General features: G+C 37.6%; 1 protein-coding gene and 2 pseudogenes across 3 annotated transcripts; all 3 read right to left on the bottom strand.

Annotated features, from left to right (window-relative positions):
* Positions 1-288,506: 288,506 nt before the first annotated feature.
* On the bottom strand, positions 288,507-295,905 carry LOC128098666 (non-POU domain-containing octamer-binding protein-like; annotated as a pseudogene).
* Positions 295,906-330,625: 34,720 nt separating this feature from the next.
* Sema3a (semaphorin 3A) lies at positions 330,626-809,930 on the bottom strand. Of its 3 annotated transcripts, XM_052720980.1 has the most exons (20): positions 809,555-809,930; positions 709,038-709,119; positions 637,318-637,395; positions 545,041-545,234; positions 485,951-486,108; positions 479,547-479,609; positions 464,896-465,015; positions 421,034-421,127; positions 411,608-411,727; positions 381,426-381,568; positions 379,055-379,169; positions 378,727-378,796; positions 375,205-375,349; positions 371,240-371,459; positions 367,491-367,582; positions 360,354-360,395; positions 357,064-357,221; positions 351,837-351,904; positions 338,317-338,459; positions 330,626-336,989 (listed from the first exon to the last, which is right to left on the bottom strand). In XM_052720980.1, exons 4-20 carry the CDS (start codon positions 545,150-545,152, stop codon positions 336,534-336,536), a joined length of 2,319 nt encoding a protein of 772 aa, XP_052576940.1. In that variant the 5' UTR covers positions 545,153-545,234; positions 637,318-637,395; positions 709,038-709,119; positions 809,555-809,930; the 3' UTR covers positions 330,626-336,533. The 3 variants fall into 3 exon arrangements, with proteins under 3 accessions (XP_052576940.1, XP_052576941.1, XP_052576942.1); XM_052720981.1 differs by lacking the exons at positions 637,318-637,395; positions 709,038-709,119; positions 809,555-809,930 and adding an exon at positions 545,929-546,034; XM_052720982.1 differs by lacking the exons at positions 464,896-465,015; positions 479,547-479,609; positions 485,951-486,108; ... (2 more) ...; positions 709,038-709,119; positions 809,555-809,930 and adding an exon at positions 425,314-425,358.
* LOC128100237 (uncharacterized) lies at positions 442,197-442,315 on the bottom strand (annotated as a pseudogene).
* Positions 809,931-1,153,433: the final 343,503 nt, after the last annotated feature.

Genomic DNA, 1,153,433 nt, shown 5'->3' on the forward strand with positions numbered 1-1,153,433 from the left:
ATTTTATTTTTATTCCATAGAAGCTGGTTTGTTTTCTAATGAGAAATAACAAGGTAGATCTGGATGTAGGGGATGTGGTGAGGAACCTGGAGAAGTAGAAGAACAAGAAACCATAACCAGGAATATTACATGAAAAATACTCTTTTTTTTTTTTGAGAAACAATCTCACTATGTAGCTCTGACTGTCCTGTCCTGGAAATTACTCTGTAGACCAGGCTAGCCTCAAACTCACAGATCCTCCTGCCTCTGCCTCTCAAGTGCTGGGATTAAAGATATGTGCCCCACCACTAAACCCATTCAACAAAATGTAAAAATAAAAAAAAAAATTGAAGTTCAATATGCTGACATATACAAGCACTGAGTTTTCTAATACAGTAATTCATGTCATAATAAAAACGTGTTCTGTGCATCTACAAAGTCATTAAAATGTTCATTGATAACAAAGTAATGACACATATACGTATAAAATGTATAATAATAAAATACGGTTACTGAGATTTATCCGTTTTATGAGAAATTCTCTCCAAGCTCTTTTGCAAAACAGCCGAAGTAGCTCTTTTGAGTGGCCTTCTGCTCCAGCCGCTCTCCAGCCGCTCTGCTAGGTCTCTGGTCCTCACCACTGAGACACAAAGCAGACAATTGTGTTAGAAAACGCTGGGGGAAGAACAAAGGAGTTGCAAACTTTGCGGATTGGACTCTCCACACAGTTGAAATGACTTTCTTTCCCCTCAGGCTGGAAGATGTTAGGATGAGTTTGCAATTACTTCTCCCTGGGAGGTCCTTTAGAAAAGCTGGGGAAGGGAGGGGGCCGAGCGCAGCTTTTGATAGCCTTGCAAGAAATATTCTTTCCCCTGGGCCAGGATCCCTTGCCTCTGGTTAACAAAAATGGTTGTTCTGAGGAAGAAGGTCCAGAAAGAGACCAGTGGATCAAATCCCAGCTTAAACTATACAAAGAACGTCGATGCTGCGTCTGTAGATCACAAAACAAGTAAATACATGCGTGAATAAACTTTCAATTCATTTACTCTGTAGTTGCGTTCCTGGAAAGTCTGGCATAGCTAAAATATTCAAAGAATGTTTGTGTGTAAAATGCAATGAGATTCTAGATTAAGATAATTAGAAGGCTCTTGAGCACATGAAATTTAAGAAAAATATTACAAAGTGATGTAAGGAATTATTCTTGTGATAATGTATCTCTAATGTGGGTTGATCATCATCTCAGGCTAATAGTGTTCTCCAATAACTATAAAATCAGAATGATATTTGTTAGTATATTTTCAAAATAGTGTTCTCGTAGCAACTCTGTAGCTACTAGTAGCCTGTTTCCCATTTTAACTGATTTAAAAACTGAAGACTGACTCTGGGACACATGGCTTTAATTAATCCCAGCACTGGGGAAGCAGAGGCAGGGGGATCTCCAAGATCGAGGCCAGCCTGGTCTACGAGTGAGTTCCAGGACAGCCAGCGCTACACAAAGAAACTCCGTCTGAAACAAAACAAAGACCGCAGACTGGACTTTGAAATTAAATATTTGAACAGGAATGTGGAATTATCTTCCCATTCAACTAATTTTAGACATTTTTGCTGACTTCTCAAAAGGTCTCGAGTGTTAACAAAGTTTTATTTGCTTCACAGGTACTTTTCTCACTTATTCACTCAATGTCTATGAGGCACATTTTTTTTTTCAATAATATAATATCTTACTAGTTTTTTGAGAATTCTGTGCCCAATTGCTTCCATACCTACTCCATCCACCGTACACGCCTCCACGTTGTGTTCTTCTTACGACCCCTCCCCCTCTCCCAGCGATCCCTTAACCTGAGGTGTAGTTGTGTTGGAGATGCATCCGCTGGGCTGGTTCTCCCGCAGCCACACCTTCTGTGCATATGGCCAATTTGACCACTTGATTGGGCACACTGTAATGGTCTCCATCTAATGCGAAAAGAAGCCATGTTGCTAAGTGGTGAGAGCTACAGTATCTGCAGATATAAAGATAAGTATTGAGAATTTGTTAGAGGTTGTATCCATTTAGGAAAATGGCAGTAGCAGGTTCTCCTCCAGCTTCCAGACCATGAGGAACTGGCTAAATTTACAATGCCAGCCTGAGTTCCCTCTAATTCAGTGGGCCTTTAGTCTGCTGTTGGAGTCTTATTCCCGTGTCCCCCAACAAGACTGCAATGCCCCTGGGTCGATGAAGGACACAGAAATAACTCCAGAGATGGTTTCAGGGAACAGCGTTTGCTTTATTGCGTGTGAGCAACCACTTACACAGTGGAAGCCTATGACTGTGATTAGTTAGCACACTACCTCGGGTTGGACAGTGAGCGCTCAGACCACCATGGCCTCCATGCCGAAGAAGTACATAAAAGGAGTCGTGGATAGTGCAGACAAGTCAGCAGGCCAGCTACCGGCTACTCACACTACTTCAGAATTCTGTGTTCTGACTTCTGGGAATTCTCAGGAGCACGGTATGCCATGCTTCTGATTCAGAAGCGCAGTGTGCCAGGTAGTCTGACCTCCAGGGCATGCCTGCATTTAGGTCGACATAAGTCCGATAAGGTAACTGTTGGTTACCCGAAGGATGCAAATGCCGCATTACCCTGCTGGTCATTGTGATTCACAGGTGCCGGATGGCACTATCGATTCTTTTTCCTCTTGGCAGCTTGCGTAGCCCCTTCTGACACTATGGGAGATACTTTGTCAGGAAGTATGCTTCCAGGTCACACGCAGAGCAAACCCTTGTAAGTCTCCCTCCAACAGCGTGTGGTGCTTCCAGCAAAAGGGTCTGACCCTTTTTCTGAAAGACAGCCCAGGGCAGCAGCAATGGCCAACATTTGGTTGAGTGTGCAGTCTCCTGGACTCCCCTGACCCACAACGGGAAAGGAATTTTCCCATGCCTGGCGCTGGAGTTTTTTTTTTTTCATAGTCTAACCTCGAGGAACCACAGATACCAGGAAACTAAAAATGGACCGTGGCAGGGCTGGGGCGCGGGGAGGAACTCTAGAGAAGGAGATAGAAGGACAGGCCGCTATGTAAATAGGGCCAATGAGTCCCGACACTTACCTGGGGAGGAGGGAGGGAGACCAAGGCGGAGGGAGAGGGGAGGGTGGGGGGCCAATAACACTAGGGTGTGTGAAAACGCCACAGGGAATCATCTCATTTTATGTTTTCTTAGAATTATGCATATATATATGTGTGTGTGTGTGTGTGTGTGTGTGTGTGTGTGTGTGTGTGCGTGTGCAAATCTACCTAGTTTAGTTGAATTTACATTACCTGGGATGATACTGCCTCCCTCAAACAAGGCACATTTCTACTAGGATGGGATTAGCAGTTCAGTAGTCTGGTTGAATTCGGTGAAGAGTTATTTGATAATGTTGTTTTAGGAGGTAAAATTGACTTTTTGTTCAACTTTGAGAATTTGCTTTTGTTTAAGAATTCTAGCAATATTCTTTTCTTTTTTTAAAAGACGTATTTATGTATTTTATGTATGAGTGCTCTATCTGCATGTATCACTTTTGCAAGAAGAGGGCGTCAGATGGTTGTGAGCCACCGTGTGGTTGCTGGGAATCTAACTCAGAACCTCTGGAAGAGCAGTCAAGGCTCTTAACCACTGAGCCATCTTTCTAGCCTGCAATATTATTTTCAGTTTCCTTCCACAAACATCATGACAATTATATATTTCATGCTTTGAAACTTCTTGTCCCAAAAACATTGTTCAACTATAGTAGGCATTTGGTTATTTCTTTACATTTTAGGTACATTTCTTTTTTAGTATCTGGTTTAAATTTGCACTACACACAAGACACCTGAATGGGTAGCATAAGAAACTGATTATTCTGCTTTCCTTTACAGAATATTGTATTTTCTGGGAAATAAGCCAGAGTCTGATCTCGCTCATCTCAGTACTTTGAACACTTCACTGCCTAGTGCCCTGCAAACTCATCCACAAACAGCAATAAAATATCTTCTTCCCAAATAATGTGGACCCATTCGACTATATTTACAGACCATAGCAATCCTACAGAAATAAATGTTAGACCTGCAGGAGATTAATTCTTTTTAACTTGTATATTGTGAGCAAAGGTGTTTTTGAAATGTGACCATTTTACTTTTTACTGTTCTCCCTTTTCTTTTCCTTCAGGTTAGACTGTGCTGTTAAATCAAATTGGAGCCTGAATGGTTTCTAAGTGGAGAGTTAGAGTAATCATTTTCTTCCACTTTTTGTAATTGAGGATTGGATTCTTGGTAGATTCACAAATTCAAAAAGAGTTCAGAATTATGTTTTCCTTTTTAAAGGCAGAAGTCACTTCATCAACCTAAAATGATGGCTCTGACAGCCTGACACCAAGGAGGTTCCTGCAGCCTTGCAAATGGAAACAGTTGGGCTAGTTAAGTTAAGCTGTGGTGATTCAACCTGAGTCACAGGCCAACACCCAGATGGAAAGTGAACACCCTGAAGGCCTCTGGGGAGCTCCAGAGCCAAGAATCCACGCAACAAGGGATCCCCACTATTCCTGAACTGCCCAAGGTTTCAGAAAGAATTTACTTATAACACTGTTTTATTTCTATCATGTCCCCCATCATATTGATCAGAATGAATAATATTCTTTGTTTATGTTTCTAGTAAGTTCCAGTGAGTACCAGTAACTAGAGCACAGAGTGTGACATGTCCAGTGAGCACTTGCCATGGCACTGTCCCAAGTAAAACAGCAATCGTGCCCTTCCCTCCTTGAATCTGGGGGAGTTCAGGTATTTGTGAAGGCTCCAGAGGCAGCATCATTTTATGTCTTATTTGTAGGCAAGAAGACTTAGAGTCATCACATAAGATTAAGGCACATTTACCCACCCACGCTCATTTCTTTAATGCAAGCAATGGTAAAGTGACCAGGAACTTTACAGAACATCTTGCCTTGATTGATTTCTATCAATACAATTACATCATGCCATGAGGTGGGCATTTTATTTAATCATATAGATATATAGCTTATAACTCAAGGCGTGAAATAATTTGAACACACGATCTTTTATCTCTGGATTCCAAAGTCATTCTGATTATTAAGGTTAAAAGATAAATATACATTTTTCCTGAATAAACACTTCAAATTTTAATCAAGTAAAAGAATAATCAACACAAAAACTTCATAATATTTGACAAACATATATTAAACCAAAACTAAGTTGAAAAATTGTTCTAGTTACTGAGAAGTCAACGATAGACTCAAGGGACAATGTTCTTAAAGACCTTCTATGCTGGTAGGAGAACAAAACAATAAGCAAGATAAATAAGATTATATTGTTAGTGAAATACAGAGAAAAAATCAGAGAGAGAAATTGGGTTGTTAGGCCAGGCTTGTTGGTGCATGCCTGTAATCTTAGCACTTATAAAAAAGAGACAAGGAGGCCGGGCGGTGGTGGCGCACGCCTTTAATCCCAGCACTCGGGAGGCAGAGCCAGGCAGATCTCTGTGAGTTCGAGGCCAGCCTGGGCTACCAAGTGAGTTCCAGGAGAGGCGCAAAGCTACACAGAGAAACCCTGTCTCGAGAAAAAAAAAAAAGAGACAAGGACCATCATGAGTTCAAAGCCATCTTCAACTATGTAGGGAGTTCGGAGTCATCCTATGTACTTGAGGCCTTGTCTACATAAAGAAAACAAATATATGTGGGTTATCAAGATTGTAAACAAACAAACAAACAAGAACATCCTCCAGACAGTAAAAATCTCCCTGAGGGGATAGTTACAGGCAAATCTGAAGGAGGAAAGAGAAGAAAGCCTTCTATCCTATGCTCACTCTGCCTCCTGGGGAACAGCAGGGTAAACTCTGCTGCAGGGAGACCTGAGGCAGGGAGCTGACTGAGAAAGGAGAAAGCATGAGGGAAGACATTTCTGGGGTGATAATGAGGCAGAGAAGTAGAAGCTGCTGCTCAGATAAAAGCAAAAGTGATTTTGTTGTAAATAGAGAGTAATTCTAATTTAGATACATCCCTACTCCGCTTTGGAGAACAAACGGGAGAGTAGAGGGCAAGGAAAGACTAGCCCAGCTAGGAAACCAAACTCTAGGGCTGGAAAAAGGTGATGTTTTCCTGGCCTAGAGAAAGAGAGGGAGTATTGAAAATGATGAAAACCAGCTTGGATTCTGGACCTCATTTTGAACTGTCAGAATTTGCTAATCAACTGGATATGGGTGTAAGGTAAACAGCTGGGATAGCATGAACATGTGGAAGAACAGATTTATTTGCTAAGACATTTAAAGGGGTAGGGATGGCAGGTGTAGAGTTTTTACTAAGCAAACAGAGAGAGAGGAAGAAAGAAGCAAAAGAATTGGAACATAAAACTGACCATATGATTTCCGACATGATGTAACTGGCTGCTGTACCTCCTGGGATGGGAGAAGGAGAGTAAGCTAGGAAAGGCAGGGTGTATGCCTCTTGGAGTCAGTACTGGAAAGATGGCTGACTTCACCAATACAAACTCTGGTTCCTCAAGTGAATACTTTTATTAGAACTATCCCAGTTTCCAAGAGAAGGTACTGGACCTGTCAAAGGTTCCATCTCAACACCACCTCCAGATACGTTTTGATTTCTTAAAATTATTCATTGCAGAACAACATGGTTTTCAAGTGATCTAAAATACAAATTCCTCAGCCCTTAACACTTAGTCTTTATTGAGTAGTAGTTGGCTTTTGGAATATATTTGACAATTTCTGAACTAAAATAGACTGTTCCATGTAACTGTTGAATCAAATCCACTGAACCATGATTCACTGAATTTCAAAAAAAGAATTTGAAACTGAGAAATAGAATATTACAAACTTATTCAGAGAGCCATTGGAGATAGACAGAGCTGAGACACAAGGTCATAGTGTCAAGCTGAGCTACAGAAGCACAGGACCATCAAGGCAAGGTGTATGAGTGGACAACGGCAAGTACAGTGAGCTGAACTGAACAGTGGGTAACAAGGGAAAACTTCATGGAGAATGGAAGGCGGGCTGAGCCTAAGGAGTCAAACCCACATTTACGCGGGCTTACTTTTTCTCTATAAATATTAAGCCGAGGTAATCAAAATGTGATGGAAGGTAATAATATGGATAGGGTGATGTTAGTGGCTATAGCTATAAAGAGATTAATTACTTTCTTCTAGATTTATGCTAGATCTAACTGATTGGAAGTCAGTTGTACTGACTATGCTAAGAAAGCATGATACTCATCAATAGATAGCTATCTATAGGAAACGCCGTACTATGTCTACAAAGTGTCAGTATCATGCTGCTGCTTCAATCTGAAGTGATATTTTGAGGTAAAGTGGAACTTTAGTTGTCATAGAAGGCACATGATAAGAAATGTTGATCCAATAATTACATTGAGGCCTTGGAATCCAGTATCTTGATGAGCTGAGGTCATAGGTAGGGGATAGTAGAAAGTTCTCTATCTGACAGTCTCTACACTAGATGGTAACCTGATTAGGTGTTTAGATGACCAGTTGATGAGGCTGTTGTCATGGCAATGTTATTAAACTGCAATGTGTGTGCTAGGAACTGAACCAGGTTCTTTGACAGAATACAAAGTACTCTTAACTGCTGGGTCATCTCTCCAGCCTTCTCATGCAATTTCATAATTAACTGGTCTGCCCATATGTGTCTAATCTGCTTTGATAAATTCATAGGTGTTGCCTTTTTACTTGTATGAATAAGTAATTTATCAGTCTGTGCTTTATGTTTGGTGCTGAACAAATGGTGGTGTATATGTGTAAAAGGGAACATATCATTCTGCCTCTGCATGTAGAATCAAAATGGAGTCAAATATTGTTTTGTAAAATGTAGTCACCCAAAGCAAGACACAGACTGAAAGCTACTGTTTGTCACCGTGTGGGATAACTTGGAACAGGGCAGTGTCTGATAAACACAACAGCCTAAGATAATTTTGGCTCTGGATCAGAGGCATTTCAAACTCTCCATGATCACAAAGTTTCAATTAGTCAATCAGTCTGCAGAATCTTCAATAAAAAATGCTGCTTCATGGAACTTTAGTTCATAGGCTCATAGACCTTAGACACATCCCCTTCTTTTTTAGCATGGAAAATAACTTAGGAGGCGACATCTTCAAATCAGTGGAACAGCACAGCGACATAGTGTCTTCCTATCTGCTGTCCCAACTTGGGGTTAAACACAACTTCACTATGATGGCTAACTTCAATTATCAGCTTGATGGAATTAAAGCATGTAAAGCATTGATGAGGCCCAGCTTTAGATGTGTTTGTGTGGGCATTACCAGAAAGCAGAAAAGAAAAGTGAAAACTCACACCAAAGGGGGCAGACCATCACATGAGCTAAGATCCTGAACTTAACAAATAGGAGGAAAAGGCAAGTTGCAGTAAGACTAAACACCTCCCATGTGTTAAGGCTGGGCAAGGCAATCGAGTATGAGGAATAGGTTCCCAAGAGGCAGCCAAAGTGTTAGAGACAGCCCCTGTTCCACTGTCAGGAGGCCCACAAGTAGAACAAGCTACACAACTGTCAGATGTATGCAGAGGGCCTAGGTCAGTCCCATGCAGGCTCCCTGGTTGTTGGTTCAGAGTCTATGAGCTCCTATGAGCCAGATCAGTTGCTTCTGTGGGTTTTCTTGTGATGTCCTTGATTCTACTGGAACTACAATCCTTCCTCCCACTCATCAGCAGGATTCCATGAACTTAGCCTAATGTTTGGCTGTGGATCTGTGCATCTGTTTCCATCAGTTACTAGATGAAGGATCTCTGATGACAATTAGGGTAGTCACCAATGTGATCACAGGAGAAGGCCAGTTTAGCTATATTAGCTGGGGTCATACTTGTAGATTCGTGGGAGTTTCCCTTGCATCAGATTTCTTCCTGATCTCCAAATGCCTCCCCCCGCCTTTCCCGTCTTCTCTTTCAGTATTCTCTCCCTCCATCACCCCCACCCAATCCCTCATGTTTTCATCCCCTCCCACCCCTGGTCCACCCAGGATATTCTTCCATTTCTCCTTCCCAGGGAAATCCATATGCCCCCCCCTCACACACACACACTTTGGGCCCGCCTTGTTACCTAGCCTCTCTGGGTCTGTGGATTGTAGCCTGGTTATTCTTTACTTTACAGCTAATATCCACTTATTGTCTTTCTGGGTCTTGGTTACCTCACTCAGGATGATGTTTTCTAATTCCATCCATTTGCCTTCAGATTTCCTGGTGTCAGTATTTTTAACAGTTGAGTAATACTAGGTGGACTAATGGAATAGAATCAAAGATTCAGACATAAGTCCACACACCATAGACACCTGATTTTTGACAAAGAAGCCAAAATTATACAATGGAAAAAAGAAAGCATCTTCAACAATTGGTGGTGCTGGTATAATTGGATGTCAGCATGCAGAATATAAATAGATGCATGTCTATGACCCTGCACAAAACTCAAGTCCAAGTAGATCCAAGATCTTAACATAAAACCAGACACACTGAACCTGATAGATGAGAAAGTGGGGAATAGCCTTGAGTGCACTGGCACAAGAAACAACTTCCTGAACAGGACACCAATACCAGACACTAAGATCAATGCTTAATAAATGGGACATCGTGAAACTGAAAAGCTTCTGTAAGAAAAAGGACACAATCTATAAGACAAAATGGCAGCCTACAAAATGGGAAGACATCTTCACCAACCTCACATCTGACAGAAGGCTGACTTCCAAAATATATAAAGAACTTAAGAAACTAGACATCAAAAAACCAAATAATCCAATCTAAAAATGGGGTGTAGACTGAAACAGAGAATTCTCAATAGAAGAATTTCAAATGGCACAGAAACACTCAAAGAAATGTTCAATATCCTTAGCCATCAGGGAAATGCAAATCAAAATGATTCTGAGATTCCATCTTATATCTGTCAGGATGGCTAAGATCAAAACTACAAGTGACAGCTCATGCTGGTGAGGATGTTTGAACACTCCTCCATTGCTGGTAGGAGTACAGGGTTGAATAGCCTCTTTGGAAACCAATATGGCAGTTTCTCAGAAAATTGGAAATCAGTCTACCTCAAGATCTAACTATACAAATCTTGGGCATATACCTAAAGGATGCCCAATCCTACCACAAGGACACTGGTTGAACTGTGTTCATAGCTGCTTTATTTGTAATAGCCAGAACCTGGAAACAATATGGATGACCCTGAACTGAAGAATGGATAAATAAAATGTGGTACAAATAATTATTTTTATATCCAGATAGCTCATAAGTGAGTGGGTCCTTTCCCATTGGCATAAAAGTTTTATGTAACAAATCATCATACTTTAAGATTTACACGTGATTCATTACAAAGTCTGGGGAATATCTGTAGGACTATTCTCTGGGAATGAAATTTAATCTTCTAAAAATATCAGTATGCTCAACTTGAAAGTTTTTATATAGGGAAAAAGCTAGCTTTTTCTATGTATAAAAACATACTGCCTTTAAGTATTTTTATAATTTTAATTAATCATAGTATAGACTTTATGTGGTCAGTGTTTGCTTTACGGCAATCATTGCTATTTTTTGTTAGTGGTTGTATTTGGTTTCTATCACTCTGTTTCAAAGCAATTTCATTTCTCACCATCCTACTGACTCATCATAGAAGCAAATGTAAAGATATGCATATGTTGTCCATGTTTTTCTCTTCTACACCAAGAAAAATGTTCTAGGTTATTTCTATGTAAAAGTGGTTACCCAGACCAGTTACCAGTAGTATCTGGTATTTGTCAGGTGTATGTAGAAAAGCTTTATTCTTTTGCTCTTATTGTTATAAAACACAGTGAAAACATTTGTATTAACAGGTCCAAGTTCATATAAGAGGGATTGAGCTCCTACTTTCACATATTCTCCAAACCTTTAAGCTTGAGAAGCAATGTAATTCAAATTTTAAAATAAGACCATCCTCACCCACAAAATATATGTGTTTTTACCCATCTGTTATGAGTCCAAGGCCCTTAGCTTAAAATCTTCACCATATTTTGGGGTTTAAGATACTGATTCTGAAGTGATTATACATTGCCAGAAAAGCCAAGGACAATATACGAACAGATCAGGTACATTTTGTCAAAGAACATGTGAAAGAAAAGACTTTGAGAAAGAGAAATGACTGGTCCAAGTGAGATGACAAAGAGACAATGTTCTGGTGCTGTACATCAATCAGATAATGTACTCATTCAGGAGAAAAGCCATTAGAGACTTTTACTCTTGAATAACAAACCGTTCCAGCACTAGCACCAGTATTTTGATGTAAACACAGCAGACACCTTTCTCAATACGTGATTAAGCTTTTGTTTTTCTAAATCCTTTGAGAAAACCAGAGTAATTATGAAATGATAGTGGTTGCCTGACTTATCTTTCTGGGACAATATTTCTTATTCTTTTATGGAAATGATCCTATTTTTCTGCAGATTAAATTTTGTGAATAAGAAATACAGCTCAAAGGAGAAGAAAATTGGGTATCATATATAAAAATCTGTGTCCTTCACTATTACTATAATTATTATTATGATAATTAAAATGCTGTGGCTCATTCTATAATCCCAGGAGAAGCAGGGCAACTGAAGCAGGAGATTCCAGGTAAGCCTCAACTACCAAGAGAGTCCCATCACCAGAGTAGGTCAGTTCGGGCTGTCTCTCGACCATTGCCAGCAGTCTGTTGTGTGGGTATCTTTGTGGATTTCTGTGGGCCTCTCTAGCACTTTGCTTCTTCCTATTCTCATGTGGTCTTCATTTACCATGGTCTCCTATTCCTTGTTCTCCCTCTCTGTTGTTGATCCAGCTGGGATCTCCCGCTCCCCCAAGCTCTCTTTCCCTCAACCCTCGCCTTTCATTACCCCCACTCATGTCCAGGCTGTTCATGTAGATCTCATTCCATTTCTCTGTCATTGGGCGATCCCTGTGTCTTTCTTGGGGTCCTGTTTTCTAGGTAGCCTCCCTGGTGATGTGAGTAGCAGACAAGTCATCCTTATTTCATGTCTAATATCCTGCTATGAGTGAGTACATACCATGTTTGTCTTTCTGAGTCTGGGTTATCTCACTCAGGATGATTTTTTTCTAGATCCATCCATTTGTCTGCAAACCTCATGATGTCATTGTTTTTCTCTGCTGAGTAGTATTCCATTGTGTATATGTACCACATTTTGTTTATCCATTCTTCAGTTGAAGGGCATCTGGGTTGTTTCCATGTTCTGGCTATTACAAACAATGCTGATATGAACATAGCTGAACAAGTGCTCTTATGGTGTGGTTGAGCATTTCTTAGGTATATGCCCAAGAGTGGTATAGCTGGATCTTGGGGGAGATTGATTCCCAATTTTCTAAGAAAGCGCCATATTGATTTCCAAAGTGGTTGTACAAGCTTGCATTCCCACCAGCAGTGGAGGAGAGTTCCCCTACCTCCACATCCTCTCCAGCATAAGGTGTCTTCAGTGTTTTTGATCTTAGCCATTCTGACAGGCGTAAGGTGGTATCTCAGAGTTGTTTTGATTTGCATTTCCCTGATGATTAGGAATGTTGAGCAATTCCTTAAATGTCTTTCGGCCATTTGAGTTTCCTCTGTTGAGAATTCTCTGTTTAGTTCTATAGCCCATTTCTTAATTGGACTGTTGGGCATTTTGATGTCTAATTTCTTGAATTCCTTATATATTTTAGATATCAGTCCTCTGTCAGATGTGGGGTTGGTGAAGATCTTTTCCCATTCTGTAAGCTGAGAAACCTCATCCAACTACGGAGGGATCTGGATGCAGAGATCCATGACTAGGCCCCGGGTGGATCTCTGGGAGTCCAATTAGTGAGAATGAGGAGGGTTTATATGAGTGAGAATTGTTGAGACCAAGGTTGGATAAAGCACAGGGACAAATAGCCAAATGAATGGAAACACATGAACTATGAACCAATGGCTGAGGGGTCCCCACTGGATCAGGCCCTCCGAATGGGTGAGACAGTTGATTGGCTTGATCTGTTTGGGAGGCATCCAGGCAGTGGGACCAGATCTTGTGCTCATTGCATGAGTTGGCTGTTTGAAACCTGGGGCCTATGCAGGATTGTTTGGCTCGGCCTGGGAGGAGGGGACTAGACCTACCTGGACTGAGTCTACCAGGTTGACCTCAATCTGTGGGGAAGGCTTTGCCCTGGAGGAGATGGGAATGGGGGGGGGGGGGTTGGGGGGAAGGTGAGGGGGACGGGAGGGGGGAGAACAAGGGAATCCGTGGCTGATATGTAGAACTGAATTGTATTGCAAAATAAATTAAAATAAATTAAAAAAAAAAAAAAGAGAGTCCCAAGCCTGTGTGGGCTATAGAGTGAGAATATGTTTCAAAAATTCAAAAAAAAATAAATAAGCAATTAGGAATATACTTAAGATGGACAAGAAAGGGTACACTTCATATTTTAGATGGCTGAATTTCTTTGTCTTTATATAGGACACTAAAGGCATTGCTTTATCTGTATTGTTTTATTATATTCCAAGATTCTGACTATATTATTGTTCTTTGATGACAGTTTGATTCAAAAAGAAAACTGTCATACCAGGTTCTATAATATGTCTGTTATGTGCCCATTAGGATTAGTTCTTCAGCATAAGACAAGTCATTCCTCATGGGTAAACTTTCATACTTACATATACATTTAGTGTCTATATCCACCTCTAACAATAATTTTTAAGATTACCATGGGTTAAAAATTAAGCAGTTTATATGTATGAACACATACATTTATGGTTATTATACAAACTTTATGATTGGGTAGTCTAAAATATGATCACAAATAATTTGCTGATACAAAGGTCTTAGTTCATATCTAAAAAGATTAATAATTCTTCATTGGCTTTTCCACTACCTTCAATGGAGTGAATGGCAAATTTGGGGCAAGTTAATAAACTAGAAATAGGAAAGTAAAGAAGTTTGATTTAAATAAAATGGTAGGTTAATAAAGATTATTGATTGTCAAAGTTATTAACTCTTGCTGTGAAAGGAAGTGAGGCTAGAAGGAGGATCAGAGGAAGCTTTCAAGAGGAGGTCAAATATGCATTAAACTTAAGAGAAAACTCAGGAATTTTGCAAAACATGAATGTTTTGGAGGCAGGGCAGTTATCTGTGCTGAGAGAACAGGTTGATTCAAGAAGGCCGGCAGGACTTTAAAGTGGAAGGGAAACAGGAACAAATGAAGTTGGATACATAGAGAATGGGAGATTAGGGAGGCTCTATCCTTCTGGCCCAATAACCCTGCATGGAACAGGAATACCACTAATTTCATGTAGACATACATCTGGGCTTGTGCATTCTGTGTCACACATTGACAACTTTGAGGTTGATATATTTGAGCAAAGGAAATTAGTTCTTAAAAGGTTGCTACAAAGATCCAGAAAAAAATGGTTTGGGAAAATTGGAATGGTGATTGGAGAAAGAGAACACAGATAAAAACAGGCAAAACCTGCAGGTCCTGGTCTTCGTTAGAGCAGAAAGTAAGAAGAAGAAAAAAGAGAGGAGTTAGCTCCTGATTTTCTTTCTTGGCTTTTGTTGTTGTTGTCAAAAAAATAAGACAAAGCACTACAACTATAGAAAGACTCCTGCAGTTCAGTCTAAGGTCCTTGCAGGTCCTACAGTGGAGGTGGAGGCAGGGAACAGGATGTAGAAGAATGGACCAGGAAGGTACTCCCTGGAGGGTGTTGGATGAAAGAGACTAGTCTGTGAATTCTGTGCCCAACCTGAGACTGGGGCTGTGAGGTTTGAAATAAATATTCAGTAAGAGGAAATGCAAGAATAGAAGCTGGCTGAAGGAAGAAGGAATACTTAGTTTCATACAAAACTCTGGAGGACCAAAGGAAGAAAAATCGATATTGAACATAGAAGATCCAAGGAAAGAATGAAAGAGTTCAAGAAAATAGTATAAGCCAATATTAAACAGAAAATCCAAACCACACCAGGAGCTTTGGCATTGGCAATCACTCTGGGGCAGTCACTGGTCTGCTTAATGGTACAGGCATTTAGTAGACATACAACCACATTGTGACTGCTGAAAAGGTAATATAACATTAGGATCATATGAATTCCTTGTTTCCCAAATGACCTCTCACCTTGAATTTACTCTTTGAAGAGCTTTCTCTCATCTGTGAGACGAATAAGGATCATAAATCATATCACTATTCTCAACAGTTTCAAAATCAAAGCTTTTGAACTCAAAATATATTCAATATATATCAAAATAAATTAGGGCTGTTGGTGTAATGTGACAATTTCTAATTAATATGTGAAATGCTAAGAAGTTGTTTCCATTACGTAGACTTTTTTGTTTTATTATACTTCAGCTTTATTTAAATGTACATAGAGGCTTTTATATAGAAACATTCTCTGTAATTTCTACCAGCTAGAGAAAAACTTTGAATATTCGTAACTGAAGAGATTTTAATTAACAAGTAAAATGTAAAGTTATAACAAAATATTTCCCACTGTTAGGAACAGTAACCTGTAGGTTTTTTCCTTAAACATAAACTGAAGAATGGGCTGAAAAGATGGCTTAGTGGTTAAGAACACTGGATGTTCTTCCAGAGGACCAGAGAGAGGTTTGATTCTCAGTACCCACATAGCAGCTTACAGCAACCTTAACACCAGTTCCAAAGGCTCCAAAGCCCTCTTCTGGCCTCCAAGTTGATCAGGCATACACAAAGTTCACAGACCTACATTCAGGCAAACCCACCAAAAACATAAAAATAAGTGAATTGAAGATGATTATAACTATGAATACAGTGTCGATACATAAACTTTTATGGACAGAAAGGGAAACATAAAACGCACCAGTGCTGAAACCAAAACAGCTCCGTAGGCCACATTTTTGAAGATTTGGCCATGAAGAAATGGCTCAAAGGTTGAGAGAGTAATTAGTTCTTCCATAGCACCCATGTCAGGGGACTAGCAAGCACCTGTCACTCCAGTCAGGGCATGCAATGCCTTTGGCCTCTGCAGGCATACGCACACACATGTGGCTTACTAAACTCACACTGACACACCAACACACGTACCCCCCCACACACACACCAAATTAAAAATAAGTCTTCATTTTCTCTTAATATAGTATCTGTAAACAATTGTTTTACTGCTTGATGCTCTCACAAATATTTTGGGACCTTTAGCTAGAAATGTGGTGTTTGTTAATATACATCTCTGTATCAAAACTGCTGTATTAATATATTTATTTATTATTGAAATAATATCACTGAATTGAGAAGGTTTATAATTTGTCAGAGTCTTTAGATTAAAAATTAGAATTTCAAGTAGATTTAATAGAACTAATTGTTATTTGCATGTTTTCTCAAGAAATATTTTAAACTGATCTTAGCTATCAAATAATTTAAGTTCTATTGGGTTTTCAGCATAGTGTGAGCTATTGGCTTTCTTTTTAAAAAAAAATCTCAAGGATATATTAAGAGTTACAGAAAATCATGCTTTTTAATTACATATTTTTGGTTCCATTGTTACTTCCTTAACTTCAGATTTCTGTAAGTTGACCATACTGAAATTCTAAGGGTGTAGCAAGTTTAAGTAACTGTGAGAAAGTTTACAGAGCACCGGGGGTTTGCATCTGATTTGCCGGAGGTGGAAGGTGCAGGTACCCAGGTGTGATCTAGAGAAATACTGGGCAGGGCATCAGGATTAATAAAACCTGGGGTTGTGGGAATCGTTTTGGCGGTTTCAGCTGCAACTGGTTCTGAAGCCCTGACAGACTCCCTCCCAGGGAGGAATGGATGGAATGTGGACTCTCCACTTTACCTAAGGCTTTGAAACAGCAGGCAGCTGGCCACCATCTCTCAGACCTCAACAGACAGAAAGAGGTATTCAAGACTCACTAGGAGCGGGGCCAGCGTTAGCCCATAAATCAAAGCGAAGACGATACTCTTGAAATCATAGTGCTTGTGTCCTCTTGGAATTATTTCCACACACATTTCTGAAATGAAACCAAACAAACAACAAATTGAGGGACAGGGAGGCTCTTAAAGAATGTGTTATCTGAAAGCGCATCTACAGATTTGGCATGGACCAGGCAGCTTCACTCAGATTACAGTATTGCTTAAAATCGTGGCGTAATCTTTATGATGGCCATAAATAATCGAAACCTCTGTAACATCTATCTAATTATGCAATGAAGAAAGTAAACTTGAGGGCTTTATAGGATCGGAGGACAGGCATGTGTTCTCAGTAGATAACAGGAACTGCGTAACCTCAGGAGATAACTTCACCACTCTGGGCTTCAGGTCAGTGTTTGAAAATGTGGAGGTTACACTAGTTATTCAAAATTCTATTAGTTGAGCATCTTAAATTTTCAATTAGAAGTTGGTTTTAAATATCGTAAGTATTGCAGAAGTCACAGATTGTAATTTCATTATTTTAGCTGTTAGTATATATACTTTTGAAGTATATAGTCATTTATGCTTAACAAAAAACAATTCAGGAACAATTTAATAGACCAAGAAAACTGGGAAAATTGTATTTTGTTAGAAGACAAGTTTTTAGAAGAGACTAGTCTAGAGTGCAACCCTAGGTCTCACCCAGTGATTAGGAGACGTGCATCTGGCAGGGGTGGCTAAGGCTGCAAAGGGCCTTGGATCTCTGTCTCTGCTCCTCTACGGATGTAGTTTTCCTTCTTTTTCATATTCTTTAGGTAAGATAGAGAATTTTAGTGTCTTAAGTATAGGGAATGAATCAGTTCAATGCTAACTGACACCAACTTAGTAAATTATCCTTAGGCACGAATTAGTAAAATCTGTAACCAAAGCTAATAAATACAACCAGAAAAATAAATAAATAAAGGAAGGAAGGTTTGCTACATCAAAAGGAAGTGGAGCACTGGAATTATTCTGAGCTCGGGTGCCACGCTTAAACAAAGAACACATAGGAGTTTTATTCAAGGAGCCCATACAGTCCCCAGAAAAATCACGTTGAGGTCACATTTCTGAGTGTATTCAATTCAAGCTGTACATTACTAAGCATGGTCTGTCTCAGGTCAGGGTTCAAAAGAGAAAGCTCCCGGACTCATTCATGAGCATGGCTAGCTTGAGGTAATGGAGAGATTAAAGCAGTGAACGGAAGTACTTCACCACACACTTCACAATATGTAGTCATAACTACAGCAGACAAGAAAAGTTCTGGGTAGATTCAGTTCCTTTTAACCAAAGAGGTGTTAGCTGGAACCAAAGGAAAAGATGATTTGAAGAGGTGTTCACAAATAAGACAGCTTGTCCTTCAAGACACTGCCTCACTTGACGGCTAAGAGAACTAGCAATTTAAAGTACCTTTAAAAGCACCATGTACACATTTTCATTCAACCCACATGAACTGAAAAAGAAAGCAAGACTCCTGCGCTCCAGGTTCTGTTACACCTATGTAGAGGTGTCTTCTTGGTGATGTTACTCTCTAGCAGATATGTCAGTCACAGAAAGATAAGCACATCTTTATACTTACACAAGCTTCCTAACATAGCCAAAATCATGTTGACAAAGGACTGAACTGTAGCTAACCGAGTGTGGTGTGGAATATTATTGATTTATAGGCATAAAATTTCTATTAAGTAAAGTCGATGGATAGAGATATAATCTATAGCACCCCCACATAGTCAGCACACCTAAATGAGTAAGAAAATCATCATGTTTAGTATTCTTAGAGCTATGTTTTTAAATGTGAAAGCTGAGGTATAAGATTTTAAAACAATATTCCCAGAGTTAAAAAGTTAATAAATGAAGCACAAAGTTAGGTCTGGGGATCTTGGACTATTATCTCATCATTTCTCTTAATTCATAGTGTTTTCTTTAGAGCAAGTTTATTTGATAAATTCATCTCAATACAAGGGTTGTCTGAAACTTAACAGTTAACCAAATCAAGAGCTATAGACTCACACTTCAGATAATTTGTAATAGTGGCTAATCTTATACATTTGAATCCTAAAATAAAAATGCATGTGATGAATCCTGTCTCTCACCATTTTCCATCAAACTAATAATGGGTAAATTGGTCAATTTTGCTAATTTTCCAATACCTTAGTTGTGTGATTTTTCAAATAATGTAATTTTACCTTTCCCACTCCCATGAATTCATTTTCTTTTTTATTGTTGATATTTGTTTGTTTTGGCCAATAATTATTTAAGAGATGATCTCTTTCCAGTAAGATTTCAAGCATATCTAACACTATTAATAGTCAGCCAGCTATTTTCCCTCTGAAAATTAATGGGGAATTTGAGGGGCTACTAATAAGATTCCCCTTATTTTATATTAGATGCATAAATGCTACCACTCTGTAAATGGTTCAGAGCAATGGATCTGGAAAGTATTCTGTGACTCCCTAGTGTTACTCAGCAAGCCAACTACAGAACTGAACTATTTAATTTAAATGCCTAAAACCTAAACATGATCCTTTTTAAATACTAAAATTGGAATAGCTTTAAATGTATTGGGTTGACTGAAACTATTTGCTGCATGCTACACAATCAGATTGTCTTATGTACTTACCAAAAATTTTTAGTCTACATGCATATAACTAAAACTGATCTGAAAGCTATTGAATTTTCAATCATAAAATAACTTTCAGTAAGTAGGGTGTAGGTCAAGGATTGAATTTCTTCAGTCCTGCGCAAGGTCGAGGAGTGAGTACAGTGAGAGACATTTAAACGTGCGCTGCAGTGGGCCATGTCCATCTTATCTTGATGGCTCTTTATCTCTTGGGGGTGCTTGGCTCAGGTTTGGTGTCAGCTGGGGCTTCTCTTTGTTTTGCTTTGCTTTCTAAGTTTCCTTTCCTCTGTGCTTGTCTGCCTGCCCTCACAACAACTCCCCGTGTAATAGTCATTCCAAAGTGCATTTTGTGTACTCTTTGTTTAAATAGTTAGCTCCAGAAATATTTAAGACATTTTCTTTACTTAAACATGTTGAAGAACCATTTAGAAGAAAGAGAGATGATGAGTAGTGTGTTTTGTGTTAAGCATAACACTGGCTCCAAGGGTGAAATTTTGTTACATTGTAAAAATAGTCTCAATCCCTCATTAAAGCAAATAATGTGGTTGCCTGAAAGTCTAAAATACCCATTTCCTTCAAACAGAAATCAAAGGGCTGAGATAAGTGTGGAGTTTGTTATTTGAATTCCTACACCTTTTTGAGATGGTGTGCTACACAGAGAACAAATTGTGAAATGCAAAGCTTAAAATAAACTCGGGTCATAGGTTGAAATATTTACAATCCAATGTAATATTAACATTTCTTGCTGGACTTTTATGACATTTATTTAATGCAGAGAGAAACCTGTGTTCCACCGAACATCCTCTGATTAAAGTCTGCTCCTTTAGTGTCTACTTGATCATCTGAAGAATTCTAAAAAGAGCAGGAAGCACACAGCATTGAGCCGATTGAGGGCAAGGAAAAATCAATCTAAAGATTTAAAAGATCTGGATTATTAATGCTAGTTATACTGGCATGAATGCTTGATGATCCTAAATGAGCACAAATTCATTCTGGAGCAATGTATCCACAATCCACAATCTTTCTGCGCTCCCATTCCTTGACATGGTTCAATATGAAAAGAAACACCATGTAAAAACTTTTATAATTTTTTGTTTAAGATATTTAAGTGAGTAAAGTGTGTGTGTGTGTGTGTGTGTGTGTGTGTGTGTGTGTGTGTGTGTGTGTGTGTGTTTTTGCTAATTTGGATTTGTAGTCTCTCTTAGGGAAAAGCTATAAACTCAAGCCCTTCTCTGATGGGACTTAGGGGATTTTGTCATAGATGTTTATAATGTTTCTTTCATGGGATGTTTCTTTATCCTGGCAGACAGCCTAAGTTTAATTGTTTGACCTGTGACCAGGTATCCCTCTAACAAGAAAATTGCTCATACTGGCAAACGCCTCTGTGGCTCTCATCTGACCTGTGTCCACTTTATTGGTATCAAAATGCCCCCTGTGTAGAAAAAGGCTGACTGGGAAAAATGTTCTCCTGTGTCAGATACGTGAGACATGGAAGGGGTGACATAGTGGAACACAGGAAGCAACAGCAACAGTTTTTGATTTGCAGAGCCCAGAGAAGACAGCAGCGTGTTTCACAGGGCCATGTGGAGAGGAAGTTAGCACGGACACATATGTTCAACCCATGAGAAGGGAACAAGTTGAGTGGAAAGGGGACCTAGCATATAGGGTGTTAGTCAGCATAGCTGTGTGATCTGTACAGGATATGGGGTCAGCAGGGCAAATTAGACAGATTACAGCTAGTTCTATTACAAGGAGAAGAGCAACAGGAAGAGATTGGATAAGGTAAGCAGAGAGGTTAATCTTACTCATAAGTGAGAAGAGTAAAGAACTGGAAACTGAGTCATGAATGCTAGACATTTCTTTTGTATGAGGTAGACAAATTTACACTTATCTTCATATTGGGTGGTTAGGAATCATTAAACTGTAGACAAGCATTGCATTGCTATACAAATTTGGAAACTTCAGGGTTAATTTTAATCTAAAAAGGGAGCTACTTTACAAAAAAACAGCTGTAGTATATACAGTGTATATAGTAATGAAGGGAAAATAAAATAAGAACTATATTATTTCACATATTTATAATTTGGATAGGTTTGGATCATAAACTATTATATTGACAATCAACTTTGCAAAAATAAAATAAAAGCAGGTTATATTTTATATTACCATTTATCAAAATAATGTTTGACATCGTCTTTTCCAAAGAAAATAAAAATAAACAGTTACTATGAAAAATTAATGGTATATAATATGAAATTAATATCTCTAGAGTTTTTACAAAACCTCTGAAACTCTTGGAGTATAGCTAAAATTTTCATAAGGCAAAAAATTACAGCTGGCACTAATAGCATAGTTTCCAGCTGTGGTGTAAAATCACCAATTTCTGTGTGGCTGCAAAATTTCACACCATTATATGTTCTGTAAAAGTATATCTTTTCAAATAAATGTAATACACTATTACCTCATTAAGTTAGAAATATACAGAAATTCTTGAAGTCAAAATTTTTGTTCAGTCATCAAATGTGAATAAAAATTATTCTTTGTGTTGATGTTAATCTCAAATTAATTTAAACATATATTAGATTTAATTTTCTCAGAAAATCATATTTTCAGGATTTTTATCTTCCTTACTATAAAGTCATTTTACCTTATGAACCATCAGTTGAAAGATAATACGCATCAAGCATGTTTAAGCATTTGTTATTTTTCCAAATGCTGTGTGGAGATGTGTATTACTTTGAATCCTAAGATAGAGGACTTGGTTTGCTTTTCAGTCTCTTTCTAATCTGCCCATTATGCTTTCTCTGCTTTCCTGTCTTCATCTATAAAGAAGACTATGCTTTGGAGTTTTCCTTATGTTGCAGTGATTCCTAAAGTCTCTGCTATGAACTTGATGCAGTTGCTGCTCCGGGTAAATTTAGAACTGATAGGAGAGAAGGTGGTAGTAGAATATCACCTGTGTTACACTATCAAGATGATCGGGGATGGCTTGGGGGTTCCTTTTGAAAATGAGAAAGCCAGTTAGGTGGTGATGGCAGTGCATGCCTTTAATCCTAGCACTCCAGAGGCAGAGGCAGGAGGATCTCAGTGAGTTCGAGGCCAGCCTGGTCTACAAATTGAGTTCCAGGATAGCCAGGACTGTTACACAGAGAAACTCTGTCCCAAAAAAGCAAAAAGCAAAAACCAAAACAAAAAAAAAAGAAAGAAAGAAAAGAAAAAGAAAATTAGAATGCCTTCTTACAAGAGTGAGTGTTTGAAATTAAATATGAAAATTGGTAGTTTGTATAATGCACATTTTTCAGGCTATATTCCTTAAGGATTGAGTAGCTCCATTAGTACCACCAAGAGCTGTCATTGCTGACATCTCACCTGGGTTCCAACCTCAGCAACCAATGGCATTCATGACTAACGTGCTAGGATATGCTAAGGAAGTGTTTCGTGTCTGCTTTTGTCTATGTGGCTTTGTTCTGTCCTATTTTTATTAGTCTGTTATTACCACATGATCTTTATGCAATTAAAATTCTAATGAAAGCCAGGCTAAGAATGTACTGACTAGCATGTAAACATTACCTAGAAATTCATGTGAAAACAGCTTATTCTTTGGTGCCTGATGCTGTCTCCTGGAGTAAGATAAATGAATGTTCCTTGAAATCTTTCAAACTAAATTCTTCTTTACTCCCTCTACCTCCAGTAATTTTCAAATTCTAAATTTAAAAACAAATCACAAACATGGATGTGGTTGAGATCCAGGCTTAGTATTGCCAAATATAGACACATGTCACTTAGTGACAGGGATGTATTCTGAGAAAAACATGTTAGTGAGCAATTTTGTCTTTGAGGGAATACCATGCAGGAGGATACTTTCAGGTTCTCAGAAGGCTACTATGTTCTTTGGTCACAGAGTCTCCTGGGCTCACCACATAAAGTCTACCTTCACTGAAACAGTACTGTGCAGCATGTGGCTATACTCAAGGAAAGGAATCGTATAGGTCCAAAGGAGCATCTCTTACTTTTCCTTCTATCCTGTTTGCACCTCTTTTTACCCCAACAAGAATTTAAAAATTAAAAATAAAATTCACACTAGCTAAAAGACTCAGCAGGCAAGGCTTTTGCGCCGAGTCTGATGTCGAGTTTGATCCTGGAACATACACGATAGAAGGAAAGAACCGACTCCCACAATTGATCCTCTGACCTCTTCTACTTCTCCAATATAGATCTTATAAAGTAGAACTCATCTACCCTAAACCACACAGAAAGAGCTTCTCCTTTCTCCATACAAGACATCCAGAAGGCTCCTGACCGACATCTGGGACAAATGCTGTAGACAAGTCAGGAAGAATCTGGACAGAGGGCCTTGCTTGCTTTCCTGCTTCAGTCTACTAAAGGGGGAGCCCCTAGCCCTTTATTCCATAACATGTCTACCGTGCTGTGCTTTCTTCATGAAACTGAAGTGTAAAAGTAGATAGTTTCCCTTGGGTGCTTGGGTCTTCATTTTTGCAAGATCTTGTGTCATGTAAAACAATCTAACCTCCAGAAATCCTCCTATAGTCCAGGACTGCCTTTTGGAGTTAGGGGACCAGAGCTTCCTTTGGACACAACATGCTGAATGCTTTTTATTCTAGCTAGTGTTTTGTGGTAGAATTACAGGTGTTGTCTGTAGGACGGCAGTGGTCACTTGTGTCGCTCCATTTTGTTCCTCCCTTGCCTTCTTAACCTTTCCCCTTTGAGCCACCCTGAATTAAGAGCAGCAGGACTGATTGATAAACATCTTTTTGTCATCTAACTCAAGCTACCCCCAAGCCATCAGAGGCCAGCAGGACAGACTGCATCCAAATAGGGGCAATTATCCACCATACAAGGAGGCTGTATCCTGGAGCAGAAGTCATCATCTCAAATGAAGCAGATTGTTTCCCTCCAGCAATGACTGTGATAACAGCTTCCTCAGGACCACCTTGCAGAACCAGACCACACGTTGCCTGGGATTGCTTAATGAGCATACCTCTGGCCCCACCTCTCCCAATTTTTAACATCAACAAGTGTGAAGCCCATATTAGTACCCAGAAGATAGACATGGGGTCTGTGGATCACTTTCTTTGTTCTTCTTCACACTGTGGCCATAGTGAATAACTCTCCCTGCCTTTCAACACTACTCATTTGATTAATTGTTCTGTTAGGACAGATAATCAAGCCTAGCCTTTTGTGGCTGCTGGATTCGGAGCTTTTACAAGAATTGCAAAAACATCCATATATTAGCAAGACAACAGATTGAAAAAAGGGACACACCAGAAACAGAACCATTAGTAAAGCAGAACCAAAGTAAAGATAAGACCGGGGGGGGGGGGGGGGGGGGGGGGGGGGATGGATGCAAAGGTTAATCACTCTTTTCTCACTTTCCCTGTGTTCTCTAATTTCCCAAACCTTCAAGAGGTTCTCTCAGTCTCTGTCATCTCTCACTCTCTCTCTGTTCACCGCTCCCCCAGTCGTTCACTTTTTTCTTTTTCTTTCCTTTTCCTCATTCTTTCCTATCACCACTGCATAGTTCAGAGTCAACTCACAATGCTCCTGTCTCAGTTGCTGTGTTTAATGCAAGAACGGCAGGCTTTCTTTTTAAGTTTTCCATATCAAGATAATTTTTATTAATTCTCTAATCCTGTCTCCTTCTATATTTCCTGAAATGCCTATGGAAATCCTTACTTGGCCTAAAAAAAGTCTTCTATTTAGAAATTGAAATGGAGAACAAATGAATTAATATTAGAATTTAAAGTCATTTTCTTTCAATGCCCATGTTCTTCTCAGTCTTAGAAGTGTCGTTTGGATTCTGAGTTCTTTGCCAGCAGATACTTGAGACACAAGTTAAAAAATGCTAAGCCGACTCAATGTTTTCAGTTGTCTAAAGATAAACATTGGCTTCAGCCCAAGAGAACTATTGTTTTTAAACACTAACAGATCAGAGCACAGTCACTAAGACAAACCCACTTGTTATCCTCTACACTCCATGGAGACAGATGCAGGGACTTGAGGCCTCCTCTTGAACTCTGCATTGGCTTGGGGTGGGGGCGGGGGTGGGAGTCCCTTGACCAAGAAAGGAAAATGGAATCCCAGTCCCCAGGACCGTGCTAGTTGTTCTACAAGGGAGAAGCATATGCCTCTGCTGCCACTTCCCACAGCTCTGGAGGATAACCCTGAGGTGGTCCTTGGCTCTGACGCTCAGGGCATTCATCCTTGTTTATAGAGAAGCAGCTCAGTTAGCCATTCTCTCTTCCTCAGCCTTATTGCTTTAACAATGGTAGGAATTCAGGGAGTCCACGGGTGGGAGTTTATCTAGAGAACCAAGGCAAAGCCTCAACCATTCATGTACAAATCTGGGTCACCCATCTTTACTAGCAAAGCCGTCCTGCAGACCTCTGGGGAAAACACTGTTGCAGTAGTTCTTAGAGACCTACCATAGACATGCTAATTGCAGTTACAGTTTAAACTTTGTCTCCCACCCCATTACCACATGATTTTAGTGGAATACTGAGACAGTCCTCCAGCAGAAAGGGTGGCCTTTTTGAGTCAAAGCTGTAGATTTTCTTTCCTGCTGGGTGCTTTCACACAAACCTGCTTATTTCCTCCTTCCCCTATCAAAGCAAACCTTTTGCCCACCCATGGTATGACACCTTCCTTTCCCCAACTCCTTTTCTGGCATAATTCCTCAAAATTTAAATCACAATACATCCAGAAGAGCAGCTGGCAAGGATAAAACCTCTGGAAGGCAAGGAGGGGTTGTAAAGCATGGAGGACAAAAGGAAAATTCACTGAAAGGAGAAAACAAGGGCCTGGGGGATGCTCTGAACAGGGGATGCTCTGTCATTTATAACCGTGTAAATGTGGGAGGGTCTTTGGTCTGGGCCTAGAAAGAAGATGTCCAGTGGCAGGCTGAGGCAGTTAGCTTTCTTCTGAAAACAGTAACAAATATTAGGTATTATGATCAAGCTTGAGGGGACAGGTTGCAGGAAAGAATGCATGGGAGAGAATATAAGCTGGAACAGAGGTAAAGCCAGCACGAAGATAATACACAGTTGACCAACAAAGGCCTGCTTCTAGTTGGTGATAGCAAATATGGAAACAAAGTTAGAAGAGTAAAACGGATGGCAGGGGGCAGAAGTAAACTCCAGAACATGGAATTTTCAGGTGGAAACTCGGAGGGATATTAATTTCAGGTTTAAAGTTGTAAGCTTCATTGACTTACAATTGAGAGTAATTTGGAGGGTCAAAGCTTGAGGCCAAAGACTTCCCTACATTGTTAATTAGCCCTCCACACCGCTGGGCTCCTACTCATCCTCATTGTTACGTTCTTCTGCCTTTAACTCCATCCTTGACCCTGCCGCTACTCTGTACCCCCACCCAAGTCCTCTTCTTGTCAGCTCCTAGGTCACAGTCCCTTCATTTATAACGATTTTAAATTCAGGGCTTATTAAAGCTCTCTATCCCATTATTCTCCCTGCCCTAGTATTCAGACATTTCAACAGCTTCTGGGAAAAGTCACCACGATGTGGTGTGTCTTAGGTGTTTTGTGTGTATGATTCAGTTAACTCTTACAGCAACCTATATCTTTTAGCAGAAGGGAGCCTGAGGTGGATAGTAAGATTGTTGAGGAGCAGAAAAAATACCTAGATACCAATTTTTCAGAACATAGAGTTTAGAGTTTATGTCTTAATGCTTGGAAGGAAATTAAGTAGACTTCTACCTATCTCACTACAGGAAATGTATTTGCTTCATGAGAGTAGGATTCTTGTTTTAGATTTGTTTGTTTTTAAATTAGTTTACTATAGTGTTTATTCCATTACCTACAGAGGGACCTGACAATAGATGAAGTTTAAAAATATTTACTTTAGTTATTTGTGTGTGTGTAACCACACACACATGCGTTCATGCACGTGTCTGTGTGTTTGTGTGTGTACGTGCGATAGTACATGTGTCTCCCTGGGGGGAGATTAGGCAACGTAAGGTAAAGATGTCAATAATCATCTTGCATCATGCTCAAAACTGGTTCCCTCTGTTGAGACCATGAGGGGAAGAAGTGCAGAGATGACCGGCCATACTAGTGGAAGCCCATGAACTGTGGACTGGTGGCTGTGGAGCCCCCACGGAACTGGAATATGGAAGACGGTTGTTTGGCTCGAACTGTTTGGGGGGCACCCAGGCAGGGGGATTGGGATCTGGCCCTGGTCTGTGGGCAGGCTTTTGGGAATCCGATGCCTGTGGTGTGGCGCCTTGCGCAGCCTTGGTGCAGTGGGAAGGGGCTTAGACCTGCCTAGGTAGGCTCAGTGTGCTGGGCTCTGCTGACTCCCTATGGGAGACCTTGATTTGGGGGATATGGGGATGTGGGGTGGCTTGAGAAAGAGGGCTGGGGGTTGGGAGGAGGGAGGAGATGGGATCTGTGGGTAGTATGTAGAGTGAGTAGAAAATTTCTTAATAAAGAAAAATGGAAAAACAACAACAACAACATAAACAAAAGACTGGTTCCCTCACTGAAGGCTCCAGGCTAGCTGTGATGGGTTCACAACACGCCCCCACTGTTGGGCGTGTTTGCATATGCCCGCGGACCTGGACACTTCCGCCTAGCCAGTTTCAGGTCAAGATAGCCATTTCCGGGTCAAGGCGTCTCGCATGGTTACGTAAGAGCGCGCAACGTAACCATGTGATCTACACGCATGCGTGGAGTAGTTACATCGACCTGTGTACGCACCTACGCCACCCAGCCTTTATAAGCTGGGGCCATATTCCCGGCTTTCTCTCTCTCTTCTTCTTCTTCTGTACACATGTGTCTTCCACAGGCCTGGGCACTCTCTGTCCCTTTCATCTTAATAAAACACTTATTATCGGATTCTGTCGTGTTTCGTGACATTTCCTCGCAGGGTAAGAGCGCCGCAAAGTAACTAACAAGCTGGGCTACAAGCTTCCAGGGAATTCTGACTGACTCCACAAACCCACAGGAGTCCTGGGATCTCGACAAGCACCAGTGTAACTCGCTTTTGCAAAGGTTTCAGTGACACAAACTCCGCTGACCAAGCTTGTTTGGTAAGCATTTCACCTTTCAGCCATATCCCATCCCCAAGTATGTATTTTAAAGTTATGAACCTATTAAGCGTTCATGACGGTCTATTGTATATCGGCCATATGTCAGACCCTGGGGACAAAATGATCAGGAGAACCTAGATACTAAATATAGAGCCAAGAGGACTGGTGCAGAGATAGAGAAGATAAAAGGGAAAGGGAGGAGGGGTTACATTAGACTCTGTACATGTAACTTTATTTTTTTATTCAGTATTCCCATTAATGCCTCAAATTTATGTTTGCCTAAATAGCATTTAGTGGTAACTTTTATTTAAAAAAATAGATGTATTTATTTTATTTTGTGTGAATGTTTTGCCTGAATGCGGTTATGTGCACCACTGTAGGTCTGGTCACTGTGGAAGTGAGAAGACCGTGTGTGACAACCTGGAACTGGAGTAAGATTGATGTGAGTCACCATGTGGATGCTGAGAACAGAACCTGTGTCCTCAGCAAGAGCAGTAATTGTTTTAACTACTGTGCCATCTCTCCAGCCTCAAGTGATAAACATGTTTGAGTGAAGTCCATAACCATACTTCAGGAAAAGTTGTGATCATTTTTAACAAGCAGAATCATGTTAATAAAATTATATAAGTGATTTTATGATAGATTTGCTTATGGAAGAGTACACTGACAGCATCACCTCAGTTAGAGCTATAATACAGGTATGAAAATTAGCAATTAGACTAGCCACATCTGTCAGCCTTGATCATATATAAATGCTCCTATTTGGAAAAATAGCATAGATGACACATAACTCAAAATTATATGTAAGTTACATTGGCAAGCAAAAATTACTTGGTGTAAGAATTAAATTCTGTCCTCTTTCATCATTCTATGCCATGCCAGCTGTGGGACTGTAGTGGCACAAGGCACTTGGACCTACTCTTGTGAGCCCACCTTGAGGAGTATATGGGGGACTAAGATAAATGACATAGAGTCATGCTCTTTGCTAAATTCTTCTGAATGATAACAGGAAAAAGAAGTTGAATATTAATTAAAATGCATATGATCAATCCAAGCAAAAAGATATTGGGCAAAGTTTCAGATAATAAAATGAACTGCAAGATTTTCATTCTTGGCTAGAAGTCTATGGAAGTGGTAAGCAAATTTTAAGAAAGCTATTAATGTTATTGTGTTTCTTCCTATTCATACTACCTAATACAGGCTCTGAAAATCTTCATATTCTCATGTAATTTTTCAAATCCGTGTTCAATTTAAGTATTTTAATTGGACTGCATCCTTATCAGTTCTCACTTCTAAAGCTTTTTAAATTAAAATTTCTAATATGTATATGGGTTGAATGCTAACTATTTTTAAGCATTGCTCTGAACATTGAGAGAAACAAAACCTCAAATTTAAATGAATTTTCACTAAAATTTAAGAAGTATTTTGTAGGGGACCAGCCCCCACACTAATTTACCCCAAGGACTCTTGAGGAATGAGGAATAATAGACTTAGTTAGAAATAGAGGGGAGAGAAACAGAGACAAAACACAGGACAGACTCGGGTGGGCCTGGATCCTTACCCACCAGACCAGAACTTTATTCCAAATGCTAAGGGGTGGAACAAAAGACCTCCCCCTTGCTAACCTTATAAACACCTGGTCCCCAGGCCTGTGGTCCAATCATCCTCTTATGCAGTCCTGCCGGGTACAGACATTAGGAAACCTAGTGGGCTACAACAGTATTTGTCATTATTGTATGCATAAATACCATGCGCGTGCGTGTGTGCGCGCGCGCGCGCGCGCGCGCGCGCGTGTGTGTGTGTGTGTGTGTGTGTGTGTGTGTGTGTGTGTGTGTGTGTGTGTGTATTTTCCAGCAATGAATTCAGGTAGTCAAAAGTGTTTACCTCATTTACCTCTGATCATCTTCCCTAGCCAGTAGCTAGGGATTTCTGTGGCCTGTTTTCATATCACATCAATTGATGTTTGGAAGTTTCTGTATAGGAAAAAAAAAAAAAGGATTCTAATGGATCTGAATGAATTTTGTTAGATATTATCTAATGACAGCATATTATTTGGTAGGGAATGATTAAATCTACTATTCTAATATTAGGGTAAACAATCATAATATAAAGACATGAAATGTATTTGAACAAGTATAATATTGCTTCATCTCAAACTTCTGTGGTTTTGCCATACTAACTACTTAGGAAGAAATATTCTAGCCCCACACTCTATCCCTTTTTTTTAATCTACTTTTCCCAAAGATAATTTTGTTGGAGGACTTTTGGAGTAGCTAACATAATTGAGGAATCACTACTTAAATCTGGAAGCAGGATCAAAAGAGCCCTCTGTATCCAAGTAGTGACTGCTTTTCATATCTTGTCTCTGGGTACCAGTTTTTAACATCAATCTTCCAAGACTGGCTTTCTTGGCCTCTCCATATAGATAACAGATGATGGCAGACACATAATTCTTACACTTACAGCCCTCAGTTCATGTTCCACCTTACCTATGCTGACCAAATCCGAATTCTCAGGTCCTGGGAGAGAGCATCCAGAGCAGCTTGGGCCAGGGATTTATTTATGGTCTAGTCAATTGTGGCCAGCAGTGGATTTAATAATAACAATATGCCTATCAATGGTAAATCCTTGCTGGAGGTTGTAGGGAAGGGAAGGGCGAGGCTCTGTAGTATGCTATAACCTCTTACTTGGCTGGGCTTCTGTGATGGATGCCTTGAGGCTAATTTGAGTACCATCTCTTCTGGCTGAAATTTTTCTACCTCATCAGCATCTCAACATCTAGAAATAATGTGCCACAGTCAAGTTCCAGTAGCTCAACACTCATTTTGTCTCTCCCATTAATCACACACCTCGCTGTTCAGATTTACCTCTCTAGGTATTCCTCTATGTGTCACAGAACATCATCTCAAAAGAAACATGACAGGTATAAATATATTTTTGAGACAAGGTCTTGCTATGCTGTCCAGCTGACTACAAAGTAAGGAACTTAAGATGACACCAGAGCAGCTAGGTGCATGTACATGGGTAGGCCCAATTCTAGTCATGGGCGAGAGACTCTGTGTTTTCTCTTTTGCAAAAACAGGCTTCCTGTGATGCAATTTTCATTCCATATAAACTATTGATTGAAATAGTACAATTTGGTGGTTCTTATTAACATTCCCGATTGTATAACTATAACAGCGGTTTACCTTTTCATTACATTTATTTTTGTGTGCATGTGCACATGTATATGTGGACAAATGTGTGGCATATCATGTATGTGGAGGTCTAAGAATAACACGCACGAGTCAGTCCTCTCCATCTACTATGTAGATCCTAGATGTCAACTTTTCAGCTGACCTGTGCAGATCTTGTCTGCTGGACCTGGGATCTGAAGACCTGAAAGAATGGGGTAGACTACAGTCTAATGCTGTAGACAATCTTACTTCAGTTTCAGTGTGCTTTCATTGTGTACCCTAATAAAATTTGCCTGAAGATCAGAGGACAGAACAAATCACCAGATTAAATATAGAGGCCAGGCAGTGGTGGCACACACCTTTAATCCTAGCACTCAGGAGGTAGAGATCCATCTGGATCTCTGAGAGTTCAAAGCCACCCTGGACCACATGAGATTGACTCAGTCTAGGAGAGAACCAAAGCCAGGTAGTGATGGCACACACCTTTAATCCCAGGATTTGGAAGTCATAGGCCTTTAATCCCAGCATTAGGAAGGTTGAGACAGGAAGTGATATGGTGGGCGGACAAAGGTATATAAGGCATGAGGAGACATGAACTAAAGTCTTTTGGCTAAAGCCTTTTCAGCTGAGGAAGCTCATTTGGCTAGAGGCCTATCATTTGAAGTTTTTTCAGGCTGAGGAGTTGGTGAGGTAAGAACCTCTTTCAAAGGTTCCAAAGGCATTGTTCACCGTGGGTCATTCTTTTGACCATGTCTGACACTAGGGGACCTCAGATCAACAGCCTGATGGTGAGCACCTTAACCTGATAAACCATCTCACATCTCACCCATTTTTTTTAAATTAAGAATTTTTTTTTATTTATTTTATGTACCAATCCCAATTCCCTCTCTTCCCTTCTGCCATTCCCTCCTCCAAAAAGGTAAGGCCTCCCATGGGGAATTAGCAGAGCCTGTATGTTCAGTTGAGGCAGGTCCAAGCCCCTCTCCCGGCATCAAGTCTGTGCATGGTGTCCCACCATAAGTAATGGGCTCCAAAAATCCAGCTCATGCACCAGGCATGGATCCTGATCCTACTGCCAGGGTGCCCCGTAAGCAGATCAAGCTACACAACTGTCTCACTTATGCAGAGGGCCGAGTCCTGTCCTATGGAGATTCTACAGCTGTTGGTCGAAAGTTCATGAGTTCCCATTAGCTTGGTTTGGTTGTCTCTGTAGGTCTCCTCATCATAATCTTTTTTGTTGCTGTTTTTGTTTTTTTGAGACAGGGTTTCTCTTTGTAGTTTTGGTGCCTGTCCTGGATCTTGCTCTGTGGATCAGGCTGGCCTCGAACTCACAGAGATCTGCCTGACTCTGCCTCCAAGTGCTGGGATTAAAGGTGTGGGCCAGCCCCATCCTAATTTTGATTCCCCTTGCTGATAGAATCACCAATCTGATGACTGGAGTAAGCCAGCTCAGGCACCCTCTCCATTATTGCTAGTTATCTAAGCTGGGGTCATTCTTGTGGATTCCTGGGAATTTCCCTAGCACCAGGTTTCTCCCTGTACCAATGATGTCTCCCTCTATTATGGTATCTCTTTCATTGCTCTCCCACTCTGTCTCTGTTCTAGCTCGACCATCTTGTTCCCTTATGTTCTCATCCCTCATTCCCTACCCTCTTTTGCCCCACCTCACTCCCAGTTTACTCATGGAGATCTCATTTATTTTCCCTTCCCAGGGTGATCCATTAATCCCTCTTAGGGTCCTCTTTGTTACCTAGCTTCTCTGGAGCTGTGGGTTGTAGTCTGGTTATCCTTTGCTTTACATTTAGTATCCACTTTTGAGTGAGTACACACCATGTTTGTCTTTCTGAGTCTAGGTTATGTCACTCAGGATATTTTCTAGTTCTATCCATTTGCTTGCAAATTTCATGACATCATTGTTTTTTATTGCTGAGTAGTACTCCATTGTGTGTATGTGCTATATTTTCTTTATCCACTCTTCAGTTGAAAGGCAACTAGATTGTTTCCAGGTTCTGGCTATTACAAACAAAGCTGCTATGAACATAGTTGAGCATGTGTCCTTGTGGTATGGTTGATCATTCCTTGGGTATATGCCCAAGAGTGGTATAGCTGGGTCTTGAGGAAGACTGATTCTCAATTTTCTGAGAAACCGCTATACTAATTTCCAAAGGGGCTGTACAAGTTTGCACTCCCACCAACAGTGGAGGAGTGTTTCCCTTGCTCCACATCCTCTCCAACATAAGCTGTCTTCATTGTTTTTTATCTTAGCCATTATGACAGGTGTAAGATGGCATCTCAAGGTCATTTTTATTTGCATTTCCCTAATGGCTAAGGATGTTGAGTAATTCCTTAAATGTCTTTCGGCCATTTGAGCTTCTTGTGTTTAGAATTCTGTTTAGCTCTGTAGTCCATTTTTTTAAATTGGATTGTTTGGTATTTTGATGTCTAATTTCTTGAGTTCTTTATATATTTTGGAGATCAGCCCTCTGTCAGATGTGGGGTTGGCGAAGATCTTTTCACATTCTGTAGGCTGTCATTTTGTCTTATTTACTGTATCCTTTCACAGACCCAAGTTTTAAGGTATTTTTATCAATGACGTCAAAGACTTCATATGCATTAGCTACCACTCCCCATTTGCTCCACTGAAAAAGTCCTTTTTAGTCTTTATTTATGACCTTTCATGTCAGTGGAATCATTCAATGTCTGGCTTGGTGTGACTGCCTTCTTTCTTATGGCAGAATGTTTCCAGGATTCACTTACATCTATGACATCTATCAGCCAGTCATTCTTTTTAATGGTGGAATGCTTTTCAGTACTATAGTTGTTACTTTATTCATCCACTTATCACTTGATGGGCATTTCAGTTGCTACTCTTTAGACTACTATCAGTGATGGCACTACGTGCATTCACATACAAGTGTTTCTTGTTTTCATTTCTTTTGAGTATACCAGTAGAAGCCTGGAAGTAGAACAATGGATCACACAGTAATTTTCTTAGCTTTTTCAAGAAATCACAATATAGAATCAAAATTTAAATTCTTAGAAATCATTTTTGAAGAAATAATACTTGTGCTTAATTTTATAATGAGAGTGAAATGGTATACAATCTAACTGCTGAAATATCTTTCCATTTCTCATCTGCAGCCTCTTAATTCCCTCCTTAGAAAAAAATTCATTCTAATTTCTTGCTTTCCAAAACTATTTTAGCCTCATGAGTTTCTTTGTATGTTCACATACCCTTATAATAATAATTATATTTATATGTAATATAATATTATATTATAATAATTTCACAGTAGAGATATTCTACTCATTATACTGCACAAGGAGTTCAATTTTTAAACAAATACAAAATTTTTTTTGTTAACATGAGGAATACAAGGCTGACTACGTTTAGTTATTCTAAAAAGAAATTACATGTAGGATAGCAGATTTGGTCATATTTAAATGAGACACAATAAAGAAAGGACAGACTATTTTACAAACACTTGGAAACATTTGTGTTTTGCTTTTTCTCTCTGGTGTTTTTTTCTTGACAGCTTTCTTCATAATTTGTTTCTTATCCATTGTTCTGTCTGCAAGATATTCTTTTATGATTGCACATAATAAACCTGAAATTTCAAAGCTGTTATATGACTCATCCTGAAAAATGGTCTAGATATATATTCATTTTAAATTTATACTTGCTGGTATCTATTCTGTGTGTTGTAGTTTCCTTATTAAAACCTATATATAAGGTTTTACTTTTAGTCTGATCAAAATGGGATGAAACATCTTGAAAATGGTAGAATACAAATTTTTCTTTCTTTTCTTGAAAGTCTAGGAAATAATTTATAAATTTATATAACATGGTACAAATACTATATTTTATATAGATATGTTATAATTTCACATTAATATAATTTATGTAATTTGATTTCATAATTTATGAAATTGTTTAAAAAATATTATGATTGTCTTTGAATCTTAAGACTTCTAAAAACCTTAGGTATAGCTACATATTTTGCCTGTTTACCAACTTTCCTTGAAGTTTATGCACAAATTCTGTTGAGTTTTTGCCAGAGGCCAGGATGCCAGAGGCCAGGATGCCAGAGGCCATATCAGAGGAGCAGCAGGTGGCAATTGAGCTTCAGGGTATTGAGCCACCAGGAGGCAACCCCCGGGGACTCCAGACCCTAGACTGTCTCTTGCTCCTACTATTACCTTGCATGCTTGCGGTTGCTATCTCTCTCTTTCTGATATCTGGCATGGTTGGATTGGGTGTAGGGAAATTCCCACTGATTGTAAGGTAATGTGTTTATCTCATGGAAACTTCCCATTCTACTGGGCAGTTTTACCTTCTAGTCATTATGAAGATGACTTCCTCCCTAAGCTGTACTGTCTAATTGATAATAATAATGTTAGCCTATACAGAGCCTTGATGAACAAAAGTATATACAAAGATATGTTTTTCAGCCAAGACCTTTGAGTTCCACCTAAAGAGTTGCTTTAGATTGCAGCTCAGGTTAATGATTAAGGAGAACAAGAGAATTATCTGGAAGTCAGACGTAAAAAGATACGTCACAGATCTCAGTGTGTGTCATTTGGCTGAAACAAGCCTTGTAATAACTTCAGGTTAGATCAGATGCTTTGACAATAATTTTAAGATGAAAAACCCACAGAGAACAACCTAATATCCATAAGGACATGTAGCTGAGGTTAAGAAATACAAAGCAGCCCAACTGTTAAAGTTGGTTGTTGATCAAAGGTGATGATTAACTCCTTGTACCCATTCCTGCCCTCACTCCCCTGATATAAGAAACTAGTGATAGATGGGTATACACCCTGAAGATCTAAAGTACAGTCCACTGATTGTCTTTTTTGTACAGAAGTTTAGGTTTGTGATTCCTTTAGGATTCCTTGTAAGATTAACTTTCAAGATAGATAGTAGAATGATTAATTCTTTCTTTGTAGCTACACCCTGCCAGCAAGGGAGTTGTCTGTGAAAAAATGCTTTCTGTCTGATTATGCTCTGTTGATCTGCAATAAATTACTTAGACTTAAATATACATGGGATATTGGGATGACTTTATTTTTAATCATGTAAGGGAGATCCAAAGCATGTTACCTGTACTCTGCAGGAATTTACTAAAACCACTGTATGAGAGAGAGATTAGAATGAACAGATGGTTTTTAGAAGTACTTTGACCTTAAAGAATCCTTGCAGAAAACAATGACTGTTTTGCTGAGGGAGCCCTTGTGGCCATCCCATGACCTTGGTCACGGGACACCTCAGGCACATCTGGGGATTTTGTACTATTGTGTATTGCATACAATGTTTAATGATGGACTAGAGTCATGGAGGCATGTGATGGTCTCCTTCAGTAAGACATGTAAATTAAGGTTAGGGACCTTGGTATGAGGAAATACTTTATGTAGCAATTGATAAATACGCTTCCAGCTGGGTGCCAGTGGTGGCACATGCCTTTGATCCCTGCACTGGGAGACAGAGCCAGGCAGATCTCTGTGAGTCTGTGATCTACAAAGTGAGATCCAGGATAGGCACCAAAACTACACAGAGAAACTCTGTCTTGAAAAAAAAAAAACCCTTTCATAGGGCTGGAAGCAGCCAACTGAATCCAGCCTGGTCAGTCCATCAGGAGAGGCTGATGAATAAAGAAAGAAATGATCAAGAGACTGTGTGAGTGTTTTTTTCCTAACCCCATCTTGGATAGAAAGAGTCCAGTGTGCACCAACGCTGTGGATTTTCCCTTCTAGCCCTGAGTGCTGCCTAAGAGACTGGTTCCCAAGGCATAGATAAGTTTTTATTGGGAAAAAAGAGTCCTATAGATACCACCCAAAGAGGTCACTTAAAAGGAGAGGAAAAGATGGCACATGGGATGCTGGGGAAGACAGAGTGACCATGACCACCTGGAGAAACACAAGCCAGTGGGAAAGCCAGTGCAGTGACTCCAGCAACACAAGCCTGGCACAGTCTCCAGATCACTGGCCTCGGTGCCTTTTACCTGTAGCATACTCCACATTCCCTTGTGCTGGCCTGATCCCTCAAATCAGCACAGGTCCTTCCCCATTCTTTCAGGACCTTTGTTGTGCCCAGATCGTGACCCCCAGAGAGACCACCAAAGACAAGCATGCCGGAATGCAAAAGCAAGGTTTAATTCTGGGATATTCAAAAGCAATACAAGCCTAGGCAGGGACTTTGTCCAATACATCCAACGCAGTGGAGGCTGGAGGAAGTGCCCGCCTGTCCACAAGCTCAGTTTTTAAAGGGAAAAATCACAAGGTTACATCATTTAGGGGTGCTAGTACGGGTACAATTCTGATTGGCTCGCTTCTAGGGGCTTCTAGAAATCATGGCTTAATCTTACTTCTAAGAGAGTGGTTGCCCGCCACCATTTCTCATTGGCTGCCCTCAGGTGGGGTCATTTTTATGGTCAGTTACCCTGGAAACCAGGGAGAGGACATTCCACAGTCTGGCAGGCATTACCTCGTGACTACCTTGTGACTCTGTACTTTTATACTTCCTGGTTTCTGGAATCTGGACTGACTTGTTTCAGTAACTATTGGCCTATTCCTAGAAGGAGAAATGTTAGGCCTTAGTTTTTGGGTGAAGGCATTTTGGTCTTATTTCTAAGATGGCTCATTTTGGTCTCACACCTTAACAATGTCAAATCAACCCATCTTGAATTTCATTACCTCCGTGACTCACTGGATGAATGGGTAATGAATGTCTTCAAGAAACTTAAGCTACTGGGTTAACTATATGCCAGATAATACTTTCATTGTAAAAATTGCTTTTCCTCAAAGGAACATTAATGTCAGAATCCAAGTTCCCTCAGCAGGGTGCCTTGGCATGAGGGCATAGCTTGACCTTTCTCATTGGAACATATGGCACAGTATGTTACTCTGTCTTCCATTAAATTTCATATACCCTCATCGTTTTCTTCCTATGAAAATGTTTCTCAGTAAATTTATGTTGAGAAGTTTCATAATATCTGAAAGATACTACAACTTGGCCCTTATAGTCGATGCTTGATTTTCTCCTTCTTAGTGTCTCATTTACTTAATTTATAGTAGAAGTCCTTTGTTTTAAGAATCTCAAACCTTTGAGAAAGCTGCTAAAATCATTCTTAGAAAAGTCTAAGTAAATTCTTGACAAATATACCTGAATTTTTTTTTTGGTTTTATGAGACAGGGTTTCTCTGTATAGCTTTGCGTCTTTCCTGGATCTCTATCTGTAGACCAGGCTGGCTTTGAACTCACAGAGATCCACCTGCCTCTGCCTCCCCAGTGATGGGATTAAAGGAGTGCGCCACCACCGCTCAGCTCCTGAATTTTTAAAACAAGATATACTACCATTATTTAACTGAAAATACAAATGATTGTGTCTACCTCATGATTCACATTTTCATATTAACTTACTGCTTTGGCTTGCTAAACTATGTATTTTAAAAAAAATGGAAAACTTTTTTTGATGGAGATGTTTAAGGACAATTCCTTTCAAGTGCTAGTGAATTATCTTCTTTCTTCCTTGAGATCTGAGATATCAAAGCTTCTGATAAAGTGTCAATTCACATACAGATTTCTTCTTCTTCTTTTTTTTTTTTTTTTGGTTTTTTGAGCCAGAGTTTGTCTGCGTTGCCTTTGCTGTCCTGGAACTTATTCTGTAGACCATATTGGCCTTAAACTAATAGAAACCCACCTCTGCCCCCAGAGTGCTAGGATTAAAGGTGTGTGCCACCACCTCTTGGCCACATACAGCTTTTTATTTCAAAATATCTCCCTAAAAATGGTGCTTTTCTAAAGTGACTTTTTCAATCTATTAAAAGCAACATTAAAACAATAAATAAATCCTCACTTAGGATTCACTTAGGAGGAGGCTTGTTTGACACATTCTCTTGAATCTGTGACAGAATCTTCTCTCCAGGATGCTATTGTTTATATGGTTGACAGACAAGGCTGTTTTGTGAAATTTTGTCCTGCTTTTGGTCAAACTTCATTGACCTTTTCACCTTTCTGTCTAGCCCTGAAACTCCATTTACTATGGTATGTCAATAATTACTTTGACATTAACAAAATGAAAATGTTATTTAGGTGCTAACATAAAACTCCTTTTAAAAAAGATTTATTTATTTTAAAATGACTTTTTCCCATTATTTTTAACATTGCTTATTTTATATGTATATCTGTGTGCCTGAGTATATGAGTATATATACACTATATGTATATAGATCCCCAAATACTTGTATAACATATAAATAAATTAGGATGTGTTATGGAATAATCTTTTTGTACACTGTGATAATGTGTCTTTGCCAAGGCATCTTCTGATTGGTTTAATAAAAGAACTGACTGGCCAGTAACTAGGCAGGAGGTATAGGTGGGACAGCCAGACAGAGGACGTTGGGAGAAGGGCAGAGGCTCCGGAGTCCCTAGAGATGTAGAGAGAAGCAAAATGAATGTGCTGTGTTAAAAGAAGTTACCACCACATGGCAGAGGGTAGATAAGAAATATGGGTTAATTTAAAATGTAAGAGCTAGTAACCAGCCTGAGCTATTGGCTGAACATTTGTAATTAATAATAAGTCTTTGAATGGTTATTTGGAAGTGGCTGTTGAGACACAGAGAAACTTCTCCTATAAGGATGTACATCATACATGAACATATAAGAAAAAGGCAAATTATAATATTACTTAACATTATCTGATAAAATGTTTAGCATGTATATATGTATATGCAGAGGTGTGTGTATATATAAATACATATATGCACCTTTTAAATTAGAAGATTTATGCTTTACTTGAATGCTATAATCCTTAAAATTTATTGCTTTGAATAAAAGCTCTTATGCATTTTATTTTTCTAGTAGATGAAAGATGGATTTTGGAGCTTCTCAATCTATTTTCTGTGTCTTCATTTACCATCAACCTTTTTCTTCTCTACTTGCCATTTCCTGAATAATTTCTCCCCTTCTCTCTCCCATTTCCCTGATTTTCTCCTAATCCTTTTCTCTACTCTTTAGTTTTAACTCTATCATTATCACCATATCATTTAACATATAATGAAGCTCAGGAATGTCATCTTTCAGGTAAGACAGAGATTTACATTTGGTATGTTATTGTGGAGATGCCATTAACATAATTTATCTCTGCCCAGGCCAGCAGGGTCTTCAACAGGGACCTGAAGGGAGGGCCGGCGAATGAGAGGGACAAGAGACACAAAGAATGAGAGCAAGACAGGATGTCTGATCAAGCTCCAAAATTTTATTTTCCTCTTAAGGCATATATAGGCAAGGGCAAAAGAGGGGGTGCAAGCAGGGAGGGGACTTTAATCATGGGTTGTTCAGCCAGCAGGGAATGTTGCTATGAGGATTATCTATTCTTGCCTAACTGCCTAACTGCTGCTCAGTCACCTGATTTCTGAGAAGAGGTTCTGGTATCTGTGAGAAGAGGTTCTGGTGCTTTGGAGACTTAAGCAAGGCCTAGATCTAAGAAAAGAGGGGAGAAGTCCAAATATGGCGGCATGTGTGTCAAGGGTCGCTTAGGCTTATGGCTCCCATCATATCTCCTTATTTTCTTCCTTTCTGGACTGGAGACTAAACCCAAGTCCTCAAGCAGAGTAGGTAATTCTCAGACCTTGATCATCCATATTTTCATCTGTATATGTGGGGTAGGTTTAATAATTATTTATACTTGGTGTTTCCTCAAGCCCAGCTTACTCTGCAAATGGTGTTATACAACATGTGTAAGAGATACATTTCCTCCAGTCATCGCTGGTGTCTATTTTGGATACTTGGGATTTCTTATGAGCTCTTAAAGTGTTGTGCTTCATGGGACATTTTTTAAAAAGATTTATTTATTTATTTATTATGTATACATCAATCTGTCTGCATGTATGCCTGCAGGCCAGAAGAGGGTGCCAGTGTAGGTGTAACCAACCGTCTTATTAAATAAGAAACACAGAGCCGATTCAGAGAAGAAAGCCAAGAGGTCAGAGTAAGAGCCTTACCCTTCCTGCTTCAGCGATCCTCTTCAGCCAAGAGAGCTCTCTGAAAGGGAGCCTACTTCCTGTGTGTTTGTCTTTATATAGTCTTTCTGTTCTGCCTTCTCATTGGTTGTAAACCCAAACACATGACTGCCTCGTCACTGCCTGTCTGTAGAGACTTCCAGGTCTTCTATGGCTGGTATTGAGATTAAAGGTGTGTGTCTCCAATGCTGGTTGTATCCTTTTACACACAGAGATCTACCTAGCTCTGTCTACCAAGTGCTGGGATTAAAGGCGTGCGCCGCCGCCGCCGCCGCCGCCGCCGCCGCCGCCGCCGCCGCCGCCGCCGCCACCACCACACTCTTGCTATGGCTCTAATAGCTCTGACCCCCGAGCAACTTTATTTATTAACATACAATTAAAATCACATTTCAGTACAAATAAAGTACCACCATATGCCAGATCTCATTACAGATTGTTGTGAGCCACCATGTTGTTGCTGGGAATTGAATTCAGGACCTCTGGAAGAACAGCAAGTGCTCTGAGCTGCTGACTCATCTTCCAGCCTTCATAGGGCATTTTATCCTGACACATTTAAAGATAACCTTCAGCAGCTCTAACACTGATGTCTACCCACTGAGTTGAACTTTGTGTCTATGTTATCATTGAAGTACAAACCTCCCACTACTTTGGATTTAGTTGTCCAAAAGCAACTACTACTCTACTTCAGTAGCACCCACACTGAAGACATGAAGGCTCACCACCAAACGTTGTCATGTATGCATGAATGTGAGGCTGTGATATCTCTATGCAAAGTCACACTGCATTATTCATCAGTTGGCAGGTTGTGACTCTCACTGGCAGTGTTTTAAGCTTCCAGATAGCTCACTTTGGCTTTGTTTGAAAATAATTGCTGAACCTTTTATTTACAGTTTGTCTACTCTTAAAACATATTTGCATATCTACAGTAAGGTTGGGCTAGGGTACAGAGTGAATTGTAGTATATCACAGTCAGGATTTCCAGAGGTACCTAGGATATCATTATCTCATGGCCTCCATAAAATTTCAACTCATTGCATTAATTTCTGGAGATAAGTTTGAGCTGGGATCCAGCTATAGAAATTGGATGAATGTTTACTCATGAGCTATGGTGTATAAAATACCCCAACCTACAAAGAAGAAGACATTATAGTTCTGAGCAGAGGTGTCTCTATTACCTTAGAGGAGCTTGAATTTATTGCTATAAAGAATGCCTAACATTTGACAAAGCTAGACATTGATTAGGTTGTTCTAAATTGCAGGTATATCTTAATAAATGATTTTTTGTCATATCTAGTGCAACAAAACAGCTAACTTCCAACTGGAATGAGTTTTTAAATGAAATAATAACCATTTTCTAAATATAACTTATAAATTTTGTTATGAAACCAGGGAATAGATCTTTAAAAAAACAAATAATATACACATTAAGTCACAGCATATTAAAGTAATGCATGCCTTTTGGTTTTCATAAATGTTAAAAGATTCGCTTTTCAAACACTTGATTGGAGATATTACATAAATTATCAAAAGTTAGAGCCTTGTCATTCTGTATAGGGCACACTTTTTCACTGCATAATAAATATAAAGCAGCACCTATACCTCAGTTCCCATTGCTGTTCAGTGAGAATAGTCATTGTCCAAACAAATCCTTTAACTACTTAAAATACTGTTTGACTTTTTCCTTGTTTTTTTTCTTTTCCTAACACGAGTAATTAAACCTGTTGTGAAAGTAAGTCAGCTAAACTGACTACATCTCAGAGGTACAAATAATATTGCTTAGTGCAGATGCAAAGTGGAGCATTTGTTTCCATGAAAAGCCTATTTGTTGAATAGCCAATAAAGTTCAAAGAACTTGATTTTTGCAGTTCAACACTTTCTCTGTGGAGAAAAGTGTTCACTGCAAACTGCTCTCTCTTTTGCCAATTAGCACCTGCTAGGGATTCACAGTGAGAAGACCCTTGCCAGGGGAAGTGTTTGCTGAGATCTTCCTTCTTGCTGTGAAATGGAAAAAGGTTACATCAATATTCTGTTGCATTGTTTTTGAAAATGATTAGATGGAGCAATAATACTTCAGCAAGAATACATACTGGTCGAAAGAAGTCATTTTTTTTTGCAATTTGCATTGTTTATATATAAATAAACTAAATTATTGTGCATTTTGGGGACATGAGTTTTTATTTATTTACTTATTTATCACTTTAGCACAACAATCTCTTATGAATGCATTGTTTTTCTGTGTTGATACCTTACACATGTTACAGCTCTGTATCAATTAAAACTGTAAGCGAAGGTTTGCCATGATGTGGATTCTTTCATCTGGGCCTCTTAAAAAAGTTTTCACAGTTCATCTCTGATAAAACAAGATTTCCTCTTCTTCTTTTTTTTTTCTGGGGTCTGAGTTTTTGTTTTGTTACAATCACAATGTACAGTAGACAGTGTGCACAATTCTGTGTCAAGATAATAGTAATGTCACATAACATTAAATCAGATGTCATGGCCTGAAAGGTCAGGTCCATGGCGTGCAGTTACGTCTTGAGTTAGTAATTGAATCTGTTTAAGAATGAGCAATTAGAACTGTTTCACTATTTCATATTCACTTGGGACCACACTGCAGTTATCATTTCTTGCTTCAGAGATTGATGGTTTCCATTTGGAAATGAGTTTTAACATTAAGCACTTTTTTTTTTCAGGTAGACACAAAAATTGACCAAAACAAGTCAATATATTTTGGAAAGATTTGAAATTAAAGCAATCAAAAGGGATAATGGATTATAAAATAGACTAATTTTAAAGTTATGTGCACTTTCTTCTGAAAGAACTTGATTTTATCAACTATATTGCTATGCTTCAGTGAAATATATTACAAATGTAATCATATCTCAGCAACACAGCAAATATATCATAGTCCAGTATTTAGTATCTCTCATAGTAGACACATTTTTTATTCAAATGTTACTCTATTAAAAGATTAGCTATTTTGCTTTGTTTTATAGCCTCATTGGTTTTCTTTGATTTTTGGCTTTCATGTATATATCACTAACCATTATTTTCATTTTGAGTGATTAACCATTATTTTCATTTTGAGTGATCTTATAGCATTATCAATATGACATTAATGGGTTTCTTATAAAAGAAAACAAAAATAATTTGACAGAGTAAAAATATGATCTTGATTATTGCAATTGTTTTCTCGGATTTCAACGAGTGAGCTGTCTTCTACAGAGCATTGATCTGACACATTTTGAGTATTTTTTTGAGCAAGTAGTATGTTGCAACTTCATCATACTAAAACCTTTAGATCCATTTAACCTGAAATCTAGCCATAGCATACTTCAGTATTGGCTTCTGCCTTTAACATGAAGCGTTAAGACATAGAACTACAATAGATCAAGTCTTTATTCCTCAATTGACTTTTATCCACAATCTTGGAACTGTGAAGTGGTTTGCACCATGCGTGCAGGCTAAGTCTGCGTAGTGAGCTACAGAGGGCGGGTTAGGTGTAGCTGGCCATTGCCTTATATGAAAGTGGTGTGAACAGTTGGCTGATTGTGCCCGGCTGAAGCTCCACTTCAGTTATTGGCTGAACCACTGCTGTTAATTGCAAAGGCCAATTAACACCAGTTCCCAAGTTAGGGTTCCATTTCCTGATTTGCAGGTTGCAGTTGATTGAGTGATGACAGAGACTTTCTTAGTTCAAGGTTAGTTTGAATAGTGTAATACATTTGTATTTCTATTTTTAGAACTGTCAGGAGCTGATATTTTCTGCTATCTATCTATTATGAGTTAATCAGTTTGTTCAACAAATATGTACATGTGTCTGTCAACATTTTAAGCACTAAGAATTTGAAAACAAAGGATCCTTTGTTCAATTCCCACATAAACTGGAAGGGAAGGCAAATATTAGGCATATAATTATAAAGTGAGCATGCCATGTATAATAATGATGTGCATAAATTGGGAAACATAGAGAAGGAGATAATAAAAGCCAGGCATGAGAAGAGCTAAGGTGCTAAGGGCAGTCTGGTAAGACATGTCAGACATAAGGAAAACTGTGAAGCAAGCAGTGTTCTTGGATACAATTCACATACTTTATAATTCGCCCATTCCACGTCTATGATTCAAACTTTTAAAAAATACACATGAAGCTGTAAAGCCATGACCTCAAACTAATTTTAGAACATGGTAAAGAATATTTGAAACTCATTAAAATAAACAAGTTTTTGAGATTTAAATAGTTTTCTGAAAAGAAGTAATATTTGATTTTCATGTTGAGCTACCTAACGGCTCTGGTGCAAGTTACTTCGCATATATCACTTGACATATATAGTCATAAAAGACATGCAATTTGAAAATTATTCTGTTTATAATAATGCTCTCTACATAGATCAGCTTAAAAAAGTTTTCTAACTTTAGTAGCATTCAGTGTCCCACTGGGTAAAAATGAAATCAAACATGGCAGCAGAATTAGAATTAAAATTTCATTCTACTTTAGTTCCAATAGACACAATTATTATATCTAAAAAATAGTATACTTGGGCTGGAAAGATGGCTCAGCTATTAAGAGCACTGGCTGCTCTTCCAGAGGACCCAGGTTGAATTCCCAGCACCTATATGGCAGCTCACACCTGTCTGTAACTTCAGTTCTTGGGGATCTGACCCCCTCACACAGACACACATGCAGGTGAGACACTGATGCACATAAAATTAAAAATAAAACTTAAAAAAAATTAAAAATTAGTATACTCAAAAAATGGAAAAAAAAAGTGAATTGGAGAAGAAAGCTTTGGGATTTGAATTGTCTTAACGAATCACTTGTATGTAATGTGCCACATACCACTTAAATCACAATTCATTGTGTGAAGAGATTTGGATGGAATTTCACCAGTGTCCACAGATGCCAAGTGATATGGAGATTCTACTAAACTCACAAGATCATATTTTACACACCATCTATTGTCTATCTGCTAGCTTTTCAGTAATACTAGGTTAACTGAAGAAAGTGTATAGTGAAAATAAAATACGTGAAGAGAAAGCAGTTTACTTGAGAAATGTAAAAAGCACCAAATGTTTGCGTAATCATAAACTTTAATTTAGGAACTTACTGTTAATAAAGCAAATTTAAGGGACCACAATAAATTCCTAAAAATTTCTTACACATGAAATATATAAATTTATATTAATAACTCCTACATTAAAATTACAGGTGTTTTAAAGTATCCCGAGACAACAGTAAAATACTAGAATTTGAATTTTACAATGGATCTTTGCATTTATTCATGAATATTGGAATTCCATGTACTCCTCTCTGGCAAGCATTTGCCCTACCTCTCCTTGAGTGCTTTTAGTTGTGTGGTAATGTGTGACTACTGGTCCATTACAATCATTCTTACTTTCAGTAGAAACCTAATGCTTTAAAAGCATTGTGCTTAGGACTAAAGGACTTACTCCATATCACTCATGTCATTATAATCTGTCATCCATGCTTGCATTGGTCCACAAGTTTTCTTACTAAATATATCACCAGAGAAAAAATCTACTTCTGCTATCCATTTCCAAATAGTTGAGAAAATGTTCATTTTCATTGTCTGAGCTATATGTTTACTAATGGCATTATACAATGATTTAGATGATTTATGGAGTTATTATTTTCTGTTAATCAGGTTTAAGTGGTCATATAATTTAGAAGCAAAAGCTAACACATCTTACATTTTATTTCACATCATTATTGTGTAGGGTAATATTCAATTAGGGTTTAATTTTAAGGACTGAGTCAATTTACAGGGAAACATGGTTAGTGCAGCTGATTCTCATACCTGAATGGATCTGAGTAAATGAATTTTGGCCGAATAGGCCTGCTTTCAACTCTAGTCCACTTGTGAGAGAAGTGACTGTGTGGGTAGTATCTTTCTCTTGAGCAAAGTGCAATGCCAGAGTAGGAGAAAATTAATTGTCTAAAGAAATACTTAGTTCATTGATCTAAACACAGAACCCCTCCCATGTGGGGTTTTCCTCCCTCAGAAATTCGGGAACATGGTATGAAAGCAGAGTTTTTAGAGCAGAATAAATCTTGGCCAATGAGGAATGCTCTCTTCCTAGCCAATTCACAGTGGCATCTTTCATAAAACTTAAATGAGCAGTAAGGCCCACAGAAGAAAGCTTTTTAGAAAAAAATTGCTGCAGATGATGGAAAGCATCCAAGAGAAGCAACCCGCTCTTTGAAGTTTCTTCATTTAATGACTTACTTACAGCTTTTTTCCTTGTTTCTGTTGAATACTTGCCTTTTATGGACAGTGGCTAAGGGATTCCAGAGGAGGGTGACTCTTCTTTTGCATTCACAGTATCTTGGAATAGGTTATTCTGTTTATTTGGATAACTCTCAAGATGTCAACTCAATTAACTTGTCAGGATTCCTTTCTCCCCCAAACTGACTGGAGATCAACTTTTCCTGAATTGATCATTCCTCAAGTAAATATGTAAGAAACATCACACTGTAGGCTGCGTGTGTGTGGTTTTTATTGATCAATCAAAACTGGCCCAAATAATCAAAGGAAAATGTACAATAACACCTGGAGTTTCAGTTAGAATTAGGTCCAAGTGTAAAACTGTAAATCCTTGGCAGTATATCTGTATATATATAAAAGAAAGAGCCGGGCGGTGGTGGCGCACGCCTTTAATCCCAGCACTCGGGAGGCAGAGCCAGGCGGATCTCTGTGAGTTCAAGGCCAGCCTGGTCTACAGCGCGAGATCCAGGAAAGGCGCAAAGCTACACAGAGAAACCCTGTCTCGAAAAACCAAAAAAAAAAAAAAAAAAAAAAAAAAAAGAAAGCAAATCTTTGTTTCAAACTGTGCCTAAATTAAGAAAATAAAACTATGATCAAGGAAGGTAACGGCTGTCATAGAAAGATGGGGATCTTTAAAGCCACCATCCAATGGAGAAATAACATTATGTAGAGTAAGTTGATAGAAATCATAACAATGACACACATATATAACTTTCCTAGTAAAGTTATAATTGTAGTTAAGCTAAAAGTGTCCAAAACACTATTCTTTTCTGTTTGTATCCAGTTCTTTTGTTAATTTTACGATGAAACATCTTTAGATTGCTGTTCAACAAACCACACTCTCACGGTGGCATGAAGGAGCAGCGATGTTTTGGCTTTCTCACATTGGACTTCATCAGATAGTGGGTGGAGCTGTGTCAGGATAAGTGGGGAAGGCTGAGCGAAGAATGACAGCTCTCTTGGCTTCTGTCTTTCTCCTGTGAGGCGGTGTATGTGGCTTCTCCACTGGGGAGCCAAAGGTTCTCAAAGTAAAGGATTCTGGAAAGACTAGCAGACGTTACATAGCCCTTCCTAACCTTGTTTCACATTATGCTGCTCATCAGGACCAAAGTAAAGTTCATATAACTTCAAGGAGAGGAGACAGTGTCTCATGTAGACCAGGTTAGCCTCTAATTTACCGTAGCCTTGAACTTTTCAGGTCCTCTTGCCTCAACCTTCCAAGTGTTTGGATTATAGGTTGTACTTGGGACTGAATACAGGGTTTATGCAGGCTAGGTAAGTACCCTAACTATCTAAGCTGTATCCCCAGACACAAGCTCTACTTCTTGATGGGGTGGTTGTAAGATAACTGGAGACTCTGTTTTATACTGTTATCTACTTATATTTCTGTTTCTATTTGCTATCTTCCTATTTTCTTACAGAATTTGCCAATATACACACTACAGGGTTTCTAAACACACCCCTCCTGCTTATATAGGGTCATTGATTCCTTTGTACTTATTATTTTTGTTTTATGTATGTGTGTGTGTGTGTGTGTGTGTGTGTGTGTGTGTGTGTGAGAGAGAGAGAGAGAGAGAGAGAGAGAGAGAGAGAGAGAGAGAGAGAGAGAGAGAGAGAGAGAGCGCACATGCCATAAGAAGCATGTGGAGACAGAAGAAAACCTGGAGATTCAGTTCTCCCTTCCATTCAGGCAGTCAGGCTTACATGGCAAGTGCTTTACCACTTTACCAGGCCTTACACTGTTTTTCTTTAATATTATATACGACTTTTGTTTTTCTTCTGTGACTTTTTAAAAGTTACTGAACATACCTTTGTAAAATGGGCCATACCATTATGCATGTCCAATTTTTCTGAAACATTTAAGAATAATTTGTTTTACTTTCCCAAATGTTCTGTGAAATGTATGAGTTTGCAAAACATAAATGAGTGTATTTTTCTTTATAAATGTAGTGATCACTGGGAATTTAAGAAGGGAAACAAGTGTTGTCTTAGAGAAAAGGAATCCTTACTTTTATGTCAAATAAAGAGAGTCAAAAGCTTGTCAGTTGTGAAAGCGAAAATGCAGCAGTTTGTAAGTGTGTGATCATTATGACTAATTAATTAGATCGTGATTCCAGGTTCACATGTTCCTGATTCCAAAGCTTCCTTGAAGTCTTTCTTTGCTGCGATGCACTCTTGATAGCTTTTGTTGCTACTTCTTTTTCTTGCCTAAAATTGAGTAAATAATTCATGACTCATCTAATAAGGAAGTATATCTAACAACAGAACATAGTTTTACCTAACAATGGAGTTGTTTTAAATTTCATTATAAACTTGTATTGAGGTCAGTCAAAATTTAAGATACCAACTTGGGGAGATAATCTTTCTTCTGCTTCATTGTACTCCATAGTTCCTAACAAAACTTTGGAAACAAGCAACTATTTTACAAGTGAGACTATTTCTCTAGTTAACTGGCAGGCAGATAACATCCCAGTTTCTGTAATATAAATATTGTATTCAAGTTAATAGCCATAATAAGAATGAAAGAAAATGGTGACGAGCTACTGCTTCATATTTGCAGATTTGCAGTTTGCCAAGGCTGCATGACTAAATTTCCTGTGAGTAACACACTTTTAGGAAAAGACACAAATTTCTACATGTAAAGAACTTGGCTGAGAAAAGATTAGTGCAAATGTGGCATTTTTAGGGTATAGAGATAAATGGATGGATAGATAAACAGAGATTAATACTGCTTTGTGCACAGCAAGATAATCTTTTTATTTTTCCAAACCCTCATGCAATAGTATCACACATAGAGGTGTGTAGGCCTTATAATGGAGTGTCAGCTGCAGATACTTGGGCTTAGTCAGGTTTAGCTTGTAAGCATTCACTAACCCTGTCCTGTTCTGGAACACTCTGCATCTTCTGACTGTGTCTCATGCCCTTTAGTAATCTCCACTGATGAATCCTGAGTTCTAAGTTTTACAAGCTCTAGTCAGGTCATACTCTGTCTTTAGTGATGTGATTAGTTGGTTAGTGTAAGATTATAGAAAACCTTAATAATGTAAGAGCTATGTGTGTTCTGCTTACCCTGTAAGTGCATTTCCTGGTACTGTGTCTGGAATAGAGCAGGTCTTCAATAAATAATGTTTGAATTCAATAGTATTGGTTCTCAGACAGTGTGAACCCCAGGGAAAAACAATGAGCAGCTTCTCAAGTGTATAAATTCAGCCACATCATAAGAAGAATGAAAGATAAAGAAGGAGGGAAAAAGAAGGGAACAAAGCCAAAAGAAAGGCTAGTTAGGGATAGGAAGGCTCATTGTTGAAGACAATATTTATATATCTCATTGAATACGGAGAAGTCGAGCTGGTGCCGAGCTCGAGACTTCGTCTCTCCTGACTAGTGTTTATGGTCCTGGAAACTATTCTCTAAACTAGCAGAGGAGAAAAGTGAATACCAACACACCTATAAACCCATTGATCTACAACCGTGACCTGCCTGCATGATGTGCTGGTGCACTTGGGGCACAGTAATTGTAAGAGTAACCCAGCAGTAAGTCATTGGTCGTAAGGCCCACTCATGCCCAACACCGCTCATGTCTAAGACCCTGAGACAAGGCAGTCCATGACTCCCAGTGACATTTTGCTATGCCCATAGATCAGTGTCTCACTCAACCATTACCCGGGAAGCTTCCATTAGCACTAGATGGAAACTAGTAAGTAGAGCTACAGTTGGACAATGTACACAGGGTAATAGACCTTAGAACATTCAGTCCTAAATGGTATGTCTTCACCAAACCCTTCCACTCAGGGCTCAGGGAGCTTTATGGAAGAGGAGGCAGAAAGATGGTAAGAGCCAGGGGGGATGGATGAAACTGAGGAAACAGTGTTTTTGTGTTTTTATAGGTGGTGTGTGTGCTTGCACATGTATGTGTGCTCAAGTGTTTCTCATACTTTTGCTTTGTTTTTGGTTTCTTTTGTTGTATTTTTACTTTTTTGATTTTTAAATTGCCTGTTTGCTTTCTTAAAAGAAAAAGAAAGACTTGGATTTGGAAGGGTGGAGAAATGGGGAGCATCTGATGGAGGGGAACCTGTCATCAGAATATCAAAATTTGGTGTAGGAAAAATTATTTTCAATAAAAAAGAAAGGAGAGAGAGAGAGAGCAAGGGAGGGTCACAGAGAGACAGAGACAGACACAGAGAGAGGAACATAGATGCATATGTCTTCTTCCCACCCTTCTCCCATTCCAAATACTTTTCTAGTCTTCCCAACTGGAGTTCCTTTTATAATTTGGATGGCACATGTCATCTGCAGAAGTCAGATCTCCTTCCTTCAAGGAAGACTCAGCTAAATTCCTCATCTTGACTCAAGGTTATATTTTAAAGGTTTAAGTGCCAGCTTCTTAAGAAAGATCCTCTTGGGGTGTTAAAATAGAGTAGACCTCTCGACGCAAACCGATGGGCGAACCGCGCTATAAAAGTTGCCTTAAATATAAGGCGAGCGCTTTTAAGGCAACTTTTATAGTGCGGTTCGCCCCGGGTGGATCTCTGGGAGTCCAATTAGCGAGAATGAGGAGGGTTTATATGAGCGAGAATTGTTGAGACCAAGGTTGGATAAAGCACAGGGACAAATAGCCAAACAAATGGAAACACATGAACTATGAACCAATGGCTGAGGGGCCTCCAACTGGATCAGGCCCTCTGAATGGGTGAGACAGTTGATAGGCTTGATCTGTTTGGGAGGCATCCAGGCAGTGGGACCCGGTCCTGTGCTCATTGCATGAGTTGGCTGTTTGAAACCTGGGGCCTATGCAGTGTCGCTTGGCTCAGCCTGGGAGGAGGGAACTGGACCTACCTGGACTGAGTCTACAAGGTTGATCTCAGTCCGCGGGGGAGGCTTTGCCCTGGAGGAGGTGGGAATGGGGGGGCGGGCTGGGGGGAAGGTGAGGGGGGCCGGAGGGGTGAGAACAAGGGAATCCGTGGCTGATATGTAGAACTGAATTTTATTGCAAAATAAAAATAAAAATTAAAAAAAAAATAGAGTGGAGGCTGTAAAAAGATTCCCATATCAAAGAAAGCAACTGCTCATAGAACAACCCATCTCTTCCCCAAGGCCAAGGCGGGGATGTGGAGTCAGAAGCCCTGAGATCAGTGCAGGTGGGAGCAGCCCCAGGCTATCCTGATCACCCGCATTGATGGGTTTTCTTGGTGAAGCTGATCTAACTCCTCAAGCATTCCCAGAGTCTGTCCCACAGCTGCTCTGCTCACCATTAAACAGACAGTTGAGGGAGGTGATCTGCCGTTCTCCTGTGGGAGCCAGGGCTGCATTCCTGGGAGTAATTGTCAAAAAGAGTTTCAGTTCCTTCCAGGGAAATCTTCTACATTAACAAAGCCTCAAACGAAGGGGTATTTTGGTCCTGTAGAAATGCTTATAGGACTCAACTGTCTCAGCAAACAGTCCCCGGGCAACAGGATTTCAGTACCACCCTGAGAGGGAGAACATTAGAAATTTCCTAAGAGCACAAGCTCTTCACCTGACCTTGAACCCTTCAGCAGTCTCACTCAAGACTAGACAGTCCCAAGCCAAGTTTCCCTAAATTGCTTGGTCTCTCAGCTCTTCTTTTCTACCAGCCCAAGTAAGTCTGTTCTTTGCAGCTGAAGTCTCAGTTCATTCCTTAGCCTCTGGAGAGAGCGGGATCCTTTTCCTGCTCTTTTGTGATGCTGTGTGGCCTGCCATGTGGGCTCAGAGCCTGGGATCTCTGTGTGACACAGGCAGTGGACCTGTTTGCTTATCTGAGCCCTGCCTTTTCCGGGAAACTGAAGTGGCAGCCTGGGTGGTAAGAGTGAAGCCCAAAGATCAGTAAGGATCTCCTGACTCGTGTTTGCTCTGCCTTCCGCTTGCTGTGAGCATAGCATTGCTCATGCCTCCCTGCCGTGAGCTACCCTGTGCAAACAGAAAGGCATGACCCAGCCATTCTGTGGCCACCAGTCCCTCACCTTTACTAAATCATCTCTTCTAAAGTGTGTATGTATGTCCAGAGTGAGGAGTAGTATAGACAATGGCTGACAGATTGCACAAGTTGCTTATTACTTGATATGAAGCATTACTAAATTGAATTTAATGTATGCAATGGCATTATGATAATTTGTCCAAAAGTTCTGTGGTTTGTAAATGAAATGTCCCCTGTTGAATCATGTATTGAGGACTTGTCCTTAGTAAAGATGTGTTCAGAAGTGGAGTGTTGAGAAATGTGGGGACTGTGAGGACACGAACTTCATCAATGAGTTAATCCATCAATGAACTCACAGCTAGATGGGCTCTTAGGAGGAAGTAGTCCATGGCTCCTTGTCTCCATCTGCTTTCTGGTCACATGATGTTCTGCCAGACCATAAGCAAAGCAGTGAACACAGTCAACCAAGGACTAAATTTTCAACAACCATGAACCTAAATAAAGCTTTACTTCTTGTAACTGATATCTCAGTCATTTTATCACAGAGGAAAAAAATGGACTAGTGAAAACGTATTTTAAAGTACAGGCTTGTATAGTGTGTGTGTGTGTGTGTGTGTGTGTGCGCGCGCGCGCGCGCGCGCGCGCACATGTGCAGTTAAAAATTCATATTGACCTTTAAAGCAAGCTAGAATGGCTTCTATGTCTTTTAACTATGATCAAATGTAAAGTTATATCAGTTATTTGATATTTCGAAAACTAACAGCAAATGGATATTTGATAAGCAATTTAAATAGACTTTTCTCCACTTAATGAGATTGAATTTCATTATCATATTAGTTTCAAACACTGCAATAATTCTAGGGCTATTTCCATTTAAGTAAATGATTCCCTGAGCCATCTGTGTCCCTTGAGGATTAAAGATGAATGGAGATCTCTACAACTTTCCATCAAAATCCATTAAGGGCTATGCAGCCTCCAGAGCTTCTGTTTCGTGTGACATTGGTTAATGTGCTTTCAGAGTTAAGTGCATATGCCACAGCCAAGCTCTAATTTGTTACAGAGAGATCACCTGTGTCAATTTTCATTTTCTTGCCTTTGCCTCTTTATCATGCAGTTCATTAGAACCTACACAGCTAATGTCTTTTTAATTGTCAATGTTTTAATTGGGATTACAAATTAATCACTAAAGGGACATTTTGTTTTGATAAATTTTTTTCTATCTAAACATTTAGGTTGAGGAGTATCTATCACTTCTGTCTGTGCCTCCCAGTTAAATCTTTTTAGTTCATTAGGGAAGTAGTCACTTCGTGGAGTGCTTCTGGTGATGTGGGTTTGTCCACAAAACCTGAAAATCATTGCTGAGAATTTATTGGAAATATAGTGTTTGAGATCATTCACCTCTCATTCTCTCTCAGGAAGGAGCACCGTTTTCACTCCGGTGACCCCTGGATAGAGTTGGATCTGATCTGCTTACAGAGGAAGCTTAGGAATCCTAGAGGGCCTTCAAAAATAGGGAGAGAGTGCTCCCCAGAGGCCCTGACTTAACTCTAAGGGCTTGCTCCCAGTACTGTTTCCTGGTGGCTAATGCCTACAAAATTCTTCCTTTTGCTGACTCAGAACCTCAATAGTTTTTTGTTTTTTTTTTCTCCACGAACAAGGAAAACATCCAAGAAGCACTTGAAGCTTGAAGATTTGATCAAGATGAAAACCTTCTGCTTTTACTGAGAAGAAAATGCCTTCCCTCTACATTCCAGCTGGATCTCTGCTTCAGAAAGAAGGTTTCCTTTGGCCTTCTTTCTTGACTGTGGACTTGCAGGCCCTTGCCAGCCTCTCTATCATTGTCCCCCAGACTTATTTACACCTGAGGAAATAGTGAGATTCTCTTAGACAGGCAGGACATGTTGCCAAGTTGAGCCTTTTAAGTCAAAAAGATGTAGAGAGAGAGCATGATTACTTGGTTAAAAATGGACTCTTCAGCTCCTGTACCTATGGCTCAGGAACCATGAAGGAGGGAGTGAAAAATTCCTATGAGCCAGAGGATCACAGAGCTGGTTGTGAGATTGTGTCTCCTAGTAATGTCACAAGCTACACCAAAAAAATTCTCACCAACATGACTGTCTAAACGTGAGTTGAGTAAGGACAATAAACATGCCAGCGGTGGGTGGGAGAAAGCCCATGAGGCCTGAACCCTTCACAAAGAACTGCAGGCAAATGAGGGATGTGAGAGTGGGAGAAATAGACTTCCCCAGCGAAGAGCACACCACCTGGTTACTCGCTTCCAAATGGCCAGCCCGGAAAACATGCATGGAAGTAATAGTATACAAATCGCAGGTTATATTTAGGAATGTATATGCATATACACATACATCTATCCATGTAACAGCAATTAATGAACAAAGAGGCCATGAATTTGAAAGAGAAAAAGGGGGAGGAATATGGGAAGCTTTGCAGGAAGGAAAGGGAAGGGGGTGATTATGTAATTATATTATAATCCCCAAAATAAAATAAAAATAAACAAATTTGGCACAAATCAGCATCTGAGAACACATATTTGGAAATTTAGCAAGATTCCAGGTGCACACTAATCTTGAGTTTAATGTCATTGTTTCAGTGTGGTTCAGGCATGTGCTGGATAAAAACTCCTTTAAAAAAAACAAGAGACCAACAACATTGGGAACGTAAAAGATTTTCAACATCATTATAATATTAGTCAGTAATACTTGCTGACAACTAATAATGCTTAATTTAACTAAACTTCTGTATCCGTGTAATGGGCACTTTACAAACAACATCTCAGGTAACTATCAAAACAGTTTTGTGAGACAGGTATGTGGTTCAGAGTGGAAACCCCAACACCTCCTAAGTGAGGCAGGAGGAAGTGTGAACTTGAGAATTGGGCTATATAATGAATTCCAGGGCTACAGAATGAGTTCCTGTCTTAAGGAAACCAAAAGTCAAACAGAAATGAAAAACCTGTTCTTTGAGGTGAGTTCTATGCTGCTTGATGTGGGTTCAGATTTTCTCTCAGAGGTAACTATCCTATAGATTAACAGTACTCTAATTTTACAAACGTCCGAAGGGAAGTTTTAATTAATGATTTTTGAAATACCTTTTCATTCCTGAGCTGCTCCAACTAAACATTAAAAACACACTATTTATATATGATATAAATATTACATGTATATGATCCATACACACATATTTTAACTGTATATGCATATATGGAGTCAAAATGGATGTTGTGAAAAGCTTGAGGTTCTGGGGAGTGAAGAGATGAAAGAGTGACTTGGGCCCTCTGAGAAACAGCTTTGCAGATGTATGCCAGCATCACCTTTCCTTTGCTTGGAAAGGATTCAGTTTTCTCAAAGCGTGGCATGGCCCTTTGATCTAGTTAGGGCGCCCGAGGGAGAGCCATCAGGGAGGAATCCTGCACCTTCAGAGCTTACATTTGTACAGACACAGGACAGAGGCACACCCTCGACCAAGGAAAACAGCCCTAGAGAATGATGCATCCTGAAGAACATTCGATGTATTTTGGATTCATTAATTAATATGAATGTCTCTTCTGCTTCTATAGATCTGAGATATGACAGAGCCCAAAGCTATTCAACTGCAGGGAATTTATTTCTTCACCCCAATTAGTTGGCTATTGTTTTCTGATAGCAGCAGACATTCCTAAATGAGTTTTGGTTGGGTTAATTACCTTCCTACTTCAAGATCTTATTGTTAGCTTCTGAGAACCTTTGTCTATCAGCTCAAATGTAAACTGAATAAATAAATAATGCTCCTTTAATTACTGTGCTAAAAATAGGGATGCATTGTTAGAGAACAGTTAAACTTCTTTTCTGTCTCTCCTACATTCTCTTCCATTTTTCCTTGAGTTAATCAAAACTTACATGGAATTCATTCCATATACTTTTAGAATAAGCATATTTTTCTAAGTCTGAATCCAGGCAAAGCATTAGGGTCATCCTCATATGGCACTTTGCACGCTGGTTTTCAGCATAAGCCTGGGGATTGCATGTGTACTCATATGTTAGCTCTGTGTCTAACTAAAAGCTGTGTGGAAAGTGCAAAAGCAAATACCTAAGTTTCACTTCAATAGCAACATTTCCAGAAAACTTGTACTTACAGAGTCAGTTTTATTAGTGACTATGAAGCCACATTCACTGTAATCAGAAAACTAGTACACCTCACTATGGACTTTACATTCTAACATTTTAAGTCACCATGTCTGCAGTTGAGGAAATGAGAGAGCAGTGGAGGAAATGGGGTTAATCAGGTTGCCTTGGAATCTAGAAGGACAAATTTGGTAATGGCTTTCAGGCATACGAGACTGATCTCCATCTCCCCTGAGGTTAGAAAAGGAAAGAGGAGCCGTAAACCACAGCCTAAGAGGATTATACTGGATATGTAACCACGATAGATCAGAAGTGGAAAAGTCCATAAAAATCATCTAGAGTAACCCTCCTTTTCAGCGAGAAGAAAACTGAAGTCCACCATGGGGGGTTACTGTGCAAGTTCCAAAACCATGTGGGACTTGGATCAAAGGATTCCACCTGCTGTCAGTGGTGGCATTAGGTGTGGGGTGGCTTACCAAGAAGGATGTTGGGCTTTTCTTCTGACAATGACAAGACCTTTTTATTTTTTATTTATTTTAAAGATTTATTTATTTATTATGTATACAGTGTTCTGTCTGCATGTATGCCTGCTGGCCAGAAGAGGGTGCCAGATCTCATTACAGATGGCTGTGAGCCACCATGTGGTTGCTGGGAATTGAACTCAGGACCTTTAGAAGAGCAACCAGTGCCCTTAACTACTGAGCCATATCTCCAGCCCGACAAGACCTTTTTATAACGAATAAGTTACTTAGTTTCTAAGCTAGCCATGGAACCCTTTAAATATTTTTACATAGCTCCTCTAAATGAATAAAAGAAACTTTCATTTCTTTTTCTCTTGTGGATGAAAATTGATTTTCATGATACAATCATTCAGGAAATCTATATTGAGCATTGCGTTCAGTAGTGTGCCAAGGAAAAAAATGCAGTAGTTTTTCTCTAAGAAACGTACAGATTAGAGCAACTACAGCCAAATAATGGAGCAAACATTAAGGAGAAGGTTGGTATTTATATTTAATTTATTGTATTTAATTTGTTTGCTTGTGTATGCACATGTACAACCATGTCCATACAGGTTCACATGCATAGATGTCCACAGACAGAGGACAACTCTAGAGGACAGAGGTTGAAGCTGGTAGTTTCCTCAAGGACTCTCCACTTTATTTACTGATGAAAGCAGGGCTTTCCATGGAACCTAGAGCTTATCAATTTAACCAGTCTCTCTCTCTGCTTCTGCACTGGGATTGCAGGCATGCTACTATGACCACTGGGAACTTATGTGGGTGTTGAAGATGTAAATTCCAGTCCTTGTGCTTGTACAGAAATAGTTTTACCCATTGAGCTATCTCCCCACCCAAGAAAACACTTAAGAAAATCTGCAAAGACAGTGTAGCACATGTTTTATAAAATTCCATTCTTAAAAAAAGAACCATACCTATTATTTATTAATTATTATTTTTGAGAATGTATCTTACTTATCCTTGGCTGGCTTTGAAATTCCGATCTTCTCTCTTCCATCTCCCTAGCACCAGGATTACAGATATCTGTTAACACATCCAGTTCATTATTATTTCAAGTCTAAATTTTAATTTATTGAAGTGCCCAATGAAAGTTGAATGAATAGGTAATCATAATTCTGAAAAACCTGTCGTGGCAGAGGTGCAGCATTATGGACAGGAGTTAGAGCAGCACATTTGATTTAGCTGCTTGGGATAGAAAGCCCAGTATTAAACACAAGTGCTGCCTGCCGGCCCTTTTCATACACTCATACTCTAGACGGTTGGTTGGGGGCGTTGAAGAAGGGCATGGCTCTCCTTTATGAGAATATTTTCCTGGAATCATTGCACTCATAGGTTTGCAGTCTTACGGAGTTAAAGGCAGGCTAAAGAGTGTACCCTTTTCCTTAGCAGCTTACTACGACACTAAAAATGAAGATTAATTATTTATTTACTTCCATGTATTATTTACTTGTGTGCATGTGTGTTTGTGCCATGGCACATGTGGTGAGCAGAGCACACATTGAGGGAGTCGGTTCTTTCCTCACACTCTGTGGGGCCCCAGGAGTCTTTGCCTGCTGAGCCATCTCACCAACGCAAGTGGGTTAATCATTCAGGCTTAGGACAGTGTAGATAATGTGAGGTCATCTTGATCTCTACCTGAGCACTGACCTTAGTTTGGAGAGTGAACAAACTGTATTGTGAGGTTTCTGAAGACAACTATATATAAAACAAAAGTGATGAGAAACAAGTGGAAAAGCTGCTTCAGGAAGAATTTAGAGAGGATTTGATGACCCCAGGTACTGCAGTGATAAAATACAGTTTTAAAAACGGAAATGAAAGAGGATGAAGGGTAAATAATTTAAACAACAGATTATTGTGTACACTGCAAGAATCTCAGAATTCACTCATGGTCTTCAGTACTCTGTTAATGTTTTAGGGGACCATGTGGTGCTGTAATCTATTTTTGATTCATCATTATAGTTGCTATAATAGGCCTGTAGATCTTAATACGACTGATGCCATGTTAGAGGCACCATTCTGACCTCAAAACCCAGCATGTAGGCCCCAACACCTGCCCAAACAGGATCAGTTCCTGCCATGGCTCCAGTAGAGTCCCTGAGTAGTCAAGAGTCCCTATACGTAGTCATTTTGCCTTTAGCTTCTTGCTAACTGAAGTGTGACAACCAGGATGAGGTTTTTGTGCATAGAAGACGAGATCTGCAAAGGCTCAGGGCAGTGTGATTTGGACAAGGTCCCTATGAAGCAATCAGCTTGTAATAAAGACTGGCTCTAGAAGTGTGGGTGTGGTGGGCTCTGGTGTGCTTACCTCATAGTACTGTTTCATTGCGATTGGCTGGAAAGGAGCAAGCTAAGACTCAGAGCAGCAGGGACTATTTGCTAAGTCAAACAGAGCTTTGAGGGGTTTTTCTAGGAAAAGTGTGGCACCAGGTCCTGCTAGATGCAAGTAAAATTCAGACATTTAGACAAATGACTTAGTATATGTGCATGTCTTTACATAGCAAATAAAAAATAGATCATACTAAGGTGGCTCCTTAGTTTCTGTTTTAGATGACTGAGTGCACTGGAAACCTTCATTTTATTGTGGGCACATAGCTTTAGAAACTGATAATCTAGTGAATGCATTTGATAGATTGGTACACAATGTATGTGGGCCCCTGATAAGAGTTTGTTTTGGAGATATGTTCTGTATTAGACTATTAGGTGATAAAAAAAGACAACTATTCCTTTCTTTAAGAAAAATAGGAAGCTCAATATGATTGGCTGGAGAAAACACAAGTAAAAATTGGTTCATGACTTTGTCTTCGATAGAAATAAGATGTTGCAAACTGCTCATTGTCCTCTCCAAGTGGCTATCTGTGATTTGGCCAGAACATTTCAGTAGAGCGCTGTGAGGGATTCTGACAGCAATGGGAGGCAAGCTAAGTGTACCCGTGCATGGTAAGTATGTCGAGGTAGGGAAAGAAGATGGAGATGGTGTGGGTAATGAGACAGGCACGCGAAGTTGAGAGAAGGATTTCAGATCTGGTCAGGAGGAGCTTGAAGCTACAAGAGAGAACTCTAGCAGAGGAGGAGAAGCAATGGCTGAGAAGGAAATCCACGGTTGACTTGCATGGAATGCTCCTTTATTTTGATTTTTAAGTTTTTTGTTTTGTTTTTGAAATTAAAAATCATATCATTTCCCCATTCCCTCCAACCCCTTCTAAACATTTATACTTATACCCAACGATAAGCATAGGTCTCGACTCTCACCAAAGAACAGAGAGAATTATCGAAAACTCCAACCAATCAAAATCAGAGAACAAGTGAGCATGTGGTGTCCAGTCCCAGCAGACACATCCACAGCACAATCCCTGCAGGGAAACCTCAGGGATCATGAGGAGGAAAGACTTTAGGAGCCAGAGAAACAGGACATGCGCTGTGAGATTGTGTCTCCTAAGAATGTCAGAGAAACTACACCCATGAAGTCTCACCAGCATGGTTGCATAATTAAGAACTAAATGAGAAGGTCATCAACACGGCACAGCTGGAGACCCATACCCTGAGAGGAAACTCCCTCATGAGGGCCAGGACCCAGGAGTGTGACACCCCAGAGACCTAGGATAGAACCAAACACGAATGGCAAATACAAAGTCAATTAAATGATTCCTAATGATATTCTGCTATACTCATAGACTGGTGATTAGCCCGATTGTCATCAGAGAGGCTTCACCAGCAACTGTTAGAAGCAGATGCAGACCCACAGCCTAACATTAGGCAGAGCTCAGGGAATCCTAAGGAAGATGGGGAGGAAGGATTGTAGGACGCAGTGGTGTCAAGGGCACCACAAGAAAACCCACAGAACAAGCTAATTTGGGCTCATAGGGCCTTAAAGAGACTGAACCGACAACCAGGGAGCCTGCATGGGACTGACCTAGGCCCTCAGCATATATGCTGCAGTTGTGTAACTTGGTCTTTTTGGGGGACTCCAAGCAGTGAGAACAGGGGATGTCTCTGCCTCTTTTACTGGCCTTTGGGACCCATTCTTACTGCAGGATTACCACATCCAACCTTGGTGGAGAAACAGAGTTGCCTGGTCTCACTGAAGCTTGCTAATATCCATGAGATGCCTGCCTTTATCTGAAGAGAAACAGTGGAGGAGGAGTGGATGGGGCTGGGGGTAGGAGTGTGGGGGAACTGGGAAGAGGGGAGGGAGGAGAAGCTTTGGTTAGGATGTAAAAACAAGGGGAAAAAAAGGCCATTAACAGACATGCTAATGTGGAAGGGGGGAATCTCTTGAAGCCTCAGTTCTAGACAAGGAACTACAGAGAACTAAGGCATGTTAAAAACAGGAGACATAGTCCTCAGAAAAGCCCCCAAACTGGTTATCTAATAACACACACACACACACACACACACACACACACACACACACACACACACACACACGCGTGTATGTAGCAACGATTAAAGAAATTGAGGCCATGAATTTGATAGAAAGGAAGATCTTCTATTTCAATAGGAAGAGAGAAATCATGGGCCTAAATATAAACTTTCCATTTGGGGAGGAAATTGTGTTTTTCCGTCGTGCTCATGTGTCTGCTGGACAAGGGAGGGCGAGGCAAACAGCTTATTATAGGAAGCATGCATCCGGCGGTTCCTTCTTCCAGTCAGCTCACACTGCATTCATCTGGAAGTTACTCATAGTTAACTGATTGCTGAAAGGAGGAGCTGGCTTTCTCACGTGAACAAAAGGACACAGGTGCACCTTCCAGAGCTATCACTGCTGCTCCCAAGGCCACCCTGCCCTTCCCTCCATCCTTCGCAGATGTTGTTCATCCTTGTGGTCCCAGATCGATATCTAGCCCTCATGTGAGGGAAAGAAGGCAAGAAGGAGAAAGCGGGAAATGACAGCATCAATACCAAAGCAAACACCCCTCGAGATGCCCTGTACCTTCTGACATCAGACCTCTGTACACCTCTCAGAAGTCTCACTAGCCTGTCACCCTGTGGACAGAGCTGTGCCACATGTTCGGCTGTGTGTGTAAGACAATTTGAAGAACCAATGACTTTTGACTTGTCCTGGGGCAATGACAAATAAGACTTGTGGTTCCTATATATCACAACAAAGCACAATTAAAGTAGTTGTGTCAGTTAATCAGTTATGAAATAAGGTATTTCGAGCAGAGAAGAGAAAAAAAGGACTTGACATAGCTGTCCCCAAAGAAGGGTATATGTTGTTTTAAAAAATGATTGAGTGGTGTTTGCTGTTTTTAGGAATAATTTTTTTTGCGTGCTTTCCCAGGAAAATCAGAGTGTATATATATATATATATATGGATGACAATTCTTGCTCGATCAACCTATATCAGGGAGGATTAGAAATCTAGTTAAGAAAAAAAAAAAGAAGAAGATGCTTTGGATTCACTCCAGAAAAAATGCTAGTTCAGTGCATTCTTATGTGAAGTACTTGGCAGAATTCATGTTCATATTCTTGAAAACCAAATCATTTAAATCCACATCAGTGAGCAGTGGCCTGCATAGAGTGGCCTGCATATCTATTTTTGTATATATTTAAGTGTAGTTCCACTTTTACATTTGTGATTAAAGAAGACAGTTACAGAAAATCTCCTTTGGCATTGTTTGTAACAACTGTGTGTATTATAATCTTAAAAAGAAGCAGTGTGTCAGGAGGACAGAGTGTTCCGAGGCTCCAGATTCAAAAAGAGAGAATCAGCACTCTCAAATAAGAAGCTCAGGTTTTGCGTATGTGCCATGGCTCCCGTTTCGTGTTTGAATGAGACTCGTGAAAGTGCGAACAGGCATGTCTCTGCGGCTGTATCGGCGTCGCCTGTCCTTTCTCCGCTCTTTTTCATCTCTTTGTTTTGTCCTATTCCAATTTGTTTGTCTTTGTTTTGTCCTATTATTTTATTATTATCCTTTAGATGCCTGTTTGTTTTCTAACTAGAGACAGAAAGGGAGTGGATCTGAATAGGAGGGGAGCTGGGGAGCAATTGGGGGAATAGAAGGAGGCGAAACCTAATCAGAATTCATTGTATGAAAAGCAAAATATCTATTTCAATAGAAGTAAAACAAAACAACACAAAACAAAAACTCAGCGAGATCCCGTATTCATCTTTTTGTTACACGTAGATAAGTGCGACAGCTGTGATATCACTTCGGCTTAGAAGTCATGTTTAAACTTGAAATTCAATGATTGCAACAATTCTCTGGAAGGTTAACAGGATGCGCTGCTTCACAGCAGCAAACCACTACTACAGCGGTGTTTACTTCCGCTCTCCTGTTTCAGGCTGGCACGTATGAAAACAGCGTCACTAGTATGAAATTCCTTTAAGAAATACAATGCCATATTTTAGTACAGTCTTGCAACTTTAAAGGGTTAAGAGCAAACATCAATATTGCTAATCTCTCTCTGCTTTTTAAATTTGAAGCACCCATGCATATAAAACGTCAAAACTGGATAAGCTTTGTTACCTATTTCCTTAGATTTTATCACTAGACTATGTATAATGACTGTCAGTCTCCACATTATCAATATGCTGCCTCACAAGCTTTCAATGACAGTTTTAAAATTAGCTGAGAAAACACTAGTTCTCTTTAATAATCCGAGGTTCATTACTGACATTTAGAAATATCTAAATCCATATTGTTCAGCCTTTCTTTGCTTACTTTCTTTTCCTCTTTTATTTAAGAATAAGTCCTTGGGCCGGGCGGTGGTGGTGCACGCCTTTAATCCCAGCACTCGGGAGGCAGAGCCAGACGGATCTCTGTGAGTTTGAGGCCAGCCTGGTCTCCAAAGTGAGTTCCAGGAAAGGCACAAAGCTACACAGAGAAACTCTGTCTCGAAAAACCAAAAAAAAAAAAAAAAAAAAAAAAGAATAAGTCCTTGGAATCACAGAGAGATACTCCAAATGCATGCTGGCAGGATGTGTGTCCTTCTGGCTATGTATGCAGTTTCAGTTACAGCAGAGTAAACCCTTCAGTTTTTGCCACAAGCTCCCAAAACCCAACTTGGCTCCCATTTCATGGGTCACTCAGTGGAGGAAAGGGTAAACAGTAGTGAGGAGGCGTCATGTTGTTCAAGGTAAACTCCTTCCTGTTTTTAGGAAGAGACAAATCTGCCTTTCCTTCTTAGAGAGTGGATGTAGTCTGTAAGTCAGTCTGCATTCTGTTCTGTGTAAGCCAAAGGTTTGCACAGGACTGTCACACGGAAAAACCAGCTTGCATTTTGATTGTCAGGTGAAAAAAATCCATTTTTTAATATTAAGGGGTTTAGTAAAGTATAGTAGAAAGACCCAAAATCTAAGGATTAAAAATGTTTTCATGAACAATTGTACCCTTTTAAAAAGGAGGATATTTTTATAATTGTATTATGTGGTAAACAATTGGCCTTTGAAAAGGTATACTTTTTATGTAATAAGTACTAAGGATGATTTTTACTATGGGATGCATACACCTAATTTAAAAATAATAAACTGTAGATACACGCACAGTGAACCTTGTTCTGCATATAAACATCATCCACCTTTGTGCCAGAGAGATTGCCCCCCAAATAAAGCATTTGCCTCACAGGCCTGGGGGCTGATCCAAATCCCCGGACCTTTGTAAAGGTGGAAGGAGAGAATTGATTCTACTAAATTGTCCCTTGTCTCCTACACACATGCTGTGGAATACACACTAACATATACACATCATACACACTTACACAGACAATAAAAAAAAATTAAACGTTATCCACCTCATTCTTATCCATACATTTTTCACATAAATTTACAGATAATTATTAAATTCTTATCTTCCTTGGATTTCTTTAAGCATATACAAGCAAACACGCATAGGTATTTTTATCCCCTCTGGTTACACAAAATGTAGCATGCATGTTGTTTTTATAGTGTACATTCTATGTTTGTTTGGTTTTGGTTGTTGTTGTTTTCAGGTGATAGTGTTTCTTCAGTCTTTGACTTAGCTCCTTGCCCAGGCTTTGGGAGGGTATGGGCTGCCTTTAATGGGTCTGCTGGGCTGTTCCATCATTTCTTGTTTTGCCGAGTGATTCCTGACTACTTTGGTGTGAAAGGAACAGTGCACATAATATAACTTCAGCTCGAGCTTCGGAAGTGTGCAGGGCATGTTCCTGCTGGGCTTGGGATGTTGTTGTCTATTGCTATAACCATTGCTCATTTACATTTCCTTATGTATATGTTTGCTTGCTTACTCGCCTGTTTGTTTGTGACATCTTTGAAGTGAAGACCCAGACATACTGTTTGGAACACTGATTGTTTTGTCTCCTAAGGGTATATGTCACTGAAAGGCTTTTTTTATGGAACTCATTGGAAAGTTATTAAGTACATAATTTAGTACTCTGGCTCCAAAGGAGTGAAACCAGTATTATCCCCAAGCCATGAATAGAGATGGTGTTGAAATTATTGGTCCATGGGAATAAACTCGTTTGTTACTCCTGAGTTTAAGGAAAGGTGAGGTATCAGTAGATTTTTTACTGGCCTGTGGTATAATCATAAAAGTTAAGCTCTAACAAATATTACTATTAGCTAAATAATAGTAAATGTACATTTAACTGTTATTTTTATTACTTTCATAAGTATGATTTAATAAACAAGTAATTTCTATGACTTTCTGAAAATTACTTCATATAAAATAAAATCATGAGAAAGGTTTACAATAGCATATCTTGTAAAATGGCTATCTGACATTGAAAGTCAACTTCTGGTGTCTCAATATTTCCTCTAAAATCCATGTGCAGAAAGGCTTAGGCCCAGTGCAGCAGTGTTGGAAGGAAGGGCCTGTGCTGGCAAGTTTTTATGTCAAGTTGACGTGAGCTACCTTCATCTGGGAAGAAGGAATCTTAATGGAGAAAATGTCTCCATAGGATTGTCTGTGAACAAGTCTGTAGAGCCTTTTGTTGACTGATAATTGAAGTGGGAAGGCCTAGCTCACCGAAGGCTTTACCACTCCTGGGCAAGTGGTCCTGGCTGCTGTAAGAAAGCAGGAAGACAAAGCCATGGGGAGCAAGCCAGTGAACAGCGTTCCTTCACAGCCTTGGCTTCAGTTTCTGCCTCCTACTCATAGGTTTCTGCTCTGACTTCTTGTGATGATGGACTGTACTGTGGAAGTATAGGCAAAATAATCTGTAGCTAGAGTTTTCCTGCCTGGCCCAGGGTCAGGACAAATCTCTCTCACCCGCCAGTCCCATAGCCGCTCAGACCCAACCAAGTAAACACAGAGACTTATATTGCTTACAAACTGTATGGCCGTGGCAGGCTTCTTGCTAACTGTTCTTATATCTTAAATTAATCCATTTCCATAAATCTATACCTTGTCACATGGCTCGTGGCTTACCGGCATCTTCACATGCTGCTAGTCATGGTGGCAGCTGGCAGTGTCTCCTTCTGCCTTCCTCTTCTCTCAATTCTCCTCTCTGTTAGTCCCGCCTATACTTCCTGCCTGGCCACTGGCCAATCAGTGTTTTATTTATTGACCAATCAGAGCAACAGATTTGACATACAGACCATCCCACAGCAATAATCCTTCTCCCCAACAAGTTGCTTTTGGTCACAGTATTTTATCACAGCAATAGAAACCTAATAGGACAGGGTTTACTGGGAAATGCTTAGGTATTATGAATGTTATGAGTACTGTTAGGTATTATGAGTATCATGAGAAATGCTTAGGTAAATGAGTAGATGAATGCTATACTTGAAAGTGCTGCCTTCTCTGCAGGCACATGAGGACATGTGCCTTGGACACACCCTTGCTCCCTCTCATTTGTAACCAGGATACTATAATAAGGTGCCATCTAAAAACCTGAGATTGATACTGGCTCCTTGATTACAGACTTCCCAACATCCATAACAGTGAGAGATAAAGTTATGTGCTTTTTATGTTAACCAGTTATGTGAATTTTCTTGGGGTGATACAAACAAACCTGTATCTGTTGCAGATAGGATATCCATAACAGAACAAGTAAACAATTATACTCAAGCCTACTTTGATGAACTCATGAGTTTATTAGGCTACTTACAGGAGCATAGCTAAGGTATTATTTTTATGATCACTCAAAGGCAGTCACATTACAAACAACAGAAACCCAACATAAATGATGTCTCAAAAAAAATGCATCCCTTGCCCAACCTGTAGTCAGGTCCCACAAAAATCTCCTGTCCCCATCAATCATTTACTACTGTGACCTTGGGGAAGGGCCCTGGTTATCTTGTAACTTTCTGAGCTTCTCTGTAAGACTGGGTGGTTAGATCTTCTGCTTTCTCTCTTAAATCCGTGGATAATGACAGTGCTCAGTGGACTCAGGTACTGGATTACCTTAACATGAAGCAACAAAGTGTGTGGATTGGAGAGATAGCATGAACCTGTCTTGCAAGAATGAAGACCTGATTTTGATTCTAAGAACCAACATTACACAGCTGACATGGTGGTGGGTACGTTTTTGTAATTCCAGAACCACAGACACAAACTCAAGTGGATCCTTGGGACTCTCGGGTCTGCCGCCATAGCCTTCTTGTCAAGTTCTAGGCCAGAGAGAAATCCTGTCTCAAACACAAAATGGACGGCTCTGGAGGAACAGTACCTAAGGTTGTCCTCTGGCTTCTACATGCGTGTGTATACGATACACATGTCCATGCCTATATACATGTGTGCCTACACACACACACACACACACACACACACACACACACACACACACACACACACACCCCACTCCAAAAAATGTATTAATAAATACAAATTCACAAAGAATACTTGAGAAGAATGAAGGTACATATGGTTTAATGAACTCAGAGCAAAGAGTAAAGCAAAGTGGATGCAGATCATTATGTTGATTATTTATCTGCATAACACAATGAGAAGGAATGGTACAGGGGAACTTTCCTTACATCTTTATGGGAAACTGATGCAAAAGTGCTGACATTTTTTGGACAATCTTTAAATATTTTTATAGACAATAGCAGGCAAGGCCAACATTTCCCAGCGTTTCTCCCCTGAAACACCAACCCTGCAGTTTTCAACGCTCATTGCTTTAGGGGTGGGGTGACCCTACATTGGGTCACTGGTGTTATCAGGATTTTAGTTTCATTTTGCCTTGCTGCCTTTAACTAAGAATTTTTTTTAAAAAGATAGGTTTTTTTTTAAGAGCAACGAGGCCTGCATGACTTATCCACACTGCTGGATGATTTTAGAAAACAGTCCTGACTTAGACAACAAAGTCTAACGTCATTGACCAGGTCAAGCCTCACAACACAAGAGATATTTAAAGTAGAGAGATTTTAATTATAGGCATGAAAGTTTGGTTTCAGTGCTATCATTAGAAATGTCTGCTGGAAAATCTGAGACAGGAAGAAAAAGGAATGAAGCACACAAAGGAGGAGATTATGTTTATCACTTCTTTGTCTCCATCCCTTCCTTTGGGCATTCACTCATGTTTTCATTTAAGTTTCAGTGATCACTTGACTTCATTTTGAGCTTCATTAAATATTCTATAATTTGTTCTCTTAATTTTAGGTTTATTTCTTTCTTTTGAATAACTAAAAATAGTATTAAAAACATGAAATTCAGCTTAAGTAGAAAGTGTTGATGTGTATTCTCTATTAATAAACTTATCTTTTAATAATTCTGTCTCTTCAAGTCATAAAAACATATGTAAAAATTTATGAAATGATATATTAAACATTATATACAAAATGCATGTTTCATAAAATAATACAAACTGTGCCTTAAATTAAGTTTTCAGAGGGAACAATTTGATTCCTCCACTGAGTCCATTTGTGCAGCTGCAGCAGACTACTGTGCATCTGCATCAGAGTACTGTGCAGCTACAGCAGAGTACTGTGCATCTACAACAGACTACTGTGTATCTACAGCAGACTATTGTGCATCTACAGCAGAGTACTGTGCAGCTACAGCAGAGTACTGTGTATCTACAGCAGAGTACTGTGTATCTACAGCAGACTATTGTGCAGCTACAGCAGAGTACTGTGTAGCTACAGCAGAGTACTGTGCAGCTACAGCAGAGTACTGTGCATCTACAGCAGAGTACTGTGCAGCTACAGCAGAGTACTGTGCATCTGCAGCAGAGTACTGTGCAGCTACAGCAGAGTACTGTGCATCTACAGCAGACTATTATATAGAAACAGCAGAGTACTGTTCAGCTTCAGCAGAGTACTGTGCTGCTACACTTTTCTCTTGCTTTGATTTATCTTGTTTTATTTTTCCTCCCTGTTCCTCTTATTCTTTCTACATAAGCATTTCATATGTTTCTATGCATCTTTAAAAATAATTGTCAGAAAATAAACAGTATTTCCTTCTTTTTCATTTATATACTTTTTAAAAGTATTCTCTGTGACTTTTCTGGATATATTTATGCTGCTGTCATGTATCCGTTCCCTATAAGTCATCAAACTTCATAACATGATCCTAGGCTTTATTATCCCATTTTCCCTAGGTGTTTCCAACTTTCATACCAGTAACATTGTCATGAAAATGTGTACAAGTCTCCTTCTATGTGTAAAGCTTGTTATCAGTTTGCTAGCTTTTAATGCATTTTCTGTGTATTTCAGAAGTGCACTAGGCCATTTCTTATTCTCATATCATGTGAAAAGTATATTGACTATGACTCTTCTGGCTTTCCACCAGGGCATATGAGCAGTGGGCAGAATTGGACTGAAAGGAAGTACATCTGGTCCGGATGTAAGGGCGACTATAAACAACCGGTCTTTGAGCCTGATGCTTTTACCAGATGAGACATTGGATCATATGTAGTTTGTGTGTAGCCAGGAGAATAAGCCAAATGACCAGAAATGCAAACCTACTTTCACTGATACTGCTCATGAAATATCTCTGGCTTCTGACTTTTGGGAAAATGATAGAACAGGACTATGTGACAGCTGTTTCTCCTAGTCAGCCCTTGAATTATTAATGCGGCATCTCTGGAATACTCTTTCCATTTACCTCATGACCAGTTATCCCTAATCATGTTGAACAGTGTACATGCAGATGTGAGGACAATCTAGAAAGCTTGTCACAGAAACCATGATAGACAAGCAGTGTGAGTAAAATAAATCTGTGATGAATGAAATACACTCAGGTTTTGAAAACTTTTGTTCACAGAGAATAATAGTCTAACCTTATATACATCAGATTACACATAATACCCATATGTATGTATCTCTTTGTATAGATGTGCAAGTACACCCAATGTTTTTATTCTGTCCCATATCAGGTGGTTCTTCTGAGATGAGACAGAGATTTTGGATTTTACTTTAACAAGCATGCTTGGGCTTAGAGAAAGGGAGAGCCAAATTCCAACTCTAAAGCCTGTTTTAATTTTTAATTGGGCTGGGACTACAAAAAGACTATTTGCAGTATTTGTCTGTAGAGAACAGCAGAAACAAATATTTGGGAAGATTTATGAAATTTTATCCTGTTGAAAATGTGGTATATCAATAGGCCAATTTACTCTTTTTCTTGAGACATTTTCTTGGAAGATTTGTCCTTTTTCTTCAGATGTCTCTTTTCTCCAGTGGTCTTCAGATTCCTTAGCTGGATATCTTCATTCTCCTGAAAAGACAAAAACAAAACCCTTCCCTAACCATAACTTTGGGGAGTTTCCCTTTTGGCAAGTTATATCTGATCAAATGAAAAGTATTTGTTAGTCTTATTAGTTAGTTTAGATTGAATGGTCATGCTGGTTGATGAACTATTACCTCTTCTAATCAAGAGGTCTCTTTTGTTCTGGTTTCTCCTGAAATTTTAATTTTATTTTCTAGAGCTTTTCTGTCATCCAGATCAGTGTGATTTTTTTTTTTATAATAATCATTAGGTTCTTTAATTGCTCTGGGAAGGAGTTTCCTCTGTAATGTTAAAAAAGACTGAACCTGCGAGAGGCCCCTCAAATTGTTTCCCCAATGGCAAAGGGTTACCTTGACTGTCCCTTGTTGATCCACATTCATTAGTTCAATGTCTGTCTTTGTCACATCTTCTGCTTTCTCCAGAGGGAGGGGCATTCTGTTGGGATTATTCTTAGAAAAAACATTGTTTCTAGGAACATCCCCTTTATAATCCCTTTTTATTGCAATTGAAACACCTGACATTTTGATTTTTCTTCAAACATCTGGAAATCACCTCTCCTATGTAGCTGAAAGTTTTTCTGTGTCCTGCTTGGCCTGTGGTCAGTACAAATCTCTCTCACCTGCCAGTCCTGCAGCTGCTCAGACCCAAGTAAACACACAGAGGTTTACATTAATTAAAACTGCTTGGCCATTAGCTCAGGCTAACTATTGACTAGCTCTTACAGTTAAACTTAGCCCATTTCTGTTAATTTATATGTTGCCACATTTTCCGTGGCTTTACCTGTGTGCCATTACATGCTGCTCCCTGGATGGTGGGCTGGCATCTCTCTCGGCCTTCTTCCTGTCTCTCTCTTTGAATTTCCCGCCTGCCTCTAAGCTGCCTTGCCATAGGCCAAAATGCTTTATTTATCAACCAATCAGAGCAACACATATTTGCAGCATACAGAAAGATATTCCCCCATCACTTCCCCTTTTCTGTCTAAACAAAAGGAAGGTTTTAACTTTAACCTAGTAAGATTACATATATCAAGCAAGAATTACAGTTATAATATCTAGTCTATTTATATTTTGTAAAATTAAAGAAAATATTTTATCTGTCCTATATTTGTGAGTCTAAAATTTCATATTTACCTTATCTCTTATCATAACCAATGAAAACCATAATTATAACTATTTAGTATTCAACTACATCAAAGACCTCAGAAGGATTACCTAAGGAAACAGGAAGAACATTATAAGCAACTTCCAAAACTCTGGAAATGACAGAGACAGCTCCCTCCCTGGAGAGTCATCCAAAGTTCCTCTGCAGTGTTGGGGCATCCGTCTTCAGCCCATAGGCCTAGTCTCTCAGTCACTTCTCTCTGTGTTCTGTAGAATATCTGGCAGTTTCCTCTGGGAAGCAGGAACCTGAAAGACCATCTGGCCTTGCAAAGTTCAGTGGTCACCTTCCTATGGGTCCTGCATGTCCAGTTGATATATTTTGTCAAGCAGTCCAGGCAAGAACAGTGTCTTGTCCAAATGGTTATTTTTGCCAAGAAGAAGATAAACTCCACATGGAGTGTCTTCAGTGTCCATCTTTCTCTTTGAAATAAATCAGTGTTGCCAGGGGCAGACATGTGTTACTATCCAGAAAATCTAAGTTTTTAGAACATTTTAAATGCCATATTCTGTAGGTCTTTGAAGTATTTGAAGATTACTTACCTAATTGAAATATAGCTATGTATATCTAGAAAACTTAACTAACAGGACTACATGTTTGATTATCATAGATGACTAATTATTGATCTGTATTTCTCAACTATACACTACAATTTAGATATTGTAACTGTAATTCTTGCTTGATATATGTAATTTTACTAGGTTAAAGCTTAGACAGAAAGGGGAAGTGATGGGGAACTATCTTTCTGTATGCTGCAAATATGTGTTGCTCTGATTGGTTGATAAATAAAGCAGTTTGGCCTATGGCAAGGCAGCTTAGAGGCAGGTGGGAAATTCAAAGGGAGAGACAGGAAGAAGGCCAAGAGAGATGCCAGCCTGCTGTCCAGGGAGCAGCATGTAATGGCACACAGGTAAAGCCATGGAAAACGTGGCGATATATAGATCGACAGAAATGCGTGTAGACAAATTTCTCAATAGTCTTATAAAATAAGAAACACAGAGCCAAATACAGGGGTGAAAGACGTAGAGATCAGAGAGATAGCAATAACCACCAAACTAACCTTAGCTCACCACTCCACCATAGCTTTCCAAAAGAACTAGCTTCTTCCTGTCTAACCTGCACCTTTATTGCCTTGCTGTTCTGCCTTCTCATTGGCTCTTAACCCAGCCACCTCACTTCCTCATCACTAGCTGTCTGTACACACCTCCAGGTCTCTATGGTTGGTACTGGGATTAAAGGTGTGTATCACCACACTTGGCTGTGTCCTTGAACTCACAGAGACTCTGCCTGCCATGTGATCGGATTAAGGTCGTGGGCTACCACCACCTGACTTTTGTTTATGGCTGGCTATCTATGTCCTCTGATTTCTAGGCAAACTTTATTTACTAACATACAAATAAAATAGCACCACAAATGGGCTGAGTTTAAGTGTAAGAGCTAGTCAGTAGTTAGCCTGAGCTAATGGCCAAGCAGTTTTAATTTGTGCAGGTATACCCATGATGGCCATAACTTCCAGCAAATGCGTGATTACAAAATCAGCTTTTTCAGAACTCAAGGCAGTTGCTCGTTGAAATCCTGAATAAGTATCAAAGGTATGGTATACATATTTCAATTTTCCAAACTCCGCAAAGTGAAACACATCCATCTGCTAGACTCCTATCCAAGCATTTTCATGGTTATGAGATTCAATGTTGACTATATCTTGGATCCATTCCTGTAAGGGTGATGATTTTGCCTTTAACAGCCTAATTACCCTTTTGCATTGTACATTAGTATTTTAAAAAGCCAGAGATTCAATTATTATTTGTCTAGCTTCTGAATTTGGTATCATTCTATTTACTGCTAAAGTCAGTCTTTGTAAGAAATCAGTAAGGTTTCTTACTGATATAACTTTATATAACTGTATAACTTTAGTAAATGACTCAATTTTCTTTCCTACTTCTTCAGTTCTGTCTCAAGCATTCAAGGCTGCTGTGTGGCAGAAAGGCAGGATGTGGTCATCATATAGAGATTGCCTTCCTACATTAGCATAATCTTCCTCTCCAACAAGTTGATTTTGGGAGATTTCCATACCTCTAGCCCTACATCATTGTTTAATGGTCTTAGCCTCATCTTTCCACCAGGTCCTCCATTGTAATTGAGGACCAGGCTCCAAGACTGCTGTAACCAAGTCTCCCCAGTTTTGAGGGATAATTCTATTACATGTTGACCATGAGTTTAATATCTGCTCACAAAAGGTGAATGCATGCCATATGAAACTATTGCTTCCTTGAATCTCCTCAAATCTAACATTTCCACAGGCATCCATTCAGCTCTTACACAGCCTTGGGGATATCTATCACTTGGCAGTTCCTGTAAGGTTACTGGGTAAATTAAGGCTGGCTGTTTGAAAACCTTAGGCTGTTCCTCTGTAACCTTATAATGCAATGCTGAGATTGGTTCTCCTTTAAATTTCTCTGGGTCTGAATATCTCTGTAACCTGTTTTAATAAGTTTTTCTAAAACTTGTATCTTAGCACTCATATTAACCAACATTTTTTTTTTTTTTTGGTTTTTCGAGACAGGGTTTCTCTGTGTAGCTTTGCACCTTTCCTGGATCTCGCGCTGTAGACCAGGCTGGCCTCGAATTCACAGAGATCCGCCTGCCTCTGCCTCCCGAGTGCTGGGATTAAAGACGTGCGCCACCACCGCCCGGCAATTAACCAACATTTTTAGTGATAAAACAAAAATGATAAAACTGATAATATTTATAATTGACATTATGTCAATCCCATCTAAATTATGCTGTCATTTAATCACTCCATTTTCAAATCATCCAGCATATTATCACACAGAGACCTAACTCCTCCATTGTTGAGAAATAGTGTTTCCCATTCTTTAATGTGTGTGGGGGGAATCTCTCTTTTTAAACTAATTCCTCCTTTTAAGAATTCCCAGTTGTCTCACTAAATCTGCCTATAATGATGATTCAGATGATGGCGAAGATGTGAGGCTGACTGCTGCTGGGTAGACCAGTAGAAGCCCAAGCAGGTTTGCAAGGCAGCTACCTAGTATGGCAACAGCCTGAGAAGGGGGTCCAAGCACAGCCCACAATCCACAGCGAGAGAAGGAGCCAAAGAGCCAGCCATCTGCATGGGGGAACATGTCAAAGTGACTAACTCCTGTAGTTGTTGGAGCCCAAAAGCCTATGGAGTTGTAATGACGCTGGCCACGTGCAGCTCCAGACATGCAGCTCCAGCCTGTGCCAGTGGCTGCAAAGCCACAAACAAGCGGCTTTTTTAGTTGGATGCCAGATGTAGTAGAAATTCTACTTGGTCTTAATAATCAAAATCCAGAGCCAGATATCCAGGTAAATGCTGAAAAATTAGTAAAGGAGCCAGCCATTAGAGAGACTTCTTACCTCTACTGAATCCTCCACCTGAAAGGGCCAAGCTCCTATCTCCACTCCACCTTATCACTTCCTCTTTCCACCCAGCCATACCATTTCCTGGTTTTTCCTCCCAAGTGCTGGGATTAAAGGAATATGCCACCACTGGCCGGCCTCTAGTATCTAGCTTCACATCCTGATCTCCAGGCAAAATTTATTTGTTAGAGCACAAACAAAATATCACTGCAACTGTAAAATTCTGACATACTAAAATGTGGCCAGGACTTAGTTCCTAAATTGAGTGAGAATGAGTCTTAACTTTGTTCATTACTTTTCCTTTTGCCAATATGCTCTTCAAATTGAAAACTAGGAGTTGGAGTTCATAAACTTCTTTCTCCAGTTTAATTTATTAGCATGCTAAATTATAGCAAAAGAATTGTAACCAATCCTGGAAACATTTGCACTGCTTGAGCAATGAACTGCTTCTCTTTGGAGGGAGCAATTTTCCAGCATACTGTTGGACTTAATTATATAGTGCTTCGTATAAAGCTTGATATCTACATTTATAATAAATGAAATCTATTATTTTCTGATCCTCCTTTTATAGTTTTGAAACTCATAATTTGTTCATTAGAATTGATAAAATTCATTTACAAAATGAGGGCTTTTGGAAGCCTTTTAAGACAGAGGCTAACATTAGCTTTTGTTCTAGAGGATATTTATCTACTCAAGTTTCCTAGTTATTGTGGCAATATCCGTGTTTTGTAGAATTTTATTTATGCTGTTTAATTCTTAAATTAATTAATATCTATTTCTTTGACTTTTTGGTTCACTTTACTATCTATTTTTTAGACATATTTGCCCTTTTCCCATGTTATTTATATCTTTTACCTATCTCTAAAATTTTATTTTTGTTGAATGTTTATATATATATATTTTATCTATTATTTCAGCATCTCTGTTTTTACCTTGTGTTTTGTAAAAACAAGTTTTAGTTTGTTCTTTGGCAATTTTATACATGTATATAATGTATTTGGATTATATGTAACCCCTTTCCCTTTCTCTTTTCCTCCCTTCCCTCATGCACTCTACCTGGAACCCTCTGCTTTCTTTGTTCTTTAACAACCCACCGAGTTTAATTGGTGTTGCTTGTGTGTGCATGGCTATTGAATTATTTATAGGGTCATGGGCAACTTTGCAGTAATTTTGTAGTTGAAGTTAGGAAAACATAAAACGTGCATGCTTTAGAAACACTGAAAGTTTTAAGTAGTTACTCTGGTCTATGACAAAAAAAATAAAGCTCTCTTAGGGCCCATATACATATTTCTCAATGCAGGTTAAGGCCCATTTTTAGTTGGAGCAGGGGGCCTTCTAGCAATCACTGTACCACAGGTGGGATTCTTCTAAAATGTTGAGCATATAAATAAATCATCCACTGGGTGGTCGTGAATTAGTTTTTCCAGATGGATGAGGCTATTGGGTTAAAAAGTCAGTGATGCTAAATGTTGACAAGAGAGTCAATTAGAGATGCAGATCCATTTCTCAGAAGCAAGCAGTTTTGTGGTGGTCACAGGAAAATCTTCGATAAAGCAATGTTACTCCACCCCCCAAGTCACGGCGAGATGTATGTGTGCTCACACTCATGTGAGTTTTCCTGCTGTGAAGGAAGCCTTTTTGTGTGTGCTTTCCATAATAGAGGGTTGCATTATCAGTCAGGTTGACTCAGGCCCTAGTTGGGAAGGCAAATCTCTTTGCTTTGTCATAGGGTCTGGCTTGCTCATGGCTCGTTTTACTGAACTTAAAAGCAAACCCGTTTTGTATCGTTAAGAATAGGGTTCAGCTTTTAAAAATGTCTTATCAAGTCTAGCAGTTACAGGACATTTCCAGATGCTTCTTTTGGATCTCCACAAGCTAAGTAGTAAGGAAAAAAATCAGTAGTAAGGCTGGAGATAAGGGACTGGGAGAGCAGGGATCATGGTGGCTCCTGTATCCCATTTTGATAAGGTGCGGTAGGTACATGGTGCTGCTGGTGTTGGTGGTAGATAGCATGTAGTTGGCTGGCCCAGATGTCTGACTTCACAACTGCTGACAAATCTCTACACCAAGTGCTCTGTCATATGATAAAAGATGAGATAATTTCTGGTAGCTTAGTGTCCACCCATCAAATTCGTAGGTTCAGCAGCCTTTCTTCACATAGAGACCACACATACCAGGTTGTAATCACATTAAAATCTTTAGGGACATAATTTTTTAAAAAGAATACCATTAAATACAAATATTTACCAGTTACAGTACACTGATTGAAAAAATAATATAGTATCAAATTATTTTTATGATTTTCTTTAATTATTGAAATAAATTAAAATATAAAATGTAAAGCAAGTCAGTTAAATTTATTGGGAGCTACTAACTGAGATGTTAATATGAAATATAAAGGAATATGTCTCCATTCAAATATAGATGTGTAGTTCTTTTTCCTAAATATACCAATATAAATAAATATATACAATTATTTTATAAATAGATATATATTAATATTTATCAATAATAGTTCATAATTCACTAATCTTGGTTTGGGGATAGGTTGATCCTTGCAGTAGTCAAAGGTCAGCTTTCAGCATTCCACTTCTATTTCAGGTAGCTGCTACAGTCAAGGTCAACAAATTACTCACAACTTGAATCTTCTTAGTGAAAGAGATATTATGATGAAAATAAATGATTGCCAGATAGATCAGAAATAGAACCTAATTCTTGAAGGATTTACTAGGATTCACAAGACTTATGTGATAATTTGTATTTTGGAGGCTTTCTTTTTTTAACTTTTGCAAATAGCTCTTTAATAAAGTCTATTCTTCAAAAAGTCTCTCTCTCTGTCTCTGTCTCTCTCTCTTTCTCTCTGTGTGTGTGTATCCAGGACAATCCATGTCAACTTGAATCTTATTCCTTTGCTAGGTTCTATTTTGGGGCTGTGTTCTTTTGGAAAATGACTTTTTTTCTAGTTTATATATTTAATTGAAACCATCTACCTGGTAATGGCTTATGCTTGCAAAAATATTCAATCTAAAATTGCCAGCTAAAGTGATCAACTTTTATTAATAACCTTTATCAATAGCACATTCTGCTTCTGTATTTAGCAGAGAAACCAAGACTGTAGCTTATAAAGTTCATTCCAGTGCCCCTGGCTTATACTTGAGGTTGACTTGTGTATAAACAAGTATTCTGAAATAGAAAAATGATGACTAAGACATCCATTTGGGGATTTATGCTAACTAACAATGTTACAAATTTGATGTATTTGTTACATTGTTATTAAAAATATTATGGTTGTGTAAACAACTTGTTGATTATTAAATAAACAACTAAATAGCATATGAAAAGACATCAAAAGGGTTCTGGAATAATTGAATGCTCTTATTAAGATGCTAATGCCCAAATGACCTTTTAGAATTCCTTTTCCTTGTATGATACAAGTGAGATTTCAACAAATTGATATTAATTTCTTATGTTCTCTTTCTACCATAATAATACTTTGCAATAAAAGCTGTAACTGGCCAGAAATTGAGCCAATTAAATCTATGTATTTTTGATGAAGTTTTAGATTTAGACTTTTCTTTTTAAATTGAAAAGTCACATGTAGCACTTAGACTATTACGGGTGTTAAAGTATAATTGTAAAAATATCTGTGAATATCTCAACCTTTACATTTGTGAAAAGATGAAAAATATGGTAATGAATAATAGGCTACATGTTCTACTTTGGATCCATATTAATGCAGAAAGCCTTTTATGTGTTTTATTAAAGAAAGTGATATTCCTATGTTTTTCATGGGTATTGATTTAGATGAAGATTTAAGTACCTTTGATGCTTGAATCAACTCATTTCTTAGGACTTATATAGATTTTTAAAATAATCTTGTTAAAACTTCCACTCATTTACAGTGATTATATGAATATAATGATCAATTTTGTATTGGACTTGCTTTAACTTTTCTAAGTGGATAGACTTTGGACTTATCATTGAAAAGCTCTCTTGCCTCAATGAACCTAAAGTTTCTAAGGGGCCTGAAGAGCACTTTGAAGCTGCTTCGTCTAAAATACAGATCTTAAATTTTCATGAGGCATTACACAGTATATAGACGTACCATAGGCTTGCTGTTCTTACACATGGGTCCATCAAACTCTACCACTACTGATTTTATGTGGATTTATCAATAATAACAAGTAGCTCACATGTTCGTTCTACACAACACATTATAGGTTGTTATGTCTGTACTATATAAGACATTGTAGGTTGTTACATTAGTTTCCTGGGGCCTCAGGAAAGTCCTCTAAGCTGGGTGGTCTGCAACAGCGGCCATCTCTTTGCTCATAATTCAGAAGGCAGCAAGGTGTTGGCAAAGTTGATCCTTTGTGATGGCTTTAGGAGAGAAGCTCTGTCTGGCATGTCTTTTAGCATCTGGTGGCTGCCAGGCACGTCTAGCCTGCCATACTTACATACCTCTTGCTTCAGTCCCCGCTTTCAGCTTCCTGTTGATTTCTTTTGTGTTCAGATACATTCTTTTCCAAATTGTAGAACAACTCTCCCTTGGATTTAGATCTACTTGAATACAGTGTGGTCTTCATTCTTTTCTTAATTCTACTAACAAAACTCCAAATACTACATTCTCCGTCCCATGGTAGATGTGATTGTTTTGGGGAGTAGCATTATTTAACCCATGACAGGTATGACAAATTCTTTTTCACATTAGAAATTATAGGAAAAAACAATCACTTTTTCTAGGTTTTAAGATAGAATAAAATTTAAGACTGTCTCAGTCACTCTTCTGTTGTTGTGAAGGGACACCATGACCAAGGCAACTCTCATAAAAGAAAATATATAATTGGGGGCTTACTCACTGTTTCAGAAGTTTGGTTCATCATCAGAGTACCTAGGATCATCACAGCAGGGAGCATGGGAGCAGGCAGGCATGGTGCTGGAGGAGTCCTTGAGAGCCATATCCTGATCCACAGGACGATAAAACAGAGAGAGAGAAAGCCTTGGCCTGGCTTTTGAATCTCAAAGCCCACCCCCAATGACATACTTCCTCCAACAAGGCCACACTTCCAAACCCTTCTAATTCTATCAGAGATCCACTCTCTGGTGACTAAGCATTTGAATATATGATCCTATGGAGGCCATTCTTATTCAAACCATACCAAGGATCCCTACTACTGATCAAGCCTTACTCATTAAATATGGGTTTCTATTATACCTGGAAAACCTCGTGAATTAGTGCTGATATTATTACCACCATGTACAGATGAGTAAGTGTAAGCACATAAGAGATAACGGTGTTTAGTAAGTTTTTAAATATTGGAAGTACATTTCTATCCAAATATTCTAGCCCAGCACTCTCAACTGTTGGCATATTACTAAGGAGAAGGGTAGCGAAGCAGACACACTACAATTCCTGTCTTAAGAAACTTTAATTTAATAAAACCCCACTCTGGTGTTTTCAAAGAGATTATTTTTCATTTTCCTGATTAAAGATTAGAAGATAGGAAATAGAAATTTCCCCAGGCTTACATTAATTGTGATGTTCAAATCTTGTGGCTGCTTCAAAACACTCTCTATTTTATGCCTTCCAGGTCCTAAGGGTAATGGAATTTGATAATTTTCTAGGATTCAGTAACAGTATTTGTAGAGTAACCTCTCAATTTCTAAAAGTAATCTTTAGTAGAATTGTGAAATAAATTAACTTCATTTATCTTCAATTTATGTTATTTAATCACACTTTCTAAAGCATACCTGGACATTAAATAGCTTATAGGAAATGCTGTAAAGTAATGTCACTAGTAATAAAGAAAAAAGAAAATTAATATCTTGTAGCTTGTGGGAAATATATAATTAATAGAACTAAATTGATTTGGAAAACTGTATGTTTTTATAAAGTTTGAGTATTTTGTTACTGTACTTACCATGTATACAGAAACGGATGCTTGTCTGCTGTCTGTTATCATCTACCTATCACCTAATATATCTATTCATCCTATGTTTTATCTACCTGTCTATAACTCTGTTTTCACATATGTTTGCCTATGTGTACATGTGTGCATGTGTGTGGGAGGGGACTGGGTGGTAAAGACATTTCAGCACTGAAAACTTGACTATGCAATGAAGCCAATTTGTAGTTTAATTCTCATGTACTTAAAATTGAAAATAAGTGCTCACAGATATTTTCAGATTGACCATTTTAAAAGCCAAAGGCAAAATATGGAAGCTGAAATGAAGTTTGATAATGAGCTACTTATTAAGGAACAGTGGCAAATAGGAACACCCAGAAATATTTTTCTGTCAGACATTTGTATCTCATGATTCAGAGGGAGAAAAAGAAAACCCTCTATCTCCTAAATTATCCTAAAAGATTTTTTTCCTACTTTGCATTTCGTATCCAATTGGAAGAATTACCATACAACATATTATTCCATCTTTGCATTTTTGGCATACAAAACTCTTTCATATATTTTGTAGAGAATGGTATATTATTAATAGAAGCAGTACAATTAACTTGACAAAAAAATAGCCATTAAATTCAGTTTGAAAGTTCTAAAAGAAACATGCCAATTGTTACAAAAGATTAAGTGAAAATACCAATTTTATCAAGAAAATTAGATAGAAGGGTATATTAATAGTTGTTTCTCTGTCTTTAAGTAGTACATGCTTGTATTATATGCTCCTAAATTAAAAAAATTGTCATAAATTCAATATACAAATTAAAGACTAAAGGTACATGCAATATTGTGGTCATTTATACAAATAATAAACCCATTCAAGGCTTTAGGAAAAAATCATGTACATACTAAATTGTGCTCACAAAGAAGACATATAGTCACACCTAAATTCTCTTTTGTCATATGATGATTTTTCACATCAATACTATTAAAGGTTTTATAACATTAATAACACCAGAATAAGCCATCTGCCATTTTTCTGACTCACCACTTCATTCTTCTCAGATTTAACTGCTTGTCAATATAGACTTTTGTTCAATACCATGTGTTTGGGGGATTTGGCCAATGTTCTAATGAAAAACCAGTCCATAGAACAATGCATTAATCATTACTTAATGTAAACCTAACAAATGCAAAATTAAGTAATATTTTTAATTTGATAAGACAGAATGAATCATTACTTGATTTATGGGATTCAAATATTTAGTAATATGTGTTCACAGAAAAAGTTTTTGATTTTCATAGGATATGAAATTAATTCAATTGAAATTTCATGTAAAAATATTTAGGTATGTTACATTTATGCCTTTTTCTATCTCATGACAAGAAAGAAAGAAAAGAGTATGGAGAGATGCCTTTGATTGAGTTAATTTGAAGATAGTTGCCAAAAGATTTTTGCATATTTGAAAGAAGTTTCCTTTGGAGTCAATGTTTTCAGAAGGAAGGACAAGTGTTTAAATGGACAGAGCATGAGGTGCCATCAGCCACTGACATTCCTTTGCTGATTCCACAAGGAGCTCTAAGGTAAGATAGCCTATGAGATTTGCTCCAAGCTAGACCAACATTGTGAGTTTTTGTTTTGTTTCTGTTTTTCTACACACATGCTCAAGGTCATTATCAGTCGGTCATTGGATTCTGGCCATGATGAGAGGAGAATGATCTTGACTGAAGCATTCTGCTGCAACCTAGACAATACTGAAGGAACTAACACATAAACCAGACTACCTATCACACTACCATCTATCTCCCTCTTTGAGAGGGTACATGAAAAAGATTACCAATGTTACTAACCATCAGAGAAATGCAAATCAAAACTACCAAGAGGTACCATCTCATCCTAGTAGTAATGGCTTTTATCAAAATGATATGTTATAAGATGAAGCTATTGGGAAAAGGGATGCTTGCACTTTATTGTTGGGAATGTAAATTAGTGCAACTATTATGGGAAACAATAGTGAGGTTTACTTGCTTTCAAAAGTTAAAAACGCAGTTGTCCTGTGACCCAACAATTCCACTACACTATGTAAATATGTGTATACATAGTGTGTGTGTGTGTGTGTGTGTGTGTGTGTGTGTATATACACACACACACACGTATATATGTATGTATATAGTGTACAAACATACATGTGTATGTATGCGTGCGTGCGTGTATGTGTGTGTGTGTGTGTGTGTGTGTGTGTGTGTGTGTGTGTGTGTGTGAAATGAAATCAGCAGGTAGAAGAAACCTACACATCCCCATTCCTATTATTCAGAACGTGAATGGGAAAATAAGTATCCATTAGCTGACTAACAGATAAAAAAAATGTAGTACACATATGCACAGGGATATTATTCACCATGAAGTAATGAAATGATATATCTGGCATCCACATAAATGAATCTGGTAGTCGTTAGGTTATGCAAAATTAGTCAGGCTTGGAAAGGCAACACCACATAATCATATTCATCAGCAGAGTCCATGAAAGTTTATCATTTAGAAGTTGAAAAGAAATTGTCCTTACTAAAATTTGGGGAGACTAGTTGGGTATTGAATCAGGAAACTTTGAACAAGAAGTTCTGGTGCATTATTATATAGCCCAATGACTACAGACACATATGGTACAACACAAACCCAGTAGAAAAGATTTTGACATTTTCATCATAAAGAAATGATAAATGTTTGAAGAAATAATTATATTTAACAAAACAAATAAATCATGAAGTGTACATACACTTCATGATATATCAAAACACTACAAGATGTAAATTTTTTTGTGGAACTACTAAAAACAAATGAATAAGAAGATATAAGTGGGACTTTTGTCCACTACAGGAGCTTCAATGCTGTGGGATGTCATTCTGTATGCTGTGAATATGTGTTGCTCTGATTGGTTGATAAATAAAATGCTGATTGGCCAGTAGCCAGGCAGGAAGTATAAGTGGGGTGAGCAGATGAGGAGAATTCTGGGAAGAGGAAGGGCTGAGTCAGGAGTCGCCAGCCAGACACAGAGGAAGCAAGATGACAAGGCAGAACTGAGAAAAGGTACCAAGCCACATGTGTAGATGTAACCAACCTTCTTATTAAATAAGAAACACAGAACCAATGCAAAGAAGAAAGCCAAGAGGTCAGAGCTAAGAGCTAAAACCTTACCCTTCCTCCTGCGGTGGTCCTACCTCTCCGAACCAGAGCTACCCCTGTGTTAAAGTCTTTATATAGAGTTCCTGTCCTGCCTTCTCATTGGTTGTAAACCCAACCACATGACCGCCTCCTCACGGCCTGTCTGTATAGGCCTCCAGGTTTTCCATGATTGGTATTAAGATTAAAGGCATGTGTATCCAATAATGGCTGTATCCCTGAACACACAGAGACTTACCCAGCTCTGCCTACCAAGTGCTGGAATTACAAGCATACGCCACCACTGCCCTGCTTTCCTATGGCTTGCTAATAGCTCTGACCCCCAGGCAACTTTATTTATTAACATTAAAAATAACATTTTAATACAAATAAAATATCACCATACACATGGCTAAACATAGATAAGAATTATGGGTTAATTTAAATGTAAGAGCTAGTCAGTAATGAGCCTGAGCTAATGGCCAAGCAGTTATAATTAATATAACCCTCTATATTCTTACTTGGGGAATGCAAGTTGGAGAGATTTGTCCCGACCCCTGGCTGGCCAGGACACAGGAGAACTTCCAACTGCACTTCAATATATATATATTAATAAATTAATATATATATTAATAAAAAAGCCTGTGTTGTTTCAAGAAACAATTCAAATATTGAATAACTTGACAAGACAAGGTAAACATTTAACAAAATGTGTGTTCAAGCCAGGAGATGGTAGCTCATGCCTTTAATCTCAGCACTTGGGAGGCAGAGGCTGGTGGATCTTTGAGTTCAAGGACAGCCTGGTCTACAGAGCAAGTTTCATGACAGCCAGGAATACACAGAGAAACCCTGTCTTGAATAACTAAAGAAAAAAAAGCTTATTGATATATAAAAAACGAATGAATATTATTTTCTTGAATGAACTCAATATTTTAAATGACACTGATTTGAGAAAACAGACTTTCAAATTGTATCCATTTCATGTAACAGCTAGAGATAAATTCATCCTATAAACTTAGGGAGTTAGATTTTTAAACCAGTTCAGAGAATTTGTAGCATAAAAATGAGATTGTTTGTTCATTTTGACTCTTAGAAAATAATTTTAATTCTAGTTTTGTTAAATGATCTCTCAAGATTTATGGTTCAGCTGGTGTTTTAGAAGGCCACTAAGTCTATTTATGGACTTATTTTCCTCTTTCCCAGAGAATATTTTGGGATTATAGGATAAAAGCTGCAATCAAGGATTTGTTTCAGTGATCAGAGTCCATCAACCATAAGATTTAAGAATTAGAATTTAGGGGGCTGGAGAGATGGCTCAGTGATTAATAGCACTGGCTGTTCTTCCAAAGAATCTGGGTTCAACTTCCAGTACCCACATAGCAGCTTACAACTGTCTGTAACTACAGTTCCAGGGGATCTGACCCCCTCACACAGACATGCACACAGGCAGAACACCAAGGTACATAAACAACAACAACAACAACAACAACAACAACAAAAATTAGAATTAGGATTTAGAGTTAAGGAGCACAAAAGAAGCTGAGTGGTGGTGGCACATGCCTTTAATCCCGGCACTCAGGAGGTAGAAGAAGGCAGATTTCTGAGTTTGAGGCCACCCTGGTCTTCAGAGCTATTAGGCTTTCTTTGCCACACTTGAAGCTCATATCAGTTATGAACTAACTGCTACACAATGAGTTAGTTAGCACTCTCAATGCTATTTTGTGGGTGAATTCTAATGCTGGACCTCACAGACTGGAATATGACTACTTGGGCGTAAGGAATGCAGTTGCCATGCTTAGATTTTCAGAACAACAGAGTGGTCACATGAGATTTTTGTCTCAAAACAACAACATTATGTTCCCAAAAGGTATAAGCTCATTTTTTGTTTGTTTTTTGTTAACTCATGGTTGACATCTCTAATGCTTTGGCTTCTTTTTGCTATTTTGGTTGCAATTAAATGGAGAAATTCCCCAATAGTAGTTAGTAAGTGTTTGAGAAGTGGGCTGAATTGCAGACCTCTGTTTTTCATAATTCTCTGTCCAAGTGCTTATATTGTAGGCTCACAGTTTATATTTGTTGGTTCCTCCTAGGAAACATTTGAATGTGTTTGGTGACAAAATATCTTCGAACTAAAATAAATTAGGGAAAATGTGACTGAAAACTTTGACTTTAACTGCCACTGCTGTGAATACTGAGTCATATTTTAAAATATTCAAGGAAAGTTTCTGACATTGCCAAGGAAGTAAATATAGTGTTAGCATAAAATCATTTCTGGGTTCTGAAGAGTGACACCTCATTATAAAATGTAGCTCTAAGTCAGAAAGCAAGCTCATTTCCATTCCTCTCTACAAAACACTATTTATTGGCAAAGCAGAAGTTTATAAATGGTTTCATCTCATCTCACTGTATCAAAGAGGAAGTAAGAGTTAATTTTCAGTTTAATTCAATATAACTAAGAATCTAATCAAAAGCCAATTTTCAATTTTCCGTGATACTAAGAAAAAATAAGACACAGGTTTATCATCTCCAAATCAGCTATTTTCTGTGAAAGTAATAGTGTAATTTGAATCTGAATGCAGTTTAGTCTAAGCACTTGGTTTTCTACCAATACATAGTCCACAGTTCAGCTGTGGTCTAGTGAGATGGGCATATAGCTCGGTGAAGTGCCTGCCCTGCATGAGTGAAGACCGGGTGTGGGTCCTGTGATGGCTTTAGTGAGAAATGGCTCCGATAGGCACAGGTACCTGAATATTTGGTCCCCCGTGGGTGGGAGGTCATGGAACCTGTAAGAGGAAGAAGCATAACACTGGAGATGGGTTTTGGGAGTGTATAGCCTCTTCTAGTTCATTCTTTCTGCTTCATGGTTGTGACTGAAGACGCCTTCTTTCAGCTTCATGAGCTTGCCCTCTGTTATCATGTTCCCTCCACCATTAGGGACTGTCCCTCTGAAACTGTAAGTCCAATAAGCTCTCTAAAGTAACTAAGGTGGATCACTGAAAAGTGAAATTTGGTAATGATTCTTTCATTCCAGCACTCCTACCATGAGATGAGAAGCAGAGATGGGAGAATCCTGAAAAGAATGTAGGACGTCTAATATGACAGTATTCAGTGCTGAACAAAATAAGATTGTGTCTCAAACAAGGTAGAATGTGAGCAGACACAGTACTCTGACTTCCACATATGTGGCTGCACTCACCCTCACCCACCCATGTACCGCCCAATGGTAAAACATAAAAATTCTTATTCAGAGAAAGAATAGACACAGTGAATGCTTGTCCACTGCAATTCTGAAATCCCACTAGGAAAATATGGTGTCTCTGAAAATGCCACCACCATGGAAGTCAAGAAAGAAATCCAGTTCAACACCACTCAGTAGTTCCTGTTGGTTCAAACATCTAGAGCCTAACACCAGGCAGTATTTTAGGCACATTTAAATATAGTACAATTTGGAAAAAAAGTTTCCTGGTATAACACAATTCCCATGCATAAGGAGGCATAATTACAATGAAAATCTTCTCAAAGTACATGTCACTTCTTCTATGAAGATGGATTCTCAAGATAGACTACATGAGTTATCTTAAGGGCCCAAGGGAGGATCTGGCATGGTCTTGGTCATACAGATATTGCAGAGGTTATCTTGGCTATAAACTACCTCTGGTCCTTTTTATGGCAGCCTGGAGGAAGTCCCTGGCCATACAGATAGTGCAAGGATCACCTCGGCTATTAGTCACTTTCATTCTCAACCTTCTGGGAAGAAGAAAGGTGACACATCTCCTGCTGAAGAGACAATCCAACATATCTAACATTCCTGGTTTCCCTAGTGCTATCTGTGAGTGCAAGTATCTCTGTGCTCTCAACAGAGAAATTGAATAAATCTCCAATCAAGTGCATGACATTTATGATGTGATTGTCTTAAACTTAATTTATTGACTTGAAGGAATTAATGTATTTATTTTCCTCTGTGGTTTATTACTTCATCCCTGTAATCTCATCATACTTGTTTACCCTCCTTGCCTATAACCAAAGTGACTGTTAGAGTACATGCCTCCTTTGCGTCAAAAAAAAAAAAAAATCTCAGACCCTCAGCCTGGTGGGAAACTGAGTACTCCAAGTTCATTCTTCTTGTTATTGTTATTAGTTTATTTGGTACAAATTGAAAATATTCGAAGTCTCCTTCAATTTAGATATTTTGGAAATAAAAGCATCATAAACCCTCAGAGTACTGATTTACTCTGTTCTCATTTTGTGTGTGCCAATAATCACAAACCCAAGGTTCTTCTTGAGATGTAGTTCTCCTGTTATTTTAGGTCATTGCTTTTCACCAAGCTGTTTTTCCACTGATTTAATGGTAACACTAACTACCTGGTGAATTCCATGGGAAGCTCATGCTCACACCTATTGGTTTCAGCCTTGGCTCCGTTTGGTTCAATACTCTCAGCATTCTCTCTAAAATCAGCCAGCTGTTTAACCTCTGGAAAGCTAGAACTCTAGTGCTTTGTCCAGTTTTATTCTTGTTGAAAACGACCTCTTCATTCCCGAGTTAATTTCTTTAACTCTAATGCCTTGGTAAAATTAGTTCACAATGTTATGCATATATGAGAATTGGATAGTGTTTGGAGAGGACCATGGGGAAGAGACTGAGTTATGAGAGCACAGACCTCACTGAAGAGGTCAGAGATCTGTCTTGTTCCCTTCTCACCAGGTGTGGGTTAAAAAAAGAATACGTTTTTCTATCTTACAACCCCGCAGAAGTTGTTCCTTAGTGCACAGTGAGAGTCACCCTCACCTCTGTCTTCTGGCATCCAGAAACATGGGAAACATTAAGTCTCTTGTGATGCAGTCCACGGTACTCAGAGTTGCCTACACCAAGTGCATAGCATTTACATTCTTTTATTTTTTAAATTAATTTATTTATTTTACATCCCGGCTACAGTTTCCCCACCCTCCTCTCCTTCTAGTCCCTCCACCCACCCCCTTCTGTTCCCACCCCCTAATCCACTCCTCCATTTCTGTTTAGAAAATGGCAGCTCTCCCATGAGTATCAGCAAAACATAACTTACCAAGCTTCAGGAAGACTAAGCCCCTCCCCTGGTATTAACACTGGGCAAGGCCACCCAGTACGAGGAGTAGGGTCACAAAAGCCAGTAAAAGAGTCAGAGACAGCCCCTGCTCGCACTGTTAGGAGTCCCACAAGAGGACCAAGCTACACAACTGTCACATGTATGCAGAGTGTCTATGTCAGTCCCCTGTAGGCTTTTTGATTGTCGGTTCAGTCTCTGTGAACCCCTGTGAGCCCAGGTTAGTTGATTCTGTGGGTTTTCTTGTGGCTCCCACAGTCCTTCCTCCCTCTCTTCTTCAGGATTTCCGGAACTCTGCCTAATTTTTGGCTGTGGATCTGCATATGTTTCCATAAGTTGTTGGATGAAGCCTCTTTGATGACAATTGTTCTAGGTATCAATCTCTGCGTATAAGAGAAGATCATTAGACATCATTACATTAGCATTTTTTTCTTTCAGTCATGTTTGGTTCTATTCTAAGTCTCTGGGCCATCCAGCCTGAGGGTCTTGGTGCTCTGGACAGTGTCTGGGCTGGGCTTACTCTTCTTGCATTGGTTTTAGGTTAGATTGGTAATTGGTTAGCCACTCCCTCATTCTCTAGGCCACTCTTACCCCAGCACATCCCATAGGCAGGACCTGCTTTCCAGGGAGATCTGGGCTTCCCCACTTGAACCCTCCTTTTTACCTAGTCTGAATCTGTGGATTGTAGCACAGCTATCCTTTATTTTAAAGCTAATGTCCATTTATGAGTGAGTACATGCCATGTTTGTCTTTCTACAAACATTCAAGGCTGTTTTACACTTTCTCTTCTATTAGTTTCATCTGGATTTATGTTGAGGTCTTTGATTCACTTGGACTTGGGTTTTGTTCAGGGTGATAGATATGGATTGACTTGCATTTTTCTACATGCTGACATCCAGGTAGACCTACACCATTTGCTGAAGATGCTTTCTTTTTTCCATTGTATAATTTTGGCTTCTTTGTCAAAAATCAGATGTTCATAGGTGTGTGATTTACATTAGGATCTTCAATTAGATTCTATTGATCCACCAGTCTGTTTTTATGCCAATACCATGCACTTTTTATTACTATTGCTCTATAGTATATCATATCTCCAGAAGTTCTTTTATTGTACAGGATTGTTTTAGCTATCCTGGATTTTTTCTTTTTCCATGTGAAATTGAGTATTGTTCTTTCAAGGTCTATAAAGAATTGTGTTGGGATTTTAGTGGAGATTGCATTGAATCTCTAGATTACTTTTGGTAAGATGGCCACTATTTTTATTTTCCATTTTTTTATTAAGAAAATTTCTACTCACTTTACATACCACCCACAGATGCCATCTCCTTCCTCCTCCCATCCTCCAGCCCTCCCTACCAAGTCACCCCACATCCCCACATCCCCCAAATCAAGGTCTCCCATGGGGAGTCAGCAGAGCCCAGCACACTGAGCCTAGGCAGGTCCAAGCCCCTTCCCACTGCACCAAGGCTGCTCAAGACGTCACACCACCAGCACTGGGCTCCTAAAAGCCTGCCCATGCAACAGGGACGGATCCTGATCCCCCTGCCTGGGTGTCCCCCAAACAGTTCTAGCCAAACAACCATCTTTCATATCCAGAAGGCCTAGTCCAGTCCCATGGGGCCTCCACAGCTACCAGTCCATAGTTCATGGGCTTCCACCAGTGTGGCCGGTCATCTCATCATGATCTCGACGTCCCCGCCTGCAGAATCCCTCCTCTCTCTCATGGATTGGATTCCTGGAGCTCAGCCTGGCTCCTGGAAGATGGCCACTTTTACTATGTTAATTCTACTAATTTGTGAGCATGAGAGATCTTTCCCTCTTCTGATATCTTCTCCAATTTCTTGATGTTTACTTGAAGTTCTTGTCATACAGGTCTTTCACTTGCTTGGTTAGAGTTACTACAAGATATTTTATATAATTTGTGGCTATTGTGAAGGGTGTGGTTTCCCTGATTTCTTTCTCAGCTCATTTATCATTTGTATACAGGAGGGTTACTGATTTTTTTGAGTTAATCTTGTAAAGATTAACTTGACTAAAGGTGTTTATCAACTGTAGGTGTTCCCTGATAGAATTTTCAGGTTTTTATGTATACTATCATATCATTTGTGAATAATGATACTTTGACTTCTTCCTTTCCTGTTTGCATCTCCTTGATTTCCCTTAATTGTCATATTGTTCTAGCTAATACTTCAAGTACTATATTGAATAGGCATGGAGGGAGTGGACAACCTTGTCTTGTTTCTGATTTTAGTGGAATTGCTTTGAGCTTCTCTCCATTTAATACAGAAATTAGCTTGCTATAAATTGCTTTTATTATGTTTAGGTATGTCCCTTGTATCCCTGTTATCTCTAAGACTTTTATCATGAAAGGGTGTTGGGTCTTGTCAAAGGCTCTTTCAGCATCTGATGAGATGATTATGTTTTTTTTCTTTCAGTTTATTTATATGGTGGGTTACCTTGACAGAGTTTCATATGTTGAACCATCCCTGCACCTCTGGGATGAAGCCCACTTGGTCATGGTGGATAATCTTTTTGATGTGTTCTTGGATTCTGTTGGCTAGTATTTTACTGAATATTTTTTGTATCAATGTTCATGAGTGAAATTGGCCTATAATTTTCTTTCTTTGTTGCATCTTGTGTGGGTTGGGTATCAGGGTGACTGTGGTCTCATAGGAAGAATTTGGCAATGTTCCTTCTGTTTCTATTTTGTAGAATAATTTGTTAGTTTTTCTTTGAAAGTTAGTTCTTCTCTAGCTCTTCTTTGAAAGCCTGGTAGAATCTTTGTTAAAACTATCTGACCCTGGGATTTTTTTGGTTGGGAGACTTTTAATGATTGCTTTTATTTCCTTAGGGGTTATCAATCTACATAAATTGTTTACCTGGTCTTTATTTAACTTTATTAAGTGGTATCTATCCAAAATTGTCTATTTCTTTTAAATTTTTCCAATTTTGTGGAGTACAGGTTTTTGAAGTATGACTAAAAGTATTAGTATTACTAAAAGTATTAGTATTACTAAAAGTAATCTTTAGTAGAATTGTGAAATAAATTAACTTCATTTATCTTCAATTTATGTTATTTAATCACACTTTTTAAAGCATACCTGGACATTAAATAGCTTATAGGAAATGCTGTAAAGTAATGTCACTAGTAATAAAGAAAAAAGAAAATTAATATCTTGTAGCTTGTGGGAAATATATAATTAATAGAACTAAATTGATTTGGAAAACTGTATGTTTTTATAAAGTTTGAGTATTTTGTTACTGTACTTACCATGTATACAGAAACGGATGCTTGTCTGCTGTCTATTATCATCTACCTATCACCTAATATATCTATTCATCCTATGCTTTATCTACCTGTCTATAACTCTGTTTTCACATATGTTTGCCTATGTGTACATGTGTGCATGTGTGTGGGAGGGGACTGGGTGGTAAAGACATTTCAGCACTGAAAACTTGACTATGCAATGAAGCCAATTTGTAGTTTAATTCTCATGGACTTAAAATTGAAAATAAGTTCTCACAGATATTTTCAGATTGACCATTTTAAAAGCCAAAGGCAAAATATGGAAGCTGAAATGAAGTTTGATAATGAGTTACTTATTAAGGAACAGTGGCAAATTCATATTATGAATGTTTATATATATATATATTATCTATTATTTCAGCATCTCTGTTTTTACCTTGTATTTTGTAAAGACAAGTTTTAGTTTGTTCTTTGGCAATTTAATACATGTATATAATGTATTTTGATTATATGTAACCCCTTTCCCTTTCTTTTTTCCTCCCTTCCCCCATGCACTCTACCTGGAACCCTCTGCTTTCTTTGTTCTTTAACAACCCACCAAGTTTAATTGGTGTTGCTTGTGTGTGCATGGCTGGTAATTCTCTGAATTTCCTTGGAGTCTATTTTTAATTTCTTCCTTTTTGTTTCTGATTTTGTATATTTGTATATTCTTTCTCTGTCTTTTAGTTAGTTTGAATGAGGGTTTATCTATTTTGTTACTTTTCTCAAAGGACTAACTCTTTGTTTCATTGATTCTTTGTATTGTTCTCTTTGTTTCGAATCTATTGATGTCAGCCCTGAGTTTGATTATGTCCTGCCATCTACCTTTTGGGTGTGCTTGCTTCTTTTTATTCTAGAAATTTCAGGTGTGCTGTTAAGTCACTAGTATGAGATCTCTGTAGATTCTTCATAAAGGCACTTAGTGCTATGAACTTTCCTCTTAGCACTGCTTTTTTTGCGTCCCATAAGTTAGGGTATGTTGTATGTTCATTTTCATTGAATTCTAGGATGTCTTTAATTTCTCTCTTTATTTCTTCTTTGAACCAGTGCTATCTCAGTAGAGAGTTGCTCAGTTTTCATGAATTTTAAGGCTTTCTCTTGTTTCTGTTGGTGTAGAAATCCAATTTTCATCCATGGTAGTCTGATAAGATACAGGGGGTTATTTAATTCTTTTGTATCTATTGAGACTTGCTTTGTGGCCTAGTATATGTTCAATTTTGGAGAGAGTTCCATGAGGTGCTCAGAAGAAGGTATGTTCTTTTGTGTTTGAGTGAAATGTTTTGTAGATATCTTTTAAGTCCATTTGAGTCATAACGTCTCTTAGTTCCATTATTTATGTGTTTAGTTTCTGTCTGGCAGACCTGTCCATTGGTGGAAGTAGGGTGTTAAAGTCTCCTGTTATTATTGTGTAGGATTTGGTGTGTGACTTAAGCTTTAGTAATATTTCTTTCACAAATGTAGGTGCCCTCACATTTGGAGCATAGGTGTTCAGAATGGAGACATCATCTTGTTGGATTTTTCCTTTGATGAGTATGAAAAAACCCTTCTCCATCTTTTTGATTCATTTTAGTTTGAAGTCTGTTTTATTAGATATTAAGACAGTTATACCAGCTTCCTTCTTAGGCCTGTTTGATTGAAAAATCTTTTTCCAACTCTTTACTCTGAGGTAATGTCTATCTTTGATGTTGAGGTGTGTTTCTTGTATGCATCAGAATGATGGATTTTGTTTTCATATCCATTCTGTTTGTAGCAGGAATCTTAACAGGTCTTATTAATAAAAATCAAACTTGGAGCCAGGTATTGGGGTGAATGCTGAATGATCAGAGAGACAGAACCAGCCACAGCTTCATCACCTCACCAGTTCCTCAGCTGATCCTATTTCCTCAGACTGGAAGCCTCTGTGTCCTTCTCTGAATGGATCTCAGCTGAACTGCTTCTCAAAAGCCTGAAAGCTTAACCAGCTCTAGTTCCTGGTCCCTATGCCTTATATACCTTTCTGCTTTCTGCCATCAGTTCCTGGGGTTAAAGGCTCACTTCCTGGGATTAAAGGCGTGAGACACCATGCCTGGCTGTGTCTTTTTATTGGTGAATTGAGTCTATTGATATTGAGAGATATTAATGAATGTTAATTCCTTTTTTGTTATTGTTGGTGGTAGTGGCAGTGTGTATGCATTCCTTTTTTGGGTATTGCTGGTGTGAGATTATCTATTGTCTGTGTTTTTGTGGATATAGTTAACTTTCTGGGGTTGCAGTTTTTTCTTCTAGTGCATTCTGTAGTGCTGGATTTGTGGGTAGATATTATTTCAATTTGACTTTGTGAAATGAAATATCTTGTTTTCTCCATCTCTGGTGATTGACAGTTTTGCTGGGTATAGTAGTCTGGGCTGGTATCCAAGTTCTCTTAGCGTCTGCAAGATATGAGTCCAGGCTCTTCTGGATTTTAGTGTTTTTGTTGAGAAGTTAGATGAGATTCCACTATATCGGTCTTTATATGTTACTTGGCCTTTTTCCCTTGCTGCTTTTAAAATGCTTTGTTCTGTATGTTTAGTGTTTTGATTATTATGTGACAATGGGATTTTCTTTTCTGATTCAATCTATTTGGTGTTCTGTAAGCTTCTTGTATCTTTATAGGCTTTTCCTTTAATTTAAAATTTCCTTCTATGATTTTGTTGAATATATTATCTGGGGTTTTGAGCTGGGTTTCTTCTCCTTCTTCTAGTCTTATTATTCTTGTGTTTGGTCTTTTCCTAGTGTCCCAGTTTTCCTGATGTTTTGTGTTAGGAATTTTTTAGGTTTAACATTTTCTTTGACTGATGAATGTATTTCCTCTTTCATGTCTTCAACACCCGAGATTCTCGCTTCCATCTCTTGTATTCTGTTGGTGATGTTTGCATCTATTGTTTCTGTTCACTTACCCAAAATTTCCATTTCCAGGATTCCCTCCATTTGTGTTTTCTTTATTGCTTCTATTTCTATTTTCAGGTCTTGAACAGTTTTCTTCACCTATTGGTTTGCTTTTTTTCTTGGCTTTCTTGGCATTCTTTTAGGGAATCAATAGATTTTCTCCAATTTTTTGTTTGTCTTTTCCTCAATTTCTTTAAGGATTTTTTTCCATATCCTCTTAAGGGCGTCTATCATCTTTATAAAGTCATTTTAAGGTCATTTTCTTGTGCTTCAGCTGCATTGGAATGTTCAGGACTTGCCATCATAGGATACTGGGGCTCTGGTGGTGTCATATTGTGCTTTCTGTTATTGTGTTCTTACACTGGCATTTAGGCATCTAGATTTGGAATGATTGTAAGTCTAGGTATTGATTCTTAAGTTTGTCTTTGTGGGGTAGGTGTTTTGTTCCTTGGTTTTGTTTGCTTTCCTCTCTGGTCTTCTGGCCTAAATGGCCAAAGGTTCTGGTGACTATCAAGTCTTCCAGTTCAGTAGGGTATCCATTTTGGGGTTTTTGAGGCCTGGTGCCCCTAGGTCCAACTTGGCCTCTGGTAAAGTAGAAGTCTTCTCTGAAGTTGTAGGCCCAGGGAAGAGGGTACAGTTTGGGGTTGTTGAGTGTGTTTTAAGGACTATTAGTTGGTGGTGGGCAGTGTCTCATTTGGGATTCTTAGATCAGGTCTGGCCTCTGGTAAATCGGAAGTCTTCTTCAGAAGTTGTAGGCTAGGATATGAAGTCCAGGGGAGGACATGCAGTTTGGGGTGGTTGGGCAGTCTTAAAGGGGTTAAGTGGGCAGTGGGTGGTGCCTTACCTGAGGTACCTAGGACCACTCTAGCTTCTGGTAAAGCTGCTGGTGCTGTGGTCCTTAGCGTCAGCATTTACTTTCAAGCAAGATTGATCTTGTTTCACTTTTCAAGGTTAAGGTTAAACTCATGGTTCCCAAAAGGATCAAAGACAGAGCATGAAGATAGGCTAGAAATACACATTTACTTTTAGCTACTTCCATTATTCAGAAGTGTAAAACCTAAAAATAAAAGTCTTTAAACACTTAGTGTTGTAAATACTTAATATAGACTATGCAATAAATTCTGGAAACAGCCTTCTTTATTGTTCAGTTTCATTGAAATAACATTATTTTCTTCAAGTTTTCTAAAAATGAAACTTCTATCTATCTCAGACATCACTTTCATGTTTTATATTCCTCTTTTTTCAGTATTATTTTGAGTATTTACTTGGCTTTATTGCCTAATCATTTGCATGTGAAAGAAAGGAACTATTCCAATTTATCCATTTCTATAAAACTGCAGACTTTGCAAGCAGAAAGTTCCGAGGGATAAAGCATAGTTCTTTAGAAGGTCCTTAGCCTCTTGATCCCTCTTCCTGTTCCATAGAGAGCTGTACGATAGCAACAGCAGTAAAACTGACAACGCACTGAACTGCCAAAGCCAAAGCAATGCTGGACCACACTGAGGTTCCAAGGGTTTGAAGTTATGGGAGGATCACTTAGGTGTGGTTGTTGGGTTTATCTTACTCCCACTTAACTCTGAGATCTGATAATATGAGCTGAATTTTTGTCAGTTCCATAGGGTAGTAAAAGTCACCAGAAGAAGGTGGGAAGCTCATATTATACTTCAGTAATTGGCAAGCCCCTAGCCCTGTTCAGAAGGGAGGAGTTATTCTGTCTCTGAATCTGCCAAGGTTTTTGTAGGGTTTGTTTTTGGTTGTTTTTTTTTTTTTTTTTTTTTTTTTTTTAGGCAGAGTTTCTCAGTGTTACCCTGGCTGTTCTGGAACTTGCTCTGTAGACCAGTCTGGCCTTGAACTCACAGAGTTCCACCTGCCTCTGCTTCTCAAGTTTTGGGATTAAAGGCATGTGCCATCTCTGCCAAGCAGCTTTGGGATTTTGACTGTGTATGTTAACAGCATGAAAGTTTCTAGATTCGGTCTTTTGGAGTGAAGTTCTCAAGAGTTCTCCCCTCTTCTGAGGTAGCAGTTCCTCTATGGCTGCTGTGCCAAGCCTTCCTACTCATAGCCACTTATCAGGAGATCAGGTTTCAAGTGCTGACACAGGACAGAGTGTTGGAAGTGATAAGTCACAGTTGCACTGACCCTTCATTTCCCTAAGGACTCTGTGTATACAACTTAGTTACTGAAGACTGGTATGAAATTTAATCCACAGTTTACAATTACAAGGGGGACTATTTAAAATGAGCTTAAAATTCTGAATTCTCTCATTCTTGATTGGCATAATCTTATTTCAAACATTATAGTTTTCACCAATTTAGTAACATATACTTTGTTGTCAGTGAAAGTTCTCTCTGCATCTTAATGTTCTTCCTAGAGTAAGACTGACATTACTTTAACTATATATTAATATAGATATACACTTGTTTGTTTAAATATGCAAATACATGAATAGATATACATATATACGCATTTTGCCAACAGATTGGAAATGACAGTAAAATCTGAAGTGATCATTAAACCATAAACCCATCCTAGATCACTCCAAAAAATAAAACTATTTCTAAGAAACATAATTACAAATATATAAAGTAAGAATAAATAAATGAATGCTGTTATAGAGCAAGAAGTTCTGAGTCAGTTTTTAAAATAATAAAAGCTTTAATATATAGTTAGTTAATTCAAAATAATAAATTTTTATTATCATTCAAAAAATATAATAAAAAGAAAGTCTGTTTTATCCTTGATCTGGGTAACCATAGCACATACACTGAGTTTTCCATTACATAATTAACTGCTTATCAAAACTGAGAGCTTTTAATATATTTAAGGAAAGTGTTTTATTCCTATTTTCTGTTTTTACTCTTGCTTTTATAATGTTTAACTTATGTGACATATTTTAATTGCATTATTTTGTAGTGTAGGTAACTGAGACATGTATTTGGAGACTATGAAAACTTTTGAAACCACTTTTATTATAGATTGTAATTCTCCAGTGATCTGGAATATTCTGTTAGGAAAGAAAGTCCCCATTCCTCTATACTAGCAAAGTATATGGGGTTTTGCAAATTTAACTGCATGTATCATCTATTAAGAAAGAGCTGCAAAAGATAGTGAGAAAGCGCTCTCCTGTTAACATTGTTCCCGAATAATAAGAAGTATAAAACCTTGGCCAGTGAGATGACTTTGTATGTAAAAACCCTTTTCAGCTGAACCTCACAGCCTGAGTTCAATCCCCAGGATAAAGATGGTAGAAAGAGCAAAACAATACCCAAAGTTGTCCTTTGATTTCTGCATGTGCTCTGTTGTACACATGCATGAGCACACACACACACACACACACACACACACACACACACACTCACACAAATAAAGAAATGAAGCAGGAAAGAATCTTAAAATATAAAACCAAGAAGCAGTATCACTGTAGCAATAGACTCTGGAGACCCACTTCAGTGAGCTTGGTGGTCAGCTTCAGCAGCACAGCAGACCTCTTTCCATACCTTGAACTTGACACCAGCTTCTCTTTAATAACATTAAATCTAAGTACATCAAGAGTGATTTTCAGTGGTCAAATCTGCTGACTTTTAGATCACTGATGTTGAAAAGCAGCATATTCCCTGGGGGATTTCCTTTTCCTGAGCAAGTGTGGGCATGGCCTGGGAGTCAATGTTAATATTATTCTTTCAAGTGTTCCTAACGTATATAAACATGACCTTTTATTGACTCTTTTAAGAGTCTTAGTGGAAATCTTCCAGTTCGTGTTACCATAACTGATCTTTAGTGAGTACTGTGGGCAACTATTCAACTAAATAAAGTGATTGCTTTTCTAATCTGCTCTTGTGATGTTTAGTTAATATGGTCAAAACAAAGTTCATGGTGACACTATCATTTGCCTCCTTTTTTTATGAGTCATGTGGGAATATCAATGAATCTTGCAGTGCCCTTATAAACTGGATTTTAGTACTGCATTATGTTTGAAGTTCTGTGCAAATATCACAAATGTGAAGGAAAGAACAAAATCGGAAAATGTTATTTTAATATTCCAATTGGCATAGCACATTTTTCAAGACTAGATGGAACATATTTCCCTCATGATTTTAAATTTATAATTATAATCTAGGTTTTTCCCTGTTAGACCAAGGAAACATGAAATACTCAATTTGGGAACTCATCCATCCCAGATACATTTCATGAATGTTTGAGAGACAGATATATTCGTGGGGTAAGACTCTGAGTGTGGAAATTTTAAGGGAATAGCCTGGAAATATATCCCCACAGTCACTGAAGATACAAAGAAGAGATATGAGTTTCCTGAGAAACTAGAGAGCTTGGATCATGGACCAGAGTAAAGGACACTCGACGGGAGGTTCTAAATATGTTTGACATAGTTTCAAGACATATACTGTAAAGTAAGAAATTTACTATGTAAACTTCAGACAGATGGTAACATTTAACCCACCAAAGTAGCAAAGATACTGTGTACAAGTCTCAGGACACCTAAAATAGGGGTTCCTGCTCAGAGTTACCCAGAAAACTTGAGAATTATTTAATTGTCTTGTTAATTAACATTACTCTTGTCTGCCTCAAGTAGAAGATGCTCAAGGAATCAGTTTGCATGGTTTGGGGACTTGTGATGTATGTGTGAAAAGTGCTACTTGCTCATGTGATTTTCACTAACTGGTGACTTTTAAGTCTTCGTCCTTCTCCAAACCCCAGACAAGCCCTTTTGCTTGGTGCTTTATCTCACAGCAACAGGACTGTGTCCCAGACTGAATGACTTTTCCTCACATCTGCATCATGCCAAATTTCCTATTACTTTTTAGCACTCAGGTTTTCTGCCTCTTCTATAGTACCATATTTTGAAAGTAGTGTAGCCATTTTCAGAGTTATTTAAGTAGAAATATTTGAAATATATCAACAAAAAATTCTGAGTCTGTAGAAATCTGTAAGAAGTGATTGCTTTGGTACATAACGAAGATAAATTTTGTTTCTATAGGAGATAATCATATTTTATGGATAGAGATTCTGTGGTAATATAATGTAGGACAACAGCTAGAGATATATTAAAACAATGTGCTTTAAGCTCTACTGAAACCTGTTCTAGCAGCTATTCATGCAAATGAAATATTGTGAGATACCCACCAGAGAAGACTGCTCAGACACGGGTTTAAGCCAATTAGAAAGTCTTTGTTAACAGACTGGAGACTACACCGGATTTTGGGAACCAGGTACAGTCCTAAGACTTTCTTAAGGTAAGCTTTTAAGCGCAAAAGCCATATCCTGGGTTGACACATCTCACTAAGCAAGAACAGTTAGCCAGAAGCAGAACTACAGGAACCAAAGAGCAATGTTAGTATACTCAGGGGTGTTCCCAGAACTGTGGACTTTGATGGATTATGTCTTTTCAGTCAACACTTAGAGTCTTTGGTGGATTTAGGGAAACTTTGCCTGTGAAAACTGAGCCATTGTCTGACGCCACGGGGAAGGGATCCCAAATTCATTGTAAACTCTGGCCCCATGTAACTTAGCAGTTACCCTGAGTAACTCTGGGTTTTTAGTTGCCCCCAGAGGGGTGGCCTGGTGGCATTTCATGATTATCTGTCTCCCAATAATGGCAGGGAGTATGAGTCTCTTGCCCATGAAGAACCACCACCCATTTGCCTCCTGCTTGGCGTCTTCCCCTTTTGCTCACTTGGTTTCTAAGTGTATAGGTTGGACTCTGGTGCAATTCAGGCTTAGGCAGGGCAACCAAGACCTGGAGAGGCCCCATTGGTGGGTGGTCAAGTTGACTGTCCTGTTGCCTTGGGGGTCAATGCTTCAGGACCATGTCTACATCCACTGCATCATCACAGAATCATACCCTGCTGTGCCACCACGCATCTGGTTGCTAGAGTCTGATGACTCTAACATGGCTGCCATCTTGGAGAGGTTCTGTTGTGTTATTGTCTTGCACCAAGCCGGCTGGGTCAATGGGTGAAGTTTTACAGAATTGGATACAGGGTTGGTCTATGAGAAGTGCCTAACAATGTGTTATTTGGGTATTGCACACCCATCTCTCTGGGATACCCTTCAGGAGGGCCACTACAGGGTGCAGGGTGATTAGGAACAGTTCCTGGCCCTAAAGCAGTTGGTTAACTTTTTTTTAAACAGCATGTCTGTGGTGGCAATTGTCTCAACACAAGCTGATCAACCAGCAGAAACAGGATCAAGTCTTCAGGACATACAGGCCACTGGCCTCTTCCAGGTTCCCAGTGCCTGAACAAAGACCTCCTTTGTTATCACTTAGGGCAGGGCATGGATTTTTATTCTTCCCTTCTCAGTGTCTCTGGCTTTCACCTATGGGATCTCTTTTATTTGTTTATTCATTTTATTTCTAGAGTCATAGTTATTATAAACCCGTTGAGCAATCTCCAATAATTGGGACTTATTTGTATTCTCAAAACTTTTTAACTTCTGAATTAAAAAAAAATCTTTTCCAATTGCATAACAAAAGTAATATTTTCTACCAACTTTCTTTACTTCTTTAAGAAGGGCCTTGTAAAAATTGTCCAGAGCATCCTCACGTTGGTCAGTATTGGGGGTGCCAGTCAGGTTGGTCCCAGTGAGGGAAAATCCACTCTATCTAGGCAGCTATCCCCTTCCTAGCAAAGCAGACAGATTTTTTACTCTTTTCAGAGAACGGTGGGTTCTAAGTTTTCCAATTTTACAGGGTACAGATTGAAAAGGAAACAATGATCAAACTGTTGGAGTGGGAATAGAGAGGGAAGGACATTTCCTCTGGTGGAGAAAAAAGAATGAGTAGAAGTTTTGGGTTTCTCTGGGCAACCTGCCTGAGACAAAAAGATTTGGATCTCCAACAAAGGGCCACAGGTCTTAAGGCGGGGAGGTGGGGGTGGGGAGCTTCACATTAGAGAAAGCTACTGGTCAGTACATGGAAACTGTTTGGGTGGCTGGAATATTCTAGTCATCATTTAGATGGCCTGAATTGTCACAGGGCCACCAAACAACAAAATATCCAATAGATTTCAGAAAGGGTCTGGATTTCTCGTGCAAGCAACCTGTTATATTCATTCTCACCTGCAGAACTCCCCTTGTGCCACAGTGGCCACTGCCAACTGTCATTGCTTGGGAACTTCAGCTGGCATTGCCATAGCAACAGCAGCAGCCACTGCTGCAGCTGGAGTTGCCTCTTGAAGGGGGATACTTTGCTGGGGGCAGCCATGCAGGGCCTGCGAGACATCAGGAAGTTGTGCTCTTGCTGGCTGAAGTCCTTGTTTGGCTCACTACCTTTGGCATTTTAGATCTGTTTGTCCAAGCAACAGAACTGACAGAAACACTCAGAGAGACACAGAGAGAGACACATTGTAAAGGCAACCAGAGGTGGCCACCATATATCCATTAATAAGAACAGACCAGGGGAGTCCAGTGTCATCTCATACAGATCATAGACACTGGATCAGCAGCAGGATTGACCTCTCTTCTGTATCCTAAATAGAATGTACTTAACCAAACTTACCTCCAGAGATGACAGATCAGGAACATTTTGGGTTTGTTCCCTTTTGTGCTGGAGGTGTCGGATTTCTCTCAGGCATTAGGCAGCAATTGGTCAAAGGGAGTACTGGCACCCTGGAACATCTCAGGTTGTGTACCCACTAGAAATCCCTTGACCACTTCACTTTTCCTCCAAGGGACTCTGAGACCTCTGGTGTTTCAGGGTCTGGTTTCTGGGGATCTTGCTGGGGCCTCCAAAAGTGTTGTGAAGATCCACCAGAGAAAATTACTAGGTCATGAGTTTAAGCCAATAGAAATGCTTTATTTTCCAGCTGTCAACTCTATTGGGTATTCAGGACTCAAGGGCAGTCCTGAGCCTTTCTTACAGTTGAATTTTAAGCATGGTTATATCCTGGGTTGACAAACCTCAGTTATCAAGAACTGTTAGCCAGAAGTAGAACCACAGAAGCCAAAAAACAAAGTTAATACATTTAACAGCTTTCCCAGAATGATGAACTGGAGGATTGCCCCGGCCTGCAGGGCTAAAATGGGTACTTGACCACCCTAAGGATGGAATGTAGAGACAGGAGATACAAGGAAATACACCAAGTCTAGATTCTGATCAAGGTGCAACTTTATTTTTCTCCAGGAGGGTTTATATAGTTCCTGCAGGGTGGGGGAAGCAAGAAGTTGTTATCTGCATAAGGTGGGGCAAGCTAACAGGATGTTTGTATAGGATGTTTACAGGGTGAAAGGGTCAAGGGCTCTGACTCAATGCCCTGTTGCTAGGCAACCTGACTGTAAGATAATCTAGTTCCCTGTCTTATCGGGGGTCTGTATTTTTCCGCTAATTAGAGATTCTGTCCTTGTCCCTGACAAGGTTTTTGGTCTATTTTTGGCAGATGTTGGTGCCTAGGTACTGGATTTCCAGGCCTGCATGGTACTTCCATCCTCTTCCAATTGTGTTGAGGTCTTGGGCCTTACTAAGGTTTCTAGGCCTGTTACAACAAATGTTGGTCAACACAGAGCTCCCCAGAGCTAGAGTGACACACGTGTGACCATTTGGGCTAAGCAGACAGCCTTCAAGCCACACTCTTCTTCAGAGGATTTTCTAAACCCAACCTCTTCTTTCTCAGAATTTGAAAGGCTGAACCTGAAACGTTCACCTAACAGCATTTTCCCATGTTATAAAAGAGATACTGTTGAATTTAAGGCTTTCTCTTCTAGTTAGGGAGTGAGGTGTGTGAAAAGACTGCTCTAACCAAAGGGGCTGGCGATGAAAAGAGGAATGTGACGGAGATTCAGTTCTCATGTCCGTGAAGCCATTTATCTTTCACATGGATTTTGTTGTTGTTGAGAAAAAGGCTCAGGAGTGGGGTCAGTACTGTGAGTCCCTGGGCATCAGTCAGCAGTGGGGCCAGTGCTGTGTGTCTATGGGCATCAGTCAGGACTGGGCCCAGTGCTATGTGTCTGTGGGCATCAGTCAGCAGTGGGGCCAGTACTATGTGTCTGTGGGCATCAGTCAGGACTGGGACCAGTGCTATGTGTCTGTGGGCATCAGTCAGGACTGGGACCAGTGCTATGTGTCTGTGGGCATCAGTCAGGACTGGGCCCAGTGCTAAGTATCTGTGGGCATCAGTCAGGACTGGGACCAGTGCTATGTATCTGTGGGCGTCAGTCAGGACTGGGACCAGTGCTATGTGTCTGTGGGCGTCAGTCAGGACTGGGACCAGTGCTATGTGTCTTTGAGCATCTGGCAGCAACTCTGAGAGTAATCCAAAGCCCAATTTGCCACTCTTCCTGTGGAGCAGATCCCCTACCAAATACCCTTACTAATTACAAAGACCGTGCCAAGTTCCAATGTATCTCTGAGTCATTGTTTTGGTTTCCTTGCAAATTGCAAGGTGACTAAAGAAGGTAATCATATTCCTGCAGGAATCCTTTGGAGCCCCATTCTATGCCCCACACTCTTTGGACAAATACCATTGTGTGTATGACGTATGACTTCTGCCTCTGCAGGGTATGAATACGCAAAACTGATCAACTGTGGTTTGTCTCATCCATCTAGTGCTGAGTGTGGTGTGTCCAATCATCCCATAATCTGTCAAAAAACTCTCTTCATCACCAAAGGAAGGAGGAGGCTGGAGTGAAGGAAAGCAATATGTTTGATTTTTCTGAAGACTGGAATACAGAATTTTATTTTGTTACGGCTTTGAAAGTCATCCTTAAAGAAAAACGCAGTGCCTCAGAGTGAGCTTGGTGGCCTCACTAGGGTGAATCATTGCATTCCTTGTGATAGGAAGACAAAGGACAGCTTCTTTGCCTGACACTAAACCTCCTGGTCCCCGGGCTGCCCTCTTTAACTGAAGTGCATCGTTCAAGAGTTGTCGATTGCAGTGTGTGCTGTGACATGAAGCCCAGGGCAGCACTGGAGCGCAGTACTCAGTGCTTTGATTTGTCAGTACTACATTCTTCTTGCTGTTGTTGCTGTCTCTCGTTGTCTGTTCTCTCCATTTCCACTTAGCTTTTCTCCTGCCTCTCCTTTTTTACTCTCCTTTCTTGGATTTCCTCCTCTAATGAATATAGCGGCTCTCATCATGCATCTTAGACTGTTTACTGCTCTCATTCACTCCAATGGCTTCAGTTTTCTACCTTAGAATATTTTCTCTTTAATATCTCTCTGCCTCAGCTCTTATTCTAAGCTTCAGACCTTAAATCCCAGTGTGCGCTGAACGCAGAGTGTTAGATATTTCACAGGTACATCAAATTCAGTATTAGCATGCTTGCATAGTCTCAGACCCCCTTCATAAGATGCTCCCAATTCTATTCCTGAATATATCACATATCAATTTGCTTCCTTGTATCTCCACTATCCCAGTACTTGCTCAAGCTACAAAATTCATCCCAAGTTACTGTATTTGCCACTTTCCTGAGCTCCCTGAATCTGTCCGCTCCTGTCCAGTTTGTCCAGTCTTCACACAGTACCAGAATTCTTTGTAAAATTGCATATCTTATCACACTTCTTCACAGCTATATCCCTGGTCGGTTGCTGACGGCCTCAGACTAGCTTCTTGCTGTGCATCGTTTCTCCACCCTCTGTAATTTGGACTCCCTCTCCTTACCGATCTCACATTCATTTTCTTCCTCTTTCACCCCAGGTGTTAACATGTCTTTTGATTTGTTGAGCAAACTATTTTTTCCCTTCCAATCTTTGGGATGTAATCTCCCCTCTTCACCTTTATCACAAATGATGGGATTAATGTTTACTTCTCTGTCAGGACTCAGAGATGTGGACAGTGCTTAGGAAAGTATGATGCATCACTCTAAGTCAGGCTGCTTGACCAAACACCACTTAAGCCTCTAGACCACATTTCCAAGACATTTACTAGATTTGATAATTTTTTGTGGGAGGGTTGTATTTTCATGCTTTCCTATTGATATTTAAAGTCACAAATCAAAAGACAAGCAATGTCTCTTGTTCCTCATTATACACCCAATCACTTCCTTATAATAAATATTCAGAATTTAATACTTACTGAACGAATTCTTGAAAGAATATATGACATACAATGAGTTGAAGGAAATGAAATGACCAGTATTTAGGAGCTTAATTAAGGTAACAGACCATAATGGGACAGCTGATGACAAAGCTTAAAGAATTGCCAGGGAGTGTCCCAGCATTCATAGGCACAGCTCGGGCTGAGGACAATACACTTTTCAGCCTTCTCAGCAGATGCACAGCTTGCTTGCTTCCTTCTTTTCTCGCTCCCTCCCTCCCTCCCTCCCTCCCTCCCTCCCTCCCTCCCTCCCTCCCTCTCTTCCTCCCTCCCTCCCTCCCTTCCTCCCTCCCTCTCTCTCTCTCTTTTTTCTTCCTTCCTTCTTTTCTTTTATTCTTTACATGTATTACATCTGGATCACAGTTTCCCCTCCCTCCTTTTCTCTCAACCCTTCCCACATTGTCTCTCCCCCAGATCCACTCCTCCTCCCTTTCCCTTCAAAAAAAGAGCCGGACTCCCAGAGATATCAGTCAGACATGGTGTGACAAATGACAATAAGACTAGGCACAAACCCTTATATCAAGGCTGGATGATATAGTAGGAAAAAAAGGATCCCAAGCGTGGGCAAAAGAGGCAGAAACACCCCCCATTCCACTGTTGGGAGTCCTTCAGGAACAATGAGCTGTACAACCGTGATGTATATGCAGAGGACTTAGCTCAGACCCATCCAGGCTCCCTGGTTGTCTCTTCGGTCTCTGTGAGCCTTGCTCAGTTGACTCTGTGGGCCAAATACACAGGCTTCTAACCCATCCCCTTCCTACAAACTTACTTTTTTCTTGGCATTTTCAGTAACAACTTTTGCAGTAAGAAAGTAAGCAAAATTTCCCCTTTAAAATAATTCTTAAAAAGAAACAACTTTTAAACATGCTCTTTTATTTCTTCCCTCCTTCCTATCCTAGCTACATAAACCTGTTAGTTGGCCTGTTATTTGTCACTGTTTTGCATATTTAATTGGTGACATTCATTAGGAAGTTATTGGAGTGTCTTAATCCTGGTCTATTCTTATGTAAATTATTATTTATTACCCACTTTACATATAATTGGATAAAATATATGTTCACACTGAAAACTAAAAATTAAGAAAAAGTTCAGCTCCTTATATGCTAACTTTATAATGCACTTTAATCAACTTAGAGAAATGTTGTATATAACAATGCCCAATAATATAGTTTTAATTGTTATTCATCATAGTTGTGGGAGCTATAACTTATTAATCATATAGCTATATTTCTGCATACATCTAATTAAATATTTATGAAAGCCATGTAAGAAAAGCAGGGCAAGATTTCCACAAGAACAGCAATGTTTCTGGAGTCCAGATGATATTTTCTCCGTAATACATCAAATCAGAAGTAATCTTAGCACTCTTTAACATAATTACATAGAAAATCTTTTCTATTCAAACAAGACAATAAACACACCATAATATAAGTGAATGGAATGGGAAGATTTTAGAAAACTGAAGTGAATGTATATTCTGGTGATCACACATTTCATATTATGCTAGATATAAAGAGCTTCTTCAAAGCTCTTGTCAGTACAAGCAAGAATGACTCACAACTCTCATGAGAACACACTTCTGGATACAGCAGATTACTTCTGCAAAGAGAAAATGAGGAAACATCATAGATATTTCCTAATTTTTCTTTTTAGAAGCAAATTTAGGAGAAAAATTAGTTTAAGATGGATATAAAGCACTGAGGAAGAAACATTTTGAATTCACCTCAATTATTTCCAGTTTGCATTTTTTCCCCATATTTGGTAACCTTCAGATTTAACTATTAAAAAAATCTTACAGAAATGAGAAAGAACCAATAAGAAATGATGACTGAATCCTCAAGCTGAGGCAGACTCCCTGCATCCTGAAATTGCTGTGCCGTTTAGTGTTTACATGGAAGAACCCATTGACTCTCTAAGGGCAGTTCTTTTCTCTTTTGCTCTTTTTTTTTCCTGCTCTTGCTTTTCTGTCCTTGGCTCTGCTTCATGTCCACAGGTTGTGTAGCGTGTACCATTTCCACTCCTCCTGTAATGATGCTGTCATTAGATGCTGCAATTGCCCACTCACCATCCACCACACCTAGTAGTGAAACAGGAGCTTCATCTCAGAACGTCTGCCGTGATGCTCCTTCACTCTGAGATTTCTAGGAAATTACATCATCTTCTTATGTCACAAGTATCATCCATGGAGTTAAATGACAAACTCTTTTAGGTGTTTGTCTTTCTTTTTGATCTTGCAAATATTTAACCACCAGTCAAAAAACAAAAACAAAAACAAAACAAACAAACAAAACCCATAAGGAAACAGATAAAAATCATCCCACACCTGATGTGAATATGTGTTGCTCTCATTGGTTGATAAATAAAGCTGCTTTGGCCTATGGCAAGGCAGAATAGAGCCAGGTGGGAAATCCAAGCAGAGATACAGGAGAAGAAGGGCAGAGTCTGGGAGACCCCATCCAGCTGCCCAAGGAACAACATGCCAGCAGACCAATAATGCCACAGCCACATGGCAATACATAGATTAATAGAAATTGGTTAATTTAAAAGTAAGAGCTAGCTAGTAATAAGACTGAGCTAGCAGCCAAACATTTACAATTAATATTAAGCCTCTGAGTGATTATTTTGAAATGGCTACAGGACCGGGCAGAACAGAAAAAGCCTCCAGTTACACACACCAGCTCATGTTCATGGCTTTTTGTTGGAAGCATGTTGAATGAGCAGAACTTTAGGCTGGGTGCTTCATTGCTTCTTGTAAACTAAATCAAGTCAACCTCATGATTATGCTTTAGATCAATACAGCAGTGTACCAGGTTGGTACTCTAGCTAGCACAGATATGTTTTGAAGTTGTCTAGGGAGCAGAAATCTCAGATGTATCTATGTAAATATAAAGATTATTTGTCCTATGGAAATGTTGATGATGATCACAAATTAACATCTGATCTCTGAAGGTAGTGGTAGAGGGTACCTGAGGAATTTTAAGCATCAAGTTTTATATTCCAGTGTAGATTAGGACAGACAGACAAAAAAAAATCAAAACAAATAAACAAACTGAAAAAACTCAACTGTGTAGGTGGAATGAAGATAAGGAATAAAGTTGACAGTACTGTTTACACTCAAGAAAATTAAAGACGATTACTTTCCTTACAGGCACCCAGTTAAGTATCCTTAGCTTTCAGTGTTTCCTGCATTGGGAAGCAATAAACTTTTGTAAGAATAAATATGTACACATATGTGTATGTATATTTATATAGCTATATATATGTTTTGTTTGTTTGATTTTTGAGACAGTGTTTCTTTGAATGAAGCCTTGGCTGTACTGGAACTTGCTCTGTAGACCAGGCTGGTCTTGAATTCACAGAGATCCACCTGCCTCTGCCTCCCCAGTACTGGGATTAAAGACATGTATCATCACCACTTCCTGGCCAAGTTATACATATTTAAATTTGAAACATTTATTTCTATTTATGTGAAAGTACTGCCCAACATTGTTCTCTGAGTGAATTTAGACAAAAATATATATTAACATAATGCTATTTCAGTTTTTATAAGGTAGTTTTTAAAGAACATTGGTTCATGTATTTTTATCTACAGTTCCCTGGAAATAAAACTTAAATGAAGATTATAATGATGATTTTTAGGCACCAACTGTTTGAACTGGTCAATAAGGTCATCCTAATATCCTACACTAACTGACAGGCAAGTGCTAACGTGTTCATTCAGTCTTTGTACTCTGTAGTCATTTGTCACAGTAAATTTATGATTTAGAATATCTGCTTCCTTTGTGGAGAAGAGAAAGCTGAGGATGAATAGTAAATAGAGCCTGGCTCCATGTCACTCTGTAGCACGTGGCAGAGCCTGGCTCCATGTCACTCTGTAGCATGTGGCAGAGCCTGGATCCATGTCAATCTGCAGCACATGACAGTCTAGCTACTCCCAGGCTCTAGATTTTGACTCTGATCTGCGGAAGGAGCCCCCAAATGTTCTGGACTGTGTGTCCCCAGACATTTAGAGGATATTACATAACGCTAGTCTCTCCCAAGTTCATATAATGTGGGCCTTTCTCTATTCTTTGTTCATTAGAAGAAGCTCAGGTAAGTGAAGGCTTCCAGTCTTCCTCTGCTAACTGGCTTCTTTAAGTTAATTTTCATCCTCAGTACATGACTCATCTCCTGCCTGATTGGTAAGTGCCAAGCACATAACACAAAGAAGAAACCCATAGATACACTTTGTGCATTTCATTGAATCTAGGAATTTTATGTTCAAGTTTGCTGTGAACTCGAGAATAAAGTCCATTCTTTCTGAAACAGCGGGACCTTGTTTTGATTTCCTTATGCTCTATTTTTGAGAGACACGTGGTGGCTCCTCAGTCCACTTGTTTCTGAGCCCACGCGACTTTCATTGGTAACCACAAAGGAGAGCTAGAGCCTGGCGTTTAATTTTTACATTAAGTTATAGTTGGATATAAATACACTGAGAGCTAATTGCTTTAAATATAAGTAAATGTCTATGAGATTTAATTAAATTCTCTTGCTTTACTAATTTTGTCTTTATTATAGATAGCAATCTGAGATTTTTTAAGAACCTTAACCTTGTACTGTATTTAATTCACTAGCTCAGTACATAACTTGTGTTTACACAGACTTCTTGCTTTTCCTGGTCATAAAGAAAAAATAATTATCATAGTTTCTGACAGTTCACCTCTCTCACTAATAAATATGGGATTTTCAAGGTTGTGTCTGCAGATATTTATCCTGAAAGTACACTGGAGGGTTTTAGGAAGGTTGATTTGTGAGTTTCTCTTGGTACGTTGTCACCCCTTGTCATTCTTCCTTTGCGTCACCCTTTTTTTTCAGACTACCTGGCCAAGTACGATAGGATTCACAAAGGGTAATCTCCTCTCTTGGGGGACAGACTCTTTCAGTGCCGGTCTGATGGCTGTGTCAATACTGATGAGCCCAGGAGAAGGGACCAAGGCAATGCCGCTCCATCCGAAGCCGCTGCTGAATGGAGCCTGTGTAGTCGGCCAGCAGATGTTGTGAGTAAATCATTGAGAGGTCTGCTGTCGGACACCTGAGCATTTCTCAGTTGCCACCGAGCAGCTATAAATTACCAGGGATGCTGAAAAGTCTGTCGACCATGTCACATGCCTGCAGTGACCAGGCTTTCATCTTTCCTTAGATACACCAAATAAAAATCCATCTTAATGGGTTAGTTTAAAGGCATGATGCTATTCTTTGGCTTCCAAAGCCAATGGAGGCAACCTTTACAGGAAATGAAACTGAAAATCCTATGTGTGCCAAAAATGTGAAGATCTGTATTCAAAATAATACATAAATGATTGAAATATTTCTTAAAAAGTCAGATTATTGGCCTAAGCAATAAAGAATATATATATACATAAGAATATATATATATATACATAATAAGCATTGCTTATAGAAATAAAATGTAGAATACAAGCTGTGCTTATCAATGAAAATGATATAGCTCAGTTTGTTAATGTTGAACTGTAAAGGGTTCCTTAGGTGTATTTCTAATACACAGCATCAAACGGTGCCACCCTCCCACCTTCTTTTGATTGCCAGCAGTTTGTTTTGAACTTTTATTGATCAAGACACAGCTGTGCTATTACTCACATGTCAGCTTAATATATTACAAGCATAAACTACCTCTAATGGATGGAATTGGCTTCCTAAGACGTTATCTGCATGCTAACTTTCGGAATTTGTTTACCAGGAGCCATTGCTGCTCTACCAGCCCCGTCCCCACTCTTTATCTCCTCTCTTCTGATTGTCATAGACCTGTTCTGCTGATATTAGTCTCGAAGGCCCAATAAGGATGTTATAGTCTGGGTCCAGGAGCAGAAAGATCTTTCAGACATTGCATTTACCTAAGATCAGCCTGGTTTCTGTTTCGACTTAGAATCTTCTTGAGGGCTGCCCTCCAGTAAGCAATTTCCCCCAAGGCAGGGAAAATATTCTTTGGTCAACAACATTCCCTGTGTAATTTTGTAATTTCAGTGTTGTGAGCTTTGGCTTTCTGGAGACTGCCCTATTTATCCACTGCCCTCAGGTGCCCTTCATGCTCCACAGCACGTACCCATCTTTATTATGTTTGTATTTACGCTGTTGAATCATTTAGGGTCAAGAGCACAGAAAGAAATAACATGTTCCCCTCCTCTCTTTAACTTTTTGAAAATATGAATTAAATATTTCTAACTTTCATTTAACTCTTGTTTTAGATAGTAAGTGTAATTCTGAGAATCCCAATGTCAGTATTCATTACCTTAGTGTTCCAGCTGTCTTTTACTTAACACTCCTACCCTTAATTACAATATGATTGCTTGTTTCCCAAATCTCCTGTCTAAGGTTTGTGTGTCTGTGATAGACTACACTGATCTACACATGGAAGTGATCTCATATTACATTGTTTTTTAAAGCATACCCTTAGGTGCTTCACAGAGGTTTTATAATTATCGTGGCTATTGTGTTTTGAGACAAATATTGTTGTGGGGTTGAGCAAAAGTAAGACATTTATAAGGATCAGTGAGTTGAAGCTAGAAGTATTTTTGCTTTGGGGATATTGAGAAATAACTGGGAGGTTATGGTCAGAGCTGAGAGTGTCTCAGGTTATGACCATGGATGCACGTAGCTGAGATGGAATGGAGAGATCAAGGAATAGGAAGAGTTTAAGGGACTCAGTAGTCAGATAAGTGAGAAGCAGGACCCTCAGGGATATTCAAATTACATAGAAACGTAACAAGAGTCATGTGGGCAAGAGTGAAGCAGGACATAGTTGAGAGTCTTCACAGAATGAGTAATAGTGATCAAGAGATACTCTGTTTCCTAGGTTCCAGAAAGGAAGTTTAAATGTTTTTGTATGAAATAAGGTTTTTGTTTTGTTTGGTTTTGCAAGATTTTGGAGAAACCAGGGAATGAGTTTTGGGTAAGAAAGAAAAGAGACAAGAGAAAATGAATATATTCTAACACTGTGTTCAATAAAGGCAAGTGAGTAGTCTGTGATCTGTGTCTGGTCATGAAGAGTCTGGGAAACATGACTCTCTGAGCTATGCTGTTGTGACCCACTGACCCTTGAAATCTGGGTGCAGTCCATAATGGCCAGCTTTGGAGTAAAATGTAGCAGACTTACAAATGCTTAAATGCCCACAAAGAAACATAATAGAACTGGATGGAATCTTTTGAAGTCACATCCATTCATATTTTGGCTAATGCAGTATAACAGGGTTCAGAGAAGACCCAGAGAATGCAGGATTCAGAAATCCAAAAGTTGGAGGAGAGTTTTGGAGATCTCAAGGTTGGAAATATGGTAGGCTGTGGGTGTTGGAGATGCCAGTAAGAGTCTGGGATCGGTTATACTCACTTATTGGGCTATATCTCTCTGTGTACATGTATGTTATTGATTACCTAAAATTATGTTTCTTAATTTTTAATTGTGTTTTTCCCCATAAGGAAAGCTTATGTATATGTTTTTTCCTAATTGCTTCCAAGCCCACAAAACTGATTGACTGATACACAACACAATTGTTCATATCCTTGGAACGCCACGGGCCATTCTTGTGTGTGTGTGTGTGTGTGTGTGTGTGTGTGTGTGTGTGTGTGTGTGTGTATGCCATGTGTGTGCAGTTACTCATGGAAGGCACAAGAAGGTGTCAGTACTGAACTTACTGGAAGTTGTGGGCCATCAGACAGAGTGCTAAGATTCTAACTCAGGTCCTCCAATGGAGCAGGAAGTGCCCTTAACTACTGAGCCATCTCTCCAGCCTCCTTTATCTAAGTTTTTGTTTTTGTTTGTTTTTTAAACTTCACTTCAGAACCAAGTCCATCCAAGGACCTGGTATCTAACGATCCACATTTCTATATGACACATTTCGCTGTCTGGTAATCATTTTATTTCAACTATATTTCCTTACTCAAGGTAAGCTTACTATTTTCTAACCATATCTCTTCATGGAGAGTGTTCTGAAAACACGGATCCTAATTACAAGTCCTTGCTTTTAATGTGATTTTTTTTCCTTACTGTATTTGGTAAGGGTTTCCCAGTAGAATTTCCAAAGCAATTAACTCCTTATTAGTTGTGTTGAATCATGCCCACTTAAGTCAGTTTCCATTTTTCTTGGGGGTCCAGGGACATGTTAAATGGTTTGGTATCATCCTGGTCTAATCCTTAGTAGTAAAACATGATCCAGCAACAGCTGGTTAAATGACTTGGCCTCCTGGTACACATTTCAGTTTTTTTCTAGGACTATAAACCTGCATCAATTTATAGTAAATGTTCTCTTTTCACACCAGATGTGGATTGGGGGAATAAGATGAAGAAAAGGTAAATACAATGATTGCATATTGTTGGTCTTTTTTGTTTTTGTTTTTAACAAAAGGACAAATTCCAGAAATAATGTTATCTTATCCCCTTGTGTAATGAGTTAAGGTAGAAACTTCTACCTGAACATTATAAATGTATGCTGTCTTTTATTAAATAAAATGATACTGTGTAATATAATCTTATATATTTCTCAGTGGTTGTATATGCACATAGTTATATTTGGAATGTCCCTCAAAGATGTCAAACAATTATATGAATATATTTATACAAAATATTAGTATATGGTATACTTACTAAGTATATACACACATATTTGTATACGTGTGTACATATCTATACACAATATATATGCATGTTACACACATCTACACATATATATATAATTTGTTATGGTTTATAAAACATACATTTAGTTTCTCACAGTTATTGAAAAGGCTAAGGTGTAGCCAGGCTTGGTAAACAGCCTTGGGTCACCTGCAGGCTTGCCATCACCTGGAATAAAGATGTTTTCTCACTATGTCTTCACATGGCTTTATCCTTGTATGTTTATCCTTTTAGTTCTCTGTTCTTGTAAAGAAATAGTAATTTTGTAGTAGTGGTCCAAACTCAGGACTGTATCTGTGGAATTTTGAATGAAAATGGCCTCCATAGGTCCATAGGGAGTGGTACTATTAGGAGGTGTGGCCTTGTTGGAGTAAGTTTGGCCTTGTTGGAGGAAGTGTGTCACTGGGGATGGGCTTTGAGGTTTCAGAAGCTCAACTCAAGCCCAGTGTCGCTTTCTCTTCCTGCTGCCTACCAATCCAGATGTAGAGCTCTTGACTCCTCTCCAGTAACATGTCTGCCTGTGGGCCACCATGTTTCCCATCAAGATAATGGACTACACCTCTGAACTTAAGCCAGCCCCAGTTAAATGTTTTCCTTTATAACAGTTACTGGGGTCATGGTGTCTCTTCACAGCACTAGAAATCCAAACATTATCTCATCTTTATTATTCACTTTGAGATATTTTCTTTAAATATCATCACATTGGGGATTAATGCTTCAATATGAACTTGGAGGAGAACATGTAGTTCATTCCTTCACTTACTCATTTAAAGCTTGGTTGCATAGTTATCTGACTTACTAAGCCTATAAATGGCCAGATGATAATGCCATACATAAGACCCATAATACGTTTATTTCTTGAAAATGCATTAAATATGCATTAGAAAACCTATCAGCTTGCAAGATGAAAGTGGTGTTTATTTACTGAAGGTTATATAATTATCCTAACACTCTAAACCACAGTTAATCTTTCCTAGGGACATAAAGGTAGTAGGATTTCAAGGGACACACAAGGATGGTGAAACAAGCTCACTGTGCAGGTGCATGCTACCCTTCTTAGCTACTTAGCATTTGGTTAGAAACAATAGTGAAGACATGTATAACTGAATGTCAGGAAGTACCTTTAATTCTATATGACTATTTTGATTCTTGAGTTTCATTTAAAAAACAGAAAACAAAAACCCCCACTGCATTCTAAAAGTAAATAACTTCCTCTGTCTCCTTCCTAAAAGATTACCTAAATGAAACATTAGTATGCCAACATAAAGTGTTAAACCTAATCTATGCTGAGAATGTCTATAAATGATTTCACTTAAATTAAAACGGAAGTAGCATAATCTTGCCTTCACTCACAGGTCAGAACACTATTATGTATTGCCTCCAGTCTTGTTTTTGCAAAATGTCACTACACTGCACACATTAAATAGCAATTTTCTGGTTTTCCTCTCTCTCTGACACATTGTAACTGTGGGTTTTGAAGGTCAAGTTTGAGAAATCTTTCTAATTTTTTAGTGCAATAGCTGCATATTATGGTTATTACATGTCATATGTGATTTCTATAGCCATCACTATTATTTCACGTATTTGTCAATCTAAATAATGTCTCAGTAAGTACTATAAATATTAATACAGTACATTCTAGTTCACTGTTGGCATTACTTCTTATATGCACAGGCTTAGAATTAGGGTTACTGTGTTCTACTATGTCATATTATGTTTAGAAAACTGCATTTTTTTGTTATTGCAATTTTTTAATGCTGGAGGATATATTTACCAGGAATATTTTAGCAAAATTACACATGCTTACACCAGTGTTTTAAAAATAAACAGCATTTTCTTCCTCATCAATGTTGTATTGTATTGTATTGTTTCAAGATTTGTCCTCTATTACATTAAAAGAGGTATCAGGAAATCTGCAACTTTATTCCTATGATTGACTATTTTCATAGATTTATTATCAATTTGTTTTTGCCTACTAAACTCATTTGTTAAAAAACCACTTTCTAATTTAATTGAGTTGTGGCACTTATTGCATAATAAGTGCAAAAATTGTCTATGTATCTTCTATCATCTATTTAAGCCATTTATTACTATATTCTAGTCTGTCAACTTTTCTGTGGAGTCATGGATATACAAGTGTGTGTCTATCCAGTACTGTTTTAATTATGAGCACTCAATAGGACTTCAGAAGCTTCTTATTTAATACTCTATTATAAGATAATTTTTTTACTGCTATAATTAATTAGAAACAGTAACCATACCTGGATGATTTATTAAAATATGCTCATGTGTGTGGTAATTATTTTAAAGTTTCAAGCCTTCAATGGTGCTGATTTATTTGGAATACATGGGAAGTCATTTTTTTCTGTATTTTGCTATGATGACATTATACAAAATCCTGCCTGTCTCTTTCAAGAACAGTGTTATAAACTGCAGTGTAAATAGGTTTGCTTAGGCTAAAAACTTTTCTATCTCAACACAGAAAAAATTCTTCCTAAACATTTAACTAGATTTATTTTAACCGAATATGCTCACAACAACTCAACTTTGGCAAGCAAAGGCCCACATCATCCTGACAGAAGGACCACTCATCTTTTCCCAAAGAGGGCAGCTGTCCTGTCAGAGGCACTTGGCTCTGCTGGGGAATTTGATGACGGCTTTAAAAACCTTGAAGTTTCTAAAGAAATTTAAACGTGATCTTTAATGACACTGGAGTGGATTAGCTCTTGACCTTTCTGTTCCAGTGGGATTTTACTCATCTAGCCTTGACATATGTAAGAGAAAATTGTGCTCTTCAGATTACTTTGAAACTTCCAATTATGTCAAGTGGCTTGATTTGATTTTTGATTGACTTATAAGGGCAGGAGCTGATGTCTGGAGGGGGTCACAGAGGCCCATTAGCATGCTTGGAGCCTGTGTTATTAGCTACACTTACACTAGTACAAAAAAGAGACATGTAAAAACATATATGCACGTAACAAAAGTAGTCAGAGGGAAAGAGGCTGTCCGCTTGAGAGGGGGGCCATGGGAGATGTTGAAGGGTGGGTAGCTGGGAGGGGTTGGAGATAAGGAAAGTGATGTAATTCTATTAAATGCATATTAAAAATAGATGTAGAAAAGTCTCACAATGGAAAGCAGAAACAAATAAAACCTCCACCAAAATACTTTTAGGTTCATATTCACTTTACACTAACATTGTTGAAGAGAAAAAAAAGATATTTTTAGAGAAAAATGTATATAAATAGTTTCTTTCTTTGTACATTGATAGAGAAAAAGATTATAGGTTCTGAAAGTGAATAATTTATATTAAAATGTAGATTCTGAAGGCATTAATAATGAATAAGATGTTTATGCTCAAGCTTATGCCTTGAGTGTAACTCTAAGTCCTCACTTCTTAAACTCTTTTATGTGTAACTGAACATGGGGCTGTGAAAGAATTTGACAGTAGTTCAGTTGTTTCTGAACATCCAGTGACCAAGAAATCACTCAGTATCAAATCTATAGTAATATCAGGTGTTTCTGACAATTCATTCATGTTGGGGACATAAAAGGAGAGAGCAGGGAGGGGGAAGAGGGAGGGAGGAAGAGAGGGGGAAATAGAGAGAGAGAGAGAGAGAGAGAGACAGAGACAGAGACAGAGACAGAGACAGAGACAGAGAGATTACCAAACTCACTTTCTCACTTTTCTAACAAATTGCCATGATGATAATAGCTCTACTTTTACTACTGGCCCAGGAGTAACCCATGAGCTGATTCCTCTTAATAGCCCCCCAGTGCTGCTGTCTCAGGGATTAAGTTTCTACACCTGAACACCAAGAGAAACATTCAAACCACAGCCAGGTCATAAAACACTTCACAACAGATGGCTATTAACACTGCTTTCTGTGTGATACATTTAAAACTATTGAGATAGAAATAGTGATGAGTGAACCACTAATCTCAGAATAGACAAAACATGAGTTCTCGTGCTACTACAAAGGAAAAGGCATGTATAAACAAATCAAAGGAGTATCAATTCTTTTTGTAAAAATAGATTATTAAGCAGCTACACATACTATGTAAAGACCACATTCATGTTCATACTTCCCTAGTACAGGAGCTCATTACTCAATAACTGAATATCATTTCTCAGTAGTCTTTCATTAAATTCTGCAGTGCAATCTATAATCTGCCTATTGTTCTTTAGTTACTGGTTTCCCCCACCAACACTGGAAATACTAAATTCTGCCATAATTGGGTGAATGTGTTACAGACACATTACTTTAACCTAAGATTTTGGGGACACACACACACAGACACACAGACACAGACACATACACACAGACACACACACACACACACATACACAGTGTTAGAGTAGAATGATTTCATTCCAAAAGAAGGAAGGCAGGAAAGAAGGAAGAAAAAGGGGAGAGGGTGAGAAATATTTTGAAAAGAAATAGAGCTTTATTTAAATCTTTGGAGGAAAAAAGTAAAATTTAACCATCGTTTCCCCAAATGTCTTTGAAGTATTGTGTTTTGGAGATTTTTTTTAGATTTACTTGGCTGTGTTCTGGTATCAAGATGTTGGTCCAAGCATTTGCTTTAATTTTCTCAGGATGAAGGGGGAAATGAAAAATCTGGAAAGTTAAGACAGCTTCGTTAGCTTGCATCATCGTGTGAATACTAACAACAGCACACAGAGCCCTTCTGCTATAGGTCACTGACTGAATCATCGAGCTGACTCAACTTTCTCTTCCCCTTCAGTCTCACCCCCCCTTTTCAGAGTTAAGCTACTGTCCTATCCAGTTCTAACACTTCCTCATTAATCAGTTCCTCAGGACCCCTCTGTGCTCACTCCCCACTGGCCCACTTATGAATACCACACTGAAGTTGTTTCTGTTTCAGTCATGGCCTTACTCAATTGTGCAATCTCACACTTAAGCCAAGCCCTTGAAGCCATGGCATCTCCTAAGCATCTTTTGCCAGATCTCATTCAACTGCTCCTTGCCTGGTGATGTTATTCCAAGCCTAGGCAAGGTTTTGATGTAATCATTGATATTATCATAGTTTAGGGTTGTGTCTCCCCTGGGTCTTCCTTTATTGCTGTCTGGTCAAAGGTCTCCCTAAAGTAACAGGCCTTAATAGCTTCTCTAACTACTTCATTCACTAATTGAATGGGAAAGGTAATGCTTAGATGGGGATGCATCACTTTGCCATTGGAATACCGACCAAGATCAAGACCAAGAAAGGTTACAACATTATTCCCAAGAAGTACCAGTAGCACAACTCTTAAGAGAGACATGACTCCTGTCTTAATTATTTTTCTACTACTGTGAGGGGATACTATGACCAGGGAAACTTACAGAAGAAAGAGTTTACTGGGGAGTTGCTTACAGTTTCAGAGGGGTAGAGTCCATGACTATCATAGTGGGGAGCAAGTCAGCAGGCAAGCAGGCATGGCACTGGAGCAGTAGCTGAGACTTTGCATCCCTATCCATAAGCATCAAGCATGAGACAGAGAAGGGTAGGTGAGGGAGCGATGGAGAGAGGGAGGGAGAAAGGGAGAGAGAGAAAGAAACATAGAGACAGAGAGAAAGACAGAGAGAGACAGAGAGAGATAGTGAGAGAGAGCACTCATTTATAATATATAGCTTCTGAATGCTCAAATCCCACCCTCAGTGACACATCTCCTTCAACAAGCCCGAACTTCCCAATTCTTCCCAAACAAAAGCACTAACTGAGAATCAAACACTCAAATATATGAGCTTATAAAGTCATTCTTATTAAAACCACCCATTCTACTCCCAGGCCCCAAAGCATTTAGTCCAATTTCAACACAGTTTAAAAGTCCAGCATCTCTTCTGAGACTTGAAGCAATCTCTTAATTGTAACCTCCTGTAAAATAAAAAAACAAATTACATACTTCAAACAAACAATGGCACAGAATATACTGGAGTCATAGTGACGAAATCCTGGACCAAAGCAACTTCAAATCCCAGCAGGACAATTTTCAAATCTGTAGTTCTATGCCAGACATCCAAAAGCTTAGGTAGCTCTTCTATTTCAGCTTTGCCCACTGTAACAGATTCTTTCTCTTCAGTTGGTCCCACACCCTGATTTTAGCTCCCCTTGGATAGTGTCCCACAGCTCTGGCATCTCCAACACCTCTGGGTCTTGAACACAACCATGCTTTGCTTTCAAAGTGTCATACAATGGCCTCTCAGTGCTCCACACGAGGACTCTCCTATCCCACACCTGGCTTGAGCGGCTTTCCTTAGTCACGGAGGAAGATTGTACAACTTCTTTACTTCTGCATCTTTCTTCCCTCTAAAGCCAGAACCATGTGGACAATGCTGCTAAGTTCTGCTGCCTACTTGGGATGAAATTTGGCCCCATCTTTTAATTTTCATGAGCTTTAATTTGTTGTTGGCCTTTGGAACTGATAATTCCTTAGGCCTTTTCTTTCCACAGGTTTCGGGGTGATCTGGATGGGGTCTTGTTCAGAAGGCACCACTCCCTGTATTCTGTTTTTCCTTGACTCTTTTAGCACACACCATGGCTCCAACACTAAATTCCGGGTGCTCCAGTGGCACACTCTCTTCAACAAGTCCACATTTCCTAATCTTTCCCAAATAGTTAAGTCTACTGGGTACTAATAATTCAAATATCTTATGGGGGCCATTCTCATTCAAACCACCACAACTTACTCTTGTAGAATATAGGCAAACTGTGTTTACTGACAAAAGGCCCTGGAATTCTCTCTAGTTCAGAATATTAAGGATTTCAAATTTGAGGCTGCAACATTGTCTTCAAGCAGTAATGAGACTCTTCCCTCTAAATCCTTGGACCCTGGCATTCACTTTGCCTCTTTATGGTTGAAAGTCCTCTCGGACATCAGTTTCTAGTACAAGAACGTTTTATCCCCATGGAACACTTATACTGGCAGGTAATCTTCCTCCATAACAAACTTATATAAAGCTTGCATTAGTTTTAATTGCTTTAACATCAAAAAATGCTAAGAACCATGAATGTATGTTATATTTTCTGTGTGTGATATTTAAGACTAAGCACATTCAGTTTAATATAGATCTCATATTAATGACTATACTATTTTTAAACTAATCTTTTACAATTTCATTATATATATGTAATGTTCTTTGATCATGGTTTTCCTATTGACCTTATCTTCTGCTTATTTGGAACCCCCTTTTAGCAATTTTCTTCTTATTTTCATGTTTGTGGCCTCCTTTATTCAACTAGAATTTTTTTCCATGAGCATCAAGATCTGTGTGCTGTGCATATTGACTTCAGCAAGGGCAAGTTACCACTGGTTAACCAAAATGAGAAATGTGACACCCAAGAAACCATTAATTACCTATAGCTTCCAGGGAGGCTTCCTTCCCTCCAAGACAGAATGTCGACTAGCCAAGTCTTGTACAGGTAAACACTGCTGTTGTGTGTTCATGGATGCAACAGACATGTCCTGTCTAACAGACAGCTTTTCACAGAACTCCTTCTCATCCTGTGGTTCTTAGATTCATCCTGCCTTCTCTAAGGATGCTCCCTGAACTGTGAAGGGAATAATGCAGACATCCTGTGCAGAGCAGAGCACTTAAACAAACAGCATGTACTCCCAGCACTTTCACTAGTTAGGGATCTCTTCCATGACTACCTCCTACTTCAGGTAGAAGCTTCTTTGATCAGGCTTAGAGCAACACTAACCTAAAGGAATAAGCATAAATATTAGAAGGTGACTTGATATCATGTCCATATATGAAAACAAACAAACAAGTGGAAAAAGCAGTGGCTGACTTCTCACTTAGGACCTGTGATCCCCAGCTATGGACTTTTGACCAGCTTAACAGTACCAGACCTCAAATCAATAAGAAAATGGTTGATTACACCCGTAATGGTATTATTCTTTCTTGAATGACACTTTTTTATTTGCTTCTAAATAAATTTGTGAGAGTTCAATAGCTGACTTATGCTGTGGATATCACTCTGTATGTTATGAATGTGTGTTGCTCTGATTGGTTAGTAAATAAAATGCTGATCGGCCAGTAGCCAGGCAGGAAGTATAGGTGGGACAAGCAGAGAGGAGAATTCTGGGAACAGGAAGGCTGAGTCAGGAGTTGTCAGCCAGACACAGAGGAAGCAAAATGTGAAGACAGAACTGAGAAAAGGTACCAAGCCACATGGCTAAATATAAATAAGAATTACAGGTTAATTTAAGTATAAGAGTGTAGATGTAACCAACCGTCTTATTAAATAAGAAACACAGAGCCGATTCAGAGAAGAAAGCCAAGAGGTCAGAACTAAGAGCCTTACCCTTTCTGCTTCAGCCAAGAGAGCTCTCCGAAAAGGGAGCTACTTCCTGCCTGTTCGTCTTTATATAGACTGTCTGTTCTGCTTTCTTATTGGTTGTAAACCCAAACATATGACTGCCTTGTCACTGTCTGTATGTACAGCCCTCCAGGTCCTCTATGGTATTGAGATTAAAGGTGTGTGTCTCTAATGCTGGCTGTATCCTTGAACACACAGAGATCTACCTAGCTCTGTCTACCAAGTGCTGGGATTAAAGGCATGCACCACCACCGTCACGCTCTTGCTATGGCTCTAATAGCTCTGACCCCTGGGCAACTTTATTTATTCACACACAATTAAAATCACATTTCAGTACAAATAAAATACCACCATATAAGAGCTAGTCAATAGTTTGCCTGAGGTAATGGCCAAGCAGTTTTAATTAATATAAGCCTCTTTGTGTTTACTTGGGTCCAAGCAGCTGCTGGGTGAGAGAAATTTTTCCTGACCATGGGTCAGATGGGGTACAGGAAAACTTCAGCTACAGACTTAATTATTAAATATTAACCAATTAATAGTATAATGCAGCATATATGCATGGTCTGATATAGTGAAACTCCTGAAGGTGAATTGAATATGATTACAGCTTGGGCAATGTAAGAATACAAATAAGGAGATTTCCTTTTTTTTTTAAAAACCACTGCTCTTCCACAGAAAACTTACTGATCCTGAATATAAGTCATTTAATACTCAAAATGAAAGAAACAGATACTTGCTTCCTATGTCGGACTTGGAACAAGATCATCTATGCTCCACAATGGATAATGGTTAACACTGGTATTAGCTGTCAAGAAACAAATAATTGCTAAACCACTAACTCTTTGTTGTAAGAATAGCAATCCTGGTCCAGTTTGGTAATTAAGCTGCCTAGAGAGCCAGATGACTACAGAGAGCAGACGAGCTCAGTGGTGTGAAGAGGGCAGAAGTATGCCATGGTGGAGCTGATGTTGAAAGTCAAAAAAATGGTAGAAAAATGAGAAATGAAGAAGTAAAGAAGGCCTGAGTAACTTGGCTTCTTGTCAAGACGTTTTGCTGGTATCTGTATTGTAAGAAAATATAATGCTGTCTTGCTCTTCAAACTCAAATTAGTCATATTAGTCTTCAATTTTATTGTGTTGGTGAGGATAAATGACAGTCACTGAATATTATTTATGCATGTTTGCCTAACTATAAATCCCTGAGAAATAGTTTTCATTGGGTACTTCTTCCTCTGAAAATGTTTCAATTGTAAACAAATATTCATGTAGTCTTTCCAGCCTGTTAAATAACTTTGTGTGAACCCCTGTGATGTTTTAATAATTGATAATAAATAAAAGGTATAGTTGTCTTTAAAAATAACATGGTTGATAAATACAGGTTTAACAAATATATGTTTCCTTTGTGTGAAGGCATAAATCATTTAGGTAGCAAAACTGAAGAGTTACAGAAATTATGAGAGGAAAACAGGACTGAAGTTAAAGGCAACCTTCTCATTCACAACCTCAGATATACCTTATTATTACACTATGTGGCAGTGGCAGCCTCAGCTGTATCTTATTTACTGATAGTATTATGGTATATATGTTGTATTAACACTATTTGGCAGCATTTGTTTCTAAATTATAAATCTTACAATAAATAGCCTAACCAATTAGATAATCTTTTAAATTCAGACTATGAGCCTTAAAACGATCACCATAGTATCCACTGAAAATTTAACTGACAAAATATTTATACTTCACATAAGTTATTATGGTACAAAAAATTGAAACAATAATTGACAAACAATGTGTTGCAGTTTGGAACATGTAAGGAAATCTTATGTCTAAAACATGATTTGGAAGTAAAGTATTTTTAATTCTTAAATAGATTCTCATTATTTCTGTTTTCTATCCTGTCCTTAGATTCTTTTTGAATAAAAACAGAAAATTAAACACCAGAAAATATGTTTCAAAGATAATAAGAAAGAAAAACTTTAATGTCAAAAATTAAACACCAAAAGCTACATTTAAAAAATAAGAAAAAAATTTCATGTCTTAGAAAATAACTTGTACCTATATTCACACACACTCAAACACATACACACTCACACACACAAAACACACACACATACACATATTATACAAACATAAACATTATTTTCCATGTGCATGTATGTTTTGATGCATGCTCGCATATATGCGTGTTCACATATATGTGGTCACATGTCTGTGTAGATGCATGTGCTCATGTGTGCATACATGTGTGTGTGTAGGCCTGAGGCTGATACTGGGAGTCTGTATTGATTATTCTCTACTGTATTTATTGAGGTAGAGTCTCTTACTTAAGCCTAGAGCTCACCCTTTCTACTAGGATGGCTAGCCTGCTAGCCTCAGGGTTCCCTTGACTCCCTTTCTGCAGGAATGGAATCGTCATCATTTGCATGAGTTTTGGGCCACAAGTGCTTTATTGTCCCATTCACTGCCTTTATATTTTTCCTGTGAATGTCTGATTTGAACTAGATGTTACTGAATATGTGAAAGAATATAAAAGGTCTGCTTAATTTATGGAAAGAGTTAGGACTGTATTTTAGGGGGCTAAGGATACAACCCTGCAAATGCCAGGCAAGTACTTCATACTGACATGCCATTATCAGAAGACAGTTCAGACACTGCTCCTTCAATAATATTAAAATTGAATGAAAAATGTAGCTGAAATTTTCCTGGTCCCACCCGACTCCTGCGGTCCCTCACTCCTGCAGCCGCTCAGAACCAAATGAACACACAGAGGCTTAATATTATTTGTTAGCTCAGGCTAATTACTGACTAGCTCTTACACTTAAACTCAGTCCATTTCTGTTAATCTATATGTCGGCATGTGTTCCATGGCTTTACATGTGTGCCATTATATGCTGCTCCCTGGACTGCAGACTGGCATCTCCTGACTCAGTTTTCCTCTACTAGAATTTTCCTTCTCTGCTTATCTCACCTATACTTCCTGCCTGGCTACTGGCCAATCAGCATTTTATTTAACAACCAATCAGAGCAACACATTCACAGCATACAGAGCAACATCACACATCAGAAAAAAATACTTAAGAGAGACTATTGAGATTTCAGGATCAATGTTTATTACTCTGAAATAAATAATGTATATGTAGGTGTATCTTAGACATGTATTTGGTGTAGTTTAAGTTTTAATATTCTTTGTGAAAAGATCTATTAGGTCAAAAAGATGGAAACATATCTACAGTGTTCTATTCTAATCAAGTGTTCATCAATACATGTCACTGGAATTTCTCTTATCAAGAGAAGCAAAAATCTTCATGTTTTGAAATACCATCTTAATTTATAATTTCATATTAGTTTGTTGCCAGTAACAACTGAAATGCATTTATTAAAATGGGCCACAAGCTCTTTCACATTAAATGAAGGTTGGGCTTGGTGTTCTTTACACTATTTCATGTGGTTCACACTGTTTCTGGACATGAATATTAAGGCATAGACTTCTTAATACAGATGTTCTTGAAGCCAGAAGCCAGTGTGTAAGATGTCTAATTATACTCAGATTGCTACATTGGAGATGTCATTCGTATATGATTATGGAATGCTCCCAGCTCAGCTTTCCAGACATAAGATTCTTCTATGTTGAGATTCCAGACATATAATAAAAACTGTTCTGCCACATGGATCCCACCTCCAGAAGCCTTGTGCCATGAGAACCCACATCAGTGGTGTAGGGAACAAAACAATTGCTCAAGTGAGCCCTGACTGAATTCTTGATTCTATAAGTTATAACATATAATGATTTCAATACTCTCTTCTTCCTACCTCATTGCTGACTTATTTTCTCTTTCTTAGCTCTCTATGTTCAGTCATTGACTCTTTCTTCTTTCTAATGGCATTTAAATTTTTTATGATCTAAAATAGTCTCATAACTTTAAATAGCATCTCTGTACCGGTGAGTCAAAAGTGTGATGGTAGGAGATAGAGAAATGATGCTTCCATCAGTATTTACCATAGACAAAACATTGTAAGAGATCCTCAAACACAATAACCTAAATTCCCATTCCTTGACAACACCTTTATTTAAATAACTGTAGACTAGCCATGCAGTTTATCCTTCAGATTTGGTGTTTTTAAAGTAAGAAATATGCTATATTAAATTATAGACACCAGTTGTCACTGATAAAATTGAAATGCAGGACCACTGAGGAAATTTCATTCTTAGATATTCAGATAAAAAAGTAAATGCATGAAATGTGGTCACTGTTGTAGAATATTATTTTAAGATGTATTACACTTGTTTATGCTGTGGAACATTTGTTTAATGATGCAAAGATGTGTTGTATTCCTTTATGCTGCATTTGTTTACTCCATGATGCTGTGTTACTGTGCCTGTTTAAAACACCTGATGGTATAATAAAGAGCTGAACAGCCAATAGTGAGTCAGGAGAAAGGATAGACAGGGCTGGCAGGCAGAGAGAATAAATATAAGGAGAAATCTGGGAGAAAAAGAAGAAAGAGCAAGAGAATAAGGAGAGGAGGACATCAGGGGCCAGCTTCCCAGCTCCACAGCCAGCCTTGGAGTAAAAAGTAATGAAAGGTATACAGAAATAGAGAAAAGGTAAAAGCCCAGAGGCAAAAGATAGATGGTGTTGTGGGAATTTGTTCTGCTCATGGCTTTGGGGGTACAAACTCTAGGCTCCCAGACTGTGGCTTTCAGTCTACATACATGATCCCTTAAGAGGGGAGGGAGTCAAGTTGTGTGCTCTCTTGGGGGTGATTGGAAACTGGAAGGCCAGATCCATTGGCTCCCAGGCAGAATGGAGGTCAACTACTGCTGTTTACTTGGTTCTGTATCTGTGAGTGCATTTTTCCCCATTTTATATCTTAATAAATCCTTGACAACCTTTTAACAGACTCTCATGGCTTTGCTTACAAGACAGGATAATTTAAGTTAAGAAACACTGGTTACCCTCTTCCACACCTTTCTTTTCAGTAGGCCTATCCACATCTACCCCTCTTTCACTTACCTAATAAAAACTCTACAGTGGAAGAAAAAAGAAAGAAACACTGGCTAGAAACAAGCCAAACTAAGGCAGGGCATTTATTATAATTAAGTGATTTATCTGGAATCTGGGTGGCAGGCCCCCAAAAGAGTAAAAGAGTCAAAAGCAAACAACAATAGGTCACCATTGATGTAACTGTGTTTCTTGACAGGTGTGTGGGTTCACATGGGTCCAAGGAATGAAGACTCAGAGGTATTTTAAGAATGAATATAGTCTTTTATGGCTGCAGGGGGCCAGTCTAGAAGGACTGAAGCACTTTCCCTTCACCTAGGGCATTTTTATTTACTCTTTATTTACGGTTTAGTCAGTTAATTTCCATACCTTCAAAGCAACCTAAAAGGAGCTCCTAGAGACCAGATGCCAAGTTTTCTTGGTTTCCTGACCAAGTTTTGCATAGGACTTTGATCCTTGGGGGACTCTCTGATCCTTGGCTCTCAGAGAAGATTCTCATAGGGCAATAAGAGAAACAAAAGGTAAAAGAAACAAAAGGTGTGGTTAAACAAAGGAAGGATTAGGGTTAGGTGCTACTCTCTGGAACCAGGCCAGGAGCTCAGGAGGAATGCACTACACATTGATGCAGACAAATGGAACACAATGGAAGACTCAGAGATAAACATACAAAGCATGAAAACGAACTTTTGACAAAGATGTCAAATATTCACTAGGAGAAATAGTTTGTTCAAATTATTTTCACTTAATGGCATTCTACATATTTTATTCAATTATTACTTTTTGTTTGTTTTTGTTTTTTTGAGACAGTGTTTCTTTGTGTAATTTTGGTGCCTGTTCCAGATCTCGCTCTGTTGACCAGGCTGGCCTCAAACTCACAGAGATCCACCTGGCTCTGCCTCCTGAGTGCTGGGACTAAAGGTGCACACCACCACCACCTGGCTCAATTATTACTTTTAATTTGTTTTATTTGTCTACTGACAAGTGCAGGCTGTGAATATTTCTCAATACCCTCAGGTGCTTAGTGTAAATCTCATACAGCAACACTAAATACTCATTTCTAAATCAAAACATTGCGTGATGATGGAATTTTGTGCTGCAGATGGAGCCCCAGTAACTGCACTGATCAGGTAAATTATGAAATTGTGTTAGGGCTCTTTAATAACTGAGCCAATTTTATTTTTCTCATATAATTGATATTTTCATATGTGGGAATGCTCTTTACATTTACAAATGTTTATATTTTGTTTCAAACAATATTTTATATTTGTTTTCACCAAGGACATCTCTATGAATAAAATTATTGGTAGCACAAAGCAAGAAGCCAGAGAGCTATGCAGTCTGCTACATTATGCTTCCAACTTGACAGTATGAGCTTAGCAGGTCTATACACATACCATTTCTTTAAATGATGCATTGGACAATATTTTTCTTTTTCACTCAATATAAAAATCAAAAGTAATGATGTCAAAACTAAGTTTATTAAAAAATCATAAACTACAGTATCTTTAAAACAGAACCTAAGGTCTTATTTTAATGGGGGTATGAATCAATACTGTCCTGATTTCTCCCCACCAAGGGAGGCTTGGATATGGCCATATCATAGCAACTGTTACAGTTTCATAACAGATTGACTAATATGCAGCTGGGTAATTTCTTAGTCATCATTTTAACTAAAATCTTATCTGAAAAACTTCTGAATTCTGATTAAGATAATGTATTACTATGTGAAAAGAAAAGAGTTTATTAGAGAGGCAAATAATGAGGGTTTCAGAATTGATTTCTCTTTCAGGTTTTATATTTAATTAAAAATAATAAAGTTTTTGAATTTATTTGTAATGCGGTTTTAAAGAATTCTTGGATTCATTGTCATGCCAGTGTTCAATTTTATGTTAGGGTTTTCCCTTTAAAAAATTAATGGTGTCTTTATTTTAATTTTAAATTTTATTTTACTTACATATTTTTCTCTTCGTTTACCCTTCATGTCCTTTGTGTGTATATTATGGCGTCTAGTTTATTGTTTTGATGGAATTTCTTAGTGTATGAGTGAGTGGGTTTCTCTGTCTCTATCTGTTTATTTTTTGTCTTTTCTTTGGCTCCTTCTCTTCCTTCCATTTGTTTGTCTCGTCCTATTCAGATATGTTAGATTTTGTCTTATTTTATTTTGTTTTATATTATTATTATCCTGTAGAAGTCTGCTTAGTTTCTAATGAAAGACAAAAAGGTATGAGAAAGGAGGGACTAAAAAAGAGTATAGGGAGGGGAAACTGTACTCTGGATATATTTTGTGAGTATAAAAAATTATTTTCAATAAAAGGAAAAATTAAATAAAATTAAAAATATATTATTCATGTACTATAGGTACTTAGAAATGCTCACTAAGTTAATATATGTTATTTAGTAGTGTTTGTGAAAAAATGCAAAATGCATTAGCCATGTTCCCCAAATAGAAAACTCATATGTATAAAGGAATATATAGTCAAACATTTCTATATACAGAGACTTAGAAAGACTATATAAGAAGACTTAGAAAAAGAAATACAAACTAAGTGGTTCTATTCATATAACTTAATGACAAACAAAACTGATGTGAGATGGGAAAAAACAAAACAGTGCTCTTCTACTAAGAGATGGGGCAAAGATTATGTGGAAAGGGGCATGTTGAGAGTCTTCCTTATGCCCGATGACTTACACAATATTTGTATCATATAATTAATCATATACATTTGTTCCAATTTGTGGAATGATGCTATCAAATATATACTTTTTAAAAGATTTATTTATTTATTATGTATACAATATTCCTCCTGCATGTTGCTTGCAGGCCAGAAAAGGGCACCATATTTCATTATCGATGGTTGTGAGCCACCATGTGGTTGCTGGGAATTGAACTCAGGACCTCTGGAAGAGCAGCCACTGCTCTTAACCTCTGAGCCACCTCACCAGTCCCAAATATATACTTAAATGCATGTATTTTTTGCTTTAAAATTACTAGAGAAAACGTACATACTTACTATTAAGATGCATGTTTAATGTACAGCAGTTATCACTACATACACAAGACATGCATCATCATATCTGGCTACCTAAAATTCCAGCCAATGGTGTCCTGCTCTTACCTAAGAAGCTATTGTCATTTAGTGGGATTTGGGGGAACTGGAGTCTCTGGAGAGGCTACTATGCTCCACTAGGTGGACATGCACTATGTATATATCAGCAACATTAAGTGGATTTAGTGGGTTTGAAAGAGAACACAAGAAGTTAAGAAGAAAAGCTGATGGTGGTGTTTAGGATAAGAATTGGAGGAAAAGAAATAGGAGGTGGATTTGATTAAAATCCATACATTACCTTCATGCATGAAACCCTCAAACCAAAATACATTTATTAAAATACAACAAATAAAACTCTTCTTCATAATAGTATTTTTAAAAGCATCAGCATGTGAACATAATATAAAACTACACAAATCTAACAAAATCAGCAACACAAGAAAGTGTTCATCATTTAAAATGTATTTAAATAAGGCCCTCCCGTGGGAGAACTTACCCTCACTGAAGAATGGATGGGGGTGGCGTCAGGGGAGTTGGGGGAGGAATAGGGGGAGGGAGGGAATGGGAACTGGTTGGTTTGTAAAATGAAAAGAAATTTAAAATAAAATTATATATATATGATTGTACCTATGCTATACTAGAAATAATATAATGGACACATACCTTTAAAATCTCCAAATACCAGTTTTGGGGATGTTAAAATTTACAATATAAAACATCAAATATCTCCACATCAATTGTTTTTATTACATTGTCCAAACTTATAAATTACAACTGGCCCATTCTTTTAGATTAGTCAGCTAAGAGAGGACCTGCTGTATGGGTTAAAATTTATTCTGTAATACATGGTATAGACAAGCTTACATAATCCTTAGAATATATGTTTTAAAAAACAAAAAGCATGGGGTTGAGGATTTAGCTCAGTGGTAGAGCACTTGCCTAACAAGTGCAAGGCCCTGGGTTTGGTCCTCAGCTCTGAAAAAAAATAATAAAAAAAGCATAAGCATTGCTTTCCAGTTTCATTTTGCTTTGCATTTTCCACACTAGTGTAAATCTTAAGACAGATCACAGGTGCGCACTGAACAAGAGGCCATTCTAAGACTGGTCAAAAGTGTTAACCCGGGTCTTAGGACTATTGAATCATAGAGAGTTGGTACTCCACAGTAAGAAGGAGGGAAAAGAGGGCGAATTCCAACAGTAACTTACTAGACACTAATCTGACCTAACTAAATAGGATCGTTTTCATTGTCATGATGACAAAAGCTTGCTTGTGACTGTGTGCCTGCCACTGAACATTTCAAAGTGTATTCCACCCTGAAATCAGTGCTTGTTTTTATATTTTATTATGCATTTCACTCTTATTTCCTGATATATAAATAAAAGCATCAAATCTCATAAATCCATTTTTGTTAATGAAGTAAAATTTTATTGTCTATTGAAAAAAGAGCATGTTAAGTGTTTATGGTATTGTAATTGGTAAGTTTGGGTATAAACAAGATTCAAAATGAGCTAGAAAGGTAGAAAAGAGTATTTCTAAAGGCAGGTTCAGAGAACCTTGGCGTGTGCTGGACTGAAGAGGGATGGTCTGTTCTCAGTGTGGGGAACACCATCCAGTGGCTGGGCTGAGGATCCATATAAAACAAAAAGGAAAAAATCAGCTCCCTCTCTCTGTATCTCCTGTACTCAGCTTCTCTCTCTCTGTGTATCTCCTGTACTCAGCTCCTCTTCCCAGTCCTTGAACATCTTTGGATTCTGGAACCTTTAACAATTGTCCCTTAGGTTCTTGGGGCTTTAAGTGGCACACTGACTCTCATATCATGGGGCTCCTTGGTTCTGAGGCCCTTGGACTCAACTAAGCAGTGTTAGCAACACTTCTCAGCTTTCATAATGATATTAAGTCACTATACCTAACAAACATCCCCACCCCTTCCTTTCTGCCCCTCACTCTCTCTTCTTCTCTTTTTATTTAGATATTTATACATCTAAGACACTTTTCCTTTTGGTGTTATCTTTCTGAGAACTTTAACCTTTAAAAAAGTTTGAGAATTTTTATAGAAAAATAAGAACATTTTATGTATTAGTTTTTTTCAAATTGTTTTCTGAAAGTTTTTTTTTTAACAAAATTATACTTTTTCAGATATTGGATAAACCATAATACTAATGCTACTAATGGTTGATAATATTCTAAATTCCGGGGTTCAGTTGATAAAATGTCTGTCATGCAAACACCCATGTAAAAACATGTGCCTGTTCTCATAGTGCAAGAGAAGTGGGTGTTGTAAAAAAGACGAGAGACCTTGGTGAGTCAGAGCCAAGGAGCCCCACAGTGGGTGAGAAAGAGACATGCCTTGCAGACACATCAGGTGGTGGTCATGGCAGGTGGGAGCTGCAGGAAAGACATGTCATGCAGGCAGCACTCATGTGAAAAGTTTTATTATTAAAGGGGGAAAGGAGAAGGGAAGGGAGGGAAGGAGAAGGAGAGAGGGAGAGAGAGTGGAGGTGTGCACTTTGTGGGAATAGGGCAGGGGAGGAGTTTTCTCTTAAAGGGGACTTTACTTAGGATGTTGTCAGGATGCTGGGTGGGCCAGGGGAGGGTCTGAATGCTAACATTCCTCCCTTTTTGATAATTATAAAAGGTGAATTATGAATAGCAAGTAGGAGAGAATGAGTTTTCAAGACTACTTTTTGTTGATTCGGGACAAAGTGAGGAGGGGGAGTTGGGAGTCAGAGTCATGCTCAGTGAGAGGTGTGAGTGAAGATGCATTCAGTTTGTTGTCATTGTGGAGGCCCGAGGAATCTGTTCCTTGAGGGAGCTGAGAAGGCAAGTTGCTAGTCGAAAAAATAGATTATTGACACTGGCCCTGTGAACAGGGCTAGCCATGGGAAGAGTGATGTGGCTGCCAGAAAGAACAGAATGGAGAAGTACCTTGGTTGTACAGAAGAGGCAAGGGTGAATGAGCCAGATGGAGGAGCAGATATGCCCTTGAGTCTGGAATGCTGGTACCAGCAGTGATAGATGATGTGTTCTCCAGGAGTACCTGAGCCATCACATCTGCTGTTTCTCTGGAGCTGGAAATGCCTCTATTCATCCTGTAAAAGTGTCAATGAATTGGGAGGTAACAGAGTTTTTATGAGTAGGCATGTGGGTGAAGTTAATCTGTTAGTATTCACCCAGTTGGTGTCCTCAGTTGGTGCAGTGGCTGGTGGTGTATCTTGAGGGTCCCTGAGTGTTTGGCCTTGGCTTGAGTCTGGCAGGAGAGGTAGATCTGTGTAGGAACCTGCAAGTGTCTGTAAAACCTTTACATCTTGGTATCATAGCAAAAGCTATGGCTTTGGGTTATAAGGTATGAAGATATTCTAGGGACTGGTTTCAGACCAATGAAACACATCTTTAAATCTATAATCAGAGGGAATTTACTGAATGGAAGTGGTTGAGTGAGTGAAGGAGGAGGAGGGAGGCTTCCCTACCATCTCTAATGCTAGCCTATCTCTAAAAGCTGGGACCAGTAAAGTCCACAGAAATTTAAGGACTCTGAAGACTGTCTGTAGTCAGAGCTCTATCAGTTTATCAAAACTGCATTTACCAGTGTTAAAACTCTGAACCTCTGAAGTTATATCTGAAACCAGTTTATCCTGTACTATGAAGTCTATGAATGAGGCATACCTGTCTGTACTTTTAATAGGAAACTTACTAATGAGCTACCAAGGTGCTTATAGCCTTGGGGTTGGGGGAAGAGTTGTAAAACTGGCAAATTTGTTAGTATCCTGGTCATCAAACACCAACAGATCTGAGAAGGATAAGAAAATGAACAGAACTGAGACAGCTTTCCATCTTCACATAAACAAACTTAAAGCACCTTCTTTTTATCTAATTCACCAGGAGACACTGAGAGCTGTCATTGCAAATGAGTTTATCCTTTCTTTGAGTCTGGTAACAAGGTGTCTAGACTTAGTATTAGCTCTAAGAGAATGAGACCTGTGAATTTTACATAGAGAACTGAGAAGGCACCTGTAGCCTCATAGTAGGTAGCTGTTGCAGCTTTGACCTAGAAGTACTACCTGCATTGAGGCTTCTGGTAGCTGTCATGCTAATGAGGTGGGGCCGAGAGGGGAGCCCATAAGACTTGAGGTCTAGATGTGCCGGTCTCTTGGTTTCTGGATCCTGGGTACTGGATTTAGAGCGAGCAAAGTTCTCCAGAGAACACCATTGGACTGTACTTCACCTCTCCTGGACCCTGTAACCTATCCCTTTACTTGTAAGTTATACCCCCAAATAAACCTCCCTTTTAACTTTATGGAGCTGCCTTAATATTTCCACCAATATAGCCTTGGTCACTGCTCTTGAACTGACAAAGCCTGGTTTTCAAACAACATCAGAGATCTGAGAAGGACAAATTTTACCTGAGTTAGCAATTGAAAATGACATTGACTTACTTGCTGGATACCTAGACAGCTACCCCAGGGTCCTCCAAGGTTATTGAGGGCAGGGGCCTTGGCAACATCAGTCTTCGGCTGCCAGGCCTCAGAAGTTCGAACAGTTGTGGGGTAGGAGCTTATGAGGAGGACCAGCCTTCCTTGTCTAGGCAAAAATGAGGCAATGGATTCCCCAGAGCCCTGTTGTCCATGGTTTGAAGAAGGCCTTGGCAGCAGTTGAGGTGAAAGGTAGTAGTTGAGGTAAAAGGCAGTTTTTGCTCAGTGGCTGGTGCTGCCACTCCAGAGTTTCAGGTGGTGGTTCTTCTGTGCATATACATCTTCTTTGGAAGAAATAAAGATGCTGCCAGGAGCCAGCTTGGCTCTCTTTCATGAAAACCATTTTTTTTTTATGAAAAGCTTTTAAATTAAACATTTAAAATGCCATATTCTGCAGATCTCTGTATTTGAGGATTGTCTGACTATTAGGTATGAATGACTATCAATTTATGTTCCCTAAGAGTCTTCAATATGTTAGCAGCTTTCATAGGACTAAGAAAAGGGACTTGAGAGTTGAGTTGGGGTGTGGCCGAAATCTGAGAAAAGGACCCTCTTCAGGGACCAGAAACTCCATTATAGAATATATATCTTGTTTCTTAAATATATTATTTATCAAACTTATGCCATAATTTATTTAAATTCTCTAGAAGCTTGGTGTTGAAAATTTGGCAAAGACATAGGTGTAAATCCTTAATTTAGCTTTTATTAATCTGAATATACTTTTATAACTTTCAATTTCTATTATCATATATAGTATATTATAAACCAGAGTTGAATCAAATATAGCTTTACATTTCTATCATCATACAAAAAGTCCATACTAGTCCAAAATATTTAAGGCTTATTGCTATTTCATAACCGCAGTTTTGTCATTGTTGTGAATCTCAATGCAAACATCTGACTAGTGGGTGGTGCTAGGCCAGCCCTGTAAAAAGGCTCAAAAGAAGCAAGATCATTAAGGGGCTAGCTAAGGCAGACACCAGGGAGGTTTCCTTGTTGCCACTGCCTTTCTCTGTCATGGCTCTGTTTTTTCAGCTGGGTCATGGAGTTCCTAATGATCCCCGAGCAGTTAACATAAAAACAGTATTGATCTCCTAAGGCCTTGCATAGGCCTGAAGTTGAAGGAATGATAACCAGGGGGATCAGTTGAACAAATTTTAGGTAAAGCCTCTTCTATCCTGGAGAACTATTTCAGCTAAAGAGGAGAGCAATTCCTCTAAATGTGTAACAGATTTTTATAGGGCAGTTATATCTGCATCTGCCATTTTTAAGGCCCTGTAGTTCTGATCTTTGAGTATAGCCAGATTATAATCCTGGATGATTTATATAGAAATAATAATCTCTTAAGGCCATATGATACCTCTTTGGTTCTGCATAAAGAAGGTCAAATGTCTTGTTGCAGAACCATTTTAGTTAACACATCTACCAATTGACAGCTCTGGGCCAAGTTTCCTAGTATGTCAATGGGTATTAGAGGTAGACATTGTGTCCTCTATGCTAGGGAGTTTCTCTTTGACTTAGCCTTTTTAGGTTGTTTCAGGGATAGGGACAATGTACTCTCTGATATAGCTGCTTTCAGCTCAAATAGGGCATAGATGGTCAGAGCCCAATAAGGTTGACAAGGCTATTCAAAGGTAAGGAGGAAATTTAGGCAATGAGGCATTTATCAGAAGCATCTGATTTGATCCAGCTGGAAAAAAGGAACATTTATGTCAGCTGAGTCAGTCCATATCAGCTTTTAGTAAGCCCAGAACTCACAGATTGAAATCAGCAGGTTGCAGTTAGCAATTGATACTTGGATGTGTCTGCCAGCCAAGTGGAAACCTGTTGGGACAAGTTCAAACTAGGAACAGAAGTTAAAATTTATGAACTTATTTGGAACTTTTAGACCCATAGTCTTAGCAATTGAGAAGAGGACACAAGGAGAGAGAAAAATATCATCCTCAGGAATAGACAGGTAGGGAAAACTCAAGCTGTATTGCTGTACTTATCTGGAGTCCTTTTGACCTCTGTGAAGTGGATCCAAGTTTTGTGACTTCTTTTGATCCTCTGAAGCTTGTATGAATTCTTATTTTATAAAAGGAATAAAAGTTTTACATAGATTAGTATTACCAATCAGTATTGAAATCCAAATTGTAGAAAAGCAGATAATGGTTATCTGTACAACAGCAAGAGTAGACTCATCCTCTGAATCCTAGCAAAAATACAGATTTGGATTAAAAGTATGTACTTTTTTGTTTGTTTGGTTAGAGAGCCAGGTACAGATTGGACAGAGATGTCTTTGGCCTGATGAGAAGTTTAAGTTTACATTTAGAAGACAGCCAAAGAAAATCTAAAATCTCGAGCTTATGACCCAAACAGTATCAGAATTAATGTTAAATTCTGAACTTTTGAAATCTTAACATAACAATATCATAGAAGGGGAAAATAATCTGAAGCATTTAAATCACCTATTTATAGCTTTGTAACTGGTATTTCTATTTTAGATTATTTTTGAGACCCTCAAATCTTGCATAGACTTTTATATCTTAGAACATTTTCTTATCAAGAGACCTCGTAGCTTTAGAAAAGTCAGGCTTGGTTTGTATATAAAATGAGCTGACAAGTTGGCCATAGCCTTATAAATTTAAATATCTTAAAAACTGTTCTTCAGAAAAGGTTTAAAATCTCTCAAATGTCTTCCTGTAATATAAAAAATAAAGTACCCTCTTATTTTAAGAGAGAGAGAAACCAAGCTCTAATAGTGTAATCAATTCCAAAGTTTAATATCTGGGCTGTTCTGTTTTTCTTCTTCCTGTCACTGTGCCAGCGGCTCAGACTGACGGAGTGACATAGAGGAGACTTTTAAATAAGCATGCCTGGGTCTAGTGAGGGAAGAGCCATAATCCAACCCTAGAGCTAGCATAGAACAATTTTAGCATTGTCTATATCCAAGCCATTTTTGTTTTAGCTCCATGCTTGCAACAAAACTTAATGAACACACCAGAAAATATCGACAAAATATTCAAGAAAACAAGGGTACATAACTTTGTTGAGAAATAGACAAAACCTCCCAATAAGGCAAACAAAACTTTCGAACTGGAATCAGAACCAGATGGGTGGGCAAGTTACCATAACTACCACTTGCAACAGTTAGTGCAAGAGTTTTGAGAGCAAAAGAATGAAATAGTGAAAGACTGAGTCAGAGTGGAGAATTGGGAGAGGCAGACCCCAACCTCATCAAATATGATGGTGAAGCCATATGACCTGTCTGTCTTTAACCTTAGTCAAGATGACGCCTGCCCGTAGTATGTTCATGTTTTTTTTTCTTTTCTAAGAGACACAGGACAGATAATCCCAAGAATTCAGAAATCAGTTAGAAACACAGTTACGTGGCCATGTCAGTCAGACATTTCCATTCACACATACAAAGTAAATTTTTTAGCAAAACAATGGACAAAACTTGCGGAGAAACTTTCATGCTTCATGTACCAGAATGAGAAGGTATGAGTGGCAGCAGTGGCCACCACAGCGGGGTGGGGAATTGGGAAATGGAGAAGCAGCAGGCTCTGCAGACTGGAAGTGGAACAGTCAAGCTCAGGTCCTTCAATTCTGCTGGCCAGGAGGGACGGAGTAGATAGAGATAGAACAGAAGAGTGGGACAGACTAAGTCATAGACAGGGTGGGAGGCAGCAAGAAGCCAATTACCACAGCAGGTGGAAGGGAGGGAGGAAGGGACGGGAATGCATAGCCCAAGAATCCTTGGATCTACTGGATTGCTGGCAGGCTTATTTTCCATGACTGAAGCAGAGAGAAATTAGACTCAATGGTTTTGATCTCTGGCTTCCCAGAGACTAAGAAAGGATCGATTTAAATGGCACAAGCTGTTTAATGATTCATCAAATAGAGAGCAGGGGCCAGGACAAAGTCCGTGGGACACGTGGTCACCTGGTCCCAGGGCTTATAAATGGAGACAAAAGCTGAGAAACCACGGTGGAGACAAGATGAATCCTTATTTGTGGGAAGTGGCCAGAAGGGGCTTATCGATTATGAGGTGAGTGCTGAAGGTTCCAGAGATTCCGGTGTGTCTCAGACTGCCCTCAGGCAGGAGAAAGCACCGGGAGTGCCTCTCCCAAGTCATGAAGCACCAATGTTGTAAAAATGGTACGAGAGAGACCTTGGTTGGTTGGAGCTGAGGAGCCCCACAGCCAGTGAGAAAGAGACAAGCCATGTAGACACAGTTGACAGTCATGGTGGAAGCCGTGGGAAAGACATACCATGCAGGTGACACTCATGTGGAAAGTTTTATTATTAAAGGGTGAAGGGAGAAGGGAAGGGAGGGAAGGAGGAGAGAAAGAGAGAGGGAGAATAGGGGGAGAAGTTTTCTCTTAAAGGGGACTTTAAGTAGGATGACATTGTCAGGATGCTGGGCAGGCCAGGGGTGGATCTGAATGCTAACAGCGGGACAAGAAGATCCCTCCAGCTTGCTGGCTGGATAGTCTTGCTGAATCTTAGAGCTCTAGGTTCAGTGAGAGAGCCTGTCTCCAAAACAAAAGAAAACACAAACAAATAGGTGGAGAGGGAGGGTGACAGAATAAAATGCTTGACATCAACCTCTGACTTCCACATTCACATGCATGTAGATTCATGTGCACCTAGACACACACCAAGTACACACATACACACAACCACACATCCACACCACAAACTAGAATGTTACTACATAATTACAGTATAAATTATATTGGTATTTATTATTTCAATCTCAGTTAAACAAAGTGGATAGCATAGAAAACAATTAGGAATTTTTGCAATGATTTGTAAAATAATTTTCAACTTAATTGCTATTTTTAATTTTATTTCAGAAAACTATTGGTTTCTGCATAGTCTTAGAATTGCATATGGTCTAAAGTGTTTCATGTAATCCTCAAATGTCATGTAAAGAGTTGGCATGGAAGAAGAAATCTCTAGAGTCTCAGGTAACTATTGACATACCATTTTTTAAATAAAAAACACAAAATGTGAGTTTGTTTGGACAGGCCTAATGCATGATTTTGGTCTCTGATGAGAAAGAATGTCTGCATTGTTATCGCCTTTGCACTGGCTTGTTAGAAAGCCCAGGGAACTTACGCAGATCTATAATTATCATTTGTCTCTGGAGTGAAAGTGAATCTGTGTCACTAAACCAGTGGGTGGACATAAAGGAAGATGTGATGGTTCATTTTATGTGAACTTAGCTGGGCTCTGGTGCAGTTACTTGTTTAAACACTCTTCTAGATATAGAGATTTTTAAAAACGTGATTAACATTGAAATCAGCAGATCTTGTGGAAAACAAATCATTCTGTGGAATATGTAGTCCTCAATGCAATCAGTCTGAGGCAGTAAGCTATGAGATGGACACCTCTGAGAAGAAAGAAATTCTGCCTGCAGATTGCTTCCAACACTGCCATGTTAACCTTTGGGATTCCAGCCATGATGGCTATTGGAACCATGAAGGTCAAGTTCTTAACCGCTTTCTCTCTTTTTCAAACATGCATAGATAATAGATTCTACATTTTTAATGTTCATTTAATGCACATTTAAAAAATCTATTTTGGCCTCTAATTTTTGACTCAAAACATTTGTTACATTCTTGCCAATTCCTGCCTTTTCACTCCATATTTATCAAAATGAAAAATTCTACCAATAATATATTTTAAATGATTTTTATTATTTCCCCCATCACTCCTTGTAGCCACAACTCTACTTTAGACTTCCACACATGTGACTTCAATTGTCATTCTTTTCTCTGATTTTATTGTAGGATTAAGTCTATTCAGACAGAACAGTGTTCTCTCATTATTCAGATGACTACTTTTCCATTATTGGCATTATTCTATTTCTGTAGCCTCAGAAGTAGAAATTTTTAGTAGATCATTTGCTGAATTATATACTAAGTTAAAAACTGAATTAGAATTAGAAACATTTTTTCCAATTGTGTTGTATGTGGCAGCTTCACCACATATGACTTCAGATTGAAAATAAGGGAGATATGTCAATGCTCACTGTCACTTTGTTTCCTTACCTGAGAGACCCAGGTAAGATTGATTTTGCCTTTAAGTCTTAGATTCCTCATCTCCAGACAACAGATGATGAAAGTCTCTACTTCCTGTTACTATAAAGAGGATCTCATCCTATAGAGACCTAAGAAATGTAAGTTGTTCATTAACATCAGCTCCTGCCACCACAGCAGAATAGCACGGAGTGGTTAAATTAGTTAGTGATCCTCTGCACTGACTATTGCCCATTGGTAAAGATATTTCATTAAACTTAAGAGCTGCACAATTCTATGGGAATGAATGTTAATATTTAGAAGTCAGTTTGACAAGATGACATTTAGTAAAATAACAGCTGTAGGCTTCCATCATGGCCTTCCCAGCCATGAATTTTTATCAAGGTTTACAGTAAAAAGTTGTGAATTTCCTCCTGTGTAGCAGGCCTCAAACCAAATCAGAAAGTAGTCCATTACCTTGTCAACAGCTGTGCCTCTATTGTCCAAAGAGGATGTCACATTTTGCCTTGATGGTTAATATTATAGCTTTCAGGATCCAGCACTGCATAAGGCCATTGGTTACTTTTTTCACCTAGTGTCCCACAAAGCACCTCCAATACTATGAAAACTAGCCAGCAGGGAGGAAGTTTCCTGGTTAGGTCCAGATTCAATTGTTTATATCCTAGATCAAACTGTGTGGTGTTTTTAGCAATAGGGTCTTACCATCTGGCTTTAGTAGGCAACCAAGGGAAATGCAATAATATCTATTGCTTTGGGGCTGTCTGTGGTCTCCCTGACTAACAATTTATACTGAGGTAACTGTTGGAGGCCATTTTTAGGTTTCCTAGTGGCTTTACCCAGCAGGTTTGCTTAGAGAAGATGATTGGACCATGGGCCTGAGTGCAGGCATCTGAGATGGTCTGCACTTGGCTGTGCTGGAGGGAGGTCTTTTGCTCCACCCCTTGGCATTCCTTTAAATACTCTAGGGCAAAGACAGTCAGAGCCTGATGGATTAAGATCCAAGCTATCTTGTATTTTCTATCTTTTTCTCTCCCCTATGTTCTTCTAATATTTTCTGCTGCTTCTACTCAAGAGTACTCTGGGGAAATGTGGGGATGAGGGATAGCCCCTCACAGATGGCAGCACTGAACAGAGACAAAGACTCTCTCTCTCTCCATATATATATATATGTATATATATACATATATATATATAATCTCCAGAGTATTTGGTGAAAGTAGAAGCTTAGGACCTGCCAGTTAAAGCAGTTGGATTGGCCCAGTTTTGTAATAAAAAATGTTAAATGAGGCAAGGGGTTTTATCCTTGAGAGAAAAAGAAAAGAAAAAATGGACTGGAAGGATATCTGAGTATAAGGCTTTAGCATAGAATCTTCTCTATCAAAATTTCTCTCTTTCTGTCTCTATCTTAATTTCTATCTATGAAAAATAGGAAAGTAGGAAAGAGATACATAGTGTAGGAAAAACATAGAAGAGTAAAGTAGAGTAGGAATGAAGGAAACAGCATAAAGAAAACTAAGAATATGTCAAGCTACAAGATAGAGAAACTGGGTCTTTAATTTTCTAACTTTGGGGCTAGGAATGCAAGCTGGGAAAAATCAGAGGAAAAGAAAAAATGCACAGAAAAGATTCCTGTGGAAGCTTTTGGTGTGGGGACAGCTAACATGCAAAGTCCAAGCAGCAGAGAAAAGAGATTTCCCCTGCAGCAGTTGCAGATGAAAGAAACAAAAATCCTCTGCTCCATCAGCAGTGCCTGAGAAAACTTGTACAACACCTTACCCTCAGAATTAGTTCCCTCTTGGACATCAAAGCCAAAGTTTAGAGAACAGAAGTTTTGGAAAAATGTGGTTGTCTTTCTCTCTTCTGGGAAAAACTTAATCTTTCTCTCTCAGAAACTAAAACACTTTCAGAATTTTCTGTCTCAGATTCTCTTTCTGTAAGTGCAAAAATAAGAATCACCTGGAGATATTAGTATGGGAAATCACATGTGATTTGCTCTAAGACAAAACAACAAACCTCTTAGAATGGGGCAAAAACTTCTCTAAGTTCTGTCTTTCTTTCAAACCAAAAAAAGAAAAGAAAAAAAACCCAGCAGCCAGAAGTTCCCTATGGTTATAGCCTAGCAAAAAAAGTGCAGGCAGAAAGCTGAAGCAGGGACAGCTTTCCCAAAAGATGAAGAGATGAGGTAGGGGCTGCTGGTGAGAAGGAAGCAATGGTAGCTTCAAAATCCTCCCTGAAATGAGGGAGGCAAAGCTTGAGTTCCCAAAAATCTCTCTTCTAAGCTCTGTCTCTTCAGGCCAGTAGAAAATTTCCCTACAGCTAGAACCTAGCCATAGATGTGGAAAAGTGCAGGTGGGAAGCCACAGAGAGCCCAGTGGGGCACGAAAGTGCTGGCTCAGAGGAGATAGTAAAGCTGAGCCTTTCAGTGCACTGAGGCATCAGGGGCTTTGTTTCTGGGTGGGCATCTATCAGAATGAAAAGGTCACTCATAATCGCCTTAATTCAAAGATCCCCTGAAGCAATGCAAACTCTCTCTTTTAGCATTGTATCTTCACTTCTAACCAACAACTGAGGAGTGATTAGCCAGCACCTCCAAGTTGGAGTACATTCTGGGGATACTAGGGTTTCTGCAGTTTTCAACAGCTTCCTTGAGCTTGGAGCTGAGGCAGAAAGGTGCATGATCCAGTGAAAAAGTCAAAGCATGTGGGAATGGCACAGTCACCTGCCTTCCTGTAATCCTCGAGTTGATAGGTGAGGCTACGCAGTATCCATGAATGCAAAAAGAAATCTCCCAATCTTCCGTGGTGAAAAAGGTAAAAGCTTGACTCAAACCTCCTGGGCGAAAAGCATGAAAACAAACCCAGTAAAAGGGAACCGGAAATTAACTCCCAGACCTAAAAAGAACTGTGAGAAATGGAGCCCAAAAGGTAGCTCATAACAGTGGGCTGAAATAGAAAAATGCATTCTGGGAAAGGTAGTTTTCATGCTAAAGATGGTGACACTGCCCAGAAAAACTGGTTTTTTTTTTTAAACTCAAAATGAAGTTTCTTTTCTAAGCATTGCTAGAAAGATTTACTTCCCAAATAGTTGAGAGCAAATGAACAGCTTGCCTCACAGGAGATAATTTATAAAAGCTTATGAGATTGAGTTGTGTTTAAGATTCCAGAGAAACATTGATAACATTAAATGATGCTCATGGTAAACTTAAAAAAAACAAACAACAACAACAACAAAAAACAGCTTTTAAAAAATTAAGAAGGAGGAAAATTGAGAGTTTGTTGAATGTCAGTTCCTAGAAAAAACTGTAAGGATACGGAGCTCAGAGCTATGCCACTTTTGGCTTTACAGACTCCTTTGAGAGAATGCCTTATGTTGCCTAATAGCTGTGCAGAGTGTTTTTTATGGTAGCTGGATGACAAAGAGTTACCTATAAGAGCAATGAAGTCACTTAGAAATACATTAAGCTTTAAAGACAAATATTCTGGCAGGGGAACCTGTTGAATGATGCAGGTCTGCAACGCCACTCCAACACAGACAATTATCTTCTCCTGATGGAAAATTGACTGTTATGAAATGACTAGTGGAGCAATTCAAAAACAAAATATCCCTTATAAGTTTTTTTCTTCTTATTCTTTTTTCTTATTTTCTTTTTGTGTTTGAAGTGAAGTCCAAAGAAAATTACTCGCTGTCATGTTGGAAGATAATGTAACACCTCTTCTAAATGTTAAGAAATCTTTTTTAAATCTCTTCTAGGTGTTAAGAAATCTTTAGGTGTTTTCTAAGTTAGATATTTGCTAAGGGTAGCCCTATAGAGACTTTGCTAAGAGATTCTTCCTAAAGTAAGTTAGTTCTGTTAAGAGTAAGAAGTATTTTGCTAAGATAGTCCTATAGAGTTTTCTTAAGAATATAAGCTTGTAAGAAGTATAAATAAGTATATGTTGAATAATGTAAATACATGTAGTAAATGGCCGTGCTAGTGTAGATAAGAAGTGTAAATAAAGTAAGTCAGAGAAATGTATGTTTAGAATATATAGGCTTTAGGTCTAATGTAGCTGGAGATTTCTCCAGTCCCACTGGGGCCTGCAGCCACACAGACCCAAGTAAACACACAGAGATTTATATTACTTACAAACTATAGGGCCGTGGCAGACTTCTTGCTATCTAGTTTTTATATCTTAAATTAACCCATTTCTATTAATCTATAAGTTGCCACATGGCTTGTGGCTTACCAGTACTTTACATCTTACTTCTCATGGTAGCAATGGCTGGCAGCATCTCCTGACTCAGCCTTCCTCTTCCCAGAATTCTCATCTCTGCTTATCCCACCTATACTATACTATCTGCCTGGCTACTGGCCAATCAGCATTTTATTTATCAATCACTCAGAGCAACACTTTCACAGCATACAGAAAGACATCCCCAGCAGTCTAAGGATATGGTGAAGGTTTAATAGAGGGATTATATGGAGAAGGTTTAATAAAGTAATTTAGAGTAGAGTAGGAACCTGGGATGTAGAAAACAGTGTCCATAGCAGACTGCCATCTTGGCAGTTCCAAAAGCTACCAATAACAACAAAGAACAGCTTCAGAGACTGCCAGCTTCAGAAAGTAGCAGCCAGGTGTCCATGGCTGAGACCAGTGGAACATCAAAGCTTCCCAAGCAGCAGATGCCAAGAGCCAGCGAAATGGCGAGGGTCTACAAGTTTTCAGCCATGAAGAAGCTGCAGTGAGAAGTGAACATGCTAAACTATGAGGAAGGCTAACAGCAAGCAGCAGCTTGGAAAGTCCATCTGAAATGCTATACCATGAGAAAGGTAAACAGCAGACAGTGGCTTGGAGAGCCTAGTGGCTTGCATTTGTGGGAAAGGTGTAAAAGCAAGCAGCAATGAGCAGTAGAGACTGAGGAAACCAGACTGCTTCCAGGAGCAAAAAAGCAGTGTCAGTACTAGACAAGCAGTCCAGACACACAGGAAGTGCTGAGTGCTCCAGGCTGGACAGCCAGATTGGGATTCTGCAGAAACTATTGAATTCTACAGAGGATTCCTAGACCTGGGGTGCTGAGTACTTGGACTATCAGTGAGGCAGGTAGTGGGACCCTCCAAGGGCCAGGGTTGCTGTGAGAGGGCCACAGTTCAGCTTGTGGCAGCTGAAGGAGCCTTGAGCTCATGTGGCTGTGAGGTGAAGCTCTCTAGCCTCAGGACGCAGAGGCCCAGGAACAACCTGGTTACAGAAGGCTACAGACTGAAAAGTACAGTGGTAGCTGAGTACAAAAGTTGCAGAAACTCTTGTTTGACCTAAAATTGTTAACTGCGAAAGCTTTGGTTATGGGACTCCTCATATTTGGAGCTGTTTGCTCTACACAGACTTAAGGGCATCTGACAAGCCAGGTCCTGATTTCAAGCATTCACAGGAAATTTTAGGAATGGTACCAGAACTCTTTTTGAACTTTTGAACTTAAGAAATGAAATGGATAGTAATGATTTCATTATGATGGGACAATTTTGAATTTACTTATGTATATATACTCTATCAATGCTGATGATTTATGGAACTGTTTATGTAAAAATGGAACTGCTTAAAAATAGAACTGTTTAAATAGAGAAGTTTTTGTTCTAAAAAATTATAAAGAAAAGGGGGAGTGTTAATATTCCTCTGTCTGTTTATTTTAAAAAACATTTTAGTGTTACTTGAGAGAATTAATGTTATGTTTTTTATAGTTCTATTAAGAAATTGTTTTTGAATGTAGGTTTGTAAAAAAGTGTTAATGGTTATATTGAGAGTAGGTTTGCGGGAATTATAATTGTGTATAGCAATGTTTATGTTAGTATTATTATGTTAACCTATTGATATTGATGCACCATGGTTTGGTGAAGTTAAGGAAGTGTTTAAGTTTGATGTAAATACATCAGAAGTTTATCCTATGTTTTGTTTGCAAGAAATTCAAATGGTTCTATTAAGAGTTTGCTTTAAGTTGTAAGATTGAGAGAATTGTAACGGTATAGCAATATTTATGTTAGAAATATGTTAACCTGTTAATGTTAATGATGAAGCTAAAACAGTTTTTAAGCTTGATGCAGTTGCATCAAGGGTTTTTTTTTTTTTTAATTTAAAGGGCTTGATGCAGCTAAGACTGCTGCAGTCACCTTAGACCCATTCCAGAAAAGTAATGCCATTTTTATCATCCTCTGCTCCTATACTGGGAGGTGTGACAGCTATGAAGATTGCTGTGAGCTCTTAATGGGGACTTGTTTTTCATATATTAAGAAGGGGGACCTATTGGAGCCTATTTTTAGTTTTCCTAGTGACTTTACTCAGCAAGTCTGCATAGAGAGGATGATTGGACCACAGGCCTGAGTGCAGGTGTCTGCACTTGGCTGTGCTGAGAAGAGGTCTTTTGAGCCACTCCTTGGCATTCCTTTAAATACCCTGGGCAAAGACAGTCAGAGCCTGATAGATTAAGATCCAGGCTACCTTGTATTTTCCATCTTTTTCTCTCCCCTCTATTCTTCTAACTAATATTTCCTTCTGCTTCTACTCAAGAGTACTCTGAAGAAATGTGGGGGTAAGAGATGACCCCCCCACAGGTAACCCATTCCTGCTCCTGAGATTTCATTAATGAGATTTCACATGGATTGTGCAAGCAGTATTGCCCATCCATGAAGGGTACCTCCATTCAAACTCTTTTTTATATTTAGAAAAAACTATGCTAAAAGTAGGGACAAATTCTGTGCAATTAAGTATAGTATACTTTTTAAAAGCATGTCAAATGCACTTACATTGTGTATTTCATTATTGGAGGTCAAAATTTTTCACATTTGGCAATATTATGAGAAACTGATTTCAAATTTTACTAAATATTATTCTAGGATTCAAAATTGGCTTATTATGATTCACTTTTTTACATTTAGCTTCTTAAAGTTTATTATCAATTTAAACTACATAGATTTGCAATTGCTCAGTATTTAATAGACCACATTTGGTTCACAAGCATATTTAACTATAAATAAAGGTACATTTTTCAAATTTTATATAAATAAAGTAGTTGTAAATAAGCAGCCAAAAAGTCAATGCATGTTGATTAAAATGTGATCTATGAGTTGAGCAAGATTATTTCATCAAGCTACCAATTCACCACAAAAGTAATAATATTAAAAGAAGTGTTTTTAACCTACTAAGTGATTACTGTTAATGTCTTACATAAGTAGTTATTATGTATGCTCCATAATATCTAAATTTAAACAAGTTAATTATGTGCCCCATAGGACAGTAGAATGGTATGTAGAGTAATGTGAAGTTGGGTCTATATGGTAAGAAGAGTTTTTATTAAGTCTCATGTTTAGAATGGAGAAGGACTCACCCCCTCCCTACTTTGTAGACAGAGTAATTTACCACAGCTCACAGCAGCCAAGCTACTTGTAGTATTTGTGTTTGTACTGTAACATGTTTTACTATAAGAAAGATCATTTGGGGCCAGGTGGCAGTGGTGCATGCCTTTAATCTCAGCACTTAGGAGAGAGAGCCATGTGGATTTCTGTGAGTTTGAGGCCAGAAAGATCTACAGAGCAAGATCCAGGACAGGCACCAAAACTACACAGAGAACCCTGTCTCAAAAAAACAAAAACAGAAACAAATAAACCAAAAAAGGATCGTTTGGTTGATTCATCACATTTATTCTCTTAAATTAAATCAGTACAACTTTTTATATTTTTTAATATAGAAAATTATCAACCTCATGAGTTATGGATTTCTATAATATGGAAATTTGTGTATTTTTATTAGAAAAAGCATTCAATTTCCTGGATTCTATATTTTTCTATATAAATAAAATTAGCAATGAATAAATATTGCTATTTTTTGAGATACTGATACTACTACAACAATTAATGGCTTATATTTTAAATGGATTTTGAAAAGTCCATAACTGACACCATTATTGGAGCCAAGAACCTATGAAGATATATGTCCTAGTCTCTAGGAAAGAACCTGCTGATATTATTCTAGTAAATGGCCACAGTATTAAACTGACTCTGAATGACTTCACATCATGTCCATAGATTAATACATCTCACAACCTTCATCTGAGAAGTAATTTTGTCCCCAGTAGATGACAGTTAACACAGAGATGGATGACTGGTTAAAGTGCAGACAAGAAAGAATTGCAGAGTACTTATCCCCAAATGGGGCATCTTTATCACACTTCCTCCTCTCAAGGTTCAGGGATCATTGCAGAAGAGGGAAAAGAAAGATGGAAGAGTTACAGGTGAGGATGACTATAACAGAACACCATTTTCTGGGCATAACAGGGCAGTTGTACACATGCACTCATAGAGTTTGTGACACACTGCACAAGTCCATGCAAGCCAGGTGAAATTCCAAAGCTGAGAGGGAGATGAGCTGAAGTCCTACCCCTACCTGAGGAGTCACTGTTAATTGACAGCTGTTGTGAAAAGGAGAGTCAGTTTTCATTAAGGGTGTGGTCTCTGTTGGTTCAGCTATGCTCAGTGGATAGTCCTATCCCTAAGATTATGTGGGCAACATAAACTGACCTCATTGGGATTAAAAATAAAAAAAGAAAGAAAAAGGAGCATCCCAAGTTGGGTGGATAAGCAAGGGAGGTCAATCGTGGAGGATTTGGGCATGAAGATGAATATGATTTAAATACATTGTATGAAATTCTTAAAGAATTAAATATTTTAAAAAATGACTTTTAATTGATGAATCATCACTAAATTTAGTTGATAAAATATATTCAGAACATCACAACCAAAATTTCAGACAGGAAAGTAATGATTAATTAAAAATGTGGGGATTAGACATGTTAAACCTGTTTTCTTTTTTTTTTGTAAAATTTTAAAAATATTTCAGAGTTTAATTTTCCTCATTTAGAAAATAATTATAAAAATTATGCTTCATAAGATTAATTTTTTAAATAAAGTATCATGTTAAGTGTTTTATGAATATTTATATATTATTTTATAGTAATAATTCAGTAAAGTTACGTTTTTTCTCCCTACCGATGGACCAATATTAAAAGAAAGCAACAGATAAATCTTTGAATATAAGCCACTTTAGATTGTTTTTAACCATTTGCAAGTTTGATTAGATGTTTTTATTTACTCTCAAAGATTGTGACTTTTTTACTAGGGTAAGTTAAGAAGAGACAATTTGAACAAATTTTTGTTCAAAACCAATTCAAATATACATAAATGCATCAGTTTCCAGTGCATAGACTGGTGAGCCTGTGTCTCCAATTATCACCCTGCAGAATAAGCATCAGGACCTGGGTGTGACATACATACTCATGAAAGACACCTCCAACATGCTTTTAGTACCACCTATGGCAGTTAAGATAGTTAAGTCTCAGTTGGTCTTACTGTAGATTCTGCAGCCAGTCTCAGAGTAATGGGTAAGATTGTCTGAGATTCTGGCTAGAAGTGTAGTATGATGATGAATACTACAACTCCAAAGCCAGCTTGGTATATAATTAAATCAGAACCACAACTTTCCTAGGTCAAAAGAGATATAGATGTTAGGCAGTGAGATTTTACCTTGTGTAGATTGATTGGTACCAACAGATTCTTCCTTTCTGCTGTAGACATCCAGATATCCAAGGCCTTATGATTTTTGGAAGATGGGTATTTCCATTATCCTGGAAAGACAAAAACAGAACCATATCCTAACCTTTGTTTGTTAAGTTTCTCTTATGACTTGTAGAGATGTCACATTGTTGTATGAGCTTTTACTTCTCCTCATCAAGGGATTTCTCCTGTTTAAATAGAATTTTTATTAATTTTTTTTTGATATCCATAGCTTTTCTTCTCCTGCAGAAACAAAAGCAAAACCCCTTCCCCAATGTAGGACATATCCTGGTTTCCATTCTGAGGTCAACACATCTTTGAAATAAGCCAGTTGATTTAGCTCAGGAGTTTTGTCTGTCGTCCAATGTCTTTCCAAAGCTGTTGTTCCTTTCTCATCAGCATTGAGAAAACTCAAGGTTAATAAAGCACTATGCAATCTATTTCTAGGAGTCATTGTTACCTGTTGCTGTTTATTTAGCATATCCTTTAAAGTTTGACTGTATCTTTCAATGACTGCTTGACCTGTGGGTCTGTGTGGTATACCTGTAACATGCTTTATATTGTAATAAGCAAAAAACTGTCTCATTTAATTGGAGACATATGCTGGGGCATTGTCTGTCTTAATTTGTACAAGTATTCCCATGATGTCCATGACTTCTAATAGGTGTGTAATCACAGAATCAGCCTTTTCAGAACTCATAGGAGTTGTCCACTGAAATCCTGAATAGGTGTCAATGGTATAGTGTACATAATTTAATCTTCCAAATTCTGTGAAATGAAACACATCCATCTGCCAAATTTCATTTCTTTGTATACCTTTTGGATTGCTCCCTGCAGGTAATGGAGTTTGGTTATAGATGGAACAAGTAGGAATTTTTTTTTTACAATATCCTTGGCTTGCTGCCAAGTGATGGAAAAATCCTTCCTCAAACCTTTGCTATTTACATGGTGTTTCTTATGAAATTCTGAGGCTTCTATTCAGTTCTATTCAGTTCACTATTAGTAACTGATCAATCTCATCATTACCTTGTGCTAGAGGTCCTGGCAGACCCATATGGGATCTGATATGCGTTTTATCAATATGTAAAACAACTCTCTCTGCATATTGAGAGTCAGTGACTATATTGAGGGGTTCTGTGAAGTCCATCAGTACCATAAGAACGGCCTACAGTTCTGCCTTTTGTACAGAGGTATATGGACTTTGAACCACTTTACTTAAGTCTCTTGATTTGTATCCTGCTTTCCCTCATTTATTTGCATCAGTATAGAATGTGAGGACTCCAGAAATTGACTGTTGTCATACAATGTGAGGAAGGACCCATCCAGTCTTCTTTATGAATTCTATTCTCTTGCTTTTGGGAAAACAGTTGTTAATCTCTCCCAAAAAGTTACTGCAGGCTCTCTGCCAGTATTCATTATCTTTCTATAGTGAGGAAATTTCCTCATTAGTTAAAGGTACTACAATTTCTGCTGGATCCATTCCTGTCAACAGGCGAAGTCTTAGTTTACCTTTTTGAATCAAATCAGAGATCTTTCCTATATTAGTCTTTAACTTCTTATTTGGTTTATGTGGTAGAAATATCCATTCTAATATAATATCTTCCCTTTGCATCAAAATACCTGTGGGGGAATGTCTGGAGGGGAATATGACCAGAATGCATTTAAGTTCTGGATCCACACAATCCACATGTGCTTCTCGAATTGTCTTTTCTACTAGGGCCAGTTCCTTTTCAACTTCAGCTGATAATTCTCTTGGACTATTTAATTCTTCATCTCCTTTTAGAGTATTAGTCAAATTTTGTAGTCCATCTTTGGGTATTCCTATGATACCCAGTAAGTTGGAAATGCTTCCTAATAACTTTTGAAAATCATTAAGAGTCTGCAAATGATCTCACCTTAGTTGTACCTTTTGGGGTTTAATTTTTTTGTAGCTCTCTCTTATATCCTAAGTAATTAATAGAATCTCCTCTTTGTATTTTTTCAGGAGCAATTTGCAGTCTCCAGTAGGGAAAAACTTGTTTTACTTCTTCAAACATACTTTCTAATGTGCCTAACTTTGGATCAGCTAATAAGATATCATCCATATAATTATAAATTATGGACTGTGGAAATGTCACATGAATTATCTCCAATGGTTTTTGCACAAAGTATTGGCACAGGGTAGGGGTTTTTAACATTCCCTGTGGAAGGACCTTCCATTGATATCTCTTGGATGGCTGGGAATTGTTATAATTAGATACTGTGTAGGCAAATTTTTCTCTATCATTTTTTTGTAAGGGTATGGTAAAGAAACAGTCTTTTAAGTCAATAACTATTATAGGCCATTCTTTGGGTAGCAGAGAGGGCAAGGGCATCCCAGTCTGTAGGGAGCCCATTGGCTGAATTACTTTATTAATAGCTCTCAGATCTGTCAGCATTCTCCAATTACCAGACTTTTTTAAAATAACAAATACAGGAGATTTCCAAGGGCTGGTAGATTCTTCAATGTGTTGAGCATTTAACTACTCTTGAACCAGCTGTTCTAAAGCTTGTAGCTTTTCTTTTGTCAAAGGCCATTGTCCAACCCAGGCAGGTTTATTAGTTAGGCATTTTAAAGGTAAGGCTGTTGGTACTTCTGAGAGTTCAACAGCAGTTTTGCTCTATTTATGTACAGCCTGAATTGTTGGTGACTGTTTTTTTTTTATAGCATATTATGATATTATTCCTAGAAACACGCATTGGTCTGTATTTCTTTTCTAAGAGTGTAGGAATTTTAATCTGAGTATTCCACTGTTGTAATAGATCTCGGCCCCAAAGATTCACTGTTACATTTGCTACATATGGCTTCAGCCTTCCTCTCTGTCCTTCTGGCCCTATGCATTCAACCCATCTGGAACTCTGTTTTATCTGAGATAGGGTTCTAATCCCTAGAAATTGAACATCTACCTCTTGAAGAGGCCAATCCAGATGCCATGATTTAGGTGTAATTATAGTCACATCCACACCCATGTCTACAGGCCCTCCAGAACAGGCCACTAATTTGAATTCTAAGCTTGGTTGGGTTTTTTTAGTTAATTAATGGAAGCCTGCCAAAACATTCATTTTATTGTGTTCTTTGGAATTTTTGATTCATCTATCAGAGCTGTTCTATCATCCATTTAATTGTCCTGGAGAGGATTTTCCTCCACAGTGGCTGGAAATGTTTGGACCATGTTTGATTTGGGGGCCTGCAAGAGGCCCCCTGAGGCATTTCCTACCAGTAAAGGGTTGCCTCGTATATCTATTATTGATCTGCACTCATTGGTCCAATGTTGACCTTTGCCACATCTTCTACACAATCCAGAAGTTTGGGGTTTCCTGTTTGTGTTATTTCTAGAAGGAATATTACTTCTAGGAGTACCCCATGTACAGTTTTTACTTATATGACCTGGTGTACCACATTTAAAACATTTGGTACCATGGGGCCTTCTTTACCTCTGGGATGTGCCTCTCCTATCCAAGCCTCATTACTATTGTTAAGAGACTCAACACCATTTTTATATTGAATCCATTCTTCCAAAGGAGCTGATCTGACCTTTACTGGTATAAGTATTCTTTTGCATTCTGTATTAGTATTGTCAAACATCAAGGACTCAGTTAATACTTTTATTAATTCTTTATCTGACACAGCTTTTGTTATAGCTGTGGCCAGCCTTTGTAAAAAATCAGTGAACGGTTCTTGTAGTCCCTGGAATATCTTTGTGTATATCTCAGTTGTTTTTCCTGGTTCTGGAATTTCCCCCCAAGCATTTAGAGCTGCTGTACAGCATAGGGATGTTGTATGTTCATCATAAGTGGCTTGTACATGCCTGTCAGCGAAACGTCCCTCACCAAGTATTTGATCTTGGGAGATCCCTTTACCTTGTTGCTGTAAATTTCTTGTTTCTTCTCTCAACCAGCTTTTCCATTGTAACTGCTGGCTATAGTCTAGAACAGCTGAAATTAACTGATGCCAGTCATCTGGAATGATTCTATGTGAGGTAGACCATGAATTTAACATTTGTCTTACATATGTCGAGTGTATTCTATATGTAACTATTGCTTCCTTAATATTTTTAAAGTCCCTCATAGAAATCGGTTGTAATGTATATGTCACATATGACTCAGGGTGTGTGTCATCTGCTGGCCTCTCATGGATATGGCAGGATAAGCCATTGTATGAGAGCCATTTGGAGATGTTACAACCTGTATGGTCTTTCCCTTCTGCTTATTAGGTCCCTTGTCATGTTTACTGAGAGTTTCTTCCAGGGCTTGCAAACGAGTCTGTTCTAGGGATTGAACCTCCTCTCTTGCAAGGGATTCCAGCTTTCTCATGGAATCATGCAACTTTTTATGTTCTTCTGAAGCACATGATTCCATAGACCTTATCAGTTAATGATAATCTTTCTTCCTTACATAGTGTCTGAGTAGCTATAACTTCACCCTGGAGAGTTAGTGTTCTATCCACTAAATATTCATATTTATTATCAATAAAATCAATCTTGGCTATACATCTATTATTAATGGACTGAAGTTCTTGAATTAAGTTGGCATATTTCAAACTAAGAAGCCTGTTTTGTAAATTTTTAGTACTATCTTGTAAATCCTGGTTAGCAGATTCCAGAGAAAGAATCTTTTTATGTAAGCTTTCATTGCTATCTTTTAAATCCTGTATCAGTCCCAATAATGATTCATCTTTGTTATTATTATTAAACCAGTATTTGAATACTGTGTGAATTATTACGATGAATGCCAAAATGGTACAGGCCAGATACACCTTAGTAAAGTTGTATATTTTCAGGAAAATGTCATTCATCATACAGGCAAAAAAGTTTTTAAATCCTTGTGAAGTAATGCTTTCAGCCATATTGTAGGAATTACTCAAAATTTGTTAGTCAGTTTCAAGGTGTAAAATTATCAAGTACACTTACCTGAAATAAAACACTGGCTTGCTTGTCTTGTTCTTTCAATGGTTTTTGGGGGTGTAGTAGCGTTTTTTGGACAGCAGGTGACGCTGGTGTTCCTCTAAAGCAGGTTCCTCTGAAGGCTTTGGCAGCTGCAGGTGGGTGGAGTGAGCATGAGGCAGGAAGCAGCATAGGCAGTTCTTCCTGTGACTCCTGGAGCTTCAGGGTGTGGAGAGTTCTGCAAGCCCCTCTTAGTGCCTCTGCAGGTGGCAAGGAGGTCATCTGGCAGCCTTGGCTCCAAGCCCCTCTCAGTACCTTTGTAGCTGCGGAAGCAGCACCCTGAGGGAGCTGGCCAGGGGAAGGTGCAGTGTCTATTTTAGCCAGGTGAGACTGTGGCAGCCTTGGGCTTGGGTGTGGGGGTGGGGTGGGGGGAGTGGGGGGTTGGGGAGTTAGGGGGTGGGGGAATGGGGGGGTGGGGTGGGGTGAGCTCACAGTGTTTTTCGCCAGGCTCGGGGCTAAGCTTGCCTGGGGAAACTGAGACCAGGCTCAGCTGCTCCCTTTCTTAGGGAATGGAACTGTGGAGGTGGTCCCTGGTTATGCAGAACTCGGCAGGTGGGTGCCTGTGCCCTCCAGCAGGGAAAGAGGAAGCAAAGGAAGGGAAGAAACAGTACCAGGAGGCTAAAGCCTGAATGGTTAAGCATTTGGTCCCCAGGAGGGGTGGGAATTTTAAAAGAAACAGGGAAGAAGAGACAGGGAACTGTGGTAAGTGTTTAAAGCATGCCACAGCAGCCACAGAGGAGGCTGAGGGTGGAAGCCACCCAGGCCTTTGGAGTTTGCCTCATGTGAGCACCTGATATTGGGGGAAGTATTAAAGCAACTCCACATAGTTAAAAGGGAGGTTTATTTTGTGGGGTAACTTACAATAAAGGGATAGATTACAGGGTGTTGGAGAGGTGAGGTGCAGTTCAGTGGTGTTCTCTGGAGAACTCTGCTCGGTCTATCATCCAGCATCCAGGATTACCAGAACCAAGATCTGGATCTAGGGTCTTAAGGGCTCCCGTCTCAGCCCCACCTCAGGGGCAGGCCATAGGTAGGTGTGGCAGTTATCAGAAGCCTCAATGGGGGTAGTACTTCCAGGTCAAAGTTGGAACAGCTACCCACTGCAATTGACTCTACTTTTTTTCTTCCCTGAGACCTTTCTGTCCCCAGAAGTCCTACCTAACCTCTTTCTGCCTAGCTATTAGCCATTCAGCCTTTTATTAAATCAATCACAGTGGCACATTTTCACACAGTATAAAGGAATATTCTGCAACAATAGTCTGTCATGGTTTGCACTAAAGTTCCCTCCTTGAGGATATGGCCCAGGCTATCATCCCAAGCTGATGCCCTGGACAACTTACTGAATTCACATTCAGTGATATTTCCCAAAGTCAGATTCCTCTCAGGATTCACATCTGTCTTTTCTCCTTCAGTTATCTTGCAACATCACCTGTGAGCATCCTGCCCAGTTGGCGTAGGATCATGTCTGTCTTCTCTATGACTTGAAATATTGGGGTATTGAACTTGGATGCACAGTGCTATCACCCAGGAAGGTTGAAAGTATACATGAATGCTGGGATTTCTAAAAACTCCCCAGATAATTTTCATGATTAGTTAAGACTGTTTAAAGTGCTGACCCCTGCCTTCCTGGCCTGCCTCACTGTTGCGTTTCCTCTCCTGCTTTGATTTTCTCCTGCCTTGTCTTAGAGATCCCAGTGGGTTTGATAGAAAAGAACATGAGAGTAGTGAACAACAGCTGAATTCTGGTTTTCTGTGGCTGTTGATACTGCTTTTGTTTGTTTGAGTTCATTCATTTATCTTTGAAAGATTAGTGTAAGAGGGGCAACAGGAAGAACAAGGTTATTTCAACAGAATTGTGACCAAAAGATCACCACTACTTCTTGGCAGAAAATGAATAAAGCATATTTTACCAGTTCATCAGTAAAGGACATATAATGAGGGTGATTTGATGAACAACCTCCAAAGTAGCATGCAGAGAAGTTCACAAGATGATTTACCAGCATATTAGATGCTCATTATAGTAATGCCTTACAGAAAAAGCAAACACTGATAATAACTCGGACATGGCTTGGCATCACGCTCACATGCTTCATTACTCGATCTCAGGCAAGCTGGGTAAGATGAGAAGCCTACAATGTTTTTCAACATTTTTGTGTCTGATGAGACTCATTTCAATATCATTTTTAACAGTTTAATCAATGCCTCCAGAGACAGACATGATTTACAACAAATCTATACAACAAATTGCAGGTAAATTAAACTGTGAATTGAAAATAATAACAATCAGAATAAGAGCATACTAATTTTGACTTGTAGAATGGGTGTTGTCTATAAATTCAATCATTTTTCTTCATCATTTTTATTTTATAAAAACAAAATAAAGAAGGCTCATGAAAGCAGTGCTTATTTTAAGAACTTGGATTTCTTATTTAATGTCATATTACTCATAAATGAAAGAAATAATAATTTATTTGTACCAATAAATGACATGCTCTCTGAAAAGGATGTCACATGTAATCTCAGAATACATATTTGGTTCACAGATAGAAAGGACACCATTTTTGGCAGCTCTATGTTGAGAAGCCCATTCTAGGTCAGACATGATTGTCCTTTGTTTACATGCTTCCCTCTCCTTCATGATGTCCATAAATAGTAACAACAACAAAAAAAACTTTTATGCCTGGGCTACCAAGTAAGTTCCTGGACAGCCAGGGCTATACAAAGAAAGAATGTCTTGAAAGACCAAAACCAAAACCAACCAAACAAAAGCAAAACAAGCAAGCATACAAAAAATGAACAAAACAAAACAAACGAATGAACCAAATACTCATCCTCTCCAAAAATTTTATGGCATCCTTTTCTTAATAAATGACAATTTTGCTTTTTAAGAAAAGATTCTTCTCAGTTTAATGGTCTCAATATTTTTTGAGGTACACAGACAGCTTCCTTGAGAGTGCCCAGTTATCCCTGAGTCATAGAATCCATGTGCATGTGCTGTTGTAGCCCAGGGTCTCCCTGTGGAGATGTTGGTCTAGTACCAGTACCTTTGCATGGAGGTGATGGAATCCACTTGAAGGTTTAGGTTGTATAAACACAGTGGTTCTCATCTTGGGCAGTCTCTGAGCATCCTTTGACCCATAAGCCAAGGAACTGAGGAAGGCCTCTAGCCAATAGACAGAGAAACTGTAGTTCTTCTTAACAGCCCATAATTAAATGAGGCTTTTGACAAACACAGACATGATCTTAGAGGCTGATCATGGAAGCTTGCCAATGATCTCCATTCAGAGCATTTATTAGCATGCTTTTCTACTTTTTCATATTAATAAATGAGTGAGAAAAATGATTCATCTTCATAGTGAATTTCTCTCTCTCATTTAACCTTAGACACAGATGGTTTGGAATCTATGACCTTGATAAGTATATAATGTAAAGTCCCTATTATCTTTCTTTCTTTCTTTCTTTCTTTCTTTCTTTCTTTTTTTTATTTTCTTCTATGCCTTATGTTATAAGAATTTCTTTTATTCATTTTACCAACTGCAGATTCCCCTCACATCCCACCCCCAGCCTTTGCCTACAACCTACCCCCATCTCCTCCTCCAAAAGGGTATGGCCTCCCAGGGGGAGGCAGCAAAGTCTGGTACATTCAGTTGAGGCAGGACCAATCCCCTCCCCCTGAGCAAGGTATCCCACCATATGTAATGAGCTCCAGAGGCCAGATCATGCAACAGGGTTAGATCCTGATCCCACTGATAGGGGCCCCTCAAACAGACCAAGCTACACAACTCTCTCCCTTTTGCAGAGGGCCTAGTCCATTTCCATGCAGGTTCCACAGCTGTCAGTCTAGTTTGTAAGTTCCTACGAGCTTGGTTCAGTTGTCTCTATACATTTCCCCATCATTATCTTGACCTCCCTTGCTCTTATAATCCCTCTTCCCTCTCTTCGACTGGACTCCTGGAGCTTGGCCTGGTGCTTGGCTGTGGGTCTCTGCCTCTGCTTCCATCTGTTACTGGGTGAAGGCTCTATGATGACAGTCTATCTCTTTCTTTAGAAGGGTCTTTCATGGTAGCTGTTAATTGAGCCATGACATTTTTAGCACCTACCAAGAACTGTATCATTTACCTCACGAGAAGATGTTTGGTGGCTCTGTTTTGAATAGATAATCTCCACTTTGCATTTCATTCTTTTTTTAAAAAATTGTTTTCTTAATTGAAATTAGAAATTTTTCTTTTTTTGTTTTTTTGAGACAGGGTTTCTCTGTGTAGTTTTGGTGCCTCTCCTGGATCTCACTCTGTAGACTAGGCTGGCCTCAAACTCACAGAGATCTGCCTGCCTCTGCCTCCCGAGTGCTGGGATTAAAGGCATGCACCACCACCGCCTGGCGAAATTAGAATTTTTAAAAATACACTATATTCTGATTATGGTTTCTCTTCCCTCAACACTTCTCAGGTCCTTCCCACTTCCTTACCTGCCCACATTATCTTTCTCTCTTTCTCATTAAGATACAGTTATATAAAATAATAATAATAATAACATAACATTAGATAAAATTAAAAAAAAAACAGAATAGGACAAAACACATAAGGAAACAGAAAAACAGAGCCAAATAAAGAGCTCAGGAAACATGTAGAAGACATATAGACACACATATTTGCACACACAGAAATTTTAAAGAACTGAGGCACAATGATTGCTTTCTTTGTCCAGTAAATTGAGACTAACAATCCCATGTGTTTAGGACTACACTTCCTTATTTTGTATATTCTTAATGAGATGTCTTATTTTACTTAGAAGATTTGAGTAATTAATTAATTGTTGCCTTTTCTAAATGTAGAATGGATACTCTCAGGTAACAAACAGTAGATGTCTAGGTAGAGGGAAATCAGTCATGTGTCTTGGAAACATCCTCTCATTGACTGTAGTCAAGGACAAGGGCTGGGAAGTGTAGCTCAGTTACAGCAGTCCTTGTCTAGCAATGTGTTTCCCTGGGTTGTAGCCTTAGTACATCATAACCTGGATGTAGTGGAACAAACCCAGTATGTGCAAAGTAGAAGCAGGAAACTCTGGTGGTCAGAGTTATCCTCAGATACATAGTGAGTGCATCCTGGGCTACATAGCACCATGTCAGAAGGAAGAGGGAGAGAGAGAGTCACTGTATACAATTGTTTTCAAGCTTCGGTGCTTTGTATAAATGTAGTGACTTTTCTTTTACCTAACAATGTAGGAAAAGGTTTGGGGATTTTCTAACTCTTAATTTGATAATACATAGAATGTTACTTGAATCCACACTCTCTTTTTGTTTATCTTTTCTGGGGAGTTTGAGTCTGTAGAAAGATCACAAAGCAAGAATCACTCAATAAGGCTTGGATCAGCAAGTACCATGTTTGATATGAAATTCACTTTCCTCATTTTCAAGGTGTGACTAAAAGCCCCAGCATATAGCTACACAGAATTATATGGGACTTAACAAATGGTAAACAATGATGTATAAAAATGGTAAATGTCATAGGTTCTGATATTCAAAATGTTTTAAAAACAACAAACCACTAGAATGTGAAGGAAATGGCATACGCATAAATATCTATACATATATGTCAATGTTGGTTTTCTGATGTGCATAGTTATGAATTATAGCCTCATACAAAGCTGATATGTAACAAAAATATAATATAACATTTAATGCTCTTACAACTTAAAATCCTTAGTTTAAAATAACATGGTCACAGACTTTCAAAAAAAGTATAATAACATAATAATGATATTAAATATAATTAAAATCTGTATTCAAACACCTATATAAAACAAAAAACTCCTATTGGTAATGATAGTATTTATTAAGTTTTATACTGAGCTCTCAAGAGCTATTGTACAGTACAATTGGCTTAAAATGAAAAACAATCTTAGTAAGTGGCAATTGACAAAATTAATATGACCTTTTAAAAACGGAAGCAACGAAATTACATAAAGATAGATGTAATGTAGGTGAAATTATGTTAAAAATTAAGATCACAGTTGGGACTAAGAGTGCTTAATTTGCTTGCTTTGTGTTTGGTTCCTTGATTGCACACGCCATCCTGCAGCTCAAGTACTTCAGGAAATGAACAGTTCTGCAAAAGTTTCTCCAAGCTAATGATCCAAAAGAAGATGAGGTAAAACCTGCTTTTTCCATGTGCTCTTTTTGAAATCCAGACACTTAACTTCTGGGTAGATGAGGCAATGGCTGCACATGACCATTAAATTTACAATTTATCCCTATGAGTTACCTGAAGCAAAAACTTAAGAAATTGAATGGTATGTAGCAACATATGAGTGTATATTATAATACACACACATGCTGCTCAGTCATTTACGGACCTTGAAAATAGATTCATGGCAAATGTAGAAAATATTGTGTTATTTTAGCTGATACTGTGGGATATTTGTTATTTAAATCACAGTATTTTTAACGTTTACATATAATAATTTACATACGTTTTAAAAGTCAAGTTTTGCTTAGCAAACCCTGCTGTGGATGATTGATTGATACATAAAACACTGATTGGCCAGTAGCCAGGCAGGAAGTATAGGCAGGACTAGCAGAGAGGAAAATTGAGAGAACAGGAAGGCAGAGAGGAGACGCCAGCCTGCCATCCAGGGAGCATCATGTAAAGGCAGAAGGTAAAGCCATGGAACACGTGGCGACATATAGGTGAACAGAAATGGGCTGAGTATAAGAGTAAGAGCTAGACAATGGTAGGCCTGAGCTAATGACTGAGCAGTTTAAATAATATAAGCGTCTGTGTGGTTATTTTATAAGTGGGCTACGGGACTGCTGGGGCTTAGCGAGACCTGGAGAGAAAAACTCTAGCAGCAAAACCCTGCTTTCTAACTTTTATGAATCATCCTCTCACTTTATAAATGACATTTAATTGATAAAGCAACTTTTGTATCACTTGTCCCTTTAATTTATTTTACTCTGTATGGACATTTATATATGTGATAGAGAAAATTTGGGTCTTTTAATCTTTTCTTGGAAGATTTGTCTTTCTTGGCAAAGTATCGCTGTAGAAGAGAAGAGCCAAACTTCATGCTTTGCTACGGTGGGGCCCTAAGGCTATGATGCAGCCATAAGCCTTAAGGCCACGGTGGAGTTATAAGACTATGGTGTGGCCATAAGGCTATGATGGGGCCTTAAGGCTATGATACAGCTGTAAGGCAGAGCATGCTTTACTTTTTATTTATTTATTTATTTATTTATTTATTTATTTATTTATTTATTTTTTATTATTATTATTATTATTATTATTTTTGGTTTTTCGAGACAGGGTTTCTCTGTGTAGCTTTGTGCCTTTCCTGGATCTCGCTCTGTAGACCAGGCTGGCCTCGAACTCACAAAGATTTGCCTGCCTCTGCCTCCCGAGTGCTGGGATTAAAGGCATGTGCCACCACCGCCGGTTAGAGCATGCTTTACAATTGGTCTGTTCTACCCACATCAGGCTTCTCAGTGTAAAAAAGAGTCTCACCCATTGTCCAGAGTATACAATGGACTATATAGCTTTATATACATTGTGACTTCAAAATTATGTTAAAATATCATATATATATATGTATATATAACTTATATATATACATACATACATATATATGTATATATATAAAAGTTATCTGGAATTCTTCGTCTATTGTTGAGCTGTGCTTACCTAGGTAAAATTGTTAAATCCATATTTCTTATTGTGTGTTTTATTAGGCTTTTGGGTCAGCATACATACATATATATAATATATATATATTATATATTATCTGTGTGTGTGCTTTTTATGAAGTGACAGGTATATTTACTTAAAGATGGAGCCCGGCGGTGGTGGCACAAGCCTTTAATCCCAGCACTTGGGAGGCAGAGGTAGGCAGATCTCTGTGAGTTCGAGGCCAGCCTGGTCTCCAAAGCGAGTTCCAGGAAAGACGCAAAGCTACACAAAGAAACCCTGTTTCGAAAAACAAACAAACAAAAACATTGCCGGGCGGTGGTGGCGCACGCCTTTAATCCCAGCACTCGGGAGGCAGAGCCAGGCGGATCTCTGTGAGTTTGAGGCCAGCCTGGGCTACCAAGTGAGTTCCAGGAAAGGCGCAAAGCTACACAGAGAAACCCTGTCTCGAAAAACCAAAAAAAAAAAAAAAAAAAAAAAAAGATGGAAGGAGGTAGAAACCATGAAATTTATTAAATATTTGTACATTTTCCCATTTTTTTTTTTACAATTGTGGAAGAACTGTACTTAGTATGTCTATGAAAATGACAGATGATTACTAAAACATTTGTTTTGGTGTAAAGTCATTTATTTATGAAATTCATTTATCTCTAATGAGCCAGATTAAATATTGTGGCAAAATGTTGACATGTAAAGTGGTAATTTGTAAGTTTTAATTTATTTTTAAGGCATTTTATTTTGGAATTGCTGATAGCTACTTTCTAATGGGCATCTGGTGTAGTCAACTCTGGACATCACTAAGCTTCCTTGACTTAAATACAGTACACATGTACAAAACTCTCAAAAAGCTTAAATTTAAAAAAAAATTTGTAGAAAGTGGAAGTACTGATTCAAATCAATTACAAAAACTAAAATTCCACTGAAAAACAGTTATGATCATTCCATTTTCCTATCAATGGCTACTTATGGAAGAATTATTTATTCCATTAACTACCTCATACATTATTTTCTCTACACAGGGGTCCTAGACCGTGGCTCTCAGTGATACTCTTATGAAATAAGATAGCTTTTGGTAGTGGTTTGAATGAGAATGATGCCACAGGTTAATATGTTCCAATACTTGATTCCCAGTTAGTGGAACTATTTGGGAAGGCCTAGAAGGTGTGACCTTGTTGGAGGAGATGTGTCAATGAGGGTGAACTTTGAGGTTTTGAAAGACTTACACCCTTCCCAGTCCTACACACCCCCACCTGCCTTGTGGTTGTAGATCAAAATGTAAGCTTTAAGCTGTTCCTGCCACATGACTTGACTCTGCCAATGTGGAGTCTAACCACCTGAAACTGTAAGCCCAAATTTAACACATTATTTTATAGGTTGCCTTGATCATAGTGTCATATAGCAATAGAAATAACTAAGACAGTGTGCTAGTCAGGGTTTCCTAGAGGAATAGAGCAGGTAGAGTGAATATGTATTAAAGGGGATTTATTAGACTGACGTTCACCAGGAGGTTTTGGGTAGTTCATAATAACTATCTGTAGCGTGAATCTTAAAAGTTCTTATTAATAAAATCAAACCTGAAGCCAGGTATTGGGGTGAATGCTGGAAGATTAGAGAAGCAGAGCAAGTTACAGCTTCCTCACCTTGCCAATTCCTCAGCTGATCCTGTTTCCTCAGACTGGATGCCTCTCAGCTGAACTGTTCTGCTCCAAAGCCTAAAAGCTTAACCAGCTTTAGTTCCTGGTCCTCACACCTTAAATACCTTTCTGCTTTCTGCCATCACTTCCTGGGATTAAAGGCTCACTTCTTGGGATTAAAGGTGTGAGTCACCATGCTGGCAGTTTCCAGTGTGGCCTTGAACTCATAGAGATCCAGACGAATCTCTGCCTCTGGAATGCTAGGATTAAAGGCGTGTGTGCCACCATTTTCTGGCCTCTATATCTAGTGGCTGTTCTGTTCTCTGACCCTAGATAAGTTTATTAGGGTGCACAATATTTTGGGGAAACATAATATCACCACATTTCCCTTTTTTTTGTCTAAAATTTAAAAAAGCTTATAACTAATACAAGAAAAACTATATCTATTAAGTATATACAATATATACAGTCAAAAATTACATTAACAATGTCTAGTCCATTAACATTTGACAAATTCACACAAAATTTTTTATTCTTATCCTATTTAAAACAAGTAGTTCCTTTTCAATAGTAGATTCAATTATCTCCCTTTTTCTTATCATATACATATTCTCTCTTTTTCTTTTCATAATAGATTCAATAATCTACCTTCTGTCATTTTTATATCTTTCCCTTTTTCTTTTTAGAGTAGATTCAGTGATCTATCCATTTATCCTATTATTCCTTTATCTTTTTTCTCAGATTCAATGATCTACCTCATATCTATATTCTCTTCTTTCTTTTTTCTTTTTTTTTTAATTTATTTTAATTTATTTTGCAATACAATTCAGTTCTACATATCAGCCACGGATTCCCTTGTTCTCCCCCCCTCCCGTCCCCCTCACCTTCCCCCCAACCCCCCCCATTCCCATCTCCTCCAGGGCAAAGCCTTCCCCACAGACTGAGTTCAACCTGGTAGACTCAGTCCAGGTAGGTCTAGTCCCCTCCTCCCAGGCCGAGCCAAACAATCCTGCATAGGCCCCAGGTTTCAAACAGCCAACTCATGCAATGAGCACAAGATCTGGTCCCACTGCCTGGATGCCTCCCAAACAAATCAAGCCAATCAACTGTCTCACCCATTTGGAGGGCCTGATCGAGTGGGGACCCCTCAGCCATTGGTTCATAGTTCATGTGTTTCCATTCATTTGGCTATTTGTCCCTGTGCTTTATCCAACCTTGGTCTTAACAATTCTCGCTCATATAAACCCTCCTCATTCTCGCTAATTGGACTCCCAGAGATCCACCTGGGGCCTAGTCATGGATCTCTGCATCCAGATCCCTCAGTAGTTGGATGAGGTTTCTAGCACAACAATTAGGGTGTTTGGCCATCCCATCACCAGAGTAGGTCAGTTCGGGCTGTCTCTCGACCACTGCCAGCAGTCTGTTGTGAGGGTATCTTTGTGGATTTCTGTGGGCCTCTCTAGCACTTTGCTTCTTCCTATTCTCATGTGGTCTTCATTTACCATGGTCTCCTATTCCTTGTTCTCCCTCTCTGTTGTTGATCCAGCTGGGATCTCCCGCTCCCCCAAGCTCTCTTTCCCTCAACCCTCGCCTTTCATTACCCCCACTCATGTCCAGGCTGTTCATGTAGATCTCATTCCATTTCTCTGTCATTGGGCGATCCCTGTGTCTTTCTTGGGGTCCTGTTTTCCAGGTAGCCTCCCTGGTGATGTGAGTAGCAGACAAGTCATCCTTGTTTCATGTCTAGTATCCTGCTATGAGTGAGTACATACCATGTTTGTCTTTCTGAGTCTGGGTTACCTCACTCAGGATGATTTTTTCTAGATCCATCCATTTGTCTGCAAACCTCATGATGCCATTGTTTTTCTCTGCTGAGTAGTATTCCATTGTGTATATGTACCACATTTTGTTTATCCATTCTTCAGTTGAAGGGCATCTGGGTTGTTTCCATGTTCTGGCTATTACAAACAATGCTGATATGAACATAGCTGAACAAGTGCTCTTATGGTGTGGTTGAGCATTTCTTGGGTATATGCCCAAGAGTGGTATAGCTGGATCTTGGGGGAGATGGATTCCCAATTTTCTAAGAAAGCGCCATATTGATTTCCAAAGTGGTTGTACAAGCTTACATTCCCACCAGCAGTGGAGGAGAGTTCCCCTAGCTCCACATCCTCTCCAGCATAAGGTGTCTTCAGTGTTTTTGATCTTAGCCATTCTGACAGGCGTAAGGTGGTATCTCAGAGTTGTTTTGATTTGCATTTCCCTGATGATTAGGGATGTTGAGAAATTCCTTAAATGTCTTTTGGCCATTTGAGTTTCCTCTGTTGAGAATTCTCTGTTTAGTTCTATAGCCCATTTCTTAATTGGACTGTTGGGCATTTTGATGTCTAATTTCTTGAATTCCTTATATATTCTGGATATCAGTCCTCTGTCAGATGTGGGGTTGGTGAAGATCTTTTCCCATTCTGTAGGCTGTCGCTTTGCCTTGTTGACCGTATCCTTTGCTCTACAAAAGCTTCTCAGTTTCAAGAGGTCCCATTGATTGATTGTTTGTCTCAGAGTCTGTGCTACTGGTGTTCTATTTAGGAAGTAGTCTCCTATGCCAATGTGTTCAAGACTACTTCCTACTTTCTCTTCTAGCAGGTTCAGAGTAGCGGGATTTATGTTGAGGTCCTTGATCCACTTGGACTTAAGTTTTGTGCACGGTGATAGATATGGATCTATTTGCAGCCTTCTACATGTTGATATCCAGTTTTGCCAGCACCATTTGTTGAAGATGCTTTCTTTTTTCCATTGTGCACTTTTGGCTTCTTTGTCAAAAATTATATGTTCATAGGTGTGCGGATTAATGTCAGGGTCTTCAATTTGATTCCATTGGTCCACATGTCGGTTTTTATGCCAGTACCAAGCTGTTTTTATTACTGTAGCTCTATAGTAGAGCTTGAAGTCAGGGATCGTGATGCCTCCAGAAGTTGTGTTATTGTACAGGATTCCTTTGGCTATCCTGGGTTTTTTGTTTTTCCATATGAAGTTGAGTATTATTCTTTCCAGGTCTGTGAAGAATTGTGTTGGTATTTTGATGGGGATTGCATTGAATCTGTAGATTGCTTTTGGTAAGATTGCCATTTTTACTATGTTAGTCCTGCCTATCCATGAGCATGGGAGATCTTTCCATTTTCTGACATCTTCTTCAATTTCTTTTTTCAGGGACTTAAAGTTCTTGTCATATAGGTCCTTCACTTGCTTGGTTAGTGTTACCCCAAGGTATTTTATGTCATTTGTGGCTATAGTAAAGGGTGATGTATCTCTGATTTCCTTCTCCGCTTCTTTGTCCATTGTATATAGGAGGGCTACTGATTTTTTTGAGTTGATCTTGTATCCTGCTATGTTGCTGAAGGTGTTTATAAGCTGTATCAGTTCCTTGGTGGAATCTTTGGGGTCGCTCAAGTATACTATCATGTCATCTGCAAATAGGGAAAGCTTGACTTCTTCCTTTCCAATTTGTATCCCCTTAATCTCCTTATGTTGTCTTATTGCTCTGGCTAGAACTTCAAGTACTATATTGAATAAGTATGGGGAGAGTGGACAGCCTTGCCTCGTTCCTGATTTTAGTGGAATTGCTTTGAGTTTCTCTCCATTTAATTTGATGTTGGCTGTTGGCTTGCTGTAAATTGCCTTTATTATGTTTAGGTATGTTCCCTGTATTCCTGATCGCTTCAATACCTTTATCATGAAGGGGTGCTGGATTTTGTCAAATGCCTTTTCTGCATCCAGTGAGATGATCATATGGTTTTTTTCTTTGAGTTTGTTTATATGGTATATTACATTGACGGACTTTCGTATGTTGAACCACCCTTGCATCCCTGGAATGAATCCTACTTGATCATGGTGGATAATTGTTTTGATGTGTTCTTGGAGTCTGTTTGCCAGTATTTTATTGAGTATTTTTGCATCAATGTTCATGAGGGAGATCGGTCTGTAGTTCTCTTTCTTTGTTGTATCCTTGTTTGGTTTAGGAATTAGGGTAATTGTAGCCTCATAGGAGTTTGGTAATGTTCCTTCTGTTTCTATTGTGTGGAACAATTTAGAGAGTATTGGTATTAACTCTTCTTTGAAGATCTGGTAGAATTCTGCGCTGAAACCATCTGGTCCTGGGCTTTTTTTGGTTGGGAGACTTTTAATGACTGTTTCTATTTCGTTAGGGGTTATTGGACTATTTAAATAGTTTGTCTGGTCTTGATTTAACTTAGGTATGTGGTACCTATCCAGAAAGTTATCCATTTCTTTTAGGTTTTCCAGTTTTGTGGAATAGAGGTTTTTGAAGTATGACCTGATGATTCTCTGGATTTCCTCAATGTCTGTTGTTATGTCCCCCTTTTCATTTCTGATTTTGTTGATTTGGATGCTCTCTCTCTGTCTTTTGGTTAGTTTGGATAAGGGCTTGTCTATCTTGTTGATTTTCTCAAAGAACCAACTCTTTGTTTCATTAATTTTTTGTATTGTTCTCTTTGTTTCTATTTTATAGATTTCAGCTCTCACTTTGATAATTTTCTGGCGTCTATTTTTCCTGGGAGACTGTGCTTCTTCTTGTTCTAGAGCTTTCAGGTATGCTGTTAAGTCTCTAGTGTGAGATTTCTCCAACTTATTTATGTGGGCATTTAGTGCTATGAATTTCCCTCTTAGTACTGCTTTCATAGTGTCCCATAAATTTGGATATGTGGTATCTTCATTTTCATTGATCTCTAGGAAGTCTTTAATTTCTTTCTATATTTCTTCCTTAACCCATTGGTGATTCAGTTGGGTATTATTCAGTTTCCATGAGATTGCAGGTTTTCTGTAGTTTTTGTTGTTGTTGAAATCCAACTTTAGACCATGGTGGTCTGATAGAACACAGGAGGTTATTCCAATTGTTTTGTATCTGTTTAGATTTGTTTTGTGGCCAAGTATGTGGTCAATTTTAGAGAAGGTTCCATGGGGTGCTGAGAAGAAGGTATATTCTTTTTTGTTAGGATGGAATGTTCTGTAGATATCGATTAAGTCCATTTGAGTCATGACATCAGTTAAGTCCTTTATTTCTCTGTTAAGTTTCAATTTGGGAGATCTGTCCAGTGGTGAAAGTGGGGTGTTGAGGTCTCCCACTATTAATGTGTGGGGTTTTATATGTGATTTAAGCTTTAGTAATGTTTCTTTTACATATGTGGGTGCCCTTGTGTTGGGGCATAATTATTCAGAATTGAGACTTCATCTTGGTGGATCTTTCCTGTGATGAGTATGTAATGCCCTTCTTGATCTCTTTTGATTGATTTTAGTTTGAAGTCTATTTTGCTGGATATCAGGATGGCTACACCCGCTTGTTTCTTAAGACCGTTTGATTGGAAAGTCTTTTCCCAGCCTTTTATTTTTAGGTAGTGTGTATCTTTGTATTTGAGATGTGTTTCTTGTATGCAGCAGAAAGATGGGTCCTGCTTTCGTATCCATTCTGTAAGCCTATGTCTTTTTATAGGTGAATTAAGTCCATTGATATTGAGGGAAATTAATGACCAGTGATTGTTCATTCCTGTTATTTTTTGGTGGTGATGTGTGGGTACTTCTATACGTTGGGGTTTACTGCTGTGGCTTTATCTGTTGCCTGTGTTTTTGAGGGTGTATCTGACTTCCTTAGGTTGGAATTTTCCTTCTAGTGCTTTCTGTAGGGCTGGGTTTGTGGATAAGTATTGTTTAAATCTGGCTTTGTCATGGAATGTCTTGTTCACTCCATCTATGGTGATTGAAAGTTTTGCTGGGTATATTAGTCTAGGCTGACATCCATGGTCTCTTAGTGTCTGCATTACATCTGTCCAGGTCCTTCTGGCTTTCAAAGTCTCCATTGAGAAATCGGGTGTTATTCTGATGGGTTTGCCTTTATATGTCACTTGGCCTTTTTCCTTTGCTGCTCTTAATATTCTTTCTTTATTCTGTACGTTTAGTTGTTTAACTATTATGTGGCGAGGGGACTTTTTTGGGGGTCTAGTCTGTTTGGTGTTCTATAAGCTTCTTGTATCTTCATAGGCATTTCCTTCTCTAAATTGGGAAAGTTTTCTTCTATGATCTTGTTGAATATATTTTCTGTGCCCTTGAGTTGGTATTCTTCTCCTTTTTCGACCCCTATTATTCTTAGGTTTGGTCTTTTCATGGTGTCCCAAATTTCTTGGACATTTTGGTTCATGACTTTGTTGGCTTTAGTGTTTTCTTTGACTGATGAATGTATTTCTTCTACTGTATCTTCAACGCTAGAGATCCTCTCTTCCATCTCTTGCATTCTGTTGATTATACTTGCATCTGAAGTTCCCAATCGTTTTCTCAGATTTTCTATTTCCAGCATTCCCTCTGTTTGTGTCTTCTTCATTTTTTCTATTTCCCTTTTCAGGTCTTGGACTGTTTCCTTCATTTGTTTCATTGATTTTTCTTGATTTTCTCTCAGTATTTTATTGTTTTCTTCCAGGACTTTATTGATTTCTTCTAATTTGTTTGCCCTTTCCTCTAGTTGTTTACAGCGTTCTTCACATTTTTTTGCCTTTTCCTCTACACAAGCCTCTAGCTTCTTCATGATGTCATTCATAAGGCTGTTTTCTTCTGCTTCTTCCAATTTCTGATGTTCAGGTCTAGGTGTTGGAGGAGGGCTAGGGCCTGGTGATGCTGTATTGCTATTCATTTTGTTGTATATGTTTCTGCCTTGACGTCTGCCCATCTCCTTGTGGTTCGTTCTTGGCCTTATCCGCACACTTGGTTCAGACAGACCAGTGTTCCAAAAGGGAAGTCTGGAGCAAGATGGGAGCTGGGGGCCAGCCTCTAAGTCTCAGGAAGAGGCTTGGGGCTCAGGCGGATGGGCATGGGTGCAGGGCGTGGAGACTGCAGGGTCTGCCAGGGGTCTTGGAGAAGGGGATCCTTCCCAGTGGGGCTAGCAGGGAACCTGCCCGGTGGCCAGAACCTGGGGCCAAGTTGGGCAGGTCTTCCCTGGAGTGGCTGGTGCCCAGGGATGGGGTCTCGGGCAAGGAAGGGCACTCACCAGTGTTCCAAAAGGGAAGTCTGGAGCAAGATGGGAGCTGGGGGCCGGCCTCTAAGTCTCAGGAAGAGGCTTGGGGCTCAGGCGGATGGGCGTGGGGGCAGGGCGTGGAGACTGCAGGGTCTGCCAGGGGTCTTGGAGAAGGGGATCCTTCCTGGTGGGGCTTGCAGGGAACCTGCATGGTGGCCAGAACCTGGGGCCAAGTTGGGCAGGTCTTCCCTGGAGTGGCTGGTGCCCAGGGATGGGGTCTGGGACAAGGAAGGGCACTCACCTGTGTTTCAAAAGGGAAGTCCGGGGCAAGATGGGAGCTGGGGGCTGGCCTCTAAGTCTCAGGAAGAGGCTTGGGGCTCAGGCGGATGGGCGTGGGGGCAGGGCGTGGAGACTGCAGGGTCTGCCAGGGGTCTTGGAGAAGGGGATCCTTCCTGGTGGGGCTAGCAGTGAACCTGCCCGGTGGCCAGAACCTGGGGCCAAGTTGGGCAGGTCTTCCCTGGAGTGGCTGGTGCCCAGGGATGGGGTCTCGGGCAAGGAAGGGCACTCACCAGTGTTGCAAAAGGGAAGTCCAGAGCAAGATCCTTTTTTCTTTTTTTTTTTTTAAAAAAAACTCTGAATCTAATCTGCTTGTTCAGCTTTTTCCCTGACGATTAACAATTAACAACTTGTAACCAACCATCACAAATAATGACAATATCCATAACTCATTCAACAACCAAAAACTTCCCATCCCACCTCTTGGAAATATGGGTGTCATTTTCTTCAAATTACCTCCTGCTTTCTGGGGGTGAAGGCATCTTTAGGGAATTCTAAAAAGAAAATATTTGGGTTACTTGTCAAGTCCTGAGACAGTTAGTTGTATCATTTGTCCAGTATCTGCATAATGAGAAAGTGCAGGACTTGTTTCAAGTCTTTGTTCAAGTAGTCTGTCAGACTGGATCATCTCAGCTAGCCATCTCAAATTGTCCTGAGTAGTTTGTAGTCCAAAGTTGATCTTTCTGTGGTGTTAACTTGTAGTGGGTAGCCATTCCAGCTTTGGTCTGGAAGTTCCAACCCTCATTGACACTTCGGTAACTATCATGCCTACAAGGTGGGGCCAAGGGAGGGCCCTGAAGACCCGAGATCGGGACATGCCACAGTCTCTTGTTTCCTGTACCTGGACGCTAGAGGTAGACAAAGGGGAGTTCTCCAGAGAATACCGCCGGACTAAGCTGCGTCTTTTCCAGAACCTACCACCTACCTATCCCTTCATTTGTAAGTTACCCACTAAATAAATCTTCCTTTTAACTATGTGGAGTGGCCTTGATAATTTCACCAATATCAACCAGCTTAATGGCTTTACCATAGTCCATGTGGAATCATCTTTGTGGGGTCCTGTCATCCTTTTGAAGATTTCAAAGTTGCTGTTAGGTTAGGTGTGGTCATGGTTCCCTGCAGGCTTTTTTTTTCCTCCTCTGTGGTTTGGAGCAATCACAGTCTGATAAATGTCTGTCTCTCGGAACCATGAGTATTCTTCCCTAGAACAGAAAATCTTCACAGCAATTTCTCCCCACCATTTGTCTTGCCCAACTTTACCAAACTGACCTTTGCCAATGCTTTCTTGTAACACGATGGTCCGGGTAATTCTTCTCTGAACAAGCAGCAGTAAGCCCTTTGTCCCAGGTAGCAACAACACCACAGTCACCAACACGATGAGAAGGAGCCAGCAACTCGGAGCAGCAGTCACTGCTTCCATGGTCCCACTGCCACCGTTTGTGGCTCGGCCCTGGCTGAAGCTTCTGCTTAGCAAGTCTCCTAGGTTGGCCTCAAACTCAGGATCCTCCTGCCTCTGCCTCCATAAACCCTGCCAGCATGTAGCTCAGGCCTGAGTTGGGGCCCACAAGGTCATAGGCAAGTGCCTTTTTCGTGAATTCATACCATAAACGTTTGGCGCCAGATATAGCACAAATTGTTAGAAGGTCTTGTTAATGAAATCAAACCTGAAGCCAGGTATTGGGGCAAATGCTGGAAGATTAGAGAAGCAGAACAAGCCACAGCTTCCTCACCTCACCAATTCCTCAGCTGATCCTGTTTTCTCAGACTGGAAGTCTCTGAGTCCTCATCCAGAATGAATCTCAGCTGAACTGCTGCTCCAAAGCCTAAAAGCTTAACCAGCTCTAGTTCCTGGTTTTTCACACCTTATACACCTTAAATACCTTTCTGCTTTCTGCCATCACTTCCTGCGATTAAAGGCTCACTTCTTGGGATTAAAGGCGTGAGTCACCATGCCTGGCTGTTTCCAGTGTGTTCTTGAACTCACAGAGATCCAGATGGATTTCTGGCTCTGGAATGCTAGGATTAAAGGCGTGTGTGCTACCATTTTCTGGCCTCTATATCTAGTGGCTGTTCTGTTCTCTGACTCCAGATAAGTTTATTAGGGTGCACAATATTTTGGAGAACATAATATCACCACAGAGGCTTTTCTCTGTCCTACACTGTTCTGCAGTCACTTCCAAATAATCACTCAGAGGCTTATATTAATTATAAAGGTTTGGCCAATGCCTCAGGTTTATTACTAACTAGCTCTTACATTTAAATTAACCCATATCCATTAATCTATATATCGCCATATGGCCTGTGGCTTACCAGTTCTCTGGCTTCTTGTGTCATGGGCGTCTCTCAACTCTATCCTTTTTCCTCCCTTCCTTAGTTTGGTTTTTCTGCCTAACCTTATCCTGCCTTGCCATATGACAAAACAGTTTTATTATCAATCAGTGATAGCAATGCACATTCACAGCATACAGAAGGACCATCCAATAGCAGACTGTCTCACACCAGAGAGCTGAGTCCAGGAGTTGCTCCGTCCACAAGGCTGGCTGGCTCTGCAGTCACATTCTGGTGCTGGAGTTCCTAGAGAGCCACTGGTCTTCAGTCTACATGGGAAAGCTAAAGCTGGGTCTTAGTGTCAGCTTCATTTAGGATGTGTCTTCACATTTCACATAATCTGGTCAAGAAGATTCCTCACAGTCGTGCACAGTGGACACTCTACTTACAGTAGTACACAGCTTACACCTTATTCATAATAGTTCACAGTTTACACTTTATTTACAGTAGCTCACAGCATGCACTCTTTTCACAGTAGCACACACCTTACACTTTACTCACAGTAGTGTACAACTACTCTTTATTTGATTTTAGATCCAGTCAAGGTGACAAGGTTAAGGACCAGAATAGACAGCAGAATTGAATACTTGTTTCACTTGCTTTAACATTCCAGACAAACAGTGAGTGCTATCTTCTTTACTTTTTTTCTAACTTTGCATTATCCTATGTGAAGGCTGTGTTTATTTTTTTAAGAAAGTTAATGCTTTCATTTTCTTGTCTAAGAATCTATAATAGAAACATTTTTTATTGATGATCATTCTGCAACACAAAGAAAACATGATCTGTGACACTTTTTTCCTAGGATGATTTTTTTTTATTTTATTTTATGGTATGATTTTATTCTTCTCTCATACATTACATCACAACCACAATTTCTCCTCCCTCAAACCCTCCCAGCCCTCCTTCCTCTCATTTCTCCCAGATCCCATTCTGAAAAGAGTGATATGTGTTTTAGATGGTAGTTGAAAAACTAGATAAACAGACAGGTACGTTTCAATGGTAAAATAAAACTCATCTCTTTAAGAAAATGTTTGCTTATGTATGTGTATATATGCACCTGCACAAATTTACATGCATCTCCTGCACACTAGTGCCCTAGGAGGACAGTGGGCATGATTACCTTGCAACTAGAATTACAGGCAGTTGTGAGGCACTTAGCCGCAAGAGCACTAAGTGATTTTAACTTCTGAGCCATCTCTCTAGCCTATAAAAGAGACTTCTTTTAATGCCATTGTGGATATAATTCATACTTCCAAATTTCATAATAAGCATTTTAATTTTTATATCTCGATTTAAATTAGTTTTAAATATATATAACACATTTAAAAGTTGGAAGCCCTGTAAAGCCTATATTACAGATTTTCCTGTTTAAATTATTTAAATCTCTTTCTACACATGACTTGCGAGTCATTTCTTGAAATTCTACTGCCTGTGAGCTTATTACATAAATTAGATGTTTGTGCTCATGGACCATGACTTTCAATGTAATATTCAAATAGAATTATGCCTGAGGTTTTAGAAAACTTATACATAGGCAGCAGGCTTAAAAACAATGTCACTAGTCAGATAGGGCAGAGCACAATAAACTGTTTCTTTGCAGATGAGTGAAAGGGTTCAGGAGCTAAGACACTTACTGAGAAAAAAATAAGAACATTAAAGTAACCTCCTTAGAAGGAATCCTCTGTCTGTCAGCATGTGAGGCTCTGTCTCTATTTACAGGAAAAGAAAAAGAGAAAGAAAGAAAACTTGCAAGTAATCCAGGATTTTGTGGCAAAAGAAAAATAAAATGTCTATCTCTTTGAGATGAATTAGAATAACTTTGGACACAATTTACCAGTTATAGCCAGTTGATATTGTTAGTGGCATACTGATTGGCAGAGGCAGAGTTACAAGGTGTTTGGTGCTATGTGCTCCTGTGGAGCTCATTAGCCCACTTCCATGCTTTACCCGAGGCTGCATTTTCTGCAAAAGGATGAATCCAGGTCTCTGTACCACTTGATTACTCGGTGTTCAAAGACTGGGGTGCATAGCTCAGCACTGAATTGCACGGAATTGACAGCAATTATTACATATTTCTCATATCCTCTTCCATCAAGTACAATAATCCCATCAACTCTAAAAGCTAGAGTGACAGCTGGTAACAGACTGTCAGTGCTATCATTTGGGCATTAAAATAATCAACTGACTTATATCAGCTTTAATTAGCTGATTTTCCTACTGTAACACCAGCTGAAATTTGGAATATAAGACAAAAGATGATACCAAATTCTGTTAGTATCCGTCTGTTTTTCTTCTTGGTGAACTGAGCTGTGGGTAGCAAACTTTGCCACTGTCACGCATTTCTTAGCAGCAAGAACATGGTCTGAAAGTGCACTGTTAGGCATTTTCTTGTGTAAACAATGTAAAGTATACCTATAAAAACATAGATAGGACATTCTATTATACATAGACTGTAGAATATAGATGCATGTGTGTATAACAATTTATACATGGTCATTATTAGTAGAGTTAAATGTATGATATAGGGGAATATGGCATTTATTAGATTTGCTTCTTTTCAGTAAATTGTGTGTCTTAAGCATATTACATACTAAGTACATCAGTGCTCCAAGTAAACAGTAAATTGTGTAACTACAAATGTTCTGACTGTGCATTCAGAGGACATGGAATGTCTAAAATACAAAGAAAAGATGAAACATGTTTTTGGAACATAATGTTTTCTTTCTTCTTTTTAAAAAAATTAAAAGATAATTATGTAATTTCCCACTTCTTTTTCCTCCCCCAACTTCACCAATATATCCTACTTTTTAGCTTCCTCTAAAATTTATGACCTCCTTTCTTATTTATTATGGATAGACACAGACTCACGCACATACATAAACATGTATAGATATATGTATATATGTCATGTATAAATAGAACCAACTGAGTCCTTTTAGTGCTGCTTGTCTGTGTACGATTTCAAGGCTGACTACTTGGCATTGGATGACAAGCTGAGGTTTCATCCCTGGGAAGATGATTTCTCCCACTCCCAGCGTTTCTTGGTTGCCGGTAGTTCTTTGACTGTCTGGGTGGGGTCCCAGGAGATTTCCCCTTCTCTATTAGAATGTCTTCCAGTGTTGTCATTGATTGGGCCTAATTTACACAACCATCTTGTTGAGACATCCCGGGTGAAGCTTCCTTGTCATTTCTAGGAGTTACAATCTCCCAGTGGATTTCTCTGTTCTCTGGTTGCCACAATCTTTTCTTCCCTCTCCCTCAGCGCTCCCGAGCCTTAAGCACAAGCCTTGGGTTCCCGGCATATTTCTTGGGGCTTAAAACCCTATGCTCAGCTGTTGTCTGCATTTTGACCAGTCATGGTTTTCTGCACTGGTCTATCTCCTGCAAAGAGAAGCTTCTTTGATGCGGGTGGGAGAAACATTATTTTTTGAAGATTGACTTAAATACACAGGCCTGCTAAGGCCTCCACAAGCCCAGACTTGATATAAAATTCGTAATTTCCTCTGTGTATTTTGATGGTAATTGTAGTTAGCTCCTTAGGAGAATTGGGGCAAGAAGGTATAGTCTGAATGAGGACAGATGTTCCCTGAGGAGATTTCTATTCTGCAAAGCAGGATTTCCCCTTTTTTTGGATGTCATTATTTTTATTTATGTAAAACTTGGCTCTGAACTTTCTTTCTTTCTTTCTTTCTTTCTTTCTTTCTTTCTTTCTTTCTTTCTTTCTTTCTTTCTTTCTTCTTCCTTCCTTCCTTCCTTCCTTCCTTCCTTCCTTCCTTCCTTCCTTTCTTTCTTTCTTTCTTTCTTTCTTTCTTTCTCTTTTTGTTTTTTGACACAGGGTTTCTCTGTGTAGCCCTGGCCATTCTGGACCTCACTCTGTAGACCAGGCTGACCTTGAACTGAGAGTTTCACTTGCCTCTGTCTCCTGAGTGCTGGGACAAAAGGCATGTGCCACCACCGCTAGTGTGTAATATTAATTTCACTATCTTATATTGTTTTCTGAGCTCATACACTAAACCAATTAGTATCCTTTCAATAGTTAATACATCTGAAATACAAAGCACTAATAATCAACACAGTAAGACTGTATTATTGGCAGATCTGAGGGTACATTGTTCTGTTTTTTTAAACAGTGACCATGAATTTTCAGAAGAGTGGAGAGAAATATCCAAGAGAGTTTGGAAAGAGGAAAGGGAAGTGACAAATATAGTAAATTATAATATATAAAAAACAATGAAAAAGCCTTCTCGGGTAGTGTCACAAGCCTTGACTTTTGAAATAATTATCTGAAAATAATGGCAAGTATATATAGAAGGAAATGGTGTTTCTATTCACAATTCCTTTTCAGTAAATATGTAATTGTCTTTCACTCTGAGTGACTTTCTCGGGAATCCATTCTCACAAAGAGAGGTGGAAAACAGCTATCAGCAGCTCTGTCCTGTGACTGCAGTGGTTACTTCTCCACACGGTTCCTCATCAGGAGATAATTCATTCTATAAGCACAATATCTTACACACTGAGCAGTTTAGTTAAACAGTTAAACGTTAAAGCACCATTTTCATGACACCACTGTATTCGGCAAAGTTTCACCTGGATTCGGGTTTAGTAAACAATATAAATGCAGGACAGTGGAAGTCACGTTAGCTATGACCTAAAAAATTACAGAATAAGGTTTAGAAACCTAAAATTTGATTTAGAGAAGGCTATTGAGTAACCACAGAAGGCTAAGACTGTCTGAGTGGGTGAGAGTTTCAGGCTGAGGAAAAATTTCCTAAGCCTCATAGATCTGACATGGCATTTGTGGTCAGTATTTTGTCTAGTGTGCCTTCAGCACCATACAGCCTTCCTCCACAAGGAAGCTGATCAGAATAAAGAGCTGGCAAGGTGTACCAGGAGTCTCATATTCCCAACAAGCATATAATGGTAGTAAAAGATGCATTGTGTGTGCCATGGATTCTGCTAGTTTTTGATGTTTGCTCTTCAGTAAGAAAACTATTTTGTCTCATTTATAATCTCCTGAGTTGGTCTCATGGAATTTCAGTCTACTTTGGTCCTCAAACACTTAAAAGTTGTTGCTTATTAAAAAACAAAGTTTTTCAAATGAGTAGCATCATAAAACTAAAATATATAGTAATATGAAATATAAGTACAGATATTACTAAACTTATTATTTAGTTATTTCTCATTTAATCCAGGACAGGTAAAAACATTTTAAGTAAGAAATGAATTTAATCCCTCTAATTTAAAAAACATCATAGCTCAACAAGATTGTTCACTGTCAGATTTTTTTTTTAAGCCTCATGATAGGTACAAGAAGCCTAGAAAGAATACAGACATCTGTATTGTTTTCCCTTACAAACAACACATCCTACTTATAATTGTGTGTGTCTGTGTGTACACGTGTGTGTGTGTGTGTGTGTGTGTGTGTGTGTGTGTGTGTGTGTGTGTGTATGTGTATGCTAGTGCACATGTGTGCGTGTGCCATGGCAACTCTGTGAGGTCAGAGAACAACTCTTGGGAATCATTTTTTTCCTTCCATCATGTGGGTCCAGGAAACAAACTTATATTGCCAGGAATGGAAGCAAGTATTCCATCAACTGAAACATTTCATCAGACATGGTGCTCTCTTTTAACATTAGTAAGTCAATTTTACAAAATAAAATCAAGGCATGTTGTAATTTTGAACATTATAATTTTATATTAGGAAAAAAAGAATTGAAGATCTTCATGCATTTTAGGTCTTGAGGACATGCAAGTCTGTCAAAACGTATTCAACCTAATTTTGACTGTGATGTGATTCTGGGTTTTATTATCCTAAAAGTGAATGAGGTGAAGGATGTTTCATTGATGAGGGACAAATAGCATCATAACTTGAGATCATTATGCCAAAAGTCTTCTAATTTGGCTTTGATCACAAGATAATTGTGATCTCATTGTTTCACATAAGATGTCCTACTTAAAAGTAACCTGCTAATTGAACAACATAAAAATTTTAAGTTGATTGCCAAGGCAAATGACAGAATGTTATCTCTTCAAGGTTTGATGCTATGAGCTCCATTCATTCATGTAGTAAGGGTGTATACACACACACCCTGACACTCAGGAAAGTTTCAAACACAAGGGCAAAACTTAGATAAACAAATTTAATTATAAGTAATATAATGTCATTTTCATAATGAGATTAAAATTTTAATAAAGCCAATAGGGCAGGATAAATACATTTCAGGAAATAGTCACAATGAAATACACAGGAGTAAAACAATAAGTATCTACAAATTGTATCAAACTAATGAGATCTCCACTTGTGAAATCAATAATAAAAAATCATTTTATTCTCTTTACATAATTAAAAGTTGTACATTGTTATAATAGAATAAAATATTATTCCATATTCACAGAATTTGTTCTGTTTTACTTTTTGCTATCACCAGAGTAACCTCAGATATTTGGGCTATTGCCAAATATATGTTTGACAAGTGAAACTATAAGCAATTGTTAACCAAGCTATATATTATAGAAGATATTGAACAAAGATCCTGATACAAAAGAAAAAAATTGCATTATTTGTCTTATTAACCAAGTCTTTCACATGAACTAATCAGATAGCTTCAGTAACTACAGATATGTACATAATGACAGATTATAATATTTAATTATGAATAAATATCACAGCTGGGAATATTTACTCAAATAATAAAATATGACATCTATTTGCTATGCTTGTTGAATATCTTTTATCAATAAAGTTGTTCAGACTTGTATGTAGCATTAAACTGTGATGGTAATAAAATTTGTTTTTAAAGCTCTTTGAAGAACAAATATACTTTATTACACCCTGCAGAATTTTGAGCTGCTATGAGTCATTTTGATTATCTGACAGATGGAAAAATAATAAGCTTGGAGAAGAAGTAAATCACCTGATGTCACAACAGAAACACTGTAAATACAGAGCATGGTATGAAAGTCCTTTCAGCAGACACATGAACTCACATTTCCCTCAACAAGTTTCTCCTGGAAACTGCAGCAAATATTTAAAAAATTAAGTAGTGACATTTAGGATATTTTTTTATTTTTGCACTTCACATATGTTCACTTTGGTCACTGATTTTGACTCTCAAATACACTTGTCTTTACTATTTATTTTTTGCATTATTTTTTACTCTTCTCTTATACATTACATACCAACTGCCGTTTCACCTCCACCAACTCCTTTCATCATTCTCCTCCTCCCCTCTTTTCCAGATCCAGTTCTCCTCTGCTTCCTTAAAAAAAGAAAAAAGAAAAAGAAAAGAGACCTCCCAGGGATAATAACCAAACATGGCATAAGAAATTACTATAAGGCTAGGCACAAACTCACATGTCAAGTCTAGATAAGGCAACCCAGTAGGAGGAAAATGGTCCCAAGAGCAGGCAGAAGAGTCGAGACATCCCCACTCTAACTGTTAGGAGTCCCACAAGAATACCCAGCTACACAACAACAGCATAAATGCAGAGGATCGAGTGCAGACCCATGAAGGCTCCATGATCATTACTTCAGTCTCTGTGAGCCCCTGTGAGCCCTGCTTAGTTGGTTCTGTGGGCCGTGTTCTCCTGGTGTCCTCAACCCTTCTGCCTCCTACAATCATTTGTCCCTGTCTTCTATAGGGTTTCCTGAGCTCCACCTAATGTTTGACTGTATGTGTCTCTGCATCTGCTCCTCTCAGTTGCTGGATGACCCAATTGGGCTAGGTACCAACCTATCAACATAGCAGAATATCATTAGGAATCATTTCATTGACTTTCTTTTTTTTGTCAGTCCTGTTTGGTTTTTTCCTGGGTCTCTGGGTTGTCCAGCCTCTGGTTCCTGGCCATCCAGGCAGTTTCAGGAGTGGGCTCCTGAAGTGTGATCCTAATTAGTCTTCTCAATAAGAACCAGGAGTCAAATATTGGGGTAATAACCTGAAAGATCAGAGAAACAAAGGAGCAGCCTCTAGAGACTTTTTACCTCTACAAATACTCAGATGGAAATGAGGCTGCAGATCCTGTCTCCACCTACCTTATATCATGTCTCCACCTCCCAATTGTACTGGGATTAAAGATGTGAATCTCCCAAATGCTGGGATTAAAGGTGTGAGCCACTAATTCCTGCCCCTATGGTCAACTAGTGGCTAGTTCTGCCCTCTGATTTCCAGGCAAGCTTTATTTGTCAGAACACAAACAAAATATCACACAACATTTCCTTCTTTTTTTCTAAATAAAAAGCAAAGGTTTTAACTGACATAGATAAACTATATGTAATAAGTACAATAACTATATACAAATGTATACAGGCAATAATTACATTATGTCTAGTCCATTAGTATTTGACAAATTCAGAGAAAATACTCCATTATCTATTCTATCTTGGTGAGTCCAAAGTGTTGTACCTAATTCATTTTTTATCCTAACTTGAATTACTAACTCTAAACTATCTTTTGATGTCCCTCAATCTTATATACTTTATACCTCTTTTATGAGTGTCCTTTTTTGATCTGATAAAAAAGAAAACTATAACTATAAAGTCTTCCACTACATCAGTGATCTGAGAAAGATTACCTGAATAAACAGGAAGTGGAGAGCAAACAACTTCCAAAATTAAGAAATGATAGAAACAGCTGGCTGTCTGGACAGTCACCCAAAGTTCATATGCAATATTGCAGCATCCATCTTCAGTCTAGAGGCCTAGAATATCTGATAAACTTTTCTGTGAAGCAGGATTTTTAAAGACTGCCCTTCGTTGTCTTGACAAGGTTCAACAGTCACTTTCTTTTGTATCCTGCTTTTCCAATTTGGACAGTATAATGTCAGCAGTTGAGGAAAGGGTAGTTTCTTGCTCACTGGTTAAATTTTGTCACAAAGAAAGTAAACTCCTTATGGAGTTTCCTCAATATCCATCATCTTCTCTAAAGTAGATTGGTGCTGCCAGAAGCAGACATGTCTCATTGTCATAAAAAACCACATTATGTCATTAAAATATCTAAATACTATATTCTGTAGATCTCTGAATTGTTTGAAGACCATTTGCCTATTTAAAATATGTCTCTTTTTTACTTTAAAAGCATACCTAACATGACTACAAGTTTGATTGATGACTAACCTGCATTTCTTTATTATCCTAAATGATTTTTTAATAATAACTTTATAGGGCTAGAAATTACATTACATTATTAGATGAGCTGTATAGGTACAATACCTCAAACAAGAGTAGAAATGTATGTGAAGTATGTTCTAATTAAAATAACCTTCAATTTGTATTAATTATACAAAAATCCATGTCAATGTAAAATATTTAAAACTAGTAGTTGCTTTTTTAGTTTAAAATTAGATTTAATAATCTACCTTTTTATCCTATCATTTCTATATCATATATACAGTATAGCAAAAATAACCTCAAATTTGTATCAATATACAAAAATCCAAGCAAATGAAAATTATTTAAAACTAGTAGTTGCTTTTTTTTTTTATCTAAAAGTAGATTCACTAATCTACCTTTTTATCTGATGCCTATATTCCCCTTTTTTCTTTTTAGAACAAGATCCCTTGTTCTAAAGAATCTAATCTCCTTTGTTCAGCTCTTTTCCTGACCATTAACAATAACATTTTGTAACCAACCCCCTAAACAATGGCAAATATATATAACCCACTGAACAACCAAAAACCAATCACCCCATCTCTTAGGAATACAGGTGTCATGTTCTTAAAATTACTTCCTACTGTCTGGTGGTGATGGCCTTTTTAGGGGGCCCTGAAAAGATTGGGGTAATTGTGAAGTCCTGGGAGAGCTAGCTGTATCATTTGTTGTCCAGTCTCTGTGTGATGGGAAAGTGCAGGGCTTGTCTCAAGTTTTGGCTAGAGTGGTCTATGAGACTGGACCATGTCAGCAAGCCACCTTGAAATTGTCCTGAGAAGTTTGTAGTCCAAATCTGATCTTTAGGTGGTGTTTGTCAGCTTAGTGGCATTACCATAGTCCAAGTGAAATTGTCATTGTTAGGACCCCATCCTCCTTTTGGAGACTTCAAAGGTTGCTGTTAGGAATGGTCATAGTTCACTATAGAAAACTTAAAAATTTTAAATGTCATACACAGAAGATCTCAAAGAGGCTAAAGGACCATAATTTGTTATGTATATCCAGAGTACAAAATCTTAATTCCTAGTTACCTGATAGAGACTCGAACTCGAAATCATGTACAGAAGCTAGATGGAGTCTTTTTCTAGAGTTAGTACTCCACATGACTACTAAAATCATGACAAAAATTTAAAAAATATATAAATTTTATAAATTTTGATATAATATTCATACCTTAAGAAAAGTTTTAAAGAGTCAAAATAAAACCAAAGTATCATGATATTAGTAGCAATAGAATAGTTCTTTAATTTTGGTTTTTCTTCTGTCCCATAGCAGGTGGCTTTTCTGACATAAGACAGATTTTGTATGTTCCTTTTAACAAGGTCTTGAGAAGGAGAGAGCCACACTCAAACTCAAAAGCCAGCTTTAATTTTTAGTTGAACTGGGACTACAAAAAGACCATTTGCATTATGTGTCTGTAGAGAATGGTAGAAACAAACATTTGGGAAGATTTATGTAATTTTATCCTGTTGGGAATGTGATATACCAATAGGCAAATTTTCTCCTTTTCTTGGGTTATTTTCTCAAATGATTCATCCTTTTTCTTCAGATGTTTCATTTTTGTTCAGTGGTCTTCAGATTCCTTAGCTCAGTGCCTTCATTTTCCTGGAAAGACAAAAACAAAACCCTGCACCAACTCTAACTTCAGGAGTTTCCCTTTTGGCAAGTTGTATCTGATCAAATGAAAAGCATTTGTTAGTCTTATAAGTTAGTTTAGCTTGAATGGTTACACTGGTTGATGAACTATCACTTTTTCTAATCATGAGGTCTTTCTTATTCAAATCTAATCTTTATTTTATTTGCTTTATGGTTTCTCCTGAAATTTTTGTTTTATCTTCTAAAGCTGTTCTATCATCCAAAGAAGTATGTTTTTTTACAATAGGCATTAGGTCCTTTTATTGCTCTGGGGAGGAGTTTTCCCTATGGTGACCGGGAATGACTGAACCAAATTTGACATGGGCAGCCTTTGAGAGGCCCCCAAAGGCATTTCCTGATGACAAAGAGTTATGCTGTCTGTCCCTTGTTGTTCTGCATTCATTGGTCCAATATCAGCCTTTGCAGCACCTTCTACATACTCCAGAATGGAGGGGCCTTCTGTTTGAATTATTCCTAAAGAAAACATTATTTCTAGGAACACCCTGTCTACAATCCCTTTTTAGGTGACCTTGTTTGCCACAATTAAAACACCTGATGTTTTGCTTTTTCTTCAAGCCCCTGGAAATCACCTCTCCTAACCAAGCATCAACATGGTTATGAGATTCAATATTGACTTTGTCTCAGATCCATTCATCTATTGGTGCTGATCTTGCCTTTAAAGGCCTAATTACTTTTTACATTGTCAATTAGCAATTTTGAAAGCCAAAGATTTAATTATTATTTACATAGCTTCTGAATTTGGTATCATTTTATTTACAACTGAAGTCAATCTTTGTAAAACATCCATGATGGCTTCTTTAGGGCTCTGTATAACTATAGTAAGTGACTCAGTTCTCTTTCTGACTCCTTCAATTCTATCTCAAGTATTCAAAGCTGCTGTATAGCATAGAGTCAGGGTGTGGTCATCATATAGAGAGTGGCTTTGTATGTCAGCATAATCTCCCTCTCCAAGAAGTTGGTCCTGGGAGATTGCAATACCTCTAGTCTTCTATAGACTTGTTACCTCTACAAATCCTGAAATGGAAAGGGGGCCGGAGATCCTGTCCCCACTTGCCTTATATTCCTGTCTCCACTTCAGGTTATGCTGGAATTAAAGGTATGAGACTCCCAAGTGCTGGAACTAAAGGTGTGAGTCATGACCACCTGGCCCCTATGGTTAACTAGTAGCTAACTTTGTCTTCTGATCTCCAGGTCCTGAGAGCTGCTGGTAACAATGGCTTTAACAGAGGTCATGGGAGTATACAGTGGATGGCAACTATATTTAACAGGTCAGCCCACCAGACAAATAACTCTCTGATGGGAGCCCCACCTGGCAAGGACCGTGAGGTCACTGACTGTAAATTACTGGTTGTTTCTGTCTGCTGTTCTCATGTGCCACTACATTTCTTTCCTAAACTGCTATGGGTGTTTTCTTACTGCTTGTATATTTATCTCATTTATATATTCCATCTACTGGATATGCTTATATCTGTGGATGGTCAGGAAGAAGATTTTTGCTTTTAAGCTGTATAATTCTGATAGGATATGTTTCATAACTGACATAGGAAAGTAACAGTATTCTCAGTCACAAAGACAGTTAATTTTAGACTTCAGAACAAATTCAAAACAGACTAGCTGCCCCTGCAAAAACAAAACAAAACAAAAAACCACATAAGGACAAGTTCCAAGTATCTGTTAAACCAAGGTCAGGTGCACAGCAACTTTAGCAGACATAATTTTCTCAGCAATTGACTTTCTGCAAATACTCTTAGCCTCAAGGTTCAGCCAACTAACTGTTTATTGTTTAAGTCCTGAATTTCAATGTCACTCTTTGTCTGAGAATGCTATCCACTTAGATATACATGACTGCTTTACTTACCATGCCTGGTCAGCATGACTTCCCTAGCCTGAGAGAAACTCTGTGATTTATCATGGTTTTGTCTCTTATTGTTTACTCAAGAAATGCTTTGTAACCCTGAAAATGTACCTCATATCTGTCCAGAGTTTTTGCTGTGGAGTCAGAGATGTGTGTGTAGGGCAGAAATGTGCCTGTAGAGGAGAGAGTGAGTAAGTGAGTGATATAGTAGTGTGTGAAGGAATGTAGCAGGGTAGAGAGAAGAAAGAGATACACCTGCATGAAAAGAGTTGTAACTGTATATAGAAATATATGGCTGTGCAGGAGAGAGATGTATGTATGTAAAGAGAGCTATATAGCTGTATGTAAAGAATGTAGCTGTGTGGAAACAGAGAGATTACCAGAGAGAGGATTTTTTAAAGATGAAGCAAAAGAGAAAGTTACCATCAGAAAACATGTGTGCTTCCTTATTTCCCCCTCAGATAGAAAAGCCTAGCCCTTGCCACATTCGTGGATTTTTTTTGCATTGTAGGTGCTGCCTGGAGGCTGGACCTCCCAGGCGGCTGATATCAAGGCAAGCTTTATTTGTCAGAGCACAAACCAAGTACCATGCAGCAGTCTCCCTCTTGTAGTGGGCTTCAAGTTGGACCAGTCATCGGTTGGCCAGAAAAGACTTCTGACAGTGGGGCTGGGACACCAACCCAGCCACACAATCTTTGACCTACAATCTTTCCAGGCTGCAAGATGTGCTGGGATAATGGTGTCTTTAGTATTAGTACTAAGTTCTTCTCTCTAATCACTTCTAGTTAAATGTTTTCTTAAATTGCTTAAAAGTAAATTGCTTTAGTATTGCTCACATGTTGTGCTGCTCCTGCCTGTAGTTCCTCTCCCTCTCTGAGTCAGTAACTAGCTTTACATGATTTGTGTGATTAATCCAAAACAGAAGTAGAAATAGATAACATGTTATCTTTATGGCAAATAAGACATCTACCTTTTTCTTAGTTTATCAAACATTTTCCTCAAAAGCAACTAAAGTCCTCTTTTAATCATGTTATTTTTTCAGTCTGTTATGTAGGCTGTTGAAAGGGTGTATATATTTTATTCTTAACCCAAATGGTTCATAACCAAAACACAATTCTGAATTTATCCTCTTATGTACTAATAAGGACTTGATAAAGTGCATTGCCTCTTGTCATGACAAAGAGCTCTCACCCTTGCTCTGAAGGCATTCATCTCTACCCTCAAAAGAAAAAAAGTCTATTAATTTTCCATGTCACATAAGCACTGTGGTCATATTTATAATTATCAGCTCTAGGTAAATAGCCAGGAATGTTATGAACTCAACTTGATAATATAAATTCAGTAAAATGACACCCTCTGTAAGAAACAGAATTTTTAATAATTGACAAACTTGAAAAAGCAAGGTTCAAAATATATAGGTCCTTTACTAGGTTCCATCTTCTGACTATTAGTATGCTATCTACTTCATTGGTAAAGTCTTTCTTGACTTACTTGCAAAAGTTTTTGTTTGATTTTTGAGTTCTGTAGATAAGTATAGATTTCACAATAGTTACTTCAGCTACCTACAATATTTAAAGAACAACTTTAAAAAATTAAGAGTCTCAAATGAGATTGTGGTGTCTACAGAATGATCTCTAAAGTCAACACACTTGGGTTTCTATCTACCCAAATTCTATTGTACAACACATTTTCTAGTATTGATTGGCCTTTCTCCTCATCTGGAAAATGGAGACAGTCAGTTAGTGAATCACAGCCCTGTTCTCAGGAATGACTCACTGCATGTGAAGGGATCAGCCTAAAACATATTAATTATTAATTAAGTATTAGTCTTAATAATGTATCAATTCTTGATGATTTCAATGTACAACATTTATAGATAATCCTTAGAATACTCTGGCTTCTAACTTGGCTGACTTTTTCTCTAATTATCTTGTATTCTAACCTGCTTAAGTCACACAGTCTCCTAATGACATTACTCTTTTCAATACAGTTGACATACATGGCTACTTGTCTTTTATTTAAATTCAAATAATTAAGTAAAACTACAATTCTGTTCTTCAGTAATGTCAACTATTTTTCCAGTGCTTACTAGCTACACATGGTAGAGACTAATTTATTGGCTGGAAACAATATAAAATATTTTTATTTTCTTAGAAAATTATCCCAGATAACACAGCTGTGCATATTCCATTCAAGAACTTTAACCCTTTCCTGAGTGCAATTCTATACATGAGATGTATCAAGTAGCCACTGAGTGGGCACACAGAATGTACCTCTTATAAATAAATGAAAAGATAGATTTAAAAATTTGTTGCTTTTCTGTGTGAATTCTACCTTTTTTTCATGTTTCTGAAATTAATGCATATATCACAACTTCTGAAGATACCATCTCTTAAAAATATTTTTTAAGAATTTCATTTATAGGTTCTGTATTTACATTATTCTATTCTCTCTTCTCTTTCCAATTTCTCCAGTGTCTTTTCAATATTTCTCAAATTCATGGCCTTTTATTCTTTAATTGTAACTGCCATACACACATGTACATTTGTATGCATGTATGTATATTGTATAAACAAAGCATGTTGAAATTATTTAGTTTCTTTTATGTGTGACTAGAGCTGACATCTTGATATTGGTTAGCACCTATCAGAAGGATTATCTTGAGAAAAGACTAATTTTTCCTCTCTCAGAAACAATTAATTATCTGAAACTTTTCTTTTAGAGGTTTTGTGAGAATTTTATGCTAACGTGGCTGAAAGAATCTTCAGCATCATTTTGTGCAATGTATACTTTGAAAATGTATTAGTTACTTTTCTATTACCATGGTAAGACCCCATGACCAAGGCAACTTATAGAAGAAAGAGTTTACTGAGAGCTTGTTTACAGTTTCAGAGGGTAGAGTCCATGATTCTCATGATGGAGAGCAAGGTAACAGGCAGGAGGGCATAACACTAGAGTGATAGTTGAGATCTCTCATTTGATCCATAAACGCTAGGCAGAGTAGGAGAGAGCTAACAACTAATGACATGGGCTTTTGAAACCTCCAAGCCCACCTCCAGAGACATACCTCCTGCAAGACCACACCTCCCTATCCTTCCCCAACAGTTCCACCTACTGGAAACAAAGCATTCAAGCATATGAGTCTACTGAGGTAGTTCTGATTTAAACCACTGTAATGTCATACCATCATTTTTGATTACTGTGTGAAAAAATTTATTTTTAGATGTTGGAAATTCCCCCGTTTGTTCTCCTAACATAGAGGGATTTTTTTTTCTTTTAGCTATTAACATGTTACCCACATAAAAAGTACTTTGCTATCATTGGCCTTTGGATTACTGCTTTGCACAGAGAATGCTTTCTGAATTTGTGGAGAGAAACTACATTTCACACTTTATCTTAAGCAAAAGACAGAGCAGAGGTACAAGCTAAAATTGAAATACATTAGACACATGATTTTTTACTCATGTACCTTTCTCTGACAAAAAGCATTAAAGTTAGTAGAATTTATACTTCCCATCATTTTACAAGTAAATATTTCTCTCACTTAGAAGGAACTGATCCTAATGTTTTCTGTGGTTTGAGTATGATGAATTTTATTTTATTTTAAAGGATTTATGCTAAGATAAAAGCTATATTATCAAAAAACAGTTCTGCTTACTTCAAAACTTAAATCTGGTGACCATGTAAGACAGAATAAAATATTCTAAGAAGATTATGTGGTTGATATATTATGCACCCCAATAAACTTTTCTGCAGGTCAGAGGACAGAATAGCCACTATATTAAACATAGGTTTAATCCTAGCATGCAGGAGGTAGAGATCCATCTGGATCTCTGTGAGTTCAAAGCCACACTGGAAACAGCCAGGCATGGAGACACACGCCTTTAATCCCAGGAAGTGATGGCAGGAAGCAGAAAGTTATATAAGGCATGAGAATCAGGAACTAGAGGCATTTAAGCTTTCAGCTTTTAGCAGTAGTTCAGCTGAGATCCATTCGGATGAGGATTCAGAGGTTTCAGGCTGAGGAAACAAGATCAGCTGAGGAATTGGCAAGGTGAGGTGGCTGTGGCTTGTTCTGTTTCTCTGATCTTTTAGCATTCACCCCAATACCTGGCTTTGAGTTTTTTATTAATAAGATCTTTTAAGATTCGTGTTACAAGATTATGTGGTTTCATTCATTAATATACAGATTTCTGGCTCGGCCTGGGAGGAGGGGACTAGACCTACCTGGACTGAGTCTACCAGGTTGACCTCAGTCTGTGGCTGTGGAGAAGGTTTGCCCTGGAGTAGATGGGAATGGGGGGGGGGGTTGGGGGGAAGGTGAGGGGGATGGGAGGGGGGAGAACAAGGGAATCCGTGGCTGATATGTAGAATTGAATTGTATTGCAAAACAAATTAAAATTAAAAAAAATATATACAGATTTCAGGGAAACATCCTGTTATCTTGTATGTCAACATTCCGATGGATTTTTATTGACACATTTAAAAACGTTGGAAATATTGTGTGTTGCAATATAGACCCAAATTAAAAGTTTTCAATAATAACCTGTAATTATTTAATTATCTGAATAATATGTATACAAATGTATAGTTTGTTACATTATAAATCATCTTCCTTTGCACTCTAAATAAACTTTTTCTATGCTTCCTGACTCTTTTTTATATTTGGATACTAAAAATTAGCATTTTCTTGAAGAAGATCTTAAAATCAATCTTTAAAATTCAGTAAATTTTAAGGAAATAGAATTAGATTCATTTTTATTCAGACTTGCTTTCTTGGTTCACTAAAACACTCCCAAAGGAATCTGGCTCATAAATTCTTTTACATAAATACATGATAATCATCTCTCTCTCTCTCTCTCTCCACATACATATATACATATATATAATCTATGTTTGTGTGTGTGTATAATATACAGTTTTGTATGTACATTGTCCACCTACCTTCTATCATCTGCTTATCTATTACTATCTATGTCTACGAAGTGCTTACTCTAAAGTGAAGAAAACTAACCCATCCAAAATATACTCTTTAACTGCATTCAACATCAGATCCAAAATTACTTGAAGAAAATGTAGATTATATATTAGAGAACAGATTAATAGATTTAATTTCTTTTTAATATAAATAAATTTAAGGACTTTCAAATGTAAACGTCTTCAAGATAGAACACATCTTCTGGGGTGTAAATTATTCTCAATAAAATAAAATTAAGTTGTACTTAAATAAAATCAGGGTTTACTTTATAACCCACTTATTCATCCTATGAGACAATTAAGAGTGATTCTCTTCTTGTTCCTTTATGAAAACTTTAGAATTATTTTTATAGTCACAATGCATACAAGTTCAAAGGGAAATTTCTTCTTTGTATCATGTTCAATTCTTGTTTAACTTTTTAAAAGCTTCTTGGTACCTTTCTATAATTCATATTAATTCACTTTATTATACTTCTTGCAAATTTTAGCAAGCATAATGAATTCCTCCATTGTGAACAGTATGGATTCTTGAATGGACTTGGGTATGATGATGTTGCTATGCTGACAACCATTAGGAAACAGTCCTTGCTGGCTTTGGGGCAGAAATTTTGCAGCTATGATTCCATACATATTCACTCCTGTCCTTCTGATCTCTTAGGAAGTCTAATTTCTTTAGCCTTACTCAGGTCTTATTTAAAATAGACATGTAAAAGGAAACTTGGAGCTCGAATTTAACTTTCTTGTTTGTGGAATAAGTGAATAGGCTATTAAAATGAGGCTAATTGAAGCACAGATGCATGCGAGCCTAAATAGAAATTTAGCAAATACATCAACATACATTTTTAAAAACCATTAGGATCTCTTCTTTCAGTGGATTTATAGAGCTCAGATTAAAACTGCATATTGTGTTTTAATCAAAAGTAGATCAAAGCAAGTGAGAAACAGTCTAAATCATGGTTCAGAGGAAACCTTTTAGGTCATGGTCTGTTTTAGGTGTCAATACTTACATCATGTCTACAAAAGAGAAAGCATTAGATGACACTGACCCGGGAAATGATATCATATAAAATTAAGTCATGTTTTCATTTATTTGAAGATCTTTTTTCTACTTTATCACACATCTGTTTTGAAGTCACTAGTATAAAGATATATATATATCTTTACATATATATATATATATATATATATATATATATATATATATATGTAAAAGGTAAAAATAAGATAGTGATTCGAAGGAAGAATGTGGAGAGATGGCTCATTGGTAAAGAACACTGGGTACTCTTTCAGAAGACCTAGGTTCAATTCCTTGTCCCAACATGGCATCTCACAACCATCTGTGACTTTAGTTTCATGGAATCCTACACTCCTGTCTAACTCTCTGGGGCATTAGACACATACATAGTGCACGATTATACAAGCAGGCAAAACACCCTTACACAGATAAGTGATAAAATAATTTTTAAAAATGAAAGAAAGCAGGAAGAGGCTGAGAACATGCAATGAGTATGTTGTGGTGCAAGTTTAATGCCTGTGTATAGAGGTGTGGATGCTTGGTTTTGAGAACTCCAGAGCTGCTAGGCACCATTTAGAAAATATGGTTATTAATCTGACTCACACTATCTCAAAATATAAATGAAATATATGCATAACACTCAGATTCTTCCTGGAATGAAGCCTGAAAGAAGTAAGTCACATGGTTCTCCATGTTGGAAACATTGAGTAATGTAGAAAACATTTTCAACAGCATCTCTCCAGTAAATACAATATGATATGTTCCATATGCTGCCCATGGTGCTTTCTACTGTATAAGACCTGGAAGAAAAACTCCATGAAAATGACTTCAGGAGCCCAGTCCATCCTCTATGACTACAGCATTTCTCTACCTTTAGCTGGATTCAGGAACTATGAAATGTGGGATATTTGAGGATAAGTCACTAGGGTATAGGCAAACTTTGTAGGTGGGAGGAGTGTTATGGAGACTTTGGTGATGGGATTGTAAGGGCACTCATGAGAGCTTTATCATAAAGCACTCAACTGAACCAGTTTGTTGGAGGAAGCTTGGACTCAACTTCCTCTCTGTCACTTACAGAGGGTGTAACTTGAGGAAGCACTCTCAGCCCATTGTGCTTGCTGGCTACTTTGTAAAATAAGATGATGATGATATTTCTGCTTTGTAAACTGTTCTAAAGAATTCATGAGTAAATGAATATAAAATCTTAAGAAAAGAGATCTGACATCTGTCAAATGTATAATAAATGTTAGTTATGATTTTTATCTTCAAATATGAAAATAAAACTAACACAAAAGTGGATACAGGCTCAGTCTATGTGCTCCAACTAACTGTAAAGAGCAAGGAAGTTTCTTTTGCAGTGATATTGATGACTGCATATGCACAGTTGAGAAAGAGAGTCATAGAAGGCTTCTGTGACCCCTACCCTCCCAAGTCCCCACCCCACAAAGTTAACAGCCTAGACAAGACGCCATTAAAGAGAACTCTTTAAAAGTATGTTAAGGATACTGAAGTTAGCTCTCCACAATGAGTGACTTCTGGCTAGGGTACAGGTAGGGACAGACTCAGTCCTAATGTGCAGGCCTCTGAGAGTCTGACCATGCTCCAGTGAGTATATAGATAACACAAATTGATCTTTTTCTTTTCTTTTCTTTTAATTTTAATATTTTTTTTTGGTGGGGAGGTCACAAGGGTGAGAGGTGCAGACATGGAAAGATTGGGAAATAGTGTGATCAGGGTGCCTGATGTGAGACTCCCAAAGAATCAGTTAAAACAACAGGAAAAGAAAGAAAGAAAGAAAGAAAGAAAGAAAGAAAGAAAGAAAGAAAGAAAGAAAACACTTCAGTTAAGATACATGCAGTTAGACCCTATTCACTGACTTAGTATTTTAAAATTATTTTTCCTAAAAATTATGTATAAATCTAAACCAGTAGTCAAAATGCAATGGTAATAATTTATGAAGAAGGGAACATACACAGAAGGATGAAAATTACAGTTGGTAGACAATATTCTCACTGGAGTTCACAAAGCCACACAATCCCTCCTGATTTTATAATACAAGGAAAGATTGCTGTATTATAATACATTTTATAATACAACAATTGATCTTTTCTAATTCTTACAATAGTTTCTATGTATTTTTTTTTCTCATTGTCCCCTCTTCTCCCAGTCTCCCTGGCCTGCTATCTCCCCGAGATAACATCTCAGTTGTCTCAAGCACTCCTTATGTAGCCAACGGTAATCTAGACCTTGACATCTGACCTTCTTGACTCCATATCAGGAATGCTGGGACTTCAGGTTTGGGTCAGCACACCTAGTTTTATGTAATTTGGGCTTTGGTAGTGATGTGCTGTTGAAGACGGCCCCCAAGTCTAGTGTGGAATTGCGGTCTGGTGTCCCCGTGTAAGACGGCTGGGAGGTACTTTCAGAAGAAAGAGCCCTGGGAAGAACAAATGAATCAAACAGGTACAACAAAAATCTGAGTTTGGATACTTCAGGAGTGGTGATAAAATGATCATATAGAATGATCATTTATTTATCCCTAGTTATGTAGGCAGGAAGTGGGCAAGATGCACATTTTAGGAATGATTCTCATTTACGTGTGAAAAATCAAAGTTAAGTATGGAACACAATTATTTGCTCAAAGTGAAGAAGAGACTGGAGAATCATAAAATACTTAAGAATAAATCCTTTTTTTTTTATTATTCTTGAAAGTTTGGATGAAACTGCATTTCCCCCATTGTTTTGTCTCGACTACTACTGAGCTTTCTTGTATTTATGTTGGTCATTGTGTCGGGCAAGGGGAGTTTGCCAGATTTTACACACAATACAACAAACTTTAACTTGACGTCTTCACATTTATTTTGTTTAACCAAACCTGGTATACTTACCGAAGTCATGAAGTCAAATTTAGTTTACTGAGCTTGCTGAGAAATATTTGCTGGTAGATGAAGCACTGGTTTTGTTGAGAAGGGAGAATTATTAAAGTATATAAACGCGTGCTACACATGTGCTTCTACACCTCCTTAGTAGGTTGCAGTTTACGCATGCGCAAGACTGCTCTTCCTTTGCGACTGTTCCCTCTTTATCTCTTAAACTCTTAAAGAAAACATGGTGTGTTTTTATAACTCGCAATCCCTGTGTGCTCGTAGGATTGCTTCTCTAGCTTGCCAGAATCCCTTCTTTTGAAAGGAAATTTTAACGAGGGCTCGAGGATCTGCAAGGAGTGACATCTACCCCCTTTGTTAGAAATACATTCCTGATAGTTCAAAGAAACATGGGATCATTGTTTACAGCAATTTTTCAAAGAAAATTTATTTTCTCCCTCTCTACTGGTTCTATAAAAATATTATTGCAGATAATTTAGGGGAGACCAATTCAGTTCAGCTTTGAATCAAGTCCAGTTACTTTTCAAAAACATGGAAGGTTCTCAGACGAGGGAGACGAACAGTACAACAGGAAGCACCCAGCTCTGCGCTGGAAAGCTCCTCGCCCTAAGGCCCGGCATTCGCCTGCATGGGCTCCCACGTGCCATTTTTTTTTTTCTCACCCTTTGACTTGGGAGCTCTTATTTCCTTTTCCCAGCCCCTTTAATTTTTCGCTTGGTTAAATGTTTTTTATAAACATATGTGTGTAGAAATAACCTATGTGTTGTTAATTTTATTTTCTTAGAGTTCATTAAACAAACCATCTGATTGCTTACTGCACCTCAAATATATTTCTGATATTATTCTGTGTTATAGGTAGCAAGAGTTCATTTATTTTGTTGAATGATTTCAATAATGTCTGCAGAATATGATGCTTATATATCGCAATTTATCCAAACAGATACATGAGTAATTCCCTGCTTGTTCAAATTATGAGTCATGCAAAAGGACATATTTGTCTCTCAAAGGCAATGGTATTGTTATGCCCAGATCATGACCCCAAAGAGACCACCGAAGACCTTGGATGTCCAGAATGCAACAGCAAGGTTTATTCTGTAGATACAAGTCTAGACAGGGAACTCATTCCTACACCCAATAGAGTGAGGCAGAGGGGAGTTGCTCTTTCTTTGTGAGGCTAGCTATTTAAAGGCAAAAACCGCAAGCCCTTCAGGGGAGTTGGGGGGAGTTTGCACGGGTGCAACTCGGATTGGTTTATTTTTATCTCTGTTCTCTTTTAATTAGGTGAGGGTATGTAACCTTTGAATTTACTGGTTGGGGGTTACAATTATCATTTTGGGGGCTGTCCAGGACAAGTCCCAGGCTTTGTCCTTGAGCCACCATGGGGGCTGGCTGGCCAAGCACGTACTGACTGTGGGGGCTGGCTCAGTGGTCCAGGCTCTGTCCTTGAGCTGCCATGGGGGCTGGCTGGCCTAGTACATACTGACTGTGGGGGCTGGCTCAGTGGTCTAGGCTCTGTCCTTGACTCATAACTCTAAGTTGGTGAGGGGTCCCAGACTGTAAACATCTGGCTGAACTTTGAGCAGTCAGAGTACGTTCAGAAAGGGAGCTACTGCAAGGACTATGTCTTTTGTTCACGGCCCTCCCAGAGACTGCTTGCTCAAGTCTCAGGAAACTGAAATTGAGGTCTGGTCTCTGAGAGAAGACTGAATAGCCTGTTATGGCATCTGCTTGGTCCTTTCAGTATGTTGGCCTTTAAAGTAATTGTACCATTTCCTATTCCTACCAGCTTTATTAGAGTTCCAGTGATCCACGAGCACACTCAGAATCAGATTCATCAGGAATATAGTGTTAGCTCATCTGCTGTTACAAGTAGAAATGGTGATGGTGTGTGCTAATGTCTTAGAAGTGTTTTTGTGTGAAGGTTTATATTTCATTCTGAGGTAAAAAGAAATGCCTTTTTATAATTAAAAACAAGGCTTGACATTTTAGAGCATGTTTAGGTTCACAGAAAATTTTGAGCAGAACGTACAGAACGTACCCACCCCACCATCAGCATTCTGCCTGTTCATGGGTCTCAGGAACTTCACTGGATCAAGTTCTCTATAAGTTGTCATGTACACCTTAGTTCTCAGCTTGCCAATTCAGTTTAAAGGTATTAGGTGCAGAAGTATAATTTATCAATTCTTTCACTTATAGTTCTCTTTCTGTTTTGTTTATAAACCCAATTTTACCCTAAGAAGATGCAAGTATCTGCCAGAATAGTCTTAGTTCAGATTTTCTGTTTTTTCTTTTCACATAAAGAGTTTCAAATTCAACTAGAACTGGTTATCATAAAACATTGTTAAGCTCTGGTAAATTATTTTTCATCTCACTCAGAACAGAAAGGCTTTTGTAAACGGTGATTACTGTTTCCTTATGTACATCCAATATTGTTGCCCATTATTTTACTTATGTATATATTGAGAACCTCTAATATTTAGGTAAATTAGACATTTAATTTATTTTTATAAATCTATTTTTAGAAATGCATATGTTAGTATGTACATAGGTGTGTATGTATCTGTGTGTGAAAATGTGTGTGTGTGTGCACATGTGTTTGTGTATGTGAGTGTTTGGGCAGATGCATGGAGAGGAGATCATAGGATGTCATCTGACCCTCAACACCACACATTTTTTTTTGAAACAGGATAGCTCACAGGTCTGGAGCTCACCAATGAAGCTAGGTTGGTTGGTTCGCAAATGCAAGGGATCCTCCTGCCTCTGTTCCTTAGCCCTAGAGTTCTGAACATATACCACCATGACAGGACTTTCGTGTGAATTGTGGGAATCACTCTCAGGGTCTCATGCCTGTGTGACAACACTTTATTAACCGAGGTGTTTCCTCAGTCCCATAAACGCTTATAAAAATATGAAATTTATTTTGTGTGTGTGTGTGTGTGTGTGTGTGTGTGTGTGTGTCTACATGGGTGGAAGTCAGAAGAAAGTAATAGGGATATTGGTCTCTGATTCTACCATGTAGATCTGGTGATTGAACTCAGGTAGTCAGGCTTGGCAACAGTGCCTTTATTCACTAAGACATCTCACTGGCCCCATGGGAAACTTTTAATTGCTTTGTTTTATGCTACTCTATCTCAATGTTTGCTTTTATAACACTTTTTATTTTTCTTGTAGATTATAATTAGATAATGTAGAATATTTTTTATTTCATTTTTGTTCTCAGTGAGAATAAAGGTCTTGGCTTTTTTGTAGATAAATAATATTATCAATTTAAGAAATAGAACTGATGCATATATTAATAGATGAACTGTACTCTCAGTCAGCTACAGTGTGAGTGAGCTGCAAAGACAACCTTGTCTCAAAGCCATGTCTTTGCGGTCTCACCAGGATGGACTGAAATCCTCAGAAACTGTAAGACAAAACAAATCTTTTCTTCCTTAAAAAAGGAATCTAAGAAAAATCAAAATGGTAGTTCTGCTGCAAAGCACAGAATAAGCAATGATAAGTGGAGAGTCAAATTGGTAGCTGTGTTACTGTCAGAGAGAGAAATTATTTGAACTTAAATGAGACATCTAAGGACAGAAATATGGAGGAATGGATTGATTTGAAGGTAGAAACTAACAGAATTTAAACATTTGTTATCTGTTTGATCACTTTCATATACTAAGCTATAAAAAGTAAAGAATATTTAATTTTCATAAAAAATACCATGAGCTTTATCTTAGCATAAAAATCTGTAATGAAAACATTCTTTTTCTTATCTGGGTATAATAATAATAATTTATTATTTCATATGTTCCATGTATCTCTTGGCATTGTGTTGATCATTCGGTCTTACTCCAAAACATATTGTTCTATTTATGTTTCTGTTATCTAGAAAAATATGGCTTGAATAATTTTTGATAAAGACTCACATGATACATAGTCTTTGATTTTCAGGTGACCTAAATATTTAGAAAGTCCATGATGTGAGTAAATTTTGCACCATATTGTCAGGGCTAAGATTTATGTTGCTTTGATTACTAGGGTAAATTATCAGCTGTGCTGAACAGAGATGCAGACAAAAATTGTATTTCTAGTATAACAATGGATTAATGAATTTGAAAAACAAGGACTTTCTGTAGTAAGGTGATTCATAGGTAAATGGAAAAAAATGGAAGCGATTAGATTATCACAAAAGATTACAAAACTGAATTTACATAAATTACCATTTCTAAACTAAGATGCACACACATGTGAGCATTCAGGCACACACTCACACAATTCTGTTCCATCTAGCTGCTACAAAACTGTTATAAACTATAAGCCTGTGTTGTTAGGTTAGGCTGAAATTTAGGCAGACTTTTAATTCTTTCTCTAAGAATTCTTTATTTTTACTTTTTTCTTTTTTAATGAAGGAAAGATTAGTTTTGCCTTATAGTTTCTGAGGATGGCTGTCCATCCTGGAGAATCCAAGGGAGTACCTTTGAGGCCAAGGTGTGTCCTTGTACCATATTCACACCATTGCTGACTGGGAGCAGAGTTTGGTTATTAATATATGCATCTGTTCTATTAATATTAGGAGAGATTATTGTGAATTCTATGAGCCCATTTTGAAAAGTATGATACTCCTTTAAAAAACAAGCCCATCATTGTAGAATTTTCAGTTCTTCCATCTTTAGGAAAAATAGAAAACCATTTACTGGTGTTATTATGAAACTATGGGGTAGTTGACACTAAATAAGCAGGGGATTATTAGTTGCTAAGCGAAGAACCATAGGACAGAAAGAATTCCCTGGGGCTAAAACTCACAAGGTTAATGAAGAGCAAATAAACTTATGTATAAGGCAAGCAGGAAAAACTGTAAAGAATAACTGCCACGTCACAAATGTGACTCAGCTGTGAAAGTCGAAGAATCAATATAGAGAACTGGGTATGCAACCATGGAGATGTTAGAAGAGAAAAGATCAGGGTCCCAAATCTAATTGAAGACAAAGATAAGATTTTGCACAGAAAAAGTACTATATACACTTCTACTTGGCCAACAGGTAGGCTGATTTTGCAGCCTTTTACTTTTTGTTGGGCATTTTCATCCCTGGACTCTATGAGTTCAACACTTTTGATATGTACTAAATCATAGCTTTTAAATTTCAAATGCTTTTTACAGTGTAGGTGCTAGGTAAATATTCATTTACTTAGACACATATCTAAAGGTACACACTGTAACATGTATCTAAATATGAAGTATGTGTTTTTGATTAACACATAATAGATTTGAAGCTAAGAAAAGGGAAAGAAAGAAAAAGAAAAAGAGGAGTAGATAGGGAAGGGAGAAAGAGAAAGAAAGGATGAAAAGAAATCAGATATTTTATGTTCAAAGTCTTATGCTACATGTCACACATTTGAGTTAAATAAGCAGAGAATTTTTGTGTGTGTGAGAGACAGTAGATAGAAAGATCTCATAAAAAAGAGTGATATATATGTGTGTGTATATGTGTCTGTGTGTATTGTGGAATATTATTTTAAGGTGTGTTACTTTTGTTTATGTTGCATTTGTTTAACTCTGTGAAGCTGTGTTACTGTGCCTGTCTAAAACACCTGATGGTCTAATAAGGAACTGAATGGCTAATAGCAAGGCAGGAGGAAGGACAGGCAGGGCTGGCAGGCAGAGAGAATAAATAGAAGGAGAAATCTGGGAGGAAAAGGAAGAAGGAGCAAGAGAAGGAGGAGGACTCCAGGGGCCAGCCACCCAGCTACATAGCAGTAATGGAGTAAGAGTAAGATTTACAGAAATAAGAGAACAGAAAAAGCCCAGAGGCAAAAGGAAGATAAGATAATTTTAAGTTAAGAAAAGCTGGCTAGCAACAAGCCAAACTAAGGCCAGGCATTGATAAGTAATAATAAGCCTCCATGTATGAGTTATTTGGGAGCTGGATGGTGGGCCCCCCAAAAGAAAGAAAACAAACAACATGTATGTCTATGTGTCTGTGTTGTCTTGGCTACTTTTCTACTGCTATGATAAAACACCATGATCAAGGTAACTCCAGAAGGAAGGGTTTATTTGGAATTTACAGCTCTAGAGGGATAGGAGTCCATCACCATCTTGTCAGGGGGTATGGCAGCAGGAAGGCAGGCATGGTGCTGGAGCAGCTGCTGAGAGCTCACATATCTGTCCACAAACAGGAAGTTGAGAGCACAATGGAAATGGTAGGAGGATTTTGAAATGTCAAGCTGGCTCCTAGTGACACATGTTTTCTAACAATGCCACACCTCCCAATCCTTCCCAAACAATTTCACCAACTGGGCACCAAGTATTCAAACATATAATCATGGGGCCATTCTCATTCATACCACTATATTACACTCCCTGCCCCCCCCATAGGCTTGTGGCAGATCATAACACAAAATGCAGTTAGTTCAAATTCAAAAGTCCACATAATTTCAGTCTCAACACTTCAAAAGGCCAAACTCTCTTCTGAGACAGAGGCAATTTCTTAACTACAACTCTGTGAAATGAAAAAGCAAATTCCAGACTTCCAACATACAGTTGTGCTAACATACATTACCATGCCAAATGGGAAGAATGGGGGCATAATGAGGAAGGCCTGAGCCAGAGCAAGACTGAAACACGCGCAATGCCAAAGGGCTCAGCTGGCTGTATCCAGCTTCACTGCCTTTACTTTTGGTCGTGATCCTCTCGTTTGCAGCTCTCCTTGACAGATATCCCTTGGTTCTGGTACCTTTAACATCTCAAGGGCTCCAAGTCAACCCAGGATTTACTTCATATCCCTAAGCAATGACCTCTCAAGGCCTCTTGCTCTCTCAGGGCCTTCATTCAAGGACTTCCCTGCCACACATTGCCTGTCATCATTGGCTCCCCTTAACTCAGAGAAAGACTACAAAACCCTTGTACTTACATGCCTCTAAAGCCAGAACCACTTGTACAATCCTCCAAGTTCAGCTGCCCACTTGGGAGGGACCCTGACTTCCTTGAATCACATTTGTAGAAGCTTTTGTTTGTTGTGTCTTTTTAGGAACAGGAAATTACTTAGGCCTTTTCTTTTCATAATTTGGAAATTTAGTTGGATGGGGTCTTGCCCTGAGAACATCCTTCCAGTTATTCCAATGCAGTTCAGGAATGGCCTTAATCCTTCTAATCTCTTTCAGCACAAACCATGGGCATGGTGTTCCTTTTCTCTTCAAACTGCACTGTGTGTATATCTTTCTTGCCCCACACTCTTTGCCAAAATATCATAAGAATGCTATCTAGCCCAATTGCTAATATTGATTCTCTTTGAAAATTTTTAAGCTAGGCCCCCGTAGTTACTTCACATTGCTCTCAGCACTATTGTCTTCCAAGCTCCTACTTGGATGGCCCATTAAACCCCACTTACAGTGAGCAATCATTTTCCAGTCCACAGTCCCAAAGTCTTCCACATTTCTCTATGTGAAGATCAATCCACATGAGTCTGTTTAATGGGTAACTGAGATTTATTAAGATATAAATTGGGAAATACACTCACGAATACAGAACTGAGTAAACAACTAAAGTCATCCTCTGTTCTGCCCGGGAGTGAACGCACCTGGCCAGCTGGTATTAGATCTCACCAAGAAGAAGAACATGACCTCTCTCTCTTTCCTTTTAAGAGGTCATGTACACAGGCAAGACATCAAGAAGTTATGTAGTCAGGCAAGACACACTGCCTCTTTTGGGCTGGATAGCCCAAGGTCATGGGTAGGGCAAATACCACTACATCTCTAAAAACCAGCATGGCCAGGCCTGTCAGCAATATCCCACTCCTCGGTACTAACTCTGACTTAGTTTTCTATCACTGTGATAAAACACCATGACCAAGGTAACTCATAGATGTCAGGTTCATGTGGGGCTTACAGTTCCAGGGGGATAGAAGTCCATCACCACCATGGCGGGGGGCACAGCAGAAGGCAAGCAGGTATGGTGCTAGAGCAGCAGCTGAGAACTCACGTTTCATTCCACAAACATGAAGCTGAGAGCACTCTGTGAAGGACAGGAATCTTTTGAAACCTTAAGCCAGCTCCTAGTGACACATCTTCTCCAACAAGGCTTTCCCTCTAGTCCTTCTCCAACAGTTCCACCAACTAAGGAGTAAGTATTTAAACATATGAGCCTGTGGGGACAATTCTCATTCAAACTAAGAGAGGAAGTGGGTGTAGAGGAGAAGGAAGGGGACAGGGACAGAGTGGTGATCTGGTAGCTAACGGGGAATGCAAACATAAGAAGCATGAGGATGAATGACTACTCATGCTGCATGTGAAGCTTGCTCATCATGTACTAGTTAGCAACTTTTCTGTTCTTAATGAAGCAGACATCTGTATAATAATAACAACAGTAAATTCATTACTTACTTATAAACAGCAAGGGACAAGGGAAGCAGAGGATTCATTATCACCTAGTCCCCAGGTTCTGAAAAGTTGCTGGGGATGGATAGAATCTTACCTTCCCATTTTCTGTTTGCACTGAAGCTCAGTGAACTCAGAAGTTGCTCACTCTAGTGCGTACTAGAATAACAGGAAAAGATCTCAAATGCAGTACTGAGGGAAAGAACAGAGCCGGGGTTCTTCAAGCCTGTTTCTTTCTGCAGGTGCTGCATTCCATACATCCTGCCTCTTCTACAGTTATTTTTGAGAGTTACAAGAGAGAAAGAAAGATGACAGAAGTGGATTCATTGATCTATAGATATAAAATGTACTTAAAACATAATAGCAAAATTTAAAAGGAGGGTACAAGGGATGTGCATGTTTCTGTGGCCACAGACCAAGGAAACGTGGTCAGTTTAGCAGATATCCATGCGTTCAATAAGTTGGGCTTTCAAGTAACAGTGACACATGAGGATAATACTTTCCATCTGATATCAGAATGCAAAGAATCAAAGGGAGAGCCATACAGATGTGGCAGTAGAAATCAAATTTCTAGTACATAACTTAAAACTAGTCAAACTTCTAGTAAATAACTTAAAATTAAGGATTAAGATAGAAGAAAATGTTTAAATTTTGCAAGGTATCCTGTGTTGATTGACTTGCCTCAAGTGATTATATGTTCATGATTACATAGAATTTAATTCAATGTTCTTAATTTTTGATGGTTTTTTATATTATTTCTTTTAAAAATTGTGTTTCTCTTTGTCTGTGTGTGGTTGCTGCACATGAGGAGGCCAGAGACTGATGACAAGAGTTTTCTCTATTATTCTCCACCTTAGGTAAAGTCTTCCACTGAGCCTGGAGCTCAGCACGTGTCTAGACTTGCTAGCTGGTAGCCCTGGAATCTCCCAGTCTGTTCCTTACTGCCACCTCTAGCACTAGGCCTGGAGACGCCTGTTGCTGCTCCTGACTTTTAGGAGGGTATGGTGCTGTGGGATGATCTGTTTGTCAAGTGTGTTGCTGATTGGTTAGTAAATAAATCACTGATTGGCCAGTGGCCAGGCAGGAAGTATAGGCGGGACAAGGAGAAGAATAAAGTTGGGAAGTGGAAGGCTGAGTCAGAGTCACTGCCAGCTGCCATGATGAGAAACAGCATGTGAAGATGCCGGTAAGCCATGAGTCATGTGGCAAGGTATAGATTAATGGAAATGGATTAATTTAAGCTGTAAGAACAGTTAGCAAGAAGCCTGCCACGGCCATACAGTTTGTAACCAACATAAGTCTCTGTGTTTACTTGGTTGGGTTTGAGCGGCTGTGGGACTGGCAGGTGACAGAGATTTGTCCTGACTGTGGGCAAGGCAGGAAAACTCTAGCTACAGTATGGAGATTGAGCTTCAAGGCCTCAAGCTTGCCCAGCCACTGAGCAATTTCCATGCCCTCATTTGTTCCTTGTGTGTGAGTATTGTTTGGGGGGGACTACAGAGACTCCATAGTATGGCCTTATTCCATCTTGACTCCATCAAGGTCAGGGAGTCTGAGCTTGTTTTGCCCCAAAAAGCTGTATAATAGGATGTTTTGGCCTAAGGCGTGGTTACCAGGTGTTTTTTTTACTTCAAGGCCTAATTACAGGATGTTTTGCCTTAAGGTGTGGCTACTAGATGTTTTGAGAATTAGGGGAGCATTTACACTTGTCTGTACTTTGTACCTTGAACCATGGTGTCCTTGAGAGGGGAAGGTCTTTTGCCTCTCTCCTTGTGGTATAGAAAAAGCCCATGAGGAATAAACTTGGGGCGACTGTGGTATTGACTCAGAGCCCTCCTGACCTATTCTGTATCTGTCTTTTACTTTTACATCTACATTTCTGTTTTGTATATCTATTATTTCTTGGTACATACTCCCCTATACCAAGGACTATCCAAAGGCCAGGCTGGACTCAGCAGATGGTGCCCAATGTGGGGCCTGGTATACAGGGGATTCCAGTGATGGACACCGCAAGCTGAAGTGAGTGCTCGGATAAGAAATGGCAGTGTGGTGATTTGTTCTCAGGAGTAAATTGTAAATATAGAACAAGGTAAGAGCAGACAGCTGTTTAAAGATAAGTTAAAAGCCAGAGAAGCTAAAGTTAGGGCTGCAGCAAGTATCTAAGTCGTGAAGGTTTGAGTTTGTGATTTTTTTTTGAAAGTGTGAACGTCTGGGTATGTCCTGTGGGTGTGAATGAATGATGGCGTGAGTCTGAGTGAATGACCTGGATGTGCTGAGGATGCAGGCCTGAGTTGCATCTAGAGTTGTTGGAGCCACTAGATGCAGATGCCTTTATAAATTGTTTGATGATCAGTTCAATCCTGACTATGAAGCTGAGTTTGAGGAGCAGAAACCTTGTGATGAGACTAAGGAGGAGGTTCAGGGCTCGAGAGATTTAGTAGTTTCCCTTTCACAAAAATTGGGAGACTCTGCAGGTCTCCTCTTCTTGGAAGGGCACTCCTCTTCCTACTGCATGGTTGGATTAGAATGGCCTAGGAGACCTGCTGGCACAGCTGGAGTCTCTGTGTCTCTGTGTTCAATTGCTGGAAGATGCTCCAGAGAGACCAGGCTATGTGGAGGAGGTAGCGGTGGCCAAGCCCCCTCCCTCCTGTCTCCCATGGGCAAAGGGGTAGCACTGGCAGGGTTGCATATGGGGCAGGAGCCTAGGGCTTCTGGGCAGAGAACCTAGACCCACAGCCTGGGCTGCACTGTCACTGTGCAGGGACTGCTTGGCCGGCACACTCTTTCTTATACACACACACACACACACACACACACACACACACACACACACACACGTGTGCAGGCATGCCCGACCCAAGTGGGTGCTCACTGTGGGCCTTTGGCATGGTGCTGGGGCTCTTGCCTGGGGCAAGGGTGGTGGGGGCAGCATGGGAGCTATTGACCCTGGCAGATCCGGGGCTCCCAGTGGAGAGGTGAGGCAGAGCCATGCTCTAGGCTGAAGGGTGACCTAGCTAGATCCACAAGTTTATATTATTCATTATACGGATGATATTTTGCTTGCCCCTAAAAACAAAGGAATATTGCTTGCAATATACAGTCAGCTTCAGCAGCACCTTGCCCATGTAGGGTTAGTCATTGCCCCAGAGAAAGTGCAAAGGCAACTTCCTTTTCAATAATTTGTGTTATAAAGAAATTAAACCTCAGAAATTGGAAATTAGGAACGATAGCTTGCAAACTTTGAATTGTTTTCAAAAATTATTGGGCAATATTCAGTGGCTGTGTCCCTATTTGAAGTTGTCTACCGGAGATTCTTAAGGGGAATAATGATCCTAGTTCCCCTAGGTATCTTACAGATGCTGCTAGACAAGAACTGGCTCAGGTGGAGCATGTCATTTCACATCTGCAAGTTCACTATGTTGACTCTGAGAACCCACGGGAAACCTGTGTGCTTCCTACACGACATAACTCAAACAGCTGTGTTATGGCAAGACGGGCCATTGCTGTGGTTACATCTGCCTGTTTCCTTGCCTGAGTTTTGAACCCTTATTATGAAGCAGCAGCTTGTTTAGTACAGAAAAGCCAGATAGAATCTAGGTGACATTTTGGTCATGGATACGGTCAGTGTTCCTTTAGCTGGGCAAAAAGTTGATTGGTTGTTTCAGGATGATGATTCTTGGGCAACTGCTTTTTCTCAGTTTTTGGACCAAATTGATAATCGTTTTCCAATTGATCAATTGTTGCAATTTACCCAAATGCATTCTTTTATATTTCCTAAGGGTGTGATGAAAAATCCTGTAAAGGATGCTATGCTAGTTTTTAACCGATGGTTCCTCCAACGGGAGAGCTGCTTATGTTATCAACAGTAAAGGTTACATAGAACAAACAACTCCAGCTTCAGCTCAGATAGTAGAATTGGGAGCTGTGACTATTGTTTTCAAGCTTCTTGTAAATAGTTCATTTAATTTGTATACAGATAGTCATCATATTTTCAGAACCCTTCAAGTTATAGAAACTGTTCACTGCTTTGGGACTAGTAATGGTCAGGTTAGGCTGCTGTTTCAGCAAATTCAAGATGCCAGTCATCAAAGAAATGGGTCATGCTTTGTGGGTCATATTAGAGCTCATTCCAATCTTCCTGGTCTTTAGCTGATGGTAATGCATCAGCTGATAAATTATCATGGATGGTCACCTTATCCCGGGTAGAAATGGCTCAGCAGTCACATGCCCTTCATCATCAAAATAGCAGAAGTTCAAGAAAACAATTTTGCCTTACCAGGGAAGTTGCTCATCAGATTGTTAAGTAATTAGATGTGTGCCCACAGTATTTGCCTGTGCTTCACTTTGGGGTAAATCCTCCAGGCTTTCTTCCTAATTATTTATGACAAATGGATGTTACTCATATTGAGGAATTTGGCAAATTAAAATATGTGCATGTGACAATAGATACTTATTCAAGGTTTTTGATGGCCACTGTGCAAAATGGGGAAGCCACCAAGAATGTGATAGCTCATTGCTTAAAATGTTTTTCATATATGGGGATTCCTAAATTTTAAAAATGGTTAATGGACCTGGGTATATTAGTAAAGCATTTCATCAATTTTGTTCCAAATGGCAAATTGAGCATAAAACAGGCATTCCTTATAATCCTTAAGGACAATCCATACTTGAGCAAGCCCACAGCAGTCTTAAGATACAACTTCAAAAAATTTAGAGAGGGGAGTTATACCTACAGTCATTGCATAAAACATTGAATCATGCCCTCTTCATTTTGAATTTTTTGAATGTCCGTGAGCAATCTGCCATGGGTAGATTTTGGCATGATGGTGTCTGAGTGACTTTTGCTCAGGTGAAATGGAAGGATTCTTGCACTATATTATGGAAGGGTCCTGGTCCTGTTTTAATATGGGGTCAAGGACATGTTTTGCTTTTTCTCAGGAAGAAAATAAAGCTCAATGGCTGCCTGAGCACTTGTTGCAGTGTGTGGAACAGAGGAATGCCAGCCCTGATGACACTGTAGCTGCTGATGTGAGACCAAAATGAGCCATCATCTTTCACCCTAAAACTAAGGCCTGATATTTCTCCTTTTACGTACAGGCCATGAGTTACTAAAACCAGTCATTTCAGATTCCAGAAACCAGGAAGTATAAAAGTACAGAGTCACAAGGTAGTCATGAGGTAATGACTGCTAGACTATGGAATGTCCTCTCCCTGGTTTCTAGAATAACTGACCACAGAAATGTCCCCACCTGAGGGCAGCCAATGAGAAATGGTGGTGGGTAACCACTCCCTTAGAAGTAAGATTAAGCCATGATTTCTAGAAAGCCCCTAGAAGTGAGTCAATCAGAATTGTACCCATACTAGCACCCCTTGTGGTTTTTGCCTTTAAAAACTGAGCTTGCAAGAGGTGGGCACTTCCTCCAGCCTCCACTGCTTTGGATCTGTTGGACGAAGTCCCTGCCTAGGCTTGTATTTGGATATCCCGAATTAAACATTTCAGCATGCTCATCTTCGGTGGTCTCTCTGGGGGTCACAATCTGGGCACAACATTGGCACTCCTCCAGAGGAATTGGAATGAGATTTGCTGAACCTGTGTTCTTGATCCTCCAATGTTATATCCTGCAGTCTGGGAAGGAAAAGAATGGTTCCTGGCTTCCTGATAGACCTCTGTGAGTTCTAATTATTCTGAATCTGGCCGAGGAATTAATCTCTGTTTGTGACTGGTGTTTGGCCATTTATCCACACTACATCTTGGGACACAGAGGTCACCTTTGCCAGTACAGTGTTCATCTGCTGATTTCCCAAAGGAAAGAGAAAGCCTGGAGAACAGCTTCCTCAGATATTTGCCCCTTGTGGGAAAGAGACTCATTGGAGCAATTGAACACTATTATAGAGGCATGGAGGCAATGTGCTAGACTGGTCAGGACATCAAATTGGAGGTACAGAAGAGGCTCCCAGATTGATAAGGAGGAGTTGAGACAAAAGTTTTGCTGCCATTTGGTATTCAGGGACTGGAGCAACACAAAGGCAAAAACATTTTCTTGTCCCTTGAATGGATCAAGTTTAAGAGAATTGTAATTTAGCCAATTGTGTGTTCATTGTTAATAATCATACTAGAATTGTGGTGTTCACCTGATAATGCTTATGTCCACTCCTATTTACAATGAAAGTGTTACTTGATGAGAAAAAGGTTAGGGCTCATCTGAGAGGAATTTGATATGATGCTATTGATTTTATTATTACTTATTACTGATTTAAAAGACTTGATGCAGCTAAAACTGCTGTAGACATCCTGGACCAATTTAAAAAGACCATTCCATTCTTGGTCATCCTTTACTCCTTTATTAGGAGGTATTGCAGCCATAGGAGCATGTGTATTGCTAGGCATTATTGTTTATCATATTGCCTATGTTTATCAAGCTACTTGTGAACTCAATGGAAAGTTGATTCAGAGCTGCATAGAGTTTAGCTCCGCACCTCACTTGGGATTTTCCAGAGGCTGGTAGTCAAAGATGGGTAAGTGCTTTTTACCACCTTTCAACCTAAGACAGGGCATGAATGAGGAATTCATGTACCAATAATGGGTAAGATTGGATGGTTGAAGAAGATGAACTAAGACAGGCACAGTCAATGAGGGGTCTGAGGTATCCTTTATATTATAAAGAATGGGAATCTGTGGGGGCCCACAGAGACTCCATAGTGTGGCCTTATTCCATCTTGACTCAAGGTCAGAGAGTCTGTACTTGTTTTGCCCTGCAAGGCTTAACAATAAGGATGTTTTGGCCTAAGGCATGGTTACCAGGTGCCTTATACTTCAAGGCCTAATTACAGGATGCTTTGTGATAAGGCATGGCTACTAGATATTTTGAGAATTAGGGAAGTGTTTACACTTGTCTGTACTTTGTACCTTAAACCATGGTGTCCTTGAAAGAGGGAGGTCTTTTGCCTCTCTCCTTACTGGTATATAAAAAGCCCATGAGGAATAAACTTGGGGCAACTGTGGTATTGACTCAGAGACTTCCTGAACCTATTCTGTGTCTCTGTCTTTTTTTTTTTACATCTATGTTTCTATTTTTCATATCTATTATTTCTCAATACACACTCTTCTATACCAAGGACTGTCCGAAGGTTGAGCTGGACTCAGCAGTTGTTTATTTTGGGGGTGTGTGTGTTTATGTGTGTGTGTGTATGTGTGTGTTGTGCTGCATCTTAGCAAAATACACCATAATAAGCCAAAATAGTAGTTTAAATAATTGTACTATGCAATACTGCAGTGTTTACAAATATTAGATATTTACAATATTAAATATCTAATATGTAGCACAGAAAAAGGCATATCTCATATTTAAAAACATCTTGAAATCAATGAAGATATATAGTACAATAACAGATAAAAATTAAGTATGATAGTAATTTTTGAAAATATGTTCAGCATAATAATATAAATGTCATTATAATCCCAACATTTGGAAACATATTTTGTTGATGAAGCTGTTTAAAAATAAATACTCTAAGATATTACTGGGTTTGAAATGGATATTTATCAGCTCTGAAAAATTAGATTAAATGCATTATAATTGCAACTTTCTTTTCATCTTATGTAAACCTTTTAAAATGTGAACAATAAATATATTTATTTTAAGAAGTTAATGTTTACAATATCAAATGATTGCAAGAATTTCCATGTTCAGCAATGGACGACTGATTACATAAGTGAGAGCAAATTAACACAATGCAATGGTTATAAGTCTACATACACAAAAAGAATCAGTAAATGCTTTGGGTGCCAATGTAGAAAATTTTCTTCAATGAAAGTTTACTATAAAATTTGAAATTTTTGTTTCAAATATTTTCATACTCAATTTTTTTTACAAATTAAAAAAAAGCAATACTGCTCATGTAAAACCAATAAAACTAATCTCAGAGTAGCTTTCATTTGAGAGACAGTAAAATAATATTTATTTCCTTTATTATATTCCTTTGAATATTGACTGTTTTTTTTGTTTTTCAAGACAGGGTTTCTCTGTGTAACAACCCTGACCTTCTTGGTCCTGGAACTCACTTTGTAGACCAGGCTGGCCTCAAACTCACAGAGATCTGTCTGCCTCTGCTTCCCAAGTGCTGGTATTAAAGGCATTTGCTACCATCTCCCAGGGAGTGGTGACATTTTTCATCTCTCAAATAAATATAATCCAAAAGTTGACAACACAGTTTGAGGAAGGCTCTCAGTACATATATGACCACACACATAGCTGTTTCTTCAGTTCTGTAGAACAATAAACATCTTTTGGCCTAACTAGGTAGGTTTCCCACTGTAACAGAGGGAAATACTAGCTATTTGCTTTCCCATTCTATGGCTCACACCTGTGCATGCAAATCTGAAAAAAAAAAATCAGAATGATAGAGCTTCTGAATTTGTGTTTGTTTCTAACAGAAAGAATGCTTGTGATTGTAGCAACCATGTTGGAATATAGAGCAACTAGCCCAAATACCTGTGCATTAGCTTTCTGCAGTGTATAAATATGATACACCTGCCGCTTTAGCTACAGATAGTGTGGGCAATTGTTTGCAGCTGTATGCATTCTAACTGACACCTAAATCTGTACCAGACAATGGGACAAACAGATCACAGAGAGCAACTTTAAGCAATTTTCCTATTTTTCACAGGTAAAGTAGAATGTAGAGGAATAGAATGACCAGGGAAAATGAAGCACTACACATTTCTACTTTCTAATTAGGTGCATTTTGCTTTGCTTTGGCACTAGTGGTCATACTTATGTGGTATGGGGACATCTGGTTTTACTCTCACCATCAGATTCAATTTTCATGCATAACAAACATGAGTATAATTTACTGAATCCACATACAACCCCCGAAAGTAGCTTTTCAGTGAACAGTGATAATACTGATGGTGCTCTCATTATACCTTGACTGATTTTTATCTATTTCAGATGTCATCACTGCTTTGCGATTTGTTTCCCACAAAACAGCAATCACTCAAAGAGTTTCATGTTACTGTCCTCTCAAGCTCAGCAGTGGTGAGCAATTGCCTTATAAAACTGCATCTATCCATCTATGATTGTACAGGACCTCTGCAAAATTACTGATCTCTTAGAAAACTCAGAAATTTACCTTGCATGCCAATCTTTCCTTCAGCTTCTCAAGCCTATGTTGTAGAATATTGCAACAAATTTTTCCCAAAGCAAGTCACATGAACAAAACTGATCAATGATAAAGTTATTTGTCTGAAATACAGACATCAATAGACTCTAAAACAGTGGTTCTCAACCTTCTTAATGCTTCAACCCTTTTATACACATCCTCACACTGTGATGACCCCCCAACCATAAAGTTATTTTGATTGCTACTTCATAAGTGTAAGTTTGTTACTGTTACAAATCATAATGTAAATATCTGATATGCAGTGCTCAAAAGGGTCTCCACCTACAGGTTGAGAATCACTGCTCTGAAAGACAATTTGAAGTATTTCTATTAGCAATTACTGAATCAATTCTATGTTGCTGAATTAATTATCTATTTAGTAGACCGTAAATGACCTCTCTAATGATATTTCTGGTAAACTACTCATTTTCAATGTAAGTATAATTATGCTCCCAACTAAGAAATTTCACCTACCATAATACAAAAATGTACATAGAAAATTTTTAAGTTCATGGAGAAATAAAGACAGTGATTTCTTTCTTTTCCCATTATATCTATGATAAAATTACTTTGAAAATAAATACATTTGTTTTCATGCTGGATACAGTGCAATGCAGTTTGAAATTAGATTTTCCAAACTTTGTAAAACTTAGGCCAAATCTCACTCATTCCATTTGCAACAGAAACAACACACAAGACAGTGTAAAACTTAATACACCATTTTCTCTCTCGGAATTGCATGACTACTTAACATAGAGTTTAGTAATTCAATGAATTTTAATTCTATACTGTGCATTCAAAATATTTCCCTTGGGTCCTGGCATATAACTCATTCTGGAGTACTTGCCTAGCACTTCCAAAGATGGGCAGGGGAAGGAGTATTTAATCTATTGTTTTTAAAGATTTATCTCCTTTTCTCTATAACTGCAAGTTTTAATTAGTATGAAATATGTGTTGTATCCTCAAGAGCAGCAGGAGCTTATACAGTGTATTGCAAAAATGGTTGTTTTTCTGTGTTAAAGAAACTCACAGAGCATGTGTTCTTAAGGGAGCATCTATGGATTAAAGACATGAAGGAAGATGAGAGGAAGCAGTGTGCATGAGAATTTATGATCCGTCCCTGACTGTAACTGATGGGGGGGAACAAACAACAAAAGAACCAAATAAAACAACAACACAGCAACGACAGGGCCATAACCGTGAGGTTATTGTAGATTGTTCTGAATGGTTCCTGGAATCACTGTGATAGCAGCTCTTACATTCCATCAAATACCATGAGCAGTATTTCCTTAAAACTCCCTTGTGCAGATCTCATCCATGATAACTTCTGTAGCCAAAGGCAAGCGGTACCTGACCTGTTGTACTTCCCTCCTTCTCTCCAAATGTTTAATCTAAATCCCCTTCTACCAAATTCCTCTTTCTTTCCTCCCTTGTTTCCTTGTTTCTTCTTTTTCTACCATTTAAAACAAAACAGGGCTGTGACACAACCCTAATATTTCCTTGTAGCAAGAGTTTTGGAAGAGTGTATATTTGTGGATGGGTAAGAGAAATTTTAATGCTTTCTTGTATACAGCACTGCATGCTGTTTTATAAGATACATGATTTATGATATATTAGACATGCTTTTGTGTATATCTGTTGTACCTCTGCTGGTTTAGCACCATTAAGCAATAGAGATTCCCAGATATAGTAGCACACACGTACACACACATACATACACACAAACACGTCCCCACTTCCAGATTGAATTTCTAGGACTTTTTAAGGATACATTTTATGTATTGGCTGTGTGGTTCAATTCCTTTAGATCACTATTTTGATAAGCTTTAAGAATAATTTTGTTGGTATTCTGCCTGACCACACCTTCAGTTGCACCATTATTCCTGACTTTTATTGGACTTTCTTTCCTTCTGCCTTTTGAACATTACTATGGTCATATGGAGAAGAGCCTCCAAGTGTTGTATGCAAAGAGATAGCATTGTCGAAAGGATGCGTTTACTCTTATCCACAGCTGTTTTAATTTCCTAAAGCTCTGTCCTTCATATCTCATGCTGAGCAATAGTATGACTCCTCCCACTTCGACTTATCTATTGTCATCTTCTGGCAGTTGCTCATTCAGTGAACAAAGGAAACTTGTACCATTTCACCATCTTCCACTGGGGAGAAGAGTCAAACTTGGTCTTAGTAAATTCTTATTATTCTTTTATCTGTCAACTATATATTTCATTATATGTGTCATGTAAATCATGAAATAATTAGAGTGAGTTAATTAACATGCTCATGCTTTTACGGTAGAAAGGCACTCTCTAATAATGATACTAGGCGAACACTGAGAACTTTATAATAAATGAAATAAGATAGTAAATGAAAGACAGTGCTATATGATGACACAGACATGGGACATTAGAAAGAGCTGAACTCAAAAGCTGAAAGTCAAATTGAATGGAAGTGATCAAGGCATCCATGAATAAAATGATGTTGGGTAGATATTTGACAAGGGATATGAGATTTCTACTAAAGAGTAGAAGTAAATTCTAAAAATTCATTATAAACTATGGTTACTATAATCAATAAGATTCATTTTCACATTTATGTCCTTACTAAATTCCTCTTACTAAAATGAATACTTGCTCATATTTTACTTTCTTCATTTCAACTAAGAAAATTATATATTAATTTTCTGCATTGTATTTGATTTCAACTGAAAAATTTCCTCAAACTTTAAGAACACATTTCAGCTAAGATAGGTTTAACTATATTTTAGATATTAATATCATAAAATTTCCAAAGTAACCTAATTTTAAACAGCCAATTCTATCCATAGATGTTGTACCAAGTGTTTTCTCATTCTGAAACATTGCTTCCCCTTAGACATCTGTTTTATCCACTTTCACATGCAGAGCCTTGCTGTGCTCATGACAAGCAGAGTACCTGACCAGAATGAAGCTTTGTTTTGCCAACAAGAACAAGAGGCTTCTTCAGTCTTAACAGCCTCCACCCCCCATTGTCTCATCTCCCCCAATTGGAAACATTAGGAAAATGTGATACATACTATTTAGGTGCTCTAAACATCTTTCTAACTGAGGCATTAGCAGAAAGGAGGCTTTTTATCTACAACTCAGTAAAAATGGTTGATGAAGAATTTTTAAGTAATGTTGTACAGAGACACATCTAATTATAATGCTTGTATCATAATTGGCAATGCGGCTGATGATCGTAATTATTTTTAGCTACTTCAAATCATTAGCACTAATCACTTAAATGCTATACCCATCTTGGTTGGGAAAATAGAGCAAATGGCTATCATCTGATGGAAGATTACTTGTAGAAAGTCAGTTTCCTATCCCAATAACACTGTCTCAATGCAAAGGAGGAAAACATCTCATTAGTAGTCATGGAACATTCATTGCTAAGTCATTCTCATTCCCTTGAGGTGGAAAAAGACATTTAAAATATCATTAGGAGTAATGATAGACAAACAACCATTGAATGGACTCACAGCCCACAGGAGCACAGGAGGAATGTGCATCAAAACAACTAGGAATTGCTTGAAATAGTTTCAGCAGTGTGTCTATTTGTGATCCGTGTATATATCAATCAAGAATGACTCTACAGACCTAGGTTTGGTGATTTTGTGAATAACTATTTTGTTTCCCAGTAAGGAATAGTCAAAAATTCAATCATTCTATTGTATTGCTCAACTATAAACATTTTATTTTAATTTCTTATATTTCAACCACTTTCCATTTCTTTGTATACTTATGTTTTGATTATTTAGGCCTCAAATTTTCATATCTGTTAGGCTATTCCATTATCAGAATTTATCCCCTTAGCTATAATTTAAATTTTTTCCATTGTGAAATTTAGGTAATTAAATAATTCTCCAAATTTCACTTTCAAAAGTTAACATCATATGACTTTAAACAAATGAATACACATGTAAAATTTGCACACAAAATAAATGAATACTTTCATAGTAGATTTCTCCCCTTTATTCTTGCCTGGTGTGGATTGAATAGCCATGTTCCTGTAAAGTTAATAAGTTAAAATCCACACCTAATGCTAATTGTGACTTTTTTTGAAGATCAGAAAGTGAATTAGATCATGAATATATATCCCACACAAGTGGTGTTAGTGTACTCATAACAATTGAAATGAAAAAAAATTACATTCTTTCAGCCATATGAATGTGAACTTGGAGGCCTGCAAACCAGGAAGAGGATCTTCATCTAAACCCCAAACAGCTGGTGTCCTTACTGTAGAGATCATCTGAACCCCAAACAGCTGGTTTTCTTACCATATAGATCATATCTTTAGGAAATCTAAGAGCCTGTTGCTTTAATCACTAAATCTACAGCATTTGTTATAGCAGCTCGAGATGGTTAAGACTCTTAAAAAAATGTTTGTTTGTTTTTTTTTGGTTGTTGTTGTGAGGTTTGTGGTTTACTGAATAATTTTACAGTTCTACAAAGAAAAAGAACATGGTGCTGAGTTTTACCTCTGCCATCTCTGTAGAAGGGAACATACCAGGCTGCATCTTAAGCTCCTTACCTGCTCAGCCATGCCTACCTGGAGCCGAGCTGTCAGGTGGGGGCTGTCACTTCCTCTATACTTTTAGTTAAAAGATCTGCAAAGATTTAAGGATTGTTCATTTGTGGGTGGAGGAAGGTGCTGTTTTTCTCAGCTGAGCTGGACAACGAATTAGCTCAGTGGCAAAGCATTCACTTAACCAACTGAAAGTGTTGGGTTCCAACCCACAGCATCACACTGGAAAGAGAAATGCAAACAAAAAATAACAGCAAATAAAGAAGAAAAATAAATTTAAAAGCAAGTGAAACTTGCAAAGTAACAACTATGGTACTGATACCACCAGAGGAAAGCAATAAGCACATTATTATGCTTATTAGATTATCATGAAAAATAAAAATAAAAACAAACTCTAATACTGTCTTAGTCACTTTTTTGTTTTTTATAAGACATCGTGATCAAGGCAACTTACCTAAGGCAGAGTTGACTGGAGGCTTGCTTACAGTTTCAGACAGAGTCCATGATCATCATGGCAGGAACATGGCAGCAGGCAAGCAGGCCAGGTCCTAGAGCAGTAGCTGAGAGCTCACATCTTGAGACACAACCACAAGGCAGAGAGAGTTAACTTGGAATGGTGTGGGAACCGTTTGAAACCTGAAAGCCCTGCTGTTAGGAACATACCTCCTCCAACAAGGACACACCTTCTAACCCTTCCCAAACAGTTCAATGGGTGGGCACCAGGCATTCAATTTTATGCACATTTGGGGGCCATTCTCTTTCAGGTCAACCACAGTCCTGTGAAGAAGTGGGGGCTCTAAGCTACCATTTTCTCACTCCCTGATTTTGAGTTTTGGATTGTGCATATTTAAATTAAATTGCAGAAGCACAGAATGATCTTCAAGAAGATTATTAAATGTGTAGAGGCATCTGTAGAAGCCAATCTATCAAATATAATACTGTTATTCACTATGCAAATACATACAAACATATATGCATATGTAATATATGTACATATACTACATCACTATATACAAAAATAACTATGACATAGATGACTTCATTTAAGCATGGGTATCTCTACTAAATTTGTATTGGACATATGGGACTTTTTTTTGCTATTTTAAAAACTTCTTGATATTCTTAATCTTGTCTTTCCATTTAAGGAGCTTAAAATGAACTGAGTCAAGAAAGTGCAATGAATTCTTGGCTTCTTTCCAGGATCCCAAGCTTTGCAAGAGGCCTCTTAAAAATGGCGTTCTTAGTGTCTACTATCCCGGGGACTATTTTCTAGTGGTACACTACAATATCTAAGATGCAAAAATGTGCACTGAATTGATTGACAGTGCCAGGTACATGGAATGCCCTGCAGAACTCTAGCTTGCCAAACCACTGTCTTCTCATCATTTGAAAATTAAATCTCAGATGTTTTGATTTCACTTCCAGATGTGACCAAAACTAGCTCATAATCTTCCTCTCATTTCTTTTCTCCTCATCACTCTTAGTGATGTGGGTCTTCTTCAGCAACACATGTGGGCTTGAAGTAAGTAATGCGTTCTTTGGTATGTTATAAAAACCTATAAATATTCTAGTACCTTTACTATTTCATTATTTTTAAGGATTATTGATTAGTAAAGGATTTAACTTAGCATCATTTTTTAGTATATTTTCATAAACAGTCAGAAAATCAACAAATAATTTGGGGTGATATTAAGGATTTTTTTTTTTATGTGGATGGGTGTTTTGTCTGCATCTAAGTCTGTGCACCACATGCATGCCTGGTGCCTGTCTTTGGACTGCAGAAGAAGGTGTTGGATCTTCTGGCACTGGGGTTACAGATGATTGTGATTTCCCTAATGGGTGCTAGAAATCCAACCCCAGTCCTCTGGAAGAGCAGCCAAAGCTCCTAACAACTGAGTCTTCTCTCCACCCTAGTAATTGGGATTTGTATAAGGGTAAAGTGAGTGTGTCATCCCTCATCTATTCCCTGTTCGAGTTTTTCTGCTTTAGACACATTTAAATTTTATATGCTATAGTCTTATTGACAACTAATGGAGAGTTAAATAAAAATCTGAAATTCACTTTTAATGTATATTTTCTTAGTTCCTAAATGTGTATACAACTTAAGGAAATTCGATCCACATGGATTCATTCATTCCTATTTAAAATGTGAAAATGTTCACTTTAAAAGCTCTTTGAAGTTCAAGGAGATTTTAACAGCCCATTTAAGCCTTTTTATCTTTAAACTAGTGTTATATTTTGCCAAGAATAAACAAAGACAAACACCTAAAGGTTATGGTTCAGCTGAAATTTCCAAGTGCTCATATTTTCCTCCATGTTTTCTAAACTTCATTCAAATGAAAGCTCTTCTTCTCTAGCTCCAATCAGAAAATGAGCAAATGGAATATAGTAAGTGACAGCCATCCACATCTCTATTCATTGACTTAGAGTTCTCAAAGATTTGGCTAGTCTATTTGTCAATAGAATTTTGCATACAAGATATGGCCTTAGATGAATTGAGCACTACTAATATTTTATATGAGATAATGACATGACTGACAAGAACATACTCCATGATTTTATTTACTTGTTTTATCTCACAGCTTAATTTGCCTTGTCAAAACAATTATTTTAATTTCCTTGGCACTAAGTCCCAAGATTGAAGAAAGAAGACTCTACTTAAGAACAAATAGAACCAAAAAAGACTGTAGGATCCCTTAGTCCAACAAACAGAAACAGAGCAGGATAACCAGAAAGCTAATGGATTGGAAAACCTTGCTAGAGAAAGCACAGCATTTCCTTTTTAGGAATCAAGTATCTAAAAATCAGACTTCTAAGGATGTATTGTCCTGTTCATGAACACACTTCTTCACATGTGTAGATGGACTTTTCTTTTGGGGCTACCGACTCACAAAAAATGACATGGAGACTCATTATTAATTATAAAAGCTCAGCACATGAAGGGACCTGACCCACAGACTCAAAGCTGCAGGATATCCACAACACTGGATGCCAGCAGGACGTCCAGGAAGAGTCCAAGTGGGGGCCCAGCATCAAACATGCAGTGGAGGCCAGGGGCCTCGAACCAGACCAATGATCATTTGCAATGAACACTTGTAATTAGAAATGTATGGGCAAAGGAGTTCACAGTGTGACTTGTTGGGTCCTATTGCACTTCCATGATGAGATTTTTAATTCCTTCCGCCAACCCCTTTTTCCCCATTTTATTTTCTTCATTGTTTTTTCTCTTGAATTTTTTTTTTTTATTTGTGTGGGGTGTGTTGCAGGGGTGGAGGGCAGATATGAAGCAACAGAGAATGAATGAGATCAAAATACATGATGTGAAAAACATATAGAATCAATACATTTTATTAAATGAAAAGGAAAGAAAGTTTGGCTTAGCTTAAGCTTGTTTCTAACTAGCTCTTATAACTTACATTAACCCACATTTTTTAATCTACATTCTTCCACATGTTCGTTACCTCATCTCCATCATGCCCATCCTGGTTATTCCTCATCGGACTGGCGACCCTGCCTTTCTTCTTCTCCCGATACCTCTCTGTCCCTAGATGTCCACCTAACCTCTCCCTGTGTAGCTATTGACCATTCAGCTCTTTACTAAACCACTTGCAGGGACACATCTTCACACAGTATAAAGGAATATGCCACAACACACCTGCCCCTTGCTTTTTCTGATACTTACATGTCAATCTACATACCTAGTCAAGTTGTTCATTAGTTTTCTCTAAATTGGTCATGGGAGCAGCAGACATGGAGAAGACATGGCATGTCTTCTCACGAGTAGTGTTCATTCTATGGCAAGACGCATGGGTAGGTAGGAAGCCTGGTGTCCTCAGCATGCCAAAAGCCAGCACCATGGTGCCCATCTCAGCCATTCAAGTGTAAAGTTAGCAAGGAAGTCAAATAACTACTTCAAGTTGTTGTATTGATTTCCGTCATCATCACAAGGTATTGAGTTATAAAACATACTCAAGATGAGAACATTTGGTTACAAAACAGAATAAAATGTGCATAGTAAAATACGTTACCTTTTAAGTAACAGTGGGTTTCAACATTACATAATGTACATGGCTATGTAACAGATTGAGAACAACTGGTAAACTGTGTCATATCTATAATTTTTTGAGTTATAATTTTTTATTCTGATTGAAACAGTTTTCTTGGTATTGTAATAAAGACCTCACAACATTAATTATGAGTATGAATAAAAAATATAGTGTGCAGATGTGACAGCTTTGTGTGACATTTTATAAGATACACCTTTAAAAAGATGTATTTACTTTAACTGATGTTTATTAATGCTTTGCCTGCACATATGTTTGTGCACCACATGTGTACAGGTACCTCAGAGGCAAGATGAGGGCATCAAATCTCCTAGAGCTATAGTTACAGGCAGTTATGAGCTGCAGTGTTGGTGCTGGGAACTGATCCTGGGTCATCTGTAAGAGCAGCAAGCGCTCTTGACCACTGAACTGTCTCTATAGCTCCTACACTTTTAATGAAAGGTTTATTTTTATTTTATGTGTTTGTTGAGCATCTGCACATATGTATTTGTACCAGGTTTGCACAGTGCCCCTGGAATCCAGAAAAGGGTATCTGATCTCCTAGAACTGGAGTCACAAAAGATGGTGAGTTGCCATGCAGGTGCTGATAACTACAATATGGGTTCTTTGCAAGAGCAGGTTCTCTTGACCACTGAACTATCTCTACAGCTTCTAAACTTTTAAAGAAAAGGTAATCTTTCACATATAACATTTTAACATGTAAGTATAACCTTGTATGTATATGTGTATTTATTGGCAGGGAAATGAAACAGTGAACGTTAAGATTTGCCATTAGGAAACAGTTGAACATAGTAAAACTACCTGTGAAGGGTCACTTTGCTTATGTCCTTGACTGGAGCTGGAATCAATTAAAGTTAAGCAAGCTGCAATTTTCCTGATCAGATGATTTGATGTGAGAAGACACACCTTACATGTGGACAGTATCTTCTGACGGAGATGCAACCCAGATAAAAGATCGAAGAAAGAAGCTTGCCTTTTGCATGCTTACCTTTGTTCTTGTTGGCAAGGTCTTATAATGTGGACTGACGACCAGTGATTCTCCAGACCTTTAGCACCAGATGACACTACTTAGGCATCCAGTCTTTTGGAATGAGCATCTGCTGAGTTCTCAGCTACACAGCCAATGTTGAACTACTCAGGTTTTATTCTGTAAGCCAATCTAGTGAATGCCCCTTTAACATATACTCATTCCATTGGATATGTTTCTTCAGAGAACACTGACTATGATACCATGTTTGTGAAAGTGATTATGTGATTTACCACAGAAGCTATTTCCTCATACTTCCTATAAGAAAGTTACTTGTTACTTGATGAAGAAGCTTGTGAGGACAAAGATGGTGCTCTCTGAGAGAACCAACATTTCTAACTTCCCATTAAGCAGAGAAAAAGAAATGACCCCACTGTGAAAACTAGTGTAATATACCTTGATGCCTTATCAACTACTTACAACCTAACAATTTCACGAGGCCAGAAGGATCTATAAGACATTTTAAATGGATTCTAAGTAGGATGATTCTCTGCTAAAAATGGAAAAATACGTGGTGCATTTCTATGTTCACAAGAAACAAAATTTTAAATTAAGAATTTTCTAATCTCAGTTTATCCAGGACAACATACTTTTGTTCCAAAGTGTGACAAACATATATGTCTTTAAAATTTGCCTTTAAACTTAAAATTTGAAGGTAGATCTTAAAACAAAAACAAAATGAGACAACTCTTAAATTTTATACTTCCAGAAGGCCTGTAGAATATAGACTTGACAATAAAAAACAGTGAAGTACCAGTATGATTTACAATAAAAGCTACTACCTTGTTGTATGCCTCAGTACCCACTTCTCCATATCACTCAAAGGGCTAATGATGGTGGCCCCAATGGATGCTCTCAGGGAGCATGATATACATTCACCTGTACTAGAACTATGGTGGGGTACTTAGAACTGGTACCAGGCAAAGATATTTAAATTGTTAGATAGAACTTCATTACATGCCACTGGTTCAGTTGGAAGACACTTCATCAGCCATACAGACAGTTCTGGCACTCAGTGGACTGTCTCAGTGGACTGTCAGGACAGAATCTTGATATGATTATAATGAAGTAAGGAGGATTGGGGAGAGTTTAGAGGGTGAGAATGAACACACCTCTAGAAGAGGTTTCTTTTAAAGAGATGAAGAGAAAGGGACCGAAAATATGGTCTTATCATGAATGGTCTTTTATTTTTAATTTTTCAATTTGTATGGATTGTAACTTTTAATGATACTGTGTAATTAATATGTAAAATTTGAGATTTGTATTTCTGTTTTATTCAGGAATCATGCAGTAGAAATAAAATGACAAACTGGGTAGCAGAGAGTTCGTGACTAAGGAGCCAAGGTTAAAGTCTGCTGGAGGAGCTAGGATGCTGTGTTCAGTCACATGAATGGGCTGTGATTGCTGCAGAGAACATGCGTCTTTTGAAAGAGAGAATGGTAGAGTTTCTAGGATCAAGGCCCAAATCCTATAGCCAAGGAGAAGACATTTCCCTATCTTGTCGTTATCTACTGTCAGATGGGTCCTATTTTTGTCTTCTCTGCAAGAAAATACACTGGCTTTTCCTACAGATCCCCATTATTGCATCATCTAAATCCCCACACATGATTCTACTGCCAGGTCACGTCTCTACCTTACTTGCTCTGCTTACCCAGCGAATACTGACATGTTTTAACACTCAGCTTGCCAGTTTCATGTGGACAGTGATTAGAGCTTTCACGTGGAATGGCTAAGTCCACAACAGCTAGCCTTATTACATGAGTATGCAGTGAATCGACCGACGGCTGTCTGTATTACACAATTAACTGGAGTTCTACCTTCAGTTATGTCGGCAGGAACCTTTATATTCAGAGAGCCTTGCGGACCATGGGTTGAACACAAGGGAAGCCGTTATACTGATAACTGCTCACACTAAACTTCAGCTGTGAAAAGTCTCAGCTGACAGCAACATGAGGCTGGAAAATGAATCAAGGTATAAATAAGCCTAATGAGAGCAGAAGGAATTGGGAAAGATCTGAAGCGCAGAGGATTTGGCCACAAAACTGACTCAACGGAGAGAAGAAAATCACTGTTACTGATGAAAAAATACAAATTTCCCACTCTGTTTTCAATTCAGTCAACACAACACTGGTCTTTTCTTTTCGGTTAACCTGATCATGCTTTAGCCTTCCGCTCAGTTTAGAGAACTTGATTATTCCCAAGCATGGTTTGGCAGCAGCAGTTCCCAGCTTGCTCCCATCAACTGAGTATCTGCTTTGTATTATTTTTTTTTTCCAAATTTGCTTTTGAAAACTTGAATGCCAACCAACTTTCCAATGTAAATTTTAGTTTTTGTTTTCCTTCTGTATTTCGGACATGGCTACCTTTCATTCAACTTGCCCTTGAGGAGCCAGCACACTTTCCAGGCAGGTTTTTTGCAGCTGATACATATTTACTAAAATGTTACTCCATTACTGGAGCTGTTCTTAGTACACAGGGGCTAAGTGGCATTTCCTTCCTACAGAATGGCAGACGAGTATAAATCAAAGTAGGAAACAGATAAGAGGTGATTAAATGGTTTTTGGTATATTGTGACTAGTGCCTGTTCAGACACAGATGAACCCATACATTTTCATGAGAGAACTGAATGGGCTTCTTTAAATTTTTCTAGATTTATTTATTTTATATGCATAAATATTTTGCCTGAATGTATATGTAAGGTCAGAAGAATGTGTAGGATCCCCTGGAACTGGAGTTACAGACAGTTCTGAAGTGTCAGATGGGTGCTGGGAACTGAACCTTCCAGGTCACTTAATGCAGTCTCTGAATAGACTTCTTTGGATCAGAGCCCTAGGTGAGAATTGTAGTTCACCAGGGTGTTCCAAGCGGAAGCTGTGCAGAAACATCAGGATCTTTGGATAAATGACTCCTATGACTTGACAGGAACACAGTGCACTTAAATGGAGAGCAGGAACACGAGGCAAGAAAAGCAAGCCTGTCCAAAAGGCCACGGGATATTGAATGCTGTTATTCAAATTTTGCTTTCTTCATAATATAAAGTAATTCAAACCTAAATTCTCAGTTACGTATAGCTGATTTTCAGAATTGTTTCAGAGTTGTGAAATGAATTGAATTATCTGTATTCTGGGAAAAGAGAAACAGACTGAATTTTGGAGGGAACAGATTCCATTTCCTACCTGAACACCTACCAGGTGCTTGAGGATGACTGTAGACAGTCTGTGGACTTCATACAGTGTCTGAATTAAAGTCCTACACTTTATGAGTGCTTAGCCGGAGCCTTCATGCAGTTCTCCGTGGAACTCAATGGAGGTGCAGATAGAATAAGTAACTTGTACGCAGTTGGATGATTTGTAGGTAGCAGAGAAAGATGTCGACTTAAAAGAGTTCAGCTACAGGACTTTTGGTGTTTGTACAAACTATTAAGTCAGTTAACACTAAGGAAGAGCTTACAATATTGTCTTGGTTATGTTGCAATTGGCATTATATAAATACTGGTTTTAAAAGTTAAACTCTAAAGTCAATTGAAGCCCTAGCAGTTGATTCAATTAAGTCATACTTTACTAAGAGCAAAAAAACCAAAAACCCAGAACATTCTTCACTGATGCACCGAATTCATTGGTGTATGAATGCATGTGTGTATCTAAGTATATTTGCATATTTGTGTCTTGGTAGTATATATTTATATCTTAAAAATTTAAGGGAAAGTCCCACATGGTGATATTCCTGTCTGCTTTGTTGTCACATCCTCTGGGAAGAATAGGGATTGATCTTCCTGGTTATTAAAGGATTATCACACAGAAAAACCTTTACATAAACTATTTTCCAGTGAAGTAATAAACATCTGATTGATTTCTGCAACTTTCTTTCACAAAATGAACTGAATAAAGTCATTAAGAATTTTTTAAAAATGTATTATATGGTAATTTTCATCTATGAAATAATTGAATGTGCTTCAGTGTCAGTGTGTGGGAGAAATAGTCACATATAGGAAATAGTCCAGTGGAATTTTAAGAAAGATTTTTGCTCCAGAGAGTTTGTCCTTTGGCTCTGACAAACCAATCAGCATCACAATTGATCCTTCAGGCTGTTAGAAGTCTACCCAGCAATCATACTTCAAGATGAATGTTTTCGCTGCACTTCAGTGTAGTATTTTGCAGCATCACCAAAGTTAGTATAAATGCAGTGAATCACGTACAAAGCACCCCGGTGTAGTATAAAACGATGCTGGAATTCGTCAGGAAAGTACTTCAGTACTCATGTTCCTTTTCTTCAATGTAACCCCCTGCAATGCTGAGCTGGCTTTGGATTGCTAAGTAAAAATAAAATCTGGTGGGAGTCCCAAGAAGGGCCAAAGTGGCTTATAGTATCATTGAAAAGAGAGAAAATTGCCTCTGAGAAATCTTCAGAGACACCTGATGGGCAGTCTCCAGTTATCCATGTTCACATTAGCTCACATGATTTCATCTCACATGGGGTGTTTATGTTTCAGCATTCCCCATTTTATTTTTTTGAATAAAATTATATATAATCTTATCTATAGGTCAATAATTCTTATGAATATTATTTTATAAACATGATAACATGTAGAGTTTGATAATAGTTTTAAAGCACACAAAGAAATAGGTGTGCTCATTTACCACCATCTTTTAAAGTAGAGTTTTTGTATGAGTTACTGCAGTATCTGTTATCTAATTAAAACGTACACACAGATGAACATTGGTGCATGCATGCACACTTGAAAACACAGACCCTCATACAAGAGTGCAGTCAATTTTTCTCAGAATATTTTGATATAAATTTTCTTTAAATATTATTAATTCTTGCCTTACATTTGTTCAAAATATTCTAAGTTAATTTTTTCCCCTGAGGATTAAGTTTTTAAAACTTCCTGCTAAATCCAGTCATAAAAATGAATCATTTGGTTAGAGTTATATTGATGAATTCTGACTTGTATTCTTTGTCATAATAACCATTATTGATTATTTTGTTTATTAATGATTATTGAATATTTTGAAATACCAAAGTGTTTCACTTCAATAGTGGTGAAATTTGATAGATATGATTAGCATAGGCAAATGTGGAGTGTGCGGTGCTAAGTGTAAAGGATTGGCAATCTTCAGCCATTATTCCCACAGTAGACAGTGGGAGAGTTCTAAACTGACCTGTGATTAGTAGACAGACAAACCAATGCCCTGAAAACCACAGATGCTCAGACCAAGCTCACCTTAGTAAGAAATAGTAGGCAGGAAAACACACACGGGGATCCGAAGGGAGAACACTGCCCATGGTGGTCTGGGAAATCTCTCTCAGGCTACAGACCGTGTAAGTAAGGGTGTAGAAGAGACATAGTCACTGCCATCAAAGTGGAATATTTAATGAAAATATTGTTTTAAAGTTTTATTTAAAATTCTCCGAACTTCCATTTTTATGAAACATTCAGAAAAGTCTTTATTCTTTTTTAATATTGATTTTTTTTTATTTTACTCACTCAGGAGTTTAATTCCTTTCTCATTTGGTTAGTATGGTGATTTCCACACATTAATTAAATTGAAGGTAATGTTTGGATGGATGTTGGTAACTCACATAATTATATAACCATAGCTACCTTGACACATCAAAATATGTTTTTCTCATCCCTCTCCCTGTCCTGTCTGCTCCCTCAATCCTGCCCCCAGCCCATCACAGTTCTATTTTCTGTGAGTATCATTTGCTTTACTGGGTTTCATATGTGACATTGTACAATTAAATGTTAAGATAATCTGTTTGCTATCTTCACTTACCTCAGGCTTTCCCAGACTTACATTTCTCTGGTCTTTTTTCTCTCAGTTCATTATCTCTTCCTTTCATTTTGCTTTGCTGTGAATTTCTTTCTTGTCTCTATTTTCTTAATGAAAAAACTTAGCTACTGAAATATTTCTGATACTCAGTGGCAAGAGGAAGTCTAGTTAATTAACATGCATTTTTAATTTTATGCAATTTCTTTGCATTTTTAAAATTTCAAAGCAAATAAAAAGGTAAGCAACTTTAAACTGATAGTGAATTTATTTTAATTCCTAGACTGGACTAGCTTTTTGTTAAATTACAATGTGAGGGGGGAGTTTTATTAATTTTTATTTAAAAGCCATCAATTTTTTTCTATACAACTAGGGCTACCATTTTTCCAATAGCCATTAGCCATTATTAGTATTACATTCCTATCTGAAAATTGCCCGTGGTGAGTTGTGTATGCTCCATTCAATCCTATTCACATTTTCCTGGGATAATCCACCCCGGCAACATGAAGTTGGGAGAGTATGCATAGGAAAAGGAGATGGTGTTGAAGAAAAGGGTATAGTAAGTCTTTCTTTGTACCACCAGCTCCCAAATAATGACACACAGATTTCTTATTAATTATGAAATCTCAACCTTTAGCTTAGGCTTGTTCCTAACTAGCTCTTATAACTTAAATTAGCCCATATTTTTATTAATCTATGCTCTACCATGTGGCTTTTACCTCTATCCCATTCTTTGTGTCTGACTTGCTCCATGTATTGCTGGTTTCTCTGCCTCTCTTCTTCCCAGAGTCCTCTCTGTGCCTGGAAGTCCCACCTATACTTCTTGCCTAGCTATTGGACATTTAGATATTTATTAAACCAATCAGAATGCATGTTGGCAAAGACATCTTCACAATGTACAAAAGGATTATTCCACAATAAAAGGGCTTTACCACTTTGCCTTAAATTTGGGCAATTGTAAAGGCCCAAGGTAGCTATCAATTTCCTATGGGTCATTTGAAATATTGTAATCACAGTAAAGGTTAACTAATTTTCTTTTCTCACTACTGTATTCTCTTCCAAATTCTTTGACTTCATAGTATGTAAATAGAATGTTTCTGTCAACATATTTTCTAAGTTTCTACCTCAAATCTTATTTCTGGAAAACCTCAAAGAATAGAGTTGGTTCTATGATCACTTCTAAGAAGCAGAGTATAAATGAAAATTAAAGTGTGGATTGCATATCAATCAGATGTTAATGAGCATTCTAGCCTCTGATGATTGGTGATATATCTCCTAATAGTCAATAGAGATGCAACTGAGAAAACTCTCACAGATGATAACTAGGGAGGTTTAACTGTGGAAGGAACATATAACCTGATGAAAATTTTCAAGTTTTTCAGAGAGACTGGAGTAGTCATTTTAAGGGCTACTAAGTTAGTTGTTGCTGGAAGCAACTGATGCATTAAAGAAAGAAAAAAAAATGAACAGAAGAAGGTGAATGATCTCCATTTAAGGTTGGAAATATCAGAATATTTATTTGGCCACATAGACAATGCCATGTTGAGGTGATATTTTATTTGTGCTGAAATGTGGTGATATTTTATTTGTATGTTAATAAAGTTTGCCTGGAAATCAAAGGAAATAGCAAGCCAGTAAACACAAAAGTCAGGCAGTGGTAGCACACGCCCATAATCCCATCACTTGGCAGGCAGAGTTTCTGTGTGTTCAAGGACACACTAGGGAACAGCCAATCGTGGTGACACACACCTTTAATCCCAGTACCAACCATAGAGACTTGGAGGTCTGTACAGACAGGAAGTAACAAGGAAGTGAGGTAGCTGGGCTAAAAGCCAATGAGAGGGCAGAACAGAAAGGCAATAAAGGCATGGTTAGGGCAAGTAGCTCACTTTTGGTAGCTGCAGAGCTGGAGAGGTAAAGTTGGTGGCTATTCCTATTTCCCTGATCTCTAAGACTTTCCCCCCTATATTTGACTCTGTGTTCTTTATTTAATAAGACCGCTCAGAAATTCATCTACACCATGTTGATTAACAAAGAGTTCAATGTAAGCCAGGCAGTGGTGGATCTCTGTGAGTTTGAGGCTAGCCTGGTCCACAGAGTAAGTTCCAGGACAGCCAGGTCTGCAAGTTTTAATAGCCTGGCAGGGATGACATGAGACAAAGTTTGCAATCCCCTTGGGTAGCATTGGAAGCATGGAAAAGTGACAGCCTCAAGTGAGAAGCTCAAGGAGGTATTCTTGCTGGTGCAGCTAGCTGCCGTAGGTAAGGCAGGAAAATATAACAACTACCTATGACTCATGAAAGGCCCAAGGGGCACTCTAATTATCACAGAAAAATGTTAGTAGATGAAATGGACATCACGAAGAAGCCTGTAGTTGTTTATCTAGGTAGGCCAGGCTCATGGCAGGCAGAGCTGATTCAGAGCAGAACTCCATGAAAGTAAGAAGGACCCTGATATAACGCAGGCCGGCTGGCAGCACTTAGCCACCAGAACTCAGGTGGGAGCAATTACTATAATGAGTAGCACAGTCTGAGTGGCAGATTTTGACCCATAAAGAGTTATACAGAAAAACAGAACAAAGTGTTCCAATGTACCAGATAGAAGTCAATATGGCTACTGTTTCTCCAATAAAGGGACAAAATTAAAATTAAAAATTAAAATTAAAATAAAAAATTAAAAATGGATGATGAGGAAACTGAAAGCATCATGCCACATAAAATGTCACCTCCTTAGCCATGTGTTCCAAGTAGAAGGATGTTTCATGACTGGAATCAACTAACTAAAGGACAGGCCGAGTAGCCATGAGCACAGACCAATAATGTTCCTACAAGTGTGGTTAGTAATGGAATAGGTCTAAGAAATTTTATCACCATCCACATTGCAGTACACGGAGAGGAAAGTAACAATTTTGGAAGTAGGGCTGAGTTGACAAAGATGGTCCAAACTCTAATGTCATTGTGGTATTACTATTAATGTAAAGACATGGAATAACTTAGTAACACATGAATTTCTTTCCTAAAGTTCCTGCTTTGATATTGTCACTTTGCCCACAGGCCCAAAAGATGTTTCTTTTTCCATGGTTTCTGAATTTCCCAGTAGCTTTGGACAAATAGTCTGGAAAGAGAAGGGTGGTCCTTTTGAAGTTGCAAAGCCATATGACCACCAAAGAAGGATACCTATAAGGATGGGCACATTTCTCCACAGGAATATAGTTTATGCTTTCAATTAATGAACATTGATTTGTACTGTTTATTATATAATAACATGCACAGCCCCTGAAACACAGAGGCAGAAAGAAGTAATCCTTCCCAATGACAAGTAAAGAGACGGATTTGTGCTCCTCATTCTTTGGATTTGGGGCTTTGCAGGCCTTGAGGGATTGGAGAGATCCCCTCTCTAATAGCTCAGGCTGGAAATGTCTACAGATGTTGTCAAAAGTCTACATTGCTATCAGTAACTCATGGTTAGAGGTCAAGGTTGATGTTAGACCATTTTATGTGCATGAAGCTCCAACCTGTAGAACAATTACCAGGACTTATGTCAATAGTTGTAAAGAAATGCTGTTCTGATCCAAATATGCTCCCACTAAGTACAGAGTAGGAGCTCAATTGGAATTTGATTTATAGGTGCTATTCCATCCTGTGGTGGTATTGTGTTCCCTGAAATATTGTGCATGCTAATAAACTTATCTGGGGTCAAAGAACAGAACAGCCACTACATACAGAGGCTAGAAAATGGTGGCACTCACATCTTTAATCCTAGCATTCCAGGGGCAGAAATCCCTCTGGATCTCTGTGAGTTCAAGACCACATTGGAAACAGTCAGGCATGGTAACACACACCTTTAATCCCAAGAAGTGAGCCTTAATCCCAGGGAGTGATGGCAGAAAGCAGAAAGGTATATAAGGCATGAAGACCAGAAACTAGAAGCTTTTAGCTGGTTAAGTTTTTAGGCTTTTGAGCAACAGTTCAGCTGAGAGCCATTCAAATGAGGACTCAGAGGCTTCCAGTCTGAGGAAATAGAATCAGCTGAAGAATTGGTGAGGTGAGGTAGCTGTGGCTTGTTCTGCTTCTCTGATCTTCCAGCGTTGGCCCCAGTACCTGGCTCCAGGATTGATTTTATTAATAAGACCTGTTAAGATTCCTGCTACACCATCCCTTCAGGATTCTGAGCCCATTAGTGCAGTGGGATGGTCTGTATGTCAAATGTGTTGCTGACTGGTCAATAAATAAATCACTGATTGGTCAGTGGCCAGGCAGGAAGTATAGGCGGGACAAGGAGGAGAAAATACTGGGAAGTGGAAGGCTGAGTCGGAGAGACACTGCCAGCCGCCATGATGAAAAACAGCATGTGAAGATGCCGGTAAGCCACGAGCCATGTGACAAGGTATAGATTTATAGAAATGGATTAATTTAAGCTGTAAGAACAGTTAGCAAGAAGCCTGCCACGGCCATACAGTTTGTAAGCAATATAAGTCTTCGTGTTTACTTGGTCAGGTTTGAGCGACTGTGGAACTGGCAGGTGAGAGAGATTTGTCCTGACTGTGGGCCAGGCAGGAAAACTCAAGCTACACATTAGTCATACATGCAAACAAGGGAGTCATCATTATTGATGAGGTAATTCATCCTGATCAACAGGAAAAAGTGGGGCTGCTGTCATGCCATAGGTTGCAAAGGTTTACCTCTGATGCTTAGGTAATCCAGGGCAGTGTGGTTGCTACTCTTTTGAACAAACTAAATGGTAAGTGGAAGAGTATAGCACTACAACTTAATGTGTTCGAATGTCTTGGGGCTCAGACTGGTCTTCCTTCTTGAGGAAAACCACAATATAGCAGAGATTTTTTTTTTCTGTACACATGGGGGTCACGGGGAGTCTCGAAGAGGAAGGAGATGCTGATCGTCTAGATGAGCTGCATCAACAGAACCCATCATCTGTTTCACCTTTCCAGCTGACCTGGGTGGTTGGTGTGGGTCGGAGGATACTTTGACTGTTCTAGGCCTAAAGAAGTTAAAATTGAAGGTTTGGACAGCAAAAGTGCTTATTCCTCTAAGCATTATTAAGTAAATGAGATAACCAAGAATCTTGACCAAGTAATTACCGAATAGGTTGAACATAAAGACCAAACAGGTTTGAGTGGTGTTAGCTGATCCATTGATCATTGTCAATAAGAAGTAGAATATTTATTTTCCCAGATGGTGGAACATGAGAATTTCAGTCCTCAACAGGAATAAGTCCCACTTATTAATAGAGATGTGGAACACAAACCTGGCACCCATGCTTCATCTTTAAATCATTCTCCAGGTAAATTATGGGGCAGCCAATGTCTAATCTATCATAGCACTGCAATTAAATAATACCTCGTGCAACCTTCTTCATTCTTCTAAGTGATATTCCTATGTGATCTCTTTAGTAATCCTCCATATGAAAATCTGCATCACAGAGTTTACTTATGGGAGTAACTGTCCCCCAAATACGTAAGTGCTTCGTCAACCAACCAACCAAGCAAACACACAATGAACAAAGTGAAGTTCTGTGTGTGTAACAAACAACATAAGGAAATAGACCCAACATAAAATTCCACACTCAGAGGAACCAAATGGGCACCTTTGAACAAACAGGAGCGTGCACAGCAGCTCGAGGGGCAATAGCAGAATCCGGAGGACATGTGCCAGCAACGCTGATAGTCAAGTGCAGCTGCTCCATGCTAACTTGCTTAAACTATCAACTAATGCCTGAAGATCTAGGAGAAATTAAGATAAAATGAGAAAAGAGAAAAGTTAAATAGGATGTGGAAGACACATGAACAGAAGGTGAACACTGAGCCAAGAACATTATCAAAGGGAGAAAGCATAACTAAACATTATCATTCGCTTTACAGCTAATATCCACTTAGTAAGTGAGCACATACCATATTTATCTTTCTGGGCCTGGGTTACCTAACTCAGGATGATTTTTTTTCCTAGTTCCAGACATTTATGGCCTACAAAGTTCATGATGTCAAGTTATAAATAGACTCCATTGTGTAAATGTACCATGATTTCTTTATCAGAGAGGTTTCTTCTGGTAGCTGATGGGAGCAGATGCAGAGACCCACAGACAACATTAGGTGGAGCTCGGGGAACCCCACAGAAGAAGAGGAGGAAGGATTTAAGAGCCAGAGGGGTCAAGGACAGCAGGAGATCATGGCCCAGGATCAACTCAAGAGGGCTCACAGGGACTCACAGAGACTGAAGCAGCAAACAAAAGCCTGCATGGGTCTGTGCTAGGTCCTCTGCATATATGTTATGGTTATGTAGCTTGGTGTTTCTGTGGAACTCCTAACAGTGGGAGGGGGAGGGTCTCTGACTCTTTTGCCTGCTCTTGGGACCCTTTTCCTCCTACTATGTTGCCTTGTCCAGCCTTAATATGAGGTTTGTGCCTAGTCTTATTGTAACTTGTTATGCTGTCTTCAGTTGATATTTCTGGGAGGGCTGCTCTTTTTTGAAGGAAAACAGAGAAGTAGTGGATCTGGGAGGGGGTGGGGTGAGTTGAGAGAGGGGAAACCACAGCTGGGATTGTATTATATGAGAGAATAAAGGAAAAAAAAAGAAAACATACTTACGGTTTATTCTAAAATGATTGATTAGTTAAAAAAATGATGAGTGGGGCTACAGAGATGGCTCAAGATTATCAGTGGCTACTGCACAGGCCAGCTAAGCAAGCCTAAGGACAGGAGTTCAGATCCCAGTGTGCTCACTAAAACCTAGACACTGCTGTGCATGTGTGTTACCCCAGCTCTGTGAGCGGCAGAGACAGGAGGATCGCTGTGTATTTGAAATTCCTGGCCTCCAGCTTGGCTCCATGTTAAGTAAGAAAGCCACCCTATCTCAAAGGAATAAAACAAAGAGTGATAAAGCAGAACATCCGTGTATAGCTCTGACCACCACACATGGTTATCCTAAGAGTGTGGAGAGGAGAGGGAGAAGAAAGGAGAGAGGAGAGGGGAAGGGAGGGGAGTGGAGGGGAGGGGAGGGTGATTATTAACTTAGATAAGAGGTTAGAAAAGAAAGTTTCAAACAAGAAAAGAAAACATGATGCCTTAGAGGTAAAGAGAGCATTTTCATCACAGTCAACAGGGAGCTTGGAACACAAAGCCACTCTCCACAGTACGGCCTTAGGTGTCACAGAGGGTGTACTCCACTCTACTATGAAGGGCATCTGAGGATCAGCACTGTGGATCTGCTCTCCCTGTGAGTACATTCCCCTAGGTAAGTGTTCAGCACCCCATGAGTGTGAGGCAAGTTGGCCTGCATTGGCAGGTTTGACCTCAGACATGCCCTTGCTCTTATTGTCACAGTCTACACAAGTGGAGCAGTGAACTTATATTGAACAATTACAGTTGTTTCAAACAGACAGACAAGGTACACAAGCAAAACAGTGAAAAAAGCAAGGTATTAGGTGAAGTCATGGAGTTTATACGCAGAAATTAGAAATTAATTTTGGTTAGAAAAACACAATGTAAAAAATATAAACAGTCTAGGAAAAGTGTTTACTATACACTTCATAGGACACAGTAAGAGCAGGTTCTGTGTGAAAGTTCTCTCTATGCAACTACCATTCTGGCTTGTGACAGGTCCACTGCTTCTCCAAGTGTCTGTGCTTTATCTATAAGTATCTGTGGAATAGAGATGATGACATCAACTGCCATAACATTATTATTACTATTTAGTTTTAAATCTGTAGAGCTATGGAAAGAATTTAGGTTTCATTGAAGTGTTTTTCAAACAAAGCTTGTTTTCACTGTTTCTGTCCCCCTCTTTTCCCTAGCCCCACTTGTTCCTGTGTACCGCCCACCAGGGGCCTCCATTCTTATTTCATGTCACAGGTGACCTTTTGTGTACTCCTCTCCCTTCTCAACACCTCTTCTTTGCTCTCTCAGCCTTTTATACAGTTTCATAGTCTAGGCTCACTATCATTACTTATTTACATGCATGTGACCTTTATCTTTGAGTCAGGGTTGAATTAATATGTCAGAGTATCATCGTGAGGATGAAATCAAATGGAAAGTGGAAAGGTCTTGGCACAATTCCTATGTCTGTTAGCAATTACTAAAATAGAAGGAATTGATCCACAGGCTGGCCTGGTGCCCCTCGGCTCAAGCAGGTGAAAGACATCCACAGGCTAGCCTGGGTCCTCACTGCTTGGGCTGGCTGAAGGCATCCACAGGTCCACGTAGCATGCAAGGTAGGTGCTATGATGATGAACAGATATGGTGGAGAACTGTGAAAGAAAGAGAAGCAGATGGTTCACGTGCTATGGAAAGAGGAAGAACTATAGAAGCGAAGTTAGTTAGGAACAGGTTGATGGGGGTGGCCTGCTTGCCACTTGGGGCCAGGATGAAGTCCAGGCCCCAGGCTGCTGCCAAGGGCCATGTCTAGGTCCATGGTCCTATGGCAGCCAAGGTCTGTGTTGACATCCATAACCAAGCCACAAGGATGCCCAGGTCTGGACCCCTACCTGTGGCCATGTTGGTGTTCAAGGACTAAGCCACTGCCAAGGCCATGTCAATCTGGCTAACCTGCCCTGCCACTGGAGCCATGGTGATGTCTGGATCTGTGGTCCTGCTGCAGCTGGGGTCTGTGTTGATGTCCATGGCTGGTGTTACCACAGGGGCCAGAGGAACCATTTGTGTTGAAGTATGAGGGCTGTGCTGAGATGACCCGCCCCTCACTGGACATTGCAGCAGGAGAGCTGCCTCCCCCCCACACACTCAAGAGAGATGACCACAGCCCTCACCATGGTTGTGGGAGAGCTGGCCCCAATGGCACGGGCCTAAGAGAGCTAGCTCTTCCCCTCACCTGAGGAGGGCAGTCCCAGTGGCCCAGACTGACCAGTTCAGCTACTACCCAGACCCACATCCTGGGACTTGAATTGGCCCACACTAATAGCTACCCCATCTATGACCTGCTGGAGCATGGAAAGGGACTACAGAACAATAGCCACAGGATCCCCAAGACTTGGGGCAACAGCAGAATGTCTGAGAACAGTTTTGGTGAGGGTCCAGTGATGATGTTGTGCCAGAGGCCAGAGGCCTTGAACAAGAACCCATTGCAATGAATATTTGCGGGTGGGGTTGATTTTGACAAAAGGGTACACTGCGTGACACACTGCGTGACACACCGCAGCTCCTCATGCCACTAGGATGAATGAGGAGGTGCTGGAGAGATGGGAAAGATGGGGGAGGGAGGTGGTTGTCTTTTGTTTTGTTTTTTACTAATTTTGAGAGGGTCCCTTTTGGGGGGACGCAGGTGGGTGAGGGGCAGATATGGAGGAACAGGAAGGGAATGAGATTGGGGTGCATGATGTGAAATTCCCAAAGAATCAATGAAGAATTACATTATAAAATTTAAATTAAAAGATAAAAAATATATTAATCCTTTATATAGCATATGGACGACAATAAAGTAGTAATAAGAGCTTTTGAAAAGAAGACAGGAAACAAAAGTAGATGGGACAATATAGTGTAATAAAAGATTTAAATATAATATGTGAAAATGTGTGAAAATATTATAAACTCATCATTTTGTACAATGAACCTATGATAATAATAAATATCAGGGTTTTCAAAAATTATTAATTTAATCACTAGTAGGCATTTAAATAAAATATGAAAAATATCTCTGGAATTAAAATAACAAAAGGAATTAATGAAAACAAGCACAAACAAATACAGCAAATAATGTATTAAATTTTTTAAAGCAGAAATTTACATAATATTTATTAAAATCTTGAATATCGATGATTCTATAAGAAATACAATTTACGATACACAATTACTGCATTAGCAAAGTTCAAAACTTCATGATGTAGCTTAAATTGGCAGCTTGGTATTACCAAAGGTGAAGTAATGAAATTTTTATAGTTCTTTCCAGAAAGAAACTGACTTACCTTTCTGTAATTCTATTTGAAAATATATAATAAACTTAACCTCTATGTACTGAAAACCTCTTGTTAGAATATATTTTAATGAAAAGGTAAGAAAAAATATGTGTATAAATGTATTCATTGTGGAATAAATGGAATGGGGTGTTTAGGAAAGTATTAGAAATAAGTTCTTAGCATTAGGGCATTGTTATTCAGTTTCAAAGCTCTGTTTACAGTTTTCATTTCAATTAAGAATCATGTGGCTTGTTTTCATGTAATTTCAATGCATTCAGTGTAGTGCACATTTTCGTAGTATTAAGGCTTTATTAAACAATTTTCCATATAGGTGAGACTCCTCATACATTAACATATTAATTTTGTTCTCATAATGAGAACAAATTTAAATTGAGGAACATTTATATAATAGATTTAAATTTTCACTAAACTGCTATGGATTAACACTTCAGTTGCCAAAGATCTTTTTTTTTTTATACATACATGCATGGCAGTTACTAGATATCCATTTTGAGATCATTAAAAATTGAGTAAGCCATGTATTACTTTTAAAAGACCAATACCTTCTGACAACTTTGAAATATTGAAATACATAGTTTCAATTCTTAAATGCAATTTGAATTTCTCTGATTATTAAAGCTATTGATGGTTTCATTTATAAATATTAAATTCTATCATCTGCCATTGTGTTTCTTATTCATTTAAATGTATTTTTCTTATGTGTCTTATAAAAACATTTAATGTCCTCTTAAATAAATATTTTTATATTTTAAGTGATTAAAAAATGAATTATTTAAGAAAAAGAAAGTATGCATGATGGTGCTATTCACCCTCAGAACACTGCCTCAAATCTAAGGCCGCTTTCAATGCTATGGAAGGTGATATTGACAAGGGATTGGTGAACGTTCATTCACTCTTCTTCCATGGCAATGTCTATGGGTTTGGAATCCAATTTGAGCAAATTCTGCCTCAAGTTAAAAGAACACCTAGCGATGTATTTGGAGAATTTCTCTCTAGTTCCCGCCAAGTCCCGCCAGTCCTGGAGCCCACTTATAAAATAAACACACAGATTCTTACATTATTTAAACTGCTTGACCATTAGCTTAGGCCTATCATTGTCTAGCTCTTACTCTTATATTTAGCCCATTTCTATTAATCTATACTTTGCCACGTGGCTCGTGGCTTACCGGCATCTTCACATGCTGCTTGTCATGGCGGCAGCTGGCAGTGTCTCTCTCTCTCAGCCTTCCACTTCCCAGAATTCTCTTCTCTGCTTGTCCTGCCTATACTTCCTGCCTGGCCACTGGCCAGTCAGTGTTTTATTTATATAGAGCAATATCCACAGCATAGAGAAACCATGCTTGATGATTTAACATTGCATTTTCCATCTGGCTTCCATTTTAAGTGTTGGCTCTGAGAAGTTCTTAATTTTATGGTCTTCCCAGAAGATTTAGAAGAAAATTAGGTTGGAGAACAATCTATTGGTCATTGGACATTGCTTGTGACTGAATGCATTGAGGCTGCCATATTATACCTTGGGGGCTATTATTTATAATGGCAACTTATCAGAACTGATAGAGGAACTAAGAGAAGATAATTAGAATTTGGTGGAGATTCTGACATAGCTAGACAGTGCAGGGCACAAAGCTGCCTTACAAGCCTTGTTCTAGTTCCTTCCTTAGGTTAGCATGTCCATGGACAAGGAAGATTGGCACTACTGGGCACTCTGAAGAAGGAAAATACAGGGTCTGCCTGTGCCATCTGGACCATAATCTATATTTTGTCAGATCATCAGATACCTTAAAAAGATGTTAAAAGGAACATTTGTCTGTCAGGATTAAGAAACACACAAGCTTCTTAACTTGATGATGGAAGATCTTAAAACTTGGGCATTGGAAAACAGCAAGATATTAACGGAGTGGACAGGAATGCACTAAGTGGAGACCCTAAATCACACCATTTATCAACATTACTATAACAGAACTCCTCTGAGTAATGAGTCTTAACTTTGTTGTACTTGGCGGCAGCAGCAGCAACAGAACCAACTGATGGGAGACTGCTTGTGCCCTACACATGTGAAATAACAGGGAGCCAAGAGCAACAGAATTTGAGTCTTCTACAATAACCTTCAATATGGTCTATTTGTGTTTACATACTGTTAAAAGGAACATTTATCATGTATCCCCAAATCATGACCAAATACTAAGCCAGTTTTCTATTGAAAACTACTAAATAAAACTATAAGAAGTAGGAAGAGTGGGATGGAATCAATTTTTAAGATCATTTATACAGAAGCACACTTTGCCATTACATGATCAAAGGCTGGAATTTCTCAGGGGAGCAATTAGCACAATCAATCCAGACCCATAACAACATCATAAAGTCTGACAAATCACAGCTGGAATTCCAGTGGGATGACAGGAAGAAAAAGCTGAGAATCAAATTGCTTAGAAGTTTTCCTTGCACCATGGAAAAGCTTAAAAATGCTGTAGCTGAATCTGGAGGCAACTAGTTCATGAGCTTTTTGCATGTCCAGCCATGTTCTTGTATTCAAGGCTCTTAATCACTGTTGTGGCACATTTATTTACAGAGTAATTTAAATTGGATTTGATCCTTTCTACCATAAAGAAATCCACAAACTATGTGGATTTTAGACTTATTATTTTAGACTTTAGTCTTATTATTTTAGACTCCTAAAGGATTTGCTTACTGTTTGGCAGGGTTTGTCTCCACCACTGCTGGAGTTGAAAGAGAGTTAATGACTTGGTTTTGTCAGAAGAGTGGAAGAAATGCAGAAAGAAGAGAAAGATTTTTCTTCTCTTTTAGAAATCCCTTTCGACTCATGAAGAAGAGAAGAGACATGACATTGGGCGTTGGATACAGGTATAGCTGTCACCACTGGCATATGAATATTTAATAATATTCTGCTTTTGAATATTTAATAATCATCAGAAAGAAAATCCTTAAAAAATAAGTCCTATAGAAAGCATGTTTAGTAGGAAATAGTGATGTAAATATATAGTAGATAAATGAGAAATTAGTTTAAGTGACTCAGAAATTACTTTAAATAATAGTTGCATATTAACTTTTGAGTTTATGCTCCATTCTTTTCAGAAAACAAATTTGTTCACATATATAATTATGGTTTTAAAGTAGGAACAACTTTTAGTCAGAAATCAATTTGCATATTTTTGTGTTTTTAACTAACTTTAAGAGGGTCCTCTGAAATATTAGGCTACATAATTACTTCGTTATACCAGATTGTAACAGGGCACAAAGGATTTTGTATATGTATATTAAAACAAAAAAATCACCATGTGTATTTTTAGTACTATAATCCTTACAGCCTTTAATTAACAACCCCACCATAAACATGTACACACAAACACATAAACATGCATGCATATGCTCTTATGTAGATACCTGGCCTAGGAAAATACTTAAAGGAACATAAGTTTACAAAGTACTAGAATGGTTTAGAATCTCTGATGTACATCTGGATCAGCTGGAGGACTTTGAAACATTCGTTAAGGTTCATTCTCCTCAGAGAGGTTGATTTCATTATTAAGGGATACAGTTAAATGCTTGGGAATTTTAAAAAATGCTCCACATGCTGTTCAAAAGTACACAGAATGAATCAATAGTTGTTAAGCTAATAATGGTTGGAATAGTGCTTTGAATAAATCCACCATTTCCCATTTATATCCCACAGTTTATCCATTCTTTGCTTAGTTGTTGGTTGTAAACAAGAAACATAGACATGTGCCAGTGAAAACACAGCTGAAGTTTGATATGCAAGGGTTTCCACTAGAGCTTCTGAACTACTACTGACTGAAGACTGTTTCTTCACACCGTCCGTGCTTCTGCCTCCTCCTTGGGCTCTGGGTCTCTAAAACCTTTGGAATTCCACAGTACTCATCCCTTGTGTCACCATAGTTGAAAAGAAGGTAAAGGTAATCAAACGAATTATCTTTGTCCTTTTGGAGTGGTAGCTAAGATTAGAAGCCTAGGATGTGGTCTAATTACATCATCTTTGGAAGAAGAGCATATGTAGTATTTTAAACGACACATGGATGGATTACTATATGAGCCATGCTCGTCACTGCTGTGCTCCTGACATTCTGGCTTAGCCATTTCACTTACGTCACAAGTTAGATAATTCCTCAACCATCTCCAGCTTTTCAAAGGAAAGTCAGACTTTGAATAAAATCTGAAATTCCAATATGTTGGACAATGTCCTGCAAACCTTGCTCCCTTTCTGATTGTTTACATGATGTCAGAACCCCTGATATTAAGTCATCATAACAGGCTCTTTTGTGGATCTTTGGACTCTGGTAATCCTTCCTAAACTTATTAGACAAGTGACTTTCTTAACTCAAGTCTCTTCTCAAACATAGCTTCATTCTAGTGTTCTTTCCCCAAATTCCTCTGTATCACTGCCAGTCGTCATTTCTCTCTATCCCTGCACCACTGCTTTCAACAATTTGACCTCTTACATGTTTACTTGTTGACTCTTGCCTGACAGATACGTACACGTAATCTCTCTCTCTCTCTCTCTCTCTCTCTCTCTCTCTCTCTCTCTCTCTCTCTCTCTCTCCAAAACAATATGCAATATAAATACCAATCAAAGGGCTTTTGTTTCATTGAGATATTTCATGCATTTACAATTATTAGTACATTGTGAATAAATTACCATTCTTTGCTTAGTTGTTGGTTGTAATACGGTGATAGAGGATTACTATGTATGAACCGTTGCTAATACTTAGGAGCTTTTGTTGTCCATGTTACTTGAATCTTTTATTTTGCAACTGAAGGGCTTCAATTAAGATTAATAAAATTGTGCAGCCAGGAGACTGAATATCTTAATTCTGTTTTTATTGCCAGGTGAGGTTTTTATTTAGATTGTCAATCATGTTTGCTGCATATATAACTAATGCATATTTGAAAAAAATGTAAATACAAGAAATTGACCCTATTTTCTTGGGCTGTGGGTAAATTAGAGCATGAAATCACAAATGATGAGTTTTAAATCCTCCAGTGTCCTATCAGTACCTTACCTGCATCATCAGGATATATACCAAATACAAAAACAGAGCAAGACACTTACACTGAAAAATCATGTTGTACACTGAGAAGTTACAAGTCAAAGGAGGCTGGAGAGACGGTTCAGTCACTGAAGAGCTTGTCAAATGTAAGTACCTTAGTTCATGTTCTGAGCATCCCAAATAAAAACAAAACACACAGCCCTTGAGAAGGTCAGTGTATGGTGCATAAATATAACTTAGCTCTGGGAGACAGGTAAATCTGTGGACTAGGAAGTGCGAGTCTAGCTAGTAAATTAGTAAGCACCTGATTCAGTGGGAGATCCCGTCTCCAACTCCAAGGCAGACAGCCTTAAGAGAAGACATCTGATCTCAATAGCTGGCCTTCACATACACAAGCCCATGAGTATGTGTACACACACACACACACACACACACACACACACACACACACACACACACAAACTGGACTCATTAATAACTAGAGACAAACGCTCAACTTAAAATCCGTTATCAGAAATAATACACATTTAATGCAAAGGCATCTCAGAACAACATAAAATGTGAATGTGAATAACTCATGGTAATATAAACAAAGCAGGAAGATCTGAGGTTCTGGTAAGAACTTACAGTCAAAAAAATAAAAGCCTTGATAAAGATGCAGTAATATCTATGTTAATCATGAAATAGAAACACTTCCTTATATTACCCAAGCAAAAGCTAATTTAACCAATTAAGATTAGATTAGTTATATAAAGCTGAAATAGAATAATGAATAAGAATTAAGCTCTCTGAACCGGACAGAAGCATATGGAAAGCACCGAATAACTAACTAACTACAAAATGCAATAATAATGTCTACCTACCCTAGGTGTAAGTTTCTGCTTGTGTAGTTTTTCCTTTGAGAAGGAACAAACTCCTTTTATGTTTTAAACACCTGCTCAATTAACTATAATTCACAGTTATACAACATGTTTGTCTTTCTAATGAACCCAGAAAAGTGAAGGCATGCCAGAGTAGGGAGAACAAACAGCCCTTTTGATACTCACGATAGTGAATGGGTCTGAACAATTCCAGATCAAACCGGAGAAGAAGGTAATCAAAAGGGCTTGGACCAGTACTGTCAATAAGATTCTAAACCTGACCTTTGTTCTTCAAAGACTCTGAAATGTGTTAGTCAAGCATGTTCCCCGTCTCACACCACTAAAATCCCCAGTGCCTACATTAAAAAGGATGCTCTTCAGGAAACTCGTTATTATGTACTCTCACCAGTCAACTCATTGTGTCATTTCTACAAACATTGCTTTCACCTGCTATAATGTAACTTTTAAGTTACACCCCTTTCATCTTCCCTGATCTAAGAATCTCTCATTGCTAACTACACACACTCCAACACAAGTACACATGTATACTATACAAATACACATAGAGCATAATCTAGCTTGAGAGATGAGGTCATTTTCCTTATACTATGGATTAGCCAAAGGCAAAGGCTGACCTATGAGAGCAAAATAAATATAACATTTTTCATTGAAATATAAGTGAGTAGAAACGAAGTGGTCAGAAAAACTGGCCTTTGCTCAGTTCTCTCCAAGTGATATTTGTGTATAAAACACTCCATTTGATTAATTTTTTTCTTTTGTCTATCTTTACAGACAAAAGGAAAAAATAATTCTTACCTGACTATAATTTTAAATCATAGAAAATAAGAGATAATAAACAGGTAGGAGTGAAAAGGCTAAAACTAGAACAGAGAAAATTAAATAAAAATAGAGCACTCTAAATTAAATGAGGATGAGAACTATGTAAAAGAGAAATACTATCATGAGATCATCTACTCAATCAAATATTTAATTCTTTCATATATGCAAAATAAAGTGCTACTACTAAATACATGTAAAGTTACTCTACCAATCAAATTCCCCATCTTTTTGAATCTTATCTTTTTTAGCCCTTAATCATAGCCTTATGATCTGCTAGATGTTTTCTGACAGATTATAACACATACACTTCTCCTAAAAGGTATTTTTTTTAAATCAATAGAATTTGTACTAGTAAAATAAAATTCAAAATATATATTTTCAATTATATTTTCATTAAAAATTAATCTTCTTGACATATCTCTTAATAAGCTTGAATTATTTTAAAGATTTATTTATTTATTATTTATACAGTGTTCTGTCTGCATGTATGCCTGCAGGCCAGAAGAGGGCAACAGATTTCATTACAGGATGGTCGTGAGCCACCTAGAAATAGTGGAGAGGGTGCTTGAACTGGTATACCCTGGTAATCAGATTGGTGAATACCCTATCTGTCAACACAGAGCCTTCATTTAGTAACAGATGGAAGCAGATGCACAGATCCACAACCAAGTACTAGGCCAAGTTCCAGGAGTCCAGTCGAAGAGAGGGAAGAGGGATTAAATTATGAGCAAGGGAAGTCAAGATCATGATGGGGAAATCTACAGAGACAACTGAACCAAGCTCAAAGGAATTCACGAACTTTGGACCGACAGCTGTGGAACCTGCATGGGATCAGACTAGACCCTCTGCATATGGGAGACAGTTGAGTAGCTGGGTCTGTTTGAGGGGCTCCTGGCAGTGGGATCTAGATCAATCCCTAGTGCATGAGCTGGCTTTCTGGAGCCCATTACCTGTGGTGGGACACCTTGCTCACCCTTGATGCAGGGGCGGAGGGGCTTGGTCCTGCCTCAGTTGAATGTACCAGGCTTAGCTGTCCCCCCATGGGAGAATTTACCCTGGTGGATGAGGAAATGAGGGTGGGTGGGAAGCTGGGGGTGAGGGGAGTGTGAGGAGGGATGAGAGGGGAATCTGTGGTTGGTATGTAAAATGAGTAAAAAAAAATTTAAAAAATAAAAATTAATCTTCTTATATTAAAATGAAAATTCTAAGTGATTTCTACACTTAGCCTAACCTAAAACTGAAACTTGATAGTCTAAGTAATTTCAAGATTTATATTAATTCACTTCCTGTAGCACAGAAGTTTCTTTCCATATTGAAATATCCCTTCTGTAGTGAAGCTGCTTGATACAAGAAGTAAACAACTCAAAAACAGTTTCAGGAAGTCCCTGAAACTGAGCAGATTCACCAGGCCCCTCCCTTCTCAAAAGTGTATAAGCAGTAACGGTAGCTGAGAGTCACTCTGACACAATCCAAGCTGCAAAGAAGACTCTCAACCACCTGGAAGAAGCAGAGACCAGCCATGCTTCCTGGAAGAGGCTCAGACAAAATGAGTCACCTGAAAAGAACATTCTCCAACCTGTGGGGCTGCCTGGTGGCTGTGCAGTGTGCCCCAGATTCTTAACTTTAGTGAGCATCAGCTATACTGGGGTGGCCTTTGGTGTTACTCCTGTAAGTAACCCCTAACCCATATTTCTGTAACCCCAATATACTCATGGGTTCTGCAAGTCAGACTTCGGTGATATCTGACTTGGGCTGTTGGCATTTTGCTATTCAAGGTGAGTAGAAGTGTGTGTGTGTGTGTGTGTGTGTGTGTGTGTGTGTGTGTATGTGTGTGTGTGTGTGTGTGTGTGTGTGTGTGTGTGTGTGTGTGTGTACACACATGTATGTGCATGTTTCATCTGTCCAGAAAAAGTCTGTCACACAGTACATCCATGAAAACTTCTGGTCCATGTTCATATGAAGGACCTAACTGCTTTCCAAAAAGACAGGGACTTTAAATTACTGAATTTAATTTGTTGGCTCTTTCTAGTTTTCACACAAGTGGTTCAGCTTTCATTTCATAGAGCCCTTTCCAGGTTATCCTGTATTTCTGACCAGCACAGGACAGACGTTGCTCTTTAACTCCTTGGGAAGACTTTGTTGAGAGGCATAAAAATAAGGAAGTGAATTTCTATAAACTCATTTGAAACTTGAAGCTTTAGAGAGGTAAAATCAGTTCTCTTTAAATAACCACTATTGTGGTAATTCAGAAAGCTTTTTAAAAATTCTTTTGTGGATCATAATGCTTCAAGACAAGCTTTTAGATTTGGGAGACTGCTGTAAATGTAACATATGGACTGCACTTAAGATATTTAGATGTTACAAAAAGTGTAGCACATTATGAATTAGAAAATCTGGTTTCAAGCATTGGAATATTGTGTTCTCCACACCCAGAACATTTGAAGCTTTCACTGAGATAGTGGTAGGGCGAAGTGGTAGTGACTAAGGAATTACTTGAATTTTGTTTTAAACAGGAGAGATCTATGCGATGATGTCCAATATTGTGACTCCATCTTTAGTTCAAAGGAACAAATGGATGTCTTTTTTGGATTTCTGCAAATCAGTCATTAAAGTGTGACTTGGAGAATAAGATACTGATTTTGGGAAATACCTGTAGAAGACATAAGAGATAAAGAATAAGGATGATTGTGTCTGAATCCTCAGGGAAACATGACAATATGAACTTAAAAACATCAACATTTTGTCTGAGGCCCAGGCCATAGGAAGGAGTTTATGGTCAGTATTGTGAACATCACTGAAGGTTTGTCTTAGTCACTGTCCTATTGCTGTGGATAGACACTAAGACTAAGACAACCCTTAGGAAAGAAAGCATTTAAGTGGGAGTTTGCTTATAGTTTCAGAGGTTCAGTCCATTGTCACCATGGTAAGGAGTATGGCGTCACTCATGCCAAGTATGGAGCAGTAGCTGAGAATTGCATCCTGGTCTACAGGCTGAGAGAAAGGAGCGGCACTGGGTTTGCTGTGGGCTTTTGAGACCTAAAATCCCACCCCCAGTGACCCACTTCCTCCAAGAAGGTTACACTTACTCCACCAAAGCTATACTTCTCATCCTTTCAGATAGTGCCACTCCTTGGTAACTAAGTGTTGAAATATATGAGCCTATGGGGGCCATCCTTATTCAAACCATCAAGAGGCCCATATCTGGGGAGATCATGGTCACAGAATGATCTTCTTATTTTTGTTTAGCTAAAGAAATAGATTGCTAAGCTACATCTTAAATATTTATGTTTATAGCCATAGATTAATGCTGTCCTCAGCCTTTATCAAAGAACCTTCTCTTTGTAGGGACTGGAGGGTTAATACATAGACTTGTTAACATGCATTAAACTAGCTACCTGTATTACCTCCAAGGCTCAAGGAGCATTGCAGAAGAGGGGGTATAAAATAAAAGTAAGACAGAAAAGATAAGGAAGAGGGCTGTGTAATATTTTCTTATGTCAAAGGCATGTCTGTCATATATATGAATCCACAACTGTGCTTGCCTGTGTTAGGGTCCACGAGAAGTCCCATAAGAGACCACCAGTCACATATGCAATCAGTAAGAGCATTTATTAGAAATTACCATCATGCTGGGGTCTAACCATCTGACAAAGTGGCAAATATCGACCCCGAGGGAAGCTCGCAGGCTCCTTCTAAGCAGGGTTAGGGGAATTCCAGGGAGGGGAGGTTAGACTGGGTGCTGATTGGTGGGTTTAAACAAAAAGTCTACGGTTGTTATAGGATTGGTAGTTGGCTCTAGTGGTCAGGGACTTTCCAGCGGCAGGGTGGGGAAAGCCGTCTTTAGCCAGCAGAAGGCTGTGGGGCACCTGCTGATCGGTTGTCCCTGAGTTATGGTTTTCCCGAGAATTGCTTGCTCAGCTCCAGCCAGCTACAGTAAACTGAAACTAAGGTCTGGTCTCTGGCAGTGCTACTAGGAGCCTGTCGTGGCCCTTGTCTGGCTCCCTGGGCCTCTCACCTGCACAAAACCTGCACAGCTATGAAATGAAACAGTCAGTCACAGATGGCGGAGGGGATCATGGATGCATGGGTCTCCAGTCTTCTCAGAGGAGTTAATGGTAATCAGTAGAGGGCTGCTGGAGAAGAGAAAGTCAGTGTAATGTTGCTAATGGTGAGTTACTCACAGTGTAGAGGATAATATCAAAGTGTTTCCCATTCAAATGACACTGGTTAAAGCCAGTAAATCACAAAGCAAAAAAGCTCAAGGCCAGATGGTTTTAATGCAGAATTCTACCAGACTTTCAAAGAAGAGCTAATACCAATACTCTTCAAATTATTCCACAAAATAGGAACAGAAGAAACATTGCCAATTTTTTTCTATGAGGCCATAGTCACCCTGACACCCAAACCACACACAGACTCAACAAAGAAAGAGAATTACTGACCGATTTCACTCGTGAACACCGATGCAAAACAATCAATAAAACACTGGCAAACTGAATCCAAGAACACATCAAAAGGGTTATCCACCATGACCAAAATAAAATAACAGAAGACATGAACACGGGATAGGGACATAGTCAGAGGAAGGCGAGAGAAATGATAGATTTGGAAGGTGGATAGGAGAGAGTGTATTATCAGAATAAATTGTGTACATGTATAAATTATCAAAGAATAAATGAATAGAACGAATCAGGATATCACAAAATAAACAACCACGTGAAGGGAAACGGGAGACAGAAGTTCAGAACAGTTGTCAAAACATGACAGAGGGAGGTCTTAATAGAAGCATCTCAGACCATGTAAAACCTACGAGAGAGTCAACAAGGCCTCCAGAGCTGTTAAATGCAGAGGACAGAGGCATCCCATAACTGCCAGGGGCTGCTGCAGCACTCTTCGTGATGCAGACATTTGCAAGATTCATCCAATGGAAAGTCTGTTCTTATTACAAATCTGACGATGCCTGCGGAGTTACTGGTCCACTCTTAAAGGTGGAGTTTCTTCTCTTAGCTACCACTTGAAAGCCTGGTACCACAAGGCTGATTAGATACCATGTCAGAAAACGGCAGAAGAAAAATAACTGAATGGGAAAGTCCTCAAATTAGAGCACTTCAGAGGCTGCTGGTGGGAGTGGTGGATTGAATCAAAATGCCCCCATAGGCCCGTGGAGAGTGGCACTATTAGGAGGTGTGGCCTTGTTTGAGTAGGTGTGGCTTTGCTGGAGTAGCTGTGGCTTTGTTGGAGGAAGTGTGTTACTAGGGGCTGGGCTTTGATATCTCCTATGCTCAAGCCAGTCAGTGTTTCACGATCTTCCTGCTGCCTGCCCATCTGGATATAGAACTTTTAGCTCCCTTTCCAGCACCCGCCTGCCTGTGTGCTGCCATGTTTCCTGCTGTGATGATAATGGACTAAACCTCTGAACCTGTAAGCAAGCCCAGTGAAATGTTTTCCTTTATAAGAATTGCCAGGTTCAAGGTGTCTCTTCACAGCCATAGAAACCGTGACTAAGACAGTGGGCCACAGGGAAACATTCTTCAACGAAGAAAATCATGAGCACCCGTTAAAGCGGTAAAGGTTTTGTAGTCAAAGTGCTTTTAGGTCACTGGGACTACCTGATGAGGGTAGGGGAGTAGGCTGAAATAAACACAGCAACTTCTTCAGACAGCAGCTAGTGCCTCTCAGCTACACAAATTCTTTGCAGAAAGTTCTGTCCTGTAGAAAAGAACTGTTAGCTATATCTTCATGAATGCAAAAAGATTTCACACAATTTTTTTTTCACAAAATTGATTTTTTACAAAAATTCAAGTTTGTAAAAAGTCAAAAAACAAAAAATGAAACATATTGCTAGTTCTTTTAGACCTAAAGATAAAACAAAATCGATGCCTTTATTCCCTCCCCAGAATTATTTCTATAGTACTTCTGTGCATTGCAAACATTTAGTTATAGAATATCAGAATGTTTATTTCTGTTTTTCATATACACCACTAATTACAAGGAGAAATTACATTATTGACTTGTAATTCAATGCAACATGTCTTTTATTTCTTTATAAATTTGGAATTGCTACTGAAAATTTGAGAGAATTATAAAGCAATAAGTTAAGGATGGAGTAGTTACTGATTGGTCGATTGAATTCAAACTAATTTCAATATGTCAAAGCATCTGTGTTTAGAAATGGATGGACGAAAGAAGGTCCCTCACCCTTAGTAATGAGCTGGTCTTACTAACTTTGTCACAGTGAGACCAGGTCACAAAAACCATTCTTAGATTCCATCCACAGACTTTTATACTGTTTTTTACAATTAAAATATTTTTGATATATAACTAATGCCTTATAATATTTACCAACTTAAATTTCATAATTCAGGAGCTTTTGTATATTCCTAGAATTGTGAAATTATCACTAAAGTATGTCTGGAATGTTTTCATAATACACAAAGTATTCCTGTATCTGTGAATAGTGTATTCAATTCATTTATTTGTACTTTTCTTTTTTTTTTGTACTGAACACTTTTATTTTCAAATGGGCAAGTAAAAAATAATGGTGAAGATCAGATTGCCTGGCCTGTCTGGGCATCAGGAGACAAGGATGACCATCTACTCCTCTCAGCGAGAGAACATCTTGCGCAAGACCTACACAAGCTCTAGGCAGGCAAAGTCCCAGCTTGGAGAAGGGGAGACGGAAATGGAGTCTGTGCTCTTGCTGAAGAGGTTTGGCACTGATTGTGACTTTGAGAGGGAAAATCAGTTTTCTTCAGTGGTGTTAATACTTGGTATATCCATCACACTCTTAGTTGGCCACAAGAGTGCTTAGATAACATACAAACTGGATTCTATGGGTTTAAATAACACACATATACACACATGCATGGAGTGTGGCGGGAAGACAGAAAGATATTGAGAGAGAGAGACAGAGACACAGAGAGAGAAGATGAAATTGGGTAGGAGGTGGGAGAGGATCTGGAGGGGTGTTCAGGTAGAGGGACAAACACAATAATGATATATAAAACTCTTAAGAATTTATAAAAAACAGTGTTTTTTTACATTACAGCATTTATCACCATGGTCTCATATCTAGTATAAATTTATAGATTGCATAATTCAATATTTTCCTGTACCTTAGTTTAAAGCATATTCAGTAAATTGCAACCATTTGAGTCAAAATATCTGTATTGATGGACAATACTTTCATTGTCTTGGCAGAGTTATCTAATCTACTAATTGCATTCACCATTTGTGAAGCTACTGAACAAATGTATTTCAATTACCTTGCCTGTGTTAAAGTAGTTTAATATTAATGGTGATTCTAATGCCTCTATATATAGCCTAAATATACACTGTTATAAATTCCTTTTAAAATTAAGTATTTTGTGTCTGTGGATTTCCACATAGCCCAATGTCATTAACAGTCTTGTCTAAAAGGAGCATATGTATAAGACAGTAGTTTTTGTTTTCTTGACTGCTTTATAAATCAAGATCTTGGTGAGAATAAGAAATGAAAAGTTGTCAAATCCTTGAGGCTCCAGAGTGAAATCTATGGGGGACAGCAGTGGAAAGGACACAAGGGATGAGCTTTAAAAATTCAAGAAACTGATAATTAGATTTAATTGGGTCATCTCTTTACTCACAACAATGACTATTCTCTCTGTAGTGTTATTACACTTCCCAGGGGAAATGATGAGAACAATTTTGTAGGGTACAAGATGAATGTCCATTAACAGAAATTTTAAAAAGAAAGAAAGAAAATAGCATCTGTGGTGGTTTGAATGAGAACGGCTCCCTTTGGCCCGTTTGTTTGAATGCTTGGTCCTTAGCTTGTGGAACTGTTTTGGGATGTATTAAGAGATGCGGCCTTATTGGAAGAGACATGTCACTTGGACAGGTCCAGTCTTTCTTTCTCATGCTTTTGGATCAGATGTAAGCTCTCAGACACTGCTGCAACAATATGACTGCCTGCTGCCATGCTCTCCTCCATGATGGCCATGGACTCACCCTCTGAAACTCTAAACAAGCCCCCAATTAAATCCTGTCTTTTATAAGTTACCTTGGTCATTGTGTCTCTTCATAGGAAATAAAAAAGTAACTAAGACAAAGTACCTAAGATTTTGTCTTTAAAATTAGTTTGTATTTATCATTCAGGAATCCTAGCTTCCTTTTTTTAAATATTTGAATACAAAAACTAACAATGATAAACAGGACTTTACAATTCTAAGTAGAAGGTCAAACAAGAATTTGGATTTATTCTTTTTGTTCAAAGTTGTAAAATTTATCTTACAGAATATGATTTGTATATAAGTTGTACAGAAATTAAATCAAGTGTTACTAATAAAACTTCTAAAATCCAAGGTTCAGTTGGCTAGGCTACCATGACAACCCTTTACTAATTGACTATTTAGAATCAGGTTTAGGAAGAAGAATGTTCTACAAAATTTACAGTGAAGGTAGACACACCATTTATAGTTTGAAGCAACAATGCAGTGTTATACTACACAAATTTCTCTCAATTTTGTATTTTTGTCATATATTATTTTTTAAGATGGTACAATGAATCACTTTATATCTCTATTACTTGTACTTCATCCTACATAATGCAAAGTTTATTCTGTTTTTAAATAATTTTTATTTATGTTTTAAATATGTGTGTGGGTAGGTCTTTAAGTATGTATGTGCACACAGGTGCAAGTGCCTGCAGAGGTCTGAATCGGGTGTTGTATTCCCTGGAGCTGATGTTAGAAGTTTCAGACTTACAGCCTTCCCAGTTCTGGGATCACAGCTTGTTTCTTTGTGTATTTGCTTATTTATTATCCATTTAGGTTTTGGGGATAGAATTCAGGGGCTCCTTCATGAAAGGGCATCTTTCCCATCCCTATTATCAATTCTGTGATTTTTTTACAAGCAATTATTGATAAAATATTTTGCACCTTACTGACTAATAAACAACTGATTCAAGAGTTATGCAGACGACAAAATTCTCTTTTTCCTCTTATTTCCCCCTTACTTTTCTTTCTTAACTATATCCTTTTCCCACAATTCCACATAGAAGAGATCCTAAAATCCATTTCTTTATTGTTGTGGAATATTATTTTAAGATGTGTTATATTTGTTTATGCTGTGGAACATTTGTATAATGATGCAAAGATGTGTTGCATTCTTTTATGCTGCATTTGTTTAACTCTGTGAGGCTGTGTTACTGTGCCTCTCTAAAACACCTGATGGTCTAATAAAGAGCTGAATGGCTAATATCGAGGCAGGAGAAAGGATAGGAGGGGCTGGCAAGCAAAGAGAATAAATAAAAGGAGAAATCTGGGAGGAACAAGAAGAAAGAACAAGAGAACAATAAGAGGAAGGCAGCAGGAGCCAGCCACCTAGCTACACAGCCAGCAATGGAGTAAGAGTGAAAGTAAGATTTATAGAAGTAGGAGAAAGGTAAAAGCCAAGAGGCAAAAGGTAGATGGGATAATAAAAGTTAAGAAAAGCTAGCTAATAACAAGCCAAGTTAAGGCTGGGCATTTATAATTGAGAATAAGTCTTTGTATGTGGGAGCTGGGTGGTGGGCCCCCAAAAAAGCCAAAAGAGCAAAAGAATAAAAAAATAACAACAACATTTTATTACAGAGAAGAAAGCATTTTATTTTAGTTATACGTCAATTGAAACATGCCCAAATCTTCATGGCCTCTCAAAAGAAAAACAAACAGCAAACAAAAACTCTTACATGTGAGTACAATTTTGGCAATGATACTCAAATCTCAGTTTCACAGTATTTTTTCTTTCTTTTTGGCTCTGATTCTCAATTTTTATTTATTTCCATATTTTTTACTTTTTTTTTAGTTCATAATATAATTATATTTCTAACTTTCCCTTTCCTCCCTTCAGCATCTCCCATGTTGATCTCATTCAAGTTTATGGCGTGTGTGTGCATGTGTGTGTGTGTGTGTGTGTGTGTGTGTGTGTGTGTGTGTGTGAGAGAGAGAGAGAGAGAGAGAGAGAGAGAGAGAGAGAGAGAGAGATTAACTTTCTAGGTGGTCTCAATACAGCACAATGGTTTTATTCTAAGTCTGTTTTGCTTTATGACTATTGTGTCATCATATCTAGGAGGCAGTTTGTAGATGAATTGGTGTGTACTTTTCTCCTTTGGTAGCATGCAGAGTGCCTTACAGCATCATAAACATTAGTCCATAGGGTGGAGGCTCTAGGTAGGTACCAGCTTGACTTCTCCATGTTCAATGAGTTATGTAGGTGTTGTCCTCAGCAACAGGGCCTTACTGTCAGTTTGTGGAAAACAACTAATAGCCTTATCAATAACCTGGGTTGTTTGGGGTTCACAGAGACTTCTTTGGCCCCAAACCACAGCTCTATGTAACCCATGCCCCAGTACTGGAAGCTTCATTTGGTGACAAGAGATTGTCCAGTTGGGACTCTGTCTCCCCTCTTACCTGCAATTTAATTTAGATCACCTTCATATGTGTATATATTATAGGAAGTTTCTATTGTATTAGGTTTCCAATCAACCCTTAAAATGAACCTTAATTTTATCTGTCTTTCCTTGTATTCCTTCTCTCAGCCCACTCTTTCCCTTCCCCATTTGATTCTCCCATCCCCGTCCCTTCCATTCATAACTACCTATTCTATTTCCCCTTCCTGGGAAGATCTATTGGAAGAGGAAATTTCTTTCCCGCCAGCAACTCCCAAACACCCAGCAGCCACTCTCACATAATCACTCAGAGGCTTAATATTAATTATAAATGCTTGGCTGGTAGCTCAGGCTTATTACTAACTAGCTCTTATACTTAAATTAACCCATAATTCTTATCTATGTTTAGCCACATGGCTTGGTACCTTTTCTCAGGATGACATTCTCATCTTGCTTCCTCTGTGTCTGGCTGGTGACTCTTGACTCCACCCTTCCTCTTCCCAGCAGTCTTAGTTTGGTTGCCTTGCCTATACTTCCTGCCTGGCTACTGGCCAATCAGTGTTTTATAAAACCAATTCAAGTGGCAAATCTTTACAGTGTACGAGAGGATTATTCCACAGCAATCCATTCCTCTTCTCTACTTCCTTACACTATACCTGACCCTTATGGTTTTAAAGGATGTAGCTTGCTTATTAATGGTTTAATACCTAACATCCACATATAAGCAATTACATTCCATATTGTTCTTTCTAGGTTTATGTACTTTACTCAGTGTTTTATCTAGTTACATTCAAATACCTGTGAATTTTATGAAATCACTTTTTAAATAGCTGAGTAATATTCTATTATGTAAATGTACCACATTTTCTTTATCTGTTCATTTGTTGATGGAGTTTTAGGCCTTTCTCAATTTTTGGCTATTATGAATAGAGCATCAATGAATGTGTTTGAGCAAGTGTCTCTGTAGTAGGATATGGAGTCATCTGAGTATATGCCCAAGAGTGACATAGCTGGATTCTGAGGTAGATCAGTTTGTATCTCCACGAGGAAGCTCCACACTGATTTCTATGCTGGCTATATAAGTTAGCACTTCCACTAGCAATGGGTGAGTGTTTCCCTTACTCTACATCTGTGCCAGCATGGGTTTCTATTTGGTGTTATGTATGCTTCTTGTATCTTAATAGGCATCTCATTTTTAGGTTAGTGAAATACTCTATGATTTTGTTGAAGATTTTTTAATGACTTAAGGCAGAATTTCCTCTCCTTCTATTACCTTTATTCTTTTATTTGGTTTTTTCATAGTGCCCCAGATTCTTGGATTTGCCTGATTATTTTTTTTTAAGATTGAACATTTTCTTTGACCTAGGCATTCATTTTTTCTAACTTGTCTTCAATGCCTGAAATTCTATCTAGCATTTCTTGTGTTCTGTTGGTGAGACTTGCCTCTGAGGTTTCTGTTTTAGTTTCTAAATATTTTATTTCCAGTTTTCCCTCAGTTTTTTTTTTATTGAGTCTATTTCCACATTAAAATCTTGAACTTTTTTTTATTTCATCCAAATTTTGTTTGTTTGTTTTAATGAATTTATTCATTTGCTGTTTAAGGACCTCTAGTATATACATAATGGCTATTTTGAAGCCTTTGTCTTGTGCTTCAGCTATATTGCACTTCTCAGGGCCTGTTGTGCTAGGGTTGTTTGTCTCTAATGGAGACATACTGTCCTAGCTACTATTGATTGTGTTTTTACACTGACATCTAAGGCATCTGGGTTTGGGCTGATTGTAATTCTAGGTGTTGATACCTGGTGTTGTCTTTGTTGAGTGTATGTTCTGTTCCTTGGTTTCTGTTGCCCTCTCTGGTTCTGAGGAGAGTGTGGTGGTTGTGTGTTTCCTAGTATCAGATTCTTCTGGGATCTTGCTAGATGTGACCACTAGGAGTTCTGGGTAAAATGTTTCTAAATGTTGAGAGATGACACTTAGAAATGGAGATGACCCACTAGTGTAGAATACAGAGCAAAGACTGAGTGGTTTGGGGCTTTGTTGTTATCAGGGTGGCTTTTTCTTTTTCTTTTTTTCTTTTTCATTGTTCTTTATTAAGCAATTTTCTACTCACTCTACATACCACCCACAGATCCCACCTCCTCCCTCTTCCCACCCCCTAGCCCTCTCTCCCAAGCCACTCCACATCCCCACATCTATCAAATCAAGGTCTCCCATAGGGAGTCAGCAGAGCCTGGCACACTGAGCCTAGGCAGGTCCAAGCCCCTTCCCACTGCACCAAGGCTGCACAAGGCATCACACCACAGGCACCAGATTATCAAAAGCCTGCCCATGTACCAAGGATGGATCCCAATCCCCCTGCCTGGGTGCCCCCTAAACAGTTCGAGCCAAACAACTGCCTTCCGTATCCAGAGGGCCTAGTCCAGTCTCATGGGGGCTCCATAGCCATTAGTCTACAGTTCATGGGCTTCCACTAGTGTGGCCGGTCATCTCTGCATGTCTTCCCATCATGATCTCGACGTCCCCTGCCTGCAGAATCCCTCCTCTCTCTCTCATCAATTGGATTCCCGGAGCTCAGCCTGGTTCCTGGCCATGGATCTCTGCATCTGCCTCCATCAGTCACTGGACAGAGGCTCTGTGATGACAATGAGGTTATTCGATAGACCAGTCACCAGAGTAGACCAGTCCAGGCACCTTCTGGACCACTGCCAGCAGTCCAAGGTAGGGTCATCCTTGTGGATTCCTGAGAGCTTCCCCAGTACCCTGCCTCTTCCTATTCCCATGATATTATCATCTATCATGGTATCTCCCTTCCTGCCCTCCCACTCTGTCCCTGTTCTAGCTTGACCCTCCCACTTCCCTATGTTCTCATCCCACACTCCTTGCCCTCCGCCCCGCCTCCCCCAGTTCGCTCATGTAGATCTCATCCACTTCTCCTTCACTGGGTCATCCATGTGTCCTTCCTAGGGTCTTTCCCTGTTAGCTAGCTTCTCTGAAGCTGTGGCTTGCAGTCTGGCCATCCCTTCCCTCACATCTAGTATCCACTTATGAGTGAGTACATACTATGTTTCAATTCTTACGCTCTATTTTCTTAGTAGTCATACTAACTTTTTTCTTCAACACAATATTATCATTCACCTTTTGTCTTCCTTTTAGGCTTCAAACTCGTATTTTTGATGACATCCCTAATTATAAGTGGCTTGTTTTCATCTTTTATGATATGGGTCTTTTAGAGCAGACATCCACAATTACTTGCCACAGAACCTTTCCTCTGTCCCTGATTACTTGTGATTTTGCAATGACTTCACGATGTTTGACCACAAAGTCATCTTGGATGTAAGGCACTAAGGATGCCAAAAGTTCTGGGGCCTTTCAGTTGGGCTATGTGTTCTATGGTCACTGGGAGCACTTGTCATGTGATTTCGCTCGTGTTTATTAGACATTTTGAGTTGCCTTTGCCTTTATGACTCTGAAACTTCACCAATACCTTAAAGTGTTTCCACAAAGGTAGATTTCCATTTTCCCTGACTTTTATAGTTCTGTGTTTAATAGTTTTTTTTTTTTTTTTTTTGGTTTTTCGAGACAGGGTTTCTCTGTGTAGCTTTGCGCCTTTCCTGGAACTCGCTTTGGAGACCAGGCTGGCCTCGAACTCACAGAGATCCGCCTGGCTCTGCCTCCCGAGTGCTGGGATTAAAGGCGTGCGCCACCACCGCCCGGCTATGTTTAATAGTTTTTAATTTATCAAAATTCAAAATGTCATGTAAAAAATAGAAATGGAGATGGCTTTGAAGATCCACAGGAGACTTGGGGTGTGCCACCAGGATCTAGATAGACCCTGGGAGTCAAGGTGGAGAGGAAGGAGAGGCCACAGCAGGTAGTCTGCTTCAGAGTTGTGAGCAAGCCTGAAGTCTGGATTGGTAGAGAGGAGGGAGAATGAAGTTCTCTACATGATCCCCTGGCTGATGTGTTAGGTGGGTTTCCAGGCAGTGTCTCTGGGCGTTTGTGGCTGAGACAAAGGGATGGGATGGTGGATGAAGGCTGTAGAAGATCTAGGTCTTCCACTGAGGATGGGGCAGACAGAGAGGGGAGTCTGGAGTAGATTGCATGTATGCTACAGAGCTGGGAATAAGACTAGGAGGGATTGGAAATGGAGCAGAAGAGGGAGAAGAGGGATCTCTTATTTGGTTCCCTGGCCGCTGTGGCCAGTGGGTTTCCAGGGAGTACCTGTGGAATTTGGCTGCCAAGTCAAAAGTCTTTGTCTCAATATTAATATCTCAGAAGATGATGCCCAGGTAGTTGGTGGAGAGCAATGATACACAATGATAGTCTTTCCATTTGGTAAGTTTATCATTTTGGAAATTTCTATGAAATTTTGTAAAATGAGATTCTATTTAATCAACTCCATAATACTGCTAAAGCAAAAATATTAGCTATAATTGCCAGACATGTAAAATATATACTGTCTATTTTCTAAGATGCTTTTGTTAAAAATGTATTGTTTGCCAGTCATGGGCGTACCTACCTGACATCCCAGTACCTTGTAGGCTGAGATAGAGGCATCCTGACTGTCAGGACAGCCTGGGCTACATAAAGAGTATCTGTATCAATATGAAAGAACAACCCTCACAAAAAGTTAATGAAACAGATGTTTCTTGTTGCTTCACACTTTTATTTTTCATGTTTTAAACTCATAATTTTGCTTTGGTTACTGCTGTTATCAGTACTATAAATACCAAGTATTTACTGATTTTTTTAAATTACTGCTATTATCAGTACTATAAATACCAAGTATTTACTGAATTTTTAAATTCTAAATTTTGATTTTGCTAGTCATTGATTTCTTGCAATTGTATTAATGTGGTAAAATGATTTCCCCTTTGACACGTAGCAAGCAAAGAAAGAAGCCGTGGTTGGGGAGAACACACCCATGTTGCTAGCAAATAACCAACGTCTCTTCTAGGAAGACACTGGGAGATTTTAGTGAATCCCAGAGGGAAAGGAATTTTCATTTGTGACTGAAGCCAAACATGTTGTCTTTTCAAAGAGGATATTTAATTACTCTTACAATGTACCTGTATCACATAGTTTTGCTGATAAAATTTCTATAAATTCCCTATTACCAGTGCTGAGCAGTTCTGACACTTACGAGCATACTGTGTTCAATAATTCTAACACTAAATACTTTGTGAAACTTATAAAATAAAAACTCATTTATGAATAGAAATGCTAACGTGATCTACACATGTATATGTTTACTCTATTAAATACTTATTTATACCAAAAATAACTTTTAATTATGTGGTAACTTCCTGTGTAAATACTGTGACTCAACCGTGATAAAACAAGAAAGCACTGCTCTTTGTGAATTTTTATCTTGATAATTCATTGCTGTCTAGCTAAAGTAGATCATGCCATCTGGTGTAGAGTGAGTGCTACTGTGAATAGTGGGAAAGAATCCCCTGAACAAAGAAACCTACAACTTCAGAATTTTGTTTATATGTTACATTTATTGATGAGATTAAAAATAAAGATGGGATATTCAGCTTTTGTTCAGACAGGGAATGAAAGTTTATAGCTATTTTTCATAAAAGTGTATGTAATTGCTCATAATCATAGTCTACACATTCTTTCTCTTCTGTTCTTTCTTTTACATCAAGCATAGACTTCATAATATCATCTCAAAATCTTGTACACAATGTTTTCCACTTGTATATGCTCTTTCTAGATTGTATCAAATAATATACTTGTAATAGTAGAAACTAATTATATAAAATAGTATTTGATCTCTGTAAGAGAAAAATCATAAAACAACTAAAAAGTAAAGGAAGGAAACATCACAAAAAGTTTCTTATAAGCGGGAGTATAAATACTTGGGGACAATTTTCTTAATATATGTAACAAATGAAATATTAAGGGATATTAAAGAGAACAGCAAACATAGTTACATCACCAACCTGAGTCTAAGGTCAAAGTTGTGCTTTATCTTTCACTGTACATCTCAAAACTCATTGCACCCCCACTGTTAAATGGTGGCATTTGTGACACTCAGTCCCAAAGAAAGGATTAATGAGATATGTTCATGACACTGTCTCATTGGATTTCCTTAGATCACATACATGAAGCAATAGCTGACTGGAGAAGGTGAGGTGGCCTGAGGGGTTTCCCGATTGAGCTTTCCCCCAATGGACGACTTTCCCATGGCTTAACCTAAGGCTTCACATTCCTACTGAAGGACTTTTTACTTCATCAAATGTCAAGTTAACCTTGGTTGGAAATGATTTGCTTTCTAGATGGTCGGTCTCAATACAACACAATGTTTTTACGCTAGGGCTGTTGTCTGCTTCCCTCAGTGCCGTGGCGTGAGGAGAGAGGCTACCCCTGGAAGGGAGTTTTGGGGGAGTACACTGAGGCAAACACGCATGTTCTGAAGTGGGGAGGGGGAGGAACCAGGATTATCTTCTCATTTAGATCAAGCAGCACATGACAATCCACTAATATAACGTATACTGTAAATGCTCACAGAAATTGGATGGATAATACCAGCCCGGAAGGATTGCTCTAGCCAGAGTCTCTGACTCAATCTTTTACCATCTGTAGGATGTAATTCATTGCCCAGAACTTGGTCTCATAGTGCAATAATCTTAAAATGGGCTGTGAAATGCAACCAACACATTTTTTTTTTAAAAAAGAAGAACAAAATGTTCATCGAAATAGGCAACTATCAATGTTATTATAAATGTGTGGCTCTTTAAGTCTGAATTTGTACAGAATCAGCCATTTAGTAATATTATCATTAATAGTAGTGGATTGTGTATTTAACTACATATGGGTTTTCCATAAATAGTAAAATACAATTTTATATGATGTTTAACACTTGAGATCACTATTTAAAGCAAAAGTACTAGATCAACACTCACAGTTGCCTTTTCCACAGTTACCCAATTTTCACCCAAATTAACAATAATCTGTCTTACTCTGGAAAAGAACAGGGAGCCACTCGTTTCCTGAGTAATAAAGCCTGCCTTAACAGAGCAAAAGTCAATAAATTCACTTACCAAGTAAAAAAAAATAAAATAAAATTCATAAATTTTTCTGCACTCTATAAATTTATCAAACACTATTCTATAAAAATATCCACTTTCCTTTAGTTGGAGCACATGTGTCGTTCTCCGTAAATATTCTCAGAGAAAATTGTAGAGCCTAATAAAATACCTGAGCTCTCCAGTTAAGATGAGAACAGATGAAAAGACACCACGAAATAAGTGCTTGGTGAGTGACAGGAAGAGAATGTAGTGAAGGTGTGGAAAGATGAATGCTTGGTACCATCTGGTACCTTTATCAAGAAGTTTTCAGATAATAACTTTTTCCCTGTTGGCAATCTCATGATTTAGGAATACTGGGAAATCTTGGAGAGTGATGGACTCTTGTGCTTGGCTTGGGGAAGAAAATGGAAGAATGCCTACAGCAGCTGCTTTCAAGTTCTTGTCTTGCAAATTCAAAGAATGACATTCATGTACCAGACAGTAGAGGGTTTTAGAAAGAAGTATATTATTACAGGGAGCTCAAGAGAAAGAAAGACAGCGCCATTCCTGTACAGTAGGAAGGGTCCTTTGGAGTGTGATATCATTGAGCCTTCTTGCCTTTGATTTAATAGGACATTACTGGATGGAGGGAGTAGAGGATGAACTAGCAGCCCCAGGTCCCTTTCCAAGTGTCCATCTGCCTTATAGATCAGTCATGTCTTAGTATGGTTTCCAGGAAAGGAGTAAACTGCTTTAGGGGAAAGAGATTAAAACAAAAAACAAAACAAAACAAAAAACTAGCCCTCTTTTCTTGCATCTCCCATCTCTGACCATGGCAGAACCAGAGATATTTTTAGTTTAAATACTTCTGGCATTTCTGGATTCCAGGAAGAAACTGGTCATCTTTTTCTTTCTTTCTTTCTTTTTTTTTCAAATTTATTTTTCTCTCATATATCACATCCTGACCACGTGGTCATTTTTTTTTTGAGGTCTTTTTATCCTAAACTATGTAGCCAGTCTCCACCTCCTGGTCTCATCATAACTGGTCTTTGAATCATACTTCACATTTGGGAGTTATCCACTCCCATCTGGACACCTTGAGGCACGGGCATATGTTCCCTGATTCAGTGAGTCACCTACCAGGTGACTCAGCATGCCTGGGAACTCCTTTAAAATGCCAATGATACAAGTTCAGTCAGAATCATGGTTTGCAAGCTCCTTCAATACTACATATTAATATATAATGTTATTATATATTATATAATTATATATTAAGATATAATACATATTATATATACTATATTACTACACTGTGCTAAGTTTATCTGTCATCTATATCAATCATCTATTATCTATCTATCTACTGTCTCTATCAATTATCTCTCTGTCTGTCTGTCTGTCTATCTATTATCTATCTACCTATCATCTGTGCTGTGGATTGGTCTTGGGGGCTCACACACACTGGAGTATTAAAGTGATGTCTCAGGACAGGGAAAATGCAGCATTCATGAACAGATGGACGTGCAACAAGATCAACAGCTCTGAGCAAGAGGCTTTTAGAAAAGCGATAAAGAGAAGGCTGGAGGTGGAAAAACAAGGCCTGTGGAATTGTGTCCCTAGTGGACCTTCCATGGAGAGCTGAAGTTAGACATAAACCAGGCAATTCCCCCAAGGCCAGGCAGGCTGCAAAAGAGAATCAAGATGCTAGTGGTTATGGTATCTGCGTATTCAGTGATAGTGGCAGAAAAAATGGAAAAATACCTCCTTGTTTTGATTAGGTATCTTAGTGTACTCACAGAGCTACCAAAAAAGAAAAAGCCACAGACTCTGTAGATAATAGAAACATCTTTCCCATAGTTCTAACATCTGGGGAGTGCAAGATCAAGGATCAAAGTGCTGGTACATGCAGGCCCTGGAGAGTGTCCACTTCCGGGCTTCTGGAGAGCAGATTTACTGCTGTGTCACCACGTGGTCCTCCACAGTGAGCACACATGGAGAGAGAGAGAGAAGTGGTCTGTCTTTTTCTCCTCATAAGGATGCTATGTCCTTCATGTAAGCCCAGCCCTCATAACTTTACTTAAGTCTAGTTGGGACCCAAAAACTTCGCTTCCAAATATCATGGCATTTCAAGTTAGGGCACTGATGACTGATTTGGGGGGTATAAGCATTCAACAGGAGCATTCACCCAGAAACTGCTACACACACACACACACACACACACACACACACACACACACACACACACACACACACACACTTACAGGCTCAGTGTGCCCTGAACACTTACAAAAAATGTGGAAATTTGTATTTTATATAAGTCCCATCAATTTACCTGTAAACTACACAAAGACTTGTTTTCTGATCTAGCATTTCTTTTCATTATTGCTTTACATCCCCTTCATGGGAGTTTGCAGAATGTCAGTTGTCATAGGTTAGCTTCATATTTTCTCCTCTTGGTGACTATCATTGAAAATCAGAAAGATAAGATGACTGAGTATTGAGAATTCAGGGGCTATTATTGGATGAACAGCTACAATCTCAATAAATCAACTGCATCCAGGAGTTTTGAAGCTGGCATCACTAAGAGCTCAGAATAATCTCAAAAGTTCTATAGCCAGAGATGATGTTAAGGAGGTTCTGAGGTATGAGTGAAAGTCCTCTTTCCACTTTGGAGAGACTAGGAGACTTTAAGCAGGTGTTTCAGGGCAGAGGAGGAAATGACAATATCATACACATTAGCCATAATGATCTGGTTGTCCATTTACCAACATGACTGAGAATTCAAAGTAAAAAGGCCATTCAATGCTTCAAGCAGATTCTATTTGCTTCATGTTGCAATTTTTTTGTTGTTCTTACTTGTTTTGTTTTCCTAGAAACTACACATGCCTTTTAATGTCATGTTGGAGTAAAATGTCAAGTGAGTGGGTTTTTAAAGTTAACAGACAGGGACAACTTTGTTATATTCATAAGTAACTTACTTACAGTGTAGGCTGGAGATCTTTTCTACTAAAAGATACTTTCAATCAATGGACTGTGCATGACTGTAATGGAGCGGCCATTTCAGGTGCTAGGGCTATAGTCTATAGAGCTGGGCATGGCCAGAGCCAGGGCTTCCTAAAACTCCAGATCAGGGAGCTTTTTAAATTATAAATTCTAAGTAAAACACTATGATTTCTGAAGATATGCTTATGTCAGTTTGTAAAACAATTTGTTTAATAGAAATCATAGGGTTTGTGTTGTTTTACATGTTGTTGCATGGGTAGAGTACATTCCAAAGTTTACTTTAAATAATTTATATACTATTTTGAGTACAATTTATTGAAACAATCATATTTCACCTATAAACTGCAGGGTATTTTTATGATCATGTGTATACCCTCACAAGAAAGGACTTCTAGTTGGCTTATCTATTGAAACTTTACTACCTGTGCTGAAATACAGCCAAGTTCCACAAGATGCTTTCTCTTTACACCTTGTATTGCCTGATCTAGATTCTTTTTTCATTAATTAAATTTATTCATTTACTTTACCATCCAGATCGCAGTTTCCCCTCCCTCCTCTATTCCTTTTCCTCTCCCCACCTCTTTTCTGTCTCCCCTCCCTACCCCCAATCCATTCCTCCTCTGTTTCTGTTTAGAAAGGGGCAGGCCTCCCATGGGTTTCAATAAAATATGGCATATCAAATTGAGGTAGGACTAAGTTTCTCCCTTTGTATTAAGGTTGAGCAAAGCAACTTCGTATGAGGAATAGGTTCCCAAAAGCCAGCCAAAGTGTTAGGGGCAGCCCCTGCTCCTAACTACTAGGAGTCCCTCAAGTAGACCAAGCTACACACATATGTAATGGGCCTAAGATGGTCCCATGCAGGCTCCCTGGCTGTCAGACCAGATTCTGTGAGTTCCTATGAGCCCAGGTTAGTTGTTTTTGTGGGCTCCTTTGTGATGACCTTGATCCCCCTAGCTCATACAATCCTTCCTCCCTCTCTTCAGCAGGATTCCCGTAGCTTGGCCCAATGTTTGGCTGTGGGTCTCTGCATCTGCTTCCTTTTGTTACTAGATGAAGCTCTAGTGACAATTGGGCTAGGCATCAGTCTGTGAGTATAACAAAATATTATTAGGCATCATTATGTTGACATTTTTTCCCTCCAATCATGATTGGTTCTATCCTAGGTCTCTGTTCCATCCAGCTTCTGGGTCCTGGGCCTCCAGGCAGTGTCAGGGCTTCACTCTTATGGGATGGATCTGAGGCTGGACCTGGACCACTCATTGGTTGGCCAGTCCCACAGTCTCCCTACCACCCTTACTTCCCACACTTCCCATAAGCAGGGCAGACTGAAAGTTATATGTATGGCTTGGCACACATCACAATCCCTTCATTTGAAGTCACACCCAGTCACAGGAGATGGCCAGTTCAGGCTATGTATCTACCACTGTTAGGAATCTTAGCTGGGATCATCCTTGTAGATACTTGTGAGTTTCCCTTGCACCAGGTTTCTGCCTGACCTGGAAATGCTCCCATTTCTTGTCATCTCTTTCAGTACTGTCCCCTTTCATCTATCCACCCAATCTGATCTCTCATGTTCCCATCCCCACCCACCCTTCAGACCACCCATAAGATCTCTTCTATTTCCCCTTCCCCTGGGAGATCCATGTGTCTGTCCTTGGGACCTCCTTGTTACCTAGCCTTTCTGGGTCTTTGGATTATAGCATGGTTATCCTTTACTTTACAGCTAATAACCTCATAAGTGAGTGTACTCCATGTTTGTCTCTCTGGGTCTGGGTTACCTTACTCAAGATGCTTTTTCTAGTTCCATCCATTTGCCTTTAAATTTTATGATGTTGTTTTTAATAGCTGAGTAACAATACATTGTGTAAATACACCATATTTTCTTTATCCATTATTCAGTTAAGGGGCATTTAGGTTGTTTCTAGTTTCTGGCTATTACAAATAAAGCTGCTATGAACATTGTTGAGCAAGTGTCCTTGTGGAATGATGGGGCATCCATTGAGTATATGCCCAAGAGTGGTATAGCTGGGTCTTGAGGTAGATGGAATCCCAATTTTCTGAAAAACTGCCATATTGATTTCTAGAGTGGCTGTACAAGTTGAACCCCCCGCCACTAGCAGTGGAGGAGTGTTCCCCTTACTACACATCCTCTCCAGCATGAGCTATCACTTGTGTTTTTTATCTTAGCCATTCTGACAGGTATAAGATGGAATCTCAGAGTTGTTTTCATTTGCATTTTCCTGATGGCTAAGGAAGGCGAACATTTCTTTAAGTGTATCTTGGTCATTTGAGATTCTTCTGTTGAAAAATTCTCTGTTTAGATCTGTGCACCATTTTTTAAATTGAATTATTTGAGTTTTTTTGATGTATAGCTTCCTGAGTTCTTTATATATTTTAGAGATTAGTCTTCTGTCAGATGTGGGATTAGTGAAGATCTTTTCCCATTCTGTAGGCTGCTGTTTTGTGCTATTGGCAGTGTCCTTTGCCTTACTGAAGCTTCTCAGTTTCATGAAGTCCAATTTATTAAGGGTTGATCTTAGTGTCTGCATTACTGGTATCATGTTCAGGAAGTTCTTTCCTGTGTCAATACATTCAAGGTTATTCCTCACTTTTTCTTTTATCAGGTTCAGTGTAACTGGATTTATGTTGAGGTCTTTGATCCACTTGGACTTGAGTTTTGTGCATGATAATAGCTATGGATCTATTTGCATTTTCTACATGGTGACATCCCATTATGCCAGGACCATATGTTGAATATGCTTTCTTTTTTCCATTGCATAATTTTGGCTTCTTTGTCAAAAATTAGGTTTTCATAGGTGTGCAGATTTATGTCTGAGTCTTGTATTTTATTCCATTGCTCCACCTGTCTGTTTTATGCCAATACCAAGCTGTTTTTATTACTATAGCTCTATAGTAGAACTTGAAATCAGGGATGGTGATGCCTCCAGAAGTTCTTTTATTGTACAGGACTGTTTTAACTATCCTGTTTTTTGTTTTGTTTTGTTTTGTTTTTCTAGATGAAGTTGAGTATTGTTCTTTCAAGGTCTGTGAGGAATTGTGTTGAGATTTTGGTTTAGATTGCACTGAATCTGTAGATTCCTTTTGGTAAGATGGCCATTTTTAATATGTTGATCCTACTAATTTATGAGCATGGAAGTTCTTTTCATCTTCTGATATTTTCTCCAATTTCTTGAAGTTCTTGCCATACAGGCCTTTCATTTCCTTGTTTAGAGTTACCCTAAGATATTTTATGTTATTTGTGGCTATTCTGGAGGTTGTTATTTCCATGATTAACATATCATCTGCAAATATTGATGCTTTAACTTCTTCCTTTCCAGTTTGTATCCTTTTGATCTTCTTTTGCTGTCTTATTGCTCTAGCTAGAAATTCAAACACTGTATTGAATAGATAGGGAGAGAGTGGACAGCCTTGTCTTGTTTCTGATATCAGTGTCATTGCTTTGAGTTTCTCTCCATTTAATTTGATGTTGGCTGTTGCCTTGCTGTACTTTGCCTTTATTATGTCTAGGTATGTTCCTTGTATCCCTGATCTTTCCAATTCTTTTATCATGAAGATGTGTTGGATTTTGTCAAAGGCTTTTTTAGCACCTAATGAGAACTGAACTAACGCTTCCTCAGGATTATGTCACTTTGTTCTCTGCCTCCCATATACACACACACACACACACACACACACACACACACACACACACGCACACATGTTCACTTGGTATTAAAGCTATAGATGACTTTGAGAGGGCAGCATTGAGTTTTTCTGTCCATGTGTGTCCCCGAACATACAGAACACATCCTCTGTTTACTAATATTGACAAGCTCAGGGGCAAACACACCTTTGCAGTGACAGCAGCTAATTCTGTGAATCTGTAAATCATGCTGTGTCTTGGCCATTTAGATTTTTTCTTAAATTTCTTACTACTAATATTTTATAAATTATACTGAATTAAGTAGGTATATTTGTATCATATATGATAGATTTTTTCTCTTTATCCTTCTAATTTTAATTGGCTTAATTATTTTCTCTTGCACTTTATTGGCTAATTTTTTTCCTCAAAAATTTGAAAAGAAACAAACAAACAAAAATCTGATAAATATTAACATGTTAAATCCCTTTAACCACTATTTACCAAATTTGAAGTATTAACTAGTTGGCTTTTATTTTTCTACACACACACACACACACACACACACACACACACACGCACACACACACACATATATTTATATATTTGTAGAATGCATATATAAATTCTAATATATATATATATATATATATATATATATGATTTGCCTATAAATACAAAAAAGGGTAAAATGAGTTTTAGAATGAGAAGCAAAATATTCAGCATTCATGTACCAATGCACAGACTGAGACAATTAGATAATTCAATGGGTAAAGGCCCTTGCCATCCAAACATGCAGCCCATGTAAGAAGCCAAACGTACACATCTTAAACCCGAGCACTTCTGCAATGAGACGGGAGGTTAAGAGAGGAGACTATCTTAAAGCTCCTTGGCCAGCTAGCCAGAAGGAAAGACTGCTTCAAAAACAAAATGGGAAATAGAGAACCTAGTCCTTACAGTTGTCCTCTGACTTTCACAAGTGTACCATGACACCTACATGTTCATAGTCATCTACATTCACATAGCAATTCACACGGGAATACACACACACACACACACACACACACACACACACACACACACACACACATTAATACAACTACCTTGACATATAATGAAGAGAAACAGAGGCGGAGGACATGAGGGAGGTGGGTAGAGGGAGGTAATGGGGAGGATAGGAGGGAGGAAAAACTGTGGCTGGGATGTAAAATCAATATACAAGTTAAATAAATAAAAATAGAAAGAAAGAGAAAAAAATTGAAAAGAAGTAATAAAACTGTGTACCCACATATTTTTTAACCTTAAGGAGAAATTAAGAATTTTACTTTTGATTATGATGTTACCTGTAGATTAATTAATATACATTCACTTATTTTCATATGTATGGGTGTTTTGTCTTCATGAATGTCTGTGCCACACATTTATTCACTATTCTCATTAGCTGTAAGAGGTCACTAATGCCTTAGGACTGGAGTTACAGAAGGTGAGGTGATGTCTGGGTGCTGGGACTCAACTGGGATCCTCTGAAAAAGCAACCGGTGCTCCTAAGCTCTCAGCCATCTTTCCAGCCAGAACCTCTAGATTTTAGATGGTTACCATTTAAAAGACGAAGGACAATCTCATGTTATCATGCTTCTTGGAGAATGTATTTTATAAGTAGTGTTTAAATGTTATCAAATGCTTTTTTCTTTCGTTGTAGAGGGCCATTGTGTCCGTTTCTTTCCTGTTGCTGTAATAAAATACAAATGTAATTTAAGGGAGAAAGGTCTCACTCTGACCACAGTTCTAGAGTAGAGTTTGTCTTGGTTGGGAAGCCAAGGCTGCAGTCAAGGTAGGCATGACAGCAGGGCAGGCTTGCTGACTACATGACATCTGCACTCAGACTTGCTGGTCACATGACATCTGCACTCAGGCTTGCTGGCTCCATGACATCTGCCTTCCTGGAACAGAGGAAACACAAAATGCAGGACCTGGAACTAAAGCCTCAATGCCCATGCCCAGTGTCTCACTTCCTCTCCTGAGCCTTTACTTCCTAAAGTTCCCACAACCTTCCCAAACAGCTGGTAACCAAGTGTTGAAACATATGAGCCTATGCAGGAAGGGGGGGCGGTGTAGGGGGCATTTCATGTTTAAACCACAATAGCCACATTTTTAATCTTTACTAATTATGTGATAAAGTACAATGATTGATTTTTGTATGATGATCAGTTTCATGTAGTAGCGCCTATTAGGGCATAGTGATATAATAATATGCATCTTTAACTTTTTAGAGATATATGAGAAATATTACAATTTCCAATTTGTGTAAAGGTTGTATCTCATATTGTTATGGTAAATATTCTGGTTGCAAGAATGAACCAGGAACTATTGCCTCCTTTAGAGTTCCTTATACTAATTTATATAAAAATTACACAATGTATTACTGAAATATTTAGAGAAGTTTATCAGTAAAGATATATACCTGGATTTTTATTTGTGGGGAGATTGCAAATTAACCTTCTAATATCCTTTAATGACTTGCTAGATTTACTTTTATGGTTCCTCTTCCAGGATAACTGAGGTCTGGACATCAGCACATCCTGATGATTGGTGAAATCGAGTACCTGCTCTTCAGAATCTGTAGGAAGTATGAGTGCATGCAGAAGTGCAAGTGAGTGATGATAGGAAATGCAGAAGGGGGAATGTATGAATACAGATGTTCCCGTTATAGCTAAGGATGAGAACCTCCATTCACCTGTGCTGCCATCCCTCCAGACTTCTCTCCATTCACCTGTGCTGCCATCCCTCCAGACTGTCCTCCATTCACCTGTGCTGCCATCCCTCCAGAATGTCCTCCATTCACCTGTGCTGCCATCCCTCCAGACTGTCCTCCATTCACCTGTGCTGCCATCCCTCCAGAATGTCCTCCATTCACCTGTGCTACCATCCCTCCAGACTGTCCTCCATTCACCTGTGCTGCCATCCCTCCAGACTGTCCTCCATTCACCTGTGCTAACATCCCTCCGGACTTCTCTCCATTCACCTGTGCTGCCATCCCTCCAGACTGTCCTCCATTCACCTGTGCTGCCATCCCTCCAGACTGTCCTCCATTCACCTGTGCTAACATCCCTCCAGACTTTTCTCCATTCACCTGTGCTGCCATCCCTCCAGACTGTCCTCCATTCACCTGTGCTAACATCCCTCCAGACTGTCCTCCATTCACCTGTGCTAACATCCCTCCAGACTTTTCTCCATTCACCTGTGCTACCATCCCTCCAGACTGTCCTCCATTCACCTGTGCTACCATCCCTCCAGACTGACCTCCATTCACCTGTGCTACCATCGCTCCAGACTGTCCTCCATTCACCTGTGCTGCCATCCCTCACTTGCTTCCAGACTTTCCTTCTTTGCTCTCCTGACACATGGAAATAGCCTCTCTGCTTTGGTGAGTAGGCATTTTACATTTGGTTTTAATTATGTCCTCAGGTTTGCTCATCTCTGTCTGAAGATTAAGGATTTCCCCTTTCAAAAAGATTCCTCAATTTGCCTAATAAAAAAAAAAAGATACCCACCATAAGTTTGCTTGATTTTTCTTTGGAAATATTCATGCCTTTTTAATTTAAAATGGCATGGGATGGGGGAGCATATTTGTGCTTTAATTATTGAATTCAGGTTTTGAAAAAACAAGATAATGCATAAAACAATTCCATATGCCAAGTATAAAATAATATGTTTATATCAAATTATCTAGTTTCTTATATATAGTGATATGGCATGAGCAGTCACTTCTTTCCAGAAAAGGAAGAAAGAAAGAGACAAAATGTAGAGCAGTTATTTATGTTGGTGTCCACTGTCACATCCCTACCACTTATGTAATGTTTACATAAAATAATCTAATATAGTTGCAAACACATTTTAAAGTATGATTTTTCTAGGGCTTAGCTCATATTTATTTATGCTTATCATAACAGCCTTGGTGATGATAAACATAAAGGTGTTATGTTTGCATAAATTATGTCTATAAAGTTAATGACCAACCATTCAATGAGTTTGAATCATGCATATGATACTGTTTATTGAGCATGAACAATTACTACTGTCATTATCACTCTGGTTGGTAGTATCACTTACTACAAAATGTATGAGGCAACTGTCTTTGAAGATTATTTGTTACCAAGTTTTATATGACAATCAAACATGGTCAATCATTTTCTTCTGACTTTTCTAAAAGTAAGGCTTAAAAATCTAACTCAAACTTCATTAATTTTTTCTAAAGCTTATTAATCATTTACACATTGGGAAAATCCTATCCTAAGTTGAAATCAACCTAAAAATTAGGTCTTTTCATCATACAAAATCTTGCGCTTTCAAAGCCAACTCAATTGCCCTCACCATCTAGGATCTTCTTTTTTTCATGCTATATCATAATCTTGATGAATAGTGTAGGATACTGCAAGTTTATCTTAGGGTGAAAGAATTGATTTAACCTTTTTTTTTACTTTTATGGATATTTTAAATTAAATTGGACTGTCTTAAAGAAGAAAAATTTTAAAATTTATGACAACCATGTTCTAGTATGTTTTTATGGGTTAAATATTTGACTGTTGCTAAGGAAATGCACTTTTTAAAACAGTGAACTTCTAATTTGAGTTACGCTTTCATTAGTTAATGTTGGTCACAGATTCTACATTTTCAAATATGTTTGCTATGTTCTTAAAGGGAGAAGATAGAAATCATGAGAATGTACTGAATACATTTAAAGACGATAGACATCAATTTTTTGCACAACCTTCATGGCTATTTAACAAGAACAGTATACATGAGTAAACTATGAGTCAAGCATGCACATAAATTCTAAAAGCAGAACACCCTTTCTTTTGAGATAATTCATATTGTGGCGACTCTTGACTTGCTTCAAATCTTGGTGCTATATAAATATTTATATCATAAGTGCAAATCAAGAGGAAGGTCTTTTTTAGATTAGTGTTAAAACTGAGAATACATGGCAGCTCAAAATCTGGAAAAAGAACTTTCTCTGCTGCCTCCAATCTTCTTTCCAAGGATGGCAGTCTTCAGGCCTGCTTCTGAACTCCTTCCAGATGGGGTTGCTTGGCTAGGCAGCTGGGTAAAACCTGGCAAGACATTGACATTCTTTGGCTAGCTGCGCATCCTTGGCCAGAGGATTATTAAACAAATGCACCGGAAACCTTATATTTATGTTGATGATAGTAGTTCAAGTGGGGATGGTAGAGAGAATTGCCTTTCAGTTTTACAGAAGCTCAGTTACTTTACCATTCCCCCCAAAATTGGACAAAATTAGCTATAAATATTTAAAAAACAAATAACCTCAACCAGACACACTCTCTCTGTGTGTCTCTGTGTCTCTGTCTCTCTTTGTCTCCTCTCTCTCTTTCTGCTCACTCTCTGTCTCCCTCTTTCTCTGCCCTCACTTCTTCCATCTCTCCCCTCTTCTCTTTATTTCTGTTCCCTTTGCCCCTTCTCTCTCCATTTCTGTCCTCTCTGCACATCCTTTAGCTCTGTCCATAGATTGGGCCATGCACTAAGACACAATAATATTCTCACAGAATGTACTTTTGCTGAACTCATTGCATCAACTGAACAAAACAAAACAAAAACATAATCAAAGAAAAGATCAAACAATATTGTGTTATATTGATATTTCTATTTCCACAATAAAAGTCCAGCTTTTTGTTGCAATTTAGCGAGTTAGGAAGTAATGAATTTCATTATTATCTCTGTTCATTATAAAATATTTTCCTGATAGTAGTACATTATTTGAGAAAAAATTTAGTTACATATTATTTTCTGTAGAAATGAGGTTAAATAGAACCTAATGGAACAGCCAATTACACCTTTTACTTACTAATGTTTTATGGAATAATTTATTGGATCCTTATTGAAAAGAAATAAACATTTAATTTGAGATTCTGGATGATGAAGATATAACTTAGAGTCATCTCCATATAAGAAGCAACTTGTTGCTAATTCTTCATCCATTCATTCAATGAATCTTCACATAACACCATGCTAAAGTGTTATTGGGAATTGAATTAAGTCATTCAAAATATACAGAGGAGAAATGTATGTACATGCATAGTAAGCATGTATTAATACAAAATTAATGTGATAAGGGAATATACAGTGCTGAAGAAAGTAATGAATGGATGCTTTGAATCTTCAATTGAGAAAGAAAGTGTTGTTTTAAATGCTTGATGTTGTTAAAGTATGAGCACTTCTGAAATCTGCTCTTGGGGCCAGGATTACTGTAATATTTGTATTCAGTCAAAAGGTCAGCGTTGATGACCAGATGTAACAAATCTGGAAGAAAGAGTTTATGCTAAAAGTAAAGTAAATTCTAAGCATATACAAAAACATTATATTTTTATAGGATATTTTCAGAGGGCTTGAATTCTGTTCCTTCTTTAGTTAATCAATCACTGGATCTATTTTCTAAGTTTAATCTTTAAAAAGCAATGGCATTAATTTAGAGAGAAGTACCAGTTATAGACTTTTGTTGAAAAGAATATTAAAATTTAGCCTGGTGGAATGATTCAGCAAGTAAAGGCACTTGCCACCAACACTACAACCTGAATTCAATCCCCAGAACCCATATGGTGGAATAAAGATCTAACTCTCACAAGTTTTCTCCTGCTCTTCCCATGTGCACATTGTGCACATATGTGTTTGCTCACATGGAGACACACACACACACACACACACACACACACACACACACACACACACACACACACACACAGAAAATAAAAATGAATATAAGCAAGCACAGAATTTGATTTGTGCTTTAAAATGTAGCATACTACCTTAATTGTTAATCATGGGAAGTAACAGTAAATGCTGAGACATCAGTATCGATAACCTCGTATTAAATTCTTTTATATTACAAACATATTTAGAAAATGTGTCCCCATTTCTATTTCTTTCCTCTCTGTTGAGATAACTGATCTTTAACTTTCCCTTAGTCCACCTTAGATCACATTGTAGATCTATGTCATTATGATGCTTCTCTTTATCAAATGGCCAAGTCAAAATTCTCTGGAGTATCTTTTCCTGTGCCTCCTGTAGTCTTCGATATCTGAAGGATCGTCATTAAATAAAACAACCAGATCTAAGTCAATAACAACTCCAACAGTTAATTTTGTAAAGGAATCTCAAAAAAGAGAACGAAATAACCAACATATACTAAAGAAATAAAAATCACAAAAACAAACGAGGCCATGTAAAGGCATACTTATTTTATTACTATTGAGTACATATGTATGCATGTATGTATGGTGTGTGGTGTGTGTGTGTGTGTGTGTGTGTGTGTGTGTGTGTGTGTGTGTGTGTCTGCACATGTCCATGGCATGGGTGTGGAGGTCAGATGACAACTTTTGAGAGTCATTTCTCTCTTTCTTTTTTTTTTTTATTTTATTTTATTATATATTTTTTTATTAATTTATTTTGCAATACAATTCAGTTCTACATATCAGCCACGGATTCCCTTGTTCTCCCCCCTCCCATCCCCCTCACCTTCCCCCCACCCCCCCCCATTCCCATCTCCTCCAGGGCAAAGCCTTCCCCACAGACTGAGGTCAACCTGGTAGACTCAGTCCAGGTAGGTCTAGTCCCCTCCTCCCAGGCCGAGCCAAACAATCCTGCATAGGCCCCAGGTTTCAAACAGCCAACTCATGCAATGAGCACAAGATCTGGTCCCACTGCCTGGATGCCTCCCAAACAGATCAAGCCAATCAACTGTCTCATCCATTCATAGGGCCTGATCCAGTGGGGACCCCTCAGCCATTGGTTCATAGTTCATGTGTTTCCATTCATTTGGCTATTTGTCCCTGTGCTTTATCCAACCTTGGTCTCAACAATTCTCGCTCATATAAACCCTCCTCATTCTCGCTAATTGGACTCCCAGAGATCCACCCGGGGCCTAGTCTTGGATCTCTGCATCCAGATCCCTCAGTAGTTGGATGAGGTTTCTAGCACAACAATTAGGGTGTTTGGCCATCCCATCACCAGAGTAGGTCAGTTCGGGCTGTCTCTCGACCACTGCCAGCAGTCTATTGTGTGGGTATCTTTGTGGATTTCTGTGGGCCTCTCTAGCACTTTGCTTCTTCCTATTCTCATGTGGTCTTTATTTACCATGGTCTCCTATTCCTTGTTCTCCCTCTCTGTTGTTGATCCAGCTGGGATCTCCCGCTCCCCCAAGCTCTCTTTCCCTCAACCCTCGCCTTTCATTACCCCCACTCATGTCCAGGCTGTTCATGTAGATCTCATTCCATTTCTCTGTCATTGGGTGATCCCTGTGTCTTTCTTGGGGTCCTGTTTTCCAGGTAGCCTCCCTGGTGATGTGAGTAGCAGACAAGTCATCCTTGTTTCATGTCTAGTATCCTGCTATGAGTGAGTACATACCATGTTTGTCTTTCTGAGTCTGGGTTACCTCACTCAGGATGATTTTTTCTAGATCCATCCATTTGTCTGCAAACCTCATGATGCCATTGTTTTTCTCTGCTGAGTAGTATTCCATTGTGTATATATACCACATTTTGTTTATCCATTCTTCAGTTGAAGGGCATCTGGGTTGTTTCCATGTTCTGGCTATTACAAACAATGCTGATATGAACATAACTGAACAAGTGCTCTTATGGTGTGGTTGAGCATTTCTTGGGTATATGCCCAAGAGTGGCATAGCTGGATCTTGGGGGAGATTGATTCCCAATTTTCTAAGAAAGCGCCATATTGATTTCCAAAGTGGTTGTACAAGCTTGCATTCCCACCAGCAGTGGAGGAGAGTTCCCCTAGCTCCACATCCTCTCCAGCATAAGGTGTCTTCAGTGTTTTTGATCTTAGCCATTCTGACAGGCGTAAGGTGGTATCTCAGAGTTGTTTTGATTTGCATTTCCCTGATGATTAGGGATGTTGAGCAGTTCCTTAAATGTCTTTCGGCCATTTGAGTTTCCTCTGTTGAGAATTCTCTGTTTAGTTCTATAGCCCATTTCTTAATTGGACTGTTGGGCATTTTGATGTCTAATTTCTTGAATTCCTTATATATTCTGGATATCAGTCCTCTGTCAGATGTGGGGTTGGTGAAGATCTTTTCCCATTCTGTAGGCTGTCGCTTTGCCTTGTTGACCGTATCCTTTGCTCTACAAAAGCTTCTCAGTTTCAAGAGGTCCCATTGATTGATTGTTTGTCTCAGAGTCTGTGCTACTGGTGTTCTACTTAGGAAGTAGTCTCCTATGCCAATGCGTTCAAGACTACTTCCTACTTTCTCTTCTAGCAGGTTCAGAGTAGCGGGATTTATGTTGAGGTCCTTGATCCACTTGGACTTAAGTTTTGTGCACGGTGATAGATATGGATCTATTTGCAGCCTTCTACATGTTGATATCCAGTTTTGCCAGCACCATTTGTTGAAGATTCTTTCTTTTTTCCATTGTGCACTTTTGGCTTCTTTGTCAAAAATTATATGTTCATAGGTGTGCGGATTAATGTCAGGGTCTTCAATTCGATTCCATTGGTCCACATGTCGGTTTTTATGCCAGTACCAAGCTGTTTTTATTACTGTAGCTCTATAGTAGAGCTTGAAGTCAGGGATCGTGATGCCTCCAGAAGTTGTGTTATTGTACAGGATTCCTTTGGCTATCCTGGGTTTTTTGTTTTTCCATATGAAGTTGAGTATTATTTTTTCCAGGTCTGTGAAGAATTGTGTTGGTATTTTGATGGGGATTGCATTGAATCTGTAGATTGCTTTTGGTAAGATTGCCATTTTTACTATGTTAGTCCTGCCTATCCATGAGCATGGGAGATCTTTCCATTTTCTGACATCTTCTTCAATTTCTTTTTTCAGGGACTTAAAGTTCTTGTCAAATAGGTCCTTCACTTGCTTGGTTAGTGTTACCCCAAGGTATTTTATGTCATTTGTGGCTATAGTAAAGGGTGATGTATCTCTGATTTCCTTCTCCGCTTCTCTGTCCATTGTATATAGGAGGGCTACTGATTTTTTTGAGTTGATCTTGTATCCTGCTATGTTGCTGAAGGTGTTTATAAGCTGTATCAGTTCCTTGGTGGAATCTTTGGGGTCGCTCAAGTATACTATCATGTCATCTGCAAATAGGGAAAGCTTGACTTCTTCCTTTCCAATTTGTATCCCCTTAATCTCCTTATGTTGTCTTATTGCTCTGGCTAGAACTTCAAGGACTATATTGAATAAGTATGGGGAGAGTGGACAGCCTTGCCTCGTTCCTGATTTTAGTGGAATTGCTTTGAGTTTCTCTCCATTTAATTTGATGTTGGCTGTTGGCTTGCTGTAAATTGCCTTTATTATGTTTAGGTATGTTCCCTGTATTCCTGATCGCTCCAATACCTTTATCATGAAGGGGTGTTGGATTTTGTCAAATGCCTTTTCTGCATCCAGTGAGATGATCATATGGTTTTTTTCTTTGAGTTTGTTTATATGGTGTATTACAATGACGGACTTTCGTATATTGAACCACCCTTGCATCCCTGGAATGAATCCTACTTGATCATGGTGGATAATTGTTTTGATGTGTTCTTGGAGTCTGTTTGCCAGTATTTTATTGAGTATTTTTGCATCAATGTTCATGAGGGAGATCGGTCTGTAGTTCTCTTTCTTTGTTGTATCCTTGTTTGGTTTAGGAATTAGGGTAATTGTAGCCTCATAGAAGGAGTTTGGTAATGTTCCTTCTGTTTCTATTGTGTGGAACAATTTAGAGAGTATTGGTATTAACTCTTCTTTGAAGATTTGGTAGAATTCTGCGCTGAAACCATCTGGTCCTGGGCTTTTTTTGGTTGGGAGACTTTTAATGACTGTTTCTATTTCATTAGGGGTTATTGGACTATTTAAATAGTTTATCTGGTCTTGATTTAACTTAGGTATGTGGTACCTATCCAGAAAGTTATCCATTTCTTTTAGGTTTTCCAGTTTTGTCGAATAGAGGTTTTTGAAGTATGACCTGATGATTCTCTGGATTTCCTCAATGTCTGTTGTTATGTCCCCCTTTTCATTTCTGATTTTGTTGATTTGGATGCTCTCTCTCTGTCTTTTGGTTAGTTTGGATAAGGGCTTGTCTATCTTGTTGATTTTCTCAAAGAACCAACTCTTTGTTTCATTAATTTTTTGTATTGTTCTCTTTGTTTCTATTTTATTGATTTCAGCTCTCACTTTGATAATTTCCTGGCGTCTATTTTTCCTGGGAGACTGTGCTTCTTCTTGTTCTAGAGCTTTCAGGTATGCTGTTAAGTCTCTAGTGTGAGATTTCTCCAACTTATTTATGAGGGCATTTAGTGCTATGAATTTCCCTCTTAGTACTGCTTTCATAGTGTCCCATAAATTTGGATATGTGGTGTCTTCATTTTCATTGATCTCTAGGAAGTCTTTAATTTCTTTCTTTATTTCTTCCTTAACCCATTGGTGATTCAGTTGGGTATTATTCAGTTTCCATGAGATTGCAGGTTTTCTGTAGTTTTTGTTGTTGTTGAAATCCAACTTTAGACCATGGTGGTCTGATAGAACACAGGAGGTTATTCCAATTGTTTTGTTTCTGTTTAGATTTGTTTTGTGGCCAAGTATGTGGTCAATTTTAGAGAAGGTTCCATGGGGTGCTGAGAAGAAGGTATATTCTTTTTTGTTAGGATGGAATGTTCTGTAGATATCGATTAAGTCCATTTGAGTCATGACATCAGTTAAGTCCTTTATTTCTCTGTTAAGTTTCAATTTGGGAGATCTGTCCAGTGGTGAAAGTGGGGTGTTGAGGTCTCCCACTATTAATGTGTGGGGTTTTATATGTGATTTAAGCTTTAGTAATGTTTCTTTTACATATGTGGGTGCCCTTGTGTTTGGGGCATAAATATTCAGAATTGAGACTTCATCTTGGTGGATCTTTCCTGTGATGAGTATGTAATGCCCTTCTTGATCTCTTTTGATTGATTTTAGTTTGAAGTCTATTTTGCTGGATATCAGGATGGCTACACCCGCTTGTTTCTTAAGACCGTTTGATTGGAAAGTCTTTTCCCAGCCTTTTATTTTTAGGTAGTGTCTATCTTTGAATTTGAGATGTGTTTCTTGTATGCAGCAGAAAGATGGGTCCTGCTTTCGTATCCATTCTGTAAGCCTATGTCTTTTTATAGGTGAATTAAGTCCATTGATATTGAGGGAAATTAATGACCAGTGATTGTTCATTCCTGTTATTTTTTGGTGGTGATGTGTGGGTACTTCTATACGTTGGGGTTTACTGCTGTGGCTTTATCTGTTGCCTGTGTTTTCGAGGGTGTATCTGACTTCCTTAGATTGGAATTTTCCTTCTAGTGCTTTCTGTAGGGCTGGGTTTGTGGATAAGTATTGTTTAAATCTGGCTTTGTCATGGAATGTCTTGTTCACTCCATCTATGGTGATTGAAAGTTTTGCTGGGTATATTAGTCTAGGTTGACATCCATGGTCTCTTAGTGTCTGCATTACATCTGTCCAGGTTCTTCTGGCTTTCAAAGTCTCCATTGAGAAATCGGGTGTTATTCTGATGGGTTTGCCTTTATATGTCACTTGGCCTTTTTCCTTTGCTGCTCTTAATATTCTTTCTTTATTCTGTGCGTTTAGTTGTTTAACTATTATGTGGCGAGGGGACTTTTTTTGGGGGTCTAGTCTGTTTGGTGTTCTATAAGCTTCTTGTATCTTCATAGGCATTTCCTTCTTTAAGTTGGGAAAGTTTTCTTCTATGATCTTGTTGAATATATTTTCTGTGCCCTTGAGTTGGTATTCTTCTCCTTCTTCGACCCCTATTATTCTTAGGTTTGGTCTTTTCATGGTGTCCCAAATTTCTTGGACATTTTGGTTCATGACTTTGTTGGCTTTAGTGTTTTCTTTGACTGATGAATGTATTTCTTCTACTGTATCTTCAACGCTAGAGATCCTCTCTTCCATCTCTTGCATTCTGTTGATTATACTTGCATCTGAAGTTCCCAATCGTTTTCTCAGATTTTCTATTTCCAGCATTCCCTCTGTTTGTGTCTTCTTCATTTTTTCTATTTCCCTTTTCAGGTCTTGGACTGTTTCCTTCATTTGTTTCATTGATTTTTCTTGATTTTCTCTCAGTATTTTATTGTTTTTTTCCAGGACTTTATTGATTTCTTCTAATTTGTTTGCCCTTTCCTCTAGTTGTTTACAGCGTTCTTCACATTTTTTTGTCTTTTCCTCTACGCAAGCCTCTAGCTTCTTCATGATGTCATTCATAAGGCTGTTTTCTTCTGCTTCTTCCAATTTCTGATGTTCAGGTCTAGGTGTTGGAGGAGGGCTAGGGCCTGGTGATGCTGTATTGCTATTCATTTTGTTGTATATGTTTCTGCCTTGACGTCTGCCCATCTCCTTGTGGTTCGTTCTTGGCCTTATCCGCACACTTGGTTCAGACAGACCAGTGTTCCAAAAGGGAAGTCATTGTTCCAAAAGGGAAGTCTGGAGCAAGATGGGAGCTGGGGGCCGGCCTCTAAGTCTCAGGAAGAGGCTTGGGGCTCAGGCGGATGGGCGTGGGGGCAGGGCGTGGAGACTGCAGGGTCTGCCAGGGGTCTTGGAGAAGGGGATCCTTCCCGGTGGGGCTAGCAGGGAACCTGCCCGGTGGCCAGAACCTGGGGCCGAGTTGGGCAGGTCTTCCCTGGAGTGGCTGGTGCCCAGGGATGGGGTCTGGGGCAAGGAAGGGTACTCACCAGTATTCCAAAAGGGAAGTCCGGAGCAAGATGGGAGCTGGGGGCAGGCCTCTAAGTCTCAGGAAGAGGCTTGGGGCTCAGGCGGATGGGCGTGGGGGCAGGGCGTGGAGACTGCAGGGTCTGCCAGGGGTCTTGGAGAAGGGGATCCTTCCCGGTGGGGCTAGCAGGGAACCTGCCCGGTGGCCAGAACCTGGGGCCGAGTTGGGCAGGTCTTCCCTGGAGTGGCTGGTGCCCAGGGATGGGGTCTGGGGCAAGGAAGGGTACTCACGAGTGTTCCAAAAGGGACGTCCGGAGCAAGATGGGGAAATCGTTTCTTTCCAATAGGTGCACTTTCATGCCTTTGAAGATGACTCTTTGAAGATGACATACAACGGTTTTACCACATTCAGTATATATGAAAGGTTTCTTCTCTCAAGTTTGACTTCTTTCATGCCTTGCATGTCTTCTAGAATTTTGAAAATGTTCTTCAATATTATGATTTTCCCAACTGTATCCTATAGTAGTGATGTTCCAGTAGGTCTCAATCATCACCTCTTTGTAGAATTCTTCTGGGAAGGATCCAGGAAAGTCCACTCTTCCCAAGTGAAGTTGACATGCACATCATCATAGGTCACTGCATTTCCATTACATAGTTGTTATAATGTAACCACCAAGTCACTTTAGAAGAAAACTGAAGAAGGTGTTCACCTCTCTCAATTCTGAACCCATTTAAAAGGGAATCACCATACTGTAGTTTTCCACCTCCACCATGCTCTCTGATCAACTCGCAGCAACAACAGCAGCAACACTCGATTTCTCTCTTTCTATTGTGTGTTTTTGGAATGGAACGTAGATAATCAGGCTTCTGCAATAAGTGCTCTTACTGGGCCATCTTGCCAGCCCATATTTAAACAAGGATTTACACCAATGCATTTGCAGCAGGTAATTTCCATCAGGTAAGGAAAAGAGAAGAACAGAAATGCACATAGGAATCACAGGCAAAGATACAAGTAGATATGTAAATAAATTGAAACGTGCATTTCCATGTGAGGTAATGGATGACAGTGTGGTCTTATTTGTACGATTAATGAAAATAGCAACAAAGTTGCAGACACATGTAATTGAGATACTATGTTTTGGAAAATAGTTATTGTGTGTATCAGATTCAATTTCAAAGGTTTGATGTCCAAAGAGAAAAATTTCAAATGTCACAACAGACTAAAATATTAGAGAAATACAAATATAGGAAAATGTGAAAGCATGGGCTCGGTAAGTAAGCAGAGTAAAGCAGGTGAAACTATCGGTTGCCACAGCAGATGTATACGGGCCAAAGGACACTGTCTCCACATACGGTGCAGATAACATAGACATGCCAGGTGTTCACGGACACAACGGTCAGTGTGCAGTGTAGTCCAAAGGTAACTGCATAAACCAGTGACCTGAATGAAATGGTAGCGGCAGTGAAAGAGCTGCTCAAGAGTCCCTACATCGTGTGTGCCTTCGGAGACAGGCTGTCCCACTGAACGTAAATATTATATCACGTTTCAATCATAATGGAAGTAATCAGCTTGGAAAGACACATATTAGGCAACATGCGAAAATTACTCCGGCAGAGAAGTGGTGTTGTTACGACATGTGAGACAAGGTAAGCTCTGAGGCTTGAGTTGTTCGAAACTCAAGGAAGGACTAGTTTAGATGGTGGGACTGTGTGTGCTTCCTTGGTGCCACAACTACAGTCTTGGCCTGGACTACTAGTATCAGAAGACCCCAAACTCAAGAGGTCACTTCTCCACGACATGAAGCATTTAATATACTGCTTTGGCAGTATGCTGGTTTATGATATCTTAACTCAATTTTAGTCTTTCTGGGCAATCTTTTTCTAAACTACATTAGAAATATTGCAAAACTGAAATAGAAAGCCTGTATTTCATAAGGTAAATCTCCAAAATCAATATATTTTGCCCTTAAGTGCTTCTTCCTCATGCACAAAATAAACCACTGACACTCATTACCATTTTAGTTGTTCTCAGCCCTCATTCTGTATGTCTTTCCAAGCTCAAATCCAGCATCCTGGTTGTTCCTGCACCTCTGCTCATGATACATTCTATATCTTTCACTGATTGGTTGCTGCTACTAAAGTGATACATTTGTGTTCATGTGTCACCAATACCACGTGTCTCTTACTAGGCAATGCTATCATTTGTTGTATTTTCCACTGTCCTGGAAGGTCCTGCCCCTTATTTATCTTAACTCAATCAATATCTGTCATAGATTCAGTATATATTATGTGTACCATAAATAATGTGTTCAAAGTGTGAATGAATACACAACGGAAAAATGTTTGCAGCTTATATCCATACTACTGGGTTTTTGTTTGCTTGGTTTTTGGTTTTTGGTTGTTTTTTTTTTTTTTTTTTTTTTTTATTTAGTATCGGCAGCGTTTATTTGGAGCAAATTCAGCTCCAGGAGCTGGGCGGTTGAATGCAGGAGGAGTTCCACCAATTGCTCCAATTCCTTCCCTTGTAGCAGCTTGGCCGAAACGTTCAGTTGTTGGTGGGGTCAATCCCAAAGTTCCATCTGGCATCATAGTGGCAGGTCCTGGAGGAGCTGGGGTACCAGTTGGCACAGGAGCAGGGGGCATGGCGCCTCTATTGTTTATGCCCATAGCACCTCCCATAGCCATTTGGCCCATCCGTAACTCTTGTTCTCTCGCATCAGGGAAGGTTCCCTTGAATCCTTCTTGCTGTCGCCGCATCATTTCTTCTTGTTGCTGCTGCATTTCTTCCTGATGGTGCCTGCGCTCCTCTTCCTGCCTGAGCTCTAGCTGCTTTCGTTTCTGAACCTCTTAGTTATGCAGCTCTTCCATTCTCCGAAGCTCCTCTTGACGCCTCATCAAATCCTGCCTCATTAGCATAACCTGGTGCTCATGGCGTGCTGCCTCCATCTCCATCTCCAGCTTTTCACGAGCCTCCTTGATGTTGCGGTCCACTTGACCCTGCTGTTGCTTCTCCATCTCAATGAGTGCCTCCCAGCGCATGGCATACTCATACTCAAAGGATCCAGGCTGTGCAAATCTGGGTGGCTGTTTTCGTTCCTTGTGAAACTGCTGGTTTTTTATAATCAGCTTCTCTGGAAGTCCCTCCTCCTCATCTAACTGCATAGGCTCCACAGTTACAGGCCGAGGAAATGTGGTAAGCAAAAAGGAACCTTCACTGCACCTCTCCAGAGCTTTCCGAGCAGCTGGCTTCCCTGAGAACTCAACAATGCCTTTCCCTTTTGTTCTTCAGTTGTGCTGAGTTTAGAGACCCTGTCCAGGGGTCATCAAGTTTCCCTCCTTTGGGTAACTGAGTAAATCCATAATCCATACCACTTCCCTTTATACTATTGCTTTGTGCCACCAGAAAGTCAGCCATAACATACAAGGCTGAAGGACTAGATGATTAGAGATCTCTCCTATGCCCCAGAGATTACAGTCATTCAACTGAGGCAATGCGGGGGGGGGGGGCAGCTGGAGAAATTTGTCAGGCCCCACTCCACTCTGTAACTGCTCTTTACAGCTCAGGTCACGGTTGCCATGTTCCAGCTGCAGCCCTCACCAGCACCTGTTTAACAGCTCCTCCTTTGGAGCTGCACGTTGGAAAGGCTCTGCCTCTTTTCTGCCACATATTTTCTTGTTTCTTGTCACCCCCAAAACCTTAACTCTTTGATAAAAATACACACCAATGCTCAACTAAAACTTGAGAGTGTCCCATGGATGTAAATGCATACAGGGTACCATTTTTTCAGAATTTGAAAAATAATTATCTTTATAATCAGAAACCTTGAAATGATCCCATAGACTGGATTAAAAAAATGAAGCTAGCTACCACTTCAGTATGTTTTATAAATCCTTAAAGGACCAGTTATATCTTATTTTGCACCCATGGTCAGCACAAATCTATGTGCACAGTAGGAAATGAGACAGTTACCGATGGATAGAGTTCTAGACATGTTATATACTTTCCTTTCCAAGGAAACACTTTTCAATGTTTCTTTCATTCTCTGTGAATGATTTAATACAATCTAATTACATGCACTGAGGCTGGGCTTGATAGAACCTGAGATCAAATAACAGAGATCATAATTGCAATCAAATTAAGACACAAATAGTATCTCATTAGTTCAGAGTAAGCTAGCTATAACTAGTCGTCTTTTCAGTTTCCAGCATCTGTCAAGCTTACTCTATAGGTGGTATTGTCCTCAGATTTTGGCAGGAACATAAGAGAGAACATATTTTCCTTACTGCCCCTCATACTGTTGGACTGGAAGGTTCCACTACTTTATTTGGACATTTTCCATTATGCATCTTATAGCATCCATATGCTAGCTTTTTATGCCTATTAATGCTTTCTTTACTCTGGGCACTCTTCCAAACACACTACTTTGAAATATGGCTCTCCTTATTTAGTTATATAGCCAATATCTCTGAAAGCTTCAACGAGGACAAGATTTCCACCACAATTTTTGAAAGATCTGTTAAGATCAATCAATGCAGCTACTCAATGAGTGTGGAAAGAGTCTCTTCTCAGCCCCAGAAACCAGCCCATAAAGCATCCACCCAAGAGAGAGTATTAGAAGACAGAAAATACAAACCACCAAATGGACCACTGTAGCCAAACTCTGCTGCAGCAGATGTAGACTCACCAAGCTTATCGACTGACTTCCACGTGCTATATTTATGTTTCTACTCACTGGGTGCATGCAGATTGCACTTTCCTGCCAATGGTAAATGCTATTGATTTAATACACGAGACAGGTCTACACACAATTGCCAGCTTATGAAATACAGGGATGGGATTGAAGCACTCACTGCACTCTCTAAGACAGAGACAGTAACCCAGGGAATGCACAAGCATTTTTGCTGAGAGGCTCAAGACTAAGAGGAACTTATGTATTATCTTTTGGGGGAATAAACATACAGACATAAAGTAAAAATACATTTTGGATGGGGCTAAGCAACGCTGTTTCTCTTCCAGATGTCAGGCTAATTTCCTTGCCAGAAATTTCAGAGATTTGTATAAAATTTTCCCTAAAATGCTTCCCAGTCCTCTGTGAAAGAAAAAGCAAGGCACATAATGCCTTCATTATCTCAGAGTGAATCATAACGGGCCAGAGACTACATCACTAGCAAGAAAGTAAGAGTTCTGAGGAACTGGAGCCCAGGGCTCTAGCCATTGGCACAATCATGATAGCTAACAGGAGTCCAGGCTTTTGATCTCACTGCATGGTTTCTCCTCTGTGAGAATGACAGTGTCTCTGGTGTTTAGAGGTAAACATTTTAAAGGAGTTAGCTATGTCACTTGAAAATCACATCCCAGACATGCAATTGGAAGCCAGAGAGCTGGCCTGAGAGCCTAAGAGCATGGCTGCAGGACATAATTAGGTTAACGCTGATGATCTGCTGTTGATGAATTGGCAGCACCCTGCCTGTGGTACTTTAAGTGGGCTGGTTAGTACGCGGGACAGAGAGACACACCAGAGAGCTACTGAAGGCCTGGAATTTCACAAACATTTGAAATAACAGATTCACAGAACACAAGGGTCATGTACCCAAGCACCTGAGAAACTGGTTGAGTTTTTAGACAGAAAAATAAAATTTGGTCTACATATTCACTTATGTCTCCAGAAAGATGATACTACCACATTCTTCCGTGATGGATTGAAAGTGTGATAGAGTCCGAGTTCCTCCCCATGCCACTTTATCTTGCCGTACACAAGCAGCACTAGTTCTCACATCTTCTAAGACCATTGTAATGCCTTCATATTAGCAGTTCCAACATTTATACCTTATACACCCTGAAATGTAATTTCTCAGTGATTCAAATATGATCACAAAATAAAAAGATGTGATACAATTCTGGTAGGGGAACTGTTATTCATCAATTTTCACTCATTTTTATTTACATTATGTACACTTTCAAAGAACAGCATGTTACAGATTGTTTTTGTTAGAGCTAACATAAAAGAGACTTACTGCAAAACTGCACATGATACCAAGTGGGTAAGTTAATTTAAAAATTTTATTTGTATCTACTTTGTGTGTGTGTGTGTGTGTGTGTGTGTGTGTGTTGGAGTGCATGCACCACAGGATATACATGGAGCTAAGATGAGAACTTGTAGGTATCACTTCTCTACTTCCATGTGTGGATTCCAGCGTGTAACTCAGGTTTTCAGGCTTGGGGACAGGTACTTTACTGAAGAAGCCATCTCAATGGCACCCAGAGAGCTAAATTTCACAAAAGTTGAGAACGAAAGAAAAAGAAATCTCTCTAAAAAATTACCACATAGTTTTACTTTTATTCTTTTGAAATTATTGAAGTCTAAATGAAATTCAGTAACAAACATTTCCAACTATTATTAAAACTTATGTATTGTTAGATGAATGTTATGGCTCTTAATGTAAAAAATTACATAAAGATTCAAGCTACAACACAGAGGATGGGTCGGGGTGAGGGCACCCACCAGTTGACGTCTCCTAGGAAAAGTGCCAGGATAACTGGACAGTGGCGAGTAGTTGTGGGAAGGCACTCAAGTTTCAAAAGAATAGACAGGGTCGTATTTGACATGTTTAAATAAGTAGAAAGTTGAAAGACTACCTGCAAACTAATAAAAAAAAGTAGAATTCGGTGAGTAGGAGAAAGAGAGAATGACCAGCCTGAGAGAGAGAGAGAGAGAGAGAGAGAGAGAGAGAGAGAGAGAGAGAGAGAAGCCCTTGAGAAGCTTAAAGGCAAAAGAGTGTAAAGTGGGAGAGAAAATACAAGCACACTCAGAAGACTCACTTAACACTGATTTCAGCACACTGTACAGTGTCTGTCCAGACAAGAGTTTGAATAGCCCAGCTATTCAAAAGGGAGTGTTCCCCTTTTCCCAGCATGCCCTTGCCATGCAATAGTGGGAAATATTGTTGAGTAGGTCCCATCTGAGTTTGTGACTTAAGAATGAAACATTCCTGTATTATTCAGTCATCAGGAACCCACAACAAGGGTTTGCAGATCAGTTGAGTGCTGGTCTGGAGAACTAGTCTAGTTACAGAAAAAAAAATTGAGGTGGGAAATAATATGGAAGGGGGTGGGACTTTCACAACTAAGGCTATCTATCCATTAGGAAAGGGGAGCTTCAGGTTTGGAAGTCATTGTGGAAGGGACCATGAGCAGGAGCCTACTTATAGAAAGCTAGAGACGAGTGTCGATTCCTGGGGTGGAATGGTCAGGCATTCCATAGCTGATACCCTCTAAGAACATATTGCTGCAAAACAATGCTTTACACCCTACAACCAGCCAGCTTCCTGGGGCCAGTGCAGTCATGGACAGGAGAAAAGAATCTTCTACAGTCATGATGCTGGACCAGTATATTCCTTACTGCATTCTTAATCTTATCCTTATGACAGATAAGTGTAGCTATCACCTCTCATCAAAGAAGTCTTTCTTCAGAGCAAATAGGGATCATTACAGAGAATCATGACTGTATACAATTCAGCTGTCAACAGAGCATGGGAGTTCAGCCACAAAGGATGCACCTCCTTCACAGTTCCTGTCTCTATGACTTAGGGGCCATAGAGGAAGTGGAGGTCAGGTCAGAGGGAGGATTCTAAGAGCCAGAACAGCAGGAAGACTTCCTGTGAAACAGTCTTTCCTGTAAATAGCTGCATTAACAAGACTAGAAGAATAGCAATCAATGGATGTGTAAATGTGGAAAGGTAGCATTTTTCAGGGGTCCCATTCATAGCCAAATAGCTAGTGGCAGCTAATGATTGCTGGGAGAAGAAGAATTAGCCTCTCCTGCTGTGGGATGTTCTGTATGGCAAATGTGTTGCTCGGATTGGTTGGCAAATAAATCACTGATTGGCCAGTGGCCAGGCAGGAAGTATAGGCAGGACAAGGAGGAGAATAAAGCTGGGAAGTGGAAGGCTGAGTCAGAGAGACACTGCCAGCCGCCACGATGACAAACAGCATGTGAAGATGCTGGTAAGCCACAAGCTTAGGTATAGGTATAGATTTATAGAAATGGATTAATTTAAGCTGTAAGAAAAGATAGCAAGAAGCCTGCCATAGCCATACAGTTTTTAAGCAATATAAGTCTCTGTGTTTACTTGGTCGGGTCTGAGCGGCTGTGGGACTGGCAGGTGAGAGAGATTTGTCCTGACTGTGGGCCAGGCAGGAAAACTCTAGCTACACTCTAAGGATGAGCTCCCTTATTGGTTAGTGTTGAAACAATATAAACACCTTCAACAAGAGTGAACTCAGCAGGTAGTGGTGGTGGTGGTGGTGGTGGTGCTGGTGCTGGTGGTGCTGGTGCTGGTGGTGCTGGTGCTGGTGGTGCTGGTGCTAGTGTGTGTGTGTGTGTGTGTGTAACACACATATACCGATATTAATAATAAAAAGGGGATATAATTTGAGAGGTAAGGAAATGAGTTGAGGGAGATTAGCAGGGAGGATCTGGAAGGTGGGAAGGGAAGATGGAAAATGATGTAATACTATTTCAATCAAAAATATATTTGAAAAAAAAAAACAAGAAAGAAAAACCAGCCCTATCCCACCCTAAGGAGAAGCCACAAGCCACGGGAGCCCAATGACCAGAGCCAGGAAGGACCAGGCCAAATAACAGCTCTGCTCTCTCTAGCTGGCACATGGCCCAGGAGTCCGGAGGACTGCAGCACACAGCCTGAGATCTTTCCCTGCTGCCCACGGGATAGTCCTCTTGGGAGGGAAACCTGTCGCTCCTCTTTGGTGTCATATTTTTAGTTTGTTTTTCGATATTTTTAAAACCAAATCTGATCCTTTAAATATATGCATATAAAAGTTTTATTCTACTTAAAAATATTTTTTTTTCTGTCTGTATTATCTTTCTCTTTTAAAAACGTGTTATTGTTTGTCGGATTTTCTTTTTCCAAGTCAGGCTTTCACTGTAGAGCTCTGGCTGGCCTCTGCCCGGCTGGCCTCTGCCCGGCTGGCCTCTGCCTGGCTGGCCTCTGCCCGGCTGGCCTCTGCCTGGCTGGCCTCGGCCTCAGCCTCCCTAGTGTTTAACATTGAACTTTTCCTCCTTTCCTCTCCTTATCCCTTTTGTGTTATTTTCTTTTTCAAACTAGGTTGGCTCTTTTCTTCCTCTTGCTTATGCTTTTACAACTAACTTTTTAATTTTCTTTTTTCTTTTTGCTCTTACTTTGTTTTCCCCTGTGAGTATACTTGAGTCCTTTCCATCTGGTTCCTTCTCTCACAGCATCAGTTCCTAGTTTCACACATTTTCACTCTTACTCATATTAACTAATCTGCCTCTTGTTCACACAGTTTTGTTTTCACTCTTTTTTCTGCTAATGATACTAATGTGGTACTTAATTTTAATTGATGAACACTGTATTTTTAGAGCCTGTTATTTTATTAATATTATTATTTTATTTGTCTTTTGGAGACAGAGTCTCTCCATGTATCCTTGGCTGTCCTGGAACTCACTCTGTTGACCAGGCTGGCCTGGAACTCACAGAAATCTTCCTGCCTCTGCCTCCCAAGTGCAGGGATTAAAGGTATGTACCACCATGCCTGGCAAAACTGGTTATTTTTTAAACAATAATGTTATTCATTGTTTGAAATTTCATATACTGTATTTTGGACATATTCACTCCCTGCTCCCCCAACTCCTTCTACAACCACTCTCCCATTCCTTCCAACCCAACTTTTAGATGATTTCTTCTCCTGCTCCTTCTCCTCCTCTTCTTTTCCTTCTTCAAGACTTTCCCCATAGAGTGTAGTTTGTGTTGCCCAGGTAATTTTGGGAATTGGGTGTAAGACCATTATGCTAAATGGTCTTATTAATTGAAAACGTGGAGCCAGGTATTGGGGTGAAAACTGAGAGATTGGAGAAACAGAACAAGCCACAGCTAACCTCACTTTGCCAACTCCTCAGTCGATCTGTTTCCACAAATCTTCACACTGAAAGCCTTTGAGTTCTCACCCCTGAGGGTCTCAGTTGAACTGCTGCTAAAAGCCTCTAGTTCCTGGTCCTCAGCCTCAAGAGAGCGAGTGAATTCCTGTTTTCTTTTGCCTTATATACCTTTCTGTGTCCTGCCATTTTACTTCCTGGGTTTAAAGGCATGTGTGCTTCCCAGCACTGGGATTAAAGGTGCCACCATGCCTGGTTCTGTTCCCAGTGTGGCTTTGAACTTACAGACAGCCAGAAAGATCCTTGCCTCCCAAGTGATAGGATTAAAGGTGTATGTGCCTCCACTGTCTGGCCTCTATGTCTTATCTGGTGGCTGTTCTGTTCTCTGACCCCCAGATAAGTTTATTGGGGTGCACAATATATAAACCACAGTTGGGTCTGCTCTAGAATGTGGCCCACCTGTGAAGGATCACGTCATTACAAACAACTCTCTCTTTCTCCCAACATCTATCAAATGACAATAGCTCATCAGTGGTGGAACTTTGTGCCCACCTTCCCACTTCTTTGCAGGGAATTTGTCTGCCTGGAGCTTGCGAAGTGCTTGAACATAATCTCAAAAACACTGTGATTTATTATGTGCAACTGCCCTGTTGTCTGCTAAACAGTTTCCTTGATGTCATTCCTGACGTCTGGCTCTTACAATGTCTCTGATCCTTCTACAAAAATATCGAAGCCTTGGAGAACAAGAGACTACCTGCTCATCCCCAAATGGGACATGCATATCTCAGAGCTGGTTAGTTTTTATGTGGTTGCTCCTTCAGCTTTTCTTTCATTTGATGCCATGGGCCAGCCAGGTGCCTTGGACATACTGGGTGGGTGGGTAGCTATCCTCCCACCACTGGTTGTGGGAAATTACTTCAATCCTGCTACCCTCTAGTGCTGCCTGGGTCTTGGTGAACACTTCAACAGAAAGCATATGTGAGACCAATACTTCCAGCCCATGACTCAGCCCCACAAATGCAAACTTCAATACAAGAAAAACAAAAGAAGAAAGCAACAAAACATGATTCTTATAAAAGAACAGTAACTTCCAATGTTAGGGAGTGGATAAGGAAAGCCCAGAGACTCCAAGGAAATAAGCAAGGCAGGTAGGCTAAGGAAGGGCTGTGCCAGGAGGAACAGTTATAAAGAAAAATTATATAAAAGTTTGGAGATGAAAATCTCAGTAAGTCAAATAAGAAAACCCAAACTCATCGTAGAAAGTATAATTGAAATAAGGATACACCAGGCCAGCTCAAAGGATGAGCCAGAAAGAACATTCTACTTTATTTAGAAATAATGAAAACCATTTCACTGATTCAATTTTAGGTGAAATGTATTTGCCATTAGTGAATAAAATGAAATAGATGTTCTTAAACATCATGGGCATTGTCAAGAAATGCTAAGCATGGTCAACTCTGTAGATGTAACCAACCGTTTTATTAAATAAGAAACACAGAACCAATGCAAAGAAGAAAGCCAAGAGGTCAGAGCTAAGAGCAAAAACCTTATCCTTCCTCCTGCGATGGTCCTACCTCTCTGAAAGAGAGCTACTTCCTGTGTTTAAGTCTTTATATAGACTTTCTGTTCTGCCTTCTCATTGGTTGTAAATCCAACCACATGATTGCCTCGTCACTGCCTGTCTGTACAGACTTCCAGATCTTCTATGGTGGTATTGAGATTAAAGGCGTGTATATCCAATGCTGGCTGTATCCCTGAACACACAGAGACTTACCTAGCTCTGCCTACCAAGTACTGGGATTACAAGCGTACGCCACCTATGGCTTGCTAATAGCTCTGACTCCCGGGCAACTCAACTCATTGTTTTCCATGTGCACTTAAAGAACATCAAAATGAAAATATTCTTGTGCTGCCCAAAAATGTTTTAAGATGAGTAAGAATAATGAGAAATGGAAAGAAAATGAGTTTGAAACAAAATTAAAAAAGAATTCCTATTCCTAGCTGTATACTTTATATATTGCAACAAATGGCACCCATTTTACAGTGGAAAAAGTCTTCCAAGTCATGTTTTAACAGAAAATCAATTGCATATACACACATTTTTCTTCAAAAAATTTTTAAAAATTCATTTTATATACTAACTACAGATCTCCTTCTCATCCCTCCTTCTGCTCCCCCTCAGCATCCCTTCCCAGTCACCCCCCATCCCCTCCTCCAAATGGTAAGACCTCCCATGGGGAGTCCACAAAGCCTGATACATTCAGTTGAGACAGGACCAAGTCCCTCCCCCCTGCTTCAAGTGTGAACAAGGCATCTCACAACAAGGAATGGGCTCCAGAAAGCCAGCTTATGCACCAGAGATAGATCCTGATCCCACTGCCAGGGGCCCTCAAATAGACCCAGCTACACAACTGTCTCCCACATGCAGAGGGCCTAGTCCAGTCCCATGCAGGTCCCACAGCTGCCAGTCTAAAGTTAGTGAGTTCCTCTGAGCTTGGTTCAGTTGTCTCTGTAGATTTCCCCATCATGATCTTGACCCCCCCTTGCTCATATAATCCCTCTTCCTTCTCTTTGACTGGACTTCTGGAGCTCGGCCTGGATACACATATTTATAAAGCTGTATCTAACACAGAATGATTGTCACCTGCTCATGAATCACCTTCTCATTATGTGACAATGTTTATATCTGGAAGCATTCCAGAACAACATCAGTGAGTGGACAGGACACATTCCACCAGCAGTTCCTAACTCTGCCATTGAACTGAAAGTCGCTGCTTGGTATCAAAAGTACTACTTTGAAATTCTGCCACAATTACCATTCTTCTCCGTGTTTTTTTCTTAAATCCAACTGACAAGTTGGGTTTTCTAAAGGAGACAGTCTGTTCCCTGTTATAAAATGGTAAAATATTTGTGAAGTTCTGAGAGTGAACTCAGAACATAAGCAAAGTATAAAATGCATTTACAAGTTGGAAAAAAAACCTACTTATACTATTTTAATTTCACATATGGAAAATGGTTAGGGATGCTTAATAAAAGAAAAACTATGATTTGAATATTGTGATGGTTCATTTTAATTTTTCAACTTGACGCAACCTCAATTCATCTTTAGAAGAGCCACTGAGTGTAGCTAAAGTTTTCCTGCCTGGCCCACAGTCAGGACAAATCTCTCTTACCTGCCAGTCCCACAGCCGCTCAGACCCGACCAAGTAAACACAGAGACTTATATTGCTTACAAACTGTATGGCTGTGGCAGGCTTCTTGCTAACTGTTCTTACAGCTTAAATTAATCCATTTCTAGAAATCTATACCTTGCCACATGGCTCGTGGCTTACCGGCATCTTCACATGCTGTTTCTCATCGTGGCAGCTGGCAGTGTCTCTCTGACTCAGCCTTCCACTTCCCAGCTTTATTCTCCTCCTTGTCCCACCTATACTTCCTGCCTAGCCAATGGCCAATCAGTGTTTTATTTATTGACCAATCAGAGCAACACATTTGCCATACAGAACATCCCACAGCACTTCCCCCATTTTTTTTTTTTCAAAAAGGAAGGTTTTAACCTTAACAAAGTAAAATTACATATAATTTGGGAATTTGGGCGTAGCTTCTCTTACTACTTCCTGCTGGAGGGGGGTGCTATATCTTATGGGGACACAAAGAAAATTTTAGGATTATGGAATAGTCCATGAGGCTGTATTGTCTGAGCCAGTTGCCTTCACACCATTCTGGATGTTGGATCATCTGGGACTTGGTGTCATTGGAGACCTTTCAGGGGGTCTTGGCTGGTCAAACCTGATGTATCTTAATCTGGAACAAATCCATAGCCTCTGGCTTTCTGTGGGAACAAAAGCAGAGTCTCCTTTCCAAAACAACATATCCTTATATCCAAATTTTGAAGTCATAGTATCTTTAAAATATACGTATTGGTTTAACTCAACATCTTTTATGATCAAATGTTTTTCTGCAGTTAAAAATCCCAAAGACAACACAATCCAGATTCTCTGTGTAATATTCATCTTTATGTGGCTTATTTTTTTATATTACCTTTACTGTCTCTTTAAAGACTTTATTTTTTAAAACTATGTATTTGTTTCTATAACTCTATAGATCACCTTTTTTTGTCTCTTAAGCATACGTATATTTTATACACATTGTAAACTATTACATCTGAATTTGTCTTATTGTGTATCTATTGCTTTAAACTGCAGCAGCTGTGGCTGCTGGCTCTGCCCACCTAAGCTTCCTAACATGGCGGTGGTTCGTTTTCCACCAGCTCTGGGAACTATCACGGGTCTGTGCTTTTATCCAAGCAGTGTGTAGCCCAAAAACCTCCTTTTTTGTTTTGTACTAGTAAAGTCTAAATCTACCACGCAGCTTAATGTGCCACTTGCAGAGGCCTCATTCCTGCCATAGGGCGTATGCTAGGAACCCACAAGTAGCTCAAACCAGCAGCTGCCGCTCATTTGAGAGACAATTAGGAACTGTTTTTAGCTCCATTTCAGAATCTTTTCTCAGGTTTTAGGTGGAAACTCTTGCCACCACGTTGGACGCCATTTGTAGCTAAAGTTTTCCTGCCTGGCCCACAGTCAGGACAAATCTCTCTTACCTGCCAGTCCCACAGCCGCTCAGACCCGACCAAGTAAACACAGAGACTTATATTGCTTACAAACTGTATGGCCGTGGCAGGCTTCTTGTTAACTGTTCTTACAGCTTAAATTAATCCATTTCTATAAATCTATACCTTGCCACATGGCTCGTGGCTTACCGGCATCTTCACATGCTGTTTCTCATCGTGGCGGCTGACAGTGTCTCTCTGACTCAGCCCCACTTCCCAGCTTTATTCTCCTCCTTGTCCTGCCTATACTTCCTGCCTAGCCAATGGCCAATCAGTGTTTTATTTATTGACCAATCAGAGCAACACATTTGCCATATAGAACATCCCACAGCAACTGAGTCTATCTGTGAAGGATTTTCCTCATCACATTAATTGTAGGAATTGTGATGTAGAAAGACCTAGCCACTTTGGGTACCATGATTTCTTGTTCTTGAAGTCCTGGACTGAATAAAATGGAGAAAGCTAGTTGTGCACTAACATGTTTGCATTAATTTGCTCCTTTGTGCTTCTTGACTATAGCTGCCATATGACCTGCTTATTCATACTCCTCTACTGTTATGCCCCTGGAATGGTGATCTGTAAATCAGAACTGTGAATTAAAATAAGCCCTATCTCCCTAAGCTGCTTTTACTTCATGGCAACAGAAACAAGCAAGAGAAGCATGTTTGAAGGGTAATTTCTCTGGGTACTTTAAAACTTTCTAACCAATAATGACACAGATTCAAACCTATGACGGAATGTATAAAGTGTGATGCACAATAACATCCGGGAATTCTGATTATCTGGAAGTGTGAAAGGACAAAACACTGGAATAGTCCTTTTAAAACAGCAACTTAAAAGAAGATATAAATCTTGAGTTTCGGTTATGTGTGGACTTTTTGAGTCCATGGTGGTCAACTTACTGAAAGAAAATTAGTAACATAAACAAAATTGTTAATTTAAAATATCAAATACATAATACACAGATCCAAAGTTGTCATGGAATTTAAGAAAAGCCATCTCTGAAATGACTTGTGTAGAGAAAAAATTTGGTTGAACATTTACTTAAATCAGTAACAATTATAACTTCCCATAAAATCCACTGGTTGAAAGGAAAATGTTTTCTAGTCTATTAATAAACTGAATGTATTTTTCTATTGTCTCTATAGAAAATGCTACTAAAGTCATTATAGTTAAGAGTGATCAGAAGTGCAGGTGAATGTAAGAGAAGTCATTTAGAAAGGGGTGAAGCACTGTTCATTAGATTTTGCAATGTTTTTGTTCTTTGTAACATTAAATGGTTCATTTGTTACAATTTCATTTCCTATTTTAATGAAAAATTCACTTTAAGTTTAAATTTGTGTTTTTGATTTTGTGTTTTCTGAAAAACTATATTGAAAAATATTTAGGTTTCAGGCATATATAACCTGGCTGTATACCAATGATGGTAGGCAAAGCCTGTATTATAAATGTAGACAGGGAGTGGTGAGTTAAAAAGAATATGCTATGCATGATTATTTTCTTTTATATTTGTTTCAGCATAAGATAAATCTACATTTTTTCTTTTCATTAAAATCAAAAATAATCTTTTGCACCGTGTGTGTGTGTGTGTGCATTTTTTTACTCTATCTCTAAGTTTGATGTTTATTTCTTCTCAAATATAATTTGCTTTGGTTCATAAATTTTACTACAAATCAAAGGTAGGACCCTTCTCTATCTTTCATAGTATTGGTACCGCTGATGTAAAAATATGAGAGAAATGGTTTTAATTAAAAATTCTGAAATAATTTTTCAAGTCAGACCTATGCTTAGCTGTTTTACCACTAAATGCAATTATTATATTAATTATGCATCTGTTTATGTCTCCTTTCACATGAGTAGATTAAGATCTATTTTATTCTTCCACAGGGAATGGCACCATCTTTGCAAAGGACCAGTTTCTAATATTGTAAAAACTGAATCAAAGAGCTCATCTTTTCTTTTTCTTTTCTTTCTTTTTTTTTTTTTTTTTTTTTTTTGGTTTTTCGAGAGAGGGTTTCTCTGTGTAGCTTTGTGCCTGTACTGGAACTCACTTTGGAGACCAGGCTGGCCTTGAACTCACAGAGATCCGTCTGGCTCTGCCTCCCGAGTGCTGGGATTAAAGGCATGAGCCACCACTGCCCGACTCATCTTTTTGTAGTGGGTAGCCATTCCAGCTTTGATCTGGAAGTTCCAACCCCCATTGAGACTTCGGCAACTGTCACGCCTACAAGGCGGGGCCAAGGAAGGCGCCTGGGGACCCGAGATCTGGATCGGCGGGCGCGCTCTCTGTTGCGGGACCCTGGACTGGAGAGGTGGACCGAGCAGAGCTCCAGAGAACACCCCTGGACTGTGATACACCTTCCCCAGACTCCGCGACCTACCTATTCCTTAATTTGTAAGTTACGCCATTAAATAAATCTCCTTTTAACTACGTGGAGTGGCCTTAATAATTTCACCAATATCTTTTCTTGAGTACTAGAAAATAAATACCTACTTCTAATGATGCAATGCTATTTTTTTTGTCAAATATTTCTAGAATGCCTATTCTTTCGTAAATACTTTATGACTGTTTCTAAGTCCTCTATGTGCTTCTTTTGGTTGTTACAGCAAATTATCAAAATGTTGAGGCTTAAAACAGCATTCACTTTATTATCTCTCATTAGTCCAGACACCACACACCATCATTGCTTCTCTCCCCCAAGTCTCATAATAGCATCAAGTGTTAGGACACTGTTCTCCATGAAGGCTCCACTCATTTCCAAACTTCCTGTAGTACTGGCAAAACTGAGTTCTGATAGTAACATATTACTTTTTTACATACTATTATGATGTGTGGCCATAGAAAATAGCTGCATTCTCCCAATAGCTTATTTGGTGATATTGAACATGTCAGGAGTTTCTGAAAAGTTCCATTTAATCCTTAGGAGTGAATTGTAGCTGAAGTTTTCCTGTGTCCCACCTAGCCCTTGGTCAGGACAAATCTTTCTCATCCGCCAGTCCCACAGTCGCTTGGACCCAAGTAAAAACACAGAGGCCTATATTATTTGCAAACTGTATGGCCATTAGATCAGGCTTATTACTGACTAGCTCTTACACTTAAATTAACCCATAATTCTTATCTGTGTTTAACCACGTGGCTTAGTACCTTTTCTCAGTTCTACCTTCACATCTTGGTTCCTCTGTGTCTGGCTGGTGACTCCTGACTCAGCTTTCCTCTGCCCAAAATTCTCCTTGTCTGCTTATCCCGCCTATACTTCCTGCCTGGCTACTGGCTAATCAGTATTGTATTTATCAACCAATCAGAGCAACACACATTCACAGCATACAGAATGACATTCCACAGCAGTGAATTAAAGAGAAAAATTACATAACACACAAGTATTACTATTAGTATGTGACTGATCTCATGGGACTTCTGACTAGACTCAGGATCCTTGATGGATCCAGAGGAAATAACAGGAGAATCACTGTGAAAGGATAAGTTAGAGCAGATAAAGGAGTGACAAACAAATACATCAATTTATAACAACCTCTCTAGCTTTCTGGGAATTTCCCAACCTAACCAGGGCAGGAGGGCAGAGAGCATCAACTCCAGTATCTTCCTTGATGCTCTACAGAACGGTTTCAAAGCAACTCACTGTAAAAAGAAATGCATTAAAGCTATGTTGTTTTTTCCTTTCCCAATTCTGCTTTTTTGTGAATTATTCCTCAGGGTTTTTGTTTTGCTTTTTGACCATATATTTGGACACACTCGTGCTTGTAGCATATCAGAGCCCTGTGCAAACCAATTGTTCCCTTCTAAAACTCAGTGATTTTCTAACCACTGCTGTTGTTCACTCTATTTGTAATGGACTATCAGTAAGTACTTTGAGAGGCATGTTGCCATGTGGCCATTCCTTTTTCTTTGTGAAAACAAAATAGTAATATTGGACATCCAAGTAGGATCCTTTGATGGGTCTGCATTTAAAATAATGTATTTTCATTACAAGCAAACTGCTTTCTACTCTTGCTCTGTCTGTGTCCTAATGGTGTTTAGCTCCTGAATATGATTATCTAAGTCCAGAGAGACAGAAGTACGTTAAAAGAATGTAATAGCCACATACATTTCATTTCTGCTTCCTCCTTATATTACTGGTTTTCAGGCTTTTTGCTTCAGAATTTTGTATTAGCCTATAACAAGGGGCATAGAATTACTAGCTCACCCTACTTAAGAGCCAGAATTATCTATTCATTAATTGCTTTCTAAGCTAGTCAATCAGAAGCTGTTTAATATCTTTGGTGAATCATTAAGAATATGATGTGTTTATTCACAGCAGATGGTAAAAGAGTAAACTTAGGAAACATTCATAGATACATGATATCAGATAAAAAATGCTCCAAAAATAAAGAAAATAATTCTTTTGATATAGTAGTAAATCCTTTCCCATAATTTTCATTAGTTCACCATTAATTCACTTATTAGCAGTCCTTGAAGCTGGATTCTGGGTACTAAGGTCTTATAAATCTTCCTTGATCAAAGGCATTCCCAGCCTACAGTATGTAGCCTTGATCCAATCTAAAGGCATATCAAAACAATGTGCTTTGTTTTGTGTTTTGATGTATCTGTATGTGAGCATGTCCTCTCCCTCCAGACTAAGTGTGACGCCCCTTAACTAGCGATACTGGCACAAGCTGGGAGCTTGTTAGAGACGCAGGCTCTCAGACCCCATTCCAGATCTCTCGACTCAGAACACACGTTCTAACAAGCCCCACAAGTGATTTGCATGTGCATTCAATTTGGGAAACACTGGACCGATTCACTAGACGCTTATAAACATTTCGAGTGTCTCCCTGATCCGGTCCACGTGTGTCTCATTCCTAAGCCAAACAATGCGCTACTTGGCGAAACAGGCGCAGCACAAAGCGGTTTTCTTGCAGTCTCCCTTTGAACTGGGAAAGGTGAGCAAAGGTGGGAAGCCACTGTCAGTTGTGTGGAAACACCATCAAGGAGACTAGTTCTTGGGTGGCAGAATGTTATAAGGAATTTCTTGGGAAGCAGATGGAGCTAAAATAGTAAGGATAAAGATAAGCATAAAAATATTTCCTGGGGACTCATGAAGGATTCACAGTGCACTTAGTAGAACACCAGTCGTTATATATGAAAAGGGACTCTTGTCCTCTATAGGAAACTAAAGAGAATGGAGTAGCTGGCCGTGAAGTAAAGGAGACAGAGTTTGCAATCTTTCAGTATATACTAAGCTATACAGAGGGTGATCGGGAAAATTATAAACATGGGTCTTTCATATTTTAGGATTTATTAAAATGCATAGAAGCATCAATGCTATGATCAATAAATAGTGTGCAATGTATAAATCAACCAACTGGATACTGTTGTCACACTGAAAACTCTTCTAATTTCAGGGCTGGGGCATCACTTCAATCTGCAAAGTGCTTGCCTTGAAAGCACAAGGACTTGGGTTTGGTACCCAAAATACACATGAAAAAAGGTGTGTGTGGGGGCGGGGGGCGGGGGACACAGTGGCAAGCTCTTGTGATTGCAGCACTCGGAGAACAGAGACAGGCTGTGCCCTGGAGCACACTGGTGAGTCACCCAAGGCTACTTGGAGTTCCAGATCAGTGAGAGACACTGTTTCAAAAAACAAAGTGGGTGGTTTCTTAGGAATATCTGAGGTTGTCTGTCTTCTGGCTTCTATACCTACCCACACCCACACACATGCATGCACAGACACACACAGACAGACAGACAGGCATACACACACACACACATACACATACATAGTCTTAAGACACATATAATATTTGAGTTAGTCTGTAAGATGTGTTTGTCTACAGAATCAGGTATTCAGCTCTCTGTTCTCTGTGGACAAGCACTAAGTACGAGGCAGGTCAGGACTCTGGGTCCTGTTTCAATACTAGAACACATCTGAACCAATCTCTGCAAACCTGTTTCTGCCTGAGCCAAGTACCTACAGATACAGTGGTCTCTATAATGTTATCCCAGCTGATCTGACACCACGTGTTGAATACCTAAATTGAGAGACTGCATTTTATATTATTACAGTTAAAAGTGTAAAATGTGTTAGGGCTGGAGATGGCATAGAGGTTTGAAGCCCTTAACTGAGTCAGCTGAAGACCCGAGTTCAATCCCTGGATCTCCAACAGGAAAGAGAGGACCAACTCCTAAAAGTTGTCAGTGTGGCACATGCACTCCTACACACACACACACACACATACACACACATGCACACCAATAATAATAATAATAACAATAATAACAAATAAAAGTAAAAACTTAAAAAATATGCAGCTGGAGACCAGGTCAGATGAGTCAGTTGGTAAAGTGATTGACACATGAGCATGAGGACCGGAATACAATACCCACCACCCGCATAAATCACACAGCTGTGACAATAGAGCTGTGGAGGTGAGGACAGGTAGTTCTTCGGGGCTTGCTGTCCAGCCAGTCTGGCTAAATCTTTTAGCTCCAGGATCAGTGAGAGACCCTGTCTCAAAAGTAAGGTAGAGAACAGTTGAGGAAGAAATCCAGGAGCAACTGGCATCCACACCCCCCCCACACACACATGCACACACACACATGCACAGGCATGCACAGGCATGCACATGAACACACATTAATTCCTCCAGTCACACAAACACACACATTGATTCCAACTGAACACATGCCAGTGCGGTACACGGAGGGACAACACATTGATCTTAGTAGATAATGATCCCAGGGTAGATTATTTAATCAAATCACTTAAGTATCTAAGGTAGACATACAGTTTAGGTAGAGTATTTGGGAGCACGCACTAGGCTCTGGGTTTAGTCTCTAGCACTATAATCTATTTATAACAGCCACTAAGGAGGGCATTGGTGGTTGGTAACATTGTTTATGGCTAGACAACAAAATTTCAAACTTCAAACTAAATGTTTTATTAAAAATACAAGATAACAGAGTCATTTTCATATAAATTGCTTTTTATTAACTGTGAACATGCCTTGGAACAAAAGTTTTCATAAGTTCATTTTCTGTTTCAGGAAAATGAGATTTGAAGTTCTGCTGCTTCTGTATTACAAATCTAATAACGAACTATATTTCTGAAATATTATGACAACAAGGTAGTGTTAGCTGGTCCTGTTTCCCTTACTGTCTGAGGAGAATGCATGACACATTTCTCACATGTCTTCTGCAGAAGAGTGTGGCATGTGAATGGCTTCTGGTCGGAGAAAATGACCATGTGAACTCTACCGTGTGATGTCCTGGTTCTCCCGACAAAGCATGAATTTAAGGCATTGCAGCCTCCATGCCCTAGTGCCCTGCCGTGCTTTCCTGGAATAGACTCCTTCTCTCCTCCTCCTCTGCTTAACGGCAGTCTCCGATTGCTCTTTTTCGTGGGCAGTCAACAGACACACACCCATTATTGAAGGTACTGAAATCGCAGGAGCTATCCCTCACAGCATCCATCCTTCTCCTACGCTGACGTTCCAGAACTGTAGGTGTTGTTGGTGAGAATCAAGTTGCCAAAGAGAACCAAGCAAGAGGCCAAATCTAATCTAACTGAATTTAGACTTTGATGGGTCAGTGAGATCTCAGAGGGTCTCAGTTCTCAAAGTTCATTTTCTCTTGTTGGATGCTCATCTGATCAGAATGTGGAGACTTCCCTGATGCCGTTGCTTCCTAGTAGTAACCAGATTACGCTCGTAGAGAGAGGGGAAGGCTCGGAAATGTCATGTGCTTTTAAATCCATCTTACTTTAATACAATGAATTTCTTCTCTGTTGTTTCTCAAAGCTGGCAAAGTTGAATACAAAACTTTCTATTGTGTGCATTGCTCAGCATTGTAAGATACCTCTCAAAAGGGTTCTGAGCTTTCTAGTGGAAATTTTAATTCCACGCACTCTTACTCTTTGAGGGTTTAAACAAATTGACAGCAAAGAAGACAATCACTTAGTCTACAAAAATGCAGATCTAAATACAGATACTGGAATGAAGGACTTGAGAGCATCCATATAGATAAATACAGCAAATTATCCACTATTCTTCTCTAAGAGTCATCACTGTGTTGTTACTTCATCCATTAAACATGGAATTATTTTGTTGTTTTCTTTATTGGATCTATCTAATTAAAACTACAATGTCGCATCGAAGGGGCCTCGCACTTACACACTGTCCACCACCGTGTACTGGCCAGGCAGAGATCCTAGAGTAAGGTATATACTTTATTCTTTTACACCTGGCAAATGAGTTTAACATTTTAAAAGCAAAACTTACCTTATTAAAATCTTCACCACTAGAGGGCATGTTCCTTTCATTTTGAAATCCGTATTTTCTCCCTTTCTTCTTTCTTTCTTTCTCTTTCTTTCTTTCTTTCTTTCTTTCTTTCTTTCTTTCTTTCTTTCTTTCTTTCTTTCTTTCTCTCTCTCTCTTTCTTTCTCTCTCTCTCTTTCTTCCTTCCTTCCTTCCTTTCTTTCTTCCTTTCTATCTTTCTTTCTTTCTCCCTCCCTCCCTCCCTCCCGTCTCTCCTTCCCTTCCTTCCTTTCTATTGAGTCACTATATAATTTGCAAAGGTCAGTAAAACATTTAAAATTATTCAGAGCATAGTTTCCTTCGTGACACATAATACTTTTGTGGCACATATTTTAGACATCCACATTCTATAGTTACACTAAACAGAAGTTAAAACATCGATTTAATAAAATAGATCAAATATAAGTGAATCAATATACACACATGCACATATATATAGGATTGTGTAAAATATTCAAATTATATAAATTACAACTGAAGAACAAATATTATCCATTTTGTAGCATTTTCCTTTTTAAAAATTCTATAATTTATTTGATTGTATTTGCTAAGAGATGAAAACATTTGGATGAAATTAAGGAAAGATATTTTTTTCTAGAAGAAGGTAGAACCAAGTGAGGTGGTCTTGACTCGTTGGCTATAGCTGTCAGGGTTCCTTAAGGTGGCATTACCTGCAGGAGCCGCTGTAGAGATGGCTCTTAGCATTCACAGGGCCACAGACCTGGAGGGAGGGGGGGCAGGGACAGACAGAGAGCGAATTCTGGCTAAGAAAACCTAAAGGACTTCGAAAGCTCGATAGCCTATGAATGGTGCGTTAAGAAAACTTTGCCTTCGCAGTTCTGTCTCAGACCATTCTTTGTCTTGGGTTAAAGTCAGGCTGGGAAAGTGTGGGGCTGGTCAGGGAGCTGCAGTTGAAAGGCTGCTGAAGAGGCAGGCAGCTGCGTGTGGAAGAAGTCCATGAGGGAGTCTGGGAAGGTCTGGCCCATCCATCACAGCTTAGCAGTCACAAAAGACTTAACTACTCCTTAAGTCAGCATAGAATGAGTAAAATACATGTAGATTATGCAGAAATGTGTCAAGATAATTATTAAAAAGCATTTTTCAAATATGTGGATGCTCAAAGTATATTACTAAAGACTCCAGCTCAAGAAATTAAAAATAAAGTATGAAAACTACCTTACATAAGTATAATATTTTAAGCAGAACAAAAAGTAATCAAAATAATTGAACACTAAATAAATCTATTAAACTTTGTTATATTTTTAATATATGCTTGCTGTGATTTAAATTAATGTACTTGAGTAGAGAACATGATGTTTTAACTATCCAGATTTTCCACATTGCTTAACAGCCAATTTAGTTAAAGTAACTTAGATGGAAATATAAATAATTTGAAGAGGGGAAAAAATGTCTTAACTGTAAAATGAGAATTTCTCTGTAAATATTCTGTCAAAATCATCCTTTTTCTCCTTTTTCCCCCTCTTCCCAATTAACTTTTTAGAGTGAACTTTTATTTAATTTTATGAAATTTAAAGTGGAATAAAATCCTGAGGGGAAAATGCTACTTTCAACAATTTCTGTAACCAGCTTTAAAGAAATGAAAAGACACCCTTCAGGCCGGTCGTTTTCTTTTCTACACAGTCCAAAGGCGTTCAGTTGGTTCCCTGTCGTATTGACCAGTAGATGGCGCGCTTGTTCCTCGGCACGGAACCTGAGCGCTTGAAACTTGTCCAGATTATCAACCAAATATCTGCACTTGAAAGAAGTAAGTGTAATAAAGAAGGCGCCTTTAGCCTGTGTGTCTAAAACAGTTGAGATCCTTTATGTGCAGGTGCGAGTAATCCTGTCAAGATGTAGAGCATTTCAATAAATTCTCCTCCTGCAGTGTCTTCGCTGGTCTTTCAGGCTGGTTTTGCTTTTTGTGAGAAAGAAATTAGAGCGTACCTGAACACACCAGGCTGCATGGTTAAGCAATAAGGAGGCTGCCCTGTTCTTGTCTGTGTCAAGCTGGCTGAGACGCAATTTCCTCTTTCCTGTTCTCAAAATTAGCTGATGAGAGCAAGCATCGCAACTGAGCATAACTTCTCCAGAGGGGTTTCTTCTTTTAATTCCAGGGAGGACAAAGGATGCCTTTTGATGACCTGTGTTCAAGGACAGAGCCACCTATTAGCTACTATACTTCTCTGCATGTGCTGGGAAATTCATTGAGCAAGATACAGTGTCTTTATTGTCTGTACCACTTCTTCTTACTAGAAGAAGAAGGGACTCACTGCTATCCATTTCCTTTCAGCTACACTAGAGATACACCTTGGAAATTTCCCAGCTTATTATAATCAAGATTGATAGCACACAAGGTTTTCTATGCGGGCAACTCATTGTTTAACTATATAGCAGAAAGTATCTCACCGTTGGAATAAGATATACAATAGCAATTATTGCCAATTATCTTCTTTCTCTTTAGCATTTCCTAGGAAATCTTAAGTACTCAGACACTGTTAACTCTGAACATTACACTAACCAATTTTGCCTTTCTGTGAGAAACTGAGTAAATAATAAAGAAGCAAGAGTTCTCTAGAACAATCTTTGTCCAAGACAAGCGCAGTGCTAGTGGTTGAGGCTGTGAACTATAGCCCTGCTGCTGCGTTTCTGCTTAGAAGAACAGGAATTGCTAAGGAGAGTGGACGGTTCTAAATGAGAGAAGGTCTGCTACCCGTGCCAGTCACCTAGGATTGACACCTCCCTCCCTTAATGACCTCCCTTCTGCCTTCTAACTGACACCAAAATGGATAACAGCTAGGGTTGGACCTACGTGCTTCATCCTGTCTCTACTCCAAGTTTACAGGCTCGGTGAGGTTACATGACTCACGTACAGGCCACCATACAAAATACTTCCTCCCCACAGCAGCCGAGCAGAACTTTCCAAACCCTAAACGGGAGGAAGTACTACTTGGTACTTATTTTTTAAATTTTTAGCATTTTCAAATTGCGCTTAAGATTTGAGTCTGTATAAATTCCTATATTGTATGACTCTTGAATTCACCACCCTGTCACTTTCTGCCCACACACGTCCCTCTGTGCTCCAGCAGTGGTGAAGGTACTGAAACTGACCTTGTTCCTGTCCTCAAATATTGCTGGCATCACTTCTATCTTGAACATTCACCACGTTTATCATGCATGCATCTTTGTGTGTGTGTGTGTGTGTGTGTGTGTGTGTGTGTGTGTGTGTGTGTGTGTAGTGCCTTTTTAAAATTCAAATCCACTAATGAACGCCATCCATTTGCTTCCTATCAGAGCATTGTCTTCTTGACTCTATGCTATAATGAACGGCTATTGTGTTTGTTCCCAGCATGGCCCTAGCAGATAATCCCACCAAATGATAAGACTTACAATGATGTCACATGCTCTCTGGTGGAGATCAGAAGCCTGGAACTAAGGTGCTGAGATGGTTTGCAAGACTGAAGCTGCAGGGCACAGCCCTTCCTTGCTTCTTTCAGCTTCCAGTGCTTCCTGGAATTCATTACCATATGGAAGCAGGACACCAGTCTACACCTTTCCATGCCCACATGGCTTTCTCTTCACTCTCTGTGCCTCACTACGTCCTCTGCTTATCTCAAACTAGGCACTAGATTTCCAAATCTGTTTCCAAACAAGGCCAATCCCAAAGGTTCTGGGGAGGCATAGAGTTTAGACAGATATTCTGCCAAATGTGTTCATGGTTTGATATTTTTAATTTATTTTCTTCCTCACTACACCCATCATGGGACATCAGCTCCCTGGGGCAAGAAACACTAGCTACATCCTTATAATTTACGAAGGCACAGAGTAGAAATTCAATACTTCTTTATGAAAAGACACATTGGTGCTTCAGGTAATTACAGTCCATGGAGCTCTGACATTTCAGTCCTATCACTGATTTCCTTTGTTCCTAGTCCATACTGAACAGAAGATGCAATTCCCTCTGTAGGCTTGTCTCTTTCATCCAAATCAAGGTTTCTCGTTGTAAGTTAACAAATCACTATTCTGCGTTTTATGTTGGGTTTTCTAGTATGGAATCTGCATTCATGAACACATCTGCTCTGGGAGTCTGGAAGGCCAAGTTTCTAACATCACGCTTGCTGAATGCAAGGAAGATAATTTTACTTTTGTGGCCCATGTCGGGTTACTCTTTAGCCTCACTCAGGCAGCTCTTTATCAAAACTTCTCTTTCCCTAGTAATAGGAAGTAGTGACGAAAGAAACCAGGGAAGGACAAAGGTTGCATCATAAATCCTAGAGGACTCTGAATGTCAGCAAGGTGTCCAGACTCAGTCGCTGCCTCAATCCTGTGCGGGCACACAAGAGCTCAAGGTTCATGTCAGTGACACTCTGACATGAAAGACGTTGGCCTTGGCTGCACATGAGCATCATTTCAGGAGCTGTAAATGTTCTGATCCCCAGCCAGTGCCCAGGCCCAGTGACATCATACTATGAAGTGGATTGAGGCCCCACCACGGCTCTTCACTGAAAAGGTTTCACAACTAAAGCTTACATGCATCCAAGTTATTCAAAATGGTGACTTGCTGCATGGACCTGTTGTTCACTGTCCAGCACAGCTGAATTCAGTGGAATATCTACCAGTACACATCTGCTTTCTCACGGGTTTCTGTGCAGCAGGGCTGGATGATCAGTGCTCTTGGTCATCCCCTCTTCTGTCCCCCTCCTCAGCCCCAGTAGGGCTAATACGTCTAAGGTGTCTTGTGATTCCACCCAAGTGCTCTTGTTTGTAATTCAGGTTTGGTTATTTACTTTATGGAGTCTGTCTGGTGTTGAATACAAACCACAGCTGGTCCTTTTACTACTCAGAGTGATTCTGGGAGAAAGGGAAGGATGTCTGGGCAGGAGGTGAAGCAGCTCTTTGTTTCTGGGTCTTGTTTCCTTTTCCTCCCATGGTGCCCAATATTCAGGAGACCACTGTCTTTTGTCTCCATCCAAGAGAATAATGGGACAGACACTAACGCCCTAGGTGATAACAGTAGAGCAGGATGCGTGGTGTGGATGGCAGAACAACAGGAAATGTTCTTAGGCTAAAAGATTGGCTGCTCCTTTAGTGGTAATTCCGTGGTTGTGCCAAATCTCTCCAATTCCAAGCACCAGTACTCCATTCTCGTGGCTTTGCTCCATCAAGCCTTAATTAACAATCATCCTCTTCCAGAAGTTTGCTCTGTAAATATTCTTCCATCATTGGTCAGGTTGACTCCTTTCTGTCTTTCGGGACTAATTCAATTTTGATTTTTTGTAAGTGAAGAAGACAACTAATATGTGTGTTCCCTCTGTCTTCTTGTGCAATGCGGTCAGATAATATCAACTGACATGCACTTGACTTTCTCTCCATGTGCAGCACATCCATTTGATATACAGCTATTGACTGTGAAATGCACACGAATAAAAGCTGGACATGCCACTCTCCCCATACTTATTCAATATAGTACTTGAAGTTCTAGCCAGAGCAATAAGACAACATAAGGAGATTAAGGGGATACAAATTGGAAAGGAAGAAGTCAAGCTTTCCCTATTTGCAGATGACATGATAGTATACTTGAGCGACCCCAAAGATTCCACCAAGGAACTGATACAGCTTATAAACACCTTCAGCAACATAGCAGGATACAAGATCAACTCAAAAAAATCAGTAGCACTCCTATATACAATGGACAAAGAAGTGGAGAAGGAAATCAGAGATACATCTCCCTTTACTATAGCCACAAATGGCATAAAATACCTTGGGGTAACACTAACCAAGCAAGTGAAGGACCTATATGACAAGAACTTTAAGTCCCTGAAAAAAGAAATTGAAGAAGATGTCAGAAAATGGAAAGATCTCCCATGCTCATGGATAGGCAGGACTAACATAGTAAAAATGGCAATCTTACCAAAAGCAATCTACAGATTCAATGCAATCCCCATCAAAATACCAACACAATTCTTCACAGACCTGGAAAGAATAATACTCAACTTCATATGGAAAAACAAAAAACCCAGGATAGCCAAAGGAATCCTGTACAATAACACAACTTCTGGAGGCATCACGATCCCTGACTTCAAGCTCTACTATAGAGCTACAGTAATAAAAACAGCTTGGTACTGGCATAGAAACCGACATGTGGACCAATGGAATCGAATTGAAGACCCTGACATTAATCCGCACACCTATGAACATATAATTTTTGACAAAGAAGCCAAAAGTGCACAATGGAAAAAAGAAAGCATCTTCAACAAATGGTGCTGGCAAAACTGGATATCAACATGTAGAAGGCTGCAAATAGATCCATATCTATCACCGTGCACAAAACTTAAGTCCAAGTGGATCAAGGACCTCAACATAAATCCAGCTACTCTGAACCTGCTAGAAGAGAAAGTAGGAAGTAGTCTTGAACGCATTGGCATTGGAGACTACTTCCTAAATAGAACACCAGTAGCACAGACTCTGAGAGAAACAATCAATCAATGGGACCTTTTGAAACTGAGAAGCTTTTGTAGAGCAAAGGATACGGTCAACAAGGCAAAGCGACAGCCTACAGATTGGGAAAAGATCTTCACCAACCCCACATCTGACAGAGGACTGATATCCAGAATATATAAGGAACTCAAGAAATTAGACATCAAAATGCCCAACAGTCCAATTAAGAAATGGGCTATAGAACTAAACAGAGAATTCTCAACAGAGGAAACTCAAATGGCCGAAAGACATTTAAGGAAGTGCTCAACATCACTAATCATCAGGGAAATGCAAATCAAAACAACTCTGAGATACCACCTTACGCCTGTCAGAATGGCTAAGATCAAAAACACTGAAGACACCTTATGCTGGAGAGGATGTGGAGCTAGGGGAACTCTCCTCCACTGCTGGTGGGAATGCAAGCTTGTACAACCACTTTGGAAATCAATATGGCGCTTTCTTAGAAAATTGGGAATCAATCTCCCCCAAGATCCAGCTATACCACTCTTGGGCATATACCCAAGAAATGCTCAACCACACCATAAGAGCACTTGTTCAGCTATGTTCATATCAGCATTGTTTGTAATAGCCAGAACATGGAAACAACCCAGATGCCCTTCAACTGAAGAATGGATAAACAAAATGTGGTACATATACACAATGGAATACTACTCAGCAGAAAAAAACAATGGCATCATGAGGTTTGCAGACAAATGGATGGATCTAGAAAAAATCATCCTGAGTGAGGTAACCCAGACTCAGAAAGACAAACAAGGTATGTACTCACTCATAGCAGGATACTAGACATGAAACAAGGATGAATTGTCTGCTACTCACATCACCAGGGAGGCTACCCGGAAAACAGAACCCCAAGAAAGACACAGGGATCGCCCAATGACAGAGAAATGGAATGAGATCTACATGAACAGCCTGGACATGAGTGGGGGTAATGAAAGGCGAGGGTCGAGGGAAAGAGAGCTTGGGGGAGCGGGAGATCCCAGCTGGATCAACAACAGAGAGGGAGAACAAGGAATAGGAGACCATGGTAAATGAAGACCACATGAGAACAGGAAGAAGCAAAGTGCTAGAGAGGCCAACAGAAATCCACAAAGATACCCACACAACAGACTGCCGGCAATGGTCGAGAGACAGCCCGAACTGACCTACTCTGGTGATGGGATGGCCAAACACCCTAATTGTTGTGCTAGAAACCTCATCCAACTACTGAGGGATCTGGATGCAGAGATCCATGACTAGGCCCTGGGTGGATCTCTGGGAGTCCAATTAACGAGAATGAGGAGGGTTTATATGAGCGAGAATTGTTGAGACCAAGGTTGGATAAAGCACAGGGACAAATAGCCAAATGAATGGAAACACATGAACTATGAACCAATGGCTGAGGGGTCCACACTGGATCAGGCCCTCCGAATGGGTGAGACAGTTGATTGGCTTGATCTGTTTGGGAGGCATCCAGGCAGTGGGACCAGATCTTGTGCTCATTGCATGAGTTGGCTGTTTGAAACCTGGGGCCTATGCAGGATTGTTTGGCTCGGCCTGGGAGGAGGGGACTAGACCTACCTGGACTGAGTCTACCAGGTTGACCTCAGTCTGTGGGGAAGGCTTTGCCCTGGAGGAGATGGGAATGGGGGGGGGGGGCGTTGGGGGGAAGGTGAGGGGGACGGGAGGGGGGAGAACAAGGGAATCCGTGACCGATATGTAGAACTGAATTGTATTGCAAAATAAATTAAAATAAATTAAAAAAAAAAAAAAAAAGAATGAAAAAAAAAAAAAAAAAAGCTGGACATGTTTCCAGTATATTATAACAATAATTCAATCAATTCAACATCTAGCTTATACTTACTATTATGTATGTAGAACCATGATGCAGCTGTATTTTTCATAATAAATATGAATTTTTAAAATATTTTAGTTTTATGTTTTAACTATGTGCATGTATGTATGTGTGTCTGTGTGTGGACTCATGCATATGAGTTCAGTGGCCGCAGCCATTAGAGATTATCAGGTCTCCTGGAGCTGGAGTTCTCGGAAGTTTTGGCTGTTGGTTCAGGGAACTGAACTCAGGTCCTCAGGAAAACCACCCTTAACCATTGGCCCATCTCTTCATCCCAGAATATGATGTTTTTATGCCCAAATAAACAGCCTCTGCTTACAAAGCCATTTAGTTTAAAATATAAAGAACACTCTATATGTAGAAGTGTAAGATATAATTATATGATTTTTTTATTTGCTGAAGGTAAAAGTGCTCAAATGACAATGTGGACTCAAGATTTAATGTCTGGAGTTACTTTTGATTGGTGTTCACTGTCAGGGACATCTGCCTTCTTCACCTGAATCCAAGAATCTCTCCTTGGAAAGGCTGTGGTGCTTTGGTTAAGCACTCATGGCTTGAATCTCTTGACTTCTATGGTCATAGTTCTTTGAGCACACGAGTCCTTCTGTTGGTTTTCTGTCCTTTATCTGCTTTGACAGTGCCTCTTTGTCTTGTGAACTGTGTGAAATCTTTGCTTAAAACATGTCACTCTGTTTTAGCTCAGTGTCAGACTGAGCTGCTGGTGCCATTGTTTTCCGGAGACTAATCCAGTTGGCAAGTGAATTTTGTCAGTGGTGTTATTGTGCTCTTTTCTGCATGGGGTGACCATATTTGATTTCAGAAATGATCCTGTTACTGCTATTCTTCATATACACCTAGCTCCAAATAGCTTGACTAAACTATCTCAAATTGATAAGATTAAAATGGTGTTTCTTCAGTCAAATCTTATTGGAGACCCTTGTCTGTGTTTTGTCATGCTCCTACTCATTCAGAGAAAGAAGTACTTTCTCAAAGATTTCTATATTGGAATTATAACAAGGTACTAGAATGTAGTTTCTCTTTTGGTACATTATTGGATTTGAAGTGTTGCATGAACAGGCAGCTAAGAATTATTAAAATATTATATACATTGTCTTTGTAGATTAATATGGTTTTATAGCATTTGCATATCTTTGCAAAAAACTTAGTTACTAAACAGCAATCTTGCTATGATTATTTTCTGTGTATTTTGGCATAGAAAATGCTTCAATATTTCTGTTTTTCTGTTGTTTAATTATTGCTATGATCAACTTAAAACATCTGAATAATTTGTTAATTATACTGATAAATTTGAGGGATGATTGAGAAATTGTGAATCAAAAAGTTTGCATAGCAACATTAATTGAAGGGTCAGAGTTTGTTTAATTGTTTCAGATACTAGCAGCCATATAAAGAGCTAACATCTACAGTGGATTACAGTTAATGAGAGGTGCATTTATTTTAAATATAACAAGGTTAAATACTTTTGGGAAAATATCACCATTATTAAAACATAAATTTATTATATACAAATAAGAATAACTTGCTTTTTAAATTTTGATTTTATTAATTTTAAATTTACTTCCCACTTTTAAAATATTAGGTGCTATAGTAATATGTAACTAAGATTAATAACCCTATTTTAAAAGCAGGGAATTAAGTTCCTTTGCAAATATTCCTCATTTGAAACCACAGCCATTTGGAAAATGCACATGATGTAAGTTTCTTCAGTTAACAAAGAACTTGGGGATATCACTGCAAATAAGAAAATGTAAGATTCAACCCCACTGTGATTTCCAAGTTTAACAGGTAACAATGGATAAAGGCTGAGATTCAAAAATGTTTGTGACTAGATAGATTGCTACAGTCCTGGTCATTAATCAGATGTATACATTTGATTTTATATTACTTATTTTTCTCTTATCCAATTAGGCTTTTTCCCCAGCCTTGTTGAGAAAATAACAAATACTTTCTCATGGTATTGTTTCTAATAAATAAAACATTGAAAGCTGAGGAAATACATTTAGGTTCAGGAATTTATTCAATATTTACAAGCATACTTATTCATTCACTTACTTTAGTTTTCTAGCAGTAAGTGTTATAATTCCATGATTTATAACACCTACTTACCTTTTTATTAAAAATGGCAAATGAACTAAATTTATGTATGGAATCTACACATGCCAAACACTTGGCCTCTGTTCATGCAATGACCACCTCATGCAGCATTAGTCAGACTCTGCCAAGTGACACTGATGGGACTATCCTAGACTGACAATGTGTCATTATATTTTCCTAGAGACTTTTCATTAGACGAAGGATGGATGTTGACATTCCAGCTGTGTGGGACCAGTTCTTCAGTAAGTACTTTCTACTTGATTCTCTGTTCATAGCATAAACATTGCAAATGAAAAGTCATAGACGGTCTGAGGGTAAGACTCAATCAAAATGAAAGGGACTTAAGGAGTTGCTCACAGTAAGATTACAATAGGAGGTGATTGTTTCAAATTAAAGGATCTTTGTGTAATAGGGCAGTTTTAAGTCTACTCACAGTTTCTGGAATGTTAGAAAGTTCCCCAATTTTTGAGTGGATGAATTTAGCCATGTACTATAATCACATAATCAAAATAGTGATCCAAGGGAAGGAGTATTGCACACATCATTAAAATATCAAATGTTATAATGATCAGTTTTAGTACTAGCATCACACTTTCCTCTCCTCCACGCTACACTCACATTGCGCTTTCACCACTTCCATTTATGTGTGGAAGCCACAGGGGAAAGGCTAATATTTAGCCACAGCTGCAGAACTGCCTGGCTAAGAAGTTTAGCCTTCACACCGTGCTGCCCATTTACTCATTCTGCAGAGTTATCAATATCACTTGTCAGACCAATTCAAGTCATCACCGGAAGCCTCTCTTGCTCCTTGGCATCATTTGATTCCAATGGTGGATTGTTAGAGATCATTCCTGAAGCTTAGGGGAAATAATAAAAATTATTAATTGTATCCTTCATCATGGATTCATGAACGACCAACCTATCAGCTTTATAGAACCAAGCAGAGCATCACTATATCCTTGTCTAATTTCTAGAACACATTTAAGGTATAGAGCTTAATTTTGTACAGAAGTGAACTGCTATGTCTTACCATTTAGTACATGTTAGGCACTGTGAATCACATGTTTAATAAGCTACATTTAAAAATCTTTTGATAATCCATAGAGATAAGTAATTTTTATTCTATTTATCAAAGATGACAAATAGCTTTTAGTTAATGGAAAAACTAGGGTATCTTTCAATAAATAATTATTGAGCTCTTATTATTTTCAAAGTCTTTATGGTATGAAAGGGAACTTGGCAAAATAACTAGGCTAGATATTTACTTGCTTTCTGTCTCTTTGTTTCACAGAAGTGAAATTAAATGAAAATTTCACTAAAATGTGCTAGAATTCAGCACAAGTATTTGTCTTTTTCTCTTGCTATTAACTCCTTGTTATCATTCTTGGTGTAGAAAATAATGCCCATAAAATCCATACTGAATGAAGCCTGGAGGAATAGCTCAATAGTGGATTGCTCACTAGCATGCAGAAGAAGACCCCACGTTTAACCCCAAGCACTCTGAAGTGAAAATAATGAACAAAATATTAAATAAAATCTTAAAAAGAAAAAGGAATAGTTATCAAATGAAAGAATGAACAGACTTCTTTCCTTTTGCACTATGAGCTTGAGGTCTGGAAGGTATTTCATCTGCCTAGCCCTGAATTGCAAGCCCAACCTAAAAAGAGGGGGCTAATCATTTATTATATAACTTCACCAATTGATTTTCATAAAAGGTTAGATTTATTTAACATTCCTTCACATTCTCCTCAAACTTGTCAAAATCTTTTATTTTGTATGAGGAAATTGCAGAGGAGCAATTCTCCAGGGCAGATAGTGGGTGATGTCAGCTGAAATCATGGAGTTTTTGTGCTCAGGGCGACTTCTGTAATAAAACATTCGTCAGGATAATAACAGGCTAAGATGTTTCTGAATGAAAAAATAAAATTGTAAAAACAAACAGAGCCAAACAATTCAGCCCAGCGTTTTATGATGTGAAAACAGCCCCCGTGAAGTCCCGAGATGCTCATACCCTGAGCGGGCTTCAGTTGAACAGTCCACCGTTTGCTGATGGGCTCTCCGGTGCAAACCCATTCCCTAGACTCAGCATCTCCTGAAGCATATGTGAGAAAATCTTACACATTAAGTATAAATCAGGAATGACTTCATAATTATGTGAATGAATTATCCCTCTTTTCCAGAATATTTTTACATGAAAACAAAACAAAAAGTAAAAGAGATTTCTAGGTACGAAATTATCATTAAGCACATTGAAAAGTTGCAAGTTATTAGGCTAAAATACTTGTTCTGAATATTTGAACATATTGACATAAAATTGTGTATGAATGACTTTATATAATATTTCACTGCCATTTAAGGATTTTGTGGTTTCTTATACCATAGACTGATATTTACTATGGTAAGCACTTCAGATTGAGACATGAATCCTAGGGGCAAAGGCTTCTACTAAGAACATTTCTCTGGATAACAGGATGGGGAAGGCTGTGTCTGTTTGGCAGATGGAGTTGCCCCTGAAATTGCTCCTGAGACATGTTTAAAATTATATGACCCTATTCTTTGAAAATGCCCATCGCTTTTCATTATATATTTCAAGATTTTATAGTAATGACTAATGGGTTGTGATTTCTTAGAAATCAAGTTTTATGTTTCCTGTGCAGAGTATGCATTAAGGAGTGGACAAGTTTTAGTAATTGAATCAATGAGCTCTCACGGTGTTGCTGGCCATCTGAGATCATTGCTAAGTATTTTCCATTGATATTTTAATAATTTTGTATCTTTTAAGCATATGATAACTAACAATATGTCATATCCCTATGTTTCTGGTTAATGGAGCTTGAGAAGGAATAACCAGAGCATGACGCAGCTGTAGATACACTACAAGGATGAGATGACACTTATTGCAGAACTGGATATTCTAACCTCTGTACCAATGCCAATGCCTGAATGTCCATAACTGTGAGCAGGGATGGCTCTCTCATGGAAAGATAGGATAAAGGTAATCTTACATATAACCCGAGTCATATGATTTGGAGATATTTCATGACACCCAAATATTTCAGTCTAAGTGTTTCCTATTGTCATTAAGATATTTTTGAAATTTCTAGATTTATGTCATTAATCATTGTATATGTACAGACAGCCTAGGTAATAGAGAGAGCCATGTTTAATTTTCTCAGAAAGAGGTGAACTTCAGTTCATCTTATGGCTTGCTTCTTTACCTTCCTTCACTTGAAATCTATGGATCAATGAGAAGACTTGGAGATGTCTTTTGGATTTCTTTTAAAATGCGCTCTGCACAGAGAATGAGAATGAGTGTGTGATCACTTTCTCCTGTTCCAGGAACAACCATCTAAACATCCCAGAGAGGTCGGCAATGACAGATGAGAAAGAGTCCATACAATTCCAACCTGGTGGACCCATAAGTCTCCTTTCCTTTCTGTGTGCTATGTGGTCCTTTCTTCAGTCCTAAATGGGAAGATGAAGCAGCTCCTAGAAAATTTATTTCTCCATTCTGAACAATTCCCCAGCATTACCAAATGATTATAGACTAGCCTACTTGAAATAGCATTTGCAATTCATAAGCTACTGGCCATTTTCAGAAACAGTCAGAACAGGTTGTGAGCAATAGATTTTCCTCAGCACTTGGCTAAAAAACAGTTCTAAGTGGCTCTTTGGGCATTGTGGAACGCCTGTAGTATTCAACAGGACACCACATTGAATGGGAGAGTCCAGAGAGTGGATTGTGTGCTGGGAATGGAAACTTGGGCATTGGCATTCTGGAGCCTTTGTGTCACCACAGCTGTCGATGGTATAAGATTTTCACCCAAATGTTATCTTTTTTTGCTAAAAGTACAAATTGAACTTATTAATTGAATTAATTAATTAAATGCTGATATTTCACAACACACCTCTTTATTGGTGACTCCAGTCTGTGTTTTGGTAGATGCTCATCTAATGGCTGTTACTTGCTTTGGAAACATCCTTGTACCTCAGTTTGCTTCCAGACTCCATTTCTGCTGCTTCTGATTTACCCTTTTCTCCTTTCCAAATTTTAGGAGTCTGTGTTGCACGTTACCACATGGGCAGTGTCTCAGCGTGATTTACAGAGGGCTTAAGATAAAACTGCAGTTCTCAAACTTCATGACTGGAAACTCCCTCGAGCTTTAATTTAAGGTCTCTGCTTCCTGAAATCTCATTGACATAAAACATCCAATATTTCAGTTCTAAATGGGCTTCTTTTTGAGGGGATTTTTAATAGGCATGTAAGGCTGCCTGTATTTAAAAAAAACTCTTTTGTACAAATAGCAGTGCATAAATTTCTTTTTTCCTTTTCAAAAGGAAAGATAACCTATTTGATGAGAATGTATGGACGTGAGACAATTGTTAGCCCAACAAAAAAGTGTACAGACTACGTTTAACAGATAGTGTCTGTTGCTCTGCCATGCAGCAGTAAGTACAACATAAATAAGTAATTTCATGCCTTTACAGTTGGTCAGGAATTTTCCAGGAGTTTATTGGGGTGAATTCAACATTAGGAAAGCTTTTGTGGTTGGACTAGCAATAGTAGACGTTGATGAGCTTTGCTGGCAGAGAACTAGCATAGTTGTTGAAAGGTTTGTAAATAGTGTCTGGTACCTAAACAATGCACACATGGATTTTATTTATGATGGTTTTTAATAACCCTGAACTTAGGATCAGCTGTTGGTAGTGCAGAAAGCAGTAGTAGACCACCCAGCGTGAGCTGAAAATAAATCAAATACTACAAATACATGGTACATGTATGTGCATATGTGGTTAATGTTGGCGATATTTTTAAGTGTTGTATGCATATTATTGGGGTTTAATTGTACCCTTTTTAAGGTTAATGTCACATATTTGTCTAGAAATATTTCTTCTGTTGGTTATTTTGGCATTTTTATTTATAGAAAGTATTTAAATAACTGCATTTTTCTTTTTTTTAAATTTTTATTATTAAGAAATTTTCTATTCAGTTTATATAACCAACCACATTTTTCTTATAGAATAAAATAAAATAAATTTGGTGGAAAATATTGTTGAGAAAGTGTAATGTCAATTCCTACATTTTTGCCAAACTTCAGTAAATTTAATGTTGGATAAACTCAGGAAAAATATACTTTCATCATCCTAAATTGAAAATGAGAATGGAGGATTATCTGGAATGTATGCTGTCCCATTGCCTTTAACTGCTTCTTCTAAGAAAGGAACTTACAAGCTATGGAAAACTATTCCTGAGATGGAGATGTTCATATTCTTTGAGTCCAAATTCAGCAAAATGTCAAGAAACACTACTTTAACAGCTGAAGAAAGGAAATATCTTCTAAGTGAAATTCTAGCTCGAATCTAACCTATATCAATGCTGGATAACTATTGTTGAAATACAGATGATTTTCTATTGAGTTTTGTTACAATTGTCATAAATATGTATGAATGCCTCATCATTAAATAAGTTAACATTCTGAGTATTATTATTCCAAAGATTCATGTCAACCCTCTTAGGTCTCAGGCAGGTAAAAAGCCTGGGTAGAGACACTGATTCTTGATCAATAGACCATCAAAAACACTGTAAGAATGATCTGAATCTATAGCCCTAACATGGGATTAGATCTAAGATTAGATAAATGAGACAGGAGAGTCCCACTGTTCAGACATTTATGTGCACACAAATCACACAGGTACCTAGCTACCTTAGTTCCCATTCAGTTCCCAATAGGATGGATACTATTACAAGTATGAACTTCCAGATGGTGCCAATGTTGGTGGTCCACACTCTCATCAATGGTTTTTAGATTCCTGAACTTAGTGGACACTTGACAGAGTTGTAGCACAGGAAACTTGAATTTGCAGTAGGGTACAAATAGGAATGAGACAGGAAGTAAAAAATTGGCATTGGTAATAAAACTCTTACATATCTGTACCTTTTATGCTTTTCCTTCGTTTGAAGATCAGTGCATCTTCTTGTCTTGCTTAGTGTCACAACATTTAGTAAATTCTGTTGATTATTCTCTTACTTTGTATATTGAGGATTACAATATTCAATTTCTGAGCATCATGATAAATACCTTATGTCATCATGTGGCTGATGACTGAAAGGGGAGTGCACAGTGAGCTGGACTGTAGATTCTTTGCACATCATTTCATCACAAGGCACTACCAGAAGGCACTGAGAAACACACGTAAATAACGAGAGAGCAGACCCTAGCCTTAAAAAAGCTGACATTTATTTTTCTATGCTGCCTACCATGAATGTGTACACTGACTATTAAATTTTTACTTTAAAGTGTTCTGCTTAGTTATGGATAGTGTGAAGTATTTGTGTATTATCCCTGGTCCATCCAGATTTTCTAAATTACATGATAGCCTTTCCTGTGGACCTGCCCAAATGTTCTCTTAAAGTTCCTGGGAAAGGAATGATTGTACTTCAAAGTCTGTATCATTGTTTCATCTCTTTAGGCTGCTTTTTATCAATTTCCAAGATAGTTAAAGCTGAAAGATGACGATACTTCAAACAAAAGGCAATTATTTCAAAAGCATTACCGAATAATTGAAGCCAATCAGTGTTCACACTTTTGGAACTTGCGTTCTTTACTTACAGACCTTGAAGTCCATCAGTTTTCACTGAGACTTTCATATTAGTGAACATCTGGAGTGTGTCATAGTTGCATCTGATTTTTGCCTCCAACAACACATGTGGTTTGTTTCTGGTGTTTATCCCGGGAGAGTGGCAGGGTTTGGATGTGCCAAGTCTCTTTTCATCTTAAAGGGAATGTTTTTGCATAAATTATTATCTTTCTGGGTGTGAATTATGATGCTTCTCCTTTCATATGTGATTTAGAAATTATGAATAAATCCCTGTTTTTCTAGCTTATTTTTCTGTGAAGGCATTGTATATCTTGTTAAAAAGCATATAGTTTTTCTATGCTAGTTAGTTTTTTAGTTTTGATCTGCTTTTGCAAGTTCTTCATCAATATTTTGCAATGCTCAGATATATGAACCATATTTTTAAATATGAAAACTTTTGTAATTTAGTACACTATATTTTCACCCATATAAACTATTTTAATGTATACAAGCCACCAATATATATTATTCAATAAAATCACACAAATGTTCCTTAATTTTGAAAATACAAACTTAGAAAAGTACATAAGAAATGAATAGACAGTTACCCAGACTCAAACAAAAGAACTAATTTACTTAAAAAAAATAGAGACAGGGTCCTGGCATGCCTAAGACAAGAGGTATGCAAATGAGCATTACTATGCGTGGGAGATGAATGTTAGTCTAGACCTGTCTCCTTGGGAAGGCAGTGGGGGAATCAGGGCTTCAGGAAACTGAGATAAGCTGCCTTTATAGAGAGTGTGCTGTTCATATCCCAGAACAGTTTTCTTGGGAACAAGAAGGAGCATCATTTTCTAGAACAGAAAAGCCGAGAAGAAAATGGAGACCATTGTCATTAGTGTGTGCTCCACACCAGTGCTCAACAGTGTCCTTGCCAGGAAGAAAAGTGAACAGAGACTGTGTAATCAGTTGGTATTTCATGGCAGTGATCATCCATCTCCATTTCATGGAAGAGATTTTTATCAGTTTTCTCTTCAGACAAAGAGCTGAGAAATCTGATGGAAGAACGGGGAAGTAAAGAGAATATTACCAAAGAAATCAGCAAGTGAAGGAGCTCACTCTCAAACCATGTCAATGGCCTCCAAAATCCTACTTCCTGGCTACGTTGTACTTGATCTCTTCCCTTACTACAGGAAGGAAGGTCTTCCCATCTTGCTAAGTTCACCCAGAGCCCACTTCCTCTTTCATCTCCTAAGACTGTCTGACATTACTTTTCTCTCTTTCCACACAGTATGCTCCCTAAAATTATATTAAATACCCTGTTATCTTCCAAGGAACAAAGATAATTCTAAACCATACCAGGCCAGGGATTTATTTCTGTAGCTTTTTAGTTGTCTGAATAAACTGGTCAATTAACCACTATCTAACTCACTTTATTTACTGATAAAAATGGGAGTTGTAGCTTAATGATTGGCTGAAGCAATAAAACTAATATACTTGATAATGAAAACAATATGTTGCGTGTTTTAAATTGCTGTTACTATCCTTACTACAATGACTACAAAGATGCTACGTCTCCTCTTTGACAAAATGTGTTAAACATTTGGCCTTTTTGCATCAAGTTGATTCTCAGAGAACGATTTTTCCTGGGCTCTGACTTTTGTGCTGGGGCCTCATGACACTCCTACAGGAAACAAAAGTGGTTTGGGCCTTCACTGCTCACTGGCAGCTGAGTCCCGACTGTCTGCATTGACTTTAGTTGGTCTTGTTTAGTTCTAGACAGTAAAACTTTCCCGGTTGGGGAGACTGTGTCTGAGGGACAGACACACAGAGTGCCATAACAAGGAGGAGGAGGAGGAGGAGGAGGAGGAGGAGGAGGAGGAGGAGGAGGAGGAGGAGAAGGCTGATGAGAAGAGAAGAGAGTGGCTTAGAAACATAAAGCTCTTACAGCGATGTGCCCTCCCTGTGACCTAGAATTTTTCCACTTTCTGCCAGTCGGATGTTTTCAAAAGTGTTAAAACACTTGCTTCCCATCCCTCCCAGGTCCACTCTTCCAGCCTTGCACACATCCCTTAACAAACCAACCAAATCCAATTTGTGTTGCCCATATACTCATTGGAGCGTGGTCAGACTCTCAGTGGCCAGCTCCTTGAGGCCTTCCACAGCCCATCTTCCAACAGAAGCCATCAACTGTGAAGAGCTGTACGTCTGCAGCTCTTCAGTAGCTCCTGTCTGGACTGTTTCTTCTTTTTTTTGGGGGGGGGTAGACATTGACATAGAAGCCCTCAAAGTGTCTCATTCTCCTTTATGAGTCTTCAGTCATTGATACCCCTGCAAAAGAAACATCCCTGCTCATAGCAGCAGGTAGCCACTCGGATCACGGACACCCGCATGGTTTCCAGCCGCAGCATGAGGTAGGTCTGGTGGCAGCACAGATCTATCTAATATTCTCTTTTAATTGGGTCAAAGGACAATAAAACTTGCTGGGTTTTAAATTAAGGGTAGTCCACATATAGTTTTTCTCCTTGAAAGAGAGATTGTGTGAGTACATACCATGTTTGTCCTTCTGAGTCTGGGTTATCTCACTCAGGATGACACTTGCTAAGCAAAGGATAACCAGACTACAACCCATGGCTCCAGAGAAGCTAGCTAACAGTGAGGTCTCTAAGAGGGACACACGAATTGCTCTGGGAAGGGGGAATAGGTGAGATCTCCATGAGTAAACTGGGGTTGAGGGCAGCAATAGAAGAATGGGAACATGGGGCAACAGGATGGTGGAGCTGGAACAGGGATGGAGTGGAGAGCAATGAAAGAGATCCCATGATAGAGGGAAACATCATGGGAGAAACTTGGTACTGGGGAAGCTCCCAGGAATCCACAGGGATGACCACAGCTTTGACTACTGGCAATGATGGAGAGGGTGCCTAAACTGGCTTACCCCAGAGATCAGATTGGCAAATGCCCTGTCATCACAGAGCCTTCATCTAGTGACTGATGGAAGCAGATGCAGAGATCTACAGTCAAGTACCAGGCCAAGCTCCAGGAGTCCAGTGGAAGAGAGAGAAGAGGGATTCTATGGGCAATTGGCATCAAGATCATGATGGGGAAACCTACAGAGACAACCAAACCAAGCTAGTGGGAACTCATGAACTTTAGACCAACAGCTGTGGAGCCTCCATGGGACTGGATTAAGCCCTCTGCATAATCGAGACAGTCGTGTAGCTTGATCTGCTTAAGGGGCCCCCTGGCAGTAGGATCAGGATCCATCCTAGTATATGAACTGGCTTTTTGAAGCCCACTACCTATGGTGGGACACCTTGCACAGTCTTGATGCAGGGGGAGGGGCTTAGACCTGCCTCGACTGAATATACCAGGCTCTGATGACTCCCCATGAGAGACCTTACCTTGTCAGAGGAGGGAATGGGGGTTGGTTGGTGGGGGTAGGTTGGGGAGGAAGGAGGAGGGAAGAGAGGGGGATCTGTGGTTGGTATGTGAAAAAATGAATAAAAAAATTCTTAGTAAATAAAAGACAAGAAAAAAATAACAAAAATGGTAAAAAAATTGATAAACCTTTTCTACTTTGTAGAAGAAACTTCAAAGAATATTATGAAGAAACCTTCAATGTAGTAAAGTGATGTCATAGTATTATATTATCAAGCAGCAACCTTAGCACAGTGCATGTCAATGCTTCTGAGTGTTTAATTATGTTGAGATTTCTCAATAGTGTACTATTCAATTATAATAGTATGTAATATGTTACAGAGAGTGCTGCTCTAAGCTTTGGTGAGTACTATCAATCACTCAGATAATTTTATCACTCATGTATAGATGGTTCTTCTGAAGCTTATGGATACTTCTCAATAATAAATGTAGACCTGATATGACATACTTTTTTTTTTAAAGTAGCGTTTACTGACAAAGAAGAGCCTAGCAGGAAAAATATGAAAAGGTACCATCTATATTTATATGTAATACAAATATATATTATTTTTACATATATTATAATTCTAAATTTTAAATTATGGAGCTAAAGGAGAAACCTTAATAATGGCATATTTCAATGCCAAATGAGTAAACAACAATTTTGATGGAAATATAATATTTTTGGTATCTATACCACTTATGCTTTGCAGTGAAACCTTTAATAAATTGAAATGTTCAATATACTCATTAACAGTATACTTCTTCATATAAGTACCAGGTATCTTTTGTTGTATTCTATATAGTATGTAATGAATGATAATTTCACTTACTTAAAAGAAATTCAACTGAAGAACTTGAATGAATTTGCCACTAGGGTTAAACTAATTTAAAGAAGATAATGACCAGTGGGTCTGTACCTAGCAGATGGTAAGAATTCAAATAAAATACATAGGTTAGTCACTGTCCAAGCTTCATGGGAATTTCTAGAAAGATGTACAGAGACTTGAGGCTAAACTGATGTGTTCATATTTAGCAGTAGCTTGAACCACTGCATGGACAATAGAAAAGAATTTGATGATAATAAAAATGTCACTCTCTTGAAATGTTGGGAAAGCACCCACCCTGGAAATAAAAATTCATTTAAAAATAGCAGCTAAAGTAGAAAAATTGTTTGGATTTCATACACAGTTTTTCTTTAAAGGTTTAAACTTCTAGATTTAGCTATCAGCAAGATAAACAAAACATTAAGAAATGGGTTACACAAGCGACCGGGATTTAAAATGTTTTTACTGGTGTCTAATGCTCCAATGAGGTTTACAAAGAGAAGAAAGGCTGAGTTAAAACTTCAAAATTACTCATGTTGTGATGGCTTAAACACATTTATGAGGATTTTTGCTTAGGTTCTACATAAATAAGCATTGTATCTGCTCATGCCATGTTCAGATTAAAAGAAATAAAACACATTTTTGCTATATGAGAATAAAAGTGACAGTTTATTATAATGGTGTGTGGTTGACAAACACAAGATGAACCTTAGACTCATATTTTACTTTCTTTTCTACTTTTTATATTTTTAAAATGTATATCTTTGCCTTTGACCATGTGTGCTTGCTTGAAACACAGTGTTGCTCAGTTATGAATTACTCTGTCTGAGAGACCTTGAACAAATACAGATTTTATGTTGGAAAGGTGTTTTTATAGTAGCCACACTGCTAACTAGGAAGGCTAAGAAGGTTGTCAAGGCCACATTCCCCAACACTGCAGGTAGGTGGACAGAACAGAAACCATCATTTGAACTGAGCTGATGCACATGGGCTTAGCTAACGAAGCGGGCATCTTTCTTGCCCTCTTCTGTGGAACTCAGAATCCAGCCGAAGCATGGTGATTAAACTACAGAAAAAAAAACATTATGGTGGAGTATTTTGAATCACTGGAAAGACAGGAGTTGTCAGTATTAAGAAGAAAGCTAAGACATAGGATTTGGATGAAACAAACACACAGACAGACAAGAGTCCAAGAAAAGGCACAGGAAACAGAGACTCGCTTGCTAGATTTTGTTTTATCTTACTATATTTTATTTTACAATTATCCTTTAGAAGCCTGTTTGTTTTCTAATGAGAGACAGAAAGAGAGTGGATCCCAATGGGAGGGGAGGTGGGAAGAAACTGGGAGGAGTAGAGGGAGGGGAAATTGTAATCAGGATGTACTAAGTGAGGGAAAAAAAATCCATTTTCAATAAAAAGAAAAAGAAGGAAGACTATCAGTGTGTGGAGGAAGTAAGGGAGAATATCTAACATACAACTCTATATGCCTGGATGATAATGTGATTGACAAAGAGCAGAACATAAATCAAACTCAGAAACTAATATGCCATTTTGACTCAAAGCAGTGAGATATTTTGCCCCCTTTTAAAAAAATGAACACTGTGCTCCATTCATCTGGAATACTTGTTATATGGAAGGAAATAGCAGTTTTCACTGCTTCTCTCTTTAGTTGTATTTCTGTAACCCAGAAGAGCTTTACTTTCTTCCATCTAGGAAAATCCAACTGATACTTCAAGTCATAGTTTACATGTCATTTATTCTCTGAAACTCTCCAGATCTCTCACCAAACCCTAATGCCTCCCTTCCTCCTGAATGACAGCATTTATGTTGGGAACTTCAATTGGGCACTTAGCTCATTGCAACGTGGTTCTTTTCAGCACTGATTGACTGAGCTCCATCTTTACTTAGCATCATACAAGGCACCAGGGGAAAACCAACTGGCCACAAACCATGCTAGGTATGGTGATGTGTGCCTGTGACTCAAAAGATGGAGTCAGGATGAACAGGAATTCAAAGTCAGCCTCTTGGCAATATTGTGAGTTCAAGGACAGTCTGAGCTACATGAGACCATGTCATAAACAAAGCAAAACCCTTGACTTCAAGAAAATCACTGTCTAGACAGGGAAATAGGTGCATAGTAGGTGCACTGCACCGCTGTGGTAAGTGAGGCAGCAAAGGCCAAGGAGGGCACAGTATCAAGGCAGACGCGCTGCTGTGGTCTAAGGCTAATGGTAAGAGAAAAGGATTGTCACATGCGATGACAACGTGTGTCACTGTTTGTTTTGGTTTGAGCTTTGTGAAGGTAGGGCCATGCCTCCCTCTTCCTAGCATCACATCACCTCACAAGTTCACAGTCATGAGATTAGAACGGGTTGAAGTCTACTTTTAAGGGACAAAGTGTCTAGAGGATGAATTTTTTTTCTTTTTAATCTTTTGGTTGCTTGTTTGATGTAGGGTCCCATTCCTTAGCCCAAGTCGACCTCAAATGCTTAATCCTGCTTCATCCTCTTTTTGGGATTCGGACATGTGCTGCCGCATCTGGCTCCCAATATCTTGACTTAAATTCATCCTGCTTTTATTGGTTTGATTTGACTTATAGTATCACCAGTGTCTGTGCACTTGAGTGTTTGAAATGAACAAGGAACCCTTTTCTCTGTAGGCTGGTCAGGGGAAACAGACCAGGTATAAGGACTCAATTCTGCAGCCCTCTCTTCTCCTTCATCTTGAGGTTGCCTTTATTTATTAATGTACAAATGCATGATTCTTTAACTAACCAGTATAAGAAAGTTTTTAAAGTATAACACACTTATAGGATTTGCATACTTTTGAAAAATAATGTTTTCTTCTTTATGGAAACATCTATTGCAAATATTAACATTGACCTTAAATAATTATTAACAAGTTAAAATTGAAAGCATGGATTTGTTATATAATAGTGCTAAGTCCTGTTTGTCAAATGTGTCTTTGAACCGACATACCTGAAGGACTTTCATTAAATTAAAATTGTGTTTTAAAAAGCAATCTTTATAGAAAGACTTGAAAGAATTACTCTAATGAACCCATATGAATACGACGCTTGCCCATGAGCTTCAAGACAGGCCTCCCTCTACCAGTTATCTGGCATCCATATATACCCTGAATAAAAGCAAATAGATTATGAGGTGAAACTTTCATCTCCATGTTTTTCTTCCAGGTATGGCATAAAGAGAATAATATTTAATGTAAAGGGCATAAAAATTCACATTGTCACTATAAATATAGAATACAATTTACAGATGACTACAGGGAAGAAATCTGTTAGCTAATTATGCGGCTCCCTGACTCTGGCTCTCCAAACTTTTGAAGCTTACGTTCCTCAATACCATATGTTACAGGGAACAGTAAAGACATCTGAATTCAAATATTTTGAAGAAATGTGTATTTAGCAACTGAGTACATGCTAAAAAGGAATAATTTACAGCAGCAATATCATTACATTTTTTTCTCTCCAGTTTTCTAGTTCCCATCTGAAATGCAACGATAAATACAGATATGGAACAATTTACGACCTGGCAAAAAGCATGCTTATGGAGGGGCACACACTCTCTGCCCTAAAGTAGTACATAAGCCACCGTGTCACTCGTATGGGAAATCTTGCACTCCAGGATGTTGTTGAACACACTGAAATGGAGCATCTATAGAAACTTGTATTTTATGCTGTTCTTCCTCATCTTTTCAAAATTATTTACACCTCTTTGCCTAATGTGTAGGTAGCAAAAATATTAAACACATACCATTATAAATCACTAAGCTATACATAAAAGAAGCAGTAAGTGTGCATCCACATGCATTTACACGTTACAGTTGCTATCGGCGGGGCCTGGTCTCTCCGCTGTGCTGTATCTGATTTTTCAGACATTAAGACTGCTGAGGTGATATGTCACATGCATCTCCTATGCAGATCTCATCTGGGATGACACATGCATATGCCAAAGTCCATCTAACTTAGTAAGTGGGACATTCATTCTTCTTCGTGCAAACTGCCCTCTCTCAATACACATTGGCAGATTATGACTCTCATCAGATTTATTTACTTGTAAGTTACATTAGTAACTTCCTTTGAAAACTCAGACATGGTGATTGATAAAGACATGTCAATATATTTGTTTGTTTGTAACACTTTTAATTGAAGCCTAAACTTTTTTCTATTGCTATTTCATAGTGCTAAACAAAATGCATTCAGGTTTTGGAAGGCATTCATGAAGTTATCATACAATCTTCATTCCTTCAACTCCTTTATTGTTAAGAACTAGAAAGAAATGAGAGACTTATGTAATTACAAATAAACTTGTTTCAGCTGCAAATTTAGAATGAAACATACACAAAATGTTCAGATGGATAAGACTCTATGAAAATGAAAAATGGCTTATATGGAGCACCCTGCTTTCTCTGACTTCGTATTTCTGGTACTATTCTCTGTTAAAAACTGTGATCTTCAAAGAATTTATCAATTCAGCTTGCCTTTGAGGATGTACTTCCAAAAGCAACACCATGTTAGTCAAGGAGCCTAAAATCAGATGTAGAATATTTTTAGGCTTTTATTTGAAAGACGTGTCAACAAATTGTTTATTTAAATAATCATTAAAACTGAAACATGAGCTTCCATCTGTGAAGTATTTCAGTGGAGAGGGAATAACAATTTACTGCAGTTGAGGTGAGAAATTAATGTTTAGTTAATTAGAATCCTGAGACAACTAGAGATAAAATATCAGCGCCACTTCATTAATTAGCAGGAAGATGTTTACTTGCCTTTCTGTGCATGCTGAAGGATCTGTGGGGGGATTCCTGAAGTGATGAGATTCATGCCAATGAACTGTTTCATAATGCAGAAAATCTTATGAATTTTGAACTCAATGATTCTCAAGAAACCTTTTTCAATCAACAAAGGGGGCAAATTCTTAATTATTTTGTATTATCTTGTATGTTATTCATAAAACAAAGAGTTTTGCACTTTCTAAGTGAAGTGTGTAATCTGAAAATAGCTTATAAATTCATTCTCATTGAGATGAAAATACTTAATATGTTCCTCATACAAATAATTGTATTATATAGGGTGGAGAAAATATAGCTGATTTAGAAAGAAATGGTTGGGAAATGCGTCATTGAGGTGTTCCAAATGTCCTTGATCTCTCTCTTTCAGAAGTCATTAAACGATAAAACAATAGAATCCCTAGTGAAATGTGGAATCATGAGAGGTCCTGTGTCTCACATATCATACAATTATTCAAGCAAAGAATGAAGAGACATTTTAGTAACACTATGATAAGACAATGCTATTTTCATGAGATACACAGCTCTTTTTTTCTCTTGATCCTTCAGAATGCATCTAATGAATGTTTTCTTCCCTTCTGTGCTGTCTTAATTTTTTGGTTGGCTAAGAACATTATGCACGTCATAGTTAACTTAGATAATACCTTTAAAAGTAGGGTTGGTGGTAAAACCTTCTATTTGTTTGATTTCCTCAAGGGGAGAAAACCATAATTCTTATCTTGGTTTCAATAATTAACAGTTAATGGTGAGAGTATGTATCTAAAGTAATATACTAACCCTTACAGAACTGAAAACAAAGTGTGAAAAAGAGCAGCACACAGTTGGAACTTTTAAACAAATTATATAGCACAATAGGTGTAAGACAAAAACCTACTCTAGCTTAGAAAACAGCTAATTTTTACTGCATATTTGTCATGGTACATTTAAATTATAGTTTTAATAAAATACATCTTTAGATCAAAGCTGAAGAAGACATCAGTAGTAGATCAGTGTATTCCATTATTCTTCTGGATGATGGATGGTTTGCGTTTGTACATTTCCACACCCTATTTCACTTAGTTTCCTTTGCCTTATCTTAATCCTCCAGTACACACAAACACGAGTGCTGGTAGACAAAACATCCTTGAATCCAATCACGTTTTGGAATATTCATCTGCTTACTAAATCCATGCAGTTTATTTTCAACTCTTGCTTCAATAAAATGGCTTTGCTGACACAGTTTTTCTCGCTTCAAGGGCAATATGGCAAGTGACATTTTTATTTCTCAGGCAAAGAAGAAAGCAAAATGAACTCTTAGAGGAAACACTAAGTTGGCTGATGTGAACATCTGTGCTCACCTGTGATCTCTGTCAGGTGTTGGCGTCCTGAAGAAAGCCTGCTGGGAAAGTTCCTCAGGGACGTCATTTAAATTGGTGGAACCCGGTTGAATTTCCCACCATTGTAAACATCCACATAATGCCATGAAAATGTCCATGTGTATTGCATTTTTCCAGTTATTATCTTAGCGAGTCTATACTTGTTTGAGGTTGGAGGTGGTGTAGCTCAGACACTTCTGGGTGCCCTCTCAAATTCGTGGGTCCTCCTGTTTCTACCTTTCTTGCTCTCCTGAATGTGCTTCCACTTGTTGCTGCTCCCTTGCGAGTGCCCCGGCCTCTGTCGCCGCTGCTTTCGGTCCCTTTTCCACACTTGTTCGCAGAACTCATCCATCGTGTTCAGGTTGGGGTGGTTGATAAGCTGCATGAAGTCTCTGTACCAGACCTTCTGGCTGGGCGTCATGCTGCTCGACATTTCTTTGGTCTTTGAGCCATCTCCATCGTCATCTTTATGAAGAAGTTCTTCCAAATGTTCTGTGTCGATGACTTCCAGGGTCACCTTAAGAAGAGTTTGCATGAATCCGTGCTCCACAGCGTGACACAGGTAGTTGCCTGAATCCTTCTTTTGCAGACTGCGAAGCAGAAGCCCTTGTTCTGTCCTGATGATGTGGTCCCCTACTCTGATCTAGCAGAGACAGGCAAAGGAAAGCATTCAGATTTCAGAGTAATGCAAAGTCTGCCACTCTGTTTAGAAAAAGTTAGACATTTGTTGAGGTGGGTTTTAGAAATTAACATTTTTAAGTTAAAATGAAAAAAGTCTATCCTGGGGAAAAAGCTGTAGTGTCTATCAATTGTTTTTCAGATCCCTTTGAAAACTTTTACAATACCACTATTTTTATAGGATATCTTATAGTGATGTGAAATACTCAGGATAGCTGGAGGAAAGAATAAAGATACATTTAAAATTTGAAAGCAAGTATACAAATGTGACACAAAGTCCATATTAGATAATGAACTGGGAATTACAGGAACAAAACCCTAGAAAGCAAAGGATTAAAAGGAATTCATAATATGATCTGTAAAGAGCAAAATAAAGTATCAGTATTTAAGCCAACAGAAGAATATATATATTTTAGGTTTGGTGAATTATTGTCAATTTACAAGTTCCTGGAAGTAACATGACATGAGGGTATACTCCAGGATACATCTATCTTCTCTTTCACTTTGAATAGAGTTTGCAACAGAGAGCATAACCTGACGATGTATACAACATGTTTACAGTTTTACCTTGTAATTCTATACTTTAGAACTGCTTAATATGTCAAAAACTCCCCAAACTAACAGGGTTGTTTTTACCATTGTGTTGATAGTGAACTTGTAAAATTATAGGCACTTAATGCATTTTACAAGTGAGTGAAGCATTCTGGTCACCTTTATTTAATACTTATAAGTAGTTTAAAAAATTTGAAGCTTTCCGTGTGATTTTCTCTATATAAGTTGTTATATTTGTATCTATTGAGAAGATCTTTCTGAAGCTGTTTTAATAGTTAATACCAGAGTTGATGGTGGGACTCAATTTCTTCACTCCAAATCAAGGAAGTATTCAATTCTTTCCCAACTTTTTCCCATTTGCAGAAGTTACAGAGAAAGAAAAATGATCTTATGTAGCAGAATTCAGTGAGCAAAGTCCAAAATTCCAGGGAAACTTGACTTTTTTCTTTTAATGCACAAACATAGGAAATTTAAGTGCTTTATAACTAACCATGGCAAGAAATAAGGCCTGGAAAGTATGTGCCCCAAGTGCTTTCCCGGCAGGCCCTCTTACCCAGCTGCATTTGTTTCTCTTACATAGTCTGCTACAAAACAGCTCACACAGGGTGCTTGTCTAACGATCTATTGTTTGGCTCTGCAGTGTGTTGGGGTAATCAGTACTCTGCCCTCCAAGTCAGCAGTACTGGGGTGAATTAACCTATGGATCAATAGAGATAAGTCAGTCAACTGAAATCCTGTACCTCCTCTTTACGATCTTCATTTCGCCTCTGAAATTGCCAGTATACCAAGGCTCTCTGTGACTTTGGACTGCATTCCAAGAATGTGCTACTGTTTTCCACTCCATAGATGATTCTCTCCTCAAGGCTGTGCCCATGGTGATTATCTAGCCAATGATAAGAACAGGAAACAAGAAAATGTTAATTCGTAACCACAGTTTTCTCAAATATTTATGTGGAAAGGCAGAAGATAAACTGTTGCCTCTGTAGAAGCCATTTTCAGATTGATTAAAGAGAAAGAGCAAGTCAAGGATTTCAGAACACAGTACTTGCCTCAGCAGATTAATCATTTGTTTTGGGTTTTACATGCAGAGAGTCATCTGCCAGCAAGGAGCATCCCATGACCAGAACTGTGCATGTGCACTATGACCTGTGCCTTTGTGCTGTGTCTCTCCAGTGCATGGAGGCTCTTAGTTATCTTCTCTGACAGGAACGTCACCGGACTCCACTTTCAGAGAAAAGAGCTATTTCTGACAAGTTAGTTTGCTGCTTTGTTATTTGTTTTTCATCTGTGAAATTAAATTCACCTTCCAATATTTATCTAACATTTTACAGAATATAGAGTTCAGGATGTTTATACTCAATGCCAGTAACCCCTAAGTAATTCACAACTTTGTCCTGAAGACCAACTGGTGTGAAATGTTTGGGATGGCTCCGTAGAAACTCACATAATTACAATGCAATATGGTTTCAATTGCTCTTATTTAAAAATGACATACCCTTTGTTATTTTCCAGAGTTAGGCTGTGGACCATGGCAAGAGCACATAATAAAATGCAGCAATACAAAAATCTGTTTCCTGATTAAGTTTCTATTATTTTACCCTTTTTGTAACCTCCTTCAATGTGGTAACTGAAACACAGCTCAGATCAAAAGTATGACACAGAGAGGCTAGGTAAAACTCAGTGAGAGAACAAAACTCTGTGCTATCTTGTGTAATCCTGTTTCCATTATGACATCCTGAACAATCTGGAACTCATTAAATTAATTTAGAAAATAATAAATATATTTTCACATGCGCAGAGAGCTGACAGTGCGGACTGATGAAAACTTTCTGCTCTCTCCCTCAAATTCAGCTAGGATTTTAATTACAGAAATGTTCTCCCTCCTCTTTGGCACCACTTTGACAGTTTTACTCTAGCCTTAATCAACTTACTACTTTTGTCTGTCATAAACAATGGGATTTGCTTATGCGAAGTTGAAAACTTTTGCAAACTGCTTCTATGCTCATCCCTGGTATGGCCTCTGCTCCCCACTGCCCAGCTCTCACTGTGCTGCAGCAAACTTCTACCACATCTCCATTCCTAATGCCCCAGCCTCGTTGTCTGCTTATCAACTGCCCTAGGCAGGGACGGAAGTCTTTCTGATCCTGGGACATGTATCTGTCCCTTCTTGTTAGATATCAATGCCCTGAAAACAGTAAAGGATGCAATTTACAATGAAAATAAACAGCAACAATTAGTTGATTCTAACTCACATTGTTTATCTCATATGATACATACTTATATTTGCATTTGCATGTATATGGGGACTCTAAGTTCTATAACGAATGTGACATGCTTCCCCTCCCCCCACATGGCCCTGTGCTACTCTGTAAGACATCTGTTCTCTGGACAGAGGAGAATTGAATTGCTACATGCACCAGGGCCTGCAAAATCTGCGGTTCATAACCTGCCATGAGTAATTAGAATGCTTTGTCATGGAATTCAATAATGTTTATATTAAATATATTTTTTCTGTTAATTATTCTACAGTGTAAACTTGCTTGATCACGAAATACTTGAACACTTGGGAAGATATAATTCATTTTGTCTCGGTGCTTGAATCACAACATATGTGACACCATGATAATAGAAGATCCCACTAAATTTCTCTTTACCTCCATGTCCTCTAGACCAAATATCCTCATGATGGAATCTATAATGACAATGGACTTATCAACAGAAGTCTAAGATATGTGTTTTTGCTGACACATAGCTAAGAAGACAATTGTGACTTGAATAATAGAAGAGGTCTCCATTATAAATGGGTATGTCTGTGGACTGGAGAGATGGCTCAGCAGTTAAGAGCACTTGCAACTCTTGCAGAGGACCCCAAGTTTGGTACCCACAGAGCAGCTAACAACTGTCTATAACTCTAGTACTAGGGCATCTGAGGCTGTCTTCTAGCCTCTGTGGGTACTACACGTACAAGATGCACATATATACAGACAGACAAAACATTCATGTACATAAAACCAATAGGTCTAATAGGATCAAAACACAATGTACAAAATTCTCAAAGAACTAATCAAAATATTTTTAAAATCACGGTCTGACTTGTCTCTTTGCCAATTAAACCAAATATTCCTTTTAGCATTGGGAAACCAATTCAGTTTTTATTTTATCTTTATAGTCTTTTCTAGTAGGAACAAAACTTTCTCATGTAGCAAGAAAAAATGATCTTAATAACAGGTGTCTTCTTATATGTAGAAAAGCATCTCTTCTGGTTCTGTTTTATAGTCAAATCTCACACAAGTGATGTATGACTTAACAGAAAATTGACATCAATTTGTTGATGTTGCTTTTAGTTCAACTTCGCAATGTAACGATTTTCTTTAAGAAACACAATAGTCACGCTCTAGTATCTGAGTGAGAAAACAGCGCCTGCTTACTTTGGTTCATCAGGTTGGTGCCTGAACTTAGTGTGCTTTGATAACTTCTACTCTTACCAATACCTTAAGGACCGTTCGACCATTGAGTTGACTGAGTTGACCCTTCTTCTTCCCCTTTCTCCAAACAAAAGAAAGAGAAACATCTTCCAGTGACACCACACTTCCTGCTCTAATAACTGTCCATCACTATCAGCACATAGATGTCCTCCTGTATGTCTTCAGTTACAGATTATCCTACTTTGTGTTGTTAGATTCTGCTGCATCAGCCAGAAAGATAAAGGCTACACTTGCATCGCGTCCAGTTGTTTCTGGTAAATTCCTGTAGCAGGACATGTATACCATTACCAACTTTTCACCTAGGACTAGAGCTTCCATGTAGGAAGCCTCAGGCAAACGCCCCACATTTCAGTGTTCAGACACAGCCACTTTGTCATATTCATATTTGCTTCACTTCATGCTTCACAGATGCTGTATAAACATTTCGAACATGGTATTTGGAAGGAAATAAAACACCCATTATCTGTTTTGACTTTTCTTCCTGAGCTATTTGCAAAAATGTTGGGCAGCACAGGAAACACTGAAGATACAACTATCTCACTTTTCCTCTCTCCATTTCCATCCTTTTTTCTCTCAAAAAATGTATAAACAGGAGAAATATTATTTCCACTGTTGTCTTCTCATCATACTATTTTGATTATTATCTCTTTTCAAGCATACTGTAAATTTGTAACAGCACCATACTGTAATTTCATAGCACACATTGAGGCCTCAGCCACTCCCTTTGAGTCAAATGCTTTATTGAAGACATACTGTTCATTCAAAGTTTCCTGAAGGATAAGAAGTCCTGCATCTTCAGGATTAGTATAACCTGAAATCTCCCTGAGGATCGAACAGCTGACTGAGAGCAGCTGTCCTGCCCCATACAGTGTTGCTGGGTCATTTATTCTATCAACGCTGTGTTGGCCAGGGAACCTGGTGGCTGCGGAGGAGGCCCCGCCCTCCTCCACTGTGCTGCGCACTGTGTTTACGTCACAGTGTTCTGAGGGTGGAGCCTGCTGACTTGCAGTGTTTTCCCCATGTCCACCTTTGTTAAACATTATTTCTTGTTTTAGGAATTACTGAGGTTCTTTAATAACAATTGCCTGCTAACAGTGAACTCTGACCCCCTCCCCTCTTTGCTGCCTTAGAGAACACCATCAGGCCAATGTATAATACGCCCATGACATCTCAGTAATTGTATTCTCAGTGCATAGTGGCTTTTGTTCTGTGAATGTTTCTCTTTATTGCCATTTTTTCTTTGCCTTATTTTTGCTTTAGTAAAAGAAAAATGATTACAAACTATCTTGAGTGTATTATAAAGATCCATAGTACTTATAGAAGATGCATGTAGTTATGACTTCTAAATTCTTTGTTTTTCTTAAAATGGTTCTTGGTGACTCCATGATGTGGCTTCCATGAGATGAGACTGTCATCATCCATGATGTAGTGATGCAACCGTGGCTCAGGCTGGTATGAAACTCACAGTCCGTCTGTCTCAGCCTCCCAGTCATTGGGGATATAGGAATACACTGTCACATCTACGATAATCTCTAGGTTAACTAAGAAACAAAGCTTTCAATATATCTTTATCATTGTTAAGGAAATGCTGTGACTTTACAACCGTATACCTAGCTGCCATCTAACACAACTGAACATATTTTACAAATAGAACTTTATACAGAAAAACTGTTCCTAAAGAAATAAAGCAACCATTTTACAATTTAAATTTCTTCGACCATTACAAAAGGAAAAAAACCAGAATAAATCAATAAATTGACTCAGCAGTCCAGAGAACTTGCTATGCAATCACAAGGACTTGGAGTTCAAATCCAGCACCGCAATGAGGTGTCCAGCAGTGGCCTGTGACTCCATCTGGAAGTGGAGTACAGTCAGAAACTGCTGGGCTTGCTGGCTTCCAGCCCAGTGAAGGAAACACAATCCCATATCAAGAGACATTGCTTCAAAAGGTAGAAAAGAGTGGCAGGGACACTGGGTCTCTTCTTCCTGTCTCTGTGTGTATGCACACAGACATGTGCTAAGTCTCCCAGACAGACATACACATACTACAAATAAATGATGCCGGTGCAATGGCTGTTGGAATAGTTTCAATTGTTCAAAAGTAAAATCCCATGTTAAGAGTCTGCATGAAGACAAATATTGTGGTGCTTTTAATGTTAGTCCTGCTTGCCTTTAAGCATTAAAGAAAGCACCTCAGCTTCAATGCATTTGAGAACCGTCTTGCTCTTTGTGGCACATGTAGCATATTATTCGCAATTATTGCTGAATTGATCATGTCTCTCACTCAATGTGTCTACCATATTTCAGCAGAAAGGCAATTAAGAAATCTTACCAGATATCTGCTGAGATACAAACCTGAATAAATACACTGAATTTAAGATCTTACATAATTTTGACACCTACAGGCACAGACTCTAAGTTTAACCAATATAAAAGGACAAAGGAATTATAGTCCTACTGTGGTAGAGTATTTTATTATACTACTAGTTAGATGAATATATTTTAACTTTAATAGCTCTAAAATAATTTATTCAAGATGTAGTAGAGCAGATCTATATGATCATGTATATTCCATATCAAAATATTATAATATGAAATAATAAGACAATAAAGGTATTTGAGATGTCACATGCATAGTTTTACATTTTTCATGAAAGCCTATGCTAGCAATGGCTAATGAAAAATGTACATCTCCAGGAGAAAGCAATATGATTCAAAAAATTTTAAATTATATTTTACTCTACAACCTTCTGTCATGAAAGCTACCATAGGCATTAAGGATATAGTTATTAAACTGATATAATAAATTCTCTTGGGTTCAACAATCTGAATTAAGCAAAATAATTTTAAGCAACTAAATATTAATATTACTTAAAAATCAGCAGTATGTTTGGATAACACAATGCTTCAATATGTTGCAGCTGCTAATGACAAGAAATAATGTTTTTGAGGAAGCAATCTTCAATTAATCATTTCCTCTTTTAGTGGAATAATTTATGGAAATGAAATGAGACTAATAAAGTACAAAGAATGGGAGGAAAGAAAGAACTTAAATAAATTGCTTCCTTTTGTAACAACAGAAAGTCACGATATCCATCATTTGGCCAGAAATATCATGTTGCTTAAGGCCTTATTTAGCATTTGATTCTCTTCCAATAGTACCGAAATAGAAGGAATCACATTTCAGCTTCCCATTTATTTCATTCTCCATTTTAACCCCATAAACATTTCCCAAGATTGAAATGTGAACAAATGTAACGATCTTGGAAAATGTAATCTCAGATAGGAGACAGATGGATGAGGTAGTGAGCCACAAACTCATTCCTTCTTTGATTTCTGGTATTGGATTTTGATGTGTTTGTCCCTTATTGAGAATTGAGTTTCACAGACAATAACTATAAAAATCAAACACAAGTGGAAAGGGAGGTAGACAGATACAAAGTAATTGAACTAACCATTTCTGACACTTAGGAAATATAGTTACTAGTTGAAGAACTATAGTTACTATATGAAGACAAATCAATTCTACTTGCTTTATCACATTGTATTTATGATATTTTTCATTTATATTTCCTGTGGACTGTAAAGCAAAAAGAAAAAAAACAAGGAAGCATGGCCTACAAATCTGGTGAAACATAAAACAGTAGTAATATGTTCGTAAGCATTGATCATTATGATCCAGAAATACAAAATTTTATCAGCAAAAAGATTTCAAGTAGATGAAAAACATCTTAGTAGCAGGCAATTACAAGGCATACCATGGATGAAGGGGATATATGTCGTGGGCTAATAAAAAATTAAAAATGTAAAGGAGAAAAAAGCCATTATAACATAGCCTTTACATGCACATTTAGATAGGTAGCAAGCAATTTATCAATTGTCTTTATTTTGGAGCAGTTAAAAGTCTAAAATATAAATTGTAGCACAAGAAAGGAATCACACTTGTTTATCAGTGGGATGTCTGTGACATGGGTTTTCAATGTTCAGGGTGATGGTTGCAGCCATCGATCTCGGTAAATGTTGGCGGACTGTGATGCAGGCTTCTGCATGAAAGCACAGCCATTTCCATCTGATCCATCTATTAGAAATGTGACCAACGTTAACGAAGGTTAATGGATGTGAGTTGACAAGAACCAAAAGACCAAATGAGATCTTACAGAAAATGTAAGGATATGACATAACCACTTGATAAAGCCTATTAAAGTTATAAACTACATTTTAGGTGCACATCAAGACGTGTTTTTGTTTCTGGGCATTACATTTCAATTGGATATAGTGTATTGAATTTTAAAATTCAGGTAGTTTTCAATATTTCTAATGTGTTTGTATTTATTTGGATTGGTTCTTAGAATGTGCTTGTCACCATATGGACAGTGAAAGGGATAAGCAGATTGATAAGCAAGGGAATTTGAGCAGTATTATTTTAAATAATTATTTTGTTGGAGAAAGTAACTTTCTAGTCCCTAGCTAGTATGTCTTATTTTTAGAAAAATTATTTTGAAATAATGATGAAATCAATGTGTTATGAAATGAAACATGAGACTTGCCACAGCTATATTCTTCTAGTAATATATGATATCATGACCACAGCTCTTCTAAGCATAGGGCACGATGAAACCTAAAAGCTTTCAGAGTGGTACCAATATGCATATATTTACTGTAATATTATGAGTCTATGTGCAACATCTGGTATATTTTATTTTCGTGACTTTATAGTGAATGCATTACCAAAGAAAACAAAATAATCTATATGCCAGAGCATGATTGCCATAGGAACAATTGTTTCAAAAAAATAGAACAGGAAACATAGAATTTAATCTTTCATTTACTTTCCCCAAGAGATTTGATGGGAGATAGGAAACAATCATTTGCAGAAGCAGAAACCTCCCATAAACAATAATGAAAATACCATCTTGTATTATAATGATATTTGATTCCTACAACTTTTAGAATTAAAGGAAAAAGGCAGACAACTTAGAATCTTTATAGTAATTAAATTTAATTGCAAAAATAGATTATCTGGGATGAGATGAAGATTTTTGTAAAGAAAATAAAATAAATGAAAATATTGCAAACCTCACACATATTTAGTAAATGTAATTGATTTTTTTGTCTAAGGCAACATCTGAAGATTAGCTGTTGCTCATTGATTACTCCAGAGATAGGAGTTTCAAGGGTGTCTATAAAAGTCATAGTAGGCAATACCATGTGACTTGCTTCTACAATGCACACTCATCACATCTCAACTGGTCTCATGTTAGCTTGTATCTTACCTTTACTCTTGATCAGAGCTGAAGTTGCTTTATTTTAGAAGGAATTTTCTTATTGTTCTTCCCCGTGTCAAACTCTATGAACCTGACATATGCTGGGACTAACTTCTCTGTCTAAAGTCACGAGTCTACCTGGTTTGCATGAATGCCAATCTGAAGCCTTCATCAGTCCCGACTTATAAATCAAAGAACAGTTTTTTTCCCTTTCTCACACCTATGATTATGACTAGGCATTTTTTCATGGTCTCCCCCACCTACATGGGCATTTCTTTCTCCCTAAGACTTTTATTGAAGAATCTGTCTGCAAGATTGAGTCTGGAATTCTGCACTAGATTGCCATTCCTGGGCCATTTTCTTTCTTAGCAGATCATGATGTAGTAGTACATGTAATCTTCATCATTGCTTTATAAGTGGTATTTCATAATTCATGGGGCTCTGGGTTTTAAACGGATGACGTCAGCACCTGATCAAACCTCAAGGCTCCTCTTGGGTTAAATGCTCATACTCACACTTGGAAGATGCTAGAGTACAGGTCATAGAACCATTGTCTCACAATACCAAACTTACGGCTCCCTGGACCAAAAAGACGGTACTGCCAAAGAGATTTTTATGAAATTTGGGTATGATTTTTGATGCCACCCAAGATAAATTGAGATGGGCTAGCTGTAGAGATAATTTAGAAGATTACCTTACTTCTGTGGATATTTTATTATGGGACATTAAAAAGGAACTGCATCTATTCAGAACAGCCAAGAAAACTATTAGAAAGTGAAATTGAATGATGCCACTCCATTAGAAGATAGGGCATAAAGTATCTCCAGAATCCAGAAATATAAGATGGTGGTATGAATTTTAAAAATGAAGCTTTTTGCTTTCTGGACACAAAAATCATAAATTGTGCTGCAGCTCATTTTGGTTTGAAAGGAGGGAGGAAAAGGAGACAGTGGAGAGGTAATTGACTTGGTCAGTCATTTTCTTAAATGCAAAGTTGGACAAACTCCAATTTCAGGCACACTCTCCTTTGAGAGTAAGGAATGGATTGGAAACAACCTGAATTCTGCATTAGCATTGTGCCTGGTATGCGATTAGAAAGACAAGATTTTCCAACACACATGTACTATTAGGGTTGGATACGAAGGCTTTGGGTGAGCAGCCATGGTGATAGAGAGGAGTGTTTTGGGGCCAAGGGAAGTGAGGTGGAGTTTCCCGTTTCATCCAGAACAGTTCAGCTTACTCCTGCTCTGCACAATAGGAACATTCAGTGAGGGTGTGTTGAAGGTTATATCAGAAGTGCAATTTCTTCCACCTTAATTTCAAGATATTTTATATATAGTTATTTTATTAAAAACTCAGGATATGTAAAATATAGAGTGTTACAGAATATGTTTACCATTACAGCTGGAAGTGATCATACTGAAGTGTATAATTTAGCTTCATGTTGCTTAGAAGCTTTCTGTTAAAAACCATCTCATATCTCTACTTGTTTCCATATGAGCACATATATTTTATTGAATGTGAGAAGTGACATTAGCAAGACAACATACATGATTTAAACGGGGTTGGGCTCTGGATTGGGGCCCATTTACCTTCAAATATTGCTATCTACTATGCTGAGATAATTCACGGATCCCTAATGGTAAGACTGAGCCTGGCCAAATGGGGATTCCTGCCTTACTCTGCTAACATTTGAACTTCACTCTAACCTACACTGTGTATGCTTTGTGTTTGGTCAATTACCAACAAAAGCAGCCAACAGGCACAGGGACCTTTGAGGAAGGAGTGCTTTATTGCTTTGGAATTTTATGGGCTGTTTGGACCTTTGCTCCCATCTATCTCAAACATAAAATAGAGGTGCTTATCAACCAAAAAGAAAAAAAAAATAGGAATAGTTCTTGTAACACTAAACTGTCACAATTCCTTTTCATCCCACATAGATATGCTAATTGAGTTATTTGGAAAAGAATTCATTCACACTTTACTCTTTATCACAAAATAATTCTATGCACTTAATTTTCGTAGGCTTGAACCAGTACAGTAACACCAAAACACGTCTTCAAAATGGGCAACATTAGCTCCAATAAAATCCTTCAATAATCAACAATATTTATTTAAACATGTCTTACTTTTAAAAAGTTCTTATTCAGAGACAGTTGACTCTAGCTAGTAGGAGCTCATGGAGTCTGGACTGATGGCTGGGGAACATGCTAGGCCCTCTGAATGTGGGTGACAGTTGTGTGGCTTGGTCTGTTTGTGGGGCTCCTGGCAGTGGGACCAGAATTTACCCCTGTCCATGAACTTTTTGGAGCCCATTCCCTATGGTGGGATACTTTGTTCAGCCTTGATGCAGGGGGAGGAGCTTAGTCTTGCCTCAACTTGATATGCCAGACTTTGTTGACTCCCCATGGGAGGCCTTACCTTCTCTGAGGAGTAGATGAGAGTTGTGGGGGAAGGTGCTGGGGTGGGGATTTGGAGGAGGAGAGGGAGGGGAAACTGTGGGTGGTATGTAAAATGAGAAAATATAAAATAAGAAAAAGTCCTTGCTCAGTTTTCCCATCTGTATAGGAGATATTTCTACGTTAGTAGATACTATTTTGAAATAGTATATAGAGCCGGGCGGTGGTGGCTCACACCTTTAATCCCAGCACTCAGGAGGCAGAGGCAGGAGGATCTCTGGTCTACAGAGCGAGATCCAGAACAAGCACCAAAACTACACAGAAAAACCCTGTCTCGAAAAACCAAAGAAAAGAAAAGAAAAGAAAAAAACAGTATAAGAACTTTCCTACAGCCGGGCGGTGGTGGCACACGCCTTTAATCCCAGCACTCCGGAGGCAGAGCCAGGCGGATCTCTGTGAGTTCGAGGCCAGCCTGGGCTACCAAGTGAGTTCCAGGAAAGGCGCAAAGCTACACAGAGAAACCCTGTCTCGGAAAAAAAAAAAAAAAAAAAAAAAAAAAAAAAAAAAAAAAGAACTTTCCTACAAAGGGACTAGATTGCTAAACAAATGAGGCATCACCCAAGATAATACATGTATAACTGTGAATGATGCTTAGAACAGTTTAGAGCTATGTACATAATCAATTACTATTAATCGAATAATAGCCCATTCTTGTTATCTGTTTTTTATTATCTACAGTGGCTGCCCCTTAAGCAATGGCTTCAGCCTGAGGAGATTTTTGTGCCCTCAGGCTCCCCACTCTTTCAAAGCTATCAAGGGAACTTTATCTAAATCTAAAGAACTCACAATTCAACTATTCAATGATTCAAAGGTTTAGGTGGAATTCTGCTGCTCAGAGAGGCTGAACAGCACAAAGCTAACTTTCTCCCTTTGCTGGCTCTTCCAAAAAATCCAGTGTTCTTCTCAAAGCCTCCCACTTAAAAACCCTTGCTATACTTGGTTCCTCCTTACCACTTCCGGTCAGCTACTTGCTGACTCAGCCTTCTGCTTGCAGGTTAATTTTACTTAATCAAACAAGTCTTGGAATTGTTAACAAAAGCAGTAGGAAAAAATGCAACACACTTCAAAATAATATTCCCCAACAGCCATAGTGATATTTCTTTCTGTGTGCATGCAGGTATGTGTGCATATTCATGTGTTTGTAGGTGTGGTACACACATGTGCACATGGAGACCAGAAGGTGGTCTCCAATGTTGTTTCTTCTCAGGAGTTGTCTTCCTCATTTTTGAAGGCAAGATCTCTCATTGGGACCTGAGACTAGCCAATTAGGATAGTCGGACTGGCCAATGAACTTAAGGGTTCTGCCTGTGTTTGCCTCCCAAGTGCTGGGTTACAAGGGCACTCCATCAAGCCTGACATTTTACACAGGTGCTGAGGATAAAACAGTCACTCTACTGACTGAAACATATCTTTAGCATTTATAATGAATGATATTTCTTAATAAATGATATCATTTAAAAATCATCCTGCACTTGTGAACATGATGTTGGTGATGAAAGTAATGAGTAGCTTTTTTTCTAGGATGAATAACAGATGCTATGTAATTCAAATCTCTACTAGAAAACTAAAATATTAAGAATTTCTATTGTGCTTTGAAATGTTTAGATGAGTCATTCCTATTCATTCAAAATTACTGAATGTTTCTGATATTCAAAATATTATATTCATTACAACAATGTAACAAAGCCCATACACTTTCTCATTCTGCTTTTGCTTCTGATATTTATCTTTAACTCTCAAGATACAAGCACATAAAATCTTTAATATAATGAATTAATAACTACTATTTCCTCATTTGTGAAATGATGCTGACCATAGTACAATATTTTCACTTGAAATAAACTCATGGAAAAATAGTAGATATTCAATTGTCTAAATGGAGTATGCTCCCTGTAAAACTTAGGAGGAGAGTGCTAATACAGGCACTTTCCCCAGGCAAAGACAGAGCTAAAACTTCGCTCCTCTTCACTGATTGTTTTCTTCGAAGTCAGGAGAGTAACCCACAGGGAAGCCATTGACCAGAAATGTCTAAGAGTGAGTGATTTTAAAGCATTTGCTCCAACATCTCCTGATTCTCCCACAATCCTACCAAGGATTTTTGAGTCTGATGCCAACACATTGAGACTATACACAATGGGGCCTGCATTTCAAGAAGGTAATGTATTTCACAATGCATGTTCAAGTGCTATGTGTAGTGGTGGCTCCCCTTTAATATACATAAAACAAGAATATTCTACACACATAGGAAGTCAAATGAAAATTAATAAAAAAAAAAAAACAGCAAGGGTGTTTTGTGATACTGTGCAAGGCACCTGAAGCGAAAACAGGATGATTGTGTTTGGTTACAGTGTACATGCTTTGCATGTTAACTATTATTTTTTAACTCTTCATTAGTGTCCCTGTCATTGGGAAGTTCCCCCAGCAGAGGGAAGCACAGCTTCATTATGAATCTCATAAGTTGAAATAGGGAGAATGAACTTACACTGCAACGATACATTTTAAATGGAGGTTGATTGATGTTTCGGGTGAAATAAGCAACTGTGATGTTTAAAATGTCTTAACATCTTACAGAAAGCATACAGCATATTGTTTGCAAATTGCCCACTTCGAGGAAATATACAACTAGCTTTTTAACATAAGGACATTGCTTCCTTGTCTATCTGACTCAAATACTCAGAAAGAATATACTGGCTTTGCATCATCATCATATAGACATATGGCTTCTCAGTTGATTTGAACATTAACGCTTTTAAGTTTATTTCATATGTTTTAATGAAAATTTCTGTTGCCAACCTCCTTGACTAGCTAATATGTAAAAGGATGTTCATAAACCTGGCTTCTTTTTGTCTAAGACATTTGAGTTTTGTGTCTCATAAAGATCTAAAATCTTGAATTTCTTACACTTGTGATCTTAAAAGCTATTCCCATTTTGTGTTCTTCAGCAGTTTCTTCAGGCCAGACCGTACGTACTTCGCCCTCAGTATTCTTGAAGAGATGTGTGCACTCTTGTCAATTTAGTATCAGAGGTTTAAAGTTGAAGAGTGTGACTTACCATGGTGCTGTAAGTCTGAACAGTGAGTCAGTGGGTCTCCATTTCTTATATCTTGTCGTCTTGTGCGTCTAAAACAATTACATTTAAGAGACATTATTCTATCTCTATTTTTCCAGTTAGGAATTTCTGAAGAGTCAAATCTTATTGAACATTACAGCAAGAAAGAAAAACATGCATTTGCATCCAGTGTGGGTGGAGGAGGGTCAAATGTCATCAAATGGGGAACAAGGACACCGAATTCAGCAACTGCAACCAAAGGCCTTTATCACTGATAGACAAGAAATGCTTGCTTTCTAACAGGTATCAGTCAACAGCAATCTAACACTGAGAAGCTCTAGACTTCACTGTAGAGGAAATAAGGAATAATATGCTGAAACAGCAACCCATTTCTTCAATAAACACAATCCAACTATTGTTCTCAACATCTATGTGGGTGTAAGCTTGAAAATTAAAATTCACATGAATGATGGTTTTCCTGATTGCTCAAACATACTTTTAAAATATACTATTGTCTAACTTTAGAATGTTTAAACTAAAAATTCTTTCTTTTATTGCTTTCTAATTTTGTCATATCAGTATTTTATAGAAAAGCATCTTTTCTTTTTTATTTTTTGAGACAGAGTTTCTCTGTGTAGCCTTGGCTGTTCTAGAACTCACTCTGTAGATTAGGCTGGCGTCGAACTCAAAGAGATTGTTTGCCTCTGTCATGAGTGCTGGGATTAAAGGCATGTACCACCACAGCCCAACTTAGAAAAGCATCTCTAGTATGTATTATTTGATTTTTTTCCTTTGGTGTTAGGGTTTGAGGTCAGAGCCCATTGCATATGCTGTACCATTGGACTATACTTCCAGCATCTGGCCCTTTCATTCCTTGTTATAGATAGGGTCTCCTTCTACAGTCAAGGCTGGGGTTTCACGTATATACCACCATTATTGCCCTATCCTATGGTTATGATTGGAAATGAGTTTATTTGTGCATTGGAGAAATGTAGGAAAACAACCACAAATGTTGAACTTAAAGGCAAGATCTCCTTTTGCTAGGAGAGTGGGTGGACCAAGATGACCTTCACTTTTACAGAAGAGCAGAATGTATACATCAAACTAGAGTTAGCTTCCTTGCCAGGCTTCTCAAACTATATGTGAGGTTACTTGCAATTAGACACATGTAGAGGAGGAGTTGGTCTCCTGCTACCAGATACAAACTAGATGTAGACAGAGAGATAAGAAAATACGGAGAATGGCTGTGTATAACATACAGGGAAAGTCTGGCTGTACTTGACTGATTTTTTTCTTTTTCATCAATTTTAAAGGTATTATCTTGCGATGAAATTAGTTACCATCCTTGAAAAGAGCACCTTTATTGGTCATTGAAAATTGTAAACATGGAATTCATTACAGTCCTCATACATTTAGAAGTCTAAAGTATTTATAGATTTCTATTTGTAGAAGTAGTGAGACTATCAAACAGATGTGTACATTTGAAAATTGAGCCAACAAGAAAACTGTGAAACCTGAACCACAAAGCATTGGGGAAAGTCTTTCTCAATGGTTCAAGCTTTAAAAACTGCTATCAGAAGATACATATGCTGAAAGGACTCTACACACCCTTCTCAAACACATTTCTAGTGCCAGACACATGGAGTTAGATCAAGTAAAACTTAAAATTCACAAGAAAAACAAAAGCACTATCTTTTGGTCTTAATTTGTGGATGTGTGAGAACCACTTGCAAATATATAAAAATATGACTTTTAAATGATAGTTATCTTTATTTCTTTTTCTCCTTTTTTGATAAGAAAAACTTAAAATTCAAACCTTTCATTACCAAATCTTGCAATGTTCTCATTATTATTTCTTATAAAGAAAATAGTCATTTTAGATCAAATATGCATTCCATATGTATATTTGAGTAACACAAAAGTCCCCTAGAGCTAAAAAGTTTAAAGAAGGACAAAAATTTCATCTTAAATAATTTATAATTATCACAGTAATAACTGTATATTGCAATGTATTGAAAGATCCATAGTTTCTCTAATCAAGATATATTAACTTCAAACTCAGCCAGTTTTTTCAACTGTAAAATTCCAACAGATTATGTAAGTGTTAATCATAACATTTCAATCTAGAATTCTGAAAGATTAAGAACACTTGGTTATGTATGTGGTCTGCATTAGGAGTTTTTACATTTAGAATCAGTGTGATTCTGTGTTCTAATTTTATGCTAATATGATGAAGCTAAGTTGTTGGTGAATTTTTTTAAAAAGATATATTATTTATTTATTTTATGTATATGTTTGTGCATCTGTGTGCATTCATAGATATACCATGAGACCAGAAGAGGGAGCTGGAGACTCTGATGCTGAAGTTATATGTGGTTGTGAGTCATCTATGTGGGTCTAGGAACTAACCTGGGGTCCTCTGTAGGAGCAGTGAGTGCCCTTAACCACTGAGCCATCTCTCCAGCCCCAGTTGTAGATTGTTTAATATTGAAACAATAATATCCCAAACATCAGTGAAAATATTTAAGTTGATGTTAGGGTCATGCTTTCCTATAACATTTGTAATATTACAAATGCTGCAGATATGTTTCATTACTGTGAAAGGCTGATACACAGAGCTTCTTTGGAAATATTGTCTGTGCTAAAACAAAGTTATATTGCTCCTAAAGTGCTGTGGCTTAGGGATGGTGGTGACTTTTCTCTGTTTGAATAGGTCAATATGCATGGTGGTAAGCTTGAAGATACATTAACAAGATATTACATATTCTTTCATTAATCCATCACTATGTCTTCCCCAAGCAGTAAATATCAAGAAAGAAAGGCAGCTGTAAGCAAAGAGTGGAGAATATGGTCATATTGCTGCTTTGTAAAATTAAGAACTATTTTTATTTTATTAAACACTAGTAAACTAATTTGTTTGCAACTTTAGGTTGTGTCTAACAGTTCTCTGTAATATGAGAGCATTTTCTGAAAATAATATTACATTAAATGATTAAATTGCCTTTCTGTTTTGCTGTCAAAACAGGATGGTCAGTATGTTAAATGTGTTGCTCTGATTGGTCAAAAAATAAAACACTGATTGGCCAGTAGCCAGGCAGGAAGTATAGGCAGGACTAACAGAGAGGAGAATTGAGAGAACAGGAAGGTGGAGGGAGACACTGCCAGCCGCCACCATGACAAGCAGTATGTGAAGATGCTGGTAAGCCATGAGCCACAAGGCAAGGTATACATTTATAGAAATGAATTAATTTAAGATGTAAGAACTAGATAGCTAGAAGCCTGAGCCATTAGGCCAAACAGTTTAAATAATATAAGCGTCTGTGTGTTGATTTTATAAGTGGGCTGTCGAACTGCCAGGGATTGACAGGACCTGGAGAGAAAACGCTCCAGCTATACTGTTTTACTGTTTTTATTTAAACATTTTATATACAATGTAGTTTACTATATTCTTTCTCCTCCTCAACACCTCCCCAAATCCTTCTCATTCTTTATGCATTGGCTCTTGCATAGGAAGCTGCAATTTTGTTTAATCTGTTTGTGTTGTTCTCAATAAATTTTTGTTTGTGCATGTCTGCCTTGTGTATGCTGTATATATATTTTGAGCATGCAGATGTATGTATATATGTGTGCCTGTATACTTGTGTAGGTCAGACTTTAACAGTGGTGCCTTCCTCTGTTCTCTACCACCACCACATCATCACCATCACCATCACCACCACCACATCATCACCATCACCATCACCATCACCATCACCATCATCATCATCATCATCATCAATATCATTGTTTTGAGACAGGGTTTCTCACAAACCAGGAACCCACTGAATTGGCTGAACCTGGAGTTCACCAATTTTCTCACTGGAGAAGCTGATCAGTGAGCTCTCTGTGTCTGTGCTCCCTCCCCTCAGCAGTGTAGATCTGTGACTCTTTTCCAGGCTTTCTCCTGGGATCTGGGACTCTGAACTCAGGTACTCCTGCAACAGGCACTTACCAACTAAGCCATCTCTCCCGTACCTGTTGACTAACTTCCTAATTATAACTCAGCAATTTTTATTTAAACAATTCCCTGTAAAGTAATTGTAAGTATTATCAAGATAACATTTAAAATGCATGAGTAGTACATATACACACCCACACATGCAAATGAAATTGATTATATAGTTTTATGTTTCAGGTGAAAGCTATAAACACAGGATGATGTTGTAATAACAGGGACAATTAAAATTTCCTGAGGTAATGAGATATTTTTAGGAATGTTAGTTAATCAATATTAATACACTAAAGACATCAATGCAACATTTTTAAATGTAGGAAGAAACTTTTGACTTTCACTGAATCTATGTGTATGTGTGTCTTGTGTGTTGGGGTAGTGAGACACATGCCTGTTGCCTATGTGAAGCAGAGATGACCACCTTGTGGTTCAGTGCTCTCCCCACTCTGTGCTCGAAGCAGGACCTTTTGTTGTTTGCTGCTAAAATACACCCAGCAGGATGGCTGTCTTGTCCTGCCCCTTGTTCCAGCTCACTTGCTATCTAAGCACTGGGAATATACATGCTCACACCACATGCAGCATAGGTAGGTTCTGGGGGTTCGATCTCAGGGCCTCACACTTGCATGACAAGGACTTTACCCACTAACACATTACCCCAGTCCTTTTGACTTTTTAGGATTAGGTCTTTCTATGTTCCTTAGATTCCAAAAGCAAATGAACTCCTGTCTGTTAAGAAATTTCTTTTTATTTGGTAATATAAATGGCCTTATTAAAATTAAAAAAAAAACAGAACATAATATCTCTAGATTAAAAAAAAGTAGATTTGTGAATGATAGAACATTGGGTTCAAAAATTACAAGGCTGTTTTCTGTTCATAACTTTTTGTGTATTTTGACCCCATCTCTCTCTTATTAAAATAAAACCGCAAATCAAATTTCCAACCATAAGAACTTAGGGATATTATGTTGTTGTCCTAAAAGTCCCTCAGTTATTTGTTCTATCTCATTTAGGATCCAACTTTCCTACTGTACACTCTTCTTCTTGTTTTGTGGTTTTTAAGGAAATGGTAAAACAAACAAGAACAAAGTAACAATGACAGTCCTAAGTATGACGTTTATACCCCAACCTCCCTTCATCTGCACAGCATGGCAGTGTGCTTCTTCATAAAGGGCTGTTCTAGAAAGCAGATCACTAACTCTGCTAAGAAACATTCTATTTCCCCTGTAATGCTCATCTTACCTCTTTGCAGTGGGAAAATAGCGTGAGCACGATGACCCATCCCAAGCACAGTAAGGGTCCCGGGCGAGGCAGCATTCTGCACAGGCCTTGCCGTAAACGTCACAGCGATGGAGAGGAAGCTGTGCCACCCCAGCAGCTGAGCCAATGTACAGTTGTTGCTGTGGATGAGTGAAGAAAACACTCTTTTGACCTCTCCTTTAAAACCAACTTGTTTGGCCTCATTAACAATAAATTATATTATGGATCGTAATTGTTTTAGATATTTCTTCCAAGGTCTGGCAGACCATACAGTTGTAAGTGGAGTAGAAACCAATTGGTAAGCATGTGACTGCAAAGCGGAGATAGAGACACGCTTTTCTCATTAGAGGATTGGTTGATGACACAGCAAGCCTTAACGAAGCCTGATGATATTTGGGTGTAGATTCCAGGGACCCACATGATGGGAAAAGAGAACTGACTTCCCCAAACAGGTCTCTGCCCCTCACACCTATGAATCACACTGTGACAACCCCAATACATAAAATATGAACAAAAATGTAACACATTTTAAGTTATATGAATACTGAAACATATAATAATAGTCCATAGGCAAAAGACTTTAAAGTATATTTTAATTTTCTAGGATGCAGATGAAAATTGAGTTTTAGAACAACTTCATTGTGAACAACAGGATGTTCTTTGAAATTATAAATTGTCTGAAAGTCAGAAATGGACACGGCCAACATTGCATTCCCAGAGACTTTCACTTATAGGCTATATTTGTACATGTGGATACGTGTGTGTGTGTGTGTGTGTGTGTGTGTGTATGTGTGTGCGTGTGTGTGTGTATGTGTGTGTGTATGTAAATTGAATGTACACTGAAGTATTTACTGAAATCTAAGAAATTATTGAGGAGTAGTTTTATCGATAATAGGCCAGTGTTTAGAGCTAAGCAAAATACTGATATTTTATAAAAGTATAATAAGAGGTAAGAATAACAAATCTATTTCCTTGTGCATATATTTCCTTGTTAAATATTTCTATTACATGCAATGAAGTAGAGAAACAAAATTATTATTATATTAATAGATGCTTAATTTGTTTTGCTATATTAATTTTAATATTAGTTTAAGAAATGTTGATTCCTTAGTAACATGTTATGTTTCATCTTTTTTAAAATACTTTTCTTAGAGATCTGCTGAATAATGGCAGTTTCAATGTGATAAAAAATGAGGCCGATATAACATACTGAGCAAATGTGAGGTTACTTAGGGCTTTGTAGCAATAACCATAAACATGGTTGGCAATGATAAACATGGACATGATGACCCTAACATTGGCATCCTATTTTCTTTTGATGTCTTTGAGACATTTTCGTATAGCCTAGGTTAGCCTTAAAGATCTCTTGAACCTCCTGCTCCTCCCCCCCCCCCGTGCCCCGCCCAAGTGTTTGGAATATGGGTGCTGCTAACAGCCCTGGCTTTGTGATCCAGTCTGAAAAGGTCAGTGACCAAATTGGCCATGTTACCAAAAGATCTCATGCTTGGCTAATAATGTTTCAGAAGCATATGCCAAATTCATAGTTATAGATTTATAGGCATTTGAGTATGAAATGGCATTTGAGTAGGAAAAGAACTACCCAAACAAAGTATCTATATCTGATGCATACCTTTAGGAGAAAAATAGATAAAACATACAGGAAAAAGAAAAAAGAGTATAGCCATCCACATGATTTACTGTTATGAAAACCTAAACTCCAATAAATTGCTCCAAATTAAATGCAATTCAATGTCATTTTGATTTCATCATAATTCTTCAGGATTACTAGTGATACATAAAATAATCATGCTATTCACATGAAGCATAGGGGCTTGCAGGCATCAGTGAGCATAATCTAGTGACTAGCTTAGGAACCTGATGTGCTTTTTCTGCCCAATTTAACATCACCGCAGGAGATTTCACTAGCCTCCTTATGAGTGGTGGGCCATGAGAAGGACGTGATTTCATTATCTAGAAGGTTAGTTATAGCATCACATGTCCCTTCTGAAATGCTGTCTCACTTTAAAAATGCTCCTAAGAGTGGATGAAATTGAGTCATATTGAATGAAATCCATCTCCCCTCCATCAGTGGAAAATGTAAGTCCAGGATTCTTTCTTCTATTGTGATAACTGAAATTGGCCCTTTTTAGTTGAATGTTGTATTAATAGACAATGCTTTAAAATGTTTAAAATCTTAATTTTCTTTTTCAAACAGGATGGTTGGCTAAATTAGACTTAGAGGTAATTCAGTAAGGATTGGCTCTGAAATCTAGCAGGGAAATAAATATAAATAAATACCTTTAAAATCATTACAGGAAAGATTATTCCTGTCTAACTTCCACCCTGGAAAGCCCCAGATTTCCTTGCCAACATGTGACAATTTTTAGATTTGAAGAACAGGTGAATACATGTTAATGAGGTGTAAGATAGCAGTATTAGGTCAATAACATCTGCACTCTGAGTTTAAATATCTTGGAGATTATCAATCTATTTTGATACGTCTGTGTGGAAAGGGCGTTTCATTGGCAGTATGATTTAGTGTTTTGTTCAAGAGGTGGAACACTGTCAAAGGCAAGGCAGGCAAACAGATCAGAAACAACTGTAGCCAACTGACTCTTACACCCACAGTTCAGTACACAAGTTTTTACAGAAGAAAAGCAAGTCCTAGTTCTCTATCATTTTTATACTATGTAAGTTACTAATTGACTTCAGCTTGGTCTACCAATTTAGTTCCAAAATTATCATTCATATATTGGACTGAAGCATAGGTAGCAATGCAGAAAATGTAATTGTTAAAAGTCAAACTTGTGTCATAACCATAGTTATTGAGAAATCAGTTGCTTTTCTTGTGTGTCTTATCAAAGGTCTGTTTGATATGAATGGAAAGACTAATCAGAAGCTGCCCTTAAACTCTGAATTTTTAGCATTCTAGAATATTCTACTTGGTAGTGCGTCATTGTATGTTTAACTGAAGTGAAAGCCGCCTTTCCTCTTCTCGTGATACAATACAGCCGAAGGTAGGAGCTACATTTTAAGCTAAGATCTTCCGAACGTAACAACCAACTGCTTCCTTTTATGAATCTGTAAGGTGCATAGGTGTTTATTAACCTGTAAGGCACAGATGACACAGTTTCCTTTCGTTAGCTTGTTAGATTCTTTCACTACTCACTGTTAACCAATCTATAAAATATGATGGATGACAAATAGTTCTATCAAGTTCAAGCAGAAAACTAACAGAACACAGTATTGACGGTAGCCTATTATGATTGTACCTGCTTCGTAGAAAGTTCCATTGCTGATATAGTTGTTGGTTCCTAAAAGAAAAGCAAAAGAAGTGTTTGATAAAGCTAATGGACAAGTGGTTAACACACTTACTAAGTTCTCAGAGAAGTAATGTCACTGCTGACAACAAACATTGTAACTGGAAATATGATCTCTGGAAGAAGCTAATGAGTGCTAGTGAGTGCTAATGTGTGAATAAGGAAGGGCACACCAGCACAGTCCAGATGGAAGTCCTTGGGGATCCTACTTGCAGCTGGGCAAGTTGTGTTTGTCACGCCCTGAATAGACCTAGAGAAAACTTCTCAGTAGGTCCACAGCAAATCAAGAAAAAGTAAATTATCTAATCCCCCTTTTCTTATTTCCTTAACTTCATTATCCTCTATTTCCCCTTCTATTGGTATGTGAGACAAAGACAGGCATCCCATGTTTTCCTTGGTCCTTTAGGTGGAACTGGATGCTCTAACCTGACTGTCATCGGTTCCATTCACCTCGTTGTCTTCTCCATCTAGCCATCCTCTCTGTGATCTTTCATTTTCAGAAGCAGAATTCCCCAATGAAACTCCATTGTGCTTCCAAGTCCTTCAGTGATCACGTCCTTTTAGGCTTCCCCACGTCTCCTTGGTGTGTGCCCGACAGTCCTGACTGCTCTACCTCCCCTTGCCATTCTTCCCCCTCAGCCTTCATTGCCCTGAGCTGGGCCGCTCTGGTGCTGCCCACCCCACATGCAGAGGCAGAGCTCCAACTCCCCACTTCAAACCTGATGGCAAAACTGAGCACGTGATTTTCTTCACTTCTGTCCAACCTGCCTGGCACATGAGTGAAACAAGTGGTTACGGATGTGTGTTAACTTAGTGGGCTACTTTAGAGATTTCTAATACTTTTCTATTGTACAGTTTAAGTGAGTGATAGGAATTATGAAATATAATAATGATTTCTTATAGAATTATCAATCCCAAAGACAACTATGATGCAAATAATGTCAGCCCATTGTGTCTACACAGAAAGGGCATATTTACTATTTAGTAGTATCAAGTCACAAAAATAAAAGCTGTATTTCATGATAAATATTCTGCTTTAAGGGATTTTAGGTTTCTACAATATTGGAATAAGTTAACAAATAAGGAATTAAATGTGTCAGGAGAAATTTCCATGGTAACCTCTCCCCTCTAATCATCTCACATGAGAATTTCTCATGCGACTAAAAAAATTAACTAAGTTCATGTGGGTCTGTATCAAAGAAATTTTATAGTCAAGCTTCAAGGCATTAAAAGTTAACATCCAATGTAATAAAATATGAGGTCTAAGTTCTTTTTAAATAGAGTTGATTGCATTTCTACTTCATATTTATTGATAACACAAAAGCAAAAACATCTATAAAGTAGAGGAAAATGGGTTATCACGCAAACTGTAAAATAGGAGACAAACTCGAACACACATCAGATTTCAGTCATATTATTATGCCAATATTCAAGATTAAGCTCATAGTATCCATTAATTAAAATAACCTTATTTATTATTTATACCAGGAAGTTAATAGCAATTTAGAATATGCACTGCAATTCAATTTTAATGCACAATATATCACAATGACATCCATTTAAATAAGCTGTATTTTTTTTCTGAGAAATAACTGGCGGCAAATATGACTTCCATTTACAACAGATGTAGCTTCATAAGCATTTTTTCCATGAAATTGGTTTCAATTGCAAATTTAATTGGTGTTCAATTTTTAAAAAAATGAAATAAAAACTTAGCATCTTTTCAAGATTTTCTATGACTCCAATTCATTATACCTCTCCCAGATATTTTAATCAAGTCCTTATTAAGCTTCTGCACTTGCAAAGCCTTTTCGCCTGATGATCCCGGGATTCTGACAGATTCTGATAGAGCTTACTGGATGCTCAGTCCTGGGAAGGAAGCTCCTTCAGAAGAAGTTAGACTGGGGCTTGGAAGGCATCAGTTATGTTTCACATTTGAATGAAAATTAAACTCTTGCATTTGCTTGCTCAGCTGTTCATGGAATATTGCATAAATTGGGTTTGAAATGCAAGTGTTATTGATGTGACTGCCTTGCAACACTTTGCAGCCAACAGAACTATAAAGAAAGCCCTTTGTCCCCCAGGCGCCATGGCTGCGTGTGAAACTTCACCGACTCAAAAGGAAAGCCCATTGGAAGGACTGGAAAGAAAACCCCACACTGACCAGTTAAGGTGAAAAATCGCCATGTGTCTGGCTTTTTATATCGCCTTAACTTAAAAAAAGACAAAGATAGGGAAGCCAAGCATTCTAGAACAGATTTTTACGAGTGTAACTATTTTCCAATAAGTAACATTTACCAATTAGCTTAATTTTACTCTACAAACAGAATCTTTATGAGTTTATGATTGCAGTCTTCATTATAAGAAGAAATTGATACTCCATAAGCTAAGCAGGTCACTCAGAAGCACATAGTGAACCCACTCAAGTTCAGGCGAGTGCTGGCAAAGTGCATTTCAATCTGCTGTATGTTAGTGCTACAGTGCTATTCGGATTATTTACTAGCAGGTGTGTTAGTTCCTTAGTCTGACACCAATGCCAACTTTACCTCTTAGAGTCTATTAAATGCTCTGCTCTGAAATGGAAATTTTATTGCCAACGAATATTTTTCTTTCTATGCAGTGATTGGGATGTGATTTCACCCCCAAATAAAAGTATCTTGTAACCAAAACCACTGGAATGTTCTGTGATTAGCCAGGGTGTTTTCCTAAACCGATCTCAAGATGGCAAGAGGTATGTACTGGTTTTAATCCAAGAATTTATGGGTTATTCAGTCTGAAAGAGACTCATACGAACATGGTCTCATGGAGGTAGTAATATGGGTAAATTAACTTAACATTAAATGTGTTTAAAAGTTATAAAAGAGGACCAGCTAGGATCATGACCTTAAATCTTTATCTTACATATTTACCCTATCAAGCTGAGGGGCAGCTCAGTTGATCTTTCTAAACTGTATTTTATTTTACACGGAAAGACACAAGTGTCAAATAGAAACATAGAAACTGTGACATTTCCCTGCTTTTCATTGTATGTGGCTATCGCTTTAATGTGTTGTGGTTTTTCTTTTTCTGTCCCCCGCTGCAAAATTAAACAAAGCTTGACAGTGAAATATTCCAATTGCTAGCCCACAATATATGTATGAACTTTGGCTGTTAGAATAGAATGCTGTAAGTAAATATTTCTGCAAACTCTGCCCAAAGATGTTTTGTCCGCTTGAGTGACAAAGAAATAATCGTGACAATGTGCACAGCAGAGACCAGGAAGCAGCATCTATGGAAGGAGATAGATTTCCAGTTGCAGCCATCTTCAACACAACTGAGATACATAAACAGTTTCCTCCTTTACGATACAGGGTTAATTTTTCATTCTTAGAGATTGGTAATAATTTTTCTAAATATGGATTAAATGCCATAGATATGTGTCCTAGAAGGCATCACCAGTGTAATTTGAAATGTACTTCTTTGAAAATCCCCAAATAAGAACAAAATGTAATAGATATTAAATATCTATATCTGCAAGTCTTTTTGCTCCCATCATGCTTTTTTTAAAAGCCATTTTAGCTTAAATTAAATTCCTTTCAAGTTGAAATTTTTATTAATATATCAAGGAATACAGGTAAGATGTCAAATGTTAGCCTCAGATTTAAGAAACATTAAAAATAAAATTTAGTTATAATATTGAATTACTGCCAAAATGTGCGTGACTTAATTAATTAATAAAACACAGAAAATAATGAAAAGATGAGAAAAATTATTTATAAATGCCATAACATGACTAAAATGATTCTACACAATAAAATTTAGTTCTACTATGTGATAACAGAAAATCAGCCTTTGAAACTAAGATGTATAACGCAGAGGATCCTTTTACCTGCATGAGGTCAGAGACTGTTCTTAGAGTGGTCACCTCTCTCTGACTCTGTCTGTCTGTCTGTCACTTTCTCTGTCTCTCACACACACACACACACCACACACACACACACGCGTGCGTGCACACGCACACCACACACACACACACGCACACATGCACACACACACCACACACACCACACGCACACACACGCACACACACGCACACACACACGCGCACACACCATACACACGCACACACGCACACACACCACACACACGCACACACCACACACACACACACACACGCGCATGTACACACACACACACACACACACACAACTGAATTTTTATGAGACCCTGACTCTATGAAAGGTGAAGGAAAACACTAAACCTGTGAATTAGGCATTTATGAGGTGCCTTGCTAGTGTCACCCATGACTTATTTTTGCAACAGTTACATTAATAATTATTTTTCAGTGAAGGTTCTTTTCCCTTTTATTAAAGAATAGTATGGGACTAGATCACCAGGACTTCATGGCTCTCTTTCTGATGGACCTTCCCCACTCTTCTTCAATCTTACTTGAGTACTGGATTCCTTGAAAAGGAATCTTACAATCTTTATTACATTTAATTTTTTGCATTGGTACTGTCTCATTTATTTAATAAATGTTGACTGAATTTATCCTTTAGGCTTTAGAGATATAACAACGAATGCCAGGCAGCCATTTATGAATTTAGCCCACATTGCCCATAATTTGTTTGCTAATCTAAATGGACTCTATAGTGCATGACAGCCCATTTAGATAATTGTAGTTTTCAATTTATAGGTTAAAGTTCCAATGCTTTTTGAGGTAACTCACTTGGAATAATGCATGATAAGAATCAGTTCACATTCTACATTCAACATTTAAAAATGGCCAGAAGAATCAATTTTTAATATTGGAACTGTTGTTTTTACTATTTTGAATATTTAAATTAAGGCCACACAAAACGTTTATAAGGAAGTCTACTTGTGTGCAGTTTAGATGACTGAAAACAATAAAATAATAAATATTAATAATATTCCAGTTGAGCATTGTGGCACATGCTTATAGTCAGAGTCCTCAGGTAGTGGAGGCATAAGGATCAGAGGTTCAATGCCATCCTCAGCTATGCAGTGAATTCAAGGCCAGCCTGGCATACAGCAGACACTGCCCACAAAAGAAAACAGAAACAGGGACAGAACCACTAAAAAGCCTGATAGCATATGGGCCACAATGCTGTCACCATCGCTAGTGCTTGAAGCATGGGTCTCTGGGTGAGGCACTATAGTCAATATTTTGCAAATAAGAGTTTTAGAGGCATTGAGTGAAGCAAAGATTGTTATGTAGGTTGAAAGGAGGATTCTAAACTTTCCTGTAGAAGATTATTCAGCTGTTATTATCAAAGATCTAGCCCACAGTTTACCAGGTACATGTTTGAATGACATTCCTAATTCTAATTGAATTTTTACTTCATTTTCTGAAATTTTTACTTTATTTTCTCTTCAAAAGACAATGGAACAGTGATTCCCGAGTCATGAGGCAAGTACATCTGTATATAAATAGAGTACAAAAAGGAGTGAGGGGCATTTAGCTTCAACATTAAATGTTGAATCAACTGAAAATTATAATCTAGTGCATATATATATATACACAAGCATTATATATATACACACAAGCATTATATATATATATATATATATATATATATATATATGTCTGTATGCCTATCTGACACACACAGAGCACAAATGATATCATATGATTTCATCTCCCCTTTTCTGTCTACTTGTCTCTTGGTATTCAACTTTATTTTATATTTCTAGATTTATCAGTAAGTACCCACTGTACTATTTTTATCAAAATATTTTAAATAAGCATGTTATTTGTCTTACATATAATTCATATCAAAGTGTGATCCCTGTTCATTAATCCGCACACCTATGAACATATAATTTTTGACAAAGAAGCCAAAAGCGCACAATGGAAAAAAGAAAGCATCTTCAACAAATGGTGCTGGCAAAACTGGATATCAACATGTAGAAGGCTGCAAATAGATCCATATCTATCACCGTGCACAAAACTTAAGTCCAAGTGGATCAAGGACCTCAACATAAATCCAGCTACTCTGAACCTGCTAGAAGAGAAAGTAGGAAGTAATCTTGAACGCATTGGCATAGGAGACTACTTCCTAAATAGAACACCAGTAGCACAGACTCTGAGACAAACAATCAATCAATGGGACCTCTTGAAACTGAGAAGCTTTTGTAGAGCAAAGGATACGGTCAACAAGGCAAAGCGACAGCCTACAGAATGGGAAAAGATCTTCACCAACCCCACATCTGACAGAGGACTGATATCCAGAATATATAGGGAACTCAAGAAATTAGACATCAAAATGCCCAACAGTCCAATTAAGAAATGGGCTATAGAACTAAACAGAGAATTCTCAACAGAGGAAACTCAAATGGCCGAAAGACATTTAAGGAACTGCTCAACATCCCTAATCATCAGGGAAATGCAAATCAAAACAACTCTGAGATACCACCTTACGCCTGTTCAAACTTTACTAGTTGGCAAGCACTCTAAAATGAGCAACATGTATGATATCTATGCTGATCTATTTCCCGTGCCCCTGCTTCAACCTCAGTATACCTAATACTTGAAGATCCTACACATACCATTGGTGACTCAGGAAAAGGAGACAAATATTTGTCCATTTTTGAAGTTTGCAGACTGGGCATCTATTATAAATTGTCTGGTACTAACATAAGCCCACTTACCCAAACTTAAGCACTGATTTTCTTAAGAAAAATATAAAATAATGTAGAAATTAGCTGAGATATCATTCTTCCCTTGGCATGATAAATGTATCTCCCCAAAAGCTCACAGGTCTTACATATCATGGCAGATATACTATAAAGTGCAAGAGAAGAAATTTTGAATTGGGAGATATTTGATCTTCAAGGTAACTTATATAAATGATACAAAATATAAATCATAAATTTTCTCATTTAAAAAAGAAAATATGAGCCAAGAATTTTTATATCATTACATTTAATTGCACTAACACTTCCAAGATTTATTTTGATTAGTGTCGGGTTTTGTACTTGACAATCTAATTAGAAGTGTCTACAAGGGCACTGTCTACAGTGTCCATTTGTCTTGGGGGACAGATAGGCAGCTGAACCTGTCGATGTTGGAAATTAGGCATCACTCACCCTGAAGACGGTCATTTCTTCCAGAAGAACCTCCTCTAAGTCATGCCAAGTCTCCTTGGGGACTGAGACTACCTTAAGCACAGTCCCAACATCTTTAAAAGAAAGCAGAGGAGAAGGTTGCAGTGTAGGTAGATTAGAATGGAGTTTACCCCTAATGGGACAACAAGGATTTTTGCAAAAAGCTTTTTTTGTTTTTAACTTGTGGAATGGGAAATATGAGTGTTAGCCACAGCACACATGACAAGCTCAAGAGAAAACTTCTTTGTTAGAGGTGGACCACTTTCATTGTTTGTGACTCCATGCTTCCTACTTCAGGTTAACTGACCTGCCAGCTACTGAGGCCACCTTCTACCTCCCCCGAGAAATGCTGAGATTACAGCACACTTCTGTGTCTTCTGGGGTTCTGGACCCAAGTTCTCAACTAAAACATGCACTTTTACACACTGAGCAATCTCCCCAGCCTCACCAAAAGAAAGTTTTTTCATCCTGGCTCTTTGTATTTCTTTTCCATGTGGATACATTAGTAAACTTCTACATACAAGTGCATTTTATGCAGTTAGACTATAAACTATAAAGATAGCCTTGGAACACAAAAATCAATTTTTAGAACAGTATCAAACTTTAAAAAAGAATTTAACCTGAAAGTGTAGAAATTCTCAAAAATATATTAAAAACAACAAAAATGGCTAAGTTGGATAGCTTTTTATTTTGTTTTAAATTTTCTTTAACTGGCATGCATTCCCGAATATACAAATATATGTGTTCATGTGTATGTGTGTGTGTGTGTGTGTGTGTGTGTGTGTGTGTGTGTGTGTGTGTATGTACTTGTGGAGAGAGAAAGAAAACAACTTGACATGACAGACTTTTCCACTTTTATTTTGAAACCGGCATATGTCCATGAAGACTCTGTAGATGTGAAATGTTAGCAGTACTGCCCATCCCAGGTACAAGAGCCTCCAGATACAAGAGCCTCAAAATCCAGCAGCACACCCCTCTCCTAGAAGCTGCCGCACTTAGAGGCCCTTAAGGCAGGCTCAGTGATGCTGAAGTGATGAATGACAATGTGATTTCTCAAAATAAGCACTTCAGATTATACATACTCTGCCTACAATACATACACTTGGAAATCAATTCTAGAGTCTTAAAGAAATTTAAATTTAGGATTGTGAATTATAAAAAATTGGGTTTATTTTATAGGGATTTAAATTACTATCTAATTTTCATTATCAAGAGAAAAATGCTGTCATGAAAAGACCTGTCGTTTGCCCTTGACGTTCCACCTCTGAAATGTGGATTTCCCTGTGTTCCAGGTGTGATTCCATTCTTCGTTAGAAGGCAAACAGGGTTAAGACATTAATTCGAAACAATTTCAGTTTTGAGTAAATTTGATCAATTCTTTGTAGCTTCAGTTGGTTTATTTTTAACAAACTTTATCTTTTTCAAAGAGATTCTTACAATAAGAATAATAAGGAGTGCTATACCAGAAACAGAACCTAATATATTCATTCTATTGGCCATTCTCCTCAGTGGGTTGGCACAATGTACTCTGTGATCAAGGCTATCCCTTCTAAAGTTTAAAAAAGGCCACTTTTAAGAGGATCCTTCTGTGTTTACAGGACCTTAGCCTGCTCATAACACCAAAGATTAAAGAGAAATTAGGTTAATCTACTTAGTGACTCCATTGGCTTTCCTGGACCCAAACACAACTTTATCTGTGCTCCAGATCAAGTTTTACCGAATAGTATTTCAAACAATTTCACACAAATTGAATCAGATTACTCAACAAGGATCCATGTGCTATGAAGTGAAACTTAGTTAAAAGATAAAATTACTGTAATCAATTTACTTGCTGACAGATGACCCTGGTCTGTACTGACCTACAACCATCTACATTATCTAACATTCGTTCAACATCCTCATGAAAATGAGGTTTTTAAAGGCAGTTTGTGTCCTAGAGAAATTAAATGCTTATGATTGGTTTACTTTGGTCAAATACCCGGAAGCAGGCTTTGTCACTTTGAAAGTGAATAAGGGACTTCTGAACTAGAGATGGAGAACAAGACTGGTGTGACATTGTTCAACAAACCCAATTATTCTGCAGAGATTCAATTATAATTTGACATTTAAAGACAAATGAATATTTACTGAAAATAAATACCATCTTATATTTCCTGATTTTATTTGTAACCTGTAGGTGCGACACACAGTCATTGCCTTTTATGGAACACTGAATCTCATTTGGATTCTTTTATTTGGTAGGGGAATGTTCTTATCCATAAGAGACTGTAATGTATTGTTAAGGGCCTGACACTGTTAAACCTGGTAACATCAGGATTTCACAATTAAGTTATGAGTCTTCAGGTAATTTTACTACACATTTCTGTTCTGGTGTAGTCAATGTAATTGTCTTTGTGTTTCTCACAAGGGAAAATAAATGCTATTGTACAAGGTTTCGGTGGAGCACTTGCTTTGTTTCGTTTCTTGTTGATTTATGTCAGTTAATGAAGTTAATGGAGACTAGGAATTTATTACCTTGGAATCTGACATTAAGTAGAAAGTTTCAAATTTGTAATCGGTACTTTCATAAATAGCTTCACCATTTAGAGAGTATGGGAAAACAAAATAACACGTCAGAGTAATAATAAGACTGAGTCTGAAAAATACACCTGCAGAAATTTGTTCTAAAAGTGAAATTAGTGAAGAGATTTCATTATATTTCTAAAGAAAAGCATCTGATGAATGTTGAATCAATTTTCTGATGAAGATTTTTTTCATATTTCATTTGTATGGCAGAAACAATGAGCAAATTATTTTGGTAACCTTTATTTGATTGAAGGTTTTCATTAGTGGTGATGTTAAAGTTCTTATAAGTTTGCAGTAACACATTCCTGGACACTTATTCAATATGCTGGGAATTTCAGGCCTGATTTAAGGAATTTCAGTCATGCTTTGAGCAATATTGTGTGTGTGTGTGTGTGTGTGTGTGTGTGTGTGTGTGTGTGTGTGTGTGTGTCTGTCCCTAACCAGAAGAATTATGATTCAATTATGATAATTGATTATTTAGTTATTAAACATACCTGATTGCATTGATCGAGTTTCATTTGAAAGAAAATTTATTTTAAGCATTGTAACTACAAAGTGATTACTTTTTGTGTGTTGGGAGGTTTTTTTATTTAATTAGCTTTTTTTCATTTTTTTTAGCACACCGACCACAGTTTCCCCTCCCTCCTCTCCTCCTGCTCCCTGTTAACACTCCCATCAATCCCCATTCCCACCCACTCCCCCTCGTCTCCACCCAGAAAGGGGCAGGCATCCTATGGGCTTGAACAAAGCACACACCAAGTTGAGGAAGGATCTAGCCTCTCCCCCTGCATAAATGCTAGCTGAGGCAATCCAGCATGGGGAACAGGTTCCCCAAACCCAGCCAAGCCCCAGAGACAGTTCCCAATCCTTAAGAAAGGAAGGAGGGATTGTACAAGCCAGGGGGTCCAGGTCATGAGAGAGGAACTCACAGAGACAGCTGACCTGAGCACAGGGACTGTGGTCTAACAGTTAGGGAGCCTGCATGGGATCAACCTAGGCGCTCTGCATGTGTGCAATGGTGGTGTGGCTTGGTCTGTTTGTGAGGCTCCTCGCAGTGGGATTGGGACCTGTCCCTGGCACTTGATTACATATTTTTAATGATAGACTATTCTGTATATAAATACAGTATGCTGGAAGCAAATATATAGTTGAAATTCAAAGTGTACCTGTTCCGATGAACATGACATCATACTGGCCATCTTCGGCATCCACTCGGTCTACAACAATTTGTGTGAACTGATAATTTACATCCGTTTTGATCATTATTGGGCGGTTATTAATAGGGAATACTGGATTGTACATGGCTGGGTGACTTCTTGCAAAGGTTATGACATCATCAGGAAGGTCTTTTGTGGAGTCAAATCCACCAAATGTTTTACTCGGACACTATTAGAAAAAGGAGAATACCTTTTAAATAAAATCTAACAATTAAGATTATAAATTATAAAATAACACTCCTTCAATAGTCTGTGAGTCTAAACCTGTAATTATTTTCCACTGTATTTGAAACTAAGTAAGTATTAGCTATCACCAGCTCTTCTGTACCTAAATTGGTAGAAGAAATTATCAGTGTATATTTCTAAACAAGTATTAATTCTCAATGTTAATGAATGTTTACTTATATCATCATTTCTTACAAAACTTGCAAATGTATCTGAGGTGTTCAGGATTCTGGAGAAGTCTGACACCCATGTTAACTGCACCAGCCTGTGCTTTGTTTCTATAATAGATGTTTAACATGATGCATGAAATATGCTATAATTAATGCAACTAATGACATTTAGAGAAACATTATTTTTCTTGAGTTATATACAACTGCTTTTAGTTTAGAGTCACACCCAAATATAAATGATCTTCCCCAACTAAAAGACAATAAAAACTATTCTTTATTGTCTGACTCATAACAAAAGGTTGAAAACATTATTAATGGTTTTAATAAAATAAAATAATTCAGGCCTTATTTAGTGTCTATGGCACAGAAACTAACCAATCAGAATGGAGGCAACATGGATAAGATAAATACATATTGGCACACAAAGCAGGAAAGAATGTGTTTTTGTGAGCTGACAGGATATCAACTTTGGATGGAAATATTCTTAAAAGTCAATAAAAAGACAGACAATTAAGTTTATTGTTTCCTCACTGTGATTCACTATGTAGAGCAGTGTCATAGGATACAGTATACCCAGTCTTACATATCTTGTTCTACAGTTCAGTAATGCCTAACTCTGAATGTAAGTGCTTGAGAGATAAAATGTAAGGATATGGTCCTTATTTTACAAGATTAGAATAAGAAATCAACCTTTTGCCTGTTACTTGACAAATTCATTAATAATTCATGAGTTATTAAATAGTTTTGAAATGAGAATACTATATATGCATATATGTTTGAACTGAACATGGATTATGTATGATACTAAAATAATATACTTCTAGTTTTCATGTAAATGAGAAATTTATTTAAATATTATTATAGAAATATCAAATATCCACATTAAAACTTATAAGAAACAATGCTAAACTTCAAGGGCTTCTAAGATTATTTAGGGCACTAAAGAGATGTCATGGCTTCTTCCAGAGGACTTGGGTATGATTCCGAGTATCTGCAAGATAGTTCATCTCCATCTGTAACTCCAGTCCCAGGGTATCCATTGCCCTTTCTGGACTTCTTAGGGTCTGCACATATGTGGTGGACAAACATATGCAGGCAAAATACCCACAATCAGAAAATAAAGAGTGAATTAAAAAAAAAGAATCTTTGTGTTCTCCTTTACATTGTGTAAAGACATCAGGCACAAATGTAGAAATGTGTGAGTAAAAACTATAGTTAAGGATTATTTTAATTTTCCTACAAAATTATTTTAATTTCCTACAAAAACAAAATTTTTAATTTCTTCCTCTACTATCTGTTTTTTAATATAAAATATAATTTGCTTATGGGATTTTCTTTAAACTTCAATAATAGCTGGGCAGTGGTGACACATGCCTTTAATCACAGCTTTTGGGAGGCTGAGGCAGCAGGGTCTCTGTGAGATCAAGGCCAGCCTGGTTTATAGAATGAGATCCAGGATAGCCAGGGCTACACAACACAGTGAAAAGCTATCTTAAAAAACGAATTGTTTTCAATAATAGTATGTTGTTGAAATATGCACTTATGACTACCCCTCATAGTGTTGTTGAAATGCCGGAGTCCCAGCTCGCACCTTTACTAGAGCTGTCCACTCTCTTCCACACCTGCACTGGACAAGGCTGCCTCTAACACTGAGCACAGTGCTTGAAGATACACTTTCTCCCAACAGCTTACTGTGAACAGTGAGTTAGTACTAAGCTATGGGACTGAATACTGGCACCATTACTGAACATAGTTCCTACCACTGAAATGGGAAAAATAATTGGCTACTGATGTCTAAACTGTGTGTGTGTGTGTGTGTGTGTGTGTGTGTGTGTGTGTGTGTGTGTGTGTGGTTGTGTGTGTATTTCAGTACAATATATCCCATAGAACAAAGCGCAGAATATAGCAATTTCCATATCTTAATTGCTGTTACTGATTTTATATATATATTATATATTTTTATATATATTCAGATTAAAATGTATTTTCGGTAGAGGATTTAAGACATGGAGTCCTGTCAGACAGAGGAATATAAACCTGTCTCTTAAGAAAGAGGACAATTTGTTATTAAGAACTGGAGTAAATACATTTGTTTTCATGTATCTCATTTGTTTCTTTATAATAAAAATATTCCATCTAGTCATTTATTATTTTCAAATTGTATTGAAGATTTTTTTGGTGTTGTTACATCAACAGCAGCTAGGAGCAATTTTTATAAAGCACAACATATTTAATTTTCTCCTAAATAATTTTGGTAATGCAGAGAAAATGAGAATACTAAATGCCCTGTATCTAGTAAGGTATTAAAAAATACTTTCCTTGAATCCATCAGACTATTAAAACATTGAAGTGAAATTAAAGTAACACCTAAATTTCAAATGTAAGCCTTCTCACTGTCTAAAATTATTTTTCTTAAATTTTCTTATGATTAGAAAATGTTACTCTTAGTTGGGACAGAAAAGAAATGACCTGGGCCAGGAGCTACATGAACACATCCTCTGGCACACAGGTATAGTGATGATCTAGTCACTAAACATTTGGGATGCTAGGCTGTAATACAAGCCGGGACACACTAAATTGTATAGTTCAATAAAGAAATGGGGTGGGAGAGTCATTAGGCCTCAAAAGGACAAAAAAAAAAGGACTTATGGGCGAGTCTTCTAATCAGCTTCACTTACAAACAGACTTAGCCCAGTGCCATCTGTGAGACGTTTTCTTGCTTGCTAACTGATGTAGGAGGACCCAGCTCACTGTGGGCAGTGCCATTATGGGCATGAGCTCCTGGGTGGTATATGTAAGCAACCTTAGCAAAAGTCAGGGTGCTAGCCATCTAGCTGTGCTCTTCCATGGCTTCTGCTTCAAGCCCCTACTTTGGCTCCCCTCAATGATAAACAGTAATGTGTCATCTAAAATAGAGTCTTTCTCCACCCCCAACCCCCTTAAAGAAAATGTTACTTCTGACATGGTCTTTAGGCTGACTACCCTGGATTTGTATCATATCAATGTGTTTCTTTATATGTATTTTTTTAAAATGTTTTGCTACATGACTTTTTCATTTAGTTTGACACAATTTCATTGGGGTGATAATGTTGCAAGCTCAATCCAAAACCATTGGGTGATAATGTTGGTTTTAATACTGTTTCTCTGAGCACAGCCTACCATATAATCAGAATGGGTAGCATCCTCGCCATCAGAGAGAGCCAGCCCATATACCTCCTATTAATTTCAGTGTTCCATGAAGGCCATTTCCTCAGTGTTCTGCTCAGAAGAGAAAGTGCATAGGCTGCTCATTCTTATTTTGTTAAAAAAATGTATGGATGTAGAATGGTAAGGAAAGAATTTAAATACTGGCAGGTTCAGTAATTATGACTTTACATGTGGAATTACAGGGGACCACACAGGACTTCTATTTATGGTCATGGATTCTTTGTTCTACATTTGAATGTTTACACCTGAAGTTATTTGTTTTATTTGTCAGAAATATATTCATTCCATGTGTTAATTATCAAAGTCACTTACAGTTCCTGGCCGTGGATAGGGCACTCTTCCTTGATAAGGCACCCACTGATAGTTGGGGCCATCTCTGTGAGCATATGGACCAAGGAACACTCTTCTTACATCACTCATACTGTACATACACACAGCAGATCCCTTGAAGATGTTGCTAGGAGGGAAGAGAATAGAAACTGGCATTATGTCTAGTCAGTGGCAATGGAATGGCTTGGACTTTGTTATTATGTTTCAGATGGTAGTGATCAAACAAACAGAGTCTTTGCCATCACAAATATTGTTTGAGATTAGTTTGGTCTCATCGATGTATTTTATAAATGTATAGGAATAAATCATGATTTGTTAAAAGTGTGTGAAATCTTGTCTGTTATTCATCAAATATGTATATTCATATCAAATATAAACTATTAAAGCTGAACAGGAAAGACATATATGGATGATCACCTCTGAATACATATTTGGTTTTGATGTCATAAAGAAATAAAAGCTAAAAATTCTCTTTAACCCTCAAGTATCATTACAGAAGAAAACTATCACAGTGTCAAGAATCTTTAAAAGGTCATTTTAAAAGCCAAAACTGGTGCTCTAAAGGAATGTACAAAGCCACATGGCATGTCACACTATAATATTTTAAACTCCCAAACCAATAAGGTATGAACTGAAGTAACTGAGTTAGATCTGAAATCCATGGATACAACACTGAGCATAGTTTTTAGGTCATAGCTGTTACTCAATGGTCAAAGTGGAGAATTATGGTAGATATTCCTATCATTCTATGAATCAAAAACAAGTAGTTGAAATAACTGTGTTTGTCATTGAGATGAAACTATGTTACATTTACTTTGCAAAAACACAGCTTATGTAATATTTTATTTAAAAATATAATGGATGTACACATTCACAATATGGAAATTTTTATCTTAGGGCTGATATCTCCCTATGGAAAATTACCTATAAGTCATATTGAAATCCATGTAAATCATGCCACACAAGGACTACAGGTTCCTAAGCTATAAAAATTGCTCATTAGACAATGATGCAGGAGGGAAGAAGCTAATGTCTACTAGGCTCTGTCAACCATTTAACATGAGTATATGACTTAGTACCAACCTCAATAAATATGCATAGCATTAATATTTTCATGATAGAATAAATAACAAACTGAAAAACTTTTGATGTATCCCACTTTCAGTGCAAATTTCTTGCATATACCCCTTTTTATTGTTACAAATTTAATAATCTTGATGAATCAGAAAGCTCTGAAGTTTGAGACATATAATTTAGAGTAATTTACCACCAATTACCTGTCTTATTGAAAAGACTGAAGAAATTATTTCACCTGTTAAACAGTGTCAATCAAAGTATTGATTGTCCAAATACTAGCATGGGAATTACTTATAGACTATTTAGAAATGCAGATTGTTAGGCCCAACTCATTCTTATAGGGTCAGAAAATCCAGTGATAAATAACATGAATTTTTATTGCTTATATTTTATAATAAAAATTGTATATATGATTCATAGAATAGAGAAATTGAGTTTTAACACATTCTTGGTGATTCTCATACACATTCAAATCTGAGAAGGGCTGTTTCTCTAGGAAATTGGGAAAGAGAAAGGCAGACTGATAGTTGCCACTCACTTTCCACAGTTTTTACTGCAGCTGTCTAGTTATTAACACCAAAGTTCACTAATGCACAGGCATAAGGACTTGCATATAGATTTAGTAATATATGTCTCTTCATGTCTAATGTTAGTTTTATTAAGTGATGATGTCAAAGTGATTTAAATGTCTTTAATATTTATAAATAAGCCAGAATAATATTCTACAATTAATCTTTCGCTTTAAATGACCACAGTCACCTCCAGCACTTCTTAGTGGATTCACTATTATTTTTAAATATTTGCTATCCCTCAATACATATGCTTACTAATAACCATGTGTGTACTTATTCCAAAAAAAGCTCCAGATAGTTTGAACATTATGCTGGGTAGAAGGATGGTTGTCTGACAGAAAGATTAAGCAATTGCTTCTTCATTGAGAGCAAGACCTCTGGGAAAAACTGGAAAGGGAAAAGAGCAGGCTGATGACAGGTTGGGAGGACATGGACAGCAGGAGAGGGGGAGAGATATACAAGGAGTGGAATGGGAAGAGAGGAAAGGAAGTTTGAGTTCGGAACTGTGTATCAAGCAGAGCCCATACACAAACCTGTGGGAACTTGGCTCTCGGGTTTCTCTCTCCAGCTCTGGACTGCATTTAAGGAATCTTTTTATAAGATTATCTTTCAAACATTTGGATTTTAGGTAGCTAACGAAAAAAGTCAAGGAGGCCACCAAAGTAAAGAGTAATTAGAGTAAAAAAAGAGAAAATCTATTTGCTAACTTTAGACAGCTTTGATATAATAAATACGGTATATTATACTGCATGTAAAATATGTAAAATCATACACATGTATTGAAATGTTATGAAAGGTTGTATTAGTGTTTGTAGAAGTGTCTGAGTAGGTTGTATTTAAGAACACATGTGTATACACATCTCCATAGATACGCATGCAATCACAGTTAATGAAGAAGAGGGCAGGAATTTGAGGACAGTGAGGAGCAGTATGTGGAAAGGTCTGGAGAAATGAAAGAAGCAGGATGACTGTAATTATAGTATAATCTCAAAAATTAAAAAAATAAAACGTTTCTACAAAAAGCTTAATAGCTTATTTGTCAGCTTTTTACTTTCTCTAAATCTGTAAATTTTTGTTAAATTCTGAGGAAATATGTAGGAAGATGTAGCAAGGACTTTTCAAGCGGTGTGAGAGCCGCGGGAAGGCTGCCCAACTGCTCGGACACGAGATGTATTTTCTCTTAAGTTCACTGTCAACCACTTGTCCAGAGAGGTGGCTTTCATTCCAGGGGAACCACTAGTATCATTAATATCCTAGCTTGCCTGTCACCTCATTTCTTTAGCATTTGTTGAAAGTGATGGAGACAGGCCATTGTTACACTTCGAGGTTCCAAATCCAGTTCCTTTCTTCTTCTTTTCTATCACTATAAGCTTCTTTATGATCCACATCTTGTTAAATATTTAAAGTTGATGTTATATTTTTATTATATTACGTTGTATTACATAGGATACAACATAGTTTCCAAACTGCTTCACTCTTCTATTGATCGTGATGATATGCTTGTATTACATGCTTAAATTTCTTATTACATATATGTGCTGAGGAAGCGCAAACATGCAGGTATACACATGTGCCACTGTGTATGCCCAGTTCAGAGGACAACTTGTTTCAGCCTGTTCTCTACACCATGTAGGTTCCAGGATCCAACTCTGGTTGTCAGCTTTGGGAGCAAACACCTTTATCCCAGGAGCCTTCTCAACAGGCCCCGCCCCCATGATCTGTAAAAGCAAAGAACTAATCAAATCAGTATGAGTGCATGCCTGAACCAAGGATTCACAGGCACTCGAAAACGGAAGCCACTAAAACAGCTACAGGATGTGCAATTATGCAAAACAATAATAAAAAACCTGTTTACCTCGATGTTGTGAACACTCCGTAGACAATCGGATTTTTAGGATCTTTAGAGTTCATTAAGAAGACATCCTCTGTTTGAAAACACAATTATAAAAAGTTCTTATTATTTATTTTACATCCCAGCTGCAGTTTCCCCTCCCTCCTGCCCGCCCCCCAGTCTCTGCTCCCCACCCCTCCTCTGTTCCCACCCCCCCCCCCCACAATCCACTCCTCCTTTTCTGTTCAGAAATGGCAGTTCTCCCATGGATATCAACAAAACATGGCGTATCAAGTTGCTGTAAGACTAAGCACTTCACATATGTCCTGTGCATCAAGCATCAGCCACTTACGCAATTCATCGAAATGGGTGTCAATGCCATTTGGGCCTGGCACGGAGCAAATCAGGCGTGCCTTCAGGAACGTCGTCCATTTATTCACCAGACTTCTGTGTCCGCCAAAGTCATTCTGAAAGGTAACACAAGCTACTCTATAAAGCAAGCATGCGCAGTAGTGTGAAATAGTCTCTATTTCCCATTTCTTAACGTCAGGCACATGAATGCAATTCTTCATTTTTTCTGTTTAATTTTTTAAAAAGGCATCTTTCTTTGCAACCAAGAATTTTCCCATTCTTCATTTTTCAAATGTGACATAGCCACTCTGAATGACTGCATATAAACTATTATCTTACTTATTATATTTTGCTCAAATTTTTGATCCAATGTTCAGTAAAGGGAATGTACATAATAGTCCTTAAATGTTACACTTGTCCATTAATAGGAGTAGATTAGCCAATTTGGAATATACACAGTAGGAAATATTATTTAGCCATTTAATGTGATTAAACCAAGAGGACATGATAGTTAAATTCAGCCAGATATATTAATATAAATATCATATGACCCCAAGTAAAAATGAGTCCAAAATGTTGAACTCACAAAAGCAGTGTGTAGAATGGTGACCCACCGAGCCTAGAACAGTAGAATTTGAAGACAAATTGGCCAAAGGATAGGAAATGTTGAACACACAGGAAGAATAGGTTTAAGATATCTGTTATACAGCATGATCGCTACAGGCAGTTTTAATGTTATATTCTTAAAAAGTTGTTAAGTATGATTTTTAAGTATTGTTACCACATAGAATAAAAATATATGATTTAAAGCATGTATTGATTTGCTTGATTTATCCACTTATAAATATCAAAATGATATGCTGTATGTGACAAATGTATGCAACCTTTGAAATTAAAACAGTTTTAAAGGAAATTCCCTCTTCCACTCTGTACTATCACTTAATGGATAGTTATTAATATTATGTTTGTTCTGTGTTAGGCTAGCTCTCCCTCTTCCTACTGAGCCAGTTTTTTCTTTGAACCTTACTGACCTCTGCAGCCTGAATCAGTGATGCTACTGGGTATAAAATAGGCCTTTACCGGGTATCTATTGAATGAATGATGAGTACATTGCTTATTATCTTCACTGACAATAAATCCACCAAAAAGTCATGCTACTAACACCAAACACAACCAAACAGTTTGTGGTATAAACATATAAGTATTGAAACTACTTACACATTGTAACCAGTAGGTTGAGAAGATATTCCTTAGAAAGTATTTTGAAAATATCTTATTACTGCAAATAACTTAATTGTAATGTAAATGTAACTCTGAATTCTATTGCAAAGGTATGTATTTACCAGAAGACACCATCTTTAAAACTAGTTTATATGTATACATGTTGCAAGAACAGTTTCCTTAAAATTAGAACATTCATTTAAATTCTGTTTATCTAGTGTTTATATTATGCATCTTTTTTTATAACTTTGTAGCTAATTCTTTAAACTTACTTATTTTTATAAAAATGTCTGATTTATTTACATGAAGTTCTATGTTTCCAAATAATAAAGGAGGCTTTTTAGAAATCAATTGTACTATATCATCAGATCATAATGTGATAAGAAAGAGATCAGAAAGACACCACAGATTTTTTTTCCTTCTATCACACTATAATGTAACATTACACCATATTAAATACTGAGTCCTCTAGAAAAATAAATATCAGATCACCTAATCTAGGCATTTGTATGTGTTTGAATAAGAACCAATGTATATGATGGAATTATCAATTTGTAAAAATAAGGTATCTTAATTTTGTCTCATTATTCAATGTTTTATCTGTATTCCGATACTAATTACCCATTCAAAACTTAGTGCCGGGCAGTGGTGGCGCACGCCTTTAATCCCAGCACTCAGGAGGTAGAGATGGGCGAAACTCTGAGTTTGAGGCCAGCTTGGTCTACAGCCTGAGTTCCAGGACAGGCTCCAAAAGCTACGCAGAGAAATCCTGTTTCGAAAAAACAAAATCAAAACAAAACAAGTGCCCCCCCCCAAAAAAAAAACTTATTAGTGTAAAAACTGTTGAATCTGAAAATGAAGAGGTATATTCTTCTAGGTAATAATTTAAACTTATTCATGCAGGAAAATACTTTCTAGTCCATGGTTTGAAAACAAAATAATGAATGTAATGTTACCTCATGATCCCTAACCATATCTCTATTTGTACGGTTGACCTTACAACTTTCTCATAAGTATTAACTATAATATATTTTTCAATCATTTTAACATTTAAATATTTGTCATTAGATACATTTTAAACTCTTCTACATCAGTGGAAAGTAAAATGAAATGAAATTGTCAATGACCAATGCATTTCTTCTTTACCTCACCTTGCATATCTGACCAACTCTGGCATGAGTAGCTTTTCCAGAATGTTCTCCATCTATTGCATTTTCTCGGAAGAAAAAATACACTTTGTCATCTTCAGGGTTGTCACTCTCTGGGATGAGATGGGCACTGATGAATCTAGGATCTGAGAGAAACATCGTATTTGTTAATCTGCAGTGATAAGGAATAATAACGTTCTACAGGGTTGATTTATACTTTCTTTGGACCCCTCTGTTGTGTGTTAGGACAGTAGGACTTCCTTGCTTAACTCACTTTTTGAGCTCATTTCACCGATGCCTGTCTGTCCATTATGAATTTATTATAAATTATATTTATCTCAACAAAAGTCATTTAATTTCGTTCAGAGTGTTAGAACAAATAAATTATTGATTATCAAAATCCTTTGCAATCTTGAGTGTTATCAAGTGTTCTTTGTTGCTGTATGTGGTTATTCCTCCTTTATTTTATTGATTAGTTCCTTTTTGTCTTCATTAAAGGCTTTATGGGGGCAGAGGCGAAATTCATATAAAGCAGCAGAACTGCCTGTTCCCACTCACTTTCCTGTTCCCAACCCAGAATATGGCAACATCATTTTACTATTCAGACCAAATGGGGTGGCCTCTGAGACTCTGCTCTTGCGTTCTGAGTTCTGTCTAGCAGTACATCCCTATGCTTAATCACTTCATATCACGACTCCAAGGCCCACGCTGCCCACACAGATCGTTAAACACTTTCTCAAACAATCTGCTCCTGGTTCACTGACTTCCATATTTCTTCATGCAACACCCAGAGTGAGCCGCTGCTCCGTCACCTTTGTCTCTAGTCACTCCATGCTCTTCACCACTCATTAAACAATAAAATCAAAACACTTAGGATAACCGGGGGCTGTGACCTTTCCTGTGCTAACTGACACACATTTTCTTCTGCATGCCTTTTCTCCCCACCTTCTCCTGGACAGCAATTCTAGTACCAATCCTGGTTCTCAGCATGCTCTGCTCGACCTGTCCCGTTTGGAGGCCGTCCCTCCGGGTAACTCTGCCTTCAGCTAGCCACAGGCTCAAATCCGACAAATCCTTCTTTCCTCAGGTCTGTCTTCAAATATCATATTACTAGGTAGAGCCCTGAAACCCCTGTTTCTCTCTATTTATTCTATTATGTATGTTTTCCCTAACACCATTGATTGTTTCATCTGACTCATTCTCATTCTGTCTGTCTCCTTCCCTCCCTCCCTCCCTCCCTCCCTCCCTCCCTCCCTCCCTCCCTCCCTCCTTCCCTCTCTCTGTGTACATTTATCTGCATGTGAATGTGTATGTGGCGGTCTCTGTCTCTCTTTTATTTAAATTTGTTATAACCTGCTTCCATCTCCACCCAAAATTACAGCAATAGCACATTTTGTTCATTCCATAAATTATGAGCTTAAACTACAGCTTAAAATGTGATAAAACTCAAGTCATTTGGGAGGAAGGAGAAGAGGTGGAAAATGACAAACAATGTAAAATCTACTAATAATAGCAGGAAGTGTTTCAACAATCTTCAGAGTCCCTTGTTTAAAAAATACTTTTCTAAATAACTGGCTTAAACCAGTGGCTGAAGAAAGCCACTTTACAGAAAGGGAGTGTATATGAAGGAGGATCAAATGGAGAGGAGAAGGAACATGGCCTCAGTTTAGTGCATCTGAGACTGAAAGACTCATGCCTTTTCCCACATATCATGAAAAAAATAATTGGAAGCAGAGTGGTCACATTTGAAGCTATTTGCAGTGGAGATGGTGAAAGGACCAGCAAGATACTGGCTAAAATAGAGTGCAGTTGAGCCCTTGTTGTGGTTGTAATATAAAAATGCTACCCGCAAGCTCATGAACACTTGGTCCCCAGCTTGCAGGGCCATTTTGGGGTGTAGAGGAACCCTTAGCACATTGAGTCTAGCTGGAGGACATGGACTGCTGGGGAGAGAGTCTTCAGATTGCCCTCATTTCCTGTCACTTCTCATTCTAAACACAGACCTTCCCTGACATGGACTATAGCCCTTAACTTATGAACAATTAAACCTGTTCTCCCGCAGGATACTCTAGCTGCGTGTCTTATCATAGTGACAGAGGAAGTAACTAATACAGACCCTACATCCGCAAGCCAAGGGGTTTAAAGTAGAAAGAAACTAAGTTGTCACTGTGGAGATGGGACTCCACGGGTTTTTTCCATCTTTCCCTCTTCAAGAACCCTTTCCTTGACTCAGTTTCCTTTTAAATTTATCTTAAAAATGGAACATATTCACAGATGCTGATTTAGAGAGCATTGGAATGTCCTGTGTCTGTCAAAACACAGGACCACAGCAGAGGCCCCACTTCCCATCTGCTTCCCAAGTTTCACTAACTTGGTTCTTTTCTGTCTTTCACTACCATTTCCTTTCTAGGCATCAGGAGATACTATACCATCCAATCAAACGTTTGGTTGTGCTTACCTCTTGACAGAAAAAGTATTCAGGGTTTTCTTCAGCTTTCTTTCCTTTTCTTAGTTCTTGACACTGAGACTGAGTTGTTAGTTTTCTAACATCATTATTTCTTTTTCCCCCATTATTTAAATTCCTCAACATATACACCTTCTAAACTTCTCTCTGGATTCCCCCCCCCCCCCCCACCGTTTAAATGAACTAATCTAGTTTTCCCCTATTACTTCAGGATTTTTAATCATCTTATATTTATATATAAACTCTCAAAGTCCCGAATGTTAGCAAACCATATCAACATGTTTTTCTTCTCATATCCAATTTTTGTGCTTTGTGGTTCTGGGTAAAATTCTCTGTGGATATTGCTTTGCAGATTGCTTTATCTGGCCTGTAAGGTACTGGTGCCCTTTCCTCTTAAAGCTGCCGCCTTCCTGCCTTTCTCATTATGCTTGGTGCTATCACCAGTGCCTTATATAAATAGTCACTTTTATCTACATGCTCTCCACCTCCACCAGAACTCCCCTCTGCCTCCTGAATTCCTAAAACTCTTCTCTCTACTGTTTCACTCCCATTTCCTAATAGCCTTACTTTTGATGACATAATCTATGTTCTCATTACTATATATCCCTGTTCTCTGCAAAATCTAATTCTTCTGCTCTGCTTCCTCTAAGCTATCTTGATACAGGAAGGAGTTCACATGCACTGATAGTATGCGTCCCACAGAACAAACCCCAGGTGTCAGAGATAAGATGACGGTGGTATGTATTGAGTCATGGTAGGCGAAGCAGACACAGAGACAATGATAGCACAACTGAAGGTGACCAGTATACACACTTGAGCTAGGTCAAAAAAATTTTTTTTTGAGATAGAGTTTTTCTGTGTAGCTTTGGAACCTTTCCTGGAGCTCACTCTGTAGCCCAGGCTGGACTGGAACTCAAAGAGACCTGCCTCTGCCTCCAGAGTGCTGGGATTAAAGACGTGTGCCAGCACCACCCTGCTTTGGATCAAAATTTTGACTAAAAGTGTTGTGCCTAAGAGAGAAGTGGTAGCCGGGCGGTGGTGGCGCACGCCTTTAATCCCAGCACTCGGGAGGCAGAGGCAGGCGGATCTCTGTGAGTTCGAGGCCAGCCTGGTCTACCAAGTGAGTTCCAGGAAAGGCGCAAAGCTACACAGAGAAACCCTGTCTCGAAAAACCAAAAAAAAAAAAAAAAAAAAAAAAAGAGAAGTGGTAAATGCTGCCAGTTACATTAGTCACACTGTGCCTAATGCAGAAAAGAAACGATGACAATAAATGTTGCCCACACATTAACCTCTATAGCTCTTTCCAACAGAATGGAGCACATTTTCCTTTCAGTGTTACTTCAATGAACTTGTTCACTACCCTGGGCCACACCTCACCAATGTCTTTCCCAGCTGTGTTGTTTTCATGATAATGAAATGATAATAAAGTAACATTTGCTCTTGCCCGTTTCTTAGCATTGAGTTCCCCATGATTCTCATTTTTATAGTTATCATGGGCACTTATCTACTATTTCCGATTCTCTCGGCTTAGCTTATATATATAAGAAGGGTTCCCTGCCTCAGCTTCTTTTGAATCTTTCTCAGAGCACTACCCCAAAGCTCATACTCTTGACTCTTCTCTCCTGGAACACACATTTAATTTATTTTCCCTGCATTCAGCCTCATGTTCTCCTGAAACTGCTGTACTGTCTCATACCTTTCAATATGTGTGGTGGTTTGAATAAGAGTGAACCCAATAAGTGTTGTAGAATATTATTTTAAGATGTGTTACATTTGTTTATGCTGTGGAACATTTGTTTAATGATGAAAAAATGTGTTGCATTCTTTTATGTTGCATTTGTTTAATTCTGTGAAGCTGTGTTACTTCACTTGTCTAAATTACCTGAACGGCCAATAGCAAGGCAGGAGAGTGTGTAGGCGGGGCCGGCAGGCAGAGAGAACAAATAGAAAGAGAAATTTGAAAGTAAAGAAGAAAGAGCAAGAGAACAAGGAGAGGGGGATGCTAGGATCCAGCCACCCAGTCACAAAGCCAGCCACAGAGTAAGAGTGAAAGGAAGATAATGCAGAAGTAAGAAAAGGAAAAAGCCCAGAGGCAAAAGGGAGACGAGATAAGTTAAGAAAAGCTGGCTAGGAATAAGCCAAGCCAAGGCTAGGCACTTATAATTAGGAATAAGCCTCCATATGTGATTTATTTGGGAGCTGGGTAGTGGGTCCCCAAAAGAGCAAAGGGATAAAAGAGACAAAGAATAAAACAACAACAACAACTAGGCTCATATATTTGAACTCTTAGTCAGCGGGGAGTGACACTGTTGAAAAGATTAAAAGGACCAAGAGATGTGGCCTTGTTGGAGGAAGTTTGTCATTGGGGGTGGGCTTTGAGGTTTCAAAAGCTCACGCCAAACTCCGAGCCCCTCTCTGCCTGTGGATCGGAATGTAGTACTCAGCTACTGCTCCAGCAACTGCTTTGCACACCGCTATGCTTCCTGCCGTGATGATAATGGACTAAACCTCTGAAACTGTAAACAAGATCAAGTCAAAGCTTTCTCTAGTAATAGTTGCCATGGTTCTGATGTCTCTTCATGACAATAGAACAGTGACCAGGACAGTATGCAAATCCATTCTCTAGCACCTGACGAATTTACTATAATTAGCATCTAAACCTCTTTTCTCATCACTGGCTTTCCTTCTCCTCCTTTTTAGTTGCTCCCATTCTTTTTTTCCTTTGGGGCTGAATATTGTTTGGAAACCAGTATATAGTTAAAAAGGTAAGTAAGTGATTTGGTGAGTGAGTGAGTGAATCTCTGCAAGTAAAATGAATTAAAAGAAGGAACCACGTGTCCGTCCTTTCTAAAAGTACATTTGTATTTATGCCAGGGGAGGTCAGAGGACAGCCTGTCAGAGTAGCTGCTCATGTTCAAACATGAGCAGGTTCCATGGACTTTGCTTTGATTGCAGGCTTGGTGGCAGACACCTTAAATTTGCTGAGCCACCTTTATGACACAAAACGTAGAGCCAAGGTTGGCCTTGAACTCATGATGCTGCTGCCTCTGTCTGTAGCATGGCCTAAGAGCGTGTGCCGCTACAAATAGGTTCCTTCCTTCTTAACATGACTTGCTTAAGTTATTTTGATGGCGCAAACTCATTCTTGATTCAAATGGTTTAGTATTTGGGGTATAAAAGTATTCATGTTTCTTTAACTGAAACTACTTTGAAAAGTTATTACCCAATAATGAGTTTTCAAAATGTTCTTTGAAGCTAGGAAAAGCTTTCCCTCTTTGATCTCCATTAAACAATTAATGAAGTAAAATTAATTTTCTGTTTGTCATTTCTTTCAAAATTAGATTTCATCAATAAGATTAAAATAACCCAAAACATATTTCTGTGTTCTATGAGCTAAAAACAACACACATGTTGCATCCAGAGATTGCCATTGTCCTGGGGATGAGCAAGAATTTCAACAACTTGCCTTGCCACCAGCTCTTCCAAGGTCAGCGTTTACCGAGATCATCTCAATGGGCCTGCTTCGCTACTTTGTGAACTCTCCTTAGGAATCTAAGACTTTTCATGGTGGTATCCACAAAAGAAAGCTACTGCCCAGCTGCTCCCATCAAAAGAGACAGAAGGGAAAACATTAGCCAACTTGTTGGTTTTCTTTTTAAGTCTGTGTCCTGTAAACTACTAGAGCCAAAAGGAAAATGTGAATTTCCATTTCTCAGATAGGAATTTTTGATTTCACTGTGGCCAAATCCATTAAAACTAACAAACATTAATAAAAAGGTCTCTTAGTAATGGAAAGCTGTAGCTTCACTAGTTACTTTTCGTTTACATGTTCTTTACTCTGTGAAGTTTGCAAAATTCCAGGTGATAAGGTTTAAATTGGCACCCTCACACACCTCAGAGTAATTTCTTGGGATGTGAAGCAGGAAGTTGATGTGAATGTGTATTGAAACGGAAACATCAAAAGAAGATGGCAAGATCCATTCAAATGAGATCAAAGTGTGTGAATCAAACCAGCACAAAACTTCAATATAAACACCATGAAAAGGTAGATAGAATTGGAACACATTCTCTCATTTGGGTATCTTAAATGGCATGCCTCTGGCGATAAGACTTTGTCTTTACAGATACTGTGATACTTTTTGCAATGCCCTGGGCACAGGGTAGAAGCTAAATAAATAATCTGATTTATTAATCTTGGGCCAGTGCTGGTTTGTGAAGCATGGAATCTTTAGTCTCGATAATTGTAATAAATGCTGAATAAATACAAGAGTGTTTTCTCTTCATCTTTATCTCCTTCACCACCCCCTTGACATTCCTCCATATCTCATCCCACAGATGGCAGTTCTTGCAAAATTCCCGTTTGGCACCACCTGCCACTTGTAACAGTACCACTCTGTTGAAATATTTTTAGCAGCTGCAAATTAAGCTGTCCTTCAGGTGCAATCTCACACTTAATGAAAATGACAACTTGGCACAGGCCACGTGCTGTATTACCTTTATGATTCATGTGAAAGCTCTAGCTTATTTAAATAATGAACATTTCTGCTGCTCTCAGCATAAGAATCAATTTGGATCCTAAGTATGTCCACACTTTGGCCAGCATTTGGCTGGACTTTTCCCCTTAACCAACAAGTCCCATGAACTAGGGTCATGATGGATTTTTTTTTCTGAAAATGAATTAAATGTATGCAAATGTTATTAGAGTTTCAGAGTATCTGTGCATTTAAAAGAAAGTTATTGGTTATTTTCTAGGATTTAAACTTTACATAACTCTTGAGTATAAAGGGATGGAATTAGTGATTTTGATCTCCCTTGCACAAGTATCACCAGGCCTCGTGAGTGATGCATCAAGGAACACTTAGACACTTCCAGTGAAAATATGTCAATTGTTCTGAGCAGAGCAGCAGGAATATAACATGCCTGCAGAGAAAAGAAAAAACCCAAGTCACACAGTTCTCTCAATCAGTGGGGGCCCATCTAGGAAAAGGAATGTGAGGATTTAAATAGTTACTGACACATAAATGTGCACTCCTATTTTCCTAAAATTTGAAATGTGATCCCACTGACATTAAGACACCATGAGGCTCTGACACTGAGACACTATGACACTAAGATGCTCTTCTGTGATAGAAGTTATGCAAAAATAGGTAGAAACCAGGCCTATTTTAACCTCACTAAATTTTTAAGAAATATCAAGTAGGGCCATGCATGGTGCTGTAGACTTAAAGAACCAACATTTCAGAGGCTGAGGCAAGAGGATCAAGAGTTCAAGGCTAACCTAGGCTACAAAACCTGTCACAGTCCAGCCTGAATTAAATATGGAGACTTGCTCCCTATCCAAGAACGAAATGTGAGTTAATGTCATCTAGACTCAGTTTCCACAAATGTCACAAAGTAGCTATCACTGAGGAATGTTTGGAGAATATAAAAGGGGATAATGTGATTCTACATGTGTCTGTCTAAAAGCATCCCATGGGCTTTCAAAACTGCTAGTGGCTATTAATTTATAGCAGTGTTTATAAAACTCTGTAATATTCTATAAAGTATAAATGTTTAAAAGTTAATGGTAGCATAAACTTTTACAGCTAGCAAAGCAAGCTGAATTAGACATGGGCTGATAAGGAAGCTATAAACCTGTTAGGAGCAACTGAGAAGAGTAAAGACTCATTGTAAATTCTCTAACAAGTAAAACTCCATTGTTTCCAGTACTGAAGCCTCTGAAATCAAAACATTTACCAAGTTACTAGCTGAGAAGTTGGTAAAAGGAAAAAGTCATCAGACATGACAGCCAGCAACCAGAATAGCAGGCATAAGTGACTGCTTTCTTCCTGTAGCTTTGCCCAAAAGGGCAAACAAAAGTCCCAAAGAACCAACAGTCCAGGAACAAGGCCCAGAACATTGAGAATGCAAGGCATGTAGCTTAAGGTCATCCCGCATTCCTTGCTAACAGCATAAGCAAAGTAGATATATCATTTTTGGCTGTGGAATAGAGAGGCATCTGGCTGCCAAGGAACAGGCCTGGAATAAGTTTTGAGGCTGAGCTGGTTGGGTAGCTGTGAGCAGCCCTTGGAATAGTTTAACCCCAAGAACGTTCTAAGACCAGTTGCATCACGGCAAGAGAAGGGATGATTCCAGAAGAAAATGAGAAAGAAAGTAAATGAAAGCAACAGGAACTGCTGATTTCAAAGCTTCCTGTGTGGAATGGACATCATTTGGATATACCCTCACCTCGAAAGAGATTAAGATCCCGAAGATGTCAAAGTACAAGCTAGTAATTGACAGAACATGAACAGGGCCAAGGCCTTTCTCCTGCCTCAAGCCTCATCAACTGTCTGCACCTATTGTTCTACTGTGAGCTCCACATTGCACATTAAAGCTAATTGCTGTGCTATAGGAATTTTGTAGACATTATGAAAAACTGTAGGCAGGCTTACTGCTTTCTACTATAACTCATTAGGACTATTTGAACTGAATGGTCATAACCAGTGCAGATGTCTGCAGCATTCCTCATCCGAAGGGAAATTACAGCAGAGGAAGTAAAAAGGCCTTTGGGGTATTGGACTTATTAGCATAAACATGTGAAGTTATCAAAACCATAACTGTGGAGTGTCATGCCTTCAGCCATATACGTCAAATCACATTAATCACTTTATTTCTCTTATGAACATGGAGGAAAGATTAGTTTTCCACTTTCATCTTTATTCTCCACTTTCATTCATTTCTTCCCTGATGCCTTTTTGGAGGAAGGGAGTATCTTTTCTGTTAATTCACACATCCTGTGTAAACCACCCGCTTTGCGAAACATGCTGGTCCATCCTCTGCAAAGCCCACACTCTTCCAATCACTCTTCTTCCCACTCACCATTACACAACGTTGACACAGCATGTTTGCAAACACGCACAGACTGTGAAGGTTTTCCTGGACTGGAAAACATAGACTTCATCAAATGTCCTTCAACTATCCACTACCCAACTACAGCTCTAGTTTCAACTCTCTTCCAAACTCCCTGGCCCCCTCCTGCCCTAGCGTCCCAGAGTCCAGAATTCTTCATTCTTTAGCTCTCCTCTACTGTAATTGTGACAATGTTTTGAATGTCCATTTCCTACCTTCCAAAAACACTTTCCGCAAATTCTTCAAGTGCATTTTTTCTTCTTTTCTGTATTTGCTGTCCTCTTAGCTACATTAGCATTTACCGTGGTGAGCACTGTGCTTCTTCGCTTAGCTCCAGCTTTAATCTGCCCTAGTTCTTACAGGTTTTATTTTAAGATACCAGTTGAACTCTACTGAACACTACTGTACAATTGCCTTAAAGCCAGTGGCCTGCCTTCACTTATTTGCTAGTGGTAAAACAGCATGGTGGTAATCATGCTGATTAACTCAGTGTCTGTCTTGAAATTTTATTCTTAAAGTGAAAATATGGAGATACTGCAACGATTAAACAGCCTAGCAGAACTAATACAAGTGCGCTTGATAAATGCTGCTGTGAACTAAGGAGCAATTTTATTGTTACCTCATTTTACTTCTGCTTCATTATTAAACCATGCTTTTCCCAACAGAATCGACTTAAGAGGAACATTATTGAAGTTGACAAATGTATTCTTGATATTGGTAGTGGAAGATTGAAGTCATACACAAAAGCAAGCAGAACCCCTCACCTCAACCCCTTTAAAACAAAGCAAATCAAAACAAAACAAAAGGAAACAACAAAACTGAGGTAGCCATGAGAAAGGGAAACATTAAAATAAATCAGAAGCTAGGTAGGACTGTGTATGCATCATTGTCCATTCTGACATGGACAAGACCCGTGGTTAGGAGAATCTTAGTTGCAGGAATAGACCTTAAATAAATAGGTTCTTAGATAAATCAAGTCTACAGGGACCACTGTATCAGTGGATGATTACTTGCTAAAAACTAATTTATATAGTAAATACACTTACCAGTCTTGCTTGCATTGTTTGTTTTTAAGTTACATTTGATGTGAGCAAAGTTACATGTGTGTGCAGGAAAATTGTGAAGGATTACATATAACTTCGGTGTGAAATAAAATGTAAGAATTTTGAGGAAGAAAGTAATTCAGACTCCACTGTGCCCTGGGTGACGACGTGCCCTTTCCTTTTCTCCACAGGCCTTTTGGATCTGTGACATAACCCCACTTCCCTGGGCTGTCCAGCTGTGACTTAGCAGGACTGTCAACTGCACTTGATCGGGTGCGTGGATATTCATTAGAGAATAACTCACCCTCCTCACCTGCCTCCCGCCTGCTCCTCCTGTGCGGCCCGTTACCAACCCGTCATTGCAAACCTCAGAAGCCCGCTACAACGCCAGCTCCTCCTTTGTCGTGACTGCCATCTTACTATGAACTTTAATTTGAAAGTGCTTCTGGAGACTTGCCATGTCTATTTTTTTTGTGTCTTAATTGGGTTTCATACATTTCTGCTTCTATCAGTGTTGTTTTGTAGTGTTTTTATTCTGCTAAAACAATTTTTTAATCAGAATAAAAGTATTATCTCTCACATTGATAATAATTCATCACTATTTAATGTATTTGTGTCCACGAGATTTATGCCCACCCTATGTTTAACATCTTCCTTGACACAGTTTTTGGTAGGACAATAATATTATCTGGCACTTCCAGAAATTTAATCATAAAATTACCACAAAGGCATATTATTTACCAACATTATGTGTGGTATTACCTTAAATTTGGATAACTCACTGCATGCAAATTTTATCTCACAAAAATTTGGAAGTACTGAAACTACTTTGACTTCAATTTAAAAAGGAAAGATTATTGCTGAATGGAGTCTAGTGGATGGGCAGACACAGGATACAGAATTAACTCCAAATCTGTAAAAGTAGAGATAGAGGCCTAAGTTATTTGAAAGCAAAATTCTTTAATTCTTTTTCTACTTGTCATTCTCATATTGACACATATATGACTCCTGAGACAAAAAATAACATTTTATTTTCGAACTTCAGCAAAAGTGAATTTAAGACACATAAAGATTAAGATAAAATTAAGAAGAATGAATATGCAAATTAATCATCATGAGTATTGAACAATATAATTTAATTTTCTATATTTATGGTTTTGATTCAGTTTTTAACTAGACCATAATCAGCAGATTCCAATAATGTAAATAAGCATTTGCCAAGAACATCACTTAAGGGTCTGGAGACATGCCTCGGAGCTTAAGAGCACTGGCTGCTGTTCCAAAGGTCTAAGGTTCAATCCCCAGCACCCACATGGCAGCTCCCACCTATCTGTAACTCCAGTTCTATGGGATCTGACACCCTCACACAGACATACATGCAGGCAAAACATCAATGAACATAAAATAAAACACTCAACACTTAATCTTTGCTTAAACATTGTTGTCTTAACATGATCTATTTATATAAAAATGGTCTTCGCGTTGGGTGCTGAACTTGGGGCTTCACATACTACACATTTGTTCTACCACTGAACTGTGCCTCTGGCCCCCAAACAGGCACACTTGCATACTGTAACTTGCCAGGTGCTCAAATTAGTTCTCAGAAATAAATTAGTGATGCATAACACTTGGGGGGTTATTTTTTAAACAATAAGACTTGTAGTGTTTATTTTTAACGTTGAATCTGTTAACTGACTTATTCTTGTCAGATTGTCATCAAATTATTTTCCCATTATAGTGAACACAGGAAACTGCAGGATCACCGGCCCGCGCACGAGACAGGTTTTAAGAATTCTTGGAGTACTAAAATGGAAATACCAAAGTTGAGTTTAAAAGTTTAAATGCTACTATTTACGGTTTGATAACTGGCAGTTATTTTCTTTTAAACTGTGCTCTGTGCTTCTCTCCTCTTGTCTTGTATGGAATTTTGGGGTTTTTTTTTTTTTTGATACTAACTAGTTATAAGCCAAGTAATTCTTCAACAGTTTTTGTGGGAACGACATAATTATGCTTCTAGTCCTTGAATTTGGGAGTGGATTTTCCCAGGCTCAGATTGTGTGAGTGAAATGTGATGGCGGACATTTTCAAGAATGTTGTGTACAATCATTCAGACATCTGTGGTTTATAATGCTAAATATGGAGGAGAAATATTTTGATAACTTTGTACTTAACCCAGGGACCTCACCTATAGTGTTTTTTGGCTTTTCTCTAATTCTGTGTCTTCTTACCTGCAGGGAGCTGCAATATGTACAAATGTACTAGGCCTTCAATAACTAAACTCCTGCTATGAGTGTTCTCACTTGTCCTCAATCATGCTTCTGCATTTATGCTGAGCTTTTGAGTTATGGTGAGTATAACATAGTCTGTGATTAGATTAGACTGTTCAGCCATTTGATCAACTAAAGTAGAATTTCATGCAGTAAGTCTTCTCTAGGAAGAAAAAAATTAAATTATGTCACAGTTTGTAGGCACATTCATATTCCTTTTGGGCATTCATTTTTATTTCACTTAAGGATTTCAAAGATTTGTCATATTTTATACCTTCCAAAATTTACATAATATGACAAATGTTTTGGGGAAAATATAATCATGTTCTTATATGTGATTTGAAAATGAATAAAATAAATTCTGTTATAAAGGCAAAATTGTGCAGTAAATGGAGTCCAAAGTCACAAAGTAAATACGTTTTTATAAACTAAGCTAAAAAATTAATTGAACTTGAGGGAAAACTTATTGGCAAACCTTTACTCCTATGAACTGACCTTCCTGTTTAGAAAGCCCCCATGATAAGAGATAATTCATATAATTGTTCTTAACCAATGACAATACTCAAACTATCCCTTCAAGGAAAATTGGTAGAGTTTCAAGAAACATGGCCGTTTCTAACTCACCTCATTTGAAATGAAAGCACGTTTTTCTTCCCTTTGCCAGAGAATCCATCACAGTTTTAGACAGTGTGCTTGCTTTGCTTTTTTAAATGAGTATGTGTGTGATTTATTTTTTCTAAGTGTCCATGATTAATTAAGGAACTAAAACACACACACACACACACACACACACACACACACACACACACACACTCACACACACACACCAAGAACAAACAACACACAAGAAGATAGAGTACAATCATGGTTTAAATCCCACTGAGAAGGAAGGAAAACATATGAGCACCCCCTGTCACTCCCTTCTGCCATACTTCACTCACTCCTAAGACTGAGACTAGAGACCCCCAAAGGCCGAGGTACACCCTGGGTACACGTATGTATCTTTATAATTATAATAAATTTCACTTGAATTAACAGTCTCCCTCCATGCACTAAGAATTTCAATTTTAGTTCATTATTTCATCATATCATATTAAGACATTTTTATCTACTCTTAGTTAATGTGTTCAAATAACCAGAAAAAAATCTTATCTTTAAAAATTAAACAAAAGATAACATACAAATGTTTTCTTTTTTGATATTTAATTGAAGAGATTTCATATTCTAGAACCATCCTTTCCATATAAGAATTCATTTCTTACTTGCACTTAGACTCTCAGGTGCTTATTAGTATGTTTATTCTTAGCTTTTGTTTTTATCCAGCCCTGTCATTCTTAATAGTATAGGTGCATATAACCTGAATAGCTTAAATCTCTTCCATTTTTGGCTGTGCTCTAACATCTTCCATAATAGTATCATACAAGTTTATTGATCATCCATCTTCTACATGATCCAGTGACAAACTGGTTGGTAAAGGGAAACTGTGATCCACAGTGAGTATGCAAAACAAGTAAAGCAAGGCAACCAGTAAGTGCCAAGGTAAGCCATCTAAAGTACAGACATGCACTTAATTTCGACCATTTCTGTTCCCTGGGAGTAAGTCATATGCAAATCTGGCATTTTGAGCCACAGTTTCATTAATAAAGCCTACTTTCCACATCATTCTAATAATTATTCGCTAAAACCTGTCTGAATATGTATTCACTAAAATGGTTTTCTCTGTGAAAATGTAAAGGCTGTTTCATGACAGATGGAGAAGCTATTCTTTTGGTTTCTACCCTTTTCCCAGGGCAGCTAACAGTCTCTGGGTTCATTAAATATTTCGACACTGGCAGGGGACCTTGCCTTCCTACATGCTGGAGCCCATGCCTATGAAGAAGGAGATACCCACAAGAGAATGTGGCTTGCTTCATCCCATGAAATAATGATCCAGAGACCAGGAGAGATTTAGGTCAACTTGCATTTGACACGTTCTTTGGCGACTTTGTAATAGCTTGAGTGTTCTTATGGCTAGAACGTAATTATCCTGATTACAACACCAGAGACAGTACAGCACTTTTACCATTTTCTGATCAGAAAATATTTTTAAAAATACTGGAAAGTCAGGGTCTTAGCAGAAACACGTTTGACTGCATTATAATTAAGAGTTTCTGTGGCTTTGTTCTTAAGAGGCAATAATAGTTTTGATTCTTAAAAAATATCTAATTAGATGGTGAAAGAAATTGAAGGCAGAAAAGCAGACCACTTATAGCACAATTTTTTAAGTGATTTGATTTTGTAGAAAACAATTATTTCATGCCCTGTTTAATCTGAAAGATCTTATTTTCTCTTCAGAAACAGTAATTCAAATTTCACACTAAGTATGCTTTGTACTTTCCTAGTCTTTGTTTTTGGTACTGTTCTTAACTATTTAAAATACATTATTACTTTTACATTTTTATATCTTATCAATGTAAATTAAATAGTAAGGCAATTTTAGTTGTATTTATGCAATTTTGAAATGTTTGGTTTTTTTGATACAGGGTATGCCACTTTTTAAGTGAATATATTTAACATCACACTGCACAAATATGAATCGAGATGTAATATCATGGTACAAGAGTTTTAAGTTGTAGCCTCATATTTATAATTTGTGGCTTTGTATTTAGAATTCATTATATTTTCTACACTAAAACCTTGCCAGCCTTTTAAAAATATTGTTACTGTTGTATCACTTATTTTATTACTTAAAAGAAAATATTATTTCTGGCAAAATTCTGATGGAATCAGATAGAAGATAGTTAATTCAAATTAATTTAAAGGCACCTTCGGGGAAGATGTGGGATATCATAAAATGTTTGAAAGTGTTTTAATTCTTCGTGGAATGCTTCAAGCAGTGTGGGTCTTGAATGATTATTGCTGGAAAATCCACTCCTGTCATATTTTTGGTTTGTAAAACCTGAGATATCACATATTTTATATATCTTCTTTAATAATAAATAATATAACATCTTGTGGTAATTTGGTTTGTTCCATTTTAACACTTAATGTAGGATCTTGAATAGAGTACACATTCTCATTTAGTCATTCTGTATGATCTGTGAAACTCTCCCTTGAACACGTTCCCCAGGAGACATATATTGTTAATTAGTCCAAGGGGCATACATTTAGTAGCAATGTGTTTTTCAAGTTAGGTTTTCAGTGATTTAAGATATGTACAGGTAAGGTCGTTCTTTGTTTTGTGAACCACTGGAGGACAGAATGCTTTAACTTTGGCAAACTTTTCTTTTTTCAAGAGAAGTGTGTTACTTTATTTATTCAGAAAAAATCTATATGTAACCTAATAAGTATTTCCTCTGTACTATCTTTGAAAATATCAGGACTATGCACATTATAGAATATTAATAAATCATATGACAATATAGTTTATAGCATAAAACTACAATAAATAATCCTAAGAAAACCAACGGGATTCAAATACAGTAGGCACGGACTTGTTCTTTACCACTCAGAGCAGGTTATTCTTTCCCTCAAAGGTTACACTATTTTTTATTACTTAAAGCACTCTACAGGGCTTAAGGAGGAGAGGGAGATCTCAGAGGAAGCCCACTGCAAGTTAATAAACATTAGGCTATAGAGGGTTTCTACAGTACATCATTTCAATTATTTCTCTACACAGATTCAATCTTAAAACATCAGCACATTCAATTGCTAAAACTTTCAGCAGACAGTGTGATGGCCATGGGGGCAACAGTATGAACAAAATGATGGATTTATTTTATACTTGCCACTGACACTGATGATCTTTCCATCTTTGTTCAGTGAAGCTATCCCACCAGCTCTATTTCTTTTCCTTTTCCTGTTTGGATTTCTAATAGAGATTTGTTTCTATGGATATTTTATCTTGAATAATAAATGTGTTCCCTAAACCTGATACCTCTAACTTTATTTTAAATAAATAAAAGTTCCCCTCACTGTATTTTAATACTGGTAAGAAATAACACTTAATGTCTTTAATATAGATTAAACGTAATTTAAATTTGCTTTTTAATAGATTTATTTTTGCATTAATCCATGAAAAAATATTGAAAACATCAGTAATTATCATTTCTGATCAATACTCTATTACCTTTTATAATACTATCTCATATTAATTATAATAAATTCTTTTTTTTTTTTTTTTTTTTTTGGTTTTTCGAGACAGGGTTTCTCTGTGTAGCTTTGCGCCTTTCCTGGAACTCACTTGGTAGCCCAGGCTGGCCTCGAACTCACAGAGATCCGCCTGGCTCTGCCTCCCGAGTGCTGGGATTAAAGGCGTGCGCCACCACCGCCCGGCGAATTATAATAAATTCTTAGGCAATATGATAAGAAATGTAATGTAGACATTAGTTGGTAAAAGGTGACAATGAAAACATTCTTTATTTTAAAAAATAATATTTGGTAAGATATTACTGACATTAATATAAGAGGTTAGAGATTAAATAAAAACAAAAGATAGATAAAACATAAATGCATCTTGCAGATTTATATAACAAGTCCCCAAATAAAGGGAACCGACTGTATTTTTTTATTCCTTAATGGTAGAAACTTCCAATAACCATTGGTATGTAATAATTTCGTGATAGAAACTACCAATTAGTATATAATGGTTCTGAAACCAATAAATTATGCTTAGTCTCTTATGATTTTGAAGTTATAAGAAGTGAAGTCATGGCATATTATTTTAACTTTCCTTCATCCCTTAATAAACACTGTTTAATATAACAATTAAAGCTGTACAGCTAAATGAAACACTTATATACTTAGAAAATTCTCTGTGTCTACAGCTACAAATGTTGGCTATGACTCACTCATTTATGTTTTATTTGTTGATTTTAAAGCCAGATACAGAAAGTGTTAAATTTTCTTTAACAGTGCAGACACCAATTATTGAACTTCTGTTGAGTGAAAAAGAATGATGTTTACCATTTTCCTCCATTTTCAGCCATTTTTTTCTATGAAGCAATCTCTTTCCTGTGTTACAATTTTTGCTCTGGATTTCGTTAGTTTTTTTTTAATGGTCAGGATTATTTATCAGTGAAATATATATCTTCTAATATATATATATATATTCATATTACCTACAGTTTCACTGCTTCTAGCTGATTCCCATATTTTCTTCAAACTAAAACCAATTTGTAGTTTTTCTTCATTTTAAGCTATCTCTTAAACATGCTTTCTAAGAAATAACTATGGATATTTGAACATGTGTTAGCCTTGCTCATAAGCCACGTGCCTTTGCATTATTTGATGGTGAAACCTTTAGTTTGAATTTCTGATGTTCATTTGAGATTCTGAAAATCAAATGGAAAAAGAAATTGTTCCACTGGAAAGTAAATCTCCTTTACTCTGTGGGCCATAGTGTCTTTTAGGTACAAAGGCATCTTGGAGATACATGTCTATGACCTCACAAGGGGCCAAGCACTTCTCGGGTTCTTCACTTTCTGTGTATGCTGTCCTGGAAAGCTGGGATTCCTCCTGCTCAACCTTGTTTCTTCTTATAGTTTGAGTCCCTAGTGAGTGCATACTGCAAGCAGAAAATAGAAGTCACCCCGAGAAACGCACTGGTGCCTAAACAAATATGAGCATTTACTTATAACAAATTATTGTTATAACATTCATAACGTTCATAACAACTATGGCAGTAACTAGGCATTCTAGAAGGATACAGAAAAGAACAATAGTGAAAGGAATTGGAAATAGCCTATGCTAGTAATTAAGGCAATAAACCTAATTATATGCAGATAAACAGAAATGCCGTTGAAAGAGAGGAGCCTGAGTTTCAGGAAACTGAAGATACTCATTAAAAATTAATAAACAGTAATTGAAATGGATAGGTTAATCTCTGTCAAAATATCTGTTCCTAACTTCCTATTAATAATGCAATTCTTTTACCTCTAAAATATCATATTACATAGTATCTTAGTTGTTTTTTACTGACAACCATATGGCCAGTTATAAAATGACAATCTGAGAAGCCTTGGGAATTAAGATATACCCCAATAAATTTTCACTATCACTAACACTGTGAAAAAATCCTTAAGTGTGTATGAAACCTAATTTACATTACAAATCTAGAGGTTAAAGCTCCAGAAGATTTTGTTTCATAGCTCACTGGTGTTTATTTCAACTTTTGATAATATACATTTCGATGATCCATACATTTCTTATAGTTTTTTGGCAAGGAAGTAAGTGTGATTAGGAAACTGTCATGATCCATTAGGCATTATCGTTTCTTAACCTCTCCCCCATCTCTTCTTCACTCTTTTTGCTTTGTTTTGTTTTTGTTTTTAGAGTTTTTTTTTCAAAATAGCATTGGGATGTCCTTTAGAAAATTTGTTTTTTTTTTCTTATGCTTCCACATCCTAGAGACCATTTAAACATCCCAAGTAATTGGAAGAGTACTGACTTATCAGTTTTTACCACTGTGTTAACAAGTTATCCCAGAGAGGGGACTGTAGCTCAGTGGTAGAGTGCCTGCATACACTTGGCCTTGGGTTCAATCCCAACACTAAAAAAAAAAAGAGTTGTCAGAAGAAATTCCCTTTTGCTGTTAGTATCAGAATATTCTTTAGCAAATGGGCTTAACACTTTAAATATAGAATATGATTTTAAGAGGAAAAATGATTTGGCAACCAACGTGTCATTTTTAGAAGGACCAATACCTGGAGCATCAGCCCATTTTTATATAAAACCAATACGATAAAATCAGTACCAAAGACCACTGTGGTCACAAGTTGTCAAGCCTCCAGGCCATGGCTTATTGGCTCTCTGATGTTCCCTCTGAGCATCACCACAAACGACAGCTGTACTCCACAGAACACAGCCTGAGAGCTGAATATCCTGCCAACATTTCTTCTGTTTCCTGTTGCTGTGTTCCTCACCCCAGACAATATCCCAGTGGCCTTCTACACGTGGGGGTCACTATCATCTGAACAAGGAAGGAAATAAATGCAGGTACTAGTATAGAAATAAATAATACAATTTCAGTGTTTAAGACTTCTGATTATGCGGTCACCTTAGGCCCTCAAAAGGCAATTACACTATAATTTTTATTATTTAGACAACCACTGCTTGACCAAAGTGGCCTGTACTTATCTTTATATAAGCTGTGAGGGGTGTGATATTGTATATTCCTTGATTTTTAAAAGAAAATAAAGAGGAATAAAACAGCAGGAAGATTGTACTTTAGGCTTTTCCTGGAAAATAGCATTATTTTGCTTGTATATCAGTTTCCCCCTAGTTAAAATATTCAATATGGTGACAGCAAAAACCTAACAATAATTGATCAAATTCTTAATGCAATTGATCAATCGTCTTGTTGATCCTTCTTAATCTTGTAAAATATTCAATAATGTGAATAGTTATTATAATTAAATTATCCTTTAATTTACACAAAGTAAGGTTTTGTGATAATCAGCATGCTTTATTTTCTTTCTTCAGAATTCATACACTCGTATGCATACAAACACACACACACACACTCTTACACACATATACTCACACACATACACACTCACACACACACACACTCTCCCATACATACACATACACTCTCTCACACACACATACACACACAAACATACACACACACACAAAAACATGTACACACATGGTGTAGAGCTAGCTATGGAGACCAGGCTGGCACCTATCTCAGAGTCAAAAATTCTACATGCCTCTGCCAGGTTCCTAGGTGCTGGAATTAAGGACTTGGGCCACCGAGTCACATATCTATTCGCTGTTGTTTGATTTGGGTTCTTCTTTTAGCAGATAGGTATAACTCGTTCATTTTTTTTTCTTAGTGAATTTGCACTAACTCTATAGAAGTTTGACATTAGCTTGATATTAGCCTTGGAACTGCTTAACTTTTAGGACAAATGAGACAAAGGTTCACTGATTTCCAAATAGGTCTTAGAACAGCATATAAGCTGAAAACAAAACTGCATAATAATTTAAATAATATTATATGGTAAGCTAAAGAGGCTCTGTGGATCCCAAAAGAAAAATTCTTGTTAGAATTTTATGAATATATAAAAGGGGTAGCTCTCTTTGATGTGGAAGCCCTAGAATCCTTTATTATTAGCCACTAAATGAACAAAAGAGAGTATTTGGCTTACATGAATGCAGACAAATTTACACACATATTGAAGAGGCACCATTTTGATGGATTCCTTATGCTGTCAGCCTTCATTAAATCCAAAAATAGTCATTATTTAACAAATCATCATGCTAAATAATGAAGAGCATGCTTCTAATGAAGAATCTTGTGTCCAGTTGATTTATTAAATTACTCTAAGACGCTATAATTCACATTCAAAAGGATATCCTTGTTTCTTAATATCTTATAAATAATCAGAATATCAGATGTACACAATTTCAAATGCTCCACATATGTATGGCACAAAAGTTCCATGGGATAAGCAGTATATTGCTGAGAACTTGGGAGGAAAGAGGTCTGTCTAATTAATTCACTCACGTGGCTACTCAAACATTACACCTTGACATGCTCCTTGTAAGAGCACCTAATATACACAAACATTCCTTAGTAGTATTGTCAGGTAAACAGTTTCAAGATCTTTTCCTTGGAAGGTAAAGGGCAGTTGATTGATTTTCACCAGAATGCATGGGCATCATTGAAAAGAAATCCTACAGACTCAGTCTAAGGAAAAGACATTGGTTTAAGTATCTTCCACTGCTTTCCCTGAAATAGGTAGTTTATGGGGTAGCTTACAGTCAAAGTGTACAAGAGGAAATTATCCTAGTTTTCTGAAACCAATTAACATCAACTGAATTTTGTTGTTTTTGCTTGTGTTTGATGACCGTGGTCACTTTTCCAAATGCATTATGTAATTAACTCATCCACAATCTTCGTAATATGAAAATAAAGAAGGTACATTTGGTTGTTTGCTTGCTGTTTTAAAGAGGAAGGGACATTGGAGCATATTTATGCCAGCTGCCCACCTTGCTCATCGAAGGCACAGATGAAACAGCGTCTTGAGAAACTCCCCTATCTTAACAGCACTCTAAGTGTTATGGATGGATATCTCTAAAAGGTAAAATACATGGAAGCAGAAAAGACAGTTTCCTAGAGTTACGCAGGCAGTTGCTGTCTTCCCATACTAGACAATGATCAGTGACTATGACTTCAATGGTGCAGTTATGCGGTAAGTATTGTACATACTAGAGCTAAACTAATATTAAGAACACATTTGTTCTTAAGTTTATCCTTGCTTTTTAAAAAAATTACCTGATAAAGTTGTTAAATACAATATGATTTTATTGTTTATTTTTTAAGGCAAAATATTCACTGCTCTCTAACACACTAAGTGCTTCATATAACAAAATCAAATAAAACAGAATAGTGTGAGAGATCAAGAAAAGCAATGATACCTGAGACAGTCTTCTGTACTGTGTGAAGGGTGTAGAGTGTGTCTGCAGCGGTACCTTACTACTGCATTTCTATAATACCACATTCGTCTCTAGGTACCCACATAGACGATTTCATTCAGTGTCAGAAAAACAACGTGGAATATTGCTAAACCTTTTATATAAAACACATGTACATAGAAGACATAGAGGGAATTCTTCCCATATTCACATAGGGAATTATGGGGGGCTCTGATATATACTAATATAATTTACCTGCAGGACTCTCGAGGCAGCTACATTAAGAACTTCTTACTCATGCACCCAGAACTAAGCAGCTGGGTGATATGGCTTGTGATAAGTACAAGTATGCCTTTACGTGTTTCAGGGTTCACAATTGGAATGTTTAAAATCCGCTGGGATAGTGGTAAAGTTAAAAAAAAATAGCAAAATTGAGTACCATCAACTGTATTTGAGTTGATTATGGTAACATTTAATATTAAAAAGGCTCTAGAATTATATAATAAAGGACTTGGCAGACAGTAAACCTGGATTTAATGTGTTTTAAATTAAGATGTAAATTTTTCAAGTGGAAAAGCAGTGTAATAGCTATGAAATAGCATGGTATTTAGGGAGATACCTATAGTTCCTATTAGGAAAAGGAAATTAAACATGACTTAAAATGTTAGGTAAATTGTAAAAAAAGATATAATACATTTTGATTAAAATAAAATTTAATTATCAAACATTTCATTTAGAATTTTTGTCTATGATATTTTTATGCCTATAATATTTTTAGGCATAATTATCTGGACTAAAATGAATAAAAAAATAGAATATATATCTTCTAAGTTAATATTTATTTGACTCATTTCTTTGATTAATTTTTATAAGATGCCTAAAGATTATACCTCAAGTAATAGTAGGGTAAGTGTATATTTTATTAACCTTGAAAAACAGGTTATTTTACAGCTTTTTTTCATTTGGGTATCATCAGGTCGTCTTGCTTCTAATAAATACCTTCTACTTCGAAAGCTTCTGAACTCTTTTCTTAAATTATTTGTGTCAAGCCTACACACAATATTCAATACTATTGTAAAATTATTCCTCATATTTATGATGATTAGAATGTAATAAGTAGCTGTTTCTTGTGTAACTGTTCATGCCATTAATATTCGATGGCATCGGTTCCCCTCCTCCAGCTAAAATTGGTTAATTCCCCAGCCCCTGCTGTTGGGGATCTCCAGGCTCATCATACTTAACCTCTGCCGAGTTCTCAGAAGGGAATTTGTTTCACTTCATTCATAGCTTCAAAAGCTGAGCAAGCCACACGCAAGTATGCGCTGGTCTTTTACCCTGAGCACACTAATCTGATTGTTTTTCCATTCTACAAACCCTGGGTCAACAATCAAGCTGCCGCCAGAAACTAATTAATTTGCAAACCGGCTTCTGTCCTCACAGAGGGAAAGCTTTTGAGAGCCATGTCAGGGAGGCCAATCACACCATGGTTACAGGCATTGTCCTGGTATCTACTTCTCCGGGTAAATCTCTTCTTGTTGCCTCTGCACAGAGGACCCAGATTACCGAGTCAGCGGTAAATCCCTATTGACTCCCACCAGGCTCCGAATGCAGTGACATTGGAAGAGGAAATTGGGGCAGACAGGAGCAGTATTCATGGAACTGAGGGTAAATCAAGAGGGAGAGAGATGTGGACAAATGAGCGAAAAAGGAAGTGGGCTTTCAAGAAGTTTCTAAGCTATTATCTCGTCTTGTTTCAGGCAATTTTCGTTAAAAACCTGAGTATTTTCAGTGAGCATAACACTGTTTACCTTGTTTTCTATTCTCAATGTTCTATTAGCTTGTCAATAAGTGATTCAAAATTGAGCAATACACCAAGTCTGAGAACAGTATTTTTTAGACTATCATTCAAAATATTAAAATAGCATATCTTAAAAGTTTTAGTTAGGTGTGTTTTATAAAGGGTTGAAAATAAATCATTTCTCTGGCATATTTATGATAAAGTGTTAAGTTTTACTGTAAATAATTATTCATTTTTATTGATTTATTCAAAGAAAACTGCTTCAAAGTAAGAATACTTCTTGTACTAATGTAGTTTTGGTGATGGGAATTGGTGACATTGCTATTTGGTAACTTTTAGCTCTTTAAAAAAAAAAATCATGCTTAGTGATTTTGGTGAACTTCCATCCTTTAAAGACTAGAACAATTTTATAGTACATATTTATTTATTAAACAGAATTATATACTATTTCATATATATATATTTCTGGTAATCAATTTTTGAGAATACATAATAGGTGATTATGAAGGCATATTCAGGCACAAATATGACTAATTATTCAAATTTAACAATAAATGTATGAAAATCTTACTCCTGATATTGCACTCTGCCAGCCCAGCTTTGCCAACTGAGAAAATGAAAGAAATTATCTGAAGATGTAAATCAAAAGTTAAGAAAGGCTGAATCTTTGCCACTGCATTCATATAAGCTTGAGATATTTAAAGGGACTTTGTTGTCACTTTTAAAACATTTTAAAATAAAATTTGAAATTAAATTATTTTCTCCTTTCTCTTTCTTCCCAACCCTTCCCATGTACCTAATCCTCCCACACTCTTCCCTCACCCCCTCATCCTTGATCTCTTCCAAATTTATGGCCTCTGACTTCTTTTTAAATTGGTTATATATATCACCAATTTTGTTTTTATATGTGTATGTGAGTGTGTGTGTGTGTGTGTGTGTGTGTATTACTAAATATAAAAATACAATGTGCTCAGTCAGAATAACGATAATGTTACTTGTATGTATGATTTTAGGTCTAGTTCACCCCCAACTGATATGTCTATAACGCTACTCCTCCTACATGTAAGATTCAGGGAGCATCACCCTAAAAAGAGAGGATGGAAAGATTGTGAGGGTCTGAAAAACACGATCTCACTATGAGATTGCATCTCCACAGTGTGTCAGGGAAGCTACAGTTATAACGTCTCAACATGAGTGCCCAAACAAGACCTCACAAGGACTACACCAGGAGGCATGTAATCATTGAAGAGGAATCTCTCAGCCCCGAACCCTAGACCAGGAACTAAGGGCAGCATTCCCCAGTAAAGGGTCCTCCAATTGGTTGTCTCTGTTTTTCTTTGTTATTTTTGTTGGTGGTGGTTTTGTTATTTTGTTTGTTTGTTTGTTTAACTAAATGAATTTTCAGCTTCTGGATGTGGTATCTTCTCATACTACCACAAAGTCAGGTTGATGCAGAAGCTTTCCTCCAATGGTCAGAAAAATACACTCATTTACTAAAACCGCTGAAACAATGAAAAATGAAATCATGAAAAATTCTGAGATTATATAAAATAGGCTATTCATTTCTTTAGTTATTAAAGAAAAATTCAATTGGACCTCTGACATGGTTTATGTTTTCAACCATGTTAGAATTAAAACTGTTTATTAAAAGTGTTTTACAGGCAATTCAAAACTGGGTCTCTGGTTCCAATATTAATCTGTGCTCTTGTAGTTTATTTGAAGTCATGTTTCTTGGTTTTATTTTTCTAAAAATGCATCCTGTGGAGAAACTTGAATCTTTAGAGAATGTGCAATATCCTAGAACATGACCACAGAGGAAGTTATGCTGATTCCAATGAGGGCAGACCATCCTGGTATGACCGTGAGAGGAAGTCGGATGATGACTTGCATACCATTTCAATTACAGAAAAGGAAAAAAGAAAAAAGAAAAGAAAAGAAAACAAGTGGGTCAGTTTATCCACAGGCACGATCCTGTTAGGAAATTCCACTAAAAGAAAACAGGTCTTCCTGAAATGAATGGGAAAGCCTCACACTCTGGGCATGTAATTAGTTCTGTTTGTGTTCACCAGGCCTTGGCTCTCTCAAGGATCCGTGTGGTTTCATTGTACTGAAGCCAGACCAGGTTGCCCTTTCACCCTCGCTCCAATGGAACCACTGACAGAGGGAGCCCTACACATTTCCCCAGCATTCCCTGGCCGAAGCAGCATGCAGAAGGACAGAGCTAGCTGACATGTAAACACTCGTGAAGGTTCAGAATCTCTATGCTTTTTAGACATGTTATCTGGCCTTTTTTGTTTCATAGTAATTATAGGAAGTAAGTCAGTATTATCTTTCCATCACAGATAAGGGTCAGAATCTAAGAGAAACATTATTTTAAAACTGATGGGTTTTCATTATACAGCATCCCATTATTAATCAAGGACATGAACAATGTGGAAAACAGTCTATCAAATAAAAAATAATAATTCGGGCTAGTCATCCATCTATTGTAATGAATGACTAAGGAGTATAGTAACTAGATAGCCCACTAAATATTAAGAAATGATTACCCTAAGAGCAGCGGAAATTTGTTTTCTAACCACAAATATACACAGAAAAAGTTAACTTAATTTCTAAATTATTAGAAGCTGAAATTGGAATTGAAGTTTAAAACTGTAACATATTGAGAGAGTTTATGAAGCACAAGAGAAAAACACGGCTTTCTGCACATGTCAAACTCCTGCCACACATATCTGAAATGAGAAGCTATTTTAATCACCAGGGAACTTAAACTAGGGTTTGTTCTAAAACATGAGGACAGCTATCACATACTAACTTGTACAAACATACATAGCTTTCCTATATTTTAATTCTTTTAGTCAAAGTATGATTTCTTTCAATTCTTTCTTGTTCAAACTGGACTAAAACCTTTATTGGTACAATTATAAAAGTGTGTTCTTTTTTAAAAAAGTGTTAATGTAGTGAGGTTGTACTTAAAAAATCATGATAATTCGGCCGGGCGGTGGTGGCGCACGCCTTTAATCCCAGCACTAGGGAGGCAGAGGCAGGCGGATCTCTGTGAGTTTGAGGCCAGCCTGGTCTCCAAAGCGAGTACCAGGAAAGGCGCAAAGCTACACAGAGAAACCCTGTCTTGAAAAAACCAAAAAAAAAAAAAAAAAAATCATGATAATTCAAGATCTAATTCTTGATAATTGTATTTTTGTTTTTCTTCAGCATGAGCAAAAATCAAAAGTCACCTAAAATTGATTGATTAGTTCATCCAAAGAGGTGAATTAATTGGGGAAATGCAGTAAGATACACACCCAAATTAATTCAGTAGCCCTGAAGACCTCTGAAAAACATCATACAAGGCAATACATTATATCTGGCAATAATGTTCAATCTGTAGTCTATGCTGATGCCTCAGAACTCATTCATTTTATGCATGAATATATAAACATTATGTTTCTTTTCTTTTTTTTTTTGAAATGATATCTGATTTCTCAAAGCCTGCATTTCACAGTCCTCCAGCCCTGTCTTCAACACAGCAGCATCCCTGCACTCAGAACAACCTGGTTTCTGCAGCCTGTCAGCTGGAACCTTTCTGTTAATTTGGAAAAAAATCAGTTCTCACATTTAGTGCTGAGAGACTGATAACTGAATTCTCAAATGAACCACACATTTTCAGAGATGAAGTACAGGGCTGGGGACAATGACTATGTTTTCCCACAGTGTAAATTCTTCAGACTCAGCTGTCAACATGTGTGTGTGCAGCATGAAAGCAGGTTTAGCTTGATGACTTTTTCCTTAAGGCCATAAAAATGAAATGGATACTACACTCTCCTTTGTGTTATTCCATCTTCTAATCAGATTTTGTTTCTCATGGACAGTGAGAGCCTGTACGACTCCTAGAGTTCTTAGTAGATCAAAGACACTTTGTTCCTGAATAAAAAACAAACATTTTCTCTCCCACACAAATATTTCCATTTGAGAACAGACCAGATAGTGATGTTAAACAGGGGGTTTCCCTACTAATTTTGCACCCCGCAAACCATGTTAGCTTTAATAATCGGTGGTAGATAGTCTTTCTTTCCTTCTTTCTTTCTTTCCTTCTTTCTTTCTTTCTCTCTCTCTTTCTTTCTTTTTGAGTTTTAAACATACCCTTGTTATCAAGTCATCAGCCGTCTTTTCCTCACTGGGACTTCCAACATCTCAAAGCACGTAGGCATCATTATATTTCTGGTGCTGCTAGTAGGGTGGAAATTTGACTGTATGTCCAATACCCATCATTACTATGGTAATATTACCCAGTATTACTATTACTATGAGGTTGTACTCAGCCATGAACAATCTTCATCATTTTCTGTATTTAAATCAACAATTAGTAACTGAAGCCAAAGCTAAAAGAAGTTTCGGAGAGCAAGAAGTAAGTGACACAGAGAAGTGATTGCTTGGAGAACGAGATCATGTGTAGTGGAAAATACTGCAGGGCTGGTTCTAACAGAGCTGGATGAAAAGCTACAGAGACTCAGGGGTGGACTTCGAAGAAAGGCATGGAGTAGACTGTTGGAGTAAAGCTAAGTTGAAATCAGTTAACAGTGGTGAAAATCTTGAGGATAAAGGGTCCCAGGCAGAGAGTGAACTTGAGCACACATCAAAGAAGCAGATTGAATGGGATAATGGATCAAAGTTTCAAGTCATGGGAAGTTATCATGGCAAAAAGGAATGAAAGAGTGCTGGATAGATGACGGGGGTAAAAGTGCTTTCTGTGATTTCTTCCAAGTGTGATGTCCTGAGTTTCGTTTCAGCTCTCACAGGTTGGAAGAAGATAACAAACTTCAAGTTTCCTGAGTCCACAGAGTTCTCTCTCTCTCTCTCTCTCTCTCTCTCTCTCTCTCACACACACACACACACACACACACACACACACACACACACACACACACACACGCACATATAATGGTAAAGAAAACACTAAGAGATAGTAACAAGAAAATAAATGTAAATTGGGTCATTTAGGAGAAGTAGCAATTCAATTAAGAAACAAAGGCAGGAAGATCACATGACTGAGATAGGGTCTGTTCCTAACCATGAGAAATAATAGTACAATTAGAAGCCTTGCCACGGGAGGAAAGAGATGCAGACTTGGGTGACCGGAGGCCTCTTTTATGCTCTGAATGATGACTTTGAAGCAAGGTATTTACAAAAACTGTCATCAAGATTCCACATTCCCCCGAAGTTTCACTGAGATCCAGAGGTGGGTGCCAATTTAAAAGAACCAGACAAGTGGATCAGAGAGCAGTGACAAGGACTTAGTTCTGCCCAGGAAAAGTCCTGCCTGTGTTTGGAGAAAGACAGTCCAGCATCCTATGGAAAGTGTAGATGAGCATACACCGTAAACTTACACTCATTAGGGAAGTGTGTGGAACCAAGTACAACTCCAAACATAGGACACTAGGAACTGGCAACATTATCTCATGTGATTGAGATAGCAGAAATACAAATTTTAGATTAAGTTACAAAAGCTACTCTCATAATATCATGGAGATTCTTATAAATATTTGACTACTGTGTGTAAGTCAATAAGCAAAAATTAATCATCAAATTAATTCCTTCCTAACTGGATAGGAAGATATATAAGGATGATTTATAATCTAAATGACAATAATGACAATCTTTTTGCTTATTTAAACTTGTACATCTTGCACCTTTTAAATAATGCTAAAATAATTTAAATACTAAGAAAAAGTACAAATTACAAAAAGCATCTACTTCTCAAGCGCTTGGACGAGTTCTTGAAATGGGGGAAACCGAGACAAAACTACATTGGGTTAGGAAATGTAGGTCTTCACTTCCTTGCCTATAAAGTAAAGTAGTAGTTGTTTTTTGTTTCAGAGATGTAAGAGTCGTTTGAAATTTTGAGAGCACTAAAATGTAATGTACTTAGCAGGGAAAAAAATTTTGGATGTCAAGGCTTAGGATGATGCTCTCAAAGCAGTGACCAGAGATCTGGAGAACAACTAATCCCCCAGGTTCGCTGGGGCGTCCCTAGAAGACAGTTATCTTTTTCCATTGCCTCCCTTCCATAGCTTCAGGCCCGATCCTTTCTTCCCATAGCTGACTACTGAGAAACCTCACATTTGGCACAAAACAAATATTTCCTCAGTTTTTAATCTTCTTTTGTCTTTTCCCAATTTTCTCACACCCACAGTGGTGAGGTCATCACCATTATCTTAACAGCCCACTGAATCTAGAGTATCTGTACGTCCGTAAAAGGAAATCTTTCCAGTGACAATCGGTGATGCGTTCCGCCCTGTGTTCTGGCACACCCAGCCTACCGTTGAGCCACCGGGAGTCATGCTGCTCCGTCCTGATGGGGTGGTGGTGCCCCAGCGTTCGGAAGATAGCGAAGTCTCGGCCCATGAAGTCGGCGGCGGTTCCAGAGTACAGCTCACCATCTACATTGAGACAGAAGGAAATTGAGCACATATTATTTAACTGAAGGGAGGCAAGAAAATTAAGCAGCAACAATATAATTTTCATGTTACAACTAATGTTATTTCCATCATCATGCAAAGCTATTAGTATTTCATCCACGTGTCCTGAAAGGCGGGGCCTATCAAGTGATCATCCATGTGTTACTCATTCAGGAACAAGTTGGTAAAAAAGAATAAAGTCTGATTTGGTGAACATAGCTTAACATCAAGTTTTATCATTTTCCTCATTGATGAAATAAAAAAATACAAGAGTGAAAACTATATTCATGACATAGTTTGTTTTTTCATGGGTAAGCCTCTTACTGCTCAAATAACCTTATTTTTCAGGATGAGGTATTTAGTCATGTTTATAACTTATTTTAATGGTAATTAAATGTTTGATGAACTATTTTCCAATAGGATCTGATAAATGAGATTTTACTGTAAAAAGTAATTTTTCCTTGAAATTTTTTCTTGCTTTTTTTAAAGTTAATTTTTACATGTGCATTGGTATGTATGCCTGTGTGTATGTACACACTTGCTTAAGAGTGTGGAGTCCCGAAGTTGACCTCAGATGGTGGACTCCATTGCTCTTCACTCTGCTCTTACTGAGGCAGGGTCTTGCTGAACCTGGAGTTTACCAGTTCCGGAGAATTTAGCTAGCTCTCCGAGTTCTCCCGACTCTGCCCACTGCGTGCTGGAACTCCAGGCAATCCTTGCAGCCTCAGCACGATTTTCTGTGGCTTCACGTTTGCCTGACTATTCCTTTATCCACTCAGCCGTATCCCAAGCTGACGTTTTTTTTTTTTTTTTTTTTTTTTTTGGTTTTTTCGAGACAGGGTTTCTCTGTGTAGCTTTGCGCCTTTCCTGGAACTCACTTGGTAGCCCAGGCTGGCCTCGAACTCACAGAGATCCGCCTGGCTCTGCCTCCCGAGTGCTGGGATTAAAGGCGTGAGCCACCACCGCCCGGCCCAAGCTGACGTTTTATTTTTTAAAGCTTCCAGGATGGAACGAGTTTCAAACTAGTGTAAGGCATTATAAAGTCCAAACCTACATCCACAGCAGGCCTTCAGATTTAACAAACTACTTTTGAAGAATAAGCAAAACTGGAACTCCTGGTTTGAACCCACTGAGTTCCTGATTCCACGACTATTGATGCTTTACTCCTGAAACTGTATAGACCCTCAGTCATAGTTTAATAGTGGAAGCAATTACCAGGAGGTAGAAAGGAAAAGGCATAGACAGAAATAGAAGGACAAGATGAGAACTTTCATGAACTGAATATCATTCTGTGCTTGTCAGGAACCCAGGCTCTGCCTTGACGCTTCTAATGATCTCATTCAACTCTGTCAACATCCCCGAGAGAAAAACAATGTTGCCTCTGTTTTACATTTTGGAAGCCGGGGTGAAGGTTCACTTCCAGACCTGTTTAATTCTAAGGCTATTATGCTAAATCATACCACCTTTCAATTAAATGAACTCTGTAGAATTTATGTCTTCTGTCATTGAGACAGAAAGCACCTCAGATTCCTTCTTCTCGATAACACATAACCACTAAATTGCTTAGAGTTAATTGCTGTATTTACCAAGCAAAACAACTAAAGTGATAGGTTTCTACAAATAACACACAAGCATTTAAAATCATTAATAATATTTTTTGATTATTAGGATGAGTTAATGTTCTCATAGTCATTAACATGAAAATAGTCACAAAATAAAGAGCATAGACAAACAAGTTAAATACTTGTGTATTGTTCATTCTCCATAGACTTCTATACTGTAGTAGGTATAAATGTAAAATTATCTGTCATTGTTTAGGTATAACTACTTTGGGTATATTTCATTAATATCATTACTTACAATGTTATTCTTTAGTTATATATTCAGTTTTCACTCATGTATGCTTTGTAACAAACTAGATATTCTCCTAATCAACCATTTCACGAGAACTTTTCCTTTCTGAAGTTTTGTGTGTTGTTTGGTTGGTTTTGTTTTGTTTTTTTAGAGACAAGGTGTTTCTATGACAGCCTAGCTGGCCTAGAAGCCCTGCAGACCAGACTGGTCTTGAACTCATAGCTCCTCTGCCTCCAGATGGCTAGGATTAAAAGTGTGAGTCACCATGTCTAGTTTACTGAAGTGTTTCATGGACTTTGAGTTATCTCTAGAGCATTGGAGACTAGGCAGAGGGAAAAAATCAATTTAAAACTGCCTATCTTGTTTTTTTTTTTTTTTTTTTTTTTTTTTTTTGATTTTTCGAGACAGGGTTTCTCTGTGTAGCTTTGCGCCTTTCCTGGGACTCACTTGGTAGCCCAGGCTGGCCTCGAACTCACAGAGATCCGCCTGGCTCTGCCTCCCGAGTGCTGGGATTAAAGGCGTGCGCCACCACCGCCCGGCCTATCTTGTTTTTTGATAAATGAACTTAAAATTATTTTCTTTAGATTGCTATAACTCAAGATGAACATATTATTAGTTAGACAGTAACTTATTACAAGTTACTAATGAAACTAACAATACTATTAAGAGTACTCACACGTCATCCTACATATGGCATCTTTGGAATTCCAAAGTACCTTGTTCATTCTTTACTCAACGAAGTGCTAAGTGCAAATATAACTTATTCTCATAAACTGTGACTGTAATATTTTGCCAGACAGAAATCCAACACTGTTATGAAGAAAGTACTCATTCACCTAGAAGTTTTTTGGAATATTTAAATGCTTATTGATATCTTATAATTCATCTATATTTAAGCACTTTAATATTTTCATCAAAATTAATACCTTAAACTTTAGCAAGGTAGTGGTAAACACATTTCACATATATTTTTGTGATCAGTGAGAACAAGAGGATGGTGGTTGAAATTGTGTGTGACAGGTTGGAGGGATGGCCCAGCAAGCAAAGGCTAGACTCCCAAACCAAACATCAAATTTGTGTGTGGAAACTTCTAGAAGTGGCCCTGCAAGAACCCTGTGAGGGGATGACATGCTCTCTTTGTCTTGACATTTCCAAGGTATAAAATTATTTTCTGAGCTTTGCTGCTGAGGAAGCATGTTATGTGATGAAAATCATGACAGGTGAAAATACAATTATAAACAGATAATCTGAACAATGTAATGTCAGTTGATCACACCCAACAGGATCCTGCATGAGATATGATAAAGAATATAATGCAGTGAGCACCTTTTTGCCAGTTAGCACTAAAGTAAATGAAATGTGGAATTACTGCTTCTGTCACATATGAAGACTCAGAAGAGAGTTGAGAAGCTGGTAACAACAAATGTCTCTGGCTATAGGAAAGTATTCGGTTCTCTTACATGTTATCTGGGTTTTATTATTTTTCTTGTTCACTGTTATTCAAGAATGAAAAAACTCAGCATCAGAGAAAGAGTCCAAAGCAGAGACTTATTTTCTTTCCATTTTCACAACAGGGGAAGATGGTTTGGACAAAGCAGAAGAGCTCAATTTTTTACTGAGAAGATAATTAAATTTAAAAATCAACTTCTGAACAAACGAGAGGCTGAGGTTTAGGTATCAGTTGTCTGCAGCCATGGGAAATCACCTTTCACCCAAATACTACTTTTTGCAAAAGCCAGAGTTAGTTTTTTGAGCCGGATGATATCAGGTAATTAGGAGGCATTACAGGGCAAGATCTCTTCTTGTCCATGCTCATTGTCAGTAGCTGTTTCTTGTTTTCAGCCTTAGATACAATTCCCTGCTCAGATTTCTATGAGGATTCTTACCATAGGTGATTGTTACATAGAAAATGTGACATAACACCTTTCTTATTTTGACTGATAGTCTAGTTGGCGAAATGTCCCACTCTTACTTTATTGCTTGTTGTTGTTAAGCAAAAGTATAGCACCAACCCCTTGGCTGTGCCAGTTAATACATTTGAACATTACCAGGAAGTACTAGAGGTATGTCATAGTTTGTGGCTTTCTAAAATTATATAGGTAGTATTGACTGTACATAATGTGCAATAGCTTGACGGGAAACAGGTAAGTATAATAGTGACAACAGAATTCTACTAATTGTAGTTTTCTCATTTCTAGGTCATTTATGAAGTCATTAAATAAATGTTAATTCTTGAACATAGAGTTAATATGTACTTTTTGATACACATTATTGAAAACATGAGGTGATATTATATATATATATATATATATATATATATATATATATATATATATATAAATCTGTTTTGAGTGGCAATGCTGTTGATACATACTCCTGAGCTCTCTATGTACAATAAGCCACTAGTGAAAGGAAACATGAAATGTGTCCACTTTTGTTAAGTTGATGGTTCAGTAACATACTCAAGGTTATAGACACTTTGTCTAACCAGCAAGATCTTGAAGTATGTATATAAAGAAATAGCACAGAGGAAGGTTGATGGCTCAAAAATAATACATTAGATGATGATTACACAGTGCTGACAGATATAACTAAACTGTCTAGAATGTACCAACGACCAAGATGACTATTTGAGTACACATCCATTCTGTCTTAACGGGAACCTTTGAAACTGTGTCTAAGGAAAGTATAATTTACAGGCATGAATGGAAACAGCTTTCTGACCTCCACATTCACCATGGCTGAGTTCCCCAAGAAGCATGTATTAAAAACAAAAGTTCACACATACTCTAGAATTTCTGTTCACAGCTCAAAACGAAGGAACAATGTGGCTTAGATCAGCTAATGTCTTAGATTACAATTCCTAAGAAGGGTGTGGTGAGAAGAAACTAAAGAAGGAAAAATAAATTTCCTGATGAAAATGCAGCATTTCTGGCACAGGTGAGGAGTGTGACGTGAATGTGAGCAGATATCAAGTAAACCTAAAGACGAGGCTATTATGTTGTTAACACCTTAAGTAAATTCTACTCAGAGTAGTGGGTAATAAGAAACAGAAGAAGAGACGTTTATCTCCCCCCTGCTTTCCATCCGCAACCCACACTGCAGCAATGAGACCCATTGTGCAGGGGTAGGACCCAGGGGAAGTTGACGCCACTCTTCCCTAGCGGCCACAGTCTGTGTAGCAACACAGACAAGCAGACTTTGTTCCCTGTGCTGTTCTCTTCAAGCTGATGCTTTTCTGCAGGGATGTGTTCACATGGCACGAAACCGAAAACATAAAATTCGTAAGGCACCTGCCATGCTTCCAAGCTTCCTCAGAGACAGCTATCATGATGAGTTTCTGTTTGTTCACATGAATTCCAGAAATGCACGTATACTCTAATAGCAGCACTCTATTACATTGCATTATTTAATTCCCCCAAGAAGCTAGTGGAATTCGCATAGCATACTATTTTATATATCCGGGAACTGAAGCTCAGAGAGGTTCAAATAATATCCTTAGTTATATCTAATTATTTTAGGGAATACCTTGCCTGTTCTAATACCCATTGAGAGCATTTTTTTTAATGTCAAAACATGTTCTTTCTTGAAGCAAGGCAAAGTTCCAGTTTGAAGATATACACCTGAGTGAAAACCTCAACCCTTTGAAATAGATCTCAGTAATGTCCCTTCTTGATGGAATATTTCTAAATTATTAGTGCTGCAGTGCCTGGAAAAGATTTCAATAAGAAAATAAAATTGCTCTCAAGTTGGCTATTCCTTCATATCATGAAAATGTGAGTTACTATTTAATTAGTGTGGAAAGTACTGGATTTTATTCTTGTGCTCTGTTCACACCTGGTATTTATGCTGAGCAGGGGAGCAAATGCTATCTTTAATAAGGATATTTTAAACAAAGTTGAAAAATACGTGCAGGTGGAAGAACTGAGATATTTTAAAATAAACTCTGCAATACTTTTCTTATTTTAAAAGATTGACAAATTAACTTTATTATGGTGGCTTGAAGAATTTAGAGAATGTCATTGTATTTGGGCACTTTTGGTATCTACTTTTGGCAGCATTTGGCAAGAAAAAAAATCGAGTTGTTTATAGTCAACATTTAACAACCCATGGCATTTTGCAAAGAGGTTATGCTCAACTTTCATAGTTTGTGTGAAGTAAACTTTGAACTGTCTGTTGCTTTTTAACATTTCCTATTGGTTGGAACGGCCTTCTGCTGAGACAGTTCACAGATGTTTTGAGTGAAACCTAGATTTGGAAAAGGGAGTGGCCTTAGCCTTTCTCTTTCATGTGCTGAAATGAGGAGGACCCCTCAAGTTATATGAGAGGCTAGAACGTTCACGTGGCTGGCTTCTCACATATACATCACCATCTCTGCATTTCTGAGGTGGTTAGTACTATATATTCAAAAGTTTGATTAAGCTTGGTCATCTCATTCCCTTATGTTCTCATCCCTCCATTACCCCACTTACTCCAGTTTACTCAGGAGATTTCATCTATTTCTCCTTCCTAGGGTGATCCATGTGTCCCTCTTAGGATCCTCCATGTTACCTAGCTTCTCTGGAGTTGTGGGTTGCAGTCTGGTTATCCTTTGCTTTACATCTAGTATCCACTTATGAGTGAGCACATACCATGTTTGTCCTTCTGCGTATGTGTTACCTCATCCAGGATGGTATTTTCTAGTTCTATTCATTAAGGGGTCCTCTGGCAGTAGGATCAGGATCTATCCCTGGTGCATGAACTGGATTTTTGGAGCCTATTACCTATGGTGGGACACCTTGCACAGCCTTGATGCAGGGGGAGGGGCTTGGACCTGCCTCAGCTGAATGTACCAGGCTTTGCTGACTCCCCAAGGGAGGCCTTACCTTTTCAGAGGAGGGAATGGGGAATGGGTTGGGGAGGAATACTGGGGGTGGGAGCAGGAGGATGGAAGACAGGGGAATCGGTGGTTGGTATATAAAGTGAATAAAAAAATTTCTTAATAAAAGAAAGTTTGATTAATGTAGAAAATATTTATGTTCAAAAAACCCATAAAAACAGTGAACATTCACGTTAAAGCAGTATAAGAGAAAATGCCCAAAAAGCCAATAAAGAGGATTTTATGTACTATGAGAGGGAGAATTTGTAATATTCTGCCAGAGCAAACAGCCACAACAAAGAAAGTTACAGTTCTTGAATCAAAATGGTGTTGCATGGGCTGCAATGATGGGTGGGTGGATAAAGCCACTTGCCGCCAGTCTGTCTGTCCAACCAAGTTCAATCCCCAGGACTCACACAGGGGAAGGAGAGAAGCAACCCCTAACATTGTCCTCTGACCTCCACACACGACTGTGGTGCTGGCTCTCTAAGTACCCCAACACGCTAGATAAAGAAACATTTAAACCTTTTAGAATGTCACTGTGGAGAGTTTAGGGGGTTTTAGCAAATGTGGGAGGATCTGTCGTTATTTCTGCATCTTGTTTTAACTGATTCAGAAGTGATTTCTTTGGCTTTATTAGTAAGTACTTCACTGCTCTGAAAGTGACGGCCACATCCGCTGTGGTGAGTGTTAGGTCTGGACTTGCAGGGAAAGCTTGTGTTCTGATGTTCTGAAGGGTCTCTTGTTCCTTCTCAGCCACATATCCTCTTGCTGAACTTCACTCATTCTTTTCTCCTTTTCATCAACCTATACATCTTTTTCAAAGAAATCCTAATAGAAACCCAAACTTGGGAGTTTCTTTTCCTTCATGGACTTTGTGTGGTTGCATACCATATGAGCTATGTAATACTGACTGTCATCAGCCTTTCTCAGTGGAATAATAAAATAAATAAGCAAATCCCTGCAGAGGAACATACCACAAGCTAATGCAGCTCTAGGCACACTTTTACAGACTGCTTTTTGAGTAATATTTCTCATTTTTAGTGTGCAATTTAAATAAATACAGGTTACAAGTTAGAGCAAAGCATGGTTTCCCCTCATTGTTTAAGACAGTTTTCAAATTTCAACATGTATGCATGAGGAAGGCATGCACATGTAAACACTAGGTTGCCCATGAATAGGAAAATTATACATTTGCTAAGTATGCAGCTTTCCTTCAGGTTTAAAAAGTCTTTTTAAAACTGCTCTATAAAAGGATCAAATGGGCTAAAATTGTCTAGATTGAAAAGTTATAGAAGAGGTAATTTATATTGCACTGTTTTATTCTAAATAGAGCAAAGATTAGTGATAAACTAAACACTGGACAGTAATGGATATATAGCTCTGTGGTTAATACAGTTGTGTCTATGACTAGAGTTTAATTTTCTTGAGTATAAAAGTATTTTTACAAGAGAAGAAATGAAAAACATTATTAAACTTATGCGAAATGAGCTAAGCACTAATTTACCTTTAAAAGTTCTAAACTTTGATGTCTGAAAACTTTCATTATTTTTCATTTCAACATTTTATGAAAAAGAAAAAAGTATACAAATGTAATGTGTATAGGGTTGTTGATATATTTAACTAAAAAGGCACAGAGAATGAAAACTCTTAAAGAAGTGGAGGGAGCTTGGAGTGAAGAACACATTCATGCTTCCATACTTTTAGCTTAGATTTAGTTAAGCCCAGTTTTCTGATGGGTACAAGACTGAAAGTTCTTCACCTTTCAGTGCAGACTGACACTCCTGCTTCTGTCCCCCTAAGCTGGTCTTTTGCACTGTAAATATTCTCCAATTAATATTCTCCAATTCTCTGCAGCAGAGACAAACAAGAAGAAGAAAGAAAGAGAGAGAGAGAGAGAGAGAGAGAGAGAGAGAGAGAGAGAGAGAGAGAGAGAGAGAGAGAAACAAAGAAAGAAAGAAAGACGAAAGTAAAGGATAAAGTCTAAACCATCATGGCTAGTGTTTACGCAAAGAAGATGCTAAAGCCAGAAAATATGATGACAGACTATTTTCCTTAGGCTGGCTTATATGACAAGATACTCCAGTGAGTCAAACCAAATACATCAAGGGAGTCTCTGCCAACTATCCCACTACTTGACTTGATGGTGCTGAAGAAGTTGTCCAATGTTGAAACAGTGGTGTCTTGAAGTGCATTTTTCATGATACACTGAACACCATTCTTTCTTAATCATATCTCAAAATTTTTATTTAATTTTTTTTATCAAATAAAATGAAATCATACTTACAAAAGCAAAAATTAAAATTCAACAAAGGATGCATAATGATTGAGCCAACTATTGTCAAGATATAACTGAACTACTTCCTTGAACATGAATCAGTTTGAGTAGGGCAATCACAATCAACAATTAGTGATGTTTTTTATTTCCTATAAAAATTATCTGTGAACTGCATAGCAGATGCTCTCCTCCTGAAATTGTATGACTAAGAATGACAAATTTTGACAGGTGAAAGGAACAGACCCCCTTGACATTGGTTACAGCAGATTCACCATGTAGTTGATCACTGGCTACATACCTATGAGAAGTGAGGCTGTCAGCAGTTTGGGGTCATAAGGACTCTTCCCACGACCGTTTTCGAAATGTGAGTCCTGCAGCTTAAAAATGTTGTCCTGCAGAGTGAAAAAAAAAGAGAGGTTTTGTTTATTTCTAAAAGAAGTGTCTTCAACATGTCAATAAGTCAAAAGGAAGTTGAGTATTCACACACAACAAAGAGTACTGTTTGTCTTTAGAGAGGACAAAACGCTGTAATGGGTTGAAAGAGCTAATACTAGCCAAATAGCTCTTCAGTTCGATGGTTTTTGGGTGTTGGTTTGTTTGGTCGCTGTGAGCATGCTGCAAGTGAAGAGGCACCAATGAAGGCCAAAGAACAGGATTTATTATGGTGGGAATAATAATGTAGCTTTTTCATTTTGTCAGGCATGCCAAGGAAGGGCTGTGCAAATGACTCTTAGGGAAACAAAATTTAGGTTTATATGAAATGACCTGTTTTCTTCCTGGATAGAAAAAAAATAACAATTAGATTACATTTCTAGATAATTTCTATCTTATTTTCTGTCTACATAATCAATTCAAAAGTACTAAGCCACAGCAGTCGATTCCTTTACTCTGTTCTCTGTACAACTCACAGGCTTGTCCTGTAATTTTATAAGACTTAATTACCTAGGAAGGCCATGAAATCATCCTTATCGTCCACCGGGGCACCACTGTGCTTTAGGCAGAGTTTGCCTGTTGCTGCCATCAAGAGAAGATAAACACGTTTGTTTGTTTGAACACACAGGTCATCTCCTTGGGGAGGTCAAGTACCCAGATAAAGGAACAAACTTTTAACTACATACAGAACTATGTTTATGTCCCAAGCTAGCATAGGTGTAACAGGCATGCACGCCAACAGAAGCCTGGTAAGTAGGTCATTGATGACTATGAACCCCTGTCAGAATGCATCATGTTAAATACATGTGACAGTTGAGTAAACTCAGGAGCATTTCTGGCGCTCTACATCCATGGGTGACCTGGTTATTAATTAGGTCAGAATATGTATGCTTTTTTCCAGTAGGGCATTAACTTGTCTATAGGCTAAAATAAAATAGTGGCATTGGTAATTTTTCTACTAGTCACATAAAAGTATTTTCTAACTTATAATAGCAAATGATATTTGTTTTATGGTCAAGAAACATTGCTTTAACATTTAATATTTCTGATGGAGCTAATGGCAGGGTTTCAAATTATAACTCTTAGAGCCCACTTTGGATCACAGAGAAAAGTGCTAAAGGATGGAAAGCAGAGGCATTCTGTAGTTTCATGAGAGTGACCATGAATTTCCTGTATGGCTTTTGCTTTTCACTGATTCGCTATTTTGTATCACCTGTCCTCTAGCGATGACGACTCTTTAGCTTCGTCCTAAAATTCATACTGTGCAATAATTTATGGCTTTTCTGAGAATTGTGCAGTTATAACAGGAATGTTGGTGATCTAGGCACCAAGCCCAGCTTGGCAAATAATCACATTCAAATTTTTGTGGTCATATCTTATCTCTGAACCACTAGGCCCCCAAAGTCAATTTTAATATGAATATTTAAACTTACAGTTTTATCAGGACAATAACTGTAAAATTTATATAAGGCATTTTAATGCAGAAAAATAAATAACAGGTTATTTTTCTTTTAATGCTGTTTATATGATCACTCAAAGAATATGCATATTTAAAACAAGTTGTTACTCATATTGTCCAATTTCTTGATGTGTTATGAAAGTAATACTACATTATTATTTAATTATGGTTATGTAAATCACCAGATATCTAACCTTACTTATACACTTTAATACTAAATATACAATATAAAAATTATTAACTTAGACTAATAAAGACATAGAAGGATTTATAAGTAATAGTTTGATTTCATGTATTTTTATTAAAAGTAAAAACTAGAGGAAAATGTATATTTGGAAGGGTATTTCTACACACTGCACAAATCAAATAAAATACTATAAAATCAGGAAGTAAAATATTTGTTAAAACTTGGAGGAAATACTGGGAAAAGTGGTGGAAAAAATGGTAGAAATGCTATTGTTTCTTTTACTCATAGATATTTTATTATATCCACCAACAAAGAGAAGCCATCCTTTCAAAATATGAAATACATAATGTCTAGGATCATATGTCCAAGTTAATCAGGCAATGTCAAGGTAGAGGAGGTGAATGTCCAATGTCATGTAGTATTTGATTTAAAAGCAAGGATTAGGCTCCAAAGGAACAGAGGTTAAACATATCAGTCAGGGTTTAAGAGGAGACCCTTGGTCATGGTGTCAGATAATATGCTCAGGACTTGTTTTCTTCTTGTTTAACTCCATAAACAAATAATAAATTAATCACTCCTCTTGCTGACAAAATATCTTTCCTCTAAGCATACTGCTACTTATATTTCTGAATGTCTCTTATACAAATGGTCTCTGTTCTTATAGGATTCCACAGTGCTGCAAATACATAAAGTTTTCTTTTCACTCCAGTGAGATGTGGTCATGGAATATATATCTGCTTTTTGTAGAGAGCAATATATAACGTTACTTGCATACACATACTTGTAGTGTAAAGTCCACACCCATTACTTGTAGAAATAGGAACAAGGATGCTGAAATTGGGCAAAATGGGTGTTATTCCTGACTATGCCTTTTGCTAGCTTTGGACTTCAGGCAAGACCCTAAGCCTTTCTAAAACTTAGATTCCTCATCTGTAACGGAATAAATCTCATTTTTAATGTAAAAATACGTTGTGGTATTATATAAAATATAATTTATCCTAAAACTGTTCATTTTTTACTACAATAAAATCATTATGTCTCTTGCTTACAGAAATTTCTCATGCCACAGGGCAAATGTCTTTATATATTCACAAGTAAAAATTAGTATGGATTTATATATATATATATATATATATATATATATATATATATATATATATATATATTTGATCTCCCATAGAGCATTGAAAATATTCTTTCCTCTTGCTGGATGTAAGTGTACTTGAAAAGTTCTATTGGAACAAAAAACCTTCAAAGTACAAAAATGTTGCTTTTCTTAATACATGAATTTTTTTTTCAAAACAAAGGTAGCTGACAATTTGTTAGGACACATTACTGATATTGGACATCCATAATCATAACAGCTGGGAGATGGAGGCAGGAAGATCCCAAGTACAAGGTTATTCTTGGCTGCATGGTAAGTTTGAGTCTGGCCTGGACTACCTCAGATTGTGTGTCAAATAACAAGGAGAGATAAAAATGGAGAATTTCTAAAAATCTCAACACTATTAAAGAGGATACCTTCAAACAATGCTCATTACTTAGTAAAGGACACAATTACTCCAGCAGCCTATGCAATTTATTTACCAATTAATCTTTGCAATTATACATCTGATGAGAGTTAATATTTAGAACATACAAATAATTAAAATACTGAACACAAAGAAAGTAAATAACACAAACTAAAAATGGGGTATAGAACTAAACAGCGCATCATCCAATATTAAAATACAAATGGATAAGAACTACTTTTTAAAAATCCATTGCTTTTTGATAAATGCAAATAAAACTACTTTGAATTTTATCTTATCCCAGTAAGAATTGCCAAGATTAATAAAGTAAATGGTAGCAGATGTTGGTGATGATGTGGGGAAATGGGAACACTTTTCTACTGCTGGTAGACGTGCAAACTTATAAAGCTACTATTTAAATTAGTGTGGCGATTCCTCAAAAAGCTGAAAGTAGATCTATATACAAGCTTTTGGGGATATCCCCAATGAATGTTATATCTTACTGCAGACAATGTTTGCTACTGCTCTATTTGTAACAGCCAGAAATTGGAAGCCAGAAATTGGAAACACCTTAGATGCCGATCAAGTGGTAAATGGATAATAAAATATGACATATTTATATAATGGAATGTTATTCAGCTGTTAAGCAAAAAGGAAATTATGAGATTTTCATGTAAATAGATGGAGCTAAAAAACAACCACCATGAATGAAGTGATCCGGACAAAGAAAGGCAAACACTGCCTGTCTTTCTTTATGTCTGTATGTTAGATTTTAAGCTTTGGATATGTGCTTCATTTAGAGTAACCACAAATCTTAGGTAGCTAGTAAGAGATTGGGCTGTGGGAGAGTTCTTCTCCTGAACAGACTATAGTGTTATGAAGGGATGAAGGGACATGAGAACGGGAAGGGGAAGGGCAGGGCAGAGGAGAGGCTATGGGAAGGGACAGCTAACCATAAGGGTGTTTGGAAAAGGGATATGGAAACTTACCGCTGTTGAAGCTTCCTGAAATATGTGCATATATAAAAGAAATTTAAAAACAGTTACCATATAATGGGGGAGACCATGTCCCAAATAGATATCATATGCTACCAAGTACAAACCCCAGTTCCAGAACAGGTTGTGACTTTTTGAGTCTTGACCAAAGAACTCTCTTGGACCCTCTCCCAAATATCATAGATTACTGCCAATGCTCTTGGTTACCCTCCGCAACTCGCTAGCAAGCTCCTATACATCATCACACCTGGAGAGATCTAGTTAGTGCTCAAGTCAAAGCTTTGCCCCCGTTTTGAATAGCATCCACTATGCTGCAAGGTACCAAGAACACTACCAAGGGAGAAAAATGATAACCAATTATAACTCATAACCCAGTTATGAGTCCTGCAATCTATAATGGTGACCATTTGCAAGATACACTGCTGTGGGATGTTCTGTATGTTACATGTGTTACTCTGATTGGTTAATACATAAAACACTGATTGGCCAATAGCCAGACAAAAAGTATAAACAGGACAAAAAAAATTCTAAAAATTAAAAGGCAAGACAGAGAGACGCTGCCAGCTGCCGCCAAAAAAGATGTTAAAATACCGGTAAGCCACAAGCTACATGACAACTTATAGATTAATAAAAATGGGTTAATTTAAGATATAAAAAACAGTTAACAAAAAGTCTACCATGGCCATACAGTTTGTAAACAATAAAAGTCTCTGTATGTTTACTTGGTTGGGTCTGAGCGACTGTGGGACTGATCAGTAAGAGAGATTTGTCCTGACTGTGGGCCAAACAAAAAACCTCTAACTACAATACACCCTCTGTTACAATAGTAGCACAAATGTTATGTGAATAACCAACTACTTTTCCATCGGATTTAAGGCCTGCTTCATGATATGGAATCCATACTAACACTGGTAATAAGACCATGAACCTAAGAATAGATAGGTCATGAACTGCAGGAAAAAGACACATTTATTCTGTGAAGTGAGCACAGCAATAAAATAACTCCTAACGACATATTCCCATGTCAATGGATCAGTGCATAGCTAAGCCCTCATTAGAGAAGCTTCATCTTGAAGTACATGGAACATAACATAGAGATCCATAACTAGACACTAAGCAGAAAGTGAGGGTCTTTGAAGCATTCAACCCTGAATGAGCTGTCTTTATCATACCCTTCTCCTCAAGGCTCACAAGTCTATGTGAAAGAAGAGGCAGAAAGACTGAAAAGAGTGTTTTCCAGAAACAATAGGGCAGATGCATTTATGAACTCACAGAGTTTGTGACAGGATGCACAGGTTCAAACCAGACAAAATCCCAGCACAGAGAAGCAGAAGTGAGCACAAAGTCCCACCTCCAGCCACAACAATATTTGCAATTGATACCTGCTGGGATAGTTTTCTTCAACTCAGTGGTATTGTGTATATCAGCAGTCAGGGCACACTGCATGTTCAGGAGTAGCTGGCCAACACAAACAGATTCCACGTGTTTTAATGTGTGTGTGTGTGTGTGTGTGTGTGTGTGTGTGTATGTGTGTTTTGTTCCTGGTTTTTGTTTTATTTTTAAGAGAGAGAAAGAACATGAAGTTGAGTGACTAGGGAACAAGTGAAGGATTTGGAAGGAGCTGTAAGGAGGAAGACTATATTCAAAATGTATTATTCACAGATTTTTAAATGCTCATTAAAAAATGCATCCCTGTTAGGCTGCAGAGTCCGCTCAACGGTTGGGGAAACACTGCTCTTGCAAAGGAACCAAGTTCAGTTCACAGTACCCATATCAAACACGCCACCTATACTCCAGATCCAAAGAATGGGATTTCTCTAGGCACCAAAATACACTTGCAATTAAACAAATTCTCATAAACTAATGTATAATTAAAAAAAGAAATCTTTAAATTTGTAAATATCCCCCTCTAGCATGTTGGATACATCTAATGCTGCCATTTCCATTTTTTGATGAGAAAGACCTATAAACATATGATGATATTTAATCATTGTGTAAAAACTCTGTCACAATATAATTGTGTGTTAATTTCCTATTTATAAGTAATATATTACATAGTTCATGGTTAGGCTCTACTTGAAAGGTCTTTGGAAATCTGGTTGCTACCCAATGATTTTCTGTTTTATAAAAATGTTAAATAGATCACGTATGCAAATATTAAGACCTGAGATCCCAAAGCCTGTGGGCATAATTAAAGTACATAGCTTCTTCGATTTACTTGTGCTGAAATAGTTATTCATGTTTAGCAATACATGAACTCACTGCATGGACTCTAATTGCTTTAGCAGGCACTACACACATCATGTAAGTTATTGGGCCATATTTTATTACACGATTGCATCAGTTTTCAACAACTATTTTTAGCTTTCAAGACTACTCTTTCTCCTTTGTCTTTTGGATTTCCTGAATGTTACTGGGCTGGTGAGGTAAGGCATTAGAGGAAATAATAACCGTGCTAATGTCTACTCCAAAGTCTTATAAATTAGAAACCATTGCTGACATCATGACAATAAATTTCTTAAATCTCAATCTTGTCCAAGTAATAAATTTTGGCAATAATGTTGCAATTTAAGTTATTTTATTTAATGATTAAAACATGAATGGTGTTTTAAAAAAATGGAAGGCAAATAAAATTTTGCTTACATGAGGAAGAATGCACATTTTATTGGGTAGAATTATATAGTATTTTGCAAAGTCCAGTCTTCAGACAATTTTTAAGGAATGTATATTTTTTGAGCTTCTTGAATTTCTTTCTCCTTTTTCCTGCTTCTTACAGAAAACATCTTTGCAAGATGATTTGATTTCTTAAGCTCCCCTGACTCTGTCACGGTTCTGTGATCTCTCTGAAAACCCCTCCCTCCTCCTCCCTCATACACCATGTTACAGTCCCACTATGACTTTTCCTTAAAGATTAATCTCGGAAGTCACTTCCTAAGAGAATTCTTTATTGGTTTTTGTAAATATGTTTTATTAGCTTTCCTCTGTGCATTTCTTAATTAACAATGGTATACAGGCAATGATTGGACAGGACCAATCTGTGGACTTCAGGAAAGCATGGATGCAATAAGATATCACAGGAAATATTGTGGCATACTGCACTTTGACAAAGAAGTTCCTTTTTGGATCAAATTCATCCAGAACTTACTTTTCCTACAAGGTGACTCCAGACTAACAGTGTTCAACGGCGTACAGCCAGGACACACGTCTCCTTCTTTAATTTATATTAATTTAAAACAGGAAAACTTCCATTTCTCACTGGTATGAGTCACATTTCAAATGGCCCACAGTCACACAAGGCTTATGGCTACAGAGCTGAAAAAGCTTTCTTTAACAGCATCACTTTACTGCCTGAATGAATCCTTCCTCTTAGCAGCAGAGTAAGGAGTCGGACATTCTTAGATTTTCTTGGACAGAAAAACTGACATCAGCCCCAAATGACAGCATCTGCAAGTAAAGATCATACTGAAAACATTAGTTAAGTAAGTTTTATTTTGTTATGGGAAAGAGTTATGCTATATAATAGTCAAGTCAGTACTGACAAATAAACTCACATCTGTTGCTTTTTAGATTTGTCAATCTACTTAGAGTCTCAGTCTCTTAATCAACTTCAACACTGCTAGACACAACTTCAAAAGCTAAAGATAGTTGTTGAAAACTGATGCAATTGTGTAACAATATATGTCATAATAACGTACATGACATGTGCTTAGTTTCTGCTAAAGCAATTAGAGACCATGCCATGAGATCTGAGTTTATATATTGCTAAAAATTAAGTAATAAACTTATTAAAATTTAGGTCAAGATACACAGTTCATCACATTCCACTGATTTTTGCACAGAGGGGAAACAGATTCTCTCTGGAAGTTGCATAACAATCTAGTTATACCTTCTTTTTGCCCATTTTTATTTTTAACCTTTGTCTTGAATGATAGCTCATTGTTTTTCATATTAAGCTCTCTTAGATGAGGTACAGATCTTGCTGTATTACTTTCACATAAGAAGAATAAACTCTGCATTGTATTGAAGCCCAGTGAATGGACGAATGACCAACATTGAGTAAGTGGAAGTGATTACAGAAAAACCAGAACTTTATAATTCCCTCTCAGCATATCAGTGGAGTTAATAATTTAAGAAAATGACATGCTGTGAACACAGTTGTGTAACAGACAATAGCCACAACTCAAATAGTAAACCAGGTGATAACATGAATTCTGGGAAATGTGTTAACTTCTTAAGGTGATGTTCATTAATGTTAGTATATTATTGATATTTACATACACGAAATATCAGAATACTCTTGTTCTAAAAGGTAAAAGCTGTGACAGTTTAACCCTAAACTGCCCCATCTTGATAGTCTTGATTTTTGGGAGGTAGGTAGTTCATCACTCTCTTTTATCAATTTTATCAGTAAATATAATGCCTCTCACTATAGCCACCTTCACAAAGGGCTAAACTCATCAGGTTGTAGAACTTACACATCTTCCTATTCTGTGCACCATTTCACTTGTGTGTGCAACCACCCCAGTAAAGCTGCTCTCCCTGACTGTTTTCACTTAGCAGGAATTATCACAGGTGTGTCTGGGTGTAGACATGTGCTAGAGCAAGCTGAAGAAGCTGGTTGGATTTACTACACATGATTTTTTGTTAATGGTAGGACATGATTTATTCCACACACACCCCCATTTTTGGGATCATCTTTCACTCGGTATATCTGTTAAACCCAATTCTCTCTATGTAAACCAGGCTGACTTTGAACCCATACCAATCTGCTTGCCTCTGCTTCTGAAAGGCTAAAATTAAAGGCATGTGCCACCATACTCAGCCAGGGCATGATTTCTTACTGATATTTTCATATTTGTATTTATTTTAAAGAATTTACTAATTTATATGTTTTTAAAGAACTAATGTAAATATTTAAGAAATTCATAATTCTGTTATTATATAAGACATTTATCTGAAATAAGAAAATTAGAGGTCTACCTGTTAAAAATGAAAATTACAGCAGGGCTATCTTACAGAAATAAATTATGGTCATTGTTATAAAGCTTAGGAGCATTTGGAGGACATTTATCAACACTGACTGCACACTGAGAGCTCGCTGGGCCTTAAGCACTTATATATAGCATTTCATATGGACTCAAAACAGACTTTCTACTATTAAACCTGCTTACTGTAGTAGATAGAAACACTGAGTGTCACAAGAATTCAAGGAAAGTTTCTGCTTCAGAAGCTGAAGTGTGGCTTCATTTGACTCAACCCTTGAAAGATGGTTATGGGCAGGTGCTGAAAGAGTGGGCATGCTCATGTGTTTTGCACACTGGGGACGGCTGAGGGCTTCAGAGGGGTCCACAGAAAGGGCTGACGATAACGTGGAGTCAGATTATTCTATCTGAAGGAAACAGAGTGGGGGAAATCCCCAAAGTAAATAAATGTGATTTACATTTGAGTAATGACACAAAGTTGAGTTTGCACAAGGAAGCATATATACATATATTGAGATAAAAGAGAACAATAAATTTAGGTCCCAACTGGAACATTTTCTGTGCCAACATAAGCTGTTTACTTTGGCTTCCAAAGGTGTGAGTGATAGTTCCAGTTGGGTAACAATGGCATCAAAGAGGCTCGACATTGTGATGGATCTGACAGTGATGTGGGATGGCGTAGAGAAATGGGGACCTGCTGACAGGTACAGAACGACTGTCATGGCCTGAGGAGGGAGGAGCTGGGTCTTATTAAATGTTATAGCATAGCATCCCAAAGAAGTTTTGTGTATGTTGTGACTTGATCAAGTCACTTAGCGTCCTCTTAGGCTGTGTTTCTCAATCTTTATCACATCAAAATTCTCTTTGAGGTCCCAGGGTATAGACATAAAGCATGCATATGTTTTATAACCAGTCGTAAGAGTTTATGGACTTTGCCAAGCCATCGTAGAACATTCCATGTATTTTCTGTGCAAAGAACTTCCTACTTCTTCACAAGGTGTGAGTCTGTGTTTGTGTCTCTCTGAGCTCTACATTTGCTTCTTTGGTTTTTTGTCCTCCTTGTCTGTAAGTACAGATGTTCTCAGAATTTATAGATTCTGTTCTCTGTACATCCAACAGATGTCTTCCTCCTGTCATTCTCAACTTCTGTGATTTGGTATGCATTTATTTATTTTTCTTTTTATAAATTCAGCTATTGAACTTCAGCCCCCATTTCTTTGCTAATCAAGTTGTTCAAACATAGTTTCCTGCCTTTTTCAAAATCTCTTTATTTTGCACTGTTATTTTAAAATTGAGAGCTATTAAGAGTCCTTGATTCTTCAAAGGAATATAAGAGCAATCACTAATAATAAGCTTCATAAAATTACTCTGTCAGAAATAGTTATTTAACAATATACATTGCAGGAAGACACAAAGGAATTGTAACTTTGGTCCCTGTCACCAAATGCTGAGAAAATTTAAAAGGCAATGCTGTGTGAATAAACAGGTATAATTTCCCCCCTGATTATAATATGCTAGCCTTGCCTTGCATGTAGCTGATTTACAGTCACATCACTTTAGAATTTTATAATCCCTACAATAAAGCAAGCAAGAGTTCCTGCAAATAAAGACTATTATTAATTGAAAAGGAAAGTTGGTAAAAAATAAGTTAAGTAAAATGTATACCTGTAAGGATTCTCAAGTACATACATATACTAACAACTTATTTTTCATTAATCATTTTGAGGTTTTTCATAAGATGTATAGTAACTAAACTATTCGTTATCCTAAATGTAGATTTTGAAGCTGAAACACTTGGATAAACTGTTATTCTACTGAATGATTTCCACTTTAAAAATAGTACATAGCAAAATTTCCATAGAAAATACAACCATAACCTGGTGGTGTTGGTGCAGACCTTTAATCCCAGTACTTGGGAGGCAGAGCCAGGCAGATCTCTGTGAGTTCTAGGCCAGCCTGGTCTACAGAGTGAGTTTCAGGACAGCCAAGGATACACAGAGAAACACTGTCTCAAAAAACAAAAAACAAAAAACAACAAAAAATCCCAAACAAACAAACAAACAAAAAGAAAATACAACCACATTGCCAAATACATGATCATTTTTGACAAAAGTTATTTCTATCTATTAAAACAAAACATATTTATAAAATATTAAAACATCATACATTAATGAAATATGATGCCATGTATTATTAATTGAACTATGACTAATCTCTAATTGTCATTATACCATAGGGTCTTTTTTTGTTTAATACGAGAGTTACTTCAAGAGAACTGTTTCTTGAATCCATAATGTAGGGATAAATAATTTCACCAGCGTTCTTAGAACAATGACAGCATTCCTGGAGACTTCATCTGTATGAACAGAACAAGGATTTCTTGTTGTGTTTTCTTTTTTTACTTTATTCATTTATTTACATCCCAATGACAGTTTCCCTGCCCTCCCCTCTTCCTGTTCCCTCTCCCCACCTCCCCCTCCCCCACTCTTCCTCGGTTTCTGTTCAGAAAGGGGCAGGACTCGCATGAGTGCCAACAAAACTCTGTTTTCTTTGACTTAAATCTCTTCTGCCTGTCAAACTATTGTCTTAGCATTACAAAAATTTTACTTCTTAATTCAATGTCCGGATACTATGAGGGATTTTTTTTTTGTTACTTAGTATAATTTTGAACTTTCTTGTAGTTTGACAGTTAAGGTAGACATAATAAAAATATTGATGTTTCTGCACTCTGGGATCTATAGTCTGTATGTACTAATACACCAACTATTAATTGTGTGTTCCAGAACAAGTTTTAAAGTTTCACTTAAAATGCTAATATAATCTATGAAATGGAGACACTTTATAAAATTTCTTCAGAGGTCGAGTGAGTCATAAGGTATGATGACATTGGTAGCATATGTAAATCCTAGAGCAATTTAGCTATCAGTAATTTTATTTATCATAAATATATTATTAGTTGAGCATAGTGGCTCATGCCAGTCATCTTAGAGCTCTAAAATAGTGACTGAGACAGGAGGTTTCCTTGAGTTTAATACCACCCTTGTCCACCTCCAAGTAATAAATAAATAAATAAATAAATAAATAAATAAATAAATAGATAAACACCCTTGATATGGCAGTGTGAGGACAACTAATTTTTGTGATAAATAATAGCTAGTATCTGCTAATCAGATAACTGCGCATGCATTTCAAGGGGTTTGTATGTATTTTTACATCATGTTGAAATATATATTGTCATTATATCTATATGTATTTGTAAACAAAACAAACAAAAGACAAAAAAGTGAGTTGCTTAGTTCATAGGACTAGTTTGTAGTAAAACCAGATAACCTGGTTGTAGGCTCAGTAGTCAAACAATAAAAATCTGATGTTTTTCATTTGATTTCTTAACATTTCATTCTCAAACAAAATGTTTTCTCTTCATGAATATGCTACATGCATAGAGTACACATATATGTGTGCATATATATATATATATATGTTCTAGTTATTATAGTTCATGCATATGTCAGGTTCTTAATTAATCTTAGTTGAATTGCCTCTGACATAGAGCTTAATATTATCCTTTATATCATTAAAAGCAATTAGAAGAAATTAACGTATTTCTTATTTTATTAGTTGAAAATGCAGTCATTTTTTTCAACATTTGTGGAAAAGTAGTATTATTGTATTTGCCCCTTTCCTAGCAACAACACAGCATGCCTTATTGATGGATTAAATAGGATTTGCCCTCTCAAACTGAAGGAATTGGAATTTATCTGGGCTACCCATACAACCTCAGGGCCATAATTCATCTGCTTTTTGTCATCATTAAAATTAATAGTATAAAGCAAAGAAAACAGAAAGCACATGTGTTCATACTTCATGCAGATTATGTTTTTAATAGGAGCTTAATTTGAGTTTATGCAGATATCACATGCCTGTCATGGTGTAATTATTCAACTATGAATGCCTGTTAACTCCCAAGGTGTATCACAATGAAAGAAAAAAATTCTATCTTGGCTAGAATGAGAAATTCCAGAACATGACCAATTTACTCTGCAAAGCTTTGCCACAATGAGACCTAGTAAAGCAAGCTCAGACTAAAACAATCAATGAGGCAGAAAGTGAAGAAAAAGGAAAATTCACTCATCTTTTCATATGTGTAGTTTACATATTATTTTTTCTGCATGGTCTTAACATTCCATCATCAGTGTCTGTATGTCTGTATTATAAACTGTGGGAATGGCCGGTCTTCCCCGGGAACGGCTGGTGCCCAGGGATGGGACCTATGATAAATGAAGACCCCATGGGAACAGGAAGAAGCAAAATGCTAGTAGAGGTCCCCAGAAATCCACAAAGATACCTCCACAATAGACTACTGGCAATGGGTGAGAGACAGCCCGAACTGACCTACTCTGGTGATCAGATGGCCAAACACCACCCTAACTGTTGTGCTAGAACTGTCATCCAATGACTGAGGGAAGCAGATGCAGAGATCCACGGCCAGGCCCCAGGTGGAGCTCGAGGAGTCCAATTGGCGAGAGAGAGGAGGGATTGTATAAGCAAGAATTGTTGAGGCCATGATTGGAAAAAGCACAGGGACAAAGAGCCAAACTAGTGGAAACACATGAACTATGAACCAATAGCTAAGGAACCCCCAACTGGATCAGGCCCTCTGGATAAGTGAGACAGTTGATTAGCTTGATCTGTTTGGGAGGCATCCAGGCAGTGGGACCGGGACCTGTCCTTAGTGCATCAGCTGGCTGTTAGGAGCTTTCGGCCTATGCTGGGACACTTTGCTCAGCCTGGGTGAAAGGAGGAGGGAACTGGACCTGCCTCGACTGAATCAACCAGACTGAGCTGAATCCCCAGGGGAGTCCTAGCCCTGGAGGAGATGGGAATGGGGGTCGGCCGGGGGTGGGGGGGTGGGAGGAGGGAGGACAGAGGAATCCATGGTTGATATGTAAAATTAAATTAAATTATAAAATAAAAAAAGAAAGAAAATATATTGTGGGAATGCAGTTACTAGTTTCACTTCTTTTTATAAAACTCCTTCTCACATCCGTGTTTAGATACCCTGAGAAATCTTATCACCTTATATGTAAATATGTCAACAAAAAGGGCATATGTCCGGAAGAGGAGTCTGAACTTACTCATATGGCTTCTTTACATTTCTTTTTTTTTTCCCCTCAGAGAGATACCATCTGGAAAATGATGAGGCCAAAAGATGAACATTTTATTTATACCAAACTTGGTTTTAGCAAAGCTTGTCATTCAAGCATGTCATTATGATACGATGTAACTTTGATATTCTTTTACCAAGTTAGCAGAGACTTCAACCATAATTATTATTATTTTGCTAGAAATGTTGCAGGAAACAATTCTGCCCAGTTTGGGTAAAATGCAAATGTAGAAGGTACTTTGGGAATTGAAAATATCCACACAGCTTAACTTGATTATTTCACTTCTGGAAATATATGTTAATGAAAAGAAAAAGAACAGGCTCATCCCAATGGTATTTAGAACACTGAACACTTCAATGCCAGGAAGGAGAACTGTAGCGGATAGAATGTCTCCACAGCTGTTTATTACTAAACAGAGATAAAGGGGATATTTCAACTAAGGGCACATAATATTCACAACTAATATTTCTGTTCCTTACTGTGCACTAATGTAAATTATACTAAATACATGGAGAGAAAATCTCAATGGCATTGTATGAAATATTAGTCTTCTTATATATGTTTTGGATATTATTTCTATTTATAACTTTTGTGCTGTGTTATAATACTACGCACAACTAAAGACAAAGCACATATTTTAGAAAAAATACAGGTTTCTATAATTTATCATCTGTGGTAGTTTGAAAGTAATTTGTTCCCATAAGCTCATAGGGAGTGGAGCTATTAGGAGGTGTGGCTTTCCTGGAGTGGGTGTGGCCTTGTTGGAAGAAGTGTGTCACTGTGGGGGTGGACTTTGGGGTTTCCTATGCTCAGGATACTGCCCAGGGTCTGAGTCTACTTCCTGTTGTCTTCTGATCAAAATTTAGCCAGCACCATGTCTGCCTGTACACTTCCAAGCTCCTAGCCATGAGGATAATGGATAAAACATCTGAAACCCTAAGCAGGCCACCTCAATCAAATGTCTTCCATCATAAGAGTTACTGTGGCCATGGTGTCTCTTCACAGCAATAGAAACCCTAACTAAGGCATCAGCTAAGTAAATATTAAAGAGAGAACTGCATGAACTTATTCTAGCCCAGAAATAGAATTTATTTACTAAACACATTTTTAAAATTTAGATTTAACTGAGTGGTAGTGGCACACACCTTTAATCCCAGTACTCAGGAGGTATAGGCAGGATAATTACCGAGTTCGAGTTCAGCCTAGTCTATAGAGTGAGATCTAGGACAGCCAGAGCCATACATAGAAACCCCGAGTTGAAAACAAAAATAAAAATAAAGTTTAGATTTGAATGCTTCTTCTAGGGACTTAGGACTTTCTGTGGGGCAATTTGATGTTCCTTCCCATTGATCCATAGCTGCATTTCCTTTTACCTTTTACTCATGTTTCCTTGGCCAGTTATAGGCATTTTTCATCTAGATAGATGCCATTGTATAGATTTCCGTCAACTAACAAAATCTACACAAGGATTGTGTCATATTCTCATATCCTGGTATGGCGGAGTTCTATGGTTTATCATTTGATCACAGTTGAACATTTAATTTAATAAAAACTTCAGTGTTTCCAAGGTTTAGTTACTTTGACATCATAAATAGTCATATTCACACCCATTATTTCTTCTGTAATTTAACTTATATTAATGACAATGATATTTCATTTATCTTCATTGAATAAGAACATCCTAAATGATCAACATACTTAGGGACACTTGACTGCTTAAATATATATGGATTTATCTCTAAATCAATTATCTAGAATTCTTAAATAGTGAAGAATGCATTGCAAGCGTGATTAACAATGATACAATACATGCAGAATAGTCTTTTCTTTTTTGATGCGTATGAGTTGTTTTGCCTCTACTTATGGACATGCACCACCTGCATGCCTGGTACCTGCAGAGACTAGAAGAGGGTTAGATTCCCTGGAATTTGAGTTTCATACAGGTGCTTCTAAGACCTGATGTGTATTCTAGGAATTGAACTCAGGTCCTCTGTATAAGACAAGCGCTTTTAACCATTGAGTCATCTCGCCAGCTCCCAGGACACTCTTTAAACAAATATTCAGATGTAATTGAGTGGTTTCTTTTGTCAGCACATTAATTATCACAGAGATATTCTATGTCATCTGTTGAGTTAGCATTTGGTAATGATTTACAATCTATTATAGTGAACACTTGAATTATTTATGTGAGTATCTCACTCCTAAATGTCAGTTTCTGCCTAAGGAATAAGACTTCTTCGGCTCAATTAATCAAATATAATTACATAATCTGAAATAAATCAAACATTTGACTTTACTTATTAACTAAAATACTTGATACTGAGAAATGTGCCATATGCCTAAAATTATCATTAATCTGAACTTGGCATATATATATATATATATATATATATATATATATATAGTCAAATTATATTTCCAATTAGAGAAAGCATAATAAAGGTTTACTAAAATTTATTTTTGTTATATACAGCAATTAATATATGAATCTATTCATGGCATTTTGCAATTAAAAGGTAGATTGTTGTTTTTAAACACTACAATTTTGTAGGGAGTCAAGATTAGCATCCATCTGGAGAAATGTTTAGGAGAAAGGCTCCATTTAAATGGTAGATTGATATAAGAATAATATAAATTTTCGCAAATGATGTTTTCTAGTTGTCTATAGCCATAGGTATTCATAAATTCTGTTCATTTGATCCCTGTGTGCCATATTTATACATGTGCACTACTTAACAAATTTCCCAATCATGCTATTTACATTTATATAAATATGTGAATGCATAAATCATAGCAGATTATCCTGAATGCTAAGAAAACAGAAACTTAGAATTAAGTTAACAGATTGACTACAAGCTTACTGCTTTAATTCCTGTCCTTTCTCATTTTGATTTTCCTTTACAACAGCATTGATACAAAGTTGAGGGTGCCTTGCATCATGGTGGTAGCAAGAGCAGATTAAAATGAGACTCTTCTCTGGTGAGTCTGGGGGCTGCCTCCCAGTTTTGCTTTGGTGAACTTCCTTTGTGGGTGAGTCACCAACACAAGCCAATCTCTCTGCCTTCTCTGTACCTGACCAGAGAGAGGAATGGAGTGGAAACTCCAGCGAGAGAGAACAACTCCACAGCCCTTTCATTTTCAGGTTACAAATGATTTTTCTTGAGTTATGTTCTAGCTAAAAAGCTCAGCAACAGAGTGAGCAGAGGAAGGTGGAGAGGGGGAAGAGCTAAATTTTCTGTTGTTAAGCCATCATAGGAAAGAGGAGACTCACAGGTTATTGTACAGTATCCAAAAGTAAGGAACCTAGGTAACATCGGAAAGTGTCATCATTGCATACATTTTGAATTACTATATAAAGCAAAGACTATTTGAAAATAACTATATTTTCTTAGGTCATATCTTTATATGATCTTACTTATAAGTGGTGAGCCATAATTTAACAGAAAAGTTATCCTGCAGTGAATTTATAAAAATTTAGTCAAAAGGTTATTTTTAAGAGATGACCAAAAATATTCAAAGGCACTTGATCATATAAAACCTATAAGAAAACTTAATGCTCTCATTATCTTTTGATGTCAAGAAATTTTGAAAATTGTTTCCATGCCCTTGTTTCTTGCCAATAGAAATAAATTTTGGTGCTATCATAATATTAACATATTACTGATGCCATGGCCTCAGAGCCATTATCTACACCTAAAAATATATACAAAAAATTTAATTCAACTTATTCTTTGTGTTGATTATCATCCACTGCAACAGGAAGATTCTCTAATCAAGGTTGAGAGACACACTGATTGTGTGGGTAAAGTCATGTGTCTTTAAGGGCCTGAAGTGGCAAACGACTTTATGAAAAGAGTGTTTCTAGACAGAAAAGGGAAGTTGAACTTATGAGTTTAGAGACTGAGACAGCACACACAAAACTCCAAACACTCAGGGACAGCTGGAGGAGAGAGCCCATGTTCTTAAAAGACATGAATCTTGGTGGGTTGATCACACTCTAGGACAGGACCCACTCCCAAAGTAGTTGGGTATCATGGAACAAACTCAGTGGAAGGTGGGCTTGGGGATGGGGTCCCAAATTGGGTGCATAGTAGGTTGAAAGTGATGGGAGGGGCTGGAGGAGTGAATATGATCAAAGTACATCGTGTGAAATTCTCAAAGTCATAATAAAATTGTGTAAGGAAGAAATGTAATTTTTGACATTTTCATACATGTAAACTTGCATTCTGATTCCCATTGCCCATTGTCTTCATTGAATCATTCACCTCTATCAACTCCCATCTCTCTTCCCTACAAGTCCTTATTCTATATGCATGTTTTTGTTTTGCTTTGAGAGCTGGTGGGCTTATGAGGGCCGTCTGTCTGTTTGTGGGTTTGGAACTTTCATTAGAGCTGGGGACTCAACAGTGTCAGGAATCGTGTCTGCTTTTCATGGACTCATTTGAAGAAGAAACAGTTAATAAACATTAAATGATTCTAATTCCCAATTGATTAAGAATTGGTTACTTCAAATCATGTTAGTAAGTAATCAGCTCATGATATCTGTAACTCCTCAGATATGGTAGAGGCTAGCTCCTCCTCCCTGAAGACCCCATGACTCAGTTGACATTCTTCTTTCAAACAAAATACCAAAATTTCAAACCATATGCTATTTTAAAATTTATTATTTTATTTCATGTGTATGGGTTTGTTATTGTATGGATGTCTATGGACCACATGTGTTTCTGGTATCTACAGAGGTCAGAATAGGGTGTCATATCCTCTGAAACTGAAGATACAGACAGTTGTGAGCTGCCATGTGGGTGCTGAGACTTGGATCTCTGGAAGAGCAGCCATGGCTCTTAATCTCTCAACCTTCTCTTCATCTCTAACCATGAGCCTTTTATTAAAAAGCCCAACACATCTTTTACATTCTGCCTGCCTTATTTTTTTTGAATAATAGCTTACTTTAATGAAGTGAAATCAAGGAGAGAAATATGATTTAGGCAAAGAAATATTTGATTTTAGTAAGTGCAATATAATCCTGATTCATTTAGACTGTCTTTAAACTATGTTTAAAAAAGTAGACAAAAGCATTAAAATTTGTTAAACAGAAAAATTATGACACATATATGATGGTAGTGTGCTAAACATACAGGTTTTTTTTTTTTTATTTTGCAATACAATTCAGTTCTACATATCAGCCACGGATTCCCTTGTTCTCCCCACTCCCGCCCCCCTCACCTTCCCCCCAGCCCACCCCCCCCCCCCCAATCCTACCTCCTCCAGGGCAAAGCCTCCCCCGAGGACTGAGATCAACCTGGTAGACTCAGTCCAGGCAGGTCCAGTCCCCTCCTCCTAGGCCTAGCCAAGCGACCCTGCATAGGCCCCAGGTTTCAAACAGCCAACTCATGCAATGAGCACAGGACCTGGTCCCATTGCCTGGATGCCTCCCAAACAGATCAAGCCAATCAACTGTCTCACCCATTCAGAGGGCCTGATCCAGTTGGGGGCCCCTCAGCCATTGGTTCATAGTTCATGTGTTTCCATTCATTTGGCTATTTGTCCCTGTGCTTTATCCAACCTTGGTCTCAACAATTCTCGCTCATATACACCCTCTTCTTTCTCGCTAATTGGGCTCCCAGAGCTCCACCCAGGGCCTAGCTATGGATCTCTGCATCCAGATCCCTCAGCCGTTGGATGGGGTTTCTAGCACGACAATTAGGGTGTTTGGCCATCCCATCACCAGAGCAGGTCAGTTCGGGCTGTATCGCAACCATTGCCAGCAGTCTGTTGTGTGGGTATCTTTGTGGATTTCTGTGGGCCTCTCTAGCACTTTGCTTCTTCCTATTCTCATGTGGTCTTCATTTACCATGGTCTCCTATTCCTTGTTCTCCCTCTCTGTTCTTGGTCCAGCTGAGATCTCCCGCTCCCCCAAGCTCTCTCTCCCTCGACCCTCGCCCTTCATTACCCCCACTCATGTCCAGGCTGTTCATGTAGATCTCTTCCATTTCTCTGTCATTGGGCAATCCCATGTTTTTCTTGGGGTCCTGTTTTCCAGGTAGCCTCCCTGGTGATGTGAGTAGCAGTCCAGTCATCCTTGTTCCACATCTAGTATCCTCCTATGAGTGAGTACATACCATGTTTGTCTTTCTGAGTCTGGGTTATCTCACTTAGGATGATTTTTTTCTAGATCCATCCATTTGCCTGCAGACCTCATGATGTCATTGTTTTTCTCTGCTGAGTAGTATTCCATTGTGTATATGTACCACATTTTGTTTATCCATTCTTCAGTTGAAGGGCATCTAGGTTGTTTCCATGTTCTGGCTATTACAAACAATGTTGATATGAACATAGCTGAACAAGTGCCCTTGTGGTGTGATTGAGCATTCCTTGGGTATATGCCCAAGAGTGGTATAGCTGGCTCTTGGGGGAGATTGATTCCCAATTTTCTAAGAAAGCACCATATTGATTTCCAAAGTGGTTGTACAAGCTTGCATTCCCACCAGCAGTGGAGGAGAGTTCCCCTAGCTCCACATCCTCTCCAGCATAAGGTGTCTTCAGTGTTTTTGATCTTAGCCATTCTGACAGGCGTGAGGTGGTATCTCAGAGTTGTTTTGATTTGCATTCCCCTGATAATTAGGGATGTTGAGCAATTCCTTAAATGTCTTCCAGCCATTTTAATAAGGGCACGAGGGATAGAAATCATTAGAGGAAAATGATAATCTTATATGTTTTTTTTTTTTTTCTAAGCCTACAGCATCTGGTATTCCCAGGTGGTCTCCCATCCAAGTCCTAACCAGGCCCAATCCTGCTTAGCTTCTGAGATCAGACGAGATCAGGCGCGTTCAGAGTGATATGGTCATAGACTAATCTTATATGTTATAAGGCTAAATAAAATGCAAAATGTATTACCATACAATTAGAGGTGCTTAATATGCAAATACTTTTATGATATAAGCAAGTCAATAAATACATTCAGCGTTTTATAAATGTTTTGTTTTCTAGTAAATAAAATTTAGAGTTTCAAGTTAAATATTTGAGCTACACTTTATAACTTCAGCACACAATTCAGTGTTTCCATCCCCTGCCTCTGTCAGGTTTCCTCCGTCCTGGCCTTGTGGCACTCTTTCATTTCCATCTGTGTCTACTCACTGCCCTCCCCTTAGCCCACCAGTTACTTTTGTCTCTGAGGGCTATGTCTAGGATTTTATGGTCGATTTCAAAGCTCTGTGCAATGTGATATCCTCCCACATCTATGTTCTCATTTCCTAAAACACCCCCTCTCCTCCTCCCTTTGCTCCCCCTAAACTTCAATACAACCCATTGATGCAGTTAGCCAGGATTATCTCATTCCAAAAGTAGCATCCTCCCTTGCTAATAGTGGCACATCCTTATCCTCCATTCTTACATCCCTTGAGAAACTTTCATTAGTAGGTACAGTATCACATTGCAAGGATCCTTTTATGTTTCCACCCACTATAACTTTAGTTTTCCCAAAGCCCCTAGTTTTGACTGTGTATAATGGCAAAGAATAGTGACTAAATTTTTACAGTATTGGCCAGTGTCTGAGATGACAAATCTTTTTCTAACAAGATCTATATAGAAAAAAATCATTTTTTTAAATGATTGGCTTTCTGCCTTGTTTTGCACAAGTTCAGAAACTTTGTTTCAAGCCTTAGGATATTTGAGCCAAATGGATGTTACTGCAACATTTAGCAAACAGCTGCAATGCTGCCTCTGTTTTCAGTATTTCCCTTGTTCGCATCAGCTGTGCATCAGGGCATGGTCAGCCCTGATGGCATACCTTCACATAGGTGTGGTTTTTGTCACTGTTGGAGATGCTGAAATTATTTCACCAATCACAAAAGACTCATACAAGGGGCCAGAGTCATGGAGTGACTTCCGTTTTTCTTTTTCTATACCCAATAACTCCAAACTCTGCTGGTGTGAGGCGTGATAATCATGTAGAACCAGCATGCGTATAGCAAAGGCATGAACCTGGCTTCAGATGTGAGACTACCACAGTCACTGGCACTGCTGCCAACCTTTGCCAGCATTCTCCCCAGGATTAGTGTTAAATCGCAGCAGTGTAAATAGAACACAGGCCAGTGCTCATCACCGCTGTAGTGTGTTGAATGAGTGTCCTTCTGACTGGAGGGTCTGCTGCTTTGTGAATGGTTGGGCCTTATGTTATCACCTCTAACACTGTTTTGTTCCATGTGGTAACTGCATGTAAGCTCTTTGTTGTTGGTTCATTGTTATTTTCTCCTGTCTACAACTTTCAACTATGATCTATGAAATTAGTGTTATTTTCTTCATTTTATAAATGAAGCTAAAGAAATGCTTTGATATATGGTATGCAACTGATAACAGAATTAGAATTGTACAACTTTTGGATAAATGGCGGAAGGATCATGATAGAAGAGGGTAGACTCATAAGAATGCTTGAGTTTGTGCTACATACAATAAATGACTGAAGAACTCAGCAAAAATGATGTGGTAGTGAGCTGAAGAAATGTTCTGGAAAGAAGGAACTATTCTTTCTAATCTTTTTTTCCTCCAGTTGCCGCCTTAACTTGTTTCTTCACATGCTCAAAACGATAACCAGATGCCGGTGCAACAAACAATAGACTTGAGAAACAAAGAGAAGTCCTGGAATTCTCAAAAGATGAATTTAGGAAGATATTCAGACCCATAAAGATACACTTAGCAGGTTGCCCAATTGGTTTTCTTGCTGACCTACACATCCTTGAATTTACAACTTCCATTTACAACTGAGAATCTGAGCAGTTGTTTTATGCCACACTTTCCCCTCAACCATGCCTTCCACATTGACTTTATTTTGTGTTACATTCCCCACTTCTCCACACAGGGAACTTTAAGGAAAAACAAAACCGACTTTCTTCTTGCAACAGCTCTGGTGTTTTGATTCCCATTACTTGGAATACGGAAATTCTGACTACCTACTGCAAGGTACTGCTTTAAGTTTTGACTTTATTTTTGTTTGTCTACATGTCTACTTTCTTTTTATCCATTTTATTCCATAGTCACTCATTTTTCTTCAATAGATTGCCACCAGATCAAAAAGTACCATCGCTAATGCTACTCTTTGATTTTCATCCTATTTTTTTATAATTAACAAGATTATCACTGAGAACTAACTACTAAACTTCCACTCCTTTTCTCCTTATTGCCACAGGCTTACTTAATCAATACCTCACTTGGATATTCCTCCCCAAGCCTCACCATCTATAAAATAGGAGCCCAACAGCTCATTTTCTTACTTTCTGACACAAGGATCCTATCATCAAGATAGACAAAAGATGTTCCAGATTTTATCAATATAGTCATCATTATTTGGCCCTCATATCCAAAGTGTAAGATACACCTCATCTTTTCTAGTTCATTTATTCCCTTTTAAGTACTATTTTATCTTATAAATTAGCTCACTAAGTATCTGTAAATGGGTTGTGCATATTATTTTATTTTGATTGGTCCATCCTCCCTCAACCCCTAAATATCAGTTATCAACATGCTTTTATACTTTAAACATGGCATGCCAGCATTTCTCCATTTTCCTTTCCTCTCAAGGTTTTGACTGGGATTACCTAGAGTTTATTTGTGCTTAGCTTCATAGCCAATTTCCCTGATGATTTATCTCCCTTTTCCCAACTACTTCATTTAGAAACGACTAGTATTTATTTTGTTTCCTTTAATGGTACTGGGGTTTAAATGAGGATCTAATACATACTAAGAAGTGCTGAGCCACTAAGTCTTATCCCTAGGAATCCACTAGTGTCTTAAAAATGTTCTTTGTGTTAACTTCCTACTTAATAATCTCTGCAGCTGTCTTTATTCAATGCATATTTTCAAGATTCTTCTTAATTCTTCTTAATCCTAACCATTCAATTTACTTTCCTCCTGTTTACAGCTGGCAAAACGATTTATTCTGAAAAGTTTCTTTGCAAAAGAATTTCATGTCTTTTTCTGCTGATTTATTAAACAATAAATATTTACCTTGTATAAATATTCATTCATGTAAATATTTATGGAACATTCCACAAATTAATTTTAAGTAGCTTAAAACAGAGGTACTAAAAGATGAAAGTTACAACAAACTGACTTCAAATCAAAGATCTGTGTTTTCCTAAATATACTTTTACATAGGTTAACCTGTTCCTTCCCATTTTTCTCTGTTCTAAAGAAGGCGAAATAAAACCCTTCTGCCTATTTAGAATGCTGTAGGATATCTGCCTATTTAGAATGCTGTAGGATTTAAATATGATCATTTAGTTGGCAGAATATTTGGAAATGCCATAGTGATTTCTATATTACTGTTTAAGATTCTACCTTCTTCCAATTCTTCTGCCAGGGAGAAAAGAACTGGGTCAGAAAGATTTATTATCAGTCTTCTATCAGGAAATGCTAGGGAAAGGAGACAGGAAGCAAGGACTTGTACAACAGCCATTCAATTTTGATCTAGATTTCTTTTTTTTTTTTTTTTTTTTTTTTGGTTTTTTGAGACAGGGTTTCTCTGTGTAGCTTTGCGCCTTTCCTGGGACTCACTCTGTAGCCCAGGCTGGCCTCGAACTCACAGAGATCCGCCTGGCTCTGCCTCCCGAGTGCTGGGATTAAAGGCGTGCGCCACCACCGCCCGGCTTGATCTAGATTTCTTAAACAACAATGGCATGAAATTATATTGCATTATCAACTTTTACATATTTATTTATTTTATTTTTATTTTTGTTTAAGACAGGCTCTCAATATAGCTTTGCCTGTCCTGGAATTCACTCTGCAGAACAAACTGGCCTACAACTCAGAGACACTCCCACCTTTTCGTCCCAAGAGCTGGGGTTAAAGGCATCTCATCTTTCTATGACCCATACAGAATACCCCAGAGAAACAATGTAAAGAAACATCTTTTTTGCCTCAGCATTTCAGACATTTCAGCCTGTGATTCTCCATTTCTATTATTTGGGCTCAAGGTGTGGCCCGTGGTGATAGGTACAGGTGACAGATGTGGCTGTACACATAATGGCAGACCAAAAGGACATGGGATGTATGTTTGTAGGTTGAAATAATAATTCTAAACCATGCAGGGCAGTGGTGGCACATGCCTTTAAACTCAGCACTCGGGAGGCAGAGTCAGGCGGATCTCTGTGAGTTCGAGCCTAGCCTGGTCTACAGAGTGAGAGCCAGGGCAGGCACCAAAACTACACAGAGAAACCCTGTCTTGAAAAACAAAACAAACAATCAAAAAAAGCAAACCACAACAATTAGTCAGTGGAGGGCTGTTAGGAGAAAGAATACCTTTACTAAAAAAGGTGTATGCAAACATCTCAAGCAATAAATACATTGCCACCTGCAATAATTTTGAAGAACCAATGTAAAATATTTCTTTTTAAATAGAAATGGAAATCTCTAGATATTGTATAATCTTAATGATGCTTAGTATTCCAACTGAAGGAGAAAAAATGAGTTCTCATGAATATGATACATGTTGTTATTTGCATAAATGGTACAACGAAATAATATATTTACTGAATGCAAATCTTTTAGACAAGTGGTCTTCAGTCTCAGGACAGCCTGTCTATAACACTTTTTATTTGTACATTGACAAGTACCACCCGGAAAATATTATTTCATAGATAAAAAATAACTTAACATTATTGATTTTAGCTCAGGTATAGGTTTTAATGTAACTCTTCAACAGTATGTGGACTTCAATTACTTGACTGAGATGCTCTCTATCCAAAGGACATATACATACAAACTAATTCCAAATCTCCTAAACACCTGATAAAAAACAGACTTCTTCTGTCAGAGTACTTTTAAGTACTTCTTATGGTAAATTCATTCATTCAGCTATTTTTCAAATTAAGTGCTTCTTTCATAATTATACAATGATAATTGTGTGTCTGTGTGTCTGTATTCACACACATATATGTACATAGAAAACCTCATGGTTTGCTATCTATTTGTTTCTTTATAGATCTTGGTTTGTTCATTGCAATGATGCTAACTTTTAAACCTTACAAAATATACTGATGGTACAATATTGAAGTTTGGACCTGAAGTATTAAGCTTATATGGAGGGATGAAAGAAAAACAATTTGGAAATTTTGCTTTTGAAATTTGAGCACATCTATTCTCTTAACAAGAATTTTTTCTGAACAATAATGGAAATCGGGACTACAGAAGTCAATTTAAATATTTAAAAAGAAAGATCAAGATGTGAATTCAATAAAATGTTTAGAATTTAGCAATACAAAAACTCGTGGTTGTTGACCATGAGCCACGCTGTGGTACATTTCTTCGTTATTTGCTCTTTAAATGATGGAGGGTTAAGACAAGATTTTCAGAGGACATGCGTAAATTCGTAGGATTAGCTTGCCACATGGCAACCCCAGGTTTTCTTTTCAAGGAAAACAATTCAGCTAAGCCACGGACAGAAGAAAGCTCAAACATGAGAGCAATGAAAAAAACACATCCAAGTAAGACTAAAGGATGTTTTAAAATGATTATTTCTTCTCTTAGAAAAGAATCATATTTTAAATCATAATAACCACACTAATACTGGTAATTACATTCATTTACTTGAGTTAACACATTATCCAGAGTCTAAAATATGCCATATGATCTCATATAGGCCATTGTATACACTGACAAAAAGAATTTGCTTCTTTAGAGATGCTGCATATTTAACATCAGGCTAGAAAAATGGCGTGTTAAACAAAACTGCACACACTGCATCATTGGAAGCACCAGGCTGGGGATGGGCGGGTTTAAAAGGAGAAAACTCATAGGATGACCACGCAGAACTCTGAGCAGAGTGTGTGTGGCTGGATTACACGCAGTGGTAGCAGCATTGCCTTGAGGTAAAATGCCATACTTAAGCTTAGCACCTAATACTGTTGCTAAATCAAAGAGGTTTCCACAAAGTCAGTCAAGTTTACAGAAAATCCTTCACCTTGAACAGATTTCCTTTTTCTTTTTTCTTTTTCTTTTTCTTTTTTTGTCAATGTCTTCAGATTTTTTTTCTTTGAGTACCCAGGAATGTAACAATTATTAGTAACTACTGAGTGAAAGGCTTAAGCACAGAAGCCATTTTAATGATAATGTTTTTCTCTAATCCGCTAATCATTTTAGAATTTTCAGAGGCTCTGTTGAAGATCTAAAGAAGATCTGAACAAATAAAATCCCATTAAATTAGCATGTTCCTTAGTAAATAGATACCCAGGTTCCATCTCAAGATAACCCTGCAGGATGTGCTGGATTTTAGATTACAGTCAGCTCACAATCTTCCCTCCTCAAGTTGTAGTGGATTAATGTTTTACATGTCAAATACACCCTGTTCAGACACAGACTAAAATAAAAGTCACTTAACCGGAGTTGAGGGAAACTTGCTTCCTCCGGATTGAAATGCCTGATTGTTAGGCAGCCTGTGTCATCTTGTGCCAATTGAAATCCTAATGGGGGAAGATGAAAGGCAAATCTTTTACCAAAATAAAATTTGCCTTCTTCCTCAAAGGCTTTAATTCCAAACTCAAACAGCAGAGCCCACTTTCCCTGTAATGGCACCTCCCGTCATCATCTTCTGATGGCAGTGTGTCCCCTTTACTCCTGCGTTTCTCCTTTGCCCTGTGACCCTAAGACCCCACTTCCCCTTGCTTTAAAAACTGTGCTTCAGCTCACTTTAGTTTTGTTCTCTTATGCGTTAGCCTTTATTATTATTTTTAGCCCAAAAAAATGCTATTTTATTTTTAGTCTTTTTTTTCAGTAGTGAAACTACTATCCAGCAAAGAAATGTCAAATAAACAAAAACAGTGGAAAATAAATTTTATTATGAAGACTAACTCTAAGTTGAAAAAGTAATTTGCCGTCCATATTGACACACTTAAAGAATATTCTATTTTTTCTTAATTCTGCAGTGAAATCCCATGTGAGGGAAAATGGGGCAGTAATGCAATGCAGACATCAGTAGGAATAAGATAATGACTTTAACTTGAACATGTTACATCTTCTTCAGTGTGCTGAGCGCAAAGACCCAATACATCGTTGTGTAATACCTATTTCCAAGTATTCATGCCAACGTAGGTCTAATCCACCTGAACCAAGTGCTCAAAATAAACTAATCAATTTTTCTTATGTGAATAAAGTCTATTGCTAGCCAAATCAATTTGAGCAAACTTGATTTCAAAGTAGATTTCTTCCTTCCTCCTTCCCATTTTTTTCCATGCACCTTTCTTCTTTTCTTTAATCCCTAGGATTTCTTTGCTGACTTCCTGTTTGAGGTCTATAACAACAAAATACATGCACATCTGTGTAAATGTTATCAACAATCATTTGAATATATTGTGTTTATTGTATATGGAGTCTACTAGCATATGAAGTATATCACACTCCTATTAAGCAACAAGCAAATTTTCTATAAAACTTCAAGAGCATTTCTGGTTAATCATTATAAATTATTTTAACCTACAAGTCATGATTTATGTCAAATATACACAGATTTATTTTTCAGCATGAAGAGCCCAACTTTTTTTCTGATAAATGCTATCTTGTTATTTACCTATGAATTCAACATTAACAGATATTTTTATTTCACGTTCTTGTTGTAATTTGTAATCTATAGTTTTTTTTTGCCCAGATTAAGTCCAAGAATAGTAACCTTTGATAAATGAAGAAATGATGTTCAAGCATTCAAATAACTGATGAAGAGTGAATTCAACCTACAAAAACATGCCTACTTTAGACCTACTCTCTAAATTTTGTTGCGGCCCACATCTGTATCTGCTATCTGTGTCGTCCTTCATTTAGCTACTAGATGGTATATGCTGCTTGTATTATTATAGCATGAGTCAGGAAATCTTGCTCTGTGGAAATAATGCATGAACTAAGATCAGATGGATTGCACTCATTAGAACATGCATGTGTGAGATCTGTCCGGGTAAGAGAAATAAACTCAGAGAGCTTGCAAGGAGCCTGACTGGGAGTGATGAGGAATTGAAAGAAGAGAAGGAACACTAGGAAGTGGGAGGTGAGAGAGCTTGCCACACAGGATGTAGAAGGAGGCAGGATGAAACCAACCGACACACTTTACCTTAGTTGCTAGGATTCAAAGGAGGTAGAGGAATGTCCTTAAACCAGATGTCTGTCAGCCTTCTGCTCTTTGAAAAGATTGATCTGGCTTTCCACAGACAAGACTGGATGGAAAGGTTGGCGAAGTAGAAAGAAAGGAGGAAGCAAGATGAGATTGAAGAGAATTATTTCTTCAAGTAAAACCATGTGTCTTGGTGACCTTTAAACCTCCACTCTGATATAGAGCATGGGAGTCCAGAGAGTCTGTAACATGCAGGCAGCATCTGAGAGGCCAGTGTCTTTCCTTTCACATTTTGCAAATATTGCCACACTACATCTATGACTCTGTTTCTTTCTGTTGTATCCATGTAATACTTTCTCCAATGATAAACATAGCCTGTACTTCTGAACTTAAATTATATATTAATATATTTCTCATTGATTTTCTACTTTCTTAATATTTTTAAATAATATTGGGCCATTTCAAAGTTAAAACTCTGTCAATAATTTACTGTTTGAATAGAGCAGTCAAATATGTAGTAATGGTCTTGTGTCCATGATACAGTCATATCTACACATGCATTCATGAGACAAGACTGCTGTCATAATGTTAAGAATCTAGGAAGCATTTAGTCCCATGGGAGTGTGATCTAGACTTTGATATCAACTGTGAAAATCACCATAATCTACAAAAATGCTTAATAATACAAAAACTCACAACCTGGAATGTTCCTCCGATTTTCAAGTTCCCATGAACTATCTTCAGAGTACATGTAGCTATTGAGAGAGAGACAATGCTCAGGTAAACCTGTCTAAGGAGGAATCTGACTTCATGTCAATCACTTTTCCACAACAGACATTTATTTCCCTAGATAAATGAAAAATTCAGTAAAATGTAGTGATAGGGAGTAAAAACGAGTTACATTCTTAGATTTTCCCGAGATATTGCATCTACTATTGATATAAATACATGAAAAGTTTATATGAATTTCTACATAGATGAAATATATACATACGCAGTGAACTGTATGGTCCCATTAAGGGTATATGTGGGAAGCTAGTGCAGGCTTCTGAGTGCTCAGTGGAAATCAAAGTGCATTCATTTTACCATCATTTTCTTGAATCAGACTCTGTTTCCTTGGACCCTGGAGGTCTGTGATGATAAAGATTCTGCATTTTATCTTTCTTTGCCGTTCTCATGTTCTGTGTCAACACTCAACTAGTCTCCACCTGTTCATTAAACCTTTATTCTAACAGATGCTGCCTCTTTCCTCCTCTCTTTTATGTTCCCCAGGGAAGATCAAAGCATTGAGCCGTTCCTGTCCATTGTATACAGAGGTGTGTGGGTGAGATTCTGCATGAGGCTTGCACTCATGCTCTCTCACTAATGGACTCAGTAACTTTCTTTGATAATGTTTGATATGTGGTGAGTGCTTCAACCAACAGAATGCAACTTAAATCCAGTGACTTTCATGAGAATAAAATGAAATAATATTGAAATACCTAAATTGTATCTATTCTGGAGAGATGATAATTCATTTTTATAAGCAAGAACTATTCTTATGAAATAAACAATTATAAAGTCTTTTTCTGAAATCACATGATATGGTTCATAATCAGGCAGTAGATGCCCAAAGAAATGAAGGTAAAATACAAATTTATTTGAGTAATAATTATTGATGCTACCAGCAGAAATTGAATTTATTTTATTTTTGAAAAATAAAATCATATGTATATCTATATGAACTTAAATTTTCTATTTAAAAAATTTATTTTTATTATTTTTAATCTTGTGCACATATTTGTGTGCATACATGTGTATGTGAATGCGTTTGCCCATGAAAACCTGAGGCATCATCAGGTTCTGTGGAGCCAGAGTTAGAGACAATTGTGAGCTGCTCAAAGTGATGCTGGGAATCGAATGCAGAGCCTCTGAAAGAGCATACATGTCTTAAACTCTGAGTCATTTCCCCAGCCATTACAGTTTTTAAATTTAATTTACCAATTTTAGCACTATTGTGGCTCGAACTCTGGGCCCGGTACATCTAGGCAAGCCTCGTACCATTAAGCTACATCCCCAGTTATTGCATTTTTTTATATTTTAAAATGAATAGAGATTAGAGGGGCTGTCTAATAACTATGCTATAAATGTATTTTGAGCAAGTATGGAAGTTACCATCATTTGTCAGCAGACACATGCTTTAAACAGGAAAATAGCAGATGTTTTTAGATTCTAGAGAAGTTGAGAGTACACAAAGTTTCCACTCAGTTGGCAAACTGACATTGTTCAGGTCAAACTCATCTTCTGTCAATACAGTTGAAAATGCTTTTAATGTTTGCCTTAGGGGATTAGTAAAACTGATCAGGAAAATAGGAGGAGTGAAGGGCACTAAGATAGACTGGTCATGGGTGAGGCAACCATGGAATCTGATTTCTCCTGAAATGCTCTTTACAACAGCAGGACAAGTTTGTTTCTGACGTACTTTATGGACAAGGCACTTCAGGCTTAGTTTGTCACATGATAAAAATGGCAATATTTTGCTTACTACTCACAAAGTCTGTACACAGTCTATAATCAGATAAGTTCCTTTCTGAAAACGTTATCTGTTTTTTGTATATGCCTAAGATTTTTTTTTTTTATGAATTTATGGGGTAAGTTCAGCATGAAATCAGAGATAAGCTTCCATATGACTGTTAGTGACAATGTGATATGGTGACAAGGGGGTACTGGGACTTGTATCAGCCTCACACTGTACAGGGAATAGGGATTCCTCACTTCAGATCTGACATTTGTCCCCCAGATTTAGGCCAGCGAAGGGCAAATAAATGTGGGGCACTAAGTATCCATCCTTTCCAGGTTAATCAATTTAAATATGAGGTAAGACAGCTACTCAATGCCAAGAAAATGTAAATCAGGAGAAAAAAATGACTGGGATAAAAGCACTTACGAGGAGCTTGAACCCTGGCACGCATACAAAGCTGCATTTGCAGTGCTAGAAAGAACAGACGTCCAGCCTCTGCAGAACTCTGATAATTTCCAGTGCACCTAGCATCTGAGGGAGCAGCTAGCCTCGGGACTCATGCTCAGGGTGCTGCTTCTTCGGTGTATATGCACAGTGCCCATTAGATAAGTGGTTTTCTATCAAGAGGCAAATACTGAGGTCTGAAATGGTGAAGAGACCAATTTCATGTCATTTTAGTGGAAGCAAAAGTCACACAATGAATCAGCAGCAGACCTGTGAATTGATTTTTACATCCCATTAGACTCCCTTTTAAGCAGCTCAGCAATTCCTAAGATTGCTTTCAGTGGCCAAGGATGCACAATTGAATTAGAAGGGCAGATTGAAAAATAAAAATAAAATTAAAATGGAAAGTGGTCATTCTATGTGACTTGGTTTCTGACTATTTGAAATGATATTTTTTTCCTGTAATGTTCAGTTATCAAGGTGGATTTAGTTTGTAGGAGCAACTTCTCTATCCCTTATAATGCAAGATATTCTAAATTATGAAAGTATAATAGCAAATTATGCAAATATAAGGCTACTTGAATAAAAGTTGAATGTCCATGTCATTCCTTTTATGAGGCAATGATTAAAGAATTATCCTTCACATAAATAGATATTTCCCCAAGCACATTGATCCTAGTTGGAAAAATTTAAAGACTCATTACTAGAAAATTGAACTTGAATACAATGTGGCTTCTTTTTAAACATTATAATATTTTATCATATTTATTGATCTTAATAACTAGATAAGGCCAATTTATATCTTGATAACAGAATGATGAATATGGCAATCTACTGTTATTTAGTAACTTGGATGCCATATAAAATTTAATATTATCTGTTTCCTAAGACTCCTCCATTTTTAAAAATTATGGCATTTTTCCAATTGTATATTGGAACAAGGACTTTTCTTTGAGATCTGTAGAATTTCATTCTCAAAATATTAGAAAGCAATTCTTTATGCTGAACTTATTTGAAGTGTTGGAAAGTTCATCAGAGTTTGTATTTTAAGTACTCAATTTGAAATACACTTCCATTAATGTTATAGAGTGTGACAGTTCTCTCTCTGAGAGAAACTGATGACAGTTCACTGTGTTGCACACATAGTCACATCTGAGTGTGTCTGTGGAGAAGTAAGAAAAAGTGGGATTTGCTTATCTGCCTAATCCCTAAGTTATCTATAGAGAGAATAAGTATCGCCAGATGAAGCTGTTTCTGTGGATACCTTCTCCCTTCTTTTATAAAAAACAACACTCCCTGACTGGTTCATCTTTATAATCTATTAAGGGACTCAGGTAAGTCATCACTGCCATGGAATTTCACCAAACTGACAAGTACTGACAACCTTTTGGATACAAGCACCTCATGGTGTTTTCAAGAATGTTCTGATAATGTAATTGGTGGTGCACTAACTTAAAATGCAATGTTTTGAAATGATGTACACTTGAATAATAATAAACACACACGGCATAGCATTCTCTCAACGGTGTGTAGTGCTGATGGCATTGGAAAGGCCACATGTCACAATGGTGAGGAAAACAAATTTCTCATTGTGTGATGATAGGTAACTTCTTGATTCTCTTCTGAGCCTCTGTATTCTCAAAGGGAAAATGAAGAAATATTTACATCTCAGGGTTATGAAAATCTAATATTTTAATGTTGATTAAAGCCATTAATTACGTCATCTGGCAGACACTGATACTAATAAGTAAAACAATCATTTTAGAAAGGCCTTCTAACTCAACGGAACCTGAGCAAAATAACTAGGGAGTTGTTATGAACAAATTCCTTAAACATTCCAACAGAGAAACCCTGTCTCACAAAAAGCAACAAAACAAAACAAAATATTTAAAATGCACAAATATAAAACAAAAGTTACAGATAGCCTGACAGTGATTTTCATAGAAAAATCACTATTGGTAGTAATATATATTGAATGTATTTTTCTGATGAGTTTCTGTTTTTTTTCAAAGAACTTTTAAAGTGGAATGAATTTGCATTATGATCAAAATATGCATTACATCACATGCCTCTCTCTGGATTTCCAGGTACGCATTATTCATTTTTGTGTAATTCGTCAAGGTTAGGAATTCCCAGTACCTTTGTATATAACAGCTTAATGTTTTAGAATAACATGCATGGACTTTATTCATACACTCTGGAGTAGAAATTGAGCATATAGGAGCTGTTATGCTACAAAGAGAGTCTGCTAGTTATCAGGAGTGGATTTGAAGCCCATCCCCCACTGGAAACTCTAAGCTCTGTCATCTCAGTTACACATCTCTAATTTGTGCAAAACATGAAGGATGTTTTGATTTCTTGTTTTCTTTTGAGAATCACAAAGTTTCCTCAGTGTCTTTCACTTTGTCTCTTTTTGGCTTTTCTTAGTTGGTACCAGACCTTTACCATAGTCTCAAAATGGATGTATGGCTTGTTTACTTTCTCCCCTAATTTATGCCCTAGAAATATATTTCTGTTTGAATGCTGGCAATAGTACCACTGGCTTTGTAAAACCTCATAAGACTCTCAGTTAGTTTTCCTCAACTCAACCTTTAATGTGATTTCCAGCTTCCGTATTTGAAATGTACCATGCATCCTGTGTTATCCCCCTTTCCCTGTAGACTGTCCTTTCTGCCTCCGTCCTTCTAGCCATTGCTAACACTGCCCACTCCACCTTCTACAACTATTTACATGCTGTTCAGTTTTCAGACTCCAGTTTGAAGGTTCCAGCCTTTGCTCATTTCAACTGCCCCTCTATTCGCACTTATCACCTGGTCCAAACTAGATATGCATGGAGTATTTTTAAAATACCAATATGGGAAAATTAAAATTGGTCTAGTATCATAAAACAGGATTAATCATTTCAGTTCGTGGCCCTCCAGTATCCTGTAAGTGATCTTTTCATGATGCAAGTTTTGAACACAGACATAAACCATTGCCTTGCATGCTTCATGCATGTACACTACAAAATACTAAAGAATTTTAACTTTCTCACTGGTAAGACAAAATTAAAAACAGTACTGACTTCATAACATTTTGTGATGATTCAGTGTAGTTGATACAGACTACACACCTAATGTTAATTGCTCAATAAATCTTGGTTTTGAGGAATATAATTGTTATTTTTGATTTTTTTATGCAGATCAAAGTTAGATTTTTATGTGCATATTGGCTCTGTATATGTGCAACCTTCTCCATTAATCTTAGCATCTTAACTAAAGATGCTCACCATGTTTTTATAGAAGTCATATTAATGTGTTTGAACCATTTACTTATATACAAATTGCATCCCTTGTTATTCAGGAATTGAGTGCAACTTCAGATATAAAGAGAGCAACCCTCAATTACTTTCTAACAGTCTCTCAAGTCTAAGAAATAAGGACTCCATGCCAGGGGTCCACTCTGCTTAGCATGCTGTTCATAGTCACCTCTTAGCTCTGCTCATTCTACCATGCTGCTCTCCTCCCCAGGCTCTGCTGTTTCTTCCTCCCTGGCTCTCCTGTGTCCAAACTGCCTCATGGTGCAAAGCTCACATCTGGCCCATACCTCTTCTACAATACAGAATCAGAATTGGTCTGCTCCTCCCTGGCCCTCCATGGTCTCTCTCTTATTGTCTATAAAATCTTACTGTAGCTCAGGCTAGCACAGCCAAATACACCTCAGCAGTGTAGACAGTGATGTTCTGAGTGTTGTCCTGTTCTTGGCTGCATTCACAGGTTATCAGATCTATAGGTATAGGTCTTCCCCTAGAAGACTCTGGGCTTCATGATGTTCATGACACCAAGCAGGGATTCCACAGCTCAACAAACATGCTAAATACTACTTTTCAATAGTCTAGACATAGAGTGATTTATTCCCTTTTCTCCACATGGCACATTAGTGAATGGCAACCAGTAGAGTGGCTTATTGAAAGTTTTATTATAAAATGCTTCAGAAAACAATGGCTACCCTATTACAATCACTGTATATGTATAAACATATATATGTGTATATATATATATGTGTGTGTGTGTGTGTGTGTGTTTTATATATACATACAAATATATATACACACATATATATGTGTATGTAAAACAATGGTTTCTCTTTCCACTCTCCTAGTGTGTGTACATTTGAGCAAGGGGATGTGTAGGCACAAGTGTGTATGTGTTTGTGCTAGCCAGAGGGTAACCCAGGCTGTTGCTCCTCAGGTACTGTCCACCTTGTTTTTTGAGACAGGATCTCTCATTGGCCAGGTACTCGACAAGTAGGCTATTTTGACAGCCCAGTGAAACCCAAAAATGCATCTATTCCCACCCCTTCAGTGCTGGGGTTGGAAGCATGTGCTACCATGTTAGACATTTTTTTTCCTTTTTAGTATGGACTGTGGGAAAACAATCTCAGGCCTTCAAGCTTGCAAGTCAAGTACTTTGCCAAGTGAGCAATCACCCTTAAATACCCTGTCCACCCTTTGGAAGTTCAAATGTACAATGTATTGGAAAATACTTCACTTTCTTCATACTGATAGAGTTCATTATGTTTTCATGTCAGTGGCATTGAATTTGGGATAAATGTAAGGCAGTTTAAATAATATAACTACAAGTGAAAATAAAGGATTTAAGGGACCAGGTACCAAATATCTTACCAACTGCTAATGTGGGCATAACAGTTATCAGTCATTGGGTATTCCACCCTTGTCTTACCTTGTAGATTGGGCTGTAGCTCCCAGCCACATCAAGGCATGGGACACTCCAGACTTACCTAAACTGAGCTTAGTAAACTTAAAGCAGAAAAAAGAATATAAATGTTTCTGACAGTACACCTAAACAATACTTTGAACATCTTTAGCTAATTAAAATTAATTCCATCTGCTTATTTTCACTCTACTTACATATCTTAGAAGAAGACCTCCTATGCCCCCTTTACTAGACCAGCATAATTCTAACTGCATTCCAAATACGTGTCCTTATACACGCTGGAAGTGGGGCTCTCACCTCTCAACAAAACAGCCTTTCTTTATAGCAAATGGAGATCATCAACGAGAACCACAATTCATCAAAATGCTGAGAACTATTTATAGTGGGTGTCCAGTCCCAAAGAATGTATCTACAACACAACATCTTCACCTAAGGCTCAAGACATACAATGAAAAAGGGGGTGAATCAATGTAAGAGTCAAATGACCAGGAAGCCTGCTGTGAGACAGTATCTTGTAGATATAGGGGAAACTAAACCCATGATACAGAAACTATAAACAGCCTAAACAAGACTTGAACAATGACATGCCCAATAGACAGGTTAATGTAGAAGGGGGAAATCTCAAGGGGTGTTACCCCTAGACTAAGACCTCTGGGTAACTAAGGACTACTGAGAGAGGGGGAATTAAGTCTTCCCCAAAGATAAGCTCCCCAACTGGTTATCCAAAACCAAGTAGTCAGCCATGAAACTCACACACACACACACACACACACACACACACACACACACACACACAAAGAAAAAGAGACCATGAATTTGAAAGCAATGGGAGGAAGAAAATGGAAGGGAGGAAATGATATAATTATATTTTAACTAAAATTTAAATTTTTTTCCAATAAGACAACTTTTACTAAATGAGAAAGCAACATTTAAAATGTGCTTTAAAACAAAATGGAATTAGAAAAAAAAAGATGTATGTGTTTTAGAGAACTTTTGTACTATGCTGAAAATCAAATGTTTCTTGCAGTAATACAACGTGCCAATCTATAAAATGTTAACAGAGTTCTCAATTTAACATTTGTGTGTCTTGGTCTGTTTGAGGGGCCCTTGGCAGTGGGATCAGGATCGATCCCTTGTACATTAACTGGCTTTCTGGAGCCCATTGCCTATGGTGGGACACCTTGCACAGCCTTGATGCAGGGGGAGAAGATTGGACCTGCTTCTACTGAATATACCAGGCTTTGCTGTCCCTCCATGGGAGGCCTTGCTCTTTTGGAGGAGGGAATGGGGGGTGGGTTGGGGAGGGAGGCTGGGGGGGGAACGGGAGGAGGGATGAGAGGGGGATCTGTAGTTGGTATGTAAAATGAATAACATTTTTAATAAAAAATTAAAATTGAATATATGACTTGTACTTCTAGTGGAGATGTTTTAGAAAACTAACACAAGTATTGAGGTGGTATTTCTCTTAGTAAGTGATCAGTCATAGCTTCAGTATATCAACTTTGACTTAAGAAAAGTTTAATTTTATCCATAACCTTTTACCAGCAACAGATGAACCAACTGAGCTAAAACATCAATTAATATTCTGCAAGTTGTGAACTGAATTCTAACATTTCCATTTTCATCTGCCAGTATTTTTAAGAATAAAACTTGTGAAATATTGTGAGAAAAAAACAGTTTACAATTTAATGGAATAAATGATAGAGAAGAGAAGAATGTTAATATCAAAACTATGATCCTTTAAGACAAATATTGAGGTCAAATCATGGGATTAAAAGCATTTGAAGTAGGTATATGGACAGTACTAATGGAGAGTCTCTTATTTATTTTTAACAGCTTTGAGTGTTTCTTCTAGCCTTATGTCATCACAATTTATGTTCTCCTACCTCCTAACTCAGTCCCTGAGCCTAGTCATTTTGAGAAATAGTCTTCCTGGTTGTACTTAAATAGTTCTTGGAGAAATAGATGGTTGCACTAAGTTCTCTCAGAATACATGAACTGGAAAGCGTCTCAAGTACCATCAACAGATGATTTTAAATTTTAATTTGAGATGATAGTTGAAGTATTGTTTCTTAAACAGTAGTACACCCAAAGATCAATTTCCTAAAATGATTCAATTACTTAAAAAGGTTAAAGAAGAAAAACAGACACCATAAAGGACTTAACCCCAACCTTGCACAGCTCAGCCAGAAGTCAAAGGACTAACCAGCTCTGGTAGAGACAGTGAACAGCAGGAAGAAACGGACAGAGAACTCGGACTTTCCCACCAGGGTTGGCTTATTACAAAGCAAATGCAGACTCCGATGGATGGCCTAGGAACATCGAAAGGTGACCCAGAAATGACTCTCCACTAGTTCACCCATGGTTGTTAGAAACAAATATGTGCTCACCAGACCAAACCTAATAATGAGAAAGATGACTGAACGGAATGATTAGAGATCAATTCATTAATAGCACGACCCGCTATTTTAAAAACTTCTATGCTGTAGACTTTTATACAAAACACATTCTCCTTCATAACAAAAGGGAAAAACCAGACAAACAATGTTATTTCCTGCAGAGATACATTGGCTGTCACTGCAAAGGTGACCTGAGAGATGGCCATTAAGCCTCATTGCTTTTCTTAATGTCCATTTGGTTCTCTCATAAATTGAGACCATGACATTATGAGAGTATTTATAGAGTTAATACTATCCAGCACACATCTGGGTCCACCTTTCTTTAGGATGTCTGCCAATACATAGAAGAGACCTATTTGGAATTTGAGACTATATCCAGATACTTCTTCGAAAAGCTACACTCTTCCTAAATTCATACTTTTTTTTATTAACAGATGTAAATTTGAAGGGGAAATACCATATACTATAAGCCATCGGGGAATAGCCAGCCTCTAAAGGATGACTCACAATTTTCATGTGAATGGCAGCGATGCTGAGCTACAACTCTAAGCTCCTCCATACTCTAGACTGTATCATTCCCTCTGTGAACTCTGCAGGCACTTTATGACAAACGTACACATGTGTACGAGGCATGTGACCTTGTTGGCAGTTATCTGCTGTGTCAAGGGCTATTGGCAGATGCCCAAGAATTGATTGACACATATCTTACGGAACTGGAGTTAATTAATATGTCTACCAATTCCCAAATGTACCACAGGAAACAGAAAAATCTGTTTAATACAGCAATCAATGACATATTGCGTGTGGTCAAAAGGCATTCACTAGACAGAAAAACTGGATTTTTTGGAAGATACTATTCAAGAGTGTATATATAGCTATCAAAATGCTAGAAGAATGAAAAAGTCTATTTTTATAACTTCAAGGCTAAACTTGATGATATTTTGGAATTTTTTTTATCACTAGAAATAGCAAGCGATAATTTTCTCCTATAAGATTCAAAGCTATTAAGTGATGAATGGAGCCTTGCATTTTTTTTCAAAAGCAGCATTTTAACTTGTGTGGCATTCTGCCACAAAGATATTCAGTTCATATGCAGTTTTCTAATGGTGAAGTTTCTACAAGCTTGGAAACTAAGAATAAGACAAGAGTCACTTTAAGGGAGGTATATTGCAAAGCAGAAGTTGAATATGGCAGTGTTCCTGACAGCTTTCCCAAATGCTAAACGCGAAGATTCTTCTTTTTTTAAAATACAATTATTTGTAGTCTAAAAACACTGTGTAAAATTATATAATACAATTATGTTTCATTGCCTTTTTTGCATGTAAAACAGGTATCAGGAAAATAAGCATGCAACTTCCAACCTAAAATCTAAAAGGAAAATCTTATAACTGAAGAAAAGGAGGATATAAACATGAAAGGGAGCAGTGGGGTGGGGTGGGGGATGTGGTTTGGAGACAGGAAGGAGGAAGGACAGAAGAGGTAATTATATTATAATACTGTAGACCATAAGTGTTATTTAAAAGGATTTTTGAAGATGGTGTTTTCAAGTTCCATGAGCGTGTGAATCTTGAGGTAACATTCTCTGCCTCTCCAGGCTTTCCATTAGTGTCATTCTTTTCTAACAGTATAAAGTGCACATTGTCTCTCTTTCTCAACTTCATAAACAGCAAAATTGGTTAAAGCCAAGGATAGCATTTTAAGTAATAGTATAGATCAATTTAAAGCAGATTGGCTCTGAAGGCAGCTTAAGCATTGAAAATTAAATTTGATGTAGTCTAGACAAGCCCTGGTGATAATATCTTTTCCAGAATTTCCTAGATTGCCTGTCTAGACTGCTCCAAATTCCCCAGGTAATTGCATAATCATCTTCTTTCTGACCTCCTACTCTGGAATGGTATTTCATAATTTATAGTTTTCATGCAAATCAAAATCACTGAGCTTCTTAAGGTAGACCTGTCTCAAAGCTCTGAGTTTCTCAGGAAAAAACCTTGCACCTCACTATGTCATCTCAAAGAAGCTCACATTGGAAGCTAGGCTTATTTATTATTTCAGTGGAGAGGAGCCTGAGCAAATGGCCTGTAGCCGTTCAGTCCCCTAACAGCCCACCCAAAGAGCAGCAATGCATAGTTGGCTTGAAAGATGATACATTATTAACAACACGAAACAGCGATTATAGAAGGGGTAGGGCACATCGCCACAGGAAAGATGACAGCAATTCGTGGATGATACGGAGAACTTTAGCATTAATAGATACCAAAGTAGTGAAAGTTTCAGATTTCGAAGCTATGAGATTTAAGACAAATACAGAAACATCTAGTAAGGATGGCCTAGTGGCATTATTTTTAGTCTCAGATGAGGGGAAAAGTAAATAAGAGGTAGGATGACAATTACTCCTGAGTCCAACAGCAAAAGCTTTCGGTATGAGACATGTACATTTTTTAGTATTCGGTGTTCTTGTGCAGCAATGCCTGCTATCAGATCTCCTATATCTTCATTCCAATCATCTACACTAGAAACATAGTTGCAGTAAAGCAAGCAACTGGTTCTACACGGAGCAGCTAATGCTGAGGAAAGGGCCGTGAAAACCCTGGAATGTGAGGCCAGAAGAAAGACGTGCTTCAAGTGAGGTTAGAAGTTTGGAGCTTGAATAGCACTAAGTGTTAGGAGGCAATGAATCACCCTTACGTGTGGATACGCAGGCAAAGATGCTTTTATTTTGTTTTACATATTGTGAGCAAAGACTCCGTCCGAGATGTTAAGTAACTTCTCAGGGGCTTCACAGCTGGTCATTGTAGCATGAGATCTGAAGCCTGTTGTGATAGCGGAGTCTTTTCTTGTCTGCTCCTCTGCAGTAAGAGTCCTGAATGTGCTGCTGTATTCTTGTGTGCTCCTCAGAAGGAACATTATGGTGCCAGGTACAAACTGCACTACAGTGGAGCCAGTTTTAGGATCCCTCACTGATGTCAGCAGTTTAGCATCGGGGTGGTAGCATAGGGGCAGTTATTTCATCAGTTTAGAAGCAACTAAAAGGCTGTGTGTTATCTACAAGGCCATGTGTGTGAACCGGTTCCTAATTCCCTCAATGTGAAACAGGGAACTTAAAGAGGACCCCCTTTCCTAAAAACCATGTCATGATGAAACATCTTGTTGATATCAGCAAATATTTCATCCATACTTGTGAGGAAGAGGAGAAGGACGAATACAAGGCTAGGTGGGCACAGGCAGACAATTTACCTACATGGGTGTGTTCTCAGGAAATTATCGTAAACTTTCCAGTCTCCTTAGGGAAGAAACAGCAGAAACTGTGATACACAACTGGTTTTAGCATTGGAAACTCACAGCCCGTGATGTGTTACCTTACGTAAAGAAGATAAAGCATATAATGTTTGCTTTCTTGTCTTTGAAATCAAAACATGCATCCCTATCCCATAGGACACCTTAAGGAAATAAGCAGGAGCCTAGTGCTTACCATATAAGTGGCTGCATGCGAATTTGGTTGTTATCTTTAGGATTCCAGAAATATTCTGTGAACAAATTCTTTACTTTTTGAGCATTTTTAAACTGCAATTTGGAGGAAAATTCTGTCACGTATCACTTCCTCACCACACGAACACTGTTGTTCTGAAGAGTCAGAGCCAAAAATGACAACAGTCTTTATAATTGAGACAACTGAGAAGCCCAACTCAACATGCTCCTTCTAGTGTTAGGAAGGTCTCCTTGTTTTAATTTTGATTTAAACTTACTTAACTATATTTCTCTCACTAAAGTTTCCCTCTGTAACATCTTTAGTATGACAAAATGCATTTTTTTTCTTTTCCATGCCAATATAATAACCAAAAATATAAAAGCAATACCTAACAAAGCAAAAACCCAAATGTGAGATTCCATCTTTGAAGGCATGTATAGAAAGTATCCTTCTTAGTCCTGAATCAAAAACCAACAAAACAAAAGATTAGGAGGCAGAAACCTTTGGCTGAGAAAGGGATGGAGGGAGTGAGGAAGGAGTATACATTCAGATTGCCCACATGTGTCTCCCATGCAAAGGACAACGCTGAAATCCAGGGTGGGAACAAATGCCTTCTCCCTTTCTCCTGCCACATGGCTATTGATGAGTGATGCTCTCTCTCTGATTTATATCCACAGACTAAAATTAATAGCCGCATCTGAATTTGAAGCTGGTCCTCAAGAATAGTGAGCAGGAGACCAAATGTGCTGAAAAGATCAGCAATGAAGCCTTTGGACAGGAGGGAGGCAGGGTGAAAAGCCTTTTTATAAGTCAGCCTTACCTCAGGATGATGTCCAACCTCAATATATGTGCAAACTGGATGAAAAGCCCCAGTTCCACAGGCATACAAGTGAGTGTGATTATAAGCCTTCAGGACCTTGATGAAATTCGCACATTCTTTCTGCAAAACAAAAGGCAAACCAGTTAGTTCTAGCAGTCACCCTAACTGAGGAATCTAGAGTGCTGGGCAGTTTGTGGCAGACTTTGTATGCATCTCTTTCCCAGAGTTTTTTAGGCTTAATTTTGATTTTGCTATTCTGTTTACAGCATTACGTGAATTAAGATAAAACATTCTTAAGCTTTGAGGAAACAAATATAATATAATGTGTTGGCTAGTTTTATATCAACTTGACACAAGTTATAGTTATCTGAGAAGAACGAACCTCAATTGAGAAAATATTTCATAAGATTTGTATGCAAGCTAGCCTAGAGGGCATTTTCCTAATTAGTGATTGATGAGGAGGGTCCAGCCCATGCTGGGTGGTGCCATCCCTGAGCTATTGGTCCTGGGTTCTATAGGAAAGTAGGCTGAGCAAGCCACGGGGAGCAAGTCAGTAAGCAGCAGCCATCCACAGCCCTGCAACAGCTCCTGCCTCCAGGTCCCTGCCCTGTGTGAGTTCCTGTCCTGACTTCTTCAATAATGAACAGTGATATGAGGTATAAGCCAAGCAGACCTTTACATTTCCAAGATGCTTTGACCAGGGTGTTTCATCACAGCAATGATAACCCCAACTAAGACATAATACCCTTCCATAACTCTTTCTCTAAAACAATCTCACCTAATGGAATAAATAGTTCTGGGTTGCCAACGTCATGGATGACTTTTCCCACAGAGAGGACAACAGCAAACTCTCGAGATAACAAATTACTCCAATGAGGTGATGGTGAGATTCTCCATACAAAAGGGACTTTTGAGTCTCAATTTAGAAAAGGGGAACAAAAATAAAAGACAACATGTAGCTAATCACCATTAGTGATCTAATCTTATTTTTTTCTAATGAGTATGTATTCATATACTACATAATAAAAATACATTGAAAGAGTTTTTCTAGAATGTCCATAGTTTTCTGAGTTATTTTTCAGTTGAATATTTGAAAGTAAGCCCTACAGCTGGAACTATATAAATGCAGATAAACTCCCCATGCAGACTACTGTATAAATGAGCTTGGTTCACAAAATGGAGAACCAGGTTGATTCTTCTGTTCCTAAGTGTGTTGTGCCCTCAAAGCTTTCATGTGACCCGTGACTTTTCAGGTGTGAACTCAGAACGCATCTGGCCTTATGCAGTCAGTTCGAGTTTATAACTGGAGTGTTATAACAATCTGAGTACATTTCCACATGGCATTTGCATCCAGTACCTGCAGCTGATGACTTCGGTCTTAACTCCATTGGCCCATAAAATAAGGAGCAGGCAATTTCAGCTAAGTAATTGACATTTAAAATCAAGAAAGTGCCTGCTGTTCAATCTGTCTGGTTATACCAGGGTAAAGTCTGATGCTGTCCTTTGAAAAATATATTTCTCTAAAGATGAATTGGACTTATCTAAAACAAAATATAAGTTTTAGATGTGAGTTCTCATGCTTTCTTAACAATAATGTATAATTTGGGGAGGTAAGAACTACAATAAAACACTTCTTTGTTTTGTTAAATTGATCCAAAATGTATTTTTTTTTTCCTGACTGAAATCAACTGACTTTACAAATTGCTCTGGTCTGAGGGAAAATTTCCTAGCTTAAAGGGTACATGTATTCCCTTCCTTGCTCACTTTGAACAGGTTAGTTCCTGCTCAAAAGATCATTGCTCTGAAGCAGATAAAACTTAACCTCCACTGTCAAAGCACACTCCTCATTCTGTAACAGTTCCTCCTCCTTCCCCTACAGGACCCAACATGAATGCCTATGCAGAAGAAGGAGTTTGGGGAAAGGAAACATCTGATAAATTCATTTACAAATGAAGCATTCATGGGTCTGCCCACAGGATATATTTGTACTCCTCAAAAAAAAATATGTCATTTTCAAAGAAGCCATTTTTAGAATTTTTTTTGCTTTGAAATATGTAGGTGGCCGTGTATTCTGCTTTTACAGAGACAGTCATCCCTCAATGTGGGCTCAATATTGTCATATTCAAGATGATAAATAGTGAGTTCCAGTACCATATGTCAAAATCAAGATATTGGCTGTGCATGCATGGGGAAGCAAATGGATGTTCCAGTAAGTAATAGTTTCAGACCCAGACAGATGCCTTGTTCATTTCAGAAGAGAACAGGACTTCAGTTGGTCTGTGTGATTGCTTGTAAAGACTCACATGCCATTTTGCATACAAAACTAACTTCTCCAATTCCATTATTCACATTTAATACCTACTAACAATTTAAAAATAGACCATGGTTCTCTGTGATTTAAAAAGAAAACATAATTATGAGTACAAATACTTGGAAACACAAAGGAAAGGTCATGTTACCCTTACCACTGTTATGAATTTTAATAGCATAGCTTTTGTGAGATCGTTATTTCTCATAGATTAGATAACCAGTTAGCAATTTACCGACAACTAAGTCTATCTTTCCAAAGAAACTAGTGGGTTATAATTAACACAAGAAAAGTTCCCCAAGCACTTGAAAGCCGCAAAATTGGACCACATTGAATATCAAATTCTCAATTTGTTCTCTATTAACTGTTAAATAGGGAACCACTATACTATGACAACCATTCTTCTACAAAGCTTCTGGAACAAAATCAATCATGGGACTGTAGCTGAGAAACCTGGCAAAGCGTCTGACTGAGTGTGCTGATAACAAGTGAGTCTATCTGAGTTACAGAAAACGGAGCCCCACCCTGTTGGCCCAAGGCCTAGAATGATCTCCTTAATTTCCCCACTGAACTCTCCCAGTTGGCAGCAAATTGTACTGTTTGCCATGCCCTGGGGCTACCTTAGTATTATTTTCAAAGTAAAGGTTGATGCAAATAGAGTGGGGAGCAATTTCTTGGGCTTAGAGGGTAAAAGGATGGTTGTAGGAATACAAAGGAATGGAAGGAAATACTTTCAAGATTGGTTTTAAAATAGTCAAAGGAAGAGTCCTCAGCAGCAATGGAGGAGGAAAGCAGACAGAAAGAACTGAACACAGAGGAACCAAAAACTTGAAAGATGTGCTAGAAAGGATCTGTTCTTCCGAGAACGTCTACATAAAAGCCTATCAATACTGTCATTCATTTGCCTTCCTTTTCTAGTCATGGCTGCCAAGGCTGGTGAGTGTTCCAAACAGGATATTCATTTTATTCTGAGGCTGCCTGGACATTCCTCTAAACTAGAAGGAAGCGTGGCAGCAAAAGGAAACACACTTCACACGTTGCTGCTCTGGGGAGACAGAAGAGGAGTGTTTCTGACCTTTCCTTGAACCATGACGTTTCTCAAAACTCAGAATGTAATGTACTTTTTGGCATTAAACTCCTGCACTGCCTTGCTCCACACTGGCGGATTTACAGCTCAATAAAGACAGTGCGGTCAGCTCCAAATGAATTCATTTTTCAAGCCTTGATCCTTTTGGAACTGAAGTTGATATACACAGATGAATTTGGTAACAAGTTGATGTCCTGAGAGCCAGTCAATCACGGGGACCTTCAGATCAACAGTCCCCCAAAATCATTAGTTTAGAAGTAAGAGCAGTTATAATCCAATAATACCCAAGCCCACACCTGAGGGCCATGATAAATCAACCTCTATGACAAGCTGTTTGAATTTGAGTCTTAGTGGTTTCCAGCCTTTCTGGATCACATGAATAGAAGAATTGTGCATAAAAATATGATCTCGAAGAATAGATGTAAAGAAAATACCTATCCTTGAAAAAGATCTAGGAGCTGAAAGCAGAATGAATGGAAAAACAAGCATCACAGATCCAGATACGGAGCATTGATTAGACTGTGCTGCAGACTTTTCCTGGACCGTTACAAAAATAAAGCCCTCCATCTGTCAAAACAACTGCGCCATGCATGAAAATTAGAACAGAGTGGAGGTGTTTTTAACTAACTTCCCATCATTACACTCTCTACAAGAGAATATAATTTACCTACAATTCCAATTACCTCCTTCCCTGTTCTTAAATTATGGATGAAATAGTGAAAATTTAATCTAAATAAAGAAGTCGCTAAAAAAAAATGGGGATGAGACTGTGAACATGAACAATCTCTATTCAAATCTATTCAGCTCATGATTAAATCAAGCAAACTTGTTCTGGTTCAAATATAAATGAGGCCCAAATGAATGGGTAGAGAGTAGCACTGCCTCAGGTCAATGACAATTCATTTGAAAGGAAAAATCAATAGTCCCTGTGTCATCAGCCATTTATGTGGAATTATTTTACTGTATAACATAGCAGCTGGGAAAGCAAAGGAATCTGTCTATCAGGACGGGTGGATACACTCTGCAGGAAAATCCATTAATAAACTTAATTCCTGAGCTTAATCTGTTGGCTGTCTTTTCTCTGGTCCATTTATTTGGCAAGCTGGCTGGATACTCTGAGCTTCATGCCAAAGCAGTAATCCCTGAGATTGTCCCTGTCACTCATTCGGTCCCTCCTCTTAGTCGAGCTGTTCCATACTTATCCGGAAGCAATGCCCCATCTTTTTCCATTCTTAAATTGTGCTGTTACAGCTGTGATCTGATCATCCTTATCTATGTCTTCCTAATACTTCAAATTCACTACGGGATGTTGGAAATCTTCTTCAAAGAGACATGTCTCATAAAACGGATACACCGTATATTCTCATTTTCGAATTGCCCATCTAATGTTGAACTTGTGACTTCTACCATCCACGCCTTTTAACAGGATTCATCATGCAAAGAGAGATCCAGACTGTCTTTACAGTGCAGGAGGAAGAGGAGCTAGAGAGAAGCCCAGCCTTTAAAGGACAGTTGGATGTCATTGTCACACATCTCCCTTCCTCCATCCATGGTGTTTCATTTCAAAAGTTAGGTTTAGTTTTGGTTGGAGCCATTCCTGTCCAAAATACTAGAGGATATTATATAGTCAGAAATATAAAATGAGCACACATATCCCTTAGTAAATATAGATTCTCTAATGAGTTTAGGAAGCACAGCACAGGTAGGATGTATCAGACTTCTCCTGGTATAAGTAGATAGTCCATTAGAATAGTCAATGCCATTACTCTTTCTCTTTTCTTTCTTTCTGTTTTAACAGCCTAAAGTTTATTTCCTTCATAAGGAACCTAGAACATAAAATCATGGAAAGAATTTTTTTTTAAAGAAAGGAATGGCAGTCACCAGATAGACCAAGTTGGCTTAGAACTTGCTATACACACCAAACCGGCTCCAAACTCAAAGAGATCCAACTGACTCTACCTCTTGAGTTCTAGAATTAAAACATTCACCACCGTGCACAGTGAAAAAGATTTTTAATCATATAAATGTGTTGCCAATCGCAAAAATTAATTGCCATGGAGTCAGCGAGGGATTACAGTGCAGATGCAGAGTAGAGTCCTGTGATGGTTTCAATCGCGTGCTTTCAAAAGTTATACCTAGAAATCTTCACCCAGGAAAGCTGGAATCTGACAATATTCAATACAGGGCCTTGGCAAACTGGTTAAAGAGGCCGGAAGGATGACCCTAATGCAATCTCCTTTGTTTCCTGCAAAGCAGAAATTGAGACACACAGGGAGACATCAGGGCGAGAGACAGCACAGAGGAATGAGCATGCAGAGAGGCAGCTTGAGAAGAGCTTAGGAACAAGCCCAGGGGAGGGCCTCAGAGCCAGCCCTCTGATGCTTCGCTCTTCCACATGACAGGGACAAAATAAGTGTCGGCTGTTTCCAACCACTCTGTGGTTTGTGTTATAGCGTCCCAGGGAACAAATACAAACACAAAAGAGATTGTAGGCATGTTGGTTATGTGAAGATATAAGATGCTCAGTCAAAAGACATTTATAGCTATTATTGTTTAAATTATTAATATCAAATTAATACAAATATAGTAGAAGAGTTTTGCTGTTGGTTAGCTAAATTATGGTCTTCTATTTCATTAAAGAGAAATTTCATTTGTCCAGCTTTTTTTTCCTTAGGGTATTTTTTTTTTTTTTGAGACAGGTTTTCTCTATGTAGCTTTGGAGCCTTTCCCGGAACTCACTCTGTAGTCCAGGCTGGCCTCAAACTCACGATCCACCTGCCTCTGCCTACCAAGTGCTGGGACACAATTTTTTTTCAAATAATTTACATATATGTGTATACATATGCATGTATGTTCATGTGTATTATTGCATATATTCATGTGTTAACTTGTAGAAATGATTTCTGATTACAATTATACTTAAGAAATTTAAAATTTGTTAACATTTATTCATGTTCAATGACAATTTTGCTTTTTTTAAAAGTATGAAATATTGTTTCAATGAAGTTCAGACAGTCTTACAGGTCAATTCAAATGATGTTATAAAGATAAAATAGAAACAGTATTGAGATAGTCGTTTTTTATCCATCAGTGAGCTGTGGGCTAGAATTAACCGAGTCATCTTCCATTTTCTGTGTAACTACAGGAAAGTTGTTCAGGATCTCTGAGCTTCATTGTCCTCAACTAAAACTGGGATTCATGAGACATCTCAACAGAGCAATTGTATGTATTCATTAATTGGTTATTCCTTTCTCATTTTGGGGTGTTTGTTTTTCTTTTCTGCACATAGCCCTGCCTTCCCTGAAACTCACTACATGGATCAGACTGGCCTCAAACTCATAGATATCCCCAGCCTTTCCTTTCTGAGTGCTGGGATTAAAAACCCACAACACCACGACCTATGGTTATCCTTTCTTAGAATAAACATGTCATTATTGTTTTGAATGCTTCCAGACTGCTTAACTCTCATACTGTTCTGCATCCTACACCATCCCATACATTATGCCAACAACTCAAGTATTAGTTCATTCCTGATGAAGACACACTTCCAAGAAGTGAAACCCACACTGGGAGATAAACAGAGGCAGCTTTAGTAAAATTGGTTTTGAGTATTAATGTGTACCCATCCATCTTCTGCTACAAATATAACTACATTTTGTTTATTAGAATTGTCAGGAAACTAATTCCAGTACTCTCACAGGGGAACATTCTCGAGTACAGACACTCTTGTGATAAGGGGGCCTTTGATCATCATCTGGTTAAGCAGCAAAAACAAACAAACACCCCAAAACCAAAAAACAAAACAAACCAAACAAATGAACAAAAAACCAGACACTGGTTTTCAACAGTCATAGAGGAATTGTACTTTATCAACTCAGAAAGCTGGATTACATTTCCTAGACGTTTCTCTTCTGTGGTTTGGGTAAGGTTGCGCACATCAGAAGTTTGCTTTCTATGTGGAGGCATGCTTTCATGTACAGCCATACCCTTGTCAAGGATCGGAAAAGCTGGCCCCTGGTGAGCATGCTGTAGCAGGTGGGCTGGAAACTCGCTCCCTTTTCCAGGCCACGCATTTCCCTTCAAGACCTGAGATCTTGTCTTCATCCTTGACTAGTTGCATGGCAAAGCAAACCACTTTATTAAGATCAGCAACTGACTAAGAGGAATTTGGTGTAGAGAAAAGGAGTCCCTTACCCTCCTTGACACTTGTTCTCTCTACTTCACGTTAGCTTTCTTCTCTAACACCAATTCCAGCTTTCTACAGCATCGCCAGCACTGTTTATGAGTCAAAGCAGCAGCCAGCCTTCCATAGATTCTTTACCACATCCTACCATTGCATCAAGTTTGAGATCTTTAGTAAAATCCTTTCTATACACCACTTAGTTAAGTCTGTCCTCTGAAGAAATTCTAACTGATGGATATCTTACTACAACAGAATAACTCATTCTAATATGCCTGTCTAAAAGGTGATAATAGATTTGATATTTACCTCCCACACACATAATCATTATTTGATAATATTTTTATTTACATGATTCATCCTTTTCTAAGTGTATAGTGATGTATAGAATAAACACTTACATTAATTTAAAAATTATCTCAGCATGCTACTAGAAAACAAGTACTTTAGCACCTCATAAAGGCATATATACACATGGACATATATGCACAAATATAATCTATAGTTAATATCATGTAGCATACAGTATAGCAAAATATGTTTAATATATTCAGCACTTAGTTGAATATTACTGAGAAGTTTTAGTAGTGTTCTTCTTTTAACATAGTAAAGATAAAATTAATATCCTATGGTAGTAATACCTACATTTTGAAATAGAATAATGTTTGCATCCCACTTCCCAGCAACCTCTCATTAAAAGCAGAATGTCAACACTAATATTAAATGAGGCAAACAGAAATTTAGAAAACTTTAATGATGTTTTGGAGATGTAATGGTGATTAATTTTATTGCTCCCTTTTGAATCAAATTAAAGTTAAAAGGAGTCTAAAGTTGACTACAGCATATTTATCTTCAGACAGAGCTTATTATCTATAAGGAAAATATTCCTAAAGTTAAGGTTAAATCTACAATATGATAGTCAGTGTATCCATGAAAGCAAGTAGAAATCCATTTATATGCATCATAAGGTATGTGAGAAACAGAATATCAATTTTAAGGTCATCTTCATTTTCAATAAAACCTATAATCAATATTATCAACAATTATAAAATATCAGATTTTAATCTACTTATAGCTGGTCATCCTGCTGTGATTTTATGAATACTTGCAAAAGTTTCATGGTTCCTGAGCCGTATAGATAATGGCCTTATTACTCCCAGAAGGCAATAGCAATAACATCAACATTTATTGTATAATTCCATTGTGGCAGTGAGAAGAGGGCCAGGTAACACCTGCCCCAAATGGATGGCTTTATAGAAGCGGAGTTATAGTTAAAATAACCTTAATGCTGCAGAATGGGTGTGCTGGGTTGGCTGAGTTGGATGAGATGGTACACTTCCTGTCTAGATGTTCAGCATACATGCCCAACTCTGGAGAAGGAAGCTGTTTTTCTTTCACAAGGCTGTTTGAAACCAGCTACTGGCTATTGAGAGGGAATTAATTTTCCAAGGCTCTTAACTTCAAAAACACAATAGAAAACAATCTGTGACCTAGGTAGTCAATGTTATCACTCAGATGAAAATGTGAGACAAATATACATCCAAATTTTGATTTTTAATCAGCCCTTATGATTTTTGTAGTCTCCTAGTTAAAAACAACTCTATTTTACTGGCAAAATTTTAGCAAACCTTCAAGTGCCTAAAATAAAACAAACAAACCCCTGAAGGTCAGTGACAATTCTGAACTTTGAAATATTAAACAAAATTGGGCGTTTGGCATACAACTTCTGACATGTATGATACAAGTATGACTTCAACTGTGTTACTTGTCAAAAATTAATGCTGTTAATGTCCTGCAATCTGAGTCACTTTGGTAAAATGTTATTCTACACTATAGCTTTGAATGTTCATAACAGTTAAGAACGGGGAAAAAAACTCCTTGAAATGCAGTCCCTGGGTCCAGGTGCACAGTGCTACTCTCTCAATTGTATCTGGGAAAGAATTCCGAGAATCTGCTCCTTTTGGTTCCCTCTCAGATGGTTGAAATTTTGATTTCCAATGATGTTCAAAATATTTCTAGCAGTCATACGGTTGCCATTTGGTTTTATTGAAACAGCGCAAAGAGAGATGGGTTAGTAGGATAAACAAAGAGGATTCAGAGAGCTATTGATTCAAAACAGATTCTTTTACCAGCTTAGCTCAAATTCATTTTGCATTTGCAAAGCATGGTCAAGAAAGTTAAGCCACCAAGAGGAACATGCTGAGAATAACACATTGCATTTAAGGCCTTGGCAACCTCAGAACATGCGAGTAGCGTGCAGCAGTCAAAATGCACAGATCATATTTTATTTTTCTCATCAGCTTACCTAATACCAAATATATTACATATTTTCCAGAATCTCTCCAGTAATAGTTATAGTAAAGGTTATTATCACTTCATATCTCTACCAAAAATATTGCAGTGATATTAAAGTTTAGCCCTGACACATCAAGTGAAAAGATGTACTAACAGGACGGTATGCTTTATAGTCTATTAACTTCCACAAGAGAGGAAAATCAAGCTCAGATTAGTGTTGTAAGAAATGTCCTTTACTAACAGATGAATTACAACATACCCAACTGGGTGAGTGAGTGTGTGTGTGTGTGTGTGTGTGTGTGTGTGTGTGTGCTGGTGTGTGTGTATACACTCGAGAGGGGTGGCAGGTAGCTTCTTTACCACAGCCCCTCACTATGTGCAATAGCTGCTGTTAATATATGTTTGTTTTGCATTGGGGCAGAGTAATGATGGGTTGAATCTCCCCAAATGCACAGGAGAATAGGGAGATAGTTACTTTTCCATATAATGCTATATCTAGAGGCAGAAACTATGTTAGCTCAATGTAATAACATGTGGTTACTTATAGGTGATGATACAGTTTCAAACAAATCAAGCACTCTCTTGGCCACTTTAATAATGCTATTTTCTCAAGGTATATAATATTATCTTCTGTTTTTGTCTTACTTTTCTTCCTGTATTCTTGCACTGAACTGGGTACTTTTCCAAGATGATTTGTTTCAAGACACGCTATTTCCAAGGGAATTGTGGAAGCAACCAGACAGGAAAGGGTGACCCACATTTTAGAAACCACAGAGAATACACAAGGAAATTATAGTTTACTATTTTTGTAAATGTGAAGGTCAATTTTTATTGTGATTTCCATTCTATCTTGAAGTCCTGATGGCTACACGCCCACATGATTCATCTTTGTGGTTTCCAGCATTGTAAGAGCACTTTGAAAAGAATTACTGTCCACAAATCCCCACTGACCACTATTTACTCAAGATACAGTACAGAATTTCCATGAAACTGCCCAAGTGTTACTGCACAAATCAGGTGTTGAATGAAATACACTTTTTCCTCTTAATCTTTCTTTCAGATTAGTTATTTATATTATTTCTTAAAACAATAATGGTCTTTGCTTATGTTTATCAAGAGAAAAATGTTACAAATCTTAACTAGTCATCTAATCTTTATCTCAAAATAATATGTAAAGAAAAAGATGGCAAAGTGGATACCTAAATTAAAGTATAAAAATAACAAAAAAATTATGTTTCCAGCAAGAAATATATACATTGAGACAATGCCTAAATGAGGTTGAACAATAAATAAAAAGAATTTAAATATATTTTCAATGCATAAATATACTTTCAATATCTGAGCAAGGAAAGTCAATATTAAAGAGCCAGTTCATTAAACAGAAGAATAATATGGAACATACTCTAATGTTAAGTAGAACTAAAACAAAATCATTTCATTGAAATAAAATCATTGTGCTTTTATTTTATTAAATAAAAATTTCTGGGAGAATTAAGAATTCACAAGAACATTGTCTTATTAAAACAGAAAGAAATATCAAAATGCACACTCAAAATGCTGCTTCCACACACTGAACTCCATAGTTTCAGTGAGATTACAAGTCCTACTGTTAACTTTAGATACTGGGTGGACCTCAATGTGCCTATCTCTCCCACACAATCAGGCGCCACCAGCATAGTGTACCAGAAACAGCAAAGTCCAACTATTAATTTTTTTCATTCTATAAGATCCATAAACATTTGTAATGAACTTTGAAAATCTGAGGTTGCTCTCCTACAGATGCACTTCTGAATTTAAGATTATATTAGGTTATGACGTGAGACTTTTTGTAGTAGCTGAAATAACTGGATGTGAGCTAGAAATCAAATCTCAGATGTCAGGGAGAGAGAGAGAGAGAGGAGAGAGAGAGAGAGATGAGAGGAGAGAGAGAGAGAGAGAGAGAGAGAGAGGGAGAGGGAGGAGAGGGAGAGGGAGAGAGAGGGAGAGGGGAGAGGGGAGAGGGAGAGGGAAGAGGGAGAGGGAGAGGGAGGAGAGGGAGAGGGAGGGAGAGGGAGAGGGAGGGAGGGAGAGAGGGAGAGAGAGAGGAGATGTTGAAATGAATAATTTTGGAAACCATATAAAAGCTCAGTAGAATAATTTCCCATCCTGGCAACTGAAAATACTTATTTATTCATGCAACTAAATGTACTCAATAGTTTGTAATTGCATTTAGTATAAAATTTAGGTAAGTTGTCAGACAAGTATCACTATATCTTCACTGTTCTGACAAAATTAATTGGATAACCATATAACTCTATTGTGGTCCAGATCATAAGAGAGGGACTAGCCGGGCGGCTGGTGGCGCACGCCTTTAATCCCCAGCACTCGGGAGGCAGAGCCAGGCGGATCTCTGTGAGTTTGAGGCCAGCCTGGACTACCAAGTGAGTTCCAGGACAGGCGCAAAGCTACACAGAGAAACCCTGTCTCGAAAAAAAAAACCAAAAAAAAAATTAAAATAAATAAATAAGAGAGGACTAAAACAAAGTTTTCACTTACTATCTACAACTAGGTTCCATAAAACAATAATACTGAGATACCAACTTTGGTCAGTATTCAGCGTTGATTTTTTTTTTAATAATTAATGTCTCAATAGCATACCAAGTCCACCTTTGCTTCTTCCACTGCAAGCCGGTGATTGCTGGAGTTAATGTCTCGGTGAGTCCAGCAAAGTACGACACTGGTGCAGCACTAGCGTTAGTCATCTCTGTTTGGTGGAATAATTCAAATCTAAAATTTCCTAGTGAGATCAAAGATATCATCATTCTTTCCTAGTTGTCGATTGTGGTGTTGGTGTGTGTACTGAGGGTGCTTGTTAGTGTGGATGTGTGTACCTGTGTATGCAGACATGCTCACATGCTGCTACTTGTACAAATGAAGGACCAAGAGTGGCGCCCACACCAGTGTCTTCCCCTCTACTGCTCTCCACCTTTGCTGTTTGACGTTGGGTCTCTCGCTGAACTTGAAGCTCGTAGGCAAGATGCCCAATGAGCTTCAAGTATCTGCCTTCCTTTGTCCACCTCAAGTCAGGACTCTGGAAGTGCTCTGCCACTCAGACTTTTCCTTTGGGTCCTAAGCGTCCAATCCCTGCTGCCCTCCACTTGCACTGTAGACACCCTTAGCAAGTGATTCATCTCCTCATTCAGAGAAACATTTTTTTAATCTTAACTTCCTACATAAAATGTTAGAAAAAAAAGAATGACTTGGTTCTGAATGAGTATTATGAATTTCTTTATTTGCTGGTCTAGTAAATGGGATATTGTAGTTTATAATGACACACTGACTCTGACCTAACTTCAACCAGGTGTCTCTGAAGAGCCACTCAATGTTTGTATGTGCATCTCTGTACCGTTCAGTTTTAGTAAAAACACTGCTGGCAAGTTTAGAAAATCATCCTTGGCCTCTAATAGCCCATCAACTTCACTACCCTTCATGTTCTACCCTTATCGCTCTGGTTTGTCCTCAGAAAGAACCTGTCAACTCATCAGTCAGAATTCTCTTTATCCTGAGAGTTTTATTGTGGTAACCCTGCCCCCCCCGCAACTTCATCCTACTTCTTGGCTGTAAATCTCCTCTTGTCCTTGTATTCTGATTTCTCCACCCATCTGCAAAACCAACTGAAAGACACTGTTAAATAGTCTCATATTAATTTTTAATATGCTGCCGGTATTTGGCAAATAATTTGCAATGACCGCCTTCCAGTGTCTGCTAATAAACAGATACATCAAGGATGGTGACTTCTGTCCTTTTTGTGTCCAGGATCCATCTCCTTCAGCAGGGGACAATGACACTAGTTGATGGAGCCATTCTGTACCGGAGAATTCAAATCCTTCCTCTACACTTTAGAATGCGACTGACAAGCAGATTGTCTTTTGATAATATCTGCTTACAGACAGATGTATGCCTTAGGAAACACACAGCATGGATTTCTTCTAAATGCTAGTATTTAAAATAGATAAGACCTTTAGACATTTCTTTGTGTTTTAGATATTCTGAAACATTGATGAAGCATAAAATAGAGAACATATTTTATAATGAACTTATGGTAGTCTATTTATTGATGCATTTTAACTATTTTTATGGTTTGTTCAGATTTGAAGCTATACTTCCAACCCACTGCCAACTTAATTTTATTAACGAAGTTTACCTAAAGAAGAAATGGCCTTGGATAAAAGCCATTTGCCTAACAATAAATGGTAAAACACTGATAGCATTGCATACTAATGTTTGACTCCATAGTGTCTAGGATACTGTAAGCTGCATATTCATTTCTTAATATTTATTTGAAAAATAAAGGTGGGAAAGACAAGTAACAAAAACTAACAAAGAAGAAAGAAAGAAAAACAGAATGTAATGTGTAAAAAGAATAGAAAGGTAATTTTATAACAATGACACAGGGAAAAAAATCATTATTCAAGAGAAACAAATATGAACTAACATACATAACTCTAGCTACACAGATCATTTGCCATTTAATATAAATTTGTGTGCTACAATACCACATTTTGTTAATTAATCTCCTCACATGTAAGCCATTAATGAAATTATATTTTTATTAGCATTGTTATTATTGCCTATTTTCTTTATATAAAACTGTTTCCATAATAGAACAATATCCCCTATTCTTTCAAAAGTTAAGTCCACAAGCAAAGACTGATGTTCACAAGAATACCAGAGAAGAAGAGATCACATGGTAACATATTACTTAGGAAGTTACTAGAATGATTCAGCAGATGAATGCTTACCAGGATGTCTTTTCCGGCCCATTTGCATTCATCTCTTCTGGTGTAAGACACTGGCCACACAATCTAAGGACAGAAAGAATCATGTTTGTACCAATTAAATTTGCCAAGAGACCCAGCATTTTATAATCTTTGTATTTGTTCGGGACAACTAAGGAAAATGAATACTATATGGAGGAAGAGGTCAAACGCGACCTTCTTTTAACATTAGCAAATGAATTTCTGTGTTAAGTCATGCAGTCTCCATCTATCCACTGTTCTCTGATCCATATAAATTAGAGTTGGAAAGCAGTTAATGTGACCAATCGATGGAAGAGTGTGACGTGGAAAGAGCTGCTACCCTGGGTGGGAAAGGAAGGCCATCCTTGGAAAACATGAGAATCTAGGGGAAATCTGGCAGAGAGCATGTCTCATGTTCTTCCAAATTTCTCAGTATTTATCATGAAGTAGTGATTTTGAAAATTTATCACTAGCATACTCTGAAAATATCTCTCTGAACCAAATTCCAGGCTGACACACTAGAGTGAGACCTGAAATGTTTGGCAAACACAGCTTCCAAAGTCATCTCTTTCTCTGTTGCTCTCCTTCTTTCTGTCTCCACCTGAAAATACAGAATATTTAAGAATAACAGCATATGCTTTGAGAAGATAAAAGTGGAAACAAAGAAAAAATATAGCTCTAAAAAACTGCTTCTTTGACAGGCATGGTGTTCCTTAGCTAAAGATCCTAGTACTTGGGATACAGAGGCAAAAAGACTTGCCAGGGCTCCACACACCTCATGAGTTCAAGGCCAGGCTGGTCTACACATAAAGTGAGTCAGACAAGACAGGGCTCCGTATACACGGTAAACCAGGGCAGCCAGGGCTCCGTATTCATAGTGAGTCAGAGGGAGTCAGGGCTCCATATACACGGTAAACCAGGGCAGTCAGGGCTCCATATACACGGTAAACCAGGGCAGTCAGGGCTCCATATACACGGTGAACCAGGGCAGTCAGGGCTCCGTATACACGGTGAACCAGGGCAGTCAGGGCTCCGTATACACGGTGAACCAGGGCAGTCAGGGCTCCGTATACACGGTGAACCAGGGCAGTCAGGGCTCCGTATACACGGTGAACCAGGGCAGTCAGGGCTCCGTATACACGGTGAACCAGGGCAGTCAGGGCTCCGTATACACGGTGAACCAGGGCAGTCAGGGCTCCGTATACACGGTGAACCAGGGCAGTCAGGGCTCCGTATACACGGTAAACCAGGGCAGTCAGGGCTCCGTATACATGGTAAACCAGGGCAGCCAAGGCTCCATATACACAGTAAACTAAGGCAGACAGGGCTCCGTATACATGGTAAACCAGGGCAGCCAGGGCTCCATATACACGGTAAACCAGGGCAGCCAGGGCTCCATATACATAGTGAGTCAGAGGGAGTCAGGGCTCCGTATACACGGTAAACCAGGGCAGTCAGGGCTCCGTATACACGGTAAACCAGGGCAGTCAGGGCTCCGTATACACGGTGAACCAGGGCAGTCAGGGCTCCATATTCACAGTGAGTCAGAGGGAGTCAGGGCTCCATATACACGGTAAACCAGGGCAGCCAGGGCTCCATATACATAGTGAGAGTGAGTCAGGCCAGTTGGGGCTGCCTGTATACAGTAAGATTCTCCCCTCCTCCTGGTGAGTGTGTGTGTGTGTGTGTGTGTGTGTGTGTGTGTGTGTGTGTGTGTGTGTGTTCAGTACAACTATAAAGCCGACATATAAAAAGTGATTTTAGGACTAGGCTAGACTGCATATACAGAGTGATGAGTCAGGCCAGACAGGGCTATGTGTGGAGAGTAAGTCAGGACAACCAGGACTACATAGCAAGACGGTGTCTTACAAAAACAAAATAACAAAAATCATGCAAAATCTAAACTAGTTAAATGATTTTAAGTGTGTTTTAATTCTTCCAGTTGTGAATCTGGTCACAGTAGACCATGCTACTGGTAGTGGCTTATTCAGTTGCATATATTTTCTCTATAATAGCAATACAAGTACTCTTATCCAAATTTCAGAACAAAAATTTCCAAATTCCATGAACAATTTCAAGGGGTCTTATCTGCACTGGGCAGAACAGTTTATCATTCCTGCATCAGCTTTCTTTTCTAGTAATATTTGTTCATGTCAGGGGGGAAATGTCATTCGTTAAATAAAAATCCAGAGTCAGGGGCAGTTTATTATTTATGTGTCCTAGAAAGCTTTCAGCCTTGGAATGATTGATCATCATTCATTTGAAGCCTCGGGATAATTCACTGTGAATGGTCACACACTCTGGCAAAGGTTGAGATTTTAATCCAGGGAATTGGTCCCCCTGAATGCAGCAGACTAATAAACAAGAGTTTAGAAATCATTGAAATAACATGATGCTTTGAAAAATGCATTCCAACTTCATGTCAAAAATATGATGCTTAAAAAGACAATGAGTACACCGTCATTTTTTATCATTAAGTTCTTCATTCAGTGTGTACTCTTTTAGGTGATTTTCTGCCCAATTGTGTCTGTGTATCTCAATTAAAATTCACGTTAAATGTGTTCCACATGATGTAGTCACATAGTGAAAACATTCAAAAATAGTACATTTATCATCTTTATCAATGAACATCACTCTGAATCTTGACATTCTAGAGGGGTGGCAGGACAAACCCACAGTCCATCTGTCTTCAGATTGGTGCTTGAGGTCAGGAGAATTTTCTTTTAAATTTGAAGTTAACAATGGATGAGGAAAAAACATAATGTTTCTCTAACAGTAAACTAAGATTTGTAGGACGTCATAGTGAACTTCTAGCTAAGTTCTGCTAAAATTATAGATTTTATTCATATATATATACATATATATGAACATATATTGATTTTATAAGACACAATGTTTTCTAGTTCTTGATCATTCTTGCTAAGCTATTTTTTTTTTTTTTTTGCTCTTTTTTTTTTTTTTTTTTTTTTTTGTTTTTTTTTTTTGTTTTTGGTTTTTCGAGACAGGGTTTCTCTGTGTAGCTTTGCGCCTTTTCCTGGAACTCACTTGGTAGCCCAGGCTGGCCTTGAACTCACAGAGATCCGCCTGGCTCTGCCTCCCGAGTGCTGGGATTAAAGGCGTGCGCCACCACCGCCCGGCGCTAAGCTATTTTAAGCTTATTTTATATTTTTCTTCTCCACCTAATATTAATAAAATAATTTTATATGCATATTACATTTCATTTTTTCTTTACTCCAAAAATAGTTATCTTTCCATGGCTTAGTTTTTTACTCTATTATTTAAGGTATTTCTTGACCTACTTTACGTGTGTGTGTGTGTATGTGTGTGTGTGTGTTTATGTGAAGGTGTGTATGCAGATGTGTGGATACCAGAAGTTAAAATTGTGTATCTTTCCTAATTGTTCTCTATCCTTTTTTTAAGGTGGGTCTCTGAACTTTGAGCTCATAGATATGCCCAGAGTGGTTGACCATCAAGTCACTGGTATCCTCTTGTCTCAACCTCTTAAAAACTAGGAATGCAGGAGTGCTCTATGACCCCAGCACTTTATTTGGGTCTGATGACTGAACACTGCTCACCATGGCTGCCCATCAAGCACTTTTGGGGATGAGACATTTTACCAGCCATAAATTTATTCTTTATAACAATTCTATATATTTTTTAGTATAGTTCTGAGAATTAAATTCAGAAACCTATGTATAGTAGAGAAGAACTCTATACCATTAATTAATACTTCTTATGCATGTTCTTATTAATCATTTAGACTAAATAGAATGTATTTATTATCTTCAGGAAAATAATCTTTCTCTGATTCTTCCAAACCTGATCATACAGTTATATTTTTTGCCTCAAAAAGTGGTCGGCTCAATGGTCACCTTTAAATTAACACATTTATTTTTACTGTTGTAAAATCAAGAACTATTTATGACATTATGTTATACAGAGTTCATGTCAATGTTATTTATATTTGCTATGTTTTAATGATCATTTAAGCCATGAATATTAGAACATGCCAAAAATAAATAGCCAGATATAAATTGAGTTCACTGCTTTAAGTAATGTGATATAATTAACATTAATTATTCATTCATTAATGAGATATCTTAATCTTTGAGGAAGACCTATTTTAGAATATGAATTTGAAACTCAAGGGCAAGAGTTGCAACAATATTAATGTAACAATGTTCAGGATCTTTAATTTCTTATTTATTCATTGATTTAAATACTATTATTATTATTATTATTATTATTATTATTATTATTTGGTTTTTCGAGACAGGGTTTCTCTGTGTAGCTTTGCGCCTTTCCTGGAACTCACTTTGTAGACCAGGCTGGCCTCATACTCACAGAGATCCACCTGCCTCTGCCTCCCCAGTGCTGGGATTATTCAATTATTTTTATTAACAGTCTGAATAGAAGACCCTGTTATGTGTATGTTGGTTAGCTTATGGCCTGTGATAACTTGTACCCATGCTGTATAAGCATTTGGCTCTTGGATATGTCTCATTTATAAAATTATAGGATTTTGATGTGATGATTTGGTTCTTTTAAATTTTAGATACAAATTATTTCATTAGTAAAATTCATAAGATATATATAAAAGAAAATGTTAAATACATAATTTACATAATCAGAGGCAATATGTGGTCATATATTTTCTATCTCTCTATATATTTAGCTATCATTGATCATACATCTATCTACCTATTTTTCTATCTATCATCTATATATTTATCTATCTATCTAATCTCTCATCTATCTAGCTAATCTAATATCTATCGTCTATATACCTATTTCAATATATGTAAATTAAATTTACAAAATAACAAAAGCTATTCAGAAAATTTTAACAAATATAACATCCTAAGTTTGTAATACCAAATATTCTAGGTTTCCAATTCACTTCATAAAGAATGATGCTTTGGGATAAAATATCCACACCAAAATTCTCTTTATTTTGTCACCATTTAAAAAATCTTTGAAAGAAAAAATTTATCATTTCATTGCTATTACCTGAGGATGTTTAAATGTCTCTTAGTTTCCAGAATCAGAACTAGAAGCACCCAGTTAGGTGTCAGCAGCACAATTTTACTATAAAATATACCATATCTGAATGCAATTTTATATGAATATACATATTAATTTAAGCTTACTGTATATATGTATCTGAATTTTTGTGTTTAGGTAATAAAAAGAGAAAATGACAAATTTAAAGTTATATCAAGCTACACCAATGTCTCTGGGAGCCCTGCCTGGGATCAAGCTGGGGAGAGGGTCTGGGAGGGGAGGAGGAAGGGAAAGTGTTGTAGGTTGTGACATATGAGAGAAGAATAAAAAAGTAATCAAGTTATATCATACTAAAGAAATGACAATTTAAATATAAATACTTGTTTTATAGCCAGAAAAATACTCTCAAAGCAGAACAGAACCTTTTTTGTTCATTTACTTTTAAGAAGTTGTCATCCAGTGTGTTCTCCACGAATAGCTCAGCACACCACATTAATGCCTTCAGTGGTAAGGGGCAGAGCCACACCCACAGATACTGATAAACATGTTCAGGGAAGCAGCTGTAGAAAGCCTTTGTTCCTCAGGGGATTTCTGCTGGAAAACTAAGGGAATTTGGTTGACTTATGGTAGAGCATGTAAATGTAGCAAAACAATTCTGTCTACCATGCCAATTTGTTTGTTTTAAAATTCATATAGTTCATTATTGAAATGAGCCAGAAGTCTAAAGGAATATTATTAAAAATAGCATCCTCATTAAGTTTAAATAATCAAATTTGCAAAAATCTGGTGCCAGTGCTCTGAAATCTGATTTTTAGATAAGGGTTTACAAACTTCCTATTTACAAAGAATTATTGTAAATATTGTAGACATTATGAGTCATATGATTTGTCACAATTACTCATCTCTGTTGTATCATGTAACATAGAAACATATACAAATGAATAAGAGTGCCTGTGTTTGAATAAAACTATGCACAAATGCCAGAAGGCCATCAGTTGACTCAGGTGACAATTGTTTGATGGATCCTTAGCTAGCCAGCACCATGGGAAGATGGGCAAACTTACACAAATACATATACGTATGAATACATAGTTATAATGTATTTCTCTAACACTTCAGGTTTTTAGGTTATTTTTTCTATAGGAAGAATAAGCTAAAGTTTTTTTTTTAACCAATGGCCATCAAAATTACTATTATTTCTTCCTTGTTGATATATGGCTTAGTACATCTAATAGCATATTGCTATCATTCATTTTATATATATTTGGAAAAAAACATTCTTTTAAAATATTGTTCTGTAAGTTGTCCTGATATAGCTGGAGAATGTCATAAAAACTTCAGTGTTTAAAAATAATTGGAGTATATATATATACTTTTATATATATATATTAGAATAAAGATACCTTTTGATAATCTTTAATATTCACCAAGTTGAATGAAAATATATGATCCTTTGCTCCAACGTACAGCCTACTCCGTTCCTCATCCAAAAGGAAAGTGTGATAACTGGAGCTGTTGGCCAAGCCATTGAAAGTGATCACATTGTTGGATTCCAACATTTCTGAAAGGCAACGAAGCAAGACAATGGGCATGAATGCGAGGTCCTTCACAAACAGACACCATTGGGGCATGATAATCTAATGTTCTACTGTGATGGCAGTCAGTGCTTACTATTCATGGTATTAAGAAATACACAGGTACCAACTATATGTTCATACATACACCCCCACACCCCCATTATATACATATACATATATATATATATATGTATATGTATATATAATCACATTAGATTAGTAGGTCATTCTTCAGTGATCAAAAATAAAGGAGATAGAAAAGTTTAATAGTTTAATACCAGGGGGTTATGTACAAGCTATGCGTTATTTCAATCAACTTTATTAAGGAGTACAGCATTGCATATACACTTTCTAGGGAAAAACAGATACAAGAAGCATAAATTTTCATACAATGGGATTCAGTCATCATGAAGCTAATCAGGGAATGCTGCACAAAGGTAACATAGTAACCTTAAGTGAGTCACAAATTGAGCGCTGAAGACCTTGTGATCTAGAAAACCATAGCTCCTCTGAGGTCTGGGCCCCAGAACATTATTTCCCTTGCTAAACATGTAAATGGTTTTAGACAAGGAACCAAGTTCCTACTCCATATATCAGGGCCTCAGGGAAAGTTCTGGATTGGCCTGACCCTCTACACAGTAGAATGATCAACATTGTATATGTGCTTTAATGGAATGATGGTTCAAGTGGTTTCACCTGTTCCAAGTCATTGGCTATAATGATACTATGAGGTCAACAAGCTAGACGGACTGTAGAGCAAGTCTCACTCAACATCCTAGATGGTTTCCCTTGTTCACCTGCAACATTTTAATATCTTTTGACCATTTAATTTTCTATACTACACAGTTTGTAATATTTAGTAGCTAAAATATGGAGACATTAAATCATTCATTTTTATGCATTGTCTCTCTTTTGCAACACCTCCATGGGATAAAAATACTGCATTGTTACAAACTGGGTTCTGAATTTGTGTCCCATGTTCTTCCAGTACATAATCAATACAACTAATAAGTTTTATGTGAATCCACTGAACACAGTCTCTTCCTAAGAGAGATACAGAAAATCAAATCTTGCCTCTCCCTTAACTCCCAACTCACAGGAAAAACTAGGTATGTTAGAAATTGCCATGCGTTACCTATGTCTTTACCTTTTTATAACAAATATGAGTTCATCAGAGGAATAGTGGTCAAGCTCTTTAGTATGTGGGTAGTAAGTGTATAGTGTTAGACCAGAGCCATTTCCACTTATTGGATCCTATTGCACCTCCCTTTGTCTTCTGGAATTCATGGTAACATGATCTGCCTTCATGCATTCTTTGCCCTTTGATGCCATTGTCTGTGACTCCTACAGCTAAATGATACCTTAAAAAAATCTACTCCTACAATCTACTCCTCTTTGTAATTTTAAAAACTATAATATACAAATTGTCAGGGAGCCCAAATTTATAGGTAGCTAAGCAAATTTAAAACATCAGCTCATCCTACATCCATTTTAAGAAACATTAAGCAATGGAATGTTCAGCTGAGACATGGATCTTAATTACAGACACATTGGAAATATACAAGAGAGCTATAAGTATCAAGTATGAGAAGTTACGGAAAAAGCATTGCTATTGTTTTGAGAGTTTCCCTATTATAAGAGGACCTTCACCAGAGTACCTTTGAATTAAGAGAGCATTCTATAATCAATTCTTTACGCCTTGGGCCTCAGCATTGTGTAAGGTGGGATGAACAATGTCTCCCAAGAGTTATTACAAAGATGAGGATAGAACAGTAATTTACATAGTAAGCACTCAATTAACAATTGTCTACATGTACAAGTAAAAACTAAATACAAGTATGGCTGATCTTTGAGACGTAAGGAGTTAGGGGTCATGGAATACATTGAAAATAACACATTTTCATCTGTCTTACCAAGAGTTCTGTATTAGACACCCCATCACTGTGATAAACACCGAAGCAAACCAGTATAAAGGGGAATATATTTGGACTAACAGTTTCAAAGTTTGCAATTCATGTTCTATTGGTTTCATTGTTTTTAGGACTGTGGTAAGGAAGGGACATCATGGATGAAGGGCACAGCAGAGGAAAACCGCTTACGTCATGGTAGCCAGGAAGCCAAGGGCATCAGAAAGGAGGAATGACAAGGCGTACCCTTCAAAGGTATTCCCTTAATGATATATTTCCTACATCCAGGCCCTGCCTCCTATTTCCATGCCATACATGATACCATCATACTACGAATTCATCAATAAATTAATGCACTGATTAGGTCCAAGCCCCCATAGTCTATTTACTTGTCAATGTGTGGCTTCACCTCCTCCTGCAGACTAAGTCTTCAACAGAAAAGGTTTTGGGGATACCATATTCAAACTATGTCAGGTACTAGCATTAACATTAGTAATTTTATATAGGGAAGGAATAAGTAACAGAGGCATGTCATTTTTGTATACTAATACTTAACATATATATGATATTAAATATGTAGCCTTGGTATATTCTTCATTTTAAGAACAATGAAGTATTTTTGTTATCTTCTATATCAATTCTAAATAACAAGCATGACTTTGTGTATAATTTTAAACAATTAAAGTATCCTTCCAACTGAAAAGTATATTACTGGCTGAATATAAGTTTGGCAAGAATTGTGCATTTCTTCATATAGACAGTTAAAATTTCTGGTAGCTTATACATGAAATCACCCTGGAAACAAACTACACATTTAAAAATGTGCCTGTGAATCCAGATCATTAAAAAGAATATTCCTGGGTAGAAGTTCTTTTCCATTGTTCTAAAATGTACTTATTTTTCTATCAGTCCATTACCCCTAATTCTAATCTACTAAAAGTCTTTGACCAAAGATGTACAAATGAAAAGAGAATTTTTTCATGGCCCTCATGTGTAGTGGGTAGCTGTTCCAGCTTTAACCTGGAAATACTACCCTCATTGAGGCTTCCGGTAACTGTCACACCTACCTATGGCCTGTCCCTGAGGTTGGGCCAAGACCGGAGCCCTTAAGACCCAAGATGCTGATGTGCTGGCTCTCTTGGTTCCTGGTGATCCTGGATGCTGGATGTAGACTGAGCAGAGTTCTCCAGAGAACACCACTGGACTGCACTTCACCTCTCCTGGATCCTGTAACCTATCTCTTTATTTGTTGTAAGTTATCCCCAAATAATCCTCCCTTTTTAACTATGTGGAGTTGCCTTAATAAATCCTCCAATACTTATGCAGTCCTCACCATGAACTTTCTATGCCACTTCCTGAGTTCAAATCAAACACCTTCCTCCCACCCAAATCTAGTTCTCAATATTCTGTTTTCTTTGTTTCAATTTGTGATTTTGATTTTCTTAGATGCCAACAATACTCAAGTGCAATTGATGGCGAATGTTTTCAACTCTGAATTTGCTCCCACAAAATCTAGGTTACTACTTCTTCATTTCTGTTACTTAAACCAGTGACATAAATTGGTGTTGGAGCCAAAACAAATCCTCTGTAATGGGAGACGCTGTTGAACATTCCTCTACCTTTTCACATCTCCCCAGGCTTGCACTCTATCCAATAGCAACAGATGGTATTTTTAAGAACAACATGCATTTCCATGATGTTTGTATGACCACAGTGCCTCTGAGTAGACTAAAGGTTTTGTAGTGCAATTAAGTATTAGAGCTGTAGGTCAAGATCACTGTGAGACATCACTTCCCTTTCTTCATGATGTGTCAGCCATATTGAGAAGCAATCGAAGGATTATACTCAAGTATTCCTTTTCTTATATTTGAAAAGGAAGTTTAAGCAAGTATTCCATTTTCCGTAGTTTCAGCAAACAATAAATACATTGTCAATTATTTGTAAAATATTGTCGTGGAGAACATACTGGTCACAAGTCCATAGCGTCCACACACAGTGAGTAGTGTATCAACATTGTGACTCAGACAGTGTAGACAATAAATACAGCTCTAGATGGCTTGGTAGGAAAATCAATTTCTATCATGTCAAGCAGCATTGTAATCAGTTATGGACAGATTACATTCTCTTTAAAAAATTTAAAAATCGCCTTTAGAAATTCAAAACTTGTAGATTCTACAGACTTATATTTAAACTTGCACAGAGCAAAATAAGAGAATATACTCGCTCTGTCATAGGAATGTACTTCAGATCCCCATGGCAGAAGAACCCCAGGCTGTTCACTCTACCTACTTTTCTGTTTATCAGTGCCCCAAATTGCTTTCCTGTTAACTTATCTATCACAGACTTTCTTGTAGATTCATTTGGGGAAAAGAAAAGAAAAGACAGAAAATAATCATAAAACATGACCACTATCAGCTATTACTTAAGATACTGAAAAATAACTATAAACTACATTTCTTCAACTTTTTAACATGTATCATACAAAATGAATAATTTATCTTAAACTTTTACATAATGATTCACCTCTTTGTAATAAAATTGTATAATTTCTGTGGCATTCTGATTATATTTGGTATAAACACAGACTTACACACATGGTAACATTTCAGTAATCGGGTCAAATTCTGAAAACGGTGGTGAAGTGTATATTCATTCAAATATTCAAGATTGTCCAGAACTCAGCTTCCCCTTGTAGGATTCCAAACCTCTGTTTGCTGCCCTTTCACATCTAAACAAGATTTGTTTTGCTTTGTTTTTCCCTTTGCATTTCTAACCAATTCATTCTCAACCCTCTCCCCCTCCCTCTCTTCTCTTCGTATGCTCCATTCTTCCAAGTTTTATAGCAGGAAGGGTCCCAGGACCCCACAAGTTGCTGGACTCAAATGAATTGCTTGTATTCATTGATGGCTTTAGGCTCATGGACTTTCCCATGACTTAAACTTTGTCCTTTTCTTACAACAAACAAGCCTTTTAAAAATCATCAAAGGCTGAGTCTATAAGATGCCAAAACATTTTGACTAAATGATGACCACCTCTAGATATTTGTAAATATTGTAAAGTCAGTGAGGTAAAGTAAGTTCACATCTGACATTTTAGTGGTCCATAGATATTTCCCTCCTGCTTCTGCCTTCTTCAGCTTTGACTTTCAACTCTTTGCTATGCCCTTAGCGAAAACAAAACCAAGTAAGTACTAGTGTCTATTATTATCAGTGATTCTTATATCACTATGTATTAGGTTTTAGAGCTTTTCAACAGGCAAATCCTTTCCACAGCCTCCTGATGGCAAAAACTGCTGTACCAGGAACTTTGTAGAGGATGGCCTCTACTTCTGCTGTTTCTGGCCATTGCATCTTCTCATTGTATAGGTTACTCCAATACACTGGTTACCTACATCCTTTTATTTAGTGGCTGATACTAAGCACATATTCTCAACTTATAAATTTGGTGTTACTGGACTATGTTTCAAAAACTCTGTCTTCTAATTTTAATAACACTAAGCATCAGAACATGCATATTTACATATCATAATCTGAAGCAAACTTGCCCTATCTGCCTATGCTAAGTTCTATGGTATCTGGAAGCAGCACCCTTACCATCTTTGCCTAGCATAATTTGTTTCAATTTCTTTCAGCATATTTCTTTGCATTTGCTGATGGCCTAATGTCTAATGTCTTTATTCAACTGAAAGTATGTCACAACCTTTCTCTACCAGTTGCTATTTATTTGTAGATGACATGAATAATCAGCTTTTATTTTAAACTTACATTGGCCCCCTAATAAAGGTCCTAGCTGCTCTCAGTTGAGGCTTGGGCAAAGGTCCACTTCTGGGCTGGAACTGCAGCCATGCTTCTGAGTCCCATACTACATGCAAGCAGCAAGTTCTCAAACCATATTGTGAGAAATTAACAATATGATGCCCATGTCCTTTTAAGGCATTGAGATTCTTTTGTTTTTCTTTTAACTTGTTATTGCTATTATTTTTTACAATGCTTTCACCTGTAAATGAGGCTGGACTGGAACTCATAGTCCACCTTTCACTGACTCTTAGTTCTGGGATGAACAGAGAGCGTTTCTGTGCCTGGCTATTTCTACTGTTCCCAATGTGATCTGATTATTCAGTTCTGTGTTTTTAATAATCATTATCATAATTCAGTAAATGCATATACAGTTCCTTGTAGGTGTGTCACCTCAGCTAAAAAATATTTAGAGTATGCCAAGCAGCAGAACCTTGATAAAAAAATGTAGAAAGATATTCTTGGGAAAGCAAAAACTAAATAAATAACCATTAAAAGAGCATACCATGTCTTAAGGAATCCAGGAGAAGAGAAAAATAATAATGCTAAAGAGAGAAAGAGAATCCTTGGAAAGTAGGCTAGATAATTAAAGCTGAGCTAGCAAACAGGACCAGGATGCTCCTAAGTAGAGACATGAATAAAGACCACAGGATACAAGAAGACAAAGATATTAACAGTGCCTAGTAGACTCAAGCTGCTGAATGATGTAAAGAAATGTTAATTCATAACTTACAACATCATAAGGCAGAATTTTAATTTCTATTTTTCCTCATTGAAGGACTTGCTCCAGCAAGCCTATTGGGAATGTTCTAGATCACACAGTATGAAAGAGAGTGAAGATATTTGTTTCCACCTGACATCAAAGGTCAGGCTCTCCCTCCTTTTCTTCACTCTGTCTTTAAGAGGAGTGCATTTGGGGGAATATTAAAAGCCAATGATTGGGAAGTTTGTTTTCCTCTCTCTATCACAACACTTACTTTAGTTAACAGCCTCTTAAATATTTATATTACTGTATTTGCCCTGTGCTTGCTCTTTTTACACAAAAGTAACTCTGTGGCCAATTTTATCTACAACTATGGGTTTTTACCATGAGCAGTATTTTGATGTGCCTCAAATGTATACCTTCTAAAGGCAGATTACCCTCCAAGGCCAAACAAAGGCTTACTAGAAACCTCTGTTTAGATGTTGCACAAACACTCAGAGTCTGCACGACTTAAAAAGAACTCACCCCCTTTTGTTCTTTCTATTGTTGACATCACCAAAATCTGTATGGTTTAAGTCAGTTGCAAGTATCCCTCACCCACAGAGATCCACGCAGGCCAGAGCCACTTCATCATCCACAGATGCAATCTGTCACCGCAGTTTTACTTAACACAGTAGTCTGTCCCATGTTTGCTCTTGCTTACATACACATTGTCAGTGTCGTGCTTTAACTCCCCATAACATTCTCCTTGAATAATTGTAGCTTTCTTCTGACTGAACTTCCTCTCTAGGTTTACACAACAAATGCACTGAGCCCAGAGCACTCTTTCCACAGAACATGGATACTTTATACTGGGGAAAGATGGCTCAGATATCAGCATGTCTAACCTGCCTTCTTCCCTGCATCTCATGGGAAGGGGACAGGATGCACAGGAAGACAAGAACACAAGAAGAAAACAAAATATACCCAGAAGATGAAACTGCAACAGAACATCAAATTATTAAGAGATAATGTGAAATATAAAGAAACTTGAAATATTTTGCCATAAGATCTTGAAATACTAGTACATAACTCCATATATTCCAAATACTATAGAATTAGTAAATAATAGGTTACCAAATCATAGATGTTTTATCCACAAATGCTTTTACTTTAGAAGTATTCTCACAAAATCTCTATGGCTATAATATTATTGGTGAAATATTCATAGATGAAATATGTTGAGTTAAGGCTACAGAGGCAGACATGGAATTATGACTAATCCATGTAGGTCAGAGGTTATGTTAGTCATACACACATCACCTACATACAGACACACACACATGCAGCTTTGACTTTCAACTCTTTGCTATGCCCTTAGCGAAAACAAAACCAAGTAAGTACTTATTTATTTATTGTGTGAATTTTTATACAATTAATATGTAAGTGGATTGAAGACAGAGTGAAGCCCAGATTGTTTCACAGTATTATATCTAATATGCAATTGGCAAAGTATGAGGAAACAAATATGAAGAACCAGGGCTTCCCAGGAAAAAGGGTTTTTAAAAGTATTGAAGCTTGTAGAGGGTGTGTCCAAGTCCACATAACAGCCGGGATGGGAAGACCTCCTCAGCAGCTACACTGTCATTCTCAGATTGGGGGAAGGGCTCCCTCAAACGTGACCAAGAGCACAGGAAAGGCAAGGGGGCAAAGAAATCAGGGTCAGCTCTGCTGGCCAAATTTCCAAACCCAGGGAACATACAAGCAAAGTTTTCTTAAATCCTTGAGGTTGCTAATACAATGACTAGGTGTTATCATTCTCTCCTCAGTTTGATCATAGGAATGAAAGGAGACATATCTATAATATAAATATAGAGCTGAATATGCAGACTTGAAAGATGCTGTCTTCCAGCAAAATCTCTCCCTACAGAAGAATTACTAACTGTGGAGCTATATAAAAGGGGAAGACATCTGAGACACGTGTGGGAAAAGTGAGTCCTACACAGAAGGGAAGAAGTGGATGGACCTCAGATTCACTTAGAGTAAGGTCATCTGCCTGAAAAGAGAAAAGCACTTTGTACAGATTCGCAAATGCAAGTAGTTATGACTCAGTCCCTCAGTGCCCAGTCACTTGTCTCAAGTGAGAGAGATGTCATCAGATATTTCCAGATATTTGAGAATGAGAAGTAAAACCTGTTTCCGGACACCACAGTAACACCACAGTAACTGTGCTTTATTTTTAGTTGTTTGCTAAAAATTAGTTTATATTTGTTTGGTTTTCAAGACAGGGTTTCTCTCTGTAGCCCTGGGTGTCCCGGAACTCACTCTGCAGAGCAAGCTGGCTTCGAACTCAGAGATGCCTGCATCTGCCTCCCAAGTGCTGGGATTAAAGGCCTTTGCCACACCACTTGGCAGGTAAGAGCAATTTTTAAACAATCAACTTTATTCACATAAACACAAGCCCAAGAACATAGAAACCATATTAGTTGCTGAAAATTTTATGTACAGAGTTTCATTATCTGTGTAATTCAGGTTCTGTAAATTTCTACACCCATTCTTTTATTCACTCATCAATAGTGCATATGCCTATTGACATTCAAAAAACGCAAGAGTGTTTATGAGCATAGGATTATTTGCTATTAATTCAACGGTTAGGATATTCTTTATTGACTAAATGCACTGTCTTTGCCATCCTTATCCTGATAGAGGGAAATCACCTTTCAAGCCCTTACCTGAGTGCTCTGACCCTGCAGCTGAGTATGTAGCTAATTCACACTTTATCCATTTCACCCTCCTGTTAGAGTTAATACATGCTGTTTTCCGCTATTTCTGTAGGTCTTACCCTGGAAACTGCTCTGACATAGAACAAACCCACAACAGAAGTGTACATCTCAATAAGTATTATGTAGAGTGTATTTTACTTTTTGAAGTGCAACAAAAGCTGAAATACATAAAGGAAATATCAATATCTGGAACAAAGGAAATAAGATTGTATTTTGTGTCACACTATAGACTAGATTTCCCCGTTTGTTAGATGTTAACTTCAAAGGTCATAATCATAATTTGTAAAAGCCTTACTTATTTGCAAACTGTGGCTATTTTTCACATAATGATTATGAAATCATTTTGTGAAATGATTTGGTCATTTGGAAATGATCAAAGTTCTGGAGAATCCTATCTTGCCAGGGAGACTGGACATTGATGTACACAAGTGGAAACCTGATGGGCTCTCTAATGTTTCTCACAACTTTAATATACTCTTAAAGTCACCAGAGTATAAATTAACCCGAGCTTAATTTTAAAAACGTAATCATTTTTATTAAAACAAAACAAATCACAGCACCAACACCCAGCTCCTTGGCCCAGGTGCTGACAGAAATTATAGTATGGAGTTGTGCCTTGCTACCATGTTTTATGACTTTTCTCAAGCATTCCCACCATTTGCCTGCCACTTCGCTCTTCTGAGAACCTAGGCTGCTTCCTCCTGCTCCTAGCTTATTTTCCCATTCTTGTGGTTCAAGGGAAAATCAGAGGCTCTCTCTCTCTCCCATGAAGGGCTTGTGAGTTAGCATGCATTTATTACTCTTTTCTCTGATGTCCAATCATGCTCAGTAAAGCACAGAGTAGGAAGGAACTGTGTATAATCAGTTTGCTGCCTGAATGTCGCGGTGCATGCATTATAAATAAAGGTTATCACAGCACCATAGAACTGAATTATGTGTACAGGAAGTAGCTGATTAGACAATCATGGAATTTGAGATCTGGATCTTTAACTGAATGGAGTCTGACTACTTAGAGAGAGCATAAGTGTCTCTGTTGCTAAGAGCTTTAGAAGTCAAGCATAAACATGTTATCTACTGGCTCTAAGTTCAATGATCTTGTGAATGAATTTGGGGGAATATTTTAGGAAAGAATTAATTTTTTTGCTATCTGATCTCTGTTACTGATTTTTTTTGACACATGCATACTGACAAAAATTGAACACTAAATATATCTTAAAATAAGTAACATACTATTAATTTTCATTTATGATTTAAAGAATAAAACCTTTTAAATGGAATATTACACAAGCTAACTAAATATTTTTACGTTGACAAATGTGGTTAATGTTTCTACGCACTGCTCATGGTTGCTTATTTTCTGTGGGAGATGATGATTGGTCCTTCTTTGAAAAGTAAAGCTGGAGTCTATGGTGAAAACTCACATTTGTGTTATGTACACACAATGTGTTCCCCTGTGCACACTTGTGTGTGCAAATGAGCACATGTGCATTTCGAGCAGTTAGCGAAAGAGAGATCGAAACTTTGCTCTGGATTCCTATGTCTCTGTCCTCAATTCTTGTGACACTCCTTTTAGACATGTGTCTATTCTCAGGTACTGCACCACGAGGGTGTGTTGGGTTCCAGTGCATAGTGACTGTGTGTCATCGGCAGAGAGAGTGCTTGCCTGCTAATGAAGTGGAAAATCGAATTTTTCAGATACTCTTGACCAGTAATTTACATGCAACACAGCATCTGTTTCAATGTGTCTTCAAATAACTAGATTTTACATGGCTGTAAGAAAACATGCTTTCTGACATTTACAAATGATATCTTATATTTTCTGGTAGTAAAACTGTTGAAAATAATTCACATATGGAAAATTAAATGATAAGTCATTCATTCATACTTTGTCTGCTGCATATGTCAACACAATAACAATCTTAAAAAACAAACTAATTTAATTAAATTGTTCTAATGCTGAGTTTTGGTTGAAGAAAGAAATTGGAGGTTTTATCTAGCTTTTTCATTGCTTCTGTTCTAACACGTATTTTCACTATAATGTAAACCTTTTTTATTCATTGACAAAAATTACTTCATTTAAAAGCAAACACATTTGGGCTGGAGAGATGGCTCCTTGGTTAAGAATTTACACTGCTCTTTTAAATGACTCAAGTTTAGTTCTCAGCACCCATGTTGGGCAACTCACAACCACCCATTACATCAGCTCAACAGGGATCTGTTACCTCTGGCCTTGAGGGCACTGCACTCATACACACACACACACACACACACACACACACACACACACACACACACACACCAAACAAACAACAAAACACTATGTAATTAAAGCAAACCCTTAAAAAGGAACAATCATGTTGGAACATATTCACTTTAGTGTTCATTACTTTTTTTTTAATTTGAGACAAGTCAGAAAATTCAGGGAATCACAGAAATGTGTATTTCAGAAATCAACAAGGGGTTACGAATATAGCTCATAGGTAAATATAGGTAAAGTATTTGCCTAGAATGCACAATGTTCAATCCCTGGTACTGGAAAAAAATGAAGAAAGAAAAAACAGAAGAAGAAAATCAAATAATGAAGTAACCAAGTCACAAAATCAGTGTTTGCATGCTCTATCCCCTTGCCTTGAAGGAGGTTGCTGAGATCACTGCAGTGGAGTTCCTAGTCATATTCTTTCCCTGACATTAGGATAAATACTCTGACTATAAGGAGTGTTGGCTTACCCAGAATCTGAGGTCTGTGCAGCAGGATGGAAATAGACAGGAGAGGAGTGAGCGAAATCAGTTGAGAGTAAATGCAAAACTCTCTAAAGAAACTAGGGTGTGCTGCAGGACACTTTAAACAGCGATAGTAATGTCAGGCTGTCACATTATACTTACTTTCTGTAACAGTGTTTTAGTTTTGGAAAGGACATTATCACAATTTATTGAGCAACTGAAGTCAGTCAAATGTCATAATAAAATCTGGGAATAAATTTACTGAATTTATAAAATTACAGTTTAATTATTTCTTTATGTCTCTCTCTCTCTCTCTCTCTCTCTCTCTCTCTCTCTCTCTCTCTCTCTCTTCTCTGCGTGTGTGTGTGTGTGTGTGTGTGTGTGTGTGTGTGTGTGTGTGTGTGTGTATTCATGTAGGCACCTGTATGTTCAATAGCCATATGTAGGTCAGAGGATAATTTGTGGTAGTCCGTTCTTTCCTTTTACTAGAGGATCGAGGGGATCAAACTCTGGTCACCAGGCTTGGAGAATAACTTTCAATATGTACAAGTAAAATTAAGGGGAAAGATGACAGTATCATTGACATTTTGAGGAAGTTTAAATGAGCCTGTATCTAGCTCTCTTTATATGAATGTTAGTCAACATTTCATTGACAGGGTCAACTGTAGATTTATTTTCATGCCACAGGACAGCAACATAAACATTTTAACTCCTGTAGAAAATAATGCATATTTAAATTGTACTATTTTGTTTTTAAAGCACTTTCTAATGTGCATGTATTATAAAATTTGATGATATTTTGAGCCATCCTGGATTGAAAAATATAATGTGAACCAGGCTTGCTTTAAGACCCCTAAGGACACCTCATACATCCCCAGAAGAAAGCTAAAATCCCAGCTAGTTTGCGAAACCCCTCATCTCTCCCAGGACCCATTAAATCAAGCACACCTCCGAGCTAGACAGGACAACAGTCAGTGAAGATTCTACAGACCAGTGAAGGACGTACAGACATGTATTCCCATAAGGACAAATGTCTGATTCAGAACCCAATTTACCTTTTCCTCAAGATTTGGGAAAAAATAAGATCAGATGACTTTTCATTGAACTGCCTTCTACACTTCATAAAGGTATGATTGTGTCTTTTTCCAAAAACAAAACACTAATAACAATGTTAGAGTTACAAATGATAAACATTATTTAGAGTGAAATACGATCTTCTTTTAGTCCCTGCAGACCACAGGTCTTATTGAGAAGGAGGCCTTCCCATTACTCTGAAGGTGAAGGATAATGAGGGAAAATGCTCCCTCCTGTCCAGGGCCCAGTGAATGTTTAAGTTCTGTGAAGTCCTCGCAAACCCCAGAGACATCCACTGTGATCCAGCAAATGTGTAATACTAAGACATCTGACACCTTAATTCCTTCCCTTCCTGTGCATATTAATTTTGCCTGTTAACTGGTAAAAGAGTCTCTGCAATTCATTTCATTATTACACTACAGTCGTTAGTAAATTTTAGATTAAATTATTGAAAAGGAATTTAGATAAGAAAACAAAAACATGCATTTCTGGGGAGCCCTGTTAATTTTATTTATAAGCCTCCCTTCAAATTATGAAAGGATTTTGAAAATAATAATCTACATACTTCCTATTTCCAAAGCTCTGAGGATGTGTTTTGCTATATCCCTAATAAGCAATGCGTTCTGATAAGAATTCTAAGATTTAAAACATTTTTTACTATTTTTCTATAAAGAATATATTTAAAAGAGACATTTGTTTCTTATTAGGGTAAATGTCATGACTGGTAAAGGTAAAAACGTTGTAGAAACTGGGAAAAGTAGAGAATTGAGAAAAAGAAAAAATTGAACAAAGGAACAAAATACAAATGACTAACCTTTCCCAATTATAAACACTCAAGATAGAGACGTGTCTCCTCTTCAAAAACCTCAAGACATTAATTTAAACATTCATAGCTGTGTTTTTGATGAGCTGAATAACTCATATCATTTAGTAAATTAGCATTAAAAAAAAAGGTTTAGCCAAGCTTGCTCAAGCTCTGGAGTTCTGCATTCGCTGTCAAGGACCAGTAAGCAATATTGCTGTGGAAGCCCCAATTCACGGAGTTGAAAATGGTCTTGTGGCAAAAGTGCAGACTATGAACAGACTTGAAGTCAAACAGTCTACGAGGGCAAGTATACCATGATCCTCCTGAGACCTCAAAGAGAGGGGCACATTACCACCATCAGCAGCTGATTCAGCACCTGGGACAAGAGTGTGCCTTAGGTAATATACCCTGCAGCAGGCTTATCATTGACGGCGGAATTCTTCGCCTATAACCATGTTATGACTATGAAATAACAATTTGAAAAAAAAAAGCCTGTTTTCTTCCCAAAGCAAGACCCATATAATGTTTCTAAAATGCATTTTAGAGCATGTGTAAATTCTTGTATTTGCTCTTAAACTACTTTGTGTCCACTATGTCCTATGTATTTTTACACAATTTTTGTTGTTTCTTAAATAATCCTACACAAACATTTTCTTTGATATACATGCACAATTTGAATTTTAAAATTCAAAAACTTGTTGAATTTCAATATCCACTCCTTCATTCCCCCCGCTTATCTCAGACATCTATAATTGCTCAACAACAACAACAAAAACTGAGCAGAAAAAATAGGATCCAAAAAATACAAAAAATCCTTATGTGTCTCAAAGTAAGAAGATATTTCCCATGGTATTTGTATGTAGGAACCATGGCCCTATTTCTTGACCTTATGAAAACAAATGTATATGCTAAATAATAAATAATTTTTTACTTGTATGCTTCAAAAACTAGTTTTCTTTAATGTTCTATAGAACTAATGATTCCTTGATCAAAAATAGTTAAGCCGAATAATTTGAATTTAAAAACATATTTCAGATTTTTGAGATCTAGCTGTATAGTTAAAACTTCATTAAACATAGTTTTCTAGTCATTTAAGATCAGAGCCCTTTCTTATAAGAGAAACATTTTAATAAGTGTTTATGGATAAACTACATGTTAATGCCAAGCTTGAATATTAAATACAGTGTTATTTATGAGTTACTATTTTGCTGTTAAATATTTAAAGAAAGTCATTTCAAATTAATGAATAGTGCCTAGGCTAATTATTCCAAAAACAAATAAAAACTATTTCCTTTATATTTTAATACGGTCTACAATATTAATGACTTTGATACATATTGGTATTTTAATGATAATGTCAGTATTTTTAGTAGGTCCCTTTGTGTAAGTTGACTTATTGTTTTAAGGTACAAATTTCCAAATGGAAGAAAAAAATGATAAATAGAACATTGAAGGAGGTGATGAAATGAGTGTGATAAATATTTAATCTCTAATTCAGCTGAAATTGGTTAATTCATACTGTCTGAATTTAAATTTTGGATGGCTTCCTAGAATTTCATTCACATGGCTAGAATTAAGCAATGAAACATAAGCCACTTGATGTTTCTTGTCAGCTTTCAGAGATAATAATTTGAAAAGAATATCAAAATCAATAGCATTTTGGTCAAGCCTTTCTAATGATTGATTCTCTCAAGGACTGATATTTTCAGGCTGAAGCTGCATGTCTCTGATGGGTAAGTCTACATGTCCACCTCTCTCTGAGAGTTGTGGAATTCTTAAACTGACAGAAGCTTCTGTAATTCCGTTTGTGTGCTAGACATTTTACAAAAGCAGCTGTTTTTCATGGAAGAAGTCCAGGTTTTCTCCTCAGGATATAAACCAGTGACCTCATACTTCCAACACAAGACCTATCTATCAACACTCATCTCCATGCGAGAGTTCCATTATGCAGCATTTTTCATATGGTTGGACCAGCATATCTAGGACTACAGAAAATAGTGTCTGTTTTAATTAGATTCAAATGTGTTTAACTCCCACTAGGATTTGACTCTTATTTACCACATAGTTTTTATGAGAATTGGAATATATTTTAGCTTTCATCAAACCCTATACCATGAGCCGCTAGCTTCTACCTTGTAGGAAGCTGATAGTCTTTGGACAGAGGTACTTCATTCTTCCCAATCACCTTAACGAAATCAATGTGAGCACAAATAGGTCATCTTTCAACTGTGCGAATTTCTGCTGGGGTAGAGTCTTAATTGTGCTGACAATCACAGGCTGAGGGGTATCGCATTCTTTGTGGTTGCATTACTTGTTTCAACTTTACACTCATTAGTTTCTTTTAATGTGATAGAGGGAGGTAAGAAAGGTCAAAATTTTAATGCTTTAAATGCATTTTAATTTAAATTTTCTAACAAAAGTGTATGCACTCTATTTGTCAATGAGATTGCTTTTGATTTGGTTATCATTCTGTTAATAAACTCTTTTTCTTATGTTTAATTTAGCATAATATGATTTTTACTTTCAAACCTATCCTGCCGAATGGGAAGGATAGGAAAGATCCCAAGCCTCGGTTTGTTTTGAGCACTATATTTAACTCTACCGTTGATTTATGGTGCTGCTACTGGCAAGAATCTGCATCTTTCTCTGCCTCTGTCAGACCACATGTAAAATACCTGCCCCTAAATATTTCTCAGGCAGGCTTAAAAAAAGAAAGGATGATGTAATGTCTGAACACTTTAGGCCCTTTCACCCCAAAGATGTTATAAAGATTTTAGTTCCTTAAAGATTTCTAAAATACTCCTTAGAAGTGTTAAATTTGTAAGAATCTCTGTTTGATTGTTGTTCTCTTCTTTAAAATCAGAGACTACTGATGTTCAGCTGATACATCTGATAAAAAGCAAATGGAAATGAAAAGATGAGATTTGTGTTTTCTGATACATATATAGCCCTTTGTGTTTCTACTATGAAAACTACTTGGTCACTGAACCTATCATCATAATTGAAGGCTCCACTAGCAAGTTAATGTCCCAGTAAGCTTTTCAAAAGGCCCCTGACAGGTAATCATAAATCTCTGAAAGTATGACACTAAAAAAATGTTAATATTCAAGCCATGATGGTATCTTGGATCTACTGTATGACTGTGTTGAAAACACGTTTAAAATAATCTACCAGGAAAAATTAATTTAGTTTATTGTTGTGTATTTGAATGAGCCATTACAAATAGTTTATATTGACTAGATTGTTGAAAAGGAACTACTTGTAAAATGCACAATCGTATTCTGTGTGTGTGGGTGGCATGCTTCAGTGGGAAAATCTGTATGTATAAAGCCTGTATACATTGAAGATACACATGTCAAGAAGACACAAAATGCATGTCAGAAGATTGTGGGTTTTTTCAGCAGCTGTGTTTCAAAGGCGGGGACATTTTCTATATATATTTATTTTAATGGAAATCATAGTTCTCCATTCTGACCTATAATGATAATCCTTTCAAGAATATTTCATTTCTTTGTTAAACAATATCTGTGCAATCACAGACTGGCCTAACATTACTTAATTATCACATTCTTTCTTATAACTATCTTTTCCTCTACAGCATTATAGTCAGATTTGAAATGCATATTATTCATGACAGCATTAATTTAAAATGCATGTACAGGATGTGTTATTTTTTTCTTTGAATTCCTGAAACATTAGCAATCATCACCACAGCTTTGAAGCTTTGTGCATTTTGACCAAATGACTGAAAGCTCTATGCAGTTTCAACTTTGACAGGAATATATAAATGTATTCTTCTGAATGACAGTTGAAGTAATGCTGATCATTAAAATTCTGTTGGATATTGAAATTTGCTTAGTTCCCTTCACCTGAGATCACCTATAAAATTTTATACTATTAGCATATGTATTTTTGCATGAAAAAACACATGTGTATCTCCTAGCTAGCTATGAATGGTTTTCCATGTTATAAAATGACTAAATCTTTTGAAATAGTGTACTTCATTGTTGAACAATGAATAACATCTGTGGAGACTTCAATAACCTTGAGTTAAAGCCCAGGGGAATACTAATTTGATAACTTGTGCAATTTGTGGATATTGCCCATGACCACACACTGCTAAGATCTTAAAGGGACACTGTAGGGCAGATCTGCTAGGGAAAATATTTCAAGGCAGATACTTACTTTTACCTACGTTAATTGGATTTGCATGGGTATGAAAATGTAGCAAGCCTTCTGCTGAAGATCAAGGCATGTAACAAATTCAAATTATTTTAATATTCTAAGAGATCTTTGAGAATTTAACTTTTAGCATGGTTGATAAAAGTACATTGTTCTTGTAATTATCTAAACATGAAAATCAAAGTTAATTTTACACTTAAATTTCAAACTTATACTTGTCTTTCAATTGCTAACACCAAGATTCTAGTTCAAGACACACTTGTCTGTTACCTAGACTAATACAATGTAAAGTCTAAATAGGGTTCTTGACTTGACTCTAACACTCGGCCTATTCCATTAGAAAGAATTAGGAAGATTCTCTTAAAATATGGGCCATAATGGGCAATTCCTCTACTCAGAGTTTATAACTGTTTAATAAAAGTTGAAATTGACAATTCAATCATACCCTTGGCCCTCAATAACTGGCTACAGAATGGTCAGCATTTAACTAATTCCTCTCTCATGTAACACTTGGATATAGTATTCTATCTTGGATACACTTTCTATCTTAGGGGCTTTCAGTCTTATGACACCCCATTAGCAATGTCTTCCCTGATATTACAGTGGAAAATAGAACAAAGTCTTAGATTTTCTTATTGGGTTCATTTGTTTCAAATCATATATTCTAGGCTAGATTTACGTGTGTTTCTTTTTGATATAACTTTCTTCACTGTTCATCTTCCCAACTAGATCATGAGTTCCATTTCAGTAAAGTCACATGTTTGGGTCTTATTGTCCGTTTTGTACCTAATAATTCAGGACCCAGAAAACTGATGATACTAAAGAAATTGACCAGATGAACAATGAGTTTAAAAAAATTTAAAGCCTTTCTTGAATTATTCCTTCATAGATTCAAGTATGAATATTTTGGTCCCCTGGCTTTTTTTCCAAGATATGTTTAAGGTTATGTTTTCAATAGAATATAAATAATTTAATAAGATGAGAAAAAAATTACATATACTATGTTTTATCAGTGACAAGATCTCAAAATTTGTATCACAGCTGAAAGCCGCACTAAATTAGGCTTGTTGACAAAGTATTAAAACTATCATTTTTAAAGTGTAAAATTTCTGCTTGTCTTCACTGCTTGGACATGGTAATGACTTAACAATATCATTAGCTTAGAATTTTTTAAAATTTTTCCAGAGGAACATTTTTTTTAATACCTATCATTTCTACTAAAAATCACTAGAGAAATCTGTCATCATACTTAACAATGAACATTTCAAATTGTTTTTCCCATGTGCTAAAATGAACAATTTTAATAAATTTCTAATTTCTAATTTAGTGCTTTTAATTTAATTTAATTTAATTATTGTTACTGTGGTATTGAAGAATTGTCTTTATACCTGCTCAAGTAGTAACTTACATTTTTCATGAAGAGTATTTTTTATTTTTTTTTATTTTTTATTTTTTTTTGGTTTTTCAAGACAGGGTTTCTCTGTGTAGCTTTGCGCCTTTTCTGGAACTCACTTGGTAGCCCAGGCTGGCCTCGAACTCACAGAGATCCGCCGGCCTCTGCCTCCCGAGTGCTGGGATTAAAGGCGTGCGCCACCACCGCCCGGCGAGTATTTTTTAAAGTCTTTTTTAGTGTCATTTTTATTTTAGAGTACTTTAAAAGAAGCAGAGTGACAATTTTAAATCATTGATATTTACAAATGTATTTCTTTCCAAGAAATATTGCACATGAGCCCTATTAGATAGTAAAAAACACTTTAGACACGAAACTCCTACATCCAGCTCTGTCAGACTTCTCTTGACTTATTTCCATGGGAGCTGACATCGTAACTGAGGGGAAAATAAAAGTTGGACACCCCCTCTTCACACTAGTTAGAGAGGAGCAGTCCAGTGTTAGGGCAATTTGCAGTGGCGGAGCATGTTACTTAATGACACCATCATTCAGTCGTGGAATAAACTGTCCAAGGTGCTGCACTCTTCCAGCTCTTGACAAAGTCTCAGCATTAATGCTCCGATGACTTGAAGACTAGAAAGACCCAATTTTGTCATTAGCTTTAGGTAATGGTACACATGGTAGCTGGGTGAGAACAATGGTGTCTTAATGGCTTAATATAGTAAGCTTCATAATTTGGCTATTTTGCTGCAGAAATTCAAGTAGATGGGGAGGATGACCTAAAACCAGTATCAATGAGTTCCACAACAGAACACTGGGATTTTTCACAACCAATGAAATAAAAAAAAAAATCACATTTATCACAAGTTGATCCTGAGGTAGCATGAACTTAGAATGAATATATATTTTTAATGACTACAGAGATTCTGCCTTTTTTATCATTGTTGAATTCTATCAATCAGATTTAAATGATTGTATATAGAACACTTTACAAGTAACAGTTTTTCTTTAGTTCTGTGTGTTCTTTCATTCCTATTTATTACATTATCCTTATAATAATTTAATGGAGTAGATGGTATTGCTTCAATTTTGCTGAATGCAAATTAATTTTTAGAGATGTGAAGAATGTGGCTGAGCACTTTGGAAATCAAAATGGTGGTTTCTCAGAAAATTGGGAATCAATCTACCTCAAGAGCCAGCTATATGAATCTTGGGCATATGCCCAAAGGATGCTCAATCATACCACAAGGACACTTGCACAACTATGTTCATAGCAGTATTATTTGTAATAGCTAGAAACTAGAAACAACCTAGATGCCCCTCAACCAAAGAATGGGTAAGAAAAATGTGTACATTTAACCAATGGTTTCTCAGCTATAAAAAAATGATGGCATCATGAAATTTGCAGGAAAATGGATAGTACTAGAAAAAAAAATCATCCTGAGAAAGGTAACCCAGAATCAGAAAGGCAAACATGGTATGAACTCACTCATAAGTGGATAGTAGATGTAAAGCAAAGGATAATCTGGCTACAATCCCGGCCCTAGAGAAACTAGGTAACAAATAGGACCCTAACAAGGATATGTGGATCGCTCTGGGAAGGGGAAATAGATGAGATCTCCTGGGTAAACTGGGGACTGTGGTAGCAGGATGAGAAATGGGAACTTGAAGGAGTCATTAGGCAAACGGGGTGCAGGGGGCGGGGGGAGAGTAATGAAAGAGACATCTTGATGGGGGAGGGGGCATTTCAGGGTTAGGAAGAAACCTGGAACCAAGGAAACTCCCAGGAATCCGCAAGGATGACCCCCGCTAAGACCCCTAGCAATAGTGGAAAGGGCTCTGAACTGGCCATCTCCTGTAATCAGATTGGAGACTACCCTAGTTGATATTAAAGAACCCTTATCCAGTAACTGATGGAAGGAGATGCAGAGATCCACAGCCAAGCACTAGGCTGGGCTCAAGGAGCTCTGCTGAAAAACGTGAGGAAGGATTCTACGAGCCACGAATGTCATAACTTTGGTGGGGGCAGGGGGGTGAGGGCGGGGGGGGGGGGAGACACAGGACATAGACCCACAGACACAGCTGACCTGAGCTCCTGGGAGCTCATGGACTTTGGACCAACAGTTGGGGAGCCTGCATGGGACCAACCTAGGTCCTTTGTATGTATGTGACAGTTGTGTAGCTTGGTCTGTTTGTAAGGCTCCTAGCAGTGAGATTAGGACCTGTCCCTGGCACTTAGCTGACTTTTGGGAACCTGTTCCCCATGCCCATGCTGGATTACCTCACCCTCACCAGGCCTTGATGCAGGGGGAGGAGCATGGTCATGTCTCAACTTGGTGTGCCATGCTTTGTTCAAGTCCATGAGGGGCCTGCCCTTTTCTGAGAGGAGACAGAGGAGGAGAAATAGATGGAGAGGTAGGTAGAAGGGAGGCAGTGGGAGGGAAAAGGAGGAGAGGAAGGAGGGGAAATTGTGGTCAGTATGTAAAATAAATGAAAAAAATATTAATTAAATTAAATAAAAAAGAATGTGGCTGAAACTTTCAATTTCCCCTCTTGCCACTCTTCTTCCTAGATGTTCTAGCAGAATTAGTCATAAAAGTTAGGACAAAAGTTGTCCTTTGAAATGAGTAGAAGTAATGAATCCCTTTTAATTAAAGCATTTTAAAATTCACTGTAGTAATTAAAGTGTGCAAATGCAATCTTAAAACATGGACACCGTCTGCATAAAAAAATCACCCAAGCACAATGGGACATCATAATTCCCGAGTCCTACATGTGTGGAAATCAAAGTTAAGTTTCCCTTCTTCTAAAACAAAAAAGCGGCTTGCAAGCCAATAAAAACTGTGCTTGGAGGTGATGTGTGAAAGGATGTCTTTAGGGAGTGTGTTATCTTACTGTGCTTTGGAAATTCTTAGATCATGTTGTGGAAATGATGCAGGATAGATGTGCTTATTCACACATGAATTTGCATATAGACTTTGCTAAAGATCAAAACAAAGAATATCGAAAATATTGACAAGAGAGCTATCCCAAAAAATATGAATATATTCTTTACTGAAATATTCTAAAAGTTAAATTTGAATTCATTTAATTTATTAATGTCTCATTTTCCACCACAATGATATAAACTCATCATGAAAAAAGGAACAATATATCAGAAAAGAACTTGGCCCACAGTCAAATTTAATCCTGACTTTACTTCCCACTCATGAGTTCAGCCTACTTAATACTCAGTCTTCAAACTAGCATCTTATTGGATTTACTGAAAACCAAATGTTTACAATCTGAGTTGAATGTATAGAGGAAGAATGCACAGCTTCCTGCACTAATTTTTTAACGTTATTCATATGTATTTTAATAAATTATTTTTATAATAATATGTAGCAGTTCTTGAATAAGCAGAATTTGTTCCCAATGCAAACTGATGGTTTCTGTTTTTCACTACAAGAAAAGAACCACTCTAGACACAATCAGATGTGAGGGCTGGGCTGACCTGTGTGTGGCCAGCAAGCTCGGTGCCATGTGCTCAGTACAGAGAGATGATGCGACTGTACATACAAGAGGGTGTGGGGGAAGGGCAAGCAGCAGGCCAGCTGGAGCCAAGCCTGGAATCCCAGCATGGCTGAGTTTTAAACATTAGAGCTGGGGGCCTTGTATATGCTGTCAAGCCTGGGGGGAGAGAGAGAGAGAGAGAGAGAGAGAGAGAGAGAGAGAGAGAGAGAGAGAGAGAGAGAGAGAGACTTGCTAAGCCTCAGAAGGGAGACCAAGTGCTAAGAACATCAAGCTGCAGTTCCATTTCCCCCTCTCTCCTTTTTCCTCAGTAAGTATAGTGCCACATAGAACAATTGGATGAATTAATATCGGTGCATAATTCTGGTCCAGATCCTTTTGTTCTGACCTTGATTTTTTGTGTGATTTTAGAAAAATAAACACTCAAGGACAAATTGAGAGATGTGCTCTGCTTAAAACACATTCCAAAACTTAGATGGTAGGTTTCATGGCTCTATGGTGCACTAGACATACTGGAAGGGAAACACTATTCTGAATTGTCCACCAATAGCCACAGAGCTTGGGCATCTCAAGATTTAGAGTGAGGCCTCCTTGCTAAGTTTTGGGAAAGGTGTCAATATCTGATGATTTAACGAAGTAGCTCTCGGACCATTCACAGCTGTCCCACATAGTGTGAAGATAAACAACCAAACAATAGCAAGACATGGCAGGTAGCTCATATTCCTGGATTAAACTTGTTATTGAACATTTGTAAGACAGCTACTAGTATGTGCTACACTTAGAAAAAGAGCTGCTACACAGGTATTGGGGTCTTACATCAGAAGTTATACACTCAAATTGCTGATGAGTTTGTTAGCATCTCAGTTGAGGAATATTAGTAAGATAGGGACCAATTGAGGAATATTAGTAAGATAAGGATCGCTAAAGTTTAATTTGTAGATTAACAGATGGTGGTTAATTTGGTGGTTAGGGTAACTCTCAACATTCTCACAAGTCACTGGCTTCAACTTTTAGCATTAATATATTGTCTAATGTTGCTTGAATCTTAGATGGTCTTTTAATTAAAAACAAAAACAAACAAACAAAAAACCCAGAGCCAGATAGTGAAAGCTGAAAGATCAGAGAAGCAGAGCAGCCAGCCACTAGTTCTTACTTCTAGGAGATCCTCAGCCTAAAGAGAGTGAGTTCCTGTTTCCTCATGCCTTATCTACCTTTCTCTGCCCAGACATCATTTCCTGGTATTAAAAGCATGTGTGCTTCCCAGTACTAGGATTAAAGGTGTGTGCCACCACATCTGGCTCTGTTTCCAGTGTGACCTTGAATTCACCGAGCTCCAGATGGATCTCTGCCTCCCAAGTGATAGGATTAAGGGTGTGTGCCACCACTGTCTGGCCTCTATGTCTAATCTAGTAGCTGGCTCTGTCCTCTGATCCTCAGGGAAGTTTATTACTGTACACAATATATCACCACACCCTACATTTGCTAAAAAAGGTTGTAATTGTGATTCCCAATGATCTGCGCATGTTTATACACAATACATTAATGTGATTGTCAAATGTGATACCCAAGCTGCCTCTGGGACATGTGATTGGTATGTTCAAAATGGTTAAACACCTTGGTATGTGCACCTCCTTTAAAACACACACACACAAACAATGAACATAGGGAGTGCATGCTGAGGACAAGTACACACCAAAAAGCAAAAGGAAGAAAGTCAGTTCTCTTTATGTTAGATGAGAGATTATAATTTCCAGGGACAGGAAAAAATATAAAGTCTCTTGACTCTAAACTCAGCTTCAATAATGTAGACATTCTGATACCAAAGATTCATGGAAATACTTTGAACAAAATTACTTCATTAAGCACAACAGACAACGGAGAAAACAATACTATTCAAGTAATACCTTTTATGCAACTTTAACAAATGAAAATGACTTGGAGAAATTAGTATTATAAGGATATTCAGACAGTGAGATGGCTCAGGGAATAAATGTACTTACTCCCAAGCCTGAAAAAGAATTTGGAAGGAATCTTACTTATAAATTGAGACCCCTATTTAATCAATACCTGAGGATTGGAATCATTTCTTTTTTTTTTTTTTTTTTTTGGTTTTTCGAGACAGGGTTTCTCTGTGTAGCTTTGCGCCTTTCCTGGAACTCACTTGGTAGTCCAGGCTGGCCTCGAACTCACAGAGATCCGCCTGGCTCTGCCTCCCGAGTGCTGGGATTAAAGGCGTGCGCCACCACCGCCCGGCGGAATCATTTCTTTTTAATTACGATTAAATGTTAAGTAAGTAATAAATGTATTTATGTGTTAAGAGTGACAATTCTGATGGAAAACTTTTCTAATGTCTCCTAGGTTTTGTATATAGTCATAAAAATTACAATTGCTTTTAAATAATCATAGTCAAATAAACATTTATCTCCTACTTTACCTGTCTATCTACAGCTAAAAAAAAAAAGGGTAATTTTATATCCAGGCTTTCTCTAGTTCTCTTGCCTGATTGTTCTGTTTGTACAGCCCAGGGTCTCCCTCACTAGCACTTCCTCACTTGTGGTAACCCATTGAGGTGGCCACTGTTACCTTCCTAAACCACAGTGAGAAAAACTATATGATGTACAATTTGTATGTGGAAAATAACTTGTGAACAGTACTCAATCAACTTGAATTTAGAATGCCTTTCTCTGCCATCCTGTGTGGCTTATAGACCTGAAACAATAACCAGAATGTGGCTCTCAATTCTCAGCACAGTTCTCATTCCACAGTTCCAGGTAATTATGATTGGTCATTTTACTGCATTTTTAACACATGTTCCTATAGACTGATCACCAAGAAAAATATTAATGTATAGTGTGAGCTAGTGCTTCCTTTTTATATTATGTTAGTGCAAGAACACAGCACAGCATTTGTAAGTATCTTTCTTGTCTCTCTTCAAAAGATGATATGGTACATTATTTTCAGAGAGAAACCAAAATACCAGTGTACAATATAGAAATAGTTAAATCAAACTATTAGATTATGCAGATATGTACCCATATCAGGCCTGATATGAGTAAGTAAACAAAACAACAGCAACAAAGATTTGTTGTGAATTTAAAATGAGAGACCATCTTGCTCTTCTAGTGTGGGAAATAATTACTTGAGTTTACCCTTGGCATTGTAGGTGATCTCATGACACCGTCCAGTAAGATCCTTCACACTTATTTGAGGCTATATTTACAGCAGGCATGAAGATAAATGGTGAGATGGAATGTGCAGGGTGAAACGGAAGAATGAGAAAGCTCAGCTGCTTAGACACTGTGCTCTCAATGCCAAGGGCAATGCTTGTTGCATAGTAGTTATTGAATAAATACTTCTTCAAAAACAATTCTGATTCACTGAATTTCACAGCCATAGCTATCTGTGACAGGGCTGAGCCATTAACAATGAACAGGTAGATCTGAAAAATTGTTGTGTCTCTTATAGTATGCAGTATATAATTTACCCAGAAAGTGAAGAGAAACCATTGATATGGATGGAGAGAGAGGAGTATCTCTATCAGGAGTGAACTCTCAAACATTCACATATGGCTCTCAAGCTGCCTATGGCACTTGCGGTTGATGTGTTCATGTAGCAGTTAATTGACTGAGTCATTAATACTTTGCGTGCATAGGACACCCATAGCTTCTCTCTGAACAATAAGAGTGGTAGTTCACTGCCATGCTTCATGTCACGAAAGAAAGTATAATGAATGAGATCGGGGCTGAGCCAAGTCTACATTCTATTTGCCTTTGATGTTGCACAAACACAAATACTTTTCTATAGCAACACTTTGTATGGACTCCAAACTGTAAAGAATAAATTGACTTTGAGAGTCTTTGATCACCTTTAACACACAGAGTTGAGGTTGGAAAAGAAGTAGACATAGAGAAAGAAAGTTGAAAGAATAACCCCGGAGAGCAAAGTTGTGGCAGACAGAAAGCACCAGGTGGAATTCAGAACTTAAGAATTTGTAAGTGCTATTAATAAAACAGATAATTATATAATGAGGATTTTTCTAGGTCATGTGGATAAACAGAAAATTCTTTGTGCCCTAACCTAAGTTTCTAAATCAAACTTAATGACATTCCAAAAGGATACAGTGAAAGCTACTCTGATTTCCATATTCAAATACAAATGAAAGGTGAACAAGGACCATAATATTGAGACTTCATTGAAATAGTTTAACTTTGGAATGCATATTAGTGGTTGATTCTGATAATGCATGAATGAAATAAAGATATGTGTCTTAGGACAACCAACAAAGACTGACTGTTGTAATACACTGAATCAGTAACATGGCTTAGCTGTTGGCTTTGGCCTCATCTGCTCCCATAGATTGCACTTTACCTAAAATATGTAGAAGTGCCATCAGTTTAAGGTGGAGATAATTCATGTTTAAGTGTTAACTTAATTAGAAAACATTCTTCCATAAAAGGACAATGGAAAGTAAACAAAGATATCAATACAAAATGACAGTTCACCTGGGTTTGTATAACTTCCATTTGTAAGGTTCTTTGCAAGAATCAAACTAAGCCAGTAGGTACAACCTGTCTCTTTTTCCTCAGTTTTTGACATAATTACAGACTTTTTCTTCTGTTTTCAGCCCAAATACAGACTAGAAAGCCCTATTCTAAAATTTGAGCCTCTGATAGATTGATATTTGCATTTTGCCAAAGGACAAACATAGGTATAGAAAGGTCTTTTTTATTAAACAGCCAGACTTCTATGTCATTTTTAACACATAAATATAACATTAATATTTTAAATCTAAACAGAAGTCCCAGAAAGGCAAAAAGATTATTTCCATAAACTGAACTACAAGAAATAAATGGACATTTCATACAAGAAACCCACATTGTTCTTAACCAAAAAGTTAATAGGAAATCAATATAAAATTATGGACATTATTAATTTAATTTTAATAAATTTAGATCATTTCATAAATATATTAGGTGATTAATATAAAGGCATATTTAAGCATTTGATGAACCATTTAGGATACATAACATTAATGATTTCTAGCCCAGGAGATATGTATGTATGTGTATATATGTAGATAGATAGATAGATAGATAGATAGATAGATAGAAAGATATAGATATCGTTCATTTGGGTTACTATTTTAATTTGAATTATTAAGATCTTCATTATAAACTAATTCTTTAAGCTTATTATACTCATGTCTGGTATGTAACTTTATTCAATCAAGTTTCTTTAAGCTTTGATGTATGCTTGTGTCACTTGACAATCATGAATAATTTTCAGGGCAATATAATTTATTCTTTGTTAATGTTATGTATTATTTTTGTACTTTTTAATAGTCTATCAAGTAGACACTGCAAATTGGATCTGGAAATTGACCCTGCTCAATCTACCTGCCTATACGGATCCTTGATGAGGTCATAGACTGCCAGCCACCTAATAGCCTTCAAACAAAGGAGGCAAAGAGTTTCACATGATTCTGATTAATGTATCAATTCAACAAAAAGGCATTCTAAACATATAGACACTAAACACACGAGTACTAAGTTTTATAAATACACATAACTATACAGAAAGACATAGCTAAACCCTAGCACAGTGACAGAGGGAGACTGCAGTGACTCACTTGGTAAGTCTCCCCAGCAAAAGTAAATGGACAAGCATCTAGATTACATGACGTCATATATGAAATGGATTTAATAGAAATCTATAGGACATTCTTTGCCGTCTATGTATTTGAAAAAGGAGTAATATCTAGATTTTACAAACTCAATAAATCAACAAATACAAAAAAGCAACAAAAAAAATGTAAAGAGTGCGCTAAGCAACAGAAGGGAGAGATTCAAAAGAAAAAAAATGGCACATAAATAGTTTTGAAAGTGTTCAATAATCTTAGCCACCAGGAAAAAAATACTATTTTAAGATTGCATTTCACTAAACAAAACTGGCGATTATCAAGAAGGCAACTGTCAGTTAATGGTGGTAAGGATTTGGGGACAGGGGAAGTCTTCACTGGAGCCCAGAACGTTGACTTGTGGCAGGTACTATGAAAATGGGGGATTCTCAAAAGCAATCAAACAAAACCACAAGTAAATCTGCAATATCAACCAGATATAGCACTCCAGAGTTTATACACACACAACTCTATATCCTATCATACAGATATCTGTACATTCATGTTAATTTCTATTCTATTCACACTAGCTAGAAAATTCAATAAGCCTAGCTGTCCATCATTTCATGAATAGATATGGAAAATGCAGTACATCTGCATGACAGAATTTCATTCAGGAGTAAAGAAAGAGGAAATGGGGAAATTTCAGGAAAATTTATCAGACTGGAAAATATTATAATAGTGAGGTACTCAGGCTGAAAAAGACAAATGTATATTGTTCTCTCATCTAGGTATACCATCTCTGAATTTTCAGATACATGTGTTTAATTAGGAGTGAGTGTTTATAGAAGCCATGGAAGTAGAGGAAAAAGATAAAGGCAGAGAAAACATAAGAGGATTCATGCTAGCTACATGAAAAAGGAGAAGGGAAATACTGAGAGAGCAACAGTGTGAGGAAGTGGTCATAGGAGGGTTAATCTAAATGAAAGATGTATGAAAAAGCCATATGCAAATCTACTATTTTGTAAGCTAATTTAAAACATGCAACTAAAAGAAAAAAGTGTGAATAGAGGAAAACTGAATGAGTGGATCATCCTTATGTCAGAAGCTATACATTATTAAATGAAAATCCCAGTGTCAACAGTGAGATACCACCTATGAACCCTGAGAGAGGCCTCTAAGTCCACTAAATAATATAACCTATTTTCACTTCTCTTAGTTGCCCAGAGGTAAGACCCTATTGTTGAAGATACCTCACACTTTGGTCTTAGGACATGAAGAAAGCAAGCTGGCCCTGAAATGGAAGTCTCCTCCCTCCTAGCTAGCTTTATGAGCATTAAGGGCGCTATGTAGACTGCTGGTTGAGGTGGGGATGGGCATTAATAGTCTCACCTTGCTGTGAACCCTGCAAGCAATAACAATGGTCTAGTAAATAAGATGAGCCCTCTACCGCAATAGCACCATGACTGGTACAAGGGTCCAACTATTTTGTGTCAGAATGTGATGCCTGCTGCATGGGAGAGATTCATTCCTGGTCCTATAAATCTTCACAAAGGCTTTGGCTGGGAAGTCATTGGCCCTAGGTGGAGAACCAACTTTTGTTGTTTCACTGAATGGGTACGTTTTGCCCATCAGACTGCTTTCTTAATATATATATATATATATATATATATATATATATATATATATATATATATGCTATGTCCACAGACAAGTGTTGCTCTCAGCCTTCATCAGCGAAGCTTCATTTTACAGTGAACAGACACTACTGCATGCGACAGATTCCTGACTGGCCAGACTGCTTAGCATAAGTGAGCGTTGCAAGCTCAGACCTAAAGGAGACATCTGTATCATCCCCTTTAAGGTTCAGGGCACACTGAGGAAGAAGAAAGATGTAAGAACCAAAGACAGGGAGGGGCCTATAAAATGCCAGCTTATAGCCATCCAGAAGATGGAAAGGACTGATATGGAAAACTGTGTTCTAGACAAGATAAACCTTTGCTGTCATGAATTCACAGCAGCTGTAGTTTCCGGCATAGGGCATAGGACTGAGCCCACCAACCAGTAGTCTCAAATAGGGAAGGAACTCACGAAGGCCCACAGCCTCCAGGAGTAGTCATTGGCACTTTATAGCTGCTGGAGCAGGGTAATTTTCCCCTGCTAGAGTAAAACCCTCCCTCCAGCCAGGCTCACACAAATGACCCCAATTAAACTCAGAAGATAAAAAAAAAAAAGAAAATCAAACAAAACACAGGGCAATAAAAGTGGGAAGTTTAGAAGACAGTCAACATGGAAATAAATGACAGGGAAGGGAAATTTTAAGGGAGATAAAATGACCAAAGCACATTAAATGCAAGTATGAAATTGTCAAAACAAACAAACAAACAAACACAAAAAAAAAACCCTGAAAACAATTCCGAACTGTGCTATTTTTACTCCTATGGCTCTCTAGTATAGCTTGAGCTCTCCTATGGCCATCCTTCCCAGCAGCATTTCTTAAGCTCAGGGTTGCCTTGTGAATCCTTTTGGCTTCTATGGGACTTTTAAGACTTTTTTTTTAATGAAGAAAGAGATAGGGATTTTGATTGGTATTGCAATGAATCTACCAATTGCTTTTGTTAAAATTGCTATTTTCATAATATTAATTCTTCCAATTCCATGAAGTTTCTTTTGTTCTTTTGTTTGTTTGTTTGAGCAGTACCTCAAGTCCAATCAGAAAGTTTGTTCATAGCAAGATGGAATCGTTTGCTCTGCTCAAAGACTCTAATTTCACTCCAACTTGGACATTATGAAAATACAACTACCAATACATTTGTTGAAGGTCCTTAATACTCCGTTGGGCTACTCCAACTTTCGTACCTCATGGTCCCACTTAGCAGCAAATGGAAAAATAAACCATCAACCCAATTCCCTAATGACAGTTATGTCTACCTTGTCAAAGGAGGAAAGGAATGAGACCAGGTCATGGAAATCTCAGCCAGTTTTCCAGCAGGGACACCAAGAGTGGACAGTTCTAATCTGGTCCCTGTCCAGCCCCCTGACCCCCAGGCTTTGTGTACCCTGGTAATACAGAAAGGGAAACATTAGGACTTCTCCTCCTTAGTAGCTAAAATACTGGAAGCAAAGGTAGATCTATCAGGGCTGTATTGAGGCACAATAAGGTAAAGCTACTTCTTTCTGGTCTAAAGGTGGGGGATTCATGGAATGACTCATGGTGCTACACTGCAGCTTCCATGAGAATTTTTGGTTTTGCTCTTTTTATTTTATCTTATGTTTTTTCCTTTTTTTCTCTTAAATTTTGCTTTATTTTGGGGGTATGCAGGGGAGGAGGGTGGATTTGAAGGGACTGGGAAATAAATGGGATCACAATACATGTTGTAAAAGACACATAAAACAAACAAACAAACAAATAACAACAACAACAAAAACTCCAAAAGGATGAAGTCTGAGTTCTCCCTCTGACCCTGGGAAGAGACATGCCATCTTGATCTGCTCTAAAGATCAGATCATCATATTCTATCATTTCTCCCCTGACGAGTTAATCCAACAGAATCGGCCAGTCATCTGGACCGGAGACTATCCCGCAGGAAAACTGATTCACATGAAGACCTGCTAAGGCATTGGGAAGAATAATTACCCCTAATGAGAGTATGTATTTGTACTTCCTCAGAGTCCCTCCCCAGTACAGCTGCTTACAGTTTCCACCAAACCGGCTAAGCTTGCCTACTTTTTTAAGTTTGAACCCCAAAAGGCATAAATTTTCCTTTTCCTTCCATCATTTAAGATTTGAGCCTAAAAGCTCAGGACCGCTTCTCTGAAACTTCCCACCCCATTCCTGACTGCCATGTATCTTCCTGCTGAGCCCTTTCACTGAATACACCCACTTTACTGGAACCTAACTCAAAAGTCTTCATCTCTCCCACCATCTCCCTCCTCCGCTGTGACCTCTAAGATACACAGCCTGATCACTCTGTTGATTTTCTTCTCAAATTCTTTGAAATTAAAATTTCTGCACTTCTTGGGTTATTTCTGAACCCACTTTAAAATTATTTTACTAATAAGACTAAGAAACTAAAGGAGAATATCAAATTCTGATTTCCCCAGTAACAATATCAACCAGGTCTAGTTGTTCATATCTACAATTTCAATACTCCAGTGATAAAGCAAGAGAGATTACCATACGTCCAAGGTCATCTCAGACTAGGTTGCTATTACTATTCTAGTCATGATACATAGCAAAACTGTCTGTCTTGGTTACTTGGCTATTGCTATACACAGCACTCTTACCAAAACACCTTTCAAAGAGAAAGCACTGAGTTTAGAACTTAGTGGCATTGTCCATGACTATCATGGCTCAGATAACTTGGAAGCAGGCAGGTCAGCATGGTGCTGGAAGAGCATCTGAGAGTCTGTATGTTGATCCACAAGTAGAAGGCAGAGAGGGCTAACTGGAAACGGTGGGGACTTTTGAAGCCTAGTGACACACCTCCAAGAAGGCTCACTTCCTAAACTTTCCTTCACAGTTCCACCAACTGGGGATGAAGTATGCAAACATAAGTTGATGGGGATTATTCTTATTCAGACCACCACACTCTGGCTCCTGTACAAAAACAGAGCAAAACAAAGAAACGAGACTCTGAGTGTGTGTGTGTGCGCGCGTGTGTGTGTGTGTGTGTGTGTGTGTGTGTGTGTGTGTGTGTGTGAGAGAGAGAGAGAGAGAGAGAGAGAGAGAGAGAAGAGAGAGAAGAGAGACAGAGACAGAGACAGAGACAGGGACAGACAGAGATCTCTGTTAGTAACTCACTGGTTAAGCTCTACAATATTAATTAGAAAACAAAGACAGCTTCTTGGGAAGTAAGCTTGAACAATGCAATTAGGAAGTGTGATAGCACTACATTTTTTTCTGACCATAATAAACATGAGTTCAATTTAAAAATATGCTGCTCTTTGTTGCAAATGGCAACATCTGGTAACAATTCTTTTCAGGACTGATTGATCTTCTCAATACCTAGATTCATACTAAGCAAAGGTCTACAGCTGCCTTTCCATCTACATTTGTACTGAAGTGCCCTAAAGAAGTGAAAATTCCAACAAGAAAACCAAAAGTTAAAAGAATAATGAAAAGGAAGAAGAAAATGACAAATATAAGTGTCAGCAAGCACAATGCAATTCCAGTTTTCAGGCTACAGAGATGATCGAGACATCAGAAGAAAACAGCCCTGTTGGAACAGACTTGATATGACTTATAGAAGGTGAACACAGTTACAGCAATTTAGTCTTTTGTAATGAGAAGACATTTTTACTCATACATTGTTCTACACTCTAACTTTCTACTTACAGAGTCCTCAACATTTCATTTAAAAAGCAAAGTAATTTTTGTGAGACATGGAGGTACGGAATGGGATTTATTCACAAGGCATAATTCTACATGCCAGTGACATCAGAGCAGAAATTCAGCGTTCTCGGTGGTGCTTCTTCACAGCAATGCTCTTTGTGGTAATGAGGCTGCATATGGAAAAGCCTATGACCTTTGGAATCATTCAGAAGAGGCCACTGTTCATTTTTTTTTCCGCTATTTTCTGAATTGGTATTGGTAACGACCACACAAATTACATTTGATATATGTATAAAGATTATATTGTGTTCTCAAATGGAATATTCTAGAGTATTTTCCATAATTCCCATAGCTTGTTTTCATATAACTACTTATCCATATATTAAAATATCTGAGACCTTTCTTAGAGTTTCCATGCATTTCCATCTTTCATTACTGGATCTCATCAAACGTGTACCACTGATCTTTGTGAAAAGCTATTGCTCCATACAGGGATTTCCAAACTGGAAGCAGACAGTGTGTGGTTTTCTGTCTGCCAAGTGTTGCCATCTTAAAATCTTGACTGTTGAAACAATAACATTTTGGCTTCTTTTATGACACTCTTTTAATGTTTACAGTTTGGTAAATGTGCATCTTTATAAAACAGAGAGCTTACCTAATTAAACTGGACCAGTGTGAGAACTAGGTCAACGTATTGTGAACATAATCTTCTCAATATGGTTGGGTTATGGAACAGCTCAGTTTTGCTCATTGAGTTCTATCGATTTTTGGCAGAGAGAAAAGAAAGAAGGAACAGATGGTGAAAGAATGAAATTGAGCTGCTGGCGATGGGGTACACTCTCACACTGAATTATACAGAATGGAGCCCCAAGTGCCTGAATAGCTATTTAATTTGGAGCACAGAATCAACACACTGCTTGCTGCTGAAGCACCAGAATGTTTTCAGCAGGAATGAATGTAGAATTGGGTTCCAGTGATGACGAAGCAGTGTTCAAATGTGATATCACGTGGAAACAAATATTTGTTTCCTGCAGTTGGTTCAAACAAATGACACATTATAGTTTTTATTTGCTTTAGGGATGGAGAGGATTTCATACAGTCCCATTCACAATTTTAGTATTCAACTGTGAGGGATTTGTTTATTTTTTTCACTTATTGACTGATTGCTATATAAGCTCATGTAGCACCAGCTGTCTCCAAATTTTCTATCTACAAAAGGTTGGCTTTGAACTGCTGAATCTAACTGCTTCCATATCTCAAGTGCTGCTAGAACACCTAGACAGCATAATACCCAGAACCTAGGGGTTTAAAATATTTAGACATAGGTAGAATTTTATACACACACACATACACACACACACACACACACACACACACACACACACACACACACACATACACACATGCTTCCTGAAAATATGCAGATCAAGATTTCTTGCTGGCAAAAAGTAGTTTTATCTTTAAGTAAACAAAACTACTAGGTAAAAATCTTACTTTTCAAACTATCATGAAGCTCTTAATCTAGAATAACACTAAAAAATTCAATTTAATTATAGATATCAACTGACCCAAACTAAGAGTCCACTGTGCCTTTTCATGTCTACACCCACTCTTAAACTTGTAAATCCCAATTTGTTTATGCTTTGTGATTTAATTAGCATTCATTTTTTTACATAAACTTTAGATTCTTAGTCATTGAATCCACATTGAACTTTTATTTATGAAACAGAAAAATGAACAGTTCAGTCATGTCCTAGCATCTCTCACTTTGGCATCTGCCAACTTTCAAAAGACATTTTGGCATTGCAAGCTGAGATAACCCTAAAAGTGTGTGTGTGTGTGTGTGTGTGTGTGTGTGTGTGTGTGTGTGTGTGTGTGTGTAAAATAGCATATTTCTGTGAACCTTTTATCGAAAACTTTACAATTATATGTATGCAACTGAAGGTGGAATTGAATGTGATGATTATTTTACAAAATAAGATTCTTTTCATTTTGCTTTTAATCATTCAGATGAGTAAAACTTCTCAGCTTTCAAGCTGTGAAAAACATCCAGCCGCCTGTAATTATTCCATAGACTGGAAGTGGCCACTTTGACTTAACCCCTATTGTTGTGTGTTTGTTTTGGCAAATATCAAAAGAAACATGAATTTCTTTACCCGGAGAAGAGCAAGTCTCAACTTGAGATTATTTTTGTTTTCTGGCGTATGTATTGGAAGAATCTTGGGAAAATGTTAATCATCTCATGACTAAATTATGAATTACGTTTTGACTCTATGCATAAGGGAAGCAATAACTTTCAAATTCTCCTAGTACTTCAGGGCCACACATTAGGAGGAGATGTGCTATGAGAAGCAATTGCTAGGCTGACATGGGGGATGCTTACTCTTCCTTTGTTGGGTGTACTTTGAGTTTCTCTCTGGTTGGTGTACTTTTGTCATGTCATTTACTGAAGTATAATTCCTAATCATCAGAAATGGGAGAGGTAAGAGATTATATAGACTACTATAAATTCTTTTTAAAAGTTCTTGCAATATTGTTGTTTGGTGGCTGGGAATAGAATAAGCTTGTCTAGCACATGTGAGGCACAACTTTAATTCCCAGTACTGAAAACAAGAGTGTCTGCTGCTTTATTGGTAAGAAAGATGTAAAACTATGTATCCCAGTATAAGACAAAACAAATGACAAACAGTAGACCTGAGAGCTCTGCCAGGCTCAGTAGATGATTGATTTGGGATGAGTTAATTTCAGGTCAACATGACTGGACTTACAACACCCCCAAAGACCCAGCTCTGGGAAGGTGTGCAAGGCTCATTCCAGAGATGTCGGATTGAGAAGCAAAGACAATCATGAATGTGAGCGTCACCATACCTTGCACCAGAAACCAGATTTGGATAAACAGACAAAAAGGAAGAAAAGGCCAGCCAAGCCCGAGCACTCACCCTGCTCTGCTTCTTGATTGCACACTGTGGCCTGGCACCTCACATCTCTGCTGCTGTGGTGGCACCTCACATCTCTACCGCTGTGCCTTTCCTATCACACCATGAGCCTACACCAAACCTTCCTTCCGTAAGCTGCTTTTGTTAGGTATCCCGTCATAGTCATGAGAAAAGTAGCAATTCAGTGACCTGGTCTAAAGAGGAAAGGACGAGAAGAGAGTCTGAGAGAGAGAGAGGGGGGCCCAAAGAACGCAATACCACAAGAACTGAGACTGGCCCATCCAATCCAGAAAGAGAATCCTAAGCCACAAAGAACCGTAGATTTAAAATTCAGAGAGCGAAACAAGTCCTGAAGTCTGAAATTCTGTGATCAGATGCAGTCTGCTAATATTGTAGGCTCATTAACGTCAGTGCGAGTGACTTGAGATTTATAATTATATGCTACAATTGCTCATCTCGTCAATACTAAACATATGTTGAATTTCAAGCAAAAGAACTAAACTCAAAAGAAATATAGGTCCAGCATTGAAGCAGGTCCATGAACTTGGTCCAAGATACTGAGAAGAAACTCACATGTCCTCAGTTACTTGACTGGAAAATGGATTTTTTTAACCAGCCATGATAATGTCTTTCTACTCTGTTTTTCATAAAACTTCTTGAGGTCTACAATAAGATGTATACGTAGAAACAAAATAAGCATCAAAAAAGGCTAAAAATATTTGTCTTTGTGATAATTACAGTGTATAGTATCTTTTGCTCTCATAAATTTAAATAAATAATAGCATGCAATTCACTATATATTTCCTTAAAAATACTATAAATCACTTTAAAATAATTTTCATAAGAATCCTTTTTCTAAATAGAAATAATGAAAAATTTTCTAGAATAGAATTGGTATTCTTAGATAATCATTTAAATATATTTTAATGTAGTTCCTATTCTGTTTTTAATTTTATTTTTCGTGTATGTCTGTTTTGTCTGCATGTATGTCTGTGCACCACATGCATGTAATGCGTGTGGATACTAGAAGAAGGTGTCCTATCCTCTGGGACTGGAGTTACAGACAATTTTTAGCTGCTATGTGGTGTCTTAGAATCAAGCCAATGTCCTGCAGAAGAGCAGTCAGTGCTCTTAACCAGTAACCCATCTTCCCTATTCTGTATTCTATATTCCACAGAAGTTTTCATTTTTATAATATTTAGTTAGCAATGTGAAATTTAATGTGGGGAGGTAAAACAATCTTTAGATAACTTCTTTGAAATATAATATCCCCTATAATTTTAAGGATCTCCAACTTCATATTTAAGACTTCAAGACTCTGTTCTACTTTTTAAAGGTCATGTTTCTACTTTAATGACTGTGCCTAACCACAGAGTTGCAACCTTTGAACAATTGTGTGATTATCTGGAATCTTTCTTTCTTTCTTTTGTCCTTCCTTCTTTCCTTCCTTCCTTACTCCTTTCTTTCTTTCTTTCTTTCTTTCTTTCTTTCTTTCTTTCTTTCTTTCTTTCTTTCTTTCTTTCTTTATTGGCTTTTCAAGACAGAGTTTCTCTGTGTATCTTTGGAGCCTGTCCTGGAATCAATCTTTATTTATTACCTTATTTATTTATTTATTGGTTTTTTGAGACAAGGTTGCTGTGGATATTGCTCTGTATAAATAAAACACTGATTGGCCATTGGCCAGACAGGAAAAATAGGCGGGACTAACAGAGGGGAGAATTGAGGGAACAGGAAGACAGAGGGAGACACTGCCAGCCGCTGCCATGACAAGCAACATGTAAAGATGCTGGTAAGCCACGAGCCATGTGGCAAGGTATAGATTTATAGAAATGGGTTAATTTAAGATATAAGAACAGCTAGCAAGAAGCCTGACATGGCCATACAGTTTGTAAATAATATAAGCGTCTATGTGTTTATTTTATAAGTGGGCTCCAGGACTGGCAGGACTTGGCGGGAGCTGGAGGGAAATTCTCCAGCTACACAAGGTTTCTCTGTGTAGCTTTGGAGCCTGTCCTGGAACCCACTCTGTAGATCATGCTGGTCTTGAACTCACAGAGATCTACCTGCCTCTGCCTCATGAGTTCTGGGATTAAAGGCATGCGCCACCACCACCTGGCACTGGATTCATTTATAAACAGAGCACTGACTTAAAGTTTGGAGTATGGAGTCCAACAGACAGGGGAGTTCTAGCTTTTCCCCCACTCCACTTCCCATTGTAGATGCTTATTTCTGCCTCTGTAAGAGCATGGAAACAATTGCTAATACACAGGTGTGTGATGTCCATTAGATTAGTTCACAGGGAAATCTAAACAGTGTTTCTTACTGTAAAAGTGATCATTGCTGATATTTTTCATATCATACTATCGTTTATAGCAGTGGAAACACAGGAGTTATGTTTTTAGCTGCCATTGTTGCAGGGCATTACTACAAACCACAGTATGCATCAGCAGTAGGGAATGTCAGCCATACCGAGTAAAAGAGCACAGGCCAAACGTCCAGCTAATACCACACTATACTGCCCTATTGAGTGAACAGCCTGAGTCAGCTCTCTTTTGTGTTTGGGAAATACACATTCACAGGGCATGCACAGGCAAGTTTAGCAATCAGCAGTCTTTGGAACTTGGAACTCTGATTTGAGGATTCAAACTGACATTTCTTTTTGAACAGGTCTAATTCCATTTCAGGCCCATATGTGTGTCTTAAAGGTTGTGATAAGTCAAACAGATGAAAGATTTGGTTTCTCTCAATGCTAGCTGACATTTTGGGTAGAAGTTTGTAGCAATTGTTCCTAGCCTCTAAGCTGTTATACCCACTAATTTTAATAAAGAAACCTAATGAACACTGGATCAGGTGGACATGTACTATTAGAAGCCTGAAGGCAGCCTCTAAATGTCTGGAAGTAGGCATAAAAAGCAAACTCTTTGTGAACCTTGCGGGCCCAGTGAAGAATGCTCTGAAGTTTTATGGCAGTTTTTATTTATGGGCACAGTGATTCGTCAACACCAACAAGCATCCCTCTCACAGCACTCCTGACACCCCACCCCTTTATTTAACGGAGGACATGGTAAACACACGAAAGCTGAAACAGGTGATTTTCAATGGTCTTCTCTACAAGTATTCTTTCTGCCTCATTTTCCCTTTTACAAAATACGCCGAGTATCTTGTTTCCTGGATTTTATAAATAATTTAGGGCACAGTTCTTATATTTCAGTTGATACAAATCTTGGTACAAAATGCACATTAAGAAGTTATCCTGTGGTATATGGTAAATTACTGATGCAATTTAAATAAAGACCCAATTAGTGTGAATAGCAAGAAATTTAAATAAAATGAACAGCCAAGTCAAAAAAAGATTATCCATACTGGAGTAAAGATCAGAGGGGCATAAATATGTTTTCCATTGGCATTTCTCCCATGATAGTTCTCTCTTCCTACATTTAATGGGAAACATACGATGAGTTTGATGTATACCTATCAAAAGGAAAAAGTCATGTATTATCATCTAAGACATATAAGCATGTTTATTAGTGAAAGATGGCATGGAAACCACTGGTTGCCAGATACAGCCTGTTAGAGTCTGGGATGGTGGTGTAAAAATAGCTTCAAAAGTCCCAGACATGATAGTCAAAAAACTGAGTATTTTGGGGGGTAAATGAACAGCATAAAATTCAGTTTGAGTTGTGTGTAAAGAGTTAAAGTATTTTCTACACATACTCTGCAGAAGTGTCCATCCAACAAGCAATTCCTCACATACTCACTTCACTTACATTACCTAGCCACTCTGAGCATGTTAGTTTGTGAGTTGAAAGCAGTGATTTTGGTGAAAGTAAGTGATTTCGAGAATCCACCTTGGAATCATTTATGCTGGTAACGTGCTACGTTTGGTGTGTGCAACATCCAGTTTTAGTCATGAAGGAACTTGCCAACTAAGCTTTTTTTCATTGTTTCATAATAATTCCTAGCCTTGAGCTTTAAAATATGGTCATTTCAGTGGAGCTATCAAGTTTCTTAGAAACGCCTTTAGAATTTTATTCTATTTATTAGTAGGACTCAAATAAGAGGTTTCTTCAAGCACTAAAAGGGTGCGATTCAAGGATGCGCATTCAAATACAGCTCACACTTGGATGTGAGTCACGTGACCCCACGTGGCTGAAGGAATCCATGGGAATCCAGGTGACTGTCTATAGAATTGTGGCATCAGGATAAAGTGAACAGGAATCCACCAGTCAGCTTCATGGATATTTTGAATAAGCATATATCAGAAGACAATATAATAAATCAATGTTGACATAGAGTCTTTGGGTTTGGAGTCCTTCAACAGGCCAGGCATTTTTTTCCAAGTAAATTTTTACAAAGTGATTGTCTTAGTCTCTTAGCTTCAGCATCCTCATACTATACTGCATGACATAAAGCCCTCTCCTTCTCAAGACTAAAAGAAACCAAATAGTCTTACACATAATCTTAATTATAAATTAAATTTAAAGAAATTATGGGATATGCTAAAACCTGGTGGTATTGAAAATTAAAAATTTAACTATCCATTATGTTCCTCTTTCAAAGAATAAATACCATTCGTTTATTATTGTTATCTATCAATCAAATGTCCTTTATAAAATGGAGTCAAGAACTAACACTATGAGAGGTGTAGCTGTAAAATGCTTATCTTTCCCCCTCCCAGTACAGTTTATGTATTTACCACATTGCTCACACCACTCTGAGGACTTGACCTGCACGCTTTTCACTCCATCCTCAGTTCTTAATTCACCAGGTGGGAATAATGCCTTGCTTGTCTTTCCATTGTTTTTGTTAGTTAATCTGCACTTTTATCACATTGGCCTATATCTAAAGCATCCTTGTACTTTTCTATGTATGTTCAACATTTCACTGAGCAGCCAACAGCCTATTATTATCTGCATCTTACAAATCATGTTCAGGTGTGAGTTTAACTCTTTGTAGCTACCAACAGCATCGTCTTACCAACAGTGCTCTACATCAGTGGGCTACTGATTTCAATGAGATGGTAGTTCTGGACTTCCTGTTTGTATCTAAAATAATTTGGTTAAAAATAATTTTTATAACAACTTTTATGGCATATTTAGTTATTTTCAGTTGAAACTAAATGTAAAAATAGGGAAAAGTGAGCATTTCTTTTGTGCCACGCATGTGGGGCTCAGAGAAGAAAACTTACTTGTCGAAAGGAAACATACCAGTCAATCTGGCCCAGTGTGTCTAAAGAAAGGAAAATACTAAATGTGTCATGAGATGTCCTTGCCACTTTCTGTCCTTCTCACTTGTGTTACTTCCGTCACCTGGAATGTTCTTCACTCTGTCTTCGCCTTCCACAGCTACCAAAGGGTCTGCGTTGTCCTTCAAAAACACTCTTCTCACATAAACACTGTTGACCTTTCTTCCTTCTGTGATAACTAAGTATTCTGAATTCTCATAGTGCCTGACTGAGACACACCACTCTCCACAGCTTCCCACCACACTGGGCTGCCTTTTTCATGGAAAGTATGCTAGGTCAGGCAGAGCAGAGGCCTTACATACATGTGCAAGCTCACTACTGCCCAGCACCACACACACAGTTCTAGGCCTTTTTCTAGAAATGATCAAAGATTGTAAGGATTCACACCCCGGGCTCCTGATCGACCTCACTGTCTTCTGGCATGTATTCCTCTCCATGTTAGGTAAAATCGTTTCTTTTCTGCTTGTTAGGCACTCTGTAGATATTCGTTGCCTCATGACTGCACACAGTATGTTGCTACTAGAAAGCCCTTCATCCAACCTTGCAAAATAGATAGCCTTGCACTCATGTTAATTTTCCCTCCCTGTAAAACCTGTTTTCCTCATGCTCAATTGCACACCATAGCATAATTGAGAACTTATTGTCACCTCTGAACTTAATCACATGTTCTTTGTATCTGAGTGGCAGGCCAATTTGCTTTACTATTGTGTGGTATGTTTTCTTCAGCACCATGTTGCAAAGTTCTTGAGATCAGACATTAATCCCATGTGTTTTTCTTGGCCCGGTAATCATTACCATGAGTAATGTACAGTAAATATTCATTCCTTTGAAATAGATTAAATCTTAAAAAAAAAAACTTCCTGAATCCAAAAGAAATTAATAAGAAGTAAGAGTACAAAAAAAAATACAAAGAGAATACGAGGTAAATCAGAACTCCCATGAAAACATCAGCAACAACAACTGGATGTGCGCACGCACACACACACACACACACACACACACACACCAGCTGAGTGTTACTGTCTCTCCTGCCATAATTTCCATGCAGAATGTTTAGCCATTACTCTTCTCTTTGACAACATTTTTCCTGATCATTTTCTCACCTCACTTTTTTCATCACTATAGGAAATAAGCTCCAAATCATGACTGTAATTTGTCTTGGAGACATTGAAATTAATTTTAATTTTAAAAACTATACATATAAATGGATAGATAGATAGATAGATCATATATATAAACTGGTAATTCTTCCTCTTCTTGTGAATACTACTTCACTTCTTGTTTCCCTTTGGTAAGTATTAGAATGAGTGCAACTGCCATTTTTTTCTAATAAGCAAATCTAGTGCAAAATGGACATGAATTCACAATAACAAAGAATGATTCTGTAACCTGCCTTTATGTAAAAGATGGCAAGAAATCTGGGGACATACCTTAGTGGGTAAAGTACTTATCTAGCAGGCAAAATGCCCAGAATTGGAAACAAACAAAAATGAAACAAAACAAACAAACAAATAACAACAACAACAAAAACTAAATAACCAAAAACAGGAAGAAGAAAAAACAAAGAGGGTAAGATGATCTGTAAATGTTTGCCATAACTTTACTGTTTTTTCTCTTTACTATAGCACCTCCTTGTTGTATGTGTGTGTGTGTGTGTGTGTGTGTGTGTGTGTGTGTGTGTGTGTGTATGTGTGTGTGTAATGCCGCTTTGTATTTGTGTTATTGTGATATCCAGCCTTATGCATAGCACCCGATAAAAAGTATTTAGAAGAGGGACACCACTATCATATTGAGACTAAAATCATGGTTATGATCTTATGGAAAGGGAACATTTCTTCTTTTATTGTGTCTATTTCCTCTTCAAGAAGATCTGTTTCATTTTTAAAATGTTAAATATATTTAGATAGACACATATGAACCAGGAAAGCATTATACCCAGAAAACTGTTTATATCATGTTAAAGGAAGAAAGGAGACACTCACTTATTTCAATAAAAAATAATTTTTGTCAGTAAGAAGCACAACCTTTGGTGAAAATAGCTTTTCAGAGATAGAGTGATGCAATTATGCCTAACTTCAACTATTTACCTCTGACAGTTCTTTAAAGACAAAATAGTCTTTGAATAGTATGTTTTAAAATATTATAACAGCACAAACTTGCATTATATTTTACATTTATAGGACTTTACTAAGAAAACAATACTAGTTTTATGAATTTATCACAGATTATTTTTACATCTAAGTTACTGTTAAAAGGAAAGTTGGTCTTTGTGATGTGGTTAAAATTTATAGCCATAGACAGTCCAACTTCTTACTCTAGAGCTGAACCTCACCTTCACATATCATTTACATACACTGATTACTTCCACATGTCTGGCATAAAGTAAAATAGTTTATGAGCATTGTAATACAGCTAAAACCACAATGAAATAAAATTCATCTTTGTCTAAAGTAGCTAAGAAATGTATTCAGACTGGCGCATAAAGTGTTTTCAAAAAGAGTTTTGTCCTCCTGAAAAATCCTTTAAAAGCTAGTGGTGGTTAGTGCCACCTCCCTTTCTAAGGATGTCTGGATTTCCCAGCCTGCTTTCCAAGTGTCTTCTGCTAGACAAAAGCCCCTTTAAGTTACTCTCAACATGTTCTTCATTCTATTTACCAGCCTCAGACTTGTAAGTTTATTTTCTTGAGTGACTGAATATCCTCTTTCCAGCAAATGGGCTATTTGCAGTCACAGGTGGTTCACAGAACCACTCAGCCTCTGTATCTACAATGCTTCATTCAGACTCAGGGAAATGCTAAAAAAAAAAAAAAATACTGTTTATCCCTATGAGGATTCAATGTTCCTTGAGCTGCCATGAGGTTGTGTCTTCATGGAACAAGTCATACAAAATAATATGGAAAGCAATCGTTACACCATTCAAGAGGATATGCAAATAAAACTAGTCATTTCCTGGTGATTTCCACTGAACATTAAATAACTAACTATTTAATGTTGAAAATGTGAACTGGAATATGTAGTCTGTAGACAACACTTGTAGCCAACTGTTTCTTTAAAAGGCAGGTGCTTCCTTGCTCCCCTGGCAATAGCTACCCACAGCTACAAGGAGAGCTTTCATCTCTGCCATTAGCTCTCCACAATCTGACAGCATCCACATTTCACTTCAGTGTTCCGACGGCAGCCTATGCTGAGGACCTTTGTCAGATGTAGAGGGAGGACTTAAGAGTTTCCTGTCAGACTTAGCTGGTTTTGCTATTGTTTACTTAAAGTGCTATCTTTTTATTTACAGGATTCTATAAACTTCAAATTAAACCCATGAATGTAAAGCTTCAACACTTATCCACATATGACTAAAAACATGAAATGTTCACCTTTTTGGGTCTGGGCTACCTCACTTAGTATAACACTTCCAGTTCCATCCATTTAGCTGTAAATTTTATTTTTATTTACAGCTTAATGAAACTCCCTTGTATATAGTTATTGCATTTTCATTATCCATTAGTCACAGGCATCAAGACTGTTTCTATGTCATAGCTGTTGAAAATAGAGTAACTTTGAACATGGATGACCATGGGTGGAGATAGGGAAGAAAGATCTTAAAGGGGGAAAGAGGGTAGTAGAACACAGTCACTATGATGAGAAAGAGGAAAATAATGGAAAGGGAAATTTAAGTGGTGAGAGGGATGGGAGGGCCAGGTAGAGGAGGGGAGGAAGGAGTGGAAGAGAGATATCTAACACCAACAACACATGAAAAAAGCCATATGGGAATTTACTATACTACATATAGATATATTTATGAATAAAAATTATTTTGGAAATATGAAAATATGACTAGATTTTGCTGTACTAGAAAAAATTATCTGTTATCTTCATCAATGAAGAAAACGCAATTGCTTAAAGTATATAATGGGATAAAATTAATGCAACATTGATACAAGTAACTGTGATTCAAATGCATCTTACATGTGTAGGGCTGAATACTGTATAGTAACAGCCAAAATATGGGGTCATGGCTGCAATCCCAGCATCAATGTGGCTGAGAAGATCGAAGATCAGGGTCAGAAGAAGTATATACTGAGTTCTGGCCTAAAGAAATAGATTACTCTAGCATTACTAAGTTCACATCCATTTTGGAATCACCTTAAGATAGCTAAATAGATTATTCCAAAATTACTGTGCTGATGTTCATATGGTCATGAGCTGAGAAATTAAAACACAGTAGACACTTTTCTCCAAATTGGCAGAAAAACAGCAAAGACGAGAAGATGTATTAATAAAGTTACAGTTAAATAAAAATGCACCAAACAGACACTGGCTGTGAATGACTACATGATTCATAGAGTCAAATGATTCTTAAATAATTTGGCCACATACTGTTGTTATGTCGAAATTCTCCCGAAGTCTGAATGAGGATGTTGAAGGAAAGAGAGGGTATCTGGGCTTAAGTACTGAGCCATCTCTCCAGCCCCAAGTTTCAGAATTTTAAAACCTTAACATAAGGGTAATCTTCTGTGTGCCAAACTACTTATAATCAATAATTCACTGAAACAAATTTCTATATATGTTAAAGGCGTCTGATCTTCAGCCCTCTCTCTCATCATCTTTCTTCTGACATGTAAAACAGCTGTGGGACCTCCTATAGCGCCCTCTGTCTCCAGATTGCTAGCTTAGTCACCATAATAGATCACAGTGTGTTTGGGGCTTTACAGAGTGGGGATTTTAATACAATAAAAGTATGACCAGACATTGAATATCAGAAAGAGTTGTGTCCAGGAATGACATAAAGAAGGACTGTAATTAAGATACCCATTGCTCTAATGGGTCAAATGACGCCAAGGTCTTGCATAAACTAGGAAGAGTGGACATGGCAGTTTGAAAGGGTGAAGAAGTAGAAATTACAGGACTCTGAGACCAGGTACATATGGGGAACAGCAGGGAAAAGAGGAGAAGGTGGTAAAAAGTTAGCATGCAGGTCACTGAATTAAAAGCATTCACCTCTTTTTTCTTTTTGCTCCTCTGAAGATTAGTTGCCAAAAAAAGGATAAGTTCTAACTTTTTATTAGGAGGAATGTGAAATAGTTATTACTATTACTTTTTATTTTCAAGGTCTGAAAATTTTTCCTATTCACCTCAGGAAGAAATAACAGAATTTTGTTTTGTAATAAATACCCTTCAGTGGATGAGATTTATTTGTGTAGTCTAGGAAGGTACAGGTTGTAGATTTGTGTCTCATAGGGGACACTGGATCATCTTGTTTTTGTGTATTGGGATCTATAATTCAGACTTGGAAAGAAGAAAATTATTGTAGGCAGGGAAACTGAGTTCTTGTACATTAAAAGTTGAAAGTCTTGAGAATAGAAATGTTTTATTCATGACTGTGGAGCCGGGACAATAAGGCCTATGTTCTGAAGCAAAGATAAAGGGAAACTCAATGGAAAGGCCTTGGGATGTGCACATTGTCAACTTCCTGGAGCCCCTATCTAAGACATAACAGTAGATGAAGACTGACAATAGTGTCAACAGACAGAAAGTGGTCTGGCAAACTCAGAAACAACAACATAACAACAATGAAACAGAAGCCAGCAGCCCAACCTTAACTGTGAGGGGCAGAGATGATGCAATGACTCACAATGTCCCAAGACCAGGGATTCCGCCTCTATTCAAATGAGTGACTTCCCATATTTCAAAGTTCTGAATTCAATGTAGTATGAAGTAGAAAGCAGCATTTTCTGAATTTTCTCACATTTGAGTATTAGACACAACCTGTGTGTGTGTGTGTGTGTGTGTGTGTGTGTGTGTGTGTGTGTGTGTGTGTGCAAATAAAAAAACTCATCCAAATGAATTTCTTGAGCTATATATAATCTTTGTTTGTATTACAAATCATGACTGAAAAGCCTGTCCTATTATAATATAGAATGTTTTAAGATTTTACAAGCCTGGTTGTTCTGAAATTCTTATTTATGTTGGAAGGTGAGCCAGAGAAACATCTCAAATGATAGTCAGATTCTCTGTAGGTTAGCAGATAGACTACGAAGGATTTCACATTTAAAGAGAGGTGGCCTGTAACATGGGGACACAATTGAAGTGGCACACATCTGGTGATATCATAAGTGACTTCTTCTCAAAAGCAAATAAAAATGCTCTTCACAACCTGCTGGAAAAATAAATATAAAGCAGGATAAATTAGAAACCCCTAGACAGATGTTCTGAACCTTCCTAATCTGCGACCCTTCAATACAGTTTCTCATGTTGTGGTGACCCCAATCATAAAATAATTCATTACTACTTCATAACTGTAAGTTTGCTACTGTCATGAATTGTAATGTCAATAATTGATATGCAGGATATTTGATATGGAACCCCATGGGGGCTGTAACTCACAGGTTGAAAACTTCTGTAGGGAGAGATGAAACCAGAATTTGAGATCAGTGTAGTTGGCAATCTCAAAGATCTATAGTAGTGGAAGCTCATACATTGGATACCTGAGCTCAAGTTCCCAGGACTTTGGTTAGAAAGAAGCCTCACTTATGTATCTGGAACATATCCAAAGAAAACATAGATAAACCCAAGTGACTCTGGCCACTGTGGAAAGTCCTTCTAATATATGCCACCTGGCCATCTTGATCTCATTTTCAAGCCAACCTAGACATCCACAGAATAAATCCACCAAGTGCCTACTCCACTGTGTTGCAGTTTACAGTTATCCATTGTATAAAATATATGTTATAAATCACATAGAACATGACACTTAAAAAAAAGAACACCAAGACTTAAAGAGGCTTTGAATGGTGGTAAAGACTGCATTCTTTATTTTTGCCTTCTTACATCTTTCTGGTCATTCAAGACTGATTTTTCTTTACTATGTTTCAGAAGTACCATAGATACTGCAATAGATGTTATGCCATCTTCTTTAGAAGCCATTCTAAATTATTTTTTCACTCCCAAATCAGTTCATTCATGCAGAAATAAAACAGCTACCCTGTGTGACCCAGTATGTGCATCTGCCTCACAGAGTATAAGAAAGCTCAACAACTGATTTTTGTGAACAAGAAGTCTGCAGAGCTGAGGAAAATGTGTTTCTGTTAAACAAACTCACAAATGATGATAAAAACACAGCAAAGTTTATTCGCTCAAGACATCAGGTTTGAAGACAAAAACTTTAAAATTCATGACATACATTGTGTCTAGCCAAAACCAGTCCTATACTTAAATAAAACCTCCAATGTGAATGAGTTTATTTTAGCTTTCCCCGAGTACTTAATGCTTAGTAGATGTGCCTTGTGTATAAAAGGTAGATATGCAAAAGTCCCTTCCTGATATTTCTACTTGCTTGTCAGTTTTTAAGACTCTTCCAACAAACTTTAAAAATTTATTTAGATTACAAATATAAGTCTGTGGATCTCTTATGCAGCCTAAGGAATTCCTGTCTTCCCAATTATTTGAGACTCAAGAGTTAAGCAAAGAGCTTAAGGAGCATTTTGTGGATTCATACTTCAGGAAAGATTCCTGTCGTTCCTTCCTGTCATATTCACTCTCCTGAAAATGTAGGTGCTCAAGACAAGCGCTGGGAGAGGGAGCAGAGGGCTGGTCTTCTTCTGCAGTGGGAGAGGGAGCAGAGGGCTGGTCTTCTGCAGTGGGAGAGGGAGCAGAGGGCTGGTCTTCTGCAGTTGTAGTACAAGACAAGGAAGAAGAAGGATGACTAGAGACGAAGCAACACAGGTGGTGACTGAGGAACCATTGCTCTAGATAAGTTCGGAAGAGGATCAAGGGAGGCTCTGAGAAGATGCCCTTAAGAAACTGTCTGAGAGCCACATGCTCAGCTGTGTTCATAGCAGCATTGTTTGTAATAGCCAGAACCTGGAAACAACCTAGATGTCCTTCACCTGAAGAATGGATAAATAAAATGGGGTCCATACACACCATGGAGTACTACTCAGCAGAGAAAAACAATGACATCATGAGGTTTGCAGGCAAATGGATGGAACTAGAAAATATTATCCTGAGTGAGGTAACCCAGACTCAGAAAGACAAACATGGTAAGCACTCACTCATAAGTGGATACTAGATGTAAAGCAAAGGATAACCAGACTGCAACTCACAGTTCCAGGGAGGCTACCTAGTAAAGAAGACCCTAAGAAAGACACGGGGATCGCCCAGTGACAGAGAAATGGATGAGATCTACATGGGCAAATTGGGAGTGAGGGGGGTAATGGAGGGCAAGGGTCGGGGGAAAGCAAGCTTAGGGGAGCAGGAGGTCCTAGGTGGATCAGGAACAGAGTGGGAGAACAAGGAAAGAGACACCATGATAAATGAAGACCCCATGGGAATAGGAAGAAGCAGAGTGCTAGAGAGGTTCCCAGAAATCCACAAAGATACCTCCACCGTAGACTACCGGCAATGGTCAAGAGAAAGTCCGAGCTGACCTACTCTGGTGATCGGATGACTGAACATCCTGGCTGTCATGATAGAACTCTCATCCAGTGACTGATGGAAGCAGATGCAGAGATCCATGGCCAGGCCCCAGGTGGAGCTCCAGGAGTCCAACCGGTGAGAAAGAGGAGGGCTTATATGAGCAAGAGATAATGAGACCATGATTGGAAAAAGCACAGGGACAAATAGGCAAACTAGCGGAAACACATCAACTGTGAACCAATAGCTGAGGAGCCCCCATGGAACTGGACCAGGCCCTCTGGTTAAGTGAGACAGTTGATGAGCTTGAACTATTTAGGAGGCCCCCAGGCAGTGGGACCGGGACCTGTCCTTGGTGCATGAGCTGGCTTATTGGAACCTAGGGCCTATGCTGAGACACTTTGCTCAGCCTAGGTAAAGGGAGGAGGGGACTGGACCTGCCTCAAATGAATCTACTAGGCTGGGCTTAATCCCCAGTGGACACTTTGTCTTGGAGGAGGTGGGAATGGGGGTAGATTGGGGGGGAAGGCTGGGGGAAGGGAGGAAGCAGGACAGGGGAATCCATGGCTGATATGTAAAATTAAATTAACTATAAAATATAAAACAAATTTAAAAAAAAGAAAAAGAAACTGAGAGCAAAGCCAGGCTGCTGCCCCATGTGGATGATTAAAAACAATCTCATGAACTGCTCTATGATTATATTCCTAACCCCTTTTGGAGGAGTGATTTGTGCATAAATGCTCAACATAATAGAGAGGAAAGAAGAGCTACTTTTCGTTACCTTAGCCACAGTTTGGTGTGAGATTTCTCACTCTCTCCCTCTTTCTCCCTGCCTCTGTTTCTCACTCCCCCCTTCCCTTCTTCCTGTTCCCTTTGTCTCCTGTGTGTGCTACAAGGGAACAAGGAAAATCAAAGTATTTGTACAAATGAGTGACAGAACTCTTCAGTCTGGTTGCTAGAGTCTTCCCACATAGTCTTGCTCTATATTTTCCATCTCTGAGCTGTAGATGACAAATGACCGGGTACTTATTGGTGTGGTTCTAGAACAAGCTTGTCTTGCAAGGAGCTACTATTTCTGGAGATGGTCTGTTCTCTCGTTTCCCAACCTCAATGTCCCTGGTGCCCAATTTACTCCAGACGCTAGCTCAACACTTGCTTCTTCTATAATGCCATTTTTCTAGTTTCATTTCTGTTGGTGTGATAAAAACAAACTGGGGTAAAAAAGCAATTTAGAAGAGGAAGGAATTTATTTCACCTTATAATTTCATGTTATAGTCCATTACTTTGGGGGAAATGAGACAGGGAATTCAAACAGTCATATAACATCCACAGTCAAGAGTCAAAAGAAATTAATGCATACATGCTCACTTGCTTCCTTGCTAGTTCTGCTCAATTCAATTTCTTCTACCTTATGTAGTTTAGGATCCCTTGCCTATGTAATGGTGCTACCCACAGTGAGCTGGGTCTTCCCACATCAATTAACCTAATTAAGAGAATCCTTAGATATAGACATGTCCATAGGCCAATCCAATGTAGGCAGTCCCTTTTAAATCCCAGAACTTGGGAGGCAGAGGTAGGCACATCTCTGAGTTCGAGGTCAATCTGGTCTACAGAGCTTGTTCCAGGACGGCCAAGTTACACAGAGAAACCTTGTCTCAAAAAACCAAAAAGACTCTTCCCCAGAGAGCATAGGTTGTTTGTATTTAACAATTAAAACTCACCATCACCGCCATATTATTCAACTCACCAATTCACATTCCTTGTATATACCAAAGGAATTTACATTTTCTCAAGTCATAGTTCAGATCAGACAACAAAGGGTGACAAATAATGTACAAAATCAATCACAGCGAGTGACTCTGTTCTAACCTCAGAACAGATAAAAATGCCAACTAATAATATCTAGCCTTGCAAATGTCATAATATGGCACAACCAAGATGATTCATGTAAGCACTTTCGCAGAAATAAACACTCATTTGACATATTCAGTAGCATTTCTTTAGTTTGGTTAGGAACACTCAAGTGGGTCATGTTGCCGTTCATCTACAGACAAATTTGTGATTGTAGCTATATGTTATCCCTGTAAAGTTTGGTCAACACTGTTTCCCATGCCCCACTTAAGCACAGGACACCTAAAGACACAGGTTTAGTGACTCATTCAAAAGATGACAAGGCTCACTTAGTGATCCTTCTCTGCTTTACACTAAGATTGTAGAAAATAGAAGGAGCTAATCATTCTTTATATTTATCAACAGAGTTTTATTTTTGCTTATCTTCCTTTCCCTAGTTCAAGTATAAATTGTGTATTTTCTTATCCTGGGTTTGACAAAGTCCAGCTTTGTTACTGTTTGGGAATAGTGTGTGAATTCCCTATTTATACAGATGTTTATGTCTTGGCAATAGAAAGAGATAGTAGCTGGAGACATTCAGACTTATTTGTTTTAGTTAGAATTACCAGTTCTTCCATATGCTTGATCATAACAATAGATGAGAACAGTAAAATGTAAAGGAGTCATTACTTTAAAACTAAAATGGAGTTCTCTAAACATTAGTTTATAGTCTCAGCTAGTTATTTCCTAATTATAAATGATAAGCCATAATGTGTCTTAGGCAGGCTCATTCTTTCTAATAAGCACATTTTATGATTCAAGTAATATGTACATTTGTAAATTGTATACACACACACACACACACACACACACACACACACACACACAAAAACCCTGCCCTACACTAATCTTTTCGTCTGGTATCACTATTTCCCTCTTTAGGTTGTTTATCTATGGATAATTTCATATTTCATGGATACATTTTTGTATAATTCTCATTTAAAATGAAATGCACTAATTTCTTCCTTACTTACAGCCACTCATTTCTATGAGGGGAAAAGTGCTAATAAGTTCACCCTGAAGAGCACATCAGATCCTTACTAATTTCTATCATCAGCGAAGCTCCTGTTTAGTTCATGCTCCATGTCATGACTCTTGTGTTAGCTGATCCAGGCTTGGTCTTTCCACTGTTACTCTGTGTTATTTATCTTAGCAGCCTGCCTATTTCAAACTAATGAGGGAGCTGTCACAAATTGCTACTGCCACCTATTAGTGGGAGCCTAGAACTGCAAATCCTGCTAGTTCCTTTATGTAGGACCCTAGAAGTCAGGAAGGGCTAAAGGCCATCTAGATTCTCACTTGTTCTAACTTTTGTTTACAACTACTAGTTGATCTTTTGAAATGACCTTTAATGTAAGCATTACACTCAGTAGCGTTGACATAGTTTTTTAGGCTTACATATACGTTGGTGGGTATGGATCACATGACTATAGATTTCTTTCATAAAGTTTGGTAAGTGTAATTATGTATATAACTTGTCAAGATGTAGTATGAGGGCTCAATAAATTAAAATTTTTAGGTAATGATCACTCTGAAATTTCTTTTCATAGTGTTAGCTTCAGAAGAATTAAATAAATTTAAGTTGAAATTTGTTTAAGAAAATCTTGAATTTTGACTTAAAAAAACTCTGAAACCGTGATGCATGAAGGTTTAAATGAGAAAATCGGGATAAGAAGTTAAACCACAAATCTTCTCATCTTTAAAGTTTATGAAAATGTTAAATAATAGGACTTTTAAGCACACATCTGGAAATATGATACAAAATTTTTTCTATAAGACAATCATATACTCACAATAATGATGTCTACAGTAACAGTTTAAAAGTTGTTTTTGTCAATAGGGATGGATGTAATCACTTCATTCAGTTCCTTTCAAATTTATCCCTGAATGACTGCATATTTCTTAAATATATGTGGTAAGTGCAATTGATCCTAAATCACACTGTTTGTCAATTATACTGTAATTCTCAAATATCAGAATAAAAGATATTTTATTTGTCTATTTAGTTCACTAAATTGCTAAGATGCCCTATTGTTGACGCCTGTAGTGCCTTGAAGAGCTTCCCATGATGACAGAAGTCTGAAATCACAATGTGAAATCATTCAGACTTCAGGCTTAATGATTACAAGTGTTAGGTTAGAAGGCTTCCATGAAATGATTTCACAGTCCCAGTGGTTTCCTGTTTCCTACAGTCTGGACTGTATATTCTGTCACTTCAAAGGTCAAGTTGCTTGGCAGCTTTAGCAGAAGGGCCACAAACTGGAGACTTTCAGGAGCCTTCATTTGACATCACCAGAGTTGAATGACAAGAGATGTCTGTGCCTTATAACATTTTCACCTCTCATGATTTTGTCAGAACATACCTCTTGAATTGATGTGTCAAAAATCTAGTTCTCATCACCTTAAATTCAAAACTTCAGAACCAAAATATGATTTGAAAGCAAATAAAATCTGGTGAGAAAAGATTGTTTTAAGTAAGACTGATTAAGTCAAAGACCTAGTAACATGCAGTGACAATTTGAGAAAACTGTAAAAAGAATTTATAACTGTGATTCTGTGCATTTGTGTGTGCCTGAGTATTGTGAATGCACAGTTCTAGATATATTTTACCCGTGAAGGGGTTATTAGTGTAAGCTAAATCTTATACCATGTTATTATGTATTTAAGAGCTTCTTGAAACATTTTAATAGGATTTAGAAGGTCACATCTTACATACATATATATATATATATCTAATACAGTGGTTTTCAACCTTTTTAATGCTATGACCCTTTAATATAATTCCACATGTAATGGTGAACCCCAATCATAAAATTATTTTGTTTCTATTTCATAACTGTAATTTTACTACTGTTATGAATCATAATGTGAATATCTGATATGCAGGATATCTGATATGTGAAGCTCAAAGGAATCAAACCCACAGGCTGAGAACTACAATATGTCATTTAAAATAATTTTTATCACCAAAATTTAAAATTTTTCATACTGTTGATTATTTATTCAACTATATGCATTAATATTGGATATGAAGGTTTATTTGTAATAATGACATATTTATAGAAGTAGCCACACATATATGTCATATATTAATATTTCTATGGTAAATGTTTTTTTAACTGCATCATAGAAAGAGGTAAAGTTATATAAGCCAGCAACCATATTAATTTATTTTAAGGAATCATAATATATGGAGCAAAAGATACAGCAACTTTTGAACATTTTATTTAAATTTTGATTAGTGAAATTGACTTCTAATATCATAAGATATATACAAATTTTGATTTAATAGGTAATTTCATTTTCCCAATAATGAAACAACTTGATTCTGGGACGAGAAAAAAGTAAGCAGATAAGGAAAAAGCCTTTGAAATGCCCACTCTTGTACTTAAGTGCTGTTGACTAAGTCTTCCCTATGAATGGAAGGTTAAAATCATTGATTTAACCTCTGAATTCACTGGACACTGACATACTGATCTTTGCATGTGTCTTTGATTTCTTCTAAATCTCAGGCACATTGTGTACTGGAAAAATCCATTACATTGAGTGATGGAACATTTGTTACTTGTTTAAAACTCCCAATTTTTTTCCTTCTTCTTGTAATTCACACAGGTTTTTCTGAAGATTTCATTGTACCACACTTCCCAGATGAAAGATCATATGATTGCTTAGTATTTCATAATAGGAGTAAAATGTGACTAATTTTGTAGAGGAAATAAACAATTATGTACAAATTTAAAAGAGGGGGGTTTGAATATTTAGCCTCTTACTGTTGACATACTCAAGAAGGCAAAAGCATCTCTCAGTGAATGTTTCTTGAGGATAATTTCTGTGATGCTGAGATTTACAGAGTTCTCACATTTTCTTCCCCCACAAGGATTCTAAATCAGGCTGGTTCAGAGGAGAAGCCAGCATACCCCATTTTTCTAATATTATCACTTCTCCAGATGGTTCTGAAAACATCTCTTCAGCTCCCTTTTCCTAGAAAGTAGAGGTGCTGTATTAGCGAAGGAAGCACATCCACCAGAGAAGCAGCCTTGGTGCTTTTCTGCTGCCCTTTCTCCTTTAACATATCAAGTCGCTTTCATCTCCCACCAGGCAGGATGACAAGCAGAGAGCAAGCACAGTGATTGCCTGAAAATTCATCTTGGCAACCTGAGCAATGAGAGAGTTAATGGTGGATCTTTGAAGACAAGTGACCATGGGAAATTAAGCTTGGCAGGGAGTTAACTCTTCATGAGTCATGCTGCAATATTTGTAAGAGCAATGCAGCAGATATCTTAACTGTGTTTGACATCTAATTAAGATGGAAAAAAAAAGATGCAGACTTAAATCTCTCTTACAGTTAGAAGCAAAGTCTTGACAATTGATTATCAGGCATGTGCTTTGGCAAAACAAGCCTGTGTGCAGAGACACAAAGGTATTGCACACTAAGAAGATGACAGAAGAAAACCTAGTGGAACCAACCCTGCCTCTTTTTCTAGCTGTTGTCCACTTCACAGTTTGCCTTAACAAACTGCCAAGCTCTTGGTCTATCAATAGAATCGGTATAGAGCTGGGGAGGAGTTTTAGATTTAAAGGGAAGCACAGAAATTATGATGGGTGTCATAGCTAAAATCTGTAAGACTTATAGACCCAATATCACATATATCTCTTGTTAATACATACAGCCCTCATTAGACAATTTTAAACACTGTATAACAAAGAACAGGTTTAATTCAATACTATCTACATGATTTGAATGCATAGGCATGACAGGTGTCTCCTCTCTGATTGAGAATAATTATTGGCAAGGAAATGAAATTCTCACAGAGTAAAGAAGCACAATAAATTTTAATTTTATTGTACAGTTTATTCAGCAATTAGAAAGGTGTCTCTAAGACTATTAGATTCTAAATATACTTCATTATTTCAAATTTGCTAATATCAAATTATAGTATGCAGCCATTCGACATCTTAGAAATCCAAACCTGAGAATCATATTTTTGAAAACTAAAGTTGAATGTAAAACTGACAAGGAGTGTAAACTTGAATAAAATAAACTATCAATCTAAGGATACCTTGATGGTGTCCTCTCTATAATACAAACCAAAGACCAATGAAAATGTAGATTATTTTACATAATATGCAAGTAATTTCACTGTTTTTATTATGTAGAAACATAATAAAGACTTAATGAAATATGTAACAGATGTTATATGATTTTTCATTACTGATATTCTAATGCAACTGCTTATCTTGCATTAAATCTATATGTAACTAGATGCTTGATAAAATATTATACTAAAAATAATTTTCTATGTCAAAGTATTTTATCCTAAGTAAAATCCAAATACACCCATTAATAGGTGTTTCATTTTCTCATGCATAGTGTGAAAATTATGCCTGTTTCTTAATTGATCTCTCAATTCACACTAAAGCTATCAGAAAAAGTTGTCCTTTATCATGTGAAAATTAGAAATACATTTTTCTCTGTATCAGTCATGTACAAAAAGGAAATGTCTCTAGAATAGCCATGCTCTTCGTGTACCTTGTAAGCTAAATGTATAGCAGAGGTGGAAGCTACTCAGGACCCCACCCCCAATTCAAGAAATCCGAGAATCATAGGAAATCAGCACCTTGGGGAGTTAAGCTGCGAGAGTTAAAACTGTTTAATCTTAACTGCATTTAATAACAGCCACGGCAGAGAAATACTCTGTGGCACTAAAAGTTTTGTGTACACACACCACACACACACACACACACACACACACACACACACACACACTTCAAAAATTGTTTTACCATTACTTTACACATTGGTCTTTGAAATCTCTCCAAACAAATACAGAACAAATATTTTCTTTAAAATTGTCATCTGAAAACAAACACACACATGAATCTATAACAGAAAGTATCATGAGACCTCGCAGGGTTTTCTTTTATAAATTTATACTTCTTCAAAAGAAGTTCCTATAACTAGCTGTGTCACTGGAGACTAACATCTCTTTAATTCTCACTTAACCACATATGGAATTAAATAACATTATATTTCAAAGGCTAGTTTTGCACCAATTAGGGAAATAGTCTTTTCACCATCATAATACAGTGTGGAAAAACTAGCCTGTTCTCTCCAGTTTATATTCTCTTGGCAAACCATGATCTACTGCTTATGGTAAGCATCTGAGTGTCAGATTTGAACAAACTGAATATTCATGATGACGATTAACCATTTAGTGCCCACAACTCTGAAGATACTGTTCACTGTAATGGTTATTATAGGTGAGGCATGACTATCTATTAAGAAAGCATTTTTTTTGCATTAACGGTTATTTAAAAACATTTAAATAGAAGTAAAGTGAGAAGAATGAACAGCACATAGCGTGATCAGAAGGTACTCAAATCAACATGCACGGAGCAGGCACACAGCTCACTGTGATTAAATGTTCTTTGTTTGCTTTTAAGTTGTCACACATCAAACAGAAGACATGCTTTTTTTGTTGTTTAAGGGAAAGTGTTTCAATTTTCACAGAAAATTTTGACCGAATGACACAGGTTCCCCAGGTTAAACTAAAGGTTTGATGGTTAGTGTTGGGAGTTCGAGGAAAGAAAGGAGGGGGTACTACAAAGCTAGTCAAATAAAAGAAAAAGAAAGCTTTACCTTTGTACGATAATTTCAGTCTTGGCACATTGTTCTTCCCGTTTGCATAGTTTGCTCTTGCTGTAAGTAATACACCCCAGAACAGACAGGCAATCCCAGCGAACCAGCCCATGCTGCAGACGCTGGAGGTTCCTGGGCTGCTGCAGCCTTCCTTCCTGTATTGTGCGGCCAGAGAAGTTCAAACAATCTGGAAACTGGAGGTAACAGGTGATTTAGGTCAGTTTCATTCATAAATGCAGACAATCAAGACCTCATGGCAACACTAACGTCTCTTCTTCTGTAACAGTCACGGAATCACAGAAACTTCAAACCCTCCAAAAAAAAAAAAAAAAAGGAAAAGAAAAAAAAATCGAGCCAGGCACCGGATAATGAGGCACAACTGTTGTGTGGAAGGAAGAAAAAAAATTAACAAGGGCTGCGGTAGTGGCGCTTAAGAAGCAGTTCCTTTTATCTCCGCTCCGCTGATAGCCGGTGGCAGACTCTAATCCTGCTCGCTCTCTCTGCTTCTTTCGGCTCCGGCTCCGAGGAAGCAGAATGAAAGGGAAACAGAGAAAGAGAGAGAGGAGAGGGGGAGCGAGCAGCCTTGAGCCGCGCGGACTTTTCCTGTGCACAAGCAGGGAAAGATGACACAGGATCCCGCGGACAGGTTCTCCCAACACTCACTAGCCGCGCTGACAATGGGAGAGGAGCGAGCTCAACCCACTCCCCTTCCCTCTTGTCACACAACACATGCAAAAAACATCTCGCAGAGATTAGAGCCGGGAGCAGAACCCTCCGGCGTGCCTGGGAGAGGCATGGGGCTATAAATTTACCTCCCGAGGCAAGCGTTGTTTTATAGCCATTTTGGGGAGCAATTGTGATTCAAAAAAAATTGATTTGGCTACCTACAGAATTTACAGTCCATGCTCATTATACAGCCCCGCTGAACTTGTGCAGTGTGTGTGTGTGTGTGTGAGTGTGTGTGTGTGTGTGTGTGTGTGTGTGTGTGTCCCTCTCATCAGTGTAACTTTAACCACGGAAGGTTTTAAAGCCTCCTTAGAGATTATTCCCGCCTCCACACAGCCCCCCTTGGGTTCAGCCACCCCCTTCCCCTGTTCTACAACAAGTGTAGTGAAGAAATTCCTTGGAAAGCCCATATAAACGATCAGTTCAAGACAAATACAGGTCCTCTGAGAATTATAAATTACAACAGGGGATTCGCAAAAGAATACTCCAAATTTAAAAGTGCCGGTGGATTTGCAGCTCCTGGAGGCAGGGGCTGACTCTTGCAACGCAATGCAACGCACCACCTCTCATTAATTAGATCCACTCCCTAGTGCTGGCCTCAAGGGCAGAGGGAAACAACAAAGTTCACAAAAGTCCCTGCTGAGTGTCAAGGGCCGGAATTAAAAGGAAAGTGTGTTCTTGTGTCTTCATGAGCTGGTGAGGGGTAACTCAGTTGTTTGTGGGACACAATCATGTGTTCAGAGTCCTTGTTGAACCTCATTAATTCTCTGCCATATAGGCATGCTGTCTGTGGGTTCTAAATCTTCTCTTTTACTTTTATTTCAAGATTCCTGAAATCTAATGGTGTTATAGGACTTGGGTAAGACTTGTATAAAAGCTGTAAGAGAGCATCCTCTACATTTCCTGTAACCTCTGCTCTCTTTCTACCACTGCCTCTAAACACTTGAAGTCCAGAGGAAAATTCCTCTTGATGATACAAATGTTCCTGGGAAGAAAAGAGAAGGCTAGTCTCACAATTAAAAACACAAACACTATTGAAAGTGCTCATAAAAGTTATCTAAGCACTGCCATGATAACTCTCATACTGTCTATAGACAGCATTCTTCCCCTGACCTCTGTGTGAATGTAGAGTCAGGAGGATGTAAGGGGGAGGGGGAGGGGGAGAGGGAGGGGGAGGGGGAGGGGGAGAGACCGTGCTACACTAGATTGATTTGTCAGCTCCCGAAAGCCTATTGATCAGTTAGCATTGTTAAGAATATAAACTCCAAAATCATGTTGATTTTTGTGATCCCACCCTTGTTACCCTGAGCACTTTTCACGCTTTAGGCAGAGGATTAAGGGTACAAATGACAAGAGGCTTTCTGTCTGCCTCTATAGACACTCATCCTGCAAAGGAATTCAGGCCACTTTGGGATTATCCAGAGGATTCCAATAGTGAATTATCCCATCCAAACACCACTGTTATTACTTTAAAGCATTTCACCTTGCTACTTCATGTATTTTTTAATGCATTAAGATATTTCTAACATGTTTCTTGTGTAAGGCAGGAAGGTAAGTTTATCCTTGTCGACACAGAACAGATAAATTAAAGTGCATCCATTTTGCCTGCTAAAACTCCAATTTTGCAAATGTTTGTGTGTTCCATGAAAACTAAAAGAAGAGTAAGGAAGATTCAATGAAAAAAAAGGCCAGATTGATTGTAAAGAAAGAACATTTCACCTAGAATTTGAACAATAAAATAGGAGAGCATTGTGGAATTATACAAAGCTAATAATTAAGACTAAAGTTGATGTCTGGAATTTGATACACAAGTAAGTTCATATTTACAAACACCCCTATTCTTAGAACTTTGATACAATTAACTTTGAAAAACATAAAAACCTTTGGGTCCTAGCTTTCTGCTCTGATCTCACCTGACTTTGGCAAGATTAATTGCAGTTGTCTTCATTTGTGTTTTTTTATACATTTCCCTCCTGCCCAGAGATAATTCTGTTTAAGCCCCTTTCTTAGCTGAAGTCTACCTGCATAGGACTTTGTCAGACCCAGAAGGATTTAGCTGCAGGTGTGACAATGTAGATTTTGATTCACTCCTCCAACAGGACTTGTAGCCTCAGGCATGACTTGATGGAACCTGCTGCACGTGCCGCCAGAACCTGGATTGTTCTGTATGTACTGCTGCAGCTAAGTCAGTACTATGTTGGTCTTCTAATAGTGAATCTTAAAGTGTGATAAAGTCCTCTGCATTTCCTTCAAAAGCATGCCGTTTCGGCTTGCACTTCACCCTATAGCCTATGTCTTGTACCACAATTCTATTTGCAACTGAGTTCCTAAAACTGCTAACAGTTCAGGTTTTCCGGTGTAACTTCGGCCCCTGTCCATCTGACACATGCTTCCTAGGATGATGTTCCTGTGCTTATTTTGACAAGCAACTCAGCAGCTCTTTGCTTCACCCCATTCCACACTGAGAAAGACTACGAAGAATGACAATTTTCCGGGTGTTGTACTTGATTTTCCAGAGAAACAGTACTTCCAACTTCACAACAAGTTAGGTAACTTTTTTTTTTTTCCATTAAAGACTCAGATAGTTGCAGAGGTTACTTGTTAAAGTATTTCTTTTGTGAAGAGATTTTATTTATTTATTTCATTTACTTATTTATTCATTTTTAGGTAAAAACTAATGTGTCTATTTTGAAGGGGCCACTTCGAAATGGATAAAATACACTTGAAGTTAGGATGGACTTGATGGAAAAAGTGAACTTAGAGTCTCATTTCATCTTGATTACTACAACTCCCTCAAAATGTGCTCACTACCGGAAATTAGTGATTTCTTTAAGGGAAATTACTTAACTAGGGAATTCTTTAAAAGTTAGATTTTCTAACAAGACTAAAAAAATAGCCAAACACACAAACAAATTTAACTTTTCTTCCCAAAGTGGTTTTGATTGGGTTATATTTTTGTTAAAATAGTTAGCATCTGCTCTTTTCTTTTTTGTTTTCCTTCAAGAGATTGTTTCATTAAGTCATCGAGAATCTTGTGATCATCAAAGTCGTAGGAAGAGCCGTAGTTAAACACTGCCCTCCTCATTCTCACTTTGGAATTTATTTTTAATGAATAATTTTTTTTCAGAACTGGGAATTTGAACTTTTCTTTTTTCAAAAACAATTGTGTGGGTGAAAAAATGCTTTAGAAAATCAGAAAGTATCCTAATATTTGGGATGTTTCTCAAACTAAATATTTGATGTATTGTATGTTCTGCTCAAAACTGCTCATTACTTAAGAATAACTACAGTCATGGATGGGAACCAAGGGTGGCAGGTTAAAAGCAATGTCTCAGAAATGAAGTTACGCTTTGCATAATCTGACCCTTATGAGTGCTTTTAGCATAAGCAATATGCAGAAGCATGAGATGGGAGAAGGAATTGGTAAAACGCAAAGGGAATTCAGTTCTAGAGGCATTAACTCCGCCCTCCCCTCTAATGCCCTGGGAATACAGAGCAGGAAAATAAGCTTGTCTTTGCTCTGTGTTGAATTTGTGACATGTTGAAAAAGCACTAATTTTGCAAGTGAACTGAAGTTATAAATATTAAATCATTGCAGGAGGAGATGAGAAACTGACCAAAGAACCACATTAATTGTCACTATAGATTATAAGAAAATCCCAATAATTAAAGCTGTCAAAAGTCACAGGGGAAATGTGTACTGGTGACCATCTCTCTCCTTGAGAGGTTGTTTAGTGGAGCTAGCAGGTGGGTTTTGTTAGCTTAGTTAGTATGTTTGAGTGGGGACGGAAGAGGTGGCTAGAAAAATAAGCTGAAGTTATGGTTTATGTTGAAATTGCCCAAAGTGTCTAAACCTAGTTCTAGAAAAATGTTTTGATTGTTTGTTCTGTTTTTGAAGAACATTTTTTTCATTTCCATAGTCTCTTTTATTTTATCATCTTAACCCATCACATATTAGCATTCCAAAACTACTGAAAAATGGCATTTCTTTTAACCATTTCAGTCTGTGCCTGGAGCTTGCCATTCCTCTTGCCTCTTTGCTAGACCGTCTGCTAAATTAACAAAGTGTTTTCTAATATGAGCATAGAAAAGGCAACCAGACACTGCAAATACCTGTTGGTGGTGGTTTTAGTGACTGTCTCCACCTCCACTGAAAGGGAACAAGAAAGTTTTCAAGGGAGACAAAAATCCCATTGTTAATAGTGATTAGCAGAGGCTCTGCAGTGAGCTGGAAGAGAGATGGCCTCTGCAGAATCTAAATGCAACAGCAGGTTGGCCCCTGAGAGATTTAGCATACGAAGTTATTAGCTGTTTCCTTCCAGTAGAGACACATCACACACATGCTCGCTGAATAAATAAATAACTAAATCTCCTGGAACATACAAAGTGTGGAGGCTGGTGATGCTTCACAAAAGGTGACCACATTTGACCCATGCAAAGGAGAGGCAGTTTCTCTGTCAAGCTCTGAACAGAATGTTAGACCTCAGATGTGAACCTGCTACAGTCTTCATTCGGGGGAGAGGGGTTTCAGTGTTTTTCAGTACTTTGAGATTGATAAGGACAGGGAAACAGAAACTCGTAAACAGATTCAAAACTTCACAGAAAGGAAAGTTTGTTATAACAGCAAAATCAACTGTTTTGGTGACAGTGATTCCAACACTGTCATGTAATCGACTTTGCAGGGTCACAGAATTCCCCAAATTGAAATAGGTGAAAAGGAAAAGGTTATGTAAGCCTATCCTTTTCTATTGCATAGTGTCTCCAATAGCAAATACCTTCTGACCTGGCCCTGGCTTCTCGTCATGTTATTTTTTTTTCTTTTGTGCTATGGGGCAGAGTTATAACCCAGGTTTCTGTCTCTGCCTTGCCTACAACAGCAGCTGCCAGCTTATGGGAAAGATTAGAAAGCACCTTGTTTATTAGTTAACAGTGTTTTTTATTATTCACAAGGATTTGTGAAGAAAATTCAGTTTCCCATTTTTCTTTCATGGGTATCCATAAAATTAAGCCCTGAAAAAAAACATTTGTCATGACTTCAAGTATAGGCAGGATAAGCAGACAAGGAGAATTCTGGGAAGAGGAAGGTTGAGTCAGGAGATGCCAGCCCACCGTCTAGAGAGCAGCATGTAATGGTACATAGGTAAAGCCACGGAAAATGTGGCAACATATAGATTAACAGAAATGGGCTGAGTTTAAGTGTAAGAGCTAGTCAGTAGTAAGGCTGAGCTAATTGCCAAGCATTTTTAATATAAGCCTCTGTGTGTTTACTTGGGGGACGTGAGTGGGAGAGATTTGTCCCGATGACCACCCGCCGGCTGGGACACAGGAAAACTTCCAACTACACACTACAACCCTTTAACATAGTTCTTCATGTTGTGGAGATCTCCAACCATAAAATTATTCTCATTGCTACTTAGTAACTGTAATTTTAGTACTGTAATGAATCATAATGTAAATACTTCTAGAGACAGAGGGTTGTTTGAGGGCTTATGACCCACAGGTTGAAAAACAACTGTTTTCAATGCTAGTAAAGTAATTGTTTCATAGTCCAGTCAGATATGGTTGGTATCCCCTTTAGATCATAGAAAACTTCATTGTGTCATTACTATTATTACTATTATTACTTTCCTACAATTATGTATCTTTTAAGTGAAAGACCTCTCTTTAGACTTACTATACTTTGTAAAATATCACAATATGTTGCTAATAGATATGTTACTCAAAATGAGTGTTTTATAAATTTTCTTAAAGTATAGTGTTCACATGTATGAATCAGCTTTCAGTTTATTTTTTAACAAAAAAAATGTAATAAGATAACCCCACCACACACACACACACACAAATTACAACAAAGTTAGACAAGGCAAAACAACAGAAGGAAAAGAGCCCTGAGAGAAGGCACAGGAACCAGAGACCCACTTGTTCACATGCTCTGGAGTACCATAAAATTACTAAACTGAAAGCTATAATACACATGCAAAGGACCTGGTACAGACCCACACAGGTCCTGGGCTGCTTCAGTCTCGGCCTTGCTCATTTGATTTAGAGGGTCCTATTCTCCTGGTATACTTAAGGCCCACTTCATGAAAAGGAACCCATACCCAACACTGCTTGCATGACCAAGAGCCAGAGACTAGACAGCCCAGAGATCTAGAGTAAAACAAATACTACTGGTCTGAAAAAAAAAGAAAGAAAAGTATAAAAGTGACTCCTAATGATATTCTGCTCTACTCAAAGATCAGTGCCTTATTCAGTCATCATCAGAGAGGCTTCTTCCTACAACAGATGGAAACAGATGCAGAGACCCACAGCCAGACATTACACAGAGATATTCGGAACACATAGCTCTAAGTGATTTATCTCCATCAAATCCTTTCCCTCAGAGCTCAGGGACCCCATAGATTTGGAGGTGGGAAGAGCATAAAAGACAGAGGGGGATGGAGCTCTTTAGTTTATTCTCATTATTATTTTAAACTAAGAATGTGCCTAAAGATTTAATTCAGTTGATAAACTGTCAACCTACCATGCATGAAGTCTGGAGTTCAAACCCCAGCACCACATAAGCGGGTGGTACTGGGTGTGGTAGCACAGGCCTATTATCCTAGAGCTTAGGAAGTGGATGCAGAAGTACAAGGTCATCTTTCACTGTATAGAAAGTATCAGGCCATCTTGGAAGGGCTACATGAGATCCTTTCTCAAAGGAACTAGTAAATTTAAGAATGATGCTAACACAACTCTCTAAAAAGGGGATACTGCAAATTGTGCAAATATATGTCTTGAAACACTTAGGTTTTAATCAGAAGATCACGATTTCTAACAAAATAATATAAATTTAAATTTGCTTAGAAATGTACTATTCTTCCTGTTCCATCATGGATGTCAAATCAGATAATGTTTGTCATCACCAAATATAAGGACAGCCATGAATCTCTACATAGTTTCTTCTTACAGACAAGGTGCAGTATGACTGCACTCATAGCCTGTGTACAAGGGGTAGGGTATGATACGGAGACTAGGAAGAGAAAGCATGTTTCTGAACTGGCCTTTTACAAATAATTCTTGAGAATTATTGTAGTGGGAACCACAGAGTTTATTGAAATGAGGAAAGATCTTGGCTGTTATTAACTTTATGGTCTGAAAACATGTCCTTTGCTTGTTGCATTTTAGAGTTTTAAAGGCAAAAGAATTTGCACATCATGTACAATCTACTTGACCATAAAGGATAAGATGATGTAAATTAAAATGTGCTAGGGGAGCAGTGAGCCCAGAAACGATGACCTAGACAAGCAAGAATGAGGTTGCCTTTGCTAACCAGCCTTACAACTAACTGCAGGCAGCTACAGTTTAAAGGAGAATGACATTTTACCACTCAACAAATTGCTGGTGACTCACTTGGCCAGATGTGGATGTGAGATCCGCCACTTTTCACAGCTTGTACAGTATAGTAGAGAAGGGCATTTCTTTTGTTAAGTTAAGCCTTAAACTGCTAGAAGACCCATTACTACTACTGACTACATCATCAGTGTGTGAGTGGGTCTTAATAACCTACGTTACAAGCCTCATGAGCTAGTGTCATTTATGTTTCAGGGGAAATTATTTTCCCAGATAAGTGCCATACTTAACTTTAGGAAGCAGAGAGGTTAGGGTCAACGGGTGAAACACCTGTGCAATTATTAAGGGGCTATCTCCTGCTACTATTTATATTTTATGTCATTACATCTCACAGGTCAACAGCTCTCTTTAGTGTTTTAACTGTTCAACATGTTTTGTTTCACGCTGTTTTCAGAGCTCTAGGGAACCCTGATTGGCCGGTAAATAAGTTGATTTTCCATCCTGGTGGAATTTGTGTTGTAATAGCTCCAACAGGAGTCCTTCCATTTTCCATTCAGTATTCTCTTTAAACACATGGGCAGAATACAAGACGATGCTTAACACCGTGTTATCAGTTTATCACAAAGTGTCACTTTAAATCACAGGATGAACGTTACAGATCTCTGGACTTATATAGTAATTCATGGTGACTTTTAACTTTTTGTTAATAATTATTATAATTCCTAAAAATAGAACAAAGTATGGCCATATGTTTGTTGCCTTCTGAATAAAATTATAATTTATGGCTAAGAACAGTCCATAACAAGGCTTTCTAAAATGACTAATGGACCCCTTTATGCATCTTTACAAACACCATGTTTTGAATGTGAATTCAGTGAATGTGAAAAGCTGCTTCACTTCCATCTAAACTGAGTCTATCAGAAAGAGGCTCAAATGTCACTAATTATTTTATAGGAATAATCATGTTGAAGCTTTAAACAAGCAAAAGCTTTAGTATACTTTAGGACTGGCTTGCCAGGATGAAAATAAAACCCTTCTGCTAAAGTAGAGCTGATTGAGTTACATTTAACAGGATGCAGGACATGGCGCTTGAGCTATCTAATGGTGGTGGGCTGTTTGCCACCCCAGAAGCAAGATCATGTTTCCTCTGCCCCATGCAATTTCAGAAAGCTTTCACAAAAATTGCATGATTGACACTATGGCATTCTTCCCATCCTGATTTATTTGAATGTTAATATCACCATGATAAATGTACACTGTCAAAGTATTAGAAAAGAAAGTAAAATAAGCCAACCTTTCACTTTGGTGAGTCTTAAAAAGCTTAGTATATACTATAGGAGCTAAGATGGCCTTTTATTTACACTAACGGTTTTTCTATGATTGCTGTCTAGTATTTTCTGTTTTCATTAAATGCGTTTGAAATACATTCTACAGATCTTTCTTGTCTACATGTGAAAATGAGTGCCTGGGTAAAATCAAATGAAGTCATAAGATATGTTTACCAATGTAAAACATAGTAAACATGCCATGCCTCACTGTTAAATTGCAACAACTTCACTCTCCCTTTCTTTTTATGCATTTTTTTATAGTCACAGAACTATGTGCCTTGACTGTAGGTGCTGAGCCCTGAGTCTATACTGTAAGCTAAACATCTGTACTAACGTATTTTGTTTGAGGCATGCTTGGAGGTGCTTACTGTGCCAGTAAGTCTGATTTCAGGAGTTGTTTTGTCTAATGTCACAGTTATAATTACAGGTCTTCTTCAGTGGTGAGGCTCATATGAACTGCTTCCTGTGACTCCCTTGTACAAATGCTTCCACACAATAGACCTCAACAAATTTAAGTGAATGTCTTTCCAACCCTTGTTTCTGAGTGATGTAGCATTGGCAGGAAGAGGCCAAGTTGACTGTCAGATTTGCTATATTCAGACGAAGAGCCAAAACAGGAATAACAAGATTTTGAACACTTCCAAATTCTTTTCTGTCAAAACTTTGTTCAAAGTATTCAATAAGCTCCAAAATTTATTAAGACTGATCTGGAATACAAAGTATAGAATTCAGAAAACTGATCATCATTTACTTTTAGAGAAGGGTTAAAATGTGTTTATTAAAATGTTTAAACTAAAAAAGTTGTGGGGTTTTATTTTGGGATGCACAGAAAAGTGTGTAGTAGGTGTGGAAATGTCCTTAAATAATAGAATTTCATTGGGTATAGGTCTGACATAAGTGAGTTTCACTTCGCACAGTTTTTAGAACAACAAGCTAAAACTCAGGTGTTGTCAAATTTAAGAGGTAACTTCCCTTCCTGTTTAAGTAGATACAGAAAATGTGTCTCGATGCTGGGCGGTGGTGGCGCATGCCTTTAATCCCAGCACTCGGGAGGCAGAGGCAGGTGGATCTCTGTGAGTTCGAGGCCAGCCTGGTCTACAAAGCGAGTTCCAGGAAAGGCGCAAAGCTACACAGAGAAACCCTGTCTCGGAAAAAAAAAAAAAAAAAAAAATGTCTCCCTTTTCCTAAGAGGTCAGTGGGATGTTGATATAAGAGATAGATTTCCTTACAACTACTGTGCAATTAAGAACCATTGATAGGAGAGACTGAGCATGTATACTAGTTGAGGACCTTAAAATGATAACATAGTGAAGAGAATGAGGTTATGTCAGTTTTTTCTTCTCAAGTTTAGTATATGCATGTATACATAAGTACATAAGTAAACACACACACACACACACACACACACACACACACCTGTACACACATGAATGGATATTTATACTGGCATGTAGATTCTGTGCTTGTGTGCTTCTCTGTTGCTGGGATAAGATATAATGGCCAAGGTAGCTGACAGAAGGGAGAGTTCATTTGGGTTGAGGGTTCCAGAGGGATCGAAGTCTTTCGTGCTAGGCAAGCATGGCACTGAACAGACATGGCAGCTAGAGCAGGAAGCTGAGAGATCACATCTTCAAGCTCACATGTGAAGAAGAGAGAGCAAACTGAAAGTGACAGAGGGCCTTAAAGTGACACAGTCAGGATTCCATGACATATTTCCTCCAGTGAGGATGCTCTCCTTCCTCCATTGAGGATGTTCCCCTTCCTCCAGTGAGGATGATCCCCTTCCTCCAGTGAGGATGTTCTCCTTCCTCCATTGAGGATGTTCCCCTTCCTCCAGTGAGGATGCTCTCCTTCCTCCAGTGAGGATGCTCTCCTTCCTCCAGTGAGGATGCTCTCCTTCCTCCAGTGAGGATGTTCCCCTTCCTCCAGTGAGGATGTTCCCCTTCCTCCAGTGAGGATGTTCCCCTTCCTTCAGTGAGGATGTTCTCCTTCCTCCAGTGAGGATGCTCCCCTTCCTCCAGTGAGGATGTTCCCCTTCCTCCAGTGAGGATGTTCCCCTTCCTCCAGTGAGGATGTTCTCCTTCCTCCAGTGAGGATGTTCCCCTTCCTCTAGTGAGGATGTCCCCCTTCCTCCAGTGAGGATGTTCTCCTTCCTTCAGTGAGGATGTTCCCCTTCCTCCATCAAGGATGATCCCCTTCCTCCAGTGAGGATGTTCCCCTTCCTCCAGTGAGGATGTTCTCCTTCCTTCAGTGAGGATGTTCCCCTTCCTCCATCAAGGATGATCCCCTTCCTCCAGTGAGGATGTTCCCCTTCCTCCAGTGAGGATGCTCTCCTTCCTCCAGTGAGGATGATCCCCTTCCTCCAGTGAGGATGCTCTCCTTCCTCCAGTGAGGATGCTCCCCTTCCTCCAGTGAGGATGCTCTCCTTCCTCCAGTGAGGATGCTCCCCTTCCTCCAGTGAGGATGATCCCCTTCCTCCAGTGAGGATGCTCTCCTTCCTCCAGTGAGGATGTTCCCCTTCCTCCAGTGAGGATGCTCTCCTTCCTCCAGTGAGGATGCTCCCCTTCCTCCAGTGAGGATGATCCCCTTCCTCCAGTGAGGATGCTCTCCTTCCTCCAGTGAGGATGTTCCCCTTCCTCCAGTGAGGATGTTCTCCTTCCTCCAGTGAGGATGCTCTCCTTCCTTCAGTGAGGATGTTCCCCTTCCTCCATCAAGGATGATCTCCTTCCTCCATTGAGGATGTTCCCCTTCCTTCAGTGAGGATGCTCTCCTTCCTCCAGTGAGGATGCTCTCCTTCCTCCAGTGAGGATGTTCTCCTTCCTCCAGTGAGGATGTTCCCCTTCCTCCAGTGAGGATGTCCCCTTCCTCCAGTGAGGATGTTCTCCTTCCTTCAGTGAGGATGTTCCCCTTCCTCCATCAAGGATGATCCCCTTCCTCCAGTGAGGATGTTCCCCTTCCTCCAGTGAGGATGTTCTCCTTCCTCCAATGAGGATGATCCCCTTCCTCCAGTGAGGATGTTCCCCTTCCTCCAGTGAGGATGCTCCCCTTCCTCCAGTGAGGATGTTCTCCTTCCTCCAGTGAGGATGCTCCCCTTCCTCCAGTGAGGATGTTCTCCTTCCTCCATCAAGGATGTTCTCCTTCCTTCAGTGAGGATGATCTCCTTCCTCCAGTGAGGATGTTCCCCTTCCTCCAGTGAGGATGTTCCCCTTCCTCCATCAAGGATGATCTCCTTCCTTCAGTGAGGATGTTCCCCTTCCTCCAGTGAGGATGTTCCCCTTCCTCCAGTGAGGATGCTCTCCTTCCTTCAGTGAGGATGCTCTCCTTCCTCCAGTGAGGATGCTCTCCTTCCTCCAGTGAGGATGCTCTCCTTCCTCCAGTGAGGATGCTCCCCTTCCTCCAGTGAGGATGTTCCCCTTCCTCTAGTGAGGATGTTCCCCTTCCTCCAGTGAGGATGTTCCCCTTCCTCCAGTGAGGATGATCTCCTTCCTCCAGTGAGGATGTTCTCCTTCCTCCAGTGAGGATGTTCCCCTTCCTCCAGTGAGGATGATCCCCTTCCTCCAGTGAGGATGATCCCCTTCCTCCAGTGAGGATGATCCCCTTCCTCCAGTGAGGATGCTCCCCTTCCTCCAGTGAGGATGTTCTCCTTCCTTCAGTGAGGATGTTCTCCTTCCTCCATCAAGGATGTTCTCCTTCCTCCAGTGAGGATGTTCCCCTTCCTCCAGTGAGGATGTTCTCCTTCCTCCAGTGAGGATGTTCTCCTTCCTCCAGTGAGGATGTTCTCCTTCCTCCAGTGAGGATGCTCTCCTTCCTCCAGTGAGGATGTTCTCCTTCCTCCAGTGAGGATGTTCTCCTTCCTCCAGTGAGGATGTTCTCCTTTCTCCAGTGAGGATGCTCCCCTTCCTCCATCAAGGATGATCTCCTTCCTCCAGTGAGGATGTTCCCCTTCCTCCAGTGAGGATGTTCCCCTTCCTCCAGTGAGGATGTTCTCCTTCCTCCAGTGAGGATGTTCTCCTTCCTCCAGTGAGGATGTCCCCCTTCCTCCAGTGAGGATGCTCTCCTTCCTCCAGTGAGGATGTTCCCCTTTCTCCAGTGAGGATGCTCTCCTTTCTCCAGTGAGGATGCTCCCCTTCCTCCAGTGAGGATGCTCTCCTTTCTCCAGTGAGGATGCTCCCCTTCCTCCAGTGAGGATGTTCTCCTTCCTCCAGTGAGGATGCTCCCCTTCCTCCAGTGAGGATGTTCTCCTTCCTCCAGTGAGGATGTTCTCCTTCCTCTAGTGAGGATGCTCTCCTTTCTCCAGTGAGGATGCTCCCCTTCCTCCAGTGAGGATGTTCTCCTTCCTCCAGTGAGGATGCTCTCCTTCCTCCAGTGAGGATGTTCCCCTTTCTCCAGTGAGGATGATCTCCTTCCTCCAGTGAGGATGTCCCCCTTCCTCCAGTGAGGATGCTCTCCTTCCTCCAGTGAGGATGTTCCCCTTTCTCCAGTGAGGATGCTCTCCTTTCTCCAGTGAGGATGCTCCCCTTCCTCCAGTGAGGATGTTCTCCTTCCTTCAGTGAGGATGTTCCCCTTCCTCCAGTGAGGATGTTCTCCTTCCTCCAGTGAGGCTGTTCTCCTTCCTCCATCAAGGATGTTCTCTTTCCTTCAGTGAAGATGCTCCTTCTAAACATCTAACAGACACCAACTGAGAACCAAGTCTTCAAATATCTGAACCTTTGGGGGAGATATTTGTCACGCAAACCTCCATAATTTCCATGTATATGTATATACTTTTAGAGTCATTCATGCAAATATTATATGAATACATATGTGTACATTAAATGTAATTCAAAAGCAGTTGTTTAGCTTTTGTAGTAGGTGGTATGTTAAAACTGTAGGAATTCTGAGATAAGTGAGCTACCCAACATTATGGATTTTCATTTCAAGGGAGAGGCAGGATAACCTTGCTAGTTAGAAGCATACAGAAAGATCCCCTCAATGCAATTTTAGCATTAACTTTAAAATATATTGTCTTTTGTCTTAGAAAAGTGTTGTTGAGACCTTTTCTAGTTATGTGCCATACAACATCTCTCTCCTGTCTAGAATGATACAAGTTCCTGAGTGGTGTTTGGCATATGAAGGGCCACTGGAGCACTGGGCCTTGGCCCAACTCCTTGTTGAAAGAATTATTCTGAGTTCAGACTTAGAAAAAACCTGATAATGGCTATTTTCAGAAATAAAGTTCTAGGGAGAGAGGAAACTATAGGTAGATTTCTAATAACTTAATCATAAATCCCTCTAAAGGTAAACACTGTCACCTAAATTTTATTACAAAATAAATGTGCTGTGGGATGCCCTGTGAATATATGTTACTATCATTGGTTAATAAAGAAGCTGCTTTGACCTATGGCAAGACAGGAGACAGCCAGGTAGGAGATCCAAGAGAGAGACAGGAAGAAAGGCAGATACCACTGAGCCACCCAAGGAGCAAGATGCCAGAAGATCAGTAATGCCATGGCCATATGGAAAAATATAGACTAGTAGAAATGGGTTAATTTAACATGAAAGAGTTAGCTAGCAAGAAGCCTGAACCATAGACCAAACAGTTTGTAATTAATATTAAGCCTCTGAGTGATTATTTTACAAGCTGCTGTGGGCTAGACAGGACACAAGAAAACTTCTAGATACAAAAATAACTACCATGTATTTTAATAATACATAGGAAAATACCATTGAACATCTAAGAACTATGTGAGTTTTGAAGCTAGGGGGCTGGTAGCCTATTTATATCTTGATCCAAGTTTGACTACCAAGAGAATTGCTTCTTTGTAAATAATGAATAGTATTTGCATTTTAATATTGTCTTTGCATTTTAATATTGTCTTCCTTCTGGTGTTTAATTTCATAAATACTAAAGATGTGATTATTTCTCCCATTTTCATTTTGGTACAAATACTTTGATGGGATTTGAATTAAAATCAGAATGCAGGAAAGACCACACTATGGCATCTTCTTAGTGATTTTTACTTGTTTGGAAAATGAGCTGTCTACTCTCTCTGTTGTCAAGTAGGACTAACAGCAGAACTTATGTAATTATTCTATGATGTGGGATGTGTGTTGGTATGCATTTGTGTGTGTTCAGGCTCATGTTTAACATAAATGACAGATTACATTATTGAGCATACATGAACTACAGGACAGTGTATTGGGGGAAGCCCAATCTCAATCCTACCTCTAGCCTTGGCATCAATCAGTTATAGTGTTGCACAGTGATCTCATAGCCTCAATATACTACACAGGTAAATTAATTGGAGCAAATAAATCCAATCCTATTTCATTCTAATATTGACAATCCTATATTCTAATATATACTTACTGTTCATAGCATGACATTTAAACTTATTTTTAGGAATATTTATTTTCATTAGGACTAAAAATCTAATGAATCAAATTCCTTCATATAAAGTTATAATTTCAGTTTTGGAATAAGATATATTGGCTGTTTTATAACATTCTGCCAAATATTCAGTAATGTTTGTTACCTTTGATGTCAAAATATTAACTTATTAAATAAAACATTTATGATACATCTTCTAAACTAGAATCTGAAATAATAACAGGATAAACAGCAATTATATGATATTGATGCTAGCTTTAACTAGTATGGCACCAAAAGATCAGAGGTATTTAGAGAATATTTACTATTCATATTTTAGGAAACATGTTAAATGTTTCTTCTGTGACAGTAATAGATTATGAGCACATTCAGTTTGCATAATCCCCATTTGACTTTATTAAGATACACTCTGGTAGAATATAACATTGCTGGAGTAACTTACTTCAGTAAATGCTTATTGTATTCAAACTGGATAGTGTTTCTACACAGTGAACTAGTTAATGTGGGAGGAAATAATTTAATTAGATGGTATTCCCACTCCTCAGGAGAGCCTAAACTAATGAAATAAGGAGTACATTAAAAAATACAAATAGAACACACACATCCCTTGTTCAGGTAACACAAACAGCAGCCGCTTAGCTCAACTGGGGTTTTACAAGGGGCTTCCTGTGGGAGACAGAACGGTTGCTTGAGTTGTTCCTCAATGATGAGGAAGAACAGGTGAAGAAAGACCAGGCGGTCACACCAGGACTTCAGCCAATGCACAAAGCCACAAAATAAGAGAGCATGTGTGAGTGCAGGAAATGGGAGCAATTTCGCCAGTAAAAGGATGTAAATTGCAGAGAGAGAAAGGAGAAATCAGCGGGGTCCAAATCAAAAGGCATCTCTGCAGTCACGCTTGTAATCCTGATGTGGATGATGAAATGCCACAGAGGACGCGGGAAGGAGGGGACCATCATAAAAGATCCACTTGGTGGTGGAACGAGCCCAATTTCAGAGGAGAGTGTATTCACTGGGGACAACTGGAAGCGAGGCAGGTCAAGTAGGCTTATTTTAGTGATCTATACAAAGAGGAAACCAGGCCCCAAATCATGGCAGCGGCATCCTAAAAGAAGAAACAAGACAAATCAGGGAAGCATAAGAGGCCAAAACTTACTGGTCTTGGGGAAATGGGGATAAAGAAGAATAGGATATAAGGAAAAGTGAGATTTTTTTTTTCTGCCATGTTTACCCATGATACGGCAAGATGGGCAGAGCCATTAGCCATTAACACCAGGACATGAGCAGATATGGCTGGGACAGCAAAGGGAGTACAATTTTGAACTTGTTTGTTTAGGATAGAACACCAGGGAATATTTTAGGTACACATAGGCAGCCGAGCAAATTAGTTTAAAGCTCAAATGCCAGAGGCAAAAATAGGAATAAATGTGGGAGTTAGGGCTAAGACGGAGAGAGAGAAAGTAGGCTAAGCACGGAACTCTGCAACACAGTAGACAGAGGGAGAGAGAGAGTGGGCTAAGCACGGAACTCTGGAACACAGTAGACAGAGAGAGAGAGAGTGGGCTAAGCACGGAACTCTGGAATACAGTAAAACACAGGCAGAGGAGAAAAGCCCAAACAGGAAAATGAGATCAAGCAGAGAAGGAGTGGAGGAGTGAATGTTGGGACCATCCAGGGAGAATCATTTGAGGTCAGTCGGGGAGGGGAGAGCAGATTCTGACACATGACGGTCCATGTGGGGTTTGAAGCAGGAGGATGAACAGCACCAATGTATGAAGAAGGAACTCCACGTTGGCAAGTCTCCAGAGTGCAGCAGGTTGGAGGTGTGTGGCACACAGCATGCAATTACTTGGCCAGTCTTTGATGTTGCCCACACGGTTTTCTCCCTTCTGAAGTCTAAAAGGCAGGTGGGACTTCAAAATTATTTTTCCTCATAGAAATTTCATGATGAAATTTGAAACATGTGCCCTTAGTGCCCTCACAGCACACAAGGGTTTGCATCTATTGTGGCAGCTTTGAACCGATTAATTCTTCTGTTTCCACATGATTGAATTTGTTTCTCCATTCTACCCTCCCAAGTGTCTCCAAGGCTCCACACACAAATTGATTCTCTGATCACAATGTAATATTATGCCCTTAGCTTTTCCTGCAGGTTGATATAACAAATGATCTGGTGAGGAATAGCCTTACAATGTCTGTAAAGCCACTATTCATTACGGGAGTGAACATCTCAAATAATGGTATACATGATAAATCCTCTTCCAGAATTTAGTGCCAGGAAAGATTTTCCCTAATGAAGAGCTGATATACTCCACTTTATCAGTTAATGGAAATGGATTTCCTTTTTAACCTTGGCTGTGGGGAAACTGAAAATGAAATCTAATACTTGTGTGTGGAAACTCCCTTCTACTCTCTGGCTGGCAGCTGTGCATTCTAGTTTCCTTTCTTTTGTGGGATTCCTCATTTTATAATATTTTCCTTGGATGTGTGTGCCGAGGTGTGCACGTGCTCACCTGAGCAGTCATCAATTCCATTACAAATACAAAGTGAACAGCAATAGTAAATGAGAGCAATGAAACATTTGACCAGAGTCCTCCTTATTGCTTTTGAAGCTCTTTTCTCTCCTTTATGTCTCAGAATATACTGTTTGAGAAAGAAAGGTTTATCTCTATGGAATTATATTAAACATCAATGCCTCTATATTTGGATTTTCTTATCAGTAATATTCTTCTTTTTCCATAAACATAATTTTAAATAAAGGATGCCATAAAATCCTCACCTTGAAATATTGTCTATTCACTCATTGTGTTTTTTTTCTAATTTTTTAATTATATAATTCTAACCCTGGTAGCAATTAATACAAGTATCAGTGGTGATTTTTTTCCAGAACATTTAGCTGCATTCAGAAGCACTTAAGTTTGTAATCTAGTTCAAGTAGCTCCTCTGACATTCACTCTTACTCACACATTTTTTTGTGTGTGGCACCCCAATACCTCACATTCCTTAAACGGAATTTCTGAAGGGCAGTGCCAAGAGTGGCTGATGTGAACAAAGGTTTGCACATTGTATTCAAAGTAATGGAGAGTTTACAGTTTGAGTGCAGACATAAAAATACTCATAAGGATTTAATATGAGAACTAACAAAACCTTCTCTATGCAGGAAATCCCAAGATATTCTTCTTGGAAAAACTCCTTTCAATCTTCTAGGACTTCTAGGACTGATATCAAATCACTTCCTTTTGAATCCTTGCCCCAAAGTCAAGGCCATTATCTGGACTCCTGATACTTTGCCCTTAAGGACTATACTGAATCTCAAAGTGATTTGAACATAAGAAGTATGCATTAATGTTCCTTCTTGAAATCTGAACTGTATGAATGGGTGGGTGAAAGAATTGGGACGTTACTTGTGTAAAAGATGAAGACAGTAGAGATAATGGAGCTTCACTCTCTATTTCAGATACTTTGCTTTCTGGTTCTTAATATAATTATGAAGTTGGTAATGACATTTTACTCTTGACATGAAGTGCTAAGAAAAAGAGAAACAACAAGAACACAAAATATTGGTAAATAAAAGTGACTCTTATGAACTCAATGTGAGATCATCAGATTTCCCTGGACTGATGGATCAATCGCCTCTAAGAGACTGAACATATTTCAGAAGAAAAAGACTTCCTAAATGTTTAGCATAGTAACCACACATACACAAAACATAAACAGGTAGTTCATCCAGAGAGACACCAAGAGAAAGAACCAAGAATTAGTTCTTGAGGGTGTAGTAGCAACTCACCTTTGAACTTCCAGTACTGCAAGGGACATGGTTCTAGTCTATCAACATGGCGCCCTCCCTATCCAAGCATGCCCTAACTTTTGCCTTTATTTTTTAAATTAGCTGCTTATAAGAAGAAAGTGTGACTAACATGAAGACGTACACATCATGGGTTCTGTAGTTTTGAAGTTTCCAGTATGGTTTATCAGGAAACAGTCGAAACCCATGATAAATCAAGTGATGGACTTGTCACCCTTACCTATAGAAAATTTAAGGTCTTCAACACAGTACTCAATAATTCAAGAGTTCTACATCCTTACTTTTGCCATGATAAAATTGAGACATAGACAATTAAAATAATTTTATACCCTATATTGAAGCTTATATTATATTTTAAATATGCTTTTTATATTATCACAACTCAACTGACTTTATGTTGGTCTGCACAGTAAGACAACATGATGACATTATTAGAAAGATCTAAAATTTTTATTTGTAATTCTTCAATTACATAATGAAACCAGAACTAAGAGGCTGCCAGTTCTGCCCTTTCAAATTCAGTTATTAAAATTATAGTTTCCTATGCTTGGAAATGACTAGACACTAACTTTCAGCACACAACGGATGAACTGAATTATGCTGAATACATTCTCCCCCCTCACCTTAGAGGAGGTCCCAGAATATGAAACTCTAAGCTGCATTTTAGGACATTAATAACAAAAGGGGGAGAGTTGCTGTCCCCCTGCTTTTCAAGCTCTGTCCACCAGAGAGCTACAGAGTGCATTGACTTGACATTTTCATGTCTCTATTCAAAGGTTACATTGTGAATGAGGATTCATTTTCGTTATCTAACCATTTCAAAATTGCCTCAGTGTCACCTGACCTTATTATGTGGAAACTATTTTCATACATCAGACAAATGTCCTCTGTATCTTGTTTTTTATACATCATCCCAGTAAATAAGATTATACCTGCTACATAGGAGTTACCAGGGCATATTTAATGAATGAATGAATTTGTAACACATCTAGATATATAGCTGAAAAAGTAATGGAAGAGAGAATACTATAGGGTCATTTATAGGTATGTGTGTGGGTGTGTGTGCAAACATATATATATATGTATGTATATATAATATATATATATATATAATTATACGTGTATACACACACATCTCCAAGTAAGCATTAGATATTAATTCTTGCACATTTTTTTCAAAGTAACTCATCTGATGGTAAGAAATCAATTTACCCTTCAGTCTTTTTGTGGCTATGACAGCAGTGAGCACAGTAGCTCTACACATAGTAATGAAGTATATAATAAGTCTATTTTTAAAGTACTTTTCAAAGCTCAACCTTTTCTCAGATTGGAGTTATACTGACAATCATTGGTTTAGATTAAAACAGAACAACAGAAAACTAACTAAAAGGTGTTCCACTGAGAATAAAAAGACAGAAATTGTGTAGCAGCCACGCTTCTGCGTCATGTTAGGCAGGCTGACAAATGCATGCTGATGTACATAACGACACGGAAGGCTCTGATTTTCACAGATGCCCATCAATATTTTGTGAATGCTTGAAAGAGATGGATATCCCATGGGCAGACACTCCCAGAAAATTCTAAAATTAGACATCAGATCTAAACTAGTGTCCAGAGTTTAATGAAAAGGCGAGTTCTTAGAGGCTTCAGAGCCATTCCATGAAATGGTGTTCATTGTCTTTTATTTAGCTTTGCTATGCAAGCCATTTTATAAATAAATAAATATATATATTACAAAGAACAAACTCAGAGGCATCAATGCCCCCATATTGCAATCAGTTGGAGTAACAGTGGATATGTACATCAATGCCCCCATATTGCAATCAGTTGGAGTAACAGTGGATATGTACTTCATGTTAATTGGGTCAAAACAGCAGCAGCATGAATACTAAATTATTCATCATGTTCACAAACTGTCAGATAGGGCAAATAGCCAACTATTCAAAATAATTGCAGAAAGATTGACACAGCTGTAATGTGCATTCCGTGTGTGTTCCATGTGCTTCTGAACCAGTGTTCAATATAGAAGGGACAGCCTCTCTTTGATAGACTCAGATGGGAATTGAGAGTTCATTCACAAATATTTTGAGAGAAAACTAATTAATTCAATTTACAGTATAATTTCTTCCTCTCCAATGAATTAAAAATATCAAAATATTTCCAGATTAAGAGAAATTAGCAGTAAAAACTGAGCCCTCAAATATATGTTGATGAGACACTGGGAGGTTCTGTCTCTTCTATGGTTAGAAATGAACAATGCTGCTACTCTTAGATTGTAGTTTTATTTTGTGATAATGGGTACATTTGGCCCCTTGTAACAATTCTATTTACCATTCTAAGTATTACATTATACTATGGCTTGCTAAATGTACCGTGTGCCACGGTGCATCAGTAGGCTAACCTTTAAAAAACAAGACAGAGAAGGATTCACACAAACAGAACCACAGAGAAGGAAGAAAGGCGGGATTATAGAAGAAAACTCAGGCTTTAATCTTTTTTTAAAATGATCCTCTTACATTTCTTAGCATTTTGGCTAAGGTCAAGTATAAAATAGCACCCTTTAGTAGATAACACCTACTCCTTAACCTTCTTCAGTAAGAACAAAGTTATGAGTAAGATAACATCTATTTTACAATGCAAAAATAAAGCCTTCTAATTTGTAGAATTCCTAATAAACAGTCACTGTTATTTTTTTACAGAAAAAACTTCCAACTATTTCTGCTCCAGATGGAGTATGTATGTATCTTAATATTAAAGATACTCAAAATATTTCACTTGAAATATGTATATATATATATTCTACAGATTTCAGAAACATCAGAAAATATTGAAAACTATAAAACTGTTAATTGTGTTGTACCTCTAAAAATGATATTCCTTTTTGATTTATTTTTTTCAGTTGGACTTCAATAAATAAGATAACGTACAGAATTTTTTCTTCAAGAAAAATAATGCAGTGTTGATATGTATGATGATTTCAACAATCCATGGACATATAAATGTGACATTTAGCCTGTGTTTATCATCCTGTGTTTTGTCCTTCTAATTTTTCGTGATTTAGTGGAAGCAATTCTATTTCAGTAGTAAAGACATATTGTATTTTATATTTATCCTCCTATATACCCCTTTGTTCACCTAACTTTGATTATGATTAGCTCAGACCTGTGTGCCTTATGATGCAATCAGGAAATGGACTCAATTGATACAAGTGCTGTAATTGGGATATTATTCACCTTTAAAGGATTTATGTTTTTCTACATATGAATTTCAATGGTGGGGAGATTTACAGATCTGTCAAAGCTCTATGTGTAGCCACTGTCCCTACAAAAATACGTGTGAGTCTGCTGGGGACTTACTGAGGAGCACAGCAACACTACCTCTGCGGACCATCAGGCTCCACCACAGTGACAAGATTCTCTACTATATTCCTAACAGCCGAGTCATTCTGTCAAAATTCACTTTTTTACCTCTGAGAAACTTCTTAAAATAGCAAGATTTATGTCAAGAGACAAAGAGCTTTAGGTTATCAGGGATTTTGATCTTATGTCCCATCCCATCTTATTCAGTGATGTAATCAAGCAGTAATTACATTGAACTATATTTTCAGATTTTATGTCTGTAGCCCTGTCATTTGTACGCTATAAATATCGCATCTTCCTTTCATATCTTCTTTCTCTTATGGGGATGGTAAATGGTATGCTCCCCAAAGACCACACCAAACATGATGTCAGATTATCAAGACTTTTCTTGTACATACCAAAATAAAATATGGAGGACAGAGCCTAACCCATCAGTTATAAAATGATGAGCAGATGAGATGAGATGAAAAACAAATACATTAAAAACAAATAAATAACATTTCCAGTCATATATTACCTTAGGAATTTGGCATAATGAGAAGTGTGATTACAAAGCATCTGTAGGGAATTCAAACGTGATCTAAAACAATCATAAGAGGAAGCATGTGCTGAACTAAATTCCACACATACAAGCAATAGTTACATTTTAGTATGTTATATTTTGTTCCAATATAGATAGAAATGGTTCTTCATCATTAAGGAAGATGTTCAGCCCTATTAATATGACTATTGCATGAATTCCTGCAACGTACAACACCTGGGATGTGTCAGTCCTTCTCAAAATGTTTGTATTGGTGTGACTGGGGAAGCTTGTTTAAATTGCAAATAAAGAGAAATTAATGCAAACTTTGTTAGGCTGCAAGGGGATGGGGCATGGATGTATAATCACTTATGTTCTTATTGAAGTCCTCAGACTATTTTCATTTAAATCAATTAAAATGCTTCTGGATATAGACTTATCACTACAGAATTATTTCTTGACATATTATAAGACAAACATATAGCAGACCCCATCCTCAGGGCAACCTAGGATGCAGGTGGAGGCTGGGTGGAAGCTTGCCTCCTCACTGAAAGGTTGATGAGTTCTGACAGGGAAAGCCTGCAGTAGAGTAAATGCTCATTTTAGAAAATATGCTAACTTCCACATTTCATAGTTAATGTCTGCAAAAGAAAGACAAAGTAGGAGGAATGACATCAGAATAGTGCTCTGGCTTGGATCAGGTTGGAGTTTGTTTCTCAAAAGCTCATGTGTTCAAAGCTTGATCCTCAGTGTTACAGCACTGAGAGAGCCTGGAACCATGAGTGATGGCACAGAGTAGAGAGTGATAGGTTAGGCTAACCTGTTCCTGGAGAGATTAACGTTCTTTTCTGAGTGAATGAGTGCCTTCATGAATGGGTTGTTGTAAGGGATGCAGGCATCTCCCCTGATCATCCCTTTCCCATTTGCCTGTACTGTCACACAAACTGTTAGCAAGATGCCCTGGGCCATGTTGTGATACAGCAAGAAGAGATCAAACAATTGCCAATGCAATACTCTCAGACCTCCAGAATTGTGAGCTAAACAAACCCTTTTCCTGTGTTAAATATTTGGTTTCATATATTTTGTCATAACAGCAATCTAGGGATAAAACAAGTAGCAATGAAAGATGGCTGGTTATGACTGGATGTAGAGGGGTATAAATATATGTCCACAAGTCGTATGCATGCCCATATAGCATATATGTTCATTGGTATAAACTTGCCTTTATGATTAAATAGGTTTATTCATTCATCAAACTCAAATTTTACTAAAATCTGCTTCTGATGTGACAATTCTGTAACATTTCAGAATAAAATAAGCCCATTTAATGGGATCAGCACAAAACACTAAACTTTCTGTTACACATTTTTTTAAATAATCAAAAAATGTAGTATGTTTCCATGTGTAAGTGAGACAGTTACAAGGGGTTTTTAAAAACCACACAGCATAGGTTTCACAGAACAATATGTTTTTTTTTTTTAAATCAGTTTTCAACATGTGAATCCAATATAGAAAAAAGATGATAAAATCAACACGATAGCTAGATATTCCAGGTATTGTGAACCTTAGGAAGGATAACATGACATCATAAAATAAAATAGAAATCTTATCTCAGCTGAACCCAGTTGCAGTGCTCACAGGCAAAATACAGTGCGATTTGTATTACACACAGCTGTTCAAACGAATACCCAAATACACACAAAGGTAATGTTAAGAATGAAATCTTACCAAAAGTCAAGACTAATGCATGTAAAATGAAAACTACATGGATAAGAATAATTTAAAAGTTTTAAAATAAAATGAAAGGATACTCTACCAAAGATAACATTGTTCAAATATTAAAGCAGGTAAACATTTTCTCATATATTTTCTCCATCTTTAACTTGATCACTCTTTTTAACACTTACTTTTAATTCTTCATGGTCTATTAACATTTATTTAAATGTGATTAACAAAGAATAAAATGGACCATAAAAATAATCCATGGATTAGGTCCTGTGAATCACTATTTTGTTAATCTTATGATTTAATAGAAAGGAACTTTAGGTGATTTTTCACAACCATTCAGATTCTCTAGATTTAGTTATTTATAAGAAATTGTCTGGTAAATATAGCAAAGGTCGCAAGATCTCATAATCTTTTGCCTTATTTTGGTTTTAAAAAAACAAACAACATCATGATGAATGAGCATTGACCTAGAGCTAAAACATTCCCATGGAAATATATATTATGAACTATATACAATCCATTAAGCAAGATGAAATCCACCCATGCAAGGCCCCTTTCACTCAGCATGAGTCTTTAAGGTATATGTAGGAACCTTGAGCATATTTTCAAGTCCCGCTAATGAAATAAATAATATCTGTTGTCACATCAGCAACTGGGATGTGGGTGTACCCTCATGCTTACTCATCTGTCACTCTCAAGTTGAACAATGTCTCCGTTAGGACACACATCATTTCCTCACAGCTGGCAGCTACCCACAAAGAAGTTAATTGAGTCATTCATTTCTCCTTGAACCTACGAATGTTGGGGATTGTGAACCATCAACACCGCATGTAATAATTTGGCAGTCCAAACCTATTATGAACACAAGTTGAATCTTGTTTATATTCTGCTCAAGTAAATGTAACTGAACTGTAAATCTGTAAAAGGAATAAGTTGAGGAAGAAATGCATCATAAAATACAGAATGAGACCAAGTTTCTGGTAGACTTATAGGAGATACTTTAAAATAACATATATTGTGCTTCATAGACAAGTCTGAATTAATATTTTTTCTGATTGTCATTGGTTTATGACCAGTAACTTCTATTGTTATATTTACTAAATTAATACAAATATATAAAGCTTTATATATACTTTGAAGAGAGATGGGTCATGATGAGGGCCTCTAAGTGGTAATCATATACCAGAATAAGTCACACAATATGTCATTTGGTCATTGAGCATTTGATCACCTCACACTCATGCTACTTCATGAGCTTTTCTTCTGGAACAGAGAATAGTCCCAGAGTTCTGAAAGGAATTTGAATGTTCTCAAACAACAGTTATCTTATGGGGTTAACAAGGTTGTTCCTTGTTATGAAAGTAATGAAAGAATTCTCAAAAGTTTTTTTATTTGTTTTATTATTAGTTTTAGTGGATTATCTCTTTCATAACAGAGATAGATGGTGAGCACCGAAGAGGGAAGAGAATTCCCTTAACAAGTAAGGAAGTTCTGTTTAGCAAATAGAGGGACTATTTCACCAGCTCATTCAATGGATCCAACCATATGCCTCTCTGTCTAATAATCCCAGCACCATTCAGGATGCTGCATGGTACAACATGGAATGCAGCACAGGATCGCCACAGGAACAACAAACTGTCCCTTCAGCATGGCCAGTTGCAGAAGCTTCCGGAAGGATGTGGATGTAACAGAGTAGAAGAATCCTAAGCTTACAGAATTAACAGATAATAGATAGAAGGAAGTGGCACAGATGAGATGATGTGCTGTCTGCTTTACGAGCAGTTGCACCAGGATTAATGGGCTAGTTTCTGAGAAGCACTTAAACAGTCACGGATGCCAAGTTTAAACATTCTTATTTATTAGTTGGCTATGTGGCAAGTTTCCCGAGAGCACCATGGGAAGCCACGCAGAAATGTATCTTTTTCAACTTCAATATGCATATTGTACATAAGGTAGATTCTAACTGTGGGGGAGATTTAGAATGGTGTTAAATCATCTCAAAATGAGACCAAAGGAAAAACCATTTATGCCTATATACCGGAGCATCGTCAATATTCAAGCAGGAAAGGATCAGAAATGAACCTGAAATGAGAAATTCTGTTGTCACTGTCCCTAGAGAGCAGGATTGAGAGGAGGGAACATAAATTCAGAACGTTGCTGTTAGGAAAAGCAAAGGTGTCAAAAATCACACATTTGCTGTAGACTCCCTTATGAGAAGGTCTCTGAAGAATGCTTTAAATGTGTAAGCAGTGCCCATAAAGTTTACAAAAACACAGAGGCGTGGAGAACCCATACTTCCAAAACTTCCATGGAAATTTTGAAACACTCAAAAATTATATACAATAAAATTATAAGAGCAAGCTGCAATAAGTCATAGTAAAGAAGTTGTAAAGAAGAGTGCTTGTGTAGTAAAATTCGCGTCTATAACTATGTTTTCAGTGTCTTATTGCCCACTAGAGCAACCAAGTATTTTTAATATTGTTGGGTAAGATAAAATTAAAAAAAATTCTACAGTATTTTGGTAAAGATTTACATCCCACATCACGGTAGTAGTAATACAAATATAGGCGTGATCTTATTATACTTCTTGGATTGGATCTATAGTAGCCAGTATTTAAAGACAAGATGATTTTGGCCAAAGGTTCTTTAAAACATCTAGTACAAATTACAGATCATTCAATTCCTAATGGCTGTGGCATTTGGGAAATAGAGATTTATATGTGGTTATCATTGTCTGTAATTACCAAGATGCCATTAAAACCCCTGTGCATTAAGTATGCCTCACTGATTCAGCCTTGTTATTTGTTTAGTGCTTGGAGTTTATTCTTTGCAGCAAGAGGGACTATGGAAATAGGGGCATCTGTCTCTACTAGGTTAATCACTAAATGATAAACTAGTCATCTCTGTTCAGTTGGGTTTATATATATGGAAAATGCAAGTGATAGGATGTGAGAAGTTTCGTTAGCAGAGAAGAAACTGCAGCAATGGTTCTAGACGGTCCTTTTCATACACTAGAGACTCCAGCAAGTGAGTTTTCAAAGAAAAATCAGGCAAGATTTTGGATCTTGGACAGAGGGCATTTTGTTTGCCTTCTGATTTCTTGAACAACACAAAAGCCAAATATACTTTTTAGCTTTAATTGTTTTCTATAACAACTGAAAAACAAAACAAAATGAATTGCAATGGAACACTTGCCTGGAAATTCATTCATCCCTCAATCTATTAGTTGAACTCTGAAACACCAAATCTATTTTATTAATTTAAATTTACCCCAAAACCTAAACTTCCATATCCAAGATTGTTTGTCCAGTAACTCTGAGTGAACATCTTGTCTTGCATTCTCTGTAAAGGCATTAGTTCAGGCACTTGGAGAGGAGGTGGGAATTGTTTTCTTACTGGACAGGGCTACCTGTATTATGTGACTTGAATAAAAAAAAGAAGATTCTGATTAAATACAAAATAAATCTACTGTTGGACTGCCATACAAACATGTCCATTTCTACCAGTTTGATGTTTTCCTCATCTAGCAATTTCTCCTTTTTTAGCTACTAGGGGCCAGTAGGTCCTATGTATGTACAGAGAGTAGCTGAAAGCTTGCATAGAATTAGTATGAAAAAGGATCGGATGACAAGAGATGTAAGAAGAATCTCAGTATAGACCTAGCATTTGCCTTTAGTGCTGTGATAAGGACAAGCTGTGGCTGGGATTAGCCGGATGCAGAGAGCTGGTCCTGTACATGTGCCCTGAAATGATGGCGTGAAGAAGACAGGGTAGCGTTTGTTGTAATAAACTGTCAGAGCTAGAGCAAATACAAATGCAAACTGGGAGAAACAATAGGGGGACATCTTATTGTTAAGAAATATCAGTCTCTTTGTCAATTTGGCCTAAGGTTTGGGGACTTTAGGAGGGTGAATTGCCTTATCCAATCAAATTAATACTTAAATATTTATTTGTTGATAAGGGCTATTAAGAAACTTAATCTTGTTTATTAAAATGTTATTCTTTTGTTTATATACAAAAATAAATAAAATTAATAGTTTAATTATGTACCATCATGTCCCCTCTCCTTTTTTATTGTGCCAGACTGGCTAAATGCATAGTTAAAAACACAACTGGATGCCCAGAATTCTATTAGGAGTGTGCTAGGCATTAGGATCAGATCAGACTGGGTTGGAGAGTAAGGGCCTATGTTTATTTCCCCGGCCTTATCCCTGGAGGTTTGTATAAGCTGACTGCCTTCTTTTCCATGTTCTGTAAACACTTTTCCATGGTCAGTAAACACTTCTCCCAGATGTGGTTCATTCCTGTGACTGGCGATGGCCCTGGACACAGCACTGCTCCACACAGCTTCCTGCTCTCTCCCACACCTTTGTCAAGAGTCCCACTTGGAAACTCCTCATGTTACCTACTGTGCGTGGCCAGCTGCTTCTGCCAGCTCTTGACTGCTGGCACCTACATGTGTGGTGTGGGGGTCTCTTTTGTTCCTCAGCTTGCTTTTCCTGTCACCCCAATGCTCACAATGGCCTTTGTAACTGTCACCACATTTAAAATGGTGGGGAAAATGTGGATAGAGTTACAAAATTGCATTAAAATTCTGAATTAAATTTGACAAAAATTCATATTTTTCTCGAGTCTTTTTGAATAGTATCATTTTCACATGAGAAAATAAAGACAAAGAATTCAAGTTCTGATTGATCATGAGAAGTTGTAAAGGTTTTTTTTTTTTTAGTTTAAAATTACTAAATTTTAAAAAGAAGAAGAACCTCACAGTAAGGACTGCCTCTCTATTACTTTTCTACTCCAGTAAAACAAGTTATATGCTCACATACCATTTGTTCTCTTCTCGCATGGTTTTCAATTAAGAATCCAGAGTCGTTAATTATATACAATGTCACAATGACAGAAATCAGTTTCCAGATTGAATCTCTTAAAATACTTTTTTTTTGGTGGTATCCATAATGGACTCCTGTAATTTTTATAACTTTCAGTGCCCTCAATTCCTATATGATTATATCAATGCTAGTCCTTAACTGAAGGTTTTCTATAAAATAATAACAAAGAAATAAAATTTATCCTGAGTTTTACAGTATAAAAGTATTCATTTCAATCTCATAAAATATCCCTACAGAATGAAATGACATTAATTCCTCTATGGTTTTTTTTAGCTCTTTTCTTGCAGGTATCTAGATGTTTTGGAAATTTTTGTATCTTTGGAATTTTGTATTTTGTATCTTTGGAAAAGAAACACAAAGCAGTGAAGAGTAGATTCCTCCACTCAAAAGGCCACTTTTAACTATGATGTACATCCATTCCATTCATAAAGCCACCTTTTACTATGGTGTATACCCATTCCATTCAAAGGTCACCTTTTACTATGGATGTATACCCATTCCATTCAAAGGTCACCTTTTACTATGGATGTATATCCATTCCATTTGTTAATCTAACTTTTACTATGGATTATATCCACTCTGTTCATAGGGCTTCCTTTTCCTATGAATGTATATGCATTCCATTCATAAGGTCATATTTTACTATGGATGTATATGCATTCTCTTCATAGGGCCACCATTAACTATGAATATATACTCATTCCCTTCCCAGCCAATCCTCTCAGAAGAGGAGCTAGCAATGCATCCAGTGTTATCCTTGGTTAGCTCTCCATTTCATTCTCTTCAAGCAATGAAATGCCTGAAGAAGATCACTGATAGTCTCCCATTTTTATCATTTTATACAAAATCTTAACATTTGATACTTTTGACTTGCTAAAATTCTACTTGAATTTGAAATGAACCCCTCCTGCGTTTGACCTCCTAGAACTCTAACCCATCTCTTACTTTACAGATTTAAGATTTATAACCCCTGTCACTAATACTGAGTTCTCTCCTCACCTCTCTCTCTCTGTGCAAACACACACACACACACACACACACACACACACACACACACACACACACACACAATGACTTTTGTTTGTTTATTTGTTTTAGATAGTCTCACCACATAGGTTTAAGAAGCCCAAGACTCAACACCGAGCTTAGGCTGGCCTTGAGTCTGTTGCAGTCTTCATGTCTTAACCTCCCAGGATTTGGGGTTGTAATTACACAATGTCACTCCTGACTACATTGTCCTTCTTACCAAAAAATACCGCTTTGTTTCTTCTTCTCTCAGCTATTCTTTTCTCTTCTTTTCTCTTTCTTTCTTTCTTTCTTTCTTTCTTTCTTTCTTTCTTTCTTTCTTTCTTTCTTTCTTTCTTCCTTCCTTCCTTCCTTCCTTCCTTCCTTCCTTCCTTCCTTCCTTTCTTTCTTTCTTTCAGTACTAAAGATCATCACATACTAGGAAAGTTCTCAACTGCTGACCTACATCTGTCTGCAGCTTAATGAAGATTTCATATCATTTCCAGTTTCATCTATTACATATTTTGAAATATACATATATACAACTTAGTAGCCCTAACCAATATGCTACTTTAACCATCAAAACTTATATTTTTCTCTTTTGCAAGCATGTCTACTTTGATATCTTACACAAAGTTCACTTTGACAAGGACAAGTTAAATTCATTATTTTCATTCTTTATACTTTTCTCCAATGAACATAATAACCTTGAAAGCTCAGATATTTCTGTTCTCCCCATTATCTAAGTTCGTGCATCCCCTACTTTTAGTATGCATGACGGAATGGTGTTGTCTGGAATGCCATGATACTACTTCTGAGGCACTCTCATCATACTTTAAAAATCAATTAATTTGATGTTGCTTCTCCTCTCAGATCTCACAATGAATTCCAACAACCTTGGACCATACATACATACATGCATACATACAAACATACATACATACATGCATCATACATACATATATCCATCTATCATCTATCTATCTATGCATGTTTCTACCAATCAATCATCTATATCTATCTATCCATCTATCTATCTTCCATCTATGCCTATCTATCTATCTATCTATCTACCCACTTATGCATCACTGTAGTAGTTTCATTGCAAATACTAAGTCATTGTGTCTCTGTGTTGACCACAGGAAATGGGCCTTCCCTGTTTTAATTGCTTAGTTGTCTTAGTACCTAACACAGTGTCTGAGTCATTGTGATTGCGTGTCCACCCACAGTGTACAAACTTAGGAGAGAAAACCAACAGATGACAGTCTCATAACAGTACACCATATAGGGTCGGAATAAGAATACATGGCATTAAACAGACAGCCAGAGGTTGTGATTCACCATTGAGTGGAAGGAGATCAGAACAAAGAAAAGATCTTTGGAGATAATTTCCTGGGAGTACAAAACATAAATAAAATGCAATATAATACTAAAACTTTAAAATTAAATGATACCCTTTTTTCCTTATTGCACCACTGAAAATAAACTAAGATGGTGCATAGATATTCAGGGAAGCTAAATCTCCTGATTTTAGCATGCTGCTAAGAACAAGAGAAATCTTCTAACTCAGCAAAAGGCTTCAAAGCCTGAATCCTGAGCTAAGTCACCACCCTAATGATAGCCTTGTTCAACAAGAACATGTTTTTATGAGATTAATGCAAGGGGACAGGAGACAAAGCCAAGGTCTGCGTCACTGACATAGGAAACCACCTCAAAGGCTGAAAAGTGATTCTCTCATTTAGGGAAATGGAAAAGTACCCTCCCCTGAAAGTATATCACAGAATAGCCTCAGATCCTTAGTTCCTAAACCTGATTCTTAATAGAACACCAAAAGGCAGAGGTGCATAATAAAAACTAAAGAATGGAAACAACTTTGTATGTATGTATTCATGTATGTATATATGTATGTATACATGTACATACACATATGTTCATACACACAATTAATCAAATTAAAAGAAAGTTATTATAACTTTATATATACCTGAAACAATTTCCTTAAGTTTAAAAGTACCACTTCAGAAAAACTATATAAAATGAAATGTTTAGTTTATTATATTTAACTTTTCTATACTAAAAGTTTATTTAAAAAGTCTCTTTTCCTAACTAGAAACATAAAAATCCATGGTAAAAATAAGATTTCAATATATCTCTGACTGATAGATTATTTAGTCACATACACACAGGAAGGAGAGAAAGAGAGGGAGAGAGAGAGAGAGAGAGAGAGAGAGAGAGAGAGAGAGAGAGACCCTTTGAAGATACAGAGGAGTTGCACAACAGTGTTACAAAGCCACACTAGACAGTGAGATGACACCTATCACCACGCCTTTGTGACTACAGCACCCCAGCCTTGCATTCTTGAGTCTATCTCTTTTGATAGGTTCTTCACTCCAAACATAGCACCTAAGAAAACATTGTATTCAATTCTCAATAACTTTTCTGAGTGATATTTGGCTTCCTCTTTCTATTCTCTTACAAAACTCAGTTTGTGTTTCATTTCTATTTTCATTTCTTTCCTTGAAATGTTTCCAAGTCTCCATAAATGCAAAAGAATGCTTTATACAAAGCCTGGTTCCTGTTTCACAGATACTTAGTCATCTTCACTCTTCTGGGTGCTGCCTCTTCTTGGCTTTCTTTAGTAGACAGACTCCTTAATATTTGATGTTATCAAGTCACTTCTTCATAGGTACCGAGAGTCAACAAACTAATGATTAAATCATTTTAATTCTAAAAACTGGCAAGGGATTAAGGTACAATTTGTCTTTGGAGTTCTTCAATTCTTTTTTCCCACATTTCCCTAAATTTACTCAGTTTTCCAAAGTTGACTTGCTGATTGCAAGAAGTAAGAAAGACAAAAAGTCAGGGCAATATTGGATTTATTAATCATTGATGTTTTTCTCTTTTAATCTAAATTCATTGCTTGGCTTTCTTTAATGAAGTAGTCTGGAATGAGCATCTTTAGTATGTTTACTATTTTGATAACAATCCATTCTGATATACTAGCAAAACAGAGACGTGTGTGTGTGTGAGGAGTGTGTGCGCATGTGTGTATGTGAATGTGTGTATGTGTGTAGGGGTACAAACGTCAGTGACGGTCGCAGATCAACCTAGGCTGTTGGTCTCAGGTTCTGCCTTGTTTGGCAGGGTCTCTTTGTTGTTCAGTACTGTGCCCACATGGCTAGCTGTCTTAAGAGTTTGAGAATTCCTCTGTCCTCACCTAACTGATCACAGTCCCTCTGGTATTATAGATGTGTTTTACTACAATGGGATTTATGTAGGTTCTGGGAATATTAATGCATATCCACACACTTATAGCAAAAGCAAGAATATTATCTACCAAGTTACCTTCATAACACAAACAAAAAATTTAAAACATGATTTAAAAAAATAGTTTGCATTGCCAGACAGTGGTGGCACACACCTATAATTACAGCACTCAGGAGGCAGAGACCAGTGGATCTCTGTGAGTTCAAGGCCAGCCTGGTCTATAGAGTCAGTTCCAGGACAGCCAGAGCCATACAGAGAAAAACTAAAAGAAACTTTCTGTTCTTCAGGTTTCATAGGAAAAAAATAAAAATATTTATAGAGTTTTTTTTAAATTTATGAGGATTAAATGCCTGCAGGTTATCTACTACACAACATTCTTTATGGTAAAATTTCATAAAGAATTCTCATTATTCAAATCTGCATATAAAAATGAATGAAAATTTACTTCTATTTTCTTTTCCAAGGGAGATCTAGGCATCCACCTGTGAACTCTCTTTGTTACTTAGTCTCTCCTGGTCTATGGATTATAGCATGATTAAATTTTATAGCTAATATTCACTTTTAAGTGAGTACATACTATGTTTGTCTTTAGGGTTACCTCACACAGAATTATTTTTTTCTACTTCCATCCATTTGCCTGTCAATTTCATGATGTCATTGTTTTTAACAGCTGAGTAAAACTCCATGTGTAAATGTACCATGTTTTCTTTATCAATTCTTCAGTTGAGGGGCATCTAGGCTGTTTCCAGGTTCTGGTTATGACAAATAAAGCTGCTATGAACATAGTTGAGCATGTGTCCTTGTCTTATGATTGAGCAACCTTTGGGTATATGCCCAAGAGTGGTATAGCTGGGTCTTGGGGTAGGTCAATTTCTACTTTTCTTAGAAAAAACTGCCATATTGATTTCCAACATGACTGTACAAGTTTGCACTCCTACCAACAATAGAGGAGTGTTTCCCTTGCTCTACATCCTCTCTAGCATGAGCTGTCATTTGTGTTTTTGATCTTAGCCATTCTGACAGGTATAAGATGGAATCTTGGGGTCATTTGCATTTCCCTGATGGCTAAGGATGCTGAACATTTCTTTAAGTGTTTCTCAGCCATTTGAGATTCTTCTGTTAAGAACTCTGTTTAGATCTGTACTCGTTTTTAAATTGGATTACTTGGTGGTTTTGCTATCTGGTTTCTTGAGTTCCTCATATAGTTTGGAAATCAGCCTTCTGTCAGATATGGGGTTGGTGAAGATCTGTAGTTTCATGAAGTTCCATTTACTAATTGATGGTCTTAGTGCCTGGAGGGTAAGTGGGAATGGGAACCTTAGGGATCATACGGGGAGGGACGGATGGGGAGAGTACTAAAGGAGATGACTGGAAAGGGGGTCATTTGAGGGTCAGGTAAAAACCTGGTGTAAGGGAAACTCCAAGGAATCTTCAAGGATGATGCCAGCTAAGACTCCAAGCATCAGGGGATACGTAGCCTGAACTCATCCTCTCCTGTGACCAGAGAAGGCTTCCAGTGGAGGAATTGGAACACCAACCCAGCCACATAAACTTGGACCTACAGTCTGTCCTGCCTATGGGATATCTTAGGGCAAGGGTGGTGTAGAGATTGTGGGAATGGCCAAGCTCAGACTCTTGCTAATATGCCATGTTTTTTGAGATCCATGGGAGGCCTGCCCTCTTCTCAAAAAAAATAGAGGAGGAGAGAATTGTGGGGCAGGGGAGGCATAGGGCAGGTAGGGGAGGGACTGGAAGGATAGGAGGGAGGTGAAACTGCTATCAGGATGTAAAATAAACAAATAATTTTTTTAAAAAAATCAATGAAAATCAAAACTGGGGAAGATCAATATATGTCAATAATCTCAGCTCTTGGGGGCAGAAACAGGAGAGTCACAAGTTCTAAGCCAGCTCAGGTACAGAGACAGTTGAAGGTCAGTCTAGGTACCATGGGATCCTATCTCAAAAAAAAAATAGATAGATAGATAGACAAATAAATAATTCTTAGAAGTTGGGTTTAGACTATGAATATCATTTAAGTAAGCAAAGGATTTTTCACATAATAATAATAAAAGGATCCAAAACAGGAGGACCCTGAAAATAAACAAGACCTGAAAACAGTTTTGAAAGTACACTGATGTTTTAAAGAGCATTGCTGCCGGGCAGTGGTGGTGCACACCTTTAATCCCAGCACTCGGGAGGCAGAGCCAGGCAGATCTTTGTGAGTTCGAGGCCAGCCTGGTCTACAGAGTGAGATCCAGGACAGGCACCAAAACTACACAGAGAAACCCTGTCTTTAAAAACAAAACAAACAAACAAACAAAAAAGAGCATTGCTAACACATTTCCTGAGTGCTCCTGGTAAAATATGGAGGTTTCGTCTTATATCTTACCTCATATTTGTAATATTTATGAATTGTATTTTCAGTTTATAAAAGATAAGGTGCTTTAAAAATAACACCTGTGCTATATTTAGTATGTGTACAGAGTATTTCTAGAAAATTCTACTATGCAAAAACATTCAACTGGTGATGTTCCAGGCCTTTGTAGGCTATAAACATTTAGCATTTATTTGAGAGAATATATATTTAATTAATAATTAATTTAAAATATTGTTGCTATCATATGAATTTAACAGATGCTGTACACCAGATTCCCATTTTGATGAAAAATTTCAGAATCACAGGGATCAGTTGAGTTTAATTTGCTTGTTGGGATAGTTAGGTCACAATCTTAATTCAATATTAAATGTCAGTAGAAAATTTTTGATTTGTTGAAGCAATTAGTAATCATACTTGTCCTCACTCTCTGGACACTTACAAAATGAAATTGCTACTGGCAGTAGTCTGGATCTTTAGATGTTTTAAATTTTCACAGTCTATACTTTTTCCTAGAATAATGATTCACTTCCTTGTGTGAACCAAGACCTAATTATTCTGACATCACTGACCCAGGGAGGCTGCCCAAACCCCATGCTCATGAGAGCATAAGGAAGAACTAGACTTCCTCTACTACTTGGGCCTGTTTTCACTTATCAACAACAGCTCCCCTTCAGATCTACACTATTAAGCCAGGGTTCTCCAGTTTGCCTTTATCTTTCCCACTTCATTGACCTTGTCTTTTCCTCACTGATTTATGACTACTTTAATCATAATATTCTTTGATCACCATCTCTCTTCTGGTCTTTAATGTTTGGATTAATAAACCATTAAACCATTGCTTCTAGGATATAGCAAACTTCACAAACCCAAAGACCTTTATTTGTATTATCTATTTGCTTTTTTTCATCCCCAAATGTCTAGTCCTTATTATTTTTACGTTTTTCTAGTCAACTCCCAAATCTCATTGCATCCTTACTCTGTCATACTTAATAGACAACAGTCTCATGACTAATTCTCTAAATTTGTTATTACGCCTTACTTTCTGAACCTCTGTGTGTGGCATCTCAACTCTTAAAATCTAGGAAAATATTATAAATATTCATTATCAACATAATTACATCCATTGCAAATAAGTATTAACTAATACCAGCTGGTATTCTAATGCTTTGCTGTCCTCTGATTCTGCATGTATAGTACGGAGGTAATGTACCTCAACTTATCTAGAGTGTAACTTGGAAGACACATTCTGACAGGTTTGTCAACCTTTCCTTTAAATAACCATTGCCCATAATTCATTTTCTCCTGTGTCATCTACAGTATCCTGTTAGTATTTCTATTCTTCAACAAAACAGAAGGCTTTCCATTAATTTCAATCATTTGACCTAGGAAAACAGTGTGTAATTTGGAATGTAGATAATTATAAATGTTCTCTAGTCTCTTAGTCATATAACATTTAAAAAAATTCTGTATATTCTTTAAAACAGAAATCTCACTTCATCTATTTATATGAAGACAAGTGTCGGAGTTCACAAGTATATATGTTTTTATTTGTTGTGTAATTAATTTATGTAAATTATTTCACCAAAATGTACTGGAACATAGGCACAGATTACACATATACATTGACCTGGAATTATTACTCTATTACTGGGTAAAATGAAATAAAATTTACATATTAAACACAATTGAATCTCTATGTGAGCACATATCAGATAGTGCATGTATTAATCATACATCAGATCTTATTTGTAAATAATTGTATATATTTAGATTCTGGAAAATTTTTATTAAGTGATAATTAATTACTGATTCTATTACTATATTGTGCATTATTTTCATATTATTTTTTCATTTGTATATCTCCACTTGTATTAACATTAATAAGCAATCATATATACCCCTATATAAAAAACTACAGGCTGCTAAGTAATGCTGTAGGAATATATACATATACGCATGTCATAAAAATTAATTTAAAATGATGCCATGAATTTGGAAGAGAATTATAGGTGAGGGTTTAGTGGGAGGGGAGGGAAGGGAAAATAACCTGATTATACTATAATCTTAAAAATAAAAGGGAAAGTAAACAGACAAGAAAAAGGAAATAATGTGACTGAATTACATGAATTTTTAGCAAGTTAGCAGTTTAGATATAATTGCTGTAATTCTTCTTCTATATTTTGTTTCTAAACAAACTGAAATCTCATTTCTTGGCTCCAAGTTTCATCTTAGGAAACTGAGGAATCTGATGTGGCTGGATATGCCTTATTGAAACGGGACCCTCTAAACTGTTTCTGATATCACTGAGTTTTCCTTCAGCTTCCTCCTCCGTGTCCCCTAAGCAGAGGCTGTGCTGAGATTTTCCGTGCCGAGTGCATCCCTCACCACTCTAAGGGATCGTCTCTGATCTACTTCCCTCCCACCTTCCGGACGCTATCCTTCTTGAATGATTTTCAAGTGTTCCCTAAACATAAAAGCACTTGCCTAACTGCCTGCTGTTTACCGTATAAATAAGTAATTTCAAACCCTGTTGGTATAAATCAGAATTTGTTAGTTTCTCTTCCAAACATTCTTTAGTCCATGTTTTTAAAGAATACTGCCATCCTCTCCTCTGCTTAGATTTAAAATGTCAGACTTCTTGAACTTCCTCCCTCCCCTAAGCCTCATTATTGGTCACCATATCTGTATTAATGATGTGTCTATCCTGTATTTGTCAGTGGGCAAACGAAGTGGAGTTTTGAATGAGGTGCTACTTCCTCTATGCTCCCAGTTGTACTGACCTAAGGTGGCCATCAATCACTTCTATCCTAGCGTTCTGGAATAGCATCCTACCAGAACTTTCAAAATCTCTTTTTCTAAGTTCTCCCATTTCAGCATTGTTTCTAGGATTCAGGTGATTGTGAACTCTTTTTGCAAGAGAAATTAAAAAGAAAATTTACTTCAATCTCCTCTTGAAAATTCTTTTACTATATATAATTTATTTTCATCTCCTCAATGAAATAATAGGCCATTCTGACTGACCTCATTCCCTAATACAAGGAGTTTGTCCATCTGTGACTTTGCTTTGACCTCGAAAGAGTTTGCAATTAACTTGGAGTATATACAGCCAGTCACCAAGACTGACTCATTCTCTTGATTCTTCCTTCAGCCCACCAAAACGAATTCAAATCCACTCTCTTCCTCTACTGAGAAAGAACCTCCTTACATTTCTTCTTTGTTAATGGAGATCCATTTCAGATATTTTCCTGAGACCTGGACAAAACAATTTATGGGACAAAGGGTTGCTGGCACATGGGAAGAGGCCATTTATAGAAGAAAGGGTTTATTTTGGTTGACAGTTTGAGGAGCCCATCCTATCTTAGTCAGCAAGGCAGAACAGCAGGCAGAGAAGACATGGTTACAAAAGGAGGCATTGGCAAGTCACAAACAAAAGTCGCATCAAGGTAAAAGCCTCAAGTGTGGCCCCCCTACAATGACAACATAACCTTCCCAAACAGCATCACCAGCTGGGGATCAAACATTCAAACACAAAAATCTATGGGGGATATTTACATTCAAACTATAACATTCAGCCTCTGGCCCAGAAAACTCATTCAAAATGCATTCAGTCTAATTTCACACGTTCCCATAGTCTTTACTATTCTTGACAGTATTCAAAAGCTCAAAATTCAAAGTCTGTTCTGAAATTCAAAGCAATCTCTTAACTGTGATCCCCTGTATGCCATCGTTAACCCCCACTATGCAATTGAGGAATAAAGACATAGCAAAGAAAATCTGACCAAAGCAAGGCTGAAACCCAATGGGAAAACTCAAATCCAGACCTCCATATTAAGCACTTGGGAGTTCTTATGGAATCATCTGGACTCAGAAGGGATTAGGTAATCTCTCTTCTGGCAATACAGTGTATGGTCCACACAGTATTCTCTTGAACTTGCTCTATTTTGTGTCTGCAGCTTTCTTTGATGGGTGCCCACATTTCTGGCATCTCCAACACATTTCATTCCCCACTACTATTTATGCTTCCCTTTCCTGGTGGCATAGAGTGGCTTCTAAGGTATTCCAAATTTAGGGACTTCAATCCAGACACACATAGCCTGGCCTCAAATCTCTCTGGATCTTTGTTGCAGGGTCCTGATGATGTTGAAGAGTTCATTATGTATTCAGTCTTGTAATTTTATGCTGCAAAAACCAGTGATATTTGGATAATGTTGCCAAGTTCTGATGTCATATGCAGATAGCCTCTGACCCTGGGGGGTGACAGATGCTGAAGCCTCTGAAAGCTGACTATGAGAAAATATTTAGTTGTTTTCTAGGCACACAGAACCCCTTAGATATTTGGGCTCTTTCTTATGAAATTATTTGCATTTTAAAAAGATGGAGCTTTGGACGGGTGCAGTTATATCATCTGGGTGTCTTTCCTTAGGGTAGAGAACACTAGATTCCTTTTATTAATTATATCATCTTTTTAGAAGATGTGGTCTCAATTTGAAACTAGATTTTTATTCTTCTGTCATGGTTGTTGATACTTCCCCATGAACCTGGTTCAGAGTAGTCAGTAACAAATATGTCTTTCAAGATTTCTGCCTTAGAATTTCCTCTACCAAATTAATTAACCCAGCCTTAATTTAAATTCAGCCTTATGCAAGTTCTAAGGACATAAGCAGAATAAAGCATTTTTTTGCCAGAGTATAGGAAAAACAGTTTCCTTTGAAGTGAAAACATTCTATCACACAGGGAAGTTTCTTAAGATAGTAAGTAAGCAACTCAAAATAGCTTCAGGAAGTCCCTGAAACTGACCAGATTCACTATTTCCTCAATCGAGGAGTAAACAACTAAAAACTGCTGAGAGTTACTCTCAGACATGCGAAGATACAAAGAAGATATTGAGACCAGACCACCTGCCTGAAAGAAGCAAAAACAAGCCATGCTGTCTGGAAGAAGGTTAGAAGGAAAGGACACACATCAGCCTATTGAGCTGCTTGCAAGTTCTGCAGTGACCTCCAGGCCCCTTTCCTTTGTGAGATGTCACACATACTGGGGTGGGCTTTGGTGATGTAACTGTCCTTGAGTCATTTCTGCTCATGTAAGTAATCTCTCATCTACTTTCTATAAGTAAATCTAAGACAACTGCTTGGTTCACCAAGCTGACTTTGGTGATATCTGTGCTTTGGCACACTCAGGTCTTCCTGTGTGTGCACTGCATCTCCCCAGAAAAAGTCTTGTTTCAGAGCAGTCATAAAAGTTAAAATAAGAGGATAAAATTATCTCTAAGTTGTAGGACAAATTTCTGCCTCTGTTTCCAAACTAGTTTGAATGAACTCTTTGAACGAACAAGTGTAAGGAGACCACAGCTTGTGCTGCTCCCTTATCACCTTATTCACAGGAAGCTGTAGTCTTAGAAGAAAATGAGCTACAGATGAAAGGGACTCAGTGCTAGGAAAGTAACTACAGTAACTTTTGTTCACATCTTCAGAATCTTTGAGGCATGATTTACTCTTAGGGTGATATCCACATGAACTGATTGCCTGAGTTTCTGCATAGCTGCCAGGGGAAGTTCTAGATGGACAGTGCTCCAAATTGCACTGTAATGGAATGTAACCTTTTCCTTGTTGTCAACAATAAATGAATAAATAAATAAACATTCATAGATACATACATTATACATACATAATTGACACATACATACACACATATATGTGTATATATTTATATCTCTCTATCTCTATCTATCTATCTATCTATCTATCTTTGTTTATCACATCAAAAATGAAATGTGAGGGCTGGAGCATGGCTCAGCAGTTAAGAGCCACAGTATTCTTCCACAGTATCTGAGTTCAGTTCCTTCTGAACAGCCTGTAACTCCAATGGATCTAAAAGCCCCAGCTACCTTGGACACCTTCACTTACATGTATATACTTCTCCACCACCCACAAACATAAGAACATGATTAAAAGATAAAAATGAGTCCCCAAAAAGGAAACAATTTTTTGTTTGTTTTCTAGTAAATGACGAACAGTGAATATGCAAACTACAGTCAATTCTACTTTTCTGGTGTTCACATCTCCCCTCCAATTCCCTCTTGAGCTTCAAATTATTTCTGATTTGACCTTTAAAAATCTGTTAACATTTCATCTGATAAAAATGATTAAAATTACTTCAGATTCTTGACTGCAGCACAAATATATCCTAAGAGAACTTCACTGTCATGTATATGTGTGAGAGGACTCACCAAGTAGATACTGCAAGTCATAAGTCAATAGTAAGATCAGATTTAGTTTGGAGACTGTGGTATGGGATCCAAGGAAGGAGTTTACTGTAGATGGAATATTCACTTGTCTGTGTGTGGATGCAGCAGATAATACACTGGCATGTTTGGGAGACACTCTCCTATTTACTCTTTCTAGTGAGAAAAAGCTGCATTTTAACCTAGTTCTCTTTAAAAGTTAAAATAGTTTTTCAGACACATTTCAATAGGCAGCATGTCAATGATTATAAGGTTTTCTTATAAGCCTTCTAGCAAACGAAAACTCTCCAAACTCCTCTCCCTGTCTCTGTCTCTCTCTTCATATTTTGTGTTGGGAGTGTCTCCACATGGGGAAACTACAAATAAAGTTACCCAAGACATTTACCTGCCCAGTAATAGGGAGTGAGGTATCACAGAACAAAATCACAGGCTATTCTTCAAACTGACCAGTTGTTCCCTTGTGGATGATTGGGTCAGAGAAGGTCATATGTGTCTGGCACCTGGGGCCCAAGCTCGAAACTCCTTCAAGATGAGAAACGTAGGTGTGTTCAGACTTGAGGCCTCATGTGCACTAGTCTGTAAAGCTCAGTGTCCCTCTCCTCTGCTTGAGAGGAGGCAGCAGTTTTTCTCCCCATCTGATGCCAATCCTCTGACTCCCCAAAGGTCTGTGTTCCTCCCAGCCCCTGCAGCTGAGGACTGCACAGAATGTAAGGCATCTCTGAAGAGGCCATTCTTCAAACCCACCCGTCCTCCACACTGAACCTCTTTAAGATTACCTTCAGGCCAAAAGTATTTATTTGAGCTTCAAAGAGGACCAAGATAGAGAAGGAATTTAGTAAGGAAGGACTTTGTGTTGATTGTCATCCAATATCTAAGTACTCTTTTGTCAGTATATGTAGTTGCAGTGAACATACCCAGTTTTCACATTACTGATGACTAGACCCTTATTTGCAGACATATAAGATTTAAACTGTCGCTTGTAGGAATAAAAGATTATTATTTAAGAATACCACCTAATCTATCTAACTTTCTATCATCTATCTATGTATTTATCTATCTATCCACCTATCTGTCTATACTACTGTTCAAGAATATCAAATATATATATATATATATATATAACTGCACATAAAACTAAACCTTGCTGGGCAGTGGTGGTGCACACCTTTAATTCCAGCACTTGGGAAGCAGAGGCAGGCAGGTCTCTGTGAGTTTGAGGCCAGCCTGGTCTACAGAGCGAGATCCATCACACACACCAAAGCTACACAGAGAAACCCTGTCTCAAAAAAAGCAAGCAACCAACCAACCAAACAAACAAACTAAAATTTAATGACACAAAAAAGGAGACAATCCCATGTCTTATAATCTGCGATATATAAAATTACCAAGGGATATTAATCTGACTCAAACTCTTATTAAATATGTGGTCCCGGGTAAATCACATAATGTCTTTATCTTCATGTTCTTGTTTTAAAATTTGTCAAGAGCTCTTCTCCTTTACACAATGACCTTAGCATTCAAATGAAATAATGAGTGTAACAATTATCAATAAAAATTATCTAATGGGGCTGCAGAGATGTCATTCAGTTGGTAAAGTTCTGGCTGTTCAAGAATGATTAGGTGGTGAAGTGACTGAGGGAGACACATGCCACCAGCCTCTGGCCTGCACACGCACAAGCATGCATACTCTCACTACACATATACACACACACAAACACAAGCATGCATACTCTCACTACACATATACACACACACAAGCACAAGCATGCATACTCTCACTACACATATACACGCACACAAACACAAGCATGCATACTCTCACTACACATATACACACACACAAGCATGTAAACAGACATATGTAGATTAAAAATTCAGTTTATGCTTATACGTTGCTTTATATCATGTTTTGTTTTTTACTCCATGGCTGGTTCTGTTCCTAATTTTCTATATTTAAGTTAAATGTATTTCCCATTTAATCATAAATTATGAATTGCAGAAGGCCTCTAGCATCTTGTTAGAAAAGAGAATTCTTATGACCTGTTAGTCCTCTGATATATACAAAATATCCTGCTGTGGTTATACTTTTTAAATGTGCTACAATTATATAGAATTTTCCACAAAAGAATTTCTTAAGTATCTCTAACTTAGAAAATTTTACATTTTGTTTCTATTAATATTTTGTTGAGGAAATCCTCTGTGTTAAAAGCCAAAAAAAAAAAAAAAAAGAAAAAAGAAAGAAAGGAAAAAAAGAAATAGCATTATTTAACTGTTTAATTGCTTCCATTTTGTTTGAGGAACTTAACCTCAATTTAACCTTTGTGGCTACTGTGCAAGTCACAATCACATGGCTTTGACAACCTGAGTCCCAGAATAATAAACTCTTAGGGCCATAACGCTGTCCACCTCTAAAGGAGGGAACGGAGCAGTCCCAAGCTTGTTTGTGTTCCTTGATTGATAATGAGCAGTTTCTCTGTCTACATCTGTGTGGGACTATGTGAGGTCTGCTTTAGCCTGCTGGGAGTCGAGAGGAGGGAGAGGCATTCACAGTGGGTTTAAAAATTTTTTCTAAAGATGACATTTGGGAGGCAAATATTTTGGCCATGGGCCAATATGATTTTTTTAATGCTAAAACAAGCCTGGCACTTTACATTATCATTTTAATCTGTTTTTACAATTCAATATAAGCTGACAGCTCACTCTTTTAAAGTCCACATTCAACATCACATCTACCAATAAGTTATTGCCAAAAATACACAAAGAATGCAGATTTCCTGAGCTATTTTTTAAAATTATTTTAATTTCACCGTTTACCATAAAAATCTGCTAGCAATAACCTCTTATTTGTTAAATGTGGAATAGCTGAATCCCTACCTTCATTTTCAATTTAATTTGGATAATTTCTTAGGAAGACAGTTACTGTGTAATAAATGGAGATGAGCTGGTAGTGATGATATTCATAAAGCTTATCTTTTCCTTTTTCTTAAGAATGTCACAGCATAAATAAGTACAAAGATAGACTGTGCCTTGTAGCCATCCATGCAACAAGAGACATGTGGGTTGGATTTCAACATGTCAATACCTTCAATAACACTACTGATATCTTTATGCCACTGGCTGTCTTAATTTCTATCAGTGCCATGATTCTCTGGGCTTTCAGGAACATTTGGTGATAATAAAAATTATCATCTGCTGATCCAAGGTGCTGCACATTGGAAGTGATGGGGAGCAGCTGGGTCGGACCTTCTGACGAAGAAGCAGCAGGTTAGCAGCCAGGAGGGGCTGCTTTGCTCAACTGAAGCCAAAAGTCTGTTTCCAAGTGGAGATGAGGACGTGAAGCCAGTACACATGGCCTAAGAAAGGACTCCAGCATCAGCTGTGGTCTCATTTATCCTAAGTGAAGACATTTATGCTTTAGTGAAGACAGGGAAATGGTCACTGAGCCAGAGCCTGACTTACGACAGCCTTATTTCCTTCCAGTGTGAAAGGCTATCCCTGGAATGGGAACCTTACTGTGACCACTTGTCCTTACAACAAGCTTGACCCACCCAGCATGCCGTACCAATATTCCTTGAACAGTATCAACTTTGTGCTTAAGCCTCAGAGAAACTTGTGTAAGATTTCCTGCATTGCATAATCTATGGGATTGTCTCAAGTATTAGGTGTTCTCTTCTGACTACCCTGAGAATAGTAAAATAATCGAGAATTCTGTCGAGTTCCTGTGACCCTCTTAATATAAGGAGGCTGAAAACAATAAAAAATGTTACTCAGTATCCAAAACGATCACAACAAAATTAAACAACTTCAAAGAAGACATCAACACTAACTTACAGATTGGGGTGCTTACTGGACCCTACCCTTTCCTGTTAAACTGTGGGCTACTTATAGATTTTAGGGGAAAGGTGGTTATTGTCTTCATTGTGTTCCCATTGAGTAGCCCCACAGACTCCAACAGGTAGTTCCAAACTCTAGATCACAGAGATAATCCTGGGGAAACTCAGTTGTCTCAAACCAGTCAGACTGTTAAAATCATTTGTCAGCTGCCAGAGTGTTCCTATCATTACTTGGTGGTTATCAGTTCCTCCAAAGCGTCAGGAAGCAAAGGATTTATGAGAGGGAAGGACTGGAAAGGCTGTAAAAATGACAAAGACATTTTCAGACAAGTATTGAAGAAAACTCCTCAGAGAATGGAGGAACCAATCCCAGAATCCCTGGACAGCCTGTGGTTTGGTGTTGCTAGACACCTTGAGGGCACACAGTTCCCACCTTCCATTGATCTGTGATTTTCTCCAGTAGTTCTGTGGGAGCACAGAAATGATAGACTGCTTTCCCCCATCCAAGGTTGGGGTTTGGCAGAGAGATAGAAAATAAGCCCAGGTATGTGGGAGAAATAAGGTACTAACATAAGAGTGATGTATAAGCTAGACAAGACAAGGCACAGGGTAAAGAAATGAAAAATGATCACAGTCGAGAAAAGAGAGCTTCTGAGTTAGGAAAAGCAAGGCAACTTCTCTGCTCAAATATGAATGTGGGATCTGGGGGAGGAAGGGAATGCTACATTTAGTCATCTTCATCTTCATTCCAAGTGCCTCTTAGTGATGACAAGGCCCAGATGTGACTATGGGATTTGAGGTTGAGTCAAGTGGAGATGAGACCAGAGAACTGAAGAGGCAAGTTACCATCTGTGGAAGAACAAAGACAATGAATTTCCTTAAGATAGCAGTAGCATTTTGATGAAGGAAAAAAAGAGAAAGAAAACAGACATGGGTGCTAAAGTTGTCAGGAAATTATTTGAATGTGTATAAGGAAGAGTCGCAAGGGGAAAGCTAAGTGAGGCATTCTAGACAGGCAGATTTTATAATCAAGAGCGGAAGTACAGCAGCATGGAGTCTCTTGGAAATCTGAACTCATGGACAGCATTCTATACTGCTCCAATTCCAATGTAAATTTTTATAACACACTGTTCATGAAAGTCCTTAATTCTAGGTAGCTTGCTCTTCATCACTATAAATAGTTCTGTTATGGAAGATTGATTACAAACCTCAAGCTGTTTATGTGTAATTGGCAAATTCTCACAAAAGGGTCATGTCATGTATTTGTGACATGGCCAAGGGACAAAAGAGGGCTGGTAACCCCAAGGCTGGCTTTGTTTTCTTTTTGTCATTGGCTACTCATCAAAACATGTGATTGCTAATCAGAGCTTCAATGACTGGGTTAATTTTAACTATTTTTCATGTTTCAATGAAGAGTTTAAGCATGTCCCTTGGCCTGTACATATATAACAAGAGTTATTTATAGAGGTTTATACAAGGATTATTTGTAATTACCATCCTCAAATTTTAATGCAGAAATGATTGGAAGGTTCTCTATTTTGAAAGCAAATGTATATTGGCAAGTTCAAGTTTCTGAAGGAAGTCCAAGTCAAGGAAAAGCCAGTCAGAATTAGTATGGAGGACCAGGGCCTCACTGCAAAGTAGATATCTTTCATGAATTATGCAGAAAAACACTGGGAAACAAGGACCTAGAGATGTCTATGAGCTTTGACCTATGGATCGTCCTTGATTCAACCATGATTTAATACTAGCCCAACAAATACCAGCTAATAGTTAATTTTCACGTGTTTCTCCCAATGCAGGCCTCATATTGATAGCTACATAGCTATGTTTAAAAAGCTTCTATAAATTTGCCATTCCACCATAATTTTGTAAAGGTCTAATCCAAAGCATGTATACTTGAACTACAGAAAATGGATTCCTGGCTAGAGACCCAGGATTTCTGTCCAGACTGTCTGTCTCAAAAGGACAACTTTCTACAGCAAAACTCAGAGTACCCCGAGCTTGGCCTTCTTATGAAGATTGTAGGATTCTTTCTAAGAATGAAAATAACATCTCTGCTATCCCATAGGAGAAATCTGAAACTCAGAGAAGCATTCACATTTATCGTCTAGAGTAAATTCTCTGCAGTTGACATTTGCCTTTCCTTTTGGTTTCTTCTGGAAAGCAATGGAGACTGGTTTTCTCTGCAACCTTGTTTATATCCATTATTTGCAAAATTCTTATGATTTTATCTTCACTCTTACATTCATCAATAATTTCATTATTAGGCCTGCTGCTGATAATGAGAAAAAGACAGATGGTACATAGCTTATCAGCCATACCAAAGTAATTTCCAAAACTGGAAGAGGAAATGCTTAGCAGCACCACATTGATGCTTCCTGATCCTTTAAACAAACGCCAACTGGTAAAATCAGCAAGACTTTGAAACTTTTAATGTCCTCTTTATTCTCATGGCAGAAGAAACAATCTTGCTTGTATCACTTTTTAATTCAGATTTATTGAGTATCCCACGATTTATAGTCCTTTCTCAGAACATATGCATAAAATGTAATATGCAATTAGCATTTAGAATTGTTTGAAGATGATGTGGTTGATGGGGGTGTCAGAGATGTGGTGAAGCAAATACTACTCAAAGCTCTGATTGCTCGACCATGCATATTTACAGCTCCCACATTTTCTAAAATATACACAAAACGTAAAGAAAACATGACCATGATTTTCCTCCTAATAAAATGATGCTGTGGTAGGTAGAAGAATGTGGCATGACCATACTTAGCCCTGTGTAAATCGTGTGTGCATTTGTAAAGCAGAGCAAGACCCAACAGAGTACTGTGTCTTATAGCACTTAAGGTTGCTATCCAAAGATAATGTTTTATCTTTGACTTACATTTCAACCTTGAAATGAGTGTTCTCTTAAAACATGGTTACAATTCATTGTAAATGATTATTGCTTTGAGATTCAAGTTGGTATTTTTAAAGTCATAATTTTCAATCATGATTTTATCTAAAAATATTGCTTTTGAAAAGGCAGCTAAGAAAAAACAAAAGCCCAGTGAATTTAAGCATCTGTTTGAGAGTATTCTCATTAGCTGCAGTAATAAAAATGATATGATGTAGTATGTTTGCTGAACAAAGGGAGGCCACAACACATGTCAATGGAGAAGTGAAGGGGTTACTGGTTATCATAGTGCATGAGAGTATGGAAAAATGCATGCTGGCTCTCAAGTTCAAAGGGCTTGAGGGAGCTTTAGTAACTTTATCCCCTTTAGTCGCAAACTGTGAGACGGCATATGGTTAACATCCTTTTTTGGTGTTATTTTTAAACTTGTTTATGAGACATAAATGAAAAGTATTCTAAATCCCATAATGACTTTTTTTCCCTGGGTGGAAACTCAGTGGTGTTGGGCCAAGCAGCATCTCATGCAGTTAGAATATTGGAGACTTTTCTCGGTTCTGTTGAAACAGGAATGGATACTGGGCAAACCAACGTCTAAAAGTAATATATTATGTTGCTCCTTTTTCTTCTCTCCTTTCCCCTGGTTCAGGTATTCCAGAGTTAGACAGCTAAAGCAGTTTAAAAGGGGATTTAGAAAACTGTCAAAAATCATTTAGAGAAAACAAGTGTCTCCACAATTTTCCACAAATCAAAAGGTAACAAGGGAATTCATTTTCTGACTCACTTAATTTCTGAGTATACAGCAGGCTTGGTCCTCTTAACTCATATAAGATATATATGTATCTCGAGCAGGAGGGGGGACAAAGGAAGTAATAAATGTCAAACACTCATCAAAAACAGTCTGGGTACTTTTATTTTTATTCATTATTCTAGTCTCTATTGGAACTCTTTGAACTTACAAGTAGTCCACCTATAGTTCAAATCTACTAGAAAGCTGCTTCACTGTGTTTCCTCTTTTAAGACTTTCATTTGTCCATAGGAGAGAGGGAAGTGGAGAATGTCCATACAGTGTACAGAAACATACACTGTATGCAGTGTCACATAGAGGCCTCTCATTTCTTTAATTTTCCTTGGTATATGTTCAGAATTTCATACGATGTAAATAGGTAAGCTTTAAGATACTAGGATTCATAGCAATGTGAATACTATCCATGATGCTCAAGCCATTTGCTTTAGGATAAGAATATGAGCTCCTCTTCAGTAACCCTCACAGGGGCTAGTCAGGGTCTCTCTCCCAGGAGAAATTCAACAGTACCTAGTTATGTTCTCTCATCTATTTATATCTGTTTTGTATACCAATTCTCATTTAATGAATCTCGAAAGCAGAAGAAATTCATAACAAAATCATATAAAGGTATTCATCCCTATCCCCTTGGACATACTTGTGGCAAAGCTGATATAGGTTTCTTTATAAAACCAGAAGAAAATTATTTAAATGAGATCAATATTGTTTGTGAGTCACAAAACTGAATTAAATGCATTAAAGGAAAATATATGCAAAAGTATGCTTAAAATTGTTCTTTTACATTTATTAAATGGGATGGCATTTTCATGTCTTGCTTTTCATGTCTTTTCTGCAGTTACTGTAATGCAATGGTGAATCATCTTGAGATTTGTTTGGCATGGGACACAACAGTCTCCTAAAGCTTTGACATGGAAATAATCATCTGTATGTTCAAAGACTTGATTGCTACCTTTCTTCTGACAACACTTTCATGCACAGGGTCTGCACATGGCTTGTTCACCTCCTTTATCACATGGATCCACATTCAACAGATCATTTATTTAGGTTGAACCTCTGTGGGGTCAGTGGTTACATGAAAACTTTGACCTTAAACTAATCTTCTGATTTGAGGCTCCTCTTTCCAAAGGTCAGCTGCTGTACTTGCTTAATGTCCCTGTTATTAAATCCATCTCACTTCCTGTGTACAATGAATATGAGGTGGATGTTTTGTAACATAACTTTTTACAGAGCTCTCAAGGAATTCTCTTCCACCATGTGAAAGTTCAAAGGTAAGAAGAACTGTGACAGAGTAAGCCAAAGAAAGATTCATAAGCTGTACTTTGAGAAGATGTTTCTACCCTTTCTAAAATTCTCTAAACACTGTGGGGAGGAAATCATGACTACCACTTTGGCTTCTGCAGGAATTTAGACATCTATAGCCTGTAAAGAAAAAAATCTCTCATGTTTAATATTTTTGGGCATCTGATATTTGAATATCAATATTTTAAATATTTACATACTTCTGGTGACAATGAGTACTTGCTAGTGTGCTTTTTACAGGCTCTGAAAACAGCCTGTCAATATTTACTCATTAGCCAGTGCTCTTTTACTGCTCTAGAGACAGTGAGTCACAGCAGAACCATAATTAGAATGCAGGATATCCCACTTCCAGTCATAAACTCCAGCCACAGGATCTCACCCTTCCTCCTTAGGTCCTAAAGTAAGAAAGCGGGATCATTCCAAAGTCAAAACTTTAGGGGTTTTCCAAACCAGAAGTTCTTTCTTTCTTTCTTTCCTTCTTTCTTTCTTTCTTTCTTTCTTTCTTTCTTTCTTTCTTTCTTTCTTTCTTTCTTTCTTTCTTTCTTTCTTTCTTTCTTTCTTTCTTTTTCTGACCTGTGGCTCTGATATCTGTTATATTCCCCTGTTTTCATAAAAGTGGTTTCTATCACCAAGAATCCAAGGTCTTTCCCAATAAATAAGGTATCTTTTATATTTGATAATAATGTGTTTGAACCACCTCCACACTGAGATACCTTTTTGTTACTATTTTATATGACATCTTCAAAGACTGATGTATTTTCATCTACAAAATCTACAGTGTATTTTTAAAATGAGGATATTAATGACAGTTATCAATGTTTTCCTTGGGTTATACTTAGAAGCTTAGTTATACAAGTTATGTTAAAAAGAAAGAATTCTGTCATTTTAGCACTCATGTTTTAAGAATAATTACTTTTCATGTACTTATCTAGAGATTACAACCCATCTAAAATAAATTACCACCAAGGAAGAAAGGATATTTTCTTGCTCTTTCATGTTTTCATTCCATCTACCCTGAAAAGAACAGAAACTGGTTCCTAGACCATTGCAAGACAGGCTCCTCCTGTGATAGGAATGCAAGATATGGGTGTGGGGACTTGGTGAACTGGGAAGCTTAAGGGAGAAGTTTAAGGGGGAAAGTATGATCTGACTAGACCCCTATAAAGAAAAAAGTAAATATGAATTTTTTTTCATATTGAAGTAGAACATGGCAACCCAAGAGCAGAGTTGAGCATCGGGGACTCATTCACTCTCCAAAGGACAGAAGGGGTGTGCCCAGGGGGAGGGAGGGTGGGTCCAGGGGGAGGGAAGGTGGGCCCAGGGGGAGGGAGGGTGGCCGCGGGAAGAAGGGGGAACAAACTAGGAGAAATAGAGGAAGGGGAAACATAATCAAGATATATTGTATAAGAAAAGAATCTATTTTTAATAAAGGACAAAAAATTGTTTTTCACAGTACATCCCAGGTAATTATTTTAGAAAGGAAAACAAATCTTTGTGGTGCAGGAAATAGTTTGTGGTGCTATGAATATACTATTTCCTAGGGGGAGCTGGAGCTGGCATAAATAAGGTATGGAGGATGGAAACGACAGAGCTGCCAAGTGAAAATGGCACAAGTGAGGGTAGGGCCCTGACGCTTTGGAGGCAAAGAGTGTAGCCTGGAGCCCCGCTCATGTAGATGCGCCCAGCGTTGCTTCTTCGTGCCCGACCGATTTCATGATTTCATTACAGGCTGAAACCTTTTTAGGCTTTCTCTTAGGCAGCCTTATTTACAAGTAGAACAGTGCTTATGTGCTTAGCATAAAAGGTGGGAAAGAAATATTAGCTGAGAAAACATGTAAATGAATAAAGGAATGAAATAATAAAAGTATATAATGATAAAAGAAATGTTTAATCTTGGAATGTTTTCAATACATTCATAGGGGAATAAATAAAATATAACTCTTTCCCAGTGTCATAATAAGATCAACAATCTATACAGGGAACTAAATTAGGACATTTATTAAGCTGAGTATTTGTATTTTCTTTTTATACATAAGGTTCTAATATGTCTGCAGACCCATTGTAATATGAACACATATAAGAGTATTGTTTCAGGAGGATGTGTACATCTGTTGAAGATGATCTTGACAAGTTTAATGCTAATTTAATCACAATACTGTATTGGATCTATGGAGAAATTATAGAAGTATAACTTGTATACTTTGGCCATCACACTTTTCAATATTTCAGAATACAATCACACCAATGCATGTATTTAATTAGACATGTTGGTATACAATGTTTAAAAAACATTATTTCTTTTATGTTAAATTCCTTCCCATGAGAGAGAGACTTAAGGAAATCAATTCCACAATTATATCTTGGTTAATTACCTGTAAGTATGACACAGAAATTATTTTATAAATACAACCAATTGAATCATCTAAGTGTAAACTAATTTCCATTCCCTGATAGTGAAGTACAGTATTTCAGTGTTTAGTAGTTGCAGAAACCTTTTTCCTGTTTTTATGTCATCAGCCTTACAGACTACTTAGCAAGAACTTGTGAAGAAGCTTGTGACAGGCTTTACTTGGTGTGATGGGATCAAATCAACAGAAAGGAGACATTTTCTGGATGATCTCTTAAGACTACAAAATAATATGGTTTGTTTCTGAAGGAGACAGAAGTAGTTAGCATTAAGAAGTTAGTACTTTGGAACTTATAGCATGTAATTTAAAATATTCTCATATGTACATTATCCATGAAATAAAAATGGAGTGTGTATAGCATATCAAATTAAGGTTTTCATTTATGTAGGGTGTCTTTTACCTATATACACCCCTACAGTGGGCATTTCCCCACTGCTGCATTTATTCTGAGCCATCCTGATTCTACAGTGCACAGTATGGGATGTATATATGATGGAATCTGTGATCATGTTTAATCCTATGGACCAAGGTCGGGCTTAGAAGGCTGGAATACTTATGGTCTGGAGTCTGAATACCCACTTCTAGAAAATCTTAAAGATAGTGAAGACCACAAGGTCAAGCATCCTTGCCTCAGTGCTAGAGACTTCCATTCTTCCAGAGCCTGTGACTGTAGTGTTGCAGAAGTCATGGTTTTCCTCTCAGGTTGTGTTTGCATTGCTTTTAGCTTGTCCCAGTTATGTTCCGTGTTCTGTGTCCTTCTGTCTCACCGAAGTGATAAAAATGTCTTACACATAGTAGTGCTCTAATATAAATTTGTTTATAGATGCATAAATTAATATAATTTTATATAAAACATTTATAATAAGTTTGGCACATAGTAAATGGTACGCAACTGCAAATTATTCTCCCTCTTTCATAAATACTCCCCTCAGGCACACAAACACACACACACACACACACACACACACACACACACACACTCATGGACGCACACACACGTACACACAGCTTAAAATGTTATGCCTGGAAGTGCTACTGATTCATTATATCCTGCATTGATTTTCAGAATATTTCACAGTATGAGTTCTGTGCAGCATTCCTCTGGTGATTACTAGAAAGGGAATACATGTTAGGACAGTATTATGACCAAATTGCAATTTATTCACATGTCTTGGTCCTCAAAGATGGTAAAGCAACACAAGCTATACTGAACTAGAACTTGAAAATGGTTTCTTTATGGTATAAAAACTAAGGTTTGATTATGGAAACTAGAACTTATTCTATCATGTCCAAAACTGCTCCTTAAAAATTATAACACAAACATATTTCTTGTAAAATGTAAATTGTAAATAAGTTCTGCCTCAGCCATTATTATGACTTCCATCATAGAGATGGGTGATCAGTCTTTTCCTGCTGTTTATGATATTTCATTACCTTTATTTCTTGTGGTATTGGTCTCACCTTTAATCCTTTTAATCAGATAAGGAGTATTTTAAATGTTCGTAAGTCAGCCTTCTTGCTAATACAAGCTTGCGAATTCTGCTTAGCTATTCATTTAGATGGAATAATCAAGACAATTCAGCATCAGAATGTGCTACAAAAGAATGTAAATATTTGAAGAAAACAAACACTAACCTGAAGCAAACTACTTGGGGGGTCAATGACAATGAGTGTAAGATTTTCCCTGTTCCTTATAAATGTCCCTGAATATTAATGCATTGTGCTTCTGGCTGAAGATAAATGTAGAAACGCTCAGTTTCTACTAGGAAAAGAAAAACCACTAATTAAAAAAAACTGGATTCTATATTATCAGTAATTTCTGGGATATTAAATATATCAAGATAACATATTTTCATGAAATGTCTAGGATAACTGTGAAAGTATGCGGTTCAAATAAAATGAACTCCATAAACAGACTTAAGAACCTCATCATTACCAGCTGGATTTGCAGTACCCTGCATTTACTCGTCAAGAGTGAATTGATATTCATGCATGGAGAACTGGTCAAATTTTTAATTTGGTTGGAAGAGGAGAGGTGGAAAGATCTGGACTCTGTGGAGAGGAACTAAAGCTGGGCATGCACTGCTCTTCTGCTTCCCCCTGTTGTAATGTGGACACAGAGGCAGGAAGTTGCAATCTCCTGCCATCTTTTTCTGGGTCACAGGATCTCAAAGTTGGCCATTTTGTTTGTTCATTTTGTCGTTGTTTGTTTGTTTTTGTTTTGCTTAGATGTTTGTCCAGATTCACAGAAAAGATAAAGCTGTCTCCACTTCTCCACAAGTATTCAGTAACATTTTTCTTCTGTGGCCTATTTGGAGTTGCTATCAAATCATGAACCAAGCAATCTGCTCCCTAGGAATATGAGGCGCTGCTAAATGCACTACTTTCTGCCTGAAGAAGAACACTCTAAAAATCCAAAGTTCTACTTGAGTTTTATTTTGTGTTTTAAAAACTTTAATGGATCAGAGAAAGTAAACCATCTTTCCCTCTGCACCCCAGGAATGAGAACTAATACAAAACAAAGCTGAGTTATAACCGCATCCTCAAATCTATTTAATCCCAAAGCTCAATTGTACTTTCTTAAGTTAATACTCTTGCTTTAGCTGTGTCTTTATATTTCTGAGTAAATGAGACAAGTGTCTAAATTGATTCCTAGAATGTAGCACAATAACCCATGCAATTGCCTTATAGAACCCTTCAGATATCTCATGTCCCTCAACCCATACCTACTGGCACTGTGCTCTGTTTTTTGGATATTTTAAGAACTATGATGCTCTGTTAACAGATATTAAGAATGAAACAGACTATTCCTGTTCTGCTGTGTCAACATACCTCCCAGAATATTTTGAAAATATTCTTTCCCTATTGTGCTGGTCAAGCATCATGGGATCATCTAGTAAACCTTATTTCATCCACTACTTGCTACCCTAACATCTAACAACTGCCTCCTGTGAGCTGTCATGTAGAAATGAAAGCCACAGTATCTAAAACAAAAGGAATGTAATAGCAATAAATTTCAAAAACATATGGGGTTTCTAGAAAATTATTGGAATTGTTTTCCTTGAATGCAAGCCTATACTTTAAATATAATTTAGTAAGTAGAGTCCAGTTACTCTATTTTAATAACTTGGTATCTTAGAACAGTTTTTCTCTCTTTTCCGTTAAAAGTGTATCTTTAATGTTTTATTTAAAAGCATTGTAATGAGCATACAAAGCCAACAGTGCTCTTCAGTTGTATTTGTTCTTCTGGCTGTGTCTCCACACTCTACCTCAGTGCTGGAATGGTTGACCTTTTCAGGGACTCTGCACTACTTCCTTTCCAACCACGCTGATTAAGTGTTCATAATGTGGGTAATCCAGCTTTTCCATCTATTTATAAAGTACATTTGTTCTTGACATTAGAATAAAGATAGGTATTTTTATTTTGTTTGCAAATATATGCACATATATAATTATGTATCTATAATTTTTCTTAAAACATATGCAGATAATAGTTTTCCATCCTCCAACTCCTTAGAGACCCTCCCTACCTCCCCACCAGCCCAATTTCACTCCCTTTCTTTTTCTCTCTCTTTAGAAAACAAACAAACCTGAATTAAAAAAGAACAAAGAAAAAGCATAATAAAGACACACACAGATACACAAACACATACGCATGCACATACATACAGACACAAGTATACATACATGCACATCACAGATACACACACATAAAAACATACAGATAGATACATGTACACACATAGATACACAAATACACAACCACATACACATGCACACATATATAAATACAAGTATACATACATGCACATTCACAGATACACACATGTACATACACACAAGAACACACACATAAAAACATACAGATAGATATGTGTACACCCACAGATACATACACAAATACACAAACATATACATACACACATACAAGATGCACACACAAACACACAGATACACACCTGTACACACACAGAGATACACACACATAGATACATATACAAACACACACAAAAATAAGACCCATAAAACACAAAATCAGAAACTGTATACAGGTAAGACTAGTTAAGACAAAAAACTGCTCAAACAAAGCAGCATGAGACAAAAATACCATTGAGTTAATTTTGTGTTGGACATTACTGCTGGCGTGGGGCCTACCATTAACTGTGGTTTGTATACTTAGCTAGACTGGAGAAAACTACTTTTTCCTTGATAAATGGGTATCAACTGGAGACAGTTCCTTTGTTAGACATGAGAACAGGTGTCTACTTCTTCCCTTACACTGGGACATCATGTGACTTGAACCTGTCAGTCCCTGAGCATGTTGCCACAGTCTGTGTGAGTTCAGATGTATGTCAGTCTGTTATGTCTGGAAGACGCTGTTTCCTTGGTGTCTTCCAACCCTCTGGCTCTTACAGCGTCCCTGCCTCCTCTTGCACATAGCTCCCACATGAGCTCTGAGGGGAGGTCCTTGATGAAGACATCCATTTAGGACTCAGTGTTCCAAAGTCTTCCCTCTCTGTGGATTGTTCCGTTGTAGGCCCCTGTGTCAATTCCTATCTACTACAAGAGAAGCTTCTCTGATGAAGGCCGGGTGGGGCACTGAGCTGAGCTTGGGTCCTGGATGGCCCCTGGGGATCCCAGGTAGGAAGCGTGCCGGTGTTAGCCACTGAATTAAAGGAACAGGAATGGACTAGATAGGATTGATGAGAGGGTCTTCGGGAAGGAGGGAAGCTAGGACCACACCAAAGTGTTTGCTGAGTCCCTAGGAAATGGAGCAGAACAGTTTGTCTTATGGTATCATATTATAAAAAACAGAATACCAATGCAAAGTATAGATTGACAAGACAGTGAATCTGAATATCATGTGGTTTTTTAAAGAATCTATAACTATGAGTTATTTAACAAATTTGTGGTATTCCCAATTTTGAAGTAGAAAGATGTATAAAGTTGGATGCAGGGTAGAAGAGCCCATGAGTCATCTGCTGAGGAAGTGGTGGTGCCGGAAATTGCAGTAAGATGGAAAGCCAAATGCAGCTCCGAAAATTAAAGACATAATTGAAGAAAAACTTGAGATGCCAACTGGCACACAAATGGAAGGGAACTGCTTTAGCTGGTGAGTAAGAAAACAGGGATGATGAATTAACTGAGGCTTGGGCAGCCCAGGGCTTGCCAGAATGTTTTCCAATACTGTCAATCTTACACACAGAACTAATTGAGAATATTTACAACTTAAATATAAACATTACTTAATCCTCAAAGTTTCAAACCATAGTAACAAAATATTGTTCATAATTATAGAAGACATTACTAAAGATTATAATGAAATGTAGTCAATTTATGAAAAACATTTTATATTTCTTAATTTTATTTTTGGTATATTGGTTAAATACACCTGTTAAATCAACTCCACCAATTTTAGCATAGTAATTAGATGATGCCATTATATAAAATGTATACATTACTAAGTAAAATATCAAAATAATGCTTTCATAGCTTTCCTAGTCTGGTCTCTCTTTTCTACATAGGTTGTGAACAATACATAATTCTTTATGGTATAAATTGTTTTTAAAATTAAATTTCAGAAATAAGAAATTTGGTCTAACACTCAGCAAATCTGTCATTATATACTATTGAACCGTGTTCTTTACCTTACTCAGCAATGAATGCCTGCTTTTAGCTTTAAAAAGGCTTTTTTCCCCATAAACATTACTTATGTATTCACTTGGCAAACAAGGGGAGACACTATCAGGGCGGGGAGGTGAGGTAGAGGAGGAAGAAGGAGAAGGATGAACAGGACAGAGGGAGGAGGGAGTGTGTGAGTGAAGGGGGAACAGAGAGGGGTGACAGTTTATTTGCTTTGCATTATTACATGTAGGTGAATGCAACTGATGAATAGTTAGTCTTTAAGTATTATTTTAGTGAAGGTAGTGAATTAATTAAGTAGCAGAAGTACTTCTATGTTTCATCAACAGAGAAACACTGTTCTTAAATAGCCCTTATCTTTAGCACGGTATTAGTTTGCAGGGCAGTTTGTATGTCTGCCATGTATAGTGCATACAATGTCTTTTCTCTATGCTTATGGTGTCTGGTCTGTAAGGTGAGTCACTAAGCTTGGAACAGAGTCCTGCTTTGACAGGTGTGTGTGTGTGTGTGTGTGTGTGTGTGTGTTTCTATTCCCCAGGAAGTCCGAAGGAGACAATAGCATATTGTGACTTTTTCAGCAGACCAACTTTTTGTCTGTAGGAAGGAGTGAAACTCAGATGGTCCCAAGTTAAAGAAATGAAAGAAGGCTCAAAGATACATTTTCATGTCTACTTTAAGTCAGAAGAAGTCAAGGGGAGACAAGTCTGGTGTTCTACTTTCTTTAGGAAAAGTTGAGCTGGGTTTGCATAATTTTCACAGTGTCCTTGACTTTCTCAGCTATAGAAATACTGGCTTTCAAGGTTACATGCAATTTACAGCCATCTATTACTCCACCCTTTTTTAAGCAAGAGGGTTATTATTATAGGCTTAACCTAAATGTGTTCTGATTTACTTGAAAGAAAATCATTTGCCAAGTTTGCTCCTTTAACAAATATCAAATTACTTGAAATTCACCCCCTGTTAATCGGTATCCACCAGTACATTCAAACTGCTCTTGAGATTTTCAACTGAAGCCCAGGGAACCGAATGGTTCTAATTTGCTCATGCCCGTGGCTGGTCAATGAAGAACCTCGGGGAAACCTCTTGCTAGAAAAACTGACTTTAACATATAATTGGAAGGAATTCATGCCCACTGTTACCGCCACGCTTCCTCCCTTCCTCCCTCCCTTCCTCCCTCCCTCCCTCCCTCCCTCCCTCCCTCCCTCCCTTCCTTCCTCCCTCCCTCCTCTGTCCCTTCCTTCCTTCCTCCCTCCCTCCTTCCCGTCCTTCCTCCCTCCCTCCCTTCCTTCTTTCCTTCCTGTATTGCTTCCTCCTTCCTCACTCCCATTCTTTCTTTGATTCTCTCTGGATTCTTTTCAGGAAATCTTTGTCTTTGTTTTTTGTTGTTTGTTTGTTTTTTTAATTCTGAATTACTAAATAGCCAGAATGTGGTAACTGAAATATTTTACATTACATGACATCAGAAATAAAATAAATACTACAGTTAACATCTCTAGTATACTGATTTGAATTAATTGTTAAAGTTAAAGTATTAATTGTCTGATACATTTATATGTGTGTGCATGTGCACAAGTGTGTTTTGACATAGGGTTTCTCTGTTTAGCTTTGACTATCCTGGAACTTGTTTTGCAGCCCCAGCTAGCCCAGAACTCAAAGATCAACCTGCTTTTTCCTGAAGAGTATTGGAATTAAAGTCGTGAACCACCAAACCTGGCCATTTTTAAATATATTTTAACACATCATACTAAGTTTTATTTGGGTTTAAAATCCTCAGTATGAATGTCATTAATCTGAAGGAACCCTGATAAAAGCTGGGTCACGTGGACATATGGAAATGGAGTTATATGAGGTTAGTTTCATAGTATCGTAGGCTTAGAGTTTATAAGGACCTACGATTATGCTGCTGATACCAGAGCACAAATTTAAATAGGGGTCATCTGCTTCACAAGTCAGACATCTTGCTTCTGTAATAGAGTTTATGTTAGCCTAATACTAAGGAAATAAACACTTTAATTTTAGGTTTGTACAAGCAACTATTTATCTACCCAGAATATTATTTTCTTTTAAAAAATGTTTTTTTTTATCTAGCTGATATTTCTCTCAGATATAAGTTACTGGTTGAATGCAATATACAGTATGTTTAGAATACACACAATTTTCCTTATCAAATTTCATAACAAATATATAAATACATTATGGTAAATATTTTATTATAAAACATTTTTCTGAAGAGAAGTAATTTAACTTTTGAATATTAACACTAAAGCTATACACTTGGCTTGAAATCACATTATCTGAAAACAAAAAAATATTTAGTGCCTTGCAAAACTTGCTGAGCCAGTGTGGTTGGAAGCAGGGATACTTCGATGCGGAATGTGATTTGGTATCCCCCTGAGGGAAGATTAGTTTTCAAAGGATTAAGCTTGGAAATCTTCTCAAATGATTTACCTGCTTGTCTGCTTGGCCTTGAGTTGTGGAGTGGCACAAATCTTGTTTTATTTTTTCATCCTGGGTGGGCTGAACTCTGTGCATCAGGTAGAGGAATTTGTATGACTCTCCCCACCACAAATTTGCCCTTGGCATGGTGGAAAATAAAATCTGAAACACCTGCTAGCCAAGTACAAACATCTGTAATTCTTGAAGAATATCCTTGGCATACACCACATCTCAGACCTTGATTTGACCTGTTCCTCCAGAAGAAGCAGGCCTGAAGGGTGCACCAGGAACAGGAGAGGAAACTGAGGCCGATTCCCACCTCTCTTCACTCAGACAATTTCATTGTTGTTTAATAGGTTTGCTGTTTATTGGCTTTGGCCACAATATCCTCTTTCCAGTCTTCTGTGCTTATCTTGTATATTTCTTATTTATTTGTATTGCTTTCTTGTTCAGTGAGCTTCAGTGATGCAGTGGGATTAAGTGGTATTCATCATGGGAATGGAACCGAGTCAAGCAGGAAAATTTAAAATAGACCCACAGAATCTTTTCCAGAAGATGGGGAATAGAGAAATGCTTTGTATTTGTAAACTCTGTCAACAGGGTTACTTAAAGAAAACTGACGTTTTAGGGAGAGTACATTCTTTAATCTTGGGGGAACAGCTTCATACATTGAATTGGTTAGGTTTTTCTTTGTGTGTGAGTGTGTGTTTCCCCATAAATTCCCAATCCCACTCCACTGTCAACCCATATTTCTGAGGCAGCTTGCTGTTATGGGACAAATTTACAAAGCATTACTGTTTCCTAGGAAATAGACAGGAACAGCATATTGTACTCCATATCACCTTTCTTTTTTATTATTCTAGTTTCCGTTTTCCATGATCTCTTTATGAATTTAATTTTAACTACCTACTGTACATTAATTTCAAAGATACAGACATACACATTCATCTATTAAAATCACGGGCCCCCAAAATGGAAAAACAAACAAACAAATGAAACTGGCTCCACAGGTTCAATACCAGTCAGAGTGGACTTTGAGGAAACCGTTATTACAAGTTCTGTAGAAATATATTTACTTAAGCCATTAACAAAAGCATAAAAATAAGAAGAAATAAAACAGTGTATCCACCTGGGAGATGTTTTCTGGCTACTCCCAGATCTTTAGCTTAGAAGACAACTCATCTAGATACTCTGACACTTAAGGTTGACGTTAACAAACACCCCAGGAAACTCACCAAAACTGCAGACTGTTCTTATTTCTGCCAGCCCCAGCAGTCCTCTGTTTAACCTTGACTATTTAAGATGCAGGGAATATCAGCAGGGTGGTGTCAGCACCCACAAAGGGCACAGCCTTCTCAACCTACTCAGAAATTATTCTCAGTTCAGGAAAGCACACTGTCAAACATCCAAAAATTATTGTTGCAGGAGCATTATTTTCCTTAATCCGATCTTGGCTTCCCAGTGAGATAATGATGTAGATTTCTTCTGTTACTATGTGCCCTTATTTCCTCTGCCACTATCATTGCCTGCTGGCCTTACAGTTTTCTTGAGTGCAATTCTGTTCTCTTGATACAAATGCTCAGAGCATCCAGCATTTCAGCTGGTACATCTTGAGTAACTGATGGAGCGAATGACTGATGTAACTTAGTCGAAGTTAATACGCAGTAAAAGCAATCTCACTAATCACAGAAAAGAGCTTGCAATTAATCACAGGCAAAGACTGAAAAACAAACACCATTTTGAATCTTTAAAAGAAGATCTGACATTGACAACCAGGGTGATTTTCCATGTGCCTGTTGCAGATGCAATGGGACTGAGAATCTGGGTTTGCTTTGGTGACAGATATCTGTCTATCCATCCATCCATCCATCCATCTATCTACTATCTATCTATTATATATTATATTACATTATATTATATTATATTATATTATATTTTTCAGAAGCTTGGCTCTTCTAGTTTATTAGATCAATTATCTACTCATTTTCTATTAAAAATGGACCATGCACATCCATTGTTGTTAGTATTAACACAGGCTCAAATGAGTGATAACACTGATGAAGAAATAAAAATATTTGTTATTCTAACATGTTAAATGACCTGAGCCAAAAATAACTCGGTTCTGGAAAACTAGGTGACAAAATAATTGTATATTGTGCCATACTCAAATGTCAGTTCTTTGTAATGATCATATTTGAATTATTTTTATACTATGTCACTTATACTGATAATAAATGAGACTAGATGTACAGTCTGGTACTTGAAGATATTTCCCCACACTTCTACCAAGTTACTCTTCATCCATGCAGGTCAGATTACACTATTATCTCCGAGCATCTGGAAAACTATACTATTTAGTGTCTGGGCACCAACAATCAAACCTTTGCAGACTACTCTATTTTTCCAGCTCAGCTCTTTCTCCACCCTAAGAAATAAATAACAATCATGTGTTGAAAATGAATGCAGTTATTTTCTAGTGGTATATTGTATTATTCAAGTAGCAACAGTGATCATTTCCCACATTCCCCTGTGAACTTTTCAGTCTTCTTCCAGAGCTGTGCAGTTCATTGGAAAATAATAGCATTTGCTGTGCACTGGTTCTTAAAGCACCCAGGTTTTATTCTCCGGAGTGGTTCAGTATGTTTGGCAGTTATCTTCCCCTTCTTTGTTGATACTCTAATGTAGGCATGCAAATAGTGTTGCCTCTCCACACAGATGCAAGTCCAACTTCCCAAACTGCAACTCTAAATACCTCGAAGGGATTTTAAAATATTTTTCTGAAACTACTTTTTGATTTCTTCAAAGTCAACTGTGTATGTGAACATCCACAACACACTAGGAATTGCAGCACATTAAAACTAACTCCAAAACTCCTAAAACTTTCTCTGAGATAGTATATGACAGTGTTCAGAGTTGTCACTCAAACTGATGGTTCTGTAACTTAAGAACTATAATTTGGTAGTGGAAAAAAATGTGAAAATACTTGTATAACTACTTCAAGACCATTGAGTATGTGAATGTGCAAAATGAATTTTAGGGTAGTAGCTGAGTAATTGAGTAACTTTGTCCACAAAGTTCAGTGTGGCAGAGTTTTTCTGACAACATACTGGAAAACCTGATTATCTCCATAGGAACACATTTTAAGAACTGTATCTCCAGCCATTATTATTTGCATCCCACTAAATGTGTGGTAGACATATGAGGGGATGCTGACATCGCACTTTTGTGACTATGTAATCTATAATAGAATATACTCGCATGCAGTTTAAAGTCTTTACATTTTCTACCCAAAGCCTGCTTTGTGGTATTTTGTTGTTGTTGTTATTTGTTTGTTTTTGATACTTTTTGTAGGAGTTTATCCCTACTCTAAGTTTTTTTCCGTTATAAGGGTTGCATGTTTCCAATAATCTTCAATTCTGTTATTTCTTCAAGTCAAGGTCATGTACTCGTTCATTCAGTTTGCCCCAAACTCAGTGTCTAGCCTGTTTTGTTCTATGGGGCACTCAAATTTAGAATGAAGTTTCCAAAGTTTGTCAACTCAATTCCCTTCAATATAAAGAATAATACTATATTTTCACAAAAGGAAAGGTAAACTTAGGTAAATTCGATTTTTTTAATATATACATCATTAAAGGTCTAAAACATTTTCAGAGGTAATGTAAACACTGGTTTTTTTACAATAAGGCTCATCTTCAGCCATTTCACCTTTGTCTTTCTATCATTCTCCTTAAATACAGACTTTCTGTTTCTAGCACACAGTTAAATCACCCCAAGAGCACAAACCTTAAGTAGCTGACCATTCTCTTTAGACTCTCCTGTAGCATCTTCCAGGCTACTCTTCCTTGACCTGCTTGGGGGCTGCCTGCTGTTGCTATTGTATTTCCTGGGGTCAGTAAACAATCTGATTGACAGGAAAGGCCTCTGAAATTCTGAACAATTATTTTCCCCTCTTCCCACAGTTCAGGGAGTAGCAAGAGGAAAGAGTGGGATAAAGTACACAGCTCTGCTCAGTCTGTCACTTTGCATCAGTTTGAGAGGGAACACATACTCACAGCCTGAAAGGGGTCGCCTGGAACAATTAAGCAGGGGCTAAGGGTGAACCTGGGAAACATTCCAGCTTCCAGCAAAGCAAGTCCTCACTTGTGGAAGCTTCCAAACAGGACAGTGAGAAAGATCAAATATTTACCAGAAGAGATGGCCATTCACTTTAAAATAATGTATATATACTATTTCTATTTATATTATTTATAAAGCATTCAAATTATAAATTTGAAGAAAATATCATAACTAAGTGATCGAGTGACTTATCTGCCACACAAGATCTCATCTTCAGATCAAAACATGATGCTAAAGAGAAAATCATTTAGGCAACTTATGCAAATCAGAAGTCTCTTATGAATGTGAATATATGAAAAGAGGATGAAATTAAAAATTTGTGTCTTATTAGTTAAATGACTTTTATTATATTTTCATTATTATTATTATTAAGTGATATCTAAAATTTTCAGTATTCATTTAATGGCTTAGATTCCCATTAGTTATAGCTGATGTATAATTATTAACACAATAATATTAAATTCCATAAATATATTCACCAGTAATATATACTTGCTCTCCCTGTAGAACTTTAGTTTTTACACCAGATTTCAAAACAATCTGATAGTTGGATCAAATAAAGGTACCACGGCCAATAGAGTATATAAATGTTTATGACACTTAATTTACTTCATAAATTAATAACTGAGTCAACTTGGATATCACTATAAATGAAAAATGCCTAGCAGATTTCAAAGACTTGCTATAAAACTGTGTGTAAAATATTTCAATAATGGTTGAAATGCTGTATGTTGAAATGAATTCTCACTGATGTGACTTCGGCATAGTATGGAGCTACACTGTTAACTTTAATGTGATCACTGGAATTTAGAATAATTTGTACTGCTCATATTATATTTCTAATACACACTGATGCTTACTACATCCTTCATTTCATCTTCCTAGGTTTTCTTTCCCCATCTCTTGCCTCAAGTTTCAGCAAGAGGATACAATTTGATGCTCATTGAACAGCTATTTTTTTTTTTTTTTTTTTTTTGGTTTTTCGAGACAGGGTTTCTCTGTGTAGCTTTGCGTCTTTCCTGGAACTCACTTGGTAGCCCAGACCAGCCTCGAACTCACAGAGATCCGCCTGGCTCTGCCTCCCGAGTTCTGGGATTAAAGGCGTGCGCCACCACCACCCGGCTGAACAGCTATTTTTAAGAACTGTTTATTCAGCAGAAATTTATTAACTGCCTACACTGAATTGAGTAATATTAATTACTACTGGGTTATAGCACAGAAGAAATGCATACTCTCCTAGTTTCAATAAATATATTGTGTAATTCATAAGGGATAAAAATCTTTTACCTCTTAAAAGTATCTTTTTATATGAAATCATTTCCCAGATACTTAATTTGCAGTTCTACAATGTTTTATAGATTTATATTTAAATTTGTATTTGTATTTATATTAATTATGCGTATATGAACACATGAGTACAGGTACCTAAGGAGGTGAGAAGAAGGCAAATGATCCCATAGAGCAGAGATTTCAGGCAGTTCTCCCACCCGATGTGGATGTTAGGAAGCAGACTTGAATCAAATGCAAGAACAATATGAGCCCTTTGCCTCTAAGACATCTCTCCTGGTTCTGTCCATATGTCTGTAGGAAATAAATTCCACAAGGAATTTATTTATTTTATAAATTCTACATCTAGATGAAGAGCCATAGCTATGCAGTGGGTATATAGAGAACATATTTATATAGATAAACAAATATATATATATATATATATGCGTATGTATCTGTATAACACTAATTAAATTAGAATTAACTATAAATTTTAGAGAGAGTATGGGAGCATGGGAGAAGTTGGCAGGGGAAGGGAGAGGTATGGAAATGATGTAAATAGTGTACACATAGATGAGCTGAAATAAAAAAGAGAATATTTTTTCACATTATAATTTGTATATTGTATTAGCTGCATGGGTTTTTATAAATATCCAGTCAATTTAGTCTTTGGTAACTTGATTTAATATCTATATCTTAAAATACAATAAACAACGCAAACTAATTTGACATGGCATAGTTTGAGAAATAACATGATAAAAATTTACGATATCAGCTCCTTCTACGACCTAACTTATGAATTAATACATTATGTGTTCTTATTTCTGTGTCCTGGGCACCTGGGGCCTTGTCTATTCTGGGCAAGTTGTCTCTAACAGACTGCATCTCAAGTCCAACTTAATTCTTTAAACCAAAGATTATTATAATTTGATTAACATTTGGTGCTTTCTATTCCAGACCTCCTACTGTTATTACAAATATTTATGTTCTAAATTATTAGCAGTTTCATCAAAGATAAAATAAATTCGTCAAAATTTGATCCCATTCTTGTGCCCTTATTATAGTTTAAGCAACTCACTCAGCATGGTGAACATTGGTCTCCACTGACTTTACATTGCTACTTCATGTTTCTATTGCAAATATTAAGATAATCACTTCATGATATACTGAGAAGAACATGACAGCCCTGAATAAAAATTACATCATAATAGTCAATTCTTAGACATGTTGTTTCTATTTTAGTTTTCCATGTAGTTGGAAACGTATATTTTGTATATATTAGCTAGATTATAACTTTAAAGAGAATTTCTGGTTATATTTTTGTATAAATTTGCTAATTTGACAAACAACTTTACCCTTTCTATCTTAATTATTTTAGGTGTAAAATAGGACATTGGAATGAATTTATGCTCTTCACAGTTCTCAGATTCAATGAACTATTTCAGATGTTGATAAAGTCTGCTAAGAATATCAGTAATAACAAATACCTTATTTTATCTTTTCTCTTTAATTTCAGTTCTAGATGTGCTGAATAGCCATGACTGATGATAGATTAAAATTATATTTGTTGTTTTAAAGAAGACACAGCTTATTATATAGTTACAGGTGAAATTATAGATATAGACTGACAGTTAAAAGTATGTGGGCCTCTGTGTGTGTCTTTGTAGAGTTTTCATTTCAGACCAGAACTATGGCCAATGAGCACAAACCTCCAATAAATCTCCCACTCAGAGTTTTGTTTCTATACACTATTTTTCACTAAAGGAAACCAGCACTCACTTGCCCAAGTGATGGGTTACATCTGGGCTGTGGTTGAAATATGCACAATGACTCTGAAACATTATATGGAGCAGGACAGCAACAGTGTCCTCAAAGGATGTTTTGGACATGTCAAAATAATTAAGGACCTAGCTTAAAGAATTCCTATCAAGTGACTCTGGGGCATTTATAATAATACTTATTATACATCGAATAAAACAGGAATTAATTGGCACACATGATATAACATGAGTATAAGGATATGATAGGAAAATCTCTTTATTGTAGAATATCAACTAATCAGTGCTTTCAAATAAAGGAAATTAGGAAATAATCATTTGAAAATGACAATACTAGTGTTTAAAATTCCATGAACTTATCTGTGCATGTGTGTATGTTAGTGGTGGGGGCATATGTGTGCCACAGTGCACACGTGGAGGTCAGAGGACAACTCACTGGAATCAGTACCCTCCAACCATGTTGATTCTAGCGATGAGACTCAGGGTGTAACTTAGCAGCAAGCACATCTATTCGCTGAGGCATCTTGCTTGTTCAATAATATTTATCCAATAGCAGAGGCTAAAGCCTTATCTCCTGGAAAACCAAATTATGGTATAAATCTCTCTGTTCCCAGACTTCTGTGAATATGTTTTCAGTTTGGGACATCAGATACAGGAGGCTGGGGACGATTTGTTGAGGTCCAGGGAAGAAAGCCACTCAGGACTGGAACAGAAAAAGTGCCTGCTGGGATGATGGACAGAGTCACTGGGAATGTCACGTCCATGACAGCAGAGGAAGTTCGTCAAGCAGCTATATAATGTCTGTAACTTCAGTAACTTAGGGTAGATAGAAGTGGATCGGGATGACTCATAGGATGACTCACTTCCTTCTCAAGAAAAAGGAGGAGGTGCTGCCGATTTCATTCATAAAATGCTGGCACTCTCAGAAACATTTGTATACTAGCTTAAATGTACTAGCTTAAAATTGTTACCATTTTCTCCTAAGTTTTGATATTATATACTATCCTATCTGGGTGATTAAAATGGACTTTTGAGCTGCAATTTAGAAGTGTCAGCTCTGAGTTCAAGTGTTCATAAACTGCATAACGTTGAGTGCTTTACTTAACTTTTCCTTCCTCAATTTCAACAGCTGTAAAATAGTAGAAATGGTATAATAAATAATAAAATATTTGCAAAGAAAAGACTAGCTGAATCAATATATAAGTCAATGCTTATTTGGAATGTGACACAGCAAATGTCCACGGTATTATCAAAATACTTTTTGAAGATGCTGAGGTATTTTCTCTTCTACCACTTCAGGATATAGAAAATGACAGGAAGTGTCATCCTCTTGCCACTCAGAAGCCATAAGAAAGTGGAACTTCTTGGTCATTATCTGAGCCTTTGAGCAACTGACAAAGTGACAAAACTGTTATTTGCCTCTGTGTCGCAGCATTATCCTTTTCTGCAGTAAGTCTACTTTCAGTTATGCACGTATCAGTTTCAAATTACTTATGTAGTATTTGTGTGTATGTGTATTTAGGACTTCTGTATAGTCCAGGCTGGGCTCTAACTATATATATATATATATATATTAATATATATATTAATATAGTAAGTATATATATATATGTAATATGTTAGTATATATCGGAAGATGACCCTAGATTTCTGATCCCTTGTCATTATCATCTCCCAAGTGCTAGGATCATAGAATGCACCACCATGTTCAACTTATGCATTGAGGGTGCTCTGTGTGTTAGGCAAGCATTTTCCTCATTGACTAAATTTCCAGGCCAACGTTATATTTTTAACTACTGTTTTGTTCCTCAGGGCTGATTTCATTTAAGGGAAAAAAAAACAACTCAGCTCCTTGTTCATTTCCTGTTAGAAGGAGGAATTTTCTTTTTCTTTTGTGACTCCTATAAGCTAGTTACATCTTGAACTTACCACGTTATTTCTAGAACAGCTAATGTCCGGGAGTTTTAAAAATAGTTCATTTTATGAGGGGTCAGGCTAGTCCCCACAACGAGCATCCTCTGATTGTCTTGGAATTTCACAAGGTTTGCACTGATTTCCTACACTATTAACACACATAAGTGTTTCTCCTTCCTCAAAACTTCTGGCATCACCTTCCCATCCCTATGTCCAGTGAAATTCTCTTCCAGTTCTTTTCTACATCCTTCTCTAACTCGTTGGCAAATCATGAAGCAGTGTTTCTCCTGAAGAGGAAGTGATAGTAGGCTTAGATAGTGGCAGAAGCACCATCCTTAACGTTCAAGAAAAATAAATTTCAAGGTCAAATCAGTTTTGAAAATACTGAATGAAACTATATAAACATTTACTTTACAGGGAAGCATCTTAACGTTTTAATATGTCCATTTAGGCTGTTAATCTTCAAAGCGCAAGTATGTGTGTGTGTGTGTGTGTGTGTGTGTGTGTGTGTGTGTGTGTGTGTGTGTGTTTGTGTGTGAGTGCCTTTGCATATTGTAGATATGGAGTGTGATAGATTCACCTACAAACATAGCTGGTACTTAAGTCATTATTTTCAGGACAATTAAACTACTGCAGAATTATTACAAAATGGAACATTTGCTGACTATTTCCAGGATGTTCAATACAGATATATTGGCAGGTGTATTTATTAATGCTCATAAGGCACTTGTAAAGGAATGCCTTGAACCAAGTCTGATTGAAACTAAGATCATCTTTTTTTCTATTTACATAAAACTCTCTTTGATTTTTACACTTTTGGCGAGAAGCAATACTCTTTTATTTTTAATTGAAAATAATTTTTCATAAAATATATTCTGATCATTGTTTCCTCTCCTTCAACTCCTTCTAGATCTCCCCCACCTCCCCACCCACCCAGCTCCATGTCTTCTTTTCTCTCTCTTTAGAAAATGGGGGAAAACAGAATAAAAAAGAAAGAGAGAGAGAGAAAAGAGAGAGAGAGAGAGAGAGAGAGAGAGAGAGAGAGAGAGAGAGAGAGAGAGAGAGAGAGACAGAAAGCAAGCATAAGAAGCACATAGACACCTACATGCATAAAACAAAATCTATAAAAACACAAAATGAGAAACCAGAGTATATAAGAAAAAAATTAGTAAGACAAAAATGCCCCCAAACAGCTATGTGAGACAAAAAGGCTAATGAAATACCATTGAGTTCATTTTGTGTTGGCCATTTACTACTGGATATGGAGCCTACACTTAAATGTGGTTCATTTATCCAGTGAGACTCCTTTGGGAAAAACTAGTTCTTCATTTGCAAGTGGATGCCAATTGCAATAGCTTCCTGGTGAGAGATGGGAACTCAGGCCCACTTCCCCCTTCAGCACTGAGACTCTGTGTGACTTCAACCTGTGCAGGCCTTGTGCAGGCCACAGTCCCTGTGAGTTCATGGGCATCAGTCCTGGTGTGTCTGGAAGACTGTTTACTTGGAGTCATCCATTCCTTCTGACACTTAAAATCTGTGTCCTCTTCCACATAGCTTCCCAAACCCTGAGAGACTGTCACACATCACCTTCTCAGTGTTACAAACCCAGAAAACTGAAGAAGATATTCTGTGATTCCTCATCTTAGGGCTTTTATTTTCTCAGGGTAGGCAAAGTGACCAGAAAAAGCCTGAACCAGGGGGAAGGGAATTGCATGACAAAGTCTGTTTTACGGCGTGAAAGAATGGAAGAAAGAATTGATTGTACCAGATTAAATATTAAGAAGATATCAATTAAAATGACATCTTAGCCTAACAGACCTAACTTTTTTTGTATATCTAATCTCTTATGGTAATTCACATAGGAACAGTGCTGATATACAGAATAATTGTATGGCAAAAGACTCATTTATCCATTTAGAATGAAACCCCCATGTCGTCTTGATCCTCTAGTCTTTGTGAAGGTTTAATTTTGAAAATGGCAGCACAGTTTCAAGTTTCAGAAGATTAAAAGGTGGAGAGTCTCTAAGTGTTTACTTAGTCTTAGCTCTTGCATTTCTGAATTATGAAAACAATTCGTTCCTTTTTTCCTTTGTTATTGTGATAAGAGATCTTGGCAACAAGAAATTTAAGGAAGAAAGGGTTTATTTTACAATTTAAGAAATAATAATTTTACATCCCAGCTAATAGTCCATCAAGGCAGGAAATCCTAGCAGGGGGACTTGAGACAGTCACGTGGCATCCACTGTCAAGAACAGAGAGAATTGAAGTTTGCTCACTTGCTTGCCTGTGTTCAGCTTGATTTCTCCAACAGAGTCAGGACCCCTTGCCTAGGAAGTGGTGCCAACCACAGTGGGCTGGCTTCTCCAACTAATTATCTGAATTAAGACAAATTCCCACAGACATGCAAACAGATGAACTCAATGTAGACAACCCTTTGCTGGAACTATTCTTAGGTGGCAGATTCTAGGTTGAATCCAGTTGACAATTAAAGCCAACCATGAAAAATTCCTAAAATTTTCCTGGATAAAGGACAATCACTTAGTTCGGACTAGCTTGCTTTGAATATGTCTTTAGAGGCACTAACTATGATAGATGGTGGCAGGAAGGAATGCTAAAATGCAAACAAAATATTTAAATGAGAATGTAAATGTTAACTTTAGTTCAGAAAATGAACATTGGTTCCTTTTCTAAATCCAGATGGCTTTGGGACACAAGGAAAGCAGATGACTAATTTGAAGTCAAATTAAGTTTGTGCTACTGTGTGTCTGTACACATACGCAAGTGTGTGTGTGTGTGTGTGTGTGCGCGCGTGTGTGTGTGTGTGTGTGTGTGTGTGTGTGTGTGTGTGTAGGTGCACTCAGTGTGAGAGCACATGTGGAAGTCAGAGGTTGATATCAGAATGTCTTTCAGCATCTGTTCTTCACCTTAGGTTTGCGCATTTCCCTACTCCTGGAGCTTTCCCTTTCAGTTAACCTGGCTAGCTGAAAGACAAAGCAACTCCTGTTAACAACTGTCTCCTGAAAGAGAGTTAGCAACTCGTGTTGCCTTTGGGAAGCACTGAGGTTGCAGGCATGTGCCAAGGTGCTCAGCTTCTGTCCTTGTTCTGGGTTCTGAGCTTAGTTTATTATGTTTGTACAGCAATCACCAAGCCATCGCCATAGCTGGACACGCAGGTAATACTAGCGTATTTTCATTCTCTTTTAAAGTAAACACTGTGTGCCTGTCTGTGAGCAGGTGTTTGTGTTAATCTCCAGGCTGTCACAGGGTGCTAAAACAGTGAAGAAACCATCTCCAAAGGTCAGTTTCTCTTATGACATTCTAAGAATTATATTACCCTTTCATTTAAGTTTTGTTAATATTAATGAATGAGCATAGTAATAGAACCGTACATAGAAAACAAATCAAGCAGACAAACAGAAAACACAGGAAGCCCCAAATCAATCTGGTTGCCTATGGTGATCATTGAGGTCATTGGACTCTTCTTACAACATTTCAGGGTAAGAGCATAAAAATGTACTGTCAATTTATGGAATGTAAATGTTCCACTTCCTTTTACTCATCACAATCTAAAACAAAATTTGACTTTCAGCTCAAATATCCCCCTTTTAAAGAGTGTTAAGTGATTTCAATAGATAGCTGGGCCCATGTTAGACATTATTCCTGGGAACTCAGTGGTTTTCCCAACTCAGCCTGAGGCTAATGGCCGTCAGAAGGACAAGGCCATTAATTTTCTCTTCTCACAATCAAACTCTCTCCCAGGTTTCTAGACATTGTTGCCTTTTGTCTGATAGGTCCATTGTGTTTCACAGGCTAAAATCCAGAAAAACACCAAGCAAAGGTTTCCTAAAGATACACAAACTCTAGTGCTGCTGAACGCAGTGGGGACACCGCATTCAGAAAGCCTTAGCCAGTGGTTCTGTTTTCTTACAATTAGATGGAAATCAAAGCCATGCGGCCCCCAACAGGGACCACAGCAGGTGAGAAGTGTGCTCACAGGACACGTTCTGCTGTGCTGGGCTATTCCTGTACATTTGTTTGGATCATGTGTGCACACTTAATTTTATCTTATTATTTCTGTTGTGATGGTGAAGGTCCATTTGTTTCTCTCACTTATATAGTTTACCTACAGTTCCCAGTGATTTCCGAGAAGAAATTCAAGCTTCTCTCAGCAATGAATAGGTTTTCTTTGATGTTTAAAAACAGAAGGAGATACAGCAGGTGCCTGAAAATCTGTAGGAAGATGTTAGACATAAGCAAATAGCAAATGTCAGACTTTATGCCCTGCCAAAGGCCATTCTAGGAAATGAAAGTAATATTGTGTAATAAAAATGTGGGAGAAAAAAGTGTGTGGGTGTGTGTAAACACACACGCATACTCAGTTTGTATCACAATTGGATTCTTAAAAAATGTAGTAATGGCAATAGGAATTCATAAATTCTAATTTATTTAATAGTTGCAACAGTCTCCTTCAACTAATTACTGAGACAGAAAGACAGTATATCAACAGCTCTAAGACTAATACAAGATTTAGCCCGTATTTCTGTATTACTTTTTAGCTTTCTAGTAGTTTCATTTTGTCTGTAACAAGATGTTTCTTATTAAAGAAGCTGCATAGAAAAGGATTTTGATAGCAGAATATTCATTGGGAAAGGAATAAAAATAGCTATGTAAAAGCATAAGCCCTCAAATGCCACATAGAAAGTTTGTTTAAAATTATGAATTCATCTCATCTCCCCACTCCAGGCAAAAGATGTCTACTAGTCAACTTTTTATTCTTATCCTAAGGGAATGAAGAAGAGAAGACCTGAGGCAGCTCAATGCGGTAGTAGAGGCTTTGGTTTGACATCCAGCCAAATCAAACCCTTTCATTCATGTCTTGAGTTTTCACTGAACTCAGTGCCAGAACCCGAAGGAATGCAGAAGAGAGGGGGGAGCACAGATAAAGGAAGGAATGGGGTTAGAATTGGAATTTGGTATACAATAACCCTCTTTAGAAAAAAAAAGATTTTGGGAATTGTTGAAAACAATTTATCTAGCAAAGTAGAACCTGTTAAACAGTACACAACAAATACAAATGTCTTGGAGAGAAAAGAGAAAGCAGCATTCATAACCATCCAAATCACAGCCTTGGCTATGTAGGAGTCTTAAATAATTTCATGCTGACAGCTAACAGTTCCTGAACTTTATCTCTTTTGTCCACAAAGTAGCTCTGTGAAACAGCAGCTATTGTTTCCTCCTATCTTACAGACATAGTTTAGAGAACCTTAACAAAAGTATAGGAAAGAGAAGAGAGTGAATCTATAATTCAAAGGTAGGAGATTCACTCAGGCCTCTCCGTTCCCTCTCCTACTTTGCATTCTCATTGTTGACCATTATACTCTACTGTTCTAGGTTCTGGATATGCTACTCATATTCTGACTTTTCATTGTAAAGAACTGTTTTTAGAATGAGTAACAGGACTGAAGAAGCTATGTAGTAAAGAACTTGCCTACTATAAGCAGCACCTTGGGTTCAGTCCTCAGAATCATAATTGACACATTCATTTATATCTTCAGTGTATGACCATCTAAATTTCAATCATTCTGTTTTCAAACTCCACCCACAAGATGCATTCTCAATTTTGTCCTTCCAAATACATTGCTCTACCACTGTCTCCTCCTAGGGATGGTCTTTGTCTTTGTCACTGCACCTCTCCACCCTGCTGTGTTCGGAGAGTTTCGTGTGCTACTCTTAAGGCGCATCCTTTCTGTAAGTTGCTTTCTATATGAACTATTACCTTCTTGTTTTCACTCACTTTAGAAGATGGTTGTCTTGAGGACCCTTTCTTTTTGAAAAACTAGAATGTTATGATCTATTAACCATAGATTTCAGATACCACTCTTGTGATTTTCAGTTGTTAATTGTAAATTGCACATAGATGGAATATCATGTGACATTCTGCTAATATATAAACTGGGTGGTGCTAAAATAATCTATATAATTGGGTAGAGTTTTGTAATAGGTAACAAGGTTATGACTGATTGCATGCTACCCTTCTAACCGAAGTTCTTAAACCTGAAACGATGTAAAGCATATTTTATTAACAAATTTCTGTAACTGTTTCCTCCAGTTTTAAAATCTGACAAGGATATGATTTCTATCTATCTATCTACCTATCTATCTATATTTATCCAGGAATGTAAGTTACCATCCAAACCTGGCCACTATGCTGTAAAACTGCAATTTCAATGCTTAAGAAGTAGAAGCAGGAGGATCAGAAATTCAAGGTTATCCTCAGCTATACAGTGAATTGAAGGTCAACACAAGCTACATTTTTTTAAAATAGAAGGAGAAAGACAAGAAAAGGAAAAAGGAAGAGAGCCCAAACCAGTTTTTATTACTTCAGATTTGTGATTGCATGCATTAAGAGAAACTAGAACCCCTGGTGTTCTGTCCTGGGGCCACTGTGTAAACCAGCCACAGCACGCACCACAAATGGTGGTTGTTCACAGGATGCTTGTCATCGCCAAACTCATGTGTAACTTTGGGGTTGGTCATCGCCCGCTAGTTCGAGCAGCATACAGAAAAGGTTATTAAACTCTTTATAAGATAAAAATTATAGCAGCCTAGTTCAGTGCTGGATTATATAAACATGACGTCTGCCATTTCCACCTTCATTCCAGCGTACACCCATCTTTGTGTCACCACTGCCCCACATGCATGTACAAAACTGGGATCCATTTCCATATATTTCACACACACACACACACACACACACAATCTTATTGTAAACACAAAGTACTGTTACTAATCACTAAATCTTTAAATGATTCAAAATTTGTCTTACCTGTTTTGCTCAAATATGAGTGGTAATTAATTTAGGCTTACCAATTTATTGCATGTACTGTTTTAATGTTTTCTGACATAGCTTCTCATGTAGCCCAGGCTGGCCTTTTGCTGTTTCTGTAGACAAGGCTGGCCTTGACATCCTTACTCTCTGACTGCTGCTCATGAGCGTTTAAATTACAGACACTCACCAGTGCACACCATGCCCGGTTCGTGCAGTGATGGGGATCCAACTCAAGGCTTCATGCCTCCTGAGCACCCTTTCAACTGAGCTCCACCGATAGCTCCAATTCATTTTTTGAATGCACAGTGAGATTACAGAAAGTCTAGGAATGCCTCTTGAGCCTCGGCCTGCCTGCATTCCAACGGTCTCTTCTCCCCTGGGGAAGTCTGATTTTCAGGGGTAATTTCTAGGTATCCCTACTTTCATGGTTTTACTTCAGAACATTATTGGATGAATAACACCCCCCCCCCCCTTTTAAAGAACTTTGTAGATGCAAACTGCGAACTAATTGGGAACAGGAAATCTTTTCTTTTGCAACCAACTTTCATTAGTATTATTTGTCTAATTATAGCATTATGTCACGTAGTAGTATACCATTTTCACCTAAAATTGTGCAGATAGTTGAATGAAACCTGACAAGTTTGGTTATTGAGTATATATAATAGGACATATATTTTATAGAGTAAAAAGGGAACTCAAAGAGTTCACAATATATATCTTATATTATTTAGACCAATTTCAGGAAACTAATCATAAGTCATTCTTAATAGACTCTTTTCTCTCTGTTATATTAATCCAGAATGTTGTTTATATTACTCCATTCCATATCATGTGATATCATATTTAATGAGGTGCAAGATGGAAACTTTCACATAAAAATTTTAGTTTGTCTAAAGATACAGGTAAATTTTATTATTTTACCATAAATATTTACTTTACACATTATATAAATGCCGTTAACTTTTCATTCCTGGCTTGTTCATGTAACTGGCAAAGACATCTACAGGAATTTAGGAACACAAGAATGCGGAGACGGTGCTGGCAAGATGGCCCCTGGGGTGAAGGTGTACGGTAGAAGAAGAGAACTGACTTCTGTAAAATGGGCCCTGATCCCCATGAGCACACTGTGTACCACAGCACGAGCACGCGCCTGCCTCCAAGCACACACGCAGAGTCAGGTTTTGTTTTTTGTTTTTTGTTTTGTTTGTTTGTTTTTGATACAAAGACTCTCGGTGATGTCTCATACTCAAATTTTATTTAAAATTTGCTTGACCAAATTCCTTCTTATCCTTAGACATCTAATTTACATGCTCTCTACTGAACAACAACGAAAAACCCTTAAATATGTTTTATAGAGTATTCTAACATTACACATTTCAAACTTGAAATTTACATCACATGTAAGACTGTCACGTCATAGCATCTTGAAGTAAGATAATGCCACCCAGGCATGGAATAAGCTATTCTCTTCATGTACATTGCTTGGTCTTAATTTGTCGCTGGGCTCAGGCTACTGGTACCCCTCACTAGCCATTCCTCAGGTCAGATGTGAGTAGCTTCTTAGGTGGCAAAGCTGCCCCCGTCCATTTAATTCCCTAACAAGTTCATTTCTTTGGGCCAAATAGTCATGCGGGGCACCTGCCGTTCAAGTGCTGAAGAAGTATCAAGCAAAACCCGGCCACAGCTGTGCTGTAATCATTGAAGTGTGCCCAGTGCATAATGGCACATTAGGTAGGCATTGATCACTGCCAGTTTATGAGGTCTCTTACAGAATTAGGCAGACTCTTTCACTGAAACCCATGGAGCAGAAATTGCTACTTCTAAGCTAATCCATTTTCAAATTACCATCCAATTGTGACTGATGACCTCACTACAAATCCGCTTATCTAACTAACCACTCAACCAACAAGCAGAATCAGTCCTTATTTTCTATTCCTTTTAGTTCTTTACCAAATACAGATTCTTTTTGCCATTCTTAGTCACCTTAGGTGTCACTGCATCTGTGAAGATAAACATGAGGAATGTTAAATGCTGCCTAATTGTCATTGATAATTTGGAAGGTTGAAAAATGGGAAAGGAGAATATGCAATTGGAGAGTAACACTTGGATCTAAATAGGCTGCTATACATTATGGCTATTTCATTTCAAATAATTTAGTCAGAATTGAATTATACTGAATCTCTGACTCAAACAATCCATCATCACAATATGTCATAATTTCTTGATAAATAGTCTGGGTGCCATCTAATGACTCCAGTGGATCAAACTAAAAGTGAAAGTGAGAAAGATGAACCTTTATTATGAAAAAGAGAAGAAACAATCAGTGTTATTTAATTGAAGGCAAACTAAGTGGAGATGTACTGACAGGGGACACAATACTAGGACTCTCGAGAGTGGACTGCTAATTCCCCTCATCAAATCTTGTCAGAGAGGTTGACATTAATGGCACTATAGTTCATATAGGCCAGTGGATCCAAGAATGCACACAGAAAGAATGTATTAAGGGGATCCTGAGTCTCTGCTCTTTAGAAGACAGTCATATGTTGTAAGTGCCAAAGCCCTTTGGACATACTATTAGGCTCAACAATGCTGCATGTCTTATAGTTACTTACATTGTGGGAAATATCTTGTCTTATTCTATGAAATTGCTTCATGTTGGCCAGTTGGATGAACTATAATTGGTGAATATATTAATAAATATATGGAAATATAATTTACACATTTCATGTAGCAAATTATATACAAGCAGTAATTGGAACGCAGTTGCAGCAAAATGATAGAATGTATGTTTACAAATGCATCAGACAAAGCCCTAGTTAGGAAAATCTCAGCCTTGGCAGGGTGATGGATGAGGAAGAGGAATAATTATTTCCATGTCTATAATTAACGCACATATTTTTGAATGTTTCCAAGTCAAGCATAATCGGAATTTAAACATCTGGACCAATCGCTGCTGTGGAGCACCACCGTGGCTGTTGAATCCACAGTGCCCTGTGCAGTGGACTGGCATAATTGCCTATTCAAACCCAGCCGCAGCACTTCAGTGTTCTGAAAGCCTATCTTCTCAAAGGCCTTGGGGCTGCTTTCTCACAGTTCTTTCGAATGACGCACGTATGCCAGGGGTTCCTTCTGAATGCTAATCAACAGCACTTCAGCTACTTGTGGTCTAGAGTAGAATAAGTCATTTGTGGAGGAAATACTATCCATTCAAACTTACCTGCTAGTAGGCAGGATGAACAAGACAAAGAGCAGATACAAAAGAGAATATTTCCACTTCTGTTAAAAACCTCAAGTTTAAAAACACTATCATGAGCGATTGCCTGTACAAGTAGATGGGGAAGTGCTACAAGTGTATACATTGTAGAATGTAATGAAAACTATTTCAGGTGCATTATCTTTTGACTTTTTAACACTTCTTCATGTATTTCCAAATAGTTAATATGTTCAAAGAAAATCAGCCTCCAGTCATCTGTTGGTGAAAATTAATGTCAGCCTTTAACTAATTATATTATTTCTGCCCAGGTTTCCAAAGTCAACCATAGCTTTCATATTCTGCACCACATAGGTCAGCACATCATTGGAAATATCCACAAAAGTCCATTGAGGTGATTAAATTTTGTAAGAAAGAACAGCCTCATAGGAGCATAATACTTCTTAGGGAAGTGTTGTTTTCAGAATCTACATCATAAAAGAATCTGCCATAAAATGAATAACTCTCTGACAAATACTTTAAATTAATACATAATATTTAATAATTTAGATTCAAATAACAACGCTTAACTCTTCACCAATGATGGACATGTGTAATAGCTCTGGAAGAGCCAATACTCTTGTCCTTATTGACATATTTTAGTAAAATTATACCTTTCTGTTTTAGTACATATTTCTTGAAATTTTCTTAAGAATTAATAGCCATATCATATCCTTCCATCCAGAATGCATCCATTTCAAAGAATCACAAAAGACATCAATTTCCTTCATTATAATTTTCACCAGTTTGATCAAGAAATATCTCCTTATCATTAAAATATTAGAGCATGGAGCTGGAGAGATGCCTCAGTGGTTAAGATCATTTGTTTCTCTATCCCAGGACCTGAGTGCAGACGCCAGCATTCACGTGGTGGTTCACAGTGATAGGTGACTCCAATTGCAGAGAATCTGCTGCTCTTTTCTGACTTTCCAAGACACAAGACATGCAAGTGGTTTATGTACATGCATGCAGGAAAAACATTCATACCCAATAAAAATGAAATAAATACACCTTAAAAGATATACAATTAGCACTTTACTTAAGCTTTCTGCACATGTAGCTTGATGTGCAGCTATTCCCTACATGTTTTGGCCAATTTTACATTATCTTATTTGTCTGTATTTATAAGTAAGTAGATTAGGTCACAGTACACTGATGGTCATTATGAAAGCAAAGTTAAAAACCGAGACGTACTCACTCCACCACCTTCAGCCTTAACAGATTGGACTGAAAATTTTAGAGCTCAGTTCCCTGATGGCATTCTTGATTATGGAGTAATTTCTTTTATCCCAATAATTAGTCATAATACATAGAAAATTCTAAATATTCAGGAAATGAATAATAAAAAGAATGTATCATCAACAAACTTGCCTCTTCTCTGTCTACTCAGACTTCCAGAGAAGGAATAATATATGTATAGTTATTTGTGCCCCACAGAAAGAAGTTCAGAAAATATCTCTGCAATAACTAAATTTATTAGTCGCTTAATCTTAAAACTCCTTTCCAACTTCCCTGACACCCCTGTTAAAAATAGATAAACTTCAAGTTTAAGATGGTGACTGGAGCATGTGGAGAATTTTTCTTTTTCCTCTGTTCTCCGTGTGCCCTGTCTGTCAGCTGTGGATTTTAATGTGACATTTTTCTTAGCTTCTTTACATTTCTACTGTGATCATTCCATCCAAACCTGGCAATCAAGAGTTGAGTGGAATTTCAACTAACACATCTCAGATGTGTGTGCTCTTAGCCTGCGGGATATGAAAGGACTTAATTCAGGAGGCACCTCCGTCTAGCATCAAAGTCTAGACTAGCAATTGGTCTAGAACATTACTGTAACTCGGTGGTCTCTTAATTTAAAATACAAATTAATCAAAATGCTGACAGTATCATTTTTGTTGGATGAGTGACATCAGGTTCATTACTTTTGCGGGCTGACTCTGTGTTGTTAACCAGGAAGTAAAAGTAAAGATTTACTTCCTTCATAGAATGCAAATGTCATGATTTATCTTCTGCCTGGGGCAAATTTTTTCAAAAGAATACATTTTCAAATTTGGAAAATATTGAAAATGAATAACACATGCTTCCAGTAAGGGAAAATAATCTTTCTTACTGAAGCTCAAAATTTTTATTTCCATATATAGGCTTTCTTTAGTATGTGATTTGAGACAAATCAGTTTGCCTTTCTTATTTCTTTCTTCTCTATACTTAAGTGGGTTGTGAATAATTTTCTCTGAGTAGTATTTTAGTCCTAATTTTCATTTATTTGGTAAAAAGAAACTAATGTATAAAAACATAGCAATTATGTACTTGGATACTCTAACTTTTACCTCCCTTTCTCTCTAGTATATCACATCTTCTATGTTCTGCTTTAAGATATAATTAAGGCTTTTTCTTATGATTCTGAGGGGAAAAAATCGATCAACATGTTAATGATAATAGATATTATCATGTATCCTTGGGTTTAATAACAAAGTCTATGGATACTTGTCAAAGCCATTGTATAGACACATACTATTACATATTATTAGAAACAATAAGAAATTATGTAAATAAGCACACATGATATTCTAACAAAAATCTGTCTAATAAAATAATCAACATGTTAACTAAGCAATTACTAGTGAATAAAACACTTATGAACAGAATTTCAGTTCCCAAATGACACAGGAATTTGTAAAAGTCATATACTAAACAGCATTGTACATGTGCTGAGTATTACAAAATATTGATATTTTTCCAGAAGACATATTTAGGGGAAGCCCAGAGTTTGAATAGAGTTAGCTGGTTTGGGGAATGGGATTCACAGTGATGAATAAGGTAGCCCAACTGAAATAACCACATGATGGAACCATATTTCCATCCAACTGCCCCTCATTTAAATGACAACTTCAGGCAATATATTCTTCTAATCATTAAGAAATTAAATGAGAGTAATAGAAAGGATTGAAAGAATACTTACTTTTCATGCTATCTAGTATACACATGTAAATGCTTGATTATATAGGTATCATGTTTTCTTTCCTACTGAATATGGGGCAGAGTGCCTGTCCTCCAGTAGTTAGTACTATATGAGGAATTCTGTCTGCTCAACAAAGCAAGTTAGGGTAATAATTAAATTATAAAACTGTAATTGGTATTACTCATGTGAGCTGTAATGTCTTGATAGCCTGTGGTTTTATGATTGTGAATGTGTTATTTTATACCTCTTTGTATTTTGCATATGCTTTTTGTGGTAGCTTCACACCATAATATCCAATGAGAATTCGAAATTCTGAAAATCCTAATATTATAAGACGTTAATGGACCATTATTTTAGATTTTACTAATTATTTTCCATGTTAATATTGAAATGTATAGTTAAAAGGATCACAGCTGAGCAGTATAAGGCTCTTTAAAGTCACTCAAAAAAGTGTCAGCCTGATAGTCCTGTTCAGTAAGGCAATTATCTGAATATAATCCCACAGTTTTTTGGGGGGATATCTAATCATGTTTGAGAAAGCAGAATTAAAATGCAGAATGTTTAGAGATTTCATCTGAAATCCTGTCTCTTGGTGAAAAATAATTCAATGGTTTGGTTTGGAATTTTTAGCTTGCAGTTTTGGAACAACAATACCAAGAACTTGATGGTGGAAACTCAAGGGAACTGGTATCCACGTATTTAGAACGAAGTAGAGTAAGTGTCGAACCCTTAAAAAGTGAGGTTTTGAGTCCCAGCTTTGAAGTGTAGACTAAATGGTTACATTGAAAACATGGATTTATGCACAACATTCTTCAGATATAACTATTACTAATACACTGTTTCCTTACACTTATTTCTTCATTGTTACATTTATTTCTGGTTAAATTCTGTAAAGTAATTACTGAAGAAGAAAGGACTGGGGCTGTTTCCATAGCAACTTCCTCAGACCTCAGGCAACTCCCCAGTGAATCTGGGTATTACTTGTAGACATAAATTGTTTCAAAGGCCAGTTGTGGCCCAACAGGGATATAGTTTTGATGAAACCCAGATGAACTGCAACTGTATTTTAGTCTATACTCCCGCTTAAACTATAGTCAATTACCTATAGTAATAGTAGAATAGAAATAACATGAGTAATGAAATCTGCAGACCATCCCAAAGCATCATTTCAGCCAGCCAATGTCCAAACCCTCCTCCATCGACTTCTTACTAAAGCAACTTAGCTTGAATTAAAATGGACAGATGTAGTTTTCCATCTCTTACTGTGGTATAGGTGCCAATAGTTGTATAAAATGATACTTAAAATTTGGTCAGAAAAGAAAAAAAAGACATATTACTTATTGTCACTTTAGACATCTGTTTCTGAGAAGTAGACGGGGGAGTTTCCATCCCCATCAGGCCTGTGGATACACATTGTTGTCATTTATAAGAATACTGGAGAGAAGTAGGACTAAGTAAAATGTACTTGATTATTTGTTAAGATTATCATGCAAATTCCAATTAAACCAGGCAAGTTTCCTCTGCCTCCCTTAACCCCAGAGGAAGGGATAGCAGAGTATAAAAACAAAGAGAAATTTATTCATCCCTTAAGTCCAAGAGAATGATAAAATGCAATCACAAAGTAGAGCATTGCCAGAACTTTGGAGAATGATAAATTATCATTAAATCAATTTACGTAGAGAAGGAGAGTTGGCAAACTTAGGATAAGCAAGACAATTATAGCTAATGACTTGGAGAGTTGATTAGCACTGGATGTAAATCCTACTGGCAGACATAGGAATTGCTATGAAAATACCAACATCCTTTGATTGCTCTGAAAATATGAATAATTATCAAATGTAATGAATCTATGCAAGCTACCAGAGAAACCTGAAATTACTTGACATAGCATTCTATATGCATCATTTTGGGTCCACAATGAAAATTTCAATGTAGTGATCTACAACACACCCTCTAATCCATTCTAGCCTCAATCTTATCTCCAGCCATAACAGCATTTACAGAGCTGCTCTGATGTCTCACTCATCAACACCAATGTCTAACAGCAAATTACTTGACACATGGAAATTAGGTAAGAAAAATAATAATGGCAAACAACACCATATGAAATAAATCACTAAAGAATTTGTAGGAGACAAAGATGATGAGGAAGATACAGGATATGACAAAGTATGATTGACATTCTCTAGAAATAAAATACATTTGTTATATTAAAACCAAACATGCAAGTGAACAGGTGATAAGACAAAGAAGCATACAAGCAGATGAAACTGTTGGCACTTAAGACTAGAAAAAGTAAATGATAATTTAAACAGAAAATGTGAAAGACAAAGTAAAGAAAAAATTCTTTCGTTAAAATAATAAGAATACAAAATGGAGTCATAGATGTAAACTAAAATTAATGGAGATATTAAGTAACTTAAATATCAAGATTTTTAGGACTCTTGGGTTGTATGGATAAAGTCGGCTGAGTAAGCTACTGCCTCCATGACTCTGCTCCATTTCTGCCTGTATGTTCCTGCTTGAGTTGCTGCCCTGACTCACTTCATGAGACACTACAACTGTAGGCTCAATTAAATCCTTGGTTCTCTCATTGCTTTCTGTCATGGTGCTTATCACAGCAACAGAAAGCAAACTAACATACCACCTGTAATATATGTAAACTCAAACCATTACCATAAAGTAGGCATTACATAATGATCAAAGTGCCATTTCAGCAAGAAGATACCCAAAGCATATATGCATGAGAATCCATAAAACAACACAGAATACTGTAGTGTGAATATCACCACAGAATACAGGAAGCAATAATTTGCATAATGAACGAAAGACACAATTTTATAACAACAGGAAGAGATTTTGTCAGAAATAAGCAGGAATCCAGGAACAAACAAACAAAACCAAGCAAATAAGCAAACAAACCCCACCACTGGATCTAAAGAGGAATACGAAGCTCCTGAATCCAATCACTTTATAAAGCACTAATCATCTTTCTGTGAAGAGCAACTGTGCTGAACGATGTGATGGTTCCTGTTGGCTATCAACACAGCAGGATCTATGATCACCCAGGAGGAAACTGTCAGGCATGTCTATAAGGGATTATATTGATTAAACAAGGTGGGAAGATTCACCCTAAATGTGGGCAGCACCACTATTCACCAGCCTTGGGGGAAGCTAGTTGAATACAAGCATTCACTACTCTCTGCTTCCTGATTATGTTCACCTGGTGAACCAACAACTACCTCCAGCTCTTGTAAGCATGGCTTTTCAACATGACAAACTGTGTCCTTGAATCCTGAGGCACAATCCACCTTTCCTTACTGAAGTTGCTTTTATCTTGTTATGATTATCAAATCATCAGGAAAGCTCACTAAAACATTTGGTCTATTTCTCACCCATCAAACTTTTTTTTCTGTGAAATGTCCCTCATTTTCCAAGGGAATTTTTCTCCTAGAGAAACAAATACATATCCACTCAAAGATTTATCTGCAATAACTCATGAAAATCAATTTAAAAACACTCAAAATAAAACTTATTTTCAACTAACACTAGACTTGAAAAAAATAACTTCATTATAAACACTTAACAGAATAAAATTTAGCAATAAAAATTAGATACTCATACACACAAGTATATATATATATAGTAGTATATATAGGTATTTCTAAATAATGATGTTAATTGAGTAATATTAAAACTACTCTGGGAGTAGGGATACATAGACCTCCCTGGGAAGGGGAAAGTTTTATGGGTAGACTGGGAGCAGGAAGGGATAGGTGAAGGAATGATCGGGTGTGTGTGTGAGGGGGGAGCAACATGAGGGGAGAGAGAGATACAGATGGAACATTGCAGGTGTGTGGAAACTTAGTACAGTGGAAACTTCTTGGAATCTATAAGTGAGATCCTAGTGAGGAATCCTAGTAATGGAAGATACAGAGTCTGAAATGCCCATCTTTTGTAGCCAGGCAAGGCTTCCTGTGGTAGAATTGGGTTACATTTGGTTGAGTTGATGGCTGAGAGGTTCTTGTGGAGATTCCAAAACAATCCAGGCTCATTCTACAATAAAAAGTTTCTCTCTGAAAATTGACAGAGGAGACTTGTTGCTGAGGACAGCATCCACACAGCTCATTGAACACAGAGAGGTTGAGCTGGTGCCTGCATGGTGCCTTTGCCCCCACATTCTTGTCTCTTTAGTGTAAGAAGGTACTCTGCAGGCTATGGGAAGAGAAGCCTGGACACCAACCCAACCACAAAACCTTCCACCTACAATCTGTCCAGCCTCAAGATGTGTTGGGGTAATGGAGGCATAGAATGTGTGGGAGTGGGCAACCAAACACGACTGGAAAAAAAAGAAAGAAAGAAAAGAAAAGAAAAATCAATGAAATGATTCCTAATGATATTCTGATCAGAGTCATGTCCAGTTGTCATCTAAGAGGCTTTCTCTGGCAACAGATGGGAGCAGATGCAGAGACCTACAGCCTGCCAATATTCAGAGAGAGAGTCTAAATTGGAGGCTCTCCATCAGGTCTCTCCTCTTGGAGATAGGAGAATCCCACAGAAGAAGGGCAGAAAGATTATAAGAGTCAGAGGTGATGGAGGACAACGGGAGAACATGGCCCTCATGATCAACTAAGCAGAGATCACAAGGGTTCACAGAGACTGAAGCAGCAAGCTGGCATGGTTCTGTACCAGGTCCTCTGCATATATGCTATGGCTGTTGTCTTGGTATTTTTGTGGGAATCCTAACAGTGGAAGTGGGGGTATGTCTTTGACTCTTTGGCCTGCCCTTGGGACTCTTTTCCTCCTATTGGGTTGCCTTGTCTAGGCTCCATATGAGGGCTTTACCCTTGTCTTATTGTATCTTATTTCGTCTGTTTGGTAGTCTTATCTTGGAGGTCTGCTCTTTCTGAAGGGAAGCAGAGATGAGAGTGGATCTGGGAGAGAAGGGAGCTGGGATGAGTGGGCTGAAAATGAGGGCCTTCAACCTTGAACCCAGTGGCAATTATAGACCACTGTTCTTCTCAGCATTGTGATTACACCTTCTTCCTTCACAGCCACACATTCTTAATTTTCCTTATGAAGTGACGTGGGATTTTATTTTCCTCATTTCTCTGTCAGTGTTTCCTTCTCTCACCTATAGCCTCCTTGATGTCTTTGTCCTTCTTCAGTGAGCACTCAACAATATGATATTGGCATATAATAAATCTAGAATTTATTTAACATCAAACACACCTGAGAAAGGATGCAGCCAGCACTCCATAACAGCAGAACTGTTCTTGCATTAAGGAAAAAAGTATAAAAAGGAATCATGGATCTTGCCATGTTCACATTATTTAAACATATATATTTTTCAACAACAGAAGTATTTGAACCAGCAAAATATATCATCCATCTAACCTTAAATGTTTAAATAAAACTTTCATTTCTATTGCTAAGAGTAAAAATCCCATTCATATTATTTTGTTCAAAATTTCAGAGCATTTTTTAAAATCCCTGAACTTCTCCACCTCGGTAATGATTATTGCACTCACTACCTCTATGAGACACATTTTTATATTTCACAAATAAAAGAAACCATGAAGCATTTGTCTCTCTGTGCCTAGCTTACTTGGCTTAACTTGCTGTCCCTAGCTTCACCTGTGTTGGTAAAGAGCAGAGACTCCCCTAAGTTTTCATTCCATTATGTATCATTTCAGAATTCTACTTCGGATAGGAGAAAACATTCAGGAAGCTGGTGAGCAGCACAGCAACTACAGCAAATATATTGTTTTCTTTAAAAAAACTACAACAATAGATGTTAAGTGAGTGTTAATTGATAAAAGTAACCATGAGTGGCAAAAATGTAGGAAATGTGAATCATCTATGCACAGTAAAATCCTGAATTATACATGATAGATACATATTTTTCTGTAATTTTTAATAAGAGGGTTGAGGGAAAAGAAAGATAAAATGAAGGCCACATGACTCACACCTTGAGATGAGTATACCAAATTTTCCATACAAATGATATATATGTATACTGGTTTAAGTATACTTAAAATAGTCAAAACATCAAGACATAAATTCAATTTTTCATGATACCTATTACATATAATATCTGGGAGTTAATTTAAGAAATTTTTGTCATATTTGACACTGAGTCTTTTACCAATATTCATAAGTTTACATTCTACTCTCTACTTCCTTTCAACCCAATAATGTACATTATTAATTATATATAGTGATGTGAGACTCATCAATATGTGCAGTTGAAGGTTTTATGAATTGATTCTTAAGATACTTGCTCTTTATTTGATTCAACACTAAAAGACTATTATGACAGGCACTAAAACCACACCAAACTGCAATTTTATTTTCACAAATGTAGAATGCTAAGTCATGCCTGACAAACATACCTTTTGTATATTCCCTCCTAATTTTGTGTCTTTTGAAGATGTTATAATCAGAGAATCAGAAACTGACAATTTGGTAAAAAGAAATTAAATGTTTAGTCTTGGTGTGTATGCTACATCCATAAAAACCCATCCAGGGAATTAGTATGGGCAGAGGGAGCTGAAAATGAGATCATTCTAACAATATATAGTTTATACTGTTGTGCCAACACTAAATATTACATTCTTAGTAAGAGAATTAAAAATCCATACAATGTACTATGAAGCTTATCAATTCTAACACAGTCTTGAATCAGTGAGTCTGGACCTTATATGGTTAACGTGTTGCTGATGTAAGAGGTTTCTCCACATGGCCGTTCTAACATTGGCTTCACAAACATAGCCTTATTTTCTTCATAATAGTATGAAATATACAGGGAAATTTTACTTCTTTGCGTTAAGAATAATAAAATCCAGCCGGGCGGTGGTGGTGCACGCCTTTAATCCCAGCACTCGGGAGGCAGAGCCAGGTGGATCTCTGTGAGTTTGAGGCCAGCCTGGTCTCCAAAGCGAGTTCCAGGAAAGGCGCAAAGCTACACAGAGAAACCCTGCCTCGAAAAACAAAAACAAAAACAAAAAACAACAACAAAAAAGAATAATAAAATCCAAAGAAATCTAATAGAATTGGAAAGTTAAAATTAAAATAAAATTCATGAATTAATTTTATTCTACTCAATGATCCTTAAGGTAAGAAAGAAACACACATAAAGTCCATGTTTGGTTTTCTCCTTTCCAGTTCCACACACATTTTTAACTCCTGTGTTCATTCTCCTGATTCCTTAATAACAATGTGCACAACAAGGCAGAATCACAATTCAACACTGCTAAGTGGTCTCCCTAATTTATACAAAAACAAATCTTGAAACGATGCTGAAATGAGCTAAAATAACCTGTGTGTTCACATTCAGGATTCCTACTGTGGTTTGCTTTAAGGCGGATAGTTCAGTTTCACATCTTTGGTGAAAATTAAGATAACAGTTGGAACCTGACTAGTGCCCTTGCTTTTGGCTCTGCAGTCTTTGAATGGGTTCTGACTGATAGTAACCATATGTGCCCCAGGAAACACAGACAGGGCAGGTTAGCCAGGGGGTTCTTCTGAATGGCAATATGCCTACAGACCAGTTACCTCTCTTGGGAAGCCTCTGAGAAAAGTGGTCAACCTAGAGAAATTCGGAAGCATGAGGATTTATTAATCCTTTTATTAAAAAATAGTAGCAATCAACTTTCTGGTATTTATTCTAAAACTGAAACGTGGCCTTCCTATAAAGTGTTTTCTTAAAATGTTGGAACTCTCTCAAATGTCCAAGTCATTCCACAGAAGAGTATTCTGTGACAAAATGAAGTGCTCTTAACTTATAAAATGTATTTTCTAACTTACCCTCAAAGATATATCAGTATATCTAATTTTTTATGAGAATTTTTAATATCCAAAAACCATATATTTAAAAAGAATCTTACCTCCTTCAAGTTCTTACTGCCAGAGAAACATTTCTTCAGTCCAACTTGTTATTTTAAGGACCTGAACATTTTAAGTGCCTACAAAAATAACATAATCATTGTTAGAATTCAGTCTAAATTCAACATTTAGGCATCATAAGCAGAGATTTCTCAAAACCAAAAGTTACCCTCAAAGGCCTTGAACTCCTTCCATATCTTTACTAGAACTGTAAAATGGCAGTCCAGGAAAGGGGCCATAGCAGGCAGACATTAACTTCGGCACCATCTTCTCCGACTCCACAGAAAAAGTTAACAATTTATATTCACTAAGCATATTGAGAACCCTTGAAATAATTTGTGTTTGGGGCTCTCATAGAAGAAGCTGCAACCCTAGCACACTCTACTGCTTTGTCTTAATGCTGTGATGTTCTCAGCCTTCTATCTATGTTGAAAGGCTCCAACTGACCACACAGCTAAGCAGTCCCATCATGCTACTGGCAGCAAATAACTGGATTTCACTTCAACACCAGGTTTGTATTCATGATCTAGATTGTTATTCTGACTAAAGACAAAAGCTGAGGTAAGAATCACGACTGAAATTTTAAATAAATTTCAAAACAAACTTAAGCAATTTCATTATACTATACCACACACTTTGTAAGAGTGACTAGATATCTATCACATTGAATAAATGATAAAAAGAACTTAAAAAGAACAAATAAAAATAATTAGGATATGATCCAAGATTTAATATTTTATTTTTAGAAAGAATAAGTTTGCTCAAAACAAAAAGAGGAGTAGGGAAGTGGAGATTCAGAAGATTCAAAGATTTATCTCATTAAACTTAATGTTATCAAAGTTCAAAAAACCAGTAGTGTGTTATGTTCTAAGTGCTGAACTAACAGCTGCTTCATAGCTAGAACTATGTCTTTTGAACTGTACAATTTTGAGAAATAAAGAGTATTTTATGTTGCTGTATTTTTGAGAACTATATACTATTCTTTTAGAGTCAATGGGTATTTATTATTACTCTTGCTATGCGAAAAAATTAGAGAAAAAAGTAAGCCTTGGTTTAAGCAAAAGGATAATTCTTTAATCCAATTGTAAAGACAAACGTCAATGCCACTTTAAACATCTTTTGGATGTGTGTATTATAGGGTAGTGAGATTGTTTCAAGGAATTGATTAAGGGGCAAAAAGGCCTTGTGGCAGGAGGAGTGTTTCTAAAGTCTCATCTATCTAGAGTTTTTCATTTTCCTGGTGCCATGGTTAGCAATCAAAACCTCATGAGAGGCAACTATCACTGAGCCACATTCACAGTCTTCATCTGCGTAGATATGAAATTCCCATAATACACAATAAGAACGGAGTCTGAGGAAGTTAGATAGGAAAAGCTTAACTCTTAACAATGAGGGAAAGTGGCATAATTGGGTGGAAGAATTAGGCTGAGCATACAGCATTTGCCTAGCATCCAGCCTGGAAAAGAAAAGAAATAGAAGATGGAAGAGGGATAGCAGCGCACAAAGGCTATCTCTTAATGTCATGGGGATGTAACTTTCAGGCTTTGGGAGAAGAAAAGCGACTCCTCAGGATGTGGGGCTGAGGAGCTAATAGAGTGCTATCTCACCTCCAATCTTAATGATTTAAGTGGTGTTAGGAGGAAATAGCTGCCTCTTGAAAGATGGTGTGAGAAGCGGTCAGGAGGCTTCAGGTGCAAAGAAGATAAGGGAGAATACACAAAAGTGTCTGAAGATAGAAAGGCTTTGTTGGTGAGGTCCAGAGAGCATCAGGAGACAATCAGGAGACAGAAGTAGAGGATCAGGATTAGTTTTAGTGATGGCGATGACATGAAAGTTCTGGGTTCTCTTTAGTGACTGACACAAAGCAAGAAAGTGGGCATGATAAGGTAAGTCCCGAGTTTCCCCAAACAAACCACAGTGATTAGTCTGAGTGTCAGTAGGATCAAAGGGATGTTATGATGTTTTGCTAGGAATGTCCAGGAATTAGGGGTATCCACTGCACTCTTGACCTGAAAATGGGTGTCTTCTAAGAAAGATCTTTCTAGGTTAGCATAAAGGCAGTCTTTCCTTCCTCTTACACTGCTGGCCTGGAGGAGAAAGGTGTCTGTCATATGTGGACTTCCTTCTAGCATACATAGAGAATTGGAATAAGAGGAGCAACTGTGGTAGACATGGTTAGGGATGTCCTCTTGGTGACATTTCATCTGCAATATGAAGAACTTTGTGAATATCTTGATAAAGTATTAGGAATAAAAAAGGAGCAATAAACAAGAGTGCTCTGAGGTTACATCATATGCAGAATATCCAGAAACAGATGAAGTCATCAATTGTGAGAGAGCAGGTTGATGGGACGGCGGCAGTGGTGCGAGATGTAATTCAAGAACTGCTGTGACCAAATTCAAAAGAAGAACTACAAATATTGTTGACACCTATCCCATAAACATAATTTCCTACTCTATAAAAATATACTAGTTAAGTGGAGATAGTGCAGAAAACACAGGCACACACACACACACACACACACACACACACACACACACACACACTGTAAATATTATAACAAAAACAGCTTATTTCCATAATAAAGGCCTCACAGTACAATCACAATATTGATAAAATAATATCACTCTACTAAACAGACTATACCTCAAAAAACTAGTTACAACTATAGTTAGATTTATTTACTTGGCAGGACATGCTGTCCACAACCTTGATAGCCCAAAGAACATCCTGCACGGATGAGCTGGCCCACCTCTCTGGAGAAGATTAGACGAGCCAGTGATACAACCACAGACACAAAGTAACTGTTCCAACATGACAGTTCTTTTTTATAATCCACACTATCCAATTTTTCTACAAAAGAAAAAAAAAATCTGTCAAAAGGCGCTCCATTAGTGTCAGGTAAAGATTCCTAAGGAGCAAACTTTTTAAATTGCTGTAAAATGATAGTAACAAGGAAACTTAAATGGGAAATTCCTAATACAAATAGATTAAAATTCTTTATCTTATCTGTTTTTTCTCTTTGATCTTGGCATTCTCCTGGAAACTCTAAAGGGATTGTGACTTTGACAAATACAATGTCTGGTGGTTCTTGCACTGATGTACTATGAACAAATAAAGCATTCATTCTCCGCTGAACCTGTTTTTATTAAGCAATGATTTACTAAGAGTTTTGAAAAATGAAACTGATACTGGCCATTTAATTTAAAAACCACAGTACATTTATTAGAAACACTGAAAACTGGCATTAATATTGGTAGGAAAGTTGATTTCAAATTTAAAACATCTTTCTCTTCCCCCATTTCTCATCTTTCTTTTCTTTCTCTTTCTTTTTTCTGTCTATCAGAAGAAAAGATAAGATTTGGGCAATTGCTTGGAATAAGTAAAAAATTATCAATTAGGATTTATTTTTATGTACCATGCAGAGTTCCAAATAGTTTTGATTCAAAATAATAGACTGAAAATATTTCTAATAACACAAATATTTTAATATTTAAATTACATTCAAGTGTGTACAATTTATTAATTTTAAATCATATTGTTTATCATTACTTTTAGAATACTTATTAAACAAATTTAATTACTTAAGATGTTTTTGCATTTTGGGGTTTTGACTATGGCTTCACACATACTGGGAAAGCACTCCAATACTGAACTGCATGCTTATCTTTTTGTTTTCTTAGTTTGCTTTGGGAGGTGGGGTCTCACTGAGTTATACAGGCTGGTCTTCAACTCTCCAGTGCTTGGAGAGTAACTGGTGTTTCAGGCCTGTATCACCAACAAGTCTGCTTCAGGAAATGTTTTAAGTGAGAAATTAAATTACACATTTGGTATTTGCATCAAAGGTATAGGCTAATGCATTTGAAATGCTAGGGATGGGGCTCACCAAAACAAATTAGTGCCACATTGGGCCTCAGAAGACCTAATACAGCTTCCAACATCCATACTAATGTTCTTATTTACCAAAGATTTAAAAAAAAAGTTTAATTTGCTCAACATACTTCTGTGGAATCTGTCTTGTAAGTAATTTTCTTTGATCATTCTTCATTTTAGAATATGATCATCTTTTAGTTTAGAATAGTCTTGAAACAAAACACTTCACTATTTTATTTTACACCAAGATTATACTGGCCATATGAAAAAAATGAATAATAAGACCTTCATAATAAAGAGTGCCCCAAATTACCTTTTTGGTTTTACAGCAGATGTTAACTTGACTTGAATAAATATTGGAGATAATCTGGGGCCCTTGACAGATCATAAAGGAAGCCCCACTGATAATCAATGTTTGTTAAAATCTTCTTTTAAAATTAAAGGAAAATAATTTATATAAATGGTTTATATAAATTATATAAATTGTTATTGAAATAATCATCTATCACTTAAATCATTAAACTCATTTACTTGATAAGACTATCTTCTAAATTTTTATTCATATATATCATATGATAGCTACAAATTATTTTCATGTAAATGAACCTTATGAAATATATCCTATCATATGAGTGCTAATGACATTCTGTTATACACTTATGGATCAATGCCTTGCTCAGCCATCATCACAGAAGCTTCCTCCTGCAGCAGATGGGAACAAATACAGAGGCCCACAGCCAGACATTATGCAGAGAGTAAGAGACGTTGGAACTCTCAGCCCTAGACAGGATGTCTTCATTATACCCAATCTTTAGGGCTCAAGGAACCCAGTGGAAAAAGAAGGCAGAAAGATTGAAATAGTTAGAAGGATTGGAGGATATCAAGAAAACAAAATCCTCTAAATCAACATGACCAAAGCTTATAGGAACTCACAGAGACTGAGGCAGCATGTACAGGGTCTTGCATGGGTTTGTACCAGTTATGGTCCTGGAGCTGAAAGCAGAAGTGGACACCCAGAAGTTATCTCCAACTGATAACCACTTGCAAATGAAATTTAAGCTTCCTCCAAGGGAGTCTCACTGGGAAAACAAACTACTCTTAAGGGTAGGCTGAATGCCCAGCAGTAGATGGACTATAGAAAATGATCTCAATGCAATCTTTGGCAGTACCTTGTCTCATAATGTCATGTCAGGGCACTTCCTTTTTTTTTAAATCTTATTTATTTTATTACGTTTTTATATTTTCTTTTCTTCTGTCTTCGAACTGTGCAGGTCCTTTGCACATATATCATGGCTTCCAGTTTAGTGTGGCTATGGAATTCCTGAGTGTGGGAATGAGTGGGCCTCTGTTTCTTGTGTCTTCTCTTAGGCTCTTTTCCTTCTGTATGTTTTGTGTTTGTTTTGTTGTGTTTCTTGTCCAAGTCCAATTTGTTAGTTTTTGTTTTAACTTATTTTATTATTATTCCAAAGAAGCCAGGTTGTTTTTTCTAATGAGAGACAGAAAGGGGGTTAATGCAGATTTAAGGGGAAATGGGAAGTGAATGGGAGGAGTAAAAGAAGGGTAAAACATAGTCGGAATATACTATGTGAGATAAAAACCCATTTTCAATAAAAGCAAAAAAGAGAAATATACCCTATCATAAGTACAGCATATGAACAATAGAGACAAATGCATAACCCTCCCTGTAGAATCCTTCGTTATGCTGTGGAGACTTTGTCATGATTCTAATTAAATAAAATGTCGGCTTCTCTCTCAATTCAATCACAGCTACAGACATCATTGGAACATCGGTTCTTCACGTCTGTGACACTGCTCTAAAGGAGGCTTTCCAACCTAATTTACTGCTTTTATTTTTGAAACTTTATATAGTATTGATTCGCTTTTCACTAGGAAGTTGATTTTAATTCCATCACGCTTAAGAATTAGTTCATGTTTTAAAATACCAACTGTTCGACATCTAAGCATTTATTTTTTCTAAAGTTCTATTACCATCTATATGAGAACAAACTCTGAGGACAAAATATTCAAAAGTATGAGAAGAGTGAAGATTTTGAGTCTCTAGCACCAGATAGTAATTCCCCCAAAACACAGCTATTAATTTGTAATTCTTTAGCGATAAATCAAGCTAATTATGTTGTCTGTGGTTTTTCACATTTGATCTAAAGGCTTTCATTTTCAACTAATGTTCTTTAAACTGATATTTTTCCCTCTTTTGTTAGATGGTACCATTTAAATCTTTGCTCTTGTAATAATTAGAGTTTTAAGAGATGCATAGGAACATCTTTGAGTCAGTTTGCAATAAGTCCTCAGATATATGCTGTCTTCCTATATGTTTGCCAAGAGGGAAAGCAGATAAATCATTTTTTTTTCAAATTCCCTACTATAAATTTCCTACCACAGCTTGTCATGCCCACTCAAAACCCAGTTCTTATTGTATGTACCACACATCCTTGTTCATGTATTGAATCATCAACTGTCGCTCTGAGGACATTAATGGTAGAATAGGACATGAGCGGCTGGGGTGAACAGATGAGAGGGGTGGATGAGTTTGACCAATGTGTTCTTAGTTTACATCTGAGATGGAGCAAGAGGCTCCGGTTTGCTATCGCACAAAGGATGATTACAGAAAACAATAATGTACTGTCCATGTCAGAAACGCATAAGAACTTATTTTGAAAGTTTTCATCACAAAGAAATGATAAATGTTTAAGGAGATAGGAATTTTTAACTTGATCTACACATCACATAATATATCCATAAGTTAAACATTAAGTTACTGTTTATATTTATGATTTTATGCTTTTAATTTTTGTGTATAATTTTTTAAAAAATTAATTCAAATATGAGTAATAGCCCATTTGTAAAGAACTTATTTACCTATAACATTCTAGAACCCATAGGCCCCTCTTAGCACTCCCCTCCCCAAACAAACACCAAACTCAAAACTAATAGTTTGATGCCTATAAAACCTTATTAGAACTCAGGGGGTTTATAGTTGTGCAATTGACATAAAATGTTAATCTATTGAGTAAAGCAATCTATGATTTGCTTTCCTGAAACATTATGAACATACAAACTACAGGAAAACACCACAGCACAAAGACAAACTTCCTCCATCATTATCTTCATATGTGGTGTTTTGACATTCATGGGACAGTGGCATGTGACTCCAGGCATCTGTGAGCAGAAGCTTCGGTAGCCAGCTATAGTATGCCATTCTACTTTTCCTTCCCCAGGAGACTAGTGAGGATTTTTTTTTAAACTTTAGAATTATGACACAGAGCCTAAGCTGTCTTGTGATGGATAGAGAACATGTGCAATATACAGACTTTATTATTTCTAGGAACACAGATGTTGAGGTCAATTTTTGTGTTTTTCTTTTCTTTCTTCCTTTTTTCTGTCTTTGTTTTTTTTTTTTTTTTTTTTTTTTTTTTTTTTTTTTTTTTTTTTTTGGTTTTTCGAGACAGGGTTTCTCTGTGTAGCTTTGCGCCTTTCCTGGGTCTCGCGCTGTAGACCAGGCTGGCCTCGAACTCACAGAGATCCGCCTGCCTCTGCCTCCCGAGTGCTGGGATTAAAGGCGTGCGCCACCACCGCCCGGCCTGTCTTTGTTTTTTAATACCATAGTACAACCTAGTTTAGCCTAACTTATGGAACACTACAACAGAAAGCACACAAAGGTGAAAGAAAGAAAGATTTTAAAACACAAACGTGAGCGCACGCGCGTGCGCGCGCACACACACACACACACACACACACACACACACACACACACACACACACACTACACAGTGTCAGAGATGATAGTCAACATTGCCTAGCCAAGAACTGTCCTTTATACAGGACTCATTTTGTGCTGTCTACACTAGCAAGAATTCCAGGGAGCTGGCAGCTAGGAATTGGTCTGACAATTAGTTTCCTAAGAAAAGCTATTTCAGGTGGAGATTCAGCTCAGTAGTAAAATGCTTGCCTAGCACTCATGAGACCCTAGTTTTGATCCCCAGATCTAGAAATGAAAAAAACTTTATTTTTCTAAATATACAAGGAGAAATAAAATTAATAACAGAGAATGTTGTTACATTTCCTTTAATCTCATAATAATTCTAACACTATATAATAGACTATGAATAGTAAATGAATATCAAGCTAACTGAAGAAAATATTATCAGGATAATTGATTGTTAGTTATAATCTTCTATGTATTTTATTTAATGGATTGGAATAGGAAGCCAATCATCTCCAATAAGGTAATCTCATCAAATCAAATTTCACAGAACAGTAAAAGAACATATTATAGTGAAAGTCAAAAAATCTGTAAATGTTAAAGATGGGTTTGAGAGTCCAGTGAACTGGTATACTATATGAATATATGTGATGAAAGGAAGGGACAGGGAGTGTTCTCTCTTGCCTTTACATTCTGACATCTTTGTTTTGTAATGCCATCTGAATGTAGGCACAAACCCCATGAAATAAAGACTACAATCTCTGAGAATTCCAGACTTTCTACATCTCCCTGTCTGATATACTCAACAACATTATGATTTTAAGGACATTGTTTAAAATCTAGTTAGATGTGGCAAAGGAGATGGGAAAGACCATGGGGCCTCGACCCTACATAAAGAACGATAGGTAACCAAGGAGTCCTGAGAGTGGGAGAGATAGGCTTCCCCAGGGAAGAGCACAAAATTTCATTATACAGTACCAAACAGTCAGCCCTGAAAACACAAATAAAATTAACATTACACCAACTGAGCAAGACTTTATGTATTTAGGAATATCAATATCAATATATATATATGTATATGTATACACACAATATATAAGTATGCATGTAATAACAATAAAAGATATGCCATAAGTTTGAAAGAGAGCAAGGAGATATATTTGGAAGTGTTTAGAGGAAGGACAGGAAAGGGAAAATAATGTAATTATATTATAATATCAACATATATTAAAAATGAATAACAGAATTATTAAGGCATGAAATCATAATAAAAAGAAAAAAGCTACCTAGATCACTTTTTATAGACTAGACACATAATAGCTCAACTAATTCTTAAATAGTACACATAAAATTTATTCTTCTTGTAAAAACAGTAGTACATACTAATTTTTGGTGAATAATATCAAATTTACTCCTAATAATAATTATTATTACAATTGGTATATATTAAAGGCATAAATGCACCATACATTCTTACAAATATCTGTTCTAAACAACTAAATTTAGCATTGTCTTTATCGCCTTATTTAAGAACTCTATCATAAACTTTTTCTATAATAACTTATTTTAATGTATTCAAATTTATGTATTGTATCTTACATGAACATATTTTGATTCTACTGAATTTTAATTATTAATTGACTCAAAAATTTGAGAATTCAATGTAAATGCTTACATTAAATAATTAGTTTTTAAAATTTTTATTCCTCTTTTTTATTTGTCTGGCATTTTTAAAATTAAGTGCTTCTTGCTTTTATTGTCTTCTACTTTTTCTTGTTTTTTTTTAAATGCTGATATGAAATTGTTCAAATTGAACATAACTATTTCAATTTATATTTACGTCTAGATTATATACGGACCTATCTGGGAACAAATTAGCTAACATTTTCAAATTTTAATAATGCAAACTAAAGAATGTAAAACCACGAATGAGCAGAGTACTTATTTCACAGCACATGGAGCGACAGCATGGAAAGTAAGCCTGTCACGGGCTGCCGCACAAACATCCCTCTGTCTTTGAATCCCACAAGTACATTACCCTTCTACCAAGTAATTAACAAGATGATAGTGGTGGACTAAGTCCATATATTAGGTTATTATCGGAGGAGAGAGGGGTAGGGGAAGAGAGAGAGAGAGAGAGAGAGAGAGAGAGAGAGAGAGAGAGAGAGAGAGAGAGAGAGAGAGAGAGAGAGAGAGAAAGAGAGAGAGAGAGGGTTACCATTAGGTGATCCTGTGAATCTTCCTTCTTATTACTTGCTGATGACTTTATGAAGCAGATTTTTTAATCTTCCAGAATCATATTTTTGTTTTAAAACCAGAATCGGATATTTTCCCCCAAACAGCTAGTGTCCAGATGTAAAAAGAACGGGGAGTGGCGGTAGGGTGCCCTCAATCGAGGTGATTAAATGCAGGCTCTGCACTCTGTCAAAACCCTTTTCCTGCCTCACATTTTCTAAAAATGGAAAAGGTGAAGCTTTCACACGTAGCGGGCTCCAAATAAACAGTGCGCCCAGCACACAGCTCGTGATACCAGCAAAAACATTTTCTCACACATCAGGAAATTCTTCTGCTAGCTGGTCCCTTCCACCCTAATAGGACATTTCTCCATATTAATGTGAAATTCAGTGTAGGGACCCTGAAAATTCTGCATCCCTCAGGCTACGTGTGTCCCAAAGAAGCATTAGCCATGTGTAGCCTTAAGGGACTTTTATACAAAATTTACTGGAGTAACATATAGTTTACTCGGAAGAGAAAAAGAAAAGAAAACTGGGTCACTGTGGTGACTGCTGGTAACATAAACCTATTAAAGTTATTTTACTTTTCTGTATTTTACCTTCCCGTTTTATAGAGAGAAGCATTGTGTTTAGAAAATGAAGCCTGAACTAGATGATTGTTACTCATGAAGTTGTTGATCAGTGGCTGCCATAACTATCATGCATTATTCACATCATCCAGCCAGCACGCCGAGACTGACAGGCTGGTGTTTGGTTATTGTTGCTGTTCCTGTGTTTTGGGTTTGTTGTTTTTAACCTTTTAGTTTTAACTTGTGTGTGATATACACATTCTTTGCCTAAATAATACTATGTGTTTTCAGTTTGAAGTCTTAAAATTAAACACCTCTAACGGCTCTTCTGTGTCTTGCTGTGTGCTCTTTCTATCCTGACATTTGCAGTACATTTCACATTCGCTATACTTCACTACCCCTTGTCTCAACATATTCCATCAGTTATTATGGTCTCTGAGTTGCCGATCAGTTATTTAGCTGAAATAACTGTTCTCTGGTGGATAGCATTCTTAGGATGAACTCCTTGAAATGCAACCACCCTAGAAAATCATTCACTATAAAATTGAATTGGACACATCATATTTCTAAATAATCTTTGAAAAATGTGACTTAAGAAAATGTATTTGCTTCTTAAAATTCAAACAATTAAGAAATACTAATAACCATTTTATACTGGAGAAGAAACTGTATGAATGGTTAGATAAATGTGACATTTTTCAAAGAAAGTTGTCATAAAGTACTTTTAGGTCATATCAGAGCCTCTGTTTTCTTCTTCATTGAAATGAATAAGCAATAATCATTTCTTAAGCAATTTAGCATGAAATTGCCACTTTTGAACTTATCAAATGAAAATATGTACATTTGAAGATAAAATAGGTATATTTCTTATTTAACTCCATGATTTTTTTAGCTTCTAAATGTTAATATCAAATTGGTAATCACAAATTAGTTGGTAATTACTTTGAAATCCAGTTTAAAAAGGGAAATCACTTAAAAACCATGGCCGGTTTTTATAACTTAGTGTTTAGGCTTCACTTGCTTGTTAGAACTTTTGCTGTCAGTTACCGTGAGGCATGTAAGAAATAAATCCTCAACCATAAAAACCCATTTTGAAAATAAAACATCTTAACCTGATCACCGACAAACAAAACAGAGGAAACCCCCACTATTTTGAAGCTACTCTCCCTCACTATTACCACCACATAGGGATTGCTCTTCTACTTCCCATCTTTCCACGTTGTCCATTCTTGACATCACGTACTTCTTTAATTTCTTTGGGGGTTTCATTTTCATCATAAAGCTATAACTGTATTAGACATTTACAGTATTAGCACATGCTTAATGTGATGGCAGTTACTCTTGTCAGTGATTGTCCACCTGCCACCCGTCCCCTCTCACTCATTGTCTCCTGATGGCTGTGTGAAGACCAGCTTCCAGGCTTTCATGTAGTCTGATGGGGCCATCTCTTCTTGAGGTTTTAATACCTCTTTCTGTGTCCTTCATTTCAAATGCCATCTCTGCGGACTGCAGTGTTACTCCTAGAAAATTTTTCTTTGAGCATCATGAAGAGTTTCTCTCATCCTCTCTGACTTTCCCCTGTTTCCATCTGGTGTGAGGAGAATTAGGACTTTCCAACGCGTGTTTCTACTATGTCTGCTTTGCTTCATGTTCTCCTCTGACTCAGATCTTCTCTTTATCTTCCGTCTCTGAGGCCTTGATTAGAGGATGTTTCAGCGTGCAGGGATTTGACTGAAATCTGACTGGGGATCTTTGACTTTCCTGTTCTTGTATATTTGTAACCTTTTCTGTCTTTTGGAAGTATTCTACTACTACTGTTTTTAGATGAGATTTCTAGCTCATTAGTATTCTCAGGCCCCTTTGGCTACAATATCCATCTACAATGCTGTCCCAAATTCCCCAGTGCATTCCTTTATTACTCTTCATCTGTTTATAACTCTTCTCTTCCAGCTGTGTATTTTCACATACCAAGTTTCAAGACCAAATTTGACTCTTCTATGTGATCTATGCTGCTATTGACATACCCCATACCAGTGCTCACCTCAAAGAATTTTTTTTTGACTTTTAGAAATTGTTTCATCATGATATTATTCTTCTGTTAGAGTACTATATCTTAGCTCTCTCTTTTCTGGAAACTCATTAAGCTTATTTAAAGCAATTTTTCAGTTTTTCCACCTGAAAATTCACATGCCTTGCATAGTTCCTGGCCAACAAATATCACAATATCTTGGCTAAACATTTTCTAAAAACTCCTGATGTATGTGGATAAAACATTGAAGGGGTTCCATACAGACCATGTGATTGGTCAGTGTTTGTTTGTCCTTGTCCTTCTAGGAATTCTATGTGGGCTTTGAACCTATAGTCAATTCTACCTTAGCTCTGGATGACATCTCCACTCAAAGTTCACCCCAGATCTGCTTTTTATGTCCTGTCACAGCTTTGACACCAGAGAGTGACCAAAATCCCTTTTTATCCCTAATCCAAATTTCATCATTCATCACAAACATGTAAAGTACCTAATACTCCCCAGCCTCTTCCTTAGAGACTAGGGGAGACCCAAATGCCTCTTTGGAAGCCACTGCTGTGTCTATGCAAACACACTCAGAATACTCTATTATAAACACAGTATGTGAAGAGTTTTTTACATTATCAAGAAAACTTAAAACAAAATAAATTAAAATATTCATTACAATATAGCAAGAGACAAACACTTTAGAAGGACAGGACTGAAAAAATATACAGCGTGGGAGGGAATGGTGAGAAATTTTTGCATTTATTAGCATATTTTAGAATAATGTGTTATATTTAGATTTACTTTCTTTATGGTCACGCTAATTTGCAATCATTTCAAGGTAGCAAGTTATGATAAAATATATTCTTCTGTAAGCTTTATAGTAAGCATAAAACAAAAATTTAGAAACATCAGACCTAAATAATCAGCCAGGAATCAAAACACATTGCAAGAATAAATCTTTAACCACAGGGAATACTATTAGGCAGGGAGAAAAAAAGAAATGAGCTACAAGAAAGCTAGAAAATAGTTAAAAAATACTACAGTAAGAACTTATCTATGCATAATTATCTTTTAAAAGTTATAATGGATTAAATTATCAAGTTAAAAGACATATAGTGATGAAATGCATAAAGTTAACAACAAATAAGTATGGTTGACAGTAAGACACTTATTCCACCTCTAAGGGCATGTCAAACTCACTCGCTATGTGACATTAGTTTTCTTACCAGTAAAATGAAAATCACAGTACTGCCTACCTGTTAGAATTAAACAGGTTAATACTTGCATAACATAATGACTGTCAAAATAGCTGTGGATTACAGATCATTACTTCAATATTACCTTCCTCATCACCCTCAGCTTTACCCATTTTTAATATATTCAAGGGAATGTTCTACTTGAAGAATGATAAAATGATTTTGATGATTTTATAAAAAGAGGAAATCAGATTAGTCACATTTAGACTCATTTTGAGCTTTTGCTTTTTTAAGTAGTAAAAGTTCTTTCTTCCCAGATGTCTTTAACTTATGTCAGGTTGAAAAAACACCTAACAATTACTAATGGAATAAAACTAAACTAGTTGTGTTCTTTTCTCTATAATACTATTCATCAAAGCCCATAATCAGCAATAGTATTCAACTCCTTTTGCAAAAATGCAATTCTCTGGAGTTTGTTTGCTGAAGTGAGCACATGTTCTCTTTAGCAAACCTCTTAGTCTGTGTTCTTTTGGCACTAACCACTGCACAATGAAACATGTCACCAATGACAGACAGACCTCCTTCACCTTAATCAGAGTGAAAGTACTATTCCCTTCTTATAAAGAAACCATTATTTGTGATGAAGAGAAATCCTATCATTTCCTGAGTAGACATTCACAAGAGGGTATTTAAAGCATATGAATTAAAAAATAAATAGATAAAAAGAATTTGGGGAAGAACAGAATCTTGCAGAAATTAAATAAATAAAAATAAAACCATCCTTGTTTCCAAGCTAAGCACAACTCCTTTTGTTTAATGAACTGTAGGTCTCTAAACAAATGGAGAGCTTATTTTTTGATAATATTCCTTCATGAACCTTATGGACAGATGTGGCCTTAGTCATGCATCATGGTTGATTACTATCATTTCAGTTTATGCAACACAGACTAAGGATTTTATTTTTTAATTTAACATTTAATTTCTTTGGTATTACAGTAGACAAAAAGCAATATCCCATGATTTTTTCTTTGTTATAGCACATCTGCACAGTAAAAGTATTTATGTCAAATATGTTATGTCAAAAATATTTACAATGTGACTTTACAATCATGTATGTCTGTTTATTCTCTTTCACAATGTAATCCATTTTTAAAAATGTGGTTTTAAAGATAGTGTTTTAAAGTTTCTTACTATGAATTATTCCCTGAGGTATTTTAGAAAGTGAAAGAATCAACACCATGTGAAAACGTGTAAATAAAATTATCCAAAGAATCATAGTTTGCAATCATGATAACCAAACTTATGTTCCTGGCACCATGAGCCAAAGATTTTTTAAATTACAGGGCATTGAAAACCTTTCAAATATTGTGGAGCTACAGCAGTCTGAATTTATTGGTGAGGTGCATCTTTAAGGTGGCCTCTCAGCAAACAAGTGCTACAGGGTAACAGAAATCAGCCTGGCTTGCCAATCCAATCACTTTCATTAGTAAGTAGCTGGTAAACAGGGACGATTAACAGCAGATCAAGCCGTAGTTTCTGAGCTCACAGTTGACCATCGTCATGGATATAAAGTTAATGTTGAATTGACTGAGGAATTCTACCCTATACTAATCTGCCAGCTCTAATGAAGGAACAGAAATGGGACTCATGCAGAACAAAGAGACAAGAACATGTGCTTGAAACAAGCAAAGGATGCTTCTGGATGACAGAAAAAAGGAACAAAATGGATATAGATATAGATATAGATATAGATATACTTTAGAAATCACCTCTTACCAGATGAGAATTCTATAATAATAAAATGCAAAAGTTCTTTTGATTGTTAACAGGAATATTCACAATAATTTCAGAGTTCATTTTTTCTAACTGAAGTTTATTATTAAATCTCATTAATAAATAAATGACATTGATCTATTTATTTATGTGCATGTGTGTAAGCATATATATGTCAGTGTGCATCTGCCATGGCACATATGTGGAGGTCAGAGAACAATTTGTTGGAATTTATTCTATTCTGTTTTGTGGGTCTCAGAAATCAAACTCAGGTCATTAGGCCTTTATCCACTGAGCCATATCACCAGTTTTATAAAAATAAATACATATAAAATATACCTAATTAAACAGACTATAAAATAAAATTGTATACAAAAATTTATAATTCACCTGCATGTATAATAATTGTCAACCAAAAACTTTCATTTTTTTAGCAATCAACATTTATTGATTTATAAAATATATATGTCTCATGAGAAAACAGAAAAACTGAAAGTTTAGTAGCCACAAGAAATTTAGCTTGCCAAAAAACTGTACCTAAACTGAATAGAAGTGCATGCTACTGAAACACTATAGAATCAAATGTTATAACAAATGCTATGTGTACAGTAATTCATATTTGCTTATATTTATAGAAGAGGTTTATGGATTTATAACAGTATAAGGCTATATATATTTATCTATCTATTATCTACCTATTAACCTATCATCACCATTATCTGCTTATCTACTTTTAATAAATATTTAGTTCATATCATGAGAGAGTGAGAGTGAATATAGTTCTGCATTTTGGATTTAAGGCATTGAACAAGCAAAATATCTCCCCTTTCAGAGCTTACATTGTAAGAGGAGATAGACAGGAATAAAATCTGTGATTTTAGAACCAACATGAGTAGTGCACAGGAAGAAAGTGAGTGAAGTGCATTGCTATTTTAATCTAGAGAAGTTGGAAGAGCTTCTCTAGAGTTTTATTTGCAAATGGTATGAATGAAGGAAGCTGGCCACAGGGTAACTAACCTGAGGAAGAAACTAGAAATAGCAAGGCACCATGCATGCCTGAAGTCTCCTGAGCCAGGGCAACAAATATAGGTCAGATAAGAGAGGAGAGAACCTGTCCAACAAACGCCATGTAGACACTAAGGAAATAAGAAGGCCATGTATTGCATTGGTAAGTAGTTGGAGGGTATTCAACAGAGTAGTGAATGATTAACTCATTCTATCTATATTTTTGATATTTACATGATTTTTAAAGATTAACTATATTTAATATATAACAACATATTATTAATACACACATCACTACTCATACTCTATAGTTTATTCGCGGACTATTTCATCTACTACTGAACATCTATACCCTGTGAAAAGACCTGTGTATTTCCCCCTGACCACATCCTTCATAACCAATACTCTGCAACTGTCTATCAATCAAGCATTAATTTACACTCAAATAATTATGAGATCCTGTGGTACTTGTCAGTCATATCTTGATAAAATGGTTACTATTATTTAACGTGGTATCTTCTACACTCACCAATGCTGTTCCATTTTAAGTGGCTGAATAATATTGCATCATGATATGTCATTTTAGTTTAAAGTTTTGTAAGATTATAATATAATTACATCTTTCCCTTGTGGTGAAGTATTGTGTCCCCCCAAAATATTGTGTACCCTAATAAAGTTTATCTGAGCATCAGAGGAAAAAGCCAACCACTATAATAAACACAGTGGTCAGGCAATGGTAGCACACACCTTTAATCCTATCACTCAGGAGGCAAAGATCAGTCTGGATCTCTGTGAATTCAAGGCCACACTGGGAACAGAGCCAGGTGTGATGGCACATGCCTTTAATCCCAGCACTAACCATAAAGGTCTGGAGGTCTGTACAGACAGAAAGGAAGTGATGGAGCTGGGCAGGAAGAGGAGGTGATGTAGCTGGGCATAGAGAGGAAATGAGTGGCAGAACAGAAAGGCATATAGGCGTGGGCATACAGGAAGTAGGTCTCTTTGGAGACTGAGGTGTTGGTGATGTGAGGTTGTTTGTGGTTTGTCCTGTTCTTTTGATCTCTCAGTTTTTCACCCCAACATCTGACTTTGGGTTTTTTTTTTTTATTAATAAGACCATTTAGCAATTCATCTTACATTCCCTCTTTCATGTCTTCCTTCTAAACTCTTCTGTGTACACCTCCTTGCTCTTTATTGATTTCATGGCCTCTTTGTCTTTAATTATGGTTTCATATTATATGTAACTTTTTAAGAGACCACTCTGTAAAATGAAAGGAAGGTGAGTTCCTGGAGTATGATGATATTTTATTTGTACTGAAATGTGATTGTATTTGTATGTTAATAAATAAAGTTGCCTGGGGGTCAGAGCTAATAGCAAGCCATAGCAGAGCTGGGCATTCATGGCACACACCTTTAATCCCAGCACTTGGTAGGCAGAGCTAGGTAGATCTCTGTGTGGTCAAGGATATAGCCAGCATTGGAGACACATGCCTTTAATCTCAATACCAACTCTAGAAGATCTGGAGGTCTGTACAAACAGGCAGTGATGAGGTGGTCATGTGGTTGGGTTTACAACCAATGAGAAGGAAGAACAGAAAACCTATATAAAGACAAACACTCAGGAAGTAGGTCTTTCTTGGCTGAAGAGGCTAACTGCAGCAGACTGGTAAGGCTTTTAGCTCTGACCTCTTGGCTTTCTTCTTTGCAATGGTTCTGTTTCTTATTTAATAAGATGGTTGATTACATCTACATTTGGTGCCCAACATGACAAGAATCCATTAAAAACCGCTTGACTTGGCTTGGCGGCAGCTCCGGTTTCCTGCCTGGGTGGCCAGCTCCCTAGCCTGGGCCCAGGTCGGCTTGGCCTCAGGCGGGACGGACCATAGCCCCAAGCGGTTAGCTGCAGCTGGAGCTACTTGCTTAAAGCTGGTGCTACAAACAACTCAGGCCTGCCCTGGCAAACAGGGCCCCTGCCTGTAAAGCCAACGCACGTGGTCGGAGCTTAAGGAAGCCAGAGCCAAGGCGTGACTCGGCTAAAGAGGGAACACGTGGCTGGATTTAAGCTTTAGCCAGAACTTGTGGCTATGCTTTCTTGCGTTCTCTCTCTCTCTCTCTCTCTCTCTCTCTCTCTCTCTCTCTCTCTCCACACCTCAGACACTAGGTGGCTGTTTTGAAATTCCCTCGGATTTCTACTGTTCTACACAGACTTGCTAAGTTACTTAACATATCAGATATTTTAAAGGAAACTATTTAAAAGAGAAATGTTTTCTACATTTAAAAAAAATGGGCTTTATGTGTACATTGGAATAAAATTGGGATTTGTTTGAAATTTTAGGCAATCTGACAATGGAACAACTATATGAGAAGATTAGTGTTGATCAAATTATGCAGTTTATTACTATGTTTATCCTCATATTACTATTTAAAAAGATATATTTTTTAAAGATTTATTTATTATGTATACAGTGTTCTGCCTGCACATATCCCTGCAGGCCAGAAGAGGGCACCAGATCTCATTTCAGATGGTTGTGAGCCACCATGTGGTTGCTGGGAATTGAACTCAGGACCTTTGGAAGAACAAGCAGTGCTCTTAACCTCTGAGCCATCTCTCCAGCCCCGATAAAAAGATAGTCAATTTCAGTGCTAGGATAACAGTTTTAGAAAAACTTGTCAAACCTGTAAAAATGAATTATAGAGAAATTCAAATTCAGACAGAAGAAATTAACAGTGAAGTTGTTTCAAGATTGGATCATAAGGTTACAGAAAGAAAGCCTGTTTTCACACAGTCACCCCTAATTTATCCAGTAACCATACAGCAGTTGCCTAATCAAATGACTACACAAAATATTTGGGCTCCAACTGAAATGTTAGATTTACGAAGGTTTAAGGAGGCAATAGTATCTTATGGCATGCATTCCCCATATGTAAAGCAAATATTAAACTCTTGGTCAACATATAATAGGATTATATCACAGGACTGGAAGAAGCTGGCACAGGCTGTTCTGGAACCCAGTCAAAGGCTCCTGTGGCAAATGTGGTTCAGGGATGAGGCTAAAAACATAGAAAAACAATGGAGGGATAAAGGAATACAAGTTTTCCAGGATCAACTTATTGGAGAAGGCCAATATGCTTCAGTACAAACACAATGTTTATATGATGTCCAAACCCTAATTTTATGTTGAACAGCAGCCTTGAATGCATGGGACAGAGTTGAGGAACCAGGAAAAAGAACTGAGTCATTTACAAAGGTTATACAAGGTCCAAAAGAATCTTTCACAGATTTTTTACAAAGACTGGCTTCAGCAGTAAAGAGAATGGTCCCGGATTCAGAAGCTAGTCAGATAATAATTGAATCTTTGGCCTTTGAGAATGCGAATGCAGCATGCATAAGAATAATCAGGCTGTTAAAGGCAAGATCTGCACCTTTGGAAGATTGGATTAGAGACACGGTTAATGTTGAGGCTCATGACCATGATGACATGTGGGTAGGAGAAGCAATTTCAAAAGGTTTGAGGAATGTTAGATGCTTTGGATGTGGAAAGCAAGGATATTTGAAAAGGGACTATAAACAGGTCATTCCTAGAAACAATGTTTCTTCAAGGAACAATGGCAACAGAATGCTCCTTCCTTCTGGAGTATGCAGAAGGTATGGTAAGGGAAAACACTGGACCAACGAATGTAGATCAACGAGGGACAGGCAAGGTAATCCTTTGCCTCAGTCTTCGGGAAACTCCCAGAGGGGCCTCATGCAGGCCCCCATAGCAAATCCAGTTCAAACCTTTCCTGCAGTCGTAGAGGAAACCCCTACTCAGAGCAATTAAATAAGCAAATGCCTATTGGAATAAATCATGCTGGTCAGGATGATGAAACAGAGAGAATAGAAAATTCAGGAGAAAACTGAATTTTTTGGCAAACTTCTATTAATGAACAAAGACCAAAATTAATGATAAAAATAAATGGTGTTTTGTTGTCTAGTCTGGTAGACACAGGTGCGGACGTTACCTTAATTGCACCAAAATTTTGGCATCCAATTTGGCCTCTTCAGGAGGTAAATGTTCAACTGTTAGGAATTGAGACATTATCTCAACTGAAACAGAGTGCAAGATGGCTCGAATGTATAGGTCCAGAAGGACAGAGAGGAAAATTAAAACCATATGTGGCTAACATAGCTATGAACCTGTGGGGTCGAGACTTGTTGCAGCAATGGAATACTCAGATTAACATCCCTCCAATCTCAGAAACAAATCATAAACTAGCACATGTTTCTGAGAGAAATATTAGAAGATATTATTCTAATGAGTGGTCACCAGCCATCCATATTATACAAGAACAGGGCACAACAACTGATGATCTTCCACAGATACCAACAGCTCTACCTTTAAAATGGTTAACAGACAAGCCTGTATGGGTTCAGCAATGGCCTTTAACAACAGAGAAACTCCAGGCTTTAGAAGAGCTGGTAGAAGAACAGTTAAATGCTCAGCATATTGAAGAATCAACCAGCCCTTGGAATTCTCCTGTATTTGTTATTAAAAAGAAATCTGGTAAATGGAGAATGGTAACAGACCTTAGAGTAATTAACAAAGTAATTCAGCCAATGGGCTCTCTAGAATCTGGAATTCCTTTGCCTACTCTGTTACCAAAAGGATGGCCTCTCATAGTTATTGACTTAAAAGACTGTTTCTTTTCAATACCCTTACAAAAAAAAAAGACAGAGAAAGATTTGCTTTCACAGTGCCTACTTATAATAATTCTCAACCGGATAAATGATTTCAATGGAGGGTCCTCCCACAGGGAATGTTGAATAGCCCAACTCTGTGCCAATATTTTGTACAACAGCCATTGGAAGTGATACGTAAAAAATTTCCTAAATCTATAATTTATCATTATATAGATGATATTTTACTAGCTGACTCAAATGCAGATACTTTAGAAAGAATGTTTGAAGAAGTAAAGAAAATTTTGCCTTGCTGGGGATTACAAATTGCTCCTGAAAAGATTCAAAGAGGAGATTCTATTAATTATTTAGGATATAAAATAGAGCTACAAAAAATTAGACCCCAAAAGGTGCAAATTAGGAGAGATAGACTACGGACTCTTAATGTCTTTCAAAGATTATTTGGAGATATTTCTCATCTACAAACTAGTGTTGGGGTAAAAAAGGATGAACTGAATAATTTGTTCAAAACCTTAGAAGGTGACAAGGACTTGAAGCTGAGAAAGAATTGGCCTTGGTAGAAAAGAAAATACATGAAGGGCATGTGGATCATATTGATCCAAAGCTGGATTGCATTTTGGTTATTTTACGTTCTAGGCATTCTCCTACAGGAATATTAATGCAGAGGGAAGATATTATATTGGAATGGATGTTTTTACCAAATAAACCAAATAAAAAATTAAAAACTTATGTGGAAAAAATCTCTGACTTGATTTGGAAAGGAAAATTGAGACTTCGTCAATTAGCAGGAATAGACCCAGCAGAAATTGTTGTACCTTTAACTAAGGAGGACATTGAAAAATTATGGACAGAAAATGAACTTTGGCAAAGAGCTTGCAGTAATTATTTGGGAGAAATTAACAGCAAATATCCCCAAAGTGATAGAATTGATCTTATAAAGAGAGCTGATTGGATCTTGCCTCGAATTCTACGGGAAAAACCCATATCTGGAGTTCATACATTTTATACATGCCAACAAACAAGGAAAGGCAGGTTACAAATCAGAAAATTTAAGTAAAGTGGTTCAAAGTCCTTATAATTCAGTTAAAAAATCAGAATTGTATGCTATTCTGTTGGTATTAATGGATTTTTCAGAACCTCTCAACATAGTAACTGACTCTCAGTATGCTGAAAGAGTAGTATTACATATTGAGACTGCAGAATTTATCCCTGATGCTTCAGAATTAACTTCACTATTTATTCAATTACAAGATACAATCAGGAAAAGGAGTCATCCTTTATATATAACTCACATCTGATCCCATACTGGTCTGCCAGGCCCACTACCACAAGGCAATGATGAGATTGATAAGTTATTAATAGGAAATGTGCTGGAGGCCTCAGAATTTCATAAAAAACATCATGTCAATAGTAAAGGTTTAAAAAAGGATTTTTCCATAACCTGGCAACAAGCCAAAGAAATAGTAAAGAAATGACCTACTTGTTCCTTCTACAATCAAACGCCATTACCAGCAGGATGTAACCCAAAGGGTACTCACAAGAATGAAATCTGGCAGATGGACGTGTTTCACTTTGCAGAATTTGGAAAATTGAAATATGTGCACCATACCATCGATACTTATTCAGGATTTCAATGGGCAACTGCTTTGAGTTCTGAAAAAGCTGATTCTGTAATCACTCATTTGCTAGAAGTTATGGCCATCATGGGTATACCTACACAAATTAAAACTGACAATGCTCCAGCATATGTCTCTGTTAAAATGAAACAGTTTTTTGCTTATTACAATATAAAGCATATTACAGGCATACCACATAATCCTACAGGTCAAGCAGTTATAGAAAGATCAAACAGAACTCTAAAGTATATGCTAAATAAACAGAAAGGGGTAACAAAAAACCCCAGAAATAGACTGCATAATGCTCTATTAACTTTGAATTTTCTCATGTTAATGAGAAAAGAACAACAGCTGCAGAGAGACATTGGATAATAGAAAAAACTACAGAATTAAATCAGCCTATATACTTTAAGGATGTGCTGACCTCAGAATGGAAACCAGGATATGTGTTACGTTGGGGATGAGGTTTTGCTTTTATTTCTACAGGAGAAGATAAGCTGTGGGTACCATCAAAATTGATAAAGGTTCGATTTGAACAAGAGAGACCTCATAATTAGAGGAGGTGATAGTTCATCAACCAGCATGAACATCCAATTTAAACTAACTTATACCAATAACACATGCCTTTTCATTTAATCAGATAATAACTTGCCAAAAAGGAACACCCCAAAATTAGTCTTGGGGAAAGGTTTTTGTTTTTGTCTTTTAGGAGAATGAAGGTTAAGGAATCTGAAGAACACTGGACAAATGAGACAACTGAAGAAAAGGGACAAATCATCTATCCCAGGAAACAGAGTGAAATGGTATATGGGTATATCATCTAAAAAAATTTTATGTCTTCCTTGATGTTTGTTTCTGCTCTTCTCTAAAGATCTAACACTATTGGTCTTCTAATAGTCCCAGTTCAATTAAAATTTAATGCTGACTTTGGAGTTGGAGAATGGCTCTCTCCTTCTTTAAACTCAAGCATGTTGTTAAAAGGGAAATACAAACTCCCTGTATAATGCCAGAAGAAAAGAGCCATCTTCTGCTATGGGACAGGAGAAAAGCCAAATTAATTAAGGGACTATTCTATTACTAATCTCAACTCTTTGATTCTATTCTGAGTCTTTAAAACTTTTCTTAAAGTATAAATTTTATATCAAAATTTACAAGATTAATACATATAGATATATAGATATATAGATATATACATTTTAAACTTTGTTAAGATATGAATGGTCATATAGAGTACTAACTAATTCTAGAAAAAAAGGCTTCAATTAGCTGCATATATATGTCTTTGTGTTCGAGTCTCTTATCAGTTTTCTGCAGGAAATCATGGCCAGGCCTAACATCAACTGAAGTCTCCAGGAAGAAGATGGGGCCCCACAACAACAACAGTTCCACATGGACAATAATAATATCACTAAGCTGACAAACATCATCTACAGATCAGCTTTGAACTACAAAGTTCTCAGAGCAATTTTGAGAGGGCTAGCTGAGATGATCCAGTCTCAAAGACTACTTGAATAAGGACTTGTGATAAACCCTTTACTTTGGCATTATACACAGACTGGATAATGAAGGATATAGTTACCTTTCCTAGAATTTGACAATTAACCTAAAATTTTTCTTTCAGGATAAAGATAACTTCGCCATTACCCAGCCGGAAGCAATATTAGAATACGATGCCCACATTCCCAAAGAGGTGGTGTGGAGTGGGTAGTTTTTTGGTCTTTTTAAGGGGTTTTGGGTCTGGGAAATTTTTCATTGTTTAGGGGGTTGGTTACAAGTTGTCAAGGGTTAGGAAAAAGGCTAAGCAAAGGAGATTAGATTTAAGGTTCTTGTTTTTAAAAAAAAAGAAAGAAAAAGAAAACAAAAGAAGAAAAAGACAATTACTAGTTTTAAATACTTTACATTGGATTGGATTGTTTTATATTGTATACAAATTATATATATTGAAATTGATATTGTTAGAAAATGCTACATGTGTATTTCTAATTGTTCTTATATCGTTCATTTAACAATGTAATGCAATTTTCTGATCCTTGAATGTTATTATTCCCAACTATTAGGATATAAAGAAATGAAAGTTAGTAGTTAGACATTACACTAGAACTTGTAGTCATATTAGATACGTTTTAAAAATTGAGCAGATACATTTTAGATAGACAGGTCATCTTCAAACCCTTCAGAGATCTATAGAATATGGTATTTAAAATGTTTTAATAACTTAGAAAATTTTTCTTTTTTATTATGACTATGAGACATGTCTGCTCCTGGCAGTACCAATCTACTTCAGAGAAAATATGGGCATTGAAGAAACTGCATATGGAGTTAACTTTCAATGTGGAAAAGTTAGCCACTGGACAACAAAGTATCCTCGAATCAACAGGACAAAATGGAGAGACAGGACACGAAACAAAGGACTACTGATTCTTGCCAAAACAAGTGTGGTAATGGCTTTATCAAAAGGCATCTTCTGAGGCCAGGACAATATGGCACCATCCCTGAAGTGGCCTTCGCAATCCAGAAAAGGCACAGTGCCCTTTTCTTTGAAGGCAGCTGAACAGGCAGTGGGCCGATGGCTTCTGATGTGCAATGGAACAGCAGCTGAAACAGTTATTCTTGAAGAGTAACTAAGCTCACGATTCTCAATAGTAGACTGGCATTTAACAGAGGGATGTGGAGAAGAACAGGATGCTGAGATAAAGCCATATATACACAGACAAGAAGAACGGACAGCTGAATTAAAAAAACATAAAAAATTTTCAGAATTTAAAATCCTGAATCACGACATGACACTAGTGGAATTCAGGTGTTTCTGGTATATGGACTGCTCTCACCCAATGTGAGGTCGAACTGTTGACCTTGTGGACATCCTATTTCACGAATGAATCTGTCAGATACACTAAGCCTATAGGCTGAAGATGATGCCCCAACACTGCGGAGAAATCTCAGGCGACTGCCCAGGCAGCTGGCTATTTCTGTCAACTCACAAATTTTTTGGAAGTTGCTTGCATGCACTTCCTGTTTTTATTTTGTTTGGTAATATTATTTCCTTCTTGGGTCTCTGAGGGAGTTGAAGATTAGTTAGTTATAGTTGAAGACTAGTTAGGATAGAAAGTGAATTAGGTACATTTTGGACTTACCAAAATAGGATAGATAATGGAATTATTTTCTCTGAATTTGTCAAATACAAATGGACTAGACATTGTTTAGGTATTTATTACTTGTATATATTGTATATAGTTATTGTACTTTGGTATATAGTTTTTCTTATGTTAGTTATAACTTTTTTCCTTTTTTTCTTTTTATTAAAATAGAAAAGGGGAAATATGGTGATATTTTATTTGTACTGAAATGTGATTTTATTTGTATGTTAATAAATAAAGTTGCCTGGGGGTCAGAGCTAATAGCAAGCCATAGCAGAGCTGGGCATTCATGGCACACGCCTTTAATCCCAGCACTTGGTAGGCAGAGCTAGGTAGATCTCTGTATGGTCAAGGATACAGCCAGCATTGGAGACACATGCCTTTAATCTCAATACCAACCATAGAAGATCTGGAGGTCTGTACAAACAGGCAGTGACGATGCTGTCATGTGGTTGGGTTTATAACCAATGAGAAGGCAGAACAGAAAATCTATATAAAGACAAACACTCAGGAAGTAGGTCTCTCTTGGCTGAAGAGGCTAGCTGAAGCAGACTGGTAAGGCTCTTAGCTCTGACCTCTTTGCTTTCTTCTTTGCATTGGTTCTGTGTTTCTTATTTAATAAAATGGTTGGTTACATCTACACTGGAGTTTCTTGTTCAAACTGGCAAATCAATCATACAGCCATACAGCTTTCACCATAGTCACAGGAAACACACTGGTTGTCTACGCAGGATATTAATAGTTGTATTATTTAGATACGGTCTTCTAGCTAAGTATTAAATTCTACACAGAATATAGAAATATGTTTCTGTATTTTCTAGAATATTCTGCATTTCTAGAATAAAACATTATAAACAAAACTAAATGTTTTATAATGCACAAACACAAGATATTTTCTGAAACAATTTGCTTTTAACTTATTTCAGTTTTTGAATCTACAAGTGATTTATATATACATATATTATCATATGCATATGTATATATCATAGATAGTAGTTCACTTTTATTTTTTTTATTTATATCATGTGTGTGCCTGTACACATGGAGGCCAGAGAGTGTGTCAGATTACTTGAAGCTGTGAGCATCCCAATTTGGGTCCTTGGATACAAAAATCTGGTCTTCATGCTAGAGCAGTAAGTCTTTACAACAAGCCATACCTCCAGATCTAATAATTTACTTTATTTTGTAAAATTTTCTATTCAAAAAAGGGAACTTGTAGTAAGATGTATCTGTCAAATCTTTTACTCATATATTTATTAGAGTATAAATTTCTGCTTCATGGAAATTTATGAGCATTTTAAATAATCAGAAAATTTTGAGTAGAGGAGTGGTATAAGTTGGCCTACTGTATTTAAGTTTTTATGTGACATGAACATCTTACTCATATACTGAAAATAGTTTCAGAAACTATATTCTGAAATATATAAAATTACTACACTAGATCTCTCATTTTAGTAGGATTTGCAATATTTCAAGTAAGCTAAAACTTATATATGAGAGAATTTCAAGCGATCTTTGAAAGTAAAATATCTAAAATAGTTTTTTCTTTAGACCATGATACATATCCTCTAACGGCAAAGAAGTAATTAATTTTAATTGGAATAATATTGAAACACTTCATTCAGAAATGGCTAAAATTAAAAAAAAATAAAAGAGACAGATAAATGGGGGTAGAGAAGGAAAAGCAGTAATAAAAATATCTGAAACTTTGTTGTATATCAAGAATTATACTGGGATCCTTTATACAGAGACAAATCAGCATCACTGAGATGTTCAATTCATAATAGAAAGCAAGAAAGCATGAACACTATTCTTGATCCTTATATATTAGATAACTCTGAGACCCTTTAAATAAAATGTGTAGGATATTACTATAGACATAAAGATATATGCATTTAATTTCTCAAAGTATCATTAATTTGAATGAGTTCCAAGTTTATAACTTTCCCCACTTCTAGCTCACACAAAAAACGTGGCATTTAATCACACATTTCAAGGCTAAAAGCATGCAAATGGAGGAAACTTCAATAAAGGACAGCAGCTAGTGAAAATGGTCTGTTTGATGAATGGACAAACCTTGAGATTGTCTTTTTATTTAGGACTTTTAGCATGAGATAAAATGCAAAATAGGATTAATGATACCATGCATGCATTTACCAGAAAATAAATAAGGCACAAAGACAATTATAGCATCTTCTACTGTATTAGGGTGATAGTTGATTTATTACTGTTTTGAGTTTATGAATTAAATCTTTGTAGCAGCTTCATTTATCTTTGAATAGTCTGTTTTTATTAGCTGGCATATAATTCCCTTTGTGGTTATAAATGTATTTTAAACTATAAAGGAATAAAAGAGCAGGTATAATCATTAGGGATATTAATCATGGAACCAAACTCAGTGAATAGGACTGAAATAAAGAGGCTGGTTAATTTTTATTGGCAGCATATGTGGAAAAAATATCTAGTGTCCTCACTTTTACATTTCCAAAATTTGATTTGTACCACCACGAGAGAATTTGTTAACCATAAATAAGCATTAATGATCCATTTAACAACATGTCTTAGAGAAGGTTCAGACACAAATGAAATGTTCAGTGACTGTAAGAAAGAAAGGAGAAAAGATACTTGTGTTTTGAATGAGCAATGTTCCCCTTAGGCTCACGTGTTTGAACACTCATTTCCCAGTTGGTAGTGCTGTTTGGGAAGGTTATGGAACTTTCAGGCTGTGGAGCCTTCCCAGAGGAATATATCATTAGGGGTGGGCTTTGAGGTTATATAGCTTGTCCACTTTCGTTCTCTTCCTCTGCTTTCTCTGTGTGGATGAAAACGATCAGCCAGTTTCCGGAGTGGCTGGCTGACCCCAGGCTCCTGTTGCCATGCCTGCCCTGCGGTGACAGACTGTATCCCACAGTATTTGTAAGCCTTCCAAACTCTCTCTTCCCCCAAGTTCATTTTGTCTAGGTATTGTATTACAGCAACAGGAAAAGAAGTAATAAATTAATTTGGGGGACAAGAAGCTGATAAGGGAACATAATGCAAAAGACAGAATAGAACAGGCAAAAAGGGCATAGAAAATGGAGTAAATATTTCCAAGTCAATAACTATGAATGATTCACAGATCACTCAGTCAAGTGTAAATCAGATCACTAGGAAAATTGCAAGTGCACCCCGTAGAAAAGGACATAGTAAAGGGGACTCAGAGAATTCTAAGGAGCATTTAGGCACAGGTTACATTTGAATGAAGGCTTAGTGGAAGTGAAACCTTGAATTGCATGTAATTTTTAAAATATCAGAACATGGATCCTTCAATGGATCACTAAGATATATTATAAGTTTTTATGAAAGGTTTTAGTTAAAAAAGATTTGAAGGGAATCCTAGTCAGAGGATAAATTTGGTCATAGCACAATGGATACTTCTACAACCTAGATGACATATGTAGCATTGGAAATAAATTCAGGAACAAAACAAGGCAAATCTAACACAGGATAAGGCCAAAGGTCTGTTCATCAAACTCCTGAAAGAAGTTATAGTTAAGACATTAAAATTCAATGTATAAAATGCATCATTTCTGCTCTAGGTGGGTTATGTTATGTGCTTGCTCCCTTGTTTGTATATAAAAGTGGAACATTTGTGGTCTTGAAGAAAATTTTATACTCCACTGCTTCGAAGTTATTTTTCAAGAAATTTTGGGATTTGTTACTACTGGATTAATAAATGAATCTCATCATAGACTTGGGGCCAATCCTAAAAGTCGGTAGAAGATGTTGATACACTTACCCTAAGGCCATAAAAAGAAGCATTCATAGAGAGTAACAAGTGAAATAAGAGAAACCGAAGTTACGGCCAATGTACTTTAATACATCACTGTTTCATAAGAGCCAGTGGTAATATAATATATATTTAATGTCATGAAATCTATCTCATTGCTCATTTTGTAATAGTTTTATTAAAATATTTTGAAAATAAATGTAATTGATTCCTGAATAGTATTAACATGATTTAAATAGTTTCCACAAATATTATATATTAGAGTTTTAAAGAATGACAATAATCTGAAAGAGTATTTTAACATTACAATATTATTTGAAAGAATATTATAATATTGTAAGTGTGTCATGGAACAAGTGATAAATCTAATAGTAAATTTTTGAAGATATTTTAAAACATCTCATCATGACATGTTTTTATGATTAAAATCATACACACTTAAGTAAAAAACAATATATGTTTTCAAAGATTAAGGCTTAGGAAAATATCATAACAAGACATTTTGAAATATCAGTAACAGTTTGTGAAGACACATTGGGAAGAAACATGTGTTTTTCTCTGTTTGGGTATTGAAATGCCATTTATTATGTGTTTTGTTTTCCAGTTATTCCCTGAAACTCGTCTGCCATGGTTGCATTCTCTTTCTCCTGCTCTCTCCTCTATGGTTTCAGTGGTATGGTATCAGTAACTTGGATGTTTTTTTGCACACTTAAATGGTTAGATGATTTGTTGCACGGTTTGGGAATGCAGTGCTACTTTTTCACTTCAGTTCATGCAAACACATCATGCTAAAAATGATAATAATCCTTTTGCTTTAATTTGAGATTAGAAAACTTTAGAGACTTGTTAAGTCACTGAGGATGAAAATGTATAGAAATAGGTCATGCCCTGCCTCTATGTCCTTTGTATTCACATCTGCGGGTGGTTAGCCAAGGCATCTAAGGTGTAAGCCAGTGACTCCCCACCAGGGAAGGGCAGATGCATCAACTGCTGGACTTACAGATCAAAGGCCCTCCCTCAGCTTTTCTCTCCTTCCTTTTTCCTCATTTTTGAAAGCCATGACCTCTGCAGAAATTTATGGAATAGGATTTCAACTATTCAGTATTTGTACCAGATATCATTCCTTTGCAAACTATGAATTGATTTTATGAATAATCTCCAAATCCTACTTTGTAGTCAGTCAATATGGAGCTCAAAAAGGCATTAGGAACTTCAGGGCATGGGAAAAAAAGAAATACCTAAAATGGTGAAGAAATTTAGTAGGAGTACTTGGAGAAAAAAAATTGGCTTTCTTCCAAATGTCTTTTGGCTTGAAACAAGGCGTAATATTTTCTGACAGGAACTCTCTACCTTAGATAAAGTCTGTCCAGTTTCTGTTTCCAACCTGAGCTCACAATTTTATAATAAAATTTGAAAATGAGACTCAGGTGACTGTTGTTTCTCTGCTTGTTTTAAGTTTGCTTAAACTTCTAGTTGCAGTTTCATGATTTCATATGCTCAGTGCATTGAATGCATTCTTTATTACCAGAAGTTTGTGGTTTTATACTTCTCTAAATAAGCATTGTTCATATACCAGAAGAATCAGATTTCCATGTACGGGTTGATGTCATTGTGTATGGACCGGCTGTCCCCAGGTGCCTGGAAGCCACAAAGCAAATGAAGGAAAGCAGCCAAGATTAAAGTTTCACAGGTCCAGATGTTGCTGCTGCTGCTGTTTGTAAAGTCTCAGACCTTGGCATTTCAGTATTACAGCTGGAAAGTAACAAGAGAGAGTGAAGTGTGTGTGGCATGTGTGTGCCCTGTTAGTGGTAGGAAAAGGAGAAGAGAAAGCAAGGAAAAATATCCCCTGCCTGAATAAAATAGGAATGTACTTGAGAGTCAGCTACACTCAATTGGCAATGAGGTATTTCCTATTATTAGAGAAATGTTCTGGCACATTGAGAAAATATAATTTATATAGATAAATATACAGAACTCAAAGAATGGATGCTCATAATCCTTGGGGTTTCTTTTCAGACTATTCATGTTATGACATTCGGGATTGTTGTTCTGTGTGCCATTAACTTATTTTACCATTGTTTAGCCATTATTTCCTTTAAAAGGATCCCACAGAGGAATCAGATGCCACATAGGTCATGTATGCAATATGTTAATATCAAATAATTCATAGCATTTGTTCTTATTAGGATATTCCAAGTACACCCAGAAGTCCATTCCCAATAACTCACTTCCAGAAAGAATACTAAAGTGGCAACTAACAAGGCAATTCCACGTAGTTTATCTCATAGTCAAAGAGATTTATTCTGGTGTGACTTACAGACAGCAAAGGGATCAGTCGTTACAGGATCTGGGAGAGGTGAGGTGCAGTCCAATGCGGTTCTCTGGAGAACTCTGACTGGTCTCCAATCCATCATCCAGCACCCAGGATCATGAGGCAGCCAGGAGAGAGCAGGCATGTACACATTTCGGGTCTTAAGGGGGCTCTGCTTTGGCCACGCCCCAGGGGGTAGGTCATAGGCAGGATTGGCAGTTACCTGCTACCTCACTAGTGGCAGTGCTTCAAGGTCAAAGCTGGAACGCTACCCACTACAAATGATGTCACATATGTTGCACAAAAATGTGTGAGCCATGTAACTGAAAATTCTTATGGCTTATTATTCATGGCAGTATAATCTACCACTTATTGTTTATAATACTCACTACCATGTGGTAAGAAGTTGTCCTAATTGTGTGCCAGGGGATCCTCATTCTAGTGGTCCACAGAAATCAGAGCATCCAGACTAATTACAGACTTTCAGCATCTCACATGAGCAAATAGATGTTAGACCTCAGGCCAAATTATGTCTTCAGTCAAAATGAAAGCTGCCATGTATAAGAGAAAATTAAAATAATTATCCAAATGTGAAAAACCTAATTTCTGTTTTCTAGCCACAACCCAGTATAGTTCTTTAAACAACACACTCTTATCATGGGATAGATCCTGTGTGTGTGTGTGTGTGTGTGTGTGTGTGTGTGTGTGTGTGTGTGTCTGTGAGTGTGTGTGTGTGTGTGTGTGTGTGTGTGTGTGTGTGTGTGTGTGTGTCGGGGGGGATTTGTTCTCAGAGAAAGAAGAAAGTAATTATATACTAGTTTTTATCACTCAGTAAATACTAATGCTTCTTGAATAAAGTGAACATCAAGTAATCTAAATGTCCTATTGTAACTAGAGTTTTCCTGCCTGGCCCACAGTCAGGACAAATCTCTGTCACCCGCCAGTCCTGCAGCCGCTCAGACCCAACCAAGTAAACACAGAGACTTAAATTGTTTACAAACTGTATGGCCATGGCAGGCTTCTGCTATCTACTTCTTACATCTTAACTTAATCCATTTCTACAAATCTATACCTTGCCACGTGGCTCGTGGCTTACCAGCGTCTTCACATGCTGCTTGTCATGGCAGCGGCTGGCAGTGTCTCCTCCCACGTTCCTGTTCTCTCAGTTCTCCTCTCTGTTAGTCCCGCCTATACTTCCTGCCTGGCCACTGGCCAATCAGTGTTTTATTTATTGACCAATCAGAGCATTTGACATACCGACCATCCCACAGCATCCTATATTTCACAGGTTATGAGCAGTGGTCTTCACTCTAGTCATGTTATTATAACAGTTGTTTAGGGCCAAGAATCACTGTATTAGTTAATACACATGAAATAACTCAGGTTTATCAAACCTATGATTAAGGTAAATCTGGTGTCTTGAATAAGATTTCATTTGACTTAGGAAATCATTTGCCCTACTGTACTTACCTTTATTAATATTACATTTTGAGATTAAAAAAAAGGAGATTTTTAAAAAGAATGCTTCTGGTGAAAAGTGAAAAAAGGTTTCACTATATCACTCATTTAGAAATTTTAGGAAAGTTAAAGAATTATAATCCTCAAAATTTTCAGTTGAATCTTTCATAAGCCCTGAATGATTTTTTTTTTTAAATTAAAACTCTCCCTCAACACTCTCCAACTGAATGCTTACATTTCCCCAACTGTGAACCATGAAACACTGGGAGAGTGCCCCCTATTAGAAATATTCACTTCCAACGATGTCTGACCTTTAAATCAACTGCATTCACAATTCCCCTGAACACCAATGCCAAGCCTCACTAGCTTTATTTTCCTGTTTGCCATAAATCTCAGATCCATAGAGAAATTACAGCAAACAGGTAAGACACTGAGCTTATAGACATTTCTTGCTCTTCCTGGCTTCCTTAAGAGAGTCGCTGAATTTCAAACATTCTTGCCTGTCCTGATATGCCCATGCTCTACAAAACTGAAATGAACAAAGTACAGCCCAGAGACCAGAAAGCCAGAAAATAATCTGGTGTGTGTGCTGCTTTTAAATGTTTTTGAGGCAGGAAAATCTCAAAGACAGAATGCCTATGAGCAGTGACATTTCTTCCCTTTGGTTTTCGTTTTGAGACTTTCATTCAAGACAAACGCCATAAATACAGTGTGCGGGAGTATCTGCTATAATTTACATGAATTCTAGGGCAAGGGGCATCCACAAAGCTACTTCTGTTGTGGTTAAAGGAACGAACTCTTTAATTTCCCCCAATGCATTTTATTTAATTGCCAGAATTTTAAACTTAGAGCAAGAAGAGAAGATGACTAAATTCAGACCCCACTCTCTGTATTGAACAGGTATTGGAACATAACTACAGTCCACCATTGCTCTGGGAATCACACTTCTATGTAACACTTCTGAAAATTTACCAAATTTTAGAAGCAACCATTTCAAAGGCTACTCTGGGATCACTGACACTATAGGTATGCAAGATGCAAAATTACTGGCACTTTATGGGAGCAAGAATTTGGCATTAAATTTCTCATAATGCTACTACATACATTTTACCTTAATATAGTGTTAATAGATTTTCTGTGATAAGGATTTCAATGTAATGCTGAAGTGCTATCAAATCCTTTCATAATTGACTACAGAGATATTTAGTACAATAATCACTTGATGTGAGATTGTATGGGTAAGATAAACTTTCCAGAAACCTCTATTTAAAATATGTAACAAATAATAGAATAGCACAAATATTAAGTGAGTTAGACAAAAAATATACATTGTAATAAAGGTTTATAATAAAGTAATACATGGTAGTGATTTTTTTCACTGGAAGAATTTTCAAAGCAGGCTTTGATACTGGAAAAATAGTAGTAGTAGAAAATATTTAATCATTATTAGATATTTATTACAATAAATATTTTCTATTACTAATATTTTCTTATTTCCTCACTGACAAAGACTCATTCTGAAAATTTTCAGTTATTTGAATTATTTTGGACCTATTCTATGGATAAAGTGAGATGATGAATTAAAGGTCTCAATTACTAGGATTTTCTGGAAATTCATTCATGGCCCTATTAATGTTGATGAATGATGGATGCATTTGAAACTTGAAGTAATAAGCCTATGAGAGGATATCCTCACATTATACATTGATTTTAAGATGGGCACTCTGTTTTTATAAGAAACGCAAGTTTTTTTTTTTTGTTTTTTTTTTTTGGTTTTTCGAGACAGGGTTTCTCTGTGTAGCTTTGCGCCTTTCCTGGAACTCACTTGGTAGTCCAGGCTGGCCTCGAACTCACAGAGATCCGCCTGGCTCTGCCTCCCGAGTGCTGGGATTAAAGGCGTGCGCCACCACCTCCCGGCCCGAAACGCAAGTTTTATGTCTACATCCTTGAGCTTCTGCATGCCTTTGGCTGATAAAAATTTATTTACTGTTAAAAATTTTACTATTACTTTGCTTCTTCCTATTCTTACATGGTCTAAGATACCCCCACAACAGACTGCTGGCAATGGTCGAGATACAGCCCGAAATGACCTACTCTGGTGATGGAATGACCAAACACCCTAATTGTCATGCTAGAAACCTCATCCAACTACTGAGGGATCTGGATGCAGAGATCCATGGCTAGGCCCCGGGTGGATCTCTGGGAGTCCAATTAGCGAGAATGAGGAGGGTTTATATGAGCGAGAATTGTTGAGACCAAGGTTGAATAAAGCACAGGGACAAATAGCCAAACGAATGGAAACACATGAACTATGAACCAATGGCTGAGGGGTCACCAACTGGATCAGGCCCTCTGAATGGATGAGACAGTTGATTGGCTTGATCTGTTTGGGAGGCATCCAGGCAGTGGGACCGGGTCCTGTGCTCATTGCATAAGTCGGCTGTTTGAAACCTGGGGCCTATGCAGGATCGCTTGGCTCGGCCTGGGAGGAGGGGACTGGACCTACCTGGACTGAGTCTACCAGGTTGATCTCAGTCCATGGGGAAGGCTTTGCCCTGGAGGAGGTGGGAATGGGGGGTGGGCTGGGGGGAAGGTGAAGGGGGCGGGAGGGGGGAGAACAAGGGAATCCGTGGCTGATATGTAGAACTGAATTGTATTGCAAAATAAAAAAAAAAAATCCCAAAGACAACACATACACACACAAAAAAAAATTTTACTATTACAATGGCAAATGTAGATTATAGTTATTTAAGATATTAGTTGATTAGATCTAGCAAAAAATCACTTTATTTACATCTGTATATTTTGAGAAATGGAGAGAAAGAGATCTACAGCTATCATATCTTTGTATTATCTAATCATTTGCACACAATACCATCAATCATTTTTTGAAAAAAGAGATGATAATGTGATTAGCACATTTTTGGGAGAAATACAACTGTGATATATTTGGATGACTAGTATTTTTGAACTGTGCAGACATTCATGGAAGCAAAGACAAAATAGTTGACAATAAGAATTCATATATAAATCAAATTAATGAATATATGATTTGCTATTATTTATTTACTGGCATCCTAAACATTATAAATAGTCTTAAAGTATCACTATATAATGAGAATAATGTGGACTATGAAATTGTTTTTTAGCCCTCAGATTTATATTTTAAAAAGCATAATTTTAGTGATTTATTTTATAAACAAGTATTTTAATTTGTAGTAATATAAAATATTGAGATATGTTACATCACTTTTTCTTATTAAATATTTATACAAAATATATTATTAATCTTGTTATATGACATATATATATATGTCTCAGACTAGAGCAAATTTAGAACTCAATTCCTGCACATAGTCCCTGGTTATGTATCAGAGTGGACAGCACAGGTCAATGGGATGGCTCAGGTTGAGAAGCTTATGATCTCCATTTTGCTATCTGAGGCATCATCTTCCTAAACAACATATTTAGAGGAATATAAGCAGGCAACAGTCACATTTAACTATCACAGTGACACTAGAAACAAATCCTATATGAGTGCAATTAAGGGGAAACTTTCAAAACAGAGAGGGTAATTAAGTAGAAAATGTGTGGTTAAATCCACACAAAAAATGTTGGATGGAAAGATCCCTTTGCACACAGAAGAACACCAAATATGAAAGGAAAAGGGATGGGTGGAAACTCAGCATAGGCAAAAATTACCATATTTACTGAATAGAAGGCCAGTTTGGCTCTGGAAAACTTTCTTTTCTTCCCCCAAAGAGAGAATGGCTACAAGCCAATAGATACAGACCTAAAATAGAGCATATACCATGGTAACCATAGTAATGAGTAGATGGAACTAAAAAAGCTGGCCTTGGGTGAGCAGATGTTCAGTCAAAGCAAGAGTGAAAACATGAACTGCAATTCACAGTCTCCATTTCCCCCATACAGTAAGACAGTGTTCCTAAAGCCTGTGGGAGAAATGTGTCTAAGGAAGAGAAGGTGCCAGAATGCCAGAGGTACATATCAGGAACACAGGTACCTGGTCCCTAAGCAGGTTCATGAAGAGAAAATTACATATTTATACAAGTTCATTAAATAGAATATTGACTTACAGTGTTATGAAATATCCCTTCCACATTATTTTGAAGATTATGTACTGCCACAATAAGCTTCAGGAATTCTAATCTAAATATATTTTTGCTAAGAATAGCAGAGTAGTTATCTATATTGTGCCAACACCTTCTCTAGATCTCAAACTGTCTTTGCAACAGTAGTAAAATCACTGTGGCTAGGAACAAGGGTACTAGGCAGACAGTCTGGGTTTAAATCTAGCTCCTTAAGTGACTTTGGACAAGTAACTTCAATTTCTCAAGACTCAATTAGTTTACCTAGAAAATGGGATTACACTGTGAAACCCGTTAGCACTAATATTTTGATCAAAATAAACTAGAAGTGTATGGTGGATAGTTGGCAGTTTATTTTTATTATTTTTTACTATTATTCAATCCAATAAATTATTTTAAAATATACACAATACATTTCAAAATAACTGTCAAGAAAAATGCTGAAAAATACATTTTATTTGGCCCAGCACATTGTGTTGATATATGCGTAGTATATACACAGTCATAAAATACCTCAGGCACATGTCCACCCAGTTTAATTTCCCCTCATTAAGACAGATATCTTAAAAGAAAAACAGAAGTCATACACAGAGATGACATGCAGCTCTCATCCTATCTTCTGAAACATTATTGGGCAATGGATCCTCAGCATGTCATCCTCTTGTCTTTCACTGACAGTGTTTCCAAATGTAGCTCAAACCTCATGGAAGCCCTGAACTCAAGGATTATTGAATCAGTATTAGCTCAAGATTAAAGTTTGAGGGAAAGCTTCAAACTCAGTTTAACATGAAATGGGTTGGGTGGGAGGGTCATTGTTTTGAGAACACAATGAAGCAAGCATGCATTCTTGATCACTGGAAATTCCTTGGTAAAGAATTTTCCTAGATGCTGAAGTGCCCTACACAGATGGGCGTGAGGTCATTCTCCTGCATTCCGTATGGGAAGAAGGGCTGGCAGATGCTGTTGATCTACACGCAGTGGTAGGTATTCTCAAGGAAAGAACAAACAAATGTGTACATAACTAATTACCTAGAAAGCAATGTTCACTGAAGGTGAATTTCAGTGAGTTGTGATATACCTGTCTTGTGGAAGAAAATCAGAAGCATAAATGTGTTGGGGAATATTATTTTAAGGCGTGTTACTTTTGTTTATGTTGTATTTGTTTAACTCTGTGAAGCTATGTTACTGTGCCTGTCTAAAACACCTGATGGTCTAATACAGAACTGAACAGCCAATAGTGAGGCAGGAGAGAGAAACAGACAGGGCTGGAAGGTAGAGAGAATATATAGGAGACATCCAGGAGGAGAGAAAGAAGTAGCCAGAGAAGGAGAAGGATGATAGGGGCCAGCCACCCAGCTACACAGCAAGCCACTAAGTATGAGTAAGATTTAAAGAAGTAAGAGAACCAGAAAAGCCCAGAGGCAAAAGGTAAATGAGATAATTTAAGTTAAGGAAAGCTGACAAGAAGAACCTGCATGGGACCAGACCAGGCCCTCTGCATACGGGAGACAGTTGTGTAGCTTGGTCTGTTTGAGGTGCCCCTGGCAGTGGGATCAGGATCTATTCCTGATTCATGAGCTGGCTTTTTGGAGTCCATTCCCTATGGTCGGATGCCTTGCTCACCAGCGATGCAGTGGGGAGTGGCTTGGTCCTGCCTCAACTGAATGTACCAGGCTTTGCTGACTCCCCATGGGAGAATTTACCCTTTTGGAGGATGGGATGGGGTTGGGTCTGTGGGGGGTAAGCTGTGGCGGGGGGAGGGAGGAGAGATGAGAGGGTGATCTGTGGTTGGTATGCAAAAGGAAAAAAAATTCAAGTAAAGAAAAAAAAAACCATGATAAGGCTGGGCATTTATAAGTACGAATAAGTCTCCGTGAGTGATTTATTTGGGAGCTAGGTGGCAGGCTTCCCAAAAGAGTAAAGACCAAAGACCAACCAACAACAAAAGAGAAACATGAGCTTTCCTGGGGAGGAATTGTGACTTCCATCAAAATTCTGATAGACGCTTTATTCATACTAACATTCATAATAACCCTGGACACACACATATGTAACACAGAGTAAAATGTGCATATATGAGTAGAAATGTTCTACATATCTCAATGATGGACAAGTAAATAAGATATAAACAAGAGTTCTGTACTCCCATAGATAGAAAAGAAACAGATATTTGGTGTTACAGTTATTGAATTAAGATTTGTAAGTTCCTCTAGTCACTAGGACTATGAAGTTTAGGTAGAAGAGAGAATTAAACCATAAATCAAATAATCATTTACTTTTTCCCTTCCTTTCAGCTTTCACATCATGTCTCTCTTGCATAGCAAGGTGCAATAAGCATTTTGATTATACAGATGTTGATATGCTTTGCGTTATATAAATTAATACCTATAATATCCAAGCACTTCACTATGACTTGGCATTTCAGTTGCTCCCATAAATCACTTGTTTAAAACTCCATGATAATTTGTTTGCTGCCAAATAGGACTTGAAGAAATGAGAAGTTGGGTGAGACTGGGCAGACTGAATGTAGCATAATGGTACTAACAGACAGAGCCATGTATTCAAGTTGACTCATCTCCATGACAGCAACAAAGATATTTAAATGCCAATTCTGTCCTCACATGGTGCTGGCCAATAATGTTCATTCATCTGTAAAAAGTTGGAAACTTAAGTAACAGAACAGCAATTTTTAGATGTCCAAGTTTCTCACATCCTTAAAAGAAAGGGGAAGAGTTTAAAAGTATTACCTGAATTTGCTTTGATCATTGATTGGAACAAATCTAGTTTTGATCTAGATTGTGGCCAAAATAGTTTTAAAAAATTGAGAGAATAATATGCTTTATGTTATTTACATCAGAAGTGGAGTTTCACTTGAATTTGTTCTTTGTTTTTAATATAGTTGAGTTCTTGTGTCAGTGGAAGGTTCTTTCTGTCACTCTCTTTGTATAAAACATTTGTTATAAATATTATACAATATATAAACACACACACACACACACACACACACACACACACACACATATATATATATATATATATATATATATATATAAACATTTGTTGAATTCCTAGTAAAAATTTGATGCATGAGACTTTTCAGGAATTAAGTATTTAAGTAGCCCTCCTTTGGAAAATTACCATTCAGAAACAAGGCACTCACTAACCAATGTAATTGCCTCTATTTGGTGTGGGTTTGTGTGTTGAAAGAATAAGTAATTCTAACAAAAGTAAATGATTTGGAGAGTAATGGAAGAACAATGTGGAGATCATGCTCTCCCTGTAAGGTCAATTAGAGACTGCTGGCACAATTTCCCTCCTGCCTAATGGCCTTAATATAACTACATATTTATAATATGGCTCTAAAGTTATTGAACATATGTAATCTGTGTATCTGCCTTTGTGGGTCCTTTCAATAGTTCTACTCAGGCAGCTGTGCTTGAAACTTAAGGGTTTGCAGCTGTTGGAAGCTATATCAGGAACGTGAGGGTTTGGCACCGGTTTTCATAGTTCCTACTGTGTAGAAGTTTGGCAGCAACAGTGGAAAGGGTTTGGTGACTTAAATAATGCTTATAAAATGCATCTCCATAGTTGTGGTTCTGAGCACATGCGATATGGAGTTTGGGAATATAGGGTCATTATTTTGATTTGGGTTTTGGACCCCATTCACATCATTATCATGAGGGTAAATACTCTGATATTCCTTTTTGCTTTGGTTTTCTTTGATAAATGGAGTAAAGAAAAAAATTTTAGGACATTGATTAGAATGTTCTATTTTTTTCAACTTCAGCAGCACTGTTCCAAGCTTTTAGACAAACTTTTATTCTTATAATATCTTTAAACTAAATTATAATGTTCCTGAAAAGTTAAAACATAGAAAAAATGACTATAAAATGATTTTGTAAAATCTTGTGGTGCTATTTTGTTTGTGATCTAACAAATAAAGCTTGCCTGGAGATCAGAGTGTGGAGCTAAGCCACTAGATAACAATAGGGGCCAGGCAGTGGTGGCACACACCTTCAATCCCAGCACTTGGGATCTCATGCCTTGTTCCCAGTACTTGGGAGGCACACACCTTTAATCCCAGCAGTAGGGAAGTTGAGACAGGAAGTGATAGGGCTGGGTAGAGAAAGGAATATAAGGCAGAAGGAAAAAGGAGTTAGGTCCCACTAAGGTTGATGATTCGGTAGAGGTAAGAACTTTAGTGAGTGGCTGCTCTGCTTCTCTGATTTTTCAGCTTTCAACCTGATATCTGAATCCAGGTTTTTATTAATAAGAACAATTAGGATTCGTGTTACAAAATCTAACTTTCAAATAATTAAGTAGGAGTTGTGAGGTCATTTGGGGGAGAAATAAATATTGAGTGATTAAATTATTTTGGAGAATAATTCAAGGAATTTCACCTTGGCCCTTTAAAAGGTATTTTAATTTTGTCAAAGGCTTTTTCAGCATCCAATGAGATGATCATATGGTAAAGTAAAGGATAACCATACTTCAATCCACAGACCCAAAGAAGTTAAGTAACAAAGAGGGCTCAAGGGAGGACATGTGGATCTCACTGTGGAGAGGAAATAGAACAGACATCACAGGTGGGTGGGGTGGGGGAAGGAATCTAGACTGGGCTTTGGGCATAGGAACAGGAGGGATCAGGTCAGGGAGGATGCAGGCAGAGAGTACTAGGAGAGACAACTGGAATCAAGGGCATCTCTGGGATGAACTGGAAACCTAGTGCAATGGAAACTCCCAGGAATCTAAAAGGGTGAGCCTAACTAAGACTCTTAGCAATAGGAGATACAGAGCCTGAACCAGCCATCTCCTGTAAGGCAAGACTTCCAGTGGAGGGATTAGGACCCCAACTCAGTCACAACACTTCTGACCTACAATTTGCCCTGCCTACAAGATATGCTGAGGTTAAGGTGGGGCAGAAATTGTGGGAGTGGCCAACCAGTGACTGGTGCATCTTGAGACCCATACCATGAGAGAGAGAGATCACCACTGACACTTCCTGGAGGGCCAAGACCCTGAGGAGGGACAGACCAGAGACCTAGGATAGAACCAAACATGACTGGAAAAAATAAAAAGTCAATGCAATAATGCCTAATGATATTCTGCTAGACTCATAGATTGTTGTCTAGCCAAATTGTCCTCAGAGAGGCTTCACCCAGCAACTGATGGAAACAGATACAGATTCCCACAGCCAAACATTAGGTAGAACTCTAGGAATCCTGTTGAAGAGGGAAAGGAAGGGTTGTAGGAGCCAGAATGGCCAAGGACATCACAAGAAAACCTACAGAATCAACTAACGTGGACAGAGGTTCAGAGATTGAACTACTCACCAGACAGTTTGATGGGACTGACCTAGGCCCTCTGCACACATGTTACAGTTGTATAACTTGGTCTGGTTGTGATACTCTTAAAAGTGGGAGCAGGGGCTGTCTACCTGCTTTGGGGCCCCTTCCCTCTTGCTGGGTTGCCTCCTCCAGCCTTAATAGGGGAGGAGGTGCCTAGTCTTACTGCAGCTTCATATGCCATGGCTGGCTGATAGACATGGGGTGCCTGCCCTTTTATGAAGAAAAAAGGAGGAGGAGTGGATGGGGAGGGGAAGTGGGAAGGCTATAGGGAGGGAGTGGGGTAAGAGGAGGGAGGGATGAGAATCTGTGATCCGGCTGGGAAAAATTAACTAATTTTTAAAAAATTAAAATGATATATTTATAAAACCTTAGTGAAGAATTTTTTAATAATTTTGGTCATTTCACTTACATCTTAAAAAGGAAAAGAAATATTTAGTTAATATGGTAATATAATTATAAATATATAGTTATACAATTATAAAGAATTAAAACATTATAATTCTTGAACTTGAGATGAACATTGAAGTGAACCATTAAAATGACTAATAGCATATTTATTTACATGTAATTATAAGCTATGCATTTTCAATTGTCTTGAGGGGATTTTAAGAAGGTACTATTTTTTGATACAGATTTTAAACAATATGACAACTTAATGATCTGTTGAGATCTCCATTCCTTAATTAATAATAGGATTAGTCTTTAAGGGATACTTTTCTACTATATAAACATAAAGTCCTCCAAACAGTTCATTTTGTTAGGCATAGAATTATATTAAATTCAAGAACAGTTTATCAAGCTAAATTTACAAAGATATAAATATATTGAGAGTATCTGAGCCAAACATATTATTAATAAATTTATAATTGCCTTAGAAATTCTGGCAAATATACAGTAGAACCTTGTGTACACATTTTTTTAGAGTAAGTGCTTGAGTTTTATACCAACAACTTATAAGAACAAACTATGAATGTTTTAAATTATAAAATTTGAAATACAAAAGAGAAACAAATTCTGACAATTTCTTAGCAATCTTTATGTTTATTATATATCTGAGTCCAAAGCAAACAAGACAATTAGAAAATAAAGAAAAGATCATTTGAAAACAGGGATCCTTTGCAGTATGTTATTGGGATAAAGTGGTGGCCATGTTTCCATTTCACTTCACGTATGAAGGAGTTTCCACAGTATCTCTGATATGGAAATCATGCACTCTCTGACTGCCTGAATGATAAACACAGGCTCTAATGTGACTTTGAATGTATCCAACACCCCACTCAAGCACTTCCTAAGTATGAAGTATCATAGGTTTCAGTATCATTGTTAACCATTTATATGTTTGTTTTATCAGTTTTCAAAGAGAGGCAAGATTTAATCCTTTGTTAAAAAAAAAGCACTGGGCCCAGTATTAAAGCTTATTTGTTTTAAATTCAAGTATATAAATCATGGAACACTTGGCAACATTCTGAGAATTGCTAGACTAGTTAAAAAATCTAGTGATCTGAGACCAGACTCATTCCTTACACTCTTCCTCTCTGTGTATTCATGCCATCAGCAGCTTCTACAGACAGCAGCTTCTGACTAGTTCTGATACCCTTGCCTCCCTGCACAGACAGTGACAGCATCTCTGCTAGCCCCCATCACAGCCAGTAGGGCTGATTAAAGCGGTTTCTAGCGTCCCTGAGTGTGACCTCCACTCTGCTTGCTGCTAAAGTGCAATGAGAAATGACAATCTAGTCATCATAGACACCCATCTGAGCCCATCCCCTGTTTAAGTATTTGAAACTGGCAGTGTAGCTCTGGATAGTATCCTTGATCTAGAAGGTTCTGCTTCTTCTTCTGAGAACTGATGCTCCATCACCCATTATTTATGTCCACACTGTATTCCTTGAATTTCTGTAAAGGAATTTGATTTCTACTCATTCTCACATGAGACCCTATAGCTCACCACAGGAAGGAAGCCTTTTCTAAATTCTCAAATAAGATTATTTTATTTTCCATTGCCACAGAAGATTTATTTACTCTCAAAGTTTGTTATTTAATTTTTTGGGATTCTTTATCTAACATTTACTCAGGAAATACTAGAAATAGAAGCCGGTCTGTTTGAATACAAGGAACTGAAATTAAAGAAGTACAAATGCATCAGAAAGAGTACCAGACTTCATATCTTATTTTTCAGCTAAATCAATATTTTTTTGGGGGGGTACTGGGTTCAAATATAGAGATAAAGAAACCTTTACACACATATGCATATATGTTTATCTACATGTGTTATTGTCAATGGACTTCTTTCAGTTGTAAATTTCCCACATTTCATAAATGAACACACTAAGCAGTAAGTTAATCACAAGTCCATAGTTAACACTGTCATTCTTTTTGAGTTACTGATATGCAGCAAAAAAAAAAAAAAAACCCTACCTGTAGTAGTGAATAAGGATTCCTCGTGTGTACACATTGGGAATCAGTCTGAGGATAATAAATATTCTAGTAAGAACCTGAATTTCAGCAAACATCACAGGCAATGGAAAAACTGAGTAAATCATGTACTTTTACTTGTGCTTTTGAAATCCAGCTCATTGTTAAGTGAAAGTAAAAGTAATAAGTATTTAATGATTGATTACTTTCCAAGTGACAAATCTAGTATGATTTGAAATATATGATCACTTAATCATTATGAGCTTATAACATAGGCACTAATATTATTACTTAAATTTATTTACCTAAAAGGTCCAAATATACAAAAAAAGCATTGTGGTAAATTTTGTGTGAATGTACATCTAAGACATCAAAATATCTAGCTTCATAGTCTACAAACCTAAGAGGTAGAGAAATTTGAAAATGCAATGATGAACTCTTGTGAAATTGTTAATTTAATACCACATTGAAGAGTTTACTGTAAAGGATAGAAATAATGGAATATCTGTAAATATAATTACAATACAATGTAATTGTCAGAAAGATTCCTATGGGCCAGATACTGGGTTAATGAAGGTGGCTTGATTAAATAGCCCATGGCTACAATAAATTTGTCATAACTGAGTTACTCAGACTGAAAATTAAAAAAATAATTTAATTTTGTCAATGCCTCATCTAATGTACAGCCTACTATGTGTAAGGTCCTGTGTCAAATGATTAGAATTACAAGAAAAAGAAAAGCAAATATATAATCAACTCATTGTTGACTAATATCTCAATCTTAGCCAAATTATAGTTCTCTAAAAAATAATACTAATGAGTTAGATGAGAATAGTCTGGTACTGAATGGTAGATAGTACACCTATTGGACAGTTGATTCAGAATAATGAGGACAAATTGGTGATATAAGGGTATTGGTGAGTAAAATGCTTGCCATGGAAACTTGAGGACCTGGGTTCAGAGCCCTGGAACTCATATGTGGTCTCACACAGTAATATGCATGTATAATTTTAGATGTGTGTCAGAGGCAATGAGAAGTTTGCAAACCAACTACCATAGCACACACAACAGAAAATAACAAGAGATCCTGCCTCAAACAAGGTAGAAAATGAGGATTTTCACTTAAGGTTGTTCTCTGACTCTCAAACACATGCCCACAATCATACACAGCATACTTGTACACACAAAACCATAAAAAAATCAGCAATAAAAATCAAGAAGCCTCATTCAGTATTTTGATGTCTAGCTTTTTGAGTTCTTTATATATTTTGGAGATCAGCCATCTGTCAGATGTAGAGTTGGTGAAGATCTTTTCCCATTCTGCAGGCTGTCCTTTTGTCTTATTGACTGTGTCTTTTGCTCTACAAAAGCTTCTCAGTATCAGGAGGTCCCATTTATTAATTGTTGCTCTCAGTGTCTGTGCTACTGGTGTTATATTTAGAAAGTGGTCTCCTGTGCCAATGCATTCAAGACTACTTCCTACTTTTTCTTCTATCATGTTCAATATAAGTGGATTGATGTTGAGGTTTTTGATCCACTTGGACTTAAGTTTTGTACATGGCAACAGATATGGATCTGTTTACATTCTTCTGCATGTTGACATCCAGTTATGCCAGCTCAATTTGTTGAAGATGCTTTCTTTTTTCCATGGTATAGTTTTGGCTTCTTTGTCAAAAATCAGATGTTCATAGGTGTGTGGATTAATGTCAGGGTCTTCAATTCGATTCCATTGGTCCACATGTCAGTTTTTATGCCAGTACCAAGCTGTTTTTATTACTATAGCTCTATAATAGAGCTTGAGGTAAGGGTTTGTGATGCCTCCAGAGGTTGCTTTATTATGCAGGATTCTTTTAGCTATCCTGTAGTGGGTAGCCATTCCAGCTTTGATCTGGAAGTTCCAACCCCCATTGAGACTTCGGCAACTGTCACGCCTACAAGGCGGGGCCAAGGGAGGCCCCTGGAGAACGGAGATCTGGATGGGTGGTGCACTCACTCGGTTCCGGGACCTTGGACGGTGAAGGTGGGCCAAGCAGAGCTCCAGAGAACACCGCTGGACTGTGATACACCTTCCCCAGACCCCTATCCCTTAACTTGTAAGTTACGCCATTAAATAAATTAAATAAATCTCGTTTTAACTATGTGGAGTGGCCTTAATAATTTCACCAATATCTGGCACCCAACGTTCGTGGTATGAATTTATGAAAAAGGTGCTTGTGGGCCCCAGCTCAGGCCTGAGCTACAACTCGGCCAGTTGTGGTGGTGCATGCTGGTTGGATTTACTGAAGGAGGCAGAGGCAGGAGGATCCCGAATTTGAGGCCAGCCTTGGAGGCTTGCTAAGGAAAAGCTTCAGCCCGAACCTAGCCACAAACAGTGGTGGGACCATGGAGGCAGCGGCTGCTGCTCCACATTGCTGGCTACTTCTCATCATGTTGGTGACTGCGGTGATGTTGCTACCTGGGACAAAAGGTTTACTGCTGCTGGTTCAGAGAAGAATTGTCAGGACCATCGTGTTACAAGAAAGCATTGGCAAAGGTCAGTTTGGAAAAGTTTGGCAAGACAAATGGTGGGGAGAAACTGCTGTGAAGATTTTCTGTTCTAGGGAAGAATGTTCATGGCTCCGAGAGACAGACATTTATCAGACTGTGATTACTCCAAACCACAGAGAAGGCACACACACAAAAAAAGTCTTCAGTGAACCATGACCATGCCTAACAGCAACTTTAAAATCTTCAAAAAGAAGATGGGACTCCACAAAGATGATTCTACATGGACTATGGTAAAGCCACTAGGCTGATTAACACCACGGAAAAATTGACTTTGGACTACAAACTGGTCAGGACAATTTTGAGATGACTAACTGAGATGATCCAGCCTGAAAGACTACTCGAGCAAGGACTTATGACAAGCTCTGAACTTTCCTTTTATGCAGAGACTGGACAAATGATACAGGACTTGACAATTAACCCAAAAATTTTCTTTTCAAGATTCCCTAAAGATATCTTCACCCCTAGAAAGCAAAAAGAAAAAGAGAATAAGATATGAGATAGATCATTGAATCTACTCTGAGAAATAAGATAAAGAAATAATAGGATAAATAGGTAGATCACTGAATCTACACTGAAGAAAAAGGGGAAGATATAAAAACGACAAAAGGTAGACTACTGAATCTACTATGAAAAGAAAAAAGAGAGAATATGGTTATGATAAGATAAAAAGGGAGATTATGGAATCTACTTTTAAAAAGGAGCTACTTTTTTTAAATAAGATAAGCAATGAAAAAAATTTTGGTCTGAGTTTATCAGATGTTACTGGACTGGACATTGTTAATATATATAATGGAGTTTTTATCTGAATCTGTCAAATGTTAATGGACTAGACATCATTAATGTAATTTTTGGCTGTATATATTATATATACTTATTGGATAGTTTTTCTTGTATTAGTTATAAGCCTTTTTTAATTTTAGACAAAAGGAGAGGAAATGTGGTGGTATTGTGTTCCCCAAAATATTGTGTACCTTAATAAACTTATCTGGGGTCAGAGAACAGAAAAGCCACAAGATATTTGGGCTAGAAAATGTTAGCACACACCTTTAATCCTAGCATTCCAGAGACAGAAATCCCTCTGGATCTCTGTGAGTTCAAGGCCACATTGGAAACAGCCAGGCATGGTGACTCATGCCTTTAATCCCAGAAAGCAGCCTTTAATCCCAGGGAGTGGTGGTAGAAAGCAGAAAGGTTTAAAAGGCGTGAGGACCAGAAACTAGAAGCATTTGGCTGGTTAAGCATTTGGCTGGTTAAGCTTTCAGGCTTTCGAGCAGCAGTTCAGCTGAGAGCTATTAGGGTGAAGACACAGAAGCTTCCAGTATGAGGAAACAGGACCAGCTGAGAAGTTGGCCAGGTGAGGTTAGCTGTGGCTTGTTCTGTCTCTCTGATCTACCAGCATTGACCCCAATAACTGGCCTCAGGTCTGATTTTATTAATAAAAACAGTTAAGATTCATGCTTCATGGGTTTTTTGTTTTTCCATATAAAGTTAATTATTTTTCTTTCCAAGTCTGTGAAGAATTGTATTGGGATTTTGAAGGGGATTACATTGAATCTGTAGATTGCTTTTGGTAAGACTGCCATTTTTTTAATATGTTAATCCTACCTATCCATGAGCATGGGAGATCTTTCCATTTTCTGATATCTTCTTCGATTTCTTTCTTCAGAGACTTCAAATTCTTATTATACAGGTCCTTCACTTGTTTGGTTAGAGTTACCACAAGGTATTTTATATTATTTGTGGCTATTGTAAAGGGTGATGTTTCTCTGATTTTTTTCTTAGCCCATTTATCATTTGTGTATAGGAAGGCTACTGATTTTTTTTGAGTTAGTTATGTATCTTGCCACCTTACTGAAAGAGTTTATCAGCTGTAGGAGTTCCCTGGTAGAATTTTTGGGGTCACTTATGTATACTATCATATCATCTGCAAATAGAAAAAGTTTGACTTCTTCTTTTTCAATTTGTATCACCTTGATCTCCTTTTGTAGTCTTATTGCTCTAACTAGAACGTCAAGTACTATATTGAATAAATATGGGAAGAGTGGACAGTCTTGTTTTGTTCCTGATTTTAGAGTAATCTCTTTGAGTTTCTCTCCATTTAATTTGATGTTTACTGTCAGCTTGCTGTGGATTGCTTTTATTATGTTTAGGTATATTCCTTTTATTCCTGATCTCTCTAGAACCTTTATTATGAAGGGGTGTTGGATTCTGTCAAAGACTTTTTCAGCATCTAATGAGATGATCATGTGTTTTTTTTATCTTTCAGTTAGGTTTATAGTGTGTATTACATTAACAGATTTTTGTGTGTTGAATCATCCTTGCATCCCTGGGATGAAGCCTACTTGGTCATGGTAGATAATTTTTTTGTGTGTTCCTGAATTCAGTTAGCTAGTATTTTAAAATGAACTACAAAGCTTAACAGAGAATTCTCAACAGAAAAATCTCAAATGGCTGAAAGACATTTAAGGAATTGCCCAACATCCTTAGTCATCAGAGAAATGCAAATCAAAATGTCTCTGAGATACCATCTTACACCCGTCAGAATGGCTAAGATCAAAAACACTGAAGACACCTTATGTTGGAGAGGATGTGGAGCAAGGTGAACACTCCTCTACTGTTGGTGGGAGTGCAAACTTGTACAGCCACTCTGGAAATCAGTATGGTGGTTTCTCAGAAAATTTGGAATAAGTCTTCCTCAAGACCCAGCTATACCACTCCTGGGCATATACCCAAGAAATCATAATCTTACCACAAGGACACATGCTCAACTATGTTCATAGCAGCATTATTCATAATAGCAAGAACTTGGAAACAACCTAGATGCCCTTCAACTGAAGAATGGATAAAGAAAATATGGCACATATACACAATGGAGTACTACTCAGCAGTAAAAAAAAGACAATGATATCATGAAATTTACAGGCAAATGGATGGAACTAGAAAATATCATCCTGAGTGAGGTAAACCAGACTCAGAAGGACAAACATAGTATGTACTCACTCATAAGTGGATAATAGATGTAAGGCAAAGGATAACCAGACTACAACCCACAACTCCTGAGAAGCTAGCTAACAATGGGGGACCCTAAGAGAGACACATAGATAGCCCAGTGAAGGAGAAATAGATGAGATCTTCATGAGCAAACTGGGATGTGTGTGTGTGTGGGGGGGTAATGGAGGAAAAAGAACGAGGGATGAGAACATAAGGAAATGGGAGGGTCCAACTGGAACAGGGACAGAGTAGAAAAGCAAGGAAAGAGATACCATGATAAATGAAGTCATCATGGAAATAGGAAGAGGCAGTGTGCCAGGGAAGCTCTCAGGAATCCACTAGGATATCCCTAACTTGGGCTACCAGCAATGGTTGAGAGGGTGCCTAGACTGGTATACTCTGGTGACCGGTCTAGTGAATACCCTAACTGTCATCATAGAGCCTTCATTCAGTGACTGATGGAAGCAAATGCACAGCCAGGTGCAAGGCTGAGCCCCAGGAATCCAATCAATGAGAGAGAGGAGAGATTCTGTGGACAGGGCACATAGAGATCATGATAGGAAAACGTGCAGAGATGACCAGCCAACACTAGTGGAAACCCATGAACTGTGGACTAATAGCTATGGAGCTCCCATAAGACTAGGCTAGGCCCTCTGGATATGGGAGACAGTTGTTTAGCTCGAACTGTTTGGGGGGTGCCCAGGCAAGGGGATCAAGATCTATTGCTGGTGCATAAGAGGGCATTTTGGAGCCCAGTGCCAAGGGTGTGACACCTTGCACAGTCTTGGTGCAGGGGGGAGGGGCTTGGACCTACCTCAACTGATTGTGCCAGGCTCTGCTGACTCCCCACGGGAGACCTTGATTTGGAAAATGTGGAGATGGGAGGTGGGTGGGAGGGAAGGCTAGGGAGTGGAGAAGAGGGAGGAGGGGGGATCTGTGGTTGGTATGTAAAGTGAATAGAAAATTTCTTAATAAAAAAATGAAAAAAGAAAAATAATCAAGAAGGAAACATCTACAAGAGAGGAGTAGAAAATTCTGAGTCTCCACATAGTACTTTAAAAAAAGAAATAATGTGTCACTATGAACAATGCAAATGTTTCATAAAATATATTGAACTATGGAGCTCACTGACATTAGTGCTAATATGAATGACTGCCAATACACTTTGCCTGGATTTTTGAAGATACTTTGAATATTATAGAAAATAAAATCTAGTGTTTCTGGCCAATTAGGCATAACTAAATCATTCTGCTTTGGGTAACAAGGAACAAAAATACAGCTTCTTAAACATACTGCAAAATATATGGTAGGAGCATGTTTTCTCAGAGAGAGGAATGCACAAGTGAGTTTCACAATGATACTAACTTGCTGCTCAGGAGTTGAGCCTAGACAGTATGCACAAATCAAAGAATCAAAGACAACATTCTCATTGAGTGAGAATCAAGCTTTTAAAAGCTCAGTACTGCTAGAGTCTGTAGATTACTGGAGAAGACAGGAAGAGTGAGGTGATAACTTGCAGAGAGGTCTCCGCCATCTTTGTTGACATCTTTCTCATTCTTATGTGAGTGTAGACTCTCTTAAAGTTTAGGAATCTGGACACAAAGGCTCACTCCTCTGGATGGTAACCCTAGGAGCAGATGTAATAGCTAGAATTCTTAGACTTACTGAAAACCTACAACTTTTGATCTGAGAAGGCAATGTTAAGAAAACAAAAAGGCAAAGGACAGAGTAGAAGAAAACATTTTCAAAACACATGTCTGAAGAATGTGCACCCATAATACATATGTGGTTTCTACAATTTAAGAATATAGAGAAAGCAACTCTGTTTATACAATGTGAAAAACATTTACACAGACATTTGCCAAAACACAAACTGTCAAGTCCACACATAAATGAAGGCCAGCATGCTTAGACATTTAAAAAAAAACATAAAATATCAACACAATGAGCCGCCAATAGAAACTTTATTTTATAGCTGACACTAAAAGTATTGATGATCCCAAGTGCTAGTGAGGATGTGTAAGCATTGCACAGACTTTAGCATGGTGGCTTAGCAATAAAAGCACTATTTACCCAAAAAAAAAGCACACTTTCACTAAAATACTTACATTGGAAAACTTCTAAGGGCCTTATATTCAAATGGCAAAACTAAAATGAAGGAAAGAAAGGCACCTTGACTACGGACTGAAGAAATTATGGTATAGCCATGTTTCCCACACAATGAAATATTACTTTGCCAAAAGAGGAATAGCTTCAGACAAGAATGACTCAGAAACATTTTTCTAAGTGGAAAATCAAGTCAAATGTGTGTACATACTCTGGGATTTCATGAAGTTCTAAAAAATATACATCTTCCTATTAAAAGGTAGTAATGTAGTTGCCAGCAACAAGCAGAGAAGTGACTATGGAGAGATCCTGAGGGAACTGGGAGGGTGTTCCAGTGCATGGCTTTCACAGTGGCTAGATGATTACATAAACCTGTCCATGCTCATCAAACTGCACTCCCAGCAGGATGTCTCAGCAGGGGAAAGCATTGCTGCCATGCTTGATGAACTGAATCCGTCATCAGGTCCCACATGACCTGAACCCCCAAAGTTAGTCTCTACACACATTCTCCTTCATGTGTGCATGCACATACATATTAAATAAATATAAAAATTAAGTTCATGATCTCTACCATAATGTCCTTCTTAACGAATAAATCTGATTAAAGTTCTACAACAGTGTTGACAGAAGGGAGGCTGAATCCATGTAGGGGAACAGGGACTAATGGGAACTAGGAAATTTGAATCCAATTATTTTGTCAAACTTAAATTATTCTAAAAAACAAAATCTATTAAAAAATATATTGATTAAAGGTTAATATCATCATGACAGAATTAATAAGAATAAAACAATTAGTAAAAGAAAAACAATAAACTGAGAACAAACATAAGATATTAATGTGACTTTGTTGTCTCCATAAGTTAATATTATAAAAAAGTAGATAAATAAAATATAGGCACTTTAATTAGAGAATTTTTATGAAAAAATTAAATGTCATGATTTGAATGAATATATTTTTTCTAGAATTTCAACATTATGAAGATACATCCACCATGGAAGAAGAAGAAGACACTTATGGCCTGAAAGGATCCTGGATGTTTCTTAGAATGCTCTGTCCTTATCAGGTCACTAGCTTCAGAGGTGGGGTATGTCTGTGTGTCATACGAGTTATTCTTAGTCCATGCATGTTGTACATGTATTTGTAATTTTGAGGCAATTATTCTTTTTAATAGAGTCAGAAAAATTATTTCATATTTTCAGACACCATGGCTTCTTGATCCCGTATCTCTTATTATTTCTGTTTACTTGTTTGTTTGAATAATACATATCTTCTCATCTCCTCATATTTTCCTGTTCTCAGCTCCTTCACTCTACAAACAGGTCTCCAGCTTTTGCAGCTAGTATATTGAAGAAAAATGGATAAATATTAGGGAAGTTAAATAAAGAATAGACTGAGGAAGGGTAATTCATCCTATAAAATCCTTTAGAATAGGAAATGACTAGACAGTAATGCCAGCAAGGGTTTTCTGAAATTTGTGAAAAAAGCCAGACTAGAAGGGAAGGGAGCTTGGCTGTAGAGTGTGACACATGGTATGCACCAGAGGGACAATATAAACATAAGGGAAAACTTTCCTGTCACTATAGTAATTATCTTCTGTGCTTACCCACTGCCTGCATATTGGTAACGCCAACTGGTTTAAAAGCATGCTCTTACTTGATCTCTTGTCAACCTTAGAGCTTATTACTACTTTTTTCCTAGGATTCATATAGGTATTCTTTCCTTTTTCTACTACAAATGGACAATGACATAAAGGCAGTGCTAAGTTTGTAATGATTTGAGTTAGCAATCTCTGCTTTCTATTTACAGACAGACTTATAGGTTTGCATGCTCACTTTTTAGTACATCACTCCTTAGATAGACCTATGAAAGACAACTCTAAAAACCAGACCTATGAAAGACAACTCTAAAAACCAGTTCATTTTCTCAAAAACTACATTAGAAGTTGAGTTTTTGATGATTAATATATATCCAATATATTCAATATATAAATATATAGATAGATATATTAATATATCAATATACATTCAGTATATATAGATCCAGTATAATTTTTAAGTCCCATATTCTAGAAGATGAAAAGTCCTTTAAAAAATTCAACCAGGCCGGGCAGTAGTGGTGCACACCTTTAATCCCAGCACTCAGGAGGCAGAGCCAGGCAGATTTCTGTGTGTTCGAGGCCAGCCTGGTCTACAGAGAGAAATCCAGGACAGGACAGGCACCAAAACTACACAGAAAAAGCCTGACTTGAAAAAAAAAAAACCAAAAAAAAAAAAAAATTCAACCAGATTCTTCAGTTGGAATGTTTTGTATAATGATGCAAAAAAATTATTTCTAACATAGGCAGTACATTAAGGGCCAAGACTGAAGATGAGGCATGGAATGCCTATGGATGTGTTTCTTGTAAAGGACCAGGCTGGCCTCGAACTCACAGAGATCTGCTTGTCTCTGTCTCCAGAGTGCTAAGACTAAAGACTTGTGTCACTACCATGCAAGGAATATATTTTGTTAATAAAAACCTGTTATATTCTAAAATATTACTTCAGATTACCAAAAATAACAAGGATAGAGGTAGGCTGCTCTGTCATTCATTTCTTTTTATTATGTTTAAAGGTGATTATCAAAATCAAATAAAAAGGCTAGATATGCCACTTGGACAAAAGCCATGGAAAAAGGTTTGGGTTTGTAAGGAGAAACATCAAATTAATCTGTACTAAAATTTACTGTAAGTGTGCAACATAGTTGCATACATGGATACTTCTTCCTTTCTCTTGTTGGACCAACAGTTGTATGAGATCTCAGAATACACTGAAATAAAATAAAAAGTGATCTTGACAGAAGTTTTAACATGAGAAAAACTTCTCTGTGAGGCTAATCATTCCACTATATCTTTTGTAGATGGGGTTATCTCCTGGTCCTGCCTGGCCCATGGTCAAGACAAATCTTTCTTACCCATCAATCCCGCAGCTGCTCAGACCCAAATAAACACACAGATGCTTATATTGTTTATAAACTATACGCCCATGTGGCTCAGGCTTCTTGCTATCTAGTTCTTATATCATAAATTAACCCATTTCTATAAATCTATACATTGCCACATGGCTCATGGCTTACTGGTACTTTACATCCTGCTCCTCATGGCCGCAGCTGGCAGCATCCCCTTGACTCAGCCTTCCACTTTCCAGAATTCTCCTCTCTCCTTTGCCTGCCTACACTATACTTCCTGCCTAGCTATTGGCCAATCAGCATTATATTTATCAATCAATCAATCAGAGCAACACATTCACAGCATCCCCAGCAATCTTTTCCAGATTCCCAATGTATTTTCATAACCCTACCTACTATATATTATACAGAGGATATAAAACTTCAAATGGGCAAATCAGAGTTCAATATAGATGAATAAAATTAACAAGGAACATGGAGAAAATGTATTTCAATTTCACTGCCCTCTTAAAACAGAAACTGACATTCTATGCTATTTACAGAATCTGAAATCAAATTTCACAATGCTGCTTTTTCCCCAAAAGTGAATCTTGGAGAAAGGCTAAGATAGCATTGATAATCACAGCATTAAGATGTCATAAAACCTGGGGTCTAACTTGAAGTAGTTTTGTGCATGAGCATTTATGTCGATTTTGATTGGGGATTATATATTATTGTTAAACCATATGTTAAGCTGTAAGTACTGAAATTGCATCATTAAATCACATTTTTCTTCTTTTATGTGTCAGCTATCTATTGAGAACATATGTTATCTCTAGACACTAATGCTTACCTTCTTTATTTACTCTAAGCTTAATGTACTAAAAAATAGAGAAGTAAAAATGTCACTGTGATCTACTGCAAAATAAAATCTTATCAAAAAGGTATTGTGAGTATTTAATAAATAATTGATATTAATAATGGTATAAATACACAGGATTCCTGGACATCAAGGGACATACTAAAAATCACTGGTCATAGCTCCCTTGGTGACCACACAGCTTTTTCTCTGGTTCTCTGTACAGCTACCTCACCTTAGAGTAATATTTGTATTCATTTCATCTCATACTCCTTCTTCAAGTAGTAGATAGAGAAACAAGCATTTTAATACGCATTTTACTACTGATTCTCACATGAATATCTGGGTCATTTTGTTTCTCTTTTATTTTCCATTTATCCTTCCATTTCTTTTCTTAGATCCTTCTCTTAAATTGCCAGAAACCAGGATATTTTCTTTGAAGAAATATTTTTTTTTTTGGTTTTTCGAGAGAGGGTTTCTCTGTGTAGCTTTGCACCTTTCCTGGATCTCTCTCTGTAGACCAGGCCAGCCTCAAACTCACAAAGCTCCACCTGCCTCTGCCTCCCAAGTGCTGGGATTAAAGGCATGCACCACCACCACCCGGCGAAGAAATATTTCTAAATTAAAAAAAAATTAAGGTCCTGCTTTATGTGAAATCATATATACCATAGGTTGTACCTTTGCATACATTGCCAGGGAGAAAATACCATTGCCAGAATATTTGTGTTTGATAAGGCGGAGAATATGAATTCTACCAACTCATCATTGGTTTTTGGTGGTCTATGAAAGAAGAATTTGAAACAAGGCTTTTTACATGTGTTCCTTTCAAATGTCATATATTCTGAGCTTATAATATACAAATGCCCCACAACCCACAAGGAGCAAGTGAATTTATAGTTGGTAATTATTATGAAAAATGGTTAGATACAAAACACTCAGAATGAACAAGTACAAATCAGCTAATTCCTTCAAAATTGAAACTAATATACTGTTACTATTCCAATTAATAGGTATATTTTCCTCTCAAAACAGTCACAAAATAGTATTTTTTCCTACTGTGATTCTTTTCAGAGTGAAAGAGTGTATAACATCTGCATAGCAGCCCTTCATGGCCAGACAAGAACATCACAGATCATTCCAGTAAAGATTCCCAGGGAAATTAGGTCTACCAAATGGAATCTGTCAAAAGAGCCACAATATCAGAGCAGGAACTTCTCTGACCAGAAACCAGACATTCAGTGTTTCACAAGCTTATTATAAGAACAACAATGTTGCTTTGAAGTTTGAGGCCCATTTTGGACAATAGTTGATTTTCATTCATGCAGTGATATAAAATTATAATTTGTATTCATATATATATATGTGGATTTCATTTTTACAAAATGTATGTTCTTTTCCTTTGCTTTAAGCTCTAACTGAGAAATGATGGCTGTTACCAGATTATATGCCTTCACTCTAATATTGCGTTCAGTTATCCATTGTGTGTCTACTATAAATTATAGACACAGAAAAGTCTTTAGTTATATAGCATGCTTTTAATAAAAAAAACCATAACCTATAGAGAGAACACATTCTTCTTGTAAATTTTAAAATACCAATTGCATAAAAAGAAACTAAATTATTTATTCTCTAAATTAAGACAGCAATAAATGGATGGAAAAGCAAGATATTGAATCATAATGTTGATAAAGTAACCCCTGTAAATAATTAAAAAGTCATAATTCATCGTCAAAAACCAGTTTTTACATTGCTGTTATTAGTAATTTCTCAGTAAATTATAATTTGCAATTATTTTAGAGTCAACATCATGTTGTTCCTATTGAGGAAATTTTTTTGTATTGCATGCAGATAATCAAGTTAAGGGTGAAATTAAAGCTGAGACTATTGCTTAAAACATTTAAGAAAAAAGAACATGGCAAATGCCTATTTAGAAGTGCTTGAGAATGTGATTTCTAAATCTATCTTACCCGACCAGTATAATGTAAATGAAAAACAATTTAATAGTAGTAATATTTGCCTGGTCTTAAGAATATTATCAATGGAAACAATGGAAACAATCTACATTAAAATCAAATATGCTGAAAAAATCTCCAGAAATGCTATGAGGTGACAAAATTACAGTGATCTTTGGTTTCATTTCTAATTAAAGCACTGTGTCTATAGATCCCATTTCCTCATTGTGTACAATAGATGCCATAGGTATTTTGATGTTTGAGTATTAAATGTATTACACTTTCTTGAAAATTATTTTAGTGATTCCAAATCTTTACGAACACTATAATTTTCAAGAGAGAAAATTACATTAGTGGGTCATAGTGATGTAGTTATTTAATGTATTTAGCTTAACTTCCCCATTATATTTCTAATTAATTAATTAACTAATTTGAGAGAATCTTGCTTTGTAACTTTATGTGGCCTAGCATTCACTCTGTTGACTATGTTTGCCTCAAAGACATGGTGATCCATCTGTTCCTGTCTCAGGAGTGCTGAGCTCATGGAACTATACCATCATGTCTCCCTAACTTCCCCTTTTATAATGATATTTTTTAAGAAATATAACCCGTTAATGATTGTATCTCAATACTGAATAATTTTACTCCTAAAATATATCCAAGAATCCAAATCCAAATCCTAAACAGGCTTTATGCATTTACTCTAATTATAACAGTGTACATAGTTCTCTTCTCCATAACTTATGACTTTCTTGTAAGAAAATGGCCTGCACTTGACAAGGTGAACTTAGATATATCTATAAACATAAAAGTTCCTGAAATGTGTTTTTTAAATTATAACTGTGGATTTAGTAGTAATTTCTTAAAGACTAGAAATTGAACTCCATAAGGCACTAAACAGATCATTATGAAATCAAGACCTTATAATGTGCATTTTAATAAGAACACACAGCTTGAACAACTGTTGATTGCTTAAACAGGTAAATCTGACACCTAGCAGGAAGTGTAAATGAAAAAGGATTTCAATTAGGTCATCCAACTTTACTATTGCCATTGTTCAATTACCTTTAATTTAAATAGACACAAGCAACAGACTTGTCTTACTATGAATCATCTTAAATGTTCAAAATTTACTTCCTAGGCCTTCAAAATGACATTCAGGTTTTGAATTCCTTTTACTACTTTTATCAGTATGGGAAGTTCTGAAATTCTAGGTATGGATGATGCCCTATACATCAGACAGAAGACAATAAAAATTGTCCTATGCCTGTGATGAATGCCAAAGCTGTTGTAAATTCATATTTCACATTGAAAATTCATTCTCAAAGGACTGAAAACTTCTAAGTTCTTACGTGCTAGATTTGTAAGGTGTTATACTAAAAGAGACTATAATTACAAAAGTATCACTGTATTTCTCATTGTCTTTCCGAATTAACTTGGAGCACATTGGCATTATTCAGGACTTCACTGCTGTAGAAAAATTCTTTTGTACACTGTGAAGATTTGTCACTCAGAGTGGTTTAATAAAAGTCTGATTGGCTGGTAGCCCAGCAGAAAGTATAGACAGGACAACCAAACTAAGGATACTGGGAAGAAGAAGGGTGGAATCAGAGGAGTGGCCAGGCAGACACAGAGGAAGCAGGATGTGTATGAAATGAGGTAACAAATCATGAGCCACATGACAGAGCTTAGATAAGAAACATGGGTTAATTTAAGTTGTAAGACCTAGTTAGTAATGAGCCTGAGCTATTGGCCAAGCATTTATAATTAATATTGAGTCTCCATGTTGGTTATATGGGAACTAAAGGGCAGGAAAGAAAAGTCTGCCTATACTAGACAGTTAATTAGCTGATATAGTGCTAATGTGCTCAACTTCCAAGGAAAATAGACAAAATGACACATTTAGGTCAAGTACTCAAATCAATAATAGTTTTTCCAATTACAAGTGTAAAAATTACATGGAAAGTAATTGCTTTAAAAATATAAGGAATTAAATTTTGGCATAATATTTCATTTCTTCATTTTTCTTTTTCTCTTGAATATTGTGAGCATTTTAAAATATACTTTTAATTATATATTACTATAAGAACTAGGTTAAGAATTTTCATTAACCCATGTGAATTAAGTTTAATTAAGCTACAAGAAAACTGATGGTAAGCCACAAGGAAAAGAAAACAGGATATGATAAGACAGGTTGCTATTACTCAACAGAAATAAAATGAAATTAAGTTGCTCCAAACAAAGGCATAATTTGGTGATTGTCATTGTTTCCCATGTGAAATTTAACTGACAACTTTTCCAATATAAATTAAACAAACATACAACCAACTCTAAAACTGAGGAAAAACAGAAAAATGGGATGTAACATAAATGATAAGGTATCAGCTATACAAAAATGTCAGGCAGGTTCAATTGGGTTATTTGCGCAAACACTGAATGAGTTAATTCTGCATTAACTAGACATGGTAGGACAGAGAGATGATTGTAAAACAGCTTTTTGGCAACAGATATGAAAAATTAAACAGGAAATTGGTATGTTTTATCATCCCAGAAAGGAAAAGTCAATTTTTTGAGAAGATAAGCAACTTGTTTCTCCCCCCACCCCCAAACCCTAAGGATTTCACATCTTGCTCATCAGATTCTTGCTCAACCATGTTCATTGGCACCCTATTCACAATAACTAGGAAAGGGAAACAATAAATATTCTTCAACTGGTGAATAGACAATGAAAATGTGGATTATCTACACAGTGGATTCTCTTCAGCTGTAGAAAAATGTAATTTTCAGGTAAGTGAAAGAAACTAAAAAATATACTGGGTGAGGTAACCCTGACCCAGAAAGACACAAGCTATGTGTTCTTTACTATCTGCGTGTTCCAGCTTTTAATCTTAAGATGTGAATACACAACCTGGAGTCATGGCAGAAACCAGTAAAGTAAAAAGGAACCATGGGCAAGGAATAGAAGAAATCCTAGAAAGGGAGATAGTAAGCTGCAGTTGCTAGGAAGTGGAAAATGCTAAGATGGGGAGGGGACTTTACCCGAGGAAAAGTAGGGAGTGTACTGAGTTAGTGGGGAGGAGAGATATAGAATGCCAGAGATGATTTAAAAACTCAGAGGGCAACATTTTATGTTCACAATATTGTATATGTATATTTATATGTGTGTGCATATGTAAAAACTTTAGATGAAATCCCACCATTTGGGCTGATAATGCTCCCCCAACAGCCCCTGCCTGTTTAATAATGTGAAATCATTACCTAGGCCCAGTGGTTAAGCCATAGATACAAGAAGACAATGGAAGATCTCTCTTCCTAGGAATCCCACAGTATTTGGCTAGAACTAAGGTGTTTTTTTTTTCTTCCATAGAAGGTGAATTTAATTAACTTTGTATAATCCTGGAAGATCTTGTAATTTGGGCATGCTTTACAATTAGCTGACTTTGAAATCTGTTTTTAATTTAGTATTAATTGGTTCCCTGTAGATCTCAAGAACGGTTGAAAAGCAACAAATAAGAGTCCAAGCAGAGCTTTTCAAGTTTGGCATGGAAAAATAAGCTATTTTTCCAGTTGAAACAATCACAAGCTAATGAAGTCCTGCTGAAGACTGTATTCTAAAGTAGAGATAACTAACATAGAAGCATGTTCTGGTGAGCAGCCTGGAGTCTAGCCAGTGGACCTTAGATATCCCTAACACCTGGGAGACTTGTATTAAATGGACAGAATGATAGGGCAATTAAAAAATGACTAGAATGTTACTACACAACTAGAGGGATAAATAAAAAGACAAAAACAAAAATGGAAATCTAATACCAGGACATTCTACAACAGTAACTGAACTATGCATGTGTACAAGGAAATGTATCTATTTTTACTGAACAAGGGATTTATATATTTTAAATACAAAGCAATAATGTATTAAATAAATAAATGGGACTAATTGGGGGAAGAATGAAATAAATAGTTAAAAAATTCTTTCTACTAATGATACCCATGTTACAATGAGTCTTATGAGATGGCCTGATAAAGTCCAGCCTACTGGAAAAGGGCATAGACAGCAAGGAGAATCTCACAAGCATCCCCTACTATTAATCCATGTGTACTGAAATGGCATGTTCATGTCAAAGAAGCACCTAGTGTAGGTTTCAGCAGTTGACAAGAGGATGTAAGAGGAAGCTGTGCTGTCTGTCCATCATCCCTGCTTCCCACAGACAGTCCTGGTAGAGAACTGAGGAATAACTTGGTCCTTGGTATTACTCTACTTTCTGTTTCATATTTGCCTGTAATTCACTTGTTCCTTTCGCTTTCTACCTGCCTTGAGTATAGATTTTAGTGCTTCTCGTATAATTCTGTATATGGCATTTACTGGTAAGAATGCAAAGTCTGCAGCCCATCTCTCTGAGAGAGAAGCTCTTTTGTCATATCAGTGTGATAAGTGCCTATCTTTAAGACTGAGTTACCAGGGAAAATAACATCAACACTTTCCTCCTAGCAGTATTGAATGAATGCAAAGACAAAACAAAAGAACCCTCTCAGTTCCACACACAATAAATACTTGGCAAATGTTACCTTCACATTGTCATTCAAGACTGAAATGGCCATGAATATTGGAAGGTAATTTAAGAACTTCTGAAACTTTCAGTGAGGACAAGCTCCCTGTTTGTCAACATTGGGTAACAGTTTCTGATAGTGGCCCATGGCAGATAAGTGTCTGCAGATAAGACTTATTCTGCTTTCTCATATTCCCCTGTAGTTATGGTGTCTTACTGTAAAGACCTGCAATATAGAATCCTCTTCTGTATGTATAGAATTATGTTAGCTATTGGTATTTACATATTTATATAGTATTTTCTATTCTTTTTCCTCAGTAGCTAATATGGATATCCTTGTCCATCACTTGATTGTTGGGTAAACACATAACTCATTAGTATGAAACTGCCATTCAAACAACAAATATAAAGTGGGAATTATCACATGTGAATTCTACTCAGGGCTCCTTGAAGTTAGGTCTATGCAGAGTCAGTGTTGCTCTTGTGCTCTGGCTGCACTAGAGAAGTGTTCACTCTTTAGGAAACATTGAGTAGATGGGAAAATGAAAATGGTACCCAGCAAGCCACAGTGTGGGTAGGTTCTCTGAGCAACTAGTTGGTGGGAGGAAATAGATGATGTGTTCTGACACAGATCACCAAGTTGCCTCAGAAGTCCAACCAAGTAGCAAGGCCTTTGAGACCATGCACATCTGTTGAAATCCTCTTTCAGCAAAGCCACATCATCTGACAAATTCCCCAAAACACATTATTGAAAATTCCATTCATCAAAGATAAAGGAAATGAATAATTTGAGAAGCAGCTATTCTGGACCTAATTTTAAGCTAACACAATTGATTCATTAAGTGTGAGAAATAAGAATCTCAAAAGAAAACAGTTCAGTGAACTCAAATCCCACTCTACTCCATGAGACCAGATTGTGTTTTCACTATTGGATATTTGAAAAAGGACATGCACAGCCCCAGGCAATCACTGATAAATGTTTTCTTCCATTTTGTAAAAGAAAGTAATAGTTTTATTCAGCTCAAATTCTAAGTTATTTAAATATATGGGCACGAGTATTTTAATTACTTGCATGAAAATATATTTTATATTCTTGGGTCAATCTTTTTAAATAAACATGATTCCTTCTAATGTGATCTACAGAAGGTGAATGGAAACACAACAATAAAGCATATGGTTCATAGAATATTGTGATTGTCCCTTCCACATTGTTCTATTCCTTGCTCATGTGCAGCTATGTTATCTGGTGGACATTGTCATTAATCCCAGATACTGATATGGCCCCGTGTGTTCTGGGACAATTTTTCTCAGTGTGTAATCTAATCTAGTGAGCCCTGGACTTCCTCTAAACCATTTTAGGGTATGGACATCAAAATTCCTTTAAAAAAAAAACACTAGGATAATATCTCCCTCTTCATTCTCATCATAGTATATGTATGTATGTATGTATGTATGTATGCTTTCCTATGTGTGCGCCTGTGTGTGTGTGTGTGTGTGTGTGTGTGTGTGTATTATGTACTATGTGTTTACAGTACCTTCTGGGACCAGAAAAGTCTTACCCAATCCATTGTACCTGGAGTTATAGGCAATTGTGAGTCTTTCAACGTGTGTGCTTGGTGCAAAGCTGTGATCTTCCTCAAGAGTAGCTGGTGACAATTTACCTGCTTGTGACAGCTTCAATGCAAGCTTTTCAAAAGTCAAAGAAAGGAAGTTTAGGGGCTGGACATACGACTTGGCAGTTAGGGTCATGTGAAAGATATATCTTGATAGAGGGAGACATTATGGGGTTAGGGAGAAATCTGGTGCTAGGGAAATTCCCAGGAGCCCACAAGGGTGACCCCAGCTGAGACTGCTAGCAACAGTGGAGAGGGTCCCTGAACTGGCCTACCCTGGTAGTCAGATTGGTGAACACCCTAACTGTCATCATAGAGCCTTCATCCAGTAACTGATGGAAGCAGATCCACAGCCAAGCACTGGGCCAAGCTCCGGGAGTCCAGCTGAAGAGAGGAAGGAGGGGTTATATGAACAAGGGGGGTCAAGATCATGATGGGGAAAACCACAGAGACAGCTGACTCAAGCTGGTGGGAGCTCATGGACTCTGGCCAGTCAGCTGGGGAACATGCATGGAACCAAACTAGCCCCTCTGAACGTGGGTGTCAGTTATATGGCTAGATCTGTTTGGGAGCCCCTGGCAGTGGGTCCGGGACTTTTCCTGGGTACATGAAATGGCTTTTTCGAACACATTCTCTATGGTGGGATACCTTGCTCAGCCTTGATCCATCAGGGAGGGGCTTGGTCTTGCCTCAACTTGCTATGCCAGACTTTGTTGACTCCTCAAGGGAGGCCTTACCCACTATGAGGACTGGATGGAGGTGGGTGGCCTGAGGTGGGGGGGGGCAAAAGGGGAGGGAGGGGGAACTGTGATTGGTGTGTAATATGAAAAATAAATAAATAAATAAACTCAGAGATTCTTGTATTTACTATAAAAGAGACCTTCTCATTACTTTTTACTTGATTCAACCTCATGATCTAATTCTACCAGTAATCCAAAGAAGCATATTATAGTGCTTCAGCAGTGAAATTTTCCTGTGAGTCTTGTGGGGTCCACACATATAAGGTAGACCATGGAATACTGGTTTAAATACAGCCATCTCTACCATCTCATGGTGAAGTTGGTCATATAGTAACAAAACATCACCCCTAACCAAATGATTCCAAAGATAATAAATAGCACAAAAGTGTAATTACATAATGAAAAATAATGTCATGATCTTTTGATCTTTACAAATATATTTAAATACATGTCTTTTTTCATGTACTATAATCAGTTACATCCCTGAGCAAACTATAATAGTAGAAAACAAATCCATGCTGTCCAATTTTCACATCCCTTTTAAGACTTGGTCTACATACACCCAGCATTCACAGTCTATCAAGCAAGAATATAGGACACAATTTTTCCTGCCCGAGTTAATTAGCACCACAGTGCAAAATTACCCCAAATTTCCCCAATAGATGAATGCAGTTCATCTACAAACACTGGGTGAAGGGCTTTCTGTGCGTTAAAAATCCATGCTGTTTTCTGAAACACTTTAAGGCCTACCAGGACAGAACTTCTCACATAGCTCACCATAAGAAAGAGATATTTCAAATTTAGTTATTTGATTCTATAGGTTTTTCCTGATAGATAAAGACAGGCAGGTCATCTGAATAAAATGAAATAGGAAAACATTGAATTAAATGACAACCTAAATTAAATGAACCTAACAAACATCTATAGAACATTTCACACAAACACTAAAGAATACACATTCTTCTCAGCAGCCCAAAGAAATTTCTCCAGAACTGAAATTTGACCACAATAGAATGAACGTAGATATCAACAACCATAAAATATACAGAAAGTATATAAACTCCTGGAGATTAAACAATACACTGTTTGGAGCTTAATTGGGTGAGTAAAGAAATCAAGAAGAGCACATTTTTTAAAATTGAATGAAAATAAAAACTTAACATATAAAATCTTTGAAACACAAGGAAGATAGTCTTAAGGATGATAGAATTAAGTGCCTATAACCAAAATTTTAAGAGACATCAAATCAATAATATAATGATGTATCCAATGGGCTTGAAGAAAAGAAAAAGAAAACAACAAAAATACTAGACAAGAACAAAAAGTCTTCATCCAGCAACTGGGTGGACACAGATGCAGACTTCGACAAACATTAGGCAGAGCTCAGGGAATTATATGGAAAAGGGAAGGGAGAGATTGTAGGGGCCAGAGGATTCAAGGGCACCACAAGAAAACCCACAGAATCAACTAACCTGGGCTCATAGGGGCTCTCAGAGATTGAACCGACAACCAGAGGCCTGCATGGGACTAACCTGGGCTCTTTGCATATTGTTACGGTTGTGCAGCTTGGTCTCATTGTGGGTCTCCTAACAGTGAGAGCAGGGCTATCTCTGACCCTCTTACTTGATTTAAGGTCCCTTTCCTCCTACCCGTTGCCTCATCCAGTCTCAATAGGAGAGGAGGTGCCTAGTCTTACTGCAACTTGATATGCTATGTTAGATTGATATCTTTAGGAGGCTTACCCCTTTCTGAAGAGAAAGGAAAGGAGTGGATGAGGGCAGAGGTGAGGAACTGGGGGGAGAAGAGGGAGAGGAAACTGCTGTTGGAATGTAAAAATAAATTAAAAAATAAAAAAAACATTAAACAGGAAGAGATTTCCAAAATTAGGCTTAAAATTATTTCAATACAAATAAGCAGGCAACAATAAAGCATACAAGGTATAAATGAAATAGTTGGTTTATTGAAAAGATAAGATTGATAAACCATTATCTAAACTTACTAGACTCAAATAAAAAAAAATAGAAATGAAGAGGGAAACATTACAACAGATACTAGTGAAATTCAGGAAATTATAAGAACATACTTTAAAAACCCATATTCCACAAATTTGGAAAATATCAAAAAAAGGATGAATTTCTAGATGCATACAATACAAAAAATTAAACTAAGACAATACAAGTAATAATAAGCAGAATAATAATAATAATAATAATAATAAGCAGAATAATAAGAAGCAACAAAATTTAGGTAGTCATAAAAATTTTGCTAACTAAAAATACCCTGCATGGGTTTATTACTGAATTCTACCTGAACTTCAAAGAAGAATTGACACTGATAGTAATCCAATTATTCCAAGAAGGAAGACACTCACACTCTTTATGAAACTGGTGTTACCCTGGTCCAAAAAGCAGATAAAGACACAGCAAACAAAATTATAGAGTGATCTCCCTGATGAAGACATATGCAAAACTACAGTCCCAATATATGAACAACATGAAGCAGACTCAGTAGGTGCTGTGTGCATCTGTGTGTGCATTTGTGTGTATTAAAAAGAGATCGGAGCCGGGCGGTGGTGGCGCACGCCTTTAATCCTAGCACTCAGGAGGCAGAGCCAGGCGAATCTCTGTGAGTTCGAGGCCAGCCTGGGCTACCAAGTGAGTTCCAGGAGAGGCGCAAAGCTACACAGAGAAACCCTGTCTCGGAAAAAAAAAAAAAAAAATCGGGAAGCCCAGATGGATGGGATGCAAACACAGTAGGAGCTACAGTTGAGAGGGATATACAGAAATGATATTAAGATACCAAGATACTATATTCATGTATAAAATTCTCAAAAACATTTCAAAACTGAAAACATTACAGAGTTTAAACAGCAGCAACCAAAAAAAAAAAAAAAAAAAAAAAAAAGATACTGTCAACCTAATTTTGAGCTCATCTCAGAAAGATCATTTGTCAGCACCATGTTGTTTGAATTCCATAGATGGTTAAACACATGTAAATCAATGGATGTCATACATCACACAAATAGACTCATAATAGAAACAACACATTTCATTAGACACAGAATAGCCTTTGACAAAATCCAATATCCCTTGTGATAAGAGTTGCAGAGAGGCCTGTAAGAGAAGGAGCATGACGAGGCAATATAGGACTAACCTATAACCAAATACACTAAATAGAGGAAACTCAAGAGTTCCCACTAAGATGAAGAACAAGTCAAGCTTATCCATTGTCTCCACTGCTCTTCAATGTGTACAGCAGTAAGACAAGAGAAGGAAATAAAAGGAACAGAAATATGAAAGAAGATGATACGATTCTTCACATAAAAGACTCTAAAGATTCCACCAAAATAGTCTTAGGCTGGCCAGTAATGTCAGGAAATTGACAGGATACAAAATATCAGTAGCTTTTCTATGAACAAATGAACTGAAAAAGAAATCAGAGAAATAATCCCATTTACAAAAGACACACACACACACACACACACACACACACACACACCAGAAAAACAATGCATAAATAATTCTAAGTAAAGAAAAGACATCTTCAATGAAAATTTTAGTACACTTAAGAAAAAACTTGAGTGAGACACTAGAAATGGAAAGCCTTCCCATGCTCACGGATTGGTAGAATTAATATAGTGAAAATGATAATATTTCAAAAATCAATGTAATCCCAAGCAAAATTCCAATGTCATTCTTCATAGACATAGAAAAGCAATCCGGAAATGTACATACCCAAAGTCATCTTGAACAAAAATATACTGCAGAAGGTACCAACAGATCTGGCTCCACTTTATACTATAGGGCCATAGTAATAAAAACAACCTGGAACTGGCTGAATAAATATAATCTGAATAAAATGAAACAGGAAAACATTGAATTAAATGACAACCTAAATCAAATGAACCTAACGAACATTTATAGAACAAGAGACAAATATAATATATAAGAACATATAATATATAAGAACAAATATAAGTCTACAATATGACAGTTTCCCAATTACAAAGAAGAAAAAATTCACTGGAGAACAGAGAACATCTCTAACAAATGTGTTAGGAAGATTGGGGTTCAAAGTGAGAAGAAAGAAACTAGATTCTTCCCTTTCAGAACTGGAGTCTAAATAGATCGGAGACCTGAACCTAAGACCCGATCGACCGGAACTATTATTAGAAACATAGAGCATGTTTCAACTTGTAGGTACAGGTAAAGACTTTCTGAATGAGACCCCAGCGACACAGGAAATAAGAGCAACAATCAACTAATAGAATATCACTATAAATATCTCTGTACAGCAGCATACATTACAAAGTAAGTTATTGGGAATAATAGAGAATGGAAAATAATGTTTGCTGACAGAGGATTCATGTTTAGAAAATACAAAAATATCCAAAAATTAGACACTAAGAAAACAAACAACACAATTAAAAGATGAGCTATGGGACTGATCAGAGTATTCTCAAAAGAAGAAATACAAAGGGCTAGGAATACTTTAAGAATACTAAAAAGTCCTAGTATCAGGGAAACACAAATTAAAACACAAGGGAAACAGGTATAACAATTCATATGACAGCCTACTATCACACACAACCAACTTAAAAACGTAAGGGAGGGTAGGGAGAGGAACATAAGTTAATGGAAAAATGTGGGGTGATACTGAGCATTAATGGATTAAGTTGGGATGGGGGGGGATGGGAGAAATAATGGGAAAACAGGTATCTTAATCCAAACTAAAAATCTATGAAAAGCCTTATGGAAATCCAATAGCTTTTAAGTTATTGCAAAACACAACTTTAAAAAATAGTGTGATTGGAATTACCCTGCATGTATCCACAGTTCCTCTCTCACATGACATGATTGATTAAGTGAACATCACAGGACAAAGCATGGGTTACCACCTTTGTACCGCCAGGAGACCCCAACCAAAGTAACAGGGGTTATTGCCATGGCCCTTAGCTGCCTATAACTACATGGCAGAACCCTCTTGCTGAGCACTTAACATTCAGCATATGGAGAAATCAGTCTCCAGCTGATAGGAAAACTTCCTCCATGATGTTCAGGTTACCCAGTGCTGGAAGGGTTGGACAGGCTGAAGTGGGAGAAAAGACATCAGCGGTTTGACTCAGCACTGGGCACTGAATGCTGAATACCAACCTGCAGGGCAAGTTATGGTCCTGATGCAGTAATGGCATGAGTGTAATGGGCAACTAAGCACAGGACAGAATTTCATGCCTGATGCAGTGAGTAATGTTCATCAACAGCGGGTGGCAGGGAAGATCATAGGCCCTGGGGTGGAACCTGCTATTGTTATTTTACTAAGAGACCACACTTTCAAAATGTTCATGTTTCTTCTTGTGAATGCTGGCTGACTACAGCCTTGGTCAGAGAAACGGCTTTGGCCCTGGACAGCAGTCAGTGGTGAAAAGCAGAACTGGTTGAATGCTAAGAACAGAAGACTGAGGGTTCAGCCCTAAACCAGACATCTGTAATAACTCCACCATCATTAATGTTCAGGGAGTGCAGAAGAAAAGGAGGTAAAAATGGAAGAACTGGAGGATGGGAAGGCATGCTGGAGGTGCTGTAATCTAGACACGACACAGCTGTCATGATTACGAGCTGACAGCAGTTGGGTTTACTATTACAAGACATGTGCAATATCAAGCCAGCCAAAGCCAGCACAGACGGGGGAGGGCTGATTGTTCTGTTTTGAAGGTGTGACCACTGGGAGGTTCCTCAAGTTCCAGTAGGTATCCCCTTACTTTTGTGCATATGGGCATCATGAACTGGCCCTCATGACAGACACACAATACTGGAAGGTGCATGTCAGGGCAAACATGGGAAAAGTTAGAGGGAGGAAATATGAGATAGATGGGATCGTAGTTCATTGCACGTAAGTATGAAATTCTCAAAAATAAAGAAAAAATAAAAAATAAATTAAATTTTAAGAGGAAGTATAAAACCATACAATTGTTTCAGATATTTCATTCATTACTCCAAAGTGTGTTCCACAGTCAAGAAACAATATTCCATGCAATAGGAATTTGAAAAAAACAAGGTTACTTGGTTGTGTTTTGACTTTTCTCTCAAACTGCTTTCCTCTCACTTTGACTATAAGGACATAAAGGAGTTAAGAGTCTCTTTAAAGAGGTGTGGGTTTCACTTGCCAACAAATGTAAGCCAGGGAGCCCATGCCTTGTAGAGAGTGTTTCCTCTACTTACCCGCAGAAGTGAAGGTGCTCCTTGACGACTTCTTCCTGTCGTCACCTGACAGGCTGGGCCATGGATCGCGCTTCAAAACTGCCTGAAACACAAATCCAAGGAACAAAACTTGAATTCTGACCTTTATAAAAACCCCAACTTTCTTTGTAAACTTCTTTATTAAAGCCCATCCCTGCACACCTTGAAACCGTTTCTGAACTGTCTCCAGCCAGGCCAACTTCTCTGCTCTCATCACCAGCCACTCAGGTCAAGCTTATCTCCCTACTCCTTCCCAAATTGGATCCTAGGAGATCATGTCCATCATTGGTGTGTTAAATTTGGCTCATGTCTTCTCACTCTCCATTTAGCTGACTTATCTTTTTAGACAAAATCTGTTCACCCCTCAGCTACTAGAGACATTTCCTGTCTTCTGTCTTCACAGTGCTTCCGGACTCATCTTTCCTCCCGTTCCTGCTGAACCCACTGGGTGAGCACTAGTCCCATCAGGATCTGGTTCCCCAGCGAGCATGCGATTTTTCTTGCACACAATTATTTACAAATGGTCTTTTTAAAACTTTATGGCATGCTTTTCTGGAACAAGTTGAATAAGAATTCTGGATTCCAGTTGTCACGCTCGTGTGACACAGCAGCCCCAGCTTTTGTCTCTGTGGTATGAGGGTGAGGGGGTGGATAGAGTGGTGACTGGTTTAGTGAGTCACTCACAGAGAGGTTTTCGCCCTGGAAACTGAATCCACAAAGACACATGAGAGAAAGCAGCCCTTAGAAAAGAAGAGGCAAAATAATTTCACAGCAAGTAACTACCTGACAGAAATTCAGTGACATCCTTCCCTCCCTTGGGAAATTAAAATGTCTCCTCTTGGCCATTGATCAAATAGGACTATAGGTTTATATCTTAGTTGGGAAACAACACATTTCCAAACAAAAGCCAGCTGCTTTGGTGGTGCTTTGTGCCATGTGACATTATACTCATTCTCACAGACAGGGGTGGCTGTGTCAGCCATTCCTTGGCTATGTGTTTGGTAATGAGACTTTTTTTTAGAAACAGAATGAAATGAAAGTGATAGTGTATCTGTTCCAAGCAAGAACCCAAGAAATACATCACTATTTGGTTTCTTGTGGTTTCCATTTGCCAGAAGATAGATACCTCTGGCTAATCTGTGTTGCCAGAAAACAACAACAACAACAACAAAATGATGAGAAACCTATACAACAGAAAAGCATGGCCAAGGTCTACCAAGTCAGCCACACTAGTCAACCTTCAGGAGCTACAGTGAGCTTGCATCAGGTGACCCCATGTGTCTGACTTCAGGATTACTGATCGCATTATGGGCACCAAATTTATCCTGGTCTCTTCTATTGTATTTTAGTGCACATTCATTACAATAGTTTCTCAGATATAATAGAAATTATTTACCTACAAGCTAGGTTCCATTCCATCTTCCTTTTGATTTTGTAAATATGTTTTCAACTAGAAAAAAAGGTTGATTTTTTTTTTCATAATGAAAAAGATAAATCTGAATGATGGCCTTTCCTCAAAGAATGAACAGGATTATACTAAAAATATATAATCAGCACAGGCATTTTCAGATCTAAATTTCTATTTCTTGCCTCATAGTAATGCATCAGTATACTCAATTGCCAGAATCATGCTTTGATTTCCTAGAAAAGCCCTACATTTGTTTCTGTCTCCCAATGTGAGCATCATGTGACAGTCCTTAAGAGGAGAAGAGAAACAGAATAAATACAGACAAATTGCAGACCTGTTATACAGAAGCTATTTGCCCTTGGAAAATGATTAAGGTTTTTTAGAATTTTTTTTTTATTTTTCTGAGCTTCAGGATTTAGCATTTAATTATTTATATAACATGTAGCAGTCCTTTACCAAGTATACGGCAAAAAGAAGTGAGCAGTACTATTTGATATTAGGAGTAGCATTTAATTATTTATATAACATGTAGCAGTCCTTTACCAAGTGTACGGCAAACAGAAGTGAGCAGTACCATTTGAAAGCTGAAGTTATACTTGTTAACCTCTTCTGTTCTATTACATCTTTTAAAAGTAGTTATTAAAATTGAACATGATATTAGTTTAATGGGTAGAAAGGGGCAAAAGGAAGGCCCGTTATACAAGCATCAAGAAGGTCTAAGTGGGAAGCTGGGGGAGGTTAAAGTGGCTCAGACATCCTTTCCAGGGCAGCAGCAGGGAAGAAACTCAGGATGAACAGACATTGACGTGCATGGCTTCAAGACATTGCTGTATTGCTGGAAAATCAACAGTAGAGTCAGGAAAGACTGAGTGTGTTAATATATGCATCATTAGCCAACAATTCTGTTCAGGGAAATGAATTCAAACAGTAGCAATAAATTCTGGGGAAAGATGCTTTCACAAAAATACGCATAAAAGTGGAAATAGAAAACATCCATGCCCCTTTAAAAGGAATATACTCACATTATAAAATATGGACACCACACTTAAGATGCCTATTTGTTAGACACATGTTTCATGCATATGGTTTATGGTATTGAACATGTGCATGTTTTTGTAGAACTGTGCACTTATTCAGTGATAAAATATAAACATATCTTAATGTTACATGGTGAAAGAAAAAAAGATTATATGCTTGTCTTTAAGTATGGGACAGAATACCTGTATGTGTATATACAGGTATAAATATATGCATGATAGGATGTTTAAAAAGTCAATGGTCTATTTATTAAAAATGCCTTTGACTTATTTATTGGTATTTCACTAATTTTATAATTTTTGTATTTTTATAATAATATTTATTTTTATATATAAATAATAGAAAAATAATTTCCTAGAATTGACTTAAACAGAACAAACACAATGATCTATTTAGTGTTTCTCTATACACATTATACATAGAATAAACATATACACAATTTAGAAAAGTAAGCTTCCAGTAATATAATTAGTTTAATGAATTAAGAACTCTATACTGATGATGTTTGGTTGGTATTTCTAGTGAGGGATTTAATTGTTTTTAAAATAGATGATCATCAAATATATAGGGAACCACAAGATTAATGCATTTCTCAGATAGACATAACTGGGAAATATATTCATTAATATTTGTGCATGATAATGGCTCATGGCTAGACCACCAGGAAAGTATATAGCTGCATTAAATATGCAGTGGTCCCTTTAAGTGGACATTTCTATGGACAAAGCAGCATCATTGAGGACATTATATGTCCAAACTCCACAGAGACATTGTTCACATATGCCATTTCTTCCTACTCTTCTGATACCCTATGTCATGCCATCTGCCTCTCAGTGCAGATTTCCTTAGTATTACCTTCTGTTCAGGAAGGTAAGGTTCCATCATAAATTCAAATTTGGAGAACCAACCAGACTTCACCTGTGACACTCTCCCCCACCCCCCAACACACACATGATTGAGTTGCATCTAGAGAACCCTTATATTCCTTGTGACAGACCTGCCACCTACTGACTGGAAGGTATTCACCTGAACAAGGTTTTGCTACATAAGAGGAGGCATACTGCCTTAGATACCATAATTTACACAAGATCTTTGGTGCCCTCCTATCACTCTTCCAGGATCCTTTCTCTACAAGCCAAAAACAGCCCCTTGTTCTTAGGAAATTTCCAGTGATGTTAATTTCTGTCCTACAGTGGCAAGTTTAGATATTCAGCTGCAAAATACCTTCCTATAACTTACAGCAAGCCTATTTAATTTGGTACTCATTTATACAACTCTCAAAAACATAAAAATGAAAGTGTATATATAAAAAAGAGGACACGGGGGAGGGGGAGTGCTGGAGAGATGGTCAATGGTTAAGAGCACTGGCTGTTCTTCCAGAGGACCTGAGTTCAATTCCCAGCACACAGATGGCATTTTACAACTGTCTGTAACTCCATTTCCAGAGATCTGACCCCCTCACACAGACACAAAAACACCAAGAGGACATGAATTTAGGAGGGGTGTGGAAATAGAAGAAGGATCTTGGAGGAATTAGGCAGGAGGAGTTGGGAGTGAATATGATCAAAATATATTGCTGAAATGTTTGAAAAATTAAAAAACATTATATTAAAAACAAATTGAATTTAGAAAATAATATATGAGACTTACATGTGTTTAATTTCTTTTGCCTGAAGAATTGATAACTTATAATGAATTACTCTGGGAATCTTGAGCTTCTTTTTAGTGGTTAAAGAATTCAGAGCCGGGCGGTGGTGGTGGTGCACGCCTTTAATCCCAGCACTCGGGAGGCAGAGCCAGGCGAATCTCTGTGAGTTCGAGGCCAGCCTGGGCTACCAAGTGAGTTCCAGGAAAAGGCGCAAAGCTACACAGAGAAACCCTGTCTCGAAAAACAAAAAAAAAGAATTCATTTATAAATCTTGGAGGTCATTTCCAGTTCCATAGTTAGTGTCTCCAAATCTTGTCCAATACATGTCAGCACATGCATGCAAGATGAAATGTATGCTTATGAGAAAAAAGTATTGTCAACAAGAAAAATCATATTCAGACTGAATTGTCTCTATTCATTGGATTCAAGAGTGAAGTTCCAAAGAACTGAGAAAACTGCTCATTCAGTTCTACAAGCACGCTATTGGATTCATCTACCAAACATATGAATACAATTGAGTCTATTTATAAGAACAAAGTTCAATTTCAGGAAGAGGTCTGGTATTGAAAAAATTTCTCAAATCACCAGTGTATTCCATAACAAGAATGAGGTGGAGACAAAATTAAACTCTATGCTCATCAAAATTAAAATGAGGAAATCCAACCAATTTTGTAGACAATAAACTTCAAAGCATCGGTGGCTTTTCTCTTCCCATTTTAACGCTCACAATATTTTCCAGTTACGGACAATTTGTGAGAAGTAAGGCAAAACACTGGAAGTATGACTCACACACAGTTACTAAAAACATAAATTAGATTTCTGTGGCAACGAATTTGGGACATTTTGACTCAAAGGAGCGATGGCTCAGTGCTTGAGAGCACTGGCTGCTGTAGCAGAGGACTCAGTGCTTGAGAGCACTGGCTGCTGTAGCAGAGGACTCAGTGCTTGAGAACACTGGCTGCTGTAGCAGAGGACTCAGTTTGATCCTCAACACCTACACAGAGCTTATAATTGTCTATGACTCCAGTTCCATGAGATCTGAAGCCCTCTTCTGACTCCCATGAGTGCCATGAGTCTACATTTTGCATAAACATACATCTAGGTAAAACACTAATACAGATAAAATAAAAATGAAAAAAAATTGTTTACATATATATGGACATTATGCTACTAGTTGGGACTAAGTTCAAAATAGTAGACATTGTCAATTTTTCTTGTAAGATTTTTATAACTTTTTATTTGTGTGTGTATGTCTGTGAGGGTTTATGTATGTGAGTTCAGGTGCCTGCAGAGATTGGAGGTAATGAATTACCCAGGAGCTGGAGTGACAGGCTATTCTGAGTTGCCCAGGGTGAGTAACAGGATCAGGGCTTGGGTCTTTGGTAAGAGCAGCAAGCCTCTTAACCATTCAGTTATCTCTTACCTTATCTCTCTCTCTATTCTCTGGAGATCTTATTTCAGCAAAGTTCATGGCAACTTGAGGACTTCCATGGGAGGGTTTTTGTATTTATTAAAGATATCTAGATCTTTTGAAGTGAAAGGAGAGGGGATGAATGATGGGGGAGGTTGGGGGCAGGGACTTGGGGGAGCAGAGGGAGGGAGGGAAAACTGATTGAGCAGGGAAAAATTAATTAATGAATTAATAAAATATATTTAGCTCAACATATGTTCCCAAGGAAATGAGTCTTATCTTCTGAAGTGTATTATCTTGTCTATTTTCATCTTAGTGAATATCACTGTGACACAGTGCAGGACAATGAGGAGATGCTTTCCTACCTTAAACATTCTATCTATCTATCTATCTATCTATCTATCTATCTATTTATTTATTTTTAATTAAATAATTAATTAATTTACATCCCAACCAGTTTCCCCTCCCTCTTCTCCTCCCAATATCTCTCCTCCACTTCCTCCTTAAACATTTTAAAATGGGACTTTGGGATGTGGCTCAGTGTGTAAGGCATTTACTGCATGCCATAGCTTTGGTTTTCAACTTGACATAAATAGAAAGAGAGCCTCAATGGAGGAATAGCTTCCATTGGATTTGCCTGTGGGCCTGTCTACGAAGCATTTTCTTGATTAATGTTTGACATGGACTCAGCACACAGTGTGCAGTGCCTTCCCTGTGGAGGTGGTCCTGGGTCATATAAAAATGATGCTTTGTTTGGGTTGTTCCCTTGACTTCCCTCAGTGGTGGACTGTGATGTTCTGGAGTGTAAGGGGAAATAAAACCTTTGTTCTGTGAGTTTCTCTTCATCCTTGTCTTGTCACAGCCATCAGAGACACAAACTGGGACACTGTGTATGCGTGGGAACTCGAGTGCTGACCCTCAGAACCCACATGAAGTTGCATGTGGTTTTACCATAGCAGAGCTTCTGCAGTGGAATGGGAGATGGAGTCATGAGAGTTGTGGGTAAAATAACCTGGTGAGTGACTGAGAGATTCATTCATTCATCGAATGAGAGATCCTGCCTCAGTCAAGGCTGAAAGCAAGGATCACACCTGAGGCTACCCTCTGACCTCCATGTGCTTCTACTACATGCATGTGCCCCAAAGCACACACATTTGCATACATATGTATTCACAAAGGCAAATCTATACACATGTATTTATAAATTTATTACTGTATATCTCCAAATGATCTAAGAGTAATTAAAACCACCCATTGTCCAGAAGCACTAAAAACACAAAGATCACTGTGAATCACCCCTATGACATGGTCACAAAATATTTTGGAAGCATAATTGGACAAACATCCAAGAGTGACTTTGCATGATTCTGGTTTATGATGTGAGCTAACTACCATAAGAAAACTATATTCAGAGATGACCAAGGTTTTCTCAATCTCTAATTCACAGATGATTTTGAGACAGACAATGGGAGAAAGATGATATTTTGAAAGAAATCCTACCCAGATTCATTGACCTGGCCCGGATATGAGGGTATCTTATATTGCTGTGAAAAAATTAACATGAAGGTAGTGACTAGAAGCAACCTCTATTTAGTGAATTACAATTCGACACAGGTAGAAGGCTGATTCACTGAGCTGAGACCAGGGTAGTAGCATGATGTACTTCCTGGATGGAGGCTTTCTGAGAAAACCCACTATTTTGCCTTTTCTAATTTCTGCAGGCCTCTCTGGTCCATGCACAAAGACTTTCCATTTCAGAAGACATAGGACATAGAACCACCCATTGGCATTATTTGGATTTGCCTGGAGAATCCAGTATGTCCAGTCCACCACCATAAACAGTTGCATTATTCATGAACTACAACAAGTGTGCTAGGTACTATGATATTAATGTTGTTTTAAAATCATTTGCCATCTTATTGCAAAGCTATAACAGAAACAAATTCTTGTTCGTCAAAGTGAGAACTCACTCACTGATGCGAATAATGTCCTTGGGCAAAATGAGAAGTGATCTAATTATAGCTTATGCAAATGAGCTACATATTGGGATCAAATAGCACAGATTGTCATTCAACATTGCATGGTGTAGATGGGATCTGAGCATAGAATCAAAAATACATACTCCTAAACCATTTTATAGAATGCAGTGCATTTGTAGAAAGGATGTTTCCACCATGAAAAACTTAAAAGATTTTACATTTTCCATCTAAACTTGATACAACTTAGATCAATTTATAGTATTTTATAAATTTATCCCTTTATTGACCTAGAATGGTTAAGTTATTTAAGAAAAACAGTAATGTTTTGAAATGCTAAATATTTGACTCTGTCATGAATTATTTAAGAGATGTATCCTTTTTTTTGCCTGGGCCTCCCAGGAAAAACGGCTAAAGCACATTCTCCTCCCTTCATGTCAGTCAATTTAGAGTGCTGGGAAGCCTCGTGAATCATCCTTGGAAGGGACATCTAGGACACAACTGTCTCAATTACAAATAGGGTCATATGAAAGTTAATGAGTCCTTTAAATAACTCATTGGTTCCTTGTTCCATTTATTTTTGTGAAGATGTTAGAGCTGGGATCACTTTTCTATGACCCTGGAAAGTTTAAAAATAATCACCTGCCATTTTCACATCGTTAGGACTTTGTTGAATGTGTTAAATTTTATTTTAGGTCTCTGAATTACAGAGCCTCAAGGAGAGAAAACAATTCTAACAAGGTAACATTTCATAATAATAAATTAAAATAAAATCGAACAAGTGTGCATCCATTAAAATATTAGTTCAACATGTGTTTCCTAACCACAAACAATGTAGTACTGTTTAAAGATAATTTATATAAATATGTTTACAGTAGTGTATGAGTCAAGAAAGGTAAGTTTATGTAAGGCAATAAAATCTCAGAGTTTTAATACAGGTTTACTTCTTATTTTCAAAAGTGAACTGTGGAGACAAAGGATACCCTTAAACCATTATTTTCTGTTCTGCAATAACTCATTTGTCCAGGCTCCTTACACCTTGGGACTATTTTTCTATCTCTCTGTCTCTTTCTTCAGCTAAGGCTTCCTGTCTCCCAGGCTGCATGGGACTCCCTATATATCTGAGGATAACCTTGAACTCTGAACTCTCTTCCTCTGCCTCCCATGTTCTGGCATTATAGGTTCACACCACCCCAGAGAATTTTACTAGTGCTGGGGCTGGAACCCAGGGTTGCCTCCACGCTAGGCACACACTGCAACAGCCCACTGTACCCCAGCATTCACTGTTGCTAACTTAGAGAGTTTGAAACATCAAAGAAGAGCCAAACTCGCTTGCTCTGGAAGTAAGTTCTATGTGTCATTTTTGCTTTACGACAAAGAAAAAGCTCTGGTCCCTGCTAACCCCTGAGACAAGCAGATGTAGAGGCTCAATAGATTTGAGAAGTGCTTGAGTCATCTAATAACCTATACTCTTATTAATATGCAACAAATTACATTCATTTTTCTCTAATACTACAACAACAACAGCAAAAGATTGAGCCAGTCGGTGCTTGTGGGTCTTCCAGCACTAGCCAGCAGCTCTGCACTTATATAACAGGTTTAGATGTCACTACTTTACACTGGACCATATACTTCCTAAAGACAAGTGAAAGAAAACTCTGTCTCCAACACACAAGCATATACCTACACAAACCCTCACTAAATATGAACAGAATCTTAATAGAGCATTCAAAGAAGGAGAACCATAAAATGTCACTGGTCTGTAGACATTTCAGTACTATGAACAGGTGACCTTGGGGTGCTAACCTGAGATGGAGGGGTTTGCTTTCGTTGCTATGGATTCGCTCTGGTAACTTCCATAAAATATTCCCTGTGCTCTCAGTTCCATTCATAGGAATGGTGTTCCCATTTCCTTGTATTTCTTGAGGACTGGGGAGTGGGGGTGAAGAAATGTCTTAATTGGGCTTACTATTATTATACTGAGACACCATGACCAAAACCAAGTTGGGGAGGAAAGAGTTTATTTGGTCTATTATGGTGATATTTTATTTGTATTAAAATATTATTTGTATGTTAATAAATAAAATTGCCCGGGGGTCAGAGCTATTAGCAAGCCATAGGAAAGCAGGGCAGTGGTAGCTTATGCTTGTAATTCCAGCACTTCCCCCCTTTTTTTTTGTTTCCACAGAAAGTCAGAGGCTATGGATTTGTTCCAGATTAAGATACATCAGGTTTGACCAGCCAAGACCCCCTGAAAGGTCTCCTATGACACCATGGCCCAGATGATCCAACATCCAGAATGGTTTCAAGGCAACTGGCTCAGACGATACAGCCTCATGGACTATTCCATAATCCTAAAATTTTCTTTGTTTCCCCATAAGATACAGCGTCCCCCTCCAGCAGGAAGTAGTAAGAGAAGCTACGCCCAAATTCCCAAGTTATATGTAATTTTACTTTGTTAAGGTTAAAACCTTCCTTTTTGAAAAAAAAAAAGGGGGGGGAAGTGCTGTGGGATGTTCTGTATGTCAAATGTGTTGCTGATTAGTCAATAATTAAAACACTGATTGGCCATTGGCTAGGCAGGAAGTGTAGGCGGGACAAGGAGGAGAATAAAGCTGGGAAGTGGAAGGCTGAGTCAGAGAGACACTGCCAGCCGCCACGATGAGAAACAGCATGTGAAGATGCCGGAAAGCCACGAAAGCCACGAGCCATGTGGCAAGGTATAGATTTATAAAAATGGATTAATTTAAGCTGAAAGAACAGTTAGCAAGAAGCCTGCCATGGCCATACAGTTTGAAACCAATACAAGTCTCTGTGTTTACTTGGTCGGGTCTGACGGCTGTGGGACTGGCAGGTGAGAGAGATTTGCCCTGACTGTGGGCCAGGCAGGAAAACTCTAGCTACAGTCTATACTTTCACATAATAGTCCATCATCAAAGGAAGTCTGGGGAGGAGCTCAACAGGGCAAAAACCTCGAGGCAGGAGCTGATGCAAAAGTCATGGAAGGGTGCTGCTTACTGGCTTGCTGCTCATGGCTTGCTTAGTCTACTTTCTTATAGAACACAGGACTACTAGCCCTAGAGTGACCGCATCACACACAATGGGCTGGGCCCTCCTACATCAGCTTTTGAGGGGTTCAAACTCAGTTTTGTTTCTGGTATAACTTTTAACACCATTTAAGTATTAATTTCAGACATTTCCATGTGTCTAGATCACATACAGATCCCAACACACTCTAACTTTTATATATCTAATCCCCTATTCCACTAACTCATTTTTGTTCAGTCTAACAGACTTATAAACGCTGTTTGAGAGTTCTATCATAACAGGGGAGACCTTGCGTTGGAGGAGGTTGGAATGGGGGGTGGGTTGTAGGGGAGGGCTGGGAGATGGGAGGAGGGAAGACAGGGGAATCCGTGGCTGATATGTGAAATCAAGTTAATTATAAAAATAAATATATATATATTAAAAAATAAAGGTTTAAAAAAAAGCTGTTTGAACTTCCCAGAAAAGCCATGTTTGTATTGTGATTTTTGCTCTTTGACTTCATACCCAATAATTGAGAGCCACCTCTTTACTTTGTTTTTTGCTTTGGGGTAATTTGTCTAATTGGAATAATTAGACTTTTATCTGTAAAATTTCTTTATTCTTAGCATTTATTAGAGTAACAAAATAGCTGTTTTCACACTATTGAAAGACTCAATGTAGAGAGATTTCTACCCATTTGATTTCTGCTTGCAAACTAGCCAATTATATTTTGAATTTATTTCTTTTATATTTTGCCATAAGAATTTATAGAAAAATCACACACATTATTGGCATCATGCTTTCAAATCAGAATCAAAGATTTGGTAAGCACATGCTCTGTCACTCAAGTTTTTCTAAGGACTTGTATCCCATAAATTCAAAGGCCCCAAACCCAGTGACTTTCTGCTTATTCACAGTCAATAGCGAATACATTAGGTTTGTAAAAATAAAATGTAAGTTTAGTAATATTTTCAATACTCAAGATAAGCTAGATTAGTCAGAGGGAAACAGAAAGTACTCTCAATCCAGTGTCCAATGTTTATTATTGAGTTTCTCTAAATCCTGTGCATGACTGAGCAACTTCTGACACTGCTCTCCTCTGATGACTCAGCATTATGCTCCAGGTACATATCACAAGCTCCATAAGTCACTACAGAGGAGAAGAGAGAAACTGGACAAATGAGCCTGAGATTTTTCTGTTTTATCCCAGAGAGGAAACATATGACACTTCTCATATCTTAGCTACTAAAGTAGTTGTTTAAAATAATTACAAATGTAACCAGGAGTACAGGGAACACTGGTACTATTTAGTGAGTTTGATGCTTTGCAACAACAGTTGCCCCCCACCAATAATGATTCTCTCAAATCTTTGTAGAAATATACTAGAGTGTATAGTGTAGTTGAAAATAGAAATGTGACTAATTCTATCACAAATGAAAATAACTAATATATTCCAATAATTATGAGGGTAATCTGTCTTGGTTTCCTTGTTACATAACCTGGGTCTCAGAAAGGTTAGACAGAATAATTAGAAGAAAACATCAGATATCTGTGAAGTATTAGATCAACACCAGCTTCACTTTCAGTGATTGATTATGTAATGAGTATGAGTGTGTTCCTACATGAAGTTAAGTGGACTCTGTGTGTGTGTGTGTGTGTGTGTGTGTGTGTGTGTGTGTGTGTGTGTGTGTGCCTGCAGAAGACACAAGAGAATGTTGGATCCCTTGAAACTGCACTCACGGGCAATTATGAGCCACCTGACACCCTTGCTGGAAACTGAACCCAGGTTCTTTGCAAGTATAGTAGGTGCTTTAAACCAGTAAGCCCTCTTTCCCACCCAGCTTCAATTTTAAAATGCATTGTATTAGCATTTCTTTCTCCTTCTACAACAATGAAATGAATTCAGATGCTAAAAAAAGATCATGATATCCACAGGTAAATGGATGGAGCTACAGGAAACAATCATCCTGAATGAGGTAACCCAGACTCCAAAAGACAAATATTGTGTATATTTTCTTAAATGTTGATGGTAGCTCTACACCTTCAATAGGTATGCTACAATCCATATAATCACAGAGGTTGGGTGCAGAGTAAGGGCCTGGTGGGGGGTCTCCTACAGCAGGGGAAATAGAATATATAGTTATTGAGAGATAAGGAAAGTCTGGGACAGGAAGATTAAATGGGGGAGAAGAAGGGAGACAGGATAAGGAAGGGAATAGGGGAGGGGCAATGAACATCAGGGGGCCACATGGAAATTTACTACTGTAGAGATTCTTAAAATGCACACATATGTGAAACAAAGCAAAATGAAGTCACCAAATAGTGGGAGACTAACTAAACATCTAAACTAAACATTTTTTACCACCAAAAGAAACGTCAGGTGCCAGGAATTGGTGACATGTAATTAATTTGTTAGTCAAAGAAGCCCTCCTGGAAGCCCCTCAAAGAACTCAGGTTTGCCAAGGCTATTGGTTGCTCTCCACAAACTGATGGCAAGGCCTCATTGCTTAAGACAACGCTTACATATTTCATTGAACATGGAGAAGTGAAACTGGTGTTTATCTAGAGCCTGTACCCCTACACTAGTGTTCATGGTACTAGAGGGTACTCTGCATCCTATCAAAGGAGAAAGGTAATGACCAACCCATCTACAAACCCTGCAGTCCACAAAGGTGACTTGCTTTGCATGATGCACTTTCACAATAGTGGCACAAATGTGGGAGTAACTAACCAGTACTTGATTGGATTTTAGGTTGGATGTTAGGTCCACTCCACAAAATGGAACCCAAGCCCAGGACAGCATGGCAATCCTATTTAAAGGAATGTTCTATATGCTAAGTGCTAAGTAGATATGAAACGGAACTCACTTGGTGCCCTATGTTGAATCATTCTGCAAAAAGCAGAATATTTGTGAAGTAGCAATAATTGAACTCGAAATAAAAAATAACAATAAAAATCGTAACTCCAGTGAACAGAGATTTCCTGATCTCAATCCATTGAGTTGAGTCTCTGTAAAAATCTGTTAGTGGGGCCTTTGCTCACACAAGAAGTCTAAGTTTGATAAGCTTTTCCAAATCAATTACCTGACTCCTAAGCTGTCTTGGATTTAGTTGCTTTCGGGGAAGTTGGTGACTAAGTAACCATAACTACCGTTTCTTCTCTTTTAAAAGGAATAGAAATAGTTGCATGCTTTGGAAAATTTAAAGAATTACAGGGTGATTTCTTTTGAATCTGTACTGTTTTTAAAGCATTTTTTCTTTAGCTAAGAGCTTGCACAAATATTCCAGTCAAGTCATTATTGAATGACTCCAGAATTCTTTAAATATCCAATATATCAATTTTATATAATTTCTGTATTTACAGATAACCAAATTATTATTATAACCAGCTTCTGCAGAATCATTTATGCAACCTCATATATTAATAGGAAAAAAGAAAAGTGTTAACAATGTTCACATATTAAGTACTTTCTCTAGGTTTGAAACTATATTAGGGAAAACATACACAAATACATAGTTAGGACACCAACAAAGACTTTTGAGTTATTAAAAGAGTTGCATTATTTTAGGAGATTTAAGCATTGAATAACATGGATTTCACCATGTTTCTCCTGAAGGTTTGTGACTCTAGAAAACCTCCATATTTCTTAGTTGCTCCTGAAGGCTGGGTTCAAGCAAAGCTTCATTAATATCATGAGGAAAATCAAATTTCATTCATTCTTCTCCACAGTCAAAGTCATCTGGAATAATCGGGAAAGATCAAAGCAAAAGTCTGTCCTTGGTGTTAGAAAGATGCCTGAGCATCTAAGAGTGTATGCTGGGTTTGCAGAGTGCCAGAGTTAATTTTTAGTGCTCATGTCATGTGACTTACAACCTTTTGTAACTCCAGTGGCAAAAGATTCTACAGCTTCTTCTGAACACTACATGGATCTGCACTAACATGCACATTTCTACACAGACATACACACAGACATGTAAGGTTGTTAAGAGCTAGAGGAATAAACCATCACTGTGAGATAGCATCTTCATACATGACAAGAAAAGTGCTTCCGTAAAATCTCAGCAATATAGCTGCTGAAACAAGATCTTCACAATGCCAACACTAGTTGACTAGTTAATAAGGATGCACCAGGTCCCACCTCAAGATAAAGTGCTATAAACAACTGAGAGCTTCTGAAAGAGGAATATTCGATCTTTTCCAGGGATAAGACTCCTGATAGGTTATATCTTCTCCAGGGACAAGCTTCTGATAGGTTATAAAACTCAAGCAGTTAATGCTAAACATATGCATATATGAGGTACACCAAATAAACTCAGCAGGATATATAATTATACAAATACGTACCAACATATGTACACAAATATATATAAATACAAATATATATTTAACAATAATAATTAATCAAGAAGTCATACATTTTGTAAAGACTATATGGAGACACAGGAGGAGTTGGAGGAAAGAGAGGGAGGTGTGATAATTGTATACATATAGTACTCATTTTTTAAAATTCAAAATAAATATAATATTTTTTAAAAACTTAAGTACAATGGAAAGTGGAAAGTATAAAATTTATATAATCATGAAAAACTTTGCCATCATTTTATAGCTAGAGTGTTCTTACTGACATATATTAAAAAATATTCATTAGAAAATCATCTAACAATAAATAGTTTGTATAAGGAAGAAATACAAATTAAATCTTTAAAAATTATACCCATTTCACATAGCCATAGATGTTTATCTTACTTTAAAAAAATTCAAGTGTGAACATATACTTCAAAATCAAGCAGGAACTGTAGCACAGTCATTGAGTAAACAGAGTGTAAACACTTTGCACAGTAGACATCTGTTTAACAAGAGTGACACACATATTCCCGCCATGTCCCACTGCAAACCTGAGATGAGGCCTGGGAAGGGAATTCTTTCAAGGGACACGTGTTTTCAAGGGGCATTTTGTGCTATTATCACACAGGAAGACAGCGAGAAAACAAGTATTCATTCTACCACAGTAGCCAAATATAGACTCAGTCTGAGAACTCAGAAATCTGTACTTCTCTTACACTTACCAGGATGAACCAACCGTTTTGATTTTCTGAGACAGGTTCCTTCCACACAGCCCAGGCTCAACTTGATCCTCCTGCCTCATCTTTCTGAGTGCTTAGATATTAGGTATGTGCTCAACCAATCTGTCCAGTTTGGTATTTTCTTTATAAAAATAATAGAATTTCATGAGAGTGAAGTAGTATAATTATAGTGGGACAAACACAGGAGACCAGTTACAAAAAGGAGACATCGTGAGGAGAGAGACAGAATAATGGACCCATTCCTATGTCTTGGATTACAGGTTTCAAAATATTAGTAGCAGGACTTTTTTCTTCTTATGATGAACACTAATTTCTAAGTCTTCCAACTTGAAATTCAGAGAATTTGAAAGGAGTCCATGGAAGGAGTTTCCTTAGCGGGTAAAGCAGAGTCAAAGTTGACTTTGTTTTTGACCTTCTGGGTACACCTCAATAGCTCCACTCTTGTGAAAATTCATGGTACTTCTCCCCAAGTATCAGGGAGACATAATTTGATTTCGCTCTTTGCTGTCGACAGGAAGGAGACCTAGTTTGTGTATCTGAAGTATGTAATGATGCACTCTGAGAGTGCATTTGGAATTCTCGTCTATGAAGCTTTTATGGCTTCGCTTCCCCCTTTTGATTTTCAAGTACGTAATTGTAGAACTCAATGGTGCACACCTGCCCGCAGAGTAGTCTTAGCCTGGGCTGGCAGGAAAACCATTCACAAACTTCTAAACTCTTGGCAACATTAATATGTCAAGTTTAATAAAACCATACAGAGGCCCTAAGCATATGTGCTGAATGTTGATCGGGGAAGATTTTCTAGGTATAACATAGGTTATGCATTCTTACCCACACATAATTCATTGTTTAGGTAAGTAATTATATTCAGAGACTTTAAAAGTCATTCATGATGGCAGGAAAAGACATTAAGTGTATGGGGCTGAAAATGTTATTTCCCCTGTTTATTCTGCCACATATCAACAATTTTCTTTAGAATAATCTTAATGAAGTTATACATGATCAAGATGAAGGGATGTTTCTTAAACAGAACACATGGTAACATAAGCTTTTAGGTATTTATGTTTAAAACCAAATGTGTGTGTGTGTGTGTGTGAGAGAGAGAGAGAGAGAGAGAGAGAGAGAGAGAGAGAGAGAGAGAGAGAGAGAAAGGAGAGGGAGAGAGAGAGAGAGAGAGAGAGAGAGAGAGAGAGAGAGAGAGAGAGAAATAATATTACCCAAGAAATTTTATTTCCATTACATTCAAGGGCATTAAAATTTTCTCTAACTGGACACTATGTAAGCTGAGATTTAAAAGAAACTCTAGGCTATTTCATAGCCCTTTGCCAATCCTTAAAATGTAGACATGCAAGATATGTCTACATTTTGATATGTCTATAGGTCTATAGTTTGATATTTTTTTTAAAAAACATAAACAAAAGCCATAAGTATCCTCTAAATAAAGGAAAATTAAACAAGTATCCAGTTATGGGGAAGATTATATATCTGAGACTATATTCACAAGGAAATGCAATGCCTTCTTGTTCTGGGTGTGCTATTGTGACTTCTTATATAGCTCCTTCCCAGTTCAATGCTTTTATGGTAGGACACCAATGCACATCTTGCCTGGAAGATATATTTTTTATTGATACCTTAAAATATATTCTGCTACCCCCAAAAAGCACTTTGTGGCATTTTAGAACTATTATCATTATAACAGCTGGGAAATGATTGCTGGGTCAATTTCAATGGCATTTAGAATACAACTCCTTTAGTATAGAAAATAAAAAGTAGTCCTGCTCAAAAATTTTACCTTCCAGATTTTATGCTCTTTTGTATCTGTTTGTCTTTGACGTGTTAACATGTTACCTGACTCAGCATGCTCAGTGATTAAGATCACACTTAACATTTTAATATAACATCAAATTCCTACGATCACTGCATATTCTTCTGAAGTAGCATTGCTTAACAAAAGGCAAACAAAAATCAACTGACTATTCCTGCCTTTTTGGAGACCTCTGTTAAGATTTAGTGAAACCTTTTATCAAACTCTAATTTGAATTACTTTCAAATATAAACACATTAGAACTACTACTACAACTACTACTGTTCAGTGAGATCCCTCTTTCTTTTGAAGGTTTTTTAACTGCTAAGTACTGGTAGGTCATTGCCCTCATTGGATTTCTGTTGCTGTGATAAAATACTCTGTAGAATAAATCTGGGGATGGAAAGGGTTTATTTGTGTTACATTTGTACACCATAATCAGTCATCAAGCAAAGCCAAGGCAGGAACTTAAGGTGGGAATATAGAGGCAGGAACTGAAGCACAGGCAATAGAAGGACCCTGCTTACTGGTTTGCTCCACCTGACTTGATCAACTATATTTCTTTTATAGACCAAGTCCATATGACTTAGCATGTCACTGCCACAGTGGGCTGGGTCCTTCTACATCAGTTAGCAATCAAGAAAGTGTCCCACAGGAATACCCACAGGCCAATTTAACAGAAATGACAAAAACCTCCTCAATTCAAGTTCCCTATTTCCAGGTGTGTCTAGTTGACAAGTGAAGCTATGACAGTCATTAATACATTCTCATGTCAAAGCACAACAAAAGATTTGGAGAATCAAATATTTATGCACAGTCATGTTAATAGAGATTTTCATGTAAATCAAAAGATCATGGTATTCTGTGCATGAAATGGGTATCTCCAGGAGTTGATTGAAAGCTTTTTTGTTATTCCTATGTAAAATTCACAGAAGGTCAGTTCTCTGTACAATACCCGAGGCTGATTTCATGTATGACTAAATCTTCATTACTTTTTGCAGTACTTCTGCCAAAGAGCCCAATTTGATAGCTAATTAAAAAATGAATTTTTCAAAAACTAAAAGTACAGATTTTATATATTAGAAAACAATGTTCATAAAAAGAAATGTGAGAAGAAATCTATAAGGAGTTTAGAGAAGGAACAGATAGAATTTTTTGCCAGCAATTAGTAGAGAGAAGTCCAAGTAGACTTTCCCATGAAACTACTGAGGAAATAAATGCAGAGAGTGCCTTTGAAAATGTTTATCTGTGGCAAAAATAAAGTAGAGAATACATTGAAGCTAAAAAATAATCAGTGAAATCAGAACCCTAGATGTGGATGTGATTGGCAGCCATTTTTATCTTCTGTCTATTCACTAACCCCAGAAAATTGTAATTCTGTATTTTAATGGCTCTTTGAGGTGCAAAAAGCATCAGAAAAAATTGAGCATGCAATCTACAGATTCAATGCAATCCCCATCAAAATTTCAACACAATTCTTCATAGGCCTTGAAAGAACAATACTCAACTTCACATGGAAAAACAAAAAACCCAGGATAGCTAAAACAATCCTGTACAATAAAGGAACTTCTGGAGGCATCACCATCCCTGACTTTAAGCTCTACTCTAGGGCTATAGTAGTAAAAAGAGCTTGGCATTGACATAAAAACAGACAGGCAGATAAATGGAATTTAATTGAAGACCCTGAATTAAATCCACACATAAAGACCTGACATCTTTGACAAATTTTTGACAAAGAAGCCAAAATTATACAATGGAAAAAAGAAAGAATCTTCAACAAAGAGTGCTGGCATAGCTGGATATCAACATGCAGAAGATTACGAATAGATCCTTATCTATGGCCATGCACAAAACTCAAGTCCAAGTGGATCAAAGACCTCTGTTCAGTTCCACTGAACCTGATAGAAGAGAAAGTGAAGTAGCCTTGAACTCATTGGCACAGGAGACAACTTCCTGAAGACAGCCCCAGTACCACAGATGCTGAGATTGACAATTAATAAATGGGACCTCCTGAAACTGAAAAGCCTCTGTAAGGCAATGGACACTATCAATAAGAAAAAAACAGCAGTCTACAGAAAGGGAAAAGATCTTCACCAACCCCACATTTGAAAGAGGGCTGATCTCCAAAATATATAAAGAACTCAAGAAACTAGACATCAAAATACCAAATTATCCAATTAAAAAATGGGGTACAGATCTAAACAGAATTCTTGACAGAAGAATCTCAAATGGCTAAGATACACCTAAAGAACTGTTCAACATCCGTAGTCATCAGGGAAATGCAAATGAAAATGACTCTGAGATAATATCTTACACCTGTCAGAATGGCTAAGATCAAAAACACTAATGACAGCTTATGTTAGAGAGGATGTGCAGTAAGGGGAACACTCCTCCACTGCTGGTGTGAGTGTAAGCTTATACAGCAATGTTGGAAATTGATATGGCAGTTTCTCAGAAAATTGGGAATCAATCTATCTTAAAACCCAATCTTCAGTATATACCCAAAGGATACTTAATCATACCACAAGGACACTTGTTCAGCATAGCAGCATTATTCATAATAGCCAGAACCTGTAAACAACCTAGATGCCCCTCAACCAAAGAATGGATAAAGAAAATGTGGTACATTTACACAGGGGAGTATTACTTAGTGGCTAAAAAAATAAATAAAAAATAAAAAAATTAAAAATATAAAAAAAATTAAAAAACAATGACATCATGAAATTTGCAGGCAAATGGATGGAACTAGAAAAAAATCATTCTGAGTGAAGTAACACAAACCCAGAATGACAAAAAAACTCATAAGTGGATATTAGTCTTAAAGTAAAGGATAACCAGGCTATAATCCACAGTCCCAGAGAGGCTAGGTACCAAGGAGGGCCCAAAGACAGATACATGGATTTCCTTGGGAATGGGAAATAGAAGACATCTCCTGGGTAAAATGGAGGTGGGTGGGATCAGAAAATGAGGGAACTGGTTGGACAGGTTGGAGGCCCCCCAGGACAGAGGGAGAGAGCAATGAAAGAGATGTCTTGATGGGAGAGGGGAGAGGCCCTTTGGCTTTAGAGAGAAACTTGGTTCCAGGGAAATGCCTAGGAATCCACAATGATGACCCCAGCTAAAACTCCTAGCAATAGTGGAGAGGGTGCCTGAACTGGCCTTCTCCTGTAATCAGATTGGTGACTACCCTAATTGTCATCAGAGAGCCTTTATCCAGTGACTGATGGAAGCAGATTCAGAGATCTGCAGCCAAGTACTGGGCTGAGCTCAAGGAGTCCTGTTGAAGAAAGAGAGGAGGGATTCTATGAGCCAGGGGTTCAAGTCATAACAAAGGAACCCACAGAGACAGCTGACCTGAGCTCCTGGGAGCTCATGGACTCTGGAACAGGAGGTGGGCAGCCTGCATGGGACCAACCTGGGCCCTCTGCATGTGACAGTTGTGTAGTTTGGTCTATTTGTAAGGCTCCTAGCAGTGAGATCAGGACCTGTTCCTGGTGTGTACCTGTTCCCCATGCTGAATTACCTTACCTAGCCTTGATGCGGAGGGAAGAGCTAGGTCCTGCGTCAACTTGATGTGCCATGCTTTGTTCAAGCCCATGGGAGGCTTGCCCCTTTCTGAATGGAAAAATGGATGGGGAGAGGAATAGATGGGAGGCAGTGAGGGGGAGGGAAAAGGAGGAGAGGAAGGAGGGGAAACTGTGGTTGGTATAAAAAATAAGTGAAAAAATGCAATTAATAAAAATAAAAAATTAAAAATTGAGCAACCTTCACATTGGAACTTTAATTCATAAATCCAGATTCCCAAATATGATAATAAACTTCCTTGTGTCACTTTATAAGAGGGAAACCACTATTCTATAAAACCTTGTAACTCAAATGTGACTTTCATGTACATTTTGGTCCTCAAATTTCAACAACTTAATTAATATGGGAAATCCTCAGACCACTAGCCGATATAAATACAAACTCTGAACTTTGGAACAGAATGCTTATGAATGGATACACACTGAAGAGCTCATAGGAAAGATACCCTAAGTGGAAACAATCTGAAGTACACTTATTGAGATACTAACGACTAGATTATGAGGAAGTTATGAAAGTATCTAGGTTTTATACATTTTAGGAAATGTTTGAAAATCTGAATGAGACTCGGTAGTTGAAAATTACTGAAGAAGAGTATAGTTAGAGCTTCTGAAATAGAAAAAAATAGACAGATGGTGGTGGCACATGCCTCTAATCCCAGAACTCAGGAGGCAGAAGCAGTTTGAGGTCAACTTGGTCTACAGAGTGAGTTCAAGGACAGCCAGGGCTACACAGAGAAACCCTGTCTTGAGAAACCAAAAAGAAAAAATGAAGAAGTAAACATTGTGAACATTTCAGTCCACTCAAATGGAATCAAGAATTGCAACACAAATTAACAAGAACAGTTTTGAGATAATCCTCAGAAAGAAATCATAATAAACATCAGCTATCTCTGCTATTATGTACTATAGAAGATGCATTGAAGGATGCATAGTAATTCCAATGGAAATGTCAGAAGAATAAAACCACAAGTAGAAGAGACACGTAATATTTGACATTGAAAGAGAATTAAATTTGTAGCATATACACATGAACTATGAATACTTTAGAGAATAAATCAAATATATCAATCTTCTCAAAAAAGATTAAGAAATACCCAAATGTAAAAATGAAAAAAAATTATGAAAAAATAAAAAATATTCTCTGCACTTTGTCCTTGGTGCTGTATGACAAATTCTTCTATATTGTATGTGTCTCCATTAGTGTGGGTAGCTTCTAACATTTACCATAGCATTGTGGCAGGCAGTGGAGGAAACCGTGTAGGTAAGTAACTTAAACAAGTTTAGTTCACCCCAAAGTACTTCAGATTCTTTAAATGAAAATTTGATGTATTATGCTGACATGCATTTCTAGGGAGAGTGAGACATAGGCCCATGCTATCTTATGATTAAGATAAACAACACAACACTCATAAACATGGCATAGAGCATGGTAAACAAATATATTGCTTTTTTGACATCTGCATGCCAGGCATTGTGTTATTTCATCTACCAATTGTTGGATTTTTATTGTTGTTAATGAGCAGGAAAGTAGATTTTGATGAGGTCACCAACCAAAACATATTTTTATTGATGTTCCTTTTTAAATATTTTTGTCTTAGTTTTCAAAGGTATAAAACTGCCACTATCTTGATTTCCTATCTACTAAAATTCTAAAATAGACATCATCCAAATTCTTGTTAGTAAAAGTAGGAGCAGCCATGTTAGTGATATGTCCTAAGACCTTTATGTTTCACAGAACTGAATCTGAGTTTCCTCTAACCTCTCTGCCCTGATCAAGCCACTATGTATGTGACATTCCCTTCAGCTCTTGAGAAGTGTTTTGCTCTTGATTCCAAGGTATCATGCATTACAAGCCTATTCACCTTCGTTTCAGCACTTTTCCGAAGCCTTACATTAGTTAAAAAATAGCAATTAGAAGTTAGGGCAGGGCAAAGGAAGAATGGGGGTGGTATCGAAGAGATTGGAGTGTGTATACCTGCGTGAGACTAGAGAACTGAAATGGAAGGGTGGGAATAATGTGATGCCATATATATATATATGCCATCTAGTCTGCTTCTTGCTCTTCCTCAACCCATCACTTCTAGTTTTCCCCACTGGGAACCCCAATGGTGGGTCTCACATCAGACCATTTTGTATTACAACTACCAGAGGTTTCCAGATAAAATTTTGGGGCTGAAAGCACCTCTTAAATTAGTAATTGATGAATGGTAACTCGAGCTTTATGGGTTCTCTTGGAACCCATCTAAGAATCCATGGATAGGAATACCTATTGTTGAGAGAGAGAGGGGAGAGAGAGAGAGAGAGAGAGAGAGAGAGAGAGAGAGAGAGAGAGAGAGAGAGAGAGAGAGAGAGAGAGAGAGAGAGAGAGCAATTTAATTATCTTGGACTTAATAGTTCCCAAATGAGAATAAAGTAAGTGTGTTTGGTCAATTACCAATCCTGAACCAACTGAGTTTGGTGAAAAAAGAACAGCTTTGGCAAATGGTGTATAGAAATGGTACCCTGGAAAAGAATAATTTTTATAGAAACTATTAAAACTGTGGATGCATTATATTCCCCAGAGAATCACAAATTGTGGCTTCAGGATTCTTTAATTTGTAAGGTACAAAATACAACAATTTAAATTTTACTAAAAGAATGAATGTTTTATTTAATCTTACACTATAAACTATATTATTTCTATTTAGAAATAATGATTGATAAGATTTCTTTGGATTAGTGGTAGTTATATCATAACTAATTTTAAAAAATTATTGATAAAGGCAAAGCTAAGAGAAAAATACAAAATTATAAACTTTTACTCCTATGAAAAAATTTATAAAAATTCATTATTTTATCTTCTCATGTTGTATGACCAAATGTTTGCTTTAAAGGGAAAACACAAATTCTCATGAAACTTCATAATTTTGTGTATTAATTTGTAAACACGTAATAGATATGCATATAAACTCACACAGCATATTGTTCCCTTTGCAAGAAGTACTCAGGGCTGTTCATCAGCCTGTTCTCTAATTTTCAGGATAAAAGGCATTCCTTTACTGTCAGCACTGTGACTACGTGGTTGTATATTATACGATTAAGCCAGCAACCTGGATTTCATTCCCAGGCCAGATTGCATACTCCCCAGGTCAGTTTGTTCAACACCTGTAGAGACAAAAATTACTTATGTTACATAAAAGCATGCTTTCCATTTTATGGAGAGGTGCTAGTTTCCAATAAAGGAATAAAGTGTGGTGTTTGTTTTGTGTTGGAAGTGCAGCAGTGTGGCCTTTCAGCAGGGACTGTAAAGCCACCCACAAGTGCTCCCTTCCCAGCATATTCATTGCTCTGTGCCCTGCCACATGTTTTTCCCATAAAGAAAAGAAAAATGCAGGTATTAGAGATTCTAATTATATGTTTCTACAAACTGAATTAACACGGAAATGGCAAATTGCTTGGGGGAGCATTTAACCCAGAGCTTTTAGAGCATTCAAAAGTGTTTTTGTTTCTCCACACTTAGAATCTTGAAAGACATTTGAGGGATTTCCCAAGATAGCCGCACCTGGGGGACGGCTGTGCATCGACACAGTAGCAGTCAACAGGCGAAACTTCTACCAGTTTCATGTGGGGCTGGGCAACTGCCCCTTTGGTTCCCAAACTAAAGGTGTAAAATAAAGGGATACAACTGCCAGTGTATTCACATGTGTTCCTATGGTGTATATTTGTGTATGGCGTATATACGGTGGACAGACTGTGTGGGTGTCCACTTACGAGACCTTCAAAGTCTAACCGTATCTAACACATCAATGTGTCGTGAGGTGCTGGCTCTCTGGGTAAACATATCTGTTGCTAAGCCTGACAATCTAAGTTCCATGTCCAGAACCCACAGGTAGAAGGAAAACAGAGGCAGAGATGCAGAGAGTTAAAGAAAGGACAAAAGACTGGCTACATATCTCTTGACATTTGGTATGTAGATGATTGTGATTATGCATTTCTATTTAACACCTGCCTGTGAAGGATACAGTAGAAAACTCGGTCACTGGATACGAACCTGAATGGGATATAACAGGACATTTTATTGTCAGAAAGGATTTCTCCTTCCTGGATGTTGGAATGTAAAGTGTCTTTTGTTAATAATTACACTGTATTCATGATCACATATCTTGTTGTTTCCATAGCTATGTTTACAAACTGTTAGCCAAATTGCTCTGTCATATTAAATCTACTTGACAAAGAATTAGACTGATGATGTGTATCTGTTCTTTAAATATTGCTGTCTGGATGTGATGATATTTACACTGCCACTAAAACAGGTCAACGGGACAAAGAGGAATGAGCTCAGATTTAGAAAAATCCTAAATTTTAATGACATGTTGACAGATTTCACTGAAAAAAAAAATACTGTCTGTCCTTATATCCATTGAGAGACTTTCTAATTTTTTCTCCTGTGTCAACATGAAACAGTTGCATTAAGAGAGATAGCATTTTACATCCAGGTTACTTTCCTTCTTTCTTTTGATAAAATGTCATGGGCCACCTGTGAACAAGACTTTGATGAATTAAAAGCAACTTTTGAAACTGAATGTTTGTAGTTTCATGTATTACAAGTGGATGCTTTCCTTTTTTATTATTCCATTCTTTTGTGGCCATTCCTAATTTAAATGTACATTTATTTTAAAATAAGTAGGTGATTTTTACAAAGTTCTACAAAGTGTCTCATTGTCTGTTCTGAGATAACCCATTGTATTTTTTTCTTACTATTTTGTGTGAACTTTGAACTTCCAGATGCAATTTATGACAGCTCAAAATGAGCCAGGCCTTGATGAAGCCACAAAGCAGTAATGGCTGGAAGAGGCGGCTGATGAAAAGGCTGGTGGGGAGGCAGTGTTGCCTACACAAAGATCAGGCACCAGGCTGCAGGAGGCCATGGGTTTTGAAGGAGTGTGGGTCAAGTAGGGTCAGATTGATTACAGCCAATTGCATAGCACATTTTTCTCCATTCATCTGAAGCTCAAACTCTAATTATGACCCTCACAATCAATGTTAAAGCACTAAAGAGTGGACCTGTATTGTTCCATGGTGAGAGCTTAGCCAAAGAGCTGGAATCTGATACTCGGTCACAGTTTGCAAACAATGTGGCTGAACCACCTGAAGGGTCACATTTTTACATTCTGAGGCAATTTATTAGTAATGGTACCTGTCACTTAGAAATCCCCCCAAAGCTCTTTCATTACCCGAAATGACTTTGATTTAGGGATGGCTCAAAGCAACAGGAGAGTAAACCAAGAGCTAGATCCTTTACAAAGGAACATCACTGCATCCCCATGATCCCTTCTTGAGCAGAAAGCTTTGAAGCCCAGCTCTAAGTGCTATGGAGATCATACTAGATGGGTTGGTTTAAAAGCAAGGCTTTGCATTTATCAATGGGAATTGTTGAAGTTCCTAAGCCTGTTTCCTGACTATTTCATTTTAACTCAACAGGAACAAAGAAGCAAATGTTGCAGTTCTGTAGTTGGGACATTTCATGCATGGGTACTGAACTCAGCTACAGTACTATAGACAGGAAGGATTCAGATTTCTGAAACTTGTCTAAACTTAAAAACAAGTCTTCCATAAAGCTGTTTCATGTATTTCTCCCATAACAAACTTTATTACATGCACACAGTCATGAATGCTTGTATGTGTAAACAAATTCACATTTATGGAGCATAAAGAATATGTATATTTTTTCATCAAATAATAGTTACTCAAAACAAAAACACCAAATTCAATAAAAATTATTTTTCTACTCTTAGAAGAAACTATATTTTCAAAGATAAGACACATTTTAATGGTTTGATATTGTTTATTTTCCTGGAATAATTACTCTATAAATATTTCTCTCTAATTTTCTTTCAGGAAGCTAGCTTTTGTATCTGCTTTATTTATGGAACTATAGAGTGCATTACAATGTAAGAATAAGACATAATTTCCAAACTCTAAGTGAAGCCTTCCAACATTAAAAGTGACATTTTATAAGGATTTTTTGGGTGTATTTGAACAATGAACAAGATCTTTAAGGTAAGGAAAGAACAGATCAGTGAAAAAGCATTTCATGTGTTCAAATTGCATGTACATGTAAATTTGGAAAGTAGCCTAGATTTCATTTCATCTATTCTTTTGTTTCATGGTGATCATTAAAATCATAATGGAAAAAGAAAATAGTAACTTACTTGGTCACTCAAAAGTTGCAAAATTGTAAAACTAAACTATATTCAAAACTTCTTGTTGCCTGAATATATCTATAATTTACATATAGCATCCTAACTAATATTTAAACTCTTCATGACCCATTGGCTTCCCTAAAGTCCTGTGACTTTGATCTTTTGATTCCTACCTTAACAGATGGGAAAACTTAGGCAGAGTGTAACACATACTTTCACTGTAAATTCCTGATAGCTTTCTCAATGAAAATTTATAAAATGGGTTAGGTCACTTATCTCATAAACTCCATAGTAACTGTCTGGGATCCACCTAAACAAAAGCCGGGGCGGGCAGTGGTGGCTCATGCCTTTAATCCCAGCACTCGGGAGGCAGAGGCAGGTGGATCTCTGTGAGTTAGAAGCCAGGCTGGTCTATAGAGCGAGATCCAGGACAGCACCAAAACTACACAGAGAAACTCAGTCTCGGAAAAACCAAAAAAAAAAAAAAAAAAAAATATTAATATCCAGTGATATTTGATTATTTGTTTCATATTTAAGAAAGTTTTCAAATATTTACCTTTATTATTTCATATTTTAAAACTGTGTATCTGTTGTCACATTTTTCATTGTAAATCCAAACTCCCTTAACATTTAAACTGATTGATCTATATTTGTAAACAACAGAATAATAAGTAACCCAAACAGGGGTCATTATAAGATATTAAAATCAATAAATAATACACAGGGGAAGCCATATCATCATAGAAACTCATAGTAATATATGGCAGACATCTTGAGAATAGATGTAATAAAACTTGATAATACTAAAATTTTGCAAAAATACCTTAACTGACTGATTAAACTTAGTATTTTCAAAATATATGCAAATTGGCCTTTGTTAAATCTGTTATGATACAAATGTAAAATATTGCCAGTAGTAAAGTTGTCAAAGTTGTTTAACATTAATTTAATCACCACTAGACACTCAAACAGATCCAGATGGTGTAATGCTCTATCAGACAATTAGTCTCTTTTCCTGGATAAAAAGATGGTAATATATAAACAATGAGGGTGAAATGGAAGCCGTCTCTTTTCCTATTAAAGGACACCAAAGAAACCAGTGAAACAGCCACCGTGGAGGGTGTTCAATTAGATTTGGGATTAAAATAATGAAGGGAAGAAATATGCAGAGAACTACTAAAATTATGCTTGTAATACTCGGAGACATATGAACAAAGACTCTACTATACACAATTATTGCCAATGTTTGATTTGTATACATTTGAAATCATGATACAAAATAAACTTACCAACATTTTTATCTATTTTCTTAATTAATAAAGGAAGCAGTAAGTGGTCAAAGTCAGTCTGAATATTATAAAAAGAGTTGTGTTTGTAGAAGATAATTAATAAAAACAGTTAAGATAGGTTTGCTTGATTAGATATCAAACTGGGGCAATTAACTCTAACTCTTGGGACTATTGTTTAAACAGATAGATATAGTTTGTGTCTATTATGGTTGCATGTTAAGTGTCCCCTCCCCCAGCCGGAGGCTGGCTTCTCATGCAGTGGTGCCATTGGGAGATCACAAAGCTTATCAGAAAGGAACACTTGTCTTCAGGTTATGCCCTTCAAGTGGATGTCAGGGCCTCCTGTTTCTTTGTCTTTCCTTTTCTGTTGTCATGACTTGAGTAAAAATTCCACCACCTTCTTCCCCCGTTGATTTCTTCCTCCTTATGAGTCAAAATCCGGGACTTCCTAGAAAGATGGCAGACTGTAAGCTTTCTATGTGTAACCTTGATAAAAAAGAGTCCGTACAATAAATTAGAACAGACTCTGTTCCAAAGAGAGAAAGAAGAAAAACTCCAGAAATCCACAGAGTTCCTGAGAGAACAGCTGCAAAGTACAGAAGAAAATCAGAGAGAAAGAGCAGAAAGAAGCCCAGGCAAGCAGAGCTCCAGCATTCTCCCCAGAACGGAGAAGGGCAGCGGAGTCCGCATTACGGGGTAAGTTGAGAATCCTCGTGAAAAGCCAATGGCAGTTCTACCCTTGGGACAAATCCAAAGCTCTCACAAACCTCAAACCAGTCACAGGCCTCGGTGAGACAGGGAGCCCTCTGATGAAAGGGTTAGTAGTGGAGAGAACGCCATCTGTCACAATCTGTAACTCAGAGGGCAGCTGTTTTGTGCTCTCCTGAGAACGGTCCTACTCCTGGAGACTAAGCTACCTTCGGAGTCTGAGACCAGGAAACAAGCACAGTCAAGTAGCCCGAATCTAAGTGGCCTCAGCCCCAAGCAAGAGACAGCACTGAGATGTACAGCTGGTGAGAAAGAGAGGGCAGAATGCCGACAAAACAAAGAAAGTGGATTACCAGACACTGCTTGCACAGAGAAGTGCATCACTCCACCTCGGGAGGCCTAAGGCAGTTTTCAACTGAGAATGACCAAAGAAATTGATAGTGCTGAACATCAAGTCAGCCAGTGGATTAATTTTTGGAGCTGCATGCCTGCTGTTCACTGCTTATTGTCCCAGAACTCTGGAGTGCATCCTCTGGGCTGGGCAATTTATCCTCAGATCTCTAAGTATTAGAAAACACGAGGACAGGTCTTTAGCCTGGGCAGACCTCATGTTGGGGTTGCCTCCCATACTCCCAACGCTCTTGGGAAACGCCCCTCACTTAGAACCTTAATCAGCTCATTGAATTTGATCTGGAAAATTCTGGGGGATGAGAAAACCTGTTCAGTTCACACATTGAAAAGCTGAATGTGGCCAGCAATGATCTTGCTTTATCGGGAAGGAAGTAACTGAATGAAGATGGTTCATGTGGACAACCAGGCATCGTGTGTCCAGTACCAGCTCAACACCTACAGAAACCGTGACAAGGACGAGGGTCCACAGCTCTGCTGACCTGGATGCTCTCATGCGTTTAACTGATAGCACTTAAGTTAGGAGGACTCCAGAGAAATCCTGCGAATCCTAGTCTTTTTCTTCCTTTTTCATTTTGTGCCTCCTGCTTTCTCCTTTTCCCATGACCTATACTTTTTGCAGTTCATATATTTTATTATATTTCAAGAAATTATATTTTATTTCCCCTTTACTTTCTTTGCTTTCACATTTCTACTACTACTCAGCATTTTTTTTCTTTTCCTTTTTTTCGTGTCTTATATTTTTAGTTTACCCTGTTGACTTTCTTTTGAACAAAAAATCTCATGCTTCCATTTTTTAAAATTAATTAAATATGTTCATTTATTTTACAACCTGACCACAGTTTCCCCTCCCTCTTCTCCTCTCCTTCCTTCTCCCACCTTTCCCCCCCCTCCCCACATAATACACTCCTCTTCTGTTTCTGTTCAGAAAGGGGCAGGCCTCCCATGGATATCAACAAAGCATGGCACACAAAGTTGACATTTGTCTAACCTCCTCACTTCATATTAAGGCTGGGTAAGGCAATCCAGTATGAGAAATAGATTCCCCAAAGCCTGCCAAAGTATCAGGGAAAGGCCCTGTTCCCACTGCTAGGAGTCCCACAAGTAGACCAAGCTATACAACTGTTACATGTATGTAGAGGGCCTAGGTCAGTCTAGTGTCTGTGAGCTCCTATGAGCCCGGGTTAGTTGTTCCTGTAGCTTTCCACATCATGACCTTGGGCCCTCTGGCTCCCACAATACTTTCTCCCTCACTTCAACAGGAATCCCAGAGCTTAGCCCAGTATGTGGCTGTGGATCTCTGCATCTGCTTCCCTCAGTTACTGGATAAAGGCTCTGATGACAATTAGGGTAGAGACCTGGTGCCAGGGAAACGCCCAGGAATCCACAAGGATGACTAAGACTCCTAGCGATAGTGGATAGATAGCCTGAAGTGGTCTTCTTCTGTAATCAGATTGGTGACTACCCTAATTGTCATGTTTCCATTTTTTAAAAATAGTCTTTGTTACAGTTATCAAATTTACTTTCACACTTCACTATTGAGAAGGGCGTGTTGTATTTTTAGCCTTTTCCCTTCTCTTTCTCTATTTCTGTGCTTCTGTCTCTTTCGTGCTGTAACTTTTTTCTACACCTTTCCCCTCATTCATTTAATGGCACTAACTCCCTTTTCCTGTCTCTTTCCTTTATCTCACACATTTAGGATGTTTTCTTCATAGTTTAAGCACATTTTGCATTAGTTTTGCTCTTTTCTAGTTTATGAAAACAACTAGTTATTTTAGTTATATTTACATATTGTACAGTTGGGCATTGTGGCTATTATAGCAATTCACTTTTTCCTATGTAAGTGGTAGTGGAGATTGAGCCTTCAAGAGCAAGCTGCTCTATAGAAAGATGCCAGGTAAAACCAGAAGGGATATACAAACAAGCAATGTCGAAACACAGAAAACATGGAAAAACCAAGAAACATGAGCCTTCAAAGGGGGTCTCCTCAACTACTGGATTTAAAAACATCAAAATAGATGAAAATTTAGACAAAAGTTTCTAAATTTGATGAGTAAGAATGATCAATGACCTCTAAGAGTATTAAAAACAGCATATGAGTTCAAGCATGTGGAGAAGGAAGTCAGAAACAGACAAGAAAATGACACTAAAATGAAATAGGAAATCAGAACACAGATGAAAAAGAAACTTAGAAGAAAAAAATGGAGAAGGCAAGCATTAATATACACAACCAAGCTTATAATAGAGTATCCAGGATGGAGGACAAAGTATAGGAAGTAATATATCCAATACAAATAAAGGGAAAAAACCACACTAAGGTCCAAGAACCCCAGTATATGACTAAGAGACCAGATCTAAGCATCCACGATACAGAAAAAAAGAACAAAGATTAAAAACAACAACAAACCCCTCAACGCATAGAGAATGTACTCAATAAAATTATAGCAAGGAACTCCCCAAATCAGAAGAAAGGAATGGACACACAAAGCAAAGACATATTTACAACTTCAAATAGACAGGACTGGGGACATTCTCAAGACATAATTATAGTCAAGACAGCAAAGGACAAAGCAGAGAAAGAATGTTAAAATCTAGAAAGGAAAAATACTTACTCATGTACAAAAGCCAACACATCAGAATGACACTAGATTTCTTGTAAGCACCACTAAAAGCCAGGAAAACCTTAAATGATATATTTCAAGCTCTCAAAATAAAATAACTGCCAACAATATTTGCTGTCTTTAAAACAAGATGGAAAAATATGAACATTTCAGGACAGACTATGGTTGTAATTCTTCATTACCATGAAAGCCAATACTACTGCTGGAAATGTTAAAAACAATACTATACACAGGAGGAAGAAAAACAGTTTGAATCGCAAGAAAAACAGAGAGAAAAACAAAATTCATGAGGTGTAGAAGAGCAAAGAAGAGCTAGCAAAGAAACCATCACATCTAACACAGTAAACCAGTAAATACCCAATAATGCTAGAGGAGAAAGAAAGAAAGCAAAGAAGGAAGGAAGGAAGAGAAATAAAGACCAAAAAAGAAAGTGAAACAATTATCCAGTCAATTAAAAACAAAATCTCTGGAATAAAATGTACTTATGGTTCTCTCCAAAGACTATACCATTAACAAAGAAACCCACAGACTGAGATTCAAATATGGAAGTTAATCTGCTACCTAAATAGAAAACAAATTAAGCTGCCACAACTATTCTAATATATTATGAACTCAATTTTATACCAATGCTAGCTCAGATCCTTCAGGATACAGTTAAAACAATTGTAAAGGGTGTGTTTAAAATTTTGCCTGCTTATAGCAGCAAGAGAAATATCAAGTAATTAATCTAATATTGCACTTCAAGATATTAGAAAAAGATCAAGCCAAAGCCAAAACAATATGGAGCAAGAAATACTAAAATATGAGCAGCAATGAACAAAATGGAATTTAATATGAAATACTTAATGTTAAATAAAAGCTGAATCTGAAGAGACAAGATTAATAAACCACTGGCCAAACTAACCAAGAGAAAGAGAAGATCCAAAATAATCAAGTTACAGTTTAAAAAGGGGTGGGTGTTATAACAGATTCAAATAAATTCCAAAGGGTAACTAGGAAATACTTTGGACATTTATGTTTAAAAAAAACATAGAAAATCTAGAAGAAATGAAAAAATTGCAAATTCCAAAATAATCTGAGAGAGAGAGAGAAAGAGAGAGAGAGAGAGAGAGAGAGAGAGAGAGAGAGAGAGAGAGAGAGAGAGAGAGAGAGAGAAGATCCATAAATATAATGAGGTTGAAGTAGTAAATTAACTGCCAAGTTCTACATTTTTACATCTTTAATTTTTTAAAGGATTTTTAATATAATTACATCATTTCCTCCTTCCATTTCCTTCCCCCAAGCCCTCCCATATACCTCTTCTTGCTCTTTTTCAAATTCATGAAATCTTTTTCATTAATTGTTGTTGTTACATCGTATATGTATACACATATATATTCCTAAAAACATAAACACAGCCTGCTCAGTCCACATGTTACTTGTATGTGTGTCTCATTTGTTATTGGATAACCGATTGGTGTGCTCTTCCCAGGGAAAGACTTTTCCTCAGCTGTCAGCACCCGCCAGGCGCCTATTGTTTTGTGGAGGGTAAGAACTTGTGAGCCTTCCCCTATCCACTTTACCCTGTCTGCTTTTGTCTCTTGTTCTGCTAATGTTCAAGAAGTCCCGTTGGTGAGATTTGATTTTATTAATAAGAACATTTTAAGATTCATGCTACAAACAGCCTGGTTTGTTTGGGGATTTACATTGGACTCCCTCAGCCAACAGTTCAATGGAATGCAACCCAGTCCCTCTACTGGAAGCCTTGCCTGATGACAAGAGATGGCCAGTTGAGACTTCATATTCCCAATTACTGAAGCCCTCTTAATCAAGTAAGCAAGGCACATATGAGCTCACAGAGACTGAATCAGCAAGCAAGGGCCTACATGAATCTGCCCATGGTCCTCTCTCTCTCTCTCTCTCTCTCTCTCTCTCTCCTCTCTCTGTGTGTGTGTATGTGTGTGTGTGTGTGTGTGTGTGTGTGTGTGTGTGTGTGTGTGTGTGTGTGTGTAAATATTCTGGAACTCCTGAGAATGAGTAGGACTCTACCTCTTGTGCCTGCCCTTGATACTCTTTTCCTCTTATAAAATTGCCATGTCCAACTTTGATATAATAGTTTTTGTTTCATCTTATGATATTTTATTTTGTTATATTTTGTTGTTATCTCTTATAGGCCTGTTCTTTTCTAATGAGAGACAGAAAGGGAATATATCCAGAGGGGAGGGGAGGTGGGGTGGAACTGGGGGAGTAGAGGGAAGGGAAAGTATAATCAGGATATAGTGTATGAAAATAGAGTCTATTTTCAGTAAAAGGAAAAATGAACATATATGAACAAATAAAAGAATTAAAAAAAGTTATCATTTCCATAACAAATAAAAACATCATTATTTCATTTATATAAATTAATATGTACAATTTTATAAATGAATAGCAAATACAATTTACACATGTTCTATTGTTTCTCTTTCTTTTTATGTTCTACATAAGTGAAACATTGTCCAGTATTTTTGAAGGCCATATATGTGTATAAGTATGTATTAAATAGTGTCAAAAGAAAGAAACAAATAAAGATAAAAGAAGAAAACCAACTCCCCATAAGTTGTCGTGTGACATACACACACTAGTGACATATGAGTGACCATATATAAAATCTCATGAGCATATAAACACACACACATGAAATATCCTTCTGTACCAATCAGTTTATATGCTAATGTACAATAATAAACAAAACAAATAAACAAGTCCAAAAGCATAGATCTCATCAACCATGGACTGAAACCTCATTCATCATTAATTAAATGAGCTTTTACTCTCTGTAAAGTGTTATCTCCTGGATTTCTTCACAGTGATAGAACTAAATAATACACTACTCACACTCTCAAAAATCTACATGTGATCCAACTTCTCTACCCAGAAGGGTTCTACACATCTTCCTCTGGGATCTAGACCAGACTTCTGTTAGAAAAAGACAAGCAAACATTTTGTCTTGTTCTTTCCAGAGGGTGCTTACAAATCAACGAAAAGCTGGCTGGCAGATGTTTTGGACAATCTCCAAGGTAATTAATTCTTTTGCACTATGAACTTGCTAATGGTTTTTCTGCTGATGTTTGGGGAACATATCCATTGCTTTTTGTATATCTACAGAAGTAATTCCTCTTTTCAGTCTGCTGGTGTTGAAAACATTTTATATTTCTGGTATGTATCACATCCATGAAATATATTTTTGACTGTTATGACATTTTAAAACTTATTTGTGACTATATTGCTTATAATCTGATTATATTGGTTATAAATAAGATTATCTTATAACTATATTGTTGTTAAGATTTATATCAGAGCAATAGCAATTTATTGCCATTCTCTTTGCTATACCTTTTCTTTTTTATTCTCCCTGAGAAGAATCTCTATATCTATCCATAATAAAGACATTAGAAACAAACAAAAATCTATATAATTCAAATATATATATATATATATATATATATATATATATATATATATATATATATATATACATACATACATAGCTTAACACCAAAGACACTAATGATCTCTTTTGACTATTGACATGTTTCAGATTTTTTTTACATTATAGCTTCAGAGTGAAAGTTATTTGCATGACAACACAATTAGAATTTGAGCAGACTGTCCCAGAATTTAGAATATACATGTCAAAACCTTTTGGAATTATATTTCACCTTGTTTGTAATTTTCTTTCAGATGACTCAAAGATACAAAATGGAGAATGTTAATACAAATAGGGTAGAGCTATTAAAACGTAAATCGTCTAGGTAGTGGATAGCGGATATAACACTGTTAGTTTCTCTAATCCTACAATTTTTTCTTAGGTTTGGAATGCTTAAAAATAACCATTTGTGGATATCCACAAATGGTTATTTTTAAGCATTCACATATATATATATGAAGTAAGGCAGGGCATGGGAGAACTTGGAGGGAAATGGCAATGATGTAATTATGCTTTAGCTTTTAAAAGTTATAAAAGAACAATATCAGGAGAAAGGTCTTTGGGGTAAAGCTCACATATTGACAGAGAAAAAAGATATTGATAAAATTTTTAATGTGATGGGAAAGTTGTGGAGAGAGTTGGAGAGGATAAATTGGGTACGAATAAATCAAGGTACACATATGAAAATATCAAAGTGTGTTAATACTATCCCAACAGTTCTCATTTGCCATTATCTCCTCAGCTATGGATGGGACATTGTAATCACAGGCTTTCCATGCTGGGATTGTGTCTTACACAGGGCATGTGTATGCTTTTATAACTTCCATGAAATCATCCAGTGCCTCTGGCTTTTAAAACCTTCCATCTCCCTTTCCACTAATGTCCCTGGGCCTTGAGGAGAATATGAATATGGATGTCCCATGTAGTGCTGGACTCTGCAGTCTCTTATTCTCTGCACATTGTTTGATTGGGATCCTCTGTGTCAATCACCATCTATTGCAAAAAGAGGCTTCTCTAATGTGGGTTAAGAGATGCACTAATCTATGGGTGTAATGATAAATATTAGTAGTCTGTTTAGAACTGTCCTTTTAGCAGAATAATAGTAGATTTTCCCCTAGAACCTATGGACTATTTTCCCACAGGTTCTTGGTAGTGTGTCTTGGTAGGTCTACCACCTTTATTGTAATTTGCACAGTTCACAGCTGAATTAAGACTGATGATTAATTTTCCCCTCTGGTAGCAACAGTCAACACTATGAATGCTAAGCAATATTGGTGAAGCTGTCATTTCAATACCAGCTTGATTTATTCATGGTCTATGATTCAAGTATATGATGTCTTCAGCAATATGGTCTTACTATCAAGTTCTGAAGTAAAACTAAGAAAAATAACAATAGTGGTCCTCCTGCAGGCAGTAGGGGATAGATAGAGTTCAACTCATTTATTTTTACTCCATATGGAGTCAAAAGCTCAATATACTATTCAAATGAGAAGACTGTTCCAAGAAGAAATAAATTTGAATTCCTAGCTTGTTTATTTAGGATCCAGTGGTACTTGCAATTTTAAAGACACAATCCTCCCAACTTCCTTAATTTGCTTGATTACTTTAACTGCCCATTAAAACCGAAGCTCTATGCTAGACTCATGTTTGATTTGGCTGTATTATAAATACCTACTTAACTCCACCTCAGAGAAATTGTATTCCAATCATGAGCATAGAAGTTTTCACATATAATGTGAAAAAAGTGCTCTGCCTCATTAAACATAAATATTTAAAACTACTACTGATATTCTGTGCTCACAAGAAGACTGATATGAAATGTGAATTTATGCATAGAGAAGTGCTACTTTTATTATGTTCTTCAGAATCAGTGAGATGATAAAAATCCTTTACATTTTTGGATTAATTTTTAGTCTTGTGTATGTGTTTTTACATAACATAAGCCAAAATTCTTTGTTTTAAAGATTCAAATAAAGAGATTTATATAGATGAATTGGAAAAAGTCAAATATAAATAGTCTGCATCTATTACAAAACTTTGTCTTATTGCACTATATGTTTTTCTCACAAAAACTCCTGATTAGTTTCTATTTTTAATTTCTTAGTTATTTAGCTTAATACTATGGGAAATGTTTTTTATCACTTTCATGCAAATTACAATTAGAATTACAAATTGCCAATTTAATGACAACATTTTCTTTTTCATTATTTTAGATGTGGCTTTTAATAGCCAATTACATGCAAATATCACCAAGAAGTGAAGCCTGCGTGTGCTTAGTCGCAATTCTTTTATATTTAAGAATAATTCAATAGTAATTTTTTAAGGGGGAGAGGTCTCTCCATAGAAGGATTTATAATTTTGGGTTAGCATTAAATGTAAGCATTTAATAATATATACAGAGCAATGGCCATGCACAAGTCAACATTCTAATCGTTTAATTAATATTAATTTATTCCTCACACCAATTTCATCAGGCATTGTGATTTTTATTGTGGCTTTCCATGCATATTTGTTTTTTTTTCATGTTATATGATAACATTTAGTTTACCAATAAATTGAATGTGTTCATATGAACTTTAAAAAGCTAGTATGAGGTCTCATCTTTAATCTAGATGTTTGAAAAAATTACATTAGGTAGGTCTGCTTTCTGAAAATGTGCCACAAATGTAGTGAGATCCTTAAATGAGTAACTAAGATTTGAGAGCTTTCTTTCCAGGAGCACATTCCAGTTATCTTAAGCTACACACAGCCATGCTGGTCTATGTTTATATTACATATGAGGAAACACTAAGGCATAGAGAGTCTGAAAGATTTCATAGTGAAATAAAACTCTCTGAAATTTTATCAGCACTCATCAAAGTTATGAAAACAATGGCCGTAGCTCAAAATACTGTAAGGCAAACCTAAATGTACAGCTGCATGTGAGAAGATAGTGGAGCCAAGTATAGGCGATCTGCAGAAAAGTACTGAATTCCTGAGGGCCCATGACACTGGATGCTTTCTAATATAGGTTCAGAGTTGAATACACTTAAGGAATATTTAAGATCATAGCATTCATGCTTGCTTGATCTCTGTGTGAAGATACAATTTCAAGTGTGGTATAGTGGTGAGCATAGCTGCCTTTGAAGCTAAAATGACAGTAGAAATTTTGCCAGGGTGTTTGACAGCAGATTGGGAATGGTGAGCAATAACTGTAAACTAAAGTGTTGAGCAATGTGGAGAAACACCCAGGAAAATCTCAGCACAGAAGCAACATAAAGGATATATTTCTCTGCTTTCTGGCTGTAGTTGAACTTCAAAGACATCTCTTTCAAAATACTAGTTTAACACCACTAATGATGCTGAAACCCCAGTGACTATAGATGATAACCAAGGCAATTTTAGCAAAACTTAGCTTGCAAAAGTCAAATCAATAAAAAGTTGCTTATCATTACGAAATATAAAATATTAAACTGTGGGGAAGGAAGAATATTTTATATCCAAAGTATCTGTATTATATCAAAATGTTTAGCTTTGTTCAACATACTTAGAACACAGAATTGAAAAGAAGTTTGTAAGAGGTCCATTCTCAGGGGAACAATGGACAGAAAACACTCCCTAAAAAATGTTAGACAATGAATTAACTAGAGAAGTGTTTTAAGTGAAATTCATGCATATTCTCAGAGAGAAAATGGAAACAATGGGCCAAGAACTGAAGGAAATCATGAAGAATGAAATGTGCAAAAGGGATATTGTGGTGATATTGTGTCCCCCAATGCCAAGAGCCATCCCTGGTGGTGGATGGGTATAAGGAGTCAGTGGGAGAAGAAAGTGAGCCAGGCCATGGTGATTGGGAGAATCTTGCAGACTGACTGACTAGCAGCCAGACTGTTCCTTTATTTATACAGAATTTAGTTAACAGGGATACATTCATGATATTCCAAAACATAGATCATAACATTTTTGGTTTTGGACATGTGTTTCACTTCCTTTTGCTCATCTTTTGGTCATCATTAATAAACTATGACAGAACAGAGTTGTCCTTTCCAATAATTTTTCCTCAAATCTTGACATCATTAATAAACAGAGTTATCATTCTTACTCATTAACCCCATAACCCAATTTTTGAGAATCTAGAGGCATATGACAGCCTGTGCTCAGGCTGGTTGCTTTGGTTGCTTCAAGGACACTAGACCAAAACAAAAATCTTCAACCACCCTGGGCATTTTGCCATGTCTCGAGCAGTGTATTATTAACTCTTAGTGGTCAGAGTGCCCAGTAAAAATCCTCAGGCTAAAGCTGCTGCAGTTATTATTCAAATTCTGACATAATACAATGTTTACATTTATATCCTTATAGAATTTGTCTATATGTCTAATCCTGGCATTCTGTTGTTCCTTGGTCATATGACATTATAGTGGCTCTACATGAGCTAACTTCTAAGAGAGGGAGGTCCTAACATCTCATACTTTCAATCATCTTTCCACTCCATACTTTGCTCATCAATATGTCTTTATGTAGTGCAGAGTTGAATGCCATGTCTGAGTGTACAGTGGGAAGAGGCTTGTAATCTGAACTGCAGACAATTCCCCTAGCCTACCGAATCTTGTTGACCTTTTTAATTTTACTTTGTTTTAACTATCTTGTTCCTGTATAAGTACAGGAACAGATGTTTCAAGAATGTCTCATAGCCTCATAAAGAGACCTCTGGCTTCTTTATGTGTCACAACCTCCAAGGCATAAGGAAGAACTTCCAGTAGATAAGGATATCTCCAATAAAGTGGGGTGTGGGGGTGTGGGGGTGTGGGGGTGTGGGGGTGTGGGAGGGAATTAGTATGTTCAGGACTTTCCTGGGTGAGCTTAGAAGCAGCATTCCTGGGAGAAGGTATAAATGATTCATAAGGAATTTTCCATCAATCCAATATCCTCAAATTGTACAAATATTAAAAGTGCCCCAAGTATGTAACAGGTGGAGATGAAAACCAAAGGTGGCATGGCAGCCATCATGCGGCTCAGCTTTGGTGGATCTTTGTCAAGCAGCTGTGTTGGCTTTATGACTTCTGCCATTCCATTCAGATACTACTGTGCCACCCGAATATATTGTGCACCCTAATAAACTTATCTATGGTCAGAGAACAGAACAACCACTAGATAGACATAGAAGCCAAAAAATGGTGGCACACACACACACACACACACATCTTTAATCCTAGCATTCTGGAGGCAGATTTCAAGGCCACACTGAAACTGAGCCAGCCATGGTTGCACACACCTTTAATCCCAAGAAGTGATGGCAGGAAGCAGAAAGGTATATAAAGCATGAGGACCAGGAACTAGAGCCCTTTAAGCTTTTAGACTTTTAGCAGCAGTTCAGCTGAGATCCATTCTGATGAGGACTCAGAGGCTTCCAGTTTGAGGAAACAGGATCAGCTGAGGAATTGGCAGGGTGAGGTGGCTGTGGCTTGTTCTGCTTCTCTGATCTTTCAGGATTCACCCCAATACTTGGCTCTGGGTTTGTTTTTATTAATAAGACCTTTTAAGATTCATGATATCAGATAAGATTTAAAGGAGCACACCACTGTTAAAAAGAAAACAACTAGAACTCAAAAGGACCCACCCAAAAATGATTGAAATGTCAAAGGAAGATAAACAGACAAAAAAATCATTGAACTGAAAGAAAAAATACGAGAAGCAAAGTACCCTGTGTAATAGGAATAACACAGAGAGTATCATGGTCATTCATTTTCATAATTGGTGGAGACTATCTCAAGAAACTCAATAAATTTCAAGCCGAGTAACATGAGAGAGCCCCACACAGAGGCACATTAGTTGAACTTATGAAGAGTCAAAAAAGAAAGATTCATGAAAAACAGCAGGAATAAAGCAAGTTGTATGTAAGAAACATGTAAGCTGGTATTCTTTACATTTGTTATTTATCAGGGTCATGGTGCACAACATGGAACCCATGTGCAGGACAGAAGACAACTTTCATGAGTTGGTTCTCTCATTTCATCTTGTCAGTTTTGGGGTCACTCTGTCATCAGAATTGGGATCAAGAACCCCTATTCTCTAAGATAGAAGTTCTCAACCTGTGGGTTACGACCCCTGTGGAGTCGCATATCAGATATATTCATTACGATTCATAACAGTAGAAAAATTAGTTATGAAGTAGCAACAAAACTAATTTTATGGTTGGGGATCAGCACAACATGAGGAACTGTGTTAAAGGGTCACAACATTGGGAAGGTTGAGAACCTCTCCTCTAAGCCATCAACACATCATATAAGCAGATTTTGTTTTAAAGTCAGAATGTTTAGCGAGTACATTTAGTGAGATAATGATGTACGTATTAAGTATCAATGATCTAAAACTCAGGTAAATTAGTCTTGAAATATTAGGAAAAAGTTGGGGCAATCCCACACAAGTAAAGAGATGTACAAGAAGTCCGGAAGAGTGGAACCAATAGTCAACAGGAACTGGAAGACTTGGGAAGAAACCAAGACCTCCAGCAAGGTAACTATGTACATAAATGTCAAAGCCCCACTGTTGCAATTGTATACTCTTACCTCTGCTTTTCATTTCTTACACAATTGAAAGTCAAATCCAATAATAAACTTGCTTATTGTTTGCCTTGCCATTAACAAACAAACAATTTGTGAGTAGAACGGAGCAAAGGAAGGAGAGGCCTATCTAGGAACAGAATATGTGCTTCAGAAACTGACCTGACATCAGCAAAAGATAGAGTACTGCATATGTACAATGTTAATAAATATCTCAAGAAATACATCCCAGTCGGTGCATTAACCATTAACCATGCTATTTGACTTTTCATTGTAGAAGTATATGAATGTATTTGAATGTATTATTCATTCATTGATCGATAATGTGTTTGTGAATAGTACCTTGATAAAGTCTAGCCTTGTGCTACAAAATAAACTATCAAATTTACCTTCTAGTAGAGTTTATTGAATTTGATATTTTGATGTTTAGTTTGTAGCTTAAATGGGAAAATGACTAAGAGAACAATTCTGACTGAGCAAACACAGGAAACAGATGTGTTGGTAGTGTTGATGGTATTGAATTAGCCTACAGAAAACCACAGAAGAGATTTCATGTGTTAGTAAAAAATAAGAGTCTGTTACTATGTTGGTAAGGGTCAGATTTTTCCATATCTCTATGGTCCAGTTGCTCTATGATCTATTACACTCCTTGCTTAGCTGCTGCCTTGATCTCCTTACTGCTTCTTTAAAACCCCTGGCCCTTGTGTGACTTGAGACATTTTGCATTCTGTCACTTCTGCACAAAGCAGGTGCATAATCTGTTACATTTGCATAATCTGTTACATTTTTACCTCTTGTATGTCATTTCAGCACAAGAAAATTAATTGACTACCAACCTTTTACAAAAGCAATTTGAGATTTGCAATTGTCTCCTGGCACTTTCAATACTTTCACTATAGCTCTCTTTATTTTTATTGATACTAAATTTGTAAATTCGCGTTACATTGCCATTTCTGCCAAAGTAAATATAGGATCCAGAAGGGCAAATAATTTATCCGGTTGGGGTGGGTATATGTCTAGAATCTCCAAAAATGTCGAGTTCATGGTTGCTCCAAAGTAAATTAATCTGTTCATTGAAACAGAACCAACATGTCATCTAAGAATTTGGTCAAATGGACATGATACTCACATTGATTAACTAGAAAGCTGTGAGTCAAAGTCGACCTTCAGCAACCCTTCAGCCTGCTTTTCTACCTTCAGGAGCAATTTTGGTTTACAATTTATAAGGATATGTTACTAAAAATGACTTTTCTTTCAATGTATTTATAGGATTCTCACTGTTCTATATTATTTTGTTCATGTCACAGAAGATAAGTTTTGGATGTGATTTTGTGACATGGTACAGAACTCTAATGAAGTATACTCTCTGAATACTCCTCCAAAGAGAAGGAAAGAGTGATTGGTGGAGAAGGCAATGACATTTACTTTTTTCTTTTCACATATCATTTATGCTTATTATTTTACTTATTTTTATTAATTCCTTGAAAATTTGTACAATATATTTTGATCATATTCAATCTCTACTCTTCCTCCTATCTCCTCAAAGATCCATCTCAACCTCCTCACACACCTAATTTGTTTATTTATTTATTTATTTATTTATTTATTTATTTATTTATTTATATTTTATAATTTAATTTAATTCTACATATCAGCCACGGATTCCCTTGTTCTCCCCACTCCCGCATACCCCCCTGCCTTCCCCCCAGTCCACCCCCCCATTCCCATCTCCTCCAGGGCAAAGACTCCCCTGAGGATTGAGTTCAACCTGGTAGATTCAGTCCAGGCAGGTCCAGTCCCCTCCTCCCAAGCTTAGCCAAGTGTCCCTGTATAAGCCCCAGGTTTCAAACAGCCAACTCATGCACTGAGTATAGGACCCAGTCCCACTGCCTGGATGCCTCCCAAACAGATCAAGCTAATCAACTGTCTCACTTATCCAGAGGGCCTGATCCAGTTGGGGGCTCCTCAGCTATTGGTTCATATTTTTTTAAACTCACCAAATTCAATTTGTTTTGACCACATACTGCTCTGTTAGAGACCATTTATGGGAGTGTTATCAACCCTCCTGGGGCCATACCTAAAGAAATCTGAGTCTGCCTCACTCATCACTCAGCAGTTTCATCACCAGTGAGTTCAAAGCTAGAATTTTTGTCTTGTTTGATCTTGTATAGGTCTTACGCTTGCTGTCCTCACCACTGTCAGTTTACCTTTGCAAGCGCTCATCTTTCTGTAGGCAGCCACTGCTTCAGGCTCATAGAATTTTTTCAACAGCCTCTTTCACAACCCCTGAGTGTTGGTGGAAAAGGTTGTGATGTAGAAGTTCCACTTGGGAGTGAACACTCTGCAGTTTTTTATCTGACCATGGCTAGCTGTAAGAAGCTTCCTTAAGGAGGCTTGAGGGATGTACTAAACCATGATTATATAGAAATGTTACTAAGAATCGCTTTGAAACTGTGCCCATAGAGTAGAATAAAAGGAGGTTCCCTTAGGGCCTATGTCCTATCTAGGCACAGGTTCTTGGCCTCAACAATAGTGTCAGGCATGAGTTCTCTTTTGCAGAGTGGGCAGTAAATCCAGATAGAAAGTGGTCAATTACTCTGGTAGCATCTGGCCACTGTTGTAGCTATGGATATAATCTTACCCAGATGTAAACCCTGCATGCTGCAATAAAAGGTAGCCTCATAAGTTCTCACTAATAGTGATTTTCCCTAATGACTATCAAAAATGTAACAGTCTACTTGTAATAACTTTTTATACTGAAAACATTCATAACTTTTATAACTAATTTTTAAGTTTTCAAAAAATTACTCCATCAATTACTGGATGAAGACTCTCTGATGACAATTGGGGTAGTCACCAATCATGTTTGTCTTTCTGAGTATGGGTTACCTCGCTTGGGATGACTTTTTTCTAGTTTCATCAATTTGCCTTTGAATTTCCCGATTGTTTTTAACAGCTGAGTATTACTTCACCTGATCACTGTGTTTTGTGATAGTAATAAGAACACAGTTTATGCATAGTTCTAGGAAATCCCTGCTGCCCAGTGGAACTAAATGGCAAGTACCCGGATGTACAAATGGTCAAGTAGCGTTTGCTTAACAAACTTGAACAATGAGAATATATTGGTATTCAAAGAAAATGACAACAATACAATTTAGGGAGTTTTTATTTAAAATATAATAATATTTTGTTGAATAGATAACTGCTTTGCTAGGGAAATTTGCATAGATTTAGATGATCAAGCTGCATATTCTATTAATTTATTTGTATTTGGAAATTATATTATTATTTGAAATAATTTGATATATTTGTTTTACACCTTGTGAAATACTTGGAAACTTCTACCTTATAACTATCAAAAATAGAAAAATAATAATTAATTATAATATGTAAGAATTACATGTATCCTAAAAACAGCCTAACATAGAATTACTTCTGAACTTCTTTAGTATAAAATTTATACTCTTACTAAATTTTCTAGCTCATGTATTTAACTAATGATGCATTAAATATTTTTCACTAAAACTGTATAATTCAGAAATTAAATAAAAAATGAAATAAGATAAGAATATATATAATACTATATATAACTATATGTAGTTATTTAATAACTAAAATGATTTATATTAAGTAAGCCCTAATTCCTCCCAGATACTCCCCACCTTCCCACTCACCCCCAACTTTTGTGTTTTCTTTCTCAGTCTTTTTATATAAACAAAAACAAGAAGCACAGGCACACATACAACACCTATACACAAACAAATGAAAGTCAAAACAAGCAAATGACCAATAAGATGAAAATACGCAAACGAAGCAAAATGTTTGCAGAAATACCTTTAAGTTTATTTTGTGTTCCAAAACTATTCCTGGTGTGGTGGCTGGTGTTGGGGCAAGTTGACACACAAACTAGAGTTATCTGAAAGAAGGAAACCTCAACTGAGAAAACGCCTCCAGAAGATCCATCTGTGGGGCATTTTCTAGTTAGTGATTGATGGGGGAGGGCCCAGCCACTGTGAATGGTGCCATCCCTGGGATAATTGTCCTGGGTTCCATAAAAGCAGGTTGAGAAAGCCATGAGGGAGCAAGCCAGTAAGCAGCACTCTTCTATGGACTCTGCATCAGCTTCTGCCTCCAGGTTCCTGCCCCATTTGAATCCCTATTCTGACTTCCTTCAACAATGAACAGAGATATGGAAGTGTAAGCCAAATAAACCCTTTTCTCCCCAACTTGCATGTTGGTCATGGTGTTTTGTCACAGCACTAGACACCCTGAGTCACTGGGCATGGGGTTGCCCTGAAGTGTGATTCCACTGAGACTCCAGGAGACTCCACTGAGAAAAACAATTTTTCCTTTGCCCGTGGGTATCAATTTCAACTAGGTTCTTATTTAGGGTGTTGTGAAAAAATACAAAAGCAATGTAGACAAGAGGTGGACCCATGGATAGATTCATTTTCATATAGAAAATTAGGATTCCAAGAGAGGTTTCAAATTTCATAAACTTGAAAATAATTCACAGAAGATTTTAAGGTTAATTAACATATTTAATTTACTAGTTTGAAATTCATTTTATTAGTGTCTCAGTCAACAATGTTAGGATAATTCATATTTTTGCCTAATTAATACATCATTATAGTTCTGTTGGTTTACAAAACATTTCTGTGTTTTTAAACTAAATTTCTTATCAACATCAAAAGTGAGAAAATGAACTACCATATCAACAAGAGATTACTAAGTTGTTTTGACCTTTTAACATACGTTATACACAAAAGTTGAGAATTCTGGTCAACATGAGAAGAGCTATGTGATGCATTATATCATGGCTAATGTGATCTTTGGATTGTTAAAATTATATACATATATGCAAATAGAGATAGATACTTTTAAGTTTCTAAATACACTTTTATTGCTTATTGTTCATTTTTTTTGGTATTTTATAGCCATTATACCTCCTCCTGTTTCACAAAATATAATGATATAATTTTTTTCTCTTGAGCTATGCAAAACGATGTAGATATAGAGCTTCATTCAAAGATATTCTATAGGCTAAGAGACACAAAACAAAGAGGCATTTAAGGTAAAGTAGACAGCTAAGATGCATCATTTTGTCATAATTGACATTACATTAAACAGGAGAACACACACTAATGCTAGCTAACTTCTTATCACTGTGACAAACGCCTGGCCAAAACATTTTAAAGGGGAAATACGTATTTTGGTTCAGGGTTTCAGAGGTTTCTGAGAGTAATGAACTGATCCCATTGCTTTCTGACCAAACTAGGACATGGCATGGGACTTCATGGCACTAAGTAAAGAAACTGAGATCCGGAGAAGAGAGAATCGGGGGAGGGAGAGAGAAGGGAAAGAGGGAGGTAGGCAGGGAGGGAGCGAGTGAAGGAAGGAAGGGAGGAGAAGAAAGAGAGAGAGAGAATTTGAAAACATCTATCTTCCAAGTGTATTTTCCCAATGACCTACTTCCTCCATCAAGGCCTCACCTCCTGGAGTTTTCACCACTTCTTAAAATAGAGCCACCAGCTGGTGACCAGGACTGTAATAGATGAGCCAGTGGGTGATATTTCATATTCAAGCTATGACAAGTAGCTTAAAAATACCTCTTTGGTACACTACCGTGATCTTTGTGCTATTGCAAACAATTTTGCAAGAAATTGAAACAAAAAGTGAAATACCGCATTCAAAATGTTGAGGAATATGGAGGTATTACTGCCTAAAAGAATGGAGACTCAATTGCGGAAGCTGTATCAGTGATCATATTTCCCTTATTTTTTTGTATTTTTTCCAGCATGCTCTAATTATGACACTACATGATCAAAAGGAAATATGCATATTTTAACAGCATTTAGCTACTGGAGCAATTAAAATGAAATGTACTTGATTTTTAGACAAGTGAAAATAATTAAAAAGAAAATTTGACATACATATTATCCAAAAAATATAGTTATCTAGCATACTTTCCAAACAGGGAGAAATTTGTGTAAGAACTCTAAAGTTCCTACAATGTGTAGAGTAGAGAGAGCAGACTGTTGTAGACAGACAAGATTGTTAAATCATAAAATAGGTAAAATATCATAGAGAATATATATGAATAAAAATTCTGTAAAAATCTACTGATGATCTATGAGGCATGTAGTTTTCAAATTGGAGAGATTATTATTACTATTTCAGTTCATTATAAGAAAGAGTGATAATTTGAACTTCTTATGTAACACAATTGTACTGTATTTGATGATTTATTAAATGAATGATCTTAAGAAGACTCATACCCAAGAATCTGACTGACAAAGTGGATTTTATGTGTTATTACATATTACTTATGAAATTCACAACCGTGTAATAGGTTCTCAGACTAAACTTTTCAGAATAGCTTTAGAAGGTAAATTTGGAGAGTACAGAAATTTGCCACATAACTGAATACTTGATATGAATCCTTTATATTTTTGAGAAGTTTATAGTGTAATCTGCTAAAAAAGCCTTAGATACTCATTCTAATTTATTGTGTATGTTGCTGAAGTAAGAACAAGTCTGGGGCATTCAAAATATATCTTTTCAATATCATTGTTCCCAGGGTCTATTCATATAACTGAATTGAGCATTATTAATAATATGTAATTATTTAGAAAGTAATATGCTTTAATACTCTAGATGGCTAAATGTATTATATAAAGGGTAGCTCCAATTGAAAATAAAGTATTTGTTTTCAATGATATTTGTATATAGGGAAGAAAATTAAGGTAATTTATACAAGTCCCTTCAGCATAAACACTTGATGGGAAACTTACTTCCCATGAATATGATGCACTGGTGTCTAATGTATCCAATGATATTTATGGAGCCATGTGATGTGAAGAGGCCTTTTTTAGAGTCTACCAGCATTAAAATCATTTTACTTTGAATCATTGAGTGAAACCTTTCCAAGTTTAGCATCTTTTTACTTTTCTATAAGGATTTTGGAGGCAGAATTCATTAATTTTGAATGTCATACAATGAAGTAATCATTTTATTATTTTTTCCTAGGCCAATATTCGAAAAAAATTAAATATTCTTCAAGCAATAGGGAAAACTAAAACCAGTATTATAATATTTTAGTGCCTATAAAGAATGACAAAAAATACTATTTAAGCATGATGAATGATAGATGAAACCAGCTTTAGTCATCAATAACAGCAGAAAAGGTAATAAGATTCAATTAATTTAAGAAGGCGGCATTGGCATTCCCATTACAAAGATACTAAAGTGTAAGAGTACCTTGACTTCAAAGAGTTTACAGAGGAATAGTAGAGGAATGCATGTAGACAAATAATTACAACATATTTTGATAAGAGAATCAAGATAGCTGCCTGTCGAAAGAACAGAAGAAACAGGTATCTCTGGAAGATTTGGTGTATGTAAGATGATGATGTATAGGTGTACTAAAGTACTACCCAGTCAACAAATTTCTACATAGCCAACAGAAGGGTATGGATTATTGATATTAAACATGTCATCAGCAGCTAGCTGTGATAGTGCCCTCCCCCATCACTTTGGAGGCAGAGGCAGGTAGATATATTTAAGTTTGAGGCTAGCCTGGTCTACATAGAAAATTCTAGGCAAGGCAAGGCTACATACAGAGACACTGTCTCCAAAAAAACAACAGAAACAAAAGAAAATGTCATCAGCACATAGTATTGGTGGCAAACCCAAATAATTGTCATTCCTTGTCATAGTATTGACTTAGAAAAGTCTACCCCATACAGTAATGATAAGAATGGTAAATAAACAGTTGTATCCCAGAGATGCTTGATGGACATCCTGATCCTGTTGAGAAACATGGGGTATTATATGAATTGACTTAGCACGGTATGTGTTGCAAAATGAAAATGTGAATCATAGTTACTTATGTTAGATAGCATTCTATCTCCAGTAGTGCCATGGAGGAGATTCAATTCATTTTCAACTCTTCAGCTTTGTTAATTAATGTCATTCTTCTCACCTATAACCTTTCTATTATTAGAAGCATTTTCTTAACTTCTTCAATAAAGATAATATTGCATAGAGATGCTTCAGTTTATGCTTTGCAAAGTTCTAAAATTTCACAGAAATGAGATCTAAAATTACTTTTCACTGCAAAGTTATGTTTGAATTTCTTTATGTGGCAGCTGATTATTTTATTTAGCTTTTTGCTACTATTGGTTGAATTTTGTTTACTTTGTTTAGGATAAGTAATTAGCACATAAAAACATATTATGGGTGATTGGAGTATAAAAATATTTTTCTCATAAAACTATGCCAAAATAATCGTATTCGAGCTGGGAGGTGGTGGCACACACCTTTAATCCCAGCACTTGCGAGGCAGAGGCAGGCGGATCTCTGTGAGTTCAAGGCCAGCCTGGGCTACAGAGTGAGTTCCAGGAAAGGTGCAAAGCTACACAGAGAAACCCTGTCTCCAAAAAACCAAATAAATAAATAAATAAATAATCGTATTCGCAAGCTACAAATGACCTATTCTATGTTCCTTGAATGTCTATGCATATGGAATCAATCTAAATTTAATTATTCTGAAAGATAAGTTGTTCACTTATGTAAAGTTATTTCCATTTATTTTACCCTAACATTTGTGACAGTCATACAAAGAGTCACTAAGGGCACAGCAGGTAAGGTGCTAGCATCCATCCTGATGACTGAAGATTGGTCCCTGAGACCAACACAGTAGAAGCAGAGAGCTGACTCCAGCAAGTTGCTATAGTCCTCTGACCTCTACCCATACCCTGTGACATGTGCACCCTACTCCACACTAAGTAAGTGATTCAATTCCATCTCAGGAATTCCCACCACCACCACCACCAAAAAAAACCAAACAGAACAGAACCAAAACAAACCAACCAAACAACAACAAAATAACAAACAACAACAACAACAACAACAAAAAAAAAAAAAAAAACACCTGCATCTCAGGGACTAATTTAAAATAGCTCTTCAGCTCTGTGCACTGCTAAACGTCATCTTTCAGAATCAAAGACTATGGCCTGGCAAGGTGGTTTAACAGGTAAAGGCACTTGCTACCAAGCCTGTCAACTAAGTTCACATCCTGGAATGGCAGATGATAACCAACTCCTGAAGGTGGTTAGGTGACTTTCACATGCACACCATGGCACCCAAATGCATATATGAACACACACACACACACACACACACACACACACACACACACACACACACATTCCAATAATAATAATGATGATGAAATAAATGTAATAAAACAATTTAAAAAGAATAAGAGCTCACAAAGAGTTTTTACAATAGGATGTATGCATGATTGAGATGATCCCTGAAGATGTCAAACAATGATGACTAACAATACCATCAAGGGAAAGTAATTGTAAATTCTCTTGGACATTCAGTTATCCAGGAAAAGTAATAACGGGATGGTCTGCAGTTGACAAAAAGCAGGGGGCGGGGGGGCGTTTAGTGTTATTTGAGCTAACAAAAGGATTTTGTTGATAATACTGAGAGTAACTATACTTTAGTCATTTTCCTTTGAAAACTTCTTTCTAGTTAACAGTGACTTAAAGCGATATTGTCAGTCAGTCTTCTAAAATAAACTCAAAGATTGGCTTTAATTTACCTTTTGATTTTAGCAGAGCATAACTCACTTTTAAAGTATTATACATTTAATGTTAAAAATAATCCAATGCTTTGACAGCATTAATGTTCAGCTCTAACTTAGCTTTGTTTTGAATAAGAAGGGTGATTTTAAGAAACATTTGATGAAATACTTTTTAAAGCCTAAAATTACATTATAATACACGAGAGCAGAGTATTCCTGAGAGATGAAAATTTTAGTCTGGAAATGGCAGTAAGAAAATCTTAAAGTGTTCAGCAATCGATTCACAGAATGAAAGCAAATACGATATTAGGAAAGAAGAAAATGCAAGTCCGTCAAACTGTTTTCCATAATCCACAGTGTTTAGAAGGAAGTTATGTCTCAGTCAGATGTCATTTCATCAGTGCAGGAACAGTGGGGCCCTGCCTGCTAACTGAGTTCATCTTGAAAGATATGCTTTCACAGAAAACTGGAAATTGTTGCTTTGACTGATGAAAAGTGAAATCTTTATAACTCAAAAAATCTCCACTGAAAAGAGTTGGATAAATAATGCGTAAACATTAAATATACTCAACAATTTTCTAAACCCCAAACTATAATGTATATTTTGCTAATAAAAAGGGAGATTAATTGTATTCTCTTAAAATTCACCAAAGATGCATTGACTATATTCTACACACTTTAGAAGGGAAGATTAAAATGAAATGTATACAAATATACCACAATCAAAAATATAGAGTATGCTGGAGAGAATTTGTGTGGGTATGTGTACCTGTATAAGGTATATTACAGAATAAAAATAGAGAAAGATAGAACAGTGATACTGCAATCCAATTAACATTCCAAGGACATTTAGGCATGTAACATATAAAGATGTTGTGATGGGATCTATTGAAGACTAGTTCTATAATTACAGAGCATCTGCAATAGTAATTATACCTGCATATAGCCAAACAGCCATTCAGCTGCGAGGGCTGCATCCCTTTTTCTAAGCATGATGTCAAGGATACTTCAAAGTGTGTGCTACTTCATTATATGAATCATAATAGAGAGACAGGCCTGTGTCTTTCAAAGCAAGATTCAGCTTCATGAGCAGTTGTTATCAGGTCTGAGTACGGACCAGAATTGTGTATCCAATACCTACCACAGAACGATAGTTTAGAATTTGAGATTAAAGAATGTCCTTTAATCAACAGTTTAATATTCTTAAACTACATGAATATCTGTAAGTCTATTACAATAAAAACTAGTGCGCGTGCGCACGCACACGTGTGTATGTGTGTGTGTATCACTAATAAGATATTTTGTTAACATTTTTTATAATTCAGCTTAGGACAGATTTCATTGAAGGGCTCTACCACTGATCTACACTTCCAGCCCTAATGTTTCTCTATATTACAATATTTGTCATTAAATATAGAAGAAAACATCATTAGGAACATATCTATGGACCACAACTGTGCAAAAGAAGCAATAAGGAGGTGGTTTCTCCCTGGGGACTTCATTGCAGAGTGACTTGAGCAGGTGCTGCAGAGGTAACAAAACTCATGGAACCTCAATGAGAAGTCAGAGGGCAGGAAAGCTGCTGGAGCCCATTTGCTCAGCCTCTGCTATTCATTGGAACATTTCTCCGTTTATTTCTCCCATGAAACAGCTTTAAACTCAGAGGAAAGAAAAAATCTTTTTCAAAGAAGCGTGAGAGAGCAAATTTCTTAGGGCCGGAGTCTTTTATCTTCTCTATGCACTGACTTTTCTGCTGGACAAAGTATAGAATTATAATAATGAACATGAAGCTCCTGTCCATCTTGAGCTGCTGTGAGTTTATGATTTAACAGGAAGATGATGACAGATAGCTTGTCCTCTTCCTGCTGTAACCTTAGGATACATCTCAGAACCTTCAACCTACTTTCTCCTCTCTTTGAAACCCAGGAACAATTTCAATGTTAGAGCACAGGGATTATTAGCCGGCATGGAAGGCTTACTGAGACACCTGATTCCATGCATCTACAGGGACAGAGTCTTACCTCACTTTCGGCCCTGCCTTAAGCCTGGTTATATTTCAAGAAGTAAGACTGTGCTGCTATTTTAGATTATGGATCGCAGTGGTGGCTTGTTTACAGTGTTTCTATTGAGCATAAGCAAGGCAGCAGTACTTATTTTATTTTGACAGAACAAAGGTGCACTGTGACAATTTTTACATTGCATCTGATATTAAGACAAAGCTATGAAAATAGAGATTTCTGATGAGACTTTTCAAACAGGGATTGTCAAAGGTTAGACCCCACCAGAAAGATTTAGATTAAGGCTATAAAGTAACTTGCTTATAGAAGAACTCACTGGGAGAAAGGAGAAAAGGAATTAAGTCTACAAACTTAAAGAAATAAGAGAAAAATGGTGGTTCATATTAAGGTTTCTCCAATGTACAGTGCTCTCAGGATCATAAAATACAAATAAGACACATGAAATATTTTTATTATCTGTGTCTAGACATGGTATTACTTGAGATCATCATACTTTTGCTTCAATAAATTTCTAAAATATTTATATTTCTATACCATCAAAATTGGGGAGATTCCGCTGTTTATACCCACACAAGTAGTTACATTTTTACACATTTACACTAGCAATGAAGTGTATGAGAAAGAAATTTTAAAAAATTCATTTGCAATGGAATCATGAAGAAGAAAACAGGCTATTAATTTATTTAGAATCATGGATGTAAAAAATCATGTATAATAAAAAGTACAAAGTAGTTCTAAAAGTTATAAAAGAACAAATGAATGGAAAGTCATATGGTGTTTATGAAGTAAAGAAAATATTTTTGCCATGTCAGTGCAACCCAAAATTATCTGCATATTCAATGTACTCCCATCAAGTCCTTTTCCATTTTTTAAAAATTTTTCTTTCTTTCTTGAAAATATATGAAAATAATCTATCCTGTAGCTCACATGAAATTTAAAGGGACTAAGTAACCAAAACAATCACAAATAAAAGATGGAGGACTTTCTTTCCTGGGTTTAAAGTTTATGGCAAAGCTATAAATAAAAGCAGTATGAAAGAAAGACATAAACCCAGTACAATAGCATTCAGCAGTGAACTCTCATTTGTTTGGTAAAATGATTTTCCAAAAAGGTGCCAAGACCATTCATAGGAGGAAAGATAATACTTTCACCAAGCAGTACTGGGCAAACTGAACATCCATCCACCTGCAAAAAGTTAAAGTTGGATCATTGTCAAAACCACACACAAAAATGAGAGGAAATGGATCTGTAGGCTGAACATAAAATTCCAAGCTGTAAAATTCCAGCAAATCATGAGGCACAAACCTCAATGACATTAGATTGGGCAATGATTTATTGGACTGATATCAAAGGCATGGGTAATAAAAGAAAATAGTAATTTGAAATTGAAAATCTTTAATATTGTACACAAACAACAGTATTATGACACTAAATAATTGTAAATCAAATAACTTATAGAGAGTTAAAATCCAAGATACATGAAAACTAATAAAACTCAACAAAGAAGAAATAAACTACATGATTTATAAATAGTCAAAGACTTGAGTGAACACTTCAATGATAATAAATAAATGTCTAATAAGCACTAATATCAATATGATTAATAAACTAGGAAAATTCAAATTATAAGTATAAAGAGATACTACTCATACCTATAACAATGGCAACTGTAGAAAAGAAAAAGAAATGGTAAGTATAAAGGATGAAGAGAAACAGCTCCTCTGAGCACTGAGAAGGGAAGGCAAAGGGGTATAGCCAAGGTCGAAAACAGTATGAATGAAGATACTATAAAAAATTATAAGAGGGTTAGATACAGCTAGTTTGCTAACTGCTTGTTTTACAAACAGGCAGACTTGAGTTCAAACCCCAAAACTCACACTTGAAAAAACATGTGATGGTGTGTGCTTGTACGTGTAATCCCAGCCCTGGGAAAGCAGAGGGACTGCAGGATCCATGGAGCACACTGGTCAAACAGCCTAGTATACTTTGTGAGCTCTAGGTCAGTGAGAAATCTGATTTGCTCTATCAAAAATAGATTTTCAAAGATAATACTCAAATCTATCCTCTGGTCTCCACACATGCTAACACATGTATACAAGTTTACCCCCCCAACCCCTCCCCCAGTATGATGCAATCAATCTACTTATGAGAGTCTATACTCTGAACTTAACTTCTATTTTTCTATATCAAACAAATGAAGTCAGGACCTGAAGAATTATTGCACCTATGTGTTATAGCAGCAGTGTTTTCAGTAGTGACAGCATGGATGCAAATAATAAACCCACCTACAAGGAGATGAATAAAGAAATGTGTACACACACTCAACAAAATATTTCATTTATGAGTTCTGTAATTCCTTTGAAAAGCATTCAGGTTCCCTTATACAAATCTTTCACCTCTTTAGGAAATCAAGTCTGCTGTTTGCTTCTCATGTGACTCCCGGTGTCTGTGTCAGTGATACAGTGCCTTCTCACACCCTCCCCAAAGTGGTGTCCAGATGGGGTGACCCATAACACACCTCCTCAGTTAAATTAACTCTCAGTATTTTTTTGTTGATGCCATTGCAAAGTATAATTTATTTTTCATATTCCTAATTTTCAGCATATAAAAGGTCAAGCAACTTTTGTGTACAAACTTTGCATCTATCTTCTTTGCTCAAGTAATTCATTTGGTAGAATAGTTTCTAGTGGAACTACAGACTTTTCTGCACAAAGGAAATTTGTCTGTGTACAGAAATGGTTTTCCTCATTTCTTTTCACTTTGGATGTCTTTTATTTCTTCTTTTCTCCCTATTTTCTCTGTCTAGAACTTCAAGTAATATGATAAACACAAGTAATGGAGATAAATCATTTTTTTATATTCTTGAACTTAGAGAAATAAGCTCTCAGTCTTTAACATCATGTGTGGTCTTTATGACGTTATAAAAGGAGAAAACATACCGTGGGCAAATATGAACTTTGAGGACATTAACTTAAGTATATGTTCAGTATAAGGCAATAACAAAGCCTGAAAATATTGTAGAATTACATGACATAGCCTATGTATTACCATTGTCCACTGCCTAGACAAAAACAAACAAACAAACAAAACAAAACAAAACAAAACCAGGAAGTTGGAAAAATGGTTACCAGGAACTGGCAAGAGATAGGAATGCGATAGCATCAGCTTTGCAAGATGAAGTGTTCTGGGTATGAATGGTGGTAGTGTTATTACACTATGAATGTACTAGATAACACTCAATCATCTCAGCATGGATAACAGTGTGTTCTGTTTGAATATTACCACCAAAAAAAAAAATGGAGAGAAGGAGAAGTGGCACAGAAACATGGATCCAAGATGATACAGCAGATTGTTCACTTCAAACAGATTGAGTCTACAACTTAAATGATGTCATATGACTTTAGGTACTAAGAGTGATAGGTGCATCCCAATAATAAACCCTTAGATTATTGCATATGTTAAAATTAATAAGACACTTAGTTTTGGAATCCAGAGCTACACAGAAGCACACCTGGCATTGTACTGCTATGGTGTGATGAATTCTGAGCTCATTAATATGGAGCTACTCCAGCCTTCCTGCACAACAGTTCAGTTGTGCACCCTACTAAAGCTGCATGTACATACAACCTAAGCTTGAATTGCCCACCAAAAATTGGCCAAATTCCTATAGTACAGAATTATGATGTTAGTATATCACAATATGAAAAATGTGTTAATATGCAATCTTGAATAAAAATCCATAGTTAGTAAGTATGAAATTTTATACCTAAGCTGCCATCCGAGGAAGCTATAAAAAAAAAAAAAAGAAATACCAGTTGCATTCAAACTAACTAGAAGAAAAAAAACACCACAAATGAAAAGACAGCCCACAGGATATGAGAACATATTCTCATTTTGCTTTAATGGCTTGTGTGATTGTTATATATATAATAATCTCAAAACCATTAGATTATTGCCTATGCCAATGTCAATAAGATTTTACTTATGCTTTCTTCTAGGGGTTATAGAATATTGAATCTTACATTTAAAATTTTTATCTATTTTAAGTTAATATGTATATATAATATAGTTAGGATCTAATTGTTTTCTTTGTTCTGTTGTATCATGTTGTTGCAGTATAATATGTTAAAAAGATAATCTAATCTTTCCTTATTGTTTATTCTTGGGATTAGCTCACTACATATTCAAGAGTTTACTTCTAAATCTAAGTGATTCCTATTCTGTTCCATTCACCTATATGTCTGGAGTCATGCTGACATGTTATGGTTCTGGTTAATGAGAAGTTTTCATCTATTTCATAATTAGAAAAAGAAGAAATCATTTTTAAATCCATTGTTTTTGTGAGTATGTATGTACATGGTATGTGTGTGGGTATGCATGCCATGGCATGCCTATGGCCAGAGGATACTTTGTGCAGTTAGCTCTCTCCTTCTGCCTTTATTTGTGTGAGTTCAGGGATCAAACTCAGGTCACCACATTTGTGCAGCAAACACCTCTAAGTGCTGAGATATCTCAGCAATCCCTAATACTTTATTAACATTAGTATAAAGGGGATTATTTTTCTTTTGGAATAGTTCAATATTATTGAACCAAAAGAATACTAATTTTTGAAATGTTAGTTTTGCATCTTGCAACTTTGGTGAATTTGCTTATAGTAGTAATATTATTTATTCATTCCACAAAAACAATTTTATCAACTATAAATTGTGCTAACTTTACATTTTTGCCCCACATTCAGGTGCCATTTGTCTCTTGAGAAAGTACTCTATCTAGTTAGGACATTCAATAGCATTTGGAAGAGAAGTACTAGGAATCCTTGTTTTGTAGTTCATCTTTAAGAAAGGCATTTGTTTATCTGGAGCATGTATTTTTGTTTAATTACCAAGGTATCTCCTTAGTATACATCTCAAAGGCAAAAAAAAAAAAAGATAGATGAAGAGCTTTGCACATGCTTTCTCTCTCCTTGGTCTACAAAACAAGTTATTCTCTTTCCCTTTGGGCAAAACGTGAAGTCATTTCCACAGATAATCAAGGTCATGGAGAAAAGTACCTGTTGTCAATTTTGAATCATTCTGGAACAAATTCTTGCCCAGCTTTCGCAAATAACTTTTAAATTCATTACAGATGTTCTTATCCATAAAATACTGTTGAAGAAGTAAAACTAAGTGGTTAACCTGAGATTCAGATTACCTTCCTGATTATAGCAACCATTTTGACAACAAATGCCATCTACCTGGTCAAATATTCAGCACAATAGGAGGGAAACACTATGTTCATAATGCTTCCACACTCCTTAATGTCTAGCACTCCTTCACAAAATAACATGGCTTGAAACATTGCAATGAATTTATTGCAGAAAATTTGCCTTGATAATACCACTATTGGAAAACCATCAATGACCTCATTTCCTCCGCTGAGTTAATGTTTCCTTTGACACTTTATTAAATGTAAGAACATAGATTCACTTTTTACTGTTCATTTCCCTAGAACTTTCTTTCTTCTAAGTCAAATTAATGAAGGGGAAGTTGGAAATCTGGAGTTTTCATATATAGCCTGCACATCCAAATGTAATTACATTATTTTCTGTAAATAAATGAAAAGTTTCTTGAGGATAAATCAGTTAGCATTAATTTTTTTTTTTTTTTTGGAGACAACAAAATCATAGGCATCAAGGCAAAGAATTCAGTCTCCACAGTGGAGGTTTGACAATGCCCCCAGAATAGGTCATCAACATATACCTTCTGAGTAGGGACAGATTATTCAAACATTTGTATATTATTTTTCAAGACAATGCATAGTAATATAATTCATAATACAACTGTGGTTTTCTCCTGGCTCAGGTAATATTACATTATGAATTTTATTTCAATTTTTATTTCTTTCCAAATATTGATATTTTCTTTGTATTGACCCTTGTTATGTAACACAGTGTTACACTATATTATTTATTAAGAATTAGATTTAAAAAGTAAAACTGTGTGGTAGGACACTCATTGAAAACTATGTGTTTTGTGTCAAGTCTTGCTTTGTGGGGTGCTACTAATGAGGGGCCTGCAGACCCAGCAGCCATTCACCTAGCTATTTTCCTCATAGAGGATGATGGATGTGAAGTTCATCTGTCACTGACCAAGACTGTCATTTTTCTTTTTCTTTTGCAACTTGTCTGAACTTGGTGCGATGGGTCACTTGTCACACTCTGTGTGACCATTTGTGCAAGCAAACAGACTTTTTTTCCCTAGAAGTAAATCTTTGTAAAGTGTCAGGCTCTTTCCCTTATGTGTTAACATTGCTTGGTAACATTCTACAAATGTTTTCAGCAAGTTCTTTCCCCAAATTAATTTTCTTCTATGTTAGCTCTAGCTAAACCCTATCAGTTTTATGCATTTTCTTTAACAAATACAAATAGAATATGGAGGAAAACAATTGGATCTTTAAACACATTAAATTAAAAAGCAAGAAAGAAAGAGAGACAGATTCTCAGTGCAAAGACTCATGGGTGATGATGCTTGGGTTCCGATGAGTGGCATGCCTCTTCCCATTTCACACAGTACTGTCACAATCTTCCTTGTAGCTTCAGAGAATGATATGAGAAAGTCACCTGAGGGACACAGTCCTTATAACTAAAGGCCACAGTATATTAATAAATAACCCTACAGTTTCTGCATTATTTCAGTTAAGCAAGTTCATGTTCTTTTTGCAAAAATAAAAAGTGAAGTGGTCTAAACATGTTTGCAAATATGTCAAGAAAGCACTTGTGTGAGAGTCACACCTGACCTATTATCAAACCTGACCAACTGGGCGATTTAATCTGTGCCCCCACCCCTGCTTTCTTTGGTAAAGTGACTAGCAATGCTCGCCCTTCTGAGGCAGGGTGGAAAGACAAGAAAACTTTAAGGACTTTAGAGATGAGAAGGAAAGAAGTCTTACAAGAGGATCTCTCGTTTGCATTTTTTGCTGACTGAGCTCAACTTTATCACAGCTGATAAAGCTCAAATTGTCTACCGAGATAGCACCTGTCTAGAGACACCTCAGACATGGTCAAATAAGCTCTGCTTCCTTGGGACAGGAATGTGCGTGACCTCGAGTTTGTCATCTTGGTGCTCCTTTCTCATCCCTAAATCTACATATTGTACCTGATGAAAGTACTTTATAATTTCATTTACAAAAGAAAAGTATTCAGGAAAAGAAAATAAGTAAATCAGCTCATATTTTTTACTTAATCTTTAATATTTGCTTAGTATTTAAACCTTGCTGTAAAATACATCCTTCCAACAATGTACCTTAAAACATGAAAAAATTGGTCCACTGAGAAAGGTCAGCAGGTAAAAACAATCGCTGTAAAATCCTGAAAACCTGAATTCAATTTACAGATCCAACCTGTGTTCAATCTCTGAATCCTATATGAGAGAGAGAGAGAGAGAGAGAGAGAGAGAGAGAGAGAGAGAGTGGGAGAGAGAGAGAGAGAGAGAGAGAAAGAGACAGCGACAGGGAGAGAGAGACAGAGAAACAGACAGAGAGAGAGAGAGAGAGAGAGAGAGAGAGAGAGAGGTAGAGAGGGCAGTGGTAGAAAGAGAGAGAGCAAGAAAATAGAGAAAACATTACTCCCTAAAGTTGTATTCAGATTCCAAATGTATGTCATGCCTCTTCTTTGACCCAACACAAACCCCAAACCCATGAAAAAGAAGGAGAAAAGAGGATAAAGAGTAGGAGAGGAAGTGGAAGCAGAAGAGGAGGAGGAGAAAGACATTACTTGTCTTTGCTCTTAAAAAGGACTTCACAGAATCACATGTCATTGTAAGAAGCATACAGAAATTTTGTGTAGCTGAAATTTTTCTGTGTTTCTCCTGGTCCCAGGGACCCTGCAGCTGCTTATAAATAATTAAAACTGCTCAGCCATTAGCTCAGGTTTACCAGTGACTAGCTCTTACACTTAAACTCAGCCCATTTCTGTTAATCTATATGTTGCCATGTGTTCCGTGGCTTTACCTTGTGCCGTTTCATGCTGCTCCCTGGACTGCAGGATAGCGTCTCTTGACTCAACCTTCTTGTTCCCAGCATCCTCCTCTCTGCTCATCCCACCTCTACTATACTATACTTCCTGCCTGGCTACTGCCCAATCAGCATTTTCTTTATCAACCAAATCAGAGCAACACCCATTCACAGCATACAGAAAGACATCCCCAGCAATTTTGTTTTCTTACAAACTGTTGATGCAGTCTATTCAGTACTGTTCTACCTACACTTCAACATGAAGTGTGCATTATCCTTTATCTCCAGTTAACAAGCTTGGTAACTTTGCTTAACTCTTATTTTTTCTGAATTTTTATCTGTCACACAGTCAAGGTCAAGCTGTACTTGAGTGGAGATCCCAGGCTGGGGGAGAGGTACAGATAGTTGGGAGAACCCTGCTGCCTCTCACATTTATATGACAATAAAATGTGAAGTGAGATTATGAAGTAGCAAAACAATGAAGCAAACTGGCTGAAGAACTCAGGGCAGAAAACTGCACCTACAGTGTAATTACTACAACTAGCTGGTTAAAACACATGGACTTGACGCTTGAGTAAAATTATACTTCCCTGCTTTTATCACTTTGCTGAGGGGCTGATTTTTTTAAAGCAACTATAGAAAAAATCATATATGAAAACGTAATAAAAGAACAGTTGGACACTTGTGTTTTTATTAAATTTGCAAATAACAGAAAACACCCAAAATGACCAGCGTTCAAATATACACACACATACACAAATACACAAAATAAAACAAAAAGAATCCCTTGTTCATATAGCTTAACAAAAATTATTTTAATTCTGAATTTTTCTGCCATCTGCTGGCAAGATTAAATTCCATGCAATAGATACTCAATATAAAAAACTCTCTTTTAAGATATTTTATCATCATCAAAGTGCATACAAGTTAATTTTATGAGATCTCAGTAAATGATTTAGGAATTCTAGTCATTTCATAGTTCAAACCGAATATTCCTTCAATTTTATTAACAAATTACACCATTCAAGGATTAACACAATCTTTAAATTATATCAACACTAACACATAATGAAACAAGACTCATAAAAGCAGAAAGGTACACTGGCATAATTTAGAATATTGCACTTCTCATTTGGGTATAGTGGTGTATGTCTTTAATGTTAACATGGGGAGGTGAGGAAAGTGGAACTCTGAGAGTTCAAAGCCAACCTGGTCTGTGTATAGAATTTTAGACAACAGAGCCTAAATACTGATACTCAATATTCTGACCTAACTATATTAAATATTGACTGTAAAGTCATGTGGAACATTATTTTACTAACTCTTGTTGTACTTGAGTATGATTGAAATGTGGAATATAGTTTAGAAATGAGATTATAGAAATATGAAAATCTTTATTATTATAGTTGAAGATGTTGATACATCCTTCTAAAATATTTAATTCATATAAATAGTTTAATATAAAATTAAGTAAAATTTTATTTAAGTATTTTAAGCCTAATTGTTCCAATGCCTCCTTCACAAATAAGAATGAAACATTTAGTTTAAATTCATTATTTTATAGAATTACTTTACTTACTATTTTCTATCATAGTAAACTAACATAGTTAGACTATTCAGTCTGAACAAATGTTCCATAGATGTTTGATTAACAAAAACCATTTTTTAGAGGTTTTAACTCTAACTTGGAAATATGCTAATTTCTGTGACCCCTGAGTGGATAAGAACATCTGGAAGCAAACTGGGATTTTTAGTGGAGAATATTTTTTTCCATGGAAAGATAGGCCTTCAAATTTCTTTGTGAATCATCCTTGCTATTTGTCTGAAGCTCCTAAATGCATTGTACAAAGGAAGAACAGTTGGATGTTTTCATTAAAGTTTAGAACCAACTTACAAAATGCTAAAATTTATGCTGTGAACAATTTTGAGAAGTTGTGAGTTGTAGTAGTCAGAATTAGGGAAAAAAAAAAAAAGCTTGTGTTTCATTTTTTTTTTTTTTTACAAGGGGGAGGGAAGAGTTAGGAAAAAAGTTAACCGGGGCAAGAGCAGGTGGTACTGCCAACCTCCCCGCCAGCTAGACACATGTGAGACTTCTGTGTTAGCCGGTAGCAGACAGTGTGAGAACAGCTCCTAATAGCTGAAGAGCTGGTCTACGCAGGTTGTATGGACAGATTCTGTCTGTACAGAGCAGACAGAAGTGGAAATTTGACAGTTTCCCAGTGCACATGATCCTTGAAATTCAGGCCTTAAAGTAGATATAACACTTGGGATGACATGTCTAAATGTTAGGATATTGAAGATTATATTATAAGATTATTTTACACACTACACTATTTGTTAAATTCTATTATGGAAAAACATATTCAAAATATAGAACACATTCTCTTTATTTAACCCTCATGTTTATAAAGATATGTCTATAGAATGAATCACACACTCAGATAACTAGGTTGGCCTCGAACTCACAGAGATCTGCCTGCCTCTGCCTCCTGAGTACTGCGATTAAAGGCATGCACCACCACTGCCCAGCCAGATATCTAGATTTTTTAAATTAAAATTGGTTGAGAGCCTTGGGAGATGAAGTTTCAATGTGGTAAAATCTTTTATTGTATTTTGAAGACTGAAGGGAAGTTAGTTCACAGAACTCTTGTGTTTCTAAATTAATATATAAATCATTTATTAAAATTTTGAGGATTTACATGTAATTGAGTAATTGGATAGGAAGAAGCATCTTTAGTTGACGTTTGACTTTGACTATATAAAAATAACAACTGATCCCAGCACTCGAGAGGTAGGGGTAGATGGATCTCTGTGAGTTCTAGGCCAGCTTGGTCTACAGAGTGAGTTTCAGGACAGTCAGGACTGTTTCACAGAGAAACTCTGTCGTGAAAAAACAAACAAACAAACAAACAAACAAAAAATCAATTGATTTTATCATCCAAAACAAAGCCTAACCTTGACAAAGAGAATGCTGTAAAACTTTCAGATACCTGGTGTCCTGTAAGCATGCTGGCTTAGGAAACAACATTGCTACATATTCTCTGATCAAATGTTCAGAAAGCAACTTTCTTCAACAAACCCTTCAATCAAAAGTTTTAGGGCTATTTTTTTTTCTTTCAACTCGTGCTAGCAACCAGGAATTGTTGGCTGTATTCTTGGGTAACAGTTGCAATGCCATTTCAGGGTTCTTTGTAGGTACATAAACGAATACAGTTAAGTCTCCATTTGTAGAATATATTTACAAGACTAATTTAGTTTTTAAGCAGTTTTCTAAGGCAAATAGTTTTAAGATCCACAATGAAGATAAAAAGGAAAAAGACAAAGGTAAGGCTGGTAGATTGTAAGTTGAAATGTTAACGTCACCTTAGTTCACAAAGTCAACACACAGCCAGCCAACTCTCCAGGTCCTAGGATTAACTGCTTTTTGTCTTTATCAAAATATATGTACTTTTGGTTCAAAAATAAATAGATCTTACTCTTTTATTTCCCAGGGTACTTTAGAAAGCAAAACAATAATAACAAAAACAATGGTATTGTTAGTATAAATGTGAACAACAATGTCAGGAAGAGGGTGAAAATCAAAAGTGGCATTTTTCAGCTTTGGGAGTAAATTATTTGTAAAGTTATTATGATATAGTCCTGTTCATATATAAAAACAAGCTTCATATTTTGTAGTTGCATAATTCAATTTTGTTCTATTTGCTTTTATTTAATTGTGTCTGTTTGTGTCTGTCTGTCTGTATGCACTTGTCTGTGTGTGTGCTTGTCTGTCTGTGCATGTGTGTTTGTGCATGTGATACTCCTACATGGCATGCCATACTTGCAAAGGTCAGGGAACAACTTGTAAGGGCTGGTGTGCTCTTTCCACCATGCACTCTGGGAATCAAGCTCAGGCTTTCAGGTACGAAGTCTCTTTATCCACTGAGCCTTCTTGTCAGCACTCAGGATGGCAATTTTAAAATTTCAGTTCTACAGCTTCTCTATTCAAACGTGGATGAGTAGGAGCAGATTCCAGGGAATTGCTGATGTGAGCTGTGATACTCAGTACTGAAAGATTTGCCACTTAACCAGCTCATATAAGATAACCACATGATCAGGAAAACTGTGAGTTTAAGATATATGAAAAACAATATCTCAAGTTTACAACAATGGTACTCGTTTGTAGAAAGCCGTGCACGGCCGCGCCTCAAAGATGGCGCCGGCGTCCGGCTTCCGCCTTCCCTATGGTGGGTGTTCTCTGGGATAAACAACTCCTTATTTGGCTTGGGCATGGAATCTGGCTTGCTTGCGTATGTCTGACCCTATGGCACTGTCCACGTGGCACTACGGGGTTGGTTGCCCAGTGGCTATAAAGGGCGTGGGCTGGCTTTCCCTGGGGTCAGAAGATTGTTCAAGGTTCCTGAATAAACAGCAGAAAGAAGAGCTCGGTGTTGTGTCTTCCTTGCTGGTCGAGGGGGGTCGCGGCACTCGTTGAACAAGAAACACTTCATTTAACATAAACAAAAGCTAGCTATCTTCTATACAGGAATAAAACTTCATTGTTTAGTTCCATTCTTTTTTCATTTACAGTATATTTTTAAAAAATTATACAGGGTTACATAAGAACATGTTCATGCAAGTCTATAATTTGCTTTGAGTGTACCCCCCCATAACCACTGTTCTCCTGTCTCATATCTCTCCCACACTATTCCTTGTTATTATTGCTGATCATTTTCTTCTACTTCATCATAGCATCAACATACATGTAATATTAATATATCTATGTTTTTAACTCATAAGAAATTATGAGTTTAATTAATGTTAATAAGAGAATCCTAGGAATAAATAGAGGGGAAATATATTTTATATTTCCATTGCATGTTCTAAAATACCCTAACATAATGATTTAATTATTAGTTTACATCTTTTGTTTACTTGGAAGCTTAGAATTTGTTCATCCCCCCCCTCCCCCACATTTCTTTAAAAAGAGCTTTAGGCTTCCAGGTTTGTGATAGAATTTCCCAAGATGCCTAGGACATCACATTTAGACTCAACAGCTATCAGCTATTCCTAAATTTATTTTGAGCTGATAACATCAGTACCACCACTGTTCCAGCAATTCAGTCTCTATGTAAATCCTTGAGATATCTGTTACCTTTCCAGCGTGTGACTGCTTTTCACAATGCAGGAAGTTATGGTACTTAAGAAAAGGGTCATGTGGAAAATGATAAATGGGTGGCAGTTAAGAACTCTGCCTCATCTTTCTAAACAACTAGTTTCAAACACAAAGAAGAAAGTGTAGAGGAGCCACTGAAACATTAAGAATAAAAAAATCTACCCAAATCTCTGGAAACAAAGGGAAGTCCATGAGACTGTCACTGTTGCATTTGTGCATTATTTCTTTAAAATGGTGATAATGAACTGTAAAAGTTAAAATGTTAATGTACTGAGACTTTTGTTTCAGAGAATGCATCAGTAGACATTATAGAAAATTGTCAGTTGTCGTTATCAACCTTAGCAGAAATTTAAAAATTAGATAAAATTCAAGTTAAAAGTATGAGGACAATCCATACTAACAAAGTAATGGAAAGAAACATAGGATTTTCCCGGGTGTAGTGGCACATAATATAATCTCAACTGAAGAGGCTGAGGGCAGAAGGGTATGGGTTGGACTTCCAGACCAGCATGGGTTACACATTCCTTGAAGATTTATTTGCCATTCTGAAAAACCATTGCATTCAAGCCTGATTTTTAGTTTCCTCACACAAATATAACAATCTCAAAGTAAAATTTTCTCCAAATTTATGTTGAAATAATTAATGAATGCTCTAACTTTGGTGAACTGTAACTTTTCAGCTTACCAAGTCAGTTCAACAATGCTATTTTAATTTTCAGAATATTGATAATTAACTCTGAATTCAGAATTGTATTGCATGTTTATAGAAATTGCTCTATCAAATATACCTTTTCTACCAAGCTTCCTACACCTACAAACAGAAAGGTAAATGAAGCCGTAGAAACGAAACTAGCTTTGTTTCCTTAACCTATTTATGAACTCATAATATGGTGTTCAGCTTTGTATTAGATGTTACATTTCAGGTATTCTTTCCAAATACATCAAGAATTGTGAACTATAATTTACTAATCTTGTGGGTGTGGGGAAAGAAGGATAGAGAACAACAGTAATAATCATTTTCAAGTTTTTATTCAACTTTGAGGCTATTATGCATCATTTTTTGTTTTTTTAATAATAGATGCATTTAGTTAGATTTAGGAAAATGAATATTTACAATGCAAAGGCATTGGAGCAGTTCATGTTCCCTGCCCACTGGACAGCTATAACCTGGCAACCAGCAACTTGAATTATAAATTGTGTTCATGTTATTGGCTCAAAGCTTAATTGCATGCTACATAATATAAGATACCCAGAGCTTTGGGGATGGGCAAGGATCATATTTCCCCATTCAGGAATAAGGAGGAAGAAGAGGCTCAGAGAGGAAATGCATTTAGGAAGCAGGGCAGCCAGGGCTTTTGCACTGTGGTTTCAGGTGTTATTTTCTGACTTCTTGTAACTAGTACCCAAGTACAGCAAGTACAGAATTGAGTTACACAGCTTCATTGAAATGCTTCTCCCTGCATGCACAGATTGCTGTAATTACATTTCAAATCAAGAGAATTCCCAAGACATTCAGTGGAAAAGTAGGCTTATTTAGCTCAATGCTCTTAAAACACTTTTATTTCTTTAAAATTATTTTAGTATCTCAAATAGAAACTTAAAATTCATGGGATATATGCCATGTGGCTTATTTAAGAATGTGTGATGTGCTTCAAGTATAGTTTGTTCTAAATGCTATGTAATAGACACGATGCTCTATACACAAGATGTGAAATGAATTTTAGATTAAATATGTTGATAAATGTTCTTCGTGAGCAGTCTGCAGCTGCCTTATGTCTCAGACATTTATATCCCCAAATTGCATTCTTACATTCAATGTGCTTAAACATTCAAACAGAGAAAATATTCAAGAGCCTTCCCTGACTATCCTGCTGTGTTCTACCATAAATGGCAGACAGCAGAGTATGAGGAATATAGGCTTGAACATTCTCAACATTGCACAGTTGCCCCGCCCCCACAAAAAAGCATGTTAGGTAATGTCCCATTATGAATATGTATTTTGATGCACAAATACTTGGAAAGCTCTTTTTATTTTCAGTTGTCTTCACTCCCCTTTAGTTATGACTAACTCTGGATACAGAATTGAAGGCACAGATGCATATATGGTTGGCATTTCTTGCATAGTGATGAAGCCTAAGATATAAAACAATGAAGATAATTTGATGTCCTTTCTTGAAACTCTGTACACCTTCAGGGACCAGAATAAACCATGACACTTTGAAAAGTGATAACTCCACTTTAAAATACCCAATCTATTTCTGTTTAAAATAACGTTATTGTGGGATTCTTTTAAACAAAAGAAACTAAATTATGAGTGGATAGTGAATTCATTCCTTATTGACATAAAATAAATATATTACCTATTTTGTGTTATTATTTCTCATTTAATTCCACATCATTCAGTCATTCTTCAACTTGTGTTTTCCATCTTGGCCATAAAGACCAATATTTTAATAATAGGATTTGAAATTTTTAGGGAGGTTCTATTTTCTAGCAGTACTGTTGGAATGGCACAATATTCAGTCTTATGAACAATTTATTTTGATGCTTATCTATGTTTTAAGTGGTGTCTATATTTTTAAAATATTGTTTGTAATGTCCATTTTGTCTTAATAATTCTTCTATGATCGTAATTTATACATCTAACAGCTTATACTTTATGATGCATCTTCTATGTGGCATTATGTTTTGACAATTATATATTGAATGATGTTTTATTCACAAAAATGAACCTTAATACTGAAGCTTTCTGAGGAATTAACAGAAGATATATGGCCTGCTTTTCAGCTTGTATTACATTTTCAGAATACCCCTGCTGTAAGATTTTAGAGAGCAGCCTATAATTCAGGAGTACAAATTAATCAAGCAACAAGAAATGACAAATTTTACATACAGCAACTGTAACTTCTGGAATCTTCCCAAGTAATTGTAGGAAAAGAAGCCAATGAAGCCCTGAAGGAATGTGAAGAACTAATGTTCCATGATCACCAATACTGACACTGGTTCCATAATGTCATCAGATTTCAGCTTTGGAATTACAATGTCTATGGTCTGTATTTTTGTCTGGCTGATTTTCTTTAAATCATATGCATGCTTCCTCACACAGTAGCATTCTTTATTATGAATGTTCCTCAGATCTGAATTTTGAGTGCATCTCTACATAAGAGCCCATTGTGAAAGAGGAGCAAGGTAAACTATGCTCCTGAGGAATCCACTATCAGAGAGTTCACTTTATAACAATGATCTGGTTGGAGCCACAAGAGGATCTGGGGTCCCTCTCCCTTGGCAACTGCTCCAGTAGTCTTAGTTTTTAGATGTTCTCTATTCTAATCCTTTTGTTTGTTTGTTTCAGTTTTAATCCCAACCCTGTGTGTGTGTGTGTGTGTGTGTGTGTGTGTGTGTGTGTGTGTGTGTGTGAAAGAGTGAGGCAGAGACAATGACAGAGACAGAGACGGGAGACAGAGGGAGAGGTGGTACACTCACTCTTGTGTGAATACTTGCCCCATCATGGCACAGGTATGGAATTATACAACCTTGGATGTCAGTACTTTCCATCAACTTTGAGACAGAGTCTATCTTAATTAGCTTCTCTATTGATGCGATAAAATGCCATGACCAACAGCAACTAGGGGGAAAATGGGCTTTATTTCATCTTGTAGTCAGTCATCCAGGGAAATCAATTCAGGAACTCAGAGGCCATGGAAATTTGCGCCTGACTGGCTTGCCCTGCATGGCTTGCCCAGGCAAAGTTCTGTTACATCCTACGAAGCCCTGCCCAGGGATGGTACTACCCTCACCACATCAATCACTAATTATGAAAATGCCCTACAAACTCAGAGAAGCATTTTCTCAGTTGAGAGTCCCACTTCCCAAATGTCTCTAGTTTGTGTCAAGATGACAGAAAACTAACCAGGGTAGCGGTGTGTGTGTGTGTGTGTGTGTGTGTGTGTGTGTTTCCCCTCCAGCACAGAGTAGCTCCTCTGAGAGCTTCAAGGGCTGCCTTTGTGTCTGTCTCTCGTCTCACTGTAGGAACACTGGGAATGCATGCTATTTTACCCAGGTTTTTGGATTCTGGAGCATCTAACTTGGGTTTTTACACTTGTGTAGCAGTGTGAAGACTTATTAACCCATCTCCCCTACTTTATAAACAGACATTTCCTTCATCAAAATAGATTTGCCTGCAATTCTCTGAGTTTTCACTCAATATCTCCCCTACCAACAGTGTGCAAATTTTTAGCAACAGATTAATTGCTTATTTTTTAACTAGATACATTCCTGAACCCTCTTTGTATGATCCAAAGGCAATAATTCTTGGAAACTACCAGTATTCTTCTTATAACCACTTTAAATTTTTAAATGATGTAATTTTGGATGCTTATATTTCATTGACCTCAGTCATTAAAATTTTAGTTTCTGTAATTTGTCTCAGTTTTAACATCTGCTGAGCTCTTGTTCATGGACTTCTGTTTGAGATAAGTTTCCCACAAATCATCTCAAAATGAATCTATATGAGGTCTCCCTCTTTTTCTCTCTCCTACTCTTTCCTTTTTTCTTGATCTCTTCCTTCTCTCCTTTCTTCCCTCAATTCTTTAATCTTTAATTTTTTTCTTGTTTCTTTCATATGTTCATATAATATTATACCAAGATATATGTATTGATCATGTAATGATGTATCATCACATAATTACATGCTTTCTCTTATATAACTTATATGTGATACCACTATTGTTTATTCTTCCACATGCTAAGTACAGTGCATAAATGTAGACAGCACTAAGTATTAATATGTGAAGATCAATGTGTCTGCTCGTTAACTAATTAATGGCATGTTTGGTGATTTAGAAACTTTAATACCTTTAAATATAATTTTCTATTTAGATGTTCATATTCCTACATTTTCTCACACACTTAATTTCAACACTTGTGAGGCAGAGACACATGGATATCCATGATTTCCAGTCTAGTCAGAGGTACATACTGAGACCCTAGCTAAGAAAAAGAAGACAGAGAGACAGACAGGAAGAAAGGAGGGAAGGAAGAAAGGAAGGAAGGAAAGAAAAAGCAAAAAGCCAAACCTCTTAAAAGATAAGGAGAACCATAAATTAATACAAACAATGGTTCTTTTAATCAAAATAATAATTTTACAAGAATCCTCAAATTGAAAATGTCACATGACAGAAGTCATGAGGGACAGAACACAAGCTTTTCCCCAAAGCTGTCTACTAAAACTATGGAAGGAAAAAGAATGGAAGGTTGATGTAAGGAGCTAACCTTTGACCTGAACTCTGAAGAATAAGGAGCCTGCCATGGAAAGATATAGAAAAAACACTACAGACAGAAAGTTGAGAGAGTGAACAGCCTGAGTCTAAACAGTACAGTGTCAAGAAGAAAGAAGAAAATGAGTGTACTCACCGAGTGAGATAATGCCAAAGATGGAGACAGGTGGATAACACCAAGGCCTCAAAGCTCATGGTAACTGATGTTTCCCTAACTTCCAGAGGGATCCATGAAAGGTTTGAAGCTGAGCAAACTGTAAGACCTTTATGCTCATTTGGTTTTAAATATCACCAGATAGAAATAAACTATAGAAATGACAGATATAAAAAGATAGTATTTGATTAGATGCACATGAAAGTCATATTTGTCTAGTATGGAAGACAGAGACAACATACAGGATATTTTCATATAATTTTTTTCCTGTTTGAACTAGGAACACATACATATTCTTATTAATGAAAGAACTAAAATAGACATAAATAGAAAGAGTTGTTTAATAACCACATGACTAGATAGGCATTTTCTTTTTAACCTAAAGAGGGGCTCTCAGATTAAAGTCTCCTACTATGTGGCTCTAAAATATTAAAAGGCTCAAAAAGGCTCCATGATTTGACTATGTCAGTTTTGACTTCTGCAGTTCTATGTACATGTGTATACATGGTATACAACTTTAATGACATTTGTCCTATTATCAGTTCTCTGTGTATTAAATAGGGAGTCAATTCCTCTCTCCTCATCCAGACCACCCCACAACACACACACACCAGGTTGGTAGAAATAGGCAGGTATGATAGGCTCTGTTACTGTGTCAAGTTCATCTTAGTTGAAAATGTTTGTTCTAATACTAAATTCATATGGCTTAAAGGTATAAACCTTTGTATGGATTTGAAGTCCACAGCAGTGACTGTCTCACCTGCATTTTCCCTCTGGGCTTATGGTGGTAGAGATACAAGAACAGCATGGATACCTCCAGTCTGACAGTTACTTTTCAAGAAACTGTCTACCTGAACCCCTCATCCCCACATGTCCTTTACTTCACTTTGGAGGATACTTCACAACACAGGTAGGATATTTGTCAGTGTTCAGAAATGTTTTCCAAATCTGCTTGTGGCAACCTGGTAAATTAATTTAGTATTTTATATTTTGCATGCATTTTTGTGTCTAGTTGAAGTTTCAATATTAGTATGTGTTATATATGAAATTTCCCTGTTGCTACAGCCTGATAAACAGAATATTGTGTTGTCTTCACAAAATGCTGTGAAAATGGCATTGAGAAGTGTTAAGTAAATTCTTTGTGATATGTTGTGTGATATTTTGTTTGTGTTCTGACAAATAGAGCTTGCCTGGAGTTCACAGGGTGGAGTTAGCCACCAATTAACCATAAACGCCAGGCTGTGGTGGCTTACACCTTTAATTCCAACACAGTTGGGAGGTGGAGACAGGATGAGGCCCTTTCAGTCTGAGGATCCAGAGAGGTAAGAAGTCACTAGTAGATGCTTCTTTGCTTCTCTGATCTTTCAGGTTATTACCCTGATATTTGACTGCTGGTTTTTATTGATAAGACTAATTAAGATCATGCTTCATATGGCATTCTAATGTGCAGTTGAAATTTCCACATAAAACCTGAAAAAGCTTAAAGAAGGATTCTAGACACACAAGAACGAAGTCAAGCCAGCTTCTTGGTAGCTGCCTTTTCTCTGGTGGGCTGTTTGTTGGTGGTGTGCAGAGGCATGGCTCCTTTACAAGATGGCTTTCTGGCTCAGTGCCTGTGGCAAAATTGCACAGCTCTTTTAAGAGGCCCTGCTACCAAACACTTAAATTGGGTTCATGCACAGTGGGTAGCGTGCTGCTCAATGGCAGCATGGACCCAGAAGTTCCCCAGAGTTGGGGAGGTGAATATGGCTCTTGGCAATGCCTCTGCCATGAAGCTGGGCTCTTAGGGAACCAGGCAGGGCAGAGCCAGCCATCAGGGTAGAGGTAGAGGTCCTATCCATGCTGCTTAGCATTTTAAAGGCTCATGTGGTCAGAAAAAGATAGAGTTGTGCAATAAAGAAAAAAAGCCTCTAAACTGCTTACAGTATGTTTAAAAAAAGTGCATAGGCTTGGGAGAGAGAAGAGGAAGGGTAGAAAAAGTCATAGATTTTAAAAAGTGATTTTAAAATAATGGTAAAGTCTTTAATAATGGAATATAGTAATAAAAAATATGATAACCTATGTAAAGATGAAAAATATACAGAAAGTCTAGACTCTGTATATGTTATCGTGTTGTCTTTGCATTTCTTGACTGTTAATGGGCAAATGATAACTGCTGAGAAACATTTGATTGTGAAAGCCACTAAATTAAACCAACCTATATATTTTAAAAGTATCTTTACTTCAAAATTTAAGTCAAAAGATATGTTACTTTGGGAAAGAGGTTCTGCTTTTATTTTCACAGGAAATGAGAAACTCTGGATTCATTCTGGGTTAAGAAAAATCAGATTTGATCAAGGAAGACCCCCTGAAAAATATCTGATGGGGGTGGATGGCCCAGATGATCCAACATTTCAGAGTTCTGTTGCAGTTTCCTCTGAGTTCTACATCCATAACGGGTTCAAGGCTGCTGGCTGAGATGATCCAGCCTCACAGAATTATCTAGTCAGGACTTGACCATAAACCTGAATTTTCTCAGGGTCTCCCAAAGATTACCAGTGCCCCCAATCAACAGGAAGTAGTCTAGAGAATTATGCCCACATGCCCAAAAGATGAGTCATTGATATTTATTATTATTTAAGAGGGATTGGGTACAAGATGTTATTGGTAATGGTTGAGAAAAAAGCTGAACAAAGGAGACTAGATTCAGGGATCTTGTTGTAAAAAAGAAAAGGGGTTACAGAAATGTGGCAATGCAAGTTAGGATAGAAAGTGAACGAGGTACAACACTTTGAACTCACCAAGATGGGATAGATAATGGAGTATTTTCTCTGAATTTGTTAATTGCAAATGGACTAGACATTGTTAATATATTTCTTGCCTATAGTTATTATACTTATTGTATTTTTTACAAAAAAGGGGGAAAGGTTATATGATATTTTGTTGTGTTCTGACAAATAAAGCTTGCCTGGAGATCAGAGGGTGTAGTTAGCCATTAGTTAACCATAGAGGCCAGGCAGTGGTGGTGCACACCTTTAATCTTAGCACTTGGGAGGCTCATACCCTTGATTCCAGTACTTGGGAGGCTCACATCTTTAATCCCAACACTAGGGAGGTGGAGACAGGAATATATGGTGGGTAGAGACAGGATCTCACCCCCTTTCTGTCTCAGGATCCTGAGAGGTAAGAAGTCACTAGTGGCTGCTCCTTTTCTTCTCTGATCTTTCAGTTTATTACCTCAATATTTGACTCTTGGTTTTTATTGATAAGACTAATTGAATCACAGTTAGGATCACACTTCAGAGATGACGTCATGAGAGGTCAGATCCAGATACCACACCTCAAGCATGATATCACACTCTAAACTGCATTGACTTCTATGTAGGTCCTTTCATGATTCAGCCTCTTTTATTTTGGAAGCTACTTTTCCATTTAGCATATGTTCCAGAATCATTGGCCTTCTTGACACTTTGCTTATTTCCTTCTTTTTTCTTGCCTCCCACTTCACATTGTTTCTCTTCCACAGACAACCTTCCTTTGCTGCTCTTTATGGAGGTTACCTAGTAAACTCTTATTTAATACAACTGCTTTCTCAATAAAAAGTCTTCTCATGTGAAATAATTCCTATAGTATTTCATCTATAGTAGAAGATCTTTTTCTAAGAATTTTTTTAAATTTCTGTCAGATAAAGACAGATAGGTGATATTCTACCCATGAAATCTTTAAAAATAAATTAAATAACATACTGTATGTAGATTACCACTGATAAGATCAAATTCTTACTTAGAATTCCAGACAGTGAATTGAAAATTATTTAATCCAAAAAACATATTTAGGAAAGAAAAATGTGTAAGGCTATGGAGATGAAGCCACCCTGGGCAGGCAAACAGCATCATATTTTAAAGTTCAACATCTCATTTGTCATATCTAGGAAAATTTTTTAAATTCCTTATTTGTGCAAAGCTTTAAGCAAGGTCAGGTGGCACAGTGCCAGCATGGAGAGCCCTCATCCCAGCTTTCTATGATCCCACAGATGTGACCAGGCTGTGCCAGGACCACCTGGGAGTCATTCCTGAGTGGGAAGACTGTCTTATTTATGTAAAGGTTACAGCTACAATCCACAGCAGGTGCTTAGTGTGCTGTATTGGAGGTCATTACAAAGGCACTTTGCTAGGTTCCTGTACACAGGGCAGCCTAGATTTTTCTCTAATAAAACACTACCATGCCAGTGTTAACTTGGATCGCTCCCTGTCTTTGATTTTTATCAACTGTTTGAATTGATCATGTTCTTTTGTCTATAGCTGTACTGTGGGCCCTCTCAAGAGATAAACTATAAATAATGAATGAGTGAACAAATATAAGCTACTCTCAGTTGAGAGGAAGGATTTCAAATTAAAATTGTTGCTACGCAGGAGCAGACTTCTTACTTTCATGTTCACTAAAGGTTACAGCAAAATTAGTAGTCTGGTTTTCAGTGGTGTTTGTTTCATACAGAGATAGATGGGATTAGTAAGGACTTTTGTTGTTTAAAAATATATTTTCTAAACTTCTTTCTCTATCATAAAATATTCGGACTTTCTGAAACAGGTCAACAAGAGTGTTAAATTTTACTTAGTTTTCAAGTTTAGCTCATGATCATACTGACATTACAAACCCTAGGTGATTCTCTCTCTCTCTCTCTCTCTCTCTCTCTCTCTCTCTCTCTCTCTCTCTCTCTCTCTCTCCCCTCTCTCCCCCTTCCCCCTCCCTCCCTCCCCACTTCTCTATCTCTATCTTTCTCTTCCTCACTTTCTCTTATTTTCTCTGTCAGTTCAGGAAAGTAAATAAAATGATCAGATTTTTAGAAAAATTATGGCTAGATGAAACCAAAGAAACAAGAAAGATTAATTTAAAAATAGAAAATAGAAAGAGTCTAAAGAAAGGAACATACCACATTTCAAAAAGCAGTCTATGAGTTTTCTCCTCTGATGTTTTGAAGCCTTCTATCACTTCCCAGGGAGCCTGTGCCTAAATGCATAGACGGTTAAATATGGCTGAATGTGCGTGAGTGACTGCCTCCTCCTGGAGAACTTCTCATTAGCCCTGCTGTGCCATTTGACTGTAAGCCTGGATAATCTGTAAAGAATGTTTTAGTCATGGGCCTTCACCTTCCAGTGATTTCATCCGGATACAGTTTCTGTGAGCTTTGCTGGTTTGAACAGAAGAAAAAGATTGACCATCTGAACAAAATAAAATATCACCATTAAATTAGTCTCTGTAGCTGAAGGTATGCGTAATGATATTTTCCCAGCAGCTGCTTTCCGTTGCATTTAAAGCTTAGAGGAAGCTTTGCATCTGATACAAAATAATAAAGTACAGGTTGTGTTACTTCCTTCTTTTGTGTCTCAAACATAAGGAAAGTTTTTGTGCTCGTACATGGCAACCAGTGATCATTAAGAATATTTTTGCTGCTGTTGTTAACCTAAATCATTGTCCACATCTGCTAAAGCAGGTAAATGTGGAAAATCTGTTGAAAAAAGTAAAAACATTCTTCTGGTATCTGTGAATGTAGCTTGGACCAATTTCTATGATTTTTCAGTTGGAATCAATTCCATCCATAAAAGAGATCAATTATTTATAGCAAATGAAATGTCTTTGTGGTGAATTTGCTGGTATTACCAGAAGGTAACTTCTCAAATGGACACAAAATGAATGATTTCACTTTACAGCCAAACTTAAAGTTTCGTCTATTTTCAGAAAAATGTAAATTTTAGAAAATTAATGCTGAAAATGACCTGAAATTGTGAGTCTCCATGATAATAGTTTTCTTTCATAATTTTAAGTGAAATGAGTAATAAGATGAAAACAAAGTGTGTTGAATATCCTCAATAAAAATGGGAAAGTTTTTCATTACTAATGTGATTAAAGTAGTGAACTAACATTCACCAATTATTAACTTTGCTGTTAGATATTCTGACAAAGGATGGATATTGAATGAAAACTAGGTTTTTGCTTAAGTGTCTGATATTCTAATGTATTTATAATTCATAGAATTGATGTCTTTGATTTTCCTCTTATCAAAAGTTGTCAGGGTTGAAAAGATTGACTAGTGAGCCACTGCAGTGCTGGCTGCTGTCTGGCAATGTGGGTTAGATCCTGGAGCCCCACATGGGACAAGGGGGGACTTGATTTCAGCAAGTTGTCTTCTGCCTTTACATACACATAAGTGACCCCCAACACATATACATAAGTAAATAAAAAAAGTGGAAAAAAGGGGTTTTCATGTAGGATTGAAGAAGATGTCTTTTCCTTGTCATGTTCAAAGAAGTAATTAGTCCAAGTTAATATTCCTAATGCAAAACACATTTTTAGTCTAGATTAAAAGGCTATATGAGAAAACTTTTATGGCCACAAATCTGATCCTATGAATAATTCTAATAGCTGGGAAACTTTCTTCAGCAAACAACCAGCAAATGCAGACCTCTGGGAGGTGAGAAGAGGAGAGAGCAGCCAAAGGCAGCCTTGCTGGGTGAGTCTCACCTTACTGTGGCCCAGGAACTTCATTTACGCACCAAAGATTCGGAAGGTAAGAATACCATTACCAGTGTGTGTGGAAAGCTTAGCTCCTCTACAGAGGAGAGCCAATATTTAGCAATGAGGCTCAGTTCAAACATAATAAAAACCACAAGTCCTCTGCAATTCTCTTTATTTCAGAACTTCCTCTTTAGCAATATGTCTCAGCATAGACACAAGAAAGAGCAGTCTAGGAATAAAAATAGGCCCTTCCTAACCTTGTCCCTATCCACTCATTAGGTTGCCTATGATTTCAATTCTTTCTCCTTGTAGACTACCCTTGACATCTTTTTTATAATTGGATTTCACATATAAAATTATTTGGGTCAGAGGGAAAAATAGATTCTGATTCTCTACTGGCTTGCAACCAGTAAAGTTGAGGAGAAGGAGGGGAAAGACATAGACCTACTTATTCAGCAGGCCAATAAGCACATGAAAAGACAAGATGAGCATCTGTGGTGTTTGAATCATGTAATACAGCGAACACTTGGAAGTTCACAGCCAACAATACACACACACACACACACACACACACACACACACACACACACACACACACATACAGAGAGAGAGAGAGAGAGAGAGAGAGAGAGAGAGAGAGAGAGAGAGAGAGAATAATAAAGAAAATAAAACCAGTTTTCTCTAGCCAAGAAGACCTGAAGTTTAAATCATTTTCTACTATCACTTGTGATTGTTCTTGTCTGTCTGGAGTCATAAAGTATTAATATTTATGAGTGGCCTTGAAGGCAAACATATTAAATTGCACTGTTGTTTCTTCTCAATGGTATTTCCTCTTAGTCATCAGTGACTACTTGACACAATATCACTTTAAAAGACAGAAAAATTTCCCGAGTCATCACATTTAGTTCTCCTTTATTATAGAGATGCTTAAAGCTTTAAAAGGGTACAAAGAAATCCCTGAAGAAGGATTTTTGATAGAGTTTTTCAGGGCAAGATTTTAAAGGTAACATTTGAAGTGTTCATTAATGTAAGGCATCTCATTTTTCCATGGCAAAAAACAAATACGGTGTGCAGGAAAAGTCAAAAGACATTGAAAGATAGAATAACGTTAAAAAGTAAAGCTTGGTTATAGGACAATAATTCCTGTCTTTTGAAGGATAAAAATAGAAATTGTGCTAGCAACCCATCCCAATGGCTTTTCATCCTCGTGGGAGAGAGGGAAACAAAAGCGTTATGAAATCTCGACCTGGAATTGCTAGAGTCAAACAAAGTCCCCAATCCCCCAACCAAAAAGAGGTAGTCAAAGCCAGCCATATTTCTAGTGTGTGTATGTTTTTCTTTTTTTCCTTGTTTCTAGGGAAACATGCTTTTATACATGAGGCTGACTCGGGAGATCTTTTTTTAGATCCCTCGTTCCAATAAAAATTTGCTACTTATAATTGTAAAGATCACATTTAGGATCAGCCAACCTCCACATCACCTGACTCTCCAATTTTCCCCTTAATATGTGATGTTAATGCTCAGGATCATTATTAATTGAACTGACCTGCCCCTGATCAGCAGACTAAATTTAATTTAATAGAGTTTTAAAAGGCCAACTCAATGAACAGTAGTAAGTAGCTCCTGGGATTACTTACCTCAAATTAAGTGTCCAGTGCATAATAAAATATTAATATATGGCCACAATAGAAAAGAAGGAATAGGTGGGTGTATGTGTGTGACCACATATATAAGTGTTTTTTTGTTTTTTGGTTTTTTTTTTTAAGTAAAAAGGAAAGGTTGGAACAGAACGATAAGGCAGAGCTTGAGTTTTAATGCTCCACAGTGCCATGCTATCACAGACTGTCTTTAAGGAATGGCTTTCACAAGATGTAGGCTTGGGGCAAGAAGTTGAGATATAGATGTAGATGTTTAAAAAAAATCTTAATTTTAGAAACTAAGCTAAACATGCTAATGGGGTTTCCATTTTCTCTTGTCGGGAGCCTGCTTGCTCCACTTTTCTGCCTGACTTTCCCTTGGATACCTTTCTCAGCACACCTGCCAGGCTTTGTGAATATGCTCTTGTCTTCCACTCACAATGTCCTGTGGCTGCCTGAGTTCAAATTGCCCTTAGAGGTAAATAAAAGTTTTCTGCTGAATGTAGCTTTTCATGTGCAAAATGTAAACTTGCTCTTAAGTTCTCCCCTTTAGACATTATTATGACAATTGCACCACCTCATATCACTGGAATGTTCAGTCTAATGAAGCAAGGGTACAACAGGAAACCATTTCTGAAGGTTATGATTAAATAGTTAAATCCTACGTGCAATGAAATGTTGGTATTAAAGAAAGACCACTGTCTGTCCATGAGGGCAGACGATAAATGTTCCTGGTACTCTCAGGGTAGAATGGTAGTGCCAGGGAGAGTAGGCACAGCATAGGAATTGGATTGTGCACTGCCTGTGCTACTTGGAACCTGGGAACGGAACAGGTCGCCATTAGCCAACTTCCAGTAGCTCTGGATTGCGTTGAGCCGTCACATAGGTTTTATGCAGAGAACTACTGAGATGAAAGCAGATAGAAAGCTATGTGAGTACAACTCTAGGTGAATCCCCAAGTAGCAGTTTCCTTCCCTTCTAGTCTGTAAAAGTTTTCACCATGAATCTTCGTCTAACAACTTTATTATTTTCCATAATTATAACTACTAATGGCCAAAATCATATACAGGAACAAGCGCTGGAAAACATCAAAATTCTATATTCTGAACCAAGTATAACATAATGGATTTATTTCTGTTCAAGCTGTTGGACATAAATGTCAGGATGGGAGGAAACTATGAAACAAATTTCACACAATAGTTAGAAACCTTTCAATTGTGAAAATGATAGAAAATATTGGCCCTAAGAGAAAATTTTAAGTGGGGAGAAAAAGTAGAAAAGCCAAATGTTAACCCTGCCACATGGAGGCAGATAATATGGATGTAATTTTTTTCATACGTTGTTGAAGGAATGACCAGATGTCTGAAATGCATCCAGGAAATTGCTAGAAACCAAGGTTACCTCAGGCCCCTGCATTGCCCTGTGTCTTCCTCTCTATCAGGAAGGAGGAGTAACTTGACTCACCCACTCCTTATCTCTTGGCCTTGGAACAGGACAGCTTCTTTCTGGTGTCTCTGGATATGATATATTACTACAAACCAAAATGGTTAGAGAATATAAAATAGCAATCGCCACTTCTCTGAGCAGAACAATCGCCCTTCACAGTGTTTCAAGTAGAAAGAGATCAGAAGCTCAGACAGGACTTACATTGCAAATGGTATTAATGAGAAAGTAAACCCAAGACTAGAGCTCCGCAAGAGTGTTAGAACAGTGAACCCAGACTAGGCCTTCTCAGGGTGCAGGCTCTTTCTGTGACTGTGGGAGGACTGGCACAGTCCCAGGAATTGTCCGGGGTGGGGGTGGGGGGCACATCTCTGCTTTGATCCCCGGTTGCAGGGAGTTCTGGTGGGTGAATTCCTGCCTCAGCCAGCTCCGCCAAAGACTGCTCTTTTCTTTTGTGCCCGGCAACATTGGCAACCATTCTTCCTAGAAGCTGCTTTTGCACTTGACACTTTATCCTCTAGGTAGGGGTACTAAGAAAAGGCTGCCTCTTTCCCCCTCAGGACGGTGAGAGGGAGTAAACTCAGAATCCAAAGGGGAGCACAGAGGTGAATTATTACTGTTTGGCATTTATATAGTGTGTTTCCTCTGAAGAGTGAGAAACACATCGTAAAATGTTAATTAATAGCCACTATTCACTGGCAGGTCCCCAGAGACTGCAAGTGCAGGTGACGATGCCTACACCATGTACTACCCTGGGAAAAAAAGACGCACCATCCACAGCAAGGATGGAGAATATGTACAAAGGACCATGAGGAGTCGACGTTTATGTTGGGTTAGGATACTCGTTCTCTTTTAGAGGCTCAGGCAGATTCAATAAATGTTAGTGGTTTCTAAGAAATGAATAAAAGAGAATGTTGCAGATATGAGAACAGAGAAGGAAATTGAGAGGATGAGGAAAAAAACAATTAAACATCTGTGACATCATTTTTTCTTATTGAAGGTCTCTGATGGACTAGAGGCGCCAGAGTTCTGCCCCTTGCCCTCAGGAGTCCTGGGTCTCAGGAGTCCTGGGGGTGGATGGGGGTACCGTTCCTCTAACACCCTGGAAGGTACATGTGCTTTCTTTCTTTCCCTTCCAACCTCCCTTTTCATCTTTCTTTTCCTCCCTCCCTTCCTTTCTTTCACTCAGTACATACACTCAATCTTAAATCTCTACTTTAGTTAATTGCTAGAATCTGTTTTTGTAGTGGGTGGCTTTTTTTCTTTTTTTTATCCTTAGGGCTGCTTGTGTATGTGTTTGTCCACTTGGTGTGAGGGTGTGTGTGAATGTGGTGAGTGGTTACACTGTTTCTTGTCATTGGGTTTGGGGTGGTGGCAGTTTGTTGGCTTGCTGTTCTATGGCTTAAAAACTCATATGAAACATATCATTTTCTTACATTTTTTTCCTTAACATCTGAGGAAAAGCTCAAGTGAGAAAGGCAGGCGTGCAGATGCCAGAATGGACTTTATTGAGTTGCTCTTGACACTCTGACCTGACTCACACAAATAAAATCAGATCAGAATGAACTCCAAGGGCAGTTTGTGGGGAGGAAAAGCCATGTGATGTGCAACCCATGGTTCATTTTTAAAGTGAAGCTATCTATATTGGTCTAGTTTCCCAATTATTTTCTAAGTAATTTGTTCCAAGCAATATTTTGTTAACTGATTTATGGCATGCACAAGGATGTGGATTTACTTAAGGAACTACTGATTACGTGTGGCATGGTAACTGATCTCTTCCTGGATGAAAGGGAGATAGCCTAACTTTCTCACTTCTACTTACAGAATACTCTTAAACTCTGTGGTTCTCTGCAATGCTTAAACATTAATTTTATGGGGTGTGTTTGTTCTTGTAAGCTTTATATTTATTTTCCACATGAATCAAATAAAATGCATGAGGTAAAATGTACAAGTAGAGCCAGATTTGCTGTTATTCAAATTCTGTAGCTTTTTCCCTGAAGCTTTCATTCATATTGCACTGCATGTTGATCATATTCCTTCTCATACTACCCTCTTCTGATCATTTCCTGACCTATAATACTCCCAGGTATTTTCTCAAGGACTCTAAGTCAACATATCACAAAGATACTTCCACGTCAATGTTCATTGTAACGCTATACACAATAGCTAAGCTGTAGAACCAACCTAGATATCCAACGTCAGAGGTATGGGGAGGGAATGTGGTAGTACTCTTCAGCAATAAAGAATGGAGTTATATTATTTTCAGGAAAACAGATTCAACTAGAGGTCATCATGTTAAGCAAATTAATACAACCAGACAAATATTGCATGTATTCTCTTTGTTGTTCCTAGATTTGAATTATATATATAATGTTCTAAATTATATAATATATATATAAATTATAGCACACATATATAATAAAAACAGAAGTAAAACTGTATAAGGGGACAAAGGGAATTTCTTTAAGTTTCAGTGCTTAACACTTTCTAGACATCCAGAGTTAAAAGATACAAATAAATTCTGTGATCAATCATGGGTATGTGGTTTGGCTATTTTACAATTGAGCTAGCTAATAAATATTAAATATTAATGAGTACACAAAATGGGACAGAATAAAAGAGGAAGAAACACAGGGCTAGGAAAAGACATATATTTTATTTATCCAGACTAAGAACTGTAGGTGAGAGCCCAAGGAAAGATACTAGCTGGTAGAATATCAACAGTTTATTTCGCTTTTTTTTTTTTTTTTTTTTTTTTTTTTTTTGGTTTTTCGAGACAGGGTTTCTCTGTGTAGCTTTGTGCCTTTACTGGAACTCACTTTGTAGATCAGGCTGGCCTCAAACTCACAGAGATCTGCCTGCCTCTGCCTCCCCAGTGCTGGGATTAAAGAAGGCGTGTGCCACCACCTCCCAGCTTATTTCGCTTTTAATACGCTATCACTGTGTCAAGTTTTATGACTCACTGACAGGGCTATAATTACAAGTATTACAGGCTCTGAAGGGAAAACAAATAGATAATTAAAATATGGTCAGATTTTAAGGATCTAAACTCTGTCAAAATATTTATTAACATTTGTATTAACAAATACTTATCTAATTCTCAATGTCCCTATGCAAGTAAAAGTCATCATGGAACAGTGTCTACCATACAGCTGTAAATATGACTAAGAATCCCCTTTAGTGTGTTCACATGAATGACTTAACAATGGAAATGACATAAAATTGTGTTGAAGCATCTGGTTCCTCACTGAGTTTCAATTAAGTAAAAATATTTGAGAAAGCATCAAAGAAAAATGAGCAGAGATTAATTTCCACTTGTTACTCACATTCTGAACTTGGATATATTTCTCACGACTTTGTGAAAAAAACAAACAAACAAACAAACAAAGCCAATGTATATTGATATGTCTAGACTACTGTTCCACATGCACACATGTTTAACTATATAAAATTTATAAATAAAAAGCAAAATGGTTTTAGGCTCTACGCATTTCCAAGGACATTACAAGTCTAAATGGCAAAAATGCCAAAGAGTGAAAAAAGGATAGGACAGCATTTTCCAATTGCTGCAATTAGATCAATTCTCAACGCATATGGTCAATACTGACATGCTACTTGCCCCAAAGGAACTCATTGAGTCTGCGACTTCTCATGCCAAGCTCCCCCTAATTATCGTCTTCCTCCTTCCCTCCTTAGGTGACTACAAAATTCCAAATGAACAGTTAAGCAGCCCAGTGTTGAGGTTACATACTTCTGGTAGGAGTACTCACATTACACCAGTTTGTTGAGGGAGATTTCACATTTGTTAAAATGTACCTTGACATCAGTTGCAAGAGAGACCCCTCTCTGCCCACAGTTGGCTCACACCTTCTAGTGTCAGCTCCCTATGGAACTTGGAGCAAACTGAGCACTTTGGCAAATCTAAAAATAATCAGTCCATTAGTATTGAGTTTCTTTCCTGAATACCGCAAGGTGTTCTCTCTCCCTCCTCCACCGCAGCCACCCTCCCACCTCACCCTAAGATCTATTATATTCAGAATACAATGGGAACTTCACTGACTTTCTGTTTTCACCCCAAAGACTGAGGTCATGAAATATAATTGCACATAAAATTACAGAGAAAGCTTTTGTAACTTAGTAATGCTACTTTACTACATCACAGGTAGAAGATGTAGACTTGGCAAACAATCTATGGTATGGAATAAATGCACAATACATTTGAATATATTAATTATGAACAACTTTTGATTTCAATGACAATTATTTATGGTTTTATAAAACAGATATTGAGAAAAATAGATAATGCAGATTTTAAAGGATTATGAAAATGGTCTATTATTAGTTCCATGATGTTGGTTACAAGACAAGAATACTTATAAGAATAATTCTAAAGTGCCATGCTTAAAGAAAATTTCATTATCCTTTCTCTTTTATAAATTAACATTCAATTGAGATTATTTCAAATAGTCTACTCTTAAAATAACTAGCATTGTTATGCCTGGAATTAATGTTAAGCATGATTTTTAGCACTAGCTATAGGAAAATGTTCTTTATGTTTCATGAATTTGTGGGGTTATGCAAAGTGGTAAGGTTCTCTTGTGATTAACAACCTCATGTATAAAATGGTGATTAGAAAGAACTCTCTACTTGTTCTCTAGTCAAACACTTCTTAATATACTCCTCAAATAATTTTTCTACTCCTTATCTCTGTCTGGACATATGGAAAATTAATTAGTAGCTACAAAATGAAATGGACTCAAATGTTCTGTTGGAAATGCCCTTTTTATGGCCACTCTCAGAACAATAAAAATCATTCCACTGCGAGTCTTTTTCATGTTACAAAAACACTTTGAGTGGGGTCTGTTTTGGGGGATTGTAAGGAGAGAAACCTGGGGTACTCTAAGGTTAATGGACAGTGATTAAGGTTAATGGCTGAGTGCTTAAGGTTAAGTGCTGTATTTACAAAGCTGCCAGTTCACCTAAAGAAAACCTTCTCACATCTATCAGTCAGTTGCAGCTGATAGTCAATTAAACAGCAAATGGAAGATCGGGATTCAAATGAAAAACCCTTCAACCTGATTTTATAGGGTACGAATGTCAATTTTCAGTCCAGAAACATTTATTGAACATCTACTTGGCCATTCCTGTGATGCACAAAAAGAGACAGAAGTGACTTAGACTGCATTCAGAACGATTAACATCTAATTGAGATTACAAGTAGGTATGAAATATATCAGGACCAGGAATCTATGAAATAAATCACACAGGTATGACATGTTATTAAACCCAGAACATAGAAAGATAATCTCATGCTAGATTTCATGGAGTGAAGAAGGATATTTAAATAAACCTTAGAGTAAATGCTTTCCAAAGAGCTATATTTCATTCTTTTAAAAATGTATACAATCCTGAGCAAAATAAGCATGAATCATTGATGACACTTAAATATATATTGTGTGCTACTTCTATAGTAATTGAACAATAATACTAATAAACAAAACACTCAGTAGGAATGCACAATGCCCCTTTTCAAACAAAAAGGCTCATGATGAATTGAAAGTCATGACAACAATTCAGGCAGCCAAAGAAAAACTCAATTAGTGGGGTAACTTTGAAGTCAATGTAAATGTTCTGAGACTAGGCAAAGTTTCAAGGTTTGGACTAGTGAAAAGATTTGGGCACCCAGCAGTAATCCAAAGCAAACTTTCCCCAGCCCCCAGTTGACCACATGATTAATTATGTGGGTGGGATTTGATAAAGCAAGACAAATGTCCATCTCTGCTGAAGTCCCTGGGAACGAGAGCTTCACAGGTGGAAGACTTTCTTTTCCAGCCTGGGAGCTTTGTGTGCCTCTCTTAATTTTTTTACTCTTCCCTACTTTATGATCAATTTCAAAAGGAAAGCGTACTGGGCCAGAGGGCCTGGGGTACTGGGCTGCAGAGAACCTGGGGTACTGGGCGGAGGACCTGGGGTGATGGGCTGTAGGACCTGGGGTACTGGGCCGGAGGACCTGGGGTACTGGGCTGCAGGACCTGGGGGTGATGGGCTGCACAGGAAAGCCTGCAATGGAGGAGCACTGACGAGCGAAGCACCAAGTTCTAAGTGAATTGGAGAACTGTGCTGGGTGCGGTTTCATTTGCTAAGGTTGTCCTGTTGCTTACTGTCCTGGTTTGCTTTCCGTAGCTATGACAAGCATGAATGAACAAAAGCAATTTGGGAAGAAAAGGTTTTTCGTAAGCCTTTCATTTACAGTCCATCCAAAAGGGAAGTCAGGCAGGAACCTGAAGGTGGGAACTAAAGCAAAGACTATGGAGAAAGCATGCCTACCCGTTTGCTCTCGCAGTGGTCTGGGACTTAGAACATCAGTCATCCATTAAAAAAAAGCCTTACAGGTCAAGCCGATGGAAGCGTTTTCTTCATTGTTGCTGCTTTTTTTTTAACTTATGTTTAAGTGAAATAAAATACTTTATACTTATACTTTCTACTTTCTTTCCTCCTTGTACCCTTCCTTCAGCCCTCAAATATCACCCTCCTCTCAAGTTAATAGGCTTTTCCCTCGATTATTATTGGTGTGTGTGTGTGTGTGTGTGTGTGTGTGTGTGTGTGTGTGTGTGTACACACTCAGACATACATACAACCTGCTGAGTTCAGTTTTTGTTACTTGTGTGTGTATGGTTACATGGCCACTCCGCACTGGACAACCAATAAGGGGCCTCCTCCCTGGGAGAGGCTAGCTCTCTTCCTCCCAGAAGGTCCACCCCTAGACAATGGACTACAGGCAACTAATGTCAGCTGGAAAGGAGAATGCACTACCTTATTGGAAGCATTGTCTTAATTGAGGGCTCCTCTTTTCAGGCCACTCTAGTTTGTGTCAATCTGAGGAGAAAAAAAAATGTCATCTGACCAGCACACTTAGATTCAAAATATTTACAGTGTAAAAGAGACAAATCTATTTTGGAATGGGAAGCAAAAATTACCAGAGACTTTTAGGGGACATATCTCTCTTGGGAGGCAGAGCACTTGGCAGAAAGCAATTCCTTACTGGACCTGGAACTGCCTGGGGCAGAGATCACGGGTAGGGGAATCCAGTGGCATTCAGCTCTGGGATTGACTCTTATGGTGATATTTTATTTGTGTTGAAATGTGATTTTATTTGTATGTTAATAAATGAAGTTGCCTGGGGATCAGAGCTAAGAGCAAGCCATTAAGCAGAAGTCTGGTAGTGGTAGCACATGCCCTTAATCTGATCACATGACAGGCAAAGTCTCTGTGTATTCAAGGACACAGCCAGCATGGTGACACATGCCTTTAATCCCAGTACCAACTGCAGAGACCTGGAGGTCTGTATAGGCAGGCAGTGATGAGGAAGTCATGTGGTTGGGTTTAGAACCAATGAGAAGGCAGAACAGAAAGGCAATAAAAAGACAGGACACAGGAAGAAGGTCTCTGAGGGGAAAGACAGCAGTCGTAAGATAAGGCGGTCTTAGCTCTTGACTACTGCTCTGATCTCTGGGCTTTTAACTCTTTATTTGGCTCTGTGTTTCTTATTTAATAAGACCGTTTAGAATTACATCGACAGACTCTCACTTCTAAGAATTTTTTAGTGCAACTGAGTTAAACCATTATTAAAAATCAAATTATTCTGGGTTAAAAGGATCTTCTTACTTAAATGTAAATCTCGAAAAAGTGTTAGAAATCCATTTATTAAATGATGTCCCATTGCCAGATGGTGGTGGCACATGCCTTTAATCCCAGCACTCGGGAGGCAGAGGCAGGCAGACCGAGGCTAGCCTGGACTACAGAGTGAGTTCCAGGAAAGGCACAAAGCAACACAGAGAAACCCTGTCTCAAAAAAGAAAAAAACGATGTCCCATCACAGTATTTTTCCACATCCTGCATTGTGTTTAACTGGCTTCCCTTCCAGTACCTAGCAGAGACTGAGTGCTAACAGAATGACCTTTTGACTATGGAATTAATGGAAAAGAGAGAAATGAGACAAGTAATAAATTCATTTAAAAGTATGGGACTTTCTGAGTGGATGCCCTGGTATTGGCAGAAGTTCAATGTTGGAAACACCAAAAGCCAGGAAAAAAAGACTTCAGAGACTGATGATAAAAGTGGAGGGGATAGCCCCCGGATTGAGACACGTGTGGAGAGAGGTGAGAGTGTAGCTGAAGAAAATTTCACGACACTTAGTATTTGCTTAGGAAAAGTTAAGTTCTTTATATGGCTTTGCCCTCCACATTGCCAGGAGAGAAAATCCACAGGAGCATGGGCTCAGGCACTGAGGACATACTCATGACCACCTAATTTTCATGGATCTAACAGGCTTCCAAGCGCTCCTTAGTCTCACCTCTTTTGAATGTGTCTCCATTATTAATGGCCTGTGCCTCACAGGTTGGGATCAAACTCAGTGAAAGATAAACATTATCTCAAAGCTCTTATGGAGTAGGGTGAGGAGCCTTTGAGAAAGACAGACATAAATTTCACAATGCCTTGAGTGTGTTATTCATCCTGGTGAAGACAGCCGGTATTGAGTCTGAAATCCAGTCTCTGCTAAATAAAACACAGTGTATCAGAGACAAAAGAGTGAGTGGGAATTTTATACATCTCTGACAAATTTTCTGGAGATTTATAGCTTTGGTAGCAAAATAACAATGGAAAGCATTTTAATAAATTCTTCTATTTCTTTAAATAATGTTTGAGATCATTTAATATCTTTCCTCTTATTACACAAAAATCAAGATAAATTAAGTTCCCTCTATTGAGATAATTACACTGCATCATCTCCATTTTCTTATGGTGACTATATGCTGACAGAATAAAGATTGCCTTTAATAGAGTAAAGCAAATTATTATCCATTTAAAGTACAAGAAATGCATTTTAATTCCTTTACTTGTAATAAGCATTTAACAGAAGGGAGTACAAGAAACTGAAAGAATCAATGCCTCCATTTCTCAATATTCAAATAAAAAATACCTAATTATCCTCCAGAATAGTTTATAAATTATTTCATGACACTAACTTCATCATTAGAATGCACTATTAGATATGAGTAATTAGCACACATCTTTATGAAATTAATATATCTTCTGGTCAAATTTTGTTCCTAACTTGCTTTATTTCATCTTTTGGGTCAATATAACTGAAGTCATATTTAGACACATTTTTAAAATTAAAAGACAAACTATATTTCATCATTTATCTCAAATGATTTTATAAGTGAAAACGCTAAAGTTATGCTTTTGGTGTTATTGCATCTCTGCTGCTGTGAAAAACATAATGGGCACAGACAACTCAGGTGAAGACGGTATATTTCACGGTATTCTTCCAGGTAACAGTTTATCACTCACAGAATCAGAGCAGGAACTCAAGACAGAAACTGCAACTGGAAACCAACAGAGGAACGCTGCCTACTGGCTCACATTCCCAGGCTAGCTCAGCTACTTTCTTATGAGCCCAGAGATACACAATCCACAGTGGGCTGGGCCTTCCTATGTCAATAAACCATTGATAAAATGCCACACAGACATGTCCACAGGCTAGCCAATGGAGGCAATTCCTCAATTAACGTTTCCTTCTTTCCAGATGTGTCAAGCTAACTATGGCCTGAGTGTAAAAGTGCAACTAATGTTGCTGCTTAATTGCGTCCTTCTTTGTTATAGTCTGATATTTTCGTGACTATCTTGATTTAGTACTTTTGAAATTTTATAAAAACTATAAAGTTGAATATTTCTTAGGAAAATTTACCATTGACAAAAAGTGACCCTTGACCTGCTATAAGTGAATCAAGATAAGGAGAAGAGTAAATATTTGGTGGGAGTCCCAGGAAGGGTTTCCTTGAATAGGTTCCCTTGTTACAATACATGTCCGTATTTCTAGAGAAGGAGGCTTTGGCTCTGTCTGCTTGTCCCTGCGCTGGAGGAACTAGAACCCAGAGGCCGGCCATGGCCTGCTACTGCTCTGTGCTTTTCCCTTGGGCTGTCACTCTCTGAGTAGACACGGTAAACGGTCAATTCCATTAACTTGAAACTTTCAGGAAACTTAGAAATTGTGTCTCTATTGTTACAAAACATTTCATATTGCTAAAAAATGAGGTTTTAAATCTAGTGTTTGTGGGTTTGGTTGTTTAGGTCACTGCCAAAGCACACTAATGCTATCATGTGAGTTTTGTAATAATCTAAAATTATGTTCATAATTTCCAAACAATATTTTCAAAGAGTTTATAATATTATTCTCAACATCCTCTTTTTGACCTAGAATTCTGACCTCCATGTGATACCCCTTATAGCTGTACTATTTCTTAAACTTGCCAGTTAAATAATACAAAAATCCAGTGTTCCAACAGCAACAGAGAATAGCAAATGATTAACATAAGTATGAAAAACTGCTGGAAGACAGAGTGATCCAAAAACCAAATTCTTTGATGAGCAGATTCTTCCTATCAGAGCTTGTGATATGACTCTACAGAACTGTGTATAATTGATCATTCCTGTAAACCCACCTGTGACAGTTTGAATGAAAACGGTCCCCATAGGGTCATAGGAAGTAGGACTACTGGGAGATGTGGCTGTTTTGGAGTATAAGTAAGCTTGTTGGAAAAAGTGTGTCACTGGGGAGTGGGCTTTGAGGTTTCAGATGCTCAAGCCAGTCCTAAGTTACTCTCTCTTCATGCTGCCTGGACACTCAGATGTAGAAGTCTCAGCTACCTCTCCAGCACCATTTCTGTCTAAATACCATCACGTTTCCCACCATGACAATAATGGACTAAACTTCTGAACTGTAACCCAGTCCCAATTAAACACTTTCCTTTATAAGAGTTCCTGTGGTCATGGTGTGTTTTCACAGCGATAGAAACCCTAATTAAGACATCATCACTTTGTAGGTAAAGTAGGAGGATCGCTACACATCAGAATTTGTAGAAGATGACAAAAACACAAAAGTAAAATAAAATAAAACCAAAAAATATTGTAATCTGCCATAGTATTTAATCGAAATAAAAATATGTTGATGTTCAAAGTCATTATTCTGGAATATGTAGTAGAAATATTGCCAAATGGAGAACTTTAAAAATACATCCCTAATGTCCCTTGCTTACTTCCATACACCAAAAGCAAAATTTCATTATACTATCATAATAATTAAATTAGTGTGCTTATCTTAAAACATGATGTAATAATAAAGTTTAGTGTGAAATATATCATTTCTGATAAATGAGGCCATTTTGAGCTTGCTTGGAAGTCCCAAAGTAGAATGTTTTCCCAAAGAAACAGCATTGTGTTATATAAATAGAAAATCCAAAAACAACACTAATGCTTTCAAGCCAGATTGAACACATACATAAATTGCATATGTTCCTGTTAAGGTTTAAACATGAAACATCTCTCAATGACTCATTAATTAACTGCCTGACACACAATGTGGTCTTGAGGTCAGGTACTGATAGGTTTGAGAGGGCTGTCCCTTCGTCAGTGGATGAATTCGCCCAGGAACTCAGTGCCAAATGAACTCTAAGAGTAAGGGTCTAACTGACAGAAGTAGATCACGGGTATATGCCAATAAAATACGTTATTTTGTGTGTCCATTACTCCTTTTCTCTGTTCCTCAGCCTGCAAGCTTCCCACAGGTAGGAAGGTTTGCCCCTGTGCCCCTCCCATGGGGATCTTCCACAGCACAAGCCTCAACGATGGGACAAATAACTCTAGAAGGAAATCTAAAACCATAAGTTGGAATGAATTTTTCCTTCTTTGAGTTTCTCAGGCATTTTGCCATGATAATGTAAAACTAACACAGCTCATTCTTTAAAGTTATGATGTAACAGAAGCGTTCAGCCCTCTGATCTCTCTACTCTGACAGAGCTTAATAAACTATAATAAAAAGTTCCTATCACAATAGGTGTAAAATGTGAACACCTTGATATGTCTATACAGGTTTATTACTCTCAATATTAAATTAGTCCTTTGGAAATACTTTTACAGGTTTAATATTATTCAAAAATCCATGGAAATAAAAGAGTTCTCATGTGTAAAACAAAAATGAAAAATCTATTTTTGCTAGATAATGAGAAAAAAATAAGTAATGTATCCTACTAAAGACTCAGTTAGAAAGTTAATGTTTGTATATTCATCCATGTGTATTCTTTTATATAAAAATGGGAATGTTTGTGCATAAGGTCATATCACTCAAAATGTCATGCTATTTAAAGAAACTAGTTATAGTCATGGTGAAATATACTTTCCTCATTATTTAAGCAGTATAACATAAATCTTACCCAACTGTTTTATGGGATAGTTGAGAGCAAAGATATATAAGCCAATATTTTATGTAAATGTTAAGAAATAGTCTACAGTATTACCAAATTTTTTCTTTAACTTATGCCTGTGTTGACTGTGAGTGGGTGTTATGTTGGGACCAGTTTGAGACTTCACTCCTGGGGACTCACTTGTAGGATGTAAAAAAGTGGGTGTTGTGTTAAATTTGGTTGGCTTTGAAATTTTTTCAATACTGGAGCAGAGAAGAAAGTCATCAACAAATACTATCAACCAACCATGAATCATACACAAACTTCTAAAGTAGGAAAAGATTTGAAAGATTTTTTTTAGATGAAGACAGTTATTCACTTAAACTTATGCTTTGAAAAGAATCTGAGCTCAAGTAAGATTTTCAGAGTTAAAATCCTTAAAATTTGCCGGGCGGTGGTGGCGCACGCCTTTAATCCCAGCACTCGGGAGGCAGAGCCAGGCGGATCTCTGTGAGTTCGAGGCCAGCCTGGACTACTAAGTGAGTCCCAGGAAAGGCGCAAAGCTACACAGAGAAACCCTGTCTCGAAAAACCAAAAAAAAAAAAAAAAAAAAAAAAAAATCCTTAAAATTTGAAACACAGGAGAAAAATACTGTTGTTTTATGTAATACAACATAAATTATGCCAACTGTTTAATCATATACTACATTTAAAACTCATTATGTCTTGCAAGAGTCTTGTATTAGTATACCTTGTTCTAAAGTCCAAATTCCAAAATTTTCTGTAGCTCAAAATCTTTTTGATATGATCATATGCCATGAGGATATTCTTTTCATCCTGAAAGCAAGATTGTACTTTTTCAACAACGAACAATGTTTTGATTTCATGCTCACTATTCCACAGAATCTTAATTTGTTAATTCAGTTAAGTATAACTAAATATGCAAAACTAAGTGCACAATTTGTAGCATTTGACTTATATAAGGAAAACAGATTTCAACATGACTGAAAACATTATTTTCCAGAAAAATCATTGTCTTAGTGTGAAATTCAGGTGTATATGCCACCATAAATAAGGTCACTTTATCAGATTTTTGATAGAAGTGCAATGCAATCTGATAATTCTCCTTTCCTTCCAAAGATAAAGTTTGTAAGATTAATAATAAAACAGAAGTTGATTGCTAATTTGATGTCTCTCTGAATTTTGACATACAGGGTACTTCTGCTACATCTATTCTGAATACATAGTCATGACAATGAGCTCTTGAATATAATTTAATTTAAAAGTTCAAAGTCAAGCTTGTGAATGGGTTGCATATTTCAATGAACTAATATTTAGTATGAAACAGGGTTAAAACCAAAAATTTAGATGTTGATTGTAGATATGGATAGGAATTTTGTATACAGCAACAAGGGTTGCTGTCCACCATGCAAAGGATGCACAATAAGTTGACCTGTTTGCTGTGGTTACTATTTTGGGCTCTATGATGTATAAAAGTGTGGAAGTGAGCAGAAACAAGAGAACCCCCCATATCAGGGCAGGGGACCTGTCCAGCAGCCAGTGTCTAGGTGTTACTGTTCACAATATTTCTCTGAAACATGACAAAGAAGAAACTAACAGAAAAATCACCTCTAATGTAGTGGAAAGATTGGGGTGTGGAGTTAGGAGGAAGGAAGGGGAGGGAGAAGCTATGAATGGGATGGGGTAAAGAGAAAGAAGGCAGAGGGAAGAGAAAGAAGAGAGAAGGAGATGAGTGGAGAAGAGGGGAGAGGGAAAGAGATGAGAGAACGTGAGAGGAGGGAAGGTGGGAGGAGAGAGGAGATATGAGACAGAGAAGAGCTGAGAGAAGAAAGGACGGGAGGGAAGGAGAGGGGATGAGTGGGGGGAAGGGAGGAGAGAAGAGGAGGAAAGAGAGAGACAGAGCAGAGAAGAAAGAGAAGAGAGGAGGAGAGAAGAGAGAAAAGGGAAGAGAAGAAGGGAAGGGGAGGGGACAGGGATAGAAGAGAAATGGGGGAGGGATAGAAAATGAGAGCCTCCTACAAATAAACATGAAGTGCTTCCTGGGAAAGCCAAAGGGGCTCTTGGGGTTGAGATTAACGTCATGGAGTGAACCCAGTGATCTCTCCAACTCAAGATAGTGATAGAGAAAATCTTGACCACTGTTTTAAGGTAATCGCCAGTCCTTCAAGTATTTACAGCTTTCAGGTATCACCAGCATACATTCATTCTTTCGGGATCTTGAGATTAATTTGTAAAAATCACGTTTTCTTCCCTGTGTTAAAGATGTGAGAACAGTCGATAGCTTCTTCCATGCCAATCATATTTAAAAATATTCATCAGATAACTCTTGTCAAACTGAAGGAAATGTGAAAGCTAAAAGAGCCCTTACAGTGATTCAGTGTTGTAGGGAAAATGGGTAAGATTTGCTTCGATTTTCAATTAAGTTCCTTATGCTCATTTCCTCCACCTTTAATATATCTTACGGGTATAGAGTAAGCAATGCCCTAATTTAAAAGATATGATCATATGAACTTAGGAAAATAAGACAGAATTCTTTGAACATGATTATTTTGTTTTGATCTCAGAGATAGTATATAGACTCATAAAGTTAAAATTCTATCAAGAAATACAAGAGATTTTTATCATGAATATTTTATTTCCATTCTCTCAAAAAAGAACACAATCTGTACTATTCTTTCTATGTTGGGAAGAAAGTGTTTTAGCAGATAAATGAAAAATTTACTTTGAATTTTGGCATTTAAAAAAATAAATATGCAGGACCTGAAAGTCATTGATGGTGATCCTCAACTCTTTTTCTTCAGTCTTGAAGGTGGAAATGTGTTTTGATGACCAGGAATGAGCTGCTGTTGTGACTAGTCTACCCGCTGACAGATCCTCTAGCCTGGCTGGAAATATCCTACAGAGACAAATTTCTCAAGCCCACGACTAACAAGAATGTATACTTAGCAACTGAGAAATTACAGAACAATTATTTCTTCCTCTGATTTCTGAGATACAATTCTAACTTTGTCTTTGTATATAATAAAAACTTGAAAAGTAGCATGGAGTCTTAGGGCTCACTGATGATGCAACAGCGTAAAATCATACTCACTGCTTGGCATTCAAACAAGATTGTCTGAGTAACAGCTTTCATTATGAACCTCCTTTAAAATTTATGTCGTTTCAATATAGTAGCCAGAGACAGAACCACTTTGCCCAGAGAAGGAGGGGGCTTGTTACAGAATAGGCCTCAGTGGAGGCCTACTGAAAGTCTGACACAAGGCAAAACTAATCTGAATGCATATTCCACAGTTTACACGCTATGGACAACTGGACAATTTCTCTCATTCCATTTACATTTATGAATTGAAATAGGAACATTGCATTCTTTATTGGGCTATAATGACGACATACAAAGTGTCAAGTCTGGTGCTCAGTACATTGTAGGTGCAGTTACTACTATTCACTGATACCTGTCTGTAGAGGTAAGTTCCAAATTCAGAGCAGCAAGCTGTGGGCATTAGTAACACATAGGGCATTTAGGACACTCTGTGACCACTGCCCAGAGTTGATTATACTGCCTTTCCTTTGAGGGACTATTATGAGCTTCTTTTGTGACCACTATATTTAAAATTGTGTATTGTTCCCACACTTGCTCCACCCACTGTCTGAAACCCTTGATCATAAGTAAAAACAGTGTTATTAAATTATACACATTAAATTGATTAGGTTTAAAGAGAAAAAGTTTTAAGAGACAAATAACTTGATGTAATTGGTGATTCTCAAAAATAAAAAAAAAACTTTTTCTCCAAAACTATAGACATTCTCATATAAATTATCATATTGTTTGCATTATTTCATTACTTAATTACATTACAATCTAATTATGTTTGAAAACATGTAGGAATAAAACCACAGGGTTAAAATATACATACAAAAATAAAATATAGGATTTCATATTTAAGTACCAAGTGATTTATAAATGGCTTAAATTTCAGCGTTTATTATCAAAATGTAACTTCAGTCAAAAAGAATAAAATGTTAAGATAGACAATCTTGATGTTTTTAAGCATAGGTCATATTTGGAACAAGTACAACAAAGTCATTGTTATACATTTTCAATAACTGCTTCTTTGAGATTATCAGTAGAGTTAGAATTATTCTGTTTAACTCCACTGAACAGAATTCAATGAAATTTACCTCTGTGTGGAAAGTACGTGTTTGAGTTGCTTCTGTACTGTTAACACAGGGCTAGCATTTAGTCTTAATGAGCTTAAACATCAAACCTGTCCTCCCTCCTGCCACCTTTCCCCAGATAGCCTCTTAAAAGTTGATTAAATTAACTGAAACTCAAGCAAAGGATGTGTAGTCTAACTATTCCAATAAAGACTGAAATTTTCATTCAGCAGCCACGTGCTCTCAATTATTGCCTTGATAGGATTTCCACTTGAGTTTTCTTTCCTTTCCTAAAGCAAACATACCAACTGATATTTTGTTATCATATTGAAATAACAATCAAATGTGTTAAAAATGAGCAGTATAGACCCCTCCATTTTTATTACACTTTGAAAGGCAAATGAATAAATCATGAAGACACAAACCTAAATGCAGTGCTGAAGTGAGGCGCAGCCTTTGAAACAGGCTTCCTATTAATCATGGCGCTGACCTTTTCATTAAGGGGCACTTGTTGGAATCACTGACACAGTTACAGCATTCATATGTGTGAACTGTACTCTGTAGCATTCGTATACCGAGGAAGGCACAGTGAAATTAGACTCTCTCCCTGTAGGGGGTAGACATTGACCGCTATTCAATGCCAACAATTGTTGGTTGAAGTATTCCATGAAGAATGACTTTTAAACTGCATTTACTCTACCATCAGTAATGTCAAATGCAATTCTTCAAGAAATATATTTAACTAAAAGTAATTAATTAAACCTCTCATAGCAGCAACTTTATCCAGGCTAAATCATTTCTGGAAATACACAAAGGAGCCATCAAGACTCTACTGTCATGGTTTTTAAATCATCATTTTCAATGAGGTCCATCTATAATAGTCAGAAAACAAAAGCAAAACATTGGCCAATGGGAATTATTTAAGAAAATACAATTTCATTTTGTCTGTGTTTTCTTATATACTGTATACATGCACGTTGTTTTATGAAATGACAATAGTTTCCAGATGGTATCTTCAAATACACAAAAACTACACTAAAAATAATTAAAGAAACTATAAATAAAATGATGTAATGACAGTCTTTGTTTTCTGATCACGTGTGGCAGTATTTGAAGGATTAATTATTACAACTTGAATCTTCATCAGGATATATGTTCTATGTTTATTTCTTCCACAGAGTATCACACATTTGAACAGCAAACACATTCTTTTACATTGGCTGACATTCCACCTGAAAGTCCACCACGGTGAGCTTGTTAACACAATCGAGATATATGGCATAGCAGTAAAAAGATTCCCTGTAGCCAAGTAAAATTCAGAGCAGGGCTCAAGGAACATGGCTTGACTTAGATTGCATCTGAACTTGAAGTTCAAACATAGTTTAGTGGTGAATCCAAAGTTGTAAATGCAAAGTAAACGCAATGTGGAGGCTGCTTTAAACCAAGCATGAAAGAGCAAAAAGTCACAGTTGAGATTTCCTACATCTGTTTTTAATATCTCTTCCTAGGCTATTAGACAAATGACCTTTGGTTTGAGTTTGTTTCTTTTAAAATCGCATTATCATTGTCATTGCAGCTACAATCTAATACCACTTTTAGTTTTTAGGATAACTTCTTCAGTGAGAGTCAGCGCTCAAGGAAGAATTTGGTAAGCAAATATTATGGGAAAATTCCTTATATTGCCCTATCAAGGATGTAATTCTATATATAGTCAGGCATGAAAGTTGCAATCCATTTTCTAGTAGGATATGGCTTCCTAAAGACTTTCTTCTGTCTGAGAACTGTCACAGTGCACTTGTTACCAACATTTTTGACAGTAATATAGGATATTTCACCCAGAAATAGCAGTTAATATGCCAGGCTACAGGATCGAATTAGCTTTGTTATTAGCACCACATTTCACTCCACAGACCTTCTGAATGAGGAGTCACTTGTGGAGTAGTTAAGCTTCAGTGGCAGTTCCAGAGACACTGCAAAAGGAGCTGGGATCCTGTGTGAATTGACGACTGGGCAAACCCACGGGGCTAAGAACACACAGGCTTCTTTTGCTGGCTCACTTTTGCTCGGTCTTCAGAGGATTCTCTAAGAGTAAACACCCTTAATTAATTCCCAAGTAAAAGAAGAAAAGATCAAATCTCCACTTACTGCATCTGCTGTCCTTTGTCCTTGAGCTGGAGTCCGACGGCTGATCTGAGGCTCCCACCTAGCTCCAGGTTGCCCTCGGGATTAGGCACAAACGTGAGCAGCCAGAAGCGTGTTGACTTTGTTGTAACTGGGCAAGGAGCAGCCGGTCTCAGTGCCGCTGGAGAGCCAGTCAGGACAGAGCACTAAACTTCAGCGTGCGAGCGTGAGCACAGCATCTATTACCCCGGAGGCTCTACCATTTCACCTACACCTGGGCGGATCTATCAAGCTTCATCTCTATTAGGGCTATTTGACTCTGTGGTTTAAGAGGGAGGAGGAGAGAGAGAAAGGGGAAGAAAAAAAAGAGGCTTGTCGTTGTCACACTTGTTTCTTATTAAAGAGCCTTACGGTGGATTGAGTAATTGTGTACGAAGGTAGTCTGGCTGGCAGATGTGTGCAGCCCCAGCGGAGCACTAGATTCAAGGCAGATGGGCTGTACCAGGGCGCAAACAACGTTGAGAGAGAGAGAGGCGTGATTAAAACAGCAGGCCTCTGTTTTATAGTGCTGGAAGTGGGGTAGCGTTAAAGCCCCTGGGAGCCGGAGTTCCCCAACTGGAATTGCTCTTCAGCGAGGAAAACGATAAATTTGATTAAAAAAAAAAAAAGGGAAGGATGTCCAAACTCCAAAAGTTATAGAGATATGTGCAATATTCATTTTTAACTATTAACGAAGGATTAATATCCCTCTCGAAGTATCCTAAGAGAACTTAATTAAAACTACTCAATCATGGGTCATAGTGGGTTATTGATAGTGCTTACGTGACAGATTTGAAACAGATCCCTTATTCTGGCTACACAAGCCAAGGTTATCTTTTTAATCTGAATTAAATTGCCTTAAGGAGATTTACACTGTCAGGAAGATTGACACTCTGCAATTGAGCATTTTTTCTTAATGTGGCTGAAGCCAACTGTTTGGGGAAAAAATGTAGCCATTGTGAGTATTTCTGCATATTCCTCATTATATCAGGTAACTTAACCCATGGAAACTTCAGACCTTTCCATGTCATTCTTTTTGACAATAAAATGCATTAAATAATCAGAATGAGAATGATTTGCATTTAAAAATCAGAATCATTTCGTCTATGGCCCTGTGTCGGTGAGAGCTACTTTCTTATTTAAGTGGTTTGTAACAACTAGTCCTAATAGTAATGATGGTGACGATAATTGATATGTGAGACACTTTGTACATCATCTCCTTTGAGTCCTGCTAGGACATCCTGAGGTCAATTATACTATAAACCTATTTTAAAAGCACACACAGGGAAAGTATCCCTGAGAGCTTGTGACTCAAGGTCACACATCTCTTATGGTTGAAAGCAGGACTCAATTCAATCTGTCTTGAATCCTCAGGCCAGTTTCTACATAGACTAATTTTTTTTTAGCCTGTACAAACTGGAATGGTTATTATTAATTTTTTTCACAAGGAAATTTGAAAAACAAACCTTCTATGCCAATAGACAGTCATTACTCCAGTCTTATACGTCTGAACACATCATTGAAATACAATCCAGTATAGTGATGTGATAGGGTTCCACCAAGAGTTAAGGACATCTAAAGTTAAGAATTGTCTCATAATATAATACATTATTTTAATTTAAGAAAATAGCTCAAAGAATTATTTATTGAAATACTTTCTTATACCTAAGTTACTAAAGCTGATATCTCTTTATTGGCCCTGATTGGTTTTCTCCAGGCTAGTATAAAGACAAATGGGATAGAAAAATAAAGGCTGGGGGACTGGAGAGATAGCTCAGAGGTTAAGAGCACTGGCTTCTCTTCCCAGAGGTCATGAGTTCAATTCCTAGCAACCACATGGTGGCTCACAACCATCATATAATGAGATCTGGTGCCGTCTTCTGGTGTGCAGGCATACACACAGTCAGAACACTGCATACCTAATAAATCTTTGAAATGAAAAAGAAAAGAAAAAGAAAGGTTGTTTGACCGAAGCAGGGGTAGTAGCTTCTGACAATAATGCTAGCACTATGAAGACTGACACAGGAGAATTACCACCAGCTTTTGGCCACCTGGGTCTATATATCAATTTAAAGGTCAGCCTTAACTACAAATATCAGATCATGTCTCAAAAAGCACCACCACCACCACTACCACCACCACCAACACTACCAATACCACCACCACCTCCAGCACCAACACCAACACCAACAGCACTGCCACCACCACCATCACCAACAATAATACAACTGCCAGTACCACCACCACCCGTAACACCTCCACTACAACAATAACAAGAGAAGGTTTGATTCTATATCAGTGCATCTCTTATCTTTCACATAACTTACTTGTAGAGAGGTGGTTTATTTTTTCATAGAATTTTCTTTTACTTATTAGCAGAAATACACATAATTCAATGAGAAATTATTTTAGTGATGAGACTGATATTTAATAAAAAATTTGAATAGAAAAAACATCTTGATCTTACTTATTTCAGACTTCTGTTATTTAGTACATTATAGTAAAATACATGACTTAATACTTGTCTTTAAGTATTCTTAAAAATTTTAATAACCAATTAGGAAATTATCCCTCTTGTCATTACATATGAAAAAAGATGAGAATGAATGTGTTTAGGAAAAAAAAAACTATTAAAAAAGGATTTAAGTAGAGTAGAGTAAAAGGACAAGGTGTAGTGAAATGTGAATAAAGCAACAACCAAAATGACAGAAAGTGACATAAGAAATAACTGAACTCAAAAGGAAATTGGTTGGGATTTCAATGTAATCCAGAGACGTAATGTAATTTAACGATGCATAAATGGATCACAAATGGAGTTTGTGTAGAGTTTGCCTCTGATATGAGGCAAAGGGGCTGGTTATTTATTTTAGAGAGTATCTTTGTGAATATCTAAGCATGTGTGCATGTGTGAATTTTTATATATCAGGACATTAAAAATGGAAGTTGATGTTAAAGTTACAAAGACACTATTATTATAAAGATCCTGTAAAATATTATATAGGATAGAAATTAATCTTTATTTTCTTTACTTATACTTTAATAGAGTAGATAAATTGAAGTTTATGACTGAAGTGTTTTATCAGCCTCACCAAACTTCAGAATTTCAAATTTAAAAACAATTCACTAGAAAAGCAAATGAGACTTTCACATTTTCAAGTTTCACATAAAATATCATAATAGACTTTCATTGAATATTTTTTATGTCTTGGCTGAACATGGAACATACTGGAAATATCCCAAGAAACAATATCCCAGAGAGCTGTTAGTCTAGTTTTTATACCTACATTTGGATAAGATTTGGAGAAGCATACAGACCCCATATGATTTAGCTCTGATTTTACCCATCACCTACCATGCAAGCCCATACTCAAGAGGATTCTTTTTAACAAATGTTCTTTAATTTATGAAACAATGATCCAGTGTTGACTGTTTTTGCCTTGTGCTGTAAGAATCAGAATTTTCCTACCCCCCTCCCCAAATGCTTATGCGGTTTGCTATCCACATTCCCACATCATCTGAACATAATTTCCCTCTGTTTTTTTTTTTCATCATGAATATAGTCATATTAGCAATGGCTGTAAAATTGCTACTAATAACAATTTCAGTAAATTTCAAATAGTTTTCATTTCTAATTCAATGGAAATATTTTAGATAAACATTTCATTAAGTGTGAATAGTTAAGATAGTTAAAATTTTGAAAAAAAATTCAAGATATTGTTTACCCATGTAGTTTAACATTTGATTCCTTGTTGAATATGTTTACTTGGATCAAGATTCTGAAGCTCAGGCAGTGAAACAAATTGAGTCCCAGACTGTTTACCTCTGAGTTCAGTTGGATCAGAGAATCTCATGCTGATTCTGCATAGCAAGCTGATATTTCTGACAAAAATACTCTAGTCCCTAAATATAAGTAGGATGAATGTGAATTCCTTCAGAAAGTCTATATTTCTGTTTTGACAATCCACAGCTTCATTGTAGGACCATCTGAGGAAGGCATGGGATTCACAATCTCTTTCATCCTGGTCTGTTTTCTTCCCCGTATGGTAAGGGTGGGTGAATTATTAATGAAGATGGCATGTAGTTCAATGTTATATTTATGTTTGCTTGATAGTGGTTCATTAACTCCATGATATGCACAGAAAATAAAAATATTTACATGTTAGATGTGACTATTGTTTCCATGTATTACACTGCTGTAGTAACTGTCACCAGGTAAAACTAGTAGGATCGGATTGGATGAAATATGTACACATGTCCATCTGAGAAATCTTTGGAGAGTTGCCAATTGGGTGAAAAAATTATGAAGAATTTAAGAATTACTTTTCCTTTTACTAGAGGACACAAAATTTGCTTGATAACCCACATGCCTAGGGTTGCACAGGAACTCCAGCAACCAACAGAAACAGAGGTGTGACACATACTATTTCTTGACGTCCAGGAAGTGCCAAGCCTGCTTATTCTTTGACTTAGGATGTCTTAACTCCAAAACAAGAGAAAAAAAAAAGCATCCTGCTGTTTTGGGTTATTGTTTGTTTTAATTTATCATAGATTCATGAAGTAGCAGAGATACCTCTTTACAAATATTAAATTTTGATCCTTGATAAAAAGTGTAAGAATCGATTCCTATCATTACCCACAGGGAACTGAGGCTACTTGGTAACAAAAGTGGTAAACAATAATGGTAACTGTCAAGAAATTCACCATGTGGCCTCCTAATTCGACATGTCTTTTTGTAATTATGGGCAGTCACATGCACATATTTGATTCTTCTCAGTAGCCGTGACATTCAGAATAACTACTTATTCCTACGGCCTGCCTTATACCTGTTAGAAAAGGATAACTGACCATATTCCCATGCTTTCAAGAGTGTTTCTATAGTCTTCAACAAAAGAGAAAGGTTTTTTTCCTATCAAAAAGATTTAAAACTTGTCACAATGATGTAGTGGGAGCACTGTGTCGCATTTGGATTGCAGGTATTTCTGCATCGCTGTGTAAAGAGGTCTGCAGGAATCTGAATCACTAAAGCGAATGCTCCACATCCTAAGGCAGGAAGTATCAAAGGACTGAAAGCTGGTTTTCATTGTTCAAATAATCATTCTACAGGACTTCAGCATTTCACAGTGGCATGTTACATGTGCTGTTTTATTTATGTGATGGAAAAGTACGAGGTGATACAACCTATTTAGGAGATCCAGATTTGGGTATTGAAATCATCAAGATCCAAATCTTTATTATCACATGTACTTCTGTCAATCTTGCATTAATAAACTCAAACTCTCAAAATTCATCTTACTCATTTAAAATCACCTACTGTCCCTTTCAATCAGATAATTCTTCAGTCATTTTATTGAATGCCTACTATATTCAATAGGATCAATATAAATTCATACTTGATGAAATTGGTCAATATAAATTGAAAAGTTATCAATTCTAATGATCAAGGTCCAACATGTTGAATTGTTAGTCCTAGTTTTTAAAAGGTATAGACTGATTTTCTCAATTTTTAAAAATGTTTATTTTTCATATGCAGATATGAGTGTTTGTGTGTGGTTATGCCCATATATAAGTGCAGTTTTCCCTGGGGTCCAGAGATTGGCTCCCTGGATCTGTAGTTATAGGTGATTATGAGCCACTTGGCATGGGTGCTGGAAACAGAACCAGGGTTCTCTGCAATAACGCTGAGACATCTCTTCAGACCCTGGTTTTCTGAATTTACAAGTATGTTATGTAACATCTTTAAGTATCCTTTCATATTCTTCTCTAGCGCTTGTATTACTAACAGTCCAAATACAAGTACTTTAAAATAGTAAAGCCCATTTAAATATACCCCATTCAAGCCTCTGTTATTGGCTCCATATGTGATATCAAAAAATACAAAGAGAACAATACAAAACTACGGACATGTATAACTCATCAGTGTTTATAATGTTTCAGAGAATGCATATAACAAGCTATAAGTGTCAGAGTTGGGGCTTCTGTTCTTGAAGATGTCTGAAGCCACTGGGGCTATGTGAATATTATATTGGCAAATTAATACCAATGTTAGTAATACAAATATATTCTAAATTTGAGAAAATGTCCTCAATTACACTAGTTATTACTCATATAGTGTCACAGCAGTGTGCTTACCAGGCCACTAAGTGTGTATGACACTTAAGAATGAAAAGTTAAGAACAAAATGATCAAGAGAAGGCCCTGAATACCACATTAGGAGTTATATTTTGAACATCATTGGAAATCATTGTAGAACTTTGTAATGAGTCAACAGGATGTTTGACAAATATTTTTACCTAGGAGCATCATAAAAACACAAGGGAAAAAAAACCCACCATTTTGAAAAAAAAAAATGTTTTCCCAAAGCTCAGCTATTATTACAATGATGTGCAGTGATGCTTCACTCTGAGTTCTAACTGTAACACACAACAAAGGAAAATTCTAGGAAATAGCATGAAGAACAAGATCTGATAATTCCCTAGTATAGGACAGAGAACACAGATCGGAAGAAGACTTATAAACAAATACAACCTGTCATCTGACAAAGCAGGGGGACCACCTCCCTTTCCAACCACAGTGTTTATGTAAGGTCACACTGCAGAACTGACTATGCAAACCAAAAATATTAGTCTCCATATAAAAAAGGGATCTGATTTAGAAGTAGAATCCTCTGCTGGTTTCCATTATTGTTCTGCAACAGAAGGCAACACAGGTTGTTTTTTTCTTCCTGGAATTGTAAGTGAAGTCTTCACTGCTCTGTTACTTTGAGTCAACAATAGCCTGTGGGTGAATGGCTGCCCGTACTCAGAGAAGGTTCCTGATGAATTGTGTCAGTCTGGGGAGATATAACCAGGGCTGTTGGAAGGGTCACCTTTGCTTACAAGGATGCTTAAGTGTTTCTTCAATGGCCTGGAAAATGAATCAGAGAATAGTCTCATCAAATATACAGAGGAGCTCGGTGTTCCAAAGTGACAATAAATGCACATAACTACTTATGAAAGATGTGTTCACTATTCAAAATTAACTTGGCAAATTTAAAAAGCAGTGAAGAATGAGTGGAGCTCAGTTCAAATAGGTTCAACTCAAGTTAACAAAGAGAACAGCCCAACCTCCAAGGATATACAGCAGTCTCTCTATGTGAATGGGGGAAAAGGTGATTTGAAATGTTTTATTCACTGAATTCCAGGAAAAAGAAAGCAGAAAATATATGTACATCAGCCAGACACAAGAACTAACTGTTTCATGTTTTAGAATTTCCTGTGGATTTAATCTGCTCCCCCAAATACACAACATTCTCTACTTATCAGGTCAGCTGTGTATAGCTATATAATAGATGGAATCCAGTATTGCTTTGATGCACTATAACACGTGTAAAAATTGGAAATAAGCCTAGTTCAAATAATTAGAATCAAGCAGTTTAGAAAAGACTAACAAAAATATATGTTTACATACAAAAGAATTTGAACACTTTTGGCCAGACAAACTCCACTTACCTTGTCTCCAATCTTCTCTGTCCAGCACAGACTAACCCTTATATAAACACTGTGATTGGAAAGAGAGGTGGTCCCCCTGTTTTGTCTGATGACAGGTTGTATTTGTTTATAAGTCTTCTTTGGCTCTGTGTTCTTTGTCCTACTCTGGGGAATTATCAGATCTTGTTCTTCATGCTATTTCCTAGAATTTTCCTTTTTTGTGTGTTACAGTTAGAGCTTAGGGTAAAGCATCACTACACACCATAATGCTACTGGGTATTTACTTGCAGGCAGCAATTGAAACACATGAAGGAATCTCTGATTAGTGAGTGTGTAGGTCAGAAATCAGCAAATTCCCGGTGAAGAACCAAATAGAACACATCCTGGGCTTCGCTCACTCTGTGGTCTCTGTTGTAGTGACTCAGCTCTGTCGTCTGATTTGATACCGAAATAGCAATCGAAGACACACGAACCCACAGGTATGCTCATGTTCTCAGGAGAGGCCTCGAGCTTGCTAATGTCTGCTTTTGTGGATAGACAGGCACTAGAAAAAGACAAAGTAGGCATAAATAGAAACAGGGCCTGTCACTCGGGAAAACAGAAAAAGTGGTTTGGAAGGTTTATAATGGAAATGATAGTTCAGATGGGACCTAAAGAGGAACTCATGTTTGCTTGGTAAGGCCACAGGAGAGAGCAGGGAGCAGGAATATTCTGGGACAGAAATGCCTTGTGCTGATGAGGCCCCAGGAAGGTGTCAGGTAGCCACAGCTATCAGAAAACATGTCCTAAAAGACAGGACTGAAGTGATGTTAAAAGGCACTGCTGTGGCCTAATCTTTTTGTACATTATGAAGAATTGTCTCTGCCAAGGCACCATCAGATTGGTTTAATAAACAGCTGAATGGTCAATAGCTAGGCAGGAGAGGATAGGCGGGACATCTGGGACATCCATGCAGGGAAAGGAACTCTGGGAAGAAGAGAGGCAGGATTCGCCAGCAAGCTGCAGAGCAAGTAAGAAGTACAGTATGGAGGAGAGGTAAGGAGCCACATGGCAGACTGTAGATGAATAAAAATGGGTTAACTTAAGGTATAAGAGCTAGTTGGGAACAAGCCTAGGCTAAGGTCAAGCTTTCATACTTCAAAATAAGTCTCCACATCATTATTTGTTAGCTGGCAGTCCAAATAAAGTATAACTACAGACAATGCCACGTAGTGGGCGGTTTCAAAAGGAATCAGAAGTATAGAAATAAAAAAGAATTTCAGATATTGAGTGACTCTACTACGAACATTGCAATAGGTTAAGGTATTATATAAGTTGAAAGAAGGAGTCTGTGGCAAGGAGCATTTGATTTTAATGTAAGGAAGAACATAGGCTTGAAAACTCATGAAGGAAGAGAGATCCAGCCTGAGGAACAAGTACAAGCCAAGTTCCTGGTGGGAAGATGCTGGCCATGGTGTAGGGCCAAGGCATCTCCTAACAGTGATATACGTGTCGATGGAAAAGCCTGAGGGAGGAGGAGGATAAAAGAGCATGTTGGGAGTTCTCTTTTCTTTGTGTTCGTATTACTTCTTAGCAGATCTCAGTAAAAATTTGCAGTATGGAGTTCAATACATTATTGTATAGCTCAGAGTTAACTGAGTAAATAAAAGGCTAGGCCTAGGAAAGACTTACAGACATACTTAGGAGGACAGAGCATAGTTATTTCTTAAATATAGAGACACCTGGGAATACAGGTCCTGGGTGGGGTTAGGCTTATCTCCAATTACTTTTACTTTTATCCTAAATGACCTACCTCTGTGTTCTTGTCCAACAGTCCACCTGTTTTGGTAGACTTATTCTTGTCTGTAGACTTTCTCTGGTAGGAATTTCAAATTTCCCACCGTTTCTCATCCAGTCAAGTTTCTGCTTTCTCTTAAAAGCCCCAACCAACAATGGGTGTCTTACCCAGTCCAATCCAAGATGGAAACCTAATTCTCACATTGTAGATACAGACTATAACAGCCCAGACTCTCCGGAGGGACCAGTGGCACTCTGGAGTCCCTTTGGGGAGTCTGTCCCTGTGTGTGCTGTGTGTTACTTTCACTTCTCTCAAACTTGGCCGTGTGCTGTGACTTAAACTTTCTTGTTCTGTACTTCTTTACTTAATCCGATGAAAGACAGCATCAGGCTTTTTATTTAAAGGCAGTGTTTCTTGCAAAGAATGGATTCTAGGGTGTTATAATTGGAATCTGAAATGTTGTAACTGGAATCTGAAATGTTCTTGAAGGTTCATATGCTAAATACAAATGGTTCAGAGATGTAAATCCTTTAGAAGGTAGGGTCTCAAGGAAGCAAGTTAAGTAATTGGGGGTGGGGCACTCATTCGTTAAGGAATATTAAGCCCCAGATGTCCCCTCCTGGCTCTTATGAGGTGAGTAGATTTGTGCCACCCTGTGATCCCCCCCTTGATGATCTGGTTCTGTCGCAGGCTCACAAACAGCAGAGTCAACTGATGATGAACTGAAAACTCTGATACTGAGAGCCATAACAAATAGTCTCCCCTTTTGTGTTGGTCACATCAGACATTTTGTTAGTGACAGAAATCAAACACACAGGGATTCTAAAAATAAGAAGTTGGAAATGCAAGCAGCATCACAGAATGGGGGGGCCTTACATGTCCTTTCCAGGAGGCTGTATTTTATTTCAAGTGTGCGTAAAGGGTACTGAATGAATCTTGAAGGGGCAAGGCACAGTCTGCTTTATCATTAGTCATCCTTTGTACATTCCGCATTTGAGCACTCAGATATTCCTACACCCTGACATCAATACTTACACCAAGTCATGGCCATTGGTCAGAAATAGCCAATCAAGGAACAGTGAAAATGAGAGTCTCTAGATGTACACGTTTCAAGCTGGGTCATGGGCACTAAGATGATATTCTTTTTTCTCATTCCAGCTTTTGCAGCAGTGACAACCATCTTTTTTGTGATCTATTTACTGTTACTGTATGGTCATTTGTGGTTTCTGTTTGTGTGTTTGTTTTATCCTTGTTGTTTCTGATGCTATGGCTGCTTTCTTGCTTAAAGCAGCCTTCAAGCCTGAGTGCTGTCTAAAATTGTGAGCGCAGCATGACCCTGATGTGCCAGGAGGCAAGGACACCTGGGCTCCCTGCTTTGCGAAAGCGAAAGTGCTCTGGGTCCTGAGCTCAATGCTAAGGAATCAGCAATACATATTTAATGCAACGGAACAGGGTGTCTTTAATAGAACTGAACAGAAGCAGGCTGAAAACACAAACAGATCTTGACTGCTGGGAGGGAGTCCGAGCAGATGTCCACAGGAGCCTAACTCTGTATTTTCCCCAGATCACTGGCCCTTATTCACTAATTCAGTATTTGCAATGACTTCTAGAAGGTAACTGGCATGAATAACAAGAACTGACTGTATTTCTCAAAAAAGGCTAAATTGAATTATATCATAAAATGGTTGGGTTTATTATAAAAGGAAGCTTTTCCTGTAGTTGTAAAGAACATTGGCAGGACTTCTTTAGAAGAAGAAAAAAGAATGCAATTCAGTTTTCTAATGGCTGTGTTTAAAGAAAAGAAGCAGTAATTGAGCAACTGAATAGTTGTTGGTTTATTTTATCTGTCTTTAGAAACAATGTAAAGTGAAGTTTGTTTCAACTGGTCCTTTCAGCCTTGGCCTTGAAATCAACAAGTACAGTTATGAGAGTATGTACAACTAAAGCCAAGTGCTTAGCCCCACATGTATAAATAATCCTTGCTGCTGCTGCTTCTGCTGCTGCTGCTGCTGTTCACAACCTCCACACAGAAATGCCCTGCTTTTATGCTGAGATGGTATTTGCAAGAGAGAGAAATGGCAACCATCTAATGCTCCCTAAAGATGGTATGACCACCCACCATGCCAATCTGTGTGTGGGTCTGTGTTCTACGCAGCATTCCATCTTGTTGATGGCCCTTGGTTGATGAAATAAATCACATGCTTATGTTACTAAGAGATGTTTTAAGATTAAAAAAAAATATGAACTATGGATTTCATGGGATAACTATTGCCACTGAGCCTCAGAATTGGCTGAGTGTGGGACTAGAGATCGGTGTTCTAGCATAAGTGTGCAAAGCTTGACTTGAGAAGGTGATGGCCACCACAGGGTTAAGTGGAGGCAGTGCTGAAAGGTAGGCAGTGCTGGAAGCTGTCTGGTTGTCAAGCAGGGTGTTGGGAGGGACTGATCTGGAGGCCTGAATAAGGGAAAGGAGATAACAGGATTCCTGCTGCAGGAAGGAAGGGTAGAGGAAAATCAACAGTTACAAATACAAAAACCAGTTCTCCAAGAACTCACAACAGTGGAGAAGTATAGAAGACAGGAGGGATTAAAGTGAACAGAGGAACCAAACTTTTACCCAAAACCTATTTCAAAAACAGACAAAACAACAACAAACAAGCTCCCATGCAAGGTATTATAACTTGTGCCTGTAGTCCAAACTTGAGAGTGTGAGGCAGGAGAACTGTGTGTTCAACACGTGTATACAACTGAAGGACTCTCTAGCAGGCCCGAGCTTAGCAAACACGGCACTGAAGTTTTGCCCTCTCCCCTCCCTCTCCTGTGATAATGCATTAGATGAAATTCCTGATGCTAGCCCTCAAGGTCTCTTCCCTTCTTTGGCCACTGACTTGTTCTTAACACTACACACCAAGGTCCAGCAACTAAAATTCCTTATTTGGTTACACTGACTAACATATCCAATCATATGGTGGTATTTTATTTGTACTGAAATGTGTTTTTAATTGTATGATAATAAATAAAGCTGCCTGGGGGTCAGAGCTATTAGAGCCATAGCAAGAGCGTGGTGGTGGTGGTGGTGGTGGTGGTGGTGGCGCACACCTTTAATCCCAACACTTGGTAGACAGAGCTAAGTGGATCTCTGTGTATTCAAGGATACAGCCAGCAATGGAGACACACCCCTTTAATCTCAATCCCAACCATAGAAGACCTGAAAGTCTCTACAGACAGGCAGTGACGAGGCAGTCATGTGTTTGGGTTTACAACCAATGAGAAGGCAGAACAGAAAGACTATATAAAGACAAACACACAGGAAGTAGCTCTCTTTCAGAGAGATCTCTTGGCTCAAGAGGCTAGCTGCAGGGTAAGGCTATTAGCTCTGATCTCTTGACTTTCTTCTTTGCATTGGTTTTGTGTTTCTTATTTAATAAGATGGCTGGTTACATCTACACAATCAGGATTTCTCGACTCATCTTACTCATCCTAGCAGATCTCCCCCTTTCTCCTTCAAAACCACTTTAATCCCAGCACTCGGGAGGCAGACCCAAGTGGATCTCTGTGAGTTCGAGGCCAGTCTGGACTACAGAGCGAGATCTAAGACAAGCACCAAAACTACACAGAGAACCCTGGTCTCAAAAAACCAATAGTGCAGGGACACCTGATGCTGTCTGCCTTTGCCCAATCCACAGGCAACCTCGCCCACCTCCTGCTTGTCCCTCCATAGTCATTAGTCTCCTTTGTGCTGAGAATTTGGTGTCTGCGTGTGTTCTGTAAGGACTCTGAGGACCCTCACTATAACAATCTTCCCCTCAATCTCAAGAACCTATGTGGAAGTGTAGACAGAAAGATTTCAAGAGCAGAACTGGTGGATGACTTTAAGGAAGTTGTATTTTCCAGACAGAGCAACACTGATGGACATATAAACTCCTTGAAACTGTGACAGCGTGAGCAAGACTTGCACAAGCTCAAGCCAGACAAAACACAGCATGGAAGGGAAATGACCCCAAAGTCCCGCTCCTCACTTAAAAGCTATTCACAAACGATAGCTTCTGGGAGAGGAAAAACCCCTTTTCTTCCCTGGAGTGTCCTTGGGTATATCAACTGTGTGGTGATGTATTGTGTCCCCCAATATACTGTGTCTCACAATAAAATAAAACTCGCCTGGAGATCAAAGGGAAAAGCCAGCTACTATATAGAAGTCAAGCAATGGTAGCACTTTTAAAATGCCTTTAATCCTATCACTTGGCAGGCAGGGATCTGTATGGATCTCTGTGAGTTCAAAGCCACATTGGGAACAGAGCCAGGTGTGGTGGCACATGCCTTGAATTCCAACACTAGTTAACCATGGAGGTCTGGAGGTCTGTACAGACAGACGGGAAGTGACAGAGCTTGGCAGGAAAAAGAAGTGATGTAGCTGGACAGAGAGAGCAAATCAGATGGCAGAACAGCAAGGCATACAGGCGTGGGTAGACAGGAAGTAGCTGCCCTTTGGAAGCTGCGGAGTTGATGAGGTAAGGTTAGCTGTGGCTTTCCCTATTTCCCTGATCTCTCAGGTTTTCACCCCTACATCTGGCTTCGTGTTTCTTATTTAATAAGATCATTTAGAAATTCATCTACACAACTGCCCTTCAGAACAGGCCTCATCTTCAGTAGCTAGCCAATAAAATCAGACTCCGTTTTTTTAGGGAGAGAAAAAAAATGAAGTTGTTAATCAGGGAAGCAGGGGTTGGTGGGAGGGCTTGAGGAGGAAAATGAATGTGATGTGATCAAAATATATTGTACAAAATTCTCAAAGAATAAATAAAAAGCCTATTTTAAAAATAAAAGGATTATTTTAAAAAGCTGGAGGGCAAAAGTGTGTCCTCGCCGTGATAGCTCCATGTGGAAAAGGCACACAGTGCTGCCATCTTTCAGTTGCTCAGAGAGGAGAGGGGGACAGGAGAGCACAGGCTCCAAGTTGAACGTTTGGAGGGCTATGAAAATGTCTCTCATGACAATGACTATTTGAAAGAGAGCATGAAGTGGAATGAGCCACATGACATCTTTGGAAGAGTATAACTAGCTAAGAGGATGGTATGAACAAAGGCTGGCGTAGGTTAGTGAGGGAGTAGGGAGTGGGGCTCGGGGGAGACATAGGACAGACTACAAGGAAATACATGTAGTCGGAACCCAGTGAGCAAGGCCCGTCTGTGAGATCAGCTTGAAGTGAACAGTGTTTCTTACTGTGATTAAGGCAAAAGGCAAGAAGCTTAGAGGCAGCAAACAGAGTGAAACATTCTGTTTACATCTACAGGATATCACCCTGAGAGCGGCCATAAGGCTGGAATTACATAGTGCATAAGTGGTATTTGAGAGACGATCCCTAGTTCCATGCAATTATTCAGAAATTTATTTTTTCTCTCACACTATTTATTTCCCTTTTCCAAACATACATTAGAATATGCCATTACATATTCTGCACTACATAATTTATTGGGCATCACATCTTCTACCCACCAGAATCATAAAGACCAAGATAAAGTGTCTTTGCTAATAGATTTTACTTCCAACAGGTATTGAGCCTTGCTCAATGCATGGGCACATAATAGGTATTAAATAAAAATTTGATGTTGAAATATTAAACAACTGTATGATGCATTGCTTTAAAATAAAACATTAAGGCTCCTGGAAATTAAATACTTTGCCCAAATAAAATGACATAGTGGGAACTGAGCAGGTTTTTATTTTACTCCGAAGTCAAGTAGTCTTCATAAACACAATTGTCTGTCAATATGTTATATAGTTTTATCTAGAATATGAATGAGTATTTGAGTAATGACTTTATGGAACACATAAAAGTTAAGTAACTGACTTCATTTCCATTTCAGGTGGAGAGATCTGCACTGCTCGCCTTACTTGAAAATTTCATTTCCCTGTGTAATTTAGAACTTTGCTGTATACCACCGAAAACATGTACAAGGGTACATTGCAGAAAAGCAATCTTCCTTCTACCTTCAAGAATGATGGAATGCATTTCAAAAAACAATTATGTTTTTTGTTTATGGCAGCACTGAGGTCTCTCGGGATCGGAATCTTTACGGTATATCTTAAACTCAGGGAAGGAAGGGTCGAATCATTTCCAGGAGGTTACCTAATGCTACAGAAGGCTCTTGCTAAGTCTCCAGTGATCGGCAGTAACGTTTTACTGCCCTGTTGCTATAGTTTTCCACATGGAAGTATATACAAACCATTTGAAAAGTCTTCAAAAGTGAACATCAGCTGACACAGTAACACCATTGGTATTCCATCACAGGAAAAAACCTGCATGCACTTTGCTCTGCTAATGATATTCTAAAATCCTAAGATAGATTTTATTTTCCTAGGTTGAAATGAAAGCTAAGTGCAAATGAAGCTAAATTAATATAACAGGTTTTGAAAAGTAATTTTTAAATGCAAAACCAATCAGTAACATGTTTACTTGTCTAAAACAAGCAAAAATCAATTAAGCAGTCTTCTGAGTGGAAAATGGAGAGGTGATTCAGTGTGTAGTATTGCAACAACTGTACTCCTAGAATATGAGAACTCACAAAGTGATAATGTCTGATTTAGAATATTCATGTTGGCTTATGTTTATGAAGAAAAAATAGGATGGTGGGAAGGGAAGCTTTCCAATAGTATTAAGAAGTTTTTAGAGTCTCACAACCACCAAAAACACCAACTGACTTAAAACTTAGAAATTAGCCAACGTTATCTTTGGCATTTGAGCAGTGAGAGACAGTGTCAGGTGCTCACGCCAGCTCTCTGAAGCTGATGCCATCCTTGTCCAGACCCCTGTGTCCAGGGACTAGTACGTATTGTCGCAGGATTGTTGAGAATTTCTCCCTGCCTAGCTCCCACTCAGGAACACATGAGACATCGCATACCAGATCCAGAAAGTTTATAAATTCCTTTTTAGCAAATCTTATTTTTTCCTTACAACAAAGAACCCTAACAACATGAGACAATTTTGGTCTTCAATTATTTTCAGTTGCACTCACACTTAAGTAGCTGAAAACGACGTTTTTCAATTTATAAGAAAACATCCTGATAAATATTTGTAGTTTAACTTAGATTTATATTTGCTCTGAATATGCTTCCCAGTTTATATTAAAGAATAAGAAGATGTTAATTCAGAGTTTTCTGCTTTCTCCACAACAGAGAATATGAACAAATGGAAACACACAGTAAGAATTAGCTTAGAGATATATTGTCGAAGAAACTCCTTGAGACATAGTTGTCAGCTTCAAGAGCCTGCCAGGTGGTTTACAAAATTTCACACAATTAAATGTTTCATCAGTGCCGTGGGCACAGAGCTGTTTACAGCTTCTGATGTCTGGGATCTGGCTTCTTTTTCTGTCAAAGCCAGAGTCATTTTTACTTTATATATTGCCACTTAGGAAGGAAGTCTGTTTATGAAGAATATTGTTCTCCCTTAGAGAGGCCCAGAGAATGCAGCCAAATGCTGGGATGTCGTGCAGCACCTTGTTTACAGCAGTATCCAGCGAGCTGGGTCGTGCACGTCTGCATATGGTTCAAGTCTTGTTTTAATTCAGCCCTTGGGACATCAGTCCAACAGTGCAGCCAAATGTGCTCTTCTAAGTCAGTGATAGTAGTTTGAGGATGACATATGCGCAAGCTTTCCAGCTTCGAAGTGGCTTGAGTTTTCTCCATGTTGTGTGTTCATTTCTATTAAAACAATCACACACATCCTATCTGCAGCTGCGCTTCATGCCTGACCAGAATTCCGTTGCAGTGGACAAATGTGCTTACTTTTTGTACTAGCATTATGCCTCCATTGTCCTGCATGTTTCCCTTTGTCTGTCCTGCTCCTGAAGTCGGACACCTGTCCTCCTGTCGTGTTTGAACTTCTTCAAACACAGGTACACAGTATTCCCTTACTCAGGTGCTTCCTATATACACTGAAATATGGAATGTCCAAACATATTATCATCTCCCAAACCAACTGTTGCTTTCTCTGGATCTGTTTCAGTGGTTTTTGGCCCAAACATAGAAAGGTGTCTGCTGATTTTACAAGCCAACTCTGACATATGTATTTTTTGAGGGGAAATTCTAGAATGGAGAAAAGAAAACTGAATTCTAGAATGGAGAAAACAACGTGAGAGAAAGGGCAAGCATAATTACAGTCTCTTTTGCTTTAATTCTTCAATAGTCTGGATGAAGGCTTTGTTTTATTCATGTTTTTCTATATCAGTATATTATCACCACAAGTATGTCATATATTTATCTTTAGTATCTTGAGTCATTTGTGCATGGAGGATCAGTCTAGGTTAGTAAAACTCCCATTAAAATGTGAACTATGAGCCAGGTGTGGTGGCACACACCTTTTATCCCAGTACTTGGGAGACAGAGACAGGATGTCTGAGTTCAAGGCCTGTTGTTGGTATTTTACTCTTTTACTCTTTTGGGGGGTTTGCCACCCAGCTCCCAAATAAATTTGCACACGGAGGCTTATTATTACTTATGAATGCCCAGCCTTAGCTTGGCTTAATTTCTAGCCAACTTTCCTTATCTTAAATTATCCCTTCTACCTTTTGCCTCTGGGCTTTTCCTGTTCTCCTCCATAAATCTTATTCTTACTCCGTGGCTTGCTGTGTAGCAGGGTGCTGGCCCCTGATGTACTCCCCTTCTCTGGCTCCTTCTAGATGTTAGATCTCTCCTCCCAGATTTCTCCCACTATATGCTCTTCCTGCTATCCTTTCTCCTGCCTTGCTATTGGCCTGTTCTTTATTAGACCATCAGGTGTTTTAGACAGGCACAGTAACACAGCTTCACAGAGTTAAACAAATGCAACATAAACAAAAGTAACACACCTTAGTAGTCTACTACAGAGGTCAGACTGCTCTACAAAGCAAGTTCCAGGACAGCCAGAGCTGTTACAGGGAGAAACCTTCTCTCAAAAAACAAAAACAAAAACAAAACAAAACAAATGAACAACAACAACAACAAAAAAAAAAACCCGACAATGCACAAGCAGAGCTCCTTTCTTCATTGCCACAAAAGCAACAGAAAACAACACAAATGGTTAATGTGCCATATTTTCCTTAATGTCTTCATTTGTCTCAAAGTAGCTGTCACTCATGGGTTGCCAAACAGAGGTAGTTGAAAGAAAGGCTATTTTATTTATAACATATTTAGCTCCTCATCCAATCTCATGATAAAAATTTCAGTGTCTTAAATGTGAATACTGTACCCAAGATCATTCACGCAAATATTCAGGTTGATTAAATAATATGTTTAAAAAAGCTGTATCTACAGACTAAACAATATTAACTCCAATATTCTTTCCCTCACTAATAATTTAGCCAGAACAAGTTGTTTATCCACTCCCATAGAGTTAGAAATCAAAATTTCTGTTTAAACATTTGAATTCTGTTAATATAATTTCATTAGAGAAGTTAGAATATATTGCCCATCAGTCTGCAATCTGCCACCAACTTCCATAAAACTCTACCAGGATAAGATGTGATACATTTTATTCTATTTGTTTATTACCCAAAAGGGAATGACACATTGGGGGAAAACAATACCAAATAGCATACAGATCCACTCTTTGCTACAACCATTCATTTGTGATGACCATACAGACCAAGTTCATTTTAGAAAGAAACTCACACTCGATAAAAACAATATAGCTTTGAAAGGAAAACTATGTGGGTTCTGTTTATCTGGGATTGTGCACCAAACTGCTTACAATAGCAATGTTATCATGATTTGCGCTATTACGGCTGACTGGACGTAGCCAAGTAGTTCTAGCAAAGGGTGGCTCATGCTACTATTGTCAGATGGGAGCTGGAATTGTAGTGAGCAGGGGGAATTCCAGTTGTGTGTCTCAGAGTGTTCACACAAGTAGCAAACAGTTTATAAAGGTGGAGATCGAGGCTGGCTAATATCCCAGTGACACCATGTTTCTCCATGGACGTAAGATGGCATAGCAGCTAACTTCAGGCTAACTTCAGACATATTCAAGAAGAAGAACTTCAAGAGGCCTATGCAGAAGCTGAAGTTGTTTGATTCTAAGAAGGCTCGGAGCATCATTTCTGTTGCCATCTTATATAGACAAGTGAATTATTACAATTCTGATTCAAGGACAAAAGGTTGAAATGTTTCCACTTGGTGTTAGGGATTGAGTGCATACACAAGAAGCAAGTGATTTAATTGAAGGTAACCACATTTTACGAGCATCTATCTTAGAATTTGTCAAACTGCAGGTTCCAGACAAAATCCACCTTACTAACTTGGTTTTGACATGTGGCTTTATTGTAGCAGTATGCAATTCATTTGTTTATGTATTGTCCATGGCTGTATTCCCTCTGCAGGTGCAGAGATGAGTTAACAGCAAAAGAGCACACGTCCTACATAAAGTCCACGGTATTTAATATCAAAGCTTGTTGAATCTTCCTTTATTATCAATTTCCTGGAATAAATGGTAAGAGAAGTAGAAACATGAAACTTGAGAAAATAACGAACAGAACTGACGTGGCAAAGGGAAGAAGAGAATTGTCATTAAATGTTCAAGATGATAGTACGTGGGAGTCACGTGAAAAGCAGGCTGCTGAAACAAGGCTCAAGCCAGGATGGAGCAACTTAGTTTGCCATCGCTGTGGGATTACTGGTCCTTCCTAAACAAGACTCCTGAAGGCAGGAACAGAGAAAAAGAAGAAAGGAGGGAAAGGGAGTGTGAAATTCTTTAAATCATGCTATGAGGGACATCAGATCACTTACAAATTTTTGTTTTGTTTTGTTTTTGTTTTTTGAGACAGGGTTTCTCTGGGTAGCCCTAGCTAACCTGGATCTCACTCTGTAGACCAGGCTGGCCTCAAACTCACAGAGATCCGCCTGGCTCTGGCTCCCGAGTGCTGGGATTAAAGGCGTGTGCCACCACCGCCCGGCTCATTTACAAATTTGATGAATTCTTTTTTCATACAATGTATTTTGGTCATATTTTTCCCTTCTCCAGCTCCTCCTAGATCCTTCCCACCTTCATACCACTCCTTTGTTTTCTTTCTTTTTCAAAAGGAAAAGAAAAACAACAAAAATGAAAATAAAAACAAACCTAGAAATAAAGAATATTAATACTGCAAAGAAATTGCGCACACATCCTTTTTGTCATTTGTGTGGAAACTGTCGAACATGCGCGGTCACTCTCCTCTGATGGTGTTCTACACACAACATTTTCTGAGATCCTCATTGATGGTTTTGGTTGGCATTTGAATCATAAATCAGGCTAATGTGTAGAGTCGGCCTCAAAGGATGTAGTCACTAACTCTCAGTCTGCGGGTTCATGCCTTACTTCTGTTTGGGAGGACAGAAACACTGCCTACCCATCCTGTCAGTACAGGCTGCAACACTTGGGGATGTCCACAGTAGCTGGCAATCGTGTGTAAGTCCTTTATTGTGAAATTTCACTTGGCTATATTCTGAAGTACAGCCATTAAAAGTATAAGTAACCACGGGGAAACTTTCCCAACTGCCAGCACTGGTGGAACTCCAGACAGACGGCAATTTTCTCTAAAGCTTGATCTACACTCAAGTCATCTTCTCCCTCATGCTTGGTCAGGAGATGTTTCCTTCTACTACAGTTTATCAGTTGAGAAACACATGCACCTTCAATATAAAAACATTGTTTGACGTATTTATATTGAAAAATTACTCAGGGTAATGGTCTTCCTTACCTACAGTTTATAAATAAAGTGGGAATTTGCTCATCTCATTGTCAGCTATGTTTATATTCCATGTTTTCTTGATGTCACAGCTCAGTACTAAAGCCTATGTCTAGCATGCAAAAGGCCAAAGAGTCAATCTTTGGCACCATACACATACAAACAACACTAATTTAATTAATTAAAAAGTCTTGAGATCAAAAAATTTTCAAAATTCAGTACTTGGTTCCTGACTGATCCTTCACCGCAGCCTCTGCCTTCAGCCTCTCAGTTGGGGTTTTGCTACTAAATCAAGAGAGTGGAAAGGATTGTCAAGATCCTGCCAACAAAGTGCTTTCCAGGACGTTGCTCATCTTTTCCTTTCCTCACAACTACACACAGGATGGCGATTAGAGGGCCCAAGATGAGCACAGCGTACTAGATGTGCTCTCCATTACCAAAATAGTATCAATTGCATGGTCTCTATTCTAAGTATATGCAGGTCTCTCCTCATTACTTTCTTATATTGCCTTTAAAATTTCTCAAATATTGAAGATATTTTTATAACACACAGCAGCACATGGGTTGTTTTTGTAAATATAAAGCTCCCTCTTGTAGCAGATGGGAATGGGTACAGAGACCCAGAGCCAGACATTATACACAGAGAGGGAGTCTAACATGGAGGTCTACAACGGGTCCCCTCCCTAGGAGATTAGGGACCCCTGCACAAGATGGGGAGAAAAAATTGTGGAAGTCAGAGGGGACCGAGGACACCAAGAGAATATGGCCCACTGAATCAACCAAGCAGGGCTCACATGGGCTCACAGAGACCGAAGCTGCTAACTCAGGGCCTACATGGGTCTCCACCAGGTCCTCTACATATATATACAAAATGACTGTCAGCTTGGTGGTTTTGTGGGACTCCTAACAGTGGGAGCAGGTGTGTCTCTGACTCTTGCCTACTCTTGAGACTGCTTCTCTCACATTGGGTTGCCTTTTCCAGCTTCAGTATGAGGGCTTTTGCCTTGTCTTATTGTATCCTTTTTGTCCTGTTTGATTATTTCTTTTGGAGGTCTGCTCTTTTTTGAAGAGGAAACGGAAGGGTAGTGGATATGGGGGAGAGAGAGCTGGGGTAGGCAGAGCTGGGAGGAGCAAAGGGAGGGGAAACTGTGGTAAGGATGTATTGTATGAGAAAAGAATCTCTTTTCAATAAAAAATTTTGAAAAACTAAAACTCCAAAACTTATGATTTGTATCTATGTATAGAAATTAAAATGAAGTCATATACATACATATACATGTATGTATGCTTTTCTTTAATAATTACACAATAAAAACTCTATAACTGAGTGTCCTGGATAGTTTTGTGTCAACTTGATACAAGCTAGCGTTATCTGAAAGGAAGAAACCTCAATTGAGAAGATACCTCTATGAGTTCCAGCTATTGAGCATTTTCTTGATTATTGATTAATGGGGGAGGACCCAGCCTATTATAAGTGGTGCCATCCTTGGGCTGGTGGTCCTCACTTCTGTACGAAAGCAGGCTGAGCAAGTCATGATGAACAAGCCAGTTAGCAGTACTTCTCCATGGCTGGTGCTTCAGTTCCTGCCTCCGGGTTCCCGCCCTGTCTGAGTTCCTGTTCTGACTTCCTTCAATGATGTACAGCATGAGGAAGGGTAAGACAAACCCTTTCCTTCCCAGCTTGCTTTGGTCGTGGTGTTTCATTGCAGTGATAGTAACCTTGACTAAGACACTGAGACATATTTATATATAAGAAATTTTGATAGTCAAACCTAAGGGGTTTTCTATCAGGAATACATTATGTGGAAATAAGATTGACAATGTTTATTTACTCTAAGAAGTTTTCAATGACAGTGAAAGTTGATTTAAAAAGCCATCAATAATAGAATGGTATATAACTTCTTAGGTCTACACAAGAGCTGTACAACTGGTTATTATCAAGAGTTAAGGAATCTCAATACCTAATTCTGTCCAAAAGTTGCAAACACCAACCAAAAGCTTAGAATTCCTTATTTCAAGACCTACAAAAAACTGGCACACATCTGAAACCTGAGGATCCTCACACCCTGTACCTAAGGTCTTCAGACTGTGGGAAAATGAGAGGACACCACTTGCTGCTGCCCCTAACTGCACACAGCTGTGGCTCTGTACTGCCAGATCCTGGGAAGGATGCAACGGCAAAGACCAGCAAAAGTAAAAAGCTTCTCTTTGTGTACACATGGTGTATGTGTGTGGGGGGGGCATGAATCGCAGGTACCTTTTTACACACACATGCACATGCATGTATGTGCATGCTTATGTGTTTCTGTGCACACGTGTATGTATGGAGGCCAAAGGTTGATATCAAGTTTCTGTACCAATCGCCCTCTACCTTAGTTTTTGGAAACAGCCTCTCACTGAACCTAGAGTTCATCAGTTTGGCTTCACTGACTAGATAGAAAACTTAAGGGATCCTTCCACGTCTCCTGCAATGGAATTTGAAGGCTCTTCTGACTGGCTTTTTATGTGTGAGCTGAGGAGCCAAACTCATGACTTCATGCTTTTATGGCAAGCACTTTATCATTAGAATCATCTCATCTCACAAGCACTTATACATTTACACACACAAACATACACACACACATACACACACACACACACACACACACACACACACACACACACACACACACACACACTATGGGGAGAGACAGGGAGGAAGGGAAGGAAGGAGAAAGGGTAGAGTTACAATGTCTTATATAGCCCAGGCTGGCTTCAAACTTACTATGTAACCAAGGCTAACCTTGAACACCTGAACATCTTAACTGTCTGCCTCCATTTCCCAGTTGCTGTGTTACAGGCACATTATACCATGATTGGATCTTACTAACAGTTTCTACCTGGGTAGAACAAAAGGACCCTGCCCATTGTATTGGTATGGTCACACGGAGGAGAGTGTCTATTTGGAACCGTTGTGTACAACACATCAATCCCTGCCTATGACATAAAACATTTTGAGATCTGCTTATTATGTGCTGTTTATTGGAATCTAACCATGAAAACCAAATCAATACATCACACCATTTGTGCAAAACTGTGGTGGTATTGCATTCCCCAAAATATTGTGCACGCTAATAAACTTATCTGGGGTCAGAGAACAGGACAGCCACAATATTAAACAGAGGATAGGCAGTGGCAGCACACGCCTTTAATCCTAGCATTCCAGAGGCAGAAATCCCTCTGGATCTCTGTGAGATCAAGGACACATTGGAAACAGCCAGGCATGGTGACACACGCCTTTAATCCCAAGAAGTAAGCCTTTAGTCCCAGGGAGTGATGGCAGATAGCAGAAAGATATTTAAGGCGTGAAGACCAGAAACTAGAAGCATTTGGCTGGATAAGCCTTTAGGCTTTTGAGCAGCAGTTCATCTGAGACACATTTGCATGAGGACTCAGAGGCTTCCAGTCTGAGGAAACAGGATCAGCTGAGGGCTTGGCAAGGTGAGGTAGCTGTGGTTTGTTCTTCTTCTCTGATCTTCCAGCGTTCACCCCAGTACCTGGCTTCAGGTTTGATTTTATTAATAAAACCTGTTAAGATTCCTGCTACACAAAACCTTCAAAGACTTATAAACATCACCTCCCCTTCCCCCCCACACACATACTGAGGAAGTAAGAATTAATTAATCCAAGTACAGCAATTGACACAGCATTTGCAGATCACAATTCTCCAGTATCCTTCTCTTTCATTTTTTAATGATTCTCACTATTATGTCTTTCTTGTGAGCTTCAATGGAGGATGAGGATGTATATAATGGTAGCCTCTTTAAACAGAATAATGCTTTGGAAAAAATCCCTACCACCTTGGAACCATAGAGCATGATAACTCTGCCTATTCCCACACAAGTTAACACCAAGTTGTTGGAAAATCTAGGTGGGTAACACATGCATGATAAATAAGGTGTATTTGATAATCAAGATTTATAAATTCGTAAGGTCTACTCAGGTTCACAGTAAATTTGTCTAGCTTCATCTTTGCTCACTTTAAGCTTTAGCAAGTTAGATAAACTAAGCCATATGAAAAACTGCAATATTCTATAATGGAATGTCTGATCCCCCCCCAAGAAAGCCCTTTTCCCAAGGTCTGGCATTTAGACAAAAGTCCCCATTCCCTCAGGGGCTTGCTAAAACAGAGAGTCATTCTTATCTCCAATAAGTGGAACTTGTGGCCTTTCTATTAACATATGACTAGTGCCTATTAACTTGCCAAGGTCAATGCTGGCTTCCTCAATCCCTGATCACAAGTCAACCCCCAGCTCACATTCTCCCTTTCCCCCCATGTAATCCTTTTTACAATATAGAGTATAAAAGGGTGTAGCTTTTTTTCAATACATCCACAGGCATCCCTATTCACCCTCAGATTGAGTCAGTCTCCTCCTTCCCCTTGAAGACCCCACATTTCTTCTTTGTGATCTGAATACCAATGGAGTTGGGTTCCAGTACTTATTAATTGAATTTTGTTTTGTTTTGTTTTGCCTCCAACATGAGAATCATACAGATATAATTTGATGACTAGGCTCCCTCTGTTACTTTTATTGTATTATTAATATGCATATATTGGGACTTCCACCTAAAGTACAATGCACCTCAAGACATACCTGATAGCTGTTATAAATGGTCTAGTCAACCTTGTATAACTGGGCATGTAGGAAGTTCACAACAGCTACTCAATGAGAGCAGGGTCTTTTATTACCAACATTTATTCCCATCCATTTTCCACTGTTTGCCCATAAAGCTGTTCTATGGAAAATACAAGTATGTCAAAGTCAAGTTTTAAGCTACAAATTCAAACTTTTGTTTTTGTTTTGTCTTTAACTTAGAAATGAAATTTGTAATTTTTAAATATGATTATTATACTAATCTTGAAAGTTATCTGGAAAGTAACTCTGATATATTTAGCATTATTTTCATTTGTCAGGTATAATGAGAGGTATAAAACTATTGTGTGTGATTCTCATTCATCTCAATACATTATCTCATTTTAAGTTACAATGGTTTATTATGAGAGTATTGAAACAAAGAAAACTTTGAACAATAATATTGTACCATACCAAAAATGTTGAAAACCTGATTTCCTTAACAAATACTTAAAAAAAAAAAACTGATTTGAAAATGTCACAGTTCCAAGTGAACTGTGCAGGCATCAGGTGATTTCTACTTAGAAAACTATTTTTATTCTAACATAAATAAAATAAGTAGACAAATGTGGGCTTTGAATGAATTTACAATTTATTAAAAAAACAATTGGAAGTCAACTTCCCAAGCTACTTCACTGGAGATTGTGATATTGGATCAACCATTGAAAGTGCAGTCAAGAAATAATGCTATTGAAGTACTTGTGAGCTGATAATAATGATTATTACTTAGACAAACAAAGTCTGTTTGTTTATTATCACTTTTATGGGGTTAAGCCACTAATTAATGCTGCATTTTTTGCAAAATGAACTGAATAATGCAAATTTCTCTAAAAGCAGTGATTTCATTAGTGGTTTACAGTATTTTTATTTGTTTAAACCTTATAATTAGAAACATGCTCACTTCATCAGACACTGCCAAGTGCATTGCTCAACTGCAAACAAGCAACAATTCTTAGTTCTTCCTCAGTGACAACCACAATACATCACATTGTTAGCAATATTAATGGGTATAGTGAGCATAGGAGCTTTGGAAACTGATATTTTGCTGAGTCATTTCTGGTGTTAGTTTTGACATTCTATTGGCTCAAATAGCAGTGAAAGAACAGTGATGTCTCTACAATAATCAACAAATTGTATTAAAATAACTTGGCAGCATGCTAAATGTATGATAGTATTTTTGAGTACTTTTAGCATCTTTACTTAAGAAAACAATTCTTGTTAAAGTTAATAGAAAATATACCACAGCCCCTTCGCAGAGCTTTGGATCTTCTACCCTTGCATCTCTACCTTAAGCTGCTGAGGTAAAGCTTCAAGACCACAGGGATGGCTATCTCTCCCTGTCTTTGGAGAAGTGTGTATGCAAACTGAGATGATAGCACCTCATTCACATTATAGGTGATGCAAAGCAGTCCCTACATCACCAAATAACCAGAAATGCAGTCATCTCGTCACTATTTACATATACAATTTTTGTCTCTCCTGTTTTTCCATATAATTGATGAATAACATTGAATATTTTAAAATAATGTGCTGTTAACATTATTTTACCTCCATTTATGTTCTATCACTATTCAATTTGTATAGCCAGTAAAAATAGTCCAATATAATACTTTGATTCTATTATCCCATGTTTAGGGCTTATAACCTGTAAGTTTTTTTCTCATAATCAAATTTACATTATTCTCTGACATACCTCAGCACAACTTGAAAATATGAGAGAATGGATGCTTCCATCTTAAATTTACTCAGAGGATGTCCTGATTCACAAGAGTTCAAAAAATAAAAAAAGGCTTTGCAATGCTTCCTATGTTACATTGCCTTATGCTCGAAGTATGGCCTTATACTAGTAATATTAAAATCCTAAGTTAATGATACATTATATATCAGCATTAGAAAAAGAAGCATCATTTTTTTTCCAAGCATAAAAATTTTTTTTTTTTTTTTTTTTTTGGTTTTTCGAGACAGGGTTTCTCTGTGTAGCTTTGCGCCTTTCCTGGAACTCACTTGGTAGTCCAGGCTGGCCTCGAACTCACAGAGATCCGCCTGGCTCTGCCTCCCGAGTGCTGGGATTAAAGGCGTGCGCCACCACCGCCCGGCTCCAAGCATAAAAATTTAAGAGACTTTACAGACTTATTGGAATTGGAGATTTGGAAATTTGCTCTGAGTGCTGACACCCAGTCTCCCCTCATTGAAGGCTGAAAATAGGACAGGCAATGTCTCCTCCTCAATAAACTGCATTTGGGGCTGAGGTTAACAATATTTACTGTTCTTTCATAGGATCCAAGTTTGTGTTTTTTGGCACCCATGTCATGCATTTTACAACCTCCTGTAACTCTAGTTCCAGGAGATCCATTATTCTCTTTGGGCCTCCCTAGGTACACACACACATAGAAGTGAGAGACACATGTACAGACACACACACACATACATAAATAAAAAAATAAATGAATAAAAATAAATCTTTAAAAAAAACCTGTATGTTTTCTATGTTTAATGTCTTTGAATTTTTCAAATTTTTCATCTTTTTCTAACAACAAAAACTTATGGCCCAAGTAGGAGCATGTTTAGACAGTAGTTCTAAATGAAAACATCTGTCTTTTAATAAATACAAAGGAATTATGGAAAGAACACAACATATATCTAGTAGCTTCATATAGTTATTTAATTTATCATAATTGGTTATTAAATGTTATTCTTACCTTTTCTGGGGAAATGAATACTTCCAAAAGAAGTCACACTGCTCGTAGGCATGTGATTTAGCATAATACTAATATAGAATGGGGGCTCCAAACAGGGCAGAATATGAAGTTCTGCTTGATTCAGAACTTCTATAGCCAGGAATTAATTAAAAAGACAGAAATGAGTGAAGTAAATGATCAGGATTCAGATTATCAGCCACAAACAATTTGAATAACTACAGCTTCTGATATGAAAGTGTTGAGAAGAGCCTAAATATGAACAATAGTTAAATAGTAAGTAGAATATTACCTGGTCACTAAAATGTTATTATACTTCCACACTTACAGGAAAAGATATTAAAGTAGTATCAATAAACAAATCATTAGAAAGTAATATAGAGAGAATAATCTTTTTTTATAAACACGTGTTTAAATTCTTTTGAAAGAGATAAAATATTTTTGAAAGTTTATAAAAAGCAACACTCAAACAATTAATATTTGACATAACATCTCTTCCAGAAAGTTTAGTTGTAAGATATTCTATATTTGTTCTATGTTTTTCTACTATTGTTGGGGGTCTTTGCTCTTTTGAGGGGCCTTCCACCCAGCTCCCAAATAAATCACATGGAGGCTTATTCTTACTTGTGAATACCTGGTCTTACCTTGACTTCTTTCTTGTCAGCTTTCCTTAACTTAGTCCATCTACCTTTTGCCTCTGGGCTTTTCCATTTCTCTTACTTCTGTAAATCTTGCTCTTATTTCATGGCTTGCTGTGTAGCTGGGTGTCTGGCCCCTGGACTCCTTCTTCTCTGGCTCCTAGCTCTTTCTCCTCCCAGTTTGCTGCTTCTATATATACTCTCTGCCTGCCAGTCCTGCCTATCCTTCTGCTGCCTTGCTATTGGCCATTCAGATCTTTATTAGACCATCAGGTGTTTTAGTCAGGCACAGTCAGTCACACAGCTTCACAGAGTTAAACAAATGTAACATAAACAAAAGTAACGTACTTTAAAATAATATTCCCAACATTTCCCCCTTTTTGTCTAAATAAAAATTAAAAGGTTTTAACTTAAACATAGTAAGACTATATACAATAATAGTTATCAAGTAATGATTACATTAACAAAATTCTGTCCATTTGTAATTAGCATATTCGAAGAAAATAATTCATTATCTATCCTATCTTAGTGAATCCCAAACTTTATTCCTAATTTACTATCATAACTAAGGAAAACTGCAACTATAACTATTTAGTCTTCAACTCCATCAAAGACCCAGGAGCAAGTAGTATCTAACAACAGAGACATTTGGCTGCCTGGACAGTCACCCAAAGTTTCTCTGCAATGTTGGGGCATCCATCTTCAGCCTACAGGCCTAGAATATCTGGCAGACTCTTCTGTGAAGCAGAAATTTTGAATGACTATCCTGCCTTGTTTTGGCAAAGTTCAACAGTCTTTTTCCTGTGTGTCCTGCATGTCCAGTCTTCACAGCAAATTGTCAGCAGTCAAAGGCAAGAACAGTTTATTTTGCCTAGTGGCTAACCTTGCCACAATGAAAGCAAACTCCATTAGGAGTTTCTTCAATGCCCATCATCTTTGAAATAAATTGGTGCTGCCAGGAGCAGATGTGTCTCAATGTCGTGAAAAACTTTAAATTAACAAAACATTTTAAATGCCATATTCTGTAGGCCTTTGAAAGTTTTGAAGACCATCCATCTATCTAAAATATATCTCTATATGATCTGGAAAGCATACCTAAAATGTCTACAAATTTGATTGTTATAAATGATGAAGCACTAATCTATGTCCCTGATTATCCTATATAGTTTATAATAATAGCTTTCAAAAATTAGACCTTTACCCTACATTTTTAAATAAACTGCATAGGTACAATACCTTAAACAAGAATAGAAACATATATACAATGTGTAGTAACAAAAACAACCTTAAATTTGTATCAATATGCAAAAATCTTTTACACAAGAGTAGAAACATATATACAGTGTAACAAAATAACTTCAAATTTGTATCAATATTCTGTATTTCTCTAAATAATAACAAACATCCATAACCCATCAAATAACCAAAAACCACCGACACCCCCCCACCTCTTGGGAATGTGGGCGTAGTTTTCTCCATACTTCTTCATGCTGTCTGTGGATGAAGTATCTTTAGGGTGACAGAGAGAAAATTTTGAGATAATGACAAAGTCCTGGGAACACCTTTGCTGACAGATAACACATGTCAGGTTTCAGGTGGTCTCGTCTGAAAAAAACTGATCCATATTAACCCTGAAGGAATCCACAGCCTCTCATTTCCTGTGGGAACAAAACTCCAAAGCATTTTTTATTTCCATTTGACAAATATACTTTTTTACTTTTTAAGGTTAAGGCATTCTTAAAGTATCTAGATCGGTTCAATTTAGCAGTCCAGTTCATAATCCCATGTCTCCTAGCAGCTGTCTTTTGCTTCTCAACAACCAAAAAATTCAAAATCAACACATACAGGATCCATATTCTCTATTTCCCGTCTCTATGTGGCTTATTCTTTTTTACATTACTTTACTTCTCTCTTTGAAGACTTTACTTTGTAAACTATTCATTTTTCCATGACCTATAAGCTTTCCCTTTTCTTAAGCCTACACACATTGTTAAACACACTGTAACCTGTTTAGAGGATTTTTCATCTAGATTACTTTAATTGCATATCTCTAGTCCTTTTTGACCTTATGAGCAAACTTTTATTAAACTGCTAACCTACACCTGGATTCTCCATGCTTGGCTCTCATCTGACTCCACCCACGATTCGGGTTGGGAAAGCCAAGTGTGAATCTTGCAACTGGTTGAGGTTTGTCTGACCAGGGACTGCATTCGACCTTCCTAGAGCTCTAGAATGCCAATGCTTGTGCTGTGGCAGGAGTTTTTACTTAGTTTTTTTGTTCCTACTTAAAGTACCAACTGCTCAATGGCTCAGTGACCGCCTAAACTGTACAGCCAAAACTCTTAAAGGAGCCGTATTCCCTTTTTTGTTGTTCAGCTTTCTCAGGCTCTAGATAGATATTTGAGCCCTAGGTTGGTACGCCAATTTGTTGTCCTTTTTAAAAATCGTTGCTGCCTTTTAAGCCACAGATGTCTGAATCAGCAACTGCAGTTCCACCACCCCCTGCAGTGATTAGGCCACAAGGGCCATAGCCGGAGGGAAATCTGTTTCCTCTGGCTCCAACTCTCACAAAGCTACAAGGGAACTTAAGTAAACTTCTGTCCCTCTAAAGAACTCAAGATTCAAAGGGTAAGGTAGAATTCTGTTATTCAGCCTCTGAAGAGTCCCTCAGCTTCTCCTTGCCTCTCCTTATAAACCCTTTCTCACCTGGGTCCTCCTTTCCACTTCCTGTCAGCTGCTTGCTGACGCAGCCTCCGGACCACAGGTGAATTTTATTTAATCAAACACATCTTTGCATCATTAAACAAACGTTCCAGAGCATAAACAAAAGTAACACACCTTGAAATAATAGTCTTCAGCATTTTACAGTTTTATTGTTTCCTTATCTGATGGGGGGTACTTTGTAGTTAAATATAAAATACTTCATGTTCTACTGGGTGCAAATGAAACATTCATATGACTTCCCAACCTACAACCTTTAACACCAATAATCACATAGATAATGGAAAATATTACATAACACCAGAAGAAAAATGTGGCTTTAAGTAATGGTTCTTGGCATATATACTGTATAAAATAAAGTTATATGAAGCATGACAGACATTTTTAGAATAAACACTTATTTATATAGGCTGAAAATTACATATATAAAGTATATATAAAGCATATATATATATATCATAAAATAAAAGTGATCTCATTGTGGAAATGGAAAAGAAGAAGCTCTATAGGGAAGGGGAAGGAGGTAGCAACAGGAGAAGAAGGTAGAGAGGTAAAATAACAATATGGACAGCTGAAAAAGTCACAAAGGATCATACTATTAACTATTAAGAAAAAATCTAATTACATATATTTCAGTATATATATATACTTATAGAATGGTTTTATGGACTTTTCTTACCTAGATTGATGGTGTTCACTCCAACAGCCAAAGACCACCTAGCACAGTCCTCAATACCAGACATTAGAAGCCCTCTTTTTAGTTGTTGCTAGGGTTGTCTAAGAGAATCTCAGAACATGCAATCTATTGCTGTTGTCTTTTGTTACATCCCATAGTGAAAGTTAAGTGTCTCCTTCTGAAGACATCATGCACTTCAGAAACAGGGCTTAGAGCCCCTTGAGCTGGAAATGACCTGAATGTCTCCCCGCTGAGAGCTAACTTTTATGATACCAGAAGGTGCTATGCAAGCTTCCAAAGTCGAGAAGTTATCAACAGTCTCATTCAGCTATGATGCTTAGGACCAGCATGGCACAATAATCCTAAGGGTTCAGTGTGGCATGCATACCTTGGCAGTAACCAACAGATCTTTAATTGGACTTAAGGTCCAATTAACAAAAGGGATACCATGCCCGGTACTGGAGACCTAGCTAACTACCCAGTGCTTATGAAGTCATAGTCACTGGAGAAGAATCTACAATCACTGATTTACTAAACCAGCATTTTCTCTAACAACAATCTATAAACATCTGCCCTTATACCCACAGATAAGAACAGTCTTCATCTCTCATCAAGAAAACTTCTTTCTGTCTATAACATAGGCTGAGACAACTACAGAAAACCATAACCAAGCAAATGTAGTTAGAGAGCTCAGTTCCAGTGGATAAATCTACTCCTATGTCTAAGGCTCAGGGAACTTTGCTGGGGGGCAGAGGTAGGGATATAAAAGTCGGAGTATCAAAATGTTTGCTATGAGATTATGTCTCCAAGTGACATCAGAAGCTATACCAGTAGTCACCAACATGACCACCCATATGTGAGATGAGCAGGGATGACATCCATAAATATATCAAATTTATGGGGAAAGCCCACAAGGCCTCTCAGCCTTACACAACGAATGATAGGCAACTGAGGAAATTTGGACTCAGGATAGGTGGTCATCCTCAGAGAAAAGCACACCAATGGGTTCTCCACTTCCAACTTGTCAGATCTGAAAATACACCCAGAAGTAACATTATATGAACTCAACAGGCTATATTTAGTAATATACATGTGTATTAAATACATATAAGTATGCAACAACAACTAATGAAAATAAGGCTATCGTTTTGAAGCAGAGTTGGAAGGGTTATATGGGAGGATTTGGAGAGAAGAAAGGGAAGAGAGAAATGTTATAATACAATGACAACCTGAATTTTTTAACTTAGAAAATAATATGTATGTATATCTGTGTGTATGTATATATTTTACATATCATGCATTTAATGGCTGTGTGTATATATGTAAATGCACAAATACTGATGTGTATATATGTTCTTATTATGCATAAACTATGGAAAGGATGTTAAAGCTAAGTTTAGCTCAAAGAATATCTCTCAATTTTGCTCTAATATTCATAGTTTACTTACTATGAGAAGCTGTGTTTGTAGTTGGCTTTAATTTTAAAATGCTAATCAAATTCAGATAAGTCAGAAATATGTTGAAAGGATGAAAAAAAATATAGAAATGAATCCATGAAGACTGTCCTCCTCAATGCTCAATGCTCTCTGTTCTCACAACAGTGCCACGGAATGTGTTTTGCACTCCCCCAGCAGTGAATCCAGCCTACACTGTGGACACTGGATTGTGGGCATTACAGATCTTTAAAGAGTAAGAGGAGCATTTGAAGTCCAATGAATCATTTTCTCTCTTTCAGAATGTTAGTAGGTGAAATATAAGTAACTAAAGGTCTCAAAGTATGAAAAGTTATTTCTATTTTAGATGGTAATCAAAGAGAGCTCAGAGCTACTTCTTATTTACTTGTGATTAGAAATAAAATAACACAGTAATAATAATGGCATTAGAAATTATAATTGGCATCAACAAAGGTGAGAGGCATGTTGCTTTGTCAACCTGAAAAGTCACTTATTTAAAGCATGAATTAAGCATTTCCTGGAGTTATAAAAGAAAGCACTGGAAATAGTGCTGGATAATCATCTGATACTTAAATACGAAATGTGGCTTAAGAAAATGAACAAGATTTGTGTGTGTGCCAGATGCATATCTCTTCCATTCTATTTTATCCTCACACCTGTATGAAAGATTGTTCTGGGTCACAGTACTGGTGTGAATAGTCAAGGTCCCATCAAGCCATCGGGAATGAGAAGATCGATAAGGCACATGAAACTGAAAAGGCAAAGGCCTCATATGTGAAGGTCATTTGTTGGCTTTTCAAGCTTTAGCTCCATAAGTTTTCATTATTTTAACACATATTTTTATTGATTATTTGGGAATTTCACATAATGCACATCTCTCACCCTTACTTCCCAGTCCTCCCAGGTTCACCCCCCACTCTTGTGCCCTCCCCCCCCAAAAAAAAGGCAAAAAATTAAAAAAAGTCCAATTTGTATTGTCCATGTAGTCACTGGAGCATGATCAAACGGCCCATGGCCAGTTCCTTAAAGAAAAAGGAGACCTTCCTCTCTCCACCCCCACCCCAGCCAGCAGCCCTCTGCTGTGGAGAACTATGCTTCAGCATCCTTAGGACAATTTTGAAGAGTTCTCTTTGATGGCTTACAGTCTAGGTTGTTACTTTGTGTGTGTGTGTGATGGGGGAGGGGGGTTGTCACAGAAACTAAAGACTCACAGTTGAGAGAGTCAAATTATTTTACTGGAAGTAATCTTTTATTCCTGTGATGAAGTGAGTTCCTGTATTTTTCAATTAGAATATTCCTATAAAATGTCTTCACTTTTTTTGTCTTGTTGATAATGAGCTTATATATTCTGATTTTGGTTTCCCCTTATCCAACTCCTCCTAGATTCTCCCATCTCCCCTAGCATCTGAATCCATACTCTTCCTGTTTCTCTTAGAAAACAAACAGTAATCTAAACAATAATAATAAATAATAATACCATACAATAAGCTGAACCAAAAACAAACAAACAAAAATAGGACAAAAAAAAAACAAAAAGAAAAAGAGGAGCCATAGAAAAAGCACAAGAAACACATACAGACACAGAGACAGGCATGTTCACACACACAGGAATCCCTCCCATACAAACACAAACCAGAAGCAATAATATAGATGCAAAGGACTTGTAAAGTTTAAAAAAATGCCTAGACACAACATGAGACAAAGGACATTTAAAAATGCCACTGACGTCCTTTGTGTGGGTCATCTACTGCTGGACATGAGGCATGTTCCTAAGAGGGGTTGTTTTCCCAGTGAGACTCACTTGGAGAGAACTAACTTTTCATTTGTGAACGGTTATCAATTAGAGAGACTTCTGGGTTAGGGGTGGGGACTCAGCTCTAGGATCTCATCTAAGTGCAAATCTGTGCAGGTCCTATGCATGCTGCTTCACTTTCTGTGAGTTCATATGTTCATCGGTCCCACTGTGTCTAGAAGGCCTTGATTCCCTGGTGTCCTCCATCCCCTCTGGCTCTTCAAATTTTTTCCTCCTCTCCTTCCACATCTCATTTAGGACTGAGTTCAAGGTCTCTCACTCTGCACACTGTCCAGATGTGGGTTTCTATATTTGTTCTGATAATGGCTCATCAAGGCAATGATCATATTCGTCCTTCTGGGTAGCTTCTTTTTAAAACCAAATATCTAGCATGTTATCCTTGACCTAGGATAAAAATCTTTGTCTTTAGAGGACAAGACTTCACTCTCCCCGCACAGTGTTTATGTCCCAAAACTAAATGTGTTGCATTTATCACTGCTGTGGGGTTATCATGTGTAACTGATAATAATAATAAAAATGTTTTTAATAAAAAGTGTAAAGAACATTACTGTCACACACAAACACACACACACACACACACACACACACACAAACACACACACACCCCTCTGGACCATAAATGTCATCATTAGATTGATTTTATATATGTACACATATATTAAATATGTATTTGTTATGTACATATTTGGCAATGAGTCAAAAAATATCGACTAGCATCTTTAATAACTCGTATTTAAGAAAAACACAGCATGCAGAGGTAATGTAATCCAGAACTTCGAGTAATCCACGCCACAGTTCACTAGAATTTTCAGTAGTTATTGAAGTCCACGAATGTTTTGAGCTTTCCTAAAGTCCCTCTGAAAACAGGTCTGTCCTTGAGGTGTCAGATTAACACTCCACTCTGAAGACAAATTGTTCATGGGCATACTGGCCATATGAGAGCCATTACGTAGTGTGCTGTGCATTCTTGAAAAATGAAAAATTCTAGGCAACATTACATTTTATAAATGCAAGATGTTTATTATTACAGTACCAGCAATAAATGTTTAGAAACTGGAGAGAGTTCACGATGGTTGTGACTAGGAACATATGCCTATCGAGTTCACTGGAAGCGGAGCCATTGATTTTTGGCATTAAACAAAGAATCTGGAAGCTATTATACATTTAGGCTTCTATGAGTATTTAATTATATCAATGGGGGAACACAATTTCTGTTGTGCGCATAGTGACGAATGTCTCCATTTATTCATGTTAGTATGCGTGATAGATGAGTTCAAAACAGATGCTTTAAGTTTCTTACTATTTGACCAAATTATTTAAATCAAGTTCTTTGGAAATTCATAGGATAGGCTCATGAATGTCACTGAGGGAACCTCACCCATGGAATTTGTTTATGGATTTCTCTAAGAAAAATAAACAAATTAAAACACATACGTATACACAGAATTGTATATAAACATTTCTACCCCTTGGAGTAAACTGATAAATACTATTCCATTGCTCTTACTCCTATGCACTTTCTCAGGTCTGTCTTTTTTCTACCTTTTAGTGATGTTTGCTTAGATATGTGATCACTTGTTTATTTTAAATTTGCCACTGCACACTCAGACATTATCCATTTATGCACCCCAAAATCTGTTGTGTAGGAACCTTTTTCTCCATGTGATTGCAAGCCAAGATGTATTTTTGAAAAGTGCTAAAAGGTGTGTATTAATGTTCTCATCACAAAATGACAACTATGTGATATAGTCCATTTATGGATTAGTTTGACATAACCATTGGACACTGCAGATGTGGTTCTGAACATCAGCATATACTCTATGAATCATAAGATTTTATTTGTTAATTGAAAGTGATTTTTTAAAAAAATAAGATCTTATTGTTCAAGGGAGATGATTTTTATTATGTATTTATTTTTATTTTATTGAAAATAAATTTTTCATACAAAATATTCTAATTATGTTTTTCTTTACCCAGACTCTACCCAGTTTCACCCCTCCTACCCTCCCTTCCATATCCATATCCTTTTTGTCTCTCTTTAGAAAATAAACAGGTATCCAAGGAATCAAAGTAAAATAAAATATAATGTAATGAGATAAAACAGAAAACCAAATCAGACAGTCACTCAACTATGGTCATAGCAGCTTTATTCATAATAGCCACAAACTGGAAACAACCTAACCGTCCAGCAACTGAAGCATGGATAAATAAAATGTGGTACAATTAAACAATGGAATATTACTCATCTGTTAAAAAAATAATGCCACGAAATTTGCAGGCAAATGGATGGAACTAGAAAACAGTCATCCTGAGTGAGGTGACCCAGATCCAGAAAGACAAATATGGTATATACTCACTTATAAATAGATATTAGCTATAAAATAAAAGATAACCATGCTGCAATCCACAGACCCAGAGAGTCCAAGTAACAAGGAGGGCTCAAAGACCCATTTATCCCCTGGGAAGGGGAAATGGAATAGATTTTGCAGATAGACTGGTGGTGGGCAGGGAGGCAGGGATGGGAGCAATAGGCTCGGATGAGGAAGATGTGGAGGAGAGGACTGGGAGAGAAAACTGGAATTGGGGGGCATCTTGGGAACTAGTTAGAAACCTAGTGCAATAGAAACTCCCTAGAATCTACAAGGGTGACCCTAGCTAAGACTCCTAGCAACAGGGGTTACAGAGTCAGAACCAGCCATCTCCTGTAACCAGGCAAGACTTCCAGTGGAGTGACTGGGACACCAACCCAGCCACAAACTCTTGGACCTACAATTTGTCCTGCCTGCAAGATGTGCTAGAGTAAGGGCGGTGCAGAAATTGTGGGAGTGGCCAAAAATAACTGGTCCAACTTGAGACCCATACCATGAGAGGGAGCTCATCCTGACACTGCCAGGAGGGTCAGACTCAGAGCCAGATAGCCTAGAGACCTAGGACAGAACCAAACATGACCAGCAAAGACAAAAACAAACAAACAAACAAATGTCAATGAAATGATTCCCCAAGATATTCTGCTATACTTGTAGACAGAAAGCTAGCATAATTGTCATCAGAGAGGCTTCATCCAGCAACTAATGGGAACAGATGCAGAGGCCCACAGCCAGATATTAGGCAGAGCTGGGAGAATCATGCAGAAGAGGGGAAGGAGGGGACAAGGATGCCTGAAGAGAACCCACAGAATCAATTAACCTGGGCTCCTAGTGGCTCACAGAGACTGAACCAACAATCATGGAACCAGGATGGGTCTGACCTAGGCCCTCTGTGTATGTGTTATGGTTGCATAGCTTAGTCTTCCTGTGCGACTCCTAATAGTGAGAGCAGGGGCTGTCCCTGACTCTTTTGCCTGCTTTTGGGACCCTTTTCCTCCTACTGAGTTGCCTTGACCAGCCTTAATATGAGGGAAGGCGCCTAGTCTTATTGCACCATGATATGCCATGTTTGGTTGATATCCCTAGGAGGTGTGCCCTTTTCTGAAGGGAAAAGAGGAGGAGATGGGGGTGAGTGACATAAGATGTCTTTCTGTATGCTGTGAATAGAAGCATTCTATTGGTTGATGAATAAAGCTGCTTTGACCTAGTCCAGTCTGGAGCCCATTACCTATGGTGGGATGCCTTGCTCAGCCTTAGTGTAGGGGGGAGGGGCTTGGTCCTTCTTCAATCGAATGTAACAGGCTTTGCTGTCTCCGCGTGGGACCCCCCACCCTTTTGAAGGAGGAGATGGAGGATGAGCCGGGGGTGCTGGGGGGAAGCAGGAAGAGGGATGAGAGGGTGATTTGTGGTTGGTATGAATAAAAAAAAATTCTTAAAAAAAAAAAAAAAAAACAGCTGCTTTGGCCTATGGCAGGGCAGAATATAGTTAGGCAGGAAAGCCAAACTGAATACAGGGAGAAAGCCAGATGAAGTCAAGAGAGACACCATCCAGCTACCCAAGGAGCAAGATGCCAGCAGATGAGTAATGCCATGGCCAGTGGCAAAATATAGATTAGTAGAAATGGGTTAATTTAAGTTGTAAGAGCTAGTTAGTAATAAGCCTGAGCCATCAGCTAAGCATTTATAAGGAATATTAAGCCTTTGAATGAATATTTTATAAGTGGCTGTGAGACTGGACGGGACTCAGAAAAGCCTCCAGCTACAGATGGGGGGAGGGAGGAAGATTTGGGAGGGGAAGAGGGAGTAAACTGTGGTTGGCAAGTAATATATGAGAGAAGAATAAAAACAACCCACCCCCACCCCCAAAAAACAGAAACAAAAAATAATCAAAAAACCAAACCAAAGCAAAAAGCACAAGAAACACATACAGACACAAAAGTTCACACTCACAGGAACCACTGGAATCACATAACAAAACAAACCCTGATACAACATTATACAACAAAGAACCTCCAAAGATGCCCTTGAGTTCATTTTCTGTCTGCCATCTGTTGGAGACATGGGACTAACCTTTAAGAAAAGTTTGTTTCCCCAATGAGACTCCCTTGGAGAAAACATATTTTTTTTTTAAATTTGTGACAGGTTATCCATTGAAGATAGCTTCTGGGTTATGGATAGGGGTGTGTGTCCACTTCTTCTTTCAGCTCTAGGACCCCATCTGCAGATTCCTGCTGGCCCTGTGCATGCTGCCAGTCTCTATGCTCCCACGCATGCTGTTTAGTCAATTTCTCTGCTACCCTCCACTCAATGTGCAGAGTGGAAAGTGAATCTCAGTAAAGTGCAGTTATCACGAATTCAGTCATTTTAATTAGCACAGCAAATCTGTAAATTCAATTTTCAAATAATCAGGAAGAAATACTGATTCTTGAATACCAGATGAATGCAAGCCTGGTGCACTGAATAATTCATTAACTGAAGTGAGAATTTACCGGCAAATTGTTCACTTCAAATTTTGAATTTTCCAATCATATCCTTAAATATATCTAAATATATTTTATTCAAAATCCAGAAACAATCAATTGTAGGATAATTGATGAGTAATGGTTACCATTATAAATACAAATACTATAGTTAAAATTGAGGCTGGCAGATAAATACTGAGAGCTCAAACTATATAGGAGAGCACTTTTATTGAACACTGTGTGTGCACAGAGGCAGTGACTCATCACAAATCAATACCAATAACAACAACAAAGAATAGTTTTAATAAAATTCTCAATTGTTTATCTAATCAGGCACCAAATGTCACACACAGCATTTTCCACTTGGAAAATTACATTGATATTCCAGAGAATAAGTCATGGTCATATAATACTCACAAACTGTAGAACACGTTGTCTTTTTAAGAACACATTATCTCTAAATTTCTATTTACTAAAAGGGAAAATAATTGTTGAAGTACAGCTTTGGTTAATATAAAATTAAATGTTGATGTTTGTGTTTTAGTGTTTCAGTTTTGCCATGACAAAGCACCATCATAATAGTAAGACACAGAGTTAGAAGGAAAATGAAAGACTCTGGCAATGGAGTATTCTTTCTCCATGGTGAAGATCTTCAGGTTCCAGTAGTCTATTTACAAAAATGTCTGTTTATCTATCTATCTATCTATCTATCTATCTATCTATCTATCTATCTGTTTGTTTTTCATATTTGATAAGCTTCAAACTTAAATCATAATTACCTTGACTTCATTTTAAGTTGGTAAATATTTAATTGCATTGATGGACATAGGGTGTGTTTGTGGTTATGGGTAAAAGAGGGAAGAGAAAGAAGGTGAATGAATATCATAAAAATATGTAAATTTACAGTGTAGCCTTTTGGCTACCTGATTACAGCTAATAAAAGCCCTGAGCTTCCATAACCTTCTCAATTAGGAACATGCTCACATTGTTTTGCTTTGTGTTCCCAGTATAGCATTTACATGGTCCAGACACAGTAATAGTTCACATTGACTGTTCTCTTCTGTGTATACTTTGTAATATCCTGAAGAACTGCAAGAAAGCTAAGGGCTGTGCTACCAGCTTAAGATTTTGATGCAATCTGTGCGATCATGATTTCTTTAAACAGCAATAATTGAAAATGACCAGTCTGCAGGTCAAAGGGAAGAAGGCTGCAGAGGTAGAGAGATTTCACCTTGAGCTACTAGTTCATTTTCTATTGGCACACCCTTAAGTATATCTAAAGGATTTTCCTGTTACAACAGGCCTTTCTTTACCTTGTACTCTGCTCCCTTGAGCAAAGCATTGGGTTTCATCAAAAGCACAGAAGTCCTCACAAAATCAAAAGCAAAACAACATTCAAAAGTATGGTAGGCCGCTGATGGGGTTTTTAGTGGTGTTTGTGGTTTGACAGTTCTGAATTCATCAGTGGATTAATCCACTACTGGAGTTATGATCTTATTTTGAGGTGAAGTACTTAGAAGGGGGACCCTTGTTGGAGGAGATTATTCTCTGGGCTATACTTTTGAAGTCCATATGTCATCCCTAGCCTTCTTCAATCTTCCTGCTTATTGGTGACCATTATGTGAGTCACCTCTTCTGTCATAAGATTATGCTACCATGATGTTATGTGTTACCTCAGACTCCAGGCAGTGGAGCCACATCAGTGAAGCATCTGAAACTGAGTCAACATCTTTCCTATTCTAACATGTATCTCACAGAGTTTTCCACAGTGCGATAAAAATCTGGCTGATAGTCTATTTGTTGTGTTTCTAATTCCTTCTTTACTTATCTCCTTCCATCTTTCCTTTCTTCTCTCCCTTCCTTTTCACACACCCCTTCTCCCCTCAGTAGGATATTGCTTGTGCATCAAGCTGTCCTTACATTCACTCTGTAGACTTATGGTGATATTGTGTCCCCCAATATATTGTGCATCCTAATAAACTTATCTGGGGGTCAGAGAACAGAACAGCCACTAGACAGACATAGAGGCCAGAAAATGGTGGCACTCACACCTTTAATCCTAACATTCCAGAGGCAGAGAACCATCCAGATCTCTGTGAGTTCAAAGCCACACTGGAAACAGCCAGGCATGGTGACATATACCTTTAATCCCAGGAAGTGATGGCAGGAAGCAGAAAGGTATATAAGGTGTGAGGACCAGGAACTAGAATCTTTGTTAAGCTTTTAGGCTTTTAGCAGCAGTTCAGCTGAGATCCATTTGGATGAGAACACAGAGGCTTCCAGTTTGAGGAAAAAAGATCAGCTGAGGAATTGGCGAGATGAGGTTAGCTGTGGCCTGTTCTTTTTCTCTGATCTTTTAGCATTCACCCCAATACCTGGCTTCTGGTTTTTTCTATTAATAAGACCTTTTAAGATTCATCTTACATAGACTAGACTGGCCTTTAAGTTAGGGAGATCCTCAGCCTCCTGAGTGCATGTATCTGGCTTGATTTCCAGCGTCTTTTTCTTTGATTCATGACAGAAAAATCTTGGAAGAATGAAACAATCTCATACTCCAAAGTCTTAATTGCAACAATGAATTTACTTATTCCTAAACAAGTATCACATTTTGAGGGGAATTACTGTGAAAGTGAAATGAAATAATGAGTATAAAGTAGCTACCAGTATGAGAATCCCTAAATTGAGTGTGTATGAGAAAACATTTTCTTAGAAAATATTACCTATTTTCTCTAACTACCTAAGTTGGAAAATTTTGTCATAGGACATATTCAATATTTTTATTCAAAATCTCAAAAAAAGAAAGGAAGTCCAAATCACCCAAGATGGCCTCTTGGTGGCTGAAACTGAAATTCAAATTCAAATTGAATTTTTGCATTGTATTAGTACCAAAAAATTACATTTCATTATTTGACATTCCTGTTTTCTGTTCCAATTTTAGATTAAGAATAACTTCTGGATTTAGTGAAACAGAAGCCATGACTGAAAAATTTGTGCTTGTGCATCCTTGAAAAAGCTCAGAAAGTTAACAAAGCTTGAACAACACAACACCTACTAGGAAGTATTAAAGCTGTCTGCTCCTGGCAAACACTAATGTTCAAATTCATAACGTAATTACCTGCATGGGCTGCGTGAGACATATTAACAGGAGCTTTGAGAGCACTGAACGGCCAAGATGAAGCAGAAAACTAAGGGAGTGATACAAAGCTAGTTCCTTTCTGATGGGTTTTAAGTTAAATGACAGATATTCTCAGATACTGAATGATTATTCATCTAAGCTAGTAAGTGGTTCACTTTTGAAAACATCTTTTTGGATCTCTTTCTCTTTTGACGTATTTTCTACTGACTGGAATGATAATGCTTAGGCATAGATCAAAGACTTGAAAAAATGTGAAAAGCAAAACAAAATTACCCTCCACTCTCTTCAGTGGTCATTCCTTCTCTGGTATTCTAGGAATTTAGATAACTCTTTTTACAGACATCTATTATTGACTGTGCCTTGGGGAAGAGAGGTGCTTTCTTCTTAAGTGTTTATGGCAGAAAAGTATAGTTTTCAGAGAACCCCTTCATATTATTTGTTACACATGTACCGCAGACTCCAAGGAAGCACAGACTTGACAGCTTCATTACTGAAATCTAAATCGCTTACGAAGAATTCTGTCACTTCAGACATTGCTGTGACAGAGTCCTCGTATTTTTAATAATTCCAACACCTCATTTGTGATAGGATGAATGTGCTTCACTTGCTTGAGTTTCTTTTCATATTTAACTCCATCACTAACGTGTGTGAGACTAATACCAAATATTACAGGAATAGAAATGTGATTTATTAGAAGAAGAGACAGGGAAGCAAAGGGAAAGAGGAGAGATACAGTTAAGAGACACCGTGACTCTCATTACCTGTTTCCACCAGTCTAGACTCCGCTCTGGGTATGTGGCATGCCCTCTCTGATCCTTTGAGCAGAACATGCCCATTTTAAAGATGAAACAAGTGTTTAATAAGATTCTATAGTGACCATTATCACCTAACAAATAACATGAGTACCACCGTTGGTTAAGGTATAAGGGCCTTCAATTTTTTTCTCAGTGGTTTGATAACTTATTTAAAGAAATTAGTCACTGTATTAGTTGCAACAGTATCTCCTTGGGAACCTGTATTTAATGTTTATTTTCTCTGCCAAAAAAAAATCTTTCCTTGTGTTTCTTATTTTTGGCAGTACTTCTAAGGACAATTTCACTATGCTCATCTATCATATAAGCTATCAGCCCCGGGGCTTACTTCAGCAAATGTTAGTTACTAGTTTTGCAGAGAACTTGAGTTTGGGTCCCAGCACCCATATTAGGTGGCTACCAACCCTTGCAATTCCAGCTCTAGGGCATCTGATGCCTTCTTTTCGTGTCCACGGTCACCTGCACCTACATGTACATATCCACACACAGGCACATAGACATACACATAGAAAAAAATTAAGTCTTCAAACAAAATACAGTATCAACCTTGGAATCATTTGCTTTTTCCCAGTGGTGCAGGAATTTCAAAGGGCTCCTTTACTTATGGAGAATTCTCTAGCTAAGGCAGTACATGCTAGCACTCCAAATGAGCTACCTTGAATTTTGTTGTGATGTATTGTTATAACTGTGCACTTAATGATTGTTTTCTCAGGTCCATGAACAAAACCAACAAAAACTTCAGCATGAGGTAGGAGTAGGAGTACTTTCTTTGAGAAGAAATTAGAGCCAGAGATACTGGAAGCATCTGAGTTTCAACAAGGAAGGCAATGCTCTCTCTGGATCCATCATGACCTGACACATAATTTGAAGTGTGCAGAGTCCTGGATCTCATCCAATAATGGGGGTGAGTCAACATAATTAGCCAGAAACAAACAGTGGGAGTGAATGGAGATAACAGATTCTATTTAACCAGCGGTGGCACCACAATAAATCATTCTTCTGGAGACTATTTACTAAAGCGATTACCAAGAACCCTTTCCGTGCAGTGGTGGGTGTTGTCTAACTACCCCTTCAGAGATTAACACACACTCCAAAGGGGTGTAACTTTCTGTTGAAAAACTGTCTAAAATTTTGACCTTGAATAATGAACATTCTCCATTTCCACCTAGGAGCCTAGGTAACACATGATGGATTGGATAAGAATGGAAGCAAAGTGAAAAAAAAAGGGTTTTATCAAGTGGTCACAATTAAAAGAAAGTGATGGTTTTCCTTGCTGACAGGCAGAGAAGTAAGGGCAGAAGCTCACTGATGTGGTCCTATGTAAGTCCATGGCCACACAGACAATCCTGGTTAGACTACTCAGTGGGTCTCAAAACAATCAAACAAACAACCAACCACATACAAACTGGTAAGACATGAGTGTGTGCAGGGAACTTGCAGGAGGGAGGGAGGTTACGGAGGTGTGTCAGGCGGGGGTGGGGGCGGGGGGCGGGGATAGAGAGGGTGTAAACACGGCAATCAGGATGCATTTTATAGATGCATAAATCATCGAGAAACAAATCCAACGAGAATTTTAAAAAATGAACTCATGTTACAAAAGTGGTTTTTCTTTCAAGAATTTGGTAATACCCTCAATATTTAGTATAGAAACCTATTTCTGCAAAGTCAGAGGTTCTGCCTGAATATATCACCTAGAGATCTGTTATAGCTACTATAACACAGTCTCACACAGAGAATAAGAATCCATCCCTTACAACTCTAGTGGCCAGAAGGCCGAAGTCAGCATTAGTGGGCAAAACATGAATCATTTTGCTTCCTCAGGATCCTCCAGGGTATCATCTTCCTCTTGCCTTTTCTAGCTCCTGGTGGTTGTGCTCAGTTCATTGACTCATGAGAGCATCCTCCAAACTCTTCTTCATCTAGACTTCTCTACATGTTTCTAATTTTTCTCTATAAAGTTATATGTGATTGCATTTAACATACATCCCTTGTCTTAATACCTTTAAGTTAATCATACCCTCAGAGGCCATTCTGTCAAATAAGAAAGCATTTGCAGGTTACTTGGAGCAGAAACTGTTATGCAGAAATATTATCCAACTTACTGTAAGATTCATTTTCCTGTATGCTGAATAGGGATATGATAACGTGGACCTGCTGATCTGTAACTGTCTTTGGTTATAATTACAACAGTGAAACATTGCTTATGTAAGATCTATATTGTCGGTATGTAGAGATACAAAATACCATACCAAGAAACTTAATTCCTGACAAGAAATACTTGTTAGATTTGGGAATTAGAATTTCACAATTGCTCTCTGGATCTCCCAGGTCCATAGGGTTTAATAATAAGTCACTTTCATATCATGTCCATAAGGCTTGGTTTTGTATTTATATTTCTCTCTTCTAATATAACAATTGGTAATATCTTAATGATAATGTCATTGTAACTTTGAGAGATTTTTGAGACCTTTTCATTTCAATAGAAGATTTGTGGTAGAGAATATTCAATGTCATTAGCTGTGTAGAATTTTTCTTTGTTTCACTAATACTAGAAAATGTTTACTTTTAAATTCTAGATATTCTGTTCTGCTTTGGGAAAGAAGTATTAGAGAAAATATTCCCTTTTCTGAAAACACTGGACAATGGTCAAATAAACTATCATAGAAATAAATTTAAAAGAAAATTACTTCGCCGGGTGGCGGTGGTGCATGCCTTTAATCCCAGCACTCGGGAGGCAAAGCCAGGTGGATCTCTGTGATTTTGAGGCCAGCCTGGTCTACAGAGCAAGATCCAGGACAGGCACCAAAACTACACAGAGAAACCCTATCTCAAAAACAACAACAACAGCAACAATAAAAATTACTTCTTAGTCACCAAACAATGGATAGAGTTATTTTTAAAAGCCAGTGGTTTTATATTCTGCAGCAATATTTTCTTCATTCTTAGCTGCAGCAATATTTCCTTTATTCACACCCAGAATACACTTCAGTATATCTGTTTGTGATTCTGAGTTCAGCTACTAATATGGGGACTATAAGTCAAAACTTTTTCGCTGGCTGCAAGAGACTCTGTGGGTAAAGGTGTTTGTTGCCATGTTTGACAATCTTGAGTTTGATCCTCAAACACACAAGGGGAAAGGAGGGAACCAACCCAGCTCTGATCACCATTCACAGTTTTTCATTTTCTTACTTTTTTGCTTGGTTTTGTTTTCAGAAACAAAGCCTCCTGTAGCTCAGGATAGTCTCAAAACCACTTTGTGCCTAAAGACAACCTTAAGCTAGTTGTGCTTGTGCCTCCAAGTTGACTGCTGTGATTACAGGTGGGATTCATCATGCCTAGTAATTAGTTCAGTTTTTTGAGACACCGTCTTCTTGTGTAACCTAGACTGGTTTCAAATGGACTACAGCTCAAGATGGCCGTAAGTTCACAGTTTTATGGCTTCAACTTCCCAGTTGTGTGGGTTACAGACGTGTACCCCTCCAACTAGTCTGTAGTCTTTAAACTCTCAATGCAGGAGCACATCTAAGTGGCTGGGGAAAGTCTTTCTTAAGGTACTAGTACACGTATCCTAAACTTCACGCAGGCTGTCAGATCTTAGATTTGTCAGTACTGAGATTCTGTTGAGAGTGTTTCAGGGGCTCTTCATCTCCTTTGTCAGCTGAGATAAGAGAATTGAGTTTCAAAGCACCCAAGTACTCATCCATTTGGATGGATGTTTGATGAATCTTGTGTGTCCATTTTCTTATTACCACAATATGAGTGAAAACAGAAAAACCATCCTGTTTCCAAAACACATTTATTATACTTGTTATTAGTGTGTGTGAATGTGTGTGTGTGTGTGTGTGTGTGTGTGTGTGTGTGTGTGTGTGTGCACATGCATGTACCTTAATATTCAGGCATCCCAAAGCATACTTGTGGAGGTGAGAAAAGAAAACGTTAGAGTAAGTTTTTTCTTGAACTCATGGTCTTTCAGGATTGAACTCAGGTCTGAGGTTGTGAGTGGTCTGAACTTTGGATCTGGCCATCTATGGTTCCTATTTATTGCTTCTCCTCCAACTCATTTGTGGCCTTCCTACCTGTGACTGTTCCAATCTTTCCTCTCATGCCACCTAACATAGAGCAGAACCCTTCTTCCACCGGAGAGATGAATATGGGTCATCTCCTGAGGAGTGGGGAGTGACGTCAAAGGGCGGTCAGAGGACAGCAAGTAGAGCTTCCGTTCCAATGAGCTGTCAAGTTTAAAGTTTTAGTCTAGAGTTGGTCAGGTGGGCCAGCCAGTGAGGTGCTTACCAAATAAACATGATGACTCCAGAGCTCACTGAGGTGACAGTTTATGATTCTAGAGACAGGAATCCCTGGACCATGCAGGCCAGTCAGTCTAAGCAATCAGTGGATTCCAGGGCCATCAAGTAAACTTGCCTCAAAAAATAAGATGGTATGAGATAGAAAATAAAAATCCTGATGTTGACCTGTGACCCACATGTGGGCATTCAACACTTGCACCTGCACATATGTATACCCATGCATACATACACTAAATAAATAATAAATAAAATAATCAGCTCTACGGTCCCACTTAATGCTGGAGACCTTGCTTCCAATGTAAAACACATACTGTTTTCACTTCTGTGGCTCCAGTTCCATATGTTATTAGATTTCTCAGCATCATAAACACGTGAATGTCCTTAAATAATTTACTTGATTTAGTATTTAATTTTAAGCCAATTTCCCTAGTTAAAGAATCATTACAGTTTCTTTTTTATAAGTTAAATGGTATTCATCCAGTCAGTTTTTAAAATTATACTTTTTCTGTCATCTTTCTCTATGTTTTAGAATTGCTTAATATGTTTGATAGCCATGCTATGTAAATATTCATAGTCCAATGCAGATATGTTTTTTAATCCATTAAAACCTAGGTTAAAAAAAAATCCAAACATATATGATGGCAGGCAAAGAGAGAAAGAGAGATCCCAGACTTACAGCTCTGGGCTTGCTTTTTCTTTTTCAAATAAAATGAGACATAGAAAAAACAAATCAAAACAAACAAATAAAAAACAAGTAGACAAACTCAACTCAACTTAGTCAACACTTGAATTGATAAATGTCCACACCAAGCCAGGATATTTCTCAGGATGTTACACAGTCTTTGAAGGCATTCTTGCTGTGTTAAGAGGCAAATCTCACTCTCATCCCAAGAAGACTTAAACAAGGAGAGAAGTATAAATTTAGTAGGAAGAAACACAAAAAGTGTGGGCCTTTCCAGTTGTAAAGAACGGTACCTTCAGAAACCTCATCTGTGCCTGGGCTTCTTGGTGGGAAGCTTGGTCCTCTGGCTTATTTTTAAGCATCTTAGTTTACTCACCCCATCCAGGTATGTAGACGAAGACAGACCAACTGAGAGTATGAGCTAAAACAGTTAGGAATGAGAAAACTTTATTTCCGACTTTTCTATTTTGCTTATTAGTAAAAATTAAAAAGAAAAATTAGCTATGAGCCCGTTTAGAGTTACCAACTTTTGGGTTGAGTATGTAGCTTAATAATAAAGTATTGGCCTGGCATATACAAAGCCCGCCGTTCCTTGTCCCATTTACACACCTTTGCACTCATGCACATATGGAAGAAATCAAGCTAAGAGATGCATTGAAAAGTTACTGTCATTGAGAGGTGCTTCGGAAAGGCCCTAGGGATGAGCCTGCACCAAATTCCACCATGCTGTTTTGGTGAGAAAAAGCTATTTGCCTTCAGGGAATCTCATCACAGTTCATGGACACAGACATATAGAGATGCACACACACACACACACACACACACACACACACACACACACACAGGTATACACACATATACACATACAAGCACACAAAGACATTCACCAACACACAAACACAGAGATATACACATACACACAAACATGCAGAGTTAGACTTCTTACCTTTTGCATTTACAAGGAAGATTAAAATAATGCTTTGGTGGCTGAAGAGATCAGCAGTTCTTCAAGAGGACCCAGGTTCAATTCCCAGCTCCCACGTGGCAGCTCACAACTGTAACTCCAGCTCCAGGGGATCCAATACCCTCCCACAGACAGACATACAGGCAAAACACCAGTGCACATAAAACAAAAATAAACAAATTATTTTAAAAAATAACACTTTGGGTAAGTAAAAGTTAACAATGGGGCAAAAGATCTAGAAGTTTAGCTCTTTCACAAAAAAAGCACTGTAACAATAGAAAATGTAGAAAATCCTTTTAAACAAACAACAAAGAAGTCATTAAGTGAAGTTAGTTTGTCTTTATGCAATTTCAGTGAAGTTTCACTTACCTCAGATGCAGGAAGACATCTTCCTCAGGTGCAGGAAGACATCTTCACGACAGGCTTCAGGGTAGACAAGCGAGGGTACAGGCAAACTCTCTCTCCTCCCAGCCTGGGTTCTTGCCGATTTCCTCACCGATGGCTCTTTGTAACAGCACGTCTCCCACCACGGAGGTTCTCAGCTCTCCCAAGTCTCCTTCTGGTTTTCATTTGTTTATGACCTTAAACCACTACTGACTTTAAAGTCTTCAGCATAAAACCCAATTTGTGCTCTTATTCATTTACAACAGATGGGGTCAGAGTGAAAAGGGGGCCAGATTATAGCTTCCCTTTTTTGTAGCTTTTTTATTAAAGTAACTTGCATCATTTTATAAAGATCACACTTTTTTTTTCTAAGATGTGTTTTCTTATAAAGGATACACACTTCATTTTAGAACAGCGTAGTAAGCAGTAAACCTGGGCTCTCAAGTCTCTATAAAAAGTTATAGTCAAACTGACCTTTACCTTAATCACAATACCCAAACCTAATAGCTTTCCAGACACACAGAGGCCTTAAGCAGAATAGAATTCCAAAGGCCTGTGCTGGGGTTGCAAATGCTGAGGACTGATGCCTCCAGTAACAAAAGAACCAAGCACTCTTGTTTACCAAGTTGGAGACTGCTTAAAACGCATTACCACTCCTTTTGACTAAAGATTACATCCTCAATCTGCCATAGGACTGATACTTAAAGGTACTTTTAGATGTGTGCTGCTGGCAATATTCTTAGCAACCAGGCATAGCAAATGCTTCTTCCTTTTCTTCCAGTTCTTATTATCATCTAAAGGGAGACACTCAGGATGTAAAAGAAAGGGTCTTCACAGTAAGTGTGCAACAGGCCAGTGATGAAGAGTACTGCACTACCAGACAGCCTATCAAAGAGGGAAACCCTAGAAAGAGGAAACGCACAGTCAATGCCTAAGCATCTTGTCTTTCATGGCCCATTTGTTATGGGCTCCTGCACTGTCCTTTTAAACTTAATTTATAGCATAGGAAGCACTATGATGTAGGCTATGTTTTTGGTAAGATGAGTCATGGGTTGGATCATGGAACACATCTTCGGGTAAGGACTATATGAAAAATGAATTTGAGAGAGAGTAAGGGAGATTCATGAGAGGGGGTTGGAGGAAAGAAAAAGAAGGTAGGAATAATATAATTATAATTAAAAAATAAAATATTTGTTATAAAAATAGACAAAGAATGACAAGACCTTTCACTGTTTATATAAAAGGCAAAAATATGTTTTTCCTATTCTACACAGAAAAATGTAAGCAGAATTTCAGTTTGTCATTAGTTATTCTTTTAAATGCTAACTGGTAGGAGATAAACATAAACTAAAGTTTTTGAGTGATAGATGGTTTGAGAAAATTTAATAAAAACTATAAAGACCTGGCCTCTCATAAACTCACTTGCCACCTAAGCCTAATGACCTGAATTTGATCCCTGTTGCTCATGTTGGATGGAGAGAATCAACCTCTCAAAGTTGCCCTCTGACTTCCACTCACCTCACACTCACACACACACACACACACACACACACACACACACACACACACAGGTAAAATAAAAATTGAAAAGTCATATAAAATTTATAAAAGAATAAGTTAAGTGACAATAATTTCAGTTTTGGTTCAATTTATTGGTTTGCTTTTTTAACAATGTCTTTATGTAGTTATTGATATTGTCAGCTGTAATCAAGGCAATGAATGCTAACTTTGAAGATTGCAAGCAGTGCTTCTACATTCACATATAAGAGAAATTATCACTGATTATTGAAAATAAAAACGACAAAGATGAGTGTACATTTTATTTACGTAAGCATCTTTTTGTGAAGAAGTAAGTAGCATTTCAGAATAGAAATATAGAAAATAAATACAACAAAAAATAATACATTCTCCCAAGTGAAAACACGAGTATTGAGAGATGCTATCTCAAAAAACAATGTGGAGAGAAACTGAGGAAGGCTCACAATGTTGATATTTAGCCTCTACATGTATGCCCACATTCATGCACACAACGAGCTACATTTAATTTACAGGTTTATTATTATGAACAAAGCAGAACATCTTTTCACATTTTAGATACATTTGTATTTCCAGTTTGTTTGTGTTTTTTGTATATTTTGCTTGCTTTTCAATAATGTAGGTCATCTTCATTGTTTTTAGAAAGTATTGGTGAATTACATACACTATTCTTTAAGTCATTGTGAAAACTAGAAACTTATATTCCCAATTCCCTTTTACCTTTATACTTTACAATCATGGTTGTCTGTGAAAATGCTTTTACATAGCCACAAGTATCACCATTTCCCATCATTTTTATTAAACCAAGCCACAGCTTCAGTAGATACTACCACCCTGGGAGTAGAACTCATAGGCAAAATCCATGTATATTTTCTCCTAGTACTTGTTAATCTTGTATTTTTTAAAATTATACTATATGTATGAGCATGTGCCTGCCTGGATGTCTATGCACAATAAGTCCGAAAAGGACACAGATCTGCTGGAACTGGGGGTACAGATGGTCTTGAGCCTCCATTGTGAGTATTGGAACCAAACTTAAGTCCTTGGGAGAAACAATCAGTGCTTCTTAACTACTGAGCTCATAACCCTAGACTTTTATTACTTTATGACTTTTTACATATTTATAACTTATTCTAGGTACACTCTGGAGATTGACTCTCAATTTGCTTTTTCTCACCATGGCTATTTCACTTTATAGTCTCACTTAATAACAATATCTTCTTATTAATTTGTCTTTCTACCTTATGAAAAATTTTATTGGTAATTTGAGCAGTTTCTGGAATTTACGCTTTAAGATATTATACGTCATTATTACACTACATTAAAAACTAGGACAGTTGTATAAAATAATGTCTTTTGTTTGAGTTTTAGTTATTTACATCATATTATGACTTGTGGTTCATTTTGTTCAGTATGCTAGAAACTACATGTAGAAAAATTTTCAAGTTCTAGTGGAACTTTTTTTCTGGAATAATCATTGATGAAATTATATACTTCATAATTTAAAGCATTTTGCGTTTATTTTGTAATGAGGAAGTTGAATTTATGTTTCTTACTTTGTTATAAGGCCATTGATTCCCTGTATAATATAGTATTAGCCAATGCAGCCTATCATAAAAGTAGGACAGCATTTTCCTTCATCTGACAGTGCATAACACACAATTTCCTCCTGACTCATTAGGAGCATTAAATCCGCTGAACCCAATCTCATGATGAGTACAGTAGGGTACAATGCAATGTAATTATATTTGTTATTCTGAAATACAACTTCCTAATCAACAATTTTAGCATGATTTTACAGGGTATGAGGATCAGAACTTGGTGCCTAGTTTAAACATCTGGTCTCAGGTAATATCTTAAAAGATAAATGCTACGTTGTCTCCAGCCTTGGGACGTCAGGCAGCTTTACTTTCAGGTGCACTGTTGAGAATAGTTTCTTTTCCATCAGCCTTGCTAGACGTTATATGAAGTCCTCTAGCCACTACTAACTTAAGACACCCATGATGGATCCCAATACCTCCCTCTAGTTTATTTAGAGGTGCCATTCTCATGGTTCAATAGATTTTTTCTCATATTTCTCATATTCCTCTTCATTTGCTGTTCATGTGGTTTCAAAGGGTTACTCAGTACCCTCTTGATCACCTCCCATCTTCAAAGCAAGATTTGCGTATGACTTCTGAGTTTTCTACAATTTCTTCACTGATTCCAGTTACTCTCCTGACAGAGTTCACTGCCAGCCTGCACACTAGGAATAGAGCTCACGGCCAGCCTGCACACTAGGAGTAGAGCTCACGGCCAGCCTGCACACTAGGAGTAGAGCTCACGGCCAGCCTTCACACTAGGAGTAGAGCCCACTGAAAGCCTTCACACTAGGAGTAGAGCCCACTGAAAGCCTTCACACTAGGAGTAGAGCCCACTGACACCCTTCACACTTTACAAAGCGGCAACCTCATCCCACTTTGTCAGTCCTGTCTAACTTCCTACTGTCCTGTGAGAAATTATTGTTCCTTATTGTTCGAATGACGTTTGCTGTTATCCCTTCAAGTTTCTCTGTAAACTCATTCACAGTCCTCAGCCCCAGGGCCACTTGAAGGTAAAGTTCAATCAGAACCAGGGTGGCCCACACGCTGTCCATTGCAACCCAGGGCTATGATCATAGAGGAGATTCCTCAGATACTATGGTACAGGGTAGGGCACAAAATGTTTCCTTATTTAATAGCAGGATGAAGTTCTAGAACAATTAGTTAACCTTGCATGGATGATGTTACTCTTTGGAAATACTGATTACCTGTTTTATATTTTTCTTTTGAGATATTTCAGTAATAAACTTCAAAAGTAAAATGGTTGTATTTTATAAGAATAATATATAGACAAATAAAAATGCAAATCAAAATAAGTTATCTAGGATTATAAATATATAAAGAATAACTTAAAATGTTATGGTTTTGTCTTTTTTACTTCTTAAATTTTACTTAAATTGCTATCTATGCAAGGATCTAATCTCTCTGAACAATATCATTCCAAATGGACGTCTCATCTGTAGATATGTTTTTGGCACATTATTATTCAAATACTTTACCATTTTACTTGTTCCCTTACTCTATGCAAGCAAAGTAAATTAACAATAGAACTACATTCAACAAAAAAATTTGATATAAAGATTTACATTAAATATTATAAACTCCAAATTTAAAAGTGTATCTTTCTGTTCAGTTTTATTAGAATTATCCCTAGTACGAACACAATATAACTATTTCTTAATTGCTTTTGTTGTTATGACTAATACAACTTAAGGAAAAAAATAGTTTCCTGTGGCTCATGGTTAAGGAAATGCAGCCTGTCTTTGGTGAGAAGCTGTGATGGTGGGGTTATGAGACAGCTCATCACACTGTCAAGAGTCTGGAAGCAGATAGAAATAACTGCTGGTATTTGGGGGACTTCTTTTTTCTTTTAATTTCACTCTAGAACTCCAGCCCAAAGATAATATGAACTCTACGCATTCAGAGTGGATCTTCTGTCTTTAGTTAAAACTCTTTGAAAATACCAACACAAACATGCCCAGAGGTGAGGCTCCCAAGCAACTACAATTCCAGCCAAGTTTACAATGGAGATAAACCATCACAAATATAGTACACATTTTGATAAGTTTTAAGCAAACCTTTATTCATGATACACATTTCTCTATTTATTTGGTTTATATGCAATTTATTATAATTTGTATTTATAGTCATCTAGGATTATCTGAATTTTATTTATTTTCCATTGACATGAATGTCAGCAATTAGGAATAACTTTTATATTTCCAAAAAACAAATAGATGGGAATTAAAAGAATTCTAGCATAAACTTATCCATCAGTTTATCTAAACTTTTTCTGTGATAGATGCCAAAATAAAATTAAACACAATTTTAAACTATATTTTTATAAAAAGAGTATATAATGTCCAAATGACTACAAAATGTAGATGTATCCAACCTTCTTATTAAATAAGAAACACAGAACCAATGCAAAGAAGAAAGCCAAGAGGTCAGAGCTAAGAGCTAAAACCTTACCCTTCCTCCTGCGGTGGTCCTACCTCTCCGAACCAGAGCTACCCCTGTGTTAAAGTCTTTATATAGAGTTCCTGTCCTGCCTTCTCATTGGTTGTAAACCCAACCACATGACCGCCTCCTCACAGCCTGTCTGTATTGGCCTCCAGGTTTTCCATGATTGGTATTAAGATTAAAGGCATGTGTATCCAATAATGGCTGTATCCCTGAACACACAGAGACTTACCCAGCTCTGCCTACCAAGTGCTGGAATTACAAGCGTACACTACCACTGCCCTGCTTTCCTATGGCTTGCTAATAGCTCTGACCCCTGGGCAACTTTATTTATTAACGTACAAATAACATTTTAATACAAATAAAATATCACCATAACAAAAGGTGGTCTACATAGTCAATTGATCTCTAGATATTCAAATAGCATTATTCACTGAAAGAGGGAAAAAAAATCTAAAATCTATGTGCAAAGATAAAAGACCCTAAATAAACCTTCTAAATAGATAAATAAATAACAATTGAACAAAAAGAGCAGTGCTGGAGGCATCACAAACTTTCTTTCTACATATACTACAGAGCCACAACAATAAAAGCATCAATAGAATGTCTTACAAATTACTTCATCAATTTATTACCTGACAACAGCTCATTCTTCCATTTTCCACCAACAAATGCTGAAAAACACTTGTTACATAGTCACGAACAGAAACATACACTCATAAAATTTGGAAAGCCTACAGATGATTTTTCACACTAAGACGTGTTATGTGTCTTAGTTTTCCCACCATTGTTTGATATTAAAGATGGCTTCTCAGTGGACAGTGTGTTTGATGGTTTGCTTGGTATACTGTGGATTTTTCAGCAGAATCCAATGTACTACATAGGGAGGCTAATGGTGTGTGAGAACAGCTGGATACAGTGATGTCAGGGAGGTGGGGAGAAAAGGAAACCCGATGTGTCTTAAGGACGAGTGCTTGCTTGGGAGCATCCATTTTAGTAGTGTTTATAAGTGGTACCTGGAAACTTTCCTACAGGCATCATCTCTGTTTGCTTCTCCCTCTGGAAAATGTACCCTCCAAAGTTTTACAGCCAGAGGTCATAACAAAGTCATGCATCAAGGCCTCTCAAAATGAAGGAAATGTGAATATGTCAAATGATGAGGAAAAGTGTCAAGAAAGTGTCTTAGCAGCCACTATTTCAAGAGTGTCTCATTTCTCTGTTTGATCTTCTGGAAGCCCTTCTGCCAAATTTCCTATGAAGCTCTAAAAATAAATAACTTGAAATTGGCTATTTCTTATATGGTTGTTGTTTGGCCACAATAATACTTTTTTTCATGAAAAGACCTAAAGTTAAAAAGAGTTTGATTCATGATTGAAACCTGGTATTTAAAAATAGGCTTATTTCCATAGTGGTAAGAAAACCTCATGAGAAATTGATGTAATAAACTTCAGTATGAATGCAGTGGGCCTTGGGCCATCATATACTAGGTGTTAATGTCAATTAGTGCTGCCTAAGGTACTATATTGTGCTGTGATATTTGTGTATAGTTAAGCAGTACATTTAATGTATCACACTGCAGATCATGTACTAGTGTGAGAATTAAGCAAATCCTCTAACACTGAGCAGTGTAGTGCTTAATTTTAATTATCTATTTGAAGACTTCTAGAATCATCTGGGAGACAGGCCTCTGGGCATATCTGTGCAGGATTATTCTGCTTAACTGAGGTTGGAAGACCTGCCTATTGTGGGTGATGCTATTCCCTACACTAGGATCCTGAACTGTATCATATAGTGAAAATGAGCTGAGCACTGGTATGTGAGTGTTCATTGCTCTCTATTCCTGACTATAGATGTCATGTGACTGTCCGCTTCACATTGCTGCCTCCCTGATTTCCCTGCCATGATGGACTGTACTTTGAGCTGTGCATGAAAACATACGCTTCTCCCTCACATTGCTTTTGCCCGAGTATTTTATCACAGCGACAGAGAAAGGAACTAAGGCAGGTCGCAAGTGAAAGTGACCTGCTTTGAAAGAAGTTATTATTGCTACTGCCTGGTAATACCTAAAAGGTGACAGACGAACATTGGTGGTGAAACTGCACACACCCATTTCCATTAAAGTATTTTGTCACTGGATAAATGCAGCGGGCACTGCTGTCATCATATACGAGCTGTATGCAAGTCAGTAAATTAGAAATGGTCATACAAAGAGAAAATTCCATGAATAGTAAGCATTTAGGAACATATTCTATTTTATACATTAGCATTTGACTTGAGATTTAGATAAAGTTAAAAACATTGAAACTTTGTTGTAATTGGCAAGGTTCGATTCATTATTTCTTTTTTTTCCCCTAAAAACTGATTTAAATGACTTGCTTAATTTATCCAAGTGGCCATTTGTACAATTAATGGCCCTATTTAATCAGAAACACTCAGAGTATTTCCTTGACAATTCATATGAGTGTAGATACGAATGAAAAATGTGGTTGGCAAGGTACCTGTGACATCTACCAAGCACCAAGCATCTTCTAATGGTCTGAAGACGCTGTAATGAACAAAACATACTCACTGAGACTTAAGAGTTATGTGTCAGGAAAATACACCAAATACCAAGTATTCTGTCATGCTTTTACTTTACCAGAGCTATGCATTGGGGCTTGAGTTTAGACTGAGGGCTACTCCCAATTATTCCTTCAGCTGTAGGATGAGTTAGTGTGATTAAACATTGGCAGATTTCAATAAGACCTGCCATCAGTTGCTTGTAATTGTCTGTGAAGTAAAGCTGCGTAAGCATGTTTCTTTTGGAGACTTTTACTAATGGATATAATAGCATCTAATGAGATTATTACAATTTATATAAGGAGATAAATTTTATACCTACCATATGTGGGAGTTCTCATTAGAAAGAAATTAGTACATGCAAACAGCTTAAGCATGTTTTGTGAAGGAACTTTAGAGTTGTGTTATGTCCGTTTTTACAGGCACTGGGTAATAAAATCCTCCGTTTCCCCATTGTACACGTGCATTAATGTGGGACCAAATGGACTTCTCATCTTTTCATCCTGAGGCAGCTCTAAATGTGTTCCTTCAAGCCTTTGCTACACAATAATCCCCTCAGATAAATTACAATTGGACACACATAATTCAGTACTGCTTATGCATATATGAAGAACTATAAAGCTGGTTGAAAGATAGGGAGTTCTAGATTGCATACAAATTACCCAGTAAATATCATATTTTTAGTTAGCTTAAATCGGGATGCTTTAGAACTGAGGTAATAGGAAATCTTTCCTTGCTTTAAATCTGGTGAATGACTAAAAGTATTCTGGCATTCAGTTGAGAAGACAGAATGAATCACCAGTCACGGAAAACCAGCAGCATGAAGTCTATTCTGACTTAGGAATACTGAAAATGGCCCAGGCACAAGTGGAAAAACCATTGGAATGCCAGGAGTGCAAATGTTTTCAGAAGACAAGAATTCTAATTAGCTGGGATGGAGTCACAGCACGAGGCTAACTCATTGGCTTGCCGCTGAAAGTGGTTATGCGGGGCTGTGTCATTAAGATTGCACAGCGCCATTGTGATAAAACAACTGTTAAACAAATCACCCACCTTGGAGTTTGCTAAACAGCACTTTACAGTTTATAGAGAGATTTAAAAAAATATATATGTTGTAGTGTTTTTCTTTGTTGGATTCTCTAATGAATTTAGCAGTTTTTACGCTTAGCAGAAAATCTGGACTGATCATTTGAAGCCTGTTTTCCTTTTAGATTGTGGAGTAGGGGTTTACTTTCAGACACCTAATAAATCATGATCTAACATCTGAGAAAGAGACTTATTGCCACATTGCTAAATCAAGGAAAGAAGTAAGAAAGAAAAAGCCCATGGATGTTGAGTTCGCTTTGCGAACTTCTGACCACAGGACAATAATGAGCCAGAAAGCTATATTCTCCAGTAATGATATGCTGCACTCCATTAATGATATGTTAGTGCCTCCATCGTATTATGTGAGGCTAGCAACGGTGTGTGTTTGAAAATGTTAATCGTGCCTTGTTTGTAGCTCACCAAGGAATACAGCCATATGAAATGCTTTGCTATTTCAGGCAATGCCTTCGCCGCTGGATAGATTGCTGTTGACAGCTTTTGACCAGAGGGAGCCATTAGATTTTGCAGGCTGGCAAACAATTATAGCTTTGATATGAACTACAAGGTAAAGATGAAAAGGAATACCAATGCAGAAAACTATGCTGGCTCTTGGTGGTCTCTAGATCCTCTTTGGGTGAATGAACAATAGATTTGAAAACTAACAAAAGAAAGAAAAAAGAAAAATTTCACAAACTTTCCAGGTTTTTAAGAGAAAAAAATAAACAGTGAGTCTTTTTGGGAAGAATTATGGAAAATTCATGCCATGGAAATTATTCCAAGGATTTATTTTGAGACAAGAAATAGTGAACAGACGCAGCTAGTGAGAGGTGGCAAGTATTTCTGCTCTTAAAAAACTGCTCTTGAAAATGTATTGCTTTGCTTACTAGCCATGCAATCTTAAGCTGTTTTATATAAAGTGATTCGGCACTTTTTGAAAGAATGGTCATGTGGGTCAGTGAACGCTGTAGATCATAAGATAGCATGGGATTTTGTGTTTGGGACATTGCTAAGCAGGAACTATGCCCAGAGCTCAGTAGTTCGAAAACAAGAGCTTGGCTAAGAAAAGAAAGACCTATGACCAATTTAGGACTCTATGGATCCTGGAAAAAAATATATATATATATATATATAAAGTTTGAATGTTTACATAACCATCTTTTACTTACCCAGAAAAGAATTTTACATGGATTCTGAAGTGAATTTCTAGAGTGAATTCTTTTCAGAAAAAAGACAATGTCAACTTCTGTGTGTATGGCCTCCTGTGTAGTGACATTTTCATGAATTTGCCCCATATAGTCAGTGACCTCCAAGTCAGATTACGAATAAAATGATGTAGAGATCCTCACAAATGGAAATTTATATTTTCTTACTGGAGCAAGTTAAAATATATTAGCATACATAAAACCTAATGGAATCTCAATAATAATTTGCTATTTTTGTTTTTAATTTCTCTGTATACAAATTCAATTTGGTACATTTTCTTCCTTGGATTGTCCTTCTATAGTACATAGAGTAGAACTGATATATTAAAAATTTGTGAATCCAGGCAATGGTGGCACACACCTTTAATTCCAGTACTGAGGAGGCAGAGGCAGGTGGATCTCTGTGAGTTCAAGGCCAGCCTGGTCTACAGAGTGAGCTTAGGACGGCCAGGACTGTTACACAGAGAAAACTTGTGTGGAAAAAAAAGAAAAGAAAAAAGATTGGTAAAGTCTGGTGTCTGTGGTAGGAGGATCACACTGAATTTCAGTGTGGGCTGCATAGTTAGACTGTCAAAACAGCAAGAACCACAAACAGAAGAAAACGCTTATTTGGCTTAGTGTTAGTATAGTAATATTAATGTGAAGTTTTACAGTGTTCCACTGTTCTCTAGGTAGGCATATTCTATAACTAAAAAAAAAAAGAAAAGAAAGAAAGAAAAAGAAAACAAACAAACAAAAAACTAGCTTGCTTTGAAGTGAATTCATTGACTTCGTGATTTTTCTCAACATCCCCTCTGGGAAGACTTCTGAAATGGCCAGCCGGTATCCCTATTGGCTGTAACTAATGATTTGGTTTCAGGAGATAAAGATATCGTATGCTACAGTTGCTATCATGACCCCTAAACCAAATACCTGGGATTCCGCAAATCTAAAGTCGTTATTAAGTCTATGTAAATGAAATGAAAATTCATTTCAGTAATACTGTCCCAATAAGCATTATTTCCTGATCCAGAACTGCTCTCCCCTGGCAAATTTGCATACAAATAAAAAACAAATGAACAAGAACAAGAGGAGGAGGAGGAGAAACAAAAGAGGAAGTAAGAAGGGATGTTTTGGAAAGTAAGAAGAGGACACTGATATTTTAAAGAATACTGAACGATGAGTAAGTGATAATTACGACACACTGGTGAACATGGGCTGATCTTTACTTGACTTTGTGCCTGTTTGAACAAAAAATTCTCCTTCAACTTTCCTGTCTAAAGTCTTGACATTATTCTCCTGAGGCCCTCTCTAACCCTCTTCTTGCAGGGAGCCTCCCTCCATTCTCTAGTCTAGCTAGGCTTGCCCATGACAGGAAGCAGATAGCACATCCAAACCTCCTGTACATACAGTTTGTCATCACCAAGTCCTGGTGACTCCACTAATATAAATAACTTCTTAAATCAGCATACTTCTGTCTGTCTACACAGCCGTCATTTCTTGCCAGCACAGTGACAGCCTTTTATATTTATAGCTGTTCTTATCTTATATATTTCTATTATATATTATCTTATATATTTATATCTGCCCATCTTATCTTGCCCCTTTCATCAAATCCTCTCATACCAGAAGAAACTGTAAAACACAAATCTGATTTTAGTAGCCCCTGCTTAAAGCAGAGTCACACGGTAGGTATCGACCCCACATCCTTTTCCTCTCCCCAAGCACAGCTGGCTTGCCTTCTATTTTGAGAAGTTCTTGAACTCCTTTTAGAGATTCCTCACAGGTTTTGCTTTACCTGGGAGGCTTTCTGTCAACTCTGCCCCAGGGAGCTGTTCTCTTGATAATTAACATCTCAGCATAAAGTCAGGGCTTTAGAAAAGACTTTCCTAACTAAATAGCTTAAAATATTCCTTTCCCCTTATTCTTCCTCATATCCCCTATTCTGACTTAAGCCAACATTTCTCTCTCCCTCTCTATCTTTTCTTCCTCATGCATTTGTTTTCCCTAGGAAGCTGATCAAACAGGCTATACTGGGTTACTCAATTATGTATGTGCCTGAGATTTGATGTCTTGAATATTTGGTGCATTTTCTTGAACATATTTACATAGGAAAAATATTGCCAGTATCATCTTTTCTAGATGGTACATTTGCCTTTACATACTCTCCAAAAACATCAAATACAAAGACATTTCCATTGTCAAAGTTCTTGGTAACATCAGCACATCTGGTGGGTACTAAATGATGTCTCCTAGTTTGAACTTGCTTTTCATCTAAGCTTGGCTTCTACATGAACTAGCCCCTCCCTATGTTTACTGCTCAGATTTCCTTATTCTCCATTTCTAACATGTTGTTTTATTTGTTTTGTGTCTTTGAGACATTCTCTCATGCTGTATTCCAGTCACACCTAGAATTCTGTGTGTATCCCTGACTGGCCTCAATCTCCTGAAAATTCACCTGGCCAAGCACTGGGGGGTAAACATCCAGGCACATTTAAGGGTAAAGTTAAAAAAAAAGCAAGTTTTGCTACTTAAGTGTTCTGTCTCTGTCTCTGTCTCTCTCCCTCCTCTGGAACAGTCAGTCTCTAATAAACTATTTACTGTAAGTTTCTTTGTTTATGGTGTCTCTTCACAGCAATAGAAAAGTAACAAGACAGAATTCTAGAGAATTTGGAATCAAGATTACGGGCAATGCCTTACCTCTATGCCCTTAACTAAATTGGCAATTGAAAATGAAATAAGAGTTCACAGACTTTCATCTTGCACTTAGGTGCCTCCTGGATCCAAGTGAAGAGTTAGTAATTTTTTGTCACAAGTAGATTTGAGTGTTCCAAGTAGATTTGGACATCTTAGGCTACACTGTGTCTAAGAATTGGAGATTCTGGGTAAAGAAGGGCTTCAAGTCAGGAAGGAATTATGGAGCTAAGAGGAAGGCTAACCAGGCATTGTGGTACACGCCTTTAATCCCAGCACTTGGTAGACATAGACAAGGGGATCTATGTCAGTTTAAGACTGGCCTGGTCCACATAGTAATTTCCAAGCAAGTAAGGGTTACATAGGGAGACCCTATTAAAAAAAAAAACAGAGAGAAAGAAAAGAAAAAGAAAAAAAGGAGGAAGGAAGCCTTGAGAAACAAGAAGGAAGTTATGAGCTAAGAGTCACAGTGAAGGAATCACAGGTCTGAGACATTTGTAACTTTGCAGTAGTTTAGGGAGAAATATTTGCTCAGTTCAGAATAGGTGTTGACACCTGAGGAGAAGGTATGATACATGTTTCTAATCCTACTGTCTGGAGGCTGAGGCAGGAAGATTGTGAGTTTGAGGCCTGTCTGCCTGCTGGGACTATATAATGAGAACTTGTCTCAAAAATAAAACCCTAAAAACAAAAACCGAATTGTATGAGTTCTCGGGAAAGGACTGAGAAGACTGAGTTAGGTCTCCTTGGGGCAGGAAAGAAAGGGCTGGAAACGCGGTGAAGTTTCATTATGCAGCTAGTCAGATTGTGGCAGCCTGGGGAGACAGCTTGTAAAAGCAGCCTGTGACTGGAGGACTAGATTCTTCCCAGCAATGGGGCCAGAGTCACATCTCATCTTCTAGGAAGAGCTGCAACATTCCAGATGCCTGGATGGTTATTAATTACCATCTAAACCTTGAACCAGGATTCCACAACTCCATAGGGTTATTATCCAGTAGGAGGCTTTCTAATAAATCATAAAGACATACCATGTTCTCCTCTGTTAAGAGTCAATCCAAATGGGCCTGCCAATCACCTGGACAGCAAAATTTCCCTCTAGGGAGGCCACCTGCTCCAGAGGCTTTAATGATAGCATATAGCCTATCTCAAATATAGATGGGCACAATGATTCTTCCAGCCATTGTCTATTGTCGTCCTTTGAGAGTGGACCACTGTTCCTGTCATAAGCTCTGTTTTCTACAGAATGTTCTGTGTGCAGTGTCTGAATTTTTTCTACAGTTTTTACAAGAACTAGGGAACCAAGGGGAGGTCAAGTATGACCTCAGTGATGATGTGGGCAAAATCCCCCAAGAGAGTGGAACAAAATGTGTGTGTGTGTGTGTGTGTGTGTGTGTGTGTGTGTGTATGTGTGTGTGTAAAACCAAAACTGTGAAATGATTATTGACAGACCATATTGTGAACATAGTTCCCTGAGGATAATCAGCTCCAAGAGTCCAGTCAATGTCTGGGTTGTGCAGATCATTTGTGAAATCCATGTCATAGCTAAATTCATCCACACAGAATAAGCCATTCCCATTTTCATCACAGTCATTGCCCCTAGCATAGTATGGTATAACTGACAGGAAATGTTTCTTCTCTAAATTTATACATATATATACATATATACATATACATATATACATATGTGTCACTATACATAATATCTGTAGCTAATATATATATAATTTATATATAGTTATAATTAATATATAGCTAATACATTACCTATCTATGAAACATTTTGACTAATCCATACACTGCCTGTTGAATTAGCATTTGTATCACTTCAGCTCTCCAAGAACATGGACAGTACCCAGTAGAACCTAAACCACTAAGGGCTGAAGGAAATAATGGTGGTGGTTTGACCTAATGTAACATGATCATGCTCTCACTTTGCATAGAATAATGGACCAAAACACACAACTCACAGATTCTCCCTATGGAGCAAAAGTATTGGTCATACATATGAGATTTAAAATGTGCAGGTGCTTTTCAAAGTTCTGTCTTCTGTCTTCTGTGTTGTAGCATTGACAAGGTCCAGTGCATCTGCACTCTCCAAAGATGTCTTCAGCTACACTTGGTGCAGAATGATAGACTCATTGGGCTGAAAACTCTCTCTATGAGCTCTCTAGAGGGGGCTAGACAGGCCCAAAGGTTATAGAATTCTAACTTTCCATGAGTTTTGACACTGGCTTTTGTCTGTGCTATTTTATAGCACTATCAGAATCTGAACTATTTCCTCATCTGCTAAAAAGAGTGGGAAACAGGGGATAAAGAACTGCAGTATGGACTACCACCAATTTTTTAAGTGTATTTTACAATCTGGTTTAACTGATTACTGATTGGTGAAGATTCTCTCCTATACAATGGTAATTTGTGAAGACTGGGAAACAGTTCTTCCCATATATAGGTGTCAACTACAGTCAAGGAAATAGAAACAAGAAAACACGACCCAAAACAAAGCATCAAGATCCATCCACAGAAGCCAAATCAAGAGAATAAAAGTTACCTGCGCTGCATCCTTGAAATCTCAGCACTCATGAGGTATTGTTAAGAACATCAAGGTCATCCTCAGCTACATAGCAAGATCAAAGTCAGCCCATGCTACATAAAATCCTGGCTGAAAAACAAAATGAATGAACAGAAACAACAACAACAACAAACCCAGAGATACATAAATCATCTGAAAGAAAATTTGAGATAGCCATAAGAAAAACAGCCAAGCCTGCCAGGTGGTGGTGGCGGCAGCGGCAGCGGTGGCGGCGGTGACACATGCCTTTAATCTTGGCACTTGGGAGGCAGAACCAGGCGGATCTCTGCTAGTTCGAGGCCAGCCTGGTTTACAAAGCAAGATCCAGGACAGGCACCAAAACGACACAGAGAAATCCTGTCTTGAAAAACCAAAAAAAAAAAAAAAAAAAAAAGAAAGAAAGGAAGCCAAAGAGTGTAAGAGAACAATGCTGAACAAAACAAAATTTCTACAAACAACAACAAAAACAAAACAAACAAACCAAGAATTAACTCAAGAATATATGACTAAAGCAATAATGTAGTAGAGATATTTCAGTCACAGAGGAGAGAAAAAGTACAAGGAAGATTCAGAAAACCTTAAAAGCCAGAACATTTAAAACATATATAAAGTATCTTTTAGAATTAAAATAATAATGAAAACAAAATTATACAATAAGAGTAGAACAAAAGAAACGCAAAGATTTCCTTTGAACACGATTATGGATATATATGGATAGGCAGGAGAAAGGTGAGCTGTGAGAAGAAAGCTACGGCACGCACATAGGTCCATCAAGATAAAGGCATGGGAAAAAGGTCAGAAATGGTTACCTGAAGGAACAGTGGCTGACGTTTCCAAAATCTGGTAAGTCAGTTGTGGGCAGATGTTTCTTTCCTGCCTGTCATTTCTGAAATAACCACAAAGAGGCTTATATTAATTACAAATCCTCAGCCAACAGCTCAGGCTTGTTACTTGCTAACGCTTACATTTAAATTAACCCATATTTCTTATCTATGCTTTGCCATATGCCTGGGCCCCTTTCTCAATAGGGTATGCCCATCTTGCTTATCTCTGCATCTGCTTGAGACTTCTCTCACTCTACCCTCTTCTTCCCCATATGCTCTCTTCCCCCAAAATACTGCCTAGCTATTGACAGATCAGCTTTTTATTAACAATGAGAGCAACACATTATCACAGTGTACAGAAGGATTATTCCACAGCAATGAGCATCCCGATCCAGGAATCTCAAGAGAACTCAAAGAAGATGAATGTAAGAAATTCACATCAAGGTATTTAATGAGACCATGCTCATACCACCACTGCCCACTACAGAGAGAGGGAGATCAATAAATTGGGCATGTGAAATTTATGAGTGAAGAAGTTAAAAAAAAAAAGTAAAGAAAAACCATTGTCACCTTAATCTGTGTACTGAAAGTATTTGACCACATTTCACGATAATGCCAAATGAGCAATAGAGGGATATTTCCTTAACAACAGCAACAACTACAACAACAAAGAGCATACCATAAGAGCCCACAGCTCCTGTCTGACATAATGGTGAAAAACTGAAACCCTTATCTCTAAATTCAAGACTGAGGAAAGGAAACCCACACTTTTAATGTCTGATATAATACAGAAGGTCCTAACAGAAGTTAGACAAACTAATTTTAAAATATCCAAATCGGGGAAGAAAAAGTATAATTTTCTTTGTTGATAGATGATATGATCTCATAGATAGAAAAATCTCAAGGAGTCCACCAAAAATAAATAAAAACAAAAAAACAACCAACTAGCAGCAAGAAAAAATTTGTGGAACTAATCAGTGAAATATTACAAATAGCCAGAAGGTATTTAGAAAAAGTAACCAGAACTAATGATCAAGGAGCTCCATATCCAAACCACAGTGAGTTATCAAATCATGCATGTAAGGATAGCTTTTGTAACAATAATAGTGATTTACAAAAGGCTACAGACATTGGCAAGGGTTTAGAGCAATAGAATGCCTGTGCCCTTCATGTAGGTATGTACAATTATGCAGCTATCATGATAAACAGCACATAGAGCCCTCCCAGACATAAACAGGATTTCTGTGTGACTCAGGAATCTCACTGCAGATTATCCATCCAAATTAATTAATATTAAAATTCTGAAGTCATATGTGCACCACAGTGTTTATTACAACCTAATTTATATGGGCCAGAATATAGAAACAGACTACCTGACCACTTTTAGAAGAACAAAAAAAGTTGTAAATGCAACAAAGTATTTTTCACCCTTAGAAAAGGAGAGGCTGCCCTTTACAATGATGTCATAAGTAAAATAAGCCACTCACAGAAAGACAAGGCCACAGCATTCCTTTTTATGCAGTATGCAAAATACTCAAATTTGTCCACACAAAATAAAATAATGGTAGCCTATATCTAGGAAGGGAGTCTACAGAGGGAGTTTGCAAATCAATGTGCCTAAAGATTTAGAGAGGTAAGGTGGATCCCTGTTAGGGGTGTGATGTGTAATCCTTGGCCTGTCCTTGACAATGTATGATACTCTTTAAATTTCAGGTGAAGGGCGAAAGCATAATTCTGTTCTTGCCACTAAAATACATAAATAAATGAACAAGAGGAAGACTAATGTGTTTTAAGCCACCTTTCACAGTGAGCGAGCTTCTGGGCCAATACTTTGTTTTGGCAGTCAGTTTAGAAGATTGTCTGTTCCTGTCCTTTGCCAGTGAGTTCACGGTGAACAGACTGGAGAGAATGGATCTGCCCACAAAGAAGCTGGTAGTCTGTACGCAAACAGCAAGACACCACCATGGAACTAGATTACATTTTACACAGGTTGAAGCTATGGTTCTGGGCTCTCATCTTCTCCATATCCCGATGACAGCAGAGGACAAGAGAGGAAAGGGCATATTTTTAATCAACTTATTTGGGGGACTACATGAGATTAGAATAATAATTCAGAGTTGTTACATATCTAGACAGCTTAAATTTATGTGTAACACCCCACTGATGAGTTCTAATTTGCATAATCCAACAATTGTGTAAGTGTTCCTCATTCAGCTGCACAGAAAATGACCTCATGCAGTCTATTCATTTACTTTTTCTCCTCGACAAGTAGTGATTGAATGCACTGTGTGTCAGAAATGTCCTAGAGTCTGAGGTTACAAAAACATGTCACATGTGCTTGTCCTCAAGGAATACCCTAATAAAGGATCCAGACATGTAATTAATGATTGTAATGTCATAAGTGCTGTGATTAGAATATGATATGAGAGATATTGAATTACAGAGAAGGGGGGTTATCTAAAAAATGAAGGATTCGAGGAAAATTTCCTGAAGAATTGAAGTATTTCTAGAGAACATAATAGATGATGGTAATAATGAGGAAGACAGAGTTCACAGAGTTATTAAGTGATCAGAGGGAGTCGTGACCACGGGGGAAACAAGTGACTCCTTTTTTTCTATACCACTAAATCATGAAATCTTTATATTTTACTCTATGTAGATTTAGCTAGTCTTAGTCATTATAAATAGATCGATCTACGATGGGAAGATGGCTCAGTGGGTAAAGGCACTTGCCACTAAACCTGACAAGTTCAATCCTCATAACCCATAAGGTTGAAGGAGAGAACCAACTCCTACAAGCTATTATTCCTTAACCTCCACACACCTGCTGTAGTGAGCACATGCACACAGACACAGACACAGACACAGACACAGACACAGACACACACACACACACACACACACACACACACACACACACACACAAATGTAAATCTGCAAGCCTCTATCTAATTAGTGTCTGTGACAGGGCTGCTAATTGACCCTGAATATACATAGTTTCCCTTAGTAAGAGCACTCCGAGTTCAGTTTGATCAAATACCGGGCACCACATGCTGCTAAGAAGGCCTGAGATTAACTTCAGGATAGGACAGAAAGAGAAGCAATACAGCAAATGTATGTTCTTCGTCCTTTCCTCCTTAGATATTACAAAATGGCTGTGCTGGAGACGTATGAAGAATCTTCTGGGACAAGTCAGTGAAAACCACAAGCTGAACATGGTGGGTCAAAGTGAAGAAGTTGTTCATGACCTTGAACCCAGGGACAGGCTAGCTAACTTGACCTTTTACTGGAGAGAGAGAAAAAATTAGTAGCATGCACTAGTAATTTTTTTTAACCACTTTGAGCCAAACATACAGTTTTATGTTAAAAAACTTTGTTTTGAAGACTGTCTTGAAAATTTGTAAGAAAATGGATCAGCATAAGTTAACATTTGTAGGTTGCCTTTAGTAGCATTACACTTTATCAGGTGTGTGCATCCTCTTTGTGTTTCTCAGTACCCTGTGATCAGAGTATTATAATTAGCTCCAGCCTTCAGGGGAGAAGGCTGAGGACCAGAGTAAGTGAAGAAAGATTTGAGCCAGAAAGCTACATCGTGGATTTAACTCTTTGTGTCTAATACATTCTTTCTCTCTAATTATGTAAAACAATCAGAAAGTTTTTTATAAATCTAGTAAAACAAATTATGAAAATTATAAATGTACTTTATTAATTTCCCAAGGATTTGTTTTGCACTAAGCATGCAAAATCAATATATTTTAAAAGTAAGCTATAGGAAAATGAAATATATTAGCTATATATTGTAACTATGTACATAAAGTTACTAAAAACTGAAAAAGACAAAGTATCATATAGTAATAAAACTGATAAAAACACGAATTAGCAAACACTTTTAAAAGTCAATTTTTTTTTCAGACAGGGTTTCTCTGAGTACCTCTGACTGTCCTGGAACTTGATATATAAATCAGACTGACCTTGAATTAACAGATTTGCTTGCCTCTGTCTCCTGAGTACTGCCTAAAAGTTAATTTTTAAAAATAGCCAAATATACAGTTTAGTGTACCTACTATTTCTACATTTTTTAACTGTTATATTCATAGTTAGTAGACAATGAACAAGAAATTTTTCCTGCAAAATATATATACTCATATCATTTCCAACCTACACTGGACCTTAGAGCAAAATTAACACAATCTCTAAATTATTAATGACACTGTTGAGCAGAGAATTTAAAAATTTCATGTTGTAGAGAGTTAATATGACTAGTTAGATCTAGTTCTGCTAATTACCAATTCATTAATAATTTCTTTTTAGTTCTGCTCAAAAAGACTCCGATGTATTGACTTGGTGGAAAAGTAGGCATCCAGTGTAGTCGGGTGCTCAAGATCACACCATTGTTTCATTTTAAAAGCAGAAATTTACTCAGATTTCAAAAGCCATACTTTTGCTCAATGTATTACCCAATGAAAGATTTTTATCTGGTCATGGTTGTTGGTGCATTTGTGAACAATCAAAATGGTGTACATCATCGAACATTTTGCCTTCCCTTACGAGTGAGTCTGTATTTCGGTTATCTGAATACTGAAAGCAAGCACCGTGTTCAAACGCCCTGCTTATGTACTGAAGCGTTTTCTACATCTCTCAGGTTCTCTTCTTTGTAGTTCTGATTTCTGTTGGACGTCATGCGTACTAGAGAAACACTCTGTCACTGAACTGCGCCGTTAGTCCCTCCACTGAGCCACACCGTTAGTCCACTCCACTGAGCCACACCGTTAGTCCCTCCACTGAGCCACACCGTTAGTCCACTCCACTGAGTCACACCATTAGTCCCCTCCACTGAGCCACACCGTTAGTCCAATCCACTGAGCCACACCGTTAGTCCACTCCACTGAGCCACACCGTTAGTCCAATCCACTGAGCCACACCGTTAGTCCACTCCACTGAGCCACACCGTTAGTCCACTCCACTGAGCCACACCGTTAGTCCTCTCCACTGAGCCACACCGTTAGTCCACTCCACTGAGCCACACCGTTAGTCCACTCCACTGAGCCACACCGTTAGTCCACTCCACTGAGCCACACCGTTAGTTCACTCCACTGAGCCACACCGTTAGTCCACTCCTCTGAGCCACACCGTTAGTCCCCTCCACTGAGCCGCACCGTTAGTCCACTCCACTGAGCCACACTGTTAGTCCACTCCACTGAGCCACACCGTTAGTCCCCTCCACTGAGCCACACCATTAGTCCACTCCACTGAGCCACACCGTTAGTCCTCCAGCTACTTGGTATTTTGAGATAAGGCCTCGATAAGCTGATTAAAGGGAAAGGAAGAATGAAATACTCACAACTGCACTGGACCAATCAGTCCTTTAACAATTAAAATGTTGTTTTCTGGATGTATTAGATAAAGCAATTGAGATGAGGAGAAAGGAGCTATGAATACTCAGTGCAGTCTAGCCTTCTTGAAAACATAATCAATCCCAAGAAAGAAGCAAAAAGAGTGCTTTGAAAGCACTCTCCTATCATCTATGTCTCTCTCTCTCTCTCTCTCTATTTATTTATTTCCCTTTAAAATAGTAATGCTTTTGTGAAAATCCACTAAGAAATATATTTGAGGGCTGTAGATTTGAGGGCTCAGTCAGTAAGTGAGCTGCCAATCATTCTTGAGGACCCACGTTTGGATCCCCAGTGTTCATGTGAAAGTCAGGTACTCTGGCATGCATCTCGAATTTTTGAGCTCAGCATACAGTGACAAGATGATTGCTGGGGCTCACTGGGTCGCCAGCCTAGTGCATCAGTAAGATCCAGGTTGTTTTGAGAGACCTTTTCTCAAAAATCAAGTTTAAAAAGCAATTGGGGAAGACCCCTGGCACTAGCTTCTGGACTCAACACACATGCGTGGCACTACACACATGAACAAGTATGTGTATATCACGCAGAGATTAAAGAAAGAAGTACATTTGACTTCATAGGCATTTCACATGAGTCTTTTTAAATCATAGTTATGGCTCTAGAACTTGCTAAAAATTAAAAATGAAGTAAATGTTCATGGAACTGATGATCACCAGGCACACTTCACATTTTGCACTCTAAGGAAAACTCAGCACAGTCAAGAGTCTGCACTTAAGGGTCTTGATGTAAAGTACACATGAAAAACAGGCTTCCTGCCTTCCTTGGAAGGGGTCACATTCGAGGCTCATCAGCAATGCTAGAAATAATGAGGTCTGCCCTGCATCTCCTTTCAGAGTCTAAACATAACTGCCAACTTCTGCACAATTATTAGCTAGGTCTTCCTGAGCAGCCTGGGACTCAGTACCAAAAACTCAAACAGGCTCAGAGTCATGTATTAATTTGTGATAGTTTGGAGAATCATTGTAACTTGAAAGAAAGGATGAAAGAAAAAGAAAGAAAGAAAGAGAGAGAGAGGGAGGGAGGGAGGGAGGAAGAAAGGAAGGAAGGAAGGAAGAAAGGAAGGAAGGAAGGAAGGAAGGAAGGAAGGAAGGAAGGAAGGAAGGAAAGAAGGAAGGAAGGAAGGAAGGAAGGAAGGAAGAAAGGAAGGAAGGAAGGAAGGAAGGAAGAGGCTGCATTTTGGTTGTTTGTTCCGATTTTTGTTTTGGGGGATTTCATTGGGGGAGGGCATTGGGAAAAAGTGGGAAAGTTCTGGCAGGAGCTGAAGGAGGAGGAAATATATGATCAAAATGTAGTCTATGAAAGAAAAAAAAAAGATACCTGACAAGTCAGAAAATTCTCAGGCAGCACACAGGCATGCTTTGCTTTGGGAAATCAAATTTGTCAAGCAGGTTGTCCAGTGTCTCAGCATGGTGCCTAGATCCCAAAGCCTCTCTGTGGACTGTAACAATAGTCACTGCTTATGGACCAGCCGAACTGACAGCCAACAACCGCTGCCTGAGTTATTTCAGGAAGATTGCAATCTTCTCCTTGGTAACCCATCAGTGTGTGTCTAACAAGTGTTCAGTCATGTTTAGGGAAGCAAAGTAAAATTGCATTTAGAAATAAAACATAACAAAAGTAGAAAAAACAACCCATAGGTTGAAAATATACTCCAGAAACAATAAAGTAAGTGTGAAAGTTACTTTACATTTTACATTTTCCACAACAGAAAAATGAGTTTTCAAAGGCATGGATAATTGTGGATAAACCATGTTTTTTTTATTATACCTTAACTTTACAAGTAACATTGACTATTTTAAGAGTGGATGGGCATTCATCACTCTCTCTTTGATGGAAGGTGTTGAGACATTTTTGGTGGTAGCTTAGATACATTGTTCCCTAGCTCCTTCAGAAGTTTTAGATGAAGCCTATTTGAACTCAGTGATTTATGGCCACTTAATTTCCCATATTTTTTCAATCAGGTCTTTGTTTTGATTCCTCTGACAGTTTTTACCTTCCTTTTCTGTATAGAGTAACTCCAGGGTAGAGAATTCTTTATGGTTGTAGAGACAAGGTCAGGCACAAAGCTGCATTCAGCCCTGTGCATTCTTCCCACTCTTCACACGGCTCCATTCCTGGCATAGTCTAATAGATCAGCCTTTGGTAGGTTTCACATTCCTGATACACTATCTCCAAGGGATGGTTTTATTCTACTCACGGTGACTTAAAAAAAAATGGCCCCGAAGATCAGTGTTGTTCTCTAATCACGACTCTTTCATCCTTCCCAGCCTCTGACATCCGACCATCCTATGTTGCTTTCCTAGTGTTCAAAGTCTGACATTGCATACACTTAGGAAGCTTCTATTCTCTTCTATGTGTTTTAGTTTCCTATCTTTCCCTTTGGGATCTTCCTAGATAATATCCTGAAGTTTTTCTTAAAATTTCTTTTGAAACAGTTGGGTGTCCAAACATATTTTCGTTATCACTAAAAAGGAGCCCAGGCAGATCCTTTCATCTGAAGGGTTCCAGGGCTCAGGAATCTTTTCTGACCCCTCTCCCTCTTCAACCCTTAGTCCATGAATAAGGTGATTTGAGTAATTAAAAAGGGATACTTTGATGTAATATTCTCTGTTAAAACATCAATAGATCATTACTATTGGTGATTTGGAATTTATCATTTTTGTCCATAAACTAATGGGTCATCCCTGAGGAAATCTGTACTAGCCACCTTTAAGAACCTTGAAAAAACAAAACATTTACCAAATAGCAAGATAAATTCCATAATATTTAATGATCTACAAGTGCCATTAAAGCTTCCCCGCTCTTTGAATGTGCCAACATTTCAAAATAGCCGTCTAGAAGGACTTCACTCCCTAACCTCCAATCCTGCCACATGCTTTCTGTAATCTGTCTGTGCTGTAATGGAAATCTTATGTCCTGCATTTCACTGTGATGAATCAATCACAATGAAGCATGGGCTTCTTATTAACACGTGCCAATCATGTTATGGTTATCTACCAATACTTACATACAGGAGCCATAGTTTATCCATCTAATGTAAATAAAACATTCATCTCTTACTTTTCCAAACATCAAAATAACACCTGAGATTGGACAAACCAAACTGTACAGTGGTGACTTTTCCTCACTTTTTGCAGATTGATTAAATATGACTGAGGGTTTTATTTTACCATAGACCTTTTTTTTTTTTTAAGGTAACCATGGACACCAGATTTCTAGTATAGTCAAAAAAGATGCAAATATTTCAAAAGCCTGTTTTTAAAAGCGACCTTCTAAAGGGAAAACAAAACCATGAATCAAGCACATGCTTTGTTGTTAGTAGGAAAATTGTCTCAGAACTTGCTCTGGCAATACTTTCCCAGCATCAGTGTCTTTTACATGGGTCTCTCAAACTGCTTTACCCTTCTAGACTTTATTGTCCATACTTCCCAAGGGCCATGGTTCCCAGAACACACCTGGCTTTGTGTGCAGAATGAGTCACCATTTCTTGGAGAATGTCTTTTCCAAAATGAACAAGACTTAGACAAACATTACTCAAGTCTTCAAATCCTCGTCTCAACACCTCGACAAAATAAGGACCTTATTTTGGAATGGGGAGGTTTTGTATCGTAAGTTAAGAAGTAACCAGAGCAAGTGTAATCTACCACAGCTGGTGTTGTTATACAGAAGGGATATTTGGGCAGAGAGATGCACACCAAGAAAACATTGAAATTTGACTGATATAGGCAAGGGATTAGGAACTGAGAGATAGGATTGGGACAGATTTTTTTCCTGGTGCCTTCAGAGCAATTATAGCCCCATGGACTCCTTCGTCTTAGACTACTAGCTCCAGAATAGTGAGACAATACATTTCAACTAAGTACATGCATCTTTATGATTCTTTGTTATATATTAATGTAGCAAATTGCCATGTTGTTTATCATTATCAAATAATAAATTGGGAAAATGTAATGGATAGGAAGAAGATACAGCTTTCTAAGGACTGTTCTTTTCAGTTTGTGGAACACAGTTTCCCAGAGTTATCGGTCAACAGTCAGTTGGCTCTATGGGATGCCCTCCGCAGTTTTCCTGTATCTCTGCTAATCATGCTTTCTAGTTTGTCTTCAGGCCCGAGTCTCCCATTGACTTGAGATCTAAGAGGCCTGTGGCCATTTGTAGCTTCCTCATCTCAGAATCTTACAGTTGTACATGGCACATAATACACGTTCATGCAGTGTCTTAAAAAAATCATGAAAAAAATTTGCCACAGTAGTATAAGATCTTAAGCAAATGACCCATTAAGCAAGCTTTTTATTCAAAATAGTTATTGATTCCTAGCCAAGACACATGAAGTATTCATCAGAGTACACTGTGACCATCTTTTCTGCATATAAGTAAAGGGGAGATATATTATCTTTTTAATAGGTCCATAGAGGACCAACTACACTGATGATAAAGTGAACTAAAAAGTAAGAGAACAGAGAGAACAGTCCCTGGCCTCTGAACTGCAATTCTATTTGTAGTTTCTTATTGGTTGTCTGCTTCTCAGAACCAAGCATTGCAAGAGAGTATAAAAATATTGCCATGTGTTAGCCTCCATTCTAGACCCAGATCAGCCTGCCTTGCCAGGACTGGAAACACACAAACGGAAACATGTGTCTTAATGTGAACCAGACTTCACGGGGCTTTCACCACTGCTCCCTGCCAGGTACTCATCTTCCAGATAGTCCTTGTCTTTTGATGATCTGCCTATAAATTCCTTCCACCTCCGAGTCTGAGCCCAGTGCTGCTCCTCTTCCCCTTGACCTCCAGTGGCTCTCATCTGCGTTATGCAGCCCGACACAAGCTACCAGGGTCGAATCTCGCCTTCTTTCCGCTGCATCTGTTTCACTGGATAGCCTGATGGCTGTTCTGCGAAGCACAAGCTAGTAATTTGACCCTGCTCGTGATAGATAATTCAGTTTTATTTTTCTGACTCTGGGTCTTAACCTACTCACAGATACCCAAGGTGTAGCAGTGCGCGCCAACATGGGGGCAGAGATTCGCAACCTCTATTCCCAGATGTTCTGCAAGAGGCACTGCTTTCTATCGAGGAAGATGTGCTCCCAGGGTAGCCAGGCTACAGGCATGCACAGCTTCCTAAACATCAACCACATGGGAAGAAATACAGCATCTATAAGCACAACATTTCTCAATTTCATAGATTTACGACAATGGTCATTTTCATACAGCACAGCTGAACAAGTACAGACATAATTTCCTTGTACAGACACAATTTATTTGCACAGAAATTGTTCCTTACAGATTCTTTGCAATTTTCCATGAGATTTTAGTTATTTGGGAAATTTTTGTGTTCTCTCTACCATTATTTTTTTCACCTCCAATAAATATCTAATATATATGCACTGATGGTTGAAAAATGTTTGGTTACTGAAAATTGAAGGTTGAGGGGCCATAGATTGCATATAACTTACAGTTGTGCTTTGTTGGACTGATAAATTGTTTTCAAATCACATTTGTTCTCTAGATTTATTTTCTACCCCTCCTCCCTTTTTCTTATAACAAAAATCCTGAGTGTCCAATTACTTTTGAGGAAAATAATGTAACAGATTCACTAACATGATGTTTCTCTTCCTACAGGCTCAGGCTGAGCTCTGACATGGCCTCTTCAATTTTCTAAAGTCCCTGCCATTCCTTCTTACACCTGCCAACACATGTCACCCATCTTAGAAACCGCTGCCTTCTACGCAAATGGGGGTAACCTAGAGAAGGTTGATTTTGTTTCTTGGAAGATATTGTCTTGCTATTTAGCTGTAGTTGGACTGGAATCCATGACAATCCTTTTACTGGAAACTTCTGAATGTGGGTTATAGAAAACATGAGCCAAAATGAACGTATTATGTTTCATGTTTTAATAATTTGTGTAAATGTTTTATGCCCTAAGATTTTTATGTTCCTGAAAAATGTTTTTGTTTGCTTATTTATTTATTTATTTATTTATTTATTTGCCTATTTATCTATCTATCTATTTATTTATTTATTTATTGTGTGTATATGTGTATTTTGGTATGCGCATGCATGGAAGGTCAGAGAAGAACCTGTGGGAACTAGTTTTTCCTTTCTCTTTCTGAGTGCTGGGGACTGAGCTCAGTTACCTACTTGCCTAGCAGAATTCTGGGTCCCTGAAAAAATATGTTCAATGAAGGAATGTTTCTTATTGTGACATATACCTTCTATTTAAAATCCATATGACCTGATTCACTCAGTGCAATTCTACATGACACAAGTTTTAGCCTTCCTTACCTATGCAACTTATGAATATTGGAATTTCATTTAGTGAAAAAATCAATTACTTTTTGTTGTTTGGCAACAAAAATATTTTGACCTTTCTTTTTGAAAAACAAGAGCATTTATTACTAAAATTGGTTGAACTCTAATGACAGACATGCAGCCATGAGTCTTTGCATGCAACCCTCTGCATCTGAGACTCATTAGCAAGTAACTGTGGCCAGAAGAGGTTTCCTATCTGATCCTCTCCACTTTTCTGGGTCTGGTTTCTAGTTTTCCTATGTACTAAGTCTGTATTCATGGACTAAACTCATTGTCTGTAGCCCTCCATTTTTTAATTTTTCACATTATTTCCTAAGTTCTATATATGATTTCTAAAAACCCGCTTAATTCCTTTAAACTTTGAGTAAGCCTCCACTTTACTTTCCAAATTATAGTCTTAACTAGTAGATGAGAAAATCATGATCACAACACAAATAGCATGTAGTAGAAACATTTTATAAAGGAAATAAAAATTGACAATCCTGTTGTTTTATAGGTAGGATATCGACCTATTTATAACTTTATATATTCTTCACCTTGTCAAATTCCACCCAAGAATCTATTCCAGTTACTCGAGTTTATAAATATATTAAATTGTAGCACAGCTAATCGATCCCTCAAACACATTTTGTACCTTATATTGAAACAGGCTTTCCTTCTCCATGGGATGATGGCAGCTGTGAAGAAAAAGTGACTCTCCTTTAAGCTGCCCTTCCTCTTATGGCTTACTGTGCTACACTGCCACAAGACGTTGAGCTAGTTTCTTTGGCTTCCCTTCCTGGCTCTGCGTATATCTCTCATAATGGTTAAGACTTCCATTCCAAAAATTCCCAGCTCTTTCCCAGCTCAGCACAAAGCTGCAACAGAAATGCTAGCCCATATCCCATGGAAATGCAAAGAAGGTAATAGTTCAGAAAGTAACAGTGCTAGTGAAACGGCAGATCTACACGGTAAATGCAAGGGTTTAACAAATGTGCCAAAGAACAGACTGACTAAGTCAGTCAGTTTAGAGAGTAGAACTGCAATGTGAAGTCATGAACTGAGACCTGGTCGTTGTGTCCTCACCGCCAACCTTTCTCTCATCTCTTATCTTCTTTCACCTTTCCTCCCAGTCCTAGGATTCACCTTCACTGGGACACAGCGAGCACTTCACCCGCTTGGTCCTCTCTCCAAGCCCCACTTTTATGTTGAGTTGATAAAACTTGCAAGTATTTCTCCTCTTCAGATACTTGTGTTGCATCTGCTGGATCTGTGGGGGTTTCAATAAGAAGGGCCCCCAAAGGGACACATGCTTGAATAGTTGGTCCTTAGTTGATGGAACCGCTAGGATGAGCTGAAGAGACGGGGCCTTATTGGCAGGCATGTGTGTAGCTGGAGAGTTTTCTCTTCAGCTCCTGCCAAGCCCTGGCAGTGTGACAGCGCACTTATAAAATAAACACACAGACGCTTACATTATTTAAACTGTTTGGCCTAATGGCTCAGGCTTCTAGCTATCTACTTCTTACATCTTAAATTAATCCATTTCTATAAATCTATACCTTGCCACATGGCTCGTGGCTTATTGGCATCTTCACATGCTGCTTGTCATGGCAGCAGCTGACAGTGTTTCCCTCCACCTTCCTGTTCTCTCAATTCTCCTCTCTGTTAGCTCCACCTATACTTCCTGCCTGGCTACTGGCCAATCAGTGTTTTATTTATTGACCAATCAGAGCAACACATTTGACATACAGACCATCCCACAGCACACGTGTCACTGAGGCTCCAGTGTGGCCTTATTGGATGGTGTGTGTCACTGAGGCTTGGGTTCAAGGATTCAGAATACTCTGTTCCCATTGTCTCTCCGTCTCTCCTTCTGCTTCCTAGAAGACTCGAGCCCTCAGCTACTACTCCAGAGTCATTCCTTTTTTGAATGTTGCCGTGTTATCCACCATGATGGTCACACTCTAACCCTCTGACCATGAGCTCCAAATTAGACTCTTTTATAAGTCACTTGGGTTGTGGGGTCTTTATCACAGCAATAGAAAATAAGTGAAAGAGAAGCCCCATCATGTGTTTCTCCGGACCCCATTTCTATTTTGAGCTAATAAAACCATTTTATATTTCTACTCTTCATGTTCTTCCATCGACTAGGTATTTTCTGTTCTTGTCTTGAAGATGGATAATAACAACACTGTGTTTAAATACAAATGTTCCATTATTTCACAATACAGAAGAAAGAGGCACAGAGTCAATGGTGCTTGCCCAGGGTCACATAAACAACAAGACATAGAAATTCTACGTATTTGTATTTTTCTGTGATTCATGTCCTTAACTATCCAACCACTCAACCCAGCAGCATTTATTTTTAGAGAAACTATCAAGTAAGTCATAAATATATATCAAGATAAGACCCAATCATCAGCTTTTGACAAATACCAATAACTCTTTAAAAATACCACTGTTATAGCCAGGTGCTACTTTTAAAATTATTCTTCTCCAAATAACACCAATCTTTTCTTTTCAAACTGCCAAAGAAACACGTTCATTTTCTCAGAAAGAAGCAAAAACCACAGATAAACAAAGAAGGCAAGCATTTAGCAAAGGTTTACTTGAATATTTTGAAATTGACTTGCATATTGGAAAATACACATGTAGTGACTGCTAAACAAGATCTAAATAAACACAACACCAATAGACATATTAACGTGGAATGGGGAAACCTCATGAAATTCTCATCCTTAAATCAAAAATAACAGGCAGCTAAGGAGTGTGGAGAGTGGGAATAACAGTCTTCCCTAGGCAAGAGTCCCATAACTGGTTATCCAATGCCAATTGATCAGTCCTGAAATCATATACATAAAAGTAACACAAAAGAGACTGGGAAGGTTGTATTACACACACACACACACACATACACGGATCTATGTGTAACTATAAGAATTAAATTAAAATGAACGTAATTTGAGAGATCTCAAGGAGAGAGGACATTTATGTGACTAGAGGGAGGAAAAGGAAGACAGAAATGTTGTAATTACATTTTCATTTCCAAAGATAAGTAAATAAAATAAAATAAGCAAATATGGTTAAGTACCAAGAATTTGAACAGAAAATACTTCATGGCTCTGTTGTTGCTGTTGTTAATTTTACTTTCTTTTATTCTGTTTTAGACCAAATTCCTGTAATTTGGAGTCATCAGCATCCTACACAGTGGTGACCTGCATCGGCTTGTCTGCATCTTGCTTTTTCTCACCTACTCCTGCGACTAGCAACCACTGTGTTCTCTTCCCCTCTTTCTTGCCCCGCCCCCTCCTCCCACCCCATGTCTGTCTGTCTGTCTGTCTGTCTGTCTGTCTCTCTCTCTCTCTCTCTCTCTCTCTCTCTCTCTCTCTCACACACACACACACACACACACACACACACACACACACACACATCTGCACATTTAAGTGAGAACATGCAACATTTTCTTTTCTACATCTGGCTCATGTTAATTAGCATGGCATCACAGGAACTGCACTAAATGAAACTGGAGCAGCCTCTATGCAGCATACAGCTGGGTGAGATGCAGTATATATTAATTTGTTCCACTACAGTAATCATTTTATCACAGGTGTTTCTCATAACAATTGATATACTTTAAATAAGTACATTAAAATTGATTTTAAGAAAACATAAAAAATGACAATGACATGTATTGGTGGCTACTTTGTTCTAGGAATGTCTTCTGAAGTCCTTGAGCAGAGACTGAAATGATGACAGAGAAAACTCTTGAAGAACACAGTTCTGCTCGGCGGGAGAATCTCAACCTGTGTACAGTTCTGACATTTTAAAATAGATAAGGGTCAAGAATGGTTGTAGCTCTGTTCAAGACCTTAATCCAGATCCCTGGTTGTATTTCAAAGGCTACATTTCACTGGAGGGATGGCACCACCCATCAGCTCAAGGATACTTTTGTAAAAGGTTGAAGATCATACATTATGGAGTTTTTTTGTTTGTTTGTTTGGTTTGGTTTTGGTTTTGGTTTTGGTTTTGGTTTTTTGAGACAGAGTTTGTCTGTGTAGTTTGGGCGCCTATTCTGGATCTGGCTCTGTAGACCAGGCTGGCCTCGAACTCACAGAGATCTGCCTGGCTCTGCCTCCCGAGTGTTGGGATTAAAGTTGTGCACCACGGCCACTTGGCTCATGCATCATGTTTTTATTGAAAATCTGTACAATTAATTCTGATCCAGTTCCCCTTCCCACATTTTCTCTCAGATCCTCCTCATTTCCCCACCCACACAACTCTATGCCTTCTCATTTGTCAAGAGGCAAATAAAGAAACAAAAAAAAAGTGGAATGAAACAAACAAACAAACAAGTGAAAACAACAGAAACACACATACAAAGCAAAACCAGAAACCATAATATATATGTAAAAGACCAGTAAAATTCTAAAATACCCAAAGCAAGCAATGAGACAAAAAAATCTACAAAGCTACCATTGAATTTGCATTAAATTCTTTATCAAATTGTAAAAGCCAGAATATCAGGGAGTTTGGTATAGATTGTCTTCTAGTAATATCAGAAGCCACATGTATAAAGCTTCACCTACATGTTTGCCCAAACATGAGCTGAACAATGATGCCACCAGTTCAGGTGGTGAAAGCATGCAATACCTATTAGTGAAGAAAAAAAAAAAAAAAGGCCATGAGTTTGAAGGACAGCAGACAGGGGTATATGGCAGAGTTTTTACAGAGAAAATGTAAGAAAGAGATGTAGCAATTAAATAAAATCCCAAAAATAAAACTAAAAGTAAATATGCAATGCTAGAGAACAAGGAAAAAATATTGGACCACATAGATAAAGTCTCTTTGGCTTTTTTTCTTCTTCTTTTTGTTTTGGTAAGAAGACAGACAGCGGTGCTATAAACTGGAAATAGAAATGAGGTTGGGTTAGGTGGCACATGCTGAGAATGCCCATACCTGGGAAACAGAGGCAGGAACACCAAGCCCGGTCTATGGAAATGAAACATGGTCACTATTCTCTCTTATAGCTGGATGGGACTCTGGATACTCCATCTTTCCAATATCAAATAATGAAAATAAAAAGAAAAGTTGCTTCTAGTCTGAAGTTTAAACACACACAAAAATAAAACATTGCATTAATATTGGATGAATAAAAGCAATACAATTGATGTGAGGCACTCCTTTGTCCTTCATAATAATACAGTATGTATTACCCACTTCCTAGTTATTGAGTAGACCTTGGTTATGAATAGACCAGAAGTATCATAATGCGTGGGTTCAAGTAACATTTTAATGACTATTTTAAATAAATATACACAATGCTGAACCTCATCCTGACACTCTCATATATGTGAGTCTCAAATAGCTTTTATTCTTCTTAATAATGACTCCTAAGAGTAAGAGTTGTGACACAGAACAGTTTGGTGCTACTGCAGTTTCAGGCCTCGGAATGTATCAACTGGATGGAATACTAAATATTCATAAAGTTGTATATGAATAGACAACATACATTTGGATTATGCTGTGATGCTTTAGGATTCTGTCCTTTAATTGTTAGATTTGGATTACTGGCACATATTGTGATTATTGGTGTAAATTTCTTTAAGACATCAAATACATGTGTATGATTAGGAAAACACATAGAGGGGATCTTTAATCACCCCAAGGAATGCTCAATGAATTCACTAATGATTGTTATTGATGAACATAAATTTGTTGCACTTTTCAGGCAAAACCTGTGCTGCATAATAGAGTTAGAAATAAATAACAGAGAAGAGAATGTGGAAATTCTGAGGTGGAACATTGTTTGGTTAACAATCAGGGCTTTGAGAAAGAAACAAATCCAGGATTCCCAGAATCTCAGTGTGAGGGCCTCTGATTTAGATGGCTAGAACAAGACTAGGAATATTAAGAAGAAACAAAAAATGAGTTGGCTTACTCAGTATACATAGGACAATAAGATGCCCATGGACAATGGTTGGTTATTATTTCCAGGTTCCTCTGAGCTGCTATTTAGATTAGGAAAGCACCCAGTATGGCCTCCTTAGCAATAATAAACATCATTTGTATTGATAGCTTTTCAATTGATGCTGCCTAAAATTTCCTCTCTTGATATTTGTCCAAGGATGCTAACCATGATTTTACACAAGAAAAGGAAATAGTGGTACTGTTGTGGAATACTATTTTAACTAGGCAAAAAATGTGTTAAATTTATTTATGCTGCAGATTATTACTTTAACTATATGAAGGTGTATTACATTTGTTTCTGCTGCCTTTGTTAATGATGTTAAAAATGTGTCGCATTTGTTTATTCTGCATTTGTTAAATTTTTGTATTTTTTTACCCTTCCTGCCTAAGGCACCTGATTGGCCTAATGAAAAACTGCATCGCTGGGGATGTCTTTCTGTATGCTGTGAATATGTTGCTCTGATTGATAGATAAATAAAACGCTGATTGGCCAGTAGCCAGGCAGGAAGTATAGTATAGGTGATAAGGAGAGAGGAGAATTCTGGGAAGTTGAAGGCTGAGTCAGGAGATGCTGCCAGCCACGACCACCATGAGAAGCAAGATGTAAAGTACCCATAAACCACAAGCCACGTGACAACTTACAGATTAATAGAAATGGGTTAATTTAAGATATAAGAACCAGATAGCAAGAAGCCTGCCATGGCCATACAGTTTATAAGTAATATAAGTCTCTGTGTGTTTACTTGGGTCTGAGAAGCTGCTGGCCCAAGCAGGACTGGGGAAAATTCCAGCTACACTGAATGGTGAATAGCTAGACAGGAGGATAGGAAAGGCTGGTGGGCAGAGAAAATAAATGGGAGGAGGAATCTGGGCTCGAGAAAGAGGAAGGAGAAGAAAGGAGGCAATGAGGAGAAAGAGAGGGATACTCCTGGGGTGCTAGACCAGTAGGACAGACACAAAGAAAAGGTAAAAAGCTCCAAGTCAAATGTAGATGAGGAGAAATAGATTAACTTAAGTTAAAGAGAGCTAGCAAGAAACATGCCTAAACTAGGCAGAACATTCAAAAGTAATAATAACGTTCTGTGTCATGATTTGGGATCTGGTTGGTTGCCCAAAATAAAAAGCCTGGTACATGGTACAAAATTATATTTTTATGTAAAACAAGATATCCACTAACAGTGTATAGAAATTTGAAAATTGGGGGAGAAGACAAAACTTGGAAAGTGAACAATATGATGATTGGGTATGATGTTATAATGTATATGGCACAATACAGAGAGAGCATAAAGAAGAAAAAAAATAAAATGATTTGAAGATCATGACTCACAAAGGATACTTATACACAAGAGAGGCAGAAGAGTAAAGAAAGTGGAGTTTGGTGTGACCACATGCTTGGGCTCCCAGTACTAGAAAGGGCAGGAGAGCTGCTACTTGTTTTAAGTCTGCTGCTGCACGGTGAGTTCAAAGCCAGACTGGGTTAAAAGTAAAGCCTTCACCCCACTAAAGACACAGATGTGCATTCAGTAATTCATCCAATAATGTGATTTCAAAATTCCTAAACAGGAAGTAAGCCAAGTCAGAGCTGTGTGTAGTTTAAGTTTACTTACCTTTCTCACTAATTGCTACTGGTCATTCCAAGTAAAACCAAAACACTGAATACAATTTAGGAAGTGGTGGTGGTGGTAACTGAGTATTCTGAAAAAGTAGGTTAGCACATTTAATTATAAATAATTTTATTTAATTTACATATTAGAACAAATCTCTGTTTTCCTTTGCTTTTTGACGAACACTTTTGATTGAGAGTGACAAAATGTCAATACATGCTTCAAAATAATGGCTCATTAAATAAACTCCAGGGGCAATTTAGGCACATCAGGATCCAGACAGTCATATAACATATTCAAATAGAATACAATCTGTCCCTCCTGCGTCTTTGCTCAGTTTTACTCTGGGATGGTTTCATGCTCAAGAAATTTGTCTCCTTGCCATCATCAGATATCTGGGTCACACTTACATTCAGAAATGCCAGAGGAAAGTGCACCGCATCCCTTTCTCAAGATGTTTATCAACCTTTGAAAAGTAAAGTAACTGGGCTTTTTCTTTCATATGTACCATGAAATTGAGAAAACAGAGCTGAGTTGCTCCAGACTCCACCAGGTGGGAGAAGGGAACAGCTTTCTTAGATGAAAAGAAAGGCAAGAAGATAAAAACAACAGATACTGTTCAACAGAGGCATGTTTTCAGTAAGAGACCAAAGAGTCCATTTTTAAAGTTTCATATATATGAATATGTATATAATATACATAATATATAAATATGATGTATATATATATATATATATATAAAATTTACTGTAGAATTAAAAATAACTAACTGCTACTCTAATGCCCCTTCACCATACATGCATAGATTTAAAGACCTAAAGAAGGGCAGCTTCAAATCTGTGAACTATTTGTTTAACCTGTGCTGTCAGGGGTATTCTAACTCCAACTTGAATAGCTGCATGACTTGTTCTTTTCCTGACACCCTGGACTCCTCCTAGGGGCAATCTTTTCTCTACAGATGTATAATTTAATCTTCCTTAAATTATACATTCAGATTGAAAGATGTAGAACTAGCATGAAATACCAGGATATCAACCAAGGAAAGATAGCCAAAAATGACACACCTGTAAAAAATAGAGAGTATGGTTATTATGCTGATGAAATACCACTTTAAAGCACAAATAAATATAATAAGGGTCAACATAAAGTATTTTTTCTGTAAGTATCTGAACCGAGTGTTGAATGCCAACTTCCCATACCCTAGCCAAAGCTAATGGTGTTTTGAAAATATTTGCATAGAATCAACTTTTAGGCAGTTGGATAATCTAAGAACCAGGCACAAATATTAGTGAGTGAGAGCCTTCTTTTTGCATGGCGGGAGCATCATCCAGATTGAGAAAGGAGCATGGCATGGATTTCCTTTCTCCTTTTAAATTTATTATTAAACTTATTTAATTAAGTAGTTTTAACATTTTTTCAGTGTTTGTATTAATGGCATGTGGCAGTAGTTGACCTAAAGATGTTTCTCTACAGTACACACACTTTGAAGATGCTCCCTACTGCTATGCCATTGTTTCCTGTTTCTCCACTCCAGGAGTCTCTTTCTTTGCCCTAAGACTTTTCATTTTGAAATATATGTGTGTAAATATATACATAGTTACAGTTACAGATTGAATATATTGATTGTTATATATAATCATACATATACCATTTGATGTAGCTACTCAAAATCTATGATTCAGAGTCAAAAATAAAAGAAGAAAATGTTGCATCAATTTTCTTGCAATTGACATGAATTTGTTCTTTGTGGGTGAAAGAAAAATTTTATATATATACTCACATATATCTGATGGGTGCTGATGAGCACACAGTTTTATCCTATAATTTACCTAGTTGTCAACCATGCTAAAATAAATATTGATGTACAAATGCCTCTGTAATCTGAGTAAATTTCCAATAGTGGTAGAAGTAGGTCATATGACAGAATTATTTTTCTTTTTAAGTAATCTCCTACTGATTTCCATGGTGGTTGAAGTAGTTCACATTCAAAGAATCAGGATATAAAGATTCAATATCGTTCCCATCTTCATCAGCATTAATTATGATTTGTTTTACTATCACTATGACTAGGTTGAGAAGGAATTTCAATGTATTTTAATTTGTATTTTCTTGACGGATAATAACACTGAATACATTTTTCACATTCATATTTACTATTTGTGCTTCATATTGTGAGAATTTTTTTGCTCACTAATTTATCTCTTTTGCTGATTGGATTGTTTGATCTTACGTTTTGTACTTTTGTTTATTCTGTGAGTATTTAGATATTAATCTTTCATTTTATATATAGTTATAAAGATTTTCTCCTCTTCTGTCGCCTTGCTAAATAAACTGTTTTGCTTTCTTGTACAGATCATTTTAATTTTAAAAGGACCAGTTTGTCAACAGATATCATTATTTTCTGAGCAACTGGATTCCTACTGAGAAATCCTTACCTATGTTTTTATATTAACATATTTTCACTATGTCCTTTCAAGTTTCAGATCTCCAGGTCTTACATTAACATCTTCAATCTGTTAGAGTTAATTTTTGAACAGGGTGATAGACGGAGCTTTAATTTCATGCTCTCTCTTGGAGATATCCAATTTGTCCCAGGAGTAAGATGCTGCCATTTCTTACCATAATTTTTGACTCTCTCTAAGAGATCAGGTGGCTATTGCTGTGCAGGTGTGTATCTAAACTTTTTGTTCTAGTTCATTGGCCCACATGTCTGCTTTTACACCAGTGCCATGCTGTTTTGTTGCTATTGTGCTGTATTATAACGTGAAATCCGATGTGGTGATGCATCAGGTATAATTTCTTTTGTTCCGAATTACTTTGGTTATCTGGTTATTTTTGCTTTCACTTGGATTTTAGGTTTGTTTTATATTTCTGTGAAGAATGGCACTGGGATTTAGATGAGGATGGTTTTGAATTGTGGATTGTCTTTTGATAGTCTGGTCATTTGGAGCAAGGTTTGCTATTTCTTTCATTTGTCTGTCGATCTTTGGTGAGCATCTACAGTACTCAAATACTATTACTAACTTAAAGACAAAATAAAAGTACATATTGACTTTACACTCCATTATACACACCAAATTTTATAAAAAGAAAAGCAACAAAGGATGCCCTCTGACCCCAGCACACTGGTAGGTTGATTGGAAAAGCAGAGCAGACTGGATATCAGGGGAAACATTTGCTTTGAGCTTGCTAGCCTGTTTTACAGTCAAGAAGAGGCATAAAAGTCATAGTGAGATATAAATATCACAGATCAAGGAAAGGGACCTGGTAGGAGAGGTACACTTAGAATTCAAAAGTAGACACATAGTAACTAAAGCTGTGTTGCGGTGGGTGAGTCTATAGAAAAGGACTGAAGACAAGGAGGTTATTTCTCCAGGTGAGAATCTTGAAGCTTTCATCATTTACAGATATTGAAGCAAAGTATCTACAATGATTATGAAAAGTGGCTCTTCAGCTGGAAATACTTAAGTATTGCCTATTAAAGAAAGAACATTTACTAGAAGTCAAATGAAAAAGAAAATGACAAGATGGAGATTTCTCAACTGAATTGTTCAACGTAATTACTGAAACAAAAATGGAAAGAGGAAAAAATAATAATTGCTTTGGAGGGTATATCCATAAAGGGAAGTAGAGTAGTAGAAAGGTGATTTTTAAGTGAGGATTCAGTGAGAGCTTCTAAAACATGTTCCTATGGCGATAAGAATAATCCAAGAGATAGCATAAAGATGGCTAAGCAGGAGGGAAACTTTAGGGAACAGAGCTTTGAGGGTTTTTATTGATAGGACCTAGCAGAGGTGTTCAGGTACTTGTTGGTCACACAGCAGTGACATTTTACTTACGGGGACAGGAGGCAACACCTGCTGTGTAGGGATAGACAGGAGTGGTCTTGTAAATTTGCCTCCTTTCTATCAGTAAGCTGGAACATGAGTAAGACTGAGGACTGGACAAACATGTTGACAATTTGGAGAGAGAGAAAAATGTGTGAAGTAGTCTAGGAGACTGTGTGCAGTATGAGAGTGTGTAGTGTTATTAAAAAGCCATGAGGCTTGGTAATGATTCTATCACATAAGCAGGGCTGTATTTCTTTCAGGCAAGAAAATGTGAATAACTCACAGAATTGTTTTTTAAACTGACTTGATTGTTCTGGAAAGTTATCCTCTTTTAAAATATAACATCTTGAAGGAGTTAGGCCAACTTGTTTATATAAAATTCAGACAAAATATCTCTTATAGATAGATAAAATAATCTGTGAAATTAAAATTTGCTTCTCAATAATTTACATATGATTACAACGATATGCTGAGTTGTTCTCCATGAATATGTAGAATTTAGCTTTGAGGGTCTGTGGAGACAGCTTAGTTAGAAAACTGCCTGATGTATAAGAATGAGGACCTGTGTCCAGGTCCCCTGTACCTACATAAGATCCATATGCTTGTGGTACTCATGTGTAACCCTGGTTCAGATGGTTGGGCCTCATGGTGGCCAGCAGGCAGAGACCGGAGGATCTGGGTCTTATTGAGCAGGAATGTAACAAACAATAGGCTCCAGGTTCGGTGTGAGATCCTGCCTCAAAAATAAGGAGGCAGGGAGATGAGCGATTGAGATAGACATCAAACATCAGTGTCTGTGCAGCACATCTGCATGTACCTGGGTGTACATGCATGCATACATTCAAAGTAACACATGCAACACACATACCACACACAAATTCAGATTCTACTAAGTATTTCCCTTACATAAAGCACATTCCACATGATAGTTACATAAGATTCAAAGTAACACATGCAACACATATACCACACACAAATTCATGATTCAAATTCATGAGATTCAAAGTAACACATGCAACACATATACCACACACAAATTCAGATTTTACTAAGTATTTCTCTTACATAAAGCACATTCCACATGATAGTTACATAAGATTCAAAGTAACACATGCAACACATATACCAAACACAAATTCATGTACCTGGGTATACATGCATGCATACATTCAAAGTAACACATGCAACACATATACCACACACAAATTCAGATTTTACTAAGTATTTCTCTTACATAAAGCACATTCCACATGATAGTTATATGTAGGAGGTACCCTTGAAAGGACAGAAATTGTGTAAGGCATAAGTTGGAGGTCAAAACTATATTCTGAAGCTGAACTGACCACTGCTGTAGCCATACTTGCTCTCAAAAACAAAAGTTTAAAAATATTAAAATTAGCCAGGTGTCAGTGGCCCACACCTTTAATCTCAGCACTCGGGAGGCAGAGCCAGGAGGATCTCTGTGAGTTCGAGGCCAGCCTGGTCTACAGAGCGAGATCCAGGACAGGTACCAAAACTACACAGAGAAACCCTGTCTTGAAAAACCAAAATAAAGAAATTAATTAAATTAAATTAATTAATGTAGTAAATGATTGTCATAATAAAATAATGTGGTTCGTGATTTTCTCAATAACTTCATGTAATTAGTGTCTACATTGGGAAGACAAAAGCAGTTACAGACTTTCTGTCATCATGAATTATTCTGTTGGAAATCTGGATCTAAATCAGAGGCAAGCTTTCTTGTAAGGAACCAGACAGTAAATGTTTTAGGATTTTCATGTTAAATGATCTGGGTAGAAAGCACTCCCCTGATGAGTTCAGCTGTTGTACTGTCAACAACAAGTATAGACAAACTCACAAGTAAGTACAGCTGTGTCCTAATACACTTGGCTATAAAGTAGAGACCAAAGATGGTGGACCAGATTTGTCATGAGATCTGTATTTGCTTTCCCCTGTGGCTTTGGTTATTTTTACAGAAATAAAATCCGTTTATCCAAAAGTATTTGTCTTCCAGAAATATTTGCCATGTACAGTATTCAAGTAAAAGATACTTTCCAAGACAAAATATTAGTAAAATATGAAGGTAATGGGTTAAGTGGTATTGACATCAAACTGTTTTGTTTGTAACATTAAGGTAACATAGGAACATAATAATTGCTGTTTTCCATTTACTTCTCTTAATTTTCTCAAGTTATTTTAAAAATTCGGTATTGATCATGATATTTTTTAAGTTGTCTATAGAAAAGCAATATGGCACATGTTAAAATATCTGTCCTTGTTTTTCCTATTTCTTTGACTGTTGTATTTAAACTAGGGGCTGGCTGTCTTTCTCAGAAAGATGGAAGTATACACGCAACTGTGGTGGTGGAACCAAAGGCCATGCGGTCGGGGTTCCAGTGGAGCTGGCTTTCTCCCAGAATGCCCCACTGGTTGGTGTCTATTAACAGAAGACAGAACACTGGGCCCAACCAATGCCCTTTGATTTTCAGGACTTTATGGTGGCTTTTGTGGTGTACATAAGCTGAAACTCTTTCTGTGAGTTTAAGCTGTTCCCTTCATCTCCCCCCCCCTGCCAAAAAATAGAGGCAACTTTTAGTTATCTGTCTTGAATTATTTTTTAATAATATGATTTGCCTGAATTAGAATAAAGAAATGGCACACCATATATGTTTATTAAATTGAGACAGGGTCTAGACAAGGCTGACAGCAACCATGTGGTGATCTTCATGTTTTTTTCCTGAGTCTTGGGGGAGGTTGGAGAGTTCTTCTGTTATTGACTGTGTGCAGGAATCATGAATTCAAGAAATTGTTAGCTCAAGTGTAATGGAATCTCTAGTATCAAAGGAAGAAAACAGTCAGTGCCCTTTGTCAGTATGTCTGAGTTTTAAGGAAAGCATTACTGAGACAATGGTCTGTGTCCAATGGGAAGCCATATCTGGCACAGGATTATCATCTTAACTCAGCCATTTATACTGTGGAACTGGGGTACTCAGCATTGTGGGTCCTACTTTTGTGGCTCTGTGGGTCCTACTTTTGTGGCTCTGTGGTGTATGTGAACCATTTATGGGCTGTGAGGGCAAAGTTAAGCATGAGCGTTGGACTTGCAAACATCACTTAAGAGACAGTGAGCTACACTACTAGCGATGGTGTTGTTGGCATGTGTGATGCTGTTAGAGGTGACGGAGCAGAGGCCATGACCTGGTGACAAAAGCTGGAGGTAATGCCTACTGAGAAAGAAGTTTACCAACAGTTCACATCTTTTTCCAAGATATGGGATGAGACGGGTTCTACTGAAAATAGTTTTAAAATTACCTGGCACAATTCTGGTTCATGGGACTAATAAGGTCGTAATTTCTTGTCAGTTAAATTATCTGTGCCTCAGGCCGGAGCTCTAGCACCAATCCATTGGCAGATCCTCCAGTTTAGCCAACTACATCATGACTATTTGAATCAGGCAGGTTCAGAACATGCTACTCTAAAATATGGCATGTTTGGCATATGAGAAAATAACAGAATCATGACAGAGAATGGAAAGAAGCCCTGAAATAAGTCATACACTGAAGTTTATCTTTCTCCAAAGATATGTATTTTAACATAATTATTTATTGATTCTTTGGGAAATTCACATCATGCAGCCCAATCCCACTCCCAGCCCCTCCATATCTGCCCTTCACCCTTGTAGCATCTCCCCACAAAAGAAAATTAAAGAAACAAAACAAAAAAATTAAAAATATTAATTAAAAAAGCAAAACAAAACCAAAAACAAACAAAAAATCCACTTTGTCCCTCCCTGTTAGCCTCTCCATCACCTCTTCATCCATGTAGGTGGCACTGGTTACTGCAATGTGTCAAGTAGTGTACTTTTTGTCCAAACAGCTTTACTTGCAAATGTTCTTCATGTAATGAGTTGTTTGTCTGGTTCAAGGCCTCTGGCTTCTGGAACACTATCAATATCAGACCTTCACTGAAACTCCTCTCAGATATCTTACTGTTGCCCCTGGTCATGAAAATCCTGTGTCTATGGTTCTTTCAAACCAGTCAGTCCCTTCACCCGCTTCAGCAGGTCATTGATGGGACAGATGTCTGGAAGCGTCAACTCAAAGCCCTGGATGTGTGCCTGGATGGTATTAGAGTTGACCAGTCTGAACCTCTGAGACCACCCTCTCAGCCTAGGGGAAGAGCCAACTCTTGTTGTGGAATATTATTTTAAAGTGTGTTGAATTTTTTTCCTACTGCTTTTGTTAACAATGCAAAGATGTGTTACATTTGTTTGATTAAATAAAATTAACCTGTGGGCAGGAGGCTGCGTCAGCAAGTAGCTGACAGGAAGTGGTAGGGAGGAACCATGTGCAGCAAGGGTTCTTTTTTTGTTTGTTTTTGTTTTTCGAGACAGGGTTTCTCTGTGTAGCTTTGTGCCTTTCCTGGAACTCACTCTGTAGCCCAGGCTGGCCTCGAACTCACAGAGATCCACCTGGCTCTGCCTCCCGCAGCTAGGGTTCTTAAATGGGGGCCAAGCAGAAGGACACAGGGGTTTTTGGAAGACACCAGCAAAGGGAGAATATTAGCTACTTGCTATTCAGCCTCTCTGAGCCAGCAGAATTTCACTTTGAATTTTGAGTTCTTTAGAGGAATAGAGATCTAGATAAAGTTTCCTTTAATAGCTGTGAAAGAGTCAGTGCCTAAGGGAACAGAATTCCCTCAGGCTGCAGCCTTTGAGGCTGAACCTCTACTGGTAAAGGGGAGTTGCAGTTGTTGATCAGGACAGCAGTTGCTTAAGAGGCAGTCACTGTGATTAATAAAAATCAGTCAACAGCTCTCCCATGCCAGTGGGGAGGGATGGGGCCAGTTCTTCCAAGTGCAGGAGGAGGTGGGCAGAGCCAGCTCTGCAGTGCCTAGGTCAGCTGGGATAGCTCTTTAACGTTGGGCAGGACCAGCTCTCCCAGGGCTAGTAGAGGGCAGGGCCAACTCAGTACAACCCTTGGATTCCAACATGCATGGGGTGTCTTTTGGTGGCAACACAGTCCATGGACATCAACACAGACCACTGATGGCAGTAGCACCACAGACCCAGACATGGTTTCCGCAGCAGCCCAGGTCCAGATGTCACCATGGCCCTCGGTGGCAATGCAGGCCACTCAGATAAGAATGACCCCAGCAGCAGTGTGGCCCTTAGACACCAACATAGCCCCAGGTGGCAGCCCAGACCCTAGGCATTCACATGGGCTTCAATGATAACAAGAGTCATGGACATCAACACAGACTTTGGCTACAGCAGAGCCACTGACCCAGACATGGCCTTTGATAGCAGCTCGGGCCCAGATGTCACCATGGCCCAAGGTGGCAGCAGAGGCCACCTATATCAGGCCATTTCTCACAGTCTTTGCCTCTCTGCATCAGCCTCTCTCCACAGTGCATGAACCGGTCTGCCATTTTCTCTCCCATGTTGCCACCGTATACTCACTCATCATAATGGTGCTCTTGCAATGCCAGGTGGGCCTATGGGTGTCGTCCACCCCCCTGGCCGAGTGGTAACAGGTGGCCCATGATTGTCTTCTACTCGCCCAAGCCAAGTGGCAATAGTGGAGGCCTGTGGGATTCGTCCACCTGCCTGGGCCATCCAGCCACCCCCCCAAAAAGTTGTTAAAACCGGTCGGTGGTGGCGCATGCCTTTAATCCCAGCACTCGGGAGGCAGAGCCAGGCGGATCTCTGTGAGTTCAAGGCCAGCCTGGGCTACCAAGTGAGTTCCAGGAAAGGCGCAAAGCTATACAGAGAAACCCTGTCTCAAAAAAACCAAAAAAAAAAAAAAAAAAAAAGTTGTTAATGTCCCCACCCCTCAGGACTTCTTTCTATATCTAGAGAGAGGGGTTATTTTTATCTATGAAGATATAAATACTCAGAGAAGAATATAGCTGGACATAGTTTGCTGAATTTGCTCCAATTTATGGCCACTCTTTTGTAGTCTTTTCTTCAAATCATGTTTCTCCATGAATAGCCACAACTTTATCAGGCTTAGTGTGGAATATACATAGAACATTTCTTCCTTCTTTGAGATTGGTCTGCAAAAGATCTTACACTGCATCTTTTTTGTATCTTCTTTGATCTTCTTTGATAGTTGTGAGTGTGATTGGTCATAGAACTCTAAATTTAATGTCCTGAATGGATGAGGAGGTGAGTCCAGATAGATCTCCATCTTGTGTAACCCAATATTTGAGGAAAGTGTTTTAGATGGTGGAAGTTGAGACTCAGCCTTTTCATGTATTATACGAAAATGTGCTTGGTCCATGATACAATCTAGAGCTAAAGAACCCCAGGGCCCGTGTCATCTGTATGGCTTCATCTGGGAACAGGACTGGCAGTCCATAGAGGGAGGAAAGGTCACTGTTGAAGGCTCTGAAGGAGTCATCATGGGTATGAAGAGGAACCTGTCATTCTTTTTGCATGAGTAACACAGGAAGAAGGGTTATAAAGTCTGTATGAGGTATGGCTTGGCCAAAATCCTTGAATTAAGAGAGATTAAGTACAGGCGGTGGTGGCACATGTCTTTAATGCCAGGATTCAGGAGGCAGGAGCAAGTGGATCTCAGGGAGTTCCAGGCCAGCCTGGTCTACAGAGTGAGTTCCAGGACAGTCAGAGCTGCTACACAGAAACTGTGTCTTGAAAAATGAGAGAGAGAGAAAGAGAGAGAGAGAGAGAGAGAGAGAGAGAGAGAGAGAGAGAGAGAGAGAGAGAGAGAGAGAGAAAGAGAGAGGGGAAAGGAGAGAGAGGAAGAAGAGAGAGGAGACAGGGGAGAGAGAGGATAGGAGAGAGAGAAAAAAGAGAGAGGAGAGAGAAGAGAGAGGAAGAAGAGAGAGGAGAGGGAAAGGAGAGAGAGAGAAAGTTCTGTGGCTAGAGAGATAGACTTTTTTTTTTGACCTGTTTGTCATTTTGAAATTTAAAATGCTAGATTTTCAGAAGTTCATCAAGCTTCTCAGCTAAACCTTATGCCTGAGGCCCACAGGGAGACAGCAATGGGGGGGGGGGGGTAAAATATTCAGATAGAAGGCAGCTCCCTGGGCAGTGCTGGACATGGCTGCTCAGAATCTCTGGAATGAGAATAAGTGAAGCTGTGTGCTTTGGCTTTGGTGTACATGGAGCTATGTGAAACCATAGTTTGGGTTTCTGTGAGACAAGTTATCCCAGAAATAATTTTTTTTTCCTGAAAGAGACAATGCTGACGATCAATGGTCAACAAGTTTGCAAAAGTGATCAATTGATCAAATGTGGTGATATTTTATTTATGCTTTAATAAATAAAACTTGACTGGAGAGGAATAGGAACAGTCATTTTAAGTAAACAAAGAAGCAGGCAACGGTAACACATGCCTTAATCCTATCACTTGGCAGACAGGAATCTCTCTGGATCTCTGTGAGCTCAAGGTCACACTGGAAACAGAGCCAGGTGTGGTGGCACATGCCTTAAATTCCAACACTAGTTAACTATGGAGATCTGGAGGTCTGTACAGACAGACAGGAAGTGATAGAGCTGGGCAGGAAGAGGAAGTGATGTAGTTGGATAGAGAGAGCAAATCAGATGGAAGAACAGCAAGGCATATAGGCTTGGTTAAACCCGAAGTCACGGCATTTGGAAGCTGCAGAGTTGGTGAGGTAAGGTTAACTGTGGCTTTTCCTATTTCCCTGATCTCTCTCAGGCTTTCACCTTTATATCTGACTCTGTGGTTTTTTATTTAATAAGACCATTTAGAAATTCATCTACAATCAACCATTTTGCCCTAAGCATTAGATAGTGACATGACTGGTCTAAGTTTGGCAAAGTATATTGAATCATGAATGTGCTTTTAATCAAAGCAAACAAACTATGGAGGAAAAAAAGAAATAAAACCAAAAGAACATCTGAGAACCAGGGGTTAAACGCTAAGGTGAGATGTATAATACTATGCATGTGGAAGCAATAGTTCAGCATGAAAGCTTCATCTACTTCAGGGAAATAGTTCCTTTTCTAACATGTGTGTATCTGTGTGCTGTATGTGTGCATGGAGACCAGAGATCCACATCTGGAACCATAGTCTCCTTGCTGTTCCTCCTCCTCCTCCATTTTTTCCTCTTCCTCCTCCTCCACTTCTTCTTTTCTTCTTCTTCTTCTTCTTCTTCTTCTTCTTCTTCTTCTTCTTCTTCTTCTTCTTCTTCTTCTTCTTCTTCTTCTTCTTCTTCTTCTTCTTTTTCTTCTTCTTCTTCTTCTTCTTCTTCTTCTTCTTTTCTTCTTCTTCTTCTTCTTCTTCTTCTTCTTCTTCTTCTTCTTTTCTTCTTCTTCTTCTTCTTCTTCTTCTTCTTCTTCTTCTTCTTCTTCTTCTTCTTCTTCTTCTTCTTCTTCTTCCTCCCCTCCTCCTTCTCCTCCTTCTCCTCCTCCTCCTCCTTTTTCTTCATATCCTCCTCTCCCTCTCCTTACTCCCAGACATGATCTCTACTGAACTTGGAGCTGTGCATTTCAGATGGAGTGACTGCCCAGCAAGTTCGTGGAATCTGTCTGTCAGTGTCACTCAGTGCTGGGGGTTCAGATATTCTAACTATGCCGTGCCTGACTTACATGGGTGGTAAGGATTTGAACTTGGTTTCTCTTGCTTGCATAGCAAGCACTTTGCCAATTGGGCCATCTCCCCAGTACCATTTTACATATATTTAAAATCAGTCTGGCCGGGCGGTGGTGGCGCACGCCTTTAATCCCAGCACTCGGGAGGCAGAGCCAGGTGGATCTCTGTGAGTTCGAGGCCAGCCTGGGCTACTAAGTGAGTCCCAGGAAAGGCGCAAAGCTACACAGAGAAACCCTGTCTCGAAAAACCAAAAAAAAAAAAAAAATCAGTCTGTTTTTTGTTTTCTCATCCTCTAGCCCTGTTAAATACCAATTTTTATCTTTGGTTGTTCTGTCAATATTTTCCACAAAAATTTACATTTTTCATTAAATCGTCATAAACAAATTTAGCTATGCAAGAATAATACATTCAGTCAGTTACATAACCCTTAGAATATAGCTTTAAATTTGCCAGTGAAAGAAATTCAACACAAAGCAAACCCATATTTGTTTCTGCCAATAAATACTTATTGACAGTCTTTTCTAGTCCAAGAATGTGCTGAATGCAAGGAATAAAATACAAACAGTATAATTTATAGGCAAATGTACAAAAATCTAGATGGAATGTGTTTAAAGAGACCTATCATGCCTTTTAGAGAATCAACTACTCCAGATAACAAGACTGGGGCAAACCCCTAACCTAAGGTGACTAATGAGTTTTTCTGTTTCCTAAAACTTGAAGGGAATGGTATAATATACAATTGAGATTGTTGAGCATCATTTTGTAGTTATCATTCAACACATTCAAAGAAGTGGGGGAAGGGGCACTCTGATTTATTGTTTTCTTAATTTGTTACTGTTTTCTCTGATTTATTTTTGTCTTATTTCATTTGGGCTGCTATAGAAAATAGTGTGAATTATGTGGCTTATAAACAATAGAAATTCATTTCTCACCCTCTAGAGATTCTAAATATTTAGTGCATCAAGGTGCTTGTGTGGAGGATTTTCTATGGGGGTCATAGTGACTTCTCATAGTGTCTTTATACAGCCAATGGCCAGAAAGGTTCCCTTGGACCTCTGTCCTAGCAGCACTAATTTCATCGAGTGCCTTGATCTCTTGATATAAGCATCTCCCCAAACTCCCACCTTCTAATGCCATCTTGAGGAAAGTCTTAAGATTTAATGTATAAATTTGGAGGAGATATACATTAACGCTGTGGAACTCTCATAAAACTTATCTGTTACCTCAGTGATGAAGGTCTAAGAGATTATCTCCTACCTTCATTTAGGAACCTACATTTCTAAAAATGAAGGAAAAAATAGAGTATAAACAAAGACAAAAGCAAAGCAAAACAACACAGAATAATTTATTTTAAGCCCCTAATTCTGCAAGATCTCTTTAGGTGTACCATGTCATATAATTTAAATATCAAGGAAAAATAAACATATTAGTCAATTATTGTTATTAGTTCAGATGTTTTTTGGAGGGATGAAGAAGCAAGATACAGAGAGCAATAACTTGGTAAAGGCTATATTTTGTGGCATGGAAGAATAAGGGACTAGTATCTCCAAAAATACGTATGAGAACAATCTCTTGGCTTGCTTGTGATGTTGAGATTAAAAGGGCAAGCAAGGTTGAGATTGCTTCTTATTAATAAAAATGAAATTGGAGTTCAGGAGAAAGCCCAATGCGCATGAGATGGTCAGCAAAGGAGCAAGGGGGAAGAATGTGTTGAAGAGCACAGGAAAATAAAGTCCAAGAATCATGTCACGGGTGGAAGAGAAGTTTAAATGGGTTTTCAGTAATAGAATGGTCACACAGAGATGGAAGGGTCTCTGGGGCTTGCTAGATGCTAGCCTAGACAAGGCACAGGCAGCTCCAGGTTTTAGGAGAGACCCTGTTGCAAGGGAATAAGGCAGGCAGTAGTAAAGGTGAACACTTGATGTCCTCCTCTGGCTTTCAACACCAAGCAGTTACCATGTACACACACACACATACACACACACACACACACACACACACACACACACACACACACACACACACACAAAGACTTTTAAAATTTTTACTTTATTTTTTGTGCATGGGTGTGTTGCCTGCATGTATGTCTGTCCACTATGTGCATGCCTGGCATGCAGGGAAGTTGGAAGAAGGCATCAGATCCCTTGGAACTGGAGTTACACCTAACTGTGAACTACTATGTGTATGCTGGGAATAAACCCAGGTCCTCTGGAATAGCAGCCAATGTTTTTAACCACTGATCTGCCTCTCCAGTCCCACAAAATATTTTTTTAAAGAAGAGATTTGATTTCAAGTTTATATCAATATGGTAACTGTCTCCAAGAAATGAGGGAATATTATCTCTTCTTTCCCTACATTTCCATTCCAAAACATCATTAAAGTCCTTAGATGCAGTGTGGATCTCCACATCTCTTGGAAGTGAGGAGTTTGATGTACCTTCTCCTGAATCTGAGAAAATGTATTAATAAATTTATAACTGAATTTCAGTTATTTTTAAGACTCCTTTTTTCTTAAAGTTCTGAGTGTGTTTACACATTATAGCTAGGCTTTGACCATGTAGCTGAGACTGGCCTAGAAGTGCCATCCTCCAGCCTTAGGTTTTCAAGTGTTGGCACTGAAGGCATGTCCATCATGCCTGATGTGAATTCCATATTTGAAATGAGAGATTCAGGTTTTATTACAGAATTTGAAGGGTCGTGTGGAATTATCACAAATATTAGCCCTTAGTTTAGCCAGATAACAAGATGGGCAGAAGAGAAATGAGAAAATCAGAGTAAGGACCACAGTACAGTTGATACATGCCATACAGATGTGTGTATGCAACACTGTGAAACAGAGAGGAGGTGCAAAGTTGAAGATACCAGCCACCATAATCAGTTTGACACTTGGCTTTTCAGAGATGACTATGTACCTGATTTGTTAGAATGCTCTGAGGATAAGACAGTAATTCATGCATCTGATTTGTATGTTTATGGGTTTTACTACCGATAGAAAGTGAATTAACTATCACATATTTTTATAGCTGGAGTTATCTCCAGGCCCTCCCAGGCTGGCAGTCACTCAGACTCAAATAGACACACAGACGCTTATATTATTTAAACTGTTTGGCCTAGTGGCTCAGGCTTCTTGCTATCTAGTTCTTACATCATAAATTAACCCATTTCTATAAATCTATACCTTGCCACTTGGCTCATGGCTTACCAGTATCTTAACATCTACTTCTCATGGTGGTGGCTGGCAATGTCTCCTGACTCAGCCTTCCACTTCCCAAAATTCTCCTCTCTCTTTGTCCCATCTATACTTACAGCCTGGCTACTGCTAAATCATCATTTTATTTATTAACCAATCAGAGCAACACATTCACAGCCATATAGAGCAATATCAACATCACTTCCCCTTTTCTTTTTTTAAATGAAGGTTTTAACTTTAACATAGTAAAATTACATACAACAAAACAATTATCAAGCAAGAATTATAGTTATAATATCTAGTCTATTTATATTTGGAAAAATTAAAGAAGATATTCTATCTATCCTATATTTGTGAGTCTAAGGTTTCATATTTAACTTATCTTTTATCATAACTAAAGAAAATTACAACTATCTAGTCTTCAACTACATCAAAGACCTCAGAAGGATGTACTATTACCTGAGAAATGGGAGAAGGATGCATGCAACTTTTGGGAGTCTTGCAAGAGTAGACAAAGACTAATAGTATCTTGGGCTCACTTAAAGCATCTGTGATTGTACAGAGACAATGAAGTTCCATGCCTAATAATTCAAAATTATCTCAGGAACTAGGAAACCATCTTACTATGGGAAACCATATCAAGGATATAGCGTTAAAAAAAATATATTTTCAATAAAAGAAAACAAAAGATTGTCCATAAAATCAGCAAATATTATTGGAGGTAGTCTTTGACAGTTCAACAGAAATTAAGATAACACTGCTTATACTAACCGAATATGTGTCTTTTAAAACTCAAAGATTCTAGGATAAATTAAGGAAAATATTTGTTAATGATGTGCTATATCATAGTTATTTTAATTACTGGTACTTTCTACTTTAGCACCTTGCTGTTTGTGTGTGAAGTTGCTCTTCAAAGCAAGCAGTTCTCAACATTTGCGTGAGAGTTGGTACCCTGGCAAAACCTCCACGCCAATGACTCCTTTCACAGTTTCCCTATGTGACCCAACAATTTCATTTCTCAGTTTTTCTTTGTTTCAACCATTTTGAATTTCAGTCTTTTCAAACCAAATTGTTCTAGTGTTCATAATTATCAAGAAGTATTTTGAAATAAAGGTGGAAAATATACTTGAGAACAATTGCGCAAAGCTTAAATCAAATATAATGGAGCACGTTATTTTTGTGCACATGGAGCACTACAGCACCATGATTTTTCCAGGAGCACACTGCTGTTATTACAACAGGATGGAAGGGAATAGCATCCTCATACAGCTTTGAGATTTGGATTAGAGTTGCAATCAAGAGATGAACAGAGAATCAGCCTCACAGCCAATCTACCTTCATGAACACTACTAATTGTCCATGTCTAGATACGAATATTGAGGAGACAGGGAAGGCAGTCCTCAGGTCCAGGAGTTCTACACTGCACAAAAGCTGACTGGGAATTATCCCTCTAATTGGCCAGTTTACGGCTATCCAGTGACAAAAATGTGGGAAGTTTGCAGCAGAGATTAAGACAATTAAAGAAACTAAATGGAAAACTGCATCATTTCTATGTGATCACAAGCATGTGATTTTCCCATACCAGCAATAAAAATAGAACCCAAATGGCTTTATTTGCCCATCCCCAATGAGGTGCTCAAGTTAACACACATTTAATAATGTCCAGCTGTTAGCCATTGCCCCTGCAACCATTGCCCACCCCACCTGCTGGGAGAAAGATTTTATTGTTTTTAATTAACAATATTATCTTTTCATCCCCAGTCCTCAAATAAACATGCCATTGCATGACAACTCATTTTATCAAGAGTTTATAACATTCATAAATGGACATACTTTGATCTGGCAAACCCCCTACCTCTAGTAAAAGTTCACATTCATTTTTATTAAGCACCTCAGTGACACAGCTTTTTATTAGTGCTGTGAAATAAAACTCTGGGCATCATTTAGGTTCAAGGTCATTGCTATAAGTGAGGTAAAGTACAGGACTTAACAAGTGTATGAAAATTATAAGAGATTAATAGTATCTTGGGCTCACTTAAAGCATCTGTGATTGTACAGAGACCATGAAGTTCCATGCCTAATAATTCAAAATTATCTCAGTTTAGTGCTTTCTATTTTTTTTTCATCAATCATGTGCCAAGGAAGAGCCCATTCAGAATTCTGGTTATATAGTCATACTGAAGAAGTTTGCTTTCTTCTATTTATATTGTTTATACTGAGAGAAAAGTTTAACCCTTTATTATTTCTTAGGGATAAATTATACTTTTATACACTGAAAGAATTTCATGGAAGCTGGTTGAGTAAAGTGCTGTATTTCAGGTAATGTCAACTTACTAATAATTGTGTTTTACCACAAAATTTGAAGTTATAGAGTATTTCTTGGTATTTCTAAAGAGTTTTCCTATTAGATGTTCAAAAGGGGAGAGGTAGAGTGAGAAGCACTAAAAGGGTCACGCTAAGGGAAGGATTTTCTCCCTTTTCTGTCTCAGCAGAATAGTATGAGAGTATGAGGATACTAGCGAGCTGGCAAGGGGAGTTTAATTCCTCACTGGCATATTTTTAAAGGCAGCTTCAATTTTGATATTAAAACATGAAATTGACTACAGAAGTTCATTATTCAGTTTGGGTCCACAGTTTCCGATGTACCTTAGGCCACTGGTGACAAGAAATTATGTAATAGTGTTTGTAGATACGTACAATCTCCTGGTTCATTTTACTATGATAATAGACTATATAACATAAACAACCAACATAAACAACCAACTTGGACCTCAATTCAAAGCTCATCTCTAAGACTCATAGCTCTCATTTTAGTTTATCTTCTTTAATTTATATTGTTTATAATGAATAAACACACATGCTTATACAACACACTCAGGTATATTTCCCTAACGAAGAAGAAACAGTTCAAATACTAAGGCATGCTGAGCATGGCAGCGGTGCCTGTTTCGTGAATCCTGGATGGCAAAGCAGAGCAATCATTGAATCTAGGCTAGCTTTGGTCAGCTACAGAGCAAACTGCAGAGTAGCCTGGAGTACAGAGGGAGACTTTGTTTCAAAGCAAAGGGAAAGTAAGAACAAAGGAAAAACTCAAAAACTATGCCATCCCTAAAAGGATAGACAGACAGACCAGAGTTTACTAAAGCTGAAATTGTGACTAAAATTTGTAATGTTATAATCACTCACATGAAGCAATGTACTTATTTTTATTTTGTTGAAATGTAGTATGTCATTCATTTCTAAATTACATTGCATATTCTTTTGTGGAATACTTAGAATGATTTTAAGGACTTAAAATTCCCTTTCAAAAAATTAGCTCTTTATTAATATTTATAAAAAGAGTCTCAGAAAGGAATTTCTGGAGCTCCAAATTAACGGACTATTTTTAGTAAAATAACCTGAAATAGATCCTACATAACTCTACCATACCTTATTGACTTTGTTGATAATGTAGACAGGAACGTCCCAATGATTAGAGACTAATGGCTAAAATTTAAGTCACAGTCGCAATGTCCTCATTTGCATAGTGTTCAATTAGTAAGTGCACATTGCTATGCGGAGCTCATTGGAAATGTGCTGTACATATGAAATACATTATAGACTGAGTCGCCCTTAGTGCTCCTTCCAGGTTGGCGGGGACATTAACGCAGTCCATCAACTTGCCAGCAGACCGTTACTTACTCAGCCGTGTTCCCTGTGGACTGGCTTTGCTCTCTTTGAGCATATTGCTTTAATAAGGAGAATTATTTCCCAAAGCCTGAGTTATCAGAGGCCTGGGAAGAAGCATTTTGGAACCTGACAAATTGCTTTCCGTAGGAAATCGTTTTGGAGATCACAGTATAAAATGTTTATCTGGCTTCATTTACATAAAAACATCCAGCACAGCATTTCACAAATTAACCCAAATTTGATATAACACTGAATGATATATGTCTAAATTCTTCCCTTTACAGGATTCCAGATGTGTTTTTTATGTTGCTTGATTTACTTTCTGATTAGATGTTCGAACTTAAGACATCTGTAGCCATTGTGCAGCAGAGAATGTTTTAATGGCATTACTAAATTCCACGAATCTATCAGTGCCTAATCATGTGTCTAATGCAGAAACAACTCCCGGGCAGGATTTTCTACACAGATGTGAAACACTAGACTGCTGATCATGAGATTCTTCTGGAAAAACAGCATTTATGGAAAGCAATTTCTTACTATCTGAATTTAGGTAGAAAAGTAAGTACTAAATGTGTTCAAAAAATAGTTCAGAACATCTCATGATTTTATTCGAGACTTTGTGGTAGCAACTGTTGTCTGTGGCTGTACTGGGTTTTTCGAAAGATTGCATTATTGATCATGCCAGATCTCACTGTTTTCTTGGAAGCTTGGGAAAATCAGTCAATGCATGTCCACTGTCTATTAACAAATTAAAGTGGAACTAACGCAAATCAGACTGATTAGGAAGATAACCATCTAACTATTCCAAAGTAAATCACACAGACTCTTCATTATTATTGCATTATCCAACATTTATGGAATGCGTGTCTGCTGAGGAATTTTCGAGAGTGTTCAGCCAACCCAGGCCAACTCTCTTTACTACTGATAAGAGAATCTATGAAAAGATGAAGTGAGGAGAGGAAGAACAACCAGAAACCTGGTACATTTCAAAAATCAATACAACATTACAGTTCAGAATAGATTCACTAATGTGTTGCCAGGTGATTTTATTTTACATATGCAGAACTCAACTCAGATGGTTTCCATACATTCCGGAGTCCTTTAGGCCATTAATTCTGGAATGTTCTCTGTCCTTGGACCCAGCAAGTTAAAAGGAAGAAGCAAAAGCATTCTCTCTGGGTTCTGATCCTCCAATAGGTGTCCAGCAGCAAGTGATTCTGTACTGGTCACAGTACTGTGGGATGAGTCAGAGAGCACTCTATTGCGGAATTGCCTCGGAAGTCTGTGCAGAGAAACTGAGGTTTGAAAAAAAATGGAATAAGATTTCTGCTTAAAAAAAGGAAACAGTGAAAGAGAAGCATGGGTATTGATCATTATGATGAACATTTGAAGTCAGAACAAAATTCAAGCTCTGGCTCTGCATTAACCCAGTAGTATGTGTTGAGCTAGTTCCCTGGCTTGTCTACATCTGCTTCTTCATGAAATATGGAGATGAAGACGACTATCTGGTAGAAATTAGAGTAAGAATCGAGTGATGCAGTTAGTGTAGTTAAAGTTTCTAGCATGGAGTCCACACATGGGAACCCAGTAACCCTCAGTTATCATCACTGTGTTTGTTAGTATAGTATCTTTTTTGGGTACTAGGGAAAAAAAACAAAAAACAGAGCCTTGCACAAGGAAGGCTGGAGCTCTGTCTCCAGACATATAAGGTGAGAAATCCATGGGAATCTGCTTAAGGAGTATTAGGGAGTTTATTAGGATATAAGTTAATTGAGGAAATATACTCATGAATACAGAACTGAGTAGACAGCTGAAGTCTAGGTGGCTCAGTAGATAAGAGCACTGACTAATGTTCCAGAGGAAACGGGTTCAATTCCCAGGTCGTCTGGAGTCTGATGACAGCAGTGGCCCAGATGATCCAACATCCAAAACAGCTTCAAAGCAACTGGCTGAGATGATCCAGCCTCACAGACTACTACAGCCAAGATTTAACTATAATTCTTAATTTCCTCAGGATCTCTATAAGATTGCCAGTGCCTCCAATCAGCAGGAAGTATTATGGGAAGCTATGCCCAAATTCCCAAAATACTGTTTATGAGTTTATTTTTATTTAAAGTGGGTTGATTATAAATGCAATCTCTTTCTAAGAAGAAAAGGGGATATAGATATGATAGGATGAAAGGGTAGATTATTGAATCTACTTTTAAAGAGCAACAGTTTGTTTGAAATGTTTTACATTGCTATAGATTTTGGTTTATTGATACAAATTTAAAGTTAATTTTGTTATACTGTATATATATATGTATATATATTTCTACTCTTGTTCAAGGTATTATGTTTATACAACTCATTTAAAATTGCAATGTATAATAAAATACAAATTAGTAATTATTCATCTATGTTAATCAAACATATGGTCATGTTAGTTAAGTTTTCTAGGTGTACACCTACAAAAACAGATATATTTCAATTAGGTAGAACCTTCAAACACTTCAAAGACCTACAGAATATGGCATTTAAAATTTTTTAAGAACTTAGACTTTTCTGGACATTGAGACATGTCTGCTTCTGGCAGCACCAATCTACTTCTGAGAAGATGGTGGGCACTGAAGAAATTCCATATGGAGTTTGCTTTCTTTAGGACAAAAGTTAGCAACTTGGGCAAGAAACTCCTCTTTCCTGGACAGCTTGACAGTACGTTGTATAAACTGAACATGCAGGACCCATAGGAAGGTGACCACTGAGCTTTGCAAGGCGAGATGGTCTTTCAGGTTCCTGCTTCATAGAAGAAACTGCCAGACATTCTACAGGACATGGGGAGAAGTGACTGACAAACTTTGCCAGAATGGGCAGAATACTCCTTAAAATTTCCTGCTTCACTGAAAGTTATGCCAGAGACTCTAGGCCTGTAGGCTAAAAATAGATGCCCCAATGTTACAGAGGAACTTTGTATGACTGTCTAGTTAGCCAGATGTCTCTGTCATTTCTAGAATTATAGAAGTTGCTTACAATGCACTTCTTGTTTACTTAGGTAATATTATATCCTTCTGAGGTCTTTGATGGAGTTGAAGACTAGACAGAATTATAGTTTTCCTTAGTCATGATAAAAGATAAATTAGATATAAAACTTTGGACTCACAAAAATAGAATAGGTGAAAGAATATTTTTTTATTTTTGCCAAATACAAATAGCCTAGATATTGTAACTGTAATTCTTGCTTGATAACTGTTTTGTTATGTATAATTTTAGTATATTAAAGTTAAAACCGTCCTTTTTTAATAAACAGAAAAGGGGAAGTACTGTGGGATGTCTTTCTGAATATGTGTTGTTCTCATTGGTTGACAAATAAAGCTGTTTGGCCAACAGGAAGGCAGAATAAGGATAGACAGTACATTCAAACTGAAGAAGGGTGGAGTCAGGCAGAAGTTGTGAACCACTGCCAGGAGAAGAAAGATGTGAGAGAACAGGTAATGCCATGAAGCCACATGGCAAAACATAGATTAGTAGAAATGGGTTAAATTAGTTATGAGCTAGTTAATAATGAGTTTGAGCCATAGTCCACACAGGTTGTAATTAATATAAGCCTATAAGTGATTATTTCATAAGTGGGTGTGACAGCTCCCGTGGAAGAGATTCGTCTGGACTGCAGGCCTAGGCTGGACAGAGAAACTTTCGTCTACAGACCTACATCCCTAGAACTGTGCTGAGTACAATGTCTGATAAATATGTACAGTGATCATTTCAGACAAAATGATCCCTTTGAAAAAACCAAAAAAGATTTTTGTTTTTTACTCATAGTATTACCCCAACCTCCATTATGTTCAATTGAAATAAATGGCATCACATTCTGTAACATTTTCATGAAAATAATATAAAGCACCTCACCATTCCAACTGTTTTAGTGTGTGGAGTATATTTTGTGCCTAAATTATCCAGCAAGGAAAGGATGGTCATGGCCTAATAGAAGAACAATTTATAGAAATATCATTAAATTAATCTAAAATGCACAATGCAAATACCAGCACTAGTTCTCAGTAGGAATTATAAATTAGACAAGATGTCTCCTTCATCTCCAGTCAATAAGCCTAAGGTTTATTTAAAAATAAAGAGGAATACAATTAGAAAAGCGTATTTTAGGGTGTGTTTCTGCTTAGTGTCAGGATCCTCATGCCTAATGCATTCCTACCAATTGCTCCCACTCAACACAGGGGCTGGACTATGTCACAAAGGCATAGATCTTTATCAAAGGATAATGACATTCACAGATTCTTTTAAAAAATGATTCTTGATGGCACTGCTTTTTGTTGTTTGTTTTTAGTGGGATGGTATGCCACTATCAAAAACCACTGGAATTCCGTTTTCTTGGAAAAGACAGACTAGTTAGTGAACATATATAAGCAGTCTTTGACACAGTAGATTAAAAAGTAATGAGCACAGTGTGCTGGGAGAAAGTCACCAGGTTATAGGAAAAGAAGAAAGCGCTGTAAGAGTGGAAGAGAGCATGTGGCAGTTACACAAATGACCTACAGAACCAGTTTTGACTGTCATCAAAACCTGAACAGGGTAGCAATCAGATAATTGAAGTGTGTGTGTGTGTGTGTGTGTGTGTGTCTGTGTGTGTGTGGACGTGTACTAAGACTAGAGCCCAAGGCCTTGTGCATGGTAGGCTGGCAGTCTGTTGATATGTGTTATTCTTAGCACTGTTTTTACCTTTTAGTTATGAGGCAAAATGTTAGTAATTTGCTCAGGCTAGCCTTGAACTTGTGTTTCTTCTACCTCAGCCTCCTGGCGGCTGGTCATCAGGCCTGCTCAGCCAAGTCCAGCAAAATTTAAGTTCATGCCGGGCGGTGGTGGCGCACGCCTTTAATCCCAGCACTCGGGAGGCAGAGCCAGGCGGATCGCTGTGAGTTCGAGGCCAGCCTGGGCTACCAAGTGAGTTCCAGGAAAGGCGCAAAGCTACACAGAGAAACCCTGTCTCGAAAAACCAAAAAAAAAAAAAAAAAAAAAAAAATTTAAGTTCATATTTTAAAGTCCTTTGGGGGAAATATAATGGAGGGAAAACATTAATTGACTTACTGCAAAGAGATAATTAGAGGGTTTTTTTTCTTCCCTTTTCCACCCTTCTATTTAGCCTAGGCTGGTCTCCACCTCAAGATATCATTGCTTCCATCTACTGAGTACTCGTATTATGGGGTATGCATATACAACCACAGTCAGTGGAAGTTAAGGTATTTTTTTATATAGTCTTTACACAGTCTATAGGTATAATTTTCATCAATTTATTTTCCCTCAAAACTGCACATTTTTTATTTATCATTTATAATAAGATTATTATTATCACTTATTTCTGAGTTGTTTGAATATTAAAGCATATATATTAGAGCATTTTAAAAGAATCAAGCATATATTGCCCCTAAAGCCTGAAATCACATATAATTATGAATTCAGTGAACTGGTGGGGTTATAGCATGAGATTTTCATCAGGAATTTTAATAAGAATACTTATTAAAATGTTTAGATTTTGCAATATTATATATGAACTTTGGACTTTAAAAGTACATGCAAGCAGACCCCAATCCATAGACACAATGTTCACCTGACACAGGAGGACAAAACAAAGAGGTCATACTAGTTTTCCCTTTTTCTTCTGATTTTTCTCATGCTCTGTAATGCTGTTCATGTTAGTGGGACCAGGATATTTCCAGCTATGGAGGTAAAGTACAAGCTGTTGCAGCTGCCTGAGGCTGACTGCTCCACCAGTACTGTTTAGAACCAGGATTAGCTGCTGCACTAGCTTCTAATCTATAAAATGCAGATAATATTCCTTAGCTAATTGGAGGCTTCAGGGGATTGAAGGAGATAGTATGTAAAGAACTTGAACTTATCTCATTATTAGTTATTCTCTTTTAATCATTTAGTAATAAGAAGTTATATTTTTACCTCTCGCAACTTCAATTACATCTATTTCCAAGTCTGTTCTGATTATAATTAATCATGTTCATATACTTATTATCTAGCATTCCAACCAGACTGCAATTTCCTTTATTACAGAGCAATCAGATAGAAAGTAAATCCATGATACGTTTACTTACTGCCTAGCAATGGTCGAGAGGCTTCCCGACACTGGAGACCCCTTGCAGTCCCTAATATTCAGTGTCTAGCTGGGTATTTTGCTAATTTTTTTCTTTCCTATAATATAGCCAATTTGTCTTGTTTTCTCTTTTTATATTCACGTTACTGCTAGATGTGTATTCTTTACATTTTCACCCATTTGGACCTTTTCCTTTAGTTAAATTCCACCAAAAATACATCTGCATCATGGAAATGTGCTCATCCTCCAAACATACTCTCCTGCCCTTGAAATTCTGTCCTGTTTATAGGTACATCATGTGTGAACCTTTGTTTTTTGCATTTGCCTGTAAGTTACATTTGCCTGTAAGTTACATCATCTATTTAAAAACTTCTACAATATTTTGAGATTGGAAATTTCTTTTTAAAAGGAGATTAAGCATTCTTAATTTTTCCCATTTTCATAGCACCTACAGTTTACATATAGTGAATATGCAGTAAAATCCTACTTGGTTCTGAGTAGTATGTATGCTGAAATCATAGGGCCGTTAAACAGGGAAAACTAGTGAATGTGTGCAGGTATTATCTCAGGTCCATCACTTACTTCTTTGATTTTTATCAAGCCTCCAGTCGTTATTAAGGGATGACTATTAGGCTTATGGATTCTATAACTAATTAGAAACATCAGTATTCCCTTACCTAATTTCCTGTTGAAGCTGACAGACTTTCTAAGGTTTAGATCTCCTGACGAACTGGTCAACACAGCACCTCCTCCTTCGCCGTTGTCTGATGGGCTTGCCGTGTGTGGTCAGTCCTGTGATCCAGCTCACAGCTAGGGGCAGAACGCAGTGTCTTCTTTAAGTATTTTTTTATTTTAACTTTAAAAATATTTAAATATCATAATATAAAGTTCAATGATTTATCTTTCTTGAAACATGGTTCATTCTGTAGCTAAGAGCGGTATGTGCTTGGCCTCAAATTTACAGCAATCTTCATGTATCAGCCTCCCATATGCTAAAATTACAGGCATTAGCCATCATACATGGCTAATTTTTTTAAAGAAAATATATTTAGTTATACAATCATCATTATAAATGAGTTTCTATATCAAATTAATGAAACCTCAGAATAGGTGTTTCTTAATTCTGACTAATCAACAATGGTTTTGAATATCAGTCACTGAATTATTATAATTAATAATACATTTTAATGATGATGAGTATCTTATGTATATACAACACACTGCCTATCTTCCCTAGTTCATAGACACTTAGGTAGATTCCACTTTTTTAAATTTTTATGAACATTACATCCATCAATATTTTCTGAAAGGATATCTCATTGTGACATGACTTAAGTTTTTTGATCAAAAAAACCTTTTGAAGAAAATATTGCCTTTCCATCAGTCTGTTCTGATTCATTTTTAGTGATGTAAGAATCATCCAGATAAATGGCAGGCAGTGTGTGTACACTCTAGTATTTTCTGTATGTTATACTCAACTTAATGTCATTGTTAATGCACTGATGGACACCACAGTTGGCCAGTGTGGTATAGTATTATTTTTCTGGTTTATTGAAAGTTTTGTGGTTTGGGACAAGGATGGCCAACCTCATTTTCTTTTATCTGAAAATCTTTAGAGTTTCCGAGTAGTATGTATATTGAAATCATAGGGCCGTTAAACAGGGAAAACTAGTGAATGTGTGCAGCTATTATCTCCTTTTTGTTTGTTTTTTTCTCCTTTTGATAACAAGTCAGGGTAGAGAATGATCAACTTTAGTGCCTTTTTTATCTTCTTTGGGCCAACAATTATACACTGTAGGTAGAGGATAATCCCAACTAGGGGCGTATGCCAGAATGGTAGAAAAGCAAGATATATTGTTTATAAATGCTTTTGATTTGCATTTTCATAATTATTAGTGATGTCTATCACTTTATATGCTTACTAGCAATTCATTTATACTCTCTTATAAATTATGCTTGTATCTTATATCTTTACGTAGCTATATCATTTCAAGATTGTCTCTTACCTTTTCTTTTAATTCTTTTTTTGCCATGGCCTTACATTTACACGTAAATTTGTTGCCCATTTTCGATTCATTTTCTGTTGGTAGGTTTGAAATTAATCTGTTTGCATGTGGAATTCCAATACTTGGAAATATACTTCTGTTCTTTTTAACCGAACTGCTTTGATATCTTTGCTGAATGCAACTAGCCATAATGTTAGGGATTGTTGCCCAAATTTATGCTGTTTTGGTAATCTTATACATTCATCTTCATGCCGACAGCACGCACAGTTAATAAAGTTAATTTTATAATAGTTTGCTCTTGTCTTTGGTTGGTTTGTCTGTTGTGACATGATATTATTCAAAGGATATCCAAGGGGGTCTTGAAATTTCTAGGAAGCGCAGACTTCCCTCGGACTTTCTGTCTTCGTGCCTTAGCTTCTCAACTCCTATAATTACAGTCCTGTGTTCACTCTACCTGTTTTCCTAGTATGTTTTAGATTGAGAAACAAGGTTCCTCTGACTTGGTCTTACAGTTTGAAAACACTTCAATCACTTTGGGTCTTTTGGAATTCTTACATTTTAGGGTCAATTTATCAGTTTCTGTCGGTAGGTGAGTATGAGTTTATGTTTCCATATAACAGGTGGACAATAGCCCTCCTAGATACCATTGGCTATCATCAGATTAAAAAAAAAATCTGTTCCAAGAATACTTTGCCCCTTTTGGAGTTGTTAGCCAGTGATATTCTACAGACTCCTGTGGAATGCATGCTGTCGTATTGTCCTTGGTTATTCCAGACTTTGATGGTGACACACCATTCTTTTTTATTTTATTTTATTTAAACTTTCTTTTTATTTATTCTTTGTGTCTTTCACATCATGCATCTTGATCCCAATCGTTTCCTGTCCCTTCGTATCTGCCCTCTGCCCTAGCAACCTCCCCCAAAAAATTAAATAAAATTTAAGAAAAAAAAAAGAAAGGGAAAAGAAAAAGAAAATCTCATCATGGAAGTTGTAGTGTGACACAGTGAGTCACTCAGTAAATCTTTTTGTCCATATATCTTTACATACAAGTGTAAGGGGGGGGGTGTCAGCTTCCTCATCCACCACAGGTGGCAGGGGCAAGGGCATCTTTCCTTCACCCTTACCACCATATGGCAGACAAAGGGAGTGTGGCCAACTATTCCACTCTCATACCCTCAGGGACAGCTCACCCAGGCGTCTGCCAACAAAGTCAGCTGTACTGTGCTGCCCAGGCAAGTAGCAGGACCTGCTTTCCTGGGTGCTGCAGCTGGTAAGAGGGAGTATCAGTTCCATTGTATGTCTCAGACAGTAGGGATGAGGGGTAAGGAGGAACTCCCCATTCTTAAGGAGACCACATACTTGAGTCTTGGGAATATGGAGTAATCGAGCCAATACTGGCCTGAAAGCTTTGGTTATAATGGGTAACATTCATAGTGCTTAAAGTTTCTATGTTCCATACCAGTGAGAAAAGCAATCATCAGTTTTACCCGGGAGTGAACCTTGTAGGCCACAGTAATGACTAGCCTGGCATGACTGTCCACTGGTACAGTTGTGGCACAATGGCATGAGTGTCGTGACAGTGACCTAACACTTTCTGATTGGATTTAGGGCCCATTCTACAAATGAGACTCATGCCAAGCATGGTTTTCAAGGCCAATCACCTGTTGCTAGATAGATCATGGACCCTAAAAAATAAACTACTACTGTTACTCGGTTAAATGACATAGGATTAAACTGACACATACAAACTTACTGTGATACTCACAGACATGTACATCGCTTAGCACTCATTAGAAGATTCTCTTTGCATTGAATGGTGATTAACACAAAGACCCACAACTGTTCAATATTCAGAGGATGAGAAACTGTGGAGAGCTCAGACCTACATGGGGCATCTGTAACATGCCAAGGCTCAGGGTTCATCAAGAAGGAGGGAACAGGAGAATGTAACTTTTTTATGTTGTTATATAGTTTCAATGGACTCGCCCTTTTGTTAGTTATGTTAATAACTATTTTACCCTTTTTGTTTTGTTTTAGCTGGGGATTGAACCAGACAAGCACTCTATCACTTTGTCAGTACTTTTTTACTTTTGATTGTATTATTAATGGAGTTGTGTTCTGAGTTTCATTCACTTACTTCTTTGATTCATTAAAATTAATTATGTGAACTTTCTAAAGTCAGTTATTGGTGCTAATGGATTTTGAGGGGATGCATTAAGGATACACACACACACACACACACACACACACACACACACACACACACATGATCATATTATCATTGCTACACGGAGCATGATTCTTCTTTTCTGATTTTGTTGCCTTGTGGTTTTTAGAATCTTGTTTCTTCAGAACACATCCATAACAATATTAAAAGAAGTAGTGAGGAGTAATCCTTGTCTTTTTACCTGTTCTTAGTGGACAGTATAATTTTATTCCTAAGAATAAGGCTAGCTGTAGGGATGCTTTTATCTAACCTATATCAGATCAAAGTTATTATGGTCTTTAATTAAAATGAATGTTTTATTTTAAGTGCTTTATCATCATTTTATTTTGGTCCATTATTAATATAATTTATTGCATTAACTAATCATATGTTAATTGAACTTACATTCTTAGGGTCGATCTGACAAGTTTATATTGAAGATTTTATATATTAGATTTTGTTCACTGATAATTTTTATACTGAAGAGTTCCTCGAAAGATAATTCCAAGTTTGTTCTTTGAGTACCTATGTTCTATTGACCTAAATTGCACACTACATTTTCTACTTTAACTGGATCACAAGGGAAGAAATCTTCTGCTTTTAATTACAACATGATTAGGATAGCTGTAAGAGGGAAAAAGCTACAGACATCAATTTATATTCTTCTGGAAAATCTCACACCACACTTCTTATTATTCTAATATCACCTCCATAAGATATCTCATAATACAAGGAATGTGAATTTTTCCTCCCACTATTTAATCTCCATCCCTAACGCTGTGCATCTGAAATACCTTCAGATCTCTCAAGTGAAACTTACCTTTGGTCAGATTTGAAAATTCATCTCCCATTTCATATATTTGCAAACTGCCTTCAAGCGCCTTTTGTCTTCCTTGACTACTAATTTGAATAGACACTCTACACTAAGCAATAGCTTATTGTCCCTTCTTGCTGTAATTTCTACTAGACACACTGAGTTATTGCCCTCACAAAGTCAGTACAAAATTGCATGGCTCATTTGTTCATTTTTATTCCTTCCTGAAGAAACCTCTGTTATTTATTTTGACCCTCAGAATATGGCAGGGTATATATGGTTGGAAGCAGAGGCAGGCAGAATTCTGTGGCTTCAAGGACTGCCTGGTCTACAGAGCTAGTTCCAGGACAGCTAGGGCTACACAAAGAAATCCTGTTTTGAAAAAAAAATCACTTCAGCTCCCAATACTTAAAATATGTCATGGAATTTTTGTCTTGTTCCACTGAAATCCAGACATTACCATTCTATGAGAATTCACCAAGAACTGAAGTATAAGTTGCCTCCTGAATAGAATCAAGGGTGACTCTGCAGATAGTCAAGGCCAACTGCTAGCATTTGAGACTGTGACTGTCTTCCAAACTTGTCTAGTCTTCAGATAACTGCAATCTTATGAATAAGCAGTATTCTAGTACTGCTCATAATTAGTAAGGGATGAGAGAGCATGTTATTCACTTACAAATAACTGTCATCCATCTCTTGATTCAACACCAATTTTTTTATTAACTTTATGTGTATGTTTAATTTTCAGATCACCAAATCCTTCTTTTTTGTGAAACTGTTGGGTGACTTTTGATCTATTTAATTTTAGTAATTTCTTTGATAGAAACACATTCTATTAGGTTTTTAAGGCTATAACTCATTTGTTCCACTAATATAGAACATTTCTATAAAATTGGCATTATTGGAAAGTGCCCAGTATCATACAGAAAAAGGATGGAAATCCAAGAATTAGGTGATTATAAATTATTATTGTCCTAGAAACACAAATTCTGATCTTTCTGAGTCACTCATCTCCATCCAACAGTATCAATAAAATTTTTGTTTAAGTAAAAACACCTAATACATGCAGTCTTACATGCTTCGTTTCTGTTATTCAGTTAACTTGGTTGTTGAAAACAGGGGAGTTATTTCTGATCCAAGATTGCCTTATTTCAGCCAGGAAAATGTGTTGCTTTTGCAAAGAGATTAATCACTTTTATTAGAAAAATAACTCAGAGACTATGTCCTTATGATCAAGGGTTAACAGCATCCATGTCACAGTGGGAAAAATGTTGTACTTTATTCTTATTTACAAAATATTCGAGTTTACAGACTAAGATGTACATATACTTTTCAAACCAAGTTTCATATATGTCTCCATTACTGGTATATTTAATAGAAGATTAACACACCAGTACATATACACATTTGTATGTAAATATATTATTTATATATACTTATATATTTCTCAAGAGTGAATTATCTGCAGATGTTAATGCAAACTTAATAAAATCCTTCAAAAATGTGTTCTTTAAAAAACTAATTGAACACTATATATTCTTCTGTATTATGAAAATATACTTCTGAGATTAGTGCTATAATTATAGCCATGATTACTGTGCTTGTGATTCAGTTTTATTGCTCTGGAGGAGACAAACAGTAATCAGAACAATGACTGCATTTATCTCCAAAAGGCTAATAAAAAAGTCAAACATACTGTCTGGGACTTTTTTTCTGTTAAGTAACTTTGATTGTTGTAGGAAATTCATCATTTATCTCTTTGAAAAAGAAATAGATCACTAAAGTTAGTATTTCACTCTAATGCAAACGGGTTGGAATCTTAGTGTCTCAACATCTCCTAAGGGTCATAATCTACCAAATGTTTGATGTAACCACAGATACTCCATAATCATCTGAGCTCTGTGGAAAGTATGAGTCTGCATAATTTGAAGAAGTGCATTAGTTGTTTGGCAAGTGGTTGTTAATTATTTGGAGTGATAATCAAAGGGATTTTAGAAATATTGAGTAAGAAGCTATTCCAGAGTTCTTCCAAGACAATCATTTATAGATGCTGTCATTTTTCTGTAAGCACGACTGTCACTATGAATAGGAAATGTGTCATGGATTCATCAAAGCTTCAGGGAATCAGAAAATGTTTGCAACTCATAAGTCTTCTGGTTCAAAGCAATGGCATCTTTGTAGTAATCTGCAAATTCTGTTTAACATACTGCACCATTTATTTAGACAGATTTTCTGCAATAGGATTCGGTATTCAAGCAAAACTGGCATAAAGACAGAAATCTGCATGAATTATGACATCTAAATTATTAAACAAAAGCAACAGGATTAATCAAGTAAAGCTACAATTGATTAAACAAATGATATTCTTCCAGGAATCTTTTATTTCTTAAACAAAAGGAAAATATGGACTGACAAAATTAAGAAATGTCACATGAACTGAATAGTCAGAGTTTCTTAAAATTTTCCAGTGGGATGAAAATTATGAAATTATTACAGATTTCTTTCATTTAATAGAGTAGGAGCAGCTTTGTGGAGAGCTCTATATTATACTATCGTGTTTTCTAAGATTTAATTAGAGATTCTGGCAAACCCTCCTAAATCCACCCGGGACTGGTAGTCACTAGTTCTATGCTCCCCTTACCAAGTGAGGCTTTATTGCTCTCCCTAAGCAGATATTCAATCCCTCGAATCCTTCCCCTCTAAGTCGAAGTAACAATCCAGAAGATGACTTTTGCACATTTCAAGGAATGAGGGCATGCACTGATATCTACTGTTCAACTCACTTCACTGTCTGATTCTATGTTTAGAATTCTTGCCAGCTTGAATTCAGAAGCATCTGTTGCTTAGGATGCTTCAGAAACTATAGTAGTTGTGATGTCTTTGTCGATCATTGCAGTGAAAAGAGCTGGCAGATTTGCATGGATTTATAACTCGTGTTCTTGTGCACCACTCTCTCCCTAGATAGCAAGTACACATTTTTCTTATTAAAGATGCTTGCGGGGAGATAGGTCATCATATCCCTGTCAAGATTAACCCTTGTCAAGAATCAGAATCATCCACCTAATCTCTAGTGATTTATTTCAGGCACACAATTTCACAACAAGAGATCTTTACATTAATCTTAACACTAATGTTCATTGTTTCACTGAAAAAGCTTTGAGAAACATGAAAAAATGTTGTGATATTATGGAATGAGTTAGACATGAAGGAAAGGAAGTTTCTATGATGCATGTTTTTCAATCAAAAATTAGCATTGAAAATATTCCTACTTCTTGCCAAATTTAATTTTACATACTTAAACCATGAAAATTTTGATGAACTTTTGGTGATCCTGTGCCTGAACAGACACAAAGCAAATTAGAGAACTACTAGTCATTAACAGTTCATCATAATGTTTGGATTCCTGTCAAATAAATCCCCCCCAAAAATTCCTCAGCTTACTTCATACCTTGTTTCTCAGAAAAGGAAGTAAAAGCGCACATATATATGCACAAAGTAATCTAATATGTGGACCATTCGGGAGTTTTGAGAAATTCCTTTCTTCCCCATGTGAGTTCTCTTGTTTTATATGTCTGAAAGGGGCTGCAAGACCAAGAAATGTGATGAAAGCATACAAGATTTCTCAGGAAAAGAAAATCAATGTATAAGAGAAGAAACAATATAGTGTTCTATATGAGTCCCATTTTTCCCCTGAAAACAATTTAAAACCTGTTTCAAATATTTGAAATTGTAAGAATATTTCTCTTATTATTCAGAAATAGAAATTCAGCTAAAATATAATTACCATTAAATTAAAACTGAAGCTTGTACACATTATTTATAACTACAAATATTTCCACTAATTTATTATATTAAATTTGGATGTTATTATTTAAATTTATAATAATTTTATGATCATAACTTTTAACATTTATACCTACTATATGACCTAATTTAAATAAAAACTTGTAAAATTAGAATTCATATATCATTATGATGTTAAAATTTTCAAAGAAAGAAACCCACATCAGTTTCCTCTAGGTAACAATTTATTTTATGAAAAATTCCAAACATCATATGTCAAAATCTGATTCTTCACCTTTTAAAAATAGCACTGTGAGTTCTGAGGACAATATCTATTGTTTATTTGTGGCTTACTAAATATATTTTGTTAGTAAACAAATGGTTACTATCTTGAAACTTGATGACATAAAAATCTTCCATCAGCCTCTCACACTAAAGCATAGTTAAAGATTTTAAAATCGTCCTTGGAGTTTTAGTGAAAATAACAGACATTCTCACACAGATGAAGAAGCATCGCGGGGTTACTTTTGGAGAGATTACACATTTCTGTATTCAACACAAGAGACAGGGTCTGTGGGAAGATCAGCAAATGAGCCTGATAATGAATTATCTATGTGATATCAGTCTCACAAGTAGAACAGGTGAGCCAAATATCCTGGTGAAATCTAAAGAAATCAATGCCTAGAGTCTAACTTTTCCCAAGTATCTGATAGGTTCATTCCAGTGTGTAGTTTTCTCTCCCGTCTTTTCGATCTCCAACATCTATTTTCATTACAGCGGAAGTCTTTCAATCTACAACTTTCATATCGCATCTTCAAAATGGGGTTTTAACTTTAAGGAATTTACTTTGTACTTGATAAGCAAAATAATGTTAATCAATAATGCTTTAGAATAATAAAAAATGAAAATATTCCATTCTGAAGTTTAAGATTGTGTTATTAGCACAATAATTTTAAACAATTCTCTGTGAGGAAACAAAGAATGACTTCCAATATCTTTCTCAGGGGTTGGCACGCCATGGCCGGCTGGGTGGCTGGGTGGCTGGGTGCCTGGGTGGCTGTGTGGCTGGGTGGCTGTGTGGCTGGGTGGCTGGCACCTGATGTCCTCCCCCTTGATCCCTCTTGCTCCTCCTTCTTCTCTCTGCTTTTTTCTTCTTGCTGTTCCCAGATTTCTCCTTTGATTTTTTTTCTCTCTGCCTGCCTGCCTGCCTATCCTTTCTCCTGCCTTGCTATTGGCTGTTCAGCTCTTTATTAGACCATCAGGTGTTTCAGACAGGCATGGTAACAGAATTAAACAAATGCAACATAAAAGAATGTAATACATCTTTGCATCATTAAACAAATGTTCCATAGCATAAACAAATGTAACACACCTTAAAATAATATTCCACAGCATTGTTGTCTACAGATCCAGATGTAATATTCTCAGCTGCTTCTCCAGCACCATATCTGCCTACATGCCACTATGCTTCTCACCATGACAATAATGGATTGAACCTCTGAACTGTGAGCCAGCCACAAATGAAATGCTTTCCTTTATAAGAGTTGCCTTGGCCATGGTATCACCCCATAGCAATAAAATTCCAAGACACCTGGGTAAGTGGTGGGGAGCAAGGGAGCTGAATCTGCAAGCATGCATAACAAAGAGATAACAAACCTTTTGTTGAAAACGGGTCAACCCTCCTATGTGGCTGTATTCTGGTTACCCAATGGGATTATCCTTACATCATCAACTGTATGATCATTACAGATTTATACTGTTTAAAACTAGTGAAAATCTGTCAACTAACTCAAAACACAACAGTGATTCCCAGTCATTTAAATTTACATAGGTTTTAATATCTGTTTGCCAGTGCATTTTCTTTTAAAAGGATAATAAAATTTGACTGATAATTTTATTCATTCTGTTAGGATTGTTAAATATCTCTCTTTTGATACTGTTTTCTCTGTGGTTTGATTACTGTATTTCATTTATTTCTGTTCCCACCTTTAAATAATTTCTCCTATTTATTTATGATTTAATTTTATCCTTTAATTTTGGTCTAGAATACAAGTTTAATATTACAAGATTCCATCTAGAACAACCTTAGCTACAACCCAAACATTTGATGTTACATGTATCAAGTAGGGCTTTCTAGAGAACGATGGTGAAGAATATGTACCAGTTGGATAAACGGTATGTTAAATTCCATCTCACCCAACCACAACAGTTCTCGTGCAGAAAACAAACTATAAGAAATTTTGATGATGAGGTTGTGAAAGAGGTATTCTTAGATACTCCTATTGGAAATATAAAATGATATATCATGGAAATCAGTATGTAGGGTCCCCGAAAAAAATCAAAAATAGAATTACCATATGATTCAGCTATACCATTCCTGGTTATACACTTAAAGGAATTCAAGTCCTTTCACACAAATCTTATACTATTTACATTATCTGGGATATGGAACAGATCTAGATTCCAAATATTTATACATGTATCTAAATATATATTATGTATATATGTATAAATATATCATACATAATTCTATTTTTACTTTAATATATTATATATAATTATATGTAATTTATACATATTTGAAAGAAAATTTATGTATGTAACTGGAAATCATGCCATATTTTTCCTCCTATGAACAGGCTAGTTTCAAAACTACATATGTGTATTCATGTGTTTATTTATATAGGTACATGTATAGATGACAAAATAGAAAATAACCATGATATGGGAGGAACACATTTTAAGGGAGGTGGTCAGTAGAGAGAGTAATGCCATACATAGAGTAAGAAAACTCAAGCTGGGATCACCTTGAGTAGGAAAGAGAACCAGCTGGACAGGGAACCAGGAGAGGAACAAAGGGTTAATGATGCATATGTGTGCAGATGCCATGCTAGCCTAAATTGCTGTTAAATAAAAAAAAAAACACTCTTTTAATAAATTGGAATACTGTAAGAAAAAAAGGGAATCAAAGTAAGCATCCAGACAGGAAAATATGCAACAAAATCACCAAAAATACTCTATCTTTCCCATATGGTTTTTCTAGATCTATTTTAAAATGTTGTATAGTACATTTTCTACCATTTTAACCTATTCATTTGTGTTTAAGGTTATTAAATAAATAACAATTTATTTAACAAATAGTATTATTTATATTAATTACATTACAATACCTATTATTTAATACATAAATAAATAATAGGTTTTATGGAACAAGTTATCTCACTCAGCAACCAAGGACAGTCTTTGCAAGATGAATTGCTAAACAGTCTTATTAATAAAAAAAAAAAAACCCAGAGCCAGATATTGGGGTAAAAGCTGAGAGATCAGGAAATAGGACAAGTCACAGCCAACCTCACTTCATCAACTCCTCAGCTTCCAAAAAGAGCTACTTCCTGTATACCCACGCCTATATGACTTTCTGTTCTAGATCTCACTTCCTCTCTCTGCCCAGCTATATCACTTCCTCTTTCTGCTCAGCTCTGTCACTTCCTGTTTGTCTGTACAGACCTCCAGACTTCTATGGCTAACAAGTACTGGGATTAAAGGTGTGTGCCACCACTCCTAGCTCTGTTCCCAGTGTGGCCTTGAACTCACAGAGATCCAGATGGATCTCTGCCTCCCGAATGATATGATTAAAGGTGTGTGCTGCCATTGCTTGACTTTTATGTTTACTATAGTGGCTGGCTTTTTCCTCTGATCCTCAGATAAGTTTTAATGGGGTGCACAGATAAAATATCACCACAAGTCTTGACCTTTATAAAGTTTTTTGAATCATTTTTAAGACTTTTAATAAAAATAAAATTCCATCACTTCCCCTATCCCCTAGCCTTCTCTTACCTTCTTCCTCTTTCCTACTCATGCAACCCTCGTGTCCTCTCAAACTGATAGTCTCTTTTTATTTGCTTATTTTTAAATGTAGATATAGACATAGACAGATATAGATATTGATATAGTTAGAGATACTGGCTGGTTTTGTGTGTCATCTTGACACAAGCTGGAGTCCTCAGAGAGGAAGAAGCCTCAGTTGAGGAAATGCCTCCTTGAGATCCAACTGTAAAGCATTTTCTCAATTAATGATCAGTGTAGATGGGCCCACCCCATGGTGGGTGGTGCCATCCCCAGGCTGGTGGTCCTGAGTTCTATAAAAAAGAAGGCTGAGAAAGCAATGGGATAGCAATCCAGTAAGCAGCACCTCTCCATGGTCTCTGCCTCAGCTTCTGCCTTTGGGATCCTGCTCTGTTTGAATTCCTGTCCTGACTTCCTTCAGTGATGAACAGCAATGCTGAAGTGTAAGCCTAACAAACCCTTTCCTCCCCAACTTGCTTTGATCGTAGTGTTTTGTTGCATCAATAGAAAAGCTGAGACAAATATGTGTGGTGATATTTTATTTGTGTACCCCAATAAAGCTTATCTGAGGATCAAAGGAAAAAGCCAGCCACTGTAGTAAACATAAAAACCAGGCAGTGGTAGCACATGCCTTTAATCCCTTTAATTCTGGCATGGGGGGGGGCAGAAATTCATCCAGATCATTGTGAGTTCAAGGCCATACTGGGGAACAGAACTAGGCATGATGACACATACCTTTAATCCAAGTGCTCTTTAACCTTAGATGTCTGGAAGTCTGTACAGACAGGCAAGAAGTTACAGAGCTGGGCAGAACAAAGAAGTGATGTGCTGGGCAGAGAGAAGAAGTGAGAGGGCAGAACACAGAAAGGTTTATAGGCGTGAGTACATAGGAAATAGCACTTTTTGGCTGAGAATTTCCTAGCAGTAAGAACGTGGCTGTCTTCTTTCTGTTTCTTTGATCTCTCAGTTTTCACCAAAATATCTGGCTCTGGTTTTTTTTTTTTTTATTAATAAGACCATTTAGCAATTCAATCTTAAAAAATACATATATGTATATATACATACATATATATACATATGTGCATAAATAAAAAAGCACAGCTTGCAGAGTTTGTTTAGTGAAGCTTGTGAACATGTTTTTAGGGATAACCACATGGCATTGACTAACCAAAGACTAATTCTCCCTCTCTGTCAACAGTCATTAATTGCCTGTGGTTCCCTGTCTAAGGGTGGGCCCCTTCAGAGTTCCTCTTTCTTAGCCTGTCCATCAGTAGTGTCACTGTTCGGGTCTTATTTAGACAACCATATTGCTATAGAATCATGGGTGTCTTCCCTGTTGTCTCTAGGGGACACAATCTCCACCGGACTTCCAGATTCTCTAGCTCTTGAAATCTTTTTGTCCTTCTTCTATAATGTTCCCTGAGCCTGTGCAGGAGTTGTGTTAGACACATATCCATTGGGGCTGGATTCTCTTGATCAGTTGATAGCTGCTTTAGGACCAGTTGAGGTCTTCGGTAATGATTTCCACGTGCTGAAAAGAGAAGTTTCTTTGATACATTTATCTACATATCGAGGATAACATCCACACAGCTCACTGAATGGTGAGAGTTTGAAGTGATGCAGGCTTGGAACCTTCACCTCTATGTTCTAGTCTCTGTTGTACAAGAAGATTCTCTACAGGCTACAGAAAGAGAAACCTAACACAAACCCAGCCACAATCCCCCCACCCACAATCTATCCTTCCCACAAGATGTGCTGGGGCAATGGTGGTTCAGAACTTGTGAGACTGGCCAACCAATGTCTAGTTTAATTTGAGGCCCAAACCATGAGAGTGTGTGTGTGTGTGTGTGTGTGTGTGTGTGTGTGTGTGTGTGTGTGTGTGTGAGAGAGAGAGAGAGAGAGAGAGAGAGAGAGAGAGAGAGAGAGAGAGAGAGAGACTATGGCTTGCCCTACATTGCCTGGATAGCCAAGAACTGGAGATTGGATAGGCCAGAGACCTAGGGTAGAACCAAACACAACTGGAAAAAAAAAGAAAAGAATCAGTGAAATGATTATTAATGATATTCTTCTATATTCATAGATCAAAGCCTTGTCCAGCAGTCATCAGAGAGGCTTCCTCCAGCAGCAGATGTAAGAACCTTCTGAGACCCTGAGACAGACATTATGCAGAGAAAGAGCCTAAATTGGAAGTCTCTATTAGATCACTCTGCTTTCCTCAGAGATCAGGGACCCTGCAAAAGGGGGGAGGAAAGACTGTATGAGTAAGAGGGGGGTCAGCAATACCAGGAGAATATGGCCCAAACTAAGCAGGTTCACATGGGCTTACAGAGACTAAAACAGCAAGCACAGGGCCTGCATGAGTCTGTTCCAGGCCCGCTGCATATATGTTATGGCTGCTAGCTTGCTGTTTTTGTGGGATACCTAACAGTGGGAGTGGGTGTATCTCTGACTCTTGCCTGCTCTTGAGACTCTTTTCCTCATATTGGGTTGCCGTGTCCAGTCTTGTATGTGGGCTTTTGCCTTGTCTTATTGTATATTGTTTTGCCCTGTTTGGTTGTTGTCTTTTGGAGGCCTGCTCTTTTCTGAATAGGAAATGGTGGGGTAGATATGGGATAGAAGGGAGGTAGAGAGTAGAGAAGGGAGGTGAAGCTGGTTGGGATGTATTATATGAGAGAAGAGTCTATTTTCACCAAAAAGAAAGAAGGAATCTGAATTTATAATGCAGTCTGGCCCTACACTGGTCTAGTAAAGTGACAGTAGTAGATTTTCCTCTAAGATTCATGAACTCAATTACACTGATAATTGGCCAGATTTCTAGAACCAGGAATTATTTTCTTCCTGTTGAATGGGCTTTAAATCAATTAGACAGTTGTTTTTTATCCCCAAGATATACATGCCACTATTGGACCTTTACGAATATCTTGCCATGCGGTCATTGTTGTGGTTCATAAGCATCACAACTGAACAAAACTGATGATTGCTTCCCTCTTGTGGCAGCAAGGATAACACCTCAGGCACTATGCAAGCTAGACAGTAAGAAAGGAGCTTATATTTGATTGGACTTGAATCTTTTGAGTTCTACATCTGAATTTTTTTTTTTTTTTTAGCAATATGAACTTACCTTCAACCTCTAAGAGGCAACCAAGGACTACACCAACAGTCTATTTTGTTTGGAGAGTCACTTAGACTACCATGACCTCTTAGTACTGGGGGGTTATCATTCTTGGTACTGGATATATATATATATATATATATATATATATATATATATATATATATATATATATAATTTTGGTGAGTATGAAATAACATGGTCACTTTAGGCTTTGTCAAACATCTTTATTTGTTCCTCTTTCCTCTCTCCCTTCATATTTACCTCCCTCCCCCTTTCCAATTTAATTCCCCCTCCATATTTTACTATCCCTCTGCCCCAAATTTCACATGGACTCCACTTGCCCAGAAGTAAAGGCCAACAGTTGACAAAGGGAGCTTCATAAAACTGAAAAGCTTCTGTACATTTCACAATCAACCAAGTGAAGAAGGAACTAGCAGAGTGGGAGAGAATCCTTGGTAGTTATACATCTGAAAGGAGATGAGATCCAGAATACATGAGGAATTCAAAAAGCAAAGAGAAAAGAAAGCAAATGGCACAGATAAAAACGTGCTATGGATCTGGAGTCATCAATAGAAGAACTGGAAATTGCTAAGAAATAACTCAAAATGCACTCATTACCCTGCGCAATTAGGGAAATGCAAGTTAAAACAATTTTGAGACTGTATCTTGTTCCGGTGAGATTGCTAAGATCAACTAAACACCTTACAACATCCTGGTGACACTGTACAATAAGAGAACACCCAATCACTGCTGCCAGGACAGAGCTGCCAGGACAGAACCCGATCCAGCCACTCAGGAATAAGTATGGAGAATCCTGTGGTTGTTTGCATAAGGATGGTACCTGTAGGCGTATATTTTTTGAGTGCATAGTCACCAGGGAGTGGAACTACATGGAAGGATTAAAAGGATTAAGAGGTGTGGCCATGTTGGAGTTTCTCATTGGAAGAAGTGTGTCACTGGAGGTGGGATTTGAGGCTTCAAAAGCCCACACAGACCCAGTTTCTCTCTGTCTCTGTCTCTTTGTCCCTTTCTCTGTCTCTTTCTCTCTGTCTCTTTCTCTCTGTCTCTGTCTCTGTCTCTCTGTCTCTGTCTCTCTGTCTCTGTCTCTCTGTCTCTGTCTCTCTGTCTCTGTCTCTGTCTCTCTGTCTCTCTCTGTCTCTGTCTCTCTCTCTATGCCTGCCTGCAGGTCAAGATGTAGCTCTCAGCTCCTTCTCCAGCACCATGCCTGCCATGCATGCCATCATGCTACTAGCCATGATGATAATGAGCTAACTTTGTGAAACTATAAGCAAGCCACAATTACATACTTTATTTTATAAGAGTTGCTGTGGTCATAGTGTCTCTTAACAACAAGAGAGCATTGACTAAGACATCTGTTGTGTGGTCCAGTTCTACCACTCCTTGGCATATGACTAGATAGCCTACTCCACTAATACATTTTTACTCTTTTTAATTGCTGTTGTGTTCAGTATAGTTAGACAATGGAAACAACATAGACGTCCTTCAACCTGAAAATGGGTAATGAAAATGTGATACATATCCACTATGGAATACTATTTAATTTTGCAAAAAAATGAAATCATGAATTTTGCAGGTGAATCAGTGGAACTGGACAGGGTTGCATTGATTGAAGTACTCCCTACCAAGAAAGACAAACACCAAATGTTCTCTCTTATCTGGAGTTCCTAGCTCCAAATCTTCAGGTGTGAATGTATAACATGGGGTAAATTAGAAACTACGAAAGTAAAAAGGGTTCATAGTGGCAGGGCTAGGAAGGAAATCTCAGGATACAGTCTGGGTCTGGCTATGTAATCCAGGCTGGTTCTGAACTCTCAGTGACCCTGCTGTCTTTACCTCTGACTATGGAAATTGCATGTATGTGCATCACACACAAGTCCAAAGATAATTTCTGAGCAGTTAGCATACATACTAGGAATGTTAGTGTAGTATATTAAATATGGTTTCTGTTCTGTAATTGAATTTGTTCTCTGACAATTCCCTGCATGTGTAATGTACTCTGGTTACTCACATTTCCCATCTTTTCTTATCTTCCTCCCATTAGTGCTTCTCCTTTTCAAAAAAAAAATCCCTTCCCCATCTTCATGTATTTTTGCCTATTCTGTGACCCACTGAGTGTAACTAGGAACATTTATGTGACCGTAATTTTGAAATTTGGAATTTGGAACATTGGAGCATGGTGGGCTCATCAGTATTGATTTTTTATTCTTGTCTTTTGTTTTTTTTTGTTGTTGTTGTTATTATTGTTGTTGTTTTTTTCTTTTCTTCATTTAAAATCTGTTCTTTGTTCAGGTTTTATGCACCATGACACATATTAAAACTTCTAAGATATTTAATATTTAGTAAAATATTTTGGGCCAATATTAATTTCATGTTTGTACACCAGAGAATTTCTTTAAAAGTTAACTTTAACACGGGCCGTTCCATTTCCTCACAGTTTCCTCGGTTTTTGTCATCTGCTCTATCAACTAGAGCTATAGTAGCTTTCCATTTGCAACTTTAACTAAAATGGGCTTCGTTCATTCATTCTCCTACTGATAAAATGTACAGTTATAAAAACTGAGCACCCATTTCACGAAGGAATTTCACTTAGTTTGAGACTTGCCCACTGTATATTTCAGGTAACCTTTCTTCTTAATTCTGTCACTCAGACAAGTTTATCTTCCTGTCAACAAGTATAATGAGATATTTCTAGCAACCTCTGGGGTCTATTTCTTCAGTCATCATTTGATCTAGGAATCTAGTAATAGAGTCAGAAAGGAAATGAGGCTTACTTGACATGAGTGGTCCCTAGCAAAGGTTTTCTGGCTGCTAACATTCTCAGCATTCCAAAAACTAAATTAATCACATGCTCAAAAACTCAATGGATAACTCTGTGAGTCTATAAGAATTTTTTGAGTTTTACAAAATTCTTTAATTTGAGTGGTATGATATTTACTTTTCTGTGGATTTTTCATTAATCATAAATTCTGAAAATTTATCAGGAGTTGACTTAGTATTATAATTTATGTTTACTAAGATAAATATCAAAATGATTCAGCTAGCTCCAAATATGAGTTTTTGTTTTAAAAGACTTGAACACTTTCAATTAAATAACATATGATATTTTTATTTATGTATTAGAAAAAATCTGTGAAATACATGCTATTAGATTAAAATAAGATTATTATGTTAATTATGGTAACATAATTTGTTATGTTAATATTAATAAGAGTATCAACAGTTATAATTTCTGATTCATGTCATTAGTGGTTTTTATATCTGATCAATGGGACTTATAAAATTATTTATATAATCATATACTTGTATAGTTTATACTGAATATATAACTATGCTTCTAAAATGTCATTTAGCCCTTTAAAATGATTTTAGTATCTATCTTAGTCACTGTTCCATTGTTGTGAAAAGACATCATGATCAAGGCAACTCACATAAAAGGAAGCATTTAGTTGGGGTCTTGCTTACAGTTTCAGAGGTTTAGTTCATTATCATCTTGGTGGGGAGCATGGCAGCAGGCATGGAGGACATGGTGACTGAGTAGTTGAGAGCTACATCCTGATCCATGGGCAAAAGGGAAGAGAGATTGGGCCTTGCATGGGCTTTTGAAACCTTAGAGCCCACCCCAGTGACACACTTCCTTCAAGAAAGCCCATATGTCCTAATCCTTCTAATCTTTTCAAATAGTTCCATTCCCTGGTGACTAAGCATTCAAATATATGCGCCTATGGGCCATTTTCATTCAAAGTGCCACAGTATCTTCCTGGTTTCCTTTTATAATGGCACAAAATATTTAATATATTTGTCTTTTATATTTGCAATATATGCCAACAATACACTTCTCTCAATGAATTAAGAAGTATGTAGTGGTATTCTTGGCATCAAGGTCCTGACTTATACTATCATTAAAATTTATATTAGCTACCATAAGTTTATCTTAGCAAGCCAGATTGTATATAACACAAAAAATAATTTATATTATTTTATCATTTCCAATCTAAATACATAAGATATATCACCATCCTAAGAATTAAATTCATACCTTTCTTGATCAATTTTCTTTTTAGCTACCAGAACAGTGATATTCTGATGCCCAGAATATTTAGCAAAGGGTCATTGAAAGTAATGAAAACAAGAGAGTACATGTATTTGAGAATCGTGTCAGAGGCAGCATTATGAAAATATCTCACAACCATGGAAGCTGATGTTTCCCCCAGGAAATGTTTCTCATGAAGAGATGTGCCTTTCCACATAACAAATCAATTGAATAATATTTTGCACATATGTATCTCATTTCCCAGAGAACAAATCAATACCCATGTCTATTTCGTAGCACTAGATACTGATATACAAAAAAGTTTTGTAAGATAACCTGACTCACCCAAATACTACAAATTTGGAAGCATAAGTCACTTTGAAATTAAATTGTTAAAAACTGTCTTATCTAAGCAATGATACTGGAAGCTTTTCAAGGAGCAGAATAGGCACTACCCATCTGTAGGGAATATTGAAGGAGATAACGGTGCTGAAAACTTGACAACAACATGACACATGAAAGGAAATCCCAGCTATGATGGGAGAAATAAGACCCACATCTGTTATTAACATTAAACAGGAATGAGGCTACACAGTAAAAGTGGAGGAAGGAAATTCAAACTGAATGCAATGTGACTTTTTAAAATATATTAAGACTTCATATTAATAGATTAATAACTGCTGAGCAATGATTGGATATGCAGGAGGCTACTAACAATTTGCATATAATTCAGAATAAGACAGCTGGTGATAGCACACTCAGTTCTCTTATCATAAGTATATTTCATGGTACACTTCATATTAGTTCTATGATAAACAGAGATTAGATCTTTTAAAAGTGATATTTTATAGTTAGTTGTTAGGTTTACTCCCCTTTTTGAGTGCCTTATATCTTTATTCACCAGTGGTGGCAGATATCATATATGGGATCTTTCATACAGTGAAATCTGTAGTTTAGAAACTCAAAGACAGAGAACTTAATTGGGAAAGGAAATTATGTCTCATGCTAGCCATCCTTTCTTTTGAAGTTTCACTGTTATATTTTCATACACGTTTGTCATTTTATGATGTATAAGCTTCAGGTTCTTATGAATGAATACTACCCATATGTCAGATCTGAAAGCATACAGACAACATGGATTTGCAATTGCCCACCAAGCTGCTTCTTCTCAGGAACATCACAAGGTTTATTATTTTATTACTTTCTACTCAAACTTCGATGTCTGATATTGTTTATTGTGTATGTACATTAACACAGACAGCGTAATTTCTATCACTTCTATATATGAATACATGTATTCTTACATTAAAAATCCTTATGTTTTGAGACTAGGGAGCTGGCTTACTGGTTAAGAGTACTTGTGACTCTTGTGAAGGACTCAGATCTGATCCCACATTGGTTGGCTCACAAGCACCTGAATCTCCAGTTCCAATGGATTAATTACCCTCTTTTGGCCTCCATGAGCACCTACACACATGTACACCTACCTTTTCTGACTTCCTTCACATACACACACATAATTTAAAATAACTAATTTTTTAGGAATCACAGTTTAAGTTTCGATAAAGACTGAGTAATACAACCATTAATTTAAATGACTAATCATTTTTTCTTTTCCTCTCACTCCCTAAATTATTAAGCATGGATGAAGTTAGAGCAAATTGAAGACCGCACACATTTTTAGAAGACACCATACAAAGCAATGAACTTATTTGTGGCATTGTGATACATACTTTGCTTATATTTATTACACTTCTTCAATGCTCTTCCTACCATTCCCTCACGATAATTTCTTTCCCTCACCTCAGTGAATTCCCTCTTGTTTTCATGTCATATACATACATTATTCTTTTTCTCCCTTTTCTCTCTCATACTCCCCTTTCCACTTTATGGCCTACAGACACACACACACACACACACACACACACACACACACACACACACACACACATCCAAGTCCTGCACATTAGAGAATACGTGCTATTTGCATTTCTGAGTCTACCATATTTCATTTAACATATTGATTTCATTTTTCCTTATGAAATAAAATTCCATTGTAGATATGTACTATATTTTCTTTGATCACCCATTTGTTCATCTAAGAAAGTGTCCTTCCTTAACTATTGCGAGTAGTGATGAGTATACACAGGGAACTATCTCTGTGACAGAATCTAGAGTCCTTTGGGTACACTCAGAACTAGTGCAGTTGCATCATACAGTAGTTCTTCTTTGGTGGAACCTCCAGGTTGTTTTCCATAGCCATCCTTGTTTACATTCCCACCAACACTGGAGAACAGTTCTCTTTCCAACATTGTTACCAACATTCCTGATCATTTCCTTTCTTGATGATAGCCATTCTGACTTGGGTCACATAGAATTTTAAAGAATTCTTAATGTAGACTTTCTTGACAGATAAACATGTTGAACAGATTTCTAAGTACTTCCTAGACATTTGTATTTCTTTTCTTGAGAACTGTACGGTCAGTTCATTAACCTGTTTGCTTATTAGAAGGTGTTTTTGATTACATAATTCTTATCAACCTTGTCTGAGGGATGGTTGGTAATGTTTTACCATTTTACAGGTTGTATCTTTACTGATTGTTTTCTTTACTGTGCAGAAATATTTTAATTTCATGTGATCATATTGATCAAGTATTGGAAATATTTCCTATTGGAGTCCTTTTCAGAAAGTTTCAGTTTCAAGGTTTCAGATCATGTAATAAGTTCTTGAATCCATTTTGAATAGACTTTTTTATACAGTGATATATATATATATATAAATAATTCATTTTTCTATACATAGAAATCCGGCTTTCTGGAGTAACGGCTGTTGAAGAGACTATCTCCCATCCAATGTGTGTTTTAATACCTTTGTCAGAAATGCCTTTTCCCTGTTTGTATGCGTGTGGCTACACATTTGTTGCCTACAGCCTTTGTTTGAGTGCCAGGTCCTGCCCACCTGTCAAACAGCCTTGAATGGAGGAGTGAAGATTAATAAATAATAGACGTGAGGTAAAAGAAAAAGACAGAGACAACAGAATAGCATTGGGAGGGCTCTGGATCAATACCACAGTCGCCTCAAGTTTATTCCTTGTAGGCTTTTTATACACCAGCAAGGGGTGAGGCAAAAGACCTCCTCCTCTCAAGGACAAAGTACAGACAAGTGTAAACACTTCCTTAGTTCTTAAAACATCTACTAGCCATGCCTTCAGGCAAAGCATCCTGTAATTAGGCCTTGAAGTATAAGATACCTAGTAACCACACCTCTGGCCAAAACATCCTATTATGCAGCTTTGCAGGGGAAAGTAAGCTCTGTCTCTGATCTTGAGTCAATATGAAATAAGGCCTCACTGTGGAGTCTCTGTGGGCCTCCACATTTGAGGATTTACTATTGATTGTGTGTTGGTTAACAATACAGAGATTTTCAGCAAAAAATAATTGAAAATTGATTAGAAAAGTCACTAACTGTTCTGAGAAAATAATGAGAATGTTTACATTTTGATAACATCTATGCATTCAGTATAGTAATGATTTTATTGCGTGGCATTTTCCTCATTGTCTGAGTGAGATATAGCCATTCTGATAAAGGATGGAAGTGATGAGTATGGAAACTTACTGATTTTTTTAAGTTCTTTCCTTTCTTTTTTTTTTTTTTTTTTGGTTTTTCGAGACAGGGTTTCTCTGTGTAGTTTTGCGCCTTTCCTGGAACTCACTTGTTAGTCCAGGCTGGCCTCGAACTCACAGAGATCTGCCTGGCTCTGCTTCCCGAGTGCTGGGATAAAAGGCATGTGCCACCACCGCCCAGCAAATTCTTTCATTTCTTAGTCAATAAGATTTTTTTCAGAGTGGGTAGGTTCAGTTGAGATTAAGAGGAAGTCAGATTTCTCTTTTAAAAGAAGTGTATCCTGCTGGGCTGTGGTGGCATGTGCCTTTAATTGTAGCACTAGGGAGGCAGAGGCAGGTTGATCTCTGAGTTCAAGGCCAACCTGGTCTACAGAGTGAATTCTAGGAAGGTCAGGGCCAAAAAGAGAAACCCTGTCTTGGAAAAGAAAAGAAAAAGAAGAAAAGGAAAGAAGGAGAAGGACGAGGATCGTCCCGTAGCTAAATGACAATCTGAGAAGAAACTGTGACATGTCTACAAGAAATGTTCACTGAAGGGAAGAAACTCCATTAGACATTAGGGAACCCTGAAATGAAAGAAAGGTTCTCACCAGAAGAAATAATACATAAGACTGAAGAGCAATTGAGAATTAACTGGAGAAAGCTTAGCTCACTAAACTTGAGCATTTCCTAAAGTTAGACCCACATTGTCATGGCTGCTATGGATTTTGGGAGGACATTTTGTGGAAGGAAAGAATTACATGTGAATTGTGTCGATGATGTGTATATTTAAAGTACCCCTTAATGAAATTCAGAGGAAGCAAATAAAACTGATTTGGGGAGATGTATTGTAATAAGAATGGCTGATCTCTATGTGGCTGTTATTTTAAATTCTGCCTTGGCAAGTTCTCTTTAGGAGATGAAAAGAGAAAAATAAACTAACATTTCTAAGTCTTAATTCATTATTCACTAAGAGAATAGTAATAACGTTTAAACCACTGAGTGTTGGAAGATTTTGATACAAAATGTGCAAAGTTTCTAATGCACATCATGCCCCTTAGCTGTGATTACAGTGGTGTTAATAATTCTCTCTCTGGGCATGAGAAATATTAGATGTATGTGATATAACCATCTATGCATGTATTAATTACTGGTGAATGAGTATATCCTCTGAAATGTATGACTTTTTGATAGTTAAATTGTGATTAAATAAACAGTTTAACAGATAGGATTTGGCAAGTTATTTGTTTTGCAGTTGTGACTATCAAACCTGTATAATGGAGTAGGTTGCTCCATGAACTCAGTTGTTTAGTCTGGATCAATCATAGAAACATCTGGGAAGAAACTGACAAGCCTATCTGGCTACTGTATCACATAGCACACACTGTAGACCACATATTGCAATACCGTATAGTCTCATGTTTTGATTCTATGTTCATCAAGAAGTATTTTCATTATAAATTGATATTTTATGTGTTTTGCTTAGCAAGGCAGAAAGCATTTTTTTTTTTCAAGACAGGGTTTCTCTGTGTAGCTTTGCGCCTTTCCTGGATCTCGCTCTGTAGACCAGGCTGGCCTCGAACTCACAAAGATCCACCTGGCTCTGCCTTCCAAGTGCTGGGATTAAAGACGTGTGCCACCACTGCCTGGCCTGCAGAAAGTGACCTTCATCAAGTTGTTATTAGCTAATGAAATGCTGGATGATGCCTCCACCATCAATTTGTTTAGGATAAGCCAGTTTCTTGAGTTTAATGATTTGACTTTGTGCAATGAAATGTCAGCATATACACCATGCTTTACATCTAAGCAAGAAGTTTTAAAATTAAGGCATGGATTTTTACATTATAACTTTTTACCTAAAAACTGTGTGTGTGTGTGTGTGTGTGTGTGTGTGTGTGTGTGTGTGTGTGTGTGTGTGTATCAATTATTTGGTGCTCTGTTTTGTCTACTTTGACATATAGGACTCTGCAGACAACAGAAAAAAGGCACTACCTTATCTCATTAGCACACTGTAATGACCAGTTTTATGTCAATTTGACACAAGCTAGAGGCATTGGAGAAGAGGGACCTTAATTCAGAAAATGCCTCCATAAAATTGTAGACTCTGTAATTGTAGGCAAGCCTATAGGGCACTTTGTTAATTAGATGTGGGAGAGTTCAGACCAATGTGGGTGGTGCCATCCCTGGGCTGGTGGTACTGGGTCCTATAAGAAAGCAGGCTGAGAAAGTCATGAGGAGCAAGCCAGTAAGCAGCTCCCCTCCATGGCCTCTGCATCAGCTTATGCCTCCAGGTTCCTGCCCTGTTTAAGTTCCTGTCCTGAATTGCTTTGATTATGAACTGTAATGTGGAAGTATGAGTCATAAAAACCCTTTCCTCCCCAAGTTGCTTTGGTCATGGTGTTTAATCACAACAATAGTAACCCTAACTAAGACACACATCAAGTCATAACTGTTAATGTTTTAGAACCTCTGTTCTTAGAAACATACATCATTGCACCTAATATTCTAGCATTTTGTTGGATATACTGTCCTGTTGTGCAGGAAAATACAGTTTTATTCTTCAGAAGGCTTCTCAACAAATCAGTGACCATGGTGTTGTATATTTCAGGATAAAGCCAATTATCTAATTGAGTTAAAACAAGCTTATGTTATTTGCCTTGCAGGTAGAGCTTAGCCATTAGCCTATCAATCATATCCCCAAACCCATAATCCAGATATAAGACTTTGTATAAGGAGGAAAATGATGTAAACAAAAGCTCTGAAAGTGTCGTTGGCCACAAAAACAATGGAAGACGGATGAGATATTGCTTCTTAGTTCTTCAGTGTTACAAAAAAATCCCTTTCACAATGTTATAGTAAAATTAATTTCACTCATTAATTTATTTCTTGTCATAATCACTAATCATTTGTGCACAGTGCAATGCTCCTTTATCTGAGATAATTTTATTATCAATTAAAAACTGTTTTCAAATATGAGTAATTGAATGAGTATTTGAATAAATGTGTTATGTTTGGACACACATGTCTGCCATGGGGATTAAACAAGTGCAGAAGAGATGGAACCCTATGCTTATTCTCTCTGTGGGTGTTAGCAGGCTGGGGACCTGAAGACAACAGCAAAGGCTACTGAGGAAACTCAGATGTCATAGGACAGAAGAATCAGCCATGGAAATGTCCCCTGCTGAGGTTCATTTCGGTGAAGTTGCTGAGAAGATGATTTATTACACAGCATGTTGCCTTTCACTAAACATAGTTCCTACAGAATCAAAGGGACATGATGAGAGCGAACCATCCTCAGTGTTGGTACTCAACACAAGGCACACTGGTCTAGCATCATACTCCTTAACAGGGAAGATAAACACATCATCCGGTGAACATGTAAAACAAACATGTATTGGTTGAATGTTTTCTCCCTGAATAACATAAAAATAATGCTTTCAAAATAGTATCTAGTATTTGAAAAATATTCATTAAAGAAAATTGAGAGTTTTGACTTGGTAAAATAAAATCCTACTATCCATTTGTTCATTCTTATGTAAAGCAGACTGGCCATGAACTCATGATCTTTCTGCCTCAGGCTCCCCATATTGTGAATAAAGTCATGACCCACTGCATCCAGATTAAAATTCCTTCTTTCACGTTTGTCTGATGAATAGTATTGCATGTTTTAATATGAAACTTGATTCTGTTTAGGAAAAATTAGAATGATTTCCTTTTTGCTTGAAATTACAAAACGTTTTCTCTGCTTTTGTATTTTATGCCAAATACATTAAATAAGTTATTAGTTAAATTATACAGTCTAATAGGATGTTCAACATTATATATGGTATACAGCTATATAATGAAGTACCTGTATAGTTGATTATACAAATTAAAGCAATTTTGTTTTCATTTCCTTAGAATATAAGAGTAAAAACCAAAATGAAGAAGAAGACTGGTTACATTTGGCACTGGTTGAGTTTTAAAGGCTTATATATTAATGAGTGGTGTTTTTAATCAAAGAAATATGGGACTGTATTAATGCTTGCCTCCTTTGGAAAGAAGTGGGGCAGTGGTGGAATATTTCTGAAATTGAAGCCATTTTTCTAATCAGTAAGAATTACAGTGTGCTATTGGAGTAACTATTTAAAGCTTGTTGATTTAAATTACTCAGGATACAAGGAGTAAAAATTAGATCCTCACATGAGTGAAATATAAGATCTGAACTTCCTGGATGATTCACTTCAGGCTGTAACAGGCTATCAATAAAATGTTATGAACTCTCTGGACCATATGTTAAAAAATATATATATAAGACAGAACATGTTGCACACACAGCTAAATCGCATGGTACACATTGTTTTCCTGTCCTTTTTAAATAGTTCTAAAGAGAATCCTCAAGAGAACAGTGGATGAAGCTGGTGAATTAACGACAAAGAAGTGCAAAGCGTGCCTAGAGAGAGCTTCTTTTATTAGGCTCTGAAGTAACTGGAAATGGCAAGAGAATCATTCAAGGACTCTCTAACTTCTGGGCCCCAAGCCTATTCTGTAGTAAAAACCCGTGTGTATTTGTTTATTCTAAAACGCTGAAATTCCCAAATCAAAGCTTGCACAATGAATCTCATCCTGAAACCATTCCAGAAACTGAGGGATTGAGTGTGCGGAAGAACAATCTCAGAGGAATGAAAACCAGATCCACAGCATCAACTCTCAGTCTTGCTCTCATTGGACATAGAGGCATGCAGGCCGAGTCCACTCTGCCCGAGAAAGTAATGTACTTTAAGGACAATATTACGGATGGCATGTGCAAAACCGTCTGCTCATCTAGGCTTCACATCTTGTGCACATTGCACCTTATCGGGGCAACCCAGGAGATGTGTTGGTTTATTATTGCCACAGTGCTAGATATAAACCAACAGAAAGTAATCCCCATCATATCCGGCAGTAAAAGCTTATGTTGCTCACGGTCTAGGCGGGAGGAAGCTTGGGGACTTGTCTCTGCTCCTGTGTTCCTGGCATAACTTTTAGAAACAGTGGACCACCCCAGAAATGTTTTTCTGTGTAAAAGGAATAAAGAAGGAAGGTTTATTATTCAGAGAGAAGCAGTCTTTGCAATTCACTGGTTTGAGAAAGCTGCCCAGGCTATGTGGTGGTAGAGCACAAGAACAAATATTTCTTTCTTTAGGGGAATTTTTTTTTTTTTTTGAAACAGGGTCAGACCCTAAAGTTAAGGCTGGATGCTACTTTGTAATCCAATCTGGGCCAGAACTTGTATCCATCTTCTGTCAGCCTTTTATGTACTAGAATCTTAGACATGTCACCATACTGAACTGACCATTTTTCTAGTCAGCATCCTGTCAAAGAAAGCTCTGCTGAAAATTCATCATTTACACAGAGACTGGACGGACCTAAAGGGCAGAAAGGGATGCTTGTGTCAGAGAGCAGCATTCCTGAGGCAAGCAAGGGAAACTGGGCCATGACGTCGTGTAGCCCAGGGCTGGCACGACAGGGCTTTGATGCACTGTATGAGAGGTCAGACGGGCCCAGAAAGCGAGGCTGTAGGTGAAATGCTGATATTAAAGCGTCTGACGTTGGCTTCGATGGAAGCTTTTAAACAAGAATGGCGGGACCTGGCTATACTTACAAACTCTTGGGGCCATGACTCCTGTTTGGAGGGGAATTCAGATTTACGCATCGCTGAAAGCCGGGACACAAGGCTGGAGGAAATGCAGCAGTCAGACCACGCGGGCAGTTGTAGACAAAGTGAGCAGATGGACTGTATGTACTCAGTTACTCGTTTCTCCTCTAAGTGTTTGTTGCTAGCCTTCGTGTGGAAGACACTTTCTGTCACTTATGTCTGCTCTATGTGAATAGAAGAGTAAAAAATATTCGTAATGATTTTGGCCTAAACAACAAGGGTGGGGGTGTGGGAAAGGTTAACACGTTTGTAGACCAATTATGGGATTCTAGATTTTTTTCATACTAAATTTGAAATGTTTCGTGCCCAAGTCATCATGTCCATGAAACCGGAAATTGTGAGTGTAAACAGCAGAGTCAAGGCTCCGCCAGGACTGTAAACTTGGGAGTCGCCAGCTTACATGCGTACTTAGGGACGTGAGTATGTATGAGCTCAGTGGGGAGTGGATGAAGGCAGGAATGATGATTAATGCTAAACCTTACCACATCTACCACTGAGGTAAAAAAAAAAAAAGAGAAGAAATATGTAATATCTTAGAAATGACTAATTAACGTTAAAAATTAGAAAATATATGACTCTAAAGTCCAGAGCTTTCCTCAAGGAGGAGTGATAGGGCATTACAAACATCTTTTTTTCACTAAAATCTATAGACTTTTAAGGATTAGGGAAGGAGAGAGGTGGGAGGATTTAAAGCGACAGATCAAGCAGCTTATGTGTGCTAGGTTGTGATGAGTTGCCTCACCAATTCAGGATCTACCTGTCTCTATCCCAACTTGAGGATTCCTAGCTTCGTCTAACAAAAGAAAACAGGAATCATTCCCTTACAAAACAGGAAAACCCTGTTTTGTAAAATAGCAAATATTAATAACATGGAATTTCTTTAGTTTATACAAAAAAAATGTAGGTAGCATAAGCGAAGTGAAAGGCTAGGAATGTCTAAGTATATATTTAGCTCAGTTTAAGGCACTGCTTGCTTGCTTTTGCATAAAGATGGAGAGGAGGATGGATGTGACGACAGCCATTTAACCAAAGAACAAAGGGCATGTTCCATGGTGCAACACATCCTTCCAAACGACCCGGGAAGAGAGACAACAAGGGCAGAGAAGGTTGAAGGTAAGGCTGTAGCAGCCAAAGAGCCGAGCTGAAATTGGAGCCATCTCTTTGAGGTGGTAGTCTTTGAGTCGCTTTAGCACATTCCTCTCTTGTGTTACATGGTGCTCATGAGGGGGTCATTTCATCCGGTTGACAGGTCTAGCAATAATAAGTGCAGATGAGCTGGAACTGAAATCTGTGACATGACTTCCGGCAGTGAGTGCCAGAACACACATGGGGAGTTCGACCCGAGTTGCTGAACAAGAACAGATCCCACATGGAGAATTATCCTACTCTAAGCCCTCTAAGCCCAGAAAAAAAAAATGTCATGGAGAGCTATTCCATTTATTTTGTTGCTTTCATGTCGTAATTTCCCCAGAACATATTAAAAACACACATGTTAAACATTTTGTAATGGTGATAATGATACAAGAAAGCATCTTCATTATTAACTTGGAGGAGAATTAAAGACGTCTTTGAATGCAGTTAATATTAAATATACTATATTTATATACTGGTGGCATTGGAGAGAAAAGGTCTTGAAATTTTCAAGCCACTTTATCTTCTCAAGTGACTGATGAGAATACCTAAGGTCTGTGACAGGTGCACATCTTAAAGGACATTGCAGTAACTCTTGGAGAAATCTTGTTCGCTGTTGGTGACAGTGAGAGGATGCTACCACGTTGCCTTTGCTGTTGTGTGCAGTGTTCGTGTGTTTGTGTCAGCGATTTCACCAGTGTATCAATTTAGGGTCATGGCAAGGACATCTTCTTGTTGCTAAACTGTAATGTTGGGAGTGACAATAGATCCAAGATTTAGTTTTACTTGATACAGCTGCAAATAAGGCTAAGTATTTCTTTAGATATGTTATGATACTGAAATGTCAATTCTTTTTGTTTACTTGTTTTTGTTTTTGTTTTGTCAAGACAATGTCTCGCTATATAGCCCTGGCTGTCCTGGAACTCCCACTGTAGACCAGGCTGGCCTGAAACTCACAGATCCTCCTGCCTCTGTCTCCAGAGTGCTGGGATTAAAGCTGTATGCCACTACTCCCAGTTTGAAACTTCTATTCTTTAAATCTTGCTTCATCTTCAGAGCTTTCTGATACCAAGGTAAGTGAAACTGTGTGGAATCTGTTCAGCGTAAGGCACTTTAAAAAGAACACTTTGTGCTTCCTGTAGCATGAAGTATCACATGTTAAATAAAACCATCTACACACAGCATCCTTAACACACCAGATTGTTGTTCAGTTTCTAAAAGAAAAGTTGTCACCCATAAACAAAAGCATGTGACATTTCCTCCAAACAGTTCATTCAGAATCCTAATTACAATTCTACTCACTTAGCTTATATTCAGTTCGATAGACATTTGAGTGACTATTTTACTCTAAGCATCAGAAATTCCATTAACAAATTCACAGTTGAGGAGGGAAACTAACAATAAAATAAACATTTCAGCAATGAAAAGTATTGTTAGCGGTTTACATGAATGGCTATCCTTGGGTTAGCTCTGAGCACTGGCATTCACAGTCCAGTTTATGCAGAAAAGGATCTCTAGAAGCAAGTGGTATTGGAAATGAAGGGAAAATAACACTTACGGCTGATTATCTACTTCAGAAATATTTTTTATTCACTTTCCAGCTGACCTTTTTAACACATAAGCTGTAGTGGTCAATTTTATGTCTGTTCATATTTTTTTAATAAATACAGTAAAACTGAATAAATTATGCAAGTGCTCACAAAGAGCGTGCTTGGAAAACAATGAAGATTAGAAGTGTCTGTGTGGAACTGAGACAGAGACAACTCAGAAATAAGAACATTTCCCCTTGAAATTCTTATCAGCCATATTATTTCAACTTAAACAAGTCTGGCAGTGCTTTTCAGGTGGAAAGAGATGGCAGAAAGTAAATACTTTATATCGTGAACATTCCCCAGACTCAGCACCTTCTATTTTAACATACAAAGCTGTCAGAGAAATAATACTGTGTGTATCCTTTTAAATATTTAAACATAACACAGAAGAGATTACATGAAATGTCATGATTTAAGCAAAAGAATGTATTATGAATAACCCTGGAGCAAAAGAAAAAGTCCTAAACATTAATAAAGAAGGGAATGTTTTTCCTTCTTCATGACTTAAAGAATGAAAACTTTGGTGGATTCACTGAGTAAATATAGTCATGATGTTACAAATTAGAGGAAATGAATTTTCCACCTCAGTAAACATATCCCTTCATTTACAGTACTAAATGGGAACACTTGATGTCAATGAACATTCCTACACTCGTGTAGATTTTTAGCACTGATTTTTCAAAAAAGGTTAAGTGATGGCATAAACACAAGTCATAAGTTGTAAAATTGTCTTGAACAAGTTGCGTTTTGGATGTGCCATAACATAGACTCCATATTTGGGGTCTTCCAAACGATTTAGATAAAAGCACTGGGCTGTCAGGTTTTCAGTATAACTCTATTTTATAAGGAGACACACCATTGTTAATAATATTAGTTATTATTAGTTAATATCACATTTCCAGTCATGCCATTTGTTACACATGTTAAACATTTCAGAAGTATTTTCCATAGTGTCAACCAAATGTGCGTTTTAAAGTACAATCATCTTATGGATTTCTATGACAATCAAATTTCTTAGAATTTCTCAACTTTTTTTTATTCTATCAGTCTTTTTAGTGAATTTGCTTACTACTTTTAAATGAAGTGTTAATTGTGTTCTCTGAGAAACATGGAAAAATTAAATAATTCATAAGTATCAGTTAGCTTGGTTAATATTTTTAAATTATCAATTTATTAGCATACTCATTTTTGTTGCTATTAAAATATTTTTATTGAAAGGTTATTAAGAAGTGTCCATGTATTATTGAATCCATGATATTAAATTCTTAAAGTCAGATGTACTATTAAGAATAGAAGCCGGGCGGTGGTGGCGCACGCCTTTAATCTCAGCACTCGGGAGGCAGAGGCAGGCGGATCTCTGTGAGTTCGAGGCCAGCCTGGACTACCAAGTGAGTTCCAGGAAAGGCGCAAAGCTACACAGAGAAACCCTGTCTCGAAAAACAAAAAACAAAAAACAAAAAAAAAAAAAAAAAAAAAAGAATAGAAAAGAAAAGCTGGGCATAATGGTACATGGCTTTAATCTCAGCACTTGGGAGGCAGAGGCAGGCAGATCCATGAGTTTGAGGCCAGCCTGGTCTACAGAGCAAATTTCAGAATGGCCAGGACTGTTATACAGAGAAACTTTATCTCAAAAAACAAGCAAATAAAAAAGGATAGAAAAGATGGTTGTAATTAAACCATAATAAAAGCAAACAATGTCATCAAAACTATAATGAATCTTCATCTCAAATAGTTAAAGTGCATTTTACACGTGATGAAACTTAGAAATAATCAAAGTAATTACAACTACTAAAGTATAGAGGACAGACTGACTACCTTCCACTTCTCACTATATTGCTTGACCTGATTGTCACTGCAAGTAGTTATAGTCATGTGACTGAGTTTCTGACTGTGGTCCATGGTGATTTATTACACGTGAGGGCATATTTCTAAAGACCACCCCTGCAGTCCCACTGCCACCCACAAAATAATCACTCAGAGGCTTAACACCATTCACAAACTGCAAGGTCTATGGCAGGCACCTCGTTAGCCAGCTCCTACATCCTAAATCAACCCATCTCCACCAATCCACATCTCTCTCACTGGTGTGTTGGCATCTTGTTCCTTTGGCCTCATCTCCCCCTACTTCTTCCTGTCTCTCTGCTTGGATTTCCCACCTGCCTCTAAGCTGCCTTGCCATAGGCCAAAGCAGCTTATCTATTAACCAGTGGGAACAACATATATTCACAGTATGTAGAAAGACATCCCCCAGCAGCTCTTCTTCCTTTTTACCTCTCCTCTTCCTCTTTCTTTTTGTCTTCTCATGAAGCTTTTATGTTGGAAATATAAATGTGATAGAACAATTTGTTGACATACTTTCAGTTAACACATGTAAGGGCTTGCTTGCTGCTACCAATTCACCTGTCCATATCGTGCCTGTCTGTAAGCTGACTCCCTTGGGACTGCCACTGGGCTTTGCCTCTTCAGAGAGTTTGTGTTCTTGGCATGCAACTGGTTGCATTTTATTTTGTGTGCAATATTAGTTGTGAGTACATTTTGCCATTTCCCCAGCTTGAATTTGCTTATTATCAGTTTGAGAAGGATTTGGACAGCTTTCAAATTTCAAACTCTTAATATTGAATTTTGATTTTCTCAGTTTTCACTGATAAGTTGATTTAAGAACACAACTTGTCTGGGCTGTTATATTTTAACAATATTTACATTTCAAATACTCAAAACAATAAAAGATTATTTCTGGTTCACCTCCTTTTTAGTTCCTCCTGAACCTGTTGGTTTGTTACATTTTTTAACTGAAAATAGTTTCTTATAAATTATATCCTGATCATGGATTTTCCTCCCTCCTCTGTAACCAGAGGCAGAGCTTTCTTTCCTGTACACCCAATTATACTCAGCAGTTGCTTCCCAAATTACCACTCAGAGGCTTATATTAATTATAAATACTTGGCCAATGACTCAGGTTTATTACTAGCTAGCTCTTACATTTAAATTAATCCATATTTCTTATCTATGTTTTGCCACATGGTTCATGGTTTGTTACCTCATTTTCTCCTGTTTCCTTGGTTGCTGGCTGGCCTCTGTCCCAACTCTGCCCTTCTTCATTTCTGTCCTCAGTTTGATTGTACAGCCTAACCTTATCTTATTTTGCCGTCGGCCAAAACTGACTGCTTTATTATCAACCAATGAGAGCAACACACATTCACGGAGTACAGAAGGGCATCCCATAGCACTCATCTGCTCCCAGATCCTCCCTAACTTCCCACTCATCCAACTTATGTTTTCTTTCTCTTGCTCTTTAGAAAACAAAAAGGCAAATAAAAGGGAAAATATATAAAGAGAAAGCACAAGAAACACACGCACACACACACACAACTCATAAAAACACAAAATGGGTACATTTTAATTTTCCATTGTCCTTTTTATGTTTCAAGCCACTCTAGAACAATAACAGGGAAAAGGTGGAAAATGAGAAGATGGTTGTTTGATCTTCACTTGGAAATTATAAAAATTTTGTACCATTATTTTTCTTGTATTCTATCAACCTAAACTAATTCCCTGCCTCCATCTAATCAAGGGGTCCCAAGAAATGTACCTCTACTTGCTACATACCTAGAAGGTGGACCTGGAAATATTTGTTTTACAGACTTATGAGCTACCACATACCTGGGTGAATGTAAGTCAAAGAATGAGATGAATGGATAATAGTACAGTGGACTATGAACAAAGAAAATCAGGACAAGAATGTGACCAGAGATAACCCCTGTATGATATAGTCTATGATTTCTATCAATTTCTTTCTGGTGAATATAAAAGGATTGCTGTTGGGAAAATATCTTAGTTAGGGTTACTATTGCTGTAATGAAAAACCATGACCAAAGAAACTTGGGGAGGAAAGGGTTTTTTTCACTCAGAGTCCATATAAAGTTCATATCAAAAGCAGTGAGGGCAGGAACTCAAACAGGGCAAGAACCTGAAGGCAGGAGTGGATGCAGAGGCCACACAGTGCTGAAGCTTACTGGTTTGTTCCACATGCCTTGCTCAGCCTTCTTATAGAACCCAGTACCACCAGCCCAGGGATGACATCAACCATAATGGGCTGGCCACTCCCTCACCAATCACTCATTAAGAAAACTCACTACAGACTTGTTTACAGACCAGTTTTATGGAGGCATTTTCTTTATTGAGGTTCCCTCCTCTTAGATGACTTTGGCTTGAATCAAGTTGACATAAATCTAGCACAGGGAAAAGAAAAAAAAAACAGCATTTAGCAAAATTTGTGTATTAATGGTTGATGATACAACCAGGCAGATATAAAAATGCAAATATAATATGCTTTGAAAGTCACCTATAGCTTATTAAAGGGTATGAATTTGGTCACTTTCATGTAACCTTTTTTTTTTTAAGGCACTTAGAAAAAAATGTGACTCCAGTTTTTTATGGCTATTATGCACCCCTGGACATTTGCAACTAAATTTCTGAATTTTTTTTTTTTTTTTTTTTTTTTTTTTGGTTTTTCGAGACAGGGTTTCTCTGTGTAGTTTTGCGCCTTTCCTGGAACTCACTTGGTAGCCCAGGCTGGCCTCGAACTCACAGGGATCCGCCTGGCTCTGCCTCCCGAGTGCTGGGATTAAAGGCGTGCGCCACCACCGCCCGGCAATTTCTGAATTTTAAATTGATTAAGTTAGAATAGTTGAATAATGAATGAACAAATGAAATTCGCAAAGTACCTGTAAAGACACTTTGTGAATTCTACTTAAAAGTACAAATATGAAAACATAAAATGTATTGTAAATTATATTCAACTATCAAGTTTATTGTAGAAAGAATAGTAATTCTAGAGTAATTTTAGTAGGGTCATAGGTAACTGTAATTATTTATTTCCTACATGTACTATGAAAAACACAGACGAAAATTACAGTAATGCCTACCATATACAGCACAATTTGAATGGCTCATATTTTATTAACTAAATTAAATCATATGAGGAAAATAGGGCACTTCTCAGCCTTTAGTAGTTACTCATACCACACGCTATATGTGCCTGGGCTTCCTGGAGAAGAATCAAACATATCCTGTAAGGACTTGGCACTCCTGACATCTTTTCATGCCTCCTTCGTCTTCAACAAGTCTTGGTTCCTACGGGCATGAACTTGATTTTAAACTATTGCAGCCCCTCTGCTATACAGTGTTTGCTGAGTCACCACCCCTCCTCCTTCTCAGCTGCTTCTAACTTCCTTCTTAGCCCTCAGTCTCTGCCTTTCCTTTTCTTGCTTCCTTTTGACAGCTCATGGCGTCTCTTACCCCTTCCAGGAGTGTTTCAACTTCCCTGTTTCGTGCTTTTCTGCCTGAGAAGCGTATCTTGCAAAGCCTGATCATGTATAGATACTTGTTTTTATTTATTACTGGCATTTGTCGTAGTTTACAGCCCTTTCATGTATCTCATTTTCATACCATGACTGAAATGAGAAACTCAAGAATGTTTATGCAAAAAACAAAGGCAACCAATGATCTCACGTTCTATCAAAGACAAGATAATTAGAGGGGAGTGGAAAAGGATAGAAGGAGTCTGTCCATGAAAACCATTCCTAAAAGAAAAAAGAAATGCACATTAAAGCATCGACTTTCAACAGCATTTAGGAGAAAAGAGAACATATTAAAAAATCATAAGTCTTTTCGTGTCATTATCTATACCTTTAGGTTTTTACTAGTGACTTGAAAAAAATAATTGAATCACTAATTTACATAAGAATCATGTCAATTTAATATTCTATGCTTCCTAGAATTTCCCACATTTTCTGAATTTAACTTGTTATACTTAACAAAGAGGAATAAAACTATGAGTGGGCTGATAGTGGTGATATGGGAATACACAAATAAGATTTACTTCCTGTCATTGCTTGTGATCATCAAAATTTTGTTTCAAAGATATCTTTGATCTTTTGTTTCAGGTTTAAATTAAACTCATTAGCAGCTGTCAACCCCAAGGAAAAATGTCAACACTAATCAAGACAGCATCTAAAGGTGTTGCATCTCCTTCATTTATCTCCTGTTCCCAGAAGGTGCCGTCAGATGAAAACCTCCAGCTCTGATGGCTCTGTCATTTGCTAACTATGATTAGAATGCAATTGCACAGGCATGGATTAATGTTGTCTTACTCTGGCAAAACACCTGTCTTCACTTTTTTAGGGAAGGAATGAATAAGTATTACAAGCCATGCATGACTGTAGGCCTGTATTGCCGGTTCTTCTAGGTTGCTCTCCACACAGTGATGCTGTGGTGATTTGGTTCATTGCATTTCTCATAGTAGTTAAAACCTACTGTTATCAGGTAGTAACTTCAGCCTTTCTGACTCACAGATGATGTGCTGTAAGGAAGAGTAATGTTCTCTTAGCTTTATGCAGTCAATGAAACACTGATACATTTAGTAAAGATGTTCAGTGGCCTTTTCATATGCATATACATTATCCATGTCTATGAGTATAAGGATATTATTCAACTTTGAAGGTTTATTAGAAAACTGTGTGTGTATGAGTGTGTGTGTAGGGGGGGGGGGTATGTACACTCCATAGCACACGTGTGGACTTCAGAGAACAATCTCAGGTGTCACTTCTTGCTTCCCATTTTGTTTATTATTTTTCTGCTCTGTTTGGTATGCGGCTGACCAGCCGGCCAGGGCTTCAGGGATTCCCCTATTTCCCTGAAGGAACAATGGGGTTACAGACACTCTATGCTTCTGGGCTTTAATGTGGGTTCTGGATATTTGAATTAAGATTTGCACCCTTGTGCAATAAAAATTTTTATCCCCTGGGCTCTCTCCCAGCCTTGGAAAACTTCTCAATGTCTTTAATGGACTGCATACTTACAGACATTTTCTGATTTTTCAAATTAAACTAGAGGTGTTATTAGAACACCAGTATGGTATATCATTATAAGAAGGAAGCATATTTCTATTTCTAAGATAAATTCAGTGGATAAGCAAATAAACAAAGAAGCTAAGACATGATTTGGGAATAATCATGGATCAATTCTATTTTCCTTTCCTAAAGCAGACAAGTACTGTGTCTGTGTAAATTATTAAGTTATCAAGATGAAAAAGCTGGAAGGGTAGGATAATTAAATTAAACAAAAGCTATGCCCATTTTATACAGCCCGATCACAACTTCATTGACTTTCAGAAAAGACAACTGCTGTGGGATGTTCTGTATGGCAAATGTGTTGCTGATTAGTCATTAAATAAAACACTGATTGGCCATTGGCTAGGCAGGAAGTGTAGGTGGGACAAGGAGGAGAATAAAGCTGGGAAGTGGAAGGCTGAGAGAGAGAGACGCTGCCAGCCGCCACGATGAGAAACAGAATGTGAAGATACCGGTAAGCCACGAGCCATGTGGCAAGGTATAGATTAATGGAAATGGATTAATTTTAGCTGTAAGAACAGTTAGCAAGAAGCCTGCCATGGCCATACAGTTTGTACCCAGTATAAGTCTCTGTGTTTACTTGGTCGGGTCTGAGTGGCTGTGGGACTGGCAGGTGACAGAGATTTGTCCTGACTGTGGGCCAGGCAGGAAAACTCCAGCTACAGACAACAGAAACAAAACAGTTTTGTTCATTATTCTCGATCCACAAGGTCATATTTAGGCACAGAAAGTCTGAAGCATTTGCTTTAAACCTAACAGTTAGTTTCAGTGGCATCTGAAATGAAGCACAGATATTCCCCGTATAGTTTGTCTTCAGCTATTTCGTTACACTTACGGTTCTGCTGTTACTCTTCGTTGAAACATCTAGAGTCCATTGAGTGTTAGCAACATGTTATGCCTTTTGCTAAGAACTTTACATGGATCATACTCTGAAGGAATTTTATTACAACTATTGTTTTCATATTAGGAAACTGAGGCACAATGTAACTCAAATGCTTGCCCAAAGTAATTCAGACAAGAAATTGTTCTACCTACGTCTTTAGAAATTGTTTTCCAATAGCATCTAATGTTCATTTATAGCGAGCTCATTGTATGGGGATTATTGGATAGCCGCATTAAACTCCACAAATAAAAGGTCTGATTCCCAAGAAGTGAACTAACTTAACCAATACGGTCACTGTGCTGGTCAGTTTTAGGTCAACTTAACAAAAGCTAGAGTCACTGGGGAAGAGGTGGCCTCAACTGAGGAAATACCTCCATCAGATGGGAAAATAGGCAAGTCTGTAAAATAAATACCTTAAATAGTGTTTGATGTAAGGTTGCCCAGCCCATTGTGTGCGAGGCCACCCCTGGGCAGGTAGTCCTGGGTTCTATAAGAAAGCAGGCTGAGCAAGCCTTGGGGAACAGGCCAGTAAGCAACTCCCCTCCTTCGCCTCTATGTCAGCTCCTGACTTCTTTTCATGATCACCAGTAATGCGGAAGTGTAAGCCAAATAAACCCTTTCTTCCCCAGATTGCTTTGGTCATGGTGTTCATCACAGCAACAGAAACCCTAACTAAGATAGTCACTAATACTTGAGTTTTACTAAGGTTTTCAGCACTGGTCTTCTTGCTCATTGTAGAATATCATATTATGTTATAATATGAGAATAAATTATCATGGTCTTATCAGTAGCTAATTTTGTATAGCTGAGTTAAAATATGGTTTAATAAGTTAAAGTCAGCCAATTATGTAGTAGAGTGTTTTGAAAATTAGTATAAGAAGTTATTAAAAGTAAATATTAAAAACAAAGTATAACTGAAACATTTAAACCATGCTTAAAGTGAAAATATAAGTTTTATTTTAATGAAGCAAAAATCAAAGCTGTTTTTTTCATTTCTGCATCTCTAGAAGTATATTGCCTTTAATGCTGTTGATAAAGCAGTTAATTCCTATCATAAAAACAGGAGCTAAGCTCATGATAAAATGTTAATGGTTTCTTTAATTAAATAAAAGATGAAGTGATATGATTTAGCTCAATATGCTTCATTATGGTCTTAAATTAAGAACAAAAGGATCTATAGAACAACTCTGAATAAAAGTTAAGAGAACTTCTACTTATAAAATATAAAAGCAAGTATTTTTAGACAAGAAAAGTTAGGTTCAGAAAAGTTAATTATCTCGTTCCAAAATGCATGAGAACATTTCTAGACTTTGGACTATAATTGAATTCAAATCTTCAGGTTAGTATTCTTTGAATATGATTGTGTTATATTTTTAATATAAAGGTAGATACATGAGTAAATATTAAAAATGTAACATTTCAGAGTATATGACAGAATAATTATACTTTTTTTCATTAATTTTTCTTTAAGTTGACAAGATCTTTTGCTTTTCAATATCAAATGTTTTTAATAAATCATAAAATATAAAATTTCCCCACAGACTAATTACTTTTTTCAGAAGATCAATATTTAATAAACCCAGATGTTTTTAAGTCACAGAAATGGAACAAATACTAAAATTTATGTAGAATGCAGAAGACATAAATTAACAAAAACGGTTTGAAACAAAGCATGGAAGACTATCTTGATTAGGATTTCTATTGCTGTGAAGAGACACCCCAAATATCGCAAAGTTTATAAAGTGAAGCATTTAATTGGAGCGGGCTTGCAGTTCAGAGGTTTAGTCCATTACTAACACAGTGGGAAGCACAGAGGCAGAAAAGGTGCAGGAGAGAAAGCTGAGAGTTCTTCATCTGTATCCTCGGGCAACATGAAGAAAGAATAACGCTGGGCCGGGCTTGAGCGTGAAACCTCAAAGCCCACTTGCAGTGACATACTTCCTCCAATAAGGCCAAACCTCCTTTTTTTTTTTTTTTTTTTTGGTTTTTCGAGACAGGGTTTCTCTGTGTAGCTTTGCGCCTTTCCTGGGACTCACTTGGTAGTCCAGGCTGGCCTCGAACTCACAGAGATCCTCCCTGCCTCCCGAGTGCTGGGATTAAAGGCGTGCGCCGCCGCCGCCGCCGCCGCCGCCACCACCACCACCACCCGGCTAGGCCAAACCTCCTAATAGTGCCACTCCCATGAGTCAATAAGGGTCATTTTCATTTAAACCACCACAAAGACTCAATCTACTTTCAAGACATACTATAAAACCACACAGTTCTTGGTATTAGCTGAAGAATGCATCTGTAGAACGATGAAACAGAATTTAGTGTTGAGAAATAAATTCCTATGTGTGTGGTCGGTCTACTGACTTTCAGGAGAGCAATTGGTTCTTATAGAACCTGGGATAGAGAAAATATCCTGAATAATAAAAGCATTGCTGGAGATATCACCATCCCTATTTCAAGTTGTACTACAGAGTTATAGTAATAAATACAGCATGCTATTGATATAAAAACATAGACATTTGAACAATGGACTTGAAGATTCAGACATAAATCATGCACCTATGGACATCTGATTTTTGACAAAGAATCCAAAAATAAACACCAGAAAAAAAGACAGCATCTTCAACAAATGGTCCTGGTCAAGCTGGATGGCTGTATGTAAAACAATGTAAAGATATATGCTTATTACCCTGTACAATACTCAATTTCAAATGGGTTAAAGACTTCAAAGTAAGGCCAGATACACTGAGCCTGACAGAAGGGAATGTGTAAAATGCCCCACAGCTAGCCTTACTACCTTTTTCAGAAGATCAATATTTAATAAAGCCTGTGCAAACCCAGGAGATATTTCTAAGTCACAGAAATGGAACAAATACTAAAATTTATGTAGAGTACAGAAGACATACACTAACAAAAATGGTTTGAAAAAAAAGGTGAAAGATTGTCTTGATTAGGGTTTCTATTGCTGTGAAGAGACACCACAACTATCGCAAATTTTATAAAGTAAAGCATTTAATTGGAGCTGGCTTACAGCTCAGAGGTTTAGTCCATTACTAACACAATGGGGAGTCACTGACACAGGAAAAGACTTTCTGAACAGAACACCGATAGCCCACTCACTAAGATCAACAATTAATTTAAGTGGGACCTCATGAAAGTGAAAAGTTCATTACAACAAAGGACAATTGTTCAGACAAAGCAGCAGGCTGCAGATTAGGATAAGATCTTTACCAATTATACATCAGATAGAGGGTTAATATGGAAAAATAAACAAACAAAAACCCTAAACATCAGGGAGACAAATGACTCAATTGAAAATGGGGTACAGAAATAAACAGAGGATTCTCAAAAGATGAAACATGAGTTGCTGAAAAACACTTAAAGAAATGTTCAATATCCTGAGTAATAAGGAATATGCAAATCAAAACTACTTTGAGATCTCTGCTTACACCAGTCACAATAGCCAAGGTCAATAAAAAAAAAATGCGGCTCATTCTGGTGAGGCTGTGGGGAAAGGGAAACACTTATCCATCTAGTTGGGGGGGGGGGGGTTGTGCAAACTTGTAGAGACACTGTGGAGAGAAGTATGGCAGTTACTCAGGAAGCTGGGAACAGATTCACATCAAATTCCAGTATTATCATTCTCAGACATCTTATTACAGAGACACTTGTTCGTCATGTCCATTGCTGCTCTATTCATAGCCGGAAATGAGGAGAAGCCTAGATGTCCATCAACAGATGAATGGATAATGAAAGTCCCATACAATTACCGAATGGACTATTCTTCAATTGTTGAAAGGAATATGAAATCCATAGGTAAATGGATGGAACTAGAAAAAAAAAAATCATTCCAAGTAAGGTAACCCAGACCCCAAAAGACCAATATAGTGTGTATTCTCTTATATATAGATGTTAGCTTTTAAGCTTTCAGTGGGCATACTATAATTCATATAACCACAGATATAAGATAGAGTAAGGGACTGAGCGGGAGGGGGAGATCGCCCAAGGAAGGAGAAATAGAGTATATAGTTATGTAGAGACAGTAGAGGAGGCTGAAACAAGAGGATGAAATGGATGAGGTGGAGGGAATAGAGGGATAAGATGGAATATTAGGAGAGACAGCTAATACTAATGGCTATCTGAGTACTGTATGGAGCCCTAATTCAGTAGATGTTTCATTTTATGTATAAATATTTCGTGTGTGTGTGTGTGTGTGTGTGTGTGTGTGTGTGTGTGTGTGTGAGTGTGTGTGTGTGTGTGTGTGTATGAAAGAAATCTAAATGAAGTCACCAAATATTGGGGGAGAGACAATGGCCAAACTAGATCTCTCTTGCCACCAAGCGAAACCTTCAATGGCAGGAAGGGGTTAATATAACTGAATTGTTGGCCAAAGGGTCTCCATGGAAACCTCCAAATAACTCAGGCTATTTGCAAGGCTGTTGGTTGCTCTAACCAACCAATAGTAAGGTCCTTTTGTTGAAGATAACTCTCATATGTCTCATTAAACATGAGAAACTCGATCTGGTGCCTAACTGGAGCCTTCACCATTACAGATTATGTTCATTGTACCGGAAGGTTCCCTGCATGCTGTTAGAGGAGAAAGGTAAACAGCAACCCAACTACAAACCTTTCAATCTACAATGATGACCTGCTAGCATGATATAGTGATGTAGTAGTGGCACAAAAAGTTGCGAGAGTAGCCAACCACTATCTGACTGTATTCAATGCCCACTCCACAAAACTGCACCAATGCCCGACATTGTTTGTGTGGCCAAGAATCTGAGACTAGAGAGACCATGGGCCCAGCGAAAAATCTAATACTGTTGTTCCGCTAAAGGAACATAGCAAAAGAAAAAGAAAAAAAAAGGTTCTAACAACATTCGGTTATACCTGTAGATCAGTGTCTTACTCAACCACCAAAAGAGAAGTTGCCTTTTGAAGTAGATGGAAACTAATGCAGAGACCCACAAAAGGATAAGGTTTCCAGAGTGGGAGACTTTGGAAAAATCAGTTCTGAATGGGATGTCTTCATTAAAGCCCTCAACCCGGGGGTTGGTGGGTGATGCAGAATAGGACACAGAAAGATTCTGAGAGCCAGGAAGGATGGCACCAAAGAACAATGACTTGCAGATACTGGCTCATACATAAAGTCAACGAGATTGTGAGGGCAGGCACAGAGCCTGCACAGGTTCAAACCAGACGACTCCCAGCTCTGCAGGGGAAGGGGACATGGACTCCCATGACTAATAAAGAAGCTCTTTCCAGTTGACATCTGCTTGCATGGAAAACCGTTTTCTACAGGGGACTCTCACTGGGCAGCAGGGCAGTAAAAGGGCAAAACAAAAGGAACTCAACACTGATTTTGTAGATATTTTTATCGCATATTGCTGTGTTTGGGCATTTGATTTTATTGGTCTCTTGCTTGTACATTATGCCTTCTGATTTTTTGTGTTTTTATGGATTTTGTTTGTGTGTGTTTCTTGTACTTTTAAAAATTCTTTTATTTCTTTTATTTATTTTCCTGTTTATTTGTGAGACAAAAATAAGTCATGGAGTTGGATGAGTGTGGAGGTGAGGAGGATCTGAAAGGAGATGGGAGAGGGGAACCATCATTAGGAATTTTCAATAAAAAATAAAAATTACATAGATGATAGGTAGTAGATTATACCTAGATGATATACAGACAGAAAGACATATATACATATGTGACTCCAGTACTATTATACTGTGAAAAAAAATCTGCCTGCTTCAGTGGCACACACTTTTAACACCAGCACTTGGGAGTCAGAGGCAGGTATATATCTGAGAGTTCGAGGCCAGCCTGGTGTACATAGTGAATTCCAGGACAGCCAGAGCTATATAATGAGACCCTGCCTCAAAATGAACAAGTAAACAGATAAAATAAGAAAGAAAGAAAGAGGGAAAGAAAGAGAGACAGAGAGAAAGAAAGAAAGAAGGAAAAGAAAAAATTATTCTTAATTAATCTAAATGGACATAATTTAAATATATATTATCAGGAGAATGGATAAAAATAATGCATGATACATCCATATAATGCAGTATTATGCAACAATAAAATAACAAAACATTGAAAATGCTAGAATATTGATAAACCTCACAGTTATGCTTAAGAATTATGGCACATACTAATAACTCCAGCCCGTGGTAGGCATTGACAGAGTCCCGAGAGCAAGAAGGAGTCAGTGTGCTCTAACTACAAGTGAGAGACCTTGCTTCAATACACAGTGTGGAAAGTGATCCAGAAAGACACCTGACATCAACCATGAGAGTCCACACTCGTGCACACACACATTCATCCACATGTATACATGAACACACCTATGTGAGCATGCATGGAGTCATACATACTGCACATACATACACACATCATAAACAAAACTCTATATGCAGGAGACTGATTGTCTTATGTTAAATAAATACAATTCCAATTTATAATTATATTCTACAGCGATTCATAGGTTTCTCTGAAACTGGGAATATGCGAAAAGGTTGACAAAAAAGTATGATTGAATTTGTTAAAGTAAGGAAAATATTTCAAAATTGGAGTTGGATGATTTGAGTACAGTTACAGACATTTATTTATAATCAATTTAATTGCATGACTGAAGTAGTGGATTTATATGTCAATTAAACTTCAGTGAAATTGTAAAAATCAGAAAACCTACACAAACCAGGATTCCATGCATTCTGACCCAGGCAGCTGATGTGGGCATTTTGGAGACAGTGGTAGTGTGAAGGTGTTTGGTGGCAACCCTGAGAGCAGTGAGATGCTGTCATCCTTGCCCTCACCATCACCCTCATTCTCCTGCACACAGCCATGCTTTTGAGAAGTGAACATTAAAAGATGTCTCATAGCATTGACCAGCAGGTAATGTCAGCATTTGACAGTGAATTGGTCTGAAGAAAGTAAGTCAATCAGTATGAGGACACTATCCAAGGAAATATTTATCAGTATGTAAGAAAAGATGCTGTTTTGCCATATTAATGATTAATATCTGTTTAAAGTTACTGTAATATTAGAGGCATAAGCTTATTTAATATTTTTGTTATGACATAATTATGTACAGAATGCTTAGTATATACATTATTAACTATAAATTTTCTAGAAGATAATGGAAATATTTTAAGTATGATATCTAGACCTTTCAACATTTAAAATTACATTTTGTGGAAATAAAAAGAATAATACTTCAATTTTACTGAAAATTTCTCAAACATGATTGAGCTATGAAAAGCTCATTTTATTTTATAACATAGATAGGGGTGTTTTTAATAACAAAAAATGATGTGCTATATCCAGCAATTGATTATAAATCAAACTCCCTAATGACTATGTACGTACATAAAATTCTGAAGCTTTCATTAGCTAAGTTTACAACTCTGAACTATCAGGGATATTTGCACATCAAAGCAATATGAATTAAGAATAAAAATAGCATTAACTAATCTGCTCTGAGACAAGACAATGGGTGTCTAGCACTTATACTTAGGAGTTTACACTTAAAGAAATATTTTATAATGGCAGGAAAACAGGAAATTTTAGATGAAAAGTAATGAGGCCCTACTGATGTCCATCTTAAGCCTCATTTCCCTGGCCTTCAGAAACTGAGGTCTTGAAAACTACTGAACAATATAAAATATCACTGAGAACAGGGTTTGTTTGCCCTGCCTCAACTGCAATTGAACACAATTATACATGTGTGTAGTAACAATTTTAAATTATTATATGTACAATAGTTTCCTATTTTAAACACCGATATCTACATCTCCTCTATCAAACCCAGTGCTTCTGTACAGTCAGGCCTATGTATGCCTTGACATCTCTGGATTAAACCAAACACAGATTTAAAGTCTTAGAAAGTTTTCATTTGTACTGGATATGTACAGAGCTTCTCCTTGTCATTATTCCTTAACAATTTGGTATGATATCTGATTATACAGCATTTGCAGTATATGAATTAAAAAAATGCAAAGATGATTTAAGGTATATGCAGATAGATGTACTTGTTGTGAACATAAAGCCATTTTAAAAGAGAGGCTTGAGTATGTGTAGTGTTGGATTATTGTGAGGGTCCTGGCACCACCCCTGCTGATGGAAATAGGTGAGGAAGGTACTGCCAATCACACATGGACCGGAAGCACAGTAACCAGTACCTGATTTGTAATTTGAGGCAATTTACATTTTACGATTTTACAATTTGAACATCTCTGTTATAGTAATGAATAAATAAATGTATCTATTGCTACAAGAATGAACTAAAATACCAGGAAGCTGGTAGTCAGAGAATTGTTTAAGGTAAGCGTTGCATTTTTTCTTTAAAAAAAAAAAACTACAAATTACACTTTCAATTAAGATCAAACTTGTGTTTACAACTTCTTTATTCCTTTCATGTGGTTGAATGTTTAGGGTTTAACAGAGGGGGAGGGACCACAATAAAAACAAGGACTGATTTTACTTCTCTGCTCTGGGAAGTGCAATGGCCCAGGCTTGTTTTAGAATGTAAAGGCTTTTGCCCAATAAAAATGAAGCAAAGAAACAAGGTCTTGAGTTTGTCTGATCTTCAGTATAATCATCATCAGTGTGATGGGCACTGGCAATGCAAACAGGAATTTGCATGGAATTTAAATGAGAAATCTGCATCCCTGTAACTTACAGTCTGTCTCTGCATAAGCTTAAACAGAAGTGGAATTTCCATTGCGGCAAAATGCTAGGGGAAGGGGAGTGCGGCGCTTTGTGCCCCCTGGAGAGGTGCAGAGAGGAAGATTTCTTCAAGGAGAATGTCCGCGAACTGACCCTGGAACAAAGACGTCCCAGACTGGTGGTCTGGGCTGCTATAAACAAGGAGAAAGGCAGAGGCCCAAAGAGCATGGCAAAGAGCACTGTGGAAGGTTAGGGCTGCCTTCCCTTTCACTGCCTTGTGATACCCGTTAAATACAGAGATTCTTCCCCTTAAAAGAATGTGGGTCTGCACAGTGTGGCTTTAGTTCATTCATATAAAATTCCAGCCAGTGTGGTGGCAGCATGTGTGGGGGGTTGTCCACATAAAGATGCCTTCTGCTTTCCAAAGTATATGCTTTTAAAAGGAGCTGGAAGCAGTTCAATGTTCTTTTGCTGACTCTGTTGTCTGCATAGTGAATTAGGAAAGACAGTGTTGGTCTTGCTAGATTTTATCTTAATCTTCAGATGGATTCTTTTATTACCTAATGTTCTTGAAGAATGGACCAACACAGGATGCCAGAGTGTCTGTTTTTTTCTGTTCCTTCCCCAGCAACCTCCCCACCACTCCGCCTTTTTTCTCCTTTGACTGTGCACCCAGAGAGCACAGCCAACATCAGGTTCTAATTTATTATTTTTTTTTTTGCAGAAGTGACCTTAAGCATAAACTTGACTTTTAAGTTAGATATATATTACCCATAAGAAGGGTCTGCTATTTATGGTTGTGTGTATTTCACAAACCTCTGCAGGTGGGACCTGAAAAGTCTCTTTTTATTTCTCAGCTTTGATAGAAAATTGCTGGTATTATAAAAGTGATTACCCCAAGAGGTCCACGTAAGGTGGGTTTACCAGACGCATATATGTAAAACGTGAACCTGACTCACAAATGGACGGCTGCATGAGGTTTCTATACAGTAAATTGCTTGTTAATCATATACTTCTATTCCAACCTTTTTTAAAGAATTCAATGCAGTCCAAAATATCTCTCACAAAATCTCATTGTGATGACACAACACGGCACACATCAGTGATCCCAGCACTCCGTGCCTGGAGTCAGGGTTACAACCTGGAGGATCAGCCCATCCTAGCTCTAGAATGAGACTCTCTTTCAAAGTCCCCTCCCCTTCCAGGAAAGAGAGAAAAGGGGAAGGAAGGAGGAAGAGGGGAGACAGGGAGGGAGGAAGGGAGGGAGGGGAGGAAGAGAACAAATGAATTGTACTCACAAGAAAACTGAACCACCAAATTTAATTTCTCTTCGACTTCAGTACTTTTCACTGTGTCTTCATGTAGAACATACTGAAATTTTCCCCAGTGACAGGTGACTGCTTTACCTGTTTTTCCTTCCCCCACTCCAAATAGCTTCTATATTCTTTTACATATTTTCCTGATTTTAAAGTGTCAGTATGTATCGAAAGGGTAAATTGGGGTATTTAGTAACATAAGGAGTTCTTTAGGATTTCCTGCCATAATCTTTTCTGCCTTTTGTTCTCTGCGTACTTAACACTCACATGCTAATATTAGCACTAATGCCTCAGGCCTAAATAGCAATAATTACTGGATGACATACTGGTTTCTATTTAAGTTGACAACTCAATAACTTGACATATGCATTACATCTCTATTACACTGGATAAATGGCACTTTGTGAAGCATTCCTTTTATATTTAGTTCACCGTCGGATCACTCTGGAACTTGTGCTCCTCCTGTGTCTGTTACAGGATGCTAGAGGTGTCATTATCTCTATGGCCCCATCAGTGGTAGATAATGGATAGCTGGATTTACAGAGAAATGGGTCTTGATAATGTGTGTTGCTTGGAAAGTAAGAGATGAAAATAGTTCTATATGAAGATATACAATTTTCTAATTTTCAACACATTTTAAAAAGTCATTCCAACATATGAGGTATGCCTTTTTAATGAATGAGTCTGCCTCTCTGTGAATTAAAGGTGGAAAGACCCTCAATAAGCAAATTAATTTTAGAAAATGCTTTTTATGATTTAGGTCATTTTTATTATGGCAGTATTTCAATTAGAAAAATATACAGAAAAATAATTATAAAATACCTCCATTCATGTAACCTAAATTTCAAAAAGTCTATCCTGACAGGTAGTAGAACTTAAAATCTCATCATTATTTCTGTCATCATCCAAATCTAAATCCTCTGTCCCACACTTCTAATATCAAATCTCCTGGCTTCCCACCTCATCTTCTTGTCTTCTCGTGTCTTCTCTGAAAGACATTAGGCAGAGTTTGCGCTGATGATGGGCATACGGAGAATGGAAGCCATGAAAGGTTTGTGTGGCAGTAAAAAGTGGAGAGCAGTCCTGAGGGATTAGCCGCACATAAAGGCTTTAGCAAATATGTAAATACACTAAAGCTAACACAAGCCAGATTTCTCACAGACAAGGTACAAATGTGGAGACTCCGATGTTGCTGCACTCCATTAATAAGGATTACACCTAGTGTGCATTTGACTTCTCAACTTTCCAATGCTAAAGAGAACCAAGGACTGTCACTGCACTAACTGATGCAACAGGACAGAGTACAGGGGGAAGGACTTGCTGTGCTAAGTCACTCAGAGAGAAGTAGGAGTGAAATAAAGGGGCCCCCGGACACGATGGAAATAAGTTACAGAGCAACAAGGAGCAGCGTATTTACACAGTGCCACAGTACCACCATGCAAAATTCTCACGAGTTAGACAGGAAAAGCAGAGACCAAATCTGGCTCATAACATCTTCATTCCACCAACAAAGGCATCAAAACACAAGTGCTGGGCCAGAATGTGTGCTACCTGATAGGATGAAACATACACACACACACACACACACACACACACACACACACAGAGAGAGAGAGAGAGAGAGAGAGAGAGAGAGAGAGAGAGAGAGAGAGAGAGAGAGAGAGAGTTGCACGTTCTTGATATTCCTGACCAAAATATAAAGCATGAGTATACTTATGAGGAATAATCTGACAAACCCAATCAGAAAAATAGTCTAAAAAAATGCGTCTTAGTATTGAAAACCATGAGTGTCATGAAACTGAAGAAAAATTGAGGATGGTTCCCAAATAAAGAAGACGGGAAAATGCTGAGTGCATGCATCTATGTTCCTGGTCTGAGAGCTGTGTTCTATAGGACACAAATTGAGATGAATGCTTCTGAAGGGCTGTGAGTGACTCCTACATAACATTGCTTTGTAGTGGTCTCACTACTTTTTAGCAGGTTTGGAATTATATCAAAGTAAACACATTTTAAAAAAGCAGTATATTTATTTATATTACTAAATGCTTTTAAAATGCTTCATTAAGACATAACTCACAGGCTAAATTAAATACATCTGATAAGCTTAGACACATCCATACATCCATAAAACTGTCACCTGCAAGAAAGAGAATGAACAAGCCCATCACCCTTTAAAGCCTCATGCTGAGAAAATTTAAGACAAATTTGTTGACATCTACCCTCTTGAAAACTTTTAAGCACAGCACACAGAATTGTGAAAGAGAAACGCTTTTCCTTTTTCTTCATTTTTTAAAGCTTCTTTCCCTTGCCTGATGGGCAGTTTCAGTTTTACCTCATTTCCAGCACGTACTCATGTCTGTGCTTCCCATGACATAGCAATTGAGATACAAGATCAGCAGCCATGGGAGGAGTGCTTTTGAACTTCCTTTTACCTCCTTTGACCTGGACACCTGCATCCGGGATGGTATCACCCTAAGTTCGTCATGACACATCAATAGGAAATGGCAATCTTATCAAGCTTCCTGGAAAAAGTCCTCCACTAAGATTCCCTTTCATTTCCTCCCTTGGTATCCTCTCACAGTGAATTTCACAGATACCCCGGAGCAATCAGTTAATTTAATGCAGAAGGCAACATTATATCCATATTTATTAACTGCCCTTCCAGGAGAGTGGCAATTTCCCTTGAGATTTGCCCTCCCAAACAGCAGAAAATAACATCTAACTCTTCGTATAAGACATGTCATTAACTGCACAACTATCTATCATGTGGTCAGCCTCATTGTGTTTATTATTTTGCTGATGCCAAATGAACACAAAATTTCCCAGAAGGCAGTAAGTGGAACACCACAAGCATGGAGTGCAGAAGGCAGTTCATATGCCTCAGAAAGTGAGAGGGAAGGTGACGAGGCCATGGAGAAAAACAAGGCTGAAGGGCACATGGAAGCTGAGGTTTGAAAAACACTGACAGACACTGGGAAGTGTGAATGCCTGAATCACCACAGCTGATGAGACATAATATCTGTCTGTCTGGCAATCTGAAATTGGTCAGCAAACAGCCAAGGAGCGGTTTGAAAATTATCAAAATGCTTCTGAATGCTTGGTGTTGGAAGGCATCTTAAAGATATAATGAGAAGTGGTATGTCAGTTCATTATTGAAAAGTCATATGATTCCCACACATATCCACCCTTGTGAGGAGTCCATTGTGGTATAGTTTCTGAGATCAGAAAGCTTTCAGTCTTTGAGATGAGATTACCACACTTCGGTGCCAAAAAATGATATCTGTGTAAGGCTGTGAACCTTCAGAGTCAAATATTCCTGAACAACTAACTCAGACAGCTGGCATAAAATTTGAACAAACCTGTACATGCTTGTAGAAAAAAAGACAAACTTTATAAAGAACCACTAGGAAAGATGTAATTTACGGTAAATACTATAGAGACTGTTGATGTAGGTGTAAAACATCGTTTTTTTTCCTGCCTTCATCAGTCAACGGAGCATTATCAAGCTTGTCCAAATACGCAAGTCAAAGGTGAGGGGTGTTCACCAAAACCAACCTAACAACAAAATAGAACATGGGAGTGAGTCGCAGCCTGTGAGAGGGAGGCTGAGGAAACTAAAGCTGGCCAGCTCCTGATACTGCACACGCAAGATTTGTGTGATACACGTCCTAGTCAAAAGTGGATGTCTATCAGAAGACCCTCTTCACATCTCACCTCCCTCCCATGTTAAGTTACTTCACAGGGTTCTGCTGTTCAGGCCACCAATAATAAAAGTTTTGGTTGAGTTTCTGTTAAAATTGTGTCTTTGTATTATTTAATGTGAGTCAGTCAGTTAAAGTTTTTTGGGTTAGTTTTTGTTTTGATGTGTATCTCAAGCTGACCTAGACTTTGGGATGGTCCATCAGCCTCTTGATTTCTGGGATTATAGGTGTGCATCATTACGTCTTGCTTCTGTTATGTTTAGATTAGAAAGTCTCTAATCTTTTCTTTTGAGCCATAAACTATAATTTTCATTGCAATGTTGGTCTACATAAAGACCAGTAGGTAAACCTGGATTCTTCCTCTTTTTGAGCATTTACTGATCCTCCCATTTTTCTTTTGCATGTATGTTTATATATTTTATTTATATTTAATATATATTTATATATTAAATATTAACTGTATAAATAAATATGTGGAGTTCAAGAGCTTTGTAGGAAACACTTGATCAGTGCAAAGCACAAGAAGAAAGCTTTTCATAATTATCTGTGAATAACCATCAGCATTTTCTAAAAGTTGAGATACTGAAAGGAAAATGGTTATAGAAAGTATGGAATTTCTAAGATACACTTCACATCGTGTGTGTTTGAAAAGAAGAATAATAGTCTACAGCAGGAACAATACTTACACATTTATTTTCAGTAATGTTTGTTTGTACAGCTGGCTGTTTGCTTTATTAACTGTGGCTCTCTACAAAATCAAAGTAATTTTTGGAAAAAGTGAGCAAAAATGCAGTGTACCTAAAGTGCCCAAAGAACTGCAATCCCAATGAGACAACAGAAGTTAGAGAAACTCGCAGGTAGGAACACAGGTAGGGAGAGGAGCCATAGCTAGGCAATAAAGTTGGCAAATCTCCAAGATGGCCAACTTCTTCCAGAAACTCCTGACTTGAGACAAAACCTTGCAGCTTTTGTTTCCCATCAACAGGCAGCCTGCTGGTGGACTTGCTCATCAAGTCCAAGACTGGATCAGGACTCTTCACATCACAGTTCTAGACCAGCCAGCCATGCTAGCTTCAAACTGACCAAGCCTAAATTAGGGGAGGGGAACTCTTCAGTGGCTTAAAAACCCCGAGAAGTTAGTCCCCCTTCTATTTTGCAGAGGGCACTTTTCTCTGAGTGGATGCTGCATGTGTGTTTCCTAAACACTCCCGCTCCCCCCCCCAAAAAAAAACAAAACTCTTTTCAACTGCAGAGTCTGTCTGTGGTGCTAGAGATTTCTCTGCTACTACTGGGTGAGCTTCAGGTTTTTCCTGCCTTTCAATTCTTTAACTGGCAGAGCAAATGAACCTGATCAAGAGCCCTACACTGTATAGCCAAAAAGTTGTTTTTGAAAACACAATTGTAACATTCAGAATGCATTCATAACTCTGAGGGTACACAATGCTTGTTCAAAGCAAGTCAAGAAAAAAGACCACTTGAGGAAATCTCTGGGAAAACTGAAGTAGTGCTCCGGTTAATGTTCATCCTCCACCCTGTCTTTTCCATAATGCTACAGGTTTTGTTAGAGATTTCAAGTTATTCTTAGTGATAACTACCATTGTCAAATGGTCACAACTCTGCTTAGATGTGGAAGAAGTGTAAGCACACAAGTTACTGTCTTACATCTTCAAGTAAGCTCAAATACATGTTAGTTGTTTTCCACAGTGTGTATATATGTGTGTATATATATATATATATATATATATATGCATAAATTTTCATAGAAGAACAGTTATGCAATATTCCAGAAAAAAAGTTTCCACCATATTTTCTGTATTCTACTCCTATCTCCTACACTGACATCATATTTAAGAATAACATTAATGGGAAATTAATAGCATGGGGCTGGCTTATATAGCAATACCATTTGATAATTATTTGGCTTTGTTAAATTTGTCTTTTGATACAGGGCTCCACTGTGCAGTCAGGGCTAGGATAGATTGTAATGTGCACCCATGCTTACCTCAAACTACTGTCTTCCTGCCTCAACCTCCAGAGTTCTGGGAGTTACAGGTTTACATCACCGTGCCTGACTGAGGTACTTCTCCTATTCTACTTTGGATGCTTCATTCAGTATACATTTATGTTATTTATGCGATATGTGTTCAGTTAATAAGCTCATGCATTATGTATATGTTTATATAAATACAATTTCCAGGCCTAGCAACATAGCTTAGTGGGTGAAAGCTCCTGAACCCCTAGCCTGACAACCTGAGTTTTGTTCCCTCAGACTCACACATGGTAGAAGGACAGAACTGAATCCTACAAGTTGTGTTTTGAACTCTGTACATGCGCTGTCACATTCACATGCACATCCACTTCATATACATACATATATATATATATATATATATATATATATATATATATATATATGGATACAAATAATATAAACTTTGATCCAGAGCAGGGGTTCTCAACCTTCCTAATGCTGTGACCCTTTAATATAGTTCCTCATGTTGTAATGACTCCCAACCATAAGATTATTTTCTTTGCTACTTCATAACTGTAATTTTGTCACTGTTATGAATTATAATGTAAATATCTGCGTTTTCCAATGGTCTTAGATGACCCCTGTGAAAGTGTCATTTGACTCCCAAAGGGGTCGTGACCCACAGGCTGAGAACAGCTGCCTTAGAGTATTTGGTCTATTAGCTTCTGGAGTTGTTGCAGATCAGTCAGAAGCTATGACCCTGATTCTTTGCCTATATGCTATTTTTAATCTCAATGGAGGACTGCAGAATTATCTTTATTCTTGGCTGCCTCAGAAATTTACAGTTGTATACATTTGTAGAATGGCATTTTGAATGAGAATGTTGAAAATTAGCATTTGGCAGGGCCTTTTATTTGGGAAAATAAGTTTTAGTAACTGGGAATTAATCAAAAATTTCTTTGCAACTATTTTTATGCATTATTTCAATGATGAATTTTTAAGAATGCTCCTCTTATCCCCCTCCTCTTCCTCCTCGTTGTCTATCTTCTTCTTCTTCCTCTCCTCCTCCCTCCATCCATCCCTCCCTCCCCACCCCACTTCTTTTTCAAAGTACCTCAGGTTCTTTTTAACCCACAGCTTTTCATTTCTGTTGAGAAGTATAGGCTAATTCATGTAATTTTTTAATGTCCACTTAGTAAGTTAAAAACAGACCTAGAGATTTACCAAGAGATGAAGAGGACTCAAGGCCTTGCTCCACTTATCAACTTGTGTGGGAATTTCCCCCTTTCTTTGACTCAACATGCACTCCTTTGCTCTGCTTAAGCTCATGTGAAAATGGAACACCCCAGCCTCCTCCAAGTGTGACCTCCCTGCTAAGGGTTCAGTCTTTCTACTAGAGTATGAAGTGTGTTGTGTTTGGCTCCATCTCTCACGTTAGCGGCAGTTGGGTTCTAGCGGCTTGCACACCCACAAGCTGCACCAAGGTGGGGCTCCTGAGTAAATACTGTGTCACTTGAGCTAGTGGGCATGTCTTCTGTTCACAGAGAGGGTCTGTTCCTGTGACAGTGCCATCTGCCTGAACACCCGCAGATTGGGGAGAGAATGCCTCTCTAAACTTCAGAGTCTACAGATTTTCTCTATTAAAATTTATGTTCTCCCCAATACTTTATCTTTTTTGAGCCAGTTTTCTTTTTCATCACTTCACTCTCTCAATCTCATCTTGGAAAATCATCTCTATCTTTTCATTAGTGGTGTTCTGTTTATACATGAGACTAGAAAGTGAAGGTGCTTTTGAAACTACTTCCTTGGATGTGATTGAACCCAACTGCTTTATTGTCTTCAGGGAACGGGTACCCACTCTTTGGCAGGGATGAAGTTAGTACCTGGATACATACATATATATATATATATAATTTATTTTTAAAACAAACCTTTACACAATTCTTCCCCTGCTGACACAGTCTTCTCATTTATTCAAATTCCAAACATACCTGCAGACACTCAATTAGTCAGCTCTGGGTATTTACAATGGAAAAAATTAGATTTCTCTGTGCCTTTTGTTGCTATTATTTATTTGAAGACTTAAATTATGAGGGTTTTTTTGTTGTTGTTGTTTGTTAGGTTTCACAGTGTGACCCAGACAAAGCTAAGACTCATTTTTTATCTCAGACAGGGCCTGAAGTCACTCTAATCCTCCTGCCTCAGCCTTCATAGCAGTAGGTAAGACGCATAAGCCACCATGCTTGGCCAATTGCTTTCAGATTCCACTTTCTTGAGTCTATTATTTCATTTTCTCAAGGCTGCTGTTTTCTGTTTGCACTGCTTCATGGGTGCAAACACTTTCTCTCACGTTAGTGGGATATCTGGGTAGTAAAGTAACTAGGTATGCTCAACCCAACAGTAGCTGAGATTCCTTCCTATTAATTTCACATATGAACCTTTCAGAGCCAAATTTTTGGTTGTGAGCCTAGCCTGTAATGGCTGAGCCATCTCTCCAGCCATTCATAGCCAAATGTTATGCTTTAGCATGCTTTTTTTTTTTAAGGGTCATCAGGTAGAATTTTGGTTCATCTTTAGTTAGAAGTGACTTGCAGATATGTCCTCCTAATGGCTTATGCATTATGCTATCAACACATATCACTATGACTACATAGAAGGACTCGCATGAAGCAGGGTAGAAGTGTAAATCTATCTGAGTTATCTTAAGAAAACAGAACAGACTTGGGGATCTAGGGAACAGAAAGTATAATATAGAATTAGGGCTGGAAGCAATGTTAGAAAAACTGGAGGAGTGGAGGCTAGGGAATACATGCTACAATGTTAGGGCAAGAGACACTGGAAATCTCAGCTTAAAGGGCTAAAGTGAGTAGTCATCAAAATCTTAGGGAAAACCTCTGCATTCTTAACAATGCAAGACCCAGCTACTCACTGTCTCACCGTGTAGCTGTGAAGTGCACTGCCCTCAAATACTTGTAGGTGCTTTCTGTAAGTATGTGCCTATTTTCAGAGCGTAGCTGTACAGTATACTTCTCTTGCCATCTGGATCATACTTATGCACATTTGAATATCAAACATTAATTTTGAACCACAGAGAGCAAATTCTTGTCACAGTGCAGAGGAATTTGCAAGAGGTGAGCTGAGTTAGCAACAGTGGGTAGACAGAGAGTATAAAGGGCTGTTTGTTCTAGCAAGTCCTGTGGTTGTAAGCTTGTTTACAATGGTATTTGTGGGAATCCATAATGACAGGACACATCGAGAGAGCAATGATCAACTGGGAAAAGCTAGTGAGGGGGAAGACACAAGCCAAAATATTCCTTTACATATACATATGGCATACGAAATGCTCCTACCTTTAAATTAAGGTCAATTTTAAGAGTACAGTCAAAATAAACAAACATATAAAAAACAAAAGCAAAAATCTCCTTCATACATTTTTTGGTAATGAGCAGAAAAAGTTAAATTACTGTTGAGAAATGGAGGGAGGAGAACTCATTAACTTCTGGCATCAAGCTTCCAGCCTGGTGCTCACAACTAGACCATGCAATTCACAAAAACAATCTGTTACACTGTCAACCTCAGACAAGGGTATTCCAAGGCCACGATGAAGTGAGACAAAACAATGCTAGTTCATAATTCTGCCTAAAGTGGACACAAACAAGGTCAGTGTGCCAATCACAAATATCAAATACCCTGTCTTTTATCTGAAATGATTGAATGCTTATGATTCTTTAACGATTGGACTTATACCAGTTCTAATCTCTTCCTGTAACTAAATGTATTGGAAGACCAGTCATAAGATGGCCCTCCTTTCTCAGGGCACTCAGTGTAGCACAAAGCCTCTCTACCATGATTGCTTTCTTAAACCTTTGCCAAATCACTCAGCTAAACCCTCACAATTCGGTAATAGATTTTTCTAACATGCTTTTAACTGAGACACCCCATGATTACCCATTGTGGTGGTTAATTTTATGCTTGGCTAGGAGCCTGATTGTTTGGTCTAACACCAATGTGGATAATCCTATGAAGGCATCTTTTTAGATATGATTAACATTTAAATCCGTAGACTTTGGAAAAGCAGATTAGTCTCTGTAATGTGGCTGGGCCTCATCCCAAGGTGTCTGTCCTCCATACAGCATGAAGTAGTAAATTCAATGTGTTCACCATGTATGCCAGTGATCGTTTATTGAGGGCCACTGACATTGCTCTTTCTGGGTTCTCTCACATAATCAAAAGGATGTGGAGGATAATTTGTCTCCCTGTTTAAATAAAGGAAACTAGAAAATTGGGATAATCTTTGCTTTTAGTTTTTAATTGACTCCTCCAAAAGAAGATTGTTGAATTTTTTTTTAAAAAAAATATATATAACACTTAGATGTTTCTGCAGTCAGTGTAACCTTCAAACTTAAAATTAAGAACTGCATTGTGTTAAAGACCATTGTATGCTCAGTCTTCATTATTTTATTTCAGACACTGCACATTAAAGACCTTAATCTTGCCAAGCCTCATGAAAATATTGCTGAGCAGATAACTGGTCAACATGAAGTATGCTGATAGTGCCTCCCAGAAAATGACAAATTTCTCATCAAGATTCTCCTGTTTGCCTGTCAAAGAATTTGCAATATTACAGGAATAACACATTTTGCTGAATTCTGTTCAGTGTATTTCCTCTGTCCTGGACATTTTTTTACTTGTACTTCCTGCACACATAATTTGGACAATTTGTAACTTTCCACTCTTTCACAGGACATTTAAAAAAATGAGAGGATTGAGGTCAATGGCTTGTGTTGAAAGTCAATCCTAATGGGAAATAGGTGTGCTCACTTGCGGCCAGGAAACTATTAAGGAAATTCTGTTTCAAGAACTTCCATTGGGTCATATGTTAGTGACCAGTCAGTGATTAAATCAGTCTCTGTGTAGCCATTAGAAATAGCAACAACTTGCTTTTACGTAGGTAGCTCAGTACCACTCGCCCCACCCTGTGATCTTAACAGCTCTGGCAACCCATCAGCATCAGAGAAGATCTACATCTCCATGGAAGCCTTCCAAGAAAAAACCAGGTGCTACAGGAAGTGATGCAGGTGATACAATAGGTGCTGAGCAGTCCTCTGTGTCAGCTCTGGACCAATTACCAGGAGGCAAGGGAGTAAGCAAGCAGTGCTGTGTGACCGTTGTCACCAAACTCAGTTCTCTGGGGTGCACAATTTCTTTAGTTAAGAGAAGCAGTTTTGTGCATTGCTGATTTATTACGTCTCCTGAGCAAATGTTTATATATTTTGCATCTTTTTTATTATTTTCATATTTAGTAAGAGTTATAAAACTTGACAATGTGAAGTTCAGCCTTGAATGCTGGTAATGGTCTCAAAGGATCCTAAGGAATCATTGAATAGAGCCTTCATTCTACAGCTAAAAGGAACTCACTTGTGTGAATTGGGACTTGGCCTATGTTTTCTCACATTTCACTCAACTACCTGATCCCTGCTGTCTCTCTTCTATCATATTTCACATTTTTTTACTATGATCTCAATAACTTATTTATTTTTAATCCCAATGGTGTCTATTATAGGCACTTAATAAATAAATAGCACAATTGTTAGTTTTACAACATAAAAGACTATGAATATTCTTTCTGTTTGGTTTCTTGAAATTGACAAACCCATACTAAACATATTATAAATTTTTGATGAAATTTAAATCTCTAGTAGTATCATGAATCATTGCCAGTCATTCACTTATTTCATCAGGAAAATAGGTGAGACTTTTACACTTATTCAATGACTTTATCTGGTAATCATTTGATTCTTTAAAGGCAAAAGTATAGAGAGACATTACTAACACTGATAATTCTATTGAACACCAGATATGTTTAGGATAAGATGAATTATTATATATATATATATATATATATATATATGATGTCATAAACAGTAGGATAGAGTTTCTGCTAACTGAAAAATAATTCAAGAACAGCTTTGAGTTTCTCTATCATTTTAATGAAAGAGATATGCACACACAGCTGAGATTAAAATTCAGTGCAATCATTGTGTATAAAAGATGCCACACAAAAGGGTAGCAATAATGGAATTTCTCATTGGTAAAGGGCACAGACTTTTTATTCTAATAAGATGAAAGTAAATAACCACAGAATGAATAGAACAGATAACATTTCGTTTATCTAATATTTCAACCAGTCTGATAGATCCACACACCAGATCCATTAAGGTTCACAGTGAAAAGTATTGGAACTTGCCACAATTTCTTTACAAAGTACCCCACCTTCAAATGCTTGTGCTGCTTACTGTCTTATTCTAATTCTAACTCACTTTATGTGTATTTCCAAATTCTTGGCAATGGCATATCTGGATACGGTCTTTAACCACACTCTCTGTTGTGTGGATATCTTTAGTTTAGATCATGTTCTATGAGTCAGAAACACAAGACTAGGATGTAAGAATTAATGAATGAGAGACATTCTGAAGGAAAGTTGGAGGACTGGGGATATCAATCAGTGTGTAAAGCACTTGCCACATATCCTTTTCCTAGTTTGCTTTCTGTTGTGATAGATACCACAAGCGAAAGTAACTTGGTGTAGGGATGGCTTTTGTGGCTTACACATTATATTCCATAAGCAAGATAAGCCAAGGGAGTAAAAATCAGAAACCAAGAGGTAGGAACTAAAGCAGAGACCCTGGAGGAATAGAGGAATTCAGTGTACCAGCTCATGTGCAATGACTTTTATAACATAGCTAAGACCACTGCCTAGGGATGGAACTGCCCACAGTGGGCTCAGCACTCCTATGTCAGCAGCAACCAAGAAAATGTCACCATAGGCACACTCACAGGACAATCTGATAGAAGCAATTGTCAAGTCGAGTTCCCTCTTTCCAGGTGTGTCAAGCTGATAACACAGATTAGCCATCACACCATAATAGAGAAGCATGATAATCTGAGTTGAATTCCCAGAACTCATGTAGAGCCACACAGGAGTATCCATCTCTTATGTTAGTGCTCCACGGCAGGATGGCAGTCACAGACAGGAGAATCTCTGTAGGCTTGAAGGGCGGCTAACAGGACAAAGGCAACAGTGAACAGAAAAAGGGAGACCTTGACTGAAGCTAGGTAGAAGGCAAGGACTGACAATGAGGGTCATCTCTGACCAGCATATAGACACGTGGATGTGCAAACATATGTATACATAAACACACACACGCACCTTAGTAACAGTAAAATTAGTGAAAGAGGAAAGTCTTGTAAGATTGGGGGAAGATTGTGGCAGGCTTTTTCTTTTGGGCCACCAACCAGCTCCCAAACTATGATACAGAGACTTCTTAGTTACGAATGCTCAGCCTTATCTTAGCTTTTATTTCTTGCTAGCTCTTATAACTTTAATGATCCTGTTTCTCTTATTTACGTTTGCCTCAGGGCTTTTTACCTTTCTTTCCTTTGGTATAGCTTACTTTCCCTGCTTCTTGTGTTTATCTGGTGGCTGCCTGACTTCGGCCCTTCTGTCATGGTATATCCCTCCCTTTGACCCTCATTCTTTCCTCCTTCTTCTTCTCTTGAGCTTAGATTTCTTCTATTTATTTTCCTTGCCAGCCAGCACCACCTATCCCTCTCCTTCCTAGCTATTGGCTATTTAGCTTTTTATTAGACTAATCAGGTGCCTTAGGCAGGCAAAGTGGAACAGCATCACATCTTTTCATAATTAAACAAATGCAGCATAAACAAATGTAACACATCTTTACCTAGTTAAATATTCCACAGCAGCAGATGGTTAAAGAGAACATGTGACGCCTTCCATTCTGATTTGGGTGAAATGGAATCTTAGGTAGTCATGCTTTTCTCATGACTGGTGAATTCAAACACTTACTTTTATTTGTTTATTGCTTCCTTATATTTCATCTTTTAGGAATTGTCTGTTTATTTATTATCCCATTTACTGATTTGTTTGGCTTTTTTTTGTTTTTTGAGTGTTTTGTACTCTAGATATTAATCCTCTGTCAGAGATATAGACATTGAAAATATTCTCCCATTCTGTAGACTGTCTCTTTACGTGATCAACTGTTACCTCTGCAGTTCAGAAGCCAGAATGGTAATCAGTAAGACAAACAGCAGCAACAACAACAAATTAGTGACTGCTGGTGAGAATGTGAACGAAAGGGAATCTCTAAACACTGCGGGTGAGAATACAAACTAGTCTAGTCAGTGTGGAAGTTGTCATGGTGATTTCTTAAAATAATTAAAATTGATGTTCTACATAATCCAGCTATATTTCTCATGGATGTTTGTCCAAAGAACTCTTAGTAAAAAATATTTGCACAGAGATACTTGTACATTGATGTTTATTATGCAACTATTCATAGTAGCTAAATTGTGAAAGCAAGTTAGCTGACCATCAACAGAGGAATGCATAAGGAAATTATGGTGGATATACACATAACTGGATATTTTATCTTTAAAGGGGAAAAAACAGGTCTTTTTCAGAAAAGTGTATGAAATTAGAGATAGTCACATAAAGAGATTAAGACAATTACTTCTCTCCTATTTTGTCCTAAGATATGATATAAGTACACAAAATCATATATGTATATATGATATGAAAGAAGAAATCAGCCCCAGTAGATAAACAAAGAGGAAGAAAAATAGTGGAGACAGCTAATAAAAAGGAAGGAATGTACTTAATATACAATATAAGTGTACAAAAACATTAAATAGTTTTAAAGAGAACACAATGATTTACAGAACAGAAAATTCTTTTTTAAAGAATTATTTATTTTCATTTTATGTGTATAAATGCCTTGCTTGCATATTTATATGTGCACCATGTCATGCCTGGTGCTTGAACAGGTCAGAAGTGGGCATCAGGTCCTCTGGAACTGGAGTCACAGAGGGTTATTAGTTGTCAAATGGGTGCTGGAGAACTGGGTTCTCTGGAAGAATAGCAAGAGCTCTTAACCACTGAGCAATCTCTCCAATTCCAGCAAATTCTTATTTTGAGAGTGGTATTAAATTCAGGATAAAGACAAATGAAAAAGTTTGTTGCCACCTAATATTCACCTTAGAAAGGCATTCTTCTAAGAAGATACCTTGGAGATATTGAGCAAAATGATGGCATAATGGTTATATCCATACACTTTGAGTTTAACACATGGTTCTGCCATATTATATGGTCATAGATTCTCATTGCATTAGCTCTCTTAAAAGTAGATAAACTAATAGTGAATTCAAGAGGATGACAAAAAAAATGAATACACAGAAAATATGTAACAGCATCAAAACAATGTTGACTAGTACATTGGTTATTGTAAATGGTTTCCCATATGAATATGTAGTTCAACAGAACGTTAGAAAATTTTGATATACTTTGTTGGGCCATATTTCTGAAAATGCACCATATATATCAGCCTCAGAACTAGCAGAAGGTACAGGATTTTTGCATCTTCTTATTGAAACGTGTCTTGAAAGTCAGTATGGACCGGTAAAAGTGATTTTTAATTTCACTGAAAACGGGTATGAGACTTCTTGTTACCATTGACAACACAAAATGTTCCTAGGTAATGCTATTTAAAAAAATTAAATGCAGCAATTTTAATAAAAATATTTATTTTATTATTTTTGTACAATTGTACTTTTCTGAATATTTTGCCTGACTATATTTTAATGTTTTCTAGGGTTTTATCTAATTTTTATAGAATTATTAATTATTTAAAACAAATATTTTATATGGTAGAAATTTTACATATAAATGGAATTATAGTAAAAAAAGTTTCATTTGATTAGTTTGTTGATACAAATTTAGCTTTGGTTCTTAAAGTTGTACTATCTGCTAGAGTCGAAGGAAGCTTGGGATACCTTATAAGATGCTGCCTGTACCAGATCATAAACAAGTATGTGCAATATGTTTTTTTTCCCTCTAGATAAGCAGTTGTAGATCCATTAAAAAGCAAGAGGAATGCATTTGGAGTTCTTTTTTTCATTCCAAATCCTACTGCCACACAGCAAGAAGTGCTTGGGATAGAAAGCTACACATCGAAGAAAATCTAAGCCCATATTTGGCAATGGTCTGCTGAGCAGAAAGATGAATTGCTTTGTGTTTGACAAAAATGTCAGAGTTGGTATTTTTGCTCATAAAATCTTTTTATTCTAAAACATGTTATGCCCAGTGAAGTAAGTTGACTTTTTAATAGGCATTTTAGCTGCTCAAGAAAAAAAAAAAAAAAAAAAAAAAAAAAAAAAAAACGGAAAAAATTTTAAGAATGTGGAATTCTTTGTTTCAAGATCCATTTTTAAGTAAAATGATGTGTATTGTGTTTTAAACATTAAGATATCTTTTTCTCTCTGGAAAAACTTTACATATTATTAAGTGATTACATCATTTGTGCATTTTTTAAATAATTATTCTGACTTAGAGGATTATGGTATGGGGTCTTTTCATACATTTGGAGGACATAAAGGAGTTGTGCACAGACAGATCTGTCACTGCTCAGACAGATTGAATGAGTAGACCAAGACAACACTGTAGAAAACAGGACTAAAACTCAAATAACCACAAATGTTCAAGACAAAAATCTGTGGAAACATAAATTCTAGCCAGCATATCTTCTTTGATCATTAAACATTGCCTGTGAGCAAACTCATACTGCCTTTTCTATAGCAATATGTGGTTACTGCAACGAAGCAGGTAATTTCAATGGTTTCCTAATACCCTACTGGCGTGTATCTAGGTTTCATTAGCCAACACTTTTCTTAAACTTAACTATTTCTCATAGAAATAACCTCAAGTTTATCATAATAGAGAAACAGAAAGACCAGCCAATCAACTACACAAGCTACAAGACCATTATTAAGCGTTTAAAGAGCATCGAAGAGAAAGCACTGAAGGACAAAACACTGAGAAATCAATTGACTCAAGCTGTCATTAGCTCTTCTTATTGCTCTCCTTTGTAATCACCTCCAAATTTATGTTTCCAATTCTGTATGTTCACTCCCTAACAAAGTAAAAGATTCCCTCTTTCCCCAACATTCTAGGGACATTCATTGAACAAGATTATTATTATCAGTTCCACCAGACTCTTTCACTGTATTCACTCATTGGGTAAACCCCCAAACAGAATAACTCTAAATTTCATTTTTACATAAGCATGTGCTATAAAATCAACCTCTCCAGAAGCCTGAGGTAGTCATCTCAGATATTCTGTCAATTACCATTTCCAAATTTGAGTGACTGCCCTTACTCACCAACCTATTATTCTTCTCACCTGCTCTCTCTATGACATATGCATCCATCCAAATGTTTAAGCAGACTTCTTCATTCTTTACTCATCACTAAATTTTATCCCTCCCACAAATCCCATCACTGTGTTTTGAACACTCACTCACATCCTGCTCCTTGCACTGTCTTTCATTCAGAACGTTTGGAAGTTCCTCCAACCTTTCTAGGTTTTGCTTATCCTCATAGCTGTTTGCATGCTTGTGGGATGACTCATCCCCAACAGGCTTGAGGGCCAGCTGGCCTAAAGAGTAAAAAAGATACTTTCTGAGAGCCAACCTGTGCTGTGGGATGGTCTGTATGTCAAGTGTGTTGCTGATTGGTCAATAAATAAATCACTGATTGGCCAGTGTCTAGGCAGGAAGTGTAGGCAGGACAAGGAAGAGAATAAAGCTGGGAAGTGGAAGGCTGAGTCAGAGAGACACTGCCAGCCGCCACCAGGACAAACAGCATATGAAGATGCCGGTAAGCCATGAGCCACGTGGCAAGGTATAGATTTATAGAAATGGATTAATTTAAGCTGTAAGAAAAATTAGCAAGAAGCCTGCCACGGCCACACAGTTTGTAACCAATATAAGTCTCTGTGTTTACTTGGTCGGGTCTGAGTGGCTGTGGGACTGGCAGGTGAGAGAGATTTGTCCTGACTGTGGGCCAGGCAGGAAAACTCTAGCTACAAACCTGGGTCTACCTAAGGGCTTTAGCAACAGCAGCTGAGACATGATCTGGAGACGACGACCTGAACCAATGAGAGGCAGCCATGTCACACCAGCAGATGCATATTCATCAGACCTTCCCCCAGGGTGGGTTGGAGGGTATATAAGACCTGCCTCTTCCTGAATAAACTGATCTTGTTGTTTCAACATTCTCCCTGAGTCTTGTCATTGACTCTGTGGCTACTTGGCCTCCTCCCCCAAAGGGAACGATAGCACAGGACCCTGTCACATCTGGTGCCGAAACCTGGGACATCTGATACTTGAACAGGGGCCATTTGTCTCCCTTTCCTCATGTGCGGTGCTGGTTGAGCAGCCCCCTTGAGCGATGTATTTCAGTGAGTAGGCCCCTCTACATTGTGTGCTTTTGGTCCCTTCATTTACCCAGGTAAATGCTGGGACCCTCACTTTCTTCTTTCTTTATGTCTTGTGAGTCTGTGTGCATGGTAGAGTGGCACATACTTTTGTTCAAGCTCGTCTGGTGTTTCCATATAAGGACTGGGCTAGGAAATGAAGCCATGGTCTGACTATTTTTAGTTGTGTGTATGTGTGTATGTATGCACGTGTATGTGTGTGTGTGTGTGTGTGTGTGTGTGTGTGTGTGTGTGTGTGTGTTCATAAGTGCATGCATTTACAGACTGTGGGTTATGATGCCTGGAGAGATGGCTCAACAGTTAAGAGTGCTTGATGCTCTTCCAGAGTACGTGTGGGAACCTGATCTTTGGATGAAAGTTCTGTTCCTGGCCAGAAAAAGGCAAGTGGCCTCAGGAGTAATCCTCCAATTGTTTTTTATGCCCATTTTGTTGGCTATAATTACTGGCCTAAAGTCCTCCTTTACTGAGAAGGTCATTAAGGCCCACAATAATCACTGCCAGAAACAATGTAACACCAACTTATCTATCACCTTCATTCTGTCCATGACTGATATTTCCTCTGTCTCTGCTGACAAGGAGACATATGAAAATAGGCATAATGTAAAGGAAAGAAATGGAAAGAGAGAAATGATTGCAGCAGTGTCCAATCCTATACTGGAAGCCCCTCTCTCTGTACCCCCCATGCCTCAAGTGGCTACCCCCCACTGCAGTATCCACAGAGTGATTTGCCTGGATGTCTGCCCACTGAGCCACCTGCTCCGCATACCTCCCAGTCTATTCCACCTACGGTGTTGCACATGCCCATCATGGCATTTCCAGTTAATGTGGGCCACAGTGAGGCCAACCAGCCATGGATACCTATCCCTCTTGAAGACCTGTCTTTGGTCTGTAAGGCTGCTAATGAATCAGGTCCTGACCTGCCATATTTTGAGCAAGTCCTACAGCAATGGGCAATGCATTTACAGACTTATTATGATTGGCACCATTTGATGAAGGCTATGTTAGAGCCTTCAGTCTTCCTTAATTGGCAAGCTGCCTATGAGCTCAGGCTCATTTTAACATACAGTATAACATCACTGTTTTTCTTGAGATGCTCATGGACCAAGGACCATATGTTAACCCTGTCACACAAGCCCAAATTGGACAACATTCTTATTTATCTGCCTTGAGAGACACCATTACTCTTGGTGCATTGGAGGGATCCTATCACCTTTCAATGGCAACACTCTGCTCCCCTATTAACCCAGGGATAAGGGCATGCTTGCATTTTCCCCCAGAGTACCCCCATGCTGATATGGACACCCTCCAGAGATGTATGTCCAGCAACAGACCAAGAGACTTTGGCCAAAGAAGAAGCTTCAGAGGGGTAATGTATGATTTGCCCCACACTACTGTGGCAATAGTAAAAGTCATGTCATTATTGGAATGAGACCCTAGATATCAAGCAATTGCTTCACCCCCTACAAGGTTGGTAATGCATCACCAGAAAGACTTCGATTGGCACAATAAATGTGACTAGGGTCCTATCCATGTCCTTGAGACTAAATTTTTGACTAACCCTTCTCTTATTCAAGTACCTTCTACAACAATTTCACCAACAGAAGGCAGCCACAAAAGTGACCCTACAGATTTTGCTGGCTCTCAGATACTTAGAACAAAGTTTTCCTAGAGAGATAATAAATACATGGCTCATTGAGATACAAAAAGGCTACTGCCTAAAGCCCACCACCCAGACGGCTCTCCAGGATTGATGCTCTTCCAGGGCTGATAGTCAATGACCAGTATGAGCTTGTTTGGCAAGACAACCTAAGGCAGGCACAGTCCATTATGCTGAGGTCTCCTGAGGTGGGGTCAACAAGGTTAGAGCAATGCACCCTAGCTCCCACTGAACATGTCCTATAAAACAATAAAAAGGAGTAGATATGTGGGATGACTCATCCCTAACAGACTTGAGGGCCAGCCAGCCCAAACCAGTTAAAAAAGATACTTTCTGAGAGCCAACCTGGGTCTACCTAAGGGCCTTAGCAACAGCAGCTGAGACATGACCTGGACCAATGAGAGGCAGCATGTCACACTAGCAGATGCATATTCATCAGACCTCCCCCCAGGGTGGGGTGGAGGGTGTATAAGGCTTGCCTCTTCCTGAATAAACTGATCTTATAGTTTCAACATTTTCCTGGAGTCTGTGTGATTTGACTCTGGGCCTACTTGGCCCCTTCCCCCAAAGGGAACAACAGCATAGAACTCTGCCACACATGCTATCCAGCCTTGTTTTTTCTATCCCAAATTTAACTGTTCCATTTTTAAAAATTCAAGATTGAAGGGATGTAGAAATTCTTCTGGAGTTAAGAGTGCTTGCTGTTGATGCAGAAAAGCAGCACTCCATCTCTAGCACCTGCATAGTTTGGGGAATTTGCTCATAGAAGCCTGTAACTCTGGATCCTAGTAGTCAAAACTCTTCTGGAATCTGTGAGCACTCACATATACAAGTGAGTGTGTTCGTGTTCATATGTGTGTGTGTGTGTGTGTGTGTGTGTGTGTGTGTGTGTGTGTGTGTGCATGCACACACACAACAAATTGTTTAATTAAAAAATACAGAGCCATGACATTCATTTAAAGAGATAGACTTTTTATTAATCCACTCATAAAATACAAACCATTAAACAAAAGATGCTCAACACTGTCTATCTGTCCTTCTCATGATTTCAACACCTTCATTTTCCTCATCAACTGACAGCACAGCTTCCTACACTGAATTTTAACCATATTAAGTGGCCATCATATAATCAGGCAGTATATGTTTCTGTTCATCACTGCATATTGAACTTCTATTTCCTAGAGCAATTTCTCTGTTTCATTGTTGTTTTTGCTTTTTTCAAATGTTGTCTACTCATTTAAACTTACTATATCCAGTATGCTGGCTTATTTCTTCACAATTTTTTCAAATTTTACACTAGGTCAAAATCTGTAAGTGAAATAACCCTCTAATGTGCTCCCTATTCAGTATGATAACATTTTCTTTCTCTCCACCACTGAAGGGAACATAACCTTGGAGAAGGCAGACACTGTCTTTCTTCTGCTGCTCTCTCTCCAGTGCATAGCCCTGACCTCATGACACATAGGATGTCTGGTACTTGTTATATAAATCCATGGAAATTACAGAGCATATAACTATGTTCTCCTAACTATAAAACCAATTCTGATCTACCACAATCAGTGTAAAAAACAGACTAATGTACTCTGCCCTACTCTCCACATCTATGAATTAAAATTACAAATTATGAAAAAATCAGTATTAAGCTACAGCTCACACTTAGTATGGACTAAAGTAAGTACAAAGGAATGTTTGGAGACATGTCCTGAATCAATTTACTCATTGTTATGAGCCGAAAAATGATACCATTCCAGAAGTTAATCTATTTGCAATCACTAGCCAAGCAGTAAAGAGGATTTTTAAAATAATTCTGCAGTGATTATAAACATTTATGATTGCTGGATTGTGAAATACTGTTATAGTTTAAATAAAAAAATTTCAGAAAAATATTTGAATTCTCTTTTGTCATTTATTTGAACATGTATTTGCTTATTAATTTTGGATTGCTTTTAGAAAGAGAGACTTTGGCTTCTATAACAGGTGCTATATTGTCAAATATGGAATTTACCATTTGTTTGTATACCATTTATCACTCTTGTGTAGATCAATCCAAAATTAACAACAAGCCTACAAAAATTTAAAATTTAAGGAATTAAAATATAAGATCCGCAGTCATAAAAATTATTTCCAACAGGCAGTATATCATCTATGATATTATTTATAATCAATTGAGTATTACAAGAAAAGAGGATCAAATATTATATAGTTTTCCATGAGACCAAAGATTTTTTTTTTTTTTTTTTTTTTTTTGGTTTTTCGAGACAGGGTTTCTCTGTGTAGCTTTGCGCCTTTCCTGGAACTCGCTTTGGAGACCAGGCTGGCCTCGAACTCACAGAGATCCGCCTGGCTCTGCCTCCCGAGTGCTGGGATTAAAGGCGTGCGCCACCACCGCCCGGCTGAGACCAAAGATTTTTGAGTGAAGTCATAAATATGGGTACACAGAGAAAGAAATGCCATGGAGATAGATGAAAAATGAAGATGTGAAGAAACTATTTTACCAGACACAATATAAAATGTTAATTTATTAGCATACTCATCTTTGCCAATGCTTATGATTATTGAAAACTCAATTTAAAAAATGACTGATATTTTTTAATATATATATATATATATATATATATATAATTATATCCAGCATCATGACTTATAGAACAGGGACTAAAGTAGTCAATAGAGAAATGAAATGTCAATCCAGATACCTTGTCTAAAATTTGAATCAATTTAGATTACTCTGGCCAAATTTATGATGTGAAAAGTCTCACATGGAAGAAATGGAAACAGTGTAAAATATGAGAACATATATAACTTAAAAAGTTAAGACAATGTTTCTTGGTGTTCATAGGTATTTATATATTGTTGTTTTGTTTGCTCTGTGTGTGTGTGTGTGTGTGTGTGTGTGAAAATATGAGTCCAACTTGAAGCCAGAGGCCAATCTTGAGAGTATAACTCAAGAATTAACCTTCCCCATTTCCTTTTGATTTTGTGAGTCAGTGTTCTTTACTGAATCTAGAGCCCTCTGATTAGGCTAATCTACATGACCAGTGCATCCCAGGACTGCCTGTCTCTACCTTCCCAGCTCTGAAATTTTAAGTTATATTATCACACACAGATTTTTACGTGAATGCTGGAACTCAAACTCAGGTCCTAATAATTGTTAGCAATGACTTTACTGACCGTGCTTTCTCTCCAGCTCTTGGTTCTTTGAGCTAGGGTTTCATGTAACCCAGGCAGGCCTTCAGTTAGCTTTATAGCCAAGGAACACCTTGAACTTCTGAGCCTTACCATTTCCCTTGCTGAGAATAAAGCCACAAGCCACTGCACCAAGCTCAAAATGTGTTTTAAATTTCTAACTGTGTTAAATTATTAGAGCAACTGAAAGAATAGAGGGGCAAGAAGACAGCCTTCTCTTACAACTTAAATATTCTACAAGTGCTCACAGAGCAACTGTGAACCAAGTACTGTTCAGAGTAAAAGATATTCAGACAATGATAAAGACCACTAGCTGCCAAGAACTCAGAACATATTTAAAGAGATAGTATAGCACAAAAGAAAAGTAATGTGCATATTCATAAAATTAATTCTTTGTTTATTCAATCAATACTTTAAAAATGTGGGATGATTTAGCAAACTCTTATGGGACATAACAAAAACATTACTAAGAGAAAATAGTATAGCAATCAGCATTGACATTGAGAAAACAGAATGATTCAAGTAAATATCATATCATTGCATTTCTAGGTTTACATAAACATAAGCAAACTAAACCCAAACACAATGAACAAGAAATAACAAAGATCACAGCACAAATGTATGAACTACAACCCAATAAAGCAAACTAGTGGTCAATGACAAAATCATAAAAACAAACAAATGTTTGGCTAGACAAAAATAAGAGAGAGGCCGGGCGGTGGTGGCGCACGCCTTTAATCCCAGCACTCAGGAGGCAGAGCCAGGCGGATCTCTGTGAGTTCGAGGCCAGCCTGGGCTACCAAGTGAGTTCCAGGAAAGGCGCAAAGCTACACAGAGAAACCCTGTCTCGAAAAACCAAAAAAAAAAAAAAAAAAAAAAAAAAAAAAAATAAGAGAGAGAACTCAAATAAATGAAGTCAGATTTGAAAGGGAAAATGTTTCAAATAAGCACAAGGAATCATTAGCAGTAATTTCAAATAAATATAAACTGACAAATCTGGTAATCTAAAATAAATGGAAAATTCCTAGCATATACTCATTACAAGATTCATTCTAGAATACATGGAAAAAATGAACAAAATATTTACAAATAACAAGATCAAATCAGAAGACATTTTAGTCTCTGTCAAAGAAAACTCTAAAAAAAAAAAAAAAGACTTTCCTTTGAGTTGTAGCAAACATTCATAAGATAATTAATATCTTCTCTTTGGTTAATTTAATATAAAAGCAAAAAGATCATATCTCAACATGTCCCATGAGGCCAAGATTACCTTGATATTAAAAACAAGAACACAACAGAAAAGGAAAATTACAGAAGAATATGGTGTTAATTTCCTCAATAAAACAATGGCAAAACAAATTACATGGGACATTATAAAGATTATTAATCAGGATGAAAGAAGTTTTTTCTCAGTGTGCAAGGAGAGTTCAAAGTGTGTGAATCAATCACTGTGATTTTCTACATCACAGAGTGTAGGACAAAAGCCAAATCTGAATAGATTGCAGAAATGACACCTGATAAAACTCTGCATCAATTCATGGTTTTAAAAAAAAGCCAAACAAATTTGGTATAGAATAAATACATAAGTCAATGGTTTTCTACTTAATGGGAAAAAATTCAAGCTTTCCTAGTAAGATCTAACACAAGACTAAACATGTTGAACACTTTCATTTTAGAAAATAGACAGGAAAGAGAAAGACAAAGAGGAAATTCAAACTGTAGAACAAAAAGCCAAATTGGTACTCTTTGCAAATATCCTTAACACTTATCCAGAAGGTCAAAGATGTTGCTAAAACCTTCTAGAACAAATTTATCAAAGTTGTGGGATTCAAAATCAATCAGCATATAAACATTTTTAACATACTTCTATGTCAATAGTCAATAAATATCAAATAAACCAATATCAATAAAAGAAAGAGAAAGTATTTTCATGCATTGAATCACTCATTGTTATTCAATGTTTATATTAGGCAAAAATGACCTCGATTTTCAATGTAACCTTCATTTTAAAATAGTATTCTTCAAACAACTTTAAAAATCAATCTTTAAATTTTTATAGAGTCACAAAACAGTCTTGAGGGAAAAGGGCAGGGTACTCCATTCTACCTCATACCTGACTTAAAAACACAATGCAAAACTCTAGGAATCTGCCCTGGCCAGCATGGTCTTCAAAGGGGACCTGAAGGGAGGGCTGGTGAATGAGAGGGACAAGAGACACAAAGAATGAGAACAAGACAGGATGTCTGATCAAGCTCCAAAATTTTATTTTCCTTTTAAGGCATATATAAGTGGGAGCAAAGGGAGGTGCAAGCATGGAGGGGACTTTAATCATGGGTTGTTCAGTCAGCAGGGAATGTTGCTATGAGGATTATCTACTCTTGCCTAACTACCTAACTGCTGCACAGTCACCTGATTTCTGAGAAGAGGTTCTGGCGCTATGGAGACTTAAGCAAGGCCTAGATCTAAGAAAAGACGAGAGAGGTCCAAATATGGTGGCATGTGTGTCAAGGGTCACTTAGACTTATGGCTCCCATCAGGAATCAAAACAGCATGGTACTGTCATACAAAGAACAAGGGATCCAGTGCAATAGAGAGCCTTGAAGCAAATGTACTTTTACACACAACTGCTTATTATCCTATTCAATTACTCACCTTTGAACTAACTTGCCAAATACTGGACTTTCTCTAGTAATCTGAATTTTGTATGGAGGTCATTTCAATAACCAGAGAATTATCAGTTCCACTCTAGATTCTGTATAATTTATCATTTTTTGAACAAAAATAAAAACAAATTTAATCCCTTAACATAACACTGTCTCTATTCATTTGAAATAAGGCAAATCTTAACTGAGTTTTTCTTTTGAAAACAACAGCAAAAAAAAAAGATAAATAGTAACAGAGAAAATATAAAAACACTTTAGGAATGAAGTTTTAACTGGCTAAAACTGGTATTTAATGAAGTTAGAAACTTTTTAGAGATCCAGCTAGTCACTGTTTATTCCTCATTATATCTGTGAACTGAATCAGAATAAGGCCCTTCAGCCAGTATCACACTCTTACTACTAGTAGGCTTAGAGACTGAAATAAGGACTCCTCATCCAAACTTCTGATTGTAGATTATTTTATAGATTAATGACTTTCCATTGAGTGATAAGTAGTTAATAAAATAAATAATACATGTATAATTTGAGGTATATGAAACCAAAGAATTTGCTAGGTCCACATACTTCACTTTGAATATATATTATTTATTTCACCATATTCTAAATTATTTCTCTAAGTTAGAGGCCATGATTTTCTTACCCTTATTTTTTTCTTATATAATATTTTTACTGATTATTTGAGAATTTCATATCATGCACCCCAATCACATCCACCTCCCAGTCCTCTCAGGTCTGAACCCCTCACTCTTGTGAGCCCCAGTCCCCCATAGAAAAGATTGCATTGCCTACATACTGACAGGAGCTTGGTCAGAACATCAATTTGGAGGACGGGTTGATTTGACCAAAGTCACAGTGGAGCTTTTACTAGAATTTAGGAATTCATTCCTCATCATTTTGTTTGGATGATTTGATTGTCCCCTGAAGTGTAAATCTAATTAATCTTATCAATAAAAACAAGGAGTCAGATACTGGGGTAAAACTTGAAAGGTCAGAAAAGCAAGGGAGAAGCCAGTCACATCCTACCTCTCCAGATCCTCTGACTAAAAGAACCAAGATCCTGTCTCTGCCATGCCTTATAACTTCCTGTTCCTCTCTGTATAAATCTCCAGACCTCTATGGTTAACTAGTGACTAGCTCTGCCCTTTGACTCTAAGCAAGCTTTATTTGTCAGAACACAAACTAAATATTACACAACATTTCCCCATTTTTGTCTGAATAAAAAGCAAAGGTTTTAACTAACACAGAAAAACTATATACAAGTATAATAACTATATACAGATATATACAGCCAATAATTATATTAACAATGTCTAGTCCATTAGCATTTGACAAATTAAGAGAAAATGCTCCATTATCTATCCTATCTTGGTGAGTCCACAGTGTTGTACCTAATTCACTTTCTATCCTAACTTGCATGACCAACCTCAAACTATCTTTTTATGTCTCTCAACTTTATACACTTTACACTTCTTTTTTGGGTTTCTTTTCTGAATTTGTTAACAATAAAAAGTATAACTAACTAGTCTTCAACTCCATCAGAGACCTGAGATGGATATACTATTACCTGAGTAAACAGAAGGTGCAGAGCAAACAACTACAAAAAATAAGAAATAGCAGAAACAGTTGGCTGCCTAGACACTTACCCAAGGATCCTCTGTAATGTTGGGGCATCCATCTTCAGCCTGAAGGCCTAGAATATCTGGCTGATTTTTCTGTGAAGCAGGAATTTTGAAGGAAAGTCCTGCTTTGTCTTGGCAAATTTCAGCAGTCATTGGTTTTGTGTCCTACTTGACCTATTTAGACAGCGTACTATCAGCAGTTGAGGCAAAGTCAGTTTCTTGCCCAGTGGCTAACTTTTGCCACAAGGAAAGTAAACTCCATATGGAGTTTCTATGATGCGGGAGAAGACATGTCTCATTGTCATAAAAAAAAATGTAACCTTATATTATTAAAACATTTTTAAAAACATATTCTGTAGATCTCTGGAGTGTTTGAAGACCACTTCCTATCTAAAATATATCTCTATTTGACCTTGAAAACATACCTAACATGACTACAAGTTTGATTGTAATAGGTGACTAACTACTCTCCTTCATTTCTTCTTTTATCCCAGATAATTTATAATAATAACTTTCAAGAACTAGAAATTTGTATTACATTGTTACATGAACTGTATAGGTACAATGCCTTGAACAAGAGTAGAAATTTATGTTTCTAAAAAGATACAGTATGTTCTAACAAAAATTACCTTAAATTTGTATCAATATACAAAAATACCTTAAACAAGAGTAGAAATCTATCTATCTATCTATCTATCTATCTATCTATCTATCTATCTATCTATGTATAGATAACCTCAAATTTGTATCATTTACAAAAATCCATATCAATGTAAAATATTTAAAACTAGTAGTTGCTCTTTTGGTTTAAAAGTATATTCACGTATCTACCTTTTTATCCTATAGTCTCTTTCCCCCCCTTTTTCTTTTCAGAACAAGATCCCTGAATCTAATCACATTTTTTCATCTTTTTTCCTGACCATTAACAATAACAACTTGTAACCAACCACCCTAAATGATGACAAATATCCATAACCCACTGAATGACTAAAAACCACCCACTCCACCTCTTGGAAATATGGATATCATGTTCTTAGAATTACTTCCTGCTGTCTGGAGGTAATGGCTTCTTTAGGGGACCCTGAAAAAAATTGAGATAATTGTCAAGTCCTGGGAGAGATAGTTGTATCATTTGTTTTCCAATGTCTGTGTAATGGGGAAATGCAGGCTTATGTCAAGTCCTGAGTAGTCTGTGAGGCTGGATCATCTCAGCTAGCCACCTTGAAATTGTCTTGAGCAGTTTTCAGTCTAAAGCCAATCTTTAGGTGGCATTTGTCAGGTTAGTGGCATTACCATAGTCCACATGGAATCATCATTGTGAGTCCCCATCCTTCTTTTGGAGACTTCAAAGCTTGCTGTTAGGCATGGTCATTGTTCACGGCAGAAAACATAAACATTTTAAATGTCATATGCAGCAGATCTCAAAGAGGTTAAAGGACCATAATTTGTTATGTATATCCAGAGTACAAAAACTTAATTCCTACTTATTGGATAGATATTCAAACCTGAAATCATGTACAGTAAACTGGATGAAGCTTTATTCTAGAATTAGTTCTCTATATGACCATTAATATCATGACAAAAAGTTGAAAATATATACATTTTTTTATAAATTTTGAGATAATATTTATACCTTAAGAAAAGTTTTAAAGAGTTAAAAAAAGAGAAAAACCTAAAAGATTATGAGATTAGTGGCAAAAGAATAGTTCCTTAATTTTTGTTTTTCTTCTGTCTCTTATCAGGTGGCTCTTCTGACATGAGACAGAGATTTTTTATTTTCCTTTTAACAAGCATGCTTGGGTTTAGAGAAGGAGAGAGCCATGCTCCAGCTCCAAAGACAGCTTAAATGTTTTGATTGAACTGGGACTACAAAAAGATCATTTGCATTATATGTTTGTAGAGAACTGAAGAAACAAACATCTGGGAAAATATATGAAATTTTATCCTGTTAGAAATGTGAAGTACCAATAGGCCAATTTTCTCTTTTTTGGGGGACATTTTCTCTGGATGATTCATCCTTTTTCTTCAGATGTCTTATTTGTCCAGTGACCTACAGATTTCTTGTCTTGATGCCTTCATTCTCCTGGAAAGACATAAACAAAACCCTGCCCTACCCCAAGTCTAACTTTGAGGAATTTCCCTTTTGGCAAGTCATATCTGATCAAATAAAAAGCATCTGCTAGTCTTATAAGTTAGTTTAGATTGAAAGGTTATGATGATATGAACTACCACCTCTTCTAACCTAAGGGGTCTCTCTTGTTCAAATCTGCCTCCCAAGTGCTGGGATTAAAGGCATGTGTCACCACCACCTGACTCAAATCTAATCTTTATCAATTTTGATGGTATCCATAGCTTTTCTTCTCCTGTTGAAACAGAAGCAAAACCTCTTCCGCAATGTATCACATATCCTGGCTTCTATTCTGAGGTCAATGCATCTTAAAAGTATATAGGCCGATTTAATTCAGTAGTTTTTGCTTTCATTCCCTTCTCATTAGTATTTAGAAAACTTAAAGTAAATAACACATTGTGAAATCTACTTCTGGGGGTCTTTATTACCCCTTTCTGTTTATTAAGCATGTCCTTTAGAGTTTGATTAGATCTGTCTTTAATTGCTTGTCCTGATGACTGTTTGGTATACCTGTAATATGTTTTATGTTGTGATTTGCAAAAAAAAAAAAAAAACCAAAAAACTAAAAGAAAAACGTTTAATTTTACTAGAGACAGATGCTGAAGCATTATAAGTCTAAATTGTACAGTACCCCCATGGTGGCCATAACTTCTAATAAATGTGTGATTACAGAATCAGCCTTTTCAGAACCCAAAGCAGTTGCCCATTGAAATCCTGAATATGTATCTATGGCATTGTATACATATTTTAATTTTCCAAACTCTGCAAAATGAAACAAGTCCATTTGCCATTTCATTTCTTTGAGTACCCTTTGGGTTATTCCCTGCAGGTAGTGGAGTTTGGTTATACAAGGAACAAATAGGACATCTTTTTATAATTTCTTTTGTTTGTTGCTAAGTGATGGAAAACCCTTTTTTCATACCCTTGCTATTGACATGGGATTTTTTTAAATGAAATTCTGAGGGTTCTAGGACATTTTCTAACAATAGTCAATCAATTTTATCATTGCTTTCTGTTAGAGAACATGGAAGACCCATATGGCATCTAATATGTGTTCTATGTAAGGGGTGATTTCTATTTCTGATTATTTCTTGTAACTGAATAAAAAACAAAGTTAATTCTTTTTCATGTGGGATAAATTGAGCAGTTTCAATATGTTAAACAACTCTTTCTGCATATTGAGAGTCAGTAACTATATTAAGATGTTCTGGAAAAAAATCAAATAATGCCATGAGAATAGAATATCATTCTGACTTTTGAAAAGAAGTATAAGGGCTTTGAGATACTTTATTTAATTTTCCTGATTCATAACCTGACTTTCCTGATTTATTTGCATCAGTATAGAATGTAGGGGCTCCAGAAATCGGTGTTTTCCATACAATGTGAGGAAACATCCAGTTAGTTCTTTTTATAAAATGAATTCTCTTGCTTTGGAGATATTTGTTGTTAATCTCTCCCCCCAAAATTATAGCTCTTTGCCAGTGTTCTACCCATAAAGAGGAAATTTCAGCATTAGTAAAAGTACTAAAATTTCTGCTGGGTCTATTCCTGCCAATTGATGAAGTTTCATTTTTTCTTTTAGAATCAAGCCAGAAACCTTTTCTACAAAGGTGTTTAATTTTTTGTTCTGTTTGTGTGACGACAAAAATATCCATTCTAAGATATTATCTTCTCTCTGCATTAAAATTACTATGGGGGAATGGGTAGAAGGTGAAATAGAATGCAATCAAGCTCTGGATCCAAACAATCCACATGTGCATCCTGTGATTTCTTTTCTACCAGAGTCAATTCTCTTTCATCTTCAGGTGATAATTTTCTTGGACTATTAAGGTCCTTATTACCTTGTAAGGTTTGAAATAAACTACTCAGTTCTTGAGTTGTGAATCCAATTGTGGGCCATACCCAGTTAATGTCTCCCAGCAATTTTTATAAGTCATTAAGAGCCTGCAATTGATCTCTCCTGATTTGTACCTTTTGAGGTTGAATTTTTTGTAAACCTATTTAAAATCCTAGGTAATTAATAGAGAACCCTCTTTGTATTTTCTCAGGAACAATTTGTAATCCTTAACAAGGTAAAATTTTCTTTAATTCTTCCAACATTTTCTATGAAGTATCTACATTTGAATCAGCTAGTAAGATATTGTCCATATAATGGTAAATTATAGATTGAGGAAACTGTACACAAATCATTTCCAACAGCTGTCATGCAAAATATTTGCATAGGGTGAGGCTGTTTAACATCCCTTGTGGGAGAATCTTCCATTGATATCTCTTAAAAGGCTGATAATTATTATAAGTAGGCACCATGATGGCAAATTTTTCTCTGTCCTTTTCTTATAAAGGTTTAGTGAAGAAATAATCTTTTCAATCAATAAATATAATAGACCATCCTTTAGGATATAGAGAAGGCAGGGGAATTCCAGGTAAAGAGCTCATTGGCTGAATTGCTTTATTAATGGCTCTTAGATCTGCTACTATTCTCCATTTTCCAGTTTTCTTTTTAATAACAAATACAGGAAAATTTCAGGGACTGGCCACTTCTTCAATATGTTGAGCATTTAGCTGATCCTGAATCAGCTATTCTAAGACTTGTAATTTTTCTGATGTCAGAGACCATTGTTCTACCCAGACAGGTTTGCCAGTTAACCATTTTAAAGGTAGGGCAGTTGGTACCTTTGAAAGATCAGCAGCTGTTGTGCCCTGTTTTTGTACAACAGGCTGATGACTGTACTTTATAATACCTTTTAATATTTTCCCCAGAAACATACTTTAGTTTATAGCTTGTTTATGAGATTGGAAGAATGTTAATCTATGTATTTCATTACTGTAACAAATCATGTCCCCAAAAATTCATTGCTATATTAGCCATATATGGCTTTACTTTTCCTCTCTGTCCTTTTGACCCTATAGATTGGACCCCTCTCATGGTCTGTTTTACCTGAGATAAAGTTCCAGTCTCTAAAAGCTGAACATTTACCTCCTGAAGAGGCCAATTTGGATGTCAAGATTCTGGTACAATTATTGTTACATCTGGACCTGTGTCTATAAGACCTTAAATGATGTCATTTATTCATACTTTTAATTTTGGTCTTTGTTCATCTATAGAAGTTTGCCAAAATATTTGCTTTATAGTTTCTCCTGAAATTTTTGTTTCATCATCTAAAGCTATTCTATCATCCAGAATAGGATGGTTTTTTACAATAGGCATTAGTTCCTTTAATTGTACTTGGGAGGAGGTTCCATTATGGTGATAGGGAATAACTGAGCCAAATATTACATGGGGACCTGCAAGATCTCCCCCCCCCAGGTGTTTCCTGATGACAAAGCATTGCCCTGCCTGACCCTTGTTGATCTACATTCATTGGTCCAATGTTGGCCTTTGCCACACCTTCTGTATACTCTAGAAGGCAGGGGGCCTTCACTTAAAATTATTCCTAGAAAAAGCATACTTTCTAGGAATGCCCTGTCTACAATCCCTTTTTAAGTAACCTTTTTTGCCACAATTAAAACACTTGACATTTTGAATTTTCTTCAATTCTCTGGAAATCACCTCTCCTATCCAAATGTCATTATTGTTATGAAATTCAATATTGACTTTTTCTTGGATCCATTGCTCTATGGGTGCTTATCTTGCCTTTAAAGACATAATTACTCTTTTGCATTGTGAATTAGCATTTTCAAAAGCCAAGGATTCAACTATTATTTGTATAGCTTCTGAAGTTTGTATCATTCTACTTACAGCTGAGGTCAATCTTTGCAAAAAATTGGTGAAGGTTTCTTTTGGGCCCTGTATAGCTTTAGTAAATGACTCAGTTCTATTTCTGACTTTTTAAATTCTGTCATAAGCATTCAAAGCTGCTGCATGGTATAGAGTCAGGGTGTGGTCATCATATAGAGACTGTATTTGTACATTAGCATAATTGCCCTCTCCATGAAGTTGGTCTTGGGAAATTTCAGTACCTCTAGCCCTACTTCATTGTTCAATGGTCCTAGCCTCATCTTTCCACCAGGTCCTCCACTATAATTGAAGACCAGGTTCCAATACTGTTATAACCACACCTCTCTAGTCTTGGGGAACAATTCTGTTACTAGTAGACCATGAATTTAATATCTGCTTTATAAAAGGTGAATGCATACCATATGAGACTATCACTTCCTTAAATCTCCTCAAATCTAACATTTCCAGAGAAATCCAGTCAACTCTTACACAGCCTTTGGGGTACCTGTCATTTGGCAGTTGTTCCTGTAAGGAGACTGAATAAATTAAGGTTGGTTATTTGATAACCCTGGGCTGTTCCTCTTTAATTTTATAATGCAATGGAGAAGTTGGTTCTCTTTTGAGTTTCTCTGTTTGTGTCTGGATATCTCTACTATCTGTTTTAATAAATTTTTCTAAAACTTATATCTAGACACTCATATCAACCACCTTTTTTTAGGGATAAAACAAGAATTATCAAACTGATGATGTTTATAATTGACATTACATAAATCCCATCTAAGTTAATTATCCCCTCATTTAATTGTTCCATCTTAAACCATCCATTATACAATTATACAGAGACGTAACTCCCTTCATTGTAATAGTGTTTCCCATTTATTAATGGGGGAAAATCTCTCTCTCTCTCTCTCTCTCTCTCTCTCTCTCTCTCTCTCTCTCTCTCAGCTAATTTGCTCCTTTAAAAGTTCCATATTGTCTCACCAAATCTGCTGACAATGATGGTGAAGTGTGAGTCTGACCTGCTGTCTGAGTGGAGAACACAGGCTGTGCACAGCTTGCCTGAAGAGAGCTGCTGCTGATTGCTGTGGATATCGCTCTGTAAAAATAAAACACTGATTGGCCAGTGGCCAGACAGGAAGTATAGGTGGGACAAGGAGAGGAGAATTCTGGGAAGTGGAAGGCTGAGTATGGAAGGCACTGCCAGCTGCCATGACAAGCAGCATGTGAAGATGCCGGTAAGCCACGAGCCACGTGGCAAGGTATAGATTTATAGAAATGGATTAATTTAAGATATAAGAACAGTTAGCAAGAAGCCTGGCATGGCCATACAGTTTGTAAGCAATATAAGTCTCTGTGTTTACTTGGTTGGGTCTGAGCAGCTGTGGGACTAGTCCGCGGGTGACAGAGATTTGTCCTGACTGTGGGCCAGGCAGGAAAACTCTAGCTACAGCTGATGGTATGTCAGCAGCCTGAGGATGGGGTCCAAGGAAAGCCCACAACCCACAGGGGAAATGGAGCCAAAGAGTCAGCCATTTGCACAGGAGAATGTGCAAAAATAGCATGTGTGACCTGAAGCATAGAGCTACCTGAAGGCAGAGCTGACCAGTGGTGAGGGGCTAACTCCAGCAACATTTGGAGCCCAAGTGCCTGTGGATTTTGCTGTAGAGAGGCTGCAATAGAAAAATCCCAGACTCCTTCAGAGAACTCGGGGAAGTAACAGAAAATTCAGCAGGAGGCATGGTGACTCCTCCAGGTACAGTTCCTGTGTGCAGTTCCAGCATGTGCTTGTGGCTGCAAAGTGACTGGCAAGCAGCTTTTTCATGAATTCACGCTCCACAAGTTGGATACCACATGAAGTATAAATCTAACTAATCTTATCAATACAAACCAAGAGTCAGATATCAGGGTAAAACCTGAAAAATCAGAGAAGCAAGGGAGCAGCCACAGTCACTTCCTACCTCTCCAGATCCTCCGACCAAAAGGGCTGAGATCCTGTCTCCACCCCACCTTATCACTTCCTGTTCCTCTCCATACAGACCTCTAGACCTCTGTAGTTAACTAGTGGCTACCTCTTCCCTCTAAGTCCAAGCAAGCTTTATTTTCCAGAACACAAACAAAATATCACACAATAGTCCCCATTCTATCATCACATACTATAAATTATGATCTTTTAGGTTGAAATAACTTCTCCTATGAATTTTAGAAGCCTGCTTCCATTGTGTCAGACCAAGCTTTTGGCACATGAACCTTTGTGAGATATACGGTGTTCAAACTACAGCAGGTATCTAGGAGGAGTCCTTAGGTTAACGAATTTACTCCACATTAAAACACCATTTTCACTACCTCTTTGTCTAGTCATGATCTTTTAGGTCCAAATAACCTCTCCTAAGAATTTAATTTAATTTTTATTACTTCATTTACTTTTTGAGATTATAATATAATTATATTATTTCCCCCTTCTTTCTTTCCTCCAAACCCTCCCATATACCCTTTCTTACTCTCTTTCAAATTCATGGCCTTTATAAAAATTAGCAGTTGTTACATACATACACACATACTCATAAACACATAAATACACTTCTTTCTTTTTCTGTTTTCTGTGATACTTATTCAAATGTCTTAGTGATATTTTATTAGTTTATTCATTTGAGAGTTCATTTTAATTTTCTGGATGTTTCAGTGTTACTATTATGTTTTCAGTTTGTCTCTCTGAATTATTGAAATTTTCTTTTTCTTATAATAATTTGGTTTTTTCTTTAAAACAATGTTTTGGAGCTAGTGAGCTGGGTTAGCAGAAAAAGGCCCTGTCACCAAGACTGGCAATCTGAATTCAATCCTTGGAACTGACATTGAGGAGGGAGAGAGAAAGATGTGTGTGTGTGTGTGTGTATGTGTGTGTGTGTGTGTGTGTGTGTGTGTGTGTGTGTGTGTGTGTGTGTGTGTGTACGTGCATGCATATATATTGTAGAGACATATACTAGCTTTCCTATCATCAATAACTGTTTCTACATTTCTAGGCGGATACGAGAATAAATCTTTGAGACATTTGCTTGCCTCAGATGTTCTAAAAACAGATTAGAAGGAGGGTTTGCATGGTCAATGAACAGGTCCCCATGCTTTCAGTGGAGCTCCCTCAGCCTTCACCTTTCCCTTCTGCATGGCTTCGAGTCACAGATTCAATAACACCAGCACTGAAAAACCTCCATGCAGCTGATGAAGGACTGCATTTAGAAGATGCTAATAGCAGCAGGTTAAGGTTTGACTGTACAAATCTTCTTTGTCAAAACAATCAGCTAATCCTTTTCCTCTGTGCCTTATTGTAGCCCCCCTTCTCTCTCTCTTCCTCCAGTGCCTCACTATTTACCTCAAAATGTCCCTGAACAAATGACCCTCCTACTCCAGTCTCCAAGGTGTTGGTATTATAGGTGCACTATCACATCCAGCAACCGTTTCACTTATAAAAAATGTTTCATTGTCTCCAATTTCTGAAACTTACAGAGTCTTTGAAGCGAAATGAGAGTGCTTACCAACTGTAAACTGTAGAAGCTGAAAATTTCATCAAAATATCATGATTAGGGGCTGGAAAAATAGTTCAGTAGCTAAAAGTGCTTGTAGTAGAAGAACCCATATAAATGCTGGGAGGCACAGCAGCTCATCTGTGGTCTCAGCACATGGAAAGTAGAGACCTGGGGTGCTCAGAGCAGGGGTCCTTACAGCAAGCTTTCTAGACAGAACAGCCAAATATTCTGTCTCTGAGTTTAAGTAAGAGGCCTTGCCTTAATATGTAGAGTCCAATTAAACATACCTGATATCAACTTCTGTACGTGTGCTTGCACACACTAGGCACATACACATGTACCAACGTACAAGTGTACCCACATGTACACATGTCTAAACATACTCAAATATTTATACACACATGCACACATACCACAAATGCACACACACACGTAAAAGTTATGATTATCCCAGCACCCGAGAGGCAGAGGCAGGCAGATCTCTGTGAGTTTGAGGCCAGCTACAGAGTGAGTTCCAGGAAAGGCGCCAAAGCTACACAGAGAAACCCTGTCTCAAAAAACCAAAAAAAAAGTTATGATAAATCAGCATGTCTACTGGAACAAGCTCATAAGTACAAAATATACTGGAGGAAAGCTTCTAAATCACACACAGGCCCTGCCCCTACACAAACTCAAGTCCACTGTTTACTTTCTAATATTTCAGTGATAGTCCCCAGAATGTAAAGGGATTAAAAACACAACACAAAAGATGCAGATCATCATAATTCATCTTCTTCCTACAAGGTTCCCGTATCTTCTGGCATGCCACCTTTCAGGTAACACAAACTGTCATCCTCAACATCATGTATTAAACTTTAATCTCCCATGGCGGGAGAGCAGCCTGTAAAGCACAAACACAGAGGATGTGACATTCACATGATCCTTGCCCTCCATAAACTGCTCTCAGAAAATACTGAACCTCGTTATGCACATACCTTCCTAAAGTCTCAGGAAGTAGCTTTCCATTCTACAAATTGTAGGTATTGTAGTGAATAGTAAGAAACTGTAGGAACAACAGCATGTGTAAGTCCAGCATGATGTGGCATGTCATAGTTTGTATTCTGGAAAACCCCAATAAAAAATGAAAATCACAGTATCCATTCCTTTGTTTAAAAGTCTGTAAAGTGAAGATAGCAATAAAACATGCATAATTGCAGGAATTGCACAAACGTGTTCTGTCTCTAATGATTCCTGGCATATATGAGATGTGCCATAAATCTAGGATGGTTCTGTGTTTTATCCCACGTCCATTCATGGCATTAGGGATTGGCCTGACTACGGCAGTGAGGGGATGAAGAAAAGACAGCCAGCTGGATGCAAGGACAGAAAGCTGAACAGATAGCAGCAGAGAAGGGATGGTCGAGGCGCTAGGCTGTAGAAGCCACTTTTCTTCCCACCTCCGAGACTCGGAGTGTTTATTATAGAGTCGGGTAGAGAAGTGAGATTGTTAGATGCAGGTAAACAAAGGGGAAGGGTTTATGGTATATAGTTGGATCATAGAGGCAGATTTAGCTAAACTTTGTTGGAACAGTCTCTTTAGGGGAGCAGTCTTCAGATGATAAGTTTTTGGGAGGAGAAACCATGATGCATAGTTTCTGCATACACTGACTGTCATGTCCCCTGAGGAAAGCTTTGTCAATACCTCTGAGCCTCACCGAAGGCTTGGCCCTTCCTGCGGGGTCCGAATCTCTGGGATCCTTCACATGGACATGCCTGCCAACAGCACACATTCACTCAGGACTTCAACCATTCATTTCTTCCTCCGCTCTCTACGATTTTATCCACTAAAACTATCATCTGCCATGCAAGCCGTACATGTCATGCTCTATGTTCTGAGGGAGAGATAAAATGGGGAGTCAAATGTCAGGGTCTGTCTTGGTGTTCTTTCAGAATCGGCATTACTGTTTGTTTACTTCTTACATATATTTTGGGTTCCTTGTGCTGGGAATATTTTGTCGTCACGATAAATGTTACAGAGTCCTTATTCTCACAGAGACAATTAAAAACAGAATTATCAAACCACAGCATATTATTCAAATGTAAGTCCAGAATACAAAGGCTGTGAGGGCTTGACCCTAGCATCTAGGAAAGGATGCCCTTGATAATGACAGCTAGGCAAGGACCTATGAGGAAAGATAAGGACCTCTCAGCTAAGGGAAGAGATAGAAGACAATACGGGAGAAATCTCTGCTGAGGGGAGGTGCATTGTGATTCAAAAGAAACAAACAAAGCCAAATCCCATCCCTGTAGAGAAGAGATGGAATAATTGGAGTCAGATCTGGAGAACAAGCAAGGGTCATGTTAGGCAGAGCACTGTCAGCCATATCATTTTGCATCTTTTTAAAACATCATCCACACACCTGGAAAGATTTTTACAGAAGATTGAATTGACTGGATTTGAATTTAAAATTACTCCTTCTGTTTAAGGAACCAGAAGGAAAAATGTGGCTCTAGGAAGGCGTCGTGTTGTGCTCTTGTAGTGTTGCAGAGAGTGGCTAGTGACCCTGAAAGGGCATGGGATAGGCACTGTGCTCTGGAAGCAAGTCTCGTATGGGTACCAAAGGCAGTTGAATCATTTGACAGTGAGGCATCTTAACTTAATTTGGGTTTAAAGTGACTACTTCCATTTGCGGTTATATCGGTTATATCTAGATTCTTCGACTATTATGCAATATATATTAGTATTTATGTCAGCCCCCCTCCCCCTTTAGATTTATTTCTCAGCATTTTGGTGGGAATTTCCTTACTCTCCTTCCAGAAAATCTTAGTCAGACTAATTAAGTTGCCCTTCTGAAACCAAAGCAGAGCCCAACAAGTATCTTAGATTTTGAACAATTAGAATGTGTGTGTGTGTGTGTGTGTGTGTGTGTGTGTGTGTGTGTGTGTGTGAGAGAGAGAGAGAGAGAGAGAGAGAGAGAGAGAGAGAGAGAGAGAGAGAGAGAGAGAGAGAGATCTTTAGCTCCTGCTTATTCTTGGTAGTTTCTGTGGGTGGCATTTGTGTCATGTCCTCTTGTGGAATCCTGATCTGCACCAAGTTTAGCTTCTTCCAATTTGACTCTTCAACCATGGGTGTGTGTTTCAAATATTTACAATAACTTCCATTTTGCTAGCCTAGGCTTAGTCTATCAGGGTGCATACAGTGGTTGAGTATCATGTAGACTGAACTCCAAGAGCCCCCAGAAGAAATCAGAAGCTCTGTAACAGCACAGTGACTCCTAAACTTCTGTGAATGTGAGAGGGTCATGGAACTTCCTGCAGAAATTCATATATGCACAAACGTGGTAGTATTGCATGCAGTCTCAGGTAGTTCATGAACTCCCTGAATCCCTTCCTTACAACTCCTAGGTGTCAGTTGGGCACAAATTAAGAACAGTTGTCCAAACATACGATTCTCTCCTCAAAGTAATAAAACATAAAAGGCACAGTACACCCTTATTTTAATCCTGACATTGCCTTCAAAAAGTAGGTGATGAAGACTGTGCAAGAAGCCAAGAGACATTTGACCGGCGATAGAATAGTGTTAGAAGGACTTACAGTGTCAGACAAGAGGGTCCTAAAAACAGAGCTTGCAGTAAGTTCTTTTCTTCTTTTACTCAGGAAAAACTTCAATATTCTATACTTTATTTTACACAACATTCTTATATTTTACATGACATTATCCAGATCAACTAAGATTATATCAGGGATTTAACATGGAAAGTTGAGTTTTACTTAGAAATATGTGACATATATTATCTGTTTACATGAATCTCTCTACAAAGCCTTTGGTGTTCTTCGACTTGGGAACTTCAATGTAAATGTATTTTAGTGTTACTATAAATATCAAAGGAAACAAATAAGAAAGGAGAGGAAAATTTACTGATGGTTTTTTCTAAGAAATGTACTTCTTTTCCAAATTTGAGGTTTAGCAATTATTAATCCTGCATTAATTTAACTTCTAATTTATTGGCATAAGAAAATAATTATGTAACTCTGAGATAACACATGCTCCATGAAAGTACATGGTGATACACATATTATGACTAAAATGTGAAGGATTGGGGAAAATTTTGAAATTTTCACATCGGGAGAAATGGAAGTAAGGGAAATTATCATGACAAAGCTGAGGTAGCAGCTATGTCTAAGTGTTTGGATAGAGAGACACTTTCCCCATCAGTCTTTAGACATAGAAAAATCCAAGTAGATAGGCTGCAAATCTAGGATAGCTTTTTCCTTGAATGTTTTTACTAAAATTTCTTTGAGCAAAAATTTTAAAAATTCAAGATGTCTTGCAGTTATATTTATTTTGTTAAATGTCAAATACATTTAACATTCATATAAGTATATATACAAATAAAATATGTATTTAATTCCTCATATTTATTTTGCCCATATGCAAATTAAATAAATTACACTTGAACATTTTTGCGGTAGTACTAGGTATCACTACATGTTTAAAATGCATCACATTTTTTTGACAATCATGAAAGTTGTCAATGTTGTAATTCTATCACATATTTAAAGTAAATAGGTAAAATGCATTTCATTAGACATGCCACATATGCAGCCAATGGAAACTAAAGATTGTTTCCGTATGGTGGCTCTGTATCCTGACTGCCTTCAAAAAGATAACTCAAACCCACTAGATTAGGATCAGTTTGCAGCCTGGCTGGTAGCATTTGGATTTGGAACAGACAAGCAAACCTGCACATTAAAGTGACTCTGTTACAGCCACTGTATGTTCTACAAGGGATCCTGGGCTTTGAAGCCAAGATTCCCTGTGCTGAGACAATGCTCAGAGCCATTATCTGCCCTGTGCTTAAGTTGGAGGTGCGCATCCCTCACAACGCAGATGTGGCTCATCAGGACACTGGTCTGCAGCTCATCAGAAAACATTGAACATTCTTCTTCTCTTTGTAGTTAAACCCAACTCCTTTCCAGAGATTTGTGATGCAGCAAGCCCCTCCAGAGTCTGGGAAATGTGAAAAGATTTCTTTTCTTTCTTTACCTGTTTGAATTGAAAACAATAAACAAGTGTAAAAGTGTGCTAATATTTTACATGTGAAAATCAGGACTTGAATCACAAAGACACTCTAATCAAGATGCACAGAACTAAACCATGGTTAAAAGAATAATCTTTAATTTGGAGTAGATCTCACACTGAACACTAAGTCTAAGAGACAACCTAAGAACATGGAAAAGAAGATATTTAATCTCGGCAGAAAGCAGCCATTCTTTAATTTAAAAGCTCTACTCTAAGAATTTTTCTGATGTATGAGGGAAAACCCTATTATTTTTTCCAATAAATTTCTATTCTGTGTTTCACAAAGGCCTTCATTTCCATTGTACTGTCTTTAATCATGGTATGGCTTCATTTTACTCTGTGATTTCAGGAAATTGCACAAGTAATTGTCATCACAGACACAGCTTAATTTCTACTGTAGTGATGATATAACAACTTGCCTGAGGCCAAGCTGGAACAGAAAAGTCTGTTACAGAATGATGGGTGGTTTCTTCCACTGCTTGATAATTCACTGTGATACTAGCAGGGGATGCTAGAAAGTAGAAACGTAGTTTAATCTCCACATTAAAACTTTAATGCAATTGATTTCATAATCAGCATTATTATGATGTAGAAGTCATAGTCTCCCTCCTCACAGGAATCTTAGTTTTTAAAGAAAAAAATGTTGCTAAACATACAAAACTGGAAAAACAGTACGTAAAAATAACAAAAGAACAGCTTTCAAATACTTATAATTGACATTATCCATAGGTGGAACTCAAGAAGACTTGGTTCAACTACCGTACTGCTGTTCACTAGCTGTGAAATCTTAATGAATTTAAATTTACGTTATCAACATTAATATTGCAAGATGTGAAATTAGATTAAAAGGAAATGTCTGTAAAGTGTTAGCATTATACTTGGCACCTATTAGGAATATCATGAGAGATAGTGAGTATATGGTTTTAAGATTGTATCATGCAAGATGTGTGTGTGTGTGTGTGTGTGTGTGTGTGTGTGTGTGTGTGTGTATCATCTGGGTGCTGGGAAAGCAGCTAGGGCCATGTGCATACACCAGAGAGTGATCTTTAAGACATGTTCACATATTTGGTAGAATTTTACTCCCTGTGTCTAACAAAATTTGGAGTCATTGACATCTAAGAAAAAATCCCTAAGAAAGAAATATTGTGCATAATCAACAGCCTAATATGTCTTAATCTTAATGAGAAAATTTTGTTCTTTGAATGGAAACTAATTCTGGTTTTTATTATACTCCAGTCCTTTCTTTTCTCTTGGATGCTTTAACTCATGGATTACATTTCATGCACACATTGGGTATCTTACTAATGCTTATTGACTCATTATTTTAAAAGTTGTATTTACTAAATTAAACAAATAAATACCTATCGAGGACAATGATCACTAAAGTCTCACATTAGTCAAAAAGTTAAAAGCACAGAGAAAATGCACAGGAAAGTAAGTTGTTGAAAGCACTCATAAAGTAATGTCCGTTAAAAGTCTCCAGAAATATGAAGACTTGCAGGCTTCAAAAGGAGTTTGGGAGGCAATTTATTTTGCCTTCCCGCCTTACAGTACAATGTTCTCTAAACAAGCTCAGTCATTTGGCAATCTACTTTGCTTTGAAAGAGTTCCAAGCAGAGCAATTCTGCCATCTCTCTTGGTAATCAGCACATGATCACTCTTAATCCTTTGGTTAATTGTGTCTCTAAAGGACTGTGTAGTCAGCTTTCCATGCTGGGCCAAAACACCAAGAGGACTTAACTGAAATGAATAAAAGAACGTTTCAGTTCTTGGCTTAAGAGGTTTCAGTCCATGGTCAAGAAGCTACTTTATTGGGCTTGTGGTGAGGTAGGACTTGATGGAATCACAGGGTGGAGGAAAGACCTCATCCTGTGTTGACCAGGAAGCAGAGGTAGAGGGAAGACATAAAATATGCCCCATAAAGCATGTCTACAGTACCACTCCTAACTAGGCCCACCTTCTAAAGCTTTCATCATCCCTTTATAGGCAATTGTGGTGAGAGTTTATGAATGGATTAATCCATTCATAAAGCTACATCCCTCATTCTCCAATCATCTACAAAGACTCCAGTTTCAAATACTGCTGCACAGGGGACTGAGTGTGATAATAACATAAAAATGCCAAGATACCAAACTGCATTAGTTTGGAATATGCTCAAAGAAAGTAACATAATTCAATGTTCTGCAAATACTGGTTGGATAACAGAAACATGGGAGTGACCAGCATGTAGAGGGCATTTAAAGACAGTAAAAGTGATTAGCAGAGGACAAACCATGGAGGAAACACACTTGTCTATTTGAAGAAGAAAGATATGAACAAGAAAGGTAAAAATAAAACCAATACAGATTTTCATCTGGGAGGGCCAAGAAGGAGAATGTTCAAAAAAAAAAAAAAGGAATTGACAAATATGATGGAAATAATTAAAGAAAGAGATAGAGAAATGGGTCAGCCTTTAAGACATTTACTTTTTTGTAGAGGACCATGACTGAGTTCCCAGAATCCATATGGCAATCCACAACTACCTGTAACTCCAGTGGCAGGGTTATCTGTTGCCCTCTCTGGCCTCTACATAACACTTCCATGTAAATGGGTACATACATAAACTCAGGCCCACTCCTCTACTCATATATAAAGTAATAAAATAAATCTTAAAAGAAACATAACAAGAGAGGTTTCATTGGAAAATATTGGTGAATATATCAAGGTCAATTTATGTAAAAGTTGGGCATCTTGGGAAGATACGGATGGAACAAATGGAGAAGTGAATGGCAGTGGGTAAAATGAACCTGATTCTATAGGCGAGATTTCTGTAAAGATGACGTAGAAGGGTCTCATTCAAATGAAAGAAAGAGCAGCAGGAAGAAGGAGAAACTGGAAGGGAATGGGACTCCAAGGGAAGTTGGGAAAACGGCCTTTGATACAAGGAGCAATACTTCCTCCTTGATTTACGATTCTTGGCTGAAAATGGGAGCACACAGTTCTTCTATCAAGGTGAAGTGGCTAGAACACACGCACAAGTCCTGAATTGCTGAGAATCCTGATAGTTTGGGGATCATGAGGAAGCAAATGTTTTGACTGGTTGTTACAGGAATTATGATTTTTTTTCTGGCTTGGTTAAATATCTTCACACCATATAGAAAACGTCATAGGAAAGAGAATCTAGTAAAAAGCTAACAGAAAGGAAAAAGTGGAGAGGTCCCATAATTCAAAGGACTTATTAGTTAGGACATGGCTAGCAATGGTAGAAGGCAAATCAAGCGGAGATGCGTGGTCCGTGCTGGGGTTTATGTGTAAATAGGATCCTGTTCAACAAAGGGCTTGAAAATTGTCACTAGACATCCCTTACCGAAGACAAATGACCGAAAGATTCTACCTTGTGGATCAACCATTTTCACTTTATGATTGCTCCTGCCTTCTACACAGTGTTGTCAAGAAGACTCTCGTGGGTAAAATGAAGGAGCCACTAAGACCTTGGTGATTCAGTATTCCGAAGCTTTACTTTCCAATATGTAAATTTCTAAACAAAGGAATAAGATAAATTCAAGGGAATCAATGTCAAATCTTAGTAATTTCTACCTTAATATCATTTCATAGTACCAACACTCTGGGTATGGTAGTTCATTAGATTTAATTATTTTTCTTGAAAATTATGGTATTTTCTAAAGGCAATAGATGGTATTTGAAAAAGCGTACTTTCAAATTGCCTTTAATACATAGTTCAGAATATAACTCTTTAAACATTAATGAAAATTAGAATGTTTTAGAGTACTTTAATGGTAATATATTTTCATTTCAGTTTAAAGTTAAATTGTTACTGATTAGATAAATTGATCCTTTTATCTATTCATAATACTCATTCCTTAAAGATATTAGGATACTAGATGTTAAAAGGGAGTATTTGTTTAAAGTTATAAAGAGAAGGCTAAGAAAAATACAAGGGAATATATCAAGACATTATTGATCTTATTGATTAAGGAGGGCCCAGTGACATGGTATTCTGGGTACAAAGAAAAATCCAAAGAACAACATGGGGAATCAAAACTGGTGCAATGTGTTTGTTCAATCAATGACAAATTGCCAAAGCTGTTGATGGTACATAATGATGTATCGCTGAATTTCCTCCAAACCCAGCTTATATTTTTATTTGAAATAATAATTGGGGCTAAAGATATGGCTCAGAAATTATAAACCCTCTCAAGTTTCTGAGCCAGTTCCTAGAGCACAGGCACTTTCCGTGGGAGTGTGGCTCCAAATGTCTGGGCTGTGAACTAGCTTGCTGTGATGATGGCCTGGTCTATGACATGTGGACGGGCCTGGTGCATTTAGAACACTTGCCTGAACTGTAGGCTCTAACACAGTGGCCCTGGCTCTAGCTAGGGAGTGGGCAGGTGTGGGAAAGACTGTGAGAAGCTCCTTTTCAAACAAGTTCCACAGCAGGTATTTCTTGGAGAACAGAAGAAACATGAGCATTCCTGTCTCCTTTCTAGGTAGGCAACTCATTTTAGTTGTTGGTTTCTCTGTGGAAAGGACATACAAGGTCCCCTGTTGATCCAGCTTTTGTGGACTGTGGTGGTTCTCCAGGGCCTAATACTGATAGTGCCTGTCGCTCCTTTGCTCCTAGTCTAGCATGGTGCTAGAAGTGTATCAAATCTACTAGAAACCCTTTAATGGTTGTCTTCGTCCACACCCCTCCACCATCCCCTCCAGATCTTCCCTCTTCTTCCCCTCCTCTGTCTCCTTCTTCTTGTTTTAGTGTGATGCTGCAGATTATTAATTACTCAGGCACTCTCTGGAATGTTGTAGTTTGTAAACAACTGTCTAAATGCTGCCATCTCTTAGTTATTTGGTGATTACTCTTTATTATTATCTAAAATTTTTTATTTATTTTACATCCCGACCACAGCTTCCCCTCTCCCCTCTTCTCCCCCTATCCACCCCTCCTCCACCTCTATTCAGAAAGGTGCAAGCCTCCCATGGGTGTCAACAAAGCATGGCATATCAAGTTGAGGTAAGACTAAGATCTGTTCCTTATATTAAGACTGGGCAAGGCAACCCAGCATTAGGAACAGGCTCCTCAAAGCCAAACAAAGCCTAAGGGACAGGCCCTGCTCCCAATGCCAGGAGTCCCAAAAGAAGACCAAAGTACACAATGGATCACACATATGCAGTGGGCCTAGGCCTGTCCCATGCAGGCTCCTTGGCTGTTGGTCCACATGCTGTGAGCTCCCATGAGCAGGACTGTTGCTTCTAAGAGTTCTCTTATGATGACTCTGATCTCCCAGCTCCTACAATCCTTCCTCCTTCTCTTCTACAGGAATCCTTAGCTGGCCCAGCAGTTGCCTGTGGATTTCTGTATCTGTTTCTATCAGTTCAGTTACTGGATGAAGGCTCTCTGATGACAATTAGGGTAGTTACCAGTATGGTCACAGGAGATGGCCAATTCAGGCTACCTATCCACTATTGCTAGGAGTCTTACCTGGGGTCATCCTTGTAGATTTGAAGGAGTTTCCCTTGCATTAGGCTTCTACCTGACCACCAAATGCCACCCTATCAAGATATCTCTTTCACTACTCCCCCACCTCCATTCACTCCTCAACCTGATCCCTCATGTTCCCATGCCCATCTGTTCCCTAATGTTAACGAGCATTATTCTAACAAATACGATAAAACTATCCTTATAAAAAGGATACATCCTAATTATTCAATGTAGTTAACTAAAAAAAAAAACCAAGATTTGATAAAAGTTTCTGAAACTTGGAGTCAATAAGAATGTATATTTTTTTTCTCATTTTTCAGAAGCACACAATGAATTATTAAGGAAAATGTACTAAGAGTATTTAAGGTTTCCATAGAACCAGAACATAGAACATTAAAAAGGTCAGTGTTACTCCAAATAAAAAATCATAATAAAGTTCTGCTCTTGAGTTAATTTACATACATAAGTGGTTCTTTTGCATGCATCTTGATTCAACATGTTCTTTTTAGGAAGCTGTCTGTTTATAGCTAATAAAAACCCTTGGAATTATAACTGCTAAGTGTGACAGGCTATAAATTTGTGGTCTGTGAGGTATGAGTTCACAAGCCTTCACACGAGGAAGCTCACTGAAGCTTGAGTTCAAAATAGTTTTTTGAATACTGGTGCTAAATTTACCTAGTCCAGTCCTTTTCCACAAGGCTATGAGATAGGGACAGTAAAAAACAAAGTCAGTTAGACTGTCATCTACTTCCTGGGGACAAAAACCTCTGCACTTTACCACAGGGTGTAGCTTTCACATATGTATCACAGGAAACCTCAAATTCTCTCCAGATGACAAGAGTCTTGGATTCTAGTTAGTTTGTGACTACTAAATTTCAGGTGTAAAATGTGTAATGATGAGTTATGATGATAATCATGCAACTAGCAAGGAAATTTAGTTATTTTTCAAGAATGCAAAATAATAATAAAGCCATTCTACACCAAATGTCCTGTACAAAATACATCTAAGAATGAATATCGAGTAAATATTGTAACTTATGCATAAAAACAGATGTATATAACTTTCACAGAGAAAAAATATATTGAGATATGTAGAATTATCAAATATGCTTTTCTTTTACTTTTATTTTTGACATTATAATATAGTTACATTTTTCTCTGCCTTTCCTCCCTTCAAATCCTCCCATATATCTAATGCCCCACCCACCTCTCCTTCAAATTTATGACAGCTTTCTTCATGAATCTTATTGTATGCATATGTGTAAGTATACACATATATGTTCTTAATTATAACCTGCTCAGTCCATATATATCAATTATATCAGAGAGTCCACAAGACATAGTGAGCCCAGACTTCTGTATTTTCACAAAACTTTGTGGGTTAGTGGCATAAAGGTGTTAGATTCCAACAAGAAAAGACAGGTTGAGCCAGGTGGTGGTGGTACACGTTTTTAATCCCAGCACTCGGGAGGGAGAGCCAGGCGGATCTCTGTGAGTTCAAGGCCAGCCTGGTCCACAGAGTGAGTTCCAGGAAAAGCACAAAGCTACACAGAGAAACCCTGTCTTGAAAAACCAAAAAAAAAAAAAAAAGAAAGAAAGAAAGAAAGAAAGAAAGAAAGAAAGAAAGAAAGAAAGAAAGAAAGAAAAGACAGGTGACAGATAAGTAAGTTCTTAATATGATAAGTGAACTTTTAATTCCTTACTGTTCTATCAAATTCCATCGAACAGAGCTCTTCTATAGTTTTGGCTAGTGTAGAGGCGTGAAAGTCTTTCTTAGACTTGATTGTTTTTCTGATATTTTCAATCTAGCATGCATGGCAATGTGTTCCCCTTTGGTGTTTCATAGCATGTGCCGTATTATACTTTGCCCTCCTTTGTCTGCTCCCTCACTGCCCCTCCCTGAGCCACTGACTCCCTTCTGCTTGCTTTTCTATCTTCCTCCAAATAGTCCTGTCTTCTGCCTTCTATACTTAGTATTCTATTACTCTCTCTTTTCCATGATTCTCTCAAAACCTCCTTCTCCTTGTTCATGATTCCCCTTTGAGTTTTCTCCTTCTCCCTCCTCCCCTGACACGCACATTCATACATCATTCTACATTCTGCATGAGAGAAAACACAGTATTTTGATCTTTAAATTTGACTTATTTTTCTAACATATGATTTCCAGTTCTCCCATTTTTCCTTTAAATGTCTTCATTTCAATTTTCATCATGGCTGAGTCAAGTTTCATTAGTACATTTTCTTCACCCCTTCATCTATTGGTCAACATCTATTCAGGTTGCCTTGCCTAAGTACTGTGAGTAATACAGCAATAAAGATGAATGTCCAATTATCTCTGTGATATGGTCACATAGAGCTCTTCAGGTATAGCTGTGTCCTGTGGAGTTCTAACTTTGATCTTTTGAGAAGATTCCATATTGATTTTCACATTGTCTATGCCAGCTATCATTCTAAAAGGTAATGGATAAAGAGAAGGCAGAAAGATCATAAAATCCAAAGAAAAAGTGATTTCTCTGTGAGATTGTGTCTCATAGAAATGTCAAAAGTTACACCCAGAAACTCACATCAACACTACTGTCTAAAAACGACCTAAAAAAGAATAACCCCAATAGACATGCTAATATGGAAGAGAGAAAATTCACAAGATCTCAACCCTAGAAAGAGAGCTACAAGCAACTAACGAATGCTAAGAGCAAGACAACTAGTCTCCTCTAGGGGAGGGCACACCAACTCATTATCCAATATCACATCATCAGCCCTGAAGACAGACATTTACAAGTCACAGCAGGGTATATTTATATGCTTAGGCTATGGGAACTTAGAAAGTGGGATCTTGCTGGAGGAAGTATTTCGTTAGGTTTGAATTTGAGGTTGTATAGCCTGGCCCTTTTTCCCATTCTCTCTCTCTCTCTCTCTCTCTCTCTCTCTCTCTCTCTCTCTCTCTCTCTCTCTCTCTCTCTCTCTCTCTCTCTCCTGTCCTCACACACTTACTGCCATCAGGAATGACAATGTGCCCCCTGAACCGTAAGTCAAAATAAATCCCTTTCTCCTATAAGTTGCTTTTGCTCATGGTGTTTCATAACAGCAAGAGAAAAGTACATAATACAGAAATTGGCACTAGAGTAGGGTTGCTGCTGTGATAAAAGCTGATACCATTTTTAAGATGTTTTCTTATTTTGCAGGAGTGGAAGGTTTTGGAACTTTGTAGAACAAAGGGATTCAGTGCTATGTGCAGAACTTAAGGAGTTGTTTTTATGGGAACGCAGAAGATTGAAAGTGCTGATAGTATAATCGAAGCAAAGCTCATGAAGTTTTGGAGGGGAAAAATAAATCTCCATTAGCAACTGCCCTAGATACCATTCGTTTGAAGTTTTAGCAAATAATTTGTCAGTGTTCTGCTCTTGTCTGGAGATTTTAATGAGGTTAAATTACAAATAATAATAATAATAATAATAATAATAATAATAATAATAAGTAAGTGGATTTCTTTGGCAAAGAAAATTTCAAGACAACAACATTGAGTCTGTGCAAGGTTAATCCTTGTTATTCTTATACAGGGCAGTGACTTAAAAGAGGAAGGAGTGATGCAGAAGGAAAGAAAAACCGCACTTTGGTGAAGAAAAGAACAGCTTGATGCAGCAACTGAGGTATTAAAAATGAGGGCATGTTGTTAAAGAGCATCTCTCCCTGCTCTGCAGTGAACAGTAGGAAGGGTGTTCTAAAGGCGAAGCCTCACACAGCTATGTCTACAGCTTGTGAAAAGAGGAAAGCCTAAGAGTCTGCCGTTCTCAGGGGGAAGTGCCAAGGATGGTTTCCACTAAGTTCAACAAACAGAAGCTACTGCCACTGTGGTGCCAGGGAACCAAGACTCCTTTCTGAGCTGGGGGCAGAACCTGACAGTGTCTTCCACTTGGTACTTATTTTGGAGGCAGGAAAGATGCAAGAGGGGATTGTGGATTTTATTCCTCAGTGACTTCTGAGACTTCCTGAAACCAAGCAGTAGTGGCATGATCAGAGTCCCTGAAACTTGCCCCTGAAAGTCCATTGTGTGAAGCTGTGAAGGTAAAGTCTCTTACTTTGGAGACTTCAAGATGTTGGAGACTCCAGAGCCAAAGGTTCTCTGCCAGGGAAGGCTGAATACAGGTAGAAGAATCACCAAGGGAAAGGGGGCAAGAGAATGAGCAGACATCAAAGAAGGGGCGCTGAAGCTGGTGTTCCCAACTTTCCTAACGCTGCGACCTTTCAATACAGTTCCTCTTGTTGTGGTGACCCCAACCATAAAATTGTTTTCATCCCTACTTCATAACTGCAATTTTGCTACTGTTATGAACCGTAATGTAAATATCTAATATGACGGATACCTTATATGCAACCCCTATGGAAGGTTCCTCAAGACCCACAGGTTGAGAACAGCTGACCTAAGCCCCCTAAAATGCAAGCCTCAGATGTTGAACCCGCAGCACTGTTGCACAAATCCTAGTTGGTCTTATAATAAAAACTCGAGCCAGATACTGGGGTAAATGATGAAAGATCAGAGGAAACAAGCCACAGCCCCTTCTCACCTCACCAACTCCTCAGCCGAAAGGGGAAGATCCTGTCTCCACAAATCCTCAGACTGAATGCTTCTGAGTCCTCAGCCCAAAGGGTCCCAAACTCCTGTCTCCTCCTGCCTCATATTCCTTCCTCTGCCTGGCCATATCACTTCCTGTCTCAACCTTCCTAGTGCTGGGATTAAAGGCCTGTGACTCTCAAGTACTGGGATTAAAGGTGTGTGCCACCACTGCCCGACTGCCTGGCCTCTCTGTTTAATCAAGTGGCTGGCTCTGTCCTCTGATCTTCAGGCAAATTTTATTTATTAGAGTACAAACAAAATATCACCACACAGCATTGGGTGGTTTTTGTTTGTTTGTTTTGTTTTGTTTGTTTGTTTGTTTTGGTCTCACCTGCAAGGTTTCAGTCTTGTTTTGATTCAACATTTATTTTGTTACTACATTATATCCCTATTCCTCACTTTTAGAATGGGAATGCACACTCAGTACTATTGTATATTAGAAATATGTAATTTGTTTTTGTTTTCGTTTTATTTCATAGGTAGTCACAGCTCATAGATTGTCTTGAGTCTCAGGAGAGACTTTGGACTTTGGGACAGAATTAGGACTCTTATGAATCATGAGGACTTTGCCAGTGTTCATTATGAGATGACCATGAACCTATGGGGAATAGGAGTAGAATGTGACAGTTTGAACGAGACATAAGTACATCATTGGGGGATCCAGTACTTTTTGCTTCCTGTGCATGGATGAAATGTGGTCCTAACTGCAAGGCCAACCTCATGCTCCTTGGGAATGCCTTCCCTAACAGGGTGGACTACATACCCTCTGGAACTGAAAACCAAACAAAGAAAGCTTTCTCTTTTCTAACTTGTTTTTTGTCATGGTATTCCATAATAGCAGCAGAAGAGTAAACAATACAATTACTAATCAAATATTCCCAGGGTGGGGATATAGCTCAATTTTAGAATATATTGAGCATGCCAAAGGTTCTGGGTTCAATCTCCAGTGACTTCTCCCCAAAGTGTTCTATCTTTATCCAATTTTTGAGTAGAAAAAATACCTAAAGAAATTTCAATAGCAGTCAAGAGATTCCTCAGAGCCCTTGCCTCTGGCTTGATTTAGGAGTGATAACACCTAGGTTTTGAACTACCCTTTGTTAAAGTCAGGGCTTGTTGTCTTTTGTTAAAGTCAGGACTTGTTGCCTTTTGTTAAAGTCAGGGCTTGTTACCTTTTGTTTAAAGTCAGGGATTGTTATCTGAGTTGCTCTTTTGAAGGAATTGCAGAGCCTTTGCATAACTTAAGTCTTGAGAGTACTTGGCAAACCAGGGGGTCTCAAGGCTGAGAACTGCTTAGGAAAATGGTCTCTTCAAACAACTCCAGATAATAGATTTTGGTAAGAGGAAATTGACTTGCTAAAGATTTTTTTTACCCTTGTGTAACAATAAAAACATTCTAAAACGTGGAGGAGTCAGTTCATCAGATTCCCCCGCTGCTATTGTTAAAGCCTAAATTACCTTTTGGATGACCCTCTTTCTTTGACTGACTCACACAAAACAGAACACTAACAAGATAGAGACTACAAAATCTTAAAAATTAATCAAGCGCACATTAAAAACATTGTTGCAAATATTTTCCTGCAGTGATGTGAACAAATATTCATTCACTTCTGACAGGGCACAAATGACAGATCAAAAAAATCACTCCACCGAAGTCTAGATTAAGAGACAATGGAATGAAGTAGTGTTCAGTCTTGTGGTAGCTGTGGTTGCATGGTTCCTGTAACGGGTGTCATGACATCTGACCAGGACGAATGTATCTGAGTATATCAACTGTAGAGCACTTTATTGGGAGAATTCTTGTTTGTTTGTTTTTTGGTTTTGGTTTTGGTTTTGTCGACACAGTTTCTCTGTGCAGATTTGGAGCCTGTCCTGGAACTTTCTCTGTAGACCAGGCTGGTCTCGAACTCACAGAGATCCGCCTGGCTCTGCCTCCCGAGTGCTGGAATTAAAGGTGTGCGTCACCATCGCCCCGCTTATTTATTGGGAGAATTTAGAGGTGGCTATTTTCTTTATGTTGTATGAAGTAGCATCCTGCCTTGATTGTCTGCCTTGCAAACACAAGGATGCCACCAAAATAACTGATGTGGAAAAGAATATATGGCAGTCCCTTTTTTAATTTCATTACTGGGACACAATCTTAAGCTATTTGTGGCATCTTATACATATACTTTACTGTGGGCAATAAAGTATGCATTTGAAGCTGAGTAGTATACCCACAGAAAAATTGCCCATGTAAGGGAAGAATTGCAAGTGGAAAGGACGCATGAATTGCACCCTTTGCGTTAGAGCCTGATTTGTCAGGGTAAGTAGAAAAATGGGGGGGGGGGGTATTAGATGAAGGTTTGGCTTGTCTGGGAAAATGAAAAGATGCAAAGGAAAGAAAACAGAAGTTAGATATGTGCTCATGTGCCCAGCAGGAATCTCACTGCAAGAATCAGACAGAAAAGGCAGAGTGTCAGTGAGGCAGTGAGGCAGAGCAAATTAGAAGTGGAGGAGTGTTCTCAAGTCAGACCATTAATAGAAAGAAAGGAGAAATGCATGTTGGCATACATATGAGAGGCCAGTACAGGAAAGTATAAGAAAATACTCTATATCTGAATTTCTTGAATTGGGGAAGACTGTTAAATGAAGAATGAAAGTTTCTCACATCCTGACTCAAGAGTTTGTGGGTATGGGAGTAGATGAGATCAGTCTGATCACAGAGGAATCAGAAAAATATTAAGTAATATATCTACTTTTAACTTAAGACAAAGGCTGCCTGAAATGAGGCAATAGGAAGGACTCCAGTCCTTGATGGGTTGGTTCAAAGGAGGCAGTAAGTGCACATGGTTATGAATGGCTGAGGTCATGAATACCAGACAATACTAGAAGACAATAAAAAGAGTACAGGCATTCAACAAAAACTAGGCACGAGAGAGGCTGCTAGATGCCCAGTCTACTGGGCATGATAGGACTGTACTCACAGGAGAGCTAAGAAAAAAAAAAAGCTAATTTAGCATGAACTTTAGACTCGCATGGATTTTAGTTGCTTTGCTTAGCACAATGGTGGGATGTAGTTATTTTGAGGGTAGCAGATCCTCTGTCAGATATGATTGATTTAGAGAAGCATGAGGTCTAGGATCACCAAGTGCAAAAAGAGTCAAGAGAGGATGAAGGAAGGGCAAAGCAAACAAAGGAGTCTGTCCAGGATGCAAAGGTGGATGTCGAGAAATTTGTGTCTAGTAAGAGTTCCTTCAGAAAAATTAAATGAAAGCCAAATGCTGAGTAGTGAGCGTCTGGAAGAATTTAAAGACTTAGCAATAGTTCACAGAAGACATATGAAAAAATAGTATATTTTAAACAATGTAGTGTAGGTGAAAAGGTGTTTGTATTAGAAGTGAGGGATTATACCCTACCTATAACCTCAGAGTATGTGGTGAACTTAATTCCCTTGCAGAAAAATATACTTGTGTAAAGATTGTTTGCTCACCTCGGGGCCATTTCAGTAGCTAGTTGTACATAATAGAAAGACAAAGGCCTCAATGCTGGCTCAAAATTTATAACAGCCAGGGAACATTCTCCAGTGACATGCATAGAAAGCTGTAGCATGGCCATGGCCATTTTTAACCCTGAGCAAGGCTGGTAAGAGCAACTGGCCTCAGAGACCATTGCATGTGGAAAGATGCACATTGAATCTCTCAGTATCACTAAATGAAGTAGTTAGATATCTCTGGAAAAATTTGTGTAGACTCTGGAGGGCTATATGGGATGGTATCTCTTATCCATGCCACTATACTAGACATTGTTATTCTATTCTAATGAGCCAACTGATGCAAGTAATACCATCCATTTGTGTTGTCTTGGACATTGCTAATATTTCTTCTTTAGTCACCGAAAGCCAATGGGATCATACTGTAATAGACTGTTATGGGCCTTCAGTATCCTGGGCACTCTTTGTAAGAGGATTTCATTAAATAATGTTAACATTTAGCGCCTTACAGATTTGGAGAAACATCTGAAAGGACAATAAAAACAGAAACTGAGGAATCTGAATGAAAATATTGTACATAAATAGGAAAGGAAGTCCCTGGGGCCATAAGATTGTTTAATAAGATCTCAGTATTAAAGCAGGCAACATCTCTATGAGTTGATGTACATGAAGATCCCTGTTGCTTTCATACAAGAGTTAGGTGGTACTTGATGCTTTGGTTGCAGGACATGGAGAAGTGGCTTAGCTAGAAGGTCTCTCCCTGTGAGCAGTCTTTCATGGCATCAATATATGCTATGTAGGACACCGTGGCACAGTTGCTGTTCACAGTATTGTTTGGATGTAGACTCTGAATGATGCATTGACAAAATGCCAGGCAAGATGTGCTCATAGCTACAATACTGGCACTATTGTTACAGATGCAGCTCACTGCTTTACAATTGGATTAAGGCCTGCAACAGAGAAGGGAATTCATACTTTGTACTATAAGACAAAACTATGGGCAGTGATGTCATATGCTCTAATAAGGAAGCAGTTATTTATTTATTTGTTTGTTTATTTATTTATCTATGTGTTTATTTATTTATTTACTCTGTGTCTTTTACATCATGTAATTTGATCTCATTCATTTCCCTGTCTCTTTGCACCTACTCCTTCACTCCCCAAAAAACAAAATTTAAGAGAAAAAAAATAAAAATCTCATTATGGAAGCTACAGTGTGACCCTGTGAGTCATGCTGTAAAACCTTTTGTCTATGTATCTTTACTTGCAAGTGTTCAATGCAGAGAGTCATTGGTCTGGTTTGGGCCCTCGCCAGGACTGTTCCTGGGTATCCTGTTGTTGCCCTGTGTTGTGGAAATTCTGCAGCTTTGGGTCCGTGGGTCTGGTTCCTTCACATACTCTGGAAGATCACAGAAGGGATGGATTTGGGGGTGGACCAAGTCATAACCCTGGGTCTGGGCCTGGGCATTTGTACGGTTAGTCCACCAGATGAGAGAGGAAGACAACTCTCCCATGTTTACAACCTTGGGGCTGGCTTTCCCACACATCTGCTAACAGGGTTTGTTGTATTGTGCTGCCCTAAAGAGGTACAAGGACTGCTTTCCCAAGTGTTGCAGCTTGTGGGGGGCAGAGATAGCTCTTCCACTCTTGTTATCTCAGGGTCAACTCTCCGACCTTCCTTAGGCATTGATGGGGGGTGGGGGGAAGGGCATCTCTCTCCAGCCCAAGCTGCCATGTGGCTGATGAGGGTTGGGGCTAGGTCTCCCATGCTCATGTCCTCCGGGTTGGCTTACGTGTGCTCTCATCAACACGGTCATCTCTGCTTTGCTGTCCAGACAGAGTGCAAGGCTTGCTTTCCTCTGTGTTGCTGCTGGTCAAGGGGTCAGCTCCCTCACCATCTCAGCCTGGTCCCTTCCTCTCTAGTCTATTCAGATATGCCTATATCCATATGACCTGAACCATTCTGTCTGTCTGTCTGTCAGTCTGTCTGCCTGCCTCCTTCTCCCTCCCTCTCTCGTTCTCTCTCTTTCCCATAAAACACCATACCATACCTCTGCTCCCTCTAATAGTGCCCACCTGGCTGGTGCCACAAGGTGGTGGGCTCCTGTTTTCTCTTCAGAGCCACTCAGGTTACCATGATGATATACTGGGCCATGCTTCCCCATCACAAAGAGATCATATAGTGCCCAACTTATAGGCCTCCTGGTTGGTGCATTTGGCTGTGTTCCATCCAACCCTGGTCACATGGCGTGGGGTGGGGGCTTTGCTGGATGCTTTTGTTTTGTTAATGCTTTTCATAAGCCTGCTAAATTTCAATCTAAAAACTGGTTTTAAGTGTGTAGATTAATAATCAGCTGTTAACCTCATTCAGCCATGAAGGTAAATTTTTGTTTTGATGGTCAATGCACTGTCAGTAAAAGCTATTGTGGAATAGTGACCTAGTGCTAAGTCACAAATTAAGAAGTAGATTTAGGTATAGTTCCTTTAGTTTGTCATTGTGACTTACATGGGTTCAGCTGATGTTTTTCATGTCTCTGCAAGAAAAATCACACAATAGACAAAATATCATGAATGCCATAATTATATTTATCATTATATTTTATTGGCTTTAATGCTCCATATGAATTCTTATGAGTATTAGTTATTAAATCTGATAAAAAGCAGTGATCAACATATTCATCTGAGTCAGTAGAAGAAAATATTACTTGCAATATATCTGTATCCAGTTAGAATCTGGATGATATAGTATTGCTGTTCCACTCAACTTCACTTGGATCCTATTTGCATCCTGAACTACTTTCCTAGACCTGTCATAATGAATAACTGTAAACCTGATGGTTTAACATGATATAAATTCATTGTTTTACAGTTGAGGAAGCCAAAACTCTGAAATCAGTGTCAGCAGGGACATCCTCCCTGTAAAGTCTCTGGAGAGACAACTTCCCTGCTTCTCATGCTTCCACGTTCCAGGAGATGCATTCAGTCCTTGGCTTGGAACTGCATGACATAAATCTTGGCACTGTCCACATGCAGCCTTTCCCCACGTGTCTGCCCCTGCTCTCTGTTTAAGGTCCCTGAGCCCCACCTTTCGAAGGATTCCTGATAATGAGTCTAGAGTACACCGGGGCAATCCTAGATGGTTTCATTTTGAGATCAAGTTAGTTACACATACAACAACCCCCACTTAAACACTGGGGTTCTAGAAGTGGATATAGCTTTTGGAAATAATTATTTGTGTTACTACATATAAGTAGATAAATAAAATATATTAACATTTTTGTGGATGGTTTTGAACAAAGAGTAATATATCAAGATTTGTGTGGTATTTTTTCAAAAAATATTTACTTTGTATGTCAGGTTCAAACACAAGACAGAAATCACAGTTTTAAAAATAAAAATTATCAACGACCATAATAGATGTGTGTAATAGAATATTGGATTATATAAAAGTTAAGAGGAAGAGTGATTGATCCAGGAAAGGCACCATATAAGAACAGCTATTATTTCTTGGCTTTGGATAGAGCACACAAGAAAACACTTTTCCAACCACATGATGGACGCAGACCTCCTTCAAATCTCAGAAAGAGTACATCAAAGATTTTTAAATAGCAGAGGGTTGCTATAGTACCATTCATGATGATAGAACTCAACAGAACATTTCCTACTGGCATTATCACAAAAAGCTAACTTATGGCGTGGCTTCACTGGAGCCTCTGAGCATGAAGGTGCTGAGGATGAGGTGCTCTGCAGGGCATCCCTGTCCTGGAAAGATGCTCTGCAGGGCATCCATGTCTGGGAAAGACACTCTGCAGAGGATCGTCTCCTGGAAAGGTGATCTGCAGGGGATCCATGTCCTGGAAAGGTGTTCTGCAGAGCTTTCATGTCCTGGAAAGGTGCTCTGCAGAGCATCCATGTCCTGGGAAGGTGTTCTGCAGGGCATCCCTGTCCTGGGAAGATGTTCTACAGAGCATCTCTGCCCTGGGAAGGTGTTCTGCAGGGCATCCCTGTCCTGGGAAGGTGTTCTGCAGAGCATCTCTGCCCTGGGAAGGTGTTCTGCAGAGCATCTCTGCCCTGGGAAGGTGTTCTTCAGGGCATCCCTGTCCTGGAAATGTGTTCTGCAGGATAGAATGTGACTTCCGAGGAAGAACAACAAACACATGAGAACCAAGAAGAAAAATCCTGCCATGTCTGTCTCATGCTTTCAACTGATGAAGCTTAATAGTTTTGGATGACAAAAGAAATATATCGGCAGGGATTATTTTCAGAAAGCAAGCCTCCAAGGTTGGGTTTACACTAGAGAGGTAACAAATGGATTAAGGGGCACATTCTTGGGGGATGGACCTCCATATCTGACAGGGAAAAGCACATTTATACAAGTTTTATACATGCTCAAAGAAGAATTGATGGTATAAATGGCATTTTAACAATGAAACTATTTTGAAGAAGTCATTGAAAGTATTTTTAATTCTTCCATGAAGTTTGCTTTATGACATTAAAGAAGATCATACATCCTTAATATTAAACTCTTTATGGTTCCTGTTAAATTCTGAATCACACTTACTGCTCCTGCTATATTTCTGTATCTTTGTAAGATGAATCAATTACTTCAATTTTTAACTAGCTATCCATTTTCTTTGAATCTTTTGATGCTAGAAAAATGAGGAAAAATGGCAAATAGAGATTAAATAGGAGACTCTAGAGACAAACACAGCAGGAAAATAGCCTTCCATGTAAATTCTTGAACTCCTGAGGATATATAAAATGTTATATGCTGTGATAAACATGTATAATTTCCACAGAGAAGTGGAAACATTTTGATATTAATTTTATGATGTGATTAGGAGAAATAAAAATTATAATCATAGCTTTAACTCACATATTAATGTTGTCTCTAAGTATATAATGTGAAGTCCCAATTAGATTCGTAGCACATATTGCATGAAAGATGCATATGATTCTCTCTTTAAGTAAAAATATGGTCTGAGGAAAAGCAAGAAAATTCCACTTTTACACTTTTGAACGTGTATCAAACATAATAACATGATAAATTCCTAGTGCTTGATACCAAAAGTTATTTTTCTTTTATATATTACCATGAGGAATTTGCCTAAAATGATGATATTTGAAGCTAGAATTTAGTTTTAAATATTTATGTTAGGGAATAATCAGTTACACTTGACTCTCTAAATAGGCTTCAGTGCTCTATAGTCAGGCTCATGGGAATTAAAGAGCAAGATGTCTGTCTGTTTACAGGATAATGAATGGCTAGTAAAAGAAGGTATAAAATATACTGTTATTGTTCCAGAAAAAATTATTCTTTAGTGATTTTGATATTGAAAACAATTCACCATGTATCCTCTTCATCCCACTCAACCAAAGTATTCTTTTGTTATCTCACGAAGGAATTTAACAGCTATATGAACAAATATAAATTATTTTTCCATGTTTATAGTTAATTTTTTTAAACTGCACTCATCTTGATATTATATTAGCTATGGTGTTCTCGGTATGAGTATTTTCTGGTAACCTTAGGAAAAAGCTGATAGTGTTGTTATATCTTGATGGTACCAACTTCCCACCCATAACTGTGCTGTGTTAAATGAAATATAAAACATACAATCCCATTCCTTATCCATACTGATTACACTTGAGGCTTCTTAAAGATACTAACGTGAGTGTCTAGTTTGATACAATGAATTTAAAGAATGTTTTATCAACATGAATTGTCCTATATGTCAAGTAGATTATTTCTTAACTTACTACTTTTACATTTTTAAATGCTTCCATTTTTCATATGTCTGTATGCATGTATTTAATTTGTGTGAGAACATTTATGTGGGGGTGTATTGCATGATTGAGCCTGCTTGTGTAACCTCAATTTTGGTAACAGCAACCATCCTTAATTGGTGTCTCAGCCTAATTACTGAGGCAGGACCTCCCAATAAAACCCAGAACTCAGTTGTTTAATAGAACTATTATCCAGATTGCTTTGGGGAGCCCCTGTCTCTGCCTATGATGCTGAAGTCAGAGGGAGGCTGCCGCCTTGTCCACCTGGCATTTCACTGTGTTCTGGGACCTGAACTCTACTCCTTAGGCTCGCCCAGCAAATGCTTTCGTCACTTCCCAGCCCCACTTTTTAAGTTCGTCCAAAGGTTGGTCAACAATTTACATTGGAAGTGGTGTTTATTTATTTATTTATTCATGTAGGTAAGGAGGGAGTTAGGTAGGTAGTAACTTTTTAGGTTTGCGGAGACAGGATCTGGAAATGTGGACCAATAAGACCCGGAACTTGCTATTTAGCCCTACTTGGCCCGAGACTGACCAAGTTCTTCTGGTTTTGCCTCCTAAGTGCTGGTTACAGGTGTGAGCCACCCAACAAGAGAGAAATGGTAGGATAATCTTTCTAATATTGCTATGGGTATAATTAATGCTATGCTCTATCAACAAATCAACAATTATTGCTTTCTTATGATGCATCCTTTTATTAATTTTTGAAATCGAAACATAAAGGCTTACATCAAAAAAATTAAGATATAATGAACATGATAAATAGAAGTGGGAAAGAGATTTTATTTTATTATATTTATTGGTTTTTCTGTTTTAATTTTTTATATCACATTAAATAATTATTGATAATAAGAAAAGTTTGGTAATGTGAAAATTCAGGACACTGGATTTCTTGACTCCATTTTCAATTGGTGTTTATACTTTTTATATTTCTATACAAATATATGCATATGTAAGAAAGACTAATGTGATTATTATTTTGGATCATGACCTCAATGTAAAAAGTAATAGAATTGGTAAAACCACTGAGGAATGTTTCTCTTGCAGCCAATTTGATGTTCTGGATGAGAATTTTCAGACTGCCTGTGCTGTTTCTTCTATCCACAAGCATAGTCAAATTTTAGATCTCATAACATGGTCTAACAAATCGTGACCCCAAACGATAGGTTGAAATGTTTAGCACCAGTATGTAGGAATGTGACCTGATCTGGAAATAATCTGTAGATATAATCAAATTAAGGCAAGATCCCACTAAATTAGACTGGCTTGCCACAATCAATCATCATATACCCGAAATGATAAGAAAGGGTTTTCTCCAGAGCCTTTGGAATAAATAAGGTCTTAAAGCACCAAGATTTCAGGCACCTTTCTTCTTAAACTGGACAAAATGATACATTTCTGTTGTTCAAAGCCACCCGTGGCAAGTTGCTAGGCAGCTCCACAAATCCAGCACATAATCTGGGAGTTTCATTGAGATTCAAATGGTATGGTCTAAAAGCCATAGGTTTGTCATAAACACTTTCTATGTCTAGAATCTACATAATTTGTGCTGTTTTCTAGACCAGAGATTTAGCCATCTTCTCTTTGATGCTGATTTAAGTGACTTGGGACCTTGTTTCTGATTATGGCCATCATCACTAGAATACCCTCACGAAATAACTTCAGTAGCTATTAACCTGAATAAATAAACCAGGCATAAACCAAGTATCACTTTGATATCTGTTGTGTTTTCTATTTCTATAATGTTTCACTGATATGAAGCATTTTTACGTAGGTTTCCATTTCATTTTTAGTGAGACCATATGAAGTTGGCTCAACAAAGTTTATAAAAAAAGCAATTACTTGCATTACTTGAGGACAGAACTGCACATTCTATTATCAGTAAAAGACTTTACTACGTAGGAAGAAAAATACTTCCTTGTTTTGATTGCCAGAGTTATCTTTCAAAAGGAACTTAAGTAAGGAAGGGCTTTGAGAGTTTGAGCAGAAGATGATCATGACAGGGAAGGTATTGAAGCAGTTTTTACGAGCTGCTCACACTGAAGCCATAAACAGGAAGCAAAGAGAGATCAACACTGTTGCATATCTCTCTTCTTCCTTTCATTCAGGCTGTTACCCCAGCTCATGGTATGGCAAAGAGTGTAGCTGCTTTGTCCAAAGAACTCACCTGAGGCTGAGTTAAGAAGCGATGGCCAAATTTCTATAGAGGAGTAAATTTTATGACAGCTTAATACTGACTCTATCGAGTGGTTTTTACTTAGCATTTTTATACAAGTCTACAGTGAAAAAGAATAAATGCAGCAAGAAGAAATACAAAATATAAAGATGACCCTACCAAGCTAAACTTTCAAGTTGTGACAGAGAGCATAAAGTGCTTTCTGTATCTATAGCAAGAAGAAACAAAAGTTTCTGGAAATGTCAATAACGGGACCAGGAATCCATCGCAAGTGGGAAGTGTCATCCATACGGTTAAAGCCATGAAGGGTACAAAAACAAAGAGGTTGTGGAGTCTTCCTCCGTGGTTTCAGAGAGGTGCTAAGGCTAGGCAATGTGTGTTGGGGGACCCTGTATGAAGGCCCTGAAAAGCAAAAGGCCCTAAGAGGGCATCACATAAAGCCATGGGAATAAATCCTAGATTGCACTGGAAATCACAAGAGTTGGAGATGTCAGAGTCATGGACTATCTACTAAGAAGAGCTGAATACAGGGAGTGGAAACAGCCCAAGAGTGAGCTGTATCCTATAAGCAGCAAAGCTGGAGGGGCAGAGCCATCTTAAGCCATATGACATTGGACATGGAGCTAGAGAATTTGTTCTTTGTCCTGCTGTATTTTGATCTTTATTTCAACTAGTATTTCCTCACTATTCCCCTATTCTTTAATTTTTGAATGGTAATGTATATTCTGTACCATTGTATTTTAGAAATATGTAATCTGCTTTATTGTTTTAAAGAGTGCTATGGTTAAGAGATTACCTTGAGTCTCAAAAAAGACTCTGGACCCTGAAACAGTATTGAGACTGAGTAAAAATGGGGATGGTATAAGTTGGACTAAACACACTTCACATTATGATAAGCATATTTGCATAGAAGCCTATGGGCTCCAGAGACTGAAGGATGGGGTTTGACTGAGAATGGTACCTACAGGCTCTGATAATACTTGGTCTTCAGTTAGCAGTGCTGTTTGAGCAGGCTTAAGAGATATGGCCTTGCAGGAGGAAGTAAGTCCCTGAGAGAAAGCTTTGAGGTCTCTAAACCACATGGCATTCCCAGTTCACTATTGGCTCCCTCCTTGCATTTGGTATGTGTGCTCTCAGATTTACGTTCTAGTCATCATGCCTGCCACCTTTGCGCTGCCACCATGGACTCTAACTCCCTGGAACCATGAGTCCAAACAAACTCTTTTTGTATAATTGAGTCATCTGTTTTTATTGTTGCCGCTGCTTCTGCTGGTGGTTTATCACAGCAGTAGAGAAGTAAGTGCTGCAGATGTTATAGGTTGGGTTGAGATGGCGTGCCCACCTTCAATCCATCCCTCCTGCTCAGTAAATCTCTTTCTGAAAACACTCTCATGGAAACATCCTCAGGTGTGTTTTCATGTAGTTATTATTATAATCAAATTGACAATGATGATAAACCATTGCATACTGGTTATTTATTGCTTCATAGAAAACTTGACTCGAAGAATCTAATTCTAACACAACAGACATGAAATTTAAACCCTTGTCTACCCTATGTATTTTTAAGTTACTATTATTGTTTTCATTTTCTTGGGTTCCATCTGTTCATAAAATGGGTGACTATTCATTAGCAACAGACCATGCCTGCCTGAGTTCATAGGTATCAAATTCATCATAGATTTTTCATTAATTGCTTCAACTTCATTTTTAAATTTATCCATTCAATGTAACCACTTAGGAAAATTGAAAAAGATATTCAAGCACAGTGTTTCTAGGTTCCCTCTGTAAAGGGAGGGACTCAATTTTCTGTTTGTCTTTATGAATCTCTATGATAGAGATGATGGAGTATGGCAAAACTGTCTAAACTAAGTTCAAATCTCAGCAAAATAAAATCCCCTTAAATAATCATAACAGCATTTACTAGAATAAGATGAGTATAAAATTGTAATAATTTCTTTCTGAGAGAGCAAACATTATTCTACAAGGTGTCTGTCATTGCATAATCTTCATTTCAATTCATTTCTTTTTTTTTTTTTTCTTTTTGGTTTTTCGAGACAGGGTTTCTCTGTGTAGCTTTGCGCCTTTCCTGGAACTCACTTGGTAGTCCAGGCTGGCCTCGAACTCACAGAGATCCTCCTGGCTCTGCCTCCCGAGTGCTGGGATTAAAGGCGTGCGCCACCACCGCCCAGCTCAATTCATTTCTAATGTGCTCACCAATACTAACAGCAATCCTACAAAGTGCCCATTAAAAAATGCAGTATAACATCAGGCAAAATTGCAGCAAGATGATCTCATTATACTGGATGGCAAATCGTGAAGGCTTTCTCTAGATGTAAAATAAATGGACAGAACTAGTAAGTAACAGCTGGAATGTAGAAGTATATGGAGAAAGCATCTTGAAGCACCTCTATGTGTGACGTTCCTTTTTCAAATCAGTTTCCTGATGAAACATTGAGCTCCTTTGTCCATGAAGTAGCTACAGAGCCACCATAAAACAGTGCACTGAGGAAGAATGTACTTAAAACACACAACTAAGTGCCCCAAATTCAGAGTTTATTATGCCAAGAATGAGTACAAATAAAACATAAGTTCAGCTATATAAGGCTGCATAAAAGATCATTACTTAAGAGGCAAGCTGGATGAGAAAGCTTTATTGCCCTCATAAGTTATTACGATATTAACCCATGGTGTGTTTGCAGCAGGTCGTTTCACTGCGGATAACCTGAATCTTATGGAAATCAGATTGAGAGGTACAAATCGAGAATCCCTAATGGAGTACTAAGCAGACTTCAAATGCCAGGCATATGGACTGTGTTATAATTTCTGAAAGGCTTCACTTTCATCATGCAATTACACCCCCAGTATATATACCAATACTCCAGAATGACCAGTCATATTTTTACTACTTATCGGAGGACAATTTTGAAAAATTTTATTCCTTGTTGGAAAGATTATTTCTTGCTAAAATTAAAAAGCAAGGGCATTTTGCTTCAAAAATAAATCATGAGAAAGAGATCCTTCATTTTTTGCTCTCTTTGATTCTTATTCTCAAAATCGTACACAACATATTTGGACATCTTGTCAGTGAAATAATATGTGATGCATATTTTAATTACCCAACTTAGCAATTCCACAATGTGTACACATTTCAAAACACATTTTGTACCTGATATACAAGTTTTATGAATAAAACTGTGAAAATAAATGTTAGAGAAGGCATTAGTTCTTCCATATTAGAAGAGAGAAAGGTCAATTCCTAAAGTATGGTTTAAGCAACCAAATTGATATTTTAAAATTTGAGGCAACTAAGTGGGAGGATGTGTGGGAAAATGTCAGGCTAGTGGTAAAGAAACACTGAATTTGAAAAAGTTCTCACCATCTAGAAATCATTTGATCCACAATAAGTTATGGAAAATGGCAATACTGAGCCTTCTGAAAGGAAAGAGCTGAGACAAAGAAATGTTTGTGAAGACTTTTGTATTTGTAAGTATGTTAGTTGTAAGGTATTTTTATTAAGTTATCTATTTAATACATAAATAAGTAACTCAACAAAACAAGTTCAATTCCATTGTTCACAACTTTGTGGAAAACGTAAACTTTACGTAGCAACAAGATACAGCTTGTTCTCCAGTGACTCTACAATTATGCCAGGAGTACAACAGTTGAATAACCATCATTGTATTTATATATATCATATACATGTATATATACATCTACATACATAAACACTCTCTTCATATATATATACACATACATACATACAAATTCATTTCAAATTAATGACACAGATAGTAGCTAGAAGTCACACATTCAGGAAAATTTTTTATAAGAAATGTGTGTATATCACACCAAATATCTTTATAAAATTTCTTCCAAAAATGAGTTTCAAATAAAGCTCTGTATTCCTTGGGAGTTTGTCTTTAATTTTATTATGACTATTATAACTATGTTGAGGAAGAGAATGGAGTGACATTCATCATCGACTTTGAGGATGTTTAGATAAGAAGGAAAGGGGTTTTCCTCTTCTCTTGTGTTCACATCCTTCATTTTATGACCATCTCTCCGTTATTTACTTTTGTTATTTTTTTACTGATACCATGTTTCAGAAGCTTTATTTTCATCCTAATGATTTTAGCTTGTGTTGACTTATTAAATAGAACTTAGCCTTCAATCATATCATGAGGTATTTTATGTTTATGTATACTTGAAAGCCTGGTAATTTATTTTTCTTTGTCTACTATGTGCTACTGCGAGCTTGGAATTTGACCCATAACTTCAACTAAGGACCCCACTCACCTATCACCTTTCCAAATGTTTAATCAAACACTCTTAACTAGTCAAGAGTCAGCGATAGCAGAGTCTCCTACCGTGCATCTTTAGTGCTGTGCAGCTCATTGACAGCTGGAAAGAAGGCTCACAGTAAGCATGTTTGACATGTCCTGGTTTATGTCTCCTGTGTTTTACTGGAAAAGCCTTCAGCAGGTCACTAGTTGGACCTTCACAGTTCAGCTCTAAAGATGAAAAGTGTAAACGATGATTAAGTGTTGGCATAATTCTCAGATTTCCAGAGGTTCAGACTCACAGGTGTTCTTGGTGCAGCTGGAACCAAGTTTTCATTTTATTAGAAGTTACTTATGCATGTTAATTGTAGAAAGCATAAAGATATTGATTGAAACACTGATTTATTGAAAATCACCAATAATGAAAAATGAAATTACTCAAGCCAGTCCCATTTAGCAAAAATGTTTTATAGGTCATCTACTAGAGCCAGGTGAAATCTAAAGGAGAATGATGATATATCAACTATATTAATTGACACAAAGAAATAACACTAATCTAAGAATAGTATGCTTGGTAGATAAAGAATAACGTCATGATAGTAAAGAACATTGCCAACTCCATAGATGAGCTAGAAGGTTATTGCAACACATGGGAGAGACTTAGGGAGACTATTTTCAAATATTTTGATGACTTGCCTGTGTAAGGAGAGAGAGAAGAAGGGAGGGAGAAAGGGAGGGAGGGAAGGAGAGAGAGAGAGAGAGAGAGAGAGAGAGAGAGAGAGAGAGAGAGAGAGAGAGAGAGAGAGAGAGAGAGTTTAGAAGATAGAATCAGGGCAGAGTGAAGGTTATAGGAGAGCAGATTTCAGTTGAAATTAATAATAAAAAAAAAACACCCTAGTCAACAGACCATGCTAATGTGCTGATAAAGATGTTGCAACTCCCATCACTTAAAGTATTGAAGCATAGATAAAATAACTGCTTTCTATGATGGTTGTAAAAGCCATTTCTGTGTTGAATAGAATTTGGGGTCCAGTGAGAGAGAGTAATGATATTTTTCATGCTATGATTTAATGTTTCTAGAACAAATTCATGTTTAGAGATAGATAACAAAGGTGGAAATTTTTGGTCAATATGAACACTGAGCAAACCAGTGAGAATATAGCATGGCTTCACAAACCAGTAATTAAAAATATATATTTACTTACTAGTCACTTGGATAAATCACTTAAAAATCTTCTATATCATATCTAAATAATTGTTAATCTCAGATCGTTAAAATTGTAGGCATTAAGTTGAGAGAAATTACCACAATGGTTTCATTTAATAAATATTTAATATTAAGTATCTTATACCTAGCATTAATACTATCATGATATATTTCTTATGACATTCAATATACTACTACATGTAACATTAATGCATGTTACTATTTCCTGTGTATCTGTAGTGTGTGCATATGCATGCATGCTTGTATATATTTCCTGTATATAAAATCTTTCTCTCTTATTCTTGTTACACTATTTTGTCAGTGCTAGAACATTCCTTCTCACACCCTTGATTATTTGTCCAGAACTTATTGTAGACCCATCACACAATTTGCCTATAGGATTCCACAATACAAGGGCCTTTGCAAGTCTCCCTAGTTGTTTTGTATTTTAAATATATAAAATCACTAACCACATGTTAGATGTGGCATAGCTTTGGAGATTGTACCCAATTGTGTGATCATGAGATGTGAATTCCTTTCACATTTACTTTTAACAAGCATCTGTCTTGCAGTAACACCAGCTCATTTTGTCATTCTCATGGTCAGGGCATGTCCATTTCTCTTCATTATTCCTGTTTAATACCAAGGACTTCTTGTCTATATCGTTCATTTATTATAAAGACTTTCCTTTTTCATTTACCAAGCCTAATAATTTCTAGATAACAGTTCTTCCCACTATACACATGTTTTCCAAGGCCTCTTTGAGATGAGCACTAGCTAAAGAGACCACTTTTGTCAGGAGTTGACGCACATCTTGTGTTATTGAATTAATCTCCGCTGTCTCGGTGTCTGCATCACTTTCCTCGGATAATACTCTGTTGTTCACACTCCCTATTGCTGGGCTATGCATTCCATAACAAAACACATTGCCAAGACTAAGTCTTTTAAATATTCACTAGTCTCTTATTTGCAAAAATAATTGAGCTTGACAATTCATAAGAAAAATAGAAAATTTAAATCCATGAAAGTAGAACTACTCCTGAATAAAAGAAGTTTGTAGAAAATCTTCAATAGTATTTTGGCATGTAACAAATCAGAATTTATAAGTGTACAAAACCTTTGTGTGCCTATAAAGACCATTTGCTAATACTATATGGGAAGAATATATCTTTTATGAATGTTAATTCTTACATTTTCTGTAGATTGAAATAAAACATTTCACACATTGCATATGAGATTTGATGGTAAAATTGTACTCTTGCCTATAGAAAATAATTAGATGTCTTTCTTATTTTAATTTTGGTAGAGTTGCTTTCATCTCATTGACTAAAATTCCTGGGAGATTTTAATATTTAGATGAGTTTTTAGTAAGGAAAATATGAAGTGAATATACTTTACTTATAAAACAATGTTATCAGCCAGGTAGTGGTGGTGCACCCCTTTAATCCCAGCACTTGGGAGGCAGAGGCAGGCAGATCTCTGTGAGTTTGAGGTCAGCCTGGGCTACAGAGTGAGTTTCAGGACAGGATCCAAAGCTACACAGAGAAACTCTGTTTAAAAAAAAAAAACAAAACATACACAAAAACAATGTTCTATTAGTGACCATATGTGTACAAGTAAAAATATTGTGGTAGATGGAATTATATCCTCCCAAAGATGTCCATGTCGAACATACTGGAGTTGTGTATATGTTAATGTACATAATAAAAAACCTTCAGCTAAGACCAAGTTATGTGGCAAAGAAATAGGGATATAGGTAGAAAAGGAAAGTGAAAGCAGGCTCTCTGACATGACTGTCCCTTGTTCCACGATAGACATTGCCAGGAACAACTTTGGAAAAGCACAGGGCTGGGTATCTAAGCAGAACCAATAGAGCCAGATAAATTACTCAAGCCAGCCCCATTAGTGGACTTCAAGTCTTAGTATACCCCATCCTAAATATATAAAGCTGTTACTTTCTTTGTGGCTTGGTCTTCTGTCTTTCTTAGTCATTCAGTTCTTTGTTTGTGACAGTGAAGAAACTTGGCAGTCCCTAAGACAATGTCTGGCACCCCAGTTACAGACAGAGACTTGACACGGATTACCCTGCCTTATCCAGGAAGGCAGGTGTAATTACAGAATTGTTTAAAAGTCTAGACAACAAGATGTAATGATTAAAGTACAGCGGCAGAGGATGGGCCATGAGTTTAAAGAAGTTATTCTCTTGGCTTTGAAGATATAGAAAAGACTCATAAACCAATGAATGAAGATGGATTCTGAAAGCTAAGAACAAATTAATCCAAATGAAAATGAATTTTTTCTAAAGGAAAAGGGACTTTTACTTTCCTAGAACCTCCAGAAAGATCATTGACATTCTGACACATTGATTTTAGTTAATAAAACCTATTTCAACCTTCTGACTTATAGAATAAAAAGATTACATATTCCTGTTGGTGCAAGCCAAAAAGTTATACTAATTGAATATAAAAAATAGGAAATTAATATAAACGCTAAGTATTTTACTACTTGATACTGATGAATTGTGGATCTTTGTATATGAATGTAGAAATGAGGCAACCCATATTTAAGTTATTACAATGAAATTCTTACGAAGAAATTATTAGGAATTCATAAGAAAAAAACATGAAGCAAAAACAAATGTGTTTCTCTCTAATTATGTCTTTTTCTTTCAAGGTACAACAAATGATGACTTGGAAGTGTAAGATTTGTGCTATACAATGATGCTCAGTCATACAAAAGAAATAGACATTATTCTCTCTATCGGGTTGTAGAATACTAAATATTTAAAACAAAAGGTGTACTGTACCATTGTCCCCATTTCTGTCTCCTAGTTCACTTAGATGTGGGGCATTCCGGCCACAGGTTCCCATCACCATGAACTCCACCATGTAATTTAACCATGATGGACACAACCCTCTCAAAATGAGTTCAGATAACCCTTCTTCCCATTCCAAAGGAAACAGTAAGGACCAGGAAAAGAAGATTCAATACATGGAAATTGCATAAGTGATACCAACTTTCAGAAAAATGGGTGTAAAACAGACACCAACTAAGCTAATATTTATAATTGTCTTCACTGATGTAATTAAAACAGAAAGATGAACAAATAAAAATTTTCATACTGGTGAAATGGCTCAGTAGGTGAAGGCATTGACAGCCAAATATGGCAGACACAGTTTGATTCCTAGAACCTATACAGTAGAAGAAGAGTATAGATCAAATTAATAAGTAAATGTAAAATAAACAAAAAGTTTCGAAGGCAATGAAGGATTAAAGGCTTATAATATTTGGTTTAACTTAACACAAAACTTATTCTTCAAACTATTGCTTAAAATACTCCCTGAAAACAGAATGATTTAAGTGGGAAACAATTGCACTGTAGAAGGAAGACCAAGGTGGGACGATCAGTACCCACAATCCTGAACACACACACAGCTACTGCACACACACTGAGCTTAAGTGGGTCACTTTTTATCTGGAATTTTTTCATTTCCAAATATTCCTGAACAAATCCCTTCTAACATACCTTTACTGAATCCAGCAACACTTCTAAGGACTTCTCCTAAGAACTTAAGGATACTATGGTGAATAATGAAGAATAAAAGTTCAGATCTTGTTGTTTTAAATTACTTTTCCTGTTACATGAGAAAAAATATTAGCATTTAAGTTCCTAAATGACCTAAAGAAATGCTTAGAGAAGGTTTCCAGAGAAATGCTTATGGTATAAATAATCTAGACTCATGAATAAGTATGATGACATAAATCTAGTAGTGAACAAATAGTTGTTGCTCAGTTGAGGTAATTGTCTACTAACCTATGACAATAAGTTATTTTGTCCTTTCATACAAATTCTGCCTTGGTTTTAAAAATTGTCACCATATATTACCACATATCTAATGTCAAATTGACACCCAGAGTCTTCATTTTTCTTATCACATTAAGGAAAGATATTTTTAAAATAATTACACATAAATTTGTATTGAAAAAAAATCGATTTTAAACAACACTTGCAAATATATTTGACTTAAGTCGTACAAAATTCCCCACTAAATAAGGCCTATATATTTTTAACCTGATATTTAAGAGCCTATGTAGACTGGCGTCAACCTGTCTTTGGAGTTTATCTTCTAGTTAGCTCCACACACCTCAGACTTGTAAGCCATTCACTTCTCTAACCATCTCTAGTGTTTCTTTACTTATCTATCTTTGTTCAGCTTACTGCTCCTGCCATAGATGCTTTCCAAGTGGACCGGACATATTATTGCCAGCATAATCCATTCCAAGGCTTGGATCTGGTGTCTGATTATTAATAAAACACAGCAGGTACTGAGATCGCCTGCACCCGATCGCCCCCTGCATCAGTTTCAGAAAACATCTTCAGGTCCTACAGCCTCTTCATAAAAACACCTTGGAGTCATTGATAACATCTTTCATATGAACATTTCTCTCTGGTAGATTGAAAACTGATTGAGAGCAGAAAGCATAGTTTTGCTGTTTAGACTCTTTATAGCAAGTGTCTTTTATAGAACGTGTACACATACACAGTAATTTATGAATGTGTACATAGCTAGAGAAAGAGACTAAGAAATGGCATGATGCTTGAGTTGAAATGAATATTAGTAGACAGTCTTTTAGCATCTTGGTTTTAATTACAACAGCAGTAACATTTCAAGTTACCCAACATGAATATTTTTATATTGTCCAGAGGTAGAATATCAAGGTAGGAAGTAACTGGTTTAAGAAAACTCTATTTTTTGAAAACTTTATACCCCTGAAAGACAAGTCATTTCCCTTTGAACCTCCTTGTCCTCAGACTTATTCCAAGGCTATAATAATGTTTTATTATTTATTTAGCGATTTATATTTTCATGGCACTTTAGAACTATTCGTTCATTAGGGCAAACAGCATGGAGCAGAACCAGGTGAGTCTGATTAAATGAATGTGACAGATAAGGAAACAGCAACAGTGCCAACCTGGTCTTCCCACAGAAAGTGGCAGTCTAGACCTTCTTCTGGTGCAGAACTCAATTTCCCTTCTCTTAAAAAACAAAAACAAAACAAACAACAAACAACAAAACCAGCCCAGAGCAACCAAGCTCTTATTTGTTTCACGGTGATTTTTGTTCTTCATTTTCATCACCAAAACATTTATCAGCAGGTCTTGTCTAAAAAATAGTTCACATGAATGACTAATCATCAAATTTAAAATGTTGAAATAATTGCTGAGAAAAGATAGTATTTCCTATTTATAATTTAACCTAGTATAGAGATACTGATTAATAGTCACACATTTTCATCCTTTAGCTGCCCCTCTGTATTGACATTTATCAAATAAATTCTACAACTCCATTTAATGGTGTTGATTGTTCTGGAGTGATGCCTAACCTTATGCAAAGTCTTCCAAGTTCCTTAACTGCAAAATAGTGAACAAACACATATGTACATGAGAAAAACATCACACATAAAATACAATATGGATTTGTCTTCAGAGATATAAATCTTCACCAAAAATCACTTTTCTTGTCAAAGTTCTAGTCCCACACTTGTCAATGCAAAATTGATTTGAAAGTAGATTTTCTCCTTTTATGTTGAAGGTTGTGATTTGGGGCAATGTGACAATAAATTATTTGAAGTTATTTTTCTCTCTACTCTTGCAGCAAACAAATCTCCAAAAAATTGTCTGTCCCTACTCAGCATCTCAGGAATGTGGTGTTATTTTATCCCAGTGGGGATGAAGGGTTTCACCTTATTTATTGCTGGCATTTTAATGTTTCTGACTCACATAATCACTCTCTCACCATGATACCATTTACATTTCCTGAGAAAGGTTGAGATAATTTACTATTTCTGGGCAAATCTTTTGCTCTTACTGATGCGGAGAATCAAACTCAGGACTGCTGTCAGTGTCAATCCTACTGAACCATAATGTAGAAATCAGGACTTGCATACAGAGCATCTGCAGTCTTTGATTTCAAACTTGCTCACATGTATTCATATACTCAAGTATTGTCTCAGATAACAGGAGGGAATTTAGAAATTTGGACAGAATACCCAAAACCAAATCAATTTATTTTTTAATCCAAATGGTCATCTGGATCAAGAAGGATGTGGAGTGATGGTTTTGAATCTATGCATAGTCCTAAAAGGACAATGAAAGTTATATGAAATGAACCATTGGAGAGCTTACCTCAGAGTAGAGCAATCCATTCTGACCTATGCAGTCAGCCTTTCCAATTACTATGATGATGTTTTAGTACAAGGTGGAAATGAAAATAAGCATCTGGAGAACATTCTTGCTCCTCTTTCACCCACTAAACAGCAGAGCATATTGTGAAGAAGTATAAATGGCCTGTGATTTTGTTACTATCACTTCAATCACTGTCACAGACTCACAAAAGTTTTTCAATGTTGGAACCACTTTCTCTGGCCAGGCATCTCAAGGAATACAGCATCCTCTGAAATGTCTGATGCATGCACCTCCTTGGAAAATTTAACCATCATCCAACAGAACTCAAAACAGGTTAAACTTCTAATATCCTCAATCCATTCTCTTTTCAAATGTCTTGAGGGAACCTGAGAGTGTAAGGATCAAGCCTACATCTGAATTTAATTATAAGACACTCTATTGGGATACCTCAGAGACTTTTCCCCTTCAAGTTACAACATATGTTATTCTTGAAGGTGGAAGGGCTAGTTTCCACGGCCACATCACTGAAAGCCCATACTCTTGCAGCATTTTGAGACTTTGATGTTTTCATTGTGGTTGGGCTACTAGAGAAACTGATTTAAGAGAGACTTTGTTTTAGTGTTATAATTTCTTTAAATGGTAAAAGAATTGGCAAATGGCTGGCTCAAACCAAGCCTTGAAAGGCAATAAGATATTAATTTCTTCCATTTTTAAACCAGTAAAGTGGCAATTCGATTTTCCATCTCTAAAATGTTGAAGAAAGTAAATTTCAATTCATGGAAACAGATGAAAATCCACAGATACAAGGATACATAAAACAGATACATAATGTGTATACACACACATATTAAAACTGCAGAAGAGAAATACATGAGCCCTGGATTCTGATCTCTTCCTGAAGTAAGCTGTATGTGTAGCTTAGTGACTTGATGGTTTAGCAGCCGTTTCAGTTACCTAGTTCAATCTACAAGGCACTGATCACTAAAGCTTCAGTCTAGGTAGAATCATAAACCCATTCTGACCTGTGCAGTCAGCCTTCCACCACTTGCCATCATGATGTTTTTTATTGCAAGGTGGAAATGAAACAACATCTGGAGTCCATTCTTGCTCCTCTTACAGTTTCTAAGCCCCCAGCACATTATGCTGAAGTTTAAATATGCCTGCTCATTTCTTGCCATTGGCTAGCTCTAGGATAGAGGCTAACAGGATAGATTTCTTCTTAAACGCATTGAACACTATATGGCAATTGGCTCTAACTAAAGCAAACTACATAAATAGAAGCTCTTTTTAATTATATTCTTACAATAACCAAGCTCTAATACTTCAGAGACAACTTCATATGTATAATCCCATCAAATCATAGGCAAATACTATACGTGCCACAGCATTCTGTTGATATTAATCTTGTTAAACTAGCTGAGATCTGAAATTACTCACTTCCACCTCTTTCCGTCTGTGCTATTTAGTGGAAGTCTACTTGTGCAGCTGTTACTTAAAAGTAGAAAATTATACTATAGTTTCCCAAAGACAGAAAATCTTCATGGATAACTTGAAATTAGTCTGTAGAGTAGATTTCTATTCTTATTAGTTGATTGAGTTACTGGTATATCAATAGGTCATATTGTAGTTGGAAGTTTCTTCAGTCCCACCAGCCACCCCCGCCCCTGCAGTCCCATAGCCCATTTACTTATAAAATAATCACTCAGAAGCTTATATTAATTATAATTGCTTGGCCATTAGCTCAGGCTTATTACTGACTAGCTCTTACACTTAAATTAACCTGTAATTCTTATCTATGTTTAGCCATGGGGCATGTTACCTTTTCTCAGGTCTGCTTTGACATCTTGCTTCCTCTGTGTCTGGCTGGTGTCTCCTGTCTCAGCCTTCCTCTTCCCAGAATTCTCCTTGTCTGCTTACCCCGCCTATACTTCCTGCCTGGCTACTGGCCAATCAGTGTTTTATTTATCAGTCAATCAAAGCAACACATATTCACAGCATACAGAATGACATCCCACAGCATCACACAGATATCAATTTTATACCTTAAATAATAATATAACACTATTTCTTTTATGTTGTTCTCAAGATTTGATCATTGATAGTTGTTTTAGAAGGCTTCTGCATCTGTGCATCATACATCCTACATCTCTCAGGCTATACTCTTCCTTACTGTTCAGTAATGCAAGACTCTTTAGTTGACTTATCATGCAGATTTCCTTCCAGAAAGGCAGGCGTTTATCCAAAGATCCCTAATAGCTTCTATGGCAGTTTGACACTAGAGGTCAAAACTGGAATCTGGTCTGCTGGTACACACTTCTTTTTTTTTTAAATAGTAGTAGATTTATTTACTATTGATTCACTTTTGAGATTTCACTTTGTTAATAAAAAATTATTTTATATAAGACACAATCTTTTATGTGACTCAGTACAAATGGTCAGATTAACACTTAGTACTAAAGGGCAGGTATTAGTAAGCATTACATTTACAGAAAAGAATGTTGAGGCACAAACTGATTAAAAAGCTTCCTCAAAACCAGATGTTTTGCTGTAATCATAAGTAAATGTAATTGCGTTTGTATCAGAATACACGTGGAAGACAATATTTTGGAAAGTGAGTTGTATTCTTTGGTACAACTAATGCAAATGTGTATATTAATTGTGTAATATGTGATTACAACATTGATAGCAAAGAATACCTTTGCAGAGGAATACAAATATAAATACAAGTATCTCACAGAGGATGGTACACACTTCTAATCCAGCACTGGGGCTTGCACTTGATGAAGCTGAAACAGAGGGATCTTGGATTCAAGTCCTGGAAAATCTAAGTTGTTTTTCTAATCAGACCATGTGTCAAAAAAAAAAAAGAAGGAAAGGAAATAGAGATAGAGCCAAGGAGCAAGAATTGACATACATATACGTATATATGATTGCATATATATACACATATATGTAAAATACATTAAGTAAACCATGTAAATTATGTTATCTGCTTTTGTTACTTATAAGCAGGTGCCATTCAGTTCACTCATAATGTAAAAGCTATACAGTCATTTTTTTATACAACACAAAATAGAAATGACATGCTGTCTCACAAAATATATTTCATATTCAAAAGGTAAGATAGAGAGAATTTTTTGAAATCACATTCATGCAAATGAATGTTCTCATGACCATTTTCATTTTTAAAATCTTTAATCATGATTATTTTTAGTTTCCTGTCATCATGAAATGATGTCCTTGATGGAACTTCCTGATTTATTGAGCAAAAGCAAAAAATTAATTCTAGGGATGTTGTATGAGTGATGATTCACAATGGAAAATACTATGAAATTTTGAATAATCAGGGAACTTCCAAGACTGCAAATCATTGTAAAGTCTGTTACAAACATTTCATCATTTAAAGTTACCATTTTCATGTTTATATTTTTTTGAGGATGATTAATCACTACCAACCAATCATCATGATAGTCAATTTTAAAGAAAAATTGAACTGCCTTGGTAAACATTTCATTCTATTTTGAGTGCACATAAAGACAAAGAAAGAATTATATACAGAAATGAACCCAATTATTATGAACTGACTGTACTCCTCCGATATCATTTGTCAGAATCCTAAACCCCTCAATCTAGTGATATTTAGAAGTGGCCATTGGAATTGTATTAGGTCACTGAGGTGAAGCCCAGATGGACAAGATTAATGTAAAAGAGATCACAGAGAGCTGCCTACTGCTCCATTAGAGGATACAAGATGTCGGACTACAGGTAGAAGGGGTTCCTCAGGACAGCCACAGGGACACTCTGATATTTTTTAAAAAAAATATTGATTCTATTTTTTTTAAACATAAATTTCATATGTTTAAAGAACATTTGTGAAATTGAATTAATACATCAGTGTGTATCTCAGAGATATAGTAAGCACCCCCCTCCAGGTTGGCATTTGTTTTAAGGTAAAACTTATTTCTTCAGAGCACTACTATTTAATGGAGATTAAAGCAGAGGTAGAGTAGTTGCAATTTCAGTTACCCAGAGGAAGGCTACAGTCCACAGTTATTACTATACATGCATTTGATGGTTAATTCTGAAGTCCATAGACGTTACTTTGATTTAATGAGTGTCTGTGCTTTTTCAATATTAGACTATTGTAATCCGAGCAAGGGATTGGCAAAATGGCACAGCTACTAAAGGAAACTGCTGCCAAGCTTGACCATTTGAACTGGACCCCAGGGACCCATGTGGTGAAAGGAAGGAATGAACTGACTCTCTCCAGTTGTCTTCTGGCCTCCGCACACATGTTACAGCACCCATGTATATGCATAGATACATAAATACATCTAATAAACTTATTAAAAAATAAATTACAGCAGACCAGCCTGATCTACAGAGTGAGTTCTAAGATGACCAGGGTATACAGAGAAACCCTATCTTGAAAAACCATAATAATAATAATAATAATAATAATAATAATAATAATAATAATAATTTACAGCAACAGTTACATATTTCCAGTTACATTTTCCTTCAGTCATGTAAATAATGATTTTAGTGCCCTTGTGGTCATTCTTATGCTTTCTTTTATAAGAGTAGCATTAACATGAGAAAATTGCTTGAGCATTTTTATTTAAGCCTTTAAATGTGAATATGAATATTTTGAACAAACATCTATGTTTGTAAACTTAAAAGTAAATCTTTTAAAATATTTTTGTGTATGGTGAATTCATATGTGTGCCACATGTGTGTGGGTATATGTGTATTTGCTTGTGTGTGGATGCTACAGATTGATGTTGAACATCTTTCTCAGTCCCTTTTCATTTTACTTAATGAGGTAAGGTCTTGGTAAACCAGGAACTGATGCAGCTGTCTTAGCTGCTGTAGCTGGCCAACTTGCTCTTGGCATCCTCTGTCTTTGGCATCTCAGTATTTCAATCATAAGTAGGCTAGGCTACTCTACCCACCTAACTTTTGTGTGCTTGCTTGGGATCTAAATTGCATCCTCCCACTGGTTACCTAAGTGCTTTATGCACTAATTCCTACCCGCAAACTGTATGTAAATTTTATTTACAGAACAATTCCCATTTGTTAGCAAGACTATACCCCACGTTAGCATATATTAAACATCAACAGTGTAATGCACATTAGTACTCCTAAGGAGATTCTGAAGTACTATGAAAAAATGATGAATATAAACCAGATAACAAGAGAAAATGACTGTGTAATGGGAAATAGCATGGAGAAATGTTTTGATTTGGAGCCAGAATCTTATGGAATTGTTTCTCTATTAACATCAGCTTTAGGATGAAGTGATGCAAACATGCAGAGTCCATGAATTTTATCTGACTTATCTCTAAAATAGGGTATACTGGGGGAAACTAAGGAAATGCATCTTATACACTCCACCACAAATTTTAGTAATGCAGCAAAATGCAAGTTATGGGCTTTCAAAGGATGGGCAGGGTAACTGTATTCACATGTGGTGAGAAAGCTAATCTACCTTCAGAGCTATGTATCAATTTAAGTGCTTCTTTAGAGTTGTTAAAATACTTCTGTGGATAACAAGAAAGGGGGTTTTTCCCGTAAAAAGAAAACAACATGGAAATAGTCATGGGACACCATGAAAGGGCCAAACCTGAGAATAAAAGGAACAGAAGAAGGAGAAGAATCCCAGCTCAAGGCACAGAAAATATATTCACTAATCTGAAGAAGGACATGCCTATAAAGATACAAGAAGCTTACAGAACACCAAATAAACTGGCCCAAAAAAAAAGTTCACTCACCACATAATAATCATAACATTAAATATACAGAATAAAGAATGAATATTAAAAGCTGCAAAGGAAAAAGGCAAAGCAGACCTATCATAATTACACTTGAATTCTCAAAGGAGATGCCAAAACCCAGAAGGGCCTGGACAGAGATCTTGCAGACGCTAAAAGACCACAGATGCCCACCCAGACTACTATACCCAGCAAAACTTTCAATCACCATAGACAGATAAAACAAGATATTTCATGACAAAACTAAATTTAAACAAAACCTATTTATAAGTCCAACCCTAGCAAAGGTACTAAAAGAAAAACTCCACCCCAAGGAAGTTAGCTGCATCCACAAACAACAACAACAACAACAACAAAACCCCCAGGCAATAGATATCTCACACCAGCAAAAACACAATGAAAGCAATGCTTAGAGGAAAATTCTTAGTACTAAGTGCCCACATTAAAAAAAAAAAATTGTAGAGATCTCATGCTAGCAATTTAACAGCACACTTGAAAGCTCTAGAACAAAAAGAAGCAGATGCACCTAAGAGGAGGAGGAGACAGCAGGAAATAATCAACCTGAGGGCTGAAATCAATAAAAAAAGAAACAAAAAGAACAATATAAATCAATGAATCAAAGAGAGAATCAATGAAACAGTTAGTTTTTTGAGGAAATCACCAAGATAGACAAACTCTTATCCAAACTAATAAAAAGACACAGAGATAGAATATCCAAATTAACAAAATCAGAAATGATAAGGGGGATATAACAACAGATATGAGGAAGCCCAGAGAATCATTAGATCATACATTAAAAGTCTGTACTCCACAAAATTAGAAAATCTAAAAGAAATGGATAATTTTCTTGATAGATACCACTTACCAAAGTTAAATTAGGGTCAGATAAAAACTTATATAGACCTATAACCCCTAAAGAAATAAAATCAGTCATTAAGAGTCTAAAAAAAAAGCCAGGGAAAGGCAATTTTAGTCTAGAATCCTAGCAGACGTTTAAAGAAAAGTTAACACCAATACTCCTCAAGTCATTCCACAAAATAAAAGAAACGTTGCCAAATTCATTTTATGAGGTCACAGTCACCCTGATACCTAAACCACACAAAGATTTAACAAAGAATGAGTATTACAGACCAATTTCCCTCATGAATATAGATGCACAAATAATCAACAAAATACTCACAAACTAAATCCAATAACATACTAAAAAGATCATCCATCAGGACAAAGTAGGCTTCATCTCAGAGATTGAGGGGTGGTTCAACAACAGAGAAAATTGGTCAATGTACTCCACTATATGAACAAACTTAAAAAAACAAAAACAAAAACCCCACATGTTTAGGTCACTAGATGCCAAAAAAGCCTTTGACAAAATTCAAAATCCCTTCATGATAAAAGTCTTGGAGAGATTAGGGATTCAAGGGATAACCAGATAACTAAAGAAAATCAAGGAGATAGAATTGGAAAGGAAGAAGTCAAAGTACTGCTGTTTGCAGATGATATGATAATATAAATTAACAACCCCCCAAAATTTACCAGGGAACTCCAAAGCTGATAACCACAATCAGCAAAGTGGCTGATACAAGTTTAACTAAAAAATTTCAGTAGCCCTCCTATATACAAATGACAAGTGGACTGAGAAAGAAATCAGGGAAACAACACCCTTCACAATAGCCACAAATAATATAAAATATCTTGTGGTAACCCTAACCAAACAAGTCAAAGTCTTGTCTGACAAAAATTTCAAGTCTTTGAAGAAAAAAATTGAAGAAGGCATCAGAAGGTGAAAATGTCTACAATTCTCATGGGTCAATAGAATAGACATTGTAAAAATGGCCATCCTACCAAAAGCAATCTATACATTCAATGCAATTCCCATCAAAATTCCAACACAATTCTTTATAGACCTTGAAAAGACAGTATGCTATTGGGTGGTGTTGGCTCATGCCTTTAATCCCAGCACTCAGGAGGCAGAGGCAGATGGATCTCTGTGAGTTTGAGGCAAAACCTGGGCTACAGAGTGAATTCTAGGAAAGGCACACAGCTACACAGAGAAACCTTATTTCAACCCCTCCCCCCCAAAAAAGAAAGAAAAGACAGAATGCAATTTAATATGGAAAAATTGAAAACCTAGGATAGCTAAAACAATTCTGAACAATAAAAGGACTTCTGAAGGCATCAGTATTTCTGTTTAAGATGTATATAGTAATAAAAAGAGCATGGTATTCGCATAAAAACAGATACCTTGATCAATGAAATCGAACTGAAGACCCAGATACAAATTCACACACCTATGGACACCTGATAGTTTTTTTTTTTTAATATAAAGATGTCAGAGGTAGACAACAGAAAAAAAACAAAGCATATTCAACAAATGGTACTGGTCTAACTGAATATCTACATATAAAAGAATGTAAATAGATCCATATTTGTCCCCTCTACAAAATTCAAGTCCAACTGGACCAAAGACCTCAACATAAAACCAGATACCCTGAAGCTGATAGAAGAGAAAATGGGGAATAGCCTTGAACACATTGGCACAGGAGACAACTTGATGAATAGAAAGAACACCAATAGCATAGACACTAAAGTTGACAATTAATAAATGGGAACTCATGAAACTGAAAAGCTTCTTTAAGGCAAAATACACTGTCAAAATGACAAAATGTCAACCTTCAGAATGGTAAAATGTTTCCACCAACTCCACACTTAGTAGAGGATTAATATCTAAAATACATAAGAAGCTCAAGAAACTAGACATCAACAAACCAAATAATTCAATTAAAAAAAAAAAGGGTACAGATCTCAACAGAAGAATATCAAAAGGCCAAGAAGAACTTAAAGAAATGTTCAACATCCTAAGCCACCAGGGAAATGCAAATCAAAACTACTTTGAGATTCCATCTTACAACTGTCAGAATGGCTAAAATCAATAACACAAGTGATAGCTCATGCTAAAGAGGATGTGGAGCAAGGGGAACACTCTTCTATTGCTGGTGGGAGTGCAAATTTGTATAGTCATTATGAGAAGCAATATGATGGTTCCTTAGAAATTGGGAAACCTATCTATCTCAAAATCTGGCTATACCACTCTTGGGCATATCCCTAAACATGCTCCATCCTGCCACAAAGATACTTATTTAGCTATGTTCCTAGCAGCTTTATTTTTAATAGCCAGAACCTAGAAACAACCTCGATATCCCTCAGTCGTAGAATGAATAAAGAAAATGTGGTACATTTATATAATGGAGTATTTACTCAGCTGTTGAAAACAATGACATCATGAAATTTGCAGACAAAAGGAAAGAGGTAGAAAAAAATCTTGAGTGAGACAACCCAGACCCAGAAAGACAAACATCACATGTACTCACTTATAAGTGGGTATTAGCTGTTGAGTAAAGATAATAACACTGCAATCCATAGGTCCAAAGAGACTAAGTAACAAGGAGGGCTCTGGGAGGATGTATGGATCTTGCTGGGAAGGAGAAATAGAATAAATTTTGCAGGTCAACTGTGGGTGGGTGATGATGGGAACTGGAGAGATCAGGTGAGGGAAGGAGGGAAAGAGTAAGAGAGTATGAGAGATGACTGGAATTGGGGGATATTTGAGGGATGATGCACAAACATCCTGGAACCTATGAGGGTGACCCTAGTAAGGACTCCTAGTAATGGAGGATATTGACCCTGAACCCACCATCTTCTGTGACCAGGCAAAGCTTCCAGTAGTGGGACTGGGAAACCAACCCAGCCACAAAACCTTTGATCTACAACTTGTCCTGCTTCCAAGATGTGCTGGGTCAATGGTGGCTCTGAGCTTGTGGGAGTGGCCAACAATGACTGGTAACAAGAGGCCCATACCAGGAGAGGGAGTCCATGCCCCACACTGCCTGAATGGTCAGAAACTGGAAACTGGATGGCTCAGAGATATAAGGTAGAAGCAATCATGACTGATACAAAAAAAGAAAAAAAAAAAAGGGAATGAAATGAGTTCTATGATGTTCTGCCAAACTCATAAATCAGTGCCTAGCACAATCATCATCAGAGAGGCTTCTTCCTTCAGCTGATGGGAACAGATGCTGAAACTCACTGCCAAACATTAAGCAGAGCTTAGGGAATTCCACAGAAAAGGAGGAGAAAGTACTGTAGGAGCCAGAGGGATTGAAGACACCCAGGGAACATGGTCCACAGAGAAAAATAAGCAGGACTCATAGGGGCTCACAGAGACTGAAATGGCAGTTAGGGACCCTGCATGGGTTTGAGCTAGGTCCTCAAGATAAATGTTGTGATTCTTTAGCATGGAGTTTTTGTTGGACTCCAAACAGTAGGAGTGGAGGTATGTCTGGTTCTTTTGCCTGATCTTGTGACCCTTTTCTTCCTACTGGGTTGCCTCATTCAGCTTTGATATGAGGATTTGTAGACAAATTTCTAACTGGAGATGAATTTCTAAACAGTCTTATGAAATAAAAAACACAAAGCCAGATATAGGGGTGAAAACCTGAGAGATCAGGGAGATAGGGAAAGCCACAGCTAATCTTACCTCACCAACTCCCCAGCTTCCAAAAATGAGCTACTTCCTGTCTACCCACGCCTGTATGCCTTGTTGTTCTGCCATCTGATTTGCTTTCTCTGTCCAGCTACATCACTTCCTCTTCCTGCCCAGCTCTGTCACTTCCTGTCTCTCTGTACAGACCTCTAGATCTCCATGGTTAACTAGTGTTGGAATTTAAGGTGTGTACCACCATACCTGGCTCTGTTCCCAGTGTAGCCTTGAACTCACAGAGATCCAGACAGATCCCTGCCTGACAAGTGATAGGATTAAAGGCCTGTGCTACCATTGCCTGACTTCTATAGAGTAGCTGGCTTTTTCCTCTGATCTCCAGGCAAGTTTTATTGGGAGACACAGTATATTGGGGACACAATGTATCACCACAAGGATTTGTGCCTATTCTCATTGCATCTTGTTGGGCAGCGGTGGATCTAGAGGAGAGGGCAGCAGTGGATCCACAGGAAGGGCAGCAGTAGATCCAGAGAAAGGGCAGCAGTGGATCCAGAGGAGAGGGCAGCTGGGGCTGAGAACTGGGAGTAGTGGAGGGAGGGAAGGCTGTGGTCAGAATGGATTGTATGAGAGAATTTTTAAAAAGGAAAAAAATTGACAGGCATACAACTATCATGATAAATTATCTTTAAATGAAACATTATGGATTTCAGCAACACATCATTGAGTAAAAGGAAGTCTGTAAAATAAGGTATTTGGTATTCTTTCATTTATTTTTAGTATTTTTAAATGTATAAAAAAATCTCTGATAAAGGAAGCTGGTATCTGTCAAAACTCCTCAAATAGGTGGCTAAAGATGTAAACATTTTCCTCCATATAAAATAAAATAAATGTTACTTTAAAAAAACCTCTATTTTTCAATGTCAGAGTAATGGCTCCTTTTAGGGAATTGTGTTGAGTGGGAGTCCAGTGTGACTACGGACTAAAGATAATTGTCATTTCTTTAGAAAGACATGATCCAGTTACATTCATATTTTCAAGAAGGGAAATTTCAGAAAGCTCCACATTTGTGTATATTTTTCAAGTATTGTTTATGAAAAGTTAGGAAAAGTTTTAAAAGCCCAGATGAATGACTTTTGCTACTTAGCAAATTAATGTTTTAAATCATAAATGTTACCTAGAAAATAAAATAAATAAAGAGGAATGAGTGGAGATTTAGGGAGCAGATTTGATGATTGATACCTTAGGGACAGTTTTGATGATCTGTACATTATATAGTCTTGTGAAATGCTCAGTCTATGACATATTTCTTGCTTCATCTGGGGAACAGCTGGTCATAGTTGTGTTCTTTCTAAATTCCAAATATTTTTCTGACTACTAAACTCTGGGGAGAGACTGTGACGGAAGCCGTACAGCGAACATATTTGCTTTACCAGTGATAGCGAGCGGGTGGAAGGCAGAGTGGGAGGCAGCAGACAGGCACTGTTCGCTGGTGGTAACAGCTGCTAAGCAGAGGCAGCACCACGAGGTCAAGCTTTACGAGAAAATGTTCACACATTAAATTCCAACTTCACTGAGGTAGTACGAGTCTCTGTGCCATGAATGATGTGGGACTGACTTCCTAGCGCTGTCCAATAAAAGCATGCTAAACAGCCATGTGATATTCATTACAGAAATTTGTGTTTCAGGTTTGTACTTTTTTCTTACATGAAATATTTTGCAAGATTATGCAATTGTGCTTTGGTTCTGTATGGTCTGCTTTTAGTAAACACTAAATGTATTGTAAGAAATGTACAGATGTAATAATGGAAAAGGCCTCCAGCAATGTATGGAGAATTTCAGATTGTGTTCAAAGCACTTTGCAACATCTTTAGATTTCATAAACATGCATAGAGAATCTGTCTAAATAACAAGACCATACGTGTCTATATCTATTTCAGGATTTTTAATGGATTTCACACTTGCTAATAGAACTTTTTTATTGTTGTTGTTGTTTTTGTTTTGGATTTTTGAGACAAGGTTTCTCTGTGTAGCTTTTGCGCCTTTTCTGGGACTCACTCTGTAGCCCAGGGTGGCCTCGAACTCACAGAGATCCGCCTGGCTCTGCTTCCTGAGTGCTGGGATTAAAGGCGTGTGCCACCCCAGCTCGGCTTGCTAATAGAACTTCTAAAAAGTTATGGTCAAACAAAATAAACACACTTTGTCTAATTGTAACTATGGGAGTTTATGTTAGCTATAAGCAACAAAAACAAAAATGTGACTGATGTGAATGGCATAGTTCAAAAATAAATACAAAGTCTTAGCCAGAAAAAAGCATCCAAAACAAGACAATTTATACAACTCTTGTGATTAAAACCTCAGTGTGGCCAGGCTATGGTAGCACACTCAGGAGGCAGAGGTAGGCAGATTTCTGAGTTTAAGGCTAGCCTGGTGTACAGAGTGAGTTCCAGGACTGCCAAGACTATACAGAGAAACCCTGTCTCAAAAAAAAAAAAAAAAAAAAAAAAAAAGATCTCACTGTGTACTGTATATACACATACTCTCAGGCATCTGGGACTGAGGCATAAAAATGTAAATTAACTGCAGAAAGCATGTGACCAAATTTGAAAGCCGTCCTTGAGCTCCGCATAATTATTTCACACCTTAGCTCAGCCTGTGTGCTTGAGAGAACATTTAGTAGTATCTTTTCTTCTGCCTGACTCCTTTCATTCTGTGTTAATGCTCCATGGTCATTTTTTCCATGCTTTCCCAAAGAAATATGTGAAAACAAATGGTGCTATTGATAGAACACAGTAAAGGGCAACACGGCTTTCTAACCCCACTCCCCAGGACCGCACAGCCAAAGAACTCAGCTTCTGATGCACTAGTCTACTATTTCCATAGTATTGTCAGAATTTATAAGTGAAAAAGAAATAGGTATTTAAGTGTTAAACTTCTAATTAAATTCATTGCTTAGTGTGGACATCAGGAAAACTTCACAATAAAACCTTCTTAGATTCCTTCTACTCAGTCAGTGTACAAATACAAGCAAAATCATTCTCTAGATCAAAGGAAATCAGGAGACTACACACACACACACACACACACACACAAACACACACACACACACACCAAACAAACAAACAAACAAACAGTAACAAAAATCAACAGGAAATATGATGCATGGTAGCTGACATGAGGGAAAATCATTTTCTTTTCTTCATTACCCTTTAAGCAATCTTAGTGAACAGAGAGCAGAAGAGGGTACTTTGATGAACCCCCAACACTAGGTCTGCCCCAAATGGTCCACATGAACCTAAACAACTAATACAGTAACCATGCACTGAATCTCCTATCCCGACTTGATGCCATGGAGGTGCTATGGCCTAGCCTCTAACTATCCTTTACGTGTTCTCTGTGCTGGGCTATTTTCTGTGGAGCCAAATTCCACATCCACTCTGGGACTGAGTCCACAAACTTGAGCCTACCTCAGAGCCAGGGTGGTCTTCGACCACAGGCATCAAGCAGACACCCAAGGACAATCATTCCAGATCTCTGAGTCAATTTTAGTTCCTGTTGCCTGTACCTCCAGTCAAAACTCACAGCTACATACTCCAGCAGTTTAAGAGCCAGGCTTGTCCTAGAAGATGCACTCAAAAGACACCTCTAGATACCCAGCCACCAGGGATTCAAGCAGACTATGGCTCCTTTATATCCTTGGAGACAAGGCTCCAGTCCATCATGTGTGGACTGGAATACAGGCTCATGTTGGTGGCTTCAGCTCCTCCATTGTCCCAACACAGGGCAGCTCTTATAGACTTAAGCTGGGCTATTCCTGGAAGATTCCCACAATGGGTATGGAGGCCGTCAAGAGCTTGGCTTCACCACAGACCTGATTTGGTCAGAGAGACTGCAGCTCCCATTGTGAGACCCACGCAGTCTTGTAACATCTGTTCAGCCTGAAGCCACCAAGCAAGCACTCCCATTAGCATTCTTGGAGGAGAACATTTTGCTCATGATGCCGCCTGCCTACCAGCTCCAATTGCAAAGCACCTTAAGACTGAGGCACTCACAGGGCACCTGACCCCTTCCCTCCAATACGAGGTGCCCTGATGCAGTGTTCAGCCACCAGACTTAGGCCAGCTCTGTTACAGCAGTGAGCCCCTCCCAATGTGTCCACTAAGGAAAATACCAGGCCCTCCCGTCTTTCAAGAAGATGGCAGCTGTGTTACCCAGGTTCATACTCTCCTAAAGACGAGGGAGAGGCCCATCATGACTGCGGGGAAATTATAGAAGAGACTCTTCTCCTCACTGCCAGCCACCTCTCAATTCACATATGAAAATTTTTACTGATGGGAGCCAAAGCCTAAAACAGAGGTAATAGGCCCCCACATCAAGAGTCTCAAAGTTGCAATATATTGAGAAAGAGGATTGTTTACTTTGGACAAAGAAATTAAAAACAAAGAACAAATTCTGCAGCTCTTGAAACTATCTGGGACCAATGCGCAGTGGCAGTGCCAGGCTCACGGGAAGAGCCAAGGACAAGTCCAAGAAGACGCAGCTCTACAGTCCCTACCCATTACCACCCAGAAGGTATGTTTATACCTCTGCTGTTCCCAGAGCTCCTTCATATAAGCCAGATCAAGAGAAAAACAGCGAGCAGCGAGGAAATACTAAAAGTCAGAAAGGCTGGTTACTCGATCGAAGAGGACGACCTTCCCCGAATAGAGGAGGACCGGTCTTCGGTCAAGGGTATACGAGTAGCTGCGCTCCCCTGCTAGAACCTCCAAACAAGCTCTCAGAAAGGCTGGCTAATCATCATAGCTTGGAAAATATTCATTCCAGAGATGACAGCTCACAGCCTACCCCGCAAGCCCATGAAGCAATCCACGGGGGGTGGGGGGGGGGAATTCCCTACAAGAATTGTTACAAAAATATTTGCCAGTCCCAAGTTTGCCAACACTCACCCAACAAACTTGCAAAGACTGTCAGCAGTCTGTTCAGAATAATCCCAAGCAGGAACCCAAGGCTCCGGGCTGACACAATAGAAGGGCCCTGCCCAGCTGAACATCTGGAAGTGGACTTGCACCCAACGCAGCAGAGGGTGCTGGGACTTCCTAGTCATGACAGGCACTTTTCAGGCTGGCATATTTCCTACCAACATAGAAGATTAGCTTGGAATTTACACACAAGGTACCGCCCTTAATCTTCAGATTGGATTAAAAAATTAATAGAATATTAAAAATGGTGCTGGCCCACCATTGTAAAGAAACAGACCTCTCTTAACTAGAAATTCTGCCATGTGTACTGTTAGGGTTAGTTGCACTCCCCACAAATGTGATTATCTTGTTTGGTTGCCCAGTTCTACTGCCTCCATCAAGGCCCAGGGGGTCTCTGAGAGTGGGGACACATCCACCTTTAGCAATGCTGTGCAATGCTCTGCACATAATTGTCCAATAATCACCATATCCTCAGTTAAAGTTTTAGATGTCAAACCGGACAACACTGCAACCACCCTCAAGGCTGCTGAGGACCTGGGCCAGGAATGAACCCCACGGGCCAACCCAGACCAGCTTCTCAACTTGACCATCTCAGAATGACTGCAGAATGGAGGTGATGGCTCAGCTCCTCATCTGAGCTAGTCCCCACTCAGCCACTCTGTATTGTCCAAAGAGTGATTCTACCTTAGCTTCTTTAGATGGTGCTACTTGGGAATAGGCCAGTCACCCATCGTCCTGTAGGTTGATACCGATAACTGGTAGGTTGATACATGCTCATGCCTAAAAGTCAGACAGTGATTCCTTCTGGAAGGTACCCCAGAAAATGCCAGCCTATGAACGAGTGGCCGGAGGACAAAAGAATGACCATGTGGGAAACTTGGTCATACCTTAAATACTAGTTATGCCCCCACAAATGAGGCCTGGAAAGGAGCTCCCACACAGAGACAAGGACTTAAGACTGGAATGGGCCTTTGAGGAGTGGGTGCAACTGCCCTAATCTAATGAGTAGTTTAATTCATTGATGGAATAGTAATTTGAGTAGAGCATTTTTGTGAGAGGCTTGATTCCACAGGATAGTCCAAGTTCTGAATTCAGTACTCAGTACCACGATGCTATGCAATGCAATGAAATACATAGACACACACTAATTTAAATAGATCATTGTGACATGGTAGAACAACACATTGATAAACAACTGATACAGTAAATAAAACATAAAGGATTGAAAAACCCTCAAAACCAAACAAGAAGCTCAAAGCACTACAATTACAGAATTGGGTAAAAGCAGTTCTGACAGGTAAAGCTAAAACATAAAATGCTGAGCATATCTACATCTAAGGAGAAAAATTCCTTCAGCAGTCAGGTGTGGCACATCACAGCAGACAAAGGAAAATGAAATCCAACAGTGGAAAAAGGCCAAGGAGAAACAAATGCAATACAATGAGTGAAGAAACTGGTTTGTTTTGATATTTGTAGGAAATGAATGTGCCTGTTCTGTTTTGTTTAGCTTTGGTAGTTCTCAGCAGGTAGCGCGACACACACAAACACACACACACACACACACACACACACACACACACACACACACACGTATGTATGTATATTTAAAACAGCTTATAAATTTGAGAAGGGGCCTAGAAAGAGTTGGAGGGAAAGAGGGGGTGGCAAAGATGAGATAAAGAAGGAATTTAGGAAATTCTCAAACAAACCCAAACAACAAAAATAAAAAACACTGGATGTTTATAATAACAAAGTTTTAACTACGAATAAAAGGTAAAAAGAAAATCAGAAATAGAACACATCATAACTAATGCCAAAGCACTGCCAAGGATCGTAAGACTTTCGTAAACAATTGTAGGCTGAAAATAAGGTACTTTAGGAGTCCCACAAAAGCACCAAGCTAAGTAATAGCATACGTGCAGAGGACATGGTGCAGACCCTCGCAGGCCCCATGATTGTGTCTCCAATATCTGTGTCCCCATGTGAGCTCTGCTTAGTGGCTCCAGTGGGCCATGTTCTCCTGGTGTCCTCCATCCCCTCTGATTCCTACAATCTTTCCTCTCCCTCTTTTTCTGGGTTCCCTAATCTCCCAAGGAGTGACCTGATGGAGATCTCCAATTTAGAATCTTGCTCTTCATAATGTCTGGCTATGGGTCTCTGCACCTGCTCCCATCTGCTGCCTGAGGAAGTCTCTCTGATAACGACTATATAAGGCACCTATCTATGAGTACAGCAGAATATCATTAGGAATCATTCACAAGGTACATCACACTAGACAAAGAAAAAATATATGTAGCCGGTGGTGGTGTTTGGTTCTACCCTACTTCTCTGGGCTGTCCAGTCTAGGGTTTCTGGCCATCCAGTTAGTATAGGGCATGGACTTCCTCTAGTGGCTTGGGCCTCAAGTTAAATCAGACATTGGTTGGCCACTCCCATGTGTTCTGAGCTACCATTTACCCAACACATCTTGTAAGGCAGGACAGAACAGAATGTAGGTGGAAGGTTTTGTGACTCCTTGGTGTCCAGGTTTCTCCTTCTGTAGCCCGAAGAATACCTTGTTTCACCAAAGAAACTAGAATGTAGGGGTGAAAGCTCCATGCAGATACCAGTTCTGTGGTTATATTTTTATCCCCAATAAAGTTTATCTGAGGATCAGAAGAAAAAGCCAGCCACTACATTAAACATGGAAGTCAGGCAATGATAGCACACACCTTTAATCCTATCACTCAGGAGGTAGTGATCTATCTAGATCTCTGTGAATTCAAGGCCACACTGGGAACAGAGTCAGGCATGGTGGCACACGCCTTGAATTCCAACACTCGTTAACCATGGAGGTCTGGAGGTCTGTTCAGACAGACAGGAAGTGACAGAGCTGGGAAGAAAGAGGAAGTGATGTAGCTGGGTGGAGAGAGGAAGTGAAATGCAGAACAGAAAAGCATATAGGCTGGGTATACAGGGAGTAGGTCTCTTTGGTGGAGGATCTCCAAGTGGTAAGAACGTGACTGGCTTCTTTCTGCTTTTCTGATCTCTCAGCTTTTCACCCTAATATCTGGCTCTGGATTTTTTATTAAGACCGTTTAGCACTTTGTCCTACAGAGCTCTACCTCACCATGTTCAATGAGCTGTTTGGAAGTTGTCCTTGGCAATGGGCCCCATTGTCAGTTTTGTAAAAGCTATCCTCTGTCCTAGCCTCACCCTGGATTGTTGAGAGATCTCCACAGGATCCTCTCAGCCAACAACTCTCTGACTCCTTTGCCTGCTGTTGGACCTTTTTCCTCCTATTGGGGTACTTTGTCCAGCCTCGACATGATGCTTTTGCCTTGTCTTATTGAACCTTGTTTGTCCCGTTTGGTTGCTGTCTCCTGGAGGATGCTCTTTTCTGAAGGGAAATGGAGGGACAATGGATCTTGGGGAAATGGGAAGTGTGTGAGGGAGCTTGGAAGAGCAGAGGGAGGGGAAACTGTGGTTGGGATGTATCAGATGAGAGAAAAATCTATTTTCGATTTTTAAAAAAGCACAAAAATAAGGCATTTTAGATAAAATAAATCTATCAAGTATGTTACAAAGAAACTGAATATATGGGTCAATCAATAATGAGTAGGGATGGGAAGATGGGTCAGTTAGTAAAGGACTTGTCTTGCAAGCGTGAATACTATGTTTAATTGTTATACCCAGTGAGAAAATAAAAGGACCACCATCCTGTGGTGCATACTTAATAGTTCAAACCTGGGGAAGCAGGCAGGTAAATTGGTGGAACTGCTGGCCAGTCAGGTGGCCAGATGTGTATATTATTACAATATACACATAAAAAATTATTTTGCATGAATAATATATTAAATATTTGTTAATTAAATAAAAACAAAAGCAAATATTAAAACTATTTAAATGTTTTATACTTATATCAAAAGATGAAATATATGTGAAATCAATAAAGATTTAAAATATTATAAGATCATTTTAAAGAATGAATTTTATGCTTTCAAAACAATAAAACTCCATATGGCACATATAAATCAATACAATTCCTGATATTTTCAGAAAATCCACAAAAAGCTGTATCTTAGTTTCTTCCTCTGGTCTTCTTTGTCTACTGTAAATGACAAACTTCTAATTGTTATTTCGAGCTGCAGTGAGACTAATGAATGAACAATTTTTACATTTCTATAGCATTATTCAAAAATTCATAAGCTATCAGTAACTGTGCAATGTTACAATTAAACTTTATCCAGAAAATGCTGCCAGCAGATCATTTATAAAGACAGCTAAATCAATTGTAGAAGCATGAACTAGTTGCTCCTCTTGATAGCTTTAAGGGGAAATGAACCAAATACTTTAATATTACTTGTCTTTAGTTCTTTAGGAAGTTTGAACTCCCCCAAAAATGTCCTTTAAGTAAAATTCTTTGTGTCTGATTAAATTACACTGTACTAAGAACAGGACAAGTTATTTTTTAATGTGTGTAGACTCTTAATTCAAAGGGATAATTTTACACCCTTTCTGTTCATTCTCATGGAAGTGAGATGTGTAGTAAAATCAACGCCTTCCTTTTCCAAAAACTGAGTTCTGTGGATGCACCATCTCAGATAAACACAGGGTAAAATCAAGCAGAGTGTAATATGGTTTGAGAGAAGTAGCTTCTCCAATGAGCGCCCAATAAGCTAGTATTTTATTTTAAAAAGTATCTATACTATTTAAAATAGTATCTTTCTAATTAATGGAATGAGGCCAGGGAGTCAGGTGTTAGATATGGACTGACTGTTGTTCAAATCTAGATGGTCTTTTAATAAAAAACCCAGAGCCAGATATCAGGGTGAAAGCTGAAAGATCAGAGAAGCAGAGCAGCCAGCCACTAGTTCTTACTTCTAGGAAATCCTCAGCCTAAAGAGAGTGAGTTCCTGTTTCCTCAAGTTTTATCTACCTTTCTCTGCCCAGAAATCACTTCCTGGGATTAAAAGCATGTGTGCTTCCCAGTACTGGGATTAAAGGTGTGTGTCACCTTTGCCTGGCTCTGTTTCTAGTGTGGTCTTGAACTCACAGAGATCGGGACAGATTTCTGCCTCCCGAGTGGTAGGATTAAGGGTGTGTGCCACCACTGCCTAACCTCTGTTGTGGCTGGCTCTGTCCTCGGATCCTCAGGCAAGTTTATTAGGGTACACAATATATCACCACAACTGACCACAATGAACTGTAACTGTTTTTTGGTGTTTGTGTCTCTTGGTTTGGTATGTAGTTCGATTCAAAGTGGTCCTGCGAGAGCCAGGAAAGCTGCGCTCTGTCTCGGTGGCCACTTGTCCCAATATGTAGACTGTTTCTTTGTTGTTACAAACCCTGACACTTCAGTTAGGGTCTTCTCACTGAATCAGACACTAAGGGACCAAGGACAAGGGCCTCAATCCTCATAAAACTTTTAAGGCTTCATTATGATATATTTTGCATTGTGGAATTTTCAAGAGGGTATTGAGAAAATGATGCTAAAAGGGAGATTCAGGTCACCACGATTGTTGAGCCGGGGCGGGGGTGGGGGAAGAGTCAATTATCTGCATCAATATGCTACCCACTTCACGAATACTCAGGAAGACCCACACCTCAGAACCCAATGGGGTACACTTCGCTTTGCTTTGAGAAGTAAACTTCTGCTTGTGCTGTCTGTATTTCTCCTCTGAATTCCTTCCTTCAAGGGTGTAAGAACCAAGAAGCTTCATCCAGTACAAGCGTGGTTAAAGAAGAGACTTAAATGCAAACTCATGTCCAAAAAGATGTGGGATTGGTTTTCTGTCCTCACCCACCTCATTCTACTTCCTTTCATCCTCTTTTCCCGTCTGGAGGAAACGCCTTGCTGTCATTAGCACACAGGAGAATTGATCAAAAAATGTGCCAGACCTCTGCAGGAATCAGGAGGAAAAGGAAACATTTTCGACTCCCCATTGCTTGTAAACAGCTCAAGTAAAAGGAAAATACAGAAATAGGAAGTCCCCCAATGCTACTCATTTCCTTTCATCTGATAAATGTAGGAGGCACATACGGGAACTTTTGTAAGTTTCTATTGTAAATAATTGTCTTGTCATTATTACTAACATGTTTAATATGGTTAAAATGTATGACCCTTAATTTGTAATATAATATTGAGTACTAAACGTTTTAAAGAATGAAAGTTTTATTCTCAATCTAATCAATTTTATTTGTAAATATCTACAAATACTGTCATATTTAAATGATAAAACTTGCCTTTTTCATAAATTTCTACTCAAGTATGTAGAAAAGTTATACACTGAAATATTCAGTTTTGATGTTATACGTTTAGAATAAAACTATACAGCATAAAATAGAATGTGACAAAGATCATAATGCTTTAGAGACCTACTTTTTTAATTCAATAACTTTTATATTTCTAAGTTTTGAGTTTTTTAGGGGAGCTAAATTAGATACTTAGGGAAATAGTCTACTCACTGACAAACCTGAGTCCATTCTCAATTAGAAGAAGTAACATTTTGGATTAAATTTCCATTGTGCCCACCTCCAAATTTGTATAAAATTTAGTTGTACAAATTTTTAATTTTTAGTAATTATCAATACATGTTGTTAGAATTCATTTTTTAGGGCTTCTCTTTAGTAATCTTGATAACATTGCATTTTAATTAAGCTGTATTTTTGGAATACGGCTGTTGTTCTTGAGTTTAACAGAGAGTAATTACCTTGTTATTTCCTAGAGGGTAATATCCACTTATAAATTCTTCACTTGATGTTCGCATCAGAAATGGCAATGTGAATGTTCTGAGTGTTGGACACTTAAAGCTGCATCATCACTCATAGAAACCCAGGAAAGTGAATAATACCAAAATCTGAGGAAATTTCCCAGAGGCTCCAAGACTCTGAGCTTGAACTCAGTGATCTAGAATGCTCCCTTTGCACTCAGTTCGGTTCTCATTAGTGGCAGCAAGCCGCTCCTTCCCTGAAAAGCACCATCTGAACTGTACCAAAGCCACAGGTATCACTCAACTGATGGCCAGCTCCCACAGCTGTGGGCCTTTGGAGCACCACGGAGACTGGAGTCCAGAAAAGGACGAGGAGGGAGGGAAAGGGTCCTCCTTTATCAGTTTCAGAAAAATTTTATATCCTTACTGATGTGCCGCCCTCTGTGTGTGTGTGTGTGTGTGTGCGCTATAAACAAAAATACGCTAAAAATAATAGTATTAAAAAACTTCTTGGGTTTATTTTCTGATTTTTAAATTATACGTTAGACTACACAACAGAAGACCTTATTATCAATTGGGTTATATTAGGAAAAATAATTTATCTAATGAAAAAATATGAATGAGAAGCAAATTTCTACAACAAAGAGTATTTGTTTCCAAATAAAATCCCTCCTGAAAGAGTATCAAATGACAAAATCAAAGAAATATTGACTTAACCCTACCACAAGGTAGATGCAGGCAGGTTTTGGCTTTGGAATTCTGCATGGTGACCTTTAACAATACCTACCATATGTGGTGGCATCAGGAGACCTGAGCGACCAAAGCTGATACAGCTGAGGCAAGCATTTCACTACGGGAAAAGATGATTGATTTGTAAATGTCTGTTAGAACCTAGAAAGTTAAATACTATTTGCTGTGTTTCAATTTGCAAAGCAATTTAATTTAGTATCCACTATAAGGGAAACTAAGAAGTGCCATGTTTAAATTCCCTGTGCCAGAGGAAATGGTAATTAAGCATTTTGAAAATTCTGCATGTGTGAGAAATCAACCACTAACAAAACTGTCCTTGTGGCCACCAGAACTGTAAATTACCAAGCTGGGTTGAAACAGCAAATGCTGATGTCTGAGATATGAAGTTTTATGTTTGTGTGAATTTATATATTTCCTCCAGATATAGTAAAAGAATATGCCAAGATTTAACCACACAAACTTAGCTTTTAGTAGATTTTGGACAACTGTCATAAACAATCCAGCATCCTGCTGAGACTAATCACAAGAATACATTGTACATCTATACCTCCTCGTTTGGAGACCAGGGCACTTTAGGTATGGTGTCTGGTACACCTTGTGAAAACAGACATGACTCTGACAGTCTTATATGCCCTATTAAATCTTGCCCTCTTAAGGAGAAGTCTCAAAATAGATCTGGAGTGGAGCCAACATAATCTCTGCATACTTAAAGAAATTAGATATGCTTGACTTAAAGACAACTCAGAGAACTGGGAAAGAGATTCCATCACATATGAAATGAGGTCTTAATGAGTGAATGACAGCCTATTGTGGGCTGCATCATGTTCCTTAATTGCATCACTCTTCACTGGGCATGTTGAAGGTATACCCATGGTACTTCAGAACGTGACTAATGAGAGAAAGTCTTAACAGGCATGATTCAGTTAAAATGAGGTCATTAGGGTTGACCTAAATCCAGTATAGTTGATGTGTGTATAACTGAAATTTTCAGATCCAACTTGTGCAGAAGGAAGCAGATAGGAAGACAGAGAGAAGGCCATCATTCGTAAGTCAAACAAAAAGGCCTGGCATGGATCCTTCCATTCTTCTCTCCTGCTAGGACCCAAGTCTGCTGACCTAAGGCTTAGCTATTATTTCAGCGTACTTTTAATGGAACAAAGCAGCCAAAAACTCAGTGCAAACAAGGTTAGTCTCTTTCACTTTCCTTCTACCTTGTTATAGAAACAGAGATCATGATCTACCCTCACTAAAGTTTTTAGTCAAGTGGGTTGTTCCATGGTGTCACAACGGAGCATCCAGAACAAAATACCACAAACTGATTGGCTTTAATGGCAAAGACTTACGTCCTCACAGATCCTGAGGTTGACAGTACAAGATAAGGATCCTACCATGACTGAGGTCTGTGAAGGATGGCTTTCTGGCTTGTAGACAGACACCTTGATTGGCCTCACATGGCAGGGAGACAGTTTTGATGTCCCTTCCTTGTCTTTTAAGGACATTAATCCCTTAACAAAGACCCCACTGCTATAATCTAGTATAAACCCAATTCCTTACTAAAGACCTCACATTCAAATATCATCGTTTTGGTGTCTGGGAGTGTAGCATGCACAAGTCAGTCAATAGGACATGATGTGACTGGAGGTGACAGGGTAGCAAGTCCATTTCTCTAACACCAAGAAGTAACTTCTCAATAACACCAGTGACAGTCAGGTTCCCATCTCCTGATTCTTTCCTTAATTTCTCAGTTATTCCAGAAATCTTGTAGGGAAAGAAAAGACTGTGTTTTGAGAACTACTAGGGCTCCAGAACACAGTTCTAGATTTGATTGGTAAGACGAGGATGTAGCTCTGATTTCGTGATGAAAGTTCATGTGATGATCTTGAAATCTGTTTGGTTGCATTTTTCAAACTGCCACAACCAATTTTTTCCTACCTTGCTCACTTCCCTGAGATACTGCCCAGCTCCCTGAGATACCAAGAAAGTCTTGATAAACATCGGATTTGGGGCTATCACCCTGATTAACCATGCCCTAGAGTTGTTTGGCTTCCAGGATTTTCTTTTGATGTTTATTATACCAGGAACAGATGAATAAACCACATTTGGAATTGTTAAGCTATTCCTCAAAATATTTTTCAAAATTTTAAAAACCAAAATACATTCTCATAAACACTTTTCCCATTAAGACAGTGTGTGTTGTAAGGGAAACTTTCCCCCATATGGTTCTGATTCATTTACACTTAACTCATCAAAAAGTTGTTTAGGAAAAAAAAAATATTTGATTGCCTAGGAAATTGTTTTGATCCTAAAAAAAAAAAAAAAAAAAAAAAGAATTCATTTACTAAGATAAACAAAACCCAAAGTGGACACTCAGTGTCTCAATTTTACTGTTGTTCTGATTTCTGGTGTTCAACACTCAAGCATTCTCACTGCCATTTCTAAGTCAATTATTACATGATTTATAACTTACATAAATAAGGCTGAAATAATTGCCCCACACATTTCTGGTATAATATCTCCATAATAAAATAGAACTTTAGTAAAACACAGATAAGGGAAACTGCTAACACCTGATAAGATAAACACATTGCAAAAAACATGTTACAAACAATACTATAATAAAAATATTGATAGCACTGTGCTTTATAGAGATTTTGAGATGAAAGTGCTAATTTAATCCAAACTTACACTTACTTTAGAGTTGACACTGAGCTCAGATTTTCTGTAGGCAAAAGGATTGGGCCCTTAAGGAATTCACTTATCTTCCATAAACAGCTTTAGGTATGCAAATACTGGTAATTAATTTCTTTTTGACGATAACTTGAAAAGCTAATCAAAACTGTGATATTAAATATATACATAATTACGTATTTTAAATACATATAAGTAACTATACACTTAATACACCTTGGGAGTTTGATGTATTTTGCTCTGAGAATGCACATTTCAGCTTTACTATATTATGAACATTAAAGATGCATATCAGCATTCCTGTGATATTTCATGGAGGGCTCCAGTAGAATGAGTTGTTTTTATGTTTATTGATATTAAATCCCAATTAAGCTGATGAAAGCAAAATTTCAAATTCTTAGGGTTATTTGAATCAACTAATGTTTCAATTGTTTATAACTGAAAACAGTTACTACATTCAAATGGTGAACATAGAACAGGTATTTTATGAATTGGCTATTAAAATATCATTTAAATTTTTTATTTTACATGTATATATCATTTCCTCCCCTTTCTCTCCTTAAACTGCATCCATGTATCTTCCAACTCTTGAATTCTTTTTCTGTTGTTGTTATTGTTCCAAATATGCACATATAATCATACATAAATGCTTACATATATACCTAAATATATATTGCTAGATAGATACTACCTGTTCAGTCTCTTTGGTGTTACTCATATGTATATGACACGATTTTCAAATACTCAGGCTATCAAACATTGCATTTCTCCAAATTATTTTAACCAAGAGAACAAGGGTATCTAGAGATATGAGGTAGATATTAATAAATGAAAATTGTCTCTTCAGCTGAATATAGATCAGTAATTTTCAGTAAAATATAACAATAAATAAAATTTGCCTTCCAACAGACTTCTACATAAAATTAAAGTAAAATAATCATGGTATCTATAAACTATTGAGTGATTTTATATGCATTTTTCAACCTTCACAATTTTCTTTTAGAGATATTTTCCTGTTCTTTCACAGTAGAGAACTGAGAATCAGAGAGGCAATATAAGTTTCAAAATTTGTTAGACTATGTCTGCCCTGTATCAAGTCCAGTTTGTTCTGACTAAATACTTTTCACTTTCATGTTCTTTCTATTTTCAGACTTCTTAAAATGAGTGTGATATGATTTTGCCTCTAACAGGAGCCATTCCAACTGATAAAAACATGCCCAAAGCTAACATTCAGCAGCACAAATGGTTTTTTTTTTTAACATCAGTGTTCTAATTCTAGATTTACCTATTATCTAATATACAGAATTAATTAAATAAAATCATAGTTAATATTTAGCATTTCTTCTTCTTTTGTACATACTGAGAGCAAGGAATGGCTTCACATTTTAAGTGACAGAAAGAGATCAAAATAATGTTTCATGGTGTGAAAATTAATTTAAAAATTAAATTTTAGGAAGCCATCTTGATGAGACTTCAAGGGTAAGCTTCTCTGACATTTCTAGGAGGAGGAGTATCACTGTAAACATCTTGTTCCTCTGGTTCTGACAGACTTTCTGCTCCTCTGTTCCTCTTTGATCCCTGAGTCATAGGTTCAAGAATGGCGTTAAAGTTAGAGCACTGTGGCTGGGCACCCCTGGACACTTGTTCTCTGCACTTTGATAAGTTGTGGCTTTCTGTAGTTGTCTCCTTCTGTTTGCAAGGAGACATTTCTTTAATGAGGGGAAAGAGTTGTCTGTGGAAATAAAGACAAATGTTTAGAATCTTGATCTCGATAAGGAGGACACCTAGAGATATGCATGTATGAAAGGGGGGATCTCAAGTGCCTCACCCTGAAACTAAACAGGCCACTAAGGAATTCTGAGAGGGGGAGGTATAGTCTCCACCGAAAAGTCCCCAAATTGATTGGTTATCCAATATCAATTGGTCACCCTTGCAATCATATCTATACAAGTCACATCATACTGACTGAATAGGTTGTGTTTTTGTATTTAGAAGTGTGTGTGTGTGTGTGTGTGTGTGTGTGTGTGTGTGTGTGTGTGTGTGTAACAATATAAAAACAGAGACCACTAATTTGAGAGAGACCAAAGGGGTTACAATGGGAGGGTTGGAGGGAGGAATGGTAAGGAGAGGGGAATAATATGATTATATTTTTATTGCAAAAAATAAAAATGTTTAAATTGAACTTTAATATCTATAACCAACTATTTTCTAGAAGACAGCCATACTTATCTTCTCATTGACCATGGCTTCTACCTTGTAAAGACAAATAATTATACAGAGGTCCATGGAACACCAGGTATGCAATGATGTAATAATACACGAAGAGAATGATAGCTAAGACCATAATTTACATGATCTGAATTGAGTCGTTTACTACTTTACTTGACAAGATGAACTTTCAAACAAAGAAATAAATGGAATAGTGATAATTAACCCTACTAATATTTCTTCTATATTATATATATTTTTAAATAAATGTGATACATTGATATTTAAGCTTTGCACACTATATATGAATTTATCTTTAAAAGCCATTATATCATTAACATCGAAATACCCCAGGTTCTTCTTTGCTAACTTTTCAGTTTTGAGATACTGTATCACTGAATTCTCTATACTGGCCTTGAACTTTCTGTAACCCAGGCAGGTCTTGAACTTGTGATCCTCCTGCCTCAGCTTTCTAAATATCTTATTTGGGTTTTCAGGTGTGAACTCTACTAGACCAAGATGGGAGTTACACTGGCAAAACCGAAGGTAACATCAGAAGCCAGGGGATCGTTCTCTAACGCCCTTGAGGAAGAGAGAATAAGGCCATGTGTCTCCTTAGTGTTACCCTTTTAGATTCCAGAATGACGAGACATTAAATTCCAAATGTTTATAAATAAAGATCATTGATAAGAAACATGCCTTCCATACAAATAAAGAAGTTGTATGTAATTCATAAGATATTAAAGGTATGACATGAGTTCGGCTTAGGGAAGTCAACTATAAAGCAAATGCATGAAATTAATGGGACAATAAAATAAAACTATATTTGTTACAAAATTTTACAGTTAAAAATAAACACTGTGTTCTGTGCTGCTTTGTTATTGTGGAATATATGAATTATGGCACTAGGTCATCTTGCAAAAATGAAAATAATTTATTTTAATGGGAAAATCTTTTTTCCCCTTTTTGTGAAGCTGTGTACACACTAGGTTCCACAGCCCCTTTTGATTACAGTGATATAATGCTATTCAAATAATGGATACCATATAGTACTTAACATGAAGCTGTCAACCTTCATTCTCTAGCTTTTACTTAAAAAACCACATTTAGAATCAAATGTACGAACTGATATAAGATCTGCTGTTATAACTTTTTTAAAGTATGGGATAAGGCAGACTTACAAAGCTAATGGTATTAAAATGCAGCGTGACTATATCATTTGTGTTTCCTTGGGGCTCTCTGTATGTCTAGCACAGGAACTGAAGAGGAAGTGTGTGGATCCCATTACTTTAACATTACTCTAATTCCAACATTCCATGGAGGCTTCTGTTCCACAGGAGATTATTGATTGAGTCTGCTCCTTCTATATATGGCTTATGAGTATTCAGATTAACTTATCTTCAGCACATAGGGCTGAGCTTATATTGTCTGTTTTAAAGTATTTAACCCTGGTTGGAACAGTACTACCATGTAATGAAACTGTATATGGGAAATCTAGGAATATAGAACAAGATTAAAATATCAAATTCAAGGGATTTTGTTGTTGGCACCTAAAGGCAGATTCTGTTACTTATCAGTCTTGCCTTTACAGAAATCCTGGCACAGAATTGATGAGTCTCAGATTTAAATAATTGGGAGTGTAGTACAGATCATTTTGCTACACAATTATTGAAAGGAAATTTGAATGTTAAAAGAAGCAAACATTTTTCATGTGTTAATAGAGTGTATGCAGTCTACCATACATTGGAAAATCTTACGAGACGTATAGAATTATTGAATAATCCTGGCACCTCAATGTTTATGTCAAGTTCAAAGCTGAAGCTAGCTATGAGAGTGGTCAAAAGTATAAAATGAATTTAAGCATATTCTTCAAAAAATGTAAACATGAATACACAAATATGTCAGATTTATAAAAGGTAAAAAACTGATTAATATAATAAACATGGTGCCTTTCCTCACCTCTTGCTCGCTGACACACGCCTTCTGCACATAGCCCATCACTTTCTACTTTCTCAGCAAGCCATGACCAGCCATGGTTTGGATCCTATTGTCCAGCTGCTTGGACCCGCCAATTGCTAGAATTATGAATTAAACCTAAGCATAAATTTCAGGTATTTTGCTATCGTAACAAAAAATAGATAAAGATCCTAAGTTTCCACTTTTGGTCTGAGAAAGCCCTGATTTCTCATTGAGGTTTAGGTTATGCTTATGTTACTTAAAGAATTCTTGGTTGTTTATATATGCCTTTTGACTAATAACATATTTCACTTACTTTCTATCTGCTTTCAGGTTTTTGAAAGAGAGGTCCACTAAGAGTTCTAAGTCTTTTTTTCTGGAGAGGAGAGACTTAGCTTTGTCTGTTATCAGGACTTCGCTTCAGTTTGGGTTGTGAGATGGTGAATGTGATTTCTGCAGATGTAGATGCTTAGCATTTATCTTGCCTTGCATTCCTGATGATTTAAATTAGAATGCAATTTATATTCTGTTTTCTTCTGATATTCTAATTATCCATATATAATACTTATTCATATTTCCTATAGTTCCCTGTGCTTTATTCTTTTTCATGCTTCATATTTTTTGCTTGTTTTTCTCTTTAGGCTTTTCCTTGGTATTGAAGTCCCCACCAGTCAAGACTTTCTTTATTTCTGTAATATTTGATGTTTGATAATGGTTTTCTTTCTTTGAGTTTCCACTTTTCAGTTTATAGAACCTGTCTGTTCTCACACATCAGCACTTTTTCTACTTCAAGAGCCCTTAAAATAATAGCCAAATTTATTTAAAACTTCCAATCTAGTAATCCTGCATCTGTGTTCCATCTGAACCAGATTCAATCATCAGATTTCTTTCTTCAGACTGTCATCCGTTTTCTTCCCCATGTCTTATAACATCTTTTATAAAACCCACAGGATCACTAAACAATGGAAACTAAGATTTACATTGTGGCTGTAGGTGCTCTAGTTTCCAAATGTCTCTGGTGTCCTTCTGTCTGCCCACCCCCCACCCCTGCCTTTGGACTCCCCAACGTTCTCCTGGAACTCACACAACCATGACTATCTGCTTCGTTGGTGCACTCCTGCAGTTCTGGTAATATATGGAGAAGGAACATGCTTTATAACCAGGCTGATAAAATCTCAGCTCTTCCCAATGCCTGTCTCTAGTCTGTGATATCCAATGTTTCCTAGAGTCAGCTGACTCTTCCTGTGAGACAAGAAGGTTAGTGAGACTACCTTTGCAGAATTGCCCTTCCTCTGAAAAGAAAAAGCTCCACGAAGTCTCGAGGGTTCAACGTTGTTTATAGAAAATGTTCAGAACATACTGTACAAAGACTGTTCCTTGATTTCTTTTGGCAAAGTCAAGACAACTTTTCCTCTTCAATAGAGAAATAAATTCATGGTGTATCCCCATCTCAGATCGTAACACCAAACCTTCTCATTATCAAACTCATCCCTCACTTGCTTCTGGGAATTTATCAAAATTGTAAGTTAAATCTTACAATAGGTTGGTGGTGATGGCTTCTGCTACAACTAGAAATTCTCGTGGGCTCTGTGTTTACCTATCCTTTTACTGAAGAATGGCAGTTACTTTGCACTTAATTCTCTGATATGTCTAAAAAAATATTTGCTGCCAGTATATTTCTTCCTTAGAGGGTGGGCATGATTCCTTTCAAGCATTTCATATTTTGGTATTGTAACAGGAATAGGTTTATGTGTCTTGACAGTTAAATTGATCAGGCTGTCCACAACAGCTCTAACTCACAGAGTTTGCTCAGATCAGCTTGATTGTTGTTCTTCAAACTGTAGACATTTTCAAGAACATGAACATAGGAAAGCAAGGAATTTTCCCTAACTGCTTCTAATTCAAATTCAGACAAGGAGAATGTCTCACATCACCCTTCAAAATTGTTTAAAATTCTTGATAAATGTTTATATAATCTGTGAAAGTGAAAAATATAACAAGCGCTAATAGATTTAAAACAGTTTCTACATGTTAAAGGCCAACTAGGGCTATATGTGGCCTTGGTTACATAGTAAGAGCCTCTCTCCAAATACCACACACACACACACACACAAAAAAAAAACAAAAACAAAAACACATGTGTGTGAACACATTATAATATGTTTAATGAGAAAGTTTTTACAATTATCTGACTTTAGTAACCAAGAAAAACTTCCAGTTGCAGACGCTCTTGATTGTCTAAAGGACGAAATGAACATCTCAGGCCGAAAGCCCACCTGTTTCTTATCCTTTTTCATTTCATCTCCCCATCATTTTTTACCTTAAAAACGCTCTTCAGTTTTGCAAGATTTGCTCAACATTTAGGAGCGTGGGCTGATCTTCCAGAGCACCCAAATTCAGGTCTTAGCATCTACACTGGGCTGCTCACAACCACTTATAATTCCAGTTCTAGAGAATCCAACCCCCTTTTCTGGCCTCTTCTGACACTGCATGCACTGGTCGCACAGACACACAGGCAGGCAAACACACACACACACACACACACACACACAGGCAGGCAGGCAAACACACACACACACACACAGGCAGGCAAACACACACACACTCACACACACACACTCACACACACACACTCACAATAAAAGTAAGAAATCTTTAAAAGTTGAAAAAAAACTTCTCAAAAACACTTAGCAGCATACTATTTCTACCCTATTCTTTCCTTTTATTTTTTTATAATGTATTTGAGTGTATAAAATTGTTTTATTTTTCTAATAAAATCATCTCTGTTATTAACGTTTTTCAGGTGTAGTGGTAACAAGTAATAGTGCATAAAGACTAATGCAGCATATATCTTGAACCCTACTTCAGATTAAAAGGCTTTTCCCCCCAAAATTTCTCAACTAACTATATTTTAAGGAAGTCAGTCATTTTCCTTAAATAATGTAATTTTAGTACTATGAGTCAGTAAATTATGTCCCAGTGACTTAATTGGCAGTTACATAATGAAAATCACAAATCAAATTGGAGTTCTGATTTATTCCATTTAATAATCAATTCAGTGTCTGGTATTCCTCTGACATGCACTTCAGAAAAACTGCATTCAACAGAACCTGACATAGTCTCGTCATCCAAAGGACAACAGGAAAACCTTTCTTATGGTTTCTTTTCTTCACACTGCCCAATAGTTCAGAAGACCATTTCTGCTGCCTGGAGTTCTCCTGTGTTCAGCCTGTGTTGGAATCCCTAGTCTTGTCCTTCACCATCACCAGTTTCTTTTTTATGGAATAAAAATAAATTGAAAATAAAAGCCATCCTTACAAATTTCTGCATATTTATTTTGACCTAGCAAATGATGCAGCAGTTTCTGCGAATCCATTATGATCTGTGCTGTGATCAAAAGTAATTACTTCTATGAGGCTCCCTTGATTGAGTTGCTGGCCTTGGGCAAAATCCTTTTAGTATTAGATGTAAATCTGAAAGGATACAATTTTGATCGCGCCTCAAAACCAGAGCCTTGGAGTCACTTCTATGGTCTTATTTTTTCTCCTCATAAACACTGAGATTTGTTTGTATTTACCTCTTTAAAGGCCTAGTGATTAATATTTGTCATACCTAATACTGTACACTGTATGTGTTTCTTCAGATTCATGTTTGCAGCTACCATGATTCTTAAACCTCTAATTTAGAATATTAATAGTTGAATGGATATGATCTAAAATATTCTGTCAACTCAATTACCTCAGTGTCTTGAATTCAATTTCTCAAGCAAGTTATATAACTAGAAAGATGTACCTGAAAGTCACTGGTTCTTGGGACATAAAAGACTTTCTAAAATATAAGTTTTATGGTAGTATCCTTGTGTTTTATTGGAAGTCAACACAGAAACCAAACATAAAGACAACACATTGTACATGCTTAAAAGAATTCCTAAAATTTATTCCAATTTTAAATTACTAACTACCTATCAAGAATCAAATATTATATAGGGACCACAAAGGAGATAGTTAAGAATAGCCAACTGCCTTCAAATCACTTGAGGCCAGAGAACTGAGGCGATGGACAAGTAAGCAAATAAGTATACCACATGATAACTCAATAATGATATTTCATTGAATTAATATTTAGATATTAAATCAATTGGGTAAATTTGTAATACAATTCTATATTAAATACATAAATCTATATTCTCCCAGATTATTTATAAACTTCGACTAGGAAATTAAGCCTCAATATTAGAAGGATTTTAATTCTTTTTAATATACATTTTCTGTTCTTACATATTTCTTATACCTCATTCTAGTTATAGTAAAACAAGTCAAGATCATGAAGAGCAAATATAAGTACTTATCTAAATTATATGCAACTATGATTTTAATTGTTATTATTTATATGTTATAGTAAGTTATTGATTAGTCAACTTAATGTTCATTAAAATTAAACACCATATTAGATATGACTTTACAATGGTACTTTCAATTGCTTTATATAGATTTTATTAATGTAATATAGTAAACTTCCTAGGTAAATGTACTATGTTAACTAAATTTCTATTTTAATATATGATAGTTGCTATCCAAGATGCAGATTTACATTAAATTTAATTATTATCTTTTTATAAACGCCTGAAGTTAGCAATATCATAGGAAAATATTGAAATAGTCCTTAGGAAATTCTTGAATCATAGAATACTTTCAATTCTGTCAATTGAAGAGTATCTATAACTTTGCTTATTGCTTCTTAAAATGGGCATTGTAGAAATATTCAAAATTAGGAGATGATTCAAGAAGGCAGCGGCCACTGGCACCATTAGGGTTGCTCGGAAGAGCCTGAGAGACCCACAGAGGCTTCAAAGAGAAGACTCAGTGGCAGGGCATGAGCCTGCAGAAGATCTCTGGAACAACTGAAAAAAAGGCAGGTCTTATGGGGAGATGATTATTATTATTATTATTATTATTATTATTATTATTATTATTATTGTCATCATCATTTAGTTTTCAAGACAGGGTTTCTCCTTGTAGCCCTGGCTGTCCTGAAACCCCTTCTGTATACCCAGCTGGCTACCTCTCAGTTGCGAAGATGCTTTTAAAATGTGCTTTAATGGAACTTGACAAAAAGATGGCGGAACAGAGCCAGGCTCAAGACAAGGAGAACTGGAACTAGAGACACAGTCAGCTGATAGGTATGGAAGTGCAGCCACAGCAGATAAAGGAGTATACAGTTGCCTGGTTCTGGAGACACTGGGAAGCTTGGGCTACCGCAGGGTCCACCCCATCGAAGCCCTTTAGCCGCTTGGCCCACAGCCTGGAGCCATGCTGCTCACCCTGCTAGGAGAAGGAGAGCAGTGGGCTGTGGGCTGCACACATGGGGGTCATGTCTAAGGTACCGGCAGGGTGGTCAGCGCTCACAGCCGGGTGGTGCACAGCAGTCTGGAGCGTGCACAGGTCCTGCTCCAGAACACAAAGCCCAACTGCAAGATCACCCTGACTCTGAGCAACAACAATCTATCCCAGAGGAAGAACAGCTCTTTTTCTGGATTAAGTCTCAACCGACCTTCCAGAGGCCATATTGGCATCCATCGTCAGTACTGCTGCTAGACACCATGCTGATGTCTGTGATCTATGTTGATGTCCCTGATCTGTGCAGTCATTTGAAGCCACGTTGATGCTCGTGGTCTGTGCTGAGGCCGGAAACCATGTTTATGTCCATGAAACATGCTTCTCCCGGAAACAATGAGGAAGTCTATCATTCGTCCCGCTGGCTGCTATGGGCAAGGAAGCTTCTTTTGTAGTGGTATAGATGACTGCAGACTTGTAAGTGAGAATGAGAGATGTTGAAGGTTTCTGTGACAACCCCCCTCCTTCTTCCCCAACAAAGAAACAGTCCAGAGAATAAGCGATTACAGAGAACCTTAAAAATTGTGATTAGGAATGAAGAAGTATATAGCTGGAAGTTTTCCAGTGTCATGCGTCCCTGTATGGTCCAGACAAATCTCTCTCACCTGCGGTCCTGCAGCCGCTTATAAAATAATTATTCAGAGACTTAATGTTATTTATAATTGCTTGGCCATAGCTCAGGCTTATTACTGACTAGCTCTTACACTTAAATTAACCCATAATTCTTATTTATGTTTGGCCACGTGGCTTGGTACCTTTTCTCAGTTCTGCCTGGTCATCTTACTTCTTTTGTGTCTGGCTGGTGACTCCTGACTCTGCCCTCTCTCTCTTCCCAGAATTCTCCTCGTCTGCTTACCCCGCCTATACTTCCTGCCTGGCTACTGGCCAATCAGTGTTTTATAAAAACCAGTGTACAAAAGCATTATCCCACAGCAGAAATTTATCTCTTCACACTTGATGGTTTCTGGCAGATGAGGGTTGGGGGGCACTCATCTTTCTTTTAGGGGCTGGGCACTGGGAGTTTGATCATGGTCCAATGAGTATATGGATAACAAAAATTGGACTTGGTGGTTTTTTTTGGGGGGGAGGAGGGTAACAAGGGGTGAAAGGTTGAGAGGATGGACCTTGGAAGAATGTGAAGCAAGTGTGATCAAGATGTATTATATGAAATTCCCAAATAATTAATAAAAATATTATGTTGGGGAAAAATTTGAACATGTATGCTTTAATATGTATTATTTTTCTTATTTTGGTTTATGTACAACTTACAAAACATAAAACAAAATCTATATTTTTTTTAAAAAATTCACAATCATATAATTATAACTTCATTAGGAGAGGAAAGGCCCAGCATTCTGGTCATTGTTATCCCATCTGTACATCCCTTTCACTTTGCTAATGAAAATCAAAGACTGACCTAGCACCCCTGTATAGAGCAAAGAAGCAATGAGCAGCCAGCTTCTTCAATGAAAACTAAGTGAATTTCAAAGAAATACTTAAAAATTGGGGTGTAAATAGAATAATTTATTTTGTACCTTTTTGTTTGTTTGTTTTTGTTTTTGTTTTTCAAGACAGAGTTTCTCTGTGTAGTTTTTGGTGCCTGTCCTGCATCTTGGTCTCTTAGTAAACAAAATCTACAAGAACATTTATGTTTTGTACTAACAATTTTTTGAATATTATGTATCACATACTTTAAAAATACTATGTATTTTTAAATAAATTTTTAAATAAAATGTATTTTCTGTATAGGTGTGCATGCTCACATCATGGTCTAGACGTGGAGGTCTCCAGGACAAATTGCCAGAGTTGGTTTCTATTTATACTACATGAGTTTTGGGGATCAAGCTCAGGTCATCAGGCTTGGAGGCATGGGCTTTTATGCACCTTGCCATCTTGCTGGTCCAAGCCATCATATACCTTTAAACAGATAGTAGTTTGAGGCTTAAAAGAAATGATGAGAAACTATTACTGTACTCATTCATTTGCTTGCAGCATATAGTCACTTGATTTGTTATAAATGATTCTCTGAAAAGCTCTTAGATTCAGGAAAGGTTAATTAGAAGGCACCACCACAGTGACCTAATTTATTAACAACAGAAAAAGGAGTAAACGAAGTAATAGATATCAGCAAATGTTACTGCTAAGAATGATGTTACAAACACATTAATTGTCATAGCAAGGGTCCCATATATAATAAATGATAACTGTATAGCACATCACAGTTCCCAAAATATAAGCAAAAAGTATGGTTTTTGTGATGGCTATTCTTTGGTTGTCAACTTGACTATATCTGGAAATACCTAAAATCCAAAATTGGAGGGCACACCTGTATTGTTTTTTTAATTTGAAGTATCTAAATCCACTTCTAATCTGGATCTTGAGGAAGGAAGACACACCTTTACTTTAGGCCATACCTTCTGCTGGAAACCCACATAAGGACATTGAAGAAGGAAGCTTATGCTCTTTGCCTGCATGCACTCCCCGTGCTAACAGGTCCCTTCCTTCACTGACATTAGAGCCTATTTCTTCAGAATTCCAGTGTATACTGAAGACCAGCCTAGACATCCAGCCTTGGGGACTGAGCAACTACTGGATTCTTGAACTTTCTGCTCACAAACAGCCGTTGTTGGATTAGCTGGTCTGCAGCCTCGAAGTCATTCTAATAAATCTACTTTGTATATATATAGAGAGATTCATTCTATAAATTCTGTTACTCTAGAAAACCCTGATTATTACAGTTTTTATTGATTTATACAGAAGGGTTTATGAAAAAACAAAAACAAACAAACAAAAATACCTGATAATGCTTAAAGAAAACACCTCAATACAACTGTCTGCCATGCTGGTTTAAAATGTAACAGATCACTGAACTCACTGAATGTGTACGCCAGAGATGCAATCCAGAAATTTCCATCATAGTTAGCTTCTCTATATCTTGTACTCTACTTTAATAGCCATTAGTCAAGGTCAGAAACCGGAAGATACTATAAGCTTCTTGTTTTTAACTAAATAGTAACAATAAGTATTCCTGAATGTTCATTCCAATTTTCAAGAGTTTAGATATTTCTAATATTTGTACTAAGTCCAAAGATACACTAATATATTCTTTAAAAGCTGAGATTAAGGCCGGGCGGTGGTAGTGCACGCCTTTAATCCCAGCACTTGGGAAGCAGAGGCAGGTGGATCTCTGTGAGTTTGAGGCCAGCCTGATCTACAGAGCAAGATCCAGCATAGGCACTAAAGCTACACAGAGAAACCCTGTCTCAAAAAAAACAAAACAAAACAAAACAAAAAAGAAGCTGAGTTTATAGAGGTCAAATATATAAAGTATGGCAAATTGCAAATGAAACCAGAGTAGAAAAATATCTACATCAACTCAGATTTTCTGTTAGTCCTACTTTTTCTGTGTAACTAAATCCTTCACACACACACACACACACACACACACACACACACACACACACACACACACACACTCACACACACACTCACACACACACTGTCCACCTACATTAAATTGATTTTATATTTCATATGGAGAGAAGCTGAGCACTTTAAAATGCATTCCTTCTTCACATGAAATCATGGAATTAAGCAAAGGGTTTTAATTATAAAAAAACTATTAAATTTCTTGTATCACAACTTCACAGCCATTTTCTCCAAAAATATACTAATGACCTTCCAGCTTAATGAAAATTAATTACTGTTCTACCTTGACAATTACATTGTGATCGATCAAGTTTAAAGAATCTGCAAGGGTCATTTGCTGCAATTCTGTTGCAATCAATTAAATCTGAAGCAGATGATAACCTTTAGCTTATTCACATATTAGGGAATGCTGATGGCAGCTCTGAGCGTCACTGTTTATATAAAAAGTGATACATCAAATTACTTTTTTCTTAGCTAGTGGAAGAGGTTAGCGTCTACTTACATAAGGCATTCCTCATTGCACAACAGTGTCTTCAATGCTCAGATACTAACACTACTTTCAAAAATAATTCCATTTTAATTTTTCATTTTGTATGTGCATCATGTGCATGTATCAGGACATACATATAGATTTCAGGGGACAACTTGCCAGAGTTGGTTCTCTCCACTTACCATGTGGGTTCTAGGATATGGAAATCAAGTTCTCAGGCTTGACAGCAAGCGCCTCCACCCACAGCGGCCACTCAACAGCACTGGCATTAACTGTGTAGATGCAATGATTAAAAAACAGTGCAAATATACCATTTAAGACAGTATCAGACACAATAAAGTAACGTGACAGATTTTGATAGGAAAGTTGGTCTACATCTCAAGTATGCTACTTATGTCAAAGAAGAAGAAAATAAAATTTGTACCCATTGAGAAGTATTAATTACAGAAACATTAATAATATTGATAGACTGTGAAGAGAAGATGAGCACTGTGCATTTGGTGGGCAGTTGCACCAGTAGAGGCAGGCTACTCATTACCTGAAGCTCTGGGTGAAATGCAGACTGGGGCATGACCTGTGGCTCTATGCTCTTACTCTTTAGTTCATGTCCCAGAAAAATGCTACACAGTCCAGACAAAGGGAGAGGTAGAAATGAATTTTCCAAGTCACAGTTTGTGTCAACTAAAATTATAGGAACACTTCTAAGAGAATAGATTATACACCCCTAAGAGTATAGATTATAAAAACAATTAAATAAAATAAACAAAATATGGAACTTCACTCTGTGACTACAAGACTATTAGAATATTACATAAGTATTATGTCTGTCTTTCATTTACATTATCACAATTACTGAGTACTTTTATTGCCTTTACACTGCGGTAAACCTAACACTCCATTACACTGTAGGAAACTACTGGCCACTTGAAGATGATTCAGTCAGTAAAGCTTGTGTCCCACAAGTACAAGAACCCAACTGTGAAAATCCAGGGGGAGCAGCACACACTTGCAATTTTTGTGGATGAGAGGAGACAAGAAAGGTCTCTAGGCTCATTAGCTAGTTAATATAGTTGGATCAGTGATCTGCAGATTGAATGAGAAATCCTGTCTCAAAATATAAGATCAAGAGAGCTTAAAGGAGACACCTGACCTCCACCTCTGGCCTGAGTGTGTGAACATCTTTACAGATGTATACAAATATTCAAACACGTAGACACAGGGACATGTTCACAGACCAAAGACTCAGATAAATGTTAATAAAATACTAAATAAACTGAGAAAATCAGCTAATGTTGTAGTTTTCACACTGAACTATATTTTATTCTTTTTGAGGCTTCATATTGTGTCATATTATAACCTGCAATTTATTTGATTTCTCAACTGAAAGATTGTGCTAGTGTTTTTTTCTACCCTATTTTACACACATACATGTGTGTGTGCGCACACACACACACACATGTGCACACACATACATACATATATATAATTTTCTCAGAGTAAGCAAATTTATCTGTTAAAGTTGAAATCAAAGTCGATATTCTTTATGGTGCCCTTGGTTCTAAGGCCAATATGGAAATACTACCTTCCATCCAGTGGTTGTTTGATACAAGATGACCTGCTAATGATTTTCTACTTATTGTGTATTTAAAATTGTTCAAATTAAAATAACAAATATTTAACTTTAACAACATAGCCAATTTCATTGCCTTTCCTTTGCAGTCAAATGCTGCCTGCATGAGAAAACATTTGATAAGTAGTTTCCAAAGTACAGTTTAAATTAATTGCCCTTGCACCTTATGAAAGAATATCAAACTTGTTTATATACAGTCTTGTAAATAGGTCACACTCCATAAACTTCAGAAAAATCTAAGTGGCTATAACATCCTATCACAGTTATTAAAAACAAATGCCTGAATAGGTTTGAAAGTAAGACAATCTTTGATCTCTATTTAGATACAAAGATTATTGTATCAGATTAAGTCCTATGACACTCAAGAATAAATGGCCAAAAGATAAGGCCATTTATTCCTCAGGAAAAAAAAATCTCTTTTGCATTTCAGGCAGAAAGCAATACCTTTATTCTTTTACTGTAAATGTCTTTCATCACAGGAGCTCAAAATAGTTTATGAAAAGCACAGTAACACTACCCTTTATAAAGAAAAGGGGTGAAGATGGGCTTGCTTTGCTTTGGGGTGCCTACCAGGGTCTGAAGCCGTGGCTACAGGATTGAGTAACCCAGACCTCAGAAGCGGTGCAAAGTTACATTCTTGCACATTAAATGGGCACTGTGGTCACAGTTCATGCTTCAGTCAGTTGCTCTCCAGCTTATTTTTTATAAAGCCAAACACAAATCAGTCTTGAAAAAAGGATCTGTGCTTTTCAAAAGTGGGCCTTTAAACACAGATAGCAGAGCTACGATAAGGGTGGTGAGGTGCACCCAAAGAGAAGAGGTATGTGGGAAAAATACATGGGAGAAAGGGAACAGGGAACAGGGTGCCCAGTAACCTTCAATCAAGTCATCCTTAGAAATGATTGTTTGGTTTCCAGGAACTGAACAACAGTAGGATTCAAGCTGGATGTGATTTGTATCATGGGACATTTGAAACCTTTGAAGCACAGCTCATCTGCCATTGCACACTGGTGTGTCTCTAAATTTTCTTAGAAAATCTTTTGTTAGAAATGTAGTCAGGATTTTCCCACAAAAGGATTGTGATTCATGACAGTCAGTGGATTAAGTTTCCAATCAAGGCAACATAAACCTCCTGTGCACTGAAAGGACCCAAAGTGTTGCCCACGTGACTTCTTTCCTTTCCTTTGCCACTAGAAGACACTTGGAGACCTTAGAGGATTCCTTTACATTTATTCCAAGAAACAGTGGAAATCTGGGCCAGATTTTTTTTTTTTAAAAAAAAGACATTTCAAATGGTCATCACTGGGAATATGTGACTCCCTTTCATGACAGGGTGGACAAAGTGTCTGGTCCAGTTCACAATAATAACTGCTTGGGGTGATGGTTTTCATGACAATTTAGGAAGGCTAGAGTAATGAGAGTCCTTTAAAGGCTATGAATGCAAATGATATTATAATTTATATCCCCAACCCTCCCAAAAGCTCATATCATGTGACTTAGTAGTACTGGGGATAAATAGCCTACATGGTTGTAGGTTTGCTACTGAGTTCATATCCCAGGATATTTGACACCTTTGAAACACAGTTCATCTGCCATCAAATACTGGTGTTTTTTCTAACTTTCTTAGAAAATCTTTCATTGAGATCATTAGTAATAATTATAAGTCATCAATATTTAATTATAAAACTTTAGAGACTCATGTCATAGGCCACTGTAGTGATCATCAATACTATGTAAAGATTCACTAATAGTAGTAGCTACCTCTTATTGAGTGCTTACAAATCCCCACAACTTAATTTACTTTCTACTTTATCTTCACAACAACTTGGAAAAGGAAACCTCATTCAGTTGTAGAAAGGAGGCAACTGATGTTTAAAGAGAATCAGCTCTCCTGAATCACTCAGCTCTGAAGCAGCAGATTTCTGTCAAATGCAGCTTCTGTTTAGAACTGCTACACCTAAGGAATTTAGGGTCTACCGTGTGATAGGCAGCCTTTGAGAGAAAGACAAAGGTGCTTTAGAAAACTTTATACAGCCAAAAATAAAGGGGCTTAAATTACAATAAGATGTAGAAGCAGATTTGATTGTAAGAGTAGAGAACATATAAAGGTCGTTAGGTCACTCTTGTAATTCAAAGTATCACAGGAGTGGAAACTTTCAGTATAATTGTATGTGTCCATACACACACATACATATTGTATATATAGTCACTTTCTGTTGCTTGGATTCTAATGGCTCCCTCAGGGGAGGGAGTGAGAAGGAATGGCATCAATGACTCAGACACCAGGAATCCGATGAAAGCAAATAACGAACTCATTTATTCAATAACAGGGAAGGCCTTATATGCCCTCTTCCCAGCACCCAGTCTATGTGGCCTTCCCTCATTGGCTGGGCATGATCAGGAACTCTGACAGCAACTGTTGCTAGACCTTCAGGCAGACTCTGCAGGATCAGGAACTCTGACATTGACTAGGAACTCTGACAGCTTCTGTTGCTAGGCCCTCAGGCAGACTCTAGGTTGGCTCTTAAGGAGTAGCTATATGCATGCCTTGGCTACTGGTCTGAGCCAATTTTCTCGACCCTACGGGCCTGTCCTCCTACAATTTTCAACACATATGATAAATCTTTTCTTAGATATTGCAGATTTTTCCATTTGAGCCCCACATACTTGAAATCACAAATTGACTTCTAGGAAAAGTTATCGAAAGGTAAATAATGCTACTGAATGTATTTCCCTATTTTATATAGCCTCATAGTGGGAGTTTGCTGGGAGATGTCTTTCTGTATGCTGTGAATGTATTGTTCTGATTGGTTAATAAACAAAGTGCTGATTGGCCAGTAGCCAGGCAGGAAGTATAGTATAGGCAGGATAAGCAGAGAGGAGAATGCTGGGAAGTGGAAGGCTGTCAGGAGAGACTGCCAGCCGCCACCACCATGAGAAGCAAAATGTAAAGTACTGGTAAGCCACAAGCCATGTGGCAACTTATAGATTAATAGAAACGGGTTAATTTAAGATATAAGAACTAGATAGCAAGAAGCCTGCCATGGCCATAAAGTTTATAAGTAATATAAGTTTATAAGGGCTGTGGGCCCTGGCGTGACTGGAGAAATCTCCAGCTACAGGGGTTAATGCATGGCCTTGCTTATAGTAGACAAGCAGTCTACCACAGAGTTATATCCAAGTCCTCTACTTTTTTAAATTTTTACTTTCAATATAGAGGCAGTGTTTCTGTAAGAGGCATAGGCTGGGTATCTATTCACTCCTGAACTTAGGCAAGGGTTGAACTTGACATTTTTCCACCTTCTTCTCTTGAACAACTGGATTATAGCCCTGCACTGCAGTTCACTGCTTCTGTTTCAGCCTTTAAGAGAAGCCTGTTAATCATGGAAATGCAGAGTGCTATCAAAATAACTTCCACCTCATCTGGTGATATATGCCTTTAATCCCAACACATGGGAGCCAGCAGTTAGACATGCTCTCTAAGTTCAAAGCTGAGGCCATCCTGATCTACATATGGAGGTCCAAACAGGACTACATAGAAAGATCTTGTCTCAAAAATATAAATAAAATAACTTTATGCCAAACAATATGTTGAACTTCTGACAAAAATAAGACATAAAGAAAAATGCTGGATATAGACAATTCTTTCTGGATTCTTAGTAATGTAGCACACAAATGGTAGTTGACACAAAGAAGAAAAATATTACCTGCCAAATCACGAACAAATTTCAGAAGATCTGTGACTGGAAAGTATAACCTAGGTTGAAGAAAAAAAATAGCCTATGCATACACGAACCATGGTGCTTAGAATCAAAACTGTAGTGGTGGATTTTGGAACTATAGGTATGTATTTTTTCTGTCTCTTTGAGAGTAATTCAGAAGTATCCAGCAGATACTCATGGAAAATTAAGTGTACTATAGTATTCTCTGCCATAGCACAAATACCAAGTCTCCCAATAGATTGGCATTATGGCATTTTTGTAACCCATATTTATGACTTTTGAAACAAAAACCACTTGCCTGTTTCACGCCAGGATTTCCCACACAAGCGGCACTATTGGGCATCAGTTAAGGAGTATTATCTTCATACAGTCTTCATCATCCAGACTTTTATTCCAGTAATGTGTCCAATATAAATAACGTATGTATGCATGTTATTGAAACTCAGGAGAGCCAATGCACAGCACTTGACAGTTTCCCATCTGAGTTCTGAGACAATTCAACAAACAGAAATAGAAAGAGGGGGAAATAATGTCAGTTTCCAATGTCCTAGTCTCTGGGTGTGGATGCCCTTACCTTCACATAAGAATTTGGCAGATGCACCTACACCAGTATAGGAATAACTGGAGAGGCATCTACACCAGTGCAGGGATAACTGGAGAGGCATCTACACCAGTGCAGGGGTAACTGGAGATGCATCTCTATCAGTGCAGGGATAACTGGAGATGCACCTACACCAGTGCAGGGATAACTGGAGATGCACCTACACCAGTGCAGGGATAACTGGAGAGGCACCTACACCAGTGCAGGGATAACTGGAGAGGCACCTACACCAGTGCAGGGATAACTGGAGATGATGCACCTACACCAGTGCAGGGATAACTGGAGAGGCACCTACACCAGTGCAGGGATAACTGGAGATGATGCACCTACACCAGTGCAGGGATAACTGGAGATGATGCACCTACACCAGTGCAGGGATAACTGGAGATGCACCTACAACAGTGCAGGGATAACTGGAGATGCACCTACTCCAGTGCAGGGATAACTGGAGATACACCTACACCAGTGCAGGGATAACTGGAGATGCACCTACACCAGTGCAGGGATAACTGGAGATGCACCTACACCAGTGCAGGGATAACTGGAGATGATGCACCTACACCAGTGCAGGGATAACTGGAGAGGCACAGGACTCAGTGCAGGGATAACTGGAGATGCACCTACACCAGTGCAGGGGTAACTGGAGATGATGCACCTACACCAGTGCAGGGGTAACTGGAGAGGCACCTACACCAGTGCAGGGATAACTGGAGATGATGCACCTACACCAGTGCAGGGATAACTGGAGAGGCACCTACACCAGTGCAGGGGTAACTGGAGATGCACCTACACCAGTGCAGGGATAACTGGAGATGATGCACCTACACCAGTGCAGGGATAACTGGAGAGGCACAGGACTCAGTGCAGGGATAACTGGAGATGCACCTACACCAGTGCAGGGGTAACTGGAGATGATGCACCTACACCAGTGCAGGGGTAACTGGAGAGGCACCTACACCAGTGCAGGGATAACTGGAGATGATGCACCTACAACAGTGCAGGGATAACTGGAGAGGCACAGGACTCAGTGCAGGGATAACTGGAGATGCACCTACACCAGTGCAGGGGTAACTGGAGAGGCACAGGACTCAGTGCAGGGATAACTAGAGATGCACCTACACCAGTGCAGGGGTAACTGGAGAGCCACAGGACTCAGTGCCCGCCCCCACTACCACCAAATTATCATCGGGAGCCTTTCATTCCCAAGCTCACTAAGAGAGGGGGCAGACCTGAAAAACTGGGCTCTGAACTAGATCCCTCAAGTAGGTGAATAGGGAGTTTGTGTGGGAGAGCATGCCCCCAGTACTTCCAGAGTGAACTGTTGTTTAAGTTACTTCAGCTCAGCAATGGGGAGAGCGTTCGGGAAGGTGTTTCTAATGGATATTCCTTAGAAGGAAATATCAGGACTGGGAATTGTCTCCCCTCACAAAAGAAATGCATATATTACTTTAGCATGCATATGGTGAGGGGTCAAGAGTATGAAAAACGGTAACTTGTACTCATTCTGAACACATTAGCAGAGTATCTATACAGCCTTTTATATAGAGCCCTCTGTTATCCCACATGCTAGCTCTTTCAGGTCTGGAAAACTCTCCAGAAAGCTTTAATGTAAGTAATGAAAGTATTACTTGCTTACAACACAAAATAGATTATTTTCACAGTCGCTAAAGTCTATCCTCTTAAAAATAGAATGTCTATTTTTGTGTGAATGTTTATACATAACACTAGAAATAAAACAATGCCCGGCCAGTGCTCTCTTGTGGCTATTATGCATAAGAATGTTAGATATGCTAGCACGGCCACAATGCTTAGGAGAGTCCAGATAGTATCCAAAATACAAAATCTATAGAGTGCGGCAGGCATTTAATTGTAAGTAGTTTACAGCCCGTAGCGGTTCGGTATATTTTATACAGACATTTAAAAATAATTGTAAACATTATGCAAGCATTCGAGAAGTAAACATCTATAATAAACATGACATTGTTAGAATCTGTATTAGTCAACTTATGAAATTATCAAGATAATATAGTCAAGAAGTTTTAAACAAAGTCATAGAAAACAGTGTGGGCGGCAAGGCAGAGAGGTTCCAGGAGGGATTGTGAGAGAGAAAAGAATATGATCAAAACACAGTGTATGAAACTGTCAAAGAATAAATCAGTAAACAATTTTCATCAAATTTAACCAACTTTAAATATCCAATTCTTATCTTATGTTTTACATTCCTAAAGCTTTAAATCAAAACTTTATTTTTTTTGCTTTATTTTATATTAATCTAGAATGTCTTTTCTTTTTAACACCCAGACATATGATGCCTATCACTATCTGTCCTCCATTTATTTAACAAATGTTTTAAGAGTTCTATGAAAGTGAAAACAAAAGCATTTTGTTCCATTTTGCCCCTAAGATGGACTTCATTAAAACATGATTCTTTGGGTTTTTGCCAAGCAATTGAGATACAGATAAAATAGTATAACAAGAACCTTCTGTTTTTTTTTCTTCAGTAACAAGCACCAATCAATAGGATTATGCTAAATTTCATGCTATAGCAGGTCATATTTTATCAAGGTTCCACAGCATTTACCATGAACAATAGCTTACTATACAGAGTCCTTTGTAAACCTGCATGGTAACTCTCTTTGGTATGGAAACCTCTCTCCAGGAACTTTTAAACTACATAGTGAAAGTATTACTTACTTACAAAACAAAATAGATTATTTCCACAGAGCCTTTATACTCTTAAAAAGAAAAAAGTTATTGTTGTATAAATAACTATAATACATAACACTAGAAATGAAAAAATGTACCTAGTAAGTGCTGTCTTGTGGCCATTATGTTTAAGAGTGTTATGTATGTTAACTCAGCTCTATTCATTGGAGCATTATATTTTAATCTCATGTACAAACTTCACCATGTTGTTCTGGAAGATGCTATTGCTTTTGCTTGATACAGGATAAAATACAATCTTAAAAGAAACAAAGATACTTTCAAAATTTCAAGGGTAAGAAATTGTTCAAAAGCACAGTGAGTAACTTTGAGTGAATCTGGTTATGAATGAGGTCCAGGAAACCTTAGTCTACAGTATTAAATAGCCTAAATCTAACTGGGCAACCAGTGTCTGAGTACTCATTTATATAAAGTTCATAATGTGCTGATAAAGCCTACATATGTAATACTTAATACAAATCATAGCAATATGCAGCATAGTCACATAGCATGCATTACATTGATTACTATTCACACACACAAATATATAAATTATACACAATTTTCTACATAGAATCAGACAACATATCTTAATGAAAATTTTTAGATAGTGTGGCTTATACCAGTTGTTTAATCATTCATGTCAATTATACCAATTTCATTGTCAAAACATAAGTCCAATATTCAGTGTTTATATTAGCAAAATATCATTGAAAGAACCTATACCATAAATTTTATTGCAAATATATTTAGCATATATCATATGTTTAGGTACACATACCCCTTAGGAGCCTGACTCATAAAATTAATAATAGAGGAGAATCTTACCACAAAGTGAATCTGTAGGACCTGAAACATAGCATGAAGTTTAAATTATATATGCCTTCAATTGTGAAGTCTACAAAAGGAAGAAGCATAATTTTGCACTTGAAATTTCCAATGGAAAGTCCAGCAGATTAGAATGCAACATTGGTTTCTTTGGGCTTATGGTAGAACTTCAACTATGGTGCTTGTAAGATTCAAGAGTCAGGCTTATTAGGCCACTGTTGGCTGATTCCCATCCTTGGAATTTCTTATTTAATAGTCCTAATTGGGTCAGAACTTACATGTCCCAGTTGTCCCCAGGTGATGTTATTGATGGTTAGGGACAACCACCCTTTGAGAAACCCTCTTCAAAGTCAAATCTTGGCTTCTCCATTTACCTCATCTGTGGCAGATCAGATTTGAGTAGCAAGAGATGTGAGAGGGCATACATGTGTGCTAAAAGAATATTTTCCCCTGATTCAAAATACACTCAAACTATCCAAGAGCTTTTCAAAACCCTCTTCTCAGGTCCTAGCCAAAACTGGTTAAATCAGAATCTCTATATATAGGATCCTAGGCTAAATTGCTCAAGCAGCATCTGTGGTCAAGTACCTGGGATACTAACTCAGTGTTTTTTTGTTCAACTTCAGTGTGGGCAGACAGCAGTCTATGTACATTAGAACCCAAGGATGTAGGACTTAAACTTGAAGCTGTCAGCCATTACCATTTTTTTATAGTTTTTATAGTTACTTATAATTCCATAAAATGCTTATTGTTTTATAATTTCACATAGTATTTATGAAACAATTTTGGTTTCTCCATTAATCTCTTTGTCTCTTTCTCATTTTGTTTCTTAAAACTTTTACATTTGTCTTAACTTTTTTAACATAGACTAAAAATTACAGGTAGTGTTTTATAGGTCAGAATGAACATGGGTAAAAGGAAGGTTGTGCATGATCACAAAACATACATATTTTATTTTCTGAAATTATGAGTTAAATTGGGATCACACCATCACCCACATGACAATGAATAAGATTCCCCAAATTTTTATATATACACATTTACATATGTATATATATATTCCCCATATTTATATAAACCACACACATACACATGTACACATCACACACACACACACACACACACACACACACACACATATATATATATATATGTATGTATGTATGTATGTATGTTTTTCCACTGTGGCTCAACCTGCTCTGGATCCCATGATCCTCTTGTTACAGTTTCCCAAGGGTTAGGATTGTAGCTGTGTGTCAGTATATCCAGTTTTTCTCCAATGTTTGGTCTGGAAAAGTGACTAGCAATACAATTTTTCTAGGACTCTTGTTTAAATTAAATAAATAGTGTCAAAGACAGTTAATGTTTAATACAAACTCAAATAAAAAACAGTTTCGTATTAGTTTATCAGATACTCTAATTGGTATGACATACAATTTAGATAATATAAACACAATATATTGTTGTTAGTGGTTTTTACTCCTTTTTTGGGGGCTGTCACCTAGCTCCCAAATAAATCACACACTGAGGCTTATTCTTAATTATGAATGCCCAGCCTTAGCTTGACTTAGTTTCTAGCCAGCTTATCTTCTCTTAAGTTATCCCATCTGTCTTTTTCTCCTGGGCTTTGCCATTCTCTTCCTCCTATAAATTTTATTCTTACTCTTACTGTGTAGCTGGGTGGCTGGCCTCTGCAGTCCTCCTCCTTCTCTCTCTCGCCCTCTCTTCTTTTCTTCCAGATTTCTCCCTCTATATATACTCTGCCTGCCAGCCCCACCTATCCTTTCTCTTGCCTTGCTATTGGCTGTTCAGTTCTTTATAGACCAGTCTGTGTTTTAGACAGGCACATTAACACATCTTCACAGAGTTAAATAACTGCAACATTAAAAATAAGTAACACATCTTAAAATAGTATTCCCCAACAATTCCTCCTTTTTGTCTAAATAAAAATAAAGGTTTTAACTTTAACATAGTAAAACTACATACAACAAAAACAGTTATCAAGTAAGTATTACATTTACAATATTCTGTCCACTTGTAGTTAGCATATTTAAAGAAAACAATTCATCATCTATCCTATTTTAGTGAATCCAAAGTTTTATACCTAATTTACTTTCAATGAAGTTTTATACCTAACTTGCTTTCTATCATAACTAAGAAAACTGCAACTATAATTATTTAGTCTTCAATTCCATCAAAGACCCAGAAGGATGTGATATTATCCAACAGCAGAGACATTTGGCTGCCTGGACAGTCACCTAAAGTTCCTCTGCAGCTTTGAGGCATCCATCTTCAGCCTACAGGTCTAGAGTGTCTGACAGACTTTTCTATGAAGCAGAAATTTTGAAGCATCTTGCCTTGTTTTGGCAAAGTTTAGCAGTCATTTTCTTGTGTGTCCTGTAGAATATATGGCAGACTCTTCTGTGAAGCAGGAATTTTGAAGGACTGTCCTGCATTGTTTTGGCAAAGTTCAACAGTCTTTTTCCTCTGTGTCCTTCATATCCAGTCTGCACAGCACATTGTCAGCAAAGGCTGTAGGACAGTTTTATTGCCCAGAGGCTAACCTTGCCACAGTGAAAGTAAACTCCATAAGGAGTTTCTTCAATGCCCATCATTTTCTCTGAAGTAAATTGGTGCTGCCAGGAGCAGATGTGTCTCATTGTCATGAAAAACTTTAAATTAACAAAACATTTTAAATGCCATATACTGCAGATCCTTGAAAGGTTTGAAGACCATCTATCTATTTAAATATATCTCTATATGATCTGGATAGCATACCTAACAAATTTGATTGCTATAAATGACTAACCACTAATCTATGTTTTCTGATTATCCTATATAGTTTATAATAACAACTTTCAAAAACTAGAATTTTACCCTACATTTTTAAATAAACTACATAGGTACAATATCTTAAACAAAAATAGAAATATACATAAAGTATGTTGTAACAAAAGTAACCTTAATTTTTATCAATATACAAAGATCCTTTAAACAAGAGTAGAAACATATATACAGTGTAACAAGAATAACTTGAAATTTGTATCACTAGTCGATATTCCCCTAAATGATAACAAACACTATAACCTACCAAATAACCAAAAACCACCCACAGCCCCCTAACTCTTGGGGATGTGGACATAGTTTTCTCCATACTTCTTCCTGCTGTCTATGGACAAAGTATCTTTAGGGTCCCAGAGAGAAAATTTGAGATAATGACCAAGTCCAGGAAAGAACCAGCAGTAATCTTTGCTGATAGATATCACCTGTCAAGCTTCAGGAGGTCTTACCTGATCAAACCTGATCCATATTAATCCTGAAGGAATCCACTGCCTCTTATCTCCTGTGGGAACAAACCCCAAAGCATATCCATTTGATAAAAATATTTTTTGACTTTTTAAAAGTTAAGGCATTCCTAAAGTACATATGCTGATTTATTCCAACAGTCCCGCTTTCAATTCCAGGTCTCTTTGCAGCTGTCCTTTGCTTTTTAACTGTCAAAAAATTCAAAATCAGCACAATACCATACATGACCCAGACTACCTCTGTCTTTCCCATCTTAAATGGCTTTTTCCCTTTACTTTCTCTATAAAGACTTTATTTTATAAACTATTCATTTTAGGTTTCTATGACTATACCCTTTCCTTTCCTTAAGCCTACTCACATTGTTAAACACACTGTAACCTATTTAGAGTGTTTTTACCATCTGGACCTCTTTTACTGGATATTTCTAGTCTTTTTTGAATGTGTGAGCAAACCTTTAAACTGGTAACCCACACCTGAATCCTCAGTACCCAGCTCTCAGCTACCTCTGCCTGCTTCTCGGGTCATGAAAACCAAGCTTGAAACCTCTCTGGCCGGTTGGTCGGAAGTCTGTCTGACCAGGGACTGTATTCAGCCTTCCTAGGACTCTAGAATACCAATGCTTGCACTGTGGCAGGCGTTTTTACTTAGTTTTTTGTTCCTACTTAACATACTAGCTGCTCAAGGGCTCAGTGACCTGCAGAAACTGTCCAGCTGAAACTCTTAAAGGAGCTTTAATTTTATTTATTTGTTTGTTTGTGTATTTATTGATTTATTTATACTCAGCTTTCTTAAGCCCTGCATGTAAATAAGGACCCACTGGAATGCCATATTGTTGTTGTTATTTTTTGCTCTTTTCTTTTTTGAGGGGTCTGCCACCCAGCTCCCAAATAAATCACACACTGAGGCTTATTATTATTTTTTATGAATACCTGGCCTTAGCTTGGCTTAGTTTCTTGCCAGCTGTTCTTAACTTACTCCATCTACCTTTGTCTCTGGGTGTTTCCCATTCTCTTTCTTCTGTAAATCTTACTCTTACTCTGTGGCTTGCTGTGTAGCTGGGTGGCTGGCCCCTGATGTCCTCTTCCTTCTCCGGCTGCCAGATAGTTCTCTCCTTTCCCAGATTTCTCTTTCTATATATTTTCTCTGTCTTCTACCCCCCTATCCTTTCTCTTGCCTTGCTGTTGGTCATTCAGTTCTTTATTCCACCATCAGGTGTTTTAGACAGGCACTGTAACACAGCTTCACAGAATCAAACAAATACAGCATAAACAAAAGTAACACAGCTTAAAATAATATTCCCCAACAATATATATTAATTTTATGACCTTTTTGAGAATTTCTTACAACTTGCTTTTATTATATTTACTATCCCCCCCCCAAGTCTTCCCAGAGGCATGCCTCTTCCCTCCTCACACAACTTTGTGTCCTTTCAAAAAACAAAAATGCCTTTCAAAACCAATTTGTGCTGCCCACATAGTCTTAAATGTATGACCTTCTACTTTAGCATGGGTGAGTAACCAAGGACTACAGTATTAGAGACAACTATCCCATCCTCTTCCAACAGCTAGCAATTTCCAATAGCCCTTCTGCTAGGCATTAGACTTTGTATCCACCTCCCCTACCATGCTGGGATTTCATAAGGCTTGGACTTGTACAATGTTTGTAGATATTGTCACAACCTCCGTGAGTTCATACGTGCAGCTTCCCTTCTGTGTCCATCACACAGTCACCTTGTAATCATCCACTGCCTTCATTTTGCAGACTTCCCACGCCATCTTTTTTGTTGATCCCTGAGCCTTAGAGGAAGGGTGTGCAGTTCATACATCTCTTTTAGGTCTGAAAATTCTGGAGTCTTTTATTCTCTATATCTTAAGAGAGATAGACAAAAATCATGTTGCTGCTCGTAAAGAAATCAAATGTACGTGGAACTGAACTGAAGAATATGATGGCTAGGAGATGCTAGAGTTAGTGCACAGTAACAGCCATTGGAAGGGAGGAAGGCGTCTCCTGAAGAATGTTAAAGGTATCCCCTAAGATGAAATTCCCAAAATTTATAGTGAGCTCACTATTAAAATTTAGCTTATATTAATTGAGTCACTAAAGTCAAACATACAAATTTTTATTTATTTAATGATCTAATATTTTTTAAATATTTATGACTTAATTTGACAACAAAGTGAACATTTCTTACCTATCAGAAATAGTAATACTTTCATTGCAATATAACTTTTATAATATTATTGTACTCATTTTAAAAACCAATAATCATCAAATAGTACACCCAGAATATTTTATAACCTATATAGTTATGCACTTATGTTGGAGATACACATTAATTTAAAAAATATGTCTTAATAATGATTTGCCTACTTCCTATATTATGAATGATAACATGTACCATTTTCATCAGGTAAATCATATAAATATTAAAGATTTCAAAAATTACTGTTTTATAGTTATGTCAAACTTTTTTTTACAACCTTAAAATAAAAATCAATTAAAACACTAGAATGAATAAGAATACATAATACATTTTCTTGATTTATAACTATGAGCAAAATATGACAAGAATAATGAATAATTATCATGCAAGAATATAAAATTGGGGAAAGACAGTCCTATCTTAGCAAAGGATAAATGGTAATTTAAGCTCTTCTCTCTATCATAGAATAAGTATTAGGAAAAAATTCCAGGCTCACAGTGTTTCCTTAACACTGGGTTACAGAATAGCAACATTACCAGACAAATAGACAAAAAGCCAAAAGTAAGGACAGCTGAGCCTGATTTAGGTTTAGTCAAAAAATTCTAACCATATGACAAGAATCTGAATTATGAGCCAAGTAGGAAAAGGTGCAGACTTCTATTAATAAAGTGTCACCCACAAAATGGGACAAGAACATGAATAGTACATTCAGGAAGAGTGCACAATAGCATTGAACAAATATATTTTGTAAATCAATATCCAAAACATATGCATAGCTTTAAACCTTGCATTGTTATGGGATAGGACTTATAACCTCAATAAATATATTTAAAACATTCTCACATTGATATAAACACTGTTGATTCAATAGAAGTTTATGTAGTAGAGAGTACTTCACTAATATTGTTCTGGATGAACAATTTAAATATTGCTTAGCTACTTTTATAAGAGCTAATTTTTGTTAGTGCTGTTCTATGAAAGAGTTCAGATAAAGCAATTATGTGGCATATATATATATATATATATATATATATATATATATATATATATATATATATTCCATTCATGCATGCATTTTAAGGACCAAGGGGCTTGGAGTGGGGATTTTTCCTGGAAGACTTATCTTTACTCTTGCCTGGAAGCTGTAGGAGCTATTAACAATCTATTCCAGAGAGGAAAAAAGCCACTGAGAAGAACTATTTCAAGACCAATTGACTTTATTGCCTACATACAGACTTTGTAGACTTGTTTGGGAAATGAAGCAGAAGGAAGCTGCTGAGAAATCACAGTAGGAACCCACAGAGAAAATGGTAATAAGGAATAAATATATCTTGGTATATTATACAATGTTATGAACTATATGTACATTTCACAAAAAAATATATATATACTCCAACTGCTGATCAAACATAAAAGAGTGATAGTTACATTTCTGCACCTTTTGTCTATATATTATATGCATATAAATATTATGTATTATGTGTAAGATGTTATATCTATATTATAGAATGTTATATTATGAAATATTTACAGTCCATGTACATAGGCAAATGAAAAATATAGACTAAAATATATAGACAAAGATTTCTTTTTGCTGCCTTTGAAACATTTTCTAAGCATTGTAGATCTGCTGCATAGTTTGTCTCATTAAAGAAATTTATAACCTGTTTAAAATGTGATCAGTTAGCCACAGTTGAGTGTTTAGGACCCAGTGGATTAATTGCCTGCTAAGACCAGGAGGCAGCCATTGTGGATTCTAATGGAAAGTTTTTGTGCCTGCCATATATTTTCACAAGAGTAGTTTTCCTTCAAAGAAGTAGCTAGAGGAGAAATGAGGCACAAGACCATATTGATCCTGAGTTGGTCACAATACAGGTATGAATGTGAGCAGTGAATATCTATTCTCAAACCTTTGCTATCCAAAATATAATCTTATGCTCTTAATGTGGTTATTCACACAAATACCTACCATTTGGTGAAACTGAGCATATTTTAAGTTTTAAAGTGAGCCATTTTTCTTTACCTGTTATTTTTCAAATTCACCATATCTAATACCTCTCTAAGGAGACTGTAAGTAAACTTTCAGTCATTAATTGTCTAATTTTGTGAATGGGTAACTTAATTATTTTCATTTACTTGTATTGTCATCTGTTAGCTATTTGAATAAGGGCCTGCAATTTTGAGGCTGTTGGTAATTGATTGCTGCCTGGGAAGGAGGGTTAGTTTTCTTTAAGGGTGTGGCCTCTGGTATGTGGAACACAATCCAGTTGACAGCCATATACCCAAGGGTATATAGTTAGCAATAATTAAACTGGGTGGGTTTATGAGAAAAATGAGGACACAAAGCTGGGTGGGTATAGAATATGGGGTGGATATGGGAGTTGCTGAGTGAGTGGGGTGAATATGATTAAAATAAAATGTAAGAAATTCTCAAAGAATTAGCAGAAATATGTACTAAACATAAATCTGACACTGAAACTGCGTGATCTTTAAATGTCTGTTGTCAAATTCTTGGTTTCTCTTCTACAATAAAACGTTAGCTGGACTCTTTCCGATACTGCAACAGGGTATCCCAGCTACAATAAAAGTGTGTTAAGTTTTTTGGCAACAGATATTAAGGGATATTATTTATTTGACAGTTAAGTATTTATATTTCACGTACTGTGTTGAGGTTTATTTTTCAAATCTTTAAGGCTTTGTTAAACTTATTTTAAGTGTTCCATTAGAAATACAAGCTGTCTTCTGAAGACAACTCTTTATGTCCAAAAATTCCTTCAGTCTTCATAAAATTGATATAAAATTAACAAAAAGCTCCTTGTCTGAAAATTCTGACTTTGTTTCTGAGTGAACTATCAACATCCATTCTTTTTCAATTTTAAGGGCTATTTGAAGAACAACATCAAAATATGTTTGACTAGCGTAATCTCGGGATTGAAACAACAGTTCAGTGGTTAATATCACATACTGCTCTTGCAAAGGGTTTGAGTGCAGTTTCAATTCCCTTGTCAGGAGCATCACAACCATCTAATAGGAAGAAATGTACTAGAGAAAGCATGACCAGTGAACTAGGGCTTTTAAAGCCCCACTGAAAATACATCGCTATTCTATTGGTTAAAGCAGACTTTTGGTTGATCTCTGTAGCCAAGGAATGGATGAATGGAGAAGCCCCCTCTGTCCTTAATAAGGTATCAATAGTTACATACTCAGCGTCATTCACAGTGGTAAGATGGAGAATTTGATCTCTAACAAAAGTCCACCAGAATATTATTGGGATATTCTGCTTCAGCCTTTATTTAAATTGCACTGTCGCATTGAAGAAAGTCCTTCCATAATCTCGATCATAAAGATGTAATTTCCCTTACCCTTGCCCCTTGCCACCTGTGGCAGGTAAAAGGGCTGGTCCTGCCCCTCACCAGCTGCAGCACTTGGGAGAGCAGGCCCTGCACCTTGCCTGGAAAGTACAGTAGACCTGCCCTGTTGATGGGGGCATGGGTGAGCCAGCCCCAAGAATGTGAGCATGGCAGAGGTGGTCCTGCACCTCAGCTGTCATGCAGTGGCATGGGCCAAGAAGAGATGCCTTCCCCACCTCCACCCATTGCCACCTGTGGCAGGTAGGAGATCTCATCCTGCCTCTCACATACAGTAGCACTTGGAAGAGTGGGTCCTGTACCTCACATAAGCAATACAGTCGAGCTGGCTGGCCCTGGTGGTGTGGGTGCAGTTGAGCTGGACGGGCAGGCTTGAGAACATAAGAATTGACCCAGCCCTTTGCTGGATGGTACATTTAGTGAGCTAGCCAGGGCAGTGCTGCAGAGCTCCTCCTGGTGCTGAGGATGAAAGAGAGCTGGTGGGCAGACCAACTCAGCTACCTTCCAGGCCCAAAACCAGGGCTGAGATGGCTCACCCTAATAGCCACCCCATCTATGAACTGGGGGAGCACTTGAAGGAGCCTGTCCTGAAAATCCAAAGCTGCAGAATCTCCATGACACAGGGCAGCAACAGGAGTCCCAGAAGCCAGAGGCCTTGAACCAGACCAATGACTCATTGCAGTGAACATTTGCAAGTAAAGATGTATGGACTAAAGGGTAAACTGTGAGACTCACTGTGTCACACTATGGCTTCCACAATTAGACTTTTTTTCTTTTAAGTTTATTTTACTTTATTTGGGAGGGAGGTTGCAAAGGCAGAGAGTGGGTACAAAGGGATGGGGAGATGAATAGGATTGGGATGCAGGATGTGAAACCCACAAAGAATCAATAAAAAGTTAAAAAAGAATGTAATTATAAATATATCCATCAAAATATAGTTCCATGGATTAGAAACACTTTTTAAAATTTGAAAGTTCAAGTTCTTGTAAAGGATGAAGTATTTGGGATTTAATTGATTTTGGATTGGGCTGAGTGAGCTAGAGCATCATTGTTTCTGTAGAAACCTCCTAGGAGATTCCAATTAACTTCCAGGATTGACAACCAATGACTACAATTTGTTGGGTTCACCTTTATATTTGTTCACAAAGAATATACAACAACATCAACAACTAGTTACCAAATTAAAGATAAAGAATTTGATAGTATGGGTCAGACAGTAACTGTGAGATCAAGTGGACCTAAGGTTACAAATTGTGTGCAAGCCTTACCTTTCTGGTTTCACCCCTCTGACAGATGCATGACTCTCTCCAGCTCTACCCACTAGAAACAAAATAACTACACACAGCTGTGGGAATACAGCCCATCTCTCCTCATTCATATTAAATCCAAGGAGAATATTCAATTCTTCTACATATATCAGAGAAGGTGATGTTTCTTTCCAGGAACTATAGTGAGCAGAAGTTACAGCTCTTGATCATGATATAAAACAAGTTTCACCAAACAGCCACCTCAACAACAGTGAACAAGATTTGGATTTCTAGTTTCATTTAAATTAGCTACTTGGACATTCATAAAACCTTAGAGAAATTATAGTCATTGTTCACGTATACACTTAGCAGTATCTTTATGGAGATATTTTCCAAAGTAGAATGCCTAAATATATTTTCCAATGTTAAATGTAAGTTACAATAATATCTTAGTAGATGAACATTATCTGTTTTATTTAAATTTTTGTACTAGCCAATGACAGTTAGATAGACTGTTGTTATAAGGAGTTTATGGCCAGGTATGATGCTATATACACAGGATCTCAGAACTCTCATAGTAAAGGCAGGAAAACCAAGAGTTCAAGGCCATATTCAGCTAGATACTGAGTTCAAGGCCAACCTGGGATATATTAGGTCCCAACTAAAAAAGATTTATAGAAAGGGTAGGATAAAAAAAAGCAACAGAAGAAAGGAGGAGGAAGAAGAGGATAAGGAAGAGGGGGGAGAAAAAAAATAAATACAAAGCTGAATTTTTAAATTAATTTTAAAAATCAAAGTTATATATTCCATAATTCAAATAACTTTAAATAGAATTAACTTACATTGACTTAATGGATACATGTTTTATAAGTTATTCTACTGATTCATTAACTAAAATGAATTTCTAGTTTGAACCAACAATTTAAATTGTATGAAGTATTAAAACAATTAGTTCATGAAAACTCTTAACAATAGAGTAGAAATATGGTATTTAACTATAAGAAAAGTCAAATGTACATAAATATGAGATGAAAATCTAAGATAACATAGGTAAAGAGACAATATTAAATGCACACCAGTTAAGGCTACATAGTGAACCCCCTCCTCCACGAGGATGGGCACCAACTGTGTAGAACTTCCCAGGTCTGCATTATGTAACTATCCAGTTCATGATAGTCTCTGAACATCTGATAACTAGAATCATTACACTCTATGGTATATTTTAATACATCATGATAAGCATTATAAAATATGAACACACAAAGATAATGTGCGTGGCATGATGTAGTTAGCTGTTATTGAGAAAGAGAATCTTCTGTGCAGATCTTACTAAGTAGTAGTATGAATCATACATTATGGACTGAATATTTGTTTACCCTCAAATTCATATGTTGAAGGACCAGCTTCTAACATGATGGTATTTGGAGATAGGTTTGAGAGATCAAGAAGCCTAGGTGTGGTCAGGAGACTGGATCCATATACCATGGATTAATTACTTTATGACAATAGTTAAAGAGTGTTACCCACACTCTCTTTCTACCATGTGAAATCACAACAACAAAATAGGGATTTATAAGCAAGAGCAAGATCTCTCACCAGGAACCAAACAGGCCTGCCCTCTACTTTCGGACTTTCTACCTCCGTTGTTGTAACTGTTGCAACTCAGGTGTTGTAACTCAACAGCTGTTGAATACTTAAGTAAGTTTTGATATGTGCAAACTAAGTCAGATATCAAAAGAATTCCAAGCATGGTATGGCATCTCTGTGGTGGGAGTGGCTGTGGTGTGCTTATGCTTGTGAAGAAAGAAAGAACTGGTGATGGAATTTCAAAAAATAACAAATGAAGAGGAGTTGGATACACCCAGTCGAGAGATAGACCTTTTTAGCTCATAGAAAACTTTAGTCTTCTATATGTGAAATGAACAGTCACAGAGCATTTTAAGCTTTGTAATTCATTCATTAAATGTGTAGCAGAATTCTCTAATACAGTGACATTTCTTGAAGAAATATTTTTGTGGATGAATTTTGATTATGTTCAATTTCTCTTACATTTCAGAGCATTCAGATTATCCACTTTGCATTTAAGTGAGGTATAGTAATTTATACCTTTTGAGAAATTGGTTCATTTATCTGTTATCAAATTCATGTGCTATACTTGCTCATAGTTTCCACGTGTCATTTTTGTATACTTAGTCTTTGGTACATCCCATTTCACTCCTGCAATTGCTTCTTATGATTTGAAGTTGTGTTGTATTGATGGGGATTTAACCCCGAGTCTTCATCATGCCAGCGTTATAAAACCAGCCTTAATTATGAGATTAGTAATTGAGACCTTTTTTTCCATCCTTTAATCCTTATAGTTTTGTCGATTGTATTAAACTTTTTGAAGAACCAAGTATTGGGTTCTGAGAGATCGTTCAATCTGTAAAACACAGGCCTTGCAAGCATGAGGCTCAGAGCTTGATCTCCAGAACACATATTTTAAGAGCTAGGAATGGCAGCACATGCTTATATTTGAACAATGAGGAGACAGAGATGAATGGATCCCAGGGGGTTTGTTGGCCAGCCACCTGGACTACTCCGTGTGTCCCAGGACTTTGAGAGATCTTTTCTCAAATAATAAAGCAGAGAACTACTGAGAAATATACCAAAGGTTGTCCTCTGGCTTCCACACACAACTGTGCACACACATTTGTGCACCCACATGAGCACACATACACACACACACACACACACACACACACACACACACACACACACACACGATTGTCTTGTGAACTCTCCCATTTTTTTCTAATTTTTTGCGTTCTGCTCCTCTCTTCTCTGTTCCCTCCATTCTGTTTGCTTTAGGTTTAATGTACTCTTTTTGAACTAGTCTCTTGAGTTGGGTGATAAAATTATTATTTGAAGATTTTTGTCTTTTATGGTACAGTTATTTAATCTTATCTGCATCATGTGGACTTTAACATATTCTTTTTTAATTTTTATTATGTTCAATAAACACACACTCATATATACATATCTTTTCTCTTGAGTCAGGGTTTCACTACATAGTTCAGGTAATGTACAAACTTAAAATCTTCATGCCTCAGTTTTCCATATGCTACAATCATAAAAGTGTGGGACATATGGCTTGTTTGATGTATTTTCTACCTTTACTTCCATTTATAAACAGGAATTTGTACAATTGTCCTTTGTAGATTTTCAGTGTTTAGAAAAACATCTTGTTTTATTTTTTTTTTTTAGATTAATTATACTGTGGTATGAGAGTATGACTTATATTCTTCCAAAAAAAATAAAAACTTGTTTTATGATTCATTGATATATTTTATCTTGATGTATTCCATGGATAGTTGATTAAAAAATATTTGTGCTATTTTTGTTGAACAGTGTTATATAAATGTTAACTGGCTACTTTGGGGTGATGACAAAGTCCTATTTTCTTCCCTGTCTCTAGCCTTACGTATGGATTGGTCCTTCTTTTCATTTCTCGCAGCTGATGTTTCACATATGTTTCAGCTGTTTTTCAGAGCATATTCAGGATTGCCATGTCATTTTGATGGATTGATCATTGTGTCATTACATAATGTTCCTTTCTCTCTCTGGTAATTTTCACTGCTCTAACACCTATATTTTTATATTTATGGAATCAACCTTCTTCCCATTTGATTAAAGTTATATGATATACCATTTTTAAATTATACATATGTGTATTTATATGTGCGTGTTTATAGGCCATGAAACCAGGAAGGAATGATGAGAGGAGAGAAAAATACCCTAAGAAAAATGGGGAATAGACTCATGAAATCCAAGTAATAAGAACACAGGTGGTACCAATGGAGGACAGCAGTCGGAAAGCCGCTGGAGGAGAGTGGAGGGGTAATGTGGGAGTCACTGGGGAGAAGGAAACAAATGGGGACAAGGACTATTGATACACATGTATAAAGAGAATGTGACAAAACCTATTTAAAGTTTACAGGTATAATGCAATTTGAAATCAATTTTCTAGAGACAGGATCCAGTTGAGTCACAATCTTCTATTTAACAACATTTGCAATATATATGTAGAATAAAAATGTATTATATATGTATTATATAATATATATAAAATACAAGTAATGGTTTATATCCCAGCTTACATAGCATTTCAACAAAGAATGTTAAATTGCTTGAAGATGTGTCAGAACAATGGAAAAGGACTTTGAATTGCTAAGTTTGACAAACTATGGGTCAGCAAATATGTGAGAAATGATGATAGACAAAAGCCGAATTTATCTTCAATAAAGTCTCTGGTGCCAGCAGCAGGCTGGTAATTATATAAAGCCTTTAATACACAAATGCAAAACAGCCTTTTGTACATAAATAAATATAAATAAATTTATACTTTTTACTTGTTATTATATACAATGTGTAATGATCGAATCAGAACACTAGTATTTGAATCTGCTTATGTGCTGGTATTTCTGTGAATACACTTACTTCTTCCAGTTGTGGACCTGGGAAGCCCAAATCTAAGATGCTAGGAGATTTGGTGTCTGGTAAGGGTCTATTCCACAGAGACAGTGCCTTGCTTGCTGTATGTACATATGACACAAGTGGCCTGGAGACAAGCTTCTTTCAAAGGAACCCATTTTTATCCCCTAGTCACCTCCAGGAGATCATACTTCTCAATGTCACATAGGGTATTGGGTTCCAACATTTAAACTTCACAGTGACTTCAGTTTTCTTACAGCCGTGTGTCACAATAGAGGTAACAGTCATATTAGTTTGATACAGCTTCCCTCAAAAGTATCATAAACTGCAGAACGTTAAAAGAGAAAATGCCTTATTTCCTTCTGACTAAAAGGTAAAGTCTGAAATCAAATTCTGATCAGGGCTGGAGTCAAGCCTCAGGCTCCTGGAGTCAAGCCTCAGGCTCCTGGACAAGATCTGCTGTTCTCCTCTTCCTGCAGTAGCTGGGAATGGTGATAGCAATCTTTGGCTTGTAGCCTCAAGCTACAGCATGGCCCTCATTTTAAGATAGCCTTTCCTCAACATCTGGCCTCATCTCCCTCCACTTGCACAGACACCTGTGATGGCATTTACTTTCTAACCAGTTAACCCAGGTTAATCTACTCATGCCAAAAATCTTCCTTTTCTGTAAAACAATACTAGAGTATACGGCAATAGTGACAGGCAACATGGTTTGGAGCATTAAGAATGAAGTTTACTGCTAAATTCATCCTTTTACATGACATAATACAAAGAGATAGAACATAGTAATTATTTTTTTTTACGAAGGAAGCTGAATAGTAAATGAAATAATTCCTGTTTCCTCAAAATTCTAAAAGACAGTGTGGTATCAATTGTGACAAGAACCTTGTGTACCTAAAATAAAATATTCCTAATGTTGCTTGCAACATATGCTACTGCTGACCTAGCTGAGAAATGCTTGCTGGCATTGCAGTGATGCTTTAGAATTAATTTAGAGGAAAATATTTCAGTGAAGTTTCCCTCATAGAAGCCAATAAAGAAATTAGAAAAGAAATATCCAAAATGTTGAAAAGGCTGAATAAAACTGGAGTCACAGAAGCATGGTGGTCCCGAAGGGCTGGAAGGACACAACAGAGTGGTGAGAAGCTTTGTTTTTGTTTTTTATTTCTTTTGTCATGACACAGCTCTCCCTTTCCTTCTCATGCTGATTATACTTTCACAGAATGTTTATTGAGATCATATTTCTCTATGACAGACCTATGTGTCCTCTCAAACATGAGTATCCTTTCTTAGAGGTAAATTGCCTAAGCATGACAAGATTAGGAAAGAAAGGGCCAAAAGAACACATAGAACTTCCCATGGGTCTGATGAGAACAACAGACCAGAGCTCAGTTCATCCTGAATGATCATGACCTGAGCAGAGAGGTGCCTTATGGGTTGTGTGGACTTATCAGTGTGTTAGGTAGGAGATGGAGGTAATGGAGGTAACTACAAAAGATGAGAGAAATCCAGCACCAAGAGGAGGGAACTATCAGCCCAAACCCTGAACTTCTCAAAGTGAAGCTGTGTCAATCCTCAGCCTTCTCATTTTGCCTATCTGAGCATCCTTGGAAGAGCTGAAGCAGCAGGAAGACTTATGGCTAAGAAGATAGGAAGGAGGGCAGACAACTCTCAGCATACATGGTCTCTGTAGTTTTAATAAATTTCTACCAAGCCCAAGCTGTTCTAGACTTGTTATGTTTAAAGATTTTGCGTAGATCGCACTTTTAATGTATAAAAGTGAGTTTTCTAACACTGGAAGTACCTGCAAAGCTCTAAGAACCATTGAATGAGAACAGGGAATATTTAATGTTTCTAAATGGAGCTGTTGAAATGAACAATTAACCCTCTCCAGTTCAGACAGCATATAAATGGATGTATAGCAGTGACGTAGAGATAATCTCATCTGTGTATAAACCTACTTTCTTTGTTATGGGGAACCCACCAGAGATGACCACTCACACACAGTTTATAGCTAACTAAACATCTTCATTCCATCCAGATGCAACTATTCTCAGGTATTTGGGGATCCAAGTATAGCACCAAATGTTCAGAGCATGAGGTTTTGAAGACGAAAAACCACATCCTGGTATCCCACTCAGCAGCTGCAATGGGAGGATGGGGTGCTTCACTAAGATAAGCAGTTAGCTGGAGAGGGGTTCTGCACAATCAGGCAGTTTAACAGAAGCTAAGATAAGTTAGCTAGGGCATCTTGACCTCTGGTTCCCGGAATAGAGTTGGGTAATTTTCCGTGAGGCCTCCCATCAAAAAGATCAAATTCAAGTCAAGCTTAAAAATGGCCTCAGCAAGAATCCAGGATGAGGAACCTCTGCACTGCCTTGTTCTGTCACATCGTTCTCCATTCCATCAGTCAGTGCGTTGATTTAGGATAGGATTCTGTGCTCAAAGCAGCTCAGCATTTGGACTCCCTTTTTACCATGACCCTGCTCTCTACCACTTTCCTCCTGATGCTGACTATAAATTTCCCAGAACTTTCGCAGACAGCATGTTCCTCTATGACAAAAGAAATGCATAGGGCACATCTATCCATCCTGCAAAGCTACCCAGACGTCACTGTATTTGCCATGTGTGATGAAATAGACACTGAAAATGCCAAAGCACATCAGAGATAACTGAAGTGACACGGGGAAGAAGTAGAGGCTTCCTTCCATTTAGAACTGCACCAACAGCCTTGGCGTGGACTTGCATCCTGGAGTTGGCAGAGGCTGGAATCTTTACAGCGGAATCTCAGACCCACAGCCCACACATTTTGCTGTGTGAAATGGTGCATGGAAAGAATCTGTAGTAACGTATATAAAAGCATTAAAAGAGACTCTCGATGTAGCAGAAATTAGCAGTCAAAATAAGCTTCGCTGGTGATTTGTGTGATTGGGGGACACAGCTGCCCATCGTGCCAACTAAGGCAAGCCGGGAAAGGTGGGGCAGCTGCTTCCCGTGAAGACAGAAAAAGCAGGAATTCTGTTCTGGGGAGACAGGAGGATTAGCTGGTGATGATCCCAGTTGTGTTCAGGACCACCCACAATTCAATTCAAACAGAAACTTAAAGTGCAGCATTTGTGTGCCGGGCTATTTATAAAACAAGAAGTAATCCACTAATCTAACACACCATTCATGGAACAATTATAAATAGAGCAATGCTACCAACCTTATTTTTAGAAAGATGAGTTTAAAAATCTTCTGTGGGCTTTAAATTGCTTAGACGGCAGTTCATTTTATTATGTTAATGACTCATAAAACATTCAGACTGTTTTCTGTAAAGATATGCTTTGGAGTGAGCATGTATAGGAACAATGACTGCCTCAGTGGATGCCTGTGAGGCACTGTGGTGTTAGCCATATATGTGTGTGTATGCATACATGTATATTAAATGTTTATATTTCATATTTACATTCCCTTCCATCTTTCGACTAATGATGTGCCTTTAAAGGAAGAAAAATTATCTTTTTCCAAAGAATCAACATTCTAAATACAAAGATAGAAAACAGATCAAACCATGTAAGAGATCAGGCTGACCTTTGGGTTTTGTGTCCTTACTTAAGCTGTTTCCTTGGATCTTCATTGTTCATAAGACAAACTCTTCTCCACAGCCCATCTTCAGCCACTTCTCTGGTGGCTTTGGTAAATCATGTTTCAGTGCCAAAATTGTCACTTTTTAAAATTCCCGTGTGGTTTTTCAGATAGTGTTTTCTACCAGTAACAAATTATTCTGCAGACTGTGATCTACTTCTTAAAATTCTGTGCATTTTAGTAAAGATCCAGCTCACTCTTCATATTATTTGGTCAACTATTATTTAATAGCTTAGTCAGAAATCTTATGGACATGCATATCACTATGGAAGTTGTATCATACTTTACTATAAATTATGGATGACTTTTACCTATGATTTCAAGATTTTTTAAAACAATGATACATTACTCATATTAATATTTTTATTCTTCTGTCTTAATATGTTGATTACTAGTGACGCACATTATCTATTTCTCTTATTTAAGAAAACTTGATGAGTCAATTAGCCAATATTTCATGTTATTGTTCAAAGAATGGGTTTTTGTCTCAGCCTACCACAGCCTTTCTTGTGATCAGAATATAAAGCAGAAAATGGATATTTGACTTCATATATATATATATATATATATATATATATATATATAAATTGAAACAATTTATACAATATATCCTGACCACAGTTGCCCTCCGCCAGCTCCTCCCAGATGCTTCCAACTTCTGCACCCACCCAACTCTCCATGCATCCAACTCCATACCCTCCCAGCTCTCCATCCACCCAACTCCACACACTTTCTTTCCTAACTCTTTAGAAAACAAACAGGTGAACAACAAAGGCATGTACACACACAATCAAAAACAACAAAATTATAAGAAACACACACACACACACACACACACACACACACACCATAAGAGTGGGAAACTTGGTTAATATGAACTAGTCGCAAGCATTTTTTTTTGTTCCACTGGTTACATTTCCCTCCGCCAACACCCCATTTAAAAATAGAAATAAAAGACCATTGTACCCAATACCCAGGAGAGGGGCCTGGACTGCAGAAGTTTTGTTTGTCTGGTTGCTGCTTTATTGTAGAGAATATTGTGCTTTGTGTCTTTTAGTACAAAAAATATGTTACTATCGTCTTGATTTTGTTTCTGGAACATCTTTTTCTTTCACATGAAGTTTATATTTTTGGAGCAGTCAAAATAGTACAGTTATCTCCAGAAAACAGCTCACATGCACATCTAGTCCCACCCTCAGGCTGGTCAACTTAACAAGGATATTCACATAACATTCTCTTTTGCGTTGCATGTGTGATTTAGGAGTGTTTTGTTGATGATGCTGAGATTTCCATATTATGGAACATATTTAATTCATATATTTCACTCTTTGTTTGCAATTTTAATGAATCTGGGAATACAGAGGAGTAGAGTTTCTAGAAGTTGTCAAACATTAGAAGGCATGAAGATGTTCTTCCTTGCTACTTAAAAATGGAATGTAGCATACATACTTTCCCAGCCTGTGGTTCTTCAGACTTTTGCCTACAAAATAAGTGAAATAATAGTCTCTGCACCTCAAATAATGACATTATGCCATCTTCCACATGCACAAACACCCAAACAAGTCTGACAAAGCATGTTAGGCACATATTCTCTCTCTCCCTTCACCTCTGTTTCTCTTTCTGCCCTGCTTATACTTCCTCTGTTTTACCTATAAACACATGCACTCTACCTAGAGAGATTGATTCAATTTATCTGTTAAAAATTAAATTTTGTTATTTCTCTATTACCACTTTTAAAATTAGCTTTCTTGGAGGAAAATTTTATTTAGTGAAGCAGAACTTATTCACCTTTTCAAAGTATGGGCCATGACAAATGGGTTACCATAAGCAAATTGTTTTGACATATTATAAGTGCTAAGTAACTACTTGCTAAAATGAGTAGATTATTTTTATTACATCTTTCTGGATTCATCTCTCTTAGAGGATTAGAAAATCCAGGGTCTTCAGATAGATCTACATTATCTTTTTAGATATTAGCCAACATTTAATTTATAAAGTACTCCCTGCTGATGTCATAGTAAGCCAAATATAAAGCTAATAGAAATTATTAATTTAACTTTTTTCTAGAATTTTATCACAAATAACTTTCTAAATATGTATGACACCAAGTTGAAAACACTTTTAAGAGACATTCGCAGTTGTTTCCTTTGTCTGTGTATATTGCAACTTAATTACCACCTATTATTCTTTTAAGTTCGAATCTGTTTCAAGTACAGCGTTTCAAATTAAAAATTTATAAGCCTATCCAACCAAAATTATACTTTTTCTGTGTATTCTGAAATGTATGTTTACATCCCTGTGATCTAATTAAGTGACAATGAAAAATGACACTTCCTCATTTAAAAATCATTTTATAGCTGAAGAAACTGAGATCAAACGTCTTATGTACAATAAAGTCTAGTTCGAGCAAATTCTAACCTGGATGTCAGTCCAGTCTGAGCTTCTTCCTTTATGCTTCATTTTCTTTCAAATAAGGTTAGAATCTTTCCAGAGTTACTTAATACGGTATCGTTGAGCTAGCATTGTGTTAACTTAACATTAAATGCTTATTACAAAAAAAGGAATGAATATTGTATGATTAAGAATAGGACATACAGGAGATAGACCTGCCCTATGCGTTACAAATAAAAATATATTCTACGATGTGGAAAGCTTTATATTTTATATAATAATAGGTAGGAATTTAATAAATTCGATTAACAGTTTGACTGCTAGACTGGCACTATCATATTTATAATAAGGTTTCTAAATAATGCCCAGAAAATCATATTCATTCTTTTCAGACCAGAAGAAAGAAATGGGATACACTGGCCCTTTCTCATGAAGTACAATAAAGTGAGCAACACACATATATTAATGGCTTTAAAATTATTCTCAGATTTGCTGAAATCATTTTCTACAAAGCTCCAAACATTGACACCAAAGAAAACAACTCTAAGAGAAGATAACATGTATTATAATGACCATGGGAATTTTTGATATTATCTAAATATTGTATATTAAACCAAATGGATTTCCTTCCCTGTTCATTGCATTGAAGGTTCAGTTCTGAGTAAATGTTCAATGCTATGTTTTAATCAGATTCCTGTATCAAAGTTAATTTCTTTCCATCACTTCTACTCTGAAACTATAGAGCTTTTCCAAGGTGCCCACCAGGACTGCTAACTTTTTAGGGAGAAGGAAATGTGGCAACACAGAAATGTTTAAAGTTAATAAAATAGAGAAATTTTATTAAGTAAATTGATTCTAATTTTAAAATTTCAGAAAAATTTTTCCTTTTAAACATTTTATATACATGTGTAATTGTATATGACTTTGACAGTGTCAGCCTCAGACAGTGGCCCTATAGCTTTAATAGTTATTCTCTGATGACCTATGACCTTTCACTAGCCAAAATATATCACCAAATATTTCAGTAGCATCAAGGACAATATAATTCATGTTGAAGAGCAAGCACTGGTTCCGTAAGGGTCATTCTCATTCACTGAGGTAGAAACACCCACAGTATAAAACATTCAGGAGAGTATACAAAAAGGAGGTTGTTTCTAGTCTCTTTAGGACTAGCAGGGCTGAGGGAAAGGATACCATCTAAAAAAAATACTGCTTCAAAAAATGCAAACAGCATAAGGTGCTGTTTTACATTATACTCTCCTATGGAATCTGTGCTATCTTGTTTCCAACGCACTGTTGAGAATTGTGGATTGGAGACTTTTAAGCCCAAATATACTTAGATCTGCTCATGAAAGCTAAATCCAACCCCTTTAACTGTAGCACCGAAGATCAGTCACATAGTTACTGCCTAAATTTAGCTAAATTACCATGATACTTGTCTTTATTTTTATAGTAGTCAAAAGAATGCTGAGAAATGACTGCTGATTTTGAGAAGCAACAAGTATTTTGTTAGTTAATATGAAAATATCAAACAATGTAACTGTTTTTGTAGTATTTATAGACATGCAATATGCAGGTCGATAAGTGCAGGCCTTCAAAAGGAAGGGTCCATGGTTATTCAACTATTCTTAAAGGCTAACCACAATTGTTTTTGTCCATTAAACTATTTTTAGTATATTCAAAAGATTTGATTATGTGCCATCCTGATCTGAAAGACATAGAAAATTTTGAAATGGGTGGTTTGCTACATACAAGTTATGTTGTAAATGTTTCCTGAGGGAACACACTTCACAGATAGAACTTTAAATTTTTAATATTTAAAACATATATTTATTGAATATTTTACTAGGTAATAAATTTTTTAAATATGTATTAAATCAATTAAATATAATATGCCCATGTTATGTGTCATATTATTAGACAGAGAGCTAAAGCATAATCTGTTGCTTTATACACTTCTTATCAGTCAGTGGCACATATGTGTAGATGTGGTGCATGGATATTTGATATATATGAGTTCACAGGAAGCTATGCCAAGAAATATTTGCCAGAAAAAAGGATATTTGAAAGGGGATGAAATCTAATACATAACAATATAATTCATGTTAAAATAATATATATTTAACCTCATGCAGACATTCAGGTGTCTTTTTCTGATTTAAAAGTAATAAAACCTTGCCATGACCCCATAAAGTATTTTGATAGAGATTTCTTGCAATTTATTGAATTATGTAGTTTTATAGTAGATTCAAAAAAGACTCATTGTCTTTGCTTGAGTATTTTATTGTGGGGAATACAAAGAATTTTAGCACAGACACTCTAAAACTTTATAAATTAGTTAAAATAAGTTTTATACCTTAGTTCATGTAAATAGTTAGGCATATAAAAAGGAAATGTTTTACTATGTATCTCTTTAAAAAACAGAGTGGGTTAGTTAACAGCACTAAGTTAATTCAACTTTTCAGTAAGTTATAAAACAGAACCCTTCAATCACTTGATAAGTCTGAACAATTAAAGGTCAAAGCTCATTCAGTTGATGTATATGCCAATTCATGATAGGACATGCCACTTAATTCTTGGGAAGCTGATCAATTTGGAGCTGGAGTAAGAAATGGTATTTTAATTTTGTATGTTCTGAAAACCGATTATGTATATTAGAGACCATTTGTAGTGCTCAACCCTCTTCCACCAACTATCCCCATTTTCAAACTCTCCACTTCCTCTTCCCAATCCTTAGACAATTGTTCTTTTTTTTTCTCATTTCCTTATCAAGTCCAATTTATATCAACCCACCAGTCAGAAGAATGTGTATAGTTTATAGACTCAGTCATTCTCTTGAACAGGAATCTTGTTCTACAAACCAGCTTCTTACTTTGATCACAGTTTAGTGATCAAAAAACTCTGTTTTGGGATGCACTGGAAGAGGTAGATATGGTAAAGATACACATATTCGTAGGAAAACCTTTACCTGAGTCCTATGACTTTTTAATGTTACATTCAGACCTCCACTTCATTCTGCATACACCCAGCTCCACAATGGTTTACAACAGTGGCTAATAAGGGTACACTGCACGTCTCTAAGAATATCTTCCATTTGTAGTCTTCATGCTATGGCAACTGAATTTTACCAGTTGACATATAGAATTTACAATCAGCACTACCTCAAGAGGAGTTCTTTCAGTGAACATTAATGAAAAATGATGAAACCCAAGAAGCAAAAACACGTCAGACTCATTTTTTTTTCATGTTTAGAAAACTATCAAAGTACTAGCACTTAATTTGATTATATATCTTCCTCCAAAATTGAAATTAATGCCCAGACAATAACAACTTCCAGACCCAAACATTCAAGTTGAAGGAACTCCTAACACTGATGCACAATTCTTTCTATGCTGGGTGGTGATGCAGTTAAATTACTTCTACCTGGTTTGTGCTTTGTACTCCAGAGCTTTGCAGTTGAGGATCTGCTCCCTGTTTCTGACTTTAATGATGATGTAGTCTTTTTCATTTTCTGAATAACCACCACAGAAAAGACATTAGGCAAACTTTTTTTATGATGCAGTTGAATGCATTCACTGTTGAGGTTAAGTTTACATACTATCCATGAACCAACTTTTCCTCACACATAATGGAAAACTACTTTATTCCAAAAGACAGGATGCTTTCCTTGTAATCGTTACCTTATTTGAGATAATTTACTTACTACCATCTGCCTAGTATTTGTACTTTTTTGGAGCCCAAGACCACCAGGCCAGGAGTGACCCCATTTACAATGCTCTGAACCTTCTCACATCAATTACAAATAAAAAAATGCTCTATGAGCTTGCCTACAGCCCAGTTTTATGGAAGCATTTTCTCAGTTATGGATCTATCCTCTCTGATGACTCCAGCTTGTGTCAAATTGACATAAAACTAGCCAGGACATTGTGACTTCATTTTTGACAAGACACTTTCACATATTTTTATAGACAAGACTTGGAGACAAATTCTGATGTGACTGTGTTAGCTTCTAGAAATTTGACACTCATCCAGCTAATAAGTCTACATTTGACACAAATAACACAAAAAACCCACAAATATCTGCACTTTTGATAATGTGAAACATGGAGCAAGTTTGAAGGAAATGTTTTACTGGGGGTGGGTTTGAGGTTTCAAAAATCCCATGGCAGGCCCAGCCTCTCTCACTTCCCACTGCCTGCAGATCAGGATAAAAGTGTTCATCTATTTATCCATCACCAGGTGGGCTGCCATGACCCCAACAATGGACTAAGCCTCTAAAACTGCAAGCAAGCCCCCAGTTAAATACTTTATTTTATAAGGATTGCCTTGCTCATAGTGTTTCTTCACAGCACAAGGATAGTGACTAAGATAGAAGTTGGTACCAGGAGTGGGGTTTTGCTATCACAGGCCTTACCAAGCTGTTTGTTGGCAGAATGTGGATTTGGAGATTTTGCACTAAAAATTTGTCTGTCCACTTAAGCAGAACTCAATGGACCATTATAGTAGAAGCACAGAAAACAGTGGTGCTGAGGGTGGTATGGAATGCTGGGCCCATCTCAAGAGGCTTCAGAGGGGAAGAATGTTAGTGGCCTAGAGATGATTCTGGTGGTATCTTAGCAAAGAATGTGACTGCTTTTTGTTGTTTCTGTAAAAATCTACCTGAGGCTAAATTGAAGAGTTTTGGATTAATAGTTTTGGCAAAGGAGATTTCAAGACAGCCTAGTGTTGAGTGTCTCATGTGATCATGTCAATCTCCTACTTCTCTCCCTCACATTTTCCTCATGCCTCCTGACTCCTTTTTTCTGTCTTCTCCTACATTCATAGAGACTGTTTTGTTAAAAAAGAAAAATCTTATAAAATGGAAAATGTGCCTAGTGACACACCAATCTTACTGAAAATCAACTTTATTAAATGGTTATTTTCCATTAGCTATCAGAGACAAGATAGACAGAAGTGGGCTTGAGCAAAGTAGCACAGCTCACTCTAGGATAACTCAAGTGGGAGACGTGATCACTATGAGGAGGAACCCAACAGTCAGGCGGCATGTGAGCCTGCTGACGATTAAAGAAAGAGGAACCTAGAACAGAAGCTTAAAAACAGGAGCCAGGAACACGGGAAGAAATCAAGAGAATACCCTGGCTTCAAATTAAGACAAAGTGCTTCAAATAAGAGAGAGAGGTCAAAGTTTCACTTATTTATCTCACTTTATTTATTTGATGATGTAGTTATAAGGAATAGGACAAAAATAGACTAGGTACAAGTCAAAGTGCACAGCAATGAGTGTTAATTTCAAGCCCATGCTACTAAGTGTTTCAAAGTTAAATAATCTTCTTTGATTGAAATATCAAGGAAGTTAGCAAACTAATGCAATCAACAGATTTGAATAATTTAATTTTTGATCTTATTTGGAGAAATTTGTTTAAACTTGTAATAGGATCCAGAAATGCCTGTGAACACAGCAGGTGACTTTGATTTGTTTATTTTTTTTCCTCTCTCGTTTGCTGTGAGGAGATGAGTGAACTCACACTCATTTGCTATTTGATGGAATCATCTCATTATACAGACAGAAATAATTACTATCATTCACAACAGATGAAATTGTGATTTTTTTTTGTCTTTTTGATAGATATGTTCCAAAGTTTGGTATAAGTATATTAAATAGTACATTGTTTTATATATTTTAAACTTAGAAAGATATGAACCTTAATAATATATTACATCAAGACCAAAAATGCATAATTTTAGTGACCTGATTTGGCTAGAATCATACAAACAGAACTATACAGCTCTCTTTTCTCATAAATACTTTTAAATTAATATATGTGTGTGTGTGGGTAAGTTAAGTATTATGTTCCTAAGGAAATATTAGGACTATTTCTGTGGGGTCATAAGTCAGTTACATGAATAGAAATCTAGAATTTTGTAAGATTTTAAAATATAATTATTAGCAGTAAATTAAAAATAGTTTTGTTTTTTAAATTACATTTCTGTATGAAAACATATAATAAACATTAAGATACCAATAGATTTACATTTTAATGAAAATATTAAAGATAACTGTATCCTATAGTTTAATATCTTTTACTACATTTGAGAAGTAGTATTATAAATTTTACTAATATGTAGTTATCTGAACTTACTTTAAAAATAATAAATAACTATTTGATTTTCTAAAATAAGCCTAAGTATTCATGATTGATGATTAACTGTAGAGCTGAAAATTAACAATTGATTTTTATTATTTTTGTAAATATTTAAATTTAAATGTACTATTATATTTGTGTGATGCATGTGGAGGTGCATGTGGGGTGCATGTGTGCCCCTGCACACATGTATGTATGGCGGTCAGAGGACCACTGTGAAGAGTCGGTTATTTTCTTTCCACCTTAACATAGGTCCTGAGGTCAGACTCCCTTCCCCAGGTTTGCATGGAGAAGCCTTTCTGTACCCACCGAGCAATCTCGCCTCCCCTAAACTCCAATTTCTATAAAACTGTTTCAACTCTGTATTTCTCTGGATAGAGCATGGGTCTCAGTATTTTCACCAAAGAAGAATGTTCCATATAAAATTTCACAAAATAAAAATTTACAACTCCTGCAAATCAAACCATGTTTTAGCCTAGTTTTAGCCTCTGTAGTCCCCAATCCCATCTGGAATTTATAGAATTATTTAAAACATATTATAATGAAAGATGAAAACATTACTCAAAAGAAGAAATTTAGAGTGTTTGTTACAGAATTTTGTGGATTGACATTAGCTGGATAAATCACACATCTATATTAAGCCTAATTTAAATGGCAAACCTTTCTTTCTAAAACCAGCTACTTCAGTGTTTATATGAAAGGTGATGCTTTTCATGTTACATGCACAGGTTTTTGGCTGCTGTCTCTGCAACATCCGTGAGTGTCCCCTTTAGCGTTTACATCAAGCGTGGTGGAATAATACTTTAGCTATGTAAAGATGTGTTACATTTGTTTATGCTGCATTTGTTTAAGGATGAAAAGATGTGTTGCTTTGCCTGCCTAAGGCACCTGATTGGTCTAATGAAAACCTGAGTGGTCAATAGCTAGGAGTGGAGAGATAGGCAGGCTAGTGTGCAGAGAACAAGTAGGAAGAGAAATCTAAGCAAGAGAGAGAGAGGGAAGAAGAAGGGGGAAAGAGAGGAGATACCTGGGGCTAGCCAGCCAGGCAGCCACCAGCCTGTCCCAATGCAAAGCACAGATGAAAAGAAAGAGGGTAACCTAAGTGAAGGAGCTAGTGAGATAAGAACAAGATAAGGCCAGTCATTCATAACAAATAATAAGTCTCTGTGTCATGACTTCGGAGCTGGTTGGTGGCCCAAAAGAAAGCCTGCTACAATCAAGTGAGGTTTATCACCAATGATCAACCTCGGGTTCACAGAATAAAACCTCTCTAGCTCGCTCTTAGTCTCTGTGTGACTTCCGTTTGCATTTGACAAGTTTGCCATTTAGAAACAGAAGTACGACAACTATTGTATTTTTTGAAATATAAAATTTAATTATAGGATTACATTGATTTTGCAGACATAAGGCATAAAGTCCCAAGTATAAAAACTTGTACTTATAGAACTTCATCTTGAATAGCATATTTCTGTTGCATTTATAAAATGTTCTTTTCAGAAATACAATAGCATAAATCTGGATGCTACTAGAATTTTATGGCCATATCTAAGGTAAAACAGTGACGTGCAAATCAGATCACATTTCATTGTAATATATAATTCTATAAAATAACCATCTGGAAGAATAAGCTTTATTCTGCAATTCATAAATTGCATCATGTTTCTGAAAAGGAAAAAAAAATCTTTGCTATAAGTTTACAAACTCTTGAATTATTGGAACACAGTAAGGGGCTGTTGAAGAGGCAAGAAGAAAGTTTTTGAGCTCTGTGATGTAAACGGAGTGGAGAATAGCTGCTTTTCCAATCAGACTAAATGGCTCTGCGGGGCTCATATTTCAGGCAGGAGAGTTATCTGAAGCAACAGCTCCCTGATTAGAGCAGCAGTGATAAATCAGCTTGCCTTCCTCTCAGGAGCCGCCACACTGCAGCCACTCAAACAAAAGGAAACTCTCCACAGGCTTAAAGTAGGAGCAAGTGGTCCAGTGAATGTGGATTCGGTAATCCACAGAGGTTAAGGTGGATGTGGATATTTCATTTCTTTTTCTTTTCCTAAGTATTTCAATTTCCCCCCAAAAGGTTTCAACAAAGGACTTAAAGTTTTCTCAAACACACTGTGTTATTTGATTTTAAATATTTATAAATTATTGTTTTTAATATAAGTAATTGGTAGCCCAGATCCTTATCCTTTGAACTGTGTTTCCAACAAAATCCAGATGATCTTCTAATGGGAAATACAAGGTTTATCAGAGAATATTGTTGCTAGGCTCGGGGTGGAGGAAGAAAAGAAAATAGGCCAGGTCTATGCAACTAAACAGAAATAAGATCAGAATTGGCTAGTGGAACCCGTGTCATTTTCTGGGGAAGTAATTTTTTAATCATCCAAATAATTACTTTTTTATGTACATATAACCAAGGAAGAAAAGCATAAGGCATAGAAATAATTTTACAAGAGAAAAAGACATTTAGCTAAACTTCTTATTATAATAAAAGGTAAAACTGATCCTTCTAATTGATTTTGGTATTATAATACAATGTTTAATATTAGAAATTAAGTTAGTATTTTTGTGCCAGTGATTTGTTTAAATTCTCAAGGAGCTCTAGTTAACCACTAACAAGTCTTTGTTTTGTATCACCAAGGAAAAGTGTAACTTTCCAATGTAGTTTCAAGACAGCGATTCCTCTGCCACAAAGTGGAGACATCAGGAAACCCTCCACTAGCTTCTCACCTACCCTGTGTGAAATCACAGTGCACCATGCCAGCCTCATGCCTGAACTGTGGTCTTAATGAGACACATGCAATTTACTTCAATTTACTTGTTACACTTTTTTGGTGTGATAAAATCTCAATCGAAATTTGATTACTTTGCTTAGATATCAGAAAATAAATCTTTAAAAATTGTAGGGAAGACTATGGTCCAGCTCTCAATATTTATCAGTTTCAATAATTCTGTCTATAGGGTTGAGACCTCCTGGATGCCCACTCCCTCTTCTCCCTCCCATCTCCCACCCACATTAACGTGTATTGGCGTTGTCTTTGGGCAGCCATGTTGGTGACATGCTATAGGGTCATCTTCAGGTATTTCTAGAGGACACAGTGTCATAGCAAACACCCTTTTGTCTAAATCTTAAGATGCTTCTGCCCCCTTTCATGATATTCCTGAACCTTGGTTGCAGTAGTTGTATTGTAGATGTATCAGTTGGGATTGAGTTCCACAACTCTGCGTTTTGATTGGTTGTGGTTTTCTGTAGTGCTCTCTGTCTGTTACAGAGAAAGTTTTCTTAATGGCATGGGGGAGTGAAGACTACCCTTATCTGCGGGTGTAAGACAAATATTTACAATTTGTTAGCCTTGAAAACATACACATAAAAGTAATAATATACAGACTAAGCAGGTTGTATTTATATATTTAGTAATACACACAAACACACAAAACAATGAGAGAGAGAGAGAGAGAGAACATTAATTTAAAAGAGGTAAGAGAAGGTACATGGACAGGTTTGGAGGGAGGCAATGCAAAGGGTAAATGATACAATTATATTAAAATATCAAAAGTATTTTAAAAAGGAAAATCAAAATATAAAAGCTGTAGGGGGAAGATGGTGGGGAAAGAGAGAGATGCAGGAAAGCATCACCAATGGCATCTGCTGGCCCATCTGTAAGAGAATGAGGAACCTGGGCAAAGCAGGAAAGTAGAAGGGTTGGTAAGACAGACAGATGAACTTCTTATTCACTGCAATTGCTTCACTTCGTGGTTACTGAATGGAGGAACTGAGCTCAGGATAATACTGGATAGAGGAATAATGAGTCAATCTGGGAGACTCAGTAGTTATGCAGTGGGCCATGCTCCCCAAGCTGGGAGCCTTGCATGAGTCTTTTAAGATTCCCCAACCTCCTACTACAACCTGGCCATTTAGTTCCTGTTAGGGGTTGAATCAGTAATGTCCCAACACATTCATGCTTTCTCAGCCACTGTGTGTACCTGGGAAGGCTGTGATACCTTTAAGAGGCAATGGCTGGCAGATGGTGAGCAGTGAGGAGTGGGCCTTAGGTTCACCAGCCTGCTCTCAATGCAGAATAATCTCTACACGTAGGCTTATGTCTTTCCTTGTATATATCATGGACTGAGATGTCTAAAATTAGGAGTCAAAGTAAATCCTTCCTGCCTTAATATGCTCCTGTCAAATATTTTGGGTAAAATAATATGATAATTAATTTTGTTATTATACAAATCAATATCTGGGAATACTATAGCTTAATCTTTTTTCAATTTAGTGATAGTGGATGAAGATCTTCCCTCCTCTCATCATGAACTTTTATTATAATATGAAGACAGGTGATGCTGCTCTGAGCAACTCTGGACCCTTCTTCCCTACATGAATTCCATCACTTGATCATTACTGTTTTCTCACGGAGCATCCTCCTTATGCACAAAAGTTTACATGCCAGTTTAAAAGACTCCCTAGATTTCCTAGGTCAAGACTCTGGGAAGGGAAGGGACAAGACAGGAGAAATGGAATTCTACAAGGCAGAGAGACTAGAGTGGATTTCTGTAGGAACTGTCATCTTGTCATGGTAAAATTCTGAAGACACTGCCCCTAAGGTTTTGTAGGATTGCTTTGGTTTCCATTGTGGTCCAAACACTGGTTGTACAGAATTGTTTTGTTTGTTTCTCATTCTGTGGGTACTTACATTTTCTTCCTTTATAGTAAGTTTTCCCATGAATGCATCCAATTCTACTTCATGTTCTGGTGACTGGAGAAGCTTCTGTGATATACAGGGCTACGGAGGTAGTCACATCTGAACTCCTAGCTGCCATGTCCTCTTTCAGCTTCAGAAATGTCTTACATTGGGAGGTAAATTGGAAAAAACAACCCCTAGTTATGGAACAAACCGAAGGTGACTGTTAACTAGCTACAGGCAGGACTCAACAGACAATCTAGCCTCAGAGTCTCTCCCAGCTGTTTTCTCCTCCAGCCAATTAGTTTCTACATCTGTTAGCGAAGTGTTTCTACCTAGATTTGTGTTCAGTTAGTGGAATAAATCTTCCAAGCTTAAGGGTGAAAATAGATAACAGGAATTACAAAACAGAACTCGGAATCAGGTTATGAACTGATCATGTGACTGGACAGGAGTTGCAGGGCATCTTCTCATGAAGTGAGAAGAATGTGACATGGGGAGAGTCTCTGGTAAAGAGGGAAAGCATAGAGCCTCGCTTGAGCTCTTGTGGTTCCCACATTTGTTGAAAGATGTCACCTACTTCCTCCTGTCACCATATGCTAGGAATGCCATTAGCACCCTGGACAGGCTCTGCAAGCAGCCTAGTGTAGTCAATGACACATGAGGACCACTGACTCACTGTTGGTATAACGAAATGATTAAAATGTTAACATTTGTGATAGAGTAACTGTTTTTGTTGTCACACACACACACACACACACACACACACACACACACACACACACACACACACTTGGCTACTAGAACTCTATTTTGCCAGTGGAATCTGATCTCCCAGCTTGGCTTTTGAAGTCCCACCACATTAAATAAACCTTCACACAATACCCGCTGTAGCAGTCAGGAATACTGAATGTGCTTGAAAGTCCATCAAATCGTGAGATTTCTTACCACAGTACAAAAACTAACAAAAGCCTTCAGTATATAGGGGGTTCCTTGGTTGGGGAAAAAAGATTTTGATAGAATGGCCTGCATAATTTCACTTCTACAAGGTATTTTAGTGTACTTTATATGGAAATAGCCAATAAAGAAAAAATATCACACAGAATAGGTCATGATTTCTAGCAAAAACATGCCAGTAGAAATTGAAATGCCATAAAAGGAACAGTGAAATGAACAACTGTTTCCAGCTCTCTATTAACATGAACTCATGTATAAACCAGAAGACAGCAAACAAGGAAGCGTGAGCAGAATCTCTGAGATTTCAGTTAATTTTACAACACGTCAGAACCTAGTAGAAGCCTTAAGAAGTCATTATGAATTTTGTTCTGTTTTTCACATAAATGGATTATTTATTTATTCATTCTTCTTGAGTATATTTCTGGGAATTGGGAAGGCTAGAATGCATAAGAATAACATTCATAGCCTTTATATTTATTGCTATGGTAATATGTAGCACAATAATGTTACCAATAAAGAACAATCACTGAATATTATTTAGACTTATTTGCATAGAATCCTGATTAATTTTCAAAAACAATTTTTAAATGTTTTATAAATTTCCTGAAAAGTCATTTTCCTAAGTCTTATTGGCAAGTTTCCTGATCTATACGAAACTCACAGACTAGATGGTTAGTTCGAAGATAAAGATGGCAGGCTATAAAAGGCACATTAATGCAGTTCAAGGTCAATATCAGTCAGGAACAAAATTTAATTTCAGTAGGCTGTGTGAAATAAGCAAGTAAATAATATTAAGAAAAGACTATCAGAAACAAACAAGAAACAGCCCTCTTTATTAGAAAAAGATAGTACAATTGGCAGTTCAGATGGTTAAATATTAGACTCCTGACAAACAAGATATAGGAGTTTACCTCGAGTTTATCTTTGTGAAATTTGTTATGTAGTGATAGGAAAGAAGTTTCATTTCACCAACAGTTCAGTTTGGCTGATCGCTCCTTTAATCATAACACAGTGTTCCCCATTTGTCTTCTACATCATTGTGTCCGCTTGGCTCCCTCCTCTCCTGTTAGGTATCACCTTCATGATGAATGTTTCCATTCTCTCACTTGATTTTAAAATTGGAGCACCCTTCTCTCAGGACCCACCCCTACTCTCTGTGTAACTCATTTTTGTAGTAGCATCCAGTCTGGTATTTTCTAAAAAACAATAAAACCACTTTGCATATCAAGAAGATCTCTATTTTTTTCTAGTTTACACATTTCTTTTTAGCTTTACTCTTAGATTAAGTAATTTTCCTACACCACCTGACAAATATTTCAAATACAGTCAAAACTCAGTATCATTCTGCCATGTCTACTCTATCCACATTCATTTCTATCATGTGACAGTTGCCTATTCAAAAATGCTTGAGGGAAGACATTTATGGCACCCTTGACCTCCATCTAGGGTTCAGAATGTCCATAAATGCCATTCGCTCTGCATCTAAAATTCACCTAAGCATTTTACATCTCATCACCTCCACTGTGAGCCTCTGACCATTGGTGATTACATCAGTTCTTACTCCAGCCCATTGCCCTATTCTGTCTTCTCCATAATCTATTTGTAAATCATCATCTGGACTCCAGATTCTAGAGCTGCCTTTTCAAAGAGCAAGCCAGATTATGTAACTCCTAATTTCTAATTTCTGAAGTTCATCTAAAAGATAAATTCTTACAATGGTCCATGGTATGATCTACTTGCATGATGTATCTAAAGCTCATATCATCTCCTGTTCTACTTGTCACCTCCCCTAGCAATAATGTCTCTCCTGCTGCTGCTTTTGTACAGGCTAGGCTTATTCTCTGTTTCCACCACTTGGAGAATTCCTGTCAGAACCACATGACAAGTTCTCTTCCCTCCCTTACATCCTCTCTCAGGCACCTTCTTCAGTATACTTACCTGAAGCGTCATTAAAAGAGGCGGCAGGCTTCCCAGCACCCTCCAGTACTGTCCAGTTAGAACAGTGAAGACTCAATAACATTTTTAAAATAAGCATTAGTTTACTAAGTTTTTATGACTGGGTAGATTTCATCAAAGAGAAGAAGACAATTAATTCTAATTAAAATAATTTATGCAGATGAAAGCATACAGAGATGAGAATGTTAGATTTAAAAATAGTTGTTTGCTTTGTATGACTTGAATATTAGGAGAAACTAAAATCCTGGAAAGTTTTGCTGTATCTGGAGTGAGAATGAAAGAAAGAAAGAGAGAGAGAGAGAGAGAGAGAGAGAGAGAGAGAGAGAGAGAGAGAGAGAGAGAGAGAGGAAGGAAGGAAGGAAGGAAGGAAGGAAGGAAAGAAAGAAAGAAAGAAAGAAAGAAAGAAAGAAAGAAAGAAAGAAAGAAAGAAAGAAAGAAAGAAAGAAAGAAAGAAAAGTATGGTTATCTGCCGTAGGACACAGCAGTTTTACATGAGGCTTGTCTCAGCCCCACTTTCCAACAAATCCATTGATTCTGTCAACAAAGGGTTTGAGAAATCAGTTATTGTTTTAAATCCAATGAACAATTGCCACTAAGTTCAGGTTAGTTTGTTCCTCTAATGGTATACACTAGAATTCAGAATATCAGGCAGGAATGGATTTCAAAATGTTAAACACATTAAAAAATATGATAAATAAAACATACCCAATTACATTGAGTAAGTCATTTCAAGAGATCTTGTTGGTATATATAGTTGGAAACATCTAGTAAGCTATTGGACTGATACTCACAGAATACCAAACCAAGAATAAATATTTTCGTATTTAAATATTCATATTACAAAATTATGAATTTAGTTATAACTAATCTAATTATAAGTTATATATGTTACATTAATTATAGTCTGTAACATGAATTGTTAAACGGTCTTATTAATAAAAAAAACCCAGAGCCAGATATCATGGCGAATGTTGAAAGATCAGAGAAACAGAACAAGCTACAGCCAGCCTTACCTTGCCCACTCCTCAACTGATCTTGTTTCCTCAATCTGAAAGCCCCTGAGTTCTCACCTGAATGCATCTCAGTTGAACTGCTGCTAAAAAGCCTAAAAGCTTAAAAGCCGCTAGTTCCTGGTCCTCACGCCTTAAGAGCTCGAGTTCCTGTTTCCTCATACCTTATATACTTTTCTGTGTCCTGTCATAATACTTCCCAGGATTGAAGGCATGTGTCCTTCCCAAGCAAAGACATGAGATCTCAAGTGCTGAGATTAAAGATGTGTGCTGCCATGCCTGGCTCTGTTCCCAGTGTGGACTTGAAATCACAGAGATCCAGACAAATCTCTGCCTCCCAAATGCTAGGATTAAAGGTATATGCTACCACTGCCTAACCTCTATGTTTAATATAGTGGCTGTTCTGTTCTCTGACACCCATTTAAGTTTTATTAAGGTACACATTATATTGGCGGACACAATATATCACCACTCTAGTCAAAAAATATTAGTTAGAAAGTCATAAATAAGAGCATTTCCAAAATTATGGGAGTGGTAAAGACAGATAGTACACAAATGGACACCAAGAAGTACACATTCAAGAAGCTGAATTTAAGAGATAAGGGAAAGATAAAACAAGAATGATGATCACCAAAAAACATGTTTAGAGAATGAATAATGATAGAGTTAGACAATAATGTGGACTTTACTACAGCAGCCAAGTATGGTACAGATTAAATGCCATACTGTGTCTGTGATGAGTGTGTCATTTGCCACAGGCAGCTTCCTCAGGAAAGACAAGCCAAAGCTGAAAAGTTAATCTATGGGAAACTTTTTCATGACACCTGAGAGAGGTGAAGGAATCAAAACTGAGAAGGTGAGTGTAAAGATGTGTCAACTGATGTGTGAGGAATGGTAGACTTCAGGTACTATTTTCTGCCTGTAAACCTTGAAGAAAACATCCTCAGTTTTCATAATAGATCCTTTAGCCATAAAGCATAGGATACAGGGTAGAAACTAACACCTTGGGTTTAGAAGTTTTGTGGCTTCCCTGTTTGTGGCCAATTCCTATGAATTGAGAGGGATTAACTTGATATTCATCTGCTGCTGAAACTCCAGAACTTGGGAGGATGAGTTCTTCATGAGAGGAGAGACCTGGGCACCCCTAGAACAGTCAGCACAGAAAAGGTTATGCAAATTTGCTACACATGTTAATGACTTCGGGATTTATTAAAACACAGAAGATTAATAAATCAGAATAAAATGTAGGGTAGGGCCTAGCAGTTTTAATTTTTACAGTCATAAGTAATGATACTGCTACTTCAAGAATCACACATTGAGAACCGATTTGGTACAATAATTAGTGCAGCAGTATTAGTGGAATGGTGGAGTCGTATGCCACAGTGTGAGAGGGAAGGAGAAGTGAGAAGAGGAGAAGGATGGGGAGGAAGAAGAGGTGAAGAAGACCAATCAAAAGATTAAGACAGATCTTCATATTCTGTTTGATTTTAGTGCTGAAAAACTGCAAGCACTTAAAATGATCAAGACATCTTAAACAATATTTCAAAAGTGATTTCTTAGTTTTCACTTCAGACAGAAATTGGATGTACCTTTTCCTCGCTGGCAAATGGTACCACTCAGCTGCTCAAGTCAAAAGCAGTGTTACCTTCAACAGGCTTATTCATGTATTCCTCCATAATTATCCTACTAGTGAATTTTCTAAGATACATTTCAAAACTAAATCTCGTATCAATTGACCTGTCCTGCTACTACCCTCACAATCAGGTCACTGCCTACTTGCCTGGGCTAATGTTATTGCTTCCTAGTCATTTGTTACCTTGTTTATTCCTTTGTGCAGTACTGAATTTAGGGCCTCTCACAGCTAAGCAAGCAACCTGCCACTGACCTATGTCGCTAGCTTTCTTTGTATTTTTGAGACAGGAATTCACTAGGTTGCCCAGGGTACCCTTGCATACAATTTCTTCTCCCACTACAGTCAAAATGGTCTTATATAAATATGCATCACAAAATTCCACTCATGGGCTGAGGAAACGGCTCAGCTCAGTAGTCAAAAGCAATTACTGCTCTTGCAGAAGACCAGTGTTCAGTTCCCATCATACATATTAGGTTCCCATCATGCATATCAGACAGGTCAAAACCATCTGTAATTCTAGTTCCAGGGATTGTATGCTGTCTTCCTCTGGCACAGGGGATCACTCACACATGTGTAGTATTTATAAACTCATGCAGGTACAAAGACATACACCTAAAATTATTACTATTATTAATAAAATTCCCTTCTTGAAATGCTTCAATTTCTTCTTTCTGTATTACACCAAAAGTTAAACTCCTTCTCATGTCTTCCATGGCTGTACTATCTACTGATCTTTTTCCCATCTTTAACTATTTTTGTCCAACCTCATGATATCATGGAACTCATAGCATCATGACATTAAGTATTTATTTATTTTTGGTTCTTCGTTTGTTTGTTGTTTTTGTTTTCTGCACAAAAGCCCTATCTTTGGGGTTTCAAATACTTCACAACTTTTTTTCCCTCAAATCTACAGCAAAATGTTCCCCATCCAAGTATCTTCCAGAAAGTGACAGCCAAGTGTAGATGTAACCAACGGTCTTATAAAATAAGAAACACAGAGCCAATTCAGAGAAGAAAGCCAAGAGGTCAGAGCTAAGAGCCTCACCCTTCCTGATTCAGGGATCCTCTTCAGCCAAGAGAACTCTCCGAAAAGGACCTACTTCCTGTGTGTCTGTCTTTAAAGTCTTCCTGTTCTGCCTTCTTATTAGTTGTAAACCCAAACATGTGACTGCCTCGTCACTGCCTGAATGTACCGCCCTCCAGGTCCTTAAAGGCGTGCGCCACCGCCGCCATGCACTTGCTATGACTCTAATAGCTCTGACCCCCAGACAACTTTATTTATTAACATACAATTAAAATCACATTTCAGTACAAGTAAAATACCACCACAGCCAAGGAATCAGTGAATAAGGTGAGAATCGGGGAAGCTAATGGGTGTCTCATTGGTGACAAAAGCTTAGAAAAGGATGATGGTCTTTCCACCGAATTTCGCTGGGATATTGAATAATATATTGAAAAAGCAGCACTGAAGGTGGTTATGGGATCAACAACCTCAGACTGCAATGTGAGGGAAGCGTCACTCGGTGAAAGGAGGCTCTGAGAGAAGTGTTAACAGTAGGACCACAAACTATCAAAATTTAGGGGAACTAATCCTAAGTGCTATGTAGTTCTCTTCAGAAATTCACAATAAAATAGCAGATTGCACATATTTTCTCTCTTATGCAGATCCCACATTTTAATTTTACGCATGTATATGAATATATGTGTAGGTAGGGTGAAACTAGAAAGGACCATGGGAGGGGTGGAGAAGTCTTCAGAGACAGGAGAAGGACACAAAGGATATAGAATGTACATCACATAAAAGCATAATGGGAACTACTGTAGATAGGAAAGCGATCAATGGGAGAGGCAAGAGCTGCAGAAGGAGTGTGGGGAGGAAAATTAACAAAAAGAAAGTATTATACAAATGCCATGGAGAACGCTATTACTAATTTAAACACTGTCACTAATAAATAGAAACTAAAACAAATAACAACTATCTGGAAATGGAGAGCAACTTGGATATTGATTTGAATGATCCTTGATTAGAGTTTTCTAAAAAAGTTGGAGAAAAGTAAAGAAACAGGCAACATAAGATCAGCAACCAAAAAAAGTTTACTGTCTGCTTCCCATCCTAACTTTCTTATTCACTGATGCCTTTGAAAAGGATCTGCCTCTTTGGAATTTCCTCTGGATGGGGAACATTTACCTGGAGATTTGAGGGAAAAAGTGTTGTGAAATATTTGAGACCCCAAAGGCAGGGCTTCTGTGTAGAAAACAAAACCAACAAATAAATGAACCAAAAATTAATAAATAAGACATAATGTTATGATGCTGTGAGTTCCATGATGTCATGAGGATAGATGAAAATAGTTAAAGATGGGAAAAGATCAGTAGACAGTACAGCCATGGAAGACATGAGGAGTTTAACTTTAGGTGTAATACAGAAAGAAGAAATTGAAGCATTTCAAGAAGGGAATTTTATTATTATTATTATTATTATTATTATTATTATTATTATTAATTTTAGGCGTATGTCTGTGTACCTGCATGTATTTGTGTATGCCACACATGCACATACACCACACATGTAGTAAGGTGGGATTAGCGATCCAGGAGGAAGAGACAAGGATGCTAAATGACACTAGGAGAGCATAAGGAGAGACAAAAATACTGTCTAAAACAAAAGGGGTGGGACAAAGAAAACTGTGTGAGATTTCACAGAGAGAAGGGTGGAGCAGCTCCTGGACATAAACAGGGAAATAGAGAAAAGAAGGAAGAGAGTGACAGGAGCAGTACTCGGGGCTGAGAGGAGCAAGAGTCAGCGAGGCCATGATCTAGAAGATGCAGTGCCAGGAAAGCCAGGGTCTACAAGGTGCAGTGCAGGGAGATCAGGGTCTACAAGGTGCAGTGCAGGGGAGACCAGGGTCTACAAGATGCCCTGCAAGGGAGACCAGGGTCTACAAGGTGCGGTGCAGGGGAAGTCAGAGTCTAGAAGATGCAGTGGCAGGAAAGCCAGGGTCTACAAGGTGCAGTGCAGGGGAAGTCAGAGTCTAGAAGATGCAGTGCTGGAGAGGCCAGGGTCTACAAGATGCCCTGCAAGGGAGACCAGGGTCTACAAGATGCAGTGCAGGGGAGACCAGGGCCTACAAGATGCAGTGCAGGGGAGACCAGGGCCTACAAGATGCAGTGCAGGGGAGACCAGGGTCTACAAGATGCAGTGCAGGGGAGACCAGGGTCTACAAGATGCAGTGCAGGGGAGACCAGGGCCTACAAGATGCAGTGCAGGGGAGACCAGGGCCTACAAGATGCAGTGCAGGGGAGACCAGGGTCTACAAGATGCAGTGCAGGGGAGACCAGGGTCTACAAGATGCAGTGCAGGGGAGACCAGGGTCTACAAGATGCAGTGCCGGGAGGCTAGGGTCTACAAAGATAGAGTGCTAGGGAGACAGGGGTCCAGAAGACACAGCCACTGCTCATTCAGAATCTATTGGAACCTTAATTGAGAAAAGTGACAGACAACGGAGATTTCCTGCATTGGTATTATTTAAATCTGTAAGGCTTAATAATCATAGTTACAGAGCTCAATGTTTTGCTTTAATAAATATATAGGATACAAAATGTTTAAGTCAAGCTAATTAATCAGCTACATACTTACCCATAATTCCCCTTCTTTGTGGGTGGTAAGAGATTTAAAATTTACTCTCAACAGTTTTGAAATATGCTTTACACTGTTATCAATTGTGGTTCTTCTGCTGTGCAATATACCTCAAAAACTTATTCCAGTCTAGATGAAGCTTGGTACCCTTTGACCAATATTTCTCCCCTTAAGATAGCTTATTTTAAATATACATTTTAGAGTCTAGGATAATGTACTTTTATTGCAAAAGGTGTCTCAGGGGCATACACTTGTGTTCTGAAAAAAGAAATGTGCTTTACCCTACTTCATTATCACATGGAATATTTCTAAGGGACACGACCACCAGCACATCTGTCCTCTCTCTGGCTTTTACATCAGTAGACCAGAATGCCATAAATCCTTCAAGACTAAAGTCGGGTGGGTTAACCCACGGCAGGCAGTGTGTCACTGTAGAATATAAGTTTACTAACATATTGTAGGCCTCTTTTGAGGTTAAGAAAAGTCGGATTCCTTCAAGTCGGCATCCAGAGGAAGATTTATTCTGGCTATAGTAGAATGTATGTGCCTTCACTTTTCTTAGCCATAATCATGAACTCTCCAGTTTGGCTTTATCCTGCTTTCATGTTTCCCAAATTTGAAAGGCTTACATAAGGATAGGTCAGTTAATTTAATGTTTCATCTTTACTACATAGTTAGAACAAAATAACTCTCCCAGAGTAACTTCTTCAAAGACAGAGCATTTTATTTCAAAGACTAGAAATAAATAACAAAATCTGGTGACCCTTGTTTTTAAAGTATGTGGTAATGATAAATTTTGATATTGTTAATGAGCCCCATGTTACTATCTAATAGTTTTAGTCAGAAATTTATTTTCCTTCCAGAGTTGGATTAGATACAGCCTATATATGTTAGACAGTTTGATGATGTTGGTTATTAAAAACATAAAGTTGGTAATAAATTTACTGCGTATTAATGGAACTATTTTATTTTGGTAGTTCCTTGCAGTAAGAACTTTTTTGTAGTATGCAAGGAGTTGGTTTTAAAAAAGGTCAGTATAATGCAATATATACTAAATGTGAGTTAAAGATTGAATTTAAGTTTTTGGATTTTCATGATAGTCTTCAAAATGGCCCAATGAAAGTACAAAAAATGCTTATAATCTTACTAAAAGCATGTATACAAGTCTTCCTTACTTGGTATGAATCAGAAATGACAGGATGGAGGATTTCATTAAACTGCTAGCCACTTATCACTCACTAAATTTGATCAGCATGCTTGAAACTGGAAAAATTCAAGAAAGATTAAAAAAAGGAAATGACTTTCTAAATAAGAACATATCCCAAGGACTTCTGTAAGAAATTGTGAGGACTAGCTTCAAGGTGTTATGTGGATTCTGTATTAAATATCTTTCATATAAATTAATTATGAAGTGTGTTTATATTCTAAATTCATTCTGATGCTTGCACAATGTTTAAACAGCACAAATAAATCACCTTTGTAAAATTTCAGAAATCTAACAGCAGCAATGGGCTTAAGCCTCAAATTCCCCAAATACACCTTATCTTCTTCTCTCTATATTCACTTTGAAAAAATCATTAGCTATCTCTTCATTATCGACAATTGTTTAAACATATTTTAATGTGAGATGTGCCATATCATAGGGAATAAGAACACATATGTTGTATATGTGTTTAACTACAAGCAATATACATGCTACATGCTTAAGTAATGTATACACACAATCATGATGATGTACACACTGAAATTATCAATAAGGAAACCTGTAAAATATATCACTATCTAGTCCTATTTGTGTAATTTAAAAAGAGAACTTAGAGCAGCTTCTCTGACCTTGAATCTAGGTTTCTTTCTAAACACCAAGCATGAGCCTAATGCTTGGTATATCTTATCTCATTTAAACAAAGACATATTTTGGAGTAGTTAGTCTATCTCTTCTTAGTTTAGAGACAAATCATAATTATAGCAAAATTCCAAAGTACAAAGCAAGTAAACATGTAGTATCAGTTCTAATACTAAACTTTACAAAGAAACAGTGAGGTAAAAGAACTTAAGTTAAATTTTATTATGGGCATATAACACACACACACACATATATGTTAAAAAGTTATTTCTTCTATTTTTCATGTTATAGTTACATCATTTTCCCTTCCCTTTCTTCCCTCTAAACCATCACATGTACCCCTCTTTTCAAATTCATGAACCCTTTATTAATCAATTTTGTTACATACATATATGTATATGTATTTACATATATATGTATCTATACAGATATACATAAATACATACTGTTCAGCCTACATAAGTTTTAAAAAGAGATTTGAAATCATGCTTTTCTTTTCTTTAAGTTTCAGTGTTTCACATATTTTTATTTCATCTTGCCAGATAGACCACATGAACATAAGTCAAATAAGACTCAGGTTGGCAGAATTTCCAAAGATAACCAGTTTCATTTTATATATGAGTCTGATATGCACATTTCTTATAAGAAAAAACTTGACCTAAGTATGCTTATATAGATTTTAAATATTCCTAATTAAACACAAAATAGGCCTGTGTAGATCTAATAGGGTTCCCAGTTAACAGGTTTATTGAAACTTCCCATTTCAGGAAGTTGTACAATGGTAAAAGTACATTATTTTCACTTCTAAAATATTTTTCACTGTTTAATCACCATCAAGGACAAACTAAATTCCATAAATAAACATTTGTCATTTTCTTATTTATCATAATTTAGCAATATTAATTTTCCCAGAAATACTTACCACAATCCATGATAAATTTGTGTCTATTTATGTATAGATAGTCTCACTATAATTACAAGAATAAAATTGAGAGGAATCACTCCAAAATGCCACCACTGTCTTTTTTCTCCCATTTGTTTTTCCAAAAGTTGAATTTTGTTATAGCTGAAAAGCCAACAAAAACAAACAAATACATTTTCAAAATGTTAAGATGGAAACTAAGCTCATTGACAAGATAGAAGGTCTGATATTTCTCAGTATATATGATATGATATTTTGAAACCCAAGCAAAGGCAAAGGGGAATAAATTTGTCATGGTTTGTGGTATTAAGACATTGACGTTCACATATATATTTGGTGGTTTTTAAGTGACCAAAAGTTTGTTCATTTTCAAAAACATTCTTCAAGAGATGCATAAATGCCAGCTTAGTCTGTAATTCTGTGAAAATTATAACTCTCCCAGATGGAAAATGTGTTAAAATATATATTTCCATATCTCTAATTTTTCTTCAAAAGCCAAATATTTTAAGAATGTTTATAAATCACAAGGATAGAGGGTGACTTAGAAGTGCTAAGGAAAATGCTAATTTATTCCACATAGTCTGAGTCTTCCAACAGATGGAATAATTTCAGTAAATAACACCTAAATTATTATGTCTCAGATGATCAACACTTAGAGTAGGTGGCTAGACACATATGTAGTTCAAACATGGCCTGTGTGGATAGAGATACCAATGTTTTAAGACTTTCCTAATTTTTGTAATTTATTCTTATAATACATCTATATAAATTATACGATTTATCTTTTTTATTATTATTAAGAGATTTTCTATTCATTTTACATACCAACCACAGATTCCCCTCTCCTCCCTCCTCCTGCTCCCCAGCCTTTCCCACTTCCTCCAAAGCAAGATCTCCCATGGGGAGTCAGCAGAGCCTGGTACACTCAGCTGAGGCAGGTCCAAGCCTCTCTTCCCTGCACCAAGGCTTCATGATTTATCCCTTTGAGTATGATACACATTTTTGCATATTTATATAATATTTAATGACATAAATATCTATAAAGATTATCTTACATTATTATCTAAAGTAACAACATTCACTTGTACTTAAATAATGAACATGATACAGGTTGGATTGATTTTACATGTTTAATTTAATTTAGTAAATACTTATATTGTAAATTTTAATTAATGGTCATTGACATTTTTAACTTCAACATTTTTTCTGACATAGTGATCTATATGAGAATTTTTTTGATATAAATGAATACCACAAATAAGAATTTATATCCCAAATGAATGCACATTATCACCAAAGAATCAAAGTATGTACATCAAACAAAAATTCAATCTCATTTTGAAATTACAAATTTACTTTGCCAATAAAACAGATTACATTCAAAATCAATTAAAGTAGTTAAATTATTTTAATAAGTATATTATTTAGACATGGCAGCAATAAGTGGTAATATTTATTTATTCTTTGAAATTTGAATACATGTATACAATGTATCTTGATTATTCTCCCTCCCTAACTCCTCTTGGAAACACTTTCCAGTATTCTAGAGTCAATATCTCACTCTCAATTTCATGTCTTCTTTTTATTTTAAAGAATGTTCTGAATTCAATTAGTACTGCCCATATGCCCATATGGAGGTAGGGACATCTACAGGGCATAAGCAATCTACCAATGGACACAGTCCCAAGAGAAAATTGCTCTCCCTTCCCAACATACAATATCTCTGCAGCTAGGGGTGTGGCTTCAGGACCTGACTCCATGCTAGAATTGTTAACCACATCATCTTATGGAGGTCTCGTATAGGTTAGAGCAGCTATTGTTTTGGTCTTTTTATTTCTTACCTGATGAATTCTTGTTTGCAATGTAACTATTTTGCCACAAAATTTAGCTTTTAAAAGTATACATTTTTTCATTTACTAAAAATAGATTTTATTTCATATAATATATTCAGATTATGGTTTCCCCTCTCCCAATGCCCCTTAGTTCCTCCCAAACTCCCCTCCATCCAGATCCACAACCTTTCTCTTTCCTTGAAAACAAACAGGCATCTAAGGAATAATAAAATAAAATAAAACAAAACAAAAACAAACAAATCAGAATAGAAGAAAACAAGCCAAAAGAAAAAAAATTCACAAGAAACAAATATAGATACAAAGACACACATGTTTACACACACAGGAATATCATAAAAACATAAAACCAGATATCATAATATATACTCAAATGACCTGTAACACTGAAATAGTTTTTTTTAAAAGCTCTGACATGACATTATGAGACAAAGAAATTTCAAAGATGCCTTTGAGTTTGTTTTATGTTGGCCTTCTACTGCTGGGCATAGAGTCTGTCCTTAAGAATGGTTTGTATCCTCAGTGAGACCCCACCTGCAAATGGTTATCATTGGAGCTAGCTCCTGGGTCAGGGATGGAAATCTGTGACTACCTTTCCCCTTAGTGCTAGGACATCATATAATACAGCCACAGGCCCTGTGCATGTGGCCACAGTCTCTGTGAGTTCATTTGAGCACCAGAATAGCTGTGAATGCTTGGTGTCCTCCATCCCCTCTAGCTCTTAAACTATATCAGCTGCTTCCTCTGCAGGGTTCCCTGACCCCTGAGGGGAGGGATTTGATGGAGACAGCCCATTTAGGGCTGAGTATTCCAAGGTTTCTTCACTCTCTGCATATTGTCTGGCTATGAGTCTCTCTGTATCTTCTCCCATCTGTTGCAGAAAGAAGGTTCTCTGATGGTGGCAGAGCAAGGCACAGATTTATGGCGATAGAAGAATGTCAATAGAAGTCATTTTATTGTTGTGGTCCTTTAGCAGAACAGTAGTGTTTGGTTTTCCTCTAGGTCCCTGGATTATCTCATCTCAGGTATGTGGCGACCAAAATAATGTCAGGCATGGTTCAATCTGATGCAGTGGGCCTTAAATCAAACCAGTATTGGTTGGTTACTTCCACAAGCTCTGTGCCACTGTTGCATCAGGGTATCATGCAGGCAGGACACCAGTGTGGAATGAAGGGTTTGGGCCTGGATTGCTCTCTACTTTTCTCCTTTGGTGGCTTATAGAGTACCTTACAGTTCCATGAACATTAGTCCAAAAGGGTGAAGGCTTTATGTAGGCAATGGCTTGATATCTCTGTGTTCAATGAGTTGTGTAGGTGTTGTCTCAGCAACAGCACCTTACTGTCAGTTTGTGAGGAGCAACCAACAGTTTTGGCAATGCCTGGGTTGTTTATGACTCTCATAGTATTTCTTTGGCCGATAAATTGATTACATGTATCCCATTCCTGGTACTGAAAGCTTCATTTTGTTAAGAGAGGTGTCCAGTTGGGGCTCAGTCTCCCCATTATTTGGTGATTTTATTTGGATCACCTTCATATATGTATATATTTTAAGAAGCTTCCACTGTATCAGGTTTTCATATTATTCTTCAAATAGCCCTTAGGTTTAGATGTCACTTTCTAAATTCCCTCTTTTGTCTCCCCCTTCCCTCCCTTTCCCCAACTTATCCTCCCATTCTAGCCCCCACCTTTATTCATCCATAACTATTTATTGTAGTTCTCCTTCCTAGGAATATGCATCCTTCTCCCTTAGTGTCTTATTCCATACCTAACCTCTGTAGTTATACAGATTGTAGCTCTCCTATCAATGCCTTAAGAGTTAACATCCACATATAAGTGAATACAAATCACACTTGTCTTTCTGGGTCTGGGATACCTCACTCAGGGTGATTTTTTTGTAGTTCTAACCCATTTACTTGCAAATTTCATAATTCTCCCCTTTTTTGACAGATGAGTAAAACTCCGTTGTGTAAATGTTTGACATTTTTCTTTATTCAGTCATCTGTTGAGAGATATCTAGGTTGTTTTGGATTCTCACAATTTTGAATACTGCAGCAATGAACATGCTTGAGCCAGAGTCTCTGTTGTAGGATGGTGTCCTTTGAGTCCAAGAGTGGTGTAGCTGGATCTTCAGAAGATAATTCCCATCTCCCTGAGGAACTGTCATACCAATTTCCATAGTGGCTGTACAACTTTGCACTCCCACCAGCAATGGATGAGCATTCCCCTTACTCCACATCCTCGACAGCATGAACTATCACTTGTTTTTTTGATCTTAGCCATTCTGACAGATATAAGACAAAATCTCGATATACTTTAGAATTTCTTTTCCTTAATTGCTAAAATTCTGAACATTTAAGTGTTTCCTGGCCATTTGAATTTCTTTTTTGTGGACTCTGTTTAGATCTGTACCCCATTTTTCATTTGTGTTATTTGTTTTCTGGATGTCCAGATTTTTGAGTTCTTTATATATTTTGGCAGTTCACCTCTATTTGATGTATAGTTGGTAAAGCATTTGCTATTCTGTGGCTTGTTGTTTGTTTGAATGGTGATGCCCTTTGCCTTACAGAAACTTTGCAGGTTCACAAGGCCCCTCTTATTAACTGCTTTCCTTAGTGCCTGTGCTGTCAGTTGTAGCTGGAGAGTTTCTCTTTGGGTCCCGCCGAGCCCCAGCAGTCCCACAGCCAGTTATAAAATAACCACTCAGACTCTTATATTACTTATAAACTGAATGGCTATGGCAGGCTTCTTGCTATCTGTTCTTATATCTTTTCCCATTTCCATAAATCTATACCTTGCCACGTGGCTCGTGGCTTACCGGTGTCTTATATCATGCTTCTCCTCACATTGGCTGACTGTGTCTGTCTCACTCCACCTTACTTTTCTCCCAATTCTCTTCTCTGCTAGTCCTGCCTATACTTCCTGCCTGGCTACTGGCCAATCAGCATGTTATTTATCAATCAATCATAGCAACATATATTTACAGCATACAGGACATCCCACAGCAATCAGTGTTTCTTTAAAATTCATTTTTGTCTTTGATACTTTTCTAGATTGAAGAGGTGCATTTGTAAATAAAATATTTTAAATAAGAACTTTTTAAAACACAGAGGATGCTGATAAGCCCAGTAAGTACTGTTTCCTTATTAGTTGTCTCACTATTCACAATAGTCAAAATAAAAGAAACAGTCAAGTTAAGTGTATATCTGCTGAGTGGCTAAAGAAAATGTAACATGTACATACATACATACATACAACATACATACATACATACAATGACATATTCTTGAGCCACAAAAGAGGGTGACACCATACCATTCAAAAGAACACAGAACCTGGGAGAGCAACATTCTAGTTGAATTAAACAAGGTATTAAAAATTATATACCATGAAATTTTTAATGTATATCCAATCTTCAAAAGGTGATTTCATAGAAGTGTAGAGTAAAATTTTGTTTTCCAGTGTCTAGAGAAAGTAAGATGACCAATGAGTAGTAAATTGTGTTTAGGAGTAAGAAATATTTGGTGTGCTATTTCATACTGAGCTGACTTTAGATAATGATAATATATTATAAACCTGGAACAAAAATATTGAAAGCAAAATATTTTTAAAATCTAGAAAAAATAGTTTTGGAGTGTTTTACACACACACACACACACACACACACACACACACACACACACACACAAGACAGAGAGAGAAACACAGAGAGACATACAGATAGAGACTGAGAGACTGAGAATGAGACAGAAAGAGATGAGAGAGAGATAGACAGAGAGAGATAGATAGATAGATGATAGATAGGTAGATAATAGATAATTAATAGATAATTATAGATAGATAGATAGATAGATAGATAGATAGATAGATAGATAGATAGATAGATAGATAGATAGATAGATAGATATAGGATGGATAGATATAGATAAATGATTGATAGATAGATATAGATAGATGATAGAAAGAAAGAGAGAGAGAAGAAAGAAAGAAGAAAGGGAAAAGAAAGAAAGAAAGAAAGAAAGAAAGGAAAGAAAAGAAAAGAAAAGAAAGAAGAAAGAAAGGAAGAAGAAAGAAAGAAGAGAAGATAGATAGATTTAAGGAGATAGTCCCTGAATCCCTAATTTTAAGCATTGTAAGATGTGTGCATGCATCAAATATTGCAAGGTCATCACAAACTTCGAACAGCATTAGACTTTTATGCCAATGTTAAAAATTAAAGGTCAATATTTGAGTAATTGGAGTGAAAAGTGGGCTTTGCTTTCTGGCATACATTTATTAACTGTTTTAGCTTGCTAGATAAAACACTGACAAAAAAAACAAGTTGAGGAAGGAAAAGGATTCATATCATTTTTACTTTGCAGTCCCTTATCCAAAAACCAAGGAAGGAGGTCAAGGCACAAACCTAGAGGCAAGAACTGAGGTAGAAACCATGCCACTTAGCCCCTTCTCAATGGTCTTTCCCATTCAGCCCAGGCTTACTTACTCAGGCACTGCCCACATCAATCAGCAAACAAGAGGATGTTGGAAGGCAGGTCCTCAGTTGAGATACTGTCTTCTTCAGTAAGTCTGTGTTCATGTCAATTACAGACAATGTTGTCACTGATCAATCACACATCACAGCTCACTAACTATACATTCATAGCTGTACCAGATCCTGCAATTGCACCTGTGGACACAGTCAGGTTTCTGGGTTTTTGTATTCTGTCTTTCTAATATAAACCTTCATAAAACTGTTAACAGGCAAATAGCATGCAACACCAGAAAACAGCAAAACAAACATTATTTTTTTTCTAACACTAAAATTGTAGACAATGAAATACAGACCAAGATACTGAACATTCTTATTTTCCTTTTGTATTAATAGAGTAACAATATAGGCTAGGTTCAATTACAGACAAGCCCATTACGGTCTGGACACATAGTTCTCTAAACTATTGTTTAATTGATGGTTGTAGATTCAAAAGCCAAGCAATTTTTTTAAAGTCACATTTTTTCAACTTAATATTTTCAATTGATTATTAGGGAATTTCACATCAGGCACTCTGATCACACTCACTTAGATGTCCTCCCAGGTCTGACCCCTGACCTTTGTGACCTCTTCCCCTCAAGGAAGAAGAAGAAGGAGGAGGGGGAGAAGAAGAAGAAGAGGGGGAGGAGGAAGAGGAGAAGGAGGAGGAGAAGGAGGAGGAGGAGGAGGAGGAGGAGGAGGAGGAGGGAGGTGGAGGAGGAGGAGGAGGAGGAGGAGAAAACTAGTCCAATTTGTGTTGCTCCATATACTCACTGGAGCATGGTTAAACTCCCAGTGACTGGCCCTTAAAGAAAAATGAGTCCATCCATAACCCAACCACCACCAGAAGGACATAAACTATGGAGAGCTACAATTCAGCATCCTTAACACAGTTTTTAAGAATTCTCTCCCATGACTTCATGTCTTGGCTGATTCTTTCTTTTTTTTTGGGAGGGGGGACAAGGGTTGTCCCATAAGTCTTCCATGTCCCTCTTTCTCAAATGTGTGTCTGCAGTCATTGATATTATTGTGAAAGTAGCTTTCTTGCCCTTTACAATCAACAAGAGTACAGATCATGGACTTCTGATTTCTGAAAACAGTATAGTTGTTAGTTGAATAATCCATGTGACTCTATTGTTTGATTTATTTGAATTCTCATTTTTTTTGTTTTCAGAATTGTTTGCTTTTGAAAAACTTTATTTAGTTTTGAAAAACTAAAATCTGTCTTTACCAAATGGAGAGTTGAAAGATGGACATTTGGCAGCTTGCTGATAACCACAAATGTCCTGTTCTTTTGAAATAGTTTGTGAAGACGATTTTTTTTCAATACAAGTTATAAACAACTTGTCTTTAGTATCTGCCCATTTGTAATATGTGGGGTAAAAGAAATTTAGCAATTTTTCATCAAGCCTTTGTGGCTATTTAGTATCCTCAATGAGTTCACCAGCTGAAAAACAAACATTTCTGGCAGCATGCGCTTTGATTATATTTCTTCCCTTTCTAATTAAATGCATGTTGTATTTTAGTGTCTTATGTTCCAATTTAATGTCTATTACATTGTATTTGAAGTTGATAAATTGTTTCAGGATATTGGAATATAAATTATGAATAATGGTGAAAAGTATGGAAGATTGCAGAGACAGGAACCTTCCACAACACGATGCTTTTGTCATATGTAGAAAAGTTCTTTTTCTTCTATGGCCATTTTAGGACAGTGAGCTATTTAAGTTTATATACGTGTAATAATACAATTTTAAATAAAAATTGAAGTTAATCTGTATAGTTTTAATCAACTTACTCCAGATGAATTCAAATATCTTAGGACTTAGAGAAATAGTATGAAAGCTACCTCTTTCAAGTGGGAAATTCTGCTTTGACAATTGTAACACAAACACAAATTTAAAATTCTAAGTTAATTGCGATAAAGTAAACTAAACACTGCTTCCTTATCTTAGTCAAAATTTATATCTCAATTCAACAGTGATAAGTAGAATTAGATGAATTTTCCAATAACATTCTCATGAATATATATGAATATAATATATAAATTAGTTAATACAAAGCCCATGTGTCTTTCAATTTTCTCTTACACAGTAATAAAAATATTAATAGGTTGTGTTACACAGATAGGTAAAAATAAATAAAGCAAAATAGCCCTTAAAACAAACAAAAACAAGCAAAATGGAACATTTCTTACATTATGCATGTTGACCTCATATTTAATATGTACCTGATACAAACATGACAGTTGATGAGATCTGAATAGCATATAAGAGGAAAATATAATTGAACAGTAAGCATCATTTCATTCAAATATTGCTTATTCTCATTCTTCACTTTCATGTATCAACTGTCCTTTACCTCTGTGACAATCTGATTTTTTAATTTCATAATCTTCAGAATTTCTAGTAGTTCCTTCTCAATACAATTCAGCCCATTTTCATTGAACATGCTCTGGGTTGTGTACTTCACATAAGAATATCATCCCCCTTTCCTAACACAACTGTAACACAACCCTGGGAAATGATGCCCATAGAATCTCAGGGCCGTGAGTTTTTTCTATGGCCAAGATGTGCAGATAATGATGGTAGGATCGTCCTTGAGAAATTTATGAAGTGGATGTTGGAACATCTTAAAGCCAATAAGACAAAAAAGAACTTTCTCCATGAGTGTGTCTATGAAGGAAGTATTTAGTGAAGGCACAGACCTGTAGTAAAGACATTTGAAAAGACAAAGTTACCCTATATATGACAGCAGTTCACAGAAGTTTAGCTCAGTGACATGTGTGCCAAATCCTAGACCTTTCTTTTAAAACACTGGGGATCCATTATATAGAGGAATTTAGAATACTTACAAAGTGATTCAAATATTCCACTTTACTGCAGTTCTTTCCCTCCGCTTTCCATGTTACAATTAGAGATAAAGGGTGTTAGGTTATCTTAGCAATAAATAAATAAATAAATGACAGAGGATACTTGAATGAAAAGGTAACATAAGATTGCATGCAAACGGCAGTAGAATATTGAACAAGGACTCACACCTTGTTAATGTACTTAAGAGACTGGCATCTTGCATTCTTTGAGCATTAAAGAAAAAGTGATATACCAAGTTAGCCAGTCACAATGTTCCCCATATTGGCTCTCCACACACATATGTATAGAATTTCAAAGATTGGCAATTTAGCATGCCAATCATCCTTTAACTGGCAATTGGTATTCATTGTGACTTCAGGTAGGAGGTATCCTAATTCCACAAGAAAAGAATCACATGAAGATACAAAGTAAAAATCCTATGGAGGCCCAAGACTAGATTAAAAATCTAGATTATACTTCTGTGAAATTAGAAATCTAAAAGAAATAGATAAATGTCTATATTCATCTACACCACCAAAGTTAACCAAGAAAAGATCAACAACCTAAACATGGGCACATAATAAAAAGAGATAAAAATATTAATAAAGAACCTTCTAACAACAACAAAGCACAGGCCCAGATGGGTTCACAGAAGAATTCTGTGAGACTTTAAAATATCATCTACAATCAATGATACTAAAGTTATTCTGAAAAACAGAAACAGAGTGAGCACTTCTAAACATCTTCTATGAAGCTAGTATTGTCCTATACCAAAATCAGTTAAAGACATAGCAAATAAGGTAAAACTCCATGTCAATATCCCTAATAAACCAGATACAGAATTTTTAAATAAAATACTCTTGTATCATTGTGGCCTCACGGCCTTCCTCTGCCCATTTCAGTATGTCCACTATTGCTGTTGGTCAGCTCAGCAGTATATCAGTGGGTCTGAAGGGCAGAAGGGGAAGTGGGAGATGATGTAATCATATTCTCAAAAAGTAGAAAAGCAACAACAGAAGCAACTCTTGGAAACGGAATTCAGAAATGCTTAGAAAAGATCAACCACCATGAAAAAGATGCAGAGACATTTCAACATGTGTAAGTCACTAAATGTAAAAAATTATAAAAATAAAAACTTAAAGAAAAAGAAAAATGTGGTTTTCTCAAAAGATGCAGGAAAGACTGAGTCAATTATCTTTCTCACATGAAATACTCCTCAACTTTGGAGTATAATTTTGAGTTCCTTCCTCAAACCACCAAGGAAGGAGTGGCTTATGTGATTATGCCTATGGAGGTATAATTAGATTCAAGATATGCAAATAAGCTCAGCCCTTTAAGATCAACTGCATCATATAATAACTATTCATAGTTTTGCAGCTCATATGGGTTTTGTCCAGGAGGATATAGGGGTGGACAATCTTGGGGACGTCTTTGAATCTTTAAAGGCTTTAAAGGCTATTTTCACTAACGCTAGCAAGAACCCTGTAAATAAATTTCTGCTTTCAATTTGTGGCAATAAATATATTAGATGAATCTCTCATATCTTCCTATATCAAGATAACAGAGGTACTGAATTATATTTGTCTTTACATTCAGGAACCAATTTTTAAAAGCATTTACCAGTCAAAGACGAGATGTGCATTTGGACATATTTGCCTATGTTTAAAGTTTTTAGTGGGGTCAATTGCATACATTCCGTGTGTCTGAGCTGTAGGCTTGCCCCTCCAGGAGATTTGGGTTAATGTGTTCACTGTCAAGTTCCACCACACACTGGTATGTTTTCAAGACCCCATCATCAATCACACTGCTAGATGACTTGGTGGCTGAAGCGCTATGCAAACAAACACTCTTCTCAGGCAGGACACCTAGGGCCTGAGAGATCAACTCAGTAGCTGAGGGCAAAGGCCAGACTTCTCTTTCGGTAAACTAAACTTTCTACCACACAGAATGGAAATCCATTAGTTCACAGCAATCCTTAAAACAATGGCATATAGCACTGGTTAAAAATAAATACACAATGGAGTCAACTTATTATATTTTAAGATGATAATGGAACAGAAGTAAACATAGCTATTTCTTACTATATAATTTATAATTTTCATGATAAATTGGTCTGTTACATATTAGTAATTAATAATAATTACATAACACTACCTTTTTTGAGTGAATGAGTGAATGGATACATTGGGACCATGAATAGCATTGGCTGTTTCCAAAGAAAACAAGTTGTATGTCATTGACAGAAACACAATAAAAGTGTGTGTGAAATGCGCCTTTCAATAAAATCCAAACATTCATTTAAAGGGGACTGAGAGAAACACATAAGAATGTAACATATCTAACACATTGAGTCGAGACTGAAATTGCAGCAGTAAAATAACCTGGTTTTCATCACAAAATGGTTTTGAAATATCAAAATAGATGGGAAGCACCACAGGTAGACTTGAAAAGAACTGAATTCTAGTAATTGTTCTATGTGATTCTCTTTGGGTAAAGTAGTCCTATTGCATTTCTATTTGGGCAAAAATGCAGGTTTTTTTCTTATTAAATGTTTATAGAAATACAGGGAAAATTATATACTTTTGGAATTTGTGTTTCTATAATAGACAGGAGAGGATATAGATACATATTAAATGGCATTGACCACTTGGATTGATATTTTTGTTTCTTTATTTTTGAGATTATAATGTAGTTACATAATTTTCACCTTCCATTTCTTCCCTCCAAACCTAATAATTTACTACTTCCTGTACTTTTTCAAATTCATGGCCTCTTTTTAAAAATTAATTGTTATACTATGCATAAATGTATATTTATGTCTCTCTATATAATTTAAAATATTACCTTCTCATTCTGTATATGTTACATGTATACATGTTTTCATGGATGACCATTTGGTATTGTATTCTTTCCTGGGGAAGACTATTGTTCCCAGTCCAGCACTTTTTGTTTGTTTGTTTGTTTTGGTTTTTTGAGACAGGGTTTCTCTGTGTAGTTTTGGTGCCTTTCCTGGAACTCACTCTGTAGCCCAGACTGGCCTCGAACTCACAGAAGTCCACTTGCCTCTGCCTCCCATGTGCTGGGATTAAAGGCATGCACCACCACCGCCCCGCTCGTCCCAGCATTCTTAAAAGTTGCCTGTGGTTCTTTCTGTAGGGTTGAGGTCCTGTGGGCTTCCCCCACCCATTTGGCACGTGTATTGACATTGTGTTGTTCAGCTCATGCTTAGGCAGGCATGTCGGTGCGGCTTTATGAGCATAGCTGTTCACATTCCAAGGGAACACACTCTCACAGCATACTCTCTGCTGTTCTGGCTTTTATTATCTTCCCACCCCTCTTCTGAACCCCAGATGCAGAGGTTTTGTAGATGCTAGGATGTACAACTCACTCTGCATTTTGATTGCTTATGCTTTTCTGTAATGGTCGATCTGTTGCAAAGAGAAGTTTTCTTGATGACGGGTGAGGACTTCACTTATCTGTGTGAATAAAGACAAACATTTAGAATGTAATTAGAGATTATATTGGTTTAATAAAGTGGTGGTTGTGGATTCTCCTCCAAAATCCATGGGTTAGGATTGGGATTAGGTGCCTTCTGGTGTCTTCACCTCAGAAACTTACCTTCCTCTTCTGGGGGCTACCAAGGGCAATAACAATAGTCTACAATGTTTCAGGACTCTCTTGGACCTCTCTGGCCAACAACTCATAAGAGAGATTCTCATGACTGGTGCTGGGGTTTCTGTGTTAGATGTACTTTGGCTCTAGAGGGAGCATTCTCAGCACAAATCAGAAGATTTCATTGAAACTATATATGTATGTTTATACACAGAGTTACATGTATTATAGGAAATTTTAAGGTGGATAGTGAACAGTATGATTCCTTGTGACTCTTCAGACATCCTTATTGTTATTTTACTTTCCTTCTTCCCATTCCTAGTTAGACATCCCACTCACTTTTCCTATTTCTCCGGGAAATCTCTTTCTCCCCTCTGTTGTTTTCAAAACTCCCTGCTCCTTTCGTACTTTCTTGGTTTCTGTTGTTACTCTAGGTTATATACTCACATGTGAAGACTGCAGCTAGAAGCTTCAGATGAGAAAGAAAATGCAACGTTTGTCTTTATGAGTCTTAGGTCTTTCATTCAGTATTATCTTTTCTAGTTCCATTCATTTACATGCAAACTTCATGATTTCATTTTGCTTTGCAGTTGAAAGGTATCATATGTTGTGTATATACCACATTTTTACTACCCATTCCTCTGCAAAAGAATAATTAGGTTCTTTCTCCTTCATAGCTATTGTGATTAGAGCATCAGTTAACATGACTGAGCAAGTATATATGGAGCATAATGTCAAGTCCTTTAAGCATGTGCCTAGGAGTGGTATAGCTGGTCATATGGTAGATTTATATTTTGTGTTTTGAGAATTATCCATAGTAACTTGCATACTGACTGTACCAGTTTTCAATCCCACCAACAATGAATGAGGATTCCCTTTTCCCTTTCCCTCCACCAGCAATTGTTCTGGGTGGTTTTGTAAAGTTTACCTTTCTTACTGGGGTAAGATGAAATCTCTAAGATGTTCCACTTTGCATTCTCCTAATTGCTGGGATTATAAACATTTTTTGAGATATTTTTATCCACTTTTCTTCTTTTGAGAACTCTTTAGATTTCCAGCTCATTTTTTGAATCAGCTGATTTTTTTATGACTTTTTGTTTTTTGAGTTCTTTATGTATTCTGCATATTAATCCTCTGTCAGATGTACAGCTGGAACAAATTCTCTGCCATTCTCTGGGCTCCTTCTTCAACTGGTTGATTGGTTCTTCAGTTTTGCAGGTGATTTTTAGTTTCATGAAGTCCCTCTTGTCAATTGTTGGCCTTAATTCTCTGGGAATGAAGTCCTATTCAGAAAGTCCTTTTTTTCACCTATTTTATGTAAGGTACTGCCTGTGTTTTCTGGTGGTGGTATTGTGTCCCCCAACATATTGTGTACCCTAATAAACTTATCTGGTGTCAGAGAACATAACAGCCACTAGACAGACATAGAGGTCAGAAAATGGTGGCACATACACCTTTAATCCTATCACTTGGGAGGCAGAGATCCATCCGGATCTCTGTGAGTTCAAGTCCACACTGGAAACCACCAGGCACGGTGACACATATCTTTAATCTCAGGAAGTGATGGCAGGAAGCAGAAAGGTATATAAGGAGTGAGGACCAGGAATTAAGTTTGTTAAGCTTTTAGCAGCAGTTCAGCTGAGGTCCATTCAGATGAGGACACAGAGGCTTCCAGTCTGAGGAAACAAGATCAGCTGAGGAATTGGCGAGGTGAGGTTAGCTGTGGCCTGTTCTGTTTCTCTGACCTTTCAGCGTTCACCCCCAATACCTGGCTCAGCATTTGTTTTTATTAATAAGACCTTTTAAGATTCATGCTACATTTTCTTTCAGAAGTTTCAGTAGTTCATGTCTCACATTTAGGTCTTTGATCCATTGGAGTTAGTTTTTGTGCAAGGTAATAGACGCGGGTCTAATTTCATTCTTCAGCATGTTGAATTCCAGTATTCTCAGCACCATTTGTTGACGATGCTTTCTTTCCTTAAGCTTATGCTTTTTGGAATTTTTGTCAAATACTAAATGGTTAAAACTCTGCGTGTTCACTTTTGGGCCCTTGGTTCTGTTGCCCTGTTTTATGTGCTTGTTTTTTGTGCAAGCACCATATTGTTTTTCTTCCTGTAGGTCTGTAATTTATCTTAAGATCTGGAGTAGTAAGCTTCCCAGAAGTGACCCTTCTGCTCAGGATTGTTCAGGCTATCTGTTTCTCTCTCTCTCTCTCTCTCTCTCTCTCTCTCTCTCTCTCTCTCTCTCTCTCTCTCTCTCTCTGTGTGTGTGTGTGTGTGTGTGTGTGTGTGTGTGTGTGTGTGTGTGTGTGTTTCCATATCAATTTCAGGATAGGCTTTTCTTTGTGATGATTGAGATGGAGATTTTGATTGGAATTGTATTGAACGAATAAACAACTTTTGGTAAAAATAACATTTTCACAATATTACTTTTACCAATCCATAAGCATGGGATGGCTTTCAATTTTTACTGTCTTTTTCTCTCTCATTCTTCATAGGCTTAAATTTTTCATTGTAATATTTCTTCACTTACTTACTAAGAGTAATTCCTAATACATTTTCCATATGGCTACTGTGGATCAGAAGAGTGTGTCCATGATCTCCTTCTCTGTATGTTATTGGTGGTATATGGAAACCTAGTGATCTGTGCTCTTTGATCCTGCATCCTATCACCTTGATGATTTTTTTCTCATTTCTAGAATTTTGCTGATAGAACGTTTTGGATCTCTAATATATAGTGTCATGTTTTATGCAAATTGGGATAGATTGACCTCTTCTTTCTCTGTATGTATCCCTTTAGTTTCCGTCTCTTGTTTTATTGTTCTAGTTAGTATTTTGAGCACAATATTGAAACAGAATGTGGATAGTGGATATCTCTGTCTCATTTCTGACTTCAGTAAAATTGTTTCAATTTTTCGCCACTTAAAATGATGTTGGCCTCAGATTTCTTGTACATAGCTTTTACTATGTTAAAAAATGTTTTTACTAGCCTTAAATTTTCTAATGATTTTATTAATAAGGCTCATTGGATTTTGTCAAGGGCTTTTTCTATGTCTGTTGAGATGATCATTTGCTTTTCATCTTTTAGTCCATTTTTGTGGTTTATTACATTAATGGACTTGT

Source organism: Peromyscus californicus, unplaced genomic scaffold (genome assembly GCF_007827085.1).
Source record: "Peromyscus californicus insignis strain IS unplaced genomic scaffold, ASM782708v3 Scaffold_6__1_contigs__length_162567912, whole genome shotgun sequence".
Taxonomy (NCBI): Eukaryota; Metazoa; Chordata; class Mammalia; order Rodentia; family Cricetidae; genus Peromyscus; species Peromyscus californicus.

What these genes read in the sequence shown, in the direction of transcription:
- Sema3a (XM_052720980.1), bottom strand. Translation starts at nt 545,152, where the DNA reads ATGGGCTGGTTCGCTGGGATTGCCTGTCTGTTCTGGGGTGTATTACTT. An exon ending in AGGTTGGACATCATCCTGAG is followed by an intron (nt 421,128 to 464,895) that starts GTAAGGCTGACT and finishes TTCACTCTGCAG; the next exon opens with GACAACATTTTTAAGCTGCA. An exon ending in TGTCATGTTCATCGGAACAG is followed by an intron (nt 367,583 to 371,239) that starts GTACACTTTGAA and finishes TTTCTTTTAAAG; the next exon opens with ATGTTGGGACTGTGCTTAAG.